The sequence below is a fragment of the Bos grunniens genome, chromosome 16, assembly GCF_055505025.1.
Source record: "Bos grunniens cultivar Pamir isolate PY7600 chromosome 16, Bosgru_T2T1.0, whole genome shotgun sequence".
NCBI classification, from domain to species: domain Eukaryota; kingdom Metazoa; phylum Chordata; class Mammalia; order Artiodactyla; family Bovidae; genus Bos; species Bos grunniens.
In genome coordinates, this window is record NC_141180.1 from 450,785 (window position 1) to 1,522,939 (window position 1,072,155).

Sequence of the window (1,072,155 nt, forward strand, 5' to 3'; positions counted from 1 at the left end):
GGACCACAAATAAGGTTCTAGGGTAAAATTCAGACTTTAACATTAGTTTCAAGGTCTTCTCACGTGTCCGCATGATTCTGTCTTTCCTTTTATTTAACAGAAAGAGTGTGTGCTTTGGGGCAGAAGTTAGGGGAATGCTTGCATTTCCTCGTAGAACACAACCTCCAGGGAAAAATATCACAGCTCTGAGATTTCCAGGGGGCTTCCTGAGGGGACGCAGAGGGAAGCCTCCTCCAGGTGTCTACTGCTGGGTGCTACTTCTCAACTCGGCCTCTTTTTGCTGATGGGATGAGAGCAGTTTAAAAGTCTGATCTGTATTTCCACGAAGCTTGTCCTGGCAGCACCCCTCACCCTTGTCCCAGTTCTAAAGGGCACCTGCCAGAACCTTCTGCCCGCCCCACCCCTGGTCCTGCCTGGCCACAGGAGAGCCTTCTCAGAGATGAGCAGAGGGCCCTCGGGGCGTCCATCTTTCCCCCGATTAAAACAATTTTTTTTTTAACTGAAAAGAGCTTCGTATTTTCCCAAACTCACAGATGGGGCCATGGGGGAGATGTGTGTACAACTGGCCTTGTTTAGTTAGTCCATTTGCCCTGTGAGAGCGCTTGTGGGTGGGGGACAAAGACCCATCTGGCACTGGGCCTCCTGGGGTCAGGGACCAAGTGCCTGGAGGAGGATGAGAGCCTGAGGAAGGCGTGAAGCCTGCACTGAAGTCACCCCACGGCCCGCCGGGTTCTTCATCTGCGGATCTCCCTGCATCCCTGCCATGTCTCCAGACTGAAGACACAGATGAGAAGGCAAGAGCTCCCTGTCCCAGATGGTCTCCAGACCACTGCTGTGCAGGAGTCTCCCGCTTCCTAAGTGTTCTTGTTTTTGTTTCTTTAACAGAACAACCTTTTTCTCAAATGAATCCCAGCCCTTGCTGGGTTCCTCTCCTTGTCCTTCTCACCTGCCCTGTTTTAGACAGCACTGTTTGTGTGATGGAGCCTTTGTTTCTCAAATGCATGGCGATCCTCCGGTGGAAGGTGGGCAGGGATCTTTACAACACTTTTTTTTTTTTTAATTTATTGGGCACAAACCCCCAAACCAGGATATGTGTGTGTCTTCATATTTTAGTTTTTATCATTGGTCTTCCCCTCTTTCAACCTACCCCCTTTCATATCTGATGTAGAGAAAGGGAGCCATTGTATTTATACATAATTGCGGTAACAATCATGAGAGAGCTGGGTGATTTGTCTTAAATAATAAGTCAGTTGACAGTTAAATCCATCCCGGGGCCAGCGGATGAGGCCTTCTTCCCTCACTGCCAGAAGCCCTCTCACCTGGGTCCTCTGTCCATCAGGCATGTCTCCTCCCAGCAAGTCACCTGTTCAATGCCATTTGCGTTTCAATAAAGTTATCTCCTGTGTTGTCCGCTGGCTCTCTCTAGCTCCCTCTGTCTGGTTTTTGTCTCATTTATCTTCTGGTCCATGCCTTGATGGGGAAGGTCATTTGCCAAACCCAGAGTTAAGACCCACCTGCCCAGATGTCTGCTCCTCAGTCCTTAAGCAGGAGTCCCTCGGCCCCCTTGGCTGGGGTGGCTCGGGGTCCTGCCTGCATACTGGACCAACGTCCTTCACCAGAGCCTGAAACGTCCAGTGCAGACATGGAGGCTCTGGCATTCTCCATCCACTGCCACGATGTTCGAAAACAGACCCCTCTCCGGACTTGCCTAAGTTTTCTTCTGGGGGTAAAAGTGACATGACGTCTAATGGACGTCTGTTCTAATGGAATTCTGCTTTTCCTGGCCACTGAAAGAACAGCCTCTTTCTTACTGGGGAACTGCAGCCTCCAAATGGACATCTTTCCCCTACAAAGTTGTGCCCGTGACACAAGCCACCTCTGCCCTCTAATGGTGGTGGTTTAGGCACTAAGCCGTGTCTGCCTCTTTGCGACCCCATGGACTGTAGCCCACCAGGCTCCTCTGTCCATGGGATTCTCCAGGCAAGAATGATGGAGTGGGTTCTGCCATCTAATAGGAGGTGGCAAATGGGTTTAGAGCTCTTCTCAATGTAAGTAATGAAGGAATCATTCTTTCGGAAGAATACTCAGGTGAGGTGGCTTCTCCCTGCTGCCAACGTAGCCTCCGCAGTCTTAGAACTGGGCTAGGAACTGATGGCTGGTTTCCTTTGCTGCTTGGGACTGAGTCATGGTTCCTTTAAGGGGCTTAACCTGAACCGCTTACTAACGAATGCCTGTTCCCATTGGCTCTGACCCTCCCGGTCCAAGAAGGGAGCCAGCGCCCTGCCCTGCACTGCTAACCCCTCTCAGCAGTCCTTCAGGCTTCAGGAGTGTCTACACCTTGAGACTTGCCCCGGGTTGGCCCGGGAGGGCCATATTAACTACTCATCCCTCCACCTCTTTAAGGTCCAGCCATAATTTCCTTGGAAAAAAGTTACAGTTTCTCAACTAATAGGGCTTACTCTCATATAGTCATATAAGCACTTGCTCTGGAAGGAATGCCCTTTCCCACGGCAGTCTCTCCTGGCCCAGTCCTTGAGGCTGGACTCACCCACCTGAAAAACCAACGCACTCCTGCCAGTCGCTTCAGAGTCTTTCCCCCGACCTCTGGATTCCCGTCTGAGAGAGGAAAACTCGCTTGTTTGGGGGCAAAAGAGGTTGGTTTGAAGTAGGCGCTAATCCGGATCCTCTCCCTAAAGCCGTGTCCGCAGATCCTCATCCCGCCCTCTTCTGACGTGGTGTCTTACACCTGAGGAATCCGTGCCTGTGGAAGTCAGGGCTGCGTTCCAGCGGACGCTGCGCACTGGCAGCTGGCCGCCCCTCTTCCGCCACCGGGTCCGGTTCCTGTGGAGACAGTGCAGTTCTCGTCCCCGCGGCAGGTGGCGCTGTCTCCGGAGGCTCGGGCCGCGGCCCCGCCCCCGCGCTTCCGCCGGCCAGCACGCAGGCGCGGCTTTGCGGATTGGCCGCGCGCGGGAGCCGTCCGGCGGCGGCGGCGGCGGCGGGTCGGGCCGCGGGGCGGGCGCGCGGCGCGGGGCAAGATGGCGGCGGCGGCGGCTGGCGCGGCCTCGGGACTACCGGGGCCGGTGGCCCAGGGGCTGAAGGAGGCGCTGGTGGACACGCTCACCGGGATTCTGTCCCCGGTGCAGGAGGTGCGGGCGGCCGCTGAGGAGCAGATTAAGGTGCTGGAGGTGACGGAGGGTGAGTGAGGCGGGCCGCCGTGAGGGCGGCGGGTCTGGGCCGCGCTGGCCGCTGCCCGAGCCCCGGCCGGAGACTGGGCCCGGGGAGGCCTGGCCTGGAGGGCCGGACTGGGCGGCGACGCGGAGGGCTCCGGGCAGCCCGGGGCTCGGGGCTGGGGGCGCGCTCCCGGCCGCCGCGGCCCGCCGGGGGCCTGGCGGGGCCTCCGCACGCGTCCCCGGGAGTCGGTCTCTGTGCGGGCGCCTCCCCGCCCCGCCGCGTCCCCGCCGGTCTTCCGATCGGCCGGCGCTGTTCGGAGGGGCCGGCCGTCCTTTGTCTTTGTGTCTTTGTCCCCCTCCTTCTACTGGGAGCTCGGGAGTGATGGAGAACGAGACAAGCCTTTGGTCTTAGGTGGTCCGCCAGCTTCTGCCGAGCGGGCCTTTCTGCAGGCCCCGGGGCAGCCACGCTCCGACGAGCGTTGGATCCTGAAACCCGAGGAGGGGAATCCGCTCGAGCTTTCTGTCGGGAACACGGCTGGCCTGTCGGGGCTTCGTGGGCAAAACTCCAAACCTGCGGACTCCCGGAGCTCAGCAGGACGGCCCCACAACCTCTCAGATTGGCCATGGGAGTTGGCCCTCCTATGGACTGAGGGTTTTGTGTTTGTTTTTTTTTTTAATAATTTAACACAAAGCTCCCATAAATTTAATTTTGTATTCTCCCACAGCATGAGAAAGCTCTTGAAAACCTAAGTTATGAGATCTGGGATTTTGGGGGTTGAGGACCATTTTGAAGGCCCAGTTTTAACTGTCATTGTTTTGTGAATGTCAGACCCTGTAAGAGGAGCAACCACTAGGCAGGAGAAAGCTCTTTGAGAGCCGTGTGCAGACTGATCTGCGGGAGTCATCTCTGCCTACTAGGTGAAATTCCTTTACTCACACTAATGCCTCTGCCTCCCTTGGGTATGAAGGAGAAAGAAGCAGAGGAACTTTGTCACATTTAGGTTACTACTTGAGTGATGTTGCAGATGTGGTGCCCTCCCTGGGTGGCACCAGGGTGCCCAATGCCCCTCGGGAAGGCGAGCCTGGCTCCTGTTAGAGCTGTCCCACGGCAGCTGGGCTCTGGGCCTCTCCGCCACAGCCAGCAAGACGGTCCCATCTAGGCAGAGTCAGCCATCATCTTGAGATCTTCTTGCAGTTCTGCTCTCTTACTTCATCTTTTTGGATCCCAAAGTGAAAAATTAAACAGAAGGGCAGAATTTCTGCATTTGATTGCTGCCACTGATGGGAATAGATTGACACACACCCCCCGCATAACTTAGGGAACGTGCTTGGAGGTGTGAAGAGACTTCGTGCTGCTGGCGGCCCGGTAGGAAGGCGTAGACGCAGCTGTGGGATGTAGTGTGCCGGGCTATGTCGAGTCTGTGGAATTGAATGCAGTACTTTGGACCCTTTGGAGGTTATTTAGGTTTTCAAATATTCTAATTCCTGTTAAGTAAAAACTATAGAGAAATCCCTTTCAGTAACCTGTTTCTGAGGGAGGGTGGCGATCCTGCCCTCAGAAGCAGTGCCTTGCTTCTCTCTCTTCCTCTCCTGGTGTTTGACATGCTGTGTTTTGCCATTGGGTGCAGAGTACCTTCTGTCTCATATTCTCTTTCTCACACGTTTCCTTTCCATGGTTGCTTTCTTCTTTAATGAAAACAGAGCACGTGGCTTCCCAGCCAGGCTTCAGCCAGCTGTCTGGCCTGGTGAAGTGGGCAGGGCCTTGCTCCCAGCATTAGAACACCCTGCAGGCCAAGGTGAGCAGCTGTTCTTGCAAATGAATGAATCTTTTCCACTCCTTTGGAGTTGCTTCCTGCTCTAGTTTTATACTAGTAGGAGAAACCTTGCTCTCTGGTCCTAGGAAATACACTTCCTTAAAACTTGGGCGTTAATGGGAAATCTGGGAGTTGCTGTCTATTATTATCTGTGGTCTTTTGATCCTTTTTTGGTTCCATGAGGCCCAAGGTTGGATGACAACCAGACATGGTTGTTTCTAGACCCCTTGAATAGCCACACTGTCTTTCAGTTCAGTTCAGTGACTCAGCCGTGTCTGACTCTTTGCGACCCCTGGACTGCAGCACGCCAGGCCTCCCTGTCCCTCACCAACTCCTGGAGTCCACCGAAACCCATTGAGTTGATGATGCCATCCAACCATCTCATCCTCTGTCATCCCCTTCTCCTCCTGCCCTCAATCTTTCCCAGCATCAGGGCCTTTTCCAATGAGTCAGCTCTTCACATCAGGTGGCCAAAGGATTGGAGTTTCACCTTCAACATCAGTCCTTCCAATGAACACCCAGTTTCAGCTTCAACATCAGTCCTTCCAATGAACACTGATCTCCTTTAGGATGGACTGGTTGGATCGCCTTGCTGTCCAAGGGACTCTCAAGAGTCTTCCCCAACACCACAGTTCAAAAGCATCAATTCTTCTGCGCTCAGCTTTCTTTATAGTCCAACTCTCACATCCATACATAACTACTGGAAAAACCATAGCCTTGACTAGACGGACCTTTGTTGACAAAGTAATGTCTGTGCTTTTTAATGTGCTGTCTAGGTTGGTCATAACTTTCCTTCCAAGGAGTAAGTGTCTTTTAATTTCATGGCTGCAATCACCTTCTGCAGTGATTTTGGAGCCCAGAAAAATAAAGTCAGCCACTGTTGCCACGGATTCCCCATCTATCTGCCGTGAAGTGGCAGGACACTGTCTTTATGAGCCACTTATTCCTGCCTCACGTGGGAGCTGGTCCCGGCATCTGCTCTCTTTGACAGACAGTCTGCTACCTTCCTTGGCTGCCGAGTGATGACCCTGAGTCTTGGAGATTAAGTGGAAGAATCTCTCATTTAATTTGGGGGGGAAGACACAGGTCAGTTGTAAAGTCCATGTTAAGTAGACAGATAAGAGGTCGTCATGCTCTGAGCAGAGTCTGGTATAGAAGAAATTTTAAGAAGCAGTTATCGTGGAAAATTGAGGTGCTGGAACCCAAGGTACATCTGGGTCATTCAGCCAGCAAGCAGGTATTTTCCAGGAAATAACTCATCGCTCACCAGTTCCCAGATTTTCCAGTATGGGAGTCTGTTCTCTTAAGCCAAAAAAGTGTGTGTGTTTGAGAGATCCACCTGACTCGTGTAGTGAGTTAGCTTTGAAAGGATGAGGACGGGCTGTTCACATCAGCCTGGTGTGCTGGAGTGATTGTCTTGCTTCCCCGGTCACTGGGCACCTGAGGGAACCCAGCAAGCCTTCTGGAGTCGTGCAGCCTGTAAACAGGGCTGACGGGTGGAGGACATAGAGCCACCCTCTTCAGACGGCACTGCCAGCCTGAGACGCTTAGCACTTCAGAGTCTGGAGGGTCCCGGGCTGCACAGTACAATTCCAGCAGATGATTGGTGCCCTTTGTCTCCTTAGGAAGGTTGCGATTTTGTGTTTTATCAACAGTGTTTGTAGGAATTTAGTTCTGCCTCCGTAAAGTAGGAATTAGTCTTTTTGATCTGTTCAAGTGTTCTTCTAATTCCATTTTATTTAATAGGTGGGATCATATCACGCATCTTATAAACATGGTAATTTAAAAGAAGGAAAGTTCGTGAACTATTGAAGGTCACTTACATCAAAGTCTGGTGTTCTCTACTCAGCTTTTTGAACTCTGTGTGTGTGTGTGCGCGCGCGCGCAACTTACACCACGATCGTAACTTTGAAGAGTGTCAGCTCTTCATTTTTGGTGTGTTTATGCTCGGACTGTTTTTATGTCTCAGAACACAGTTGTTTCCTTCTTTTCTTCTCTGTCTCCTCTCCTCTGAGAGCAGCATCACCTGAGTGCTGGAATGTGTTGCTTTCATTCGTAAGCTTTAATTCTCCAGGCCAGCATAGTACCGACTTTCCTTTTGACACTTACTCATTTTGCTGTGTCGGGTCGGTTACAGCACTCAGGTCCTCGCGTTGTTGTTGGGGACCTTTGGCTGCAGCGCGTGCTTAGTGGCTGCGTGGCGTGTGGGGTCTTAGTTCCCTGACCGGGGCTGAGCGCACGCCCCCTGCACTGCGGGGCAGATGGTAAACTTGCTATATGACGTGAGAGCCTAGGTGGTTTTCTTCTTTTAGGTATTTCTTCTTGTTAGAAATGAAGACATTTGGCCTTGACTTAGTTTTTTATGTCTTGCTGCCAGCAGATAGGTCACAGAAAACACATTTTTTCCTTTCCTCCCACCACTGCTGTGTTGAGCTGGGGAGGGGGATTCTCTCGCGCGCTTTTCCTGGCATCTCCTGTTGCCCAGCCATCTGTGTTACTCCGTCTCTGGCGCCTGCGGGCTGAGGTCTGCTTCCTGGTTCTCACGAGCGCTTTTCTGGCTCTCTTGCAGTGTAGCGTAAGCACTGTCAGCTGCGAAGGGAGCCCCTCCAGGATCCAGATGCACTCCTGGGCGCGTGGCGGGCACTGAGCCCCGCGGAAGGCGGCCGCGCTCGGAAAAAGGCCAGTGGTGGAGTTTTCTTTTTCCTTTCAGCTGTGGTTTTGTGACAGTCCTGTGAGAAAGGGGGCTTCCCCAGAGACTCCCTCCTTCCCAGATAAGCTGGTCCCCAGTTCTTGGAACAGGAGCTTTCCTGACCGTCCAGCTCAAGTCTCCAGTCGGCCCTTGAGACCAGGAGCTTGTATTTCTCAGCTTATCCTTTCTCCTCCATGCTGTCCTTGGAGCTTCCCTTCTAAGCCAAGTTGTAGAAGGATCCTGTTTTTGCCTAGTGGGGTGAAGTGAAAGAAAGGGGAGCAGGGAAAACCAGAGAGGGCAACAGAGACTGAAAGGCCAGAGGGTGGTTTGGAGAGAGCGAGAGGTTTCCTCCAAAGGAGGTTTGAGGCACCTTGTGGGGTCGGGTTAAAGGTGAATCCAGCCCCTCTTGGAGTTGGTGTGAACCCAGGCTTACAGGCCTGTCCTTCCTCGTCTTGGGAAAGGGAACCAGAGACATGCAATTTCTTAAGGAAAATGGCTTTAGAAAGCTGACTTCTTAGAGCCCGCTTGAGAATGTCCCTCTTCGGCTTAAGTTCATAGATTGAATCTTACTTTAATCTGTATTTGTCCTTTTCAAGCAAGACGCAGTAAGAGAACTATGCCTGTCTGTGTCTCTTGTATTTTCCTTGCCTTAATCATCCCAGAGTAAGTTATTCAGGTGTTCTCATGCTTTTTGAAGAAATTACGTTAATTTCAGCAAAACTGAAAATCCCCCAACACACAGCAAAATAAAAATACTTTTTTTTTAATGGATATCTTTAGTTACAGTGCATCAAAAACTACTATATTATCTCTGTTAAGTGAATATCTGTAAATAGGAGTTTTTCCTACTTCACAGAAGTCATCAGCAGATAAGGCAATGGTATTGATAAGTTTTAAAGTAAGTCAGAGAGCTTGCGGGTTTTTTCGTGGCGTTTCATCCTGTGTGTTACTTTTATAGAGTAAGAGTTCTCCATCTGCACAGCACCAATGTCATACCTTGTCACACTTACGGTTTTTTAAGTAGATTAAGATTAACTGAAAATAAAATTAAATCTTATAGTATGAAACTCCTATTGTGACAGATTGCCTATATTTCTAATGGGTGTATAGGCTCCATGGTCCATGGGATTTTCCTGGCAAGAATACTGGAGTGGGCTGCCGTTTCCTTCTCCATGGGATCTTCCCAACCCAGGGATCAAACCTGGGTCTCCTGCATTGCAGACAGACGCTTTACTGTCTGAGCCACTAGGGAAGCCTGTAGTCTAGAATAAATTAGGTTAAATAAAATTGCTATCTTCCTTCTTATATCCCCCTTTAACCTAATGCATATGAGCTCTTTGTCTTTGAATTTTTGGGGTTTCCAAAGCAAAGTTGATCATGACACTGTCCTTGAAACTCTGGGAGCCTGTGGTGAAGAAAATCTATTCTGTTTATCCATTCTACTTTAAAGATTTGTCCTTAGGTGATACTCTTTGAAGATTTTTATTTCCGTTAAGGCTTTTGAGCAGAGAGTCATCTTTTTGAACTTTCACGCCTCTTCTTTCTTCTGTGGAGGAAATAAACTTGCAGACAAAATCCTCTGTGGAACCAGGTTGTAGGTACAAATCCCCTGGCTGACGTAGGTTTTGGGGCCCCCACGTGGATCTTAACCTTCTCGTGGTCTCTTGCTCTCACCATCTTGTACTGCAATCTCAGCGATGTGTGAAGCACGGTGATTGGTGGAAATTGGGGTGTGATCTTTGATAGGTTCCAGGACAAGATGAATTTAAAGATTATGTTTGAGTAAATAGCTCCCAATTACTGTGACCCTCACCAGACTACCACCTCCTCATGGCCTTGGATGGAAAGCGTGTGTTCACACAAAGCTCTTCTTTAAAAAGAGTGGGCTTGGCAGTTCTTGGGTTGGTGAGAAAGGGCCCCTGTGTAGTTCGCCTGGTCTTTCTGCAGTAATGACTTTTCCGACGGGTGCAGGGTGGGCTGGTGGGAAAGGCCTGGTTCCTTCTCCCTTCTGTGAGCCTCAGTGTGAGCGCTCCACCTCTATCTGTGCTTGAGTTGGGAGGTAATTATTCAGACCGGCTTAAGCTTTATAGTCTCCACTCAAGTTTCAAGTCCTTTCAAAAATGCCCCATTTTATACCTCAGTATCTTTCTTTTTCACACCTTGTGGTTAAAGATTTTGTTTATCTTGATCTTGTTTGTCCCTGTTGTGGTGATCCAGACCTTGTACTTTTGGTGGGGACATTAATACCCGCATCAGAGTGGTCCGTGCAACCATTGTTGAAATGATGCCTTAAAAGAAAACAGTGTGTGTCCCAGGTAACTTTCGAGTGTGTTACAGACGTTCTGAAGGGCCTCACACAGGCTCACCAGGATCGGCGGACAGGGTTCAGGGGAGAGAATCCCGAGCTTCTTGGCCGACTTGGAGCCGTCAGGTTAGCGCCCGTTTACACACCGAGGATCTGAGGTCAGAGGGCGTGTGGGGTCCCTGACAGGCGCCTTTCCCCTCTCCCCCTTCTGTGGGTGTCACACGTGCACTTCAGGGGTTTTTCTCCCACTCAGCTTGAGCTTTGGTCAGTATCCAAGCAGTCTGACTCATCTATGTTAGTCCATTGGGAAAGTTGACTCCCATATCTTTGGGTTGTAGGGACCTATTGTTTATTCTAGTAAAAATGCGTTTTATGAAACTTAACAGAGACTGAACTAGCCAGATTAACCCTAAGAATTAGAATGGACTTCAGTGTCTTTAGAGGTAGTTCTGCAGATTTTAACTGTTTGCTTGTGACTTAATAACTTAGTAACTGCTATAGAAAGAATGTGGCAACTTTTTTAGTCTTGCAAGAACTCTCCTTTCCTGAGTGAGACTTAAGTGCCATAGGATTGTATCAGTAATTGTAGCTTAAAATAAGAATGTAATAAGAATGAGTAAGAATCCAGTAAGGTAGCATAAATTAAAGATACAAAAAAGTTAAAACACAGAATCAGTGTCCTTCACATACACAAACAGTAAAAGGCTAGAGGATATAGTGATTTGGTTTTTTTTTTTAAGGAGTTTACAATAGCGACAAAAAGAATAAGTGCCCAGGAGTGAGATGAACAGGAACTATGCGGAAAACTCCTGGGGCAGCGCTAGCCATCCTGAAAGGGTTAAAAGCGGGCATGGACGAATAGGACGGTGAGCTATCTTTCGATAGGACAGCGCTGCCTTCTAGACGAGTGAGACGGGTTGATTCTGAAGGTCACCAAAAAGTAAGCGTGGAAGGAGTAGCTCCCAAAACACCGAAAGCAGCAAACGGAAGAGGGGTTAGTTCTAGTAGACGCTGAAACCTCACCTGCAGCCTCTACAGTCGAAACAGGCAGCACGGCACTGGCGCACAGACAGGCAGGTAGGACTGCGGAATAAGGCAGCGAGTCTAGAAATAGACGCGAGCACCTGCAAGCTTAGTGTTGGTAAAGGTGGCGTCTCAAAACACGGCGGTAAGGACGGACCTTCAGTAAAGGAGCTGGGACAGCTGCGTGGGGAGCAGTTGCAATTAGATCCATTCCCACACCATACAAAAAGTAAGCGGCAAAGGGATTCAGAACCTAAATGTTTAAAAAGAAACCATAAAAATTGTAGAAAGACGTATGGGAAAACTTTTCTTTATCTTTGGCATAAAGAAAGGCTTTCAACTATGGCCCAAAATCCAAAGGCAGCAAAAGATTGATAAATTTGACTACCTTAAAATTTTAATTTGACAAAAGTTAGGACCAGCAAGACTAAAATACAGCTGTGCCTAGCATATTCAAACTGGAGAAAACCAAGAGAAAGAGACAATCTTAAAAGGAGTCAGAGGAAAAGAGTTCCTTATGTGTGGAGGAACAAGAGTTAACAGTTACATTGGACGGCTCTTCAGGAGCCATACAAGCAGGAGAGGAGTGGAGTGAAGTATTTAACGTGATCATAGAAAATACATCACCCACCTAGAATTCTCTATCCGCTAAGTTAACCTTTAAAGCTGAAGAATTAAGACTTTCTCAGACAAGGAGACTCCTCTGGTGGTCCATGGGTTAACACTCTGTGCTCCCAGGACAGGGGGCCTGTGTTCAGTCCCTGGTTGGGGAGCTAAGATCCCACCTGTTCTTGAGCCGTTTTGAGTTAATTTTTGTGTGTGGTGTGAGCTGAGGCTCAGGTTAGCCCTCCGCACGCGGCTGTCCCAGTTGTCCCAGCGCCCGTCGTCGAGCAGACCGCTCTTTGCGCGTTGGCAGTTTGTCCTGCTGGTCTGTGTGCCTGGCTCTGTGCCAGCACCACACTGTTGATTGTTGTCGATTTGTAGCAAGTTCTGAAAGTGGGGAGTGGCTCCTCCAGTTCAGGTGGTCTTTGTCAAGATTGTTTTGGCTATTTGGGATCCCTTGAGATTCCATATGAAATTTAGGATGGGTTTTTCTGTCTCTACAGGACAGTCATTGGAATTTTGACAGGGATTGCATTGAAGGATCTAAATTTTAACTTGGGAGTGAGCGTGGCAGCCTCCCCATATGCTTATGTGTGTGCGCGCGCGCGCGTGTGTGCTGGGTCTCCGTGGCCGCATGGTCTTCCTGGTTGTGGTACATGCTGCCTCCCCGTATGTGCTTGTGTGTGTGTGTGTGTGCGTGCGCGCGCACATGCACGCGCGTGCTGGGTCTCTGTGGCTGCACGGCCTTTCCTGGTTGTGGTGCTCGAGCTTCTCGTTGCAGTGGCGTCTCTCAGGGAGCACGGGCTTCACTGCCCCATGGCACGTGGGGTCTTCTAGACCAGGGATCCAGACCATGTCCCCTGTGTGGAGAGGAGGGTTCTTACCCACAGTACCACCAGGGAAGCCCCCAGTATGCATTTTGAAATTACCACTTACATTGCTTATTAGAAACTGTTGGCTTGTAACGGTTGTGTTTTTAGGACTAAGCCTGTTAAGACCCTATTTTCTTAGACTTAATCATCTCTTACCTGATGGCGTAGATCTGGGCAACTCCTGAAGTCTCAGCTTTTAAGTTTTCTTTGGGGTTAGGTAGCACCAGTTTTCTATTAGACACTGCGTTTATTGCCACCTTGAAGGGCAAGACAGGGCGCAGTGACAGGGGAAGTGAGAGGTGCTGGGACTGCCCACGGCAAGCAGCCCACGCTGCAGGCTCCCCGCTCGTCTTTCCTAGAGAAGTTGGTCTGAGCGGTCACCAGCACCTTTGGAGACACCGAATCAGACTCTGAGATCTTTCTTGTTGGCATCAGGGTTAGAGCTCAGTGAACCGCCATGGCTTTCCTGGGTGTTCTTAGACTCACAGTGGAATTTTCTCTTCCAGAATTCGGTGTCCACCTGGCAGAGTTGACTGTCGATCCCCAGGGGGCACTGGCGATCCGTCAGGTAAGTCAAGACTGACTCGCCCTGTTTATAAATAAGTTCTCTCTACTTGGTGGTAAAACTTTTTTATGGGAAAGTGAAAGGGTAAGGCCAATTTATGAATAACTTAGAGTTTTGCACCAGATCTGGACAGGCTTCAGATGGGTGTGTCAGGCCCTGTGTATAGGTGTGTGTGTGAAGAAAGGCTTTCCTTGCTTTCCCACCTGGCTTGTTTCCTTCACAGCTGGCATCAGTCATCCTGAAACAGTATGTGGAGACTCACTGGTGTGCCCAGTCGGAGAAGTTCAGGCCTCCTGAGACCACAGAAAGGGTGAGGAGAGGCACTTGACTTGTCTCGCTGTGGAGGTTTGAGGGGCCATCGTAGGAGGCTGGGGCTGTCACGAGGCCGGGCAGAAGGGGATGGAGTGATTGGCGGCTGCCATTCTGGGCAACATGCTGCAGATGAGAGAGCTCGAGTGCCAGGCGGACCTTGTTCACATTCCAGCCCGCCTTTTACTAGCTATAAAACGTTCTAAAAGTATAACTTTTGAGGTTCAGTTTCCTAAATATCTAATAAAATTCCAGCTTCAGGGAATTGTTTGCGGGTTGCATGAGGTAGCGTTCCTCCCTGGTCCAGTGCTGTGCAGCCGTCCTGGGGCCCTATGACATTTCAAGGTCTGAGGTCCTTTGGAACTTGCCACAGTGGGAGTGTTCCGTGCCTGTGCCGTCTGGGACAGCTGCTCTCCGTGCGTGGTGCCAAGCGCTTCAGATGGGGCTCAGGCGGCTGACAAGCTCAATTTTTAATTTCATTTAGTTTTCATCACTTTAAATGGCCGCATGTGCCTGGTGGTTCCTGTCGTGGACAGTGTGAGTGTGGAGCCATGGGTGACTCGGGGTGCAGTGTGTGTGGGGCTCTGCACAGGTGTGCAGTGTCCCCCCCACGCTGCTTTTCCAGCACATGAACTGGGCAGTGACCTGCTGCTCTCTCACCCCGGTCAGATGCAGGCGGGCTTCTCTCCTCTCCAGGCAAAGATAGTCATCCGGGAACTGTTGCCCAACGGCCTGAGGGAGTCCATAAGCAAGGTGCGCTCCAGCGTGGCCTACGCGGTGTCGGCCATCGCACACTGGGACTGGCCCGAGGCCTGGCCGCAGCTCTTCAACCTGCTCATGGAGATGCTGGTGAGCGGAGATGTGAACGCCGTCCACGGTGCCATGCGGGTGCTGACAGGTACGGGCTCCGCAGCCTGGCCTCGGACCCTGGACCCCGTGCGCCCCCCACTCCTCCCGGCTCTCACTTCCACGCTGCCCTCCCACGTCAGGGACCCTCCCCCCTCAGGAGAGGGTCACGCGTGGCGGTCCGGCGTGCAGACTGCAGTTCACGGTCTGGCTGTACCTTGACCCGAGCTGCTCATCTCTTGAACCTGAGTTTTCCTGGTGTGTAAAGTTCAGGTGAGGGTACTGTTCACCTGGCAAGGGCTTCTGGTGGCTTTGGTGAGCTCGTCTCGGTGAGGTGTCCTATGCCAGGACAACAGGTTTGCGAGAGATTGTAGCTGTTGTGATTGTCATCATCGTTATATAGTATTTTCTACGTAGTTCAATGCAAAGATAAGAGTAGTCAAGTTTTTCTGGGAATGTGGAAAGAAGATAAAAACAGTCACACGATGTAATCAGGACCTTCGCTTGGCCAGCTTAGGAAATGTGCAGTCTTTGGTGTGAGCCGTTGAGAGAGATACTTGAGCTTTTGGTCCCGAGAGGTTTGGTGAGGAGCTCTTCTAAGCACGGTGCTCTGTCAGTCCCTCAAAGGCCTGATCTCAGCACCCCCAGCCCCGACACGGCCGGAAGCCCCGCCTCTGCAGATCCTGCCCTGCTTGCTCCCGCCGCCTCTGCTTTGCTTTCAGGGAGTCCTTGTCTGGACCTTAGCCACTGGATGTTGACGTGTCAGAAAGCACGGTCCCCTCTCCTTTACAGGTTTTCATATCTTTTCTTCTCCATGATCTGCCGTCTCTCCTGACAGGTATTCTTACCTAGTTAGGAACGGCGTTTCTACAGCTCTTGCTTTATTAAACTTGGCATCGGGGCCCAATTTTACAAGTTCATCTAGTACTGAGTTTGAGCAAGCTCCAGGAGGTGGTGAAGGACAGGGAAGCCTGGAATGATACAGTCCATGGGGTTGCAAAGATCCGGACACAACTGAGCAGCTGAGCCACGGCAGCAGTCTGACACTGACGGTTGTGCCAGATCTGCGTCCAAAGGCAGCCCCTCCTCGAGTTGCGTTTCATGCCCCTCCTCCCACGCCCCTGTCTCGTTGCACCGCCCAGCTGGGTGCACTTGTGTGATCACCTGTGACACGTGCTCATGGCACACACAGCCACCCAGCTGAGAAAATCACACGCTCTCTGCTCGGACTCTGGCTTCCCTGCTCATGGCTCTGCTTCTCCGTGTGGCTTACTTCTCAGGTGGCCTCTCGTACCCTTCTGTGGAGTGAGCTTTCTAGGATTCTTTACTCACAGCCTCTTGATGCCAAAATATCAATTAACAGATCTGTTTTCTGCTAAGGAAAGGAAGCCTACTCCTTCCCTGTCTGCCAACACAAAGTTCAGCTGCTCTTTGTAAAACCTGGAAGAAAAGGTAGTTGTCCGTGTCCCCAGAGTTGTCTCACTGCAGAGCCCTCGCTGTGTGTGACTGGGGGAGTCTGCTCAGTGAGATGACTTTGCACTAGGCCGCAGGGAAGGAGCTGGCAGGGTATGCCACTGTGCTGGAGGCAGCGGATGTGTGTGGAGAGCGCCACCTCACACCAGGGAGCTGCTCCATGAGGTTGGATCGCGCTCTGGGGGCCGCTGAGGCACACGTGCAGGGCGCAGGGTGCCATGGGTGGGCAGGAGGCCGGGAGGAGAAGGGGCTCGTCGGGGCTGTTCAAGGCCCTGCTCCTGTCTGCCTGGTTTAGCAAAGCTTCCCATTAAACTCACCGTTCATCCATGAGAACCAAGGCTGATTGTGGGAAGGCAGCGCAGGCCCAGCTGTCACAGCTGAGTCCGCTGACACACAGGCCTTGGTTCCCTCTTCGTCTAAAAGCGCTTTGGAGATGCAGCTGCTGGCGTCCTGCACTTTCTCTGACTTGATGAGTGCCCTCAGAAAACTTATTTTGGACTTAACTACATGAAGGGCTGTAAAGTGAAGAATGAGCATCAGAGTACAAAATGCAGTTGGTCAAGCAGCAGACAAGTGAGCGGACGCGGGCTCGGGTCCTGTGTTCCACTTTCAGTGATGCGTTTCAGAGCTCAGCTTGCTGCCTCGGCGCCTCGTGAGGTTTTGGACGCAAACGGAAAGTCTGGCTCGATGGCCAGATTGACGGGGTAGCGACCCCTTGCTCGTCCTCTGAGCAGCAGCCTGACCCTGGTCGGCGCCGTCGTCCCCATGTGCAGGCTGGAGCGGGACCCTGGTGTCTCCCAGGCTCTCACCTGTGTCACGGCGGCTTCAGGGGGGCAGGTGCTGAAGGCGGAACCCGGTGAGGCGGCCCCGGGTGCGCCTGGGTGCCGGCACCGGGCGCAGGCCAGGCTGAGCCCAGGTTCTCCAGTGGCCGCGCGCTCCACAGTCTGGTGTGCGCTCCTTTTCCCCTGCGGTGCTCCTTTCCCTTCTAACAAATGCTTCACGCTGCTTCCCTGCCCCAGGGTAGGGCTCCTGGCCAGCATCTTCCCTGCGTGCTCCCTAAAGCAGTCCAGCAGTTGTCACACGAATGTCTTTATAAAGCAGTGTTATTTTTACTGCCTCCTTTCTTTGTAGAATTCACTCGAGAAGTCACCGACACGCAGATGCCGCTGGTTGCACCCGTCATCCTCCCAGAGATGTACAAGATCTTCACCATGGCCGAGGTAGGGTCTTCGCATTGCCGAGAGCGGCCCTGGCTCTCGGGAGCCTGTTGTGTCTGCTGCTGATCCCATACCTGAAGACAAGAGCTGACCGAGGGCTGCGTCGGACGAGCCTCGGCCCCTTCCCTTGCGACTGGGAGGCCAGGCCTCTGGGGAGAGCAGAGGGGCTGCTGGAGCTCCAAGCTGCCACCGCGAGGCTGCTCAGGCCCCTCTGGGGCCACCCACCTGCCTGCCCCCTCAGCCGCGTGTCGGGGACAGTCTCCCGCACTGCTCACCACGGGCCTTACTGCGTGTGTTGGGTTGATGACTGCCCACTGGGGGATGTTTCAGCCTCGCTGCTCCTCCCCATCCCTAGCCAGGGGCTGTATTTTGAAAGCACTACACTGTGTTGGGATTCCGAGGTGTACCCAGCTTCATGTTTTCAGTCAGATTAGCCCACAGGGGCCTCTATACACGGCTGATTCTAGTAAGTTCTCACATTGTGTTGCCTTTTATTCTGTGGATTAAATAAATCTGTGCCCAGGTCAGGGTTGAGTGGTCACAGTTGAGTCACACGTGCACGCACGTTAGCCTCACAGCCCCGCTGTGACTCGCTCCCAGGTGTATGGGATCCGAACCCGCTCCCGAGCCGTGGAGATCTTCACCACCTGTGCCCACATGATCTGCAACATGGAGGAGCTGGAGAAGGTGAGCACGCCTCTGTCGTGGCCGCTGGCCTGCCCTGGACGCTGGCGGGGTGTGTTGGGCGCAGCAGCCGTGCTTTTGATGCAGTGAGCATCCATGTGCATCTGGGTCTCCTTTCATTTGAGTCTGTCTTTTCCTGGTATCTTGTCCTGCATCCTTTTCGCACTAGCTGGCACCCGGGGCTTTATTGCGCTTTCATTGCCTCCTGTGTGGGACCAGCCTAGCTAAGAAATACCAGTCCCTGGAATCAGGAGTGGTTTGAGGAGCTCCTGGTGAGGAGCCGCCAGTGTTGAATAAGGACACGGCAGACCCTGGGGACACCTCCAGTGACCGTGTGGCCACACCCTTCTGACGAGGGCCTGAGCCTGGAGGGTCTGGAGGTGCCATGTGCCTGGATGCCATAGATTCGGGCTGAGTCCAGGACTGATCGTAATTTCTGCCTTCAGGGTGCAGCCAAAGTCCTGATTTTTCCCGTGGTGCAGCAGTTCACAGAGGCCTTTGTCCAGGCCCTGCAGATCCCAGACGGTCCCACGTCAGACAGTGGGTTCAAGATGGAGGTCCTGAAGGTGAGTGCTTGCTGTTGGGGGTGCTGGGAGTCTGCAGGGTGGTCTGACACCAGTAATTTTTCTCCCGTTTCACTTGTGACTCTCGGGTTTTTTCCTGTAACTCCTCAGGCAGTGACAGCCCTGGTGAAGAACTTCCCGAAGCACATGGCGTCCTCCATGCCGCAGATCCTGCCCATTGTTTGGAACACCCTGACTGACAGTGCAGCCTTATATCCTTTCTGGGAGAGGGCAGGGACCTGCCACCCCTGTAGTTGGGGGTCTAGAGCCTCGGGCCTCACGTTCATGTGGTTCCGCTTTCTTAAAGTATCTACTCGTAGTGTCGGAGTGTGTCATGTCCCCTTGTAGAATGTGTGCAAAGCAGACTGCAAATTCTGTTTCTTTACTCTTCATCATACTTATGTGAGGACGGAAGTCAATTACACAGAGGAAGTAGAGGATCCTGTGGACTCCGACGGTATGTAGCGCGTTTGGTCGTATACCTCGTAGTGGAGAAGGGAGCCAGGACAAAGGCAGGAAATTAGAGGCTTTGCTCTCTTGAGAATGTTCTCATTGAGTTTCCTGTCAGTGGATTAGACGTGGGGAAACAAAAATTGAAAATCTGTAATCTGTTCCTCGTCAGCATTTGCATAAGTCTTACGAAATCATGGAATTTCTCAGTGGAAAATATATTCAGTGTTTCAGATTCTTTTTTCTTTCTTTTGGTTCCCCTGCGTGAATTCCAGGATCTTAATTCCCCAACGAGGGATTGAACCCAGGCCCTCAGCAGTGAAAGCCCAAAGTCCTAACCACTGGGCCACCAGGGAATTCCCTGGTTTTTGTGCTGGAAAAACCAAAGAGTGCCTAGTACCTGAAATTCCCTTCTTTGACCCCCTGGGCCTCTTCCATTCCCACGAGTGCTTTAACTGACCCCTGCTCACAGAGGTGGTGTAGTTCCTTCACAGCATCTGTGCTTCTTTCTGTCTTCTTGCCACTAAGAGCTTCTCTCACGTACTTCCTGTAGGTGAAGTCCTGGGCTTTGAAAACCTCGTCTTTAGCATTTTTGAGTTTGTCCACGCTCTCCTGGAAAATAGCAAATTCAAAAGCACTGTCAAGAAGGCCTTGCCTGAGTTGATTTACTACATCATCCTCTACATGCAGATCACTGAGGAGCAGGTACCTGCATGGTGGAGTCAGTGAGCGGCGTGCAAGTGCAGCTTCAGTGTGGGGTCTGGGTCAGGCATCTGTTAATTTCTAAAAACTGATACCTGAAGAGCAACGTGACCGGAAGTGCTAGGAAAGCTGTGGTTTCATTCACATCATTTTGCCAAGTCCCTGGGTGCTGGGGTTTATCAGCTTCTGTGGTAGGTAGTTGGACTTGTAGAATACTCCCACTTTGGTATCTGTAGGGGACCCCTAACCAAGGGTGTGATAGCAAGAAGAGCCTGGCCTTTCTCTGCAGATAGTGAGACACAGCGTTCAGATCCTTAGCCTAGTCAGAGAGTCCATTAGACCAGAAGAGAGCATTAAAAATATGGTAATGCCACTGTGTCCTAGGAATTGACATGATTTTCACATTGGATTTCCATCAGACCCACTAGACTCAGCAAATTGGCCTGTTGGGGTCACAGCCGACTGGCAGTAGGAGGGGCCAGCAGTCAGCCACCTTCTACAGCGGCCGTAGCTGCATGATTTGGTAAAGGGTTTGCTTCTTTGCATCAGAAAGAGTAGCGTTCTGGTCAAGATAAAAACAGAAGGTTGGAATCTTCCCGTGTGTGTGGACTAGAAGAGGGAGCCTCACAGAGCTGACCGCATCGTTCTTTCAGATCAAAGTGTGGACCGCCAACCCCCAGCAGTTTGTGGAAGACGAGGACGACGATACCTTCTCCTACACCGTCAGGATCGCGGCCCAGGACCTGCTGCTGGTGAGAGGGCTGCCCCGACACCCACTCACCGGGGTCCTGACGGCGTCGGCTTCTCCTCTTTGTTCTAGACCTCCCTCGAGCCTTTGCTCAGCACTGGTTTTGGACAGCTTTACCTCAGACTGGGGTGGGTAACAGAGCAGCTCAGATGGTAAAGAATCTGCCTGCAACCCCGCAGGAGGCCCGGGTTCAATCCCTGGGTCAGGAAGATCCCCTGAGAAGGGAATGGCAACCCACTCCAGTCTTCTTGCCTGGAGAATTCCATGAGCGGAGGAGCCTGGTGGGCCACAGCCATGGGGTCGCAAAGAGTCAGAGGTGACTGAGAACTAACACAGAGCATCTCAAGTGAAGTCTGAGACGCAGGAATTCTAAAGCCCTTGGTCCGGCCCTGCTTCTCACGCCAATGTTGATGAAAGAGCTGTGCGGGGCGCGGTGTTCTAATGGGAGGGGGCGTCTGCATCAGGGACTCTTCGGCTTAGTTCAGTCTTCAGCAAGGGTCTGTGTGTAGCGCAGACTAGAGGCTGGCAGATTTGCAAGCTTCGATTGCTGCGAGGTGAACGTCCCGGTGGCTGCCCGTCTCCTGTGGCTCTGACCGGAGCACAGAGCTATCTCTAGCCTGAGGTCTGTGGAGAAGCTGCTGCCTGTCTGGTGATACACTTATTCCCGTTTCATTGTTGGTGGGCAGTCTGTTGTCCTTTGGTGTTTCTAAGGCACCTCAGGAGGGCCACGGCATGTCACTTAGTAGATTTGCTCTGCTTTTCCAAGTTGACCTCCCAGAGATAAATACCTGGTCCATTGCTGTCCACAGCTGTGTCTCTCATTGACCCCTGATGCTCTGCAGAATGTAGCCATCCATTCTGTAAGCTTTAGAGAGCTCAGCCTCTGCAGAGAGACGGGTGCTGCTTTAACTTAGAGACCTTCATACAGCTCGGGGTTGCATTATGAGTGTATCTGATCACGTTAGCCACATGCACAGCAATGCAGTTTATGGTTTTAATTTGCACAGAAATATTCGTTGGCACCTCTCCTCTCATCCTAGGCTGTGGCCTCTGATTTCCAGAATGAGAGCGCGGCTGCATTGGCCGCCGCGGCCGCTCGGCACTTACAGGAGGCTGAGCAGACCAAGAGCAGCGGCGCTGAGCACTGGTGAGAGGGGGCAGCAGGCCACGTCGTGGGGGCACCCTCTGGGCGGTGGGTGAGGGCAGGCATCCTGGCTTTGAATCACCTGTTCTAGAGCAGTTTTTCCTTAAAATAGTTGGTTCGATGCTTTTATTCCTTTTTAAAAAGCCTGGAAAGGAAGGGCTTTTGCTTTGTTTTTAGTTAGAAAAACCTGTTACTGTTAAATTATACTGTTTTCAGATATAGGCTTAGATTGGAAGAGTAGCTCAGTGCCCTTCAGGGTCAGGCTTGCTGAAGTGCCTTTCCCTCGAGTGCTTGTGTCTCTGGCGGGGGGTTTGTGTGACTGGCCATGGGGTCCCTTTGGCAGGTGGAAGGTCCACGAGGCCTGCATGCTGGCCCTGGGCTCGGTGAAGTCCATCGTCACTGACAGCGTGAAGAGCGGCAGGATCCCCTTCGACATGCACGGCTTCCTGACCGGCGTCGTCCTTGCAGACCTCAACCTCTCAGGTGTGTTTCAGCACAGCAGGATTCTGGGGGTCTCAGCTCTGTTGTTCACTTAGGTAAACCTTGGGGTGGAATTCTTCCTGCAGCCTGGAGCTGGGGCTCCTTTGACTCTGCACTGCCCGGGGACCTTGACTCAGATTTCAGCAGCTCTGAGTCTGGGGCGGCCTCACTGCTCATTCCTTACCCCTCTCCCACATCTGCCCCCCGGGTTCACGCCCACTGCCCGGGGTGGTGTTTGGCGTCTGAACAGGGCGCAAGTGTGGCTGCTGTGCAGGGAGCACTCTGGCAGGAGTTGTAAATGCAGAGCCCCCTGTACCCTCAGGCAGTCTGTGTCAGGCTCATCCTCTCTGTTTGCTTCCCATCAGTTTTCTCAAACTATCTGTTCTCTCTAAAACCATTCTAACTAGATAATTAAAGTGTTCTGCTCTCACGTCCGTGATCACTGCTAGCCTTAAAAGGAATCGCCTCGACTGCATGGAGCCCATTCCTCGGGGCACAGGGCTGTGGCTGCGGGACAGCGGCCTCCTGAGAGCCAGACCCCAGCTCAGTCTCTGCTTCCTCTCTGAGCCTAAGTCATGGGGCCCTCATTGCTCCTGCCATGCCAGTGCACTGTCCTGTGTCCTTGTCCTGAGTTAGCCCTTTGGGTAGCTTAAGCCATTGGAGAATCTTCTCCGCTGTCTCTATTGAGGTCATTAGGTCCTCTCTCATTCTGAGTCACAGGTCATAGAACTAAGCAGTTGAGCGTCGTGATCTCAGACCCACTGAGGAGACTCCTTTTTGTTCTGCAGTTACCATGTGTGCAGTCTGTTGAGCTTGGTGAATGTTTCTGTCTCTTCTGCTGAAATGTACGTGTGCGAGTGGAAGCCTTGTCACACACCCTCCATCCCGCAGCGCCTGGCCCCTGACGCACACAGTGTGATTACATGTTGATGACAGTGCTGGAGTTTCTCACACCCACCAGCATATTTTTTCCAGAATTTGCCATAGCAAAGCTTTTCTATACGAGCCATTCTCAAACTCTTTGGTCTCAGGACCCCTTTACACCTTTAAAAATTATCAATAACCCCAAGGAGATTTTTTTGTCACATGTGACATTATTTGACATACTAGAAATTAAAACTGAGAAGCTTTCAGAACATAAGAATTGCAAGCATACCTCCCATTAGCTGTTAGAGCCCTGGTGACACGTCATGTAACCTTTGGAAAACCACTGTGTACTCCACAGGGAGTGAGACTGAAACAGTTGAGCGTTGTCTTAGTTTTGCTACGAAAATGTTTCACTTTTGTAACTTCCAGGACCGTATTTTGAGAATTGTTACTCTCCATTATGTAATTTATTATGTAATTATCTGGCACAGTTTGGTAGGTTCTGTTGAATAGGTCCCATCAACTAATGTTTATTGTACAGATAACAAGGTTAAGCCCTGTGACAGCTAAATAAGTATAGTCTCTATTCTCAAACATCTTAATAATAGGCAGGGCATAGTAATCCTTATCCCGGTGGCTGGAATATCAGTGTATATATATTTGAATATATATATATATATATATATATATATATATATATAGTTCATGTTAGAAAGCTGATGACGTGAGATTAAAGTGGCTCAGAGACAATTAGGATTACTTCAGCCCAAGAGATCGGTTAGATAATGCAAGGAGAGGTGAGTGTGTTGGCTTAAAAGCCAAGCACAGAAATGGCAACATAAGATGACAGCTAGGGTGGGCTGCATGCCTGAGTCTGGAGGCACAGAGAGGAATTGGAGGTGATGCCAGAGGCACTGATCCAAGGGACTTTATTTGGTAAGCTGTGGAATTTATTGACATTTTAAATAAGAGAATGACAGAGATATAATTTGTAATATTCCAGTTGGTCCAAGAGTAGGGAAAACCTGGCCATGGAGAAGCTTCCAGAGAGCTGGTTAGCAGTGCATGAGGAATGGCGAGAGCTGGGGTGGGGTCAGGGCTGGGATGTCTTTTTGGTCTAGGAATGTTCAGAATGTACCTTGGGAATCTGGGAGACTGCTCTAGGTTCTGTGCCATAGGTCACACATTTGCTTCTGTCTTTTCCGGTCCTCCTTTCCTGTTGATTGGCTGTGTGTGTGTGAGGCAGTGCCTCCCTGTTGCGGCGCGCCGGGGCGCGGGGGTTGGGAGGAGGGCGAGGAGCTGCAGCGTGCCCGGCCCTGACTGCTCTCTCTCCTCCCCAGTGTCTCCTTTCCTCCTGGGCCGGGCCCTCTGGGCTGCCAGTCGCTTTACAGTTGCTATGTCCCCTGAATTGATCCAGCAGTTTCTTCAGGCAACGGTTAGTGGTCTTCACGAGACACAACCCCCATCAGTTCGAATCTCCGCAGTGAGAGCCATCTGGGGGTGAGTACGCCACCTTAGAGCGAGCAGACCTGTCTTAAGAGAAAGTTGCTCAGGGTAGAAGTCCCAAACAGCAGTTACCTGTTCACCGTGTCGCTCGGAAATTTCTGACGAAGATCTCCTGCAGAATGAATGTTGGCAGGACAGGGCTTCTGTGAGTCCCAGATGTGTCCTGTTTTTACTCCTCTTTCCTTTTCAAATCAGTCCAGTTCTGGGACCATCTGGACTGCTCCCTCCCCCACAGAGGGGCCGAACCTGGGCTCTGAGAGAGACCTGACTTGCCTGGGGCTGCACGGTAGTGGAGCATAGCATAGAAGCGGGCTGAGAGCCCAGCCCGCCTGCTTGACTGATGGTATCTGTGCTAGAAACCAAACTTGGGATAATATGGCCTGGAAACTGTGCGTGTTTTCCCCAGTTTTGCACCTTTCTCACAGCTCATGGCTCAGGTAGTCCTTTATTTGTGCTCCTCCTCAGACCAGAGAGGCATTGGTGTTTGCAGGGGTGTTTTCAAGTCCAAATCTGAGAGCCTCAGTTGAGTCCTAAGAATTGCTTGAAACCCTAAAAACACAATTTCTCTTCCACCCGCCTGCACTGCCTCCTGACCTTCTGAAGCAGATTGAGACGCTGGGCATCACTGTGTGTCCTCAGAGGGCACTAGGGTGCAGGCTGTCAGAGGAGCCTGAACAAGGGGCCCTCGCTCTGTCCCTCCTGCACCCACAGTTTGGCATCTGTCCAAGTCAGAGCCGCCTGAGGACAAGAGAGCTGTTTGGAGAAGATAGGCTCACATCCTGTCTGCTGATTTGCCAACCACAGTCCTGGCTATGGTTCCATTTGACTTGGTTCTGTCATCATCACCGTACACCAAGCAGCCAGGGGGAATCTCACCAACCTGTGTTTCAGGTTATAGCAGCACAGGCTGTCCCAGCTCTGGATCGAGGAGTGGTCCAGGAACTCCTGGAGAACACTGACTGAGACAGCTACCCACAGATGGGGGAGCCTTTGTTGAAGTCCACAGCCCAATGGATGCTCCAGCCCGGCACCAGGGTGAGAAATTCAGGACCAGGCACTTGTAAGAGGCTGGTCACTACAGCCTGAAGGAGCTGACTGCTACCTCTGATGTGAAGACTGCAATGAAAGACATGAAGGAACCTGAAAAACCAAGAAAGCATGGTGTCAGAAAAGAAACACAGTCGCTCTCCAGTAACCAGCCCCAAAGACGTGGAGATCTGTGATTCATCTGATAAAGAATTCAAAATATCATTTTAAGCAGTTCAATTAACTGCAGGAAAGCACAAAAACACAACTTCATGAAATCAGAAAAACAACTCACAGACAGAATGAGAAATTCAACCAAGAGAGAGAAATCATAAAAAAATAACAAATGAATTCTGGAGCTGAAGGATACCATAGAAAGCATCAGTAGCAGAATGAATCAGGTAGAAGAGGTCTGTGAAATAGAAGATGGGGCCTTCCAGTCAGAGGATGACAGAGAATAAAGAATGAAAACCAAGGAGGAAATGTGAACCCAGTGGTGCCTTTAGGAGAAATAGTAGATGCATGATTGGAGCCCCAGAAGAAAGGGAAGAGGCCTTTTTAAAGAAATAATGCATGAGAACTTCCCAAATCTGAGAGGAGACTTGCACCTCCTAGTCATAAAGCTAATATACTTCACCCCAAAATTTCAGTCCAAGGTGATCTTCAAGACACAGTATAATGCTGCTACTGCTGCTAAGTCGCTTCAGTCGTGTCCGACTCTGTGCGACCCCATAGACGGCAGCCCACCAGGCCCCGCCGTCCCTGGGATTCTCCAGGCAAGAACACTGGAGTGGGTTGCCATTTCCTTCTCCAATGCATGAAAGTGAAAAGTGAAAGTGAAGTTGCTCAGTCGTGTTCTACTCTTCCCGACCCCATGGACTGCAGCCTACCAGGCTCCTCCACCCATGGGATTTTCCTGGAGTGGGTTGCCATTGCCTTCTCTGGTTATCCAGTAAATGATCCATTCGTTTCAAATAGACGCCATTTGAATCAAATGGTATAATAAAACTATCTAAAATCAAAGACAGAATTTTCAAAGCATTAAGAAGCAAAAACCTTCTGCTCATACAAGGAAGCTCCCGTAAGGCCAGCAACAGATTTCTCAGCAGAAACTTTGCAGGCCAAGAGACAGTGGAATAATACATTCTAGGTGCTGAATGAAAAAGCTGCCAACCAAGAATACTTTACCTAGCAAAGCTGTCCTTCAGAAGTGAAGACTACATGAAGACTTTCCAAGACAAACAAAGCCGAAGGAGTTCTTCACTGCTAGACCTGCCTTACAAGAAACACTGGAAATTCTTCAAGCTGAAATGAAAAGATGCATATTACTAATGTGGAAATATACAATGTATTGCTACAGGTAAGTATATTATTGATTCAGAATACTCTTAATACTGTGATATGATGGTGTTAACCACCTGACTCTAAAGGGTAAAATATGAAAGTATTACAAATAACCAGCTAAATGAACCCAGGTCTCCCGCATTGTAGGCAGATGCTTTACTGTCTGACCCACCAGGAAAGTCCTCATTATAATGAATACACAGTATAAAAGGGGTTAAATTGTGATATCAGAGACATTAACGGATGGGAGTAAAGGAGTAGAGTTTCTTTATGTCTGTACAATGCTTTATGGTGACCACAAAGCAAAGTCTGTGATAGACACACAAACAGTAAAGAGAAAAGAAGGAAAGCATTTCTCTTTGGAAGATCACCATTCACAGAGGAAGACAGCCAGAGGGGCAATGGGGAATGGGACCACAGGAGAGCCAGCAAACAGTTAGTAAAATGGCAGCTAGTAAACTGGGCTCACTTACAAAAGTTATCTTAAATATAAATGGACTAAATTCTCCAATTAAAAGTCAAATTAGCTGAATGGATTAGAAGAAAGAACCAGTTGAGGCTACAGGTCTTAAGACACACAGGCTGAAAGTAGAGGAGAAAAGATGCTCCACGTGACGTGGAAACCAGAAGAGAGTGAGAATCTGTGCTTTTATCAGCAAGTGGGCTTTAATTCAGAAGCTGTAACACGAAACCGCACATTATACTATAAGGGGGCTGATTCATCAGGAAACTAGGACGGTCACAAATGCGCGTGCGTCTGCCATCAGAGCACCTAAGTACACCCAGCAGATAGTCATATCCGAAAGGAGAGACAGACAGCAGTACAATAACAGCAGATTTATACTCCATCCCCTTTACAGGGGGTGTTTGTCCAAACAGAAAATCAGTAATGGAACATTGGACCTAAACTACACTTTCCCCCAGATGGACCCAGCAGACCTACTGAGCAGTTCATCCAGCAGCAGCTGAGCGCACCTCCTTCCCAGGCTTGCATGGGGTGTGCTCCAGGACAGGCCGTGATGCCAACGTTGGTAAATCTAAGGTGAAAATCATATCGAGTGTCTTTTCCAGTCACATGTGGAGGAAACTTTTGAAATTAGTTACAGTAGGAAAGCTAAAAAAATCAAAGATACATGGAAATCAAACAGTACTTTTCTGAACAACCCGTGGGTCAAAGGAAAAATTAAAAGAGAAATCTAAACATGTCTTGAAACACATGACAATGGAAATACAACATACCAAAACTTACAGGATACAGAAAAAGGAGTTCTAACAAAGGAACACTTACATTAAAGCAAAAAAAGAAAAAACAATCTCAAACAACCTCACTTCCTTCCTCAGGAGCTCAAAAGAGAACAGATGAAGCCCAGAGGCAGCAGGAGGAAGGCAAGAGCAGCGACAGATGAGTGGGGGCCAGAGAGACGTTAGAAGAGTTTGATGAGAGTAAGAGCTGGTATTTTGAAAAACTAAACACAGTTGACAAGCTATAGCTAGACTAAAACGAAGAGAGAGAGCCCTCATACGAACGAAGCAGGAGCCTTCACAACTGCCACCACAGAGAGACAGAGGCTCGCGAGAGACCACGGAGAGCAAGTGTGTGCCAACAGACTGCTTAACCTAGAAGAAATGCATAAATTCTTAGAAACATACAGCCTAGCAAACCTGAACAAGAAGAATTTGAAAATCTGAACAGACCAGTAGCTGATGAGGAGCGTGAGTCAGTAACGAGAAAGCTGCCACGGGAAAAGCCCAGGACCAGATGGCTCCACTGGTGAGCTCTACCAAATGTTCAAAGAGAAGTAAATGCCAGCCTTTCTCAGACTCCTTCCAAATGCTGAAGAGGAGGGAACATTTGCATACTCATTTTTCTCGGCCAGCATTACCCTGATAACAAGGACACTACAGGAAAAGAAACGACAGGCCAGTGTGCCGGACGAGTGTGGCCCTCAGCACAGCGCCAGCAAACTCGGCCCAGTGGCACCGTGAAGGGCAGCACACCGCCGTCAAGCGGGGCTCACCCCTGGGATGCAAAGGGCTCAGCATGCGTAAACTAATAAATGCAATACCCACTTAACAGAATGAAAAATTAAAAGATGTGAATATCTCAATAGATGCAGAAAAAGCACTTGACAAAATTCAGTACCCTTTCATGACAAAAGCTTTCAACAAAGCACGTAGAAGGAACACATCTCAACACAATAAAGGCCATATATGACCGCCTCCCCCCCCCCGCCCCCAGCTAATATGTTCAGCAGTGAACGGCTGAAAGCTTTTCCTCTTAAGATCAAGAGCAAGGTAAGGGTACCCACTGTGACCACTCCTTCTCAACATAGTACTGAATTCCTGAGCAGAGCAGTTAGAAAAGAATAATGAGCTATCAGAAAGAGAAATTTAAAAAATAGTTGCATCAAAAACAATAAAGTATCTAAGAATAAACATAAGTCACCAAGATGAAAGATCTATACACATAAAGCTATAAGACATCAAGGAAAGAAACTGAAGACACAAACTAATAGATATTTCATGTTCGTAGATGGAAATAATGAACACTATTTAAATGTCCAAACTACCGAAAGCAATCTACAGATTCAGTGTAGTCCCGCTCAAAATTCCAATGGCATTTTTTACATAAATAGAACAAACAATTCCAGAATTTGTATGGTATCACAGTTCTTGATTTTAAACTGTATTACAAAGTGATAGTAATCAAAATAGGATGGTATTGGCATTAAAAACAGACACAAAGATCATGGAGCAGAATAGAGAGCCCAGCTGTACACCTGCACTTCTGAGGCCAATTACTTTATGACAGAGGAGCCAAGAACACACACGGGGGGAGGACAGGCTCTGCAGTAAATGGTATTTGAAAATCTGGACCCTTATCTTACACACTGCTTATTTAACTTATATGCAGAGTACATCATGCGAAATGCCAGGCTGGATGAATCACAAACTGGAATCAAGACTGCTGAGAGAAATATCAGTAACCTCAGATATGCAGATGATACCGCCCTAATGGCAGAAAGTGAAGAGGAACTAAAGAGCCTCTTGATGAAGGTGAAAGAGGAGAGTGAAAAAGCTGGCTTAAAACTCAGCATTCAAAAAGCGTACTTAAAGTCATGGCATCCAGTCCCATTACTTCATGGCAAGTAGATGGGGGGGAAATGGAAACAGTGATTTTCTTGGGCTTCAGAATCACTGTGGACAGTGACTGCAGCCGTGAAATTAAAAGACGCTTGCTCCTTGAAAAAGAAGCTATGACAGACTTAGACAGCATATTCAAAAGCAGAGACATCACTTTGCCAACAGAGGTCCGTCTAGTCAAGGCCATCTCCAGTGGTCATATATGGATGTGAAAGCTGGACCATAAAGAAGGCTGAGCGCCAAAGAATTGATGCTTTTGAACTGTGGTGTTGGAGAAGACTCTTGAGAGTCCCTTGGACTGCAAGGAGATCCAACCAGTCCATCCTAAAGGAAATCGGTTCTGAATATTCACTGGAAGGACTGATGCTGAAGCTCCACTATTTTGGCCACCTGCTGGGAAGAGCTGACTCAGTGGAAAAGACCCTGATGCTGGGAAGGACTGAGGGCAGGAGGAGAATGGAACAACAGAGGATGAGATAGTTGGATAGCATCACTGACTCAATGGGCATGAGTTTGAACAAACTCTGGGGGATAGTGAAGGACAGGGAAGCCTGGGATGCTGCAGTCCATGGGGTCGCAAAGAGTCGGACGTGACTTAGTGACTGAACAGCAACAGTCTTACACCATATACTGAAGTCAGCTCAAAATGAAGACTTGAACTAAGACCTAAATCACGAGACTCTTAGAAAACCTAAAAATTAAATTCTCTGACACTGGTCTTGGCAGTGACTTCTTATATTTGACACCAAGAGCAGAGGCAACAAAAGCAAAAATGAATGAGTGGGACCACATCAGACTAAAAAAGCACAGGAAGCCGTGAGCCGAAGGAAGCAGCAGCCACCGAATGAAAGAAAATATTTGCAAACCATTTATCTGATAAGGGGTTAATATGCAAAATATTTAACAGGCTCATACAGCTCAATAGCAAATAAACCATCTGGTAAAAAATAAATGGCAGAGGGTTGGAAAAGACGTTTTTTCCTAGAGAAGACACACAGGTGGCCAATAGGTACATGACAGGGTGCTCAACACCACTAGGTCCCAGGAAAATGCAAATCAAAACCACAGTGAGCTCTCATGTCAAACTTGTCAGCATGGCTAGTGTCAAAAAGACAAGAAGAGGACTTCCCTGGTGGCTCAGTGGATAAGAATCCACTTGCCAGGACAGGGGGACACGGATTTGATTCCTGGTCCGAGAAGATTGCATGTGCTGCGGGACAACTCAGCTTGTGTGCCAGAACTGAGCCCACACGCCATAGCTAAAGAGAGCCCACACACTGCAGTGAAGGCCCAGCAGAGCCAGAAATAAGCAAGCTAGTTAATATTTTTAAAAAAGATAACAAGATTAACGAGGGAGTGGAGAGAAAGGAACACTTTTGTACTGTTGGTGGGAGTGTAAATTGGTGCAACCACTGTGGAGAAGAGTATGGAGGGTCTTAAAAAAATTAAAAAATAGAGCTACCATTTGATCCAACCAGAGGAAATGAAACACAATCTTGAACTGATGCCTGTGCTCGCTCTCCTTGCTGTGCTGTTCACGTAGCCGGGCTGTGGCAGCTGCTTGAGGGCATCGGCGGGGAGTGGGCAAAGGTGATGTGTGTCCAGTGGACGGAACTCAGCTGTGCAAGGGAAGCCTGCCGTCTGCAGCAGCCGGGTGGACCTCGAGGGCACTGTGCTGACTGAGCTGAGCCACACACCTCCCTCTGGAGGCTTCTGGAAAGGCCAGACTTGCTGTGAAGGAGAGCAGAAGGCCGGGGTCAGGGTGCGGGCAAGGAAGGGGGAAGGGAGCTCGCTGTCGTCCCAGGATGAGTCAGGCCTGAGGCTCCAGCATGGAGCGCGACTGTCGGCGCCTGCGCTGTGTGTAACGGAGAGTGGAGACCGCACGTTCCCAGCAGCAGGGGAGCCTGAGGGGACGGACGTGGTGAGAAAGTGGATGAGGGGAAACCTGTGCGGTGTGGACACGCATCCGGGTGCCACAGCGCTCGTGCTCACCGTGTCGTGGATGGAGTACGCCGCAGTAACGCTGAGAGAAGCGGACATTTTATCCTGCTTTTATAATCAGAAAAAAATACGTGAAGAAAGCTTTTTTTTTTTTTTTTTTTTTTAATTTTTAAATAACTTTCAGTTCTCTGACTACACAGGCAGGGCTTTCTTGAAAGGTGTAGCCGCTGTCCCGGGAGAACTGACGGAAGCCACGAACACGCAGAGCAGAGAAGCGGCATGGCCCACGTTTACAGGGCTGTGCGTCACGTGCGGAGAGCGGACCCCGGGGGCGAGCTCCTGTGGGGCAGGGTCCTCGCTGGGCCTGTCCTCAGCCGGGGTTCACGTGTGGCCCTGCCCTCTTCATTCTGCAGCCAGTCTCAGCCCAGCTTGTCCTCAGCGCCTCCCTGAGCCTGCCCCGCCTCCTGTCCATCGTAGTGCGGACTGCCTCAGAGCGCTCCTGCGCGGGATACTGGTGACAGATCCTTACACGTGGGCCACATTTCTCTAGTCACATGTGTGCCGACCTTTCTCCACAGCTCCAGGTTCACGTGTGTGCTCCTGTCTGTACCAGGACAGGCGTGAGGACCTGAAGACTAACAGCAGCCACTGCTGAGCCTCCTAACGACCACCTGCAGGCCTCCCCTGCCTGCAGTCCCTGTCACCATAGAGGTGCAGACCCCACACCTGTGGGTCCTGCATCCAAAGCAGAGCTCTGTCCTCCCAGAGACACCAGCCCCTGCCTCCGGAGCTCTTCCAGAGACACCATCCCCTGCCTCTGGAGCTCGGTTCCCCACTCTCCTCTCCCCCTCCCCCCCTGCCCCCCTCCCACTCCAGCTGCCCTGTGTGTGCTCAGCATCTGCCTGAGTTCCTGCAGGGGCCCCCGAGGGGTTTTGCTGCCTGCAACTGCAGACTGCTGCCATCTTTATTATCTCAGCTCTCAAACTGGTCTTTCTAGAATTGAGTACTTGTATTTTTGCTGCTGCAATGGAAACTCTCTGGCCCTGGTTATGCTCTTCAAGCTCTGGGATGAAGGTACCCAGGAGAAGGAGCGTGCCAGGCGATCCATGAGGCCACTGGACACAAACAGCGTTTTCCTGGGGTGTTGGTTCCCCTGAAGACTCTAGGGGAAAGAAGAAATTAGATGTCAGAAGTGGTTTGTGAAAGAAAAAAAACTTTGAGACACACTGACTTCCAGAGTAAAGCTTAACCTCTTCAGCATGGCATAGAAGATCCCATATGGTCTGAGCACACAGGGCGGCCCCTCTGACCTGCCAGGCTGTGCTGACACTTATTAGAGTGTGGCCACCTTGGGAGGAGTGGGCCCAGTCAGTCCCAGCGCAAGTGTCTGCCCAGCCCACTCTTCAGGAGGGGTGGTGCAGAGCACAGTGGCCTTGAGCATCAAGGAGCTGTGAGCCAGGAACAGGGAGTGGTCAGACCTGAGGTCCAAGCCCACAGGTATACTGGTCACCATGACCTCTGAACCCAGCGGCTGACACAGATGTTACGAGACATCTAAAAACTACACCAAGAGAAACCACTCACTGAGAACCTGGGGAGGGCCGTGTCTCTGCACCGGGTTCTGTTAACGTACAGAAACAGTGTTGTTACTGACTTGTTACCATTCCATGGATAACAGAAATAAAGACTTGGATGATGTATTTTTATAATGTATCCCATTGGACATGGTGAGCAGCATCTAGTAAATGTTTATTGATTTAAGAGGTTAATGTGGCAAGAATACACAGAAGAACTGTACAAAAAAGAGCTTCACGACTAAGATAATCACAATGGTGTGATCACTCACCTCGAGCCAGACATCCTGGAATGTGAAGTCAAGTGGGCCTTAGAAAGCATCACTACGAACAAAGCTAGTGGAGGTGATGGAATTCCAGTTGAGCTATTTCAAATCCTGAAAGATGATGCTGTGAAAGTGCTGCACTCAATATGCCAGCAAATTTGGAAAACTCAGCAGTGGTCACAGGACTGGAAAAGGTCAGTTCTCATTCCAATCGCAAAGAAAGGCAATGCCAAAGAATGCTCAAACTACCGCACAGTTGCACTCATCTCACACGCTAGTAAAATAATGCTCAAAATTCTCCAAGCCAGGCTTCAGCAATACGTGAAGTGCGAACTTCCAGATGTTCAAGCTGGTTTTAGAAGAGGCAGAGGAACCAGAGATCAAATTGCCAACATCCACTGAATTGTGGAAAAAGGATGAGAGTTACAGAAAAACATCTATTTCTGCTTTATTGACTATGCCAAAGCCTTTGACTGTGTGGATCACAATAAACTGTGGAAAATTCTGAAAGGGATGGAAATACCAGACCACCTGATCTGCCTCTTGAGAAACCTATATGCAGGTCAGGAAGCAACAGTTAGAACAGGACATGGAACAACAGACTGGTTCCAAATAGGAAAAGGAGTACGTCAGGGCTGTATATTGTCACCCTGCTTATTTAACTTCTATGCAGAGTACATCATGAGAAACGTTGGGCTGGAAGAAGCACAAGCTGGAATCAAGATTGCCGGGAGAAATATCAATAACCTCAGATATGCAGATGACACCACCCTTATGGCAGAAGGTGAAGAGGAGCTCAAAAGCCTCTTGATGAAGGTGAAAGAGGAGAGTGAAAAAGTTGGCTTAAAGCTCAACATTCAGAAAACGAAGATCATGGCATCCGGTCCCATCAATTCATGGGGAAATAGATGGGGAAACAGTGGAAACAGTGTCAGACTTTATTTTTGGGGGCTCCAAAATCATGGCAGATGGTGATTGCAGCCATGAAATTAAAAGACGCTTACTCCGTGGAAGGAAAGTTATGACCAACCTAGACAGCATATTCAAAAGCAGAGACATTACTTTGCCAACAAAGGTCTGTCTAGTCAAGACTATGGTTTTTCTAGTAGTCATGTATGGATATGAGAGTTGGACTGTGAAGAAAGCTGAGCGCTGAAGAATTGATGCTTTTGAATTGTGGTGTTGGAGAAGACTCTTGAGAGTCCCTTGGACTGGAAGGAGATCCAACGAGTCCATTCTAAAGGAGATCAGTCCTGGGTGTTCATTGGAAGGACTGATGCTGAAGCTGAAACTCCAATACTTTGGCCACCTCATGCAAAGAGTTGACTCATTGGAAAAGACCTTGATGCTGAGGGATTAGGGGCAGGAGGAGAAGGGGATGACAGAGGATGAGATGGCTGGATGGCATCACCGACTTGATGGACATGAGTCTGAGTGAACTCCAGGTGTTGGTGATGGACAGGGAGGCCTGGCGTGCTGCAATTCATGGGGTCGCAAAGAGTCAGACACAACTGAGCGACTGAACTGAACTGAGGTAGAAGTATGTGTAATGTTTTTTTTAAGGTAAATTTTTTAAAAATTTTTATGTTGGAGTGTAGTTGACTAACAGTGCTGTGTTCGTGTCAGGGGTCAGCACAGAGATTCAGTCGTACATGTGTCTGTTCTTAAACTCTTCTGCCATCTAGATGATTACAGTAGTGAGCAGAGTTTCCTGTGCTACGCAGCAGGTCCTTGTTGGTTATCTGTTTTCAGTACAGCAGTGGGTACATGTCCATCCCAAACTCCCGCTATCCCTCTTCTCCACCTTCTGCCCCTGTCACCATAGGTTCAAAGTCTGTGAGTCTTTCTGTTTTAAAACAAACATCTAAACCCCACAAATAGTACACCAAATTTGTAAGTATGAGTAAAATGTTTCTATAAATTGATCTAATTTTAGGATGCAAAAACTGCCAAAAAGTACAAAATTTTCGTAACTTGAAAGTAAAAGAATAGTCTACTATTAATGAATAACCGTTGTATTGGAAGAGATTTAAAAACACTAACTGGAAAATAACAAAAAAGTACATATTATATCTTTATATCTATCTATCTGAGGAATGTGCCTAAAACTATAGTCCGAGGAAGCATAATGCATTTGACTTAATATCTTAATGATCTGGATATAGCTATGACTGGGATTTCATAACAAAATGGGATGAAAGAAATTTTAAAGGAAATCGTGAAGACCAAAGCAGAAATACCTTAGAAAACATAGAAATGGTGGTGCTGAAAATTCTAAAAGAAAAAAAAAAACTACACAAAGATGTAAAAGTCTAGTGAACTCTAGAAGTAGGTTCATGAACTCTGTAACAGGTCACACTGACTAGGGAGCCCAGAGCGGGCCTGCTGGTGAGCATCTGCTTGTCTTGCTCCCCAGCTACTGTGACCAGCTGAAAGTCTCGGAGAGCACAGCTGTGCTGCAGCCCTTCCTCCCCAGCATCCTGGACGGCCTGATCCACCTCGCAGCCCAGTTCAGCTCCGAGGTCCTCAACCTGGTGATGGAGACCCTGTGCATCGTGTGCACGGTGGACCCCGAGTTCACAGCGAGCATGGAGAGCAAAATCTGCCCCTTCACCATCGCCATCTTCCTGAAGTACAGCAACGGTATGCGGGGCGGGGCCGCGCGGATGCCCCCGAGTCTCGTGGGCTGTGCGTTAGGGCAGAGGGGACTGTGAGTTAGCAAGAGGCTGCTTGTGTGTAGATGCAGACAGCAGAGAGCCTGCGCCTGTGACTTGCTCTCTTTAGGAGCTGGAGAAAAGAGCCAGCAGTGAGGTGGGAGGCTGAGCAGCAAAATCAAAAGCTTTCTGAAAGAAGAGGCCTAGAACTAGGATTAGAGGGGAGCTGAAGAAGAGGAGGCAGACAGAGGTCTAGGATCAGGTGTTCATAGTGTGTTTTCTGTAGTAGCAAGTCTTTGGAAATAATTAGAGATTAATTACATCCATAAAATGGAATGCTGTGCAGCCATTAATAATCCAGTCTCAAAGAAATAAAGCCATAGGGAGGTGCTCACCTTGTAGTAAGTAAATAGATTGTTTTCCAAAACTCGTAGAATAGAATCCCAGATTTTGGTTTTATTATCAGAAAAAATGTTGAGGACATTTATACCTGAAGAATGCATATTGACGCTTGGAAGGGGGGTGGTACTAATGTGAGGTCAACTGGACGTTTTAGGCCGTGGTCTGTGGGGTCACTGACAGCCGGACGTAACTTAAACAACTGAGCAGGAGTGGATGTTTTACTTGATTCGTTGTGTGACAAGAGCGTGCCCTAAGGAGGACTCCACCCTGCACGCTCCCTGCCCGCCACGCGGCCTCCCCCAGGGGCTATGTTGCTGCTTATTTGCTGCCGTGGCCGTGCACCCCCGAGTGGGCTGCAGTTCTCGTCTGCTACAGACAGTGCGTCTTAGCGCCCGGCACATTGAGTGCCCCTTGGAGGGTGTTTCTGTTTTTCTTAGGTAGGTGAAGCAGGTTTAGCTAAAGTTCCGTTTCTTCACAAGGCTCTGCTGTTTGAAGGTCTTCTCTTTTGCCTCGAGTGGCTTTGGGAGCACCCCCAGGAGATGACATGCAGTCCTACTCAACATGTGGGACCCAGAAAAATCAGTGTGAGGCAGTTCTGAGGTGGTGGTGTCTTAACAAGCTGTCAGTGGGGGCTGCTTTTCTAAGCATTTGGGCTCATAATGAATCCATGTTTCACAGGAATATAGGCATTAGAGATTTGTCCCAGGGAAAGAGGCAGGTTCTGTTTTCAGAGCAGCTGTTGCTGACTTGTCCCCGACTCTGTCAGCTCACACACATGCTGCCTCCCAGGCCCCAGCGGCTGCCCCGGGCCCCAGGTCCGGGTGAAAGGTCAGGCAAAAGCTGGCGGCTTGGGTGTGGGCCAGTGGCAGGCAGCGTGGACAGAGCGCTCGCGTCTTGTCTCCCCAGACCCTGTGGTGGCCTCCCTGTCTCAGGATGTCTTCAAGGAGCTGTCCCAGATCGAGGCCTGCCAGGGCCCCATGCAGACACGGCTGATCCCCACCCTGGTCAGCATCATGCAGGCGCCCGCCGACAAGATCCCCGCGGGGCTGTGTGCGGTGCGTCCTCGTCCTTATGGCCCTACGCCGCCCCTGACCAGCTGTGATGTGTTCTCGGGGCAGGGGTGTCCCTGGGCGCAGAACGGTGGGGCCTCTCACTAGGGCCTGAGTGTCTCTGGGTGGGTGGGCAGGCCCGTGGGCCCCTCCCTCCCTTCCCGCCCCTGAGGCAGCCTGACTTGTCTCCTGCAGACGGCCATCGACATCCTGACCACGGTGGTGCGGAGCACAAAGCCCCCTCTCTCCCAGCTGCTCATCTGTCAGGCCTTCCCCGCTGTGGCCCAGTGCACCCTGCACACGGACGACAACGCCACCATGCAGGTACCTCCGCGTGGGTGTCTGAGCCGTGGCACACGAGCAGCAGGCTGAGACGTTTCCTGCCTTGGAGAAAGAAACCCCTCCCATCTGTGCTTGTCCGGAGGACCGGGAAGGTTCCGACTGCTCAAAGGCTTGGGGTCCGAGCAGCAGAAGAGATCCCAGCCGTGTAGGCTCGGGCCCCGAGAAGCCCTCTTCTGTCAGTAGAGTCAGCAGAGGGATGACCTGGGGAGGCTCGAGGCAGTGGTCTGCTCTGTCCCCAGACCTGGGCCCGTCTCAGCTGCAGCTCAGCTGCGTTCCCCAGGACCAGAGGTGGAGCCTGGCAGCTGAAGCTCCTCCTCTGATGAGAGATCTGTGTCTGGGCTCCCACGAGGGGCTGGGAGGAGAGTGTGTGCGTATGGGTCTGGAGCCCGGCGCTGACAGGCTGCCCGTGTCTGCAGAACGGAGGCGAGTGCCTGCGGGCCTACGTGTCGGTGACGCTGGAGCAGGTGGCGCAGTGGCGCGACGAGCAGGGCCACAGCGGGCTGTGGTACGTCATGCAGGTGGTAAGCCAGCTGCTGGACCCCCGCACCTCTGAGTTCACCGCCGCCTTCGTGGGCCGCCTGGTGTCCACACTTATTGCCCGGGCGGGCCGGGAGCTGGGCGAGAGCCTGGACCAGATCCTGCGCGCTGTCCTCAGCAAGATGCAGCAGGCCGAGACGCTCAGCGTCATGCAGGTGCGGGGGCGTCCGCGGGGGGCCCTGGGCCTGTGTGCCGGGTCCCTGAGCCGCTGTCCCCTGTCCCCTAGTCCCTCATCATGGTGTTCGCACACCTGGTGCACACGCAGTTGGAGCCCCTGCTGGAGTTCCTGTGCAGCCTCCCCGGACCCACCGGCAAGCCCGCCCTGGAGTTCGTGATGGCCGAGTGGACCAGCCGGCAGCACCTCTTCTACGGGCAGTACGAGGGCAAAGTCAGGTGGGCCTCGTGCTCCCCCCGGCCCCACTGCCCACCACGCTCCCGGCCCCTCTTCCTTCTTGCTGAACTGTAGCTGCGAGTAGCTGCCATCTTGAAATTTCCAGAAAACGGGATCTTCCCTGGCAAGAGCCCTTCCCCGGCCCCGCCTGAGGGCTGCTGCTGGCTTCCTCTTGTTTTTAAAGCCAGGTTTCTAACAATTTACCCTGGACTTTACCCCCTGTTCTCACCGCCCCCCACGCCTTCCAGGGTGGACGTCCATGTGGCTTTGCTCAAGAGCTGTTCTCACCCACCCGCCCTTAGGAACAGGAGCCCCTCAGTCGGACTCTGGCATTCCCCCAGCCGGCCCGGAGGCGCATTCCCACCCAGTCGCGGTCGGGCGCGTCCCCAGGGAGGCCGGCTCACAGCGCGCTCTCCCTGCAGCTCCGTGGCACTGTGTAAGCTGCTACAGCACGGCATCACCGCCGACGACCGGCGGTTGCAGGACATCCGCGTGAAGGGCGAGGAGCTCCACAGCCCCGACGAGGGCGTCCGCACCCGCTCCAAGTCGGCCAAGAGTGCGTGACGCCGTGCCCCACCCCCGCTGGGCTAGGACACCTGGGGGGCATTCAGAAGGGGCGTCAGAGATGGGTTCCTCCCGCGCAGCAGGGGCACAGCGTGTGTGGTCCTCTTGTGGCTGCAAGTGGACAGGATGTCTGGTGGCCAGCCCGCTCTGGGCCCGGGACCCTGCGTCCATGTCTGTCACGGCTGCCATCCAACTGCAGGTTCATACTCCCCACGCTGTCCCTGAGGCTGCGTCTCTGGGGCCTGCGGCGCTCTGACCTGCTCAGGCCCCTGTGTCCCAGCTTTCTCACAGACACAGCTCGTCCCCTTTAGCCCCTGAAGGCTCTCATCTCTCCTGACCTCTAAACTGACGTAGAGTACAATGAAGTTATCTTAACATTGAGCCTCATGACTGGGGGGCTTCCTGGCGGCTCAGGTGGTAAAGAACCTGCCTGCAGTGCAGGAGACCCAGGTTCCGTCCCCGTGTCGGGATGATCCCGTGAAGGAGGGTATGGTTACCCAGTCCAGTATTCTCGCCTGGAGAGTCCAGTGGACAGAGGGGCATGGTGGGGCCATCGTCCACGGGGTCACAGAGTCGGACACACCTGAGCACTCTGCACACACGCACTCGGGGCCGCGTGTGGCCTGGGGGTGGAGTGCTGGGTGCAGTGCTGTGCGGGGAGCAGCCCAGGGCAGCCTCCTCTCTCCTCCCCAGACCCCGAGCGCTGGACCAACATCCCTCTGCTGGTCAAGATCCTGAAGCTCATCATCAACGAGCTGTCCAGCGTCATGGAGGCCAATGCCGCCCGCCAGGCTGCTCCCGCCGAGTGGAACCAAGGTGCCCTGCGTCCCCGCACGCTCCCTACCCACTGCTCTGGGGCTCGCCTTGCAGGCCCGCGTGGGGCTGGCTCCCAGGAGCTGCCTGATGTGAGGCCACCCTTCCCGGCTGGCTTCTCTTGGGGGCTTCTCAGCCTGTTCCCGCCCCCCAGCACAGTCGGCTCTCAGGCAGACTGCCGGGAGGGTCTGCTCACCCCTGGTTCTCCCTGGGACTAGGGGCGCGGTGCAGGGACCCTTGGGGCCTTCCGTCCTGGCCAGTCTGGTGGGAGGGGAGGCGCGTGCCAGCTGCTTCTCATCTCCAAGCAGACGACGCCAACGACATGTGGGAGGACCAGGACGAGGAGGATGAGGAGGAGGAGGACGGCCTGGCTGGCCAGCTCTTGTCCGACATTCTTGCCACAAGTAAATACGGTGAGTGCGGATAACAGCCGTACACACACGGGGCCAGGAGGTGGGGGTGTCCTCGAAGGGCGGCACCTGGGTTTTTGTGCCCCTTGAGCGCAGCCTCGTGGGTGACACTTCCCATCCCGCCCCCGCGTGTCTCTGCAGAGGAGGACTACTACGAGGACGACGAGGAGGACGACCCCGACGCCCTGACAGACCCACTCTATCAGCTCGACCTGCAGGTACGGTGCCCTGTGAGTGAGGGGCTCCCGTTGACCGTGCTCGCCCCGGTGCCCGTGCTCCCCCCGCGGTGCCCCTGCTCCCACCCCGGTGCCCGTGCTCCCCACCCCAGTGTCTGTGCTCCCCGCTCCACCCCCCACCCCCTCCCCCGGTGCCTGTGCTCCCGACACCGGTGCTCCTTCCTCCCCCCAGTGCCCCTGCTCCCCACCCTGCTGCTTCCTCCTCCCCTTCCTCCCTGCAGTGTTCGTGCTCCCCCCCGGTGCCTGTGCTCCCCACCCCAGTGTCCGTGCTCCCCACCCCAGTGCTCCTCTCCCCCCCCCAGTACCCCTGCTCCTCCCCCCCCGCCCAGTGCCTGTGCTCCCAACCCCGGTGCTCCCGCCTACCCCCGGTGCCCCTGCTCCCCACCCCGCTGCTCCCTCCTCCCCTTCCTCCCCCCCGGTATCCCCCCACTGGTGCCCCCTCCTCTCCTTCCTCCCCCCAGTGTCTGTGCTCCCCACCCCAGTGCCCCCTCCTCCCCTTCCTCCCCACCGTGTCCGTGCTCCCCCTGGTGCCCCCTCCTCCCCCTGGTGCCCCTCCCCCTGCAGTGCCCGTGCTTGCCCCTGGTGCCCTTCTCCCCGAAGTGCCTGTGCTCGCCCCCGGTGCCCCTCCCCACCCCGGTGCCTGTGTTCCCCCCTGTGCCCCCTCCTCTCCCTCCCCACCATGCTCCTCCCCACCCAGGTGCCCCTTCCCCTTTCCCTCACTCCTCAGGTTCACTCAGTGCTAGAACCCAGCTTCCTGCAGCTGTATGGTCAGAGTCCTCAGAGTGGCACGTTCTCAGGGTAGTATGTGAGGCGTGGTCCTGGGAAGTGCCTGTGGCACTCCGCCTCTGGATTGAACCTCGCCAGAGACTGGACCCTGGGGTGTGGGCTCTCGTCTGAAGGCCAGAGCCCGGCCCCCCCTGGCTGCAGCCCTCAGGCGTTCCCTTCCCGCCCTCTAGGCTTACCTCACAGACTTCCTCTGCCAGTTCGCCCAGCAGCCCTGCTATGTGATGTTTTCGGGCCACCTCAGCGACAGTGAGAGGCGGGTGCTGCAGACCATCGGCATCTGAGGGGAACCCCGCCCACCATGCCCGGCGTGCAGCCCTTCCTGGCCTTGGGACTCTCTCTTCTCAGCCTGCAGTAGCGGCCTCAGGCGACACTGACGGTCGAGGCCTGGTGGCCTGTGCCTCTCGGAGTGTGCGCTGGAGCACCAGCTCCTCCCACTTGAGCCCCTCTGCGCTCCAGGCTTCTGCCGGCCAGGCCAGAGCACACTGCCCGGCACGATCGTGTTCCTGGTTGTGGGCCCCCACCTGGAGCACAGGAAGTCACGACCATTCGTCTTCTAGGACGGACCTGGTGTCTCATAGTCCGTCTGATGTGTTCCGCTCCAGCTCCCCTCGCAGAGAAGTGGGCTTTCTGCCCTCACCCGCTGATGCACTTGTCTCGGGGCCGAGGGGAGCCCCCCAGGGACCCTGTTCCTCCTGCAACCCTGAGAGTCCCCGTCCAAGAAGGCCGTCTTGGTTTTGCCTCATTGCATGACAGCCCCTCCCTGATGCTGTTCCTCGTACATGCACGCACACGAGGTTAGCCAGACAGATGGCAATTTGGTTTTCCTTTTTTAGAAAAAAAAAAAAAATGGAAAAACAAATTTTTTTAAAAGTCCACTTGCCCCCACCATATTTAACATGCCTCTTGCACACACGCCCCACACACAGCCTGATACTGAGGCTGTCCCTCTCCCTCAGGAATCCTCTAAGGTGGGGACGTTGTGGCCCTCACATTTGCAATGTGTATTTTTCTAGGAGAGTAAAGTGATCTTTACAAACGAGTGCAGTCTGCATGCTCTCTGACGTTGGCACTGCCTCCTGTCGCTCTCAGAGGAGCAGCGAGGTGACGGGCCGGGGCCGGGTGCAGCCCCGTGGACTGTGCAGCTGAGCCTCTGGAAAGGGCCTCCTAGAGACAGAGCTACGTGCTCAGTTTCTGGGAGGGAGCCAGTGGCCCTGCGCCCCCTTTTCTGGTCGTGCCCGTACCAGAGCCCGTGTTGAATAGCTGCGGAGTGTTCCTTAAGGCGGTGGTCTCACAGCAGGGGTGGGCTACAAGTGTAGCTGACTAGTTCTCAGGGAAGGGCCCCGGGGCTGCTGCGGGAGCCTCAGGCTCAGTGTCATCAGGTGTGCCTCCCACCCACCTTGCCCCCAGTGGGAAGCTGGAGGGGCAGGTTCCCAGCGGGGCTGCCAGCCCGGCCCCAGCCTCTCCCGCTGCGCTCCCTGGAGCCCTTGACGTGCAGGCCCTTCCTGTTTCCCGTTCACCTTTATGGCAGGTGCACAGATAATGTTTCCCTTCTGTTGACGAGGAAGTGCATTCAGGGGCTGCATCCACTCGGCAGGGACTGGAAAAGACCTCCCGGAGGCCAGTGGTCCTGACGAGAACTTACCCTCTGACTCCCTCTTCGTGTCCATCTCTTTGGCCAAAGAGAACTAGCTTCCGGGTAGGAAGGGCAGGGCTGCCTGCTTAGAAGGACTGGAGGTTCAAGGTGAGAAGTCGAGAAATGGGCGCCCTGACCCTGGAGGAGAGCGGCCAGGACATCAAGGTCTGTGGCCGGGACACTGGGCCTCAGGGAGCTCGGTGGGGAGGAGGGGAGGGGGGCGCAGACCACACTGGGAGCCGGAAAGGACGTGAGAGCCCAGCTCCCTTTCCGCCCCGAGAGCGCCGGCCCATGGGGACCCACATGGAGGGCGCGGGTGGCGAGAGTGACGCCAGATGGGCCTCAGCGTCTGATGCTACTGACCAGATAGGACAGCAGGCGGCAACCGGCCGCCAGCTGTGACCGCAGAGCAGCCCGGTGGGTGGTCTGTGGCGCGCCCAGGGCGCTCTGCCCTCAGCCCCCATCTTGTAAGTGGCCGACGAGGGGTCATTTCACACCTTACCTTCCAGAAGACGGTTTGAGGCCATTTACAGAAGTACGTGCTGGACGAGGACGGGGACACCGATCAGGTTCTCAGGTAACGGAGTCCCTGGGGAGGCTGTTAACTTAGAATCCAAGCATCTCTACCAGAGCAAACGTGGGCACAACCTCTATGTAAGCTTGTTCTCCAAGGTGCTGGTTGATAAGAGTCCCTGTGAAAACACCCAGGATTCCCGAGCATAGAGCAGTGCTTGCACGATCCTGTGCTGGTAACGGGCGGTGTGGCAGGAACTGTCCCTGCATCTGTAAAACCCCCGTGTAGACTGAGGCTGGGGTCAGGGCACGGCGTCCGGAGCCCTGCTGGGCCACCTTGGCCTTCCTGTGCCTGCTGCGGGCCCAAGCGCTGTGTCCCAGCTTGCTGCCGAGCCAGGGCTGCGTGGCAGAGGCGGCACGTCCGCAGGGAGAAGGCCAAGCAGTGGGCTCAGGTCAGGTCGAGGAGAGAGGCTCAAAGGGCTTGGGGGACTCGGGCAGACAGGACTCTGCTCCGGAAGCTTAAAGGGACCTGTACTTGGAAGGCGCCCAGTGGGCCCATGGTCACTAAGGAGATGGGAACACACAGCCAGCTCCTGGCTCCATGGCATTCCAGCAAATACCAAGCCCCTCACGTGCAGGGCCCCTTCCACCAGGAGCCAGTCTAGCTGGGGATGCTAAGCAGCACAGTGGGCCTGGGGACCTGACCAGATACATCAGTTCTGGGTTGAGTGCCTGCTGCCCCAGAGGAGAAGGGGAGAGGGGGTTCTCTTGGGGGGCGGGTGGGGGAAGTGGCTGGCAGCCGCCCACCTGTCAGAAGCACGCAACGTTAGGGCTGCTCTGTCACCTGTGACCTCGCCTAGATTCTCTACTGAGGATCCTTGACCACAGTGAGGGACGTGGGCAGTCAGAGAACTTAGAGGTGGGCCTAGGTTCTCTGCATCCAAGGTTCAGCCAATGCGGGACGAGGGGCGGGGTAGCCCTGGAGTTGCTGGTGGAGAAAGCCTGCGTCATTGTGGAGCTGTGCAGTGGAGACCCGTGTTGTTCCAGGGTCGGCCCTGGCCGTGCAGAGCAGGGGCCTGTCCATGCCCTTTGCAGGTGGAGGTGCAGAGATAGTCAGGGCTGGAAGCACCGCCCTCCCGTCCTGCCTCCTCAGAACTCGCCCTGCCTCAGGGCTGTGGCTGCAGGTGAAGACGGGGCTGGACTCCAGGCCCATAGGTTCAGGCCGGGAGGGTGTCCTCTCCCCGCCCTCCAGCTGCCCCACCTCTGTGGGGTGGTCTTCCTGACTCCCTGGGTTAGGGTGACTCAGCTCACCTCACAGCTGCTGCTGCTGAATCAGGGCCTTGGGGAGCCTTTGCGGGAATGGCTCCAGCGTCCCACCTGATGAGCGGAGCGTTTCCCAGGGACCTGGTGCTGCCGGGAGCTGTCTTAATCTGCTTTCACTAGGTTTTTGCTCCTCCACTTGTTCCGGGAACTTGGCTGAGTTCTTGCATTTCCTTGCCTTAGTTGCTTTTGCAGGGGGAAAGCAGAACTCTGAGGATAACCTGCTTTTGGATGCTAGGTTAAAACCCCGAGTGAACTGAGGTTAGGTCCAGGGTCTTAGGGGAAGCGAGGGAGGGAGAGAGAAGGAAGAGGGCTCCCAGAAGGAAGGGGATAGCAGTCTGGGGACCCGATGCTGGCCGAGCACCAGGGCTCCCTGGCGGGTCCCTGCGCTTGGGTCACACAAACTGAGGCTGCTGGATGTGCAGGCCCCCGAGCCCTCCCTCGACAGAGCCCACCCCCAAGTTTGCACTGTGTGAGGTCCTGAGACCATGTGACCCCGGCTGGCAGGGGAGCAAGCTGTAGGGACCGCGGCCTGAACTGCTCGCCAGCTGGGAGGAGAGACTGTCTGACCTAAAGTGACGGAAGGGAAAGAGGTGTGGCATTTCTTGCCCCCTGGACTTGTGGCCATGTCCCTCCTCAGCCTAGCTCCCCTTCCTGACCTTGGGCTCACCCACTGGGCAGGAGGCTGGTCCACCGAGGCCCTGCCAGGGCCCTCTTGCAAATTGTTTCCGACTGAACACGCAGAGAGAGGACCAGAGCCCCCGAGCCGGCTGACCTGCAGTTGTAGGGGGTCCAACTGAACCCCTGCACTTCCAAGTTTGGAAGCTGAGGCCCGAGGGGCCCTCTCCAGCCCGCAGGGCGGGGCTCCTCTGCCCCGGCCGGAGGTTCCGAGCAGGCACCCCACCCCGCCACATCCCGGCCCTGCTCTCCATCCCCGGGGCCACGTAGGGTGAGCAGATGTGACCAGTCCATCCTGGGGAGCCGTGCGCCGGGGGCGTGGACTCCAACGCAGCCGCCTTGTGTCCGGTGGCGTGGGGCGGTGATGAGCTGAGCCCCCAGTGCACCGCCAGCCTCCGCACCCGAGCCCAGCCCTACACAGCCAGCCTCGCGAGGACAGCCACCATCCTTGCCTCGCAGAGGGCTCACGCGGGTCTCGGCTGAAAATAGAGCTCAGTGGGAAGGGTCAGTGCGGGCGGACGCCCGTGTCCACAGACCTCCCAGGAGAGGGAGTGGGCAGACAGAAGAGCTGCAAACAGAGCCTCCTTCGTCTCTTCCCCTCGGGTCCCAAAATAGCGCTCGTCGGCCCCCGCCCTGCCCAGCTGGCCTGGCCACGGACCCAGGAAGGTGCCACCTGAAGGTGACCTGGCTGGCGGCCCCCAGGGCCAGCCAGTGGCTGCCCCACCACGGCCTGAGGCTGCCAGGTTCGGCCCAGACCCCCTGGGCCCCGCAGAGACGCCTGGCACTTGGCGCCCTTCCTGCCAGGCTGCCCCCATGCCCCCGCCCCCAAGGACTGAGCCAGGGACAGCCTTCTGTCCACAGCAAGTACAAGTCACACTGGACACCAGGAGAGCCTCCTGATGAAGGAGGAATGTGTGTTTATTGGGGGCTAGTGAGAGCCTGTTCCTTCGGTGCAATGAGACTGCATCGGAGGAAAGAGTGTAGTTCTCTCTGCAGGAGCTGGGTGGACAGAGGCCCGCGGGGCAGGGAGGGCAGGGTGTCCACGGGGCTCTCCTGAAGAGGAGAGGTGGGAGCCCCAGGGCCCAGGGCCCCGGGAGGCAAGGGAGGCCCCGGGGATGCCATTCGGTCTGCCCTGACCTGGAGAGGCGCATCAGGCAGATGGGAGGAGGCCCAGCCGGCCACTCAGCCCGGCCGTGGAATGACTCAGCAGACGCTGTGGCTGAAGCCCCGGGCCAGGCCCAAACTGGGTCACAGTCCCGCTCCTCCCACTCCTGCTGGCCCGGCTTCCCACCCCGAGGTCTGCCCACGGATGTGGCCCACACACCAGGCCCGGCTCGGAGCGGTTCAGATCTGATCCACGAGAGGCAGAAGGACGAGTGGACCGGCTTGGGCTTTGAAGTCACAGAAGTCCAGCTCTGAGCCCCAGCCTGGGAACAGAGCAAATTAAGTTCTTCTAGTGCCGGTGCCTCGTGGGTACGCTGGCACACACTCACCTGCGGAATCACCGGTGTCATCACCCTCCACGCCCTGTCCCCCCTGGCCCAGGGACAGCCTGGCCACCCCGGGGCCTGGAGACCCGCTGGGGAGGCCAGGCTGCTGCGTATCTGCCCACAGAAGGCGCGGGGAAGGCCCTGCAGGCCTGAGGCAAGGCTGCTGCTGTGTATCTGCCCACAGAAGGTGCGGGGAAGCCCTGCAGGCCTGTACAACCCCCTCCCCAGTCCCCAGCATTCCCACCCAAGCCTCCCCCTCCCTCTCCTCCAGCCCAGGGCCCGGCTCAGCACGCAGGCGCAGGCGCAGGCTCCAGCCCCCCGGGTTGAGGAGCAGCACCCCCTCCTACCCCACTCCTGTTCTCCCCTCTGACCTGTCTGATCACCTCCCGTCATCTGCGCTGAAAAGTTTTCCTAGAATTTTGCAGTCAGAAAATCACTGTTGTCCTGGTGAGCTAGAACCAGGCGTGTTAAGTTTTAAGGAGAACTAGGTGGAGAAAAAAGGGTGGAAAGCAGAGACACAGAAAGGGGGGGGGTTTGGGAAACAGGTCATTTTGTTTTACTTCGCTTTGTTTCATTTTAATAGGAGAGACTTGAGGTTTTGTTTCCTAAGGAAAGAGGAACCAAAGGCACAGAGAGAAGGGATGCTGGAAAAGACCCCCATCAGATGGGCTCTGGGCTCAGGTTGGGGCAGGGCAGGAAGAGACAGCCCTCCATCTGCCCATCGAGCCCCCGCAGTGAGGGCTGGGGACTGCAAGGAGCACGGGGCCACGTGGTCCCTGCACTCAGCAAGTGGACGCGCTGCCGGGTGTGGGGAGCTGGGGGCTCTATCCATCCGTCTGTCTCTGCGGCATTTATGGCTTCGTCCTTTGTCAGGACAGACGTCCGCTCCCCCGGCCCCCATCAGATGAGCAGCCACGTCCTGAGCAGGAGCAGACCCTCTCCTGGCCTCTGCTCTCCTGGAGGCACCAGCACCCACGGGGCAGGACAGGGCCGCGCCTGCCCCCGCCGCCCTTCCCAGCCTGTTCAGGTTCTGCTGGGCCTCCACGCCTCGATGTTGGAGACACTTGCCATCTGCTGCTGGGGGTGGGAGCGCCGGGACTGATGGATCCTTGTGATGGGCACTCGAGACTTCATTCTGTTTAAGATTTATTTTTGGCTGTGCTGGGTCGTCGTTGCTGTGCAGACTTTTTTCTGGTGGGGGAGAGTGGGGCTACGCGCCAGTTGTTGGGCTCAGCTTCTCACTGCGGCGGGGCCTCGTCGCAGAGCGTGGGCTCGGCCTCAGCAGTTGGTGCACAGGCTTGGTCGCCCCGCTGCATGTGGGATCCTCCCGGATCGGGGATTGAGCCTGTGTCTCCTGCACTGGCAGGTGGGTTCCTTACCACTGAGCACCAGGGAGCCCCACACCTTGCTGTGTTGCCGACTTCTCAATGTGACTTGCCGCCGCGCTCATTGTACTGAGCGCGCTGCACTCCACAGCCTGGTGCTCAGTGTACTGCACAGCCTCCATGCAGCGCACTCTCCTCTGCTAGCCACCTGTGGGTTCTCTGTATCTACAACTCTTATTTCTGTTTCATGTTTGCTCATTTGGGTTTTGTTGTTTTTGTTTTTTTAAGATTCCACATGTGTGATTTCATACACTACTGGTTTTTCTCTGACTTGTTTAACGTAGGATAACACCCTCCTGGTCCAGCCTGCTGTTGGAAATGGCAACATTTCGTTCTTTTTAAAAAATATTTAATTAGTTGCAGCACATGGGACCTAATTCCCTGACTAGGAATCGAACCCGGGCCTCTTGCACTGGGAGTACAGCATCTAAACAACTGGACCACTACGGAGGTCGTGTTTATGGCCTCGTAGCATTCCATTGTATATCCGTACACATCCGTATCCAGTCATCTGTTGTTGGACACTTAGGTTGCTTCCATATCTTGACTATTGTGGATAATGCTGCAGTGAGTGGAAGGGTGCGTATGTCTTTTGAAATATGTCTTCTACAACTAGTGGATTTGCATTCAGGTGAACACCCAGGAGTGGGATTGGCCGAAATGGGCGGTGATTCTTTCTGTTACCTCCGTACTTTTTCCAGTACCCACACCAATTCACATCCCCACTAACGACGCTCCAGGGTGCGAACCTTTTCTCTGCATCCTCACCAACAAAGCTGTTGGTTGTTGTCTCTGAGGACTATCATTCTGACAGGTGTGAGGTGACACCTCATTGTGGTTTTGAAGCATTTCCCTGATGATTCGTGATGCCGAGCATCTCTTCATGTGCCTGTTGTCCATCTATATATCTTCTTTGGGAAAATGTCTAGTCAAGTCTTCTGTGGGTATTTTTTTTTTTTATGTTGAGTTGTCTGAGTTCTTTGTATATTTTGGACATTAAGGTATAACCCTTACAGGATATACCACCTGCAGACACCGTCACCCACTAAGCAGGTGAAGCCACTTAGATTGAGACTGCCTCTCCCACTTACGGGTTCTGTTACCTGAACAAATCCTTGAACTGCCCTGAGTCCCAGCTTATGTCTATAAAATGAACTGATAACACCAGTGAGCTTGATTTAGCTCATGGGGTTCTGGGGAGCCGCAAAGGAGGGGCCTGTCCGAACACCCTGAGGGCTGCACGCAGAGGGGCTAAGGGGGCCTTGGATTTTCTCCCTAGCTTAGGCCCTGCAAATTCCTGGTCAGGTGCCCCCAGAGCAGGGGCACAGCCACTGACAAACGTGCAAGGAGACTATGACCCCTGGAGGGGCCACCCTATGCTCTGCACTACCGTAGTCTCTCTGTGGGGTCGCTCTGTGAAGAAAGAGGTTTCCACTGCCAAGGGCATCCGACTGGACGGGCCCAGGTGGTCCCCGCGGCCTGCCATCCGTATTCGGAGGCCCTAGGCTGGCCACTCGGGGGGGGGGAAGGGGCACTCAGGGAGCCAGCGCATCTGGCAGGGTCCAAGTCCGCCGGCCCGCGGGGACAAAGCTGCTCTGAGCAGCCTCTCAATGGGCCCCTGTGTTCTGGGGTGGGGGCGGGGTGACTCCCGGCCCCCGACTCTCCTCCCCGCCGCCGGCGGAGGACGTCCTGCTGGACGCTGGGTAGAGGAGGTCCTGCGTCAGGGGTGGCCCCTGCGCCTGAGCGCTTGGAAGTGGCACCAGGAGCAGGGCTTCTCGGGGCGGGGACGCCGACAGGCGAGGCAGCTAGCGGGCCGAGGGCCAAGAGGCCCTCCGCAGCAGGGCCCAGCGGCCGCCGGCGCGGGGCGGGCTGGGGGGGCGGCTCGGACCCGGACCCCCGCGAGGGGCGTGGCCGGGGCGGAGCCCCGAGGGCGGGGCGCGGGAGCAGGGTCGGCGCAGGCCGGCGAGCCCCGCCCCGAGCAGGCGGAGAGGAGCCGAGGAGCCGGCGGGCGAGCCGGCCCGCGGAGCTGGGCGGCGGCGTTGTCCTGTGCGCCCCGCGCTCGCCGCGCCGCGCCATGCCGCCCGCCGGGCTCCGCGGGGCCGCGCCGCTGGCCGCGGTCGCGCTCCTGGTGCTGGGGGCGCCCCTGGGTAAGGGCCGGGGGCGCGGCGGGAGGCCTCGGCGCGCGGCCCGGGGGCGCCCGGGAGATCCCGGCGGAGCCTCGGCGTTTTAGGGTCCGTGGGAAAGGTGCGGGGGCTGGACTGGGGGCCCGACCCTGGGGGTCGAGGCCGAGGCCTCCGGGCGCAGGGACCAGGGTGGAGCTCCGGGCAGTGGAGTGGGGCTGGGGCGGCCCGAAACCCGGCCCGCTGGCCACTGGGCACCTCCACCGCTGCCCGCAGCTCTGGCTGGCGAGGACTGCCTGTGGTACCTGGACCGGAATGGCTCCTGGCATCCGGGCTTCAACTGCGAGTTCTTCACCTTCTGCTGCGGGACCTGCTACCAGCGGTACTGTTGCCGGGACCTGAGCCTGCTCATCACCGAGAGGCAGCAGAAGCACTGCCTGGCCTTCAGGTGGGCGCCGGCCTCCCCTCCCCACCCCCTCCGGCTCTCAGCCGACACCCTGCCTGGGCCCGAAGCGGGGCTGGAGCTCCAGGGCGCAGGAGCTCCAGGAGGGGCCGGCCGGTGACCGTCATGTGGTCATCGCGGGCTGGGGCTGGGCCGGGCCCTTCCCCCCGCCCGGGCCTGTGCAGGGCGGGGGCAGGGGCAGCCCCTGGCCCAGCGGCGCTCCAGCCTCTGGCCGGACTGGTCCAATCCCCAGTCCGCCGCTCACCAGCTGTGTGATCTTGGGGAGGACAGGTCCCGGGTGGGTCACTGTTTCCTCCTCATTAAGGGGGGCGCACAAAAGGGGCTTTCAAACTTGTTTTGGGAGGAGGAGACGCTGACATACAGAACATGTATGGGGAGGCAGTGACCGAGCGCGGTTTGAGAAAGGAGCTCTGCCCGTCAGGCCTCCTGTGTTGGAGTCCAAGCTGTTCAGTCCTGGACTCGGGTGCACGCAGCAGCCCCTGCAGGGAGGCCGCTGCTCAGGAGGCTGCCCAGCCTTCAGGGAAGCGCGGTCCCCAAGCTCTCCCCAGCGGGGCGGGCAGAGCCCCGCGTCTCTCTGGCCGGGGGTCCAAGCCAGCATGGCGGTCTGTGTGGCGAGGACTCCCCGCATGAGGCTGGAAGGTGAGGAGACCTGTTCTTTGTCCAAGTCCCAAAACCATAGCGGGCATCGCCTCGGCCGTGATCCTCTTCGTGGCTGTAGTGGCCACCACCATCTGCTGCTTCCTCTGCTCCTGCTGCTACCTCTACCGCCGGCGCCAGCAGCTGCAGAGCCCGTTTGAAGGTGCGTCTGTCCGTCTGTCCACGCGGGAAGGGGCGGGGGTGCCCTCGGAGGGCACCAGAGGTCCGGAGGTGTGGTTGGCAGCAGCGGGCCCCTCTGGACACACACCTGCCCGCCCGTCACCCCAGAAGCCAGAGCGCAGGGACACGTGTGAACCCTGAGTATACCGATGTACCTGCAGCTTGGGCCGTGCGCGTGCACATGGCTCTCAGGAAACAGCAGGTCGGGCCTGGAGCGTGAGCGACGTCGGGTGCGCTCCGTGTGCAAAATCGTGTGCCTGCACACAGGCCCAGGCCTGGTGGGTGTGGGAACGGTGACCCTGTGTGGGGGTCAGTGTGAGAGGACCCCTCGGGGGCAGCTCTGCTAGGCCGGGGCAGGGCGGGACGCCCCCCAGGCCAGTGCTGTCTGGCCCAGGAGGTCTCTGAAACCCTGAGTGGGCACACTGCTGAACCCAGACCAACCAGCAGGGGCCACCTGCGGGCGCCCTGCTGGACTCGGCCAAGCAGCAGGATCTTGGGGCAGAGGGGCAGGGACGGCGTCCCATGGAGGCGGTGCCCTGAGTACTGGTCCTTGTCCCCCAACCAGGCCAGGAGATCCCCATGACAGGCGTCCCTGTGCAGCCAGTGTACCCATACCCCCAGGACCCCAAAGCCGGCCCCGCACCCCCACAGCCCGGCTTCATGTACCCACCCAGCGGTCCTGCACCCCAGTATCCACTCTACCCGGCCGGACCCCCAGTCTACAACCCTGCAGGTGAGTGGGCCCCGCCTCCTGCCTGCTCTGCCCTGGGGGTCCTGCAGCCTGGGTTGGGGTTCCTTCGCGCACTCCTGGGCCACCCCGACCCTCACCTCGTCTCCTTGGTTTACAGCTCCTCCCCCGTACGTGCCACCCCAGCCCTCCTACCCCGGAGCCTGAGGAGCCAGCTGCGTCTCTGCCGTCCCTCAGGAGGCTGAGCCTCCGCCCGGCCCAGGGGGTGGGCAGGGGCGTCTGCTTGCCAGGCCCCAGGCCCAGCTGCGCTCTGAGACCTTCTGGGAATGGAGCCCCAGAGAGGAGGAACAGGAGCTGAGCTGGAACTTGGCCGTGACTGAGGGGTGGGTGGGGAGGGCCTGGGACATGTGGACTATTTTTAATCAGGAGTGGGGGAAGGGCGGGAAAGCCTGCATGGCCCCTGCTTTCTTCCAGCCCTTCTCCTCCCAGGACCCGGGGCCAGGAAGGCTGAGCCCCTCCTGTTTGCCGTGGACTTGGGGGTGGGGAGGCTCCACCAGCCACGGGCAGAAGCCCCCCCCCCCCCCGGCTGCCCCACGGGCCGCGCTCCGGGGGATTAAAGCCGTGGTGACATAACTCCGCTGGGCCGTCCACACCTCCTGACTCCGTGGGGGAGGGCAGGGCCGGTGCCCGAGCACAGGCAGAAGCCCTGGGCTGAGGGCTGCCAGGCTGCCAGAGCTGGGGAGGCAGATCTTGCCACCGTGGGGGGACGGGTCCTCCTGGTCCCAGATTCCACACGTGGGTCCGGCGTGAGAGGCACCTCCCTCCACCTATCTGAGACACCTGGACTCGCGCTTGTCCCCCACCGACTGACCTAGGTGTGTTTCCCAAGGTTGCCGGGTCTCCGCTTCCTCATCTGTAGAATGAGGGCACTGCTTCAGGGGTACAGGAAGCTTGTTGGAGCTGCCCTTCCCCGTCAGAGGGCCTTCCCTGGACCAGCGGCTGAGAGGAGCCCGGCTGGGCAGGTGCTGTCAGCCGCCTCAGAGCATCACAGGCGCCCAAGACACGAGACCCCCAGGCCCACTTCAGTGCCTCTGCTGTGTCAGGCCGGTCCCCTCCCGCCCCCTGGCCTGGTGATAGATCCAGGAAAGGAAGCTCGATAGACTTTAATTCACGCGGGGAAAACACCAAGTCAGCTTGGAAAGCCCCTAAGCCCTCCAAGCCCTCTCTCAGTCCCCTCCCCTCCATCCACTTGCCCTCCGGCCCCACTGCAACCTGCTGGCTCCATTCCTCAGGCCTCAGGGCTCTGCGGCCTGTCTGGAGGGCCGGCCCTTGTGCCGGTGGCGCTCAGGGCCTGCTGGAGACTCTTTTCACGTTAAGGGCGGGGGCTCTGGGCCAGCTGCTTTGGGGCCGGGGCCAGACCTCCACCTCTGGACCTGACCTGGGTAAAGGGGAAGCTTGTGCTGCAAGTCCACCTTTCCCGAGGATGGGGACGAGAGGTGGGCCGCGGGTGTCCTGGCTTCCAGGCCATAGCTTCTGCCAGCATGCTGGGAGAGGGGTCACCAAGTCATCCCAAGGTTTGGACAGCCCCTCTCTCTGTCCTGAAGCTGGGAGGTGGAGGTTTCCAGGACAAAATTTCTGCATTTCCCTGAAAGATGAGATGTTAATGAATGCAGGGCCATGCCATCCGGAATGAGCTTCCTTAAGTCAGCAGCCTGGGGCCAATTAGAAATTGCTCCATAGTCTAGGATGGGAGACAGTTTATCCCAATAAGAGCCCCCTACCCCCTCCCTCCAACATTTCCAATCAATTGCTGCTGCTGCTAAGTTGCTGCAAAGCACTGCAAAAAAGAGAATTTTAAGAAAAAGGGGAAATCGTGCTGGAGTGGAGCTTTCACGTGGTGGCAGCAGAGAGGAGGCCCCTCACATTGTCTAGCTGGTAAACAGGGCACCGCCCTAGTCTCTCCTGGGACCCAACACCTCACCTGGGGACCGGGCACAGCTGCTCCCCCAGCACCCCTGAAAACTGGCAGTCGCCCTACAAGATGGTGTTGGGTAGAAGGAGCCGTGACCCTCAGGGGTTGGGTCAGCAGTGGTATAAGTGGGGGTCCTGCTCAGCTCGGAGGTAGCAGCAGGACGCTGGGGGGTCAGGGAAGCGGAGGTGGAAGGGCCCGCATCCTGGGGTCAGCGAGGCCTGCGGTGCCGGGGAGCCTGAGTCCAGAAGAGGATGGCGGGGAGCGGGCTAGGGCCCAGGTGCCTGGAACGTACAGTCAGGGCCGGGAGCCAGGGGTTAGCAAGACAGCGGAGCGCGGGGGCGGGGGCGGTCAGGAGCGGGAGGAGGCTGAGAGCCCGATGCGCAGAGGAGGGGAGGCCGGAAGAAGTGTGCCCAGTGGGGTGGGCAGCGCCTGCCCCTCTACCACCTCCCCAGCGGGCCGCCCCCACTAGGCTCCCCAGGCCGGGTGGTCCTGGTGGGTGACCCGCGTTCGGATCTCTCGCCTCTTAGAGGAGCCGCCTGAGAGGCCTTGGGCCCCAGGCCCGGCCCGGGCCTCCTGCGAGAGCCAGCGGGCCGAGGGGCCCTGCAGCCCGGAGACCCCGGGCCCGTACACGCCGCCCCCGTCCGGGCGCTCTTCCGCGGACGGGCCGGGCCTGGGGCTCCGCCGGCCCCCGGGCGGGGTGCGGAGAGGGTAAGGCGGCTGGGAATCCCAGCCCAGGTTTGGGTCCGGACCCGTCAGCGAGGGCTTCGGCCCCGCCTAGCGAGCCCTCCCCTCAACACGGCTGATCCCAGGGCGGCCCCCGCCGCCATCCCGGCCTTCCCGCGGGGCGGGCCGCGCTCGGTACAGCCGCCCGCCCTCTGTCCGCGCGCCGCACAAGGCCCTGCCGCGTCTCCGCTAGGAGGCGCCGCGCCGCCGCCCGAGGATGGGGACGTCATCCGCCTGCAAGGGACGCGAGGGGGCGGCGGGAAGGGTGATGTCATCGGCCTGCGGGGAGGCGGGGGAGGGGACGTCATTCTCCTGCGGGGGCGGCGGGAAGGGTGACGTCATCGGCCTGCGGGGGAGGGGGCGGGAAGGGTGACGTCATTGGTCTGCGGGAGCCGCGGGGCAAGGGGACGTCATAGGCCGGCGGGGGAGGCGTAGGGGACGACGTAGGCGGGAGAGGGACAGAGGGCGCGCGGAGGGCGGGGCCTGGCCCCCCACACCCACCCCCAGGCACAGCGTGAGGGGTCGTCCCCTCGGGAGCCTCGTGCCCTGAAGCGGCGGCCGAGCGGGGCCTCGAGGCCCTGGGCGCCGCGCGGGGCCGTGCGGCCGGCTGGAGTCGCCCTCCGGCCCGGCCGTGTCCGCCGTAGGTCACGGACAGGCGGGCAGGGGCGGGGGCCGCGCGCAGGCGTCGCCTTAGGCCCTGACTGGGCTCCCGGGGTCAGGCGCATGGTGGACGCGGGGGACGAGGCCCCAGGCCCGCCGGCAGCTCCAAAGCGGAGAGACGCCCTTGGCATCCAGACAGTGGGAGTCGGGCCTGGGGGCACACCCGCTGGGCACTGCCCCGCGGTCATTCACCCTCGGCCCTCCTGACCTGGGCTGCTCGGGGCGCCGGCCCCCAGCCCACACCGGGAGGCGCGGAGCGGCGCGGACCGCTCGCCTCATGTGGCCACTGAGGCCCTGGCTCCGCCACCCGCCTCAGCGCTGCGCCCAGGGACCCCGGGCAGGACCCCCTGACTGAGTCCGGCCCCTGCGAGGAGCTCCCGTGTGGGCGGCTCGACAGGGTGGGGAGTCTGCGCTTCCCGAGCAGGGGTCAGCGCCAGGACTCTGGGGACAGCACCCAGGTGGGCACGGCCACTCACAGCTGAAGGCTCGTATATATTATAAAATCTCACGGAGGACAGATCACAGCTATCTGAACAGCAGCAGGTGAGTGTGAGGGAACGTCTGCTTTGGCATCCAGTCTTCAGGTACAGCGGCTGTCTGTCCTCTCCCCCTGCCGCAGCCCACCCCCCACCAGGCCATGCCCCTCAAGTCCTCTGCTTAGCGGGGAGGGGTTTGGGGTATCCTCAGCGCCTCCACCCTCTCCCCTGAGCCCTTGGCCCTCCAGTCTTACACCCTTGCCCCACACAGGGAGCCACCAGCCCAGCGGGCTTGCCCCCAGGGCTCCTCAGAGGCCTGAATCCTGGCCCTGGGGGCAGTGGGCCCATGCGTCGCATGACCCCTGAGGGACCCCCCCTCTCAGCTCCTAGGCCTTGGCAGCTGGCCAGCCACTCAGGCTCCAGGGGTGTCGTCTTTTCGGTCACGTGCTAGTAGGACTCTTCTCGTCCAGAACCGCCGGTTCCAGGGATGAGACAGTGGTGGAGAGCGCCAGAGACAAGAAAAGAAGCGAGGGGAGAAGATACCCTTAGTGGAGTGGCCGCGGCCTCCAGCTCCCCCAGAGCAGGGCAGGGATGTCCAGAGCAGGGCAGCTGGCGTGGTGGGCGGGGTCCATGCGGCCCTGGGAAGCGGGGCCTGGGCAGGTGTGGCGTGGCGGGCGGCGCCGGCAGCCCGGGCCTACTGCAGCAGCTTGGGCACCTCCACCTGTCAGGGCAGAGCAGACGGCTTAGAGGAGGGGGCCCCAGGATGCCTTGCCCTCCTCTCCTCCTGGGCTCTCAAACAGAGGAGCTGCAGGCAGAGGAGGCCTTTTCCCTTTTCTGTAAGAACCTGACGCCATCCGATGACTTGGGGGACTGTCGAGGTTGCACTGTGTCTCAGGAGGGACCTGGTCAGGAGGGGCGGGGTCAGCCTGGAGGAGGAGCTTTGAGAAGCCGGCTCTCCAGGGACGGACGATCTCTTGAAGACCTTTGGGGTGACCTGACCTCTAGGGCCTGACTGGTTCTAAGAGGGGATTAGAACCCCTCTAAAACAAAGGCCATGTGGGCCTGGGGAATGGGAAGACTTTGAGGAAGTGTCTGAAGGTGCTTCTCCACTTGCGGGAGAAACATGGGGGACGGGCTAGAGGAAGCTCCTGGGAGGACGGACAGACGCCCTGGAGGGAGTGCAGGTCCACCCCCCAGCCTCGCCCTGTGGCCAGGAGCGCCCACCTTCTTGAGCTGCTTGAGGTTGCTGGAGCGGATGGCCGCCAGCAGCTGGTCCCGGGAGTTCTTCTCCTGGGCGGGGAGGGCCTTGTCGCCCATCTTCCGCTGGGTGGCCGGGGACAGCGAGTTCCTCAGGTTCTCCATGATGAGTGGGGGCGCCAGGGGCGGCGGCGGTGGAGGGGGCACGGCCGGGGCACCCCCTTTGCCCGGCGAGTTCTTGGGAGCGGCCTTGGGGGGTGGCTGCAGGGAGGGCCTGGGGGAGCCCCGGGCGGGGGGCCGGGCCTGGGGCACCTCCAGCAGCGCCTTCCCCGCCTGGGCCTCCTGCGCCTGCGCCTCCTGCGCCTGCCGCTGCTCCTGCAGCCGCTTCTGCCGCTGCCGGTCCATGTTGCGGCTGAGCAGGTTGGTGACGGTCATGCGGGGCCCGGCCAGCTCGAAGTGGTAGCCCAGCTTGAGCAGCGTGGTGTTCTCCTTGAGCAGCTTGGCCATCTCCATCTCGGTCTTGCCGCCGCAGATGTGACGCTGGTTGTGGAAGCGGAGCTCGGTCAGGGAGCTGTTCTGCAGCAGGGCCCGGAAGATGGCCAGGATGCCCTTGCTGGTGATGTGGTTGGAGTCCAGGTTCAGGCTGGTGATGGTCTTGTTGGCCTTGAGCATGATGGCGATGGCGAAGGCCACGTGGTCGTCCGCCCGCGTGTTGGCCAGGGCAAAGACCTTGACGGCCGTGTTGAACTCCAGCGCTTCGGCGAAGCGCACCAGGATCTCCGTGGTGATGCAATCCGAGTTGTTCACGTTCACTTCAGTCACCTCCGGGTCGTTGCTCTTCACCCTCTCCAGGGGCTCATCGAAGATGCTGGGGGTCGCCTCCTCCTCGGCCTTGGCGGGCCCGTCGGCAGGCTTCGCAGGGGCACCAGGGGTGGGTTTCTCTGGCACTGGGGTCTTGCTGTCTTCTCGGGGGGCCTTTGCCTCGTGGGGCTCCTCCTTCCTGGCCTTCTCGTCCTCTGGCCTGGCGGCCCTGTCCCTGCGTCCCCCCTTCGACTCCTGGGCCTCCGCCCGGGTGTCCTCGCCCGTCCGCAGCCCCTTGGCCTTCTCGGGCGCTGCCGTCTTGCTCGCCGCCTCGGGCTGCTCGCCCTTCTTGCCCTTGTCTCTGCTCACATTCCTCTGCTTCTCCTCGTCCTTCCAGGGGGCGGCCGGCCCCTCCTTCCCGGCCTCCTTCTTGTCCACCACGGCCCTGACCCTGCCCTTCTCCAGGCCCCTGACGAGCTTCTCCTCCTTGGGCCTCTCTGCACTCCTGCCGTCAGCTTCGTCCTTGTCCCTCGAGATGCTTTTCTTCATGCTACCCTTCTTGGGCTCCTTCCCCAGGTCTGAGTCCCGTCTGGGGCCCAGGGGCTTCTTGCCAGCATCTCTGCTCTTGTCTTCTCCCTTTTTCGCGTCTGTCTTGGTCTCCACTTGCTTGCCCTCCTAAGAATGCAGAAAAGAAAAATAAACATGAGGAGCTGGCTGCAGAGAGAGAGGAAGGCGCCCAGGGACAGTGTGGGGACCTCCGGACGGTCTCCACTGACAGCCCCATGTGGGGCTGGGGTCGCGTGCGGAGCCCCCCGCTGACATCGGACTCAAAACCCCGCCTTGTGAGGTCCCGGAGGGAGCCCTGGAGGCTGCAGCCCTCACCCCCAGACCTCAGGCCCAGAGCCACCCTCTCTGTCTCGGGCAGCTGGGACGGGGGACCTGCTCGGCCTTGCTGCAACCTGAGGCAAAGGGGAACGTCCCCAAGGCTGCTGCTATGTTTCCTTGAGATTTTACTCTTTTGTCCATCTTTGGATTTTTTTGCATGACACTTGATTTTTTACAGTATTCATTCACGCATCAGTTGTCTTGATCTCTGGGTTCATGGGCATCCGTGTTTCCTGTGCTCTGGGCAGGAGCCCCGGGGCCTTGCCTGGCTCCAAGGAGGTCAAGTGAGTCTCAGGTCCTGGGGTTTTACAGCCAAGACTTTTCCAAAGGAAAAAATGGTTGGAGAGAGCAACAAAGGCCCGATCGTGCTTTATTTTCTCAGTTAGGGATATTTACAGATCCTGCCTACCATCCTCATTTCGCAGAAATAGGAACCCAACAACAAAGAAGTGTGTATTTTCGAGCACATCTCTCCCTTTTGAGTCAAGGCATGGTCGCCACGCCTCCTATCTCAGCCCTGGAAGGCGCTCTGCCCAGTCGCCCAGCTCAGGAGCCGAGAGAGGGGAGGGGAGGGGGCTCTGTGCCCCACAGTCCCCACGAGCCCCAGCAGCGTGGCAGCCGGGCCTGGGGTCAGAGGAGGGAAGGGGCGCATTCCCAGACGTGGTTCCCAGGCCGTGGTTTTGTTTCTTTGTTTTCCATTTGCGACACACATTTTATTGTTTAGAAATTTCCTTCAGAGCTATCATGAAGCACCTTCATCAGGAGACGCCTGTAAGAATCCAGAGTGGAGAACAGGGACAGCCAGTCCGTCCACAGGGCACAGGGGGGCAGCCCACCCAGGTACAGCCCCGCACCCCTCACGCTGACCCAGAAAACGCCACAGGTGTGGATTCTAAGTGACCTCAGACGACAAACGACCTAGCTGGCAGTGCCCAAGGAAACAGAATCCACAGAAAATCAAATCTGTTATGACCAGCATTCCTACCTGAAGGAAGTTAACCTCCTGACTCAGCTGACCTTACGAAGGGAAAGTGAAGTCGCTCAGTCGTGTCCGACTCTTTGCGACCCCATGGACTGTAGCCCACCAGGCTCCTCCATCCGTGGGATTTTCCAGGCAAGAGTACTGGAGTGGGTTGCCATTTCCTTCTCCAGGTGACCTTATTAAGTTTTTATTTACTATTTTAAAAGCAAACCAAGTGCATATGACATCTTTAAAAAAAAAGTTAGACATTGTGAAGTTTTCAGGGGTTGGTTATTTATAACCTGAAGACTGTGGTCTGACGGTAACAATATGAGATGTTCCTTTATATCACATATATATGGCTTTTTGAGAAGCCCACATTATTTCCCTTCTTTTCCCAGTAAGGACTTTGCTAAGGACCACTGCTGTCTGTGAGGAGCCTGGGATCCACTGGGTCCTGCTGAGATGGGCGGCGTTGGGGGCCACTGTGCTGAGCTGGAGGCGGGGGCGTGAAGTCAGCACCTTATTCTGAGAGCCGTGGGAGCAGCTGAGTTGCCTAGGATGAATTATTAGGCTTACTGTTTGAGTGTGATGGACTCCAGAGCAGCTGGCACCCTGGATGCCCCGTGCCCTTAGCAGGGAGACGATGGCCTGACTGCTGGGACGTGTGCTGTCTCTAGGAGCCGCTGAGGGGCTGGAAGCCCACCACCGCATTCTGAGCCTCCCCACCCCGCCACGCCCCCAGAGGGGGACTGCTCGGTCCCGTGGAAACAGTGTGTTCTGGGCCGCGAGTACAGCCCTCAGGGGACTGGCCCGGGGTGTATTTAGAAGCCGGCATCCTTGGCTCCTCTGTGCAGCACGGGGCCTGGTGAGCCAGGGCCTTGGAATGCACACTCCCTCCTCCTGCCCCTCAGGCCCGGGTCACCGCACAGCCCGGAGGCCCCCCCTCCACCCACTCACTCTTGGGCTCCCGGAACCAGGTGACCCTTTAGAGCAGCTTCAGCCTGGGCAGGACGGGTGTGACCGTGCCTTGATTCAAAAGGGGGAGAGAAGCTTGCAAATACAAGGTGGGCGAGGGGCCTGCTGTGTGGGGGGTGTCTGCAGTCACCCTTTTAGGATGCTCAGACCACCCACCTACAGCCTGGCCAGGTAGCTCCTTGGCCCCCCGGCCCCCCAGGTTCAGAGTGGCTCCATCACGGATGCTGTCCACTCGAAGACCTAGGCTGAGGCTGGGCCTGGGGCCCTTGGCCCCAGACGGAGGTGAGGCCCCCAGATGGGCAGCCCCGCTGCCTGCTGCCCCCAGAGTTCCCACAGTGCTCACGGGCCTCACCTAGGGAGGGGGACCTGGGGATCCAGAGAGATAGCTTGGCTGGCTTCACCCCGTGTTTAGGAGAACCCAGGCTGCAGCCTGTCTCACTAGCGGCCCCCAAGTTGATGTAACCTCCGACCTTCCCCAGGGGTTGTGGGGCAAAGCCCCCCATCCCCGCTGCCAGCAGGGGTGAGCCTGCCTCCTGGTGCCCACGCCCGCCCCCAGCAGGTCCGTGTTCTGACTCCCCCTGCCTTTGTCCTCACGGGCTCCCCCACACCTCCTGGGCTGGGTCCTGCGTGTCTGCTCCAGAGGGGCTGCACCAGCCCTTTAAAAAGAACCTAATGAAAACCAGGCGGTGGCGGGGGCTGCGGGGGTTACTGATTAATCATCGTTTCCTCCACACAGTCAGGAATGATGGGGCTGGGGCTGAGGACGCAGATGCTGCCTTAAAAGGAGAAGTGGCCCGCGCCCTGCAGGGCTGGTTTCTGGGCAGCAGCTCCTCCCCGCTTATCTGAGGAGAAGCCAGCCCAGAGCTGGGGGTGCATCCTGCTGTGCTTCTGCCCCGGGCCCCTCCACTGGGAGGGTGGGGTGGGGGGACGGGACCTCCATGGGCAAAGGTCTGCAGGCCTCTGAACGAGGCTAGGCAGTGATGCTTTCGGGTCGAGGGAAGCCACGGGGGTGATTTGGGACTTCCTCCTGGAGACAGGAGAGTGGAAAGGATGACCTCGGAAAAACTCTGAGGCCCTGTGAAGCGTGGCAGAGGCCTGCAGTGGGTCAGGGTCAGGGTCAGAAGCAGCTCTGGCTCCCGAGTCCCTCAGGCCCTTGGTCTGCACCTTCGCTTGGCCAGGACCCGGCGACAGGTCTCCGGCAGGCGGGACGCAGTGTCTGCGCCCTCGGGCCCCAGCTGCCCTGTCTCCTGGAGTCTTGTCTGATTGGACAGGGAGCCTTTCCCACTTGCACTGCCAAAGTAGGAGACAGAGGGAGCCTGTCTGTCAGGAGGTCCCTAGAGGTGAGAACCCTGGGGGCAGAGGCCAAGCCCTCCTCTGCCCACGGCCACCCTCGCTCAGGCCTGGCCACCCACACGTGCCCTGCAAGCCCAGGTCCTCTGTCCTTCCTGTGACCTGTCCCCTGAGGAGGAGTGGTCCTGGCCCGAGACACCTACAGGAGACGTCTGCAGGCCCCCAGAGGGAGGAGAGCCTGGGGAACATCTCCAAAGCGAGTGGGAGTGCAGGGGTGCAGGACCAGCTCTGCTCGCTCAGGCGGGGCACGGCCGCGAGGCTGACCACTGCCCTTCCCTCCCAGCAGGACCCGGAGACGCTGCCCAGACGCTCTGTGTCCCCAGGGCCGTGGGGGCCTGAGGGTCTGTGTCAGGGGCAGGGACTCGACTGCCAGCTCTCTGTCCCCAGCCTTCGCCGAAGTCCTGGGGGCGCTGACAGCCTCGGGGTAGGGCAGGGTGCCTTAGATGTCAGCCTTTCTTCTCCGGGCTGCTTCTGGCTCCACCGCCCTGGGAGAGCACCCGGGGGCCTTCCTGCTCCGAGCTCAACCCCCCTAGCTCTCCCTCCTGTCCTGCTCCCGCCCTCCCCACCAGCCCCTCGGGGTCTCACAGCTGGGCTCATGTCCGCCCCACCCCATTCTCCTGTGAGGCTCTGGCCCCTGAGGACCCCGATGTCAGTCCCTGCAGCCGTCAGGGTCGTCTGTCTACGCGGGAGGGCAGGACGGGGGCGATGGGGGAGCAGGGTCGTCTGTCTACACGGGAGGGCAGGACGGGGGCGATGGGGGAGCAGGGTCGTCTGTCTACACGGGAGGGCAGGACGGGGGCGATGGGGGAGCAGGGTCGTCTGTCTACACAGGAGGGCAGGACGGGGGCGATGGGGGAGCAGGGTCGTCTGTCTACACGGGAGGGCAGGACGGGGGCGATGGGGGAGCAGGGTCGTCTGTCTACACGGGAGGGCAGGACGGGGGCGATGGGGGAGCAGGGTCGTCTGTCTACACGGGAGGGCAGGACGGGGGCGATGGGGGAGCAGGGTCGTCTGTCTACGCGGGAGGGCAGGACGGGGGCGATGGGGGAGCAGGGTCGTCTGTCTACACGGGAGGGCAGGACGGGGGCGATGGGGGGAGCTGGGCAGGACGGGGGCGATGGGGGAGCAGGGTCGTCTGTCTACGCGGGAGGGCAGGACGGGGGCGATAGGGGAGCAGGGTCGTCTGTCTACGCGGGAGGGCAGGACGGGAGAGATGGGGGGAGCTGGGCAGGACGGGGGCGATGGGGGAGCAGGGTCGTCTGTCTACGCGGGAGGGCAGGACGGGGGCGATGGGGGAGCAGGGTCGTCTGTCTACGCGGGAGGGCAGGACGGGGGCGATGGGGGAGCAGGGTCGTCTGTCTACGCGGGAGGGCAGGACGGGGGCGATGGGGGAGCTGGCCACAGGCTGGGGGGCCTGTTGGCCCCTGGGAGGGCAGCTCCCTTGGAGGGCTGATGTGACCACAGGAAGGGGGAGCGCAGGGCCGGGACTTATGGGGACCTGGGGTGCTCACTCCCTCCAGCCCCCTTGCTTTCCAGGCACGGGAGCCTGGGCTCGCCCGAAGTTCAGTTCCGAGGGAGTCCGCTGCCTTGGGGGAAGCTCTTCCGGGTGCTCCTGGGGTTGGGGGTTGGGGGGGCGGAGGTGCCCATGTCCCTGGGGGTCTGTGGGCAGGAGCCTCAGGGGAGGCCGAGGCCAGCTCGTTGGACCGAACTGTGGCTCTGCCACAGCTGAGCTTCCTGGAGAAAGCCGCAGGCCCGGGGGCTGTGGAAAAAACTCTGCCTGCTGCACGGGCAGTGTTCGCTGGCTTTGCAGGAAACCCTACCGGCTTGGAGCTGGGGGACCCCAGGGAAGGCGGGCATTCTCCTTGGAAGCATAATTGGGGCGCTCAGGGCTTGTACACATGCTCAGCTCCAGCCCGTAACTGGCGGCTGGTTGGCCCCCGCAAGCGGGGCAGGGAGTGGGGTTTCCATGGTTGGCTGGGCTCTGGGGCCCGCACTGTGGGTCATGGAGCCTTCCCTCACTGTCTGAGGCCCGGGATGCCCCACGTTCCCAGCTCCCGGCACGAGGCCGCACCGGGTCAGGGCCTGTCAGGAGGGCGGCTGGGGGCATCGTCCCCTAGCAGTCCACGTGGACCCAGGGGAGGGCTTGGGCCCAGCCTGCCGCCCGTGGGTGGACAGGCCGTGTGCTGGCTCCACCCGCGGGCCTGCCCTGGAATGTGTGCCCCTCGGGCACAGAGGAGAGCCTCGTGCCAGGGCATCCTGGAGCCTGGCGGGCTCTGAGCCCAGGGACTGCGGGCAAGGGGCTCAGAGGGGCTGCCCTGGAGGGGCTGGGCTTAGCAGGGCCACCTGGGGACTGCCCGGCCAGGATGGGGGGGACCCCCAGCGTCCTGCCAGTGAGGACCTTGGCAGCATTCCCAGCTTCGGTCACGTGTGGAGGGCATTGTCGCCCCCCCCACACACACACCCTGCTCTCCGAACCCTCAGCCAGGGAACCTCCGACACCCGCTGTCCAGACGGTGGCTGCCCCCGCCCCAGCGCGGCTCCGTGAGGCTGCCATTGTCACCAGTTCACACAAGATGAAGCTGAAGCCCAAGACCACACAGTCCCCCGTGGAGGCCAGGCCTCCAGCCCTGGGGTCTGAACCTCTTCCCCTCCACCCAGCATCCTGCTTCCCAAACTCTGCACTGAGGCCTTGACACCAGCCGTCCGTCCAGCTACTCCTGAGCACTCTGTCCAGCTGTCTGTCCAGGCAGGCAGAGTGAGCTGAGCTTCAGGCTCAGCAGGAGGACACTCGGGAGCCTCACCTGGGATGGCCTCCCTGAGGGTCTCGGGCTGCACTATCCCCATGGGCCGCACTGTCCCCATGAGCCTGTGTCTGCCCGAACGACCGTCGCATCACCATAGAGCCTCAGAGATAAACACAGAGCACTTGCCACTTTTGAACAGAGTGTGCACAGGGTGAGCAGGCTCCGGGGGTTAGTGCTAACATTTTCCAGGATCTGCGGATGGCGTGTTGGAGGAGGGGAGCGAGGGGAGCTGGCAGTCAAGCTCAGATCTCCTGCCTCTTCGCCACCCTTCCTGGAGTGGCCAAAGCACAGGACGTACCTGGGCTCCCAAGATTGGGACACATGGAGGGTCAGCCCTGGGGTGTGGGGATGGCAGGGCGGGAGTCCCCCAAGGAGCCGAGGGGTGGGGGACACGCGGGGGGCAGTCCCATCCCTGGTCCCCCTGGATTTCTCATCTAGACTTGGGGGGGTGCCCACGCCTCGTCTAGACTGGGGGGGGTGCCCACGCCTCGTCTAGACTGGAGGGCGGTGTCCACAGCCTATGCTAGACTGGGGATGGTGCCCACAGCTTCTGCTAAACTGGAGATTGCCCGCGGCTTCTGCTAGACTGGGGAGGTGCCCACGGCCTCATCTAGACTGGGTGGGGGGCCCACGGCCTCGTCTAGACTGGGGAGGTGCCCACAGCCTCTGCTAAACTAGGGGGGTTGCCCACGGCCTCTGCTAAACTAGGGGGGTGCCCATGGCCTCTGTTAGACTAGGGGGGCCCACAGTCTCTGGTAGACTGGGGAGGTGCCCACAGCCTCGTCTAGACTGGGGGGGGGGTGCCCACGGCCTCTGCCAGACTAGGGTGCACTCATGCCCTCTGCTAGACTATTGTTGGGGTGCCCACGGCCTCGTCTAGACTGGGGGGGTGCCCAGGCCTCTGCTAAGGTAGGTTGGCAAGAGGGGGACGCAGCCTGGTGGGAACGAAGGTCGGAAGCCATCGGGCTTCTTGTTCAGCTGCTGCAGGAGTGGGTCTGTGCCCCCATCTCCGCCTCCTGTGTTAGTTTCCCACACGGCGGGCGCTGAGACAGAAACGCCCAGGGCCTGTGTGCGTAAGGAGGGCCGCATGGGATGACCGGGGCTGGGTGGTCAGTCCTGAGGACCCTGACCCGCCACTCCTGCAGCCCAGAACCACTGAGGCCATGGGTCTGACGTGTGGGCAGAGTGAGGCAGGCTGCTGGGCGAGGACACAGGGGGCCCGCAGTCCTGTGGAAAGACAGACAGCTAGGGGGCCGCTGTGCTCCTCATGGCCTCCCCCAAGCAGGCCCAGCCCAGCAGAAGCCCAGAGGCCCTGGGTTGGCTAGGCCCCAGTCTCCAGGACGTTCAGAGCCGGGGGAAGGTGGGAGCTGGGAGGCAGATGGGCCAGCAGCTCAGAGCTGCCGCCAGGATGGCCATGAAGGAGCCTGTGAACAGGAGCCACCCCAGGCGCAGTGGGAGGCCAGAGGCCGGGCCCTGACAGCCACCCTACTCCATCTGACATTTCATGCTCAGCCTTTACCGCTTTGTCCGAAAGGCAGAGCAGCGGGGAGAGACCAAGTGTGCCAAATGAGACCCGTGAACCTCAGGACCGGACCCCTAGGCCAGGCGCCCACCGGCTGGCTCCCCGCTGCTTTCCCGGGGGCTCCCCTCTGGGCTGGAGCCGCCTTCCACTGACAGTTCTCACCCCATCACTGCCAAGGAAGGTTTGTGGGCAAGAGTGAGGCGGGTCACCTGCCTGACCGGGACCCTCCAGGAGCCTGAGCTCAGCTGGAAGGGGCGTCGCTGGACCCAAGCCAGGTCCTGCCTCGACTGCCTAACCCCCGACCCCTCAGCCCCCTCGTGCATCTCTGGTCCAGGCTCCTGTTGCCGTCACCAGGGTCGCTGCAGACGCTCCCAGGGCCTGCCCTCCGCAGGTCCCACTTCCCACTACAGCCTCGGGCCTCTCTGGGCACGGACCTTCCAGCCCCCCATCGGCCCCCATGGGAGAAACTGTGACCCCCGCCTGCCCACCTGCCACCGCCATGGAGGGCACCACCATGGGCCTCTGCAGAGCTGCTCCCACTGCTCGGAAGGCTCCTGCTCCTCTTTGCTGATAAACTCTCACCCCAGCCTTAACCGTGAGGGGTCTCAGTACAGCCCTTGAGTTCCGCCAGGTTTATCTGGTGTGTATTAGGAGCTGGCCGTCTAACATTTTTCCAAACAAACAGATAAGGTCTGAATTACTTTTATGATCAGGAAAAAAAACAAAAGTTGTTTCACACACAAAATAAATTGCCTTTAAATATTTCCGTTTCCAAGACTTCCCCGGTGGCCCAGTGGTTGAGGCTCTGCTTTCCCGATGCAGGGGACCTGGGTGTGATCCCTGACTGGGGAACTAGAACCCACTTGCCAAAACGAAGACCCAGTGCTGTCAAATAAATATTTCAGTTTCATAGAAAAAGAAAAAAGCAAAAGCCGAGATACCTTAGGCCAGGGGCGGGGGGTGGGCGGGGACAAAGGTGGCCGGTGACCCCATCACGCAGCCTGGCCGCACTGTGCCGGGACCCTCCATGAAGCCCGACCCTTGCCTGGCCCAGCTCCAGTGATTAAGAAGTCAGTGATAAATATCGGGCCTCCCAGAAGGGCTGGAGGGGTGTGGGCACCGCCTCCTAGACCAGTGCAAACAGTTCATTTTTACTTCCCCGGATGGCGGGAGGTTGTGGACCTGGGCCCCAGGGCACCGTCTACGCCATCTAGCCTGCGGCCAGGCTAGCTCTGCATCCACTTTGCCCTGTGAGTGGAGGTTAGGAGAGCAGCTTCTGGAAAAGGGGGCGGCCCGGGCCTCACACAGAGCACCTCAGCAGACTCTACCCCTTGGCTGCCCGGTGTCCTCAGGGCCAGCACTCCATGAGAGAGACAGGAACTGCCAACCCGGGCAGGGAGACCTGCCCGGGGCAACTTTGGGGCCTGACCCCCGCCAGGAGCTCCGAGAGCCTCACAAAGAAGGGAGGGCCCGTCTGGTGTCACCGGGCGCTTCCCTGCAGAGGAGGGGGCTCCGGTCGGTGGGGGCCATGGCTGTGCTGGGCCGGCCCCAGGCAGGACGCCCCCCAGGACGGTTCGGAGCCCCCTCCTGGGCAGAAGCAAGGGTCTGGCCACGGCTCCTCGACCCTGAAGGCCCGGCCTGGTGTTTCTGCGGTCCTCAGGGACCTGAGTCTCTGGCCAACTGGTCTGGTGACTCATGGCAAGAAGCTTGTAGCAAACCCTTTTTTGGAGAAACCGGGGAAGCGCTTGTAGAAACAAACAAGTGGCTTTGCCCTCTGCCCCGCGGGCCCACGTCCACCCCCGGCAGGCTGAACCCGAGAGTCCGGAACTCACTGGCGAGGGCCACTTAGTTTTCCAGTCTGTTTGTTTAGTTGTGGCACACGGGAGCCTCGCTGTTCGTCATGCAGGGGATGGGACTGGAGCCTCCCAGGGAACCCCTGCAGAGGCTTGGCTGGGACAGGAGGCAGGCGAGGACGCTCCTGTGGGACGGTCCGACGGGGCACAGCGCGCCTGGGGATTTACACCTGGAGAGGCTGAGCCCGGAACTGCACCCTGAGGCCAGGTCACTGCAGACCCCAGACTGCACGCGTGGGCCTCACAGGACAGGCGACGGAAAGGCGCATGTTTACACGGGAGGGGCCAGTCAGCCTGTGTGCCAGGGAGACAGTTCTGCACGACGTGACCTGGGCTAAGGCTGAGCAGTGCCCACGAGGAGGCGAATTCTACGCCCACTCAGCATAGCAGACAAGTTTTGGTCAAGTGGGGACTGGTCTCAGGACTTCCATCTCAGTTGGCTGGAGAGGTGGTGATGCTTTAAACCATCTGGAGGAGGATGGAGTAGGGGGGCTGGGGGGCGTGGGGGTGGGGTGGGGGATGGGGGGCGTAGCGGTGGGGTGGGGGCTGGGGAACATGAAATGATGGCTTCCTGGTCCAGGACGACCCAGTGTGACCTGTAAGCCAGATGGCTCGGGAGAGAGGCCTGGGCTTGAGAGGCAGATCTGGGGGTGGCAAATGTGGGAGCAAGAGTGAAGCCACAAGGATAAGGGGCGACTGGAGGAGGGCCAGGAAGAGGGCGGGCATTCGAGGGCAGGCCACCTTGTCTCCTGAAGTCAACCTGTGTCCTCTGAGGTCAGCAAAGCCGCTGAGGAGAGCTTCTCCCCAGCTAGGATGGCTGCGGGAAAAGTCAGCTCATGGTGCAGCACTCTGGAAGGCCGCTGGCAGTCCCCGAATCGCCCTTTGACCCAGCAAGCCCAGCCCTAGGTGACACACAGCCTCAGTCCACGCAGACCCGTCGCACAAAGCACACGCAGACGCTCACCACCAGCGCCGCTCACAGAGGCCAGAACACACGCAGACGCTCACCACCGGCGCCGCTCAGAGGCCAGAGCACATGCAGACGCTCACCACCGGCGCCGGTCACAGAGGCCAGAGCACACGCAGACGCTCACCACCGGCACCGCTCACAGAGGCCAGAAGCAGAGACAGCACAGACATCCTTCCGCTGCTGATGGACAAACTCAGTGCGCTGTCCGCACACAAGCCGGTACCGTTCAGCCATGAGACTAATAAAGTGCTGTATCCAACGCAGGTGAGCCCTGAAAGCTCGGTAAGGAGAAGGGGCCAGCCCCCGAGACCACCCGTGCTGTGCGTCTCCGTTACAGGGACCGTCAGGACAGGCAGAGCCACGGAGACAGGGAGGGTCGCCGGGATCTGGGGGCAGGAAGCTGGGGAGGAGCTGCGGTGGGTGCGGGGTTTATTCTGGGGCTGACGAAAATATCCTGGAATTAGGGAATGGAGTCAGTAGCACAGCTTAGTGAATTAGTTTAAAAAACCCCCAAATTGCACACTTAAAAGGCTGAATTTTATGGTATATGAATTATCACAATGAAAATTTAACGATAATTAGAAGAGGTCTTCCTCTTAATCACAGAAACAATGATAGAAAGGTTATACTGAACAAAATCTTATTTTACACACTGTGTTTATCTCCTCTTGCTTTCATTTCTAAAGGATAAAGACTAGACAAAGAACTGAATATATAAAATGAGCCTATGTGCCTGGGACCGTTTTTGAAAATACTATATTAGACCAGCCCATGACCCACTCCAATATTCTTGCCTGGGAAATCCCACAGCACGGGGTCGCAGAAGAGTCGGACACGGCTTTGTGACTAAACAACGGCAACAAATCCAGTGCACACATAATGGGGGTCACACCAGCGACCTTCGATGGTCTAGTAGCCACGTTGAAAAAAGTAAAGAAAACAAGCAAAGTGAACTTGAATAATGTGTGTGCTGAAGTGTCAGTGTCCCTGAATTAGAAGGGGCAGTCACTAACCTTACAGATCGATGTTTCTGAGCATTGACTGAACAACCTTGAATCAATCCTATCCTGCCATTTCCCAGCATCCCGAGAACACGCACCAGTGGGCACACACATGTGCGCACCAGGCCCATGGCAGATTCGTCTCTGTGAAGATATGCCCGAGGGACACACACAGGAAGGGGTGATCACAAGATTTTCTAATAAACCCTGTGTTTTAAAAGCATCAATAAAAATGAATGTTTTAAACCCATCCCAAAATTATTTCTACCTGTGATCACTATAAAATTCCTGATGAGATGCTTCATACTCTCTTCCCCACTGAGCCCTAGGAGTTTGATGACTGTCGCCCTCCGCCCCAGCCTGCACGGGGACCAGTCCCATGCGGAGCACGGCCAGTCCAGAGTGATTGCACCTGCTCGGTGTGGGCGGTTTCCTCCCTCCGCTCCTCCCCATCTGTGATGAGCATCAAAGCCTAAGTAACAAGGGCTCGTGTGACTCCTAAAGACCCTCAGTGACCCGGTGTCACGGGAGGGGCAAGTGGAGCGACCACAGCTCGGGGGCCTTAGGGGTGGGTGGGAGCTGGCGGAGCTCTGGGTCTGCATCAGGGAGGAGCCCGCCCAGGACCCCTGAGGGTGAGGCGGCGGGGCAAGCGGGTCCAGACGCAGCCCCTGCCACGGCAGGCACACCGCCTGCACCGAGCTCGAGGGAAGGCCCTGAATGGAGGTCGAGAGGCTTCTTTCTCCTGCTGACGTGAAGTCAGGAGGAAACACTGGAGATGCTCCCTCGTCACAGCTGGGTGACCTCCTTGGCCCCGGCTCCTGTGTCTGACAAGCAGGCTAAACCCTGCCTATCCTGTCTACACTGCAAGACTGATGGGAGGGAACTCAGGTGGTGTGTGGGGAAGCCCGTGGGAGACGGCTGGGGCTGGTAGGCGGCGTCCCAGGACGTCCCAGAGCTTGCCTGCGGCTGCGGGGCCGAGACCCCGTCCTCTGCTCCTCTGGGGTGGGAACTGGTGCCTGGGCTTTGGGGCCTTAGGGGGCCCTTGGGTTCTCAGAAGTAGGAGGGTGTCCAGGGTGTCCCGTTTGACATCTTCCCACACTTGCAGTTTCCCAGGCTGGAACCTTGTCCTCTCTGTCAGTAGGAACAACTTTCTGCTCCCACTACCGAGAGAAGCCCGCTCGCCCGCCCCGTCAAGCTACAGAGGCAACCCGGTCCCAGGGTGGGCGGCTGCCCCTTCACACTGCAGAGACGACCCGGTCCCGGGGTGAGCAGCTGCCGCCCGGCAGGACCTCAAGCCTCTACCAACAGCTCGGGGGAGCCGCTCGTCTCCCATCCTGGGGCGAGCATCAGCCCCAGAGTCTCCCGCGTCCAGGCTGTTTTTCCTCTCCTTCCCGAGTCTGTCTCGCCCATCTGTCCACGGGGCTCAGCTGGGAACAGTGTGTGAGCAGCTCTGTTTATCCTGGGGTTTGGCTCCGTGTCTGCAGGGATGGACGCCAAAGGCCAAGGGAAGGAGCCTGTGTCCAGGATCCACTTGGGGACTGGGAAAGTGCGTTTATTGGAAACCATGGAAATGTCCAAATATAGGCAAATGGCTCAGCCCAGCTGGACAATGGAGGGTAATGGCCCTGAAAGTGATGTTCAGGAAGGACTTTTAGTGATGTGGGAAAGTGATGACTATCAAGTGATAAGCAAAGAGTAATAATAATAAGCAGGAGACCACATGTGTGAGTGTGTGTGTTTGTGCCTGAAGTGACCTCAGCGACAAAAGAAAACGTGTGCGCACACCTGCCCCCGAGACGTGACCACAGCTGCCTCGCTGAGCTAACGGGGCAGGAGTCACGGGTTGTTTCCTCTCTTTCCCCTGTGTTTTGATATCCTCTATATGGCACCCACGCCAGTGCTCGTGCCTGGAGAATCCCAGGGACAGGGGAGCCTGGTTGGCTGCCGTCTGTGGGGTCGCACAGAGTCGGACACAACTGATCGACTTCACTTTCACTTTTCACTTTCATGCATTGAGAAGGAAATGGCAACCCACTCCCCAGTTCTCGTGCCTGGAAAATACCATGGACGGGGGAGCCTGGTGGGCTGCCGTCTCTGGGGTCACACAGGGTCGGACACGACTGAAGCGACTTAGCAGCAGCAGCATAATAAGCCTTATGACACCACAATTATAAATTAATCTTGTGAAGAAATGACACAGATGAACTTCCTTAGGAAACAGAAACAGACTCACAGGGTCAGGAAAGGAGCCTGAGGGATCTGGGGGGGGATGGTGGGAGGGCTACTCAGGGAGGGATCTGGGGGAGGATGGTGGGAGGGCTACTCAGGGAGGGATCTGGGGGAAGGATGGTGGGAGGGCTACTCAGGGAGTTTGGGGCGGACAGGTGCACACTGCCGTGTTTAATGTGAATAACCAACCAGCACGGTTCCCCACGCACAGCACACAGGGAGCTCTGCTTGATGTTTTGCGGCAACCTGGTTGAGAGGGGAGTTTGGGGGAGAATGCATACGTGTACACGCATGGCTGAGTCCCTTTGCTGTCCACCTGAACCTATCACAACATTGTAAATCAGCTATAACCCAATGCAAAATAAAAAGTTTAAAATAAATTATTCTTTGAAGAAACAGCACCTCCAGTGACAGGGTAGGGAGTAAAACACAAAGCCTCCGCCTCCCCCAACTCTCAGGAACGCCGGCCGCTGGACACTGGTGTCTTCGGCATTTGGGTCACTAGTGGACGCTGTCCTGGTGGCTCAGCAATAGTGCGCATGATCTCCAAATAGTGCACAGGGGCAGGGCGTGGAAGGAGGAGTCCTCTGCCGTTGGAGTAGGGGAGATGATCCATCTTGGGGACATTTGGTACAAGCAAAACAGCTCACCCCTTCTGGGGCAGAGATCAAAGGTCAAGGCAAATGGTCCGCCCACGTCCGTGGGGACTGCAGGAGAATGCCCTGAGGCGTCCAGCGTACGTAGCGAATTAGTTTCTTTCCTCTGTGTTTAGATCGGGACCAGCTATTTAGCATCTCTGGGAGAACTGAGGAAATAGTCGTGAGGTTAATTCTCTGCAGGGCTTGGTCCTCCTGCAGAGCCCTGGAGGGAAATCTGATCCTCGTCTCTAAGGGCCTGCTCCCTGCTCGCTCCAGCCTCACCGTCTGGCTTCAGGAGGCACGGCGTGCCTGCCTGGGTCAGAACCGGCATGTCCGGACCCCAGCCTCTCCGTGGGCAGGCCTGCAAGGCCATGAGCAAGGCCGCGCTGGGCTCTAAGGGTGGCCTGCCTGGAGCCGCTTCTCTGCAGGAGCCGCCTCCTGCTCCGGGTCTACAGGCAAAGCGCCAGGCCCTGCAGACAGTTCAGGACGAGCCGGTGACGGTGCCGATGGCCCAGCCGGTTGAAAGTGGAGCTGGTCGCTAATCCCCTCTTCAGTGTGTCTCAGGGGCCCCGAGATCAGAGAACTCGGTGGGTCTGGCTAAATATGCAGCCTGTGACCTCGGGTCCCTGGGGCGGGGCGGGGCGGTAAGAGACAATCACAGCCGCCGTGTGGTTCTCTCCAGGTCTGAGACGCAGCTGGGCAGGCGGGCCAGAGGGTGAGTCTCATCCAGGCGGGTGACGGAAGGCAGGGACCAAGAGTGAGAAGCGAGGTCGACGCTGAGAATGACTAAGACGGAAGCTACACGGGGAAGGAGGTGAAGCTGAAGGGTCTGAACGCGGAGGCGGGTCTGACGGAAGCTACACGGGGAAGGAGGTGAAGCTGAAGGGTCTGAACGCGGAGGCGGGTCTGGCTGCCTTGGATGAAGAGGCCTCCTTCTCCGAGAGAGTCCAGGGGTGGAGAGACTGACCCCCGGGGCCTCAGTGCAGCTCCAGGTCTGAGCAGAGGGCCTGGCCTGGATGAGGCAGGTGGTGCCCCAGGATGCAAAGGCATCCGGCTGCCCTCAAAGATGGGCTCCCGGGGAAGTGACAGCCAGGGCCATCGCGTGACTAAATGCCTGCCGTCCACAGATCACTGGGTGAGAACCTCTGCAAGCTTTTCTGCCCCATGCTCAGAGACTCCAGGCTAAGTAGGATCACCTCCATTCACCAGTAAAGAGATGGAAACTCCTTACGCATTCTGTGTTCCAGCAATTCCACTTGTAGGCTTGTCTCCAACAGAAATGAAATCATAGGGGCACTCAAAAACACACAAAAGTGTTCATAAGAGCATGGTCTGTAACACCATCCAAGTGGAGACAAGCCATGCGCCCGTCAACTGCTCAATGACAAGTAAATCACAGTAAATTCTTACAAGGAGATACGGCAGTGACGGTGAAAATCAAACCAAGCTGCATGGCTGTCTCACAAATGTGAAGATGGATGACAGGACGCACTCTACAGTTTAAAATATGATTCTAAGCGCGCAAAATCCTCGGGGCAGGGAGGAGGGCTGGCTCTCACACTGGCTCTCGCTCACTATGTGAGAATCGGGGAAGTCTGTATTCATGTTTTGTACACTTCTGTATGTATTTTATATTTCAATACAAACATGCTAGAAAAAACTCCATTCTTGTCCAGAAGACATAGACAAGATGCTGAAGAATAAAAGGAAGAAAGAAAGTGAAGCTGTCTAAGGCTCGGAGCTCCCTCGAGGCTGCGTACTAGTGACCATCCGGCAGGGAGGGAGCCTGGGGCCTGGCCCACCCCCCTGGCCACCACTGGGCATGGTGGCCTGGAGACAGGGATCAGTGCCCTGGAGGCGATGGACTGCTGGGCCTGGGGGCAGCTCTGGCAGCTGGTGCTGCTGGCACTCACAGGCCGGGTTTCCCGTTGGGGGCGTTTCGTGTCTTCCTGGCATACAGGAACCACTGAGCACTTCTCTCGGGGCCTCTGACGACAGCCTCCCAGCTCCTGCCCACCAGTCGCCCCTGGTCGGCAACCCCATGCCCCCCAGAGGAGCACGGGCACCCGGCCACACATGAGAGGCCGAGCCCCCTGCCGCTCCCCACACTCGCCGCGCTGTGCCCCCTCAGTGTGGGAGGCGACCCCCCACCCCACAGTACATATGTGCCTGAGGGTCTCCCCCACTACCGACCCTCCTCATATCACAGAACACGCTGTAACAGCCCATCTTTTAAACAAACACTCCTGGCATCCATGTTGACCCCTGACTGGTGCCCATTTCTTCACTTCCTGTCGGAAGGAAGCTTCTCAGGTCCTGTCTGCAGGCCTCCCCCCTCCCCTGCATCCTCCTCAAGTCCACTCTTTGTTTTATTTTATTTTTTAAGATTTTTTTGGATGTGGACCATTTTTAAAGTGTTTATTGAACTTGTGTCAATACTGCTTCGGTTGTTTACGCTCTGTTTTTTTGACCCAGAGCCATGTGTGATCTGGCTCCCTGACCAGGAATGGAGTCGACACCCCTCTGCATTAGATGGCGAAGTCATAACCCCTGGACCCCAGGGAAGCCCCCAGTCGTGCCCGCGCACGCATCTTGTCCGGGTGCTGGTGGCTCCTGTCTTGCCAGTGATCACAGCGCCTCTTGTTCTCCTCTTACTGCGTCTCTCAGCTGGAATGGAAGCAGCGGGTATGCCCGCCCCAAGCCCGTGAGCCCGTTTCCCTCCCCAGGCTCCTTCAGGGCCCCTCTTCCTCCTCGAGCACCCGAAACGTTGGTGAGTCAGAGTCCCTGCTGGAGGGACAGGGTCCTTGGCCCACATTTGCTCCCTCAGTGCCTCTTCCAGGCTCAGGAGTTTCGGCATCACCTCCCCTTTCGGGCTCCCAGACTCCGGCTCGGACTTGCACCTGCCGACTGGGTCTGCTGAACTCATCAAGCACCCTTCACCTCAAATCCCAGCTCACGTCAATAAACAGCACCAGATGTACCCCTGAGTCAGACCGGACTGGGCCCCCCACTCCTCTCTGGACCCCAAAAGTTCAGTCAGGGCTGGCTGTGCTACCTGAAGAGCGTTTCCCGTATCTAAGCACTTCTCCCCAAACCATCCTTGAGCTCTTGCCAGACCCTTCAGCTCCAATCTTGTCCTCCTGCAGACAATGCAGCTGGCAGAATGATGGATGCTTCCAAAAACTGAGATCAGATCACATCTCTCCCCTGCTCAAAACCCTCCAACACCATCCCACCCACCGGGAGCTCCCCAGGCTGACCTGTGATGCCCTGCGTCACCTGACCCTCCAGCATCATCTGAACCTCCTGCCTCATCTGACCCTCCAGAATTGCCTGAACCTCCTGCATTGCCTGAACTTCCTGCCTCACCTGACCCTCCTTCATCGCATGAACCTTCAGTATTACCTGAACCTCCTGCCTTGTCTGAACCTCCTGCCTCACCTGAACTTCCTGCCTCACCTGAACCTCCTCCATCACCTGACCCTCCTCCATCACCTCAACGTCCTGCATCACCTGATCCTCCTTCATCACCTGAACCTCAAGCATCACCTGAACCTCCTGCCTTGCCTGAACCTCCTGCCTCACCTGAACCTCTTGCATCACCTGAATCTCCTCCATCACCTGACCCTCCAGCATCACCTGAACCTCCTGCATCACCTGAACCTCCTGCATCGCCTGAACCTCCTGCATTGCCTGAACCTCCTGCATCACCTCAAACTCCTGCCTCACCTCAACCTCCTGCCTCACCTGAACCTCCAGCATCGCCTGAACCTCCTGCATTGCCTGACCCTCCAGCATTGCCTGAACCTCCTATACCGCCTGAGCCCCTCCCCACCTCACCTGAACCCAGCCTACTCCCAGTCTCATCCATGCCCTGGCCCAGGGCTCCCCTACTCCAGTCACAGGCCTGGCTGGCCTCTGACGGCTGTCCCTGCTCCCGCTGCAGGCCTTGCGTTTGCCCTATCCTCTGGATCGCCTGTGGCTGACCCTTCAGTCCACCCCTTGCCTGCTTGCTTGTCACCTCTGGGCGATGTCTCCCTGGTGCCTGGTTGGAATCTCCCCCACCAAGAAGGTCGGTCCTACACGCTTTCCTAAAACTAGGTCATTCTTTACAACAAACAGATGTTACCTGTGCTGTGTGAAGATGCTGTGAATGGTCTGTACAAGCAGTGTCCATCTCAGCCACTAGAACATGAGCTCAGGACCACAGCCCCTCCGTCTTCCTCACTACTGTGTCCCAGGATTTAGAAAGTGCCTGCTAGGAACTCACGTGGTTGCTGGAGAGTTAATGATGTGGTGGAATCTGCCTGCCCCCTTAGAAACACAAACACGGTCCGTGAACCCTGCCTATAGGGACTGGAGAGAGGGTGGCGCCCCCAGCCCCAGCTCCAGATCCCCAGCCCCCAGCCTGCCACGTGCCTCTGTGACTGGTGATGGGCATGACTTCTGTCTCGTGGGTGAGCATCCCGGGCTCAGAGAGCAAAGGGCAGGTCTGAGCCCCAGTCCGGCTGCCTCTGGAGATCCTGCCCTGACATCCAGCTTGCCACCCTCTGTGCTGGGATGGTCCTCCTTTCAGGGCAGGAGGGGTCCTGCTGGCCCCGCGTGGGACGTGGAAGACAGGCTGAGGATGTGACAGGCGGAGGGCCGAGGACCCCCCTGGGGGTGGGGGTGGGAGAGGGGCGGAGGGTGTGGGCAGGAGGGTGTCCAATTCCTAGTTGTTTGTGAACAGCGTCCTGACAACCAGGGGGTCTTTGCTGCAGGGATCCCAGAGACAAGGAGGGCTCACAGTCAAAACCTCCTCCAGCTCCCCCGCCCCACTCGCATCCAGCCCTGGGACTCGGCCCTTGAGCATGAAGTAATTAGGCAGAGGCTCAAGGAACCAGGCCATGGGGTGGGGGGGGGGCAGGAAGTGATGAAACACTCTCCTCCCACTGGCCTCCCGGACACCGACCCTCAGCCCCTCGCTGCCCCCAGCAGGGCATTGTGTGACCTCATGAGAGATTGAGAAAAAGTTGATCTGGCGCAAACCCAGGCTTGAAATCTGCAGGATTGGGGGGGAGGGGAAGTCTCTGTGCCATGTCCAGCGCCCATCACAGTCCCTCCAAGGTCACGGTCCCCTCCAAGGTCATCTGACAGGTAACGCTGTTGACTCAAGGAGCCACACTGATGGTCCAGGAAGTTCTGAGCACTGAGTATGAGCTCCCTTCCTAAGGGGAGCAGCTGAGTTCTCCAGCTGGTCAGGGGCCGGAGCAGAGTCACGCCCAGACCCCTCGGGCTCCAGACACCAGCGGCGCCCCCCACCCCAGTCAGCCCTGGGGGCACAGACTCCGAATCCAGACCCTTTCTTCCTTCACCAGCTACACCAGAAGCGATCTAGTAAACAAGCTCAGAATGATCTGGAAAGACTACTCCTGCTCATCCAACTTGGCAGGCGTCGAGCAGTAACTACCCCCCCGCCGCCCCCTCCACTGAGCTATGCTTTGTTGCTCCCCCGGCTGCTGTGAGCGCAGTGGCCTGGACCCCGTCTTCCGAGCACCCTGGGCCCAGCTGAGCTGTGGTCTGACACAAATGTTCCGGCCTCCTGGGTGGGGGGCAGACGGTGAGTGTGGGCTCTGTTCCCACCCTGGGGACTCTGAGTCCCCCACCTGCCCGATGCTGGTAGCAACCTCCTGCTGGTCAGTGGGACACTCATCCCACCCTGCCCATCTGCGCCCCCAGCACTGCTGGGCTTCTCCAGCGTCAGATCTCCGTGGTCATGCCCCCGCCCCTCTATCCCCTGGACCAAGCTGAACCCCTGCTGGGGAGGAGCAGCCCCCAGGAGCAGTCGAAGGCTGTGAGCAAGCTTCACTTGCTCAAAATTCACTAAACTGAATATTCTACATAGACGGAAGAAACTACATAACACATGAGTGAGAACAGTGATTAAAACAAACTCACCCGGATCCCACCACCTAGTTTAAGAAATGGTCAGTGGCTCTTTCTCAGCCCGGACGGGTGGAGGCAGCTCTCGGTCCAGGGTGGGACCTGGGCCTGCCTGGTGCCCGCCTCCTGTCCCCTCTCCTCCCTCTGCCTGGCCTCCAGGCTATTTTGGTTGTGTACCCATCGGGGTTAATCTCCTTAAGCAAGGAGCCGTGCCACCCAGGGCTCTCGGCAAAGGGCAGCCTAAGGGCTGCTCCTCCACATCCCCCAGCGGGGGTACTGCGGACACTGAGGGGGACTGAGTCTGGAGCTGGGGGTTGTGGGGGCAGCGACCGAGTGAGTGTGGAGGCGTGGGCGCAGTGGCTCACGGGGGGCCTCCGGTTGGTTCTGGAGTTTACCCCAAGGGGGAACCCACCGAGGCCTCCTCCAGGCCAGCTGAGCTGCCCGCTCCTGGCTGAGCGCAGGTGCTAATCCCGGCCCTGCCACGTGGGGGTGCGAAGGGGCAGGTGGGAGGTCCCCTCCCCCTCGGGAAGGAAAGAGAGCACGCAGCTGACCGGTGGGATCCGGTTCCCGAAACCTGAGCTGGGACTAGGGTTTCACTGAACTCTTGGCTGCACACCTGCCGGCCATCTCCTACCTGGGCAGGAGGACAGGGGCGGCACCCCCCCACACCCCGGCTTTAGGGGAGGGAGGGGCCTGCTGACCCCTGCTCTCCAGACAGAGCTAGCCTGTCCTTCAGACCCACAGGAGCTGCATGAGACGGCAGACTCAGAAACAGCGTGGCAGGAGGGCAGCATGGGCTGGGATCAGGTGGGCACGCCTGGGATTGGATCGCTCAGATCAGACGGGGGCCGGACCCTGCGGGGGGCGGGGGAAATCAGGGAAGACTCCCTGGAGGCTGTGGCGCCTGAGACCCAAGGACAGATGAGAGCTGACCCAGAGGAAGCAGGCGGTGCGGGAGAAGCAGAGCAAGGTCTCTGCCACAGCCTAGACCCACCCCACCCGACAGCCAGCGTACAGAACTTGGGGGCCCTGTCCAGGGCCCTGTCCCAGGAAGAGCCAGAGCTTAGGATGCAGGCTGGGCCCGCCTTCCACTCTTGGTTTCTGTCTATTAAAAAAAAAACGGCCACCATTTTACTACAGAAAATCTCAAGCACACCTACAGAAGCAGAGAGGAGAACACGACGGCGCCCCGCAGTCTCCCAGCAGCTCCGGCACGCGCACCTGTCCTCCAGTGGACACTCTGCCCAGTCCCCTTGCCACAGTCCTTGAAACAAGTTCCCTGACCCCAGCAGGCTTTCTCCCGTAGGTATTTCGTATTCCCATCTAGAAGACAAGCATCCTTTCACAAGCACGCCCACAGCCTCAACACTGTCATCAGGTCAGTCGCAGTCGGCGCCTTACTCTCTCCTCCAGAGGCACCCCAGCCCTGCCCCGCCCGCCGGTTGCCGGTCCCCTGACCCTCCAGCTGGCTCCCCAGCTCCCGGGCCCCTTGACCCAGCGAGCTGACCAGGTCAGAGCGCCGGTTACCGCGTGTCCACGGCCCCCCAGCTCGCTAAGTGCTCTGCGTGCCTCAGTCCCTCTGGCTTCACACTGGCCCAGGAGTTGGACCAGCTGGTCACACTGGCCCCCATGGCGGGGATGAGGAGACCAAGGCAGGTCCCAGCGAGGGACACTGGTCCTCAGACTGGGTATTTCAAAGCCACGTTCATACCAGGCTCCTGTTTGGCTAAGCATGCTGACCAAGCCATGCCCCAGGTTCCTGCCCATGTTCCCACCCCCAAGTGACACAGGGGACTCTGCCCACCTCCAGGAGCCTAGCCTGGAGAAGGCGCTGGGGGCCTGAGGGCCTCTTCCCAAGGTAAACAGCCCAGGGGCACCTCCCCGACCAGGCACCACTGTGTCCCCCGACTCGGGCTCTGCCCGCGAGACGAGTGTCCACCTGGTGCCCACGGCCGGCCAGGATGGGCAGCTCCCGCCGGAGGAACTTCCAGGTGCATGGGAGCCCTTCCCGGCTCTGCGGCCTGAACGCCTTGCTTCGGATCAGGACTGTTTTGTGCGGCCGGAGACCTTTGCAGCTGTGGGCTCAGAGCTCAGGGCCTGGGACTGAGGGGCCCAGCGGGGCCTGGACAGCAGCACCAGTGCCAGGGGCACCTCACTCCCCTCCCGTGGGTCCCGACAGCCCCTCGAGGCACAGCCCCTGCAGCATGTCCCACCCCGCCGCCTTTCCCTACGGGGTTTTAGCATTTACCCAGTACCACAGAGCTGGGCCTGGACCTTGCCCCAAGATAATAAGCTCCTGGCTCCCCTTAGGCTCCCCGACTTTAAAAACTGAAGTATAATTGACCTAAGATGCTATTGCTCTGCTAGTTCCTGGTGCCCAGCATACGATTTGATATTTCTGCATGACACAGAACAGCTCCCGCCCTCCCAGTATCTTGGCAAATTTTTGAGCCCAGGCTGGGGAGCAGGGCAGAGATGGGGCCCCAGCTCCCCACCCTCAGGGGGCCACACGTGCCCTCCATGGGCTCTGTGGCTGCTGTCCCAGCTGGGCGGGCCCCTCAGCGGAGGGCGCACAAAGAGGTGGCCGGGGGTCGCTGAGCAGGGTCTCCCACCAGACACTCCTGACCCGGACAAAGTCACCCTCCGGCGAGGCCAGGCTATTTCGTCCCAGGAAAGCCCCGCTGTGATCACAGGCAGAGACCCAGGAGAACAGAACGCCACTCTGCGGAAGCCGGCCCGAAGCGGCAGACACAGCCAGCAGCAACCCCTGCCCTCTTCTGTCCCCTCCCGGCCGCTGAACACCCAGAGGCTGGGAAACAGCTCATCCTGCAGCCAAGCGGCCCAACCCCCAAAAGAGGGGCTGCCCCCTCCAGAGGCCCCTCCAGAAAGCACACACCCCACGCCCCTGGGACGGAGAAGGAAGCCGTGGGTGGAGGCGCAGAGCCCACCCTGGGACGCCCAGCTGACCTGTCGCCTCACATGGTCCACAGGCCGCGAGGCAGCCAGGGGCTGGAAAGTGAGCCTTGCTCCACTAAGAGGGGCTGGCAGGAGACTGTCTAGGGTGGGAGGAACGGGAGGAAACAGCCAGGTGTGCGGAGCCAGGAGGAGGCAACTGACAGAGCCCACCCAAGGGTGCCTCCGCCCCCAGGCAGCCAGCAGCCTCACGTGATGCGTGGGTGCTGGTGCCCAGGCACACCTGGCCTCTGCTCCAGAAGACGGCGAAGAGGGGTGCAGGCGGCGACAGTGCTCTGCCAACAGGGAGTCTGCTTCCCAGGAAAGCGCGCCCCCACCGCCGCATCGCGCCCCCTCCCCCGCCCACCCCACCCCCTTCCCACTCACATCCACGGACGCTTCCCTCTGGATGAGCTTCTTGGTCTCCTTTTCACAGAAGCTGAGCATGGCCTCCCGGTTGTAGGCGCCCGTGGACGGCTTCTCCGTCTGGTTCCTCTGACGCAGCCCCACGGGGACGCTCCCGTCGGGGTCCACCACGTCCAGCTCCTTCTCCAGCTCCTCCATCTCCTCGGGGGACAGGGTGGACAGCAGGCTGTCGATGTCAGGGTCTTCGCTCACCTGCCGGCGATACTTGGCTACCTTGGACATCTTGGAGAGGTGGGCTGCGGCTCTTGTGGGGCGGCAGGGGTCCGGGTGGGCTGGGACAGGTTGCGTGCTGGCTTGGATGCAGCAGACCCCCGGTGGTCCAGGCCGTGCTCCCCCCGCCCTGCCCACACAGGTGCCCAAGTGTGATCTGGGAGCTGCAGCAGGGAGCCTAGGGCTAGTGGACCTGGGCTGGTCCCGCCAGCGGCCAATAAGGCCCCACGACGGCCCGGCCCCGGGAGGAGCAGCCAATCCCCAGGCGGGGGCGGGCCGCCCCTCCGTCAGAGCTGTTTGAAACTTGAGGACATTCCAGGGAATCTTGGAGCGCTGTGTGACCAAATTTAGTACAGAGCATTTAGCCTTTTAAAGACAAGGGGGCCACGCAATGAGAAAAAGATACAAAAATGTGGAGGCTGGCAGGAGCAGAAGAGAGCCACAGAGAGCCAGGAGAGCAGGCAGGACCCAGGCTCCCCGAGCAGCTGGCCAGGCCTGCCCTGTTCGAGGCACACGTGGCGCCCCGCCAGGGTGGACGGCGCTGTGGTCAGCGTGTGGTCCACAGCCTCCTTTCTACTGTATTTGGTAATGTGCTGGGGACTCCCCAGCTCTGCAGCCCCAGGAAAGGGACGCGATTCCAGAAACTCCGAGCCACCCCGCCCACCCAGTCTTCTCTGCCCAGGAGCCTGTGGGCCCGGCATCAGAGGCTCCAGGCTGCCCCAGCCACTTCCTGAGAGAGAGGGACGAAGGAAGTCCTCTGTGTTCCCAGATGGAAAACAGAGTGTTTGGGGGAGAAAGCAGGATGTGCAGGAGTCAGGGATTTCTGAAAGGGTCGTCGGCCTCCAGAAGCTCTGAGGAGGAGGCCTCCAACCTCCCTTGCTGGTCTGCCCTTTCTTCTGCTGGGGCATCTCCTGTGCGGGCGTCAGGAGGAGCCCCAGGCCCCCAGCACGTGGAGATCCGGAGCACGACTCGGTGTGGTGTGTCTTCAGGGAAATTCAACTCTGGCAGTCAAGAGGGATCCTATCGCAACGGCCTGGCAGCTTTCGTTCAAGTGCTTTCACTGCGTGTCCATCTTGCCGTCCTGCACAAGACGCAGGGACATTCCATCCCCGTCACAAAGTCCTCTAGAAGTCCCGGTGTCACCACTGCGTGGCGGCTGCCCTCTTCCCTGGTGAAGCCCCACCCTGAGCCAGAGACAGACAGCCACACGTCGGTACTTAACGAGTCCAGTGACCAGCTGGGAGAAAAACCGGCCCTGGCGTTGAGCGCCCACTAGTCTCACTTTGGGATGAGGCTGGGCGGGGGAGCGGGCCGGCTGGTGGAACTGGAGTGCGGAGGAGAGAGGGGAGGGGGGCAGGGGCTTCAGAGCCCCGGGCTCCTTCTTTTCAGAACACGTGCTGATGAGTGCTGACCACGTAACAGGACCGGGTCTAAGAGCAGGGGGTGTGACTAAAGACAGAAAACCAGTGTGTCCCTGCCTTCCTGGAGCTTCCAATCTAGCAGTGAAGACAGTTAACAGACAAATACTTTCAAATAATTTATTAGAAAACGGAGAGCTCACAGAATGTCTCAGAAGAGAAGCACAAGGGCGGCAAGAGGCTGGTTTCACGGTTCACGCTCAGGCTCCCCGGGCAGCTGACCTGGTCCCCTAGGTCCAGAGCCCACTGCTCACCCCACACCGGTTCTAGCCAGCCACCTCCTCCTCTGAGATCCAGCTCCATCATCTGTCAAACAAAGACAGCACTGTGCCAGCCTCGGAGGTGGCTGTGGGCATCAGATGTGAGGCGCCTGGTCAGTACAGCTGACAGGCAGTGAGCACACAGTCACCGGCTGCGGGGGTCACGATCAGCACACCGTCACCAGCTGCGGGGGTCACGATCAGCACACCGTCACCGGCTGCGGGGGTCACGATCAGCACACAGTCACCGGCTGCGGGGGTCACGATCAGCACACAGTCACCGGCTGCGGGGGTCACGGGGGTCACGATCACGCACGTTTGCTCTGGGTCTGGGTTCTGTTCTCCGTATCCCACCTCCTCTCTCATCCTTGTCTCTCCGACCTTCAGCAAAAACCACCCTCAACACACAGGCACGCACGAATGTGTGCACACGTGCATGTGCCCGCATGTGTGTACACACTCGCCGTTTCACCTGGTTCTCATTATTCACTTATTCATTCATTCAAGGCTGGTATGTTTATATCCCTCTCCCTCCCCCCGCCGCCTCACCGACCAGGCCCTATAGAGAGATACAAGAATAATTACAGTGTGGTCATTCTCTTTCAAATGTGAAATCGATTGAGGTAAAAAAACACCTACATGTGCTATAAGGGAAAGTATTAATAACACAGGAGAGGGGAAGCAACTGCTCAGAGCTCCAGGGAGACACACTAATCTTGTGGGGAGTCAGGCAGTCCCCAGTGAGCACACTGAGGCCCTGGGCTGGCCTGGGGGGCTCCGGGAGCCGTGTGGTTAGAAGTGTCTCTTGCTCCCACCCCCCGACCATCTGTCTGGGCCTCTCTCCCACCCAGAAGAGGCACCGTCTTCTGTGACCCCAGCTCTGGCGCCATCCCAGCCAGCTTCTCCATGGAGCAGGTGAAAGCGGCTCTGTCCAGCCCCGAGGCACGCTTCCTTCTCCTGAGGCAGGGTCACTCGGCCCAGGGCACCTGGTTTCAGAAGTCGTCTCTTCCTCCAGGTTCTAAACTCAAAATACAAAGCAGAGCTTCCACACTTGCAGGGCAGGACTCACAGCCTCCTAATCAAAGAGTGACGGGATTATGGGACGGCCTAGCCCCCAGAGAAAACCCAGCACTACAATACCAGAGGGAGGAAAGGCCCGGGACCCCAAACTCTGCCCAAAAGATGTGGTACATGTGGCGGACAGGGAACTAGAAGCAATTAACTAATGCTTAGAGTGGCTCTCAGCTGGACTGAGTGACCCCAGGAAAGTCACATTTTCAGGACTATTGGGTGGCAGTATAGTGTGGCAGATAAGGCCGTGGGCTCCAGAGTCGAATGACATGGGCTCAAATCTGAAATGTGTGCCCTTGAGTGAGTTATTTACCCTTTCTGAGCTGCAGGAAATGGAAAACAAGAATCCTAGAAGTGCCTAGAGAAAGAATACTTACTGCAAGCATTATGGAGTTATTAAAGATGCCAAATACAATGATGCACACAAAGCGAGCAAATGTTGTGAGCACTTGGCCTGTGCGCACGCACTCAGTTTACAGCTTCCCCAGCTTCCTTCTCGTTGGGGAGGTGGGAAGTTCCTCTGGAGAAGCAGACTCTGTCTCTGAAGCCATCCCCTGGCCTGGCCCACACTCCGGGGAGGAGCAGAACTCGGCAGAGGAGAGCCCCAGGAGAGAGCACAGAGGGTACACATCTTCCTGAAAAGAGGGCAGGGGGAGGGGGGAGAGGGCAGAAAAGAGCCTGCCTCCCCTCCCCAACTCCTGCCCAGCCTAAACCCCCATCAGGCCCCAGTCATAGACCAGAGTCCCAGACCCAGAGCCGGAGGTGGTGCCAGCCTCACTCATCCACAGCCATCAGGCCAGGTGGGGCTGAGGGTGGTGACCTCCTGCTGGGTGGAGCTCTTGAGGCCCCCAATCCTCCGGCTCACTGGAGCCCAACCCACTGGGGGGGATGTCGGTTCTGAAAACGTGCATCCCTCTGCAGGTGTGAGTGTGGAGAAGGCGTCTCTCTTGCATCCTCCATACAAGATGCCCTCAGTCTGTGAGCTCAGTGTCTACAGGAACTTGAATAAAGTAGACACAATTTGAATACATCGCTGTTACCCTGGAGAGCAGACAATCTGCTCAAGTGAGAGGGGAGGGAGCTGTACCTTCAGTGTCCTGGAGCGCGAAGACCCCTGCTCCAGAGGCAGTCCTGCCTCAGCCCTGTCAGGAGACCTGCTTGTAGCAACGGTTTCCCAAGGGTGACCTTCTCATGCTCTGGTGTGTAGAAACCCCCACGGGTCACAGAGTCCCAGATTATCACAAACATTTAAGGGACATCCACTACTTCCCGGCGCTGAGAGTCGAAGGACCTGGGCACTGCCTGCCCTCACGGAGCTCCGGGGAGTCGGTGGGGCCTCACCCACCCAGACGAAGTAGGTAGCATTACTTCACACTTGACAGCCAGGTGCTAGAACAAAGAAACGCGTCCGGGAGTTAGGGGAGCCCTAGCGGAGCGACCCGGAGAAGGCAATGGCACCCCACTCCAGTACTCCTGCCTGGAAAATCCCATGGACGGAGGAGCCTGGTAGGCTGCAATCCATGGGGTCACTGAGGGTCGGACACGACTGAGCGACTTCACTTTCACTTTTCACTTTCATGCATTGGAGAAGGAAATGGCAACCCACTCCAGTGTTCTTGCCTGGAGAATCCCAGGGACGGGGGAGCCTGGTGGGCTGCCGTCTATGGGGTCATACAGAGACGGACACGACTGAAGTGACTTAGCAGTAGCAGCAGCAGCGGAGAGACCCGGGTGGGTGACTTCAGTGATGGGTACCTCTCCGTACCTGGCGCCCTGCCCCGCCCCGCCCCGCCCCACCCTCTGCGCCGGAGCCCCGCCCACTCCCGGAGCCCCGCCCCTCAGCACCTCCCCCTGCGCCGGGGTCCCGCCCCCGCCCCGCCCGGAGCCCCGCCTTCCGCCTCGCAGCTCAGTCCCCGGCCCCGATTGGCTTCAGCAGGAGGCGGCGAGCCAATCCTCGCAGAATCTAACGCTCTACTCCTGGGATCACTTCCGCTGCCGGGCGGGCCGCGCTCTGTTCGCCCGGCATCGCGGAGCCGCGGAGTCAAGATGGAGGAGTACGCACGCGAGCCCTGGTGAGCCTGCCTGCCGCCTGCCCCGCTGCTGCCGCCGGCCCCGGGTCCCCGGGTCCCCGGGCCCCCGGGTCGAGGCCGCTCTCAGCCGCGGACTGGGCGGCGCCAGGGGCCGTGGGCGCCCGGACGTGAGCGGCCGGCTGGGGCCACCGGAGCTGTTCCCGGTGACCTTGCGGCGGCTCGAGGGCGCCCCGGCTCGTCTTTGTCGCCGCGACCCCTGCCCGGCGGCGTGTGGGGAGCATCCCCGCTGCCCGCTGGCGATCCTGGGCTCGTCCTTGCGTTCGCGCGTCTCGCCCTGCGAGGGGAGGCGGCGGTGTCCTGGGAGGGTCCGCGTGGCGCGGCGGCTGCGGTCCGGGCGGTGGGGAGCGGGCGGTGGAGGGGGACCCGGGCGGTGGGGACGGGGCGCCGCGCCCGGGAAAACAGGGAGAGTAGTGTGCTCTCCAAGTCGCCGACAGCGGTCCGTCCGTTCGGCGCCTAGCGAGGTCTGTCCTAGGAATGAAAGCGTGGAGGAGTCAGGCACTCACACGGTTTAAGGCTTCTGGGGTCATGAATGACAAATCAAATCTTGTTATTTGAGTTCTTGTGCAAGAGCGGGAACCAGGGTGTTCTCCAGCTGTGTGACATTGCCTGCGCTAGCCATGCCGCTGCTTTGTGCTGTTATCCTCTCTGAAATGAGACAGAGTGTATGTTTCAGGGCCTCCCAGCTCTTTAAATCTATCTTCTCCGAAGAGAGTGGTCCCCCTTCCTTGCTGGTGCTCAGGTGTGCGGGGCTCAGCTCTGCTGTCACTTTCTCCTCGGTGTGATAAACACAGGGTGGTAGGAGGGGAAAATATTTGACTTTGTTGGGTTAAAGATTTTATGGAATATTAAATTCCCATTCTCTATTCAGTGTGTTCAGTCTCTAAGTTGTGTCTGACTCTTTGGACCCCATGAACGGCCACACACCAGGCTTCCTTGTCCTTCACTAGCTCCTGGAGTTTGCTCAAACTCATGTCCATTGAGTCGATGATGCCATCCAACCGTCTCATCCTCTGTTGCCCCCTTCTCCTCCTGCCCTCAGGCTTTTCCAGCATCACCGGCTTTTCCAGTGAGTCAGCTCTTCACATTAGGTGGCCAAAGTATTGAAGCTTCAGCTTCAGCCCTTCCAATGGATATTCAGGGTTGATGTCTTTTAGGATTCATTGGTTTGATGATCTTGCAGTCCACGGGACTCTCAATATCAAGAGTCTTCTCCAGCACCACAATTTGAAAGCATCAGTTCTTCAGCACACAGCCTTCTTTATGGTTCAACTCTCACATCTGTACATGAATACTGGAAAAACCATTGCTTTGACTATACGGACCTTTGTTGGCAAAGTGATGTCTCTGCTTTTTAATGCACTGTCTAGGTTTGTCGTAGCTTTCCTTCCAAGGAGTAAGTGTCTTTTAATTTCATGGCTCCAGTCATCATCTGCAGTGATTTTGGAGCCAAGAAAAGAAAGTCTGATACTGTTTCTACTTTTCCCTCATCTGTTTGATGGGACCGGATGCCATGCTCTTGTTAGTTTTTTGAACATGGAGTTTTAAGACAGGCTTTTCACTCTCTCACCTTCATCAGGAGGCTCTTTAGTCCCGTCCTAAGTATGTCATAGGTACTTCATCATCTTACTCTTTAATCACGTGTTCTCAGAAGCCCTTGGCCTGTGGTAGAAAGAACTTGGGGGTTTTGGAGTACTACATTTTTTGTATTTAAATTGGTTCTATCAATACCTGTATGATCTTGCTCAAAGTGCTTAATCTCTTAGCCTCTGTTCATCTGTAAAATGGAGAGGAAACAGAAATATTCTTTTGCAAAGTTAAAAGATTAGGCACTCTATAAGGGCCTCCCTGGTAACTCAGATGGTAAAGAATCTGCCTGCAATGCAGGAGACCTAGGTTCAATCCCTGGGTTGGGAAGATCCCCTGGAGTAGGAAATGGCAACCCACTCCAGTATTCTTGCCTGGAAAATCCCATGGACAGAGAAGCCTGGTGGGTTGCAGTCCATGGCATTGCAAAAAGTTGGACATGACTGAGCAACTAACACTTCACTTCATAAGAAAATAGGCTGGCTTTCTTGAAAGTAAGGTTATTTGCATTATAAACCGCCCAAACCATTTATTGCGCACTCAGTCTTATCTGACTCCTTGTGTCCCCATCCCCATAGACTTTAGCCCGCCAGACTCCTCTGTCCATGGAATTCTCCAGGCAAGAATACTGGAGTACGTTGCCAGTAGATCTTCAGGGGATCTTCCCGACTCAGAGATTGAACCTGTGTCTTTATCACTGAGCCACCAGGAAGCCCACCATATTGGATATTTAAAAAATGTTAACTTTTAATCTTGTGAATCATTATTGGTCCCTGTTGCCCTGTGTTTGCCTGGCATTTATATTTAGGGTCTGGGTTCAACTTTGCTTTTGTGCATCTGGCACATCCCTGAGGGAACACTGATTTCCGCAGACATGGTTCAGAAGCTGTTTCCATCCTGCATTTGTTTTAGACATCATCTTGTGCAATACTGTGGCTGCTCTCTGATCTGAATCCTGCTGCTTTTTACTGATTTTTTAAATGCTCATTTCCGTTCTGATTATAGGATCATTAACCTTTTAAAGTTAGTGACTCTCCCTTGTCTTTTTTTTTTTTTTTTTCTTTGCTGCACCAAGTAGCTTATGGGATCTTACTTCCCCAACCAGGGATCAAACTTGGGGCCTCAGCAGTGAAAGCACCAAGTCTTAACCTCTGGACCACCAGAGAATTCACCTCTGTTAGTGTTTCTACCATTTTGAGGACAATGTCCTAACCCTTTTTAGTCTCAGAGCTTCTCCATCTTTCAGCGGGAAGCCAGGTTGCCCAGGGCTGTGCTGACTTAGGCTCTGATTAGTGGGTTGTGGGTGGAACCTGCCCAGAGTCTGCATCTGCTGATTTTGCTTTCAGGCTCGTTACAGGAAGCCTGGGGTAGCCAGGCCCAGAAGCATCAGGCTGACAGTTGGATATCTGTCACATGAGGTTGTCATTCTGTACCAGCCTCTGATTTGTATTAGGCTTGGAGAGGACAAGGTGTTTCAGCTTCAGGATTTTGTATTTCTATCTGGCAATGTCAGAAATTACTCATTATTCAGATTCTTCAGCAGCAGTGATGCACTAAACTCACATGTTTACTTGAGCAGGTGGATTGCCCACTTCACCCTTGAGATTAGAAAAGACATTTATGAACTGGATTATTCACCGACTTGTTTTTTTTTTGGCCATGCCTTGCAGAATCTTAGTTCCCCAACCAGGGATGGAACCCGGGGCCACCACAGTGAAAACACTGAGTCCTAACCACCAACCACCAGGGGATTCCCATTCACAGACTAAGTCTTTTAGTAAGCCAGATTCCTGGAATATTAGTTCTGTTCCACTGATCAAATTAATCAGATGTCACTGTGCTGCATGAGTTAGGTAGCTGCATTTGGAGACCAGGTTTACAAATTTAACCTCTAACAATCAGGTATTAGAGGTTACCAATGTGTTAAGTGGATCTGATACAAACTAAAGTTCCAAGTGCTAATAACGTGGACTCAGTAAACCTGAAAAGAAGTTTTAAAATTTAAATATTAAATAGTGTGTCTTCCTCTGCACTTGTTGAAGCCTTATTCTTTGGGTCTCAGCTTTAAATTTTGCTCCTTCTGGAGAGCTTAGCTTGATCATGAGGCAGTTGGGTCACCGTTTGGTTACAGTGTAATTTACTAACGCTTGTTAATTGGCTTTGCACCCTGCCAGCTTAGGGTAGATGCACCAGCAGTTGAGTGAGTGAGTGAGCGCTGTGAACAGTAGGGAGCTGAAACCGGTTCCCTCCCTCAGCTTAGAGGACCTGGGCGGAGCAGCTCTGTCTTCGATCCTTCTTCTCGTGGGCCAGCCAGCCGTTTGGTGGCCGTGGGCCCTGCGCTGGAATCTGGTGTGTCCCTGGTCAGCAGGGGGTCTGTGGCTTGTAAATGAGAACTGTGCTCATCTTGTATCCTTTCTCCTTCCTGTTCGTAGCCCCTGGCGCATCGTGGACGACTGCGGTGGGGCCTTTACAATGGGAACCATAGGCGGTGGGATCTTCCAGGCAATCAAAGGCTTCCGCAATTCTCCAGTGGTAAGTGGGTGACCAGTCTCATGTTACCATCACGTGATTGCTGTTTGCTAATATCACTTGGGCCTGTCAGTGCGTTGGAAACATGTTATTCTCCTAATACATCTCCTTTTGTTTCCTTACAGGGAGTAAACCACAGACTACGAGGGAGTTTGACAGCTATTAAAACCAGGGCTCCGCAGTTGGGAGGTAAGCAGAGTGTTGCTGTTTGAACTCCAAACGCTTTTTTCCCTGTTTTTTTTTTTTTCCTGAGGATGAAGCTCTGTTTTGTTTTTTTTTTTCCCTTTTCTTTTGTAGATTTTACGAGTTAGTGATTTTAGTTAGGTCTAAATAACTGCTTGTCCCATTCTGAGGGGTCTTGGTTTATGATTTAGCTTAACTTAAATTGTTGCATCCAGGTGGCACTCTGCTCTTCAGAAGCTTGGTGGTGTTCTGTTTCTGTTTGTCTTTGTTTTGTTTTCCCCTCTTATCCAGAAGGAAGACGGTGTGTTCACAGCTTAAGTCTGTGAGTCTGGAGTGATCGTGTCTAGGGTAGCGTGAAGCTGATGAGGGTATGAGTGGAAGGCTGGGTTCACGAGAGCTTGATGGCGCTGGTGGGGCTCCTCCCCAAAGGTAGCTTTTTGGATGTCCGTGCAGAAGTGGAGGAGATGATGTTCATCGCGTTCTTTAAGCTTGGTTACTCAGAAACTGGGAGGAGAGAGGGCAGGAAAGCTGGAAGCTTATGTTCGTTTACAGAGACGTCGTCAGGCTGAAGGGACCACGTTCAGCACGAAAGAGGAGCCAGCACCAAGCCTCCCCTCAGTCTGTGCGGCAGAGGAGATGGTCTCTCTTTCACTCTGTTTTTATAGCGTTTTTTCTCTTTAGAAGGTGGTAGCTGGCCTGTGTTGTTTACTGAGTGCTTGTCATGTGCTGAACTCTCCAAGTGTTCTCTTATTTTATTTAGCCCTCACAGCAACACAGAGGGTAAGTAATGTCACTCTGTCTTCCAATGGAGGAAATGGAGGCTCCAAGGTTGAAGTGATGGTGTATCTGTTTCCTGTTCTCCCCCCTGTGACAGTTGGACACCTTGGAGAGTACATTGACTCATTCTCCTCTGGTCTAATGGTTCCCACGCTGTTCAGGGGTGATAACTGGTAAACAAGCACACACCCCAGCCGACCTTCAGTAAACGCAGAGGTCCTACGGGCGTTAACAGGGGTCTTGAGAGGCTGCTTCCATCACATGCGTTCTCAGTGAACAAAAGACCAGGTGACTGTCACAGACAGGATCAACCTGAGGACGTGTGACGGCTGAACATGCGGTGGGACTGGAAACGGACATAAACACTGAGGAAACCTGACTTTAGTACGGACGTCAGTTAATAATGTACAGTGTTCGGGACTTCCCTGGTGGCCCAGTGGTTAGGGATCTGCCTTGCAGTGCACGGGGCGTGGACTCAGGCCCTGGTCAGGGATGTGTGGGGCAGCTGAGCCCGTGTGTGTACCTAGAGCCCAGACTGCAACAGGAGAAGCTGCCACAGGGAGACCCCCGCCCACAGCAGCTAGAGAGGAGCCCCCCACACACGGCACCTAGAGAGGAGCCCCCCACACACGGCACCTAGAGAGAAGCCCCCCACACACGGCAGCTAGAGAGGAGCCCCCCACACACGGCAGCTAGAGAGGAGCCCCCCACACATGGCAGCTAGAGAGGAGACACCCCCACAAGTAGAGAGGCGCCCCCGCAACTAGAGAGGAGCCCCCCACAACTAGAGAGCCCCTCACAAGTAGAGAGGAGCCCCCCACACATGGCAGCTAGAGAGGAGCCCCCACAACTAGAGAGGCGCCCTGCCACCACAACTAGAGAAAGCCCTCACCCAGCGAAGAAGACCCCGTGCAGCCAAAAATGAATTAACTAAAAAACATTTAAAATAAATACAAATACCGGGATGACACTTGGAATTTAATTCAGGGAGTACAGACTGAGCTCTTCCAGTCGAGCTCCTGGAAAGGGCAGCGTGGGAAAGCCATAGTTGTCTCCTGAAAGGTCTTCTGTTTCCAGAGCGGAACCGAGATGTTTTGACACGTCCCCATTCTTCCAGCCCATCTGCGCACCTGGACTCGCCCCGAGTGTAGTCAGCCCTTCCTTCCCGTTGAGAACAGGACTTGGAAGTACTTCCAAGTACGATGCTGGACCCTAGCATCGTTGCTGTGGGCTGCAGCCGTTCCCAGGCCTTCTTAGGAGCGTCCTGTGTATTTACATACATACACGTGGACCCTCTGACCACATACGTACGCACTCACGTTTAGATCTGTTTTCTGTATATCTGTCTGTGTTGGAAATCGGGTTCACAGTGATAGCCCTGATTGCAGTCCAGGCCTGCAGAGTCCTTCTCCTTTCTCCTCTCTCTTACTACAATTTAAAAAGTAAGAAAAACGACCTGAGGAGCCCTCGTGCTGGGATCCTGCACCCTCTGAAACCTCTGGACGCGGGGGTGGGCTGACCAGGGCCAGGGTCAGACTGCCCGACACCCTTCCACATGGGCACACGGACCCCCGTGCCTGCGAGTGCCCCTCCCGTGGACCCTTGCTCACCTGCTCTGGCCGCGGCTGCCCTCTCAGGCCCCCGTCTGCGTGGACCAGTCTCCACTCTAGTCAGCCCCTGGCTCACTCCGGCAGGCATCCTTGGGGTGGGAGGTTCAGACCTTGAGAAGGAGTGGAGTGGGCGGGCCTTGTCTGAGTGTGGCCAGGTGACTGACATGCCTGGGCGTCATCTCTCGCAGGGCAGGGCCCCCCTGAGCTGGAAGGGGTGACTCAGTCCTGTCGTCTGGGGTGTCTGGTGCAGGGCCAGCGGTGAGCAGGCTGTTGCTCAGCTGACTGGTGGTAGCGTGCAGGGGAGAACAGAGGTCTGCTGATCGGGCTCAGACCCTGTCCCTGGTCAGCACACCCCTGCATCCGGAGGTTTCAGAGGGTGCAAGATCCCAGCACGAGGGCTCCTCAGGTCGTTTTTCTTACTTTTTACATTGTAGTAAGTACAAGAGCCCTTTCTGTGGAGCGCACACTGTGTGCTCACGTTAGAAGATTTGGAAAATAAAGCACAAAGAAGTTGGATGGCCCGTTACCATCTGCCGCCGGAGGCGCTGGCAGTGGAGGCCTCGGTGTCACCTTCTGCATTCTGTGTGCAGTTGGATGGCCCGTTACCATCTGCGCCTGAGGCGCTGGCAGAGGAGGCCGTGGTGTCCCCTCCTGCATTCTGTGTGCAGTTGGACGGCGCTGGCAGTGGAGGCCGCGGTGCCCCCTCCCGCATTCTGTGTGCACGTCCACGCTCGCGCCTGCGCTACTTGTCACTTTACGGACTAGTCACCGTCTAGGGAGACTTTCAGTGTGAAGTGGTCTGACGACTGAGGGTTGCTTTCAGCTTCGTGCTAGAGGAGTAAAGGGTGGAAAGGAGTGGGGAAGGCAGTCTCCATCCCTCGCAGCTCCATAATTCTCACCACTCGCGTTGCCCTTTGCTCTGGGTGTGTCCTGACTCGCGCCCGTGACACAGTGCAGAGGGCCTGGGCGTCTTCTGTGCTCTCTCTGCTGATTTTCACAGAGCAGGTGCTTGGTGGCTCTGACTGAAGAGAAGGAAGAGACGAAAGGGGAAGCTGTATCAAAGGACGGAAGGCGGGCGCACACGCTCTGCCAAAGTGGCTCTGAGTGCAGAGCCCGGTCTGCTGAGGCTTCGGGCCGTGGCTGCTCACTGATACAGCCCGAGCTTTATTAAAAAGACCAGCATTCTGACTCTTGTTCAGTCCTTAGTTAGAGTGCGAGAATTCTAATATAGTGAGTGTTGTTATTTAAGCTTGTTTTTGACTATAAAGTTTAAAATGTAAGATTAGAACAATGAAATGTGTTTTGTTTCTTTATAAACAGGTAGCTTCGCGGTTTGGGGAGGCCTGTTTTCCATGATTGACTGCAGTATGGTTCAGGTCCGAGGGAAGGAAGACCCCTGGAACTCCATCACAAGCGGTGCCTTAACCGGAGCCATCCTGGCGGCAAGAAGTAAGATGCGTGTGTGGGGGGGGGCCATCTGACCCTGGCACGCCTGTAGTAGCTGAACCGAGCCTTGTGTCAGTCGGTTTAGTGTGGGTGCAAGTGTGAGCTGGGGAAAGTGGAAGGATCTGTTACTTGGAATGCTGAGCGTGCGAGCACCTGGGGCTCCGACCAGTAACCGCCGTGGTCAGAGCTGCTCACGGTCTAGTTCCCCACTGACCAGCTGTGACCGGGCCTCTCCCTCCTCAGTCTGCAATGAGTCATGGACCTGCCGCACAGCATTGTTAGGAGCGTAGAGCACAGAACCTTCCGGGTCCCTGGGGTTAGAGCAACCCGGAACTCCTCTGGGCCTGGGGGGTGGGCGGGGTCACCAGGTGGCGAGTGTGTGCACATCGTGGGTTGTGACGCCTCTGTCACAAGCCTCAACTCTACCGTCCCACCCAAGAGCCACTGCAGACCACACGTGAGCGCACGTGCACGTTGTCCCAGTAAAACTCTATTTGTATAAGCAGGCCGCGAGCTGGGTTTCGCCTGTGGACAGGTCTGTCCATCAGTGTGCCTGATGTTAACCTGGATCTCTGTCTCTCCCCTCACCAATGCCCTCAGACGGACCAGTGGCCATGGTCGGGTCGGCTGCCGTGGGTGGCGTTCTCCTGGCTCTCATCGAAGGGGCTGGCATCTTGTTGACACGCTTTGCGTCTGCACAGTTTCCCAACGGTGAGTCATCTCTCTGTTAGCACACAGCTCAGGCATTTGGAATGACACAGATTCTGCCTGCTAAAATGTGGCCGGTTGAGCTCCACACATTACGTTGCGTGTGCTGAGTTTGGCGAGGATTGTGGGCGCAGGGGCAGTTCTGTTTGCAAAGGTCAGTGTGGGCGCAGTGGGCTGTTTGTGTTCAGAGGAGCACGGTGCTCGCCGAGATGGCGGATGGCCTGCCCTGATCCTGTTCATAGTTCCTGGGCCTTGTCAGCGCTCGTCTGCTTCTTGTAAGAAATTGCTGCTCATTTTAGAGCTGCGTGGAGGAGGTCCTTCAGCTGTGGGAGGGGCACGGTGGTCAGTCTGTGTCCTGTGCTGTGTGTGTGCGTGCCCGTGTGTGCTGGCCACCAGCGGCAGTGGGCACGAGGGTCTGGCACATGCTCAGATGAGTGAGGCGAGACCTGGGGGTGGTGCTTCTCGAGGGCAGGTGACCCCTGGTTGGGGGCTCGCTCTGGAGCCGGCAGGGAGAGCTGTTGAAGTTGGCAGTGTGGCATGCTACTGCCTGCCTCTCCTGTCCAGCGCCGGGGACCGTGGAAGGCTGGGCAGTCAGCTGGGCCACCAGCACCCATGACGTGGCCAGGCAGGGTCTGCTCTGCAGTCAACATGCGCAGGTTCTTGGGAATTAGAAAACTCGAGCAGTCTAAACAGGAATATTCCTTGACGTCGTAAGGCAGCAGAAAGACACAGGATCATTGGGTGGGGGTGGGAGTTGAAAGTTATTTTTGGAGCTCAGAAAATATTTGGCACAGAGCTCAGAGCTGGTCACAGCTTCCTCGGTTCGGTTTCCCTGATGCGGGGTCTTCTGGGGCAGCGTTGCTCCCAGAGGCCTGCTCAGCGCGCCAGTGGGTGACCCAGGCGGCCCTGGCTTCGCGCCTCCCTTCTGTTTTCACCATCGCTTCTAAATACTCTACTGTGATTTTGCTTTTGCTTTTCAGTTTGACGCTTTAGTGTGAAAGATTTCACATAAAACATCAGAAAAGTTGCATATTTTCAGGAATTTGGAAATTGACATAAGGAGATGTCAGTCACACCATCTTGTGGGATCTAGCCTTGTTTCCTTGGCTTTAGGCTTCTGTCCTCAGAAGGAATAGCTGAAGGAAATGCTTTTGATCTTAGACCCAGATGTTTCCAAAAAGCTTTGTGGGGGCGGAAGTATTAGGAAAGTTAATTGTGTGTTTCCAATTAACTTACATGAAAAAATTCTTAAAAAATAAAACTATCCAAATGGTAACAAGGATTATTTGGGGTTTATCTTTTTCACCCAGTGTCTCCTTCAGCTTTCTGGAATGAACAGATATTTTAGAGTGAAGAAAAGCAATCACTGGAGTGAACGGAGCTCTGGAAAGAGCCCTCTTTCCCCCTGGCCTCTTCCTCCCGCCCTTCAGTTTGCTCTCGTTTCCCAGGGGAAGTGGGGTGATGGCCACTGCTACAGGCTTTCTTTTAATGAGCCATGTTCTTCCTCGGGTCAGGGAGGCAGCACCAGCTGCTGTGCTTGGCATCTGTGTAAGCTCGGGGCGGGCCTGTCTTCCCATTGCAGAACCTGCTTCTTACATTCGTCATTGTATAGATTGTATTACTGAGTTCTCTTGAAAAATGACTGAGGTACTTAAACTTCGTGAAAATAATTTTAAATAGCTACTGAAAAGTATGTCAGGAGGTGAGAGATTGGTGCGGTCTTGATGCGGCGGCTCGCTCAGCAGTTGCTTTAAAGCTGGCGTGCTGCCCTTGCTGTCGTTAGTCCATCTGACTGTGCGGAGCGTGTAGGGCCGTCTATCGGGTGTGGGGTGGGGGGCTGCCTATGCTGACACCAAGGAGGCGGTCTCGTGGGAGTCGAGCAGCCCCACAAACGTTCGATTACAGCTCGAACGTAGCAGGATTTCTTTTTGAGTTGATTGATTTGCTCGCTACAGAGACTTGTTCCTTCAAACTACATAGTATTTAGGTGGCGTTTAAATTCTCTCTGAACTGCAGGTCCTCCGTTTGCTGAAGACCCCTCCCAGTTGCCTTCCGCCCAGTTACCAGCCTCGCCCTTCGGGGAGTATCGGCAGTACCAGTAGGACTTCCCTCCCGGACTTCTACAGAGTGAGCTCAGTCTAAGGAAGGGTGTCAGAAGACCAGGTTCAGTCTGGTTCTAAAACCGCAGGGGGGACAGCTGTGGCCAAACAGGCTGTGAAGAGACTTTCAGCACCTTTTTCTATTTAAAGGAACGTGGTCGGGGTGGCGGGTGGGGTGGGGTGGGAATCTTAAAAGATATTACATTTATTTATTCACACTTGGATTGCATTTGTGATCAAAATAAATGTCTAAAATCCTTAGAAGGAAATACAGTGAGTGCTTAGAAGATGAAGGACCGCACGGCAGACAGCCACAAAGCGTGACTTTCCTCGGGGGCTTCTCGGCCTGGCTTTGCTCTGTTAGTCAAATAATAAAAAATGCCTGGAGGTTGCTCTCTCTTTTAGGATGAGTTGTAGACTTCTACTTTTCATCCTCAAATTCCGACAAGGCAGAGTCCACTGAAGACGGCACGCGGCGCAGTGGCCTGTGGGTCGGTGCACAGCGCGCACCGCCCGGCTGGCGCCGCTCGGCCTTCCCTCTGCGGGTGCAGCTGCGTCCTGGTTCATGGGTGTTGGCGGCAAGACGCGAACTCTTCGCCTTCGAGGCTGCTGGGTCTCGATTCTTAATCATCAGCAAAGCTTCCTTCCCGTAAATCCAGCTCTGTGTCAGAGGTTCACGGAGCAGCTGACAGCGCTGGAGAAGTCTGATGTTTGTTGCTGGAAAGTTTATAAAGTCCAGGTGGTTTTTAGTGTGTTACAAGTCCTTGAAGCTGATCTTTGTAAGGGTGTCCTTTGGGGTCTGGCTGGGACTAGAAGACAGATGGGCTGTTCAGAATCGGCCACTTTACTGGTGGTGGAAATGCCACGTGGCCTTCCAGAAGGCAGGCTGTGGCTCTCTCCCCGTTGCCTGCCTGGTGTGACTGCCTTGTGTGGTGAGCTCAGTGCTACATACGTAGCAAGCATTTAATTTACTCATCCTGGGTTGAGCTTTGTGTGGTAAAATACACAGGAAGTCATGTTTCTTTTAACCATTAAGTGTACAATTTGGTGGAATATAAATACAGTGTATCAACCGCCTTTAGTGTCCCAGAACTTCTGCAGCAGCAGGAGCAAAAACTGAGGGATGGTAACCACCGCCCCACTCCCCAGCTTCTGGTAGCACAGGACTGCGCTCCGTCTGCGAGTCCGCCTCTTCTGGGGACCTCATGTCAGCAGGACCTGTGGGATTTTCTTTCTGTGTTGCTCTTCATTTAGGACTTCATTCATGCTTTCTGACGGTTGAGTAACAATACTGCATTGTAGGCAGAGACCACGTTTTATTTCTCCATTCTTCCATTGACGGACATTTGAATGATGCTGCTGTGGACATGGGCATACGGCTCCCTGAGCCCCTGCTCCTTTTTCTTCGGGGCACATTCCTAGGAGTGGAACTGCCGTGGGTGTGGTAACTCTGTTCAGCTTCTGAGGAAGCGCCACGCTCTCCCGTAGTTGCTGCACCACGCGGCATTTCCACCAGCAGTACGCAGGGCTCCGGCTTTCCTACACTCTCGCCAGCGTTTTTCCTCTACAGCCAGGCCAGTGCCTGTGACGTGTCTCTCATTGTGGTTCTGACTTGCGTTCTCCTGGTGACTGACGATGCTGTACTTTTTAGCCATTTGTGAGTATCCGGGGTTTGTCTTTCAATCTGTAGCTGGTTTAACTTCCAGGCGTAAATGTAAGGAGGCTTTATTACAAGAACAGTTCAAAGCTGAGAGCATGTAGGGAAGATGCTTTATGTTTCTTAAGGTCCTCAAAATTCCTCTTAAATGGGGCATCGGTTTGGAAAGCAAGTTCCTTGCTTGTGAATTCAGAGTCTCTGGGGTATGTGTGTGTGATGCTGGCATGTTTTTCCATTTTACTGGTCATCTCAGCATCTCTGAACTGATCCTTGGGTACAGATGAATTTTCTAGAATGAGGGGTGGGGTGGAAGAGAAGAGTCTTGAAAAGGATGAAAGACCAGTTCTTTTTGATTCCACCACACGCAGGATGGCAGGTGGGAACCCGGAAACCTTCCTAGTTGTTTCCCAGCTTCTTGCTTCCCGTGGATACCTCTGTCTGCCCCAGGCTTAGAAGGACTTCTGTTCTCAGAAAGCCTGGCTGCCCCCTGCCCGTCCCTTCCCCCGCTGGAGCTGGCCCCGAGGGCAGTGGGTCCCTCTCTCACATGTCCAGTGCAGAGATAGGGGGGTGAGGAGGGAGGGCAAGGGGGAAGGCAAGCGTCACCCCTCAGTCTCCTCCTGGAAGGCTGGTGCCGTCATTTCCAGGCAGGGGAGCGTGTCCTCCGGCCATCCATCGGTGGACACGCCCGTGCCCGCCCCTGACCCCCGCCCGTGTACCCTGCTGGCTGCTTCCTGGTGATTCGGATTCCCCCTCCTCCTTTCCCCCAACATGTTTTCAATGAAAATAGCAAACCTGTAAAGTTGGGGTTCACAGTGAACACGTGTGTACCCAGCACCTAGATTCTATGACTGACTTTACAACACTTTACCATTGCCTGCCTGGTCACCTGTCCCCTGCTTTCTAATAAAATTGAAGTTTATGAAATCCATTGATAAGCATTGTAAGATGTGATTATTTTAAAGTTTAGAGAATAGTAGAAACCAGGTAGGTTATAGATTCTAATATCTTAAAATACTGACTTGAAATGTTTAATAAATATTCTGAAACTAATTTTGGTGTACAAGAGCCCAGAATAAAAGGTAAAATCACCAAATTTGTTCTAATTACCAAGATAAACGCGGAAACATACAGAAAGGAAGGAATTTTTCTCTAGGTGTTTTTCTGGAATAATGGAGTCAGTTCCTCAGTTTCAAGGTTAAAACGCCCATCAGAAAGATCCCATCTGCTTCTCTCATTTTTCCTTAGTATCTTCCACTGTGTGTGAAATTGGCATGAAATAGTGAATTTCTGAGTCAGGCTGGAACACGTGGGTACAGCTGAGTGAAGCCCATCTTGTTTCCACGCGCGGACCTGCTATCCATCGGCCAGCGCGGCCGCTGCGCCACCCTGCGGTGCTTGGCTGTAGTGCACGGTGCCAGCAGCTGCTTGTGCCTCGAGCGGCCAGCTGTCTTAGAGCAAAAGGCAGCCACCGAGGCCCGTGGGCCAGATTCACCCTGCTGCCTCTTTCTGTGTGATCTGTGAGCAAATAATGGATTTAAAGTTTTTATAATCATTGAAAGAAAACAACACTTTCATGATGCGTCAAAATGACATGAGGGTCCCAGGTCCATAGAGGGCCCTGCGGGAGCACGACCGCACTGCCCCTTCACGTGGCCAGTGACTGAGCCCAGACGAGCAGTGCATTAAGTGACGGCATCAGAGACGCACGAGCCAGGAAATGTTTGCTTTCTTTTTTTTTGGGGGGGGGGCCTCTGGGCATGCAGGATCTCAGAGTCTTAACCCCTGGACAGCCAGGGAAGTCCATATTAGCCCTTTACAGGAAAAAAAGGTGTCAACTTCTGTCAGAGCAATTAAAAGTGAGATTGATTTTTTTTTTGTCTATACTGATTACATTTCTAGCACACCTTTTCTTTGTATGGACCCAAATTGAAAGTGGTCAGGCAGGAGATGCCAAGAGTGAACATAGACATTCTAGGAATCAGCAAACTAAAATGGACTGGAATGGGTGCATTTAACTCAGATGACCATTATATCTACTACTGCGGGCAGGAATCTCTTAGAGGAAATGGAGTAGCCATAATAGTCAACAAAAGAGTCCGAAATGCAGTACTTAGATGCAGTCTCAAAAATGACAGAATGATCTATGTTTGTTTCCAAGGCAAATCATTTAATATCGTAGTAATCCAAGACTATGCCCCGACCAGTAATGCTGAAGAAGCTGAAGTTGAACGATTCTATGAAGACTTACAAGACCTTCTAGAACTAACACCCAAAAAGGAGGTCCTTTTCATTATAGGGGACTGGAATGCAAAAGCAGGAAGTCAAGAAATAGCTGAAGTAACAGGCAAATTTGGCCTTGGAGTACAGAATGAACCAGGGCAAAGGCTAATAATGTTTTGCCAAGAGAATGCACTGGTCATAGCAAGCACCCTCTTCCAACAACAAAAGAGAAGACTCTACACATGGACATCACCAGACGGTCAACACCGAAATCAGGTTGATTATATTCTTTGTAGCCAAAGGTGGAGAAGCTCTACACAGTCAGCAAAAACAAGACCGGGAGCTGACTATGGCACAGATGATTATACAGTGGAAGTGACGTACATTCAAGGGATTAGATCTGATAGAGCATCTGAAGAACTATGGACAAAGGTTCATGACATTGTGCAAGAGGCAGGGATCAAGACCATCGACAAGGAAAAGAAATGCAAAAAGGCAAAATGATTGTCTGAGGAGGCCTTACAAATAGCTGTGAATGGAAGAGAAGTGAAATGAAGTGAAGTCGCTCAGTCGTGTCCGACTCTCTGCGACCCCATGGACTGTAATGTACCATACTCCTCCGTCCATGGGATTTTCCTGCCAAGAGTACTGGAGTGGGTTGCCATTTCCTTCTCCAGAGGATCTTCCCGACCCAGGGATCGAACCCGGGTCTCTCGCATTGTAGGCAGATGCTTTACCATCTGAGCCACCAGGGAAGTTCAATAGAAGAGAAGCAAAAGGCAAAGGAGAAAAGGAAAGATATACCCATTTGAATGCAGAGTTCCAAAGAACAGCAAGGAGAGATAAGAAAGCCTTCCTCAGTGATCAATGCAAAGAAATAGAGGAAAACAACAGAATGGGAAAGACTAGAGATCTCTTCAAGAAAATTAGAGATACCAAGGGAACATTTCATGCAAAGATGGGCTCAATAAAGGACGGAAATGGTATGGATCTAACAGAAGCAGAAGATATTAAGAAGAGGTGGCAAGAATACACAGAAGAACTATACAAAAAAGATCTTCATGACCCAGATAACCAGGATGGTGTGATCACTCACCTAGAGCCAGACATCCTGGAATGTGAAGTCAAGTGGGCCTTAGGAAGCATCACTATGACCAAAGCTAGTGGAGGTGATGGAATTCCAGTTGAGCTATTTCAAATCCTGAAAGATGATGCTATGAAAGTGCTGTGCTTAATATGCCAGCAAATGTGGAAAACTCAGCAGTGGCCACAAGACTGGAAAAGGTCAGTTTTCATTCCAATACCAAAGGCAATGCCAAAGAATGTTCAAACAGCTTCACAATTGTACTTATCTCACATGCTAGCAAAGTAATGCTCAAAATTCTCCAAGCCAGACTTCAACAGTACATGAACCATGAAATTCCAGATGTTCAAGCTGGATTTAGAAAAGGCAGAGAAACCAGAGATCAAATTGCCAATATCCACTGGATCATCGAAAAAGCAACAGTACCAGAAAAACATCTGCTTTATTGACTATGCCAAAGCCTTTGACTGTGTGGATCACCACAAACTCTGGAAAATTCTGAAAGAGATGGGAATACCAGACCACCTGACCTGCCTCTTGAGAAATCTGTATGCAGGTCAGGAAGCAACAGTTAGAACTGGACATGGAACAACAGACTGGCTCCAAATCGGGAAAGGAGTTCGTCAAGGCTGTATATTGTCACCCTGCTTATTTAACTTAATATGCAGAGTACATCATGAGATGCTGGGCTGGATGAAGCACAAGCTGGAATCAAGATTGCTGGGAGAAATATCAATAACCTCAGATATGCAGATGACACCACCCTTATGGCAGAAAGAGAAGAGAACGAAAGAGCCTGTTGATGAAAGTGAAAGAAGAAAGTGAGAAAGTTGGCTTAAAACTCAACGCTCAGAAAACAGATCATGGGATCTGGTCCCATCACTTCATGGCAAATAGATGGGGAAACAATGGAAACAGTGACAGACTTTATTCTTTTGGGCTTCAAAATCACTGCAGATGGTGATTGCAGCCATGAAATTAAAAGACACTCCTTGGAAGAAGTTATGACCAACCTAGCTGGACATGACTGAACGACTTCACTTTCACTTTTCACTTTCATGCATTGGAGAAGGAAATGGCAACCCACTCCAGTGTTCTTGCCTGGAGAATCCTAGGGACAGGGGAGCCTGGTGGGCTGCCGTCTCGGGTCGCACAGAGTCGAACACGACTGAAGTGACTTAGCAGCAGCAGCAGACAGCATATTAAAAAGCAGAGACATTACTTTGCCAACAAAGGTCTGTCTAGTCAAAGCTGTGGTTTTTCCAGTTGTCATGTATGGATGTGAGAGTTGGACTATAAAGCTGAGCGCCAAAGAACTGATGCTTTTGAACTGTGGTGTTGGAGAAGACTCTTGAGGATCCCTTGGACTGCAAGGAGATCCAACCAGTCCATCCTAAAGGAATTCAGTCCTGACTTGGAAGGACTGATGCTGAAGCTGAAATTCCAATACTTTGGCCACCTGATGTGAAGAACTGACTCATTTGAAAAGACCCGGATGCTGGGAAAGATTGAAGGCAGGAGGAAAAGGGGACGACAGAAGATGAGATGGCTGGGTGGCATCACCGACTCAATGGACATGAGTTTGAGTAAACTCTGGGCGTTGCCGTGCTGCAGTCCATGTGGTCGAAGAGTCAGAAACGACTGACTGAGTGAACTGAACTGAAGTTCCTCTCTGGCCTCATCTTCTTTCTGTCTTGAGAACTTGCTTGAACATGTCTTACACGGTAGGATACATGGGTGGACCTGGGTGGCATTGGAGGAGAGGACCCTGAGCTTTTGCAGTGGGCAGTAGGACCCTTCTCTTTGCCCTGAGAGAGGCATCACGCAGACTACACTGCACGGGCAGCATGACTCCCTTTATTCCAAAGCGAGACCCTGTCTCTGTCGTGGCAGGCGTCAGCCAGAGGGTGCCAGCCTGGCCCCTGGGGACTTGAGTTGTGCACCCCATCCTGCACGCCATCAGACCATTACGATGAGCTGACTCACCCTCTGCTCCAGACGAGGTGCTGTGTCTACAAGCATCATCACCAGACGGTCCAGAACAAACGGTGTTCGGCACCTCGTTGTGCAGCTGTGCAGACGCGCGCGTGAGCCACGGAGAACTGGGTCCCAGTGTTGGTTTTAACTTGAATGCTCTGTGGTTCCAGGAATGTTCTGTGTGCCCTTGAGTCTTTTATTTGTTGGGAGCTTTTCATGGCCTGTCTGTGGTAAATTTTGTGTGTTTTCTCTAATGGTTAAATGCAAAGTTAGGGGTGTGTTGATTAGGTAAAGATGGTGACTTTTAAAAAGTTTTTACTGAATCCTTCTGCCTCACGTCCTTGTTGCGGCATGTCCGGTCTTCACCGTGGCATGCAGGCTCTTCGCTGCAGCACACAGGCTGCCCTGCCGGGGCTCCCATCCTCAGCAGTGAGGGCACGAAGGCCTAGTTGTCCTGAGGCCTGTGGGGTTCTAGTTCCCCAGACAGGGATCAAACCTGCTTTGATCAAACCCTGCTTTGGAAGGTGGATTCTTAACCGCTGGACCACCAGGGGAGTCCCAAGACTGTGACATCTTTGTGCAGGTATTTTATGTCGGTGTAACTTTTGTCTGATCTGTTCATTACTGGGCAGGATGTATAAATGTCTCACTGGCAGATTTGGCAGATTTGCCCATTTCCCTTGTAATTCTGTTAATTTTTGCTTTCTGTATTTTGAGGCTATAAGGTACATCTCCCGGTGTGTGAGCTAGAAACTGATAAGTAATCTACACCTGGGTATTTATGAACTCTGCCCCATCCCAAACTTCTGCCTCCCCCAGCTTGGGGTGACTACCAGCCTGTGCAGCTTGTTTCTTTTTCTCCCCTTGCTTCCCTGGTGGCTCAGACAGTAAAGAATCTGCCTGCAATCCGGGAGACCCAGGTTTGATTCTGGGTCAGAAAGATCCCCTGGAGAAGGAAATGGCTACCCACTCCAGTCCTCTTGCCTGGGGAATCCCAAGGAGAGGAGCCTGACGGGCTACAGTCCAGGGGGCTGCAAAGAGTTGGACACGCCTGTGCGACTGACAACACTTTCACTTTCACATGTTTTCCCATTGGTGGGTTTGTGAGTTACACTAATTCTATATTCTTTAGGTGGTTTTCTTGAAAATATACCTAAGAAAGAAATTTCAGGACTTCTCTGATAGTCCAGTAGTTAAGATACTGAGCTTCTAATGCAGGGGGCACAGGTGTGATCTCTGGTCAGTGAACTTTTAAGATCCCTACATGCCATGCACTGCAGCCAAAAAAGAAAAAAAATCTTATTTATTCCTAAATCTACTCTCCTCCTAATAATCCAAGGAGCTTCAACGTCAGTCACCCTCTTCTTTTTTTTTTTTACCCTCTTGCATACATTTAATTAAGAAAAAAAAAACTTTGGTTGCCTCATGCAGCATGCAGGATACAGTGGCTGGTATATGCAGGTGCTCAACAAAAATGCATCGTATAATGGAATGAGTAAGTTGAAGGTAGATGTGCTGAATGACTATCCTCAGCGCCACAGAAGAGTGGTTTTCTGAAGTTTTTGGATTTCACTAGCCAGTAAGTTAGAAAAGAAAGAGAAAAAAAGGAAGAAAACTAACTTTGATCATATATGGAATTTCAAAATATCTACCATAAGCATTTCAAAAAATAAGATGTATTTAATACTGTAAAACTAGGAAGCACATACTAGGATCATATTTCCTTTATGGGAAACTCTCTACATTGTGTCTTAAAATTTCATTTCCTAATCGGGAAGATCCCCTGGAGGAAGAAATGACAACCCACTCCAGCATTCTTGCCTGGAAAAGCCCATGAACAGAGGAGCTTGGGGAGGTACAGTCCATGGGGTCACAAGGGTCAGACACAACTTAGTGACTAAACCACCATCACCACCACCACCACCACCAAAAGGAACCCCCCCACCAATGCAGGAGAAGTAAGAGACTTGGGTCCAATCTCTGGGTCGGAAAGATCCCCTGAAAGAGGGCATGGCAACCCACTCCAGGATTCTTGCCTGAAGAATCCCACGGACAGAGGAGCCTGACGGGCTACAGTCAGTGAGGTCGCAAAGAGTCGGACACGACTTGGTATAGTTTCCAGCACAGCTAATGAGCGGCTCCTAGTCACAGCTGGGCTCCTGGGAGGGTCACCGGCGCGGCGAGCTCTCCCGCACAGGAGAGGGGACACACGGCCCACCAGCCTCACAGCCACCTCTTGTCGGAAGGACGAAGGGCCACAGGCTGGAGCCCCGGTTGAGTTACCAGGGCTCAAGAGATGCTGTAATTTCTCCTGTGTCACACTGCACAGAGAGGCCAGAAAGAGTCCCCTTTCTTGGGGAAGGTTTGCTGCAGAGCTTGTGAGCTCAAACCCGACCCCCGGGCTCAGTGCTGCCTGCCCGGTGGACGCGGACACGGGCAACCTCAGCGCAGGGACTGGGGGCCATCCCAGCGGGATGAATTCGGGCCGAGGTGGATCAAACTGTCGCTCGCCGGCCTGTCTAGAGTCCTTCCGTGAGGGTGCACAGCTGGGAGTCGGGTAGGGTCAAGGAAGGGCGTGGTCTGCTCGGGGGCGGGGCCTTCCCGGGTGCGCGGCAAAAGCGCCCGGGGCCAGACCTGCAGGGGGCGTGGTCTGTTCGGGGCGGGGCCTTCCGGGGCACGAGCAGCAGTCACCGGGCCTCGGCTGGCGGCGGGGCGTGGCTATGCTCGGTTCCGGGGCGTGGTCTGCTCGGGGGCGGGGCCTTCCCGGGTGCGCGGCAAAGGCTCCCGGCTCCCCGGGGCCAGACCGGCGGCGGGGCGGGGCCAGGCCTGCAGGGGCGGGGCCTGCGGCGGACCGGCGGCGGCGGCGCGGGGCCATGGCGGCCGGCGAGCTTAAGGCCGGCGGGCGGGCGCTGCGCGCGGCGCAGGTGGACGACGTGGCGTCGGCCTCCAACTTCCGCGCCTTCGAGCTGCTGCACCTGCACCTGGACCTGAGGGCCGAGTTCGGGCCGCCGGGGCCAGGCCCGGGCAGCCGCGGGCTGAGCGGCTCGGCGGTGCTGGACTTGCGCTGCCGGGCGCCCGGCGGCGCCACGGAGCTGCGGCTGGACTCGCACCCGTGCGTGGACGTGACGGCGGCGGCCCTGAGGCGGGGGCGGCCGGAGCCGGGGCGGCCGGAGCCGGAGCCTGAGCCGCTGCCGGTGTGCACGCAGCCGTTCTCGCACTACGGCCAGGCCCTGTGCTTGCGCTTCTCGCAGCCCTGCGCCGCAGGCGAGTGCCTCCAGGTGCGGATCACCTACCGCGTCGGCGAGGGACCCGGGGTGAGTACCCGCAGCCCCCGCGCCTCCTCGGCCAGGTGACTCCCCACCCCCCGCCTCTGGTCCGGCTGGTCTTCAGCCAGATGCCTCCGCCCCCTCCCCGCCGTCTCTAGCCCCCTGCGTCCTCCAGGCTGGACAGCAGACGGTTCCCGAGCTGAGTTTAGGGCTGTCGGTGCGCCCGGCCTGGGCTGGGCCCTGGTGGTGCTCTGCTCGGGGGCAGCCCTGAAGACGCTGGCTCGTTACCCGCTGCTGACTCAGCCCATTGTTGCAGGTGCCCGTCTAGTGCCCGGGGCAGGAACAGCTCCGAGACTGGGCACTTACTATTTATTGTTTCCTCCTGGATGTGATGAACAAAAGAATTTGAGTAAAAGTGAAAACCAGAATTAGGGTGGACCAGGCTTTGTAGCAGAGAAGGCAATGGCAACCCACTCCGGTACTCTTGCCTGGAAAATCCCATGGACGGAGAAGCCTGGAAGGCTGCAGTCCATGGGGTCGCAGAGAGTCGGACACGACTGAGCGACTTCACTTTCACTTTTCACTTTCATGCATTGGAGAAGGAAATGGCAACCCACTCCAGTGTTCTTGCCTGGAGAATCCCAGGAACGGCACAGCCTGGTGGGCTGCCGTCTGTGGGGTCGCACAGAATCGAACACGACTGAAGCGACTTAGCAGCAGCAGCAGCAGGCTTTGTAATAATTGGCTTTCTCTCTGTTGACTCTTAAATTCTAAACCGGAGTGGGGGAGGTGGGGCAAGTGTAGCAGTTGGAAAGAGCATCTTGTGGGTCCCTCTGTGAGAATCGCAGCCCTTTCTCTGGTGGGGTGGGCGTCCCGCCCACCCAGGAAGCCTGTGCTTCTGGTGGCACTTCCCCTTTTGCTCTTAGAACTGGCTCAAAGGGCATTTCTTTTTCCATCTTTTACCATTAGGGACGTACATGAACCATAAGATAGAATTTGTTTGAAAAATTAAAGTCCAAAGCAGTGTGGATTGACCTCTCAGGCAAAGGAAAAAGCCTGGCCTCTGCGGGTAACTTGCTGTAGAGGAACATGTGGAGCGCGTGGAAATGTGTTTGGTTGCTCTGTTACGTTCTGGTTCGCGGTTGGGGGCAGAAATTAAGGACAATAAGTGAAAAAATTAGGCCTCCTGGGCTTGCTTACCAAAAGTGGCACCTGAAGTTGAATTTCGGAATTAAACAGCTTTCATTTAAGACTTGATGGCAGACACCCATGCTCCCCGGAGAGCTGTCCTTTGCCCTGTGGAGGTCCCCAGTGGGCACAGTTCCTGTTCCGCTGTCCCGGGGGGGGCGCTCACCTTGGTCACCGTGGGCCACGGTGTCTCCTGGATTTGATTCTGCTGTGTGTCCTGCCAGCCCCCTTCATTGTCTTCTCTTCATGTGATTAAAACAAAAGCAAGCAAAACTCAAGCAAAGAGGATGAGTAGGGGATTGTGGTTGAAGGGATGAGAGTCATTGTTTACAGAGCTGAGCCTGACAACAGTTGTCTTTACATAGGTCCTCATACGGTGCCTAGTTCCTCTGACTGCCAGCTCAGTATACTTGTTTTCATCAATAGGATTTTTTTTTTTTAACTGTTTAGATTACCAGGAAAACTGAGCATATAGGACAGTTTCCATAAACCCCCAACACACACGCACACACACACCACACGCACACACACACCACACGCACACACACACCACACACACACACATGCACACACACATGTACACACCACACAAACACACATGCACACACCACACACACACACACCACACACACGCACACACCACACACACGCACGCACGCACACACGCACACCACACACGCACACACCACAAACACACACATGCACAGCACACACACAAACACACCACACACACGCCACACGCACACACACGCCACGCGCACACACATGCACACACACATGTACACACCACACAAACACACACGCACACACCACACACACAAACACACCACACACACGCACACACCACACACACACCCCACACACACACGCACACCACACATGCACACACCACACACACACGCACACCACACACACGCCACACGCACACACACACCACACACACGCCACACGCACACACACATGTACACACCACACACGCACACACCACACAAACACACCACACACACACACACCCACACGCACACACCACACACACACCGCACACACGCGCACACCACACACACACCACACACACGCGCACACACATGCACATACCACACAAACACACACACACACATACACACCACCACCACCACCCCCCTTATTAGCACCTTACGAGTGGGATACAGTTGTTACAATTAATGAGCCAGTACTGATACCCTATTATAAACTGGAATCTATAGTATTTCCAGATTTCCTTAGTTTTTATTTTCAATAATTTGTTTATTGAGCAGCTTTCATGTACAAGGTGTTATTAGAGTGTTGGGTCTTTTAAATTTTTCTTTTTTGTATTATAGTTGATTTACAATGTTGGTTTCAGGTGTACAGCAGCCTTAGGTTTTCAAGTGTCCTCTGCTCCAGGGTCCCATCCAGAAATCCAGGTGTGTGTCCCTCTGTCGCGTTTGTGGGCTCCTCTTGGCCGTGATGATTCCTTAGATGTTCCTGTTTTGGTGACTTAGATAGTTTTGAGCAGTGGTGTGCCCCTCTATTGGAATTTATCTTCTGTTTTTTCTCATGATGAGATTGGGGTTATGAAGTTTGCTTGGTTTTCATAGATTATTTTCCTTAGAGCAGTTTCGGTTTCCCAGAGAAGTTGAACGGAGGTTCATAGAGATAAGGTGTCACTTCTGTAACGTCATGTTGAGGGCAATGGTATCGGCCTGATTTATGGCCTCTGTGCTGGCCTCCAGTCACCAGGCTGAAGCACCAGGCTGTTGGGGTCTGCACAGGACGTCTCTCTCTCCCCTGCCCCCACTTCCGTCTTACTGGACTCTGAGTGAGACTTGTTACAGTTTGCGCATGCACACACACACACACACACACACGTGCACACACGCAAAGAAAACCCCAGCTTCCCAACGTGTCTCCCTTACGCCTCTCATAAATCGGTCTCAGCGCCTCTGTGGTTTAAGCCCTTGACCACACACAGCTGCCCGGCTCCATGAAGCCACATTCCCCGCCCGCCCGTGCTGCTCCCGCCTCCTGGACATCATCTCCCTTCCTTCTGGCTGTTTAAACCCTGCCCGCTGTTGAGGGTGCAGCCTAGGGGTTTTGCTTCCACTCTGAGACCCTCCTGGGGCCCCTCAGCTGCACACGGCATCCGTGTTAGACGTAAGCTCTGCTGTGGGCAGAGTTTGGGTTTGTAATAATGGCTCAGATGTGCCCTCGATTAAGGGCTGACAGAAGACAACTCAGGAGTCACAGCTGGGACGTCCCTGGGGGTCCAGTGGCTAAGACTCCGCAGTCCCAGTGCAGGGGGCTGGGGTTCGATTCCTGTCCACGGGACTAGATCTTGCACACTGTAACCGAAAAGATCCCACATGCTGCAACTAAGACCAGGTATAGCCAAGTAATAAACAAGCAAAATAAATATTGGGAGCAGGGGAAGAATCATAGCCAGTGCCTGTAACGTAAAGCACATTGATCCTCCTGCTTTGGCCGGTGGGTTCTTCATCGTTGGCACCACCCGGGAAGCCCCTAACACTCACTCTGAAAAGGTGAATTTCAGGGATGGGAACACCTGTCAATCAGCCTCCTTGCTGTCAGCGTCTGCTTTTCTGTGTCTTTCATCACAAGTTGAAGAACAGCTTCTTCAGCATTTGTTTCTTGGTGAGAAGTTACTACAGTGAGGAGGACACAGGAGGGAGGCAGGACCAGGGGGCTGGAGGCAGCTCGGGAATTCTCGAAGCCCAGGGACATGTGCAGAGAAGGCACTGGCGACCCACTGCAGCTCTCTTGCCTGGAAACTCATGGACGGAGGAGCCTGGTGGGCCGCAGTCCATGGGGTCGCAGAGAGTTGGACACGACTGAGCGACTTCACTTTCACTTTTCACTTTCATGCATTGGAGAAGGAAATGGCAACCCACTCCAGTGTTCTTGCCTGGAGAATCCCAGGGACAGGGGAGCCTGGCCGGCTGCCATCTACGGGGTCGCACAGAGTCGGACATGACTGAAGCGACTTAGCAGCAGCAGCAGCAGGGACACATGAGGCGTGATCCTGAAAGGTTGTTGTTGAATCATGCGAATACACCAGGATTCTTGGCCCCCGGAGGAGAAGAATTCAATCCGGGGCCAGAGACGAGGCTTGATCGCTCAGAGCTTTTGTGTAATAAAGTTTTATTGAAGTATAAAGGAGATAGAGAAAGCTTCTGACATAGGCATCAGAAGGGGGCAGAAAGAGTACCCCCCTGCTAGTCTTTAGCTGGATGTTATATAGTCACTAGCAGTCTGTTAATGAAAGAAAGGAATGTCTTAAAATTCAGAATGGCACCAGGCCCCTTACCCATAAGATGCATTTTGGGATAAATGGTTTATCCTGGGCCATAAAATGATTAACTTGAATCTTGAAGAAGGGCAGACCACCATACAAATAGTTTCATTTACATAGATTAGGGGAACAATATCCATACTGGTTTGTCAAGTAGGTTCTGGGCCAAGAGGCGGAACCGACTTGGAGACAGAGTTTGGGGTAAAGGCATAGTACATTAGCATAGCTTAAGACAAACATTTCCATAAGAAAAAGGCATTGGTTATCTCTAGACTCGAGAATAGCTAACTTCAGGCGAAACCGGGTGTCATTATGGCAACGCAATATTTTAAGAGAAACCTCTCTTTAAATTTGTATAGAGAAGGAAAAAATACTGCTAGTTTGTTTCCTCCTGCCGCTTAAGAGAGATAAAAATGTCTGACACTTGCAGGCTATTTCCTCTATTTGGAGACCCCTGGCCTTCCTGCCTGTTACCCTCTCAATCCCTTGGTGGTGTCTGCCCCGGGAGGTAGACGTCGGGCCGCAGCCTGGACTCCAGGGGGATTAAACACGCAGCCGGAGAGAGCTTCTGCTCTGAGCTGTTCCCGGAAGTCCTCTGCAGCCCACGTGGCTGTACCTGCCTGGGGCCCCCCAGGGCTGTTGGCTCTGAGCGGCACGCCCCTCCCCGCAGGTGTGCTGGCTGGCTCCGGAGCAGACGGCGGGAAGGAAGAAGCCCTTCGTCTACACCCAGGGCCAGGCCGTCCTGAACCGAGCCTTCTTCCCGTGCTTTGACACTCCCGCCGTGAAGTGCAGATACTCCGCTCTTCTCGAGGTGAGGGGACCATGTGTCCCTGCCCTGGGGATTGGAATGGTCGTCTCCATCAGGTCACCTTTCAGAGGACGCTTACAGACCCTCTGAAGAACTCCTCCACCTGCAAAAGTTTTATCTGTGCTAAACCCCATTGGTTGAGCCCTACTTTCTGGAAGCCTCTGTACTTCAGGTGGACTGCAGGCTGCCGTCATCACCGGGCAGGTTGCTGATGGAAAGCAGCTTCTGTCCAGGTGAGAGCTCGTCGGTGTTCTCTGTCCTCAGGTCCCAGATGGCTTCACCGCCGTGATGAGTGCTGACGCCTGGGAGGAGCGAGGCCCCAATAAGTTCTTCTTCCGAATGAGTCAGCCCATCCCCTCCTACCTGATAGCCTTGGCCATCGGAGATCTGGTTTCGGCTGAAGTTGGACCCAGGTAGGAGACCAAGATCCCGGAGGCAAGACTGGACCAACCTCCAAGCAAGGAGGCCTCTGACCAGCGTGCAGGCCTGTTGGGGGGTTCTTGGGGCGGTGTCGGCCTGTTGGGGGTTCTTGGGGCGGTGTCGGCCTGTTGGGGGGTTCTTGGGGCAGTGTCGGCCTGTTGGGGGGTTCTTGGGGCAGTGTCAGCCTGTTGGGGGGTTCTTGGGGCAGTGTCGGCCTGGTGGGGGGTTCTTGGGGTGTCGGCCTGCTGGGGGGTCTTGGGGCGGTGTCGGCCTGTTGGGGGGTTCTTGGGGCGGTGTTGGCCTGTTGGGGGGTTCTTGGGGCAGTGTCGGCCTGCCCCGAGTCCGGGCTTTTCTGCGGCACAGGGTGCGGCGTGAGGGCATCAGAGGACTCTTTCCCCCTCCTCCCTCCCATCCTGTGCTGAGACCCAGTCCTGCTGTGTTCTGGCCCTGTGCAGAGAGCGCTCTGAGCTCAGGCAGCAGTTTTAGGAGGTCACCTTCTAGCTACGATGTGCGCTTTCTTATCGCTACCAAATCTCCCTGCCTTCTCTGGCACTTAATTCCTGGAAACACCCGCCTCGCGGTCCCCGTCTCCCTCCCAGGAGGCCCGAGGACGCTGTCCCCTGTCTGCTCCGGATGCAGAGGCCCAGGCTTGGGCCGACTCTGTGAAGGGAGGGGGCTTTAGTGGAGGTGAATAAGGAGTTTGTCAGGTGTAACCAAAGAGAAGTTGACCGGGAGCCTGGGTTCTGCTCATCGTCCTGTCTGCCTGCGCTTTGTCCCGCGGCGGGAGGCTCGGTTGGACGTGGCTCTCCTGGTGGCGGTGCTGTCCTTCGTTCTGCCGGCCCCAGAGGCGCTGGCCGGGCGCCAGGCCGCAGACAGGGCTCGGCAGTGGCACCAGCGCCACGCGCCTCCGCTCCCGAGGTCAGAGGGAGCGCTGCGCAGGCCCGTCGGCCTCCGCTTCCAGCCACGGGCTCCGGGCAGCCCCGGGCCTGCGAGACAAGGGCTCCCTTCCTGGGGGACAGGGCAGTGGGTGACCGGAAGCACGTCAGCCCGCAGCTGCAGGAGAGCAGAGAAGGAGAGGGACGTCTTCCAGGGGTTTCCTCCTGCCAGGTTCTGTTAGGAAGCGGACGAGCTGCTGGTGCGGAGCAAGAACAGTCGTTTCTGAAGACACTGGGCAGACGGGGAGCTGGGGCTCAGTGCGGGGGAGGCCTGCTGCCTGCAGGAGCCCCCAGGGCCCTCCCGGTGCCCGCTCTGCGGGCGGGGCCGGCCCTCAGCTCTGCTGCAGGTCGCCTCCCCATGGGCTCCCTGGCTCCCTGGGAGGCTGAAGCCGGCTGGTCCCGCAGGGCTCTAACCCCCGCGCCACCCTCTCTGCATCCTTGTCCGCAGGAGCCGGGTGTGGGCTGAGCCCTGCCTCATCAACGCTGCCAAGGAGGAGTATGACGGAGTCATAGAGGAGTTTCTGGCAACGGGAGAGAAGCTCTTTGGACCCTATGTGTGGGGAAGGTGAGGTGTCACGGGAGCTTCACGTCTGCGGTTCCCGCACCCTGGGGTGCAGGGGCGGGGAGGAGAGGACAGCCAGCCTGACCCACCGTGGCCGTGGCCGTGACCGAGGTGGGCCCAGGGTGGGCGTCTCAGGACAGCGGCGAGCAGGCGGGTGCTGGGTCAGAGATGGGACTCGCTGTGCGGATGTGGCTGACTTAACCTTTCCCGTCACTGGGGGCAGACCCGCTCTCTGTTTGCCGTCTTCAGACTTGAGGTCCCCCTGACAAGAGGCCCTGTCAGGCCTGCCAGTCCCGCGTGGGGAGCTGGGTGCGAGGGAGCCGGTCTCATCCCCCTGGGAAGGGCTGGGAGAGGAGTCCCTGGCACAGGGCACTGGGGACCGCCTGGTGACGGGAGGGAGCCACCCCCAGTGACCGCCCGCCCTGGCAGGTACGACGTGCTCTTCATGCCCCCGTCCTTCCCTTTCGGGGGGATGGAGAACCCCTGCCTGACCTTCGTCACTCCCTGCCTTCTGGCCGGGGACCGCTCCCTGGCCGACGTCATCATCCACGAGATCGCCCACAGCTGGTTTGGGAACCTGGTGACCAATGCCAACTGGGGGGAGTTCTGGCTGAATGAAGGCTTCACCATGTACGCCCAGAGGAGGATCTCCTCTGTTCTGTTTGGTGAGTCGCAGGGACCCATCTCCCCGTTCGGGGCCTGCCAGGCTCCCTCTGGGGTGTCCCGGGGGTGGCGGTGCAGGGAGCCCCTGGACGGCCATGGAGGCCCGCTCACAACAGTTACGCTTATCACGCCCGGTCCCAGCCTTGACCGGGTGCTTCGCTCACCGCCCGCACTGCTGTGTACGACGCTGTTTTCCCCTCTGATGTGTTCACAAGGCAGAGAGGTGGGAAGCGTGCTCACCGCCACTTAGCAGCTGAAGGCAGCAGACCCTCAAACTGCGCCCAGCCGTGCTTTTGAAATACATTCTCAGCACCGTCTCTTTATTGAAAGCCCACAGTGTCTAGGTGCTTTTTGTTTTTTTTATCCTTTCTCTGCTTAAAATCTACCTTGGTACGTATGGGAAAGTACACAGCAAAACATTTACCTGCCGTTTCACCATTCAGAGATGATCGGTGGATGTCCTTTCCGATGTATCACTAGCTCTGTGTGTGTGTGAATCATCAGGCCATACGTGGTTTTAGAACTGTTGTTTTTTGTTACCTTAGTAAAGTTAAATGTTTTCCTGAGTCATTAAATTTTCTTGTACGGATGCAGAAGAATTTAAATTCATAATTTGTTCGTCAGCCTCCAGTTGTAGGTTGGTCTGTAATTTTTTTTTTTAATTTAAACAAAAAAAAACCTTAATGTTTTGTTGTTGTTGTTGTTGCTGTTTTGGCCACACCTAGGGGCATGTGGGATCTCAGTTCCCGACCAAGAGTTGAGCCCACACCCCTTGAAGCTGAAGCACACTCTTAGCCACTGAATTGCCAGGGTCCCTCATTTTTCCAACAAAATAATATTCTGGTAAACATCTTTACGCAGGTTCACGTGTATCTCAGATGATTTCAGTAAATTCTTTGAAACGTGCTTGTCAGGACTTGAACATTTTAAAGGGCTTTTTTCAGCACGTATTGTCTCCTGCCTCCCAGAAAGTGTGTGGAGGTTTATTCTTTCATCAGTGGGCACGGAGCAGGCGGTCTCAGCGCTGGGAGCCCCGCAGTGGCCTCTGAGCGCTATGCACGCTGGGCCCTGACGCGGGCGGGCTGCCGCCCCAGGGCAGAGCGTCTCGCAGGCGGCGTGTGGCTGGTGCGCACCGTCCTGCCAGGAGGAGGCCGGGGACCCGAGGAAAGGCTTGGCGACAGTGTCTCCTGTCGATAGGAACGGTCAGGTGGGAAGGTCAGACTCCTGTCTCTGCAGACACCATCACGCTGCACAGAAGGCCCCTGTCAGCGGGACGGTGTGCGGAAGAGAGGCCGAGGGTCGGCTGGCCACAGCCTCCCTGCCCACGGTCTCCAGGGAGCACCCCGGCTCACAGGGCACCTTGGGGAGGCGCACGTGAGGTGCCAGCTCCTCTTCTGCCCCACAGGGCCCGCCTACACCTGCTTGGAAGCCGCCACCGGCCGGGCGCTGCTGCGGCAGCACATGGACGTCACGGGCGAGGACCACCCGCTGAACAAGCTGCGCGTGAGGATCGAGCCAGGTCAGGGCCCTCCCGCCCCGCCGTGGGCCGGAGCCCTAGCGGCTCCGCCAGCGCACCCCGGTCCCTCGGGCGGGAGGAGCCCCCAAGGCCCTCCGAGCTGCGCCGGCCAGTCCTGAGCAACTCCGTGTGCCCTGCTTGTCCGGGTCCCTGTCGCTCTCGAGGCCCTTTGCCGCCCCCTGTCCTTGGTCAGCTCAGCCCCTTGGGGTTTGTCACATGACAGAGAGCGTGACCCAGAAAGCCCGTGACTGCTTCGAGGTTTTTGTTTCCTAACATTGTTATTTCCACGTGTGACTAATTGAAACCTTTCTGTGCAATTGAAGCCTCTGACTCCAATGGAGAGCTCCCTGTGGATGGACAGTTAGTTAACTTGGCTCCAGAGCATCTGCAGAAACCCCCATTGTTCTGGTGGGCAGCCACACGGGGGGTTGACATGGGGCTGGGAAGACCCCACAAACACAGCAACCCCGGGCTCTTCCTGTCATCCCTCTCGAGACCCTGGAGACAGGTCGGGGTGGGTCAGGAGCACTCCTGGCCGAGCTGCCCTGGGGGTGGGAGTCAGTCGCTCTGAATCCAGAGTTCTCTGCAGGGGTCGACCCAGACGACACCTACAACGAGACCCCCTACGAGAAGGGCTTCTGCTTCGTCTCCTACCTGGCCCACCTGGTGGGTGACCAGGGCCAGTTTGACGACTTCCTCAAGGTAATCAGCTCGAGGGGAGGGGGCCCCGCTGGGTGGGGAGTGGGGGCTCTGGGCAGCTGACCGTGCCTCCCCTTCGTCCTCACAGGCCTACGTGGACGAATTCAAGTTCCAGAGCATCTTAGCTGACGACTTCCTGGACTTCTTCCTGGACTCTTTCCCTGAGCTGAAGAAACAGAGGGTGGATTCCATCCCGGGTGAGCAGAGGAGCCGGCCCAGGGCTTCCAGGAGGTTGTGCAGGGTGGGGTCTGCTTCCCGCCCTGAGGGACCAGTGTGTCCCCTGGGGGTGGCGCTCTGGGATGGCCCAGGGCCCCACAGAAGGACCTCCGCCACCCCCGCTTCCTTCCCCCATTCGGCCTTTCTGCTCCTCTCTGCCCTCTGGATTCCCTGTCTCTGAGACACACAGTCAGATCCTGAGCCCTGCCCAGGCCACTGCCGCCCCAAGGGGCTCCCTGGGCAGGACCAGGGCAGCTGCCCTGCCTGGGGAGCCGGTGGGAGGCCTGCTTCCTGGGGGCGAGCGCTGCCTGTGGCCCGGAGGCTTGCCCCTGCTCCCTGCTCTTTGCTGGGCCCCATCCAGCCAGCTCCCCCGCTGGCTGGGAGGGCGGAGCTCCCGGCTGCTGAGGGCGGGACCCCAGAGCACAGGAGCCTCAGCATAGCTGCTCTGCTCGTGGGGGTGGGCTGTGTCCCCTGTCGTCCTGAGGGCTCATTTCTGCACAGAATAGGCCCAGGTGGGAAGGGGGGCAGCCGGGGCTGTAGGCGTCACGGGGGCTGGGACCCTGCAGAGCAGTAGCCGTGTGGGCAGTGGTGTCCACCTTGGGGGAGCACTTGGGGCTGATGGAGGTGGGAGGTCTCGGGAGCCCCGGCAGGCTGGCCGTGGCACTGCCGGGGAGTTCTGACAGGGTCTTCTCTTCTGCCAAGCAGGACTGGAGTTTGATCGCTGGCTGGACACCCCGGGCTGGCCACCTTACCTCCCGGACCTCTCCCCCGGGGACTCGCTCATGAGGCCGGCTGAGGAGCTGGCCCAGCTGTGGGCGGCCGAGGAGCTGGACCCGAGGGCCATCAATGCCATGCCCACCTCTGCCTGGAAAACCTACCAGCTGGTGTACTTCCTGGATAAGATCCTGCAGAAGTCCCCGCTCCCTCCTGGTGAGAAAGGGCGGGCCTCTTGACACCTGTTGGGAGCGGGGCGGGGAGGGGGTGGGGCGGGCCAGCGTGGGGTGGAGCGTCCACACGCGTGAAGCCAGCGGCTCACGGGGTCCTTGGCTGTGCGGGGCAGTCTCCCTTGCCGTGACACCCTCTCATCCCCCTGGCTGCTCTGTGAGCCCGGGGCACCAACAGCTTACTCAGCTGGTAGGTGGGGTGGGGTGCAGCTCCGCCTGGCTCCCGCCCTTCAGCACGAGTGCCCTGTTGCTTCTCAGCCAGAAATAGTACCAAGGGCTGCACCCCAGAAAAGCCGGCTAGCCCGTGCTGGTGCGAGGCTCGGTGGGCAGAGCGTCTGGGGCACACGCTGTGGTCTGGGGAGGAAGACTGTTGGAGGTTGGGATGATACACGTATACATTTTATCTTATAGTTTTAAAAACTTTCATTGGCAAATAATTGCTTTACAAAATCATGTTGGTTTCTGCTGTACATCAGCGTGAATCTGCCATAAGTATACATGTGTCCCGTCCATCTTGAACCTTCCTCCCGGCCCGCTGATATACTTTTTTTAATGCTTATTTTATTTACTTATTCATTTGGCTGCGCTGGATCTTAGTTTTGGCGTTCGAATTCTTTAGTTGCGGCATGTGGTATCCACTTCCCCAGGCAGGGGTTGAAGCTGGGCCCCCTGCTTCGGAAGCGCGGGGTCTTAAGCACTAGCCCACCAGGGACGGCCCCCTCTGTGTGACGTCAAGGGAAGGTGGTTGGAAGAGCTGTGGAGCTGGGGCAAGCACACGTCCAGGGCGCGACTGCGTCGGGCCCAAAGGCTCAGGATGAGTGGGTGCCTGGAGCCCTCAGAGACGTGACTCTGGAGCTCCTGGAGGCCGCGGCCTCCTCGGCGTGGGGCTCTGCTGGCAGTCTTTCATGACCCGTTTCTTTTCTCCAGGGAACGTGAAGAAACTTGGAGAGACATACCCAAAGATCTCAAACGCCCAGAATGCAGAGCTGCGGTTGCGATGGGGCCAGATTGTCCTCAAGAATGACCACCAGGAGGACTTCTGGAAAGTGAAGGAATTCCTGCACAGCCAGGTGGGTGCCCCCGGCTCCCTGTCCCCCTCGGGCACACGGTGGGCAGGGCCATGCAGGCTGCCATCTCTGAGGCAAAGGGCCTGGCAGGTCCCGAGAGCAGGCTGTGGTGCCGCCCTGTGGGGGAGACGGCCCGGTCTGTGCACCTGTGCTGGTTAGCTGGAGAGGCCCAAGGGGAGGGGCTGGTCAGCGTTGACCGGACGCTGGGAGGGAGGCGAGACGGGTCATGCATCAGCCAGGCCGGTCTGGGGAGAGGCCAGTGGCTAGGAGAAGCGAGGGAAGCTGAGCAAAGGGTCCGGCCTGCTGGGGAGGTCGTTCCCTGACTCCAGAGCAGGGGAGGCCTGTGCTTGAGGGTTCAGAGGCCAGCCGGCCTGCTGGGGAGGTCGTTCCCTGACTCCAGAGCAGGGCAGGAGCCTGGGGCCAGGCTGGGTCAGGCTGCCTCCCGAGCCCCGGAGCCTCCCGCCTCGGGTCAGCATCCTGTGTGTGACCGTTCGGTGCGGATGTGCGGGCACGGCTTCCTTCTTGGCTGCGGCTGGTCCTCCGGAGCCCCGTTTGAGGGTTAGGCACTGCGGTCCTGGCGTGTGCTGCTGCCTCGGACCTCTGACCTCTTGCAGCTGAGACGTGAGCCCCCGCGTGCCCACCCACTCGGTTCTGTCGCGTGTGGACACATCCAGGAACGTGACCGTGCAGACCTAGCCGTGTGGGTCTGTGGCCTCTGAGAAGATTCCAGAACACAAGGCCTTGTGTCTGGGAAGCCCCCCACCCCTTCCAGCACTGAAATCCACATCCCTTTGGGCCCTGGGGCAACAGGAGGCTGGGTCGCAGACCCACTGGGCTGTCAGATGGGCCCCGGGGCGGAGCTGGGGCAGACCCTTGAGCTGGCCGACAGGCCCTGACAGGCCCTGAGCACGAGCCGTCTCTCGCAGGGGAAACAGAAGTACACCCTCCCGCTGTACCACGCCATGATGGCGGGCAGCAAGGCCGCCCAGACCCTCGCCAAGGAGACCTTTGCCGCCACAGCTCCCCAGCTGCATAGCAACGTGGCGCACTACGTCCAGCAGATCGTGGAGCCCCTGGGCAGGTAGAGGCTCCGCCCCGGCCTCTGCAGGCTCCGCACACAGCAGCTGCTCCAGGTCAAGGCCCCACGAGGGCACCTGTTCCCTGACGCTGGGCTTCTGCTCTGACGGGCCGGCCCTGGACCCAGCCTGTGACCGAGAACCTCCCTGCTCCCTGGGCTGGGGGTGGCAGGCCTCCCCACCGCACCGGGGTCTCGGGAGAGCAGGAAGGGTTTTCTTTTTTCTTTCTTTTTTTATTCTTTAATTTTTTTTGCTGATTCTTGAAATACTGTGCCAAGGGCTAATTTCTGGAGATTCTTTTTTCAGGTTTAATCATTATTTTAATAAATATTTTTAAACGAAAGGTATTCTGGTGGCTGAAATTCCTTCTCCCAGGCCCTGCTCTGTTCTGAGCAGGTCAGGGCAGGATGTTCTCCCCGTCCTTCGGGGGCCCGGGCTGGAGGTGGCGTGCCCCTGAGCTGTGAGGAGCAGGGCTGCATGGGGCTCTGTGGAACGTGTCCACGTCAGTGGCAGCCACGCTCCCAGAGGGGGCAGGCCCTCCTCTGCAGGCCTCGCCCCCTCTGTAAGGCGCTGAGATGGCTGAGCCCTGGAGTGTTTTCTCTGCCCCGCCAGGTCCCGGGTCTGCAGCTCAGTGTGTGGTCAGAAGTAGAGTCTGCCCAGAACTTCAGCCCAAGCTCTGATTGATTTCCAAGTGGGGATCGAAGCAGTTAGCAACCTGGGGTGGGGGGAGGGTCACAGAGAAGCACTTAAATATCTCCAAGTGGGTCTTCCTAGAGCCAGGCTCTGTAGCTCTTGTGGCTCTGTACTGGTGGCGAGGTCCGTGAAGGACCCCCACCCTATCCAGCAAACTGTCTCCTTGGCTGGGCCGGGGCTGCCCCGGCTGCTGTTACAGGCGAGGACTGCCGTGGCCCCGGGACGCCTCAGCATCCAGGCGCTCAGCCTCGGTTCCGTGTGGACCCCAGGATGTGTGATCCCCGGGACACCGAGGACCCTGAGGACCCCTGTGCCCCCATCAGCGTCCAGGTGCTCAGCCTCGGTTCTGTGCTGACCCCGGAGCTCTGTGGACCCTGAGGCCCTTCCTCAGCCGGGGTCGAGTCCAGTGGCACAGCAGGCACCTTGAGCTATCACCCCCCACTGCGCCCTGCCGGGGGGCCCGTCTGCTCTCAGAGCTCGAGGTGGGCCCCCGTGTTGTCCCTGCCCCATCCTGGAGGTAAGCTGGGCTCTGTCCAGGCAGAGAGGGTCCGGGGGGCCCTGGCCCGCACCACCCCCTGCCACAGCCCTGGCCTGGCCCTCGCCTGCCTTCACTCTCACAGGCTGACCCTGGAGGGAAGGCTTGTCTGCCCGCTTGTCCTGTACAGCCCCTGCAGGCCTGCCCCCGCCAAGGCCCTCTTGGGTCACAGCCGCGGCCGCCGCTGCCCTGGAGGGCCGGCTCAGGAGCACGTGAGCGTGAGTCGTCCTGAGGCTGGAGCCGGTTCGCCCACATTCCAGGGCTGGGGTAGAGGGCGTGCCTCAGGCTGTGGGGGAGGCTGGAGGGCTGGGGAGCTCTCCCCGCCTCCCAGTCTGGCCTGGCCCCCCACGTCTGGGCCGAGGGAGGGGCTGGGACCTCAGTGCCAGAGCGGGGTACCTGTCCTCCTGGGGGTTAAAGTAAGGCAGGGGTGCCCTCTCGGGAGACTGAGCAGGAGCCATCCCAGCCCTGGCCCTGACCAAGGAGGAGGGCGAGGGGTGCTCAGATGTTGCATCTTTGACGTGTAAAAAAAACATCCGGAGAAGACCCAGGGCTATCAGGCCCACAGAACCTTGTCTTCAAGGGTGGGAAATGGAAGAGACCCCTGGGTCTGACCCCTGGCTGCCCCCACGCAGGCCTCCGTGGTCTCGGGACAGCCCTTGTGGTTACGGCTGAGCTCATGGAGGGGCCATGGGTGGGAGGGGTCCCCTGCCCACAGGGAGGGCGAGGGCGTCTGCGGGGAGCACCAGCTGGGGATTCAAACCTCAGCCCCACTTCACCAGCCCGCCTGGCCCGGGTGAGTCTGTGGGCCACCAGCTGCCACCCTGAGAGCCCTGCTGAGGGTCAGATGGGGCCTGCTCCCTGAAGAGCACCCAGCTGGGCCCAGGGAGCCGGGCCTCCGACGCTAGAGGGCAGCAGGCCAGTACCGGTCGGGCCAGGCAGATGGGTAAGCACAGCCGCGCAGGTCTGGCCCCCTCACTTACGGCCCCAGAGGCGGCTCTGTCGGGAGCAGGGAAGTGGGGGGTCCTTCTGACAGCGCCAGGGCTCCCAGACACGGCTGCAGCAACCCCGAGGCTCAGGTGGCGTCAGGCAGGCAGGGGGTGCCGAGACCTTGCCCCCAGCCTCCTGCCAGCGGTGGGCCCATGGCTGGGGCCCTGCGGCCGCCATTCCAGCAGCCCTGAGTGTTGCCCTGCGTCCGGAGTCTTCCCCAGACCTCCGCCCCCTCCCTGCCTGCCCTGCCTGCCTGCTGGCCCCTAGTCCTCAGTCCTGCAGGTAGCCTTCCTGACCCAGCCCTGACCCCCGTCCCCTCCCGTCCCCTCTGCCCAGCCCCAGCCTGGCCCCCCTGAGGAATTTCCTGAGCAGAGAGGGCACATGCCCACCCAGCGGCTGCCCGCCCAGGCCACTGCCCTGGGCCCAGCCCCAGAGGGTGCGGGTGACGGGCCTGACAATCATTAAACCAGCCAGGCCTGACTTCCCAGCACCGCAGGCCTGGATCCCAGCCAAGTGGCACAAAGTATGCAAATCACCTGGGCCAGGAGCCCCGTCTAAAGGCCAGGAAATCCCCTCGGCCAATGAGCCGCCAGCTCAGGTTACCGTGGGCGCCTATAAAGGCCCGGGTGCGGGCGGAGCTCCAACGCCCCTACTGAGCGCCCTGGGAGCGCGGCCAGAGCCTCGGTTACCTGGCTACCTGGCGGGCCCCTTCCCCTGGATTTCCTCCTCCGGCAGCCCCTAGCCTGCCTGCCACACCCTCAGCTGCCACGGTAGGACCCCCGCCTGGCCCGGGGGATGGGGAGGGGCTGGTGGAGCTCGGTTCTGAACCTGCGCAAGTGGGAATGCCAGGCCATGTCCTGATGGCAAGGGAAGGACGGAGTGGCCGTGATGGCCAGTCCCTCCCACAGACCCCGGTGGGCAGAGCAGGGAGCCCGGCCTGGTGCCCTGCTCACCACATGCTCTCACCCCACTCTGAGACCTTGGAGCTTCTCTGGAGGAGAGCTTGTCCCAAGACAGGCTGACCTTCCCGCCCTTGGGGCTCTAACTGCCCCAGGCCTGGTGGGAGCAGGATCGCCTGCGGGTGAGGCAGGGTGCGGGCCTCACCAGCCTCCCCCTCTCCCAGGGAGCCCCATGGCTGCGACCTGTGAGATCAGCAACGTTTTCAGCAACTACTTCAGCACCATGTACAGCTCAGACGACCCCACTCTTGCCTCTGTGCCCCCTGCGCCCACCTTTGGGGCCGATGACCTGGTGCTGGCCCTGGGCAGCCCGCAGATGGCCCTGGAGGGCACAGGTGGGTCTCAGGAGGGGCTGGGCATTTGGGGCGAGAGCCTGGGACAGGGAAGGATCCGGCAGGGGGCGGGCTGGGGTGTTGGGACTTGGGGGTACCTGCCTGGGGGCGTGCTAGCCCCCTTCCTGGTCGGAGGAGGGGGGACCCTGGGAATCCCCAGCGGGCGCCAGAGGGGGCTGACCCTTGACTGTGCCGGCCCCTTGCAGAGAAGTCCAGCTGGCTAGGGGAGCAACCCCAGCTGTGGTCCAAGGCGCAGGTCCTGGACTGGGTCAGCTACCAGGCGGAGAAGCACAGATGCGACCCTGGCACCATCGACCTCTCACGCTGCGAGCTGGATGGGGCGGCCCTGTGCCGCTGCGCACCCGAGGAGCTGCGCCTGCTGTTCGGGCCCCTGGGGGACCAGCTCTACTCGCAGCTGTGGGACCTCAGTGAGTGCCCCCACCCCGGCAGGGAGGCTGGTTGCCCCAGGGAGGGGAGGGGAGCTGTGCCGACTCTCTGAGCTCTGCCCCCTCATCCTCAGCTTCCAGCTTCCCTGACGAGCTCAGCTGGATCATGGAGCTTCTGGAGAAGGACAGCCTGGCCCTCCAGGAGCCTCTCGGGGAGCAAGGGCCCTTCGGTGAGAGCCCTTCCTCCATCCTTCCCCAGCCTGATGGCCCCCAGCTGGGAGAGCCAGGGACCCCTCTGACCGCTCACCTCTGCCCCCCAGACCAGGGAAGCCCCTTTGCCCAGGAGATGCTCGAGGACTGCAGGCAGGCCAGCCCCACCTACCCAGGCAGCTTCGGCGCGAGGGCACCCTCCCCGGGCAGCTCCGACGTCTCCACCGCAGGTGAGCCCTCCCTCGGGCGTCTGCTCTCCCGGATGTCCTGAGCCCTGGTCTCCACGGGCCACCAACGCCCAGGCTTTCTGAGAGGACAGGCCCTGGCTGGGCAGTGCTCGGGCTGCTAGGGGCTCACTCTGGCCCGCCCCCCAGGGACTGGCGCATCTCAGAGCCCCCACGCCTCGGACTCTGGTGGAAGTGACGTGGATTTGGATGCCCCGGACAGCAAGCTCTTTCCCGGGGGTGAGCAGAGGGGGCCTCCTGGCCCCCAAGGGTGCCCCCCTCCCCTGCTCTCCTCTAGGGTTTCCTGGAGGGAGGCTGCCCCCCAGCCCCCAGCCCTCCCACTCCTGACCTTCTGCCCCACCCCCGCCAGACGGCTTTCCTGACTACAAGAAGGGGGAGCTTAAGCACGGGAAGCGGAAAAGGGGCCGGCCCCGAAAGCTGAGCAAAGAGTCCCGAGAGTGTCTGGAAGGCAAGAAGAGCAAGCACGGTGAGTGGGCACCCAAGGGTTGGGGGGCCACATCGTGGGGGGCCCTGGGCTGGGGGCGAGGTGAGGCCAGCTGGCCCTCTCTCCTCCTGATTGGGGCCCTCCACGTGCTCAGGCCATGAGTCCAGCATGCAAGTGGGTCACACCCTAATGGCCAGGCCTGGCTAGGGGGTCCTGTGTGGGGGCAGCGACGGCTACAGGAGGAAGGCCTCGGGCTGGACTCCAGCCTTCCTGCCCGAGGGACACACTGCTGGCGGTGCCAGCAGGCTCAGGCATGGACAGAGGCTTGGCCGCTGGAGGCCCCACCCCCTGAGGGCTCTGCAGGGGTGGCCCTTCCACACCAAGCTCCTACCTGCTGGCCTCAGGCCATCAATGGGCTCCCGCCCCTGGAGCTACCAGGAGGGTCCCACAGCTCGTTCCCCTCCACACACAGGGGGCCTGTTTGCTTCTAGGGTTATTTTTTCAAGAAGCTGCCCCTCATCCCCCAGGCAGGGGCCAGCTCCGTCCCCTTCCTGTTGAGCTCTCACCACCCACTGGTGTATTTACTTTTTTATCATTCCTCCTCCAAACTGTGAGCTCCTTAAAGTGGTGCCACTGTGTCTCAACGGCTCTCGTATCCCAGCTAGACGTTGATCAGTCTTTGAGCAGGTTAAACCTCTGTGCCATGTGACACGTGGTCCTACTGGAGCTCCCCTGGCTGTCTAGTGGGGTAGGCAAGGAGGGAGGCAGCCATCAGTAGACCATGTGCTGGGCCAGGCGGCAGTTGGGGGAGCCACAGGTGCCTGGGCCGCTGACTGATGGAGCTTGGCCTTGTAGCCCCCAGAGGCACCCACCTGTGGGAATTCATCCGTGACATCCTCATCCACCCGGAGCTCAACGAGGGCCTCATGAAGTGGGAGAACCGGCAAGAGGGTGTCTTCAAGTTCCTGCGCTCAGAGGCTGTGGCCCAGCTGTGGGGCCAGAAGAAGAAGAACAGCAGCATGACCTATGAGAAGCTGAGCAGGGCCATGAGGTGGGCAGCTTCGGGTGCCGTCAGGGTCCCACCTCTCAGGCCGGCGTGAGTCCCCTGTGGCGAGGAATCGCAGGGCCTGCCCCTCGTGTGGACAAGCGATGGCCTGGGATGCAGCTGACTGGCCTGCAGCACATACTGAACTTGATCTCACAGGCATTTCTATCATCTGTAAGGCTTGTCCCATGAAAGGCACTTGATGGTGAACAGGGCATTAGCCATGGCCCACACCATTGAAGTAATTAAGCTGCTTGTCTCTGGACCTCAGTTTCCTCCCAGACCATCGCAAAGGTTTCCTCCAGCCCCCAGACCACACTGCTCCATGCAGAGTCCCGGGGAGGGTCAGGTGCCCCCAACAGAGCCGGGTGAGGGAGCGAAGGCTCCTCCTGTGTGGGACGTGGTTCAGGCCCATTTCCCCTGGGCCAGAGCCCAGCGGGCAGGTCACCTGAGGACCCTGGGCAGGTCAGCCTCTGCCTGGCACCTTTGACCACCTGTCCCCCTCAGGTACTACTACAAGCGGGAGATCCTTGAGCGGGTAGACGGCCGGAGACTTGTCTACAAGTTCGGCAGGAACTCCAGCGGCTGGAAGGAGGAGGAGGTGGTGGGACACAGGAACTGAGGGCCAGACCAACCCTGCAACCACGCTCAACGTGAAGCACAGCCCCTGGGAGGACCGCCCGGCCGTCAGGGCGCAGCCTGTGCCGTGAAGAGCAGCAGGGGCCCTGGGCCCTCAGCGTCGTCCTGGCCTCTGGGGCCGGTGGCCTCGCGGTCTGCCCTCCTTTTGGAATTACAAGCCTGGAGTTTGAGGTGACTGTGCACTGGCCGTCACTGCACGTGCAGCCCCTTCTGCCTGATTGGACCTCATTGGACCCCAGCTGGGGACGCCTGCCTCCTGCAGAGGTTGGATGGGCCGAGGAGGCTGCGGGCCCCGGGGCTTGAGAGGGGGGCCCCCTCTCTCTGGACTGGCTTCCACCTTCCCGCTTGGACTCCGCGGGCAGGGGTCAGAGCACTCCCTAATTTATGTGCTATAAATACGGACATGTACATAGGAATCTATTTTTTTCTAAGACGCTCCCTTCCCACGCCTCCCACACCGGGTGCTGGGGCCACACTGGCAGCCCCAGGCCCTCACGGGCCGGTGAGGGTGGGGCTTCTGCTCCCTCCCCGCGTGAAGGGGACGCTCCAATAAAGTGCCTTCTGGACTTTTTCTAACCTTTGTCTTAGCGACCTGTGCACTAAACTCTGCAGCTCTAGCCTGGATGCAGGCAGCAGGGTTGGGAAAGGGGACCAGGGCAGGGCTCTGCTGGCCGGAGGTGAAGGCGGGGCAAATCCTGGGGTGGGCTCCACGTCCCAGAGCTGAGGCTCGAGGGCACAGGCCTGCTGGCTGAGGCTGGGATTGGGTGAGGCCATCCTGCAGACAAGGCGCCGGCCGGGTGACCTGAGCTGAACCAGGCCTCTGCTGCCTGCTTCCTGCGTTGGGCCAGCCTGCATCTGCTGAGGAGTCGGGGGTGCGTGTCCGGCCGCATGGAGTAGGTGTCGTGCCTTCCAGCTGAGTCGACGGCAGGCTGAGTAAACGTCAGATAAATCCGAGCTTTTGTTTTCAGACATGGAATCAGTTATGAGCTCGTAGAGGGAAAAACAAAGCAAGAAGAGCGCTTGAGACCCCCTCCCCAGGAGGCACGGCCCCTGTGACCACCCCCCAGGAGGCACTGCCCCTGAGACCCCCTCCCCAGGAGGCACTGCCCTGTGACCCCCCCCCCAGGAGGCACGGCCCCTGTGACCCACCCCCAGGAGGCACTGCCCCTGTGACCCCCCCCCAGGAGGCACGGCCCCTGTGACCCCCTCCCCAGGAGAGAGACTGCTCCACGGCCCCAGGGACTCGGCCATGGTCATGGGGAGAGATGCTGGCTCCCAGCGGCTTCTCCAGGGTCGGGGCAGCGGATTCCAGACGGCGCAGCTCCGTGTGCACAGGACGACGCATCTGGGCTCTGAGGGGCCGTCCTGGGCGTCCTCCTGAAGTTTCCCCGTGGGCCAACTATTTCCCGTCAGCACTTTAGAAGGCCACTTGTGGGTCTGAAATGCTCTTTAGTTGTCTTAGAAATATCAGATTATTCACTAAGGGAATGTGGGTAAGGAAGGGATCAGAGGAAAACAGATGCATGTGCATGCACTACACGTGTGAGTGTGTACATGTGTGTGCGTGTGTGTACATGTGCGTGCACACGTGTTGGGGAGGGCTCATTCACCTTGGAGGACAGGACCTGGGAGAGGAGGGTGGGGAAGTGGTCGGGAGCGGATGGAGCCATGGGAGAAGCTAGAATCCTCTGGAGTCCTTTGGGTAGAGGCGTCCCTTCTGAAGGGGGTCCATGGCCGGGGCGGGCGGGGATTTAGCCTCCAGCCACCCCGCTTCAGCGTGTCTGCTGTCCGCTGGGGTCCCGGCCCAACAATCACCTCATTTCTTGAAAATGGCTGCTCTAGGCATTGTGCTAACCTCTCCAGCCAAGTTATCGGGGTCCTCATGCCCCTGGAGGGGCTGCCTGGCTGCCTGCGTCCATTCTGAGAATGGGCCCCGGGCGCCCAGGACTTCCGCCCCCCGGAGGCACAGGTGAGGGTCTGCTGGGCAGGAGCGCCGGGCCCGCCCTTCCTCCTGTGCCAAAGGGCCGAGGCAGCTGCGCCCACAGTGCGCCGACCTTTGTCCTGCTGTTTGCAGTTTATGGGGCGCTTTCCTCCTCCTTTATCTGCTCTGAGCCGCCCCACAGCCTTCAGAGGGGACTGGGCGGCCCGGGCCCTGCGGGGCTGGACGCTGATGCAAGGTCAGAGGTGGAGACAGGGGTGACCCCAGGCAAGCGGGGCTCTTGCCGGCCTTAGGGGGTGACTGGGGCGGGGCTCGCCCCCTCCACAGGGGTGTGTCTGCCTCAGGACACTGCCCTCACCCAACCCGGGACCACAGAGCCCATCGCAGCCCCAGGCAGCCGGGCCCCAGGGCGTGGTCACCTCTTACCTGCCCCTGAGGGACAGGGGGCTGCTGGAGGGGGAGGGAGCCCCTCGGGGTGTGGCTGCCGGGGAAGGCCGGCCTCGCCCGGCTCCCCTCCCTCCCTGGCTGGGGGCTGCTCATCTGCCTTGATTCCTTTCACTGTTTACACCCTCTTGCCCTCAGGAGCTGTGGGGCCTCCAGGCAAGGCCAGGCTCACTCATCTCAGGCCTCCCCAGGCCTGGCAGAGCAGGGCTCGATAAATATTTGTCAGGCTGGCCCGTGCCTCTCCCTGCCTGCCACCACCCTCCCCGTGTGCACACACACACACACACACACACACACACACACTCACAGACCCCCAGCTGACAGCCACACCGCTCACACACAGGTCACAGCCTCAGCCTGCCCCCCCGCCACCTCCCTCTGTGCACGCACACACACACACACAGCCCCCAGCCCAGCCCGTTATTCACCAGCTACCCTCCTCCCCAATTTTTTCCTTCCCCGTGTTTGTAGGCCTCTCTCCCTTCCTCCCCCTAGATGGGCTCAGGTCTCCCCACACCCAGGTCGGGCCCAGTGCTAAACGAATAAGTGGCGACAGCAGAGCCAAGCGCTCACTGGCGTGGGGACCCCCCTATCCGGCCCCCCGAGGGACCCTGCGGGTGGCCACCCACCCCACCCCACCCCCACCCCACCCGGTGCCTCCCCTACAGCTGCCTCTGCACAGCAGGACAGGAACAAGTTGCTGCTGAGTCCTTAAAATCAGAGCAATTTCCAGAGTAAGGGGGTGGGGGCTTCGCCTAAGAACCAAAAGATCTGGCCACGCTGCGCCGGCTGCCTGCGGGACCACCGTCTGGGGAGGCACAGCCCGGCCCGCACCCGCAGCCTCCATCAGCCCCGCCACGCTGGCGCCTGGCCCTGGCGGGACAGAGCTGTGCCCACCCCCACCTACAGCTCCCCAACAAGTAGCTCCCCTCTACCTGCAAGACGATGGCTCGTCGAGGCTGTCAGTCAACCAGTGACAGGGCCTCGCTGTGGGTGGGCTACAGACACAGTGAGGGCCTGGGACGGGTCACCCGGCACTTACGAGGAGCACCCAAACTTCTCACCTCAAGACCTTTTCCAGCCCAGTTGGTGCAAGACGTGCCCAGGCCCTTATGCGCCCTGGGATATGGGCAGCCTCTGAGCTGGTGCCCAAGGGCCCCCCTGCCCAGCAGCGTTGTCCTGGTCTGGCCCCTCCCCTCTGATTCATCCATCCAAGCTCTTCAGACTCTTCCAAAGTGTTAATCCCTCAGCTGTGTCTAACTCTTTGCGACCCCATGGACTGTAGCCCACTGGGCTTCTTTGTCCACGGGATTCTCCAGGCCAGAATACTGGAGTGGGTGGCCATTTCCTTCTCCAGGGGATCTTCCCGACCCACGGATCGAACCTGGGTCTCCTGCATTGCAGGCGGATTCTTTACCATCTGAGCCACCAGGGAAGCCCGACTCTTCCCCAAACTGATGTCTCTTCAGGAAGAACAGCGCCCTAGGGGAGTCCTGCCCCGTAACCCTCCACTGGTGGCTGTGGGACAGGGCCCTGGACCCAGGTGAACACGCCCCATTTTGTAGATGGGGACATTGAGGCTCAGAGGAGGTCGGCGACTTGCTCACAGACACAGGGCGTGTGGGCACGCAGATGCAGCTCAGCCCTCAGCGCCAGTAGCATCCATCACATGCTCCTCCTCTCACTGAACGTCTGCGACAGCCCTGGGCTGTGTGCTGGGCGCCCGGGACAGGAGGGCCACCCAGGACTGCAGAGCCCCAGGGATCCCAGCACGCAAACCCCCGTCAGCTTCCTGCAGGCCTCCCAGGGGGGAGCCTGCCACCCTGGCTCCCTGCCCCCTTCCTCAGCCCCACGGCCAAGGGCCAGGCGCAGTGTGCAGAGTGGGCTTGGGGGCGCTTCTTGGGTATCCTGCGGGAGTGGAGAGTGAGTGTCAGTCTTTGAGACCCCCGCAGGAGCCTCCTCATTCCTGTCCTGACGCCCCTCCCCGCCTCCGTCTCCCCCATCTCCTCCCCTCCTCCCCTCTCCTCCCCTCCCCCTCTCCCCTCCCCCCTCCTCTCCCCTCCCCTCCCCCTCCCCCCTCTTCCCTCCCCCTCTTCCCTCCCCCCCTTCCCTCCCCCTACCTCTCCCCTCCCCCCTCCCCCCTCCCCTCCCCTCCCCCCCTCCCCTCCCCTCCCCCTGCTCCTGCTACGTGCAGGGTAGGGCTGGGGCAGCACCAGCAGCAATTAGCCCAGCTCAGCCACCCGTTACTGGAACCTTCGTGTCAACTCTGGAGCTGATCCAGGAAACCACACCCAGAGTCCCGGATGACTCAGCCTCACCTGCCCACTCCACACCTGCCAGCCCCAGTGACCCGAGCCCGGCCGGAGCGAGAGCCCCAGCGTCCCCTGACCCGTCCTCCTCTGCCCGACCTGTGGGTTTGCCCGGCATGCTGTGTTTGAGAGTCCTTGCGTGGCAGGCTTGGGGCCCTGGCTGACTTCTAGCCAAGAGGGGAGGGGAGGTCCGTGCAAATGCTGGGCTTTGGGGGCTGCACACAGAACAGGTACTGTCCTCTGCAGCACCGTCTGACGGGCAAGCAGCTTAAGGCTAGATCACTGCCTCTCACTATCAGAGAGGGAAGAGAACACCCCTGTGGTCTGGGCTGGTGAGGATGTGAAGGAACTCAAGCCTGCCAGAAACTGTGGGTCTAGGTGTGAAGTAGAAGACACTTTCTGAAGAAAAATTTGACAAGCTGTCTAAAGGCCTGGAAATGCAATCTCACATCTGAGGACTTTTCCGATGAAAGCGATTGGGTAGATGCACAGAGACACACGCCCTAGGACTCTCCTTAGGGCTGCTGCGTCACTGCACATGACTGGCGGCAAGCTAGGTGCCACCCAAGGGGCAGTGAGGCTGAGGCGCCCCACAGCAGGGACACTGGCTCACACCACAGGCAGCCCACAGAGCAGCGCTGTGCAGCCCCGTTTACTGACACGGGCAGCTGCCCACGAAGTCTATTCAGTGGGAAGAAAGTGGGCTTGCCTCCTTTGTGTATAGAATGATACACTTTTGTAAAATGTTAGTGGTTATCTCTGGGTGGCATCATGGAAAACAACTATATTTTGTGAAAGAAAATTAAATCGTGTATATGACTCAGCACAGCCCAAAATATACAAATACATACAAATTATTTAAAGAACTGAGCTATTTCCCATTTTGGAAAAAAAAAAAAAAAAACTTGAGGTGTCAACAGGTGAGATGTTTCCAAAGGCTGTTATTTACACCTGCTGCCTACACAGTCTTTCTTTTTTAAAAAATTTTTTTACTGCTTGGCATGTGGGATCTTAGTTCCCCAACCAGGGATCGAACCTATGTCCCTTCCATTGGAAGCATTTCTCTTGACCACGGGACCACCAGGGAGGTCCCCACAGCCTTCCTTCATGTCAATCACCCAGAGGCAAGAATCAGGCCTTTCAATTTAGCGAGGAGTCTTTGGCTCCGAGAGGCTGGGACTTGGCCCAGAGATTCACAGCAAGCTCTGGAGTTCTTGCATCTCTCTTTCCTCCCTCCCAGGAACTGTGTCTTCTCAGGACCCTGTGGAGCCACTCACCTGCCCGGCATCCCTCTGAGGCGTCCGCAGTGCTCACCGCATCTGCTCAGGTTCTCCATTTGTTCGTGCTCATTCACTTTTCCACTAGAACCTTTAACGTCTGACAACCTTTGTGTCCAGGAACGTGTATCCAACCAGTATCCAAGAACCTGGTTCTATTGGTAACTTGGCTTCTTGACAGTGAGGTGTTTGTCATTTGATTTTGTGTGTATGTCTCATGATTTTTTATTAAATGCTCTACATCTGCGCTGATGTTGTTCGGGCCCTACGTCGTGTCAGCTCTGTGCGGCCCCGTGGACTGAGGCGCTCCAGGCTGCCCTGCCCTTCACTGTCTGTGGGGCCCCGTGGACTGAGGCGCTCCAGGCTGCCCTGCCCTTCACCGTCTGTGCGACCCCGTGGACTGAGGCGCTCCAGGCTGCCCTGCCCTTCACCGTCTGTGCGACCCCGTGGACTGAGGCGCTCCGGGCTGCCCTGTCCTTCACCGTCGCCCAGGGTTTGCTCAAGTTCACGTCCACTGATGGCATCTGACCGTCTCAACCTCCGTCGCCTGCTTCTCCTCCCGCCTTCAATCCTTCCCAGCATCAGGGTCTTTTCTAATGAGTCGGCTCTTCACATCAGGTGGCCAAAGTGTTGGAGCTTCAGCTTCAGCATCAGTCCTTCCTGTCAATATTCAGGGTTGATTTCCTTTAGGATGGACTGGTTGGGTCTCCTTGCAGCCCAGGGGACATCTGTGTAGAACCGTGGAGACTGAGATAAACAGCACATGTGGCCAGTTATGGGTGTGCCTCTTCTACTAGTCTGTGTGTGTGTGTGTGCGCGCGCGCGTGGACCCCCGGGGTGCTCAGTCCGTCTGGGCAGGGGTTCAGGTCGGCCTGAGTTCTGTGCTGCGATGTGGTTGGTCAGTTGCCCGGGCCCCTCGCTCCTCCAGCATCGGCCTTTCTCCCCGTCCTGCTGCGCCCTGGCCTCGGAAGGCCTCTGTCTGGCTCTGCTCCATGTAGACAGCTTCATCTTGGGGCTTGCTGTCCTGGTGGCCGGTGGTCTGGGTTCAGGACATCCCCACGTCCCAGCCCGGCTCCTCCTGGGCAGGCCCGGCCATGGACCTGGGCCTCCAGGGTAGGAAGTTTTCAGTGATCATGGCCCCCAGCCCGTGGCTGCCGAGCTGTGTCTGTGGCACCCCTCCTCCGGCCCTGGGAGGCCTGTGGCACCCAGGCCTCCGTGCTGGACACTGCTGGCATTCAGGCTGGCCGGCCACTCAGGGTGGGCTCTCCGGGCTCTGCACAGCTTCGGCAGCATCCCTGGCCCCGCCCACCTGGGGCACTCAGTGCATGCCCCCACCCCCAGCTGTGAGGACCCGCGTTGTCTCCAGACTCTGCCGCGGTCCCTGGCACGAGGCGCCCTTCTCCCCTACAGACCTGCTGCTTCAGGGCCTCTGGCCTCCCCCTGCTTCCTGCCGCCCCCCAGCACCTTCAGCTCTCCGCCCCGCCCCTCCCCTCCCCTCCGCCCTTCCGCCCCCTGCTCCTGGGGGCAGGTCTGGGGGGGGTCCTGCCCTCCCTCCCGGGGAGGCCCCTCCACCCCTCACCCACTTTATCCTGATCCATGTGGAGGCCTGAGGATCAAGTCCATGAGACGCAACTCCAGGGACTGCTGCATCAGGAGCCCTCCCTCTGCCTTCAGCGATTCGTTACACATATTCACAAAATTCTCATCTCCTGGACAGTACCCCCCAACCACTGCCTCAGGAGAGTCGTCTTGGCCCACTGCCCGTGGCGGGGGGCAGCTGTCTCTCCTCGGGCTCCAGGCTCCCTGGCTGTCCTGTGACCTCAGCTCCCTGATTCGGTAGTTTTTCTCCATTGTTGTTGTTGGGGCTGAGCCAGCCCTTTGGGGCCTCTGTGTCCTGAGTAGAAACAGGCCTCCATCCACGTGTGTGCACAGGACAGGCACCCCTGTACCCTGGATTTGTTGGTTCCTTGCCGGGGAGATTGGCACAAGGATAATCACTGCAGAATATTTCTTTGAAAACAATAAAAGACTGGAAACAAACTTAAAAGGAAGTCACATTGTTGAGGGGTTACTGTGGGCCAGACGTAGTTAATATTTTACATATGCAGACTCTCAATCTGCACGGCCACCTTTTGAGGTGGGTCTATATCATCCCTGTTTCATTGATCAGAAAACCAAGGCGCAGAGAACTGAGGCCAGCTCCTCAAGGGGTCACAGCTGGTATGTGTGAATCGTATGTTTGAGCAGTTTGATCCCCGAGCTTGCGCTCTGAAGCACGATGTCTGCATGGCTGCTCATGAAGAAGTGGTTAAACAGACTACACCAGCGAGGAGGAATGGGGTGGCTGTGGACCAGATTAAGTGGAGAAGCAGACATATAACAGCGTATGTCATCGGCTACCCTGTGGGGGTGGGGTGGGAGAGACGCGGGAAGGGCTCCAAGTAACCCAGTGTGCGTCTGGGATGGGAGAGGGAGTCGGCGGTGAGGAGACTTTACAGCACAGCTTGCTGGGCTAGATGAGCATTTTGTCATCTTTAAGTATGACTTCCAAAATTTCCTTCGCAGTTTTAAAGCACAGTATCTCTTTAACTTCACAAAAATCCCATCAAGTAAGAATTACGCTCTCCGATTCACAACTGAGTAAACCGCGTGATTGAATCAAGTTCAGTGACTTGTCTGTGACTGCACAAACCCTGGAACCAGGTTTTCCGAAGTGTTCTTGTTGCTTTGTTTGTTTTTCGGACGCTTGGCTTGCGGTCTCTTAGCTCCCCGACCAGGTGGTGAATGCAGAAAAGGCCCTCAGCAGAAAAAGCGTGGAGTCCTAACCTCAGACCACCAGGGAATTCCTGGAACCAGGAATTGAATCCTGCATCTCTGACCCAAGCCCAGTATCCCAGGTGCTATGTGCCGTCATGGACTTGCCCTCACTCACCATTCATCACCCATAAAATGCTCACTAAGCATCTACCGTGTGAGTGTCTGACAGTTGGTGGCCTCAAAGCTGCTCAGTATTCTCTCAAAGAGGATGGAAGCACGGCCCTTCCACCCCACCCAGGACTGAAGAAGAGGAAACGCACGGCATGTCCAGTGCTGGTCGTGGCAGGGGGACTGGAGCTGCCTTACGCGCTGTTCAAAGCACGACATTGTACAGCCTCCTGGAGAACAGCCAGGCAAGAGCATTAAGGATGTGCAAGCATCCAGTCCAACAACTCAGCTTCCAGGACTGCATATTGTCTCCCGTTTTAATGTTTTTTATTGAAGTACAGTTGCTTTACAATGTTGTATAAATTTCTGCTGTAGAAAATAAGTGGTTCCATTATCTACATATATCTGCCTGCAATGCAGGAGACCCAGGTTCGATCTCTGGGTCAGGAGGATCTGCTGGAGAAGGGAATGACAACCCACTCCATCAGTCTTGTCTGGAGAACTCCAAGGACAGAGGAGTCTAGCGGGCTACAGTCCATGGGTGTGCAAAGAGTTGCACATGAGTGAGTGACTAACACTTCCACTTTCTTCTTTACGTATATATATACATACAATCTTTAAAAAATATTCTTTTTCATTATGGTTTATCTTCTCTGAATAGGATATTGAATATAGTTCCCTCTGCTACACAGAGCCTTGTTGTTTATCCAGCCTATATATGATAGCTGCTGCTGCTGCTGCTAAGTCGCTTCAGTCGTGTCCGACTCTGTGTGACCCCATAGACGGCAGCCCACCAGGCTCCCCCATCCCTGGGATTCTCCAGGTAAGAACACTGGAGTGGGTTGCCATTTCCTTGTCCAATGTATAATAGCTAACACACACTAATTTTAACTCCCAGTCTGTGTTTCTCCCAACCCCTTTCCCCTTGGCAACAGGCTATGTCAAGAACTGTATTTTAAGAAAATAATGAGATATGGGCACAAAAACACATCTGCAGGAAGACTCACAGCACCCTGATAACATTTAGAACATCTGAAGAGACGGGATTTATGAAATAAACTGTCATATGTGTATCATCATTCAAAATGATACATGAATATCTAATGACATGAAATATTCAAGACACACTGCTTATAAGCTGCTTATAGGGCAGCATGTGTGATATGTCTCAGTTTTGGTTTTTAAACGTGGACATAATGGAGTGCATAGAAAACAGCCTAGAAGAGGTATCAATCAGCCTGATGAGAAAGACCGTCTTTCGATGGTGGGATCGTGCACGATTTTCACCTTGTTTTCAAGCCTTTTTGTATTGCCTGAATTTTCTTTTACAGAAAAGTCGTACTGTTCTTAAAATAAAAAGAAGGGACTCCCCTGGTGGTCCAGAACTTAAGACTGTTCCCCTGCAGAGGACGTGAGCTCGATCCCTGCGGGGGAGCTAAGATCCCACATGCTGCTCAGTGCAATCAAAAAGAAAGAAAACAGAAGAGGACAGACGAGGGTCTTCTTTATTTTGAAAAATAAACCTTAGTGATTCTGAAAGGTGAAGCAAACAGCACGTCTGATGTTTGGGTTAGGGTTAACTAAAGCATGACTCATCTATTTATAACCTGAAATACTATGTCCCTATTAAAAATGGTGATTCATTGAAGAGCCTGTGTGCCAGGCATTGATCACACAAGGCGGCCACAGCAGGGACTCTCCCCTTGTGAGGTCACGAGTGAGCAGGTGTTCACATCCCCTGACGACTCGAGGGATGAGGGTACCAGAAAGTTCTTACAAAGTAACGCTGCAGCCAGGGACAGAGCACAGCTCGGGGAGGCAGGTGAGGGTGGGCTGGGGAAGGCGCGGGAGCTCGCCTGGGTCCAGAGACGGGGCATCCGGGTAGAAAGAGCATCCTGGGCAAAGGCGAAGCCGAGGGGATAGGCCCCTTGCGTACAGCAGGACTGGAGCCCAGCCTCCAGGCAGGGCTGGTGGGAAGGGGGGCTGCCAAGGGTGTGCACCCTGAGGGTGAGAGCAGCTGGGCTGGTGGGAAGGGGGGCTGCCAAGGGTGTGCACCCTGAGGGTGAGAGCAGCTGTGGAGGGGGTTGGGTGTGCACCCTGAGGGTGAGAGCAGCTGTGGAGGGGGTTGGGGTGCTTACAACAACAGAGCACACTGCTGATGTCAGAGTATGGGAGGTGGACGGGCTAAACTGGAGACAGGGTCAGCAGCCGCCACCGGCTGCAGTTCCCAGAGCGGGGAGAATCTGGCAGAGCGCCGGCTGCAGAGATCAGGGCGGGTGGGCCCAGGGCAGGACAGCCTCGGAAGTCCACTGTGTGGTGGGACTCGGTGATGGGCCTGGGGCCAGAGTCCAGATGAGCCAGGTTCTGAGTGAAGGAGTAGGGAGGTGGAAGCCTCCTTTTCTTTAGAAGAAAGGAAACCCATGTACTGCTCGCCTGGTTGCACCTGACGGCTTGGGATGTTCAGGAGGGAGATGTGGGCCCAAGATACGGGTTTTAGGGTCACCAAGCACACACACCACAGTTAAAGCTAAGGTGTAGAGATCTCTCAAGCAGAGTGTGTAGAAAGCAGAGGGGAGTGGGTCAAAGGACAGACGGAGGAGGAGACGGCGTGATCTGAGAGGTAGGGAGAAAGCGGGACGGGGGGGTGGGGAGGGTGTCTTCAAATGCGGGAGAGCTCAGATAACTCTTCATCAGCCCAGTGCTCATGGCTTGGAAATGGGGCAGAGGCCAGGGCTGCTAAGACTCCATAATATACAGGACAGCCACCCCGCCCCAAGCAGGATTTATAAGCCTAAAATGTCAATGAACTGAAAGTGAGCAACTGGTTTCAATTCCAGGTGGCCTGGGGGCTGCCTTTCCCAGTCCCCGGGCTCGTCCGCCCCGCCCTCATCCCCTCCCCTCCTCACGCCACTCCAGAACCTTGCTCCCTGTTTGCCCGAGAAAATAAAGAATCAGAGGAGACCTCTCAGCCCCTCAGACCACGGTGTCCACCACTCCCCAGCATGCACCCGTGGCCGCCGGCTTCTCCCCTCCTGGTCCTGCAGGCCCCTCCCTCACCCTAGATGGTGCCCCCTTTACTTTCTTAGCCCCAAGGACATATACATCTCTTCTATTAACTTCTTTAATTTCTTCCATTTTAAGAGAAGGGCTTCCCTGGTGGCTCAGTTGGTAAAGACTCTGCCTGCAATACAGGAGACCCAGGTTTGATTCCTGGGTCAGGAAGATCCCCTGGAGAAGGAAATGGCAATCCACTCCAGTATTCTTGCCTGGAAAATCCCATGGACGGAGGAGCCTGGTGGGCTACAGTCCACGGGGTCGCACGAGTCGGACACGACTTAGCGACTAAACCACCACCACCACAATTCTTGCCTGGAGAATCCCATGGACAGAGGAGCCTGGAGGGCTGCAGTCCACGGGGTTGCAGAGACTCTTAGAGAACCCACATGCTGTCTCTTGCCCCACTCCCTTCCAGGACTCCCTAGGGTTCCTGTGGTCTCCTGGGCCTGCTGGGCGCTGGGCCCCCATCACCAGGAGCCGCAGTCACAGGCCTCGCTGTCTCTGCTCTGGGGAAGCATGATAGGCCTGCCCTCACCTGGCGCCTTGAGACCCTCCGGCGGCCGCCCCTCCTAGGCTCCTCCCCAGCTGAGTGCAGAGGCAGAGGGGAGCAGCCGGCCCTGCTCTCAGGCTCCTCTCTGTGAGCTCACTTGGCTCTCGGTGGTCAGATGGCATGGGAGCGCTGACCGGCCCTGAGGTCCAGCCTGGAGGGTCCGGCCTCCCCACAGCCTGTCCACCGGCAACTCCAACTCCCAGTGCTCCCACACGGCTCCTCGCCTCCCCCTGCACCCTCCTCCCACACCAGATGGCAATGACTGCCTTCCGGACAGTTCTTCAAGCCTTGATTCCTCCCTTTTCTCGCTTCCTGTTCTATCTGGAAGCAGGTCCTTCCTGTGGGCTGTCTGTCCAAATCCCATCCTGAATCTGACCCGGTCACCACCTCTGTGGCCCGACCTGCCCACTTGTTCCCAGTAACTGCTCCTCCCTCAGTGGTCCCGGCAGTCCCCCAGACCCCCTGTGCTTCCTTCTCCCCCGGAGGGAAAGCTGGGGCCCCCCACCTCGGGTCATGCCCAATTGTTCTGTGGTCTGCCCCCAGCCTCCTCACTGCCCTGGGCGTTGAGTGGACGCTGCCCCCTGGAGTCCACCCGACCCCCCACAGCCTGGAGGTCGCCGGCGCCTCCACTCAGACGTTGAGCCTCCTCCGATCTCCTAGTTGGATCGCAGCGGGGCCCCCAGCCCTGCCAGCGCTGCTCGCTCGCCCTGTCCTCTGCGAGGACCCGCCACCCAGCTAAGCAGTCAGCTCTTGCTGCTGATGTCTGTCCCTGTGAGGACTTGAGCGCCGCGAGGGCAGCCCCCATCCCTTCACCCCCTCCCACCGCGCAGCAGCCGCACAGGACGTGATCTGTCCCCCACGTGAATCCCCACCTCAAACTTCCTAAAGAAATTGACGGCCGTTAGCTATCACCTTTGAGCCCCGATTGGTGACCTCTGACCTTTAGCTCTGATCAGCGAGGAAAAGGTTGGCCTCTCTGCTCCTGACTAATTTTCATCTTTCTTCTCCTGGGCTGGACAGGATGTGTGTGTGAGTTAGTTCATCACAGACCTTCCTCCCTGAGGACCTGCAGGGCCTGGGGTCTGCGAGGAAAGGGTACGAAAAGTCAGAGGGTGGAGGGTACGGGACGCTGGGTGGGAGGACCCAGGGCGGGACGGTGGGCACCGGGCATGCTGGTTTGGAGGTCCAGGGCCTGGGAGGGGTCCCGGGCGGGCACTCCTGGCTCCCTGCCCCTCTTCCCATCCCACAGGTGTTGCTCCCGCTCCGTCCATCACATGGGCCTGTCCTGAAGATGAATAGATCCTCCCCGAGAGCAGCCGGCACAGGCTAGGCGCTGAGAGTCAGAGAGGAGGGTCTGTCCTCATCTGGGAAGTGGGCGGGGCCCCCACGGAGCCCGGGGTGCGTGTGGGGGAGCCAGGACCGAGGGTGGGCGGCCCCCAGCTCAGGGCTGTCCACAGAGCGTGTCTGGGTGTCCCCACCCGCAGAGTCACCGCGCCCCCCCACCCCCCAGCACCCCCTGCGCCCCTCTCCCTGGAGCGCCGCCCTTCCTGCCGCACCAGGGCCCGGGGGCTGGCCGGGGCTTTCCACCAGACGGTGAGGGAGAGGACTGCAGCCAGGAATATGCCCTTTGCTCGAGCCCACGGGTGGCCTGGCGGGCAGCAGCCCTGCGGGGTGGGTGACGTCAGCCCCGAGGTGCAGGCCTGGCTGGTTTTGCCGCAGGGCCTCGCCTCCCAGGGAGAGGATGACCTCACCCGAGCGTGGCGAGGCTGGCCAGCCCGGAGCAGAGCCTTCCCGGGGCAGCTGGGGGCACGTCCGCAGGGCGGGGGACATGGGGTGCCCAGGGCCGGAGCCGGGCCGTGGGGCGACCTCTGCCTCATTCTCTGCCGCTGCCCAGCAGCAGCACACACGCTGGTCTGTGTGCCAAGGGGTGCCTGACGCCACAGCTTCGGACCGCAACGCTCGGCCTGCGTTTCAGGTGAGCTCGGGTGGACGTTTACTCATCTCACCTTGTCTGAAAAGGGCAGGTTTGCCACTGAACCAAGATGTACGATGTATATTTTAGAATATGTTTTACCACCTAAGACCTCAGCCCCCTCTCTGTCCGCTTTAGGTTACGCATGACACAGAAAGGGCTTCCCACCCCAGAGTGGACCCAGAACTGAAGTAACATGTCGAAACTGCCCTGCTGGGGTCGCTCAGTCGCTTAGTCGTGTCCGACTCTTTTCGACCCCATGGACTGCAGCACGCCAGGCTTCCCTGTCCTTCACCATCTTCCTGAGTTTGCTCAGATTCATGTCCATTGAGTTGGTGAAGCCATCCAACCATCTCATCCTCTGTTGTCCCCTTCTCCTCCTGCCTTCAATCTTTCCCAGCATCAGGGTCTTTTCCACTGAGTTGGCTCTTCGCATCAGGTGGCCAAAGGATTGGAGCTTTGACTTCAGCATGTCATGAGAAACTTGAAACAGAAAGTTCTCAACTGGGAAAAACCAGAATTCTTCTCCTGAAGAGATGTTGTCCCCCAGGCAATGTTGCACAGAAAAGAATTTGGCTGGAGCTCTTTTTTTCCCCATGGTGACTCCATTCCCATTAGAATTATGTCCTTTTTCAAAAGAAGATTCCTTGTGATTGTTGAAAATTTTAAAAGGGGATTGCTTTTTGAGACACTTGTGGCTCTTGTGTAAATATTCTTTCTTCAGAAATAGATGTACTAACCGTAAAAATTGGTAAAAGGTCCTCCTCTAGCAATGCAAATGCAAATTAGATGTTAGAAAAATACAAGATTCTGGACTTAAAGATGTATATACATATAAACTTAATAAATTGTATGTGTATCCACATACACTGTATATCACATATACACACTCATCATGTATTACCTGTGTACTTCAGTTATGTATCTTCATGTAGAATGTGTATGAACTATCACACCAGACGTTTCTGGTCCTCCAGTCTGGACGCTGCCCGCCCCTCCCTGGTGGGGAGGCCCCCCTGCTTCTGGAACTGCCTCCACTGTTCACACCCAGGCCCAGCCTGAGCGCGTCCCAGCCTCAGTCTTCATCTCTCAGATCCTGCCCTGAGCTTGTCTCCTCCTCTGACTCAGGGCACCAGCCACTGGCTTCTGCGTCTTAGCCGTGTTGCGCCCAAGCCCCTGGGAGCCTAGGCTTGGGTGCTGCCCTGTCAGGCCGTGGGGAGAAAGTGAGCCCTTGCAGGGGGCACCCACAGACAAGTCCTCGATCAGCTGCCCCTGGGCCTTCGCAGGGGCCTGCAGCTGCACACCGGGCCCTGGGAGCCGCCAGGCAGCCCCTGGCCGATTCCCTGAGGGGCCCTTGCCCCCCTTCCCTGCGGCCTCTGCGTCCTGTTCCAGCAAGTTTGCTGGCAAAGCAGGTCCGATTCTGGGCTTGTCCTGAGCAGATAGGGTGAGCAAGCCTCCGCTGTCCCCATCTCACGATCTCCTACCTTAGCCACCCCCGAGCTGTGGCCACATGGGCAGACGTCCTCAACTATGACTTATCCTAATGTTTTTTCCTGTAAACAGGCTCCCATTGACGTTATCAGTGAAACAAGCCAGACACAAAATAAAAATGCTAAAGGATTCCACCCCTGCGAGTCCCTGGAGTCAAGCTCACAGAGGCAGAAGTGAAGGGCGGGGTGGGGCGGGGGTGGCGGCGTGCTGATGGGGACAGGGTGTGGGTTCCTGAGATGCTGGTGGTGATGGTTGTACAACGATGTGAGTGAACTTAACACCACTGAGCTGCACGCTTTAAAATGGTTGATTTCATTTTGCGAATATTTTTCCACAGTTAAAAACAAACAAAAAAACACAGTTGATAGCATTTTTAAGTGACCCTTGGAAGAGTTTAATTAGATGTGGATTGAGACTTTACAAAAAGACTTTCTTTTTACTTAAAATAATTCAAAAGGAAATCTTTCATCTCTGTGACATCCAGGGTTTGCTGTGCTGGTTACTGTTTTCCTGGAGAACTGGAGCCTGAATTCGCATCTCTTGGAACTTAGAAACGTTTGTCCCACCTCAGTCCAGCTGGTAATCGGCCGTGAGTCACTGCGGCAAGGTGCTTGCCCACAGCTCGAGGCCCTGCCCTTCAGGAGGCAGCCTGGGGGCTGACAGTGGAGGTTTGGGCTCCGATCCTAACGCTGCTGCCTGCGGGCTGTGTGATCTCAAGTGAGTGTCCGAACCTCGCTGAGCCTTAGCTCCCTCTGCTGTAAAGTGGAGGCGCTAAAGGCTCCTACCTTATGGAACCAGCAAGACAATTAGTTGGCGTCAAGCACATCGGGGGGCTGCCCAGGTGCTCTAGTGGTAAAGGGCCTGCCCGCAGGGCTGGAGACTAAGAGCGGTGGGTCGGATCCCAGGGCCGGGAAGGTCCCCTGGAGGAGGGCCTGGTAACCCACTCCAGTGTTCTTGCCTGGAGAATCCCATGGACAGAGGAGCCTGGCAGGTACAGCCCACAGGGTTGCTCAGGGTCAGACAGGACTGAACCGACTTAGCGCACAAGCTTGTCAGCCGCATGGCACAGTGCATCTGTCCTTGAGCCTCTTTTGCTGTTGTTATTGAGCAGAAGGTGAAGCAATCTTTGCTCCAGGGAGCCTTCCCTGACTGCCTCCACCATTGTCCAGGCTGGGTTAGGCTCTTCTCTGGGCTTCCCAGGCTCCTTGGGGACACCCTGTCGTGACGTCGTATCCAGAAGCCGTCGAGGGGAGCGGCTGCTGAAGGCAGTTGCTCACGGGGGTCCCCCTGGGTTGGTGCTGAGGTGGCCAGCAGCCTTGGTGCTGAGCAGAGGGGCCGTGTCCCACTGCCCCGTGGTGAGCAGGCCCAGCCCACTGCCCACTGCCCTGCGGCGGGCAGGCGTGTGCTGAGCGGCAGTGGGACGATCGCAGGGACTCCATACCAGGACCCCCGCCCCAGCTGAGGACACAGGACCCGAGGGCCTTCTGCAAGTAGCCGCACACTGCTGGGCCCGGGACAGCAGTGGCCCAGGGTGTGGGGACCGCCTGCTGTCCCTTCAGGTCTGGAAGGAAGCTCAGGACCCCTCGGCTCAGGCGGGCGCAGCCCTCCCCCCGCCCCCACCCCCACCCCGCCTCCCACCTGCCGCTGAGCATCCTGCAGCCTGACCTTCAAGTTGGGCTTTACTGTTTTCAGATCATCTGCTTGGCTGTCACCTGCTCGGGTCTTCCCAGGACGAACCCAAGGGGGTCGTGGCCATATCGGTACCCCTCATGACAGAGAACAAGAAACTAGCTCCGGGGAGTGAGCAGAGACAGGGCAAACCTCGACAATTCCTTCCATGTGAGGCCCCTGGACGAGCCAGTTAGCAGGACAGAAAGCGGGACAGGGGTCCCGGGCAGGGGTGTCTACTGGGGCAGAGTTTCAGCTTAGGACAGGAGCTGTCCTGGAGATGATGGTGGCTGTGGCTGGACCACAATGTGAACACACGTAATGCCACTAAAAGTGGTGAAAACGGTGAATTTTGTGCCGTGTGTGTGTGTGCTAAGCCGCTTCAGTCGTGTCCCGGTGTGTGTGTGCGCGCTAAGCCGCTTCAGTCGTGTCCCGGTGTGTGTGTGCGCTAAGCCGCTTCAGTCGTGTCCCGGTGTGTGTGTGGGCTAAGCCGCTTCAGTCGTGTCCCTGTTGACCCCATGGACTGGAGCCCAGCAGGCTCCTCTGTCCATGGGGTTCTTTAGGCAAGAGTGAGTTGCCACGCCCTCCTCCAGGGGAGCTTTCTGACCCAGGGATCGAACCCGTGTCTCTTGCGGCTCCTGCATCGCAGGCAGTCTTTGCCGTTAAGCCACTGGGGAAGCCCTATGCTGTGTATATTGTACCACAATTTGAGAAAATTTAAAACTAGTGACTAATATGTAATAATGATATATTAACGTAGTGTGCTATGGATAGGAACGTGTCATCGCATATGAGTATATAATGTATCCCTAACCCACACCCTGAGGGGTCCAGGGAACTCCGAGTTCAGCTGTGAACTCTTCTCTGCTTGGACAGTCCAAGGCTCCTCAGGCAGAGCACCCTCGAAGCCCCGAGGGCCCCGGGTGCTGGGCTCCCAGCTGTCTCTGGCTCCAGGGCTCCAGCGGCCTGTGCGCTCTGCCCCCAGCCCTTGTTACCGTCTGCTGCAGGGGGTCTGGGCGCATTCCTCTGGCCCAGGGTCTGTCCTCCCGCTGGGATGGGGGCAGGGGCAGGCAGGACCGCGGAGGCCTCGGCGGCGTCGCCCACTGCAGCGGGGTTGAGTTTCCCGGGCATGTTACTCGCAGTGGCCCCACCAGGTGGTGGGGGTGGTCCCACCTTCCCTATGAGTCCGCTGAGGCCCTTTCAGATGCCCCCAGTCCCCTGCCCTCTACCTCGTCCCATGGGGAAACAAACCGATGGCCCCTCCTCTCCACTTAGCAGCCCCAGGGCCACCTCTGGCCAGTGACTTAGCACCTGCCCTGGGGACAGCCCCAGGGGAGGGCAAGGGGATCCGTGGGGCAATGGGGCCCCCGAAGCTCATGTGGAGCCCCTTGGAGGGGCGGTCCCCAGCCCCAGCGAGGGCCGAGCAGAGACCAGGGCGCCTTTGTCCTCCACCCGCCCCTTGCCCTCTGTTTACATCCTTCCTTCCCGTAAGTGCTGGGCCCTGGCCCGCTGGCGGGGAGCCAGGCGCACCTGTAGGACAGGTTGGGCAGAGATCTGGGGGTGTGGGCGCAGGACTGGAGGTGACTCAGGCCTCCGCTCCTCCCAGGCTGCCCTGGGCCAGGGATTCTGGGTCCCAGAGGATGAGATGCTTCCCGGGGGCTGTGTGGGCCGGAGAGTCAGGAGGGCGCGGCCCGTCCCCTGTCCTCAGTGGGTGTTTCCCGGGGAACCGAGGTCAGGGAGACACAGCGCTGGGCGGTGGGAGCCCCTCACCCCACGCAAGGCCCGCGGGCTGGGAGCCCTGGGCCCGGCGAGGGGCGTGCGGGCACAGGGGCCTCTCCAGGGGACCCGCAAGGAGACACTTGTCCCGGGAAGGACACTCGGGGCGACCCCAGGGGTTGCGTCTGGCTGTGAGGGAGGGCCAGGCCCTCGGGAGCCGTGACTCACTCAGGAGGGAGGCCTTGTCTTCCGAGACTAAGGCCTCAGGGGGACGGCTCTCTGCCCGACCTCCGTCTCCGGGGACCTCGACCCCCAGACCGCGCTCACAGCGCCGATCTGTGGCCCTGCCCTCCCGCAGGGCTCTCCGCCCAGCCCCCTGCGGCCCTGACTCTGCCTGACCCAGCTCCCTGTGGCTCCTTCTCTCTCTGCCCCTCGGCTTCTCCGTCTGTCAGAATAGGTGGCCCTGGAACCAGGAGAAGGGAGGGGAGCGGTGCTTTGCGCCTTAGCTCGTCCAGCTCTGCAACCGCTGCCCCCTCACCCGCCCGAGTCCTGCCGTCCTGTCTGCACTCTGAGGGGGCTGAGGACCCTGGCGGTCAGCAAGTCCGCCCGGGTGAAGAGTTGAATAGCCTCTTCAACTATTTGTGCTGAAGGACCAGTTTGGTTTTGCTTGACTTTGTTTTGATTTGATTTTCCAATCTAATGCTTTTGCAAAACAATAAAACCGAAAGACTAGAAAAACGGGAAGGAAGCGACCTGAGACTCACTTCGGTGTAAGCGGGCTGTTGTGGTAGCTGTTACCTGTGTTTCTATCAGCAGTGAGAAAGTTGTTCTTTGTTTTTGTCTGCTCCCCCTCCGGATAGAAAGTTACTTGTCAAACTGCTGTAACAGTTTCTAAACAGTGGCCCGCACTGGTCTCTGGACCACATCCCAGGCTGCAGGAGGAGGGTGAGCCTGGAGACCCTGCTCAGGGCGGTGTCCTGAGGTCTGGCTCACCGCGGGGAGGCCGGGCTCCCCGGCCCCTGCGCCTGGGGAGGGGCTTGGCCGCGGGCAGAGGGCTGGGGTGCTCAAGCACCGGTACCACCTGGGCCTTAAAACTCTTCAGTCTCTGGGGCACGGTGGGCGGGGTCCAGGTGGTCAGGCCACCCCTGGGGTGCAGCTGTGGACTCTGCTGCCCGCGGCCCTCTGGCAGGGAGGACCCCGCTTCGGCTCTGGAGGAGCCCCGTCAAGGGCGGGTGGGCCGGGGCCTCACCCAGGAAGCCTGGGGACAGTGAGGAAGGCCTTCCGCTTCTCTGAATGCAGCTTGGGCAGCGCAAAGGGTATGCCTTCTTGCTCACTGACGTTCAAGAGATATTTTTTAAAAAGCAGCCAGAAACAGGCATGTGCAGGAGAATGCTTTATAAACATGGAAACCACCCAAGTGTTGAGGCAAGTGGTTTGTTTCTCGCAGCTGCAGAGACGCCTGGGAGAGCTGACCAGGCCCCGGGGAACCTGCAGTCACCTCCTCAGGGTGTGTGATTATTGGGTATTTACTGCTGGTATATGCACTCTGCTAGGGTTCTGGTGAGGAAGCCAAAGCAGTGACCTGCAGCCCCACCATCAGGAGGTCCCCGGGCGCTGGGTGCTCCCCCCAGAGCTTGGAGGGGTGACACGGGCAGCTCCCAAGGCTTCCTGGAAGAGGTGGTCTCCCTGGGGGACTGTGGGGTGAGTCACGCAGCCTCCTCTCAGTGGACCATCATGCGGGTGGTACCCAAGCTGGGTGGAGCACCTGATGGTAACCCACAGGCTGTTCGAGACGCAGGGCTGGGAGGAAAGGTCAGACCAAGCTGGTCACAGCAGACAATCTGACGCGGTGCCATTTATGCAGGATTTATCCGAAGGTTCTTTGCTGTGTCAGGGTCACCTGATGCCGGGGGTGAGGGTGGGGGTCTCCTCAAGCCCAAGCTTCCCCGCCCCTCATCACAGTTCTGTCCTGAGCTAACCCCGAGCAGAGGAAGCTTCCCGCCAGACCCTCCGACGTGAGCTGGGTGCCTGAGGGACCGAGTCATGTCTCCAGATCTTTTCATCTCAGCAGAGGCGGTGAGGGCCGTCCAGCCCCACGCAGGCGCCAAGCAGTGTGTGGGGCACCCTCGCCAGGGGGCTAACGGCCGTTGCCTCCAGGGGTGAGCTTTGAGATGACTGCTCGCGTCTCTTTACTCCCTGGGCACAGTCTGAAATATGGAGCGGCCGCCTAGTACTTTGTAAAAGCAGCAGTTTCCCTGGGATTGACGCCACGGCTCGAAACAGCCCCTTACACGGGGCAGAGCGGCGTGCTTCAGTAACCTCACACGACTATGCAGCCGTCCCCACACCTAGTTTCAGGACATTTTGTCCCCAGAGGAGTCTGGTGCCACCAGCAGCCACTCCCCCCGAAGCCCCCAGGACCGCCCATCTGCCCTGTGTCTGCATGAATCTGCCTGTTCTGGACACTTCCTCAATGCGGCCTTCACGACTGGCTTCTCGCGTTCAGCATCGTCTTTCCAAGGTTCATCCAACTCGTACATACGTCATTCCTTTTTATTTCCTGATATATTTTGTCGTATTCCTATTGTATTATTTATTGAAATATCAAGTAATAATTTCGACCATCTGTTGCCGTGCTGTCAGTGTGGGGAAGGTGTGCACACGGTCAGCGCGCTTGTGTCTCAGAAGTGTTTCTGTCGAGCGACCTCGTGGGACACGTGGAAAGCATCTGTGCTGTCAGGGGTCGAGGCAGAAAGAGTCGCGTGGTAAACAGGGACACTGGGTACTTTGGGGGTGACGAGAGCCCTGCGGAGTGGACGGCAGCACAGACTGGGTCGTGCCGGCCCAGGCCTCTCTGGAGCGGTGAGATTCAAGCCAGGACTTGTCTGGGAGCTGAGAGCCCCAGGAGGGGAGGGGGCCGCGAGTGAGACGAGGAAGCCACGCACTAAAGCTGGTGGGTGCCCCGCGTGCACAGGGCCCTGAGGCAGAGCTGACAAGACCTGCAGATGTGACGGGGCTCAGGGCGTCAGCAGCTGTCGGCTCAGAGGTCACACAGTGGGGGGACCCGGCCCAGCGACTGAGATCTCCGCTGCCGAAATGCTTCCCCAGCCCAGGGGCCCAGGTCAGGAGGGCGGGGCTGGCACTGGGCCGAGACTCAGGTGCGCCTGGCAAGTGTGGACAGGCCCGGAGCAGCTGGACGGAGCCCCAGGCAGTGAGTCCTGGAAAGGGGAAGGGAGGCCAGCAGGGATTCTGTATCCATGGCAACCAGGGCCGCGCCCGCCTCTCCTGGTGACCTAGGATGGTCCAGTGCTCAGGGGCGCCTGGGCTCCCTGCGGGCTGGGGTGTGGCCTTGGCCTCGCAGCGACCGGGGCAGCTGTGTAACCGAGCGCGCTGCATGTGGGCGGCCTGGTGGTGTGGCCCACAGCCAGGGCGAGGGGGTGCATGCAGGAAGGCCGCTGAGCAAATAGACTCCAGTCACGCACCCAGCGGGACTCAGGGGACTGTCCCCGGCAGAGCACCCAGGCCCCTGTGGAGGCGGGGCTGGCCACACCGCGCTGACCCAGCAGCCCACTTGGCCTGCTCAGCGTTATCCTGAGACAGGAGGGTGGTGGACGAGATGAGTGTGGGTGGCCGGGGATCCTGTGGTCCTCCCTAGAAACGTGTCCGGGGACAAGGCTGGCGGAAGAGCTGGGGAAACCACCTGTGCTGCCCTCCTCCCCTTAGTCCTCCAGCTGGAGAGAGAGGAGGCTCCGCTAAGCTCACAAGGAATGAGTGTGTGGAAGGGCCGATGGTCAGGCGTGGGCTTTGGGAAGTGCCCCCCTCCCCGAAGATTTCAACCCTGGAAGGAAATCGGAGCTCAGTGACTGGCCTTCCTTGGCCAGGGGAGCGGAGCACAGGCTGAACACGGACCCTGTGGCATTTGGATCCAACCAGGGACAAGTTCACAGTCCCTCAATAAACTCGTGAACAGCACTTAATGTGTGTACGACACAGCTGGATCAGGAGTCGGGTCCATCCTAGTGGGGCTTAGAGTCCAGTGACATTAAGTCTCAGCAATAAATCCACTCACCTGTACCTGCCTCCTTCTCAATTGCTGTCTATCTCTCTCTTTTTCTCCTCTCTCCCCTGATCCACCCACCCACCCACCTACCCATCCATCCACCCACCCACCCACCCATCCATCCACCCATCCACCTACCCATCCATCCACCCACCCACCCATCCATTTTTCCATCCATCCACCCACCCATTCACCCACCCACCCTTATCCCGTCTGGTCATCTCTGCCCTCTGTGACTCTCCCCGGCCCCCCAAGTCCTCTGAGACCTGCAGCCTGGTCTCGGCCCCCCACCCTCAGGGACAGCAGCAGGGCAGACAGGTGTCTCTCCCATCTCAGGAGCTGCCATGTCCACCTGATTGCTGAGGCCAAATTCAAGGAATTAGCCTGGGTTCTTCTGCGCCCTCACACCTCATATTAATCCACTAGAAGTTTCTATCACACTTCAGAACTGTTCCAAACGTTCCTAGTTCTCTCCGCCGCTCCTCTGACACCCCAGCCCTCACCACACACCTGCCCACTCACTACATCAGCCCTTCACCAGAGTCCCTGTTCCCTCACCTGGACCCTCTGCAAACCTTGTCCAGAGTAGCCAGTATCTATATTTAGTTACTGAAATATAGCTGATGTGTTAATACCATGCTGCTTAATTTCAGGGGTAGAGCACAGTGACTCAGTTATGAATATGCTTTCTTTTCAGATTCTTCTCCGTTTAGCTTATTGCAAGATGCCGAGTAGTCCCCTGTCTACAAAGTAGGTCTTTGTGGCGTGTCTGCTTTACGCGTAGAAGTTTGTACCTGTCAATCCCAGCCCTCTTCTGTCCCCTCCCCTCTTGAGTGACTAGAAGTTTGTACCTGTTAATCCCAGCCCTCTTCTGTCCCCTCCCCTCTTGAGTGACTAGAAGTCTGTACCTGTTAATCCCAGCCCTCTTCTGTCCTCTCCCCTCTTTAGTGACTAGAAGTTTGTACCTGTTAATCCCACCCCTCTTTTGTCCCCTCCCCTCTTGAGTGACTAGAAATTTGTATCTGTGTCTGTGAGCCTGCTTCTGTTTTGGAAACATAAATCTCTCTTTTGAAAGAAAAAAATTTCTGTGTAGAATCCTGTTGCTGCTGCTGCTTGTCACTCACTCGTCTCCAACTCTTTGCAGCCCCATGGACTGTAGCCCGCCAGGCTCCTCTGTCCATGGGATTTCCCAGGCAAGAGTGGGTTGCCATTTCCTTTGCCAGGGGATTTTCCTGACGCAGGCAGGGACTGAACCAGCATCTCCTGCCTTGCAGGCAGGCTCTTTACCACCGAGCCACCTGGGAAGTCCCATGTAGAATTCTATACCTAGCCAAATCATCCACTAAGTATAAGAGTGGGATGGATGTTTACAATTTTTAATGATCCCCAAAAAGTTACCTTCCACATTTTCTTCTCAGAAAGCTACTGGGGACGTCCCCGGTGGTCCAGTCATTGGGACTTCACCTTTGAAGGCAGGGGGTGTAGGTTCGATCCCTAAGACCCGTGTGCCTCACGGCCAAAAAACCCGAAGATAACAGAAGCAATATTGTAACAAATTCAATAAAGACATTAAAAATGATTCACATTTTACAAATCTTTTTAAATTCTTTTGCTTTTTTTTTTTAAGAAAGTTACTAGGAGATGTATCCACCCCCGCCCCCAGTAGGGTCTGGACCCCTTTTGGTTGCTGGTCATTTGGCCGTGACCCCCTCTCTGTATGTCAGAGGAGCTGGCAAGGGCTCCACACCCTGGCGTCCTGGTTAGCTATGGCATGACTTCTGTTTGCAAACTCTCTCCTGGGCACTTGCCTTGCCATTTGCCCTTGGAAATTGAAGGCTGCTTCAGCTCCATTTGGGGGTTTTCTGAGCTCTTTCCAAGAGGATTTCCTTACTCCTGTTTCCTCTCTTCTGTCTTCTAAGAACCCCTGTTTTTCAGAAGTTTAACTCTCCAGGACTAACTCTCTGATTTTCCTATTTTTTCTCTCATATTTTCCATCACATTGTCTATTTGTGTGTGTGTGTGTGTGTGTGTGTGTGAAGGGGGTGAAGTAGAAAAGAATATCTTTACTTGCTTTGCCAAGGCTGAGGGGCCCCAGAGGGCTAATGCCCTCAAAGCCGTGTGTCCAGACCTGGAGGGAGTAGTCGTGGCTCAAGGCCTGTGTGAGCAGCTCGGGGACATCGTGCTGACGGGCTGGTGGTGTGGTGAGTGACAGTCAGCGTCACCAACCTTCCGGTTTCAGCGAGTCTTGGGTCTACGTGCTTGTGGGCAGCAGACACTGAACTTCTTCCGCCTGGCGGGGGTTCAGCATCTGCGTCTGGACACACTGACTCTCAGGTTCTGATGTCTCATGGCAGAAAGAAGTCTGTGAGAGACAAAGTGACAGGTAAGAAGTGGATTTATTTAGAGAGAAGCAGACTCCACAGACAGTGTGGGCCGTCCCAGAAAGTGAGAGTGGCCCACGTTGTCCTTCAGCTCTACTTTCTGGAAGATTCTCTCAACTTTACTTTCTGTCTATTGAGCTTATCATTCCTGCTTTCCTGTGTATAATTTCCAAGAGCCCTTTATGTTCTACAAGTGCTCTTTTTTTTCATGACATTCTATTCCTGTGTGCTTTTTCTCTATTGCTGCATAACAAACTATTTCAAAACTTAGAAATTTAAAACAATAATAAACTTTATTTTCTCACAAATCCTAGGGGTCAGGAATCCTGGTGGGGCTTGCCTAGGTGGGCTCACATTGGGCTCTCTCATAAGGTTTCAGTCTAGATGTTGGCCAGAGGCTTGATGGGGCTGGAAGATGCATTTACCACATTCTATTCTTGTACATTGGGTTGCTTCTGACCGCTCACACTGCTGTCTTTGGATACAGAGATCAGCTGAAAGAACTCCCAACGGCCAAGCCTGGGCCATCTGAACAACAAAGCAAGTGCAGTATGATTAGCACATAACCCAGTGCACTGAGCAACGCCCACATGTCCATAGAGCGCCTGAAGAACCACGGATGGACGTTCGTGACACTGTACAGGAGGCAGTGATCAAGACCACCCCCAAGAAAAAGAAATGCAAGAAGGCAAATGGTTGTCTGAGGAGGCCTTAGATGTAGTTGGGAAAAGAAGAAAAGCGAAAGGCAAAGGAGAAGAGGAAAGATATACCCATTTGAATGCAGAGTTCCAAAGACTAACAAGGAGAGATAAGAAAGCCTTCTTCAGTGATCAATGCAAAGATAGAGGAAAACAACAGAATGGGAAAGACTAGAGGTCTCTTCAAGAAAATTAGAGATACCAAGGGAACATTTCATGCAAAGATGGACACAATAAAGGACAGAAATGGTATGGACCTAACAGAAGCAGAAGATATTAAGAAGAGGTGGCAAGAATACACAGAAGAACTGTACAAAAAAGATCTTCACGACCCAGATAACCATGATGGTGTGATCACTCACCTAGAGCCAAACATCCTCGAATGTGAAGTCAAGTAGGCCTTAGGAAGTATCACTATGAACAAAGCTAGTGGAGGTGATGGAATTCCAGTTGAGCTATTTCAAATCCTAAAAGATGAGGCTGTGAAAGTGCTGCACTCAAGATGCCAGCAAATTTAGAAAACTCAGCAGTGGCCACAGGACTGGAAAAGGTCAGTTTTCATTCTAATCCCAAAGAAAGGCAATGCCAAAGAATGCTCAAACGACCCCACAGTTGCACTCATCTCACACGCTAGTAAAGTAATGTTCAAAAGGCTCCAAGCCAGGCTTCAACAGTGAACTTCCAAATGGTCAAGCTAGATTTAGAAAAGGCAGAGGAACCAGAGATCAAATTGCCAACATCTGCTGGATCATCAAAAAAGTGAGAGAGTTCCAGAAAAACATCTATTTCTGCTTTATTGACTATGCCAAAGCCTTTGACTGACTGGATCACAATAAACCATGGAAAATTCTTCAAGAGATGGGAATACCAGACCACCTGACCTGCCTCCTAAGAAATCTGTATGCAGGTCAAGAAGCAACAGTTAGAACTGGACATGGAACAACAGACTGGTTCCAAATAGGAAAAGGAGCACGTCAAGGCTGTGTATTGTCACCCTGCTTATTTAACTTCTATGCAGAGTACATCATGAGAAACGCTGGACTGGAAGAAACACAAGCTGGAATCAAGATTGCCGGGAGAAATATCAACAACCGCAGATATGCAGATGACACCACCCTTATGGTAGAAAGCAAAGAAGAAGTACAGAGCCTCTTGATGAAAGTGAAAGAGAAGAGTAAAAAAGTTGGCTTAAAACTCAACATTCAGAAAACTAAGATCATGGCATCTGGTCCCATTGCTTCATGGCAAATAGATGGGGAAACAATGGAAACAGTGACTGACTTTATTTCTTTGGGCTCCAAAATCACTGCAGATGGTGACTGTAGCTATGAAATTAAAAGACAGCTGCTCCTTGGAAGAAAAGTTATGACCAACCTACACAGCAATATTAAAAAGCAGAGACATTACTTTTCCAACAAAGGTCCGTCTAGTTAAAGCTATGATTTTTCCAGTAGCCACGTATGGATGTGAAAGTTGGACTATAAAGAAAGCTGAGCACTGAAGAATTGAAGCTTTTGAACTGTGGTGTTGGAGAAGACTCTTGAGAGTGCCTTGGACTGCAAGGAGATCCAACCAGTCCATCCTAAAGGAAATCAACCCTGAATATTCATTGGAAGGACTGATGCTGGAGCTGAAATTCCAATACTCTGGCCACCTGATTCGAGGAACTGCCTCATTTGAAAAGACCCTGATGCTGGGAAAGATCGAAGGCGGGAGGAGAAGGGGACGACAGAGGATGAGATGGCTGGATGGCATCACCAACTCGATGGACATGAGCTCGAGTAAACTTCAGGAGTTGGTGATGGACAGGGAGGCCTGGCGTGCTGCAGTCCATGGGGTCACAAAGAGTCAGACATGACAGCGACTGAACTGAACTGAACTGATTCTGAAGTGAATAAATGCTGCCCCACTGGACGGCTCTCAACACCCAGCCCTGCTTGTATTGCACGTTTGTACTGCATGAGAAACATCAGGAAACGGCAACTGGGGAGCATTTTCCAGGATATCTCACCGGCAGTCTCACACTGTCAAGGTTGTCAAAAACAAGGAAAGCCTGGGACTTCCCTGGTGTCCAGTAGTTATAAATAGACCTTCCAGTGCAAGGGGCACAGGTTCGATTCCTGGTCAGAGAAATAAGGTCTTACATGTCACTAGGCAACTAAGCCTGAGGGCTGCAAGTGCTGAGCCCAAGTGCTGCAACTAGAGAGAAGCCCACGGAAGACCACGCAGGACGCAGCGAAGACCCCGCCCGCCACGGCTAAGAGCTGATCAGCCAAAATGAAGCCAGTCACGCGTGCTCCACAAGGGAAGCCCTGCAGGGAGAACCAATCAAGCGTGCCCCACAGCAAGAGGAGCCCTGCAGGGAGGAGCCCACACACCGCAACTGGAGAGCAGTCCCCGCTCACGACAGCCAGGGAAAGCCCTCTCGCGGCAGTGAAGGCCCGGCATGGCCAAAAACAGGGAAGCAAGGAAATGCAACCATCGAAGCAAACAAACAGCGACGAGACAGGGGAGTCTGGAAAAGTGGTACAGGCAAGGGGAGTCTGAGGAGATGCGGCAACTGGACGTCACGTGGTCCCTGGATGGGATCTGGGAACAGGAGAAAGGACATTAGGTGGAACAAGGGCACCCACATACAGCGTGGACCCAGTGAGCTGCGGACGGCGGGCTCACACTCCGTGACAAGTGCTCACACGTGACGTAAGACCCGCTACGGGAAGTGCTGAACCTGGGAGGAGCCCTCATGTTTCTAGAAAGTTAACATTATTCTAAACTCCACCCCTAGGCAAAAGTTTATTCCAAGGAAACGATAAGCCCACAACATTCTTTCCACTTAACATCCCCACAACTTCCCATCGCACTTGAAATCCAAATCTTTAGCCTGACCCAGAGCGGCCGGGGCTTCCCAGGGCTCTCTGGGCAGGTCCCGCTGGGTCCTGGGGGACGGCCGGCATCAACCGTTTCCTCTACCTTCCCGTCTTCCCGCTCTCAGTTTAAATGTTACCTTCTTAGGCATCCCGGACATCCTCACCCAAGTAGATGTCAGGGACTTCCGAGGCGGTCCAGTGGCTAAGACTCTGTGCTACCAAAGCAGGGTCCTGGGTGCCATCCCTGGTCAGGGCACCAGGGCCCACGTGTGGTGACTAGAGATCCCACACGCAGCACTGAGACCGGAGCGGCCAAAGGAGTCAGTGGCTGCCGGTCCCTGGAAGGGCTCTCAGCCCTGCCGAGTCCTAATTCCTGCCTGATGTTCTATTTGTCTGCTGGCTGCCTCCATCTGTGAAAACGCAGATCCCGCAAGATCAGGGCCTTAAGCCCCAGAACCTAGGAATCGTGGGGCAGGAAAGGCATTCAGTTAGTATTTGTTGAATGAAGACAGGATTTTCCAGTGTTCTGTTTTCAGACCCTGTTGCTCTGTTTTGTTTAGAAAACGCGCTCGCTCGGTCCCGCTCACTGGGTGATCGGTCACTCCCAGTTACTTACTGTCCTGTCTTCTTGGTCATCTTGCGATGTTGCCTGGTCAGTGGCTGACAGAGTTGTAGTTGTTTTGGGGTGATCCCGGCGGTGGCGGAGGCTCTGGGTAGACGCCCAGCAGGGCGGCTCGAGCCCTGCTCTCTTCTCACCCTGTAGAGCGCCCTGATCCCAGCTCTCATACTCTTCGTTTTGTGTTTTAGACTCTCCGGTAAACTCTCATCTAACAGTTCTAAGGCTCAAGCAAGTGTGAAAACCCCTACACTGGATCATTTTACTTCTGAGCCAAAATTTTTTAAGGCATGAAAAGACACCAACATCATCAGCAGGTAGGGAAACGCAAATCAGAGCCACAACTTCACAGCCACCTGGACGGCTGTGATCAAAAAGCACAGGGGCTTCCCTGGTGGTCTAGCCACTGATACCCCACTGTGCCAGTGCAGGAGGCCTGGGTTCAGTCCCCGGTCAGGGAAGTAGATCCCACCTGCCACAACTAGAGTTCACAGGTCACAACAAGAAATCCCAAAGCTGCAACCAAGACTCGGCTCAGCAGATAAATAAACGTTAAACGGAATAAAGTTCCTGGTTGGGGAACTAAGATTCCATGTAGGGTGGCCAAAAAAGAGAGCAAAAGACAGACAGCAAGTACTTGGCTAGGGTACGGAGAAAGCGGAGCCCTCGCGCAACACCGGGGGGACTGTATAAGGGAAGGGCGCAGCCACTTGGGAAGAGTCTAGCAGTTGCTCAAAACAGTGAAGATCTTATGATTACACGACCCAGCCATTTTACTCTCAGGCAAGAGAGCCCACACAACCTCGCGCATGGACGCTCACAGACGCTTTATTCATAAGAGGGAAAATCTCTCAGCTGATAAACGGATAAACGAAACGTGGTCTATCCATAAAGCAGAATATTATTCAGCCATAAAAGTAGGATACCAGTCCGTACTATGATGTGGACGAACCTTAAAATCATTAAGCAAAATGAGAGGAGCCAGTCACAAAAGGCCACCTGTTGTGTGACTCCATTGATAAGAAACACCCAGAACAAGAAATGCACAGAGACAGGAAGTGGAGTCAGGCTGCTGGGGCCTAGGGCTTCCCAGGCGGCTCGGGGGTAAAGAACCCACCTGCCAAGGCAGGGGAACAAGAGACGCGGGTTCGATGCCTGGGTCAGGAGGAGGCCCTGGAAGAGGGCACGGCAACCCACTCCAGCATTCTTGCCTGGAGAATCCCACGGACAGAGGAGCCCCGTGGGCCACAGTCCAGGGGGTCGCAGAGTTGGACATGACTGAGCAGCTGAGAACACACCCGCGCAGTGGGTGGTTGGGGAAGATGGCGAGTGACTGCTCGTCTGTATGGTGTTTCTTCGGGGCTGACGAAAGTGTTCTAAACAAGACTGTGGGGGTGGTTGCACAATTCTATGAATAGATTAAAAACCACTGAATTGTGTACATTAAATGGGTGACCGAGGTATCGTTGTTAAGTCACTCAAGTCGTGTCTGACTCTGCGACCTCATGGACTGCAGCACACCAGACTTCCCTGTCCTTCACTATCTCCCAGAGTTTACTCAAACTCGTGTCCATGGAGTCAGTGATGCCATCCAACCATCTCGCCCTCTGTTGTTCCTTTTTCCTCCTATCCTCAATCTTGCCCAGCATCAGGGTCTTTTCCACTGAGTTGGCTCTTCACATCAGGTGGCCACAATATTGGAGCTTCAGCTCCAGCATCAGTCCTTCCAATGAATATTCAGGACTGATCTCCTTTAGGATGGACTGGTTGGATCTCCTTGCTGTCTAATGGACTCTCAAGAGTCTTCTCCAATACCACAGTTCAAAAGCACCGGTTCTTCAGCACTCAGCTTTCTCTATAGTCCAACTCTCACATCCATACATGACTACTGGAAAAACCATAGCTTTGACTGTACGGACCTTCGTCAGCAAAGTAATGTCTCTGCTTTTTAATATGCTGTCTATGTTTGTCATAGCTTTTCTTCCAAGGAGCAACCATCTTTTAATTTCGTGACTTTTAACTTAGACTGAAGATATGGGGGTTATAAATCACTAGTTGTTTAGGAAGACAACTGTCAAGCCCACGCTACTTGGAGCCTGAATCCTTACTCTTCACATCGTCAAGTGGATCCGTGACCGTCGACCGTGGGAGAGTGAGGCTCTGAGCTTGCATCTGTTACGTCACAGGCTCGCCTTTCCTGAGAGACAGGCTTTGTCTCGGCTCTGTGTACTGGCAGCGCCTGCAACGGTACTTCTCGGGCACTGTTTGTTGAACCAAGGCCTGTTAAACTGCTTGGCCTCTTTCAGAGGAACCAGCTGTGCGGATGCGGGGAGCGAGGTCACCAGGCTGCTCCCGGGTGTCAGGTCCGTGGTCTGCCCCGATGGCAGAGAGCCAGGCTCACACCCTTCCCAGGGAGCCCGGATCCAGATCCGGGGAACAAGCGCGGCGGGGGTGCAAACCCCCGGCTTCTCGGCCCCACGTGGGCTGACCTGGGCTCAGCCCTCCTGCAGAGCAGTCCTCTGGCGCCTGGCACCCCCGGGCCCAGTCCTTTCCCTTCCGTCCAGAAGTGTCGATTCCAATCAGCTCCCTACACTCCCGGGGAAACCGGGCGGCTGTGGTCCCAGAGCAGGGGACATGATGGGGTCTGGGGCTGGACGCTTCCTGCCGGCCGGCAACCAGGACCCCATCGGGTGGGAGTCCTGGGCGCAGGCTGGCACATCAGGAGGGCAAGACCCAGCTCTGGGGAATCCGGCAGGAGGGCTTGAGGAGGACGGGAGGGGACAGCCCAGGCCGAGGGCTGTGACACAGACACCCCCCGGCCACTGGTGACTCAGGCTGCTTCACTTCAGTGCTCCCTGTCTTGACTTACTCACCTATTACACGGTGGAGATCTACCTGCGGAATCAGTAATTCTGTTTTGAGGATCAAACAAGGTAAGGCACTGGGGGTGTTTCAGGACGGGAACCCCCTGGGAGCCCTCCTGTGCTCACATCCACAGTCCCTTTTCACTCTGTGTACCCTGTCTGAATGATAGATGACCTTAACAAGAAATCATTCAAGATCTGAATTCTGTGCCTGGCTATGGTTGCCCCAATCTGCACGAAAAGAACTCGGGGGACCTGGGCAACCCCATACGTTGCTAGCTGGTCAGTCTGAGCTCCTGATGACAGGCTAACCTTCTCCTCCAGGGGTCCCACACCCTCAGAGAGGAGGCCTGCTGGGGGACCAGGAAGGAGGCCCCGGGTAGGGGCCCTGGAAGCCGCCCTGAGCTGGGCGGGGCTGTGGCAGCCCTGATGGTTGGCTGTGCTCCCCCACACCCACCCCGCCGACGGGCACCTCCCCCCACGCCCACCCCGCTGACGGGCACCTCCCCCCACACCCACCCCGCTGACGGGCACCTCCCCCCACGCCCACCCCGCTGACGGGCACCTCCCCCCACGCCCACCCCGCTGACGGGCACCTCCCCCCACGCCCACCCCGCTGACGGGCACCTCCCCCCACACCCACCCCGCTGACGGGCACCTCCCCCCAGCCAGCCTGCACTTTTGCTTTCCTTGTGTTTCTGTTTTATAAATTCTAAAAACTGCTATCTTCACTTGAGATCGTCTTGTTCTTTGGCACCCCAGGGCGGCCCTCAGGGTGCTGGGCGGGGGTTTAGGGTCCGGGGGGCAGGGGCAGATCAACACGCCACTTACTTGGCATCTGGCCAACACTCGCCGCAAGTGGCTGCGGCTCCGTGTCCAGTGGAGTCCACACTATGCTTCTTTTTCTGTTCTTTGACCACACAGCGAGGCGTGCAGGATCTTAGTTCCCCAGCCAGCGATCAAACCCGCGCCCTCTGCACTGGCAGTGTAGAGTCTTAACCGCTGGACCACCGGGCAAGCCCTGAATTTGTGCTGCTCTTGTCCTCACTGTCCCGGGTGGACAGAGAAGCTGCAGGGCGGGCTCGTCAGTGACCAGGCAGCCTGGGCTGACCTCAGGCGCTGTGTCGTTTACACTGAAGGGTAGTCACAGCCGTGCATTGCTGCATGCTTAGCACTCTTTTAACAATAAAACTTCTATAATTTTGGTGTGCACACCATTTCTGTAGAAACGAATGCTACTGCACATTTGACAGGGCCCAGGATCGTGTGAACACAGCTGTCACGGGCGCTGGGAAACCAAGATCTCCGTGTACCTTGCTTTATTGCGATATTTGCCACATCTCGGTGGTCTGGAAACCAAGCCACACTGTCTGTCCTGGCCTGTGGGACTATGAAGACTCCCTTTTCAAAAACAAACAAGCAAAAGACACCCGTTGGCCCTCCACTTGCTGGGAACTTGGCTTCTAACATCTTCATGTTGAGAAATACGAGGGCCTCTGCGGCTTCTCCCCAGACGCTCGTCCCTCCCCGGCTCTCCTGCCACGTTTCTGCAGGTCTGTGTCCCTCCGCACGTGCTGGTTTAGTCGCTCAGTTGTATCCGATTCTGCAACCCCCTGGACTGTAGCCCACCGGGCTCCTCTGTCCATGGGATTCTCCAGCCAAGAATATTGGAGTGGGTTGCCATGCCCTTCTCTGCAGCCAGAGGGTCTCTCAAACCTGCAGAGCTGGTGCTGGTGGCTCCACTCGAGCGCCCAGAGCTTTCCTCGGTCCCCCGGGTCGAGTCTGAGCTCTGCGCCCAGCTGAGCGGGCCCCAGGATCTGAAACCAACTGTCTCTCCCTCCAGCCTCCATGCTCTCTGCTGTCTCTGCTCCAGTCACCCTGACCTTTATTTACAGACAAACTGCTCTGCACAGGAGAGCACATGCTGTCTGAATCCTAGCCCCCGGGTGCCTCCTGTCCTCGCTGGCAGCTGCCTGCCTGCCCCTGTGACGGTGCAGGGACCCTGCCAGCTTTTCCAGGGTCCCCACGCGTCCCTGAGCCAGTCGGGGGGAGGGGAAAGCGGTGCCCCCTCCTCCAGGGCACGGTTGGGGGGAGCGTTCCCACCTCCGCCCCCTCCTGCCCCTGCCCCCGGGTGTGGGGAGAGGCCCCACTGTCCTGTCTCAGGGGGCCCCACCTGGTATGCACAGAGGTGAGTCAGGGCCAGCCTTGGCCTCCTGGACTCACTTGGGCTTCTTGGAGCCTGCGTTCCACCGGTGGGTGGGCTGCTCCCTGGGGGCCTGGCCTCCGCTGCATTGGCCCGGGGACCCCGTCCACCAGCCCATTTGGCCGCTGGGTCCCGAAGGGGACGAGGTCCTGGTGGACTGGGGGTGGTTTTTCGGGGCACCTGGCCTTTCTTCCCTGCAAACTCCCCTTCCCCCTTGGAGGCCAACGTGGATGGCGGTGCTCTCAGAGTAGGCCTGTGTAGGGTCCCAGGGGCCCCAGAAGCCCTCCGAGCCCAGGACTCTGCTGTAGAGGAGGCACCTGGGGCCCTGAACAGGCTCGTTAGACCAGCCGGGCCCCTGGGCCGGATTTTTTTCTCTACCCTGACCAGCCTGAAACGGCTTCGGGGGACACACGCTCTCTCCCCAGACTGAGGAGGGCCTGGGGGCTGGGAGTGTGGCTTGCCCACCAGGCTCCCAGAAACCTGGAGAGCTGTTATTCCAGAACCCGATAAGTGCCTGGGTGGGGCCAAGATAGGGGCAGCTGTTTGAAGTCCAGAGTGATAACCGCTTCAGAGAAAGCTGATAAGAGCTGGAGACGCCCCGGCTCGGTGTGCCTCTTGCCAGCCACGGCCTGCGCTGCCCCGAGCCCACGCAGCGGAGCGTGCGTCCCCGGTCCCCGTGGCCCTGCTGGGCTCTGCTCTGCCGCTCACGGCTGCTGGCATTCCCCTTCCCACTCCTCTCTGCCAGCCATCGGGCGTCCTTCCCAAACGCACTCACACATTCTTCATCCGCGGAACACATGTTTCCTGGGAGCCCCTCTGCACTGGCACAGCTGGGGCACGGAGCCACCACCAGGCAGGGCCTGCACTCAGGGTGTCGGGGACCAACCACTCCCCAGGGATTACAGGGTGACATGGGAGCATGTGTGGAGGGTCACACGGGAGATGAGCAGACAGCTGTAGATATGGCAGTCGGGATAGCCTCTCTGCAGTCTTGGAGGACCAGGAGTGGTGGTGAGCAAAACCTTCTGCGAGGAGAGCACGTGCAAAGGCCCCAGGGTAGGAGCGTGTGAGTGAGAGGAGTAGGGGACCAGCCTCTGAAGGCCGCAGGGTGGTGAGAGTCTGGGATGACTGCGGAGTGAGAGGCCTTGGGAAGCTGACCCGTGTTGTTAACATTCTCTTGGGCGGCAGGCAGGGAGGCTCTCCTGTCTCCTGGGCCTCTGTGTCCACAGGTATAAACTGCAGTTTAACTACCCTGCCTCTCCTTAGCCCCTGCTGAGCCCGGGGGCTGCTCTGGGTGGAGGCAGGCCTGGCCCACACCTTTGGGGGGCGGGGAGGGCCCGAGCCCGCAGGAGTTAGAGAGGATACCTGGGAGAGGTGACCAGGTGTGGTCAGGGAAGACCCTGGAGGAGGAGGCGGCCTCAGAGGGCCTCCAGGTGGGGCTGGGGGCGGGGAGGGCAGGACCGCGTCCTGGGCTGTGGAGCGCTGGACAGAGGGTTTGTGAGGGCCAGGTGGGCGGGGGTGGGGACTCGGGGGAAAGGCAGGGCCCAGAAGACCGCCAGGTTCCGGCTTCCCAGGGGGTGAGGGGCCCCACCGAGGTGCTGTGTCCCGACCCCACACGCCTGGGCCCTGTCTCCTTCCGCGGGATTCTGACTCCTCCGCTCCACAGGGCCTGCGGCCCCTCCATCCGCAGCCCTGGCCCCGGCCCCGGCCTGTCCTCGGGGCCTCCGCGGCCCCCAGCGCGGCTCCCAGAGGTCGTGGTCTCTCGGAGGCTCGTGGGCGCAGGCTCTGCTCTGACCTGCGGCGCTGCCCCGATCGCGCGTGCGCACTGCTGTCCGATCCAGTCCCCCGTGTCTGCTGCATCTCGCAGGCCTGTAAGCCTCCTGGGGCGAGACTGGGTCTCCCAGACACGTGACTCATAATAGCTTTGGTGGCGGCCGCGGCGGGGAGACCAGCTGGAGATAGCGCGGGGCCAACCTCCAGCCTCAGCTGTGCGGGAACTTGCGGAGCCCCCTGGCTGAGCCTCGGCTGCCCCACCCCCAGCTCGGGCTGTTGAAATCCCAGGGACTCTGGTGCCCCATCCCCCGACTACCAGGACGCGGCGTGTGCGGGAGGCGCGGTCACGAGCCCCTCCGTCCGCCCCGCGGGCTTCTTCCCTCGATCATGCAACTTATCTGCAGGTCCTAGCCCTGGCCCAGGGGGCTCCAGGCCTGAGAGGAGGACTGGCTTTAATCTCCACGTGACCTAGGACTTGGCTCGAGAGAGTCATGTGCGCCCTGCTGATGGAGGCAGAGGAGCCGCGGGTGGGGAAGGCCGGGGGCTCGCGCTTCCCGTGGTGATGCCAGGACGGTGGGGGGTGGAACAGGTTGGCCACGTTTCATCTGGACCGGGACTGACCTGGTGCCAAAGCACGTGGAGGGAAGGTGCCCCAGAGCCGAGGGCTGCCCCCCGATGGGATTCTGGGAGCGGGGGTGGCCCCCGGCCAGGCAGGCCGCACCCTCCTCGCCGGGCAGTGCCTCTCAGCACGTTCACACCCAGGGCGCTGGCGGGGGCTGTAACCTGAGCGCTGGGTGCCAGTGGGGGGCGGGCCCTCGCCACACCACCCCCCACCCCCCGTCCGGCTCCCTGCAGCTCCGGGGCTCACGCAGGCCCTGCCCAGGGCGGAAACTGTGTCCCAGAGTCGGGGGCCAGGTAGGGCCGTCGGGAGGACAGCGCCCGCGACAGAGCCCTTTGATCCCGCCTCCAAGAGCTTGATAATGAGACGCAGCCCTGTTCCCGCAGAGGGGAGAACAATCGTGTGCAGCCCAGACAAAGGACTCTTTGTGCCGCCCTGGGACCCGAGCCCCGGCTGCTGGGGGAGAGGAAGGAGGTGCCTGGTGGGGAGGGGGCCTGGGCAGGGCGGCCCCGGGCGTGGCTCCCCCAACCCCCACCCCGCCGGCTGAGCAAAGGGCATCTGTGCGCCCACTGCCTGCCCCGGGGGCACACCCAGGCCCAGGTGGGTGAGAGGGGCCCAGTTTCTGTCCCTGTGGGGACAGGCCAGGGGCGAAGGGCTCTCTCTGTGGGGGGGCAGGCTCCTCGGGGACGGCCCCCCACCCCTGAGCACATAGGCATGGGGGTGGTGAATGAAGAACTGGGGTGCAGAGGGCCCCGGAAGGAGGAATGAGAAGGGGGCTCCTGGGGGGCGTCATCTTTCAGCAGAACGTACCACCTGCCCTCTAGGTGGCCCTGCCTGGGCGTGGACCACCCACAGCCTTTGCAAAGCAAATCAGGCTGTTGTGGAGCCCGGCCTCCCAGTCCAGCCCTGCGCCCGTGCCCCTCACGTTTGTTAGTTAAATCCAGCCCCTTCCTCCCAACACCCTCCTCCACAAGCGGCCAGACCTGGGTGTACCTGGGCCTTCACTCACCCTCCCTGTCTCCCTGTCGGGGTGGCTGTCGAGGCGGCTGGGCTTTGCTGTTGAGGGTGGGGGCGGGGCTTGGGGTTTTATTGGGATTGAGCCTTCTGGATGGGAATATGGTTCACTGCGGGGAGCAGATGAGTAGAGAGTTTCCAATGCCCACTCCCCAGACCTCACTAAGAGTCTACGGCACACCTGGCCGGGGCGGGGGTGGGGAAGCAGTGGGCACAGCCGGACGTCTGGTTTAGGACTGAAGATGGGACCCTAACCTTTTCAGGACAAGGGGCCTGGAGCAGAACTGGGTGAGGATTGGTGGAAGCAGCAGACAAGCGATTCTGATGCAAAGGATTCAAAGAGGTTTAGGGCTCGAACGTTGATGACGGGTCCTTTTGGAAGTTGTGCTCGTGAGCGAGCAGGACCCTTCCCTGGGTTGGTGACATTGGAGACGGTGAGGGGTGAGAGATGTGACTTGATCACACGGCGCAGGGACCTTCTCTCAGGCACAGGTTTAGGGTCTCAGTTCTCCAGGCGCTGGCCCGGTTTTGGGTGGGAAGTGGTTCTGACCAGCACTGGCTGCCTGGCGGAGGCAGAGGTCTGGGGGCCAGGAACTCTGGGTGACCCAGGAGAGGCTGAGCCCTGGGCCTGTGGGCTGGAACCAGGCCCGCAGGTGCCAAACCAGTCCCTGCCTACAGACACTGGTGTGTTGACTTTGGCAGCCCCGCCCCGGGCCTCCACCCTCCCCAGAAGGGCCTGGAACTGACACTGGGCCTGTCAGGGGCTGGAGACGTTCCCAGCCCAGTCCTGCTCCAGCCGGCGGAGGCAGGTGGCTGTCCTGGCAGAGGAAGCCAGGGGGCGGGTGGGGAGGCTGCTGCAGGAGGGGCTGCCCAGGCCCCCTGGGTGAGGTCAGGGCTGGGGGCATTGGGACTGCACGAGTGACCTCTTCTTGGTCCCAGACTGAAGACCCCCGGGGAACACGGCCTGGCGGGGAGGCTCATCTGGGGTCCTCTTATTTTTTTAAGTTCTACTAGTTTATTGCTACCAAGCCATCCCCCTCCACCCTCATGCATGCATGCTTAGTCATGTACTGCGTGGACTGCAGCCCGCCAGGCTCCTCTGTCCACGGCCTTTCCCAAGCAGAAACACGGGAGTGGGTGGCCACGCCCTCCTCCGCTCTGGGGCGCTCTGGGTGGAGCCGGGACCTGGGGGGCTCCGGTAGCTCTGGCGACGGTTGGGTGGGACTCGAGGTCTGGCTCTGCCCCCTAGCTGCACCCTCCTGGGACCCCAGCCCCAGACACCAGGGGGGCCTGGAGGCTCCTGTCCTGGTGACTGAGGATCAGGGAAGAGCAAAGGGGCAGAGGTCCCCAGGGAAGGGCGATGGGTGGGGTGGGCATGCCTGTGGAACGCGGCTGACGCTGCAAATCAAAAATCACCTTCCGGTCTGCTGCTCCCTTTCAGAAAGCTGCGGGAACCGGGGTGGGATGCAAGGCGCTCCAGAGGGGGCAGGGAGGGAGCAGGGCACTGCGGGCCTCAGGGTGGGCCCGGCGGGTCCTTCCCCTCCAGGACAGCTCCCCACAGCATCCTCAGCCCTCCGCCTCGGCTCCACGGTGCCCCCCCGGGTGGTCCTCGCCTCGGCTCCACGGTGCCCCCCCGGGTGGTCCTCCGGCTGTGGCTTGGTCTCTCACAAACTGAGAGGTGTGGGGAGTGAGCAGGGGGTTAATGGCTTGGAGCTGCTGATGGGAGGAGCAGGCTGGGGGCTGCGGGGGGGCAGCAGCTGGGAGGCACGGCCTACCTGGCCGAAGGCTTTCCACCTAGTCTCGGGGAAAGAGGACGCCTGGGTCCTCGGACACCCCAGGGCCAGCCTTCTGGAGGAGGCCAGTTAAGGGGAAGGGAGGGTGAGGAAAGGGGGCCAGGAGGGCTGGACCCCAAGGTTCCTTAGGCCCCAGGACCCCACCCCATGTCCCCTCTCCTCTGAGTCTCACTCTTCCCAAAGAGACGTAATTATAATCAGAAAAACAACAGCAGCTGCTGTTTACTGAACATCTGCCCTGGGCCAGCTGCTGTTAGCGCCGAATTACAACCTGGCAGATTAGACATTCTTGTACTCACTTCACAAGCAGGGAAACCGAGTCCCAGAGAAGTTACACGACTTGTCTGCATGGCCTGGATTCCTCTAAGGCCTGGGGTGCTGGCTGGGCTGCTCCAACCTCCTTGGGAGACACCGCCCCGTGGGGCGCCCACAGCGCCGGCCACCCAGGTGCCCTCGTCCCCTCGCTGCTCGGACTGTCCCCTCCCGCCCGGCGCTTCCCGCCCTTCCAGCTCCTCCCCTGGAGACACCTGAAGCTCTTGAGGCGCGAACATGGACAGGCTCCACCACCCCTTCCCGGGGGCCCTGCCGGCCCCCACCGCCCGGAGGACCCCCTGCCCGCCAGGCTCCTTGGGCTGCTCCCCCCGCCTTAGCACCTCCCCGCTCTGCTGTTCTACCACCTGCGGTGACATGGCCCCTTTCTGTCTGCTCTGGGGGCCTGCTCTGGGGGCTCTGGTCCTGCCACTATTTGGGTGATTTCACAGACCACTGAGAAACCCTATCCACCCAGTGACCTCCCTGTTCCCTGCCCTCAGCTCCCAGGCTTCCCCTCCACTGTCCCCCCGTGGTCCGGCTCCATGACCACATCCTGTAGGAACTGCCCTGTTGCTTCAGCTTAAATCCACACCCCTCCCCACCCCACACAGTCCTGCCACCTCCGGTCTGCACCGACCCACCTCTTTCTGTTCCGGCTCTAGAGGCAACGCAGACCTCTGGGCCTGGCACCACAGCCCCTCCGACCCCCTGGTCCTTAGCCACCCTTTTGCTTAACTCTTGAGTGTTCTTAACTGCAAACTAGCGTCTGTTCTATTTTCAGCTAAAGGATCTTTTCAGGGCTAAAGGTGGCTCTCAGAACTGCCGAGAGGGCCCAAACAGAGTCTTGACTCCGCTTGCAGGAAGGACCAGCGCAGAGCAGGGCCCTGTGCAGACCTGTCTCAGCCGAGGCCCGCTGCCCGGGGCTTGGACCCCACCTCCTTAGACGCACCGGCCGGTGTTGGTCTGCAAGGAGCCTCCACTGTCAGAAGCGGGGCTGGCTTCAGTCTTCACTTCAGATGCTTTCGTGCTGCTCTGCTTTTAATTAAACCAGCCGCAGGCAGCTTTGCCCGCTGCCGCCTCTTTCTGCGTCGGGTGCAGCGTCTTACACTCAGCACGTCCTGCCCGGCACACCACATCACCCGCCGCCTCCAGCCATGCGCCCACCCCGGGCCTCTCCCACCCACCCTCCGTCCTGCAGCCCCCGAGCCTCTGACCTCACACCCTCAGCTCCTGAGGGGCTGCACTGCCCTCTCTGGTTGCCCCCTTCCTACCCGGTAGCCACACCCCACGCGTGGGCTTGTTGGACCCCTCTCCTGTCTCTGGACTTTTTCAATGATGTTCCCTCTGCTGGGAAAGCCCATCTTCCCGGTGAACTCCTACCCTACCCTATGGACATGTCAGCTTAGTGACACCTCTTCCAGGAAGCACACCATGATCACACCTCCTGTATAGAGCTCGGTGCCTCAGAGCATTGAAATCGCCGGTGTTCCCAGCCAGACTGTGAGCGCCCCGAACGTGAGGGTGGTGGCTTTGCTGCTTCAGGCCAACACCCTGTAGAGCCGGAGGACGTTCAGTGCCTGTGACGTGACTGGATTAATGAGCGCAGCCTGAGCTCACACAGCAAGGACGTGCCACACGCACACGGCAGGCACTCTCCTTCGTGTGGGCTGTGTCTCTGCACACTCTGGCTCCAGGATTTTTTAAAGTTTTATTGAGGAATCATTGACGTCCAATAATCTGCACACATATAAATTGTACAAATTGATAAATTTTGACATTTGCATACACCCCCGGAACTAACAGCACAATCGAAGCTGTGGATAGGGACTTCCCAGGTGGTCCAGTGGTTAGGAATCCACCTTGCAATGCAGGGGATTCGAGTTCCAACCCTGCTTGGGGAACTAAGATCTCATGTGCCGCGGGTCAACTAAGGCCTCGGGCTGCACCTGGAGAAGCCTGGGTGCATCGTGAAGACCTGGAGCAGCCCGACAACGACGACACCCAAACCCGCAACGCGCTGGTTAGAGCCGAAGGCATGAGCTGACACCGGGCCGCGGAGCACTGACCCTGACTCAGCGGAAAGGAACGGATTTGCCCAGATGCTTCCATGTACGAGCCAGCTGCATAGCTCCGCCATTAAAACACACTCTGATCAAGCGATCTTGCATAGGAAACTCACCTCAAGCTTACAACATAAAAGCCAGGGGAAAATGACGGACTCTCTGTGGCTGTCACCGTCGGGAACTTCACGGGGGTGGGGGGAGGGGAGCCGAGGCCCCAGGGCGCCCGCTGTCTGCACCACCACCCCGCGTGCGCCCTCGGGCCTTGGACCGGTCAGCTGGCGAGGCGCGCGTGGTTCACACCAGTTCTCCCGCTATCTAACCAGAGGCCACGAGGCCTTTACGCATTCTCCTCTTCCAGGGTGGAGTGGGAAAATCCCTGCAGGAGCAGTGACCACGCCTCCTTTTCCAGGAAAATCCGGACCTACTCGTCCTCTCCCCTCTCACTTCTCAGTGTCCACCACCACCCGGGGTGCGGCAAACCGCATCGTGCAGCGTCAGCGCTCCGCATTAACGCGGGAGTTTATCTTTGCCTGTGATTATGATGTCCACCCGAGAGTACTGCTTACCTTTCTGGATCTCTTCTAGTTCTGGAATCATTCTCACACCTGTCAACATGCAGCTGCTGGGTTGTGTGGCTGCGACCAGTCCGTGAACCAGGCTTGCACCAGGGCCGAGCCAGGGACACCGTGATCACCCTGACCTGATCACCCAGCCATTTGTTTTTTGGCTGCACTGCGTGGTATGCGGGATCTTAGTTCCCCAACCAGGGCTCAAACCTGCGCCCCCTGCAGTTATAGCACAGTTAACCCAGAGTCAACCCACAGAATCTTAACCACTGGACCACCACAGAAGTCCTCCTGGCCTGCAATGGTGGCCTGGCTCTTGGCCCCTGACCTCTCCACTTTTCTTTTTTAAACTTATTGTTACTATAATTTACTTTATTTTTTGGCTGCACCTCATGGCATGTGGGATCTTAGTTCCCCAACCAGGCTTGAATCCTGCAGTGGAATCATGAAATCTTAACCACTGGACTGCCAGGGAAGTCCCTTCACTTCTTTTGTGAAGAACTTCATGCACATAAAAAATAAAATATTGACATCAAATAAAATGTGTATGTCTTTTCTCCTATAATCTGTCTTTCTTTCCCTAGTTTGAGTTGCAGATACCAGGCGCTGAACGTAAGAGGGTAGAGGAAGAATTTTTCCTCTCCTACACTGTCACCAAGATTGGCGTCAGGAGCAGCAGGAGAGGCAGAAAATGCTGCCAGAAAGAGTCCCTGAGGCTTAAATCCTTTAAAGACCTCTCAGCAAGGCTTGTCCTTCCTCCTGTGGGATAAGACCTGCCCCAGAGGCCATTAAACAGGAGCACAGGTTAGGTCCTTGTCTTCAAGGAGTTTATGACAGAACCCGCCACATGAGGACTGAAGGAGCCGGTGGGGCGTGGCCAGAGCCCCAGGACCAGGCCTCACCCACTTGTGGCCCCTGCAGTGAGACGCTCTTGCCTGTGTTTTCTGACTGAATCCTCACGAGAGTCCTGTGATAGCCAGCGGAGATGGGGTTAAGACTCGTATTTCCAGATGAAGAACCTGGGACTTAGCTTCTGGGAGTCTACCATCGGTGGTAAAGATGAGAAAGTGTCCTTGGGGGTCTGCGTGGTGCTCCTTCTGAAACACGGTGATCCGCCTCATGCAGGAGATGGACGGCTTAGACAGAGAGCACAGAGTTCCGTGTCCTGACCTCAGAGCTGTTCCATCTGCTGCTGGCTGCAGAGGCTGCTCGCCCTTACCTCCCCCACCCATCTCAGCAGGGCCCTTCCCCACCTCTCTCCCCTGCACCCCTTAAAGCAATCGTGGACATGCCTATTCAGCATAGTGACGTGCACTCCCTTTAAGTGTGGCTCACGCCTGCAATGCCGTACCCACCCTCACCACGAGTTACAGCATCTCCATCAGCCCCTCTGTTTCCCGGGGACATCAACCAGGGTCACTGATTCCAGAAGCCCTGCCCAGGGTGTGACGTCACAGGGCTGGACCCACTCTGCCCAGAGGGCAGTCCAGCCTCGCGCCCAAAGGCAGGCACTTCTCTCCCTCCCCAAGCCTTTTCCTCCTTCAGGCCTGAGGTCGAGGGTCCGCTGCCCCTGCTGCAGGTCTGGACATGGGCACTTTCCAGGCTCCGACGGCCGCCCAGCTGCCCTGTCCCAACTGACGTCTTCTCAGTTCTGTCTCCTGGGGGCCTAGCCCAGTGCCCCCTGCCACCGCCACCCTGCGAGGCTGATGACTCTCCTGGATACGGTGAGGTCCTGGCTGGATCTTCCGGTCCAGGGGGCATGGTTGCCATGGTCACACACGGTCAGTCCCTGTCCCCTGCTCCCCCATCTTAAGAAACTCCCTGGGACAGAAAAGGCCCCCTCAGCTGAGTGGCGGCTGGGGAACAACAGAGCGCCCTCCCACCCCCGTGCTGGAAGCCCTGGGACGCCCTGCAGGTTTGGGGTTCAGGTCTGCTACTGTTTTGGAGGAGCAGAGTGTGAGGAGGTGCACTGGTTTCGGGGTAACAGAAAGCTCCGCCCCCCTTCCCCCCCAACCCCCGTCCTCCCCTGGAGGAGGGCAGAGGGTGCCCGGCTGTCACAGCCGGTGGTAGGGTGCACGGAATCAGGGACACTACCCTGTCTTTCTGAACTCTGGCTTATTAATGCTAGAGTCCCCTTCTGGAATATTCGATCATCCAAAAACAGCCTCAGTTGCCACATGCCAGGCCCCGGGCCAGTTACACACATCATTCCACTGAGTCTGCTCAGCAGCCCTGCGGGGGGCGTGTTTACGCGGACTCCGGGAGCCAGACACCCGCCCAGGGCTCGGCCGGGCTGACCAGCTCACAGAGCTAGATGAACCGAAACTCTGAATTCTCTGCATTCCACGCTCCTCACCCAGCAGCGCAGCAGGGAAGGCCCGACTTCACGCTGCGTGACTCAGTTCGCGTGGCGGCAGCGCGGCAGGTTTCGGGGGCGGAGCCAGGCCCCGCGCAGAGGCGGACCCACACCAGGGCCTCCGCCCGCGCTCCCGGGAGGAACTTCCTCCGCAGGCCTCGTCCAGCCCCGCCCCGACGGCGCAGCGGCGGGCAGGGCTTCCGGGACGCCGGCCGGCCAGGGCAGCCCGGGCTGGACCAGGCCTCCAGGTGTTTGCAGTCGCAGCCCCTCCCCTTGGGCGGCGGGCTTGGGGGCGGGGCAGGCCTGCGGCGCGTGTTCCGGCTCTGGCGTCACGAGTGCGTTGTGTGTCTGTAGACAAGTTACTTGGCCTCTCTGGACCACCTCGGGGGCGCAGCCTCCTAACTCGATGGGGTGAAGAGGTGGTAGCAGAGGCTTCCGAGCCCCGGAGGAGGGGGTGCGGGCCTGTACCCGCCCCCGACCCCGGGGGCGTGGAGCGAGAGCGTGACTCAGCCGCCCTGGGCACCCAGTTCAGGCTCGGCCGCGGGCCTCCCTCTGCCGTTTGCTCGCAGGAGCCCAGGTACCTGGGTCACCTCACCGAGGGCGCGACGGAGGCCGGGCTCCCAGCCCGCGGACCCAGCTGCCCTCTGACCCATCTGACCTCGCCCTGAAGGTGGCCTAGGGCCGGGCCAGGGGTCTTGGGGTCCCCAGCAAGGCGGGAGATCAGAGGGGCAGCAGAGAAGCCATCCCCCGCCTCCGTGCTCACCCGGTTTCAGTCGTCACATGCACAGCCTTCGCCCCACCCTTACACACACACACACACACACACACACACCAGGGCCAGGGATAAATGTGCGCACACACACACACCCAGAGCTGCTTCTCACATCCATCTGGGGAGGGCAGACACACACACACACACACACACACACCAGGGCCAGGGATAAATGTGCGCACACACACACACCCAGAGCTGCTTCTCACATCCATCTGGGGAGGGCAGACCCACTGAGCTGTGCCAAGAAGGGAGGACAGGGTGTGTGGGGAGGGGTGGGGGTGGGGGGCAGCCCAGTGATCCTGGGGTGGAGGGGAGTGGGGGAGAGGCCCGCGTCCCCAGTCAGCACTCTGCACTGAGGCTGTGGCCCGAGTCTGAGCCCAGGGCGCCTCTCCCTGTGACCTTGTTGGTGTCATTGCTCCCTTGGGCCTCAGTCTGTTCAAGGTGGGGCTCACTGGGTGACCTGGGGACCCTCATGACCCAGAACCAACGGCTCCTCTGACACTGTCGGCTGTCATGGGATTCGGTGAGCATCAGCCCTTCGGGTGTGTATGCTGGAGACACGCTCGGCTCCAGACCACAGAGCAAACGGCAGGGCCAGGCAGGTGGAAAATTCCCCCTGGCATGCAGCCCAGGCTCTGTGCCTGCCAGGTGGGCCCCAGCCAGGTCTGGGGGACTGCAGGCAGCCTGGCAGCCACAGGGAGCTGGCCGGGGCCTCCCAGCTCAGCTGCCCCCACCCAGACTCCAGAGTCCTGTCTGCTCAGGCCGGCAGACAGGACAGGAAGCTGTGGGAAGCTTGTGGAGGTTTGTTGGGACCTTGGAGCTTCTCGGCAGTTGCAGCCCTGGGTGGAGGTGGCCGTGCGAGCTCCTTGCCATCCCCCGGCCAAGTGAGTGGTCCCGGGACCCTTGTGGAGGGCTGGGGGCTGCAGCTGTCTGCATGGTCAGGCGGGCAGAGCTCTGGCAGGTGTCGTGGCGTGGATGTCCCTGTGTCTGCTCCTGCTCGCTGCCAGCCTCCACCTGGTGACCTTGGCGGGCACTCTCCGGCTCAGGCCTCTCTGTGTTCCTCTGGGACTGTTGGGCTCTCCTCCTGGAAGGACATGAAGCCACGCCCACCAGACCTGGGAAGTACAGACTCTGCAGGCCCGTGGGACTTGGGGCTGGGGGGCAGGACACGTCCCAGGTCCCTTGTGCTGGAAGCCAGGGTGGGGGCCCTTGTACCACGGCCTACTCCTGGCCGCCGTTCCTCCTGGCCTGTCTCCCTGAAGGCCCTTCCCAAAGCCTGGAGCTGCTTTCTGGAATGTTTACCCACAAACATTTTTATGTCGCTGGTCGGTTCAGTGGGGCTTTGGAAGCCGAGGAAACCCCTTTGGCTTTTCCAGGTTTCGTGGCCAGCCGGTCCCTCACATCGCTCCCACTTGGAGGACCCGGGAGGCCCGCCGTCCCAGGCGCGGTGGGCTCACGCCCCACTGGAAGGCTACCCAGAGGGCATGACCCACTGACCGTGCGTCACCGCCGACACAGGTGGGGAGCACGGTCCGTCTGGGCAGAGGAGGTGCTGGAGATAAGACAGGGCATGACCCCGACTCCATGACAGCCAGCGAGCCCGCTCCAGGAACCCAACCGCCGTGACTCACGGCCCGCCAATCAGGACGCCAGGCCGCCTGCCTTTCCAGCCAGGCACACCTGTAACCTGCCAGCCATCTGTTGGGCCACACCCCTGCCCCAGCCGTTCCCGAGAGAAATACAAACCTCTTTACGCGGGTGTGTGTGGGAGCTCTGTGGCTCTGCCGCAGGGGCAGCGCACACGGCCGTGTGCTGAGTACAGAGAGCATAGACGCACACAAGCACACCCGCCCGGGGAGCTGTGCACCCCCTCCTGCCCCTGCCAGGCTCGCCGCTATCTCCCGCCCCCGCCCCAGTGATGACAGAAGTGGCCCAGCAGACGGCGGCGTCCAGGGGGCCAGGGAGCTCCCTCGCCCTCAAAAGAGCAAACAAAGACACTTGAGCCCGCCTCGGCCCTGAAGTCCCTCGGGGAATACTGAAGTGGGAAGGGACTGAGAGGTCTCTAGCAAAGCCACGGGCCATAGGTGAGGGCCCTGCATCCAGGGCAGCCTGGCCAGCCTCTGGCCTTGTGGGCCCACCCAGCTTGGAGGGCGGCCTGGCAGCGGTGGGCAGGCAGCCCCGGAGGGAGGCCCGGAGAAGGGCAGTATGCCCCGGGACCCAAGGGCTGGGAGGACCATCAGGGTAGAGGGTGCAGGGGGAGAGTCGTGTGGGGGACGTGGGCTCATCCTGGAGGACCGTCAGGGGAGGGGGTGTGTGGGGAGAGACGTCCAGGGGACGTGGGCTCATGCTGGAGGACCGTCAGGGGAAGGGGTGCGTGGGGAGTGACGTCAGGGAACATGGGTCACCCTGGAGGACGTCAGGGGAGGGGGTGCGTGGGGAGAGACATCGGGGGACGTGGGCTCATCCTGGAAGACTGTCAGGGGAGGGGGTGCGTGGGGAGAGACGTCGGGGCACGTGGGCTCACCCTGGGGGGCGCAGAGGAGACCCACTTCGCCCTTCCTCACCCCCACATGCAGTGTGCTTTTGCTGCGAGTCCTGACCCGGGGAATGGCCTGGACTGAACCCAGCACAGCCCCGCACTGCCAGGCAGGACGTGACACTTGCACCAGGACGTCGGTGGGCGCGCAGGGGCTGGGGGCCGCGTCAGCCGGGCGCCCACCTCCCTGAGTCAGTGTTCACGTCTGCAGCTTCAGCAAAGGACCTCCCCTCAGCTCCCAAGATCAAGGGCCCATTCCAGGCCGGTCTGCAGACCCACAGACTCAGACTGCTGGTTTGGACAGGAGAGAAAAAGAGTGAGTCCTGTGGGGAAGCAGAGAAGGGCAGGACCCGACCCTCACAACCAGGGACAGCTGGCCGGGGGGAGGGGCACGTCTGGCTGGGGCAGAAACCGCTCTCTCCATCCCTGGGTGAAGCCGCACCCAAGGTCCGGGGCGGCCTGCCCAGCCCTGCTCGCTCCTGGCAGAGGCTGGGCTGTGAGACAGGGCGGCTGTGGGGGGCCCGTCTGTCCTTAGTCACCTTTGCACGCGGGGTGACACGGCTGGGGGCCTTAATCCTCTCCTTTGAAGCACTCCCGCCTCTTCACCCCAATCCAGGAGTGACAGGTGGGCACGGAGTACCCCTGTCACCCTCCGAGGGTCCCCGGGTGCTGGACTCCTGGACGCAAGTCCCAAGGACACCCACCTCTGGGTCACAGCCCATTGTCAGACTGGTTGAATGGGAGGCCCAGGGCCCTTCCACCTAGGGGTCCCAGGGGCTGCACTGCATGGACATGAGCGTCCGGGACCACTTGAGGGTGGCTCTTAGAGGGGCAGGGGACAAGGCCAGTGTGAAGGAGGAGAGACGTGGGCATTTCTGAGGGACCCTCTTTGTCTCGGAGATGCTGCTCAGCGGTGTGGTTGGATGTCCAGGGCGAGCCTTCTAGGCAGGGCTTACCGCCAGGAGAGCTGAGGGTCAGAAGGTAAAGGGACCTGGCCCTGGCCTACCCAGCCTGGACCACCCGGTGTCCGCAGTGAGGGTGGGACTTGGAGCAGCTGCTGGGTGCAGAGGGACCCTCACACGGAATCCAGCCACCCCGCCTCAGTGCCAGCCTGTGCCTGCCGCCGCTTGGACAGGTGCCACCCTGCGCAGGTGAAGGGTTGCGCCTCCCTGTCGGTTCCTCTCCGCGTTTTTCTGGGCTGAGCCTGGCTGGCGGCCCTGCCAGGACATCACGGTAGCAAAGGACACGGTGGCAGGGGCGCCTGGCAGTGAATGATCTGCTTGTCCCCGCCCGCCACCTGAGGCGCAGAGGGAGGCGAGGCTGTGCCAGTGGCTCGGGGCGAGGGGCTGGACCATCTGGAGCATCCCCTCGTCTCCCACACTCACCCCCTAAGCAGAGGAGCTTCCTGCCGGCCCCCCAGGCTGCAGCCAGACCCTGCCACAGTCACAGCCCACAGCTGGGGGCTTGGCTGTCCCCAGAGATTTCACCCTGACCCTCCCCCCTCACCCCAGAGCTCCAGAACCAGTTCCTGGGCTACCAGGGGCCTCCAGGTGCCCCAGGGGGACAGCCTGACGGAGCTGTCTGCAGGGAAAGCTACAGACATGCAGGGGGTCACTGGGGGAAGGGGTGGTCGGGGCAGAACAGGGAACCGCCCTCCATGGGCTTCCCAGGCGTCTCCAGCTCGCCCGCCCCGCCTGGCCCCCCAGGCCTGGTCCTGAGATCCTGGCAGCAGCTCTCTCCTCTTCTCTGCCCCGGCTGGGTGACCCTCCACTCCTCCCAGCAGGCTGGCTCTTCCTGGAATCAGCCTGTCTCCCTGCCAGCCACTGGCCTGCTGGACCGCGGCCTGCCTCCCATCTGAGAACCAGCACCCTCTCTCGTCCTTATTCTGTTCCTAGAGGAACCCCTGCGAAGGCTCGCCTCTAGGAAGCCTTCCTGACTCACCCAGGACCACCCGGTGGGCCTCCACATCCCGCCCCAGCACCCCCCACCTCACATACACCCGCCCGTTGCCAGGGCCCTGCTGCAACGCCCAGGCAATGGGCAGAGGCATTGTCTTGCTGACCACGCCCCACTGGAGCCTGGCTGTGTTCAGTCTCCCCCAGTGGATTTTCCTGGAGTCACATTTCTAATAAAGGAGCAACTTCCACATCCAAGCTGTCTGGAACTGGACCGGGCGGCCTGGGATGTCAGTGACCTCCCTGAGGATGGAGGCTTCAAACGACGGTTGTTCGTTAGTAACAGGTGCTTCTAATGTCACTTTTAAACAGGCATCCAGAAACATCTGTTAAGTAAATACTAACACGAGTCACTCCCCTCCTCCAGTGGAGAAGGCGATGGCACCCACTCCAGTCCTCTTGCCTGGAAAATCCCACGGACGGAGGAGCCTGGTGGGCTGTAGTCCCTGAGGTTGCGAAGAGTCAGACACAACTGAGCAACTTCACTTTCGCTTTTCACTTTCATGCACTGGAGAAGGAAATGGCACCCCACTCCAGTGTTCTTGCCTGGAGAATCCTGGGGCCGGGGGAGCCTGGTGGGCTGCCATCTCTGGGGTCGCACAGAGTCAGACACAACTGAAGCACCTTAGCAGCAGCAGCAGCAGCAGCACAAGTCACTCCCCTCCTCCAGTGGAGAAGGCGATGGCACCCCACTCCAGTCCTCTTGCCTGGAAAATCCCACGGACAGAGGAGCCTGGTGGGCTGCAGTCCATGAGGTTGTGAAGAGTCAGACACAACTGAGCAACTTTCACTTTTCACTTTCAAGCATTGGAGAAGGAAATGGCACCCCACTCCAGTGTTCTTGCCTGGAGAATCCCAGGGACGGGGGAGTCTGGTGGGCTGCCGTCTATGGGGTCACACAGAGTCGGACACGACTGAAGCGACTTAGCAGCAGCAGCAGCAGCAGAAGTCACTCCCCTTCTATGGTGTGCACACATCTTATAAATGTGGGGGTTTATTCTGACGAGCCAGCCGGTTGGGTTATCCTGCTGTCGGAGGGTGCTTACTGGGAGACCCTGGAGTGGAGGGCTGTCTTTGGGTTAGAGGACCTGGCTTCTCCACGGGGAAAGGGCAGTGTCTGTGACGAGCTCGGGGTGCTGGGTGCCGGCCAGAGCTCCAGGGAGCACTCTGGGGTCGGGAGGGCAGGGTGACGTCTCACAGGCCAGATCGGCTCCTGGCGCCCAGCTGTCGCCCTGGCACCTTGTCCCTGAGCCTCCCCTGGGCTGGACCATCCCAGTGCTGCCTTGGTCAGGCTGTAGGAGGGGTGGGGAGCTGGTGAGCCTGGGGCCCAGCACCACGCTGGGGAGTAACAGCATGAGTCCCCGGGAAGGAGCACCTTCAGGTGGTGGGAAGTCTTCCCCGGCCATCTGAATCCTCCTTGTTGAGGAGGGGTTTCCTCTCCCCCCTCCTCCATCGAGGGGGCTTGGGGATCCCGGGGCAGGGAGGCCTGGGTGGGTGGTTCTGTGCCTTTGCTGGCTGTGTGTTCCAACATCTCCTGATGTCAGGGACTGAGGAAGGAGATGGAGACAGGCCCTGCTGCCCGGGCCTGGGCGGGTCCCAGGCCCAAGAGCCCCTCAGGGCCAGCACTGCCCACGTCCGCTCCACCCGCAGCCCGTCCACTCGAGCCTCGCTGGGGTCCTCTGGTGCGTTTGCTGGAGCGTGGGTGCTGGGCCTTCCCAAACGTCTGCTCAAGCCAGTGTGTTGACCCGCTCCCCAGGCTGGCTGTCCAGGGGCCACAGGTTGAGAAGCACCGACACATCGCCGTGGAGGCCGCACCGTGGCAATGCCCACGTCCCACCGCAATAGCATCCTTGCAGACCACAGGCCCCAGGGTGCCACTGACCTTCACCAGGAGCAAAGTGAAGGGCAGAGATTCCTCGCTGGCACAGCACCTTCTCCTTTGCCCATGTCCTTCCTCACGATTGATACTCATGGTCTCTGGGGCTCAGGTTTTTCAGTGGCTGCCTCCTTCCTTGAGTGTGGATCTCGGTGGGCAGAGGTTATGCCTGTGAGGTTCACTGCTTCCGGAGCGCCTGTGGCAACCTCTGGCGCAGGGTAGACGCTCAGCCAGCCTTTGGACCATGAGGGTGAGTGATGGCGGGCTTGTCTCTGAGTCGGGAGCGGGTCCTGAGCTTCTGACTTTTGGGAGCACACCTCACCGTGGTCCAAGAGCCCAGAGCCTGCAGGGCTGGCAGAGAAGGGTCCAGAAGACTCGCTGCCCGGCTCCGGTGCCAGCTGTTGGGGCTGGGAGTGGAGAGGGCTTGTCTCGAATTTGCCCCCCGCCCGCCTCCCGCATCTCTGTCCTTTAGTTCCCAAACCTGTGACGTGAAGACAGTAACAGCACCTGCCTCCAGAGGCCACGGTGAGTCGGAAGTGCATCTTCATCTAGCGCTTCTCAGGTGCCACACGCTGTTCTAGCGATGGACAAAGACAAGCCCATTTAGTCTGTTACTGATTCCTCACTGCAGACGAGGCACAGAGAGTTTCAGTGCTTGACTGGAGTCACACAGCTTGTAAGCGGCAGAGGAGTCAGATCTGGATGGTCTGCTTCCATTCACTGGCCAGTGCCCGCCCACGGACTTGCTCCAGAAAATGCCAGATTCTAGCCATCTCGGGCGGCTTCACAGCTGCCGCAAGGTCCCAGCCCCACTCCACCCCAACTCGCCCCAGGACCGTTCCTGCGGCCAGCCCTGGGGAATTCCCCGGGACGAGGACGGGGAATTTCTGGGACAAAGGAGAGAGATTCCTAGCGGCTGGGAAATGGTCGCCTTCCATGTGGCCTGCCCTGTTGGGGGAGCCGCTCCAGCGTGGCCCTGGAGAGGGGTCTTTGTTGGGGAGGCAGACCCACGAGGGACCCAGGAGGGTGGGGCGGAACAACAGGTGCCTGGCCTCAGCTTTGGGATTGCCCTGGAACCCACACGGTCTCCTGAGACCGCCTCCCCCAGCAGCTGGTCTCCTGAGACCACCTCCCCCAGCAGCTGCCACGGGTCTGTGGGCCGGGCTCTGGCAGGTGGGCTGGGCTAGGGCCAAGGGCCAGGCAGCCGTGAACGTCCATCTCTGAGCACCTGGCTCCACCTAGTGGCCTCTGACGTCCCCACGGCCCCAGAGAGCCAGGGCCGTGGCCGGCAGGGGGCTGCCTTTCTACACTTCAGTCGCTCAGTCGTGTCCAGTTCTTTGAGACCCCATGGACTACAGCATGCCAGGCCTCCCTGTCCATCACCAACTCCTGGAGTTTACTCAAACTCACGTCCATTGAGTCGGTGATGCCATCCAACCATCTCATCCTCTGTCATCCCCTTCTGCTCCCGCCTTCAATCTTCCCCAGCATCAGGGTCTTTTCAAATGAGTCAGCTCTTTGCATCAGGTGGCCAAAGTGCTGGAGTTTCAGCTTCATCGTCAGTCCTTCCAATGAACACCCAGGACTGATCTCCTTCATGATGGACTGGTTGGATCTCCTTGCAGTCCAAGGGACTCTCGAGAGTCTTCTCCAGCACCATAGTTGCGTTTCCCAGGTCGGGTATTGTGGCCCGCCCCCTCCGAGGTGCAGCCGACGCGCACACGCAGAGCAGGGGGAGCAGAGGGTGCCGCCTCCTCTCCTTGGTCACCGACCACCTGGCCTGTGTGTGCCTGGCCCTGGCACTTGACCTCTCTGGCCACGGTTCCCATGGTTTCCACGTCTGAGAAAGAAGACTGTGGGTGTAGAGGCTCTTCAGGACCCCTTTCCTGCTGGACTCCTGTATGCTGCGTGACCGAGGGGCTGAGTTTCAGCTCTGGAGTTGGACACACCTGCAGTTTGGATCCCAGCTGTGTGGCCTTGGGCAAGTTACTTCGCCTCACTGAGCTGCGGTAGCAATGTAAACATGTATGAGGCTTCTATCCGGCAGCCTGGCCCAGGGAGTGCTCACGAAGCCTAAGGCTAACAGCAGCAGCGATTGCCCTGTCCCCACAACCCCGTGTGCACGGCCGGGACTGAGGGTGGGCGGCCCCCGAGGGCCCCGCAGGTCTGAGTGCTGCTGCCCATGGGGCCTGGGGAGGCGTGTCCTGTGGGCGGCACAGAGCACCCTGTGTCCAGCAGAGGGCCCTGCCCTGTCCTGCCTGGCTGCTGCGGGTGGAGGGACGGGGGGTGACCACTGGAGCCGGCTGGCGATGCCAGACGCCCGGTGGGGGCGGGCCCAGCAGCCAGCTGCCCATCGAGCTGGGCCCGCACTTGGCCTGGCCTCGCTTCTGTGTGCGGGCAGCTGTGCCGCTCGTCCGGCCATGCGGTGGCTGTGGCCGCTGGGCGTCTCCCTTGCCGTGGCGCTGGCAGCCGGGCCAGAGAGGGCCCCTCGGGGGGTCTGGCTGCAACAGGGTGGGCACCAGCCTGTGGCCCAGGAGCAGCCGGACCGGTCCAGGCGAGGAGCTGAGCGGGAGGACGCCAAGGGATTGCAGCAGTACGTGCCCGAGGGGTGGGCTGAGTACCCCCGGCCCATCCGCCCTGCCGCCCCGCAGCCCACCCAGCCTTGGGTGGCCGCCAGCCCCTCCCCGGACCGGGCCAGAGCGACTGGGGGCAGCAGGCAGGAGCCCCAGGGCAACGTGACGGGGCCGCCCGGCCAGCGCCCGCAGGTGCAGAACCCCCTGTACCCAGTGACCGAGCGCTCCTATGGGGCCTACGCCGTCCTGCTGCTGGCCCTGCTGCTGTTTGCCGTGGGCATCGTGGGCAGCCTGGCGGTCATGTGCATTGTGTGGCACAGCTACTACCTGAAGAGCGCCTGGAACTCCGTCCTAGCCAGCCTGGCGCTCTGGGACTTCCTGGTCCTCTTCTTCTGCCTCCCCGTCGTCACCTTCCACGAGATCACCAAGCAGAGGCTGCTGGGCGCCGTGTCCTGCCGGGCGGTGCCCTTTGTGGAGGTGAGTGTGTGGCCGGGGAGAGCCCACGGGGCGGGGGCAGGGGGCTGCCAGCATGGGCAGAAAGAGTGTGCGAGGCCCCCCAAGCCTGTCTCGCTTCTCCCCAGGTTGGTCAGGGAGGTGCACGCAGCACGGCTCCAGCAGCTCTCAGGCCCCCCGCCCCCCAGCCCGGCTCCCGCCCCCAGCACCTCAAGGCGGCCCCCTTCTCTCCACACTGAGAGCTCCCTCCCCTGCCTTAACCCCTCTGTCTTCCCACCCAAGAAATGGCTCTGCCCTGTGCCCCCCTCTGCCCCTCAATTTCCTGCCGCCTCAATCGGTGCAAGAAGGGAGATTCCAATTCCCTGCAGGGCCCCACCCCCCTAACCAGTCAGGCCTGTACCCACCCCCGGAGTGCAAATACGGAAGGGGAGGCCCTCACCGAGACCCTTGTCCCTGCCGTCACCCTTGCTGCTGGCTCCGTCCTCTGAAAGTGGAGCCCTGGTTCTGGGGGCTGCAGCTGAGGCTGGGGCATATTGGGGTGTCCCTGGGAAGGTCAGACCTCCTTTCCTGTTTCCCTATCTCCCAATCAGGGGGTAGACCAGATGGCCCTTTATCTCTGGGCCCTTCCTCACTGGGTGCTGATGGATGTGTAGACCGGGAGGAGAAAGTGCAATCAAAACCACACCAAAATACCCCGAAATAAGTGCATTTGTGTGGGACACAGCGAGGCCACCGTGTCTGTACAGCCAGCAGCCTTCCGAGTGTTGTTTACGTGGGGCTCAGGGGGAGTAATGAGGGCTAGAGTGGCCGTGCCCCCCAGAGCCGCGCTCCTCCGGGGCTGAGTGCGTGGGCGGCCGGCCTGAGCGGGGAAGGAATCAGGATGAGCCTCTGAATGCTGCCGTCTTCCCGGTTCTCGCCGCGTCCCGTGAACTAGTGATGAGTTCTCATCCCGACGGACTCGCCGAGGCTCAGCAGGCAGCACAGCCTTTTTCTGCCCTCCCCAGCACCCAAGTGCTCAGACCTGAAGGAAGCCCCCCGGCTGGGCGCAGCTTTGCATCTCAGTTACCTGGAGCTTGGAGCCCCGCTGAGCCATGGGGGTCAGACGCGGGGCCTTGGAGGCGGGCAGACCAGCTGAGTGACCAGTGTGGGGCACTTCACCTGCCCTAGCTCGGCCCCCTCATGGGTGATGGGTGATCTGCGTCACCATGGCCGAGTGAACACTCGAGTGACAGGTGTGACAGCTACAGTGTGCTTGGAGTTAAAACGATTCAAGTGGTGGTTTTTACCAGGAAGGTCTCAGGGGAGGGAGAGGGCGGCTCCCTGTGAGGCCTGTCTGCAGAGTCGTGGCTGAGGGGAGCCGGACCCCACCCGACTGGGGTCCCGCACACCTGCCCCCTCCACAGCCTGGAGGACAGGTGGCCGTGAGCCCTCCCTGCAGGCTGGGTGTCGGTGAGAGGTGAGGGACAGATGCGCTTCTGGGCCCTTTCGTAGGGGCCCCAGGAGGCCCTGGGCAGCGGAGTGAGCTGCAGGGTCCCGGGGGACTGTTCTGGGATGAAAGGAGAGGCTGTGTTGTTTTCCTCCAGCCCTGCCTGGGGCCTGCCTGCAGAGGGGCGGGGCCCCCACAGCATGCCCCAGCAGGGAGGGGAGGTCCAAGCAGGGAGCCCCCCTCTCCCTGGCACTCACCTCCTCTCTGCTCACAGGGCAGTCGTCCTGTGTGCTGGGTGAACAGGCTGAGCCTGGGTGGGCCAGTCTGGAGGGGCTGCTTCCCCGGGTGGCCCGACCCTGGGCCTCTCCGGCAGGGCAAGGCAGGACAGAGAGTCTGCATCTGCACCCCTCAAGGCTACCCACGCCCACCTCCACGCGCCCGGGGGACACGGGCATCCACAGCCCGGCAGGCCCAGGACCCCTGCATCCCTGCCTTCATCCTCGGGGACGATTCCTGAAGTCCCAGGAGCGTGGTGCTGACCCCTCTCCCCACCCCGCGCCCTGCAGGTCTCTTCCCTGGGCGTCACCACCTTCAGCCTCTGTGCCCTGGGCATCGATCGCTTCCACGTGGCCACCAGCACCCTGCCCAAGGCCAGGCCCATAGAGCCGTGCCCATCCATCCTGGCCAAGCTGGCGGTCATCTGGGTGGGCTCCATGACGCTGGCCGCGCCTGAGCTCCTGCTGTGGCAGCTGGTGCGGGAGCCCAGCCCTGCTGCGGGCACCGTGGACGCATGCGTCATGAAGCCCTCGGCCCAACTGCCTGAGTCGCTCTACTCACTGGTCCTGACCTACCAGAACGCCCGCATGTGGTGGTCCTTCGGCTGCTACTTCTGCCTGCCCGTGCTCTTCACGGTCACCTGCCAGCTGGTGACGTGGAGGGTGCGGGGCCCGCTGGGCAGGAAGCCGGAGAGCCGGCCAGGCCCGCAGGAGCCGCGGGGGGCCCGGCCCAGCAGCACCGTGGCAGGCCTGGCTGCTCTGCACGCCCTCTGCGCCCTCCCCGAGAACGTGTGCAATGTCGTGGCCGCCTACCTGTCGGCCGCGCTCACGCGCCAGACCCTGGAGCTGCTGGGTCTGGTCACGCAGTTCTCCACCTTCTTCAAGGCGGCCCTGACGCCGCTGCTGCTCCTGTGCGTGAGCCGCCCGCTGGGCCGCGCCTTCCTGGACTGCTGCTGCTGCTGCTGCGGCGAGGGCTGCGGCGGGCGGGCAGCCCCGGCCGGCCCCCGTGCCAAGCTGCACACGGAGCTGTCCGCCTCCGGCTACTTCCACAAGCCCCGCGAGGCGCCCCAGCTCCTGGCCCTGGGCACGCCCTGCTGAGGCCCAGCTGGCCCTCGGTGGGGGAGCTCTGCCCAGAGGTGGGCTCGGCTCCCCGGGCTGGGGTCCAGGCCTGCCGGAGCCCCTCCCTGCTGCGCTGGGGCCTGCCCACCCATGCGCTCGCCAGGGTGGTGGTCCTGCAGGCCCTTAGAGCTGCCCTGAAACTCTCCGGAACTTCACCTGGCCCCGCCCCCGCCCCCCTCCGCAATCTGGAGCCTGACCGAACCGCCAGTGTGTCCCTCTCCGCACCGAGCCCCCAGGACCGGGCTCCTCCCTGGGCACGGCCGGCCCCGCGCTGCACGCCTCCTTTGGGCACCGTCCCCCCCGGGAGGACTTGTCTCTTTGTCCGCCTCCTCCTCCAATGTACCCCCAATTGACCTGTCCCTCCCGCCCCCCGCTCAGGTGCTCCCCCGTAGAAGGCCCCTCTTGGAAAGCAATAAACTAGGTAGACAAGCCCTGTGCCCACTGGCCTTTCTTACGCCACATCCTGGCAGCGCCCAGGTGCACCTGGGCTTTGCCCCCTGGCCACTGCCGGCCCCTCCCGGCCTGTGGCTGGCGTCCTGTCCAGCCTGGGGCCCAGGACTGAGGGCAGAGTGAATGGAAGGGCTTGGGGGCTGGGGCCCTGTGCCCTCGGTCGGGCCTGAACCCAGCCATCCCCGTAAGAAGGCTGGAAACTTGTCTCCCACGGAGGGCCCTCTCACTGCTCCCTGCGCACAAAGCCCCCATTCGAGGGTCTGCCTCTGAGAACGGCTCTTGTCTGGCTTCTTAGAACAGACTGTTCAGCCCACAGACAACCCAGCCGCCTGCCCTCCGCCTGCCCTCACCCCACACCCTCGCCGTAGCCAGAGCTCCGACGCACCCCCCAAGTGTTCTTTCCTCTTGCTTCTTTCCTCTCACCGCAACGGGGGGCCTTCCAGAGGCCCCCGAGCCTCGTCTGGGCCCAGAGAGTTTGGCACAAGGTCAGCCAGGGGGGCGCCTTGGCTGAGGCCCCAGGAGCCTGCCCTCCCGTCTGACGTGCAGCTCTGGGTCCCCTGGAGGAGAGTCCCCACTGCCAGCGAGTCCCCGCTGCCAGCTGTGCCCCGATCACCGGCGGGCCCAGGAGGGTCTCCAGGGCGGGGGCAGGGTGGTAGAGTGCCCGAGGCTCCCTTCTCTGCTGGTTACCCCACCCACAGCCCTTGGCCTCAGCCTCCTTCCCCCGCGCCCCGGGATCTTAGCGGCCTTGTTCTCTCTCCCTGGCACCACCCCCAGGACGGGCGACACCAAGGGAGAGGGAGGCCGTTGCTAGGTGATGGCGCTGCTGGGCGCACGCACACTCTCTGTACTGCGAGAGGCAGGCGGCCGCCACAGTGACTGAAGCCCCCAGCCTCGTCTGCAGTAGCTTAGGATGGAGGAGGAGCAGGCTGGGGGTGGGCCAAGGGCAGGCCGGGTGCCCTCCGCCACTTCCTCTCTGCCCCCCCAGTCCCAGACGCACCAGCAGCTTCCTATGGGATATGGGGGGGCGGTGAAATGGGGACGAGCAGGGCGGGGGGGGGCTCCACCACATCCTGTCTGGGGGCTCTGCCAAGGGGCACCCTTGCCTCTCCCAGCTCAGAGCTGCTCGAGGAGACGGCGGCCCGGAGGCCCAGCTCGCCCCGCTGCCCCGGGCAGCCAACGTGAGTGGCTTGCAGGATTAAGTCAGCCAGCAGGCCAGCGGACCTTGGGAAGGAGCCACGGTCCCTTGGGCCTGGCCAGCCGGGGGAACAAAGCTGCATTTGTTGCTTAGGGGTCCTGGGCCTGGGGTGGGGGTGCTGGTTGGCAGTGGCGAGCAGTGGACTTGAGCTGGGTCTTTAGGGGATACCAGCCAGCTGGGAGGGGCCAACCCACTGAGCTCCCCCCCCCTCCCCCACACTTGCAGTCAGAATTGCCTCCCTTGGGCAGACTGGACGCAGTTCCTGGACCCCAGTGAAGCGGGACAAACCCCCACAGAGGTCTGGAGCCACTGGAGGCCTGAGACAGGACTCCTAGAGCTCCAGGCAGGAGGCCCAGTGTTCAGCACCTCCCCTCCTGTCCTCCCCTGGGGGTGCAGTTCTGCAGGGCGGCAGAGGGCCCCACCCCCACCGCGGTGCAAGAATCTGCAGTCTGTCCTATAGGCGCCTGCTGTGTGCGCTGGGCAGGAGGGTGCCTCCTGGCTGGTGAGCAGCTCAGCCTGTCTCAGCTCAAGTCCTGCCCTTCTCGGAGGACACAGGAGGCCAGAAAGGCAGGTCACTGGACCCCCGCACCCTGTTCTCCAGACCGTGGGTGCTGGTCCTGCCCCAGCGCCCCAGGCCACGGCATCGCCAGTCACCGAGGAGCCAGGAGGCCCATCCTAGCCCCGGATCCCCTTGCCTATTCCTGAGGAGCTGGTCAGCGCGCGTGCACGCTCAGTTGTGTCTGACTCGCACCCGCTTGGATTGCAGCCCGCCAGGTTCCTCTGTCCGTGGAATTTTCCAGGCAAGAATGGGTGGCCATTTCCTCCTCCAGGGGATCTTCCCGACCCAGGAAGATCTAGTCTCCTGCATTGCGGGCGGATTCTTTACCACTGAGCCACCTGGGAAGGCACCGCAAAGTCATCTGGCTCCATTTGCCAAATTCCATCAAACTCCGCGGCAGTGGGGAGCCCCTCTCCAGGCAGGCCACTCCTCCCTGCCGTTCTGATGACCGGAAGGAGCCTCCAGGGGAAAGCACGGAGGACGTACGGAGCTCAGAGCCACCAGGGGAGGCCCCCCTCCCAGGACCCTGGAAGCTGCTTTCTCCCAGCAGAGGATGGATGAAGCCTGCATGTAGGGCCGTCCCATTTCTGGGCGGAGGGGAGCCCAGTGGGGCGGGGCTTACGGTAAAACTGGGTCAAGATGGCCCCGGATTTGGGAAGGATTTTCGAGAAGCCGGGCGCGAGGCTCTGAGGTGCTTTGGAGGTAGGGTGGTGGTGGGGTCTTGGTGGAAGGAGGGAGGGCGCAGCCTCTCCTGGGAAACCAGCAGCCCCGACACCAGCGGCGGAGCGGGTCGGCTGCGGGCTCCGCACGCCCCGCGCTGCCCGCCCCAGGGCCCTTCACTGGCTCCGCCCGCTCGGGCTGCAGGCGGAGCCCTGAACGCACTGCGCGCGGCATTCCGCGCGGAGGCGCGGCCGGGCAGGTGGTGACACCGGCGTTCTCGGGGCCGCTGGCAGCTCAGAGCCGGGGACCAGAGGAGGCGGCGGCAGGCAGGAGCCGGGCCGCACGCGGGGGCCGCTCTGTAAAGAGCCATTGTGTGTCCGGGCCAGCGCGTGCCTCCCGCTGGCTGGGTGCACCCGGGTGGAGAACTGGAGTCCTGAGCCTGCTGGGCCACCGGGGGCAAAGAACCCACATCGTGCAACCCCCCAACACAAAATTGTCGTTTATTCTTGTTAGGAGGCAAAAAAATGTACAGTTACAAGAATCATCTTCCAAACAGAGGTTAAATGTGAGCAGAAAAGTGTAAAAAAGGAAGAGGAACATCACTTTACAAATCATTAAATTAAATAAACCAACAGAAAACAAAAATCCAAAGAACCAACCCCCCATGCTGAGTTCTCTCCTTGTGCAACTCTGCAAAATGAGAACAGAAAGTGAGGTGGCCCGTGGAGGAAGGGGCCTGAGGAGGGGCAGGAGCTGGAGAGCGGGCGGCAGGGGCACCTGGGAGGCGGCCCCTGCCCTCCGCCCGGCTGGGGCCGAGAGGGGAGTCCCTGAAGGCTCCCGTCTGCCTGTGACACCCAAACACTGCGGGGACAGACGAGGCTCGGGACGGCCGGCCCTGCCAGGCTGGTGCCCTTCCGGGCGGACCGGCCCCAGCCGACCCCGCGGCTCCCTCCTGCTTTCTCCACCGCCCCCTCCCTGATCCTGGCTGGGCCCTGCAGCATCAAATGGTTGATTTTAGTCTTTGCTTAAATTAAAAAATTAAAATATATATACATATATATACTGTACACACAGGACAATAACAGAGTGTGGGAAAGGGGAGCGGAGAGGGGCGGGACGGAAAACGGAGCGGGGAGGGGGAGGTTAGGGGGCGGGCGGGAGCCATTTATTTTACAGTCAAATCAGGAGTTCAAACCTCAGCAGAACGGGACTCTGGGGCCCCCGAGGACCCTCCCCGCACGGAGTAGGGAGGGTGGGCTTGGGGGGCCGCAGGGGGAGGGGGAGCTCGGCTTCAGGTTGGGAGGCGGCCCCAGGTCCGAGGCGCGGCCGCGGTCTCAGCTCCTCCGCGACTTTGAGTGCTGGATAAGCCACTGTAGAGTGATGTCTGGGGGACAAGGGAGCAGGTTACAGGGCTTCGGGGCTGCTTCTCCTGGGGAGAGCGCACACCGGGGGCGAGGGGGCTGCAGCTGGGGTCACCCCACGGGCGGCACAAGCCCGGTTCCCGATGTCAGACCTGCTCCGAGCCGCGCAGGAGACAGAGACGGAGCCCCGGGGGGCTCGCCCAAGACCGCACACCAGTGGACGCAGGGCGGGGGCTTCTTGCCTCCGGTCCCACCCGAGTAGCCCGGGGCCTCCCCTCCCGCCCCGCCCCGCGGACCCCCCACACCCACCGATGTTGTCCTTCTCTTTGCAGGAGATGGAATAGCAGCAGATCTCTCGGTCCTGGATGGCAGACAGGTTCCTGCGGGGACCACACAGTCTCCTGAAGCTGCCGCCGCGGGGACTGGGGGCTTGGGGCACGCAGGGGACTTGGGACTGGGGAGGCGGGGGGAGGGGCGAGGAGGCGCGCGAGGGGCGGGCCCGCGGGCGCCACCGCGCGGCGGGTGCCGGGAGCGCGCGAGCCCCGGGAGCGCGCGAGCCCCTTGCTCCGTGCCGGGGCAGGGGCGGGGCCCACTCACATTTTCTCGATCAGCTCCTTCTCATCCAGCGCTCCGGGGAGGTCTCGCTTGTTCCCCAGGACGAGCACCTGCCGCGAAGAGAGGACAGGGCTCAGACCAGGGTTGCCGCGGCCCGGCCGCCCTGGAGGGGTTGGGCCCAGGGGCCCCCACACCGCCCCACCCGCGCAAAGCCGGGCCCGCCCGCCCACTCCACGCGGGGCTGACCGGGATGCCCTGCAGCTGGGGCTTGTCCAGTAGGTTGTGGAGCTCATTCTTGGAGGCCTCAATCTTCTCTTGGTCAGCGGCATCCACCATGTACCTGGGGGACGGCAGGTGGGGATGCAGTTGACCCCACAGGCCGGGGTGGGGGTGGGAGCTGCCACCTGGGAGGGCTCAGGAAGGGGCTCCGATGGGACAACCTGCAGGGACCGCGGGGGGGGGAGGGGGGGCCCTGCCCGCGTCCTGCCCCCGACAGACCCCAGAGAGGCTGCTGCTCGCTCGGCAACACGGGGTCCTGTGAGATGAGACCCGAGTCCTTCCAAGAGTGAACCTTGGAGGTTCTCACGGGAGGACTAGACAAGGGGGGAGAAAACTGCAAAGGAGGCTCCAACAGACTTTATGCTCGACATGCTTTTAAAGAAATCAGATTGGGGAGTTCCCTGGTGGTCCCGGTGGTTAGGACTGGGAGCTTCCACTGCAGGGGGTACCGGTTCCATCCCTGGTCCAGGAACTAAGATCCCGCATACCACGTGGCCAAAAAACTTAAAAAATAATAATAACAATAATAAAACATCAGGTTACAGGGTGTAAGATAGGCCACACGATGTACTTTACAACATAGGGGACAGAGCCAATATTTTGGCGTAACTGTAAATGGAGTATTACCTTTAAAATTGTATAAAATTTAAAAATCAACAACAATGAAAGCTAAACGACCTTTTGTTTGGGCACATATATATGTTGTGGTTGTTGCTATTTTTTAAAAGCAAGGGAGGGAATTCCCTGGCGCTCTAGTGGTTAGGGCTCCACTGCCAAGGGCCGGGGTTAGGAACGGAAATCCTGCAAGATGTGTGCTGCGCCAAAAATGAAAAAGAAAATAAAGGAAAAAAGAAAAAAAAAAAAGAGAGAGAATGAACCACTAAATCACATAAAATTCAGGACACAGGTGAGTCTGAGTCGGGGGAGGTACACGCGGAGGCTTCCGCACGAGGCGGCGCTGATCCGGCTCTCAGGCTGGACTGTGGGCGTCCAGAGGGTCGGTCCGAGCAAAGGCGAAGTCAAAGCGGCAACAGGGGCTCACGCCGCCGGCCAGGACCCGTCCCGCGCACTCACACGATGGCGCTCACTCCACGGCAGTAGCGCTCCCACATGCTGCGGAAGCGGGGCTGTCCCCCGATGTCCCAGAGCTGGAGAGAGGGTGCAGCGTCAGCGGAGGGCTCCCCCCCGCCCTCCCGGGGCTCCTCGGCCTCCGGTTCCCCGGCCCCCACGCCCCACCAGCTCCCGTCTGTCCTGGGATCCTCGGCCTTAGGCCGCCCGGGTTATTTTCTGTTCACTAAGAGAGTCCCCTGGCTGCTCCCCAGGCCCGCGCGCACCTTGATGGTCACGTTCCCCTTGGTGATCTTGCGCATGTTGAAGCCCACAGTGGGGATCATGTCCTCGTTGAACTGTCCTGACTGGAAGGGAGAGTCAGAATTGGGAAAGGGGCCAAAATGGCAGGTGCCAATGGGTGGTCCCCTGCGGCCACGGCCAGGCAGTGGGGAGCCTCTCCTGCCTCCACCCCACCCCAGCAGCCCCTCCAGGCAACCAGGGGGTCCCCAGCAGGTCCCACATCCCCACCCCCCCACCCCCGCCTTCAGGCAAAACAGGGCCCTGACCAAGCCCAGCGTCCACCTTGCAGTCCGGCTCTCCTGTGACAAAGAGGGCTCAGGAAGTGGCTCAGCCTGCACGGAGATAGTTCGTCCTGAGGTCCACTCCCCCGCCCCCACCCCTCCCCATTTATCCTCTGGTGGAGCAGGTGGGGTAAACAGTCAAGATTCACACTTGCACAAGGTAGCGAGCGCTCGTGTCAAATCCGGGTGGTGCATCGGCCACACCCCACATGCACAGCGGCCATTTCTGGGCTTCTTTGTGCGGTACCCATGGTAGGATGGGTGGTCCTCTGGGGGGCCTTGCCAGACCGAGAGCTCCTTGGGGACCAACTCCATTTCCCATGACCCAGTTTCAGATTCTGACAATTCTCACTTCTCCCCTCTAAACTGACTTCATGATCTCTAGATTGTTCTAAACTAGCCACATGCCTCTAAGCCAGACTACAAGGCCGGACCGAACTCCGCCCAAGGCCGTCTCCACGTTCAGGGGTAGGACGCCTCTGCTCCCCCTTGGACACAGGCTGAAGGCGATGTGGTGTCCTTAACCTTGAACCTGAGGGGACAGCCTTGCCTCTGGCCACACCGAGCGGCCAGGGACCCTGGTCACTGGCCACAGTGGGGACATGGTGGCTTCTTGCTCAGAGCCTGCGAACGGGAACCAAGTCCCCGGGGCCCCAGCTGAGTGAGACAGACAGATTCCCGTTCATCTTCAGGAGTCATCAAGGCCCTCGGACACGAGCAGGGGCCGCCCAAGACACGTGCTAGGGATGAGGCAATCGAGGGGCTTCAGAGACCCTGAGAGAGCACAGCGTGCCCACGCACACTGGCGAAAGGGTCTCTGGTTTCTGTCAGATATCAAAAGGGTCCAAGAGCCTCTAAAACTGAGAAAACTCGAGGAAAAGGGAGCGCCTTGAGGAGGCAGCTTCGCTCTTGGCTGAGGAGGGAGAAGCACGTGTGGTTAACCTCTGCAAACCCCAGCAGGGTGGGGGGGGCGCACCCCTACCCGGAGCGGCTAGGAACACGGAGACTGAGGAAGGGAAGCCCACTTCTCATTTACCACTCTTAATGGAGGAGCTTGGACAAGACCTTTGACCTCTCTGGGCCTTGACGTTTCCTTCTGTGAAATGGGGCAGAGGGGTTTGGTTTCCTAGAAAGCGGCCAAGAGGGCTCACAAAGAGCTTGGAAATGGTTTCCATACGTGAGGAACCATCATTGCTCCCTGGCGACCAGAACACCCACAGGCTCTCGTAGAAATAAAAAGCCCAGCCTGGCAGAGGAGGGTGCCAGGAGGACCCTCAGGGAGGTAGGCTCCCTGCCCCGGGGTTTCAGGTCAGCAGTGAATCAGAGCTAAGCTGGAACCAGTCGCAACTTCATTTCCCGGCTAAGGCCTCAGATCTCACAAGCTCCTCCTTCAAGGTCAGCAGGAACCCTAAAGTTGTCTAGTGGAGCGCCCCCTCAGACTTGAATCCCCTCTAGCTCATCCTTCCTGGGTTAGCTACAGCACTCCAAAGTCCTTTGAGTCAAAAATCCATCTTCCCAAGTTTGCCCCTGGGCACCCCAAGATCAGCCCTTCCATTGGGCAGTCACTCACACTTTAAAGTACTTGAAAATATTTGTCCTCTAGTTTCCCCTGGGCAAAACACCTCCTACTTGCAGGCAGCACAGCCTTTTCAGAGCTTGGGAAGCTGAGGTTCGGGTTCTCAGGAGCACCGCAAGTCTCTCAATGACGCTGCCCAGCTCACATTAGCCGGCTGAGCGGCTGACACATAAACTCAATTTCTATCTACAGTCAGACTCATGGAGTGAGCAGAAAAAACAAACGGGGAAAAGCTGAGACAAAGAAAAGCCAAATGAAGAGGCCGCCAGTGGGATTCAGAAGGTCAGTGGTGGGCACAAGGGCAAAGCCCAGAGTCCGGACTCTTTGTTTCTTTCTGAAAGATACTCCACTGAGATCATACCCGGGTACAGCCCCAGAGGACCTGAGAATTCTGGACTAGCCCAGACGTGGGCGATCCCACTGCGGCCCACAAGGATGGGTGTTCCTGGGAAGCCTCTTTCTAGGGAAATCGAGGTTGCACTTTGGGGCTGTGCGAGCTGAGGTGGCACACTTCATGTCGTGAAGATGAAGGTGTGGCCAGGGGCGGGCGGCAGCCTCCCTGTGCACCTCAGACACTCCTGACCCTGGTGGTGGAATCTGTGACTCTGGGATTCCGTTCTGACCTGCCAGAGCCTCCTGCTCTCTGGACACGACCAGGACACAGAAGCACCACCTGGGTGCCTGAGGATCCCCACCAGGAACACAGCTTTGTAGCCGCTCCAGGAGGAGTGCGTCCCCGGGACCAGAGGTGACGCCCAGGCTGAGCCACAAGAGCCGCGGGAACCGGCCCCTCCCGGCCCCACCACGGTCATCTCTCAGCCAGGCACCTGGCCCCTGCTCCTGGAGCCCGAGCCCAAGTCAACGCCAGTTCTAGCCAGGGGTCTCCCTCGGAGGGCCAGACCTGGACAGACAGGAGCCCAGACACCATCCTGCCAACAAACCCAGCCTGGGCCCCACGAGCTCGTCCTGCTGGGTGGGCGGCCAGGAGTCCCTGGGCAGAGGACATCACAAACACGTTTAGGAAGGCGAGCCAGTGCCCAAACGCCCTCGTGGGGAATCTAACCCCAGCCTCCCTCCACCCTTCTCTTCGGGGCTGCGCAGAACCGGCAGGGGAGGTACCCAGGCCGGCGGTCATACTTCTCCGCTGACCCATCTCATGAACGCCCGGTCCACGGTTCTCAGAAAACCCAGGCAGGGGACAAGCCGAGCCCTGCCCAAGCCTCCCTCAGCCCCACGGGACGCAGCGCAGCCGGCTCACAAGCGCACAAACGCCCGCCAGGCCGCGGCCTCCACTGCAGTTCAGCTTGTCTTCCCCTTTTCTGAGACACATTTTAACTCCTTCCCCACCACCGCCCTGACTCTGAAAGGCTCACACTCCCCCACCCGGGTCCCGGAGCCACTCTCCCCTCTGTCCCCAGAGTGGACCTGCCCCCCCAGCTCCACCCCATCCTCTGGGTCCCCACCTCCTCTGCAACTTCCGGGCCAGGCGGGGCCTCCGAGCTCCTCGGGGTGCCGTCCATCCCCCCCGGACCTCCAGCTGGGCAGAGGTTCCCGTAGAGGAGGCTGGAGCCCTGGGCCCGGGCGGATTCCACTCCCCCCCACCATCAATAGCGCTGGGGTTTCCCCTTCCGGCCAGGCGGGGTTAACCCCCCGGGGTGGGGCTTGGGCCGCCGGGCCCCCTTGCCCAAGCCGCAGGGCATCGCATCCCGCGACCCTCCCCGCAGCAGGCCCTGCACTTTCGCCCCGTCATGCGCCCGGCTGAGGTGCGGAAGGCGGGCCGTCTCCGCGGGCGGCGGTCCCTCGGGCCTCGTGACACCCTAGGAGCCGCCAGTCCCGTCCTGGGCCGCGTCCCCTGTCCCCCGCCCCCCCGCGCCCTCGGTGCCATCCCGGCCCGGGCGTGCGCCGCCGGGGCCCCGGAGCCATGGTAGGCCCCGGGCCTCCACGCCGGGCGGGGACCCTCTCAGCCCGGCGCGACGGGGGCTCGGGGCCGGCGGCCGTACCGCGATCACGTTGACGAAGGTGGTCTTGCCGGAGTACTGCAGCCCGACCAGCGTGAGCTCCATCTCCTCCTTCCAGAACAGGGCCTTGAACCAGTCCAGCAGCTTGTTGAACAAAGCGATCATGGTCGCTGCGCCGGCCGCGCCTGGTGCCGGCCCCCCGCCGCCCCTGGTGCCCTCGCGCTGCGGCCGGAGCGGCCCTCCCCGGTGCGGCCCGGCTCCGGGCTCGGTGCGGGCGGAGGCTCGGCAGGAGCGCGCGGCGGCCGACGACTCGCTGCCGGGATCGGCGCGCCGATGGGTGTGGCCTCGGCGCGTCCTCCCCCCGCCCGGCCGCCGTCCTCCTCGCCGCCGTCCTCCGGCTCCGCCCGCGCGGCCGGCGGCCCTGCTCGCCCCCGAGCGAGCGCGCTCCTCCGCGCCAGGCCGGCGGGCCGAGCCGCGGAGCTTTGGGCGGGGCTCGCCGGGCCCGCGGGCGCGAGGGGGGCCTGGGGAAAGGAGCTCCGGTTGCTTTTCCCCTTCGCGAGCTGCCGCGTCCAGACGGGCACCCGTCTAGTCTTCCAGGCAGTGGGTCAGAGGTGGGCGAGGGCGCCGTCCAGCGGGAGCATTTCCAGGGTGGACGAGGGTGGTCCGCGGCCTCCCGGGACGCGGGGGGGGGGGGGGGGGGGGCGGGGGGGAGGTCTTTGAGATCTTTTGTTCCCTAGGTCCTGGCCTCTGAGCATCTCCGGGTACCGAGCCCCGATCTCTCAGAGGGTACCCGCGGAGAGGAACAGCCGCCCGTGAGCGCTTTGTCAACCACGACGTACCAGAACCCCGTGCTTATAAGCCTCTAGCCCAGAGAGGCTTTTACTAGGACCACTGCATGCTAGACAGAGAAGATCCTGCCAGGCGGTTTCCCGTGAGGCACGTTTGTGGCAAATGGAAACATTGGCCTGTGCTGGGTGAAAGCCATAGTTGGGCTCAGGAGAGCCACCTGTGGGGGTGGCGGCCTGCTGGGGTGCTGCTGTCCCCGGGGCCCCCAGCTGCCACCCGCCTTGGCTGCATCTGAGTGTTTGACCTCCATGTGTGTTCATGTGCGTCTGTGCTTTTAATCAAAGGTGCATAAACTTTCAAATAGCAACCATACCTGCCAAACCCACCCAAGATGACCCCATAATCAGTTGCCAGAATGGTGGGATCGCAGGGTCTCGGCCTACGGAACGTCCCGAGCAGTTACATGGCCTTTCTAGTCCCTGCTCTTGGTAAGTTCCTCTCTAGCTCCCAAGAAACACCTCTGTCTCCCCCGCCCCCACCCCCCCCCCACAAGCCCACACCAGGGTCGCTGTTCCCCGTGTCCCTGGAAGGGCTGTGAAAGTGCACGTTCCGGGGTAAAGAGCGGCCGCCTGTCCCTGCTCTGTGGATTCTTACCCTAACTGCTGTGAAGGGGCCCTGGAGGCCTGAGGACAAGAAGAAGCCTTTATTTCCCCACCTGTTATTCTCCACGGCCTGTCCTCGTGTCTGGACAGGGTTGGGGCAGCAGCACCCAGGAAGGGGGACCCGCCGCCACGTGGTCGCTTTCCTCCTGGGGGGTCTGAGCTCCATGGGCCGCGGGAGTGCCTCTTGAAGGCAGGAAAGCTTCAGGAGGCGTGAGTTCACTCCCAGGTGGTGGTCAGCCCTGAGACTAGACCTGGGGGGCCCTGGGACTCGTGCTGACAAGAGACGTGGAGGGCAGTTCGCTCTCCAGGGTAAACTGTGGCGGACCCTGTTCAGCCTGAGCCCCTGGCCCACATAGGTGCTTTAATCCAGGATGCTGGTGGAAACAGGCGTGCGGTCCAGGCGTGCTCTGCAGGGAGAAGGGCGTGGCGGGCTCTTATCTGGAGTCAGGCAGTGCTCTCAGCTCCTCGCTCAGTTCTTGTGTTCTTCCTGGGCACTCGTGTCCCTTCTGAGGCTGGCAGGCAGGCTGAGGACGCAGGGTCTCCCACGGGAGTGGCTGGGGTGGGTGGCTGGTGGGCACAGAGGCAGGGGCAGCAGTCTGGACCCGGGAGGTGTTCCCACACTTTCCTTCTTCTAGAGGCTTTAACTGTTTCGTCTGGTCGTTTCTGTAGCCTGTTCACCAGACCCCAGTGTGGGCACGGGGCTGGTCTGGGTTTTGCTCTCTTGGGGGTGTCTGGCCTTTGATGTGGGGTGAGGAGGTAGAGTCCCTGGCAGGATGCTGAGGACATAGCCAAGGCAGCACCAGGCTTTTCCCAACTCCGGCCATCGGCCTGTTCTCGGGCTGGACCGAGAACATACCCGGGGTGGGTATGATCTTGGGGTCACTTTCTTGCCAGCCGCAGGAAGGGGGTGCAGCTGGAGCAGCTTCTGGGAACCCTCAGGTTGCTCTGCCCTGGTGGCAGCAACACCAGGTCCATGTCCGAGGAGGAGACCGAGGCTCTCACATGGGGGTCGCCCCTGTGTCCACTGGGGGCAGGGGGCAGTGGCCAGTGCTCAAGAGCCAGTGTCTGGCCTCATCCTCACTGGCCAGCTTCCGGGACCCCAGACAGGCCCCTGGGGATTCCCCAGGTCACAAGGCCCCCTTTCCCCAGGCCCAGGGAAGCAGCCCCGGGCAGGGAGGGCTCCAGGTCAGGGGCTGGGCTCCTCTGGCAGCTGGGCGGCGAACAAGGCCAGGGTGTGGTGCAGGAACTGGTACTGCTCTGCCGTCTGGATCATGCCTCCCCTGCGGGCAGAGACGCACAGTCTTGAGCTGAGGCGAGTGGGGACAGCCTGACCCTCCCGAAGGCCTGTGGCGCCTCCTCCCAGGGGCATCCTCTCTGTGGCAGACTGGGACTCCCCCCACTGCCCCTGCCTTCCCCACCCGGGAGGAGGGCCCCATGTGGCAGAGGTCTTAGAAGTAGTGATTCCCCAGATCTCGTGTTCCCAGTGCTTTCCCATTGGTGAACTCATTCCTCATAGCAGCTGTCTGGGGAGGGGGCCACTGTCTCTCTGGGTAAAGAAGTGGGGGCCCAGGAGACACAGAGACGCGCGGGGGGTGGACCCTGTCTCTTGTCTCTACACCAGTGAACTTTTGCAGCTGCCTGTGGCTGTCTTGTTTCCAGAACCAACCGTCGCTGTCTCCCCACTTTCCCCCCTGAAAAGGGTATTTGGAAAAATGGAGACAAGAAACACGAAAGACCGGAAGCTCAGGTGAACCCTGTTTAGTAGAGTGTCCTATTTAGCTGTAGCACCCCCAGCTAAACTCCGGATGGAGATTCTGGCCTGGGTGTAAGGTGCTAAGCTCTTGAAGCCCAATGGGCCCGTTTTCTCCCACAGGAAATACCCAGAGCCTAAGGGCCTCCAGGAGGCATAGGGCCGCCCACCGTGTCCTCACCCCGCTTAGCCAAGCACCCACCTGTCCAGCCGCAGCTGGCACACGATGCCCAGGATGTCCACCTCCCCTCGGGCCTTCAGCTGTTGGCAGCCGATGCGGGTGGCGATGAAGCAGCCAGTCCGGCCGATCCCTGCGCTGGGTACAGGGGTCCAGGGCAGGGCAGTCACAGGGGGCAGGCGGGCGAGGAGGGCATCAGCCACGCCTCTCGACACGCCAATGCCCTCTGATGGCGCCGCTCGCCCGTTGCCTGCCCGTCCTGCCCCGAATCCTCTCTCCCTGCTCCGCCCTGCCCTCCTCCCTTCTTCAGGAAGTCTCCCCTCCTGCGTGAACCCCTGATCCCCAGCATCCGCCGGCTGCACCTGTGGAGGGTCCACAACCCCCTGCCTGTGCTTGCGGCCGCGTGAGCTCCTGAGGACGGGCCTCCCGAACGCTCTGCCTGTCTTTGTCCCTGCCTCACCCCTCCGTCCGCCGGCCTCTTAGCCCGAGGCCCCGGGGCTCTTCGGCGGCACACCCGGGTCTCTGGGCCTGTCCCGTGTAGCCCCTCATCCACACACCCGCTCTTACCCTCCAGACTCTCAAGCCCACCCGCGTGTCCCGGGCCCGTGCCCTGACTGTGCCCAGCCTCCGTCAGGCCTCGGGAGCTGCAGCCCCACCCACCGGGGTGCTCCCTGCTCCTCCTTCACCTTCCAAGTCTTAGTTTGGCCTAGAGGACTTTCCTCCTGGAAGACCGTTTCTGGCCAAAGTCTGGTGGGGGCGGCTTGGTTCTGTGCCCCCAACAGCCCCATCACAATTCATCACGATGCATTCTGTTCGTTTTGTCTGCAGACCGTAAAACTGGGCAGTAACCAAACGGTCTTGTTCACACTGTCTCCTTAGCATCGAACTCTGCGCCTGGCAATAACAGGCGTTGAGTGAACATTTGGGGAATGCATAAATGCGCCCTGGCGGCAGGGAGCAGGTTTGTGTCCTCCCGCGGAGCGGGAGCTGCCTCTCTGGACTGTGCCTGGGGTGCCCGGCCCACACGTCCGTGTTCTGCACTTGCTGGATGAGCTGGAGATCCCGGTGTGAGTAAGGCCCGGGCCAGCCCTCGCTCCCCTAGGAGCCCCTCTGAGGGGCCCATACCTGCAGTGAACCACGATGGGCCCAGAGCGGGCCCCAGTCTCTGGGCCGTCCTCTACCTCGGCCACCAGGCGCAGCAGGGGCCCCGCCGACTCCGGGGTCTGGTGGTCGGGCCAGGCCGAGAAGAGAATGTGCTTCAGGGCCCGGCGCTGCTCCTGGTGCTGGGCGGGGGCAGGGAGTGAGGAAGGGGCAGCAGAGACCCGCGTTCAGGTCCCGGCCCTGCCTCCCTCCAGCACAGGCCTGCTCCTGGTGCTGGGCGGGGGCAGGGCGTGAGGAAGGGGCAGCAGAGACCCGCGTTCAGGTCCCGGCCCTGCCTCCCACCAGCACAGGCCTGCGGACGTGTCCCTTAGCCTCACGCACAGGGCTGTGATGCTCGGAGGCCAGAGAGCTGCTTTGGAGAGCGGAAGGCGCCTCCAGTGACGGGGGCTTAGGCTTCACGTGTCGTTAAGCCTCTCATCGAACTGCCGGGCGCCCTCCAGCAGTGCCTCCAGGGCCCGCCCTGCTTCCCACAGGGATGGTGGCGCCTGCCCTGCCGGCCTGGAGGGGCCCCAGGGCGGCGCCCACGTCCCTCTTCCGGGCCCAAGCAGCTCTGCAGGCGTGGGTTCAGGCAGGTCTCCCTGAGCAAACCCGAGGTCCCCAGGGGACCTCCAGAGAGGGGTGGCCCGGCCCCCTGCAGCCCCGGGTACCTGGATGGTGAGTGTCCGCACGGTGTACTCCGGGCGCTCCCGCACGTCCTGGACGCGGATGTGGAAGGGCCCATAGGTCTCCTCCTCTGTGGGCCAGTAGTGGACGCACTTCTGGGCGGGGGGAGCTGGGAGTCAGGGGCTGGGGTCTATCGGCTGGATCAGGGCCCCCCCCAAGGCATCTCCTTGCCCCCCGGTGGGCTTGACACCTGCTTGACACCTGCCTCCCCTCGCCCTGGCTTCTGGCTAGGGTGGCCTCCGTGCCCTGTGACTCAGGGACTGACAGGTGTCCTCAGCCCCCCGGGGCCCAGCCTGGAGCTGCCCCACCTCCTTGCCCTCTCGGAGCTGTGTGAGCATGACGATGAGGGGCGCCTCTTCCTGCCACACCATCTCCCAGAAGTCCGACACCGTGTTGGGCATGGGGCCCTGGGTGGCAATGTAGGCCTTGTCCTGCCCGTCGTAGCCCTGTAGGCAGGGAGGCAGGCGGTGAGCGCGGGTCCGTGGCGGCCCGGACACAAGCGTCAGGGACGCACGCACCGGGAGCCCCGAGCTGGTGGCGACGGCCAGCAGACCGTGCGTCGTGCCCACCCAGCCACCGCTGTGCGGGTCAGACTCGACAGTGTGTCGTGTTCAGTCTTTCTGGGCCTCTGTGAATGGTCCCTTCCTTCCTCTGCCTTCTACTAGCACCAAAGGCGGGGAAAACCATTGCCCTTTGACATGCTACTTTGTGGAGTTAGCAGCGAGGCGTAGCACACCCCTGCCAGCCCTTTTTCTCCCCCTCAGAATCCTCCTGCTCCTCAGGGGATGGGGGATCCAGACCATTCACTGGCCCGCGCTTCACCCCCCAGGCCCTCAGTTCAGTTCAGTTCAGTTCATGTCTGACTCTTTGCAACCCCGTGGACCACAGCACGCCAGGCCTTCCTGTCCATTCCCAACCCCTGGAGCTTACTCAAACTCACGTCCACCGAGTCAGTCATGCCATAAATCACCTCACTCTCTGTCATCCCCTGCTCCTCCCACCTTCAATCTTTCCCAGCATCAGGGTCTTTTCAAAAGAGTCAGTTCTTCCGCATCAGGTGGCTGATGCGGGCTCTTCACCTCCGCTCCCGGCCACTGTCCCACCCACTCAGAGCCACTAGAGGGCTCACGTCTGTGCCTGCCGCCTCCCACCCCGCAGGCTGGAGGCTGGGCGCTGGGCACTGGGCACTGGAGACAAGTCTAGGCGCGGAGTCCACCTGGCCTCCCGGCCTCCGGTTCCTTAACTCCTTGACTTAAGCTGCCTCCAAGAAGGAGGGGCCGCCTGGAGCAGCGCAGGCAGAGGGAGGGAACCGGCCAAACGCCTCACTGGGCTGCAGGCCTGGGAGTCTTGGGCTGGGGTGGCCAGCGCCGCTCTCCATGGAGAGGCTGGCAGGTGTGGGGGACCAGGGGCACAGGAGACTGGGGTCTTCCTTCCAGCGCCTGACGTCTGCTGTGTGCATCCTGGCATCCTGGCCTGTTCCAGGAGCTCATGGGGTTGGAGCCAGGACACCAGGTGCCCCGCTGCGCTGGGAGGTGTCCTGGGGCAGGAGTATCTCTGGACACAGTGCCCCCTTCCCTGCCAGCAACTCACCCGAATGTAGTTGGCATTGATGTAATCCCCATCCTCCTGGCTCTGTGCCCGACCCAGACAGACTCGGCTCTGGGGGTCTAGAAGTGAAAACCAGCAGAGGTCAAAGGGCAACCAGCAAAGCAGCCGCATGCAGGGCCGGCAAGAGGACAGCCCTGTGCCTGTCAAGGTGCCCTCGAAGAGCAGGGGGCCGCAGGGCGTTTCTGAGCAGCAGAGGCCGAGGCCAGGGCAGTGCCGGGAGGTGGCAGGACGGACAGGCAGGAGGGGGCAGCTACTGAGCATTTGAGCCTGAAGGTCAGAGAGGGGTGGAGAGGGGTCACGGCAACAAAAACGGAGAGAGATGTTCCAGGAAGAGCTTCTCCTGAATGACCCTACTGGAACTCAGGCTCCATCCCACTCCCGCCCGACCCCTTGAGTCAGCCTCTAAGGGGGCCTTTCTCCAGCTCCAGTCCAGGCCCAATGAAGACCCTGGCTCCCAGGGGCCAGCTGGTCTGGGCGGAGGGCACCTCAGGGCCCAGAGCAGGCTGCCCCTGCCCCTTCCTTGGGCACTAACGGGCTGGCAGAGGGCTGCGGCCTCCAGACTGGGGGCTGCTGGGGGCAGCTGGTCAGATAAGGCTGCTCTGCGCGGAGCGGGGAGGAGAGCCTTCCGGGCCTCATGGTCAGCGGGCCCCATGCGTGCCTCCGAATACAGGAGGTGCTGACCCGGGTCTGTCAGCCCCCTGAACCCTGCCTGCCGCCTCCTCCGCCTCCTCCTCCGTCTGAGATCCGCAGCATCTCTCAGGAGCCGTCCGAACGGGGCTCGTCCCCTGCAGACGGTGCGGGCCGTTTCCCAGGCGGGAGGAACAGGAGGAAGGGAGTTGGTGCGCCTGACTGTGTGACCTCAGGCAAGCTGCACGACTTCTCTGTAACTCGGTTTCCTCATTTGGAAAACGGGTCAGAACAGCACCCACCGACTACCCGGGGCCACGCTGAGCAGCGTGGGCCTAGTCTCAGGCTGGCGTGGTTTCTGCCCCCCTTCCCTGGCCAGGGCCAGGCGGGGGCACCCCTCTGTCAAAAGAAGAGGCCCCACGCAGGGCAGCCCTGTCCTGGATGAGGCCATGTCTTGCCCTCTGAACGCCTCCACCCCAGCCCCACCGCAGTCCTTACTGGGCAAGATGGTCTTATATCGGTCCTTGGAGGCATGGCCAGGAATATCCAGGTCTTCGGGGCTGACGAAGTTTGAGGGGATCCTCTGGCGGGGGCGGGGGAGGAGGTGCGTGAGCAGTGGCCCCCTTCCTGGCCTCCCTTCCCCCACTTCTCTGGTGGAGGGGGCTCGTTCCCTCCTGGCATCGGGAGGCAGGTCTGAATGGGGTGCAGGGAGAGGGTGGAGCCTTCTCCTTCCTAGAGCCCCTGGGGTTCTGTCTCCCAAGGGCCCACGGGGACAGGCCTGCCAGCTGCTCCTGATCCAGAAGGGCAGTGACTCGGGGGCCCTTGTTCTCACCAGGAATTCCTCCTCCAGCTGTGTGGGACTGGGTGGCCGGTGCTGCAGGGCCTGCCGGCTGAGGGGCCGCCCGGCAGTGCGCAGGAAGTGCAGCGTGACCTCCTGGGGCGTGCGCACGGAGCAGATGGGCTCCACAGCCCCCAGGGACCGCACGTCCAGCATCAGGGCCACATTGGAGCCACGCCTACAGCAGAGACAGCGCGGTCGGCCTCAACAGTCACGGCTGTGCCGGCACCGCTGACGGCAGGCTCCTTGTCTCCTCCAGACCCCGAGGCCCAGGCCCCTGGCACCCCTGCCCCTCATTGGCCAGCGAGGAGGCGCCAAACCCAGCTGCTGCCTCCAGCTGCCCCCATTTCCCATTCTTGGCTGGGCCCCTAAAGCTCAGACCCACACCCAGGCCCGGAGGCTCCGGGTCCCTCGAGGGGTGCTCAAGCCAGCCTGGGACTTGGGGCGCAGGCGCAAAGCTGACACAGATATGCAAATGAGCAGTCTGGTTTCCTTTGCTTGGGGAGGCATGGGGGTCCCACCGGAGGGACAGCGGAGGGCAGGCGGGCCCGGCTAGGCCCTCCCGAGAGGGTCTCACCTCTCCTGCAGCCGCACGTGCTTCTTGGCTGGGGCCTGGTCTGGCGGAGGCTGGGTCATGGCTGCCCCTGAAGGCAACTATGAAGGCGATGGGGAGGCCGGAGCGCTGCTCTGGAGCGGCCCCCCGGGCCTGGACCATGCTGGGGGCGGCGCCCCCGGGAGCTCACACGGCCATGTGGCTTGGCCTCTAGGCTGTTGGGCAGCCTTCTGCCCTTGGGCACCTCGGGTCTTCTCGCTGTCTTCTGTTGTTCCCCAGGAAGTGGCAGTGTCACTCTGGGGGAAGGCCAGGATCTCTGCAGGGGCGTAGGGTGGCGGCCGCCTGGGGTTAGCGTGAGGGCGAGATAAAGGGTCACGACGGAGCCGAGACAGGACAGGATCCGGAGGAATCTGGAGGGGCAGGGGCCAGGGGGCAGCAGCCGAGGGGGCGGGCGGCGTGCAGCCGTTCTGGGTGGAGGGTGGGCTCACACCCCTGGGTCTTCAGGGGCCTCCTCTGGACAAGAAGGTGGACCTCCGGTGTGCTTGAGGCAGCCGGCCCTTCCACCCAGGGTCGTCCCAGCCTCTGGGGTCTCCGGCCCGGGATGGGGGCTGGGGGTGCTGCCTTCCTCCCGCCCATCCCCCGCCCGCCGCAGTAACCGTCACAGGAAGTGGCCTCACGGAGCCCGCGAGCGCAGGGCCTGGGGAGGCGACAGCTGGGGGCACAAGCTGAGCGCCTCGCCGAGGGCACGGCCCGCCTCCAGGCCAGGGCCTAGCCCGGAGCTTGGCTGGGGTGTTGGGGTCGCTGCGCCCGCAGGGTTTGAGTGGGCAGGGGCGGACACAGCAGGGTGCCTGTCTGCCCTCCCCGCCTGCCATGCCCTGCCCGCCCTCGGGGTCGTCAGCAGTGTCTGCGCCCCTGCCCACCTAGCGTGTGACCCCCCGGGCGCCCTCCTGCTTGCCCTCCTGGGGCCGCCCTCCCGGCCCTCTGTGTCCAACGACCTGGGGCCTCCGGGCTCCTCCCCGCCCCTCAGGTACTTACGAGGCGGCCGTGTCCCCAGGCTCCTCTTGCCAGCTGTCTGTCTGTCTGTCTGTCTGTCTCTGAGGGCTGGGGAGGCCTCAGGAAGCCCGCTTCCTCCCTCCGCCCCTCCTAGCTGCCACCCACGCGCACCCAGCTGCCTGTTGCCACCAGCAGGGCCAGCGGCCTCCCGCCTCTGACCCCGCGGCCCGGCCTGTCCACACCTTGGCCACAGCCCGGCCCTGACCACTGCCTCCCTTGCAGGGCTTCTCCTCCGGGCCCTGGTCGCCTCTTGCCTCTGCCTGCTTGCTGGGCACGGCGGGGCCGACCCCCACCCCAGACTGCCCCCCTGAAGCCCTTGCCCCTTCAAGCTGCGGGAATCCCACCAGGAACAGGGAGAAGTAGGCACACACGGGGGTGGGGAAGGGGGGCAGGAGTTTCTCTCCACGAAAGGAAAGGCTCAGGCCAAGCCACAAGGGTCAACCCCAGGCCCCCAGCTCCGAGCAGGTCTGAGCCAGGTCAGCCACTCTGGAGGTGAGCAGTAGAGATACCTCATAGCAGGGTCTGGGGGCTTCCCCCACCCCCAGGCACACAGGCCTTCTCCCAGAACCCTGACATCTATTCAGCGACCCATGGAGGGTGGACCTCTGGCTCTCGCACAAGGCAACCCCCATGTCTGCTTTGCTGCTGGGGCGCCTGGAGCCTGGGCCCTGGGTAGGGGAGACCCTAAGTCCAAGACCCCACTGGCCTGCCCCTGGCTCACCCAGCAGGCCTCCTGTTGGCTCCCTGCTGGGTTCCTGTCCCCTGGAAACATCCCTGACACCTGCCCCTCCCCTCTGGGCGCCCACAATCCCATCCTCACCCCGCCACCCACTTCCCTGATTCAGCCATCAGAAGGTGACAGCGAAAAGCGCTGTGTACGACAGGCCGGGGGTGGCATGCAGGAGGCGGGGGGCTGTTTTCAGGCAGGGCAGGGTGGCCCTCTGGTGTTCGGGGGCCCGAGCCAGGGGAGCCTAGGTGGAAGGGATGGGGCAGGAGCCTGGGGACCCCTGGCAGACTGGGGGGCGTGGCCTCCAGCTTAGCTGGCCTGAAACCCACCCGTGTTTCCACTAGTGGGTAGCGGGGGGCCTGGGAAAGGAAAGGGGGGCAGGAGGGGGTTGGAAAGAAGGCCACCCTCTCTGGGGCAGGCTGCTGATTCTTATCACAAACAGGAAGCTAGGATACCGCAGGAGTGGGGGGAGGAGGCGGGGATGTGTGCCCCGCACTACACTGCCAGTGCCCCCAGGCCCCTAAGGTCTGAGCCTGCGGGCTGTGAGCGCCCCTCCCCTCAGGGTTTGAGGGGCTGGAGGCTGTGCTTTTGTCTGGAGAGGTGGGGGCCCAGAGGTGCAGAAAGTGGGTGGAGGCCAGATGGGTAACGGTTGGGCACCAGGTAAGACCCCAAGGACGGCTCAGTTCCCTTTGGCTGTATTTGGGGGCGACACTCACCTTGCCTCCTGCTCACCCCGCACCCCTTTCTGCTTAAGAGATGCCTGGACATCGCTGGAGGTGCAGACACAGCTGGGGGAGCCAGGCGCCAGCAGAAGCCTCAGAGAAGACAGGGCCCTGCAACAGCCCCCAGCCTGGCCTGGGCCCTGTCCGGGGTGGCCTCTGCCCATCCAGGGTGCGGGGTGCAGGCGAAGGCCTGGAGGCTGTGGGAGTAACTCCCGTCCTGAGCTTCCCCAGCTCCTGTGTGGACCTGCCCCGACGGCGGCTCTCAGGCCACTCTCTCTACCTGCCAATGTGCGTCAGAGCTGGGTGGGGGGCACAGGAAGCCAGGAGGCCCCTGCTGAGCCCTGCTGAGACCAGGGTCCCTGCTCCTCCCTGCTTCTCAGGAGTCCTCTCCCCGGGGGCCGAGGAGCACCCCTCCCCCATCGATCAGAGGGCGGGACCAGCGGTGCTCGGAGCTGTAGGCTGGAGAAGTGGCTCCAGGAAGGCCAGGGGCGCCAGGGCTGAGGTCTCCGAGCCCCATCTCAGCAGAGCCCCACCCCCTTCCTCCAGCCGCTCCCCAGGTCCAGGGCTGGGAGCCCCAAGGTCGGGAGTATTGGGTACTGTATTGGTGCCGTGGGAATTCCCTATTCCTGCAGCACCTGCCTGCCCCGGGGTCAAAGGCCGCGCCCTGATAGAGCCCCTGAGGCCGGCTCAGGACTGGCCCACTGTGGGGGCCCGGCTGCCCCGCCCGCCCCGTCCTCTTTGCTCCTCTCGGAGGAGAAACCTTGATCCCGGGTCCCCCCCACACACCTCCAGATCCTGGGCCAGCCCAGCGGGCTTCGTGTCCCTGGCCATGTGGGGGAGACAGAGATACAGGGAGCTGGAGAGGTTCCGGCGTGTGGGAGGCTGGGCCATCCAGAGCCTCCTGCCCTTCTCCTCCCGGAGACTATCTTCCGGGGCGTGGGGGTGCTCAAGGCCAGGCTGCCGCGGTGGGCGTGGAGGGGAGGGCCCGGAAGACAGATGCCAGGATGCAGCAGGGGAGACTACTGTTGGCACTCAGGAGCCAGGGAGCCAGCACGCCCAGACTGCCCGCTGCCCGCCTCTGCGTCCGGCCGGCTCTCCCCAGAAGGAACAGTAAGTGAGGCTCCGGGAGGACCCCTGGGGCTCCAGGTGGAGGATGTGGGTTTGTCTGTGGGAACGGCTGCTGGGAGCAGACAGAGCCCTTGGGGTACTTTCTGCTGAACAGAGACGCTGGGCTGGGAGGCTGCTTCCTACGTCTGAGTCTTCCTCACCTCGAGCGTTCCCACCCCCTCCACCCCCGACCGGGCCAAGGCTGACCCCTAGGCTGGCTGGGGGCTGACAGGTGTGTCCCTATGGCCAGGCCCCATCCATAGGCCTAGCCATGGGGTCTGTGCTGCCCCCAGCAGGCCTCCTTTTGTGGGGACTATTGGGCACAGCCTGAGACCCCACCCCTTACCTAAACCCCTGTCCTGGGCACCTTTTCTACTTAGATTTTGAATCAGGCCGTTTCCATCCCACTGCTGCAGGCTCTGTCGTCCAGCTGAACGCGTGCCTCAGGGGAGGGGTGGGGAGGGTGCAGTGTTTCCCCCCTGCGGCCAGACTGGGGCTCCCCCCTTCACGGCAGTTTCCCTGGTTGTTCCCCCACCTCCTCGTGTGGGGGAACATGCGCGCGCACACACACACACACACACGTGCAAGCCACCTGGAAAATCTGATGGGGCTGCAGCGCTGAGTTTCCAGGCCCCATCCAGAGGCTGGTGGGCGGCTCTGAGGTTGGGGGCTGGCCGAGTGGGGCGATAGAAGGGTCCGCAGAAGCCAGCTCCTTGCCCAGTGTCTCTGTACCTGCCTGGTGCTACGCGTCCCCCTCCCTACTTCCAGCTCGGGGACCAGGGCCCTGTCCTTTCCTCTGTCTCCCTCCCCACCTTTCCCCTGTCAGCTGCCTTGGGCTGGTGAGTCCTTGGCTCCAGGCTGCAGGAAACTCTCAGCTGCCCTAGGCCTCAGCAGCACCTGTGTCCACGAGGGGGCGGCCGGGGGTGGGGCGGGGAGAGGGTCTAGGTGGAGCAGGCGGGGGTTGGAGGCAAGCACACGTCCCAGGCGTCAGGGGTCAGGAGCCCGTCAGGGGTAAGGAGCCGAGGCTGGAGACCCGGGTTCACCCTGGGGCAGGGCTCACTCTTCTCTCCGTGGACATCGCTTCCTCACCGGCGGCGCAAGGGCGAGAAACAGGAGGGCTGTCCTGGGTCCACCACCCCTGCAACAAAGGCCTTTAGAACGTGCTCCTCTGTGTCCACAAGGGGACACTCGCTCACAGCTGTCCGTCCACCCAGCACCCAGCTCCCAGCAGCACGATGTCAGCAGGAACCTCCCGGCAGGAACACGAACACCCTGTCCTCTCTCCCCAGGGCAGGGCATCGGGAGTCAGCCGTCAGCCCAGCCCAGGGCGTTGCTTCTCCAGGCCTGGGTCTCTTCCTGCCTGGAAAGCCAGCTGCTGAAGAGCGCAGAGGTAGGGCCAGAGCGGGAGGCTGGTGTGTCTGCAGCCAGGGGTCGCTCCCCCCTCCCCCCTCCCGGGGCCCTGCTGAGAACAGGCTCTGGGTTGGAAAGGCAGCCAAGCTCTCCAGGGAGCCAGGAGCTGAGCAGGGGCGGCAGGACGGCCCCTCCTGCTACCTCCCAGCTCTCCCTGCAGACGCCCTGGAATGAGACCCCCAGTCCTGTTTGTGGCGATCCTCTGGCTCCCAGGCTTCTTGGCCAAGGTGAGATGGGCGCTGGGGCCGTGGCAGGGTTGGGGCTGCTCTCTGTGGTGTTCAGGCCTCCCGCTGCCCCAAGGGCCCCGGCTGATCTGCACGAAGTTGGGCAGAGGCAGCTCCTGCCCAGTCCCACAGGACACAGGGCAGCTGCCCAGGCTGAGGGCCTCCTCACCTTGGTGTCCTGCCTGCTGCCCTTAGGCCACGCCTGGGGTGGGGGACGGACAAGTGGACAGCCTTTCCTCTGCCCCTCTCCCCCACCCTCATACCCCTTCCTTAGGAAGGCGAGTGCCAGCCCCCAGAAGAGGGTCCCAGCTGGGCGAGTGGAGGTAGGTGGCGGGGGACGGGCGAACAGGGCCGTCTCTCCCCTGGGCCCGTCTCTACTCTGGCCCTTCCTGCCCCTGCCTCCTTTAGGGTACAGGGCACTGGGGGCCCTGACGACCCCTATTCCCCAGGATCGCCTCTGAGGGTGACGGTCAGCAGCCAGGGCAGGTCTGCCAGCCTCACGCTGAACTGGGACGCCCCAGGGCCAGGTGGGCTCGGCCGCACCCTCCGCCTCAGCCGGCTGAGCCCCCGTGGCTCCCCTGAAGGGCAGCTGCTCCAGGCTCACACCAACGCGTCCAGCTTCGAGTTCCGGGACCTGCTGCCAGGAAGTCGCTACCAGCTGGAGGTGACGGCCGTGCGCCCCTGCGGGCAGAACGCCAGCCTCAGCCTCACTGCGCTCACAGGTGCGCGGCCTGGGGGCGGGGGCGGGCCTGGGGCGGGGGCGTGGCCTGTGGGCAAGGGCAGGCGAGCCTGTGGGCGGGGCCTGATTGCGGGGGCGTGGTCTGTGGGGGGGCCTGTTGGCAGGGGGCATGTCTGCGGGCGGGGGCATGGCCTGGGGGCGGGGGACCTGCAGGTGGGGCGTGGCCTGCGGGTAGGTCCAGTTGGTGGGGGCGTGGCCTGCCGGCAGGGGGCGTGGTCTACGGGTGGGCGGGGCCTGCGGGAGGGGCGTGGTCTGAGGGCGGAGGCGTGGCCAAGCAGGATGGTGAGGACTCTGGGGACCACGCTGGTACAGTGACCTGTCGAGGAACGCTAGAAGCAGAGGTGATGCCCGGCCCTGAACCTAGCGCTGCTCTCTGCCTCACCGCAGCCCCGTCCACTGTCCAGGACCTGAAGCTCCACGGCTCTGAGAGCCCATCCAGCCTGGAGGCCTCGTGGGGCTCTGCTCCCGGGGGGCAGGATGGCTACCAGCTTGTCCTCTGCCACCTGGAGTCCCAGACAGTGGTTCACAATGTCTCCACGTCCGCCGGCACCCTGTCCTACAATTTTAGCCACCTCTTACCGGGCAGTGAGTACGGCTTGGAGATTACCACCTGGGCCGCCCACCTCCAAGCGAAGACCAGCACTCGCCAGTGGACAGGTAGGGCCCACGCTTGGCAAGGCCCCAGGTGACAGCCGGTTGGGGGTAGGAGGTGGTCCAGAGCCACGTGCCAATGTGACGGGGCTCCTGGCTCCTGTGCGGGGTTGGTGCCAGGTCCCTGGTTGGGCCCCTTCTCCAGCCCGGTTCTACCCTGCCCACCCTCCTCTAGCTCCTGTGCCTCCAGGGCAGCTGGCGCTGCGTGCCCTGGGCACCAGAGCCCTGCGGGCTTCCTGGTACAGCTCTGGGGGGGCCGCCTGGCTGCACCTCCTGCTCACGGACCTCCTCAGTGGCTTCAACCTGACGGCGGGCGTCACACGAGGTGTCTCCAGTCACACCTTCCCGTGCCTCTCTCCTGGAACTCCCTACACGCTGAAACTTAGCGCTGTCGCTGGGCCTCATTGGGCAGTGGGGCCCAGGGCCACTGAGTGGACCCGTGAGTGCTGGGGATTTGCTGGCCACTGCAGAGGTCCCTCAGCCAAGCGGGCTGATCCGGCTATGCGGGGGGCGTCCAGGGTCCTGCAGGGAAGGGGTGAGGCCCCAGGGTGCCCGCCTGCTGGCTGGTGGTAAAAAAGACCCCACCCCAAAGGTGACAGTGATGATGATTGCCGTGTGCCAGTGCCATGCCAGGTGCTTCTGTGTGGCATGTCATTTAACCCCCATAAGTCATGCTGTCCCCCATGATGGTGGGGAGACAGGGACCAGAACCCAGGCTCAGGAGTGTCTGGGCTGGGCTGAGCCCTGGGACCCACTGCTGCCACTGCCTGCCTGTGGGTCTCCAGACAGAGTGCTCGCTCTCTCTGTGCTTTGGCCTCTGCTCCTCGAAGGGGACCGCAGCGGCCGTGCTGTGCGGGGGTGCCAGGTCTGGTACTGGGAGTGCTCTCCTCTGTTTCTGTGTCCTTGGCTGGGTCCCAGGACTCGCCCAACATGTGGCCTGTCCAGGGCGCACAGGAAGGAGCCGGCCGGCTGCAAGGACTTTCTGCACGTGTCTCCCTCCCCCGCAGATCCCTCCACGCCCCGGGACTTAGGGCTCGCTCCCCAGCCCCCAGGGCTCAGGGCCAGCTGGAAGGTGGGCCCGGGGGCCCGGGAGGGCTACCTGCTCAGGCTGAGCGGGCCTGTGGACAAGACCCTAAGTTTGGGCCCTGGGGCCCTCAACATCACGTTCCTGAGGCCCCTGCCATCTGGACACTACGCTCTGGAGCTGAGAGTTCTGGCGGGGCCCTACGAGGCCCGGGCCCAGGCCACTGCCTGGCTGGGCGGTGAGTCTGGGCTGGTGGGGAACAGGCTGGGGTCCTGCCCAGGGGCGCCTGCCTTGAGAGCGGTGGACCCTCACCATCCAGGGCCCACACCCCTCCAGATGCTCTAGCCCAGCGCCCGCAGGGCAGTGGTACCGAGCTGCCCTTGGACAGGCCGGAGGCCAGCGAGGAGCCTGGGAGCCAGATACCGCCCTACACCGAGGGAGCCCCCTGCCTCCTCAGAAATGTCTCGGGGGCACCTGGTGCCACCCTGGTCACACTCCACGGGCCTGGGGCCCGCTCCCAGGTGGACGCTGTTTCCGCTCTGGGCACTGCCTCCGCAAGCCCCACAGGCCACACCGGTGAGTGCCGGCCACTGCGTCCTGGTGGCCGAGGGGCTTTGCCTTGGGTGGAGAGGGGCTATCACAGGCCCACACACCATGCGCGGCCTCCTTACCACCCTCTCCTCTGTCAGGGCCCCCCACGCCACAGTCACTCGAGGTCACCGGCAGGGATAGTCCCTCCACCTTGACCATTGGCTGGGCCCCAGCAGCAGGGCCGCGGGAAGGCTACAGGGTCAGCTGGCACCAGGAGGGCAGCCAGAGCTCGCCGGGCGGTCTTGTCAACTTGGGCCCAGACAACACCAGCCTGATGCTGCGGGATCTGGTGCCCGGTTCCTGCTACACCGTGTCTGTATGGACTCGGGCGGGAAACCTCAGCTCCAGCATCCAAAGGGCTCGCGCCTGCACACGTGAGTTCCCGGCTGTGGCCCCTGGGAGGCCAGCCCTGGGCAGTGGGGTGGGTACCAACATCCTTCACACACCTTCCTCTGTGTGCCTGACTCAGGCCATGCATCTAGTCAGGATAGGGTATTTCATGACCTGTTTGCAAGCATTCCCCACCTCGTGCCATTGGGTCAGTTGTCCACCCATCCACCCATCCTTCCAACCATCCATCCATCCAACCATCCACTCTTCCTTCCAACCATCCATCCACCCACCCATCCAACCATCCACCCGTCCTTCCAACCATCCATCCATCCTTCCAACCATCCATCCATCCAACCATCCACCCTTCCTTCCAACCATCCATCCATCCACCCATCCTTCCAACCGTCCATCCATCCATCCATCCATCTGTCCTTCCAACCATCCATCCATCCATCCTTCCAACCATCCATCCATCCATCCAACCATCCACCCATCCTTCCAACCATCCATCCATCCATCCATCTGTCCTTCCAACCATCCATCCATCCAACCATCCATCCATGCTTCCAACCATCCAACCATCCATCCATCCAACCATCCACCCTTCCTTCCAACCATCCATCCATCAACCCATCCTTCCAACCGTCCATCCATCCATCCATCCATCTGTCCTTCCAACCATCCATCCATCCATCCATCCACCCACCCATCCAACCTTCCTTCCAACCATCCATCCATCCTTCCAACCATCCATCCATCCATCCATCCATCCATCCATCCTTCCAACCATCCATCTATCCATCCATCCTTCCAACCATCCATCCATCCATCCAACCATCCACCCATCCTTCCAACCGCCCATCCATCCATCCATCTGTCCTTCCAACCGCCCATCCATCCATCCATCTGTCCTTCCAACCATCCATCCATCCAACCATCCATCCATCCTTCCAACCATCCAACCATCCATCCTTCCAACCATCCATCCATCCATCCATCTGTCCTTCCAACCGTCCATCCATCCATCCAACCATCCACCCATCCATCCATCCATCCATCCATCCATCCATCCATCTGTCCTTCCAACCATCCATCCAACCATCCATCCTTCCAACCGTCCATCCATCCTTCCAACCATCCATCCATCCTTCCAACCATCCATCCATCCATCCATCCATCCTTCCAACCATCCATCCATCCATCCATCCTTCCAACCATCCATCCATCCTTCCAACCATCCAACTCTCCATCCTTCTAACCATCTATCCATCCATCCATCCTTCCAAACATCCATTCATCCTCCCAACCATCCATTCATCCTTCCAACAAATATTTAAAGAATGCCTTCCATGCTTAGGTATGGGGTTACATGCCAAAGCTAAAAATTATGAAGAAGATAGTGTAGAAAAGCAGACAGACAAGTAAACATACAGTCAGTGTGTCTATTAAAGTGGCTTACGTTGGTGTGTATATCATAGAGCAAGTGTGCACGCACAGTGTGTTTGAACCATGTGAGTCTCTGTCCTCATGGGTTTAAGATCAAGGACTATGAGGAATGTTCTGTGGTTGTGGCTAATCTTTGAGGGCTCACAGAAGGGCCACCTTAGGGGTCAAGGAAGGTTTCCCCGAGGAGGGGAGTGGGCTGAGGAGCACATGGGTCTGAGTAAGGTGGGCAGAGAGGGGCCTTAGTGAGGGGGGTGTGTCCCCAGGCCCTGAGATTGGGGAGAAAGAGAGAGGGAAGGAGCTCGCAGGGAGGCCCAGTCCTGGTGTGAGCCTGGGGCGGCCAGCGCTGGGGTGGTGCAGGCAGAACAAAGTCACCCTTGGAGCTGAGGCCTGGGAAGCAGGGAAGGGAGCAGGTGTGGGGCAGGGACTGAGCTGGCCAAGAGGCTTTCCTGGGAAGCATGGGGGCAGCTGAGTCGAGGCAGGCCGTGTTGGAGACCAGCACTGAGCGTGCGGCCCGGGGCTGGGCAGGGGGCTCGAATCCGCCTCTTGCTCATTCTGCAGTCCCTGCGCCGCCCGTCAGCCTGAGCCTGGGCCTGGCCACCCAGCCCCCTGCCCTGAGGGCAGTCTGGAGCCCCCCCGCGGGGGGCAGGGACGGCTTTCTCCTGCGGCTCTACTGCCTGCGGCCCCCGGCTCTGGAGGACCAGGACACCCTGGGCCCTGAGGTGCAGACCTTCTCCTGGACCCGGCTGGCTCCAGGCACTGAGTTCCTGGTGTGGTTGGCCACCCTGCGGGGCCCCGACGAGAGCAGTGCTGCCAACGCCACGGGCTGGACGCGTGAGTGCCCTGCCCACCCCACCGACCGCCCTTGCTGGGTGTCCCGGGGGCTGACCCCTGAGCCCTGTGGTCGGTGAGCAGGCCTCTGGGTTGACGTCAGCTGCTCCCCGGCCCTAGGGTACCAGGATACCTGTTGCCAGCTGGGAGCCCCTGGGTCCCACCCTCCTGGTGCGAGGCAGGTGGGCGGGACCCAGCTTTGCTCTCATGCAGCACCGTGGTGGGTCCCCCACGCTCTCTCATGGCCAGTATCAGGGACCCCCCACCCTGCTGCCGGGCCCCTCGCTCAGCATTCTCTCACTTAATTCTTGAAACCGCAGCCGGGCACGAGGGCCTCCATCTCAGAGGGTCTCCCGTGAAGGGTCTCGATTACTGAAGCACTGGGCGTGTCCCTCCTTCCAGAGCCACATGATGGGCCGGGAATCCCCCCCGGGGGCCCACACCCTGCCCGGTGCAGTTGGACACAGTGGCCCCCTGCCCTGCTGCGCCCCCTCCACTGTGGTGGGCCCACCCCGCCTGGTCCTCCCGTCTCCAGGACCCTGAGGCTCTAACCGTCTGAGCCCTGAGCAGGCCTGTCCCTCTCTGTGTCTCTCTGAGCCTCAGTTTACAACAGAGGTGTCTGCCACACAGCCCGGGCCCTGGCTCAGGGGAGGGGGCAGAGGCCCCACTTAGACCCCAGACCCAGCCTCTAACCTGAAGCTGGAGCTGGGCTGGGGAAGGTGCTGGCTTGAAGCCTTCGGGTGGTGCAGGGTGCAGTCTGTCCAGACCCTGGACTTGGCTGTTGGGGAGGGTCGGGGTGGGGTCACCTGAGCCAGTGTTCCCAACCCTGCCAAGGGTGGACGGGGGCCTTTCACGGAGGAAGGAGCAGAGGCTGGGCTGCCCCCTACCCTGCCCACGCCGTCTGCAGAGGGGCCTCACACAGGCCCCCCGCAGTTCTGGGGGCACAGGCTGAGGCTCTGGCTTGTGTCCCGCCCTCTCCTCCGGGGCCCGCAGGGCTGTCCCTGCCTGTGTCCTTGCCCCAGTCCCCTCTGGGCCAGGACCCACCCCAGTGACTTCCTTTGGCCTTAATCCCCTCTTTCGAGGCTGCATCTCCGAGCACGTTCTGGGTCCTGAGGGTCAGGAGGTGAACGTGAATTTGGGGGACACAGTTCAGGTCCTATACCTCCCTTCTCCAACCCCACCCCACTCTCCCTGCAGGCCCCCTCGCCCCTGCCCTGGTGAATGTGACCAGTGAAGGCGCCACCCAGCTCCGGGCGTACTGGGTCCACGCGCTGGGGGGCCGGGATGGCTACCGGGTGACCCTGTACCAGGCGGGCGTCCAGGTGCGCTCCAGCCCCGTGGGGGCCCATGTGGACGGCGCCAGCTTCTTGGCTCTGACTCCGGGCACTGAGTACAAGGTGGAGGTGGTCACGCAGGCCGGGCCCCTCCATGCGGTGGCAGCCAGCGCTGCCGGCTGGACCCGTGAGTGGGCGTGGGGACGGGGAGGGGCGGAGCGGTGGGCAGGGCCACCTGGAGCCCCTCCCTTGGGGGGGCGCCCCCGCCCCCAGCCCCTCGTCCTGCCTGTGGACAAGGGCCCTGCATGGGGTCAGAGGTTCCCTGCTCTCCTCCCACAGCCCCAGTGGTGCCCGCAGAGCTGCTGGTGTCCATGCAGGCGGGCAGCGCCGTGGTCAGCCTGGCCTGGGCCAGCGGCCCCCTGGGGCACGGAGCCTGCCATGCGCAGCTCTCGGGGGCCAGGCTCCTGTCCCGGGAGCAGCCCCTGGCCCTGGGCCAAGCCCGCCTGGTCCTGAGGGACCTCACGCCTGGACGCAACCTGTCCTTGACCGTGCAGTGCCGGGCAGGGCCCCTCCAGGCCTCCACACACCCTGTGCTGCTGCCCGTGGGTATGTGGGCGTCTGTCGGGGGGTGGGGCACCCTGAGCCCTGAGCCATCCCGCCCCGCGCCTTCTCGTGCAGTGGGAGCCCTGCCCTCCCGCCCTGGGCCGCCCCTCGCTCTCCAGATGGGTGCAGGGAGCGGGGAGGTCTGGAGGAGCGCTTATTTCTCCTTGCTGTCATTGCCCCATTTTGGGGTAAAAGTGCCCAGTGCCTCTGAGCCTCTGCATTCGAGCCCCTCTCAGGTGCACTGACCCCCACTCGACACGGAACTCTTGAACCCACAGAGCCTGACCCGGTGGAGGACGTGCAGTGCCAGCCCGAGGCCACGCGCCTGGCCCTGGTCTGGACAGTGCCCACGGGGGATGTGGACACCTGTCTGGTGGTGGTGGAGCAGCTGGCAGCGGGAGGGGCTGCCCAGCTCATCTTCCGCGCCAACACCTCCGGGGGCACCCTCCTGCTGGCCCACCTGGCGCCCGCTGCGTCCTACCGCCTCAGCCTCTCGGTGCTGGGCAGGAACGGCCTGTGGAGCCGGGCGGTCAGCCTGGTGTGCGCCACTGTGCCCGAGGGTAGGTGCCTCTGGCCTGCTCCCCCGGGGCCCTCCCCCAGCCCCCGCCTGGGCCCTGTCCCGGATGCCACTACCCTGCGCGGCTCATGCCCGGGTGCCCGGCCCAGCCTGGGCACAGCCCTGCCCTTGGGGGCAGCTCTCAGCACCTCATTCCCCCTCCGCTCCCAGCCTGGCACCCCCCGGAGCTGGCCGCAGCCCCCCGGCTGGAGCCCGAGACGGGGATGGGTGTGCTGATCGCCCAGGGCATGTTTGGCGAGGAGGACGGGCAGATCCAGTGGTATGGGGTCATCGCCAGCACCAACATGTCGCGTGAGTCCCGGCCACGCAGTGGGGGCCCCCGGCTACCACCTGGCAGGGCTGGTGAGGGGCCGGGCGCTGACACGGGCAGAATGGATGTCGGGGTTGGGGGGTGTCCCGGCACAGGAAGGGCGTGGGGCATTGTGGAGCGCGAGACTGGCATGTCCAGCAATGCAGGGCAGCCCGGGCCCCACTGCCCACCTGCTCCTCTCCCAGTGGCCCGGCCTCCCCGCGAAGCCATCAACTGCACGTGGTTCGACCACTACTACGGGGGCCGCGACGCCTACCTGGCCGTGCTGCTCTCCAACCCCTTCTACGCCGGGCCCTGGGCAGTGCCCACATCCTGGCCGGTGCCTGTGGGCACAGACGACTGCGGCCAGACCCGTGACATATGTAACGGGCGGCTCAGGCCAGGCTCCCGGTATCGGTGAGGGCCGCGGCTGACGGAGGGGGGTACTCCGGGTTTCACTGGGGCCGTTTGTGCCTCATGCCAACCAGAGCCTGTGCTGATGCAGGGGAGACACGTGGGGCTTCCTGGCAGGCAGGGCACGCCTGGAGCGCCCCGGTCCACGGCTCTTTCCAGGCGGGGCAGGGGTGGGCTCTGTTGCACTTTGCTGCGGGAGGCGGTGGGCGCTCTGCAGATTCAGGGATGGGATTGCAGGCTCCGCAGGTAGGGGGTGCTCCTGCTGCCCAGGACTCAGCTTCCTGCTCCTCTGCCCCAGGTTCAGTGTCGTGGCCTTTTCCAGGCATAGCCCTGACACCCTCATCGCCTTCTCAGCCTTTTCAGGTAGGCAGGCGCCCAGAGGGGCTCCCAGTGGATCCCGGGTTGGGGGCTGCTGCTGGAACCTCTCTTCTGAGCCTTGTCCCAGCCACTGGTGGGGACCCATCCCGCGAGGCAGTACTGGGAGCCCCTGGGCCGGGAGGCAGGTGGTTCAGGAGGGCTGGGTGGGCTGGGGAGCAGTGGGCAGGCAGACGTGGAGGAAACCTGTCTACCCCGCTGCCTCCACCCTGCGAGATTCTGGGGTAGCACTGAAGCGGTAGAGACATCAGGAAGCCGCGAGTGAGAGACACGTGGGAGTCAGCACGCCTAGCAGCACGCGAAAAAGAAGCAAACAGACAAATTAATCTCGGCAACATCTTCTTTAAACTGAGATACTGAAAATCTATCAACATGTGATCAATTCTTAAAATAATTAATGAGATAGTTTGCATCTATTTTTTTATCAGTAAGGCTCTGCGCTCCTGTGTGCATTTCACACTTGTAGCAAATCCGAACTTTGAGCTACTCCGTTTCCAAAGCTCCGCAGCCCAGGGCTGTGAGGTGACCCGATGGACAGGGCAGCCAGGCCCCGCCCTCCTCTCCCCGACGGGGTTCAGGACCTCCCAGTGCGAGGTGGGCGGGACCACCCAGTTCGTCAGGGGCTGCGGGGGGCCCCCTTACCTGGAGCTGGGGGGACTGTGCTCTGTCCCCATCTGGGGCGCCCCCCGCTTCCGGGGGCTCTGCCTGTGTGTCCTCCCCAGGGGGCCGCAGGTCCGGTGAGCAGGCGTGTTGCTGCAGGACAGCTCCAGGCCCCTAGCTCACCCCCACCTGCCATCCACAGAGCCCCGGACCAGCCCATCCTGGGCGGTGCCCCTCCCAGTGACAGCGGGCATCGTGGCCAGCGTGCTAGCCCTGGTCTGGCTGGGCCTGCTGTGCGGGAGGCGAGTGAAGGGGCAAAGGTGAGTGAGGGGAGGGCTGCCCGCCACCGGGGAGGCGGGGGAAGGGCCCGGACAGCCTCCCACCACCCCGACACCCCTGCAGGGCGGAGAAGAGCCTGCGCTCCCAGGAGCTGACGGCTTACAACCTGCGGTGAGCACCCACCCGCGCCCTCAGCCCCTCAGCCCCAACCTCGACTCCCCACCCATCCTCACCTGGGCCCTGACCAAGCACCTGATGGCTTCAGGCTGAGTTGCTTTCTTCTCCTTTCTCTCGGCCTTGGGCCCTCATCTACCCTCGGGTCACACCTCTGCCTCATGATGTTGGCCTCATACTGAGCAGACTCCCAAAGCGTCCTCAGGGCTCAGGGCCTGGCCCTCTGAGACTCCCGCCCACCTCCATGTGTCGTCCTGTCTGCCCCCCGCCCTGCGTCCCCCGGCTGGAGCCCAGGGCTGTGTGCCCACGCCCGCTGGCACCAGCGCAGGACTCCGCACACCAGGCCCTCTGCCTCCCCGACCCAGGCGGACCCACCGGCCCATCCCCGCGCACAGCTTCCAGCAGAGCTTTGAGACCAAGAGTGCCCACGCCTACCAGGTCTTCTTTCAGGAGTTTGAGGTGAGGCCTCTGCCCACAGGGCTCTGGGGGACCCCTGTCTGGTGTGGGGGGCAACGTGGGTCTGTCCCGGCCCCGATCTTTGCAGGAGCTGAAGGAGGTAGGCAAGGAGCAGCCTAGGCTGGAGGCTGAGCACCCTGCCAACAGCACCAAGAACCGCTACCCTCACGTGCTGCCCTGTGAGCGTGGCGGTGGGCGGGCGGGGCTGCGGCTGGCCCGGAGCGGCCTGCCTGCGCCCGCTCCCAATGCACGCCTTACCGTCTGCAGACGACCACTCCCGGGTCAGGCTGGCCCTGCTGGATGGGAAGCCCCACTCTGACTACATCAACGCCAGCTTCATTCCGGTAGGGCGGCCCGCGGCTGGCTGTGGTGTCCACTGCGCGTGCAGGCATGCTGTCCTGCCCTGGGCGTCCATGAAGACCGCCCGCTTGTGTGTCTGTGTGTCCTGCGCTGGGCCCGAAGGGGGCGGGGCGCGGCTGGTCAGACTCCGCCCTTCAAAAGACCGCATGTGTGTGTGTGTGTGTGTGTGTGTGTCTGTGTGCGTGTGTGTCTCTGTGTGTCTCTGTGTGTGCACATGTGTGTCTGTGTGTGCCTGTGCGTATGTCTGTGTGTGCATGCGTTTGCGTGTGTATGTGTATGTGTCTATGCACGTGCGTGTCTGTGTGTGCATGTGTCTGTGCGTGTGTGTCTGGGTCTGTGTGCGTGTGTGTGTGAGACACATGTGCTCAGTAGAAACACTTAGTCCACCCAGGACTAGACGTCAAGAAAGGCTTCCTAGAGGAGAGATATCTGGGCTCTTGACACAGGATCCTGATGAGCAGTGAGGGGGTGGATGTCACTGGAAAGACTTGGAGAAGAGCTGGGGGGGACCTGTGGACAGATGGACGGGTCGTCGGGTGGAGGCAGGAGAGGCAGTGGGGCTGCTGGAGAGGGGCGACCGCCAGGCGGGGCGGGGCCGCTGGGCGGGCAGTGGAGCCCAGGGGGATGCAGGTGGTGTGGGCAGCTGGCCAGGGGAGGCTCCTTGGGGCCCTTCCAGTCTTGGCACCGTCCCTTCCAGGTAGGGCTGTCTCCGAGCCACCCTCCCGTTTGGGTTCCTGGTGCACGTGTGTTCACGTGTGTGCACACGTGCCAGCATGCACACGCAGTCCTCACTTGAGGAGCCCCTGCGTGGACGCACACGTGCCAGCATGCACACGCGGTCCTCACTTGCGGAGCCCCTGTGTGGACGCACAGCTGTGTGCTGGGGGCCCCGGTTCATGTCTTCCCGTCCCCCGTGCCAGGGCTACACGCACCCGCAGGAGTTCATCGCTACCCAGGGGCCTCTCAAGAAGACCCTGGCGGACTTTTGGAGGCTGGTGTGGGAGCAGCAGGTCCACGTCATCGTCATGCTGACGGTGGGCATGGAGAACGGGCGGGTGAGCACGCTGCAGCCCCAGGTGGCCACCAGGCGGCAGGCTTTGCCCACAGGCCTGGCTGCGGGTCTGGGAGGCGGACAGGGACGCGGATCTGGCACCCAGGCTCCCAGCTGGACTCACCTCTGCTGCCTCTGCTGTTTCTACAGTGCCCCCTCCTGCTCCCGGCCCAGGGCCAGGGGTGGTGGAGACAGGGCAGTCCGTCTTTGCTTTGGACACACCTCTGAGCCCTCCTGTGGAGCGGTGTGGCCCAGCCAGGTGACCCTGAGTAAGGCTGTGCAGTTGCCCCAGGAGCCCGGGCACTGCCTGGAAGCCCCAGGGGCCACCTGAGGTCTGGGGTGGGGATGCTGGGGCCCGTCTGGGACGGAGTGGCTTCTGGACGAGGAGGGCGGCCTAGAAGGAGGGTGGGAGGGATGCCGACTGAGCTAGGGTGGCTGGGCCCAGCCGCCCCGCCCCGCATCCCCACGCTGCCCTCCGGCCCTAGGTGCTGTGCGAGCACTACTGGCCAGCCGACTCCAGCCCGGTCACCCACGGGCCGGTCACCATCTGCCTGCTGGCCGAGCAGCCCCAGGACGAGTGGACCACGCGGGAATTCCAGCTGCACCACGTGTGTGCCCGCAAGGGGAGCGGGGGGCACTCTCGTGGGAGGGTCAGCTCACCCCTGGGTCTCTGGCCTCCTGCCAGCCCGGGAGGCTGGTGGTTATGGAAGGGCTGGGAGGCAGAGGGAAGACTCAGGGTCATCCAAGGCCGGGAGAGAAGGGACGTCTCCGCCTGTGCTGCGCTTGGCTCAGGCCCCCGAGCCCCATCTGCCTCCCGGGCCGTGACCTCCTGGGGCAGCGGTGCCCCTTGCCTGGGCACCCCCAGCGGGCAGACTCCCCGGGAGGCTGGAGGAGGTGAGGGCAACATCCTGGGGGCGGGGTGTCTAAGCCCACCCGCAGGGTCTGGTGGCAGGACGAGGGCTGAGAGAGGACCCCCGCCCCACCCCCAGGCTGCCCAGCAGCAGCTGCGGAGGGTGAAGCAGCTGCAGTTCACCACCTGGCCGGACCACAGTGTCCCCGAGGCCCCCAGCTCCCTGCTGGCTTTTGTGGAGCTGGTCCGGGAGCAGGCGAGGGCTGCCGTGGGCGCAGGGCCCCTCCTGGTGCACTGCAGGTGAGGCAGGCGGCGGGTGGGGGGCACGGGAGCCCCTGCCCTGGGCCCTCCGTCCTCCAGGGCCCGCCCTGCAGGCAAGGCAGGCCCTGGGCTGGGGGCACGGGGAGGCCCCTCACGGCCTGGCCCTATGTGCCCACAGCGCGGGCGTGGGCCGCTCGGGCACCTTCGTGGCCCTGTGGCGGCTGCTGCGGCAGCTGGAGGAGGAGCAGGTGGTGGACGTGTTCCACGCGGTGCACATGCTGCGCCTGCACCGGCCACTCATGATCCAGACCCCGGTGGGCCCGCGGCGGGGGCGCGGGAGGGTGCGGTGGGCAGGGCCGCAGGGCGCCTTCGAGGGTGCAGGGCCAGTGGCCTGGCCACAGGATTCCAGGGGGCAGGGAAGGACCCTGAGGGACAGCCACCCTCCTAAAGGGGCTTGTTTCCCTTTGGGCGGGGGTCCACGGGGGTTGGTGGGTGGCCCCCCGCCAGCTCTCACACGGGGCCCCACAGGAGGACTCCCAGAGGTTCTCCCTTGTGCCGGCCACCGGGATGGTCGGGTCCAGAAGTCTGGAAGCCATCTGCTGGGTCACAGCCCCTTAGCCAGCCTCCCGGCCCCCCCACCAGAGCCAGTACGTCTTCCTGCACAGATGCCTCCTGAGCAGGGTCCTGGAAGGGCCCCCCAGCAGCCGCACTGCTGAGTACGTGTGCTCCGGGAGCTGCTGGAGGGGGTGGGGTCCCCGTCCCTCCTACTACCAGGCCGCTGACTCCATCCACACAGGGTTGCAGAGACCCACAGCGGGCACTGGGCAGCCCCGGGCACCCCCCATGCGGCCGGTGCCCCCTGCAGGCCACAGCCCATTCCCGTGAGGAACTTTGCCCGGGTGTGCGCGGAGCGGGCTGCCGACGGCAACGCGGGCTTCCTTGGGGAGCACCAGGTGGCCGGGGGCTGGGCAGGGTGGCGTGGGGTCCCCTCGAGCCAGCGCTTCTGCACCCGGCCTGCCTCACAGCGCCCACCCCCGCCCCCTCGCACCCCAGCTCCTGCTCCAGGCCCTGAAAAACGAGGCCGGCTCTGGGATGCCGTCTCCCCAGGGTGAGCAGGATGGCACAGCCTCCAGTGAGTGCCGGCGGACGCTTGGGCTCGGGTAGACCGGGCACGGGGCACGGGTGGGGTTGGGCCTTCGGCAGGCTCACCCCTGCCCCCTCCCGCAGATGGCTGTTGTCACGAGCGGCCCCCTTCGGCAGAGAGCGGCCCGGCTGGGGAGATGCTTGAAGCCTGGCTCTTCCCCGTGAGCACATGCCCTCTGACTGTGTGGGCAGGCCTGGGGGGCTGGGGGCCATAGAGCTGAGATGGTAGGGACATCCTGTGCTCTGCAGGGCGGGCCCTCTGGCCGCGACCATGTGGTGCTGACTGGCCCCGCGGGGCCAGCTGAACTCTGGGAGCTGGTGTGGGAGCATGGGGCCTGCGTGCTGGTCTCCTTGTGCCCACCGGACCCCCAGGAGAAGGTGAGGGGCAGAGCAGAGGCTGGGCCGCCGGGGGCTGGAGTGGGGCACGGTGCGGGCCACGGGCGGGGTCAGGCCGGCTGGCCGAGCAGCCCGAATGGGTCTGCCACAGGAATTCTGGCCCACGGAGACGCAGCCGGTCGTCACAGACACAGTGACCGTGCGCTGGGTGGCGGACGGCAGTGCTGCAGGCTGGCCCTGCACCTTCCTTCACGTCACACACGTAAGCTGGGCCGCGTGGTCGGGGGGGCTCCACGGAGCCACGGGTCCCCCGGGCAGCCGTGCCAATGTCTCTGCCCAGAAGGCGAGCGGGAAGGAGAGGCCGGTGCAGCGGCTGCAGTTTCCATGCGGGGAGCCGGGCCAGGTGCTCCCCCCCGAGACCCTGCTGCCCTTCCTGGCCGCCGTGGGCCGGTGCTGCCCCTGGGACACTGAGCAGCCAGGCACGCTGCTCAGCCACTGCAGGTGCCGCTGGACAGGGCCCCGGGGAGCGGGCGGAGCACACATGGCCTCCTGGCTTGGGGCAAGGGCCAGACGACATGGGCCCCTCCTCGCTCTGTCTCGACACCCTCTGGGAACCTGTGCCCCTCAGCCTAGGCCCAGGCTGGCGGTGGCTCTCCTGGGTGTCCTTCCCCGGCCCCCCAGCCCCCCGGCCCAGGCCCCCAGGTGCTCCTCCAACTTGAGGTCAATTGCAGCAAGGATGCGGCCCAGCTGGGTACCTTCCTGGCCCTGGAGCAGCTGCTGCAGCAGGCAGGGGCCGAGGGCGCCGTGGACATCTTCACCGTGGCCTTGCAGCAGTCACAGGCCTGTGGCCTCATGACCCCAACACTGGTGAGCGGCCCCAGGGCTCAGCCTCGGAACGTGGGGGCGCGAGGGGTCCGCCCCGGGCCGTCTGGGGCCCTGCTGCCCGTGGAGGCCGTGCAGCCTCCCTGTCCTCACCGCGGCCCCCCGCCTGCCCCCAGGAGCAGTACATCCACCTCTACAGCTGCCTCAACAGCGCGCTCTCAGACGGGCTGCCGTGACTTGCCCAGGCGCTGCTGTGCAGGAGGCGGTGCTGGCCCGGCAAGCCCACTGCGGCCCCGCTTCCCCGGGAGGGCGGCCTGCACGCCGGCCCTGCGCTGTGAAGGGCAATAAAGGGTGTGGTCAAGCCTGAGGCCGAGTGTGTTCTGTCCATGGAGACTGGGAGATAGGGGTGCTTTCGGCCTGGCCGTCCCTCCCGCCATGACCCTGCCCAGGGCCGGCGCTGGAGGGTGGCTGCTTCCCAGCCAGAGCAACCAGGTTTCCTCTGCCCCCGCCCTCCACCAGTGAGGGAACCCGGGCAGGGGAACCAGGAAGGAGGGCACAGGTGCCCACCATGGTGACACCATCGCTCACAGCCTCCCCGGGGCTGGCCAGGGGTTTCCGTATCAACTGCAAGGCCGTGGACGACTCCTGGGGGGGAGTCTGGGGGACACAGAGAGGCCGGACAAGGCAGAGCCCCTCAGTTGGGGGCAGACCCTGAGGCGGGGAGGGGCGGCACCCAGCTCCTGGTGAAGGCCTGTGGGACGGGAGCAGGGGCAGGGGCCTCCTCAGGGTGGGGTGCGTCTCCGGGGCCCCGGGCTGGGTCACACGCTCTTCACACATGCATTTATCAGGAGTGGGACTGGCCCACACGACCCTCCAGAGGCTGGAGACACTGAGTCACCACCCCCCGCTGCCCAGGGGCCACAGGGCTCCCGCGGCCGGAGCTGCAAGCGCTGACCACCCAGGCCTTCCTGGGGCTTGTTTATGTCAGGGCCCTGCCCACTGCGAGGCTGCAGGTCAGCTCTCCCCCTTCCTGGCCCAGCTGTGCAGCCCCAGGGCCTGGGGGGGGAAACACTAGCAGAGAACTGGAGGAGTGGGGAGCGGCCTTGGTGGGGGGAGGGATGGTCCTGGCGGAAGGACCCCTGGCCGCCCTGAGGCCTCAGGCTGCTGCTGTATTCTCAGGGGTGGCGGGAGACCAGAGAGCAGGAGGGGCTGGAGTTACCCCTGCCAGCCGGGTCTGGCCCCCACGGACGACCCCGGCTTCAGATGCCCACTCTGTCCCTCAGGCCTCTGTCCTGGCCCGGCCAGCCAGACTGATGGAGCCGCAGCTGGCCTCCGGGGGCGCGGGGTGGGGGGCCCTGACCTGCCTGCGCTCGGGCCGGCTCTGACAGCCAGGGGGTCGCCCGCCGGCCCCGTCCGGTGGGAAGCAGGTCAGAGCTCCCGGGCTCACAGCTACTGGGCGGGTGGACATCACCCCTTCTCTGGTGGCGGCCTGGGGGTTGGCGGAAGGCTGCTCCTTGTAGCCCCAGTGACCGCCCCGCAGGCTCCGCCCCTCACTGCTGGGCTCTGAGGACCAGCCCTCCCGGGATGACGGGTGCGAGGGCAGCCGGAGCTCCTCGTCTGGGACCGCCGACCCCCGCCCCCCCAGCCCCCACCAGGGATGAGCTTGGACAAAGCCCGTCCCTCCCGGATCCCGGCTCCCTAAGGCGGGAACGGTGCTGGGGGGGCTGTGGGAACGCTCTAGGTGTCCCGGGGCGGGGCTCTTCCAGCCCCGCCCCCAGGCGGTCCCCCAGGCAGGAGGTCCTGCGCCCAAACGCCTGCAGGTCCGCGCTCCGGGCTGTTCACTCTTTCCTTTCCTGGATGAAACTCCTGCCAGTTTGGGAGGAAGGGGAGCGGGCAGGCGAGGTTTCCCTGACTCCTCCTCCGCGGCCTCGCCCTCCCTTGCCAAGCCCAGCCCGCGAAGCTGGGAGCAAAGAGGCGAAGCCTACGCCTGTCCGACCGCGCGCCCCGCCAGCGCCGCACCGAGCCGGCACTCCCGCCAGGTGCCTCCGCCGCAGGCCGCCGAGATGCCCCGCGCGCCCCGGCTCCTGCCTCTGTGGCTGTGCGCCGCGGCGCTCTGCGCCCCACCGGCCGCCCCCCCGCCCCGCCCGCGGCCCGGCTGCCCGGTGCCCTGCCGCTGCCGCGAGGCGGGCATTCTGCTGTGGGTGGACTGCTCCGAGCGGGGGCTGTCCACCGTGCCGGCGGGCCTGGACCCCCTGACCGCCTACCTGTGAGTACGCGCACTTCCCCCGGCACCTGCCTAGCTGCGCGGCCGCCGCGCGGTCGGAGCCCCGAGGCGCAGCACCCTCTGCCAGTCCTGGGCTGTGGGCTGAGGGTGGGGAAGCGCAGTCTCGGGCGGGCAGGGCTGAGTCAGCCGGGAGTCCGGGCTCCCCTGGCTCGTTCCCACTTGGCCCCGGCCTTGGGGCTTCACGATGGGGACCTGGCCTGGGCAGAGGGGAGTCCCCGAGCCCTGAGCGGAGGGGCCAGGGCCGGCAGCCCCTTGTCGTCCTGCTGGTTTCCTCTCCGGAAGAGCAGCACCCAGGACAGTGGCGGAGTGGACTCGGTGGAGGAGACGGGAGGGCCCCCTGGGGGACGAGGCCAGCAGAGCTGTCACCCGAGCTGGGTGGCTTTGATGGGCATCCCAGAGGCCGGGAGAGGGGCCGCCCACTCTCAGCTCCTGCAAGAGGCAGCTGCGGCACCAGCCCGGCTCACGGTGGCCTCTGGCTCCCCAGGGCCTCCCCGAAGTGATTCCCAAGAGGCCGTGCAGGAGACACTCATTTGTGAGCAGGCGCCAGGCTGAAAACCAGAGGACTGTTTTTAGTTGGGGTGAAGGGGACTGTACTGGGGGCGGGGAGGGGGCTCCGGCCTATCACTGGGGCCGGAGGTGGCTGAGGGCACATTCCAGGCCCCCTGCCTCCCTCAGCTCTGGGAGAAGTGTCCCGGCTCAGCCCTGCCCAGGCCCCACGACCTCTTCCAGGGTGAAGAAAGCATGTGGGCGAGTCCGGGCGTCAGTCCGGGGTCATCTGTCTCGGGCTTTGTGGCCTCGGGATTCAGGACCCACGGGCTCTCAGGGGAGCGGGTGGTGCTGAGTCAAGCAGGTATCTGCTGGATTAAATGCCCGGGGCACCTCCTCTATAGCTGTTTTGCGTGTGCGCGGGGTGTGGGTGAGGACACGACTTCCTGTGAAGACAGGGTTCTGGGGCTCAGCTGAGTCTGGGAGAGATTTCTGGGGGGCAGAAGAGAGGCCCTGCCTCCACGTTGGGGGCCGGCTTCCCCAGGCCCACCCTCTCTCAGGGTGTCCCCAGCTACCCTGCCGGAGGGCTGTCCCCACTGTCTTGTCAGAGTCCCCCTGGAGCAGCATCTGGGGTTTTCTGAGCCGACCCCACGCCTTTCGGGGGCCTGAGAAAGCCCTGCTCTCCCAGGACCCAGCCCGTGTTTCTGGGGGTGGGACAGAGGGTCGCCTGTGGCCTGGGGACCTTAGCAGGGGCCCCGCAGTGTCAGGGGAGGGGAGACGCAGGCCCTTCCCCCTCTGGCCTGAGTTCTGTGTGGGTGGTGAGCGCAGCCGTCTGCCTCTCTGGAGGGAAGCCCCGGCATCAGAGTGCTGCACGGTGGGGAAACGCCGGTCTGGCCCCAAGGGGCTCCGTTCTCGTCGGGGACCGGCCAAGCTTGCGTCTGATGTCGTGACCAGCAGGGCCTCTCCTCTGGGCCTCTCCACCCCTGGCCCCCTCCTGCTCTGCCCCCAACATGGTCACTCAAGTCCTCTAAGCCTGAGGTCCTCATCTGTACGTGGGGATAGGTGTGTGGCGGGCAGCATAAGTGCGCTGATGTGTCCTGTAAAGTCGTGAGCTCCTGACACGTCCCAAGCAGCTGTCCTGCCTCCTGTCGGGTGTCCGGGGTGGGGAGTGGGTGGGAGGGAGAGCCTGGAATCTCGGTGGGAGGGAAACTGACCCCCCAGGCGGTAGGGGGAGGAGGGGAGGTGGCCTCAAGGTGCTGGCCTCAGTTAGGACTCGGCTGCCCTGGGCTCGGGGTCCAGCCAGCTATGAACACTGGGGAGGTGGGGGTGGAGTGGACAGGAGTCTTCCTGACACGGGAGGAGAAGGCAAGAGGTCAGATCACTTGGATGCACAGGGAGTGGCTGGCCAGAGGGTGCCCTTGAAGACCTTGAAGGAGCCAGAGACTGAGCCGTAGGGGTGCCGAGGAGCCCCGGGCTTGGGAGGACAGCCTGCTGCTGCCCACCCTGGGGGGCCCCTCTGCCTGGTCGCTGTCACAGTGCACACACTTCTGGCTCCTCTGTCTGGGCTCCAGGGATGCCAGAAAGTCTTCTCAGTGCCCCTGCCATCTCTGGTTTAGCTGCAAAGACGACACCCCCCTGGGGTTGGCTGCCAGGCTGATCAGGTGGGAGGGGCAGGCTTTAGCACCGCAGGCCCTTGGGCATCCCTCCGGTCTGCGGTCTCAGTGAGACTTGGTGTGGACATTCTCCCTGGAACTCGCCTGGGATCAGTGGCCCTGTCTCTGGGGCGACCGGAAGGTGGGGTGGCCACGCAGCAAGAGGCAGACACACAGCTGCGGGCAGTGCCCAGGGCTGTCCCTGACTTGGGGAATCGGGTGGTACTCTGAGTGCCCACTTTGGTCAGGAAGCAGGAGGGGAGCGCTGCTGCTTGGAGGGGATCGGACCCTCAGCCTGCGCTTCCACCACCTTCTGCCGCCGCGGCTGGGGGCCCCCTCCAGGGTGGGCAGTGGGGGGCTGACAGCCCACCGCTGTAGGCACCCTCTGGCCAGCCGCTCCCCATGCATCCAAGTGTCCTGATCTGACCTCTCGCCTTCTCCTCCCGTGTCTGGAAGACTTGTGTCCACTCCCCCCCAACCCCTCATTCACAGCTGGCTGGACCCCGACCCAGGGCAGCCGAGTGAGGCCGCCTCCCTTCCTCCCCCAACGGCCCGGGGGCACTTTCCCTCCCACCGAGGCTCCAGGCTCTCCCTCGCACCCCCTCCCCACCCCGGACACCCAACAGGAGGCAGGACAGCTGCTTGGGACCTGTTGGGCGCTAACGGCTTTACCAGGCAGCTTCCTGCCTCCTTCGGTCTCACTCGCTGCAAGGCTGCTGTGATGACCCCCGACTCTGACCCCCTGACCGCTGACTCCTGACCCTGACCGAAGGAAGATGCTGGGCAGTCCGCGTCCATCACTGCTGGGGGCACAGGTTGGAGGCGGGGTCACGGCAGAGCAGGGCTGGAGTCATCTGAGCTGGTGACCTGGGCCCAATTCCTACCCGTGAATGGAGCTCACACCTGCCTCACAGGGACGTCATCTGGATTCAATGAGGCAACGTTCCTAAAGGGTCTGGCACAGTGCCTGGCCCCTGGGGAGAGCCTGGTGTTGTTATTAGGGTGGCCAGGGCCAAGAAGTGTTAGTCAAGGAGGTCTTCCTGGAGGAGGAAGTGTGAGGAAGCAGGGGGTGGGTGGAGAGGTGTGGGGTGGATGTGTGTGCCTGGTGGAGGCTGAGAGGGCAGAGAGTAGGCGCAGGGAGCCGCGAGGAGCCCCTGGGACCTGGGCCGGCTTAAGTTTTCTCCTGGCTGATGTGGACGCAGAGATCTGCAGTGGGGTGGCGTGGGGTGGGGTGGCATGGGGTGGGGTGGGCGGAGCCACAGCTGGGAGACCCCAGCTCACGGAGTCCAGCAGGGCCTGCTGTCTGAGGAGGCAGAGAAGCACACGGCCCGGGGGAGGGCAGCGGCCTTGGGGGCTGAGTCTGGGGGACCCACGAGCCTCGTCTCATTCTGGAGCCCAGAGGCCTCCCTTTCTGGGCCAGCCCGCACTGGTCTTTTCTAGAAGATTCTAAGGGCATGAGGTACCCCTGCAGAACTTGGGGTGTGAGCTCTAACCGCCAGCCAGTCAGCTGCTCGGGTGCACGTCCCGGAACATTTCAGGACCGCGGTGCCCAGGGGTCTTGTTGAGAAACGGGGCGGGGGAGCCCCTCCCAGAAGCAAGGTCCCCCAGGGACCTTTGGGGGCAGGCCCAGGGGTCGCTGGAGGAGAGTGGGCCTGTCGTGTCGGGAACCCACACCGCAGTTCAAAGGAGAGGCGGGAGGCAGCCCCGGGCAAAACAAAGAGGAAACCTCTGGGGTGGCGGGCGGGGCGCTGGCGAGGAGAAGAAAGGCTGCCTGGGGGTGCTGCTGGCCCGCTCTGAGGGGCTCCCCTGCAGCAGCGCTTCCGTCTGTGTGCATCGTACCCGCCGGCTGGCAGTGCCCAAAGCGGAGGCCCTGACTGGCCTGGGCCGTCTCAGCCCCTCTGCCCACGGCCTGTGGCTCAGCCCCGCGTGGTTTCCGACTGCCACTCATCCAAGGCTGGTCCTGCGCACAGCACCCAGGCTGGGGCTGGGGGTGGGTGGGTGGGAGGCACCACCAGGCGGAGGGGCCAAGCCTGGGGCCATGTGTCGTGTCTGGTGTGAAACGTTGACATCTGTGGGTGGGTCTTGTTTTTCCTGTGAAGGGGGAGCTCTGGGGTCTGGGCTCCAGGGCCCGAGGCGCTGCCCGTCGTCCGTTCCCTACCCTCCCCGCCACCGGCCGTGTGCATCAAGCCCCCGCCCGGGGACCTCAGCGCACGGCCTTCCCCGAGCATTGTTTGCTCTTGGGTTCCTGGCACGGCGAGTGCTGGGGGGATGGAGGAAATGACCGGTCTCCCGTGGTGCCTGGAGAAGCGGGACACCCGGGGATGTTCCAGGAGGAAGGGCCAGGACTTCCAGGAGGCTGCGGTCTGCAGGATCCAGCTTCTGCTAAGAAGCCGAGTTCCGTGGAACGCACAGGTCCTGAGTGCAGCACCGGGAAAGAGCGGCCCTGGGGCGGGCCGAGGCGTGGGCTCTCCTTCTGCCCCAGGACAGACCCGGGGTCTCTGAGGACCTTGACGGTCCCCAGGAGCAGGGCTCTGGGCACCTGAGTGGGCTCGGGCCCCTTGGGAAGCTGCAGGAGACAGCGATGGGAGACATTTCCACCCTCTGCCCCCAAGCTGGAAAAGACAAGGCTTCTGAGCCCAACTGAGATGGACTCGCTGACTTGGGGCTCTCCTAGTGATGGGGGCCCCTCTGTGCTCACTAGTCCCCTGATAACGGGAGAGGCTCCCAATGGCTGACACCAGTTCAGGCCTTGCCTCCCCCGCGGACGTGGGAGAGCAGTTCTCCGAGGGGAAGGACACCCCAGAGGCCCAAACTGGGCAGAGAGCGGAGAGTCCTTCTGGAAGCCGCAGGAGGACACGGTGCAGAGGAGAGCTGGGGGCTGGCCTCGCGCCCCCCGAGCCGTGCCAGCGGGCGGGCACCGGGCAGTGGGCGGCTGGGGCGGGCCGCTGCCCTGCGACAGGAGCCCCCGGGGCAGAGGCCCTCGGTCCAGCCCCCTGCCCCTCACCCCAGTCTGTCTCTCACCTGTTTCCTTTCTGCCCTCCCTCCCAGCTCCACCGCGTGGGGGAAATGCCCACACTTCCCATCCTGTACGCTCCCAGGAAGTCCAGAAGCTTCTTTGGGAAAACACTGGGCCGTTCCTGGGGCCTGCGGACCTACCCGGGCTCTTGCCACCCCGGGGCCGCCTCCGTGGCTGGGTGAGCCGTGAGGGGGCATCGGCCTGGCCCACCTTACCGTAGGGAGTGGGGCTGCCTGCCTCCCCGCGCTGTGAGCCCGCCTCGCAGTGCCCAGGGGTCCGGCTCTGGGGTAGGCAGACGCCGGGCACCTGAACCCCCACCCACCGCCCCGGCCGAGCAGTCCCTGGGAGCCTGTTTCCTTCCCGCCCTGGGGAGAGTCAGGGGCTCCCCTCGCCACCTGCCCGCTGCGGCCTTGCCGGGGGTGGACGCGGGGTGACTCTGGGAGACCGGCGGCCCGGAGCAGTGGGCGGATGGCTGCCCGGGAAGGCGCTGCAGCGGGGAGCCCTGGCCGCTGGTGGATGCGAGATTCAGACGGCAGGGGCCGGAGGCCGATGGCCGGGCTGGGGGAGGGGACGCACCCGCGGGCTTCTCTCTATCGCCTCCCCCCCCACCCCTCCGTCCCTCCCGAGGCGGGCCTTCCAGAGAAGGGCTTTCTGCCTTTTCCTCCTCAGGTCACGTTAAAAAAGCAAAACACAGAAAACAAAAGCCAGCTCGAGGTGTCTGGCAGCTGGGGTGATTGTCCAGCCTCCTCAGGCAGCTTCCGGCCAGGCAGGGCGCCCCCTCGCACCAGGCTGCCTGCGGGGAGGTCTGGTGCGCTTGTCCCGCGGGCAGGGCCAGTCTCCGCACTGCCCTGTGTGTCTGTGTGTGTGCCCAGAGCTGCCTGCTGGGGCCTGCCTGCTCCTCCCGTCCTCCGGCCCTCTGGAGGAGGCGGTGCCCACTGTGGTGCCCGGGACGTGGCCACCGCCTCCTCCCCGCCTGGCCTCCGGGGTCCTGGGAGGGAAGCTGAGCCAGGCACCTGGCACCCTGGCGCCTGCAGCACAGACGAGGCTTGCTGGGGCGAGACCAGAGGGTGGGCTCTGGGAGGACCACCGCCCTCTCCCCTCCCCCTACGCCTCTATGGGCGCTGGATGGGCGGGCGGCCCTGGGGCGTCTGGGTGTCAGGGGTCTGTGCGGTCCCAGGCTTAGAGCCAGGGCACGTGGCATCCCGGAGGGGCGGGGAGTGGTGGGGCCAAGGGGTCCACATGGCACCTCCCTTCTCACACACACAGACACACGCAGACACACGCACAGAGTCACACACAGATACAGAGACACAGACACATATACAGTCACACACACAGACACAGACACACAGAGAGACACCGAGACAGACACACAGACACACATGCCCCTGCGGGACGGGTCTCCTCCTGCAGGGGGCACCCTGCATGGCAGGAGTGTGTCGTCCTGGTCACCGCTCCCCCAGCTCAGGCCCAGGAGTCCCGGTGGGTGTTGGGGATGGAAGGAGCTGGATCGAGTGTGCGGGCTGTGAGCACCAAGCCAGGAAGAACTGTAAATGAATGCCCTCCCTGCCTTTGTGGTGGACACTGGACGGGCAGGCTGGGAGGACCATCGTCCGGGACAGAAGCGGGAGGGAGTGGGGACAGGGGCTGACTCCGCAGTCCCAGCACGGCGCCCGCCCAGTGTGGCTCGGGGGTGGTGACCTGGGCCCCCCTGCCAGGAGCCGTGTCCCGCGCTGTAGGGGCTGTCTTGGGCTGCCGCTCCACTGTCCCCACCTCCAAGGTCTTGAGTTTTGAACGATGGCCTCGTGTTTATTTTGCTCTGAGTCCTGCAGAGTGTGTTGCTGGCCCTGCGCTTGTTTGTAGGATGAGGGTCTCAACCTGACCCCGACCCCCAGTGGTCATGGGCTGAGCGAGTCCCCTCTGTGCCTGTGCCCTGGACCCTCTGCTGCTGTGCCCGGGATCACAGTGAGCATGAGTGATGCAGGCAGAGCAGGCTGGAGGATGCGGCGGGTGCCCTTCTGAGGGGCGTGCTGGGGCCGGGCCCTGTGCAGACGCATCTGAGTGGACAGTACGGGGCGGCTGGGCCTGTGCACAGCGTCTGCGGGGCGGGGACCACGGCCGAGCTGTGCTTCAGTCAGGCGTCAGACTAGGGGGCAAGGCCTCCAGGGGAATGGCTGGGGGCTCCTCCCGTCTTTATGGTGGACAGAGCAGGGGGCTATTACAGAGCTCGGAGTGACCCGCCGTCTACCAGTCCCTGTGACGCAGGTAACAGGGACCCCGCAGGGGTGTGATCCCTGGGGCTCTCCGCCCTCCCTGTAACTCCTCCAGTTCCCACCCCCCACCAGCTCTGTGCGGAGGGGAAAGGCGGCTCTCCCTGCTCTGTTGGCCCTGAAGGCTGGAGATGGAGGTGCCGGGAGGTCCCCGTCATCCCGCAGGGCAACGCAGCTGCGCAGGGGGCTGAGGGAGGAGGCCGAGGGCCTGGGCTGCCCCTCGTGGGACTCACACAGCGTCATAGCGCCTGCCTGCAGCCAGCCCACAATGCATCAAGGCCCCACGGCGTGGAGGGGGCAGGGCTGGAGAGGGGGCAGGCCCCTATGCTGGCCACCTTGTCCAGGCCGGGCAGTAGCTGGACGTCTCCATGAGCCAGTTTGCTCAATACTTAACAAGAAAGTTGTTGAACAAACAGGAGGGTTGTGCAAACGTGATTTATGCCCTGCAGACCCTTGGACATCCTGAAGCCCTTACTCCACATGGGGCCAGCAGTCTCCCTCCTCTGGGGACCTGTCCGGGTGCAGGGGCTCAGACCCCAGCCCAGACCTGCTGGGTCCACGACTGCATTTCAAGTGTGCCCAGAACCAGCGTCCAGCTTCTCTGTGGAATAAATCAGCCAGCCCTGCACCCTCCCCCAGCCCCGCCCTGGGGTTGCTTTGACCCGAGTTGTACTTAGATGGGGCCTCATGGTCACCTCTGTGATTTATTGCGAGGATGTGGTTAAGAAAGGCATTCGAGCCGGAAGCCTGCCACTCTGGGGGGCCGTCTTCGGAGGGAGCCAGGGAAGTGTCAGCTTGACTTAGGCCCCCGCTCTTCCTCCGGGAGCTTCCCTCCTGGCTCTGACTGCCGTTCACTGCCTGTTTCCCAGCTGGCTGGTGTCGCTCAGTGCGTGGTGCCCAAAGCTGTCGCTGGGATGAACAAGGCCGTAAACGAACACACAGGCGGCGTGGAGCGCTCTGGAGATCCGGCTGGGCCGGAGGGCAGCCTCCCATCCGGAGGCGGTGTGGCCTGGCCCCCCTGCAGGCCCGAGGGGTGGCATCCACCCGTGTGGCTGCGGTGAGAGCCAGACTCAGCTGCCAGTCGGCCAGCCCGCAGCCCGGCTCGGGTTTCGCCGAGAGTGGGACGTCTGCCCCATAAACCCTGCCGCACGGGAGCGTCGGCCTGTCCATCACTCCCTTTACTGCTTCTTAGAAAAGAAGCCTCCACTCCGTGACCAAGGAGCAGAGACAGAGTGTGGGTGCAGAGAGGGCTCCGGGGCCGGGGGCTCCGGGCTCGAGTCTGCGCCGTGTCCGACTCTGAAGGTCCTCGTCTATGCCCGGGGAGGTTGGGGGCTGGTGGGCCAGCGGGCGCCACCCTGCAGGTGCCAGGCGGGGACAGGCTTAGGGCAGGGGGGCGCTGAGGGGAGGGTGCGTCCCACAGGGGCTCCTGGGACCACCCAGGCGCTGAGACCCATGGCCAGCGACCTCTGGGGGTGACTCAGAACAGCGTGCCCTTGGCCCTGCAGCAACTCTCAGCAGGTATGCCGGGGACACACAGATGAGGTGGACACACAGAAACACACTTCCTACTTCAGTCCCCTGAGATAAAGGCTGGGCAGTATAATCAGGAAATCCAGCAGGAGCCCTTAGCCGGCGCTGCGTTCCTGGAGGGCTTTCAGAATGAGTCCCCCCTCTCTGATTGTTTAACTTTTGTTTATGTGGAGTGTACTCACAGAAAAGTGTACCTTTGGCAAACGTGTCCTGGTAAATTTCTACAAGCTGAATACACTTGGGTAAGCAGTGCCCAGACCAGGAAATGGAGCAGTAGCAGCCTCCCCCCAGTACCAGCTCCCCCCGAATCCCGGGGCAGCCTCGGCCATGGCCCCTCTCGCCTGTGTTGGCCTTGATGTGGACGGAGCAGGGCTGTGTGTGGCCCTTGTTTGAAGCCCCCGCCCTGCTCCCACGGCTACCATCTTCACTGTGGGTGGGCTCGGGCGCCGTGGACAGATCCTGTGGTTTGGGGCTTTCGGGATGCGGCTGCTGGGGCCGCTCCAGGCAGGGGTCTGGGACGCACGGACACACAGGAGAACTGCCAGGTCACAGCAGACCCCAGAGGCCGCTCCAGGCAGAGGGCGGTTGGGTGGGGCTGTGGTCCAGGGCGTCAGCAGGGCACTTCCCGGGGTGGGGAGGACGGGGAGGGTGTGGGGTGTACGGAGGCCTATCCGAGTGCTCCCCGCATCGCGCCGGTCTCCTGTCACCGCCCCGAGCCGGGCGGTGTCCGCGGGGCCTCGTCCTCTACCTCCCTGGGCTGCTGGCTCCCGGGCCCGGGGGCACATCGCCCCAGCCGCCGCCCGCCCCCGTGTGTGTCCGCGTCTCTTTTGCGGCACCTGCACCCCGGGCTGCCCAGAGGCTCCTCCACCTCAGATGCTCCACTCACTTTCACGGGGAAGACCCTTTCCCACAGGTCCTGGGGATCAGGACCCCAACACGTCTCTGAGGACCTCCGCTCAGCCCACAGCACCATCTCTGCGGCTGTCCAGCTGCCCAGCTGCCGCCTCGGCCATGCTCTCAGCCAGGCCGCTTTCTCAGGGCTACCCTGTCCTTCGTGGCCTTCTTCCAGGAAGCCTTCCCTGCCTGTGTCCTGGTCCCCAGGCATGGGGTTCCTCCAGCACCAACGTCCAGCTGTGCCTGTGGTCTGAATGTGTCCTTGGACTGCAGCTTCTGAGGGCAGGGTGTGCCCACCCCCTGCTTGAGTGCCCACCCCCTCCTCGTGTGCACACACACCTCTCTTGTGTGCACACTCCCACACACACCTCCCTTCTGTGCACACACACCTCCTTTGTGTGCACACCCCAACACACACCTCCCGAGCTCGGCTCAGCTCTGCACGTGAGGTGCCGGAGCAAGGAACGAGGCCGATGGCACCCTTCCAGTGTGTCTGGCCCAGGGCACCATGCCCAGTGGCGGCCCAGTAGTCAGCCCTTTCCCATGCCCCCTTTCCCTCCAGACAACCCCCTCCCTAGGGACCGGGCTATTTCTTGGTCCCAGGGCCTCTGCAGGAGTCCTGGCTATGCCCACAAGACAGGGAAGAAGGAAGCCCGGGGGATAGGGGTGCCCAGCCGTTTGCTGTCTTTAGAGGAGCCAGGAGACAGGAATGCCTTTGGCTGGGGGACCCTGGCCAGAGATCGGAAGATCAAAGGTGGGAAGATGAGGGATGAGGCAGGCGGCACTCTCTGGAGGCTGCAGTGGCAGCTGGTGGCTCCTAAGGGCAGGGCAGGCCCAGAGCACCCTCCCGCGTTCCCCCGAAGTAACCCAAGGAACAGCTTCTCCAGACGAGGGCTCTGGGGGTGAGGGCGGCTGAGGGTGGGAGCTGGGCACCGGTGGGCAGGGCTGATCCCGGCACAGCTCCCCAAAGAGCAGCTATTGTGCGACAGGTGTCGGTGCAGAAACTAAAACATAGGAAACATAACTCGGTCGCATCAAGCACCTGGAAAGCAGACAGGCCAAGGTCAGACTCGGCGTCCAGAGACCGCAACCCCCTCAGGAGATGGTCAGTCCGAGCACAGCACAAGGGAGCGAGCTGGACATCTGGTGGGGCCCCTTCTTCCGCGGGGCTGCTAGTCGACCCTCGTTTCCCGAGCCTGTGGCCCAGACGGGTGGGAGCTGGGAGGGGGCGGGTTGTCAGAGCCCCTCCGGGGGGGACGAAGAAGGTAGCAGACAGGAGATGACCCACACAGGACTCGGTGGGATCCGCCGGGCCAGGCTCAGGGACTCAGGGCTGGGGGCGCTGGGCAGAAGGACACGGGAGGCTCTGCGGGCTGGCAGGACCTCCCGGGGGAGAGACAGCAGGGCTGGGCTCTGGAAAGTTCCACCGGTCCTGGCAGCCGGGCGAGCGGGACCAGGAGGCCCAATCCCTCCTTTGTTCCTGGCCGCCGCCCCCACCGCGCACCTTTCAGCCTCAGGCGGCTGGGGCAGGCGCGGGGCCCGGCTGGGCTCAGCAGAACCAAGCCTCTTACTGTGACTAGACGGGCAGTAACTTGATATTTCCGAGTCTTCCTTTCTGCACTGAAAAGGAAATAAAGAACTTCTCTCCCGGCCTGATGAAAGGATTAGACGAAATGAGGCCAAGGCCGTGCCAGGCTCCAGACGGCACCTGCATGGGCGGGGGCCTCCAGGGCGGCCTTGGAGGGTCCCCGCCCTGATCCGTGTCTGCATGACGGTCCCTCCCTGCAAAGGTGGCTCTTGGTGCTCTGAGTCCAGCGTCCCCTCTTTCTTATCAGACTCAAGCTGAGACTTTAGAGAACCATCTGGCCGGGATGGGCGAGGGTGGCCAGGGCAGCTGCTGGGACAGCGGTCCTGATGCGAGAGGAAGGCATCCAGCTGGGAGGTGGGGGGTGGAGGAACTCTGGATACAGGACCTCTCCAGCTTCCCCCAGACACACCTGCCACTGTGTCGATGCAGCAGAGTGCGCCTGAGCCAGTGCAACAAAGGCTGGAGCTTCGGCTCCACAAGCGGGCCCAGGACTGCGGCCTGCTCAGCACACAGCACACCGCCTCCCGCTCGGCACACACAGCGCACCGCCTCCGGCCCGGCGCAGGGCTGCCCGGTCCCCGGCCTGCCCTCTGCCCCTGCCCCCATCCCCTCTCTTGGGTGCTCTGGAGGACCTCTGACCTGATGGGACGCCCCAGCCCCCTCTCTGAGGGGCTCCGGGCCCACAGGGGAACAGATTCCCGCCTCACACATCCAGAGATGGACAGAGGGAAGGTCAGGGCAGGGCTGGAAGGCAGCGCTGGTGAGTGGAGGGTGCTGAGCTGGGCGGGATCTAGGGGGACCCCCAGGTGGACCCTTGGCTCCGGGTCAGTCTTGGTCGGGGCTGCCTGGGGAGCACCCACCCCTCGGCGCTGCGTGTGTGATGAGGGTGTCCTGGCAGCCATCGTGTGGGGAGACCAGCTGAGCCCGCAGGGTCAGTGGCCACGCCCAGGCCCTGTGAGGTCCAGCCCCAGCCCGTGTCACTGCCCACTCGTGTCACTGTGCCACCTGACTAGGCTCTGAGGGGGTCCCACACTGTTGGGTCGGCAGCTTCAGCATGTGGCGCGAGGCCTGATGCACTGCAGGCGCTTCACGAGCTGGAGGGTGCCGAGCGGCTGGGGGTCGGAGGTGCATGTGCTGGGCCGCGGTGGGCGGCTGCATAGGCGCGGCGTTGCTTTCAGGGTGCCCAGCGCTGGTAAAGCGCTTTCCTAGGGAGGAGATGGCACAGAGAGAGCTGAGGTCTCTCGCCCAGTCACGCAGCTGGCAGAGAGCGGAGATGAGGGGGGGAATGGGCCGACGACAGGGCCATCCCAGGACCTCCGACAGGACACCAAGGACACGCCCCGTGTCTGCTCCGTCCGGTGTGGCAACTGCTAGCCACGTGTGGCCAGTGTAGACGAGGCACTGAATTTTCACTCTGATTTAATGACCTGAAGTGTGAACAGTCAGTGCAGGGGGTGGAGGGCTGAACCATCTCGGGGCGGGGGGAGGCCTGTCGCCCCCCTGGGCTGCGTGAGGCTGCCCTGAGTGGGCCAGTGGTGTCTTGCTGGCTTCTGTGTGTGGGTGGCCCGCACAGGGAAGCAGACACCCAGGCGGCCTGTCCTGACCGTTCTCTGCAGAGCCTGTTCCAGGCTCAGTGGAGGGAGGCCCAGGGGGTCAGCACTGACCATTGGGGCAGGGAAGCACCTCTGACTGGGCAGAGGCCTTGGGACCCCCCAGCTTGATCACTTTGCCCAGCAAAGCAGCCATGTCCCCTGAGCCTGGGACAGCCTGGCTGCCCCACCTAGGGGTTCCCGCAGGGCTGAGGGTCAGGTCAGCCTGGGACCCTCTCCACCTCTGAGGCCACCCTCCTCCCCTCACTCAGGCACCCGCACCCTTTCCTGCTGGTCCAGCCGGCACTTTCCCTTTTCCAAAAAGAGGTGGAAATGAGGGTGTGGCCTGAAATCGGTGCCAAACCTCGATTTCTGAATGCAGCATCCTTGAGCAGGAGGCATCTCTCTAGCCTCTCCTGGCTCTGTCTCCTTCCTCTGCTGTCACTTGGAGGAGACAAAGTGAGCACCATTCCCTGACTCCTGTGGGTTTAGAATCCAGGGCTAAAATCTACTTTATCCCCTCTCACCTGACTTTTAGGAATGTCCCCTTCCCTGGCTTTATCCCTCCTGCCTGCCTGAATTAACTGGGTCACCTGATGACCCTCTGGGTTTCCTGTCTCTCCCCAGTTCCATATGACATGCACAAGCCTTGTCTTGGCTTGGAAACCACGGGGACCCCCCTTTGACCTCCAGGTCAGATGCCAGCGCTCCCCATCAGCATCTGTCTTCCCCACGCCCGGCCGCCCATTTCCTCCTCGAACCCTAGCTAAGGGGCTGTGTTACAAACAAAGGAGTCAAGACTGGGCAGAATCAAGCAATAGCCCCTTTGTTTAAAAATACAGCATTGTTCTCACACAGGAGTTTGTGCAAAGCCCGAGCGCCTGAGGTTGTGCTGTGGTGCGTGTGACAGCTGGTGCTCTTTCCCTGGCTGGAGTCATGCCCTTGTTGGGAGATGTGCAGAACTCTGAGACAACTCTGTGTCGGCTGGTTCGGAGCCTCCAGGAAGGCAGTGGGGCCAGGCTGGCTGGGGTCCTTCACTGAGGGTGCTGCAGCCCCTGTGTGCCAGATGCCCCAGGCCTGAGAGTAAGTCCTCCCCGAGCAGGAGCCGGGGTCACAGGGGTACTGAGCCCTGAGCATCATAATTCCTCAGGGTGAGGATGTTATGAAGGCCTGCTGAGTCGGCCCTGTGTTTACTAACTGGTTTGTTTATTGACTCCTGTGCTTCTCACTCAGCTCCAGCAAGTACATCCCCATCTCACATATGGGAAGAGGGAGGCTGCCGGAAGTCAGCCAGCACAAGCAGGCCCGCAGGCTGGTCAGTGCAGCTGGCTGCTGGTGGGGTAGGGCAGTGCCAGGAACAGGGCAAGAGCCCAGCTAACGCCCCTGCGGGAGCCTGAACAAAAGTGCAGGACGCAGGACGCTGCTCAGCTCTGGCGGGAGGGCCTCTCAGAGGAGATAGCCTGGGGGCACGGCGGGGTGGCGGGGGGAGAGGGACTGTTTCCTGTTCACTCCGGCCACTTGGCTGCAGAGATGGGCCCTGCGTCCAGGCCTCTACCCCCGCTGGGGACAGCCCTCCCAGGCCCACCTCGCAGGACCAGGGGCTTTGTCGTCTGCTCACAGGAAAAACGCACACTGAACAAGTCCCGCAGGGCCCTTGGGTGTCGGCCGATGACCTCGGCGGCGGGCCTCCTACTGCCCCCACGCGGCCTAGTTTCGCGTCCTCCTGCTCTCTGCCCTGAGTCCCTGGATCCTTCTGGTCATCACAGCTGCCTCTCCCGGCTTCCCTGGTGGTCCGGGGCACCCAGGGTCGAGCGCTGAGAACGCTCCGGTGTGCAGGCTGCCAGGCTCGCCCGTCGACCCTCTCCCGGCCCCGCCCCTGGCGAGTACAGCCAGGGGCACAGAGCGCCCCGAGGGCTGCTGGGAAAGGCCGCATGGCGGGTGACACCCAGCCTCGCCCTGCTTTCGAGCTGAGAGAAGCAGTGGGCAAGGCCCAGCGTGCGGGAAGGCGGTGCCGCGCAGCCAGAGAGTGCAGGCTTCGACCAAACATGTGCTGAGTAAAGCACATCCTGGGAGCCGTGCGTGCGTGCGTGTGCGTGGTGCGTGCGTGCGTGGTGCATGCGGGTGTGTGTTCTGCCTGCGTGTGCGCTGCTAGCTCTCGTGGGGCGGCGGCACTGCAGTGGCGTTTGCGGCCGGCGTTGGTGTCCAGTCTGCCCACGACCTGGGCCCCGAGCCCCACGAAGCAGCCTGCGCTTCCCCGGTGGGTCGGAGCCCCTTGGCTCGCCCAGGGTTACAGCCAAGAAGGGTTCAACCCGGGCTGGGGCGGGCGGGGGCGGGGGGCGACTCGGCTGAGCGTCCCCCAGAGGGTTACGTCGTGGTAAGGCGGGTACTTGGAGAGCGCGGACTTGGAGTGCCGTGCACGTGCACAGACACGCGCCCGGAGCTCCTCGGACCGCGCGTGCCCGGCGGCTCACACGCCCCCACAGCGCTCTGCGGCCCGCGCTTCCCCCGCCCCCTCCTTGGCACCGGCCCCCCGAGCCCTGCAGCTGGTCTGGGCGCTGTCCCGGCAGGATGCGGGCGGGCGCGGGGCGGGCCGCTCCTCCCGGGGAGAACAATGAGGCCGCTCTCAGGACGGGCCCGGGGCGGGTGGGGGGCTGGAGCCACATCAGAGCCGCGGAGCTGCGGCCCCCGGGGCGACGGCTGAGTGACGAGGCCTGAGTCACACACCCCGCCAGCCCTTGTGGAGGCACGTCCGGAGGCGCTCGGGCGCGCGTTCGGGGTACCGGCTCCGCGGCTCCTCGACTCTTCCCGCCGGGCTGACGGTGCGCCGGCCCGGGACCCGCAGGAGGCTCCGCGCCTGGCCCCGGGCCGCGCTTGCCGCTCCCGTCGCTGCCCTGCGCGCCCCGCGGCTCTGTGGCCGCCGGCCCCGTCTTGGACGGCGGGTCGGGGCGCCGCCGGCCCCTCACCTCTGCCCGCACGGGGCGCCCGCCTTCCTCAGAGGATGTGTCCCGCCTTACCAGGGATGAAACGCTGGCGCCTCAACAGCCTTTTCATCGGCGGGAGCTGGGCCCCGACTCCCCCAGCCCCTGCCCCACACCCCGTGTCCAGCACACACCTCAGCACGGGCATTTCTTACAGGAAATGCAGACCCTGGGGTTTGCGGTGCAAGTGCATCCCTGGGAGGAGGGAGCTGACAGAGGCCAGTGGCCGCTGTTAGGGGTTTGAGATGCCGCGGATCCCGAGAGTGACACGCACACATGCAGTCCCCGGCGAGGGCTGGGAGGAAAACCCTGGGGCCGGGCCGGCCCGCAGACTGTGGGGCTCTTGCCCACTGGTCACTGAGGTACAGGAGGCGGAGGAAATGCTGTGCACGCTCTGGCAGGCAGTCTGTAGGCACTGGCTCACTTAATCCGTACAAGGACCCTAGGAGTCTGGGGGCGTTCCCCCATTATTATGGATGAGGTGACAGAGAGTAGTTAAGAGCCCTCAGTCAGGTGGGTAAATGAAGGAGAGAGTTGACTTCGGTCTTCCCTCTGCTTTCTCAAGTGTAAAGTGAAGCAGCATCGGTACCCACGTTGGGGTCCTTGGGAGAATTCAGTGGGACTGTTTGGGTAAAGGGCCGCCGACACTGGACACAGTGGACCTCCGGCAGATGCTGGCTGTTCCTGCCGAGATCATCTGTGTGCAGGGTGCCTTGGAGGTGTGGCGCGGAGGCCGCCCTCAGGGTCTCATAATGTGGGAAGGCAGCTAGTCTAGGTGGGACTTGGCAGGATCCCGCGCCCTCTGGATGGAGAAGAGGAGAAGGAGCCTGGGGGTGCGGTGGGGGGACAGCAGGAGGGAGACACTGCAGGCCTAGAGGGCCGTAGAATCCCGCTGGCCAGTCTGGGGATGGTCCCAGGAGCCCGTGGGGTCTCGGATAAAACGTCCACGGGGTCCTGCGTGTTGAGTAGCCCTGTCCTGCTCTAATGTCTGTGAACTTTTCTCTGGCTTGTCCCTGATGAGGGGTCAGCTTCCTCCTCGGCCCTCATCATGGCCCATCCCCCTGGGAGGAGGGAGCCTCGGGGAGCACCACGTGGGGCCCGGGGGACACGGTCTGCTCATGTGCCTGCTTCTGTCTCGCAGAGACCTGAGCATGAACAGCCTCACGGAGCTCTGGCCTGGCGTCTTCCACCACCTGCGCTTCCTGGAGGAGCTGTGAGTAGAGGCCTTGGTGGGGGGTGGGAGGGGCTGGTGGGAAGGGCTGGAGGGGGTACTGTGACCTCTGACACCAGGGCACTGGGCTTCCCCGGGGAGCGGGAGTCTGGCAGAAGGAGCCATTCTGAGAGAGCGTCAGCGCCACCTGCCGAGGCGTGGGGCTGAGTGGGGGCAGCGTGGACATAGGAACTCGGACGTGAGCCTCCACCTCCCTGAAGCTGACCAGCTTGCTGTCAACATTTCTCCTTTCCTTGAAAGTGAGAGTCGCTGAGTTGTGTCCGACTCTTTTTGCGACTCTATGGACTATACAGTCCATGGAATTCTCTAGGCCAGGATACTGGAGTGGGTAGCCTTTCCCTTCTGCAGGGGATCTTCCCAACCCAGGGATCGAACCCAGGTCTCCCAGATGGCAGGCAGATTCTTTGCCAGCTGAGCCACCAGGGAAGCCCCTTTCCTTGGGGCCGTCCGTGACCTGCCCTTATCCCCTGGGTCTGGCTGCTGGCCACTCCCTGTCCTGGTGGTCCTTCCTCTGCGTGAGTGCCCGCTTGACCCCTTCACTGGGGGCTGCCCCAGCGCGTAAGGACAAACCGCTCCTCCCTCTCTGATACACTCTGTCCGTTGTGGGTGGCTCTCACCAGCTCACGAGCTTTCTCTGGTTCCCCACAACCCAGAAAAGCCGCTTCAAGGACCCTCCCTCACTTGGCCCAAGCCCACCAGCCAGCTGTGCTCCATGGGAGCCAGTTTCCCGTCCAGCCCAGCAGGTCCACTGTCTCTCTGTTCTTATCAGGGCCAACACAAGGCCCACTTCCTCCAGGAAGCCCTCTCGGGTTGGTCCCTTCCCACAGCCTGGAAGCCTGCATGCTGGTCTGACGCTCTAGTGCCGTGCTGAGTGAGTCAGCGCCTTGGCCCGAGCGCCTTCTGTCTCCTTGGGGCAGCCAGCCGCCCTCTTGCCACCCTGCCCTCCTTCTCGCCTGATCCCCAGGACCCCAGCCTGCTGGTTCATGCTGGGCACCATCAGTCTTGGGGTTCTGCTGGTTTCGCTTAAACTCTCAGATCAGGCTCCTGGTTCCAAACACTCAGCACTCCACCTGCACCCTGAGCCCTCTCCCCTGGCACACCCCTCCCTACCGGCCCTGGGCAGGGCCCCGAGGGCACCCTGCCCCGCCCGAGTGCACGAGCAATGCCTATGGACGCTGGCTCTCGGCGTCAGGACGTGCGTTGGCCTGGAGTGGGGAGAGGCCTCTTGGAGGAACCGTGGCCTGTTCTCAGGGGAAGGGACAGCGAGGCCACGGAGGGGGCCTGCCTGGTGAGAAGGAACGCAGGACAGCAGCCACGGAGTCGGGCTGGTGACGTGCACAGCCTGAGCCCGGGGCTGGTCCTCTGTCCTCCACTCCCTGAGGGGCTTGCTGGCCCATTTTGGAGGCAGAAATGCCCTCCTACGGAACCCAAGCGTGGAGACCCCAAAGATCACAGCACTTTTTTTGAAACAGGAAGTTTTGAGAGAAGCCTGCAAGCCGCAAAATGAAGATTCCACTTTCTGTGACAAAAATGAAAAGGAGCCAAATAAAGTGAAATAAAATGAAACAAAGTGAAATAAAAAATGAAATGAAAAAGGGAAATGAAATAAAGTGAAATGAAGGGAAATAAAGTGAAATAAAATAAGATGAAATAAAGTGAAATAAGATGAAGTAAAAAAGCAAAATGAAAGGAAAAACAACAAATGTCAACTAGAGACGCTCAGTAGAGAGATTAAAAAAGACAGCTTCTGAGCTGTGTTAGCCCAGCTCCCATGTCAGCAGGCCTCTGAGAGCTGAGTCCTGGTGATGCCCGTGGGGACTTTGAGGCCCCCATGCACCTTGCAGACTCCGATGGGGACGCGTGTCAGGCGCCCTGTGCCTCATCTGTTCCTTTTAGGGTTGATGGTCACCTGTGACCAGTGTGGACGTTCTTGACTAGACCGCGGTGGTAGATTCGTTCCTACACCCCGCTTCTGCTCCAGATTAGTGGGGTTGGCTGTGGAGTTTGGAGCTCAGGGAGACCCACACATCTAGCTCCGCTGCCGACAGGACAGCACAGGGCAGGCTGTGGGTGGATGCGGCCCAGAAGATAATCGGGTCTGGGAGGTGCTGCACACTCTCTGAACTGAGCCTCCGTTTCCTCCTCTGCAAGTGGGGGTCCTTGTGAGGTCAGCAGGGCAGTCTCCACCACCCTCCCTACCCATGTCCCGGGACTCTGCTGTGGGGCCACCACCCTGCCCGGCCGCCCGCCAGCATCACCCGCCCTTCTCTCTGGTTTGCAGGCGCCTCTCCGGGAACCGCCTCGCGCACATCCCGGGACAAGCGTTCTCCGGCCTCAGCAGCCTGAAAATCCTGTGAGTCTAGGCCCCACGTTACATGGAGACTCAGCTTTGAGGACTCTGGGCAAAAGGAGGCTTGGTAGCCTGTGTCTTGCTTTGCCACTGGCTTGCTTATTTCCTTCTCTTCACTTTTCCCTTTAATTATTTCCAGGTCTTTGCTTTTGCCTTGTCCGTAAGAAAGTTGGTGGTTTGCTAACAAATGCTTAACGGCCGGATGCTTGCACCACAGTGTCAGGAAGTGTGATGTGCCATGAACGCGGCCGAGGGTGCAGGCAGGTCAGGCCTCTCAGGCCAGGAGGAGCTGGACTGTTTCTGCAGAGAAGACCCCACACTGGATTCTTAACTGCCCTTCCCTCTGAACCCTGGCCGCAGCGCGGAATCCCCCGCCTCCAGTTCCCAGGCATCTGTGTCCTTGAAGCGGAAGGAACCTGAGGTTGGAAGAGAACCCTGCATTGCTCTTCCGTTGACCCCACAGCCCCCTTGGGGAGGGGACGTGAAGGCAGCCTCTCCCCAACCCTAGTCCCCGCCCCGTCCCTGCGAAGAGTGTGGGTGAAAGGAAGTACGAATGGGACTCAGGGGGTCCGAGGGCAGGCTGGGGAGGGTCCTCGGAGGGCCTGACCCTGGGCTGGGGGCAAAGCGGATCCTGGGGGCCGACCCCGGAGCGCCTGAAGCCCCCCTGCAGCGGTGAGCCGCCCCCTGCCCTGCTGCCCCCACAGCCCCACCCTCACCTGCAGGGCTTCTTTGTACAAGGGGATCACCAAGGTGTCAGTTCAGTTCAGTCGCTCAGTCGTGTCCGACTCTTTGTGACCCCATGAATCACAGCACGCCAGGCCTCCCTGTCCATCACCAACTCCCGGAGTTCACTCAAACTCATGCCCATTGAGTCGGTGATGGCATCCAGCCATCTCATCCTCTGTCGTCCCCTTCTCCTCCTGCCCCCAATCCCTCCCAGCATCAGGGTCTTTTCCAATGGGTCAGCTCTTTGCATGAGATGGCCAAAGTACTGGAGCTTCAGCTTTAGCATCAGTCTTTCCAATGAACACCCAGGACTTATCTCCTTTAGAATGGACTGGTTGGATCTCCTTGCAGTCCAAGGGACTCTCAAGAGTCTTCTCCAACACCACAGTTCAAAAGCATCAATTCTTCGGCACTCAGCCTTCTTCACAGTCCAACTTTCACATCCATACGTGACCACTGGAAAAACCATAGCCTTGACTAGATGGACCTTTGTTGGCAAAGTAATGTCTCTGCTTTTTAATATGCTGTCTAGGTTGGTCATAACGTTCCTTCTAAGGAGTAAGTGTCTTTTACTTTCATGGCTGCAGTCACCATCTGCAGTGATTTTGGAGCCCAGAAAAATAGTCTGACACTGTTTCCCCTGTTTCCCCATCTATTTCTCATGAAGTGATGGGACCAGATACCATGATCTTAGTTTTCTGAATGTTGAGCTTTAAGCCAAGTTTTTCACTCTCCTCTTTCACTTTCATCAAGAGGCCATCTGCCATCACCATCACTTTCTGCCATGAGGGTGGTGTCATCTGCATATCTGAGGTTATTGATATTTCTCCCGGCAATCTTGATTCCAGCTTGTGCTTCTTCCAGCCCAGCGTTTCTCATGATGTACTCTGCATAGAAGTTAAATAAGCAGGGTGACAATATACAGCCTTGACGAACTCCTTTTCCTATTTGGAACCAGTCTGTTGTTCCATGTCCAGTTCTAACTGTTGCTTCCTGACCTGCATATAGGTTTCTCAAGAGGCAGGTCAGGTGGTCTGGTATTCCCATCTCTTTCAGAATTTTCCACAGTTTATTGTGATCCACACAGTGAAAGGCTTTGGCATAGTGAATAAAGCAGAAATAGATGTTTTTCTGGAACTCTCTTGCTTTTTCCATGATCCAGTGGATGTTGGCAATTTGATCTCTGATTCCTCTGCCTTTTCTAAAACCAGCTTGAACATCTGGAAGTTCACGGTTCATGTATTGCTGAAGCCTGGCTTGGAGAATTTTGAGCATTACTTTACTAGTGTGTGAGACGAGTGCAATTGTATGGTAGTTGGAGCATTCTTTGGGATTGCCTTTCTTTGGGATTGGAATGAGAACTGACCTTTTCCAGTCCTGTGGCCACTGCTGAGTTTACCAAATTCCCTGGCATATTGAGTGCAGCACTTTCACAGCCTCATCTTTCAGGATTTGAAATAGCGCAACTGGAATTCCATCACCTCCACTAGCTTTGTTCATAGTGATGCTTTCTAAGGCCCGCTTGACTTCACATTCCAGGATGTCTGGCTCCAGGTCAGTGATCACACCATCGTGATTATCTGGGTCTTGAAGATCTTTTTTGTAAGTTCTTCTGTGTATTCTTGCCACCTCTTCTTAATATCTTCTGCTTCTGTTAGGTCCATACCATTTCTGTCCTTTATCGAGCCCATCTTTGCATGAATGTTCCCTTGGTATCTCTAATTTTCTTGAAGAGATCTCTAGTCTTTCCCATTCTGTTGTTTTCCTCTATTTCTTTGCATTGATCGCTGAGGAAGGCTTTCTTATATTTTCTTGCTATTCTTTGGAACTCTGCATTCAGATGCTTATATCTTTCCTTTTCTCCTTTGCTTTTCGCTTCTCTTCTTTTCACAGCTATTTGTAAGGCCTCCCCAGACAGCCATTTTGCTTTTTTGCATTTCTTTTCCATGGGGATGCTCTTGATCCCTGTCTTCTGTACAATGTCACGAACCTCAGTCCATAGTTCATCAGGCACTCTATCTATCAGATCTAGTCCCTTAAATCTATTTCTCACTTCCACTGTATAATCATAAGGGATTTGATTTAGGTCATACCTGAATGGTCTAGTGGTTTTCCCTACTTTGTTCAATTTAAGTCTGAATTTGGCAATAAGGAGTTCATGATCTGAGCCACAGTCAGCTCCTGGTCTTGTTTTTGCTGACTGTATCGAGCTGCTCCATCTTTGGCTGCAAAGAATATAATCAATCTGATTTTGGTGTTGGCCATCTGGTGATGTCCACGTGTAGAGTCTTCTCTTGTGTTGTTGGAAGAGGGTATTTGCTATGACCAGTGCATTTTCTTGGCAAAACTCTATTAGTCTTTGCCCTGCTTCATTCCGTATTGCAAGGCCAAATTTGCCTGTTACCCCAGGTGTGTCTTGACTTCCTACTTTTGCATTCCAGTCCCCTATAATGAAAAGGACATCTTTTTTGGGTGTTAGTTCTAAAAGGTCTTGTAGATCTTCATAGAACTGTTCAACTTCAGCTTCTTCAGCGTTAATGGTTGGGGCATAGACTTGGATTACTGTAATATTGAATGGTTTGTCTTGGAAACGAACAGAGATCATTCTGTTGTTTTTGAGATTGCATCCAAGTACTGCAGTTTGGACTCTTTTGTTGACCATGATGGCCACTCCATTTCTTCTGAGGGATTCCTGCCCGCAGTAGTAGATATAATGGTCATCTGAGTTAAATTCACCCATTCCAGTCCATTTCAGTTTGCTGATTCCTAGAATGTCGACATTCACTCTTGCCATCTCCTGTTTGACCACTTCCAATTTGCCTTGATTCATGGACCTGACATTCCAGGTTCCTGTGCAATACTGCTCTTTACAGCATCGGACCTTGCTTCTATCGCCAGTCACATCCACAACTTGGTATTGTTTTTGCTTTGGCTCCATCCTTGCATTCTTTCTGGAGTTATTTCTCCACTGATCTCCAGTAGCATATTGGGCACTTACTGACCTGAGGAGTTTCTCTTTCAGTATCCTATCATTTTGCCTTTTCATACTGTTCATGGGGTTCTCAAGGCAAGAATACTGAACTGGTTTGCCATTCCCTTCTCCAGTGGACCACATTCTGTCAGACCTCTCCACCATGACCCGCCCGTCTTGGGTGGCCCCACACGGCATGGCTGAGTTTCATTGAGTTAGACAAGGCTGTGGTCCATGTGATCGGATTGGCTAGTTTTCTGTGATTCTGGTTTCAGTGTGTCTTCCCTCTGATGCCCTCTCACAACACCTACTGTCTTTTTTGGGTTTCTCTTACCTTGGAAGAGGGGTATCTCCTCACGGCTGCCCCTCCTGACCTTGAACGTGGAGTAGCTCCTCTCGGACCTCCTGCGCCCGCATAGCCCGGTCCTGTGTCTGTCCTGGGCTGCACCCATCTAGAAAGGTGTCTCTTTGCTCCAGGTTGTCTGTGGGTGGGTGGCCCTGTCTGCCCTGCCCAGGAGATTCCTGCTCCCAGCCGGTCGGCAGCCCCACCACCTCCAGGCGCCCTCCTCGCTCGGTGTTGTCCCTCACCCCTTCCTGTCTCCGGGCCCTGGGGCCCTGGACCCTCCCCACCTCGCTCCTGCTCCGCCTGTGGGCGTCCCATCCTGGCCCTACCTGCCTCCTCTTGGCCTCCCTCCGGCGCTAAGTCCTTCCTGCCTCCTCTCTCTGTCTGTCTGTCCTGCTCCCCCCTGTGCTGCTGCCGCTGGGCGGGGAGGCACCCCCAAGCCTGACACGGCCTGGGAGGCCTGCTGGGTGGTGGTCCCTGCCTGGGGCAGGCCCAGGCCTGTGGCCAGATTGGAGATCGGGGTTCTGTCTACTCAGCCTTCAGAAGATAAGACTCACGTCCTGTGTCTGAGCCTCCAGCTTGTGGACGCGCCTTTCTTCCTCACCTGCCTTAAGCAGTTAATCAAAGCCTCCTGAAGCTGCAATCCCGCCCCCTTGACATGGTGCTGGCCCCGCAGGTTGGGTGGCTGGAGAGGCAGCGGCTGGAGCTGAGGGTAGCCTGCCCCTGACCCCCAGCGGCACCCCTAAGACCCCTCAGTCACCCACAGCCTTCGTGCCTGCTCTTTGCCTGCAGGCCTCCTCTGCTTCAGGAGTGGGGGGGGGCGTTGAGGAAGGCACCCACCTACCTAGTGCCCTCAGAGTGGAGGTTCCGCCTGCATCTGGGTGAAAAGGGCAGGTGTGCAGGCCTGGGGGCACCTTCCTGCCCCCAGCTCTTCCCTGACCTCCTCTCCGCCCACATACCGCGCCTGCCCCCCGCCCCCGCCAGAGGCCAGCAGGGAAGTACCCCCCAGAGACAGTGGCCACCCAGGCCCCCCTTAGAGTCGGGTGAGCAGGCCCCTTGCGCAGTGCCCCAGGGCTCTGGAGTGGCTTTCTGACTGTTCTGAGCATGGCTCTGGGGCCCGGGGTCGGTTGGGGTCCCCATTTCTCCCCCTCTTGCTCTCAGGCTCACGGGCCTGCTGGTCCGGGAGGGCAGTCCTCTGAGTGGCTCACGTGCCTGGCTGGATGTGCCTGCTTTTGCGGGGTCGTTTGTGCTGGCTTTCTGACCTGAGGGCTGCAAGTTGTCCCTGCAGACACGCACACCACAAAGGCATTTGCCTGGGCACCTGCACAGCCTCCAGTTCCCAGGGAAGCTGCAGGCTCTCAGCTGCAGAGGAGACTGAGGCCTGGGAGGAGATGCGGCATCTTCTGGGCCGGAATGCTGGAGGGGCCCCTGCCCTGCTTTCCTGCCTTGCTGCCCTGGGTGTCTCTTCCATGTCTTCCCGGGCGCCTCGTCCCAGAAGCCCCTGGGAGGCGCCCTCCCGGCCCTGTGGACCCCTGGGGACAGTCGGGGCTCGGGGCTCAGGCTGGGCTCTGTGGGCTCTGTGGGCGGGATCCTTCAAGCCCTCTCCTCCTCACAGGATGCTGCAAAACAACCGGCTGGGAGGGATCCCCGCGGAGGCGCTGTGGGAGCTGCCAGGCCTGCAGTCTCTGTGAGTTGGGGAGCGGGCTGGGCACCTCTGCCTGAGCCTGAACCCCAGGTTCTGATGGTGCGCTCCTGGCCTTGGTTTCCTTGGGGGGTGTGTATGTGTGTGCAGGTGCTCAGCCCCTGTGGAAGGCTGAGGGGACGGGGTCTCCCTGGGTGGCCCCGGGCGCCATCCTGGGCCGTCTGGCATTCCGCCATGGAGCCTGGGTGGGCTTGGAAGCTGCCGCCCCAGAACCGTGGCCAGACGGGGCTGTCTCCCTGACCTTGCCAGCTCCCGGGCTTGGCGAGACTTTGAGCTCAGACGCCTCATGGGCCACCAGGGACCCGTCCGGCCCTGCCCAGACCCCTGCGGTTTCTGTCCATCCGCTGGGGCCGTCGCGGTTCCCGGGAGGAAGCAGAGATGGTGGGGTGAGGGAGGGCCCGGCCGCTTGGTGCTCAGGGCAGGTGCTGGGTGCACAGGGAGGGCCCGGAGCAGGCTGGTGCCCAATGCGTGCCTGTGAGCCGGCTGAATTTGACTGGAGACTAGGTGGTTGGGGGGACTCAGAATTGGGGCCAGGCCTGGGGGCCCTGAGGCATGTGGAGTGGGTGGTGCCTCCCTGCCTGTGAGTACTCTCCCCCCTCCCCAGCTGCCCCCACCCCCTCACCCTCCCGTGTCCCCTCATCCCTGCATGTGCTGGGCCTCGGGCCCCACCACCTCCTTTCCCTCTGTCCAGCTCAGTGCTGGCCAAGGTCAGAGGTCAGTGACGGAGGCCTGTGTTGCTCCTGTTGCCCAACGAGGGCAGACTAACAGTTCCTTGGGGGTGTTTCCACGGGTGAGGACCTTCACTGCCTCCTTCACTCTCACTCCGAGCTTCGTTTTGTCCCTGGGACTCTTGTCTTGTCGTGCTTGGGGACCCTGAGGGTCTCGGGCCACAGAGGCGCTCCTGCGCTCTCTGAGCAATGGCGGCCCCGCAGCCAGGACCCTCCATGGCCAGCTTCCTCGGCAGCCTCCCTGCTGCCCGGGGGCTCGGGGTCGGATCAGGCCCCGGGCCGGCCGCACACGCGTTGTCTCTGGCAGTCCTCTGGCCCGCAGGGCAGCTGGCTCCGGTCCTGGCCGCCACCACACTGACCCTCTGTGCCCAGCGGCCCATCCGCCCGTGGGGCACGGCCCCCCCGCCCACCTCGCAGGGGTTCAGGAGAGCGGGTGCAGATCACTTAACCCACCCGCCCGCCTGGTTCACATGCGCTTGAGGCTTCCCCGGGGAGGCAAAGCCGAGCCTTTCGCATCTTGAAGGGTTAGTGACAGGCGAAGGGGCAGGGAAGGGCGTCCCAGGCGCAGGGAGCAGCACGTGCGGGGGCTCAGGAGGACGGAGAGGCTGCAGAGCACGTGCACGGGGCCACTGTGGTCGGCCGTGTGTGTAGCAGGGGAGCTGGTGGGAGGGGCAGGAGAGGAGCAAGGTCTGGAATCAGCAAGAGGCCAGGGGGAGGGCCTTGCCAGGGATCCAGAGTTTATGCTTTGGGCCTGGGAAGCCATCAAAGGACCTTCAACGTGAGTTTACATCATTGAAAGTCACCCCAGCAGCAGGCAGGGAGGCCAGCCTGGAGGCGGTGCTGAAGGAGCGGTTGGCTGACTCTGGGAATATCAAGAAGCCGACTGTCAGGGCTCTGAGGGCAGGGAGTGCCTGGCTCAAGGCTTGGCTCCTGCCCTCACTCCTGTAAGGCCCACGGCGGGCTGGCCTCGGTGCTCCCGTTCTTCTCCAATACAGGGAGGCCCCTGCTTGCACAGGAGGAGCTGCACTCTTGCAGACGTGGGTGGCACGTCTGGTGCTGCCGCCTCCCGGTTCCTCGTGTGGGCGGCGCTGTCGACCCGCCGTGGGTGAGCGCGGGTTGTGGTGGTGGAGAGGACTCCCGCGTGGACGGCCAGGCTGCTCACCAAGAGCCCGGCGGCACGTGGTAGGGGCTCAGTGAGGACGTGCTGATCGAGGGGTAGGCAAGACGTGCGGCGGGACGAGCCGGGCGGGTACAGGGCCCCTTTGGACTTCTGGGTGTGCGGTACCGCGGGGGAGTGGCCGGCCTCTGGAACAGGACGGAACGCGGGCCTCTGCTTGCAGGACGTCAGAGCGTACTTGTGCGAGCGTGTGTGTGCGTGTGTCGCGGAGAAGGGGGCATAGCCCTACATGAAGGTCCTGTTTCGTGGCTGTTCCATCAGAGTGAGAACCTCCACCTAACTCAGGCACCCCGTCACAGGTGGACGGGGAAGCCCAGGTTGCTGGGCTGAGAGGTGAGGGCTGGGCCACCATCGGGTGCCCGTGTGCCTGCGCTCCCCACCAGGTGTCTCGCAGGCGTGACCCGACTCCATGCTTGTGAGCCCCCGTAGCAGGGGTCGCTCTGCTCTCAGAGGAGCAAACAGAGGCTTGGACAAGCTCAGAGCCTCATGCAGAGGTGTTTATCCAAGGCCGTTTGCCCCATCACAGCTGCGGGGAAGCCACCGCACCTCCGTCCTTCTCCATCAGGGCCAGGAGAAGGTCCCTCTGCCTGCGGGGCTGCCTCCCGGGGGCCGCCTGTCCGCAGCGAGCCAGGCCTGTGGGCTCGCCTGGGTCGGGGCCCCGGGGAAGGCTGCCCTGCCCCCCTGCATAGACTCCCGAGGATGCCCCTGGGCCACCCATGGAAGCTCTGTCCTGTGCTCCCAGGACAGGAAGAGGGCTTGGGGAGGGAGAGCGGCGGGGGCAGGGGTGGCCGGGGCACCTGTCCTACTTGGCGCTCAGGCTGTCTGGGCCCACAGCCCCCCAACTTGCTTCCTCCCTGAACTGCATGGGGGGCGCCAGGCTGGATGTGTCACGCCAGGGTGGAGCCACAGCCAGGAGGAACCACGAGTAGCCTGCCGAGCCTGGGGGAACCAGCGCCTGGGTCGGGGGGAGGTCCAGAAGGGCTCAGCCTGGGCTGAGGGGGCCCAGGTTGGAGTCAGAGGCGCCCAGTGGCAAGAGTCCCGCCTGCACGCCCCGGAAGGCGCGCCCCTCGGCACCCCGCTCTGTGCAGAGGTCCCGCCAGCACCAGCACAGCGCTCCTCTGCCGCCCGTGGAAACACGACGGGACCTGCAGTGGGGGTGGAGGGCGGGGAGGGCCCATCCCCAAGCGCCTGGTCCCTGGGGGGGTTTGTGCAGTGGGTGGTCCCTCTGTGAGGGGACTCGCCAAGTGGGGTGGGGAGGAAAGCCGCTGGGTCATCCCTTCAGTGCACAGGCTCTCAGGGGCAGGGATCCGAGGTCTTCCTGGGGGGTTTCCGAGCAGGCCCCACCACATTCCATATGACTGACCCTCCCCCGAGGGACCGCAGCCCCCCAGACCTGTGGTGGCTAGCACTCGCGGCCCTTTGTATGCGTGAGCCACCAGGACACACACCTCACTACACCTGGCGGCTCTGTGGGGCGCTTAGACTGGTAATTGCATCACCCCCATGTCACAGATGGGTAAACTGAGGCTCAGTGGGTGCAGGACTCGGCTCAGGGACACAGACCGTGCGTGGAGAGCCGGGGTCAAAACTTGGGCAGCCGGGCCCAGTCCATGTCCGCCTTGGGACACCAGGCTGTCCCAGGGCAACGCTGGGGGCCCGAGCGGGCAGATGACCAGCCCGGGCGGCGGCCGGTCGGGGGCTCTGGACCATGGTGTATCCGGTGCCGCCGCCCCCAGGAACGCACACCCTGCTCGAGGACGTGTGCGCCCGTGTGTCTGCACCCCCCAGCTGTGCTGCCGGAACAAGTGAGACACGAGGCCCCTCGCTGATCCCTCGTCTCACCCCCCTTTACTCCCGGAGGCCTCGCTTCCTGTTTCCATCCTCCGGGGGTGAGGACTGCACACAAGCTGGGGAATCCCAGGGGACACAGACCATCCAGAACAAGGAGGCGGAGTGGGCTCCTGGGGAGCCAGGGCTGCCGATGGCTGGTGTCCTGGTGGCTCTATAGAGCCCTGGTCCTGGTCAGACCCCAAGCAGTCTCGGAGGGCCTTGAGGCTGCCTGTGCTCATAGCTGTCAGCTCTCCCAGAAACATCAGTCCCACCCTGGCCACGTGAGGTGCAGTGGAGCCGGGGCCCTGCTGCAGACCCCCCAGTGCGGGGAGGAGGAGCCGCTTGTGTGTGGGAGGGGTCCCCTGGGGAAGCTCGTTCTTGGGTCTGAGTGATGCAGAGGGGAGGCATTGTGGGGCCAGAACGGTGTCTTTGGCGCACAGGCCAGGCAGAGAACAGTTAGCATAGTCTGGTGGGACACATAGACCATAGAACAGTAGTTCTCCAAGTGGGGTCCCGGGGCAGCTGCCCTCCCAGATCCTACCTGCACCCACAAAATCGTAAACTCTGAAGGCAGGACGGGATCACGTTTTCATGAGCGACACCCACCCCCAGCAGATTCTGACACCCACTACAGAGTGAGAACCAGTGATGCGAGAAAGGGATGTGTGAGTGATCTGGGGGCGTGGGCGTCCCCTCGTGGAGCCTCTTCGGGTCTGTGGCTGCCGCCGCCCCGTGTGGCCACAGCCCCTGTCCTCGCGTGGTCTGTTCTCTGTGTGTGTCTCTGTGTCTCTCACAGGACACGTGACAGTGGATTTAGGGTCACCCTGATAATCCAGGAGGTCTCACCTTGAGGTCCGTAGCTTATTCACCCCTGCAAAGACACTTTTTCCTCTAGGATTCCCTCCACAAGTTCTGTGGGTTATGACGGTGACTTTCCTGCTTGGGAGGCACCACCCAGCCAGCAGGGGGTCGGGTGGCAGAGGAGGGTGGGCAAGGGTCCTGTGGGGAGCGGCGGAGTAGAGTTGAGCACTGAGGAGGCGGGAGTCTTGGTGAGGGCAGTGGCCTGTGAGCCAGCCCCACAGGGAGGGCGGTGTCTGCACAGCGAGGCCAGGAAACTGGCAGGAGGAGGGACGCGGCCTGGAGGTCTGGGCGGCTCTGACCCCGGAGGTGCCTGCTCAGCCACAGGCCAGCCCCTGAGCTGATTCTGAGCTCTCAGGTGACCTTCTGGGTGTGCTTAGCATGGCTGAACTTGCCTGCCCACCAGAGAGGGCCCATGGCCCAGCCACGCTGTGGGGTGTGTCGTGGGGTCCCCGGGGATGCCCGAGGTGGCAGATGGCCTCCCTGGCACGGCTATTTTGGGCCCGGTGATTACAGGCTGCTTTATTTGGATCTCCCAAGGTTCCGGGAGTTGATTACTACGTGTGTCTGGGGTAGAGGCTGCTTCGAGGTGGGTGGTGGGGGGGCATACGGGCAGCCCCCTGCACATGAGGAGGGTCTGACACAGGTCTTTGGTCTCCCAGAGACACTAGGTGAGCGTCTGTGTGGCGGGGACCCTGTGGGGGTTCTTTCAGACGTAAACGTTGGTCTGGGGTAGAGTTGGCCCCAGCTGGGCCACCCGGGAGCAGCGTGGCGCTCAGCACTTGTGGGCTTCTCAGCCCTGCAGAGCTCCTACAGGCCTCGGCCTGAGATGTGAGGGGCACCTCTGAGTGGGGGCTGACCACTCAGATTGAGATTGAGTGTGCATGGGCCCCAGGTAGAGCCCAGAAGTGGGGTGACCCCCTCCCCGCAGGGGAGATGACAGAGGCCAGGTTCCTTCCTCCTGCATTAATGCCTCCTCTTGAGCAGCTAGTGCCAATGCAGAACCCCGGCCCAGGTTCTGGTTGCAGCTGGAGGGAAGAAGAGACCCAACCGCTGGTGTCCATCCATCTGCTCATCCACCCATCCATCCACTAATCCACCCATCCATCCATTTACTCATCCACCCATCCATCCAACCGTCCATCCATCCATCCATCCACCCATCCACTAATCCACCCGTGCATCCATCCACCCACTTATAGATCCATCCACCCATCCATCCACTCATCCACCCACCCATCCATCCACGCATCCACCCATCCATCCAACCGTCCATCCATCTGTCTAACCATCCATCCATCCGTCCATCTGCCTATCCACCCATCCATCCGTTCTTCATCCATCCAGCCATTCAACCATCATCCACCCACCCACTCATCCATCCATCTGCCCACCCATCCAACCATCCATCCATCCAACCACTTATCCATCCATCCATCCATCCATCCACTCATCCACCCATCCACCCATCCATCCACCCATCCACCCATCCATCCACCCATCCACCCATCCGTCCAACCATCCATCCAACCGTCTATCCGTCCATCCATCCATCCACTCATCCACTAATCCACCCATCCATCCAACCATCCATCTATCCATCCACCCATCCATCTACTCATCCACCCATCCATCCAACTGTCCATCCATCTAACCATCCATCCATCCATCTGTCCATCCGCCTTTCCACCCATCCATCCGTTCTTCATCCATCCAGCCATTCAACCATCATCCATCCACCCACCCATCCATCCAACCATTCAGTCATCATCCACCCACCCACTCACCCATCCATCCATCCATCCATGCATCTACCCATCCATGTATCCACCCATCCATCCATCCACCTACCCATCCATCCATGCATCCACTCATCCATCATCCATCCATCCTTCCATCCATCCATCCACCCACCCACCTATCCACCCATCCATTCACCCATCCATTCATTCACCCACCCACCCATCCACCCATCCATCCATCCATCTTTCCATCCACCCATCTACCCATCCACCTATCCAGCCATTCACCCACCCACTCATCCGTCCATCCATTTATCCCCCATCCATCCATCTTTCCACCCATCCATCCATCTAACCATCCACCCATCTACCCATCCACCTATCCAGCCATTCACCCACCCACCCATCCATCCATCCACCCACCCACCTATCCACCCATCCATCCACCCACCCATCCATCCATCTTTCCACCCATCCATCCATCTACCCATCCACCTATCCAGCCATTCACCTGCCTACCCGTCCATGCATCTGTCCATCTATCCTCTGTCCATCCCTTTAACCACCTGTGCATCCATCCATGCGCACATCTGTCATTCCATCTACCTATCTATCCATCTACCTATCCATCCATCCATCCATTCTTCATCCAACCAACCATCCACCCATCCACCCACCCATGCATCCATCCATTCATCTGTCCATCCATCCTCCAACCATCCATCCATCCAACTGTTTGCTTGCTTGTTTAAGCCTTGCCAAGTGCCTGAGCTCAATAATAAAACAAGGGCCTTGCCTTTCAGCAGCTCCTGCTTGTTTTGAGAATATCACACCCAGACCCCTATCCTTATCCCTCCCTTCCTATACACTGTGGACTTAAGCTACTGAGACAGAAAGTCAGTGCAGGTGAATATGATGTAAAATCAGTGTAGAAAAGTGAAGAGGGAGCTGACGGACATAATGAAAACCAGGTGGTGTGTTTAATAAGCATCACGCTTGTGGTTCATATCTGAGTGCTCACTGTGGCCCAGTGCCGGGGTCCAGCCCCAGCTGATCCAGGGTATTCGAAGGAGAGATGGCATAGGCGAGGATCAGGAAACAACTGCTTAATTAAATGTTAATTAAGGATATAAAGAGTAATAGAATGAGGATAGCTCAGTAGGAAAATTCAGTGAAGAAAAGAGGCTGAAATAAGGATAGCTCAGTGAGGAAATTCAGTGGAGAAAAGAGGCTGAATAATTCAGCCAGAAGGTAAGAGAAAGAACGACATGGGGAGACCAAGTTTCAGTGAACAAGGCCCGCACTTTATTTTCCAAAGTAGTTTTTATACCTTAAGTTATGCATAGAGGATAATGGGGGAAGGGGTAGAGTCATGCAGCAAGCCAGGCTTTCTTCCTGCAAACTTATCGTATGCAAAAGCTTAGGTGATTTGCATCATCTTCTGGCCCCGAGGCCTGTTAACATTTTAAGACCCTTTCTTTAGAAAACTTATTTTTCTCTAAAGGTGATTGGTCAGGAGCCACCCTCCAAAAGCATTAGATAAAGTTGCATTCCAACAGAGCAAAGGTGTGGTGGGCTATAACAAGAAAAAGAATTAACTCAAGGGTCCCAGGTTACAAACATTAAAGCTACTATTTACACCAATTACATTAATCAATACACTGCCAGGGACACAGCAGGTAAGGGATATGGAGACTTAGCAGCAAACATTGGCCCAACAAGTGAAAATCCCTTCACCAATACAATTTCTAATCAATCTTTTAACTGCTCAAAGGAATCTGTATTTAGACAGTTTAGAACATCTCATGCCTCTCACAGTTGGGAGGCTCTGAGCAATCACATGTGGCCGGAAAAACCTATTCAGGCAGGCTAGAGGACTTCCAAAGGAGTTTGTAGGTTGAAACACTGTCACACCCAGGAATTATTAACTGGAGCTGTAAGCTAACTCTTTTTTCAGAGAGAGGTAGTGGGGGACAGCCCCCCGTAAAGTCAGAGGTGTAGGTGAAAGCACAAAGCAGAAAGTAGGCAGACTCTGGTTTTGGGGGTAGATGCTCGAGAATTTCCAGGGGGATTCCTGAGGCTCGATCCCACCTTTGCATATGCCGAGCCTCCTTCCTCATGACCTTTGTCATGGGTGGAGCTCCTCACGCTGGCTCCCGGCAGTGATAGAATTCTAGTTGAGCTATTCCAGATCCTGAAAGATGATGCTGTGGAAAGTGCTGCACTCAATATGCAATATGCCGGCTCCCGCAGCCCAGGCTCCAGGCCAGTGCTCAGCAGACATCAGCTCGTCTGTTCCTTGTGACAGGCCTCTATGTGAGGTCCGGTGGTCCGTGTTTCACAGATGCTGAAGTGAAGGTTCAGGGAGTCAGTCACAGAATTGGTAGATGGTGTGTCTGCACATGTGCTCTTAGCCACAACCGTAGATCACGTGCAGAAGGTCAGCTGGGAGAGACCCCAGGGGCCTGGTTCCCAAGGCCGCCTGCCGTACGGCGTGTGAGAAGTGCACAGGGTGCAGGTTCCAAGGCCCTTTCTCAGACCTCAGTCAGCATCTTGCGGGCTGGGGCCCAGGACAGTGGACTTGACAAGTCTCCCTGGTGGGATCCGATGCAGAGCCGGGTTTGGGAACCACGCGATGATCCTGGTGACTCAGAGTGTTTCCTACATCGGCAGCCCTGGCCTCACGTGGGCTGGTGAGTTGTGCAGAGGCTCAAGCTCCCCTCTAGACCGAGGGGGTCAGACTGTGCCTTTTAACAAGACCCCGCACCTTCCCAGCTATGAGCACGCCACTGAAATCTGGGACTCAGTGTTCTTTGGTCAGGAGCTCCTGGGACACCTGCCTTCTCTCCCAACCCCAGTTCTGATGAGCCGCCATTGTTATTGGCTCCGTCCCCCATCCCCTGGCCCTACGGACTTTGCAAAATCGTCAAGCCTTAATCCCTTTCTTCCCTGTCATCCCCTGCACATATGGGACGGAAATGTGAGGTTGGGGACCTGCCTAGAGCTGACGAGATGTGCCAGATGACCTTGGAAGATGGAGCTGGAGACACGGAGGTTAGGCTTGGGGAACAACTTTCCAGCTGCCTTTAACCACAGGGAGAGAAAGGGCCCAGTGTCTTTGGAAGGTCCCCAGTCACACTCCCCTTGTCTGGCCTGGGGAATCTCCCACTCTGCTCCCCTCTTGACGTTTTCTGGGAGCTCACAACCTCTTCAGAATCCTGTCGCACTGAAGCCTGAGAGTGCCAGAGGGAGGTGAGGAGTGGCTCGGATCCCAGCCCGGATGAGGTGGATAGCACCATGTGCCAGCCACCGGTGTTCCCCCAGCGCAGCCCTGCCCGCCCTCCCCAGCCCCGCAGCCCTCTGTGGTCAGCGGCTGGGAATGTGGGTCTATTTTGAGTCTGTGAGTCATTGTCCACCTGTTCCTGAGCCTTTGGAGCCCAGGTGGCTGCCAGTCACTCTTCGGCGTGTGGGAATGTGCATACCAGCTGGAAGAGGTGGTGAGCGCCCAGCTCCTGCTCTGTCCACCGCAGAGGCTGAGGGGGGCCAGGAGGAGGCATGGGCACCTGGCCCAGGGAGGGGAGGGCATCCTTGGTGTCACCAGAGAGTAAGAGCCGACCTGCAGGTGCTTTTCTGCTGTTTCCTGAAAGGGAGGTGTCCTTATGCGTCTCTGTGAGCTCTTTGGCTAGATGACTCTAAGGTCACGTGTTCTGGAATGTCCCCTAACCCTGCACTGACCCCAACACCCAAGTCTTCCACCAGCCTCCCCTGAAATAAAGCCATTCCTGCTGCAGCGAGGCCTGGGCTGAAGGGCTCTGTGGACCCTCGGGAGGGCAGCGGGAGGCAGGGGTGTCTCGAGGGGCCTGGTAGCCACGCAGAAGAGAGCATCAGGGGCCATCTCTCCCTGAGAGGAAGGGCAGGTCTAGAATTCCTGGGGAGGAACCTTCCCCTGGAGGCTTCACAGGGAATCCCGCCCTGATGCCCTGAGCAGGGGGAACACAGCACTGTCTGGGGTCAAGGTCCCAGGGAAGAGATTAGGGGGAGGGGGCAGGAGCAGGGGGAGGGACTAGGGGGAGGGGGCAGGAGCAGGGGGAGGGGCTAAGGGAGGAGGCGGGGGGGGTCAGGGGAAGGGACTAGGGGAGGGGCAGGGGGAGCGGGTAGGAGCAGGGGCGTGGACTATGAGGAGGGGGCAGGGGCGGGGGCGGCTCTGGGCCTCCCCAGGGCACAGCACCAGCCCGGGGCCCTCAGGCTGGTGGGCTCTGGCCCCGCCGTCTCTCAGAGGCCCGCCCCAGGCCCTCCAGGTGCCCCTCTCGGTGCTCACAGTGTCCAGCCGCGCTCCTGAGCCCTCACGGCAGTTCTTACCGAGGCCTGGGCCTCCCCTCCGTCCAGCAGGCCCTTCCCAGCCCCGTCTCGAGATCGCGGCTGCTCGGCTGCTCGTCAAGCGCTGTCTTCGGCCCCAGGCCCGCCCCGCCCCTGCACATGGAGCTCGGTCCGCCCCTCCTGCCGGCGCCTGGACTCCGTCCCCTCCGCAGCCTCCCCTGGCCTCATCCCTCCTGAGCCCTCGCCTGCAGCCGGGGCTGCCGCGTGAGCTGCCACGGGAAGTCTCCCTTGGGGGGTGGAGCCAGCCTCGGGGTGAAGGTTCACCAGCTCTCACCTGCCGGTCTGTCCGCTGACCTGGGCCTAGGGACTACAGTGAAATTCTCCCACCGAACCTCGAGACGGGAGCCTGGGAAGGGGATGGGGGCGCTGGAAGCCGGCTACTCTCCCCACTCTCAGAGGTGCGGTGAGGGCGGGTCTAGGGCTCCCGACGCTGTTGGGTAGCTCCGATTCTCAATCGCTGCTCAGATCAGAAACCACAGACCTCGGGGCCAGCCGGCCAAGCCTTCCTGGGAGTTACACCTGCTCTCAGGTCGTGAGCCCACCCGGCTCGCCATCCATCCAGCTGGGCTGCGCACCCCATGGTGCCTCTCGCCCCCCGCCCGCCCCCCCCCCCCCCCCCCCCCCCCCGCCAGTGCCCTTCTGCCTCCAGGCCTGGGCTTGAGCTGTCCTCGGGATCTGGTGCTTTTCCTTCTTGCCAGGCTTTGCCTCGCTACTGAATCAGTGCAACACACTTCCTCCAGAAGTCCTCCTAGATTTCCATCCGACTCTGAGTCTCTGAGTACAAGAAGTACCAGAACCAGACCCCCTCGGTTCTCTCAGGGTGGCAGGAGGGAGGCCCTAGCGGAGCAGAGCAGGGAGGGGCCGGATGGAGCTCTGTTGTCTCTGCTGTGCTGGCCTGGAGCCTGTCCGCTGCTGCCGGGCTGGAGGACACTCTGGCCTGCATTCACTCAGCCGACAGGCTGAGGTGGGGGCAGGGCTGGGCACAGACAGTAAATAGCCTTTGTCCACAGGTCCGTTTGGGATGCTGAGTGGTGGACTTCAGGCCAGTCTGGAGAGCTCTGAGAAAGGGCTCCACGCGAGCCCAGGCAAACGGGACCCTTCATGGTCCATCTCTCCCTGACGTGACCTGACCGGCATCCTGGATCTGACTGTCCCAGCCCCTCCGAGTCTGGGAGTCAGAGCTAGAAGGGCAGTGAGGCTCGTGGGGCATGGCCGGTGGTCACTCACCTCCCTGTTGTCAAGGCCTCACCTCATGCATCTGATGACCTGGGGTGGGTGGGGCTCCCGGAAATGCTCCTTTCAGCTGTGAGGGGATATGTGAGTCTAGCCTCTCTCTCTGAAATCGCTGCTGCTTGCCTGTGTAAGCCCTACCTCTTTTGAGGTGAGAGTTATCTGCGCCTCCTGAGCCTTGGTTCTGTGAGCTGTGAGCTAGGGGCGATGGGGTGACTGCCCTGAAGGTCCCTGCGATGCTCCGTGCTCTGCTCTTCGGGCTGCAGTGCTCGCACAGGCGGTGCTGGGACGAGGGTTATTGTCGGACTCACCCGTGGCTTCAGCTTTGCCGCAGAACCCGGCGGCATCCTCCTGAGGGGCTGGGCACCCGTTTCCCTCCACGGCCCTCAGCACCCCCCAGCAGGCCGGTGAGCTGCCAGCTTCAGGATGTGGTCACAGCAGGACAGCTTGGGATCTGCAGGTCTGTGCAGGCACGAGTTTCAGAGCCAGGATCCTGAATTCGTGCTCATCAGAAATCCAGCTCCTTCTCTCTCCTGTGTGGGGATGGAGTTTGACCGCTAGTTTTTTTTCTTTTTTTCTTTTGTTTTTTTTTTTTTGTAAATTTATTTTCAAAGGGCAAAACAGCTGGGAAATTTACCTAAGAGTCCAACAGAATATCACTGCCCAGGTCAGCCACACAGCCAAGACGGGATCTCACGTCCAGATGCTCCCAGGACCGCCCATCCTGTCCAGATGCTCCCAGGACCGCCCGTCCTCTCGAAGTGGAGGAAGGGCCGGTCCCTTGCTCTCTCACACCCTCCTGCCTGCAGCATCCTCTGCACCTTCCTGAGCTGTGTGCACACTTCACTTGTGCTTCCATCATGTCCGGCTCTTTGTGCCCCATGAATTACAGCCCACCAGGCTTCTTTGTCCAAGGATTTTCCAGGCAAGAATACTGGAGAGGGTTCATTCCCTTCTCCAGGGCATCTTCCCAACCCAGGCATGAAACCTGTGTCTCTTATGTCTCCTGCATTGGCAGACGGGTTTTTTATGCTAACACCACCTGGGAAATGGACACGTTAACTTTCCACATCTGGACCAGGACTTTCAAACCCAAATCCACCCTCCACAGCCACAGTCATCTTTACTTGGTCCAAACTAACGTCTCCATGAAACAGGAATTTACTGGGAGCTTCACTGGGTCTGTCTTGTCATAGTTTCCAGACAACACGGTCCTTAGCTCCGTCCAATATTAGAGGAGGTGTTGCTGGGCCAGCGGCTCAGCCGTGAATCTGCCTGGAGCCAAGAGCAAGGACTTGCAAGAAACTGTGGCCAAACGTGAGCTGCCTCGAAATAAGTGCCAACAGTGTTCGGGTTTAGAGGAGCCCCGGCATCTGACTCAACTGTGGCTCTAGGATGATGGGATATTAGTGACGCCATCCTGTTCGGATGCAGTTAACTGGAATAGTACAGTTGAGTCTTATTGATAGTTTATGGGGTCGTCGGGTCACAGAGCTGCTGGTCTCAGGGCCTGGCAGCTGGCTTCTGAGGTGAGCGGGAGCTTTGCAAGGCCTGGGGCCTCTCTTGGCTGGAAGAGAAGCAAAGCTCCATGAAAAGCTCCCTGCTGGGCTGAGCCAGGAGAACGAGAGGTGAAGAGTGGAGAGGAAAGGACAGCCTTGCTGGGAGGGGAGGGGGCTGAGCAGAGAGAAGGCTGTGACCTGGGTGTGCTCAGGCGCTCAGTCATGTCTGTCTCTTTGCGACCCCACAGACTGTAGCCTGCCAGGCTCCTCTGTCCATGGGGATTCCCCAGACAAGAATACTGGAGTAGGTTGCCATGCCCTCCTCCAGGGGATCTTCCCGACACAGCAATCGAACCAGGGTCTCCCGTACTGCAGGCAGATCCTTCACCGTCTGAGCCATTAGGGAAGCCCAAGAATACTGGAGTGGGTAGCCTATCCCTTCTCCAGGGGATCTTTCCGACCCAGGAATTGAACCAGGGTCTCGTGCATTGCAGGCGGATTCTTTACCAGCTGAGCCACCAGCCCCGGGGGCTGGATTTGGAGAAGGCAGTCTTGGCTCAGCCTAGTGGGCAGCCTGGAGGAGGCTGGTCTGCAGGGAGGGCCGGCCCTTTTGTGAGGCCAGGCAGGACAGAGCCTGGACCACAGCAACGGCCCGGGAGGGGCCCCAGAGAGTGCGGCTTCTCCACTCACCCCCGCCCCTCCCCTCCCCAGACCTGCCCGCTGTGTGCACCATCCCTAGCTGAGCGCTCCAGAGCCTGGGGCTTAACTATATCCTGACACACTTTGTTTTTAAAAAATATGTTTTTGTTCTGATTCATTGTAGAAAATTTAGAAAATACAGAGAATATGAATAAAATGGAAACACCCACAATCCTGCCACCCAGACACGACGCTTACTATCACGCCGTCTCTCTCTGAACTCTCGTTCTTTTAAGCTCACCCTTCCTTTGTGATGTGCTGAAGCTTCAGATTGTGTTGGGGCCTGACCTGTGGTTCCTTGAAGACTGGCACTGCTGTAGTCATTTTACCTTTAAGTACTTTAAGAATTTGAGATATAAGTCATATAGCATGAGTTGCTCTTTAAAAGTAGACACCTGAGTGGCTTTTTTTTTTTTTTTTTTGGCATGTTTACAAACTTGTGCAGACATTAACATCTCTGATTTCAGCGTATTCTCGTCCCCCTGTCCTGGTTAGCTCTCCCTCCCCACAACACACAGCCCCTGAAGGCATCGATCTACATGCTCTCTGCGCTTGCCTATCGTGGACATTTCTCATAAATGCAGTCATACAAAATGGGGCTTTTTGTGTTTGGCGTCCTTCATTTTGCATGTTGTCAAGATTCACCCACGTGGGTATCCGTTAGTCTGTCAATTCAGTTCAGTCACTCAGTCATGTCTGACTCTGTGACCCCGTGGACTTCAGCACGCCAGACTTCCCTGTCCATCACCAACTCCCGGAGATGGTGCCATCCAACCATCTCATTCTCTGTCACCCCCTTCTCTTCCTGCCTTCAGTCTTTCCCAGCATCAGGGTCTTTTCCACTGAGTCAGTTCTTTGCATCGGGTGGCCAAAGTATTGGAGTTTCAGCTTCAGATCAGTCTTTCCAATGAACACTCAGGACTGATTTCCTTTAAGATGGCTGGTTGGATCTCCTTGATGTCCAAGGGACTCTCAAGAGTCTTCTCCAACACCACAGTTTAAAAGCATCAATTCTTTGGCACTCAGCCTTCTTTATGGTCCAACTCTCACATCCATACATGACCACTGAAAAAGCCATAGCTCTGACTAGCTGGACCTTTGTTGGCAAAGTGATGTCTCTGCTTTTTAAAATGCTGTCTAGGTTGGTCATGGCTTTTCTGTCAGTACTACTTTCCTTTTTAAAAAAAGTATTCATTCCTCTGGCTGCACTGGGTTTTAGCTGCTGCCCTTGGGACCCCAGGACTCTGCTTCTCTGGGTGGCTGAATGATATCCGCTGTGGGGTTAGCCCAGGTCTGTTTACCTGTTGCCAGCTGGTGGACGTTGGGCTGTCTTCATTGTCTGGTTTTTGTGAATAATACTGGTGTGAACACTTGTGCAGATGCGTGTTAGTTCTCTCAGGTGTACAGCCAGGAGTGAAGTTGCCGGGCCGCGTGGTGACCGTGTGGGCGGCCGTGGGCAGACCTGCTAAGCCGCCTCCCAAGGTGGGCACAGCACTCACCGTCCCCCGTGGCGCCTCTGTCCGTTTCCACACTTGCTGCCGTCCGCGTGATTACGGTTTCCTCCTGGGTGTGAAGTGGCGTCTTGTGGTTTTGATTTACACGCCCTCGTGACTAATGGAATGGAACCTCTCCTTACGTGCGTACTGGTTGCCTTGTTTGGAGAAACCTCTGTTCAGAGACTTTGACCATTTAAAAACCTGGGCTGTCTTTTTCTATCGTTATTTATAATAGTTCTTTAAATATTCTAGACACTAGTACCTTATCGGATGTGCGGCTTACAAATATTTTCTCCCATTCTGTGGCTTGTCTTTTCATGTTCTCAATACCGTCCTTTGAAGAAGAAAAGTTTTTGATTTTGATGAAGTCCAGTTTTTCTGCGTTTTGTTTTTTGTACTTTTGGCGTTTTATTTAAGAAACTATAGCCTGATCCAAGGTCGGGAAGATTTACGTTTTCCTCTAATAGTTTTATAGTTTTCAGTGTTTGATCTGTTTTAAGTCCATTTTTGTATGTGGTGTGAGGTTGAGGTTCCATTTCCTTCTTTTTCTCGCAGACGGTGAGCTCTTTCAGCAACTGTTTGATCGCACCAAAGGCTGTTCTTTCCCCATTGAACTGTCTTCAGTTTCGTTCAGTTCAGTCGCTCAGCCGTGCCCCACTGCTTGTGACCCCATGTGACCCCGTGGACTGCAGCGCGGCTTCCTGTTGACAGTCAGCTGACCACAAGTGTGTGAATTCACGGGCTTCCCAGATGGCGCTAGTGGTGAGAGTCCACCTGCCAGTTCAGGAGACAGAAGAGACATAGCTTCGATCCCTGGATCAGGAAGATCCCCTGGAGAAGGAAATGGCGACCCACTCGAGTATTCTTGCCTGGAGAATTCCATGGACAGAGGAGCCTGGAGGGCTACAGTCCGTGGGGTCGCACACAGTCAGACACGACTGAAGTGACTTAGCATGCAGCACGCACGTGTGAGCGCATTTCTGGATTCTCAGTTCTATTCATTTGACCTGTCTATCCTTACGCCAGGGCCATCCGTTCTTGATGACTGCAGTTTTGTTACATAAGTTTTGAAATCAGAAAATGTGAGTCCTCCAACTTTGTTCCTCCTTTTCATGATTCTTTTGACTATTCTGGCTCCCTTGCATTTCCAGATGCACTTTTAGGATCTGTGTCAATTTCTGCAAAAAAAGAGAGGGAGGACACTGGGAGTTTTGATCGGGTCCTGTCGAATCTACAGGTCAGTCTGCCGGGTGTTGCCATCTTAAAAATCCATGGATATGAGATGTCTTTCCATCTGTTTAGATAGTCTTTAATTTCTTTCAACGTTTTATGGTTTTCAAAGTATAGACTTTGTACTTTTTGTTGAATTTCTTCCTAAATATTCGTGTTGATGTCATTGTACGTTGAATTGGTTTCTTCCTGATTGACATACACAGTGCTGTGTTGGTTTCTGGTGTGCAGCAAGTGGTCCAGTTGTACAAGCACGTGCACACGTGCACACATTTCTCGTAACAGACTAGTGTACGACACTGCAGACCGTTCCCTGTGCTAGAAGGAAGTCGTCTTACGTTATATATGTTTATCTATTTTATATATAGTAGTGTGTATATCGGAGAAGGCAATGGCACCCCACTCCAGTGCTCTTGCCTGGAAAATCCCATGGACGGAGGAGCCTGGTGGGCTGCAGTCCATGGGGTCGCTAGAGTCGGACACGACTGAGTGACTTCACTTTCCCTTTTCACTTTCATGCACTGGAGAAGGAAATGGCAACCCACTCCAGTGTTCTTGCCTGGAGAATCCCAGGGACGGGGGAGCCTGGTGGGCTGCCGTCTGTGGGGTCGCACAGAGTCGGACACGCCTGAGCGACTTAGCAGCAGCAGCAGCAGCAGCAGCAGCAGTGTGTGTATGTTACTCCCAACCCCCTAACGCATCCCTCCCCTTTGGTGACCACGAGTGTTTTCTGTCTCTGAGTCTGTCTCTGTCTTGTAAATAAGTTTGTTTGTGTCATAGTTTAGATCCCACGAATAAGTGATATCGTATATTTGTCTTTCTCTGGCTGACTTACTTCGTTTAGTGTGATAATCTCTAGGTCCATCCATGTGGTTGCTGGTGACGTCATTTCATTCTTGTAAAGGCTGAGTGGCGTTCCATTGTGTATGCGCACCACATCTTCTTTATCCGTTCATCTGTTGGACATTTAGGCTGCTTATGCGTCTTGACGTTGTAACCAGTGCTGCGGTGGACACTGGGGTGCGTGTGTCTCTGAGTGGGCTTTGTCTGGATATGTGCCCGGGCATGGGCTCGCAGGGCACGTGGCAGCTCGGTTCTTAGTTCTCTGAGGAGCCTCCACACTGCTTTCCAAGTGGCTGCACCAATGTACATTCCCACCAGCCGGGAAAGAGGGTTTCCTTTTCTCCACACCCTCTCCTGTGTTTATTATTTGTACACTTTTTGATGAGGGCCGTTCACTCTGGTGTGAGGGGATATCTCATTGTAGATTTGATTTGCATTTCTCTAGTAATTAGCAGTGTTGAGCATCTTTTCATGTCCCGTTAGCTGTCTGTGTGTCTTCTTTGGAGAAATCTCTGCTCGCTTTTTGTTTAGGTTGTTTGTTCTTTTGTTACGGAGTTGTATGAGCTGTTTGTTTATTTTGGAAATTAAATACTTGTCAGTCACATAGTTTGCAAATAGTCTCTCCTAGTCTGTAAGCTGTCTTTTTGTTTTGTTTATGGTTTCCTTTGCTGTGCCAGTGCTTGTGGAGTTGGTTAGATCCTGTTTGTTTATTTTTGCTTTTATTTCTATTGCCTTGGGAGACGACCTAAGAAAACGCTGGTCCAATGTATGTCAGAGAATGCTGTGCCAGTGTTGTCTTCTAGGACTTCTATGGTGTCATGTCTTATATTTAAGTCTTTAAGTCATTCCGAGTTTATTTTTGTGTACGGTGTGAGGGTGTGTTCTGACTTCATTGATCTACATGTTCTGTCCAGCTTTTGCAGCAACACTCACTGAAGGTGAATTGTTTTCTTAATTTCACTTTTGGATTATTCATTGCAAGTGTGTAGAAGTACAGTTGGGTTTTGGTCTTGATCTTGTATCCTGCAATTTTGCTGCACTTATTTATAAGCTCCAATAGTTTTTAATCACGTATTTTAATGTTTGGGGGTTTTGGTTTGTTTGTTGTGGTATTTTAATGTTTGATAGGGAGAGTTCCAGCCCATGTTTCTGCTGTATTTTGCTTGTCTATGTATTTTATAATGTGGACGTGAAAGCGTTAGTTGCTCAGTTGGGTCTGACTCTCTGTGACCCTGTGCACTACCGCCTGTCAGGCTTCTCTTTCCGTGGCAAGAATGGTCTCTCCATTCTCCAGGCAAGAATGGTAGAGTGGGTAGCCATTCCCTTCTCCAGGGGAGTCTTCCTGATCCAGCGATCAAACCCGGGTCTCCTGTACTGCAGGCAGATTCTTTACTGTCTGAGCCACCAGGGAAGCCATTATAACATGGACTTTAGTTTTAATTTGTGAAGATACACCTAACCCCAGCTCCCAAAATCCCATTCAGTCTGTTTTCTGATCCCTCACGTATTTGAGAATATGTTTTTGTGGACTTCACATATACTTGTCAAGCTATCTGAAAGTAAAGTTCGGGACCATTTTCCCTTAGGGTGCTGTCAGTGTGGCTCTATTTTTCCGGCACGTGGTCGCCAGGAAGTTCAGAGACTGGCCTCACTGTTTTGGTCCTTAGAGAGGAGCATGCGTCTTCTGTATGAACGCTTACAGGAGTTTCTCCGTTTATCTTTATAGAGTTTAGCCAGAATGTGCCCAGGTGTGAACCGCTTTTCCTTCAGTTTGTCTGGAACCCAGTAGACATTTGTAAAGTACATTTTTTGCAGCTTCGACAGATTTCAGAAATTACAGCTGTCGCGCTTGTTCTCCAGTCATTTCCAGTCGCCCCTCGCAGCTTCCCTGCCCGCCCAGCTCCGCTTGCATCCTGATTTCTCTTTGAAATCCACCTTTATTTCTCGCGTCCTGTGCTGCTGCCCCTCCGCATCTGCCGTTCCTCCCCCGTGCGTTTGCTCCTGTCTCACCTACACCGTTATTCCTTGTACCTTATTGATGCTGATGAACCACCTGCTGCTTATTCCTGTTCAAGGAATAAATTATGTTTAGAGATTGCATCTTTTCCTGGGTTTTGGGATGCTATTATCATGTTCATGTTCTTCAGAATTTAAAAAAAAAGTTGTCGCTTTAAAGTTTTTCCTTCTCTTTTTAATGATTTTGTTTAAACGTGTAACATGAAATTTACCGTCTTTGTGTAGTCAGGTGTGCGTGCGTGGCATGACGCGCTTCACATCCCTGGGTTAGCATCCCCACCGTCCGTCCCAGGCCTCCTTCCATCCTGCAGAACTGAAACTCCGCACCCGCTGCTGCTGCTGCTGCTAAGTCGCTTCAGTCGTGTCCGACTCTGTGCGACCCCATAGACGGAAGCCCGCTGAACCCTCACTAACCCTGACCCCAGCCCCCAGCCCCCACCCTTCCCCTTCCGCCCTGTGAATTTGCCTCTAGGGAGCTCGCTTAAGCGGAATCACAGTTTGTCTTCTGTGTCTGGCTTATTTCACGCAGCATCCCGTACTCGGGGTTCATGCCCGTGGGAGCAGGTGGGAGTTTCCGCCCTTTCGGGGGCGGAGGCGTTGTCCGCCGCGTGTACGCAGTCGTGTGCTGGGCGCGTCCGGGTCGCTCCCGCCTTCCGTGATTGGTTATTTTCCTTAGGCCAGAGCACGTGTCAGATTCGGTCGCATGTTGCTTCTGGTTGGGGACTGAGCTTTCATCTTCTTCTGTATCTTCATGAGTGTTTTACACTTTCCTCTGTTGTAGCTGAACTTGCTTGACTGTTTTGTGGAGAAGGCGATGGCACCCCACCCCAGTACTCTTGCCTGGAGAGTCTCATGGACGGAGGAGCCTGGTGGGCTGCAGTCCACGGGGTCGCCAAGAGTCGGACACGACTGAGCGACTTCCCTTTCACTTTTCCCTTTCATGCATTGGAGAAGGAAATGGCAACCCACTCCAGTGTTCTTGCCTGGAGAATCCCAGGGACGGGGGAGCCTGGTGGGCTGCCATCTATGGGGTCGCACAGAGTTGGACACGACTGAAGCGACTTAGCAGCTTGACTGTTTGACCTGTTTCTGGGGCCAGAGGAGAGGCTTCAGCGTGAGTGGGGCGGGAGCTCAGGGGTCGGCCCGAGGCCTGAGAAGACGCCGCGTGTGGGGGACCGGCCTCGTGGGGAGGGGCCGCGGCCCCTGAGGGAGAGCGGGGGCGGCCCCACTCTGGGCAGGGGGCAGGGGTGAGTGTCCCGCGGGCGCCGGCGCAGGGGGGAGACATTTCCCCGATGCAGTGAAGGCCGCGCCCTCCCGAGAAGCCAGCGCGGGAGGGTCACTCCGCGGAGGCACTCTTAAAGCCCCTGCCTCAGGGTCCGGAGGGGGCGGTGACGTCTGAGGTTCCGGGGACACGGGCAGCGTGCAGGGTCCTGAGGTCGGCCTGGCGGGCTGCGTCACAGGGGCCGAGGACAGGGTCACGGGGGGTGGGACACAGGGGGCGACTGGAGGCCTGAGCCGGGGAGACCAGCCTGCACGTGGGAGGTCCCGAGTCTGCATGAGCGGACAGACACATGGACGGACGTGGACGGGCCGACAGACAGAGGGGTCAGTGGGGGGACGGGAAGTGGGGCTGGGAGGAGCGGATGGACGCCACGCAGCTGCGACCTGCTAGCTGTCACCCTGGTCCGCGGGAGTCGGGGACCTGCGTCAGGGACGCAGAGCCGATGGCCTCCTCCGATGCCCCCGGGCACCCTCTGCTCGGTCCCTGACGCACAGTCCGCCGGGGCTGCCCAGGACCCTGCGTGTTGCTCAACCTCTGACGTCACTGCCCCTCCCAGGGGGCGGGGTTTAGGAGACCCCGGGGCCCCTTCCTCCACCGGCGCCAGCACCCTTGCGGAGGGCGGGCACCCGGGTCCCGAATGGCCGCAGGACAGGCTAACGGCTCTCTGAAAGCCAGCCTGCCCTCTGGATCTGGGACGGTTGCCTTTCATGGTCCCCACCCCGGATTCCGGGATTGTCACCCACAAAGCTGGCCTTCTGCCCGGATCTGTAGGTCTGTGTCTTCTGGAGAAGTTGGTAGAGGCTGCCAGGCTCCTCCCCGCCTCCGCCTGGAGGATGGGTAATCGTCTTTATACACTGCTGCGATTAAACACACGAAGTGGCCCGGAGGCGCGCTCAGGTGTCCCCTTTGATGTACACAAAGGAAGCGCTCTCCGCTCCTGGGCTTCTGGCCCATCCGTCACTCTCAGGGGTGGAGGGCAGGGTAGCGGGGCCTTCGCAGAGCCTGGAGGGCAGGTGGGGATTGGCTTCATCTTAATAGTCTCTCTTTGATCTGCTGGGAGGTTGCCGGCGAGGGGAAGGATCTTATTAGGCATAAAAAGAACTGACGAAACCGCTTTCCTCAGACAGACTCAGATCTTCCTGTGTAGGGCGAGGCGGCGTGGTGTCCCCACCCCCTCTGTTGGGTGACCCCGCACCCCCTCTGTTGGGTGGGGACCCCACAGCCCCTCTGTTGGGTGGGGGCCCCTCTGTTGGGTGGTGTCCACACTCCCCTCTGTTGGGTGGGGACCCCACAGCCTCTCTGTTGGGTGGGGGCCCCTCTGTTGGGTGGTGTCCACACTCCCCTCTGTTGGGTGGGGACCCCACAGCCCCTCTGTTGGGTGACCCCACCCCCCATTGGGTGTCCCCACAGCCCCTCTGTTGGGTGGAGACACAGATGGAATAAGAATCCCTTTCCTGCACCCCCCACTCCCACCCACACCTGCAGCAAAGCGCAACTGAATTTCTGGGGGCCTAGTCATCAGTGTCCACTCTGCCCCCGACTCTCTCCATCACCTCAGGGCACTTCCCCTTGGGGTGCTGATCCCAACCCGCTGGACTCAGCATTGCACACTGTGGGAGACCAGGCGAGGGGACCCCTGAGACCTTGTCTGTGGCTGCTCCCCAAGGGACCAGGGCGGGAGGGCAGGGACCCCGGGTCCCAGGCCAGCCACCTTCTCTGGCTCTGCCCTTTCCGTACTCTTGACGTTGACCGTCCCTGAGCCCTCCTCCTGGGTCACAGGGTCCCTCTCAGCTCTCACTCCACGAAGGTCTCTTCATGGCACGCCATCCTATGAACAGTGGGGACGCACCCCAAAGCCCACCAGAGCAAACCAAAGCCACACAGATTGAAGGCCCCCTCGACGAGTTTCAGGGAGCGCACACACTGGTGCCCCAGCGGCCTTCGCGTTAATCAGAGAGGAGCATGGTAACGGTCCAGGGCCCAGTGCTGACCTGGGCCTGCCTTCGACACGCACGCTGAGCATCTTCCCTGGAGCCCCGTCCTTTTGGCCGAAGCTCCCTGAGTTCCAAGCCTGTGTCCCCGTCCCAGAAGTTTCTCTCAGAAAGCTGTCTTCTCCGTTAATCTAAAGGCTGCCAAGCAGTGTACACCTGGATTTCTAAAGTCACCGCGGCAGCTCCCGTACCGGCTGCCTCCCCGGCGGCTCGGTGGTAAGAGTCCACCTGCCAGAGCAGGAGATGGGGGTTCAATCCCTGGGTGGATCCCCTGGGGAAGGAAATGGCAACCCACTCCAGTATTCTTGCCTGGGAAATCCCATGGACAGAGGAGCCTGGTGGGCTGCAGTCCGTGGGGTCACAAAGAATCAGACAAAACTGAGCGACTGAGCATGCACAATTTCCATATTCTGAAAGAGGACTACCGCCCCAACCGGCAGATTTAGTCACCCTGAAACGCGTGTGGGCCGTGGTGGGAGGGTGGCCACCCAGAGTGTCCGCAGGAGGCCGCACGCGTGCTCAGCCAGGCCTGTCCTGGCTCAGAGGGCACAACCAGGAGCCGTGTCTGCAGAAGGCCTGGCCTCCCCTCCCAGGCCCGCCTCTGAGCCCAGGGGCTGTCCTCCACGTGCTCCTGCCCCCGAGCCCCGCGCGCCCCAGGGCACGCACCCACTCTGTGCCGCGTGGACACAGCCTTGCACGCTCACGCCACGGCCGTACCTGTTGCTGCTTTCTCACCTTCATGCCTCGAGCCGGGGAGCCCCTTGGGATGGGCACTGGTGTGTCCTAAACAAACAGGCTGGGTTCTCAGAGCTGGTTGCTGCCAGGCACGTGTGTCAATCCAGGTGAACTCACCGTAGAGACAGTTCCACAGGCACAGCGGCCTCCCCCCGCTGGTGGAGGGCCCCGGGGGCCGGGGGCAGTGGCTTCTGCTGCGCCGTCTCAGGCCCAGAGCAGTCTGCCTGCCCCCGGCAGAGGAGAGGGCCTGGGAGCCCTTCGCCGCCCCACCCTTGGGGCTGGATTGGAGGAGAGGCTCAGAGGGTACCCTGGGAACACTCTGGGGTCCCCTCCTCTGGACTCAAGGCTCAATGGCTACTCCCAGGGCAGACATGCAGCCTCAGCCCCGGGGCCCCTGCGGGACTGGCCTCCGCGGCCCTGCCCATTCTGGTCAGGGGCCCGGCCGGTTCACGGGAGGCTCTGCTCCAGGCGGCCTGGCAGCACTTGGCCTGTATGGCTGCCGCGGCGTCTGCTCCGTGCAGCTGGGGTGGGGAGGGGCCCGGCTGGGGGTTGGCGTCAGTGTGTGTGGGGCAGTGTGTGTGTGCAGTGTGTCTGGGGCAGCGTGTGCAGTGTGTGTGTGTGTGTGTGCAGTGTGTCTGGGACTGTGTGTGTGTGCAGTGTGTGGGGCGTGCGGCCCTGCTGGGGGCCTCAGGAGGCGCTCGCTGTTCCTCGGTTACCCGCCTGTGTCCCCTGACCATGGCCTCTGCCCCTCAGGAGCCTTCTCTTCGGGGGGCCCTTGGCTTGTGCACCGGGGCCCCACCTCCTGCCTGCATCCCTCCCCTCCTGAGTCACTGGGGGCCCACCGCCTCACCCTCAGGCCCTTCTCTCACCCCCCCAAGCTTAGCCCAGGCACCTGATCCCCTTCCTGCCTCGGGCTTGCTCCTCCTGCCCTCCTCCAGCACTGCCCCTTGGGAGACCCCTCCCCTGGGAACCAGCTCAGATGTCACCTCCTTCGTGAGGCCTTCATGGGTTTCCCGCAGGCAGAGGGCAGGCCCCAGCTGCAGAGCATTTCCCACACACTTGATTAAGTCCCAGCCATGGGTTTGGAGCCACAGACTCCTTGCTGCAGGCGAGGAGGCAAACACGACAGCCTTCCAGGTTCTGGGTGGGGGTTCAGTAGGAAGGCACGTGTGAAAGGCTGGCCTGCCTGGCGAGGATCCCGCAAGGGAGTCGATGGCCGAGGTCTTTGTGTTGCTGATTAAAGGACAGACAGTCCAGGAGCTTCTCCAGAGACAGGCTGTGTGCAGCTCATGCCGGAGCCCAGCACTGAGCCCAGGCTGGCCTGGCACTCAGAGCCTGTGAGCGCTTAGTGGATTCAGTCAGGCCACCAGGCTGCATTTAATCCAGCCCGACCAAGCTGAGGGCTACTCAGTGACTGAACAGAGATGAGGGGACTTTGGGGTGCCCGGTGCTTAGTGGGGGCACGCCAGTGGCTTTGTGGGAGCTGAGTGAGAGCAGAGAGGCCTTCGGGGGCAGGGTGTGGGGAGGGCGTCAGTGTGCAGGGGCACCTCGGCGTGAGCTGGCCGTGTCTGCTTGGCCCCAGGTGGGCCAGCCCTCCTGCCAAGCCCGCCCCCCGGCAGCCGAGCGCCCTCCTCCCAAGCCCGCCCCCCGGCAGCCGAGCGCCCTCCTGCCAAGCCCGCCCCCCGGCAGCCGAGCGCCCTCCTCCCAAGCCTGCCCCCCGGGAGCTGCGTGCCCTCCTGCAGAGGCTGGCGCTGCCAGCGGTGCTGATGAGGGCGGCCCGGGCATGTCCTTGCCGCCCAGCCGGTGCTAGTCTGTCCCCAAGCCCCCGCCTTCCCTGTGGCCGGCCCCCAGCACCCGCCGCCGCCAACGCCGCCTCAGGCACAGGGTCACTGCTCCGAAGTGGCTGCTTTCTTTCTCCACCGTGAGGACCTCCCCAAGCGCCTCCCTGCCCTGCCCTCCCTTCCTTGGCGAGGCCTGTGTAGGCCCCATGTGCCGTGGGTACGGGGCTGGGCCCCGGGGCCTCCAGCGAAGAGGCTGCCCTTGGTGTGGCTGCAGGCTGGGGGTCAGCAGTCTGGTGCCCCGGAAGGGGCCCCGTGCTTAGGGCCTCCTGCCCTCCTGAGTCAGGATGGCCTCGGGGAGGAGGGTTTCTGGTTCAGGGAGCAGGATGCTCCTGGGTGTCCCACCCAGTGGCTCCCCGTGGCCACCCGGACTCTCGGGGCTCCCTGCCTGCCTGCCCTTCTATGTGTGCGGTTGGAGGGCTGCGTGCAGGGAGGAGGCGGCTGCCCACAGGGACTCCTCTGTGGGAGCGGTGGGGCAGGCCCAGGAAGGGCCCCGCCAGGCTGGCCGGGCCAGGGCGCTGCTCAGGGCGAGGGGCAGCCCCAGGGGAGCCCTGGGAGCGCCGGCTAGAGGAGAGGCTGGCTGCTCTCTGAGGGCCGCTGGCTTCAGCCAGTGCCCGCTCCTGCCCTGCTGCCCTGCGTTCTCTCCTCCACGTGCCTGACTTGGAGCGGGAGAGGCCCCCCGCCCGGAGCAGCGTGGACTGGAGCCTGCCCTGCCGCCCTCCGCCCTCCCCCTTCCTTGGGTCCTGCCGGCCTGCTCTCAGAGCTTGGGGAGCAGGCAGCGGGCCCTAGCCTTTTGAATGGATCCCTGGTGACGGGCGTGTCAGCTGGTGGCCCACTAGGACTCCCAGTCTGTTCCTCGGGTCTTGTCTCTGACTGAGATCTGGTGGGATATAGGGAGGACCAGAGAAGGAAATTCCAGAGGGTCTGTGGGGTCAGTCTAGGGCTCTGTGGGCTGCAGGGACTCTGCTTTCTGGGGGGATGTGGCCCCTGGGCTCAGAGGTGCTTCCTGGTAGGGAGCCAGGCTGTGGAGCGGCGCTGAGTGTGAGTCCAGCCCGGCCACTGACCCGCTTGGGGCAGCCCTCTCTCCTCCTCTGGGCTCCGGGCCCCTCGGGCATGGTGGGCGAGGCTGGTGGCTCCTTGAGCTCCGAGGGAGCAGGACCCGAGTCTCCACCTGCTCTTCTGGAGGCTGTGGGTGAGTCAAGTTGAAGACGGCCACCTGGAGCCTGGCCCCCACCCCCCTCGGCTGCCCCGGCTCCTGGCTGGGGTTTCCCTGAAGGCGCTGTTTGTCCTCACGGCCAAAACCACCAGGAGGATCTGCAGTTGCCAGGTCCCCCGCCCCTCCCTGGGGTGTCCCGCCCCTCCCTGGGGTCCCCCACCCCTCCCTGGGGTCCCCCGCCCCTCCCTGGGGTCCCCCGCTCATCCTTGAAGTCCCTGGCCCCTCTGGATGTCCTCCTTGTTAGAAGGAAGGGGTGCTGGGGGGTAGCCTCTGAGCTGTGCTTTGTGTGTGAAGTGAAGTGAGAGTCACTCAGTCGTGTCCGAATCTTTGTGACCCCATGGACTATACAGTCCATGGAATTTTCCAGGCCAGAATGCTGGTGTGGGTAGACGCTCCCTTCTCCAGGGGATCTTCCCAACCCAGGGATCGAACCCAGGTCTCTCGCATTGCGGGTGGATTCTTTACCAGCTGAGCCACAGGGGAAGCCCAAGAATACTGGAGTGGGTAGCCATTCCCTTCTCAAGCAGATCTTCCCGACCCAGGAACTGAACTGGGGTCTTGTGCACTGCAGGCGGATTCTTTACCAGTGGAGCCACAGGGACGCCCCCACATCAGGGAAACACTGTGTGCATTTCACCTGAACAGTCTCTCAGATGGGTAGTGGTCAAACTAGTCCACTGAGGAGACCCAGCCAGAGGTTAAATGAGGGATGTGTGCCTGGATGTGTCTGCTCACAGGACCCCAGGGGAGACCTGCCACGTAAAGCGCACACTCGTGGGACCTACGCACTCTAAGGAGTTATTCCCACCGACTGGGCCCAGGGCAAGGGCGTCTAAGTGGGAACAGTGACATCTCGGGGTCCTGGGTGTCACGGAGGGGGTGCGTCTCTGCCTGGGGGGCCCAGACGCCCTTGAGAGGCAGAGCCTGAGAGCCAAGCTCCAGCCCACTCGGCCACCCCCGTCCCGCAGTTGCTGGACCTTTGGATTTGACCTGAGCCGTCTGAGGTCTGTGCCCACTCCTGGCCCGCGCTGGCCCTGTATCCTGCCTGCGGCCCTCGCCCGTAACACCCCGCCCCTCTGTCCTGGTCTACTTCCCACCTTTCCTTAAGGTCCTTGGCGTGGGCTGTGATCTGGGGGGACTCGGGGCTCCGCTCACTGCCCAGTCTCTGGGAAAGCTGGGACGAAGGTGCCGCCCCCCGGGGTCTCCAGGGTGTGAGGGGTCTCTGGATGGGAGCAAGGTGGGGGAGAGCCCCCACAGCGTGGAACGAACATCTGAGCGAGTCACAGGTGCACTCATCCTGCAGGAAGGTCTGCCCGGGTCCCCAGGCTGGGGGCCGCTCCCCTGCTGTCTGTGAGCCCCGCGGCCGGGAGGTGTGGGGGATTCTCCCTGGAGGGTGGCCTGGAGCCCCGGGCCTGGGGTGATGGGTGTGCGGACCCCAGAGCAGAGCCCCAGCACAGGAGGAGGCGCCTGGCTCACTGTTCAGGCTCCCCTCCTGTCGGCGTCATTCCCGCCAACCCGAGCATCAGCAGACACCGCTGCACTCAGCACTCAGTGGATAACCTGCGGTCGGGCTGGAATTCAGGTGCTGACTCGCCGGTCTGGGACAGGGCCTCAGACTCTGCCTTTCCGCCGAGGTCCCAGGCGGTGCTGAGTTGACAGTCGACGGACCACCTGCCAGAGGAAGGTCTGAGGCACCCAGCGATGCCATGGAGGGGATGGCGGAGCAGGCATGGCCAGCCTCCTCGACGGGGCGGCAGGCTTTGTGTGAGCGGGTGAGGAGCCTGGGCCGAGGCCGGGGAGGCGCAGGGGCAGGGAGCACGTGCTGCGTGCCTGCCGACCTGCACGGTGGTTAGAGGTGTGTCCTGTGGAGCCGCCGCCAGGCTGGAAGCCCAGCTGTGCCGCTTACTGGACATGTGATGGGGCTGCACGTGGCTTTTCTCCTTTGGGAAATGTGAACCTCACAGGTGAGGATTAGACAGCCTGATGCATACAACGCCCCGGGACTCAGTGGGCTCACTCTCAGTACCCTGGGCCCTGAACGCTGGCAGGGAGGAGGTGCGGCCACGTGGGGCCGCGGGTGCTCATCCCACGGGCCTGCTCTGCAAGGGTCTGTGATGGACCCTGGGGTGGGGCGAGGTGAAGGGCGCGTCCGTGTGGGGCTGATCAAGGCGCCCGGAACTGCCAGCTGACGGTCCTGTGCGAGGGAGCCTGCACCTTGGCTCCTGCACCTTGGAGGGGCAGGAACATCCCAGGGCCGGGCAGCAGGGGCACCATCAGGAAGGGACTCTCCAGGGACCCGACCCTGCAGTGGTCGAGCTCACCCTCGAGCTCCCAGGACGTGCCCATGCCCGCTTCTGGGTGAGGGGCTCGTGCAGAGCGCCAGTCCCTTTGCTGACATGTCCCCCTCTGGAAGGGCTCCTCCCTAGCACTGGAATCCTGGCCACGGCTGTCTTCCCTTTTTAGGGTAAAGCCCTTCCTGGCTTCCTGTTTCCCTGCGGCAGGGCCCCTGAGCCCCAGCCCCGCCGGCCTTGCCAGCTGCCCCTGCCCTGCTCCCTCCCACCCCTCGCCTTCCTGAAGGCCCTCGTGGCCGCTCGTCACCCACAGGCCTCCCTCTGCTGTCCCCCTCACTAGCTAACTCCTCCTCGTCCGGCAGGCCGCTGTGCGGCATCCCCTTCTCCTGGGGCCCCTCCTAACGCGCCCCTGGCCGTCACATTGCTCTGGGACTGTCAGCCTGGCCTTCCCACTGATGCGGAGGGCAGGGACAGAGCTGATGCTCGTCCAGCCCTTTCCCACCTGCCTGTTCGTGGAGGCAGATTGCAGGCCCCCTCAGGCCTTCTGAGCCAGGCATCCTGGGCGGGGTCTTAGAATTTGCTTCCCCCTGTGGCCCCCAGGTCAGTAGCCACAGTTGGGCCATCAGGTTCTGGGGACAGTGACCAGAGGGACAGGCCCTTACCGAGGGGCTTGTAGCCGTCGGGTCAGGTGTGACGTGCGTGGAGGTCTCTCCCGCTGCAGGCTTCAGGGCCTGTCTCGGTCCATTTGCCCTCTCATCCGAGGCTCCGGGGTCGGCCTGTTCACCCACAGCCCCCTGCTGGCTGGCCTGGCGTTTCTCCCAGGGATGGGGAGGGCACTGGTGAGCAGCTCAGAGCAGATGGAGCCCTGCTGGCTGCTGGCGCGCGGGCTTGTGCTGCTGGGGCGGGAGAAAGGCCCCCCACCACCCAGCACTGCAGTCTTCCTTGGGGCCAGGATGAGGGGGCTTGGGGCTGTGTGGTTGGGGTCCGGGGTTTCCATGACACAGGTGCCACATGCCCACGCGGAGGACCGGGCCTCGGTGCCAAGCCCCTCAAGACAGCAGAGCCCACGGGCAGCTCCATGGCCACCGGCCAGCTTGCCTCGACCCTATGGGACCAGCTGCCGGAGGTGGGGCTTCAGCCCAAGCCCCAGCCCAGGAGGCACGGGGTAAAGGCCTGGCGCAGTCCTGAGAGGCCGGGACGGGCTGCTCAGCTGGCAGAGTCCTCCTGAACTCGTGTCCGAGGTCCTCCACCTCCCTGGACGCTCTGCTGTGGACAGGCTGTCCCCTGTCTGCCTGTCCAACATCCAGCAGTCCCCATAGGCATCAGCCAAGCAGGGAGCCCCGTCTGACAGCTAGCCCTTGAGCCGGGGGGCAGTCCCAGGGGGCAGGGGCACCATGATCTGTGTACAGGGGTCAGGCGCCGGGGAGCAGGGGCGCCGGGGTCAGGTGCCAGGGATTGGCTTGCGGCTCTGAGAAGGCCTTTCCTTGGCTGTGTCCATGGGTGGAACTGTCCCCAAGTCGATGGGGGACCATGGTTGCTTTCCGGCCCTGCCTGGAGCGGACGGGGCTGAGAGCCAGCGTCCTCAGAGCAGGGGAGCCGCAGCACAGACAGGGAACCTGGGCATGAGGGGTACTGTGGTCCTGGGCTGTGGACCAGCGCTGGGTCACCAACAGGGATAAAAAGCATAAAGGGCCTCGGGCTGGAGCGGAGGGGCACCCGGGACCTGAGGAGCCGGGCCGTGGAGCCCGGGGGGCCCGCTGCCCTGGCCCAGACTCTCCGTGTCCCCTCCCGCAGGCGCCTGGATGCCAACCTCATCTCCCTGGTCCCGGACAGGAGCTTCGAGGGGCTGACCTCCCTCCGCCACCTGTGGCTGGACGACAACGCCCTCACCGAGATCCCCGTCAGGGCCCTCAGCCACCTGCGCGCCCTGCAGGCTGTGACCCTGGCCCTGAACCGCATCGGCCGCGTCCCCGACTACGCCTTCTGGAACCTGTCCAGCCTCGTGGTGCTGTGAGTGCCCGCCGGCTTTGCTCAGCGGTGTCCCTGGGGTTCCCGTGGTAAAGTGAGGTGACCGTTCCGGGCTGTCAGGAGGCCGGGCGGCACTGGAAGTGCTTTGAGAGGCTGGGAAACGCGTTCAGCTGCTGTTTCCTCTGTGGTTCTGTGCACAGGTTGTAACTGCCACGCTTGGGAGCGCACTCCGGGAATGACTCACCGCTCTTGATCGGTGACGGGCGGGTGCAGCGTCGTGCTTTGGTGCAGGGCTGGGATAAGTTCCCTTCATCCGCCAGCCTGGAGAAGCAGCAGAGAGCCTGCGCTTTGAGTAAAGAGCAGAGCGCTGCCGGGGGAGCGCCCCAGGAGACGGTGTGCCAGGCAGGGCCTGCGGCCTGGGGCTCACTGCCCCCCCAGGACCTGCGGGCACGGGTTAGCTCCTGGCTAATTGCCGTGGACAGTTACTGAGTTCGTAGGGCAATTACCCAGGGCTTGGCGACTGTGTGTAATTGCTCTGGGTTACAGACTTACTGCCACGGGAATGTCCAGACTTTGTGAAATGGGCGTGAGGCCTCCTCTGCTCTTGGAAATCTGGTTTGATTTTCCAAACCAAGGAGTGGACAAGGCTTAGTTCCTTCTGAGAGAGGGAGGAGCAGCATTTGTTTGTCTGATTCTCTGTCCTGGGAGACGGGAGACACAGATGAACTGCTCCAGAGCCTCATCCTCTGTCGGGACGGCCGCAGCATCCTCCCTGGGTGGCCGTGGGTTGGCAGAGGGCGAGCAGGACGGGAGCCCTGATCCCAGCTTTGGTGATACCCCTGTGACGTCCTGATGCTCCCTGCGAATCGTGGGTCTCTGAGAGACGGAACTCCTGGAATGAGGGGTCCTCACGGTGGGCCACTGACTGCTGAGCAGCAGGAGCAAGTGGGAGCAGGAGCCACGTCCTGTGGGACCTGCAGAGCCAGGAGTGAGCTCCAGCTGCTGCCCCAGGCCTGGGGGAGTGGCGGGGGCACTGGGAAGGACAGCAGTGCCGCCCCGGAGCGCAGGACGAGGGTACTGGGTGTTGAGTCAGCCTCGGCCCGGGCGCAGGGCGGCCGGAGCAGCTGGTGGGGGACAGGGGCCTGCGGGGTGGTCCTGGCTGGAAGGACGGTTTAGAGCTGGATGGGTGAGGAGCAGGGGACAGGCACTCGGCAGGTGTCGGTGAGGACGCGCCGGCGAGTGGGCCAGTGGGGCTGGAGAGGAGGCTGAAGAGGTGAGCTGGGACCTCGGAGCGCAGGTTTGACTCTGGCCTGCCAGTGGGGGGCCTGGAGGTGGGAAGGGGCCCCAGGAGGGTGACTGCAGGACACAGAGGGACACGGGAGGGCGGAGGCAGACGCACCGGCCTGAGGGACATTGTGGAGGAAGAGTCAGGGTCAGAGGCCAGGGTCTGGTCGAGGAGTGGGGTGCAGAAGCTCAGTCCGGGATCTCAGGTCTCCTGGGGGCAGGGGCGGGAGAGCTCAGGAGAGCCTGGAGGCCCTGATGCCGCCCTGAGGCAGGAGAGGGGCTGCTGTGGCTGGAGGCCATCCAGGGCAAGGGGGCTGCAGGAGGCTGCCCAGGCCTCCGGGCTGACCTGCAGAAAAGCGCAGAGGAGAAAGATGGGTGCTCGAGGCTCAGGCCAGAGGCATGGGTGACCAGCTGACGGAGAGGGGCTTCCCTTCAGCCTGAGCCCTGAGCCTTCATCAGGCCGCCCTGCGGGGACCCCTGGGAGGGCCTGAGTGGACTGCAGTGCTGGCTTGGGTGTGGGTCTCATCCCTTCCTCCAGACCAGAAGTCCCAGGAGGCTGGGCTGACAGAGGCGCTCAGGATGCCAGGGTTAGTGCAGTGGTCTGCAGGCCTGAGGCTGGACGTGCAGAAGCAGGAGGCACTGGGATGGCAGAGTGGGCTGGAGACGAGCTTCAGTGGGGTGGGGGCACAGGGAGAAAGGCTGAGTGTGCTGAGAGTTGGAGGAAGTGGGGAGGGCCAGGGCTCACTCCTGGAAGCCGGGGGCTGTGTTCCCCCATCAAATCGGAAGCCCCTGCGGAGTCTGGTGCCTCCTGGCGGAGGAGCGGGGAGCACGCAGTCCCTACCCGCCACGCCTGCCACCCTGCTCCCTGAGCATCTTGGAGGCCAGACTGAGTCCTTCCCTTGTTCGCAATTTCCTTCTCCTGCCCAAAGATATTTTTTAATCTTTGAACTTGAATGGCTTCACTAGACTATGACACAGTGTGGGATTTTCTTCATCCAGTTTTCCTGAAACAACACGTGCTTTTCACCTCCGGATTCCACTCTGTTTTGGAGGGTTTTCTTCTGGTTGCGCTTCTGAATACGCCCTTTGTCTGCCTTTGGATCCGGCCCCAGAGCCGGCAGCGCCCGCGTGGTGTCTCCTCGCCTCTCAGCTTCTGGTGTCAGCTCAGGCGTTCTCTCTGACGCCCTGTACCGCTCCCTGCTGCAAATTTATTGACTAGTTTTTCATGGTGTAGTTTTGGTCCTCGATTCACAGTCTACAGCCTCCTTCCCCGCCATTTAAAGTGCTGCCTCTGGGGTGCTCATGGGCTTGCTTTGCGGCAGAAGGGGCTGATGAGCGTCCTGCTGCCCCTTGCCCACGACGGCTTCCTGCGGGCTGCGGCTCAAGCAGCCCCCTGCGGGCTGGGGCTCCAGCGGCCTTGGCTGCTCCTAGTTTCCTGCTGTGTGCTTGCACGGTTGCCAGCTGACACCTTTTCCTGGCTCCCCCTGGGACCGCTGCATTGCCAAGGGCCCCCTGGGCTCCCCCCAGACTGCAGCTTATGGGCTGGGACTGTGGGTGAATGAGGGTCGCCTGCCCACAGGTGCCCGGGGCCTGGTGTGTGGGGTGGGCCCCGGTGTGTGGGGTGCTGTGCAGGCAGGGCTCCCTCCGCAGGCTCAGGCTGTGGGAGATGCGCGTTCCCTCCCGACAGAGGTCCCCCTGGGCTCAGCTCCGGAGGAGCCTTCATCTCCTTCCCTGCCCCCCACCCCCCGGAAAGACATCCTGCGTCTCTCCAGCTCGGGGGCTCCCTGGAGACGTCTCAGGACCTTCCCTTCACAGCTGGGCCTCTGCTGAGGGCCCGGCGCGTTTCCGCGGCCTCGGTCTCTGCTCTGAGCTTCTGTCCGTCCTTGCTGTGCTGCTGCTGTTACAATATTGGGCTGGGGTGGGGCCCGTTTCCGTGTTAATGCTTGCACTCTTTCCATTAGGAATTGGGAGAACGTGCTGTGGTTTACTTTCAGTTTGCTCTCGACCACGGGAGTCTCTCCCACACTCACCACCCCCGCGCCCGAGGCCACGCCTCTGGCTTTTTCCTTTGACAGGAAGCGGACACAGTGTAGCCCGCAGTCTCCAGCCTTGGAGACCTGGCTGTTCCTGCTTGAGAGCGTACGTCCCCCACCCCCGCCATGCGGCCCTGGGTCCTCCCCTGATACGCCTCTCCTCCCACACAGGCATCTCCATAACAACCGCATCCGGCATCTGGGGGCGCACAGCTTCGAGGGGCTGCAGAACCTGGAGACCCTGTGAGTGCTGCCGACGGCCCGAGTCCCGATGGGCGCGGCCTTTCCCTGGAGGGTCCCTCTCAGAGGGCGCCCCCCTTTTCCTGGGGGAGGGGCTGTGCCCACAGGGAGACCAAAGCCCACGAGATCTGAGATGGACGTGGGGCTTTGAGAAGAAGCAGGAAGAATGAGGGCCCTGAACCTGGAGACAGAAGGCTTGGGGAGGGAGCGCGCTGCTGATGGAGTGGGGCGCGCCTGTCAGCGCCCAAGCTGTGGACTCTGGGGAGGCCGCGTGACCCCACGTCACGTCCTGGATCAGCTCTGTCCAGAGCGTGCCCACGCCCTCGGCGCCCCCTCTGCGGTCCCGCCACCCCACGGCTCCCGGGAAGGCTGCATCTCAGTCACCCACAGCGGGGCCAGGCCTGGGAGGTCCCAAGAGTGAGCCCCGACTCACGGGCCAATGTTCTTGCCCCCGACACCCCACCCCACACACGGAGCCTCATTCCTGAGGTGAGGGCTTTCCCGCATCCAAGCAGCAGAGGAGACAGGCTGGGACCAGCAAGCCTGGGCTGCGGGGAGTGGATGGGACGCGGGGCCGAAGCGCAGGGCTGCCCACCCCAGCCTGCCTCCCGCGAGGGCCGCTGCACCAGCCTGTGATCAGGAGAGCCGGCCTTGCCCGGCTGGCCGCCAGGGGCAGGTGGACAGTTGACCAGCATGGTCTAGGCCCCTCGGTCGCCGTGCTGGGCTGTGGGCATCTGCAGAGCTGGTCCTGGACTTACTGTCCGTGGGCAGAGCAGACCTTGGGGGTTGACCGAGAAAACACGCCCAGGTCCCGAGCTGGTCCAGTCTCTGGGCCCCGTGTGAACTGCCTGCTGTGTGCCCGGTGCCAGCAGCCCCTGGGCGGTGGGGGCAGGCAGCCAGCAGCCCTGACTACCGTGCCCACAGCCCCCTCCCTCGGGGACCCGGAGCTGGGAGGCAGGTTTGGAGCCATGAGGCGCCTGCGTCGGGGGAGGCCTGTGTCTGCCTGGCCGGTGGGTGGACGGGGAGCTCTGCTGGGAAGTCGGCTGGGAAGGGGGCCATGGTGGGTGTGCGTTCCCTCTCGAAAGCCAGCTAGCGGTGGTTTCTTCACCATCGGGGCGGCGGCCTGATTCTTTCTCAATGAGCCTGGATGGCAGTGCAGGGCATTGGGCTCAACCTGCCTGGCTGGGCTTCAGAGCCACGGGTGGCGCCCATCTGCCTTTCATCTGCAGCGGAGCCAGCCTGCCGCACAGACCCGGGGCCTGCACCCACTCTGTGGAGGGCACGGACCGGCTGAGGGACCTGCTGCAGGGGCAGGACCGCCCGGCAGCAAGGCCTGCAGTGTCTCACCCACCGTGACGCCGACCTTCCAGGCGCATGTGGACTGAAGGAGAGCCGTGGGGGCTCTGTTGGAGCTGGCGCCCCCGGGGACCAGCGCCCCTGCACCCCACCCCAGCCGTGAGCTCAACACCCTCCCACCCCATCCCTGAGAACTGAGTTCTCCTTCCAACGTTTGCTCTCCCGTTGAAAAGGAGGGTGTGTTCTTGTCCTTTGTCGCCCAGAGTGCTTGTTGGGGGGCCGGCTAGACAGCCAGACGTGGGGGGTGGAGGGGGAGGTTGGAAGCGGGAGGAGAGGAAGTCAGACCTTGAACTGTTGCGTCAGTGGCCTGCTCTGCAGCCCCGTGGTCACCCTGGGGCGTCTGTGCATGGCTCTCTGCAGGGCCGAGGCTCCGCCACTTAGACCCTCTACCAAAGCTTCCTGGCCCGAGCTGCAGCTGGGCTTGAGCTGTGGGCTCCTCTCCAGAGAGACAGCGGCCCCAGCTGTTCCACCCGGGGAGGGGTGGAGGGCCAGGTGCCCAGACACACACCCACACACACACTCCCACACACACCAGGGCGCATGGCTCGAGCACTGCACGGGGACCCTGTGACCACCTTGCTTCTGTTGTGACCTCTGCTCTGGAGGCCAGATGCCCTGGGCTCCACCGCCCACCCGGGTCTTCCTCTGCCAGCTGGGGCACCAGAGCAGGAGCCCCCTGCCCTGTGGGCCCTGGATTCTCTCACCTGCACGAGTGAGATGAACACGCACACACTCTCTTTTATGCCAGAACAGCAGCACCAGGAGACCAGGGCGGGGTGGGGGCCGGGGCTGCCTGCCCACCCTCCTGCGGCAGGACGAAACCCGCAGACTGGGGGGCGCAGGCCCTGCCTGCTCGGGGAGTCTGATCGCACGGGCCGGGCTGTGGGAACTGGCTCCTGGCTCCCTGAGGCCACCTCACCGTGCAGAGCCTGCAGGGAAGCCTGGCTGCGGGCAGCAGGCACAGACGCCATCCTGCATGCATGCCTCCTTTCTGCTCCCACAGTGAGGGTGCCGGCCCCTTGGGAGATCCAGGTCAGAGTGCTCCGGAGTCCTGCACCTCCACTTTCCAGGCCAGACCCATCCAGAGATTCGGGGCAAGCTGCCCAGGTTTCTGTAGTTCATAAGTGACGGACAGTGGACCCCAAGCCTCTGGCTTCCTGGCGCGTCGCTCCATTCAGTGCCAGCTCCCTGAGCTCAGACCAGTCCCTGGACTTGCCAGGGGCCCAGTGAGAAGGAAAAGGGAGGTTCTCCGAGGATGTTGTCAGGCCCTGAGGTCAGTGTCTGGAAACCATGCCTGCAGGCCCCGGCATGCCCTGCGGAACTGTTGAGGAAAGTCCTAAAAGGCCTGGCTGAACTTACTGGTGAATTTGTTTAGAAAGCTGAAGTTGTTCAGAAAGAAGAGGCCTAACCACCGTGCTCACAGCTGAGCCCGCCCCCACCGGCCTGGGTCTGGGGTCTGACGACTGCAGCCCTGTGAGGACAGAGGGGCCTGGGTTCAGAGCGCGTCGCCTCCCTCTGGCCTCTTTTCACCTCACTGAACGAATCAGAGTAGCCCAGTGCCTGTGCTGCTGGGCTACCCCCGTGAAGGGGCTGGGGCCACGGCGCTTCTAGCCCAGGACCAGCGCCCAGCAGAGGTCTAGGGGGACGGCCTGAAGCTGCGCCTCCTCCTTGAGGGCTTTCCAGGATCTGCCTCGCAGAGCGTTCTCACGGCAACAGCAGCCGCCAGGCAAAGGGTCCTCTGCCTCTCGTCCCTGAAACCACCCCGGCCAGCAGACTCTGCCCCAAAGCGGCCTGGCCTGGGCCCTGAAAGCATCCAGCCACATCCCAGGGAGCACCAAAGAGTTCACGCTTCTGAACTGTGGTGTTGGAGAAGACTCCTGAGAGTCCTTGGACTGCAAGGACGTCCAGCCAGTCCATCCTAAAGAAAATCAGTCCTGACTATTCCTTGGAAGGACTGATGCTGAAGCTGAGATTTCAATACTTTGGCCACCTGATGCGAAGAACTGGCTCATTTGAAAAGACCCTGATGCTGGGAAAGATTGAAGGCGGGAGGAGAAGGGGGCGACAGAGGATGAGATGGCTGGATGGCATCACCAACTCCATGGACATGAGTCTGAGTAAACCCCGGGAGTTGGTGATGGACAGGGAGGCCTGGCGTGCTGCGGTTCACGGGGTCGCAAAGAGTCGGACACGGCTGAGGGACTGAACTGACTGAACCTCCCCATTCTGGGCCCGATGGTCAGCTTTGACCAGGGACAGCCCCCAGGCGGCTTTGCACGGAGGTCCTTTCGGGGTCCAGACCCTGCTCTGCCGTCGGCACGCGCCATGTGCAGGTCGCCTGGGCTGTGGGGGCCTCAGTCCCCACAGGTGGAAAGCGGGGAGATGTCTTACAGTTCCCAGAGCCTGGAACGCTGGTGCTCTCTTACACTGGCTGCCTCAGCCTGTAGTCCCTGTAGCTCCAGATGGATGGCAATGTGCCTTTCCCCCCAGTAGTTAGTTACTCTTATTTCCTCCCTCCCTCCTCCCCGCTTCCCTCCTGCACTGAGTCAGAAGGCGCAGGCAGAGTATTCCCCGCGCCTGAGCCGGGATCACCTCCTCTGTAGGCTGGGAGCCAGGCATGCCTGGACAGGGATGCCCAGCAGGTTGGGCACAGCCACTGACTAGTTTTCTGTGGCTGCCGTAACAGATTAGACAAACCTTGTGGCTTAAAAACAACTCCAGAATTGTATTTCCCCACAGCTCAGGGGGCAGGGGGTCCGGAGTCGGGTTGGAGGGGGAGGTTCCTCTGAGGGGTCTGCAGCGGAATCTGCAGGAGCCCCTCACATCCGGCACCTGCCGAGGTCCCTGAGGTCCCTGGGCTGGTGGGCGCTCCCTGCAGTCTCTGCGTCCGCTTCTCAAGGCGTCCTGGGGCTCCTCTTTGGGTGAGGACCTTGTTGGCTCTGCTGCCCGCCCTGATAAGCCAGCACTCTTGAGAGGGTCCTTATCTTATATCTGCAAAGACCCTTTCTCCAAGTAAGGTCACAGCTTCCAAGGGTGAGGACTCGGACTTGTCTTTTGGGGGCTACAGTTCAGTCTGCTCCGCTGCCCGCTGGCTGGCACCCAGAGTGCCCTGCCTGTGGTCCAGTCTCAGCCCGCGGCTGCCCGAGGCCAAACCTGGGGACACTGAGCTTTCCCTTGCTAGTCCTTAATCACCTACGCTTGTGGGCTTATTCGGAGAAGGCGATGGCACCCACTCCAGCACTCTTGCCTGGAAAATCCCATGGATGGAGGAGCCTGGTGGGCTGCAGTCCATGGGGTCGCTAAGAGTCGGACACGACTGAGAGACTTCACTTTCACTTTTCACTTTCACGCACTGGAGAAGGAGATGGCAACCCGCTCCAGTATTCTTGCCTGGAGAATCCCAGGGACGGGGGAGCCTGGTGGGCTGCTGTCTCTGGGGTCGCACAGAGTTGGACACGACTGAAGCGACTTAGCAGCAGCAGCAGCAGTGGGCTTATTAGCTGCAAATCTGTGGGGTTTTGTGGCTCATGGAAGAATTTATTGTTCATATAAAACATCTTTTCTCTGGCTTTTCCCCAGAACCACTAATGACTCCTCACAGGCAGAAAGCTGAGCTCTTGATGTGTCCGCCTGTGTCCCACCCAGGACGACGGTTGACTCGTCTCCGCTGCAGGGCAGCCCTACCTGCTCTCTCTGGGGCGCCATGGCCACCGTGCTTGTCGCGGCTCCCCTGCCAGCCTGCGGGCCCCGTGGGTCCTGCACCCCAGGCCCTGCTCGAGCTGGTCCGCAGTGGGGTGGGGGAGGTGGTTGAAGGAGGGCCTGTAGACCGCTGGGCTGCAGGTTTCCGGAGGACGCCGTGGAGAGAGGCCTGGGGGGCTGAGGTCTGGCCCCCAGCGCCCACGGGAAGGAGGCGGGGACCGCCCTCTCTTCTGCTTCTTCAGTTCACTGGCTCCGTGCACGCTGCTGGGTGTGTAGTGTGTGCCAGGCCCCTGCTGTAGGCTTGGAACATTTATGAACCAGAAAGTCATAACCCTCGTCACAGACTACGCGGCTCTAAGGCCAGAACCAGACTTAAAGATCCACAGCCCAGGAGCGGCCCCGACCCCGTCACACCGTCTAGCTCGGAGAGACACTCAGCGGGTGGTCCCTCGTCCCTGCCTGACTCGGGGTCCCCTCCCACACGCACTGCGGCCTGGCCTCGGGGCCCCTTCTTCAGGCCGCTGCATTCCACTGTGACCTGCACGGACGGCCCCGCGTCCTGGTGGTCCAGCTGAGGGGTGCTGCCGCGGGCACCCGCCTTCACCTACAGAGCCGGGTCCTTCTCTGAGCATCACATCTCAGAGCACCCGGGGCTTTTCTGGGCAAGGTGGTGAGAATGTAACGAGGCTGCAAACCTTGATGCAAATAACCTGGGAGGACCCAGAGGTGGAGGAGGCTTGTCGCCCACGGGTGGTCGTCCGCCCGCAGCCCAAGGGGGCGGGGAAGGGAATGCTCAGGACGAGGCGGTGACTGAAACACCAGCGGCTGCCACGCAGGCAGCAGGCGTCAGGCAGAGGTGGAGCCCCAGCGCCAAGCACCCCAGGGATGACCCCTGGCCTGCTGAGTGTTTTCTCTCTGCCAGTCGAGGCTTCTCGGGGCCCTCCTGAGGGCAGGGCAGCATGGGCCCTCGGGTCGGAACAGCAGCTCCCTTACGGTCAGCAGGACTACCCCGTCAGGGACAGTCCGGGGTGTCTTTCTGGCAAAGAAGAGGGCGGAGGTGGAGGGAGGCGGAAGGGCGAGTTCCTCTCTCGGTAGAAAGGAGGACGATGTGCTGACTGCTGCCTTTGTTGATGGGTGGCCTGGTAGGCAGGCTGTTAGACAGGAAAGCAGCCTGTCGGTCCTGAAGTTGCGCCCGTGTGCCCCGAGCATGTGGAGGTCGCTCGGGGCTCGGGCTCAGCAGTGCAGAGGTGCTTGCGCTCGCCACGTGTGGCCGCCCTGCATCCTGGCCGTGGGGATGAAGGGGGCTCAGGGTTTATAGCCTCAGAAACATCTGGGCTCCCCCACGTTCCCCCACGCATCTTTGTCTGTCATCTGGCGATTACCATTAGCCTTGAGAGTAAAAATGTCAGTGGAAGCCCCATTAATGATGGTAACCTCTGGACGACTGTGGAAAGTGGAGACCAACTTGTGGGTCTGTCCTCCGCTCCGGAGCCTCGTGTCCAGGAAGAGGGAGCAGGAGAGAAGCCCTCTCTACACGCTCTGGGCCTGGTGAACAGGGCCCCTCGCGCAGTGGGCGTCCCCGGAGGAGCAGGTGGCGAGCAAGCCCAGCAGAGGTCAGCGCCTGGCCCAGGGGATGCTGCTGGCCCCCGGCGATCGGCACTCTCCCACCTGCTCCAGAGACGAAGACGCACAGAAGACCCGGCCTCCAGCTCAGGCACCTACCTTGACCTGCTTGCGAGCAGCTGGGGAAGCCAGAACCCCTCTGCTCACCCTCTCTCCCACTTTCCCTAAAGCCTTGCTGTGGCCCTGCTTCCTGGAGCCCAGCGGGACGCACTCTGGGTAGCTCCGAGACGTGTGAGCCTGGAGCCGAAAGAGCAGTGCCAGCTTCGGGGTCCTGCTCTGATGGGCAGAGGTCCACAGCTTCTCTCTGAGCCTCAGTTCCTGATCAGTAAAATGTTGGGGCTGGACAAGGCGACGGTAATCCCTCCGGCTCTGCTCCGAATCCACAGTGCGGCTCTGTGGACTCCAGGAGCGGCCACTGCTGCACAGCGGACGGAGGGAGACCCGGGAGGCAGTCCTGGCGCGTCCCTGGCCACATTCGCCAACACTGTCATCCTGTTGGGCTTGGCTGGATGAGCAGACGAGGGGAAGGACCAGCCACGACAGCTGCACTTCCAGACCAAGCTCTGGCTGGAGGTGGGAACCAGCTCCCTTTAACCTCAGCCCTTCCCCTCCTGCACCCGGCTCCAGGAGCCGCAGACGAAACAGCTCTGGGCTGTGGCTGATTCCAGGCCATTAAAGAGAATGGACTCCACAGCCTTCAGGAGTTTTCCAGCTGAGGTTTAAGGCCCTGTGAATCACCGGCTACAGAGGAATCGGCCTTCCACCAGGGAAGGCAGGCTCAGTCCTCAGGAGCCCTCAGGTCACCACTGGCCCGAGGGCCCAGGGGGTCAGACCATCGCCCTGACGGTGGATATCGCACACACGGCTGGTGCCTCGGCTTCGGAAGCCCACAGGGGATCCCGTCTGCTTCCTGATGACAGCAGGCTTCTGGTCTCCCGGGCAGACAGTATGAACCAGGAGGAGGACGCTGTGAACCAGGACAGCCCCGTGCTGGACGCACGCGCCCAGGGCCGCAGTCCGAGCATCCTCTCCTCGAGCTGCTGTCAGGGGTGGCCTCCCTCTGCACATGTTCCTCTTTGCAGAACAGAGGCAATAACAGTAGCTGCCTTGAAGGCCTGGCATGGGAAATGACCTGCAACGGCGGAGCAGCTCGAACCCGACCACAGTTGCCACCGTCTCATCAGCAGTGTTACCCCACCAGCATTTTCTCCTGTCTCACCTGACCGGGTTGCTAGAGAAAACAACAGAAAAGTTCCGGAAGAGGGAGTGAGCTGTTCTAACCCAGGGACAGGGTTGGCTTCAGGAGGTAGCCCTCCAAGGGGGCCTAGGGCTGGGAGCCCTGAAGGTGTGGGGCAAGGGTGCGGGCCGAGGGCCCAGGGGTCGCAGCTGTACCGGGAAGGGGAGACTCCACCAGGTGAGACGGTTGGTGGAGCTGAAAGGTCACTCTAGGGGTCGGAGCCCATGAGGCATGGAACGCTGCTCTGTGAGTCATGAGAAGGCTTCTCCAAGCGTCTGGAAGGGTGACAGCCTCTGCTTCCCACTTTAGAGACATCTCTAAGGCTGGTAATAATGCTCAAAATGCTCCAAGCTAGGCTTCAACAGTACGTGAACCTAGAACTTCCAGATCTTCAAGCTGGATTTAGAAAAGGCAGAGGAATCAGAGATCAAATGGTCAGCATCTGTTGGATCATAGGAAATGCAAGGGAATTCCAGAAAAACATCTGCTTCACTGACTATGCTAAAGCCTTTGACTGTATGGATCACAACGAACTGAAAAATTCCTAAAGAGATGGGAAAACCAGACCAACCTGCCTGCCTCCCGAGAAACCTGTATGCAGGTCAGGAAGCGACAGAACCAGACGTGGAACAATGGACTGGTTGAAAGCAGGGAAAGGAGTCCGTCAAGGCTGTATATTGCCACCCTGCTTATGTGACTTATATGCAGAGAACATCAGGCGAAATGCCGGGCTGGGTGAAGCACACACTGGAATCAAGATTGCCGGGAGAAATAATAATATAAAAAGTATCAATATCCCAGATGTGCAGATGACACCACGCTTACAGCAGAAAGTGAAGAAGAACTAAAGAGGCTCTTGATGAAAGTGAAAGAAGAGAGTGAAAAAGGTGGCTTAAATCTCAACATTCAGAAAACTAAGATCATGGCATCTGGTCCCATCACTTCATGACAAATAGAAGGGGGTAAATGAAACAGTTAGAGGCTTTATTTTCTTGGGCTCCAAAATCACTGTGGATGGTGATGCAGCCGTGAAATGAAAGACGCGTGCTCCTTGGAAGAAAAACTATGACCAACCTAGACAGCATATTAAAAAGCAGAGACATCACTTTGCTGACAAAGGTCCGTCTAGTCAAAGCTATGGTTTTTCCAGTAGTCATGTATGGATGTGAGAGCTGGACCATAAAGGAGGCTGAGTGCTGAAGAATTGATGCTTTCAAACTGTGGTGTTGGAGAAGACTCTTGAGAGTCTCTTGGACTGTGAGGAGATCAAACCAGTCAATCCTAAAGGAAATCAATCTTGAATACTCTTTGGAAGGACTAATGCTGAAGCTGAAGCGCCAATAGTTTGACCACCTGATGCGAAGGGCCGACTCAGTGGAAAAGACCCTGATGCTGGGGAAGATTGAAGGTGGGAGGAGAAGGGGGCAACAGAGGATGAGATGGTTGGATGGCATCAGCAACTCGGTGGACATGAGTTTGAACGAACTCCGGGAGATAGTGAAGGACAGGGAAGCCTGGTGTGCTGCAGTCCGTGGGGTTGCAGAGAGCTGGACAGACTTAGTGACTGAACAGCAACAGCAACAACTTGGCCAGTGGGCCCCAGACTCGAGGGCAAGCCCTGGAGTGACGCTGGGTCGGCGCAGGGCCCAGGAGCGGCCGCCAGTAGACCAAGGCCCAGGGCGTGGCGCAAACCAGGGAGGAGTTTAGGACTTTATTCCTGGACCGTGTGCTTGTCGCTGAGGGTGGGGGCCACGTCTCCTCAGCAGGCGGCCCTCCTCCACGTGGTGGCGTGGGGCCTAGGCGTGCCCAGGGCTCTGGCACTTGGCCTCCAGCTGGTGGAAGTGGGGGGAGGCCACGGGGCAGGCTGGGTGCTTTGTAAAGCCTGCTTTCCTGGTTTTGTGGGGAGGACCAGCCCTGTGGCCACGCCGACCGCGGGGAGCCGGAACCCCGAGATCCCGGCCGCGCCTCCTATCACCAGGGACGGGGATGCGGGACAGAGCTTCCTGTGGCCGTGGGGAGGTCCCATCTGGGCCGCTGACACGGCGGCCAGCACTTGTGACTGCGCAGTTGGAGTGTGGCCCGTGACGCTGAGCACGAAACCCTCCACGTTGCGAACGTGTCACGTGCGTGTGCGGCCAGCGGGGCTGGTGGCTGTGGCCCTGGGCAGTGTGGCTGCAGACAGAGGGGACGGGGGTTTGGAGTGGACGCAGCGGTCCCCGCCGTGGCCAGGCCACGCTGGGTGTGGTCTGGAACCTTCTCCAGTGCCTGTGCTGCCTTCCCTTGGCCGTAATACGGGTGAACCGCGAGCAGTGCCCGCAAGCCCGCAGGGGAAGGCTTGGAGCTGGCGAGGGTGTCTGGGGATCCCGTCAAGCAGGGAGAAACCAGGCCGGACAGCGTGCGTTCCCCTGCCTCCCCTGGAAACAGTGCCGTTTGCTCAGCCGTGGCCCCGCCTCCCCCCCACCTCCTGCAGACCACGCTCTCCGCCTGAGGTCCAGCCTGCATCCACACCTGGACCAGGGCCATGACCCATGGAGCCTGCAGACCCACCTGTCTGCCCCGAAGACCCGCCTGTGCCTGCACCTGGCCTGCGCCCCCGCCGCCTGCAGCTCCGTCCGCACAGGCCGGCACCTGGGCTGGCAGGACCCACCACATCCGGCCGCAGCCGCTCGGCCTGCTGTCTAGACGGCGCTTCCCATCCACCTCGCTGCCACCTACTCTGCCCGGGTGGGCGTCCGTGTGTCTCGGGCCGGCAGCAAATGCCCTCCGCCCCAAGCTGGTTCCTCGGGGGGCAGAGAGCTGGCAGGGGTGTTCCTGGGCAGTTAGACCAGAGGCAGCGTCCGCGCGGCCCCCTGTGAAGCAGGGCTTGGCAGCTACCCAGGTTCTCGAAGCTGCGTAGACGTCCAGATGGGAAAACGCAGGCCACCTCTGGCGTGCGGTTTGCAGAATCTTTTAGACATCTGCACCGTTTTTATTCTCCCACGTATTCCTGTAAACACAGCCGGTTGGTTTACATGCCTTTCCCACTGTCTGTCAGGCCGTTCCTGGCAAAATTCCTGACCAGAGGCTGGCGAGAGGGCTGGGACCGCTCAGTCCGGGAAAGTGTGTGAGGCCTGGGCAGCGAGCCCCCAGGGGCCCGCCCCAGCCTCCTGCCCCAGCAGCCGAGGGCACCGCCCAGGGTGTGCTGGTGCCTCTCAAGCCCGGGTGCCTCCGGGCAGTCCGTGCGTGTCTCTTGGTTGCACCGTCTCCACCTTTCCCTGACTCACTTGTGGAGGCGACAGGTCTGCTGGCCGCGGCTCTGTGCCAGGGCCCTTCTGGGGTTTCAACTGGAAAAGAGCAAAGCTTGTGCCTTCAGGAGCTTGCATTCCAGTTGGTGGAGAGAATGTCTCTGTCAGACATTAGTGTGTCTCATGAGGAAAGGCACGTGGAGTGTCTCGTCACTGCCCCGTGGACGCCCCCCAAAGCCCTGATCCGTGGTGTGAATGACGCATGTGACTTCTCGGGGACCCCTGTGCCCGTCGCCCAGTGGCGGGGCGTCCACTCGGGGCCGGGGCCAGGGGCCTGGGTGCTGGCCATCAGCAGGACCCCCGAGGCCATCATCCCACGCGGGGCAGCGGGCCAGCCGGGCTCCCTGCATGATGGGGGAGCGCCTTTCTGGATTGGGTTGTAGCGCGGGGCTGGGGTGGGCCCGGGGGGCGTCCAGGGCCTCTCCCCGGCCCCAGCAGCTGCAGTGTTAACCTGCCCCTGCTCCAGGGCCCCTCCTAGCCGCCACTGTCCCCGAGGCCTGAGACTTTCTTCTCAGCCCGGGGCCCTCCTGAAGGTCTGGTTCTACATATCAGCACAGTATTCCCGCAGACAGATCTGTGGCCAGGCAGGCCCTCCCTTCAGCCAACCCAGAGCCCAGCGTCTGTTTCCCGGGCCCCGAGCCCCGGGAGCCCCCCACAGTGACCGCCCGCCTCCTTTCCAGAGACCTGAACTGCAACCAGCTGCACGAGTTCCCCTTGGCCATCCAGACGCTGGGCCGCCTGCAGGAACTGTAAGCGCCACTGTGGGGTCCGGGCTGTCCTCTGTGTCCGCGGGCCCCCACGCCCTCACCTCCCAAGGTCGTGACCCCCTCCCTCCAGGTCAGGGGTCACAGGCCTCACTGCTCGGCCCGGAGCGTCTCCAGCTGGGCCGTCAGGGGAGCTGGGCCCTTCCGGCCTGGGAGAGCGAGGCTGGCCCCGCCTGGAAGGCCTGGGAGTGGGCCTCATTTGTGCCTTGGGGCCCCTCCTCAGCCCCCACCCCCGGGGGTGACGACGAGCCCAGCTTGTCTTAGTCTCGGATGGGTTGCTCAGCACCTGCTCTGCAGGGTGCCTGCTGGATGCACGCTGGGGTGAGACGGTCGGAGGTGTGCCCGGGCCCCCGAGGACACAGCTCAGGGCAGGACAGGGCGGCTCAGGGCCGGCGTGTAGGTCCAGCCCTGGACTGTCTCCTCAGCGACGATGGTCTGGTGTCCAGAGGGCACTGCTGGCTGACGGGCCTGAGGTCAGCCTTGGAGGCTGCGTGTGGTCAGGGGGCGATCAGGGAGGGAGAACGAAGGTGGAAAGGCTGATGGGAGATGGGCCTGGGGAGGGGGCGGCCCGGGGTTGGGGGGCAGCCTCTGTGGGGAGCGGCCACCAGGCAGCGGGCCAGGGTCTGCGTGCGGCCGGTTCAGGCGGCAGAGGTTTGGAGCCGGAGCCCGAGCCCCCAGGCCACGCAGGGTCTGCCCCGCTGCCACCTGTGACCTTGGGTGCCAGGTTCACGCCACCCTCACCCAGTCCAACGCTGGCAGGGGTGCCAGGCGGTGGGCATGGGGCCGTGGGGGAGGGTCCCAGGGGAACGGCTGCCTGTCCTCGGGGCCCAGAGCCCCAGATGAGGGATACTGCTCTGGGGAGGGCGTGGGGCTCCGGGGTGTGCAGGCCGGGGCACCAGGAGCAGCAGCCCGGGTGTGTGTGTGTCTGTCCATCCACGGCGGCCTGAGGACGGGGCTCGGACCTCTGGCCCTCAGGGCTCGGACCTCTGGCCCTCCGGGCTCAGCACAGCCCTGGACGAGAAGTGGGTGATTAGACATGAGAGGGGCGGACTCCCGCGGGGCCCTGCACGAACTCGGCAGGCAGGCGGGCACTGGTAGGGGGCAGTTTAGTGACTGAGGGTGTCGGGGCAGTTCAGAGAGGACCGTGCATCCCAGTCCAGTGTTGACTTTGGACGCTTATCCCCGACGCCAGACCTGCCGTTCCCGGCTCCCAGAGCCCGGCACTCGGTGGCGGCTCCACCCACCAGTTCTCCTCTTCAGCCATGGGTGTCCACCCGCCCCGGCCCTCCCCTCCGTGGGTCTGCTCCCCAGTTCATGGCCTTGAGACCAAGCCCACCTGCCTTTGGCGCCCGCGTCTCCTCCAGGGGCCCCTGTCTCTCTGTGCTTCCCCACGTGCCCTCCCGGGGACCCTGCAGAGCTCTGCCCTCGGGGTCCAGGCCTGCTCCTCTCCGCTCTCACCCCCACCCCCAGCCTGCTGGCTCTCCTTCCCAAGGATGGAAGAGACGGGAGGGGGTCCCCGGGGTCCCCGGCTGCGTCCTCCTGGCCCCAGCCTTCTTGTCTGGCTGCCGGAGGGCGTCCTGGGGTCTCCCTGATGCCTGTGTCGTCCCCCAGGGGTTTCCATAACAACAACATCAGGGCCATCCCAGAGAAGGCCTTCCTGGGGAACCCTCTGCTGCAGACCATGTGAGCCCTCGCTCCCCTTGGGGGCGGCGTGGTTGGCGCGTGGGATGGGGTGCTCCCCGCGTGCTGGTCCCGGTCTTGGGGGCAACAGGGCGGGCGGGGGGAGCGGACATGTGCCTCGCCTGCTGGGAGGGCAGCGAAGATCTTGTCTGTCCTGCAGACACTTCTATGACAACCCGATCCAGTTTGTGGGGCGGTCGGCATTCCAGCACCTGCCTGGGCTGCACACCCTGTGAGTTGGCGCCCCCTCCTCGATCCCCCGGTCGGGATCCTGCTTGTGTGGCCCCGGAGCCTCGGCCTCGACCCCCGGGCGCCCCACATGTGGGTCTTCAGAGAGCCTCTCTCGGGACACTGCGCACACGGCAGCCTGGGACCGCCCCGAGTCTGTGGGGCACAGGCTGCACCTTCACGCGCCCCCAGCCTCACCTGGAGGCTGGTGCTGGGCCCCAGGCCCTCTTGCTTGGGCGCAAGCCCAGGGCTCCTCTGGGTCGGGCAGCGCATGCCCTGCTGGGCTCCTGTCCCATGCGGGCCGTATGGCCCCTGGGCTGGGGTGCCCGGTGCAGAGGGTACCAGCAGTGACCCTCGGGCAGACCCGCTGCCCGGCTCCAGGGAGCAGCCTCTGCAGCCAGAACTTCCCCAGAAGCACGCAGGCCACTGCTCTGAAACGGGGCAGGTCCCACGGGCCTCACCTGGGCCAGGCTGGATGGAGCTGACCTGGCCTCCTGGGCGTCTGCCTCCCCCGGGACCAGAAGGTCCAGGGTCACTGGTGGGAGGTCGGGGGGGCCCCTGGATGCGGACCTCGCCCTCTGGTCAGTGGCTGGGGGTCGGGGGCCCCCTGAATGCTGACCTTGCCCTTTGGTCACTGGTGGGAGGTTGGGGGTCCCCTGGATGCCGACCTCACTCTCTGGCCTCTGATGCTCTGCCCCCAGTTCCCTGAATGGCGCCACGGACATCCAGGAGTTCCCAGACCTCAGAGGTACCACCAGCCTGGAGAGCCTGTGAGTGGATGCCCCCCACCACACCCTCAGCCCCCAGATCCCCCAGACTAGGCTCCCCGAGGTCTGGCCGTCTGCTCCAGCCTGGCCAGGGGCCCACACCGCTTCTGCTAGGGGCAGGGCAGGCAGTTTTGGGGGAGGGGGCCACTCCCATCCTGGGGTTTCTCAGAGTCCCTAACCCACGGAGGAGCGCAGAGGACCTGTGAGGGGCGGAGGGCTGTGACGCCCACCTCCTTGGCCCCCTGGCTCCCACCTAAGGTCCTGTAGTGTCGGGGTGTGGGGGGTCCTCAGAGCTTAGCGGGCCCCCCGCTCACTGTGAGAGAAGGGCCAAGCAGTCAGGGGACCCCAGAGCTGGAAGCTCCCCTGAGGGACGGCGTGCTCCCCGAGGATGCCCTTGGCTCAGCTCTTCTCGGGACAGCGGTGCCCAGCCTGCCCGCCCCTACCCTACTCCCCCGGTCTCCCTACCAGCTCTCTGTGCACAGGGGCACAGGCAAGGGGCTGGGGTCCCCGGCCCCACATGGGCTGGGTTTCCGTTCACACCTGTCCGTGGCCCCACGCGGGCTGCAGAGTCCAGCCCCTGTGTGGTGGGGACATGGGGACCCTTGGGGGGCGTGGTGGGGGTGTGGCTGCAGGACGGCCCCCTCCTTCCGAGGCACCCCCGCCCTGGGCCCCAACTCCTGTCGGTGCCGAGCTCCAGACAGCAGCAGGCCAAGCGGAGGCGGCTCGGTGCAGGCCTGTCGTCCTTGCAGGACGCTGACCCGCGCAGGGCTCCAGCGGCTGCCCCCGGGGATGTGCCAGCAGCTGCCCAGGCTCCGTGTCCTGTGAGTGCCTCCCTGCCCTCCCCGTGGCCGTGGCCCGGCCCAGCCCCTCCGGCCTCCGCCCCTGGGGCACTCTCTGCTCTTCCTGGTGGGTGGGGGAGCTCTGGCTGAGAGAGCTGCCCAGGAGTGACCGGGCCGCCTCTCCCAGTTCCGGGAGCAGCCCGGGTGATCATAGTCAGACCAGGTCTGAGGCCCAGCTCCGCCACTTCCTGCCAGGCAAGGCCTGGCTCTCCCTTCAGTGGTCCTGACCTCCTGCTTGTCATCTGGGGACGTTTCGGAGGGTGGGAGGCACCTGGCAGGTCCCTCTGGAGTGGTTCTAGTAAGTTTTCCGAGTCCATGAAGGAAAATGCGCCCTTCCGGGACCTCAGAGGTGCTTCAGCGTTCAGTCACGGGCGAGGGGTCCCGCTGGGCCTGGGTGCTCACTGCCGCCCCCGGCTCAAGACGGGGTCCAGCCTGCCACCAACAGGCGGTGCGTCCTTGGGGGTCCTGTCCCCTCCTGTGCCTCAGCGGGATGAGGGGTTGCCAAGGGATCCCCAAGGGCGTCAGCTCCACGCCTGAGCCTCGGCCAGCTGGCGCGGCAGCATGCGGGCCTTGCCGGCGCCTCAGCACCCCCTCAGCTCCTGCGCCCCAACCCTGGGCCCTGGCTGCATCCCCCAGGCCTCCTGTGGATGAAGCGGCCTTCGCCGCCCCTACAATGTGGAGGGGAGTCCCGAGGACCCGGGCGGGGTGAGGAGCCTGCCCAGCCGTGTCCCTGGTGGCCGGCTCCCCTCACCATCCCCGCCTGTCCCCAGGGAGCTGTCTCACAACCGGATCGAGGGGCTGCCCAGCCTGCGTGGGTGTCAGAAGCTGGAGGAGATGTGAGTGTGAGGCAGGGCCCGAGGGCGGGGCTGGCAGGCACACGGACCTTCCGCCCCCGGCTGGGGACTCGGTGGGGCCAGGACAGGCAGAACTTGCGGGTGATGGCCCCGGAGCTGGTGCTGAAACGTGTCTCAGGCCACTCGGGGCTCAAACGGAACAAAGTGAGGTGGTGATTAGGGCTGGACAGGGAGCGGCTGCTGGCCGGCAGGGGCCCTGGCTCTCATTTTCCACAAATGCGCACTCACACATGTGCACACACACACACGCACACATGCGCACACTCGTGTCCAGGAGGGAACCTGCGCTGCAGGATCCACGAGGACAGAACCCCGTCACAGGCTCTCCGAGCTCCTGTGTCCCCAGCGCGGGGCCCGCAGACCGCTGTCTCTGCACCCTGGGGCCAGGCAGGGTGGGTCCTGCTATCCCGAGGCCCAGGGTCCACCTCTCACTCAGACACCGGTCTGCTGGGCTGTGCTGCTGGAAGAGGGTCTGGAGGGCCCTCAGGGTGAAGTTAGTAGGGCTGGGAGCCAGGCCCCGGGGAGCCCTGGAAACTCACTGCCCTGGAGCCACAGGGATGGCCTGTAGTTTAGTCTCCTGACCGACTCTTACCCAAGGCGGCCGGGGGCCCCTGTGCTCCCTTAATTCTGGTGACTTCTGCCAGCTGGGTCCTTCCGTTCTCCCAGTGTGTGGGGTGGGGGCAGGAAGCCCTTGGCCCTGGGCTCAGCAGGTCTCTTGCTGCCCTAGCGGCCTCCAGCACAACCGCATCTGGGAAGTCAGAGCCGACACCTTCCGTGAGCTCACCTTCCTGCGATCCCTGTAAGTAGGGGGCCCGCCTCCCCGCAACCCCTGTGAGTAGGGGGCCCGCCTCCCCGCGACCCCTGTGACTAGGGGGCCCGCCTCCCCGCGACCCCTGTGAGTAGGGGGCCCGCCTCCCCGCGACCCCTGTGAGTAGGGGGCCTGCCTCCCCATGACCCCTGTGAGTAGGGGGCCTGCCTCCCCGTGACCCCTGTGAGTAGGGTGCCCGCCTCCCTGTGATCGCTCTGAGTAGGGCCTTCCTGCACCCCCGTACCCCGTGAGCACCCAGCACACCCGCGCCCCAGGGCAAGAACGACGGGTCCTCCGTGTGTGTGCCCCCTCTCATCACGTCCTCTCTCACACAGGGACCTGAGCTGGAACGCCATCCGATCCATCCACCCTGAGGCCTTCTCGACCCTGCGCTCCCTGGTCAAGTTGTGAGTGTGGCTCTCCTCCTGGGTGCCGCCCGCGGTGGGGAGGGCCCAGCCCAGGGGAGTCGCTGTGGGTGTGGGACACATATTGGGGGACCCAGCTCTGGCGTAAGGAGCCCCCCTCTGTGAGCCCTGGAGGTCACACGCTGCCTCGGGCCCCAGGCTGGGGGGGGCAGAACGCGGGGGTTGGGGCCGCAGAGTGGGGGTCCCCCAAAGCACTGGGATGTGCGTCAGCGCAAGAGAGGTCCTGGGGGCCGCCACGCACAGCGGCGCAGGCTCTCCACTGCATCCTCAGGCATGTCCGCCAGCAACCCAGCAGCCCTGCCCCTCACCGCACAGGTGCGCCCAGGTGGGGGCCCTCCCTCCTGGGGCCGGGATTCAGGGTCCCCAGAGCTCATGGCCCCGTGCTTTGGGCCCCAGGCCACTCTCCCAACCTGCTTCCTGCCTGTCTGTTCAGCAGCCCCCGGTCAGTGGGGGGGTGGTATCTTCATCCCCTTGGTCAATGAGGGGGGTGGTATATGCACCTGCCTGGTCAGTTGGGGGGCAGTATCTTCATCCCCCTGGTCAGTGGGGGCGGCATCTTCATCCCCTTGGTCAATGAGGGGGGTGGTATATGCACCCGCCTGGTCAGTGGGTGGAGGGGGGCGATATCTTCATCCCCCTGGTCAGTGGGGGCGGCATCTTCATCCCCTTGGTCAATGATGGGGGTGGTATATGCACCCGCCTGGTCAGTGGGTGGAGGGGGGCGGTATCTTCATCCCCCTGGTCGGTGGGGGCGGCATCTTCATCTGAAAGATGAGGCTGCTGGGGCTCAGGCAGACGTGACGCCCTGGCTTCACGGGCAGCCAGTGGCGGGCTGGCTTTCCTGCTGGCCAGCCCAGGCCGGTCTCCACGCCACGTGGCCTGTGGTCGCGCTGTCTGGTGTGGATGTCTGGCTTCCTCTAATGTTTCTCCGGGGGAGCTGTGGGCATCCTCACCTCTGGCTCCAAGCTGACTCTGAAACAGAGCAGGTGGCCGAACTCCTGTGTGTGGGCAGTCTGTCCTGTTCCCAGCTCTGGCCCCTGGGTCCTCGGGGTGCAGGGGGCGGGGGCCAGCACAGCAGGGGGACCCCCTCGGGGAGCGGTCGGCGCTCCGATGGGACAAGGTGGGCCCTGCAGGGGTGCTGCCCGGGGGGCATGGCGGGGCGCCCCTCCAGCAGCCCCACAGGTAGGTGGCCCCAGGCCAGCGCCCTTGCCGCCCCGCTGCTTCTGCCCGGCGTCCATGGCCTCTCTGCCTGGGCACCTGGCCATGCCACAGCACAGCCTGCCCCAGCCTCCCGCTGACCGGAAACTGGTCACGTCCGCTGTCCAGGGACCTGACGGGCAACCAGCTGAGCGTGCTGCCCCTGGCCGGGCTGGGGGGCCTGGTGCACCTGAAGCTCCGAGGGAACCGTGCCCTGTCCCAGGCCTTCCCCAAGGACAGCTTCCCCAGACTGAGGTGAGGCTGCCCGGCCCCAGGGCGGGGGCACCCCAGGCCTCGCCCCAGGAGCAGCCTACAGGCCCCAAGTCTGGCCCAGACCAAGCCCCTGGGTAGCGTCCCCACCCCAACCCTAGCCCTGGGGGACCCTGGCGAGGACAGATGTAAGATGAGGGGAAGGCGTCCTGTCTGGTTGGGTCGCGTCGGGGCCTGGAGATGAGGGGGAGGGGGTGGAGGGACAGCCAGGCACGGGAAGGAGCCAGGAGGCTGCCCTTGGGGCCCTGGCAGGTGGAGGGCGGGCGGAGTCCTGATCTGGCTCAGACGGCTGTCTCCCCACCCCAGGACCCTGGAGGTGCCCTACGCCTACCAGTGCTGTGCCTACAGCGGCTGCCCCGGCTTCTTCACAGCCTCGGGGCTGCGGGGGCCCCAGCACCCTCCCCCCGACGCCCAGGACCCTCCCAGGCGGACACTGGCCGACCGGGCCGAGAGCCGCTGTGAGTGACCCACGTGGGGACGCAGGCGGCGGGGAGGAGGCCCGGGAGGGGGCGGCAGGGCTGCGGGGCTCGGGGTTGGGGGAACCACCTCTGTCCAGGCCTGTCTCCAAGGTCTGGGGAGGGGTCCGTGAGCCCTCTGCAGCCCCGGGCGCTCAGGGCCACGCCCGTCACAGCCCTGCCTGTCCACACACCCTGTGGGCCACAGTGCCCCCACGGCGCCCCACTCCCGCTTCGCAGGGTGTTCTTAGAGCAGGCAGCCCTTTTCCATCAGCTACAGCCAAGTGCGGTTCCGTTAATTCAGTTAAGCCTGCTTCCAGAGAAAAGTCTCCTCATGCCATTCCCAGAGCCAAACACCGCCCCCGGCAAGTCTCCCCGGCGACTTCGGAGACCCCAGTGCTCTGGCCTCGCAGGAGTGGCCCCTCACCCTGACAGGACGGCCTGCGGGCGGGCTCTCGGATGATGGGCAGAGAGAAGGGCCTCCCTGGCTAGCAGCCTGATGCAGAGCACAGGCGGAATCCGGGGGCGGGCGGGGAGGGAAGGGCTGGGCTCCCTCCTCACAGTATGTCAGTGCAGAAGTGAAGCAGAAGAGTTAGGTCTAACCGTGGCTGAGGCTCAGTGGTTAAGGACTTGCCTGCAATGCAGGAGACATGGGCTCGATCCCTGGGTCAGGAAGATCCCCTGGAGAGGGAAATGACAACCCCCTCTGGTATTCTGGACTGGAAAATCCCACAGACAGGAGCCTGGAGTGCTACAGTCCATGGGGTGACAAGGCGTCGAACGTGACTGAGCGGCTAAACCACCACCGCTGTGGGAGAACGCACAGGACAGTGTAGACAGAGCCGGGCAGGACAGTGTAGACAGAGCCGGGTTCTAATGGATGAGACGGTTCACGGGCTGGGCCACTGCAGGCCTGTCGGACCCTCTGTTTCTCATCCTTAAAGCGGGAGCAGTGTTCACACCCCACAGACTGGGGAGACCGCAGATGCGCCCAGGGTCCTGCTCAGAGGTAAACATGCAGACGTGAACATGCAGGCATGTAGCCAGGAGCCCCAGAGGCCAGCATGGGCGGGGGCGGGTGCAGAGCCTCCCGGGCGAGTGTACGGCCGGCGTTGGCCCAGCAGATGCATCCCAAGGGCAGTGTGGCATCTGCCGTCTGCCCACAGGGGTCCTGCCTTCCTCGAGGTGGAACTTTCCACCAGGTTGAAGTCTTAGAAAACCACAGGCATTGGGATGGTAAGGGGAGCTGGGCAGGGTCCCCTTCCCGAGGGTCCACAGAGCCGAGAAGGGGCTGCAGCCACAGGAGCTTTACTAGCGCCTCGGTCAGTAGCTTTACTATGACCTCCGACCTTGGCCGGAGCCCTCCGACTTCCCCCGCGCTTCCTTTAGGCATCCCCAAGCTCCTTTGCAGAGTGGGAAAGGTGGCGAGGGGTGGACCGCCAGGCTGTGGGCACTTCCCGGCCTCCGGCCTCCCAGGACGACTCCAACCTGCAGCAGGAGCGAGGCTCCACGCAGGATGCCAGCCCTGAGCCAGAGGCGGGGACTGGTATGACCCAGCTGCCTGCCTGGCCTGGCCCAGACCCAAGGGAGCGGCCATCTGGCTCCCTTACCTCACCCAGCCCATCTCCAGAAACCAGATTCTTGTTCTTAAGACAAAGTCTTTCAGGAGTTCCCTTGAGATCCCATGATCAGGACTCTGAGCTCTCACAGCCAGGGACCCGGGTTCAATCCCTGGTCAGGAAACTAAGATCTCACAAGCCAATCAGCCAGGAAAAAAAAAAAAAAACCTCTTCCAGTGATGAATTATCACTTTAAAACAGGATTTCACCTTTATAAACTATAAAACGGTTTACAGCATTCATTTATCACTTCGGTATTCTTAAAGAGTTTGTGGCCCCTGAGACGTCCACCCCAGGATGCTGCAGGCCCTGGTCTGAGGCAGTGCAAGAGCGAGCAGGGAAATAATCCAGCATGTTCGGAGTCTCTTTAACAAGGGATTTGCCTTTCTGACCCTGTTTTCTCAGACGAGCAGAATCGCAGAGCCTAGACTTAGAATTGAGGGGCCACAAGCATTATCTGGCCCATCTGCTAGCTACGTAGGGAGGCGCCCCTTCTCACAAGGCTTTCTGCTCCAGTCTCCTCAGTTGCTGCTCCCCCCACCTCCTGGACCTTAAAGCCCCCCGACCGTCCCCCAAACCAGCCCCTGGTGGAGAAGTCCAGCGTCTGGGCTCTGGGGCCCAGTGAGGCTGGCTTTGAACTTGGCCCTGTCGCGCCCTGGCCACGAGACCAGGGCAGCGTCCTCACCTCACCTGTGCAGCAGCACCAGAGGGCGCCTGGCCCCCACGGCTGCAAGGATGTGGACTCAGCGGGCGTGGGCCTGGAGGACGAGAGCTGGCCTGTGGTCCCAGCTGCCCAGCGAGGGCATGGAGCCACAACTGCCCGAGAGCAGGGCTGTCCTGTCCACGCCCCCCAGAGTGTGCCCAGCCCCGGGCTCATGCGGGCACTGCCCCCCTCACATGACTCTGATCCGGGGGCTTGTCCATCAGGACCGTGGTTCTCCTCCTGTGATTCATCCACTGATGCTGGTTTTGCCGTCAGGGCTGTCAGCCAGTAGGGTGGCGTGGTTCCCTCAGGCTGTACACGTTGAGGCCAGCGTTCCTCCCCTGGCCCTGCCCTTCCCAAGTGCTCCTCCCAGCTGCCTAGACCTGGTCCACATCCTGCAGCACATCCGGCTTGCTGCTCTGTCCCGCTCTGTGTGCGGTGCCTCCAGCTGGATGTGGAGTCCTGGCCAGCGTACAGAGCCCCCAGAGTTAGGGCAGCCTCCTCAGACTCTGCCCAGCTGCAGGGGTGCGGGTGCTCCCTGAGTCAGAGGAGGAGCAGGTCTCGGGCGTGGAGGACCACAGGCGGAGGAGACATGGGCAGACAGCATTTCCCTGGGGCCACCAGGGTGCCTTGTGCCCAGCGGACGTCTCTGGGGTGGACGTCTGGGGAAAGGGCGGGCTTGACCCACACTGAGAGCAGGTCTGAGCCCCCGTCTGCTCTCCTCAGATGATCTGGACCCGGAAGAGCTCCAGCTGGAGATGGAGGAGCCCAGGCCCCAGCCCGCAGTCCAGTGCAGCCCTGCTCCAGGTGAGAGGGCACCTCTGGTGGGGAGGGCAGGCACTGGGGAAGGGCTGCTTCAGAAAGTGAGGTCCCGCTGCTCAAAAGCCAGTACTCGAGGGGCAAGTCTGGGGGAAAGGAAAGTTTATTTCGGAGGCTGGCAACCAGGGTGGTTGGGCGACGGCAGACTCGTGTCCAAAGCCTGACCTCCCCCGGACATCGATCTGCAGGCAAGAGCTTCTATGGGTGGAGGGAGGGGTCTGCCTGAAGCAGCGCGATCAGCTCTGACAGTCATCTTGAAATTGGTCATCGGTGGTCTGACCAGCATCACTGTCATTGTTTTAAGTGCAGTTAATCTTCAGCTCCTTGGTTGGTTTGTTCCCATTTCCTTGAGGCCAGTCCTCAGAGTCGTGGCGGCTTCGTATGTCTTGGCTACCGTCCTGTCGTGAACGTTTCCCCTGGCAGGGCTTTCAGTATCTGTAAGACAGGGCGCAGGGTACGGCTCACAGTGTCATCTATAGCCTTTGAGAAGGAAGGTCTTTGGCTCTGTTTAATGACTAAACTGTTATTACTTGTCCTGTTGGACTACTTCCTTTGCATCTCCATTTTTCAGTTCTTTGGTCAGAACAGGCGGGAAGGCCCGGGGGCGGGGAGGACTGCAGGCCCCGCCCCTTTGGGGCCCCGCCCCCTCGGGGCTCCCGCCTCCGCGAGTGCAGCCTCCCCTGGTGACTGCTGGGAGGGGCGGGCTGTCGCCCGCTTCCGTGCTGCTGTCCAGGAGTCAGAGTGACTTCTCCAGAGCACCCCTCGGAAGTGCCACCGCCAGGAGGAGACGGTTCTCAGTGGGCGCCCTGCGCTCAGGGAGGGCTGAGGGGCCGCTGGCCAGTCTGAACCCTGCCCGCCCCCTCCCCGCTCCCTCCCAGGAGCGCACGGGATAGAGCGCTCTGGGCCATAGAATTCCAGGTGTTCCCGAGGGCTCCTTCCAGCAGCGTCCATTCCTGACGGCTTCAGTCTCCCCAAGATGTCAGGGAACAAAGCTTCCCCGCTGGTGCGGCCCAGGCCGCCTGGGGGCGAGCAAGCGGGAGGAGGCGGTGGACCGGGTCCCCACCCGCCCGGCAGCCGCGCCCCCTCGTGCCCGCGGCGGGAAGCGCACCCGGAGGGGCTGGTCGGGTTCACCCGGACGGTCCAGACTCTGGCTTGCTCGCTTTCCCAGTAGCCGGTGCCTACGGCCCGCACATGTTTGAGGAGCATAACGACCCGGGAGAGCGCGCACGATAATACTCCAGCAAAAAGAGAAAAAGAAACTATATGCAGTAAAGTCCCAATAAGTTAAAGATCTATATGTACATGTATGTATTAAACTGATAGAAAACCTCGCAAAAGAAGGAGCTTCTCTGAGGGGCTTCTCTCATGAGCAGTTTCAGTTTTTCCATGTTCTGTGTTCCGATTTTTCCACAATTACTGTCTATTATTTGATAATCAGAAAAAAGTGTTTAAGAAGTAGCTGGCACAGAAGCCTCCCAAAGCCCCAGGCCGCCTGGCCGCGCATTGAGCAGGAGTCCAAGGTCAAAACAGTGAAGAATCAAAGCGACAGGGTGGTTTGATGACGGCCCCGAGAGAGGGGGACAAGGCCAGGCCTCCCTGCCCAGGGCCGGAACCGGCAGGCAGACCCCAGGGCTACCAGTCCTCCCCGTGCTTTGCCCCCAGCACCAACCGACTCCGGGGCACTGAGTGTGGCCATGGAGCCTCCTCCCGCTGGGGTGGCACCGTCCTGAGAAGCAGAGCCGGCCACCCCTCTCCCTCTGCGGTCGGCCTGGCCTGCCCCACAGCGGTGCCCCGGCCACTCCGCCAGGCCGGCCTGTCCCGCCCTTGCTTCTGGACGCTGCTCTGCAGGGAGGGCCTCCCTGCGCTGCTTCGGTGTGTGTGTGTCTCCCACATCTGCTCCTGGGGTCCTGGGCCCGTGTCCACCCCCAGCCACAGGGGGAAGAGGCCCTCCGGGTGTCCGCTCTGCCCCTGCCCGCCGGAGCCCAAGCCCAGGCCATGGGCAGAGGGCAGAGCTGTGCGGCCCGGCCTGCCTAGCGTCTGCCTCTCTCCCGCAGGCCCCTTCAAGCCCTGCGAGCACCTCTTCGAGAGCTGGGGCGTCCGCCTGGCCGTGTGGGCCGTCGTGCTGCTGGCCCTGCTCTGCAACGTGCTGGTGCTGCTGAGCCTCTCCGTGGCTGGGCCCGGCCCGCTGCCCCCGGCCAAGTTTGTGGTGGGGGCCCTCGCGGGTGCCAACGCCCTGACCGGCCTCTCCTGCGGCCTCCTCGCCTCCGTCGATGCGCTGACCTTCGGCCAGTTTGCCGAGTTCGGCGCGCGCTGGGAGGCAGGCCCGGGCTGCCGGGCGGCGGGCTTCCTGGCTGTGCTGGGCTCCGAGGCATCCGTGCTGCTGCTGAGCCTGGGTGCGGCACACTGCAGCGTGGCCGCGGCCTGCGTGCGGGCCCGCGGGAAGGCGCCAGCCGTGGGCAGTGTGCGCGCGGGGGCTCTGGGCTGCCTGGCGCTGGCGGGGCTGCTGGCCGCCCTGCCGCTGGCCTCGGTGGGCGAGTATGGCGCCTCCCCACTCTGCCTGCCCCATGCCCCGCCCGCCGGCCAGCCGGCCGCCCTGGGCTTCGCCGTGGCGCTGGTGCTGCTGCATGCCGCCTGCCTCCTGGCGGCAGCCCTGGCCTGCATCCGGCTCTCCTGCGGCCTGCCCGCGGCCGGGCTGGAGGCCTCCTGGGACTGCGCGGCCGTGCGCCACGTGGCCTGGCTCACCTTCGCCGACGGGCTCCTCTACTGCCCCGTGGCCTTCCTGAGCCTGGCGTCCGCGCTGGGCCTCCTGCCGGTCACCCCCGAGGCCGTCAAGGCCGTCCTGCTGCTGGTGCTGCCGCTGCCCGCCTGCCTCAACCCCCTGCTCTACCTGCTCTTCAGCCCCCACTCCCGGGAGGACCTGCGACGCCTCCGGCCCTGCTGGGGGGGCCCGCGGGAGCCGAGCTCCTGCGACTCTACGCAGGCCCTGGTGGCCTTCCCCGACGTGGAGCTCACTGCCGAGGCGTCCGAGACCCACGGCCTCCCTTCAGGGGCCCTCGTCCCCCGCCAGCAGCCTGGGGGCCTCAAGCTGGAAGGCGGCCACGTTGCAGAGCCGGAGGGAACCCGGTTTGGGCAGCAGCCGCCCTCCAGGGATGGTGGACGGGCACAGGGGACCCCAGAGGCCTCGCCAGCAGGCCAGGGCCGGGCAAGCGGCGGGGGCTTCCAGTCATCCGGCTTGGCCTCAGGCGTCTGAATGTCCTCCCCCCGCCCCCTCCATGGATGATGCTGCTGCCTGTAAAATAAATCAGGACGACCCAGAGTGACCCACGCGGACGACCCACCCCTGACCCTGTGGGTCGCCTCCCTCCCAGGCCGCTGCCTGTCGGTTCTTGGCCGGGTCTCTCCTCAGTCCTGCTCTGGCCACTTCTCTGTGGCATTTGAGGAGGCTGAGGACTGCCTGAGGTCTGGACATTTCTCACTTTAGGGAAAGGAGGGGAGCAGAAGACTGTACCTGGGGCGGGGCTGGCCCACGTAGCCCAGGAGCAGGCGCAGCGGCCGGGGGCAGGGAAAGGCGGGGTGGGGGCAGGGAAAGGCCGGGATCGGGGTGGGGGGGGGTGGTGGTGGGGCGCAGAGGAAGGCTGGAGTGGGGCAGAGAAAGGCCGTGGAGGGCAGGGAAAGGCCGGGGGGTGCGCAGAGGAAGGCTGGAGGGGGGCAGGGAAAGGCCGGGGTTGGGGGCGCAGAGGAAGGCCGGGGGGGCACGGAAAGGCCGGGGGGTGCGCAGAGGAAGGCTGGAGGTGGGCAGGGAAAGGCCAGGGTGGGGGACTCAGAGGAAGGCCGGGGAGGGGTGCCAGGGACTGCCCCATGCTCTACACCCCACGGGCCCTGAACGCACCCCTTACAAGACTTCTGTGAGAATTGGTTTTAGAAAATAGGACTTGGTGCCCCTTTCTCAGAGACGTGGGGAGCAAGTCCATGCGGTGAAGAGGCAGGAGAACCTGCTTTAACCCAGGTCCCCCAGTTCTTGACCAGTAGGTTTGGGGTAGTTTGTACGGTTTCCATCGAGTAGCTATTAGCACCTCACAGACGAGTCCCCGCCCCTCCTAGGGGCCCCCTTCTGCACCCCTGCTGATACCACAAGAGGCCCCCCGTCCTGGGAGCTGGGGTTCAACCATGTTACCCCCCCGAGAACACTGTGGAGCGGGTTGCCCCATGGTCCGTGGGGGGACGGTGAATGGCTCGCAGGCACCAGAGAAACTTCTGCCCTCGGAAGACACGGGGTTCCCAGCTTCCCTGTGGCTCCGAGCTCCTCCCTGCGGTTCTCTGCCTGCAGCCTTCTGCCACAAGCCCGGCCGTCCCTGAGTCCCCGGCCCTGCCCTCCCAGGGGTGCCCGGAGCTGCTGCAGGACAGACAGAGCGTGCAGAGCTCGGGCGGGACTCTGGCCCCCGCCAGCGGGTGGTGCTTCCTGGGCCGGGTCTCCTGGACCTGCGTTCCTGCTCCCCCTGCTCCCCCTCCTTCCCAGGCTGGGTGCGGGGCCTGGCCTTCCTCCCCTGTCTTCTCCTGTCCTCTGCCCGGGTCCCTTTTGCTTGTGCACTCAGAGACGGGGGCCTCCGGTGACTTCCGGCTATGGTATTTCTAGTGAGTAGGGCACAGGCTCTGTAGCCATGACCCAGCCCATGGAGTGGACACACTGGCAGACGGTGCAGGGTGTGAGGTCCACCAAGAAAAGGCCGCATCCCCTTCAGGGGATGCATGAGGCGTCTCGTGTGGAAGCACCGGCAGGGGGGCCGGTGTCAGATGGGTGTGGCCGCGTGGCTGCACGTGGCTTACAGAGGGGCGGGTGTGTGCAGGCGAGGGGGTGAAGCCCACAGCGCTGGTGGGCAGGGGACAGGAGACAGGGCTTTCCTGGGCTCCAGGAGGAGGTACAACCTGGCTTTTATTAATACGTCACCTGAAGACCTTGCTGCTACACGCATTCACTGCGGACGGTCAGGGCTGGAGGCCGGGGGCGAGGCTCCGGCCATGACAGGAGGGCAGCTGACACTCATGGCGGGCCGCTGCGGAGGGCTGTCTGCTCTCCCACGACGACCCCAAGGCCATCTGGCTTCACACCTGACCTGTCCCCCCGTCAGCGTCTCCCGCCACAGGCGCTCACTGTGGACGAGAAGCACGCGGCCCTGACGGCTGCTGGCGGTCCCTCCAGGAGGAACAGTGAGTGCAGCATTTGTGAGTGCGGCCCCAACCCGGCCCGCCCGGCGTCACCAGCCGTTTGGTTCTTACAAATGAAGCTTCCTGGTTGATACCCTAACGGCATCTGGAAGCCCCAGTTTGAGGCACATGTGCCCAAGTAGAGGAAAGCAGATGAGTTCCTGGGTTTGATGAGAGAACGGTAGCTGATTTTGAGAAGTGGTTTCAAGAATTCTGTAGAAGCTGGAAACACATCAAGTGGGGACACGCAGGAAATTCACATTTCGGTTGATGCCGTCGTCTGTTACTGCGCCTGTGTCCTAAGGCAGGCTGCTGTGAGCGCAGGGCGGTTCTGTGGTGGAGGAAGGTAAATGGCTCGAGGGGCCCTCTGTGTGCCCTGAGCCTGGCCTGGCCCGGGACCACCAGGCTCAACATGGCGAGGTATGGAGCCTCCGTGCCTCGGCACCTCATTCCACCTCAGCTGACTTCTGCCCAGGTCTGCCTGCTCCATCGTCTACACAGAACAGTGAGGACGGGCCCAGATCTGCTTGCTCCATCGTCTGAACAGCGAGGACGGTCCTGGGTCCACCTGCTCCATCGTCTGAACAGAACAGTGAGGTCGGGCCCAGGTCCGCCTGCTCCGTCGTCTGAACAGAACAGTGAGGTCGGGCCCGGGTCCGCCTGCTCCGTCGTCTGAACAGAACAGTGAGGACGGGCCCGGGTCTGCTTGCTCTGTCGTCTGAACAGAACAGTGAGGACGGGTCCAGGTCCGCCTGCTCCGTCGTCTACACAGAACAGTGAGGACAGGCCCCAGGGCCCTGTCCAGTCTTGGGCAGGGACTAGAGCTTGGCACCTTAGTACCTGCTGTCAAATGAAGCTGCCAGGGACATGAGGGGCTGTGAAGAGCCATGTGAATCTGTGCGATCATCACCTGACTGCCTCACTAATATCCTATCAGACGCTCGGCACGGAGCAGGTGCTCACTGGATCTGGTGAACACACAGTGCTGCGCTGCAGTATTCTGACCAGCCACGTGAGCCAGAGAGAAGGCTGCCAGCAACACTCAAGGAGGGTGACGACCCTAAGCCCGCACTGCCAGACATCTGAAACCTAGAATTCTGGAAGCATGGCGGGCACCAAATTCTCTCTAAATCTCCTTTAGACACATGTCCATCCTCAGTGTCCTGACTGATGCTGGTTGGTTGGCAAAATAAAGGACTCTTCCAAATATCGTAACACTCCTTCTGAATAGCTCTCTGGCCAGTTTGCTCCCAAACACACATTCAGGATAAACCCATATTCAACATTAAATGACTATTTATTTTTCAGGCTTACGAGTTTTAAAATCAATATGCACAAGGTAAATAAAATAACTCTCAAAGAATCAACGTAAAGCAGAACACGTAAATACACAAGGTCTGTTTCACAAGATACAAAAATGATCACATCATCAAATACAAAGAAAACAGTCCAGAAATGTAGGCCAATTGGACCATCCCGGCAAAGACGGGCCAGGACAATCCCTAAGCGTCAGGGCAAAACCTCTTTCCACCGCTGCTCAGCTGCCCAGCTTTCCTCTTCTGTGCGGCGCTGGGTCCCTCTGAGCCGCCCACCTCGGGGAGGCTGCCAGGCATCCCTTCCTCATCTGTCTGAGAAGGAGCAGGTGGGAAAGCACAGCAGTTCACACCAAACATGTTCACACCAAACACAGTTCACACCGAACACGGTTCACACAGAACATGGTTCACACCGAACACAGTTCACACCGTACTTCTGGGTTCACACCGAACACGGTTCACAGCAAACGTTCTCCTGGGGCCTTGTTGCCTGCCCCCGGACAGACATTCTCTCCAAAGCTGCTCCCATCCCCTGTGCCGTTTATCTGTTAATTCTTCCCCCTACTGACACTAACGGCTACGTGACTCCGTCTCAAGGAGGGGACGGCTCAGCAGACCCACGCGTGCTCAGCATCGTCTCTGCTCCTGAAGTGTCTCCTTTGTTAAGTGAGGTAAACCGGGGGCGTGGCTCCTCCCTCCCTCCATGTCCACTCCCTTCCCTCCCACACCCCTGCCCCTCCCCGAGTCCCGCAGAGGCCCCAGCTGCCTGGTGGTCCTCAGTGGACGGTGGCTCCTAGAAACCCTCGCTCCCACTGGCTGAGCTATCTATCTGCTGAATGATTACAAGGAAGGTTGCAGGCAAAGATCACCCAGCCACCCTTGGGTACAGCATGGACTCAGCACGTGTAATAAAATCTTGTGTGTATACAGACACATTCACGTGTAACACATGAGAGGGAGGAGCAAAGTCAGAGCTGCCAGACACCCCACCTTCTGCCGTGCGTGCTTCTCTGTCCACTGCCTGGCGTTCTTGAGGAAGACTGGCTTGTTGTATTTAAACTCTGAGGACTAAGACGGAAGCGGAGAGTCAATGGAGAGAAACGAGACTTATCAGCTCCAGCCGCCACGCAACCCTCCTGGACAGCGTGTGGGACATGGGGAAAGTGGGCTGGGCACTTACGATGTCAGCCATGAGCGGGTCGTCCGGGTTGGGCTCGGCCATGAGCTGCTGAATGGAAGTCAGCAGGGTTGCGATGTTGAGGGATGGTCTCCAGGCACCCTAGACAGATGGACAGACAGACAGGCAGCAGCTCTAAGAATGTGCTTCTCCAATCACGTGAGGCTAGAGGGTAGACCTTGCCCCTGCCACTCACTTTTGGTGGCAACTTGAGAACATCTAGACAAATCCGTCCCGCAGAGTCGATGTTGGGGTGATAGATCGGAGTCAGAAATCGGATCTGAGGAGGTTCAAATGGGTACCTTTGACAGCACAGGAGAACAGGGAAGTTTCACTAGAATATTGCTTCTGATGTTATGAACAGCTGCTGATGACTAATTAGGACAGCAACCTTTGAGAGACAAACCTTTGTTCTCCCCCAATTTTTATGATGATAATTGACAGTACTGAAAACCCTTTTACCCACCACCTGGATCAAGTCCCTAGCCCTTGAAAAACTTCAGCATGATCTCCTAAGAATAAGGCCCCTCTCCTACAGAGCTGCAAAACTGTCAGTACACCCATGAAAAAAATGCAAAAATTACTCCTCGGTCTCACCTACCACTCAGATTCCCTTAGCCTCGGCTGCAGCGTTTTTACAGATGGGTTTTGAGAACCAGAGTCCAGTTCTGATTTACACCCTGCACCCAGTTACTTTTTCTCTGGTGAGACACAGACCTCGGAAAACCCCTGTGTGTCTCAGAACTGACATCCCTGGGACTACCTGCTTCTCTCGGGACTTGTAACAAACCTGGCCTGTGAACAGGTGTCTACAAACCACAAACTACAACCGCTGCCCCCTGATGAGAGGCTTACAGCACGCCTGCATGAACGGGGCCTCTACACAGAGGCAGAGGGAACGGGGCCACCAGGGACCAGGCAGGGACAGAGAACTGGCGTCACAGGGCTGCGGAGGACTCGTTTGGGAAGATGAAAACGTCCTCGAGATGGTTGTGGTGGGGTGGCTGGATGTACCTCAACGCCTAAAACCATACACTTAGACAGGGTCTAAATGGTCAGTTTATGTGTGTGTTACTGCAATGCTGTGTTACCACAGTGTTATGTGTGTTACCACAGTGTTGTGTGTGTGTGTTACTGCAATGGTGTGTGTGTTACCACAGTGTTATGTGTGTTACCACAGTGTTGTGTGTGTGTTACCGCAATGGTATGTATGTATCACCTCTATGACACGTGTTTGTTACCGCAATGGTATGCGTATGTTACTGCAATGGTGTGTGTGTGTTACTGCAATGGTGTGTTACCGCAAGGGTATGTATGTGTTACCTCAATGACGTGTGTTTGTTACTGCAATGGTATGTGTGTGTTACTGCAATGGTGTGTGTATTACCACAATGTTATGTGTGTGTTAGTGCAACGGTGAGCCCGGGGTGGGGGGAGGTGGTGTTAGATGTGATGTAGCCCAGTTTTAAGAGAAAGAGATTGAACTCCCAAGATAAGGTGCTAGAGGTCACAGGAAGTCCTAATAAGGTTAGGACTAAGATCCAGGTCCTGTAAGTCCTGTGTTCAACACTCTACCACAGTGCTGTCTCCCAGTAACTGGTTTAGCCTGGAAATGTAAATATAATTCACACTGACCTCTCTGGAATGTGAACTTCCAGCTTGAAAACACCTTTTTCATAAGGTGTGTTGGCTCCACCTAGAATCTCTTGAAAGAAAAAGAAACAGTGAAGAGGTGACTGGGTGGCCTGGAGCAGCTCCCCGCCTGGTCCTGACGGAGATGCTGGGTCTGGGACAGCTCTCAGGGTCTGACCAGCCCCCACGTGAGGCGCCAGCCCAGGCTGGTGTCACACAAGGGCTATGTGGGAGATCTGGCCACAGGCCACAGACACCTGCAGCCCTGCTGGGGAGGCCGGCTGCGTTCCGACCACGTGCTGCCCAGTCTGGCCTCACGGATGCGTAAAGGTGACGCATCCGTGGTGCTGAACTGCTTCAGGGCTGATGCCCACGTCTTGTTTAAATCAAGCAGGGGTGGGGGGTGGGGGGGGGTAAAAGGCCAAAGAAGAAACGTCCTGGAGACCTTTTATAAATGTAGCAAACGAGGCAGGCAGATGCACTCGTGCCCTAATTCAGAGGAACACACGGTATTCACGTCTCAGCACAACTGTCGCTCGCCTGGGGTGACACCTACGTGCTCGCAGGTCTTCCATCCGATCCCCATACTGCCAGCACGTGATGCCCGGGGGCGGCTCCGCGGCCAGCAGGCTCAGCTCTCGCTTCAGACGCGATGTTCTCTGCATGACCTCAGGCAGAAGCACTCAGTTCACACTGGCAGGGATCCTGGGGAGAAGAGGGGCGCCCGCAAAGGGTCAGCAGCAGTGAATGTTAGTGCCAGCTCAGTTCACTGAAGGACAGAGACAGCCCTCGTGTCACTTGCTATTCTGAGAAGGGAGTCTTGAGTTTTTCCCCTCGTGCTATCTATTCAAGCAAACACATTTTAAAAATAAAGTATAAAACAATGAAAAGTTTCTACAAACAAAACACTGAAGTTCTAAAGTGAAGTTGCTCAGTTGTGTCCGACTCTGCGGCCCCATGGACTGGAGCCCACCAGGCTCCTCCATCCATGGGATTTTCCAGGCAAGAGTACTGGAGTGGGCTGCCATTTCCTTCTCCAGGGGATCTTCCTGACCCAGAGATGATGGGAACCTACATCTCCTGAATTGGCAGGCGGATTCTTTACCACTGAGCCACCAAGGGAGTCCCAGAATTAGCAATACTCCAGGCAAATTAGTATGTTAAACAGAATTAATTTAACACCACAACAGACATTCATGTAAATTATTCCAAATTTCTTTATATACGTCTTTAGGACCATCATCTCTGGGATCCAGTTATTTCACTAGGTCATTAACTACTTTTATATACTGTGGCGCTCCTAGTAAAGAATCCTCTTGCCAATCCAGGAGTCCCAAGAGACGCTGCTTGGCTCCGTGGGTCGGGAAGATCCCCTGGAGGAGGGCATGGCAACCCACTCCAGTGTTCTTGCCTGGAGAATCCCACATACACAGGAGCCTGGCAGGCTACAGTCCAAGGGGTCGCAAAGACTCAGACACGACTGAGCGACTGAGCTCCATTTATACACTGACCCTTACTGCTTCTCTCAGTAAGCAGGTACTGGGAATCAGGAACAATAAAACAAATATACACAATTAATAAAACGTCGGGTGGGGGGCCGGGAGCAGCAGGTGGGCGTGGCGGCTGGAAAACGGCTGGGGCGGCTGTGGGACGCGGGCCGGGCCGGGGCAGAGCGCCAACCGCGTTGCCAAGACAAGCGGAGCGTCCGTTCTACAACCGACAGTCGGAGAAGAGGAGGCTCCGCAGTCAGGCAGGAAGAAAGCGCCCCCAACCCCACCACGCCGTCCGTGAACGCCCGCCCGCGGCCTCTCACCTGCGCGGTCTCTCCTCGCAGAGCAACCGCCCCGAGCAGCCGGCACCGCGCCTGCGCGAGCCCAGCCACCGCCTTGCCCCGCCTTCCGCCCGGGAGGCTGTGATTGGCCCGGAGCGTCGCCCGGGAGGCGCGCAGCCTCCGATTGGCCGGGCTCCGGCGGGCCCCGCCCACGCCCTTTGAACGCGAGCGCTGCGTGCGGGGACTGTAGAGTCTTTGGCTCGCTGCGTATCTGGAGGAGGCGAGCTGGGAGGAGCCGGGAGCGTCTGTGTGGGAGGGACTGCTGTCCGGCTGTTCGCGCGGTGGGGCTGCCACCTCAGGACCGCCAGACCCGAGAGCCCGAGGAACCGGACGTTCGGAGCCGGGTTCCGACCGGGGGCGCGCGGCGCTGGGGCCGTCCGCCGCGCTCGGGCCGCGCCCGCCATGCCTCCGGCTCAGGCCGCGGGAGGAGCGGCCGGTCCTGCTGAACCTTCCCGCGGGCGGCCCAGTCGGGACTTCTGCTTCCGGCCCAGACCGGCGTTAAGTAGCCGTGGTTCCGGGTGGCCGCGGCGTGAGCGTCCTCTCGGCCCCGCAAGCCCGCGGTGCTCCCGAGGCTTCCCGTGGGCTGTGGGAGCGGGCCCCGCCGGGAGCCGCGAACCACACGGGAATCCCGTTGCTGTCCAGTCAGCTGTGGTCCGCAGTTACTGTCAGCACGCACTCACTGTGGGGACGTGTTTTCCGTCTTAACGCTAGAGTTGGCTGCCTGTCTTACTACTGATACTTTCTATTTTGATCTCTTCATTATGATTCCTTATTTTCCACCTCAACTGTAATTGTGTCGCAATTGCTGTTCTATCTTCGGAACTGAAATTAATTCCTTCCTCCGGTGGTTTTCTGAGAATGTGCTATGCTTGTGCTGTGCTCAGTCGCGTCCGACTCTCTGCGACCCGGTGGACTGTAGCCCTCCAGGCCAGAATACTGGAGTGGGTAGCCGCTCCCTTCTCCAGGAGATCTTCCCAACCCAGGATCGATCCCAGGTCTCCCGCATTGCGGGCTGATTCTTTACTAGTTGAGCCCCCCGGGAAGCCCAAGAATACTGGAGTGGGTAACCTATCCCTTCTCCAGGGGATATTCCCGACCCAGAAATTGAACTGGGTTCTCCTGCATGGCAGGCGGATTCTTTACCAGCTGAGCTACCAGGGAAGCCTGGAAATCTTTAACATGTCCTTTAGACGGTCCAGGCACTATGCTAACCCTGGTGGAAAGGAGAGATGGTATGATGAACCAAGCAAAGACCTGTAGTTTGGGGAACCGAACAGAAAAAACGGGATAACAGGGAAAAGAAAGAGTTCCATGGGCTAAATGTACAGTCTCTATTTGTCCACCAGAGGGAGGTATGTTAACTGGCGAGAACAGAGGCCATGCTGAAAATTTTTCATAAACTGTACAGGTGTCATTGCTTTAAAAAATGGAGTATGGGCTTCCCAGGTGGACCAGTGGTAAGGATTCCACCTGCCAGTTCAGGAAATGCAAGAGACTCGGGTTGGATCCCTGAGTGCGAAGATCCCCTGGAGTAGGAAATGGCTACCCACTCCAGTATTATTGCCTGGAAATTTCCATGGACACAGGAGCCTGGAGGGCTGCAGTCCATGGGGTCACAAAGAGTCGGACACAACTGAGCGCAGGCACGCACACACACACACGTACACACACACACACTAATTTGTGGGAAACGATTGTTTAATAAAAGCTTCCTGATGTGTGTGCATCGTTAACTGGCAGACTCGGTACATTTAGAGGCTCAGGAGTGTGGGGATCGCTTTGTAATGTCACTACGCTGTGCACCAGGAACTGATGTCGTTTATGGCTTAATTATACTTCAACAAACAAAAAATCTTTATAGAGAAAGAGAACAGATGTGTGGTTACCAGATCTGGGGGAATTGGAGGAAGGTGGCCAAGAGGTACCAATTCCAGTTATCAGATAAGTAATTATATAATTGCAGTCCATGGGGTCACAAAGAGTCCTACACCACTGAGTGACTGAGCGCTGCCTGCATGCGTGCGCACACACACGGATATAACGTCCAAGATGATAAATATAATTAACACTGCCCTATGTTATATATGAAAGTTAAAAGAGTAAATCTTGGGAGTTCTCATAACAAAATATATACTGTTTTATTTTTGTATGGGTATGTGATGACCCATGCTTACTGTGGTCATTATGATGTATGTGTCAAGTCATTATGCTGCACACTTTAAACTTACACATGCTGAATGTCAATTATATCTCAATAAAACTGGAAGAAAAAAACGAGAATTATGTTTTACTTATACAGGACTGTCAGGATTTGTTCACTTGTATATAAAGCATCCTTTGCAGAAGGAAATGGCAACCCACTCCAGTATTCTTGCCTGGAGAATCCCAAGGACAGAGGAGCTTGGTGGGCTACAGTCCATGGGTCGCAGAGTCGGACACATCTGAGCGACTTCACTTTCACTTTCATATAAAGTATCAGTATTATTTTCTTTACCATATTTAGGAAATAAGACTATCATGTTTGTTTATGGATAGTAAACAATTGTGTAATTCATTTTCAGAGTTTGAGCAAGTTCCGGGAGTTGGTGATGGACAGGGAGGCCTGGCCTGCCGCAGTCCATGGGGTCGCAAAGAGTTGGACACGACTGAGCAAATGAACTGAACTGAACTTTCAGAGAGCCTCTGTTGGGGGAAGATGTTTCAGGGAAAAACATAAATGACTTAAATTTTGAAAAACTTCTCAAGTCATACACAGATTGTTGATTCCCACTATAAACTGCGAGGATCCTTTCCAGGGTCTTTTCAGGGCTCCTTGTTAACGCGTTCTAAGTTACAACGTTAATAAAACTGGATTTACAACCAGGGCAGGGTTTCGAGAATTTCGAGTACTTTCAGTCCAGTTTTTCTCAATAGAAACCAAGAATAATTACTGACTCTTTTTCCACTTCAAAAGACTGACGTTATAATTAGGAAGCCGAGATTAGCTGGAAGTCAGAACAAGAATAAACTACGGCCTCCAACAAGCGCACGGAGGTGACTCGGGCCGCGGACAGCTCCCGCCTTCAGGGCAGAGGTGACCCCGCGCGTCCGCGGCCAGGCCGGGAGCCTCCCGACCCCGCCTCTTTCCGGATGCATCCAGGGAATTGAAGTTCCGGTCGGTCCCGGGCGCGCCGGGAGTGGTGGAGCGCGCGAGGGGCTCCCACTACAAGTCCCGTGATGCCTCGGGGCGTCGCCGCGCCTGCGTGCTGAGGCTGCGGGGCGTGCGGGCGGCGGAGCAGTAAAGATGGCTGCGCGCCGGACTCCGCCCTCCGCTCCCGGCTGAGGCGCTCGGCGGCGGCGGCGGCGGCGGCGGCGGCGGCCCGGGGCAACGGCGGCAATGGCCGAGCTGGAGCACTTGGGCGGGAAGCGGGCCGAGTCGGCGCGGGCGCGGCGGGCCGAGCAGCTGCGGCGCTGGCGGGGCTCGCCGACTGAGCAGGAGCCCGCTGACCGGCCGGGCGCGGGGCCGCAGGCTCGGCGCGGGGGCCCGCGGGTCCGCTTCGAGGACGGCGCTGTGTTCCTGGCCGCCTGCTCCAGCGGGGACACCGACGAAGTGAGGCGGCTCCTGGCCCGGGGCGCCGACGTGGACACGGCCAACGTGGACGGCCTGACCGCCCTGCACCAGGTGAGTGCGCGGGCCGGGTGGCCGAGCCGGGGTCCGCGCCACCCGGCGGCGTCCAGCGCCCCCGCCCCGTGCGCGCGGTGTCCCCCGGTGCGCGCCCGCGCCGCCCGCCCGGTGCCCTCTCAGAGGCCAGCTGTCCGTGCTCCCGAGAGCGGGGCTGGTCCGCGCCGCGTCCTCGGGTTTGCGAAGGTCCGGGGGCGGCTTCGTGACTCCAGGCCCAGCTCGCGGCAGCGCGACCTCAGGCTCTCCCCGCCGCGTCAGGCGCTTAGGCGGAGAGGCCACCTGCGGGGTCCCCTGGCTCGATGCTTGGGGGGAGCCTGTTTTCTCCCAACCCGACAGCCCTGCGGGAATGACGTGCCCAGGCCGGGCCGCAGCCCGTGGACCACCTGGTGTGCTCGGTACCAGCACCTTCGCTACGCCTATCTTATGCCCCCGTGTTCCGTGTCACTGTCAGGATTAACTCCACCCTCCCTCTCCACGTGGAACTTCATCAGTTATTTCAGGGGGCCGGGAGCTGGACACCCACTCTTAATCCTTCTTGATTTCCTTCTTCTGCTGTCTGTGCAAGTGGGTGCGTTGGCATGAGAATGTGCTTCTAAATAATAACACAAGCCTGCGTCACGCCACTTCTCTGAACACGCTAGCCAGGAGCTTAGCATGGGTCCTCGCAGTGTTTCCAGTCCTTTCTTTCAGAGCAAAGGACCTTCTCTTTACCCTGCTCGTGTCCGTGTTTTCACACTCAGAACGGCGCCCCACCTCAGAGAGCAACCAGTTCAGTTCAGTCGCTCAGTCCTGTCCAACTCTTTGCTACCCCATGGACTGCAGCACACCAGGCCTCCCTGTCCATCATCAACTCCCGGAGTTTACTTAAACTCACGTCCATCAGTTGGTGATGCCATCCAACCATCTTATCCTCTGTTGTCTCCTACTCCTCCCGCCTTCAATCTTTCCCAGCATCAGGGTCTTTTCAAATGAGTCAGCTCTTTGCATCAGGTGGCCAAAGTGCTGGAGTTTCAGCTTCATCGTCAGTCCTTCCAATGAACACCCAGGACTGATCTTCATGATGGACTGGTTGGATCTCCTTGCAGTCCAAGGGACTCTCAAGAGTCTTCTTCAACACCACAGTTTAAAAAACATCAATTCTTTGGTGCTCAGCTTTCTTTATATTCCAGCTCTCACTTCATACATGACTACTGAAAAAGCCATAGCTTTGACTGGATGGACCTTTGTTGACAATGTCTCTGCTTTCTAGTATGCTGTCTAGGTTGATCATAGCTTTTCTTCCAAGGAGCAAGTGTCTTTTAATTTCATGGCTGCAGTCACCATCTGTGATTTTGGAGCCCAAAAAACATTTTTATAATTCTTCGCTGTTTAAAAATTATTTTATGTCTCACTGCATGTGAATCTCAGCAGTGATCCTTTGAGGTAGGTGTTTGTTATTGATATAATAACCGTTTTATAGGTGATGAATCTGAAGCTCAGAAAATTGTTGCTTATATGGGATTAGAAGAGAGAAATTGCCTTTAGGCATGGATTTTTCAGATTTAAACTCCAGAGCCTTATATTTCATCTAGTAAGGAGCTGAGTATGTATAAGATGGACGCTAAGAGGGCCACGTGCATTTTAAATTTCTGAGCTCTTTGAGAGGGTGCGTTTTTACTTTTCAGATGTATTTGGGAGGTCTAGGTTCTGAAAAAAACCTCTTGAAGGGATCCTAGAGGATAGAGAAATAGCCATTTCTAGCGCACGTGTTCTTCATTGAGGCAGTTTTCTGAGTGTAACTCAGTGGCACTGTTTTAGCTGCCTCTGCCCGATGTGTCTGCCTGACCACACACGTTTTAGCAGCGCCGCGAGGCTGCGCCTGGTGGTTCTTCCCACACCAGGAGACCACCTTTCTGACCCCTTTCCCTGAGACTGGGCCTCTTGGAGTCTTTCTTTCCCTGTTAATTACCACCCTAGATTTGACTTGCAGCTTCTCTCAGCTCCTGTGATCTTCACATTCTGTGGTCTCCTAAACTAGGAGAGGGACAGATGGCAGCCATGGCGTCTTCTCTGAAACACCTGCAAGCGCTTTGTGTGTTGCTCCTACTTGCAGAGCTCACGGCGAGTTGAGTTGACCAGGTGTAGTCAGTACTTGACGAATTTCAGCCACTGGCTAAGCTGCTGGAAGATTTGAGGGGAAACAACAGACCATCTCTTTGTTTTGAATCAAGACGGGGCCTTTATTGGCTCAGGAACTCTTCCTAGTCCGTTTCCACAGAGTTACAGTGTGTTTCTCCAAAGCCTGAAGAACTCTTAAGGTACCTAAAAGGGTGCTTTTGAAACGTGGGGCTGGAGCTGCCGGTGGCTGCACGGCCATCAGGTGTCTGCGTGCCTGTCCTTCTGTGAAGCGGAGAGTGGTACGCGCACCTGAATTACTTCGCTGAAATAGCCACTGGCCTGCAAGTGTGGTGTGAATTATCGAGACAATTGCTGCTGGCCATGTTCTGGCCACAGCCTCTGGGCCGGCTGGGAGAAACCCCAGCAGACGTCGCTGGACGATCCCTCTTCCCCCTCAAGGTTACAGTAGGCGTTTTGTGTTTCAGGGCGCGCTGCCTTGACCCTGCTTTTGACTTAGACCGTTCTTTTTTGGCAGCCTTTGCTTCTGCCAGGAGGTGCTTGAATCAAAGATAAGTTCCAGGGCGCCTGCTAATAATGCTTGAAATAGATCCGGATAAGAAGTATCTTGAAGGTTAGCCCTGCTCTGGTGAAAGCCTTGGAAACTGATGCATACCAACTAGACATGGGCAAATAAATTAAGATTTGGTGTGCATGCAGGGTCGTCCATGAAAAGGGTGTTAACTGAGTTTCGTAACCCTCGGAAGAGTGCGCCTGCTCACAGGGGAATTCCCGTTTCGTTTGCGTGTCTGTATTGTTGGGCTTGAAGTGTGGGCTTGTAATTCAGTGTGGGCTGGTAGTTTAAACATTTTCTTTTTATGTGTTTATGTGGTAAGGTTTTTTATTAGCGCCTGTCTCATGTCCTTAGCGTTATGCTCTTGGGTCCTCTGGGGCCGGATACAGGCTCGTAGGCCTGCATCAGCCCATTTACTGGGCTGCTGAGAGGCAGCCACTTGCTTTTGGAAGGATTTTCTGGGCTTTGTCAAAACGGGCGCCTGCGCTTCCCCCAGAACGCACGCTGTGGGCGCTGTGTCTGCGGGTGTGGGGACGACGCTGATGCTGGTCCTCGGGGCTCTGCGCTCAAGACCAGCCTCCATCTGGACCACACCGAGGCGGCTAGGGGACGCTGTGCCTGACGCAGGTTCGGGCGGGCTTCCTGGTGGTCAGAGTCCACGTTTGCGCCTGGGGTTGCCCCAGGCTGGGATTCAACTCCTAGTGGCCTCGGTCATTCTAGAGCTGCCTCAGTCTGCCCCTGTGTCCTGAGGGGAATGGAAAGGGTCTGTTTCCCTGGAAGAGACTAGGCGGGGATAGGTGAGGGAAGGAAGAAAGGCAGAGCGGTTTCTGTTCAGTGAGACAGAAGACAAAGGTGAGAAGCCTTCACTTCGGATCCAGATGGTACGTCTGTGTGCTGATTTGTATGCTAAAGTAAAACGTGTATTCTTTTTTTAAATTGAGGTGTTTAGACACCTCGTGGAAGCCACCCGTGTTTCCATTTTTTAATTTATGGCTGTGCTGGGTCTTCGTTACTGTTCGGGCTTTCTCCAGTTGCAGCAAGCGGGTCCTGCTCTTCATCGCGGTGGTGTCTCCTCTGGGGCCCGGGCTCTAGGGTGCGGGTGCGGGCTCAGTGGTTGGGACCCTGGGCTTGGTTGCCCCGTGGCACGTGGAATCTTCCCCGACCAGGGGTCAAACCCGTGCTCCTGCCTGGGCAGACGGGTTCTTAGCCCCTGGGCCACCGGGGAAGCTTGTAGTTGACATTTAGCACTATTAGCCTCTGCTTCTAGTCGTCACGCAAAGTTAGGGTTTTCCCTCGTGATGAGAACTTTTAAGGTGCACTTTTCTTGCAACTTTCAAACTTGGGTTGCAGTCTTTTTGACCACGATCACTATGCTGTCATTACACCCCCATGACTTATTTTATAACTAGGATAAAAGTTGTCTTCTTTACCTTTTCTCTTTTACTCGAACTTCATTGTTTATTCCTCTTAGAGTTCCACGTGTGAAGTGACTTACCCAGTATACTGGTGAATTCTGCTTGCCTTAGGGCCCAGGGTGATCTGGGAACAAGAGAGTCTGTCGGCGTTTTCATCACCGTGGGTCTGGAGCACGCCTGCTGAGTCATTCTGGTCGCTGACCTCTCAGCCTGCTTCGTAGGAGGCCACCTGGCCTTGCCTTCCCAGTCTTGTCTCCAGTCGTGATGCCATCGTGGACTTCAAAGCCAGATTTGAAAATGAAGCTTGTTTTCATGGTGGTTTATTGGGAGGTGGGAGAGCTGGGGGAGGACAGACACAAGTTGTCTAACCACCACCTTTTATGTGCTCCTTAGCCAAATTTTTGTTCCCCCTGCTTGGAGTCCCGTAAAGGAGCTGTCTACTGTGATGTCGGCTTCAGGATCATCTCTGTATTTTACAGCAGCCAAGCTGTTGTTGTGTGTAGACGAAGCATGGTTCTGTTAAAGGTAGAGGGTTGGCCAGGTGTTTTGGTAAATTAAAGTTCAGTCCTTGCGTGTTTCCATCTTTACAGTGTAAAGTGTGCATGTTTGTGGTCTGTGTGTAGGTGTGTGTTAAACAGACTCTGAGTACGGCAGGCGAACGCTGCAGTGTAGCCACCACCTGCATCACGACCGGGAACCCCCTTGGGCCCCCCGGCCCTCCATCATGTTCCGGCGGGAGTGATGGGCCGAGCGGCAGAGCCTGCGCTGTGGCCTCTGAATCGGGCCGAGTTCGTCGGCGGTGACGCGTGGAGTCCCTGTGTGGTTGCGCGTGTCCGAAGCGTGCTGGTCTTGCGGAGAGGTGTCCCACTGTGCCAACGCACCACAGCTTGTCTGTCCACCAGGTGAAGGACACTTTGATTATTTACAGTTTTGGTAATAATGAATAAAGCCACCATAAACATTGCTTCCATCCTTACCAGTACTTGATGTCATTTTTTAAAAAGCCATGTTAATTATGCGGTGGTGAGTAACTTTCAACGGCAGTCTTAATACTAGTAATAATACTTTGTAATCTTTAATCACGGTGGCAGCAGGGTAGCTGATAGAAGTAGTAACAGTAGCTCCCTGCTGCTGCTGCTGCTAAGTCGCTTCAGTCGTGTCCGACTCTGTGCGACCCCATAGACGGCAGCCCACCAGGCTCTGCTGTCCCTGGGATTCTCCAGGCAAGAACACTGGAGTGGGTTGCCACTTCCTTCTCCAATGCATGAAAGTGAAAAGTGAAAGTGAAGTCGCTCAGTCGTGCCGGACTCCTAGCGACCCCATGGAGTGCAGCCCACCAGGCTCCTCGGTCCATGGTGTTTTCCAGGCAAGAGTACTGGAGTGGGGTGCCATTGTAGCTCCCACTTGGATGGTATTTACTCTGACCCAGGGCCTGTTCTAAGTTCTTCTAATCTGTTAACTCATGAGTATACGAAGAACTCATGAGGTAGGTACTTTATCATTTTCTGGATCCTACAGAGATGGGGAATGGGACGCACTGCCAGGGTTGCACAGGTAACCAGTGGCGAAGTTGGAATTTATTTACGCTGAGGCAGGTGGAGGGTCAAGTCCCTGTGCTTAGCTTTGTGTCGTGAGCCTCTTGCTACACTGTACTGCTCATCATAAAACTGGGTGGAAAACAGGAGAGAAAGGTAGAAACAATTTAAAATCAGGCTCAGTTCAGTTCAGTCGCTCAGTCGTGTTCAACTCTTTCGGCCCTGTGAATCACAGCACGCCAGGCCTCCCTGTCCATCACCAACTCCCGGAGTTCACCCAGACTCATGTCTATCGAGTCAGTGATGCCATCCAGCCATCTCATCCTCTGTCGTCCCCTTCCCCTCCTGCCCGCAATCCCTTCCAGCATCAGTCTTTTCCAGTGAGTCACTTCTTTGCATCAGGTGGCCAAAGTATTAGAGTTTCAGCTTCAGCATCAGTCCTTCCAATGAACACCCAGGACTGGTCTCCCTTAGGATGAACTGGTTGGATCTCCTTGCAGTCCAAGGGACTCTCAAGAGTCTTCTCCAACACCAGGTTCAAAAGCATCACTTCTTCGGTGCCCAGCTTTCTTCACAGTCCAACTCTCACATCCATACGTGACCACTGGAAAAACCAAAGCCTTGACTAGACAGACCTTTGTTGGCAAATTAGGCTGCTCTGAGAGAAATGCCATCTCAGTGTGTTCCCTTCAGGTTTTTTTTTCAATTGTTCTTATATTGAGTTTATATGTGTGAAGGCTGTTATTTATAAAGCGAATTAGTGCCCCATGCTGTGCTTCCTGATTTCCCTTGGTGATCGTTTTCCCGTATCGTTCAGTGGCTTGGAAAGCGCAGGCTTTGCTGTTTGAATGTGGTGCCATCGTTAGCGTGCGCTCTTTATATACTTAACGCGTACAGGTGGCGACAGCACCGACTCCAGTGCTCTTGCCTGGAGAATCCATGGACGGGGGAGCCTGGTGGGCTGCAGGCTGCAGTCGATGGGGTCGCACAGAGTCGGACACGACTGAAGTGATTAGCAGCAGCAGCAGCACGTATTTAGGCGAGAGCTCTTCTGCGATGATTAGCTCGCAGTGCAGCTGCATGCCTGGTGGTACCCTGTGAGCCTGTGCTGATCTCTGCAGCAGTCGCCCGTGTCCACGGCGGGTGCCTGAAGCCACACGTGGCGTTGAGCCCTGCTCGTACTCCAGGTGGGTCCGGGTGCTGACACCCCACAGTAGCCCGTGTCCACGGCGGGTGCCTGAAGCCACACGTGGCGTTGAGCCCTGCTCGTACTCCAGGTGGGTCCGGGTGCTGACACCCCACAGTAGCCGGTCCTCCGGTCCCAGGCTCCGCATCTGCAGAGTCAGCCCCCTGGGTACTGTCTAGCACCGCAGTACATGGAGGAAAGTCGGCTCTGCGTAGACCTGCACAGCTCAAGGGTCCGTGGTACTGTCTTTCCTCCCTGATGGGTGGGCAGCCTGGGCCTGCTGGACAGAGATTTCAGAATGAATGGGGCGGAGTCGGTGGGCTGGGTTGCTCATCAGAACGTTGGTCAATTTAAGACTTGGGAATTGCTCATTTCTGGAATTTCCCGTTTGGTATTTTCTGATGGCAAGTAACTGAAGAAAGTGACACCAGGGTTGGAGCGGGCCTGCTGTGTGTGTGTTGGTAGGAATGGCTTCTGACCACAAGTGACTCAGTCTGGTTTGGAGATGGATAAGTGAAAAAGCAGTTCCTTTTAGAGTGGTGTGCTCTGTGACTCCTTTGCACTTTCATGCATTGGAGAAGGAAATGGCAACCCACTCCAGTGTTCTTGCCTGGAGAATCCCAGGGACAGGGAAGCCTGGTGGGCTGCCGTCTCTGGGGTCGCACAGAGTCGGACACGACTGAATCGACTTAGCAGCAGCAGCAGCTCTGTGACTCACTTCTAAGTGGAGGGACGAGGAAGGCAGTTCAGGGAGACAGGTAGGAAGCAGGTGGCATGTTGTAGGAAGGGGGTGGCATGTTGGCAGCGGGGACGGGGCAGGGCAGCTTCCGAGAGTGTGCAGTCCTTGGTGGAGAGCTTTGGGTTTGGGCAGGAGAGGTGGCACAGCCGAAGCGTCAGCTCTTCGGAGTAGGAAGCTGCAGCTGGATTTCAGAATGAATGAGGATGGAGAGGAAAGAGCCTGCCGAGAGGGCAGAGAAGAGCGTCGTGCAGCCAGCTCCCGCCTGAGGGAGACGCTGCCCTGTTCAGACAGGAGGAGGGCTCAGTCCGGCATGGGGCTCCACTGCTCTGAAGACACCCGAGTAGGAGGATCCTGTCCATGTCCGTGTGACTCGGGGCTGGTCATCACCCCGTCTAGGCTCCAGTTTTTCACGTTTAAAATGAGACTTGGACACGAGCGTCAAGGTGAGCACTGATGAGTGTGGGAAAGGATGGGAGAAAATATAGAAGACCAGAAGGCACAGTCAGGTGGGAGAGAGGAGGCCGGTGTGCCTCTCAGGGTGGTTGGCTGAGGTGTGCCCCCCGGGGCTGTGCCTGTCCCAATCCTGGAACCCTGCGGATGGCTTCCCTTCCAGGGGAAAGGGGCTTTGCAAGGTGATTACGCTTAGGGTCTTCGATGGGAGGATGAGCCTGGGGCTGTCTAGGTGAGCCCAGCGTCATCTTCAGGGTCTTTATAAAGGGGAGGTGGGAGAACAGTCAGTCGTAGGAGACGGTGGTGGCAGAAACCAGAGACAGGAGCATCTCGGGGGCTCTCCAGCCCAGGCCGGCAGGCTCTTGCCACCGAAAAGGCCTTGGGATGGAGTGCTCTGAAGAGCCTCCCCCAAGCGTGTCCTACCAAACCTGGGTGTCGGCCAGTGGGACTGACTTTAGGCTTCTGTCCTCCAGATGTGTAGATGAATACGTGCACTTTTAAGCCACTGAGTTTTGATCCTTTGTTACAGCAGCAAGAGGAGAGCCACGAAAGCCCAGTGATACTGAGGAGTTTCAGGAATGAATGGTCAATAACGTGAAAGGAAATTGAGGACCAGGCCTGGGGAAAAAACTTAGATGTGGTCATTTATAATTTTTGAGAGAGCAGTTTCAGTGGGAAGATGTTTTGAGGACTTTTCATGGAGATTGTATCATGTTTTCACTATTAAGGATAACTTAGTTTTCTTGTTGACTTTTGGAAGGGGAAAATTAGGGCCCAAGATATCTGAGAAGACTCCCAAAATGTTGGTTTCCGCTTAGTTCCAGAGGCTTTGTTACTCATGAGTGAGGGGTATTTTAGGGTGCTAAGCCCAGCACTAGAGGCAGAAGGTTGCGCTCCTGTTACTGAAGGGCGAGCTAGCTGCTTGAGCTTATTTCACTTCCCCGCCTGCTCTGGCCCCTGTGACGCTCATCAGCACTGTCCCCGGAGGGCAGCCTGGGGGCCGTGGAGGGGAGTCCCTGGAGGGCAGCCTGGGGGCCGTGGAGGGGAGATTAGTACCATCCATCCTTTACTCTTTCACGTTCATTTATCGAATGAATTACTGCTCCCGACTCTGCTTCTTGTTATTTAGTGATTGATACATTTTAGAATCTAAATAGAATTTGGAGAATGTTAGCGAAAGCAATAGCACCCCACTCCAGTACTCTTGCCTGGAAAATGCCATGGACAGAGGAGCCTGGTGGGCTGCAGTCCATGGGGTCAAGAAGAGGCGAACAGGACTGAGCGGCTTCACTTTCACTTTTCACTTTCATACATTGGAGAAGGAAATGGCAACCCACTCCGGTGTTCTTGCCTGGAGAATCCCAGGGACAGGGAAGCCTTGGTGGGCTGCCATCTATGGGGTCGCACAGAGTCAGACACAACTGAAGCGACTTAGCAGCAGCAGCAGCAGCTGGTTCCTATTATCATTCGTGATGGGAAATTGGCTACAGACCGTTTTACTGTTCTAGCCTTCTGGCTCTGGCAGGTTGGTGGGCGAGGGTCACATTCTTTGGTATTTGGGACTGTTTCATGTAGTCCTGTTTTCTTAAAGATGGTGGAAGAGGGAAGTTAATTAATCTGTAGTGTCTCAAATAGTAATAATAAACCAAAAGAAAGATCTTTAAAAAATTTTTTTAATTAAAAAAATTTTTTTTGGCTATTCATTGTAGCATGCAGGATGCCAGATGTTAGTTCCTCTCGATTAGGGCTCTAACCCCAGCCTCCTGGAGTGGGAGCAGGTAGTCTTAAACTCTGGGCCACCAGGGAAGTCCCAGATCCAGATGCAAAATCCTGACCCAGAACTTAGGGCAATTGAATTGAAACCTCATTTGGGTTACTAGTTGAAGCTTGCTCAAATTGGTGACTTTTTTTTTTTTTTTTGCTTTAAATTTATTTATTCTTCTGCCTTTGAAGTATAATTTAAGATATATTTCTTAAATTTTAGACTGTAATCGATTTGAGTAAGTTTGGAGACTTGACGTTTAATCAGGCATGTAGAATTTGTGTTTGTTTCATAAGGCAGGTTAGTTGGAAAACCGAAGCCTTAGCTTTCAGTGTAGAGAACTGATCCGCGTGTAGTTTCTGATGCAGTATTGTGTGCAGTGTGCTTATGGGGGTTATGTAAGGATGCAGAAAAGGCTTGTTCTTACCGTCCTGACAGACTGTGGCACTGGGGCTGTTGGGGACCTGTTCTGCAGCCCGCTCTGAGTGTCCACAGCATATCCAGCAAAACCTGGCTTCCACCTATGAAATTTAGGTCTAGTGACCCACCTTCTTTTTCTTTTTAAACTTTTAAATTATGAAATATTTCAGCATACAAACAGTAGTGTAATGAATCCTCGGAAGTTGGCAGCTCGTGGCCAGTCTTGTTTGATTTTCACACCTTTCTTTCCTCGTCCCCAATACTCTGGGTTATTTTACGGCCAGTCCTAATTATCACATACTTTTATTTGTAAATATTTCAACATATATTTCTAAGGCATAGGAATTTAAATGAAAACAATTACAAATTAATTAGCACGCCTAAGAATTGAACACTCAGTCCCTAAAACCATAAGGTAGCCGGTAGTGTTTAAATTTCCCTGGTGGTTCATGGGTTTTTTTTTCAACAATTGGTTTATTCAGATAAGATCTGCATTTTGGTTCCTGTGTATCTTAAGACTCTCTTAATCCATAGTTTCCTGCTCATTTTTTTTCTCTGCATTTTATTTGTTGAAAAACTGAATTGTTTGTACTATAGAATTGCCCACAATCTTGATTCTGTTGACTGCATGCTTATAATGCTAACATGGTCTCCTGTATTTTCCATAAACTGATTGTCAGATCCATAGATTTGATCTGATTTGATTTGAATTTTAGGCAAGAGTATTTCATAGGTGATGGTGTATACTTCTGTCAGGAGGCACATGATATCAAGTTATCTGTTTGTGGTTTAGTGGCTGGTGGTGGCCTAAACAGAATCTTGAAGTTTCAAGCCTGTCTTAACTAGACCTGAGTTCTATTAATCAGTAATTAATGCATTCTTCTAATTATCATCACATATCCCTTTGTTGATCTTCTCCTTGGGAAACCTGAGACTGGTTCAAAGCATGTAGATTGTGAACCTTGTCTCTTGCAGGGCTTGACACGTCGCTGGCAAGCTTAGATCAGTGCCCTGGTGTGTAAAAGTTTGTCAGTGACACTGACTGTGAGGATCGAAACTTCATCACCTTTCCAGCTGTTTCCTTAACTCTTAGCTGAAGTTCCCACTATTTTGACATAGTGTTCAGAATTTCAGCTCAGTAATATGGTTTCTTGCCCCCGAAGATTGCACCAGCCCTGAGCTTCAGGGACAGGCTCCAGAGAAAACTTGAAACACAGAGTAAGTCGGCTGCACGGGGAGAGGAGAGCCGCTCCTCCAGGCGCAGCCGCGCCAGGGAGGAGAAGGAAGGGGTGCGTGTCCGGGCGGTGCGTCTGCGGCAGGTGGGGCGCTCGTCCTTGCTTGCGTGGAGACTGGGTTTGTGGGGGCCCTTTGGGGCCAGGAGAGGCCCGCGCTTCTGTTGGATGGGCCTCCACAGTAGGCAGTGTTAGGCGCTGTGTTTATTTTGAACTTTGTTTTGTTATGAACACAGTTTTATGAACTGAGTTTTATTTATATGGGACATTTCATGGGAAGCAGGTTTATTTTCTTTGTTTCTCTGCAGTGTTTTTGCCAGGTATCTGTTTTTAGTGATTTTTATTCTTTCATTCACTCATTTTGAAAGTTGGCTGGCCTAGCCGTGAGACAGGGCCTGAAGCTCCACATGCGCTGTCTGGCTCTTGGGACTCAGCTTCACTGTTTTGTGCTCATGCCTCTTGTTGCCTTTCTTCCGAGTGTTTAAACTGCCCCCTTTGAAGGTAAACAGCGTGAAAAATGAGGTCAGAAGGATGACTCACCTCCTGCAGTGTCTGGGATACAGGCTGACGAGCCCGGCCCCATCCGCTGGGAGCCTTCCTGCCTGCTGGGAGCTTGGGGACCCGAGGGAGGCAGCCCGTCCGCTTGTGCTCCGCCTGGCGTGCGGGGCTGGCGTCCGAGGGTCTTCCTGCTAGGACTCTCGGTGCTCAGAGGGTGTTCACCACTGGCACAGTCGCCAGGTACAAGGAGACGCTCTGTGCCTGCTCCACTGTCTCTACTGATGCCAGTTAGCATCAGGATCACTGCAGCTCGAGGGCTCCTGTTGTTCAGTCCTGTCTGGCTCTTTGTGACCCTGTGGACTGCAAGCAATCCAGGCTTCTGCGTCCTTCATTGTCTCCTGGAGTTTGCTCAAACTCACGTCCACTGAGTTGGTGATGCCATCCAACCATCTCATCTTCTGCCATCCCCTTCTCCTCCTGCATTCAGTCTTTTCTAGCATCAGGGTCTTTTCTAAGATCAGCTCTTTGCATCAGGTGGCCAATGTACTGGAGCTTCAGCTTCTGCATCAGTTCTTCCAATGAATATAGAGACCTTTGTTGACAAAGTAATGTCTCTGCTTTTCAATATGCTGTCTAGGTTTGTCATAGGTTTTCTTTCAAGGAGCAAGCATCTTTTATTTCATGGCTTCATTTTCTCCAGTGGTTTTGGAGCCCAAGAAAATAAAACATGTCACTGTTTCCACTTTTCCCCCATCTATTTGCCATGAAGTGATGGGACCAGATGCCATGATCTTCATTTTTTGAATGTTGAGTTTTAAGCCAACTTTTTCACTCTCCCCTTTCACTCTCATCAAGAGGCTCTTTAGTTCCTCTTCACTTTCTGCCATTAGGGTGTTGTTATTTGCATATCTGAGGTTATTGATATTTCTCCCAACAATCTTGGTTCCAGCTTGTGATTCATCCAGCCAGGCATTTCACATGGTGTACTCTGCATAGAAGTTAAATAAGCAGGTGACAGTATACAGCCTTGATGCACTCCTTTCCCAATTTGGGACAGGTCTGTTGTTCCATGTCCGGTTCAACCTGTTGCTTCTTCACCTGCATACAGATTTCTCAGGAGGCAGATAAGGTGGTCTGGCATTCCCATCTCTTTAAGAATTTTCAAGTTTGTTGTAATCCACACAAAGACTGTAGTCAGTGAAGCAGAAGTAGATGTTTTTTTCTGGAATTCCCTTGCTTTTTCTGTGATCCAACAGATATTGGTTATTTGATCTCTGGTTCCTCTGCCTTTTCTAAATCCAGCTTGTGCATTTGGAAGTTGTCGGTTCACATACTGCTGAAGCCTGTCTTGAAGGATTTTGAGCGTGATCTTGCTAGCAAGGGTTTTCAGTGGGAAATAACTCTGAACTGTAAGTCAGTGTCTTCATTATTGTGAAGAAAGCTATTACTGTATCTTCCTTTACTTTTTTTTTTAATATCTAGAGAAGAGAAGTTTCCTGTTCTGTCTCTATAATGCACTTCTGAGGTTTGAATCTTTAAAAATTTAAACGATCCTTTATTAAGTGTTTTTGGCCACATATTGTTTCTTAGACGCCAGGTCCTGTGGTAGCTGCCGGGGCACACAGGTGGTGTGTCCCTGCCCTCAGGGGTCGGGTAGCTCAGCTTCAGAGACTCCCGTCTGGCTTGGATTGCTTCTGGTAGGGTTGCCTCCATTTTCTGCTACCCTGTTCATAGTAGGAGTGGGAGAGTGTTGATTATCTATAATTTGCCTTTGTATACTTTTAGATAATCAGCCTTCAGTCCTTACTGTGGACCCTCCACCCCCAGGCGTTGTATGATCTCATCCCGTTAGCCCTCTGAGCTTGGCCCCTTTGGAGCACAAACGTTTAAAATTTTGATGATGTCCAGTTTATTTTTTTTCTTCTGTTGCGTGTGCTTTTAATATCACATCTAAGAAATGACTGAGTAATGCATAGTCACGAAGACTCACGTCTGTGTTTTCTTGTGTGGGTTTCATAGTCTCAGTCCTTGCATGTTGGCCTTTGATCCATTCTGTGTTTCCACGTGGTGTGAGGAGGAGGTCCAGCTTGATTCTTCTGCGAATATCCAGGTGCCGCAGCACCACTTGTTGCAAAAACTCTAAAGGGTAAATCTTCCTTTTCTGGTCTGCATTTTTTGACCAGCAGCTCAGAGAGTGCTGAATAGTAATTGTGATGGAAGGCGTCTTTGTCTGTTTTCTTTCCTTAAAGAGACATCTCTTATATGTCTCCATTAAATGTGATGTTTGCTCTTTTTTTAATAGTTTCTTTTGATGAAGCGATTTCTCTCTAATTTGTTAAGGTTTTTAAAAACTTTTTTTATTGGGAAATTTAATACACATTCAGAAAAGTACGTAAGAAACAAAACTATATAATTAATGGATTTTTATAAAGCAGAGGCCTGAGTTACCATGACCTTGGTCAACAAATAAAAGATTATTTGCTACTGTTCTAAGATCAGGAAAGAGGAGTAAGGTTTTGATACCTTTGATGTTAGAACCATTAGTTAGTAAGCCTAGGACGTTTAAGCGGTGGCTGGGGTGGCGCCGCACAGAGTGCTCCCTGACAGTGGCCATGCCCCCGAGAGGCACCCGTTGCCAGCTGCAGTTGGCTGAGCCGCTGCGGCTGCCTCGAGTTTTCACTTCCAGGATGCACCTGCCCTCCCGTGGTCTGCCTTGGGTGGGTCACAGGCACCAGGCCTTCATGTGTCCCGTTTCCTGTGTTTCCTCGCTCCGTAAACGGCACCTCCCTCTGCCCAGCCGTCCTGGAGACCTGGGTGACGTCTGCAATGCCTTGTTTTTCTGGATTCATTTGTTCTGCAGTGTTCATCCAGTACGTCCTGTGCGTTAGGTGCTTCCTAGGCCTGAGGGTGTGTAAGGACCAAAACCATCGTGGTCCTCTCGTGAGCTTCCGGCCCCCAGATCCTGCGGACTCGTTTCCCGAGCGCCTCTCAGACCGGTCTGCTTCCGTTCGGTCTCTTGTTCTTTCTGTTGGTCCCAGCCTTCATCTCTCACCTAGGTCGCAGAAGGAGTCTGCTGATGGTTCCCGTCTCTCCTCCGGTTTCCTGTTTCCTGCTCTTTGAGCCAAGAGTCGTGCATCCTGCGCTCCCTGAGGCCCTTCGGTGGCTCCAGGCTCCTCGCCTCCCCGGCCTTGGGTTCAGCGCCTTCAGCTGCGTGGCTTGTCTCTCACTCCCTCACTCGCGTTATTTCTCGCCTCCGCTTCCCCAGCCTCGCCGTGTCCGTCCTTGGCCTGCCCACCTTTCAGGTCTCAGGGCCCCTCAGCTCCCCTCCTCCCCGCGGTGGCTCACCTGTGCGTGCTTCTGTGCTCCCCCTGGTATCTTACAGCTTACCTGTCCTGGGGCGCTTGTCATACCGTCTTATAGCTTCTTATTTAACTGGCTGTTTTCCCTTCACCAGACTTTAAGGTCTGAGGGTCCAGGAACCATGCCTGACTTATTCACCATTATGTTAACTGCATCCACCATACCATCTATTAAACCGTAGACATTAGGACTAGCTGTTCACTCTGTGAGTGAATTCATGAGGAGAAGGGGGTGCTGGCAAGGGAGAAGCACTGAGTTGTTCCAGAGAATAATGAGAATTGGAATTTGAGTTCCTATTTATAACTTTCTTTGCTGCAAAGTATATGATTTTCTTTCTTAGTAATTGGTTCTTATTTTAGATTTTTTTATTGGGTAAACTTTGCCTGGTTAGGTCTTAGAGGGAATTAGGAATTGGGTATCATGTTCTTATGTCTTTTAAAGACAAACAGAACAAGGAGAGCATAAACCAGGATTTAGGTGCTAAAAATATTGCAGAATTTAGAGCCTTGACCTTCAAGCAGTGTGTCAGTGCGAGGAGTACAACTGTTGGGAGTGAGTGTCTCTGATACAGAAAGCTTTTGTGAAGTTCAGACAGATTGCTATGTTCGAAGTACCACAGCTTTTGTATAAACTTGAAGCAAGTTTTAAATTGAGTGAATTGGTAGAAGTATGAGAATTGTAGTAATGATAAAACGTTTTTTAGTACAGTTTGGAAATCGGTGTGTAAATGCAATCTTGTACCTAAAAAGACTTACATCCTTTTAGAAGTCATCGGTGAATTAAATAAAATTAGTCTTTATTTTAATTTGATATGAAATTGCCCCGGAAGTTGTTATTTGTAATAAAGTAATATGGAAAGGATCGTTTAAGTTTTCTCAATATAATGTAAATGTTGAATAACAGGATAGGGGAGTGAACCAGAATCCGTGACGGATGGTGCGTCTGTTCTCTGAATGCTGGGTGCTCTCCTGTGCGCGCACGTGCTGCAGGGCCCGCAAGGAGAAGAGAAGAAGAATCAGCCTCCTCCCCCAAGGACGCGACACCTTTGGGTGGGATGAGGTGTTATTGCGGGAGCAAATCATTACTGGCTGTGTAAGGCGGGTGACCGTGGGATGGATGGTGTGGGTGCTCTGAGGAGGGTGTAAGGTGGTGACTGTGGGATGGACGGTGTGGTGCTCTGAGGAGGGTGTAAGGTGGTGACCGTGGGATGGACGGTGTGGTGCTCTGAGGAGGGTGTAAGGCGGTGACCGTGGGATGGACGGTGTGGGTGCTCTGAGGAGGGTGTAAGGTGGTGACTGTGGGATGGACGGTGTGGTGCTCTGAGGAGGGTGTAAGGCAGTGACTGTGGGATGGATGGTGTGGTGCTCTGAGGAGGGTGTAAGGCGGTGACCGTGGGATGGACGGTGTGGTGCTCTGAGGAGGCCGAGGCTGCTTTAGTTGGAAAAGGCACTGTTGGGGCAGCTTGTTGGGCGTCTCTCAACTGCGTATTGAGTAAAGAGATTGACTGTTTTGGCACAGAAGAGTAACCTGAGGAGAGTATTTTAAATGATTAATGTGATGAAGACTGTTTTGGATGGACTGAGTTAGAACTGGACATGGAACAACAGACTGGTTCCAAATAGAAAAAGGAGCACGTCAAGGCTGTATATTGTCACCCTGCTTGTTTAACTTATATGCAGAGTACATCATGAGAACCTCTGCGCTGGAGGAAGCACAAGCTGGAATCAAGATTGCCAGGAGAAATATCAATAACCTCAGCTATGCAGATGACACCACTCTTATGGCAGAAAGTGAAGAAAAACTAAAGAGCCTCCTGATGAAAGTGAAAGAAGAGAGTGAAAAAGTTGGCTTAAAGCTCAGTATTCAGAAAACTAAGATCATGGCATCTGGTCCCATCACTTCATGGGAAATAGATGGGGAAACAGTGTCAGACTTTATTTTTTGGGGCTCCAAAATCACTGCAGATGGTGACTGCAGCCATGAAATTAAAAGATGCTTGCTCCTTGGAAGAAAAGTTATGACCAACCTAGATAGCATATCAAAAAGCAGAGACATTACTTTGCCAACAAAGGTCCATCTAGTCAAAGCTATGGTTTTTTCAGTAGTCACGTATGGATATGAGAGTTGAACTGTAAAGAAGCTGAGCACCGAAGAATTGATGCTTTTGAACTGTGGTGTTGGAGAAGACTCTTGAGAGTCCCTTGGACTGCAAGGAGATCCAATCAGTCCGTTCTAAAGGAGACCCAGTCCTGGGTGTTCATTGGAAGGACCGATGTTGAAGCTGAAATTCCAGTCCTTTGGCCAGCCACCTGATGCAAAGAGCTGACTCATTTGAAAAGACCCTGATGCTGGGAAAGATTGAGGACAGGAGGAGAAGGGGATGACAGAGGGTGAGATGGTTGGATGGCATCACCGACTCAATGGACATGAGTTTGAGCAAGCTCCAGGAGTTGGTGATGGACAGGGAGGCCTGGTGTGCTGTGGTCAATGGGGTTGGAAAGAGTTGGACACGACTGAGCGATGGAACTGAACTGACCAACTGGCTGAGGCCAAAGAAGCAGAAGTTAAGATGCTCAGTGGCTTGTGGAGTGGCTTCCATGGCCCCGTGATGGGGGAACACAGGATGGTGAGACTTCCCAGACAGAGAAAGCAGGAGAGGACAGAGGCAAAGGCAGCCTTAACATTTGGACAGTGCCCTGAGATCCAGCAGATGCTTGTTCAGCACCCGTTGGGTGCCGGATGCTGGCAGCCCAGTGGTGAGGAAGCCCCATCCACTGCTTAGCCGTGAGCAGACACAGGTTGCACAAGGAGGCTGGTGAGGGGCAGAGCAGGGCCCTGTTCAGGCGTGTGTGGCTCGAGGTAAGGCTAGGAGATGCCACATCACTGGCGTGTGCTCAGCAGTCAGAGTTCGGAGAAGGGCTGAGGTCTGAGGCGTGTTGGAGTCAGGGTCAACAGGCCCGGGGCCGTGACCAGTTGGTGGCGTCCTCCCCTCAGTGGCCCCAGCTCCCTTCGTGTGGCGCTGGCACTGCCCCCTCCCGGCCCCGCTCTCCTGAGCTGCTCGGCAGAGCAGGAGAGACCTGGCATTTCTCCTTGGCTGCGCTGCAGACACACTGAGGTTTGTAGTGAAGCCGCAGCAGATGTTTAGGGTGGGATGTGGGGCCGGGCCGTGCGGATGTCGGCCCCGGTCCGCCACGCAGGAGCTCAGGCCGGCCACTTTCTGTGCCGTCTCACCGCAGGTGAGGGGAGGGTGATGGCAGTCTCCGACTCAGGCTGCTCTGAGCACCGGCTCAGCGAGTGTGTAAGGTGCCGCACACACTGCCGGGCATGGCTTGCGCGTCCTGGCTGGGGACGTGGATTGTGCGATGCCTCGTCTGGGTCCTCGTTATCGCCTGCCAGCATCGTTGTCATCCCCGGTGACCACGCCTCAGGGACCACCCACATCTTCACTCTTTCCTGGGAAGGATGGTGACCTAGTCATCACTTACTTAAGGAAAGGCGCGTCCGGGCTCCTGCTGTACACCTGCAAACGCTCCGTTGCCCTGTCTCCTTGCCACCTCCTCTCAGAGGCTGACTGTGCCCTCCCCTGCTCCTGCCCCGGCCCTGTGCCCGTCTCTGCCTTCCTGCCCCTCTCGCTGCCTGTCGCCTTCTTTCCTTTCAGACACTGCGGGCGTCTCCGTTCTCACAGATGAAGTGGCCTCCAGAAGCCCAGTCCCTTAGTCTTCATGCCTTTTCAGACTTTGCTTCCTTTGTCCTCAGATTCTCTGTTCTGCCCCAGCTCCTGCACTCCGCTGAGGGTCGCGCTTTCCCAGGCTCCTGAGCGGCCGGCCTGCGCTCCGCCTTGGTGCCTTCCCTTTTGGGCCGTTTCATAACGTGTCGTGCACTTGGCTCCTGTTATTACCGAGAACTCTTTTTGTCCTTCCGCTTCATTGCTTGTCCCCCGCTGTTCTATTGCGTCCCGAATCCCTCCTTCCCACTAACCCTCCACTGCCCCTCTTCCCAGATGTTCACCCTCTGCCTGCTTGGTCGCCCCTCGTTTCTCCTTTGGTGGCCTTGCCCGCCCCAGGGCCTCATCCGGAGCTTCTGCGTGGGTTGTGTCCAGGTGTGTCCAGCCCTCCGTCTGGGTATTTCCAGAGCAAAACTGTTTTCATGCCAGACGTGGACCTGTTCCTCCTGTCTAGTCTTTGGGGAGGAAGTTATCATTCCCCTGCTGCCCATCTGACTGCAGGAGAATCATCAGCATCGCTGTGGTGAAGGTGGAGACGCTAAAGCACCTGAACCGGCTGGTCTGGGGCAGCCCCAGGGCCCCCCTCCTGGGCTCACCACACTGGGAGTCGTGGTGGTCTCCAGGAGGCCATAGTAGACTTCCCCTGTGGTCTGCTGCCAGCAGGACGGGCCAGTCCTCTTAAACGCCTCCACTCGAGCCGTGGGGGCCCCGTGCGGGCCCGTGTGATCGGCGTGCTCGTGGAACACTGCGGGCATCCTGCTCATCTGCTGATGGGCCCCCCTTTCTCCTGGCGCACACGTACAGCCTGTTTTAGTAGCACCTACCGTTACCTGTAAAATACCCGTCTAGTAACGGAACTTATATTTAAAACATGATCGCTGCTGAATCTGATTCCACACCAGAGTATTTGTCGGAATACAGAGGCCTGGGCTCCCCTTTGGAAACCCCAGGTGAGTGGGCCCAGCCTGGCAGTCTGTATTGTCACCTGCCCGCAGACCGTTCCGATGCAGCATTTGGAAACCCTTGGAATGCAGGCAGAAAGGCAAGCAGTGTGGCACCTCTGGTGTTAGCCTGTCTTAGCAGCTTCCGTCTCTCCTCCTGGCCACTCTCGGGGACAAGCACAGACAGCGCCTGCCTCTGCCCGCCCGCCTCCGCTTCCGCTCCTGTGGCTGTGTCTGCTGTGGTGCCCCCTGCCTGCCCACCCTCCACTTCCGCGGCTCTGTCTGCTGTGGTGCCCCCTGCCTGCCCACCCTCCGCTTCCGCGGCTCTGTCTGCTGTGGTGCCCCCTGCCCGCCCACCCTCCACTTCCGCTCCTGTGGCTCTGTCTGCCAAGGTGCCCCCTGCCTGCCCGCCCTCAGCTTCTGCTCCCGTGGCTCTGTCTGCCGAGGTGCCCCCACCTGCCCACCCTCCACTTCCGCTCCCGTGGCTCTGTCTGCTGCGGTGCCCCCTGCCCGCCCACCCTCAGGTTCTGCTTCCGCGGCTCTGTCTGCCTAGGTGCCCCCCGCCCGCCCGCCCTCAGCTTCTGCTCCTGTGGCTCTGTCTTCTGCGGTGCCCCTGCCCGTCTGCTGGTGTGGTATAGTCCCTAAGTTGTATCTGGCTCTGTGTCCCCACGGTATGTAGCCTGCCAGGCTCCTCTCCATGGGATTCTTCAGGCAAGGATACGGGAGTGGGTTGCCATGCCTGCCTCCAGGGAGCTTCCTGACCAGGGCTCAGACCCGAGTCTCCTGCCCCGGCAGGCAGGTTCTTCACTGCTGAGCCACCATGGACGCCCTTTCTGCCCTCTGCACCTGCAGAGTCCTCCTGGCCTTCAGGGCTTAGCTCAGACGTCACTGCCTCTGAGACAGCGACCCTGTTAAAATTCATTCTTCCTTCTGTCCTGTTCTCACGGCATCCTGCTCTTGATGTGGCTTTGGCAGCCGTGTGAGACGCCGTCTCCCGCAGCTTCAGGCCTGCCATGTCTTGGGCTAGGCCCCGAGCCCCTGCTTGCAGAGCTCTCTCAACCATCCTTTCTCCTTAGTGTCCAGCACACTGCTGGGAAAAAATGAGTCTGTTCCCATGCGGGTTCTGGAGGCAGGTGGGCTCTCAGACCGGGGCTGCCCTTGGGGAGCTGCATGTTGAGGAAGGGAGCGGGGAGCGCCTGAGGGGGAAGCCAAGGGCCAGCTGGTGTCTTGTGGAAGCTGAAGAAGGACAGGGAGGTTCTTCAGCTGTCCCCTCATCCACCAGCATTTAACCACATGTTTACTGAGCGTCACTGCATGTCACAAGGGCTTCCCTGGTGGCTCAGCGGAAAAGAATCTTCTGCAGTGCAGGGGACATGGGTTCAATCCTTGGGTCGGGAAGATCCCCTAGAGAAGGAAGCAGCAACCTACTCCAGTATTCCTGCCTGGGAAGCCCATGGACAGAGGAGCCTGGCAGGCCACAGTCCACAGGGTTGCATAGAGTCGAACACGACTGAGTGACTAAAAAACAACACTGCCCATCATGCACTGTCCTAGGTAAGAGGAATATCACGTGATGCAGAGTACTCCGGAGTGTGCTTCTGTCTAAAACAGACAGGAAAGTCAAAACCCTGAAAGCAGGGTTGATCCCAGGTCTCCGCAGTGGGTCTTAGCCACGCGACCGCCAGGGACGTCCCCAGATGTTTTCATTTTAAACAATGGAAAAAAATGTAGCTTAGGACTGACGCTCAATCAGCACCCAAATGCACGCATTCGGTCACTGTAAGTTCTGCTCAGCTACGCGGGTGAAGACGTGGAGGCGCTTCACAGGCTGCGCGTCGCATCTCTCTCCGCGCGTCGCGCGTGGCAGGCAGAGCTGCTGCCGCCCCGGTGGTTCCAGTACGACCTGTAAACGAAGGGGAGAGCGTGCTTCTCACGGTGTCTGTGAGCACCGTTGGCCTTGGGGGTCACCGCCCCTGTTTCCCACCCGGGGAGTGGACAGCAGAGCCCGGCCAGGTCTTGCGCTCAGCATCGCCCGTCCCCCGCTCAGCCCTGGCCCTGTCTCTCTCCATGGCACCGGCAGAGGTGGTCTCTGCTCCTCTGTAACCTGTGTGCTTACGATTTATTCCAAGACTTCTCCTGGCTGCTGTTTCTCTGAATCTGAGTGCATCCCTTTGAAGACCTCTGCTCCACAGGAATGATTACGCACATTCCTTTTGACTATGAATTCTCCTTATTTGAGTCATATTTGCTCTGTTCTAACACTGGAAGGACTAAGGTCTGAAGTGTCTGCGATGTCACCTTTAAGTCACTGCTCCATCTTCCACCAGGGTTCACATGGTCACTTAGAGTAACTGGACTGCACAGATGGCACCGGCGTTGGTGAAGCGAGTCCTTGCTCTACTCCTGACTGGCTGTGTTCTCTGTCTCACAGATGCTGACGCAAACCTGCATCTCCCTCTTTCTGAAGACCTGACCTGTCTAGTTGTTCTTTCTGTTGTTGTTTGGTTTTGGTGGCATCTTTATTTATTATTTAATAGTGATATAGATAAAGTTTAAATCTTATTGATCCCTTGAATTTTTTTAGACTCATTTCTTTATGTAGAGATAGTTATACAACAAAATGAAATTGGTCGTATTTTTAAACTGTGGGCTAGCACATCCTGTTACCGTTTGAATTTTGGGGAGGAGGAAGCCGTTTCTTTTTAGGCGTCTTCCTCATTAAACTGAGAAGCTTGTGCCGCGTCGTGTGTGCGCAGCGTTTCCCCTTTCTGGCTGGCTGCACGCTCGCTCGTGGTGTGAGCACACAGACGGCGGAGACAGCGGCAGACGCTGCCCTGGCTGCTGTGTTGCTGTTACAGTGACGGCTGCTTTGAGCAGACTTTGGTGATTTCTGTGTTGGGCTGCACTGGGTCTCGGGCGCTGTGAGTCTCTCCGGGGGCCGTGAGGGAGGTTCTTGTCGCTCCACGTCCTGCGCACCAGCTGCCTCGGGTTCTTTACAGCACTGACTCCTCGGACCGCGGCCGAGAAGGTTCCCGAGTCCGTCACTTGCGTTCTCAGTGCAGCTCTGCGGAGAGCTTTTGTGGGCAGCTGTCGGCTCTGCTGCGTGGGTTTCTTCGTGATTAGTTGTCAGATCTCAGGACCAGGTAGCGCATCGCCTGATATTTGGGGTTTGCGCGTGCCTGCCGTCGCATCAGGCTTGTGGGAGTCGAGCGGGACTGGACGTGCCTGTTGCAGGATCTCCTCTCCCCCGTCACACGGGCCGGGTCTCAGCGGTTTGTGTCTGCATGGCCCCGTCTGTGTCTCTTCTGGGCCCAGTACTCCTTCCCTGTGGTGGCTGCTCTGTGGGAGAAGAGAAACCTTGGATCCTTCAAGTGTATTTTCTGTTTCAATCATACTAATTGCCACCTTTCCCTCTGGTTAGTGTTGTGATAGTTTAAATGATTGTTCCAAGAGCCTTTTTTTTTTTTTTAATACAGAGAGACTTTATTCAAAAGGATTGTTGCAGGGGAGGAAGGGACTCTGCAGATAGGGGGAGGGGGTTTTGCAGTAGGGAGAATCCTGGCTCTGCGATCCGGGAGCCCAGGACCTGTTATTCATAGTATTATTCATGACTGACTTCAGAAATGTGCCTGTAAACCTGAGTACTTTAATGAGTTCCTCTGTATTTAGTGTGTTCCATTGACCCTCTTTGTGGGCAAAATCAAGGCACTGAATAGTTAATAATTGGCTTAAGTGCTATTTTATCAAACACCTTGACAAAGTGCTTTTTGTTTTTCAAGGTGGTATATTTATCTTGAGATTTCCCAGGTGGCTCAGTGGTAAAGAACCCGCCTGCCAATACAGGAGACCGGCAGGAGCCTTGAGTTCCATCCCTGGGTCCGGAGGATTCCCCGGAGGAGGAGATGGCAGTCCACTCCAGTATTCTTGCCTGGGAAATCCATGGACAGAGGAGCCTGGCGAGCTGCGGTCCATGGGGTCACGAAGAGTTGGAGACCGAGAGACATCTCACTGCCATTTGCTTTTTGTAACATGCTAGTCTGCATGAGGGCCATTTTCATGAGGACCTACTGAGATATATCTTTGCCTAAGGCCTTTTTTAAAAAAAAAAAAAAGGCATGAAGAATTGAAATTGAGTCCAGGGAGAAGAATGTTTTAGGGACATTCGAGGCCAGTGCACAGAGTCTGTTGACTGAGAGAGTGGAGCGGTGATGTCTGGGTCTGCATGCAGTTGCTGGTTTTCCCTCGGACTTCTTGGTGCTTGCTCTGGTCTTTCCGCTGCCCTCTTGGCTGACCTGGGGAAATCACTGTGCCCTTGGCCTTTACCACAGCCCTGGGAAACAGATGCTTTAAGTAACTGTAAGGTCTTGAGTTAAAGAGCTGTCAACCATGTCAGTGTGGCGTATTGACGAGTAAAGTTGCTGGTGCTCTGGGAAGTAGGGTGGGCCATACTGTTTACATAGGCTGTCTCACTGAGTGTATAAAAAAATGTTCAGAGCAGGAAAGGTGAAACTTGGTTTCAAAAAGATGAAGGGTTTCTTTCTGCTTGTTCTTAGTTACATAAAGACTTTGACACTCTAAAATGCCCTAATCAAAATTTCTGTGAAAATCTGGCAAGATCATTCTGAGGTTTATCTGAAAGAATCAATCAGAATGTGTTCAGAAGTAGCCAAGGGACTTCCCGGGCAGTCCAGTGGTTAAGATTCCAGGCTTCCACTGCGAGGGGTGTGGGTTCAGTCCCTGGTTGGGGAACTAATGCCCCACAAGCTCAGTGTGTGGCAGAAAAAGAGGAAGAGCCAAGGAAAACCCCAGAGCCCACTGAGCTGGGTCTTGCCCACCAGGTGCCAAAGCCTAGCACCGTTGTGGTTGTTCAGTCGCCTGGTCACGTCCAGCTCTTTGCGACCCAGCGGACTGCAGCACGCCAGGCCTCCTGTCCCTCACCATCTCGCGGAGTTTGCCCAAGTTCATGTTCATTGCATCGGTGATGCCATCCTGCCATCTCATCCTCTGACACCTTCTTCTTCTGCCCTCAATCTTTCTCAGCATCAGGGTCTTTTCCGATGAGTTGGCTGTTGGCATCAGATGACCAAAATACTGGAGCTTCAGCATCAGTCCTTCCAGTGAATATTCATGGTTGATCTCCCTTAAGGTTGACTGGTTTGATCTCCTTGCTGTCCGAGGGACTCTCAGAAGTCTTCTCCACCGCCACAGTTCAGAGGCATCACTTCTTTGGCCTTCTCTACAGTCCAGCTCTCACAACCATATGTGACCACTGGGAAGTCCGTAGCCTGACCATACGGACCTTTGTCGGCAGAGTCGCGTCTCTGCTTTTCAACAGTGTCTAGGTTTGTGATCGCTTTCCTGCCAAGAACAGTCGTCTTCTGATTTCCTGGCTGCAGTCACCGTCCACAGTGATTTGGGGCCCAAGAAGAGGAAAGCCGTCACTGCTTCCACCTTTTCCCCTTCTGTTTGCTATGCAGTAATGGGGCCGATGCCATGATCTTAGTTTTTTTTTTAATATTTTAGTCTTAAGCCGGCTTTCTCTCTCCTCCTTCACCCTCATCAGGAGGCTCTTTAGTTCCTCTTTGCTTTCTGCCATTGGAGTGGTATCACCCGAATATCTCAGGTTGTTGATGTTTCTCCCGCCTTTCTTGATTCTGGATGAGCCTATAACTCATCCAGCCCGATGTTGCCCGCGATGTGCTCAGCATGTAGGTGAAACAAACAGGCTGACAGCAGACAGCAATGTCGGACTCCTTTCTTGATCTTGAACCAATCAGTTGTTCCATCAGTTCAGTTCAGTCACTCCGTCATGTCCGATGACTTTGTATAGTTGATGAAACAAGAGACAGGTAGATGTTTTTCTGAAATTCCCTTGCTTTCTCTATAATCCAGCGAATGCTGGCAATTTGATCTCTAGTTCCTCTTCCTTTTCTAAATCCAACTTGGACATCTGCAAGTTCTTGGTGCCCATAATGCTGAAGCCTAGCATGCAAGATTTTAAGCATGGGAGATGAGTGCAATTACCTGGCGGTTGGCACATTCTTTGGTACTACCCTTCTTGGGAATTGGGGTGAGGATTGGCATTTTCCAGTCCTGTGGCCACAGCTGGGTCTTGCAGATTTGCTAACGTGCTGAATGCAAGACCTTGGTGGCGTCCTCCTCTAGGATCTGAATAGTTCTGTGGGGATTTTGCCGCATCCAGTAGCTTTATTAGCAGCAGTGCTTCTTCAGGCCCACTTGACTTCGCACTCCAGCATGTTTGGCTTTGGGTGGCTAACCACACCACTGTAGTACTCTGGTTCATTAAAATCTTTTTCAATACAGTTCTTCCCTGTATTCTTTCCAGCTCTTCTGATGTCTTCAGCATCTACTAGGTCTCTACCGTTTTATCCTTTATTGTGCCCGTCTTTGGGCGAAATGCTCCCTTGATGTTGCCAAGTTTCCTGAAGAGATCTCTAGTCTTTCCCTTTGTGCTGTTTTCTTCTATCGTTAAACGCTGTTCACTGAAGAAGGCCACCTTGTCTCTTCTAGCTTTGAAGCTCTGCGTTTAATTGGATGTGCCGTTCCCCCTCTCCCTTGCCTTCCCTTCCCCTCTCCCTTGCTGCCCTACATTCTCCCACTGTTCGCGAAGCCGCCTCGGATGACTGCTTTGCCTCTCGCGTCCCTTTTCTTTGGGTGGTTTTGCTTGCCACCTCGTGTGCTGCGGACCTCTGTCCATAGTTCTTCAGGCGTGCTGTCAGCCAGCTGGTCCCGTGGGTCCATTCGTCTCCTCTACTGGGAATTCACACAAGATTTAAGTCATGCCTGGCTGGCCTAGTGTTTTTCCTGGTTTTCTTTAGTTTAAGCCTGAATCTTGCTATGAGAAGCTGAGGATCTGAGACACAGTCAGCTCCAGGTCTTGTTTTTGCTGACTGTGTACATCTTTTCCATCTTTGGCTACAAAAATGTAATCGGTTTGATTTCGGTTTTGACCATTTGGTGATGTCCGTGTGTAAAGTTGTCTCTTGTGTTGTTGAAAAAGAGTATTTACCTGTAGTAAAGTCATTAATTTCAATAGTATTGATACAGGAAAAGATATAGATCAATGAAAGAAATAGAGGTTCCAGAAATACAAATGGGAATTTAATTTTGATGAAGATGGCTTTTCAAATTAATAGGACAGAAATGGACTGATTAATCAGTGGTGTTAGAGGACAGTTCTCTAGCTGGTGGGAAAAAGTTAGAGCCCATAAATCTCAGCATCCGCAAAATAAGTTCCAAAGAATCAAAGATCCAGTCAGAGAATGGATCCAGGATCCACCATGTGGATCCACGTGTCCATGTAAGACGAGGAATCTGAAATATGACAAAACGAACCTAGCTACGAAACAGAAGCAGGCTCACGGACCCAGAGACGAGGCTTGTGCCTGCCCAGGGGGAGGGGCTGGGCAGCGACGCAGCGTGTACTCACACACACAAGCATAGTCGTTGTTAGGAGGACATACAGGTGAATATTTTTATAACCAGGAATAGAGGACGGGGTGGGAGTGAAAAGGCTTCCTAAAGAAAACGAAACTCAGAGCTCCTGTAAGACAAGACATTATACAAAAGTTGAAAGATGGACAGCAGACTAGGAAGGAGGTTTATGATCCGAGGATCAGGGCAATGAATTCTTCATAAAAGCAGTTTAAAATTTTTAAATTTTATTTATTTGAATTATAGTTGATTTACAATGTGTTAATATCTACTGTTCAGCAAAGTGATTCAGATATATACACACACACACACACAGACACGTTCTTTTTTTTAAATACCCTTTTTCATTATGGTTTATGGTAGGATATTGAGCTTCTCAGGTGGCTCAGTAGTTAAGGATCCGCCTGCCAAGGCAGGAGACTTGGGTGTGATCCCTGGGTCGGAAAGATCGCCTCCAGAAGGAAATGGCAACCCCACTCCAGTATTCTTGCTGGGAGAATCCCTTGGACAGAGGAGCCTGGCAGGCTACAGTCCATAGGGTCGGGGGATCGCAGAGAGTCAGACACAGCTTAGCGACTAGGCGTGCGCCTCAGGACGCGTACTTCCCTGCGCTGTACAGCCCACCTGCTGGGTATCCATGCTGTGCACAGACACTCACGTCTGCTGACCCCCAGCTCCCACTCGAACCCTCCCCCGGCCCCTCCCCTTGGCGACCACCGGTCTGCTCTCTGTCTGAGTCCGTCTCTGTTTTGGAGACACGCTCATTTTGGTCATCTTTCAGACTCCGGATGTTAGTGATACGGTGTTTGTCTTCCTCTCTCCGGCTTACGTAGTATAATAGTCTCTAGGCCCACCCATGCTGCTCCAGACATCGTTGTTTCGTTTTTATGGCTGAATAATACCGCACTGCCGCACGTGCCGCCTCTCTACCCGTTCATCTGCCGACGGACATGGAGGTGTTCTCCTGCCTCGGCTGTTGTGAATAGCCCCACTATGGGGGTGCATGTATCTTTTTGAATCCGAGTTCATGCAAACAATTTTTAAGAATTTAATTATCCAAAAGAAAAATGAAGAAAGGCTATGAATGGGCATCTGTTTTTTTGGGTGGAAAATATGTGGCATAAAACCCATACGGAATTGCCAGGGACCCAGAATTGCTGAACAGTTGTGAAAAGGAGTAAGGTAGGAGGCCTCACTGCCTGGTCAGAACCGACCTCAGAGCAGTGGTGATCGAGACAGCGTGGTTTTGGCACAAAGGTGGACATACAAGTCAGTGAGATAGAATTGAGAGTTCAGAAAGAAATTCACCAACTGACTTTTTTACGAAGGTTCCAAGACCACTCAGTAAGGAAATAATTTTTTTCAGCGAATGGGGCTACAGCAGTTGTGTTGTCCCATGCAAAAGAGTGAGGTTGGACCTTTACCTCATCCTGTATACAGAAATTAACTCAACATAGATCACAGACCTGAGTGTAAACGCTAAAACTTTTAGAAGAAAACATAGCAGTAATATTTTCCATGACCTTGGACTTGGTAAAGGATTCTTAGATATGACACCACAAGCATGATGGGGGGAAAAAAAGAAAAGATAGTTTGAACTCATTGAAATTAGAATGTAGAGAAGCTGGAACTGTCACACCCTGGAGGGGATATAAGATGGTAAAGCAGCTTTGGAAAACAGCCTGGCAGTCCCTCAAACAGTTACGTGTGGTGTTACCCTATGACCCAGCAGTCCCACCCCAGGTAATACGTGCACTCAAAGTAGATGGAAGACGTTCCCGTAAAAACCTGAACACAGATGTTTACAGCAGCATTGTTCGTGATAGCCAAAAGGTTGGAGACAACCCAGATGGCCATCAGCTTATGACTGGATGACCAGAATGTGGTGTGTCCAGATGCTGCTAAGTCACTTCAGTTGTGTCCGACTCCGTGCGACCCCATAGATGGCAGCCCACCAGGCTCTCAGTCCCTGGGATTCTCCAGGCGAGAACACTGGAGTGGGTTGCCATTTCCTTGTCCAGTGCATGACAGTGAAAAGTGAAAGTGAAGTCGCTCAGTCGTGTCCGACTCTTCACGACCCCATGGACTGCAGCCTACCAGGCTCCTCTGTCCATGGGATTTTCCAGACAAGAGTACTGGAGTGGGGTGCCATGAAGTCCTGGGGCTTATCTGGAGGTCCAGTGGTTAGGAATCCACCTTCCAAAGCAGGGAACTTGGGTTTGATCCCGGGCTGAGGAGCCAAGATCCCACACGGGCAGCTAAGCCCACACACCACAAGTAGAGAAGCCAGAGACTCAGAAGCTACCGAGTCCATGCACTCTAGACCCCGAGAGCCACAGCAGATGAATGTTGGCTTGAGTGCAGCCAAATAAATAAGGAAAGGAGTGAAGTACTGATACACGCTATAGCTTTGGATGAACCTTGAAAACATGCGTGAAAGATGTCACAGAAGCCTGCATACTGTATGATCCGTTCATATGAAGGCCCAGACAGGGAATCAGCCAGCATGAGAAGTAGAGGAGTGGTTACCTAGGGCTGGGGAAGGGGGCTCACAGGTGGGCTTTCTTTTTGAGGAGACAGAAATTTTCTAAAATTGACCATGGTGATGGATTCACTCGGACTGTACTAAAAAAGAGAAACTAACACTGAAGAGCAAGCATACCACGGAATTATGTACTTTAGTGGGCACGTTACGTGGTGTGTGTCTCAGTAAAGCAGTTTTAAAATCTTAAAAACTGAGAAACTGCCCACTTTGATTATTAATCAGGAAAAGGCACACTGAAACGATGTTTTTGTTCAGAACCTTAACGTAAGTGTAAACACTGGCTCTGTCAGGTGTGGCTGTGGGCGTGGAATTGGGACGTGGGGCGCTTAACACTCTTGTGAACGGGTGAAGCCTCTTCAGAGGCCGATCGGCGGAATTCATAAAAGCGCGTCCAGATTATTTGGCCCCAGGTTTTCTTCACTTTTATTGGCACGTGTACTGAAAGATGTGTGCACAGAAGTTTTCTTCGTTTAAAGGTGATTCTGTTTATTTCTTCACTGGATCTTCCTCTGGGCGCAGCGAGCGGCTGGGTCAGGCTTCTCACCGCAGGGGCTCCTGCTGTGCGCACGGGCTCCAGGGCCTGAGGCTTCGGAGGGGACTCATGGGAGCTTCTGCTGTGGGCACAGGCTCCAGGGCCTGAGGCTTCAGGGGGGGACACGTGGGGGCTCCCGCTGTGGGCACAGGCTCCAGGGCCTGAGGCTTCAGAGGGGTGCGCCTGGACTCAGTTGCCCTGCAGCCCGTGGGATCTTCCTGGCTCAGGAAGTGAACCCGTGTCTCCAGCGTTGGCAGGCAGATTCTTTACCGCTGAGCCACCAGGGAAGCTCCAGAAGTGTTTGTGTTCTGGTTTTTGTTTTTTTTTTTTAATATTTGTTCATGTATCTTTGCTGGATTTCAGTTGCAGCATGTGGGATCTAATTCCCTGACGAGGGACTAAACCCCGGCCTCCGGTATTGGGAGAGTGGAGTCTTAGCCACTGGGCCACCAGGGAAGTCCCCGGACGTGTTTTTTAGTTTGTTGTTTATGAAGGAAAACTTACAGCAAACCTAAATTTATATGAAGAGGGGAAGGGTTACGTAAATTATAATACATTGATATATTCGTAGTGTGGCAGTCTTTCGCAGTTGTGAACAAAGGATAGACTTGGACAGACGTGCAGTTACGTGGAAGGTGTGAAAATATTGGGGAAGACAAGCCGTAGGGCAGCTAAGCTCGTGTGCCGTAACTCCTGGGCGCCACGCCGCCGGAGCCTGCTCACCCAGAGCCTGTGCTCCCAGCACAAGCCTCCCGTGCCCCGTGGAGCGCAGCAAGCCTGAGCACAGCAACCAAAAGAAGTTTTTAGTGAGAGAAATACAAATAATATATCCCTATTTGTGTTTTTATTTTTTTTTTCCTTTCTTTTTTTCTTTTGTGCACCGTTCCTGGACGTACTGCAATACCAGGTCGATGCGTGGAGTGGACGGAGCAAGCTCCTATTCCAACTCCTAATCCCAAAAATCCATTTAATATATTGTCCTCGGATAGAGGACGTATCAAATATTAAACTGATAAGAACAGATACTACACTTGATCTTAGCCAAAAGGCCGAGAAGCGATCCTATTTGTGTTTTTAAAAGCCTAAAAAATGTGTAAAAAACTGTCCGTGTAGAGGTGCATGTGTCTAGCCCGCACTTTAGGAGGATGCACACCAGGCTGTGGGGGTCACTGGTTCTGTGCAGTTTGCCGCTGTCGTTCAGTCGCTCAGTCGTGCCCAACTCGTTGCGACCCCCTGGACTGCAGCACGTCAGGCCTCCCTGTCCTTTACTGTCTACTGGAGCTTGCTCAAACTCATGAGTCCGTGATGCCATCCAACCATCCCATCCTCTGCTGCGCTCTCCTCCTCCTGCCTTCAGTCTTCCCCAGCATCAGGGTCTTTTCAAGTGAGTCAGTTCTTCTCATCAGGTGGCCCTAAGTATTAGAGCTTCAGCATCAGTCCTTCCAATGAAAATTCAGGGTTGATTTCCTTTAGGATGGACTGGTTTGATCTCCTTGCAGGCCGGGGGACTCTCAAGAGTCTTCTCCAGCTCCGTTAATTCAAAAGTAATCTGAGAGTTGGACTAGGGCCATGTTCCCTAAATTATTGTGGTGGATGGTTTCAGGAAAAAGAACTTTACATTTAAAAAAATTTTTAGTAGTTTCTTTTTTATCCCCAGTAGTGAATTTATATTATCAGCAAAATTGATTATCCTTAGAAAACTGAAAAATAGAGTTACCGTATGATCCAGCAGTCCTCCTCTCCTGGGCATGTATCAGACAGAACTATGATTCAAGGAGTTACATGCGTCCCAGTGTTCACTGCAGCGCTGTTTGCAGCAGCCAAGACATGGAGACACCCTGAGCGCCGTCAGCAGATGCCGCGCCGAGGCCCTGCTGCACAGCCGGCGTCCCGGCCCCGAGGGCGCTGGTCAGCGTCCTGCGATGATGGAAATAATGTGAAGTGTATATACCTGACTCACTGCGCTGTGTGCCAGAGACCAGGCGTATGTATCAGCAGTGCTTCAGCCGATCTGTTCATGAAAGCACCTGTGTAGGCCCTGCCTCGCGGCTGTGGAGCCTCAGTTCCCGGACCAGGAACTGGACCTGGGCCACCGCAGTGAAGCGCTACGTCCTGACCGCTGGACGGCTGGGCGTGTCCTTCCCCACCTCCACACCGGTGCCCCTTCAGGACCCCTCCTCTGGCCTCGCTGTACCTGCTTCCCTCGGGCAGCAGCGAGGCTCTTCCTGCTGGCAGTCGGGCGTCTGTTCTCACCCTCGGACGCAGTCCCCACGACCCCATTCCTGTCTTCAAAGCCGCAGGCCCTCCCTGCTGCCTCAGGGGTGGCCTCCACTGCTGCGCTCCACCCTGCCCGCCGGTCTGAGCGCTTCGGTCTGGCAGGTGAAGCCGTGTGCCCGTGTTCATGTGGGCCCCACCTCCAACGGAGCGCAGACTGGCCAGGCTCCTCGCCGTTCCAGAAAACTGGCTTTGCTCCTCTCCTCTAGACCCTCGTGTGTCCTGCTCCCTTTCTTCTGATTGGGCTTCCCTGGTGGCTCAGCTGGTAAAGAATCCACCTGCAGTGCAGGAGGCCTGGACTCGATCCAGGGGTTGGGAAGATCCCCTGGAGAAGGGAAAGGCTGCCCACCCCAATTCTCTGGCCTGGAGAACGCCATGGACTGTATAGTCCATTGGGTCCCAAAGAGTCGGACACAACTGAGTGACTTTCACTTCACTTTCTTCTGATTCTCTTTATGCCTCTGTTTTCATCTGGTGACTCCTTGTCCTTTATAACAGGGGTGAATAACATCCATTTTGGGAGGTGCTTCCCATGACCCCCAGAGTTCATGATGTCTGTGCTCTGACACTGTACTTACCTCTTTTGTTACTTTAGACTCTCACTCCTGTGACGTGTATATTTGAATGACTGTTCTACCACTAAATGGTAAAGTCTTACTCGTTTTTGATTCCTCCCTGTCTTCCAAAGGACGGTGTCTGGCATAATGTTGGCCTCAGAAAATGTTCCCAGGGTGTGACAGCACCTCACACCCTGGACAGGTCGCTAGGAAGAGTCTAACCTGTTCTTCGGTGACGCGTGTCAGTGCTGGATATGTCTTCCCAGCTTCTCCTCTTGTGCTAACAGGGACTTGATGGCTTTCGACAGCTGGTGACCCTGTCTTGGCAAGACCCGGTCTGTGGCCCAGGGCCCCGTGAGCTGCTCTCTGTGTCTCCCGGTCCTCCGATCTCCTCTGTGCACCTCCTTCTCTCGTTAACGGCAGGGCTGCTGTGGTCTGAGCTCACCCAGAGTTTATACCTCATTTCTGTCTATTTTAAATGCAGCGGATACTTTCTGCCTTTTCCTAGGGACTCAGCAAGTGTGGTGATATACAGAATGTGGTCACGGTAGCTGCTGCTGCTCACAGAGCATCTCATATGCTGGACACTCGGTGCCCTGTGGGCCTTCGCTCGTTTGAGACCCCTGACGCAGGCCCCGCGGTCGGCGTGTGACCCCTGACCTGGGCCCCGAGTTCGGCGTGTGACCCCCTGACACGGGCCCTGTGGTCGGCGTGTGATCCATGATGTGGGCTCCGTGGTCGGTGTGTGACCCCTGACTCGGGCTCCGAGTTCAGTGTGTGACCCCTGACGCGGGCTCTGCCGTCGGCGTGTGATCCATGACGCGGGCTCTGCGGTCAGCATGTGACCCATGACGTGGGCTCCGAGTTCGGTGTGTGACCCCTGACGTGGGCTCCGAGTTCGGTGTGTGACCCCTGACGCAGGCTCTGTGGTCGGCGTGTGATCCATGACGCGGGCTCCGTGGTTGGTGTGACCCCTGACACATGCACCCTTGGTCTGAGAGAAGCGCTCGCCTGGGATTTGCCAGTTACTCGGCCTCACTCGCGGTCCCTCGGTGTTAGGACCCTCCGTGCATGACAGGGTTGAGGTTTGGAGACTGGACTACGAAACTTCTATCTGAGACGAATCATGGGCTTTGAGAAAATGCTGCGTTCATCTTCCAGGCCCTTCATCTTCTTCTTGACTTTTCAAAAACCCGCCTCGATGACAAGTTAGGGTCGCTGGGCACAGCCTTTGTATGTAGTACAGAAGTTGCCACGTGATGCCTGTTTGACAGCTCAGTGGGCATTTCTTCATTTCAATGCCCAGGGACGGTGAGGGAGACCTTATTTGAAGGGTAAGGGTGGTGGCACTTCTAGGCGGTCCTGTTAGACCCCGAGTGAACATGTGTTTGAAATCAAAACAGTGTCAACCTCAGACAATAAGGTGCTTGCTCTTAACTGAAGGAAGGTTTCTCTGGCCGCAGATTATAGCCGGTTACAGCCTTGGGGACAGGATGCCAGTTTACTGAGAGCAAGAATCTTGGTCATGTGACACTGCATGGAAAATACTTGTGCTGCCTCTGTCGGCTCTCTCCCCTGAAAGGCCACAGATCTGTGTCCAGAGCCGGCCCGAGCGCTGAGCGCATCTTCAGATATAGTTCTCACCACTGGGGCCAAGCCACCCGTGCCCGCAGCCCAGAGCCCTGAGCCAGGCTGGCGGTGCTGGGGCACCTGTTGCGTTGGACAGTCTGCCGCCGTGATCCCCGACAGGCAGGCTCTCTGTGGCCGCAGTGGATGCTTGACTCAGTCGTGGGTCAGGCGGTCTGAGCTACAGTAAAGTAGAGCCTTTTCGAAGGGCTTATCTGCTCAGGGTTTATCCAAATGTATTGAGGCCTGGGCCGCCTTGACTCCGCTCGAAGGCGTCTGGTGGCATGCTGAGGCTGCCCTGCTGGAGCCCGGGGCCTGTGAGCTGAGCCGTGTCGGTGGAGCCTGGGGCCTGTGAGCTGAGCCGTGTCGGGTCCACAGCCTCGTGGTTCAGCCCTCCCACGTCCCCGCCCGCCATGGCCCCAGTCCTCAGGCGGTGCTTTCAGCAGCGCATCTGACGAGAGCACATGGTCAGGCCTTTCAGGGCATTTGCTCTTTGGGCTGAAAATTGATTTTAAAACCTTCTGGTAAAATGCAGCTGTGTCTTAAGAAGTGGTGTAGTTGATTTCCTGACCATTTTCATCTGGCAGAGAAGCGGTGACTGGCTGCAGTGACCCCCGTTGGCACCCAGGGCGAGGTTGCCGCCGGTCCTTGGGGGGCTGATGCCTGCTCCATGTCAGGCGTGCCGGGGCCCTGTGGTCTGTAGCCAACCACCACGAGCTTGGTGGCTGGAAACAGCAGGAGCCTGTCCCCTCACGGCTCTCGAGGTGGGAGGCTGAAGCCTGAAGTCAGGGTGCGTTGGGGCCGCCCTGGCCCTGGAGCTCCAGGGAGAGGCTCTCCTCTAGTCTCCCAGCTCCTGGTGACGGCCAGCGTGCTCCAGGCTCTGCCCCAGGCACTCTGCCGCTCCTCTCCTGTCTTCGCCAGCTCTCCCCTGCCTGCTTGTCTACCTCTTAGCAGGACGCTGGTTGGATTTGGGGCCCCTCGGGTCATCCAGGACACTTGCGCACCTGGAGACCGTAACCTGCCTACACCCGCAGGGCCCCCGTGTTTGAGTCGGGTCCCCCTCCGGCTCCTGGGTTAGGAAGTGGACGCACCCCGCTAGGCTACCATTCCGCCGCTGCCCGGTGGATGGAGATGCGTGCCCAGCACAAGCCGTGCGGCGTCAGCATGCTGCCCTCAGTGGGGCCGGCCCACCCCAGGACGTGCCGTCTGCTCTCAGTGGGATGAGTCTGGAGAGGTCTTAGAGTCCAGGTAGCCAGGAGTCACCTGAATCTGTAGAAAATGGGAGTTTCTATGTGTTTGGGCGTTTGTTCTTTTCCACAGACGTCTGTTGGGGACCTGCTGGGTGCCAAGTGTGGTCCTAGTATTTGGGATCTATCAGTGAACAAATCACCAGAGAGCCCTCCCTCGTGGGATCTGCACTCTGGCTTTGCTGGTGAACTTGAGACTTGCATGTAGGTGATTCCGGTGCTTGGTGATAAGCACTTGTGTGAAAGAAATTTGGCTCTTTGCTGTTATGTCCAGGCATTTAGGGTTTTCAGCATAAAGTAGACATTGCATAATTTTGGGAATTATATAAATTTTGAGTTATATAAACTATAAATTGTTATTACTGGGTTATGCAAGTTTGGAGGATAGAGGACAAGATAGTGAAAGGTGTGGAAGGGGCCGCGTCTCCAGCGTCGCCCTCCCCCAGTGTCGCCCCTCTCCCCCGCGCCACCCCCGCCCCCGGGCGCCCCCTCCCCGCCCCACCCCTGGCATCATCACCCCCCAGCGACATCATCCCCCAGCGTGATCTGTGGGATCGAGGCCGGGAAATCCGGCTGCCCAGAGCCCGGCGTCAGTGTGCTGCGCCTGCACCGGAGTGCACGGGCCTGGGGGGACGCTCTTCCAGGCCAGGGCAGGCTCTGAGACACGGCAGCGAGGTCGGCTCTGGGCCCGTGGCGTGCGGTGGCGGTGACAGTTGCGGGCTATTCTGGGGATGGAGGCAGCTTTGTTCTGTGAGGCCTCCCTCGCACTCCCAGATTAACGCCGTCAGCTGCTCCTGCCTCTGATAGAGAGGGCAGGGCAAGGTACAGTTGAGGGGGGTGGTGCTCCCTTTTCTCCAGGCCCTGAAGTCAAGCCTTTTTCCTGGGGGAGAGATGCTTATTGCCAGGGAACGGTGACATGCTGATTCTAGGAAGCTTTAAATGATTACCTGGCAATTTTTCTGGTAGCCTTCTGGACTAATAATTAAATAATATCTCCTTTTCTCAAGGAGCTTAGAACAGGTTGTTACTTTAGTAATATTCTGTGTCGAAAGTGACATCAGAAAGCCCTTTAGTGTCTTGGCCTGTTCCATGGGAGGCCCGTGCAGCCCTGCGTGGGGGCCGTGGCTTCGTAGGCGGCCGCCTGCCCGCCCCTCGCTGAGGCCCGGAAGAGGCGCAGCACAGCTGCAGAGGGAGTGGGCGAAGCGTCTGATGTAGTCTGTGTTTAGCTGAGAAGCCTCTCGAGGACTGTTTGTTTCTCTTCCTTTAGTCATACTCATTCTCCTAGTGAAGGGGAAAGTCGCTCAGTTGTGTCCGGCTCATTGCGACCACGCGCACTGCAGCCCGACAGGCTCTTCTGTCCTTGGGGACTCACCAGGCAAGAATACTGGACTGGGTAGCCGTTCCCTTCTCCAGGGGTCTTCCAACCCAGAGACCCAAACCCAGGGCTCCCGCATTGCAGGCGGATTCTTTAGCCATCATGGAAACCCTCCTAGAGGGAAACAAATTCCCCGAGACAAAGAACAGAGAATGGTCCCCCTTAGATGCCTGAGCGGAGAAGGCAGTGGCACCCCACTCCAGTACTCTTGCCTGGAAAATCCCATGGACGGAGGAGCCTGGTGGGCTGTAGTCCATGGGGTCGCGAAGAGTCGGACACGACTGAGAGACTTCACTTTCACTTTTCACTTTCATGCATTGGAGAAGGAAATGGCAACCCACTCCAGTGTTCTTGCCTGGAGAATCCCAGGGACGGGGGAGCCTGGTGGGCTGCCGTTATGGGGTCGCACAGAGTCGGACACGACTGAAGTGACTTAGCAGCAGCAGCAGCAGGTGCCCGAGAGCGTCTGCCTGCAGCTCTGTGGGCTGGCCTGCCTGACAGGGTCCGCTTTAGTTGACTGTGGACAGACTGTTTGACTCCCGTGGCTTCTGACCTAGGGCCCCACAGCATCCCAGGCGCTACAGGGGTTTCCTGAAGGCAGGCGTAGGGAACAGGCTCCGTGATCCTGCTGGCTCAAAGTCTAGAGCTGGAGGGCAGCGGTGCGTGAGGATGAAGTAGGATTCATGCTTTTTCCTGGGAAGGCTGTTGCTGTTGAGTTGAACCGTTGGCTTAGAAACAGCGCCAGGCACTGCGCCAAGGCTATACCCTCTGAACCCTCACAAAGCCTGTGAGGTGGTGGTGTCCCCACCCCCAGCTGAGCCCTGGTGCTCAGGCTGCGTCCTCACTCGGGACTGTGCGCACTGGCAGGGCTGGTCGCGAGCCCGGGTCTGCCCGGCCCCTGCCATGCCCTGTGGAGTGCCAGGCGGGGCATCTGACAGGTGTGCCGCTCTGCCTCCTCCCGGATGACTCTGCAGACGGGCACTGTCACACGAGGCTGGTGGCGGCGTCTCGGACATCCTCACGGCGTTGTTCCTCACGGTGTCATTCTTACACGGACACCGTGTCAGGGGTGTGAGAGTCACAGACGGGAGTGATCATGGAGCTGGCAAGGAAGAGAGCGGAAGTTACGCTGAGGTAAAGAAAAGGAAGGGGAGACGCGAGGGGGGAGAGAAGACACATTTCTCCTGTTTGGTACCTGCCGCGCTGGGGTGACGTTACCTCTGGAATTTGGCTCAGTCATCTAAGGATGAAGAACCGTCTTGAGAACATTGGCTCCCAGAATTCTGTCTGGTGATGGTATGGCCCCTGGCTAAGTGTCCCAGCTGGTCTCCTTCCAGAGCCAGAGAGATTTTGCAGCCAAGCAAGGAGCAGCTGACTCGTGCTCCTTACTAGCACAGGTCAAGAGGGCACATTTGACCTCCCGACATAGTATATGACTCCTGGGCAGAGAGTGTCCTTAACCTCTGAAGCACTGTCTCCTCGAATTTCAGTACCTATTTGAAAATACCGTCTTCCATCCTTCCAGTTAAAGTATTAGCAGCTTTTAGTGACATATTCTGTAGGGGGTTAGCTAAATCTTAACCTGTGGAGTTGCAGACTGGCAGACATGCAGAGTGGGAGAGATTCACTGATAATCTGAATTACAAAATGGTTCATAATATTATGAATAGTTATGAAATATTTTATATGGTAAGGAAGTATGAGGAAAGCTTATAGAGTTGATCAACCTAAGCAAACATAATAGGAAAATTTTTGATTTTTTTTGGAACTGCTGGTTGAAAAAGAGGCTTTTTTGAATACTGGCTATAAAAGTCATCTGGCCTCAAAAGGTCAAATTGGAGGGATATATGACTTCAAATCAAATCGAGGTTAAGATGTTTAGCTAATTCCACTAATTGTAAAAAGTATATCATGTGGTTTGGGGGAAATGAACACGATGCTTTTTGTAACCAAGATTGTTGTTGTTCAGTCTCTGAGTCATATCTGACTCTTTGTGACCCCATGGACATGGACTGCAGCACGCCAGGCCTCCCTGACCATCACCAACTCCCGGGGTTTACTCAAACCCATGTCCATTGAGTCGGTGATGCCATCCAACCATTTCATCCTCTGTCGTCCCCTTCTCCTCCTGCCTTCAGTCTTTCCCAGCATCAAATGAGTCAGCTCTTCACATGAGGTGGCCGAAGTATTAGAGCTTCAGCTTCAGCATCAGTTCTTCCAGTGAATATTCAGGGTTGATTTCCTTTAGAATGGACTGGTTTGATCTCCTTGCAGTCCAGGGGACTCTCAAGAGTCTTCTCCAGCACCGTAGTTCAAAATCATGAATTCTCCTGCGCTCAGACTTCTTTTTAGTCCAACTCTCACATCCGAACATGATTACTGGAAAAACGATACTTTTGACTCTACAGACCTTTGTCAGCAAAGTGATGTCTGTGCTTTTTTAATACACGGTCTACATTTGTCATAACTTTTCTTCTAAGGAGCAACCATCCTTTGATTTCATGGCTGCAGTCACCTTCTGCAGTGATTTTGGAGCCCAAAAATGTAAAATTTGCTATTCTTTCCATTTTTCCCCTTCTATTTGACGTGAAGTGATGGAAACAGATGCCATGATCTTAGTTTTTTGATTGTTGAGTTTTAAGCCACCTTTTTCACTCTCCCCTTCTGCTTTCATCAAGAGGCTTTTTAGTTGTTCTTCACTTTCTGCCATTAAAATGGTATCATCTGTATATCCGAGGTTGCTGGTATTTCTCCAGGCAGTCTTGATTCCAGCTTGTGCTTCATCCAGCCTAGCGTTTCTCACGATGCACTCTGCATGTGGAAGTTAAATAAGCAGGGTGACAGTGTACAGCCTTGACGCACCCATTCCCAATTCTGAACTAGTTTACTGTTCCACGTCTGGTTCTGCTGCTTCCTGACCTGCATACAGATTGCTCAGGAGGCAGGGAAGGTGGCCTGGTGTTCCCATCTCTCTAAGAATTTTCCACAATTTGTTGTGATCCACACAGTCAAAGGCTTTAGCAGAGTCAATAAAGCAGAAATAGATGTTTTTCTGGAACTCCCTTGCTTTTTCAATGATATAGCAGATGTTGACAATTTGATCTCTGATTCCTCTGCCTTTTCTATATCCAGCTTGAACATCTGGAAGTTCTTGGTTCACATACCGTTGAAGCCTAGCTTGGAGAATTTTGAGCATTCCTTTGCCCTTCTTTGAGATTGGAATGAAAACTGACCTTTTCCAGTCCCGTGCTGAGTTTTCCAAGTTCGCTGGCATATTGAGTGCAACACTTTCACAGCATCATCTTTTAGGATTTGAAATAGCTCAACTGGAATTCCATCACCTCCAGTAGCTTTGTTTGTAGTGATGCTTCAAGGCCCATTTGACTTCAGACTCCAGGATGTCTGGCTTTAGGTGAGTGACCACATCATCGTGGTTATCCAGGTTATTAAGACCTTTTTTGGGTACAGTTCTGTGTATTCTTGCCACCTCTTAATATTTTCTGCTTCTGTTAGGTCCATACCATTTCTGTCCTTTATCATGCTCATCTTTTCATGAAATGTTCCCTTGGTATCTCAGTTTTCTTGAAGAGTGTTGAGGTCCTTTAATGGACCGGAACCTGGTGGTCCGGAGTCGACCACTAAGAAAGTAAAGGAGAGAAAGAGGCTGATATTCCTTGGTTTACACAGAAAGCCAGTAAAGCCCCTGACATGGGACTTGCTCTGTTCACAGAGGCCTCAGGTGCCCTCTCGATGGGGTGAAGATGCAGAGCGCCTTCTCGAGAGGGTCTTAGAAGCCCAGGCAGGAAAGTAAACTCAGAGAGCCTCAGTGCTCCAGGGGATCAGCCTGAAAAAGAGAGAGAGGGAGAGAGAGAGAAAGACAGACACGGAGACCAGAGCTCTGATGGAGCAAAGGTGTTTTAATCAACATGGTGTGGGCATATATACTGTCTTACAAGGTAGTTATTCTCAGCAAAGATAAAGATGAAAATTCCAGGCTTACAAAACATAGGCGATCCATATTAAAGAGAGAGAGAGTTGTAAACAATCACTTTTACGGTGTGGTTCACAAGAAGAAAGAGGGTACTTATCACCATATAGAAACACTAATGAAGGAAATGCCCGGATTCCTCAGTCCTGGGAGACGCTTGCCTCTCCTCTTGATTCCTGAATATTCAGGAATTAATAAGGAGCAGAGAATTCCTGACAGATCCAACACAGCACACAGGAAGCCTCCTGTTAGATGCTTCCTGATGGAAGAGATCTCTAGTCTTTCCCATTCTGTTGTTTTCCTCTAGTTCTTTGCATTGTTCACTTAAGAAGGCTTTCTTATCTCTCCCTGGTATTCTCTGAAACTCTGCATTTAGTTGGGTATATATTTCCCTTTCTCCTTTGCCCTTCACTTTTCTTTTCCCAGCTATTTGTAAGGCCTCCTCAGACAACCGTTTTGCCTTCTTGCATTTTTTTCCTTTGGGGTGGTTTTGGTCACGCTTCCCTGCACAGTGTTGCCAGCCTCTGTCCATAGCTCTTCAGGCACTCTGTCTATTGGATCTAATCCCTTTAATCTATTTGTCACTTCTGCTATATAATCAGAAGGGGTTTGATTTAGGTCAGACCTGAGTGACCTGGTGTCTATCCCGGATTTCTTCAGGCAGTTCAGTTCAGTCGCTCAGTCATGTCCGATTCTTTGCGACCCCGTGGACTGCAGCATGCTAGGCTTCCCTGTCCTTCATCAGTTCCTGGAGCTTGCTCAAACTCATCAAATCAGTGATGCTATCCAACCATCTCATCCTCTGTTGTCCCCTTCTCCTCCTGCCTTCAATCTTTCCCAGCATCAAGGTTTTTTCTAGTGAGTCAGTTCTTCGCATCAGGTAGCCGAAGTATTGGAGTTTCAGCTTCAGCATCAGTCCTTCCAATGAATATTTAGGACTGATTTCTTTTGGGACTGACTGGTTGGATCTCCTTGCAGTCCAAGGGACCCTCAAGAGTCTTCTCCAACACCACAGTTCAAAATCATCAAGTCTTTAGTGCTCAGCTTTCTTTATAGTCCAACTCTCACATCCATAGCTTTTACTAGATGGACCTTTGTTGGCAAATTAATGTCTCTGCTTGTTAATACACTGTCTAAGTTGGTCATAACTTTTCTTCCATGGAGCAAGTGTCTTTTAATTTCATGGCTGCAGTCACCATCTGCAGTGATTTTGGAGCCCAACAAAATAAAGTCTCTCTCAGTTTTCCATTGTTTCCTCATCTCTTTGCCATGAGGTGAATCTTCAGCCAAGATTACCTAATTAAATAAATATCCTCTAGTTTGAATCAACCTCTTGTCATCCAGTGCTTGTTTCTAAATGGGATTGACATGAGGTTTATCTGCAGAGGTTTCTGTTTTAGTCCTCTTGCTGGATAGATGCTTCTTAAGTGTTGTAGTTCTCCTCAGAAGCCTGGCTCAGTTCTCCCCAGGGAGATCTGTTGCTGTTTAAACGGTCGTCCATTGTCGTTCAGTCACTGTCCTGTCACTTTTGTGACCTGCCCCCACCCCACCCCACCCCCACCCCGGACTGCAACGCACCAGGCTCCCCTGCCCTTCACTATCTCCCAGAGTTTGCTCAGACTCATGTCTGTTGGGGCGATGATGCCATCCACCCGTCTCATCCTCCTGCCCTCAGTCTTCCCCAGTTGCTCATTATAACTGTAAAATATCCATTGGTATGTTTCATTGAAGACATCAGTTCTCAAACTGTTTGATCTAAGTAATCCTTGACATTCTGAAAATTTCTTCAGGACCCTAAAGAGCTTTCGTTCATAAGTATTATTACATATTACTGAAAAGTGTTGAAACTACCTGCTTAGTAATTCAGTCAAAATAGCAGTAGCCCATTATATGTTCATATGAAACAGGTACTTTAGTGGAAAAGAGCTGTGTACTTTCAGAACCAAAAGCAAAGTGAAAGCAGCCCGTCGACGTGGCATAAAGGGAGGAGCGGCTTGTCCTGCACCTGCGTGACGCTCTGCTCGCGTCTGCCTTCTGTGTCCTGTGATAGGTGGTTCTGATGAATGTATGTGAGGGAAATCCGGGCTCACACGGGTGTCTGTGTGGAAGAGGGGAGTGTCCTAACAGTCTGCTCACATGGCTACGGGTGTTCCAGGTGCTGTGCTGAAATGCCAGCAAGAGTAGCGTCTTAAATATTAGTCACAGTCTGGAATCTGGATTCCACACTGTGGAATCAGTGGAGTTTCCTTACTTTGTGACGTTAAAGTCCAGCATCTACCCTGTGTTTTGAGTGGATTTTTTACCTTGCGTGGTTTTCTCACACATGAATTTGCTTTTGTGGAAAGTATGGGTTCCTTGAGTTACACCGATTTCCAGATGTTAGTATGTATTTCCGTTTACAGTATAAATCACCTTTTTTGATAATCCCACTGATCACATTGGAAAACTGAACATTAGGGAGCCGTCAGGCTCTTGGCAGTTTTTTCAAAGTTCTGGTTTTAATTGGATGGCCAAATTTTGTCATTGGCAAGAAATGCGAGGTTTCCTTCCCTTTGCAGTGACAGGCTCACTTTTCACTTTCGCGCCTTGATTGTCGTAGTTCATCTGTTGGTTCTTCTTGGTAAAGTAGCATCTGTGAAGAAAGCTGCGTGTTCATCTGGCACCTTGGGCAGGTACACAGAGGCTTTGTCCGCAGTCGGCGCTGAGCGCGGGCTGTGGGGAAGGGCCACACGCGTGCTTGCGGTTGTCAGAGGGCGTTAAGGACACTTAGAATCCGTGATTGAGGGTTAGTCACGTTAAGAGTTTCTACGGCTTCTTCAGGGTCATTATTGAGGGAAACCGGCCTCTAGGTGTTTGCTTTGCCCCTCAGAGGCTCCCGGCTCCTCGCCGTGGGGCTGCGTGTCTGAGTGCGGGCCTCAGCCAGTGAGGGGCAAGCCGGGTATTAACAGTGTACACAAGTCAGCTTGACCTGGATAGTTGTTCTCAGCTAAAGTTTTAACTTTCTTTTCTTCTTTTGCGAAGGAGGGGCTAAGAGACAAGTTTTTAAAAAGGGACTCTCATTTGCTGGGCCCTGAAGCATCTCCGCTGCTCTGGGTCCACCGAAGCCTTGACGGTAGTCGCCTCTGTCCACGTGGCTGTCCCTGCTTTTGTCCTCTGGCTGTGCTCAGATGGCCTGTGGGTCTTGTGGCTGTCCTTGCTGGCTGAGAGTGGGCTTGCAGCCTTTGTTCCGGAAGCTTCTCTGCCTTCCTGACGTTGCACAGACACACGTGCCGTGCTGTCTGCAGCTGCTCAGACGGACGTGGAGAGGAGCACACGGCTTCTGTTTGAGGGCTCACTGCACCCTCTCGCCAGAGCAGAGATGGTTCAGCAGTCCTGGAACCTCAACTGCAGCTTCCCGCTGAGAAAGGCGTATTTGAGCCTGTAAGATTCATAGGCAAATCAGTGGTTCCTGACGTCGCTCTTGGATGACGTGATGAAACAGCACTTCAGCGATCACTGTCCTTGGTTAGTCCTCGCGGCACTGTGACACGATCAGTTGCCATCATGCCGCTTTCACAGCTGAGCACTGAGGCAGGGAGGGAGTTGGGGGGTTTGCCTAAGATCCCAGGGCTGAGCAGCCCCCCAGACACCCTTCAGGACGTGGGGGCTGACACGCCTTGTTCCCCGGCTCCGCCGCACCGCCAGAGCCGGGGCAGCGTCCCCACACGCACTTGCTGAGTCAGTGACGGGCTTTTCCTTGCAGGCCTGCATTGACGAGAACCTGGACGTGGTGAAGTTTCTGGTGGAGAACGGAGCCAGCGTCAACCAGCAGGACAACGAGGGCTGGACGCCCCTGCACGCAGCAGCGTCCTGTGGCTACCTCAACATAGCAGAGTGAGTGGCTGGCGGTGTGTGCGGACACACGTGCTCTTCTGCTCTCGAGTCTGAGTTTCACATACAGCCGTGACCGCTCTTTACTGCAGTTCATAAAAGCGGGCAGTTGAATTAGTTCTAAGGAATAATTGATAACTGTGTTTTGCGCAGCTGCTAAATCTGCAGCTTCTTGGTTGAGATTTTGTGTTTGCTCCTGTTTGTAGGTGGTGCGTACTTGTTGGGACGCGCGGGGGTGGCTTCTGCTGGTCGCACTGTCTGGGCTGTTTCTAGCGGCTGTAGCTGGACATGTGCGGGGGCAGACCTGGGGAATTTCTTCACACTCTGTGTAGAAGAGCCCCACCACACAGTGTCTGGGCTGGAAGGGGTGCTGAGTGAGTGTCTGCTGAGTGAAGGCGTGGCCAGGGAGATAAGGCAGTCACATGTGTTCTGGATGAGACTAACTGTGGATTGCTAGGGTAAGTTCTCTACATAAAGCCGTGGTCCTTTGAAAGTCAGATGAGGTGTTTCACGGCCCCTTTCTGCAGGAGTGGAGCCCGTTATAGCCCTCCTGTTGCACAGCAGGGCGAGCTCTGTTGGCAGCGCTGCAGAGGCCTGGGAGCGATCCCTCGGAAGCCTCGCTGGGTCCCGTGAGAGGGTGCCGGGTGCAGGGAGTTAGAGGCGGTGTGCTGACAGACGCTGCGGGTTCTGAGGAGCAGGCGCCCGCAGCAGAGCTCCCCTCCTGGGCGGCCCCTCAGCCCACCTCTGCAGAGACATCCATTTACCTGAGAACCATGAACAGAGCCTGCCCGTCCCTTCTCACTGGTGTTTGTCTGTTCGGCGGCTTGTTTGTGATTCTGACCTCCTACATCTCATTCCGTCCAGGGTTCTGCTTTTCCCCTAGAAGGTGACAGGCAGAGCTCAGCCTGGAGTCGTGCTGGCCCAATCCTAGGGGTCTGTCTTCCTCCTTTTAAAGTGAAGCTGAGACAGACAGTGACTGCGATCGCTTTGTTGCCGTGGTTTCTTTACCCTGGCTTGTGGATGAACATGGTTTCTTTGGAAATAAGTTCAAACTTTTAAGTGTCTGTTGCCGGAACAACCACTACTTTGAGTGAAGTAGACTGGTGAGTCACTGTCTCCTCGGGCACAGGTGGCCAACCCGGAGGCGCGAGCTGGACCAGCCCTCCCGGGCCACTGCTGGCTGTCCTCACCCTCCCCGTGTGTCCCCGTGCGGCTGCATTCCCAGGCCCACAGAGCCCCCCTGCCCCGCAGAGACCCCCAGCCCCGCCCGCAGAGCCCTCCACCCCCACCCGCCCGCCGAGCCCGCCCCCCCGCCCCCACAGAGTCCCCCTGCAGAGACCCCCGCCCAGCCCTGCCCGCAGAGCCCTCCCCCACAGAGCCCCCCAGGGCCCTCCACCCCCTCCCCGCAGAGTCTCCCCCCCACAGAACCCCCCCCTTGCAGAGACCCCCACCCCCTGCCCACAGAGCACCCTCTGTAGAGACCCCCCACCCCCTGCCCGCAGAGCTCCCCCTTGCCTGCAGAGACCCCCACCCCCTGCCCCCAGAGCTCCCCCTTGCCCACGGATCCCCCCTGCAGAGACCCCCACCCCCTGCCCGCAGAGCTCCCCCTCGCCCACAGAGCCCCTCCTGCAGAGACCCCCACCCCCTGCCCGCAGAGCTCCCCTTCACCCGCAGAGCCCCCCAGAGCCCTCCACCACGCCCCCCCCCACCCGCAGAGCCCCCCAGAGCTCTCCACCCCCTGCCCACAGAGCCCCCCGCCTTTAAGGGCCTCGACCGCAGGGTCTATGAGCGGTGTTTCAGAGATTAGTGCCCCGTCTTTCCCTCGTTTTTCTTTTTGTATCTTAAAAACCTTAAAGATTTTATAATTCTTGAGGTAAAAGAGTAAGAATGAGAGTAAAAACCTTACACTCTCATTCCCAGAATCTTTAGAAAGTCTAAATTTCAAGCAAGTGGAAATGAAGAACAGCCAGACTCCCTTTCTAGGGAAGAATCAGTGCATTCTAGCGTGATGACCTTTTTTAGTCTCATATTTCAACTCTGTATGATACATTTTAAAAAGAGGTTAGGGCTGTTACTCCTCTTGGAGTCAGGCCTGTCGCTAGTCAGCTGGGTGTCTTACGTTCCTGTTACCACCAGTGTCTAACTTAGAAGCGGCAGACTGACCCAAATAACAGCATTTAGTTTGGTTTTATTGTTTATATTAGTGGTGCTAATTTATTCTGAGTTTTTGAACACATCTCGGTTTCTTTGTTCACCCCTTAGAATAGTAGCAAAAAGACCTTACGTTGGTGGTGACTTAAGAAGGACACAGAGGCTTTATTTTCTTTCTTTCTTCTTGTTCTTTTCTGGCCAAGCTGTGCATGGCTCGTAGGATCTGAGTTCCCTGACCCGGGATGGAACCTGGGCCATGGCTGTGAAAGCACCGCGTCCTGATGACCGGGCCTTTAGGGAAGTCCCAAGAGAGGCTTTATTTTCTAAAGGCCATGTTTACTGAAAGTGAAAGTGAAGTCACTCAGTCGTGTCTGACTCTTTGTGACCCCGTGGACTGTAACCTACCAGGCTTCTCCATCCATGGGATTCTCCAGGCAAGAATACTGGAGTGGGTTTCCATTTTCCTTCTCCAGGGGATCTTCCCGACCCAGGGACTGAACCCGGGTCTCCCGCCTTCCAGGCAGACGCTTTACCCTCTGAGCCACCAGGGAAGCCCATGTTTACTGAGCTAAGAGGTATTTCTGAGCCTCAGGGTAACTGTAAAGATCCTCAGGATTACAGGAAATATTACTTCATGGACACTTCGGTGGCGGTGCCATGGTTAAGATTCTGTGCTACCACTGCAAAGGGCGTGGGTTCCGTCCCTGGTGGGGGAATTAAGATCCCTCATGCCGCACAGCATGGTCAGAACAGAAAGAAGACTTCATGGGTGATACTTGTTCAGATAACAGTGTGAACCTGGAGAGGCTCCGCCCCCATCAGCCCGCCCCCAGGGTGAGGATGGTCTGGGGCAGTGTCTCACTTGGCACGTATCCCTCTGATTCGGGGAGACCCAGGTCGTTTCTGGACAGGAGTCGTCTCCATCAGGGTCCGAGAACTTCTCAGGAAAGGGAAAAGCAGGACCTTTATGCGCGAGTGACGTTGCCGCTGACCCAGGAGAGAACGGAAAAGGCGTCCGAGTGGAGCAGCTCGATGCTGTGTTTATTTCGAGCAGTGTTTGTGGGTTGCTAGGAGAGAGTGCACGTTGGATGTCACAGCGGTGATGCCCGTGAGGAGGACACAGCTGTTGTCCTGGAGCTGCAGTCAGCTGGGGCGGCGGGGGGGGGGCGCAGAGGCCCAGACTTAGTGCCAGAGGCGGAGTCCAAGGAAGAAGAGGAAAGGTTCGGCTGTCAGAACATGCAAAGGCCTCTAAAAGGGGCTTTGAAAGACATGGAAAGTTTCTAATAATAGCAGGAAAGGGGGGAGGGGAGTGTGTTTCATCAGTTGGAGGGACTGTTGAACTGTGGGAGGCAAGTGAGCTATTGTGTTTGGGGATAATGCGGGGTTCAGGGTGAGCAGAGAGGGTGCAGCTCAGTCCACATGTGTGTGTGCGGAGCTGACTCTGGGGGAGTGTGGGGTTCAGAGTGAGCAGAGAGGGTGCGGCTCAGTCCAGGAGCGTGTGTCCTGCGCTCACTCTATGTATTTTTTGCATTTTGGTTTCCCAGGGTTGGGAGGTGAAGGAGCATGGACATGAAGGGCAGCAGGTGGCCTTAGTGTGGTCAAGGAGAGCAGAGGGAGCGGCTAGCCTCAGCGCGGAGTCTGTCTTCCTCTGAGTCTGTGAGGGGAGAGTGGAGACAGCTGAAAGTCAGATGAGTTCATATATGTGCAATCCACCTGTAAGGTAGACACATTTATGGGTGCTCTGTTTATACCAGTTACTAAGCAGTGAGAAAGCAGTACCCTCGAAAAACGTGCTATAAATCTAATAGCTGCAGATTCTCCTCTGCCAGCTCCTGAATGCAGTGGCCACGCATTATCTTTTTAAATTCTTCTGCAGTGTCTTTAAAACGTGTTGTTGTTTGGTCATTCAGTCGTGTCTGACTGTTTACGACCCCATGGACTGTAGCCCCCCAGGCTTCTCTGTCCCTGGGATTTTCCAGGCTAAGTGGAAAATACTGGACTGGGTTGCCATTCTCTTCTCCCGGGGATCTTCCTGATCAAGGGATCGAACCTGCATCTCCTGCTCTGGCAGGTGGGTTCTTTACCACTGAGCCCCAAGGGGAGCCTCAGTGTGCTAAAAACGTGCACCCTTAAACACAGAAGGGGACCTGTAAACGCTTGCTGCGTTGTGGACTGGTTGAAGTCTAATTCAAGCAGTTTTCTTTCTCCTTTAAACACTTGTATTTGGGAGCCCTCTGGCATTCTTGGGGCTCTCACTGGCCCCAGAGTGACTTGCTGTGGCGCCAAGATGAACTGGAGCTGAAGTCAGAAGATGGGGCCATAGCTCTGTCTTTCAGCTCTAACAGCACCCACGTGGCCTAATCCTGAAATTGTGTAAGACTCATTATATAATTGTACGTGAAAGTACTTTGAAAATCAAAAGGATCTCTGTAAGGTATCAAAGTTATCAGGCCTTTGCTCTTTAGTATTGAACACTGTATTGCCTTTCAATATAGAATCTAATTATTTAGAATATACTCATTTATTTCTTCAGTCATTTAGTTTCGTCTCAGAGTGTAGACTTCATGGAGATGGCTGGTTGAAAGGAGAGTTCCGTGGACGTGTAGCCTAGGCAGATTTATGAAAACTGTAATTGTCCTTCGTTCTGTTTTCGTGCCCTGGCACTGCCTACTGTGCTCTCAATGGGAACGGGGAGCGCTTCTGTGAGAATCACTCCTTTCCGTCTCTTCCGGGGACTCCGTTCTCAGTATTAGCGGTGTCCCAAGCCCTCCTGGAAGCCTGGGTTTGGGCCTCGGCCTGGGGGTGAGCTTTAAGGCTGCGTGTCTCCCTTGTGGTGTTTACAAAGCGCCCTGCCGCCCACCGGGAGTGAAAGAATGGGGTTCAGGGACGAGTGTAGAAATCCCACTTGTAGGCATTGTTCTTACCAAGAAATAGAGACGCTTTTGATCCCAACTGTTGAAGGCTAGTGGAGTGCCTTATCTGGGACCACACTAAAACTCCAGATGGAGGACATGCTCTGCGCGTAGCCCCAGGCACAGGAGTGCCTCTGGTCTCAGACTGGAGAGGTTGATTCTGATTCTGATCTTGTCTGCATAGGTATTTCATTAACCATGGAGCCAGCGTGGGCATTGTCAACAGCGAAGGTGAAGTTCCCTCTGACCTTGCAGAAGAGCCTGCCATGAAGGACCTTCTTCTGGAGCAGGTGAAGAAGCAAGGTGAGCTGAGGGCCAGAGGGCAGGAGGGGCCTGGGTATCGCTGCACGACACTGTCTGCTCACGCCGGCCATTGCTGCCCACGGCACATGTCATGCTAGTCCTCGTGCGCGGATCGGCCAGGCCAGACTCCAGAGGCGCGTGCGGTCGGCCCGCCCCTGCAGCCCTGGGCCGTGCACCTCGGTGTAGTCGGGCGGCCGGTGGGCGCTGTGGCGCTGCAGGGCAGGCTGAGGAGGGGTGCACGCCAGCTCCCGAGTGTGCAGACGGCGTGGGCGTGGCGTTCCGCGGCCCTTGTCCCTCTGAGCACTGGCCAGTCCTCTCTCTGACTTTGCGCCTTTCCTCTTGAGCAGAGCTGAACGTGGTGCTGGTGGGACATTTGTTGCAGCCTCTGAAGTGATCTTTAACCATCCTGATTATGAAATTTTCTGGTAGTTTGTTACAGTGAGGAAGCTAATTAATTAGACGAAGAAACTCTGAAAATACTTACTTTATATTTTCAGAAGAATCCACTTCAGAGAACCGGTCAGGATCTCTGACTGGAGGTCTTTGGGTTCTTTTAATTTAAAAAGTTGCAAGTAACCCTGGGCCTGCATGGCAGGGAGGACAGGCCTTGGGGCGTCTGCCAGAAGTGCCTCAGAGCCGTGTGGGCCCGAGGCTCGGGGACGTGCCTTCCTGCCGGGAGCCCCGCACCCACAGTCTGCGGTCCCCCTGGGGGTCTCTCTGCTGTGACCTTCCTGATGGGATTCCTGCTGGCCGGACGGGCCTGCGTTCACACCACCCAAGGCCGCCTTTGCTCCAGCAGCAGAGCTGAGGCGCTGAGACAGGCCGAGTGCCTGCAGAGCTGAGAATACTAACACTTAATAACTTGTCTGTAATGTTCTGAAGGGAAATAGAATCCCTCGGAAGTGTCTCTGTGCTGACTGCTCCTCAACTCTAGGCCACAGAGCTTCACTCAGCATGTTTCTGTACTCAGGGAAATGAACTTCAGAGGGAGTTAATTTATCAAAGTACGTGACGCCTGAGACTAAGGTTGTTGCCCCGTCTTAGGTGTAGCAAGGGGAGAGGAGGGGCAGGTGGGCCTGGGGGCGACCGCTCTGTGGCCCCGAGTGACCGCCCGGCCTCCGCGTGTTTATCCCCTCCTGTGTTCAGTGGGGGTGGTGACAGCTGCCCGCAGAGGACTGTGGGGAAGCAAAGGTTAGCGTGTGGAAAGGCTGTGACTGTACTGCTGCAGGTGCTACAGAGCAGCAGCCCGCCTGTCTTCAGGTTCTTAAGGCCAGAGTGCCTGCAGGCCTCAGTGGGCCCGCCGTCTGTGTTAGCCCTGTGGCCTCTCCCTGGGGGGCTGCTGGCGGCTGTGAACGCCATGGCTTTTCTGATGCAGAGTGAGTTGGCTGAGCACCAAGCTGCTACTGGCGCTTGGCCCTCAGGCGGGCCTGCCAGGCCGCGGCGGCTGAGTGGCTGTCCGGCATGCCTCCGCAGGGCTGGACCTCGAGCAGGCGCGGCGGCAGGAGGAGCAGCAGATGCTTCAGGACGCCCGCCAGTGGCTCAACAGCGGCAGGATCGCCGACGTGAGGCAGGCGCGCTCGGGGGCCACTGCCCTGCACGTGGCTGCAGCCAAGGGCTACTCTGAGGTCCTCAGGTGGGTCCGCACTGCGGCAGGGACACACAGCCAGGAGCAGACGCAGCGCTGAGGTTCCCAGAGGGGGCACTGTCCTCTCTGCCCTCCTCCCCCGTCGCTGTCCCTCCTCCCCCCCGCCCTCCTCCCCCCTCCTCCCCCCCGCCCTCCTCCCCCCTCCTCCTCTACCTGCTGGGTCGTTCCTGCCCTCCTCCCACTGGCCGCCCCGGCTTCTCCTGGCGCTCTCCGGGGAGCAGAGCTGGGGTGGCCTGGGGGGCCTGGTGGGTCTCCTGCTGCTCGGCGGTTCATCTCCGGGTCCCCTGCACCCCCCACCGAGCCCCGCGGTACAAGCAGACACGCGTCCCTGTGTCCTCTGTGGACTCGTTAGGCTGGTGGCGTAGGTTTCGGGGGAGCTGTACTCGCTGCGGCGGGGCGGTCGCCCGCGCGGGAGGGGTCTGGACTCTTCCATCTCCCCATCCCTGTGCTCCCCCTGCTTTGTGGAGCCTCAGGGCCGCCGGCGGGTGCAGCGCTGGCTGCTGGCAGCTCCGTGTGTGTCTGTCAGCAGGCGCTCTCACTGCTTGTGTCCTGGGACGAGGCTCCTGGTCTGTGTGGTGGGTGTTGGTGCTCCTGTCTTCAGGGCAGGGTTCCGTCGCTTGCTTCTCTGGAGGCCTGCGGCGGTGCTGCCTCCATCAGCTGGGGGTCATGCTGGCCTCCACATGCCCCGCGGCCTTGGAGCCTCAGTGGGAGCCCCTGCAGACACTCCTGCGGTAGGAGGTGGCAGACCGCCCGGAGAATGGGCGCGGGAGGAGGGAGAGGATGAGGGGCCGTGGGCCGGGCCCCGGACGGGGCTCTGGGTGATCTCTGTGCTGAGGGATGACATGGCTGCACCCCAGTGTGGCCTCGTTCGGGGGGGACTCAGCTGTGACAGCTGCGCTGATGCCTGAGAGAGCAGACCTGGGCTCGGGGCTGGGGCTCGGGGCTGGGGTCTGCAACATCAGACAGATGGCTGTGCGTTGGGCAGGGAACCCTGATGCAGAGGATCTGAACGTCTCGTCCGGATTCTCCTCAGACTTTTGATTCAGGCTGGCTATGAGCTCAACGTCCAGGATCACGACGGCTGGACCCCTCTGCACGCAGCCGCTCACTGGGGCGTGAAGGAGGCTTGCTCCATCCTGGCGGAGGCCCTCTGCGACATGGACATCAGGAACAAGCTGGTGAGTGGACGCCCCCAGTGGCGTCCTGGAGCACGAGGCGGGAAGGCCCTGCCCAGTGGCCAGGCCTGCCATCTGGAGCAGGCACCCCCAGCAGCTAGAGCCCTGCACCTGCCCCATCCACCCACCTACAGGCACATTCGCCTGGTGACATGAAACCCATCTGCTGACTCTGCTTACACCGAAGCCCCTGAAACAGACAGAAAATGAAAAAAGAAAATGTTCTTACCTTAGCGGAAGTGAGCAGTGGGGAAGCCCGAAACCGCTGTCGGGAGAAGTGTGAAATGCTTCAGCTTTTCATTCAGAAGCGTAATAGCTGAGCCCTGCTCACGTCCGTTCGTTAAAACGTGACGACGACAGCATCCTCGAGTTTGGTGAACGTAGTGCTGTCCAGCCTCGCTTCAGGCAGGTTAGAGGCCCTGCAGCTTCCTCTCACCTGCTGCTGCGGATCCGGAGGCCTGGCTGTTTGCTCAGGGCCCGCTCCGGTCTGCCCCGCCCCGCCCCCCCAAGGTCTGTGGGCCCGGGCCCTTCGCTGAGCTGTGGCCTGAGGGTCTCACTTAACGGGCTGCTTCCTGTGACTGGTCTTAGTGCCCACGCCTGGGCCTCCTTCTGAGGCCTCTGAGAGCCCCTTGTTGAGTTCATTGTAGCAACTGTGAGCATTTGGAAGAGATACAAGTAGAGATTTCAATTGATTATTTGCCGAGAGACGATAAACACTAGAGGTGAGGTGAGGATTTCCTGCTCACTGTTTCACAAAACGCAAAGCCCTGTGTCTGTGGGGTCCCCTGTCTTACGCCTCCTCTCTGATAGAGGAGGGCCTCATCCTGGTGCTAAGTCGGCGAGTTAGGGAGGCAGCGGTCAGAGGCGTGAGGCGAGCGCCAGCTAGTCCCCGGGTAGAGGTGTGTGACCGCGGCGTCTGTCTCCTCGCCAGGGCCAGACGCCGTTCGATGTGGCCGACGAGGGCCTGGTGGAGCACCTGGAGACGCTGCAGAAGAGACAGAGCGTGGTGAGTCTGCCTGGCGGCCGCGTGGTCTGTCTGTCCGCGTCCTGGCAGCGGTCGCTGTTCCTCCAGGAACTGTCCATTAGAGGAAACACCCCCAAAGCCACTGCTGCAGAAGTTCACTCATTGTCTTGTATCACCAGCTGGAAGGCAGACATGGCGATGGCAGCTCTGGTTGCTGGAGTTCTAGGAAGTGAGTGTGGCGTGTTGGAGTCAGTGTTTTCCAAACAGGGAGTACTGAGTTGAGGATGTCTTGTGAGTTCCTTATTGACTGAAGGGACTTCTTTCTTTAAAGGAGGTTGACTACAGGGAGGAATATGTTTCTTTCTTAGAAAGCAAGCAAACCCACGAAGCTCAGAGATGTGGCCTGGGCCGGCGCTTGGTCAGTGATTCATACCTAGCCCAGGTCCATCCGATGTCCAGTCGCTCCCTTCCTGCTCTCCTGAGTGTGTGATGGTTTGCTCCTGGGCCCGTGGCACAGCACCTCTCAGGAGGACCATGGAGGCTTGTGCCCACGTCCAGGCACAGTGTGGAAGCCCTCCCAGACCGGGGTGAGCAGGGAGTGAGTCACATTCCACTGCAGGCGGGCTGTCGGTGGGGAGGACGGGGCCGGTCACCGCAGGGCTCGAGCAGCTAGCTCCCCTTGGGGTGGAGGAAGGTCACGCTCTTGCTTTCCTGTGTTCCCCTCTGCGGGGCCGAGGCTCGGGTTCAGAAGGGCGTGCAGAGCCATTCTGAGGGGAGAGCGTGGGGCTCCCGGCGCTCAGCGCCGTCGGGCTGGGGCGGGAGAGGCCTCGCTGGGGAGCCCGGCCCCAGAGTGCAGATGCACTGGGCCCAGTGGGCTCCGTCACTGAGCAGTCACAGCCTTGCTCACATCAGAGTGTGATTTTCACGGTTACGTGTTAATTGTTTTATGAATACTTTATTCTGAAAGAGTTTTGGGGCTCACGTAGGAGTTGCAGAAATACAGTAGAGAGTTCCCACGTGTGTTTTACCCAGTGTGGTTTGTCTATGAACACGAATAGTGTCTTCACTAAATGACATCTTCCCACCACTGGGAGTGCTGCCTGCCTTTGCCTCCGCATAACTCTGGGATCCAGGCATAAAAATACATGTTGTCTGGAGTGTGTGTCTAAGTGCTGGGCAGGTTTTCCTAAGGGCTCGTTTCCCATTTGACACCTGTTTCTCTGTAGAAGCCTCGCCAACTTAATTCAGCATCAGATCATAGAGCGTTCTCTCACAGGTGCTTCTGGCGCCTCACCCTTTGGAGTGAGGTTTGGGGCGATGAGGTTTGGATGTTTAGGAGGCTGGTGTCCCTGAAGCTCTGGTGCCATGGTTTTCCTCTTCTCACTGGCTGAGGGCTTTCCTCTGTCTTCATCTTCTGAGCAGACCCTCCGCTGTGTCCCCTGTCCCGCCCCCCGGCTCCCCTCTGGTGCTGGTGCAGTGATGGGGCCGCTGGAGTTCTCGTCACTGCTGATTTCTTCCCATAGTCAACATCTTCCCTTTCCTGTTCTCTTGATTTCCAGCTTCGAAGTGAAAAAGAGACACGGAATAAGCTAATCGAATCAGACTTGAACAGCAAGCTGCACAGCAGACTCTTTAAGAAGTAAGATATTTGGGTTTGAGCCCAGCTGCGTGTGACGGACGTAGCTTGAGAATTCATACGGTGAAGAGACTCGTGTCTGGTTGTAGCCAGATGGCCTTTAAACACGGGGGATGTTCGATGGGTGAGGAGGTGGGTGGCGTGGCCACGGGGGACCTGCGAGTGGGGGTCTGTGCTCACTTTGTGAAGTAATGGAGACCGTGTGTTTCTTTTTTCCCAGCTGTGGGCTCTTAGTCCCAAGTGCTTCCCGAACTGGAAGCTCTGAGCTCGGGGCCACGTCTGTTCCGTTGCCCTTGTTCGGGCGTCTCACGTGGTCCTGGCGTGCAGTGATCACGCAGTAAACATTTGTTAAATGACTTGTTAAGACTGTTCACCTCGTTCACCATGAGGAGTCGTAGCCCCGTTTTCCCGAGTGCAGAGCAGCCAGGTCTCCTTACGTCACACTCTCACGTTGGACACTAAAGGGACCTGAGGGAGGGTTTATGTGTGTTTCTGTTACCACTTCTACACAGAGGTTCCTAGGCTTGTCCCCCTTCTACCAGCTCCGCAGCAAGCTCAGAAAGTGGTTTCTCCTCTTTGAGTTACTCAGATTGTCGTCTTTACTTTAGCAAAGAGAAGATGCTCTGTGAGGAGGAGACGCCCAAGTCCCAGCGAGTGGAGGAGGAGAGCAAAGAGTCCAGCAGCTCCAGCTCCGAGGAGGACGAGGGGGAGGACGAGGCCTCGGAGTCAGAGGCCGAGAAGGAGGCGGGGGACCCCGAGGCCATCCGTCCGCAGAGCGCAGGGGGCCGCCACGTGTCAGAAGGCAGGTGGAGCCAGCCCTGGGGGACTGATTCCCAAACAGGGGCCCCAGACCGTTTGCTTCTCCCTTCTCATCATGTGAAGCCCCTTCAGTTGCTGGTTGGGGATGGAAGAAGGAACACAATCCTGGTTACCTTGCTGACTCTTGACGATGCACGTTGTGTCGAGAGTCTTCAGTTTGCTCTGCAGTGAGGGTGGGGTGCTGAGCTTGGTCGGACCACCAGGCTCTGGGTTAGCCCGGGGTCTCCACTCGTGGGCAGGTGTCCCCTTCCAGGTGGACCTGGCATATCTGGGTTTTGCTGGGTGGGTCTGCCTGCGGCAGTGGCTCTGCTGGATAACTGGGGGCTCGTGATGAGCTCAGACTCCACAGGCCGGGGCCTGTGGTCACCACATGTTCCCCTCCAGAGGCATCCCGAGAAGATGCAGGGTTTTCGGTGAGGGGGTGGGCCCGCTTTGGCTGAGAGTCGAGTGTGTGTCCCCCCGGAGCCTGCCCCTCCCTGGCACCCGCTCTGTGAGGGGTCTCCTTTACTGACATGATTTCTGCAGTTTCAGGGGAGCGCTGCCCTTGTCCACGTCTGGTCTCTCCGAGGACATTTAGGATCTTCGCTTTTGTAGAGCAGACGGGCAGCGGGTTGGTCTGTAGAGCAGGAGAAAACTGTTTAGTCCCTGAGACTCGAGTTGCAGGCACAGCGTGCTCTGGAAACGCCCATGGCAAACCCGTCAGACATGTACACGTCCATCTTTCCAGCGTTTGCTTTCTTCCTGAGGCTCCCAGTGTTGTCTGGAACACGCGCCCAGGCTTCTCTGTGCCAGGTCACCACCTCAGCGGCCTGGGCTGCTGATTGGCCCCAGGTGCCCAGGCCTCAGGTCTCTCGTTCCCTGCAGCCTGGCTCCACGCTGCTCACGCTGCTGCATCCTCTTCAGAGCCCTCCCGTGCCCCCTTCAAGGCTCTGCCTGCAGAGGGTGTCCCAAGCCCAGTGGCCTGGCCTCCCTGACCTCTCCTGCCAGGCTGCAGCTGGCCTTTGCAGCGCTGTCCCCAGGTCCGGGCGTGGGCTAGCCGCCCTGGGCTGCTGGAGTTCCCACACGGGCCCCGAGGCCCACCCCACAGTTGCTGTGCCGTGGGGTTCAGCTCTGCCACCGGGGATTGACTTTGGTCAGAGGCTGTCGGGCCTGCCAGGCTGAGGGAGTCTTTGCTCAGGCCTTCCCTGTGGGGGAGCTGCAGAGGCAGCCCCGTCCCGTGCTCTCACCCATCTGCCCTCCAGCGGCGCCCCCTCCTCCTAGGCCGTGGCAGGGACCTGGGGCTGGGGTCTCCGGGGGTCGCTTCTGGGTCTCAGCCTGCACTTGGCCTGGGAGGGGCAGGCACAGTCACTGGCTGTTTTGCTGAGTGTGCCCCGGGCACGCAGAGGGTAGGAGGGCGTGTGCGTGAGCAAAGCACACGTCACGTGAGCGGTGAACGCAGCTGGCTGTGTCCCCTTGTGAGGAGGACTGTGAGTTTGGGATTTATCCCGACACTTTCGGGTCGAGGTCAAGGAGGACGAGGAGCTCACACCCTCCCGAGAACACCCCGCGTGCGTCCACACGGGGCACAGCGCGTCACGCTTACGTGGTGTGTTAAATCGCAACACCCGTAACGTGTGCTCGTTTACTCCTTACACTGCCCTGTGTGTAAGCGGGGAGGGGACCCGCAGGTGAGGTGAGTGAGGTCTCAGAGCAGGGGGTGGTGGGTGCCGAGACCCCGACTCTGACTGGGGCTCAGAGCAGCAGGGCGGGCGACATGCAGGAAGGGAAGCTGGGTGGGGCTGAGGAGAGCCGCGCCGTGTGGGGGGCCGGTGCACCCGGGCTCCTGTGCCCAGTTGGCCGAGACGCTCTCCTGACGGGGGTGCCCCTTGCAGCCCCGCCCTCCTGCCGCCCGCTCGTCTCTGCACCGGCTCCTCTGACTCGGGTTCCCACGGGTGGAGCCGCTGTGTTGCCCGGATGGCTCGGCCTCCGTGCGCGTCTGCTCTCCCCCAGCCATGCGTTACAGGCGCTCGGGGGCGCAGCGTGTCCGGCTGGGCCCTGGGCAGGACAGGTGCGCAGCGCTCACCTGGGGGCCCGGGGGGGCGGCTTGTGCCTGAAGCTTCCAGGTGCTGCCTGGACCCCCGCGCACACTGAGCAGGCCTGGCCTCAGGCGCAGCCTCGTAAAGTGACGGTTCCGTGTGTGTGACGCACGCGTGTGGTTGTAGGGAGTGTTAACGATGTTCTGCGGTAGGTGTAAGCAGCCTGCGTTTCCCTTTCTCGTCCTGAGCTGCCGTGAGCCTCTGCTGAGTTAGTGATCTGCTGCTGCGTGACAAGACGGCTCTGTGCATGCAGCGGTGTTAGCGGTTGGTGGCTTGGGAAGCGCTCTGCCAGGCGGCTTCCCTGCCATTCGTGTGGCAGCGCTGGCACAGTCAGGCGTGTGCTGAGCCGGCGGCTGAGGGGGCTTCTCCCTTCTGGCTGTCAGGCAGGCAGCCCTGCTCTCCCCGTGGCAGCTGGATTCCAGCCGTAACCACAGAGGACAAGCTCCGCACACGCGCCTTTCCAGGCGTCTGCTTGTGTCCCTTTGCTTCTGTGCCAGGGGCCACAGAGGGCAAGGGTCAGGCCTGGGGTCAGTGTGTGGGTGGTGGGGCATGCCTAGCCCAGGGGCCACAGAAGGTTACAGATCAGGCCTGGGGTCAGTGTGGGGGGGGGCATACCCACCCCAGGGGCCACAGAAGGTTACCGGTCAGGCCTGGGGTCAGTGTGGGGGGGGCATACCCACCCCAGGGGCCACAGAAGGTTACAGGTCAGGCCTGGGGTCAGTGTGGGGGGGGCATACCCACCCCAGGGGCCACAGAAGGTCAGGCCTGGGGTCAGTGTAGGGGGGGCATACGTATCCCAGGGGCCACAGACGGTCACGGGTCAGGCCTGGGGTCAGTGGGGGGGGCGGGGCACACCCAGCCCAGGGGCCACAGACGGTCATGGGTCAGGCCTGGGGTCAGTGTGTGGGTGGTGGGGCATGCCCAGCCCAGGGGCCACAGAAGGTCAGGCCTGGGGTCAGTGTGGGGGGGGCATACCCACCCCAGGGGCCACAGAAGGTTACAGGTCAGGCCTGGGGTCAGTGTAGGGGGGGCATACCCACCCCAGGGGCCACAGAAGGTCAGGCCTGGGGTCAGTGTAGGGGGGGCATACGTATCCCAGGGGCCACAGACGGTCACGGGTCAGGCCTGGGGTCAGTGTGGGGGGGGGCACACCCAGCCCAGGGGCCACAGACGGTCACGGGTCAGGCCTGGGGTCAGTGTGTGGGGGGGTGGAGGGCACACCCAAGGTGTAGGCTCACCGGGTCAGCCCTGGGACAGCTCTTGTGGTTATTGTGGATATTCAGGGCAGTCTGAACATCTCTGCCCAGGAAGACTGCTTCGCGGGGTCGCGGGGCTGGGCCTGGGGAGTCCAGGGACCAGAGGCGCAGCAGCCCCTGGGCGCAAGCAGACGGGTTCCTGCCGACACCCGGGGGGCCCTCCTGCTTGTGTCTCCACCGCGCCCCAGGAGCGCCCTGAGAGTGCTCTTGGCCTGCGGCTGTCCCCCGCCAGGCCCACGTTCCGCCCTCGGGCCGGCTCCTCTCTGAGCCCACCAGGCTCGGCACTGGGTGTGTTCGCCGCGTCCTCACCGTGACTGTTTTGCATCTTACCTCTTTTTCAAATTGCCTAGGGAGCAAGGTCTGTCTTGTACTTTCTCTGGCTTTTTCTCCAGCCCCCAGAGTGGACTCTGCCCGTACTTACTGATGAACTGTGTGTGTGACGTGTGTGAGGAGAAGGCTGTCCGTTGTTCGTGTGGGAGTTGGTGTCAAGACAGAATTTCACCTGAGCCCGTTTTCTTGTAAGAGGCAGAGGTTGTGGGAGGTTTCATCGTGGTTGGAGTCTGAGCCTCACGTGGCCCTGGTGACCCGTGTGGTAACGGGTGAGTCTTTTGTGTCAGAACAGTACAGACTCGCACAAGGGTTTCCTCACGCACTTGTTGCTTCTCCTGTCTTTCACCCCAGATGACGGGCCGGGCGCCGTCCCCAGCCGTCCCAACTCTGACAACAGGAGCAGCGTCATGGAGCGGACCCCTGCAGCCCCGCAGAGCGCCGTTCCCACCTCTTCAACCAGGAGAGTGAGTGTGTGCGGTTAATCTGGGTATTGCCCCCGTTGCGGTGATACAATTACAAAGACCTTAAAGATCCAGTCGAGCCTGTTTTTCTTACTTGAGTGTAGTTGGCTCACAGCATGCGTTTCAGTTGTGCAGCAAAGTAATTGTTATACTTGCATGTGTATTTTTTTCCAAGTTTTTTCCGTTATAGATTATTACAAAGTATTGAGTACAGGGTGCCAGTGTTAATACAGTAGGGCCTTGTTATTTTATATACTTTTGTTGTTTAGTTGCTAAGTTGAGTCTGACTGCAACCCCCATGGTCTGTAGCCCTCCAGGCTCCTCTGTCCATGGGATTTCCCAGGCAAGAACACTGGACCGGGTTGCCATTTCCTTTTCCAGTTTTATATGTAGCAGTGTATATGTTAATCCCAGATTCTTCATTCATCCCTCACACCCCTTCTCCTTTGGTAACCGTGAGTTTATTTTCTGTCTGTGAGTCTGTTTTGTAAAATCGTTTTTTTTTTTTCTGATTCCACACACAAGTGGTGTGGGGATGCGTGTCTCTCTCTGACTGCACATGGTCCGATCATCACAAGTGGTGTCGGGATGCGTGTCTCTCTCTGACTGCACGTGGTCCGATCACCTCTCCATCCGTCAGAGTCGCCACAGATGGCGTTAGCTCATCCCTTTCTGTGGCTCTGTCGTGGCCGAGTGTTGATCACATCGTGTACTGCGTCTCCACATGCCCCCCGTCACGGCGGGCTCAGGCTGCTGTGACGGGGGGCACAGACGGGGTGGTTTATACTTCGAGGTCTGTGTCCCACCGTCCGGAGGCTGGAAGTCTGCCGTCACGGTGCTGGCAGGTTCCATCCGTGGTGAGGGCTCTCTTCCTGGAGCTCACACGACCCCCTGGTCTCCAGACGCTGTCACTCTGGGTGTCAGGGCGTCAGGGTGTGGGTCTGGGGGGTGGACACAAGCAGTGCGTTCATGACTTGCCCGCAGTGTGTTTTAAAGAACTTAGAAACCATGGCCTGGCGATGTGGCTGCCGTGTGCGGGGTGGCCAGGCGCCAGCAGCCTGGGACCAGGGGAGTGCTGCCACGGTCTGTCATCCCGAGTCTGAGGTTGGGGCGCACGGGTCACAGTCGGGCTGGGCGGAAGCCAGGGCGCAGCGACGAGCACGCGTGTCTTCACTCTCCCTCCATGGGTGAGGTCTGTGCAGCTGCTGGCGGGAGGGCAGAGGTCAGAGGGGCTGAGGGCCAGAGCCTCCCTGGCCTCGTCAGCCTGAGGCTCACCGCAGGGGAACTGGCACATGCTTCGGCTGAGGTGCTGGGAAGCGCTGTGCTTCTGCACGCGCTCCCTCACTCACTGGCCCCTCGGCGCCTCCCATGGGGACCAGGAGGCAGACACTCGGCCGTTCCGCGTTCTGGCGGCCCCGGCAGGACGTGGTCCTCACTCCGTTGTGAGGAGTGTGACCGGATCACCCGCTCTTTAGGAGGAAGAGGACTGGATTAGGAAAGCCACTGACACACACCCCTGCCGCTTTGCTCAGAAGATGCTGAGGGAGCCCGGACGGCTCTGAAAGAGCCCACAGGGTGCTTCTGCAGAGCCCCTCAGAGGGGCGTGCACGAAAGAGCAGATCTAAGCACGGCGAGGCTTCTGCTGCGTCCCGCTGTGCCAGCAGCAGAGTTGGCCTGGTTCTGGAGCGGGACCAGCGCTCTGGCGGGGCCCCCGTGGCCAGGGAGGCAGTGGGCTGGTGGTCCCCGGGCCAGCTGTGCCTCAGCCTGTCTTTGGCTGACTCCGGTCTGTGATGTGTTCTGTGGTTTGTGGAAGTGAGATGCTTAAGGACAGTGTAAGCTTTCCGTGAACCTTTCTCTTTTAACGTTAACATTACTTTTTAACGAAATGATGGTAATGAAAACGGTCATTCATTTTTGAAAGCTGTTCTCTTGGCAGAATTTAAAACCTGGCAACCGTATAACTTCTGCCATTTTTTTCTTTTTGATTTTGCTGCTTCTTGAAATCTGAAATGCTTAGAACTGTCGCCTGTATCAGATTAGCTGTTTTCTTGAAGCAGCTAGAGTCTGGGTGGAGAGGCCTGCGGTGTGTGTCAGTGTTGCCTTAAGTCAGCTCACCACAGCCCCGCCACAGGGCCGTGGCCCGCCTGTGTTCCCCAGGGTCCACGTGTTGCAGGAGGGTCAGCGCTCAGCCAGGTTCACAGGTGGGTGGGTGGAGGCTTGGAGACGGGCAGGCTGCTGTCCCCTGGCCCTGTGTCAGCACTCACCCAGCTGGTGGGTCCTCTGTTCGGTGGGCGCCCTGCGAGGGCTGGGGGCTGCTGGGGGGTGGCCGTGGCGCCCGGCCTGCTCTGGGCCCCCTGTCCTCCTCACGTTGCCCTCGCCGCTCAGCCAAGGATGGGAGGAGCCGTCGGGACCTCACCTCCAATGCCCTCCCTCTAGCCCTCCAGCCTCTTCAGCAAGCCGGAAGAGACCAGGGACGAGTCTCCGTGTTCGTGGAGGCTGGGCCTCAGGAAGACTGGCAGCCAGAACGTGCTCAGCGAGGCCGCTGGGGCCAGGGAGGCCCTGCGGGACCGGGGCGCATCTGTCCACCGCTCGGCCTCCAGCCCCCGCATCTCCGCCCTGATGGACAACAGAGAAAAGGTGCGGTGTCCTTCGGTGGCAGTTCAGCCTCGGGGACACATGGAGACAGTGTCCGGGGCCTAAGCTGCTTCTGGAAGTACAGAGTCTGTAAGAGGAGACCCGTGTGTTGACCATCGGATAGCTGTTTGCTTGCGATGATTTGGTTGTCCAAGAAAGAAAAACCCTTTTCCTTTTGGCCTGCCTTCTGTTCTTCCCTTCCGTGGTCCCCTAGGGCAGAAACTTGAGAGCGTGCAGGCAGGGATGTGGCCTAAAACGTTCTCTGAACCAGCACCAGTGGCTCATGCTCTTAGTGTTCAGAAGCAGAGTTCCTTAGTTGGGCTTTCAAGCCTAATGAAGCTCGGGCAACTGAACACTTAGAAAACAAACTTCCGCATCTACTTCCCTGACTAATGGGTGTATGCGGGGGCTGAGCTCTCACCCGCTGTTCCCTGGGAGCCGCGTGTTCCTGGTCTTGAGATGGTCCAGGTTTCACGGGGCATGCTGGCAGCTTGTCTGAGCGGCCGGGTCTCCTCCGAACGCAGCCCCCTCAGTCAGCCCTGTGTTTCTGGAGACGCTCGGGCCAGGGTGTCAGCACGTCTGTCGTGCCTGTGGCTACCTTTCAAGGCAGACAACGTCAGAGCACAGCTTGTCTCTGGCTTTTCAGAGGTCCCCTTTTGGTGGGACCTGCTGCTGTTCCCTTATTTGATCATCCCGGCTTTTCCCAAGAGAATTCTCTCCCTACGTGTTGGCGTCTAACGGAGGAGAGCTGGGAATAAGCCTTTGTTAATACCGCTCAAGCAGGAGTTGGTGCTGAGTTTGGAAGTAAATCACGCAGGTGTGTAAGCTCTGCTTCGCTGCCCCAGTGTGTCAGGGCGGGCCTTCTCTGTGCTTCACTTGTTTTGACTTTGCAGGAGAGAGAAACCAGAAGCTCCTTGAGTTCACTGGGGCTGCGGAGGCCGGGCAGCACTAGCGACCTTGAGGAGAAGGAGAACAGGTACTGTCGTGCCCCACCCCCCCAAGTCCAGTGCGGGGTTCCCGACCCGCCAGGGGGCTTGTGTCTGTGCACAGTGGGCTCTGAGAAGGGGGCTCAGTGTCCACACGGGTCTCTCAGCACAGGGCCTGGCCCACGGGCAGCACTAGAAACCTTGTTACAGAATGGAGTGAGCAGCTTCTAGTTTTTATGTCCATGTTAAGATGAGTGTGGGAACTGTGACCTACGTCGTGTCTCAGAGCCGCCCGCGGGCTGGAGCCGGCTCCTCAAGGCGCTATCCTCCCCCCGCAGCCGGGCGCCGCCTGCAGCCTGCTGGCGGCGCGGAGGCCTGGTCCACCCAGGCCTGCTGGAGCGGCCTGCACTTGCCACAGTCCCCACCTGGGAAGGGCTGCTGGGGGACCTGGGGAGGCAGAGGCCCGAGTTGCCAGCTGAGGGTGAGCCTCTCCTGGGTGTGTGCCCTGCTGTGAGCCGAGGGGCTGCTTCTCCTGGACGCTCGTCCTGTCCATCCCCACTCCTGCTCTGCTTGCTTGGAGTGACCTGCCCTGGGCTGACTCGCCAGCCTTTCTAAACGAGGAGCAAAGTGACTCCTCCTTCCAGAAGCTCCAGACCCTGGGAGCGAGGCCTTGGTCCCCAGTGAGGAGGGCTGGCCCTGAAGTGGGTGAACGGGCAGACAGAGATCCTGAACCGGTCCTCCGTCTGTGCAGGGAGCAGCGGAGTCCGCAGACAGGCCCTTGGAGGGAGTTCCGCGTGCCCCTCTGCCGCGCTCCCTGTCCGCCCTGCCCCTGGCGCGGCGGGAGGCAGCGGCCTGAGCGCCGCCCTGTCTGTTGCCTCCGCAGAGAGTCGGCTGCTAACCTGGTGCGTAGTGGCTCCCAGCCCCGGCAGCCCTGGAGGGACGCAGCCAAGGGGAGCGAGACCCCGCAGACGGCCGCTCCCTCGACCTACGTGTCGACCTTCCTGAAAAGGTACCTGGCCCTCACTCTGGCTGTGGACAGATGGGTAGTGACTGCATGCCTTTTTACACCCAATTAGCATCACAAAAGTGAATCAAAAAATAATTGCTTTTAGATTTCTTGGGATTAACATCTTAAGTAATTTTAAATTAAAGTTAATTTCTTTTCCTAACTGAATTAGAGTAAGCTAATTCCAACTTCTCCCCACAGACAGATCTGAATACACACTCCGCCCTTTCAGTCCTGTGCAATCTGCAGCCACTTCGGCTCCCAGCAGTGTCTGAGCGGGACTGAGCTTAAGCCCCAGCCTGTCTCCAGTCTCACCTGGGGAGCGGGGAGGCAGGGAGGGGCCCAGAGGGTATAAGGGGAGATGGGGACGGTTTTTTATTTAAAAGTCTTGTATTGAAGCTTGTTCATTCAGGGACTTGAGTTGTTGTTTTTTTTTTTATGACTTTAATGGCCCTCAGATCCATCAAGATGTGAAAGTCGCAAGTGTGGTGCAGAGAAGGTACCCGGGTATCCTGCCCCTTTCTCACCTGTATGCCCCTCTCTGCAGTTACTTTCTTTGCCATGTACCAGCCAGCAAGCAGCGCACCCCTGCCAGAGCCCTGAAGCTGTAAGACACAATTAATATTTCAGTTTAAACTTTGCTGCTCCTGTGGAAGAATCTGACTCTCGTGGCTTCTTCTGCATCCTCTCCTCACTCCCACTCTCTTGCCCTCCACCTGCCTCTTCGTGCCACAGTCTCCATCATTAGGTGTTTTGGTGCTTGGTCGGCTGCCTAGATACAGGCTTTGGCCACACACTATGTTTGGGATAAAACACTTCCATTTGCTTGGAAGAATCTTATCAACCAGTTAACATCAGAACGTGGGCACCGTTCTGAAATCAGAGAGCCACTGTAGCCTTTTGAAACTTCAGCTCTGCAGATGTGTCCTGTAAGAGAAGGCTCAGCTTGGACAGCGTGCCTGCCCGGTTCAGGGATGCAACGGAAGCTTGTCCCACAGCCTCCGTGCTTCTGGCTTTATTGAGGCTGTTGCTTGTTTGTCTTCAGGGGCGAGGCCTTAGTCTGAATAGATGCTTTACTGCTCCTTACGGTTGGATCCAGGACTAAGAAAAGTTGTCAAGGAGCATAATGTCCTAGACCTTGGAGGGGCGAGGCCGTGTTCGCTCTTCAGGCCTGGTGGGGTACTGTGGCAGGCTGGGGCTTCCACGTCCACGTCTCAGCGGGCGCATGGAGGGAGTAGTGTTTGGTGGGGCAGATGTCGTCTGCACAGTCTTGGTGAGCCGAGAGCTTGGCTGGGGGGAGGGCCGCTTCTCTGTAGGGCGGGAGTGCGCTTCCTTGTGTGAGCGAGTCTGAGAGAGCAGATCTTATTTTATGATCTTTCAAAAGGAAAGAAACATACACAGTCGCTATTTCAGACAGAAAGCGCGAGGAGGTGTTTGTCATTCTTAGACTATGCCAACTCTCAGAAACTTCCCGTTTGCTGTTCTAGGCAGAAATTCCTTTTGTACAGCCAGTAAGATGCGTCTTTTGCCCAAGAAGTCTTCCTGACCATTTCTGCTCACACCCCCAGGTTGCTGTTACCGTCAAGTTTTTAAATAAATTCAGACTCACATGATTACCTGCTGCAGTTGAGGTGGTGGTTGCGTGTCTTGGTGGAGCAGAGAAGCTGAGCTCCGCCACCTCCCGGGTGCTGCTGTGTAGACATGGACCCCTGACCCTCAGGTGCCCTGGCCTCTGGCTGCTCTCCGCTCTGCGCTGTCTGCTCCAGAGCGTCTCCAAGCTTTTGCAGTGGTGCTTCTGTCTCAGGGAGGCCTCTGGGCTCGCATGACTTTCTGTCCTAGGGGTTGTCGGAGTCTTTTCCAGCCTCCCCTCTCAGGCCCACTCCGTCCATGCATTCTGCTTCCTCCTGTTGCACCTCTTCTCCTGTCCTCCCCTCTGCAGGTTATGGACGAGGCCTGCTGGCTGCAGGCCCAGTGCAGGTCAGGCTGGGTCCCTCTACTCCCAGCGGCCGCGTCCTCTCCTCTGCCCAACTTGCTTGAAGCGCCTAGATGGGCGGGGAGGTGGCGCTGGGTGGGTGGTGAGCCGCGCGTCCTGGAGGAAGTGACAGTGCATCCTGTGCTGGACATAGTGGCCCCTCCGTCTCCACCTTTCAGCCCATCGCAGCCCACTCCTGCTGCCTCCCTCCTTGCCGGGGATTTGTGCAGCTCCGGGCGGCCAGCAGCCCGCCTCCCGCCCTGCTCCGTGCAGGGCACACTGCTGGTCTGTGCACCACAGCAGGTAAGCGCTGGGCCGCCGGCAGGCCCTCAGGTGCGGCTTGGCGAGCTCGGGTTAGGTGTGCGCAGCCGCCCCAAGGCTGCCTGTCCTGTCCACGGAGGGGCATTCAGGCTTCAGCTTAATATGGCCGCTTTCACTTCTCAGTAGCCCTGCAGTCCGGACCGCGAGTCCAGGCTCAGACTGTGTGGCAGATCAGAGATCACAAACATCCCATCTTTCACCTACATTTTCTGTAGTGCTCAGTAGGACTCTTCTGTGTCTCTTTCTGGAGGATGGCGTCCAGACCCCGGTGCACAGGATGCTCGGTCCTGCACCGGAAGCGCTCGGGCCGCGGTGAGGAGGCCGTGGCGCTGGTCGTCTCTGTCCCGGCCGAGTCTTCCTGGCGGCCGGCCCGTCCGAGCAGCAGCTGGCTGGGCGGAGTGTGATGTGGCGTGGAGTGTCCGCTGCGGCCATAGCTGGTGTGACTGTGGTCAGAGCCCTTCCCCGGCTGCGGCCAGGGCCACTCTGCTCCTGTCCTTGCAGCTGGCGCAGGCAACGAAGCGTCCGCGAGGGCGGTGCCGCCTGCGCCCATGCTGGGGCCGCCTGATGCTGTCCTCCCGGCGTGGTGCTGCCCTCTGCTGGGCGCTGCTCACAGCCCCGTGTGACCGTGCGCACTCGCGCCAGGCCCCACTACAGTGCGCTTGCCCAGGGTGCTAGCCTGTGGGGACAGCCGTGTTCTCCCGCACGTGGCGACGCTGAGGCAGAGAGGCTCCCCGCAAGCTCAGAGCGTGGCCTGGGGGCGGGGGGGCGGAGGAGGCGTAGCAGCTGCCCTGTGTTGAGCCCCAGTCTGGGCCAGGCATGGGGCTCGTGCCGAACAGCGTGACATCAGGACTTGGTTCACTCACACGTACCAGTACACCCGGTAATGGGGACTGCGGTGTGATGAGTCTTCATTTTTCCCCTCAGTCAGGACGGTCCGAGACAGGGCTGGCGCGTGGCTCGAGTCACAGTGGTTGGAACGGCTTCCGTTTCCGGGGTCGCCTCGTGGTCCAGAGCGTGGCTTCCGTTTCCGGGGTCGCCTCGTGGCCCACAGTAGCTGCTAGAGTCCTCGGCGTCACGGCTGCATTCTAGGCCATTCGAGGGAGGACGGGGAGACAGGGCTGTGTGCCAAGAGGGCATGCCTCTGAACTGAGAATTTCCCCTGAAGCACTAGCTTTCTGCTTAAGCCTCGCGGGCTCCCTCCCGCAGCCCGGGAGACTTTGATGCCTGTGGGTTCTTCACCGGGCTCGTGGCTGCCCTGAGCCATAGGGGCCTGGAGTGAGCAGCATGACTGTGGGTGTGTCCTGTTCGGTCCTGAGGAGCCCCCCGGCTTGTGAGCGGCGGCCTCACTTTACAGATGAGGAAACAGACCCAGAGTCCAGCCATCTAACCGCGGCCACAAGGCTGGAAGGAGCAGAGGCGGGCTGAGCCTGGGTCTGTGCATTTCGGGGCTCTTTTTCACTTTTTTGTTTCTACTGAGTTTATCTTTTATTCTGGGCACTAAGTGTTCCACAGGTTTGTCTTATTTAATCTCACAAGACCTTGCACTTGCAGTCATCATTATCCCTGACTTAGAGGGCGAGAGATGGGAGAGGTTAAGCTTGGCCCCAGGTGGTTCCAGAGCCCTGGAGCTTTTCCTCTTCCGATCCCAGCAGCCTGTAAAATTATGCACTTCAAAATAGTAAAAATCATATTCTGTAATTTAACAAAATAAAATACTTGGCATTTCTCCAGCATAAGAAATTGCAGAGATCAAAGCATGTTTTAACTAAGCAGAATTTCATGTGAGGTTTTGATGATTGTAAATTTTTTATACCTTTGTTTCTGGTTAATTTTATTAGTGCTTCCTGGAGACTTATACATCTTGGAAGTCTGAGAAATTATTTGCCTTCACTTTAATTTAAAAAAAAAAATGTGAAATCTCACCTTTTTCCTGAGCTATTAACTGCTTCTGGAGAAGTGTCTTGTGTTTTTTAGATACCAGTTCAGAACTGTTCTATTTTTATCCTTGCATCTAGGTACCGTATTGGTAGTTTTATGATCTGATCATTCTTTCAAGCTTATTATAATGTGATTATTTGAAAATGAGCTTATAGCTACTTAAAGCACTTGTGGTAGTTGTAATTAGGTGAAAAAAACAGATTTTTAGCATTTATTACTTCCATTGCTTCCCCATGTCTGTGAGTATCAATTTTGGGTCTCTGTTACCCCAGCAACAAGCTGTGACATCACAAACGATGGCTTTTTGGGTGCAGAGCCAATGGCTGCTCTCAAGTCTTTGTTAAGAAACAAAGATCTTGTTTTCATGTAAATGAGTGTAATTGCACAGCTTGCCAAAGGGAAGTCTGTCTCAGGGTTGCGCGTAGGATCCCGTTAGTTTCTGTTGGGTCACTCCTGTCTGCAGTTGTGAATGTGGACAGTCGGGCACTGGCTCCCTGGAGAGAGAGCGCTTGCTCTGCTAGGTGAGGTTGCAGAGTGCTCCCGAGTGGGTCTGGGCGATCTGGGAAGACGGTCATCTGCCTGCCTGGTGTCGGCCGCGGCCCCTCGGGGCTCCCTGCCTGGGGCTGCGGGCGGTGTAAGTGACCTCAGTGTCGTCTCGTGTGTGTGTGTGTGTGTGTGTGTGTGTGTGTGTGGCGGTGTAAGTGACCTCAGTGTCGTCTCGTGTGTGTGTGTGTGTGTGTGTGTGTGTGTAGACCAGGTGGTGCTTAGGAGGCATTCAGAGCACTTTCGTGTCTGTCACTACTTGTGCCATAGCTAATTAAATGACATTTTTTTTGTATCTCAAAATTTTGTTTTCCCTTTTCCTGAAACATAACTCCTTAGGCAGAAGATGTCAGATTGAAAGCATAATCACTGTTGTAAGATTTAAGAGCTCAGGATTAAGAAAACAGACCAACCACAGACAAATTCTGACCAAGAAGATTCTCTGGGCAAGCCCTCCTCAAGGCTCTGCCTCTGCCAGGGCGGTGGCGTGTGTGTGTCTGTGTGTGTGTGCGTCTGTGTGTGTGTGTGTGTCTGTGTGTGCTGACTGTTCCCTTTCTGTTATGTCCTCCTGACTTCAGGACCCCTCACAGGTCCCAGGGCAGTGGTGTGTGTGTGTCTGTGTGTGTGTGTGTGTGTGTCTGTGTGTGTGTGTGTGCGCGCGCGCTGACTGTTCCCCTTCTGCTGTGTCCTCCTGACTTCAGGACCCCTCACAGGTCCCAGGGCGGTGGTGTCTGTGTGTCTGTGTGTGTGTGTCTGTGTGTGTGTGTCTGTGTGTGTGTGCGCGCACTGACTGTTCCCCTTCTGCTGTGTCCTCCTGACTTCAGGACCCCTCACAGGTCCCAGGGCGGTGGTGTCTGTGTGCTGACCGTTCCCTTTCTGCTCTGTCCTTCTTGATTTTAGGACCCCTTACAGGTCCCAGGCCGACTCCACGGCAGAGAGAGCCGACGGCGTCGCCTGCAGCAGCCCGCTCTGTGTGATCACGAACCGCCCCCCGCCCAGCACTGCCAGCGGGGTTCCAGCCACCACGCTGCTTTGCGCCCCTGGCCCTGAGCCCTCTGTGGAAGCCAGGCAGAGGAGGAGGTGTGTGGCCCCCGCCCTCTGTGGGCTCTGCTCTGCAGCAGGAGGTGGGAGGTGCAGGGTGGGCGGCGACAGTGAGCCCCCAGCTCAGAGGCTTCTTGGAGACAGAGCTTTCTGGTGCGGCTCGGGTTTGTACCCTGCCTCTTGGAGACTTTCGGTGGAGATTTTAACTACTTCTGGTTATTTAACGTACGTACTTCTTCTGTTACGGGTACAGGCGTTTCTTCTGTCTCCTCATCTTACGGAAGAGAGGCCCCTCAGGCCCTGTCTCCCCTGGCGCTGCAGCGCCTGAGCACAGGGAAGGGTCTCAGTCCCGCTCTGTGCGGCCCGTGCCGACCTCTGGCAGCAAAGGAGAGCAGGGACGCGATAAAAGGCTCCGAGAAGCAGAGCTCGATGTGTGGTGGGGATTAATTTGAGAAGAATGTCAGAAAAGGCAGTGGACAGTGCGTGGCGAGTGGCGGGGGTCAGTGGCTGGCTGTTCTGTAGACTCACTGGAGGGGTGGAGGGAGCAGCCGAGAGCTGACCTCAGAGACTTTAGGGAGGAGCTGAGAGAGCTGACTCCACACTTAGGGCGGAAAGCGAAGAAGAACTAGAGCCTCTGGTGAAAGTGAAGAGGAGAGTGAACAAGCGGCTGCAAACTCAGCATTCAGAAAACTGAGATCACGGCATCTGGTCCCATCACCTCATGGCAAATAGATGGGGAAACAATGAAAACAGTGGCAGACTTTATTTTTCTGGGCTCCAAGATCACTGCAGATGGTCACTGAAGCCTTGAAATTAAAAGATGCTTGCTCCTTGGAAGAAAAGTTACGACAAAACTAGACAGCGTATTAAAAAGCAGAGACATTACTTTCCTAACAAAGGTGTCTCTAGTCAAAGCTATGGTTTTTCCAGTGGTCATGTATGATGTGAGAGCTGGACTATAGAGAAAGCTGAGCACCGAAGAATTGATGCTTTTGAACTGTGGTGTTGGAGAAGACTCTTGAGTCTCTTGGACTACAAGGAGATCCAACCAGTCCATCCTAAAGGAAATTGGTTCTGAATATTCACTGGAAGGACTGATGCTGAAGCTGAAGCTCCAATACTTTGGCCACCTGATGCGAAGAACTGACTCATTGGAAAAGACCCTGATGCTGGGAAAGATTGAAGGCGGGAGGAGAAGGGGACCACAGAGGATGAGATGGTTGGATGGCATCACCGACTCGATGGACATGAGTGTGAGTAAGCTCTGGGAGTTGGTGAAGGACAGGGAAGCCTGGCGTGCTACAGTCTGTGGGGTCGCAAAGACTCAGACGCTGCGACTGAGCAACTGAACTGAACTAAGCGTCGGGCCTGAGAGACCTTGGAGTATCGACTGAAATGGACAGGCCGTTTTCTCCATTTGATGAAGTGGTGAAAAATAGAATGCATTCCATTTGGGAATTGAAGACTGACGACATAATTATCCCTTTTTTAAGACTATAAAAAGAAGTGAAATGTTAGCAAAATTTAGATTCCAGTTTGACTCCATTTTATTCTGAATATCCAAAAAGAAGGAGTGTTGTGTTTGTGAGTGTGTGCACATGTGTTGCAGGTCAGAGCGTCTTTTCATCTACAGATACAGTGAGTTATATGCACTAGATACGTGTTTATTGTAAAGATAGCTCAAAGGCATGTCTTTTGAGACGAAATGGAGGAAGATAGGTTGAAAAAGTGCTTTTCTTCTTCGTTTCCTTCCTTTCTTTTTTCATTATTTACATAAAACTTGAAGAGATTCTATTTTTTGGGCTAACAGGTTGCAGAGCCAACAGTTGTCGTCTTATGATGAGCCTCCAGCCAGGACAGGTTTAGTAAATCAGATCTTCAGTATTTGCTGTTTGTGCGTCTCGTAGCTCAGACGTGAGTCAGATGCTGTTAGTTTCATCCAGAGACTGAATGCGAAAGTCATCTTTGATTTGCTGAAAAAAAAACTCCCTTTGAAAACTGCTCCTGAGTGGAGACAAGTGAAATGGGTTAAATCCACCGTTGGGACCACGGGCCCTGAAGGACGCTGAGCCAGGGGCTGCAGGCTGCCCCGCTGCTGCTCGGGAGCCGCAGGGAGAGCAGGGGACACGGCGACGGTCTGCCGGGGCTTTATAAGCTCTGCGTGGCAGCCTGCTGCGGACTGTGGGCTTGCTTCAGGAGTCTCCCGCGATCCGCAGTATTTACTGAGTAACAGCTCTGCACCACGTGCTGTGTGGAATGCGGTGCGTTTCCTCAAGGAGCAGCGCGCATAAAAGAATTAAGTCAAGGTGCCTTACAGAGGACTCCTGGGGGCTCAGAGAAAGTCAGGCCAGGAGTGCAAGGCCCACCCTGTTGGGAGCTGCGGGGAGCGGGTGTGCACTCCAGGCAGTGCGCGAGGCGCTCCGTGCTCCAGAGGCCCTGGAGGAGACTGACATGGGGAGGGTGCTGGCCAGGGTGGTCCGGGCTGAGGCCCCAGGGCAGGCCGGGGCTGCGAGGGGCGGGCGGCCACCGCTGGGAGGAGTGCGGGCTCGCACGCAGAGCCGTCATCGGCCTCAGGAAGAGTGTTCTGAACACCTTGCAGAGATACGCGTCACACAGCGTGTGAGTCACCAGGCGCGATCACCTGTCCACGTTAAAGCCTTCCTCACCTCAAGAGGAACCCAGCTCCTCGCTCTGTGCCCCGGGTCCCCGCTGTCCTCACTCCCCGCTCCTGCCCTCTGTCTCTCTGGAGCTCCCCACCTGGACCATCGCCCCGAAGTGCAGTCCGGGCATGGTCTTCTGTGACTGGCTTCTTTCCCCGGCCTGGTGTCTCCAAGGCTCTCTGTGCTGTGGTGTGCGTCAGGACTTTCTTCTTTGTGTGGGTGAACACTGTCCCTTTGGATGGCTATCCTGCATTTTGTTTGACATTCGTAAGTTGCTGGACATCTGGATTGGTCCTGCCTCTTGGCTATTATAAACATTCAGGTACAAGCTTCTGTGTGGGTATATGTTTTCATTTCTCTTGGGTGTATACCTCAGCGTAGAATTTCTTAGTTATCTGTCCATAGAAGATTTTAGCCAAAATAATAATAATAACTTGGTCTGAGTTACATTTTTTAAAACTCTGTCTTTTGAGCTCTGGTTGCAGCGTTGCGTGTGGAGTGGACAGGGAGGAATGACGGGGAGGGGGTGAGGCGACCCGTCGGGGCCTCTGCAGACGGGAGCGGGGCGCATGGAGGAGGGCGGTGGCCGTGGCGGGACAGGATGAGGAGCCCCCTTGGGGCAGCTCCAGCAGCGCAGTAGGTGGGCCCGCAAGGACCCTGTTCCCCGGTCAGCGTAGCAGAGTGTGTCTGAGCGAGGAAGAAGGAAAGGAAGCTCCCAGGGGGCAGATGTGAGGAGGCCCCAAAAGCCAGAGTGGTCTGCGTGGCCCGGGGCAGCCTGAGGCCTGGGGGCTGGAGGCTTGGATCTGGTGCCCAGTGTGGACGCAGGACGCCGGTCTGTGGGCCTGAGTGTGTTTAGACCGTTCACCAGGAGCCCATCTGGGCTGCCTGGGTCCCGGCCCCTGCTCCAGAAAAGAGAGGTCTAGGCAGGGATGGAAAACTCTAGATTTTAAAGAATACATACGTATGTGTTATTTTCTTCTTCAGGTTTTTTTCCATTTTAGGTTATTACAAGATACTGAATGTAGTTCGCTGTGCTTACGGTAGTCTTTGTCGTCAGAAAAATCTTTGGGCTGTTTTTACCACGCATGCAGTTTGGAAATCGCAAGCCAAGACTCTAACGTAGGATCCAGCTGTGTACTCTGGAAGCCTGGGGGCCGGCATGGCACACACACGGTCGAAACTACCTCGAGAAGAAGCACGTGTGCAGCCCGGGGTCTGAGGCATTTCCGTGCCGTGGTCCCCTCCAGAGATGCCCTCGCAAGCAACGCTGCACGCGCTGCGGCAGGCAAGGGCGTGCACAGAGCGGGGTCCGGGCCTGCGAGCTCTGGCAGAAACCGCAGACTGTGCCTCGACCGTCACGTCAGCACAGTCCGCCCGCAGGGTTTTATTGGAGCCCCACTGGAGGACTGTGACCTGGAAGACCGTCTCAGGAGGCCCCGAGGACGGTTCTCCCGTCGGAGGTCCTGGCACAGCAGGGCCGTGAGGTTTGGGACCACAGGCCGTCTGTCCATCCATGACGTCTTACTGGCGGTTGGCACGACCCGGTCTGCTCATCCTCACGGCCCCATCCAGGAGGAGGGCTCTCTCTGAGGGGCTGTCTTGTCAGGGCTGCTGCTGCTGCTGCGTGTAGTTGAGCAGGCATTTCTGCCGACAGAGGTTTGGTCTGTGTGAAAGGCAGACACGCTGCACGGTAGAGGCGGAGGGGCCGGAGGACAGAGACGTAGTTTTACGCCTGAGTCATTCGTGTCTTGCCACTAAGTCTGAGTTTTACTCACAGTGAGGGTAACTGGGAGCGAGCAGTTGTACCAAAGGCAGGTCTGTAGGCAGAGCAGTCAAGTGAGGGGTTGGGGGCGCTTCTTGGGACAGGAGGCTCTGCTGCATGCTCGTGTGTTCAATAGTGCTGTGTGAGCGTGCTGCAGCCTCGCAGTGAGACTGCCGTGTGCCCAGCGGAGGTGTCAGGAGGCGCAGTCCCAGCAGAGCTGGCCCGTGTATCCCTGGGGAGGCCAGCAGGCCACCCGGAAGCTGCAGATCTGAGGTTGCGCGTGTGGACGGGCCGACCGCACAGTGCGGGTCGGAGGCGCAGGGGAGCTGCCCACAGAGGTGCCGGGCTTGAGTTTTGAGGGGTCGGTTGTGGGCGGTGGGTGGTGATTTAGAGAGAACATGAGACACGCAAGGAACAGGTGACTGTGCCTGACGCTGGGGGGAGGTAAGGCCGTGCGGCGTTTGCCCAGGTGTCTTCTGTGAAGCAGGTCTAGATGAAGTAGTAGTGTTCTGTGGCTAAGTGAGCTTGTCAACTGCGGTTCAGATGGTGAACAGGCTTCCTCTCCAGCTTCAGGGCAGGGAGGGTGAGCATCTGTAGCCTTCCCCACTTTCCGTGTCTGCGGAATCCTTGTATTTTTCACAGGAACCCCAGTGGTATTCCGCTGGGATAATCTGGAGACTGTGGCTCCCAAGGGGCGGGCAGGAGCTGGTGGTGTCGTGTGTCTGTGCTGAGAAGCCTGAGCTGCTGCTCTCAAGGCTGTGGGCTAGAGTGTGTTCAGCTGGGGAACAGCTCGAGCAAATAAAACATGCCATTTAAGCCTTTACGGAATCAAAGTCATTCAGTTTCTCCTTCAGACAAACACAGGCTGAAAGAGAAACAAATCACATGTTTTGCAAACAACCGAATTTTCCTTCTGAGAAAACATGCTGGGTGCTCACTCTTCGCCCTGACGCGCAGCGTCCTCTGAAGTCGGGTCCTTGCGGCGGTATTCCGGCTCCTGCTGGGAACTGGAGGCCTGTAGCCTGTGTTTACGGGTCCCGTCGGAGACGGACAGTGTCGGGACCGGTCACAGCGGGACCTGACTGGGGGAACGTCGTCTTGGGAAACATCGCCGTCTGCAGCGTCACTGCCGCCTGTGAAGTGGGGTGTGGGTCACCGTGCCCGGTGCACTGGCTCTCCCCTTCTGAGCTGCCTCCGTGGCTCGGTGGGTGCAGGAGCAGCCGCCCCCTGTGGGGCCCTGAGCTCAGCCTTCGAGCTGCAGACAGGGCCACTGGCGTCAGTGCAGGGGCTGGCCCAGGGCACGGCTGCGACACCACGTGGTGACCACACTGGAAAGGTTAGCACCGGGCTCTTCTCAGGGATGAGGGATAACTTATTTTTGCTCTATTTTCCAGAGTTGTAGAGTGATGGAGTGTTACTGTTGTAATGGTGGTGGAGGGCCGGCGAGCTCTGTGGACAGGTCTCTGTGAGGATGTGAGTCTTTGAAGAGGCCGCAGTCCTTGAGGAGCAGCCTTAATAGTTAAGTGGTTCCAGACACCGTATGCAGGAGTCTAGGTAATTTATGATTTTGTTGCATAAGCTCAGGTCAGGACCTCTGGAAATTTATTACCTTTGAGAAGGGCACAATGTTAGATTTACAAAGTTTCTTTTTTTTTTTTTTTTTCCTGAAAAGCACCCCTGTGCCTGGCACATTCTTGTTATCCGATGGAAAGGAAGGAGTTTACGGCCCCAAGTTGCAGGTGGAAATGCCGAGGCCCAAGAGCATCGAGGTGGGCGATGGGGGCCATGTCTCAAGCCTCTTTTCCTCCCCATTGAACTTCCTAACCATTTCTTATTTTGGATTTAAAATAAAAAAAAAAGGTTCAGTCCCGGGGCCAGTCCATCTCCACGTGTGACGGGAGCACAGCCATGTCCACCTCATGGCCCTCCAGGCCTGCACCCCGTTCCGGGGCTGCTCCTGGGCCTGAAGGCCCCCGGGGTCATGGGACTGTGTAAGGTCACTGGACCGGAGGCGTGGTGGGGAGGGCACATGGCCGGAGCAGCTGCCGCGAGACCCGCAGCCTCAGGTTTCCCTTAGCAACCCTCTAAACAGCCCTGCTAATATTAGAGCGCCGGCCTCTGGTCCTCTCCAGCTTCCCCCTCCCACAAGCCCCAGCCCTGAATTTTACGTTCTTTTTTTTTCTTGGCGCGCTTTTCTTTTCTTATAGAAATAACCAAAATGGTTTCTCTCTACATGAACTGAAATTATTTGTCTTTCCCCAGTAGCTCCCACACACTTGCTTTGCGTGGTGTGTTTACAGCCGAGTTGGGCACACCACATGGGTCGACCTTCCTGAATTCTTCGGGGTCTTAGGAAGCTGGGCAGTTACTCCGCTGAGTGAAGCTGTCAGCAGATTAATTGGGCCTCGTCTTTGGAATGTGAGAGATTTAAACCAACTAATTAAACTCTGAGTCATGGTTTTTTAAAGCTGTTTGACTCATCTCTCAGGATCCATGCTGAAGACAAGGCAGTGGTCAGCTCGAGGAGAGGTACTCTGGAAAGGGGTTCCCAGCTCCTCCAGCCTCTGAGCTTTGTTCTGAAATGAGTGTTTCCTTTGCCTACGAGGCTGGGTAGCTGTCGGTCCATGCCTGTCTCTGGCCGCACTGCGGGTTGCTGGGTTGCTTGTGTGGTGAGTTACCACGTTGACTTACCGGCGGTTAAAGACTACACTTGCCTGACCTGTTTCTTCCATGTCAGGAGGTCGTTTGCGCCATTTGGTCACCAAGCACACGCCTTGCCATGCAGCGTCGAGTATCACTGGTTTGGGGGCGCCTTTCGTGTGTCCCGAGCTCCGACAGCCACCCCGTCGTTGCCGCCGTGGCCCCGGCACCTGCCCGAGTGTGGTTGCGGGTGCTGGGGCGCCTCCGCCCGGCCACGTGCCCCACAGGCACAGGGTGTCGGGGTCTGCAGGCACCTGCCAGTGACTGTGGAGGGATGTCTACAGCCGGTGGGGAGCATGCGTGGCAGCCCCGCCTGTCCCCCTCAGGGTGAAGTGGGGGGTCCTGCCGTCACCGCCGGCTCACATCCAATACTGCAGGGCATGAGTCAGCCAGGGGGAGACGCAGCTGGTCTGGGTTTAAGAGCGCCAAGTGGGAAGGAACTGCTAGCGTGTGTAGGGTTTCTTTTGGGGCTGATCCCAGTGTTTTAAAATTGACTATGGTGCTGATCGCGTAACTTTTAATATACAGAAGCCGTTGAGGGGAGCACTTGAGTGGAGGTGTGGCGCATCCTGGCTCCGGGGAGCTGTCTGCACATAGCACGGTGGTGTCCAGCTCCCTCAGCAGCTCCGGGAAAGCGGGCCCGGGCAGTGCCTGCCGAGGGCTGCTGCAGTGAGGCTGAGGGGCCGGGGAGGGAAAGGCTGCTTTCTGTTGCTGAATGCAGCCCCTGAGACACGCACTCATCGGGCCCAGAGGCAGTGGCGCTTGTCACGTGGCTGCTCAGCTCCCCACGTAGCAGTTCAGGAGTGGGGCTCCCCGAGCACCCCCTCCCCGCGGGACATCCATGTCCCGGGGGCCCGGGGCCGCTGCCCCTGCTCCCAGCCCCGCAGCGCCAGCGCCGGCCGTATCAGCCCTGAGGGCACAGCTAATCTCCTCCTGATAGGGGGTTCTTTTTTCAGAGCTGTGAGTGCTTGTGCCCGGTGGGAGGGACCAGAATGTTGGGCCCTCACTCAAGCCGCCCCCACCCCGTACCAGGTGATTTTCCCATGTTAGGAAAATGGTCGCTTGCAACAACCTCACGAAACGACCTCTAGTGCTTACTAGGGGAGGGCTGCAGAGGGGCGGCCACCTGTCCGTTGAAAAGCAGGCTCTGGCAACGCCGCTGCCAGGCCCAGGTGTGTGGCGGTGTGTCCGGGTGCCCGACCTCTCCCCTCTGTGACTTGACCTGGCAGCAGAGTCCCTGCCGCCCCTGGATTTACAGAAATGGGAGGCGCGGGAAGTGGATCTTGCTGCTTTGGGTTTGCGGCTAGCTGGCGTGCCACCCCGGGCCCCCGCGAGCGCGGGGCCTGAGTGCGGAAGCGGCGGGTGAGTCTGCCGGAGACCCTGACGGCCGGAGCCTTTTCCGCTGTCCGCCCTCCCCTCCGGTTCTTCGGGAGGCGGGCGGGTGTGCACGCTGCTCGGGTGCCATGGTTGGGGCTGGAAGTGGTGAGGCCAGGGTGCGGTGTGGGTCAGAACGCGTGTGGACCCTCGCTGGTATTTCCTCCATCCCAGGGAGTGTAAACACACACGCTGACTCAGGGTCTGCTCGTGGAGGTCAGGCAGCAGAGGGCAGATAGGAGTTTGGGGAAGAGGAAACGTGCCTGTCCTCCTGAGATAAGATTCGGTGACGTCACACTCAAGGGGGCCAGCAGTGCTCAGACGCTGGTTGTGTGGTTGTGTTGCTTCATCTTACACGTTACATAGTATGAATTTTAAGTGAATAAAACACGTCAGATATTTACCTCAGTTAGAGAAGCTGGTGTGGGTGTGTGAAGGTATAGGGCACCACTTGAGTTGGCCTTTGAACAGGAAATCATAAAGCGAAGAGACTGATGCGTTGAGCTCGGGGTAGAAGCTCTTCGCCTGCGACAAACCTGACAATCAGATTGAATCTTAATGGCAGTGAATGTTTTCCCGTGTGTGTGAGTCGTCCCCTCATGGTCTTGGGTGCGCAGAGGACCAGATTCCAGACAGAATTCAGAAGGTACCAGGTCAGGCCGTGCAGGAGACTCTGCTGCTGCTGGGTCGTCGGTTCGGCCCATGGAGTCACTGCTCGTGGGACCTTCTGGACTCGGCCTCCCGGAGCCGGACCCTCCCTCCCTGCTCCTCCCGCCCCCCTGCCCTGCGTGTCTCTGGCAGTTGCCCCACTTTATGTTGCAGGTAGCAAGCCCAGACGTCCCCGAGTGTGTCTGACGTCCATGCTGACCCTTTGTTCTGGGACGGCCGCTGTCCCCTTGTCTGCTGAACCACGTTCTGTTGTTACTGGGAGAGCTCCTGGTATCAACCCCGCTGCGGCTCTGTTCCCCCAGGCCCGGCCGAGCTCAGGGTCCTCTCCCCGTGTGCCTCTGTGGCCCTGTGCTCAGGCTGGTCCGGCTGACGCTGCCGCCACCACGGGAACTCCGGGCGCTGGTCCTGCCACGATCTCCGCACAGCACGCAGGTGTCGGGTGGGGGCGGCAGCGTGCTGCTGTGCAGTGACCCCCGTGTCCAGCGGGGGGCAGCAGAGGCACGCGTGGTGACCGTGGTGACTTGGGAAGGCGGCCTCCCGAGACCCTGCTGCTCTGTTTGGGTCGTTCCTTCCCAGGGGTGTCCGGGCTGGTGGACACTCCTCCTGGTGAGAGCGGCAGGCACAGGGGAGGGCTCCCGGGCCCTGCACCTTGAGGTTGCCTTTTAACTTAGCTCCGGTCTGCCTGAAGTCCAGAGGTGGCTGTCCCGCCGGCCACACGCTCACTGCTGTGCCGGGAGCCGTGGGTTTAAAACGAGAGCCCTGCCTGCCTTGTGCCCTGAGACCGGGGATGCCAGGTGCCCACCTCGGAGGCCATGAGGGAGCAGACTGTCGGGGGCAGGGGGTGTATTAGGCGCTCGGAGAAGAAGGCGGGTTGTGTAGGGTGGGCGGTCCTACACATGACCTACCTAGAGAGGGTCATGAAGTGAGGGGGACCCGAGGTGCCTAAAGACAAGAAAGGCCTGGACAGGTGAGGGGATTGATATTTGTGAACACTTAGTATACGCCAGTACCTCCAGATGCATTCAGCCTTCATAACTGTGAGATGAATGATATTTTTTCTTGGTACATATAAGAAAGTTAAGGTGGACTATGGTCCTGCCCACAGTCACAGAGCCAGTAAGTGGCAAAGCCAGGGCTCAAAGCCAGGTCTCTGGGACGTCACCGCCCCCTGCTCTGACCCCACGGGGCAGCGTCCAAGGCACCAGTCTCCACTGGGCCCTGGGCACCGTGAGCTGGCAGTGTGGGCGCAGGCCTAGGCACTCCAGACGTTCTGATTTTGAAGGACATGAATATGTGTCCTGGGAGAACCCACTCCTGAGAACAAAGACTGAAAGCTGTCTGTCCCGTCTGAGGCCGAAGGGCGTGCAGGGCTCCTGGAAGCCGCCTGCTGCGTCCTAGGCGGGTGCACGGTGCCCTCGGGGGTGCGCCAGAGCCTGAGGGGCACCTCTTTCTGTGTTAACAAGAGCTGAAGAGCTGGGGTTGGCTGGCGGAGTTACCTGGGCGAGCCGCTGTTTCTGGCTCTTCTTGACGCTTTTCCTCGGGCTCTTTGCTCACCCTGGGCAGTAAAGTGGCCTAGCTTTTATTTTGTTTTCTCTGAAGAAATCCTAGTCTTCTAACCTTAAAACGGGGGAAATAGAATGTGACTCACGACTCCTGTGTGCTTTTGCTGACCTGTAATAAATTGTAGTGACAGCTCGGGGGCCCTGGGGGAACTCGGCTCCTCCCTGAAGAAGCACTTGGAGAAGGGGCGCCCCGAGCACGCTGGGGACGGCAGGGCTGCCCCCTCGTGTCCCTGGACCAAGGGGCCTGCCCAGGGGCGCGTCGTCACCTTCTGGCCTGGAGCCCGCGTGCCGGCCGCCCGTCACCCACTCTCCCTGTTGCTCTCGAGGCAAGGCTGATGCACCCTGTCCCCCGCCTCTGAGACCTGCTGACAAGGGGCTCTGCCCCGCCGCGTCCCCGCCAACCCCACGCCTCCGCTGCCGACTCTGCCCGTGGTTGCGGGGCCGCTGCTTCCGGAGCCTGTGTCTTCCGTCCCCTCAGTCCCTACCCTCTCCCTCCTCTGGCTCCTGCAGCCCTCCCACCCCTGCAGGCCGCTCCTCTTCTCCTCTGGGACCCCCCCACCCCCGCCAGCTGCTCAGGCCCCTCCTGCGTCATCGGGTCTCCTTACTGACACCGTGGAGCCTGACTGCTGGGGGCTGCCCGGAACTCTCGATAGTCTTTTATATATATGTGTGTGTGTGTGTAATTTTATTTACTCGTCTTGGGCTGCGGTGGGTCTTTGTGGCTGCGTCCAGAGAGTGTGTGTGCGTGTGTGATTTTATTTACTCGTCTTGGGCTGCAGTGAGTCTTCGTGGCTGTGTCCAGAGAGTGTGTGTGTGTGTGTGTGTGTGTGTGTGTGTGTGTGTGATTTTATTTACTCGTCTTGGGCTGCAGTGAGTCTTCATGGCCGTGTCCAGGCCTTCCTGTAGTTGCAGCAGGCTCTAGGGGACGGGGACTCAGCAGTCGTGGCTCCCAGGCTTAGTTGCTCCTTGGCCTGTGCGATCTTCTGGATCAGGGATCAAACCTGTGTCTCCTACCGTGGCAGGTGGGTTCTTTACCACTGAGCCACCAGGGAAACCCTTGCCATTTTTTTTTCTGGCCATTCTTTTCCTTTCCCCTTTATTTTATCTCCATCTATTTAAGGTGATGCTGGAGGTGTACACTTTCTGGAGTTCTCAGTTTCTCTTTAGAATGAGGGTATAAACAAATCAAACCACTCCCTTCTCTCTGATTCTGAAAGGCAAGAAAGAGCCAGAAAAGTCTGTTTGTTCTTATATATTTTTGTCCTTGTTAGTGGTCTTGAATAAATGTCACTTGCTGAGGAACATGAAAATCAAACAAGATTTCTTTTCTTCTCCCAAGAAGTGCCCAGTCCTCCTCGAGTCCTATCTGCCATTTCCCTTGAGAATCCATCAGAACACCCTCCCTCTCCACCTACACTGCCCTCGGGAACCCTGGCCCTTCCCCCTCCCTGCTGCTGCTAAGTCGCTTCAGTCGTGTCCGACTCTGTGCGACCCCATAGACGGCAGCCCACCAGGCTCCCCTGTCCCTGGGACTCTCCAGGCAAGAACACTGGAGTGGGTTGCCATTTCCTTCTCCACCCCCTCCCTTGGGAACTGAGAAATATCAATAACCTCAGATATGCAGATGACACCACCCTTATGGCAGAAAGTGAAGAACTAAAGAGCCTCTTGATGAAAGTGAAAGAGGAGAGTGAACAAGTTGGCTTAAAAGTCAACATTCAAAAAACTAAGATAATGTCATCGGGTCCCATCACTTCATGGCAAATAGATGGGGAAACAATGAAAGCAGTGACAGACTATTTTTCTGGCTCCAGAATCACTGCAGATGGCGACTGCAGCCATGAAATTAAAAGACACTTGCTCCTTGGAAGAAAAGTTATGACCAACCTAGACAGCATATTAAAAAGCAGAGACATTACTTTGCTAACAAAGGTCTGTCTAGTCAAGGCTATGGTTTTTTCAGTAGTCACGTATGGATGTGAGAGTTGGACTATAAAGAAACCTGAAGAACTGATGCTTTTGAACTGTGTTGTTGGAGAAGACTCTTGAGAGTCCCTTGGACTGCAAGGAGATCCAACCAGTCCATCCTAAAGGAAATGATGCTGACGCTGAAACTCTAATACTTTGGCCACCTGATTCGAAGAACTGACTCATTTGAAAAAACCCTGATGCTGGGAAAGATTGAAGGTGGGAGGAAAAGGGGACGCACAGAGGATGAGATGGTTGGATGGCATCACGGACTCAATGGTCATGAGTTTGAGTAAGCTCCTGGAGTTGGTGATGGACAGGGAGGCCTGGCGGGCTGCAGTCCGTGGGGTCGCAGAGTCGGCCGCGACTGAGCGACTGAACTGAACTGAAGAGTTACTCATAGTCTCACCACCCCACAGTACCTCTGCTGACATCTTTAAGTTTTACTCACTTGGAGATAAAGCTGTGCCGTGTTTCCTTTTTAAAATACTCTTGTTACATGTTTAAGACATCCAACAGATTAGGGTTTGGCCCTATCAAGTCCTCTGTCTTGCCATATTGGCTTAATTTTTAAAGTAAATTACTAAAGTCTAGTTCACACCCCTGCGTCCCCTCGGCCTATCTCCCTGACCGCTCCCTCGAGGGGGCCGCTGTCCTGAATGTGGCAGGCACCGTTTTCAGGTCTCGTCAGTCATCACTTGGTGTGTGCACACACGCACCGTCCTTCCACAAGGTCTTGCCGTGTGTGCAAGTTGTCGTTCTCTAGACGGCATTCCGAAACCTGCTGTTCTCACTCAGCAGGCCTGTCGGTCCATTTTCAGTGCTCGCCTAGGCCGTTGTGTGACCACGGCAGTGTGGTTAGGTGTGTTTTCTACTAGTGGACATCCAGGGCACTCGCATGGTCCCCCCAGCACTGCAGCTGCGGCGTGCACGCTCGCTGCCGACCCCTTGCACGCGTGCAGGGCTCTGTCCAGGGCGTTTGTTCCCTGAGGAGGCCCTCCTGTCAGGAGTGGGCGCAGCTTCTGGAGAGGCCCCCTCCCTGCTCCTGTGCGCGCTTGCCAGCCGCGCTGAGCGTGCAGTTCTCCGCAGCCTACGGTGTGCTTGATGATATCGGTGCTTTGTTTTTACAAATCCATGGAAGATGAAGTGGTTTCTCTTTGTCTTAATTTATATTTCATGATTACTTATGAAAGTGAACATTTTCTCTTTTGTTTATAAGGCTTTTGGGGTTTCCTCTTTTCTAAATTCCCTTATTATATGCTTTGCTGATTTTTTTCCTGTTGGAATTTGGCCCTTTTTTAAAGAATTTGGTACAAGGTCTTCACATAGTCTGCTGCTGCTGCTAAGTTGCTTCAGTCGTGTCTGACTCTGTGCGACCCCATAGACGGCAGCCCACCAGGCTCCCCCGTCCCTGGGATTGTCCGGGCAGGAGTGCTGGAGTGGGTGCCTCTCCTTCTCCGGTCACACAGTCTAGACACTAGCGTTCTGCAGGTTCACATGGATGTAAAGTCCAGTTTGTCTTACGGCACGTGGATGGCTATTGTTGAAGATCTGAGTTATTTCCGTAAATATTTGTGTGTTGACTTTCTTGGCTTTTCTTTCTTTCTGATTAAAAGAGAAAAAGTAGTGGTGAAGCTGCGTTTGACCTGGTCTCTCCTGCAGCCAGGGCCGGGTGTTTGAGAGTGGGTGGGCGAGTGAGACAGAGCGGCCTTGCTGCCCCGGTGCTCGTCTACCCTTTGGCGCCTGTAATGCCTGCTCTGACCGTGAGCTCACTGTAGAGTGGCCTGCGTAAGTACAGCACTGTCCTGTGGAAGTGGCTTTGGCGTTCAAGGCTGCAGTGCTTTTAATGGAGCAGGTGTAGAGTCGGACACGACTGAGCGACTTCACTTTCACTTTTCACTTTCGTGCATTGGAGAAGGAAACGGCAACCCACTCCAGTGTTCTTGCCTGGAGAGTCCCAGGGGTGGGGGAGCCTGGTGGGCTGCTGTCTGTGGGGTTGCACAGATCGGATACGACTGAAGTGACTTAGCAGCAGCAGCTATAGGCAGATGTGTATCTTGCTTCCTTCCCGGTTTGAAATTAACCATCAGTCCCCTTCTCTCCTCAGAGCAGAGTTCAGATGTAGGATTCCCCAACACTGTTCCAGAAAGCAGTGTCCCATGGGTGGATTCTGTGCGAGAGCCGATTCTCATCACTAGGGAACACAGCCTTGTGCAGTCCTGGGAGACCCTTTGGTCCCTCCTCTTCATTCTGCTTCACATACTTTCATTTTACTTAGAGAGCCCTGGAGCCTGTGCTGAAAGTATTTTCAAGGCCATTATGACCTCTTCCAAATGAATTATCCATTTCCAGGAAAACTAATTAAGGGGAGCTCCTTAATAAACTAGGTGGGATGGATATAATGGCGCCTTTCTTTCTTTTCCAAATCACTGCTGAGCTTCTGACATGGGGTGGAGAGGTCGTGGCCAGAAGCAGCAGCCGGGCCACGTGGCACCTGCCCTGGTGCTGGGTGACGAGGCGGTGGCAGCCGGGTACGCCCTCATTGCCTGAGGACCTCGGGCTGAGAGTGCTCAGGTGTCTTGTGCGGAGTCCTCTGGCGCGGGTGCTGAGGGGCCAGCGTTCAAACCCTGGCGGTCTGGGTCCGTGTCAGGGTCCTCGTCTCCATACTGAACTTGTCGAAAGTATTTTAGGTCCTTTATTACTGTTACGCCTTTCTTGATGTTCACTGATGATTTTGCACGGCTTTCTAAGATAGAATTAGTGCATGTGTTGTATGTAAATGGGGCACTGTGAACTTTAGAGGCAGAGAGCAAATTATTTCCTGTAGTCAAATTATTGTAGTAACACATTATTTTGCTTAATTCCAAGTATTTGAATTCTACTGACCATGTAACCTCAGACAAAGCAAAATGCCTCCCGCCTTCCAGGAAATGCAGTAGGCAGGTATGGTAATTAGATGGTTTAGCATCAAAGTTCCTTCCTCTGTCCCTGCATTGCAGATGTGAGCCTGGTCTTTATCTGGAGGCCAGAGCAGGGGCAGATGTAAAGCCACGGCTTCTGCTGTGCCTTCGCTGCAGTGTTTTGTGGGCTGAGACTCGTCTGCAGAGCAGAGCTGTGCAGGGCAGACGCGTGAGCGCCCGTGGTGCGCTGCTGTGGGTATGCCCGGCATGGGTGTTGCCGGGTCAGAAAATTCTCTTTAAGGGGCCAGGTGATGAATGTTTTGGACTTTGCAGGCCATTTTGTTTCAGTCACAAATACTAAACCCTGCTGCTGCTGCTGCTGTTGGTAAAACCTGATTTGCAGAATGTGGTGGCCGGGTTTGGCTCCAGGACTGCAGTGTGCTCTCTGGTCTGGGCTTAGAATGTTCAGGACTCCGGCGCTACTGAAGGTGCAGCGTGTGCCCCGGGAAACCGGGCATGGAGGTGCTCACTTCTGTGGATCTGGAGCCCGCATCTGGGAGGACAGAAGTGAATGAGGATGTTCCTTCCCTCCTCAGAAACTCTTAAAATCAAGTACTTGGGTTTTCTGAGGTTTGTTTTTATAAGTTTTTTTCCCTTACAACTTAGTACAGATCTCACATATTGACACAGGTGCAAAGTAACGTACGTAATATCAATTAAAAAGATTATGATGTAGTGTACAGATACTGAATATGCACACATGGATAAACATCTAGACGTCTGTGTAGTAGAATAACGTGAGCTTGTCTTCCTGTGGAGGAATTAAGTTTGTTTTTGTTTTCACACGTTGGTCTATTTTCTGATTGTTTCTGAGAAGAACGTGTGTGATTTCAAACACCTAAGACTCCAGGTGAGGTGAAAGGCCCTTGATTTCCCCCAGAGCAATTTTTACCAGCTGCATTTCTCTTGTTCGAGAAAAGTGACTGGAGCAGGTGGTGAGATGTGCCCGCTGGAGGCCTGAGGTGCAGAGAAGAGACCACAGTCAGGAATCGGGTGTCCTGGGGTGCTCCCTGTGTTTGCAGGGAGGGGGTGCGGTGTGAGGAGGCTGCCTGGCACCCAGGCGGGCTGCCCGGGCAGGGGTTGTCCTCGGTGTGGTCACTGACTCCGAGTCTGGCCTATGCTTGCAAGTTTGGAGACTCAGGTTTGTGCAGCCCCGGAGGAGAGGCGTACGCTAAGGGAGGAGGCATTCTGAGAGTGTGCAGTGGCTCCAGTTTACTAACCCATGTGGCAGGAAAATCTCTCTCAACGTGCAGCCTGGCTGAGGACCTCTGTTCAGACTATGGCATGTCTTGTAACAGACACACCCTCCCACTGAGAATAAGCAGAGAACCTGGATAAACAGAAGGGAAAGAAGCCTTTGGAGGTGTTGGAGAGATGGTGAGGAAGTGACCACTGGGCATGTCCCAGTCCTGGAGGGAGTCGCAAGGAGGTGAACCCTGCCCCGGGCTGTGCTATCCCCGAGGCGCTGGCTACAAGGCTCCTCACGCTGAGGGGACAGGAGCCAGAGTTCAGAAACAGGGCCCCAGGGGCCCCTAGACTTCCACTGGGACTGCCAAGGACCCACCTTCTGGCCGCCAGTCTTCCCAGACCCAGGCCGGCTTTGTGGAGGCTGAAGCCCAGCCTCTGAGCAGCTTGGTCTCAAGGTGGGTTCAGAGGGCTTGCCTGAGCCCCCTGTTCCTCACAGTATGGTCTGCACATCACCAGCGTCACCTGAGAACCAGTCAGAAGCTTCTCGGATGCCCTCTGGACCTGCTGAGTCAGCGCTGGAGGGGGGAGCCCCATGAGATTCGTCGTCACAGCCTTCTAAGCGAGGCCGCTGCGTGAGAGTCGGGGGACCGCTTCCTCAGCCTGATGGCCAGGGAAGAGGGTCTCCTCTGGAGGGTGGCAACGCTTCCAGAGCTGCAAGCCACTACCATTTTCTTTCATTAAAAAGTCTGGCATTAATTCAAACATCGCCATACATGCTGAGTAAAAGACTGATTTATGAAAGACTAAGAGAAAATGCGGACACTAGGACAGACTCATATTGATGATATCAGACCCGGACTTCAGAGTAATCACAGTGTATTATGGTTAACACGTTCAAGGAAATAGAAGGCAAGATAGAGAATTTCAATAGAGAACTGCTCTCTGTTTAGGAAGATGGAAATTCTAGAACTGAAAACTAAAATAACAAATTAAGAAATCACTTGTAGAACAGCAGCCAAAGAGAGGACTCGTGAACTAAACACACTGGACAGCAGGAAGCGCCCAGCATGCAGCCCAGAGAGAGAGCAGAAAGGCCGGGAGGAGCGTCCTCACGATCAGAGGGCGGCGGCGAGTCCTGGGGCGCTGACCTGCAGCTGGAGGGGAGGGGGGCCGGCTGCCTCTCCCGGCCGGCGCCGCTTCCTCCTGGGACGTGGATGCTCAGACCCGCTGTTCAGATGTAGGTGTGTGGCCCACATTTTCTTAGAAGTGAGCGAACTGAAACTGTCATTTTGAGTATTGGTTGCAAATTATAACATTTAAGGCAGAAGTTAGAATTTCGGAAGACTTAATACCTTTTGGGTGACAGTATTCACTGCTTCCCAATGTGCAAAGACTGTTCTGAGACCAAAGACAGTATTACAGAATGTGGAGTTTTAAGAATTTTATTATTTTTTATTGATATAATTGATGAAATAAAACATCTTTTTGGTGTACAGCGTAATGATTTGATAACATATTACAGAGGGATTGCCACAATAAATTAAATTGCCGTCTAGCCCCACACGCAGCCTCTTTTTTTCCCTCGTGGTGAGCACTTTTAAGGTCTGCTGTCTGAGCAAGTCTCGGATTCGCGGTGTGCGCTGGTCACCGCCGCCCGCGTGGTGCCCACTCCCGGGACTGGCCGCCTGTGTGGCTGTGAGTTTGCGCCTCTGAATGCCTCGCCCGCTTGGCCCACCCCTGCCCCCAGCAACCCCGTCTGTTCTCCACACCTGCGCGCTCAGTTCTCCTAGATCCCACATGCACGTGGGATCGCGTCGTGCTTGTCTTTGGCTTATTTCACTTAGTGTGGGCCCTCGAGGCCCATCCGTGCTGTGGCAGACGGCGAGGTTTCTCCTCTGGTGACAAAATAGCATTCTACTGTGTGTGTATGCGCGCACACTGACGCCACATGTTCTTTGTCCGTCCGTCTGCTGATGGACACTTGGCTGTTCCCCTGTCTGGGCAGTTGTGACTAGTGCACGGGGTGCAGCTTCAGCTCCGGTCCAGGTGGTGCTCTGGTTTCCTTCCGGTCAAGGCCCAGCAGTGCACTCGCTGGGCCGCGTGGGAGTTCCAGCGTTGCTGTTTCCCAGTGGCTGCAGCAGCTTACATCCCCCAGCAGTGCATGAGGACGACGTCTCCACGTCCTCGCCAGCACTGGTTGCTCCTTGTCCGGTAGCCGTCCTGACAGGTATGTGGTGACCTCTCACTGTGCCTGTGGTTGGCGTTTCCCTGCTGATTAGTGGTGTGAGTGCCTTTTCATGCGCCTGTTGTCCATCTTCTTGGGGAAAAGCCTGTTCAGATCCTTTGCCCATTTTTTTAATCAGACTGTTTGTTTTCTGCTGAGTTGTGTGAGTTCTTCAGTTTGGCTGTTAACCCCGAATCAGCTATATGACTTGCGATATTTCCTCCCGTTCAGTGGGAGGCCTTTTTGTCCAGTTGCTGGTTTCCTTTGCAGAAGCAGGAAGTTTGATGAAGTCCCGTGTGTCCACTTTACTTTTGGTGTCAGAAAGTCATTGCCAAGGCTGATGTCAAGGAAACTGTTAAAGGATGTGATTTTTAAAGTTGCTGTTGCGTGATGAGATGTGTGTGCATTTGGGAGGGCTGCACCAGTACTTCCCCAGAGCCACGCCTGGGTAAGGCTTTGCAGCCCAGGTACAAGGCAGACGACTGGCTCCAGCGTGACGGGCGCGAGAGCTCTGCTAACACGGCTTCAGGTTCCACGTGGCAGCCGAGCTTCAGGTCACCACGTGCGTCAGTTCCGTCTGACTGTGTGATTACAGAGGACGGTCGTTACCTGAAAAGGCTGCTCCAAGACTCCTTGCTTTTCCAACTACGTATCTCTGCAGGACTGGGTATTTTTGCGTATTTTGGCTAAAACAAAATACTACACGTATCGAATGCAGAAATGTGTATGAAAATCTAGCTATCTTGTTTTAAGGCAACATTAAAGAAATTTACAAACATGTAAAGTAATACCATTCTTGCTAAAATTTTGTTTTAGAACATGTAGTTATTTTCATAAAAGATAACTTATTGATATTAACATGTAATAGGGCTGTCATTTTCTAATAAATTCACAAATGCATGTTTCATTTCTCTATTTTAATGTCTAATAAGGTTAATATTAATAGATATACCCCATATAAACAGAGGCTGTTTGGAGATCTTCAGAACTTTTTAAAATGTGAAAGGGTCTGTGACTGAACAGTCTTGAGAGCCGTTGCTGTAGACGCGGGTAGAGCTGCGTGACTGCGCCCCGGTGTCGCTCCCGGGCCCTATGTGGCCCCACGAGGCTCGGTGGCCGCCCCGCGAGGCGTGTGTGTGCCAGCACTGCTTCTCCAGTGGCGTTTGGCCGCTTCATGTCTCTGTTTCACAGCTGGCTGTTCTCACAGTGCTTTAAACTTTCCCTTACTGTATTCGTTATGATATCTGTGATCAGTGATCTTTGAGGATACTGTTGTAATTGTCTGGGGTGTTACACACCACGCCTATATGAAACCACAAACAATCAAAAATGCTGCTTTTCACTGCTCCGCTGACCAGCAGTTCCCCCATCTCTCTGCCTTGCTTTGGGCATCCCTCTCCCTGGGGATACAGCAGTACTGAAATCAGGCCAGCTGATAACCCCACCAGAGTCCCTAAGTATTCAAGGGACAGGAAGAGGTACACGTCTCTCAGTCTAAATCAAAACCTGGAAATGATTGTGCTCAGTGAGGAAGGCACTTCGACAGCCAGGCCAGGCCTAAAGCTAGGCCTCTTACAGCAGACAGCCAGGCTGGAAGGCGCTTAAAGGAGGTGCAGAGGGCTGCTTCGGTAGGTGACGAGAAAGCGAAGCAGCCTTACTGCTGATATATAGAGGGAAAGCCTGAGTGGTCTGGATAGAACGCCAAACAGAAACAACTTTCCTTTAGTCACAGCCTCGTCCAGATAAGCTGTCTTCAGTTCTGGGACGGCCAGACAGGTGAGGACGCTGTGGAAGGAAAGTTTGAAGCTTAGCAGACGTTGGGTCATGAGGTTTGAGGAGAGACGCCATCTTAATAACGTAGAAGTGTAACCCTGAATATTCATTAGAAGGACTGAAGCTGACTTTGGCCACCTGATGTGAAGAGCTAATTCTTTGGAAAAGACCCTGATGCTGGGAAAGATTGAAGGCAAAAAGAGAAGGGGGCAGCAGACGGTGAGATGATTAGATGGCATCACATACCCAATGGACGTGGATTTGAGCAAACTCCAGGAGATGGTGGAGGACAGAGGAGCCTGGCAGGCTGCAGTCCATGGGGTCGCACAGAGTGGAACATGACTTAGCGACTGAATAATACAGTAAGGTGAAGCAACAGGTGCTGCCGTAGAAACTGCAGCAAGTCACCCAGGAGATGCAGCTGGGATCGTTCATGAATGTGGCTGCACTAAACAACAGCCTCTGCTGGGAGAAGGCTCCACCCGTGACTTCCATAGTTAGGAGTCAGTGCCTGGCTTCCAGGCTTCAAAGGACAGACTGCCTCACTGGTTACAGGCTAATGACTTTCAGTTGTTACAGATCAGATCAGATCAGTCGCTCAGTCGTGTCCGACTCTTTGCAACCCCATGAATCACAGCACGCCAGGCCTCCCTGTCCATCACCAACTCCCGGAGTTCACTCAGACTCAGGTCCATCGAGTCAGTGATGCCATCCAGCCATCTCATCCTCTGTCGTCCCCTTCTCCTCCTGCCCCCAATCCCTCCCAGCATCAGAGTCTTTTCCAGTGAGTCAACTCTTCGCATGAGGTGGCCAAAGAACTGGAGTTTCAGCTTTAGCATCAGTCCTTCCAAAGAACACCCAGGGCTGATCTCCTTCAGAATAGACTGGTTGGATCTCCTTGCAGTCCAAGGGACTCTCAAGAATCTTCTCCAACACCACAGTTCAAAAGCATCAATTCTTCGGCACTCAGCCTTCTTCACAGTCCAACTCTCACATTCATACCTGACCACAGGAAAAACCATAGCCTTGACTAGACGAACCTTTGTTGGTAAAGTAATATTTCTGCTTTTGAATATGCTATCTAAGTTGGTCATAACTTTCCTTCCAAGGAGTAAGCATCTTTTAATTTCATGGCTGCAGTCACCATCTGCACTGATTCTGGAGCCCAGAAAAATAAAGTCTGACACTGTTTCCACTGTTTCCCCATCTATTTCCCATGAAGTGATGGGACCGGATGCCATGATCTTCGTTTTCTGAATGTTGAGCTTTAAGCCAACTTTTTCACTCTCCACTTTCACCTTCATCGATAGGCTTTTGAGTTCCTCTTCACTTTCTGCCATAAGGGTGGTGTCATCTGCATATCTCAGGTTATTGATATTTCTCCCGGCAATCTTGATTTCAGCTTCTCTTTCTTCCAGTCCAACGTTTCTCATGATGTACTCTGCATATAAGTTAAATAAGCAGGGTGACAATATACAGCCTTGACGTACTCCTTTTCCTATTTGGAACCAGTCTGTTCCATGTCCAGTTCTAACTGTTGCTTCCTGACCTGCATACAAATTTCTCAAGAGGCAGATCAGGTGGTCTGGTATTCCCATCTCTTTCAGAATTTTCCACTGTTTATTGTGATCCACACAGTCAAAGGCTTTGGCATAGTCAATAAAGCAGAAATAGATGTTTTTCTGGAACTCTCTTACTTTTTTGATGATCCAGAAGATGTTGGCAGTTTGATCTCTGGTTCCTCTGCCTTTTCTAAAACCAGCTTGAACATCAGGAAGTTCACGGTTCACATATTGCTGAAGCCTGGCTTGGAGAATTTTGAGCATTACTTTACTAGCATGTGAGATGAGTGCAATTGTGCGGTAGTTTGAGCATTCTTTGGCATTGCCTTTCTTTGGGATTGGAATGAAAACTGACCTTTTCCAGTCCTGTGGCCACTGCTGAGTTTTCCAAATTTGCTGGCATATTCACAGCACTTTCACAGCAGCATCTTTCAGGATTTGGAATAGCTCAACTGGAATTCTATCACCTCCACTAGCTTTGTTCGTAGTGATGCTTTCTAAGGCCCACTTGACTTCACATTCCAGAATGTCTGGCTCTAGGTCAGTGATCACAACATCGTGATTATCTGGGTCGTGAAGATCTTTTTTGTACAGTTCTTCTGGGTATTCTTGCCATCTCTTCTTAATATCTTCTGCTTCTGTTAGGTCCATACCATTTCTGTCCTTTATCAAGCCCATCTTTGCATGAAATGTTCCTTTGGTATCTCTGATTTTCTTGAAGAGATCTCTAGTCTTTCCCATTCTGTTGTTTTCTACTATTTCTTTGCATTGATCGCTGAAGAAGGCTTTCTTATCTCTTCTTGCTATTCTTTGGAACTCTGCATTCAGATGCTTTTATCTTTCCTTTTCTCCTTTGCTTTTCACTTATTTTCACAGCTATTTCTAAGGCCTCCCCAGACAGCCATTTTGCTTTTTTGCATTTCTTTTCCACGGGGATGGTCTTGATCCCTGTCTCCTGTACAATGTAACGAACCTCATTCCATAGCTCATCAGGCACTCTATCTATCAGATCTAGGCCCTTAAATCTATTTCTCACTTCCACTGTATAATCATAAAGGATTTGATTTAGGTCATACCTGAATGGTCTAGCGGTTTTCCCTACTTTGTTCAATTTAAGTCTGAATTTGGCAATAAGGAGTTCATGGTCTGGGCCACAGTCAGCTCCCGGTCTTGTTTTTGCTGACTGTATAGAGCTTCTCCATCTTTGGCTGCAAAGAATATAATCAATCTGATTTCGGTGTTGACCATCTGGTGATGTCCATGTATAGAGTCTTCTCTTGTGTTGTTGGAAGAGGGTGTTTGTTATGACCAGTGCATTTTCTTGGCAGAACTCTATTAGTCTTTGCCCTGCTTCATTCCGTATTCCAAGGCCAAATTTGCCTGTTACTCCAGGTGTTTCTTGACTTCCTACTTTTGCATTCCAGTCCCCTATAAGGAAAAGGACATCTTTTTTGGGTGTTAGTTCTAAAAAGTCTTGTAGGTCTTCATAGAAACATTCAACTTCAGCTTCTTCAGCATTACTGGTTGGGGCATAGACTTGGATTACTGTGATATTGAATGGTTTGCCTTGGAAACGAACAGAGATCATTCTGTCGTTTTTGAGATTGCATCCAAGTACTGCATTTCGGACTCTCTTGTTGACCATGATGACCACTCCATTTCTTCTGAGGGATTCTTGCCCGCAGTAGTAGATATAATGGTCATCTGAGTTAAATTCACCCATTCCAGTCCGTTTCAGTTTGCTGATTCCTAGAATGTCGACATTCACTCTTGCCATCTCCTGTTTGACCACTTCCAATTTGCCTTGATTCATGGACCTGACATTCCAGGTTCCTGTGCAATATTGCTCTTTACAGCATCGGACCTTGCTCCTGTCACCAGTCACATCCACAGCTGGGTATTCTTTTTGCTTTGGCTCCATCCCTGCATTCTTTCTGGAGTTATTTCTCCACTGATCTCCAGTAGCATATTGGGCACCTACTGACCTGGGGAGTTCCTCTTTCAGTATCCTATCATTTTGCCTTTTCATACTGTTCATGGGGTTCTCAAGGCAAGAATACTGAAGTTGTTTGCCATTCCCTTCTCCAGTGGACCACATTCTGTCAGATCTCTCCACCATGACCTGCCCATCTTGGGTTGCCCCATGGGCATGGCTTAGTTTCATTGAGTTAGACAAGGCTGTGGTCCTAGTGTGATTAGATTGACTAGTTTTCTGTGAGTATGGTTTCAGTGTGTCTGCCCTCTGATGCCCTCTTGCAACACCTCCCGTCTTACTTGGGTTTCTCTTACCTTCGGCGTGGGGTGTCTCTTCACGGCTGCTCCAGCAAAGTGCAGCCGCTGCTCCTTACCTTGGACGAGGGGTATCTCCTCACCGCTGCCCTTCCTGACCTTCAACATGGGATAGCTCCTCTAGGCCTTCCTGTGCACGCGCAGCCACGGTGTGGGTTTGGTCCTCCCGGCCACCGCCCCTGGCCTCGGGCGTGGGGTTGGTCCTCCCGGCCAACGGGCCTGGCCTTGGGCGTGGGGGCATGGGGTAGCTCCTCCCGCCAGCCGCCCCTGGCCTCGGGCTTAAGGGCGTGGGGTATCTCCTCCCGGCCGCCACCCCTGACCTCAGACGTGGGGTAACTCCTCTCGTCACTGCCCCTGACCTCGGATGCTCAGAAAATAAAGGGTATCTCCTCTCGGCCGCCCCCCACGACCTCGGACATGGGGTAGCTCCTCTTGGCCGTCGCCCTTCAGGTATGGGGTCCTCCCGGCTTCTGCCCCTGACCTCGGACGTGGGGTAGCTCCTCTCGGCCACGCTTAGCATGCCCGTCGCTGCCACCTGTGATTTAGCGCGCCTGTCGCAGCGACTTTAAGTTGAAACCAGTGCTTGTTTACCATTTCGGGAATCTAGGGCTCCGAAGAGTTATGCTGTGTCTACCCTGCCTGTGCTCTGTGCAGGAACAAGAAAGCCTAGATGACAGCACTTCTGTTGACAGAAAGTTTACTGAACTTTTTAAGTTCATCGCTGAGACCTACTGCCCAGAAAATAAAGATTCAAAACATTGCTGCTCACTGACGGTGCGCTAGGTGCCACCCGAGAGCGCTGATGCAGGTGGACGGTGGGATCCATGCAGTTCATGCCTGAAAACACGTCTGTCCTGCAGCCTGTCGGTCAGGGAGTGATTTTGACTCTCTGGCATATTGTTTAAGAACTACATTTCATAAGGCTGTAGCTGCCACAGACAGCGAGTCCTCTGATGACCTGGGCAGAATCAGTTGAAAACTCTCTGGAGAAGACTCACCAAGAACGTTTGTGACTCGTGAGGAGAGATCAAAATATCCACCTTAGCAAGAGTTTGGAGGAAGTAGATCCCAGCCCTCATGGATGAGTTCAAGGGATCCAAGACTTGAGTGGTGAAGGAGCTGCACAGGAGAACTAGGCTGAGAAGGGGAGCCTGAAGCTGGGACAGAATTGCTGCCTCTCGTGATAAAGCTTGAAGGGTGAGGATTTGCTTCTTGTGGATGAGAAGCATCCATCTGCAGATGAATGGATAAAGACGGTGTGGTACATATATACATGAAATAAAACTCAGCCATAAAAATGAGATGGTGCCATTTGCAGCAACAGGGATGTAACTAGAGATTGTCACAGTAAGTGAAGTTAGCCAGACGGAAAAAAGACAAATGCCATGTGATATCACTAATATATGGAGTCTTTATAAAAAAGATACAAATGAGCTTACATATAAAACAGATAGTCACAGACATAAAAGCAAACTTACTGTTACTAGAGGGAAAATAAGGGTGGTAAATTAGAAGTTTGGGGTTATATACACACTACTACTACACATAAAATAGATAAACAGTAAGGACCTACTGTACTGCACAGGGAATTGTGCTCAGCACTGTAATAGCCTGAAGAGAAAGACTGAAGAAGAACAGATGGAGGTATGTGTATAACTGATCGCCTTGCTGTACCCCTGAAACCAACAGAACATTGTAAATCAAGTGTTGTTGTCCAGGCGCTCAGTCGTGTGCGACTCTTTGCGACGCTGTGGACCGCAGCGTGCCAGGCTGCCCTGTCCTTCACTGTCCTTCACGGGAGCTTGCTCAGACTCCCATGTCCGTCAAGTCAGTGATGCCATCTGGCCATCTCATCCTTTGTCATCCCCTTCTCCTGCCCTCAGTCTTTCCCAGCATCAGGGTCTTTTCCAATGAGTCGACTCTTCACATCAGGTGACCACAGTATTGGAGCTTCAGCTTCAGTCCTTCCAATGAATATTTAGGATTGATCTCCTTTAGGATGGACTGGTTGGATCTCCTTGCAGTCCAAGGGACTCTCAAGAGCCTTCTCCAACACCGCAGTTCAAAAACATCAATTCTTCAGCGCTTAGCTTTCTTCACAGTCCAACTCTCATATCCATACGTGACAACTGGAAAATCAGCTGTACTTCAATTTAAAAAATAAAATATTTCTTAAAGTTTTTTTTGCAATGGAATCTACTCCTGGTGAAGAAGCTGTGGAGACTTTCAAAGTGACAAGAAAGTATTTAGATTATTACATAAACTTAGTTGATAAAGCAGTGGCTGGATTTGAGAGGATTGACTCCAGTTTTGAAAGAAATTCTGCTGTGGGTGAGATGTTGTCAAACAGCATGACAGGCTACGGAGAAGCTTTTTATGAAAGGAAGAGCCAATCAGGCAAACTTTGTTGTCTCATTTTAAGAAATTGCCGCAGTCCTCAGCAACCACCACACTGCTCAGCCTGCAGCCATCAGCATGGAGGCGAGACCCTCCACCAGCAAAAAGATAACACCTTGCTGAAGGCTTAGCTGATGTGCACACACACACACACACACAACCCCCCACACACACCCCCCCCACACACACATACACCCACCCCCTACACCCACACCCCACACACATACACCCACACACACACCCCACCACACACACACACACCCCACACACACACACCCCACACACATACACACACACACCCACCCACACACACACCCCTCCCCAGACGCACACCCACATACATACCCCCCACCCACACACACCCCACACACTGACACCCCCCCCCACACACACACACCCCCCCCACACACACACCCACCCCCCAAACACACACACCCACACCCCCACACACACACCCCCACCTGCTTCCAGGGAGGGAGGAGCTGCCTGCACTTGGGGAGCTGAGTCTGCTGTCTCAGCCAGAAGCCAGCTCTGAAGGCGGGAGCCGGGTGGTGGGTCACACCGCTCTTCACCTGCTCTGGAGGTTCGCACCGGAGCATGAGGCCAGAAAAGGAGCCGTGTGAGGATGGGAGAGGGGAAGGAAGGCTCCTGTGTTACTGTTAGGACGCGGCTCTGCACGCAGTAGTAGGTCCAGATTGAGTCTTGGCTTCTGTCATCCTCCGTTGTGGCCTTCTGTGGCCGCCTCTGCCAGGCTCCGTGTTGGTGCGCGGGGCCCGCCCACGTGGGGAGCACCCGCGTGTGCCGGGGCCTCACCTCTGGTGTGCCTCTCCCCACAGGTCGTATCTGACTCCTGTCCGGGACGAGGAAGCAGAGTCCTTACGGAAGGCGCGCTCCAGACAGGCTCGACAGACCCGAAGGTCTACCCAAGTGAGTGTGCCTCTGCGTTTTGAGTCCTCTGTCTGTCTGCTGTCCCCCTGGAACAGTTAAAAAACGGCAAACAAGTGCCTCCTTGCAGCCCCTGCAACAGAAGCTTTCGTGTTAGACCTCACACTGCACAGAATCAGATGCGTTCATAGCTACACACACCTGCTTTCGCTTCTGTTCTTCCAGGAGCAGAGCAGGTCTCTCCTCTTTCTTCCCTAAGCCTAATCATCTCACTGTGCTAAGGCCCCCATTTCATTCCTACAGGAGAAGCTCGGTCCTCACCACAGTTACCACGGGGCCCGCGTGCTGCTCCTGGGTGTGCAATCGAGAGAGAAAGGCAGGCGTCCACAGAGATGCTCCTACACAGATTTTATAACAGCATTATTCACGGGAGTCAGAAACCCCCCTTCAGTGTGTCCTCTGGCTAGGCTTTACTTGCTGCATAGACCCACGGGAGCGTGCATGTTGGCTGTAGGGCTGAGCCCTGGACCCTTAGGAGCAAGACGGTCAGAGCTGTGGAGCCGGGGCGCCCGGCGGTCCCAGCAGGAGTGGGTGGTGGGGGTCCCAGCAGGTGTGGGGGGGGGGCCCGAGCTGGGCTGTTGCACAGACCGAGCGAGTTAAGCAGTTAGCAAAACTGGGAAAAGCACACAAGTTCCTGTCGATCAATGAATGGATGAACAATGTTCCATATTCAATGAATGTTGTTTGGCGATAAAGAGAAATGAAGTCCTAAAACATGCACATACTACAATGAGATGAACCTTAAGAAAAAGTTACGCTGGGTGAAAGAAACGGGGCATGATTCCATTTGTATGGAAGTGTCCAGAACTGGCAGAGAAAAGAAAGTAGATGAGTGTTTGCTCAGGGCTGGAGAGAGGGGGGACGGGAAGCGACCCTGAGGGTGTGGGGGGCGTCCGTGACGCTGAGTGCGGATGCTGCGCAGCCCCGGGAGCATGCTCAGAGACAGCGTGTGTGCTGCCGGGGTGTGGCTTATGTTTCACTAGTGATGTTACAAAAGGAAAGAGCCCTAAGGGAGGCATTGCAGTGAGGAATATCTCGAAAAGGTTGCCAAGACCTGGTGGGAGGTCTCAGAAGCCTGGAGGCGCGTGGGCGGCTGTCCCTTGGCCGAGCTGGGCCGTGGGCGTGTGGCAGCGACAAGGACAGGGGCTGTGGTTGGGCGTCAGGGAGGCAGAGGAGGCTGAGCCGGGCCGGCAGTGGTGGTGAGTCAACAGGAGATGGTCCAGAGGGGTGAGAAGGCCGTTTCCAGGGGGCGGGGAAGCCCCGCAGTTTCAGGTGCTAAAGACGCCGAGCAGGAAGGCTAAGGACTGATGGACCCCCGGGGCCAGGCAGGCGCCCTCCTGAGCCAGGGTTGTCACAGTGTGACTGCTCGTGCTCGACGGCAGTCCGTTCCCCCCGGAGGACGTGACCCCAAGAGGACCAGACTGGCTGCCATGTTTGTTTGGGTTTATTGTGGAAGACATATGTAACGTGCAGCTTGATAATTGGCCATTTTTAAGCAAACAGTTCATTGGCAGTAAAAACGGTCACATTTTTTTGCAGCCATCCATCTCCGGAACTGCTTCCCTCTTCCAAACTGAAACCCTCAGCCCCCGGACACTCCTCTGTCCCCCAGCTGCCGGCACCCCCGTGTGCGCCTTCTCCTGTGGCCTTGGCTCCAGGTGACCCGCTGAGTGGGGGCGCAGCTGCCGTCCGTCGGTGGCAGCCTGTCCCTCGTGTCTCTCACGTCAGCCTCCTCCCCTCGTGTGGCCGGGCAGTGTTCCGTGGTGTGTCCACACCGCATCATGGTCGTCCGCCACCCCTGATGGACACTTGGCGTTGCTCTCACCGTTTGGCGGCCGTCAGCAGTGCTGCCGTGAACATGACGTGCAACTGACTCTTCAGTCCCTGCTTTTGCATCTTTAGATACAGACCCAGAAGCAGAATGGGCTGGATTGTACATTTCTGTCTTGTTGCTTAGTCACTCAGTCGTGTCCGACTCTCTGTGACGCCGTGGACTGTAGCCCGCCAGGCTCCTCTGCCCGTGGGATTCTCCAGGCAAGAACACTGGAGTGGGCTGCCACTGCCTTCTCCATGTTTCTGTCTTACTTGTCATTAATTTTATACCCTGTGCCTTTACCGAATCCATGAGCTCTGGTGGCTTTTAGGTGGCATCGTTGAGATTTTCCGTGTATAGGATCATGTTATCCACACACACTGACAGCTTTACTTATTCTTTTCCAGTGTGGATTCCTTTTATTTCTTTTTCTTGTCTGAATAAAAGTGGCAAGAGTGGGCATCCTTGTCTTGTTCCTGATCGTAGACGAAATGCTTTTAGAACTCCACCGTTGAGCATGGTGTTCGCTCGAGGCTTCTCCTGTGTAGCCTTTATTATTGAGGTGTGTTTTCTCTATCCCCACTCTCTGGAGAATTGTTTTTATATCATAAATGGATGTTGAATTTTGTCGAAAGCTTTTTGTGCCTCTACAGAGATGATCATATGGTTTTTACTCTTCAGTTTGTCAATGCAGTGTCTGTCCCATTGACTGATATGGAGATACTCAGTCACCCTTGCGTGCCCGGGATAAGCCCACTCGTCACGGCATCACTAGCTGCTGTTGTCCGTCTGTGAGTCCAGGCCTCTGTGCTCCATGGACTGCGGCACCGCCTGGTCCCTCTGTCCTCCCGTCTGAAGTTCATGTTCACTGAGTCGGCGATTCTATCTAACCATCTCACTTCCTTCAGGATGGACTGGTTGGATCTCCATGCAGTCCAAGGGACTCTCAAGAGCCTTCTCCAGCAGCACAGTTCAAAAGCGTCAGTTCTCTGGCGCTCGGCCTCCTTTGTGGTCCAGCTCTCTCACGACTACTGGAAAAACCGTAGCTTTGACTGTGGGCCTTTGTTGGCAAACTGATATCCCTGCTTTTTTAATACACTGACTAGGTTTGTCCTAACTTTCCTTCCAAGGAGCAAGCGTCTTTGAATTTCATGGCTGCACTCACTGCACTCTACAGAGATTTTGGAGTCCAGAAAATAGAATCTGACACTGTTTCTGCCTTTTCCCCTTCTCTTTGCCATGAAGTGATGGAACCAGATGCCATGAACTTAGTTTTTTGATTGTTGAATTTTAAGCCAGCTTTTTCACTCTCTTCTTTCACCTTCATCAAGAGGCTGTTTGCTTGCTCCTCACTTTCTGCCATTAAAATGGTGTCATCTGCATATCTGAGGTTACTGATACCTTCTCCCAGCAATCTTCATTCCAACTTGTGATTCATCCAGCCCAGCATTTCACATGATGTACTCAGCATACAAGTTAAATAAGCAGGGTGACAATATACAGTCTTGATGTACTCCTTTCCCAATTTGGAACCAGCTAGCTGTTCCATCTCTAGTTCTGTTGCTTCTTGACCTGCATACGGATTTCTCAAGAGTCAGGTAAGGTGATCTGGAACTTTCATCTCTTGAAGAATTTTCCACAGTTTGTTGTGATTCACACAGTCAAAGGCTTTGGTGTAGTCAATGAAGCAGTAGATGTTTTTCTGAAATTCCCTTGCTTTCTCTGTGATCCAGCGGCTGTTGGCAATTTGATCTCTGGTTCCTCTGCCTTTTCTAAACCCAGCTTGTACATCTGGAAATTCTCTGTTCATGTACTGTTGAAGCCTAGCTTGAAGGATTTTGAGCATTATCTTGCTAGCATGTGAAATGAGTGCAATTGTGTGGTAGTTTGAGCATTCTTTGGCATTGCCTTTCTTTGGGATTGGAATGAAAACTGACCTTTTCCAGTCCTGTGGCCACTGCTGAGTTTTCCATGTTTGCTGGCATATTGAGTGCAGCACTTAAATAGCGTCATCTTTTAGGATTTGAAAGAGCTCAGTTGGAATCCCGTCACCTCCACTAGCTTTCTTCGTAGTGATGCTTCCTAAGGGCCACTTGACTTCACACTCTAGGATGTCTGACTAGGCGGGTGGCCAACCATCATGGTTATCCGTGTCATTGAGACCTTTCTTGTCTAGTTTTTCAGTCACTTCTTGCCCCCTTTAATCTCTGCTGCTTCTGGCAGGGCCTCCCATTTCTGTCCTTCACTGAGCCTGACCTTGTGTGAAGTGTTCCCGTCACATCTCCAGCTTTCCTGAACAGGTCTCTAGTCTTTCCCATTTTGCTGTTTTCTTCTGTCTCTCTGCACTGTTTGTTTAAAGGGCTTTCTTATCTCTCCTTGCTCTTCTCTGGGACTCTGCATTCAGGTGGGGCTGTCTGTCCCTTTCTCCCTTGCTTTCCACTTCTCAGATATTTGTAGGCCTCAGACAACCACAATGCCTTCTCGTGTTTCTTTTTCTTTGGGTAGTTCCTCAGGCGCCCTCTCAGGTCTGGCCCTTGCATCTGTTCGTCCCCCCTACTGTGCAGTAGTGAGCAGCCCCGCCCTCTGTGTAACCTGAGCAGCCCCGCCCCTTCGTTCTTCTCAGAGCTGTTGGTAGCGCCCTCTGCTCTTGCCCAGTAGCACGCTGGACACTTCCGACCTGGGGGCTCATCTTCCAGAATCATATCTTTTTGCCTTTTCATACTGTCCATGGGTTATCCAGGCAAGAATACTGGAGTGGGCTGCCATTTCCTTCTCCAGTGGACCATGTTTTGTCAGAACTCTCCACTGAGACCCGTCTGTCTTGGGTGGCCTTGCAGGGCTTCATAGCTTCATTGAATTGCACAAGCCCCTTCGCCACAGCAAGCTGTGGTCCATGAAGAGGGATCATGGTGTTTGATCTTTTTAATGTTTATGGGATTTGGTTTGCTCGTATTTAATTGACAGTTTTTACATCTATGTTCATCAGGGATTTCAGCCTGTAATTTTCTTTTTGTGTGTTGTATCTGTCTGGTTTTGGTAGCGAGGTGATGCTGGCCTCAGAGAACGAGTTAAGAAGCGTTCCTTACTCTTCAGTTTTTTGGAAGCATTTCAGAAGGACAGGTGTTCGCTCTCTAAATGTTTTGTAGATTCACTTGTAAAACCGTTTGGTCTTGGACCTCTGTTTGTGGGGAGCTTTCATTGTTATTACTGACTCTGTTTCATTACTGTTAATTGGTCCATAGTTTTTATCTTCCTGGTTTAGATTCTCATTTCTAGAAATGTGTCCATTTTTCTAGGTGGTGGTTCTTACTGGCATATAGTTGTCATAGCAACCTCTTCGTGTCTTTGCTTCTGTAGTGTCAGTCGTAACTTCTTTTCTGACGTTGATTTGAGCTCTTTTTTTGGATGAGTCTGGCTAAAGGTTCTTTTGGTCACTTTTGGTCCCGTCTGATCTATTACTACTCTGGTCATCACGCTTCTTCTGCTGACTTTGTTGTCGTTGTTCGATCACCAACTCCTCTCCAACGTTCTGCAGCCCCATGGACAGGCTTCCCTGTCCTTCACTGTCTACAGGAGTTTGCCCAGATTCGTGTGCATCGAGTCGGTGATGCCATCCAACCGTCTCATCCTCTGTTGCCTTCTTCTCCCGCCTTCAATCTTTCCCAGCACCAGGGTCTTTCCAATCAGTCGGCTCTTGGCATCAGGTGGCCAAAGTATTGGCGCTTCAGCATCAGTCCCTCCAGTGAATATTCAGGGTTGATTTCCTCTAGGATTGACTGCTTAGATCTCCTTGCTGTCTGCTAACTGTGGATTTTGTTTATTCCTCTTTTTCTAATTCCTTTGGTTAAGGTTAGGTTGTGTGAGGTTTTCTGTGTATCCTGAGGTAGGTCTGTATTGCTACAAATATCCCTCTTAGAACTGGCTGTGCAGCCTCCGAAGGTCTCGGGGCGCTGTGTTTCCGTCGTTTGTCTCCGGGTGCACTCTGCACCCTCTTCTGACCTCTTCGGTGATCCGTCAGCTGTTTAGTAGCGTGTTGTTTAGCCCCCATATGTTTGTGGGTTTTGCAGGGTTTTTTTCTTTTTTGTAGTTGAATTCTAGTCTCAGAGCCTTGTGGTTGTAATAGATGCTTGATGTGATTCCAGCTTTATTAAATCTACTGTGGCTTGTGTTAAGTAGTACAGATCTATCCTGGAGAATATGCATTTGGAAAGAATATGTATCTGCTGCTTTTGAGTGGATTATGTTCATCTGGTCTGATGTGACACGTGGTCAGTGTCCCCGTCCTGATGCTCCGTGTGGTTCGTCTGTCCGTTGGTGTGAGTGGGGGTGAGGTCCTGTCCTGTTATGTTGCTGTTGGTTTCTCCCTCTATGTCTTTTATCGTTTTCCTTACTCATTTAGGCGCTCCTATGTTCGGTGCGTATATAACTGTTGTGTCTTCTTTTTGGAGTCACCCCTTGATCATTATGTCCTTTCCCTTTTTGTCTCTTGCAACACTCTTTATTTTAAAGTATATTTTTCTGGCATAAGTACTGCTTCCTGACTTTCTTTGGATTTCCGTTTGCATCAAATACCTTTTTTCGTTCCCCTTGCTTTCAGGCTGTGTATCTTTAGGTCTGAAGGGTGTCTCTTGTCGGCAGTATATGTATGTATGGGTCTTGTTTTTGAATCAGCCACTCTCTCTTTTGATTGGAGCATTTAACCCATTTACATTTAAAGTGCTTATTGCTCTGTCTGTGCCTGCTGTCATTCTTACTGTTCTGAGATTGTGTCTGTGGTTCTTTCATTCATCTCTCTCGTTCTTGTTCTCTCTCTTTTGTGGTTCTTTTGTTCATCTCCTCTCTTGTTCTCAGCCCTCGTGATTTGATGTCTGTCTTCAGTGGTGTGTTTGGACGTCTTTCCCTGTTTCGTGTGTGTGTCTATCATAGTTTCCTGGTTTGTAATTACCATGAGGTTTGTATATAGCAGTATATATACATATATATGTGATAATTTCAAGTTGATGATCGCTCTAATTTGAAAAAAGATTTTAATAACCCTGCATTTTTCATTCTTTCCCCTCCAAGATTGCTGTTTTTGACATCATATTTTACATCCTTTCATTTTGTCTATCCCTTAACTGCTTATTGTGGATATAGTTGATTTTACTCGTTGGCCTTTTAACCTGTCTGCAGGGATCAAACCCAGGTCTCCCGGACTGCAGGTGGACTCTGTGCCATCGGAGCCGCCAGGTCTCCCGGGTTGCAGGTGGACTCTGTGCCGTCGGAGCCCCAGGTCTCCCGGGTTGCAGGTGGACTCTGTGCCATCGGAGCCCCAGGTCTCCCGGGTGCAGGTGGACTCTGTGCCGTCGGAGCCCCAGGTCTCCCGGGTGCAGGTGGACTCTGTGCCGTCGGAGCCCCAGGTCTCCCGGGTTGCAGGTGGACTCTGTGCCGTCGGAGCCCCAGGTCTCCCGGGTTGCAGGTGGACTCTGTGCCGTCGGAGCCCCAGGTCTCCCGGGTGCAGGTGGACTCTGTGCCGTCGGAGCCCCAGGTCTCCCGGGTGCAGGTGGACTCTGTGCCGTCGGAGCCCCAGGTCTCCCGGGTTGCAGGTGGACTCTGTGCCGTCAGAGCCGCCAGGGCGCACTAGCTTTGTACTTGGTTGAGTTGTCGCTACTTCCTGTCCTGCATATTTGCCTTTCCAGCGAGAGTCTTCCTTTTGTAATGTTCATGTTTCTAGTTATCACCTTTTTCCTGTCTTTTGCTTAGAGAAATCCCTTTAATATTTCTTGTAAAGCTGGTTTTGTGGTGCTGAACTCTCTTAGCTTTTGCTTGTGTATAAAACTTGTGCTTTCTTCATCCAGCCCAAAGGAGAGCCTCGCTGAGGAGGGTATTCTTGATTGCAGGCCTTTCCTTCTCATCGCTTTAAATACAGCGTGCCCCTTCTTTCTGTCTTGCAGAGTTGTTGCTGAAAAGTCAGCTGATGACTATATGGCAGTTCCCTTGTTTATAGCTTGTTGCTTTTCTGTTGGTGCTTTTAATGTTCTCTCTTCATCTCTGACTTCTGCCGATTGAATTCCGAGGTGTCTTGGTATAATCCTCTTTGGGTTATTCTTGATTGGGACCCAGTGTTTCCTGGACCCGGATGTCTGTTTCTCTTCCCAGGTTAGGCAAGTTTCCAGCTGTTATGTCTTCAAATATGTTCTGTGGCCCCTTCTCTCGTTCTCCTGCTCGGACTCCTGTAGCGTGAACGTCAGTGCGTCTGGTGTTGTCCTGAGGTCACCTGCCCCCGTTTATTCACGTGCACTTTCTCCTTGTTCTGTTCAGTGTGCTGGCCCCACTCTCTCTTCGGTCACTGGTCCCTTCCTCTGTGTCACTTGGTCGCCTCTTGAATCCTTCTAGTGCATTTCCATTTTAATGTTAGTTTTCATCTCTGGTCGTTCTTTGTATTTTCTGATTGTCTGTTAAAGCCTCCCCACTCTTTTTTGAGTTCTTTGGTCACCTTCACAGTTATTGCCTGGATCTTTTTCTCAGGGAGATCGCCTGTTTCTAGTTGTTTTTTGGAGTTTTTTCTTGTTCCTTCATCTAGAACACGTTCTGTTGCCTCACTTTGCCTAACTTGCTGTCTTTATTTCTGCGTATCTAGCAGGTTGGTTCTGTTTTCCCGATCTTGGAGAAGTGGCCGTTAGTAGGAAGTGTCCTATGCATGCCAGCAGTGCACCCCACTGTGGTCAGCAGCACTCCATGCTCTAGGGGTGCCCCCGTGTGGGTTCTGGGGGACCCCGGGGCTGCTGCTGGCTCACTGGTGAGGGAGTCAGTGCAGGAAATCCCAGGGCTGGTACGAGACTGCAGGTGGTGGACTGGGTCAGCCCACGGCAGGCAGTGGCCTGCGGTTGTCCTGGGGCTGGTGTCCACCCACTGGTGTGTGAGGCTGGTCTCCAGGCTGGCTCAGGCTGCTCGTGGACAGGGCCGGGCCCCAGGCGTGTCTGGGTCTGGAGTCTGCCCACTGGTGGGTGGACCTGGGCCCCAGGGTCCACGGGCGCAGATCCCTGCGTCCCCATCCAGCACCTGTCTGGTGTGAGGGGCTGGCTGTCCGGGGGCTGCCGTGGGCTCAAGGACTCATCAAACAGCCTGTCTGCTGGGGAGGGGTGCGGGCGCACGTCCCTGCCTGCTTGGTTGCTGGGCCTGAGGCTTCCCATGCTGTGTGTGTTGCTGGGGGCCAGGTGCTGCAGGTACTGGGCTAGAGGGAGGGTCCCACCGTGGCGCTGGCCTGCAGCGGCGTCCTTGGGGCGGGACCAGCTCCCAGCGTGGCTGCCGCCAGTGTCTTGTCCCCAGTGTCACGGCCTGCCTCTCAGGGACACTCCGGTCAGCCGGTGGGTCCAATCTGGCTCTTTTGAAGTCCCTGCTTCCGCCCTGGGTTGTGGGGTGTGTGAAGCTCCGTATGTGCCTGCAGGAGCGGAGTCTCTGCTCCCCACTCCCCGAGGGAGCCCCACTGGCCTTGAAGCCCTGCATTCTGGGGGCTCGCCCTCCCTGGCACAGGACCCTAGCTGGGGCGCCCCTCAGCCCCTCGCTGCCCGGAGGCGACCTCCGTGGTTAGTCGCTCTGCCACGGGTGGGCCGCCCCTCCTGCCGTCTTGCGGCAGCCGCTTCTCTCTCCTTAGTTGTGGCGGACCCTTCCTGGCCAGCCCCGTCACAATGGTCATTCTGGAGGACCCTGGAGGGCTGTGCTCCAGGTCTCCTGCTCCACCGTCCCGGCCATCCCCTCACAGTGGTCACTCTGGAGGACCCTGGAGGGCCGTGCTCCGGGTCTCCTGCTACACCGTCATGGCCGTCCCCTCGCGGTGGTCACTCTGGAGGGCCGTGCTCCGGGTCTCCTGCTCCACCGTCCTGGCCGTCCCCTCGCGGTCGGCTCTGTGTGTGTGTGGGTGGATGCAGTTTGGGGTTTGGTGGTTGTCCTAGCCTGACTGACGTTTCACTGTGTTGAGCCTGGCTCTTTCTGTGAGTCAACTCCAGCTTTCCTGGGATCTGCAGGGCAGGCTCAGCTGGTGCCCACATGCTCTTTAAGGTCAGGAGGGCCCCGAGGAGCCGTGAGTGCATGGGTGTGGACGCGGCAGGGGGTATTCGTGGAGCTCGAGCAGCGACGCTGGAGGGCTGTGTTTGCGGTGCGCCTGGCCCAGGCCCGGGGCCTCTGCACACCTGGGTGTTTGTGTCCGGTGTATATTAGCTGCAGACGGCCTCACGCCTGTTGGGAGCTGTTTGGAACTTGGTACCATTAGACCTTTGAGGAGCTTCCCTGCTCGTTCACGGGGACGTGTCTGTGGTTAGGGTGCAACCTCTGACTGTCTGGTGTCTTCCCAGGGCGTCACCCTCACGGACCTTCAGGAAGCGGAGAGGACGTTCAGCCGGTCAAGGGTAGAGCGTCAGGCTCAGGAGCAGCCCAGCCTGAAGCCCGTGGGTCCCGGAGCACTTGAGGGCGGCCCCCGGAAGCACGAGCCCTTGGCGGCCCCCACCCAGGAAGCTGGGGAGAGCCGCCAGACCTGGGGCCGGAGCCCGGAGGGAGAGGTGAGCGCCGGCGTGGAGAGCAGGGTCCGGGGGGTGGCCGGGGGACTCTTGCTCGCGGGGAGTCGGCGCTTGCTGCTCTGCGTGGACGCCTCTCAGGAAGCCTGCTTACATCCATCTGTGGTCTGCGGCCCTGTGTAACTGAAAGAATTCAGAGGATGTTGTCCTTAAGTGACGCGTTGTTTCCTCGGGAGTTAGCTCCCGTGCTTGTTTCCAGTCTCACTGAGGCATGATGGGCAGGTTAGGCTGCAGCACACTTCTGTGCATGTGCCCGTGAGATGACTGCCGCCACAAGCCTTTCAGTTCTGAAAAGAAAGGTCTCGATGTAATAAAGTACAGGTAGAAATAGAAGCGTTTATTATTGTTTATGCCTGGCACTGTGTTAGCTGTTTCACATATATGAAACTGTTCAGTCCTCAGCACAGCCCTGTGAGATAAATACCAGTCCTTCTTGCACTGAGGCTGTGGGGTGTTCAGCACTTTGCTTGGCATCTCCGTGACTCAGGAGAGCCCGACGGGTTCCCTGGCAGCCCAGCAGGTAGTAGGCTGCACTGTCCCTGCAGGGCCCAGCTTCAGCCCTGGCCGGGGGTTGTGATCCCATCACCGCACGGCGCGGCCAGACACCAGTGAGGGATTTGGAAGAAAAGGTGGCGGGGTGCTGAGCCGCAGCCCACGGCCTCTCCTGCGCTGTGGTGGGCGTCCTGCCGTGCGCCTCACCCCTTTAGTGCAAGCGCAGTCAGAGGTGTGGGCTGAGCCACGGCCCGCCTCCCTGCGTGCGCGCTCCCGCGGCCTCTCCTCCTGCGCTGCGGTGGGCGTCCTGCCGTGCGCCTCACCCCTTTAGTGCAAGCACAGTCAGAGATGTCGGGTCCTGTTTAGGGTGAGCGTGCTCCTGGTTCACCGAAGACGTCCAGCGATGCCTTTTGTCTCGGGGTGTTTGTCAATACCATTCCTTTTCATGCCCAGAAATGCCCCGGTTGGGACGATAAATTTTATGGTGACCATGGTTGCAGGAAGAGAAGTCTTCCTGCTCTTTAGGAGCCACGGTTCTGTTGTTTATTCCGTGTGTTTTATCAGCCAGTGTTTTTTGAGTACTTGCTACGTACAAGGTTCCGTTCTAAGCACGTAGCGTATGGTACGTGTATCCAGTCCTCCCAGGCCTCTCTGAGGAAGAGCTTGTTTTCCCTGCTTTACGAAGGAGGAAGTGGAGACTCAGAACTCGAGTCGCCTTCTTAGGTCACACGGCTCGTTTTGTGCCGAAGCTAGAATTTGAGCCCCGTCCTATCAGACTCCCAAGCTGACTGTATCTTATTGCTTCTGTCTCTATAATTTATAAACAGAGAATCAGACAATCTCCGCATGTGGTGAGAATTTATCTCTGCATCTTCAACAAATAAATGCTAAGGTTGACTGTTGAGCTCTGTCCTAACTCTCAAGGAAAAAAAAAGTTCAAAGAAGAACTTTTTTTTACTTTTATTTTGGGGGTGGGGGTGCACATATAGGATCTTGGAGTGCCCAGCCCAAGATCACGCCCGCACCCCTTGCAGTGGGGGTGCATCTTGACGCCAGCTGCCAGGGAAGTCCCAGAAAGTGGGGGTTTTTAGTGTCAGCAAGCCTAGTTATGTCAAGTTGATAGAAGGCTCATAAATTGGCAGAAGGTCCAGATTTGATCTGTTTTTAGATGACTCTTACATTGTTTTTTCCTATCCTGAGATTATCTTCCCGCTACACCCTGCCTTTCCATGCCCCAATTTGAAAGGCCAGCATCCTTCCTGTTTGCTTTGTAGAATCAAAGGAGTTGTGTTAGCAAGCCGGTGCTTCTAGCGCCCTTCCATCAGTTTAGGAGGAACTTTTCTGGGCTGCTGTCACCCCGGCAGTGTCGTCAGAGTAGGAGTTCAGACCTGTTTCCTTTCTGGCTGGTTAACTGCTTATAAGCCTCTTGATGTAGAAAAGCCCATTTTTAATAAACCTACTGTCCCTACGCTTTCACTGGACTTGACCCCTGACGTCTCGTCCTGTGGGTTGTTCTAGCCCGTGTATCATCCCCTGCGGTGTCCAGCTCAGCCCGAGCAGCCCACAGCGCCAGCGTCCCCTTCTGCCCCGAGATCCTCGCTCTACAGCAGCTCCTACCTGCTCCGGACGGGTGGGTCCTCCGCCCCCGACTCGCAGAGCTCAGAGCCGCCCACAGACACTGCCGGGCCGCGGGACATGGACAAAAACGGTACGTCGGGCTTCGGAAAGCGCAGCCTCCAGTGCGCGTGCCCCAGGCTCCTGAGCTCCAAGCCTTGTCTCCTCCCTGAACAGAGGGCGAGGAAGCAGAGCCGGGCGACCAGCCCTCCGGCAGGCTGTCCGTCCGCGAGAGGAGGCGGCCCCGGGAGCGCCGGCGGGGCACGGGCATCAACTTCTGGACAAAGGACGTAAGTGGCCTGTCTGTGCCAGGCGTCCTGTGTGGGTGCAAGAGTCCCACCCGGCGCCCGAGGCTGCGTGTCAGGACGTGTCACGAGAAAGACAGACCGCAGGGGCGCGGGCTCGTCTGGGAGGCTCTGGCTTGGCCCCCAGGGCAGTGCCAAGCGCGCGGGCAGGGGGCGAGGGCGCGGCGAGTGCAGACAGACAGAGCCCTGCGGACGGAGCCGCCCCCGGGGCTCCGAGGGTGTGCAGGGAGTTAGCACCGCGGCATCCGTGCACGCCGGGCTGGCTGAGGACCCAGGGCTCTCAGAGTGTTGTCTGACTCAGGGTTACCCTTCCGAAGGAGAAGAAGGAGCGGGTGACTTTGGCTCCGAGCGAGGACAGGGCTCCGTGCGTCCGCGCCCCGCTGGCCTCTGCCTTTTGGCTCAGCCTGCACCTGACGTTTACGGACCGAGCGGCTGGGGTCAGGTCCCGGTGAGCCTGACGCGTTGGGAACTAGATGGCCGCTTCGATGAGGCTGGAAGAGGTGGTGGTCACTGTTAGAAGCGGTGGGTGTGAGCGTCCGGTCTCCATGGGAGCTCAGTTCTCTTCCCGCCGGACATCCGCTCGGGCTGCAGGAGGCGCTCCGAGGCGCTGCTGAGGCCGCAGCGATGGCCCCCTGGCCGCCAGCCCTCCCTGCCCAGGCGCGTGCTGACGGGGCTGACTGGCGCTGCCAGCTCTGTCTGTGACTGTGACCGCTTGTTTTTCTTCCGCCTGCCTTTCCAGGAAGATGAAACGGAAGTCCCAGAAGAGGTGAAGAAAGCGTGGGTAAGTGACCTGCAGTGAGGCTGCCCTGTGGGGCCGCCCTGCCTGCGTCTGCCCACCTAACAGAGGAGCAGGCTGCATGCAGGCTTGGGTCTGGGGTCGGGGGACGCTGCCCTGGGCCGTGCCGCCTGCTCGCCCGCGTCCCGTCTCCTTAGGTGGTGCGCTGGGCCGTGTTCCTGCTCGAGGTTTCCTGCGCCTCCAGCCAGGCTCTTAACTCGATTTCCGCCTCTGTCTCCTCTCCCTTGTGCTGTTGGAGCGCGTAAAGTCCTTTGAAATCTTGGGAAGAAGGGTGCAGTGATGCTGTTTCTCGCGCATCGGCATCCTCTGCACGCTGCAGAGGAGCAGAGGGCGGGGTGGAGACCGTCGGAAGTCACTTACACTTGCCTCTTGAGAGGAGGTTTCGCTCTGGCCTGAGCAGCTCCCAGGCCTGCACACCCGGCGCCCTCGCCTGCCTGGGGGTGGCTTGCGAGCGGCGGCTCCGTGCTCCTGAGCAGCACCCCGCGTCTTTCCTTTTTCTTCCTTTGGGCTTTTTGTTTGTTTTCTTGGCCGTGCTGCGTGGCTCCCGGGGTTAGGGTTGGGGGGTCTTCTCTGCCCGACTAGGGCTGGAACCCGGCCACCAAGTGATGCACCGAGTCCTGCCCGCTGCACCACGGGGACGTCCTCCTGCTGTTTCTCCAGGAGGAAGGGATTGGTCTGGCTTTGACCAAATGAATTGAGAGAATATGTGCGTTTCTCTTGGAAATTACTAAATAGATGGCCTTTTTTCTACCCTAAGTTATGTGACAGTATGTTATCAGAACATATACAACAACTCATCCTGAAAGTCAATAGCTAGTTCATTTTTAGAGAGGAAGTAGGAATGCTCTGCTGTCGTTGACCTGCCTGGATTGGGGTCGAGACCCAGAATGGTCAGGAGTGGCCTATAGAGGCGGTGCCATCGGGACCACTGAGAAGGGTGCAGCCCCCTCGTGGGGGCAGGGCTGCAGCTGGCTCACAGGGAAGGGCTGGGGGGGCGGTGTGGGCACAGATGCCCGAGGAGGCCCCCGGGGCAAGGTGTGTGCCCGTGACCGCAACCTCATTCCTGGGGGTTGCCAGGGCTTTGGGAGACAGAGTAAGCTGTGACTGACACCTAATGGGAGAGCCCGAGTGTGACTGCAGAGCTTGGACATGGCCACCGCGTGTGGAGGGGAGTCGAGGCGGGCAGCTCCACACAGGAGCCCAGCGGGGAGGCTTAGGCCGGATCCCTACGGGGAGGTCACAGTCTCCGCGTTTCTGAGCTCCTTGGTGCCGGGGCACCAGGCAGGGATGCCGAGTGTGGGCTTAGGAGGGCAGGGTGTGCGGTGAGCCCGTGCCCCGATGCCAGCCTGGCCCTGGTGAGCTCTTCCCCGGCTGCCTGTGCAACTGGGCAGGTGTGATGCCGGGGTCCCTACTGGCCCCCGGGGCAGCAGGCCCGGTCCCCATGGACCCTGGGAGTCCATCCCCGGTCAGGTGGGAGCTAGAATGATCCCAAATGTGTGTGGATGTCTCTCCTCTCAGAGACTAGAGCCTGGTTAGAAAACCTTTGTTGCCTAACCCTAATCTGTGTTGATGTCGTGGGCGTCTGTTTCCTGTCGTGTAGCTCAGCTAGAGAAGTGGCGCTGACATGCGTGTCCGGGTACGATTTACGACTGGAACGGCCCTGGGTGCTCTCAGTTCTGGGTGAGAGGAGAGACCCCGTGCGGTTCCGTGGGGTGACACAGGAATGCGTCCAGGCCCCACGTGGTGCACCCATCGAGGCAAACCCCGGCCCCCTGGAAAAGCCACGAGGTGCTGAGACCACAGGTGGTGCAGTGGTTGCGTCTCAGCAGCCCCTTGGCGCCGTGCTGGGAGCAGGTCTGCATGGCTGTCCGTGGGAGGCGGGTGCCCTCCCAGAAGTCCTCGCCTGTCTTCATCTTGGAAGTGAGGCCGAACCGAGTCTGGGTTTGACGCGAGGGAGGCGGCTGCCCCCTGGCCCCGGGGCGGGCTGTGTGCTCAGGGCCCTGCAGGCTCTGCACCTTTTCTCACTTGAGCCTTCGGCCTGCCTTTGTTCTGTTTACGCTGTTTGGTCTCCCTGTTCTTGTTTCCCAATCCCCAGGCTGGTTCCAACGTGTGGTTGAATTCATCACTAGAGGGCACACGTGTCTCGGAGCCGTGGTGAGCAAGAGCCATGCCTGAGGAGGCCGGGCGGGAGGCAGGTGACGTGGCAGGGAATCCACGTCCGTGCAGGGAAGCTGCCCGCCTCCCAGACGTGGGCACCTTGGAGCTGGGAGGAAGTTAGAGAAAGCCTGAGTGAGGGGCCTTGCCTCACAGGGGGAGCTCTGAGGCCTGGGCCAGCAGAGCACCCGGGGAGCGAGCGCTCTCCAGGCGGCCCCCGGCCCACTTCAGGAGCCTCTGTGACTGTGCTGGGGCCGACCTCACGTCCCCTGTGGTTCCCCTTCCCTATTTAGGGACACAGATGAAGCCTGATGAAGAGGCTTAGCAGTGGGGTGTGGAGGGCTTCCAGGCTCAGAAGCTTTGCCCCGTGGAGGTGGGTCTGCCAATGCCTGGCACGCATCTCTCACACCAACCCAGAGGCTCTCCAGACCCAACGGTCTTCGGGTTTTTCTGGAGGCTTCATCAAGTGTATAATTCGTTATTACCTCAGTCTCGACCCCCTCTACCTTCCCTCAGAAGATGGAGGGTGAGTCTAGACGTTCCTAGCTGGTTTTCTTGTTAAAGTATATTAACGCACAGTATGTGTGAGCTTCAGCTGTGCAGAGTAGCGATCCACAGTCTTGGAGATTATGCCCGTTTACAGCTCTTGCAGAACGTTGGCCGTACTCCACGCGTCATGCAGCCGTCCTTCCGGCCTCCTACCCCTTGGGAGGTGCACCTCTCACTCCTCCATCGTCGTCTTTTTACTGAGCAGGTTCCGTGTTTGAGTTGAGTTGCTGGTGGCATTGTGCCTCCTCGCAGGAAGGAAGGTTCCCTTGAAGGGTGGCTCGGAGGCCGCGTGAGAGTCTGATCCATGTCCGGGGGAGCGCTCCCCTGCTGCCCCAACCTGGGCGTGTGTCTGTCCACCAGGATGCGGTATTCCCGTCTTCCACTTAGGAAGGTGCTTTCCCCCTACATCCCTGTTGCTTTCTGGCAAATCATGTGCTATCATCTGAACAAATCATGACACTTGACCTTCGAACGGCAGCGTAGTGTCCCATCCAGAGTGGACCATTGGTCTGATGATGCCTCCTCCTGGCGAGGCCTGCCCAGGAGACGTGCTGAGGAAGTGCTGGTCAGAGGGCGCTGAGATCCCTGCTGGAGACAGCTGGTGAGCTCGTCCAGGGGCACGTTGGTCCAGTGCTCCAGAAGGCGTAAGCGATTAGGTCTAAGACTTTCAAACTGAATCAGAGAGAGACCCAAACTGAGGTTTTTCCAGCAAAGTTAGGCTTTGAACTAAGCTGTAACAGAAAATGAAACTTGCTCTGGGAGCCACTTGGCTGCGGGAGTGTCTCTTATACCTGAAGCCACTGCACGCGTCTCCCCTCCTGTCCCTTGTCTTCTGGAGCCACTCCACTCATGGAACAAGCCCTCTGAGGTGCCCGCCGTGGGCAGGCCGTGCTCAGGGTCAGGGTCAGGGCCCCTGTCCCCAGCTCTCAGCTGGTGTGGGGGCGTCCCCATGGGAAGGCCCTCTGGTTGTGGAGAGCTGGCTCCTGGAGCTCCCCTGATGGCTTCTGGGAAGGAGACGCGGCCTGTCTCCGACCTCATCTATAGGTCTTTGACGGCTGGGAATGTCATGGACAAGGAAGCCTGGTGTGCTGCAGTCCTTGGGGTCACACAGAGGTGGACACGACTTAGTAACTGAACAAGTGCCATTCTAGCCATCCGCAGGCTAAATCAGAGTTCCATACAGAAGAGCTCCCAGAAATACGTTTTCCAAAGAAAGCCCCTCCTTAAGGAAAACAGAGAACACTCAAAGACGTAGTAACACTCAGCAAAGTCGGTCCAGGCAGAGGGAAGCAGAGCTGAGCCAGCGTCTGAGACCGCCTGCAGACAGCCAGCTCCTCAACACAGTTCCTCTCTTCTAACAGTCTCACGGTTGTTATGGAATGTTGGCCATACCCCGCGTGCTGTGCGGTGGTCCTTATGGGTTTGTGAGTTGGAGCTTTGGTCAGTCTAAAACAACAGTCATAGGCTTGGGATTTTAGAACCAAAGGGAGCTTTAAAACTTCTTGTTTTCCTTATTTATTGGCCACACTGCACGGCTTGCAGGACCTTGGTGCCCTGGCCAGGGATTGGATGCGTCCCAGCAGTGAAAGCACCGAGTCCAAGCCCCTGGAGCTCCGGGGGTCCCTGAGCGCCTCCCTTAGAGCTCACAGGAAGCCCCAGGGGAAGTGCGCACAGCTGTGTGTGGACCCTGCAACTGAGTATGCACCCGTCGCGTGTCTGACGCAGTGTCACGGCGAGAGGAGCGCAGGCCTGGCCCAGCAGCCCAGCTGCTCTGCAGGAGATGCTTGCATTTCCTTGCCTGTAAACGGGGTTGATGATAGTGTCGACCTCTTAGAGTCGTGAAATGAAAAACACTTAGTACACTGAAATAGCTAGAGATGAGTCACGGCCATTCAGACTATTTTCTGAATCTTGGAATACTCTCACTGACCTGAAGACACTCTGATTTTGAGGTTGGCTGTTAAGTTATCCATAAAGGATGGACTTTTTGGAGTCAGAGAAGTAGCCCCGGCTCCAGCATGTGCCTGTGCTCTGAGAGTGGACCTGATGGGTTTTGAGAAGTAAAGCTTAAAGGGAATGCCAAGGTGCCGGAGAGCCAGGCAGAGCCGGGAGGAAGGCGAGCTCGGGGCGCCTGTGTGTGCCGTGTGCTCAGCAGCCCCCAGGCTCTGCCGGCCGCCCTCCCGCTCCTGTGCCCGCCCGCCTTCCCGCTTGTCTGCACACGCGCACACACTCACACAGACGCACGCGCCACCCCCACTCGCTTGGAGTAGGTGGCAGCCTCCCCTCCTGTTCGCTCGAGTTTCCTCAGCCTTACTCCTGGCGCTCTGCTGGGCGCTGTCCCCTCCGTCAGGCAGGACTCTGCCTTGTTACCCAGCCTGCTGAAGCCCCTTCATCTGCTGGCAGGCGCCCAGCGGGTTCTGTCTGCACCCCCGCTGGGTAATGTCTTTGCTGTTCTCCTTTTAGGTAAAAGCCGAGGCCTGTTTTGCTTTCCCTTCTCGCCGGGGCCCGATTGCCTAATAAGGTAAAGTATGTCCCAGACGAGCTGAGCTGTTGAGACAGAACAACCGTCTAAGTTTAGAGACCCGGTAGGTAAGCTCCGGACGGGACAGCTTATTTCTGTAGTCAAGTAGTATTTTTCACATTCACTGGAAAACCACCATCATCTTTTTTTAAGCAAGCCACTCTCCCTTTTAATTGAGTGAAAAGATAGTAAAATATAGATCTTCCTCCCTCAGCTTCTTTGTCTTTAGCTGGAAAAGAAGGGGAAGAAAGGGAAAAGGTAGTTAGCTTGTCCCCAGAATGAGAGGGCTTGCGAACCCTGAGAAATCTGATACAGTGCTCCCGGGACAGATGTAACGGGCAGGGCTGTGTGGGCAGGGGACCGCGGGCGGGGCGCTGGGGGAGGCGGCCAGCGCCTCTGTCCAGGCCGCCCGCGGGGCTGCTCCAGCCTTGCCGCCACGCTCGCTGGGACCGCCTCGCCCCCCACGCGCTTCTGCTCTGCACCCGTAGTTCTTAGGATCCCGCGGCTGCTGGGTTGTCTATATATGGGTCACGTCTGTGCCTGCCTCCAGCCAAGCTGGAGAAGCCAGCCTAAGAAGTTTCTTTTGGCATTTTCCTTTTAAGGACTCCATCAGTTTTAGGTCACGCTGTTGCCGAGCAGAGCTCAGTAAAGTGCACGTGTACTCCTCTCAGACCCTGCAGTCTGGGGTCCGCGGCCCCGTCACGTCAGTGGATGCTGCCTCAGGCAGGAATCTGTCAGATGGAGTAAACTGACCTTCAGGGCGTCTGTGTGGCCCCCACTCAGAGGTCCAGGGATGCGGAGGTTCATCGGTTGCTGAGGGGAGGACACTTAGCCTCCGAGCTTTCCACTTACCGGGTCTCTCCCTCCTGCCTCTGGCCGCCTTCATGGCCTCCAGTTTCGTCACGACCTGTGACCTTGCACCTCGCTGTTAGAGGTGTGAAACGCTGCTGCAGCTTGTTTTCTGCAATCAGGCGTGTGCTCTGCTACAGAAAGCATGTGACGTACAGACGTGCGAGAGCTTCTAGGGCAGGTTGTCCTGTAGGGGTCGCTGTGGGCGAGATGCTGTGCCTGTGTCCGTGGGCGGGGCCGAGGAAGCCAGGCCTCCCTGTGCCCCTGAACACAACTGTCCTGCCCCTGGGCTTCTGCCCGCCGCCCTGCACAGTCAGGGGTGAAAGCCTCCCTGATCCGAGTTCAAAGCCAGACTTGACTCTGTGTGTGAGCTCACATTTTTCGGCAGAGGGAGCTTCTAAAAGTCCGCCACGTCGGTTGAGGAGAAGCCGCTTGCACGTGGGTTGACCGCGTCCCCAGCCGCATCGCCTCTTGTGCGAGGACATTGTCGTTCAGCAGCCCCCGCCCCGCACACCCCCATCTCCGCCGCCGTGGGCCTTCAGGACACTTCCTGGGGTCCACCTCTGGCTGCCTCATGACGCCTCCTGGTGTTCTTGGCCCCAGATTTGCACATTGAAACACACTTCATTTTCAGTGATTTCCCTTTGTCTCTTCTCCGTGTTTTACTATTGATTTTTTGTGATTTTAGCTGAGTTTTACCTCTTAAGAATTTCATTTCAGAATAGTCATAGTTGGTGGGGAGTAGAAAATGTTTGTTACAAGAGGTGATTCCTACCGCTATAAAGAGTGAAAATAAAGTTGTTCACTCAAATGAGATGATTGTTTAACATTCCGGTGAATTTCATGCAGTGTATTTCCTAAGAGCTTTATATCCCGAGACCAGCTAATGGCTTTCGTAAGAAGAAGATCGTTTTCAGCTTGGGCATTCCGGGCCCCTGTCATTACCATGATGACAGTTTTGTGTGAGGCTGGCTTCAACGCCCTCGGGTTCAGCTCTTTCATGGATGGAGTCAGGCTGCACTGGCTTTGATTGTGGGGAGCCCGCAAGGGTAATTGCTCCCTGTGCAGTGCAGTCTGGAGGTTTCCTTAGTTACAGGAGTCTTCATTTCTTCTGGAGACCTTTAACCATGGCTTAGGCCTAGCTAATGTCAGCCTTCTAGCCCCATGATTGAGGTAACAAGCTTAGTGGGGGATTTGCGGCTCTTTCTCAGCAAAGGAAGTGTTTATAGATTCGCCCCGGCAGGAATGTCGAACTTGAGGCACTGACCGATGTTACGGGTGGAGGGGTGGGCTGGTGGGGCCCTGACTGATGTTTCGGCTGGAGGGCTGGGCTGGTGGGGCCCTGACTGATGTTTCGGCTGGAGGGCTGGGCTGGTGGGGCCCTGACTGATGTTTCGGCTGGAGGGCTGGGCTGGTGGGGCCCTGACCGATATTTCGGCTGGAGGGCTGGGCTGGTGGGGCCCTGACCGATGTTTCGGCTGGAGGGCTGGAGGGCTGGGCTGGTGGGGCCCTGACCGATGTTTCGGCTGGAGGCCTGGGCTGGTGGGGCCCTGACCGATGTTTCGGCTGGAGGGCTGGGCTGGTGGGGCCGTGGTCACTGTCTATCAGGCTTCGTTTTCTCCAGCTCCATTTTCCATCAGGCAAACTCGGGAATTGGAGCAGGCATTCAGGGGCCTGAATTTCTCTCATAGAAAATCGTAATGTTCTGTCCAGACGTAGCGCTCGAGGGACACAGGTGTCCGCACAGGTGGCCAGAGCACGCGTGCTCCCTGCGCTTTCAGAGGTTTCGCTTCCTGACAGCCCCAAGTCTTACACTGTGAATTACGCCAGTTTCCATGGCTACTGAGAAGAAAGAAAGGACTTGTAAAAAGCGCTTTAGCAAATTAATAGTTCAAACTAAAACACTTAGTGTGGGCCTGGAGCTTATAGCTCCAGTTATATTCCTGAAATCTTTGTCGGGTTAGAGAAGCATCTAGAAGGAAATGCTGTGTTAGGATATTCTGTACCAAGTGAAAGGGCGCCTGCCGTACAATGGAGCTTTGCCTGGCGCTGGGGGACTCAGAGAAGACCTTCACCGCCTCGGTGGTCATTGGGCTGTCGTCCCTGAGCGCTAAGGTCGCCCTCTGTCCAAGCGTCCGGCTCTTTGGGGGGTCTGCACTCTGGGCCTTGGGGGTCAGGCAAGTGCTGGGGCCTGTCCTGCGGGGGGTAGGGGGCAGCCTGGTCTTCGTCTCGGCACCAAATGCTGCCAGTCTGGGCTCAGCAGACTTTGTGTGTAGGGTCTGATCGTCCGTATTGTCTGCTTGGCCAGACACTTGGTCCGTCTCAGCCGCTCAGCGCCACTGTTCCAGCGAGAAAGCAGCTATGGACAGCGTGTCCTGAACGGGCGTAGCTGTGTTCTGACGAAACTTTTCGTACGAAGCAGGCTGGACTTGGCCTGTGGGTCAAGCGTCAGGTGACCGGCTCGGACAGGCTGCCGGTGGCCGCGTGCCTCTTGGTACCCCTGTGCCTCCCGTCAAGCCCCACCTTGTCGATGCAGCGTTTTTTCAATTCTTGAGCATCACCGGCAGTGTGTGGGCAGGGGAGTCGTGCAGGAGGCAGCCGTGTCGTCTGTCCTCACCTGGAAGCGCACTGCTGCAGGGCACGCAGCAGAACTTCCCGGAGGGCAGTGTCGAGGACGGAGCGTCTCCACGGAGCTTCCCTGTGGTCTCACTTCACGGCCTGCTGGGGAGAAAGCCTGAGATGACGGTCCCGTCTGCCCCTTGCCAGCTCTTCCCATCCGAGCCTGTCCCTTCCCACCTCCTGAGGCCTCCAGCCACAGTTTGGACACAGGCAGTCACCTGCTGAGTGACAGGTTTAGCTCTCTGCAGACTCTGACGGCACCTAAGCCCGTCTCTGAGGCTCCCAGGTGCCCAGGAGGGTAACAGTTGTGGAAAACAGCCCTGGGGTCATGGGTTCATCTAGAATGGCTCCCAGCTCTCCCCTCCTCGGTGCACAGCGTCGCCCCAGAAACATCACAGGCGAAACGGAACTTCCCGACAGTAAGGGGCAGGGCAGGACCTGGGAGACCGACCCTGACTGTACCATGAGTTACCGCATGTTGCTCTGTGAATAAGCTACTTCCTGCTCTGTGTTCAGGTCAGTCCTCTGAAGAAAGTGTCTTCTAGAATTTACCTCCCCAAAATACTTTTCTACTGCAAGCTACAACTGAGCTTGGGCCTTCCCTGGTGGCTCAGTGGTAAAGAATCCACCTGCCAATGCAGGAGACTTGGGTTCAATCCCTGGGTCAGGAAGATCCCCTGGAGAAGGAAGTGGCAACCTGCTCCAGTATTCTTGCCTGGGAAATCCCATGGACAGAGGAGCCTGGCAGGCTACAGTCCATAGGGTCTCAGAAGAGTCAGTACTGACTTAGTGACTAAACAACAATTAAGCTTAAAGGAATAAATTTGATTTAGATTGTAATTATTACTAGAAAACTACTTCAAAATAGATTAGTTCACAAATATACATCTATGAATAAAAATATGTAACTTCACTTGTATTCAAAACTTGGTATTCAGTGACTAAGTCATGTCCTACTCTGCAACCCCATGGACTGCAGCTCACCAGGCTTCTCTGTCCTTCACCATCTCCCAGAATTTGCTCAAACTCATGTCTGTCAAGTTGATGATGGCGTCCAACCATCTCATCCTCTGTCATCCCCTTCTCTTCCTCAATCTTTCCCAGCATCAGGGTCTTTTTCATTGAGTCAGTTCTTCGCATCAAGTGGCCAAAGTATTGGAGTTTCAGCTTCAACATCAGTCCTTCCAATTCAGGACTGATTTCCTTTAGGATGGACTGGTTGGATCTCCTTGCAGTGCAAGGGACTCTCAGGAGTCTTTTCCAACACCACAGTTCAAAGGCATCAATTCTTCGGTGCTTAGCCTTCTTTATGGTCCAACTCTCTCATCCATACATGACTACTGGAAAAACCATAGCCTTGACTATGCAGACCTTTGTCAGCAAAGTGACATCTTTGCTTTTTAATATGCTGTCTAGGTTTCTCATAGCTTTGCTTCCAAGGAAATGAGCAAAATAAAGTAGAATTTTTTTAACCAACAAAAATATGAAAATATTTGGAAAAGATAAAGGCCAGTTTGAGAGGATTGTGAGATGAATCGCCTCATATTTCATGTTGGGAATACAAATTAATACTTTAATACTTCTCTTTAGAAAGCAAATTGCCAAGCTATCAAAGACCCCGAGTTGATCCAGAATTTTCATTTTTGGGACTCTGTCTCTAGAAACAGTCCTAAATATGATAAAGAAGAGAAGTGTTACACGCAGTCATTTTCAGCAGAGGTTATATAATACATACGTGGCTGTATAAACATTTGTTTATTCAGTAAATGCTCACATGCCTGTTACATGGGAGGCGTTTGTTTGGTGCTTTTGAACAGAGCAGAGTCCACTTAGCAATTATGTTAGTGGGAAAATGAAAACCACCGAAACGTCCTTTGTCGTGGCGGCAGTTAGGCAGACGGTGCCTCACCCTCGCAGTGGACACCGTGAATCACAGCTTGTGTTTCATCCCCGACGGCCAGCTCTGGGGGGTTTCCTGAGAAGAGACAGGAGTCGGGCCGCTGGTGGCGAGTGAGCTGCAGAGGCCGCACAGAGCCCTGGGTGAGTGCGTGTGGGGTGCCGCTGCAGGGGCCGGTGCACAGTCCCGCACAGTCCCGCCGGCAACGTGAGCGTGTGCACGCGGGCCTCGGACTGAGTCGCCGAGTGCTGGTGGCCGTGTTCCCGTGGCGGGACTCAGGGTGCCCCGCTTGCTTCTGCTCTTATGAGCCCCGGTTGCTTCTGTCATTTTTTTCTAAGTGCTTGGGCAGCACAGACATTGGGAAAGCAGAGGCTTGAAGTGAAGTGCAAGCTGCTGTCTGGGCCGCGCCCCGCCCTCCAACGCTGCCGGTTTCTGCTGTGTGGACCGTCCGCATGCTCGCCCTGGCCCTTAGAGGCCCCAGACACTGGGGGTCACAGAGTTATTTCTGGAAGGTACTGTGGAAACAATCCCACCCCAACTTCCTTATTTTACAGGTTGAAAGTCCAGAGCCCCAGAGTGGGCACAGCTTCTGAGCCATCCGGGAGCTGCAGGGGCCGCCCGCCGTCGGCTCCAGGCTGCTATCCTCCCCTGGGCCGGGCGCCTTCTGGGGCGGAAGTGCCGCGGTCTGGCTCCAGGGACAGCGGCCTCCTCTGTGGATCGCACGGGGAGATACAGGCAGGGTTTACACACAGGCCCTGCGGTTGGGGCTGCTACTGCCCAAGCTTATCACCGTGTCAGAGTCATCTGCCCTCCGTGTCTCATTTCCCAGTACACCCAAAGTTTCAATCCATACAACTTCCAAACAGTAGGAATATTCCTCCACTACAGTTGATTTTGAGTTTGAGCTTTGGAAATATTTACTGATTTTTTTCTGACTTGTGATGTTAGGGGAACTGAACTGCTGTTACTTGAAAAGTAAAAGCCATTAATGATACAAGTAAATTGCAAAGGAATGGTAGTCAGATCGGCAGCAGCAGACCCCAGAAGACAGTGTGGTGCCTCCGCCGTGCTGAGGGGGAGCAGCTGCGAGCCCGCTGCTCTTCGCGGCGACGCAGCCACGCAGCAGGCACAGAGTGAGGCGGTGCAGGCACGCGGGCTGACTCAGCCCATGGGCCCTTCTGGCACGAGGACCACGTGTTTCTCAGCAGAAGGGAAAACAAACACAGAGGGAAATGGGACAGAAGAGAGAAGATGTGTGGAACATGGTGATAAAGCCAATTTTTCTTAATGTTTAAACTTGGATCTGGAATTCTAGAAGCGATGTAATGTTAAAGGTGTAAAAGTGCCCTGCAGTTCTAGTTTTAAGCAGAAAGAGGCTGGTTAACTTCATACACTTCTAAAGGGAAAAATGCCTTAACTATTACACCATTACGTAAGAACAGCCACTGAAATAACATAGAAATAGAAGGTACAACTCCCATCAGTAGAGGGAAAGTAGGACATTTTTCAGATTAATTCACTCCATCCAGTGGAAGACAGGAAAGGAGATGAAAAGGAGCAAAGGGGAAAAGAGTAAGTAGGAGATTCAAAACCAAATGTGTTCACAGTCTTGATGAGCATGAATTTACCCGTAAAGCCAGGCAGACACTCAGGTTGAATTATTACACTGCATGCTGTCTTCAAAACGGTAGTGAAGGGTTAAAAATAAAAGTATGGGGGGATGTATGCAGATGTTCCCCGAGAGGAAGCTGATACGGCAACATTAATAACCATCAAAAGATAATTTTAAGCAAAAGACATCAAATGACAGGGAAATACTTCTTAATTGTGAAAAGCAGCCCACAAGGGGGTTACCAAATAATGGACGGTAGACACCGAAAACATGGTCTCAAGATTCGTAGAGTAAAAGCTGTCAGGGTAGCAAATGAATAGTACGTCCACAATCAGAGCTGCAGAGTTTTACACACCTCTCTCAGAAACTAGTTATGTCAAACAAACGCAATCATCTGAAGGACATAAAAGATTTGGAGAACATAAATGGCCAGCTTGTTCTGGTAGCTACACCAGGCACATGGGGGGTTGTATCTTGAGGACCACAGTGAATTAAAAATCAGCTGTATGCTTTCATTCATCAAGTATTTATCGAGTACATGATACTTAACATCCATTGTCCCGAGCACTTGAAATGCAACAGTCAACAGAGAGCCTGAGCTCGTGAAGCTGACCTTCAACAGGGAGAAGGCAGAGGTGGCGGGTGGGAAAGAGCAAGCACAGCGAGGAGTATTAAATGTCAGACACGGCGTGAAAAAGAAGGAGTTGCATGAAGAGGATTGGGTGGAGAGAGGACACGCTCTGTTGCCAGGTGGGAAGTCGGAATGAATCTTGTTGACTGAGAGCAGAACAAAGAGCTGAAGAAGGTGAGCAAGTCAGCCACAAAGACATCTGGAGGGAGAGTCGTCCAGACAGACGCGTCAGCTAGAGCCAGGCCTTGGGGCACTGGAGGGGAGAGCTTCCCTGCTGGTCTGGGGGTAGGAATCCACCTGTCAGTGCAGGAGACTCGAGTTCGCTCCGCGGTCGGGGCATAAGCCCCACAGCACAGCTGCTGAGGCCCAGGCACCCTAGCCAGGGAACACCGATGTGCAGCATAGCCAAAAATAAGTAAATTCAACTGTTGTAAGAAGAACTGGCTCTTTGAAAAGATAAACAGAATTGACAAACCTTTAGCCAGACTCAAGAAAAACAGCAGGCCCAAATCAAAGAATGAGAAAGAAACTCCAGTTGACGCCACAGAAATACACAGGATCATAAGAGACTATCGAACATCTGTGTGCTGTTAACAGACAACCTGGAAGAAATGGACAAATTCTGGGAAATGTTCCATCTTCTAAGACTGAACTCAGAAGAAACAGAAAACGGGAACAGATCAGTTACCAATAATGAAGTTTAATCAGTTACTTCAGAAACTCCCAGCAGATGAACGTCCAAGACCAGATGGCATCATGCGCGTGTGTGTGCGCGTGCGCGTGCTCCGGGGCCTCCATCGTGTCTGACTCTCTGAACTCCTGTGGGCTGTAGCCCGCCAAACTTTTCTGTCCCCAGGATTTTCCTGGGAAGAATACTGGAATGGGTTGCCATGCCTTCTCCAGGGGATCTTCCCAACCCAGGGATCAAATCTACTTCTACATTGATTGGCAGGCGGATTAGCTCTACCAACATTTAGAGAAGAGTTAACACCTGTTCTTCAGTTCAGTCTCTGAGTCGTGTCCAACTCTTTGCAACCCAATGGACTGCAGCGTGCCAGGCCTCCCTGTCCATCACCAACTCCCCGAGCTTACTTAAACTCATGTCTGTCCAGTCGGTGATGCTATCCAACCATCTCATCCTCTGTCGTTCCATTTTCCTCCTGCGTTCAATCTTTCCCAGCTTCAGGGTCTTTTCCAATGAGTCATTTCTTCACATCAGGTGGCCAGAGTATTGGAGTTTCAGCTTCAGCATCAGTCCTTCCAATGAATATTCAGGACTGGTTTCCTCTTCAGAAACTCTTCCAAAAAGTTGCAGAAGGAGGAGGATTTCCAACTCACTCTGTGAGGCCAGCATCACCCTGATACCAAAGCAGACTGAGGTATCACACACACACACACGTTTGCAGGCCAGTATCGCTGATGAACACATTATAAAACCTCTCGATTAAATACTAGAAAACCAGATCTAACAATACATTTAGAGAATCATATACCGTGATCAAGTGGGACTTTTCCCAGGATGGTTTAGTATCCATAGACAATATGATATACACCACGTCAACAAAGTGAAGAATAAGAACCATACGATCATCTCAGTAGAGGCACAAAAAGCTTTTGAAATAATTCAACATCCAATTTTTATTAAAAAAGCCTCCAGAAAATGAGGAGAAAGAAAACTTAGCTCCACATGATAAAGGCGGGTTATGACAAGCCCACAGCTTAACATCCTACCTGATGGCGAAAAACTGAAAGCTGAGAACGGGAACAAGACCAGAGTGTCTACTCTCACCAGTCACTCCACATAGTCTTGGAAGTCCCAGCTGCAGCAGTGAGAGAAGAACAGGAAATGAAAGGGATCCAGACTGGAAAGGAAGAGAGTCAGTGTTGCAGACAACCTGCCACTCTGCACAGGGCCCTGATGGTGCTGCCGGGTAACTGCTAGAGCTCAGTGACGCTGGCAGCGTTGCAGGACAGAAAATCAACACACGGGAATCTCTTGCATTCCTGTACACTATCAATAAAAGATCATAAAGAAATTCAGGGAGCAACCCCATTTACCATCGCAGCAACGAGAATAAAATGCCTGGGAGTAAACCTTCCTGAGGAGGCAAAAGCCCTGCGTCCTGCAGAGGCCGAGGAAGGAAGCGGAAGATGACACAAGCAGATGGAGGAACAAACCACCTTTATGAATGTTTCGCTCTGCCTCCTGAAGCAGAGGAGACGGGCAGCAATAAAGGGGACCCAGTTACGCTTCAAAGCTTTTGCATCGCAAAGGAAACCATCGACAAAACAGGAAGACAGTCCACTGAACGGGAGAAAATAGTTCCAAGCGACATGACTGATGAAGGGCAGCATCCTAAATGTATAAACAGCTTATACGACTCAGCCTCACAAGAGCAAACCACTCAACTAGAAACGAGCAGAAGACCTGGGCAGACATTTTTCTAGAGAGGATACAGATGGCCAACAGGTACATGAGAGGATGTTCAACATCATTAGTCATCAGGAAAATCTCAACTAAAACCACAGAGAGGTATCACCTGTGTGCTTAGTCGCTCAGTCACGTCCGACTCTTTGCAACCCCGTGGACTGCAGCCCGCCAGGGGAATTCTCCAGGCAAGAATACTGGAGTGGGTTGCTATGCCCTCCTCCAGGGGATCTTCCCAATCCAGGGATCGAACCGAGGTCTCCCGCATTGCAGGCAGATTCTTTACCATCTGAGCCACCAGGGAAGCCCATGAATACTGGAATGGGTAGCCTGTCCCTTCTCCAGCAGATCTTCCCTACCGAGGAATTGAACCAGGGTCTTCTGCATTGCAGGTGGATTCTTTACCAGCTGAGCTACCAGGGACGCCCCATAAAAACAACTCAATTAAAAAACAAGCAGAAGACCTGAATAGACCTGAATATTTTTCCAGAAAAGATACAGAGATGGCCAGCATCATTAATCACCAGGAAAAGGCAACCTAAGACTGCAGTGAGGCATCACCACACACCTCTCAGCACTCCTGTTGTTGAAAAGAACACAAACAAGACGATGAGGACGTGGAGAAAGGGCCCCCACACACTCAGACCATTGGCGGGAGTGTGACCTGGCGCAGCCACCGTGAAAAGCGAGATGCTGGCAACGGAACTATCATGTGACCCAGCAGTTCTGCTCCGGGATATGCACCCAGAAGAAACAGAAGCGCGGATTTGAAAGATAGCGCATCCGTGTTCATAACAGCATGATTTGCAGTTACCAAGGTACGGAAGCAACCTAGGCGTGTCAGCAGAGGAATGGGTGGAGGGGGTGGGGGTGGGGGTGTGTAGAGTGGAATGTTACTCAGCCACAGGAAAGAATGAAGTTTTGCTATTTGCAACAGCGTGGATAGACTCGGAAGGCGTTGCACTGCGTGAAACGTCAGAGGGAGAAAAGTGTGAAACCCAGAAACTAAAGCAGCAGATTCCCGGCTTAGAGAACAACCCAGTGGTTACCAGCAGGGAGAGGGAAGGGGAAGGGAACACTGGAGCAGGGGATTAAGAGGTTAAACTACTATCTGTAAGCCAGCTACAAGGGTATGTTGTACAGCACACGGAATATAGTTTTTTTATTAAAACTATAAATGGAATATAACTTTAGAAATAGCCAATCATTTTATTGTACAGTTCAGTCGCTCAGTTGTGTCCGACTTTGCGACCCCACGATCCCAGTGCACCAGGCCTCCCTGTCCATCACCAACTCCCAGAGTTCACTCAAACACTTGAAACATATAATATTGTACTTGAACTCTATACCTCAATGGAAAAAAGTATTCTGGACATATGGGATGTGAGGAAAAGAGGGGTCTTGGCAACCCCAAGGTCTTTGGTCTGAGCAGCTGCAAAGCCCGAGTTGCCGGCAGCTGGAGGCCGCAGGCTGGGGAGGCATGCAGGGCCTGGGTGGGGGCTGTTGAGCTCGAGGTCTCCATTGGTGCCCGCCGTCAGGCCTGTGGCGCGTCTGGGTGATGCTTAAATCCATGAGGCTCTGTGAGGGGATGGAAAGGTACTTGAGACAGGAGAGGGTCAAGGACTGAGCTGGGTCCACTCCGCACTCCAGGGAGGGCCTCGGGCCCAGGGGCCGGAGGGACCCGGGGAGTGGCGGTGCCCCGTCCCGTGTGAGTGGGAAGAGTGCACCACGGAGACAGTGGCCGCAGCACTCAGGGCTGCTCACGGGTCAGGCCATGAAGGCCGAGGGCTGCCCAGTGACGTCCGTGTGGGGGTCCGCAGGGACCTTGGCGGGGCCAGCTCCGTTGGAGCCAGGGGGCAGAAAGGCTGGCAGTAGAGGTTTCAAGACACAGCTGGGGAGAGGAGTTAGAAACATGAAAAACAGTCGTTTTTTGCAAACAAGTTTCTCAGCAGAGGGGGGCAGAGAAATGGAATGATAGTTCACAGTAGAGGTGGGGTCAAGACGGGTGCTTCTTGGGACACAGAAGTTGCCCGATGGGGCTGGGGGAGGCAGACGGTGGGGAGCAAGCCCAGAACTGGGCGGAGCAGAGCAGTGGCCTGGCAGGAGCCGGTGCAAGGGGGCGAGGGGGTGGACCCGGGTTGCGGAGCGCGAGGGTGTTCCGGGAGAGGGGGCGGGAGCAGGCCCGGGCCACGGGTGCCCCAGGAGAGGGCCATCCACAGCCGGGATGTGGCCTGCCTGCTGCCGTTCCCCAGTGAAGCAGCAAGCAGACCAGCAGCTGGAGAACAACATGTGGAAGGGGTATGATCGCAGCCCTGGAAGGCGGTGGGGCCCACCCCGGCTCAAGGGGGTGTATTTAAATCGAGACCGGTGAGTGTGGTGGTGTACTTTTCTGCCAGCCCCTCGCAGTGATGGAGTGGCAGTGGCAGGGCAGGAAGGTCAGTTTAAACGAGGCTGTGGTTCTGCCAGAGTGCGGTGCAGGGAGAGGTGGAGGGGGGCGCGAGGGACTCTGAGTGCCGGGCACAGCGGCGCGTTCCGCAGCCGGCGGCAGCTCAGGGCCCATCCTGAGAGCAGGAGCGACGTGGGGGCGGCATCGAAACCGCAGAGGCTGCAGCAGCAGCGGTGTAGGTGGGGGACAAGGACGCTGAAAACCCCTTATAAAGACACTGCGTGGGTCAGGGAGGTTATTGTCACCAGTTAGAAAATATTTAGAATGAGGTTACTTCACACTAGATTCGGGGCGGGGCGGGGGGGTAGCTAAAGAGAAAAAGCTACACCCTTCAGTGCAGACTACGGTTGAAAATGCTTGAAAATAAGAAAGAACGAAAACCAATGAGCCAGGCTTTCAAACTCGAGATGCTGCGAAGGGAACAGAGAATGCCCAAGTGCAGTAGAAAGGGTGAGATAAAGAGACGGGCAGAAATCAACGGACCGGAAACGAAGCAGCCTAGAGGTGATCTGTGAGACCAGAAGCTGATTCCGTGAAGAGACATAAAATACGGTAAACCTCTGACACACGATGGCTTGGGGGCTGGTGGGGACAGTCAGAATGAACAGTACCGGAAGGGAGGGGGACAGAAAAGAGAAAACGGACATTAATCATAAGATGTGTTTTTGAACAGCATTATGACCATAAGCATGAAAATTTGGTTTAAGCAGATACTTTTCTGGGAAAATATACCAAAATTATTCAAGAAGTAATAGGAAAATAGAAAAGCCCCATAACCACCAGAGGAAATCGGGTAATACTCTAACCACCGCCTTCCAAGCCTGGGCCAGAGACGCCAGGCCTGAGCCAATCTGCGGAGGGTTTACCAGGCCTCGGGGGCTCGATCAGAGGGGGTCTGCCCCTACCGCTGTTCAGAGATGGGGAAGGAAACCGGAGTCCACCCAGATGTGGGGTAAGGACCGGCTCTCCTCAGGAGGGCTCCTCCCAGAGGCAGGGAAGGTAGGAGGCTGCTTTGTGGTGAAGCTCCTGCTGTGTCCTCCTTGCTCAGGAGTCTGTGCCCGGCCCCCAGAGGGTACCTCCCCTCACACAGACCAAGGATGCAGATGGAGATGGGGAAATGGGCAGAGACGGGATGCCTGGCAAAGAGCTCCTTTTTCCCCTCCCACTGTGGTGCTGGTGGCTCCTCCAGGCACCCAGTAATGAAAACAGCAGCATAAATCCATGGAGCTCCTAGGACCCCAGACTCTTCTTCTGAGTGTGTGCTGGCCTCCTCTCAGTGGGAAGACCTGTTTAGGAAGTCCGTTGCATGGGCACTCAGTGGTGTTCAGTGGATTGATGGGAGAAAATCAAATTGATGGTTAAAAGTAGAAAATACTTTATTTGGCCCTATATTCATAAGTACACCTGAAACTTGTTGTTGTGTTCCAGATTCTTGGTTACAAAAGGAGGAACGGAAATCTGAACTATTTATAGTTAATGATTGTTAATAACTTGACTCATTGCCTCCTTCCCTAGATCTGAACTAAAATATTGTATATTATGGTGTCTCAGAAGTTTATACACTAAGCTGTCCCCCAAAATCGATTTGCAAGAAGAGCAGCAGGAGGATTTTTAAAAGACTAAATACTGGCTGCCAGACTCTGAGCAGACCTCCCTGGGGCCGGGAGAGCCTGTTGAAAGTCTCCCTCACCTTCCTGAACCAACAGCCTGCCCTCAACCCCATCCCCGCCGCTCTTCTGAAGAGGCCGCAGTTCAGGATGAGTGGGTTTCAGGGTGGGATCTTCAGAGAAGTCTAGACCTCACATTTCTGGCTAAATTTCTACAGTGTCTATTTGTTAACTTAAACGTTTCATCCCAGGGCTCAGCTGTGATCCTCAAAAGTGCAGACAGAGGCCCTTTTCTGACCCCTTGGCCAGAAGCTCCAGAATTGTATGCGGCAGCCCCGGGTCTGCTTTTGTGACCAATTCCAAGAGGTTATGCTTTATCGCTCAGTCGTGTCCAACTCTGCAACCCCATGGACTGCAGCACGCCAGGCTCCCCTTTCCTTCACTGTCTCCTGGAGTTTACCCAAACTCATGTTCACTGAGTCAGTGATGCCATCCAACCATCTCATCCTCTGTCGTCATCTCCTCCTGCCTTCAATCTTTCCAAGCATCAGGGTCTTTTATAATGAGTCGGCTCTTTGCTTCACGTGACCAAAGTATTGGAGCTTCAGCATCAGTCCTTCCAATGAATATTCAGAACTGATTTCCTTTAAGATGGATTGGTTGGATCTCCCTGCAGTCCTGCTGCTAAGTTGCTTCAGTCGTGTCCGACTGTGTGCGACCCCGTAGACGGCAGCCCATCAGGCTCCACCGTCCTGGGGATTCTCCAGGCAAGAACACTGGAGCGAGTTGCCATTTCCTTCTCCAGTGCATGAAAGTGAAAAGTGAAAGTGAAGTCGCTGAATCGTGTCCGACTCTTCGCGACCCCATGGACTGGAGCCCACTAGGTTCCTCCGTCCATGGGATTTTCCAGGCAAGAGTACTGGAGTGGGGTGCCATCGCCTTCTCCGCCTTGCAGTCCTAGGGACTCTTAAAAGTCTTCTCCAACACCACAGTGCAAAAGCATCAATTTTTCGACGCTCAGCTTTCTTTATAGTCCAACTCTCACATCCATAGATGACTACTAAGCTTTGACTAGATGGATCTTTGTTGGCAAAGTGGTGTCTCTGCTTTTTAACATGCTGTCTAGGTTGGTCATAACTTTTCTTCCAAGGAGTAAGTGTCTTTTAATTTCATGGCTGCAGTCATTGTCCACAATGATTTTGGAACCAAGAAAATAAAATCTGCCGCTGTTTCCATTGTCTCCCCATCTATTTCCCATGAAGTGATGGGACTGGATGCCATGATCTTAGCTTTTTGAATGTTGAGTTTTAAGCCACCTTTTTCACTTGTCTTTCCTCAAGAGGCTCTTTAGTTCTTCGCTTTCTGCCATAAGGGTGGTGTCATCTGCATAGCTGAGGTTATTGATATTTCTCCCGGCAATCTTGATTCCAGCTTGTGCTTCCTCCAGCCCAGCGTTTCTCACGATGTACCCTGCATAGAAGTTAAATAAGCAGAGTTGACAATACAGAGCCTTGACGTACTCCTTTACCTCTAAACCAGTCCCTTATTCCATGTCCAGTTGTAACCGTTGCTTCCTGACCTGCACAGGTTATATGTCCCATGATAAAATACACCCCCTTTGGGTTTGCTGTCTGATTATGAGACTGTTTTTAGCTGTCGTTTGTGTTTGGCATGCAGTTCTGTGGGTATATCCACTCCATTTCTGGGTACATACATTTGTGTTTGTATATTCTACCCTTGGGATTTAAAAAAATTAGTTTGACGTGAACCAAAGAGTAAGTGGCACGCAGATATATAGAAATGTATATGGGCTCCCCTTCTGACTCAGCGGTAAAGAATCTGCCTGCAGTGCAGGGAGTGAGGCTTCAGTCCCTGGATCAGAAAGATCCCCTGGAGGAGGAAATGGCAGTCCGCTCCAGTATTCCTGCCCAGAGAATCCCACGGACAGAGGGGCCTGGTGGGCTGCAGTCTCTGTCTCTGAGCACTTAGATCTGTTCTGGGTAAACACGAGGCCCCTGCTGCAGGCTGGTCTGTGTGGAATGGCAGGTCCAGCCGACACAGGAGTTGTGTCATAGTACGCCGTGTTTGCCGCCTGCTCGCACAGGCTGAATTTGGAGGCAGCTGCCATCTGCGCTTCTCGGGGGGTGAGCACAGTCCAGAGTTGTCCGTTCACGGGGGAGTGTGGGAAGCATGTTCCTCATTGAGGAAGGAGGCGCTGGGACTCCGTATGTTCCTTCTCGAGACGGCGGCTCGGGCTGACGGCGCGCAGGCGGCCTGGCCTCAGCGCACACGCTCTTCCTGAGGGGCGGCTGTGTCAGCCGTGCTGTCGCTTCGGGGCGCGTTTTACCAAACGTCGTCACTCCTAAACCGTGCACTCAGTTTCCTTTGTGTAAGACGTAAGGGGAGACATTAGAAATGACTCACGTGGCTCATCGATTCTGAACCAAAAAGCCCACTGAGGGAGGCTGGGAGAGCCCTTGGGGAGCAGGTGGGCAGGACACACAGCTTCCCTGCTGTGTGCGGACGCCTGCGGGCACACGTGCCGTCAGACGCAGGGGGCACGCAGGGGCCTGCGTCTGGTCCCACGTTGTCGGAGGTTCTGCTGAGCTGACAGCCTAGGACTCTGGTTCAGTTATAACAGAGAACCTCCTAACATTGCTGAACTTTTTTCCTTTGTCTCCCTGGAAGAAATGAAGCACAAACCCAACATTCTCTCCCGCCTGCCTGTGTGGAAATACATGGTGTAGCGCTCTCTGGAGGGCGCCTTTCCTGGGCGCTTCGGTGACTAGGCTGAGAGAGGAAAGGCCAGACCCTCAGGTGGAGACCGAGAGGGCCACTCTTGCCACGCTGTTGCTCCATGCCGCTCGTCTGACTGAGCAGCCGCCCCCATGGGAACGTGTGTGCCCAGGTCAGAAGGTCACGCTTCGTGACGGGGCCGCGTGGAGAGACACGGGGTGCTTTCGTCTCTGGCCGCCCGATGCAGCAGTGGTCCTGCAACACGGCGCTCCCTGGAAACCAGACGGGCTCCACCCAAAGGCGCGGCGCTGGGGCCATCGGGGCGGGAAGGACACCGGACGTCCTCGGGGCCAACGCCTCGTCAGTGAGGAGGGAGACAGCAAGTGCTTGTTGCCAGCTTGAAGAAAAAGTCAAGCATATAAAAGGACCAGTGGATAAAGAAAGAGCTGAGATTTACCTTTCTGGAGAATTCATCTCTCTCCCTGCACGCCTGCCGCTTCCTGTGAGCGTCTCGGACGGCCAGCATCTACACGAACCGCTGGAGCTGTCCGCCCTTCCCCGACGCCTGGAGACGCTTTGCTGAAGTCAGGGCTCCCCACCGGGCCCTGTGCCTCGCTCCTCTCCCACTGGCTGCACATCTCCTGCCACGTCGTCAGCCCGCTAGGGCTTGTCTCCCCGTCTGTAGGGTGGTCGTCCTTTTCCGTGTGGGGGAGAGGGCCGGGCGAGATGATGGGTGTTAGAGACACTGAGACACGGAGGGCTTGACGGTCATCGGTGCTGCTGAGACGCAGACGAGAGATGCACAGGGACAGCAGGGAGCAGCTGCCCGCAAGGAGCGGGTTGCCGCACCGGGGGCGGTGCCGGCCCTCGGGGTCTCTCAGATCAGACAGCGCCTGACCTCCCCAGCTTGTCGCGCTGTGGGAATATCTCCTCGGTGTCTCTCTTCTAAGTGGGACACGTGCCCCCAAAGGCGGGAGTAGCCATGTGAGTAGGGTTCAGAAGGTCAGACTTACGGGTCTGAGCCCCAAGATCCCTGCCTTTTGGGTGCATGTAACTGGCTCGTGGTAGAACTGGTCAGTCCTCCTAGGGGGGTTTAGATTGGGAATGGATCAGGGCCCCTGTATAGACGTTTCAGCCTGTATTCTTCAGAGCAGGCCCAGTTCCCTTGATTCAGCTTCAGAAGTTGCTCAGAAGGGTGGGGAAGATACCCGGGCGTTGGAGGGAAGGGGGCTTGCTGGGGGCGAGTGGGGCAGGAGGCGGGATGCTGAGTGCCTCGTTACTTCGGGGATGGAGCCGCTGGCTGAGAAAGCGCTTGGCCTGGAAGTGCTGGCTACCGTGGCGATGGCGATGGCTCAGAGCGCAAGAGATTAAACTTGAGATGTTTTAAGGCCAAACGCAGAGCCCTTCCACACCAAGCAGAGAAATTCCTCTGCTTAACTCTGGACTCCCCGCAGCCTCTGTCCTCTGCTTGCTCCTCCTGGCTCTGTCCGCCCCTCGTGATCCTCCAGTGATGGCATTTTGTAAAACCCTGCCGAGCTGTGTTCTCAGAGGCTCCACCGCCAGGGTCTCGTGTGCGGAGAGCTTCCTCCACTGTGGCCGGAGTTTCAACTTGCGGCTTCCTCACGGGGCGGCAGGAGTGACGTGTGGTTACACTTGGACATGAAAGGCCTCCGTGTGCCTGTCTGGGCTTTGTCGTTCACGGGCCCAGATGTAGAAGAGTCCCCGCTCCCCCCGGCTTAGCCCCCAGGGGCCCCTGCGTTCCCAGGAGCCGCGGGCTTTCTCCTCCTCCTGCAAGTGCCAACCCGAGTGAGTTCCGAGTGGAAAGTGCATCTCTGCCCTTGGCCCTCGCCCAGCATTCCTCGCTGAGCGAATAGGATTTGGAATGTCAGAGTGGAGGGCGGGAGTGTGTGGGGCCGCGTGTTTATATGTAAGAGCAGCCTCCTCGGACTTCCCCAGACCGCTTCCTTCTCCTGAGCCCTGGCTGCCTTATTTACGTTTGGCGTCTGTATGTTTAAGTCCTTTAAGCTGCGTTTGTCGCGGCCAGCGGTCACAGGGCCCAGTGCAGCCCCGGCGCCTGGCTCCGGGAGGCGGCATGGTGTCCAGGGGGCTGGTGCGTCCTCCCCGCAGATGAATACAGGGCGGCTGTTTGCAGGCTCGTCCTCCCGGGCGTGACCTGTGCTCCCGGAGCCTGGACCTCATTCTGCGGGTGCGGGCCTCCGTGAGAAGCTCCTCAGGGAAAAGCAGGCTGGGCTGGACTGGACGCGCTCAGACCCCGCGTGGACTCACCGACGGGGCCTCCCCCGTGACCCGCTCAGCTCTGAGGCGCGATCGGAGGCATTCGGTGGCCCTGCCCCTCCCTGCACCCCCCTGGGGCCATGTCCTCCCTGCACGGCCGGGGCAAGGACCTCGCTCGGAGCAGGACGGCCCAGTCGGACTCACCCCCGGCCTCGCCCTCCCCGACGGCCAAGACTCTCCGAGTAAGCAGACCCCTTCCATCCATGCTCTGTCGGGGTGGGGCTGTGGGCTGAGCCCTGGGGTCTGTGGGGTCAGGGCCAGGCTGAGGTCTGTGGGGTCGGGGCCGGGCTATGACGCCCTGGGGTATGTTGGAGTCGGGTTGGGCCCTGGGGTGTGTTGGGGTCAGGCTGTGCCATGGGGTCAGGTTGCCCCTGGGCTATGTCAGAGCCAGGCTGGGCCCTGGGGTCTGGGCTTGGGGGTGGGCTGTGTGCTGGGCCCTGGGGTGTGTTGGGGTCGGGCTGTGCCATGGGGTCAGATTGCCCCTGGGCTGTGTCGGAGCCAGGCTGTGCCATGGGATCTGGGCTCAGGTGTAGGCTGTGGGCTGGGCCCTGGGGTCTGTGGGGCCAGGCTGGCCCTGGGGTCTGGGCTCGGAGATAGGCTGTGGGCTGACCCCTGGGGTCTGTGGGGTTGGGGCCAGGCTCTGTACTGGCCCTGGGTGTGTTAGGGTCGGGCTGTGCCATGGGGTCAAGCTGGGCCCTGGGGTCTGCTGGAGTCGGGCTGGGCCCTGGCGTCTGGGCTCGGGGGTAGGCTGTGGGCTGGGTTCTAGGGTCTGTGGAGCTGGGCTGGGCTGAGGTCTGGGGTCTGTGGGGTCAGGCTGGGCCTTGGGGTCAGCCTGGCCCTGGGGTCTGGGCTCGGGGGTAGGCTGTGGACTGGGCCCTGGGGCCTGTGGGGCCGGGCTGGCCCTGGGGTCAGGCTGAGCAGAGGTGCTGCGGGGCGGCCTTGGAAAGCTCAGGTGGAGCTCCTCGCCAACGGCAGAGTGGAGGCCAACTGTGCTCAGCGGCCCCTCCCTGTGACGTTCGGGTCGGCGCTGTGTCCCCAGGGCCGCGGAAGCATGTGCGGTGACCTCAGGCAAGCGCAGGCTCTGTGTGTGTGCGCGGGGTACCTCTGAGTGACGGACAGCAGAGGGCAGACTTTCCGGACACGGGGTCCCAGTCCTCGGTGGCCATCAGGAAATTCTGTGCTGGAGAAGCCGAAGGCGCCCCTGCTGGCTGTGATGGCCCCGGCAGCTCCCGCTTCAGGGCGCGTGTCTGCATGTGGCAGCAAGCGCCCTGCTCAGGGGGCGGTCGGGGGTTGGGACGGCTCCTCCTGGGGGGTGGCCACGGCTCTCCTATTTGGAGGGGAACCCTGAAGGAGTCTTGTGTGTCTTCTGAGCAATTCTGTATGTGCTTTCAGTGAATTTCTCATGGTGTGAATGACTGCACGGCCTCTCCTGTGTGTGTCCTGGGAGTGTGGGGGCCTCTTTGCACATGGCCTGGCCGCTGTCGTCCCTGAGGAGCTGGGGAGCCCGCGCCCCGCAGCTGCCAGGCAGGGCCCACAGGTGGGGTCAGCTGGGCCATCCTGTGGTGAAAGGAGCCCCGGTCAGCATCGCTCAGCCCTGGGGCCGCCCCCAGAGCAGTGCCTCCCGGCAGCACCCTGCTCGCGTCTCTAGGGACGCCCCTTTCCCATGCCGGGGAGCCCGTGTCCTCTCTACACGGGCTGCAGCTTACTTCCTGTCTCAGTCCCCAGTGGCCACCTGTCTCCCAACTTTTGGGCAAAGGCCACGGTGGAGAGAGTCGAGGCTCTGGGATAGAGGGGCCAAAACCCGGCCTGGGTGCAGCTTCTCGGGTCAGGGAGCGGCCGGGCTCCCACTGCCGGCTGCAGCCCCAGGGACCCGGGCAGCCTGGGCCTGCGCTGTGGAAAGCCCTCCCGCTCCGCTCAGGTGTCAGACACGCAGACTAACCGGGGGCTGTCGTCACTCGGGACGGGCGGGGAACCCTGGTTTCATCTCCCAGCAGGCCTTGGCTCGTGTCCTGTGGGGTCCGCGCCAGCGTCTCCCCTGCCTCCTAATGCTGCTTCCGGGCGCGTGTGCAGCACAGATGCCCCGAGGACAGGCTAGGCCGCGGTTCCAAGCCCCGGGGGCCTGCTGAGGGTGCTGCCATCCCCTCATCCTCCCCAGAGAGTGTGGAACCCGGCCCAGCCCCTTGTCAGCAAGCACGCGGCAAATACTCATGAGGGTTGAGGACCCACAGCTCCCAAACAGCCGTTACGAGCTTGAGTGGCCCTGGGATGTGGTGGTGCCACAGGAGACTGAGATTGCGGGCCCCTGGAGCCAGGCCCCCAGGGCCCCTGAGCCCCCTCCGGGGCAGAATCGCTGGCCTGCCGGCAGAGGACCTGGGGCACCCTGCTGCGAACGGCTGTCCTGCTGGAGGCCACACGCCACCGGAGCCAGTTCTGCAGGCCCGAGGCTCGAAGCCCCCACTAAGGAAAATTGTGTCATCCAAAGGGCTAAACAGCAAATGCTTCCATTTTCCTTTCCTGTAAGGAAAACCTCTCAGAGGAATTGTGAGGTTGCGGCTGTTCTCATGGGGGAGTTCAGGGCATGTTGCTCTTCAGTGCTCAGGAAGCCTGTAAACTGCAGCTCGAACGGGTTATTTCTGACTCTAGAAAACAAACGACAGGGTGAGTTTTCAGGAGTTGGAAAGTGAAACTGTGTTATCATGCCTCTGAACTCCCAGCAGCGTCTGGCACTTTTAATATTATGTAATTCAGCGTCTCTGTACTTGGTAAAACGACGACCTTTTCAAGATAATGTAGTAAGCTAATGTTTGCCTGGAGATTGTGCAACTAACATCCTGCTTAATGTTCACTTACGTGCAAAAGGTATGTCCTCCCCAACCAGGGTCTCGTTTACTTTCTCTAGTTTGTCGTTTTAAAATGATAAAGTTTTCATTCTCTGAGCCCCTGATTATACTCCTACGCACGGCTTTAAATCCAGCCCCATGAGGAGGGCGCCCGCCACCCGCCCATGGCTTTAAATCCAGCCCCATGAGGAGGGTGCCGCCACCCGCCCTCCTGACCCACAATGCTGGTCCCCGCTGCCCCTCTCACAGCAGACTCGCACTAGTTCAGCGTCTCTGTCTGAAAACTGAGGGGTGGTCCCCGAGTGACAGGCCTGCCGTCTCTGACCTCTTGCTCAGGGAAAGCCAGACAGCTTCCAGAATCCCGCGTGAGTCTCCCCCCGCGTTGACTGACGAGCACTTGAAGGTCGGCCTCTCTTCACGCCCTGAGCAGCTCCGCCAGGTGCCTGGCTCGTGCACGCACTGTGGTTCAGGCGCTCCGACTCTTCGCGACCCCATGAGGGGAGCACGCCAGGCTTCCCTGTCCTTCACCAACTCCCGGAGTTTGCTCAAACTCATGTCCATTGAATCAGTGATGCCATACAAACTGCCTTTTGATGTAATTTTCCAATATACAAAAATAATCCCGAGCTACTAGTATCGTAGATGCCTCCAGCTCTTTTTTGCTCTGTAACCACTGTGACTGTTTATCGGGTTTCAAGTCTACAAATTCTCTTAAAAACTAGTCAGTTTACATGGTTTAGCATTTTTAAATCATCTTGAAAGTAAGAGCCAGGTAACCTCTGGTCAATATTCTCAAAATATCATTTGCTAATTTACCAAAACATCCCTCAGTACAGGGCATACCAGAGATAACAATGCCCGAGAAGGTCTCACGTCTGCAGATAACAGTGCCCGAGAAGGTCTCACGTCTGCAGATAACAGTGCCCGAGAAGGTCTCACGTCTGCAGATAACAGTGCCCGAGAAGGTCTCATGTCTGCAGATAACAGTGCCCGAGAAGGTCTCACGTCTGCAGATAACAGTGCCCGAGAAAGTCTCATGTCTGCAGTGCTTGGTTGACATTGTTCTACCAAATAGTCTTGGCGTAAGTGGGACATCAGCTGCGCCCTGGGAGTCTTTTAATTAGACAGATTTTCTTTGAATTGGTTGGTATTTATGATAATAGGATTTGACCTGCATCTATAAACCAAGATCAGTAGTATTTTCCCCATGTAACCTGGCTTGTTATTCCTTCAGGACTTATATCTCAACAGAAAATACACAGATTTTACATAATATTTTTCACCCTAGCTATTAATGTGAATAAAGGGAACATTTTACCAGCTAAAATTGTAACCAGCTCTACAAACTAACAAGGGTACGTTTGGTGTTGGGTCCTGTGGCAGTAGGGAGTGCTCACCCACCCCATGAGGCATCTGCCTCCCAGACAGAGGGGAGCGACCACCCCACAAAGCACCTGTCTCCCTGCCTGCCCCACCCTTTGCTGTGCCCGGTGTCTCCAGCTCCCCCCAGCCCCCACTGAGCCCAGTGTCTCCAGCCCTGCCCCCCACCCCACCAGCTCCTATGGCAGACAGTGAGCAGCCCCATAGGTGTCACTTTCTCCTGCTGCCACCATCCTGACCCGGCACTTACGGTCTGGGATGCAGTCTTGACTCCATTTTAGAACCTGTTGTCCCAGGATGAGAAGCGTTGTCTGGGTGAATAATACAGACCAGGGGCGCGGGTGGCTGGCTGTTGCTTTCTTTCTAATCAGAACCACCGGTGTGCTGGGTTTGGTTTGGTCTTTTAAATCCACGGAGTAGAAGCTCGTCAGCAGTGATTCTTCAGCAGGAAGCGCCTCACGAGAACGGGAGGGCCTGTCGGCCTGGAAGCAGGTCCCACCGCCGTCGCAGCAGCGCCCCGAGTCGCGAGTCGACTGGGCTGGGTCAGCCACAGAGGAGAGGCTTGCAGACCAGAGGCTGGTTCTGGGACTCTCGGCACTGTGGTGGATCTTCCCTGGGGACCGTTCCACGCGCAACGGGCCGATTCTAGACCCGGGAGTGAGACGGAAGGACTCCCTGCCCGGAGGCCTGCCGGCTCACAGGGGAGATGAGGAGAAACACAGGGGTCACTGCGGGGCAGAGGGAGCCTTGTGGTCAAGGTGAGGGCGCGGGTGCGGTGCTGTGCGCAGGAGGCCCGTTGGGCGGTAGGCGCATCTGCCTGGAAGGCGGGCGGGGGGTGGGGGGGCCAGCGTGACCCGCAGGCCGCGGTATGGGCAGCTCCGGAGAAGATGGCAGACACAGCCCTGCGGCGACGTGTCCGGTGAGAGGTGCTTTGGGAGGCTCAGGGGTGATGGGAAGTGGTTGGTCTAAAGCTCAGGAGAAAATCACGGGCAGAGAGTGCTTAGATGTGTGACCTAAACCATGGGGAGCAGCTGGGAGCACAGCCCGGGGAGGAGCCGCAGCGGCCAGGGCTCCACCCGGGCTGCCCCTGCAGGGAGCTAGGGCCCGCATCAGGCTGTTACGGTGACGAGCGTCCATCCCAGAGAACCCGGGAGCGGAGGGTCGTGGAGGGGGTGGGGTTGAGAGGCTGGGGCTCCAGTCTGCCTTCCACGGCCCATGTCTCCTGTTTGAGACAGTTCCAGGGCCCAGCGTGGCTCTCGCTGTCTCTCGGCCTCATCCCCCACGGGCGGGCCGACGGTTACAGTCAGGAGACGGGAGAGGCTCGAGCCGGCCTTTCGTTCCTCTGGTTCCTGGTCCTGAGTGTGTGTCCTGCAGGGGCCAGCGCAGTCCCAGCCCGGAGCCCCACCGCCTTCTTGGACCGCAGAGCAGGCGTCTTCCCCGGGAGGCCTGGCCTTGACTGCTGCCCGCTTCCCAGTGACAGCAGCGTCTTCGTGTCAGTGCGTCGGCCTCGAGTGGTTGGTTATCAGAGAGAGAGTGTAGCTGTTCAGTCAAATAATAACCCGAAGTGCCATGGGTTAGAGAGGGCAAGTAGGGATTAGCCTGGATAATCAAAATCTACAAATAATCAAAACCCTGGCTTGAGGGCAGGGGTGTGCTTGAGCTTACTCCTCTGGCGGCCGCAGCCCCGCAGCCCGAGGGGCCGAGTGAGAGGGCAGCAGGGGCGGATGCTGACGGAGCTCCTCCGGTGCCTGCGCCATTGCCGGTTCGCTCCATCCGCACGCCGTGCAGACCCAGGACCCGTGCGCATGCGTGTTCCGTGCGGGCCGGGCGCCCCTGACTAGAACCACGAGAACCAGCTCGTGTCCTTGGTCCTTGTCACCTGGCCCGTGAAGGACGCCTGGAGAGGATGCTGTGTCCGTGGGTTCAGGACAGTTTGCGAACGGTGTTTAAGTGCAGAGGGCTTGCCCCGGGTTCTTCGGGGAAACTTTGGTACGTTCGTGTATTTCCTTCTATCAGTACACTTTGTGAGCTCCCAAAAGATCTGTGGGGCTTTCCTGGTGGCTCAGACGGTAAAGAACTTGCCTGCAATGCAGGAGACCTGTGTTCCATCCCTGCGTCGGGAAGATCCCCTGGAGAAGAGCATGGCAACCCACTCCAGTGGTCTTGCCTGGAGAATCCTCACGGCCAGAGGCGCCTGGAGGGCTACGATCATGGGGTCACAGAGTCAGACACGACTGAGCGACTACGCACAGCACGAGAGATGTGGGAATTCTGGGGAACTGGGAGTGTCCACAAGGGGACGGTGCCGGCTGGATGGAGTGGAGACTGGGCCCGCGTGACCAGAGGGCAGCCGGGCTGCACCTCTGCCAGCGGGGACACAGAGCTTGTGCAGCGACAGCTGGTCACCTCGTTTCCACCAGCCTCCCATGCGATTCGTCACGATCTGGCAGTGAGAGTTTTCAGAAATGTCTCCAGGAACTGAACGTGAGTCCTGTGTTTCTGGACTCCCTTGGTTTACTTTGCATATGCAGTAAGTACTTGGTAAAGACAAATGCGGTAAAACGCGATGAAGTCAGGTGTGATTGAATACTTTTAAAAGCTGGATTTTGCCTTCAAGTGTTGCCTCCACATCACTGCCCAGAGGACACCCACCGCCCGCGTGTCATGCTCCCGGCGTCGTTCTGACTCAGGCTGTGAGCTGCCAGCCGGCCGCCGCTGCAGGACCTTGCACTGTGGACGCTTCCTGCCCTGGGGTGCGGGGTGAGCTTGGCCGAGCCTCTGACCATGGGGCTTTCCATAACATCCTGAGCTGGTGTCCCGGCCTGGGCTGGGGCCTGCGACTGTGCTCACGTGTTTCTCCCTGGACTGTGTGGTGGGCACGCAGCCCTCGGCAAGGTGGGCCTGACCCAGCCACCAGCCCTGAGCACAGAGCGTCCCGGGCTGATGGCGGGGGAGCAGAGGAGTGTGAGGCGGCCGCATCCCTGTCGGAGGCAGGGGCTGCGGTACCAGCCCAGGGGCACAGCCGGGCTCGGCCAGGAGCCTGAACAGGGGCACAGCAGGGCAGGACCTGGCCCACACGGATGGCAGCTGTGCGAGAGAAGACGGTCCAGCGGAGACCTGGTGACACCCATCCCCAGCTTTGGGAAGCGCCTGACCCCACCGCTCTCTGCAGAGGGACAGTTTCCCTCCCCACCCCCGCGTGTAGTCCCGGATGCTGGGACAGCCCGGACTCAGGAAGGCCCTGTTCAGAGCTAAAGCCCCCGGGCCGTCGGTTCAGGCTTCCCAGACCCCAAGGCCATGTCTGCATGTGGGGAAGGGCTCTCAGAGGCTCGGTGTCGTGTGGACGTTCTCAGATGTGGCCAGGTGTGAGGCGGGCCCTCGTCTGGGCGCGAGGCAGTCGCTGGCTTGGCGCCCGCTGCATCCTCTGCAGGGAGCGCGGAAACAGGCTTTCCCACGGCTCTGGGGTCAGCCCGCTGGTCTCGGCCTGGGCACGTGACGCGGTTCGTCCCTCTCCCTTGGGCCTGGCCTCCAGAGCCACGATTTTATTTTAAACTTGGTCAGAGGAGTTTGGTTTTAATTATCCACCTTCCTGAACTCCCAGTAACTCCAAGCTAAAAGCTTTTGTGGGGATTTTTCTAAGCCAGCCGCTGGTGTTTCAAGAGCCTCTACATTTCACAAATGAAAACCAGCCTGGCCCCGTCCTGTTTCAGGACAGCCTTGTGAGTCCATGGCGCCCGCGGCCCTGCTCTCTTATTAGAAACAGGCCCCGGCCAGTGAGGTCGTTAGGGAGGGTTTGCGAGTTGGCGGGGGGGGGGAGCCAGCTTCTTGGTTTGGGAGCGCTTCTGAGCTGTGGTCTGTCTGGGTCCTCCTCCTTCCTACTTTCCATTTTCTGCGTGCCTGCTGCTTTCTGAGCAGATTGCCGTCTCTGCTGCTGAGGCCCCAAGTTGGGCCATAAAGGCTGCAAGAGCAACTGAGTAGTTTCCCTCCACCCAGACTCAGCACACAGTCCCATCTCGCGGCCGACAGCGCTGGTCTTCAGTGCCAGCAGAGCAGCGACGTCTCTAACCGGGAGTCCTTCCTGAGACGTGCTGACTCAAGCACGGGCCGCCAGACACCTGTGCTCACCTATGGCTCTGGAGGGCGGGGGACTCGGGCTGTGTCCAGAGCACGGGCACAAGGACGCCCGGCCTGTCCTCCGAGGGCGCGGCCTAGCTGGGCCTGGGCCCTTGCTGCCCCTGGGGCGGCTCTGGCTCCTCCCCGGGGGCCCTGGGCCCTTCCCCAACTCTCGTGATGTCCTTGACAGGCTAGCCGCCCACTCTCCCAGCCCGCTCCGAGCGCTCCCTGCAGGGACAGGCCCACACTTCCGAATGAGGTGCAGTGACAGGGAGCTGGGCTGAGTGAGTGGCAGCTCCTTTGATCGAGAAACCCAGATTTCTCTCTCTCTAAACATAGCTGGTGTTTTTCCATTAGACGCCAGATTATCTAGGGCATTAAGAAGCCAGGCACAACAGTAGTTTCTGGAATACGATCTCAGCACCAGCACCGTGCCGTCCGAGTCCGGGCTGCATCCCGAGGCCTCTACCCGTCCAGGCCCGCCTGCCCTCGGGGCTCTCAGAAGCCTCCTCGGGCTCGTTGCTGCTGCAGGGAGAGCGCCGTCTCTAGAAACCCCAGGTGTCCCCCTCTGAAGTGGTGCGTGTGTGGCCGAGCTGCCTCGCCTGCACCCAGATCATGTCTCCTGAGACTCACGCTGTCCTCTGAGGGGCCGGTCACTTTCTCGAAACGTGGCTGAGGCTCGTCCTTGCAGGCAGAGGTGAAAAGCCGAGGATCCCACAGGGCTCCAGTGGTCACAGGTTGGGAGGGGTGGAGGAGGGGTCCCGTTCCCTCTGACCCCAGCATCCCCACCTTCTGGTGGGAGTCTGCCCAAGGTGGATCTTGCACCGTGAGAAGCGCGGCCCCTCAGGAGAAGCAGGGGTGTATCCTTCCGGCCCCACAGGCGGCCCCTCGGGGAGCCACAGGCTGTCCTGAGGGCGGCATGGCAGGGCTGGCCCACCGTCTGTGTAGCTTCCTTGGTGGAGGCCACGCCGTGTCCCCGCATGCGATCTGTCCCACCCGAGGACCGCAGGGGCGTGACGGCGGGAACCCACCCCAGTGGGGAGATCACCACCCCTGCCCTGCGAGGAGCGAGTCCCGGATGTGATTCGTGTGCTCTGAGGGAGGTGAACTGGCTGAGGCGGACCTGGTGACGCTGAATTTCCTGTCTCCACCGGAGACAGTCCGCGCCGCAGAACTTTAAGCTGGAGACGCGGCTGAAGTCTCACCCGACAGGTCACACTCTTACAGAGAGGGCGTCAGGAACCCCCAAGCAGTAAACCTGTGGGCCACCAGACGGGCCCATCTGCGGACACCCTGCCCAGGGGCTCGGGTTTCTGTAGGAGAGACAGGAAGGGATGGTTTACTGCTCAGAGGCCCGGAATGACCGGGTGCGTGGGGTGGGTGGGAGAGCCTGACTGCCTGGCTGGGCGTGGTCCTGGGGCGTCACCAGGAGGACGGGGGGCCCTGGGGCGCGTGAGCTGCACCGTCTCCCCGCTGCCTCTCCTAGCCCCGCTCCGTCTGCCCCCCTGCTCAGGCAGGCCTGCTGGCCGCGCTCTCAGTGCCCCCGCTCGGCCTCCCCGCAGGCCCTGTGCAGCGGTCTCCATTCGCTGGGGCCCTTGCTGTCGCCCAGCCCGGGTTTGGCCTTGCTTCTCTGGGGTCCGGGCTTGTCCTGATGGGCAGGCCCCGGCCATGAGCCCCCCACCCCGGCACAGCCCCTGGGGGCAGCCTGAGCACCGGCATTCAGGCCAGGCGACACCGCTGGGCTGGGGAAGAGGGGCGGGGCCGGGCCTTACAGAGGCGTCAGGAGGCGTCCGGCCCCGGGTCAGGCCTTGGGGCACCTCCTCCGCAGGTGGTGGGCGGGTCTTCACTCAGAATGCTCACGTCCAGCTGCAGGTCACCCGGGGCCATGGTGCCATTCGTGAAGGAAGGCTGGCTCTCGGCCTGTTGAGGGGGCATCTGCCGGCCGGAGGTCCGGGTGGAGGTCCAGTGGGGCGCTGTGGAAGGCAGAGCTGGTGGGCGTGAGCCCGGGTCAGGCGGGGGTTTCGGGGATGGCGCCTCGCAGCCGGGTCACCAGGTCGGGGCCCACGGCCCGCAGTGTGGGGTGCCTTCCCCGGGAAGGCCCAGCCCGGCGGGATCCTGCGCGTCCTGTTCCTCGTCCTCCCGCCTCTGTCTCCCCTTGACGATATTGTTATTAACTCCTCAGAAGAGAAAAATAAATACATCTACAGCGATGGAGGTTTTTTTTGGTTTTTGCCTGAGTTCTTTTATTAGAAAAGTGGAGATAAAGGATAAAGGTCATCTGTGATCAAAGATAAACATGAGGCAGCCACTCTGTTAACGCTGCTGCTCGCAGTGGCCGTAAGCAGCCGGGCCCCCAGGTGAGGCCTGTGAGCCCTCCTCCCGAGGCCTCAGTGCTTTCTCGCTGTGCTCCTCCCACTGTCCTGGGGGCAGGGGGGCCTCTGCCTGCCCTCTTCTCCCTTCACCAGGGGTCTGGGGGGAGTGGGCACGGTCCTGGGCCTTCACGGAGTAGAGGAGGGCGTCCCTGAGAGCAGGGCTGGGTGTGAATGGAAGGAGATGGGTAGACGGGACACTGAGATGCAGAGAGGCGGCCTGTCAAGGCCTGCGTGGTCCTGGGACGCAGGGCTGTTTGTTGGGGGCTGGTGGTCCCGTCACAGGTCGCTGAACCCCAGCTTAACGCAACGCGCTCCCCCTCCCCACCCAGCCGCAAGTCTTGAGCGTGCTGGGCATGTGGGGCAGTGCTTTGCTGAGCAGCCTTTCCTCAGCATGGGAAGCTGCACCCCATCTGCAGCTGTGGAGCTGGGGTGTCTGGTTGGAAAGTACTCTTGGGAATGGAAACAGCCGACATCGGCCCGCGGCTGACACTGATTTCTTGTTTGTCTCCTTTCTGCAGCATGAGCGACTCTCCAGGTAAGGCCCTCCCTGCACCACACCCGTGAGTAAACGCTTGCCTGTACCGCCGCCTGCCTCAGCCTCTTTGTGTCCTCTCTTCTCTCCTTGTCCCCCGCACAACCCCTCCATCCACATCACGCTGCGTCCTGCCTCCACCTCGGTTCCCTGGGCTCGGGGGGCGTGAGCATCCCGACAGACAGACGGCTGGACGGACAGTCTCAGCAGGAAGCAGCCGGGCCCCGAGGGAGGTGCTGATGGCGCTCGGGGCAGAGGGGCGGCCGGCCGGACCCATGGTTCTGGGTCAGGGGCCCCAGCCCTCTCCCTGTACCCAGATGGGCCCAGGGGAAGTTTGTCCAGTGAGCTAAAGCCCTGAAAACTTGAAGAAGCCTGTCAGAGTTTGGGGAGGGGTCGTCTGTAACTTTTCACTGAGTACCTAAGGGCAGACTTGGTCTTCCTGAAGAACGAAGTGAAAGAGTGGAGACCGTCGGTCCCCAGGTTTGTGGTCCCTCTGATGAACCTGAGAGGGACGGGTGCGTGGTTACGGGAGGCGCGGGGCGGATCCATCCATGACGGAGCCGCTGCTTCCTAGTTGATAGACCCTAACATTTACACGCTAGCACGTGTTCTCCCCTCGTGTGTCCTCTCGCCAGCACCAGCTGAGGGTAAATCTAATTTCCCTCTAACCCTAAAGAAAATTAATTTTGCAGATTGGTGGGAAGAAGCGCTTTACTCCATTAATTTCTTGTGAACTCTGTTACATTATAATGCCATTTATGAAAATAAATTTCCCTGCCAACTTCAAAATGTGCTGTAAAACTAGTGAGTAGAACGGTGAGGGGCTCAGAATCGGGGGAACCGGCCCACAGTCCCCAAGTCACACGTGACTTTCTGGCTTCCTCTCATCACACAAGATGCAGATTTCTGCTAGTAAAGAGACAGAAGTGGGGAAAACGTTTCTTGCAGCTTGCGTTAGTTCTAAGGCTTCCCTGGTGGCTCAGCTGGTAAAGAATCCACCTGAAACACAGGAGACCCTGGTTTGATTCCTGGGTTGGGAAGATCTGCCGGAGAAAGGAATGGCTACCCACGGTAGTATTCCGGCCTGGAGAATTCCACAGACTGTATGGTCCATGGGGTTTCAGAGAGTTGACACAACTGAGCAACTTTGACGTCCGTTTTAAAAGCCCTACTGTATGTAGGGTGCTCAGTGTATTTACTTCTTGACCAAACAGTTCTGCTGCTAAAATTTTATGCTAAGAAAGTAACTGAACAGATAGACCAAGCCTTACAGACAGGTCAGTGTGCGCTTTGGAGAAGGAAGTGTCCCGCTCCAGTATTCTCGCTTGTGGAATCTCGTGGATAGAGGAGCCTGGCGAGTTACCGTCCCTGGGGTCGCAAAGTCAGACACGACCTAAGTGCCTTAGCATGGATGGTGTGGGCCTTTCAGTAATGGATTAAGCGCTCATGTAGCCATACAGTGGAAATCTCCACAATCATCTTTTTTTTTTTTTACTGAGGGAGACCTGTCCTTACATATGTGTGGGGAGAAGAGGAGGGGCAGACACGGAAAGTGTTCCCTGACTTTGTTTACAGAAGTGTCTGTTCCTACCTCCGCGTCTAACATCCTGCAGGAACACGGACTAAGCTGTTGACAGAGACTGTCCTGGGGCAGGGCTTGGGGTGACTTTCACTCTCTGTTGAGGCACTCGAGACCCGCTCTTAAGTTGCTCAAGCAGTACCACTTTTATAGTCAGGAAAGTCAGTGAACAGATTTCTGTTTACAGAAGGTGATTTTTTTAAGTGTAAGAAGGAAAAGAACGCTGCTGTAGGACGCAGCCCCCTCTGAGGACAGGGCGGCCCTCTGTGCCCCGCCTCTGCTGGCGCCTGGATCCCACCCACCTCCGGGCAGTGGCCGCAGGACAGGGCCACAGGCAGATGGTCCGGAGCCGGGCCTTCGCGCGTCCTGGTTCAGGGTGGAGCCCGGCAGGGCCAGTCTGTCTGTGGCTGTCCGTGGGCTGCATTTTAGCTTGGAAACAGCAAAGCCCCAGACGAAGAGGAACACTGTCAGGGATCCGCTCAGTCTGTGATCCACTCTCGGACCAGCCAGTTCTGGAACGAAGCCACCGTCCACTCCAAGCATGCAGCCCCTACACACTGTGAAGTCCTGTCCCGGGCACGGCCGCCCCCCTGTGGCGTCCAGAGGAGGGGGTGGACGTTGAGCTCGCCTGCCCCGTGCCCTCCTCGCACGCCCGTGCCCGCCTCGCCCACCCCGCAAGGAGCACCAAACCCACGTGTTTTTGACTTGACTGGAATCGTTTTGTAAGAGCCTCTGAGATCTAAGAAACTTGCTTTTAAAAGCACTCTCTCGAGGGAAGGTATTTACCCCGAAGCTAGTGTGAAAAGCTCTGAGATTTCAGCCGGCACAAGCGTCTAAACCGCCGACTCGCAGCCCACTGCGTACTGGGTGCGGGCTGGCCCCTGCCCCGGCGGGCGTGCCCTGTGGCGCTCAGCACCTCTGGGGAAAATGTCCGCTGCCCTTTAGCATCTCCCCCTACACCTTGCTGTTCTCGGAACCAGCTTCCCCTTCCCTGTGTCTCCCACAGGCTGGAATCTGGAGGCAGTGACGCATCCACCGAGCGGGCCTCAGCCAGAGCCCGCCGGGAGGCCCGTGAGGCCCGCCTGGCCACCCTGAGCAGCCGCACGGAGGAGGACGGCGGCAGGGACTACAGGAAGGTGGGCTCCGCCCCCAGCCCACCCCGCTCGGGACAGCCCTGCAGGGCGCCTGGGTCGCCCCTCTCCGCCGGCCACTGTTTCTTGTACAGTAAAAATGTCCCTGAATCGGGTGCTTAGAGGCGTGGGAAGCAGCAAGGACTGAGACTTGTGGAAGGGAGAGCAAAGCCGTTTGCTTTCCATGAGCCCTGTGAGCGCCAGCCACACGCTGCTCGGTCGCGGTCAGTAAGAATACTCTGGTTTGAGGGTTTATGTTATTTCACAGCTCATTTCCTTCACTTCTTGCAGAAGAGAACCCAGCTCAAGGGGCTGGCTCGAAACCCTTCCTGTGCACGGGGTGCCAGGAAGAACTTTTTTGTTACCAAAACGTTTGTCTTGTTAGGCAGAACTTGGCTAAAATGGGTACACATACAAGGGAGGCTCCAGCGTCAAGCCTCTTTGGTACGGGAACCAGGTTTTTACGCCACAGACCCACAGTTTTGCATCCGCTCTGTCCCCTGCCCTGGGAGCAGCGCTGATGGCAACAGGGGAGCGCCGTCTTTGTGTTCGGTCCCTTGGACCTCACGGTTCCAGCAGCAGGAGACCTGTCCCCAGCTGCCCACTCGGTGGGGACCTGACTCCTCTCTCCCTCCCCAGCTCTACGAGAGTGCCCTGACCGAGAACCAGAAGCTGAAGACAAAACTTCAGGAGGCCCAGCTCGAGCTAGCAGATGTGAAGTCCAAGCTTGAGAAGATGGCCCAGGTGAGGCGGGGAGAGGAGAACCAGGCTTGGGTGCGGCAGCGAGGCGGTCAGGATGGCCCTCCCCAGAGATGAGAGGTGGGCTTCACCTGCCACGGGTCATTGCTGGGTCAGTGGGAAGCCGCCTGGAGGCCTGGCGGGGAGAGTTTTGAGTCTGCCCGGGAGGCCCAGGTGGAGGCCAGAGCTGGCTGTTGGCTGTGCCCCAGGATGGCCTGAAAGCAGAGACGGAAATGCTGGACCTGAGCAGTGAGCACTTTGTGGGGACAGTGTCCCCCTAACCCTGGGCGAGCAGGGCTGCCAGCGCCCGGGGGGCCAGGGAGGGGGCCGGTCCCGGGGAGGCCTGCCCCAAGGGCTTTCTGGACAGCTCCGCAGTGCAGAGCCTCCTGTCCTGGGAGCTGCCCTTCATCCTCACCCTGGAAGGGCCCTGCCTGCTCATGGCAGCCAAAGCTGACTTTGTCCTGAAGGGGCTGCAGGCTGGCCACGCAGGCCTGGGCTGCACGGGTCAGAGGCCGGGGGCGTCCGGTGAGGAGCCCCGCCCCCACTCCCTGGGCAGAAGCTCCGACGGCGCCTCTCTGACCTCTGAGTCTTGACTTCATGGCACGGTGCCCCCACAAGCTGGAATGTTGACTGTGTGGCGGCTGTTGAAGACAAGCTCAGCCTCTGCGTCCCTGGGGAAGCGTGTGGACTTTTTAGCCAACTGCTGTACTGGGTGTGTCGGAATATGCTTTGTTTTGCCAAATTCGAGTTACTGAAATTCAGAAGAAATGCTGGCGCTGCAAGCCAGGCCTCTGCTCTTTACCAAAAACGGACTGTTCAGTGGACAGCGAGGGGGAGGCCCGTCGGCCCCACGCATCTGTGTTGCAGACGGTTACCACATGGACACACGGCGTGTTTGCAGGGAAGGCCCACCCGAACTCGGAGGGCTTAGAGTTAAACCAAGGCAAAACAGAACAAGTCTTTTGCCCGAGAAGCTAGTTCAGCTCTCCCAGTGCAGGTGAAGTAGCTGTGAAATGGCTCCCGTGGCCCTGGCTCAGGGAGGAGGACCGGGGAGTAGCTGCCCTGCCCCTTCTCTTCTCCTGCTTCTCCGTGGAGGGAGCGGCCGACAGCCGTGCCCTTCAGAGACACTGGCGAGAGCTTCGGACAGGAGCCTGAAATCCCAGGTCTCTGCCGGTTCCGGCCAGTGCTTCACTGAGAAAAGAAGCCTTCTCAAGAACGCCAGCATGCTTTCTGTATTTATTCAGTGTTTCTGTGCCTGGTACTCAGCATAAGCAGTCACTTTGTCGTCATCATCGGTCTTTTGGTCATAAGATATTCTGCCTGGTTCTGAAGTGCTGAGAGCAGAAGGGGCCTGGGGGCATCCCCATGCCCTATGGAGGAATCCAGCCTTGAAGCTGCTTTGCTTTTCAGCTGTGGTGGCTGAATCTTTTTAGCTCCTCTCCAAATTATGTATTAAAAGTAGAGGCTCCCCTGGTGGCTCAGAGGTAAAGAATCTGCCTACCAGTGCAGGAGACATGGGTTTGGTCCCTGGTCCTCAAAGATCCCACATGCTGAGGAGCAGCTAAGCCCACGCTCCACAACCTGGAGCCCGAGCCACGTGCCTAGAGCCCGCGCTCCCCGAGAGAAGCCACCGCAGTGCGGCGCCCGTGCCCCGCAGCTGGAGAGCAGCCTGCACAGCAGCGAAGACCCAGCACAGCCAGCGTAAAGAAAGGAAGCGGCAGAGGGCAGCGCGCAGTGCAGCCCCTCCCTCGTCCAAATGGGATCGCACCCGAGTCAGGCCCAGTGCAGAAAGCAGGAGGCCCTGCGCATAGCAGGCAGGTCTGTGGACGGACTGAGACCTCAGGGACTCCAGCCTGCCCACCGTGCACACCACCGCCTTTGTCCCCAGAACAGAGGGAGCAGAGCAGAAGGGCCGCTCAGAGCGGCTGGCGCTCCGGCCTTTACGGGGGAAGGCACCTCCATTCCCTCTGGCCCGAGATTCCAGAGAGGGCAGGGGGCGCGGTGCAGGGCAGGACGGGCGGCCTTGAAGCGTGTTTGTATCTCCATGTATATTTGTGTGGGGGGGGGGGTGTTGTGGGGGTGTTGTGTGTATATGGTGGATGTGTGTATATGAGGTGTGTGTGTATTTGTGCGGGTGTGTATGTGATGAGTGTGTGTTGTGTGCGAGTGTGTAGTGAATGTGTGCATGTGTGATGTGTGTGTTGTGGGTGTGTAGTGAATGTGTTTGTATTTAGTGTGTGTTGTGTATGTGTGTGGGTGTGTGTAGTGTGTTGAATGTAGTGTGTGTGGGCATGTGTGGCAGTGTGTGGTATGTGGTGAATGTGTGTGTGTACAGATGGCGTGTTTCTCTGTTTTGTGTATACATGTCGTGTGTGTCTGATGTGTGTATGTGGTGAATGTGTGTGTGTGTAGTCTGTTTTGTGGGTGTGTGGTGAGTGTGTATGTAGTGTGTGCTGGATGTGTGTTGTGTGTGGTGGTGTCTGTGTATGTACATGTGTGTGTACATGTGTGTGGCATGTGGCAGTAGTGTGTTGTGTGTGATAAATGTGGGCGCATCCTCTGTGTGTACATGTAGTGTGTTATGTGTATACATGTACTGTGTAGTGTGCACGCACGTGTAGTGTGCACGCACGTGTAGTGTGCATATAGTGTGTTGTGTGTAGGCGTGTTGTGTGTGGTGGATGTATCTGTACATGTGTGTACATGTGGGTGTGTGTGATGTGTGGGTGTGTTGCTTGTGTGCGTACGTGTTGTGTGTGGTGTGTGTAAAAATGTAGTGTGTGTGTAGTGTGGGTGGTGGGTGTGTGTATATGTAGTCTCTGTGGGTGTGGTATGTGTATATACATGTATGTGTGTACATGTGCGTGTGTTAGGGAGTGTTGTGTGTGTGATGTGGGTGTCGTATGTGTGGGTGTGTTTTGTGTGTGCGTGTAGGGTGTGTGTTGTTTGGTGTGTTTGTGTGTGTTGTGTGTATATACATGTATGTGTGTACACGTGTGTGTTGGGAAGTGTCGTATATGTAATGTGGGTGTCTTATGTGTGGGTGTGTGTTGTGTATGCATGTAGTGTGCGTGTTGTGTGTGTGTTGTGTATGTGTGTGTTGTGTATGTGTGTGTTGTGTGTGCATGTAGTGTGTGTGTGTTGTGTGTGCGTGTAGTGTGGGTGTGTTGTGGATGTGTGTTGTGTGTGTGTTGTGTGCATGGTGTGTGTGTGTTGTGTTGTGTATGCATGTAGGGCGGTGTGGGTGTGTGTTGTGTGTGCGTGTAGTGTGCGTTGTGTGGGTGTGTTGTGTGTGCATGTAGTGTGTGTGTGGTGTGTGTGTACATGTGTATGTGGTGTGGGTGCGTGTTTTGTGTGTGCGTGTTGTGTTTGGTGTGTTTGTGTGTGTAGTGTGCGTGTGGTGTGTGCGTGTAGTGTGTGTGTTATATTTGGTGTGTTGTGTGTGCATGTAGTGTGTGTGTTGTGTTTGGTGTGTTGTGTGTGCGTGTAGTGTGTGTGTTGTTTCGTGTGTTGTGGGTCTGTGTTGTGTCTGGTGTGTTGTGTGTGTGGTGACGATGCAGCCGTGTCCCTGCCGTGTCATATTTCCGGGGGCCGTGCCCCCGCCCCCCCGCCCCCCCGGTGGGGATTCTGTGAAACCAGGAGTGGTGGTGAAGTGCGTCTCAGTTGTGTCAGGACCCGTGTGCAGGGCTTGCTGTGTGACCGCCTGGAGCCCCGCCACCCCGTGGGCGGCCGGTGGGGGCTGGACGAGACAAGCCTCTGGCCCTGAGACCCCCAGTAACAACTGTGTTCCTTCCTTCCTTCCTTTTGCACCAACAGAAGCAAGACAAGGTCCCTGACCGGTCGTCGGCGCTGGAGACGGAGAAGCGGGTGCGTGTGCACTGGGGGGCAGGGCTTCGGCGCGGCCGGCCCAGTGCGTGCCGTCCTCTCTGCCTCCGGGCGGCAGTTTGGTTGCTGGTCCCGGGGCAGCCTCTGAGCTCAGGGCAGGGGTCCAGGGGGCCGCTGGCATCGCTGGGGCAGGTGGAGCTGTGCAGACTCCACTGCCTGAAGAATGCTTGCCCCAGCGCACGCGCCCTCCCGCCCCGCTGAACAGAAGGGGAGCTTTCGGCAGCACCCTGGAGTGAAGGCTAAGGACCGAACGTGAGCGGACAGTCCGCTCATTCTGACCGAGGAGAGGGGGCTTCTCAGTCAGCTGCTGACTCCTCCCGAGCACACTCAGGATCTTTCTGGGGGTCGACGTTCTTGGGTTGGGAAAAGTCAGATGTACTGATGACCTCCAATGTCGCCTTGACCTGGAGTATAAAATACGTTCCTATCGCTCCTGTTACCGTGTTTAATTTGGAAGGCAGATCAGTTTTACATTTAGGTCCTGGCTAAGCGGGGCCGGGGGGACGGCTTCTTGACTGCCTTGGAATCCATCAGTACTCAGTGTCTTGCTCTGTTGAACAGGAGAGGCGGGCCCTGGAGCGGAAGATGTCGGAGATGGAAGAGGAGATGAAGGTATGGAGAGGCTTACCTGTGGGCGGCCGCGGGGGCTCGTGAGGGGTGTGCACAGTGTGGGTGAGGGGAGCCTGGGCTCGACCCTCAGCCCCTTGGAACGGACGTGGCCTTTGGGCCAAGGGGACGTCTAACTGGCTGGGGCAAACCTGAGCTGAACCTGGAGGGTTTCCTCTGAGGGCTTCACCCAAGGGGCTGGACAAGAGGACAAACCCTGAGGACGGGCCGCAGGTGGGGCCCTCCGCCTGGAACGTTCGGTGGGTCTAGGGACCTGCAGCAACCATCCCCACCATCAGCCCTCAGGCCCTGGGAGTTGCACTCATGGGCACAGGATGGGGGGGCGGGGCAGGGCACGGCAGCGTCGGATCTGGGCGTTGGGGCGACAGTGAGGGGGCTGCACACTCGTGTGAAACACACTCAGGCTTCCACCCTGGGAGCCAGAGGCACCGCGCTGTGAGCTGAGCCCTTTGTGGGAGACTGTTCCTTGTTCCCATGGTCTGAAAAGGTTGGTTATTTACTGAAAAAACTTGCCCAGGGCCTGACAATGTCAAAACTCACGTGCGGTCCGGTGCCAGGAGTCGCGTCAGTCTGCACGGCTCCAGCACGGGAGGCACGCGCGCGGCAGGCTCAGCATCCCAGGGTGGATGGACGGGCCACGCTGCTGGGCAGTTTCGGGCAGGGCCCACCTATGTCTGCAGCAGGGCCGCCTCTCCTGAGGGCGTGGAGCCTGCGCTCCCCAGCTGCTGGTTTTGGACGCTCTGCCCGGCGCTCCAAGCGTGCCCCCCACACAGGCAGCACGTCCGTGTGCCGGTCCGCAGGGTGGCCTTGCTTCCTCGGGGCTCCTCTGTGTTTGCCACCCTTGAGCTACACTGTGGCTGCTATCAGGGTGCTCCTTAGGAAACAGGCCAGTGCGTAGGAGAGCGTGGACACAGCCCGAGCTGGGACCCTGTAAACAGGGCCTTCAGGAGCCCGGGCCTCATCCGCTCCAGGCCAGGCTGCCCTCTGGTCTGCTTGGCCTGCGTGGGGGGAGCCGCCGGGCCACTCCCGCCCGTGTGGGAGCCCTCAGGCCGCAGCGCAGGCAGGTGGCTCTGTCTCCTCCTCTCCCCCTGTGGCTCCCTCAGCTGGGTCACAGGCCTTCTCTTCTCTGCATCGAGGTCAGGCACACGGGGTGGGGCCTGTGTCTGCACCCCGGGCAGCAGGCATGCTGACCGGAACCTGGCTTTTCATGCGGCCAGCCTGTTCTCCCGGCCAGCCGCAGACCCTGGTCACACCTGCGCCCAGGGGACTGTTCGGTGTATACAGAAGCTCAGGCCCTGCAGGCGTGGTCGCAGGAAGCAGGAGGGGCTCAAGGACAGATGGGGCTGGGGCTGGTTTCCTGACTCTGGACCCTGAGGTGGTCTGGCCTACCTCCCCCCTCCCCTCTCACCCCTCCCCCATCTCACACCCTCCCCTCCCCCACCTCCTCACTCCCCACCCCTCCATCTCCTCACCCCTCCCCCATCTCACCCCCACCTTCTCCACCTTCACCCGTCCCCCATCTCATACTCTCCCCTACCCGACTTCCTCACCCCTCCCCTCCCCCACTTCCTCACCCTCCCCTCCCCCACTTCCTCACCCCCATCTCCTCCCTCCTCATCCCTCCCCCATCTCCTCACCCCCTCACCCTCCCCCATCTCACCCTTCCCAATCTCATCCCCTTCCTCCCCTCCCCTCACCCCCTCATCCCCTTTGCTCCCCTCCCCTCCCCTCCCCCAGGTGCTGGCATGGGAGGCCCTGCAGCCCATCCTTGTGGATACTGCTCTTGGAGTTTTGTTTTCCTGCTCTGGAAGCGTCCCTGGCTGACCCTGGCCCCCTGCTCAGCTGCTCCGTGCCACGCCTGTTCTTAGCCCTGCCCCTGCGGACTGCCCTGCCCCCACAGCTACATTCTTCCCCTCGACCCGCCTGTGCTCCCAGGTTCTGAGAGTTGTTCTCCTAGTTGAACGCCACTCTAGGAGGCAAGGACCATTTCATGGAGGGACCGTGATCACTGAAAGCGCCAGTCCCGTCAGCCCCAGGGAAGGGGCAGCGCTCTGGACTGTCCCTGGGTCCTTGCGCCTGGCCCCACGCGCTGCACCGTAACCCCACTCACCCGCTCGTTGAGAGGACCCCCTGGCCTGGCCCTTCTGGGCTCCTGGGAACCGCGGGCCACCCTCCCGCTTCCCGGGCGGCTAGTCTCCGGCTGTGGGTCCAGGGTCGGCCGTCTGTCTGTGTGTTTCTTTTTCACCGTTTCCCCTTCATGCTGCTGCTTGTTTTCTTCTTTCTCTCCTGGAAACTATAGCCTTCCTCACCTTCCATTTCTGTCCTTTCCCTCTGGTGCCTGGCGACCTGTCTGTAGTCATGTAACCCGCAGGTCATCGTATCCGTCCGTGGAGTCCATTCTCTCCCTCCCAGAGCCGATGGTCCCAGCTTCAGGCTCAGAGGTCTGGCAGGAAGGACTGGGCCGGGCAGGAGCCTGTTTATCGCTGGCTGTAGTCCTTCACGGGACGGCTGTGCGCGCTCCCCTGCTCCATCCGCCGTGCTGTGGGGTGACCACTGGACGGGCCTGGCGCTGGCCGCTCGTCCACTTTCTGAGACGAGGCCTCGGCCTCAGGCACAGCTATGCTCCCAGCCCTGCCCCGGGGCAGGGAGCAGGTCTCCACCCTGGCTTCCGGGCAGCAGAGCAGGCCTTGCTGCCACAGGAGCGCCTCCCACAGGCCTTGCTCCATTGAAAATGAAACATAAGTGAGGTAGTAGAGATTCAGAGAGGAGACGAATGGGAGTCAGGAGCCAAGTTCAGGGGAGGACGTGAGGAGAGGGGAGCAGGGCAGCCCCGGACACCGGCCCCCAGCCCCCCGTGCCACAGCCAGCCCCCAGGCTCACCCCTGCCACAGCCAGCCCCCAGCCCCGCCTGCCACAGCCAGCCCCCAGCGCCCCCTGCCTACCCCCTGTCTTCTGCCTTGCCTTCCTTGCATGCAGACTAAAAGCGGAAACAGAAAGTCATGTGACTTCTTTGTCCCACTTTTCTCTTTTCTGGCCTGTCCTGTCTGTCTGTCCGTCCGTGTCTCACTCTCTGCAGAACCTCCACCAGCTAAAACAGATTCAGACCTTGAAGCACATGAATGAGCAGCTGCAGGCCGAGAACCGGGCTCTGACCCGGGTTGTGGCCAGACTCTCGGAGGCCGTCGAGGGCTCGGACCCCCAGGGGCTCTAGTCCTCCCCTCCTCCTCTCCAGGCACGTTCCCTCTGTTGTCGGCCTCGGGCTCTGCACTCGCCCCCAGAGCCTACGCGTGTGGGGTCCATGAAGGTTGGTGGTCTGCAGGCGCAGGGCAGGGGCCTGGCCTGGGCCCTGTTGAGACTCTTCCCTCAAGGTGGCCACGCAGGTCCGCGCGGGTCCTGGCCTGTGTGTGAACACCACGTGTTTCTAGTGGGAGGAGGGGGGCTCTCAGTCAGCTGTGCCCCCAGTGCAGCCTGTTCCCTGCAGCAGTCAGGTTGGGCCTGGGGTGCTGTGACCAAGGGCAGGGGCTGCGGGCTCCAGACGCCCGGGGCTGGATTCCACGTGCTGCTCAGCCTCCGAGTCTGAGGTCTGGGGTGTCTAGAGCTCCCCACTTGTTCAGTGTGCAGCCAGGCGAGAACCAGGCCCCGGGCCCTGCCCAGAGCAAGCGCTGGGCAGGGGCTCTGAGCCTGCTCCTCTCCCGCCAGCTGCCGCCCTGGGTCTTGCCTTCTTCTCCCGTGTTACAGGCCGTGCCCTCCTGCCTATCACAGGTCTGGGTCTGGGTCAGGGACCCTCCTACGGCCAGGCCCTCCCTGACGGGGCCACAGGCAGGTGGCCATGAGCGGTCACCAGAGGACCAGGAAATGCGTGCGCTGGACTCAGAGCCACTCCCTCACGCAGTCTGAGGCCCAACTCACAGTCGGCACGTTTCCCACCAAGGTGGCCTGAGCTGTCCTCACTGCTCTGTGGTTTCACTCTCTGAAACGAGTTTTTAATTTCCAGCAACAATCTAATCAGTCCCGACCGAGGCTTGCTGTGCCTCTGGGTCAATAGCTGGCAGCTTGCACCCGCTGGGTCTGAACCCCCTACCCCCGTTCCCGTCAGGCACACTGGGGTCCCCCTGCCGGCCGAGCAGCCCCTGGCCTCGTGGGAAGGTGCGTGAGGGCCACGCTCCACTCAGGGAGATCAGCCCTTGACTTGGGGTGAACTAGGGGCCCCAAAAGATGGCCCAGTTTTCTCATTCCCCCTCTGGTGCGGAAGATCCTGGGCCTGGTTGGGGCTGGGGACCGCGGAGCTGGTGGAGGTCTGTGCAGGCCCGTGCCAAGCTCTCTGCTTACAAGTTCTCATTCCGTGAGAAACCAGTCACTGTTCTTGTGGGAAGAACCGAGTCAGAAGAAGCGACCCGCCCCAGGTCACTGGGAGAGTGTGGGGCAGGCGACCTCTGCCGTCTGGGCGCCAGCCTCTCCCGGTCCTTTCCGACAGCCCCAGACTGTTAGCAGGAGCTCGGGCGGCTGAGAAAGTGCCTCGACCTAGTTTTCCCAAAGAATCGAGTCTTAACCTGGAAGTGAATCTCCCGAGAGTCGAGGCCATTTTTGGACGTGTTTTCAAAGGCAGTGGTTCAGACCCAATCTGAGAGCTGCCAGTGGTGACACGGCCATACCCACGTGGAGCTGCTTCCCGTCCAGAGCCCGCTGTGGGAACTCGGCCCGGGCGTCTGCTGGCGGCCTGGGAAGGCACGTCAGAGGGCCTCTCCCAGCCTCTCGGCCCAGGCATCTGAGCAGTTGAGGCTGAGGATGGGCAGGGAGGCCGTCTGGGCTCTGATGGGGCTTTGGGGGCATCACAGGGCTCAGAGGACTGCCCTGCTCTGGTGTTTCTGGATCAGCACCTTCCTACATGCCATGCCACGGCTGTGGGCCCCTCAGAGTCCCTGCTTTGTGGGGCACCAGGGCAGGGATGGGCCTTTCTAGATACAAAGTGGTAAACCCAGAGAAGAGAGCCAGGTGCCTGACATGGCCCGGCTTCTGGACCTGCACCTGCAGCGTCAGCCTTCTTGGGAGGGGCTGTGCGTGGACAGCGATGCTGGGCTCCTGTCCACACCTGTGGCCGTGAGGTTGTCTGTGTCCCAGCCCCTGAGGCCGTCCTGACGCTCCAGACACCCTCTGTCCTCTGGGTGCCAGTGCTTCTATCTGCGGTCCACACACGTTTGTCTGCAACTTAACCTGCTTCATCTGTAAGGGGCTGAGGGGACAGTTCCATCCTTTTCAGGAATCTGACTGGCCCCTGAGTGTTACTAGCAGAGCCAGACCTGGAATTAGCCCCAGGAACATGGCCCCATGGGGACTTAGGCCTGAACGACTGAGCAGAGGACATTGGCCCTGAAGGGATGGGAGTAGAGATTTGGTCGCCCTCGAGGTGGACGAGTTCTCTCTCTCAGACCAGTGCCTGCAGCTGGCTCACACACCAGCCGCGTTCCTGCGGGGCCGTCAGGGCGCTCGGACCCCACGCCTCCCTTGGGAGCGCCCTGCCTGGGCTGGGAGCCACTGCTCCCTTCGTCCCACAGGTCAAGCAGCGGGGTGTGAGGGTCCTGGGCTGACGGAACAGCGCACCCGCCTCCCACGGCAGTCCTGGCCCGGTGCTGGGGCTGACGAGGCCACGTGCGCCGCGACCCCAGGGGCCTCAGTGGTCCCATCCCCGGGCTGCAGCAGCGGGACCCGCACGTCGTCCCGTGGATGTGAGCGGAGGCCTGGGCTGTGCCCCCGCCCCCCGCCGCCCCCATCGCCCTCCGAACATCCCTGGGTTCCCAGCACACGCGCTGCTCCAGTCTCTCCAACCAAAGTTCTCCCGGGGAGGACACAGGAAGCAGTCACTCGCCCAGGAAGGGGAGAGGGTGTCCCCGCCGCAGGGCTGGGAGCTGGCGCTGGTCACCCTCACACAGAGGCCTGGTGCGGGCCACGCCAGGCCTCACGCTTCTTCCTCCGCCCTGCAGGTCCTGACGGAGCTCAAGTCCGACAACCAGAGGCTGAAAGACGAAAACGGTGCCCTCATCAGAGTCATCAGCAAGCTGTCCAAGTAGGCCCAGCCTGGGCTGCCGGGGACGGCCCGTGTCCGCGCCCGCCGGCCGAGCCAGGACCTGCCTCTGGCTGCCAGCCACCGTCAGCCACCATGCCCTCAGCGGCCCCCCAGCCCCACCCCCCACCCCACCCCCACCCCCACCCCCCGGCTCAGACAGTTCCCATCAAGGCACCACGGCGACCCTCGGCCGGCTGGGCATCCGGAGGCGGCTTGGGGTTGCCAGGCCCGCCTCAGACCCGGCCTCCCGCTGCCCGGCCGCTCGCCCCTGCCGCCCAGGAGCTGACTCTCCTCTGAGCCCACGCGGCGATGCTGGTGGCAGCAGCTTTTCTACTGACCACCTGCTGACGCCTGGCTGTTGAGGCGCCCGCCCCGAGCTCGGGCGGCCTGGCTCATCCCCGTGTCTGTGCTGTTACCGCCCTCCCTTTGTGCCCCCGCTGTGCGTGCCTGGGGCGTAGATGCCGGACAGGCCCCGAGCCCCGCAGTCCGTCCAGTCGCTCAGGCCGCGAAGCTGGGCCGGGCTCTCAGTGCGCCTGCCCCCGTCACAGCAGTTTCTTCACCAGAAAACCTGGGCTCTGAGCGCCCCACCTGCCTCGGCTCCCTTGACCCGATTTCCTGTCCTGAGAGAAGCAACACCTTCTTGAGGGCTTCTGAGGCGCATGGGGCGGGCTGCTGGAGGTGGGTGTGAGTGGGGCCCACTCGCTCCTGACGAGGAGACGAGCCTCAAGGACGCTGACGTGGTGACTCTGGGCGTGTGTGGGGAGAGGCGCTCAGTTGCTTAGGAGCAGCAGGAGTCCAGGCTCCGGTAGGGGCAGGGCCCCCCCCCCACAGCCGTGTCCAGGGACCCCACCCCGGGTCAGGGAGCTTCGGGGGTTGTGCCTTTATCACTCGCAAGTTGGGAGACGATGATGACCAGAAAGGTTCTGGGTGGGAGCGGAGGTCTTCCTGAGGCCCTCCCGTGACGTGCCAGCCCTGCCATGCGTGGTTGGGGACCCCGAGGCGCCGGCGGCTCCCTGGCCCAAAGCTCAGTCCCCACATGGCCTGCTCTCTCTTCTCGTCCTGGCGTGGCCTTCTCCCCGGACAGAAGCCTGGACGGACCACGCCCTTGGTCCAGTGCAGAGTTTGGTCATGAGTCCTTGGTGATGGCTTGGTGTTAACACTGAGGCGTGTGCTTTCTGTTGGAGTTTCGTCCCTCGGCTGGTATGAGCGCGCAGGTCAGCTTTGAGGTTGCTGTTGACGTCTGGTGTGTAGTTGTCAGCAAATGCTACCTCTGTCTGAGGAAATGACAGAGTGCTCCAGCTCCTCCGTGGCCCTCAGAAGCGCCCCGTGCTCCTTAACCCAGAGCTATGCTTGATCACAGTCCCGGTTCCAGACAGGAAGTCTGTCTCCTGGAGCAAAACTGCTTTCTCAGGGCGTGCAGACCCTTCCCCATGCACACGACGGGGGGGTCTGACAGTGGGGACAGGTGGGTCAGGGGCAACACCACGTCAGGGGAAGCTCCAGTCTTCAGTGCACCACCCCTTTGCTCTGGGGGACCTGCAGGGGGTCTTGACCCTGATCCCCGGCACCGGGCTGGCAGGGCCCTGCCTCTTTTTCAGGAGAAGGAGGCTGAGTGGGAGGGGTCACCCCACCCTTCTCGCGGCAGGCGGAGCCAGCAGAGGAGCTCCGGCTGTGCCTTCTGGGCCGCGGGCACCTCCCGCAGCCCTCGTGTGTTAGGCCCCAGCTCGGGAGGGCAGGCCCTGTGGCCAGAGCCCGTGGTGTGCGCCCCTGCAGTCTCAGGCACGGTCTCACGCAGCTCATTCTGTAGGGGACCCTGAATCCGGTCTCTTTCCGGGCCGTGTGGGTCGTAAGGTGGTGGCCAGGGCCTCCTTGCTGCCCTGGGGGCTCTGCCCTGTCACCATGGTGCCTGAATGGGAGGTTGGCGACTGGGAGGGTCCTAGTCGGCGGCCGTTTGCGGTTTTCCAGGGAGGCCGCTCTTGCGGGCCTGACGACCAGGCCTCCAGCTGCAGCCTGGCCGCTTCGCCACCCTGTTCCCGAGGCCGCTGCTCCTGGACCCGAGGACCGGGCCTCCGTCTCCCCTCCTGCAGGGCGTTGGCTTCCCTCGGCCCCCGCCGCCTGCCTCAAGGAGGGGTCAGGGCTGTTGGAGTAGCCCCCGCCTCCGCCTGACTGTGTGATCTGCCCAGACGGACAGACAGACATCAGGGTTTCAGCCACGCTGCAGGCGCAGGAGCCCGACGGGGTGGGCGCTGCTGTGGGTGCAAGGCAGTGGAGACAGCACGGAGGGGCTTCCCGGGGCCCCAGCCCGCGTGCCTCCAGGGCGAAGCCTCGCGACTTCACAGCTGAGCCAGCAGGGAGGGCCCAGCTCCAGCCAGCGGGGGAGCCCCTGGCACCCCGCCTCTGGACGGAGCGGGCATAGGCAGTCCTCCCAGTCAGGGCCAGTACCGAGCGCTGTCCCCGTGCTGAGCTTCAGGGCAGGTGTCGGCACCTGGGGGTGAGTCCTCGGGCACCGTGAGGAGGCGGGGGGCAGCAGGAGGAAGCGGCTGGAAGGACAGGGCCGGGCGTTGGGCCCCGGGGCTGCGGCTGCCGTCTGAAGGGGCTGGACTGGTCTGGGGTCGGGTCTCTAGACCTGAGAGTATGTGGTTTTTTAGATTCCTAAGGAGACCAGATAGTTCTCACACTCAGATTTTGCTCATTCTAACTTCATAAATTCTTGTTTTCTTTTCCATTCAAACTGTTTAAGTGTATGGTTAAGCGGGAGAGTGAATTCAGCGTGGAGGGCAGTCCCCCCTGGTGGCTGGGTGAGCCTCTGGGCGAGCGGCCCTCTCGGGAGGTGGTGCGGCCCCTGGTGGCCTTGAGCTGTGTTTCTCCCCAGCAGCCGCCCTTAAGCAGGCAGAGGACCACCCTGAATGGGAACCAGTCTCAGTCCTGGGGGCTGTTGGGGCTGTCCCGGGCCGAGGTGGGTCCCCCTGCCCGGAGCAGGGCTGCAGGACGGAGCTTGCGGCCCCTCGAGGACTGCGTCTGTCGCCTGTGCTGACTCCCTGGGGCCCGGGAGCGGTCACTGTCGTGGCTCCTGGGGAGTGAGCGGGCTCTGTGGCGAGGAAAGGCCAGACAGAGTGGCGCTGCCTCCCGGGAGGCCGGGCTGGGTGCAGGCTGGGGAGAAGACTTCAGGCAGAAGCTGCTGAGAGTCTGGTCCCCCTGAGGGGTGCTGCGCTCAGGGGTCACTCTTGCTTCCTGCCTGCGTGTAGTGTGTTTGCTGCTCGGAGATGTCACAGCCTCACCCCAGCTTCATCTGGGGGCTCTGTTAACTTGCATCTTTGCCCCCTGCCCCCCACTGCCCGGCCACTCTGGTTCCTCTGCTCACTGTCCTGACGGGGACTCCAGAGTGATCTCTGCCTTGGGTGGCCCCTTACGGTGGCTTTGGGATGCGCCTGTGTCCTTCCAGAACAGACACGCTTTCCACCCTCCTGCGCCCGCATTTCCCTAACGCTCAGTCTTTGCTTTTCTCACTTGGAGCCCGTGGTGCTTAGAGGAGGAGGGGTTTTCCACGAGTCGCCCCAACTTGCAAAGCTGCACACGCCCTCGGGGGGAGGCCTGGCCTGGCAGGGCCCCAGGGGCAGCCCTGCTTCCAGCTGGAGGCACCTAGGTGGTCTCGGATGCAGGCGGAGCCCTGGGCTCTGCCCTGCCCCTTGCCTCCACCCCACCTGCCTCCTGGGCTGGAGGACTGGCCTCCAGCCAGGCCCTCTGGAAGCGGGCTGCAGGGGCAGGGCCTCTGAGCCCCCGAAAGGCTGACTGTCCGGTCAGGAGGGGAGACTGTCCCCCAACCTGCCGCGAGGGGCCCTGCCTCAGGCTGTGACTCTGGTCCCCATCCCCCCCGTCTCCTGCCGCTGCCTTGGCCGGCTGGGTGGAGCGCACGCGTGAGAAGCTCCCCGGGGTCCCCACACCCCCGCCCGTCACCTCAGCCCCCCGCCCCTGACTCCCCTCTGGGACAGCACCCCTGTGTACACACACCTGGGGGGTGGGGTTCAGGGAGGAGCCCAGATGCACTTCGTGAGCTGAATGTATTTTTATGCAACTTTTGAGTGGCCTTTCAACCCTGAGGTGAATGGTTTTGTTTTACTGGTTGTTGTTATATAGTATTATTAAGTATTCTGTGTTTGGAAGTTTGGGAATAATAATATTCACGTCTGTATGATGCCTGTAAACACAACAGTATTTATAAATGAGTAAATTAAATTGTGTTTTAACTTTGTGATGGTCTCCGAGCTTTAGGAAACGGGGCTCATAGAACCTCATGTCTGGGCCAGCCTGTGGTATTTCTCCCACCAGGCCTGACTCTGCTTGGTATCCAAGCTCAGACGCGGTTGGCACATTTGGGATGGCATGGCTGTGGGCCAGCCCGTGGCATCCCCACATCACCGTCCCGGCCGTCGGGGCCTGCATCCCAGGGCTGTGGGCCTGTCCGGCGGTGACCCTGGTGCTCGTGGCCAGGTCCTGGTCTCTGCCCTCTGCAGCGGGGTCTCAGGGCCACTGCTTGGGTTGGGGGAGCCAGAGCCCCTCCAGAGCTCCAGACCATAAAGGCAGTGGATGGGGTCACCGGAGATGGTGGCGTTCAGCGCAGGCAGCCGCCCAGGCCTGGCCCTGCATCCACCCCCACGCCCCCCGGTTTCTTCACACCCTGCAGAGGCCCCATCACCACACTGGGGGCCGGGGAGGGGCCAGGCGCCTCGTCCCCCACGGTCGCCCGTAGAGGTCCAAGGCTCAGGAGCCGGTGCGCAGCAAGGGCTCCTTGTGCTCAGTGGAGACGCATCCCCTAGAGACCCGGGGACCGCTGAGGCCCGGCCACTCCCCCCTGAGACCCCCGGCCAGCCTGAAGGGCACTCTGCCTTCTTGATCCGGAGTCGGGACCAGATGCCCACAGGCCTCAGGGCCTGCCAGGACCCCCGAGGAGACCGCCACGGGCTGAGGTGAGGGGGAGCGTTGCGGGGGGGCACACTTTCCGGGTTGGGGGGTGCTGCCTGTTCCCTGAAAACCCCCGAAGCCCTGGCCTCAGAGGTCAGACATCTCGGGTTTCTCCGTAAGCTAACCCAGCATTTGTAGGTGGCGTCATTCCACAGACCCCGCGGGGCTCAGGCTGCGGCCGCATCCCAGGCCTTCTCTAGCTGGCTGGTGGGGGGGCACTGAGGGTCTGATCCACCCCTCCTCCCTGAAGGCCCCCCAGAAGCTGCCCTGAGGGCCCCGCATGCCCACCACCCCCCTGAGCCCAGGGCCAGGGTCTCAGAACTGTGCCCTCACCCCGCCCAGCGGGAACAAGCAGAGACCCCCACCCCCAGCTTGCTTTCAGCTCTTTTCTTTAATAAGGAGATGCTGCTCATTACAAAAGAACAAATTGACGAGAGACCAGAGTCCGTGGGGGGGTGGGGGGCACTGCCAAGCGGGGGCAGGGGGTGGGGGTGGGGGGGCCTGTGAGGCAGGCTGGGGTCCCGGTGGGCCACACGCTGCAGGAGCCTGGGCCTGCCTGCCCTGGTCTGGGGGCTTCAGAAGCCGCAGCGCCAGTGCTGGGACAGGAGGGGTCGGGGCAGGACGCCCGGCTGCTCTGAGGGGTCTGGGGTCCATCCCGCCCACACCCCCTCCCCCAGTTCGTGGAGCGCGGGGCCCACGCCCCACCATGGCCTCAGCCAGTGCACCCTCTCAGCAGGGCCCACGGAAGGGCCACCCTACCCAAGGGCTGCTGGCAGGAGCTGCCGTCCTCTGGGTCCCTCCCTCCCCAGGGGGCAGTGGGGCGGGGCTGGGTGTGGATGGGGGTCCCACCCCCCCCACCTCAGAGCAGCCACAGCTGCCCACTCCTGGGGTGTCCCTGCCCAACAGCAGGAGCTGAACGCACCTGTTCTCCAGCCCTGCTGCCCACCGCCACCCCCGCCCCCTCAGCTGTGCGTCCACCCGGGGGCATCAGGACCCGACCACAGACCCAGCCTCCAACAGCTCCCATGCATCCCAGTCGTCCCCCGGGGCCCCCACTGCCCACCCCCCGCCATGTGGAGCAGGGCCGGGGGGACACCGCTGGGACCCCACCAGGAGCGCAGGACACGCATCTGTCCTCGGGACGCGGGGCAGGGGGGTGGCAGGCAAGCCCTTCACAGTGTCCTGAGGGGAGCTGGTCAGAGGGGCCGGGGGCTCTGACAGGGCGGCCCCGGAGACCTCCGTATGGCTTTTCAGTGGATCAGACAGCAGGCAGGGGAGCAGGCCACACACACAGGCCGCCAGAACAGCTCTGCCATGGACACGCACCAGCCGGTCAGGCTGGGCCCAGGCCAACTCCTCAGGCGTGGGGAGCTGGGGGAGACACGGACTTCACACACGGGGTCGGGGAGCAGCTCGGGGGTGTGGTGCGGAGCTGGGCTCTGGGCGCGGCCATGCAGCTGTTGGCACGGAGCCGGGGCGTGCGTGGGCAGGGCGGCGTGTGCATGGGTGGCCGCCATCGTGTGCAGCTGAATGCGCGTGGAGGCAGACGAGGCTGGCTTCTCAGGCTCCTGCTCTGTCTCCAGGTCACAGCGTCCCCTTCCCAGTCCTGCAGCTCGAAAGTGGGTACAATCCCGGCGACCCGTCATTGCCCCCAAGCCGGGGAGGCAGGAGTGGCCGCAGGACGAGGCTGCCCAACAGAGCACGGCCGCAGGTCAGTGGGTGCGGGGGCATCCCGGCCAGCGCTGAGGGCGGTCTCACACGTTCAGTTACTGGTGGTTTGTCTGAAACTCACGTTTAACTTGGCACCTGGGCTGCCGGGCTGAGGGCGGCCAGCATCAGGCCCGGGACCCCTCCGTGTCGGCCGCCACCAGGGCTCTTAGGTGGAGAGGGGGCCGCGGGGCGGGGACAGCCTCTCTAGGGGGGGCCCAAGAACTAACCCAGACCCTGCGGGACCCAGGGGGGGTCTCTTCCAACCCTGCTTACTGCGCCCCACCGCACCCCACCCCCGCGGGGACCCTGGCCCTCTCTGCTGCTGCCCCAAGGCTACCGCAGCAGGAGCTTGTGTGGTCTCCTGGGAGGAGGGGCTGAGGCTGTGCTGAGACCACCCCGCCCCCTACCCCCCACGCCCCTGGCCACAGTCGGAGGCCCTGCCCCAAGCCCCTGTTCCGGAGAGGGGAGGAAGCAGCCTGCGGCCCCGCTCGTTTCTGGGGGCCTGGGTTTTGCGTGTCACTCTCAGCCCCTCTGTGAGAGGCACCTCTGCTACTTCCCTCCTGGCGACCTTCACTCCACGGAGGGTCAGGGTACCCACAGGCCCAGGCCAGGACCCTCAGGCAGAGACAGGAGCACGCGTGCGTCTCCTGCAGCCACAGGCCAGCAGACACGTCTCCTCAGACTGCTCCTCTGGGCCCAGCCGACCTGGCAGGGGTCCCACCCTGCCCCTCAGCCAGCCCAGTACTGTCATCCAGCCCCAAATCCAGGCTCAAGACCCCCAGAGCAGCAGACGCATCAGGATGGAGGCCAGTCCTCCGGAGGGGAGGGGTGAGAAGTCAGCCTGGGGTGGAGCCCTGAAATGGGGGGATCCTCAGGAAGCACCGAATCCCGCTGCTCTGTGGTCACCCGGTCCTGAAGGCAGGGCCGCCCCCTTCCCCCCCGTGAAGAGGGGCCCCCAGGACACAAGCCCTTGCGCACACACAGGGCCCCGGCATCTTCCTCCCGCAGGAGCCTGCCGAAGACGGCCATCCGTCCAGGTGGGGGGACGTGGGCTGAGAGGGGAGCAGCTCTGGGCGCTTGGGGGCTGCAAGGGGAGGAGGGAGCCTACCGGGGGGGCGCAGGCTGATGCTCCTGCCCAGGCTGCGGGTGGGGAAGGAGCCTGTGTGCACACTGGACTCACGTATATATGGCTTTTTATCAACACTGGGGACGGGAGGTGAGCGGGGAGCCAGCATGGGGACCCCGGGGCAGGGACGGATGCCCTGGGGACCCAGAGAAGCCCCGGGGGACGACAGGAGGCCAGCCGGCCACTGGCCACTGCCCCCCCACCCCGCTCACCTGGGCCCAAGGACGGCCTCCTCGGGAAGCCCCCGGGGCTGCACAGACAGCGCTGCTCCACTGAGACTAAAAGAGGAAACTGGCGCTGGCAGGATGGGGGGAGACACCGCTCAGCTCTCGGCCCCGTTGGGGGCCGGCACCCGCGCCTCCCACCCGGAGACCAGGGCTCAGCAGGCCCATCGCCCTCTCTCTGGGGAGGGGTCTTCTGTGTCTTCATGGTCTGACATCTCCCGTCCACAAGGTGAGCTCGCAGGACAGACAGACCCCGTGTGAGTCCGGCCACCAGCTCAGGTCCATGCTGTCCCCGAAACCAGCCCGAGGGGCAGTGACTTCTGCACAATCCAGTCTCCACGCCTGGCCTCCGAAGCAGCCACTCACGCACCCCCGCCCGGCCAGGAGCCAGAGCGCGGGCCCTGTCCAGAACCCAGCAGTGCCGCCGTCTCGGGGGGCCATACGCTCAGGGAACGGGAGAGGCTGCACTGCCAGCCGGGAGCACCGCCTCGGGGTGAGCCTGGGGTGCAGCTTCGCAGGAGTGGGGTGCGGGCATGCAGCGGGGACGGCTCCCGGGGTGGGCTGGGCAGGCCACGCCACCTCTGGGGGCCCTCCTCCCACAGCCGTCGGAGGGGAGGGTCCTTATAAAAAGGGGACGGGGGCACGACCACACAGACGGGCAGGGCGCCCCGCGGGGGCGCGGCTGAGGTGTCCGTGGCTCCGGGTCTCAGCGGCGGCCTGGCCGCAGCCCTACTTGCTCTTGCCCAGCAGCGCGTCCACCTCCTCCTCGGGCTTGAGCGAGTGCCACTGCGCGATGGGCCGGCGGGGGTTGGCCAGCATGTCAGACCAGTGTCGCAGCTCCGTGCCCGTCGCGCTGCTGCCCACGAAGATCTTCCCGATGGCCTCGTTCTTGCCCAGCTTGTCGTAGTCCAGCACGGTGACCACCACCTGCACCTTCTGCGGGGGGAGGGAGGGGGGAGGGTGGGCAGGAGCCCTCGGGCGGCGCCCCCAGCTCCCACCTCCTTCCGCCCAGCCGGTCCCGTGCAGCCGGAGGGGCAGACCCATCCTTGCAGAGTAACAAAGGCCATGCTAGAGAGGCCTGCCGCCCACACAAGGGGCAGCTCGGGAAGCGCCCGGATCCAGGCCCCAGGGTGGTGGCCGTCTGCCCGCCCGCCCACCCGCCCGCCCGCGGGGGTCAGCAGTGGGCCCCAGCCCCACCAGCCCTGCACCTGGATCTGCTCAAAGGGGATCTCGAAGCTGAAGGACTCGTTGAAGTAAGGGTTCAGGGTCTTCTTCTTCACCGTCGTCTTCTTCTTCTTGAGCCTCTTGCCATTCTGCATCAGGTGGATCTTCACGTAGGGGTCTGTGGGGTGCAGCGGCCAGGCCCTGAGCCCACCCCGGACCGCCAGCCCGGGGCCAGGGTGGTCACGGGCGTTGCCCCTGTGACCCGCCGCAGCCTGGGGCTCGGTGAGGGGCTCGGGGCTCCTGGTGACATCTGTCCTGGGCAGGGAACACCTGGGACCCACCCCACCCATCCTCCGACCTGGGCCATGAGACACGCCTACATGAAACCGGCCTGCCCAAGGTGACTCAGGAACCCCGAGCACTAGCTGAAGACAGGGCGGTCGCTCAGCCCTCCAGCCTGGCAGAGCCCGCCCCTCGCCCTGCAGCCCCTTCCTGGGAGCCGCCCCCACCTCCCTTGCAGCCTGAGGGCTCAGGTGCCCTGGGCGGCGGCCAGCAGCCCTGCGCCCACCTGAAAGGCCGCCCACGTCCATCTTCTTCAGGTTCTTTGCCTCCAGGATGCAGACGGTGAGCTTCCCGGCTGTGGGCACGTATCGCAGCGAGGTGCAGATGTCCCCCAGCTTCTCCGGCTGTCAGGAGAGCGGGGTACGGGCCATCTCAGCAGCACGGCTGACCCCTTGGGGCCTCGGGCCAGGGGCAGCCCAGCCCTGCCTGCGGCAGGCAGACACTGGAGCTGCAGGCACCATGGCCGGTGGTGCCCAGGAGGCTCTGGTTGGACATAGGGTTTGTGGGGTCCCGCCCGCAGCGTACGCTGTCGTCTTCAGAGCCCCTGGCACCTCCCATCTGGTGTCAGTGCCAGAGTGCAGGGACCTCGCGACCAGAGAGGAGGGTCTGTCTCTGCCACTGCCACGGCGTGGAGCCGAAGCGTCTCAGAGGAGGCCTCGGGGGCCAAAGCCGACCACCTCCCCCATGTCCCGGTCAGGGTGCAACCCCGCACCCAGGGGCTGGTGCTCGGAGGGCAGCGTCTAAACAGAGGCTTTGTGCACAGCAGGGGCTCGTACTCGGTGAGTGTGTGAGCAGGTGCTGCAGCCGCTTCCGGGAAGACAAGCCCTGTGCTGAGAACCCGCTCAGACAGCGCGGGCCTTCGCTGCGGACACACGAGGACCCAGGTGGGTCACTGGCGCTAAGCGGGCAGTGGAGAGAACAGGACCGCGGTGTCCCCTGCGCCTGCGGCCTCGCCCGGCAGCTGACCCGGGGGCCCGGCCGGCGCCGCCCCACGCCAGCCTCATCTCCTCCTACTCGCCCCGCCTCGCCTCACCTCCTCCTTCTCGCCGCCCCACGCCAGCCTCACCTCCTCCTACTCGCCCCGCCTCGCCTCACCTCCTCCTTCTCCCCGCCCCGCCTCGCCTCACCTCCTACTCCTCGCCCCACCCCGCCTCACCTCCTCCTTCTCCCCGCCCCGACGCGCCTCGCCTCACCTCCTCCTTCTCCCCGCCCCGACGCGCCTCGCCTCACCTCCTCCTACTCCTCGCCCCGCCCCGCCTCACCTCCTCCTCCCCACGCCACCCCGTCTCACCTCCTCCTTCTCCCCGCCCCACCCCGCCTCACCTCCTCCTTCTCCCCGCCCCGACCCGCCTCGCCTCACCTCCTCCTTCTCCCCGCCCTGCAGGTCTCGCCACTCCTCGATGGGCTGCCCCAGGTCCACCGTGTTCATGGGCACCTTGACCTCGCCGATGATGTCGTGCTTGGAGAAGCGGTCAAAGTCGTAGATGGCCATCACCAGGGTCTTGCCCCCCAGCTCCTGGTATGGCACCTGCAGGGCACAGGCAGGATGAAGGGGTCAGGGCAGCTCGGGGGCGTCCGGAGGCTGTGGACATCGCAGAGACTCGGGCTCTGGTCCCAACCGAGCTGTTCCGGGCCTGGATCATGGCCCGGGACACGGTCCGCCGTGCCTCCCGCCTGTCACCTTGAAGGTGAAGGTCTCGTTGAAGGCGGGGTTCAGCGTCTTCCGATGGACTTTGGTCTCATATTTCTTCTTCTTGTCTGGAAGGAGGAAGACCTTAACATAAGGGTCCGAGGTGCCGCCCATGTCCAGGGCGGGCAGTTCTGCGGCCTGCAGGACGCCCACGGTGAGCTGTGAAGAGAGCGGGCACCTGTCAGCCCCCCGTGGGCGGGGGCCAGGCAGGATGCAGGGTCTCCATGCCGCAGGGAACCGAGTGACCCTGGGCCGCGCTCGCCGGGAGGTGGTGACCTGACCCCACACCTGGTTGGCCTGGAAGTCGTAGTCCAGGGAGAACTGCAGCTTGCCCAGGTTCTCTGGCTCCTTCTCCTCCTCGCCCTCACCCTCACCCTCCGTCAGGCCCGTCTCCGCATCATCGTCATCCTGGGGGGCTGAGAGAGCGGGGTGCATCAGGGACAGAAGGGGGGTCGCCCCCATGCAGAGCCCGCGCCGGTCCTCCCCGCACAGGACGCCACCCCAGACAACACGTACCAGGCGTGTGGGCCAGGCATCCAGGCCGGGCGCGTCCACAGGGAGAGGAGAGGAGACGGTGGTGAGAAACCCCGCAGCGCAGACCAGCCCGCATAGAGCCGGGGACGCCCCACACACAGGCCCCACGCGCGCCCGGGCCCCCACGCACACACCCTGAGGCCTCCCGGGCCCCCATGCACACACCCTGAGGCCTCCAGGCTGAGCCCTCCTGCAGTCCTCTGCACTGACTCCTTCAGCAAGAAACATCTCACACAACAAACAAGGGGAAGTGAGGTGCCCAAGAGGAGACACGGGACACCTCCAAGCCCTTTCCGGGCTGGGCCCCCAGGAGACGGGCGGAGAGGAGCCCAGTTCTCTGAGTTCTGGCTGGCCCGCTGGCCTGCCGGTGGGAACCCCAGATCCCCTGTCCCTTGGCGGGGCTCGCCCCGGACCAGCCCTGCCGGCAGAGCAGCCTGGCCCCGCCTACCTGGCCGCCCCGCCTACCTGGCCGCCCCGCCTACCTGGCCGCCCCGCCTACCTGGCCGCCCCGCATGTCCTTCATGTTCATGGCGTTCTTGGCGCCCTTGCCCTTCTCCTTCTTGTTCTTCTTCTTCTTGCAGCAGCACTTCTTGCAGATGCAGAAGCAGCAGGTGAGCAGCAGAAGGCCCGTGACCACGGCAATTGCGATCAGCGCCCAGGGGGGCACTGCCCATGGGGAGACGGGGTCAGCGGTGCCACCGGGCAGCCCACCCCCTCTAGTCGAAACCCAGATAGGCTCTGCCCATCATGACGCACCCTGTGCCCCCGCCGTTACCACTCCCATGGGGCCCAGCCAGGCTCTGCTGAGACGTGACTGTGGCTCACACGGAGGATGGGACAGTCCTTGTGCAGACCTGATGGTGGGGGTTGGGGCAGCCTTTGAGTGCAGTGCTGAGAGGGCTGAGCTCCTTAGTGACCTGGGCGGGGGGGTGGCAGGGGCAGTGGGGCCAGCCCTCAGCTGCTCCCCCCAAATCTGGACTTTGGGCATCTCTTCACTATCTTCACCAGGAATCTATGAAGCAGTGAGTGAAAGTCGGCCAGTTGTGTCCAACTGTTTGTGACCCCCATGGACAATACAGTCCATGGAATTCTCCAGGCCAGAATACTGGAGTGGGTAGCCTTTCCCTTCTCCAAGGGATCTTCCCAACCCAGGGATCGAACCCAGGTATCCTGCATCGCAGGCGGATTCTTTACCAACTGAGCTATCAGGGAAGCCCCGGTGGGGAGGGGGTTATTTTCTAACAGAACTATTTCAAAGTGTAACTGGAAAGTGTAACTTCATCTTTAGGTTTCACCTTTTGAGTCTTCTAAGTTGTAAGAACATTCTGCCCAGGGAGGTGAGGGCACAGAAACTCCCTATTCCCTTTATTAGTGACAGACCCCTCTGCCGCCCCCACTACCCCCAGTCCTGAAGGGGATTGCCAAAGAATCCAGCCTAGAGCCCAAATATTAGGAGAGTGCGCAGCCGTCTCACCCCCCTGGCCCACCCAGCACACAGGGACACTCACGAGGCAGCTTGACTATCTCGTTGAAGAACCTCTCCTTGAACATAGCAAACATGTCCTCCTTGCCCTCGCCCGCTCCCCCGCTCTCTGTGGAGTTGTCCACTGGGCCGGCGGGCATGGTGGTGGTGGCAGGAGCCACCACAGGCTCCTGGTTCCTCTTGAAGATGCTCCTCATGGTGGCAGAGGGACAGCTGCGGGGGAAGGGGGCAGGGTGAGCACCCCAGAGGCCCAAGTGCAGACGGCTCTGCCCACAGGCTGCGGAAGGCTCTTCCAGAAGCTAAAGACTGTGGACAAAGGCCGTATGTGACAGACCCACAGCAAACATCCTCATGATGGTGAAAACCTGCCGCCTCACCACTAAAATCAGGACCAAGACAATGGTGTCCTCTTGCCACTGTTGCTCAGCAAGCAGGGGATGTCCCAGCTACAGCAGCTAGAGGAGAGCGAGAAATAAACGGAATCCAGGTTGGAAAGGAAGAGGCAATGCTGTCACTGTTCGCAGGAGACGTGACCCCACAGGAAACCCTCACAGTGAAGCTCACCTGCAGGTGACGTGACCCCATAGGAAACCCTCACAGTGAAGCTCACCTGCAGGTGACGTGACCCCATAGGAAACCCTCACAGTGAAGCTCACCTGCAGGTGACGTGACCCCACAGGAAACCCTCACAGTGAAGCTCACCTGCAGGTGACGTGACCCCATAGGAAACCCTCACAGTGAAGCTCACCTGCAGGTGACGTGACCCTATGCCAGGAAACCCTCACAGTGAAGCTCACCTGCAGGTGACGTGACCCCATAGGAAACCCTCACAGTGAAGCTCACCTGCAGGAGACGTGACCCCACAGGAAACCCTCACAGTGAAGCTCACCTGCAGGAGACGTGACCCCACAGGAAACCCTCACAGTGAAGCTCACCTGCAGGTGACGTGACCCCATAGGAAACCCTCACAGTGAAGCTCACCTGCAGGAGACGTGACCCCACAGGAAACCCTCACAGTGAAGCTCACCTGCAGGAGACGTGACCCCACAGGAAACCCTCACAGTGAAGCTCACCTGCAGGTGACGTGACCCCACAGGAAACCCTCACAGTGAAGCTCACCTGCAGGTGACGTGACCCCATAGGAAACCCTCACAGTGAAGCTCACCTGCAGGTGACGTGACCCCATAGGAAACCCTCACAGTGAAGCTCACCTGCAGGTGACGTGACCCCATAGGAAACCCTCACAGTGAAGCTCACCTGCAGGTGACGTGACCCCACAGGAAACCCTCACAGTGAAGCTCACCTGCAGGTGACGTGACCCCATAGGAAACCCTCACAGTGAAGCTCACCTGCAGGTGACGTGACCCTATGCCAGGAAACCCTCACAGTGAAGCTCACCTGCAGGTGACGTGACCCCATAGGAAACCCTCACAGTGAAGCTCACCTGCAGGAGACGTGACCCCACAGGAAACCCTCACAGTGAAGCTCACCTGCAGGAGACGTGACCCCACAGGAAACCCTCACAGTGAAGCTCACCTGCAGGTGACGTGACCCCACAGGAAACCCTCACAGTGAAGCTCACCTCCAGGTGACGTGACCCCACAGGAAACCCTCACAGTGAAGCTCACCTGCAGGTGATGTGACCCTATGCCAGGAAACCCTCACAGTGCCGCCAGAAGACCAGTGAAGCTCACCTGCACAGAATTAACACACAGAAGCCCTCGGTCCCTGCACATTAATAGCAAAAGAACAGAAAGAGAAGTTAGGAGGAAAATCCCACTAACCATTGCATCACAAAGAATAAAACACCCAGAGTGAACCTACGTGAGGAGGCAACAGACCTGCACTCGGAAAACTAACCCTGATGAGAGAATCACAGCAACACGACAGACGGAGGGACCTCGTGCTCTTGGAAGAGTCAGTGTTGTCAGACGACCACACTTCCCAAAGCGATCTACAGATTCAGTTCCATGCAATCCCAACCAAATTACCAATAGCATTTTCCACAGAATTAGAACAAAAAAACTTACAATTTTGGAACTTACAGAAACACAAAAGACCCTGAACTGCCAAGGCAATCTTGAGAAAGAAAAATCTAGGAATCAGGAATTCCTGAAGGAATCAGGCCCCTTGAATTCAGACTAAACTACAAAGCTACAGTCATCAAAACAGTGTGGTGCCGGCACAAAAAAAACAGAAACATAGACCAGTGGAGCAGGGCAGAATGCGGGATAAACCCACTCACCTATGGGCACCGATGGAGCAGGGCAGAAACCGCAGAGATAAACCCACTCACCTATGGGCACCGATGGAGCAGGGCAGAAACCGCAGAGATAAACCCACTCACCTATGGGCACCGATGGAGCAGGGCAGAAACCGCAGAGATAAACCCACTCACCTATGGGCACCTCATCTTTGACAAAGGAGGCCGGCCAGAATATACAATGGTGTAAAGACAGCCCTCAATAAGTGGAGCTGGGCAAACGGGACACTTCTAACACCAAAACACAAAGTAAACTCAGACGGCTTAAAGACCTAAATGTAAGGCCAGACAGCCATAAAGCTCTTTGAGGAAAACATAGACATGAGTTTGACATAAATTGCAGCAAGATCTTTTTTGACCCATTTTCTAGAGTAATAAGAATAAAAACAAAAGTAAATGAGACCTAAGTAAACTTTAAAGCTTTTGCACAGCAAAGGAAACCATAAACAAAAAGAAAACCTGCAAAATGGAAGGAAATATTTGCAAAGAGACTGACAAAGGATTAATCTCCAAAATATACAAATGGCTCATGCAACTCAATATAAAAAAATTTAAAAGGGAGCAGAAGATCTAAACAGACATTTCCTCAAAGAAGACATGCTGCTGCTGCTGCTAAGTCGCTTCAGTTGTGTCCGACTCTGTGTGACCCCATAGACGGCAGCCCACCGGGCTCCCCCGTCCCTGGGATTCTCCAGGCAAGGACACTGGAGTGGGTTGCCATTTCCTTCTCCAATGCATGAAAGTGAAAAGTGAAAGTGAAGTTGCTCAGTTGTGTCCGGCTCCTAGTGACCCCATGGACTGCAGCCCACCAGGCTCCTCCGTCCATGGGGTTTTCCAGGCAAGAAGTACTGGAGTGGGGTGCCAGTGCCTTCTCCAAAAGAAGACATACAGATGGCTAAAAAGCACATGAGAAAGCGCTCACCATCACTGATTATCAGAGAACACAAATCTAACTCCAGTTGGGCATCCCCTCGCACCAGTCAGAATGGCCAGCTTCAGAAAGTCTGCAAACTGAATCCTGGAGAGAAGGGACCCTCCTACACTGTTGGTGGGAATGCGAATTGTCACACCCACTATGGAGAACAGTGTGGAGGCTCCTTAAAATCAAAAGCAGAGCTACCGTAGGACCCCGAACCCCACTCCTGGGCACTGACCTGGAGAAAAACCATATGACCCTGAACCCCCACTCCTGGGCACTGACCTGGAGAAAACCACAGTTTTAAAAGATACATGCGACCCAGTGTTCCCTGCAGCTCTGTTCACAATGGCCTAAGACATGGAAGCAACCTGCACGTCCATCGGCAGTGGAGTGGAGAAGGAAGACACAGCGCACACACCGTGGAATACTACTCAGCCCCGAAGAGGATGGACTAATAACCCTGCCGTGAAATCAGTGGGCCCAGAGATGGTCATACCGAGTGAAGTACGTCAGACAAAGACATCACTCGTGTGGACTAAAAGAAGCGGTACAGATGAACTTATTTACAAAACAAATATAGGCACAGATGTAGAAAATAAACATGGTAAATAAGGGGGAAGGGATGGGAGGGATAGGGAGCCGGGCTGACGGATACACACGACCGTGTATAAAACAGAAGGACCTACTGTATGGCACTGGGACTACTCCACACTCTGTAGGGACTCACATGGGGACGAATCTAAGAAAGCGTGGCTCTGCGTATGACATGTGAAACGCCTGAAACTAACATGATGCTGTAAGTCAACCTCAATAAAAAAATTTTTTAAGCCTTTTTTTTCCGACTTAATCCCTTTAAGTTCAAGGGTACTTCCAGCCATAGCAACACTGGAGCAGCGGCAGCCACACGACCACCCCCCGGCCGGCATGTGCCCCCAGGGCTGTGCAGAACCCCCCTTAGTCACACACACACCCCCATTTCACAGAGGCAGAAACAGAGCCTGGGCACCCCCGCACTCACCCAGAGCACGTGGCTTTCCCGAACCCCATTCCACCCGAGCACCCCGCCCAGGGCAGGAGGCAGCTCACAGCGAGAACGAGCCGTCCTCCCGGGCCCACGCCGGTGCCCAGCACCCCACCCTCCAGACCACCCTTGGCCCCGCGCCGCAGGCCCCATCAACACCCGCCCAGGGTGGGGTTCAGCCTTTGGTCCAGGAAGGTGGCACCCACGTCCATCCCTGGAGCCGCTCCCTCCCCGGGCTGAGTCAGGGCCTCTCGCCAGCCCTGCACCCTCCCCACAATGGCATGTTAACTTCCTGTCCAAGCGAGTGTGACTCTTCGTGACCCCATGGACTGTGGCCCACCAGGCCCCTCTGTCCATGGGATTCTCCAGGCAAGAATACTGGAGTGGGTTGCCATGCCCTCCTCCAGGGGATCTTCCTAACCCAGGGATCAAACCCTGGTCTCCTGCCTGCAGGCACATTCTTTACTGTCTGAGCCGCCAGGGAAACAAGGGCTGCTCGTTACTAACAGCAGTAACCCAGGTGTATGGGGGAGGGAGGAGAGTTGGGTGACATTCCTCAGGACCCTGCCTTCCACGGACAACTCGTGTGTCTTTGGAGGATCCGCAAAGAATTCTTTTCTGTGTTTTGTGTTGAGACCATACTATATATAATTTGAATGCTAAGTCGCTTCAGAATCACATCCGACTCTGCGACCCTACAGACTGCAGCCCACCGGCTCCTCTGTCCGTGGGATTTCCCAGGCAAGAACACTGGAGTGGGTCCCCATTTTCTTCTCCAGGGGATCTTCCTGGCCCAGGGATCAAGCTTGTGTCTCTCCTTCCTTGGCAGCGGGTTCTTTACCTCTAGTTCCATCTGGGAGTGAGGTATTGTGCATTTTTCATGTAAAATTTTGTCCCAAGTATTTTCCTTTATCATGACAATCTTCCCTTCTCACTTAAATAGCTATGTAACGCCCAGCCCCACAGTCACACACACCCCACTTGTGCAGTCATCCACTGTCGAGCTTGGCTCGTTTTCAAGTTCTTGCTGCTAAAGTATTCTTGTGATGGTCTTCATTTAAGGTAATGATCTTAGGAGTTTTTCAACTCTGCTCCCCTCCCCTCTCCACCGAGCTGTTTCTGCTGCTCAAAATAGGCCCCCTGAGGTCAGGTGGGGCGGACATGACATCCGCCTGCCCGGCCACACCGGGCAGCCAGGGGCACACCCCTGGGGATCCAGGTCATCAGACAAGCAGCACAGGAGTTTTACAATCCCCTTGCACCAGGGTCCTGCTGAGGGCACAGTTCAGAGCCCGCGTCCTCGGCGGAGGCAGCGCAGCCACCGCTGGCACCCCGCGTACTCGCCGTGCGTTCAGCCAGCTCCTTCCATGCTGGTCAACAGCCCCGACCTGGAGATGCGCCCTGAGAGGCAGGTGGAGACCCCGGCCCTCCACAGCCCCTGCCCTGGGCCCTCGCCCCTACCCCGCCGTCCGCAACCCTGCCCCCGACTCTGGAGGCTTAGCTGAAGGCAGTTCACACCCACGGGATCCACGCACTCTTCCTTTCCCCTGGGGGGTTTAGTATATTCAGAGGGTCATGCAGCAATCACCACAACCCAGTTAGAACGTTTCGCCAAAAAGAAGCCCCACTTCCTCACCTGTCCCTCCCCACTCCCCCTCCTCCCAGCCTGGGCAACCCCTGAGCTGTGTGTAGACTCCCCTGTTCCCACTTCTCACACAGACGAAATCCCATGACACAAGCCCGGTGTCCTGCTTCTCCCACAGCACAGCGTCGAGGGCAGCACGTGGAGCCGCCGTCAGTGCCTCATTGCTCTGTGGCCGAGGAATATTCCTCCGCACCGGTCACACATTTATCAGTTTATGGACATCGGTTATTTCCACCTCAGTTTCCTGAACAACGCTGCCGTAAACCTCTCTGTGCATGCTTTCATTTCTCTGGGATAAAAACCCGTGAGCGGAGGTGCTGGGTCATATGGTAACTACATTTGACATTTTAAAGAACTACCAAACTTCCCGGAGCCACCGGGGAGATCAGTGTAGAAGTTCCTTAACAGACTAAAAACCGAGTCCCCACGTGGTCCGGCACTCCCGCTCCTGGGGAAACATCCAGACAAAACTTTAATTCAAAGATGCACGCACTCTGCTCCCAGCGACGCTACACACTGTGGCCAAGACGCGGGAGCCGCCGGAGCGCCCCGACGGGAACGGCCAGGGAAGACGCGCTGCACACACACCGCACACTCAGCCTTCACGAAGAGTGAGCTGACACTACTTGCAGCAACGTGGGTGGATCAGAGATCACCGGAGTGAAGCGAGTCAGAAAGACGCCATCACTAATGTGACATCACATGCCACTCATGTCACATCTGAAACAGGACACGAACCGATTTACAAACGGAAACAGACTCACGGGACGCAGAACAGACTTGCGGCTGTGGGCGGAGAGGAGGGAAGGACGGGAGCCCGGGGTCAGCAGGTGCAAACTATTCCATACAGGGCGGTAAACGAGGCCCTCCTGTGCAGCACGGGAACCACATTCACATCCCGTGATGCACCGCAACGGAGAATATTTTACGGAAGAATGTGTGTGTGCGCGCGCGTGTAACTGAACCACTTTGCTGTACAGCACAAATTAACACACTGTAAATCAACTATACTCCAATCAATTTCTTTTAAATGGCTGCACCGATTTACTTTCCCGCAGGCGCTGCCTGAGCGTTCCGAGCTCTCCACACCCTGGGCAGCACCTGTCGTTACATCCTTTTGTCTACGGCTGTCCTAGTAGAGGTGACGTGGCATTCCGCTGGGCTTCCAATTTGCATTTCTCTGATGACTAATGACACCAAGTTTCTTTTCACGTGTTTATCGGCCACTTGTATGTCTCCTTCAGAGAAATGTCTATTCAAATCCTGTGTCCATGTTTTAACTGAATATTTCTTTTTATTGTTGAGTTGTACGAGTTCTTTGTATGTTCTGTACCAGCCCCTTTTCAGACGCGTTCTGCTCTCATTTTGCGGTGTCTGCTCTTTCTTTGACGGGTCCTTTGATTTGGATGATGTCCAATTTGTTTCTTTTATGGCCTGTGCTTTTGGTGTCGTGTCTAAGAAACCATCACCCAACCCAAGGGCACAAAGATTTACTCCTAGGCTTTCTTAGCAGAGCCATGTGCTTCTAGCTCCTACATTCAGGTCACAACGCACTCTGAGTTCATCTCCATGAATGTGTTTTGTGTGTGGCCCTCCATTTGTTGCAAAGACTGTTATTCCCCCACTGAGCTGTCTTAGTGCTCCTGTAAAATATCAACTGACCATAAATGTGCGGGTTATTCCTGTGTTCTCTGTCGCATTGTTTCCATGTGCCAACACCACACTGTCTTAATCGCCATGTAAAGTATTGTTGGTTCTGGGGGCGGGGCAGTGGTCGGCTGCGGCTGCCGCCGTGCAGGATGTGGGTTCCAGGACCAGGGATCACACCTGTGCCCTTCGGTGCAGTGCAGAGTCCTGTCCACTGGACCACAGGGACAAGTCCCTGTCGTTAACTTTTTTAATTAGACAGTGTGAGTCTTCCAAATTTGTTCTTTAATAAGGTTGTCTTGGTTATTTCGGGTGTCTCGAGTTTCCATACAAATTTTAAGGTGTGCTTGTTTAAAAAAAGATTGCCATGTTCATTTCTATTAAAAAACAAGCCATCTGGGATTTTGACCGCGACGCACTGGATCTGCAGGTCAGTGTCGGGAGTATCTCCACCTTAACAACAGTGTCTTACAGCGTCCTTCCCTTTAAAATCTTCTGTAATTTCTTGCAATGTTCCCTTTCACTTTCCAGCATAAAGTTTTACACTTTCCTTAAATTTGTAGATATTGAGTCTCTTTAACACTGTGGTAGACGGACCTGCTTAATTTCATTTCCAAATTGTTCATTACTAACGTATGAATGCAGTAGATTTTCCTGTACTGGTTCATGTCCTGCCGTATGAACTGGCTTACTAGTTCTGATACTGTGTGTGCGATGTGTTGTGCATGGTACATACGTGGGATATGTGTGTGGTATGCATACGGTGTGTGAGACGTGTGTATGTGGTAATGCGTGTGTGGTGTGTGTCGTGTCTGTGGTGTGGTATCTGTGGTATGTGTGTGTGGTGTGCGGTTTGTGTGTGTGGAATGTGTGTGTGATGTGGCGTGTGTACGGGGGGTGTGTGTGTGTGTATTGTGTATGTGTGTGTGGGTGTCTGTGTTGTGTGTGTGTGGCATAGTGTGTGTGGGTGGTATGTATATGTGTGTGGGTGTGGTGTGTGTGTGGGTGTAGTGTGGTGCCTGTGTGGTGTGTGTGTGTGGTGTAGTCTGTGTGGGTGTGCCGTGGTGCCTGTGTGGTGTCTGTGTGGTGTGTGATGGTGTATATGTGTGTGGTATAGTCTGTGTGTGTGGTGTGTGTGTGTGTGTGTGTGTGTGTGTGTGGTGTGTGTGTGTGTGTGTGGTATAGTGTGTATGTGGTGGGGTGTATGTGTGTGGTGTGTGTGTGTATGTGTGTGTGTGGTGTGTGTGGTATAGTCTGTGTGGGTGTGCTGTGGCGCCTGTGTGGTGTGTGTGTGTGTGTGGTGTGTGTGTGTATGTGTGTGGTGTGTGTGTGTGTGTGGTGTGTATGTGGTGTGTGTGTGTGTGTGTGGTATAGTGTGTATGTGGTGTGTGTGGGGGTGTGGGTGTGCTGTGGCGCCTGTGTGGTGTGTGTGTGTGTGTGTGTGGTATAGTGTGTATGTGGTGTGTGTGTGTGTGTGTGTGTGTGTGTGGTATAGTGTGTATGTGGTGTGGGTGTGTGTGTGGGTGTGTGTGTGTGGTATAGTGTGTATGTGGTGTGTGGTGTGTGTGTGTGTGTATGTGTGTGTGGTGTGTGTGTGTATGTGTGTGGTGTGTGTGTGTGTGGTATAGTGTGTATGTGGTGTGGGTGTGTGTGTGTGTGTGTGTGTGGGTGTGTGTGTGTGGTATAGTGTGTATGTGGTGTGTGGTGTGTGTGTGTGTGTATGTGTGTGTGGTGTGTGTGTGTATGTGTGTGGGTGTGTGTGTGTGGTATAGTGTGTATGTGGTGTGTGTGTGTGTGGGTGTGTGGTATAGTGTGTATGTGGTGTGGGTGTGTGTGTGGGTGTGTGTGTGTGGTATAGTGTGTATGTGGTGTGTGGTGTGTGTGTGTATGTGTGTGTGGTGTGTGTGTGTATGTGTGTAGTGTGTGTGTGTGTGGTATAGTGTGTATGTGGTGTGGGTGTGTGTGTGTGTGTGTGTGGGTGTGTGTGTGTGGTATAGTGTGTATGTGGTGTGTGGTGTGTGTGTGTGTGTGTGTGGGTGTATGTGAGTGTGTGGTGTGTGTGTGTGTGTGTGGCATAGTCTGTGTGGGTGTGCTGCGGTGCCTGTGTGGGTTCCGTGCGGCGTGTGCACACGCAGCCTGTACCCGCGGGCTTCTGTCAGACGCCCCGGCGGCGCGGGTCCGGCGCGGTGCTCGGGGGAGGCAGCCCGGCCGGAGCCCCAGGGTGCCCACTGCGTGCCACGTGACGCCAACAAGTCGCTTTCTGAAACTCAATTTCCTCACATAAAAACTGGAGAAAATAATACCCACGTTTCAAAACTGGTGTGAAAACGACAGGAATAAGCTCGCCGGGTCTGCCTGGAGATGATGGTCACCGCCGGTGATGGGATCCGACCCGGAGCCCCTTCCACGGCCCGCGCGGCCCGCGCACAGCAGAGGCCCGGCCACGGACGCGCGAGCGCAGCCGGAACCCGCCAGGGGCCGGCGCCGCGCCCCCGGGCTCGGGCGGGCCCACCGACCAGCCTCGGGGAAAGCCCGCCGGGGGCCTTGAAGTCCAGCAAAAGGGGGCAGAGGGGGAGGCGGGCAGGGGGCCCCCAGGGGTGCGCTCACAGCCCGGTCACAGGGGCTGGACCCAGACGGTAGCAGTCGGGACACCGGACGCGGTGGGTGGGGCCGTGCGTTCAGTCAACACCGCGGCTCACACCCTGCTCGCGGGGAGCGCACCGCAAGCTGAGCGTCAGCAACCGCACACGAACCAGGGTAAAGGTTCGGCTGTGAGGGCCGCCAGGGGCCGGGAGGGCCGTCTGTACCGGGCGGCGTCTGGCCCACTCTGGGAGAGCAGGAACGCCTTCCTGAGGCGCTGGCGCTGAAGGGGCCTCGGTGCACAGACGACGTGCGGAGGCCCAGGGACGGGAGCGGCGGGGCCCAGAGCCCGGAGGAGCCCCGCACGGTGGAGGGGCCGCGGGACCGGACACGCAGGCCTGTGGCCACAGCAGGAGGGCTGTCTTACCCACAGGGGAATGGGGAGCGGCCGCAGGGTTTACGCATCCGCATAATATGATCAGTGATCAAGGGGTCAATCCGAGAGATGATGTAACAATTGTAAATACATGTGCACCCAGTTTAGGAGCGTTTCAATGTGTAAGGCAAATACTAACAACCAGAAAGAGAAACTGACAGTAACTCGATAACAGTGGGGACTTCAATACCCCACTCTCAACAATGGACAGATAATGCAGACAGAAAACTAATGAGGAAATACAGGCCTTAAATGATGCACTAGACTATATGGACTGAACGTCTTATTGCAAAATCCAGACTTAAATTGAAGAAAGTAGGAAAACCCTTATGCCATTCATGTATGACCTAAATCAAATCCCTTATGATTATTCAGTGGAAGTGACAAATAGATTCAAGGGATTAGATCTGATAGAGTGCCTGAAGAACTATGGATGGAGGTTCATAACATTATACACGAGGCAGGGGTCAAAACCATCCCCAAGAAGAAGAAATGCAAAAAGGTAAAATGGCTGTCTGAGGAGGCCTTACAAATAGCTGAGAAAAGGAGAGAAGCGAAATGCAAAGGAGAAAAGGAAAGATATTCCCATCTGAATTCAGAGTTCCAAAGAATAGCAAGGAGAGATAAGAAAGGCTTCCTAAATGAACAATGCAAAGAAACAGAGGAAAACAATAGAATGGAAAAGACTAGAGATCTCTTCAAGAAAATTAGAGATACCAAAGGAACATTTCATGCAAAGATGTGCACGATAAAGGACAGAAATGGTATGGACCTAACAGAAGCAGAAAATAGTAAGAAGTGGCAAGAATACACAGAAGAACTGTGTACAATACAAAAAAAAAAAAAAAGTTTAATGATCTGGATAACCACCATGGTGTGATCATTCACCCAGAGCCAGACATCCTGGAATGTGAAGTCAAGTGGGCCTTAGGAAGCACCACTGTGAACAAAGCTAGTGGAGGTGATGGAGTTCTCACTGAGCTACTTCAAACCCTAAAAGATGATGTTGTTAAAGTGCTGCACTCAATATACCAGCAAATTTGGAAAACTCAGGCTGGAAAAGGTCAATTTTCATTCCAATCCCAAAGAAGGGCAGTGCCAAAGAATGTTAAACTACCACACAATTGCATTCATCTCACACTCTAGCAAAGTAACAGCTCAAAATTCTTCAAGCTAGGCTTCAACAGTATGTGAATTGAGAACTTTTAGATGTACAAGCTGGATTTAGAAAAGGCAGCGGAATTAGAGATCAAATTGCCAACATCCATTGGATCACAGAAAAAGCAAGGGAATTCCAGAAAAACACGTATTTCTGCTTCACAGACTACGCGAAAGCCTTTGACTGTGTGGATCACAACAAACTGTGGAAAATTCTTAGAGAGATGGGAATACCAGATCACCTTACCTGCCTCCTGAGAAACCTGTATGCAGGTCAAGAAGCAACAGTTAGAACCGGACATGGACCAACGGACTGGGTCCAAACTGGGAGAGGCGTGCGTCAGGAGTGCTCACTGTCACCCTGCTTATTTAACTTCTACGCAGAGGACATCATGCGAAATGCCAGGCTGGCTGAATCACAAACTGGAATCAAGACTGCGGGAGAAATATCAACAACCTCAGGTATGCAGATGACACCACCCTTATGGCAGAAACTGAAAAGGAAATAAAGAGCCTCTTGATGAAAGTGAAAGAGGAAAGTGAAAAAGCTGGCTTAAAACTCAACATTCAGAAAACTAAGATCATGGCATCTGATCCCATCACTGCGTGGCAAATAGATGGGGAAACAATGGATACAGTGACAGACTATTTTCCTGGGCTTCAAAATCACTGTGGATGGTCACTGCAGCCATGAAATTAAAAGACGCTTGCTTTACGGAAGAAAAGCTATGACCAACGTGCTGCTGCTGCTGCTAAGTCGCTTCAGTCGTGTCCAATTCTGTGCGACCCCATAGACGGCAGCCCACGAGGCTCCCCCGTCCCTGGGATTCTCCAGGCAAGAACACTGGAGTGGGTTGCCATTTCCTTCTCCTATGACCAACTTAGACAGCATATTAAAAAGCAGAGATACCACTTTTCCAACAAAAGTCTGTATAGTCAAAGCTATGGTTTTTCCAGTGGTCATGTATGGATGTGAGAGTTGGACCATATAGAAGGCTGAGCACCGAAGAATTGATGCTTTTCAACTGTGGTGTTGGAGAAGACTCTTGAGAGTTCCTTGGACTGCAAGGAGATCAAACTAGTCAATCCTAAAAGAAATCAACCCTGAATATTCATTAGAAGGACTGATGCTGAAGCTCCAATACATTGGCCACCTGATGCAAAGAACTGACTCATTGGAAAAGACCCTGATGCTGGGAAAGATTGAAGGCAGGAGGAAAAGGGGACGACAGAGGATCAGATGGTTGGATGGCATCACCGACTCAATAGACACGAGTCTGAGCAAGCTCCAGGAGTGGGTGATGGACAGGGAGGCCTGGCGTGCTGCCGTCCACGGGCTCGCAAAGCGTCGGACACGACTGAGCGACTGGACAACAGGAACACAGCGCACCCCGTCCGGAAGCAGTGGACACACGTCCTTCTCAAGTGCACACGGAACACGCTCCAGGACTGACCACACGCGGGGCCAAAAGGCGAGACAGCAAATTTAAGAGAACTGGAATCACAGCAAGCATCTTTTCAGATCATGACATTATGAGATTAGAAATAAACTACAAGAAAAAATATTAAACCAAACAAGTGGAAGCTAAACAACACGCTAGTAAACAAGCAGTGGATCCCTGAGGAAATTAAGGAGCAAATCAAAAAGTACCTAAGGACAAGGGAGAACAATGCTCCAAAGCCTACGGGATGCAGCAGAAGCGGTTCTGAGAGTGACGTTTACAGCAGCACAACACTACCTCGGGAAACAGGAATGCTTTCAAGTGAACAGCCTGACTTTACACCTAAAACACCCAGAGAAAGGACAAACGAAAGCTAACGTTGGTAGAAGGAAAGAAATCATAAAGATCAAAGCAGAAATAAATGAAATAGAGACAAAGAAACAACGGCAAAGATCAATAAACTAAAAGCTCATTCTTTGAAAAGATAAACAAAATTGATAAACTCTTAGCCAGATTCATCCAAAAAAAAGGGAAAGGACTCAAATCAATAGAACGGTAGATGAAAAGGGAGAGGTTACAGCCCACACCACAGAACCACCAAGGGTCATGAGAGACCACTAGCAACCGTGTGGCAACCTGGGGGAGGTGGGCAAATTCCCAGAAAGGCACAGCCTCCCAGGACGGAGCCAGGAGGAAAAGAGAATATGAACCGACCAGCCACAAGCACCGAAACCAACCAGCAAACCGAGTCCAGGATGTGATGGCCTCACAGGCGAACTCCATCGGACATTTAGAGAAGGGCTAACACTCAGCCGCCTGGAACTGTCCCAGAATGCTGCAGGAGGAGGAGAACTCCCAAACCTACTCTATGAGGCCACAATCACCCTGATGCCAAAACCAGACAAAGATGTCACAAAAAAGAAAATTACAGGCCAGTATCACTGACGACTACAGACACAAAGATCCTTAACAAAACACTACCAAGCTGAATCCAACAACACTGAAAGGACCACACACCACGACCAAGTAGAATTTATCCCAGGGATGCAAGAGTTCTTCAGTGTCTGCAAATCAATCAGTGTGATACAGCACATTAACAAATTTGAGAATAAAAACCATATGATCACCTCAATAGATGCAAAAAAAGCTTTGGGCAAAATCCAGCACCCATTTATGATAAATACTCTCCAGAAAGCGGGAGAGGAAACCTACCTCAACACAATGAAGGCCGTTCATGACTAACCCACAGCTGACATCGTGCTCAAAAGTGAAAAGCTGAGAGCATTTCCTCTAAGAGCAGGAGCAAGACCAGGACGACCCCTCTCAGCACTTTTACTCAACACGGTTTTGGAAGTCCTAGCTATGGCAACCAGAAAAAGAAAAAGAAATAAAGAGAATCCAATTGGAAAAAAAAGTTAAACTGTCACTGTTTGCAGATGACATGATACTACACGTAGAAAATCCTGAAAACGCTGCCAGGAAACCACCGCAGCTCAGCAATGGATTTGGTAAAGTTGCAGGTTACAAAACTAATACTCAGAAATCTCTTTCATTTTTATACACTAACAATGAAAGGAACAGACGTTAAGGAGACAAATCCATTTACCATCACATCAAAAAGAACAAAATACCCACGAATAAACTTACCTAAGGAGACTAAGTACAATCTTTCAGACTGCACTCTGAAAATTATAAGATGCTGATGAAAGAAGGCAAAGAAGACAAAAAGAGTTGGGTAGACATGCCATATTTGTGGACTGGTACATTCAATATTGTCAAAAAGACCATCAGCCAAGGCTATCTACAGTGCAATCTCTATCAAATTGCCAATGGCATTTTTCACAGAACTAGAACAAAAAAATCTTAAAATGTGTATGGAAACACAAAAGACCCCCCCAACAGCTGAAGCAATCTTGAGAAAGAAAAAAATGGAATCAGGCTCCCTGACTTCAGACCGTACTACAAAGCTGCAGTCATGAAACAGCATGGTGCTGGCACAAAACAGAAATGTAGATCCACAGGACAGGACAGAAAGCCTCTCAGAGGCAAACCCGCTCACCTATGGCAACTAATCAACAAAGGAGGCGGGTCTACACAACGCTGGAAAGAGTCTCTTCAACAAATGGTGCTGGGAAACTCGGACAGCTACGTGCAAAGAAATGCAGGCAGATCACTCTTTAACAGCACACATGAGAATAAGCTCAACAGGGATTAAAGACCAGAGTGTGAGAGCAGACACTACAGAACCCCTGGGGAAACACGGGCAGAACACTCTTCGACATAAATCACAGTGATCTTTTTCTGACAAAACGTGGTCCACTGGAGAAGGGGACGGCAAAGTGCTTCAGTGTTCTTGCCTTGAGAACCCCATGAACAGATGAAAAGGCAAAAAGATAGGACACTGAAAGAGGGACTCCTCAGGTCGGTAGGTGCCCAATATGCTACTGGAGATCAGTGGAGAACTAACTCCAGAAAGAAGAAACAGATGGAGCCAAAGCAAAAACAACACCCAGCTGTGGATGTGACTGGTGATGGAAGCAAGGTCCGATGCTGTGAAGAGCAATATTGCATAGGAACCTGGAATGTCAGGTCCATGAATCAAGGCAAATTGGAGGTGGTCAAACAGGAGATGGCAAGAGCGAATGTCGACATTCTAGGAATCAGCAAACTAAAATGGACTGGAATAGGTGAATTTAACTCAGATGACCATTATATCTACTACCGTGGGCAGGAATCCCTTAGAAGAAATGGAGTAGCCATCATGGTCAACAAGAGTCCGAAATGCAGCACTTGGATGCAATCTCAAAAACGACAGAATGGTCTCTCTTCGTTTCTAAGGCAAACCATTCAACATCACAGTATCCAAGTCTATGCCCTCCCTAACCACTAACGCAGAAGAAGCTGAAGTGGATCAGTTCTATGAAGACCTACAAGGCCTTGTACAACTAACACCAAAAAAAAAAAAGATGTCCTTTCATTATAGGGGACTGGAATGCAAAAGGAGGAAGTCAAGAGATACCTGGAGTAACAGGCAAATTTGGCCTTGGAGTACGGAATGAAGCAGGTCAAAGGCTAATAGAGTTTTGCCAAGAGAACGCAGTGGTCATAGCAAACACCCTCTTCCAACAACACAAGAGACAAGTCTACACATGGACATCACCAGATGGTCAACACCAACACCAGATTCACTATATTTTTTGCAGCCAAAGATGGACGCTCTATACAGTCAGCAAAAACAAGACCGGGAGCTGACTGTGGCTCAGATCATGAACTCTTTATCACAAAATTCAGACTTAAACTGAAGAAAGTGGGGAAAACTACTAGGCCATTCAAGTATGACCTAAATCAAATCCCTTACGATTACACAGCAGAAGTGAGAAATCGATTCAAGGGATTAGATCTGATAGACTGCCTGATGAACCATGGACAGAGGTTTGTGACATTATACAGGAGACAGGGATCAAGACCATCCCCGAGAAAAGGGACTGCAAAAAGGCAAAATGGCTGTCTGAGGAGGCCTTACAAATAGCTGAGAAACGAAGAGAAGCAAAAAGCAAAGGAGAAAAGGAAAGATATGCCCATTTGAATACAGAGTTCCAAGGACTAGCAGGGAGAGATGATAAAGCCTTCCTCAGTGATCAGTGCAAAGAAATAGAGGAAGACAATAGAGTGGGAAAGACTGGATATTTCTTCAAGCAATTAGAGATACCAAGCGGACATTTCATGCAAAGGTGGCTCAATAAACAGAAACGATACGGACCTAACAGAAGCAGAAGATATTAAAAAGAAGTGGCAAGAATACACAGAAGAACTGGACAAAAAAGAGCTTAATGACCCAGATAACAATGATGGTGTGGTCACTCACCCGGAGCCGGACATCCTGAAGTGTCAAGTGGGCCTCAGGAAGCATCACTATAAACAAAGCTAGTAGAGGTGATGGAATTCCAGCTGATCTATTTCAAATCCTAAACCATGGTGTTGTTAAAGTGTTGTACTCAATATGCCAGCAAATAAGAAATTCAGCAGTGGCCACAGAACTAGAAAAGGTCAGTTTTTATTCCAACCCCAAAGAAGGGCAGTGCCAAAGAATGTTCAAACTACCGCACAATTGCACTCATTTCACATGCTAGCAAAGCAATGCTCAAAATTCTCCAAGTTAGGGTTCAATAATATGTGAACTGAGAACTTCCAGATGTTCAAGCTGTATTTAGAACACGCAGACGAACCAGAGATCAAATTGCTAACATCCCCTGGATCATAGAAAAAGCAAAGAATTCCAGAAAAACATCCACCTCTGCTTCACTGACTACACTTAAACCTTCAACTGTATGAATCACAACAAATTGTGGAAAATTCTTCAAAAGATGGCAATACCAGAACACCTTACCTGCCTCCTGAGAAATCTGTATGCAGGTCAAGAAGCAACAGTTAGAACTGGACATGGAACAACAGACTGGTTCTAAACCAGGAAAGGAGTACGTCAAAGCTGTATATTGTCACTCTGTTTATTTAACTTATATGCAGAGGACATCATGCAAAATGCCAGGCTGGATGAATCACAAACTGGAATCAAGACTGCCAGGAGAAATATCAACAACCTCTGATATGCAGACGACACCACCCTAATGGCAGAAAGTGAAGAGGAACTAAAGAGCCTCTTGGTGAAGGTGAGAGAGGAAAGTGAAAAGCTGGCTTAAAGCTCAACATTCAGAAAGCTAAGATCATGGCATCCAGTCCCAACACTTCATGGCAAATAGATGAGGGGAAAATGGAAACAGGGACAGACTTTATTTTCTTGGGCCCCAAAATCACTGCAGATGGTGACTGCAGCCATGAAATTTAAAGACACTTGCTCCTTGGAAGAAAAGCTATGACCAACCTAGACAGCATATTAAAAAGCAGAGACATTACTTTGCCAATAAAGGTCCATCTAGTCAAAGCTATGGTTTTGCCAGTAGTCATGTATGGATGGTGAGAATTAGACTTTCAAGAAGGCTGAGCACCAAAGAATTGATGCCTTTGAACTGTGGTGTTGGAGAAGACTCCTGAGAGTCCCTTGGACTGCAAGGAGATCAAACGAGTCCATCCTAAAGGAGATCAACCCTGAATGTTCATTGGAAGGACTGATACTGAAGCTGAAACTCCAATACTTTGGCCACCTGATGTAAGAGCTGACTCACTGGGAAAGACCCTGATGCTGGGAAAGATTGAAGGCAGGAGGAGAAGGGGGTGACAGAGAATAAGATGGTTGGATGGCATCATTGACTCAATGGACGTGGGTTTAAGCAAATTCAGGGAGATATAGGACGGTGAAGCCTGGCGTGCTGCGGTGCATGGGGTTGCAAGGAGTCAGACATGACTGAACAACAAGTATCTTTTTAAACCTGTCTCCCAGAATAATGGAAATAAAACCAAATTAAAAAAAAAAAAACAAATGAGAGGGTGCTCTCTGCCCCTTCTGAGTCTGTGTCAGAAGCTTCCTCTGTCCCTTTCTCACTTTAATAAAACTCTGCTTCATAAAAGCTCTTGAGTGATCAAGCCTGGTCCCTGGTCCCAAAGCTCAGTCTTCTTCGGAGATCACGGATCCGACACCATTCACCAAAAGCTACCCTCCTGGGGCTCGTCCGGGATCCTCGGGACGAGGTAAGAACACTCGGAGCTCCAGCCCCTTGGCTTCCTCAGCATACGCATTTTCGGCTTTGCTCAACTGCCTCTCCAGTGTGCTTCTGTGAATGGACGACACGCCCTGCACGAAGCAGGTGATGAGCCCTGCCCTGCGGTTTCGCGGTGCCTCGTCATGACTGAAGGCAGCCCTCAAAAGGGAGCCTTGTCGGGGTTCATACCGACCTGCCAAGGCCAAGAGACAGCCAACATCCCTGCGAGGGGGCGGCCAGAGATGGGCGAGGCGTGTGGACTGAACTTTCCTTTCTTGGTCACCTTTTCCTGGTCTCTTTGACCATTTCACTTGATGACATAAATCACAGCAAGCTCCTCTATGACCCACCTTCTAGAGTAACGGAAATAAAAACAAAAGTAATCAAGCAGGACCTGATTAAACTTAAAAGCTTTTGCACAGCAAAGGAAACTGTAAGCAAGGTGAAAAGACAACCGTCAGAATGGGAGAAAATAATAGCAAATGAAACAACTGACAAAGGATTAATTTCCATTAATTAATATTAATATTAATTAAGACATTTCTCCAAAGATGACACACAGATGGCCCAGAGGTACATGAAAAGATGTTCACCATCACTAGTCATTAGAGAAACGCAGTCTAAACTACAGTGAGGTGTCACCTCAGCCCCCGAGAACGGTCGTCATCAGAAAGCGCACACGCAGTGCTGCAGCCAGTGCACAGAGGAGGGCCGCTTACGCCGTTGGAGAGACTGTAAACTGGCACAGCCACCGGGAGAACAGTAAGCAGCGTCCTTAGAAAGCCGAAAATAGAGCTGCCCTGTGACCCAGCCCCACTCCCGTGCGCGTATCCAGAGAACAGCGCCGTCCAAAGGGATGCATGCTCCGCTGTGGCCACTGCGGCGCCGTTCACAGAAGCCAGCACAGGGGAGCCACCTAGACGGCCCTCGACAGAAGAATGGATAGATGTGCTACGTACATACAGTGGAGCGTTACTCAGCCGTTGAAAGGCATGGAATCCTGCCATTTGCAGCAAGGTGGATGCACCTAGAGAGTGTCATCCTGAGAGAAGTCAGTCAGACAGAGAAAAAGAAATACCGCGTGACACCCCTTATATGCAGGAGTTATTTACAAAACAGAAACAGTCTCAGAGACTTAGAGAATGAACTTACGGTCGCCAGGGGTATTAGGGAGTTTGGGATGGACTGCACACGCCGCCATGTTTAAATTGGATAACCAGTACGGACCTCCTGTACAGCCCAGGGAACTCGCTCAACGTCACGCGGCAGCCTGGGTGGGAGCGGAGTTTGGGGGAGAATGGGTACACGCGTATGTATGGCTGAGTCCCCTTGCTATGCATCTGAAACTATGACAACATTGTTAATTGGCTACACTCCAAAATAAAGGGCTAAAAAAAAAAAACCAACATGAGTGTCTTGTCATCCAGGTTCTTATGAAAGATCAAAGACCTCGTTCCCGGAGGTCACTGGGGGAGAGTGCTGCTGGGAGGGGGCAGGGCCTGCGGGTGGCTCCCGGGCCTGAGGACTCGGCTGCCCATGGGAGAAGGCGGGCGGCACCTGGCCCGACCAAAGCCCTGGGGTCCTCCCCCTGGGCCCGCCCCACAGCCGGGGGGTCTGCACACTCTCACCTCCGCTCCCCGCGCCCCAGCCCAGCCCGCCCCACGACAGCCGTCTCCTGGAGGCGGCCAGGGCCCTGCACTCGTCCTGACGCCCACACGGCAGCTGGGTGAAGCCCCGGCGCAGCCGTCCACGCTCAGAACCACGGCCCGGCCGGCCTGGGCCCAGCGGCACCTCCCATGCCGTTCCGTCGCCTCTGCCTCCACCACCGTCCCGCCACGGTGGCCACAAGCCGCCGGCAAGCTCCGACCCTCGGCCTGGACACGCGTGCTCAGGCGCTCAGTTGTGCCCGACTCTGTCCACGGGACGCTCCGTGGGTGGGTTATCACGGCCGCCTCCAGGGGGCTCTCCGACCCAGGTCTCTTACGTCCCCTGCACTGACAGGCAGGTTCTTACCACGAGTGGCACCTGGGGAGCCCCCCTGAAATCTCCTTAGCTTCTTGGCCCCCAGGCTCACGTCCCACCAAGGCCCGTCCTGCCAGCGAAGCCCCCAGGGCCCTGCACCCCGTTCCTCTGTCTCGTGGTGAGACTCACCCTGCAAAACACCGGCCCCGCCCGGAGCAGACTCCGGCAGCCCCAGTTCACGGGTGACCCCAATGCGCGGCATGAGGGCGGGCGGGGCCTGGGTAGAGCCCCCACGGGCGCGACCAGCGCCGGGGAGGCAGCCCTCGCTGAGCCCTCCTCCACAGGACCCAGGAGCCTGGGTAGGGGGGGGCCCTGACCTCCACTGCCTGCCTCCAGGCTCCGGGTTCTTGGAAACCATCCCGCAGCTGACCCCAGCCCTGCCCGGCAAGCAGTCTGCACGGGGCTTCCCAGCCCAGTGCTCATCCCTCGCGCCCCCCGCAGCTCCCTGTCCACACTGGGGTCGCCTGCTGCCTCCTCGCTCCTCCTGGGAGACCTGGAACAGCCGCCCGCCCAGGCCAGCCCAGGCCCCGCTCTCTGTCTCACTCTCGCCCCAGTCCCCCTCTGACTCCCTGGGCGCCACCCACCCTCACAACGCTGTGAAGAGAGACCACTGAGCCCCGAGGACATGTGTGCCCGTCACGCTGGACGCCCCGCGACAGCCCCCTGCACGCAGTGCCCTGGTTTCGGCCGCGACACTGACCCCTCTGTTTCCCTCAAGCCCCGTCTCTCCCAGGCCTCAGTGACCCTGCTAACAGGGCCAGGGTGAAGAGACAAAGCAGGCGATTAAGCTCCCTGATTCCACTAGGGAGCTGTAACTAGGAAAAGATATGAGAGACCCCCGTAAGTTAGTGATCACTCAAGAGAACAGGCTTGCTTCACGGTAAAACCAAGCTGACTCGATCAGCAACATAACCTTGAACAGGAGCACAAGACACGCCCCAAACAGTAAAAGCCCCACCCCACCCAGTGAGCTCGGAAACGCATGATCTCTAGCCCATGCTAAAAGATGATGCTGTGAAAGTGCTGCACTCAATATGTCAGCAAATTTGGAAAACTCTGTAGTGGCCACAGGACTGGAAAAGGTCAGGTTTCATTCCAAGCCCAAAGAAAGGCAATGCCAAAGAATGCTCAAACTACCACACAATTGCACTCATCTCACACATCAGCAAAGTAACGCTCAAAATTCTCCAAGCCAGGCTTCAACAGTATGTGAACCATGAACTTCCAGATGTTCAAGATGGATTTAGAAAAGGCAGAAGAAGCAGAGATCAAACTGCCAACATCTGTGGGATCATTGAAAAAGCAAGAGAGTTCCAGAAAAACATCTACTGCTTTATTGACTATGCCAAAGCCTTTGACTGTGTGGATCACAATAAACTGTGAAAAATTCTGAAAGAAATGGGAATACCAGACCACCTGACCTGCCTCTTGAGAAATCTATATGCAGGTCAGGAAGCAACAGTTAGAACTGGACATGGAACAACAGACTGGTTCCAAATAGGAAAAGAGGTACATCAAGTCTGTATACTGTCACCCTGCTTATTTAACTTGTATGCAGAGTACATCATGAGAAATGCTGGACTGGAGGAAGCACAAGCTGGAGTCAAGATTGCTGGGAGAAATATCAATAACCTCAGATATGCAGATGACACCATCCTTATGGCAGAAAGCAAAGAACTAAAGAGCCTCTTGATGAAAGTGAAAGAGGAGAGTGAAAAAGTTAGCTTAAAACTCAACATTCAGAAAACGAAGATCATGGCATCTGGTCCCATCACTTCATGGCAAATAGATGAGGAAACAATAGAAACAGTGACACACTTTATTTTTGGGGCTCCAAAATCAATGCAGATGGTGACTTCAGCCATGAAATTAAAAGATGCTTGCTCCTTGGAAGAAATATTATGAGCAACCTAGATAGCATGTTAAAAAGCAGACACATTACTTTGCCAACAAAGGGTCTATCTACTCAAAGCTATGGTTTTTCCAATAGTCATGTACAGATGTGAGAGTTGGACTATAAAGAAAGTTGAGCACCGAAGAACTGAGGCTATTGAACTGTTGTGTTGGAGAAGGCTCTTCAGAGTCCCTTGGACTGCAAGAAGATCCAACCAGTCCATCCTAAAGGACATCAGTCCTGAATACTCATTGGAAGGACTGATACTAAAGCTGAAACCAATACTTTGGCCACCTGATGCGAAGAACTGACTCATTGGAAAAGACCCTGATGCTGGGAAAGATTGAAGGTGGGAGGAGAAGGGGACGACAGAGGATGAGATGGTTGGATGGAATCACCGACTCAGTGGACGTGAGTCTGAGTGAACTCCGGGAGTTGGTGATGGACAGGGAGGCCTGGCGTGCTGCAGTCCATGGGGTCGCAAACAGTCGGACAGGACTGAGCGGTGGAACTGGACTGAAGACGTGCTCTCTGCTCACATGACAACAGTTTAGGGGACCTTCCTGGTGGCCTGCTGGTTAAGAATCCGCCTTCCAGTGCAGGGGATGCGGGTTCAACCTCTGGGCGGGGAACTAAGATCCCCCAGGCAGCTAAGACCACATGCTGAGCCAAGTGCTCTGGAGCCGGGGCTCCACAGCAAGAGAAGCAACACACGGAACCAAGAAGCCCTGCGAGCTGCAGCCAGAGGGGAGTCCAGGCGACGCAGCAACGAGCCTGCCAGCCGCAGTGAAGGCCCAGCAGCAGCAGCAGCAGCAGCAATGGAAAGGAGCTCCCCCACGGAACCTGAAAGACGGTCTCCACCGCGCCTGCCCCAGCCTGACCGTGAGGGACAAGAAAGCGCCCTTGTCCGACCTGGAGCAGGAGCTGACACTGGAGGCTTGATGGCCACTCCAGGATGAAGAGGGAGGTGGTCTTCTCCCCTCCCCACTTTCCCTCTGATTATAAAACTGGCCCCTAAGTTCTTGGGGGCACGGCACCCTCGCGTCCATCTGCTTGTCAGCCTCACAAGCATCCTACTCTAATAAACCACTTCTCATCGCTCCCCGGGCTAAGACAGGAAGGCCCCGAGTCCTCAGAGCTCCCAAAATGCCATCCGCGTCCCACCATGACCTCCCCCACCCAGCCCTGCTGCACACCCGCCCCCAAGGCAACCTTCCAGAATGTAAATCCGGCCATGCCACCTTCAGACGCAGCCCATCCAGAGGAGCGGAGCTGCCCAGGGCATGGCCTTTAGGCCCCCAGCCTGCCCTCTCCTCGCCGCAGTCCCGCCGGCCCCAGCATGGCCTGCGGTCACCAAGGCAGGGCCATGCTCTGCCCGTCCTGGCGGCCTTCACACTGTGGCAGGGGTGGGCAGCAGACCCCTGAGCCTGAGACACTCCATATCTGGTCCTCGGGGAAAGACCCCCGCAATCCCATCCTGGCGGGGTCACCCTGCTTGGCAGACAACGGGCACGTGCGGGACGAGGGGAGAACAGATGGGCACCCAGCCCTCCGTCACAGGCCCCCGCACTGGGCCCAGGGGAGCCCTGCCCCCCCAACGATGGGGGCAACGGGCCTGCGGAGCCCATTCGGACCGGGGTGGGGGGCACCCAGAGGGCAGCGGGGCGGGACGACCCGACAGCCCGACCCAGGGCGGGAGGCCTGCTCTGCCATGTGGCCTCCTGGGCCGGGAGCTGACGCCAGGATGGAAGCTGCTGCCCCTGCTGAGCTCCGGAGACCGCCCTCATCCAAGGCGTCAGCACCCCACCCCACCCCCGCGTCTCCTCCAGAGTCAGAGTCAACTTCAGGAAACAAAGTGGGGCGGCAGCCGGGCCTCTGCACACAGCCACCTGCAGCACTCCCGGGCGGAGGGTGCCCCGGCGGGAGCAGGAAGATGGGGCTAGACCCCTCCCGCCCGAGGGGAATGTTCCTGGAATCACCAGCCATTTCTCCAGCAAAAACCGAGGCTTTACACTCCCATCCCAACAGGCCTAACGGGTAGGGTTACACCCTCTCTTACCCCATAGAAGCTAAGGAAGCAAAGATGCAAAGCCCCAACGCCAGTTCTCAGGACCCCTGTGGGGAAGGGCCCAGAGAGGTGAAGGAATCTGCCCAAGGGCACACAGCCCGGGCCCGGAGCACAGCAGGGGCAGGGGAAGCTCGTCCCGGCTACCCCCAGGCTCTGGCCGCGGTCCTGGGCAGTGGGCTGCGGTGTTCAGAAGATGGATCTCCCGAGCCAGACAGCCAGATGTGGGAAGAAGGAAACAGCGCCTCAGCAGGGAGCAGGTGCGCGGGCAGGGGGCCGGGCTGGGCTGGGGAAGACACGGCCAGCAGCCACAGCCCCCTCCCGTCCACTCGGCGGGCAGGAGTGAGGCCCCTCACCCCAAGGTGGTGGTCAAGGCTGGTTCACAGAACGGAGCCCTGGGATGGGAGGCTGAGGCCCACGGCGGATGCTGGAAGGAAAATGAGCCCCGAGGCTCTGCTGGCTGGCCCGTCCCCATCGTCCTCCTGGGGGAGGGGAGTACCCCCCCGCCAGCCGAGGAGGCTCTGCCCAGACAGCAGTGGTCTCTGCCCACCAGGCCGGGAGAGGCTGGGCCTCGACCTGCCCACAACCCCGCCCCTGCAGGAACGAGCCTGGGCCGTACGGTCCATCTCTCCAGGGCGGCTGCTCAGCTCCACAACCGGCCCTCCCAGGCCCCCAGACCCTGCATCTCTACCGGGAGCTGGTTCCACGAAGGTACCCAGTCCCCCAGAGAACCTCCCCCAAGGGTCCCCAAGCATCTCAACCAGACCTCCAAGGGCCCTGGATCTGGACGAGAGGGAGCTGCCCAGCGATGCCTCCCCCAACCCCCACGAGGGGGCCGCCTGCAGCTCCTCCGCCCAAAGACACAGCAGGTCCTCCTGCAGCTTCCGCGCCCTCCCAGGGGAGGCTCCTTCCAGAACAGAACCTGACCCCATGAGGGAGACAAGGAGCTCCACCCCCAACCCTGCCGGGGGCACAGGTGTCCACGCCCCCGAAGCCCCCCAGGTCCCCCAGCCAACCAGGCATGACCACGAGGGTGCAGTCGCTGCAGGCCCAGTCTCGACCACGCGGGAGGATGGGGAGCTGACTTTGACGGCGCTGTGTCTGCAGAAACCACAGGAAGGAGGTGAAAGAGGTTAACCAGCAAGGTGCCCAGTAGCTAAGAAGATCGACTGCTGTTGTTCACGCTCAGTAGTATTCCACTCTGCGACCCCATGGACTGCGGCATGCCAGGCTTCCCTGTCCTTCACTGTCTCCCGGAGTTTGCTCAAACTCATGATCAAAGAAGAGCAATACTTAAGGATAAATTTGTCTTTATTTTTTTGGACCCATGCTCTGGTCCGACTTTTGGTCCTGGGAGATAGAAGCTAAAGTTTAAAACAGTTAATTTTCTAGTGCGTTCTAAAAATGGCCACTTGTGTGAGCTCCTCAAGCGCCTGCCTGGGTCGGCCATGGACACCTGTGCCTGGAGCCAGGCTGCCGCCCACGTGGAGCAGCAGAGCCTGCCCAGCCCTGGCCCCGGGGAGCTGCCTGCCCCAGGGCCCCAGCCTTGGGAAGTCCTGCCCAGAATCTCACTTCAATCTTTCCTGCTACACCCACACGCCATTGCCTTCCCTGGGTCCAGGCTGAGATCAGCAAATCCCAGGCCTCCGCCCACTCTCCCCAAAGTGAGGGTGGTCAGAGCAGAGAGCTCACTCCCTGGACCGAGACCCTGGGTGTAGGGTTCACAAAGCAGAGAACTCTGGACACCAGGAGCCCGGGGAACCCTGCAGACCACCACCCAGAGCCTGTGTCTGAGAAGCCACAAAACCACGTGTGTAAAGGGAGCATGCCCCCCTGCCCACCCTGGCCAAGCTGCCTCCAGCTGTACCGTGGGTTCCCCAGCAGGCAGGCCGGGGGTCACCCCGTCGGGCCCCAGCAGGACACAGCTTGACCCCACCCAGCTCCCATGCCGTCTCCCAAGCCCACAGGCGCCCTCATGAGCTAAGGGTCTGAAGGAGCAGGTGGGGGAAGAGGGACCCTGAAGGGTGACTGAGTGGGGCCCGTGGACACTGAGGGACACAGGTGGCCAGGGCAGGTGGCAGAGAGGAAAGTGGAGCGGGGCTGGGCTGGGTGAGGCCCCCCCAGTGTCAGGGGCCCAGCTGCAGGCAGGAGGGGCGGCCCCGCACCTGAGCAGTGACGACTCAGGACACAAACCCGCCCTGCACGCGGGGCCCACCCCGCCACCCATCCCCCAGATACACGATGTCACACTCACCCGAAAGCCACTAAAGACAGATGCGTTCTCTTGCCGACTAAACGTTAGAGGCTCTGACACACGAGCTCTGCCACACACGGCCCCCTGAGGAAGCTACAGCCTTGGGAGACGGCGTGGGAGCTGGGCGGGGTCAGGCTATGTCCCGCGGGGGCCTGAGAGGCGACCCCCGGCCTGCCTCCTGGGGAACCCACGGTGCAGCTGGAGGCAGCTTGGCCGGGGTGGGCAGGGGGGCGTGCTCCCTCTACACACACGCTTGTGTGGCTTCTCAGACACAGTGTGGAAGCAATGAGGCAAAAGCAAATGCTTTTTAACATGAAGACGAGAGAGTGTGCGGAGTGTGTGAGGTGTCCAAGGGGTGCGTGGTGTGCATGTGAGGGGTGCGTGGTATGAGGTGTGTGGCGTGTGTGTGTGTGGTGTGTATAAGGTGTTTGTGGCTTGTGAGATTGTGCAGTATGTGCAGTTGTAGTGTCTATGGGGAGTGCGTAGTTGTGTGTGTGATAAATATAATAAGGTATGTGAGGGGTGTGTGTGAGGGGTGTGTATGAGGGGTGTGTGTGAGGGGTGTGTGTGAGGGGTGTGTGTGAGGGGTGTGTGTGAGGGGTGTGTGAGGTGTGTGTGTGAGGGGTGTGTGTGAGGGGTGTGTGTGAGGGGTGTGAAGTGTGTGTGTGAGGGGTATGTGTGAGGGGTGTGTGTGAGGGGTGTGTGTGTGAGGGGTGTGAGGGGTGTGTGTGTGAGGGGTGTGTGTGAGGGGTGTGTGTGAGGGGTGTGTGTGAGGGGTGTGAGGGGTGTGTGTGAGGGTGTGTGTGAGGTGTGTGTGAGGGGTGTGTGTGAGGGTGTGTGTGAGGTGTGTGTGAGGGGTGTGTGTGAGGTGTGTGTGAGGGGTGTGTGTGAGGGGTGTGTGTGAGGGGTGTGTGTGAGGGGTGTGTGTGAGGGGTGTGTGAGGGGTGTGTGTGAGGGGTGTGTGTGAGGGGTGTGTGTGAGGGGTGTGTGTGAGATGTGTGTTTGTGGTATGTTTGCTATCTTGCATGTGTGTGTTGCGTGTCTGTGTCCTGTGTGAGGTGTATGTGTGGCGTGTGTGCACATGCGTGTGGTCTGTGAGGTGGGGTATGTGTGTGTAAGGTGTGTAAGAGGTGCTCGTGGTGTGCGTGTGGTGCACTGTGACCTGTGAGGTGTGGAATGTGTTTGGTCCTTCCTGGATCACAGCTTGTTGTGGCGAAGGGGTCTGCATAGCTCAGTGAAGCTGGGAGCCACACCCACCTGAGACGGGTCACAGTGGAGAGTCCTGACAAAGCGGGCCTCACTGGAGGAGCGAACGCAAACTACTCCAGCATTCTCGTGCCATGAGAAGCCCATGAACAGCATGAAAAGGTAAAAAGACAGGCCCCCGAGAGATGAGCGCCCAGGCCAGAAGGTGCCCAGCCCGCTAGTGGGGAAGGGCAGAGACAGCTGCTGCAGCTCCAGGAAGAAGGGCGCAGCTGGGCCAAGGCGGAAACGATGCTCAGTGTGGACGCGGCTGTGACGGAAGTCCGATGCTCTAAAGAACGGTATTGCACAGGAACCTGGGGTGTCAGGTCCATGAGTCAAGGTAGATTGGACATGGTCAACCAGGAGAAGGAAGAGTGAACACAGACATTCTTGGAATCAGCGAACTAAGATGGACGGGAACGGGTGAATTTAGCTCAGATGACCATTACATCTACTACTGCAGGCAGGAATCCCTTAGAAGAAATGGAGTAGCCATCATAGTCAACAAGAGAGTCCAAAATGCAGTACTTGGATGCAATCTCAAAAACAACAGAATGATCTCTGTTTGTTTCCAAGGCAAACCATTCAATATCACAGCGATCCAAGTGTATGCCCCAACCAGTAATGTGGAGGAAGCTGAAGCTGAATGGTTCTATGAAGAACCTTACAAGACCTTCTATAACTAACACCCAAAAAAGATGTCCTTTTCATTATAGAGGACTGGAATCCAAAAGTAGGAAATCAAGAGATACCTGGAGTAACAGACAAGTTTGGGAGTACAGAATGAAGCAGGGCAAAGGCTAACAGAATTCTGCTAAGAGAATGCACTGGTCATAGCAAACACCCTTCTTCAACAATCCAAGGGACTACTTTACACATGGACACCACCAAACAGCCAGCACTAAAATCAGACTGATTATATTCTTTGTAGTCGAAGATGGAGAAGCTCTATACAGTCAGCAAAAACGAGATGGGGAGCTGACTGTGGCTCAGATAATCAGTTCCTCATAGCAAAATTCAGGCTTCAACTAAAGAAAGCGGAGGACAGCGCTAGGCCAATCAGGTATGACTTAAATCAAATCCCCACGAATATACAGGGGAGGCGACAAATATTCAAGGGACCAGATCTCGTGAGCAGAGTGCCTGAGGAGCCACGGACGGAGGCCCGCACACTCCACGGGAGACAACAAACAAACCAGCCCAAAAGAGAAGAGAAGAAAGAAGGCAAAGGCTGTCGGAGGAGGCTTTACAACAGGCGAGGGAAGAAGAGAAGCGAGAGGCAAGGGGCAAAGGGAAAGACACGCCCGACTGACACAGAGGTCCAGAGAACAGCAGGAGAGACAACAGCTTCTTCAACAAGCAGCGCAAAGAAATAGAGGGAAACAACAGGAAGGGCGAGACTAGAGAACTCTTCAAGAAAACGGGAGATGTCAAAGGAACAACCATCAAAGACGGGCACAGTACAGGGCAGAAACAGCAAAGACCTAATCAAGGAGACGAGGCCCAGAAGAGACGGAAAGACCACAAAGAAGAGCCGCACAGAGATGATCTCAGTGACCCAGGAAGCCACGCCGGTGCGGCCTCCCGCTCAGAGCCAGACATCCTGGAGCGCGAAGTCAAGCGGACCCCAGGAAGCGCTGGGGCCAACACAGCTAGTGGAGGTGGTGGAATTCCAGCAAAGCTATTCAAAATCCTGAAGACGATGCCGTTAGAACACTGCACTCAACACGCCAGCAAATTTGGAAAACCCAGCAGTGGCCACCGGACTGGAAAAAGTCCATCTGCATCGCAATTCCCAGGTGGGGCAATACGAAAGAACGTTCAAACCACCAGACCGCTGCACTCGCCCCCCACGCTAGTGAGGTCGTGCTTAAAATCCTCCAAGTTAGGCTTCAGCATCACATGAACTGAGAACTTCCAGTGTAAGCTGAGTTTTAAAAAGGCAGAGGAACCAGAGATCAAATTGCCAACATTCGCTGGACATAAGGAAAGAAAGGAAATTCAAAAAAACATCTACCTCTGTTTCATCAACTATGCTAAAGCCTTTGACTGTGTGGATCACAACAAACTGTGGAAAAATCTTAAAGAGATGGGAATACCAAGCCATCTTAACTGTCTCCTGAGAAACTTGTATGAGGGTCAAGAAGCAACAGTTAGAACCCTGAACAACTGACTGGTTTAGGATTGAGAAAGAAATACGGCTAGGCTGTTTATTGTCACCCTGTTTATTTAATTTATACACAGAGCACATCATGCAAAATGCCAAGCTGATTACAGTCTTGATTATGGAATCAAGATTTCCAGGAGAAATATCAACAGCCTCAGACATGCAGATGATACCACTCTAAGGGCAGAAAGTGAACAGAACTAAAGAACCTCTTGGTAAGGGTGAAAGAGGAGAGTGAAAAGCCAGCGTAAAACTCAATATTGAAAAAATTAAGATCATGGCATCCAGTCCCATCACTTCATGGCAAACAGAAGGGGAAACGGTGGAAGCCGTGACAGAGTGTCTCTTCTTAGGCTCTAAAATCAGCGCAGATGGTGACCACAGCCACGAAACGGGAAGACGATAGAGGCCTTAGATGGAGGAGGGCATGGCAGCCCACTCCAGTATCCTTGCCTGGAGAATCCCACAGACAGAGGAGCCTGGAGGGCCACAGTCTGTGGGGTTGCAAAGAGTCAGACACGACTGAAGCAACTTGGCACAGAGGCCTTAGATAGGGATATCCTGGGGCTTGGGGCAAGATAGTATCAGCATCTTAGTTAGGGACAGTGTCAGGATGTTAGCGGGAGAGCTAGGGCATCAGGTAAAAAGTGTCAGGGCCTTACAAACACCATCAAAGACTGAGAGAGAGGGTAGGGGAACCGGTCAGGGACACGATCAGGGCCCCAGGAAGAAACAAGTGGAGGACACAGTGAGAAAGAGTTGAGGCCAATATTCAGGGATGGTCGGAGAAAAAGACACATTAAGGGCCTTAAATACAGACAAGACCAGGCCTCAAGTGAGAAACAGCTCAAGATATTAAGAACAACAAAATCACTGCAGACGGTGACTGCAGCCATGAAATTAAAAGACGCTTACTCCTTGGAAGGAAAGTTATGGCCAACCTAGATAGCATATTCAAAAGCAGAGACATTACTTTGCCAACAAAGGTTCGTCTAGTCAAGGCTATGGTTTTTCCTGTGGTCATGTATGGATGTGAGAGTTGGACTGTGAAGAAGGCTGAGCGCCGAAGAATTGATGCTTTTGAACTGTGGTGTTGGAGAAGACTCTTGAGAGTCCCTTGGACTGCAAGGAGATCCAACCAGTCCATTCTGAAGGAGATCAGCCCTGGGATTTCTTTGGAAGGAATGATGCTAAAGCTGAAACTCCAGTACTTTGGCCACCTCATGCGAAGAGTTGACTCACTAGGAAAGACCCTGATGCTGGGAAAGATTGAAGGAGGGAGGAGAAGGGGACAGAGGATGAGATGGTTGGATGGCATCACCAACTTGATGGACATGAACTTGGACAAGCTCCAGGAGACAGTGAAGGACAGGGAGGCCTAGTGTACTGCGGTCCATGGGGTCGCAAAGAAGAGGACACGACTTGGCGACTGAGCAACAACAACTCGTGTGTGGAGTGTCTGTGGTGTTTGTGTGAGGTGCATCTGTGAGGTGTGTGTGTGAGGTGCATATGCAGTGAGTGTGTGTGTCGTGTGTGCGTGAGGTGTGTGTGAGGTGCACTGTGTCTGTGATGAGTGTGCAGTGAGTGTGTGTGTGTAGTATGTCACATGTGTGAGGTGTGTATGTAGTGAATGCATATGTGTAGTGTGTGTGAGGTGTGTATGCAGTGAGTGTGTGTGTGAACATGTGTGTGAATGTGTGTGTGAGGACCGCATCCCTGATGACCGAGGGTGCAGCCTCTGCCCCGTCCAGCCTTGAGAAGCAGACCTGGCGCCTCTGACCTCGACCCTCCACCTCACCCACTACCCCCCGTCCCCAGGCCCCCCAGCCCCAGCCCCCCGTCCCCCCATCCCCCATCCCCAGCCCCCCATCCCCACCAGCGACAGGGCTGCACTCAGTGAGGCCGGGCCACCCAGACATCCCAGCCGAACCCCTGCCATGCCAGCGACCTGCCAGCCGGCAGTGCCAGCAGCTGCGGACAGGCGTCCGGCTCAGCGGCAGGGGGTGCAGCGGCTGAGCCCTGGGGTCACTGGGCGCACAGCCATGGGGGCAGGAAGCCGGCTCTGGCGGGCACAGTGGCACGTGGAGGGTTCTGCATGGAGGTGGCATGGGGACAGGCGCGTGTGGGGCACAGAGAGGGCGGCACTCAGCCCGGGTGGGTCCACCCCAGCCTTGCGGTCTCCACGGCTCCGGCTGAGGGAGCGCAGGGACAGGCTTCAGGACTGGCTGTACCACCGGCGGGCTTCCTGGCAGAGGTGCCCCGAACCAGGGGTCATGGAAGGCCTTGGAAGACACCGACCAGTCTCCATCCCAGAAACTCCGCCCCTGGCAGGAGCGGCCTGTGAGGACCACAAAACTAGATGGGAGGGCTCACGGCCGCCGACCCCAAGATGGGGGGACAGCCGGCCCCTGGGAGTGACACAGCAGGACACTGCCCGGGGATGCACCCCTTGGAGCCTCCTGGGCCAGGATGTGGAATCTCCAGGCTCACACTCTCGGGAGCATCCTGCCCAGCAGAGGACCGCCCCTCCATGGTTGCTGGGGACTCTGCTTCCCCGAGAGATCGGCCAGCACACCCCCTCCAAGGTCCACGCACAGCACACCCAGGGCCACGAGGACCGGCAGGAGGCAGAGATGCGCCCCAGGTCACAGGGGCAGGAGGCAGAGCGCTCGGCAGGGCAGGGCTGATGGCGTGGAACCCGAGCCCTCGCTGAGCCCCCAGCGAGGCACCGTCAGACTCGCGGCCCCGGAGGTGACGACGGGCCGGCGCCTGCCGCTTCCGTGAGCAGAGCTGGCCTATTTGTACGCTTCTGACACGCACTCCAGGCGTGTAACTCGGCCCTGCCAACAGCATCTCGCTCCTGGCGGTGGCCAGACACCCGAGCAGGGTCCCTGTCGGGAAGACCCCACCCAAGCCCAGTCGCTGCCCAGCAGCTTCCCTGCTTCTCTGACTCCAGGGGCACGGGGGCCTGGACACGGGCAGCCGGACGTCCCCGGGCAAGCCCCCCACCTCATGCTGTGGGAGCACAGATGCAGGCCCAGAGTGAGGGGCATCTCAGCATTTGATGAAACCCTGATGACGGCGGTTCTGTGAGGGGACGAGTGCCCTGTCACTGGGGGAATTCAAGCTGAGGACGGACCACCGCTGAAAGACACAGAAGGGACCCAGCACTGGCCTGCACGACCTTCAGGGCCCCCTTTTGTGAACATTCCAAACGGTCACTATTATTGGATTTGCCGCGGTGATTTGCGAGCAGTGATCTTCGATATTACTCCTGCAGCTGTTTTGGCATTTTCAGCAATAAAGTGTTTTGCAATGAAGTGAAGTGAAAATCACTCAGTCATGTCTAACTCTTTGTGACCCCATGGACCATGAAGTCCATGGAATTCTCCAGCCTAGAACACTGGAGTGGGTAGCCTTTCCCTTCTCCAGGGGATCTTTCCAACCCAGGAATCGAACCAGGGTCTCCTGCATTGCAGGCGGATTCTTTAACAACTGAGCTATGAGGGAAGCCCGTTTTGTAATGAAAACATGCAAGTTGTTTTTACGGAGATGACGCTATTGCACACTTAGGAGACTGCAGCCTGGCGCAACATAACTTTCAGATGCACGCGCAGACTGAAGACTCCATGTGCCCGTCTCCACGGCAGTGTGCCTGCAGTCACGTTGTTTAAAACCAGTATTGTTATTATTTTTTACTACAATTTATTTATTTATTTTTTTGCACTGAGCTAGGTCTTCAGCGTGTGGAGTCTTGGCTGCGACACGTCGGCTTCTCTCTGAGGCACAGACTCTGCAGTGCAGGCTCAGCTGCCCCGAGCCACATGGGATCCCAGGGCTTCCCAGTAGTGCGGTGTTAAAGACTCCGCCTGCCAATGCAGGGAACGCAGGGGACGCGGTTCAGTCCCTGGGTCGGACGATCCCCTGGAGAAGGAAATGGCAACCCCCTCCAGTGTTCTTGCCTGGGAAATCCCATGGACAGAGGAGCCTGGTGGGCTACAGTCCATGGGGTTGCACAGAATCAGACACGATAGCACGCACAGGTACACATGCTTATGTGGAATCCTAGTCTCCTGACCAGGGATCGAACCCACATCCCTGCGCTGGAAGGCGGATTCCTGACCACTGGACCACCAGGGAAGCCCCTGCAGTCACTGCTGAGCAAACCCTTGCTGTCTGGGAACCTCGCTGTGATGACCAACCAAGGTGTAGGTGGGCACTCCCAGCACCAGACGCACCGTCCTGGGGCACCGTGCCCCAGCGTCTCCTCCGTGTTTGACTTTGGAAGCTCTGAGGTCACAGACTTGGGTCAGGCTTTACCTGGGCATGTGGGACGAGACGGCCTTCACTCATGTCCTCCAGGCCCGGCTGCCAGCTTGCAGAAGGCACGTCCCACCCTGGACCTCTTCTCCCCAGCAGAGGCACTGCTGACCCTCTGCGGGTTAAAGGCTCTGTGACATAGGGCCTTTTCATGCTGTTCATGGGGTTCTCAAGGCAAGAAGACTGAAGTGGTTTGCCATTCCCTTCTCCAGTGGACCACATTTTGTCAGCAAGGAGATCCAAGCTGTCCATCCTAAAGGAAATCGGTCCTAAATATTCATTGGAAGGCCTGATGCTGAAGCTGAAACTCCAATACTTTGGCCACCTGATGCGATGAGCTGTCTCTTGGAGAAGACCCTGATGCTGGGAAATACTGAAGGCGGGAGAAGGGGATGATAGATGATTAGATGGTTGGATGCCATCACCGACTCAATGGACATGAGTTTGAGCAAGCTCTGGGAGTTGGTGATGAACAGGGAGGCCTGGCGTGCTGCAGTCCATGGGGTCGCAAAGAGTTGGACACGACTGAGCGACTGGACTGAATGGCCTGGGTATCAGGAAGAGCGCGGATGGAAGGTTCCAGGAGGCGGGGTGGGCGGAGTGGAGGGCCTGGGAGAGGCTGCAGGGCTGGATGTGCAGAGGGAAGGTGCGTGGGGGCCGTGCCACCTTGCTGGTGTCGCCAGGCTAGCTGGAGATTCGGAGTGGGCTAAATACACACTGGGCACCTCCTGTGCGCTCAGCATTTTCCCACAAAGACCCCAGACGGCGGAGAAGGGCTGAGCGTCAGAAGCTGGCTGGTGCGGGACTCCAGAGCAGGGCTCTGGAGGCACGGGCCATGCGGCGACGGGCTCTGTCCTGGCTTGGACTCAGGGGCCCCCGGCCCACAGCAGGGGTGATGGATGGGGGTTCTGCGGTGGGTGCCCCTCCTCCCGCCCGCCTGGTCAGTCGGCACTCCAAGAGGGCAGAGCTCTGCGGGGGCCTGGGTGTCACCCGCTGCCGTGAGGCAGTGCAGAGCCTCATGAAGAGAGACGGGCAGAGGGAAGGGGCCAGAGAAGGGGCCTCTCCCCAAGTCAGGAGAGCAGACCAAGGTGGAGTCCGGACACCCCACTCCGGGGCCGGGGTCTTCCCTGTCTCCTCTTAAGAGCAACATGGGAGGCTTTCCATACTGGGGGGCATGGGAGTCCCTAAGCCCCACATGGGGACAGAGGGTGTGGGGGTCTGGTCACCTCCCCAGGAGGGCCAGTGGTGGCAGGCAGCACCCAGCAGTGATGAGGAGCACCCAGCAGTGGCAGGGAACACTCAGCAGTGATGGGGAACACCCAGTGCTGGTGGAGAGCACTCAGCGGTGGCGGGGAGCATCCAGCAGTGATGGGGAACATGCATTGGTGGCGGGGAGCACCCAGCGGTGGCAGGGAGCACTCAGTGGTGGAAGGGAGCATCCAGTGGTGGCAGAGAGCACTCCACAGTGATGGGGAGCACACACTGGTGGTGGGGAGCACTCAGCAGTAGAAGGGAGCACTCAGCGGCCATGGGAAGCACTCAGCGGTGGCAGGGAGCACCCAGCAGTGATGGGGAGCACCCAGCGGTGGCAGGGAGCACTCAGCGGTAGAAGGGGGCACTCAGCGTGATGGGGAATACCCAGTGCTGGTGGGGAGCATTCAGCGGTGGCGGGGAGCACCCAGCAGTGATGGGGAGCACACAGCAGTGGCGAGGAGCACTCAGTGGTGGAAGGGAGCACTCAGTGGTGACGGGGAACACCCAGCAGTGGCAGGGAGCACTCAGCGGTGATGGGGAGCACTCAGCGGTAGCAGGGAGCACCCAGCAGTGGCGGGGAGCACTCAGCGGTAGCAGGGAGCACCCAGCAGTGGTGGGGAGCATGCAGCGGTGCTGGGGAGCACCCCCAGAGCACGGCACTCAGCCCATGTGTTGGGTTCAAGTCCAGGTCTCCAGGCGAGTGTCCTGGGAACCTGATCCCCAGGTTCCTTATTCTAGAAAGTGAATAACGACAGTACCTTCTGCACAGAGAATCGAGCTAACTGACGGAGTTATCCACATGCAATGCTCAGAACAGGCCTGGGTCACTGCCAACTTCAAAAATAAGTGAAAAATAGGAACTGCTGTCCTCAGCCTCCATGGGCACTGTGCCAGGACGCCTCAGACACCAAACACATGGGTGCTCGAGTCTCTCACATACACGCGGCACACCTCCCTCCTGGACACTTTAATTTGCCTCTATTTTGCTGAGAACACCCCACACAAAGTAAACTCTGTGTGACTAGTTGTAAATACAATGGAAACGCTGTATAAACAGTTGTTGGTATGTGGCAAATTCAAATTTTGGTCTGTGAAACTGTTCAGAATTTTTTTCAAATATTTTCACTCTACAGCCGGTTGAATCCCCAGACATGGAGGAGATAAAGATAAAAAGAGATAAAGAGAGAGTGACTGTATACCTTTTGCCTCAGCAGGCCCACTCCTAGGCACATGCCCAAGAGAAATAAAGTCAGGTGTCCTGTCAAAAACCTGCCCTCAAACGTTCACAGCACTGGCATTCACATCGTCAAACACCAACCGAAACGCCATCGACAGATGGATAAATACGCTGTGGTTTATCCCTGCCACAGAACATCACTCAGCAGCTCAGAGGAACAAAGGCCGGACGTGGACTGACCTTGAAAACAGAAGCCAGTCACAGAAGACCATCGGATGAATGATTCTGCTTATATGAAACGTCCAGAGAGACAGACTGACAGAGACAGAAGACAGACAATCCCCTGGTGGAGCTTGGGGGGAAGGAGGACAGGGTGAGCACTGACGCATGCAGCTCTCTTTCTGGGTGACCAAGCTCTGCAGTTAGCTGGCAGTGCTGGCTGCAAAGCTTGTGCTAAAAGTCACCGACTGCGCGCTTCGGGTGACCGCACCGTGTGGCACAGAGCTACACCTCAGCTGGGGTCTTCCCTGGTGGTCCAGCGGTTAAGACTCTGAGCTTCCCCTGCAGGGCAGGGGTTCAATCCCTGATCAGGGTTAAACTAAGTTCCCGGGTGCTGCGTGGCATGGCCAAAAAAAAAAGTAAAACCCTGTAAACCTGCAAGGGAAAGGCTTTGATCACAGTTTTGGGAGCAGGGAGATGGGGCCAGGGAGCCCCAGCAACGGCCCGCAGCTGGCTGCAGGGTCCGACTCGGGACTCTGAGTTATGGAACTCCACGTCCGAGGTTCTTCCTGAAGCTTTTCCTGAATCCAGCCTGTAGCCCAAATATCCAGGGAAAAGCCTCTGCTCACCTCCCCAACCGAGCCCTCAGGAAGTGCTCCCACCTCTCAACGCCCCTCCAGCTTCCTGTGGGATCTGAGGCCACAGCCAAGGTCAGAGGGGACAGGCACCCACCCAGGACCCTACACTCCAGCCCCGGCCGACACCTTTAGGAAGCGGAGGCGGGGGCGGAGGGAACACAGCAGGCTCCAGGGTGTGTGCACTCCAGGGGCGCTGCAGCAGGCGGGCTGGGCTCCTGCTCAAAACCGCTGGGCAGAGGCCCAAAGGTTGAAGGCGGGAGGAGAAGGGGACGACAGAGGATGAGATGGTTGGATGGCATCACCGACTCGATGGACATGAGTTTGAGCAAGCTCTGGGAGTTGGTGAGGAACAGGGAGGCCTGGTGTGCTGCAGTCCATGGGGTCACAGAGTCGGGCACGACTGAGCAACTGAGCTGAACTGAACTGGTGTCTTCTTTAGAGAAACGTCTGTTTGACTCTTTTGTTCACGCTTTGACTGGGTCGTTTATCTGGTACTGAGCTGCATGAGCTGCTTGTATATTTTGGAGATTAATCTTTTGTCAGTTCTTTCACGTGCTATCCCAAGTGTTTCAAAAAATTAGCCACAGCCCTGCAGGAGGCAGGATCTGGACACAGGTGTCTGGCACCGGGGTGGCAATGCGGGCACCTGTGAGGCGCCAGGTCGAGAGCCCCCAGACCCCACCTGGACGGGTCAGGGCCCAGGAAGGTGCAGAGAGTCCACTCTGGGCTGCGCTCTCGCCTGAGGCCATGTGCTGGGGCCCGGGGGACGGTACGTAAGCGACTTCCGGCTGTCAGGCTGCCTGCCGGGCCCAGCCGGGCCCAGCATGGAGAGCAGGCTGAAGGCCCCTCACCGCCACCGCTGGGTGGCCGCTCGGAGCAGGAGGCAGGCTACCTGGAGGTTGGGGTGCAGGGGTGCAGGCCCTCCCGCGGTCTCTCCACCGCTGCCCCAGGTCCAACGGCACGTGGCCGGCCCCATGGTGGGAGGTCAACCTGGCTCTCTGGTCTCTGGGGGCAGGTGGCACAGCCAGGCCCTCCCACAAGAGGCAGGGGCTCCGGCTCCACCCATGTCTCCCACCTGGCAGAGTCACCACACAGCAGGAAGCCCCCCTGTGCCACCTGAGCCCCCCCTGCTACAGCGCAGCCCGGGGGTGGGGGCAGGAGTGCCCTGCTTCCTGAAGCCCGCTTCGTGAACCTGCAAAGACGCGGTTCTACCAGCAACAGAGAGACCACAAAAGCCGCTGAAGGCCAGTCCCTGTCAGTCCAGGAAGGCAGAGGGCTCTGGCCGCCCTCCCCCGGCCCTTCCCCAGCTTCAGGACACAGGACAGGTGAACAGGATGCAGAGAACAATGAGGAGATAAAACAAGGGCAGGCAGAGAGGCCGCACAGCCTGTCTCGACCTGACGAGGACTTTCTCCACGTCGTCCCTGAGCTCGGGGGCAGACGAGGGAGCGGGCCTGAGCCCTGCGCAGGGCCAGCCATTCCAGGGCCTTTCTGCAGGGGTCCCCTCAGCCAGGGAGGTACACAGGGGTCAGGGCAGGGGCACGGGTCCACACAAAGGGCGCTTCAGCGCGCCTCGCCCACCGGCCGGCTCAGGACCGAGAGCCCCCCGGAGGCCCCGGCCCGCTGCCCCGGTTTCCGGAAGCCCTCCCCGCACCCCCACCCCAGACCCGCCCGGCAGACTCAGGCCACAGCAGGGAGGTGGGCAGGCCGCGGTGTGCTCAGGAGTGGCCCAGGCGGGCCGGCGGAGACGGGCCAAGAGGCGAGCCAGGAGAGGAGGGCTGCTCTGGGAACCGCTCTTTCTGCCTTTCCAGCCTCTGGGCCTCCCCCGAGCCCCTGGGTTTGTTTTCCGCATTTTGCTGTCCCGTTGCCAGGCGGCCTGTCGGGCCCCAGAGAAGTGGGCGGCGGCTGGCGTCACTGGCAGGGCATGGGCAGGCGCACGCGTCTCGGCTCCGGCCACTGTGGCCGACCCTCCAGGCCTCTTGGGCCTCAGTGTTCAACCTGGGGACGCTGCACTTGAGGACCTCACCCCCTTTCTGCTGCCATCAGAGCCCCTTTACCGTGTACTCTGATTTTAGAAGAGAATACCTGGTTGGTTCCTAACGGGGAGAGTGGAGAGGCGGCTGGCCTGAGGGCCCACTGGGCAGGTGCAACCCCATCTCTGATGCCCACATGCTGTGTGATCCTGGACAAGGCACGCCCCTCTCTCAGCCCTGCTTCCCCGTCAGCAAAACTAGACGCTGAACGGATGATGCCCAAGGTGCCCCCAGCGCCCTAGGCTGTGGTTCACTCAACACTGCCCAGGGACGGTGAGGCCTTTTCCCCAAAACCCTTCTCTAAAGCCCTTCCTTAGGCTAGCCTTAGATGGAGGCCGCCGGGCTCTGCTTGTCCCTGGGCCCCGGGGGCCTCTGCTGGCCCAGACTCCTCTCCGCAGACTCACCCCAGCCTGCAGCCCCACGCCTGGTGACGGCGGCGGGGCAGGGGGCTCTGTCCCCGTTCTGCCTTAGCCTGCGTCCCCCATGACGACACAGAACCTCAAAAGGCCACTACCTGGGCAGCGCACTGATTCACACCAAGAACTGCCCACACCCCAGGAGTTTGCGTGAACTATTCCCTGGCAAGTAGGCAACGGTGTTCCCAGTCCGCAGACGACAGCACGGAGCCTCAGAAGTCAAGTACTTTTCCCAAGTTCACACAGCTGAAAGGAAAAGGCCAAGATGGGAGCCTGGATCTGTCTGCTTTTAAGCATCAGCGTTCCTGCCGAGACGTCACCACCGTCCCAGGCTGTCACAGGACCCCAGTGGAGAGGGCTGAGAGGCACGGCCCATGGGACCCCACCCCCCGCCTCGGCAAAAGCAGACCAACGGGCCCTTCAAGCAGCTAAACCAACCTTGTCCCTTACAGTTGAGTGCACGTTGCCCATGGTCACACAGTGAGCCTGGGGCAACGCCACTCCCCACCCCAGGGCAGCCCGCAGTCCACACTGGCACCCCAGGATCCTGGAGGTCCTCCCGCTGCTGCTCTGGGTCCCCCCACCAATGGGGGTCCTTCCGCCACTGCCCTGGGTGCAGACGCGCTCTGGCTACTCCCTCTGGGGGCCAGCCTCACCCTCTCTTGGCCCCTGTTGGCTCCTTCCTGGAAGGTTCTGGAGCGGATGGACTGAACCACATCCTGTAACCTCAGAAGGGATGGGAAGTGGGGCAGGGGAACCAGCGGAAAAGAGGCGTGAGATTAAAGTAGCAACTTTCTCGCCTGTGAATTTTTAGCTGTAGAACCTCTCTAATGATCCAAGAAAGAGGTACAGAAAGACACACAGACAGGGGAGGAGGCAGAGCCGCTGCCCGCTTCTGCAGGGACGCCCTGAAGCTGCTGGGAGATTGCACGGCAGGTCCCCCGCGCCCCTGCAGGTCCTCATCGTTCTCACGGGCAGCAGCCTCTCAGAACTCAGCACCGGACGGAGCACTGCACACGTGTCGCTTGTTCACGCCTCACGGCAACTAAAACACCACAGCTGTTATCACTTCATCCTGACAACTAACTGAAGCTCAAGGTCACACAGCCACTAACTGGTAAGCCCAGGTCCCCCAGGAACGCCTGCCGGTGGCCCACTCACATCCAGAATCTGCCTCAAGGGTCTCCACTCTGCAGACAGACGTGCGCTGGGAATTCCAGGGCCACGGGCCCCACCGCCCAGCCAAGCCCACTTCTGATCAGACTCTGTCTGGAACTGCAGCCACAGGACGGCAGGGGTCCCGGGAAGTCATCTGGTTGGACCCCTGCCATGTACAGTCAAGGAAAGCAAGAAAGGGGCTCGCCCAAGGTCACACAAGGTCACAAGAATGAGAAGCAGCACCTAGAATTAGACTCAGGCCTCCTATTTTAAAGCGGGAGCCTCCCCACAGCACCCTGAGACCCCCTGAGAAGCCACCGCTCATCTCAGCTGGAAGAGAGCCAGAGCACCCCAGGCAGGTTCGGGTTAAGCTCCTGTGTCCACGGCCATCGCAGTGCGGCCTTTCAAGCCATCCTCATCAATTAGACACAGTGTGACCTTGGGAGGCCCATGACACCCCCTGAACCCCCAGGCACCTATGCCGCACTGGGAACCCTTCTGGGGAAAGGCTCTGCCCCTGCAAGAAGGCTGTGTGGTGCTGGAAAGTCTCAGGCGCGCTGCCTTGTAGGGGAGGGCGCTGCAGTTCTCCCCAGAGGCTAGGTCACCCAGGGGTGTGCCCCCATCCCCTCAGCGCACCCCACCTGCAGGCAGGCCAGCAGGACCAGGAGAGATTCAGTCACCATAAACTCCAAACCCCCATTTTTCAGATGAAGATACTGAGGGCCGGCGGGGTCAGAGAGTTGTCCAAGGTCACAGGCGGGGCTGGCATGGAAGCTTCCCGACTCCGCCTGGCACGCCAGGAGCGCAGCTCCACACCGCCACCCGCCTCCCAAGACGGCCGCGGAGCTCCTGCAGAGGCGGGGAACGGAGGCGGGGCCCTGCTGGGCGGCCCGGCCGGCAGGTGCGCCCGTGGGTTTGCTCACCCACCGCCCTGACCCCCCACGCCCCGACTCCCCACCGGGGCATCGCATCACCTGAAGGCTCAGAGAGGTGCGGCCGCTCGTCCAAGGTCACACAGAAAAATGAGCACAGTCTGCGCGCCTACGGCCCCCCACCCCAGCCCGGTCTTTCCAAGCTACGCCGCTCACCGGGATCCCGGGCCCTCGCCTCCCCCACCTACTGGTCGCGCGCTGGCTGGAGTAGAAAAAGTTTCTGGGAGAGGAAGGGGCGGAAGACGCCGCCGCCCATCCCAGACCCGGATGGCCGCGGCCGGGCGAGGGGCACAGAAAGGAAGCGCGCTCCGCGCTCCGCCAGGTCCCCGGCGGGGTCCCGCGCCCGCAGCCACTCTCCGCCGCGGGGTTCCCGGGATAATTCCGAATTCTCCCCCTGGAACCATCAGGGTGCTCCCGGAGCGCGCGGACTCCCGGAGCGCCGTCCCCCACCGTCCAGAGTCCGAGAGTCCCAGGCGGGCGCCACCTGCGCCCCGGCCCGGCCGCCCGCGCGCCGCTCTTACCGGGAGACGGTTCGGCGTGGCGGCCCGAGCTCGCGGGAGGGCGGTGGGCAGGACGCCGCGCTCCCGGAGCGCAGGCCCCTCTCGGCGCGTCCGGCGTCCGGCCGCGGCGGCTCCGCCCGCTCCCTCGCGCCGCAGTAGTAACACCTGCCCCGCGCCCGCCTCCCGCCAATCCCGAGGCCGCTCTCGGCCGTCCGCAGGCGGCGCGGGCCCGGCCTCCCAGCGCGACCCCCGCCCCACGACCCGCCCCACTCGGGCCCGGGGAGGGGGAGAAGTTTGCGGTGGGTGAGGCCGGCCGCGCGCCCCTGGCGACAACCCGGCGCGCCCCGCCACCCACGGGCTCTCCGAGCCTCTCGCGCGCGGGGATTGGCTGCGAGGGGCGGCGGGCGTGCGGGCGCCTCCCCGCGCTCGGGGACCCGCTCGCGGGCGGGAGGGAGCCGATTTGCTCCGGGGCTACGAATGAAGGCTTTCCTGGCCGGGAAGAGAAAAGGGAGAGGAAGTGGAGCGCGGAGACAAAGGCCGGGGGAGGCGGGGGCCGTCCGCCCGCAGCCCGGAGCCCAGGCTCTTCCCGCGGCGCGGGGGGCACCGACGCGGGCGGAGGGGCCCTGCGGGGAGGGCACAGGACCCCGACCCCGCTCTCAGAGGGCACCTCCGTGGGGCCTCTCGGGAAGGCCGGGCCTGGGCCCCCCACCCTAGCACAGCGGCCGGAGGGGCAGCGGGGACGAGGAACCCCTGAGCCCCTCCTCCGGCCTCGGCACCCAGCGTCCGGACCTCCGGACCCGCTCAGCCGCGTGGAACTTGGCTTGTGTCGGCGCGCCCGGCCTCGACCCCGCCCCTCCGCTCCGCTCTCAGGAGCTCCCTCCTCTCTGCTTGCTCCCGCCTGCAGACTCAGAATCCGGAATCAAGTTTGGGGTTTCACCCTGGAAGTGACCCCCCCAAATCCGGTGTGTTAGGACAGAACTTAGCCAGGCTCCCCGGGGCGCCTCACCTCTGCAGCGTCAGAGCCGAGGAACCCTGGGAACCCCCAGCCCTGCAAGCCCTCTGTGTCCCCTCCTCCCTGCGTCCCCAGCCCGCCAGCCACATCGCCCGAGCGGCCACCGCACTGCGGCGGCGGCACCGCGCTCGCGCTGGGCACCGACCAGCCAGGCACCGGCCGGGTCTGCGGAAAACGCTGACTCGGGGTTTCCAGGCTGCAAGCGCGGGCGTGTGCTCCACCGGCACTCCTGGCTGGGGGCATGCGGGCTGGAAGCGGGGCGAAGGGACGCGGCGCGGAGACCCGCTGGTCAGTTCTGCTGACCCTTCACGTGCCTCCCGCGGGTCAGGGGCTCAAGGTCAGCTGTTGGGCAGGAGGGGAGGTTCCCTCCCGCATCAAGCCCCAACCGGGCTGCTGGTTACCCCCACTGAGGGGACCTGACCCCAGAGGTCGCTCTTCCAGCCCTCCCTGGAGAGGAGCTTCTCCCCTGAAAGCCCACAAAGTGTCTTCTCCGGGAGGAGGAAGGAGCTGAAAGTCCCACAGGCTGGACTCGGGTTAGGCGCTTGGTATTTCCTGACGCCCAGGGTCGGGGGACGCCACCCTGCATGATGATTGGACAGTAATGCTGCTTGGATGCAGGGGGATGGACGAATGGCCCTCGGACTCCTTCTAGTAAAACGGAGCAAAAGATCCACTGAGCGTCACTCAAAGCTGCCTCCAGTAAAGTGGTCCAAGGAGGGGTGAAATGGCCTAATTACAGAAAACAAAGCATTTATGGAGGGCTGTCTGCTCCTTTGAGGGTAGAGCTCCCTCCAGCACGCCCTTCCTCGCTAGGATGGGCTTCTGTACAGGTAGGGGACGCGGCCCCAGGCTGGCCTGGGGCTACACGGGCTGGTAGGAGCGCTGTGGCCCCTTGCAAAGAGGAGCTTAGAAAACCTCTCACACCAGAGGACCCTCCCCGGGGGAGGGTGGTCAGGACAACTTCCAGCCTTGGTTTCACTTGAGCCTGGAAACAGTCCCAAGAGGCAGCAAGGTGGGCAGGGCAGCCTTCACCCCTTCGGCCCCAGGAAGCTTGCATCTCAGGGGCAGCGTGGTGTGGAGCTGGGTCCTGTGACCGGACGCCAGCCCCCTAGTCCATGTGGGCTGGGGGCACACCTGTGGCAACGCCTGTCTCGAGGGCTCCTTACCTCCCTCCGAGCCCCTCCGACCCTGCCGCCCCCCCCCCGAGGCACCCCCTCACTGGACGCGGTCCTGCAGCCACAGCGGCTCTGCCCCCGCTCCGTGCTCCAGCTGCACTGCGAGGGCGGTGCTCCTTCTGCCACACAGAGCCTCTGCCCACACTGACCTCCGCCCGCCCGCCCGCTGCCACCGCTGCCTCCCTGTGCGTGTCCGTGTCCTCTGAGCACTGGCTGCCGGTCATTCTTTGTTCTCACCTCTTCCCCAGACCACGGGCTCCGGAGGGGAGCACCGCACCACCTCAGCCTCTCCGTGGCTCTGAGGCTTCTGGAGTCCCGGTGCTCCCAGTGTACGCTATGACCTTGGGCGAGCCCTGAGCCTTGGCTTTGCGCCTGCCACACAGGGACTCCAATTCCAACTCCAAATCGGAGCGGCTGTGGGGACTAAAGGGACCAGGACCGTGCCTGGAGCACGGGGTCAGTTCCTGCTGGAAAGAAAGGGACGAAGAATGGAGCCTCCTCGCCCGCCCTTCTGCCCAGGGGCCTCTCTCCTTGCCCCCTGCCCCCTTTCACCCAGCAGCTCCTGAGCCCTGACGTCTGTCCCCGGCTTCCAGGATGGACGGATAGCAGCTGCAGCCCCCTTCCCTCCCTGCCCAGGCTTGGCCTCTCCGACTCCCAGCTCTGCCCTGCATCGGCCTCAGATGCCAGCAGAGCATCTCCCCAAGAGCCACGTCCAGCTTAGTCCATGCCCACGGCCCAGGAGGGGGTCCCTTATGCTTCCTCCATGGAGACCCCCAAGCTGCCCCTGACCTGAGCTGAAGCCACTGCTGCGGGCTCGGCGGGGCGGGGAGGGGAGCCATCAAGAAAGGCCCAGGGGACTCGCTGGTCTCTCTGGGTAGGCTCCTTGCTGCTGTCCCGTGTCCTCCTTGCGGTCTGACCTGGGCCTTCACAAAGGCCGCTGCCAGGAAGTGGGCAGCCTGGCCCCAGCCCTCCACCTGACGCCCCCAGCTGGCCCTGGAGGCAGCCTGGCCAGCTCCCCCAGTTGGTCCAGCGGCTGCTCAGGGAGGGGGAGGGAGTGGAGCCCCCTCCAGAGGCTGCTCTGGCCCTTCCACCAGGCTGGGTCTCCACCTCAGAGCTGTGCAGATGGAGCGGTGACTCTCAGCTAGCTCTCCCTCCAGGGATGCAGCAACTGGGCTTCTGCCCAGAAAACACTGAAACCCTGCAGTGGCTCCAGGGATGCAGCAACTGGGCTTCTGCCCAGAGGACACTGAAACCCTGCAGTAGCTCCGTGACCACCGCTGGCGCCACTGGCGGCCCACCCCTCCCCCTCCCCCTCCTCTCCCGCATCCCCCACCCCCATTCTCTCCTCCCCTTCCCCTTCCCTCCCCACCCTGCCCACCCTGGGCTTCACTGGATAACCTGAGCAGCACTCTGGGGCCACAGACTTGGAAGGACGGGACCCTCACAGCCGGCAGACTCTGGGATTGAGACACAGGCTCTGAAACCAGACCCCTGTGGGGAGAGGATCCTGGCTGTGCCCCCAGCCGCTGCACACCCTTGGGCGGTCACTCGGCCTCTCTGTGCCTCCTCTGTCAAACGGGGACACAAAGGGTTTGCCTCCCCCAAACACTGTGAAGGCTGCATCAGTAAAAACACGCAGAGGCTGGGAAGGGCGTCTGCGCCATGACGGGGGCCGAGAGCATCAGCTCTGTGCCCGCTCTCTGCAGGCGCCGATGCAGGAACCAGCGCCTGCTCACCCCGAGCCTCTCTCGGAGCAGTGGCTCGTGTGCCACGTGCGAGGCCTGCAGGTCACGGCTGACGCCCGCCATCCCCTCATCCCAGCAAGCGTCTCCATCACGCTCCACGCGGGGCTGGAGAGCCACACCTGGGGACGCGCCGCACCCACAGCCGTCCGGGTGGGGCGCAGGCCTGGAAGCCATTAGGTTGGGGTTTTGATAAAGAAATTGTCGAAAACAAAGAATGCAGCTGACAGGCGAGCCAGACGGCACAGCAGGGCTTGAGGGCCAGAGGGAGGGACCCTCCGGGTGGGGAGGGTGGCCGGCAGCCGACCTCCTCTGACCCAGGGACCTGGGCAGCAGGTCAGGGCCCCCACCACCTGCCTGGAAACCCCCCAAACGGGCACTTCACCCCTGGGGGTTCTCATTCTCCCAGGGGGCACTGAGACAGGCCAGCCACAAGTGGGCACGCAGCCAGGAGGCACCTCGCAGGGCAGCTGTGGAGGCTCCCAGGCTGGTGAGACCGGCTTGTTGGGGGCAGGTTTCCTGCAGGAGCAGGTGGGGGAAGGTGAGGCCGGCTTTGGGGGGCAGGTGGGGAGGATGATGCCGGCTTGGGGGGTTTCCTGCAGGTGGGGGAAGGTGAGGCCAGCTTGGCGGGGGGTGGGGGGGGGATGATGCCGGCTTGGGGGGGGGCAGGTCTCCTGCGGGTGGGGGGGATGATGCCGGCTTTGGGGGGTTTCCTGCAGGTGGGGGAAGGTGAGGCCGGCTTGGGGGAGCAGGTCGGGGAAGCTGAGGCCGGCTTGGGGGGATAGGTCTCCTGCAGGTGGGGGTGATGATGCCGGCTTGGGGGGCTTTCCTTCAGGTGGGGGAAGGTGAGGCTGGCTTGGGGGGGTTTCCTGGAGGTGGGGGAAGGTGAGACTGGCTTGGGGGTTTCCTGCGGGAGCAGGTGGGGGTCGGGGTCTGAGACGCTGACAGTGAGGACAGCAGCCTCCATGGACCAGATTCTACTCACCCCACACAAACAGAACCCCGCAAGAGGACTGCTCCTGAGCCTGTTTCACAGGGGCAGAGAGGGTGCAGTGACCTGCCCATGCTTGCAGCGGGGCCGGAAGGTGCAGGGTCTCCTCTGGGCCCTGCCCTGCCCCCTGTGCCCCCACCTCGCTGATCAAGGCCGGGCCCGTGTTCCTCCCTGTAAGCTGGACAGGTGTGGACTGCTGGGTGCCGCCCAGTCTTCACAGTTACGCTATGAAATGGGTGTTTGTGCCCAGCTTACAGCGGAGAAAACTGAGGCTCCACAATGCAAATGACTTGGCGGAGTTCACTTGGCAGCGAGGGGCCCAGGCCAGGGCTCCCGCCCCATGCCCAGGGCCCCAGCAGCTGCAAACCCAGCGTCTCCTTCCCCGAGGCCAGCCTCCCTTGAGGACACACACCCTGGGCCTCAGCTGTGCTCCTGCCCAGCAGGTGGCTCACGCCCTGAACACAGGCCTCAGGCTGCTCCTTGCAGGCCCTGTGTTTGCTCTAGCGGGAGGCTGGGGCGAGCAAGCCCCCGGCACCGTCTTTCCAACAGCCTTCGTTCACTCCGTGTCTCCGTGTGGCATTTGGTAATTCTCCCAACAGTTCAATGTCTTCGTTAGTGTTCTGTGATGATCTGTGGACAGTGATCTCTAATGTCACTACGAGGGCTGGCTGAGGGCTCCAATCCAGGTTAGCATTTTTATAAACAAGGTATTTTAAATTAAGGTATGCACGCTGTGATTTTAGACATACTGCCTCCACACAGGACACTGTACACATAACTACGGGCACTGGGAGACAGATAGCTCGTGGGGCCCCACACGGGGGCAGCAGGGCTGCTGGGTCACGGCAGTGAGCCTGGCCGGGCTAAGGGGGAGGGTGGCCTGCATGTGCACTCTAGGAGGAAGACCCCAAGCTGGGGCCACGGGGTCGGACGGCTCCTGGGTCGGGCTGGTGACTGGAAGTGGGATGAGCTTCCCCTTTACGAGCAGGAGCACGGGCCCGGATCGGGGTGAGGGTCCAGGGAGGTGTGAGCTGGGGAGTCCATGGGGGGCCTGCACCAGAATTAGGGGAAATGTCCTGAACACACCTGGAAACGTGGCCTGGAGAGCTCAGAGAGGGGTTTGGATGGGGACATGCCTCCGGAAGACACTGACTCATAGATGGCAAAGAAGCACTTGATCTGGAGACGTCAACCACCTGACAAGCGGCCGCGACCGGCTTCGCTCCCAGACGTGGACACAGGCTCATCCTCCTCGCCACCTCAGTGCACTCCTCTCTCACAGCTCCTGCCTCGGGTCTGAGCAGTTGTGAAATGCTCCCACACTGTTTCCTTTCTCTTTCCTAAAGGTCTGAGGTGTGAGTTTCTGTCCACATATGATCTACCCATTTTGCAGAATTGGCAAGTTGAGGCATAGCTTTCCTAAGCCACACAAGCTGACTGTGGAGCCTGAAGTGATGCCCACTCCCACCAACCATCAGCCAGGAGGGCGGTCCCCTCAGCTGAGCAGGCGCAGCAGATGCTGGTGCGGGGTTGTCTGTGGGGAGGGCGCTCCCACCCCGCCACCCGCCTGTGCCCTCCACCTGCCTGCACAGAAACCAAGCAGGCAGAGTGAGCAGCTTCTGCACGACTCGGGAACGGGGCAACAGCGGCTGGGCCGGGCGCTGGGAGGACAGAGGCGGGCTGTCCCAGAGCTGACCTGCTGGACGTCGGCCGAGTTATTCTCTCTGGGGTGACACCTCAGAGCCCCCAAAATCCACGTCCTTTACGGAGGGGCAGGGAGCTAATCGCTGCATCGTCTTCCAGTGATGCCAGGGCTCGAGACCCTGATGGCCCACTCTCTGCCCGCTCTTGCCCCAGGCCCCCAACGGGGGATTAATTGGGCTTTCAAACCTCTTCCTTAGCCGAGCTTCTTGAAAACAGGGTGACACAGTGCAAATAATTGAATGTCTTTCCCCAGTCTTCAGGCCTGCTGCCTTAGCCGCTGCTCAAATGGATGAGCCAATTAACGTAACTGATCGCTCCAGGCCCGGCAGCAGCAGGCACAAGACCCTGGAAGGTGCACTCTCCCAACAAGGCCCTGCGCCGGCCAGCTGTGGCCCGCGATGGGCCAGCTTTCTGCCAAGCCTGACAGTCGCCCGCACCTGCATGACGTGCACTGAGCCCAAGCCTCGATCTCAGAGGGGCCAGGACGTCTTCCTCCAGCCTTTCCTCACGTGAACCCGCCTCAGCCCTGCCTGTTCACACACCCCTACAACCTCTGTGGATGGCCTACTTCATGCGTCAGACTCCGAGCTTGGCGTGGGCGGGGGTCCCTGCTGAGTGAGAGCAGATAAGGCTGTGTCCTCAGACAGTGCCAGTCCAGGTAGGGACCTGCCAGCGTACAACCACCCACACCCACACACCCACACCCACACACACACACCCGACACCATACAACCACACACACACACCCCCGACACTGTACAACCACACACACACACACACCCCCGACACTGTACAACCACACACACACACACCCGACACTGTACAACCACACACACACACACACACACACCCAACACTGTACAACCACACACACATACAAACCTGACACTGTAAAACCACAGACACACACACACCCCTGACACTGTACAACCACACACACACACACACACACGCGACACTGTACAACCACACACACACACACCCAACACTGTACAACCACACACACATATAAACCCGACACTGTAACCACACACACACACACACACACACCCGACACTGTACAACCACATACACACACACACACTGTACAACCACACACATACACACCTGATATGTACAACCACACACCCACACCCACACCCACACACCCGACACCATACAACCACACACACACACCCAACACTGTACAACCACACACACACACACCCAACACTGTACAACCACACACACACTCGACACTGTACAACTACGCATGCATACGACGTATGCTGCACTCGGAACTGTGAAGTGGGGAGGGAGGGTGCTATAGGCCCACCAGAGGGACTCAGCAGGAAGATCAAGGGCGGCTTCCTGGAGGAAGCAGCACCTGCGTGGAGGCTTGAAGCTGCCCAGAAACCAGCAGGCAGAGTGAGCAGCTGCTGCACGACCCGGGAGCCCAGGGGCCCTGGAAAGAGGCGACCAAAGCTGGCGGGCTCTGGGAGGACAGAGGCGGGTGGAGGGTGGGTGTGGGGTGAGGGGGGGCGCTGGTGGGGGGGCAGGGAGCCCTAGAGCCAGCCCAGGCGTGGGCAGGTGGGTGCGAGCAAAAGCTGGGTGTTGAGCCACCTGCAGGGCATCGAGGAGACGTGCAGGGGGCACGGGAGGCTTCGGAGGAGTCCAGGCTGACAGTGTGCGCAGCGTCCACTCAGGATGGGCTGAGGCTGAGGGCTGGCGTGCAGGCGGGAAAAGCCCTCCTAGACGGGCATGCACCCCGCTGCCTGAGGCCGTCCTGGTCAGCTCCTCCAACTGAGACTCACGCAGGTCCCTGTTTCCTTTATCTGTTACTAAACCAACAGCTGGTCAAGTGCCCAAGAGCCATCAGTGACGGGGAACATTGCCGGCAGCTGAGGCCCGAGGGGGCTCCCGCCCGCTGAGTGCTCTTTCCACAACCCGCTCGGTCCTCGGGAGGCGGACCTTCCCGCCCGTGTCTCCAGAGCCGGACGCCATGCCCAGGTCCCTTCTCATATCCGGGGCCCGTGCTCAGAGGGAGGAGGTGAGACCTGGCCGCCACCTCCACACGGGACCCCGACCTGTGTCCCTGATGGACCCGCCTCTGCTCACGCTGTGGCAGCCCGCCGCTGACTTCTGTGTCCACACCCCGTCAAGAGCAGTCAGAGGGGGTTCCTGTACTAATCGGGCTCCGTCTCCCCAAGGCTTCGTCTGGCAGTGAGCATCCAGCCTCCAGGAGCCTGGCCCTCTCCTTCCCTGAGGACAGCCGCCAGCCCAGAGCCCGCTTCCCAGGGCTGCCCTCCCGCTGAGGGCCAGGTGACCACAGGCCCCTGGGAGGGGTCGGGGGGGAGCAGGCAGTCGACGCTGGGATGCAGGAACCCTGGAGGGCCCACCCGACTCGGGGCTGCCCAGTGCCGGCTCCTAGGGCAGGGGAGGCGCCCCCGGCCCCTTCTCTGATGCTGCCCCAGGTGAGGAGCCGAGGACAGCCCTCACACAGTCTGGGCTCTAGGCCGGCCAGTGGCTGGGGGAGGGCTTCCCCTCTGCAGGGTCGGGGGCACAGGGCTCCGAGAAAGCTAGGATGGGGCAGTTGGGCTGACCCCACATGTGGCGCTGGGGTCCGGCTGCCCCTCCCCGCAGCTGCCTGGAGCAGCCAGCCCAGGCAGGCTCTGCCCCAGAGCAGCCGGCGCCCTTCCAGGACTGGCCGGGCGGGTCAGGTCTCTGCCAGGGGCCTGGGGGCCACGCTGGTTCCATAAGTGGGGTCTGGGTGACCACGCGGCCCCTTCACCTCCAGTTGCCCTGGGGGCCTGGGGTCTGGGGGGCTGGCAGTGGGTGAACAGTCCAGGATGCCGGTCCCTTTTGAGGGAGAAGGAGGAGAAATGATGAGGATGGAGACTCAGGTAAAGGGACAGGTTTCAGGTAAATGTGCCCTCGAGGATGGAGACACTTGGGTGGGAAGTGGAGGCAGAGGAGACGCCCCCACCCTTCGGGTCCTTCCCTGGCCCTGGAGTCGTCCCTTGGCATCATCAGGCCGGGCCCCAGCTCCCTGGCTCCGGCCCCAGGGCAGACATGACTACGGGCCCTGACTACAGGAGAGCCTGCCCAGCGCAGCGGCTCTGCAATGCAGTGCTGGGGTTTTTTGTTAGTTTTTTTTTCCCCTAAAAGTCCTCATTTCCCAGGGAAGAGCACAGCCAAACGCTTCTAAAAAGGGGCGGCCAGGCGGCCTGGGACATCCGCCCTTCTGATTCCGGGACCTGGCAGCCGGCCCTCCTCCCGCCCCTGAGCAGCCCTTGGCTCCAGTCCTGGGGTGCAGCCTGGTGGGGCAGGCACCTCGGCATCCGTGGCTGGAGCACCACTCGGCGCCAACCCTGATCCCAAGCCTCTGGCTGAGTCTCCATCACTGAGAAGAGACGCCTTTAGACCCAAGGGGCTCAACCTCACCCCACCCTGCTCTCTCTGAAGGAGCTTCTTTGGGGGGAGTAGATGACTGCACCCCCCCCTTTGCTGGATCAGATGCCAGTCTGCTGCAGGGGTCTCCGAGGGAGGGGCCCCTCCGCTTGCCCAGCTGGTGACACACTCTGCCTTGGTGCCCTTCTGTTCTCGGGTCTCGTTTCCAGGGAACTTTTCACTCCAGCTCTGCCTTTCCAATTAGAAAGGGACGGGCTCAATCAGCTAGGGAAACAAAGCCTGACCCAGGCTGCTGGAGACCCCACCCTCTCCCCAGGGACCGCAGCGCACCCGAGGCCAGCAGAGGAAAGGCCCTGGGTGGCAGGTGACCCTCGGCGCCCCCAGGCCCCTCCCCTCACCTGGAGGGCGGCGGGGCCCCACCCGCGCCCGGCTCTGCGGCCAGTCTCTCAGGCACAGGTGGCTCTAGCTCGGGGGCAGCCAGGACAGAGCGGGGCCAGGCTGGCCCAGCCTGGGGGATGGGCTGCCAGCCTGCCATCTGCGTGCAGGTGACAGCCAGCGACGTGGCACTCGGAGCTAGGAGGTCGGGGCCCCTCCCGGCTGCCACCAGACTCAGGCCTGGCAGGAGGGACCCCCAGGCCCAAGGGGTAGGAGGTCTTTAGATGAAAACAAGTCAGCCCTCAGCTTGGGAGATACCACCCTGCACACGGCGTTTCCACCAGGGCACAGGCTGTGGACGCAGGGACAGCTCTCTGCCCCTGAGCTCAGGGCAGGAAGGGGGTCAGGTCAGCTGTCAGGGGTACACCCACCGGGAGGCAGAGGGAACCCCACAGGCAGGGTAATGCTGAGTCCAGGCTGTGGTCCCAACTCCACCGCCTTCCGCCTGGGTTCCCAGGGCGACTGCACTGACCCCGGGGGCCTGTCTCCTCATCAGGAAAAGGAGGGCATGGGCCACAGCTCACAGGCTGCGGCGAGGGGTACCGGCCTCGAGTCTGTTCACCACAACTGCTGGGAGCCCCCACCCCGCAGCCTCGGCCAAACGCCTCCCAGATTCTAAGTGCATGAAGTTTCTCCTGGAAGCGCCGTAAGGTGCAGAGCCCCAGGCCCAGCCCCAGAGACTCCAGGTCAGTAGGTTCAGTTCAGGCACCCGGGGGCTCACCGTGTCCTGAGAAGCAGAGGGGGCCCTGTGCCTGCAGGCTGCAGTGTGTGGGTGGGCCCCGTGCTTGGTGCCCGGCCCCACTGCGACCTCACCCCTCTCTGCCGCAAGCACTCGGGAGCAGGACTTCCCGCCGCGGCTCACCCCTTCCCACCCTGGGTCCTCAGGTCACCAGCCCCAACTTGGCCCCAGACACCTTCTCGGGGGGCCATCAGGCAATCGGCCAAACAAAACCCTCACCCTGGGGACCATGTAATCCTTTATCGAATGACTCATCAGCTCACTCACTCATTCACTCACTCGTTCACCCCCTCATTCATTCATTCCTGCCCTCATTCATTCAGTCACTCATTCGTTCATTCATTCACTCATTCATTAACTCATTCACTCATCACTTATTCATTCCCTCCCTCATTCATTCATTCACTCACTTGTTCACCCCCTCATTCATTCACTCCCACCCTCATTCATTCATTCACTTGTTTGTTCACTCCCTCATTCATCCTGTCACTCATTCATTCATTCACTCAGTCATTCATTAACTCATCCACCCCATTCATTCATTCCTTCCCTCATTCATTTATTCCTTCCCTCATTTACTCACCCACTCACTCGTTCACCCCTCATTCATTCCCTCATTCATTCATTCACTCATTCATTCCCTCCCTCATTCATTCCCTCCCTCATTCATTCATTCATTCCCTCCCTCATTCGTTCACTCCCTCATTCATACCCTCCCTCATTCATTCCCGCCCTCATTCATTCATTCACTCATTCAGTCTCCTTTGTTTACCCACTCATTCGTTAACTCATTCATTCCATTCACTTGCTCTTTCATTCACTCACTTATTCAGTACTTCTGCAAGCCTACTCTCTACCAGGCAAAGCGCTAGGTGCCAAGGTTGACACGTGCAAAGCCCCCCTTGTCAGAAAAAGGCCAAGGAACTGATGGGCCTAAGGGGCCACAAGCCCTTGGGAACCCTCAGCTGCAAACCCCAAGGGCAGGCTCAGGCTGGCGGCCTCCACCCACCCCTTCCAGGAGGCAGCAGGAAGGGGTCACCAAGGCTGCCCCAGCTGGCCAGGAAAAGGAGCTATCTGGAGATATGGACGGTTGTCCTCAGCTCATTCACACGGTCACCGAGAGACAGAGCTCAGGCAGCCTTCTGCCCCAAGACGAGGGGCATCACCCTTGGCAGAAAGAACAATTTTTCCCAGTGAGTGCCCCAGCTTTGCCTCCAAATGGACCATCCCTGTGGGATTCCCTGAGCCTGTTCACAGCACCATGGGCTTCTGTTGGCTCCACTTCAAAACTTAGGGTCAACTTCTTACAAACACGTTTCACTGCAGGTGTTACCAAACCCTCGAGAAAGCAGAAAGAAGGGCCTCCTATGCTTGGCCACTGCCCCCAACATGTATGAACAGTTTGCAATCTCATTTGCCTAGATTCATCGTGCTCTCCTTTGTTGGGGGCGGGGGGGGGGAGCATTTTGAAGTGAGTCCAGATATCACGTTACTTTTCCCATAAATACTTCAGTATAAGTAAAGGCCTCTAACTAAAATGCCTTTTAAATATATATATATATATATATATATATATATATAGCTCAATGAACTTATGGTTACCGGGGGAAGTGTAGGGGAGGGATAGACTGGGAGTCTGGAATGGACACGTACACACTACTAGATATCAAACAGATAGCCAAAAAGGACCTACTGTGTAGCACAGGGAACTCTACTCGATATTCTGTAAAAACCAAATGGGAAAAGAATTTGAAAAAGAATAGTTACATGTATATGTATAACTGAATCATTTTACTATATACCTGAGACACAATATTGTTAATCAGCTATATTCCAATATAAAATAAAAATTTAAAAACTATATGTATGTCTCTATGACTAGCTGGCCATATCACACCTGGTACAGTAATATTACCTAATAGTATACAACACCCAATCCACATTCAAACGTCCCTCTTTGTCTCAAGCTTTGCCCTTGTATTCTCTTATGTTTTTGTCTAGGATTCAGGTCTTATGTTTGAATCTATTTTGAATTGACTTCGGTATACGGTGCGAGGTAAGCGTTCAGTTTTCCTAACACCATTTATTGAAGAGACTAGCCTTTCCCCTTTGTATACTCTTGGCTCCTTTGTCTTAAATTAAGCGACCAAGGATGTGTGGATTTATATCTGGGCTCAGTCTCTGTTCTGCACCTCTGATCTGTGTGTCTGTCTTAATGTCTGTCCACACTGTTTTGGTTACTGTCTTTTTTTGTGCAGTTCTTACCAACTGAAGGCTGAACCTTGAGGCTTCACTGGACACAGTTTTGATTTCCACCGCGACTCGCCCGTCTGCTGATCACCCCAACTCTCCCTCCCAGCACCACCAGCCCAGCCCAGCTGTGTCCCCTCCACACTGCCACTTCAACGGCTTATAACGCTTCAGACACAGGCTCGCTCTCTCACCTCTGGGCCTTTGCACCTGCCGCTCCTTTGCCTGGAAGCCTCCCCTGCTCTCCCAGGTGGGATGCACTTTCAGGGTTCGGCTTAGAAAGCCTCACCTGGGTTGCTGCATCTCCTGCTGTGCTCAGCCCCCCATCACAGCTCATGCCTCCAGGCTCCTCACTTACCTCTGCCCTCGTATGTAGCCCCCACCCCACCCGGGCTGGAAGCCCGAGCCGCAGGCCGACTCTGGTCCTCCTCTTAACCCAGGGCCTGGCACAGAGCAAGTATCCAATCAGCATTCACAGAGCTGACATGGCTCACCCTGCAGCAGCACTGGCTCACAGGGTGGCAGGGCGGTGACTAGTCATGGAAACATTCTCGGGTTGGGTGCTAGGTGGATGGTCAGCGCCCAGCAGCAGAAACCCGCAGGCCAGGGAGAGCCCACCTTCTGCGGGGGGGAGACAAACAGTCCAGCCAGGCCCTCTGAGTCCCCAGACACCCCCCGCCCCCCTCTTCACTCCATCCCTTGTCCTATCTTTCCACGTTAACTGGTCATTAGTCCAAGTTTATATTTTTATTATTTGTTGTGCTTACTCAATCGACTTTTTTGATCACAATTCCTAAATTAAGAAGCAGATAAATGGGACACAGTTTGTTTCTTTAAAGAGCTCACTAAAGTAAGTCATTTTTTAGTCAGCAGCTCTCAATAGGAAAAAAGGTTACATGATTCCTCATCCTCAGGATGCCAAACAGCTCATTTAACTTGAGTCTCCCCAGTGGTCTGACAGCCCGACTGCCCACTTCAGCAGAATCTAGTCCAATCTGCTGGGGAAATGGTAAAATTCTCTCCACCAGAAAACATCCCACCGGGGAAACCAGGGCAGACAGGCCCACGGAGCGAGCCAACGGCCCAGGCCTCCCTGGCGTCTGCATCGTCCTTATGTCTCACACTTAATACCAGGAGGAGGGACCGTGCGAGGGCAGGAGCCAAACAGGGGAGGGCTCCCGGGGGGTGGTGCTAGCAGGAACCCACAGCTCCCTGGGCCGGCAGACGGGTGGGGGGCCCCGAGGACCAGAGTCTGAGCCGTCTGTTAGGAGCCAGAGCTACAGAAGACACACGGGGCTGCCAAGGCAGCCTCCTGGGAAATGGGGAGAGGCCTCCGGTCTCGCCAGCACCTGCCTTGGGGCAGAACATGCCCAGATCCCGACTGGTAAAGGAGCTGGGAGATGGAGTTCTCAGCCTGTGCAGCCGAGCAGAGGGCAGGCGTGGAGAGGGTCTGAGAGCAGCAGGCGACTGGCATGGTGAGCACGTGTGTGTGTGTGTGTGTGTGTGAACACAAGTCTGGCCAGAGACAGGCGCCGACACTTTAGCTCACACTTTCTCAAGAAGCCCCTCGGGGTGGTGCCCTGAGTACACAGGAGCCCCTTGCATGCTGCCAGGGTCCTGCCACCATGGGCAGGTGGACCACGTGGCACGAGCAGAACAGAGGCCGGGGTCCGGGGCCCCTGGGACAGGGGGTCCGGAGTCCTGAGGGTATAGCAACAGTGCACACATATCCACAGACACGCGAAAGTAAACACCTGCACACACTCTTCCTGACACACGGGCACTGCACACTCTGATGCACGCACAGAGTGTGGCTGATGCTCCTAAGGTCGGCTTTGACCCTTTTCCTTAATGAGATCTAAAACCCGCAGGTGTAGTGCAGGGGTAAGCAGGCTGATAATGTCTGTGGAAGTGGTTGATAAATTCAGGGTGTGTCTCACACAAGTGCAGAGATGGTGCCGGGGGTGTAAGCGAATCTCTGTGGTCTAACCTCCCTGGGTGGGAGTTAGGGTTAGGGTTAGCCTGGGGTCTCTGAGGGTCACAGGGTGTAGAGGTGCCCCGACCCCTGAGGTGGAAGGACCACACCGCCCGCCCTCTGCGGCCCCAGGTCAGAGGAGGGCAGCCAGCACCACCAGCGAACTCCAGAACAGTCTTCACCCAAAAGGAAGACTGAGGTCAGCGGCCACCCCTGTCCTCCTCCTCCTCCAGCCCCCGGCCGGCCTCAATCATCAGTGAGGGCCCCGCGCCGGGAGAGGGAGCCAGGCCACAGCGAGGACTTAGGGCGCAGCCCCTGCCGGTAGACAGGCCCCTGCACGAGCGACCCCTCCTCATGACTCTGGGGCAGATGGAGGGGTCTGGGGTGCCATTTCCTCTGAACCCAGACGGGCAGGTAGCAGGGGACAGAGATGCTCCTGGGCCCAATTCCGCTGACACCAGGGAGCCTCTGGCGGCATCTGGTGGGGGAGGCTCCTGACACCCTGTGGGGGAGAACCCAAGCCCCTCAACCCCCGCAGCCATCACCGAGAAGGACGTGCTTCCCGAGTCGCTTCCATGTAGGAGGGGTGTGACTACACTGGCCACTAAATCAAGATTAATGAAGTTCCCACCAGGACTAATTACCGCGCTCCCAGACCGAAGCACTTCCAACATCCAAACGGCCACGTTTGGCTTGAACGACGCGGGGGGAACGTGCCGGGTGCCTTTACCCCTCTCCGCTCCTGCCTGGAGCAGTGCTGGGAAGCAAGCGAAGGGGGCACGCTGGCGCCCCGAGTCTCAGATCTGTACTGACATTCATCCCAGCTGTCCAGTGCCTGCATCTCCGGTCAGCACAGGCCCTCGACAGCTCACACGGCAAGTGCAACGTGGGGGTGTGGAGGCTGGCTCAGTCACACTCTTCCCCACCCTCGCCTGGGCCCACGCCCACTACCCATGGCTGCCACGTGGGCGGTGCTGGCCCAAGCGAGTCCAGTCAGGGCCAGTGACCAGTCCACAGCCACCGACTGGTCTGGAGGAGCAGTCAGAGTGGCCCAGCCCGGGGCCTCACCCTCAATTCCCCATCCCCAATCCGTCCGTCTGAGCCCTCAACCAGGGCCAGGGCAGGCATCGGGCCGAGGCAGCCACACGTGCACGGACGAGACAGGGAGACCCCCTCTCAGAAAAGGGAAACCAGGCAGCTCAGATCAGCCCCCTAGAAGACAGTGGGGAAAGCTCCATGCCACCCAACGGTCACGTTAAAGCGTCTGAAACCGAGCAAGGAGATGCCGGGCTGCAGTCTGGCGGCGGCAGCCCAGGGTAGGCTCATTTGTCCTGAGGACGTCCACACCACAGGAGGGAGAGCTGAGCGCCCCCCTGGGGAGGGGCCCACGCGGGAGAGACTTTGATAAAAACCACCTGTTGTTCTAAGCCCTGGTCCCATCATGGACATGCATCTCAGCATGGGCTGGAGGGGCTTCTGGTCACCTTTCACCTCTGGTGATGGAAACCCAAGCCTTGAATTTCAATAAAGTCTCCTGCTCAAGGAATGCCCCCAGCGCCTGCGGGAGCAAATGTCAATCGTCTCTGGAGGGAGAGAGCCCAGGGCGTGTCACGCTTGACGCTTGGCGTGAAACTAAAGCTCAGAGATGCCGTGAGTGTGTGCGGTCAGGAAGAGCAGGGGGCCAGAGACCCACAGGGGCGCAGGGCTATGCAAACGTGGAGCCTGTCGCTGATGAATGCAGCAAACCCGGCAGACAGGCCCCACTCTGGGTTTGAGGCAGCGGAGGAGGAAAGGGAGGAACCGGGAGACAGAGCAGGGAGGGGGCCCAGCCAAACACTCACAGACACAGAAGAAAGGGCAGAAGACGGAAGAAGACGAGGCCTGAGATGGAGTCACAGGAGGAAAAACAGAGAGACGGAAAAGGAGATTCAGGGCTGAGAAAAGACGTCAACCCACAGGTTCAAGAACCCAGCAAACTCCAAGCAGAAAAAGTGTGAGTCTAGACGTAGCAGAGAGAAACTGCAGAAAACAAGAAGGATGGAGACCAGGCAGTCAGGCGCAGAGCTGGAGAGCAGCGGCCTCCAGACGTCTAGGTGAGGCTGGCCCGGGCCCCTGGGTAGGGTGGGTGGAGTTAAGAGCAAAAAGAAAACCTGGAGCCAGAAACAAGGCACCACACGCGGGTCCTCCGGGCAGGCGGACGGCCTGGGTCCCTGAGCATTTTCACAAACCTCTGCAAACGGCAAGGGCCGCTCAGTCCGGGTTAGAAATCGCTGGCGACAGGACCCCCCTGGTGGTCCAGGGGCGGGCTCGGCGCTCCCTCGGCGGGGCCGGGGCTGGATGCCTGCTCGCGGAACTAGATCCCACTGTCACAGCTGTGAGTTCACGCAGCACCTAAAGATCCCACGGGCCAAAGACGCAAATCAAACAGTCCTCGTGCGGCAACGAGACCCGGCGGAGCCAAACAAGTAAACACATACGAAACAAGAGGAAAACCCGGCCAAGAAGAGAGGCTGTGGTCAGCGTCAGGGCTCAAACACAGAAGTTAAAAAGAGCGGGTGGCAGGGACCCCCCTGGTGGTTCAGCAGTCCAGACTCGGAGCTCCTCCTTGTGACCCCCACCTCCCGTCCTAACCTCCAACAGACAGGGTCTCGGGAAACAGACACCTCTCTTCTTGAGGGTGAAGTCTTGCTGCCTAGGTCTCCAACAGCCCGAGAGAAGCGGGTGGCGGTCTGGGGCAGGGGCTCCCCACACCCAGGTCCCCCAGGGAGCCAAGGGCAAGCTGTCCCGAAACCCACTTCGGACACTCTGCTGGGGGGCAAACAGAGCCCCCCATCACCTCGAGGACCACTGCCCCTCTCTGCAAGCCGGAGCTCTCTGCCCCCACACCCCGCCACTCTCCTCACCCCACAGCGGGAGCTGGGGCCTGGGGCCAGCTCCTCACCTGCACACGGCCGCTCACACCCCTGCCTCTCTGCTCCTCACAGCCCCCTGGGCCCTGAGTCTTCACCCATGACTCCCTGGTCCCTCCGTCCATCCGGAGAAGCCTATCGTCTACCCCAGCGTGCCCTCCGTGAGCTGGCGGAGCGCGGGGCGGCCCGAGCGTCTCCAGCCGGCCTCCACAACATGGCAGCTAGAGAGTGAGGGAGTGAGGCTTGCAAGGCCCTGCAGCCGCCCCCATGGGGGCGCTGAGCCCTCCTGCCTCCCACCCGAGAGAGGAGCCCAGAGCCTGGGCCCCTGGGGACCTTCAGCCGGGCTGGGGGCTGAGGGACCGCTGGGCAGAGAAGGGACCGCGGGGGCTGCCCCACTGGACGCTGGGGCGAGCAGAGGGTGTGACACCCTGGCCCGGCTGCTCAGACAGGAAGGGCTGTTTTTAAAGAACATATCCTTTTCCATGCGATTAAGCATTTCCTTTTGGGGTCCTTTCTTCCCCCTCCCCCGCCCCGTGCCCGCCCCTATGGCAAGTCCTCTGCAGCGAACCCAGAACTGAAGCTGAAATTGGAAGAAGGCTGAGGGCACGTTCATGGAGGGGCAATGGCCCTCCTCTGCGGCAGAGACTGACAGACAGAGGCACCGTCGTGGGAAGAGCTCCTGACCACGGCCCCCAGACCCAGCGCTGGACTCGGGCTGGACACCAGGGTGCGAGCCCACCCCCTCCGCCGCCTGCAATGTGAACTCGGGCACGCTGCTGTGAGCCTCGGTCTCCCCATCTGTAACGTGGGCTCCTGCACTGCCTGCACCTTCCTTCCCTGGCCCTGGTACCAGCGGGGATGGCCCTGTTAATATGACACTCACAGAGGCACACTCACAGAGGCCACTCTCACAGAGGCCACACTCACAGAGGCCACACTAAGACAGGACATTCCTCACAGAGGACACTCTCACAAGACACACTCACAGAGGACACACTCACAGAGGACACACTCAAAAAAGACACTCTTACAGAGAACACACGAACAGAGGTACACTCACAGAGGACACACTCAGAGGACACTAACAGAGGACACACTCACAAAGGATACACTTAAAGAGGACACACTCACAGAGGACATTCCTCACAGAAGACACTCACAGAGGACACACTAAGAGAGGACACACTCAGAGGACACTAACAGAGGACACATTCACAAAGGACACACTCAAAGAGGACACACTAAGAGAGGACATTCCTCACAGAGGACACTCTCACAAGGACGTGCTCACAGAGGACACACTAACAGAGGACACACTAACAGAGGAAACACTCACAGAGGACACACTCACAAAAGACACTCTCACAGAGGAAACACTCACAGAAGACACTGCTCACAGAGGACATCCTCATAGAGGACACTCACAGAGGACACACTCACAGAGGACATTCTTCACAGAGGACACTCTCACAGAGGACACTCACAGAGGACACACTCAAAGAGGACACAGTCATAGAGGACATTCCTCACAGAGGACACTTTCACAAGGACACACTTACAGAGGACACACTCACAAAAGACACTCTCACAGAGAACACACGAACAGAGGATACACTCACAGAGGACACTCACAGAGGACACACTCACAGAGGATACTCACAGAGGACACACTCAAAGAGAACACACTCATAGAGGACATTCCTCACAGAGGACACTCTCACAAGGACACATTTACAGAGGACACACTCACAGAGGACACACTAAGAGAGGACATTCCTCACAGAGGACACTCTCACAAGGACACACAGAGGACACACTCACAGAGGACACACTCACAAAAAACACTCTCACAGAGGAAACACTCACAGAAGACACTCCTCACAGAGGACACACTCATAGAGGACACTCTCACAGAGGTCACTCTCACAGAGGACACTCTCACAGAGAACACTCTCACAGAGGACACACTCACAGAGGACACTCACAGAGGACACTCTCACAGAGGACACTCTCACAGAGGACACACTCACAGAGGACACAGGCATGAGCAGGGGACACTCCTGGGGCACCTTCTACTTCCTCCTGGAGAGAGCTACCAAGCTCCTGGCACTGCACCCACATCCCGATCCCATTTTCCACTCTGCTAAGCAAGCATCACGCGTGTCCCCCAACCCCTGACGTTATAGGAGAACTTGTGGGGAAGAAGTGCGGACCGACCGGGCAGCCGTGGCAGGGGGCCTGGGGCTGGAACAGCTTCCCGACCCCAGAAGGAGCTGGCAAGACGTGGAAACAGTCGGAGGAACTGCCCCACCTCCCAGGGTCTTGCAGAGCTTGTGAGTGCGGGCCAGTGGTCTGTGCCTGAAAAAGCAGGGCCTCAGGCAGCCCCTCGCCCACCTCTGGAGGTGATGGAGCCCCGGGCAGGGTGGCAGAGGAAAGATCACACGGGACTGGGTACGTGCAGGCTCTGGCTGTGGCCGGCAAGTCTGTGGATGGATAAACGCTCCGGGGAGCGGCTCCAAGGGAGCGGGCACCACCCAAGCCAGGGGTGGTGGGGGCAGCTACCCCTCCATCCCCACCTAGGAGCCAGCCCCCCAAGTGAATCCCGTCCCTGTGTCCCCCCTGAACACAGGCTCTGCTGCACTCCCACCCTGTAGAGATTGGGGGGGCCGGGGCAGGTGATGGAGGGAAAGACTAGCTCAGACCCCTCATCACACATGCAGGGACAAGCCGGCAGACACTCTCCGACACACACACACACACACACACACACACTCCCATCCTCCCATCCCCCACGGGGGCCAGCCAGCCTTCTCAGCACACGGCTGCTGTGGCTGTAATTCTATCCTGGGGTCCCGGTGACATCATTTACCACCCACCAGACACATGACCTCAGGCACATCACCTCATCCTCCAAGATTTCTTCCTCGTCAGTGAGATGAGTCCGCCCTCCGGGACTGTTCTAAGAACCGGGGGGCCGGTGCGTGTCCCCCTGTCCACCATCACTATCCCGCTGCCTCTCGGACACCTCGGGGCTGCCTGCTGCCTCCCCTGGAAGTTCACCAGCATTCCAAATGTCGGGCAGTAGAGACACCCAGCAAAGCAAGCAAGCCCAGTCCCCAGAATTGAGGACTGAGGGCTCTGCCCCTCCCCCAGAAAGTTCACCCTGAGAAAGATGCCCCTTCGCTCTGGGAAGCACCCACCACCCCAGGGTTCTGAGAGTCAAGGGAAGCCGGGAGACCCACACCCACCAGGAGAGCAGCGGAGCATCTGATTACACAAGTCTGCTTGGTCCCCGTAGAGTATCTCACGTAGGAGCAACGATCCATTAGTCACCATCAATTATTCATCCCCGTCAGGGCCAGAGCCAGACACACAGCATGGGAGTAACTGGAGCCAGGACCAAACCCACCCCACCTCCAGTCCCCCTAACAGCAGCCAGTTGTCTCACCCACCCGGGGTCCCATGGACGCCCACCTCTGCAAAGTGACACAGTATCCAGATGGCTGTCACCCTGCTGAACAGATGGTCAGCAAGGCACCGGCCATGCTGAGGCTAACACTTGGGAGCCTCCCAACAAGGATTTCCAAGAATCGAGAAGCACACAGACCTGCTCTCTCTCAAGGTCGACAGGCATGTCTGGTGGCAGACGTGTCTGGGCAGAAGGTCCCAAGCTCCGTGTCCCCAGAAAGACGCCACTGCCAGTGCAGCCCCGGCCGCTTCCTGAAGGCGCCTTCCCCAAGGCGAGGTCACAGAACCCCGGACTCTCCCAGACAAAGAGGACAGGCCCTCAGGACCAAGCCTGCCGGGCGGCAGGCCCCTCTAACAGCACGCCACTGAGTGCCCACAGACAGGCCCCTACCCCAGCACGCGTCTGGTCAACAGTCACCCAGCGTCTCCCAGGGACCAGTGCCAAACAGGATGCTGATTCACACCCAACAAGCCCAGGTCCTGGCCGACCTCTCTTCCTGAGAGTGGGTCGCAGTCAGGCTTCATGGATCAGCTGTTGTTCACGGGGCCCAGGAGGGGATGAGAAGGGGGACAGGTTTAGGACAGAGCCTGGAGCTCCTGCAGTGAGGCAGGGGCCCCAGCTTGCTCCCCCAGCCTGGCCCCGTTCCCCAGAACCACCTCCCTGTTTGGCACTGGCTTTCCAGACTGAACCTGGGCAACAAGCTCTCCTGGTGCCAGAGGGAAGCCCCAGGTCTCCTTTCCTGTCGCAAGAACTCTGTGTCCACACACGGACACCGGTCTTGTCTGCCAAGACATGCCCGCCCCCTGTTGGATCTGTTGCTGCCCATTGAGGGGGAAGGCAGCGACCACCTGGGGGTATGAACGGCATGGGGAAGCTCTGCCTGGCGTACAGCCTGGGGGAGGGGCCAGGGCATGGGGAAGCTCTGCCCGACGTACAGCCTGCAGGATGGCCAGGGCACGTGGAAGCTCTGCCCAGCGTACAGCCTGGGGGAGGGGCCAGGGCACGAGGAAACTCTGCCCGACGTACAGCCTGCAGGAGGAGCCAAGGAGGGGAGGCCCGGGTGGCAGGGGCCCCAGGCAGGCCCCTGGCATCTCTGAGTGCAATGTGAGGGGAGAGGCACCCAAGGGGAGACAGCAGGTGACCTGAGTGCGGCCTGGGTTTTTGCTTTTGCTAGGTAAATCCTGGAGGGTCCTATGGCCCCATGAGGAGGGTGGCAGCTGAGCTGTCTCTCATAACTCGAGGGATAAACGTTAGACCTTTGGCCCAGCCATGTGCCCTGGACAGGAAGCCGGGAGGGTGTGGATGATCAGTTTCGGAGGGCATACAGTGGTCCAGGAGGCACTGAGGGTGGAAGGGTGGAGGGGAAGGGACAGAGGCAGGAGAGGTTTCCTCCACCCAAGGGTGTCCTGAGCTCCGGAAGCAGAGGAAGGACCCTGTCCAGGGGGATCAAAAGGCCGGAAAGCAGTGCTGCCCTGCTCCAGGGCCCTCTGAATCCTGAGCAAGGCCAGTCCCTGCCTACCTTCCCTGGCACAGGGTCCCATCGCATCCTGCCCACCCACGCCTCCTCCTAGCTACAGCTGCCTCCACCCTGCAACTCCATCACCTGCTCCCACCCACCGATCTCGAATCCCTATGCAGCCCCCTCCCTACTCCAGCCTCACTTCAGGGCAGGGGCCCCAAGAAAGCCCCACAGGACAGCACCCACCACAAAAGCTGGCGCCTCCCACCACCCCAGGCTGGACGCTGCACGAGAGGAGTGGGTGATGAGGTATTGGAACAAAGACAATCAACAAGTCACTGACGCTGGGAGACCACAGCCAGGCTGCAGGACCTGAGGTTGTGTATTTCCAACACCTGCAAGCCAACAGCCCGCCAACCCGGGCCAGGCCTGCCTCACTGCTGTTAAAGGCCTCGTGGTGAAGGCAATGCAGACCCCAGGGCTCACTGTGCGGTGCTTGGAGTCCATCGCCCCATTCTGTTGTAAACAGTGGACCCAGGGGAAGAAGGAGGCGTGGCCACATCTCAAAGGGCGGGAACAATGCCCATAGCACCAGGTTTCCCCTCACCCCCCCGCGTCTGTCTCCCCAGAAGGTTAGGACACTGCCACCGGGACCCTCCTTCCAGGGAGCAGCGCCGAGCTCTGTCCATGGTGCTGAACCACCGCACAACGCGGCCTGTGATCTCAGCACCCCGAGGCCTTGGCATTTCGGGAGGTGCCTTGGGGTGTTCCATCCTTCTATCATTATCCTCCAATTAAAAATAAATAATGTTTTTAAAAAGGGAGGGAGGTTCAAGAGGGAGGGGACATACATATACCTATGGGTGATTCACGTTGATACACGGCAAAAACCAATATTGGTAAAGCAATTATCCTCCAATTAAAAATAAATAAATTTAAAATAACAACAAATAAACAGGAAGATGTTCTGGAGCACGGAGACGGGGAAGTGCACCCTCCCAACCTGCTCATCACCTAAACTGGGCATGGCCCCCTGATCTGAGAGGCTGAGAGCCTTTCGGAGCAGCTAAAAGCGAGAAAACAGGACTGACCCGGTGAGCCTCAGGGGGAAGGAATTCAGAAGGGAAATGTGGAGGCTATGTGGATAACAGGACATTTCAAGGATGTGGGGGGATTCGGAAGGGTCCCGTCAAGAGGCTAGAGGGCAGGTGTCAGGATCTTTCAAGGTCATATGTCCAAAGTCCAGAACTGAGGGTCCAAAGACTGTGACCCTCCTTTGGGTCCTTGAAGTCTACTGGGGAAGGGGTCAGAGCATTACAGCACTGAGCACCTGTCCTCTGTTAGTGGCAAAGTAACTTCAGATTAGATTTACATGTTTCTAGCATAAACCCTGAGATTCACTGGGCACATTTGGAAAGATACCAAGGTTGTGTTGAAAAGAGGGGGCTGAGTCTATCCTGAGCCCCAGACTGGAGTCCCTGCTGAAAGACCGAGAAGCCATATTCCTCAGGGACCTGGCTCTCGACTCCCTTCAACCCTAGGGTGGAGTGATAGTGGCTTTTGCAGGGCAAACATTCTGCAGTTGTGAATGGACCGCATCCAAAACAGAGCTACTTCAGCAGGAGACGCCAGCCTCCCGGGTTTAAACGAGCAGAGCGGGCGGAGGGGGCACTTGCGTGGCCTCCTGCAGCCTTGACTCCCACACACGCCCTTAGCCTGTGACCACGTGACCACATCTGGCGCTGATCGCCCTGCTAAGCCCCTCCACCCCACGTCGTCTTCCCCCTCACTGAGCGCAGTGACCCACCTGACCTCGGCTCCCCCCACACCTGCAGAGACCCTGGGACCACGGCAGGCCTGCTGGTCAGCCTACCCTTTCCAGACCTACCCCGGCCCTGCCCCTCCTCTTGGAAGGCAGTCTCACCACCTGCTCCATCTTCTGTCACAATGTCCAGCCACACTCCCCTTCAGAAACGCCCTCCACAACCACTTGAAATACTTCACACGTCAGGTTAATCCTATGGCCTCTCTGACCTTGTGAATCATTTTTAAAGACACGTAGAGTCTCCCTCATGGAAGTGGGGTGGGGGTTCACCGGACCGCCCCCCCACCCACATACACACGGAGAACCTGTGGCCACGGGTAATGACAAAAAAATAAGCCCAAGGACACAAAGGTCCCTGGAGAGGGCATTTGATTGCCCCTGTTTCCAGGGACAGCACTGTCCCAGGTTCCCCGAAGAGTCTGTCTCCCGCCCTCGTTTCTGGGTCTGAAGCATGAAATACCCTGGCCTCCCTTCACCCCCAGGCCCAGCCTCCCCAGCGATCACACCACCAGCAACTAATACACTTCTCAGAAGCCATATTTCCATTACAGCAGGACAAGAGAGCAAAGGTGTAATTGGGCTCGATGTGATGGAGTGTGACAACTCACAGTTAGCCACATGTGTCATCAAGGGACGTGAACTGGGGACAGTTTATGCCCAAAAACTCATTTCCAAGAGACACCCAGACGGCGCTGACATCAGTGGCAAGGCGAGGAGGGAGCCACAGACTTGTCTGAGGGGGAGACCTTGGAAGGTCACCCGCCACGCCGCCTTCACACAAACACTCTCCCCGAAAGGCTCTTTCTCCGCTTTTCTGGAGTGTCTGTCTGACGCCCTCACTTCCCCCGTCTGGACAGCTGCCTGATGTCTCAGTGCAGCAGGCAGGAAAGTGCTGCCTGATGTCCACCCCGAGTCCCGCGGGCTGCCCCGTCCATCTCCACCTCCGATGCCGGCCACCTGGGAGACCCCGGGCACTCGGCCTGGCCTCCATCCCCTGCTCTCCGCAGCGAGGGTCACAGAATCATCCTGGTCCCAAATCCCTGTCCCAGCCTCAGGGGACGAAAGGCAGTCTGGCCTCTGCAAACTACGGACACTTTCCTGGGGCTCTGAGGATGGCCAGCGGGATTTCCTCACCCAACCTCCTCATTTTACAGAGGAAGGAGCAGTGACAAGGAGGGACAGTGAGCGCCGGAAGCCACCTGGGAACCGTGGCAGAGGCGACCCAGTCCCTCTAGCACCAGAGCCCGCCCCCAACGCAGACCCCCCACTGCCCTGCAGGCCGCACACTACTGCACAGGCGGAGCGCACCACGCAGGTGCCCGCGGGACCCCCGTCCGGGGAGAAGGCCCCTCCACGGCCTGTGAGTCGGGGTGGGGCCCCACGACCCCCACGTGCTGGGCGCCCCCATGGTAAGCCCTCGGGACACTGGGCAGCCTTTACTCCACACCAGTTACCATAATTGTGATGAAGTGACCCTCTTTTGCTTACTGCCCAGTTCCCTGAGACCGTAAGGGCCCTGAGGGCAGGGCCGGCCTGCGTGGTCCTGGCAGGGTGCCTGCCCGTGGACGCTCCTGTGGGAACGAGTGAGTGAGTGCAGGCCTGGGGGCTGGCCAGGGGCACACGGGTGCGGGGCTACAGGCCAGGGCCCTGCCTCTCCTCTGACACTGAGTTCAGAGAACAGGCAGCGTCAGGACGCTCCCTCCCCAGAGGCCTGGGACACAGAAGGGATTCTTGAGGCTGAGTGCTGCTTTGAGAGGCCCCTGCTCCTGGCGAGCCCAGCCTGCCGCTGAAAGGACTGAATGAGTCCACAAGCTTTCATACGCGCCTTTCCCCTCGTCCTTCCTTCCCCAAGCATGTGTCACCAGGGCAGGGCCCAGGTCCTGACCCGGACACACCAGCTCACCGCCTCTCGCCAGCCCCTGCCTCTCAGCCCCACAGCCCCAGATCAACTCCAGGAGGAGCTGCAGTCTGAAGGTACAGCCTCAGGGTCAAGTTCATCCTCGATTTCCAAGGAAGGAGAGCAAGAGGGACCAGGGCCCACGGGCAAGCGGCCCACACTGCGGCAGGAGTGACACGTGGCGTTGTGGGTCTTCCCCACTCTGACCACACACCTGGAGGTGCCCCAAACCCAGACAAGAGGGAGCTGCCCTCTGAAAGGGGAGCCAGTCCACGTGGGCTGAGAGGGGCACCACGGATCTTTTTAAGGCCAGAACTCGGGGCCACAGAACTTGAGCCCTGGGGGTCCCAAGTGGCCCTAGAGAGGCTCCGATCACTACTGAGTTCTCTGCCCACGAGTCCAGCCCGGGTCCCCCTCCAGTCACCTTGGGGGCATGGGGAGGATGAGCTGAACAGGGGGCAGAGCTGGGAGAGCGAAGAATTTCCGCTGCAGCTGGAAAACCCCGTGGAGCACGTCCAGGTCTGAACACCCACCCCCAGAAAGGGGCACACTGCTCTGCTGACCCCTCTCATGGGAGGGGTTGTCTTTTCCTGTCTCGGTCTCCTCCTACTCCTGGACTCTGGAAGGCAGCCCAGGATGGCTGACCAGGAAGCAGCCACGTGCCAGGGTGGTCCCTCACCACGCGTGACCACAAGTAGGACGTGGGGCCTCCGGTTCAGCGCTCACTCTCACCTGGAGGCCGCCCTTCCAGTGGCTCCAGGCTTCCTGGCTCCACGCTCCACTCACCCTCCTGGGGTGATCTGACCACAGCCTCTCAGAGCTATAGCCGTGAAAGCCACAGAACAGAAGGCAAGACTTCCCGTGCACCCCACCTTGGAGCCCAGGGCGCTGAGTCGCAGCTGCAGCTGTGCAGACACAGGGCCCATCATGGGCCCGCCCGCACCTGGCTCATGGTGCAGGAAGAGGAAGTGGGCCCTTAGCCTTCATCCCCGCCGGGGCTGGGACACCGACTCTGCATCTCGGCCCCTGCACCCCCCAGGTCGGTGCACGCTGAGAACTGCTGTCCCAGGAGCTCATGACTGGTGCCCCAGTCCATATCCCGCCTGTCAGTCTCCACTTTGCAATGAGAGGCTGGTCCCCACGTGGGCCGTCCACTACAGCCACACACGAGATCTCACCCACAGGACACACAACCGTGGGGCACAGACTGGGGACCCCTTCTTGCCCCTCTCTACGCTCACTGTCCACACCCCAGGGGAAGCCGGGGAGCCTCTCGGGCTTGGCAGGAGTGAGGACTGGCTGCTCTCACCGCCTGTGCTCCCCGGGCAGGGCCTCCCTGGAAGCTCAGACCTGGGGCGGCTGCCCTGCCCCTGCCCCATGCAGCCCAGTGCCCAGCATCAGCGAGCGAATCCAGCTGGCCACTGTGCCTCCCCTCTGCCCTCTGCCTCCTGTCTCCTGCAAGGCCAGGCCTGACTCAGATCCAGGGCGGCCTCATTAAAACGGTGCCTTTCCTCCCCGGGGAGAATCAAACTGGGAGAGCCAGCCTGTGCCTGCACTTTCCTGGACTCCCAGTGGGAGGCTGGGTGTCAGCCCCAGACCCTCACCCCTCAGGCAGGACCCGCCCCTCCAGGTGGTAAGAGGGAACCCGTGGGCCCGCCCCCGGCCTGAGACGGGCCGGGTCAGGGGGCACGGCTGACACTGAGGGGAGGGGAGCCAGAAGATGGAGGAGACGGAGGAGGACCCAGGAGGAGGACCCAGGAGACGGACAGCGTGCTGGCTCTCCTGCTCACCCAGGGGGTCACAAAGCTCACAGAGGGTTTCCTCTCTGCAGCAGCAGGAAAGCGGCTCCCTCGGTCAGCTTCCAAAGGGAGGAGGCGCCCGACCCGCGGCCATCACTTCAGAGCAGAGTCGTCGGGAGGGGCCGCCTGCTCACGCCTTCCCTCCCCACGCCCATCAGCTATGACTCTGCCCTCCCTCGGAAACCGACCGCCAGGCAGCCTGCTCCATGCCCACCTGCTCCAAGGTGAGCAGGACGCCTAGGAGAGCTGCGGGCCGCTGGGCCTCACGCATGGCCTGCGGGGGGCGGGAGGGCTGAGTGCCTCCCTGCACCCCCCACCCTGCCCCGCCCCATTCATTTCTGTGTTCCCGTCTCCCTAGGGCCAGGCTCACAGTTGCAGCCACTACACTCCATACAAATGCATGGAATGGGGGAATTACACGCTAATTGCAATATTCCCTAATTGCTGACTCCCCGGGGCCACTGCATGAGCCCAGTTCTGGAAGCCCTGCTAGGGCTCTCCGTGGCCTTAGGGTGCCCCGTTCCATGCAGAGGCGCCCTCCCCACAGACGCCTGAGGGGAGCTGCCCCCAACCCGGCCACAGTCCTACCCTGGTCCCAGAGGGCCGGATGAGGGTCTCAGGCTTCCTGGCTTCTTGCGGAGGGAATGGAGGGCTGCCCACCCTGAGGAAACCTGGTTCTGGTGGGCAGCTGTCCTGGGCAGGGAACATCTCGGGGCCCAGCACCGCCCCGCCACCCTGTGGGCGCCCCCAGGCTGCTGGAGAGGGCGCGGTGAGGCCCAGCCTCCCAGCACCGTTGGGCCTCCGTCCACACTGAGAGCGGAAGGAAGAGGGGCAGTGGGACCGGTGGGGGGTCCAGCCGCCCCCGCCTGGCCAGCCTGGGAGCAGAGCTGTGAGTCCCACAAGCATCCCGGCTTCTCAGACCTGGACGGAGGGGCAGTCAGACACCAACCAGACCCCAGCTCCCTCTCGGTCCCCAGAGCCCCCAGTATGCACGAGCACCAGGCGGCATGCACACACGTGTGTATACACACACACAGGTGTGCACAGACCTATGTCCCAGCCGTCAGAGGAAGCCTGTAATTACCGAATCATGACCTTGTGAAGGCTTCTGGTGCCAAGGCTGTCAGGTAAGGCTGCTGAGGCCGGGCCCCTAGCACCCCTCTGATGCACCCACCGCGGCTCCCCCCGCCACCCCTTCAAGCTCAGGTGCTCCTGAGGCCGCCAAAGCTCCACAGCCAGTCCCACGAAACCCCGTAGCAGGGGAGGAGGCTGACTCAACCCCAACAATTCCATCAGGCATCTGATGCCTGATTGCCTTCTTCTCCTCCCTGAGGACCCGCACAGGTGGAACAGCGGGAAGGTGGGGAGGAGTGGCTGATGGAGGAACATTCTGAGCGATCAGCTGCCGCGGCCGGAAGGGTCCAGAGCTGCCCCCTGCCCCAAGCAGGTGCTCTGAGATCCTGAGCGAGTCATGGAACTTGTCCGGGAGTCTATCCTCTCACTGTGAAACGGGGCAGCAGAGGCTGTGAAGGCTGCCCTGAGGGCCGCAGGGACAGAGCTGCAGGCTGTTCACCGTGGGGGCAGACTCAGGGAGGGGGAACCTGAAGCAGCGGGTGGGCACCCGGCTCCGTGTCCCCCGCAGAGAACGCTGAGCTCCAAGGCCCGGCCAGCAGCCAGAGACAACCTGTCCTGACTTTACAAGCGCAGCCAGACCCCCAGTCTGGGGCTGCCTGGTGACACCAAACCCCTGAGGTTCAGTGGCCACTATAGTGGCCCCAGCAACTGATGCCCCACTTCCCTAAGCGGCCAGGGCTGGCCCCTGCCTGGTGTCTGGTCAGATGGTCTCCGGGCCAGACAGGTGGGCAACAATGAGGTGCTCCAAGGAGGGAGCCTCGGGACCCCTCTGTGGCCCTTGCATTTGGGGGTCCTTCTTGGTGGGTGACTTTGGACACCTGGCTGAAGCTCAGACGTCTTCAGAGGAGGGGCTGGCGGCCAGGGGCTCCCCCGCAGTCCAGACTCACAGCCACTGGCCAAGGATCCAAATTTACCCATCACTCTGGCCACCCCCTGAACCATTAGTGCAGGGGTGAAAATCAAGGATTCTGGGACAAACCCTTCCCAGAAATTAAGTTCTGGTGAGACACGGCCGGGAAGGCTGAAAGCCGGAGGGGTGAGACAGTGGAATGGCCTCTGAGGAAGTGACAGCTGCCGGTCCTTCTATTGAGTTTTGAAAAAAAAAAAAAAAATGCTGGGGGTGAGGGTCGGGGAAGGGCTCCCCTCAGTTGGGGAACCCAGAAAAAGTCTGGTCTGTGCGCAGAAGCAACTTGATAATGACAAGGCGCTGAGCGGGCATTCACCACGCTCCGCACTGTTCCAAACACGCTACAGGAATGAGCTCGTTTAATCCTCCCCAGAGCCGGAGTCACCCACGTGAGCTTCATCTCCATTCAGCAGACAGGGAGACTGAGAGCAGGGTTTGACTGAGTCGCCCATGGTCAGCGTGAGTGCCTCAGACCAACATCTGTGATGGGACTCTCCCCAAAGGAGCCCACAGGCTTCCTGCTCGGGGTATGCGGGCCCGGACCCCAGTTCCCCCGACCGGTGGAGGAGCAGTGTGAGCTGGGTGCCTGTGCGATGATGCTTCATGTAGGGAATTCGGAATTCTGTCTGTCCGGTGGGACGTGTGAACAGTCACCACTTGCTGAGAGCTTACTTACCGTGTGGCCAAGTGTCATTAGCTCTCTTTCACAGATGAGACCCACCAGAGGGGGTCGGGTCACCCCATTATATGCTCTCTAAGCAACCTGTGTGCTCGCCTAACACCTGTCATGGTGTGGTTAATCATCTATGTAGTTATCTGTCTGCGTTCCTCGTTGGACTGTAAGGGCCATGAAGGCAGCAACCAGGTCTGTTTCGTTGCCGGCACCAAGCACACAGCAGACTCTCAAAAACCAAAGGCAGAATGACGCAGAAACTACTGTGCAGGAGGCTGAGGAGCTTGCCTTGGCCCCCGGAACACAAAGTTTAAACTGGCCGGGGGCTGTGTGCTGTGTCCACAGTGAGTGGAACAGAGCCAGGCGCAGGGCAGGCCTCGCCAATAAGCACTGGCTGAATTAATAGTCATGCTCTGTAATTCGTGGCCTGGAGGTTTGAACCCAGGCCTGTAGGGCTCCCAGCCTCTGCGCTTCCCAGGTGGCGCTAATGGTAAAGAACGTGCCTGACAATGCAGGAGTTTGATCCCTGGGTCGGGAAGACCCCCTGGAGGAGGATGTGGCTGCCCTCTCCAGTATTCTTGTCTGGAGAATCTCATGCACAGAGGAGCCTGGCGGGCTGCAAGTCCATAGGGTCACAAAGAGTCCGAATACAACTGCAGTGACTTGGCGTGCACGCATGCCTGCTTCCTATGTCAACACCCCCCTGTACCGACTAAATACCCACGACTGTCCCTGTGGCTGCTGTTTCGGTTCGGAAAGCGTATACACATCAACCTGACCCCTGAGTTGTCTGGCTTATGAAAAGCAAGCCCAGCTGCAGCTGGACCCAATGTCGGGACCATCCAACAACCCAGTCCAACAACCCAGCTGCAGCGTCAGGTGAAACAGCTCCTCCTCTCCCACAGCCTTTGACCACCCACGAGGACACTGTGCCCGGGGAGGGGGCGCTCTGCCTGGGAGGGGTCGAAGAGCCATTCTCCCAGCCCCAGAGCCCCAGCCTCCTTCCCACCATCCTAACCATCCCCCCCAACTCCCTCCGCCTGCTCTCTGAGGGGTCCCAGCTGAGAGATGTCAGAACCCGGGGAGAGACTGAAGGGACACGAGAGGCCAGACTGGCCTGGGGCGGGGAGTACTAGCTTGGAGAGGGCAGGGAAGGGGCTTCTGCAGGTCTGTGCCGCACCAGGGACAGCCCTGTGGCATCTGCCTGAAGCCGCCCAAGGGCAGAAGGCCACAGTGTAAGGTCAGAGTCCGGCCCCAGCTCCAGAAAGGGTCTCCCTGCCCCTGCAGGTGTGCAATGAGGTACGCGCTGTGCCCGGGATAAAGCCAGCAGCAGTCAGGAGATGAAGCCAGCCGCAAGCTCTTCTGTGGGGAAACACCAGCACCTTTCCTGGTCCTGATCTGTGTGTGGGCAGCAGGCCCTGAAGCTGAAACACTGAACGTTGTATTTGCATAATCCGCCCCCCCAACCTAAAAGCTGTTGCCTTAAAAAAAGCCCTGGACTGCTGGACGAAACTCTCAGCAGAGTAGTTGGGCTCCTCCTCCCAGGGACAGGGGCCAGGTCCACGTGAGGCTAGACATGGAACATTTATCTCTTTCTCCTGCTTCAGTTTTCCAGAAGCTCCCAGCTCCTTGGAGAAGGGGAGCTTGCGAACCTTAAGCCCAAGAGGTGCCCAGAAAAAGCTAAGCCCCCTGGGGCATCTGCCTGAGAGCCAACCTGGCAGAGGCTGGTCCCCGGAGGAGAGGAGCCCAGGGAGAGGACCCCTGGGGCAGCTCTGGTCACGCCCCAGGGTCGTGGAGAGCAGGGGCCCAGGCCAAGCTCCCTGGGTGGCTGCAGTGTGCCTGGCCAGGACCCCTGGTGCTGACTCACCTGGGAGCCCAGACCCATGCTGCAGCTTGCAGGGCCTGCCAGGCCGCAGCTCACCAGGACACCAGGCACGTCCCACTGCATCAGAGCTGCCCTGCCTCTCCCACTGGCCCCCGGGCTGGGCCTTAGGGGCCCTGGGCACGGCTCTTCTCTCTGGCTTCTCTAGGGGTAACAGAGATGCAGCCTGGAGATCGGAGGTGGCCCTAAGCAGGGGGAGATGACTTGGGAGGGTTAAGGGTGCCCTGCTCTTAATGGTCACATCCTCTGATGAAGTGCCCAGGTTCCCAGGGGCCGGTTCCATGGGCTGAGGACACGCTGTTACACATGGAGCCTCCCTTCAGGGTGGCAGTGGGGCCGGGAGGGCGCCCTCCAGCTCCCCGTCAGACCCTAGCCCACCTTCCTCTCTCTGGGTGTCCCCAGATCCTAAGGTCCTCCTGTCCCCCAGCCCACCCCACTCCAGGCAGGGAGCCCTCTCTTCTCACTGCAGTGCCCCCTCCTGGGTCAGCGCCTCCTTGTCCTTGAGCTCCTGTATCTCTGCCACCACCAGGGAAAGCAACTCTCCTCTCCCTGACTGGGGAGGGGGCGTGCTGCAGAGGGAGAGACCAGGCTTTGGTGCCCCCACACCATGGGCTGGGGGTGTCCTGGCTGCACCTGTGGAGTGTGGGTATGAAAATAGGGAAGGAGAAGAGATAAGCCATGTCTCTGGAGTTAAAAAATAACCACTCTGTGCCCAGATTCGGGGCAGGAACAGAGGCGGAGGTAGGGGTAAATGATAGGGGTCCAGAGAGAGGAAGGGGCTGTCTGTGCTTCCTGGGCCTGGGTACCCAGCTGGAAGGAGGGCTGGGCTGTCCAGTGGGGGGAGAGCTGCCTGGTGGCGGGAGTGCTGCCCAGCGCGGGGGAGGGCTGCAGCGCGACGGGACGTCCTAGGTCTGCTGAGTCATGAGATTTGGAAGAGGTGAGGGGTGCCTGCACCCCCTCGCATCCCTGGCCCAGCTCCTCCGGACCCTCGATTGCAGACCACCCCCGTGGTTTGCATCCGCGCCGTGTCCCCGACCCAGGGTCTCTACCTCCTGGAGCTCAGGATCCTCCCTGCTTCCCCCCCACGACGGCGGGGCCGGGGGTCCCCGAAGCTTGAGGTGGGGGCAAGGAGAACCTCGGCTGAAGACCGCTCACGCGCGCAGGGGTGGGCGAGACGGGAGTGGGGACGTCTCCGAGACGCGGGAAGAGGGTCGGGGGCGCGGGAAGAGGGTCGGGGGCGCAGAGCCCGGGGGCGCAGCCGAGTGGGCCCGGCCCTCTGCTCCGTAGCTCGTCCTGGGGGACACAGGGCGGAAGCTGCCCCCTCTTCCCGCCCCAAACCCGCAGAGCAGTGGCTCCGCGCCGCTCGAGTCCGGCTCCCCAGACGCCTCATCTGGACGCGCGCAAACTCCCCCAAAGGACGGTGCGGGCACCCGGGCCCCTCGGCCTCAAAGCTCCGCGACCGCCCGCCCCGGGAGCGGACCCCACCCGCGGCCCCTGGGTGAGGAGCAGAAACTTCTGAGGAGGCGGTCGGCGCCCCTCACCGCGGCGGTACGACTCACCGGGGTGGCCAGCCAAGAGGGACCCGCGTCCTCGAAGTGAGGGCAAGCGGGCTGCCGGCGACGGCCGAGGGGGCGTCCGCTCGGCCCGGAGTCCCGCGGCGCCCCGGCCCCAACTCGGCCGGAGTGTCTTTGCCGCAAGACTTGCTGAGCTTGCAGCCTGCGCCGCGGCGAGGGAGGCGCGCGACCCGCGGAGCGCGCTGCAGTGCAGGGAGGTGATGGGGGCGGGGCCGGGGCGGGGTCCGGAGGAAGTGGGGCGGAGCCGGGGCGGAGACCGGCAGGAGGCAGGGAGGCGCGCGACCGGCCGAGAGCGCTGCAGTGCCGGGAGTGGGTGGGGGCGGGGGCGGGGGCGGGGCCCGGTGGAGGGGCGTGAGGAAGTGGGGGAGGAGCCCGGATGAGGGGCGGGGCCGAGGGCGGGGCCCGGGTTAGGGGGCTCGAGGCGGGGCCGGAGAGGTGGGGCGGGGCCGGGCGGAGACGGGCAGAAGGCGAGGGAGGTTCGCAACACGCGGAGCGCGCTGCAGTGCGGGGAGGGGGGAGGGGCGGGGCAGAGGCGTGGCCCGAAGGAGGGGCGGGGCGGGAAGTGGGGGCGGAGCCAGGAGGGCGGGGCCCGGATGGTCGGGGAGGGGCGGAGCCCGGCAGGAGGTGGGAACCTGTCAAGAAGGGGCGGAGTCCGGGGAGAGGGCGGGGCCCGGAGGGGCGAGAGGAAGTGGAGTCGGGGCCCGCGAAGCGGGCGGTGACCGGCTGGAGGTGGGAACCTGCCAGAAGCGGGCAGAGTCCGGGGGAGGGGGAGGGAACCATGTGGGGCGGGGCGGGGTGGGGCGGGGCGGGAGAGGAGGGGCGGGGCGGGGCGGGGGCGGGCCTGCCCCGGGCGGACCCGGGTGCCCTACACGCAGCATCTCTGGGCTCTCAGAGCCCACTCCGGACTCCTGCTCAAGGTCAGGAAGGGTCGGACCGGGAGCCGGGCCTCGCGGTCCTCACCCGAGAGCGGCTGTCTCTCTTGTGCCAGCTCCCCCTCAACGTCCCAAACCCACTGCAGCTCGAGGCGCCATCACTGGCCGCAGGAGCCCTGGTAGCCGTTTGGGGTCTCTGAGCCCCTCTCCTCGCCGTCCTCCTCCTCGGAAGGTCACTTCCACCTGCAGTTGTCACCTGGAGGGAGGGGTTTCTGAGCCTCGAGCTTTGGTGAGGAAGAGGAGGACCCTTGGGAGGTGTTAAAGGTGCCTGGAGCGGGTCAGAGAACAGCGTAGGTGAGGGAGAAGCACGGGGAGGTGGGAGGGACAAAGCAGAGGACCAATTATCACACGACAGGGCTTTCCACACGGACTGGCCTCAGAACTGAGGTGGGTTTGGGGTGGTTTGCAGGGAGCAAACAGCCCCCAAATGGTCCTATGGCCAAGTAGCGGCAGATAGTCAGTGGAGGCATGGAAGGGGCGGGGTGGGAAGCACCAGCTGCTGCTCTCCCTTCCAGGGCTGGGAGGAGCGGCTCCGCACCTGGAACTCCTGCGGCATCTGGAATATCTGAATCTTCACGAGCTCTCCTGGAGTCAACTTGATCACCAGAGGGCAGTATCTGCCTCTCCCAGAGATGCCCAGAGAGGTTCCCGCCAGAATGCGCCTGACCTGACCTCAGTTCTCAGTAACACTTCCCGAGTGAGGGGGAATACCGAGCGGGGCCAGGGGTGGGGGTGGAGCAGAAAGAAAGTAAGTTTTGAGGGAGGGGGGCGGGGGGAGGAGCAGGGCTTTTTCGTATCACTCATGGAGGCTGTCACAGCCAGCTTGCCTCAAGGGCATGGGAGGCCTGCGGGGTCCTTGATGAGACTGAAGCTGCGCCTGCCGGAGGCCTGGAGGTCACCCCCACGCACAGAGCAAGGGGCAGTGGAATCTGAATCCAGACCACGAGAGGCATCTGAGCTGACACCTTCAGGCTGCCCACCCTGGCCGACATCCTAGGACCTGCTGCCTCGCTGGAGGGCCCGGGTTGTCCTTCCTGCTCCCCAGCTGGTGACGCATCTGCAGGATGCAGGCGAGAGAGAGGGCTGCAGTCTCCTGGCACAGAACCCAGCCAAGCCGACTGGGCTGCCTCACTGCCTACACTCCAGTCAAAACCTGTGTCACCTGCTGTCAGGGCTCCTCCTAAATGATCCCAGAACCCAGGGGCAGAGGGAGCTGGCCTGCCTCCCAGACTATTTAGAGTCTAGGCTGTAGTCAGTTTGGTTTAATGAAAAATGCGACGTTCCTGGCCACGGCCTCTGCATTAACCCATCAGGACCAGTAGTGTCGGCTACAAGCATGATTGGGAGCTCAGCACCCCTGGCACCCATTCCCCAGGCTCTGGAGCTGAGAGAAGGGTGGGAGGGACGCCCACCGCCCACCACCCACCCGTGTTACTACTTTGCTTTCCAACTGTTAGTCCTTTGAAAGAAGAGCCTGTGGTCAACCCTAGACGCTGAACTGCTGCTCAACTAGGTCATCAAGGCAATCGCTCTGTCTCTGTGCAATACCATTTGAACCCATGAAGGTAGGAGAGGGCTGCCTAATTTTGAGGGTTCTCCAGGGAGAACGAGCCTACAATCCCCTGGTTACTCGGCTTCACCACTTTCTGCTGAACAGAGCTTCCTACTGTTTCATTTCCAATTGTCTCAAGCCAGAGGCAGGCCAGAGGGAGGTGGCATCACCCCCATCACTGCTCTCCCTGGGGACCCAGACCCCCTGCACCCTCACCCACCCACTGGCCGCTCAGCTGCTTAAATGATCCTGCTTGTGCCCATCTCCATCTCTCACAGGTCTGCTGGCACTTGGATTGCACCCCCACTGTGTTCTGGGGATGTCTCTGCCTCAAGAATCTTCCAAAGCTCTGCTGTTGTCGTTCGAGCAGACAGAGCAGAGCCAGCGGGGCAAGCCGGCCATCACTTCACAGGCCTCAGCAGCTCCCGGCTTCTGCTTTCTCCTCACACCCCTCCCAACACGAATGTGCCCCCAAAGCTACACCCCCCACGCCCCATATACCCCGTCAGTCTCTGGAGCAGTTTGCATTGCTTCTGATAATTCAGCAAACTTTGGTGAAGCTTCCACTGAGGCACTTGCCTCCCTGCTTATGAGAGAGCAAAGGGCTTTAAAACTTCTGTGCAATTCCTGCCGCTCAGGTCTTAGTGACCTTCATCTGACCTGATTTGTAGACACACCAGGTTTAGAGGTATTTTAGTTTGACTTACACTAATATATTTCATACTCAACTCCACTTAATTTCTTAGCTATTGCATAAAAATGCTTTTAATACCAAAGACATTAACTCATTAGATGGAACCAAAAAATGAAACACGGATAAAGTTAAGTATCACATAATTCGCATATCTTAAATTTTAATTAAAAAAAAAAGGTGTCTAAGCAGTCAGTGAAGGCCAACTCCTCCAGGAAGCTGGCTAAGTGAACTATAATTATTTATTCCCCATGTGATGAACAAACACAAGAGACTCTACACATGGACATCACCAGATGGTCAATACCAAATCAGATTGATTACATTCTTTGCAGCTGAAGATGGAAAAGGTCTATACAGTCAGCAAAAACAAGACCAGGAGCTGACTATGGCTCAGATCATGACCTCCTTATTGCCAAATTCAGACTTAAATTGAAATAAGTAGGGAAAACCACTAGACCATTCAGGCTTGACCTAAATCAAATCCCTTATGATTATGCAGTGGAAGTGACAAATAGATCAAAGGGATTAGACCTGATAGAGTGCCTGAAGAACTATGGACAGAGGTTTGTTACATTATACAGGAGGTGGTAATCAAAACCATCCCCAAGAAGAAGAAATGCAAAAAGGTAAAATGGTTGTCTGAGGAGGCCTTACAAACAGCTGAGAAGAAAGCAAAAGGCAAAGGAGGAAAGGAAAGATACGCCCATCTGAATGTGGAGTTCCGAAGAACAGCAAGGAGAGAGAAAGCCTTCCTCTATGATCAGTGCAAAGAAATAGAGGAAAACAACAGAATGGGAAAGACTAGAGATGTCTTCAAGAAAATTAGAGATACCAAGGGAACATTTCATGCAAAGATGGGCACAATAAAGGACAAAAACGGTATGGACTTAAGCAGAAGATATTAAGAGGGGGTGGCAAGAATACACAGAAGAATATATAAAAAAGACCTTCATGACTCCGATAACCACTATGGTGTGATCACTTACCTAGAGCCAGACATCCTTTAGTGTGAAGTTACATGGGCCTTAGCAAGCACCACTAGGAACAAAGCTATTGGAGGTGATGGAATTCCAGCAGAGCTCTTTCAAATCCTAAAAGATGATGCTGTTAAAGTGCTGCACTCAATATGCCAGCAAATATGCCAGTGGCCACAGGACTGGAAAAGTTCACTTTTCATTCCAACCCCAAAGAAAGGCAATGCCAAAGAATGCTCAAACTACCGCACAATTGCGCTCATCTCACACACTAGTAAAGTAATGCTCAAAATTCTCCAAGCCAGGCTTCAACAGTATGTGAACCATAAACTTCCAGATGTTTAAGGTGGCTTTAGAAAGGCAGAGGAACCAGAGATCAAATTGCCAGCATCCAGTGGATCATCGAAAAAGCACGAGAGTTCCAGAAAAACATCTACTTATGCTTTACTGATTATGCCAAAGACTTTGACTGTATCACAACAAACTGTGGAAAGTTCTTCAAGAGATGGGAATACCAGACCACCTTACCTGCCTCCTGAGAAATCTGTATGCAGGTCAAGAAGCAACAGTTAGAACCGGACATGGAACAGACTCTTTCCAAATCGGGAAAGGAGTACATCAAGCCTGTATATTGTCACTCTGCTTATCTAACTTATCTGCAGAGTACATCATGAGAAATGATGGACTGGATGAAGCACAAGCTGGAATTAAGATTGCCAGGAGAAATATCAATAACCTCCAATATGCAGATGACACCACCCTTATGGCACAAAGTGAAGAATAACTAAAGAGCGTCTTGATGAAAGTAAAAGAGGAGAGTGAAAAAGTTGGCTTAAAACTCAACATTCAGAAAACGAAGATCATGGCATCCGGTCTCATCACTTCATGGCAAATAGATGGGGAAACAATGGAAACGGTGACAGACTTTATCTTGGGGGCTCCAAAATCACTGCAGGTGGCAACTTCAGCCATGAAATTAAAAGATGCTTGCTCCTTGGAAGAAAAGTTATGATCTACCTAGACAGCGTATTAAAAAGCAGAGACATTACTTTGCCAACAAAGTTCTGTCTAGTCAAAGCTATAGTTTTTCCAGTAGTCATGTATGGATCTGAGAGTTGGACTATAAAGAAAGCTGAGTGCCAAAGAATTGATGCTTTCGAAGTGTGATGTTGGAGAAGACCCTTCAGAGTCCCTTGGACAGCAAGGAGATCCAACCAGTCCATCCTAAGGGAGATCAGTCCTGGGTGTTCATTGGAAGGACTGATGCTGAAGCTGAAACTCCAGTACTTTGGCCCCCTGATTGCGAAGAACTGACTCATTGGAAAAGACCCTGATTGAAGGCAGGAGGAAAAGGGGACGACAGAGGATGAGATGGTTGGATGGCATCACCAACCCGATGGACATGAGTTTGAGCAAGCTCCAGGAGTTGGTGATGGACAGGGAGGCCTGGCGTGCTACAGTCCATGGGGTCGCAAAGAGTCAGAGACGACTGAGCGACTGAACTATTTATTCCCCATGCAATGAACGAAAACAATTAAGTTTTAACAACTGAGTCCAATAAAACTCAAATACCACAAGATAGGGAGGGTGGAGGAGGACTTCTCTCTAATTTTATACTGCTAGAAAAGTCATCTTAAGATTCTCAGGACCATACCTGGCATAGAGAGGAAGTGAAATAAATCCCAAAGATGATGATCTCAGATTTGATCAGATCACAGGACCTCATGAATATCATAGGGACTTCCTCTTTTTACATTCTTTGATCTAACTTTTCTGGAAGTAAACATGATTTTTCTTTTGAAAGGGAATAGTAATAAACACTCAGTTTTATCTTTATATTCCTCCTTCGTCAGCGAAGCACCTGCCAGTCTGGTGTCCCAGGTAAGTGCATGCCTCTGAGCGGAGGCCCCCACACCGCAGTCGAGGAGCAGCTTCTCCTGAGCTACCCCGCTCCTTCCCCAGACAGCCCCTGTCTTCCCTGAATCCAGAAATGCACGGAAGGGGCTGTGTGCTGTTGAGTGCTCCAAGCTGGGAGCCACACCAGGTGAACCCTTCTTTCCTGAGGGCAAGTACCGCTCTCAGGACACAGGACACCCACCATCGAGGGGGGTGAGAAGCAAACCAGCTGAGACCCTTTCTAAATAATTCCCTCGGGGCCCTTTACATCTCCCAGTCCACGAAGTGTCCGTGCGTTGAGGCTGTCTCAGAGCAGCCGGCAGTGCAGAGGCCGTCGAGGGGGAAGAGGCCTCGACAGACGCTTGGCCGGCCAGGGTGTCCCAGGCTGCCCCGCTGCCCTTCCCTGGGCCTCTGCACGTCTGCAGCAAGCCAGACACCTTCGACTGCAGCCTCACCCGTGTGCCCTAACCCCATCCCCCAGCGGAGATGCTGTCTGTCCGGCACCTGCCAGGGGCTGGGAGCGCCAAGGCTGACACTGGCCCACCCCCCGTGGCTTGTGGCACCTGAGACCCCCGACTCCCCGGGCGGATGGCAGGAGTCTTGCAGCGACTGGCCCAGGTGGCCTCTTGGAGCCTCCAGATGGCAGCAGCAGGTCAGGGTGGCAGCAGGGTGTCGTGTGTCCGTCAAACAGAGACCTCAGCAGCTGCTGAGGCGCTGCGGCTGGGGCGGGGGCCGCGGGACCCTGGGAAGGGCCTTGACAACAGGCGGCCACGACGTTTCAGTGGCAGGAAGGGGGCCGCTGTGCCGGGGTCGGGGAGTCACGCAAGGTCAGGGCCGAGGGCTCGGCTAAGGCAGGTGGGCTCAGACAGGTCGTTCAGGTTCTCTTCACAGGTTCTCTGCGGCAGTGAGCAGAGGCCACTGAGGGCATCTACACATAGGAGCCCGGTCAACCCACTCTGGCCCCCTCCCCTGCTGACTGCCCAAGGGGGCCTGCAGGTGGAACTGGCCCTTGTGGCTTCTGGTGCCCAGCTGCCTGGGTTCAATCTCAAGCTGGGCTCAGCTCGCCGCCCGCAGGCTCCGGTACTAAGCGGTGAGCTCACTTCACGGGACTGTGGCGGGGGGGCACCTAGAGGGGCTGCGCTGCAGCCGGGGCTTGTCACTGCTGCCTCTGGCTAGCAAGTTTCACGATGGCTGTCCTCATATGCCCCAGAGAGGCAGACGGATGTTCCCAAGGACACAGTGAGCCTGGAAGCTTCCTCACTCAGCCTGTGGCCCACCCACAGCAAGATTCAGGAAGGAGAGGACCTGAGCCCAAGCCTCGTCTTTGGGGCAGGGCTTGGCGTGTCTGCTCTGCCTCTGGTCTGAAATACTGCTGTGTGTGTGCAGTCAGGTCCATGAGCGGCGTGGCGAGTTGGGTCTTTTCTTCTGGGTTGTGGGCGTTGATGGGGCTTCTGTCCAGAGAAGGCGGCCACCAGAGCCTTGCTTGAGGCCAGGCCCGTCACCTGGACGTGCCGCCCTCCCGTCACCGAAGGTCTTGTTTTCTCCTGCTCACTTGTCAGGATCTCAGTGGATATGCCTGGCCTGTGCCAAGTGACATGCCTTTGCCAACCATGGGAGGAGGTGCAGGGTGAGGGCAGAGTGCCAGGGGGGAGATGCCCCCCATCAGCAGGGTCCCTGCACCCTGAAGCTGCAGATACCTGGACCTTAATAAGACAGCTGAAGTGCATCTCCCACCTGTCTGAATTAAGCAAACCAGTTTAGGAGAAAAACCACGTCCTGTCATTTCTCCAAGGCTCCTATAGGCTGCACTGCACTGGGGGTGGGAGAAAACCCACAGCTTTAAGGGCTTCAGGAGCTTGTAGAGGAGTGTTTAGGAATTCTTTGTGGCCCTGGGGAGCCACACCCCCCAAAGGCCAGGCTTAAGAGGACACAGAGGCTGTCACCGTGTGTGTATGGGTCCAGACTGTGCACCCTGACTGTCTGGGCGTGAGCCCCGGCTGGAGGGCCTTCAGTCCTAGCGGCTGCACGTCACCTGGGAGACGACGGTGGTGCTGGCCGCACAGAAGGCTGTGGAGAGAGCGTGAAGGCAGGCTCAGCTTTCGGAGAGCACCCAGCACGTATGAAGGGCTGTGCTGGCCTGTTTCTTATCATTGCTTGCCAACCCCCCCCCCCCCACCACATACATCTCCTGGTCACGCGGGGGGTCCTTGAAGACGTCTCCTCCATTCACCGCAGAGTCTGTACCCAAGGGTCCCCCTCGGAGGCAAGACCTGTCCCTGCTCAGAGGGCTCTGAGGTGGGGGCTGGGTGGGGCTGGGGGAGGTGAGTGGGCCCGGCCTCCCCTCAGCACAGTTGCACAGTCAGTGTGGGGTGACAGAACCCAAGGGCGGCTCTCCTGACTCCACCAGTCGTGAGGCCAAGACCAGAAAGCCCCAGCCCCTCCGCCCTGGACTCAGCTTCTCAGGGAGAGCATCCAAGTTCTTGTACGCCACAAATCTACTAACCTCGCATGGAGCCCAGAACTAGGCCCACGGGCGCTTGGGCAGAAGGCCTGAGGGCCCAGCTCAAGGCCACGTCGGAGTCTCCCCCGAACAGAGCCGGATCCCTAAGGGACCTAGGCTGCAGGCGCACGGCACCGGGGAGGCCGGGCTCAGGAACCTGGCAGGACCGTGGCCCAGCACCAGCCCTCTGCCGCCCCCTGCCGCCCCCCAACAGCCCTGCAGGCCCGTCCTGAGGGCCGCCTCTCACTTCAGCTGCTGTCACCCGGGACAAAGCCAGGCTGGGGGCACAGCCTTCACAGGAACCTGGAGGTTCCCCTCTCAACTACTACCCACCTGCTTCCAATTTCAAGCTCTGAAGCTAAGGGTGAAGGTCCCACACCCACAGAGAAACAGCTCCTCGGGTCAGAGAAGCCCGAGGAACGGCACCTGGTGGCCGTGGAGCACTCCGTGCTGTGCAGGTCCCAGCACAGCAGGAAGGTCTGGCTGTCTCCAGGACACGGGCTTGGGTCTGGCTCCCGAGCAAGACACACTCCGACGCTGCTTCCAGAGGGCAGTCTAGGAGGGGCTCTGGGGGAAGGAAGCCACAGGGAGGGTCCCCATCAGCACAGTGCAGACCTCTGCCAGGTAAATGGTGGTCCCTAATCCCGCTCTCCCCATCTTCCAAAGACTGAAGCTGGGAAGCAGGTGTGGGAGCCTCAGTAACATTGAAGAATCCCAAAGACTAAGCCCCTATTTTTCTCTCTCCCGGCCAATCCAACCAGGGAAACCTCTGCCAGCACCAGGAGCAGGCGGTGCGGGGTTGGGAATCTTGGGCAGTGGCCAGGGCCTTGCTGGCCGAGTGCTCGGTTCCCAGGAACACCTCCTGGTTCCTGCTCAGCGGCCTCTGCCTTGCTCTCTGGGCCCTGCTCCGCCTTGATGCAGTAAGACCCTCAAAGTTGCTCACTCCTGCTCCTTGAAGTTTCTTGGAAGGTGGGGGTGGAGGGTGGAAATTTAGAGCGCAGGAAACAGGCCAGGCAGCCATGTCCACCGCAAGCTCAACTAGACCGTCTCGAGCGTGACAAAGCTGGGAGGTGTGTGCCCAGCAGACCCTGGCCTCACTGGCACCCACAGAGGCGTGTGGTTAAGTCCAGCAGTCACAGACACGTTACTGCCGTTGTCCTTGCTATCCACGGGGAAAGGGGAGCTTCGTGAAGAACCTGGAGCCCCGCACCACCAGGGCCACAGGGCTCGTGTCCCATCGATACTGGGAGCGAGGTCGTCCTGCTCGACCCCAGCCCCTGCGTCGGGGCTGGGGCAGAGCGATGCAGTGGGCTCCCAGCCCTAGGCATGTGCTCAGAGCTCTCGCTTAGAGCAGGCACAGGCCCAGGAGGCTCACCCCACCGGGGTTCCTGGGGCTGCCACGTGCTGGCTCTCTCACACGAGACGGGATGCTCACCACCCGCTCTGAGACCAGAAGCCTCGGTGGGCCCCGGCCAGAGGGCACCAAGCAGGGTCCCAGGAGCCTGCAGCCTCACCAGGGCTGGACCAGGGCAGGACACGCAGCTCGCCACGCAGGGTCTCCCAGCCCGGACTCTCTGGGCCTACAGCTGGCCCTCTCTGGTCTCGCCTATTCCAAGCTGTAGTCACGATTTTCAGACGATCTGAATTTCTGACTGTGCTGAGCCCTGGTTACGGCGCTCACTTTGTCTACTTGTAGTCAGCGGGGGCCACTCGTCGCTGTGGCGCGTGGGGCTCTTGTCCCAGCGGCTGCTCCTGCCGAGGCGCGCAGCTCTGGGTGTGCGGGCTCGGTAGCTGCCGTGCACAGGCTTAGCTGCTCTGAGGCATCTGTAATCTTCCCAGACCAGGGATCGAACTCGTGTGCCCTCACTGGCTGGCAGATTCTTCTCCACTGTACCACCAGGAAAGTCTGTCATTCTATAAACCACTGAGTATAAAGAGTTGCTTTTATAAAAACTAGACAGAACTGCTTATAAAGTTGCTGTTAAATTTGGTATGGGTGAAACTTATAGAAGACTGCAGAAAAAGTATTTGAATTCTGAAAGTCAAATTCCTTCACACGAGGTCTCAATTCTTTATCCATTTTAATGGAAGCCCAAACTGAAAATCGTAGATAATGCATGGCGATCACTGTGGAGAAAAGCCCTTGCCCCCAGGCTGTGATTTCCTCAGTTTTAGTCTCTTAAGTGGATGAACACAGGACTTAGGGAACAGGAAGCGTCCCTTTTTCACCCGCTGACGTTCTGATAAACTATCCAACCCCCAGTCCTTGGCCTGCACACGAGGGGCCTCCCGTGTGTGTTCGTGCTGGGATCACGGGCAGAAAGGAGCCGCTGCTTGAGCCCCCGCCGCGTCCCCGACATTCAGCTTGTAGGAGCTGCATTTGCTTCCAGGGAGACTGTGTCTTGGGCATTTATTTTCCATAGAGCACATAACCATGTTCCCTGAGAAAAGCCATTAACTTTCTCCTGTGTTCCAGTTCAAGGAAAACAGAATAGTCCTCTGGCTTCCACTCACCTGAACCAGGCCCACGACCTCGCAATCACACTCCTCCATCCAACTCAGTGAGTCCTCCTAAAAATAAGAGCACAGCGCGCCCCTCCTCCTAGTGCAAGTAGCCCAGGACAGAAGAGCAGGCTGGGCCACCGTCTGCAGGCTCCACGCCCCCGGCAGGAAGGTTAAACGCCTGCGTGAGCAGTCTTGAAACACGGCAGAGTACACACCGATTTGGAAGAAGTGAAACGCACACATTACACGTGGACTCTATGTTTTGGAACTGGATTTACGGTGGTGTGACTTCACACGAGGTCTTGTCCAGGGAGCTTCTCAGGGACTGCCCTGAGGAGCAGAGGGGCTCTCAGGAGCCATGTGCTGGACGGGAGGGTGGAGGGCGGGAGCCATCCCCCTGTTTGCTCAGGGCGGCGCACCGGGCTCCTCACCTCTCCTCAGTGCTTCTCCCCAACCGGTCAAGTCCAGTGGAAGGGATGTGCTGTCCGCATCTTTCCACCAAGGAAAGGCCTTTCTAACACAAGCCAATGCCCAGCACAGACTGGCACAGTGACTAAACGGCAACGGGCACGGACCCTTGCTGTGCATTCTGCCCCCCGTTACAGGACACGGTTATCTGTGGTCCATTCCAGTCTGTCACAAGCTGGGAAACCCTGAAAGGACTTAGCCTGGAACACCACCCACGGGCAGTGAACTCCAACCAAGGCGGGTTCCAGCCGCAAGGGGGTGTAAATGGAATGCTGCGTTATCCATCAAGATCACAGCAAGACAGAGAGGCAGGGGCCTGTGACAAGAGTTCAACCAGAGGTGGAGAAGCCAGGCTTCACCCAGTGCAGGAGGCACCCACTCTGTTCACAGGCTTACCCCCGTCCAGGCACCCAAAGGCCGTGCTCCTTTCTATGGTGGATGTGCTAGCAAAGTAAGTGTGTCGCACGTCACACCTCTGCCAAAGCACCCCAAACCTCACCAGCGCCTCTGCCTCCTGTCGCTAGCGCTCACAGGCACCAAGCAGCAGGCTTCCGTCAACCCCAAGCACAGGCGGCATCTCCGGCTTCAGGTTCACTCTGAGGGTGAGCAAGCCCCTACGCCCAGGGCGCTGGAATGAAGAGTAGAGAGGCAGACCTTCCTCACAGACCGCCCAAACCCGTCTTCCTCCAGGGCAGTCTACACACAGGCAGGTCCACCGTGCTGCACGAGCAGCCCCGGCCGCCAGAGGCGGCGGCGCACCAGGCGCTCCGTCCACAGGCCCTCCCAGCTCAGACGCCAGTCTCACTCAGCACTCGGCCCTCTTCCTCCTCAAGTGGCTGCAGACCAGAGACAGGAAGCTGTCAGTTCGCTTGTGTGACTGTCTTTGCAGCCTCAGAGCTCACACGACTGCCAGCATCGTGGTGCGTCCCTAACAGGGGTGACCAGGAGGTCTGCATCTTCACGCTGCACAGCCACGCGGGCAAGAGGTGGTGCGGGGAGGGCTGAAGACGCAGCAGGCCAGGTTCCTCACCAGCAGCTATCAGTGAGCCCGCGACACGCCCCCAACTGCAGCACCATCGTGTACGAAAGGTCGGTGGTCTCACCCGGGGAGGGACAGCTTACACACACTCCTGCCCCCCATCCCCGAGGGGCAGAGAATCTCTAGCACCAAGGATGCTACTGTCAGGGATCATGTACAGCCCTCCAGGTGAAGAAGAAAAGCTGGCAGGGCAGGAGCAGGGCAGCCCAGACGGGCAGAGAAGATCTCCACAGGCAAGGCTCTATTCCAGGAGCAGTGTGGCCTTAAGCTTCCTTTCTCTGTGGAACTGGGACAGTCAGCATCCTGCACCAACGCCAGGGGCTCTAAGGATCTGGACACTTACAAAGGCCAAGACCAGCAGACTGGTGCAACACTGTAGATCAACTACATGCGAATTAAACAAAAAGGCCCAAACTGCTCTACCGCCAGGCCGTGCCCCGGACAGTCTCCTCCACTGGCCCCACAGACCCATAAGGTAAGGAGAAATATGGCGACAACTCTGGGAAAACTGCAGACGCTTCAGTCATTCTTAAAGAGATTTAATTATCTGAATTGCATAAAAGGGAGTAGTACACATGTAAATCTCTGCTACATCACAGACTGCTGTTGCTGTTTTTGTTGTTTTATTAAAGACCGCTGTTTCTACCCATCTTCAGGTTTATGGCTATAGAATGTGGGGAAAGTGGGTATTAGCAACAGGACAGGAAAAGCAAGTCAGAGTCTGTTCACCAGAACATCTTCTCCACTGTGGGTCCTCTGAGAAGAAAAGGTGTGCAAAGGTTGGGACCCACCTACGATCGTGTGCAAAGGTTGGGACCCACCTACGATCGGGAACAGCAGCGAGTCAGAGACAGGAAGGCCAGTGGGAGGGGAGCCTGGCTGCTCACAAGTGCTCCCTGGACCCACCTTCTCCTAGGCCTCCGTGAGGATGCACTCTCCTGACTCTGCCTTCTGAGTTCCTAACCCGAAACCAAACTTCCTGTCAATTTAAATATAATAAAGACATCATTCCCCCAAGGAGGGCTCATCTGAGGATTGGAATTGACACAGGGACAGAATGATTTGCCAACATTCTGAGAAAGCTTATTTAAAAACAGGATGGCTTTCAAGACAGGTTCTGGTGCGTGAAGACAGGAGGAAGGGGGGTCTTTGTTAATGGGGACTGGAGGCATGTGGCCCACCAGACAGAGCAGGATACAGAAGAATTCCCTAATATCTGTAGGCTACCACCAGCTGCTGCTGTCGCCTGGCTGGGCAGAGGCAAAAGCAAGCCCTCCTCGGGTTCTTCACGGCCCACAGGTAGGGGCAGAAGCAGCTGTAGGCTGATGGCTCTGAATAACCAGCAGGTAGTGTTATGTTAGGACCAAGGATTTATTCCACATTATAAACCGCAACACTTGATACAAGCTTCCAAATGAGCAGGCGGGGGGTTGGGGGGTGGGGAGCCAGCACAGCTGTGACAGGTGCTTAGGGAGCAGCCTCTTCTGTCACCAGTTCACCAGTGACCCCAGAAGCCAGACGTCCGTGTTCTGACATCCGCCAGATGCTAAAGCACCACACACCGTTTGGAAGTTGGTTTGGTTTTAATTCCAGCCACTGAAACCAACATGGAAGTTATTGCTTAGATAAATAAACCTAGTCTACCAGGGAAAACAAAAGTGGATAAAGAAAACAAACAAAAACCTCAAAAGTGAAAAACTTAAGCTCCCCAATATGGTAACAGAGTAAACGAGAGAGAAATTCCTCAAATGAGGATTTACTGGGCCCTTCTGGGCACTGAAACCGAGTTGGACTCAGCCGGTAAACCCCAGGAAGAGGTAAGATTTTAATGCTGTACATGAAAAGGTGCAAGCGCCAATCCTTCCAAACTGCTGGGAACCCCTGCAAAAACAGTCAGCGTTTCAAACCTCAACAACCACAAACAGCTCTTAAGGAAAAAAATACAAAAAGTGTCAAAAAATTTTTGTCGTTTTTTTTTTTCTTTTTTTCAAAGAGTTCTGGAAAAATGATCCCGTAAGGAATAGAAATAGCACCGTTCACAGGCTGGTTTGAACGCCAGTCCTGCAGCTTTGCTGAGAAACTGGGAGTCCCCGGGCCGAGCCCTGACCGAGGAGGGCTCTGCGGGTTTTATCTCCGGCCCGGCACGTCCGTCTCCGCACAGCGCACGCACACGTAGTCCTCCTCCTCGGCCGTCTCGGGAGAGACACCAACACAGACCTGATGGAACCACCGACTGCAGCTGCCATCACACTGGACCCAGTCCACCTGGTTACAGAGAGCAGGGAGACGGGGTTTTCAGGGGAGAAGAGGCCCGGCAGCCAGGGCAGCCACTGCCCCTCACGGGACCTCCAGCACGGCAGCCCAGGCGAGCAGGCTGAGCTGTTCTCCACGTGGTGGCTGCGCGGGGCGAGGACAGGCCGCCCCGTGACAAGTAAGCAAAGGGACGACAGCAGCACCCCCCCACCTTCTGAGTGCCGGGTGGCGAGAGCCGGAGGAGCAGGAAAGGAAAGGGCAGAGGAAGAGTTTCTTCGAGAAAAGGGAGGAGACCCAGGAGCGCTGTGAGAGCAGAGACACCAGTAGGGGAGGGTGAGCAATCCACTCAGATGGGCTCAAGGCAGGTAAGCAGGAGAGAGACCCGGCCGGGCGAGCTGGCGCTCGCAGGGTTCTGAGTTAAGGGAACGCACGTCCTCCATGGCCCAAACCTCACTGACCTCATCTCCTTCTGGCTGCAGGCAGCTCACGGCCGGGCAGATGGCGTCCTCGTCCTCAGAGTCCTCCTGCTCCGAGGAGGACGAGTCTGAGGGCAGGGACTGCGTGTCGGCAGAGGGGGCCAACTCATAGCTACACTCTCTCTCTAACTTGAGACTGTCCGTGTCCTTGGGGTGGCTCAGTTTGATTCTCTTCTTTTTGGGGGCCCGCATTTTGGTGATTCGATCCCACCGCTCACTGGAGAGGCCTTCTCTTTCCAGGCGTCTCTTCAGCTTGCTCTCGAGGCTGCTGGCTCCATCTCGCTTCCCTCGGCAGCCGTCACTCTGGGTGGAAGACGGCAAGCCCAGTTTAGCACGTGGTTTGCCTCTCACTAAAGCTGCCGTGTCAACACCCACAGGCATGAGCAACAGGTGCGCCCCATGAAACCAAGACAGGCTGCCCCCGCTCCCAGCCCTGCCCGCCCACCCCACCCCACAGGACCACCTAACTTCGCCGTTCAGCCCATCAAACACTGGAGAACAAAAGTGTCACCAATGTGAACTGTCTCACATCAGCCCAGCAGTGCCGGGAGGTGGGAGATGCCAAATACACGAGCAAATGCCTGACGTCCACAGAGCTTCTTGGGAGGTGCTGACCCACAGACGGCTAAGAAACCAGGCCGATACCGTCCTTTGTAAAGGACGTCTCCTCCCCTTAGAGGAAAAAGGTGCTTTTAACTGAGCACAGTTGGTAATGTGCTGCACTATTTGGTATTGCAACGATAAAATCAATCCTAAACGCCAGTGTCTACCCTTATGCTGTCTTCCTGCTCCGACTATATCCTCAGGGGTCAGCGATTTCGTTAACAGGATGCAGGAGCAGCAGCATCTTACGCTGCTGAGAAACAGGACCTTAGTACTTTAAGTTAGCACTTGAAACAGGCCCCCTTGGGACTTCCTGGGAGCTCCAGAAGTTAGGACTCCCCACTTCTACTTCAGGGGGCACAGGTTTGAATCCTGGTCAAGGAATTAAGATCCTGTGGTGCAGCCAAAAAGAACGAAACACAACAACAACGTGCCCTCCTAGTCTAGTCACCTGGTCCTGACAGCTGTCAGGTTCAGTTTAGAAGAGTTACAGCATTTGTTACACGCTGACTCTAAGAATGAAAGCCTGTCCAGCTGTAATTACATCTTCATCTAACAGGATTTCTCTTATACAAGAATAATCCTGTTTCTAGCTATTATCACATGGAAATGATGAGAAGCACCTTATGAAAAAGAAAAACTTTTCGCATAGTGGTTTAAAAACCAGTATCAGAATCCAGGTTGCGAGCCCAGCTGTCATCTGCATCCTTTCCTGGATCAAAGACAGCGTCTCATCCCTGTGCTATCGAGATGGGGTAACGCCGAACCCCAATGCCCACCTTCTCACTGCCGGGTCTCACTGGAGAGCTGTGGTCAGCCTGCTGTGCAGGGCTCGGCTTTGCGAGTAACGTCTGGTAGAGTTCCTGAATTTCAGGAAGGGACACCTGGAGCAGCTGGGCCTCCATCAGCAGCTCATTCACTTCTGGGCTGATACCTGTCAAGACCAGAGCAGATCACGGGGACACTCCTTGTGACATGAGAAGAGGAGGACCGCCCACCTGACTGCCACCCGCCCCACGTCAAATGAAGCCACTTCATGTGCCCACAGCTACAGCCTAACAGGCCCAAATGAGACTGAGTCTACCGCTGATGCAGGAGAGATACCTCTGCCTGGACAGCTATCACAGGGCCGGGCATTCTGCACAGGCCAGGGCTCCAGGTAGAACTCCTGAGGGACAATCACCCTCAGGAGGGACAGAAGAGAAGCAGGGTCTCGAAGAGCCCCCTCAAGTCTCCTGAGTAATGAAGCAACAAGTGAACCTGTGACTGAGCATCTGACCATACCACTTGCTGTTTAACTATCAGCTGACATGGGCTGAACCCATTCCTCCCTGAAAGCAGTGGATATAAAGCTTTCCTTTCTATTTCTTTTGCACTTATAAGCCTTTAAATAGGATTCTCCCCCAACCTTTCAAGTACACAGTAACACATATCCCACATGTAAGAATAAAGTCATTTTTTAACAGTTCTGGATTATTTACAACAAAAAACCACTGCAATATCACTTGTTACTATTCAAGCCCTCAATATAACAACAACAATGATCATGATGATGATAATCAATACAGACCATGGAGGGGGATACAGCTCCGACCAGTGGAGAAAGGAGAGTGTAAATAGGAGGTTCTGTTGTCCCAGTCGTCGGGCAAGGAGAAGGACGTGGGGCCAGGAGGCTGAGATATCTGATGGAAGGAAAACATCTCACAGTAAGGCTCTTCCAGGACTAAGACGACCACCAGCCTAACAGAAGTAGCTTGGGTTATCAGGCAGCATATAGCAGAGGACTTGATTTTCCCAAACTGAAACAAGCCTCTGGCATCTCAGATCTGGCCAGCCAACTCCTGTTCACCACGCCTTTGGCCTCCCTGGCTGTGCCTGGACTGACTTCAGAGGTGAAGAGCACTACTGGGCAATAAGTCATTTTCTCTGCATGGACACACAGCCTCTTGGAATTCCTGGGGGAGATTTTCACCTGCCTGACACAGACATGCAGCCCTTTGGGTAAACCGAGGAGCTGCCAAACAGCACTCACATTCATGTCCCCACCTTCTTCAGAGCTTATCAGAGGGGCTAGAACAGCAGTCCTTTGACCACAAATGAGCAAACAGCAGTTGTGTCTTTCTCCTTTATTAACACAAGGAAACTCCCAGCACGTCATGTGTAAGGGACACAACTGTCTCCAATGTAGGCTAGGTTGTCTGAATAGCCACAACTCAACTATGAGGCAAAAACTTAAACATATCATTTGCTAAGTGCCAGGCACTGTATTTCAGAAGATGGAAATAAATGGGGCAAAAAAAAAAAAAAAAAGAAAGATAACAAATACCGCAGAACCAACCCTCTGTCCGTATGTCTAACCTGCACTTCACTCAGCCCTTGCAAATCACAGGCCTCTGCTGGTACAGCACCAGGGAGGTGCAGTGATTCTGCTAGAGAGTCTACAACGTTTGGAAGTCATCGGGTGGACCTTATAAGACTAAACCCTGCATTCCTGACTATGCTTTCTTATCTTCTGTGGAAGAAGACAGAACCCCACCCCCACCACCAAAGTCATGGTTACAAGAATCAGGCTTTTGGCAGCAAGACCACAGATAGTATGGAACCCACTGCCTCCCCTCTGAAGCAACATGATACATAAGATGCTTCAAAACTTAATTTTTCCTCAAAAAGCAGCAAGACACAGAAGGAGGCACTCTCCCTTTCTGCTCAGTGAGTTACATGATAGGAAGCAGGAAAAAAAATAGCTACGTGGAAAAAAAAAAAAAAAAAATTTAAGTATATCTATTAAAAATACCTAGGTTCATACACACAAATGGGGAAATCATATGTATATATGAACAGGTGAAATCTGCTCTACAGACTGACTACTGGGAGCAGAGGAAAGAAACGACGTGGCAGGCACGCAGAGCCCTGCAAGGACACTGGGCGCTCGTAACAGTAGCCCCCAGAGCCACAGAGGCATGGAGGTGAGCACGGTCTGCAGACCAGCAAAGAAGGCTCAGGCTCACCTTGCTGGTCTCTGGCACCTGTCCTGCTGTGGCCTGCCACCTGCCACACAACAGTCCTGAGCCCACTGGGTCCTGCAAGGACTTGAGGTGCCCTGACGAGAGCAGCTGCCGGGCTCTGTGCTGCCAGCTCACGGTCCTCTCGATCATATACCGCAGTGCGTCTCCCTCGGGCAGGCGGACGCGGATGCGCTGCAGGGAGGCCAGCAGGGGCAGAATCTTCTCGAGTGGAGGCTTCTCCGACCTCCGACAGTTGGGACACAGCCAGACTCGGGGGCCCTGTGGAATGCTGGGAGCTGCCACACAGCTGGTGTGGAAAGCATCCCTGCAGAGTTCACACTGGACCATGGGGGCCGCGGGGGCCTTCTGACACACGCAGACTCTCATCTCCACATCGTGCACAGGCGACAGCAGTTTCTCCTCATTGGCTTGTCGGAGAGACTGCAAGGCTTCCATTTCTCGTGCGCGAGCTTCCCCGAGTGCTGCCATCTAGACAGGAGAAGGCAATAAAGGACGATGGCACAGAGACCTCGGCCGTCTTCTCAAACTCAAGGGTCGTGGCGGTGAGGAACACTGGGCTCCAGAGCAGCCTCTGGGTGTAGCGCCAGTTCTGCCTCACTAAGGCGTGGGGGAGCCTCGGACAACATTCCGCTCACTGTGGTGGGACGCCCACAGGTATAACCCGAGTCGGGAACAGTGCCCGCCTCACAGGGCTGCGTGACGACCCCATGGCCATGTGACCAGACGCTCTGGCTGCCACTCAGCAAACCACACTGTCAGCAGTTACCTAACACACACCGTTGTTCCAAGCCCAACTTCTCTGCACATGTATCTCTTAGAAAATATCCCTCCCTTGTAAGACTCAGGTTTTTCACTGTCTATGGACACATTTCTGAGCTTTGTATGCAGCTCCACTAACTTTTGTGATCTTCTAGAAAAGTAGTTTAGATGAGAAAGTCTCTAAGATGCCATAGTAACCTGTTTCTCTTACTGCCTTTAACAACAGGCCTTAAGGTGTACTGGACACATGAACCGTACATAATGAAAGTGGATCCCTTGTGAAGAAGTTGAACAGGAACACTTCACCAAGCTTCCCTCAGACACACATGCACAGGGGCATGCTATGAGGCCACTGGGCAGAGACAAAAGCAAGCTGCTTTTCTGCAGGAAGTGGCACGTATACTTGCTATATTCTTTTCTCTATTAAAACAAGAGCCACATCTCACTTCCGAGATCAGGTAATCTGTATAAGCAACTTGAAAACACAAGCATAATTAGCTTCAGAGTAAAAAGCTGAAGTGACACTGAACATGTTCCTCACCAGTATGTACAAATTATCCACATGTGAGATCTCTACGTGAGTCAGTCCAGGCTTTACAGATTTATTCACCGCTCACCATGAGGTAGAACTGCCTTAAGGGAGACCAATTAAAGCCACCAGCTCTGTAAGAGTAAGCACTATCCCCTCGGCACATAACACATTGACCTTTCACAGCAACCAGACAACCCAAGTTGGCCAGACAACCCAAGTCCTGATACTTCACTGAAGAGAAACACAGAGGAAGCACAGATTTTTAAAACTAGCATTCCCCACCAGAAGCAAAAACTAAAGGCTTACAAGAACCATTTCTTTCCCAACTCTATTTCCAAGTCCTTAAAATGTTAATGTGTCATAGCTAAACCATTTCCGATGATGAGATCCACCCCCAGTCACCAGATGAGGAACCTGAGTCCTAAGGCCAGACTGATGCTCCACTGTTTCTGGATTAGAGGAGAAAAATGTATCAATGAGGGTTTAGGTAAGAAACAAAAAGATCTAGAATAAACCACCTAACAAACCCTTGCTGTATTTAGAAAATCTCTTATTTCTGTAGATGAAAGCAATGTGCAGGCAGTGCATACAGAGCTATGCGGTGACACAGTGATCAACAGGTAACGTGCAGAGCCAGGCGAGGCTCCAGACAGTGCCGTTACAAACACCAACCGTGTTAACAGTGGAAGCAGCATCTTGGAGGCATCGAAATGATAAGCAGGCAGCCACATCTGACTACAATCTGAGGGAAGGGACGAATACGCCAAGGACAGTCCATGTCAAAATACACAGACACTTCAGGGCAATCCCACGTCAATCAAAAGAGCAGTCAGGCCACGATGAAGGGTCAGACTGGAAAGGTGTTCTGGCCCAAGGACAAGACCCTTTAGTTCAGGTCCAGTGGCAGGTATGTTCCTGCTCCGGGAAGGACAAGGCTTTGTGCTTCAAAACCATCCTAAAAGGGGCTTCATCAACCTACAAAACTTCTGCACATGGAAAGAAATCATCAACAAGATGAAAAGACAACTTACAGAATGGGAGAAGTATTGGCAACTTGTAACCTGATCCAGGGGATTAATACCCCAAATCCGTGAAGAACTTATATAATACAACAGCACAAACACCATCATCCCTACCAAAAACAAAAATCCAATTAAAATGGGCAGAAGATCCAGTAGACATTTCTCCAAAGACGACGAACAGATGGCCAATAGGTACATCAAAGACGCCCAACACCACTGACCATCAGGGAAACGCAGATCAAAACCACACTGAGACATCGCCTCACACATATTTTAAAATGACTATCATCGAAAAGACCAGAAATAACAGGTGTCAGCGAGGATGTGGAGAAAAGGGAACCCCGCCCTGCACTAGGAGTGGGAATGTCAACTGTTGCAGCCGCTGTGGAAAAACAGTATGAAGGGTCCTCAAAACACTAAAAACAGAACCAGCACACGACCAGCAATTCCATTTCCAAGTAACACATCTACCGGAAACAAAAACACTAACTGGAAAAGATTACCTGTACTCCCATGTCCAAGGCGGCATCATTCTCAACAGCCAAGATAGGAAACAACCTCAGTGCGCCCACTGGTGGATGAAACGAAGCATGGCTGTGTGTGTACAATGGGCTGTTACCAGCCACAGACAGAGAAAGGGTTCTGCCATTTGCAACAACACGGACGAACTCAAAGCATTACGCCAAGTGAAATAAGCCAGAGAAAGACAAGGACTATATGATCTCACTTACACGTGAAACCTAAAAAAAAAACAAAAAACAAACAAACCAAAAAACACCCCACAGAAGACTGTGTGGATCACAACAAACTGTGGAAAATTCTTAGACCTGGCAATACCAGACCACCTTACCTGCCTCCTGAGAAATCTGTATGCAGGTCAAGAAGCAACAGTTAGAATTGGACATGGAACAACAGACTGGTTCCAAATTGGCAAAGGAGTACGTCAAGGCTATATATGGTCACCCAGCTTATTTAACTTATATGCAGAGTAGTACATCATGCAAAATGCCGGGCTGGATGAAGCACAAGCTGGAATCAAGACTGCCAAGAGAAATATCAATAAGCTCAGATATACAGATGACACAACCCTATGGAAGAAAGTGAAGAAGAACTAAAGAGCCTCTTGATGAAAGTGAAAGAGGAGAGTGAAAAAGTTGGCTTAAAGCTCAACATTCAGAAAACTAAGATCTTGGCATCTGGTCCCATTACTTCATGGCAAACAGATGAGGAAACAATGGAAACAGTGAGAGACTTTATTTTCTTTGGCTCCAAAATCACTGCAGATGGTAACTGCAGTCATGAAATTAAGACACTTGCTTCTTGGAAGAAAACCTATGACCAACCTAGACAGCATATTAAAAAGCAGAGACATTACTCTGCCGACAAAGGTCCATCTAGTTAAAGCTATGGTTTTTCCAGTAGTAATGTATGTATCTGAGAGTTGGACTATAAAGAAAGCTGAGCACGGAAAAATTGATGCTTTTGAACTGTGGTGTTGAAGAAGACTCTTGAGAGTCCCTTGGACAGCAAAGAGATCCAACCAGTCAATTCTAAAGGAAATCAGTCCTAAATAGTCATTGAAAGGACTGATACTAAAGCTGAAACTCCAATACTCTGGCCACCTGATGTGAAGAACTGACTCACTGGAAAAGACCCTGATGCTGGGAAAGACTGAAGGCGGGAGGAGAAGGGGACGACAGAGGATGAGATGGTTGGATGGACACAACTCAACGGACATGAGTTTGAGTAAACTCTGGGAGTTGGTAATGGACAGGGAAGCCTGGTGTGCTCTAGTCCAGGGGGTTGCAAAGAGTGGGACACGACTGAGGGACTGAACTGGACTGACGGACACAGAGAACTGATGGGCGGTTCCCAGAGGCAACTGGTCCGGGAGATGGGTGCAGGGGATCAAAGGGTAAAGATAAATCCTGGGGATGCGACATACAGCATGGTGACTATAGTCATTAATTCAAAAAGAAACTGTGCTCTCTTCTCTGGGGAATATGTCAGCTGTGTCCAGCTCTTCGCAATGCCATGGATTATAGCTGGCCAGGCTCCTGTATCCATGGAATTTTCCAGGCAAGAATACTGCAGTGTGTTGCCATTTTCTACTCCAGATAGTCATTAATACTATGTTATAGTTTTGAAAGTTGCTAAGAGAGTAGATGTTAAAAGTTCTCATCACAAGAAAAAAAAAAAAACAAACACCTGTGTGGTGATGGCTATTAACCAGACTCATACAGGGGTCACTGGGTAATATACACACATGCTGAGCCACTCTACTGCACACCTGAGACTAATACTACAGGTCAATTGTACCAACTTGGCAAGTTTCTAAAGCATCCAGATCCCATCGCTCTCTTCTTTTGATCTGATACTGTGCTCACCAAACACTAGCTCGATACCGCTTCATCTTCTTGAAGATGACACTCTCTCTGGATCCACAGTGCTTACGCTAAGAGCAGATCAGACTCAGGAGTACCCAGTACCCTTTCCAGTGTATGTCCTATTGTAGACTTAACAGTAAGCTGGCATTGCAGGCCACCTGTTAGCCCTGGACCAAGCTACAGGCTTGGGAAGTGTTTCTGAGTCTGGGAGGCCTCGAAGGCACCTTCCATTCAAAACCTTTACAAATGACAGTTTTCCTAAAGTTGCTTGGGTAAAACAGAGCACTCTGAAAGTCACTCTCCTACTTGCCTTCCCAATATACCCATAAATATGGAAGACCTAGAAAGAGCCCTCCCCCCTGAGAAAAGAGGAGGGGCGCCGGCACGCACAGCTGGGGCCGTCTCTCTGCTTTCCACCAGCGTTCTCTCCAGGTCGCTCAGACTCTCTACACGGGGACTCTTCTTCTTGCCACTTGGCAAGGGATCCTTTAACTTTCTCTGCTTCCTCTTTAATCCCAAAAGGCCAACATCACATCGAGGACACAGCACCTGATGTGGAACAAAGCACAGCCATTGTGATTTATCTGGTGTACCACAGAGCATTACCAAGTTCCCAAATAAAAGCCTAAGCAGTGGGAAGGACATGAATTTCCTTATATTTTCTGCATAACATGCAACCCTGATTCCAGAAATCCTACTCTACAGAGGAAGGAAGCAAGGATGAAGGAAATCTCACAAAAAGACAGACTTTTGATTCAGATCCACTCAAACAGTAAGTAAAAAGAAGAAAACTAAAATGTACCGACTCAGTCATAACGTGTGACCAGCATCAGCTTAGAACTACAAGTGTTAACTATAATCATGTTGAGAGGTGGAGATCTTTTATCAAGCTTGGCAAATCCAAGTGGTGAAGCATGGCCAAGGTTAAATGTTCAATTTTAACAGACCAAGGAACTTCAAAGAGGAATATTTCTTCCTTAGTGAATGCTATCCCCAAACATATGCAGAAAACATTCAAAAATTCTTCTAAGTTTCCAGTGAAATTCAGAAGACTCTCCCTGGCTCCCCTCAGAAACTAACTCCTAGAGCATAGATCAGCCAGTGTTCCCCCTCCATAAGGAAGGGGCTGTGAGTGGGCTGAGTGCAAACTTACCTCTAGGAGAGAATAGGACGAGTTCTTAGTCAGGAATGTATTAGCAGCACATTCTTTCCAAACGTGAACTTCAGCTACTAGGGACTCCAGTCTCGGCAGCGAGGGTAGATGCACCGGGATACACCGGCCTCGAGTGACAAGCTCCACCAGCGTGTCCAACACTGGCACACGTCCTCCAGCCTAGTAAGTCAAAGGAAAAAGAACACTTTTGTGGAAGTGCGCCAAGTAGCCCCCATGATCTCAACATACTAAACTCACGAGTGATGTCGACCAAACCTGCCGGCTAGCTGGTGGTGGTGATGGTAAGGCCCCTGGGGATCCCACTCAGTCACCAAGTAAGAGCCTGGTTCGTGCTGGAGCCACAGATACAACTGTGGACTTGGCATACGCTGCCATCCCTTTGTTCAGACTGCTTATACCCTTTCTCAGTTCATCTGTCATTTTGGTTGGTTTGAAAAAAATTCAACAGAAATGTAAACCTGTAATAACTCAAAGGACTTCCATGCTGACTTAAGAGAACGAAAAGCAGCAAAACAGTATTTCACTCCATTCACTGACAATGAATTAATAGATTATTCAGGAAAACTAAAATGAGTTGAGAAAGAACACTGGCTCTCAAATTTTATTATTAAGAACCATCTGGGAAGCTTGTTTTAAAAACTTCCTGGGCCCTACCCCCAGATCTCTGATTCAGTTCATTAGGGAAGGGTTCATGTGAATTTGTATTCCTAAACTTCCCAGGTGCTGCTGTGGCTGTACTGGGACCACACTCTGAAGCATACAGAGCACTCCCTGTGCGTAAAACACAGCTGGGCGGCATTCTAATATAAGCGATCCACCGAACACAAGGGGTCGCCCTGTCGTGGGTCCCATTTCTCTGCTAGTCCTTACATACATGACTCAAGGCCAAGCTCTTATTTCAGGAATGGAGCAAAACTTGCTTTTTGTCCTTATCGACAGACTTTGTTGCAGACACAGTACTAAGTAGCACATACATTAAAACAGGTGAAGGGAACCAAACCCACCTGGAAGCATGTCCTTTCCTCTGGTTTCATACCTCACCTCTCCCTGACTTCTGCCACCACCCTCACTTTCTGGCTGCTAGCAACCATGAGTGAAAGCAAGGACCAAGGCTGCAATCACGAAGGTTCCAACAATGGCAGACAAGAGCGTGCATCAGAAACCTCACTGGGGAAGTTTCTGTGCACAGCAAACACTTCCCATGCTTCTTCCTCTGGCTGGACTCACTCCTTACGTAATGCTTATCAAACAACGTATCTTCTCTTCCCTATTAATCAGAATAGACGTCCAGATGTTTCAGTGAAAACACCTGGCTAAGCTGTCCTATTTGGCATTTCTCATTAGCAACTGGTCTATTAGCACAACTTAAATTATGCAGATATTCCGAAAACCAGATGATATTTTGTTCCTAGAGTCTGATGGCTTCAACAAAACAGAACTTGAGACTCAAGAACAATATAAATTAAAAATTTAAAAACCTAGCCCATTAAGTAATTCAAAGACCTTTTTTTCTCAATAGGACCGTTAGACCTGCTGTTTTATGATGATAAGAGAGAAAGAAGGAAAACACCCCCAGCAACCCCTTTTCACATGCAGTCGCCCAACTGAAACAGAGAAACACAGAACAGTGTGTCTTGTGTCTGTTGTTGTTCGGTCCCTCAGTCCTGTCTGACTCTGTAACCCCATGGACTGCAGCACACCAGACTAAGGTACATTATTAAGGTATATTCTATCTGTACCTTAATAATGCTACACACCAATTTAATTTTCCATTTTAATTTACAGGTAAAGGCTCAGTAAGTACACCATCTAGCACAGAGCCACAGATACTTTGTGCTGATTCTCTGGAGAGTTACTCCAGAATATGCTAAGCCTCACTTCCTCTGCAGGGACAGATAAGCACTTTTAAGTCACTACTTGTACGGTAAAAGTCCTGGACCTCACTACCCAGTTTGGCCATGGAAGCACATATCACTACTCACTCAGTCGCCTGCTCTTCACTGTCTAGACTTCAAGCAATTGGTAAGCCAGCAAGAGATAGCCATACTGGTCAAAGATTAGCAACTGTATTTCATTTTTAGCCCTTTCTCTTCAACACCAACCAAGTACTTAAGACTGTTGTTATGGGAGGCTCCCAAGCTCCCAGAAAAGGTTAGTGAAATTATCTAAGCCTTACATATTAAGCCAACTGGTGAGGACAACAGGTGGGGTGGGCAAGGGCATCTACACGGGGTAGAAGAGAATCAGTCACGTGGCCAACCCAAACACAGGGCACGCGCCACGAAACCCAGCGCATGCCCCTCCACCAGCGCTCCATCCCTGCTCTTCACAGAGGCACTGTGAGACTCTGGAAACCTACCTGCAGGGCCTCCACTTCCTGAAGCCAGTCTCTGGCTCTCTGCACAGAGTCTTTCAGCGCCGCGCCGTTGGGCAGGTGTGCGGGGATCTCCTCAATCTCCTTCACCACGGCGGCGAGGCTGTTCAGTGAATGCCGAGGCCTAGAGAGCAGAAAGACTGTACTCAGCCTCCGCGCGACTCGCACTTCTCGTGGCTTACTTATCAGAGAAGTCAGAAAAACCACTTCAAAGGAAATTCACAATTGCAAATAAATTTTTTGAAATGGAAAGTAACTACAAGACATCAAATTATCTACATAAGACTAAGGCAAATAACTCAGTTCTACTTAGTTCTGATTTGACAATGGAATAACCATAAACTTCTGTTTGCAAAAGGTAGCTTAGGGATAATTTATTCCATGTTAAACTAGAAACACTATCAAGACTCATACAGCTCCACTAAGATAAGTAAAAATCTCCAGGATATCACCACACCAAAGCACAGAACCCAAAACTTTTGTGTCCTCTGCTCAATGACCACTATTTCAGGATTAAACAATAACATCCAGAAAATAGCTGTCCCTTGTACTTTATGCTGTCAGCTCCAACAGTAAAGATCTGTTAGACAGAAAGCAAGATGAGGAGGAACCATCTTCTCCCCTCAGATGGTCAGCCCGAGTCCAACACGTCCTCAAGTACAGACAAGGTCATGAGGCAACAGCAGTGATGCTGGGCTCACAGCACTGTCATCCCTTTACAGACACTGCACACTGCGATGTTCACATGTTTCTCTTTAAGACTCCTTGGGGTCTCTTTCATTAACTGTGGGTTTAAACAGTTTCACTTATTTGTAAATGTTTTCTTTCCTCAAAGATGTTCCCATTGAGATCCAGGGAAATTTCATTAAACCACTTCTAGAAAATGACTGTCCATTTGAACCATTCATTTCACAATCAGTAAATCAAGAAAAAAATAATAATCTTCTTTTGACCGAGTTCCAAAGCAGTTCCAAACATCTCAGCTAAACTTCCACACGCACAGCTCAACTGCTGTGCCTGGATCACACCCTAATGCCTGGTCCTGCCCAGCATGGACCCAGCACAAGCCCTCCCCAGGGGAGGAGTGGCCATGCTCAGTTACCTGGCCTTGAGGAGACTCTTGGCTTTGTCATCCCAGTGCTCTGATACTGTGAGCAGTTCCTGAAGCCGCGCCATAGCCTTCTCCACGGCTGAATATGGGGCCAGGCCCACTCCCAGGTCTATGAGACGTCTCATATCATCTAAGGTGAGGGAGCTCGGGTCCAGGCAAGCCTGCTGCACCTCCTCCAGCCAATGGGCCTGCTCCAGCCGGACACGCATCTCAGCAAGCTGGGGGAGCTCAACATCAAATTCAAAGCTGACATCCAGCAAGTCCTGCAGCTCAGCAGCACTGGGCATCTCCTCAGAGAGCAGTTTCTGGCTATGCTGTTGGAAATCTTCTACACGATTCAAGAGATCCTAAAAAAACACAGGTTGTTGCATCAAAACACTAATTTCAGCAACTGGCTTCTTGCAAACTTAGAATCTTCAATGCATATTCAACATGACCCTCTGCCATCTCACTTGACTCCAACAACAATACACATAAACATGACCATGCGTAAGCCAACTGGCAGTTAGAACAAGTGGCTCTAAGCAGATTTATGGCAGCTGTGATGAGTAGCCGGTAGTCACTTTCAGGGTAAAAATTTCCAACCGTCTCTCCACTGCAGGCCTGTTACAATCTCTTTATCAACATGTACCACTCAAGCTGCTATTAATATTAAACACATTTGCAAACAGATGTACAAATTAACCACTCAAGAACAGGACTTCATCATGTCAACTGAGCTTATTTACAAAATATAGGATGACCACATATAGGAGGGGGGCAGCCCCCATCCGGGCACCTTCAGCAGCGGTGTCTGACTGAGGACACAGGGGAGGGCGTGCAGCTGGGTCACAAACTGCCGGAGCTCATTCACGGTCAGCTGATTGTGGGATTTCCCTCCACCAGACCGGTATCTAGAGAGACAAAGGCCCAAGAAGGCTGCGTGAGGACAGGTGTGCCAGCACCCCAGACTCCAGCCACAGCAGACTCCCCAGGGGTCCACACCCAAACCAGGTGTGCACAGAGCCTACCTCGTCTGCCTCTTGCCATTAAGCAGCTGCTGGGCAACAGAGGCGCATTTCTCTGCGTCCTGTGTGACTAAGCGGAGGTGACGTAGAAGATCATTGTCTGGAAATTTCTTCATCTCAGATTCTTCAATCAAAGCCTTAAAGCTGACAAGGCCTAGAAATAAAGAAAAGATCACCTTTTCTGTGATCAATATATATGAAGTTCTGGTATGAAATACAGAAGGGGAGGTTTGATTTTTATCAGCTCTTATCTATGGATATTTGCAATGCTCTCCCTCTAATAAATTTGTTGATTTTTTTTTTTGGGGGGGCCGGGGCAGGGGGGTGCCCTGAGAGTGGAGGGCTTTATAAAGTGCCTGGAGCTGCCCTTTAACATAGACAAGTTTATGAAACAAAGAACACCTGACTTGTCAGGACAGAGCACATGAAGATCCTCCTATGGCTGGAGCCACACTTTCCTCCTGCATCTATCTAACTGCAGCTGGCAGGGAACCAGCAGCTTACAGACTGAACTTGCACGCACCCTGGAACAGGAGAGGGCAGAGACCCTGCTGAGCTACAGAAAGGAAAGCAAATGGAACCACTGAGAGAAGAGATGCGAAGGGAAGCAGTGACTTTCAAGGTAACACCGAGGACAGAGACTTTGACTAGAGCTAAAAAGTAATAACAAACACTTCACTGACTCTTAAGGATATACTGTTTGTGTCATGAATGCTAGTTAAAAAAAAGAAAAAAAAAAGGCAAAACAAACAGAAACCTTTTCTAAGGTTCCATATAAAATGTGAAATACTTTTGTTTCTGAGACAGAGACGTGTAAGAATTATTATGTTTTGTAATAACACTGTCTTTGTTAAAAATACAATCTTTCAGAACTCCTATATTAAGACTTCACTTTGATGTATGGACATCTGCCTCATTCACTCTTGGCTTTAAAACCTGTACTAAAGCTCTAAGCCTGGCTGGACAGATGAGCTAAATCAGGCTGCTTCAAGTAATGTTTGCTGATAACTGTTTGCTGACTTTATAATCAGTCCCAATTTGTCAATCACCAAATCACACTTTCTGTATACCACATACTTTTCTTCTTATTAATCTTAGCCTCCAAAGCTTCATTCACATTCAAGGCCCACTCGTTATAAGACTCTGCTCGAAGCTTCAGTGCATTCATCATGGGGTAGAGGTCATCCAGAGTGTATCTGTACCTGGAAACAGAAGAGCAGGTTGGCTTTGAGATACGTGGGCCTGAAGGAATCAGATGCCAACGTCACAAAGCCTAAACTAAACAGTCAGTGCTTTCCACAGGGAGAAAACTCATTCTTCCTACTCACCTCAGTTTGTATTTATAAGGAGGACAGGAACATAACTCCTGTACGTGATGCAGGCAAACAAGCAGGCCAGGTTTGCAGCAGCAGGAGAGGGCAGACATGAAGCACGTGGTTTTGCATTTCACACACTGACGCTCATCATCCGGCAACAGTTCAAAATCCATTCTTTCCGAATCAATTACTCCCTAAAATAAAGTGTACTTTAGAGATCGCCAAAGGATAATATCACCCAGTAGCTCCCAAGAAAAACATGCAATAGTTGAGCTTTAAAAATACGACACAGAGAAAACCTTACCAAAACAGAGAGTGCATGATTAAAAATGTGTGCACCCAGTAAATGTGGGCAAGTTAACCTATTTCACTTATCTGGAACAATCTCTTCTGGACAAAGTAGGTCCTTATGTTTGGCTATACTGATCTGAATATGAGAATAGCTATTCACAGGCTTATAAAACTACTTAGATTAGCTGCTGCTTCTACTCACAATTGGCCTTGCCCATGTTTTGGGTATATATAAGAGCAAAGAAATGTAAATACATTCTACTGCAGAGGAAATGCTATATAGGGCTTCAGAGAATCCATAAAAATAACAAATATAAATAAAAGGAAAGAAGATGGGGCAAGCAGAGAAGACTACCATGCAGGAACTATGGATGGGAAGCCAATGAGTGGTCTGTTCGGCTCCTGGAAAAGGTTCGACAATCTGTGACACAGAGACTAAAGGCAAAATAAAGTATCTCATAACCAAGTGTCAAGAAAAATGAGGTCTTGAGCCAGTATGTCTCTACTGTGATGTGGGCACCTACGACAAGCCCTTCTAGGATGTATCTTTTGTTCTGGAAAAATTGAACTTGTACCACTTTTTTTCCTTATCTGGAACTGTGTCCAACCGAAGCCTGAGAATGCAGAGTCTGACCAACTCATGTTTATAAACCAGCCAGCTCCTTTGTTTTACTCTTTCATTCTGTATTTCAACCTCTGGACCATTTCACATCCTGCTCATGAGAAAAGTTAGGAAAAACCTAATAAATAAATTTTGGTTCTAACCTGAAATTAATTCTTAAAAAGGACTTTGTTATGGAGATGTCTTAAGATTTTTGTTTAAAGTAAGATTAAGGATCAACTCTATGAATTTTGGTTAAGAATAAATCATATTAGTCCACTCAATTTTAATTTGCAAATTTCCACATCTGGAAAAAAAATTATGAGTTCTCCAAGTTGCAAAAACAAGCTACCACTATTGATGGAAGACCTTGGTAAGACACTTAAGCCCCCTGGGCACTGTTTCCAGAACTGTACAATATCAGGGGAAGGCGAGCAAGTGGTTTGTTCATTCACAGTGGGCTCCAGGGAGCCAACATGCTAAAGAGGCACATTAAAAAATAAATCAATATGACTATTTGTGGATATGACTGTCTCTAAAGAATCTACAAAAAAGCTATAAGAACTATTGAGTTTGGGAAGCAGTCAGGATAGAGTATTTTAAAGTCAACTGTATTTTAAAATGCCAGCAATAAAAAACTGGAAAAAACTCTGAAGTATTATCACGAAACACGGAATGAAAGAAACCAAGAAGACCTCAATAGGGACCTTCCCTGGTGGTCCAGTGGATAAGACTCCCCACTTTCACTGCAAGGGGCACAGGGATGATTCCTGGTCAGGTAAATAAGATCCCAAATGCCCAGCCTTTCTAGCACAGCCAAGAAAAAAAGATGGCCTAAACAAATGAGGGGATATACTATGTCCATGGATTAGAAGACTCAGTATTGTTAAAAGATCAATTCTCTCCCAAACTATCTGTGAATTTAATGCAGTTCCAATCTAAATGCCAACAGCCATTTTGGTAGAATTAGTAGGCTGATTCTCTACACTTTATATGGAAAAGCAAAGGAACTGAAACAGGCAAAAAAAATTTTAAAGGAGCAAAGTTGGGAGGATTCAAATTACTTCAAGACTTAGTAGAAAATTATAGTAATCAAGACCTTAAGGCATTAGCAAGAGGATAAATGCATAGGCTAACAGACTAGAACAGAGTACAGAAGTAGCTCCACACGTGTCAATTTTCAACAAAGGTGCCAGGACAAGTCAATGGAAAAAGGAGAATCTTCAAGAAATGGTGCTAGAACAATTAGAGAGTCATATGCAAAAACAATGATCTCAACCACAACTTGTCATAAACAAAAATTACTTAAGAGGATTAAAGACTTAAATATAAAAACTAAAACTAGCAATTCTAGATGTCTACACACTAGGAAACGCTTGTGACTTAGGTTAGGCGAAGATTTCTTAGGAAGGCACACCAAAAAAGATTCATTAAAATCAAACAAACAACAACAAAAAAACATGATAAACTGAATTTCATCAAAATGAAAAACTTCTGTTCTTTGAAAGACACCGCTAAGCAAATGGAAAGACAAACCACTAACTGCAGGAAAGTGTTTGCAGAGCGCTTATGGTCAAAATAGAGAGGAGCCTCACAACAGACCCGTGAAAAGGGGCACAGCCAGACAAAGGGAGCAGACGCTGCACCCAAGGGACGCACACACAGGCAGCGAACGTGACAAAGTGTCCTCTATCGTCAGCCACTAGAGAAATGGAAATTAAAAGCATGATGAAGCATTATCATGTATCTAGTAGAATGGTCCTGTGTGTAAGGACTTTACTAAGTAACACCCAATGACATTCAGATGGGAGTTCCAGAAACCTTACCAATTTGCGAACAGTTTCCCTGAGTGCCTTCTCGTCCTCAATCATGATGGCCATGTCTTTCTGAACAGTTGAGGCCACTACAACGTCTAGGACATCCGCCTTGGAAGCCATCTTGCAGATCATCTCATCGTGGGAGAACACGCAGTAGCGGTGGAGCAGACGGTAATGCTCCACGCACTGCCGGCCTAAGGGCAGCTGCGCCAAAAGAAGGGAAGACACGTGATGTGCGGAAGGAGACACCTTCCTGTCTCCAAAGACCCCTGACTTTTATTACCAAACAAATATCACATCTCGGGTTATCGCCCGTATCATACATCAACCCTACAACTAGACTCAAAGAAGCCTCGGACCTTTTAAAATCTTTGCACCTCAAAGATCTGGCTATTAGGGACCTTAATTATAACAGGGTTTAAAAACCCAAAGTATTACTGAGACATTACTGTCTACAACAATGTAGAATTTAATCAGAAATATGAATCTTCACATTTCCTGAAGCAACTGTGTGAAACTGGTGTGGTTAACCTACTTCAGAGAGCAAAAATGCTCTAAAAACTATTATTACTGTACAGAAAATAATTAGAGGTGAGTAGTACTGTTTTTATTAAAAAGCACTGAAACAAGGTTACAATTTATTAGCTTTAACACCACACTCACTTAAAACTAGACAGCTCTTTTTAAGTAAATGAAAAGTATTAATACTAATATAAAAAAATTCAATTTACAACCATCTAAAATCAAGTATCATTAAAAATTACTGTGTTTGGATAATTTAAGTCAGTGTACAGTCTTCAGACTGGAAATGTTTGTTGTTAGTTTGCAATGAGATATGAGCTTCAAGCAAAACATAACTCAACAGACTCTTCACCAGGCCCTGGGTTCACACTGCGGGCTAGCGCCTTTTCTTGCTGGAAGATATACAACTGGCGGACCTGCCATCTCAGCAGCAACTGGTTTAAGCAACTAGAAAGTATAACCCACTTCTGCAGGAAAAACAATACATGTCAAAAGGCTCACTAGGTCATAATCACACACCCAATCAACAGTGCAGAAGTTAACGGCCTCAGCAAAATTGAAACCTTGATTGAAACCGCTGTGGTAGGCTCTTGGAAACGTGATCACAAACTCCCCAGCACACTGATTGGTTCGGTAAACCTAAGGAGACAAAAATTGGAGATTTTCAGTGACATTTCTCATGAAAGACACTCTGGGCACAGAGAATCAGATGATTTTCCAGAAAGGGCAGGCAAACAAGTGTGGTGGGTATTACCTAGAGATACTTGTTTCTGCCACAAGATGGAGTGGTTACTCAGACTTGCAGGTGTGTAAGTATCTCAAGAGAAAACAGCTTACACCACAACAATCTGGCTATATCCAGGATCAGGACACACCCTTCTAAATAGTATCATACCGAAAGAGGATCTCCTACCACCCATTAAAGAAATTCCACTCTATTTCAAGGATCTCGTTCCATATAGAACTCTTCCTGATTTGGGCCTCAAACTTAACCCCCACCAATTCCTCTTTTCCAACTGTTCTCACCCAAAAAACACCCGAACTGTTCTAGGTATTAAATCATCATGCTGAACCAATTATTATGTAATAACAACATCAGGGGCTTCCCAGGTGGCACAGTGGTAAAAAAAAAAAAAAAAAAAATCTGCCTGCCAACGCAGGAGACACAGGAGAGAGATGCGTTCGATCCCTGGGTTGGGAAGATCCCCTGGAGTAGGAAATGGCAACACACTCCAGTATTCCTGCCTAGGAAATCCCATAGACAGAGGAGCCTGGTGGGCTACAATCCATGGGGTTGCAGAGATGGACACGACTGAGCCTGCACACCTACGCCTCCACCAGTGGTTCTCCAAAATGTACTTCCCAGACCAATAGCAGCAACATCAACCGGGAACTTGTTTGGAAATGCAAGTTCTTGAGCATCAGCCAGGCCGGCCATGAGGACAAGCAGTTTCTGGCTGAGGCCCAGCCCTATGCTGCAACATGCTCTTAGGGCTCCAACAGGCAAAGTGTGAAGACCACTAACCACCACACAATCCTGTCACCAGGACTGCCTCCTCCCTCCCCAACTCTGTGCCACGTACACTACACTTCTTCAGAGCCCCACACCTGGGCCTAAACGCCCTCATGAGCCCTTTCCAGTTCTCCAGAGGTGACACCCTTGTCAAACCACACCACCCTTCCATTGTCTGTGTAAACATTATCTGTCTTTTCTCTTAAATTGTGAGTCCCTAAAATGCACAATTTCATTCATCTGCCTCTCTGGATCCAGAGTCTAGCCCCATATGGTTTACTCGATTATTAAAGAACTGGGCTGGAGGTCTCTTCTAAAGCCAGCTACCAGCTCATCCCAGTGCTTAAAATTCCTTCACAGTAAAGAGTTTGCCTGCAATGCGGGAGACCTGGGTTCGATCCCTGGGTTGGGAAGATCCTCTGGAGAAGGAAACGGCAACCCACTCCAGTATTCTTGCCTGAAGAATTCCATGGACAGAGGAGCCTGGTGGGCTACAGTCCGTGGGGTCACAAAGAGTTGGACATGACTGAGTGGACTAACTTTTGCTTTTTTTTTTTTCTTTTCAAAACAAATCAGAAAGGTCCATCAATGTGGGGTGGGGAAATCAATATGGAAAATGCCAACAATGAGGTGATGGTGATGTTTTGATGGCTACTGGTCCTTATTTTCTAAGCTTTGGGCCATGAATATTTCATGATCCTTCAAGGAAAAGTCCTCTCCATCTGCCCCACTTACTAGCTTGTGAACCCAAAAGCATAAACCGAGATCATGAGATCAAGAATTCCACTTAACACTGTAAATGTATCATTCACACTGGCTTGAGCTAACTAAGATGGATTCTCCGACTTTATACATTTCAGTCTGGCCTCCCAAAGTGTCTCCCAAGTTTCCACTGAGAGGAAGTCAGTAAACAACAGTGTCACTTTGCACAGAAGCCTCAGAGGAAAAAGCGTCCAGCACCTTTCAGTCTAGAGTGGGCGCCCTGAGATCCAAGCTCAAGACCGTGAAATACATTCTCTCTTAAAATAAGCTTAATTAGGAGTGGTGGGGAGAGTGTTTAAGATCCACCAGGAAGTCACCATATTAGTTCACCATTCAAAATCAAGGTCGTGTATATGTGATAAACTATTTTCTAAAGTAGGAATGGTGTATGAAAGATTCAGACACACAAGTTTAGATCTAATTTATAACAGAACCTAGCCATTTCCACAGTGAAAGTGAAAGTCGCTCAGTCATGTATGACTCTTTGTGACCCCATGGACAGTCCATGGAGTTCTCTAGGCCAGAATACTGGAGTGGGTAGCCTTTCCCTTCTTCAGGGGATCCTCCCAACCCAGGGATCGAACCCAGGTCTCCCATATTGCAGGCAGATTCTTTACCAGCTGAGCCACAAGGGAAGCCCAAGAATACTTAAGTGGTTAGTAACACAGTAACTAATTTATATGAACAACACTCATTTTCTAAGGCTTTTGTTTTGCTGCTTTGAAGAGCTCAAGTTACAAACTAAGTGATAGTTTAGAAAGCAGGAATGGTGATGGTGCACAGCCTAGGAATATACTATGAACTGAACACTGGAGAGGAAGGGAGGGGACGGCCTCGCACTTCCTATGGCAAAATGAGGGTGCTCCACAAGTCATCAGCTGTAACAAACCAGCTTTTTTCACAGTGTTTTGAGGATCCAGTCCCACTGGCTTAATGCAATATTGTATGAAACTACACCACACAGTTACTTCTACACAACCAAATCAACTGCATAAAGTCTCGGGCAATAGGGAGAAAGAGAAGTGGGAGTTAAGTCTGGGTGGCAGGAGGATTGACCCAAACATACAGGCACTTCGTGAGTCATCAGGGTGTTGGGGTTCATGATGGTGACAAGCTGGTGGAGAAGGTCGGGCTGGGAGATGAAGAGCTCTGGGGCCAGCTTCTTCATCACGGTCTCCAGCTGCTCAGCAGCGTACCCGGGAACGCCGTACCAGGTCTTTGGCTCACCCCTAAAGCAGCAAAGGCAGAGCAATCTCAAAAAACACAGGATATTTCAGCAGCTTCTTACAAAATCAACCAGCAAATATCAATGCAAACAAAATGGTTCACCAGTTTCTATTTTTAAGATCTTGCTTTCTAAGGCAGTGTTCACACTGAAGAAATATCACCAAGTATCACCAGAAATATGATCTGAACACAGTGATGCACTTTGCCTCTTCAAGTATAAAGTCTAAACACGGGAATTCCACCTGAGGGCCCCCTTTCCTCCCATTTTACCTGACCCTTCAGAAAACATAGGGATCGAGCACTCCTGAGAATATAAGGTATCATGTGAGCCAGAGGGTAGATGATGACCCCAACTGCCGACAGCAACTAGCAAGAGAGCAGCATTCCAGGTCTTCCCTTCCCTTGTCTGCACTGTTGGAGGAGTTAAACCAAACTCCAGGGAGGCAATCAGCACTTCTAAAGGGCTCTTGTTCTTCAAAGCACAGTAAACTGTCAACCAATTAATCTGTAACAACCTATGAGGTATGGTAAATACTGCCACTTCACAGCTGGAAGTGACTGCTTGGGGAGCAGGACTGATGCTCTGCCCATATGTGCCAACTCCTTCTCTCGTGGGACATCCTCAAAGTCCTTGTGTGAGGAGTTATATCCCACCCCCCGCCTCCCCCTACAGGCACGCGAGGAGGTGGCCCACTCCATCACGCACAGACGTCGGTCCTCGGCCAGCCCTCAGAAGCCGGTGGCTCCGAGAACCTAGAGCGACCACAGGCCCTGACCCCTGTGCCTCACCCAAGGGGGCTGCCTAGGCTGCCACTGCCACCCAATGGGAACGGTGCTCTCTAGACTTCTTGTGAGTAAAGACTTCTCTGACAGTTAGAGAAAAGCTGCCTATCTTCCCACCAAAAACTCATGTGCAAGTTCAGGGCTTCATGGACTTCCTATAGATTCTTAAGAGTTTTGTCTCAACATGTCAGGCTGCTTGTTCCAACAATAGTTAACAAAAATCTTAAGGAATAAAAACTCATTACTTTTCAGACACAGTTAAAGGGTGTGTCACAGTTAAGAGGTGGATAAGTATTCCAACCCAGCTGGCATGCTTTTCACAGGTTCTCTGGACTCCTCACCAGTGCAGGTAGTTAATTGAATAGCTCCAGTGGTCTTCAATGTGCCAACAGAAGGATGAAAAGCACATTCCCACGTACAGCCAAGGAAGCTTCATGCCGCATATGTCGGCAGTGATGTGAGCAAGAACAGACTGCTCCATCACTGGCATGTTGTTCAGATTCCAGCCACTATCAAGATACTCCTAAAAATAAGGAGATTAAAAAAGTATAAAGATTTAGCTCTAACATGCTAACAATTTGGAACTCCACTGGTTTCAAAAAGCTGGCTGTAAATAGTCCTCAAAATTAAGAGAACGGGGGTGGCAGGGCTATTTGGGGGGAAGAGAGGAGCGGGCCATTGTGCTTACTTCCTGGATGCCCATAGGTTACTTCTGCCCAGCTTTGTGCCTTATGTAAGTGGGTACACACACACACACACACACGTCTGATCCCAATGCCTCAGGTTTTCTTCAGAAGGAGAAACCAAAATTACAGAATCTGAAGGCAAAGGGAGGTAAGTGATTCTCCTGTATCATCTAGGATTCTTATTTTTCAGTGGGTTCTTTCTTCATTAATTGAAACCAACCAGCTTTAAGGGCATCTGTCTCCTCCTCCAAGTCTCAGCACTCACAGCTCGGCTTACCTCCTCCTCAGGTGAGAGCTTGACTTTCCCATCTCGGACAGGGAAGCCACTGCCGAACTCCTTCGAGGCAATATCGGCTCCATATTCCACGGTGACATCCTCTTCAATAGTGCTCACTAGTCGCCAAAATTCCTTCTCTACCAGTTCCGTGGGAACCATCTATAAACAAAACAGTGAGGAACAGAAGAAAGTGGCTTTCCGCAGCTGCTCATGGGCGTGAGCAACCTAAGTATCACAGAGTAGTAGACTGAGGAAAAACAGTCCCTAACACCCCAAAGGGCTCCCCAGGTGGGTCATCGGTAAAGAATGTGCCTGCCGACGCAGGAGACACAGGTTCAATCCCTGGGTCGGGAACATCCCCTGGAAATGGCAACCCACTCTAGTACTCTTGCCTGGAGAATCCCATGGACAGAGGAGCCTGGGCGGGCTACAGTCCATGAGGTTGCAAGAGTTGGACAAGACTTGGCACACATGCCCATGTCCCAGATGTGCCACAACTGGCCCCTCTGCAGCTCAGATGTGAACAATATCTTCTTAAAAACACTTTTATAACCATAGAGTATGAACTAAGAATTCACGCTCCTCTATCAACAACCTGGCCACCACTGTAAAAGGAGTCAAGGAAAGCAAAATGCTGAGATTTAAGAATCAGAGGTGTTTTTCTGTTTTGAGAAATCCAAAACACAACCTGGCTGACTACTGTTTGGTAACAACGGTCGGCTGGCTGTGTTTGAATGATGCTTTATCTTTTGAGATGCGTCTGATTGCATCACCTGAATCCACGTTCTCACTCTCTGCACCTGACCTGGCAGAGAGTAATGTGGGCAGCCACAAGGTAAAGATAGGCTGCCGTGATTCTGCAGCTGCAAGCTCACATGTAAAGAGCCGCCAGGAATGTAAAAGAATGCTTAGGGTCTGCTGTTCATCTGATATGAGGTCAGAGGCAGTCTCTCAAAGTCCTCATCATTTCAGTGAAATAAAAAGCCAACCACGGATAGAAGAGGCACCAGAACTGTTTTAGCAAACCTATGGAGAAATGATATGTAATACAGGAGGGCTCAAAAGAACTGAAAATTTAAAGGGAATATAACCTGAATTTATTTTTATAAGCCTGTTAAATGAGGGGCTATTTTAAGTAACAGTTAACATTAGTGATGTTAGGAGAAGCAGGTTCACACATACATTGCTGGGATCCCATAAATGATACAGCTAGATGTATCAGATGGGGAGAAAATGGGTTAATATTAAGAAAATAATCCAACTAAAGAGATGCACACAATGTTTGCTATACCACTTTATTACTAGTAAGAGAAAAAAACAACACAGCTTAAGTCTCCAGAATTATGGTAGGAACCGTTTCGTTTTGGTGTACTCATTTGCTGGAATAATAAATACTGAATGAAGCATGCTTATGCTTCTAAGTGAATAAAGGAGAATCTAGAATTGTAAAGCTCACAGTGCTACTTTATGACAACGTCAGAAAAAGTGAGCAGGCCCCAGGGCACAGCACATTGACTGGCACGCAGGGGTTAGTCAGTAAATGGGGTGTTTTCTTCAAACTGTGTTTGTTGAATTGAAAGGACTGCCGGTGTTTTCCTTTAATCAGTATTCTGTTACTGCTGCTGTATGATTTGTCTCGAAAAGCCTATCTTTAGAGAAATCAAATGAAATCTTAAGAGTGCATTTTAAAAGTATTGTGGAATTTTAATACTGCTGCTAAGTCACTTCAGTCGTGTCCGACTCTGTGCGATCCCACAGACGGCAGCCCACCAGGCTCCCCCGTCCCTGGGACTCTCCAGGCAAGAACACTGGAGTGGGTTGCCATTTCCTTCTCCAATGCATCAAAGTGAAAAGTGAAAGTGAAGTCGCTCAGTCGTGTCCGACTCTTTGAGACCCCATGGACTGCAGCCTACCAGGCTCCTCCGTCCATGGGATTTTCCAGGCAAGAGTACTGGAGTGGGTGCCACTGCCTTCTCCAATAAATTAAAGGTTTTATTGTGCATGAAATGACTACCAGAGTTAAGAACCAACTCAAATATCCTCAAATACACCTTCCCTCAAAGTTATTAAAATCCTAAATCAGAGCAGCACGTATGTACATACATGGACTGGCATGTTGAAGTAATCAGATTTGAATGCATCTGCCATTTCACCGAAAGTACGGAGAGTATAGTCCCTGGCCGCCTGCTCAAAGCCGAATGCTTCTTGTGGCTTACTGCATTCCTGTCAAAAAACAAAGAGAGAGGAAAAATATTTATGTATATTCATATTTACTTATAGTTCACATATATGTATATATGAGAAATCATAATTACATGTTTTATTAAAATTACTTGTGCAGTGTAATTCCACTTGTCTGGAAAATATTAACAGTGCTTATCTATTGTGAAATCATCTATATTTTAGGTTGTTCAGTTCCTAAGAATTTTTGCAAAGAGCATACAATGCTTTTTTTAAATGAGAAGTTTTAAAAGCATAGTTATTAAACCATTTCTCTGCCTCTTAGCTGACTGCATAGCTGTGCAGTCACTTCCAAGACCTCCTTTCTATTCAGGCCCACACCCCAGTTTTTATCATGAGCCTCATTATTATCAACTGCCAAATCTAAAACCCAAAGGCAAAGAAAACACATTTGAAGGAAACGCTTTATGGCCGCCTCTGCTATCACTTCTGACCTGAGCCAAACACTTAGGACACCTCCAGTCTCCCTTGGGAACGTCATGGAGCGGCGGGATCAGGCAGAAGGTGTGGTAGCTGTCATCACACCCATCGCACAGGAGAAGCCGGTCCTCGTCGCTGCCACTGCCACACAAGAGGCAGACGTACAGGTCAACCTGCAGCATGAAAACAGGCACAAACACAGGCGTGAGCCGCAGTATTGACTCTTGAGAAATTCTAAGAATGTGATGAATCTGCAGCATAATCTAGTCTCTTCAATCTGCTGCAAATGAAAATGTTTCATCCTCTGTAAGGAACATTTTAAATAAAAATGCTTCACCTTCTGTAAGAGATACTTCACAATACCCATGCATTCCCAACTGTACAGAGTAATCTTCAAGATTTCTCAATTATGTGTTTTAATTAAAGTTACTTGTTAAATATCCAGCTTGTAGTAGCTTACAGAAAGATAAGTCTTCTAGAAGAATAACATGTTAGGCAATAAATTATTCATCTAACCAAAAACAGAACTTACAAAGGAAAAGTTTAATTTTAGCATGTTAAAAGGAAACTGTTTTAATTAAGCATATCAAATTACCACTTTACATCCTAATTAGAGTGATAGTTAAGAAGCTCTCCCAAATACGTAAGGACAAAACTACTTAGTCATCGCCTGCTAGAAGCTGAATACCATTTCTCCCAAATTCACATATGTTGAGTCTTAACTCCCAGCACCTCAGAATGCAACTGCATTTGGAGACAGAGTCTTAAAGAGGTCATTAAAAAGGTCATATTTGTTTTTGTTTAGTTGCTCAGTCGTGTGCGACTCTTTTGCAATCCCATGCCTGCCAGGCTCCTCTGTTCATGGGATTTCTCAAGTAAGAACACTGGAGCACGTTGCTATTTCCTTCTCCAAGGGATCTTCCCAACCTAGGGATCAAACCCAAGTCGCTAGCATTGCAGGTGGATTATTTACCTCTGAGCCAGCAGGGAAGCCTCAAAAGGCCCTATGGATGGGCCTTAATCCAATGTGACTGGTGTCCTGATAATAAGGGGAGACTCGCACACAGACACACACAGAGGACAGCCATGCGAGGACCATCTACAAGCCAAGGACAGAGGCCTGTGGAGTAAACCAAGCCTGCAGACACCTTGATCTCAGACTTGCAGCCTCCAGAACTGTGGGAAAATCGATTTCTGTTGCTGAAGCCACTCGGTCTGTGATACTTCATTATGGCAGCCCGAGCAGACGTCTTCGTTGTAGCCAACAGAAACCTGGACTGGCTCACAAAACCACTTTTCTGATGGCTGTGTTTTCGTGGTAGGGCAGGGACAGGCATTTATGAAGAGAACATTTAACTGAGTAACGTCAAATTCCAAGATCAAAAGTACTGTTGTTAAGCTGCTGCTCCCAGGCGCTCAGAAGGGGGCTGAGGTAGAAGCCTGGCTTTTTCTGTCCCCTTGAGTGAACAGCCCTGCCAGGCCCTGGCTGCCCGGGGCCCCACACTCCTTCCCCTTTCCTTCCTTGTTGGAGAACACCATCGTGATTTTCTGATCCACCTGCAGCTTACCTGGAGGCGGGTGAGTCACTTAGCAACGACTGCATAGATGGGAGCTCACCATTATTCAGTGCTAAATGGCACGGCCTCCAGAAATATGGCTGTCCTTGTCCCCAGAAGTGACTACCATCTTCATGATGCATCCGTGTTCCCTGTTTATGAGCTGACAGTACAAACCACCTCTGCAGGTCTCTTCACTGTTAGACACTGAACCAGCAGTCCTAGGTAAGGCATTAAATATTTATAAACTGGGCCATAGAAGAGTTTAAACATGTCAACTCACAGCATTGGTAGTTTTTTTAGCTCGACTCTTGGGTTTTTCCTTCTCACTTTCTGTAACACACTCTTTCTTTTCAACAGGTTCTTGCTTGACGCTGCTTTTCACGTCTTTGTCTGTAAGAGGCAGTCCAGGTTAGCACTTTCTCTGCTCTGCCTTCTTCAGCTTTCTCCCTCCTCACCACCTCCTCCCGAAGCACACACTGAATGGGTGTCCTGCAGCTCTCACCGCAGCAGCAGGGGCACCCTGAGTGACCACGCTCAAGGGCTCTGTGCTCATCACTTTATGATGAAGTGCAAACTCTCCCATCACTCAGATTCTAAGATATGAGCACTTCTGGAGATGTTGCTCAAGTCTGTACGCTTTTAATGTGGGAGGTGAAGATATGGTCTTCTTAAGACTAAGATATAACATATACAGATGAAAGGAAATTCCTCTTGTTCTTGACTATGAGACTGACAGTTCACCACCAGAGCCTTCCTCCACATTACAGATTATCCTTCCATGATCTAAGAGTACTAACCTAACTTTCTCGTTTCAAAGATGCAGACTTTTTAAAAACACTAGCTATTAACTAATGGGCTATCCTGTGTCAGGTATTGTACTAAAGCATTATTGTAGCTATCACATAATGCTTTGCATCAAATCTGTTTCAAAGACAAGAAAACTGGCATTCACAGAAGACAAGAAACATCTCTAAGGTCATACAACCAGTTAGTGGTTGAGCCAGAATCAGACTCAGATCTACGTTTTTAAAATCCCATCTATTTTCTATTACCTTGTGCTGCCTTTACACTAACACACCAACCACTAAGAAAAGTCAACTTTAATAATGTCTTCATTACTAAGTGCCTCCCTATACAGAACTTCTCTCAAGAGAGCACCAAACCTACCTTTCTGTGACTGACATCAAGCAATGGCCAGGCAGGCAGCTGTCAATTAAAACTCAGACTAAGAAAGCATGCCTGAAAGCAAGCCTGTCAGATATTCAGTCAAAGGCACCAGTGCTTCTCACAGATCACTTCTTTACAATTAATGTTACCAAACCAAAGTTCAAAGGAGCAACTAGAGACGGCTGAGACAGTCTCACCTTCTGGTCACTTCATATGTGAACAAACACAATAAGACTGTATTTCTCAGGGTGCAGCCCGATGACCAGTATGTAACCCAGTGACTAGTATGTAAAGCGGCTCCACTATTTTAACTAACAGATGAACGACTGTTTTCACTTATCTGCTCTTCCTTCCTATTCGTGGATGAACTTTCTTACCATTCTCACACTTTGGAGCTGGACATCCCATTCGACGTCTCAGGTTATGAGTTCTGGCTTCTGTTGTCTCTTCAGGTTCTATTTTAATATTCATGGCCTTAAAAAAATTTGTCATATACATGAGTATGTTCTTTAAAAAGAAAGAAATATCCTAAAATCCAATTGGAATCACAAAATCCCCATAATCTTACAAATTACCTCTATTAATAGGACATTCAAAACATAGCTCCCTTTCCCCTTAAAGGAGAGACCCCATCTTTATTATTATAATTACTTAAGGAATGAATGAGGAAACTTGTAAGTTACCAGTCTTCTCCCCTTTTAACAGGTCAAAAAAAAAATAGGGAAAAGGCAAGGGATCAGGAATGACTGATGGGAAGCATTACTATCCCTACTGGGAACCGCGTATATTTCCTCCTAGAAGCTCCTCAGTTCTCTTCTGCTCACAACTTACACTCTGTTCAGTCATCATTAAGCCAAATCCTAAACAGATACAGAAATATCATAATTTCATCCGCCTGTAAGCTTTGCTGGCTCTTCCAAAGTTTGGCTGCATTCAAGGAAAATTCAGCTTCCACAGCAATTTTCTATTAATTCCTGTAGTGAACTATCACTATAACTGCTCCCCTAACAGCACTGAGTCATGGGCTCCCTCATCAGTAAGAGCATGCAAGCCGATCACAGTCCCTAGTATTCACTAACATGCTCACACTGGTTGATAAGCAACGCCCTGTCTGCTCTGAGACACAAGTGAGGTTGTGAAGCTGTGCCCCGCGTTCATCCACACAGAATTAGGATGTCCACTGCTTCCATCACCATGATGTATCATCAAGGCAGACCTGGACATTCATAGCACTAGGCTGTCTCACACATTTCAAGATCAAGATGTACTCAAACAAGAACTCCCTTTAAGACGAATACACCTGAAGCCTGCCTGTGGGCTTCAAATAGCCATATATTCCTATTCCGAGGCACTCTCACTTCAGAAAAATGCAGTCACCCATCTTTTTCCTATCTCCAACCCACCTAAGTAAAAATAGTTCTCTTTTACCCATTTTTTCAGAAACCAAAATGGCTGATTTTTTCATCCTCACCAATAATTACTAAATAACCCAACTACTGATTCAGAAACCCAACTAATGCCAAGAGGCTTCCCAGTTCTAAATTGTTCTTAATATGTTAATCACTGATTCTTCATACATGTCCATCAAGCCAGGGAAGAACCCCAAGCTTTCCCACCTTTGTGTGGGAAAAAGGTAACTGGGAAAACACTTTGCTCCCTTTCCAGGAGAAACCTCTCAGAGCAGGAGTATCTGAAAGCAAGCTGTTTTTGTTAGCCGTTCACTCCTGATCTTCCCTCCTGCTCCTCTTTATTTCACCTGTGTGTTCAATTCCCTGCCCCCTGCTGTTGCAGCACGAACGTTTGCCACAGACATACTCCTCTTCAGGAAGTCTGCCAGAAACAACTGTCACTACCTGCTTCCTAAACGCTTTGTTAAAAAAAAAAAAAAAAAAAGTTATTCTCAGTGAAAAATCTTCAACTTCACACCTACTAGCCTTAACCCCCAATAAACTCTGCCCAACATCATCAGGGTCACAATGAATGCCTATTCTTCCCAAGTCTCTGACTGTTAACCATTCAGCAGCAGACTGTCCAGGCAGCACAAACCTAGAAAGAGTTCCTCAATTCCTCGCCCCTCTAACAGTGCAATTCCTCCAAGTGAAAAAGCTAGAGTACGCACAGCATGCCTCTATGAGGTCAGCAAAGTTCAACCTATGAAGAGCACATGCATGAGAGAGTTCAGGGTCAGAGAGACACCAGCACTGGGCTCCAGGCCTGACCAAGCTCACGAGGCTCTCACCTCCGCTCTCATGCGTTTTGCTCGTCGGGCTGGGGGGCAGATTTCCGCGGGCTGCACAGACTGCCTCTGGGGAATACCATGGGGTTTGTACTCCTTGTCCTTTGTGTCTGTGCTCAGGTTTGGCTTCTGCAGACACTGGAAATAAAACACAACTGTGCTGATGAATTTCTCCCGTTTTAATCTTAAGAGAACTTCAGTGGATTTTTGCAGGGTATATTTTACAATTACTGATGGAAATACAGGTGTGCAATTTTTACAATCTACATAAACGCAAAGACAAGTCTGCAGTTACCAACCATATACACACAAATATAGTTATAACACCTTGAACTTTTTTCCAGGAGGTGAACAGTGCTGCTTCAACTCATGTAATTGCTGACGTCATCTCCTCAGGTTACACCAGGCCACAGCAGGCGCCCATGAGCCAGTGGCAATTATCCCTGCTTACAACTTGTCAATTAACTGAAGGTCCAAATTGCTAGAAAGGCCCCTATATGTTCCCAAAATAGCTTTCCATACTTGGAATATCTCATTAAAAAAAAAAAAAGTTTACAGCAATGAAATGTGGAATTCAGGAAGTTTTCTAAATTATGTTATGCTACCCTGTAGGTTCAAACATAACTAGCCACCTTCTGTTATCAAAAAGTTATCATTTGAATTGAGAAAATAGATCACCTGACTGTTCTCCCATATTAAGGCTTTCCTTTTCTTCAAGATATCCCTACCAAGTCTCACTCACAAGGCAAAGGTTCACAGGCATCCCACAGCAGTAACTTTGGTTCTGGTCATACAACAGTGTCTTTTTGCTCTGATTTTTCTTTTTGGTTTGATTCTAAGCCCACTGTAAAAGGGTGATTTAATGCCAATGCGACAAAACAGTGACAACAAAATATTACCACTGAATCTAATATGAATTTCAAGAAAATACTACTCCTTTGTAAGAGGACCTACAAACATCACAGGTAGCATTTTTAAGAGCAGTTTCCACAACGTAAGCACTGAAGGCTGTTATGTCATCCACACTCAGAGTAAGATACACTGAAGTGATAACCTTCTACAGCTTCTGCTCTGCGAGTACCATTACAACCACAGCCTCACTAACATGACTGGCTCCTTCCTCATGACATCTGCAAAAAGAATCAAGAGAAAGGGGGAACAGAAATACAGAGACACCACAGAGCAACCATCTAACACAGTCTATTTCTAACACAGAATATTATGTACTATTAACAAATACTATTACAGATTGCTGGATACTCTAAACAAGTAACAAATCTACCACTGGCGGCACAACCTATAAACATTAAATATTCTTATTCTAAGAGATCTGATCTAGAAACATCAATTCAGTTACAAGAGAATATCACCGGCATTGTGTAATTAATTAAGAGTATGTTCAGTGAAAACATGTAGATGGGAATAAAACCTGTCCACCACCTAAATTAGTCACTTTCATGTATTATATAAACTTTCTATTGAAACCTAAAAGTATGTATGATTGTGGACATATGAACTGGGCTGATTCATAGACATTTTTATTAAGTGGATGGTCAGAAATCAGAATACTTTATGTGTGGTTTAGTCTCCACTAGTGTGAATAGTCCCATAATACATGATCTGCTTGGTTGTATAAGGGCTTTGAAGAATCAAGATAAAATCAAACTCAGAAACTTTTAAGAATGTATATGAAGAGATTAATTTGTTTCAAGTGAAAGTGTTAGTTGCTCAGTCAATTCAAAACACATCTGATGTGTTTGTTTTATATTTAATGCTATCACATGTCAACTCTCAAACAAAGGTTTGCAAAACTGGGACTTAGAGGTAATTGGTATCATCACACTGTAAGGACATCATCCTCCAGAGGCAAAGCAATCCCGTAAGACATTTAGAACACTCGAGACACAAGGCTGAAGCTCTGGCCCGTGCTAGCTCATCACCGCTCACTCTCTAAAGTTTCCCGAAACTTACTTCAGGCTCGAGTTCAACAGTTCCTTCACAGAGCACTCGTCTCCCCCAGCCCTTACTAAGGGTTTATCTTTCAAGAGAATTTTTAGGTTTACAGCCTAGTTGAGAGGAAGGTGCCTAGATTAACCATACAACCCTTGCCCCCAACACATGCACAGCCTCTCCCATTATCAACATCCTCACCAGAGTGTTAGAACACTGGCTTCGCCGGATCAATCTATACTGACACATCACCCAAAGTCCACAATTCACACTGCAGGGCTCCCTCTTGGTGACGTACCTGTTCTGGGTTTGGACAAAGGTGGCGTATCACTCGGAGTGCTTTCGCTGCCCTCACAGTCTGCTGGGCTCTGCCTACTCCGCTTACCTCCGCTGCCCCCAACCCCTTGCAATCACTGATCTTTTTTCACTGTCTCCATGGTCTTGTCTTTTCTAGAATGCCACTGAGTCAGAATCATACAAGTATACCCAGTCCTTCCATTAGCTTCTTTCACGTAAAGAAACACACGTAAGCTTCCTTCTTGTCTTCTCATGGCTTGACAGCTCATTGTTTTAGGGCTGAGTAATACTCCATTGCGGAGAAGGCAATGGCACCCCACTCCAGTACTTTTGCCTGGAAAATCCTATGGACGGAGAAGCCTGTTAGGCTGCAGTGCATGGGGTCGCTAAGAGTCGAATACGACTGAGCGACTTGACTTTCACTTTTCACTTTCATGCATTGGAGAAGGAAATGGCAACCCACTCCAGTGTTCTTGCCTGGAGAATCCCAGGGACAGGGGAGCCTTGTGGGCTGCCATCTATGGGGTCGCACAGAGTCGGACATGACTGAAGCGACTTAGCAGCAGCAGCAATACTCCATTGTCTGGGTGCTTCACAATTTGTTTATCCATTCGCCTACTAAAGGATATCTTGGTTGCTTCCAATTTTTGGCAATAAAGCCGCAACTCTTTGGGTAAATACCAAGGCATGTGACTGCCAGGCTGTGTCAAACATGCTGTGACAAACAGCATGTTCCGTTCTCTGGTCACTCGTGCGCTATCCTCTATGGCGCCGGCGCCGTTCTGTGTCCCCACGAACAATGGAAAGAAGCTCCTGCTGCTCCATACTCCAGCAGAACCGGGGGCCGTCGTGTTCTGGATCCGGTCACTCTAATGATGCACAGTGGCCTCTTGTTGTTTTCCATTAAAAATACACACATTTTGATTCTCCTTTCCTCTAAGGATTATTTTTAAAACTCAGAAATGGGCACAAAATTTACACACAAAGAATGCAACATGAGAAATCAAATCAAGGTCTGTATTGGGACTTCCCTGGTGACCAGTGGTTAAAAATCTCCCTGTCAACGCAATGGACAGAAGCTTGATCCCCAGTACAGGAAGATGGGACACGGGGCAGCTAAGCCCAAAGGCTGCAACTAACGAGCCTGCACCGAGCTCACACTCAACAAGACAGCACTCCAAGAAGGCCACACGGGGACCGGAGGGCAGCCCCACACGTGGCAAAGAAAACCCAGCACAATCAGAAATAAGTAACTTTTTAAAAAAAGAGCTCGGGGTATAAAAAAGGGAATGCCACAGATTCATTAAAAACCTGTATCTTCAAAAATATACACTGACATGTTAAGCAGGAAAAAAGTAAGATCAATTCTGTACATAAAGAATATACCTCCATTTGTACGTATGTGCATAAAGACAGCCTCAAAAGGAAACAGAGGAGAGGATTAGGTGGGATTTATTTTCATCCTATTTCCCTTTTAGACTTTTTCCACAATGAACGTATCAGTAAACCCTCAACAAATATTTATCTGTGTTGTAGATGCAATATGTGTAAAGGGTTCTTTAAATATCCACTCCTTTCAGACTAGTATTGTATAAATGCTTACATACTTTTCAACTATGAAACTGCGGGCCTCAAAGTCCATAGACTGAGCTATTTCTAAAATGTCGCAACCCATAAAGCAGAGAGACTCTTTCTCTGTATTCATCTAACTTCTGCACCAAGAAGGTTAAAAGGAAAAAATCTATTGTGGCAAAAATATGTAGATCTGATTATAAAACAAAGGCATAAAGGTTCCACACACAGTATTCTAAACTATTTCATCCATGGGTTCACTAAGCACTCACACAATCCATGTATCTTTAAACAACTTTCTGAATATTAGAATAGTCACATTCTTCAAGGCTAAAAAGAACACCTTCCTGGAATCGAGAGAAAGAAAAAAATGCTATGAAAATCTATAGGATGCAAGCATCACTGATGGTATATTTGTATCAGGACACAGTTCTGATTTCACCCTCTGCAACAGTGATACCTTCCTACTTCTCTACAAAGCAGTTTCTAAAACCACAGGGGCCCCTGCTCTAGTGCACAATATCTCAAAGGGTAATTATGATATTCTTCCTCCTACCAGGGCCTAAAATAAAGTGGGAAGTTTTTATAATACTGTTTTGCTTTTAATCAGAAGGAAGTTTTCATCTGAATAATTTGGCAAACACCATCTTTGTAAGGAAACAAACATGGTTACACAGGAACTATCTATCAGAAAAGGGACCCATTAGCTGTCCAGCACTGCTAAGTACCCTGCGTGAATGCTAAGTCTCTTCAGTCGTGTCCAACTCTCTGCGACCCCATGGACTGTAGCCCAGGAGGTTCCTCTGTCCATGGGATTCTCCAGGCAAGAATACTGGAGCAGGTTGCCATGCCCTCCTCCAGGGGATCTTTCTGACCCAGGGGTCAAACCTGCATCTCTTAGGTCTCCTCCATTGGCAGGCGGGTTCTTTACCACTAGCACCACCTGGGAAGACTTACCAAGTTCCCTAACTCTTTACCAAAATCAACATTCTATTGGAAAATCTGGGAGATCTCAGCTGGCAAGAGAGCACACAAGCAAGATATTCCACGTGCTATACTTTCATGTGACAGCCAGAACTACATTTTTTAAAAGCCTCATACTTTTTTAACTTATTCTTCATCATTTATTTTGGCTGTGCTGGGTCTCCGTTGCTGCACACAGGCCTTTTCCAGCGGTGGCGAGTGTGGCTCCTCTCCGGCTGCGGTGCGGTCTTCTCACTGTGGTGGCATCTGCTGCTGCCGGGCAGGGACTCTGGGCACGTGGGCTCAGTAGCTGTGGCACACGGGCTTAGCTGCCCCACAGCATGTGGGACCTTCCTGGACCAGGGGTCAAACCCATGTCCCCTGCATTGGCAGGTAGAGTCTTTACTGGTGGACCACCAGGGAAGACCAGGAATATACTTTAAATTGTAAGTGAATGCAAAAGCATGAGTTGTAACAAGTAGGTAATAACCAACTGCTCATTGTAGGAAAGGAACATATATAGTAAGCTTAATACAGGTTTCAGTGTTTTCAAAAGACTATTTCCTCCATAACCTTATTCATTCCAAAAACAACCTTTTTAGTATGTTCACTCTCGAAACAGAACAAAAACATCAGAGGAAAAATTGAGTCTTTTAAGGAAGAACTCCATACATAATCAAGGCCTTTTCATTCCTCCCAAAGACCATGTACCAATAAGCAGTGAAATAAAACAGGTTAAGGCTAGCCCCACTCACCCTCAAGCTGTCTCCAGACAGAAATAAGTTGTAGGGGTTCAGAATCCGCTCGTAGTGTCCTCTGATATGAGAGCCCACGGCTTTGCCAGGAGCAAAGCCCATCTTGGTGGCAATTTTGGTCCATTTTCTATCCTTGCAAACAACTGCAAATCCACCTTCCTCTGCAACTAACTGTTAAATAAAATAGCAAAAGAAATTAGAAACATTTATAGGGAAATCAGTTCTAAGGCCTAGGTATGGCACCAAAAATAAAATGTTCTTGACTGTGATCTTTTTTAAAAAATGCATTTTCAAAGTAAAAAATTGCATACATATATATACACTATTAATTTTAAACTAGAAATTGAAAACACTGCTTTAGACAGCGTAGTCCATTAACTTTTTGTACTCCTCCAAAAGCTACTTCTCAGTTCCCCAAAGGAGTCAAGATTTTCTATGAGGAAGAACTAAATTAGCAATGAAATCTCTGATAAAGACAGAGTTCGAGCAATTGGTCAAACCCAGTGACCCTTCAAAATCTCCATAAACTGATGAGTAGGAAGAACAGCAGCATGTCAGGTGGAAATAACGCAGGCTTTGGACTGAAATGAACTTTAAGGTAGAGAATTATAACTCAAGCCTTTTCAAACTGGTCACTTTGGACACTGAAAGCCACTGTTGTCTTATCTGTAATAAGAGAAACAGGAATATCGAAGAAGACCATTGTGAAGTTTAAGTATGACCAAAACCAGGTGGTAGCAATATGCTTCACAAGATAAGGCTTTCAAACCTGAAAAGCAGAGACCAATTAATCATAAAACTGAATGATGAATTTCATCTTACGTATTTCAAGCAGCAGTAAGTTTCTTATTTTAAGGCAATGAAGATCAAATTCATGCTGTCAGAAAAACTATTCAATGAGAAAGATGGTCATTAGGCTTTTTTACCTTATTAAGCTGAAACAAGTCCAAGATCTTCCTCTCCACGTGTGGAATTTTCAGAGTACTTCCCTGTAATTCCCAGTACTTTGCAATCTGGTCCAGGAAATTTAATTTTACACGTGTTTGAGCCTAAATGACAAAGAACTGAGCTTTACTCTTACCCAGCTTATGATAAAGCTCCTTTCCTGTGCATGTGATACTTTCATTCTTAGAATATTTAAGTGCAACAGCACTTATGAATTCAAGAGAGAAACTGTCCCAAAATATACAAAATAAAACTGATTAAAGAATTACACATAAACAATCAAAAATTTAATTCAGTCCCTACCATGTACCAGGTTAGTAGCAGTTACACACTCAGGAAGTCCTTGCGTAACATAAACAGGCCATCTGAAAAGTTCTTCATTTAAAGGAGTATCATAGGTAAGCTTCTATATGCCCCTTTGGTCTTTTTACAATTTCAGTATTTTAAAGTTCTATTTTCTCCAAGTACAAATTGTCTTATTTGCTCAAATGCAAATCTAAAAGCACATTTACAACAGCAGTTCTGCATCAATTCTAATAGTCCTGATAGCTTAACAAAAAACAAACTCTCTTAAATGTTATTCCTTTAACAGATCACTAACTGTAGCCTACAAGTCGTTTTTTTTTAATTATCTCATTTTTCTTTCCCCTCATTGTGAAATTCACAGTTCTACGAGTTTTATCTTGCATAAGATCAAAATTGACATCAATATTCAGATATTCCCAACCATGTCAAAGTTAATACCCATCTTCCTATCTTTCAAGCTTAATGTGAAAACACAGTGAAATACCTGAAAATATATACTCTAGATGCTACTACTGCCAATGCCCGCAGAGTTCCAGTGGACATATTTTTCATTTAAGAATGTTTGGTTTGGTATAGAAAAATAAAACATGGTTCAGTATGAAAATTAGATTAGCAAAACATTTATATGAACAATGTGCCTTTATGTGAGACGCGCTCAAGTCTTATTCGCCCAGCACTCTAGGGCTCAGGTCACCCAGGACTAAAGAAGAAACACTCCCCTTCTCTGGAGAATCCCAGGCTATTCATTCCTCCTTGGGGAAATAAAGTGTGTTCTTAAATCTAAGTGAAGACACGCAGAATGGAAGAACATAAGAGCAGGAGGGTCTTCTCCACGAAACAGCTCTGAAAGCAAATGCCTTTCAAAATCTAAATTCTACTGGTTGTCATCTAGATTTACAAGGATTTAAATGCATTTATGGTTTTTCCCGTCGTCATGTATGGATGTTAGAGTTGGACTGTGAAGAAGGTTGAGCACCAAAGAATTGATGCCTTTTAACTGTGGTGTTGGAGAAGACTCTTGAGAGTCCCTTGCACTGCAAGGAGATCCAACCAGTCCATTCTGAAGGAGATCAGCCCTGGGATTTCTTTGGAAGGAATGATGCTAAAGCTGAAACTCCAGTACTTTGGCCACCTCATGCGAAGAGCCGACTCATTGGAAAAGACTCTGATGCTGGGAGGGATTGGGGGCAGGAGGAGAAGGGGACGACAGAGCATGAGATGGCTGGATGGCATCACTGACTCGATGGACGTGAGTCTGAGTGAACTCCGGGAGTCTGTGATGGACAGGGAGGCCTGGCGTGCTGCGATTCATGGGGTCGCAAGGAGTCGGACAGGACTGAGCGACTGAACTGAACTGAACTGAACTGAAATGCATTTATTAATAGGCTGGCAATTATTGACAAAAATCAGTGTTTTTAAATGAAATTCGGTTTGCTTCAAAAGCTTATCGCCATTTGTTTTACTATAATTAACAATTACTAGCTATACTTTAGTTTCCTTGAAGCCACTGGATTTGCAACAAAGCCTAGTTCAGAAGACCCCCTCTAGAATACTAGAATACAGGCAACCAGAATAGTGCTTAAGACATTACCTCCAGTTCATTCAGCCTCTGGATACGTGGGGTAAAATGAAGTTTGTCAACATCACAGGCAAATGGTGGCTGCCAATCCTAGAAGAGAAGCAAAGGCTCTCATTAGAAAACTTCATAATTCTCACACTTAGAAAAACTGTTTTGAAGTTAAATCTCTGGTTAAGTACAGTACATGTTATTTCTAATAAGTCAAGCAAAATACAGAGTAGTAGTTTCTTAACCGTGTTCCACCAGAACAGCAAAATATGTACGATTACCCTTCTCCAAATAAATGACACAGCCTGCACACACCCCTCTTCACACCCTTCCAACCAGGATCGAAAGATGCCACTGAAAGATCACCAACCCAAGCAAAAGGGGCTCTCACTCCTCTCTTCCATGAGGATCTCTCACTTTACAAAACGGCTGTGAAGTGAAGTCGTTCACTCGTGTCCAACCCTTCGCGACCCCACGGACTGTAGCGTACCAGGCTCCTCAGTCCACGGAATTTTTCAGGCACGCGTACTGGAGTGGGTTGCCAAAGAGCTATATTAATGTCAAATTATATACAAACTGTATTTTAATATCTGTAACCTAGTAACATTAACCTTTATTTTAAAATTGAGGATAAATTCTTCCTCTGGGGGAAGGAGGACTGACATCTAAAACCAACTTTAAGAATCATCCTTAACAAACCTATTGATCCGGGTTCTTGGAAGAACTATTAGAAGAAAACTGACAAGAAGGAGAGTGCATATGAAACTGTTTCCAAGTGGAAAAAACTGTTCACAGTACGAGAATAGTTACAAGGTGTTAAGAAGCACCCTGAGTTAACCAACAGGCACAGAATCAGTCTGGAACAATGAAAAGGTTCTGGAGATGGACAGTGGTGACGGTTATGGAACACTGTCAATGTACTTAATGTTACCAAACTGCACCCTAACGATGGCTTCCTTTATATTATGTACTATTTTAGTATTTCAACATAATTTTAAGACAAAAATTATACTGTTGTAGAGCTCTAATAGTGGCTTCCCTGGTAGCTCAGACGGCAAAGAATCTGCACCCAGGTACAATCCCTGAGTCAGAAAGAACCCTGGAGAAGGAAACGGCTACCCACTCCAGTACTCTTGCCTGGGAAATCCCATGGACAGAGGAGCCTGGTGGGCTACAGTCCATAGGGTCACAAACACACACATAGCTCTGTTTATTGACACTGAAATTCTCCCTTACATATGTTTTGGAAGAAAGAGGAACAGGCTATGCATAGAAACACAGAACACGGGAAGAGCAAAACGCTTAGCAGTGGTTGGTCTCTGGTAGGATGACAGGCGCTGTTTCTTTTGCTTCATTACCCATTTTAAATACGATCTGAAATATGTTACATCATGTAACACCTATTAGTAGTGATAATTTTAGATTAAGAGAACAAGTTAATACAAATGCTGGTTACTGTAAATAACAATAAGATGCTCTGCAGCTGTAATGAGTATCTAGACACTCTAAACACGGAAAGACAGCCAACAGTGAAGGAGTAAAAACTAAAACTCGCAAATATTTGTCTTAACATTTGTGAATTCTAAAGACTATCATAAAGACAGGGAGAAAGAGGTTATTGTAATTTCAAATTTATATTGTTGGAATTTATCACTATCGACTGCTTTTAGTTTAAAATTAAAACAAGACTTTGCTTTTGTGATAGAAACACTTAAGTGAAAATGCTCACCAGCAATGCCTGATTAAACATTATGTTAAAAAGTAGATTAAATATTAAAATTTTTTAAAAAAGGAAATAGCAGATTACACATTGGTACAAAGCTATTTACTACAATCCCAAAAAGAATAGGAAGAAGAAAGGTAAAAATGAGCCCTGTTTAACAGGTCAATTACAGATCAGGTCTTAAGTGTCTAATGCTATCTTACAGCCTCTTCAACAAACACCACAGCTAATGTTTAAATGCTAGTTAAATATACTATATTGCAGACTTACAAAAATACTACCTATTTCATCCTGGGTCAAAAAGATTAAAATGATTTTTGTTTACCTTGATAACTAAAGATAAGGAAAGCATTGTGTTTAATTATATGCATACAATGCAGCAGAAGAAAATCACAACGCTTCTCAATATTCTGCAGCGGTATAATGGAGACTGGATGTTGCTCGGGGCGTTGCTCTACTGCTTCATAGAAGCCGTGCGCTTTCTGAATTGAATTGATATGAGTTGGAGGTTAGACCAAAAATATATCAAAGATAATGTGTCAGATATGTTAAGTAATGATTAACATAATGCCCAAATGACCTGCAATTTTTATAGATTAAGATTTATGGGTAATGTATGATACCCTCCAATGAATCAAATATGCCTATTTCCAAAACACAATGATACAGAAGTTAACTTCATTGTAAGTCTACATATTAAAGTTTTCTAAATTAAGGTATGCAGTGTCTTTGTATGTATGTAGCTTATTTAATTTATACTTGGTTTTAGCCTGCAACATTTTTTGAGTAAAATGAATCCTAAAAATCACACATCAAAGGGAAAACAATATGTGTTTGTCCTCAGGAAGTTCACACAGTGCGTATAACATGTTTAAAACCAAAACTATTTCAGTAGATTATTCCTTCACTAAATTCAGATCACTGCAAACTTTTGTCTCCTCCTCTGGTTACAAAAAATGAGATAAATGGGATAAATGTCATTCAGTTTTGAGTCTTCCACTGTCAGGGGCAAAGCTCTACTCCAATAAAAGAACTGCATATTCTGTGCAATGCTCACTGTCATATTATCCTTGGCAAAGTCTGGCCTCACTGAGCCATGACCTTTACGTGTGGAAAAAAGCCATCAGAGATACAACATTGTGAATTAACTAATCCCAAATTTAAAAAAAAATTAAAAATAACAGCCATCAGAGAACGAAAGACACCCTAATAAAGCTTCTAAGAAGTGAAAATTTTCAAACAGGAATCTAATGTTCAAATGTCAAACAATGAAAATTTCCATTTAGAAACATGGTGATAATTTTTGGTTTGACAGTGAAGTATCTAAAAGGGATATCATGTAATCTAACCAAAATCTTGCCCTCTACCAATAAAATGATTCATAAAATCATGCTTTTTTTTAAACATTAGAAAAGCAATTTCTACATGAACTAGGTATAGATTGCAAGGAGTCCCATATCAATTCCCTGCCAAAATTCATTTTAATTTTCTTTAAAAACTTTAAAATGTTATGATATAAAAGTACAGTTATATTATTTAAAGGCTCAATTATTTTCCTGAGCATTAAAAAATATATTCCTCGGGAAGGCAGTTAAGTAGGACACTGAAGCTTCCAAATTCTGAGAGAGGCCTGAGAAACACCACGTAAACACTTTCCTTAGTCCCAGCACTAACCTAGCAACAGTAACTTACAGCACATTTAATTCAGAAAAATGCCTGAAATGATGAACAGTATGAAAATAACTTCCATAGAACGTTAAAGATTTTTCAAAAACACCATGAAAATTCACTTCGTAGATGATCCACTATTAACACCCACATACTTAATATACTAGAAGCTGTTTTAATGTTTCTAGAGACTGACATCATTTGAAACCTAACAATCAACAAAATGGGTAAGTATACTCTACAGAGGTTACAAGTTAGTTCTCCAATTCAAAAGCACATTTTATTAGTTCACAAAGAATAACACGAATTAAGAACCAAAGCTTCTTTCTAATTGCATATATTCTATCAAACCCACTCATCACTCAAGAAATGGACTCACGGGATTTGAATTCAATGCCAGCAGAGCTAAAACTCAGTGTTCCAAAGCAGATTCTTAGAGTTTTTATGTTATCAACACTACCACAGAACCTCAGTGCAAATTTTAAGGATCCGAACAAAGAATTTATCTTAGAATTTTAAGGCAAGTTAGAAAAGCTTTCTGTTGAGCTGAGGTGGTAAGATTAATCAGCCTTAATGAAGATTTCAGTAACATATATATGAAATACAATTAAAGACACTTTCTCATCCATCAAATAGTTGGTAAGACAGCCTTAAGACATCGGCACAAACGCAACAGACAGTACGCAGCACAGCACAATCACCATGAACCGTGAGAACGGACTTCTTACTGACGAGCCCCTCAGGCATCCACTGCCACTCACGATGATGCTGATAGGTGTCTAGCAGGAAAGTTTTGTGACAAAGGCTTCATTCAGAGTCTTCTCAAAGTAAATACACGCTGGTGCTGCTTCTCCTTTGCTTCTTACTCCCCTCAGGGCAGACCTGGCCCCAAGCACTTTAATTAGCCACCAATTTGTTCAAGTATGTTTAAGATTGCCTGGCCTTAGTGAGCCACTAGTAAAAACACTTTGAGAATTTTCTTTTTAGACTATGGAACACTTTTATATCTTAAATATGAGGCACTTAAATTGTAAATAAAATTAAGTGTATGTGGCTTTTTCTGGGCAGGTTCATAGCTTTCACCAGGGTCTCAAATGGGTCTGTAACCAAAGGTCCTGGGAGTATATCTGGCTTTCCTTTAAAAATTTTGCATTTTCAAGTTCTTATCTCACTACCCCAACCTACTTTCTTTCAATACTTTCTCCTTTTACTTAACCAAGCATAATAGTAACAGATAAAGACACTTGTTCCTCAGAACGTCAGCATTACTATAGGACAGAAAAAGAGCAATATAGTGAAAGTCAGAAGACTAGAGTCTGCGTTTCATTCTTTACCACCACTTGGCCAATCTCAACTTCTCCCTGCAGAAAAGTATGAAAAATAGCTACCTTCAGGACTATGGTGAGAATAGAAATTACAAATGTAAGTGCTGCTTACTATAAAGCAAAAGTAACAAGCATTACATCACATTGAGTTCTGACGGCTGAAATGTAATTTTCCTCTAGTAAAAAGTCAATGCAACCTCAACTCTCAAGGAGCATATGACCTCAGAACTTTAAGAGCCCCACCCTTTCAGCCTAACTCTAGTTGGCACCTAGTTGCCAACCAGCACTTTTCATCATAGCAATTTCAACACAAGTTAATAAAGAGTTCCCTTAAATAAAGCAAATATTTTATAGCAACTAGAAACAGAGTATAACCTTTAAAAAAGAAGAGAGCAACATTTTTTAAAAAAAAGAAGCAACAGTGAAGATTGGTTCAAGATGGCAGAGTGGAAGGACGTGCACTCATCTCCTCCTGAGACAACACCAAAATCCCAACTAGCTGCTGAATAACCATGGACAGGACAATGCAGGAACCCATCAAAAAAATATACCCCACGTCCAAAAACAAAGGAGAAGCCACAACCAGACAGGAGGAGGGGAGCAATCACAATAAAATCAAATCCCATACCCACCGGGGGGGCAACACAAAAACTGGAGAACAACTAAACCGCAGAGGCTCCCCCACTGTTGTGAAGGTTCTGAGCCCCAAGTCAGGCTTCCCAGCCTGGGGGTCCAGCAAAGGGACTGGGAATCCCCAGGGAATCTGCCCTTGAGGGCCAGTGGGATTTGGTTACAAGACTTCCACAGGACTGGGGGAAATAGACTCCACTCCTGAAGGGGGTGTTTTAGTTGCCAACTCGTGTCCGACTCTTTGCAACCCCACAGATAGACTGTATGTAGCTCACCAAGCTCCTGTGTCCATGGGATTTTCCAGGCAAGAATACTGGAGTGACGAGCCATTTCCTCCACCAGAGGATCTTCCCCACCCAGGGACTGAACCTGTGTCTCCTACACTGCAGGAGGAGTCTTTACCAACTGAGCCATCTTGCGTGCACTAGGACCCAGGGGAAAGGAGCAGTTGACCCCACAGGAGACTGAACCAGACCTACTTGCTACTGTTGGAGGGTCTCCTGTGGAGGTGTGGATCAGCAGGGGCTCACCACAGGGACGGGGGCACTGGCAGCAGCAGCCCTGGAAGATGTCCCTTGGCATTAAGTCTTCTTGGAGGTCGCCATTAACCCTACCATAGAGCCTATAGCATATGATAGGGTTAATGCAGATTCCCTGGAGAAGGAAATGAACACCTACTCCAGCATGCTTGCTTGGAGAATTCTATGGACAGAGGAGCCTGGCTGCAGCCCATGGACTTGAAGAGTCTTGCAAAGACTGATGGAGTAACAGTTTCACTTTCAGAGCCTATAGATCTCAAAGCTGGGTCGCCTCAGGCCAAACAACAGGGAGGAAGTGTAACTGCCACCCACAGTAGATACTTGGATTAAAGCTTTATAAGAAATTTTACCAAAAGGAAGGATCTTCCCTCAAAGCTCAGTGGGTAAAGAATCTGCGTGAAAGGCAAGAGACCCAGGTTCGATTCCTGGGTCGGGAAGATCCCCTGGAGAAGGAAATGGCAACCCACTCCAGTATTCTTGCCTGGAGAATCCCATGCACAGAGGAGCCTGGCGGCCTACAGTCCATGGAGTTGCAACAGTTGGACACGACTAAGCAACTAAACCACCACCACCACCAAAAGGAACCCCCCTGCCAATGCAGGAGAAGACTCGGGTCCAATCCCTGGGTCGGGAAGATCCCCTGGAGGAGGGCATGGCAAGCCACTCCAGTATTCTTGCCTTAGAGAATCCCATGGACAGAGGAGCCTGGGGGTCTACAGTCCACGGGGTCACAAAGAGTGGGACACAACTGAGTGAACACAGAGAACTAAAGAACAGAGATGAGCAATACAGTGGAAGCAATCGACAGCAGAAAAACTCAGGCAGGAGAACAGATAAGTGACCTGGAAGGCAGAATGGTAGAAATCACTGCCGTAGAACAGAATACAGAAAAATGGGGGGAAAAAAAAAATGAGGGCAGTCTCTAAGAGACCCTGGACATTAAACACACCAACATTTGCATTATAGGGGTTCCAGAAGATGGCAATGCTCCCATTTCATTCAGTTTGTGTTCTCTCTTTTTTTTGTTCTTTGTCAAGCTTTCATCAAGCACAGTAGAAAAGCTTTTTATACACATATTATATATACAAATAGTATGTAAAATATAGTTTAGAAAACTTATGAGTTTTTGCCTAGCCTAAAAAATTAAGACATTTTGAGTCTACTTGTTTGACTCAGTAAAAAACTTTGATATAGTTCCATGTATTTTGGCATTTAGTATTCATGCTAAAAGTCTAAAAAGACATTTTAGGGATTTTTTTTTTCTTAATTTGAATGAAGCTTGAAACTTCTAATCCATTTCTGAGAATATAAGGAAATACTATGTTGTTTAAAAAAAAAACATAGGAGATTAATGTGATACAGTATTATTAACTAAAGTATAGATTTTGTTCAAACTTCACAAAATTTTATGCTGCTGCTGCTGCTGCTAAGTCGCTTCAATCGTGTCCGACTCTGTGCGACCCCAGAGACGGCAGCCCACCAGGCTCCCCCGTCCCTGGGATTCTCCAGGCAAGAACACTGGAGTGGGTCGCCATTTCCCTCTCCAATGCATGAAAGTGAAAAGTCAAAGTGAAGTCACTCAGTCATGTCCGATTCTTCGAGACCCCATGGACTGCAGCGCACCAGGCTCCTCCATCCATGGGATTTTCCAGGCAAGAGTACTGGAGTGGGTGCCATCGCCTTCTCCTAGTGTACACTATCTTTTTAATTTTTTATTCAAGATTCCACATTGTATTTAGTTGCACTGAGCAGCTTCAGCTGCATACAACCAAATCTGGAAAATTCTCTTTTCATTTTTATTCTCTTACAAATATTTTCTAATTTTCCTTGTTTCGGCTTCTTAGATACAGCCATCGTTTAAAAGTGGACATTTAACTTCCAAACACATGGGGTTTTAAAAGTATCTTTGATATTAATTTCTCACTTAAATGCCTTCTTCTCTGTAATCACCCTGTGTGGTTTTTCAGTTTTCTAACTGTATTGAGGCTTTCAATATCTAACTCAAAGATCTCTCTTGGTAAATGTCACACTGTACTTGAAAATATGTGGGTTATTTTCAAATATCTTTTGGTACTGTGTGAAAACTGTACAAATCTTAATTACATTAAATTGGTTCACAGTGCTTTTTTCAAGTCTACTATATCCTTCTACCTCTCTGTATATTCATTCTATTAATTTTTGAGTTTGATACTGAAACCCCAACTAAAAAGTCTTAATTTACCTACTTAGAAAAAAAAAAGAGCAATATATAAGTGGAAATATATGTAACTCTGTTCTATATTTTCCAAATCTCCTGTAATGCATTATCATACCTTCATAACTTAAAAAATAAAAAAGATTTTAAAAAAAAGTTAACAGTGTATTTGGAATAGAAAAGAACTTGTTTTAACTTGCATCCTGTCTAAATTTTATATATCTATATATACACATAATTATTAAATCCCTCTGTATATACTTTACATTTAACTAATTAAAGTCAGAATAAACAATAAACTTAAATAAAATTAAATGGCATCACTGACTTGATGCACATGAGTTTGAGCAGGCTCTGGGAGCTGGTGATGGATAGGGAAGCCTGGCATTCTGCAGTCCATGGGGTTGCAAGAGTTGGACATGACTGAGCGACCGAAATGAATTGAAAATTAAATATAACAAGCAAGGGCTCCGTACAATCCCCATGTGTCACTTGCTCGGGGCTGAGTCCTGAGGCACAGTGGGGTCTTATGCCTTCCCCACACCGTAGTCACCTGCCCAGGTTCAAAGCCTGACTCTGCTGTGTGACTCTAAACTAGATTAATCTCCTTGTGCCTTGTGTACACGTAAAAGAGGAAATCAGGAAGCTTAAGGAAAATAATACGGGCAAAGCCTTTAGAGAGGTACCTGGCATTTACACAGTAAATGGCAGGAAAAAACATGTTAACGATCAGGAAATGTTCATGTTGCAAAGCTGTGTTGTTTCCAGGAAGCCTAACGCAATCGTTTCTCTCTTTTTTGATTGGTTATGTTTAAAACAATGGCTGTGATTCTCTAATCTTCATTATAAATTTGTATAAAATGGAATTCATTTATATATACTACTCAAGGTCCATTCATCTTTTTTTTCCCTGTATTCTTTTTCCAGCATTAGATACACGCATCCTGCTTTTTGAAGCAGGATTTTCATGCTGAAAGAGCTTCCTAGGGAATTCCCAGGCAGTCCAGGAATCAACTCTGTGCCCAGGTTCAATACCTGGTCAGGGAACTAAGATCCCACATACTGTGTGACGCGACCAAAAAAAAAAAAAAAAGAGAGAGAGAGATTCTTATCAGACTGTTTTAGGCAAATTAATTCAAGTGTAGAGGCAGTTAACAAAACTGTCTAGAGAGGAGGTGCTAGGGTGGCAATGGAATTCAACTTGTGTAACACAAAAAATAACACTCGAGGGCAAGTCCACCTATGGTTTCATGGGTGACATCAGTATTTTCTACTGACAAAGCCATTTTCTGTATGACCACTATGTAAAATTTCCTGACTGCATACTTTCTTATGGGACAAAGGCTAAGGAATACAATAGGTTTAAAATATACTTTCTTCCCTAATACAAAAGTAATCAGGCTTATTACTGAAATTTCAGAAAAAAATATAAAGAAAAAAATCAGCCATAATTGTAGAGAAAAGCCTGCTACATTCTGGTATACATCCTTCCAGTGTTTTTTCTAAGATACTTATCTTCATAATTTCAAACCCTCCCCCAAAAAATTACATTGCATTTTACTTATTACTATAGTGATAGATAGATAGTGAAGTCGCTCAGTCGTATCCGACTCTTTGCGACCCCATGGAAAGTAGCCAACCAGGCTTCTCCGTCCATGGGATTTTCCAGACGAGAATACTGGAGTGGGTTGCCATTTCCTTCTCCAGGGGATCTTCCCGACCCAAGGATCAAACCCAGGTCTCCTGCATTGCAGGCAAACGCTTTACCGTCTGAGCCACCTGAGAAGTCCAATATTTCATTGTATTGGTACTTTAATAATTTCTTATTATTGGACATTGAGATTATTTCCTTTACTTTTCAACGTTAATCATAAACAAAACATTTATACCTTCTAAGAAGCTTCTTTCAGCTTCATTCAAGGGTCACATTTTACACACTGCCAAGTACAGGAAAAAATAAATCAATGTGATCACAGGAACCACAGGTGCCTGCCTGAGACCACCTTTTATGAATGACAGTGAGTTCTGTAACAGAGAAGTATAAAACTAAGGAAGACTTTAAAATGAAAACTACCTTCCCAGAACAGTGCTATGATGTGCAATAAATGTTACTGACAAGCAAAGTCTAATTAGGAAAATGAATTTTAATTGTCTCTATAAAGATAAGATTAAAAATATAAAAAAAACCTCTCACTGCTAAAAACTTGTCAATGAGGAAAACTTGGTGACAAGTATTTGAAAACAATATTTAGTAAAATACATCATGCTCCTTATTTAGATATGGGCAGCTGTGTCAAGTGAGGTGCATGTTGTAGCAGAGGGCTTACTTTAGTTAAGGTAAGAACAAAAACTCCCACAGCTTTAATGTTTAAATGTTTCCACAGCCAACAGGAAAGACTGCAAGGAGAACTGGCTCCTGAAAAGAAAAAAAAAGTTGCTGCCATGTCCAGTCAGTCCTCCTCAAAACTGTCAAGGTCATCAAAACCAAGAGATCTGAAAGACTGCCACAGCTAAGAGGAGCCCAAAAGACCTGACAGGTGAACGTGACGTGATGTCCCAGGTGACATTCTGCAACAGAAGACATCAGACGAAACTGAAGTGCACCTGTTTGTTCATGGATTTATACCACAAATGTGTCATATTAGCAGGTCATTGACAGAATGTTAGTAAAGCGGGAAGCAACTAGGTGAGGTTCTCAAACGACCTATCTTCTCCATTTTTCTGTAAACTTAAAATACTTTAAAAGTTCAATTGAAAAATAATTTGGATCAATTTTTATCTTATATTTCAAACTTCTGACTCCAAAATAGAACTGTCAAAAACCAAAACACAATCATATCTTTGATATAAGAATTTTAAACTTAATGACAAAATGAGACCAAACAGGCCCACTTCAACAGTTGTTACAGGTTATGTGAGAAAATCTATTGTTTGCCTTTTGAAAACACTTCAATAAGTTTTTACCAAAACCTCTACTGATTTTATAATTGCCTCTTTAAAGGTTGAGCACAAAGAGAAACCACTTCTGCATAGACCCTAGATTTACTCCTACTGAGTTGAGCCTTTGCAAAAATAAGTTCCTTTTTTACCACTGTGACTCTCAAATTTTTGGCCTTAAGTAGGCTCCAAAATCACTGCAGACAGTGACTGTAGTCATGAAATTAAAAGACGCTTGCTCCTTGGAAGGACAGCTATGACAAACTTAGAAAGTGTATTAAAAACCAGAGACATCACTTTGCCAACAAAGGTCTGGATAGTCAAAGTTATGGTGTTTCCTTCCAGTAGTCATTAACAATGTGAGAGCCGGACCACAAAGAAGGCTGAGCGCCAAAGAATTGATGCTTTCAAACCGTGGTGCTGGAGAAGATTCTTGAGAGTCCCTTGGACAGCAAGGAGATCAAATTAATCAATCCTAAATTAGGAAATCAACCCTGAATATTCAATGGAAGGTCTGATGCTGAAGCTCCAATAGTTTGGCCACCTGATGCAAAAAGACCCCGATGGTAGGAAAGACAAAGGGCCTCAGGAGGACGGGGTGACAGAGGATGAGATGGTTGGATGGCATCAGACTCAATGGACATGAGTTTGAGTAAACTCAGGGAGATAGTGAAGGACAGGCAAGCCTGATGTGCTGCAGTCCATGCGGTCACAAAGAGTTAGACACGACTGAGTGAATGAACAACAAAAACAACCCCTTTAAACTCTTAAATTAGGACCTCAAAGAGATTTATTTTAGATAGGTTCTATCTATTCATTTTTGTTGCATCAGAAATTAAGACTTAAAAATATTCATTTAATAATAAGCAAAGAATTGGTGAGTAGTTTTCTTTTGCCAATCTCTGGAATGCCTGGCTAAATAGAAATAAGCTGGATTTTCGTTATCTTATGCTATCACTCTGTTGTAGTATATGTTGTTTCTGTTAAAGTATATGAAGAAAAGCTGGTCACAGTTAAACATTTAGTTGAAAAGAAGTTCCCTTGAGCCTGCTGAAAAGGTCCAGTGAACTCTCCAAGAGTCCTCTGCCCTCACCTTGGAGACAATTGCCCAAACAGACCCCTAGAGGGTTCCCCCTTCAGTCTGTCCAGATTTTAAAAGAAGTCCTTTAAGTGTCTTCTCCATCCACTAACAACGATTTCTTGACCAATCAGTGTTATGCCAGTATTTTTAGAAAAGGTACATGGCAACCCATCTCCCCTAAAGTCCTAACACCAAAAAGATCCTGAAAATACCAATGCAATCATTTGCAAATATACATGGTCTTTAATAGTTGTACTAAGAAAATAAGTACCAAGAGATAAAAACTTCTGTTAAAATTATAACTCCTATAGATAGGGGCTGGTAAAAAAAAAAAAAAAAAGCCAGTTTTCACTTTTACACAACTTCTTGTTTAAAATAACATGTTTTAATTTCTGAATAAAAAGTATTTGGAAGGGAAAGCACTGTTTCTATGGACCATCTCTTAGTAAATGAAAATACATCAGAAAAAAAAAAAGAGAGACACATATCATGGTATTCAGTTATTAAGCGCTAGTCTAAATAAGCTCCTTTTTCAACATTTTTAATAAAACTTGGGAAATAATACTCTGCATTTACAAAGGCCTCTAATGACTTGAATTTATTATTGTTAAAACCATATGAAAATATAAAACAATCCTCCCGTTAATACTGCTTTTCAGACTTCAAAGACAGTTTCCTCCCAGGTCCCTCTGTAGGAATAAGCTAAGTACAAAAACCCCCTTGATAGGTGACTACCAAGCTATCTGGAGCAATTCATACAGATTTTTGGCATGTCCCAAAAGTCTCATAAAGCCTATAATGGAAGGATCCTTTTAAAATTCACAGAGAAAGAACCTCAGCTCAGTTCAAGTCGCTCAGTTGCAACATCTGACTCTGACCCCATGGACTGCAGCACTCCAGGCTTCCCTGTCCATCACCAACTCCATGAGCTTACTCAAAACTCATGTCCATTAAGTCAGTGACGCCATCCAACCATCTCATCCTCTCCATTCCCCTTCCCCTGCCCTCAATCTTTTCCAGCATAGGGTCTTTTCCAAGAGTGAGTTCCTCGAATCAGGTAGCCAAAGTACTGGAGTTTCAGCTTCAGCATCAGTCCTTCCAATGAACACCCAGGACTGATCTCCTCTAGGATGGACTGGTTGGATCTCCTTGCAGTCCAAGGGACTCTCAAGAGTCTTCTCCAACACCACAGTTCAAAATCATCAATTCTCCTGTGCTCAGCAGTTCAACTCTCCAATCCATACATGACTACTGGAAAAACCATAGCTTTGACTAGACGGACCTTTGTCAGCAAAGTAATGTCTCTGCTTTTTAATATGCTGTTCAGGTTCATCATAGCTTTTCTTCCAAGGAGCAAGCATCTTATAATTTCATGGCTGCAGTCACCATCTGCAGTGTTTTTGGAGTCCAAAAAAATAAAGTCTCTCACTGTTTCCATTCTTTCCCCATCTATTTGCCATGAAGTGATGGGACCGGATGCCATGATCTTAGTTTCTTGAATGTTGAGTTTTAAGCCAACTTTTCCACTCTCCTTTTTCACTTTCATCAAGAGCTTCTTTAGTCCTTCTTCACTTTCTGCCATTAAGCGTGGTGTTATCTGTGTATCTGAGGCTATTGATATTTCTCTCAGCAATCTAGATTACAGCTTGTGATACATGCAGCCCGGCATTTTGCATGACGTACTCTGCATATAAATTAAATAAGCAAGGTGACAATATACAGCCGTGACATACGTTACAATTTGGAACCACTCTATTGTTTCATGTCCGGTTCTGTTTCTTCTTGACTTGCATACAGATTTCTCAGGAGGCAGATAAGGTGGTCTGGTATTCTCATCTCTTGAAGAATTTTCCACAGTTTGTTGTGATCCACACTGTCAAAGGCTTTAGCGTAGTCAATAAAGCAGCAGTACATGTTTTTCTAGAACTTTCTTGCTTTTCTGATGATCCAAAGGATGTTGGCAATTTGATCTCTAGTTCCTCTGCCTTTTCTAAATCCAGCTTGAACGTCCAGAAGTTCATGGTTCAAGTACTGCTGAAGCCTGGCTTGGAGAATTTTGAGCATTACTTTACTAGCATGTGCTGCTGCTGCTGCTGCTGCTAAGTCGCTTCAGTCGTGTCCGACTAGAAGTGCCCAATAGACGGCAGCCCACGAAGGCTTCCCTGTCCCTGGGATTCTCCAGGCAAGAACACTGGAGTGGGTTGCCATTTCCTTCTCCAATGCATGAAAGTGAAAAGTGAAAGTGAAGTCGCTCAGTCGTGTCCGACTCTAGCAACCCCATGAACTGCAGCCTACCAGGCTCCTCCGTCCATGGGACTTTCTAGGCAAAAGTACTGGAGTGGGGTGGCATTGCCTTCTCCGACTAGCATGTGAGATTAGTGCAATTGTGCAGTAGTTTGAGCATTCTTTGGCATTGCCTTTCTTTGGGGTTGGAATGAAAACTGACCTTTTCCAGTCCTGTGGCCACTGCCGAGTTTTCCAAATTTGTTGACATATGGAGTGAAGCACTTTCACAGCATTATGTTTTAGGATTTGAAATAGCTCAGCTGGAATTCAATCACCTCCACTAGCTTTGGTCATAGTGATGCTTCCTAAGGCCCACTTGACTTCACATTCCAGGATGCCTGACTCTAGGTGAGTGATCACACCATCGTGGTTATCTGGGTCATGAAGAACTTTTTTGTATAGTTCTTCTGTTTTATTCCCCTGGAGACGAAATGGCAACCCACTCCAGTATTCTTGCCTGGAGAATCCCATGGACGGAGGAGCTTGGTGGGCTACAGTCCACAGGTCGAAAAGAGTCGGACACGACTGAGTGACTTCACTTTCACTTTCTGTTTTCTTGCCACCTCTTAATATCTTCAGCTTCTGTTAGGTCCATACTATTTCTGTCCTTTATTGTGCCCATCTTTGCATGAAATGTTCCCTTGGTATCTCTAATTTTCTTGAAGAGATCTCTAATCTCTCCCATTCTATTGTTTTCCTCTATCTCTTTGCATTGATCACTGAGGAAAGCTTTCTAATCTTTATTTGCTATTCTTTAGAAAGGTGTAGCTTCTCTTCTTCTCTCAGCTATTTGTAAGGCCTCCTCAGACAACCATTTTGCCTTTCTGCAGTTCTTTTTCTTGGGGGTGGTCTTGATCCCTGCCTCCTGTACAATGACATGAACCTCCGTCCATAGTTCTCCAGGCACTCTATCAGATCTCATCCCTTGAATCTATTTGTCACTTCCACTGTATAATCATAAGGGATTTGATTAGATCATACCTGAATGGTCTAGTGGTTTTCCCTACTTTCTTTGATTTAAGTCTGAATTTGGCAATAAGGAGTTGATGATGTGAGCCACAGCCTGCTCCCGGTCTTGTTTTTGCTGACTGTATAGAGTTTCTCCATCATTGGCTGCAAAGAATATAATCAATCTGATTTCAGTATTGACTATCTGGTGATGTCCACGTGTAAAGTCATATCCTGTGTTATTGGAAGAGGGTGTTTGCTATGACCAGTGCATTCTCTTGGCAAAACTCCATTAGCCTTTGCCCTGCTTCATTTTGTACTCTAAGGTCAAACTTGCCTGTTACTCCTCCAGCTATCTCTTGACTTCCTACTTTTGCATTCCAGTCCCCTGTGATGAAAAGGACATCTTTGGGTGCTAGTTCTAGAAGGTCTTGTAGGTCCTTCATAGAACCATTCAACTTCAGCTTCTTCAGCATTACTGGTTGGGGCATAGACTTGTATTACTGTGATACTGAACGGTTTGCCTTGGAAACGAACAGAGATCAATTCTGTTGTTTTTGAGACTGCACCCAAGTACTACATTTTGGACTCTTTTGTTGACTATGGTGGCTACTCCATTTCTTCTAAGGGATTCCTGCCCACAGTAGTAGATATAATGGTCATCTGAGTTAAATGCACCCATTCTAGTCCATTTTAGTTCACTGATTCCTAGAATGTCAACGTTCACTCTTGCCATCTCCTGTCTGACGACGTCTAATTTACCTTGATTCATGGACCTAACATTCCAGGGTCCTACGCAATGTTGCTCTTTACAGCATCAGACTTTACTTCCATAACCAGTCACATCCACAACTGGGCGTTGTTTTTGCTTTGGTTCCGTCTCTTCACTCTTTCTGTATTTATTTCTCCACTGACCTCCAGCAGCATATTAGGGACCTACCAAGTTGGGGAGTTCATCTTTCAGTGTCCTATCTTTTTGCCTTTTCATACTGTTCGTGGGGTTCTCAAGGCAAGAATACTGACGTGGTTTGCCATTCCCTTCTCCAGTGGACCACGTTTTGTCAGAACTCTCTACCATGACCCATCCGTCTTGGGTGGTCCTAAGGGGCATGGCTTGTAGTTTCATTGAGTTAGACAAGGCTGTGGTCCATCTGATTAGTTTTTTGTGATTGTGGTTTTTCATTAAGGATAAGAAGCTTATGGAAGCTTCCTGATGGGAGAGATTGTGGGGAAAATTGGGTCTTGTTCTGATGGGCGAGGCCGTGCTCAGTAAATATTTAATCCAATTTTCTGTTGATGGGCAGGGCTGTGTTCCCTCCCTGTTGTTTGACCTGAGACCAAACTAGGGGTAATGAAGATAATGGTGACCTCGTTCAAAAGGTCCTGTGCACTGCCAAACTCAGTGCCCCAACCCTGCAGCTGGCCAACGCCAACCCACGCCTCTGCTGGAGACTCCTGAACACTCACCGGCAAGTCTGGGTCAGTCTCTTGTGGGGCGCTGAAAGAAAGATCCTAAGAAAGCTGAATCTCTAGAGCAAATTATCTTCCCCTTGAAGAGGCTGACAATACGATGGTCAATCATGAAAATTTAACAGGAAAGCACTATTCATTTCAGGTCACAGACATCTTATGGTCACTGAAAGAGTCTGCAAGAGTTCCAGATCCTTGTCCGCTGCAGTGATTGTAGCTGGTAAGAACATCACTTCAGCATGCCTATACAGCCACATCGTGATCCAGCAGCAATACTGCAGTTTCTGAAATTATTTAGTAAGTAGTTTTCATTTAAAGTTGAGAAAAGATTACATACTTCAGAAAGATTACAAAAATGATCTGTCAGGGAAAGGACTTGAAGAATGAGGTTGGACTCTGCCCCCTCAACCTGTACTTGGTAACACCCAAACCAACCTGGGCACCAAGGGCAGGCAAAGTTAAACAGCCCACACTCTATCTTTAAAGCCTTATTAGACCTGAGAACACATGCTCTACACTACACTTTCAGTACTTGACAAACTGGGCTCTCCTGGACATTCAAAAATCAAGGTCAGGAAAGGGACAGCAGTGACACTAAAAATCAGCCTGAGCCTAGGAGAAGATACTAAAGATGAATCTTTGTTCTGATGTTCTATCTCAAGCTCCGTTCCGTTCAGTCGTGTCCGACTCTTTGCGACCCTGTGAATCGCAGCACGCCAGGCCTCCCTGTCCATCACCAACTCCTGCAGTGCACCCAAACCCATGTCCATCGAGTCAGTGATGCCATCCAACCATCTCATCCTCTGTCGTCCCCTTTTCCTCCTGCCCTCCATCTTTCCCAGCATCAGAGTCTTTTCAAATGAGTCAGCTCTTCCCATCTATCTCAAGACACATTTGCAATTGTACAAAAAAGAAACATAAATAGTAAGCCATACATTTAATTAAAGCAAATATTTAACAGCTGTCGATCCTGCTGCAATTAAGATATATTAACTATAAATCTAATAACAAAAGTGGAAATTTAAAAAAAAATTAAATTAAAAAAAATGGAAATAATTTTAGAATATGTATGATCCCTAATAGCCATATTCAAAGGAAAGGACTAAGCTTGAACCTGAATTGGAATTGCTAGGAAGCTGCTCTGTTCACCCCACTACCAATCACCTAATATTTACAGAAGGATAACCGGACCGTCTATTCAATATACTCGAATTCTGACCATGCTTCAAGGCTAGATCTTCTGTATGAAAGATAAAAGGATGTAATATTACACAGGCAAGCTCAATTTAGGATAGTAGATACAGGTCTTATGTCCAAAAATCTTGAATTTATCTTATGACGTATCTCTGTTACTGCTGTACAGACAGCACTATCTTACTTCTTTGACACGTACTGCCATATTTAATAATCAATTTAGGAATTCCTGGAGGTTCAGTGGTTAGGACTAGGCGCTTCCACCACTGCAACCCAGGTTCAACCCCTGGTGAGGAAACTAAGATCCAGCAAGCCGAGCAGCGTGGGCATAATAATAAATCTGATTTATTTATTATGTGATTATGATGCACCCGACCCCAAAATATGAGGAAATTCCAGCCTGATAAAACTGGTCCTCATTTGAAGGGCTGCCTGGAATCAATGGGACACACACTACCAGATCAGATCAGTCGCTCAGACGTGTCCGACTCTGCGACCCCCTGAATCACAGCACGCCAGGCCTCCCTGTCCATCACCAACTCCCGGAGTTCACTCAGACTCACGTCCATCGAGTCAGTGATGCCTTCCAGCCATCTCATCCTCTGTCGTCCCCTTCTCCTCCTGCCGTCTTTTCCAATGAGTCAACTCTTCGCATGAGGTGGCCAAAATACTGGAGTTTCAGCTTTAGCATCATTCCTTCCAAAGAAATCCCAGGGCTGATCTCCTTTAGAATGGACTGGTTGGATCTCCTTGCAGTCCAAGGGACTCTCAAGAGTCTTCTCCAACAGCACAGTTCAAAAGCATCAATTCTTCGGCGCTCAGCCTTCTTCACAGTCCAACTCTCACATCCATACATGACCAAGGGAAAAACCATAGCCTTGACTAGACGAACCTTTGTTGGCAGAGTAATGTCTCTGCTTTTGAATATGCTATCTAGGTTGGTCATAACTTCCCTTCCAAGGAGTAAGCGTCTTTTAATTTCATGGCTGCAGTCACCATCTGCAGTGATTTTGGAGCCCCGCAAAATAAAGTCTGACACTGTTTCCACTGTTTCCCCATCTATTTCCCATGAAGTGATGGGACCGGATGCCATGATCTTCGTTTTCTGAATGTTGAGCTTTAAGCCAACTTTTTCACTCTCCACTTTCACTTTCATCAAGAGGCTTTTGAGTTCCTCTTCACTTTCTGCCATATGGGTGGTGTCATCTGCATATCTGAGGTTATTGATATTTCTCCCGGCAATCTTGATTCCAGCTTGTGTTTCTTCCAGTCCAGCGTTTCTCATGATGTACTCTGCGTATAAGTTAAATAAACAAGGTGACAATATACAGCCTTGATGTACTTCTTTTCCTATTTGGAACCAGTCTGTTGTTCCATGTCCAGTTCTAACTGTTGCTTCCGGACCTGCATACAAATTTCTCAAGAGGCAGATCAGGTGGTCTGGTATTCCTATCTCTTTCAGAATTTTCCACAGTTTATTGTGATCCACACAGTCAAAGGCTTTGGCATAGTCAATAAAACTCCTCTATTATCTACTTTCCCAGATTTTAAATGGAGAATTTTACAGCTGTGTCTAGAGTTGAGACTTGAGAAAATCATCGCCAAGAAGTCCTGTTAAGTCTGAAATATAGACTCAACAAACCAGCTTTTTTCTCTTCGGGGCTTCCCAGCACATTCCCTGCAGCCTCCATTGAGATCCTCTTCATTCCTTGTATGTTGATGTTTCTGGGGATTCCAATGACTCTCACTCTCATTCTACATTCCTATCCCTCCCTAACTCTGCCCTAACCCAGTCTTCCCAGATACCCCAGGCAGCCCCCTATACTCTCTATCCACCTCCATATATGCCCAACCCTAATACCTTCAAACATTCCATATACAATTTCCATTACTTGCACACATCCTACTATATAATCTAGTTGCCGATCTTTCTCACCAGTAGATTACAAGCTTCCTTAAGTCAAAGTTGTACACTACAGAACCTTAACAATTCCTGGCACTTACTGATGTATCAATAAGCCTACTGAATGGAACCTGGAGCCAACCCCAAGGACCCAATCCATTTCTTCATTCACCAGAGCTGACAAAAAAAGGATTTCTCAGTTTCCTATAGCACAGCTGAGAATTCCTATTAATTCAAAGTCAACAGGTAAGAAAATCCCTTACATTAACATTGCCTAAACCTCATCATCCTGTCCCATCACTTCATGGCAAATAGATGGGGAAACAGTGACTGACTTTATTTTTCTGGGCTCCAAAATCACTGCGGATGGTGATTGCAGCCATGAAATTAAAAGACGCTTGCTCCTTGGAAGGAAAGTTATGACCAACCTAGATAGCATATTCAAAAGCAGAGACATTACTTTGCCAACAAAGGTCCGTCTAGTCAAGGCTATGGTTTTTCCAGTGGTCATGTACGGACGTGAGAGTTGGACTATAAAAGCGCCAAAGAATTGATGCTTTTGAACTGTGCTGTTGGAGAAGCCTCTTGAGAGTCCCTTGGACTGCAAGGAAATCCAACCAGTCAATCCTAAAGGAAATCAACCCTGAATATTCACTGGAAGGACTGATGCTAAAACTGAAACTCTCAATACTTTGGCCACCTGATGCGAAGGGCTGATTCATTGGAAAAGACCCTGATGTTGGGAAAGATTGAGGGCAGGAGGAGACGGGGACGACAGAGGATGAGATGGTTGGATGGCATCACCAACTCGACAGACATGAGTCTGAGCAAGTTCCGGGAGATAGTGAAGGACAGGGAAGCCTGGTGTGCTGCAGTCCATGGGGTTGCAAAGAGCTGGACAACAACAAAAAACAGACAAAACACAGTGCTGCGCTTTGGTATCGTGTAAGGACAGCTTCTATTATGATTTTCCTGCAGTGTGTCAGGATAGCCAAAGGGAACCAAAGGAAGATCACACTCTCCTTCCCAAAAAGCCCAGCTAATTTCTGGGATCCATGAAAGGAGCCACTGGTCACTGTGTATTAGAAGAACACTGAACTCAGAAGTAAAAAGCCAGTTTGGAATTCCCCAGTCCTTTAAAAGCTGTGTCACCTTAGACAAGTCACTTAACTTCTCTCAGTACATCTTCCTTTAACTGTTCTCGGATTCCAGGGCAGTCCTGTGGTGTGCTTTCAATGCTGTGGGCCTGGGCTCAATCCCTGGTTGGGAACCTAAGATCCCACAAGTTGCACGGAATGGGAAGAAGGGAAAAAAAAAAAAGTCCTACCTTAGCAGCATAAACTAGGTTAACAGAAATGTTTTTTTACTGAACCTACTGGAAAAGGGAACCCTTGTATACTGTTGGTGGGAATGTATTGATAAACTGATGCACTTTGGAGAACAATATGGAGGAGGTTCTCTAAAAACTAAAAAGAGTTACCAAGGATCCAGCAATCCCACTCCTGGGTAGATATCTGGAGAAAAGAAACTTCAAAAAGATACACACACCCCACAGCAGCATTATTTACAATAGCCAAGAAATGGAAGCAACCTAGATGTCCCACAACAGATGAATGGATAGAGAAGATGTGGTACCTACATACAACAGAATACTATCCGGGTATAAAAAATAATGAAATGACGCTATTTGCATCAATCTGGATGGACCTAAAGATTATCCTACTGAGTGAAGTAAATCAGACAGAGAAAGACAAGTATCATATGATATTACTTATATGTGGAATCTAAAAGATAATGAAAATGAGTCTATGTATAAAACAGAAACAAGATTCACAGACATAGAAAACTTTTGGTTCAGTTCAGCCGCTCAGTCGTGTCCGACTCTTTGCGACCCCATGAACCGCAGCACGCCAGGCCTCCCTGTCCATCACCAACTCCCGGAGTTCACTCAGACTCACGTCCATCGAGTCAGTGATGCCATCCAGCCATCTCATCCTGTCGTCCCCTTCTCCTCCTGCCCCCAATCCCTCCCAGCATCAGAGTCTTTTCCAATGAGTCAACTCTTCGCATGAGGTGGCCTTCCGAAGAAATCCCAGGGCTGATCTCCTTCAGAATGGACTGGTTGGATCTCCTTGCAGTCCAAGGGACTCTCAAGAGCCTTCTCCAACAGCACAGTTCAAAGGCATCAATTCTTCGGTGCTCAACCTTCTTCACAGTCCAACTCTCACATCCATATATGACCACGGGAAAAACCACAGCCTTGACTAGACGAACCTTTGTTGGCAAAGCAATGTCTCTGCTTTTGAATATGCTATCTAGGTTGGTCACAACTTTCCTTCCAAGCAGTAAGCGTCTTTTAATTTCATGGCTGCAGTGACCATCTGCAGTGATTTTGGAGCCCAAAAAAGTCTGACACTGTTTTCACTGTTTCCCCATCTATTTCCCATGAAGTGATGGAACTGGAGGGGGAAAGGGAGGGCCAGAAAGGAACACACTGGGAATATGGGATCAACAGATACAAACTGCTACACATAAAACACACATGCTGTGTAACACAGGGAACAATATTCAATCTTATAATAACCTACAGTAGAAAATTATCTCAAAGAATACATCCAACTGAACCACTCTGCTGTGCGCCTGAAACTAACACTAACCATCCAGGCCAGAACACTGGAGTGGGCTGCCATTCCTTCTCCAAGGGATCTTCCTGACCCAGGAATCGAACCCAGGTCTCCCACATTGCGGCAGATTCTTTACCGTCTGAGCCACAGGGAAGCCCAAAACTGTTAGTTTAAATCAACTGCACTTCAATTTAAAAAAAAAAAAAAAAAAAGATCCATAATTTTCTGTCCACCATCCTCAGATAAGTTCAGATCAGTCACTCAGTCGTGTCCGACTCTTTGCGACCCCATGAACCGCAGCACGCCAGACCTCCCTGTCCATCACCAACTCCCGGAGTTCACCCAGACTCACGCCCATCGCGTCAGTAATGCCATCCAGCCATCTCATCCTCTGTCGTCCCCTTCTCCTCCTGCCCCCAATCCCTCCCAGCGGGTATAGGCAATATAAATAATGGTTAAGAATACTGTGTGGGCTCACATTAGGCTTCTCTACTTAGTAGCCAGGTGACCTTGAGAAGTTTACTTACCCTCTTTATGCCTCTTCATGTAAACTAAGGCCAGAATTATCCCCATTTTAAAGTCAGGTGAATGGAATAAAACCTTGAAAATAGTCATGACCCTCAGGTCAGGAAGCTCAAGGATAATAACTAGATAATGGAAAATATACCAGAAGTCAAACATTTGTATTCCTGCTCCACGATCTTTTCACAAAGTTTTCACTTCCTAACTAGCTAATGGTTTGGTTTAGTCACTAAGTCGTGTCTCACTCTTGCAGCCCTATGTGTCCATGGGATTTTCCAGGCAAAAATACTGGAGTGGATTGCCATTTCCTTCTCCAGAGGATCTTCCCGACCCAGGGATCGAACCTAGGTCTCCTGCATTGCAGGCAGATTCTTTACCAACTGAGCTACTAGCTAATATCAACCTTCAAAAACAAATTACCCTGGATCCTAAACCAAATTTTAAACCCTATTCCCCTAAAAAAAATTTTGATGAGCAATTATCCTAAGTATTCATTGGAAGGACTGATACTGAAGCTGAAACTCCAATACTATGGCCACGTGATGCAAAGAACTGACTCAGTGGAAAAGACCCTGATGCTGGGAAAGATTGAAGGCAGGAGAAGGGGACGACAGAAGATGAGATGGTTGGATGGCATCACAGACTGGGTGGACATGAGTTTGAGTAAGCTCCAGGAGTTGGTGATGGACAGGGAAGCCTGGCGTGCTGCCATCCATGGGGTCACAAAGAGTCAGACACGACTTAACTGAACTGAATTATCTATTACATAAGTTAAAGATATATTTTACATATGGAATACAGGAAAAGTCACAAGGTTATTAGAGAAAAAAATTGTTACTAAAAAGTTTAAAAAAAAAAAAATAGTAGTTACAGAGAGGAACCCAGAAGAATGGGCTGCCTTCTAGTGTAGCTGTTAAAACCCCAAACCCTTAGCTACGCAAACCCTGAAGCCAGCCTTCCACTGGGAAATCTGGTAGCTGTTCTCAATTTGTTCAAAATGCATCATAATATTGGATAAGAGCCTCTCTGGGAGAAGAAAAAAGCTTGGAATATCTGGAATTTTACCAAAGGGGGTTACACTCCAAAAATCCTCTTTGCAGACCTTGCTCATCGCCATGCCCGCACCTCCCTTCCTGCAGATAAAGATATCAGAGCACAAACCCTGAGATAGCCTTGTGCTCCTTGTCCAAGTCAAAGCCTGGCAGGGATGAGATGGTCCCATCTGGTTTAAATATCACCAAATGATGAGCTGGTACAACCACACAGAAAATTGGGAGGATCTTGCCTTAAAGACCTTGTAATTATGTGGTTTTGATAGGATTTGTTCTTTGTCTCTGGAGCTACAGGACTGGAGTAGATGGCCACATTCAGATACCTGTGTGCCTCACAGGAACACATGCCTAACAAAAGCCCCAGCCAAGTGCTGAAAAAACACATTCAGGTTTAAACTTAGTTCTCTAACACTACAATTTGATCAAGCTGTGAGGTGGCAAGAATTAATGTAGGAATGCACAAAAGTCTGCTTAGGGCCACACGAGGAACACAGCTGGGAAGACAGAGCTCAACCTAGCTACATGTTCTTAATTAAAATATTCAACATTCAAAGGTTGTAAAACTTGGTATGTACACCAGTGGACTGTGTTTTAACACATTTAGAAAACAGTACTGATAATATATTTGAACAACAAAAGTGAGAAATCCAGATTTGTATGACTGTATAGCAATTCTAATGAGCTCTATTTTTAAAAAGTTTGCTACTTGTCAGTAATAGAATAGAACATACTCAGGCTCTGTCCTGAGGACCAAATTAAGCCTTCTCTCCCACCTGTTCTACCTTTCTCCCCACTTCACTAGTAAGACTCAATTCTACTAACCATCCTGTCAGGAAAGCACTGGGACTATTTAAATTATGTTAGATAAAATAGAATGCTCTCCATCGGCAGGGCTTCCACAGCCATCCCAACACAAAGCTTTCCAAATACAAACTCCTCCCTGTATAACACACATGCACTGCAAATTTTCTGAAATAATTTCTAACACCTCTACCTGAAAAAAAAAAAAATTTTTTTTTTTTTTTTTTTTTAAAACTTCAATTTTAAAGAACACTTAGGTACAGAAAAGTTTTACCTAAACCAATAGAAGAATTACACTCTGTATATTCTAGTTTTGATGCTGGGCTTTTGACTTTTTCACTTTTTCAAATCCCTTCGCTGTAAGAGAAAATGAGGGATATGCATTTGGCCCTAACCCTTGTCTCTGTAAATCTGTCCCCAGACTCTTCTTAGCAGTTAGCAAACATAAGCTTTGGAATTTAAGCTCCTTGCAAACCTCCAATTAATTAGTCTGGACAGCAGCCCTAGGTCAGTGTCAGATCTTCTTATAGCAGGTAAGAAGGCATACATTGGGAAAAAATGACTTTGTCCAAGGTCATGATGGCGTTAGATTCAAGATTCTACTCACTCATTTTACAAAATCAACACTGACTCCTTCTTTCATATAACATAAAAAAAAAAACCCACATATACTCTCCTTGATAAAAGTTTATTTTTATCCCTGCTAAGTATTTCTTAAATTCTACATCTGTCGTAAAATAACAGATCTCCAAGTGAAATGGAATCAACAAGTTTAAAAAAAAAAAAAAAAGCCATTCATTATGTCTTCTGCCTAGGGATGTTTTAGTTTAGTGCCTGAAAAACAAAGTTATGATGGGGGAGGGGGGGGGGCGGTGCGGGGCGGTGGAGGGCATGTAGACTTTAAGGGGATAGAAAACAGTTGTCAACAGCCCGACTTTTAAATGGCTCCTTGTAAACATTTGAGGTCACCTAAATGCTCATCCCCAATTCTGCTAAAACAGTAACCGAACCACTGAAGCTGGAGTCAATCACCATCTTCACAGCAAGTAAACCTAATGACATCCTGCCCACTCATCAGACCCTTGCCTCTCATCTCCTTCAAACTCATTTTCCAGAAGGGACTTGGTTCTGCTTCTCACTCACTCCCGACTCCCAGCTGCATTCTGTTGAGATGATGTCTGTCAGACGGGAAGATGGACCCAGAGTGGGCAAGGGCACAAGGGGCACCACCTCCCACCACCAGCCTCTGTGACCAGGCGCTCCCACAGACGTGTCACAAACATACCACAAGGCAACAAACCACTAGAGAGACTGAGAAGTCCAATCCCCATCCCGAGTAGGCAGAGAGGCCATCTCTCCCTAACAGAACCTCATTCCTAGCTGCCCAAATCTCACTCGCCCTGAGTAAGACAAGAGCTAAACCAAGTTGTTCTCTCCAATTGAGGTCACTAGTTTACTCTCAATGCCTATGTTGCTACTCTGCCTTCTGCTCTCTTACACCCAGGAAAACACATAAAGGGACCATGTGGTGTATGTTTATTTTTGTAACTTAAAAAATTTCATTTATACTCTGGAAATGAAGGTTCTAGCAGAGCAAAGTAACTAGTCCTAAGTCCAGAAAGACAATTTAGATGATTAAAAACAGTGTAACAGATGAACGGATGTGATGACTCTGGGCCACATCTAAAGGTGTATGGCAATGATGCTTTAAGTGCAGTGATCTATAATTAAAAGTTTGAATTTTTTTAAGACAAGAATGCGTTTAGTCAAGTTCTCCCATCCTACAATTACGGAACTAAGGGTCCTCGTTCCCCAGAGATGGCTTTACCCCATAGTCTCCATAAACTTGGAGGTCGCAAAAGCAAAGTCACCACTGAATTCATCCAATAGTTAGTTACAGAAAAAGGAGCATTTTTAGAAGCATTTTCTGCAGTGTACAAAGGTGTTATCTCACTTTTCTCTTTGTTAATCCCATGCTAGGACACAGCAGTTAATAAGTACTTAGGAAATCCTTGTTAAGCTGCATACAATTCTCATGTCTTAAACAAATTTCTTGCAACTCAGATTTTAAAATCCAGTTACTAGTGTCTCAAACTCTTAAGTAATCCAAACTAAATGAGTGGCCCAATGATATGGCAGGATCCACTCCAAGGAACTTATCAGTGTGCTTCTGATGACTCCTCTTCAAGGGGCCCAAACTTAGACATTTCTGAAAGTACAGTCAGTCCTTTAGTTCTCAACACGTATTCCACATAATTTAAAAAAAAAAAAAAAAAAAAATGAGGCTGCAATGGTCTTCTAGCTCATGAAACAGGTATATTAGCATAATCCCCAAAGAATATATAATTCTCTTGGAAACGAAAAATCAGACCACCAGCTCAATGCAAGGGCTGTACAATGGAGAAAGCAAGGTCTTTCCTGGTTACTGGTTTTTAAACCCAAAGATGGCCTCTGCCAAGAGATACACAAGTAGACTTCGTGGAACCTCAACCCAGGGACCTAATTAATTAGCACTTTCATTTTGGGGCATGAGCTGTCCCTCTATCCTTTTCTATAGCCAAACTTTAATGTGGTCCAATTAGAACAACAATGAGAGGTTACAAAAGCCTACAGAAAGCTATTTTACAGCACATAAACCAGATTCCTTCATTTTTTTTTTAAATGAATAGTTCACAATGGTATTTTTGCCTTTCTAAAAGAAAACTCTCTCACTGGCAGATTACTGTATGCCTATATTAAAGTATCCTAAATATCCTGGACTTTGTTACTGTCACCCAAACTGAACAAGTAAATGAGTTGACTACTGATCAACCAGAAATAAAGAAAATTAAGTATCTTAGAGACAAAAAATGAAATTGACGGTTGATCATTTTCTCTAATTTTCCTTGTAGCTCTCTCTCAATAATGAACTCAATCCTCCAGTTTTAAATTGCAACAATTAACACTCTTCAAAGGCAATTCTCTCTTCATTCTGCTCTTTAAAAAAGGTTTAGACTACATGTTTAAAAACAAATCCTATAACCACAGGAAGGGAAACTTCTCCACTGGGGGTAGGGACATAAATCTTTAGCTGCCTCCTATGTTTGTAATATCACTTGCATTCCATTCTATGAGTCTATTAATTTGTTGATTGGTTAACTAAGAGTAAGTTAGATGGATATCTAAGGATCTGGGTGTGACCAATTTACCATTGGCAAAGTCAAATTTAGCTAAACACCCATCCACAGACTACAACAAATGAAGTTTGCTTTTACTTTAAGGCAGACACATTTACAAACTAAAACTGCAGGACTTACTTAACCCAGCCTTCTATCAAGTGAGAAAAAAAAGTTCTTTTGAGAGGCATAGTTCTAAATCTGTCTTAAAAAGTGGTTACAATCTGGTTCAGGCTTTCTTCTGGGGTGGGGTGGAGGGGTGATGAACAAGCTCTAACAACTGATGATGGTTGTAAGAACTCCATGAAAATACTAAAAACTACTCAACTGCAGTTTAAACTGAAGAACTGTATACTGTGTGTACATATATATATATATAAACAAAACTGTGTTGTTTTTTTTTTTAATTGTAAATTCTTCCTTTGCTCAAGGATATGTCTATTGATAAGCGTTTCCCCCCAAATGTTAAAAGATTTAAGGCGGCAAAGAATCAAAGAGAAAAACTTCAGGACACCAAAGAAACTGGGAAAACAACAAAGAGGATGAGGCCAAAGTCAAGCAAAAGCAACACCAGGGAGAAGGACGGGCAGGAAGGACAGACCGGCACCTGTCACTCAAACCTCCCCCACACACAGAGGTACACTTGCGTTCCTCCCTGCTCCTCAGGGCAGAACCAACAGGCTCAGAGATGCTGACTGTTCAAAGTTTTACACTCTGGCTATAAAGTCAAAGGGATTAAACTAATGGCCACAAGAAGTTAAAGTTGAAAAATGTGTCTACTGTGCCATCTGGGGTTTGACTTAAATCTCCGACTTCTGGATACCACCAAAGAAGAAATTTGTGCAATCTGCCTAGCTATGGCCAAATGATGTATGTTTGAGAACAACAGAGTCGCTTACTGAAGCCATCAAATATATTCCAATCAAGCGCAGGAGACTCAGAAATTCACTGACCAGCCAACTAGTTTTTGCCTAATAATTACACCCCTAAAATTAATCATCTCCAAATACCACAAAGTGACATGGAAATACAATTTGTCCTTAAAAAGAAATCTAAGTACATCAAGGAGGAAATGAAAATTTGCATTTTAAGGGTAATAAAACCAAAAGTCAGATTACTTGTAAACTGAAGAAAGAAATCCAGGAAGCCAGACACTTGATGTAATTTGAAAAAAGATTTACTTCCATCTTTAAACCTGTAACTCAGGATTTGGGTAATGTCTTTTTGATTTATTACCTTTTATCACATTTACCTTACTATATTTCAAACAAATTTCTGTGAACCTCAAGTTTTCAATAGCCAAGTAGTTTAGGACCATCACTGAGAAGCAGCTATAAACTGAAGCTACCTTAAATACCATTAATTAAAGATGCAAAGGTTAAGGACAAAAAGAAATACTTTGTAATTCTTCCCCTTACTTTGAAAAGTAAAATACCAGTAAACCCAATCCCCATTTTAACAGTCATTCGTTTTCCAAAAACTTAGTGGTCATAATCACCTAGAAACACAAGCGTTACACAGCTATCACCAGGGAAAACATTTCCTATCTCTTGGTTTGTTGTTGGTTTATTTCAACTATACGAAACCAGTTGTTCACAGAAAACGGTTTCTAAAACAGCCATTGCTTACATCCTCATCTCTTAAGTCTTTGTTCCAACAAGACCCTTCTTCGAGAGCTACAACTTCTGGAAAGGTTTCTCTTTTTGTGGTTGTATCAACAATAAATACTCCCAAACTCTTTCCAATTGGCACAAGAGTTTCTTACACAAAGGAGGAAGCAAGCCTCCTCCACACAAAGGAGGTCTCCAAAACAGCACTGGTTATGTTTGTGGAGTGTTTGTGCCTCTTGAACACCCTTTCTCGGGCTGTGGTATGTACCACTCTCAATACAAAATGGTGGCCATCATGTCTGTCAGACATTCAGACTGGGGAAAGACAGAAAGATTACACGTTTTGCAGGGCTTACAATTAATATTCTGGCCAAGATGAGGAAATGAGTAGCCAAACCTAAGCTGAGCAACACTACCTTTTTAGGAAAAGAGCCTCCCAAAAGACACGGGATAAGACAGTGGATAAAGGGTTTACCCCAGCCCTAGTGCACCACAATACCAACATGGAGGACAACTCACTCCCAGGAAGCGACTGCACACATTTGGGCTACCGAGAACTTACTCAACTTGCCTAGTTTCAGAAGAGATCCCCACTAAGGCAAACGCACTCCTCACATTCAGCGTCCCTAACGCACGACACAAAGCTCCACGGCTACCTGTCGGCGCCCGCCCCCCTCTTCCAGAACTAAGCCCGGGGCCCCGATCCCCGCACAACTTCTGCAGGCCTCTGGCTCCAGCCGACGCGCACTTCCCCTCAGCAACGGCAAGCAACCGTGTCCACTTCTGGAGAGCGGGGCATCGACTTCCAAACGTCTCCCCCACACCGGCGGACCAGCTATTTTCGGAGGCAGGAATTTCACCTCCGTTTCAAACTACTCCAAGAAAAACTCCAGAGTATCCAGTGCGCGTTCCGCCCCGGGGGCCGGGGGCGGCGGGGTCTCCCGCGACACGGCCCCCGGGCGCAGGGCTACGCGCGAGCCCCGCACCTCCAACGTCACCACAAGAGCGAGCCCCGGGCGAGGGGCGGGGGGCCGGGGGCTTCCTCCGAGGGGGCGGGGGCGCGGCCTCCGCGGCTCCTCGAAGCGTCCGGAGGCAGTTACAGCTCCGGCCAACGGTCGCGGGGCGTCCAACCGCCGCCAGGCCGCCTCGGCCCCGGCGGGTCCCGACGGTGGGCGGCGGGGGCGGGGGAGGGGCCGCGGCCGTTGCGGCCGTTGGGGCGACCTCGGGACCACCCCCCTCACGCCCACCCGGGCTGGGGCTGCCGCGGGCCGGCGGAGGCCTCCGAGGCTGACACCGCCCGCCTCGGGCGGCTCTCGGGCCGGGGGCCCGGCCGCGCGGGGGTCGCGGAGGGCCTTGGGCGGCCGCCCCCCGAGGCCCACGCGCACGCCCCCTCGGCCCGGCCCGCGGTCTCCCCGCCCGGCGTCGCCGCCCCGGCTCGCCCCCGGCCCCGAGGACCTGCCGAGGGTCCGGAGCGGGGCGAGGGGCCGGGGCCGGAGGGTGGGGCGCCAGGTGAGGCCGCCCGGACCGCCGCCGCCTCCACACAAAGGACCAGGGGCTCCGCCGCCATATTGAAAACTTTCCTCCTCGCGACAACTCGCGGGGCGCGCACCCCGCACCCCCGGCGCCCCGCACCCGCGGCCCCCGCGCCCGCCCGCCGGCCGCCCGCCCGGCCGCCCTCGGCCCCCGCGGCTCCGGCGCACGGCCGCGACCCCGGGGCCGGTGCCCCCGCCTCTCCCTCCGGATCCGAACCCCGGCCCGGCCGCGCTCCGTCCGCCGCCCCCGCGCCCGGCGCCCCGCGCCCCGCGCCCAGCGCCGAGGCCCGGCCGCCCGGTCCCCGCCGGCCGCGCGCCCCGCTCGAGACTCACCGGCGGCGGCCGCACCTTGCAGATCCCGGTCTGCTCGGCTATGGGCCGTATCTTGTGGATGAAGGCGAAGGGATCGGCGAACTCCTCCCAGCTGGGCTCGAAGACCGGGCACTCGGGCGGCGGCAGGAACTCCCCCAGTGGGCCGGGACCGCCGAGGGCCGGCACGGGGCGCGGGCCGGGGGCCTCCATTTCTCGCGGCGCCGCGGACGCGGCTGGGTGCCCGGCCTCGGCCTCCTCAGACGCCTCGGCCTTCCTCCTCCTCCTCAGATCCGGCTGCTCAGACTCCGACTCCGACTCTGACTCCGACACCGACCGACGACGCCGCGCCTTCCCAGCCACGCCGTGCGCCTCCGCCGCCACGGCGAGGAAAAGGAGTCCCACCCCACCCCCATCCCCACCCAGCCCGCGCCGAGCGCCCGCCCCTGGGCCGGGTGGGGCGGCCCCCGGGAACGGATCGCGGCCTCACGGTTCAGCCCAGCCGGCCTCCACTGACCGTTGACTGCGTGCCAGAGTCCCCTCCCTCCCTCAGGAAGTTACGGGTCTGGGGGAGAGGCTGGGCTCACGGGTGGACCCTCCGTCCCGCCCCGCCTCATGGGAGGCGCCCTGGTGGAAGTCCGCAGACATTTGGTCAGACCCCCGGGGGGCGTGGGGTATCGGGGCCGGAGGCGGCTTTTCCAGGTAGAGGGGACAGCTCGAACGTGACAACAGCCTAGAGGTGAGAAAACAGGAGGATAAGAAATTAGCACTCTGTACTAGGCCTGTGCACGTGCTCTCATGATGAATTTTTAATATACACAACAACCTACGAGGCAGGTACTCGTTTCCATTTACACATAAACCCAGCCAGGCGCAAGTTGATCAGGCCATTTGCCCAAGTTGCATATAGGCCAACAAGTGGTGGAGACACCACCTAACCGGAAGGTAGGGTGTTGCAGGGAAGAGTGCTCCTTGAGCAACAAGACGGCGGGTGTGGACAGTGGTATGTTAGCTGCTTGCGTCTGCGCTTCATCCTGCGCGGGAGTCCCTGCTATTGTCCCCATTTTACAGAGCAGACAATAAAGACACAAATTAGTAACTTTAAGAGATGATAACACTTTTGACACATTTGGGGAGGTGGGGAGGATAATGTCCTGCCCCAGAAAAGGGAAGAGAGGGAATTCAAAACGTAGAACTTCAACCCTAAAAAAGACCTCTTTCCTCTAGAAAGGAGCCAAACCCACGAAGGACTGTTCGCCAGAGCCTCCTTGGTAGGTAGGTGTCAACCGAGTCCTAGTCCTGCTGTTAGATTCACCTGAAGAAAAGTCTCTTGTCCTTGAGGATCCTTCCTCTAAAAGGCCACGGAGGGGAGAAGCCTCCTCTTCAGAAAGTTCTGAAGTAAACCCAAAGGTCGTTGGAGAAGGCAGATCCTTCCCTTGCTGTCTAGGGCTTTGTGATCTTGCTAAGCCAGGGCGACGGAGGCTGAAACCAAGGGCAGCTGACCCCCTATTAAGTCGTCAGTATACAGTGGATGTGAGATTGCAGGTTAGAATGTGCTCATGTGTTCACAGAATCTAGCTGGGGGTGTAGAGGAATTTGTTGCAGAAAGTTTTAACTTGGCTGAATATTTGAAAATTTTTCACAATAAAATGTTGGGGAGAAAAGTCCTCGTTGTTGCTCTTTGCCCTGGGCTCTAGAGGGTCTTGCTGGGGTGGATTTCCTGTCCTGTGCTCTCTCCCGGGAGCAGGGATAAGACTATTATCACACTGAACACTGGCATCCTCCAAGAGAACTCCAGACCCGTACGGATTACAGCCGAGAAGCAGGACAGCGAGCCCGTCCCCAGCTACCCCCGGGTCGCCCCCGCACCGCAGCTTCCCGGCCCCGCGTCCGCCACTTCCGGTAGAGCCCAGAGCCACGGGATTCCGTGGCCGGCAAACAGGGCAGCAGCTGCCCCTCCCCAAGGACGAGCCTAGCAGCTGAGGGAGGGTCGGCGGCGGGGCCTCGAAGGGAGCTGGGAGGGGCTGCTCGGCCCGCGGGGACGCGGAGGCGCTCTCGGCCCTTTATGATGCGTGTTTACATGCGCGGAGGGATCCTTCCAGCTGACAGCCGCGCCGCGCCGGCCCTTCTTTTTTTAAAGAGCCCGGCCGCGGGCGCTGATTGGCCGGCCGGCGCGGGCGCTGATTGGCCGGCCGGCGCAGCGCTCGGGGGCGGGGCGCGCGCTGCATTGTCTGCTCCGCGGCGGCCCGGCGGCCTGGAGGCTGTGCTCGCTCGCTGCCGGTGGTCCGGCTCTCGGGGCCGAGGGCAGCGAGGCGGGGGCGGGCCGGCATCGCTTTGCGGGCCGGGGCCGGCGAGGGGTAGCGCCGGCAGCCGGAGCGGAGCCGAGCCCCATCCGGGTGCCACGTCTCCAGTAACCCCTCCTCACCCGGCACGACACCCCGCCCCGCGGGGCTCAGTCTCTGGCCGCAGCATCTGTGCCTCCCTGGAGCCGAAAACACGGCCTTGGGGTCTCTATCCTCCCTTCCCCGTCCCGCTCAGCCTGCGGGCCTCCCCCCAGCCTGCACCAGCTCCGCAGCCCGCGCGCCAGGCCGGCCGCGCGGTGTCGGGGCACACCGCATTCCTTCCGGAAGCCGCGCTGCACACTCGCACCCCAGGGCACGACGTGGTCCCGCGCCCACCCCCGACTGGGCTTCAGGAGCGGAGAGGCCGGCTCCCCGGCGGGGGCGGCCAGCGCGGCACGTAGCGCACGTGGAGGGCCGCTCGCGCCCGCCGCCGCCTCCCCCGGCTTCCGGGGCGCGCGGTGCGCCTGCCCTCGGCGCGGCGTCCCTTCCACTCCACCCGTCCCTCCCCAGCCCTCGTGGGCCTCCTCTCTGCCCTCCTTTCCTCTGATTTCCCCGACGCACAGGCCTCTTCCCGGCCTGCTCACAGTCCAGCTCGGCTCCTCCCTCTGGTGCGCTGTCGTCATCCCCCACCCCTCTGGGGGCCCTGGAATGTTTGGTGTCGGATGTCCCCCGTGGAGACAAACCCACAGACCCCGAGACCCAGGCTGAGCTGCCGCCTCGGTGGCCTCCGTGTTTTACTTTATTTTGTGCACTCCCACAACGTGTCTCTGTTCCTGCACCTTTAACTCGGTATTTGTCTTTTTCCACCTCCGTCCCTGCCCTCTCACCCTGGGGGTTGTAAACCGCTGGAAGGGAGGGAGCCAAAGCCTCCAGCCCCGAGCCGAAGGGGAGGGGAAAATGGCCTTTATGGTGGTCCGTGGCTCCGTCTGGCCGAGGATGGAGTTTTGGACCGGACAAGGAGATGAACTTGGCTCCCAGGGGAGGCAGGAAGAGATCGCACCACAGGGCCCACCTCCTGGGCTGAGCCCTGGTCATTCCCGCTTCGCCGCTGCCCCGCTCGGTGCCGCCGGAAGTCTCTTCGGTGGGACCCGTGCGCTCCCGGTTCTGCCCCACCCCCGCCATGGGCACGTCCGTGCAGGTCCACTCCCACCGTGACAAGGGGCTCAGCCCTGGGCTACTGGCCCTGGGCAGCTGGGTCTGGGTCCCAGGGAGGCGCCTGATAACTAAATACCTTTTTCTCCTGCCCATTCCCTCTTCCTGTCCGGTCGTGGGAACCCTTCAGCCTGGAGGGACCTGGGCTCAGGACTTGGAGTCACCTGGCTGAGGCGTGGGGCGGGGCGGCGTCCTCACCCCAAGGTGTTTCCTCCCATTCAGGTTGGGCCGCTTTGGAAGTTCTGGGCTCTGCTGGGAAAAGCTGAAGAGGCAGAGAGAAAAGCACACATCTCTGTTCACCCCTCGGCCACTGCTGTCACCCTAAGAAAGGGACTAGGGGCCCTCAGGTGGTCGGAGTGTTTGGAATTCTCTGAATCCGGGGTGAAAGTCTTGCAACAGGAATAAAACTTTACTTCAGAGTTTCCCGGAGCACTCCCAAATCCACCACGGTCATTTGAAATCCGGCGCTCAACCAATCCTGTCACATGTCCAGCACAGGGTCTGACAGTCCTGACACCAGCTCCCTTTCTCCCCTCCCCTGGCAGGGGGCACCTGGAGACACTGCGGGGCTGGGAACCAGATCTGCCCGGGCTGGAGTGATCCGTAGTCTGTTGGACACCCCAGGACTGTGAAGTAGATGGGTTGTTGTTGTTTAGTTGCCAAGTCCTATAAGGCTATTTTTGCAACCCCATGGACTGTAGCCCGCCAGGCTCCTCTGTCCTTGGGATTTCCCAGGCAAGAATACTGGAGTGGGTTGCCATTTCCTCCTCCAGAGGATCCTTTCAACCCAGGGATCAAACCTGGGTCTCCTGCTTGGCAGGTGAATTCTTTACCAATGAGCAACCAAGGAGGCCGAAGTATAATAGATCGGTAATATTAATAAATTAAAACTGGAAAATTCTGAGAGAGATGGGAATACCGGACCACCTGACCTGCCTCTTGAGAAACCTGTATGCAGGTCAGGAAGCAACAGTTAGAACTGGACATGGAACAGACTGGTTCCAAATAGGAAAAGGAGTACATCAAGGCTGTATATTGTCACCCTGCTTATTTAACTTCTATGCAGAGTACATCATGAGAAACGCTGGGCTGGAAGAAGCACAAGCTGGAATCAAGATTGCCGGGAGAAATATCAATAACCTCAGATATGCAGATGACACCACCCTTATGGCAGAAAGTGAAGAGGAACTCAAAAGCCTCTTGATGAGAGAAGAGAGTGAAAAAGTTGGCTTAAAGCTCAACATTCAGAAAACTAAGATCATGGCATCTGGTCCCATCACTTCATGGGAAATAGATGGGAAAACATTGGAAACAGTGTCAGACTTTATTTTGGGGGGCTCCAAAATCACTGCAGATGGTGACTGCAGCCATGAAATTAAAAGACGCTTACTCCTTGGAAGGAAAGTTATGACCAACCTAGATAGCATATTCAAAAGCAGAGACATTACTTTGCCAACAAAGGTCCGTCCAGTCAAGGCTATGGTTTTTCCCTTGGTCATGTATGGATGTGAGAGTTGGACTGTGAAGAAAGCTGAGTGCCGAAGAATTGATGCTTTTGAACTATGGTGTTGGAGAAGACTCTTGAGAGTCTCTTGGACTCCAAGGAGATCCAACCAGTCCATCCTAAAGGAGATCAGTCCTGGGCGTTCATTGGAAGGACTAATGCTGAAGCTGAAACTCCAATACTTTGGCCACCTCATGCGACGAGTTGACGTATTGGAAAAGACCCTGATGCTGGGAAAGATTGAGGGCAGAAGGAGAAGGGGCTGACAGAGGATGAGATGGCTGGATGGCATCACCGACTCGATGGACATGAGTTTGGGAAAACTCCAGGAGTTGATGATGGATAGGGAGGCCTGGAGTGCTGTGATTCATGGGGTCGCAAAGAGTTGGACACGACTGAGCGACTGAACTGAACTGAACTGAATATTAATAAACAGTAAAAAGCCGTTTCTCAGATGAAGAAACTGAGACTCAGACAAACTTATTAGCCAAAGTCACACAGAGGGTAACAGAACTAGGGCTAGAATGGTAACCCTGTGATCTTCCCTAAACACCAAGGTGAGGAGTGAGGACATGGAAACCCCATCCCAGATCTGACCGCCAGCTGGCCCTCCGCTGCCGACACGTGTCCATTCTCTCCCCTCGAAGCCCCGAGGGTCTCCCGCGCTCTGGACCGTCATCTGTAGCACCTTGCTTACATTCTAATGGTTTCACAAACAGCACTCACGCCTACCCAGTGCTGGCTGAGACCCACGAAGTAGGCTTTGTAACCCTTACGGACTCTGACCCTTGACTGGAAACCTGCTGCCTGCAGGTGAGTTTTTCCTGTTTGGCAGCTTTCAGGAAGAGGTGGATGCAGTAGCTTTTCACACCCACTCCAGGTTGGGCCACTGCTCCTGCCCCACTCGCCTGTCCGTCCGCTCACAGCAGCCTCCGTTTGTGGTGTTCATCTCTTTGGTTCGCTGTTTACTTTGGTTGATTCCTCGCATGTCTGCCATTCTCTATTCATGCTCCTACCTCTGCCCACAGCCCTTCAACTAGAGGCATCACTTCCTGCCCCGTCTTTTCCCATCTTATCCCATACAGGCGCCCAGTATAAAGCCAGGACCTAGCATAGTCTCCGACTCTCCCAAGACCTGACCTAAAGCAGAGGCCAAAAACTCAGATGCCTAACAGGAGACAGAAAGAATTCTGAAGAAGAGAATGCACTTCCAGCTTCCCAGGGCCGTCACTGCTCAGGCCAGGGTGACAGCAAGTTGCAATTTTCAAGAAAAGCCAAAAGTCTTAAGTGTTTATACAGTCTCTCCTAATTTTAAAACGTTCAATCTAATTTCAAAAAAACTGTGTGAGCCAACCAGACAAGCCTGTGGTCCAAATGTGCTCTGGGTGGAGCCACCTCCCTGGAGGGGCTGGGGGTGATCAGTTTGCTGACCTTCAGGAAGAACAATGGTTACCAAGGGAGCACCAGTGGAGACCCAGCCAGGGATGCTGGAGGGACAGAGGTGCCCTGGGGACCCCTCTCTTCTCCTCCCAGCTGGGGATCGAGTTGATGTTTCTGTGCTGTAAGGAGAGCTCTGACTTCCAGCAAAGTCCAGAGCCTACACCCAGGACTCACTGTGGCAAGAGGCACAGCATCCCAGGTGGTCACCCCTATCTGCACGCTGCAGAGGAGCCTGTCAGGGCTTAATGTTTATTTTCACTTCAAGTCCACTATACTTCAATTTAAAAATGTGTCTTTCCCCCTCTCACTATTGTTTGTCTCCTCTAAAGCGCTTAGAGAAGTGGGAATTAGATGTCAAGATGTGGAAATGTTCTCAAAGTGCTGTGCATCTGTTTAAGAGTCTAGAAGTAAAATCTGGGTGGGGCTTAGGAATAAAGGGAGAGGGACCTTTCAGATATGACGGAAAGGAAGGCAGTGCTGGTCTCCATGGTTGAAAAATGGTCATCGTCCCTTATCACAAAAGTGCCTGCGTTTATTCAATGCTTGCTATAAGCAGACATTTTTCTGTGGATGATTTCTTTTCACCCTCGTAAGGATATCACTGAGAGTAAGCATTATTATATTTTAGTTTCTAGATGAGGAACTGGGCTTCAGAGAGACTGAGTCATTTGGCCAAGGTCACATGGCCAATAAGTTTAGTGGAACTAGATTCTGGCCCAAGTCTGAGTCTGAGCCCAGACTCTGAGCTCTCATCCATCGCCCAGGTAGTGCCCTTCTCCGGTGAGCTGCCTGGCTCTCCTGGCACTGCAGTGTCCCTGGAACCCAGCGCTCATCATATCACAGAATCCCAGTAGCTAGTGACTCAACACATACTTGCTGAGCTAGCACTCTGGGCCAGCACTGTGCGAAGCGCTCTGGATGCAGCATGGAGTGAAGCGGAGGCCTGGCCCTCAGTCTAGTGACCAGAGACAGACAGCAACACACACAAGTAAGACAGCTTCTGGTAGAAGTCAGTGCAGAGAAGAGAGTACATAGTAGCCAATGGGAGGATGGGAGCGGGTGAGAGGTGTCTTAACCCTGATGACCTGAGGCCTCATAAAGACCCTGCGTGTCGGGAGGAGTCGGCTCAAGGAAAGTCTCCGAAGGAAAGTTCGAAGAAGATCAAATGCTAGCACTCAAGAAACAGCTTGGTTTGTCCAAAGGATGCTCACTCCCCCAAACAGCTGGGGGAAGAGGGGCGGGGTAGGGGTGGGAGATGGAGTCAAAGAGGCAGGCAGAGGGCCAGGTCAGGCAGGATCCTGGAGGCCGCGGTCTGGAGTTTGATCTCCGGTGTAAAAGGCCCCTGCGTCGTGGGGAAGGAGGACAGGGTCGGGTGGGGGCCAGTCAGGTGGTGCCAGAGGTCCAGGCAGGAGATGATGTAGCGGCAGACACGGAGAGAGGCTCAGATTCCAGATGCTTTGGGGAGGAAAAGATAACAGGACTAAGTAGATGGAATATGGAGTGTTAAGGGGAGAGAGGTAGCAAGGGTTTTTCCCATGAGGAGCTGGAAAAATGGTGGTGCTATTTACTGAGGTGGGGAGAACTTGGGGAGGAAGAGATCTGGCAAGTAGGAAGACTCTGTAGCTCTATTTCGGCTCCTGAAGACACCTCTTATCCAGATGGAGATGGTGAGTTGTCAGGTCCTTCAGAGCTCAGGAAAGAAGCTGGGGCTGGAGGTCAGACCGGCCCTAGGAGTATGTATGAAGTGATGGATATACACACACACTGCATACGTGCATGTATACACGCACAGGGGCGCACACATGTTCACGAGTAGTGTACACAGTAAAGCCATGGGACTGGGTCGAGGCCTGGGGCGCACGACAGGGCTGGCGGGGAAGAGGAGAAGCCAAGGAAAGAGCCTGGGAGGGAAGAGTCAGCGGCAAGAGCCGAGCTGGGCAAAGTGTCTGGAGCAGGAGGCTGAGGGAGACAGGAGAGGGAGTGTGAGATGAAGTGGGCTGGTTCAGGGCGACAGGGCTTCTAGAGCGGCTGCGGAGGCAGGGGGCAGGACTTGGAAAGGACATTTCTTCGGGGGGGGGTGGGGGGGGCGCGGGGGTTGCTGCTTTACCCACCGGAAGACGGTTGGCGTCCTTTTGACAGTGACGGGAATGGCCCAGTAGGGCAAGAAGCGTGGGCAGACGGCAGGAGGAAAGAGCGTCCTCACGGGGCGAGAGCAGGGAGCCGGCCACCCGGGCAGGAGGGACCCCGTCTGGGCCTCCCAGACAAGCCCAGCCCATGGGTGAGTCCTGGCCAGGGGTCCCCCTGACGACGGGGCAGCAGGCGGGACACGGAGCAGCATCACAGAGGGAGCCTAGCTCAAGGCTGGCGCACCAGGGAGGGGGCCTAGTTTGTGGTGCCGGGTCCTCCGGCACCCCAGCTCCTCTCTCTCCTGCTCGTCCAGGAGCCTGACCCGAGCAGGGTCAGGGCAGTGCCCCACCCACCCCGACCCGCCCGGGGCGGCCAGTGAGTGACAGGTAACCCGCAGGCCAGGGGCAGAGGGAACAGGGCTGTGCACTTGAGGGTGAATGCCTCCGGCTGTCGTTGTAAAGCCTTTTATTCAATATATGTATCCATGTGCTGATTTGTATCTGAATTACCCATCAGGCTAAAAGTCCTGGCTTAAGAAAACCAGGTAAGATAAGTCTAAGTCTTCCTGCCGTATGTAAGTACTGTTTTTATAACTCTTACCAAAAAGCTGAATGGTTAAGGGAGAAAAGCATGGTAACCCCTACCAAAATACTGAAGTGGCAGGGAGCCATGAAAATGGGGGAAATTAGAGAATATTGTAGCCTTGGGAGCATCATAATTACTGATGACGATTTCTTCTGTGTACTGACTGCAGAGAAAGGATCAAGCGTGGGAGACAAGGTATATTAAAGCCTTTCTTCTGATCATTTAGAAACAATCAGGAAAACACATTCTCTCTGGAGGAAAGACACAGACAGGGAAAAAGCAGCGTATGAGTGCTTTGGAGGCTGAGCCAGTCTGAATTCCTGCAGCCCATCAGTCCCGAAAGGATTTTTCTTTCGCTCTGAGTTAACAGAATTATGTTCTAATCGAGGTCTGTGAATAAGATTAAGGGTTGGAATAAATTAAGGACGTCCTTTACAAAAAGTAGGAAAGGCATCAAATTGCTTAGCACTTAGCAACACTTCAAGTTCAGCTATTTTAATAAATAGTTTGACTTTTGTTTAAAAAAGTAGGAGTGGGTGGTAACCATCTGTTTTCTAAGATAAACGGGCTTCAGCAATGAAGGCCCAGCAGACCGTGATCATTGGAGCAAGGAAAACTCGGAGAATTGGAATCTCCAGACAAATCTGCACAGAGAGGGCAGCAGAGGGCCCGGGGTAGGCGGCCTCCCCTCTGCCCGCCAGGAAGCGGGCTCCGGTCCTGGCTCAGATGGAGGGCAGGCGTGGGGACTGAGTGCACAGTGGACAGAGGACAGCTGGGAGGGGCGGGCCTGCAAGAGACGGGGGTGAGGCGTGGACGGGGGAGCTCTGCCGGCCTGTCGCCCTCTCACCCAGGCGCCGCCATGCACTGTCCCCTCCGGCACTGCTGCGTCATCTCCATGGGCCTCGGGGTCCTGTGGCTCCTGTTCATGCTGGAAGTCCCCAGGGAAGTTGAAGACGACCAGGACAGGATGGCTGTCAAGGTCCAAGCAGCGGCCTTGCCCTCGCTGTGCAGGTTCAGGGTGGGTGGGGGGTGTGGACAGCACCCACCCCTCTCACGGGAGAGCAGGAGGCTCCGAGGGGTGGGTGCGGACCTGGCTGGACCCACTGGTTCCCAGAGAAGCTGATTCCCCGTCCCCACCCCCATATCTGTTAAGGTGAGGAACACAGCAAGTACTGTGTGGGCCCTGGATACTCTGTCGGTGGTCAGACGTCCTGATGCTACGCCGGGCTTGCTCTGGGGGGAGGAGACCACTAGCAATAAAGCCTGTGCTTTATATGGCAGGAGGACCAGATGTTCACTCTGCCAGTACCCCAGGAGGACAGCTACAGGAGAAGGAAGGGCCTGGGGCCACTAGAAGACTGGCGGAACCTCACTTCCAAATACCTGGAAAAGCTCCAGCAGAGAAAGAAGAGTGAGTTCCAAGGAGGGGAGTGGGTCCCCTGGGAGCAAGAGGGTCAAGAGGAGGAAGGAGGGGGCTCCCTGGTGTCCAGGGGTGAGGACTCTGCGCGTCCACTGCAGGGGGTGCGGGCTCGGTCCCTGCCCGGGGCACCAAGATCCTGAATGCCATGTGGTGTGGCCAAAAATAGAGGGAAAGAAGAAGAAGGTGGGGACTCGGAGAGAAGAGACAGGGAGAGAGGGCAGGGTGCCCAGGCGTCCGTGGGCGGGCAGACAGTCCTTTCCCCGTCGGGACACCTGGTCTCAGGGATGAGGAGCAAGGAGGGGGAAGATAAAGTGGCTGCTCCCGGAAGACAGCCTGAAAGCACCTGGGAGAGGGGGGCCTTCGGGGCTCACAGCCCGACTCGCCCAGATTGCAGCTCAGGGGTGCCGGGACCCCTGGAGCCACGCGGGCTCCACAGAGCTGAGGCGCGGCTCAGGCTCCTGACTTCCAGGAGAGGGGCTCCTTCCAGGAGATCTTCTTTAAAGGAGAGCTTTGTGAAGATGAATTAGGTAAAATCAGAAGGAATGACATTAATGTGTGTGCTCAGTGCTTAAACCATGGGCAGCAGAACCGTGGCTCCAGGAAGCCTCGGAGGCCGCGGGGAGTAGCACCCTGGCTTGGGGCTCCTCGGGCTTCGGCGTGCACACCAGGCACCTGCGACGGTGTCCAAGCGCAGAGTCCAGGTGGGGGCCGCACCCCACTCCAGGGGGGCGAACGGGAGCAGGCAGGCGTGAGAGAGCCGGCGCCCCGCCCCCTGACGCCGCCACTTGCCTCCCCAGCGTGGCTGACGGTGGGCATCTCCTCGCGGCCCCGGCCGGGGCCCGACCCCAGCGGCCTCCTGTACACTCTCCTCTCGGTGTTCCGCGCCACCTCGAAGGTGGAGCAGAAGCGCCTCACGGTGGTGGTCCACCTGGCGGGCGCCGACCCCGCCTGGCTCGCGGAGACCGTCCTGAACATTTCCAGCCTCTTCAGCCCGCAGATCTTGGCGGGGCAGCTGCTGCTGATCCACGCGCCCCCAGACGCCTACCCGCCCGCGGGCGCCGGGGCCTCCGGCCGGGAGCTCTACTCCGAGCAGAACGTGGATCACGCCTTCCTCATGAGCTCTGCCTCGAAGCTCTCGGAGTACTTCCTGCTGCTGGAGGACAACGCCTTCTGCGCCCCCAACTTCATCAGCCACGTGCAGTGGAAGGTGGACACGCTGCGGTCTCAGCCCTGGGCCTTCCTGGAGTTCGCCAACCTGGGCGTCCTGGGCAAGCTCTTCCGCAGTAGCGACCTGCCGACGCTGGCCCACTTCCTGCTCCTCTTCTACCGGGAGAAGCCCCTCGACAGGCTGCTCGCCCACTTCCGTGTCCTCCTGGCCCAGAAGGACCCCATCCTGTGCACGCCCTTCCTCTTCTACCACAGAGCCACCTACCACCCCCTGAACGACAGGCAGAAGGCATCGGGCGCGCGCAGGAAGAGCCCCTACGCCCCTGACAACCCGCCGGGAACCGCCTTCACTGACATGAAGGTGTTCGAGGTCCACTTCCCCTGGGAGGCCTACACTCTGGACGAGTCCTTCTTCTGGACCCACAACGTGAGTGCTGGCAACCACCTGACGGTCATCCTGAACCAGCCAGCCGACCTGAGGAGGGTGCAGGTGCTGACGGGCACCATCGTGGAAGGCAGGCACGCCCTGGAGAGGGGGCAGGTGGAGCTGGGCTACGGGCCCGAGGGCATGCCGCAGCGCTGCTCCAGCTTTGTCCTGCTGGGCCGCCTCCTGGAGGGGCAGTTGGATCAGGAGGTAGTGCCCAGGTCTGTGGGGCACCAGGTGAGCTGCGTGAGGCTGCTGGCGAACGCCAACCAGGCAGGCGGGCTTATCGTCAGGCACATTTACCTCTGGGAGGAGCATGCCAGAGACATGGGCCACTCGGGATGAAGACAGACCAGGAAGACAATGAAAAATTAAAATCTTGCAGCCACATCATTCTAGCCTGTCTGAGTGATCTGGGGCCAGGGCGGGTGGTGGGGGGGTTGTGCCAGGGAATGAGGGGCAGAGAGGGAAGACAGTGTAGTGCCAACAAGATGCTCCATCTGCTCCTTCCTTTTTCTACCCGAACAAGGGACTCTTACAGGCCCTCTTTTCCTGGGCCAGATGTAGCTTAGCCCAATTTGGGACAAGACCCTGGTCGCTCCCAGAACCTTTCTATTCCTGGGGTGCTGAGGTCAGCTCAAGGACAGGTGATAGTGTGTGTTCTCCCACCAAGAGGGGCGGGGTAACAGGAGGGGAAATCATAGCCAGGCCCTGGAATTCACACAGAAGAAGCTAAGAAAGGGTCTCTCATGAGAAGTCAAACTCCCCAAGGCTCTGGAGTTCACAGACACATGCACAGCAGTGAAACGAAGCCCTTGGCCCTGTCTTTCTGAGCTGTTCTAGTGCCGTTCAGCTGTTCTAGCTGAACTAGCGCCAGCCCAGTTCCCTCCTTCCCTCACAGACGACTGCGAAACGAACAGTTTGCCACCAAACCAAACCATCACCTTCTCCTCGGTGCTCACTCCTCACCCCCACACCGGCTTCTGAATCCCAGCGCTGCGGCGACTCCTCCCTGTTTGTAATGAGAAAAATAGTCAAACCTAGAGGGGTTTCCAGATCTCATTCTTCTTAACTCTCTGCAGCAATACACAGTACAAATTAGTCTTCTTCTTGACTCCGGGGATTCGTCCATCCATCAGAATGCCTGAATCCCTACTATGTTCTGGGTTTCCCAGGTGGCGCTAATGGTAAAGAACTCACCTGCCAATGCAGGAGACTAAGAGAATGGGGTTGCGGGTTCAACCCTGGGTCAGGAAGATCCCCTGGAGGAGGGCATGGCAACCCACCCCAGTATTCTAGGCTGGAGAATCCTACAGACAGAGGAGCCTGACGGGCTACAGTCCACGGGGCCGCACAGAGTCAGACACGCCTGGAGGGACTTAGCAGGCTCGAACGACTATGGGACCAAAGGAGCTCCTCTTGGGGTTAAGAAGTACAGGACCCGGGGGAGTGTGGTCCTGTGTTAAAACTTCATTGGGAGCTTAGGAAAGGCTTTCTGGAAGTCACGATGTCTAAACCCGACCTACCAGATTTTCGGGGAAGAAAGCCAGGTGATGAGGAAGGTTCAGGAAGATTTTCCAGTAAAAGAAATAGCATGTGGGGAAGTGGGCCAGAAGTGAGAAGGAGCTTGGCTCACTGGGGAAAACCACTCATTTAATGGGGCTGGAAGTGGAGGGCGAGCTGGAGTAGGAGTGAGACAGAAGATGCAGCCACGGGACTAAGAAATAACCAGCTTACAAGAGGCCATGGGCAGTTCAGTGGGGAAAGGATGACCTTTGCAACAAGCGGTGCTAGGACAGCTGCCTGTCCACATGCCAGGGAGCGAAGTGTGGCTCCTACCTCACATGAAAGACGAACCCAGAATGGATCTAGACCCAGACGGAAGAGCTAAAAAGGAAAAAGCTCTTAGAAGAAAACAGAAGTGTAAATCGCTGTGACCTTGGTTAGGCGATAGATTCTTAGATACGACACCAAAGGCACAAGTCACCAAAGGGTCGTGGTTGGTGGTTTAGTCATTAAATCGTGTTCGACTCTTGGGACCCCATGGACTATAGCCCGCCAGGCTCCTCTCTCCATGGGATATCCCAGGCAAGAACACTGGAGTGGGTTGCCATTTCCTTTCCCAGGGGAACTTCCCAACGCAGGATCGACCCCACGTCTCCTGCATTGCAGGTGGATTCTTTACTGACTGAGCCACCAGGGAAACCCCAGATAAACTGGATAGTGTCAAGTAAGCGATAAGATAACCCACAGAATGGGAGAAAACCATCTGCAAATCATATCTGATGAGAGATAGATATCCAGAATGTATAAAGAAAGCTCACACACAATAATAAAAAGACAAATAACACAATTAAAAATGGGCAAAGGATTTGAATAGACATTTCTCTGAAAAAGATACACAAATGGCCAACAAGCAAGCGAAAAGGCACTCATGGTTAGTCATTAAGGAAATGCAAATCAAAACCACATTGAAACACCACTTCACGCCCACTAGGATGGCTATTTAAAAAACAGGAAATAAGTGTTGGTGAGGAGGAGAAACTGGAGCCTCATACATGCTATTGCTGTTGTTCAGTCCTCAGTCATGTCTGACTCTTTGTGACCCCATGGACTGCAGCACGCCAGGCCTCCCTGTCCATCACCAACTTCCGGAGTTTACCCAAATTCATGTCCCCTGAGTCGGTGATGCCATCCAACCATCTCATCCTCTGTCATCCCCTTCTCCTCCGGCCCTCAATCCCTCCCAGCATCAGAGTCTTTTCCAGTAAGTCAGTTCTTCACATCAGGTGGCCAAGGTATTGGAGCTCCAGTTTCCGCATCAATCCTCCCAGTGAGTATTCAGGGCTGATCTCCTTCAGGACTAACAGGCTGATCTCCTTGTATCCAAGGAGCTCTCAAGAGTCTTCTCCAACACCATAGCACATGCATGCTTAGCAGAGCTGTAAAATGGGGCAGCCGCTTTGGAAAATGTTAGAGTTACCCTATGATCCAGCAGTTTCACTCCTAGGTCTGTATGTACTTAAGAAAATAAAAACGTACGTCCACACAAGGGCTTTCACACATGAATGGTCATAGCAACATGGTAGTAACCCAAATGCGGAGACAATCCAAAAGTCCATCCCTGAGGAACAGGTAAGTGAAACACGGTGTATCCTATGATGAGATAACTACTCAGCCAGGAGAAGGGCTGGAACGCTGACACGCGCTGCAGCGCGCAGGAACCTTTAAATCACTGCGCGGCGTCGAGGAAACCAGTCACAAAGGCCAGAGCTACGGCTCCTCTTGCATGAGATGCCCGCAGTCAGCAAGTCCAAAGGGACTCGTATCTGCGGGCGAGGAAAAGCCGACTGTGGTAATGGTTGCACTCTGTGAACATACTGAGAACCACTGAAAAGTATACTTTAAGAAGAGTGTGGGATATGTGAATTATGTCTCAACAAAGCAGTTACTTGTTTAAAGCTGTAGAAGCCAGTGAAAGGGTTTAGAATACCCTGGCGGCAACAGAGGGTCACAGCGGTTCTGAGCAGGAGAGGAAGCGGCTGTGGCTGCTTTGGGGAGGTCACCCCAGGCACCCCGGTGGGGTAGCTGGAGGGGGTCAGGAAGGGGAAGCCTATGAGAACTAACAAGATGGGGGCTTCCCTGGCAGCCCGGTGGCTAAGCCTCCACACTCCCGGTACAGGGCGCCTGGGTTCGATCCCTGCTCAGGGAGGTAGAGCCCACGTGCCACAGCAGAGTTCACATGCTGTTACTAAAACACAAAAAAAGGACCCCACGCGCCGCAACGAAGACCCGGCACAGCAAAACCGATCAATGCGCGCAAGGAGACATCAAGGAAAACCAGCAGGACGCGAGGGGCCTCGGCGCGGCCCGGCGCCCCGCCCTGTCCCCGGCCGGCAGCCGCCTCTCCGCAATCATAAACGAAGCTGTTTCCCACACGCCTCTCTGACTGCTCACGGTCTCTGTCCCGGTCGCCGTTTCTCCACCCAGCCCTGAACGTGGGAACGTTCCGGGGTTTCTGCCACTTCTTCCGTCCGCCTTCAGGCAGGGTCAGAGCCTCACCTGAGGGGACGTTCGGGCACCGCCCAAGTCCACGCCATCCTCGGGGGGCTCCAGCCGAGCCTCGGCGACCCCTGGCTGGAACTGTCAGCCCAGCACGTCCGACAGCAAATTCTGCAGCTTGTGTCGGTTTCTGACGACGGTTACCTTACCGACGTAAACTCACAGCCCTAAAACGGGGCTTTGAAAAAATGGTCTGTAAGCTGCCTCCAGCAGGGTCCCTGGAATTGCTTCCTGAACGTGGTTTGCCCAGCCCGTCTCGTCCTCCCGTCAGCGTGCTCCAGCAGCGGGACTCGGCTTCCCCACCCTCGCCCAGGCCGCCGCCCGGCCGCGGGTCAGCCTCTCCAGAGCGGCCGCAGGCAGCCCCTGTCCACCCCCTGGAGGCGCTGGGGAGCCTCGGGAGGGGGCGCGGGGAGGCCGGGGAGGCTGCCCGGGGGTGGAGGCTGGCAGCGGAGGGAAGCGTGTGAGCCCCCGGAGCCTCCCGGTCCGACAGCGTCCCCCCGGTCCAGGGCCATCAGCCGGGCCTTCCCGGGAAGAGACCCGTCAGAGACGGAAGGGGCGCGGGAAGGCGGAGGTGGGGCATCTCCTCCCCTCGCTGGCCGGCTGCTCTGGGACCCAGCTGGGCTTCCTGGACGCAGCGTCACCACCCCAGGCCGAGGACACTCAGAGGGCAGCTGGCTCCCGGCGGCCTCTATGCTGGGGGCAGGGTCCGACCTCTGGAGTCCCAAGTGGTCTCGCCTGTAGGATGCCGACACTCAGGGCTGCTGAGAAAGCAAGTGGGGTCTGTGTGCGTGAGGACCCGGGATTCGCAAGAGCCCCTCGCGTCGGGTCCCCGGGGCTCTCCAGCCTGCAGCCTCTCCCTCTTGGCGCCGCCCCGGGGCTCTTCCCAGGGGCTGGGGCTCTGCTGGCCTGTGCTTTCCCACGACCTCCTCCCTGGCTGGCTCTGCGTTCGGGACCGCACTCCCCTCGCCACATGTAGCCCAGCTGTGAGGGCCCTGGAGCGCGCTTCCTGCCCCAGACACTGCGGGGCTGTTCCTGCACCCTTGTCCCCCAGGCCTCGCAGGGTGCACGGCAGGCCCTCCTCCCTGAGCCTGAAGTCCCCACTGCACCATCTGTGCCACGCCCTGTCCCCGCACCACCCCCTGCGCAGACACCGGGCTGTCCTGCCGCCCCTCCCTCTCCCCCTCCCCTGCCCACTATGTCTGCTCTTTGCTCTCGTGACCCCAGAAGACTGTGGTATATCACCCTCTCACCTTGCCTTCAGGTTTGGGCTCTTCTAGGCATGGTTGGGGTAACCTGTCAGCCAACCTCCCGGCTCTCCCAGTCCTCCCCCTAATCCAGGAGCAGGGACTGTCCAGGCTGGAAATCAATTTCCTCATGCAAAACACAAATGTCACCTCCCCAAAGAGCCGAGACTGCAGGGGACTCACTGCCTGAGTGTCAGGCTGTCACGCACTTCAGTAGGAGGTCAGCACGATAGATCTGTTCACCTTCCAGCCCATCAGGGGCCTCATCGGGGTCCCTAGAGCTCAGAGTGGGCCTGCCCGCCTCCTTTCCACCCACATGCTGGCCTATCAGATCAGGGTTGGTGCCGGGGCCTCGGATCCGAGTTCCATGAGGCGCTGCAGCAGCAGGGGGCACAGCGCCCATGCGGGGCTCCTTCGAGGCTGTGTCCGAGGCAGGGACCCTCTTCTTGACTTTCAGGAGTGGGCCTCGCTCTTTCTCAGCTTGTGGGTTGCAATACGGACGGTGGGACTGGAGGCAGGCCCAGAGCCTTTGGAGGAGGACTCGGGGACCTGTAGGGCTGGCAGGTCCATAACCTCGGGGCCTTAGGGGCCCCTGGCCACGGGGTTGGGGTTCAACCCCTAACACATCCAGGCCTTAAGCCTGGGTGCCTCCAGTCCCCTGGCTTCTGTTCACCCTCTGGAAGCGGTCCTCTACAAATGAAGGCTCCCATTGCTGTAGAGAGGGGCCCTTGGCAGAGGCGGGGTTGTCCAGCCACCTTATGGAAGGCAGGGGCGAGTACGGCCAGCCTGGGCGGCCCCAGCACACCCTGCCTGGGGGACCGTGAGCCAACCCGTGGGGTGGTTGCCAGCACCAGACCCTGGGGTGTTGTCACTCAGCAGGAGACAAGGGCCACGGGCTTGGCTGACACTTCGCTCCTCTGGTTGGAGGCCCTGCTGCCAGGAGCCAGCCCCACCCGTCACTCCAGTGAAACGTTTGGGTCTCACTGCCGGCTGCGTGGCTGGGAACGAGGACAGAGCTCTCTGCCTGCAGCTGAGGAAGGGCCCCCTCTGATGGACCTCCAAGCTGCTGGGGGCTCGGGCGGGATGAGGGTCTGGCCGGGAGGCCGTGAGGGGCGCTTTGTGTGTGTGTGGGGGGGGTGGGGTGGGCAGCCAAGCCTGGACTCTTAGGGACAGTCGTGCGGCTCCAGACACTGGGAAGAGTGGCGAGAGGCCTTGGCTGGGGAAGTTGCGATCATGAACTATCGAGAACAAGTGTCTTCAAAAGAGCTAGATTTGGGGGAAAGGAAGCGCCTGGGGGAAGCACAGAAAGGACCCCTCCGAGGCAGCACAGAGGCTCGTTGTGCACAGGGAGGTGGTGGAAGGAGACGCTCGAACCAGGCCCCGGGGCCCTGCTGGCGGGCCGGCCCCGCTGTGCCCAGGACCCAGTCCAGGCACTTAATCCTCATCTCAGCCCATGGTCGTGGGTCCACTGTTTCCATCTGTTTTTTAATTTGTTAATTAAGTTTTTGATGTGGACCATTTTTAAGTCTTAATTGAATTTGTTACAGTATTGCTCCTGTTTTATGCTTTTGGGTTTTTGACTGCAGGGCAGGTGGGATCCCAGCTCCCTGACCAGGAATCAAACCTGCAGCCCCTGCCCTGGAAGGAGAGGTCTTAACCGCTGGACCAAGGAAGCCCCGCCTCTCAGTTTACAGACAGGAAACAGGCCCAGCGACTTGACGGGGCCACTTGGTGCTGAAGCAGCAAATCTGGGGCCCACGTGTGGCCAGTCCGGCTTCAGAGTCTGCCCTCTCAACCCTGAATAATGCAGCTGGACTTCCACATGGCCCCTCACGCCTCTGCGGGGCCTTAACCCCTGACCCCACTGGGTTCCTCTCTAGAAGAGATGACTGAATGGGCTGGGGTCAGCCACCTCCCGCCAGGGGCTGCTGCGTGGAATCCCACATGCCCCTCTTGGGAGAGGCTGCCCCGGCTTGCCAGGAAGAACCTCGTTCAGCACCCTTCAGCTGTGTCCTCATAGCCTGGACCCCGCGTCTTCTTCCAGAGAGACGCGGGGAGTGCCCTCTGCTGGGATCTAAACTACACCCTCAGCTCACAGACAAGGAGGGGCCAGAGGAGAGCATCCCCTCCCTGGGGCCACACTCAACAGGCTTTCTTCCCGAGGGTGACAGGGAGACAGCATGGGGGGGCACACTGCTCTTTGGGGGGTCCCTCCAGGTCCTTCCGAGCAGGGGTTAAGTAACCAGCTCCATCTCCTGAGGGTGATGAGCTGACCGCACTGCTAGGAGGAGGGTGAGGTGTCAGGAACACAGGGGTGATCGCCCTTTATGACCTCCCCTTGAACCTTAATCCCTAGACTCGAGGTCTCGGGGGGTCAGTGCCCTCCTCTGCCCAGACAGGCACCCTGCGCTTGGTAGGGCTCAGAGCAGTCTCTGCCCACCACCTGTCAGAGTCTCCCCCTCCCCACCCGCATGACAACCCCGGAGGCCCCACAGCATCACTGCAGGCTGACAGCCGATGCTCGGAGGACAGGTCTCCCCAAGCGCAGGCACCTGAAGACTTCGTGCAGGAGGAAGTTCAACCCTTTTGTTCCCCACCGGTTCCCTATAGCGTCTAGAATAATCCGAGGCACGCAGAAATGCTGGAGGAGCATTTGAAAGAGAAGTGCCAAGTCAAGGTCGTCCAGCCCTTGACTCTCCTCCAGATCCCTCTCTTCCAGTTTCAGCTGCAAACGACGGGACTGAGCATCACCCGAGCATCAGCGTGCCCGTGTTGCCCACACCTGTGCCTACCCCCGGCTCTGCCTCGAGCACCCCGCCACCTCCAGCGTCTGGCTCCCGGAAGCCTGCCCTCGGCCAGGTGAGGCCCCCTGTGCCCTCCACGCGCATCTGCACCTTTCTCACCCCAGATCCAGGGAGCTTTAAGGAGGGGAGAAGGGAACAAGGAGAGTCCCTCTGTGGGCAGGAGGCCCCGGGCACAGCACTGACCTGTCGCAGCTTCTCTCCAGGGAGGATGGGGGGATGCGTGAGAGGAGGAAGACTGTTGAAAGCGTCACAAGGGAACTGTTCTCAGCCACCCCGGGCAGAGAGAGCCTGAAGCCAGGCGCCGCCTCCCACCCCGCCACAGCCCTCCGAGCACAGGGCCCTCGCCTTCCCGTCGTCCCATCACCAGGACTAACGCCCTCTGTCTCCTGTCCTAGATCACAGGCAGGCGAATCACCAGGCCTTCAGGGAGCCGACTTCCCATGGCTCCCAGGGCGGGGTAAGGCACGAAGGGTAAGGGGGGTACGGGGGGAAGGCCCCTGAGTTCGGACTCTGCTGCGGCCAGGATGGCGGTCCCAGGGCCCCAGCCCCACGGCAGCAGCTTCGCAGACCCGTCCGCCGGGGAGGGCTCACGTCATGCCCTGGGCAGAGAGCTGCGGGCTGCAGGCGTCCCTGGTTCAGGACACAACTCCAAAGGCAATGCTGTCTCTTTTCGTCCTCACCCCACCACGGGCTCCATAGTTTGAAAGGAACCCGGGGGACTCCCCTGGTGGTCCAGTGGCCGAAACTCTGAGCTCCCAACACAGAGGGTCCTGGGTTCAATCCCTGGTCAGGGAACTAGATCCCACATGCCGCAACTAAAGATGCCACCTGCCACATCAGAGATCGAAGCGTTCTGCAGCTACGACCTGGCGTGGCTGAGTGAATTAACGTGAATACAAACATGGAACCTGTGCAAGGCTCTCCCTGGGAAAGGACTTGGCCCACGTGGGGCTTGGAGGTGGGGTCCAGCACAGACTTAACAGATTCTCCCTGATTATTTAAAACACACAAAAAAGATGGGGGGTAGGAACAGAGCGTGGCTCACTCTACTCCACTCTGGGACCATGAGGGGAGGAAGTGGCGGCTGTGAGTTGGTGCAGATGAACCTCGCAGCTTACTCTGTCCACCATTGACTCACTCACTGTCTGGCACCAAAGCACAGGCGGGCTCGGCTCAGCTTCCTTCCGGCTGCCTGGGCTCCTGTGTGGTGAGGGCTGGTCTCTCCCTGACACTCCAAATGAACAGAACTGCTAATAGGTGTGAATTCATGCACCCAGCAGGGGAAAAGCAGAGGCAGGAAGAGAGCAGAAAGTGCCAGCTGCTGTGTCCGGTGAGGTCCCAGCAGAGCAGGCTGGGCGGAGCCACCCGACACAGACCCAGATCCCTGAGGAGGTGCCGGGCAGCTTTCTGTGACCGCCCCCCTTCCTCTTGGACCTTAACTGCCCCTCTACCCCGAGCCCCTAGAGTCCTAGGGGAGCCATGAAGTTTAAAGGTTCTCAAGTAGAAAGTCAACAGGTCTAGCAGGGAAACTTGGTTCCCTAAAATGGAAAGGGGGGCAGGTAAGGAAGACCCAGGCCCGGGCTGCAGCTGGGCCTAAGACTGAGACAAACCAGTACAGTCGAGGGCCGTGTCAAGCGGGGACCAGCAGGCCTCTGCCCTTGGAGCTGCAGGGACACAGGAGGCTGGGGGCCAGATCCGCCACCTGACGGGGCTCCCATGGGGGCACCATGGGGGTCACAGGGCGGCTGGGCACCATCCTCTCAGCAAACCCCTCCCAGGGCTCAATCGAGCTGGGCTCACAGCCGCTCAGTGGCAGGCGCACACACATTGAGTCTACAAGTGTGTCTGGAAATCAGCAGGAGACCCAGGCCCACATCACAAACCCCCACCTTGGGGCCACTCCTGTCTCGCCGTGAAAGCCTCACAAGCCACCTGAACCCTGGGCTGTGCCGGAAGGGTGTCCGGTCCAGCCTGTGGTTCCTGTTGGGCCTTTTTGCTGAGAACACACTGATCTCTCAGACCACAGGCAGCTGGACCCTCAAACAGTGGTTCTGTTGCAGGAAAGGGGACCCCTTCCAGGGCCCGAAACTGGGCTCTTGTCTAACACTCGGAAATGAATTGTCCTAGGAGACATATCTGCTGACAAAGCAAGAGATTTTATTGGGAAAGGGTGCCCTGGTGGACAGCAGTAGGGCAAGGGAACCCAGGAGAACCGCTCTGCCGCGTGGCTCACAGTCTTGGGTTTTATGGTGACGGGATTAGTTTCCGGGTGGTCTCTAGCCCATCATTCTGACTCAGAGTCCTTCCTGGTGGCGCACACATCGCTCAGCCAAGATGAATGCCAGAGAGGATTCTGGGAGGTGGTCGGACACGTGGTGTCTCCTTTTGACGTTTCCCGAACTCTTCCAGTTGGTGGAGGCTTATTAGTTCCCAGTTCCTTACCAGGACCTCCTGTCGTAAAACAACTCATGCAGATGGTTACCGTGGTGCCGGCCAGGGTGGGTGGTTTCAGTCAGCGTGCATCCCCTAACAGTTCCTTTCTCTGTGGGGATCCCTTTGAGGATAAAAAGTTATGGGCCTTCTTGCCTAAGAGGCTCATAGGCACTTCATAATGATTTCAGGGGTTCACTGTTTGGGATCCTGGCTCTGGGACCCCATGTGGTCATAAGGCACCGGGTGGAGCCCTGGTAAGGCTCACCACCGGCCTGGAGGGTACAGGCCCGGCTTCCACTGCCCTCTGGTGCCACCGGGAGGGGGACACACTCCCAGCAGCTGCAGTCAGAGCCCCGAGGTGGCGTGGCTCACCTCTCCTTCAGGCCGATCCAGGGCCCTGAACACTCGTAGGGGCGTCGGCCCCCTGCAGAACCGGGGGGACCAGTCCTCCACTGGCCCCCTGTGGGCAGAGGAGCCTCTGCTTTACCTTGGAAGGAGGCAAGGACGCTGGAAGACTGAGACAGCCTCTGCCCAGCAGAACCCCACTTACTGGCAGTACACAGTCGTACCAGATCACTGTGCTGTGTGCCCTGAGACCGATAGGCTGTCTTCTGTGTATCAGCAAAAATAAATTTTAAAAAAGAAAAGCAAAAAAGAAAGAAAAGCAGCTGTTATTCAAATTGATGACTGAAACAGAAAATTCTCCATTTAAGAAAGACCTAAGCCTGGGGATGCTTCAGGCCCCCACGTCACCTGGAGGAGACAGCGTCGGGACAGTCCCTCTGAAGGGGCAGCATGAGCTGCCGGCTCCCAGCCGCTGCCCCCGACTCTCCAGGCCTTGGGCAGGGGTTGGGCGGAACTGGAGAAGGGGCAGAAGGCCAGTGGGAGCCCCTCCCAGCTGGAAAGCCGTGCTCAGGCGTCGAAGAACAAGCAGAGCATCAAGGCTGATTCCTCCCACCTGCTGGGCTAGACACAGATCAGAGTCAGAGGAGGCTGCAAAAGACGTCAGGCGGCAACGTGAGGTGCCAGCGCGGCAGGGCCAGCGGCTCAGGCTTCTACCCCCAGATCCACACTTGGAACACGGCAGCCCCAGGGAAGCGGTGGACACCACCAGCCACAGCCCAACCTAGGCTTCCCATGCTTCCACACATGTCCAGCCTCCCGGGCCAGAGAGCATGCTGCGGACATGTGGATGTCCTGCAGGTGCCGCGGGCGTGTCCACTCACCAGCACCCGGTGGATCTAGCGCTGGCTGTGGCACCCCCTTCCCCCATGCAGTGGCCGTGGGCAGAGCAGCTGGCTGCAACTTCCTCACCAGATGCCAGCGGCTCAGGCTAGGTGCCTGATGGAGCCAGTTCTTACCCCATCTGGGCGGGAGACCAGGCCTCATTTCCTGTCCCCCAGGACCCAGGCAGAGCCCACGGCAGGGCATGAGGGATCTGAGGCCCACGTCTAAGCAGTCCTGCCTGCTGCCTGGCCAGTGAGGGGCACTCAGGGGCCCTGACAGGCCCCTCCCTCTGCTCACAGACACCTCATCCTACTTTAGGGGCGCCTCACTGACTTTCCATAGGGATAAGAACACACGCTGGTGCAGAAAGCCCAGGCCACAGCTTAACACCTACAACACATCTTCAGAAAGGTGGGAAGGGGTTGTCTGGAGCAGGAGACTGGGAGGGGGTACCGAGAGGCAGAAGAAGTGGCCGGGACCCCGGGCTGCCTCACGTCAGGCCGAGCAGGGACCCGCGAGCACCCTCAGGAGCCTGAGGGGCAGGCGAGGAAGTCCAGGTCCAGCTTTTACATCCGCTGTCCTCCGCAGCCTCCGTTCTGAGTGTGACCCCGACTCAGGAAACGCTGTTTGCCAGGGCCCTCCTGAACAGTCTCACAGAGGCTCAGTGTCCCGACCCCCCCACCCAGTTCCAGGAGCGTCTCCCGCAAGCAGAGCTCCCCTGACTCTGGGCGGGGGGACCCCAAGCACCCACTGTCCCGGGTCCAAGGGCTCCAGGCCTGGGGCCAGCCGCAGCTCCGCGCTGCCGCGCCGGCCTCACTGAAGGTGCTGCGGTCTTCCTCCCGTGTCCCCAGGCCGCCATCGCCGGGTGTGGTGCCCTCGGGCGGGCAGGGCCGGCCTGGCCCCGGCGCGGGGGGGGGGACGCAGGCCAGTCCTCGCAGGGTGTTAGCGGGCCTCGGTCCCGGGAGACGGCGCCCCTCCTCCAGGGCCCCCGCCCCCCGCTCTGAGGCCCTCAGGGCTCCGAGTGCCCAGGGGCCGGGGCTCGACAAGACCAAGAAGCCAGCCCCGTCCGGGCAGGTGGGGCGGCGGAGCGCTGCTAGCCGGGCCCTTGGACAGGGGCTCAGCGCCGGGACCGGGCCCTTCGAGCCCCCGGAGCTGGGCGGCTGTGCGAGCTCGTCCACAGCGCCCCCTGCTGGCGGGCGGCCCCGCAGCGCCGACGAGCTAGTCCGGGGGAGGGCAGCGGGGGCCACCGCGCCGGCAGAGGGCGCACCCGCGCGCCCGCCCCGCCGCCAGGGGGCGCCGCGCCGGGACAAGGCGCCTCCTCAGGGCGCCTCCTCGCGGCGCCGGCCGGCCGCGCGCCGGTCTGAGGGGCCCGGGCTCTTCTTCCCGCGGAGGGGCTTCGCGCCCTGGGCCGCGACGGCGGAGGCAGGGGCGCCTCTGACCGCGGGTCTGACCGCGGGCCGGACCCCACCGCGCCCTGAGAGGCCTGGGAACACGCGCGCTCCCCCGGAGCCGCCCCGCTCGCCGCGGGCCGCGTCCTGTCCGCCAGCCCGCCCTCCGCTGGAGCCCTGGGAAGGCTTCCGCCTCAGGTCTTCACACGGGCGCCACCGGGCCTGGCGGGAAGGGGCGTCGCCCGCTTGAGGCTCGCTTCGCAACCGGCGGAGAGCGAGAGCCGCCTGAGGGGAACGCGGTCGGAGGTCCGACGGCGGCACAGAGGGTGGCGGCCGAGGGGGCCGTGCTGCAGCCCAGGGGGGCAGCGCCCCGAGAGCGGGCCCAGGCTGCCCGGCAGCCCAGCGGACCTGCGGCCCGAGCCGGCCGGCGGGCGCGCGCGGCGTCCTCCGCGGGACACGGCCGTGCTCCCCCAGGGCTGGGTGCTGGTGTTTGCATGATGACGGGCCTGCACACATTTCCCCTCTCCTCAGGTGACCAGCGGAGGGACCTCTGAGATGCGGTTCTAATTCTGAATACCCGAGTGCAACGCGCGGGTGCGTTTCCTGGTGTGGGAGGAATGGCTGGCGTTTACAGGATGATTGGGCCCCCGCAATGGTATCTTCACTGCTGCCCCCTTCTCATTTAGAGGACTCCTGTTCTGTCCCCGCCCGTCGGCCCTTCCCAGAGGACTTCTAACCTGTCGTCTCCTGCCACCTCCTCCTGGTGGACAGGTGACTGCACACCGTGTATGTGGGTTGGGCTTGGATTCTTGCCCCGGGAAACCTTCAGGGGCGATGACTTCCTGCTGGTAGAGCTCAGGAAGACAGAGTCAGGGTCGGCCACCAGTGCCCCTGGCTTCCTGCATCTGTTTACCCACAACACCCTAGCCATGCCATCCGAAAGTGCCCTAAACTATTTAAAGATGAGATGCCTGGTGGCTCAGGGGCTCAAGCCCAGGGCGCCCAAGTGAACTTGAAACTATGAAGCGTGTTCTCTGGTCTCAACCGTGGTGGTTTCTGAGGCTGCCAGCTCCACGGTGGATGTTCTGGTCAAGGGATAAGGGGACAGTGGGTGGGAATTCAAGCCAGTGCTCTGAAACTTCATGTGTACAAATCTCAGACGCACAAGCCATTGGCCATCACTGCCCTGAAGGAAACAACTTGCACGGGGAGCCCTGCTCTGCCCAAGGTGGGCCTATCGAAGGTCAGTGTGAGGCTGCCTGGCCCTGAACTCAACACCATCATCTGCCTTTGCCTCTTTGGCCTGCCCCCACCTGCTGGGAGAGTCAGCCTGTTAAGAACCTCTCCATCCTCCACTGACCCAGGAGTTATAAATATATTTGAAACAGTAACATCCTCCTGTTACATGTGGGATCACCCACCCCCATACCTTGACAGTGTGCTTCTTTACATCACACCGATTGAAACTAGTCCTTTTACATGGTATCTGGATTTACTTCTATTATCTATTTCCAAGTTTAGATTTTTATTTCTGACTTTTCCATCTCCTTTTTTCTGTCTTGTCAACCTCAAAAATAAAAGGCAGTTATTTTTACCAGCAAAATGGGTTTATTCGGGAATAGCAGAGAATTGCAACTTGGGACAGGCAAGTTGTGGTGAGTCACAGGCACGTCAGGAGAGCAGAGAGGGACGTGCTTTCACTGGGCTTAGGAGGAGAAAAACTGTGTGGGAAATGTCCTGCCTTGTGCCAGAGGGAAAACAGCTATACCCCATCTCCCTCTTCCTGCTGGTGATGCAAACCGGGCCTGAAAGGTGCCCCTTCTGACCTCACTCCAGGTAAGATGAGGTTGCTTGATTTATTCTCACCTCCCCCCCCCCCACTTATACCCACTTCGGGAATTCAAAATACTCCTGTGATTGGAGGGGAAGGCCTGGGGTCACGTCTAGTGTCCAAGCCCTCTGAAGAATCCTGACGGGCCTGCAATCTCTCCCCCATGCTCCCCCACTTCAGAGCAATTACATGTTAGCCTGGGCAATGGAGGGGCCAGGGAAGGTGGACAGGCTCTGTGGGCACGAGACTGTCCTGATGGAGGGGCAAAGAATCAAGGTGCCAGGGAGACAGTAGGGCCATCCCTGGAGCAGTCATTCTTGAGCCAGTGCCAAGGCTGTGCAGGTGGTTCCTGAGCTGCTTACAAAAGTAGGCTTTGCACAGGACCATTGGTTACTTTACTCATCTGGCTGCACTGGCTCTAACTTGTGGCACGCAAACTCTTAGTTGCAGCACGTGGATACAGTCCCCTGTTGTTCATCATGTATGCGCTAAGTCGTGTCTGATCCTTTGTAACACCATGGACTGCCGCCAAGCTGTGCCTAGCTTCCCTGTCCTGTCCTTCGCTATCTCCTGGAGCTTGCTCAAACTCGTGTCCATTGAGTCAACGATGCTATCCAACCATCTCGTCCTCTGTCATCCCCTTCTCCTCTTGCCCTCCTCTCCCAGCTTCGGGTCTTTTCCATTGAGTCGTCTCTTCACATCAGGTGGCCAAAGTGTTGGAGCTTCAGCATCAGTCCTTCTAATGAATATACAGGGTTGATTTCTTTTAGGATTGACTGGTTTGATATCCTTGCAGTCCAAGGGATCCTCAATTCTTCTCTAACACCACAGTTCAAAAGCATCAATTCTTCAGTACTCAGCCTTCTTTATGGTCCAGTTGTTACATCCATACATGACTACAGGAAAAACCATGGCTTTGACTAGACGGACCTTTGTCAGCAATGTCTCTTTTTAATATGCTGTCTAGGTCTGTCATAACTTTCTTTCCAAGTAGTAAGCATCCTTTAATTTCATGGCTGCAGTCACCCTTTGCAGTGATTTTCAGTTCAGTTCAGTCGCTCAGTCGTGTCCCACTCTGCGACCCCATGAATCGCAGCACGGCAGGCCTCCCTGTCCATCATCAACTCCCGGAGTTCACCCAAACTCATGTCCATCAAGTTGGTGATGCCATCCAGCCATCTCATCCTCTGTCGTCCCCTTCTCCTCCTGCCCCCAATCCCTCCCAGCATCAGGGTCTTTTCCAGTGAGTCAACTCTTCGCATGAGGTGGCCAAAGTATTGGAGTTTCAGCTTCAGCATCAGTCCTTCCAATGAATGCCCAGGACTGATCTCCTTCAGAATGGACTGGTTGGATCTCCTTGCAGTCCAAGGGACTCTCAAGAGTCTTCTCCAACACCACAGTTCAAAAGCATCAATTCTTCAGTGCTCAGCTTTCTTCACAGTCCAACTCTCACATCCATACATGACCAAGGGAAAAACCATAGCCTTGACTAGACAGACCTTTGTTGGCAAAGTAATGTCTCTGCTTTTCAATATGCTATCTAGGTTGGTCATAACTTTCCTTCCAAGGAGCAAGCGTCTTTTAATTTCATGGCTGCAATCACCATCTGCAGTGATTTTGAAGCCCAAAAAATAAAGTCTGACACTGTTTCCACTGTTTCCCCATCTATTTCCCATGAAGTGATGGGACCGGATGCCATGATCTTCGTTTTCTGAATGTTGAGCTTTAAGCCAACTTTTTCACTGTCCTCTTTCTGGAGCCCCCCAAAATGAAATCTGTCACTAGTTCCCTGACCAGGGATCAAACCTGAGCCCTCTGCACTGGGAGTGCAGATTCTTAGCCAAGGGACCACCAGGGAAGCCCTGCTTTCTTTTAAAAACCTTTCTACTAGAAAAGTGCACAAAAGATGTACAGCTTAACTTATGACATAATCACCATGCGGACTCTTAAAAAGCAGAACATTCCCAGCCTTGCTGAAGTCCTCCTGACCTTGCCCTTCCAGACCATGGCCCCTGCCTTGGTCGTAAGTCAAGTATCCATACAGATGGGGCTGTTTCTAAGAGATTTTGTTCTACCCTTGTGACAAACTACCATGTCTCTCGAAAAGAGAAATCCTCCCATCTGGTTTTTCTCCATGACTGTCTTGGCTATTCTTAGTCCTTTGTGTTTACATACAACTTTTAGAATCAGTTGTTGAATTTCACACACACACAAAACCTATTGGGTTTTTTGATAGGGCTTTTATTAAATTTACATACATCAGTTTGAGGAATAAGTTGACATTGTTACAATTCTTTTTGTTCAGTTGCTCAGTTGTGTCTGAGACCCCACGGACTGCAGCATACCAGACTTCCCTGTCCCTCACTGTCTCCCAGAGTTTGCTCAAACTCATGTCTTTTAAGTTGGTGATGACATCCAACCATCTCATCCTCTGTCATCCCCTTCTCCTGCCTTCAGTCTTTCCCAGCATCAGGGTGTTTTCCAATGAGTGGACTCTTCATATCAGGTGGCTAAAGTGTTGGAGCTTCAGCATCAGTCCTTCCAATGAATTTTCAGGGTTGATTTCTTTTAGGATTGACTGGTTTGATCTTGCAGTCCAAGGGACTCTCAAGAGTCTTCTCCAACACCACAGTTCAAAGGCATCAATTCTTCGGCACTCAGCCTTCTTTATGGTCCAGATCTCACATTGTTATGGTTAGGAGTTGACAAACTTTTTTCTTTAAGGACTAGATAAATAGACTTTGTGGGCTAAGGCAAAAGTGAGAATTTTATGTAGATATTTACATGCCCATTTACAAAGGCAAAAACCATTCTTAACTTGAAGGCTCCTGAATCCCAATAAATCAGATGTTGCTTAGAATGGGTCTGGCCTGTGGTTGGTGGTTCTCTGGCCCGAGCTCACTTGTGTGCTGTGTGCTGTGGGCGTGGTTCTCTGGCCCCTGAGCTCACTTGTGTGCTGTGTGCTCGCAGACTGTCAGTTTCCAGTTTCCTAGTTCTCTCTCCAGCTGTATCTAATCTACTATTATAACCTTCCAGTGAACTCTTACTTTTGGTTTTGGATTTTAAGATTCTAGAATTCACACCCCCCCATCCCCGCCACGTCTGGTATCACCTTTAGAGTAAGCAGTTATTTTACAGTCTTGGTCTGAAAGCTCCTCTATTCCCCAGCCTAAGGGGCCTGTTCCACAGTCTTTGTTTCATTGGTGTTATCATCTTGTCTCATACAGTTGGTCACATTTTATTGCATTCAGGATGCAATAAATTAGTAATTAGCAATATTGCTTGTAGAAAGAACTCAAAAGTTTAAGCTGATGACATTTTCCTCTAGAGGGTTTTTGTTGGCTCCTGCCAACACTTGGGATCATTGGAGTCCAACGTTAAGGACAAGAGTTCGAGGCTGAGCTACAACCCCTCAGAGCCTTCTGCTCCCCACTCTGTCTCACCTGCTCCTGTGCCAGAGGACTGGGGGCCTCACCCCAAAGTAAGGGGTGGTCACCAGGGGCACACCTGTTGGCAGGCCCTAATCCCACCTATGCAAGTCATCAGAACTGCCCATCAGCCTCCTTGAAGACGGGAAACGCCCCCAGGAGGGGAGCGCCCACCACAGCAAGCCCACCACCCAGGGCCTCTGTCTTCTCAGCAATCCTGGTCCAGTAATTCTCCAAACTCCTGTGAGCACCCTGCTGCCACAGGACTTTTACAATACGGTGTGCAGCCTTCTGAACTGACCTCACTGGGGTGGTGAGTACACCGGTACCCAGGCAGAAGTCCTCGTCACAGCCACAGGGTGGAGTTACTCAAGGAGCCTCAGGCAAAGGGGTGTAGACGTCAGTACGCATACGATTCTGGGTCAACACAGGAAGGCCTTGGAAAAACCCGCTGCTCCAGCGCAAGAGCTGCAGCCGATAATCAGGCTCAGTGCTGGGCTCCCTAAGTCAAGGCACCCACGCCGGGGCTGTGCGTGTGCGTGTGTGTGGCGCAGGATGACCCGTGTCACGGCAGACACCCAGGGGTTGGTTATTCAGCCGAGAGACCCCAGGATGGTCCTGAGGCACAGGTTTCAGCCCTCCTTTCTGTCTCAACCTCTATATTCAGCCCAAGGATGTGCAGGAATCTAATTGCCACTGCTTAAATGCATTTATTTCTTTCAAATCAAGCTGAAAAGGCAGAGAAACAACTATATTTTTGGCTACTGGAGGAACGTTTGGCAATTCTCAAAAAAAGAAACACAAATGACAAGTATGTAAAATACTCATTAGAAATAAGCACAAATTAAAACAAGACACTATTTTTCCTCCCATTACAGTAGCAAAACGTTCATTTAAGATAATAAATACCCAGTGTCAGGAACTGCCGGGCAGGAGGCTGAGGGGCTCCGCCGCTCCGGGGCACCGAGTCAGGAAGCGGAGCCCGGGGACACCCCCCACCGCAAGCCCACGGCTCACGAGCACGAGGAAATAATAGGAAATCGTGGACAGTCAACTGACATCACATGATTTACAAGAAAGCGGAGGCAGTCTAACAGTGGATCGTTTAAACAAATTACAGCACAGAAGTACAGGTAACGACTCAACATGATGGAGGCAGAGTGGACGTTTACTGACGTGGGAAGCCCGTATTTTGTTAAATGGAAAAAGTAAGTTATGAGAGTACAATATGACCTCGTATTTGTTTTTGAAAATCCTACATGAGTACACACAGAAAACCACTGAGAGGAATGTACACCGCATTATCGTCGGCCGTTTCTGGACGGTGCAAGTATGAGTGATTAAAGACAACTTTATACACGCATCTGTATTTATCTGCAATGAATGTACACCGTTTCTGTGATTAAGGAAAGGTCCAATTTAAAAAACACTGCCCACGTTTTGGCTCATAATTTGAGGGGCTGTATGTGCCCAGAGGCATCTACGTGGTTTGTCCCTTCTGACCTGAGGGGATGTGCAGTTTTTCTGCAAAATGCCACAGTCACGGACGCCTGACCGCCCATCTGCAAATCTTCCAGAGCCTGTGAGTCTACAGCCGGGGACTGAAGCCGCCTGCCCAGGTGAGAGGTTGGTTGCAAAACTGTGTCCAAGGCCTGCACTTTAGTGGGGGGCCCTTAGGGTAAGTTCTGGGGGGAGGAGGGAGAAAGCGGCTGGAAAATGGGGAAAGGAATGTCTGTAAGGTCTCCATGGAGTCCTCGCTCCCGTTCTAGTCTCCTGAGCCTCGGAGGCAGGGAAGGCAGGAGGAGGCTGGGAACCTGGCCTCACGGACTCCCGAGCCAGTGAGGCATCTCAGAGAGAGATGGCAGAACCGAGAAGGGTGCTGAACATCGAACTGTCAAAGCAGCCCCACCACAATGAGAGGCACTGGACGGAGGTCTGACCCCTGCAGAGTCCTGCTGAGCCAGCTGTGTGTGGACTGTGTCGTCTCCCCTAGGTGCCAGGGAAGGGTTACAAGTCCAGGAAAAACACACAGAAAGCCGTGCGAGATACGGCAAAGACCACCCCCAGCACCCCACCCTCTCCACTCATCCCGGGAGATGCCAAGTGCACAGCCAGGGCCGGGGTCTCCTTGGCGTGGCCGGCAGACAGGAGCGCACAGCTGATGTGCAGCTCACTGACAGCAGTGATGAGCTTCCCCAGAGAGAAACCACAGCAGGGTGTGAAGGGAAGGGGAGCCATGGCCGCCTGCACAGTGAAGTCTCCATCAGCCCCAGGAGAAACCCCCGAGGTGGTCTCAGATGTGTATCCAAAGTAAGGTACTTCTGAGGGGTGGTTGGAATCCTGCAGTCTGGAAATGCTTTACTCTTAGAGAATAAATTACTGTAGATAAAGTCAGCCACACAAGTCGCTCTGAGGTGCTCGCGCGCTTTCCTTAACAAGACCCAAAGGCAGGTTTCAGTGGTCAGCACCGTCGTGAGTGCTCTGGGTCACGTGTCCTCAGGGCGGACCGTGGCTAACTCCTGAGTGGAGACAGGGAGCCCGGCACGGGAGGGAGGCCGGGAGGGGAGATCTGCGGGAGTACCGTGTCCGGAGCCGGGAGAGCGGAGGGGAGGAGACCTAAGCGAGCGCCCGCGCGGAGGCCACAAGGAGGCGCGTGGGCCTGGGCCGGACGGGCGGGTGGCGCTCACAGTGGACGTCAGTGCAGAGCAGGCGACAGGGCAGTCCCTGGAGAAAGCTTTAATAGTAGGGGGGAGCCGCACCCCCGCGTCACTCATGGGAAACCCGGTCCAAAGCCACGTAGAAACTGTCCTTGTCATCCAGGCAGTGCCAGCCGATGGGGCCCACCTCGCAGTCTGCACAGACCAGGAACTTGACGTTGCCCACGTCCTTGGTGAAGCCCACGTTCTCGAAAGTGAACATGTCCTCCACCAGCCAGTGCTCCTGCAGGAGGTCGCCCTCCGGGCCGCCGCCGCCGGCCAGCGCCGGCTTCTTCCTCATGGACGGGAGGAAGAGCTGCAGGGGAGAACACAGACCAGGGCCGGCTTACTCCCCGCGGCCCAGAGCTCCCCGCCCAGGGGTTCTCAGGAAAGCCGGGACAGTGCGCCCTGGGTGCGGGGGGAACCGGGGCCTCCCCAGGCGCACAGGGCCCGCCTTCCTCCGCTCCCACCCACCCGGCCCGATGCACCAGCCTTCCTGCCAGCTCCCAAGGGCTCCCTAACACTCAGCTCACGCGTGACCTCCTCGGGTCTCCTCCAACCAGACGACCTGGACTAGCTTCCCACGCCTGCATTTTTCAAAGCGGCTTGACTGAGGTGTAACTGACACACACAACTCAAGTGGACAACCGGACACATTCTGGTACCAACACACCGCTCAGGGACGAGCCTTGACCGCACCGTCAAGGTAACAAGTATCCGTCACCCCCAGTTTCCTCACGCTGCTCCTAGCTTATCGTTCTCTGAGACCATCTTATCTGTTTACTGGCTCAGCTGTTTATCAGGGTCTCCCTCCACCAGGTCAATTTTCCTGTTCATGAGCACATCCCCAGTGCCTGCAACAGCACGCCATCCAGAGCAGAGATCACACGTTTACTAACAGGGTAAACCCGGGGTATCTGGCTTCACTCTGCTCCATCACTGTTACAAATATGCTGGATTTAGAAAAGGAACAGGAGGAAGAAAAGTCTACTAGAATTTGGACCGTTATCTCCAGGATCTCCGCATCTCCCACCCACGAGGAGAGCCTTGGTGTATGCATGCACGCATATATACACGCAATCCCTGTGATTTCTTCCATGTGGTGACCCTGGATAGCGCCCTGATCCTGGACAGGCTGCTGAGCTGCACTGAACTCTTGAGATTCTGCTGATGTCTCAGGGAAACCTCTTGTGCTTTTTTCATTAACTATCCACAGTACCCTTTTAAATATAAAATATTCTTTCTCTTTATAAAAATACATTCTCATTATAGAAAACTTGGCAAGCATGCTACACTGTGTGTGTGTGTGTGTGTGTGCGTGTGCACGCTAAGCTGCTTCAGTTGTGTCCAACTCTTTGTGACCTCTGGACTGTAGCCCTCCAGGCTCCTCTGTCCATGGGATTCTCCAGGCAAGAGTATTGGAGTGAACTGCCATGCCCTCCTCTAGGGGATCGTCCCGACCTGGGGATTGAACCCCAGCCTCTCACGTCTCCTGCACTGGCAGGCAGACTCTTTGCCACTGGCCCCACCTGGGGAGCCCGTGCTATGCTGCAGTTGAGGATAAAAACTGTTACAAAACAGAAAGAACTTCTGTTCAGTTCAGTCGCTCAGTGGTGTCAGACTCTGCGACCCCACAGACTGCAGCACGCCCGGCTTCCCTGTCCATCACCAACTCCCCGAGCTTATTCAAATTCATGTCCATAGAGTTGGGGACGCCATCCAACCATCTGTTAACCTTTTTTGTAACTGTCCCTTCAGTAAGTACTTGTGGTGCTCTTAAAGCATGTCCATACATTCTCTGACAGTCCTCCCAAGCTTCGGACACCTTGCCTCCCTCCTTGTGCCTGGTGGGCTGAGGGGGAGGCGGGCAGGCGAGGTGAGGGAAGGCGGGGCCACTTTTGCAGGTTTCTCTTGGAGCTTGAACTGTGGCTTCCCTGAGACCGCTGGCAGAAACTGAGGAGCGGCTCACCACAGCCTGTTCCAGACGCTGGGATCCTCCCGGCCCACAGGTGGACACAGGCGTGAGCAGGCTTCTGAGACGGCCCCTCTGATGGCTGTCCCGTGAAAGACCCCCAGTGGAACAGCCGAGACGTAGCTGGGCCTGGCCAATCCCCAAATTTGTGACCAAAATGGTTTCAAGTCAGGGTCTGGGGCAATTCTGTTATGCGACAAGAACCAGGGCAAGGCCGCCTAGAGAGAGGCAGCATGTTCCACTTTGGTTCCTGATCTCTTACTGTGGTAACTACACACAACATAAGATTGTCTGGTGCCATTGAGGACATTCACAGTACGGTGCCGCCATCACCACCATCCGCCTATCCTCTTACAACCACACTCACCCTGACACCTACCCTCCCCTTCCTACCTCCTGGCAATCACTCATTGGTTCTCCATCTCTAAAATTCAAAAATGTCACACAAACGGAATGATACAGTAGTAATCTTTTGGGACCAGCTTTCTTCACTCAGCAGAGCTCCCTGGAGAGTCACCCACGTCGTGGTGCCCACGGCACGGCTGTCCTGCAGCTCCTTGGTCACCCCTGGGAGGCCCTGGGCTGTTTCTGGGTCTCGGCTCTCAGAAACCAAGATGCACTGAACTCTGGTGCCAACTCGTTCTCATCCCCCTGGGACGGAGGCCAGGAGAATGCCTGCTGGGCCCTGTGAGGTGCCCGTTCAGCTGGAGAACAGCCCACTGCCACCCACACGGGCTCTCCCCTTCTCTCCCACCAGCCCACCTCCTCTGGCTCTCCTGCCCTGACCACCCGTCCCCTCAAAAAGTGTAAGGAAGCAGTGACTCTGTTCTTAACTTACTGCCCTTTGCAGTCTCTCAAGCTCTTCAGTGAATGTTTCTTTTCTCTGTGACTGTAATTTCCTCTCTGAAACCTCTGAGTTTTACCAAAGGACAGAGAACATTTTATAGAGAAACTGTTCACAGGACTTAAAAAGAACACGGACTGTGGGGCTTAGTTAGTTGTGAGGGCCGAGAGCCCCACTCCCTCACTTAAAACCCAGGGTCTGTGTCCACCCTCCACCGCTCTCTGGGCAGCGGGCACAGGGCACCGGGTCCGAGTAGCGCAAGACCCACACTCCCGGTGATTCACGACGTGGGAGGGGCTCACCGACCTGGAGCCAGCGCTCCGCGGGTTCTGGCCGTGCCCTTAGGACGTCCCCCGCCTGCCGTCCCTTCCTCCCGCGCCCACTCCCCGGGGTCCCCGCGTCCACTTCGCCCAGTCCCCGCGTCCACTCCCCCGGTCCTTGCGTCCACTTCGCCCAGTCCCCGCGTCCACGTCCCCTCCCCCAGGTCCCCGCGTCCACTCCCCGGGTCCCCGCGTCCACTCCCCCGGGTCCCCGCGCCCACTCCCCCGGGTCCCCGCGTCCACTTCGCCCAGTCCCCGCGTCCACTCCCCCGGTCCTTGCGTCCACTTCGCCCAGTCCCCGCGTCCACGTCCCCTCCCCCCAGGTCCCCGCGTCCACTCCCCGGGTCCCGGCGCCCACTCTCCCGGGTCCTCGCGTTCCCTCCCCCGGGTCCCCGCGGAGCGTGGCGGCGCGCGGGGAAAGAGGCAGGAGGCCGCGACAGGACCACGGACACCGACATCTGGGCCTGAGGAACTACGGCCCAGGCCCCGCGGAGCTCGGTCTGCGCAGCCCGGCGTGGGGGCCCCACGGTGTGTGCGGCCCCGGCGGGACGGGACGGGGTCGAGGCCCGCCACAGCCCCCCGCCTCCCCCGCGCCCTCACCTGCCGGCGGGAGAAGAGCGCCGTGCCCGGCTGCAGCACGCGGGAGCCGCAGCGCCGGCACAGCACCGCCTTCCGGTTCCGGCCCTCCTCGGATACCAGCTCGCTCGGCGGCGCCGGGGCCTCCATAGCCACCACCCGGGCCCTCGGCGGCGACACGCAGCTCGGGGCCGCCTCTTCGCACCGCGCAGGCGCGGTCCCTGCGGCACTCGCTCGGCGCAGGCGCGGCCTCCGGCGCCGGACGCCACTGCGCAGGCGCGGGCCTTCCGGGCCGGGCGGCTGGGGTCGGCGTGGCTTTGTGACAGGTGTATCCTGGGGCGTGACGGGGCGCTGCTCGGGCTCATCTAGGCGCTGGGCCTCCCTCACACCGGGTGGAAGCTGGGCCAGTCCGGATGTGCGCTTCGTCTCGAGAGCGGCGGGGACGTCCCGATCTCAGAGCAAATCTCAGCCGCAGTAGCGTGCGCACGACACCTGCTCTCTGGGGCGGAGACCGGTGCCTGGAAGCTGCAGATGCTGCTCTCTGCTCGGGTCGCACTGACCGCTCACTGCGAGGCAAGACTCGGTGTTGAAGCGCTTCCCTATGGGGGTACGGTCGGAAGGGCTACCTTCCGGGGCTCGGGATCCAGGCATGGCCTGCAGCCACTGCTCTGGGTCGTTCCAGTTTCGCATTCTCCCCGGTTAGTCTTAAGACGTCTAGCTTACTGGCTGTAGTGTGGCGGGCGCGGTCTTCCCGAGGTGGCAAGGGAAGCGGAATAGAAAGGGGAGCCAAGTCATGTGAGGAATGTCTCGTCTACCCAACCACCCTGGTAGGCATGTTTTTCTTCTTCTCTTTGTCCTTCATTAAGTCAACCTTTGCTAAGCAATTATAGAATATACTACACTATTCTACAATTATAGAATATGAGCATACTATGATGATAGGCAGTCTGTACTGGAGAACACAGTCTGAACAGGAAGCCAGACACAAACCCAAGGACATTTGATAAAGACAATCCACGGAACAAAGTAAATTGGAAGCACCAGTTAGGAGTAATTCTATCTGGGGAGTCAGAGAAAGCTTTACCTAGATGACACTCTTCTCAGAACTATTTGGGAAATTGGTCTGAAACTCAAAAGTCACCAGTGAAGATAGCCTAGGGCCATCGGCTCTTGGTCCCCACTCTTCTGCCTCCCCTCTTCCTCCCTGAGAGAATGAGTCACAAGTGTCACAACTTGGTTTAATCAGCAGCACAATCCATCTGCTAGGGAAAGGCTGGCAGGCCTCTTTCCTGAACCTCTTTGGCTCCCCCTTGCCTCTGCTCTGGAAATATCAGGGTTTTTGCAGTTTTGCGAGCCTTCTGCATAGCTATTTGTGTCACGTGGCACAAAACCCAAGGAAATGGGAAAAGGACTGGGGCAACTAAAACCCTAAAATTCAAGCGGGTAAAAAACTACCCCAAGATTGCCTCCGCTTTGTTCCCTGTGGTTTCCAAGTCATGTCCAAGTGTGAGGGGAGGCCATGAATATGCCATTCAGATAACCTCGTGCTGATGAGTCTCCGGAGACCTCTGAGCTGTCTAACAGAGACACAGCAGAGTTAGTGGCAAACACACAAGGGAACGGGTCGAAGAGACAAGACCTACAGCAGGTCCCTATGCCTTGTCCCCCAAAATGTCTGGAAGATGGTGCTGGTTTGCCACAAACACAGGCATTTGAGACCATTGTTTTTTTTTGTTTTTTTTTTTTTTAATATTTTCTTAAAAAAATACAAACAAAATGAACTTTAGGTCAATACAACTCAGGGAAAGAGGAAAAAAAGGAATTTCAGAACAAAGGGAAAGTGCATCCTTGTTTAGGTGACCATGTTGTCCCCACACTCCCAATTCTCCGAGCAGGAAGGTCACTGCACAGCACAGGGGAGCCTTGGAAGGAGTTCAGAAGGACAGGCGGACTGAAACTAGCAAATGGATTTCGGTTGTCATTGATTATTCCGTCCTGGGATGAGCAAGATCCAGGTTAAAGGGAGGGAAGGGGTGTTCTAATAAGAAAAGACAACATGTACAAAACACAGCAGTAAAAACGACTCCTTAGCACAAGTGTGCCCTCACAAGAACGAGGGGAGTCATCCGGTGGCTGCCATCCCCGCTCCTCCCCTCCCCCTAAACAGTACGGGCGGCAACAGCGGAGAAAGCAGTCCTTGATTCAGCAGAAAGCCTTCCTGGGATACAGGCGCGGCGGCAGGCAGGGCAATGGTGAAGTCACAGGAACTTCGGTCTGGGACACTTTTCCTGCACTGCTGCTCAGCTAACACGTGCTGGCTCTGCTGCTCTGTGTCTAGGGCCCCCTCAGCCTTCCACGTGTTGCAGGTTCCCTCACACCCCACCGCATCCAGCTCCCGTCCTGCACTGGACACCCAGTTCCCCAACTCCTGAGGCCCCCGAGGTTTTGACAGAGCTCTTTCCTCGTTTTCCTCCAGAGCTGAACTGTGTTGCCCCTGTTACCTGTAGACTAGGAAAGAGATTTATTCTTGGAAAAGCAAGAGAGTTGGTACCCTTCCAACCATCGAGGCTGGATACTGCCCACACCTTGGAGTTCATATTCACCTTAATTCTTCACAGCACACGAGGCACAACTTAAAGGTATATTCTCTGGAGCGCACAGTAAGTTAAAGGTGAGGAACAAGTGCCCCCGCGGCCAGGAAGAGAAGAGTCTGGCCGATCATACCCACGCAGGGTGCGGCCTCCGCCCTCGAGTCTGCGGCTCACCCTCCTCGGGGACACCCCCAACGCCAGGGCGTGTCAAATAATCTTAATCAGAGCCGCGGCACTGAGCCTGTAATCCCCTCCCCACACTGAGACAGACATTCTGGAAAGGACCCTTGGTTCTCTGCAAACTGTCTCTTCGCCCAGTCACTTCTCTCGGAGAACACACACGCCGGCGTCGCAGCGCTGAGTTCCCATGGAGGTCACGACCTCCCAGCTGTCGATGATGGGGTCGTAGCACTCAATGCTGCTCAGCAGGGAGTTCCCGTCGTAGCTGAGGGAGAAGGGCGAGCAGTGAGGGAGAAAGGCGCACCTCCACCGGCCCCGCCCACCGCCCCTCCCCGCAAAGCCCCGCCCCTCCCCGCAAAGCCCCGCCCACGCCCCCCCCCCCGGCCTCGCCCACGACCTGTCTCAATAGGCTCCGCCCCGCCCTCTCCCCACAAGGTCCCACCCCACAAAGCCCTGGCCCACAGCCCCGCCCCACAAATGCCCCCGCCCAGGCCCCTCCCACATGGCCCCACATTAAGATTGCCATGGGGCCCCTCTCTCTGCGGAACCAAACCCTGTCTCCACCACACACGTGCATGAGATCACACGGCCCTGGATGCCAGATTTACCCCTCACCCTGCAATTGCATAAAGTCTCCCCCGAAGCACCGTGGCCCCGACGTAGCACCGCGGGGTGGTCATGCTCGTGACTGTTGTCCAGGAGTCGGTGCGAATGTTGTAGGCTTCCACAGATGAAAGGTGGGCTGTACCATCGAATCCCCCCACCACATAAATATGGTCATTCAGCAGGGCTACCCCTGCACCTGGGGAGGAAAGGGCACAGCAGATGAAGGCTGCTGAGCTGAGGATCTGAATCCTAGAAACAAAACCCTGACTGACGGCAGGGTGAGCCCCGGAGTGGCCGAGGGCCAGACAGCCTGGAGGATCTAGTCCAGCACAGCCACCCACCTGCAACCCTCTTTGCCTGGCCGTCATCTTGCTTTCACTAACTCGGAGCCCAACCCTTGTCATGAGAAAAGGAGTGAAAAAAGAGGAAAAGAGAGGAGAGGGGTTGTGATGGGTCTGGAGCATCTGGTACCCGGAGGCTGGGCTCTCTGTTCCTCTACCCCAGCCTGAGGGCTCAGGAAGACCCCCTTGACTCCTGCACGTGCACACTCCCTCAGGCAGCCCGTGTCACTGCACAGAGCTGGGCTGGAGGCTAGGATGCAGGGAGGGACTCAGGTGCAAAAAGATAAGGCAAGGAGGCTTTGCTCTCACACTAACCCAGTGAGAGTCTGGGCTGTGTCTCATGCCACTGTATTTAGGGGACACAGGCACTGAGGAGAATGGCCCTGACCCACGCTTCCTAGGTCGCCAGTAAGACAGGCCTGCAGCCCCCTGCCCAGGCAACGCCTGACAGCTCCGCCTCCTGCCCCGGGACCTGCCTGGTCTTACCAGAGCGCTTGGTGGCCATTGGTGTGACATTAGCCCAGTGTCCTGTATGGGGGTCATACTTCTCAACTGAGTTTAAGATATTCAAGCCGTCATATCCTCCTGAAAGACAGAACGGGAACCATTCCAGAAAGAATGGTCAGTCCTGATGTTCACTCCCGGCCTGCCTTTCTCAAGGGCCTCACTGATGCTCTTAGTTCCAGCTCTCCCTCAAGGGCTCCAGAGAGAAATCTGACAGCACCGTCTTCTGCTCTCACGGAAAGGAGAATCCCAGTGAGTGAAAACTATATTGGGACAGACCAGGCTTTTAGGGGGAGGAAGTCTATGAGCCAATTCTGGTGAAAGGGACCCCACGCCGAGGCCGCTGCCCTCAGTCGCCCCGCCCCCGCCCTGCCCAGACCCCGCACACCTAGACAGTAGATGACCCCGCTGGCCACCACGAGGCCGGCACCTTCCCTGGCCGTCTGCATGTCGCCCAGCATGCTCCACTGGTCAATGTTCGGGTCATAGCGCTCCATACTGGTGTGGCGCCTGCTTCCATCAAAGCCCCCAGAGACATAGATCATATCTGCTCAGGATGAAGGAGTCACAGGCCGTTAGAGACTGAGAGGTTTCTAACGACTTCTCTACAAATCTCCCACAACTCTTCCAAATGCCTGGAGCCAAAAACAACTTTTTTTTTAAGGGATAAATCAATTAAGTCTTTCTTAAAGAGGACAGCACAGTTAAGACACAGAGTAAGAGAACAGAGTAAGATGGAATCTTCAGAAACACTCCCTAGATGGGAATTTGCAAAATTACCACTGGTGCCAGCTGCCTCTCAGCACGCCGGGACCTGAGTTACCAGCCCCAACGCCACCACTGAGACGCCTGGGAGTGTCTGAAAGCAGAAAGGCGTGACTGACCCCGCCAGCAGCCTCCGCACTTCACAGAGAGGTGTGAACCCCGACCCAGCCACCCCGAAATGCACACGTTGCCCTGTGCACCAGCCTACCTCCCAGGGTGGTGGCTCCAGCTAGGCCGCGCCGGACATTCATCGGCGCCACTGAATACCAGACCCCATCCTCGTCTGCCGTGTAGTCCAGACACTCCACGGAGCTGAGGCGGGAGCGGCCGTCGTAGCCGCCGATCACGTAGATCCGGTCGTGGAGGGACACCGAGGCCACGTAGCGTCTCTTCCGGGTGATGCTCTAGGGTCGGGGGAGAAGAGGCGCCTTTGCCACTTCAGCCAGGCCGGTCTCAGGCCCCATCTTTGTGGTCCTTCCTGGGTTTCCCTCCGCACCTTGCTGCTTCACCTGCGGCCGTGAAGCCCTCTGAGCAGCGGTTTATCTGCTGCCTGCCCACTGGACGAAAGCCTCTTGCTCACTGATGCTCTTACCGATGAGTGCCTTCTGTACGTCTATCTCTAAGGCTTCCAGAGGATCTACCGTCCTTCCCTTATCCAGTATCCGATTCCTTCCCGCTCCATAAGCACTGCGCTAAAGACCAACATCCTTCCGTGAAGCAGGAAGAGACTAGTGCACTGCTCCCTAAGAGCAAGGACCCAACGACCTGGAAGGTCATGAGAAATGACCAAAAGACCCCCACGTCTCTGTTACTGCACTGAAGCAGAAACCCCGAAGGAGACACAGACCCTGGGTCCCACAGACACCAGCTCAGTCCAGGACAGTTGAGCACCGTGTTCAGGTTAACAGGGCAGGGGCAGGCACCCTGCGAACCACTCGGGCGGCCCGGGGAAGGCGTGGGAATGGCGGCGGGCCAGCCGAGTGTAACTGCACACAGGGCTGAAGGTACTCCTGAAGCTGAGTCAGTCAACAACCGACTACTGTAACTGCCTGTTGTCAGGACGCGCTGCTGTGACCAGGCCTCTCCACTCTGAGGACTGGGCTAGTTACCACCCGGAGTCAGGGACTGCGGACATTTAAGCTCCTTCCCTGGGCCTGGTTCCATCACAACTTACTGGCAAAAAGCTCCACTCCTGCGTCTTGGGGTCGTACTTCTCCACCACATCGATGGGAGACTGCTGGCTTCCGAAGCCGCCGACCACCAGAAGCACTTCGTTGGCTCCTGAGGACAAGCGAGGAGAGAGGCCGTTTTCCCGCGCTGCAGGCTGACTGCCCACAAGGACGGGGCAGTGCAGACAGCACTAGGGCGCCTTGCCCCGCGCGGCCAGGAGGAGCCGTCCAAGAGGGGAGGCCTCCACAGAGCTGCCCAGCAGCAAACTGCTGCTTCCTGAGAACCCGAATCTCTGCGACGTGAGTTTCCATTAAAGCCCAGAAGGCATGCTTGAACACGCCGTGCGTGCTCAGTCGCCTCGGGTTCTTCGTGACCCCGTGACTGCAGCCCGTGAGGCTCCTCTGTGCATGGGAGAAGCCTGAGCACACCCTACGCCTCATCAACCCATCTATACGGTTCCAGCTAGCCCACAACAGGCTTTAAGGGTAGGCTGGAGGAGCTCCCTGCCTCTCTCACCCTGTAAAATTCAAAACAGGAATTCTTTGTGATGGCAAAGAATGTTCTCCTAACCTTGGCTCCCAAAATTTGAGAGATGTGGCTTAGGAACCAAATAATAAATTTAAAAATCTTTTCCATGACCTTAATTTTTCCAAATTAGCCAACTCCATGACCACATGTCCTGTTAATTCATCAAAACTGCCAGGTAACCGACCATAAGGCTAGACTTTTAAAGGGAGTCTTTTTCTCTACTATCTTACCAAATGAGGCATTTTGATAGCTTCTGTGTCTTCCCCTTTCCCCTAGGGACTTCTCTGGATAATATTCCAATAATATTTCTTTTGAGAAAACTCCCTGTGTAGCTGCTCTACTGTAGAGAAGTTAGCTGGGGCATTTCAGGACATTCAGGACAGCATTTAGCTGACCTGGACTGGAAAGACCAAGCGGAGTACCTTTAAACTGACAGGAAACACAGACAAGCCCCCAGGGAAGTCACGGCTGCCACGACCGGCAGGGGAACGACACAAACCGCTCAGCAGGAAGCGTGCCACCATCGCCTGTGGAGAGCCTGTGCCACAAAACTGAAGCTCAATCTTAAATTTTATCAAGACTGATCAAGTCTAGTTTAACCACCAGTTTACAGGAGACACGGGGAACAGAAAACGTGTTAAATAAGACTGCTGGGATGTAGCCAATAAAATCTAGATCATGGGAAATTCAACAAATAAACTGCAAAGGAAAACCAAAGCAGGAGTGAAAAGCCTGTGGATTTTATAGAGACTAGAGAGAGCTATGAACCCAGTGCAACATGTGAGCCTTGTCTGGATCCTGACTGGAGCAGCTGAAGTGTTCAAAAACAAAGAAAAGTAAATTACGGGAAAACTGCAGAAATGTGAACGTGTACTTAAATCTGACGAAGGTACATAATCGGTTGTATATTTCATCTTTCAGAGACACACACAAAAGCATAATATAATATGGATGGAATTTTATCCTGTCTGGGATTTGCTTCAGAATACATAGGCTACAGGTCAGTAACTGTTGAAACTGGGTGACAGGTATGGGGGAATTCTTTGATTATTCTGCTTTTATATATGTTTTCTGTTTTCCTTAATAAGCCACACAAAAGCCACGGATTTTAACCTCCTCTTATGAGAGGGCACCTCTCTGTGTACTTGCCAAGTAAAGTAGGTAGGCCCTACTCCAAGGTGAGCAGTCACTTCCTTTTCGCAAACAAAGCATTTGAACACAGGGTCCTTTCGCAAGACACTGATTTTATGTTTAAGCTCCTCCAACTGGGGGGCCAGGGTTTTCCTTGGCAGTGCTTTCTCCCATTTACGCCCTTCTCCCCCCAGCAATTCTCTCCCTCTGACGTGCGCATGGGTGGGGAGGCCATGATGACCCCGGAGGGGCAGCTGAGCGAAAACACCCACAGCTGAGGGGTTTCCTATGCTTCACACAGCAAAGCAAACTCCACCACAGAGTAAAGCAAACTCCACCACACGGTAAAGCAAACTCCACTGAGTCAAGCTGTGATGTGCACACCCAGAGGACCAGCTGACTGGCAGGAAGGCTTTTGGTGCAGGCTCCGGCTGGCCCCGGCTCACAGAGGACAGGGTGAGCTTGGGGTCACTCGGCAGCTCAGGACTCTGAGCACCCGGGCGCCAAGACCACCGGCCCCCGAGCCTCTCTGCCCATTACCGTCCCTGAAAGAGCCTCCGTGCTGGAAGCCTGTCTGCCAAGTGAGTGAACTGATTCACTTCCCACTGCAGCTGGAGTTCATGTCAGTGCCAACAGAGCTTTTGATAAGGGTAAGAAGGCCAGTGTTTTAACACTGAAAACGTAATTTTAGGCAATACTGATGTCTGTTTAGCCTGTGTAGCTTTTTCTATCACAAAGATGATTTCCTTTTAAAAAGTTTAAAAAGCAAGAGCAGGTATGACTGTCGCCCTTACTTGCATATGACCCGCCCTTTGGTTAAAAAGATAAAAAAGTTTTACGTCTTGTGATTATAAAACATGTAATATATAAAGCACATTTTCACTGTTAAAAAGCTTGAAAATAAAAGCATTATGAAAAAACTTTATCTGTAATTCCACAAAGACCCCAAAACATAAGACTGTCTCCTTCCAGTTCTGTTTCTGAATGTCTACACAGCAGAAGTGGGACACATCACAGCACAGCCTGTTTCCATTTCATTTTCTCAAGATATTAACAAAAGCCTTTATGATTTAATATTTTAGGCATTTCAGGAGCTGCTAATTGGATTATAAATAATCACATAGAATCCTGTGGTAAACGTCCATGAATATGAGACATTTCCCCGTTTCTTTAACATGGAAATGAGAGCACTGCCTCGTGAAGAACGTGAACCTTAAAGAATCTTTTGATCTATAAGAGAGGTGAGACAAACTACATTCCCACCAACACTTAAAGGTGCCAATCCATTCTACTTTCTGTAGCACTGCATATTTTCTCTGATACTTCGATAGGCAAGAAATTGTATTTATTGTATTATTTATCACTAATAAGACTTTATTAGCAGTTAGGCTGAACTTCTCCCCTTATATTTAACAGACCTCCCTGGCTGTGAACCATACACTCAAGTCTCTAGTGTTTTTGTCTTATGTGCTTTTTTTTTTTTTAGTTCTTTACAAAGTACTTTAACCCTTTGCTGTGGCTGTAGTGAATTTATTTTCCTAGCTGACCATTACAATGTGGTACATGATTTTTATTTGGTCAGAAACACTGGCCTTTTCAATGCCTTCTGTTGCACTGTGCCTGGGAGTCTTCCTCCCTCAGAACGATTCCCAAGGGTCTCACTGTCTTTGGACCCTGAGCTGGGGCCACTACTCCTGCAGTCTGCCTGCTGTGAAGGAGAACTGGGCAAACGGCTGAGCAGAAGGAAGCCTGTTAGTTCTCTGCCAACCAACGGGGGCCTGTCAAGCTGGACTTCCACGTTTACGAGGAGGAAAACGTGTCTAAGACACATGACGAGAACTGTGTGTGCAGGCACACTGCTGACACCGAGGCCTCCCAGCAGTGCCTGGTCACCGCTGTTTTTGGGGGAACGCCCATGCCCTGGGGTGCGTTGCTGGAGGGAAGAGCAGACAGGCGGCAGGAACGCCAAGGACGCGTTCAGGACCTGCATTTCCACCTGCACAGGAAAGGAGCCAGTGACAAGGCAGGAGCTGCAATTTGCATTACATCTCTGGTGAGAGTAAGAGGTAAGGGTAGTAAGGAAAACAGAACCCCACGTGTAGGATGGGGCATGCTACGCTCACTCCTGTGCATTTCACTGCCCTGTGCTGTGTGCAGAAGGGCCATCGTCCTGGTAACTGGCTCAGCAGCCTCCCGAAGGGGCCGGCAGAGCACAGGACGGCTGGCACGGTTCATGCTAAGCTGGAAACACAGAGATGCTAAATTAAGAACCCAGCTGGGAATATTTTCATTATTTCCTTCCTAGGACTTCTGAAAAAAGGACCTCAGCACCATGCGGGCGTGCAGAATCACATTCTTACCCCTCCAGGGCAGGACAACAAGCAAGTTCTTTAAGCCACAGAGGTTTTCTGCTGCCTGTTCAAACAAGGTCAGGAACTGACCTCTAAACCACCTCTGGGCTGGTTCACACGGAGTGTCACTGTAGAGCCACTTAACGAGCAATTATGAACTGGCTGGGGCGCTTTTGGCTCTACAAAAAGGAAACATATCTTCTGTATTGGAAAGAACTCTAGTGACTGACTTAACTCCTCTGACGTGCAGCTGGTGGTAATCCAGAGGCGCTGAAGGACTTGTCCGGGTTCAGACAGTGAGTTACTAGAGTAAGTGACGGAGTTGGGAGCAGGAACCAAAGCAAGGAGAATGTCCTGTCTCCGAGCGCCAGGTTCCTGGCACCACCTCACTGGCTCAGCTGGTATTTAGAGAATACTTATTTGTTATTTTCTGTGTAACCACAAGCGTATGGTAATAACACAGAGGTACGGAAACAAAGCCTTAGTAGTTAATATCCCCCTGCGCTCTCACTTTATTAAGAGGTTAGTGCTTATCCTGTATACACACCCTTTTCTGTGCTCAGGTACACACACACCCGGAAGTCTTGCTGCTCCCTCTCCCCTACTCAGTGTACACAATTAAGTCTGTGAATCTGACTCAACGCCTTTTAAGTTTCCTGACGTCACACGGTACAGCCGTGCTAGAATTCAACCAGCCCCTCCCCTTCACTTGGCGTGCGGGTTGCACTCACTCTCTTTCTCCATATCAGCAATTTGCGGTAAACATGCTCATGTCTGTGTCTGCACTCTTACGTGCTTACGTCTATACTGTACACTGCTTCACAGGACACTCCCGAGGTGGGACACAGGCTGTGCACCTCGTCCAGACCTCCGGGTGAAGCACCTTTCGGGCGCCCAGCATTCCCTCTCACAGGGTGCTCTGGGCGCTGCCTGTTTGCTCCTGTGCCCCATTCTACAAGGTCACTGCTCCCCCCGTTCTACGAGGTCACTGCTCCCCCGTTCTACGAGGTCACTGCTCCCCCGTTCTACGAGGTCACTGCTCCCCCGTTCTACGAGGTCACTGCTCTTTTTCTTGTTGCCACGCAGGGTTCTTTTTATAGTAGAAATACTAACCTTTTGTCGTATGTATCGAGTGTATTTTCTCCCAGTCCACCAGTCCATTTCTTTGCCTTTTGCCATCAATTAAAAAAAACAAAAAAAACAAACCTGATGCAGTCAAGTAACCATGAAGGGCTCTAAGTTTTCCTATTTTAGTTAAAAGGGGACAGAGGGAAGGGAGGCTGCTGTCTCATGGATACAGAGCGTTAGTTCTGCAAGATGAAAACGGTTCTGGACGTGGGAGCTGTATGACGGTATTTAACACTGAAATGTATCCAAGATGGAAAGACGGTGAATTTTACGTTGTGTGTATTTATCAAAATAGAAAAAAAGGCCACCCAGAATACAGATATTTTCCTATAATTTCTTCTAATATTCTCATGATTTTTCACTCAGTCCTTCAATCTTTTTCAAAAATTTTCTTTTTATATTTTTTCCATGTATCTCATGCTGATTATAAATCTCTGTATACAACATGAGACACAAGCTACATTTTGTCATCTCCCAGGGATCAACAGAACGGCATCCCTTTAAAAACAAAACAACAAAAAGCAGCATCTCTGCGTGGTGGAATCACAGATGACTCGTTTACTTTTTTGCTTCTCTTTGTTTCTAAAATTTCTATAGACCTATTAATTCTGCCATTAGAATGAAATAAATCACTCTACTTATATCTATGAATGAAAGGCTTAATTATCAATTAACACCCAGCACGCATGAGGCCACAGTCAGATAAGAGTAAAAACAGGAAATAATAACAACAAAACACCACCTCATGTACACAGAGTAATTTATAAGCTGCCAAACGCTTAGGCTCCTGGGACAGCGAGCGGGAATCGAGGGCACACGTGAGCACAGACCGCACACCAGGTGGAGCACCAGGCATCTTCCACGCACGGTCTCATCTGGCCTCCTCGTTTCAGAGGCCGAGGCGTCAGCTCAGGCCAGTGGAGGCCAGCCAGCGGCTGCCGGGACCTGAGCCCAGGCCTGTCCACTGAGGTGACAGCCTCCGGAGGCGGCACGCACTCCCTTTCACAGCAACCTGCAAGGCTGGAGCTGTGAGGACCCTTGTTTCACAGATGCGGCGATGGACCCAGAGGGGTTAAGTTTCCTGCCAAAGTTCACACCCCCGGTGAGTGGTAATCGCGGGTGAGCACCGCCGTCTGGCTCGGCTCCAGGCCCTCACCCGCTGCACAGCACCGCCTCCGACCTCCCGGACCCCTGCCTCACCCACAAGGCTTCCTCCTCGCCTCCTCTCCACCCAGAGGAGGGAGGCGCAGGGCCGCAGATGGTTCACTGACTGCACAGCATCTGAGAGAGCTCTAACCCACAGGCCCCCAATACGCTGAAATACAGCTGGGACTTACACTGCCTAACACTTGACATTTGTAAAGTGCTTTCCCCCCGTATCTCCTCTTACCCTCCCAACAGCCACATGAACTAGAAGGGACGATGCCCTTGGTTTCTAGGAACTCAAGGTCAGGGTGGCAGAGGGCCTTGCTCCAGATGGCACAGCGAACACGAGACGCCAGCTTACCCAGCCGCGCCCGCGTCCGGGGCCCCTGCATCTGAGTGCGCAGCTCAGGTCTCAGGTGAAACTTCTTGGCTTCGTCAACGAGGTCCCTGCACTGCAAGCTGCAGCGGATGAAAGGCTGCAACAGCGGGAGGAGAGTGAGCGCGGGGGCCTCAGCAGGGCTGCCGGCAGGGCTGAGGCCGTGGGCTTCCGGAAATGAGTTTAAAAAGGTTTGTTTTGAATAGACGTCACATGGTTCAAAGGTAGGTGAGGGTACGTGAATGGACCATAGGAAGAAGTTACACAAACGAGACCGAGTTTGAGAGATGACACTAAGCAGCTGGCAAGCCCCCTGATGCCAACGACTGGAGAGGCGTGTCTGTGATGAACTTTCAGAGACGGGCTGGGCCAGCCTCACCCACGCTTTACAGATTGGTGGTCTCCAGGGTGGTCCCGGTGGCTCCTGGAGAAAGTCAGGAAACGCCCCACAGGGAACTGAGGCTGAAGAAATGCTTGTAAACAAACACGACAGGAGCCAAGCTGATGTGAAACATCACACTGCTTTCAAGCTGACCTTTCCAGAGTCAAAAATAGAGAGACTTGACAAGGGAAGTGTCTTTTCCAAAGCAATTTGAAACAAATTTTTTTTTGCTCTTTTTTGCCTTGCATTTTTTAAAATTTATTTTTAATTGAAAGATAACTGCTTTACATGAATCAGTCATAGGTTTACCTATGTCCCCTCTCATGGAACAAATTTTTTTTGGAATAATTTTTTAAATGGAGAAAGGGACAAAACTTATCATCCAGTACTGCTATGCAAAATAATGAGGGGCTTGCAAAACAAAAAGACAACAAAGAGCAAAATTAAATGAAGCCACAGATTCTCGTTTCTGCTGGGAGCCCGACTTGCCCGGTGACCGCCTGCAGACCCTGCACTGTGCACGTCCCGGGCAGACCGGGACAGGCTCCGGGGGTGCTTTGCCTCTAGGGGAACCAGTTCTGGGTGCAGGACGTGAAGCTGCAGAGACGCCCGTCCTGGCGACTCACCTCAGTGTCTATGACGTCTGTGATGTAGCGGGGGGTCAGCAGGGGCATCCGGACATACTGCAGCAGGTCCGGCAAGGACCCCTCCCGCTCCTTCTTGGCGTGCTTCACCCAGCTGATCACAGCCTCGAAGACCGGCTCTTCAGAATCCACCTGCAGGCGCGGGACACGTTGTGGGGGAGCTCTGGAGCCATCTTCCGTTCCCCTCCCCCCAGTCACTCCCATCTCCCAGAAAGAGCCAGGCTCTTGGGGAAACAATCGTTTCAGACACAACTTGCTAAGATCATGAGAAGAGTTATAGTCAGATTGGGTGAAAAACATCTAAGAGAGAGGGTACTTAATAGACCATCAGTCACAAATCAGCTTTTAATTCAGAATTTTCTCCATTCCTAAATTTTTTCCGGTCATTTCTGAAACTTTAGTAGGCAAAAGGGGAAGCTGCTGCTCTATTCAAAGCTGGCTCTCAGGACACATTTATTCACAGTGCTGTTTAAGGACGTCCAGCCTTGCTCCCCAACTCCTCAGCCAGGCCTGCGAGCAGGAACTTCCCTTCAAACAACGCAAGGAACGCGGAGTCTGCAAAGCATCATCAATGAGCACCTAAGCGACCACGCTGCACAGTGCCGTGCGATCTGAGACGATACATAGAATTAATCTTTTGGGGGACTGAGGTCTGAGCTACATGTGACAGGCGGGATATGAAACCTTGTCCCTGGACGAGCACTCGGTACAGTGAGCACCGGGACTCACAAGACCGACACCCGAGGACCAGGCCCCGAAGTCTGCCTGTCCTGAGGTCCTCTCAGAGTGTGACAGCGCCCAGAGAGAGGAGCCTTTCTGGGGACTTCTCCCAAGAACTGAAAGGACAGAAAATGCTTCCGAACGTTCATTCATTTGATGGATTTACCTAACACCTACTAAGTGCCAGGAACTGTTCTGGAGGGACAAATCAGACATGAACCTTCCTCTTAAAGTGGGGAGATAACTTAAGTCAGAAAAACAAACAATCCCACTTTGTTATTATGTATCAAACGGGAAAAGTCCAGGGGCTGGAGACAGACTGACTTGACAGACTGACTTTACGCAGACTGGCGGGACAGGGAAGGCCTTCCTGTAGGAGCCGTAGGTTTCCACCTGGCGGAGGGGCAGCAGTTAGCCTTGGTAGATAGGAAACACCTGCAGAAGCCCTACAACCACACTGTCCAAAACCGCAGGCACGAGCCCCGTGTGCTCTGGCGTCTACATCAATTCACGCGGAGCTAAAACGAAACATCCCGCTTTAGGAATCCCTGGCAGTCCAGTGGTTGGGACGGCGCTTCAGCTGCAGGGAGCTGGTTCGATCCCTGGTCTGGGAACTGGGATCCTGCAAGCCACGCGGTGCAGCTAGGGAAAACAAACTCAGCTTCTCAGTCCCACGGGCCACACTTTACAAGTGCTCAAGGCCGCCAGTGCTTGGGGTCAGTGAACTGGCCAGCACGGACACAGGGCCTTCCGATTTTCACAGAACGTTCTACTGGACAGCCTGGGAAACGACAGAGCCTGGTGTGGCGGGATGAGCGAGGGAGGCGACGGAAAAGGTCAAGCTGGAGAAGCAAAGACTGGATTTTTCTCCAAACCGTGAAAAGGCGTCTAGCAGGTAAGTGACGGGACCACACTGATGTTTCGTAAAGTTACTCTGACGACCACGGAGGATGGTTGAGAAGGGCTGCGTGCTGGGAGCCCAGACGGGGCTACCCTGGGCCCAACAGGCAGAAGGCGGCGAGGCGGAGACAATGGCAGAGCTGACAGGCTTCGCACACTGAGCGTACAGGGGCTCAGGCGAGCCCAGGCTGCCGAGGGACCAGGCGCAGGGGAGGGTGCAGAAGAGTGGCTGTGAGTTTTTAAATGAACTTCGGCTTTGGCAAGGATGACGGGCTCAGAGTTCTGAACAGCTGAGTGCTGGACTCTGACACGTTCTAGGTTTCAATGAAATACATCCACTGAAAATGGGGTTTTTCCATCATAAGCAGAGATCCTTGACCTTAGTAAAGACGGAGTAAACAAGCATTGCAGAGAAACAGCTAAACCGAGAGAACCCCCAACATTAATGCTTCACTACAGAGAAAATTTCTCTGCAATAAGTTTTCACAGAGAATTCTTTTATGACATTAGAACAGCCCTACGTACTGAGTACAACTATTTTCGGCATTTTATGGGAGAGGAATCTGAAGATGAGTGGTTAGGAACACTTGCCCCACAGCCACTCCAGAGCGACTCTGAAGCCCGTGCTGCTTTACGCACGTGACACCCGCCCCGCTGCCTCAGGTGCTATTGTTTTACGTGGCGCAGAGGCGGCGTTAGTTAGCAACACGGTCAGACATCTGGCCTGTGCTTCTGGCTGGCACATGAAAGAGAAAAAAATGTCATTTGCTGAAAAAAGCAAAGGCCATTCTTGCCAGATACTTGAGGAAGATGGTACAGAAGAGTTAGTCCTGGCTTCTGAAGAGGCTAGCTCCCTGCCCTCCCCGCTCCAGCCAGCTTTATTCACAGTCTCCACTGCTCTCGAACGAAGGCTCCCTGATCCGGTCACGCAGAAACAAACTAGGGGCAGCCAGCTCCCTGCCCCGTGGTCGCCAGAACGGTCGGGAGGCGAGGGCGGCCGAGTCCTGCCCCTTGAGCCATGTGTGGGTGATGACTCATCTCGGAAACTGGAGATGGTTCTGGGAATTAATAACACTTTAAAATGCCAAGAATGGTACCGTGAGAATGGAAACCCCAGGGTACAAGGCTTTTGGTCCATCTTGTCCATAACCGGATCCCCAGCCCAGAACTGCTCTGGGCACACAGGAAGAACTCAATAAATACTTGATAAATGAGCCAGGAGTTGGTTACTTTGTGATTGTTCACAGTGAAGCTTACGTCTGCGGGGCCCCTTCTACCACCAGTCTGGCGTCCCGTGCGAGGACCCAGCTCCCCCGAGCCCCACAGGTGAGCACAGGCGAGAACAGGTCACAGACACTCGGCCCCAAAGCCCTTGCAGGAGCAGCGTCCTAGGCAGACGTGAAGCACACGTGAACCGGGTCAGAAACAAGGGTGTGGACGTGCCCCAGTCAAGCTCCCTCAGAAAAGTCACCTGGCAGAGGCACCAACACAAAGCTGGGTGAACACTGACAGGAGATATACTGAAGACTTGCTGTTACATGAAAATCCTAGTTTTAACAAAGTAAATCAGCTTACTGAATATGCGTACTAAATATATTACAGACTTTCTTTAAGTAACAAATTCCTTTTCTAGCATTTAGAGGATCAAACTTTCCTTCCAATATATTAATACCTCTTGTTTATACTGAGGTGCCATGAACTTCTGGGATCCAGTCATCTACAGTCATTTTTCATTGTTATCTGAGGACAGTGAGAGAGAGAGAGAGGAAGTCTCAGCTTCCCTAGAGGATCCTCCCTGAGGATCGCCGTCTCCTCAGCGGGGGAAGCAAAGCCCCCGGAAGGACTCCTCCCCGAGAACGAGGCTCTGCCGGGTGCTTCCAGAAGCTAACAGAAGAGCTGGGCCGCCAAGGTGGCTGCCGGCCTCAGCAACACGATGGCCCTGCTGCGCACACTCGGGGTGCCGTCTAGGCACACACCCACACCAGCCCCCAAGCTCCCCGCTGCGGGGTGGCGTCCCTGGACACGGGGCGCAGGCTGGCGGGACGCCACCGCCGCCCAACTCGGCCAGCAGAGCCCGCCACGCCCAGAGGTGCAGACCACTGCGTCCTGCTTGCGGTCTCCAGCCTTCTGTTCGGTCCTCCTGATCCACCTCCTCTACCATCTCATCTAGACCCAGAAGCTTCCTCTTCTTTCTTCTTCCTTACTCTGAACAGGCTCGTGATTCTCCCGACACTCCGTCAGCACTTGCATCTTTTCGTTTGTCTCCACTACAACACTGTGAATCCCCTGAAAACAAGACTGTGCCTTGCTCTCTCTCAGCTCCCCAGCACCCAGGGCGTGAGTGCTGCACGGGAGACATTCTCAGTGCATGTTTCAAAACAAGTTGAAGGGGTAACAAGAGACGTATCCTAAAAAAATCTACTTAACTTCCCATTTCTGCTTATTCCATACTGTTTAATAGTGACTCTTAACCACTGGGACCACAGATTTCATTGAGGAAGAAGTGAACTCCCTTCCATAAACATGCAAATACATTTGGCATATAACTTCAGGGACACGTGCTCAAACCTTAGCACTAATGTGGACACCTGACCAAAAGCCCTGCTATAGAAGCATAGTAGCTCCATCTTGCCTTTTGGTCTTTGGCCCAGTCCTGAAGAGAGCGGATGCCAAGCAGGTAGGTACCTGAATCTCATCGCACTTGATGAGCTTTTCCACCTCTCCTTGGCTGAGAAGAATGAACTCTTCATGCTGCACCACTTCAGGAAAATGCTTCTGGCTAAAAACCTCAGCTGCTTGCATCAGGTCAACACAGTTGTGAGTCTCAGCAAAGTCCCGGATGCCCAGGCAGTTGGAAGGGTCCAGCTGGCTTTCCAAGAACTCACAGCAGGCTTGCTTCACGCCTAGACAGACACAGACAGGGGTCCTGAGGACACTTGGTGGGGGACAGGCCTCAGTCCCTGGGTCACAACCTCTCCGAGTGGGATCAGAGGGACCCTGGCTCAATGCCTAAGAATCAGTTTAGAAATGTCATTCTTTGGGAATGCAAATCCTGTTTCTGTCTTACGTGCTCTGCAGCCTTCAGCAAGGCCTTTATAAATGTGTGCTGCAGCCTTAAAGCAAGTGCAGCAGAAGGAACTGTGTTTATGGACACCGCCACAGTTATAGACACGCCTGTAAAACTCCTGGGCGCCATGCTACAGAACCAACTGTCACTGAGCACAACGCACCTAATCCCTCCTCCACACAAGGACTTACTGAAAGACGCCAAAGAAGGACAGACAGGAGGGGCTGGTAACACTCTCCCATTTCTCTAACTGAAAAGCTCCGAGTGTAGCATTCATTCAGAGCTGGGCACTAATGCAAAGGCCTCGCACTCCTTCGGTCGTGTTCTAAAGGCTAAAGCTAACAGAAGCGGATCTGGAGGTCAGTGCAGGTCGGCACCTGAAGGGGCACCATCGCCAGTGCTGTGAAAACCTTCCACTTTCACTTCTGTGGGTCAACTTCAATGTTTAATAGATCATTTTTATGGTTCAGAAGGTTAAAGGGCCCCTGTGAGTGGTCCCCCAGCCACCTCACCCACCCGGGCACCTGCTGTAGCACCCCTCCATGGAGGCCATGACTTGTAACTGTGTCTCATGCCCCCCACAGGACGGCTGTGCACACAGACGGAAGGAAAGGCCTCTACTAGCCCCTCCTGCATGTTTTTACAAACAGAAAGCATGTGCTCTCTTTACTAAAGAGCCAGAGACGAACACCTGGAGGCTCCTCTACACTGCGACAAAACCTCAGCTTCTCAGCCATGGGCATTAGCCCCGAGGCCCATGGTGCCCCCACTCCCACGACCTGGAACGCCGCGGGCCGCTGTGGGCACACGCCTCCACAGCCATACCTTTCAGCTGGAGCAGGCAGGCTGCGGGCAGCAGCTCCTGGACATTCTCCACGGTCACGTGCACGGTCTCCGTGTACACAAAGTCCAGCAGGATTTCCATGGTCGAGGCGGTTAAACCCTGAATATCTACATACGGTTTCCCCTTCTCTGAGAGCTGAAAGCGAAAAGGGCATGCGATCATGGCGGTTGCAATTACACGAGGTTAAGGCAGAGGCTCGCATCCGAGCACATGAAGGGATCTAACAATATTAACTGCATACACGTCTTTAACAAAAAAAGGGCGTCTATTTTGATTTGTGCAAAGGAAATACAGCATATATTTGCAGCCTTTCAAATGGGGGAGCTATGTGCAACCCAAGAGCACACAGAGGTGACACCTTCTGAGAATATCAATTTTACTTGTGAATAATTTAATATGCTGCTCTCGTATTAAAACAAACGCAGACATGGAATACAACCAAAAGTTCCATAAGCATGCCACTAGCGTCCATGGGCTTTTCAGATGAAACATGAACTTCGCTGAGTTCCGGCTGCAGACCCTCCAGAATGAGCCAGCACCGCCCACCTGCCCTGAGACTGCACGCTGGCCACCTTGAGGGCGTTCCACTGTAGCACTGAAGACAGCTGGATTGTTTGATACTTCCTCCAATACTGGGTTGATTCTCTCTGGGGATTACTGAATTACTGGTAGTACATTCAGTCTAGACTATATCCTTGGGGCTATGAGTATAGTTGAGGCCAAATAAGCATAGAAAATGGTTTGTCTACGGTGGAAATCTTCAGCTTTACAGGACAGTAACTATCTGAAAACTGGTTACCTTATGAAAGTTTTACTAGATCTTAGTTTAGGAATTTCAACTACTTACAAAACTCCAGTGCACGTCCATTATAAACTAAACATCTTTATCAACTCTGATTCCTTCTCAGTCCAGAGTAATAATCAAAAAGCATTCTCTAACAAAGCCAAGAATAAAATAAATCCCCCAAACCAAAAAATGTCACCAATACATTATTTTGGAAAAACATTTACTAACTGTAAGTATTTACGAACAGAAATATATAAGCACGTTCACGTTAGGAGTTTCTTAGTCAGTAACCTGTGTCCCATTAGCCAAATGGTTTAAATAGGAAAATGAGTTTACTATCTAAGAACTTGCAGCAACTGCAGTATTTCACATTAATACTCGCTTTACAATTTTGCAGAGTGCCTCTCACTTATTATTTCGTCTGATGGTCACAGCAGCCTGGTAAGGCTATTAGGTCTGATGTCACGGCCATTTAACACACAAAGGGTCTGAGCTTCAGAGATACAGCACGACTTAACCTAGGTCTTCACTATTAATAACAAGCGACAGATTGAAGCCAGGCCTCCTGCCTCACCCTGTGCTATTTCAGTGGCACCGCATTTATGGAGAAATTTAGAGCTGGAAGAGAATGAAGACACCACCAAGTTTAATCATTCTGTTCTACAGACAACCTAGTGAGGTTAGATGGTCGTTAGGGTTCACACAGAATTTCTAAGAGAACCGAACCTAAAATCCAGGTCTCTGGACCCTTCTGTTTAAATCATTTAGTGTTAAAAACAAATTCAAGGGTATAGAGACCAGTCTGGAGATTCTTAAAAGACTAGAAATAAGAGTCCCACATGATTCAGAAACACTGCTCCTGAGCATATTTCCAGAAAAGACGAAACCTTTAATTTGAAAACACACATGCACTCCAGTGTTCACAGCAGCACTGCTTAGAATAGCCAAGACAGGAAGCAGCCTAAATGCCCATCAGCGGGTGAGTGAAGAAGACGCGGTATATGTGTGGGGGACACACACAAGGGGAACATTACTCAGTCATAAAGAGTCATAAAAATAATGCCATCTGCAGCAACATGGAAGGACCTAGAGGTTACCACACTTAATACTAAGTTAGGTAAGTCAGACAGAGTGAGACAGATGAGGGACAAAGTGAAATTAAGAGGAACGAAATTCCAATTCCACAATAAATGAGTCCCAGGGATGAAACGCACAGGGTGGGGAGTCAGTCGGTAATACTGAAATAACTCTGAAGAGCGACAGACGGTAACTAGACTTGTGATCATCTTATGTTGTATCGGATTACCACGCTGTGACCTCAAACGAAGTACTGCAGGTCAATTACACTTCAGTTGAGAAAGACGCGAACCATTCACCATTCTCTTGCCTGATGTCAGTTTTTAAAGGAAGACTACAAAATCCTGGTGAGAAAAAAATGAAAAGGGAGTTCTTTTTCAGATGTGCAGAGAAAGAGTGAAGCCAGGACGCACACCGTGTGACGAGTCCTCCGTGTTTCCTGCTGGCAGCCGGGTGACACTGTCCTGGCCCAGTTGAACACCAGCGCTCTGGTGCTCACCGGCAGACACTGTGGGGGGCAGTACAGGACCGCATCTGCAAGGGCACCTCACACACGGTCCACTGGGGCAAATGTCAGGCTTCCACATTCTCCCTGCCAGCCACGGGCTGAGCACCGGCTCAGCATCACATACGACTCTGGCTTTATGATGCAAACATCAAAGTTAGAATCAACTTAAGTTTCTGGAGAAGGGAATGGCAAACCAAGTTAACTTAGGATTAAATCCTCTCTACCACTCACAAGCTGTAAGGCATTTCGTACCTGAGACCTTACTTCCTAACGTGTAGAGTGAGATGGTAGCAGCCGCCCCTGGGGTGAGTGGGACAGGCAATCGTCTAACACAGCATCTGGCCCCAGCCGGCGACTGTCGTCATCACGACATGATCACCATGACGAGGTATGTCAGGCTTACGTACAAGTACTGGTAGATGACATAATCGAGACAATTTATTTAAAATAAAAAATCAGACTTGCAGTCCTGGAAGCTGAGAGCGCTGTCCTCTGCTAGCTCTCCGCATCCCTCGTGGCTCAGCAGCTCCTCCACACGCTGGGTGTCTTGCCAGGCAACCACTGCGGCAGCCTGTTTCCTAACACTGTGCGAGCACCACCTTTTTTCTTGCCAGGCCAGCCTGTCCCTAATTCCCTGGTTAAGGGCTTGTGCTCCCAAGTTGGCATCTTTCTGGCGATGTTTCGTGTGCCCACACAGCCAGGCACCAGTCCTCTGCCACCCACCTGTGGCTGCACTAACGCTCCCCTGGGAGAAGGAAGAAGACTGCTCTTCCTCTTTGCTTCCCTCCTCCCTCTTCCCCTGTACTCTTTAAAATGTTAAACTTTAGAAGAAAGAAAATAGGAAAACGAATAAAACACTGGTAAGGAAAACCCAGTAGCTGACACCTGTGTTTGCTACACGTTGGACGTTGCTCTAAGCACGTCACGTGTAAGTTTCTCAGGTAATTGTCACAATAACCACGAGAATGTGTCCTACTGCTATTCCTCATTCTGAAATGAGAAAACTAACGTGCAAATGGCAGATGGTATCCACAGTCTGCCGCTGAACACCAGACTACAGAGATTCACAATTATATAGAACTTCCACTGTCTCATCAGTGAAATGAGATGCCTACAAGGTGATGTGTGTGGGCTCCACTTGTGAGGAGATGGTTCGCCACGTACCTCACTGGTGAACATGGCGCAGAAGTAATCACTGCAGGCAGCCAGCACGATCCGGTGGGCGGGAAAGTCCTTCTGCTCCACTCTCAGCGTCACATCACAGAGGGTGTTGCTCTTCCTGAGGGAGTTCATGGAGTTGAGGATGGATTTAGCATGAGTATTTGTCATTATGTCTTTGGGAGCCATAATGCCTCTCATCAAGCAATATGGAGAGAGAATGAAAAGAATCCTTGGATTCTGTAAGTACAAGAAACAAAACCAATGAGCATATATGAAAGCCTGGGGACACTAAACATATTCAGTTAGCTTTACAAATGAAGGCGGCGCCATCAGACTCAAACATCCACAAGCAGAGCACACTCCCTTCCTGGCATTACCAACACAAGCCAGCCACTAATCCCCCTGAGCAAATCTCATCTCTCCTCCCTCTGAATTCCCCTTGTCATGGAGTGTCCAACCCACCTGACAGGATTGTCAACTCTCTGCTGTAAGTAGAAAGAAACTACTCCTTTCTCACCTATCTTCACAAGGCTGCTCTCATGGTAAAAATCAGAAGATACAATTTCTTAAAGGCGTGATGTCACTATTTTTAATACCTAAAGGAAATTAAGTAGCTGAATATTTATAGAGGGTGGGGACCCAGTTTTATATATGTATTTTCTCTCCTAGCAAGTGTATAATAAATGTTCATTAACAGAATGCAAGAAAGGAACTGTGCCTTCAACGTAGAGCAAAAGGCCAGTATCAGTGACAATAAACTTTTTCTAAAGAAACACCCAATTATTTATGATGACTTCCAACTATATTTGGATTTCTTCTTAAAATGAAACTTCAAACGAGGACCCAATGCATGCCTGCATGCTAAGTCACTCCGGTCATGTCCGACACTTTGTGACCTTATGGACTGTAGTCCACCATGATCCTCTGTCCATGGGGATTCTCCAGGCAAGAATACTGGAGTGGGATGCCATTATCCCTCTCCAGAGGATCCAACACCTACACTGAATAATGGAGACCATGCAAGCTTAAGCTACTGAAGTTCTACAGAAAGGTCTCCCTACTCTAATTATTAGAGTAATATTCATTCATCAATATTAACAAATTAATATTTGTAGTAATTCTTCTATACTACGAGAGAATTACTGGGATAGAAAACCTATCAAAACTCTACTACTAATTTTATGGCCACAGCCAGTCACTTGTAAAGTTCACTTGTACGCATAAATTAAATGAACTCAACAACAGGCTACACGTTAAAAAATTAATAGAAGTAATTTCTTGATTTTTGACAAGCTTCAGTTATTATTATTTTATTTTTGTTTATTTGCTTCAAGGACAATTTCTGGGAAATGAAATTGGAAGGTTACTAAGAGTCTGTCGTATGTGGAATCTGTAAGGATCCAAGAAAATTAAATCAAACTATGCTTTTCAAAAATCCACAACTCACAACCATAGTTTTATACGAAAAGGGAAAACGAGACCCTAAATTCTCATCTACTCCTGTTTCTAGGTAGCATACTATTCTTTAAGCGCTCCAATCACTCTACAGGATCCATTTTACAGAAAAAGAGGTGGCTCATGCAGGCATAAGATGATCTCCAGAAAGACTTTCCTTCCGTCAACTTCGTTTCAACTCTGGAGACTGAGAAAGGCCCGCACGGACGCCGCTATACGGTGAGGACCTTGGGGCGGCGGGTCGGAGCCGGCTCTGCCTGTCAGACAGACACGGCCCCAGCGTGCGGCTGCCCCCTCCCGGGGTCCCCGGCCGCGCTCCCCCCCAGGGCACCTGGTCCGGGGCCCCCTCGAGCTCCCCGCTGGAGGGGCCGCCTCCCGGCGGGCGACAACAGCAGCGGCGCCCCGCTCCCCGACAGCCTGCAGACGGAGGTCGCGGCGCTCGACGCCTGGAGGCCCCCGCCCGCCCTGAGGGGACGACGGCGGGTGAGGGCGCCGGATGCCGCCCCCGGGCCACTCACCTGTGCTCCGGCCCGCCGAGCGGGCGCGGGGCGAGCGGACGGCCGGGGAGGTGCCCAAGCGCCGCCGCCCGGACCCGGAGGCTCCGGCGCCGCGCCCGCGGCCGCGCGCCGTGATGACGTCACGTCTGCGCGCGTCACGTGCGGTACCGCTGTCACGTGACCTCGGGCGCTGCTGGCGGGCCTGGGTGGAGCGGGTGGACGCCGCGCGCAGGGGGCGCGGGCCCCGGCACGTGTGCGGACCGCGGCAAAGACTCCCTGAGACCACAGACCCTGGGGCCTCAAGGCGCGGCGACCCGAGAGGAGTGCGGAGGTTTCCAAGGTAGGGAGCTGGCCGCAGGGCGCGTTTCACCTGACGCGTTCAGGCGCCCTCTCACGTCGAGAAAACCCACCGAGCCGCCCCGTTTCCTCCCGTCCATAGTCCGCAGTGGCCTTTTCGGGCCGACCATCGCTGTGATGAGAATCCCGAAGCCCCGCGACCACGGACCTCGGCGTTCTCTGCGTCACAGTTGGGCCTGTGGCCACCGCCGCGCGATTCTCTGTTGCTTGCCCTCCGAGACAGTTACGTGGAAGGGGCCCTGGAAGCGGGACTCCGCCAGGGAGACTGCGAAGGACCTTAGACGTCCCGGGGGTCCTCAGGCCCCTGGCCGCTTCTGCTGCCTTTCACAGCTGCTGGGTGCTGAGCGTTCTGTTAGAAATTTTGCTTCTGATTGGTTTTGGCGCACTTATCTCAGCGCCTGCGAAGGGAATGAGGCCCCTTGATACTGTGCCTGTGAAGGTTTAAACCAGCTGTGCTTGAGTGTACCGTTTTCCTCTGTGGCGCCTTTGATTCTTCAGGGATAATAAAACTATGGCCAAACGGGTAGCAGTCTAATAGTCTAATTTTGTGTAGTGTTTCCATGTCTCATGTAGTATCTCTGATCTAAAATTCTCTTGATATCCATATTTCTGAGCGCAGGATTGATAACAGGTTTTATTGGGGGCATTTTGTAAAAGTTCACCTGAATGATGAATGCAGATATCCTTTAACAGCGATTTTTGGGGTATATCTACCCTCTGTATATTCTCACACACATGAAAAAGGATGTGTGTTCAAGGTGGTTTGTGGATTGGATTGGGGACTGTTTCAGTGACGTGTGGTGCATCCATACAATTCAATACCACAAAGTTGTGAACAGTGTACACTTTGCCATTAGTTGTGTAGAAGGGTTGGGAAAGATATATTTGCCAGTATATGTATAAAAATTGCAGTTGGAAAGATACGAAGTACAGTAGCAACAGAAATTTCTTTGGAGAGAGGAACTGGTTGTCTGGGAGACAGGGTGGGAGAGATTTTCTCCTTTACATATTTATGTGCCTTTTAAATTTTAGTCGTGTGGACTTAATGTATGTATAATTTAAAAATAATCCCTTGTCTTCTGGGTGCAGAATAGTATCTAGATGCTTTAATGATATTGCCTAATTCCTGGCTGCAAAACTAAGAGTTTTTCCAAGTATGAGAAGGAACTGAATAAAAGAGGCTTTGGTTTAGAAAAAGTCCTCTCCTTTTCCAGAGAAGTAAAAGATGGAGAAACTGCCAGCAAGAAAGCCAACACACCAAGGGGACTAGTCAGGCTTCTCCTGTTTTCTTCGAGGGTACAGCCCTAACATGTTTTGAGTCAAGTCACAGGGACACCATCCTCATGTGAGAATATTTCTAAACTTTGGATATCTGATTTGGTACCCTGCAGCCCAAACTGATTCTGAGTTCTTAGATCCATTGCTGGAGGGCTGTGTCTGGATGAGGTGAGTGGATCAGTCGGGTTCCACACATTGCCCTGCCCTTGTGTTTGGACTCCTGGGATGACTCTGGGTGTTGACAGCTACTGAAGGGTTTCAGTAAGGGAAACATGGATGTGTTGTGGAGCTCTACTACATCAAGTACATCGAATGTGGTCAAATCTTGAAACCAGTTAGGCAGAGTGCACTGCATTTTTGTGCCATCAGAGCATGGCAGACAGGATAATGTGCCTCATAATTGTGAAATGTAATCACAGCAGGGCCCCAGCTGCTGCTTTGAAATTCATCGTGAGTTTGCTCCCAGCCCTAGCTCATGCCCCCAAGGGCTGGTTCCTGGTCCTGACTGAAGATAAGGCAGACACTGAGGAAGACACTTTCTGGGGAGATGGGACTCCTTTGTCAGCAGATTTTGGGTCAAGGACTTCTCCAAACACAGGGCGTTGCTGAACCTTTCTTAGATTGCAAGGCAGCAGATGTTCTACAGCTCAGAGAAGGCGATGGCACCCCAGCCCAGTACTCTTGCCTGGAAAATCCCATGGATGGAGGAGCCTGGTAGGCTGCAGTCCATGAGGTCGCTGAGTGTTGGACACGACTGAACAACTTCACTTTCACTTTTCATTTTGATGCACTGGAGAAGGAAATGGCAACCCACTCCAGTGTTCTTGCCTGGAGAATCCCAGGGACGGGGGAGCCTGGTGGGCTGCCATCTATGGGGTCACACAGAGTCGGACACGACTGAAGTGACTTAGCAGCAGCAGCGGCAGATGTTCTACAACTAGAGATTAATTACTCTTCCCTAATTGTTTACTGATTGGAAGAGGGTAGAGTCAGTCTTAGCTTTTATTCTTGGCCTTTCTTTAACCAGAACTCATCACTGTTTCTCTCATCATTTTTCTCCTATAGTGCCCTCAACAAATATTTAGGGAATGAATGAACCATAGCATGCAGTTAGAGAAAGAAGGTAATACCTGCTGCTGGTAGCAGAGTTGGTGAAGGCAAGGCTGGATTGTCAAATCAGGATTTTTAAATGACCCAAGGCTTTGAAGCCTGGGGTTTAAGTCAGATCTGAACCTGGATTCAGATACTCTGATCCTGCCATCTTGTGAAAAAGTCTTGGTCTTTTAGGGCCTTAACTTTTTTTCATCTGTGGAATGGGATACTACTACCTACTATTAAGGGTTAAAAATAAAAACACAAAATGACATATGGAAAGTGCAGAGGATTTCCCTGGTGGCCCAGTGGAGAGGAATCCGCTTGTCAATGCAGAAGACACAGGTTCGATGCCTGCTCCGGGAAGACCCCACAGGCCACAGAGCAGCTGAGCCCCTGCACCACAACTGCTGAGCCTGCGCTCCAGAGCCCGGGGGTCGCAACTGCCGAAGCCTGTGCGCCCAGAGCTTGTACTCTGCAGCTCTGTACTCTTCTGGTTTGGGAGAAGCCCCCAAACCAGCAGCCCATGCGATGAAGAGTAGCCCCCGCTTGCTGCAACAAGAGAAAGCCTGCACATGGCAACAAAGACCCAGCAGAGCCAAACATAAAGTACAAAGAAGATGCTCAGCAGATGTCCCCACTTAGACCCTTTCCCTGGTCCTGTCCACCAGCAATGAGGAAACATACACGGGGCCTCACCAACAGCTGCGGGTCTCTGTTTCCTCAAGTACAACACGGATGGAGCTGGGCCAGATGTGGTCCTTTCTGTACCAGTGGACGCCTCCGGGGGCCAGACAGGCGGCTGCCCTGCTGGGGAGGGCTGAGGGTGAGCCTGAGAGGCAGCCCTCTCTAACGACTCGGCTGCCATCGGGCTGAGGTGGGCTGCTTCCACCGTGCAGCCCACAGCGCAGCCATGAATGTTTGCAGCCTGCAGGTCAGCAGTTTGAGACTTCTGCACTCAGTTAATTCTGTGCATTTTTGAACAGCACATCAGTGCAGTCACACCAGATGTGGTATCTCTAAGTAGCCCTACTCCCTTCTCCTAATCTTGAGATTCAGCCTCATTGTCTTTACTGTAACTAGCTTTCATTGCTGAACTGTTTCATAAGAATAAGCCAAGATTTATTTTTCCACTCAACAGTTCTGGACATTTGGCTTGTCTGCAGTATGTTGCTACTACATACAGCTACAATGAAACTTTTTAGTACAAGCTAAGTTTCTCAAGGGTAACTTTTTTAAAATGTGAGTTGTGACCCACTGATGAGTTATGAAACAACTTAGTGAGTCAGAACCAGCATTAAAAAAATTTTTTAAGCATCCTCTGTGCTGGAAGCACTGGAGTGGCTTAACCACTGACTGCCAGGGAAGTCTCCCAGCATTTTTAAACAAAGTAACTAGGACAGATACCAGACGCAGCTCACGCTGTAGTGTTGTTTCCTATGTTTGAATGTTGTAACCTGTGTATACTCCACACATCCAAAGTGGTCCTATGGATGGTTCCCCAGCAGCATCTGGTCAGATCCACATCTGTACCAGCGTGCAATCTTAGACTTTTTGGATTTTTTACTTTTTGGCTGCTCTGGGTCTCCTTGCTGGGCAGGGTTTCCTCTCGTTGCGGCGAGCGGGGGCTGCTGCCTAGCTGTGGCACGCAGGCCTCTCGTTGCGGTGGCTTCTCTTGTTGCCGAGCACAGGCTCCAGGGCACACAGGCTTAGTTGCCCAGAGGGATATGGATGTTCCCAGACCAGGGACTGAACCTGTGTCCCCTGCATTGGCAGGTGAACTCTTAACCACTAGACCACCAGGAAAGCCCACCATCTTAAGATTTTTCATTTGTACCAATCTGGTAGGAGTCAGTTTGGTCTTATGTTTCCCTGATTAGCACTGGAGGCAGAGATCTGCTGGCCTCATTAAAAGGATCATTTATTCACTTGGTTGTTCAAACTTGACTGCTGAAGTGAATCCAACTCTGTAACTTGCGAAGACTCCCGTGCGATACCTACACTAGCTCACGAGGACCACTGCAGGCCTTTGAATCCAGTGGACAGAATGCGGTCAGGCTGAGGACAGTGTATGCAAAGGCACGGAGGTGTGGAGTGACCTCCCGGTGAGACAGCCTTAATCACGGCAGTTTTCAAAGTCTACAGCATCTTGTGGCCTATGTTCATGCAGCCATCTTCTGGTTACGGAAGGCCGCCGCAGCACACTGACCACTCCAGGGCGCGTCTGTGTCCCCAGTAGAGATGGGCAGAGCGGCCTGGAGGAGCAGACCGTCGGTCGGTCAGGCTCACTGGCCCACCCGCGCCAGCCTGCAGCACCTGGGATTCAGACTTGAGCCGCAGCAGAATCTGGACCGACTCTGCTGGCTTCAGTCCTCTGGAGTTGCATGCGAAGAGCGAGACCACACAGCTTTCAGAACGCCAAGTGTCTTCTGTACTTTATTATCATCATCGTCTTTGCATCAGGATACATAGCAATGGTAGCAGGTTTCTTTTTAAAGCTTAGTATTAAATATTAAATATCTTTCCCCACTTTACATTTTACATTACTCTGCCAAGAAAAAATTAAAACTCAAGTTATCTGAAGCCTGGACACACTTCCACGATGGGCCGGGCTGTGTAAAAGTCGGTGGCTTTGTTCTTCCTGCCATGTGAGCAGGCCCAGGCCCGAGAAAGATGGGACCAGGTTATAATTGTTTTTGAAAAGTGTGCTACAAAAACGGATGGCCTGTTGTAAGCCAGGTTACAAAGTCAGGACAGGGGTGAGGGAGGGACAGTTTCTTCCAGAAACGGAATTTCTGAAGTCCCAGTCCATCGCTTCTCCCCAGAATGGAGCGAGGAGGGCTCAGAGCTCACCGTGAGCTTCCCAGCCCCGTCTCTGGGGGGGCGGCCGGGGGCAGGGTGGCCGCACCTGCCCCGCCCCTTTCTCAGCGAGGGAATGGAGTTTATTGCCCAGGGAGTGTGAAGTGGGCCGAAGCTTGGTCGATACGGAATTCTCTAAGAGGTTTCTTCTAGAAACAGACAACTCAGACTCTTCCTCTCACTTCAGCAAAGAAGTTATTTTAAAAGCACTTGGGAAGTTCCTCCTGCGCCCTTGGGGGTGGCTCAGAGGAGGGAGTCGTCAGTACAGCCCCCTTCCAGGCCATATCGGAACTCCTGAAGGTTGGAGACCCCGTAGAAGTGGACGAAGGCGGCTGCCACCACCAGGACATGGAAGATCTGATGAGACTGGAACTGCAGGGACGAGAGAGAAGCTTTAGGGCGATGGCAAGGAGACCTGGAGGAAGCAAGAGAAGGCACTCGCCTCTTCTAGTTCCTCCGCAAAATTTTCTGCACCATAAAACCGATACGTTTGTTGTAGGAAAAAAAAACGTGTTAAGTCCTGTCAGGGATTCACCCACCCACACGCACCGGTGTGAGCAGGGACACGCGTCACCCCAGACACCACCTGCCCGTCTCTCTCTGCCTCTGACCCTGACCTCCACCTTCAGGCAGTCTCACCACCACAGCCCTGCGAAGAGTCATTCTTACCCATATGTCGAATTTTCCAGGGAAGAAGCGCTCAGGAATGCGTGCAGCATAGAGGCCGGCTCCGGTGATGTACATCACAGCCATGAGGAAGAACCAGCCCATCTGGCCCACCGTGGTGGCCTTGACGAAGCCCTCCGCGATCGTGAAGTGCATGGTAGGCACGACGCCGCTCAAGCCAAGCCCCAGGAACACCCCTGAGCAGACGGATGGAGCGCGTCAGGCACAGGGACAGCCCTGCTGCCCTGCTCTGATACAAGTTACTTTCTGGTGAACAGCATGTGTTTAGGAAATTTTGCACAAGATGGAGAGCCATCATCAGATGCTTCTTCAACGTCCAGAGTGGGAAGGAGGCTGGGTAAATGCTGACACAGCCATTCCCTCCTATGGAGCACCAAGAACAAACACCTTGTGTTCCTTATTATCTGTTAAGCAGCCTAGGCAACCATGTATGTCAGAACTCTGATGGCTGCCTTGGCTACAAAACCGATGGTGAGCCCTCAGGCGGTTTGCCAGCCAGAGACGAGTAGGACGGGCGTCCCATTAAGAGCACAGAAGACGTAAGGAATAGGAGTCTGACCTCCTGAGGAGACAGACCTAGGTGAGAAGTCATAAGAGAAAGAGCAGATGGCGCCCGCTCCACACCAGGCCCCTGCGCACGGCTGCTGGGCGGGGCTCCACTTCACCTCTGCAGACGCCCTGGGTGAGGCACCATTGGCTGGTACTCAATGAATAGTTAACTCTCTTAAATGAGGGTTAAACCACAGCGATGTTAAGTCTCAAGGGACTGGAAACAGTGGTAATTGACGTGTGGCTGCAGTAAAGCTGGAGCCTGGACAAGACACCAGGAAGGGGCTCCTGCTCACAGCGACCCCATTCCTCAACACAGCTCGTGCTCAAGGTGCTTTCTCTACCAAGCCACGCCTTTAATCCCCTTAGGAAAAGAACTCCAGGTGAGCTGGAGACTGCTCGTACATTTCTTAACTTCCTCAAGCCAGATGTAAGAGTAGTCTTTTCTGCATTTTAATTACTGTCCTTTTAACATTTCACTGAAATAGTATGAAACTTGCAGGGAATTGAGCTTTGAAAATTGCTGTTTTTAAAGTTCTAAACACAGATCAGGGTCTGGGTGGGGGCCCAGGGCTGACCCCTGAGGCTTGAGGTCCAGACACCTACAAGGGCACACCCTGCCTTGCGACCCACCTGCTCTTGTCTGCCGGTGCTTGGGCGTGGCAAACCGGTCCCACTGCGCCACGATGATGGCGGAGATGCCCAGGACGCAGACGATGGAGAGGTAGATGAGCCGCGGCTGTGGGGAGCAGTAGAAGGAGTAGTAGAGCCAGGGCACGAAGCTCCCCATGATCAGCAGGGCGATCCCTGAATAGTCCAGCCTGAAAGAGCCACAGAACGGAACGGCCAGTGGGAGGCGAGCTCAACTGGCCTCAGGTTCGACTGGAGCCCCTCACTCCCCACGTGGTCCGGCCTGGGTCCTGACTCAAACCCCCACACAGACAGGCACTCCTGTTTGGGGCACGTTTGAAGGGCATCCCTTTGCCCTGGCTGTCAACAGCCACACCCCCTCACAGACACTCAGTCAGGAGCTCCATCCATCACAATCCAGCCAGGCCCCAACTTCCATGCAGCAAGGACTGAGTATTCCCCAGTTCTGACAGTTCTAAAGCCAAAACCCTTATAATGGGAGTATTACTAAGGGGGTAGTGTTCTCTTTTAGTTGGCTTTTTAATGATAAAAATGTATTACTTGTTACTGGTGTTATTGAGAAAAACAAAACTCAGCAACACTTCCAAAACCAAAAATAACAACAACAGAAACAAGCAAACAGAAGCCCAGGCTCAGGCTGGGGAGGATGGGCGCCTGGGGCTTCTGATAAGCTTTCCTGGCTGGTGGGTGGGTGCGCCCGCAGGGGGCGGCACCCTGACGGGAAGTGGGCGCGGCCGGGCGCTCCGTGTGGGAGAGCACCGCCAGCCTCTGGACGGCGCTGCGCGGGGACAACGTCTACCCACAGCGGGCTCTGTCTGTGGAGGAGGCTGCGTGAGCATTTTCAGGACAGACTTAAGAGAAAAGCTTCCTGACCCTCTCACACCCACGAAACATCAGGGAATCTTGAGGAGGCACTGCCGTCGCCAGGACCCTGCCAGCACCCGGGTCACAGGGCGTGACAACAGCACGTGGTTCTTCCCCACCGCCATCCTGTGACTCACTTGGAGAAGGTCCGGGAGACTTTCTCTGAATGACAGTAGACAGTGTGGAAGAGCCAGGAGAAGCTGAGGCAGAGCACTGCTCCCAGGAAGAACATCCCGAACACCACCTTCTCCTGGAGGGGGGCCATGAAGTACATGTTTGGCCTCAGCATGGTCAGGATTCCCAGGAAAAGAAACAGCACGAAACCTACAGGAGAGAAAGAAGCAAAGTCCGAGGAAAACGGGAACATGTGACGGTTTAAACCAGCCCTGACGCCACAGGCTGAGCTGCGGGGACCCAGAGACCCAGACAAAATAGGGCGTCTGCTGAAATGCTGACGCTTCGTTTAGACGGTGGATCGCTGACGGGGCGCAGCCACCAGCCCCGGGACAGTTCTGACCACAGAGGATGTCCGTTCCGATGTCTTCTCCCGCTTGCACACCAGTGATGAAGGGCCCTGCGAGCTCCCAGGCAGTGTAAAGACACCGCCAGCTCCCTCATAATCGCAACAACGTCTCCTTCCCATGGACAAAGGCCACACAACTCCTGGGCAAGAAGCAGACGAGCCCGATGTCCCCCAGAGCCCTCACCAAGCAGGTGCGTCCAGATGTTGCCGGTCTCCGTGTGGATGCGGAAGATGCTCTTGAAGCAGGCGCGGAAGGAGGGCATGGGCGGCCGGTGGCCGTGCAGCAGGTAGTCGTTGTCCTTCAGCCAGTCCGGGAGCACGTCGTACGGGATGACCCTCCAGCGGCCCTCCCAGACCTGCAACCACACGCGCTCTAAGCGGGGCTGGGAGCCAGCCTCCCCAAGGCCGCTGCGTGCAGGAGAGCATCCACCGGGTTCCGTAGGGTCCCGGGGAGCGGTGGGGGCCAGCCCGGGGCTGCAGACGCCAGGACAGCAGGAGCGAGGCTGCCCCTGGACCCCCGCATAGTGTCTTTGTTCTTGTGTCAGGAAGCTTATCTGGATGTGCTTAGCTGAGCAGGTCAGAATATGGCAGGACCTCCTCTCAGCCTCTTGGGAAATACACATTTATCGCTCCCCCCACACTCTGGTGGCTGTCATCGTCCCTCCTTGAGCAGCTAAGTTCTCACTGTGTTGAGACTGACTTTTCAGAGCAGGAGTTCTTAACGTAGGACGTAAAGACAACGGACAGTGTCCAGAGAGCTGGTGAGCAAGTTTAGTATCAGAACTTGTGACTCTCACCCGTGGAAATCAGATATTTTCATGTTAGTTTTGCAGATATCAGTTTCTACTCGTCACCACTCAGAAATGACAAGTTCTGATAACACAACTCGTCATGAATGTGTATTCAGTGTGTTGATAAAGGTGCGGTGCTCCCGTCTCAGCCCTGGGCGGGTGAGCCTGCTCCCTCCCCACCGGGACAGGACCTTGTACACGAACTCCTCCATCTTCTCCATGGCGTGGTGGGCCTGCAGGGGCAGTGTGAGCACTCGCACCTCTTCCTCCTCCTCCTGCGGCCCTGGGCAGGCCTGCTCCTCCTCGGCCTGCGGGGAAGGGGAGAGTGGCTGCAGCCCTGGAGGGCCTGGGGACACGCATGTCCAGCGCCCGCGAGCCAGGCCACGCCGCCCACTGCCCGGCCTCTCCTGCACACAGGCCTCGGATCTGCTCTCCAGAAGCAGGATGGTGCCTGAGTTTGCGACATCACAAGCGCTGGGGGAGAGTGCGCCGCAGCGCCTGGGGGAGAGGCCGAGGGAGCTGGCGCTCAAGGCGCAGGGTCAGAAGCCCAGGCCTGCACTCAGGCCCTGGCAGCCCACCTCTGTCTCCAAGACAGTGGCCCTTAGCTTCCCCCAATTTCCCAAACACTTCCTGTACAGACCGCTGAACGAGGAGGAATAAGACAGAGGCTCAGAGATCCGCTAAGACACTCAATCTGATCGGTGCCCTGTGCACCCGCCCTGGGGCCCAGTGTCCAACTGCTGCGGGAGAAGCCGGGCCTCAGAGCCGGCTCCATAGAAGCAGCAGCAGGAGGGTCTGAGAGGGCTCACCTCAGGGGAGACCTCCAGAGCCGAGGCAGGGAGGGCAGTTCCTCCACGGGGCGGATTTTCCTCCTGCGATGCTTCCTCTTAGATCTCATGATAGAGGAACCGCCCCCCACCCCCACCAGATTCATCCTCTGTCCGTCTGGGCACAGAGTCCCTGGTCTCCCTCAGAGTGGGGATGCTACTGGAGTTTTGCTCAGGCAAAACGAAAAGCCCACTTGGTTGTATATGAGGCCCTGCCAGGCGCCTCCAGGCACGGGGCCTTCTCTCCCCCTTCCGCCCCTTGGGGACTCTGAAGAATGAGATAAAGCAGCCAGGTGCAGCCTCCACAGCAGCCTGGGGCAGCACCTGCTCCTCCCACGAGCCTTTCAGCTGGCCGAAGAGGCAGGGATTTTCGATGGTATATGGAGCCTGGCCTGATCTGGGCTGACTGCTTCTGGCCTTCCGTCAGGACAGACAGTCCAGGGTGCTGTGGCTCTGGGGAGACCGACAGGTCTCAGGAGAGGCTGACCAGGGAGATGACTTACTTTGGTTGGGCTGGTGACCGCCCGCTTGCCCTTCTCCTCGAGCAGGGGTCCCAGCTCGGCCAGCTCCACTGTGTCAGCCGCCCTGTTGCTAGCGGGAGCCCCGTTGCCCTGGGCCACCGCGGGTCCCTTGTGAGACGACATCAGGATGGTACCTCGGGGCCCTCCGGCTTCAGCCTGGGGAGAGTGGGGTCTCTTGGCCTCAGGGGCCAGAGAGCTCCCTGTGACGGGGACACTGGAAGCAAACACAGACACGGTGTTGACAGTTTATCCTTCTGACGTCTCATTTCTGAAGTCAATACTGAGAAAGAGACAGCCCCTCACTCATACCCTCTCCAGTCCCAGAGGCCAATTAACTGCATCTCTCCTCCTCTGTACCATCAGCCTTTACTGAGGCTTCACTAACCTTAAAGGCTGAAAACCTAGTTGCTTCAAAAGATTTGTGTGTTTTGCACCAAACTGTCACCCCAGAAAAACAGCTACCCACCCCACATCCCTCCCACAAACACAGAGCCTGTTCAATGAGCCCAGTTTATCCCGGTTCCCAGAGCTGGCCCTGGAAAAGCCTGGCTCCGAGACTGAGCAGCAAAAAGAGGAAGCCGACGCCTGGCTGTAATCACCACGGGCCACCCAGGCTTAGAAATGAACCAACTGCCAACTGAGCTCAGCGGGCTTTACCTACAAACACCCTGAAACGTGCGCGCCGCCTACAAAAGTGGGCCGAGGGTGGGCTGGCGGTCTGGGGGTTACCTTCCTGCACGGTTTACTGTTTCTGTTGGAGGATCACCGCCCAGCTCCGTGAGGAGAGCGCACTGTGCTCACAGCCCTGTCTTGCAGCAGCAGTAACTCACCTGGCCGTGGGAGGCTGAAGACACAAGGCAGCCCACCCTTGCCCTGCCACCAAACTGGCTCAGCACGGGCCTGTCTCAGTGACCACAGTTCATAACCTGGGCCCCACTCCAAAGAGCTTTGGAGCTGAGACGGCACACAGACCCTGAAGGAGGCAGTCTTTAATCAGGCCTCAGAAAGATAAGATGAACATTTAAAGGAGGGAAAAGTGCCCCAAGACTTCCGACTCCCCGCTCCCAACAAAGGAATTTACTGCTCACAGCAGCAGCAGCCAGAATAGTAACATTTTCCTGCACTGGTCACCTGAGCCCTGGGAGCCACCAGGCAATGCAAAGACGGCCAGGTGACACCTGCACGGAGTGAGCTGCCCTCGGGGAGGAAGCAGAGCTCGGGGGCCACCGCTTTCATCAGGGCGGTCAGCGCAGCCTCGCTCCCGACAGGGCGGAGTCTATCTCCAGTGTCCACTGCGCATCCATCTTTGACATGTGTACCTATGCTTTTACCCAAGAGTCATCTCGATTCCTTCTCAGAGATTATGACCGGATCTATGTAGTCAGGTAGGGCAGCCGGCAAATTTCAAAATAGTCATTCCAGGCTCAGCCATCAGCACAGCTGAGAGCTGCAGGCGGCGGAGAGCTAGTTCAGGAGAGCAAATGGCCGTGACTCCGTCCACAGACCCTGCTGTGGTGCCAACATACAGGCAGTGGCTCCTCCACACACGCAGGACTCCGACAGGAAAGATGCCAGCCCACAGCTACAGCCAACGCCTGAGCCCCAGGAGAACAGGAAGCCAGAGGCCCCCAAAACCCTCAAGAGACAGGCGGCCCACGTGAGCAGAAACACTGGGCAATCTCTTTCAATAGGCTGACCACAAAACACATTCCTCAAACTGAAGTACTCCCGAACAACTTTAGGAAGAAACAATTTACACTGCAGTGAAAAGTACAGATAGCTTTGGGAATCCCAGAAAAGTATGAAAAGGGGAATATACTTAGCTAGAATACAGTACTTGAGAGGTGGCCACTAGGGTTAAAAAATAGATATTTTCTTAGGTTCTGGGATGCAGTGCTACACAGATGACTAATTTATACATATCCCTGCTTGTGGTCAGAACCTGTATTTCAGAATAGATGGAAGAATGACGGAGGCAGCATTCCCGCCAGCAAGCATGTGACGCTAGCTAAGGCGTTAGGCGCTTGCGCCTCTGGGCCGCTCTCTGTCCCCCTCCCCAGAGCAGCCAACACACCCCCGGAACACTTAACAAACGCACTTGGTGCCAGCACCCTAAGGCACTTTAAGGTTCTGTGCAAAACCCCACGTCCCATAAGTCGCTGTCCGGAAAGAGCTTGTAATCCGGTGGCATGAGGTCGCCCGCGGCATGCGCAGAACCAGTGATGGCATGACTGCTCCAACAGGACAGCGCAGGGAGAGCCCTGGACGGGGACAGCGCACACCCAGTGCAGGTGAGTGCTGTGGCCTGTCTCGCCAGTGGGAGTGAGAATGTTACACATTTTACGTTGGGCAGTCAGGGCCAGAGAGCAGGCGCAGACTCCACCCTGGCACGCTTCCTAAGTTCCTCACTGGGTCTGACGCTCTCACACCCTCAAGTCCAGCGTCCTCCTAGGAGGACCTCAGTCTTGTGGCAATCTTCAAAGGCTTTCCTCGTTCAGTCGAAACCACCTCCTGTCGCTTCTGAGCCCCTCTGGCTCCCACACCCCACCCCCAGCATTATCTCTAGACCCAGAGTCACTAACTCTGACAGGCACCCGTTAACTCACAAGCCAGGCACCAGTTACAGCTCATCACACAAGACACATCACCACGCCTCAAAGAGCAGACAATGACGCTCAGCGGAGGTCATGTCACCATAGCAGAGTCCACTGTCCAGCGGGGTCTTCTAAGCTAGCAACACAGGGGCAGGAAGGGAGGGAAAGGGGGCAGAGGTCTGGTAAGAAAGTAGAGCAAGTACGGCTGGAACCTGAAAGTCCACTCGGCAGGGTAGGCCTCTCCCAGGCGGCTGGCGGTTGGGACAGGTGAGCCTGTCGGTGTCCGCTGCGCCACGTCAGCACCAGCCGCTGGGGTGTGAGGATGGACTCCGCGAGCACTCAGAGCCAGATGGGCTTCACTTTCCCACGAGCTTTGCTTCTGATTTTTTAATATTTCAAGGGTTTCTTCTTAAACTTTTTTAAAGATGAATTCTGTTTATTTATTTATGGCTGTGCTGGGTGTCTTGCTGCGCGGGCTTTCTCCAGTTGCGACGAGCAGGGGCTGCCCTCTGGTTGCGGGGCGCGGACTCTAGGCTGTGCGGGTTCAGTAGCTGCTGACTGCGGCTGCGGTGCTCCCGGCTCTGGAGCGCAGGCTCAGTAGTTGTGGCGCCCGGGCTTAGCTGCTCCTTGGCGTGAGAGATCTTCTTGAACCCGTGTCTCCTGTGTTGGCAGGTGGATTCTTCACCACTGAGTCACCAGGGTGGCCCTCACAAACTTTCCTATCTTTATATATTTTAGAGGAAACATGTGTCTTCTCAAAATCGCCACACCCAATAAAGCAATTATAACTGGGCCAAACTCCACTGAGTGCATTTTTGATGGGATTTATTTAATTCAAGCTAATAAATCTTTACCACTAAGCTCTCCAGCTGGATAGCCCTGTGACATTAGAGGGTTAGGGCTGTGGAGGCAGGGGCTGCCTGTGCCCCTATAAACAAGACTATCTGGCGCCAAACTTCGGGAAGAACTGATTCTTAGTGGCCAGCCTTTGTTGGTGAGTTTATTTCCCTCATACTTTTGGAGACATTTATTTTGTGCACCAGTTCCCAAGTTTTTCACATTATAGTACACTCCTTCTCAGGAGTCAAAGGCACAGAACTTCTAGAAATTTTTAATCTAGGGTCCCTGGGTCCTTGGAGGTTCCACAAGTTAAGCTCCTTCTTACACCTACCTGGCTCTCACAGTAAAGCAAGACTTGTTCCATCGCGTCTGACTCTCTGCAACCTCATGGACTGTAGCCCTCCAGGCTCCTCTGTCCATGGAATTCTCCAGGCAAGATACTGGAGTGGGTGGCCATTCCCTTCTCCAGGGGATCTTCCTGATCCAGGGATCAAATCCACATCTGCACTGCAGGAGGATTCTTTTTTTTTTCTTTTCAATGATGTATGCAGAGTTTTTTTTGTACAGCACACACATCAAGGACCAGTTTGCTGTTAGATCGCTGCGGATGCAGTCCCAGCAACAGGCAGAAAACCCAATGACCACAGTGCCAGAAGTAAGTGTCCATTCACATTCGGTGAACTTGTCCTCATCAGCAGAAAGACTGAGCCAAGCAACCGTGATTTCTGTGCTGCTGCTGCTGCGTCACTTCAGTCGTGTCTGACTGCGCGACCCACAGACGGCAGCCCACCAGGCTCTGCCAACCCTGGGATTCTCCAGGCTAGAGTACTGGAGTGGGTTGCCATTTCCTTCTCCAAGGAGGATTCTTTACCACTGAGCCACCAGGGAAGCCCAAGACAAGACTAGTCAAAGCACTAAGGACAAAGAACACGGTCACCTTCTCTACTCTGTCAGGGAAGGTGGTTGCACAGCACTGCTGGGGGGAAATGAGTCAAGGCAGAGGCTTCTGTTTGAAAACTACTGAATTGCAACAGTGGAGCCTCAGCTTTCCTATTTAAGTACAAGTGTCACTGACTTAAGAGTCTGCAATGAAAAACCAGAATCTAACTTTCTCTGTAGCTCTTCTCCAGGTAAAGCTATCTCAACAGAAATAGGTCTTTTTTGAATCCCAAACAGACAGGTAAGCTTTCCAAATGCCATAACACAAGGTAAAGTAAACAGGAATGTGAAGGCGCTTCATGCTGCTGCTGCTGCTAAGTCGCTTCAGTCGTGTCCAACTCTGTGCGACCCCATAGACGGCAGCCCACCAGGCTCCCCCGTCCCTGGGATTCTCCAGGCAAGAACACTGGAGTGGGTTGCCATTTCCTTCTCCAGTGCATGAAAGTGAAAAGTGAAGTCGCTCAGTTGTGTCCGACTCTTAGCGACCTCATGGACTGCAGCCTACCAGGCTCCTCCGTCCATGGGATTTTCCAGGCAAGAGTACTGGAGTGGGGTGCCACTGCCTTCTCCGAGGCATTTCATACCAGCCCTTGATTTTAATACCTCGCTTTTAAGTACAGTCAACCATGATATGGTAACTGTATACTGTGAGAGCCCCGATGAAACAGAAGTAAATGAGGTACATGTCTAAAAGCGAATCACTAGGAACCAGTTTGCCTCGAGGGCACTTTCAAGGATCTTTTCAATCTAAGCCAGCTAAAACTTCATACACAGTAACCATGCCCCCAACATTTCTGAGCAGGAAAAGGCAATTAACCTTGAAAATAGAGAAAGGAACACAGTCCAGTGGGCGACATGAGGGACAAATGGACATTAAGGGCAAAACCTAACAACTCTGATGGATACCAGCACCAGAAAACACCCCACCAGTACTGACGAAACTTCTGCATGTAAAGATGACTGCGGTTTTCCCTGGTGGCTCAGGCGGTAAAGAATCCACCTGCAATGCAGGAGACCTGGGTTCAATCCCTGGGTTGGGAAGATCTCCTGGAGAAGGGAAAGGCTACCACTCCAGTATTCTGGCCTGGAGAGTCCCATGGACTGTACAGTCCATAGGGTCGCAAAGAGTCACACACGACTGAGCGACTCTAACTTCACTTAGTTCACCAGTATGATCGCCAGTAGGTGGGGCAGTGTTGCAAGTGTGTCAAACAGTTCCTTTTCGGCTTTACGTGAAAGAAGTCAAGGAAATTTCTGAGGGAAATAAAGAACAGACTTATTGGCCTAGAAAGAAGTGAAAATTTCTTTACCTGTCCACAAATAAGCGTGGCATTGTGGCTACAGAGACAAGGCAAAAAGAGGAGTCTGGCCTCAATTTTAAGAGGCAGCAACAACTTATCTGTTCTTCTAGTACCACTACAAGGCTAAATGCCAGAAAGTGCTGGAGGAATTCACAAGAAAAGCTCAGTTTGAGCTGGAATATCGGGAAAGGTTTTGTGGAAGATTTTAAGAAAGGATTTTGATAGGTAAAGACAGGATCAAAGCATTCCTGAGGGTAGTGCTGTGAACCCAGGGCAGCGAATAATCCACTTTCCACAAGGAAATCTTGGAAAGGCAATGTGAGGCCAGACAAGAAACTGAAAAAAAGTGAAAGTGAAGTCGCTTCAGTTATGTTCAACTCCGTGCAACCCCATAGACAGCAGCCCACCAGGCTCCCCCGTCCCTGGGATTCTCCAGGCAAGAACACTGGAGTGGGTTGCCATTTCCTTCTCCAGGGGATCTTCCTGACCCAGGGATCGAACACAGGTCTCCTGCATTGCAGGCAGATGCTTTAACCTCTGAGCCACCTGGGAAGCCCAAGAAGAAACTGAAGACGGTCTAAAAGCTAAAATCCGCCGTGCACTTTACCCATTAGCAGCGGGAGCCCAGTGGGAGGGTGCGCCCTTGTCTGAGTTCTCCACCTGCACGCAAAGCAGTTGCTTACAATCTCTGTTTATCCCCTGGGCATCGGATAGTTTCTTGGCCCCTGAGAACAGAATGCTTTCAGATTCTACTCAACAATTAGGTACAGTTTCGTGGAGACCTGCCCTAAGATGGCTGCTTACAGGCAACACAACAGTCCTTAAGACTGATGCCCCAAGTACACGGAAGTTACTCCTGGGGTGAAGAAATTCCAGGGCTGCAATCCGTGTGTCAGCGCCCCGCCTGAATCCCAGCACTGCGTGGACACTTCCAAACAGCAGCAGCAGCAGCTGTGCCACAGGAGGTGATGCAAGCCTACCTCTCGGTAAACAGCCGTAAACAGACCCCAGAGCCCCTTCACTTCAGAGAGAACCAGTCAGTCCAGTGCTCGCTTGATTCAAGCGGGAGCCTATACATCCTTCCCCTGCTGTGTCTTCTCCCTCCGTGGGGGAAACGCCAGGTTAACCTAGCAAAGCACTCTGCAGGCCTCCTGTTGCTCCTCTGACACCTGAAGCTCCCTAAATGAAATTCGCCTTGTCCGTTTCCCACTCGCCTGCGTAGCGCCGGAAACCGAGGGGAAACGTATCTTCCATTAAAAACTGAAGGCTTGACCAAAAACCTCAAACATAGGATGGCACCTATGAGAGATTTCTGAGGGAATGAAATTTCCTTTTTCCCCAAAGTACTTTAGATTTCGCTCACATTGCAGCATTTAGGGCCACCTTACACACAGGCCAACCGTCCACCAGCCTCCCCTTCCCCGCCGCCAAGGTGGGGGCACTGTCACGGTCTAGTAACCGCGGGGCTCCTCGGGCTACCGAACGCGGGGGCTCCCAGCCCCTCGGCGCTCGCCACGCGCGGTCCTGGGACCAGGCTCAGCTCCGGCCTGGCGGGCCCGAGCCGGAGCCTGAAGCCCGACGTCTCGCCCTGGCGACTGGGGGGGCACGGCCGCCACCGCGGCTGTTGACAGCGGGGGACGCGACTCGCACGGGAGGGGCCGGGAACGTGGACAGCTGACGCGCTGAGGCCGGAGGAGCGGCTGGCCCCGAGCAGGGGTCCGGGGGCCCTGGGGACGTCCGGGCGGTCCAGCCCTACGGCAGCTGCCTCAGGCCCGCGCCGAGACTCCGGTGGGGAGCCCGCCCTCCGGCCGATCCCCGCCCTCCGGCCTGCTCGCCATCGAGCCCAGGGGAACTTACGGCAGGCGGAGGGCTGTGCTGGGGGCCGCGGCGCCGGCGCTACATCCCGCGTCGCTGGAGACGGCCTGCGGCCGAGCGGCCCGGATTTTCTGCGCCCTCCCGGGGCCGGAAGGGGCGCGCAACCGCAGGGCGTCACCTCCGCGAGAGCGTCACGTCCTCTCAGACGCGCGGCTCCCGGCTCTCGCGAAGCCCAATCACAGGCCGGCCCCTTGGTCCCGCCCCCAGACGGCCCCGCCCCTCCACCTGACCCCGCCCTCTACAGCCCGGTGATCTTTGTTGTTGTTCAGCCGCTAAATCGTGTCTCACCCTGCGACCCCATGGACTGCAGCACCCCCAGACTCCTCTGTCCGGCAATCTTTCCGCAGTCCGGACCACAAGCCCGCCCCCTCGGCCCCGCCTTCCCCTTGTGGGCCCCGCCCCTCCTGGCGGCCCCGCCCCTTCGCGGCAAGACGGCGCCTCACGTCCCAATCGCAGGTCCTCTCCCCTCGGCCCCGCCTCCCGAGCACGGGCCCTGCGCCCTCGCTCTGCTCCAATCGTAAACCTTCCCTCGCAAAGCCTAGCTGGAACCACACTCCACAAGTTGCTAACCTGTGCTCCCGTTGAGGAAGGAATTTCTGGGAATTAGACTGAGCCCTGCGAAGCCATGCTGAATTTCCTATCCCGCACCTGTCCTCTAGGCTGGGCACTTCTTAATCCCTCTTCTTCAACCTCATGGCCCCTCCTTCCTTTCTGCAAATATTTACTGAGGGCCCCACGCGTGTGAGGCACGAGGCCAGCAGGTTCCTGGTCAGGAATAGCGGCGCGGCATTGGCTGGACTTTCTTGCGGACTCCCTGCTCTGGCCCGGGCTCCGGCTGAGGCTGGATGGGGACCATAGGGTGCTGCAGCCGCCATCTGGGGGCGTGACACCTCATTTGTCACAAGGCTGGTAAGTGATCAGTCTATTGAAGATACAGAGACAGGGTGGTTTATTATAATCCTGATCCTTTAGGGTCTTTTCCAATGAGAAGAGCCGACTCAATGGACGTGAGTTTGAGCAAGCAGTGGGAGTTGGTGATGGACAGGGAAGCCTGGCGTGCTTCAGTCCATGGGATAGCAAAGAGTTGGACACGACTGAGCGACTGAACTGAACGGATGCTTCAGGGCAGTGGGAATAATTCTCCAGGTGCTGGTTAAAACTGTAGGCTCTGGAATCACATAGACCCAGGCTTCCATCGCTGGCCTTTGACCTTGAGCACATTTTTGAACCCTCCATGATAAGTACCTCGTCTGAAAAATAGGAATAAAACACTGCTGTCTCGTAGGCTCTTTGTCAGGATTGAGATAATTTATGCAGGTTTTTGGCTTGATGCTTGTTAAATCATAAATGCTTCACAAATCTTAGCTATCATATGCTGCCCACTGTATAAAACCCTCAGAAATGGGTGCTGTCCACAGGAGTTTGCTCTCAGCTTGGCATTAAAGGCTCTCACCCGCTCTCAGGCCTCACCTGCCTCCACTTGCCCTCTGGCATTTGGGCCTCAATGAACTTGCCGAGTTCTCCAACATGAACTTCTCTTCTGTCCTTCAGGCTTTTGTACACCCCGATCCTTCTGTTGGATCACCCACCCTGTCATTCTCCTTCAAAAGATCCAAGCAACTTACAATGCCCAGTTCTGGTTTTGGCTTTGGACCAAGACAATCCTAGGCTCATACTCAGGCTCTGCCAGCCGCTGACCAGCTATGTGACTTCCTACATATCCTGAATCCCAGACTCAGGATTATCATAAGGATTCAATTATACCATGATCATGATCAAATCCCTTACAATTATACAGTGGAAGTGACAAATAGATTAAAGTGATTAGATCTGATAGAGTGCCTGAAAAACTATGGACAGAGGTTAGTGACATTGTACAGGAGGCAGTGATCAGGACAATCCCCAAGAAAAAGAAATGCAAAAAGGCAAAATGGTTGTCTGAGGAGGCCTTACAAATAGCTGAGAAAAGGAGAGAAGCGAAAGCAAAGGAGAAAGGAAAGATATGCCCATTTGAATGCACAGTTCCAAAGAATAGGAAGGAGAGATAAAAATGCCTTCCTCAGTGATCAGTGCAAAGAAATAGAGGAAAACAACAGAATGGGAAAGACTAGAGATCTCTTCAAGAAAATTAGAGATACCAAGGGAACATTTCATGCAAAGATGGGCACAATAAAGGACAGAAATGGTATGGACCTAACAGAAGCTGAAGATATTAAGAGGTGGCAAGAATACACAGAAGAACTATACAAAAAAGATCTTCAAGACCCAGATAATCACTATGGTGTGATTACTCACCTAGAGCCAGACATCCTGGAATGTGAAGTCAAGTGGGCCTTAGGAAGCAGCACTACAAAGCTAGTGGAAGTGATGGAATTCCAGTTGAGCTATTTCAAATCCTGAAAGATGATGCCGTGAAAGTTCTATACTCCATATGCCAGCAAATTTGGAAAACTCAGCAGTGGCCACAGGACTGGAAAAGGTCAGTTTTCATTCCAATCCCAAAGAAAGGCAATGCCAAATAATGATCAAACTACTGCACAGTTGCACTCATCTCACACGCTAGTAAAGTAATGCTCACAATTCTCCAAGCCAGCCTTCATCAGTATGTGAACCGTGAACTTCCAGATGTTCAGGCTGGATTTAGAAAAGGCAGAGGAACCAGAGATCAAATTACCAACATCTGTTGGATCATCGAAAAAGCAAGAGAGTTCCAGAAAAACATCTATTTCTGCTTTATTGACTACGCCAAAGCCTTTGACTGTGTGGATCACAACAAACTGTGGAAAATTCTTCAAGAGATGGGAATACCAGACCACCTGACCTGCCTCCTGAGAAATCTGCATGCATGTCAAGAAGCAACAGTTAGAACTGGACATGGAACAACAGACTGGTTCCAAATAGGAAAAGGAGTATGTCAAGGCTGTGTATTGTCACTCTGCTTATTTAACTTATATGCAGAGTACATCATGAGAAACGCTGGACTGGAAGAAACACAAGCTGGAATCAAGATTGCTGGGAGAAATATCAATAACCTCTGATATGCAGATGATACCATCCTTATGGCAGAAAGTGAAGAACTAAAGAGCCTCTTGATGAAAGTGAAAGAGGAGAGTGAAAAAGTTGGCTTAAAACTCAACAATCAGAAAACTAAGATCATGGCATCTGGTCCCATCACTTCATGGCAAATAGATGGGAAAACAGTGACAGACTTTATATTTTGGGGCTCCAAAATCACTGCAGATGGTGACTGCAGCCTTGAAATTAAAAGGCTCTTGCTCCTTGGGAGAAAAGTTATGACCAACCTAGACAGCGCATTAAAAAGCAGAGACATTAATTTGTCAACAAATGTCCATCTAGTCAAGGCTGTGGTTTTTCCAGTAGTCATGTATGGATGTGAGAGTTGAACTATAAAGAAAGCTGAGTGCTGAAGAATTGATGCTTTTGAACTGTGGTGTTGGAGAAGACTCTTGAGAGTCCCTTGGACTACAAGATCAAACCAGTCCATCCTAAAGGAAATCAGTCCTGAATATTCACTGGATGGACTGATGCTGAAGCTGAAACTCTAATACTTTGGCCACCTGATGCAAAGAACTGACTCATTTGGAAAGACCCTGATGCTGGGAAAGATTGAAGCGGGAGAAGGGGATGACAGAGGATGAGATGGTTGATGGCATCATTGCCTCAATGGACATGAGTTTGAGTAAACTCTGGGAATTGGTGATGGACAGGGAGGCCTGGTGTGCTGTAGTCCATGGGGTCACAAAGTGTCAGACACGACTGAGAGACTGACCTGAACATTTAGCATGACGCCTGCAATATGGCTGTTAACTAAAAAATGTTCTTCTCTTCCTCTCAGACTCTTTTAAAAACTCTTACCATCTGCACCTTGTATCTGTTCCATAGTGTTCACCGTGTTGTAGTTATTTATCATTGTCCTACTCTAGACTATGAGTTGTTTGGGGTCTAAGAACAGCGAATCCTCAGGACTTAGCACAGGGCTTGGTACATGGAAGTCCTTAATGTTTGTATATTGAGTGCATAAGACAGAAACCCGTGCAAGACAAGGAATGAGCTTCTGTGTAGAGAATTCTCTTTGCTGGGGTGTTTCACTCTCTGAGCCCAACAATCCTAAGCAAGATTTTCCTCTTTGGTGGTTAGGTGTCCAAGTGCTCACAGAGCCTGGTACATACACATGCCAGCTGATCAAGACATGCCAGAAGGGACACCAGGAGCAATTCAGTACTGGCTCTACCCTGGGGGGGCCCACAGCCATCCTTTCTGGGGCCCCAGAAGTCAGACACAGTTCCATGCAGAAAAACAATGCCAACCTGCCTCCTGATGCATTGTTCTGTGCCAGTGTGACTAACAGAGGATCTGAAGAGGGAGGGACCCTGCTGTGATGCTGAGAGGGAGTGGAGTGGGCCCGGCTGCTGGAACAGGAAAAGGGTGGTCAGGACAGATGGGCCCAGGGAACTCTGTCCAGGCACCAACCAGTCTGGCCAGGGCTGGTGAGGTCAGGTTACTTTTTAAAGGACCAAGGCTTCTCTTCCAAATAGAAAGACAATACTTTGACTTATTTGCCAGGCACCCTGAAGGACAAATGCAGTGAAGGGCCAAGAGAAGGCAGGAGAGCAGGAGCAGCCAAACCCGGGACCACTGTGAGGAAACCTGGGCTCCAAAAGCTTCCCTCTCACTTATATTCTCCTTCATCCTCCTGAGGCGTCTCCAGGGAGACCCTGCACTTCTGGCTTTGCTGAGACAGCTGCTGAGAGGAGTGTGGACTTTGGGGACAGCTCACATTTCAGCCAGGGCACAACCACTCCGAGATTCAGTAGAAGACGTGAAGAAAATTCTATGCTGGGAAACACTTCCTCCTCACATTCTCAGCATGAAAAGCCTTGGAAACAAGGACCCCAGACACAATGGCCTCTTAGATGAACCCCAGGGCTTGAGCCCCGTTTATTCGCATAACCCAGAGGTTTCTGCAGCAGTAGCAGTCTCAGACCAGGGGCAGCCCCTCCCTCCAGCCTCGGCAGGTCCAGAGCAAGACAGACACCAAGCACAGTTCAGATTCCTTTCTCTGAGGCTGAGGAGACCATCTCCTCCACTCCCTTGTCCCTAAAAGATAAGGTCTGTAAGTCTGTACCCCCACCCCGATACACAGTCTGCTACGGGTTAAGCACCAAATATTAAATGAAACCCATTAAACAGGGTTCTTTCACCACAGACACAAAGAAGACTGTGATGCAATCAAGGAACTAGCCAGTCTTGGAACAAGCGTGCAAGCTCCCTTTTTTCTGACTCATGGGAGAGTCTGCTCCAGGAGCCTGACCTGCATGTCATCCCAGGGAGACTGGGGGCCTTCCAGGGGAAGACTCTGCCTTGGCCCTCTTCCATGGCTATAAGGATGTTGTTCCTGCAGGGACCATCCAGACCTGAGCTCTGAGTAAGGCAAATAGGCTGATACTGTCGGGAAGGGCGTCTAGGGCTTATGGCCTTTGGGTGCTGACTGGGGGTCGAGGGCAGCCACAGGGCCAGGGGAGTGCGGGCAGGCTCAGTAGGTGAAGCGCATCTTTGGCGAGTAGCCCAGTTTGTCCAGGCTGGGGTGGCAGGCCAGCTGCACCATCGGGGGTGGCCCGCAGAGCAGCAGCAGCACGTCTTCCCCGGGAGCAGGTAGGTGCTCCCGGATCATGTCCGCAGAGACGAAGCCCTTGCTGTAGGCCCAACCTGCACGGGGAGAGGAGAGCACCACCTTCCAGAGCCGTGGTGGCCGCAGGGGGCAGCGTGGGCAGGGGAGGGTGCTCCGGCTGGACTCCTCAGAAGGCCTCCAGGTGCAGCAGCACCAAATGGTCAGCGGGACAGCCAGCCTTGTCAGCCCCGTTCAACAGGAACAGCAGGGAAGGGTCCAGGGGAGCACTGTGTCCGTGCACTCGGAGGCTGGCAGCATCAGGGGGTTTCACTGAGACCAGAACCCACGGCAGGGGGAACCCTGATCTAGACATCCAGCAGTGGGAAGGTACCTTCTGGGGGGTGATCCAGGGTGAACCAGAGCTTAAAGCGGCCGGGGTGTCGGGCCTGCAGCTCCTCCAAGTCCTCTCGTAAGATGATGTCCTTTTCAGTCTGAAATGAAGAGGAGAAACAGTCTTTAGGAACCTTCTCAGATTCCGAAACATAAAAAATTCTCTGCTATAACAACTTTCTGACCAGGAAAGAAAAAGCAAGCAGAAGTTCAAGGGTATAAGCAAGGCTTTGAGGGAGTTAGGATGAAGGGAAGGCGAGGGAAGGAGCCTTTATTGACACAATAAAAGGAATGAAGATGGACTGTGTAACAGGAAACTCAAGGAGCCAGTCTCTACACTCTGCAAATGTTTCCTCTTTCTCTTTTCTCAGGGGAGGAATCTGGCTCAATGCTCTGTCCTGCTTACTGTAGGGAGGACCCTCTACTGCACCAGGGCCCTGGGCAGAGGCTGGGCCAGTGTACCCATTGGGACCACCCACCCCACACAGTAACCATGAAATCCCAGGACTGAGAAAAGCGAAGCAACCTGGTTGGCAAACAGCAGAAAGCACTGGGTGGGATCTTCTGGGTCTTTCAGGATGGCCCGGATCAGCTGCAGCATTGGAGTGATTCCTGCACACAGACGCCCCACAGTGAGACGCGAGGCCCACTTCCCATCCCTGCCTGTGAGCTGCCCGACTCGATCAGCTTAATTCTACTCAGCCCTTAACTCTGCTTTCCTTCATGTCCTAATTTCTGTGCTTCTCCTGTGACTTCACAGCACCGACATTTCTGGACAGATGTGCCCTTTATCCCAGACTCACTAAATTTCCTATCTGGTAGGTGACTTGGGATCAGGTGCTTAGTGTTCACATAAGTTCATGTTGTTGAAAAAAATACTCAAAGTGAAAGTCGCTCAGTCATGTCCCATTCTTTTCGACCTAATGGGCTATAGTCCACGGAATTCTCCAGGCCAGAATACTGGAGTGGGTAGCCTTTCCCTTCTCCAAGGAGATCTTCCCAACCCAGGGATTGAACCCAGGTCTCCCGCATTGCAGGCGGATTCTTTACCAGCTGAGCCACAAGGGAAGCCCTCATGTTGTTGAAATCCTTCTAAAGAACCAATCCAGGAATCCCCTGAAGTCCACTGGAGGGTAGGGCTTGTGATATCCCAGATGACTTTAAGCACCTACTGACTCCGTGATGAGGGTCCTAGAGCCCTGGACTTGCAGGTTAAGTACCTGAGCTTTGGAGCTGGGCAGAGCTGCTCACTGACCCTGCCTCCAGCCACGCAGACAGCATTCAACCTCTCTGAACCTCCGTTTTGTCATCCCTAAAAAGGGAAGGCTCATACCTACGTCACAGATACATATAAAGAGCCCAGCACAGTGTCTGACACAGGCAAATGTCCAATGCTAGTTTTCCTTCTCTCCACTGTCCTATTCCTAGCTGCTTCTTTGTTCTTACCCAAAATTTATTAGATTCATTCAATTTGAGGTCTTGGGAGAGCCCACCTGATCTTTCTCTCATACTGTGAGTTAAAAATAAATTTTCGGGGGGCTTCTACCTGATTGTGATTTTGTTTTGCAGCACCCGGGGAGCTCTAGGCATTGCTGGGGACCCCCCAGTTTGGCCATGATTACCAAATCTTCTGAGGGGCACCCGGAGCTGTCACAGCCACGGTCACAATGGAGGGAGGGAGGGGGCAGCCCTGGGGCCAGCACCTGTGCCTCCGGCAATCATTCCCAGGTTCCTGGCCACGCGCGCTTCTGGTGGAGCCTTTTTGTTGGGCTGGATGTTAAACTTCCCTGAGAGGTTGAGTGAAGAGATGCGAGAAAGAACAAAGTCAATTCAGCGAAGTAAGAAAACAAATGCAGAGTCGAAAACACGGCCCAGGCCAGCTCAGCAGCTGCTGTGGAACCCGATCCTGGGGCGGGGGTGCTGGGCCAGCCCTGACAACGAGGTGCTTGCGGGACAATCAGGCCAGGCCTGTCTGTCCCACATGATGAGCAACAGTGAGTCATTAGCTGCCTCCTGCAGAGGGTCACTCCCTGCGAGGGCGACAGGCACGGGGCCAGGTGTGACTCTACCTCCCCAGTGGCCCAGAGCAGCGCCCAGGCTGCCTAATGCACCCGCTGTTCCCATGGGAAGGGCGAATGCCGTTGTCATCCCTGGCTCTCTGCAGCTTGGCCTGGGGTGAGTCTCTGAGGCAGAGCGGGAGCTGCGCGCGCCTGTCAGTCATCCCCACGGCTGTCATGGCTGTTGAACTGTGTGGATGCGGAACTGATATAGGGCCACGGGGCTGCGGAAGATGCCTTTGTCTAACACCAGGGCTGTGTTCACAGGCGGGGCAGGCAGGCCTCACCCATGTGCACGCACACACAGAGCCACACTCCGCAGAGAGGTCCGCAGGCACCAGAGTCGTGGGGGTGGGCCGTTACCTTTTCCGGCATAAGTAAGCAGCCCGCTTGGCCCCCGAAACTCCACCACATCCCCAATCTTCAGGCTATCCAGGTACTGAGACATCTTCCCTCCCTCAGGGAATTTGGGGTGCACACCCTTCAGATAGACCTGATAAGACAGAACGGAAAGAACTTTATTTGAATGTCCCTGGCTTCTGAGTCCCCCGGTGACAGAACCTTCCTGAAGCTGGGCAGGGATGACACCAGGGCTCTGTCTTCACGTTCACAAAGGACATGCACCGCCTCCTATCCAACACATCTTGGAAGTTTCTACAAAGCTCAGAGGGAGGAGGACAAGGGCCCCGGGGGCTCCTTCTGACCCTCTTACCTTGATGACAAGATCCACGTAGCCCTGGTCCTCATCGCTGGTGACGGGAGTGTACGGCCTGATGACCAGGCTGCCATCGATCCGGGCAGAGAGGTAGACATGTTTGCCTGGGGACCACGTGCAGAGCTACATGTGGACCGGCTGCACTCGGGCTGCCTTTCAAAACACTCTGGGAGGTCTGAGACGAGAAAAGCGTCTTGCTCCCTACTGGGGTCCCCGTGAGCTACCAGGCAGGGAGGACTCAACCCTTTGAGGCCCTAGCTGGACCCTTCAAAAGCTGCCCTCTGCAGAAACTCTTATCAGCGACTGCCAGGACCTTAGTGGAGAGCTGAGGGTCTGGGCAATGGGGAGAAGGGCAGAGTTTTCTCAGGAGCAGTATTTGCTCAAATCCTGCAGGAAGGAGGGGGGAGTGTTGAGTGCTGAAGATGTCTGGGGGCACCGAAGCCACGCCCAGAGTGGCCCAGGGCACCTCACAGCCTGGTGGGGAAAGGGGGACACAGTGCAAAGGCACCGGAAGGCAGGAGTGTGGTGCAGGAGACCCCAGGAGGGGAGCCACCCTGTCAAGACACCAGGGAAAGGAGCCCACGCCACCCTTCTTACCCACAGGCAGCCCCAGAACGTGGTGAGCCGTCGGCAGGGCAAAGCGGAACCTCTTGGTGTTGTGGTTCACGGTCTGGAGGACAGATGACAAGCGTCTCACCAGGCAGGTCTGATGCGGCCAAGGCTCCCGAGCACCCCAGCCACAGTCTAGTGGAGCTCCGGCCCCGCCCCTACTCCACAACTCACCGTCTTGTCTAGCAGTCGCAGCTGGTACTTCTCATTGGGGTCCAGGAGCGTGACCGGCGGCCGGCGGGACCTCCGCACCAGGTAGGCGCCCAGAGCCACGCCGAGCAGCGTCAGCAGCCCCACGCCCAGGGAGGCCAGCAGGACCGGGCTCTGCAGGCAGAGGGGGCAGTGACCGCCGCGCTGGGGAAGAGCTCAGGGAGCCCCGGCGACCTGCGCCCCAGGAGGGCTAGCCCGGACTCCGGCCCAGGGGCCAGCCGAGGCCCGGGGGCAGCCTGGGTGGGGCCCCCAACCCAAGCGTGCGGCCCCGGGACCCCGGCATCCGGGGAGGACGTGAAGCCCTACTGGGCGGGGCCGGCGGCGACTATCTGTTTTTGTAAATAAACAACCTGAGTGCCGGGTCCCAGAGGGGGCGGAGTCCCCCGGCGCGGGGTACGGAGCAAGGGTCTTACCGGCTGCAGCCCCATGACGAGAACCGCGGAGCCCGCCGCGCAGCCGGCCGCCGGATCCCACAATGCGCCGCGGGGAGGGAGGGGGCGGTGTGGGCGGGGGCCCGAGGGGGCGGGGCCTGGATGGGTGGGGTCTGGGGCGGGGCCGATGGGCGGGGGCACCCGGCGCCCCACCCCTTTCCCCCAGACCCCCCCCCCCCCCCCGAGCCCCACCCCGAGGGGCTGCCGCTCCAGCCCCTCCTCCCCAGCCTTCGGTCAGTGGCGGCTTGGACCGCTCTGGCTCCAACAGGCAGAGTCCTGTCAAACGTAGACACACACCCCGCGGGAGCTGGAAATCTCAAGCGTGCAGATGCTCAGCGAGAGACCGGCTCAGTAGAGCTGGAGGGCCTGCCAGTAACTAACGGTTGTGTAGTCACCTTGGTTTCTCAACAGGCAGAATTTCAACCGGAGGATCCACAGTCTGGCCGAGTCTCCTCAGGAATGACAGGGGCAACTTCGTTGTCTGCTTCCGTGACTGGTTTTGCTCGCAAGGCCAGGCCCTCCGGCCATCAGGCTCATTCAGGAGCTCACTTTGGGTCCAGGTCAAGATTCTCCAGCTTCCCGGGTGGCTCAGTGGTCAAGAATCGCCTGCCAATGCAGGAGATGCAGGTTCCATCCCTGGGCCAGGAGGATGCCTGGGAGGAGGAAATGGCAACCCACCCCAGTATTTTTGCCTGGAAAAGTCCATGGACAGAGGCTTCTGCTGGACTGCAGTCCATGGGGCCACAAAAGAGTCGGACAGGACTGAGCACTTACCGGGATCTGGGTTCTCCTGCCTCCAGGGCCCAAGACCTGGCTTTGGGGGTAGATGAAACTGAATCAGAACCTGGACAACTTACTCAGCCTCTCTGTGATTCCTGTCTACAGATGGATGGGTGCTATTGTCTTGTCTAGTTCATAGGTTGATGTCAGACCTAAGTGAGACATGTAAGGTACTTAGCGTGTGGCCTGTCACAGAGCAAAGCTCTCAACAGGCGTCAGCTGCTGCAGTGACTCAGCAGACAGTACTGATGCTCGGTTAGGGATTACAGCTGAGCTCTGCTGGCAGGAGAAGCCTGGGACAGGAGGAGTCAGACACAGATGCTGACAGCCTGGAACACACGTTGGCCAGGATGGCCATTCTCTCTAATACGCAGTTCCCAACTGGAATGGCATTTGCCCTGGATATCTCCCGAGGCTTGTTTCCTTGGCTTGTAGATGCCCATCTTCTCACCGTATCTTCACGTGGTCTTCCCTCAGTGTGGGTCTGAGTTGGCACCTTTTTCTGTTTGGTCAGACAGTAAATATTTCGGTGGCATACAGTCTGTGTAGCAACTCTTCTACTTTGCTGCTGTAGCATGAAAGCAGCCATAGATAATACATAAATGAATAAAAGTAACTACTTTCTAGTGAAATTTTATTTACAAAAACAGATAGTCGATCCTCATCCAGCATTACCAGAAACCCTCAGATGAACTGATACTCAACCCCTTCCAGACCCCACAGAAAAGCACTCAGAGACCTGTTCTGGTGGAGGGGGGCAGAGTGGTGGCCAGACTCTCCAGTCTGGAGCTGGACACAGAGAGACACTCCCAAGTGACCCAAAGGACACCAGCTCAGGTGATGAGCACTGACCTCCAGGCTCCCCAAGAGATAAGTCACCCGATTCCCACCCATCCCCTGCCATCCAGACCCTCAGAACGGCCTTCACTAGACTGGACAATGGGTGGTGAAGCTCCAGGCTCAGAAGAGCTTCCTAACTCCCTCCTCCTGAGATGACCTCCCTTCTCCATCAAAGCCCTCATACCTTCAGCGACTCTGAAGGACACTGATTGTCTCTATGTCCCATTGATTTTCCTCTTAGGTGACTCTGCTGGGCTTCTCCTTTGAGCAAAGTGACTGGTGGGAGAAACTTCCATAGTCAGTAAGACTTGGGTATCAGCCTCAAATGACACAGGGGGGGACTGCTGGTTTTGCGGTCCTTTAGGGATTTGTATTCGGAGAGGGCAATGGTACCCCACCCCAGTACTCTTGCCTGGAAAATCCCATGGATGGAGGAGCCTGGTGGGCTGCCGTCTATGGGGTCGCACAGAGTCAGACACGACTGAAGTGACTTAGCAGCAGCAGCAGGGATTTGTATTAATGGGATCATACAGTACGTGGTCTTCTGTATGTAACATCTTTTTTGCATTGTTTGTGAGATCTATCTGTATTGTTGTGATCACAGTTTATTCATTTTCATTGCTGATTAGTGTTCTGTTGTATGATTAGATCAAATTTGTCAATACCTACCTCTTCTAGTACTGATGTCCATTTGGGTGGCCTCCAATTTGGGGCCGTTACAAATGATGCTCCTATATACCTTGTCCTCCGTGTCTTCTGGAGGCACTTGGATCTCTGCTGAGTGTGTGCCCAGGAATGGAATTGCCCCACCGAGAGGTGCACCGTGTTAGAGGCAGTGGATTCTGCACACAGTTTTCTAAAGCAGCTGTGGTGGTTTGCCCTCCACTAGCAGAGAGGAGAGTTCTTGCTTCTCTACATCGGAGGCTGACAAACACTTTGTCTAAAGGGCCAGACAGTAAATGTTCTAGATTTTGTGAACTATAGAGTATCCGTCACTGCTATTCAACTCTGGCCTCGCAACACGAAAGCAGTGCTGGACAGCGTGTAGAAAAGTGACTATGGCCGCGCTCCGACACAGCTGCATTGGTGAAGCGGTCCATGGGCTGTGTTCGGTCCACAAGCAAAGGGCTGGCTGCAGTTTACCACCCCTCGTTCTCCATTCTTTCCGACGTGCGGTACTTCCTAACTTCAGACGTTTTGATGTCTATTTGCAGTTCTTTGAGGAAAAGTGAGAGGACCTCCTTGTGAAACACTTCCTCATTTGCAGGGTTCCTTGTTGAGGTTTTCGGCCCATGGGGTTGCCTGTCTTTTTCTCATTGATTTCTACTTGTTCTTTATATATTTCTGGGTGGATAATCTTCGTCTGTTACATGTTAACAATACTCCCATGTGTAGCTTGCCTTTTCTTTCTCTTTATGATGCTTCTTCATATGCTGTTAAATTTGGCCTATATTGAAGACATCTTTTCTTATATCTTCATTGTTTTTTTTTCTTCTATTTTTACTAAATTCTTATGATGGATGCTTATCGTTTTAATTTTTAGTCTCGTTTATTTATTAGTCTCACTTATTTTCACTTAAGACTGTAAATTTCCTTCTGGAACAGGATTAACTGCATGACCCAAGTTTTCCTATTAGTAATTCCATTATGATTCAGCTGTAAATATATTCTAACTTCCGTAATGATTTTTCTTTAGCTTATAAATTATTTTGAAATATGTGTTTATTTTTCAAGTCTGGGTTTAAAAATCTTTCCTTTTGTCATTAATTTGGAGACCAGGTGGGTTAGAAGCTAACGTGTCACCAGAGGCCTTGGAGCGCCTCTCCAGTTCTCTGGGACTTGCTGAGCCGCCGCCTGGTTGGTTTCCGTGCGCGTTTCCAGTTTTGTGTTGACTGTGTAGTTCACGGTATTGTTGCTTAGCTGATTGTCTCCCGTATCTTGAAATCCTGGGTGATCCCATCCATTGCTCCTTGCTTGCACCCCACTCCACCTACTATCACAGACGCTGAATTCCCTCAGGGCGAAACCAGCCTAAGTCGTTGTTGACCTATCTGGAGTCCCATTTTTGTTTAATTATTCGGTCTCTGAGAATTTCATATATTGTTTTCATCCCAGTAATCACCAACTCAATGGACATGAGTTTGACCAAGCTCCAGGAGTTGGTGATGGACAGGGAAGCCTGGTGTGCTGCAGTCCATGGGGTCACAAAGAGTCAGACGCGACTGAGCAACTGAACTGGACTGAATACACATAACAGCAACTTTTAAGTCTTACATCTGGTGTATTTAGTTGTTTTATTTTGTTTAAAGAGTTTCTGCATCTGTTTATTTTTGGCTGCACTGGGTCTCTGTCTGCGCTCAGGCTTTGTCTAGTTGCAGTGGGCAGGGCTCCTCTAGTGGCGGTGCTCTCTCCGTGTGGGGCACAGGCGCCAGGCTGCGCAGGCTTAGTAGCCCCTAGGCAAGTGAATTGGCACCCCACTCCAGTACTCTTGCCTGGAAAATCCCATGGATGGAGGAGCCTGGTAGGCTGAAGTCCATGGGGTTGCTAAGAGTCAGACACGACTGAGAGACTTCACTTTCACTTTTCACTTTCATGCATTGGAGAAGGAAATGGCCACCCACTCCAGTGTTCTTGCCTGGAGAATCCCAGGGACGGGGGAGCCTGGTGGGCTGCCATCTATGGGGTCGCACAGAGTCAGACATGACTGAAGCGACTTAGCAGCAGCAGCAGCAGCAGCAGCAGCAGGCAAGTGAGATCTTCCCGGACCACGGGTCAAACCTGTGTCCCCTGATTTTTAACCACTGGATCACCAGGGAAGCCCTGTTTAATATAAGGGTTCATAGTCAGAAAAACTGCTAGTAGCAAAATCTTCAGTAGTTTATTTGTGATTGCACTGAATAGAAATGTATAGGTATTTTTGCATAAATTAATAAATTCTGTATTGAAAATACTGTAATGAAGCCTGAGTATTTTCATTTAATGGTTGTGTCTTGAAGATCTTTTCAAGTCATACTTAAAAGTTTTTTTTATAATAGCAATTAGGTAATTTGAAACTTCTTATTTCAGACAACTAGAAAAGCTGAACAAAATACATATAGCATCTGACTGAAAGCAACAGCAAGATATCAAGGTAAGGAAGAATTATCAGGCTAATGCAAAAAGGGTTTCTGTCAGCTGAAAACAGCCTTATCAAAATTTTAAATGGAAATTCACCCAAAGACTTTGCGTTCATTTTACTGGTTAACACATATTGGAAGGAACATGGTATTTTTTTATCTTTTTAGATGTATGGCTTACTGGTAAAGAATCTGCCTGCCAACGCAGGAAATGCAGGTTTGATCCTTGGGTCAGGGAAGATCCCCTGGAGAAGGAAATGGCAACCCAGTACAGTAGTCTTGCCTGGAGAGTCCCATGGGCAGAGGAGCCTGGCAGGCTGCCGTCCCCAGTTGCAAAGAGTCGGACACGACTGAGCGACTGAGCACATGCGCATGCACGGTCTTCCATGATGTTATTCCGTTTCTAGTGAAGTGGAGAATAAATACCTCAGGGAGAGGCAACTACTTATGTTCAAACACTATTTGTTTTTAAAAGTTAATCTCAGGAAAAATTTCAAAACCCCCTCAAAACCCTACAAAACCCTTTCATTTATGTTTTTATTGGGCTTCATCAATTTCGTTCATCAAATGAAAGAGAACTGGTACCTATGTTGCATTTAATTTTAATTATTGATTTTGCATTAAGTTCTTTGTTGGTGTCACTCAAGTTTGGTTCATATTATTACTACTAACCTTGAGTCTGTACCCAAATATTTCCTGAATAGATACAGGCAGGAATGTGTAATTCTGACTTCTTATTTTTCGATGGGAATAGAAAGATTTCTAAGTTACATATTGTTTCTTTCCTCTAGAAGGTTATAGCTGCTGGTTCAGCTATTCATAACTTTACGAGGCAGATAGGGGACATTTCAATGCTCAGGGGAAAGTAAACTGCCCTCTCCTTAGAAAAATGCATGTATGTAAACACAGTTCTAGAAGATTCATGAATACTTGAAGCGTCCATTCCTGAGTCCCAGGTAAGCAGACTTTGCTCCAGCAAGGTCTAAACCTTGACACATTAGGGGCTTGGGTCTTCCTCTGGTGTATATGTGTCCCCCCGACCCCTCAAGGAACTCATACCTTGAGGTCCTAACCCTCAAGGGGATGGCAATAGGAGGTGGAGCCTTTGGGAGGCGAATGGGGCTTGAGGGAAGGGTCCTCAAAAATAGGATTGGTGCCTCATAAAAGAAGGCAGAGAGCCCCCTGCCCCCTGGCGCACGTGTGAGGACGCAGCAGAAAGACAGCGTCTGTGAGCCAGGAGGTGGGCTCTCCCCAGACACTGAACCTTCCGGCACGTTGACCTTGGACTCTCAGCCTCCAGGACATGAGAAGTAAAGTTCTGTTGTTTATAACCCCTGGAATATAACAGCCTGACCTGACCGAGACAGGCGTGTGGACATGAGCTGCCGTCAGCCCCCTCCATGATCATGGTGCTGTCATGACCATGGTGGAGCGACAGGTCCTTCCTGGAAAGATCTTGGGATGTTATAATTGTGTGTGGATGAGAATCAAGGCAGCTCCTGGTGCCTCCCTCCCTCCCTCTGGCCCCCGGAAGCCAGAAGGGTGTTGTCTCATTGGTGCCCTCCTCGGTCTGCGCCTACCCTCTGAAGCAGCCTACGAAAACCGAGGGTTGGGGTGATGGGGCCTCTCAGCTCGCCTGGGGCGGTCCGGTTTATGCCTGCTCACCTGTGTAGTCTCACTCTTGCTTCCTCTCACTATCACTCTCAACAGTGTCCCGGGAAGGAGAACAAATTACGTGGTCGTCCAGCTCAAGAGTGAACAGGCCTTGACCAATTTCTACCTTTATTTCTTGCCAGCCGAGCCGATTCCATCCCCAAGCCCCACCCTTCCTGGTTCCCTGCGGCGTGGTCTACCCTTCCTCTTCCTCGTCATACTCCGTGGTCCAGACTTTGATCTGCCTGATCAGAAGCCAGGACTCCTGGGCCTCCAGCACCAGCAGCCGGATGCAGCCCAGCGCCTCCAGGGAGTCTTCTTCATAAGACACCATCTGGTCCAGGCGTCCCTCCACCACGGGGCCGAGCAGGGTGTAGCGAGCACAGCCCTGGAGGTCCTCCAGGGGCCCGAAGCCCAGCTCCACCTGCCCTCGCCGCAGCTGGTGCTTCCCTTCTTTGTCGGAGCCCGTCAGCACCTCGACGCGGGTGACCTTCCGGGGCTCCTCCAGGATCACCGTCAGGTAGTTGCCTCGGACGGGGTTGAGGGTGGCAAAGCTCTCCTTGTTCAGGGTGTAGGCGTACTGCGGGATGTTGTTGGACAGCATCACCATGTCCGTGCGCACGCTGGCTGTGGGGTTGTCGGGCTCGCCAAAGACCTTCTCCTTGTCTGCAGGGAAGCAGGCGCTCTCCAGCCCTGAACGGTTGCCCACATGGTAGAAGACTGAGGAGCCGAAGCGGATTGGCGTGCTCTGGGCCAGGAGAGGAGGGAACTCAGAGAGAAGCACGTGCGTGGGCGTGTCCTTGGGGAAAACGAGGAGGAAGGAGGCCAGGCGGGGGAGGTCGCTGGAGCGGAACACCTTCCCCGCAAAGCTCAGGCTAGAGAACTCTAGGGTCACCCAAGGCAGCTCCTTCCAAGCAGACAGCGTCCAGTAGATGGTGGAAATGAACTTGGGCATGCAGCGAACCTGGTCGTCCAGCATCAGGAAGTATTCGGAGAGGTTGGCAGCGAAGTTCATGAGGAGGGCGTGGTCGGCCTTCTGCACGGAGTACAGGGCCTCGCAGGAGGAGGGGAGGTCCTCTGGTCTCAGGGTGCCTAGGGGAGGGGGCCCGCCGAGCTGGCCCCGGACCACCAGCAGCTGCCGGGCCTCGATGTGTGTTTGGAAGAGGTCAGAGATGTTGGCCACCGTCTGGCTGAGCCATTCAGGGTCGGAGTCCGACAGGGACACCAGCACCACGACACAGCCCAGCTCGGGGCCTGAGGACGCCTGGAACAGGGCGCGCAGGGCGTCCAGGAGGTGGCTCTCGTGGGGATGCAGTGCCGAGGAGATGCCCACCGTCAGCAGCTCTGGGGCGGGGGTGGCAGTTAGCACCTCCTGAGGGTGGGCAGGTCCCAGGTCTCCCCCGCACAGCCGCCCTAAGGGCCAGTGCCCGAAAGGAGCGCCCACTTCCGTTCCCAGGGAGGGCTGACTGCTGGGCAGGAGAGGGACGCAGCTTGCTCTCCTCTCTATTTTGAAAGGCTGTTGGCTGGGGCGGGGGCCGGGGGGCTTGGGGGTGTCATTTGAAGGACAAGGCTCCTCGGATGGAGAAGATTGCCAGGTCCAATGGGATGTTTGCTGGTCTTGACCTCAGAGTTATCCCAGTGGCTGTGTGTCTGCCAGACCAGGGTTGGAGGCTCTTTGGGGAACTGTGTAGACCCATGGGGCCTGGCAGTGCAGAGCCCAGAGGTCCCTATTGCTGCCCCCTCCCTGTCTGGCCAGGCTCTCTTCTCATCTCCTGCGGGCACTCTCCCACCTGTCCCCCTCCCCGAGGGGCCTGTCCTGAGTGAGTTTCCCTGATGGACAGTCCTTAAGAGGCTGCTCTGTGCTTCTTAGCGTGTTGCTCATTTGGGGGGTGGCAGGTACAGAGCAAAGATGCCTGCTCCGCACTCTGCGGCCGGCCCAGGCTCGGAGCACCCTCTGTCCCCGCTGGCAGCTGCACCGCCCGCCCCGGCCGCCCTCCTTCTCCTGGCCGGTCTGTGCCCCTGGTCTGCTGTTTCCCAGTCTGGCCACGACCTCGCACCTACTCACTCTTTTCGTGGGGAGGGGCCCCGGCCAGGAGCTTGTACTTGGCGCGTTGGAGCCCTGGGGAGGTTTTCTGCATGTCCTTGAAGGCCTGCAGATGGTTCTTGATTTCAGAGCTGATTTGCTGCTGGTTGAGTTGCCACAGTATCTTCTTCTTTTCCTCCTGCTCAGAGTAAGGTGAGCATCAGCCCTGGGCTTGCCCCTTAGAGCCAGGCCAGGCGAGCCCGGGATGCGGCCAACCAGCACCCTCTCATCATGGGCACACACAGGGCTCTCTAAAAGGGGTGGGGGGGCCCCAGCTTGTGCAGAAGGCCGACGGGAAGGGCCTGGCTTATGCAGCATGGAGACTCACCTGCCTCCACCTGGCCCGTGTCTGACTACTCCACCCTCCAGCTGGCAAAGGTCACCTCTCGGCTCAGCCCGTGCTGGGCTCTGCAACGGACGCTGAAGGCTGGTGGTGGTCCTGTGCTTAGCTCTGTTTCACCCAGTTCTGACCGCACACACGTCTCTGAAGCACCTTCTTTACCCGCTCTACGCTAAGCTCGGGCTGGTCTGAAGCCTTCCAGAACAGCATGGGCTCTAGACCCCAGCGTGGCCCGTGCAGGACTCGGTCTCCTCCAGGTGCAGCAGTGCCTGCCGCTGGGAAGTTCCTTCAGGGCTCAGGGATGTGGCCCCCGGGCGGCCCTCCCGGCAGGCGGGTCCTGGCAGCCCCTGCGCACGTGAACGCCCTCCCCTCCTCCTCGCCTTTACCCCAACTTTGTATCAAGGCTGGCTCAGCACTGATCCTGTCTCTGACCCACTTCTGATCCTTCCAGAGCTTTCTCCTTAGAGTGTGCACGGTGAGGTTAGGGCGTCTGCGTAACTGGGAAGACTCCCCACTGAAGGACCAGCATGTGGTCCGAGCTCCCCCCGGGAACTCACCACCAGTAAACTGTACATAAGCTGTTCTTCAAGCCTCTCTTGGAGGAAGGAGCCCAGGAGGATCAGGGACACGACGACCACGAGGTACTTGCAGAGGCAGCCGTGCACGGTCCGGGGACCTGGAGCAGCTCTGCGGAGACAGGCAGGTGTGGGCCGGCACGCTCGGCTCCCGCTTCCTCCCCGCCTCTCCTGGAGTCTCCCGAGCCTTTCCGCCCGGCTGACCTGCCCCTGCTGATGTCCCCCAGGAGACAGAGGCCAAGGCTGATGGCCCCCGGGAGACCGAGGCCAAGGGGGCTGGTCGTGTCCAGCCCCCTCCCCTTCGTCGGGGCTTCCAGCTGAGACCGGAGCACGTCTGTCCTGCATCCGCTCTTGGAGTGGTGACCCCGCCCAAAGGACGCGTTGCCAAGAGGAGGACAGGCAGGGCTTGGTGTTAATCAGGCCTTCCCCAGACCTCAGACTCAATTGGCGTCTCCGCCTGGGTGTGACTGACTGGCCAGCGACTGGGGCTCCTCTGTCAGCTCTCACTGCCTTCTGAGTCTTCTCTTTCCCGGGATTATGGTTGACAGATTACGAGGTTCTGAGTCAAATCAGAGGGACCGAGGGAAGCTGGTTAGTACATGTCTCTCTCCCATCCCCGGCTGGTCAGAAGGGTGGAAACCTTAAGTGGCTGGAAATTCCTAATCATGTGACGTCTTGACCAGGTTTAGAGTGTTCTGTCCATGAAGATTTTTGTCTCATAGAAAAGGTGCTTTGCGGGTTTATCAGAGAGCAGAAATTTCCCTGAGATCAAGGAGAAAACCCTTTAATGCTGTAGGATGGGGCCCAGAGGGCTCTTCTGAGGTGGCCGAACCTGGGCATCCCTCCCGGGGGACCCTGCTTGACAACCCTTATTCAGCTTGAATGGGGGCTGCCCAGTACCCCAGCCCCACGGCAGGTACCTGCTTCTGGGTGAGGCCAGGGTTGAGTCTGCAAGCCAGCTTTCCAGGCTTTTGTCTCAAGCCCAGGAGTCTGGAAGTTAACTGTCAGTTTGAGTCAGTAGACGAGGGGTGGGTATTGAAGAACCCTTCCCAGACTGGAGAGCTCCCATCCTGCCCCCCATCCCAGGCTGCCTGCCTGGTCTCTAAGGCATCACAAGTTGTTTCCAAAGCTCCAGTTCTCCCCCGGGCCCAGGACTACCCAGGCCTCTGAAGTTCCCTTCTCTTCTCTTTCTCTGGCCTTTATCGTTACTAAGAATGTATTTCAGTTCTTTCTTCTTTCCCTCCCCAGCTTAAGGTGAACAGAATAATAACTTTACTTATATAAACTGCAAAATGATTACCACCATAAATTAACATTTGTCACCTCATACAGATACCAAAAAGAAAAAAAAAGGAAAAAAATTTCCTTATGATGAGAATTTTTAAGATTTACCTTCTCAGCAGCCTTCAAATATACCCCACAGCAGCGTCCCCTGCAGTTGCCTTGCTGTCCATCACGTCGCCAGGACTCACTTACCTGATACCTGCACGTTTGTGCCTTGTGATCACCTTCCTCTAGAGCACCCTCCCACCCCACCTCTGGTCGCCACAATTCTGATCGCTTCTGTGGCGCTGTTTGTTTATAGATTTCACAGACCACTGAGATCTTACAGAATGTGTCTCTCTGTCTGACTTATTTCATTTAATGTAGTACTCTCAAGGCCTGTCCTGGTCACACACGGCGGGATTTCCTTCTCTTCGTGTGTGTCCTTGTGTGTGTCTCTGTGCACCTGTCACGTGTTATTTATCCATAATAGTGTGGTTTTGACAAGTCCACCTACTGTGATCTTCTAACAGGACAGAACTTTTTGACCTAAAGACTTTTCTCCTCTCCTCTCTTCCCCTCTTTGAATCTTCTTCCAAGCTTTCCCCCTCCCCTCCCTCTTTTCTCCTCTGGGAATCAAAAAACAAAAAAGCAAGCAAACAAAAGCCATTCAAAGGTTTGTTCTGAAGTTAGGATGGTTAGAGAATCTCTAGAAAACGTTTTTTTTCTTGCATTAAAAAGTTACGTATAGGGACTCCCCTGGTGATGCAGTGCTTAAGACTGTGCTTCCACTTCAAGGGGCATAGGTTCGATCCCTGGTCTGGGAACCAAGATCCCACATGCCTCACGGTGAGGCCAAAATAAATAAAATACTTTAAGAATTTAAATAGTTATATATTACTTTGATGTTCAATGTATTTTTTTTTCTTTTATGGTCAGTGCTTTTTAAAATCCTGTTTAAGAAAGATTGTATACTACAGTTGCGAAGATATTCTCTTATGATTCTTTCTAGAAGCTTTACAGTTTTGGTTTCCCCCTCCAGCTTTATTGAGTTACGGCTGACAAGAGTTATATGTATTAAGTGTATAGCGATGCTTTGATGCAGATTTACACTGTGAAATAATTGCCACGGTCACCTCACGTGGTTGCCTCTTCCCTCCTCCTCTCTTCTCTCCTTTTGGTTTCCCTCCTTTGCGGTGAAGGCCTTTAAGACCTGCTCTTTCAGCGAATTTCATGTATAAAACACAGCATTGGTGACTACAGCTGCACTTCTGTACCTTAGCTCCCGAAGCCTATTCACCTTCGCTTCTTTTGATAAGAACCCCCCACTTCCCCTCTTCCAGGTTCTGGCAACTGACGTTTCTGTTCTTTGCTTCCGTGAGTGTCACTATTTCAGGTTCCAAGTATAAATGAGATCATGCAGTATTTGTCTTTCTGTGTCTGGCTTATTTCACTTAGCATGAGGTCCTCAAAGTTCATCCGCGTTGTCACAAAAGGCAGAATTTCCACCTTTTGAAAGGCTGTGTAATACTTCCTTCAGTGTTTATCCACCACATTTTCTTCATCTGTTCCTCTGTCAGCAGACATTCAGGCTGCTTCCTTTCTTAAATAATGCTGCAATGAGCATGGCGGCGCAGGTGTCTTTCTGAGATCCTGATTTCAGTTCCTTTGGATTTATAAGTACCAAGAAATAGGATTGCTGAATCATAAGTTAGTTCTATCTTTAATTTTTTGAGGAACTCCCATAATGGCTGTACCAATTTATGTTCCCACTAACAGTGTACAAGTGTTTGCTTTCCCTCAATTCCTAGCCAAAACATTATTATTTTAGTAAAAGCAGTTCTAACGAAAGTGAGGTGATATCTCATTGTGGTTTTGGTTTGAATTTCCCTGGTGACTAATGAGGGCTTCCCTGGTAGCTCAGTTTGTAGAGAATCTGCCTGCGATGCAGGAGGCCCCGGGCGGCTGATGACGTTGGGAATCTCTTCATGTACCTGTTGGCCATTCACAGTGTCTGCTTTTGAGAAATGTCTCTAAAGGTCCTTTGCCCATTTTTTACTGAGTTGTTATTACTGTTTTCTGCTGTGGACTTGAATGACTCCCTTACGTGCTTTAGGCGTTAGCCCTTGTCAGATAAACGTCCTAAATGAATGCCTGCTGTTGAGGGGCTGCCGCCTCTTTTTCCCACTTGCCCATGCTTCCCTCACTGTGCAGGATACAGCGCTCGTTTCTAACTTCAGGTCTGTGTCCATCTCAAGTGTGTGCTGCGTGTGGCGTGAGGCAGGGGTTGAGGCTCGTTTCTTTGCACTGAACCCGGTTGTTCAGCGCCGTTTTTGGAAAGCGCTTCCCCCGCCTTCTGAATTACCTTGGCATCTCGGCAAAATCCAGGAGGGGCGTAAGCCTGCAGCTGTTTCCACTCGTGTGTCGTTCTGCTGATCTATTTTTACTGCACTCTGCATAACATCACGTGGCCCCCTCCCCCTCTGCGAGGTCATAATGCCGGTGTCCTGTGTGTTCAGGTTCAGGAACCTGCGTGTGGGTTCCAGCCCCGCCAGCTTTCCCGCGTGGACGAGCAGGCACCCCGCTGCAGCGCCATCTCTGTGACAAATCACAGCGGTTTCTGCGCGTCCCTGTTTCCTGGGGACGGTTTTCTAACCTGGCGCCTAGGCCGTACCGTTTTGTTAGAATAATTTATCAGTTTTTCAGTTTCTAGGTCAGCTGTGCCGACGGATACCTTACAAACCATTTTTACCGTACGGCTCACTGCGCTTTAGCAAACGTGTGCCGTGGTGGAGCCACGTCACCATCGAGACGGAGAGCAGTCCCTGGAGAGGCGCTCTGCGCCCTTTACAGCCGGTGTCCGCCTTCCCGGCCCCAGCCCACCCCCGGGTCTGGAGGACCACTGATAGGTTTCTATCACTGTGGTTTGCCTTTTCTAGAATTTACCTCTATTTATCTTTCTATGATTTCTGATGAGCATTTCGGTTGTTTTAGCATTTGAATACAGTGAATGAAGCTGCTCTAGAAATTCAGGAGCGAGTTTCTGGGTAAATAAGACTGCGGTGGCTGGTGTGTATGGTAGGTGCAGGTTTAACTGCGTAAGAAATGGCCGGGCTGTTCTCCAGAGTGGCCGCACGACTGTGCATCCCCGCCAGCTGCCTGCTTGGCAGCGCTCGCTACTTCGGTCCTTGCGTCTGAGCCATTCCAGCAGGGCTCTGTTGGTGTCTCATTGTGCTTTATCCCTTTTGTAAATTAAGACATAATTTACATGCAGTAAAACCCACCTTCTTCTGTAGCGTTCCCTAACTTTCACCGTACATATCCGGTTGCACAGTTGCCATTGTAATCAAGCTGCGGCAAGGCGGACACCGTCGCCTCCAGAGCTCCTCGTGTGCCTTCGGATCCAGCCCTTTTCCTCACTTCCGGCCCATGGCGACCATGCACCTGTTCTCTGTCCCAAGAGGGTCCTGTCAGGGGAGCCACGTCGTTTGTCTCCTCTTGAGCCTGCCTCTTCCCGGTTCATGCTGCTGAGCGTCACCATGTTCCGAGAATCTCGGTACCTCCTTCGTCTTCCCTGCTGAGGGATGCGCTGCTGTGTGCGTGCACCGCAGCATCTTTGCAGTCACAGTTTGGTGGATGTTTGGACTGTTTCCAGCCTTTGGCAATCACAGATAAAGCTCCTAAAGACTTTCCCTGTCAGGTTTTTGTGTAATGTGTTTTTTTTTCTCTCAGATAAACACCTGGGAGTGCAGCTACTGTGTCATATGATGTGTTGTTCACATGACGAGAAACTGCTAAACTCTTTCGAAAGCGGTGCCCCACTGGAAACATCCACCGGCATGGTATGGGAGTTCCAGTTGCTCTTCAGCAATACCTGGTTGTGAGTTTAAAAAATTCAACCCTTCCCATAGGTATATGCGTAGTATCTATTAGCAGCCATGGCTTATGGTGGGTGGCTACATTTGTAGGTATGCCCACCGAAATGCAGACGCAGTGTCTCTGGGACCTCAGTCACCAGGGGCTCCAAAAGACAGTGGTGAGGGAATGTGCCCGGGGGACGTGCCAGGCCATCAGCTGGTATAGAAGTGGGCCGGGGTTACATCCTTGCTGACCCATGACGGCAGTGAACTCCCTGGCAGGCTGGCCAAGAGCCTGGAAGTGTGGGGACAGCATCCGGCCTAGAGGAACGTGGTTGGATGACCGGGGTCGCTGCAGATGTGGCAGGTTCACGTCCACCGGGGAACACCTGTCGTGGAGGAGGGGCTGGGGGACGAGGAGGGCGGGCAGTGGAGGCCCCCGTGGTGCCAGCATGGCGCATGTGTGAGCTGAGCGCCCACAGGGAACCCCACCTGGACGAGGACTCGTTAAGGTCGACTCTGCTCCTGTCCTTCTCGGATGCGCAGCCTGCGCGCACGCCACGTGCGGAGACACCCGCAAGCGTCCTTCCCCAGGAGACCGCGCAGGACGGCGTACAGAGACCCTCGAGCGTCCTTCCCCAGAAGACCATGCACAGGACGGCGTGCAGAGACCTGAGAGCATCCTTCCCCAGGAGACCCACCAGACACCTCCCTGCTGACGAGCTGACCGTTCTCTCCGGAACGGGCACTCTCTCTGCGTCTGAGTTTGCTTGCCTGCCTGAGGCACCCAGGCAGCACCACTCCCTGAGGGTCGGGTCCTGGCATGGGTGCCACAGGGCACAGCCCCAGGCCAGGAGACCCCACCCCCAGCAAAGGAAGAAGGGGTGGGGCTCGCGCCGCCCTCTGACAGGCCTGTGGGGCACCTCCGGGAGCTGACCGCGTGTCGGGCTGCCTGCGGTGTGCGTGCAGCTGACAGCGGGAGATGGCGAGGGTGGACGTCGCCTCCCGTCCACGTTCTCGGTGCTGAGAACGGCGCTCCCCTACCTCGCACCCAGCAGACAAGCAAACAGATCTCCTACCGATCTCCAACCCCATCCAGCTCAGAGAGCCGCGGTCTCAGAGGTGCCTTTGCTCCGTGACTCAGTGCTGTGTCGTTTCTCTGGCATGGTGCCACTCCTGGTGACCCCCGTCTTACGTGGGCACAGCAGCACCACTCAGGTGGGCTGGACACAGTGCCCCAAGGTGGCCCAGTGGCAGCACCGTGCATTCAAAATGACCCGCCCCCCAAACCGGCCACAGACACAGCGGTCCTGAGACCGGGGGTGTGGTGTGCCTCCCCCAAGACCACGGCTCGGGAGACCCCGGCTTCCACCATCAACCTTCTCCGGGACTTTGCTTTTCCTCCTCTCGGTAGACATCTTGCTGGGTGATTCACGGAGAGATCAGATCTTTTCTGGCCAAAGCAGAGTCACCTTCCCAACACAAGAGAAGAGAACAGGCCCGTCCCCTGTCCCCCGCTGTCTTGCCTTCCCTGCCCACTCGGCCTCATTAGGTCAGAAGAAGCTGCCCTCCTCCTGTCCGAAGCGAGACTGAAGGCAAAGAACCTGGGTGTAAAGAAACCGGAATGCTGCCTGGAGCCACAGCCACTCTGGCTGCACCGGGCGGTTTCTCCTGTTGCGGGGCACGCGCTCTAGAGGGCACCGGGTCAATAGTTGGGGGCGCTCAGGGCTCCCTCGCTGTGGTGCTTGGGCGTAGCTGCCCTGCCGCCTATGGGATCTTAGTCCCCCAACCAGGGATTGAAGCCACGTCCCCCGCATCAGAAGGCGGATTCTCAGCCACTGGACCACCAAGGGAGTCCCTGAGCTACTTTAAAAAACATCAGCAAAAGGGAACAACCCCCCAGCCCCACCCTCAATACAGCAGGTGCCAGAGGTGTGCAGAGCCTTGCCCTCTTTCTTCCAGGAAGCAGGAGAGGACACCTCTCCCCCACCCGACCCCCCATGGAAGATGTCCTCCGTCTGCTGGAAGGAGCGTGACGACGTTGCTGTCAGGGGCAGAGAGTGGAGGAGAGAAGTCTGCATACACAGACTTGGTTCAGCAACATTCTCATCTTCCGTCGCCTCCCCACGTCTGTGGTTCCTTCTGCACAATCGCCCCTCTTCATTCAACCCAACAGAAAAGCATTTAGGTTTTGCCGCTTCTCTGGGTCTTAATTTCCTCAGGAGGGCACCCTGGGTCACATCAAACCCGTGGGAAATAAGTGTGAATGTTTCTCTCCCGTGTACCTGCCCTGTGTCCATTTAGTTCCCAGGACCAGCTCTCATGACCTATGCTAGGACGTTTCCGAGCATAGAATGGCAGGAGTCCATTCCAGCTCGGCAACCCTCGTGAATATTCAGAGCCCATCAGACTGGTTTCAGGGCTCCCCAGTTGACTCTACTGGTAAAGAACCCACCTGCCAATGTAGGAGATGTAAGAGATGCGGGTCCGATCCCTGGATCGGGAAGATTCCCCTGGAGGAAGGCATGACACCCACTCCAGTATTCTTGCCTGGAGAATCCCGTGGACAGAGGAGCCTGGCGGTCTATGGTCCACCGGGTCGCAAAGAGTCAGACGGGATTAAGCAATTTAGCCCGCAGACTCGTGTCAAAGTTGTTGTTACGGAAAACGGCCACGGGGTGGCAGCATTGCTTCAGGCGCAACGCTGGTTACTCAGGCGACCAGGGCCTCGGCGGGGGGCGGGGGAAATCCGGTTCCTTGCTTGTCAGTTCCAGCGGAATGTGCCAGAAGAAAACCCCAAGGCTTGTGTCTCAAGACTTCTTCCCCCTGCCTCTTTATCCCCCAGCACATCCCACTTCCTGCAACAGCACTGTGGGGTCGGTGCTGGCATCACAGGTGGGGAGACCCTAACAGAGGAGGCTGGAGGCGGGACGCCCATCCCCAGGAGACCGGGAGCCCAGGGAGCTCTCAGAGCTCCTCCCCGAGGCCCCAGCCCCGTGTGGGTGCAGCGGTTGGCTTCACCGCAGGAGGGCCGCCGCGATCTGTACACTGTGGCCTCAAGCACGGAGCGGGCCCTCCAGGGCTATCAGAGGCACTCGTGGGCGGGCACACCCTCCCAGCGCCCCCAGCCTTGGCAACCAAGCTTGCTCAAGCTCCGGGGCTGTGACCCCAGCCCAGGCCACCAAGGCCTGTGGGACAGAGTCAGCGTTCTGGTCTTATTTTTTCAGTATATTTGGAATTGGAGTCTATAGGTGATTTACAACGTCCTGTTTTTTTTTTTTTTTCTTTTTGATCTACAGCAACTTGATTTGTTTAGATGTATATATGTCTTTTTCAGGTTCTTTTCCCGTATAGATTATTACAGTGCTGAGTGGGTTCCTTGTGCTATACAGCAGGTCCTTATTTGATAAACAGTAGTGTGCATATAGGAGAAGGTGATGGCACCCACTCCAGTACTCTGCCTGGAAAATCCCATGGGTGGAGGAGCCTGGTAGGCTGCAGTCCATGGGGTCGCAAAGAGTCGGACACGACTGAGCGACTTCACTTTCACTTTTCACTTTCACACACTGGAGAAGGAAATGGCAACCCACTCCAGTGTTCTTGCCTGGAGAATCCCAGGGACCGGGGACCCTGGTGGGCTGCCGTCTATGGGGTCGCACAGAGTCGGACACGACTGAAGCGACTTAGCAGCAGTAGCAGCAGTGTGCATATGTTAATCTGAACCAGCTAATTTCTTCTGGCTTCCCACCTTTCTTTTGTGGTAGCCATAAGTTTCTTTTAGAATTCTAAGTCTATGAGGCTCTTTTTCGTTTGTAAAGTTCATTCATATCCATGTTTAGACTCCACCTTGGGCTCCAAAATCACTGCAGATGGTGACCGCAGCCATGAAATGAAGACGCTTGCTCCTTGGAAAAAGGGGACGACAGAGGATGAGATGGTTGGATGGCGTCACCGACTCGATGGACATGAGTTTGAGTAGGCTCTGGGAGTTGGTGATGGACAGGGAGGCCTGGGGTGCTGCGGTTCGTGGGGTCGCAGAGAGTTGGACACGACCGAGCAACTGAACCGAACTGAGACTCCACCGAGAAGTGATACCATGCGATATTTGTCTTTCTCTGTTTCACTTACTTCACTTAGCATGATCATCTCTAGTCCCTCCCCTGTGGCTAGAAATGGCGTCGTCGCCTCCTTTTCGATGGCTGAGTGATGCTGCACTGTGTGTATGTACCCCATGTCCTGTATCCACTCATCTGTCCTTCTGCACAGTTGGGGGGTGGGATAAATTAAGAGTTTGGTAGTAAAACCTAGACACTCAGTTCAGTTCAGTTGCTCAATCGTGTCCAACTCTTTTCGACCCCATGAATCGCAGCATGCCAGGCCTCCCTGTCCATCACCAACTCCCGGAGTTCACTCAGACTCATGTCCATCATGTCAGTGATGCCATCCAGCCATCTCATCCTCTGTCGTCCCCTTCTCCTCCTGCCCCCAATCCCTCCCAGCATCAGAGTCTTTTCCAATGAGTCAACTCTTCGCATGAGGTGGCCAAAGTATTGGAGTTACAGCTTCAGCATCATTCCTTCCAATGAACACCCAGGACTGATCTCCTTTAGGATAGACTGGGATCTCCTTGCAGTCCAAGGGACTCTCAAGAGTCTTCTCCAACACCACAGTTCAAAAGCATCAATTCTTCGGCACTCAGCTTTCTTCACAGTCCAACTCTCACATCCATACATGACCACAGGAAAAACCATAGCCTTGACTAGACAAACGTTTGTTGGCAAAATAATATCTCGGCTTTTCAATATGCTATCTAGGTTGGTCATAACTTTCCTTCCAAGGAGTAAGCGTCTTTTAATTTCATGGCTGCAATCACCATCTGCAGTGATTTCAGAGCCCCCAAAAATAAAGTCTGACACAGTTTCCACTCTTTTCCCATCTATTTCCCATGAAGTGATGGGATCAGATGCCATGATCTTAGTTTTCTGAAATGTTGAGCTTTAAGCCAACTTTTTCACTCTCCTCTTTCACTTTCATCAAGAGGCTTTTTAGTTCCTCTTCACTTTCTGCCATAAGGGTGGTGTCATCTGCATATCTGAGGTTATTGATATTTCTCCCGGCAATCTTGATTCCAGCTTGTGCTTCTTCCAGCCCAGCGTTTCTCATGATGTACTCTGCCTAGAAGTTAGATAAGCAGGGTGACAATATACAGCCTTGATGTACTCCTTTTTCTATCTGGAACCAGCCAGTCTGATCACACAGACCACAGCCTTGTCTAACACAATGAAACTAAGCCATGCCGTGTGGGGCCACCCAAGACGGGCGGGTCATGGTGGAGAGGTCTGACAGAATGTGGTCCACTGGAGAAGGGAAAGGCAAACCACTTCAGTATTCTTGCCTTGAGAACCCCATGAACAGTATGAAAAGGCAAAATGATAGGATACTGAAAGGGGAACTCCCCAGGTCAGTGGGTGCCCAATATGCTACTGGAGATCAGTGGAGAAATAACTTCAGAAAGAATGAAGGGATGGAGCCAAAGCAAAAACAATACCCAGCTGTGGATGTGACTGGTGATAGAAGCAAGGTCCGATGCTATAAAGAGCAATATTGCATAGGAACCTGGAATGTCAAGTCCACGAATCAAGGCAAACTGGAAGTGGTCAAACAGGAGATGGCAAGAGTCAATGTCGACATTCTAGGAATCAGCGAACTAAAATGGACTTGAATGGGTGAATTTAACTCAGATGACCCTTATGTCTACTACTGTGGGCAGGAATCCCTTAGAAGAAATGGAGTAGCCGTCATGGTCAACAAGAGTCCGAAATGCAGTATTTGGATGCAATCTCAAAAATGATGGCATGATCTCTGTTCTCCACTTTCTTCAATTTAAGTCTGAATTTGGCAATAAGGAGTGCATGATCTGAGCCACAGTCAGCTCCTGGTCTTGTTTTTGCTGACTGTAGAGAGCTTCTCCATCTTTGGGTGCAAAGAATATAATCAATGTGATTTCAGTGTTGACCATCTGGTGATGTCCATGTGTAGAGTCTTCTCTTGTGTTGTTGGAAGAGGGTGTTTGCTATGACCAGTGCGTTCTCTTGGAAAAAGACTATTAGCCTTTGCCCTGCTTCATTCTGTACTCCAAGGCCAAATTTGCCTGTTACTCCAGGTGTTTCTTGACTTCCTACTTTTTCATTCCAGTCTCCTGTAATGAAAAGGACATCTTTTTGGGTGTTAGTTCTAGAAGGTCTTGTAGGTCTTCATAGAACCGTTCAACTTCAGCTTCTTCAGCGTTACTGGTCCATTCAGGTATGACCTAAATCAAATCCCTTATGATCATACAGTGGAATCTATTTCACTGTACAGAAATAGATTCAAAGAACTAGATCTATCTGATAGACAGAGTGCCTGAAGAACTATGGATGGAGGTTTGTGACATTGTACAGGAGACAGGGATCAAGACCATCCCCACAGAAAAACATACACACTAATGCATATCAAATAGATAACCAAAAAGGACCTACTGAACAGCACCGGGAACTCTACTGAGCACACTGTAATAACCCATGTGGGAAGAAGAACCCGAAAAGGAAAAGATATATGTCTAAGTATAAAAGAGTCAAGTTCCTGCACACCTGGAACAAACACATCTGACCAACTGTACGCCAAGACAAAATGAAATTTAAAAGTGGGAAATGGTGCCATCATGTGGCCATTTTCCGTAACAACAACTTTAAAACCTATGCACAGTTTCAGTTCAGTGCGGTTCAGTCACTCCCGTGTCCGACTCTTTGCGACCCCATGAATCGCAGCACGCCAGGTCTCCCTGTCCATCACCATCTCCCGGAGTTCACTCAGACTCATGTCCATCGAGTCGGTGATACCATCCAGCCATCTCATCCTCTGTCATCCCCTTCTCCTCCTGCCCCCAATCCCTCCCAGCATCAGAGACTTTTCCAATGAGTCAACTCTTTGCATGAGGTGGCAAAAGGTCTTCACGACCCAGATAATCACGATGGTGTGATCACTCACCTAGAGCCAGACATCCTGGAATGTGAAGTCAAGTGGGCCTTAGAAAGCATCACTACAAACAAAACCTGTGCTTGTGGGCGCTTAACAGTCACAAGACCTGCGGGGCTCTAAATCACCTCCCCTCAAGACTAGTCCCAGCGGAGGTCATCGAAAAAGAATTCAAGAGAGCGCAGACATTCAGGAAGCCAATTTCAAGAGGTAACTTTTACTCACACTGCTGTATTTAATGGCACCCACTCCAGTACTCTTGCCTGGAAAATCCCATGGACGGAGGAGCCTGGTAGGCTGCAGTCCATGGGGTCACTAAGAGTCGGACACGACTGAGCGACTTCACTTTCACTTTTCACTTTCATGCATTGGAGAAGGAAATGGCAACCCACTCCAGTGTTCTTGCCTGGAGAATCCCAGGGACAGGGGAGCCTTGTGGGCTGCCGTCTATGGGGTCGCACAGAGTCGGACACGACTGAAGTGACTTAGCAGCAGCAGCAGCAGCAGCTGTATTTAAAATGGATACCCAACAAGGACCTACTGCATAGCAGCGGGAACTCTTTTCAATGTTCTTCGTCAGCCCGGATGGGAGAGGAGTTTGGGGAGAATGGATACAAGTGCATGCATGGCTGAGTCCCTTTGCTGTGCGCCTGAAACCATCGATACATTGTTAGTCGGCCATACTCCAATATAAAATAAAATGTTTTTTTTGTTAAAAAGTCAGTTTTGGTTAGGGTAATCCTTTAGAATAAATGCACCTCTGAGTGATTAAAATTTAGATCAACCAGTCAAAATGGTTTATCACCCACTGTTCTAAAACACTGACCCATGGAACACGTTTGCTGGGGTAGCAGCGTATCCCTGCCCTCTAGTGTGGTCCTCGGGTGTCTCACCGTGGTGGTGTCTCCTGTTTCAGGGCGAGGGCCCCCGAGCACAGGCCCAGTAAGTGCACTGGTGAGCTGCTCCACAGCTCGCGGAGTCTCCCTGGATCGGGGACTGAGCCCGCGTCCCCTGCCATGGCAGGCAGAGTCTGACCACTGTGCCACCAGGGAAGCCCTCGTGGAGGTCGTGTCACGGGCACTCCCGGTGCACTAGGGGCCCCAGGCTTTCTTTTCCTTTGTACAGGAGGCGGTTTGACAGGAATCGTCTTGGCCAGTTCTCCCTGGACATCGTCCTCCACGCCCCACACTGTGGTGAGCACACTTCCTTTGCTGTGGTTGTTCAGTCACTCAGTCTTGTCTGAGTCTTTCGGGAAGGTCATGGGACCAGTCTTCACTGTCCTAGGAGGCTTCCTACACTGATTTCCACCCTCCTCAGGCCGTACCCTTAACTCAACATGAGTAAAAATTCACTTCACAAGTGTACTTGCAGTAGTGAATATGAGTATTCCGCAGCGCTTTCTCGGCCTCTCAGAGAGCCAATCCATTACTCCGCCCACCCTGATACACAAACAGCAGGAAACAGTTCGTCTTTGGGCTCATTCATCTCAGCACAGCAGTCATGCCAATCACCCGCATTACTTGAGAAGCATTTGCATTCAAACCAGACGTCTCAGGAGCCGAAACCGTGCCCCTAACCTAGAATTGTCACACAGATGGATGCCCTTCAGCATGTCCTATGCTTGAAGATCCTCCCTACGGAAACATAAAGTTCAGCAGAGCACAGGTTTACCAGCCATCATTGTAATCTTAATTGCCTATCGTCATTGCAAATCCTTTACTTGATTCATGAAATCAATAACTCTTCCCAAATCATGAAAACTGTGGCTCATTCATGATACTGAAGCTACAAATACACAGATGGCGGAGATTTAAATGTTGGCTCTTCCATAATCCCCACAACAGATCTGACACCAGGAAAAGTATGACTCGTGGAAATCAACAACCGAGTAGGAAAGAGGTTTTCACTGCTTCACCTGAAAATGTTTACCGCTCACGAGCTGTTCCTTCGTCAGGCCTAAAAGAGCCTAGATCTATCCCAGGATGCCTAGATCGAAGATCCTGACGTTGACGGGACCAGGCCTAAGGTGTGGACACTGATCAGCAAAGGCCGTTCTCCAGCATTCAAAGACAGGACAGAGGGAGAAGGGGACACGGAGACTCCGGAGCCCATGCGGTCGGGCTCTCCAAGCTCTAGGACGGACAGGCCCCTAGGGTCCCAGGCCCCCGTGCCCTCCTGAGTGGGATTATGGGTACATTCCACGTCAGCCTGAGCACCTGTCAGGGCCCCTGTGTCCTGAGTGCCCCCTGCTCTTGGGGTCACAGCACACACTCTGCAGGGTCCTTCCTGCCACACGAGCAGAGGCGACAAGCCAGCAGCCCCTCCCCAACCAAAGGGAGAAGGGGGCAGAGCACGGGCACCGAGGAGCCTCACTCAGACGACAGCACCCCTGGGAGAAGGGGGCAGAGCATGGGCACCGAGGGGCCTCACTCAGACGACAGCACCCCTGGGAGAAGGGGGCAGAGCGTGGGCACCAAGGGGCCTCACTCAGACGACAGCACCCCTGGGAGAGGGGGGCAGAGCGTGGGCACCGAGGGGCCTCACTCAGACGACAGCACCCCTGGGAGAAGGGGGCAGAGCGTGGGCACCGAGGGGCCTCACTCAGATGACAGCACCCCTGGGAGAGGGGGGCAGAGCGTGGGCACCGAGGAGCCTCACTCAGACGACAGCACCCCTGGGAGAAGGGGGCAGAGCGTGGGCACCGAGGAGCCTCACTGAGACGACAGCACCCCTGGGTGCCAGGGGGACAGGTGAGGCAGGTGAGGCTGAGCCCCGGAGGGGGACTGGGGACGGGGGACCGGGTGAGGTCCCCCCAGAGGGTGGACAGGGGCCCAATGGGCAGCTGGGCGGGACTGGCTCATCTGTAGCTGCACGGCCCTCCTCGCGCACCGTGTCCCTGAGAGAAGTGTCTTCAGATGCACACAGGCAGATTCCAGACAGAGATGAGCTCTCCCGAAACGGCCCGCTGGCAAACACCACAGGTCTCTACTGCAGCAGGGGGTCCTGGGCTCTACGACTCGGGGCCAAAGCGGGCACTGGGGCCGGGCTCAGTGGGCAGGCGTGGGGTGAGACTTCTGTGCTTGTGGCACTTTGGTTTCACAGGAAGCAGAGTTCTAGGGCTGGTGGTGAGGGTGCACCAGAAGGTGGGCCAATCTGATTCTTCAGGAGCAGGCACTTCAGTTGGTGATCATGGGGATGGGATGGGACGTGTGTTTTATTTCACTAAAAATAAACTCTTGGAAGGATGTCCCCCCCGTCGGTTGAGATTCCATTTTGACTCCCGTTCCTTACAAATGTGGGGGGCCCAAGCACCGTCCCCACCTCAGGGGCCATCAGGGCTCCTTCCCAGGGCCCCTGGGCGGTTCTCAGGGAAGGCGTTGGGGTGCCCCAAGCTGGGTCGGGAGGACCCAGACAGCCGGCCGTGTGGGTTCCATCTGAGATACGCTATGGCGCCGATGAGACACCAGCCAGGTTCTGGCTCAGCAGGACACGGAGCGGCACCGCTACGAGGCCGGGCCTCATGTGAGTGCGCCCTCGGCCCAGCGGCGGGGGTCTCGGAGGGGGCGAGACGCACGGACGTAAGAGCACGCATGGGGCCTCGGGCACAGGGTCCGGACCCATGCGGGTGGGGAGACCCCACAGCCCCAGACCCCGCGGCACGGTCCGGCCAGACGAGCGAGCGCCGCTGTCTCTGCGCCCCCAGCCAGGGCAGCCCTCCCTCCGGCCCACCGCGCCTTCCCCGCAGGCCGTGCCTCGCGCTGAGGCCCCGGCTCTGGGCGCGTGATTCCGAGATGGGGTCCGGGCCGCCCTCCCGACGCCGCCCCCCGGCCCACCACCGGCTCTGCCCCAGGTCTCAGCGCCCCGCCAGCTGCAGGGATTGAACTGCTCGGACTGAAGGCCCAGAAAGCCGCGTCTGAGGTGCCCGAGACGCGCGGAGAGGTGCTGGTCCTCTGGGCGCCCCCCCCCCAGCCTCTCCCTCTCCTCCCCTCTTCCCGCCCCGCTTCCCTCCCCCTCTCCCCTTCCCCTCCCCCCTCTCCCCTCCCCCTCCCCCCTCTCCCCTCCCCCTCCCCCCTCTCCCCTCCCCCTCCCCCCTCTCCCCTTCCCCTCCCCCCCCACCCCTTCCCCTCCCCTGCAGGTCCCCAGAGGAGCCGCCCTGGGTGGGGGGGGCAGCCTGCTGAGAGTGAACAGAGGGGTCACTTCATTTCTGCTCGGTGGTTGAAAAAGACTGAAGTCGCTCCGTCGTGTCCGACTTTTTGCCACCCCATGGACTGTATCCTGCCAAGCTCCTCTGTCCGTGGGATGTTCCAAGCAAGACTACTGGAGTGGGTTTCCCCTTCCTGCTCCGTAGTTAGGGACAAGCAGTTTTTCCCTCTAAACGTGACACACAGTCGCCCCTCTGGCCTCACATCTCCTACCCACAGTCCAGAGTGGTGGCGAGCAGTGGGCATAACATCCAAGCCAGCTCTGCAATGACGGAAGCCACGTTATGTCCACCTGGGGCCCTTCCTGTGGCGGGGCACCTGTGCCTCACAGTTACACTCCGAGTCAGGAGCTGCAGGTAAAGTCCCTTTACACGCGGAGCTGAGGCTCACAGAGGCTGGGTAACTCATCAAGGCCGGGCCAGGCAGGACCTTGGCTGCTTTGATTATGAATTTAAATTATTTGCACAGTACACGTTTTACCAAATTGGATGTCTTATAAAGATCAAGGGAGAAGGCAGTGGCAACCCACTCAAGTACTCTTGCCTGGAAAATCCCATGGATGGAGGAGCCTGGTAGGCTGCAGTCCATGGGGTCGCTAAGAGTCGGACACGACTGAGCGACTTCACTTTCACTTTTCACTTTCACACATTGGAGAAGGAAATGGCAACCCACTCCAGTGTTCTTGCCTGGAGAATCCCAGGGACGGCGGAGCCTGGTGGCTGCCGTCTATGAGGTCGCACAGAGTCGGACACGACTGAAGCGACTTAGCAGCAGCAGCAGCATAGAGTCCAAGAAAAGCATATTTTAAAGAAATTGCTTCCATATTTTAGCCAACAAATATTTGAATGATTTCTGATTCTATGAAGCAGAGTGTGAGCGCTCAGTCCTGACAGGGGAAAACGTGTGGACCAGCATTCAGGTCTGTCTGCTGCCAACTTCCACAGTTCCCGGGCCCTCAGCTGGGGTGGGGCTGGCCAGCGCGGGGTCTCCACTCTGCCTACTCACGTTAGCAGCAGCCTCGCCCCTCGGCTGGGGGGCCGCTTTCCTCATCTCTCTTGTCCATGCTGGGCCTGGTCATCTGTGCGGCCAGTGTCCCTCCCCGTACGGCGAGTGGCCGGAGGAGGAGAGTGTTCTCGGGCAGCGAGTCTGGGGCGGGATTTGACCATTCGAATATCAGCTACTGACGGGGAGGGAAAGTACCGCCACAGCAGTACATTAGAGCTCTGTTATCTCGGCTAGTTGCCAAGGCGCTGAACCAACCAGAACAAGGAAACTAGAAACGGAACAACTTCGCTCTAGAAAGGCTGAGGTCCTGCCTCGCTCATGTGGTCTCAGTGTGAGCACCAGGCTGCCATGCTGAGTGTTGACGCCACGAGGCTCATTCATTCAAGTCCATCCTTCCATGAACCCAACCTGCACGCATGGAGCACAGAGCCTCTGCAGGTGCTGCCTGTTGTCAGGGTCACAGCTGGGAACACAACAGGGGAGGTGTCCCAGGTCTTCCTAGACCAGGAGAGAGAATCTAGACAGACACTGAACCAGAGGACAGACAGACACTACTATGCAGACACGTGCACACACCCAGGTACACGCTCACATGCACACACACTCCCCCAGGTACACGCTCACATGCACACCCACCCCCAGGTACACGCTCACATGCACACACACACCCCCAGGTACACGCTCACATGCACACACACACCCCCAGGTACACGCTCACATGCACACACACACCCCCAGGTACATGCTCACATGCACACCCACACCCAGGTATAGACACAGACATAAACACACCCCTGGGTACACACTCACATGCACATGCACACCCAGGTACATGCTCACATGCACACACACACCCCCAGGTACATGCTCACATCCGCACACACACCCAGGTATACACACAGACATAAACACACCCCTGGGTACACACTCACATGCACACGCACACCCAGGTACATGCTCACATGCACACACACACACAGGTACACGCTCACATGCACACCCACACCCAGGTACACGTTCATATGCACACACACACCCCCAGGTACATGCTCACATCCGCACACACACCCAGGGATACACACAGACATAAACACACCCCTGGGTACACACTCACATGCACACACACACACACGTACACGCTCACATGCATATACACCCCCAGGTACACGCTCACGCGCACACACACCCCCCCCAGGTACACGGTCACATGCGCACACACACCCAGGTATACACACAGACATAAACACACCCCTGGGTACACACTCACATGCACATGCACACCCAGGTACACGCTCACATGCACACACACACACAGGTACACGCTCACATGCACACACACACCCCCAGGTACATGCTCACATCCGCACACACACCCAGGGATACACACAGACATAAACACACCCCTGGGTACACACATGCACACCCACACCCAGGTACATGCTCACATGTACACCCACACCCAGGTACATGCTCACATGCACACACACACCCCCAGGTACATGCTCACATCCACACACACACCCAGGGATACACACAGACATAAACACACCCCTGGGTACACACTCACATGCACACGCACACCCAGGTACATGCTCACATGCACACACACACACACCCAGGTACACGGTCACATGCGCACACACAACCAGGTATACACACAGACATAAACACATCCCTGGGTACACACTCATGCACACACACACACACAGGTACACCCCCCCACACACACACACCCCCAGGTACACACTCACAGGCACACCCACACCCAGGTGCACAGGCATGTGTACATAGACATAGACAGAGGTCTACCCGGCTGACAGAGGGGAGGGGGAGCTGGACTTGAAAGGGAGGCTGGTGTGTGAGGAGGACTAGGATGCAGTCTTTGTAACTAAGATGTGACTGTTGTAAGATGTAACTGCTGAACCATAGTGGCCGAGCGGGGCCTTGATCAGAACCGCTGCCCGCAGGGCAGGGGCTCCCTGGGTGCAGTGGTAGCCCTTGTTGAGATGAAAGTGAGACTCTCCTTTGGTGGGGAAGCCTCGCCTCCGGGGGGGGGGGGCGGGTAGGTGGGTAGGGCGCCGCTGGCGCGGAAGCTGCCTCCCCTGCCGCGCTGTCTTCTCCGCACCGGGTTCTCGCGTTCGTCTTGTCTCTCTGTCTCTCTCTCCATTCGCTGTAAGTGCTAAGAGATTCTGGATTTGTCTTTTTTGCTGAATTCCCATCTGAATCCCCAGAGTCAAAAGCATGGCTGGCATACAGCGTGGCTGGCATGCTCAGTAACCGTTTGTTGCATGAATGAATGACAGCTTATTCCCAGGGAGTCGAGGCTGGGTACTGGACGGGCCACCCATCCCCAGGGCCTGTCAAAAGGGCAGAGAGTCTTGCCACTGGGAAAGGGAGCAGAAACTCGGGGGCCCTGGGGCAGGGCAGTTGGCGCCCTGAGGAGTCTGTCCTGGAAAGGCACAGTTTTCAGCTGGTGGAGGGGCCTAGGCTGCAGGCCCTGAGTGGACGATTCGGGGGGGACCAGGAGGAAAGCAGGTTTCCCCGGGAGGAGAATGGCCGCTTTGCCAGCCGACAGTGAGACCTGTTCTGGCCTTCAGACCCAGCCCTGCCCCTGCTGGGCGTTACCTGGGGTGGGGTGGGGTGGGGGCCACCCGTGCCCCACATCCTGTTGTTAGGGGAGCAGCCCCTGAAGCCGGGCAGCCCGGATTGATCCCAGTCTGTCACCCACTGGCTCAGTGGCCTTCCTGTGTCTCTGCTTCTCTGCCTGTTGGTGGGGTGCCACGAGCAGTCCCCTGGTTGTGGTGAGGATGGAAGGAGCTTGTTTGGATCTGCGAGCCTGGCAGTGTTTGCCGGCATCTCAAATACCGCGTTCCCCCGTCCTCCTTCTTCCGGGGTGCCCACCCCCCTTCTGCCTCTGCCCCCGGCTTAGGCTCCCCTCTAGCGGCCCGGGGCACAGGGCGGGCCCCTCCCACCCTCCCCGTCCTAGGCACGCCTGGCACCTCTGCTCATGGGAAGAGGGACCTGGCGTGAGTCAGCCCGCCTGCCTCCCCTGCAGCCCCCAGCCGTGGAGGCACACCCCTCTTCCGAGAAACTGGGGCTCACCCGGGTGTGGTCCCCGGCCTTGTGCCTGAATCACTGTCACCCTCCCTGTGGGCCCGGGGGGCGGGGCAGGCTGGGCCGGCTCGTGGGCCTGTCTGCGCCTCCCACCCTGGCCCGCTCCAAGGCTGGTCCCCCGACGACCTCACTGTCAGACTCTCCCACATGCCTCTTATTCTGCAGCCCCAGCTCTGCTTCGTGGAGTCTCTCTCCCGTCTCCCCTCTCCTGCAGGCCTGCTCCTCCAGGAAGCCTTCCTGGACTGGGAAGGGATTCAGCATGGGGTGGCCCACACATGGCGGCAGGAGCATTCCCCCAGGGGCTGGTGGGAACGCAAACGCTCAGGGTCACATTTAACCACAAGCACGTTACAGCCTGAGACCTAGTGAGCGAGGTCACTCTCGCGGTTCCAGCCTGACAAGATGGACATTCTGGGAAGCTGCGTCAGCTGGTCGGGCTGACTGGGGCAGGGGGTGGGGGGCATCTCAGATTCTGTGAACAGCGATGAGGACTGCTCGGGCCCCACCCCGAATCTCCATTCGACAGAAGGCAGCCCACCAGCCTCTCCTATTTGCTGGGGGCTGGACATGCTGACTCCAACGCGAGGCCGCCCCGTGGGGCTGGGTCAGCTGAGGCCGAGGGTCCCCAGGCCACGCCCGTGGGTCACTGCTAAAGTGCTCCAGGGGGCCTCTGTCTGGGACCCCAGAATCTCCCTTTACCTGGGCTCAGGTCGACTGAGTGTGGCCCAGACTGGCTCCCTGAAGGTCAACAAGGTGGGGGTGGGGCTCAGGTCACCCCAACCTTCTCTTCCTCTCTCTGCTACCACACTCTTCACATGTGGGCTCCTGAGTGAAGATCACCGTTTAACCTCGTGTAGCCCAGATTTCCCGAAACTTAGATTCCCTTTGTCACTTAGCACCCATGAAGGTCTTGTGGGAATAACCTTGGGAAATGCTAATCTAATTCCATGCACATCACACACATGCATGACCACACACGCACACATGTACACACACACGGGCACACACACGTATACACGTGCGTGCATACATGCACACCCACACATGTACACATATGCGTGTGCACACGCACACATGTATGCACGCACAGTGTACACACACATGCACGCCCCCACATGTGCACACACACATGCGTGCACACACACACATGCACCAGTCACTGGGGCTTTCGTGTGGGCTCTCTTGGGAGGGGTAAGCTGAGTCTGGGGGCTTCTCTGCAGCCCCTCTGGACAGAGGCCATGGGGCGGGTCATCCTCACCAGCTTTTGTTCTGTGTCTCAGATGTGGTTGTTCTCCCCTGTCCACCACTGGCCCTGGAGCGGGCAGCCCTGCTGGCCGTAACGGGGTGTGTGTCCCACTGGAGGGCCAGAGGGCAGGGCATGTTGGGGCTGGAGCAGTTTCTGGGAACCCCAGCCTGGACTCTTGCTGACACGGGGGTTGAATGGAGTGGAGCTGGCAGGGCCGGGCCTCCTCGGGCCTCCTGCAGAGGTAGGGTCTGGGCACCCAGTGTGGGTGCCCCCAGGGGCCTGGCCAGGAGCTGGGATGTGTGGGGGCTGAGGTTCAGGCTCACAGGGTTCCGGGAGTTGGCCTGACCATGGGCAAGTGCTGTCCACGTGCTGTTAAAGAGGGGGAGCAGCGGGGGTCTGGCCTCAGACCCTGTTTACCTTCTGTCACCTGCTAGCGGTGTGACCCTGGACAAGTGACACAGCCTCTCTGAGCCAGAGTCTCCTCATCTGTGAGCCGGGAGTGGTCATGCCCACCCTGTGGCATCGCTGTGAAGATTTAGGTGATTAACGTGTGGCCACCCCTCCACGTGTCCCCGTCCCACGGCCTAGCGCTCCTCCAGGACAACGCCGGGCCCCAGAGTGCAGGGACTGAGGCTGGGAAGGTTCAGAATGACATACCCGGCCGTGCTGCTGGCTCTGGGCTGGTCTGCCTGGGCCTCCCTGTCCTCATCTTTGAATCGGACGTTAGCGCCCTGAGCTCTGCCAGTCTCACGAGGGTGAAGAAAGGGAACACCCTAAGGCTTTGCAAGGTCACAGAGCTGGCTTGTGGCCCCTCAGTAAAAAGCCCATTGCTAACGAAGGATAACTAACTTCCGTTCACTCGCTCTCCAGCTGTGCAGGGTGGCAGAAGGCCCTGCGTTCCAAGAGGTGATGCTTGAGGCCTGTGGTGTCTCCAGGGCAGCCTGGGCTCCAGGGACCAGCTTCCCAGCATGGGGTGGATGTGCCGTGGGCAGCCTGGACGTGGGGTCTGGGAGGCTCGGGCTCAGGGCTCCAGAGACCCTTCCCCCGTAGTCCAGTCTGTTTCTGGCCCCGCGGAACGTTGCACTCTCATCAGAAAGTTCTCCAAGAGGCCAGCAGGGCCTGCACCCTGCTGACCAGACACGGCTGGGTTAAGCCGCTCTGGCAGTGCACACACTGAACCCACCACCTCCAGCGGAATCGAGTCCTTGACAGCTGGCTGCACTTTCCAACATCATGTCACCTCCAGGCACCCCGGGCAGGGAGGCGCTCGCCACGTGGCCTCTGCGGTCGCACACACCGGCCTGAGGACAGCAGGCCACGTTGCGTCTGCGCCTTAGGGTCGTCGTGGACAGGCCGTCTCACAGCAGCGCCCGCGGTGCAGAGCAGCAGAGGATGGGGCCCTGGGGGAGCCCAAGCGCCTCCTGTTTACAGCAAGTGAAGGGCGGTCGCGTGGCAGGGTCCCGAGGGCCTTGGGAGCTGCTCGCTTTCTGAATTTGACCTGCGGGCCAGTGCTTGGCGGGTGGAGGTCCACAGAGCTGCCCGCCCCGCAGCTGTGTGCTCTCCCACACATACACTCTGCTTTAACGTGTGAGCGCCTGTTCACACAGGGACTGCAGCCCGCTAGGCTCCTCGGTCCATGGGACTCTCCAGGCAAGCGCACTGGACTGGGTTGCCATTTCCTCCTCCAGGGCAGCTTCCCGACCCAGGGTTCAAACCCGCGTCTTCTGTGTTGCAGGCAGTTCTTTACCACTGAGCCACCTGGGAAGCCCTCGCTTTAATGGCAGTTCACAATTAAGCACGTACTGACTTCGAATCTGCAGTCTGATCTCATGTTCTGGAGGCTCCAGACCCAGAGGTTCAACAGTCTGGGCCACAGACAGGTGGTCCTCCTCCCCCGGAGCTGCCCTCCCCCGGCCTTGCTGCGTGTCCCCAACTGAGGGATGACTCAGGGCTCAGGGTCACAGGCTCAGAAAGGTCACTGCCCTCCCAGGCAGGGAAGGGTCCTTCTCCAGCCTGCCCTAAGCCTTCCCAGGCCCCTCCATCCGGGGAGCCCACAGCCGCGGGTCCCGCCACCACCTGGGGCTTCCGCCCTGTGACTCAGGAAGTCCCGTGTGTCTGTCCTGTCCCTCGCGGGCCTCTTGGGGCGGCGGCCCCCAGCCCATCCTGCAGGACCCGGGGAGAACAGGCCTTCAGGAAATGCGAGCTCCTCTTTCAGCCCTGAGGTCTGCTTTCCAGGGGCCTGCCTGGGTGTGCTTCCCTGGACAACCTGTGTGGAGTTGGGCGCGTCTGTCCCCTCCTGAAGGGGACTTATCTGTAAGATAAGGGCTGCCACAGAGTCTGGGCCTCAGTCCTCGCCTGGCACAGGGAGGCGTGAGTGGCCCCTGGGGCCTTAGCGGCTCCCCCAGTAATCCACTGCTCAACAATGTTCAAAGAAACGCCAGCAATTTATTGATTTCCTGTATTTCCAAAAAAGCAAACACACGGTGTACCCCACAGGGAAACAGGCCTGGCCAGTGCCCAGTTCTCCCACAGACACAGAGCGGGGGCAGGAGCAGGCTGCAAAGGGACCCCTTTCCCTCCCCTGCCCCTGGCTCCACTCGGCCCCAGGCAGACAGGAGCAGCCCCGCCTCTGGTCCAGGAGCAGCTGCGTCTGCGCTGCTGGGCTGGGCCCACCGGGCGGGTCTGCCGGCCCGTGGCCCGTCCGCCTTAAGCCCTGGGTCGGGGCTGCACAGGGAGACCCCCATGGTCCGGGCCCTCCCCCACTTGACCCTGCATTGGAGCGTCCTGTTTCCGGCATCGAGCCCAGCAGCGTGAGGACATGTTGGCCTCCAGCAACATGTCCTTCCAGCCCAAGCTGGGCCTGCAGACCCCAAGCTCCTTCTCTAGAGCCTCATCCACAGCACCACCCACCCTGCAAAGGTCTGCCTCTTCTAAAGTGACAAGCCTGACGAGCTGACCGCAGAAGTCACGAGAGAGATGGCCAAACCAGGCCTGGCCTGTCTACCCGGCCCACTGAAACACCGCCCACCCCCTGGCAGAGGCGGGGGCCCTCCCTGGCACTGCCACAGACCCCCTGGTTGTCGACTCCTTCCCTCTAGCCCTGACTGGACTGGGCGGCGCTCTCTCTCTGGGGACCCCTAAAGCTGGGGAGCCCAGACCCCCTCTTTCGTCCAGGAGAATGTGGGCCACGTGGATGGGGTGTGGTCTCTCATCACCGATGTGTCCTAAGTGTTGGCAACACCGCCTGGCTCCTCACGTGTTTCTTGGAGAAAACAAACTCTCCCGGGGCCCTGGGAGTGGCAGAGGGGATGGTCTTCTGGGACCAGCTCCCCGTGGGCCTGAGAGGGAGACGGGCCTGCATCACGGGGGACGGGGCGGACGTAGCACAGAGCCCAGCAGCAGAGAACACCGGCCGTGTGGCCCGCCATCACGGGTCTGTGCCAACCTGGCCTGTCCAGCTGTTGACTCCGGCAGGGGGTCCCCGGGGCCGGGGTCTGACTGCCAGGGTGAGCAGTGGGGCTGGTCGGGGGATGGTGGGGGGACACGCGGCGGGAGGAGGTATGAGGTGGGCAGGGCCAGGCGGCCAGTCGCCGCTGGGCAGGGGGGCTGCAGCCAGGAGGCCTGCCCTGTCTCAGCTGCAGACGGGGCGCCCTTCCCAAGCCCTCTCCAGGGCCTGCTCTATGCTCATACAAGTCGGGGGGTCTGGGGCGGTCAGTGCCCCTGGCAGGCTCCTCATCATACTCTCTGCAGTTGTCACGGGCAGCTGGGCGTCAGGGAAGGCGAGGCGGCCTCTGGCTGATCCCCGACTTGACGGCTCCCTTTCCTAGCCAAGTGCCTTCCTCCGAAACCCTGCCTCACTGGGGTCTCAGCAGGTCTCGGGACCCGGGGGCCGACCCCTGCCCTACCCGGGCCAGCTCCTCTGCTGGGAACATGAGGACGGAGCCGCCGGTCTCCCACGGCTCGCGGGCTTTGATACCACTCTGCCTCCTTCCTCCCCAACACGTGGATTATTTGCCCCTGTAGGTGAGGGCTCCCAGGTGAGCCTGCTCTGATGGGTACACGGCCCACAGGAATGGTCGGCTGCCCCCCGGCACCTACTCTCCGGGCAGACTGCACGCAGCAAAGCCAGCCTGCCTGTCTCGGCCCATCCAGCAGACCCCACGGCCGCCCAGCCCCGGCCCCAGGCCCTGTGGGAGAGCCGCACGGCCATGCCAAATTTCCCAACAGATACACTGAGCCCCGCCAACCTCCCTTCCTGCAAAGCCGCCTCTTGGGGTGGGTGGCAGGGGGTGAGCCCCAGCCCCAGTCACTCCCCCACCCGACCCTGCAGGACTCCCCGTGGGCCTGGTGCTGCTGAGGGCCCGGCACCCATACTTCGGGATGACGAGGAGCAAAATCCCAAGCACAGGTCACCCGCGTCTATGAGCTCAGCCCGCAGCTCACCTGGCCCTGCACTTCCAGGGCCTGCCTTCCACACACACGCACACACACGCGCAAGCACACACATACTATACATATGTATATGTACTGTTTCTCAGCAAAAGAAGTATTAACATCAAGACATAAGCCCCCTTAACTCAAGAAAGCCCCCGGCTCCCCTCCCCCACCCCCACTGCCTGTCAGTTCCCCCAAGGAAAAGAAAGAATCTAAAAATATTTTCATCCACCGCAGCGTCCCAGTGTGCTCTTGGCTGGCTTTGAACATCTCCAAACACTGTGCAGGTGGACAGACACGCCCGCAGCAAGGCCCAGGTCTGCTCAGCTGGTCGGATCACATCTGGAAAAGGAGAAACCTCCAGTGAGCACCCCGGTCTCACCAGCTGTCCCCTCCCAGCGTGTCCACACAGACACGCCCAAGCCTGGGGTCAGGGCCACCCCTGAGACGTTCACAGGTTGCGTGCATTGGATCAGAGCCCCCCCCCACGCCCACATGTCCACCCCGGTGGTAGACCGCGCGTGTCAGGCGCCTGATGACTGGGCTCGGCTCTGTGCCCGTCCTTGTGCTGTTGGGATGCACTTGCCAGGAGGTGGGCGGTCTGAGGTCTGAAGGCACCTTCGTCTGGATTGAAGTTGCGGCCCCTGCCCCACCAGCATGCCCCAGGCCACTGGGGTACCCAGAAGTCCCTTCAACTCAGAAGGCCCTGTCCTCATGCCTGGCTCTCTGCAGGTGGGGCCACCTCTGCTGACCCTCCAGGGCTGACCAGGCCAGTCTGAGCACCTAAACGTGGCCCTAATCCCTTGGGATGCTTGTTTAAAATGTGTTTTCCTGGACCTCACTCCAGAGCCACGAGGCAGGACTGCGGGGGTGGGACCAGGCGTGTGTGGTTGAGCGAGCATCCCAGGTGCGCGTGGGAAGGCCAAGGCTTAGGAGCCCTTGTCAGGGACGCTGGATCTGAGCTTTCGGTCCCTAGAATTGTCAGCTAGAAACAAGTTTGTCCACGCTAGGCACGCTGCAGAGACTGGACAGTGGCCTGTAAGAAGAAGAGTTTAACTGCAAACACCCAAACCCAAAAGCACATATTGTTTCATTGCTGGGGGGCTGTTCACACTGCAGTCCACGTGAGTTGGACCGGGTTGTGCAGTGAGCAACCTACACGACTGTGCCCGGCAGTTCTGTCCAGACCTCTGGCCTGTTGATACTACCAGTCCATCCTAAAGGAAATCCATCCTGAATACTGATTGGAAGGACTGATGCTGAAGCTGAAGCTCCAATACTTTGGCCACCTGATGTGAAGAACTGACTCATTTGAAAAGACCCTGATGCTGGGAAAGATTGAAAGTGGGAGAAGAAGGGGACGACAGAGGATGAGATGGGTGGATGGCATCACCGACTCGATGGACATGAGTGTGAGTAAACTCTGGGAGTTGATGATGGACACAGAGGCCAGGTGTGCTGCAGTCCATGGAGTCACAAAGAGTCGGACACGACCGAGCAACTGGACTGAACTGAGCTGAATGTCCTGTGTCAGTCGCTGGCCAAGCAGTCTACCCGGCAGTCCTCACAGACCCTATATCAGACAGACCGGAAACTGCTTCTGCGTCCCTGGGGAGCAGGTCCGGGCCTCTCTCTCTGAGGCTGGCCGGGACTCCGGCAGGGAGCCTGGAGGTGCCCCTGCTCCAGAGGGGGTGATTCTTACCTGCAAGCTGAACGTGCGGGCGGCCCCTCTCAGAATCGGGAGGTGAAGTTCCTGAGGCTGTTGGCCCCGGCTAAGGTCCCCAGCATGCTCCTATCGAAACCTTGCTGCAGGAGACAACAGCTGCATGAGACACCCGGGGGCAGGCGCCACGGGCGTCCCCGCACTCGAAGGCTGCCCCCAGCACGCTTCCTCGACAGCCCCGCCCGCCGCACCTCCTCAGCCCTGGGCGGAGGTCAGCCCCTGGACCCCGTCACGAGGGGCCAGCCTGTGGGCGAGCGTGCCGGCAGGGCCAGGCGGGGTGAGGCCTTACCTGCCTGAGCAGCCCCTGCAGCTCCCTGCTGGACCACATGTCGGACAGGAGGAGGCGGGCGGCCTCCGCAGCCTTGGGGGAGGTGCTGTGGGGCGGAAGTTCACCGGGGCTGAGACTGGCCACCTGAAGATGAGCCAACCCTCTGCCCTCTCCCCCTCACTCCCCGTGGGGCAGCCCCGCTGGCGGGCACTCCTCACAGTGGGCACACCCCACTCTACCCACTCATAGGTACCCGGGGCTCTCTTTGGGGCCCCCGTCCTGTCTCTTGGCCTTATCCTGGGAGGACAGAGCTCCATGGACCGGATAAGTTCTGCACAGCTGGGGCTGCTGCTGCGTGCCTCCTGGCGGTCCACGGGACTCAGAGTCCCTTGGTTCCCAGCCGGGACGGGTGCTGCCCGGGGCCTGAAAGTTAGGCCTCAGCTTCTGGAACCTCCCTCCTTTGGGCCTCCCCGCCAATTCCCATTCTGCAGGGCCCTGCCATCCTCCACGCCACCTGCTGCTGCTGCAGCCCTGCTGCCCTGCCCCCCCACCTGCAATCCCCCCCCATCTGGAGTTCCCCCATCTACAGTCCCCCCCACATATAGTTCCCTCACCTATGGTTCCCCCACTGGTGGTTCCCCCACTGGTAGTTCCCCCACTGGCAGGCCCCCTCCTGGAGTTCCCGCATCTGCAGTCCCCCCCACCTATAGTTCCCTTACTATGGTTCCCCTACTGGTAGTTCCGCCACTGGCAGGCCCCCTCCTGGAGTTCCCCCATCTGCAGTCCCCCCCACCTATAGTTCCCTCACCTATGGTTCCCCCACTAGGTAGTTCCCCCACCTGCAGGCCCCCACCTGGAGTTCCCCCATCTGCAGTCCCCCCACCTACAGTTCTCTCACCTATGGTTCCCCCACTGGTAGTTCCCCCACCTGCAGACCCCCTCCTGGAGTTCCCCCATCTGCAGTCCCCCCACCTATAGTTCCCTCACCTATGGTTCCCCCACTAGGTAGTTCCCCCACCTGCAGGCCCCCTCCTGGAGTTCCCCCATCTGCAGTCCCCCCCACCTATAGTTCCCTCACCTATGGTTCCCCCACTAGGTAGTTCCCCCACCTGCAGACCCCCTCCTGGAGTTCCCCCATCTGCAGTCCCCCCACCTATAGTTCCCTCACCTATGGTTCCCCCACTGGTAGTTCCCCCACCTGGAGTTCCCACATCTGCAGTCCCCCCACCTACAGTTCTCTCACCTATGGTTCCCTCACCTGCAGTTCCCCCCGCCTGCAGACCCCCCACCCACCTGCTGCGGCACAGGTTGATGATGTTGTTGACCATGCTGCTGGAGAAGTGCTGCTTGGCCATGCCCGGCAGGGAGGCCATCAGGTTCCTCACAGTGTAGCAGGCCGAGGCCAGGATGTCCTCTGAGTTGCTGGTGTTGCCAGTGTGACTGGTGAGGAGTCTGGTCACCTCTGGGAACACTTGGGTCCCTGGGAGAGAAAGGAGGGGCGGGTACGGGGTCAGTGATTGAGGGGTCCCCGTGGGCCCAGTCCTAGGCCGCCCTCAGCCAGGCTCCCAGCCAGGAACCTCCCACTCAAGGCTGGTGACCCGATGGAACCGATGCACCTGCCCCCCGCCGAGGTGACCTGCCCCTTCCTACACCCAAGCCTCTCCCGGGCCAGCTCCCTCTCCGGGATGCGCCCCCAGGGAGAGGTCAGAGGGGGACTTTCCAGCAGGCCCTGGAGAGTGGGAGTCCTCCAGCAGGGGGTGGCCCGAGCCCCGGGGGCACTCACCCATCACCCTGTGCAGCGCGGGGTGGCGGGACATGTTGCTCAGGAGCGAGGCTCCGGACCGCACCACGTCCGAGTTGCCAGATTGCAGGAGGCGGGCGATGTGGGGCAGGCCCTTCTCCTTCAGCCCGATCAGCTGGCTCATGCCACTGGACATCTGAGAAAGGGGACGCATGAGGCCCTCGCTGGGCTTCCCCAGGCCCACAGCAGGCAGGAGGGGGCCAGGAACCGCACCCTTAGGGACCCCAGAACTTCCTCTTCCGTGTTGGGAGCACAGACAGACTCTCATTTGCTCCCACCTGGGCGGCTACAGAACAATGCCCCAGGAAAATGCACCTGCGGCTCGCCGGGGGCAGCCTGAGCTCAGCGGGTCTGGTGAGGGACGTCCCTGCCCCTCGCCCCCCGTGGGAGGGGCCCAGAATCAACTCCCAGGAGTGGCCGGTGCCCGTGGCCGCCACCCGGCCTCCCTCCCGCTTCCCAGCACTATCTGGTCGCGAGAAACCTGGGATCAAGGGTACCCGCCACCTAAAGAAGGGCTGCCCGTCTCCTGCAGGCCTGCGGCCTCTGTGCTGACTGTGCATCGAGTTGAGGGTGGACGAATGGGCCTGTGCTGCATGGAGATGCAACCCGGGGTCCCTGAGAGGACGGCAGCCCATCCAGGCCACTGGCGGGAAAGCCACACTGGCCGTAACCTGGTCCAGACTCACCCTCTAACAGTGGGGTGGGTCCCCTTTGACCCTGAGCTCACCCTCACCCGCTTCTACCCGACCCTGAGCAGAGAGGGTGGAAGGGCAGCTGCAGGCCTGCCTCCCACACTCCCCGAGTCCATCATGTCCCCACACTGCCTCTGGCCTCGACTCTCCCCCGGTTCTGCCACGTTTTCCCTGGACCTGCCCACACCCCAAGCCCTCTACATCCACCTCTGTCCGCTCAGCACGCAGGAGAGCCTTCAGCCGCGCCCGGCTCCCAGCACAGCCTGAGCCCGGTCCAGGCCGGGAGCCCGGAGGCAGAGAGGATCCTACAGACAGAATCCAGTGGGGCTGGGGGTTCTGGCCCCCTCAGCTGCCCCAGGCCTGGCCCGGAGCCCAGCGCACATCCCTCCCTGACTCAGGCAGGCTGGTGGGAAGGGGCAGCCGGGGTCAGACCAGGGTGGAGAGAGGGTGGGGCGCGGCGGGGCGCTCACCAGCCCCTTGCTGGCGGTCAGGTTCTGCAGGGCACCCGCACAGGCCTCCAGGGTGGCGTCCTTCTTGCTCTTGCCCATGAGGTTCAGGTAGGTGCGGACGGCGTCCGAGTGGTACAGCCAGCTGCTGCCCTTGGGGTTGGGCTCTTCCTCGGGAAGCGGGCACTCATAGTTGTTGTTCTGGGGACAAGAGGAAGGTTGCAGGGCTGACCCCATGCACCCTGCTCCTCTGGCCTCAGCATCGTGGTTCCCGGAGGAGGGCGTGCCCGCTGCCTCCTCCCCCAGGCCCTCCGCCTTCCCGGCGGGCACAGAGCCATCTGCGCTCCCCGCCAGCTGGGCCCCTGCCTCCCGCAGTGAGGTTGTGGCTCTCACATGGGGATGCCTCCCTCACTCCCCGGCCAGCAGGGGTGGTGCAGGGTCTGGCTTGCACGGCCTGCCCAGAGAAGGTGGCCAGCCCTTTCTCCCCAGCATCTCTCTGCTTCTGGGGAGACCTGGGGGCTCAGGAGGCAGTGGGCGCCAGGCTGCGCCCCTCATCGGGAAGGAGGGAGAAGACGGGGGAGAGGAGGCCTGCCAGCAGGCGGCTCTGGCTCCTTCGCCCCGAGCACACAGGGCCTGTGTCGTGGGCGAGAGGAGGCCCTTCCCGCTCCTGGTGCAGTGAGGCCCACGGCCAGGCGGGGCAGGGGCCCTCCCTGGGGGCCGGTCTCGGGCTCCGGGGGCAGAGGCCGGGTGGACGGGGCGGTGGGGCCGGGGCCATGGGCACGCACCGTCATGCGGTCGCTCTTGTTGCTGAAGCAGCCGGTGGAGGACTTGTCGGTGTAGGCGTTGCGGGCGTTGTACTCCAGCTGGCGGTAGCGCGTGGGCACCTCGGCGTCCAGGCGGTAGGAGAGGTTGTGGAGGACGCACATGCAGTTCTCCACTGACTGGGGGCCGAGCAGAGACGGCCTGAGCCTCCGCCCGCCCCCCAGCACCTGGCTCGGCCGGGGAAGGCCCCCTCCCGGCCGCCCGGGACTGAGCGTGCAACCCTGCCCCCGCGGCTGTGTGAGCACCAGTGACCTGCCCAGCCGCTCTGGGCCTCAGTTTCCTCAGCTCTGAAATAGGACCAAAGTCACCTGCTTCCCGGGGAGATGACCCCCAGGAGGCACCTACGGGAGGCCTGGTCGGCGGCAGGCACAGGCTGCGGCCTCGGCCAGTGTGCCCACGACCAGCCTGGCCCTGGAGACAGCCTGCAGGAGAGACCCTGAACTCCTCCTCAAAGCCTTCGAGTCCCAGGACCTCCCCTCCTGAAAGGTCTCTCTCTCCTTCCTGGGGCCTCATCTGCTTCCCTCTTCCGTTCTGTCCTCTCTCTCCTCCTTCCTCTCCCCCCACGCCCTCAATCTCTCACTGTGACCTCCGCCCCTCCCCTTGTCCTCTGCCACTCGCCGGTGCCCTGGGGCCGGCTCTCTCTGGAGGCCTGTGGCCACAGCTGACAGAGGAGCAGGAGATGGAGTCCCCTCCAGGGAAAGCGCGTGCAGGACCCGGGGGTCGCGGTGCCTGGTCAGCCCCCCGGGGCCAGCTCTCTCCTCCTGCCGTGTGGACGGACTGCAGCCTCCGTCCCCCTTCCCGCCTCCGTCTCCGCTTCTGCCCGTCCGCGCAGGTGTGCAGAGTGCGGGTGGGCAGGCGGCTCTGTGGCCTTCTGGGGCCGCACTCACCTTGTCGTCACAGCGGTTGGCTGCCACGCAGTTCTGGACATAGGCCATGAGCGAGTCGATGAGCCCCGTGTAGTTGCGCATGGTCTGGCGGCCCGCGTCTGCGGAGCTCAGATTCCTAGTGGAGGACACGGGGAGGGGCGGAGGTCACGGGGAGAGGGCAGAGGTCACAGGGAGGTTGGAGGTCACGGGGAGGGGATGGAGGTCGTGCGGAGGGGTGGAGGTCACGGGAGGGGCAGGGATCACGGGGAGGTGCAGGGATCACGGGGAGGTGCAGGGATCATGGGGAGGTGCAGAGGTCATGGGGGGTGGAGGTCATAGGGAGGGGGTGGAAGTCACGGGTTGGGGTGGAGGTCATGTGGAGAGGGCGGAGGTCACGAGGAGGGCAGAGGTCATGGGGAGGGGGTAGAGATCAAGGGGGTGGAAGTCATATGGAGAGGGCGGAGGTCACAGGGAGAGGGTGGCGGTCATGGGGAGGGAGTGGAGGTCACGGGGTGGGTAGAGGTCATAGAGGAGGGGCAGAGATCATGGGGAGGGATAGAGGACATGGGGAGAGGGTGGAGATTATGGGGAGGAGTGGAGGTCATAGGGAGGGGCAGAGGTCAGGTGGTAGAGATCACGGAAGGGTAGAGGTCACAGGGAGGAGGTGGAGGTCATGGGGAGGTGAAGGTCATGGGAAGAGGGGAGAGGTCATAGGGAGGGGCAGGGGGTCACAGGAAGGAAGTGGAGGACACAGGGAGGGGTGGAGGTCATGGAGAGGGGGCAGAGGTCACAGGGAGTGGGCAGAGGTCATGGGGAGGGGTAGAGGTCACGGGGTGGAGGTCAGGGGGAGTGGGCAGAGGTCACAGGGTGGAGGTCACGGGGAGTGGGCAAAGGTCACGGGGAGGGGTTGGAGGTCGTGGTGGGAGAGGAAGGCAGGGAAAGAGGACAGAAATGGAGAGGGAAGCAGATGAGACGAGGCTCTGCTCAGGCCTGGCTGAGGCCGGGGCGGGCTCTCCCTGGGCTCCTTCGCCCTCCTCTGTGCCCCCCTGGCCCAGAACTTCTACGTGTCCAGGGCTCTGATGCCGCTGGCAGCCTGGCACACACTGGACCCTCGTGGCACGTTCTGGGCAGGGCCCGGGGCTCCACCCACCTGGCCCTGCCTGGGGCTGCTGGACAGGGGGCTGGAGGCTCCCTGGAGGCGGCGTCCTGCCCCCAGCAGTGGGCTCGCCCCTGGGCAACCTGGGTGCCCCTTCCTGGTGCAGGTGGGGTGTGCCTGCAGCCGCCCCATTAAGGCCTCCATGACCCTGGCTCTGCACCTCCCCAGCCTCTCCCCTCGGCTCCTCGGAGGCTGCTGTTAGAGGGAGGCGTGATCCTGAATGCGGTCTGCTCCTCGTCAGTACCCACCACCCCAACCCCAGAGGCGAGTCCCTCCACCAGCAGCCCTCAGGGCCTTTGCCACGGGCTGGGGCGGAACCCAGGAAGTTCTGGCCAAAGCAGAGCCCTCTCACACCGGGGAACATGGCAGACGCTGTTAGCGTCACAGCCAGGAGGTGATGCACTGGGGCCGTCAGTACACTAGCATCTCAAAGACGCTCTTCAAGAACGCAAGAGCCAGGGCTGTGGGGTGCGGGAGGGTGGGCGGCTGAGCCAGTTCAGACACTCAGATCCACGCGTCTCCACTCAGACTCCTGGCTCAGGCCCCCTGAGTGCAGGTGGGGGTCCGAGCCTCGTCCAGGCCCTCACCCCCAGCCCCTCTGAGCCCGGGCTTGGCCGGCTGGACCCCTGCCCTCACCTCAGGCAGCCGGTGGCGTTGAAGAAGACCTCGGGGTCCACGGGCTCACGGGACAGGTTACTGTTGCCGTCGCACCAGCCCGAGAAGGGGATGATGACGCGGTCAGCCAGCACAGGCAGCGCCTCGGCGATCAGCTCCTCCTTCAGCTCGTCGGTGGAGGACAGGTTCCAGAGCAGCCCTGGGGACCGCAGGCTCAGCAGGACCAGGCCCAGGGCCGCCCCACTTGACCCCTCCCTGTGCCCCCTGCCCCGTCTCAGCCAGTTGGCGGCAGGATTTCGAGGGCAGAGCACTGGGGCTTCTGTGTGGGTCAACGGGACACGGTGGCTGAGCCAAAGCTCCGACCCCTTGGGGTCTTCTCCCGGTCTCCGCCTCTCCGAACACAGATTCCACCTGGACACACTGCCCTCTCTCCTCAGATACCTCAGACCACACGGACGGTCGATGGCCGCACAGAGGGGCCCAATACCCAGGGCACCAGCTAGGCACTACTAGCCTGGCCAGCACTGGTCTGTGGGACTCCAGGGGTGTTCGCCTGAGGCCGCCCCCGGCCCTCACCCTGTCCCGGCCCCCAGCTGCCCCCACCCCAGCTCCCGCGGCCAGGCCCCCACCGGTCAGCTGCTTCTGGATCTCGGTGCTCCCGGTCCTCCTCAGGAGGCTGACCGCCTCGCGGATGCCGTTCTGCCGCCGCGTCTCCAGCTTGTTGGTGGTGCTGCGGAACACCAGGTTGCGCAGGGCCCCGGCTGCGGCCTGCTGCACGTTCTGGTTGGGGCTGCGGAGCAGGTCCACCAGCTTGCAGATGCCGCCCAGCTGGTACACCTGCGGGACAGCGCCACGCCAGGCAGGGCTCAGGCCGGGCTGGAGACCCGCCGCCCAGAGCCGCATCACTCTGAGCCAAACGCCCAGAGAGACGGGCAGCCTGGGGAGACGCGGGGGCCAAGGCAGCACTGGGCAGGGCGCCCTGCTGCCTCGCAGGGAGCCCTCAGCCCCCTCCCGAGCCCCATGTTCCTCCTGGGGGCCTGCGGTGAGGACCACATGGGGCACGCTTCGGAGTCCTGTGGTGGGGAGACCCCCGTGGGGACACCTCCCGCTGTGGCAGGGACCGCGCACACGGACCCCGCGCTGGGAGCCTGCCAGCTGCACGGGGCCACGAGGAGGCCTCCCTGCCGGCCACGCTTGGGAGGCACAGACAGCCCTGCTCTCAACCACGGGAGAGACAGACAGAGAGACAGACAGACAAAGGGACAGAGAGAGGCAGAGACAGAGAGAGACACAGAGAGACAAAGAGACAGAGAGAGACAGAGAGAGACAAAGAGACAGGGACAGAGAGGCAGAATCAGAGAGGGCAGGGAGGACGCTGAGGGGAGGGAGCCGCCCTTCCCCTAGTGAACTTGAGGAGGGGTTTCCTCTGAGCCCGTGGCTGTCACTCCAAGGTCTCCTCTACGACCAACAGCTGAGTGGCGTCCCCTCCACAGACACTCCCCCGACCTCGGGCAGTGCCAGGCACACTCCCGGCCTTGGGTAGCCGGGCAGGGGGATGAGGAGCCAACAGCAAACGCCTCCCCTCCGGCTTGGGGCAGGTTCAGGCTGCCCCCCGGCCCCCGGCTGCTGACCTGCTGCTTGGCAGACTCGTCCTGGAAGCAGGTGTGCTGGATGTAGTACGCCCCGATGGCCTGGCACTTCTCGTCCTGGGAGCTCAGGTACTGCACGGCCTTGGGGATGGTCAACCCGCTGCACTCAATGTCCTCGCTGCAGATCCTGGGGGCACGGGCGGGCCGGAGGGTTGCAGGGGCTCGGGGTCCCTGTGCACGCCCCAGAGCTGGAAGGGGCCGGCCCCACTCCCACAGTGGACAGCTCCCCCAGAGCAGCAGATGGCTCACCCCGCAGTGAGTGCTTGCAGGGACGAGGCCCTCCTGGCTGGTCATGCCCAACCGGGCAAGTCACCTCTGTACTGAGAAGCTCTGCCCTACTCCTGAGAGGAAGCACCCGCCCACCCTGCCATCTCTCACGTCTGTGTCTGGTGCTGGGAAAGCCGAAGAGAATGCTGGGAGCCTGTGCGTCTGTCTGCATCCCTCCATCACCCCTCCTCCCGCCCCCCTCCACCACCCATCTTCCCTCAATCTGCTGTCCATCTTCCATCCATCCCTCCATCCACCATCATCCATCCATCCATCGGCCATTTTCCCTCCATCCCTCATCCATCCATCTAGCCATCCACCCACATCCCTCTCTTCCTCCTCCCTCCATTCCCAAGTCAAGCTGACTTTTCTGACACACATATTCCCACACCTACTCCTCCTCCCATCCTCATGGTCACCGCCTTCCTCCTGACCACGTCACGCTCACTGGGACGAGACCCAGCCCCACTGGCTGTCTTCTCCGAGCACCCGCTCCCACCCAGAGTGTGACGCCCGTTCCCAGGTGAGCGGTTCTGACACGCTGTTTGCTGTGCTGTCCCCATCAGCAGTTTCTCCATACTGCAAGTTCAAGTTCAGTCTCAAACTTATATCCAAGGGCATGTGTTAGGTCGAACCATACAAAATGGCCAATAATCCACATTTTTGGAGCCACAAAACTAGAACCATCCTGTTCTAACCCAACAATCGGGTTCTGCCATCACTCATACGCTTCCAGCCCTAACTCACGTCTGCTCTAGCAAGACTGCACTCCACGCTGCACCCTGATCAGGGCCCGGGTGCCTCTGTCCCTTCCCCTCACTGCAGACACCCGGCTGGGAGCCCCCCTGGGGAAAGGAGCCCCTCCTTCCTGAACCTGCTCCAGCTCCCATGGTGCCGAGGGCAGGCCGCCTGCCCAGCCTCTGGTTCCCACAGACAGCAGGGCAGCCTCTTCCTGGCCCCAGCCCCCGCCCCTAGAAATCCTCCCAGCATTTCTAGAGCAGCCGCACCTCATGAGTCCCAGCCTCACACCCGTCCACGGCAGGCGCCCGACTCCGTTTCTGGAAAGACCGCCTCTGGAGAGGAGCTCCTGAACCTCTATCAGTGGTACCCACCGCATCGGGAGAACACCGCCCAGCATCTGCCGGTCAGACCTCACCTCCACAAAGCCTGCCACTCGTGCCCCACGTGGCTCACCCGCCCTGTCCTCTCGGGGCCTCCGGTTTGGGGAAACGAGGCAGGGCCAGATGCGGTGCTGGCCCGTCTCCAAGGGAGAGAGCCGCTAAGTCCTCCCAAGAATCCTAACGACCCGTGTAGCCTCCGGGCAGCCAGGAGAGGGCCAGCTCTGTGACGGCCAGGACAGTGTGGCGAGCAGCGGAAGGTGTGGCAGTGGCATGGCCCTGGGCGAGCTACCTGGCCCCTCTGAGCCCATCTCTCCCCAGCTCCTAGTCTGGAAGGGCTCTGGGGGTCAGACACAAGGACTGCAGTACCCCCAGGCCCCGCGGAAGGCGGTTAACCCCGCAGCTGCAGGCGGCCCAGGCTATTCAGTCCATGCTGTCTCCCTGCTCCGCCCACAGACCATCCACGTTCAGCAAACATCAAGGAAACAAGTATGGGACCCTGGGGGGGGACCGAGAGCAGCTCCGAGGTTCATGGGGCCCAAGAGCGACCTGTGCCCAAGGCTCTCTATGGGCAGCTCCCCAGCGCTGGATCCTGCCAGCTTTTGTCTTCTGCCCTGTAAGACGGACCCCACCCCTTTCTTGTCGTTGACCCCAGGGCACACTCCTTTGCTCTTTCAGAAGGTGGGGAGAGGATTACCCCCCAAGCCCAGGGAGCCTCAATCCCCGACAGAGTCTGCAGTGCTTGCAGGCTGGTGACGCAGGCTGCAGCCCCAGCAGGGTCTCTGAGCCGGAGGTCTGGGCGGCCTGCCGAGGAGCCTTCCTCCAAAGCTCCCTGGTGATGCCGCGGCTGCTGGTCAGAGGCACACACTGTGAGGATCACTGGCCCAGCCAGCCCCTCACTGCCCTCCTCCCCCGCTCATCACCAGAGGCCCCTTAAAATCCACACGCTTGATGCCTCTGTTCGCTCTCCGGGTTCTGCCTCCCATGCAGGCTGAGACCCCGGGGCCAGCAGTCAGTCCTCCGCCCGCCCCTCACTGTGGGTACTCACTTGGAGCTGGCCCTGGAGTGGCTGAAGGACAGGTCCTTGGTGCAGGAGGTGGATGGGACGCACACGGGGTCCTGCCTGGAGGTGCAGGAGGGCGGGCGCCCCGGGTACTTCTTGACTGCCTTCTGGCCGCTGCACGTGCTGTAGAAGCTGTAGCGGTTCTGGGTGGTCTTGTGGCCCTTGCCACCCAGCGTGCCCTTGCGCAGCGTGCCCCGGGGGTCGCAGTAGAGGTCGGGCTCGCTGCGGCTGGCCTTGATCTTCTGCATGAAGCAGATGTCGCTGCCGGCGCCCGGCGCGGTGCAGCCGCCCCGCGGGTACTGCCGGCCCCAGCTCTCCATCTGGCTGTAGGAGCTGAAGCGCCTGTTGTCAGCCTCCCGCTTGAGGGTCCCATTGTATATCTGGGGGAGAAGTGGAGGGAGGCTCAGCCGGGGTCCCCACCCAGGATCTGCCGCCCGCTACCGCCGCAGTGACGCTCAGAGGGTCCTGGGATGTCTGGTGTGGGGGGAACCTTGACCAGCTTCATAGACGACTTCTCAAACTGCAGGTTGTGACGCCTTATGGATTAGGAAATCAATTTAGCAGACTGTGACCATCATTTAAAGAAAAATGGGATCAAATTATATATATTGGAATTAGAAGATATGAGTGCAGCACATGTAGAAGGGCTGGGCTGTGTGTAAAGTGTGCTGCTTACTGTGGCTTGTAGCCAGAAAAGGTTAGACAGCTGCTGACCAGGTCCCAGAGGGCCTGGTCCAGAGGGGAGCTGGGCTCAGGGAGGAGAGGGGCTTTCCCACGGAGGGAAGTGCAACCGTGGGGCTTGAACCCACGTCCCCGGGCACGGCCCTGCCACCGTGTGTCCTGTGCAGACACCCCCAGCTCCCGAGATCACCGAGGCCGCCTGTGCTCCGCGGGGGACTGCTCCCACCCTGGAAGGACTCTCCCATTGTCATTTCTCTGCTAAACTCCTCACCTCACCTCCTGCTGACCAGAGCAAGAAAGCATTCTGGGGGACCTCTCCAAGGTCAAGGGGGTTATCCTGCTCCTGGGCCCCCGGCGCCCACGAGGCGGGCCCGGGGCTGCAGCGGGCACAGGGTGGCCAGGGCTATGCTGTCAGACGGGCATCAGGGGAGCGGTGGGCAAGGCTCAACCGAACGGCAAGGACGGTGAGGTGTCCCCAGGGCTCCGTGTGAGCCCAGCGGGGAGGCGGGCGCCCTTGGAAGAGCCTGCAGAGCTGGGGGTTGGAAGAGCGCGACCTCACGGAACAGAACAGCCAACCGCAGGGCCGGCTCTGACTCACCCGGAGGCCAGAGGACCCACACGCGCTGGAAAAAGCACGTGCACCAGGGCCGACTCGGACTCGGCTCTGCCGGGGTGAGCTGGGGCCCAGAGCCTGCCTGCCCCACCCTGTGAGTGAGTATGAGTGGGTGTGTGTGCGTGTACGCGGGGTCGGGCAGCCCGGTGCGTCCCCTCCACCCAGGTCTAGCCACCGGCCCTCGGCCAGGCCCCCCTCGCCCCGCACGGAGAGCCTTTGGGGCAGACGCCACTGTGGTCAAGCTCCGGTCAGCGGTGACACCAGCTCAGAAGCCCCAGGTCACCCTGGCAACGATGCTCCAGTGCGCTCTGCTCACACCGGCAGGTGTGCACCCTGGCAGGCGCGGCGCTCACCCCCAAACTGGGTCAAACCAGCCACGCCCAACGGTGTGTGAGGTGGGGGAGGCGCCAAGCGACCAGAAGGGACAGAGGTCAGCGGGGCGTGCTGCCGTCTGGGCGTCTGCGGTTGGCTCGCCGCCGCGCGTTACACGGGAGACAGGCGGAAGGTGAGAAACAGGAAGCCGGCCCCCAGGCGGCGGGCCGGAGGCCACGCCCCGCCCCCTCTGGGGAGGAGGCGGATGGCGGCACCTTGGAGCGAAGGCTGAGCCTTAAATGGAAATGCAGCCCAGAGCCTGCCTGTCCGCAGAGACGACACTCCCGGCCCTTGTTCCGACGGTCCCCGGGTCCAAGCCCAGCACACGCAAATGCCGGCATCCTAGCTGGAGCCTGTGACCTTCGCCCCTTTCTTCTACCGGCCCCAAAGGACGGGGGCGCGCGTGCTCAGTGTGCGGGGCGGCAGGGAGAGCTCGACGCGAGGAGGTGTGGGGGGCGCGGCACAGGGTGAGGCTCACAGTAGGGCAGCGGCTGCGGGCTGCCCTGGCGCTCAGACCGGGACCGCGGGCTGCTCAGGCACAAGAGGGGCCCGAGGCCTCACCCAGGGCGGCCCAGGATGGGTGGGGCGGCCTCAGAGCACGGAAGGCAGAGGAGCCTGGTCCGCCCACACAGGCTTTCTGATGGAACGGCGCCCTATTTCTTCAAGCGGGCAGGACAATTCTTCATTGTCCACGATGCCCTGAGCACTGCGGGATATGTGCTGCGCCGGCCCCCAGACCCTAATCGCCAGGAGCACCTCACAGCCGCTGTGGCCAGGGAGAACGCCCCGCGCACTTCCCAACTCTGCCTCGCGGGTCCCGAGCAGCCACGCGCCAGACCGAGGAGCGGGCAGCTCAGTGCTAGCCAGGCCGGGGCGCCCGGCTCACCCCACGCACAGACAGCGGTCTGCTGGCAGTGCCCTCGGCTTTGCCTACAAAGGACAGTGAGCACACACACGCGCATACACACACGCTCACATACACACATACGCTCACACATGCACACACACGCGCACGCACATGCTCTCACATGCTCACACGCATGCGCACATGTTCACACTCACGCATACATATGCTCACGCATGCATACACCCATGCTCACATGTGCGTGCACACGCACATGCATGCCCGTGCTCACACATGCGCACACGCTCACATGCAGACATGCACACGCACGCACACATGTTCACACACACACAACACATGCACACACATGCTCACATGCACTTGCACACACCTATACACGGTCACATGCACACACATGCTCACGCTCACACACATGCACAGACACGCACACACACATGTTCACAAACATGCATGCACACACATGCTCACATGCACATGCTCACCCATGCACACGCCCCCACATGCTCACACATGCACACACATACACATGCTCACACATACATGCATGCACACACATACAAACATGCTCACACACACACACATACCCCACACACGCATGCACGCACACACACGCACCTGTGCCCTGTGGTCTGCTTATCTCATGCTTCCTTGGGAAAGGCCAGCCTCAGATGTCTCGGAACATGCCAGAGGCTAGAACCCTGGGAGAGCCTGGGAGCAGAGCTGACCAGAGAGCAGCCTGCGGACACCTGGGGGGCTCCGGACAGACATGTTTCTGTACTGGAACCACCCAGCGAGCCTCGCCGGGCCAGGCCCTGCTCTGCTCCCACTTCAGCTAATGACTGAGCTCTCGTAACCCATTTTTCCTCCCTCTCCCCTTCCTTCGTGGAGAAGTGGGGAATTCTGCCCACCTCTGAGTGCCCCCCAACCCATCTCCTCAATGTAAGCTGTCTTCCCACCCCTCTTGAGATTGGAAAGTCCTCAGAGGCGAGGAGTCCGGTCCTATGGGCAACTAGACCCCAGTAAAGCAACCTGGACTGGGGCCTCAAGCCCCTGAGCGCAGGCATCCCCCATCTCCCCCCCTTCTTGGGCTGCGGCAGCCAGAGGTGCACAGGGCAGGCCCGGATGAAAAGGAGGTCTGTGTCCTGCCTGTTAGCCCATCCTGAAACCAAGCCTCGCCGGGCAGGTGGGGCTGGGCAAACCGGCTCCGGGTGAACACACCCAGCCCTCCTGCCCAGACACGCCCAGCAGAGAGTCACCACAGAGGCCCTCAGTGAGAGCCAGCTGGGGCCACTTCGTGGGGTCCTCACCCTCCTGGCCTGGTGAGGGGCTCCTGAAGAACCCAGACTGGAGACGCCTCGGGGACAGACCTCTCCTGCCATCTCACTGCACCCGCTCAGCACCCAGCCAGGGCCCCGCCCAGGGGAGCAGACAGACCACAGCCCGCCATCTTCCTGGACAGCATTCAGGATGGCACCACAGCCAGTGCAGGTGGCAGGGGGCCTTCCCACGTGACGCACTGGCCCGGGGTCTGGAGGGCACAGAGCCCCTCCCAGCAAGGGCTCCCAGGGAACTCGGGGCCCAGGGCGTGGGGAGCTTCCCAGGGATGGGGTGACTGCTTACTCAGCAATTTGCATCAGCGTGGGAACCACCGGCCTGAGTCACCAAAGGTGGAACCTGGGCGGGGGCGGGGTGGGGGCGTGCCAGTCCCTGCCCCCTCCGGCGCACCACTCCCTCCCTGGCTGGGAGCAGCAGCCTGCCCTGGGCCAGCCTCCCTTCCTTCCCAGGCATGGGGCTTGGTGCAGAGCGTGAAGGACAGACAGCAGCCCTGGGCTCGGAGGCCCTGCCGTCTGGGCCGGAGGCAGCTGTGGGGGGTGCCCTGCCCTGTGGTCCCCCAGGCCGGGAGAAGCTGCCCCAGGGGCCCATCACCTGCACCCAGAGACGACAGTGCCCACTCAGGGGCCCTGGCTTGTGAACTGGATGCTGCTGGTGGGTGACCAGCTCGCAGGCTGCAGGGAGCACACGGAGATCTGGAATCACTGATGCCAGCTGCCAGGCATCTTCTAGCGCCTGATTTGTTTAATGTGGATAAAATGAAAGTTTTGAGGTCCATTCTGGGAGCAAAGATCTCACCAGAGAGCTGGCTGACAATGGCTAGTGTTCCTTGTAACCTGGGACGGTGGGATCGGGGCTCACAGAGACCAGGCGGTGGTGAGAACAGTCATGGTAACTCAGAGAGGTCTTCTGAAGTATCTGACTGTGAGGCCCGAAGAGAAGAGCCTGTGATGCTCCAGGCTGTAGCCTATGGGGCTGTCTCAAGGCCCTGCTCTTTCCAGAGAGAGAAATCGCGGCCCTGAAAAGGAGCATCCTGCTGTCCTGGGCTCTGGGCCCACGTCTGCTCTCAGAACGGCAGGCATCAGGCTACCACGGCTCTGCTGTTCCCAGTGATGGGGCAGGGGGTGGGGCCGGTATACTTGGTCATCCCGCACCTTGAGAGCTGACCTCCACGACACATGATGTCCGAAGAAACAATGGTGTGAGCTCCCGCTCCAGCACCCAGCTCAGGTACTGAGTTCCAGCACCCAGCTCCAGCACCCAGCTCCGGTACTCAGCTCCAGCCCCCAGCTCCAACATCCAGCGTGGGTACTCAGTTCCAGCACCCAGCTCCAACACCCAACTCAGGTACTGAGTTCCAGCACCCAGTTCCAACACCAAGCTTGGGTACTCAGCTCCAACACCCAGCTCAGGTACTGAGTTCCAGCATCCAGCTCTAACACCCAGCTCAGGTACTCAGCTCCAGCAACCAGCTCAGGTACTCAGCTCCAGCACCCAGGTCTGCCTTCACATCCTGCTTCCTGCTCCATCACTGAATTGTGGGAGAGACTGGGTCTTCTGAAACTCTCGCCCTGCACACCTGAGACAGGCTTTCCTCAGCTCCTGACCCCCTAGGATAGGTCTGGGGAACTGGGACTTTGGGTTTCACATGCAGACATCTCCGCTTCACTTTGGGAAGGACCCCCTGGCAGGGGACTGCCTTTCAGAGGCAGCTCTCAACAGGCCCAAGAGGCAAAGGAGCCCTGAGCGTCAGCCACCGTTCACGGGCTCAGACCAGTCCGAGGCACGGTCCTTGCACCCTCTTGGAGCCCCAAGTTCTTTTGAACCCAGAGGCAGCTCCTTGGTTCCAGTGGTGGTTCATCCTGGGGACCCCTGGCCCTTCCAAGGCTCCCACGTGAAATAACCCCTGGAACCTCAGACGAAGGGTGGACTCCTGAGAGACCGCACCTGAGGGTGAGGGAGACTCCTGGGCCAGGCACCCCACCTTGTGCCAGGGGTCTGGGGGATCGCTGGGCCCCGACTTGCCCCTGAGCACTAAGCCAGGAGATGAAGGCCAGACGCCCCGAGGTGGCAACGTCCTCAGGGCGGATTCTTCCTTGGAAACTGCGCGGTGAAGGAAGCACCGCTGCTGGGGAGACAGTCATGATTTCACAGGAAGGTTGGCTGGAAGCTCCAGGGTTTGGTGACCGAGCCCTGCTCTGGAAGGTGAGCCTGTGCACATGTGCACACACACTGCTACACGCATACCTGCCTGTGTGGGACACACGTCACTCCACTGAGATCTTCACACATCACGTCACTTCACAAAGCGACCCCACGGGGAAGGTCTTTGGAGCCTTGAGCCTATGATCGCTGTTGTAGCAGGGCTGGCACTTCAGTTTGCAAAGATGCCCCCAGTCATCCCCTGGACATATTGCAAGGACATCAAACCAGTCAATCCTAAAGGATATCAACCCTGAATACTCATTGGAAGGACCGACACTGAAGCTGAAGCTCCAATACTTTGGCCACCTCATGTGAAGAACTGACTCATTGGAAAAGACCCTGATGCTGAGAAAGATTGAAGGCGGGAGGAGAAGGGGATGACAGAGGATGAGATGGCTGGATGGCATCACTGAGTCAATGGACATGAGTTTGAGCAAGCTCCAGGAGACAGTGAAGGACAGAGAGGCCTGGCGTGCTACAGCCCACGGGGTCACAAGGAGTCGGACACGACTGAGCAACTGAACAACAACAGCTCCTTGTGCTGGAGCCTCACAACCCCTGCCTCCCACCCGGATGACGTTCAGGACAGACTGCAGAGCTCTCTCCCATAGCATCTCTCTCTCTCTCTCTCTTTTTTTTTGGCTGCACTGTGTGGCATGTGGGATTTTAGCTCTTAGACCAGGGATTGAACCCGCAGCCCCTGGAGTGGAAGCCCAGAGTCTTAACCACTGCTACCAGGGAAGGCCCTGAGAGCATTTCATAATCTCAGAGAACTTGAGGCCAGGCCAAGGCCACACAGCTAAGATGCGGCAGACTCTGAAGCAGGACTAAGACCTTCGACCTCTCCCGGATTTCGTCCTCCGGCCACCCGGCCGCCAGAGTCTGGTGACACGCGTGCCATCTAGTGGCCCAGAGCCTCTGCAGCTGGGGCCCTACAGCAGCCGTGGCCCCCGCCCCGGCACCTCCAGTGTCAGTCGGCTCAGCCCCTGGGAAACCGCCTCCCCTGGGCCCCCGACCCTGGCAGCGCCTGCCTCCGTCGTTGGCTGACAGTGGGAGATGCTCAAGAAGAGCGCGGGTGCCTGGCTGGGCGACACACGACACGGCTCCATGCCCACAGGACCGGGCGGAGGCCCTCTCTCCCAAGGGACGCCTGTGATCGGTACACGGCTGCCTGGCGAGGTCACGGGAGGAGGGCAAGACGAGTGAGTGTGGAGTCAGGTCAAGGCTGAGCTCCTGGAATCAGCCAAGCCTTGCTGTGCTTCCCGGGGCCCTAGAAGCCCGCCACCTCGCTCCCCACCCTGGGGGCACTCAGAGGGAGGAGAAGGGCCTGCCCCAAGCCCCCCAGCTCCTTCCCGGCCTCCTGCACAGCACCCCGCCCTTCCTCCCACTCTGTGGGCCTCCTGGAACTTTTTTTCCACCTTGATTCCCACGAGGAGAAGGCCCAAGCTGGTGCCAGAATGTGTCTTTAACATTTGCCAACCTCCCTTTTCTGGGTAGGGAAAAAAAAAAGCCATCCCTCTATGGACTTAAATAAGGATACTTTTTTTTCTCTCTCTCTCTCTCTTGCGTTACTGATACAAAGTTTCCTTTCAAAATGAATGCACCGAAATTTAAAAGTCAGTCTATTAAAATTAAGGAATAATTGTTGGTGTCATGATTTTGTGAAAAGTGGAGATCAGATGCCCAGGTTCCCTGGCAGGGACAGCGGGACAGGAGTTCTGGACAAGGGGCCCCAAGGTCAGTGCTCCAGGGCCGGATCTCCCCAGGGTGGCTGTGCACCCTTGGGCCATCCCCTCATGCCTCTGAGCCTGCATTTCCCCAACCAGGGTGGGCCCTGCAGGCTTCTGCCTTTGGGCGTCTATGATTCAGCCGGATTGCAGTTGGACATGTCCTTCTCCCCAGCTCAGAGCTTGGGAACGAACCCACCAGCCTGCCCTCGTCCCCTTCCTGGCCACACCCTCGTACAGGTGTGGGGGTGCAGCCCCCCAGCTGCCTCCCTCCCCAGCTGTGTCTACCTCCCATCACCTGTCCCGATTTGGGTTTTCAGCTGAGTTTGCTCTCCCCAAGCAGGAAGGCCTCCGTAGAGACAGGGTGGGGTGGGGTGGGGGTGTGGGGGGGCGTGGTGGGGGCCCTGGGCTAGGAGGCTGGGCCCCACCCTAGCGAGGGGTGGGGGCTTCATCCACCAGCTTGGGAAAGGCTGCTTGCTGCTCTTGTCCCGCTGAGCCTGGTGACAAAGGAAGCCGCAACGCAAGGGAAGGCAGGCAGCAGACCCCTGCCGGTGTTTTGGCACCCCCGCCCCCTGCTCCCCGCTCTGGAGCCGAGCAGGAGAGGCGGGAGACCAGGTCTGGGCCGCCTGTCCGGCCTGAACACCCCCCGCAGCGTGGACTGGGCTCTGGACCGGTTCTGCCGAGTGGACCTGTGAGGCATCTGCTGGGCCAGGCCCTGCACCGTGCTGGAGCCTGGTCTCCCCACTAATAAATCGGAACCCCAAGGCCCGGTTCGCTCTGATCCCACCAGGATGCCAGGACAGGAAGTGGAGACAAGATGGGGGACAGCAAACTGCCCTGCTGCTGATGAGGCTCCCAGGCCCAGCCCCCTCGCTCTGCGCCCATGCAGCGTGAAGGCAGGGGCCCAGCCGGCCCTGCCTGTCTGCTCACCCAGAGCCCCGGGGTCCCGTCCCCAAGCCTCCCGGACACCAGGAACCAGGGCTGGGGCTGACCTGGTCCTGCCGCCCGCCACTGACGCCCAGGAGATGAGGCTGGAGGTTAGGTGGCTCTGCCACCCACCACAGCACCTCATCCCAGCCTCTCAAGCTGTTGTTGTTTTTAACTGGCGAGTTAGGGCTTTAAAGATTGGTTGGCTGAGGTTAGTTCTTGTCAGGACTTACAAAAAAAAAAGGCAAAACCAAAACACACTAATTTTCTTCTGGCACGAAATAAAGAAGCTTGTGATTGGCCCTGAGTCTTCAAATCTTCCCTCCAAGGTTTCGGAGGCTCTGAGGTGACTCGTGAGAAGGAAGGCGAGCCCGACAGTGGCTCATGGGGAGCGGCCTTCCTAGGAAGACGCTGACCGGAAGCGGCAGGTGGATTAAAGCCAAGAATATGTAAACGCAGGCTCCGTCCTCTCCCAGAGGATGGCACGCCCCTTCCCGAGCCCCATGGGGAAGGACCACTGCAGACTGTCCGGGCGGGCAGAGTCCGACCTTCCGGCGCACTGAGGCCCTGCGGGCACACGTCTCCTCGAGCACGCCCCCTGCCCCGCCGGGGCCCACCAGCTGGGACCCAGCCAGGTGACATCCTGCCTTCGCTGGGGCCTGGCCCCTGGCACTGCCCTACTCGGGGGAATGGCCCTGCCTGGTGAACTCTCAGACAGGAGTGTCCAGGGGCCCGGTGCCAGCCCCATGCCTGGGCACTCCCCTGCCCCTGCTGTCTGCGAAGGGCAGCCCTCCAAGCTCAGTTCCCTGCCCAGAGCTGCTCTGGGACTCTGCCTGCATGGCTCCCCGCTGCACCCTCTTCCTTCCAAGCCCCCAGGTGCCAGCTTCTCTCCCCCAAGTGAGGACACCTGACACAGGACTTCAGAGCCAAGGAGGCCCTGCTGGTGAACTTGGGGTCCGGCCGCGGCCAGACGGGGGCCGCTCCTACCGGGAAAGGAGTGGGGGGCGCCCCTGGCCCCACGCCCTCGTCTCCCCTCTCGGGCACATTCTGTCCCTCGGCAGCAGGATCGTTGCCTCTTCTTGCCCGGCAAGAGCCCGGGGCCCTTGGGACTGGGTAGGGGTGCGTCACTGCTGGCAGAGGACCCGGGCTGGCAAGCACCTAGACCACTCCCTTTGGGGGCAGGAGCCGTGCCCGCCTGGACGGGGCTTGCTTCTCCGCCGGGACTTTCCAAACCGATCAGAGAACCCAGAGGGGGTAGCAGGGCAGGAGGCAGGCCTGGGCTTTCAAGGAGGTGGTTTCTAGGGGCTTCCTCTCCTCTGTAAGGCGTTTGAGGGCCCACCTCCTCTCTGTAAAGCGAAGGGCAATGAAGCCTGAGCAGCTCTGTGGCTGCTGCAAGGGTTAATTAGCCACGGTTTCCCTGGTGACCAGCCCAGATGACAGCAGAAGGCAGTGCACCCACAGGCCTGGGGGCGGCCCCGCCCAACCCTGCCCGGAGACCACCGTCAGGCCCTGGCAGCCGCTCAGGGGCTGCTCTCCAGCCACACAGAGCCTGAAAAGTCAGGGCTGAAGGGGCCCTCCACTAGGATCTCATCCAACAGCCTTCCTCCAAGGATGAGAAAGGCCTCAAGAGATGAGCCCCAGGTCCCTCTGCTCATAGCAGCCGATGAGAGCAGAATCGAAGCCTCCAACTTGATTGGTACATCCTGTCCACAGCCCCGCCTGCCCTCGAAACAGGAATTCTCACCCATTGTGGAGACAGGCAAGCTGAGGCTAAGAACGGGTCCCTCCATACCACCTGCCTCTGGGAGGAGTCTGTTTGCTAGCACAGACAGTCTGTTCCTCTGCCTCAAGGGCAAGAGTCCCACCACATTCTCTCCGGCAGCCCCTCACCCGGCCCCCGCAGACCCTGCGCACACGCAGCTCCCAGAGCCTGGGTTCCCGTTGCCCACCGAGCCTTGCAAAGCCCAGCCCTCTCATCGACAGAAGGGGGCCTCCGGGCACCTCAGGGTGTTGCGTGCCCACCCCCCTCAGGGAGGGGGTCCCAGCACATGGAGGCCACTAACATGTCAGTAAGCATGCATAGCTGAGAAGAGGCCGAGAGGAAGATTCGTAGTGGATCCTGGGTGTTTTCTTCACATAACTTTTTCCCTCCAACAGTACCAGTCTGCTTGTGTGACCTTGGTTTCCCAAACAGAGCCTGGGCCCTCAGCAGTGAGAGCACAAAGTCCTCAGCACTGGACTGCGCTGAAAAAGTGAAAGTCACTCAGTCATGTCCGACTCTTTGCGACCCCATGAACTATACATGGAATTCTCCAGGCCAGAATTCTGGAGCGGGTAGCCATTCCCTTTTCCAGGGGATCTTCCCAACCCAGGGGTTGAACCCAGGTCTCCTGCATTGCAGGCAGATTCTTTACCAGCTGAGCCACAAGGGAAGCCCAAAAATACTGGAGTGGATAGCCTTTCCCTTCTCCAGGGGATTTTCCCAACCCAGGGGTTGAATCCAGGTCTCCTGCATTGCAGGCGGATTCTTTACCAGCTGAGCTACAAGGGGAGCCCAAGAATACTGGGATGAAGTAGAAAAATAGAGTCAATGGCCAGAATGAACACAGAATCTCCACTGGTCATTCTCCTGGGGAGTCTGGCCCTCCGAGCTCTGGTCTGGTGTAACTGAGCACAGAGAAGGGGTTCAACACGGTGCCCCCGGGGGTACCCTAGCCCAGACTGCCTGGCAGCTGCTACCGTATGGGATCAGCTCCCGGCAGGATGCTCTCAGCCTGTCCACAGCCAAAGCACCTCTTTCCCGTGTGACGCCGAGAGGGATGGAATGCTCATGACGCACTTGTTGGTTTGTGGAAAACCCTCCAGGCTGGAGGCGCAAGTGAAGGAGACTGACACCGTAACCCAGAGCCTTTCCCAGGAAAGGCTCCTGGGAAACCCAACCTGTCCACGGGCTGCAGCCTCGACCAGGACATGCCAGGGTGAGAGCAGCCCGCTTCCAGGGACCTGGTACAAGGACCCTCAGAGGGGCCAGCAGCCTCCCTTCACTCCCCTAAGAAATTCTGTCTGGGTCCCCAGCCTAGGAGACGGCACTTAGGGGGTCTTGTTTATATTACAGGGAATAAGTGGGAATACACAGTGACCTGCAAGCACAGGACACCCAGCTAAATCTGAAGATCAGACCAGAACAAATAACATTTTAGGATAAACAGGCCTCCAAAATTGCATTCCTTTATATTTTACTGTGCAGCCCATCCTGACCTCCATTGACTCTGACGGCTGAGGGACTCAAGTCCAGGAAGGAAAAAAGGGCCGCTGCCCTGCAGCTCTTGGTGGTGGGGAGGAAGGGGTGGGTGTGGGTGGGGGCGGCAGGGAGGAAGTGAGCGGATGTGAAGTCATGGGTATTGTCTGAGTCCCCAGAACGGGCTGTAGGGCTAAAATACGGAGATTGATGTCTGGAGTGAGGACAGGAAAATCCGGCAGGGCGAGAGCCCGGAGGCGGGGTCCAGTCTGCTCCCCGTCACCAGCCACGAGACCCTGGGCCTCACGGGGCCGGGGAGCCTCAGCTGTGCAGCGTCAGCCTCGGTGGGCTCCGACACTCCCCAAGCCTGGTCCTGAGGACAGGGCTGGGCAGGCCCCACCCTTCGGCTCAGCTCACCCACTCCCCTTTCCCCAAGGTTCTGGACTCTGGGCTCTAGCCGTGTGCCGCCCTGTAGACTCAGTCTCCAAGGGCCAGGAGGCTGGAACGAGCAGAAGAGAATGGACAACTGACTGGCCAAGGCTTTTCTCTGGACCGGTTCTTTCCCTCGAGCCCCTGGGTGGTGTGTCAGAGTCACTGTGCTTCATTCTATTACACACCCTCTACGTCCAACTTTCTTGACTTGTGATATGTCTGTGTACACGTGTGCTAAATCACTTCACTCGGGTCCAGCTCTTTTCGACCCCATGGGCTGTAGCCCACCAGGCCCTCTGTGCATGGGATTCTCCAGGCAAGAGTACTAGAGTGGGTTGCCATGCCCTCTTCCAGGGGATCTTCCTGACCCAGGAATCAAACCCTTGTCTAACATCTCCTGCATTGGCAGGTGGGTTCTTTACCACTAGGTGCCACCTGGTAAGACTGACTTGTAATATAAATGGTTGTAGATTACAAGTAGTATAAGTAATATGATGACATATATATATCTGGAGAGGGAAATGGCAACCCTACTCTGGTACTCTTGCCTGGAGAATCCCTTGGACAGAGGAGCCTGGTGGGCTACAGACCATGGGGTCTCAGAGTTGGACATGACCGAGAGACTGACACACACATATATATATCTCATCTATATTTTTTAAATTAGAAGACTATTGCTGAAATAGAATATAAGGTAGAATCCTAAGGCTTTTTAAACACCTTTAGAACTTTGCTTTCTGGAACCGCCCACAGGTGCTTGGCATATTTAAATAAAATCCATGCTCAAGGGTAGCCAATCTTTGTTATCTGAAGTTGATTCAATGTCCCAAGCCTGAGAAGTGAGGGTCTCAGAGGGCTGACTGTCGTTTCTGCTCAAACACAGGTCCTGACAGCACAGAAATGGGGCTGGTTTTCCTAGGGGGCCCCTAAAATGGCGCTAAAGACCAGTATATTTTATGAAGCTTTTTTAGGGTCACGAGTAACGGCAGAGCTGGCGCAATCCTGCGGCACAGCCACCGAGGCCTGCGTTCGCCTTGCCCGCGTCCTCTCTGGGTTCCTCCCAGTTCCCTACTTCTCTGCGGGGAGCTGGAGGCTCCTCTGAGGAGGGTCCGCGTGCCCCGTGCGCCCCCAGCCCCGCCCTCTGGGCCGGTTTCTGGGGAGGGGATGGGGCTGAAGCCCCCTGGCGCGGGCGCACCGTCCCTGGGACAGCCCCTTGGCCTGAGGCTCTCCCTGCATCTCCGCCGCTGCCCGCTGCTCCGCGGCCCGAGTCCCGACCTGCTGGGTTCCGCCGTCCTGGCTGACACGTGCTGGCTCCAGCATCAATTCTTCCACCACCATCCCCCGCCCCTCCCGCCGCCAAATCCCCGTGTGCGCGCAGCTGTGCGCTGTTCCCAGAAGCCTCCTGAGCGGAGCGGAGCCAGGACGTGCCCCGACAGCGCCGGCCCTGAGTCATGTCTTAAGTCCCGCCAGCAGGCCCTGGAGGGAGGGGTTCTCACCAGGTGTCAGCAGGCAGGCACCGCGGGGGTGGGGGCGGCGGGGACGGACTCAATGGGCGGGAGAAACACTCAGCCCTGCCACACTCAGGCTCTGGGAGCAAGCCCTGGGAAGAGCTCCGCGTAGCCCTATCCAAAGGTCCGCTGAGACAACGCCTCCCGGTCCACCTGACGGGAGCAGTCCGGGGCATGGACCCAGGGCAGGTGAAGCACCCACGGAGGGGAGCGCCGGCACCCGGCGGTCAGAGCTTGATCCAGAGCCACAGCGCCCAGGTTCCGATTGGGCAACGCACCGCCATGAAGACACACAGCAACTGCTCAGTCAGCAGCTTACTCATCCTCGCTGCCGGTCCCGTCCAGGGGCCTGCCCTCCTCACTCCTCGCCCTTTCCATGGCATTATAAGTCATCCCCAGATTCTGCCTGGTCATCGGTCTACGTGTCAAAGCCTTTTGCTCACATCTGTGCCTGAACTACCAACCTGCTGGGCCCACTGTGCTCAGCAGGTATTGGCCCTGGTGTTACCAACTGACATCAAGAATCTGAAAAAAGAGGGCAAATGAATGCACAGCAAACCTAGTTAAACCTGTGACATGCAAGAAAGGCGAGTCCCCCTGTCTGAGCTACCAGGGAAGCCCAGTCCTCCCTGCTGCTGCTAAGCTGCTAAGTCGCTTCAGTCGTGTCCGACTCTGCGACCCCAGAGACGGCAGCCCACCAGGCTCCCCCGTCCCTGGGATTCTCCAGGCAAGAACACTGGAATGGGTTGCCATTTCCTTCTCCAATGCAGGAAAGTGAAAAGTGAAAGTGAAGTCGCTCAGTCGTGTCCGACTCTTAGCGACCCCATGAACTGCAGCCCACCAGGCTCCTCCGTCCATGGGATTTTCCAGGCAAGAGTACTGGAGTGGGGCCAAGTCCTCCCTAATGAGCCTCAATAAGACCTCAAGGAGGAAGGAATCAAGGGGATGACAAAGAACATGTAACTTGTAGATCACCCACCTCTCTCTTGCCCAGGACCTGGACAATCAGGGTGACATCTGTGAGCAACGTGGGCTCAAAGCCAGAGCTGCTGAAACCCGAGCCCCAGCGCACAGAGCCCAGCGTCTCCTGGAAAAGCTGTCCCCGCTGCACAGGCCTCAGGGGCCTCGCAGAACTCCTGGAGCAGTACAGGCTGATGTGGACGTTAGCAAAAATAAAGTCACGGAATCTGCAGACTGGGCGAAAACCTGGGCGTCGCCTAACCCAGCACCCCGATCTGGAGGAGCAGGAGACTCCTGTGTGGGCTTGTGTGGTTGAACCAGAGCATCTGGTTCAGTGCTTGGCGTGGAGTTAGGGCCAAAGAGGTATTTGCCCAGTAATGGGTGATGGGCACAGCGGGTGAGGCCACAGAGGACGGTGACAGGGCCAGGATGGAGGCATCGAGGACAGTCTCTTGCTCAGCTTTTTTAATGCATATTGTTTCATTTAGTCCTGACGACAACCCAGAGGTAGACTCTGTCAGACCCGTCCTACATGTGGAGAGACTAAGGCACAGAAGACTCTGGCCCAAGGTCACAAGCCCAGTAGCAGCACAACTAGAATCTGAATGTGAGTCTGTCCAACTTACAAACTCAAGCCATGCCGCCCTGGCACACACCCTCACTCCAGAGCTGCCATGCCGTGCCCTGGCACACACCCTCTTACTCCAGAGCTGCCGCCGCCATGGACGCCCCCGCCCCCAGCCTCAGGGGACCTCCAGAGTCCCGTCCTTGGTCATCAGCACACACTGAGGAGAGGGGACCCCTGGGGATTTTCCTAGAAATATCTAAATATGCCCATGACCGGACCACAAGAATTCAAACTTCTTTCAGATCCATGAGTAAATCGGACATAGGAGAAAATGGACTTAAAAAAAAAAAGGATGTTTTCTTTATGCCTTTTCTAAAATGTTCTCATTTGATACATTTAGAAATACCCACTCTGCCCCGAAGGAGGCTGCAATAGCGCGACGTGAAATAATGGCCAAGCAAACAGACCGGTGAGGAATGGGGGGTTTCCCCTGGGGGAGCCTGCTGCCCCCCACCTCCTTCTCAGCAGCCAGGACGCTTTCTCCTGCTCAAACCAGGGACCGTGCCTGCAAGTGCCCAGGAAGCAGCTCCTTACCGGGTAGCCCCACGAGCCGCTCCCCGCCTGGAACTTGGAGTAGAAGCTGCTCCGGCTGCTGGTCCCGTAGTTGTTGTAGTTGTCGGCCAGGCTGTCGTACATGGAGCCTTGGGGACAAGGACAGGGGTTAGGACGGTGCCGGCCCCGTGCTGCCCCCAGCCCTTGTCCCCCAGGCATCGGCGCCCGCAGAGGAGACCAGCAGGACAGGGAGCAGCCCTGTGCCCGCCTCTCCTCCTCTGCCCGCCTCCTGCACAGTCGCATGGCTGCAGGCTCAGCTCTGAGGGCCCCGGGCAGCCCTCTTCCGGGGTCTACCTGCGGTGGGCTGGCACCAACAGGTCAGGAGCTGGCCTGGGGGGCCTCGGGCCCCTGCCGCCCCGGTCCAGGGAAGCAGGACCCCTTGCTCCACGAGGAAGGCCTTCCCGCTCAGGGGAAACAGCCAGGAGGTGGACATGCTGGGCCCAGAGGCTCTGCTCAGGGCCACGGGGCAGTGCCCAAAGATGCGGCCCGCACCCGGCAGACTCTGGTTCCCGACCCAGATGGGGCAAGGGGCCTCCTTCCTCTCCCAGGTGCCCCCGCCACTGAAGGGGGAGCAGCCACCGACCTCAAAGGACCAGGAAGGAGTAATTACTGTTTTCCCAGAGCGTGTGGGCCCGCAGATGACAGGGTCCGCAGGAGGACACAGTGTCATCACGGTTATTAGGGGCAAAGTGGCTTCGGCTCGCAGAGGGCGGCCTGGGCACGCAGCCCCTTCACCGGAAGTGGGGGGAGCTTTAGGACCTCTGGCTCTGCACAGCAGGGGGTGGGCCCTCAGGATGCCCGGCTCTGCACGGCAGGGGGGCGTGGGGGGGTCCTCAGGATGCCTGGCTCTGCAGGGCGGGGCGGGGGCGGCTCAGGATGCCCGGCTCTGCCCGCTGCCTGGAGGCCGGCTGGGACCAGCCTGGGGCTCTGCTCACGCTGTGTCTTGTGCTAAGCCTCGGCTGCAGACGCAGAATCGTAACCGTCAGTGAACCCAAGCTCAAAACCTGGGAGCGAGCTCCGCCCGTGGGGCTGTCCTGGGTCTGGACCCTGGGCCGCATCCCGTCTGGCGCCCCATTTCCTGGACCGGGAGCTGTGGCCTGGGCGTCGGGAGCGAGGCTGGCCCCCAACCTCATTAAGTGACGGCCCTGGGGAAGGTGGGTCCCGGCCAAGGGCCTGAGTTCAGCTCCAGGGGCAGTGTCTGGCTCAGTCCGCTCCCCCCCGGGGCTGTGCCCCACAGGCCCCCACACCTCTGGGGGTGGGCACTGAGCCCCCGAGCGGGGAAAGAACGCAGAGCAGGGGCAGCTTTGCAACATGGCTGGCATCCCCGCCTCGGGCCACCTCCTCTGTCTAGAGCCAGGTGACCCTGACAGCTCGTAGGAGGGACCCTGCCCCTGACTCCCCAGGCCCCCACCACGGAGGGCTGCTGGGGCCACTGGCTGTGGCAGAGACCCCTGCCCTGCAGCCTAGAGGTGTTGAAACTGGTCCTGGCTCTGGACCTCGGTGGGGGCTCCCCCGGTGGCTCAGTGGTAAAGAATCCACCTGCCAGCGCAGGAGGCACAGGACACGCAGGTTCAGTTCCTGAGCGGGGAAGATCCTCTGGAGAAGGAAATGACAAACCACTTCAGTATTCTCGCCTGGAGAATCCCATGGACAGAGGAGCCTGGTGGGCTACAGTCCATGGGGTCACAAAGAGTTGGGCACAACTAAAGAGACTTGGCACGCACTTGCACTGGGCCTAGCCTTCCTCTTCTCGAGAAAGAAGGGGTGGGTTCTCTGTACCTCCAGGTCCCAAGACTGTGTGATCATAACAACTCTCACTGTGGCATTCAGGGAAGCCAGCCTTCTTGTCTCTAGAGACAGGCTTCAGCAAGGAAGCCTTGGGCACCCAAGGCTTGGGCATCATCGTCTCCTTGGCTGCCAGCCTCAGGGTCCCTCCAGAGGTGTGCCCGTTCCAGGGTGCCCTGGGCCCAGGCCTGACTCCCAAAGGGGCTCCCCTGAGGCTCTGACTCACTCCAAGCTCCCTGATGACCAGGCAGCTGCACTTCTTCCCTTCTCAGGAAGCCGCCCCTCTGAAAGGTGACCTTCATCAGGAGGAGCCTGGAGGCAATCTTGCAGACATGGACACCCAGGGGAGCCAGCCGACAGCCGGCGTGCTGTCCACCTCCCCTCTGTCCAGCCCACTCCTGCACCCCTTCTGGGTGGGTCGGGGGGAACAGACCAGGGTCCCACAGGGCAAGAACTCCTCACCCAGGGGTGGGTGTGGGCCAGCCAGCCGCTTTGGATGGAAATCTGGGCTGGAGACAGACACGGGGTCCTGGGACAGGCGTCCCCAGGAGGCTCCATGGAGGGCAGGCTCCCACGGGGCCCCTCCCTGCTTGAGAGGGAGGCGGTCAGCAGTGACGTCACCAGCTGAAGCATCTCCTCCCCTGCCTGCACCTGCCCGCCTCCCTCTTACTTCCCTCCACATGACAGAGGGGGAGTTCTCTGCCGTGGATCTGGAGTACCCTATCAGCCAAGGCCAGTTCCTGTGACCTAGGGGGACTGTGGTGGTGACAGGTGTGGGTGGCAGCTCTCACTTCTGGTTGGACCAAGGTCTCCAGGCCCTTCCAGGCAGCTCCTGAAGGCACCTTCCCAAGATCATCTGCGACTGGGGGTCAGACTTCCTGACTCCCACTGTGAGCTGCCTGGCTTGGCCTCCTTGTGAGAACAAGGCTGCCATCACACCAGCCAGCACTGCTTCTCAGGCAGAAGGCAGCTGCTTGTGGGCTGTGGTTTTGAGGGAGGGGAGTCCAGAGACCTCACACACTTGCAGTCACAGCTTGCAGTGTGCCAGATACTCAAAGGGGTGCAGATGGGAGGTGAGCCGTTTGTGAGCCCTGCTCCCACAGCAGAAGCAAGGGCTCCCTCTCCTGACTCGGGGCGGGGGTCTGGTTGGTAAGCACCACCCTCTGAGTCAAGTGCAGCAGGAAGAACATGGGGCTTCTCCCTGAGGGTGATGGAACAGCTCTGCTGGCTTCTCCACTGGCCCCTTGACCTTTCTGGACACCACTCCTAGGAAGCCTTTCACAATGACCCCCACCTGGTCCCTGCTCCCCAGGCTGCTGTTGTCTCAGTGCTGGGCACGGTGAGGTATGGGGCCCCCGCCCAGCCCGCACCTGCAGCAGGACACTGGGGTCCTTCACTCCACTCGGCCAGGTCCCCCCTCACCCAGAGAGGACCCTGATTGGTCCGTGAACTGGGGAGAGACTGGAGCCAGAGTGCCCACAGCTGTAGCCCTGGAGGGGGGTGGGAAGAAGGGTCCCAGCACCGCTCAGTCCACATTCACCCCACCTCCCGGGGAGCACGGCACCCACAGTCCTCTCAGGAAGGGCCATGAGCCTCTCTGTCCAACATGTGTCTGCCACGAGGTGTCTGCCCACCCCCAGAAGTCTGGGGTCAGAGGGCAAAGGTCTGCCTTCCCCGTGGGGTCAGCATCATCAGCCGTTTTGCCCGCACAGAAGCCTCATTTGGGTCAGCAATCGGGGGAGACCCATGCCGCAGACGAAAGCACCTGGGGTCCTCCCCTAGGGCCGCACAGGGGCGACTCGCCCCGGGTCACCGGGGAGCCCTCGTCAGGACGCCCAAGACTCTTCCCCCGCCGGGCGGGCGGACCCACCCGGGATGACTCATCCTTGCACCTCCAGGCTTTCCGTGGCCACACCCGCCACACCTGAAACATTCCTGCTCTCCTCTCGGTGGGCCCCGCCCGCTCCCCCAACCCGACCATGGCCAGCTCCTCGTGGGGAGACCCCCCGGGCGCTTGGGCCTCCCGTGGAGCCGGTCAGCATGTGGCCACCTGCTGGACGCACTCCTGCCGTGTGTTCTTCGTGTGTGTGTGTGCGTGTGTGTGCATGTGTGCGTGTCAGGGGAGGTCCCCACCCACGCCAACCCCAGGACCGGACTCCACCTGGAGGAGGTCCTTGGGACATTAGCCAGCCTGCCGGCCAGGCTGCTCCAGGACAGAGTCCACCCCCCTCCCCAGCCCCCACGCCCCACCCCCACGAGCCGCCGGGCCTCAGAGAGGGGCGCCTCCAACGGCCCCACAAGGCCCTGTCTTCCGGGTGCTCTTGTGCTTACGTCGATTCCTCAGCACAAAAGCTTGAGAAAGGACGCCCGCTACCTTTTGGCCCTGAAATGCTTTTGCTTCACCCCCTAAATCCCTCCCATCAGGGGTGCCCAGCAGAGAGGGGCCCACAGTAAGAGGGACTTCAGTGAGACAGTAAGGACTGTGGGGAGATGGCACAGGAGACGCCTGGGCGCCTGGACCGTCTGGCAGCCCGGCGCCTGCCCTCCCACCACCAGGCATGGCGGGAGATGTTCCGCCCTCGCCCAGGCCAGAGGGGAGCTCCGGACGTGCCACCCGGCCCTGGATGAGGGCGTTCTACGCAGCCCCACAGCCACCCTGGCACAGTCCTGCCCATTCCCGCGCACGTGTAGGAACAGACACCAGAGCAGCCTGGGCCGCCACAGCCCCGTCTCCCCCGTCCCTCACCAGCACACGTGACTCCGAGGGCTGGCCGGGGCGTGCTCAAACCAGCTCTGAACCTGCTTCTCCTTCTGATGATCTGTGCGCGGCCACCGCTGAGCCTGAGGGTTGAGCCAAGGGCAGGGCTGGCACAGGGGGCGGGGCTGGGCAGGGCTCACCCCGCGGGGAGTTCCAGAGTAAATGACTGTCCCCAGCTACCGCCATGCTGGATGACATTTATATGTGTGCGTGTGTGTGTGTGTGTGTGCGCGCGCGCATGCGATGGGGTGATCCCCACACTGGGTCTCTGTCTGAGGCAGGGTGGGGACAAGAACAAGGATTCCTGAACTCTGTTCCAAGTCCACCTGCCCACGCTGTCCCCACAGTAACTAAACCAGAGCCTCCAGGGTGGGACCCGGGCACACGCATTCTTTAAAACTCCCAGACAGTGCCAACACATGGCCACGATTGAGAGCAGCGTGCACTGGGAGATATTTTTTAGTGATCCGATGCTTCCTGGAGGGAGACAGGGAGGGCTGTGTCTTGTGAGGAGCGGCCTTTTGCCGCGGCAGGTGGTTTGGGGAAACGGTCTGCAGAGGCAGTGAGACAAACAATCTGCTTCCAGTGAAACATCGGGGGGCGATCGCACCCCACCTCTTACGGCTGCACTAGACCCAGAGAGAGGCAGGGCTGGCCTGAGGTCACACAGCAGCTGGCAACAGCTCCAGAGAGCGCTCAAGCCTCCGGGGGCCAGCCGGACTCCTGCTGCTGCACGAGCTGGAAGGCAGGGTGAGTGTGTGTGCGAGGACACCTGTGTGCACATGTGCGTGCCTCAGAGGTGCAGCCAATAAAGAGCCTTGCACTAGGCTACCTCCCACTCCCGGGAAGCATTCTTTCATTTTGTTTTGTTCAAACATCACACACCTTCTAGGAGTCATGCCCTGTAGAGAGGTAGCTCCCAGAGTTTTAAACCTCGAACAACTGGGGTATTGGTATAGATAGTGTGGTGTGTGGGGAGAGAAGTTTGTTTTGTTTGTTTTTTTAATCTCTGTCAATGAGCTTAGCAAAGGAGCAGGAAGCTGGGAAACGGCGTGTGCCGTGGAACAGCCGGGCTACTCGGCATTTTTGCATGTGTTGTAACAGGCCGGTGGAAATGCTGGCTAAATCCTCAGCTCCGAGCCAAGAGGCCTTGTGAAGAAAGGAGGACTGGCTCCCGCGAGGTGTAATCAGGACACTCTGCTCTGGGACAGGCCGCCACAGACACCCCGCCCTCCTCGCCCCTCGGCGCTGGTCCCGAGGGAGAAGCCCAGTAGAGCCGTCTGAGCCTGGCCCGTGCCCGGGACGGGGCACCTTCCGAGAGAGCGGAGAGTGGACCCCTGCCCTGGGCGCAGCCTTGTGCTGAGACATGGCCCACGCAAGTCCAAGAGCCAGCCAGCGCGGCCCTAGACGGGGCCGTGCCAACCCTCCCCCTGGGTGCAAGCCTCCGCCAGGAGGGCCTCGGGGAGAGGACACCTGCCCTGCGCACCCCCCACCTCTGCCCGTGCTGCTGAGGAGGGTGCAGATGGGACCCCCAGCCCGTGGTGACGCCTCTCGGGGCAGTGGGCAGAGTGGGCGGGTCAGGACTCCCTGGAGTGAGGAGTGGTGTGCAGAAGGGAGTGGGCTCCAGCATGTGTGTGTGTGCGTGCAAGGGTGTGCCCATTCATGTGCGTGTGTCTGCGTGTGTGCATGCGTTTGTGCACGTGTGTGCACATTCGTGTGTGTGTGCGCGTGCGTGTGTGTGTGCGCATGGTGGTGGTGGTAGGTTTGGATTTGAGTCTGAGTAGGCTTGGTCAGCTTTCAGCAGAGGCTCTGAGCGGAGTGTAAAGGGCGTGAGCGCCACAGGGCCTTGGGCGGGACGACAGTGCACCAGCCCCTTCCCACACAATCCACCCCGCATGGACTCCCCCTCAAGGGGGTCACATTTTCCAGCCCCCATCTCCCACTGGGCGGCCACCTCCCAGGTTCCTTCTGCTTCCCACCTGGGCTTACACCCTTTGCCCACGGGCACCCTTAGGAAGCAAGGGCAGCCACGCCCCAGAGCCCCTTCAGGAAAAGAAGGGGGGGAGGGCAGGTCCTGAGTAGACTCCTCCTGAAGGGTGTCCAGGCCCCAGAGACCCCCTCCCTCCCTGGGCACTGCCTGGCTGGGCAGGGCATCTGTCTGGGCCCAGGTTTTGGGGGGGGGCACGGCGTCTGCGCCAGGCCCCTTCCACGGGCCCCTTTCCCCATCCTCCAAGGCTCCAGGCCCCTCATGTCATGGACCAGGTGGAGAGCAGCCCCGTGGGGCCGGAGCCAGGGCAGGGGCCCGGGAAAATCAAAGACCCCACAGAAGCCTGCTCTCCTGTCGTGGGAAACGGAAGGAGAACCGAGTCTGTCCTGGGGCGGAGGGGGACGGCCTGGCATGTGGTCCCCCCAGGGACCCCGTCACCCGTCCTGGGAACCAGAGCACATGCGTCAAACGAAACCAACGGGACAATGAGACCAGAGCCGGCAGAGGTGGTCGCGGAGCACACAGGGGGCGCCTGGGCGGTGCTTGCCAGAAGGAGGGGATCCCTCGGAAGACAAAGCCAGACAAACCAGAAACACCAGCTCCAGGTGGCCTGATGGCCTCGCCCAGTTACAGCGCCCGCTGGGGAAACTGGTCCAAGCCAAGGGTAAAAGGGACACGCCTACAGGGTCAGCCCTCGGAGAGGGATGCGTGGGCTATCGGCAGAGTCCACGCACACCTGCTGACGCCCCCAGAGGACCTCGGGGTGGAGGCATGGGAAGGGGAGGGGTGGACGTCGCCACAGAGAGGGAGGCTGGGGCGCCCAGCCGGCACCCCGTTGGGGCTGGGAGGGGGCATCGGGCACCTCGCCTGGCTGTCTTCTACAGAGCTGCAGCCCCCAGCGCAGGCCAGGGAGGAGCGGGCGAGGAGGGACCGGCGAGCCCCGTCCCAGGGAGAGAGGAAGCCGGCTTGAGCAGCGACTGCGCTGCGCCCAGAAAGGGGACACTTGTTTTCCAGTCCTACTTCCAAAAAAGGCTGGAAGCAGCCGCCGAGGCCCCAAGCAAACAGGAAGGTGGCAAGCACTCCGGAAAGCTGCGACTTTGAGTGGGAGCCTGGCGGGAGAGGAGCCAGGGCAGGGGCACAGAGCCACAGCCGTGCGGGCTTGGGCGCAGAGCAGTCCTCTGCCAGCCATCTTCTCGCCCTCAGCTGTACCTGGGGCCACTCAGGAGAGAGAAGGAGGCATGGAGGTAGAAATCGTGAGCTGCCGTGTGTGTGTGTGTGTGTGTGTGTGTGTGTGTGTGTGAGAGAGAGAGAGCTGGTATGTGTGTGTGTGTGCATACCTGTGTGCATGTGGACCACGGGCGGGGGTCCGTCCCCTTTGTCTCCTCCTCTTTACTACTCTCGTCTACCCCACTCTCTCATGAGCTCCTGACTTGAAAAATATACCTCTTTTTTTTTTTTTCAATAAATAAACCTTGGTTGACCTGTATTGGTTTACAGTCTGCAGCTTCCTCATTAGCCTTAAACTACTGGGCTTCCCTGATGGCTCAGACAGTAAAGAATCTGCTTGCAATACAGAAGGCCCGTGTTCAGTCCCTGGGTTGGGAAGATCCCCTGGAGAAAGAAATGGCAACCGACTCCAGTATTATTGCCTGGAGAATTCCATGGACAGTGGAGCCTGGCGGGCTACCGTCCATGGGATCCCAAAGAGCTGTACACGACTGACCGGACTTTCACAAACTTAACTAAATAATTAAGTAGAAGGTACCCGCTGACTTACATGTAATTCTCACTGGGAAATGCTTTGTATGAGTCTTTGGTCTAGAACTTCCACTGAGGCGACTGTCAGGTAACAGACCTTCCTCCTTGAGTTTCAGGGGTCCTGCCCCTTTCTCCTGCCCTTCCCTGACAGCTGGGGGACCTCAGCGCGGCAGGGAGGGGCTGGCCAGGCCCATGCCTAGATCAAGGAGTGCCCAGCACCAGGGCCCAGCCAGGGGTAGGGGCGGTTCTGGCCTCCAAGCAAATTGCCTCTGGCCTCTAAGAGGCACACTTCTACACCGGCTGAGTGGGCAGGCGAGTTCTGAGGGAGAGGGGGCTGCTCTCAGCCTCGAGGGCGTCCTGGACCCCTCCCCGGGCTCAACCCCACGGTCCGCGCTGCCCTGGGGCCACCTGGGAACCACACTGCCTCCTCCGGGTGTGAGGCTCCCGCGCCGGCGCCATCAGAGGGCGCCTGCCTCCTGTGCCCGGTTCCCGGAGTGCGAGCCCCTCCCGAGTTCTCGGCGGGCTCCGTGACTCCCAGTCCATCCCAGCCAGGCACTGGGCGGCCCCTCCGCCCCGGACCGGGACCCCACAGCTAAGTCCGTGAACGTTGGGGTGGGAAGGGTGAGGGGCGCTCGACCACGGGCAGCTGGGCAGGATCGGGCTGGGGAGAGACCCCTGGAGCCGGCTGGGGAAGAGAACCCCGGGACCCGAGGTCGGCCCTGACTGTCCGCCACTGAGCGGTCAGGGCCGCGGCTCCACGGTGGACCAGGAGGCAGGGCGCACCCGCTGGGGCCCTCCGCGCGGACCCTGCCCCGCGCCGCCAGATGGGGACGCGCGCGCCCCTCGCCCTGCCACCTGGGAGGCGCGTCGGGGAAGGGCGAACGGCCACGCGGGCATCCGGCCCTCACCTCGGTTGGAGTGACTCAGGGTGGACGACTGGGAAGACTTGGACTTCTGCCGCTTGACGGTCATCATCACCTGTTCCTGCACGCGCTGCCGGCCCGACGTGCCGGTCTTCATCTTCTGGTCGGACGGCAGAGCCAGCGTCGAGTTGTCCTGGTCCTGGAAGCATTCGTAGGCCAAGGCGGTCTTGAGCGGCGAGTGGTTCATGGCGGCGCGGGCGCGGGGCGCGGGGCGCGGGCCTGGAGAGCGAGCCGAGCGGCGCGAGGTGCGGGCGGCGGCGGAAGCGGGCTCTTCTCGCGCTCAGCGGCTCCCTGTGCCCATAGAGCGACGGTCCGCGCGCGCGACGGCTCTGGGCTGCTCCCGGCGCCTCCACCCGCCGTCCCGGCCCGGCACTGGCGGGCCCGCCCTCCGCCAGACTGGATATACCGCCCCGCCCCGCGCCGCCCCCTCCCCGCCGCGGCCGCTCCGCAGGAGCCCCGGGCGCAGCGCCGGGCCGGGCGCTCTCGGGGGCAGGGCTTCCAGTCCCGAACGTGGACCGTGGCGGCTTCCTCCTTTCTCTCCCTTTGTCCCCGTCCCTCTCGCCGCGACCTGCCGAGGGAGGCCGCCTCCCGGGAGCCGCCCTCTGGCCCCGTCCTGCGCGCTCAGGAGTAAAGCTTGCGCTCAGCTCAGGCCGCGGGAGACTTCTCTCCAGGAAAAGAGTCCTTCTCCACGGAGCGCCCCGCACAGCCCGATGCCCGTCTCCCTCCGTCCAGGGGTCAGGGCAGAGACCAACCCTGTGGATGGGGGCTCCCAGGCTGACGCAGGAGCACCGCCCTGTCCAAAGGCTCGGGGCTAAGACACCTTCCGATCTGAAGGGAAGGGGTGTGGGCCCGAAGCCCACCCAGGGCGAGACGTGAGATGCAAAACCATAGGGGAGCACCCCCACCCCCGTCCCGGGCATGGGCTCCCCAGGGCAACACCTGGTGAGCAGTGGGTGTCTCTGAAACTCCGGACTCAAATCCTAAAATGGGCTCCTGGCCGTCTTAGGGGCTCAATAAAAGTCGGTTTTAGCGGATGAATGGAGACTGGCTAACTTAAGGCAAATTAAGGTAACATGAAGTAACTCGAATCCTGCCCAGATCCTTACAGACAAACTGGAAGGATGCCTGGCCTTTTCAAAGTACCCAGTGGTGGATTTATTACCCTGGGAAGTTGCGCGTGCTCACCCACACTCCCTGGGGACACGTCTAATGAGGCTTTGTTCCTGTAGCCTTGTCTTCAGGCCCAGAGGTCGCTGGCACCAGGGGACCTGGTGTGTAACAGGAACTGAATATTTTAAACTTATGTTGATGGAAATCTTTCTAAAGGCAGCGCGCCCTGCCTTTCCCTGTTAAGCAAAAGACCCTGAGCACAGTCGTGCCCTTCCTGACACGCCGGACACCCAGTGCTGAGCTGTAGTGCGGCCCAGGGGCTCCTCCAGCAGTCACCTCTGTTCTCCTTTGTAGCTGGCACTCACAGCTCATGTCCTTCCCTTTCAGTTTGCCCTTCTGCCCTGTAGAGGGGACTCTCAGAAGCTGCGCTTGTCAGGGATGCTGTGAGGAGGAATGGATAAGCCTGAGGACGGTCTTAGGGCCCACGTGATGGTCACTCTCTGGCTGCTTGAGACGTGGGTGTTACAAGCAGCAGCCCAGCTGTTCTCCATAATGCATTCCTGGGAGCCACGTGCAGAGCAGAATATCGTAAAGCACATCATGGTTTCAATAGAAACAGTTTGATAATTGAGGGTTAGGTCCCTAAGAACTTAGCATCAAGTAAGCCAGAGATGTGACCAACGACAGGTCATAGATAGCCAAGTGCACCCCCTGCAGACTTCGACCATCGCTTCCAGCTGTAAGACCCCACTTCTAGCCTCTGTCGGGGCTGGCCATCATTGGGCCCACCTTCTGCAGTTCCCTGACCCAGAGAGCAGGTAGACTGCCCCTGGTCTCCAGTTAATACATGGCAAGGCCTCCGTTCCCATCAAGCCTGGCTCTCCCCTCCACACGACCAGCCTCCTTGTAAAAGCCCTATAAAATTGGCCTTAAAGTTCAGGACACACCGATGCCAGAAGCGCCCCATCGTCCTGTAAAGTACACATGACCACACATAACAACCCGAGTCCATTGTATCACACACCTGGACCGCCTACAACCCAATGTGCTGGCCGTAATAAATGCCAATTACATCTTTGAATGATGAGAGTTTTGCTACCGGGAGGATGCAGAAGGGCCCTGAAGGGGGTGACGGAAGTACCCGTATCGCTACAGAGGGCCATACTTATCCCTGGAGGTCAAAACCGATTATCTTTAGAATCGAGGGCCATACTTAGCCCCTGGAGGTCAAAACCGATTATCTTTAGAATCGAGGGCCATACTTAGCCCTGGAGGTCAAAACCGATTATCTTTAGAATCGCTTCCAGATGTGAAGTTTTTCTAGATGCTTCTCTATGATTTTGCTTTTATTATTGTGATATACTGAAAGCCACGGTGAGTATTCACTGTGCTCCCACCAATCAGCAAGGTCTGGGCCCTTCATGGACAGCCTGGTTTGAATCCTTATGATCTTCCTATGAGCTGAGTACCAGCGCCATCATCTTTCTTTTTCAGATGAGCAAAGCGGCTTGGCAAGGTCACCAGGCTGGTAAGCCGCCTGAGCACAGGCAGCCTGGACCCAGCCCTGGGGCACCTGGGGACGGTGCTGGACGGCCTCTTTGAGATGTCCCCGTGACAAGCAGCCGCTGAAAGCCTTCCGTGGACCAGCCTTTTAACAGCATCTGTTCCATCACATGGCATGAAAGCCAGGCCTCCGGGGACCCAGCTCCAGCTGCCTCCCTAGTTCGCCGCATGACGCTGGACTGGCCCCCTCTTCTGTCCTCCCCCACCAAATCTGTGAAGTGAGGAGGTAGACTTGGCAGCTCCCAAGCCCACTGTCACCCTAACACCCGGATCAGTTACGTCGTCTCTCCTACCTCCAACACCAAGGAGAAAGGGAGTGTGGCTGTGGATGTGGATGGAGGGTGGGCTGGTGCCAGGGGCCCGTCCATGCTGCAGACACGATTTTATCTCCCCAGAACCCCCCAGAACCTGCAGGAGATATGGCTTTGCCGATGAGGAAACACACTGAGAAGCATGAAGTCAGTGGTGCAGTGGAGACCTGAACCCAGTCAGACTTCCACCTGGGAGAAAGAAAGGGAGGGGACTAGGGCTTCCCTGGTGGCCCAGGGAGCAAGACTCTGAGCTCCCAAGGAGGGGGCCCCGGGTTTGATCCCTGACCAGGGAACTAGATCCCACAAGCTTCAACGGAGAGTCTGCATGCCACAGCTGGAGATCCTGTGAGCCACAACTAAGAGTCCACGCAGCCAAGTAAAGAAACAAAAGTTTTAAAAAGAAGAAGAAAGGAAGCGGGCTCATGCAGCAAGTCTGGGACCACGGTGAGGTGTATTCTGGCTGGAAGACTCTTGCCATCCATCACCTCCCTTCTCCACCTGCCCCAGCCCTGCCCCATGGGGCCCTGCGTCAGAAACGGGCTGAGAGGGTCACAGTCCCCAATGAGAGAGCAGAGGTCATGAGGGCCCCTGAGATGAGCATGCTCTGGACAGCATGCCTGTAGATGGTGAAGATACCTTAGTGAGTGTGGGTGACGAGTCCTGAGGGTGTGGGGCGGTCTAAGGAGAAAGCATCTTGGAAGAACTTAACCCTGACTTGATTCGGAAACGAGAGTCGATTTCATCCTCAAAGATGTCGCCATGACAAGTACGAACGAGGGTCTCACCCTCTGCCCCTGCCCTGCAGGCCGCTGTGACCCCGAGTCCACCATTCTCAATGCTCAAGGTTCACAGCTTTGTGACCGAGAAGTGGACGACGGGCTCCTTCATTTGACGGTGTCCGTGAGGACCGCCCGCTTGGCGGGCCCTGTCCTAGGACACGATGCTCAAAGAGACCAAGTTCCCCTGCATCCAGCTCACCCCCTGGAGGCGCGGGAGGCAGCGGCAGCCGATCCAGGCAGGAGCCCTGGCCCGGGTGGAGGCTGAGAGCAGGCCCCTGGGGCTCCTGTTTTCAGTCCCCCAGGTGAGGGGGCCACCTCCACCCAAACCCCAGATGGAGCCAGAACTGGCGGCTTCCCAGGTGGACCCCTGAGCTGGGAGGCATGGCCCGCCACGTGCAGCTCAGTCCTCAGCGCCTGCCTTGTCCGCCCGCACCTGCCCTCCGCTGCAGGCAGCTGTGGGCTTCCCGTTTCACCTGCCCAGATGTTCCAGCTGAGTCCCTGGTCAGCTCGTGGGCTCCCCAGTGGCTCCCCAACTCGGGAGCCACAGAACCTTCCCTGGGGGATCCCGCTGCCCTCCCCAGCCTCTCAGCAGCCTCCCTTCTCGCTCTCTTGCCTCCCAGCCCTGCCCACTCTCCTGGTGCCCAGTGCCCATTCCATGTTTTTGCACGGCCGTTGCTCCGTGTGCCCCTCACTCAGGCTGTCCTGTGAGCCATCCCAGGGCTAAAAGGCTACAGGCGGTCTGGGAGGGTCAGAGGCCAGTGCTCAGGCGGTCCGTCTCAGCCGTGTGAACCATGGGTGTAAAGGCCGCAAACCTGGCATGTCCTCAGGACCCACAGACCAGGGTGGCCTCGGGGTGTGTGGGGGAGGTGCGCACGGGTGGGCGCAGGCAGGCGGGGTCCCGCAGGGCTCCGTGTGGTGACGGGAGTGCCCTGTGTCCGTGCTGACTGTGCCAGCTACAGCACAACGAGAGGCGGGTAACACAAGAACCTGGCCTAACGGACATGCACACTCCTGTACCTGTGGGTCTCCCTTTGAATGCAGATTCCAAAGAGTAGCAAGGAGAGATAAGAAAGCCTTCCTCAGTGATCAGTGCAAAGAAACAGAGGAAAACAACAGATGGGAAAGACTAGAGATCTCTTCAAGAAAATTAGAGATACCAAGGGAACATTCATGCAAAGATGGGCTCGATAAAGGACAGAAATGGTATGGACCTAACAGAAGCAGAAGATATTAAGAAGAGGTGGTGAGAATACACAGAAGAACTGTACAAAAAAGATCTTCATGACCCAGATAATCATGATGGTGTGATCACTGACCTAGAGCCAGACATCCTGGAATGTGAAGTCAAGTGGGCCTCAGAAAGCATCACTACGAACAAAGCTAGTGGAGGTGATGGAATTCCAGTTGAGCTATTTCAAATCCTGAAAGATGATGCTGTGAAAGTGCTGCACTCAATATGCCAGCAAATTTGGAAAACTCAGCAGTGGCCACAGGACTGGAAAAGGTCAGTTTTCATTCCAATCCCAAAGAAAGGCAATGCCAAAGAATGCTCAAACTACCGCACGACTGTATTCATCTCACACGCTAGCAAAGTAATGCTCAAAATTCTCCAAGCCAGGCTTCAGCAATACATGAACCGTGAACTTCCTGATGTTCAAGCTGGTTTTAGAAAAGGCAGAGGAACCAGAGATCAAATTGCCAACATCCATTGGATCATCCACTGGAAAAGGCAAGAAAGTTCCAGAAAAACATCTACTTCTGCTTTATTGACTATGCCAAAGCCTTTGACTGTGTGGATCACAACAAACTGTGGAAAATTCAAGAGATGGGAATGCCAGACACCTGACCTGCCTCCTGAGAAATCTGTAGGTAGGTCAAGAGCAGCAGTTAGAACCTGACATGGAGCAACAGACTGGTTTAAAATTGGGAAATCAAGGCTATACATTGTCACCCTGTTTATTTAACTTCTATGCAGAGTACATCATGCACAAGCTGGAATCCAGATTTCTGGGAGAAATATCAATAACAGATATGCAGATGACACCACCCTTATGGCAGAAAGTGAAGAAGAACTAAAGAGCCTCTTGGTGAAAGTGAAAGAAGAGACGAAAAAGCAGGCTTCAGATCAGATGAGATCAGTCGCTCAGTCGTGTCCGACTCTTTGCAACCCCATGAATCGCAGCACACCAGGCTTCCCTGTCCATCACCAACTCCCGGAGTTCACCCAGACTCACATCCATCGAGTCAGTGATGCCATTCAGCCATCTCATCCTCTGTCGTCCCCTTCTCCTCCTGCCCCCAATCCCTCCCAGCATCAGAGTCTTTTCCAGTGAGTCAACTCTTCGCATGAGGTGGCCAAAGTACTGGAGTTTCAGCTTTAGCATCATTCCTTCCAAAGAAATCCCAGGGCTGATCTCCTTCAGAATGGACTGGTTGGATCTCCTTGCAGTCCAAGGGACTCTCAAGAGTTTTCTCCAACACCACAGTTCAAAAGCAACAATTCTTCAGCGCTCAGCCTTCTTCACAGTCCAACTGTTACATCCATACATGACCACAGGAAAAACCATAGCCTTGACTAGACGAACCTTTGTTGGCAAAGTAATCTCTCTGCTTTTAAATATGCTATCTAGATTGGTCATAACTTTCCTTCCAAGGAGTAAGCGTCTCTTAATTTCATGGCTGCAATCACCATCTGCAGTGATTTCAGAGCCCCCCAAAATAAAGTCTGACACTGTTTCCACTGTTTCCCCATCTATTTCCCATGAAGTGATGGGACCGGATGCCATGATCTTCGTTTTCTGAATGTTGACCTTTAAGCCAACTTTTTCACTCTCCACTTTCACCTTCATCAAGAGGCTTTTTAGTTCCTCTTCACTTTCTGCCATAAGGGTGGTGTCATCTGCATATCTGAGGTTATTGATATTTATCCCGGCAATCTTGATTCCAGCTTGTGCTTCCTCCAGTCCAGCGTTTCTCATGATGTGCTCTGCATAGAAGTTAAATAAACAGGGTGACAATATACAGCCTTGACGTACTCCTTTTCCTATTTGGAACCAGTCTGTTGTTCCATGTCCAGTTCTAACTGTTGCTTCCTGACCTGCATACAAATTTCTCAAGAGGCAGGTCAGGTGGTCTGGTATTCCCATCTCTTTCATAATTTTCCACAGTTTATTGTGATCCATACAGTCAAAGGCTTTGGCATAGTCAATAAAGCAGAAATAGATGTTTTTCTGGAACTCTCTTGCTTTTTCCATGATCCACCGGATGTTGGCAATTTGATCTCTGGTTCCTCTACTTTTTCTAAAACCAGCTTGAACATCAGGAAGTTCACGGTTCACATATTGCTGAAGCCTGGCTTGGAGAATTGTGAGCATTACTTTACTAGCGTGTGAGATGAGTGCAATTGTGCGGTAGTTTGAGCATTCTTTGGCATTGCCCTTCTTTGGGATTGGAATGAAAACTGACCTTTTTCAGTCCTGTGGCCACTGCTGAGTTTTCCAAATTTGCTGGCATATTGAGTGCAGCACTTTCACAGCATCATCTTTCAGGATTTGAAATAGCTCAACTGGAATTCCATCACCTCCACTAGCTTTGTTCATAGTGATGCTTCCTAAGGCCCACTTGACTTCACATTCCAGGATGTCTGGCTCTAGGTCAGTGATCACACCATAGTGATTATCTGGGTCATGAAGATCCTTTTTGCACAGTTCTTCTGTGTATTCTTGCCATCTCTTCTTAATATCTTCTGCTTCTGTTAGGTCCATACCATTTCTGTCCTTTATCGAGCCCATCTTTGCATGAAATGTTCCCTTGGTATCTCTGATTTTCTTGAAGAGATCTCTAGTCTTTCCCATTCTGTTGTTTTTCTCTATTTCTTTGCATTGATCGCTGAGGAAGGCTTTTTTATCTCTCCTTGCTATTTTTTGGAACTCTGCATTCAGATGCTTATATCTTTCCTTTTCTCCTTTGCTTTTTGCTTCTCTTCTTTTCACAGCTATCTGTAAGGCCTCCCCAGACAGCCATTTTGCTTTTTTGCATTTCTTTTCCATGTGAATGGTCTTTGATCCCTGTCTCCTGTACAATGTCATGAACCTCATTCCATAGTTCATCAGGCAGTCTAAGTCCCATCATTTCATGGCAAATAGATGCGGAAACAATGGAAATAGTGACAGACTTTATTTTCTTGGGCTCCAAAATCACTGCAGATGGTGACTGCAACCAAGAAATTAAAAGGCGCTTGCTCCTTGGAAGAAAAGCTATGACCAACCTAGACAGCATATTAAAAAGGAGAGGCAACACTTTGACGACAATGGTCTGTCTAGTCAAAGCTATGTTTTTCCCAGTAGTCATGTATGGATGTGAGAGCTGGACCATAAAGAAAGCTGAGTGCCGAAGAACTGATGCTTTTGAACTGTGGTGTTGGAGAAGACTCTTGAGAGTCCCTTGGACTGCATGGAGATCCAACCAGATCATCCTAAAGGAGATCAGTCCTAGGTGTTCATTGGAAGGACTGATGCTGAAGCTGAGGCTCCAATACTTTGGCCACCTGATGCGAAGAAGTGACTCATTGGAAAAGACCCTGATGCTGGGAAAGATTGAAGGCAGGAGGAGAAGGGGATGACAGAGGATGAGATGGTTGGATGGCATCACCAACTTGATGGACATGAGTCTGAGTAAACTCCAGGAGTTGGTGACGGACAGGGAGGCCTGGCGTGCTGCAGTCCATGGGGTTGCAAAGAACCAGACAGGACTGAACTGATACTACTGTACATCAAATAGATAAGTAACAAGCAAGCACTGTCTAACACAGGGCACTGGATAGTCTGTGCTAGATGTATAGCACGGATCTAGGTCTATTCTGCTAGATATTCAATATTCTGTGATAATCTATACGGGAAAAGAATCTGAAAAAGCATGTGTATATATACACACATATGTATAGCTGAATCACTTTGCTGAACATCCAAAACTAACACAACATTGTAAATCAACTATATTTCAATTAAAATGTTTTTAATTGCTGCTAAGTCACTTCAGTCATGTCCGACTCTGTGCAACCCCAGAGACGGCAGCCCACCAGGCTCCCCCGTCCCTGGGATTCTTCAGGCAAGAGCACTGGAGTGGGTTGCCATTTCCTTCTCCAATACGTGAAAGTGAAGTCGCTCAGTTGTGTCCGACTCGCTTCAACCCCATGGACTGCAGCCTACCGGGCTCCTCCATCCATGGGATTTTCCAGGCAAGAGTACTGGAGTGGGGTGCCATTGCCTACTCCGTGTTTTTAATTAAAAAATACTAAATGAAGTAAAAAAAAAATTTGATGCCTCAGACATACCGGCCATATTTCAAACACCCTCAATGCACGAGTGCAGTTATTAATAGCACTTTAGCTCAGATGGTAAGGAATCTGCCTACAATGCAGGAGACCCAAGTTCTATTCCTGGGTCAGGAAGATGTCCTGGAGAAGGGAATGGCTATCCACTCCAGTATTCTCACCCAGAGAATACCACGGGGTCGCAGAGTCAGACACAGCTGAGAGACTAAGATGACGACGAGCCCGGGGGCCTCCAGCATGGGATCCTGCCGGCCTCTCTGGGCCTCTGTCTGGGGCTTGGATTCTGTTCTAAGAGGGTTGAGAGGCCACCGAGGGGCCTGAAGCAGGAGGGACGAGTCGCTCCACACCCGCCTCCTGCCACCTGTCAGCTCATCAGCCCTGTTTGCCAAGGAATTCCCCCAAACGAGTGGATTCAGTGCCCCCTCCAGGGCCCGTGTACCTGGCACCTACCTGGCAGCCCCGGCACTGTAAGAGCCTGAGGGACGGGCTGAGAGCCACTCCTTTCTCTCCCCACTGCTCATGCTGGCACACACTGCAGTAAACGCTTGCTGTGTCCACCCAGGGCACCTGCCCGCTCTGGAGCCAGGTCTCTGGGATAATGGAGGCCCAGCCTTCGCTCTCCTAAAGGCTGGCTTCTCCCAGCACCTTCATGTTCCTCTCACCACCTGCTGGCGGGGGTACCCCCAGGAAGCACACGACCTCAGCCCACCTCTCAGCCTCCAGGGAACGCAGGGACCCTCTCTGCACACCTCCTGAGAGAAGCCCGCCCCAGGAAGTCAGAGTGCCCTGCCCGCCTGTCCTTCCCAGTCATCTTGGGGAACACCAGTCTAGGGAAGTGTCCTCCCAAGGATCTGAACGAATGAACTCTGTGGTGGCCCCTCGCAGGGTTCTGGACCCCTGCTGCGCTCGGGGGACCAGAGTAGGACTGGACAGACCCTGGACTTGAGTCCTGGTGTGACCTTATGCCACCCTAGGTGTGGGTGCCCACAGCCCTGTCGTCCCAGGTCATCGCGCCTGGAGAGTCCCAGGGGCCACAGAGTGGCTGTCCGCCCTCGAGGGGGACGTCCTGCGAAGGGACCCGGGCGGCAGAGGCCATGCCCCAAGCCCCTCGCGGGGGTCCTGGTTGGACGACTGGAGCACGTGACGAGGGACCCGGTCCCCGAGGCCGCGCAGGACCCGGGGGCGGCTGTGCCCCTCCATCCACGCCACCAGCAGGGGCCGGGGGCCAGCTCCGGCCGAATGGGGCGGGGAGCAGAGGCCTGCGGAGCCGGCGAGTCTGGGCGGGTCCTGGGCGCTGGGAGGGGCCAGCTCAGGGGCCAGGCCGGGCTGTGCACGCGGCCCCCGACACCCCGGGATTCTCCGGGAGCTGCCGCTCTGGTCTTCCTGGGCAGGGCGGTGTCCGAGCTGGGGGCTGGGCGGGTGATGAATAACAGCCGCAGCCGGCCCGGCCCAACTGGCTGCTGTCAGCGCGGGATCTGCTCTGCCCCGCCCGGCTGCCAACCCAAAATTCCAGTTTTGTTCTCCCCACGCGGCCAAACCCAGCGCCCGCCCCGGGCCAGCGCTGCTGTTTTGCAAACCTGTGACAGGACTGGGCTCTGGGCGGGGCCTGGGCCTCAGGATCGGGGTGCGGGTGGGGTGGAGAGTGGAGTGCATGGGGGGCTGGGGACGGGGCAGGGGTGCACGGCTCCCTGCAGGACTGAAGACCCCCGAGCACAGGCTCCAGGGGCTCCCCAGGAGGCGGCCTGGGGAACAAGACCAGGCCTTTGCAGCCACTGCTAGCTGTGTGACCTTGAACCAGCCGCTTGACCTCTCTGCCTCAGTTTCCCCTTTGTTGTCTAGTCACACCTGGCTCACAGGCTTCTTGTAACCATAAACTCGTATAAAGTGTTTACCACCCGTCTGGCCCCAAGCCAGGCGCCCCGCAGGAGCTTAACGACAAGCGGAGCATCCTTCCCTCCTCCCCGGGGCCTCCTGTCCACCCCCCAGAGCCCACTGCACTGCTGGCCACTGCTGCCCCTCCCAGGCTCTAAGGCCCGGCCCCGCCCCTCCCCCTCCATCCTCTCCCCTCCCCCTCCCAGCCAGAACCATCCTCTGCGGTCCTGACTCCGGCGTCATTGACTTTGGAGACCTCAGAACATCACAGGTGGAGGGGGTCTTGGAGACCATCTGCTCAAGCCCTGGACCCGTCAGAGGAGGCGTCTGAGGGCAGAGACGATGGGACCCCGCCTCGCACAGGCCTCCTGCACCCCAGAGGCCGGGCTGCGGCTCCCTTTGGGGGACAGTGGGGGGTGGGCTGAGTGGTGAAACACTGGGGAGACTGAGGGCAGCCCTTGCTGGGAGAGTCCTGGCGTTTGGAGGCCGTGGGAGCGGGGAGCTGGCAGGGCTAAGGTATGAGGCCCCCCCGGCCCCACCCCCTCGCCGCGGGCTCTGTGCTCCCCTGGGTCCCACAGTCACCTGCCCCAGCCCTCACAGCCTCCTGGCAATAGGGTGAGTCACCTGTCCGCGCCCCAGACGGGGCCACACCCAGGCCAGCTGGCACCCCACGGTGTTTCTGCTCTGAGCTGCTTCCTGGCAGCCTGCCAGCCACGGATGGGCACTGGTGGGGCTGTGCTGAGTCCCGCTGGGGGCAAGCCCTGTCTGCATCACCCCCCCCGCCCGCCCACTGCCTTGGCTGGGAGCCCACCCAGTGCTTTCTTAGCAGGAGCCCTGACAGCCAGCTGGCCAGGTGCCCCGGCTACTGGGGCCCATGGGCGCTGGGCTTCAGGCTACTTCGAAAGGTCTGCCGTCTCCCGCTGACCCCGCCTGAGTCGGGGGCCACAGGGGTGTGATTCATGGCCTCTCTGCCTGGTGGGGTGGCTGCTCCTCCTCCCGACTCAGCCCCATCACACCCTGCCCTCACCCCCCACCCACAGGCGCCCCTCCCCATGGCGCCCTGAGCTGGACAGCTTGCCTTCCCCAGCGCATGGTGAGGCATCCGCATCACCAGCGTCCGTGAGACAGGGCCCGGTAAAGCAGTGTTTGGATGTCCCATTGGTGTGTCGTTAGGACATCCTGTGGCCAGTGGCCCGTTTGGGCACCGCTCTGCCCAACGCCCCCCACCCCGCCTTCCAGGAGGTACTGTCATCCCAGAGACCCTGCTGGAGGTGTGCTGGACTGGGCCCGTAGTTACAAGGAGCCAGAAACGGGGGGGCCTCTGACGCCGCCGTCTGCAGCCTTAGCCCTGCGCTGGCTGCTAAGCTCTGGAGGGGCCAGGGGGCCTCTCCTTGCCCTGCAGGGCTGCCCACGCTGGCCTTCTGCCCCCAGGAGGCCAGGGCGGCTTGTCACGGAGGATTCTGCCCCCACCCCGCTGGCCGGGGACTGGTGACTTTGAATTCCACTGAAGCCAGACACACCTGCCCACCTTACTGCCCTCAGCTCAGACCTCGGGCTGGGGAGGGTGGGCATAGTGACGTGGTAGTAAAATTTGCGGCCTTTTGGGAACGGGATGCTGGGGGCCAAGGGCAGTGGGAGGCAAGTGTGCGGTCCACGTGAGGAGTCCTGAGAGGGGATGTCCTGGGGGACCCGGGGGAGGGGGCACTCACTGGCATGGTTCACCGCTGCTTTTTGCACAAGGCTTCATGACCCTGCTTCCTGTCTGTCTAGGTCTGCAGTCTCCAGAGTGGTCTGGGATCTGCCCACGCGTTTCCCTCCCGAGAAAAGTGTTGCCCCGTCAGCGCCCCTACTGTGAAGCTGGGGCTCAGAACGACTGCAGGACTCAGTAGCCGAGCTGAGCCTCTGAGGTCATCCCTGCAGCCCTCGATGGAGGACTTCCCTCCACGCCCACCCCTCACACAGCACAGGACAGTCTGGGGTGGACTGAGCTGCTGGAGAGCACAGTCATCGTGGGGGGCACTGGGGCACCCCCCAAAGGATGTGTCCATATCCTGCCCCCGAACCTGGGGAAGGAACCTTGTTGGGAAGGGGTGTTTGCAGATACAGTCAAGCGAAGGATCTGGAGATGAGGCCACCCTGGGTTGTGGGTGGGCCTGAAGCCCATGACCAGCGTCCTTCCTGGAGGAGGCAGAGGGCGATGGAGCCAGGGAAGAAGGGCATGGAGCCAGCAGTAGGGGTGGCCATGCCACCAGCGCTGAGAACATCTGGGCCCCGGAGGCCAGACCATGCGTTGGGTTCCCCTGCAGAGCCCCTAGACCATGAGACGGGGCCCTGTAGGTGTGAAGACGTTGGATGGGTGCCAACCTGTGCAGCTGCCCTGGGAACCAGACTCGAACCCTGAAGGCTCTCGGTCACCTGGCCTAAGCTGCCGGCCTCCCAGCCAGCCCCCAGGGTGCCTGTAGAGTGTGAGACCCAGGGCTGGGGGACGGTGCGGCGTGAGGCCTCGACCAGGGGATGGGGCCCCGGCGTGGCGTGGCCCCGTGGCCTGGCACCCCACACAGGCCCGCTGCTCCTGCCCAGCACCTGCCCACTGCCCACCTCCCTCCCCTCTGCCAGCCGGCTTTGGTTTCACTCGCCCCCAGAAAAGAATGTGCTCCAAGGGCTCTGGGAAAAGTAGCCAGGGACGTCACCTCCCCGGGAGGGATTTACGAGGCCAGTTACACCTTTGCAGGAAGTCAGTCTCCACACCCCGCCCCTGCCGCCCCCTCCCCGAGGCCTGTGGCTTCATGCACCCCACTTAAAGGGATGTCTTCAAGCAGCGAGGGGATGAGGCCGCAATTAAGCCCGACAGGGAAACACAATGGGGCCCTGTCTCCGAGGGGGCGGTCACCCCGAGAGCTTATGCAGCCTCACGTGCCCTGGGAGGCGTGATGCCTCCTTTTACACAGGTAAACTGAGGCGCGTGTCTGGGAGGGGAACCAGAGGAGGGCTCCAGTTCAGTCACTGGTTCATGACACTGGCCAAGTCCTTGGTCCAGAAGGTCCATCCTCGTGGTGGGATGGTCTACCAGCCTTCAACAGGAAGCACAGTTTTTTTCTTTTTTTTTGTTTTTCAGAAATCCCTACAGGATTTGCTGGAACTGCTTAGAGATGTCAGGTTGGGCTTGACCAGCTTATTTTAATAAGCAGTGGGAGGTGGTGGGAGAGGGGAGGATGGATTTCTAGGGGTAAAGAGCCCTGGCCTGGGGGTCCTTGCCCCCCAGCTGCCTGGCCTGGCCCCCGACTTGCTGTGTGACTTTGGACGAGTCACTGCGTCTCTGGGCTTCAGTTTCCTGGCCTGTGGAATGAAGGAGCCTGGTGGGCTACAGTCCATGGGGTAGCAAAGAATCGGACGCAGCTCAGCCACTGATACTTCCACACTTTCTGAGTCACTGGAGAAATACCATAAAGTTCTGAGTTTTTCTTTTTCTAGTGCCCTACATGGATTATGCAAGTTTTCATCATTTAAATTTTCCCCTTTAGCTAAAAGAAACAGACAAAATGCAGATTTGGGAGTAATGGAGAGACTGATATGGATTGCAGTAGAGATATCTGTATATCGGTATAATCATTTCTGCTTTGGAAACTGTTTACCATATAAGCTCTGTCCTAAATCAGAGCTTCTCAAACCTGAACGTGCGTCGAATGCCCTGGGAGTCTCCTTACGACTCAGGTCTGGGGCACACCCGGGGCTCTGCATTTCTGACGGTGCGGGTACTTAGACGGACGGCTCTCGGGACAGGCTGCCTGACCGGGACGTGGCCAACACTGTGGTTCCCCGGTCACTGCCCTCCCCGGGCGCTGCTTGAAGAAGAGACAGGCTACTGGTGTGAGTGCTTTGTTGGCTGCAGCGTCCAGAGCACACACGTGTGTCTTTAGAAGACCGCGGCGGTGTGGTTAGGACTCTGTGCTGGGAGACAAAGGCGCCTCTCAGCAGGGCCTCGTAGGTAACCCAGCGAAATGGGGGCCACAGCACCCCCCTGGTGGGCTTGTTATGAGGATTAAACAAAGCAAGACGGCTCTGGGCAGGGCCACAGAGCAGGTGCCTAGCCGCCAGCCCCTCTTGAGCCCAGTCCCCTTTGTGGAGGGTACAGCCAGGGAGCTGCCCCCGCCACCCTCTCATCCTGGAGTCCAGCTGCCAGGTGACGGCCCCCGGGGTGCCCCGAGGTCCCAGCAGCTCCGCTATCCCTGGTGTCCTGGAGGTGGGGCCCCCTGAGTGTGTTGAACCCCTCGGAAGCAGTTGGGGAGCCTGCGAGAGGCCTGGGGACGCGGGGGTGGGAGGGAGAGCATTTCCCTTGGGAGACAGCCCTCCGCCTGGAGGTGCTTGGAGTTCCTGATGGCCTCCATGGCTATGCGATTTGTGGGGGAGCGGGAGGGGAAGCAGCCCCAGTGAGTGTGGGGGGCAGGCTCAGAGACCCCCCAGCGGGGCGTCCCCTTTCCCCACCCTGCCTTGCATCACCCTGCTCCCTCCGCGGGCCCGGCGGAGTGGCCACCCTGATGGCCCCGCGGCCTCCTCCGCCAGGCTGCGGGTGAAGACGCCCTCACCCGTGCGGTGAAGTCTGTGAACTCTCTCAACAGAACAATTACCCTAATTGCTGTTTGTGCTGATTCTTGCTTCTCCCGTCAGCTTGGGTCTGACAGTGGGACGGGCATTACTCACCCCACCGGCCGTGCAGAGCCGGCTGCGGGCCAGAGACGGCCCCTGCAGAGGGGCTCGGGGCACGGCCCACTCGCCCCGCGCTCGGGGTCAGAGGCCTCTCTGACCACACTTGGTGTCTGTTTCTGGGTGCGGAGCTTTAGGTTTGCAGATGTGCGGTGTTTACATAATACAGCTAAATATGCAAAAAAAAAAAAAGGTAAGCTATTGTCTAGACCTGACCCAAGGAAGGCATGAGCCCCCTTTCTGATGATGGTGCAGAACCCAAGCAGGAAATGTGCGCCCCGCCACGTGAGGTCTCGGGAGGCCGGTTCTCAACAATCCCTCCTTGTCCACTCAGTCTCTGGTGAGTGATGAACTCAGCATCGAAACTCCGCGTCACGGCTGCTCCTGCCGCCCCAGGACTGCCCGAGGGCACCTTCCTGGTGATGGGCAGTGGGATCTGCCCTTGCCCTGGGTTTGCAGGCCCCCTGCCGCGTCAAGGCGAGGCTCTGGGGCTGCTCCTGGGGGCGCAGCACCGTCTCCCCCTCCACCACAGCCCTCCTGGCCCTGAAGAGGCCCAGCCCTGGTCGTGACACACACTCCGTCCCAACCTGGGTGTGCCCCCGCAGCCTCCTCGAACCTGCCAGTCAGCACTCTCGCCCCGCCTGCAGCTTGGGGAGGAGGGGCAGGGGAGGCCCTGGAGGCGTGGGGGGAGGGGGGTGGGGAGGGGGTGGAGGGAAGGGGAGGGCGGGTGGGGGAAGGGAGGAGGGGGAGGGGGGTGCCCGGGACCGCCTCTCCAGACTCCCCATCTACTGCCCTGTCCTGGGTGGATGGGGCCCCACAGGGACCAATGGGCTTTCCTAAGGGGCCTGTAGAGGACGTGGGGAAGGGAAGGAGGCTACGGCAAGGGGACTGCCACCAAAGTCCCTGGGTGTCCCCACCCTTAATGGAAGGCTTCTTCCCTCCTCCCGCCTAGAGCCGGCTAGCGGGGGAGGAGGGCAGGCCCCTCACGCCTCTGGCCAGACCCCAGGTCTCTGGAGGGCCGTCCTCTTCCTCTCTGCATCATCCCCTTCTACGTGGGCAGGAAGTCTCCTGCGTCCATCCAATCACAGGGGACCCGCAGGGAGACGGAGAGACAGCCAGACACCATGAGGGGAGGTGTGGGAGCCCGCTGCTGTCTCCCACAGAACCCGGGGGGCAGGAGGGGGCCTGGCGCCCGGAGGACTGCTGGTGTCTGGGCTGCTCTGCCCGGCGCTGCCTTCTCTGAGCAGGAGAGCTTGGCACTGACATGGACTGGGGGGCATTTGGAGATGGGGGCGGGGCGGCAGAGCCTGGGGCCCCCCTGGGTGGCACTCAGGGTCGCATGTGGGTTGGGTCTCTTGGAGCGTCCTGCTCTGGCTTCTGGGATGATGACCCCCTCCCCAGTCCCCGGGGGTCCCAGAGCCTGTTCACGGGTGGTGGACCGGCCCAAGCAGAGGAAGCCTGAGAGTGGGGCGGGGGTGCTCTGGGTGCTGGGGACCCACTGGTCAACCTCGTTGCCTGGCAGGCAGAGAACCGGGGTGCAGGGACCGAGGGTGAGGCAGGCCCAGGGGAGAGAGGGGAGGAGGGAAGGGACCCCCAGCCCCCGATTCCCGGGCCTGGCCTGGCCCGGCCCTCCTGTTTGGGCCCTGTGATAACCGAGAATGGGCTGTTCTGTCAGGGGAGGGGCTGGGTCCACCGGGAACAACACAGCTGTGACAGAGGCCCCCCAACGAGTGACCCCACTTGCTCCGGCTCACCCGATCACGGCCCTCAGGCTGCCAGCCAGTGCCCACCCGCTCCCGGACAGCTCCTGTAGACGCTTCCCGGTGGATGAAACTGTGGACAGTGAGTCACGCTGGACCCAGGGGTGGGCGGTCACAGTACCAGGGGGTCTGCAGTGATGGGGGAGGAACCAGGTGCCCTGCTGGGCCCTCCCCTCCCAAGAGCCTCTGTCCTAAGGGAACAGCCCTGGTGGGGGTCCAAGGGGTGGAGGAACATTGGTCCCCCTGCCCCAGGGCTCCCTGGAGCTGCTGCCCCAGGCTTCTCCGAGGTGCCCGGCTGCCCACAGGGAGGTCTTGCACCAGAGGGAAGAATGCATCTCCCGGGCACGGCCCCGGCCTCAGGAAGACGGGTTCCACACACTCCCCGAGCCAGTGATGTCCCCAGCCTCTGTTCTGGCCTGTGATCTTATTTTTTTAATATAACAATCTAATTTTATTTTATTTATTGTTTTATTTTCTGGCTGCACTGTGCAGCATGCAAGATCTTAGTTCCTCAAACAGGGATGGAACACAAGCCCCCGGCATTGGAAACTCGGAGCCCTAAGCACCGAACCACCAGGGAAGCCCTGGCCAGTGGTCTTTAAACTAGAGAGCATGGGAGCCACCTGAGTGCTCCTTTTAAAGGGCACACCTCAGGAAGCCACCCAAGTCTGGGGTGAGGCTGAGGAAACTGAGTTTTTAAAGAACATGACAGATCCAGCTAATTTTAAAGACTGTGATTAAATACACACAACATGACATCGAGTGATTTCAAGTGCACAGTTCAGGGCATTAGGGCGCCACGTTGCCCCCCACCACACCATCCACCTCCAGAACTGTCTCATCTTCCCGACAGACGCGCTGCGCCTACTAAACACAACTCCCTACCCCACCCCCACCCCCTGGCACCCGCTCTTCTACTTTGTCTCTGTGAGCTTGACTATTCCCGGTCAGGCGAGTGGGACAACACAACGCTCTCCTGCTCAGTTCACTTCAGTCCAGTCGCTCAGTCGTGTCCGACTCTGCAACCCCATGGACTGCAGCACGCCAGGCCTCCCTGTCCATCACCAACTCCCAGGGCTTGCTCAAACTCACATCCATTGAGTCGGTGATGCCATCCAACCATCTCATCCTCTGTCGTCCCCTTCTCCTCCTGCCTTCAATCTTTCCCAGCATCAGCGTCTTTTCCAATGAGTCAACTCTTCACATCAGGTGGCCAAAGTATAGGAGCTTCAGCTTCAGCATCAGTCCTTCCAATGAACACCCAGGACTGATCTCCTTTAGGATGGACTGGTTGGATCTCCTTGCAGTCCGGGGGACTCTCAAGAGTCTTCTCCAACACCACAGTTCAAAAGCATCAATTCTTCGGCGTTCAGCTTTCTTTATGGTCCAACCCTCACATCCATACATGACTACTGGAAAAACCATAGCCTTGACTAGATGGACCTTTGTCGTCAGTGTTGCCTCTGCTTTTTAATACGCTGTCTAGGTTGGTTATAGCTTTTCTTCCAAGTAGCAAGTGTCTTTTAATGTCATGGCTGCAGTCACCATCTGCAGTGATTTTGGAGCCCAAGAAAATAAAGTTTCTCACTTTTTCCATTGTTTCCCCATCTATTTGCCATGAAGTGATGGGACCGAATGCCATGGTCTTCGTTTTTTGAACGTTGAGTTTTAAGCCAGCTTTTTCACTCTCCTCTTTCACTTTCATCAAGAGGCTCTTTAGTTCTTCTTTGCTTTCTGCCATAAGGGTGGTGTGATCTGCATATCTGAGGTTATTGATATTTCTCCCAGCAGTCTTGATTTCAGTTTTTACTTCATCCAGCCTGGCATTTCCCATGATATACTCTGCATAGAAGTTAAATAAGCAGGGTGACAATATACAGACTTGATGTACTCCTTTCCCAATTTGGAACTAGTCTGTTCCATGTCAGGTTCTAACTGTTGCTTCCTGACCTGAAAAAAGATTTCTCAGGAGGCAGGTCAGGTGGTCTGGTATTCCCATCTCTTGAAGAATTTTCCACAGTTTATTGTGATCCACACAGTCAAAGGCTTTGGCATAGTCAATAAAGCAGAAGCAGATGTTTTTCTGGAACTCTCCTGCTTTTTCGACGACCCAGCGGATGTTGGCAAGTTGATCTCTGGTTCCTCTGCCGTTTCTAAATCCAGCTTGAACATCTGGACGTTCTCGGTCCACGTGCTGCTGTGTCTGGTGTGTTTCACTGAGCACAATGTCTTCCAGGTTCCTCTGTGTGTAGCACACTGTAGCAGGTGTCAGAATTCCCTTCCTTTTCAGAGCCGAGTAACACTCTCTGTGCTGTGGGCTGCGCGGTGCTCCTCTGCTGGCCCGCCAGTGCGCACTTGGTCTGGTTAGTGTGAGTGACGCTGCTGTGAATGTGTGTGCACGCGCCTGCTCAAGCCGCTGCTTTCCGTTCTTTCAGGGACAGGCCCACACTGTCACCTCTGTCTCTGACTCTTCATCCTTTCTCTTCCATGACTTAGGACACCTTCTTGACTTCTGTCTTCCCAGCTCCATCCTGTTTCCCGCGCCTCTTCTAGCTCTACCCACCCTTCCTGGAGGCCAGCTTGGGAGGCAGTGGTGAGAGGCAGGCTTTGGGGGCACAGGGTGGCTCGTGCTCCTGTCTGGGAAGGGCACTTGTCTATGTCCTTGGACTAGTCACCTAACTTCTCTGAACTTGTGTTCTCGTCTCTGAAAAGAAACTATCCTACAACTTGTAGGATAGCTTTGAGAGGGTTCAGTGGGAAGGTAAACACGAAGTGGCCGGCACAGAGCAGGTATTTAATAAACAGTGGTGGTGCTGCAGTTGTTCAAGAAGAAACTAGCCAGCAGGCTGGATGTGAGGTGTGGAAGCTTCGCCAGCAAACTGCACCCCGAGAAGATGGGAAAACAAAACCTCCTCCCCAGAAGGTATAAACTCGTGTGTTTTTTTGGGTTTTTTTGCTCCTATAAAATTAGCATCAGGCAGATTCTTGGAATTGAGCAAGTTATGTTTTCGCAGTAACCTCAACTTCTCTTGTGTAATTTAAGCACATTTTCTCATTTTTATCTTTCCTAAGCGACTTCACTTTCACTTTTCACTTTCATGCATTGGAGAAGGAAATGGCAACCCACTCCAGTGTTCTTGCCTGGAGAGTCCCAGGAAAGGGCGAGCCTGGTGGGCTGCCATCTATGGGGTCGCACAGAGTCGGACACGACTGCAGTGACTTAGCAGTAGCAAGCTCCCAGAACTGCTGTGGAGAGTCCCCTGTGACTATAAAGATGTCTCTCGGGGCTTGAGAACTTGGTGCGGCCCCCACCCGGCTCGCGGGAGCCCGAGCTCAGCAGCGTCCTCTGCGGCCCGGCCCTCAGGGAGCGGAGCCCAGGGAGCACGGCTCTTGTCTGGGGCGCCCAAGGCAGGAGGGCGGGATTTACATGCATGAGGCAATCCGGGGAACAATACAAGACAGGTGTGATTCATCCGCTTTATATCACAGCTAATAGAGGGCGTGGACGGGGCCGCAGTGTCAGCATAAGCAACGTGGAAAAGAAATAGCGCAGCAACTCTGCAAACTTGCCGCGGTGGGTGGGGGAGAGGGGAGGGGCAGGGCGACGGGGGGGGGGAGGGGGAGCACTTTGCAAACATGCCCCGGTGGGTGGGGGCAGAGGGGAGGGGCAGGGGGACTGCGGGGGCGGGGGGGGGGCAGAGGGGAGGGGCAGGGGGACTGCGGGGGCGGGGGGGGGGCAGAGGGGAGGGGCAGGGCGACGGCGGGGCGGGGGGGAGGGGGGGAGCACTTTGCAAACAAGCCACGGTGGTGGGGGGGTGGGTGCAGGGAGCGGGGGGCGCGGTGCGGCGAGGGGAGGAGCCTGCCAGAGACCAGGAGAGTCGGCCTGGAGGAAAACCTAAGCCCGCCAGAGCAGCATCAGAGTCCGCCCCAGTGCTTCCTGTCTCAGAGAAGGCGCTACCGCCGTATTCGAAGGCCGGATGATCAGACTGAAGGAGATGGAAAGAGATTGCAGGGTCAGGAAGACAGACTGAGAAACAGTTACTAACCCCATACATGATTTGGGAAGCACCACAAACAAGGCTGCAAATAGAATGGCTCGAAGGAGAGGCTTGAAACCATCACAATCAATGCAGAGAAAAGGGGAGAGAAAACCAGTCTTCAGAGAGACAAAACTAAATAAAGATCAGCTAATGTAAGAGTAATATCCCTAAAGTAGAGAATCATACACATGAAATAGAAAACATATTTGGGGGTACTGTACAGAAAAGTTTCCTTTACTTGAATGAAAGACTGAATTTACCAGCAGAAAGGATACCAGGAAAAATCCCAGGGAAAAAATAGAGAATGGTTGACACAGAGGTGTAACCTGCTTAGGTTCAGTTCAGTTCAGTTCAGTCGCTCAGTCGTGTCTGACTCTTTGCGATCCCATGAACCGCAGCACGCCAGACCTCCCTGTCCATCACCAACTCCTGGAGTTCACCCAAACCCATGTCCATCGAGTCAGTGATGCCATCCAGCCATCTCATCCTCTGTCGTCCCCTTCTCCTCTTGCCCCCAATCCCTCCCAGCATCAGAGTCTTTTCCAATGAGTCAACTCTTCACATCAGGTGGCCAAAGTATTGGAGTTTCAGCTTCAGCATCAGCCCTTTCAATGAACACCCAGGACTGATTTTCTTTAGGATGGACTGGTTGGATCTCCTTGCAGTCCAAGGGACTCTCAAGAGTCTTCTCCAACACCACAGTTCAAAAGCATCAATTCTTTGGTGCTCAGCTTTCTTCACAAGCCAACTCTCACATCCATACATGACCACTGGAAAAACCACAGCCTTGACTAGATGGACCTTTGTTGGCAGAGTAATGTCTCTGCTTTTTAATATGCTGTCTACGTTGGTCATAACTTTCCTTCCAAGGAGTAAGCATCTTTTAATTTCATGGCTGCAATCACCATCTGCAGTGATTTTGGAGCCCTCAAAAATAAAGTCTGACACTGTTTCCACTGTTTCCCCATCTATTTCCCATGAAGTGATGAAACCAGATGCCATGATCTTAGTTTTCTGAATGTTAAGCTTTAAGCCAATTTTTTCACTCTCCTCTTTCACTTTCATCAAGAGGCTTTTTAGTTCCTCTTCACTTTCTGCCATAAGGGTGGTGTCATCTGCATATCTGAGGTTATTGATATTTCTCCCAGCAGTCTTGATTCCACCTTGTGCTTCTTCCAGCCCAGCATTTCTCATGATGTACTCTACATAGAAGTTAAATAAACAGGGTGACAATATACAGCCTTGATGTACTCTTTTTCCTATTTGGAACCAGTCTGTTGTTCCATGTTCAGGTCTAACTGTTGCTTCCTGACCTGCATACAGATTTCTCAAGAGGCAGGTCAGGTGGTCTGGTATTCCCATCTCTTTCAGAATTTTCCACAGTTTATTGTGATCCACACAATCAAAGGATTTGGTATAGTCAATAAAGCAGAAATAGATGTTTTCCTGGAACTCTCTTGCTTTTTCCATGATCCAGCGGATGTTGGCAATTTGATCTCTGGTTCCTCTGCCTTTTCTAAAACCAGCTTGAACATCTGGAAGTTCATGGTTCGTGTATTGCTGAAGCCTGGCTTGGAGAATTGTGAGCATTACTTTACTAGCGTGTGAGATGAGTGCAATTGTCAGGTAGTTTGAGCATTCTTTGGCATTGCCTTTCTTTGGGATTGGAATGAAAACTGACCTTTTCCAGTTCTGTGGCCACTGCTGAGTTTTCCAAATTTGCTGGCATATTGAGTGCAGCACTTTCACAGCATCATCTTTCAGGATTTGAAATAGCTCAACTGGAATTCCATCACCTCCACTAGCTTTGTTCGTAGTGATGCTTTCTAAGGCCCACTTGACCTCACATTCCAGGATGTCTGGCTCTAGGTCAGTGATCACACCATCGTGATTATCTTGGTTGTGAAGATCTTTTTTGTACAGTTCTTCTGTGTATTCTTGCTACCTCTTCTTAATATCTTCTGCTTCTGTTAGGTCCATACCATTTCTATCCTTTATTGTGCCCATCTTTGCATGAAATGTTCCCTTGGTATCTCTAATTTTCTTGAAGAGATCTCTAGTCTTTCCCATTCTGTTGTTTTCCTCTATTTCTTTGCATTGATCGCTGAAGAAGGCTTTTTTATCTCTCCTTGCTATTCTTTGGATCCCTGCATTCAGATGCTTATATCTTTCCTTTTCTCCTTTGGTTTTTGCTTCTCTTCTTTTCACAGCTATTTGTAAGGCCTCCCCAGACAACCATTTTGCTTTTTTGCATTTCTTTTCCATGGGGATGGTCTTTGATCCCTGTCTCCTGTAGAATGTCACGAACCTCTGTCCATAGTTCATCAGGCATTCTATCTATCAGATCTAGTCCCTTAAATCTATTTCTCACTTCCACTGTATAATCATAAGGGATTTGATTTAGGTCATACCTGAATGGTCTAGTGCTCTGCCCTACTTTCTTCAATATAAGTCTGAATTTGGCAATAAGGAGTTCATGATCTGAGCCACAGTCAGCTTCTGGTCTTGTTTTTGCTGACTGTAGAGAGCTTCTCCATCTTTGGGTGCAAAGAATAGAATCAATCTGATTTCAGTGTCAACCATCTGGTGATGTCCATGTGTAGAGTCTTCTCTTGTGTTGTTGGAAGAGGGTGTTTGCTATGACCAGTGCATTTTCTTGGCAAAACTCTGTTAGCCTTTGCCCTGCTTCATTTCGTATTCCAAGGCCAAATTTGCCTGTTACCCCAGGTGTTTCTTGAGTTCCTACTTTTGCATTCCAGTCCCCTATAATGAAAAGGACATCTTTTTTGGGTGTTAGTTCTAAAAGGTCTTGTAGGTCTTCATAGAACCGTTCAGCTTCTTGAGCGTTACTGGTTGGGGCATAGACTTGGATTACTGTGACACTGAATGGTTTGCCTTGGAAACGAACAGAGATCATTCTGTCGTTTTTGAGATTGCATCCAAGTACTGCATTTTGAACTCTTTTTTTGACCATGATGGCTACTCCATTTTGTCTGAGGGATTCCTGCCCACAGTAGTAGATATAATGGTCATCTGAGTTAAATTCACCCATTCCAGTCCATTTCAGTTCGCTGATTCCTAGAATGTCAACATTCACTCTTGCCATCTCTTGTTTGACCACTTCCAATTTGCCTTGATTCATGGACCTGACATTCCAGGTTCCTATGCAATATTGCTCTTTACAGCATCGGACCTTGCTTCTATCACCAGTCACATCCACAACTGGGTATTGTTTTTGCTTTGGCTCCATCCCTTCATTCTTTCTGGAGTTATTTCTCCACTGATCTCCAGTAGCATATTGGGCCCCTACTGACCTGGGGAGTTCATCTTTCGGTATGCTATCATTTTGCCTTTTCATACTGTTCATGGGGTTCTCAAGGCAAGAATACTGAAGCGGTTTGCCATTCCCTTCTCCAGTGGACCACATTCTGTCAGACCTCTCCACCATGACCTGCCCATCTTGGGTGGCCACACACGGCATGGCTTAGTTTCACTGAATTAGACAAGGCTGTGGTCTGTGTGATCAGATTGGCTAGTTTTCTGTGATTATGATTTCAGTGTGTCTGCCCTCTGATGCCCTCTTGCAACACCTACCCTCTTACTTGGGTTTCTCTTACCTTGGACGTGGGGTATCTCTTCACGGCTGCTCCAGCAAAGCGCAGCTGCTGCTCCTTACCTTGGATGAGGGGTGTCTCCTCACCGCCGCCCCTCCTGACCTTGAACGTGGAGTAGCTCCTCTCGGCCCTCCTGCGCCTGCGAAGCCACTGCTCCTTGGACGTGGGGTTGCTCCTCTCGGCCTCCGCCCCTGCTTAGGTTACCAAACTTCAAATCATGAAGAATTTTTCAGGTGCCCAGGCAGAAAAAAAAAAAAATCAATACACGAGGGAAACTTGGGGTAGCCTCAGATTCCCACGTTCAACACCAGGAGACCATGAAGAAATGCTCTCAGCAACGGAGGGAAAGAAAGCGTGGCCAGAGTCCAAAGGCAGCAGACGGGCCTTCAGACGTGGGAGCCTGTCTTGAAAACACTATCCGACGAGAAAGGGCAGAAAACTGGGAGTGATTCAAGCTACGGAACCCAGACAAGAAGAGCTGGCGGCGAGCGGTGCGTCCATTCACACTGAGAGTGGAATGGAGCGCTTGGAACTCCCAACAAGATGAAAACTCTGAAAAGGAGCAAAGATGGGGGTGTGCGAGAAGCTGAGGGACGGGATGCAGGGGGTTGGCATGCTGTCTATAGTGAAATGGCTGGATGGTTGGATGGCCTCACCGGCTCGATGGACATGAGTCTGAGCAAGCTCTGGGAGTTGGTGATGGAAAGGGAGGCCTGGCGTGCTGCAGTCCATGGGGTCGCAAAGAGTCAGACACAACTGAGCGACTGAACTGACTGACTGACTCCAATGAAAGCCTAATGCAGAAACACCAGCAGCTACAGCCTTTTGAGACGGCTTCAAAAAATAATTTATTTCCTTGTCTATAGAGGGATCCTATAGGTACAGATGTCTCTTGTGGTTCTGAAGCATTTATCTAAGGTCAAATAATGCCTCCAGCTTTCTTTTTCTATCACATCTAAGCCCAAAATAAACTTAATGTTTTCGTATTTTCAACGTGTGTGACATGACTCCATTCTGAGGCTGTTATTTCTGTTTGTCTATCATCTGTCTACCATTTTATTTGTATTTAGGCTTAGAGATCTGTCAACACTGACATTCAGCAAATATTCATGCTGGTTATTTGTGGGTGGTGGCATCTAGGGTGATTTACAACTTTCTCCTTTGCGGATTTATGTGCCGTTTGGATTTTTACGATAAGCATGTACAATGTTAACCAAAAAATATCAAAATCACTACTCAGAAACATTGAAGGAAACGTTAGAGTGAGTGTAGCCAACACCAGTCCTGGAGCAGAGGGGCCCCGTGGCCTGTCCTGAGCTCAGCCCACCTCCAATCACGGGTCAGTGGACACGGGAGGAGGCTTCTTGGGGGAGATGAGTCTCGCTGGACCTTGAAGACAGGCAGGCTTGGAGCCTCTGTCTCGCCAGGCATTCCATGGATCTAACCTTCCTAGTTCTGCGGGGTAGATAGGTAGGTGGTGGCACCCCATCTTATGGGTGGGGAAACTGAGGCCAGAGAGAGAGAGAGCAGGGGCAGGGTATGGCAGAGCCCAGACCACAGGCACACAGCACAGGCTGGACAGGAGCCTGGTGCAGAAAGCCGTCAACAGAGCTCAGAGCGGGGGTCTGGGCAGCAGTTGAGCAGGACCCCGAGGGCGAGTGTCCCGGGTGGGGGGAGGGAGGTCACTCACAGAGGCTCTGAGGGCGGACCTGGGGGCACAGTGGGGATGCCCTCTGACTAGAGAAAGAGGCTGCGTGGGGAGGGGGTGGCAGTGAAAGCCGACCCACCCCCTGCAGACCTGGGCTCCCCGCAGCAGTGGGCAGTGAGGGGCTAGGCGGCAGGACCCAGTGGGGACCCCCAGGCCCAGAGAGGAGGGGCCAGGGAGACTGAAGCCACAGTGCAGCGAAGTCCCTGTGTGACCGCGGCCACACCCGGCTCTCGGCCGGGCCACCCTCCCGGAGGCCAGGAGGGCTCCGTCGCCTCCAGAGTCATCAGTTACACAGCGAGTGGTGGGACTGTGGCTCCTGCTTCCTCGTCCTCCCCAGAGCCCAGGGCCTGGGGACCTGCAGCTCAGGACTGGGTTTGGACCCGCTGTCTGGCCGCGTCTGGCAGTCTGGGAGGTGCTCACTGCCTAGAGAGCAGAGGGGCCACCTCCCAGGGGTCTGGCCCCCACGTCCAGCCTGCCGCTGGGTGGCCTCAGCCCAGCGGGTCAGCCTTCTCAGCATCCAGGTCCAGACCCTCACAGGGCCCGGGACACCTTCTAAGAACATCAGTCCTGCCCCTCCTCACGTGGACCTCTGAAGCTCCCCCCTGCCTCCCTGCGGATGGAACTCCCAAACCCCACTCCGCCCTCCAGGACTCAGAAACCGCCCCACAGGACAAGCTGGGGTCAACAGTATAGGCTTTGAAGTCCCATAAACTGTATCTGAATCACAGCTCTGCCACTCACCAGCTTTGACCCGGGCCGAGTGCACTAACCTCTCAGAGCCCCGGGCTCCTCAGGCGTAAGACGGAGACGTATTATCCACATGTGTATCTGTCACGAGGAAACCGTGCGAACAGTGCACCCGCACACGGCAGAGGCCCCTCCTGCTGGCCCCGCCTCCAGGTCACATCCACGGCTTCCTTCCCACCTGATCCCACTCAGCTGGCGGCCTTGGGCAGGCCGGGCCTCGTCTCCAGCAGCAGACAGCCGAGGACAACGGTCAACCCTCTCGGGTCTGGGTGAGGGCAGGGCAGGCTGTGGGCTGGACGGGGCCTCCAGAGACACCTGGTGATCACGGCTGCCCAATGTGATGAGACGTACATGCAATTAAAGTCTTTGAGTAGCTGCATTTAAATAAGTGAAAAGAAACCAGTGAAATTAATTTTGATAATATTTTTATTTAACACAATATACCCAAAATATTAGGGCTTCCCTGATAGCTCAGTTGGTAAAGAATCCATGTGCAATGCAGGAGACCCCGGTTTGATTCTTGGGTCGGGAAGATCTGCTGGAGAAGGGATAAGCTACCCACTCCAGTATTCATGGGCTTCCCTTGTGGCCTAGCTGGTAAAGAATCCGTCTGCAATGTCGGTAGACCTGGGTTCGATCCCTGGGTTGGGAAGATCCCCTGGAGAAGGGAAAGGCTACCCACTCCAGTATTCTGGCCTGGAGAATTCCGTGGACTGTATAGTCCATGGGGTCGCAAAGAGTTGGACATGACTGAGTGACTCACTTTCATCCTCTTCAGTATGTAATAAATACAAAAAAATGTTGCAATATTTTGACATTTTCTCCTATGAAGTATTTCTTCAGACTGGCCGCAAGGTTTCTCCCCACTTCACCCTACACATAAGTGACAGCCTGGGAGGGGTGTGAGTCCCAGGGTGGACCTGCCCTCCCAGCTCCACCTCAGAGGGGAGCAGACACCTGGGCCCAGGCTTGGTGCTTCCCCAGAAGGAGCCAGAACCCCTGCCCCTGGGGAGGCCTGCGAGGCCCTGGCCTCCTGCCTGGTCTTGCCCACTGGGCAGCCGGCCGGGCTTGGGATCCTGGGGGGCACAGCCACACCTCATGGTGACAGCCCCCATTTCGGCCAGCACACACTGCCCACCTCAATCCCGGCACGTCTGTGGGTGGTTGTCGGGTGACGGGAACTCCCAGCCCAGCAGAGACACCCACTGGGCGCACTCTACCCTGTGCCCACTCCTCACCTCGACCCGGGCCCCTCCCCGGCGCAGCTGTGGGTCCTGGCAGGGCCCCCTCCTCATCTGTACAACTGGCAGGGACACCCCTTGTAGGGCGTGAGAAACATACAAGTTCGCCGGTAAAGACCCAGGTCACACAGACGTCCTCGCTGAGTGTCTGATCACTTCCTCCGGCCCCTCCTGCTAGAAGACCGCCCCGTGAGGGCCTCCTGCCAGCCCCCTTCACAGTGAGGGGTGTCCCCGGTGCCCTGACTGCACCCCTCTCTGGACCAGGCCTGGTGTCAGGCCCTCAAAGTGGGTCTCTCAGAACCCATGGCACCCCCGGGCCCCTGGACCTGGGCACAGAGCAGGGCTGCTCCTGGTGGCACCCACTCCGTATCTGCTTTTGGTATTAAGGTTTCAAATACTGTTATTTGAATATTCATTTGCTCATCTGGCTGTGCTGGGTCTCGGCTGCAGCATGGGGGATATTTCGTTGCAGCGTGTGCAATCTATAGCTGTGGCTATGGGATCTAATTCCCTGACCGGGGATCGAACCTGGGGCCCCTGCACTGGGAGTGTGGAGTCTTAGCCACTGGACCAGCTGGGGGGCGTCCCAAATACTGCTACTTGGAAGGAGACTTCTGGGGCCCCTAAATGTGCAAGTCTCACATTCACAGCCTCTCACCTGATGAACTGGGACACGGAGGCGCCATCACACACAGCGAGATGCTGGCTGGGCACTGAGGCTGAGGCTCTCATGACTACAGGGGGTAGTGGGGGGCAGGGGGCGGCCAGGCCAGGCCAGGCCTGCAGCAGGTGGCTGCCAACACCGGGCAGGGCCCCACTGCCCTTCCCCAGGCCAGGGTTGGGGCCGGCCTCCCGGGCAGCTCAGACTCACCCTCGTCTGTCAACACCCAAGGGGCAGAGCACCAGCTCCCAGCGCCCAGCTTTCTTGGGCCTCGGCGGGCACCACACTTGGTCAAGCAGAGAGCTCAGAGGCACGAGTGGACTCAGCCTGGAACCCTGTGAGTTCAGCGAAGTCACCAAACCGGGCTGGGGGCACCCAGGGGCCCTCTACTGTGGACACTCTGAGGGGCCCTGTGTCCAGGAGGGCAAGGCCGTCGAGAAAAGGCTTTGCACATACAAATTCGCACCTAGAGCAGCGGGGGGAGGGGGAGACAGGCCAGCGCGGGCAGTGGGATGTGGGGGCCAGAGCCATGGGAGGGTCCCCGTGGGTCCCCCCGACGCCGCTGAGTGACCGGCCCATCAGGCCCCGCCCCGTACGGGCCGCGCTCGGAGCTTCCGGCCTCACCCGGCGCAGGCCGCAAATTCTTGCCTCCTTCTGGTCCTCAGCCCCGCTGCGGGGCGGGCAGGGTCCTGCTGAGTCCCAGGAGGCTCTGCCTGCCCGCGGCCTCATCTCCCTGCGTCTACCGCCCGCCGCCCTCCTCCCTCGGCCAGGGCCGGTCCACCACCGGCCGGGAGGGAGGAGGCCGTCACGGTCCCCGCGGAGAAGGGCTGGGAGCACCCAGATCACAGGGCGTGAGCTGCCGGCGGCTTGGGGAGGCAGGCTGGGAGCCGCGTCTCAGCGCTTGGGAAGCGGGGTGCAAGCTCGGGCAGCTCCCCTGACGCAGGCGGGGGGCGGGGGGGGGGGCGGGGGGCAGGTCCCGCGCCAGCCCCCACCCGAGAGCCGCCCCAGGCCCGGGGGCGGGGAGGCCCTCCAGTCGGCGTCCTGCGCATCCAGTGCACTTTTCCTGGGAGTCCGGAGCCCACACCCTGGGCCTGGCCTCCTGGTGGGGCCGAGCGGCCTTGCCTACATCTGGAAGAGGAGGCTCCCGAGTGGCAGCTCCCTGGGCGAGGCCGGGCCTCGGGGCCGGGCGGGTCCACTAGCCACAGTGCCCAGGGATCGACAGAGCCGCACCCCCGACACCTGGAACAGTGGGAGCGCCTCATTCCACCTCCTGGGACCAAACCCACTCCCGCCTCCCCGCCAAGATATGGTCTGACCGGCCCTGCCCCTATGGAAGCAGGAGCAAGCCTGGCTTCCACAACTGCGGGGGGAGACCAGCAGCGTCCTGCCAGAAAAAAAAGAGGAGCCCGGCAGGCGCCCGCCCAGGAGCTGACGGGGAGCTTGGCGGTGCCTGAGATGCTGCCGGGATGCGCCAACATGGACCAACTCCCTAATCATTTAAACACAAAAGACACCTCTCAGGAAGGAGTTTGAAAGCTCAGCAGCACGAGGGCCTCCTTCCACCGAAACCCAGGAATGGTGGGAGGGGCTCGCCTGCCCCTCCCCCTCCTGCCCTGCGGCCCTGCCCCGCCACCCCCCAGCTCCGTGGGCCGCAGTACACACTGTCATTCCAGCTCGCTGTCCTGGGACAGTTGCAGAGGTGGAACAGGATCGAACAGGACAACGGACGGTGGTGGCGCTCAGCGCCGGCTACAGGCTCCCTGAGTCCACGGCCCTGTGGGCGCCTGGCTGAGCTGTGAGCGGGGCTCAGCTTCAGGGGCGGCGCGGGCTGGGCTCCCATCCAACAGGGACTCCCATGTCCCCCAGCAGCTGGCCCTGAGCTAGGAGGGCGTCCCGGCTCCCCCAGGAGGAGGGTGTGAGGGGCAGACAATAGGGCTGGGAGTCCACGCGGGAAGGAGAGCCCCGCAGAGGATGGCCAGGTGTGGGGTGCAGGCTGGCCCGGCTCCACCCTGGCCGTAGGTCTGGGGCTGAGCTGGGCAGGGCGGTCACCCCCAAGGAAGGCTAGTGCTGGCTGGCTGCAGACCCAGGTGGGTGAGAAGGTCGCTGCCCTGGGAGGTACTGAGAAGAAGCGCATGCCTACTCAGGGGTCACCCTCCCGGGGCCTGTGCCCAGCCTGCCCCCACATCACCGCCATGTCACAGGAGACAGCGAAGCAGGCTGTCCTCCGGCCACGCCCTCATCCGGCCACGCCCACCTCGGGCCGCCCACCCGCCTGCTCCTGGCTGGACAGGAGGGGCCCCCACCGGCAGGGAGCGTGGGCTTCTGCCCCTGCCTGCCGTGGTGTCCTCTGTCAGCGCCTGTCCACTCTCCTTGGCCAAGGCCATGCTCTGTCCTCGACGGGCCAGTCTACAGTCCTGCCCCAGCCGCTGAGCCAGGCCCTCGGGGCTCTACTGCGGCAAGGCCCCTGGCAGCGCTCCCTGACCCTCAGAGGGACCCCGCTCGCGGCCCGGGGAAAAGGAACGGGTCAGCCTGACTTCCTGAGTCCCGGGGGGAAGGTGCTGAGGACACCTAAGCGGGCCCAGGCGGCAGTGCCAGACAGAATGTGGCATCTGGCCGGGTCCTGCTGGCCCTGCCCACGGCCCACCCCCATAGGTCGTGAAGGACACCCAGACCTCAGGGGCCTGCCTCCCGACCACCCCTGGGAAGCCCCTCCTGGTGACACCCGGTGCCCGATCCCCGACACTGAAAACCCCAGGCTGAGGATGGCGGAGGGTGGGGGGTGGGGGCTGGGGGAGACACCCCTCCGCCACGCTGGGGACAGGGCTCCTGGTGCACCATGAAGGTCTCCCAGAGGACCCCGGGGAGGGAGAGGGAGGACCTGCTGGTGCCCACCCTGTGGTCCCGGCTCCAGACGCCTGCCCCGCCCCACGCAGCCCCCTTTACTGAAGGGACGGTTTGCGGGTCCCGCTGCAAAGCCTGTGGCGCCACCTGGTGGTCACCTCTGCGATGGCAGGCCGCCAGGCCTGGGACTCAGGAGGGCGCTAGGGTTAGGTATGGACCTAACAGAAGCAGAAGATATTAAGAAGAGGTGGCAAGAATACACAGAAAAACTACACAAAAAAGATCTTCATGACCCAGATAACCACGACTGTGTGATCACTCACCTAGAGCCAGACATCCTGGAATGTGAAGTCAAGTGGACCTTAGAAAGCATCACTACGAAAAAAGCTAGTGGAGGTGATGGAATTCCAATTGAGCTATTTCAAAGCCTGAAAGATGATGCTGTGAAAGTGCTGCACTCAATATGCCAGCAAATGTGGACAACTCAGCAGTGGCCACAGGACTGGAAAAGGCAGTTTTCATTCCAATCCCAAAGAAAGGCAATGCCAAAGAATGCTCAGACTACCGCACAATTGCACTCATCTCACATGCTAGTAAAGTAATGCTCAAAATGCTCCAAGCCAGGCTTCAGCAATATGTGAACCGTGAACTTCCAGATGTTCAAACTGGTTTTAGAAAAGGCAGAGGAACCAGAGACCAGATTGCTAACATCCGCTGGATCATGGAAAAAGCAAGAGAATATTACAAAAACATCTACTTCTGCCTTATTGACTATGCCAAAGCCTTTGACTGTGTGGATCACAACAAACTATAAAATTCTGAAAGAGATGGGAATACCAGACCACCTGACCTGCCTTCTGAGAAACCTATGTGCAGGTCAGGAAGCAACAGTTAGAACTGGACATGGAACAACAGACTGGTTCCAAATTGGGAAAGGAGTAGTCAAGGCTGTATATTGTCACCCTGCTTATTTAACTTCTATGCAGAGTACATCATGAGAAATGCTGGGCTGGAAGAAGCACAAGCTGGAATCAAGATTGCTGGGAGAAATATCAATAACCTTAGATAAGCAGATGACACCACCCTTATGGCAGAAAGCAAAGAAGAACTTTCATTAAAAAAAAAAAAGCCGCCTGATGAAAGAGAGTGAAACCCAAGATTCAGAAAACTAAGATCATGGCATCCAGTCCCATCAGTTCAATGGCAAATAGATGGGGAAACAATGGAAACAGTGACAGACTTTATTTTTGGAGGCTCCAAAATCACTGCAGATGGTGATTGCAGCCATGAAATGAAAAGATGCTTGTTCCATGGAAGAAAAGCTATGACCAGCCTAGACGGCATATTAAAAAGCTGAGATGTTACTTTGCCGACAAAGGTCCATTGAGTCAAAGCTATGGTTTTTCCAGTAGTCATGAATAGATGTGAGAGTTGGACTGTGAAGAAAGCTGAGCGCCAAAGAATTGATGCTTTTGAACTGTGGTGTTGGAGAAGACTCTTGAGAGTCCCTTGGACTGCAAGGAGATCCAACCAGTCCATCCTAAAGGAAATCAGTCCTGGGTGTTCATTGGAAGGACTGATGCTGAAGCTGAAACTCCAGTACTTTGGCCCCCTGATTATGAAGAACTGACTCATTGGAAAAGACCCTGATGCTGGGAAAGATTTAAGGCAGGTGGAAAAGAGGACTATAGAAGATGAGATGGTTGGATGGCATCGCCGACTCAATGGACATGAGTTTTAGTAAATGCTGGGAGTTGGTGATGGACAGGGAGGCCTGGCATGCTGCAGTCCATGGGGTTCCAAAGAGTCAGACATGACTGAGCGACTGAACCGAACTGAGGGCTTCCCGGGTGTCCCCCCAGCCCCCTCCAGGCCCTGCCCCGCCCACACCCTCCCCCTGACGTTCTCTGGGCAGTGGGGGAGGCTCCTGCCCCCACCCTGCCAGACCCCACTGCCAGCTTGCCTCTTCCTCCTCCTCCAGCCGCTCCTGGCTCACAGCCTGGCCCCCTGGTGTGAGCACAGGGTGGGGGGTCTGGGGGAGGGTCTGTGATCACCTCCACGGTGCCAATCAAGGCCTGGGCTGAAGGACAGTGAGTACCTTGCTCAAGGCCACACTTCTGGTAAACGACAGTGCTGGGATGGGAGGACACCCGCAGGACGCCCAGAGCTCCCGGGGCGGGAGGGGGGGGGCGGCGCAGGGTAGGGGGCTGGCGGAGCCCCAGGAGCCTGCAGCCTGGGACAGGCCCTCCCCAGGCGGTTGGGGGGACAGTGAAGAGAACGCTAACTGGGGAGTGAGAACGTAAGCTAGCTCTGCCCTAACTGGCCGTGGGGCCCTGAGCGAGGCGCTCTCCCTCTCTGGGCCTTGTTGGTCTCTACAGGAAGTCACGCCAGATGATTTCCAGGGGCTGGGGTCCCAGCCTTAGCTTCTTGGGTGCCCATGTGTCTTCATCCAGTGTCTGGAATGGGCCTCAGGCTGCAGGTGAGGGTGGTAAACCCTCCCCCCTCCACTGCAGGGAGCAGGAGAGCCAGACCTCTGGTCCCCTCTGTCCCAGCAGCTGGAGTGAAGGAGGCCGGTCCAGGAGCCGAGGATGACACCATCGAGTACCGGCAGGGCTCAGAGTGCATTCCCGCTCAGGGCCCCGGAAGCGGGCAGGACCACAATGCCAGCCAGTTTGAGGGAAGTCCGAAACTCAGGTGGTTGGGTGAGCTGCCCAAGGACCCCAGGTGGGCAGCCAGATGTCCTCTACCTGCTGCGCCCGGGGCCACCGCTTGGGGATGTCACACTCTCCTTCACCCCACCTCCCAGGGTCCTGTCTCTGCAGCTGTGGAGCCTGGGAGAGCTGCCGCCCTGGCCTCTCTGCCTCTGAGACTCATGGACCACGATGCCCAGGCTCGGCTCCAGCCTCCTGGGCCTCCCACAGCCCTTTCTCCTGGGGCTGGAGCGTCTCCCAGAGGCTGGTGGCCAGGGACTGGACAGGACACTCCAGGCGGGAGCCTGATGCCTGGGCCTGGTCCAGCCCTGGGCCAAGCAGCCCATTATGGGCCTGGAGCAGCTGCACCAGCATCTCGGGAGAGACCACAACTAGTACCTTGGTCACCCCTGTGGCCAGAGCTGTGTCCCCTGAAGCTCGGTCAGCTCCTACTCCGGGAGGCCCAGGCCACACACGGCCCTCTAACCCAAGACAGAGGGTCTCTTTCCTGTTGAGAAATGCCAAACTCCTGCCATTTATTATCACAGTCAACATCACAGGATTATTACTATCAGTGCTAATATTTGTGGTGGGTCCTCAGAGTAATTTTGACATGTATTGAAGTTTGGGAACTACCCTTACCCCGGAATGGGACATAATGTACGAGCCCCAGTGAACTGAGTATGTGAAGCCTCTTGTTTAAAAATGATTATGAATTTCAAGATAGCAAGAGCAGAACCTTAAGCCAAGTGAGAGCCCGTGCAAGTGTGGGCTCTCCCAGCCACAACTGGAGCTGTCCCGCAACTCATTCTAAGACCCAGGAGTCCCATCTTCCACCCCTACACCACCCTGTGGGCTCACCACTGTTCTCAGCAGGAGGTTCCAAGGACTCCAGAAAGGTGAAAGTGAGAGTCGCTCAGTCGTGTCCCACTCTGTGACCCCATGGACCATACAGTTCATGGAATTCTCCAGGCCAGAATACTGGAGCGGGTTAGGGTTAGGGGGGATCTTCCCAACCCAGGGATCGAACCAAGGTCTCCTGCATTGCATGTGGATTCTTTACCAGCCAAGCCACAAAGGAAGCCCAAGAATACTGGAGTGGGTATCCTATCCCTTCTCCAGGGGATCTTCCCGGCCCAGGGATAGAACCCAGGTGGTAGTCCCAAGTCACATTTCATTGTCATTGGTTGGCTGCCGCCATGTTTTCGCAGCCAATGAGAGAGGGAGGCGTGGGCGTGTCCGGCGAGGAGGGGCGGGGCTAAGGGGCACTGGGAGACGCCAGGGCGAGGCTAGCGCACCTGGGCTGCGAGGGTCCCAGGTGCGCTCACAGGAAGAAAGTTACCATTGTTTTGTTCTCTTTTTCATTTCCTCTCATCACTGCAGACTGCCCCCAACAATCCTATCTTATCTTCTATGACTCAATGCAGATGTGAGATGTGAGAACTCCTTTCCTGTACTTTGGAAATTATGTACAAATAAAAGGCAATATGCAGCTTAAGAGACAGACGTGGGGAACAGCTCCTCTGCTTTAAAATTTGGAACAGAAGACACGAAACTCAGTTGAATAAATCTGCAATGTTTGTGACCTGAATTCATGCATTCAATACCACTATTATGAGTAAGATATTTTACATTAAAAAAAAAAACAAAACTCTTAAAGTGAATTGGAAGAGGAAGGGGAGAAATGAGAGGGGTTTTTGTGTATGTGTGTTCAGAGAAAGAGAGGAATTCAAGTGTTTTATGCAACAATTACACTCGTGTGTAAAAAAAGTATTTTTTTCTGTTTTAAAGAATGATAAACAGAAAACTTCATGATACGCAAATGAAAGAAAAAGATCTTCGTAGGTTCCCTAAAGGCCTCCCCTTGGCTGAGCTGCAATTTTCTCCTTTTCCTCCAGCCAGCTCTGCACCCCCACCCCTAGGGTACCCACTGGCCGACAGCTGTGTTAATCAATCACCTACGTCTCTTCATAGCCGCGCCGCTGTGCGCCCATCTTCACACAGCAGCCTGTTTCGTGTGCCTGCGTTGACCCAGATGTAAATGGATGGACACAAGTGTGTACACATACGTTATTTGTTTCTTTCAATCAAGTTGCTTTTGAGATAAATCCATGTTGATTAGTAAAGGTTTTTCCAGTGAACGGATGGAAAAGTTGGACCATGAAGAAGGCCGAGGACTCAAGAACGGATGCTTTCGAACTGCGGTGCTGGAGAAGACTCTTGAGAGTCCCTTGGACGGCAAGGAGATCCAACCAGTCCATCCTAAAGGACATCAGCCCTGAATATTCATTGGAAGGACTGATGCTGAAGCTGAAGCTCCAACACTTTGGCCACCTGATGTGAAGACCAACTCACTGGAAAAGACCCCGATGCTGGGAAAGATTGAGGGCAAGAGGAGAAGGGGACGACAGAGGATGAGATGGTTGGATGACATCACCGACTCGATGGACATGAGTTCGAGCACTCTGGAAGATAGTGACGGACAGGGAAGCCCGGCATGCTGCAGTCTATGGAGTTGAAAAGAATTGGACCACGGCCTAGAGACTGAACAACAACATTCTGTTTCTTTTCCTATCATATTCTACTGATGTGGATATTGGGTTGTTTCCAGTCTGTGGTTCTTGTAACAGTCACAGTGCTGCTGTGAAATCTTTTCTGCGAGGCACACATACGAACATTTCTTGTCTAGACTATACACTTGGGGGTGGAATTGCTGGGTCAGAAGGTATCCTTCCTGGGATGGTCAATTTTATGTGTGAGTTGGCTGGGATGAGGGAGGCCCTGATGGCTGGTGAAACCTGGCTTCGGGTGTGTCTGTGAGGTTGTTTCCAGAAGACACTGGCATTGAAATCTGCAAACACTGCAGACGGTTCTCACCAGGGAAGTCTGAACAGAACAGGGAGGTAGAGGTGGGTGAGTCAGCTCTGTGTCTGAGCTGGGCCTCCACCTCCCGCTCTCGGTCAGCCGGGGTGCAGGCTCCTGGGCCTTTGCAGTCACACCAGGACGTACGTACACTGTTGACTCCCGGGGTCCAGCTCCTGGGACTTCGGGTCTGGGCTGGAACACACCCTGCTCCCCTGGGCCTCCAGCCTGCAGACGGCCTCCACAGTGAGCATCCCCAACCCCTCAGGGTAAGCCTCTTTCTATCCATCCGTATGTAACCTCTTGGTTCTGTTTCTCTGGAGACCCTCACCCATGTGATTGCCATGCTCCACCTGCTCAGGTAACCGTGGACTTTCTCCCATTCAAACCCCTACCAGCTGTGGGCCAGAGTCCCACAGTCCCCAGAACCGGGGCAGGCCGTTAATTTTCACCAGTCAGATAAAGGTGATGTGTTATACAACTGTGATTTAAGTATTACAAATTAGGGTTTAGAGTTTAGGGTTACACATGAGGTTGAACATTTTTCCATGTGCTTCTGAGCCTATAATTGTGTTACCTCTTCTTGGGAAGGTCTGTTTGTGTCTTCTGTTCATTTTTCTCTTGAGATGTTTATTTTTTTTCGCATTGATTTGAAGGAGTCTTTTAAAAAATAATCTTATTTATTCATTTTCAGCTTGCTGGGTCTCTGCTGCTATATGGGCTTTTCTCAGGTTGCAGCGTGTGCGGGCTCCTCTCTGGTTGCAGCACGTGGGGCTCCTCTCTAGCTCCAGGATGTGGGGGCTCCTCTCTAGCTGCTCAGGCTTCTCATTGTGGTGGCTTCTCTTGTTGCTGAGCACGGGCTCTTGGGTGCGAGCACTTCCGTAATTGTGGCTTCTGGGCTCTTGAGCACAGGCTCAGGAGTTGCGATGCACAAGCTTTGTTGCTCCACAGGTGTTTTCCCAGCCCAGGGATTGAGCCCATGTCTCCTGCATTGGCAGGCGGGTTCTTTACCACCGAGTCACCTGGGAAGCCCGTGAAGGGGTCTGTACAGCCACGAGTCACGGGCAGTCTCGTTCACCTGACTGGGCAGATCTCTTGTCCATCCTGTGGCTTATCGTTTCATGTTCTTTGTTGACTTTTGATAAAACGTGTTTAATTTTCATACAAATTATTTTTTTTCTTTTATGGCTTTGGTTTTGGAATCTTACGAAAACCTTCCCTACCTCGAAGTAATTAGGTATTTTCCTGTCCTAGCATTTCCTAAGGTTTAGTTTGCCACTTACGTATAAATTTACACCTGGGATTCATTTTCATGTTTAGATCAAGGTAGGGACGCAGTCTCACGTGGTTGACCAGTTGTCCCGGAACAGCACAATAAGCACCCCATCCCTGCCTGCTGATCTGTGACACCCACTGTGTCATGAATCGAGTTACCAAACAGGACTGGATTTGTTCTTCCCGATCTTCCGTGTATCTCCTGATACACCCAAACCACACTGCTCTAGTTACTATGGCGATAACAAGCCTTGATATTTGATAGGGCAAATTTCCTCCTTTCTTTTTTCCTCTTCTTCAGGAATTTTCTGATTTTTTTTTTTTTTTTTACTCTTAGTTCACCTGCATAAATTTTAGAATCACTTTGTCAGTTTGTGTGAAAAGCCCTGTTGGAATTTTTACTGAAAATGCATTGAATCTATAAATGCATTTGGGGACAGCTGATTGATGTCTTTGTAATATTACCATCCTCACCAATGATGTAGTCTGTCCATTTACTTATGCCATTTAAAATTCCCTTCAAGAAAGTTTTATAGTTTCTTATTTTATTAGATCTCTTCCTAGGTATTCTACTTGCTGCTGTTCTAAATGATGGGCTTCCCTGGGGGCTCAGTGGTAAAGAATCTGCCTGCCAATGCAGGAGACACAGGAGACTGGGTTTGATCCCTAGGCTGAGAAGATCCCCTGCAGAAGGAAATGGCAACCCACTGCAATATTCTTGCCTGGGAAACCCCATGAACAAAGGAGCCTGGCAGGCAATAGTCCGTGGGTAAGAGAGTTGGATGTGACTTAGCAACTGACAAGCAACTGTCCCTGTGGTTCTGGCATCAGATTAGACTAATCTTATCTAATAAGGCGAAAAAACTCTTCTTTTTCTAGTCTCTGGGGAAGATTGTTAAGATTGAAAATGTTCCTGAAACATTTCCACCTATCAGACCTCTGGGCTCTTTTCTTTGTGGGAAAATGCTTAGCAACCAACTGAATTTCTTCAACGGTATAGGACTACTCAGGCTTTCTGTCTCTCCTTGAGTCTGTTTTGGTCAATGGTGTTATCTAGGAATTCACACATTCTGTTGAAATTTTCAAATGTCTAAATGTCGTGTTAAAAAATACATTTTGTCTCTGCTGAATCTGTGATATGCTTTCTTCTTCATTCCTAATGTTTATTTTTGCTATTGCTTGTTTCACTTGATTAAATCGTAACAGAAGTTTGTCAGTATTTTAACCATTTCAAAAAGACAGTCTTTGAATTTGATTTTCCTGTTGAAAAACGTGTGCTATAATTCACTGGTTCCTGCCCTTCATTGTTTTCTTCTAAGTTATTCAAAGCTTAAAAAAATTTTTGAAGCTATTTGCTCTATTTTGTTAAAAAGTTGTTTCATTTATTAAGGAATTCCCTGGCTGTCCGGTGGCTAGGACCCTCGCTCTCACTGCCAAGAGGCCCGAATTCCACCCCTGGTTGGGGAACTAGGATCCCCAGGATTTGCACAGGATTTGGTCAGACAGAGGTGGGCAGGAGATACCAGCTGGGGCTCAGGGAGGTCTCTCCACCACGAAGACCCTCGGGACAGGCTCAGCTTTCACACCCTTGGAACTAACTGCAGAAGAGCCCAGTTCCAACCGAACTCTTCCCTCCAGCCAGAAGCCGGCCTCCCTCCACCCCCACCCCTGTCGCCCTGGAGGCTGGCACAGAGACTCCGCACAGGAAATCCATCTCTCCCCAGCGTGCAGACCCCAAATTCATCTGCAGACGGTTTGCCTGTGTTAGCCAGCATTTTAATGAAGAAACAGCACACAGAAAGCATCTCCCCCTAGCGTGCATGCGTCCATTGCTGCTGCTGCTGCTGCTAAGTGGCTCAGTCGTGTCCGACTCTGTGCAACCCCATGGACGGCAGCCCACCAGGCTCCCCGGTCCCTGGGACTCTCCAGGCAAGAGCATGCACCCACACATCCACACAAACACACACATGCCCTCCAGCCCCGGCCCCGCCCAGGTCCTCTGACCCCTCGCTTTCCCCTCACCATGGGCACACAGACCCAGCTCTTCCCCACCTCCCTCTAACAGCCCAGCCCAGGGTATCGAGGACCAAGACTCCATCCTGCAGACAGACGCCTGCCTTCTGATCCCCCAAGCGGGAGCCTCGAGGCCATGCAGTCCAGTGACTCAGCTCAAGGCTGGGAGTCTGAACGCCTGCTTCCTCTTTGTCTTCCCTGAAGCCTCCGCGCCCCCCTGGAGAGGCTTCCCCCTTGCTCGCCCTCCCCTGAGGCTCTGGGCATGGCCAGCATCCTCCACCCCCTTGGATGGGCTCCCCAGGCGGGCGTGGTATGAGGAGTGGAGCTTCAGGGACTCGCGGTCATCCGCCGGCTGAGGGGCCGGGCAGGGCCATTCCACTGTGCGGCGGGGCTCATCGCTGGGCTCTGCAAAACACAGAGGACCAGGGTGCCTGGCTTGTCCCAAGGTCAACACAACCCCGCAGTGGGCCAGGCCTGGGAGCTCTGCTACGGGGCCACAGCCACCAGATGCTCTCTGAGTTTGGGCCAGGTTCTTCTTCCCCGGCCCCTAGGGTCCCCAAACACTAGTGTGCACATGAGCCAGGCACTTCGAAATGTTCCTCCCCAGGGTTGAAAGGGTCATCGCTGCACAAAAGTCAATTCTGAATAATTCAGAATGTTAGGAGTTACTTTTCCTTCTTGCTTTTCAAAATATAAGATGTTATCAGGGGAAATGTTTTCTTATTAACACATATGATCTGCCTTACTGAAAAGGAGACCATTGACAAGAGAGCCGTGTGGCCCGGGGGCACCGCGTGTCCGTCTCTGGGCATGCTCACAAAGGGGCATCGCGGCTTTCTCTCCCGTTCAGAACAGGGGCGAGGCTGTTCCGGGACACTTAGGCGGGCAGCATGCAGCCCCTCAAGCCAAGAGCTGCTCACCTGTGATCTTGCCCACCGCATCTTACAGATGAGCAAACCAGGGCCCCAGAAAGACCAGAGGCAGACGTTAAGTAAGGGAGTTCACACAGAGCCAGGCTGCGAACCTGCCGGCCTGGCCCCAGCCCACCCTCCCAGGGGGCTCCCTGAAAGCAGCTGGGGCTGCCCCCCTGGCTCTCCCCGCCCCCCGGCCCCCCAGCCAGCTTAAGCCCGAGCCGGGAAGCCTCACCCACGACGATGAGCGTGGCGGTGCTGACCGCCTGGCCCAGAGTGTTCTCGGCCACCGCCTTGTACTGGCCGCCGTCCGTGGCGGAGACGCTGGGGATGACGAGGGAGCACACACCCATCACGTCGGTGGTGTACGCGGCGGGGTGGTTGGCCAGGCTCTGGTCGTTCTTGAACCAGGAGACGTGGGGGCGTGGCTGGCCCTGCACGGCGCAGGTCATGCAGCACTCGCTGCCCAGGGGCAGCAGGTGGGGGCGGAGGCCCACCAGGAAGCGCGGCTTCTGGCTCAGGTCGGGCTCCCGGTAGCTCGGGGCCCTCGCCGCGACCTTGTCTGTAGCGGAAAGCGGAAGGTCAGAGAGCCGGGAGGGCGGTGGGGAGCCGTGGGTGGGAAGCTCCTGGTGGAGGCGGGCGTGCCGGGGCTCCCTGACATCTCGCCTGCAAACTTGACCCCAAGGCTGCTGTACTCATTTTTTTTTATCCTTTTTTAAAATTTTCTTTTCTTTTTTTTTTTCCCCCCCTGTACTACAAGCTAACACACACGTACTGTGGGCAAATTGGAACATAGAAGAAATCAAAAGAAGAAATGAAAACTGAGCAGGCCCTAACTACCTACGGATGCATCTGAGTGTGGAACCTTCGGACACTTTTCCATTTTAGAAAATCGTGAAATTTAGAAATCGTGAAAATGTACATCTGATTTTAGGGCCTGATTTTTCAGGCGACTGCTTTGAAGTTTCGAATCTGTCTGATCGCAAAGGACTATTTTCAGAGAAGCACTGACCTCTGTCTACTGTATCGCCCGCCTCTGACTTGAGAAGCACCCGGCCCTCGCGTTCTCCCCGCAGAGGCGGAGCCTGAGGACAGGGGCGGGGCCCCGCCTCCAACCCCGTCCCTGGCGCCCTGGACGGCGAGCTCACCAGGCGGCTGGCGCGGGACGACCCAGGGCTGGCGCGTGTCCGAGGGCTCGCTGGCGCCCAGCTCGTTCTTGGCCACCACGCGGAAGTGGTACTCGTGGCCCGGGAGGACGCCCACCAGGGTGAAGCGGCAGTTGTGCAGGCGCTCGGCCGCCGGACACCAGGGCGCGTGGGCCGAGGTGCGCATCAGCACCGCGTAGTGCAGCGGCGCGTCGCCCGCCTCCGCCTCGTCCGGGGACGGCTCCCACTCGACGGTCACCGAGCCCAGCGTGCCCTCCCGCAGCACGATGGGCCCTGGCGCCCGCGGGCGCGCTGTAGGGACAGAGCGGGCAGGCTGGGGCTCGTGTGCGCCTGACTGGGCCCGGGGCCCCTGCTGAGCCCTGCCCGGGGCTCCAGTCCTGCCCAGGTTCCCTTATCCTGCCAGGGCCTAGGTCCTGCCCCAAGTCCCTGAGTCCTGACCTGAGTCCCTGAGAACTGCCCTGTCTCCCCATGTCCTGCTCCAGGGCCTGAGTCCTGCCTAAGTCCCCAAGTCCTACCCTGGGTCCCCGAATCCTTCCTGGGTTCCCAAGTCCTTCCCAGGCCCCCTCTTCTTCCAAGGCCCTGGAAGACACGGTCTCCCCAGACAGGGGACCAGAGAGAACTGGGCAAGCCCTGCAGTTACTGCTGGAGGGTTGAACGCCTCTGAAGAGGCTCATTGGGATCCACTTTGGCCTGTTCGTGACACAGGACACGGGAACAGAGTGGGGCTTCCATAAGACCAAGTTACAGAGCCCCCACTGTCAACTGGTGGTTAGTTCTGGGTTTGAGAAAGCCCCTTGGGGCCGGGCCGGGGGACCACCTTCATCCCAGGTGAGGACCACGGACATTTCTTCCTAGCCCTCCTTGGGCCGATGGGATGGCGGTGACTGTCTCTGCTCACTGACCCAGAGGAGGGACAGCGGGTCCTGAAGACTGTGCTCAGCTGTCCCCAGGCACCCAGGGCAGGAGGACGGTGAAGCCCCGCTCCCCCGGCCCCTCCGGCTCTCTCCCTCCGGGTGGGCGCCCAGCAAGGGTCTGGGAGTGGCCCGTCTGAGTCCAGCCCAGGGCAGGCCGGCCTCACCTGCCACCCTGAGGCGGAAGCTGTAGGTGGCCTCCTCCCCTCGCAGGCTCCTCAGCACCACGGTGTAGACGCCGCTGTCGTCGAGGCTGGCCGACGGGACCAGGAGCTGGGTGAGGCCATCCTTGACGGAGGCCACACTCCGCTTAGGCAGGGGCAAGCCGTCCTTCAGCCAGGTCACCTCCGGGGTGGGCGCAGCCTGGGCATGGAGGAGAGGGGGTGAGAGGGAGTTTGGTAGGAGGGACGGCTTTTCGCTGGGCTGAGGTGCGGGTGCAAGGAGAGGCCCTGGGGCAGAGCTGGCTAGGGAAAGGATGGTGGACGGGTGGGCATGGCAGGGTTGAGGGGAAATGAGCGGGTGAGGCAGAGGCAGGGCGGCTGAGGGGTAAGGCCTTGCACAGAGCACGCGTGCAGACACATGGGCTTCGTTTCATGAGCCATGAGCTGCTGTTGTGAGGTTTGACCAGGAGAGCATGACTGGCTCTCAGTTCACCGGACGGGGGGCACAAGGGCAGGGGGGAGTGGGGAGCACTCGTGGGAGGGGAGCACTCATGGGAGGAGAATACCAACCAGCTGGTGCCAAGGCCCCAGGCCAGTGACTCGGGGGTCCCTGCAGGGGCCCAGCAGGGAGAGGATGGGGGCCTGACCCTGCCCGATGGCCGCGACCCTCTCTCTCAGCACTGGGCATGAGTCACCTGGGGCCACGAACAGTGACCGACCTCACAGGCTTGTCTGAGAACCGAGAAATGACTGATACATGGGAAGCTCAGAGAACAGGGCCCAAGACAGAGCAGACGCTCAGTGCGTCTCCCACGTTTCTGTCATTGTTACCACTGTTGTCATCATGGTCTAACAGTTAAGAACACGTAATTTAGAGATAGGTGGGGTTTGAATCTGGCTCTGCCGCCTGTGAGCTTCCTACACAGACAACGATGGCTTTAACAACAGCAGTAGCAACAGTAATAACGACAGGCGATGCATCCTGGGTACTTGCCACTTGCCCAGCACTGTTTATGTGCTTTCAATTACGGATTCCTTGAATCCTCAGAACAACCCTTTGAGACGTTACTGCTATTAAACACATTTGACAGAGGACGTGGGAACACAGATGTTGAGATGTGTGTTGAAAGTCAGTCAGTGCAGGCTGGGGTCAGAATTTGAATCCAGGCCACCTGTGCTTCTAACCTCCCTGGCTGCTCAACCACGTGCCCACAGACAGTGCTGCTGCTGGAGGTCGTCCTGGGTCAGAGGCAGGCCGCGTGCTCACACTTTCTGAAGTCCAGGACCCCCTTCCCAGACCAAGGGGAAGTAGGGGTGGGCTTAGAGGCGCAGTCCCGGGAGCCACCACCAGAGGGCTCGCAGACGGGAGCGGAGCGGCGGCTGGCGCTCAGCACAGGGCTGCCTGCAGCGGGACGCCCACACTCCTCTCTACCGCCAGACTTCCAGCACGAACCAGGTCCCCGACGAGCAGGAAAGAGAGGAGGCCCTCAGGGCTGACACTGTCCCCCGAAGCTCAATACGTGTGCTCACCTCAAAGTAGACGGGCACGCGGACCGTGTCCCCAGCTCTGACCGTCAGCAAGTCCTTCATGCCGGCGTCCATGCGGAACTTGGGGCGGACTGGAACACACGGGGTGGCCTGTCAGCTCCCTCTGCACTTGGGCCCCAGCCCTGGTTATGGCCGGGCAGGGCTGCAGGGGGACGCTGGGCAGCCCTGGGACGCTGAGACCCCGTGGGACATCAGATGGGGGGCCCTGTAGGACCTGGAGAGGGGGCTGGAGGGGATTCCTGCAGGGGAGCTGTGGTGGGCAGCCTCAGGGTCAGGCCGGCACAGAAACTCCTGTGTCTTGTGATGAGACAACGACCCACTTGAGGCAGGAAGTGGCGGGAGAGCCCTGGAGTGGGGGCAGGGCCAGGACAAGCCTCTGGGCCCTGGACACAGATGCAGGGACCTCTTCTCTGTGCGTCCCCTTTGTCATCACACGGACACCTGGGCTCCACTGGGACGGCCCAGTGTCAGCTTGCGCCAAAGACAGGCCAGCTGCTCCAGCAATGAAAGCCCGCCCCGGGAAGAGGCGGTCCCGCTTCCAAGGAACAGGGCCTGGGGGCCCTCTGCTCTGATGGGAGCCGGGCAGGAGCTGAGGGGCACCGGGCCCTCTCGAGCCACACTCAGGAAGCAGCAAAGAGTGCTGGAGCGAACCTGGGCCTTGGGGTCGGTCACCTGGGCTCTGCTGAGGGCCAGCGGCCAGGTCCAGGGCAGCGCACCCCTGACCCCTGACCTCAGTGTCCTCATCTGAAATCTGGGGAGAGTGCTGAGCTGGTAGGACTTGGCATGAGCTGTGATGAAAATGCGTTTTCGCGAGGCCTCCCTCGCCCAGCGCCCTGCCCCTGCTAGCCGCCCAGGATGTGGCCCTTCTCTGAATTAGGGAGAGGCCCCGGGAAGGGCCTGGCCTGGAGGAGGGAGGGGGACTCACTCGAGACGGGCACAGCTTCCACCGCCGAGCCCAGGACAGTGGGCTGGCCAGGGCCCCCGTCGTTCACGGCCGTCACCCGCAGCAGGTAGCTCTCCCGGGGCCGCAGCCCCTTGGCCGTGTAGGTGGTGCCCTGCACTGTGCCCGCGTGGCACGGGCTCCACTGCAGGCTGGCCGAGCTGCGCAGCTCCACCACGTAGCCCTGCGGTTCATCCCCGTCCTGGGTGTCGGGCCGAGCCCAGCTCAGGGTGATGCTGGAGTGTGACGTGTCCGTGACCTGGAGATCCCTCACGGGCCCCGGGGGTCCTGGGCGGGCACCACGGGCCATCAGGAGTGGCATCACCTCTCCTGAGGGAGGCCCCGCGCAGTGGACCCTCCCTGGGTGGGCGGCCGGGGGTTCCTTTCTCTTAAGCTCTTTGCTAAAGCCCCTGCCCGGACCCAAACCCTGACCCTGTCCTGGGCTCTTCCTGTGTCTGCACCGCCGACCCCAGCTCTCCTCCTCCAGGAAGCCTCCCCCGGCTCCTTCCACCCACTCCCCAGCCTGCCAACCCCCTTCCCCTAACTCCACCCGTAATTCCCAAAGCTGCTGCATTCTTTGATGCGTCCTTGGGTCCCAGGATCCCTAAACGCTAGAATTCTGCGTCTTTCTGTTCCAAGCTTTAAGCTGGTCGAGACTGCCTCCTCGGTGCCTAGTCCACACTCTGCTTTTTACCTGTAAAATGGGGCCCATCTGCCCATGAGGTTTTCATAGCAAAGCTGTGACGTGTATAAAGGGCTTTGTGGGCTGCACAGTGGCCCAGGGCTCTGGCCTCCCAGCCTGGGGCACCACCTGGGGGAGCCCCCCAGACTCCTTGAGTCTGTCCAAGCCCCATAGCCACCCAGCTCAGGGCCCGGCGGACACGGAAGGATGCCTCCGGCCGATCCACAGCGGCCAGGAGCTTGCTGCACGCCTGGGGCTTGTTGAGGGTAAGAGCTCAGGGGAGGTACACAGGGCAGCCATGTGCTGTGGAGAGACACTTTGATGGGTGTTTCGTGGGAAAGGTATTCTGTGCTCGAATTTGAGAAATGCGGATCAAACAAAGCGGGGCAGCTTTCTCTCCTGGCGTCCCGGCTGTCTGCTGTGGGCACTGGGACCACAGGTAGGGCAGTGCTGCTCTAGACCGGGAGTTTCCCAAGCCCGCACGTGCTTCCTGGGACCATGCCAGTGCCCGGTAGGTGATGAGCGAATGGAAAATTGGCAGTGAGGCTCCCCTGTGACCCCCACCCCCCAGGGATGATGCCTCCTCACGGGAGGGAGTGGGAGCTTGCAGGAATCGAGCCAGGGAGAGGACTGACCCAGGGATGTTCTGGGTGGGACTCTGCCAACCCCCACCTCTGGCCTGGGTCTGTCTCAGTGCTGGCTCCCTAAATCATTCCTCACCCTTAAGGCCTTTCCACTTTCATTTCCCCCCCAACCCCGGCCCCCCGGGGGTCGGTACCCCACTTACTCATGGGGTCGCGGGCGAAGACGGCCTCCGACGGGGGTCCAGGCTCTCCCCGGCCGGAGGGGGCCACAGCCGTGACCCGGAACTCGTACTGCCAGCCCTGCCGCAGGTCCCCCACCGTCCACTTCTTCTCTGTGGGAGGCCCCTGCACATCAGTCCTGCCCGACAGGGCCGGCGACGCCCGGATGGGACCAGCCTGGCCCTACAGCTCACGCATCCTGCTGCCGCGCCGGGAGGCCTGGTCCTCTCCAGGCGGAGGGCGCCGTGCAGGGTCTCAGGGTCCCTGTGCGGTTCTGCCTCTGCCTTGCAGGGCAGCCTGGGGCAGGCACCCCCAGCGCTCGGCGCCCCCCTGCCTTGCAAGGCAGCCTGGTGCAGGCGCCCCCAGAGCTCAGCACCCCTCTGCTTTAGAGCTGTTGTCCCACCTCGATTAAAGGGAGCCTGTCAGCGGCAGAGCCCAATATGCCCTCTTTTCAGAGACACGGAGGCTGAGCCCCAAGGAGCACGGCCTGCCGGGCATTCTGAGCCTCTTTGTCCTGCGGGCCTGGGCATGGGCTTTTCTGAGTTCATTCTGGGCCCAGAAAGCAGTTTCTCAGAATCGACTCAGTAGGGCGGGCGCGCTGAACTACTGCAGCCACTGCAGCCCGCAGGCCTAGGGCCCCTGCTCTGCATGGGAAGCTCGCTGTGCGATGCGCGCGCGCCCGGACTACAGAGGGGCCCCTGCTCTGCACGGGAAGCTCGCTGTGCGATGTCCTCGCACCCGGACTACAGAGGGGCCCCTGCTCTCCGCAGCGAGATGAAGCCCAGCCCAGCACAGCCAGACGAACAAAGGAAAAGCAAAACAGTTAAGTCATCTGGCTTGATGCTGCCCCAACAAAGGACCCGGGCCTGGGGTCCAGGGAGGCTCTGGAGGCCAGGATGATGCCCACCACCCCCGGGCTGCTCACCGGGCACTGGCTTCTGGTTCACGGCCACCCAGGTGTTGCTCCCCTTCTTGCGCTTCTCGATCAGGTAGCCGAGGATGTGGGTGCTGCCGGGGCCCCCGGGCGCCGTCCAGGACAGAGTGACGCCCTGGCTGGAGGCCGATAGTATGGACGGCGGGGGCGGGGGCCCAGGCCGAGCTGCCGGGGGAGGAGGTGCTGGTCAGCCGGGGCCGGGCGAGGCCCCAGCTCCCGGGGGGCACCTGGAGGAGGAGCGGGCCCTGGGGGAGGCCACACACAGCCCCTTCCAGGGAGGCCAGGGTGGGAGCCAGCCCACACTTCTGGGGCAGGAGTGACACAAATCGGGAGGGGACAAGAGCCGGCCCTGAGCCCCTCTGCCTCGAGCCCCTGGGAGGTGCCCCAGAAGGAGGATGAGCCTCGGAGAGCGGCTCTGCCGTCCACCTCGCCCCACAGAGCCACAGCTGGACAAGACCCCTGCGTCCTGCCCACTGACCCAGCCTCCAGGTCCCAGAGAAGCTGGGGTCTCTCAGGGCCCAGCCTCTGGGCGCGGCGTGGAGCCCAGCAGTGTCCCCGCCCCGGTCCCCCGTCCTCTCACCCTCAGGTGCCACCAGCACCTCCTCGGACTCCAGGGCCTCCCCAGGCCCCTCTGCGGTCACGGCCCGCACGCGGTAGGCATACTTCTTGCCCTGCTCCGTGTGGGCATCCGTGAAGGTGGTGCTGTCTGAGCGGGGCTCGCCCACCTTCAGCCACGCGCTCCGGCCAGCCTGCCGCCGCTCCACCTCGTAGTGCTGCAGGGCCCGGCCACCGTCGTCCTTCGGGGGCCGCCAGTGCAGGCGGACTCCAGCCCCGTGGCTGTCCTGCACCTCCAGGGGGCCCTGCGGGGGCTGGGGCTTGTCTGGGGACCCCCAAGAGGAGCGGGAAGAGAGGGGGGGTCAGGGGAGCCACAGGGGAGCCACACTCCCCGCCTCAGTGGACACGCTTGCCTGCAGTGGAAGGCCCAGGCGGGCTTCACCTCGAGGGGCCCTGGTCTCCACCCCCGACACGCACAGCCCTCGGGAACGACATGGAAGGCACCCGCCTGCAGGGGCTCCGGCCACACGCAGTGCCCCCGGTTGCCATGGGCTACAGAGCAGAGCCTCCTGCCTGGGTCCTCCATGTGGACCACGAGGAGCCCGACTGACGTGACTCCAGGCAGGGACCACCACCCACCCCATTATAGCCCTCGTATAATAGCCCTATAGGATAGTATAATACCCTATAGTATAGTATAATAGCCCTATAGTATAGTATAATACCCCTAGTATCTACTCAGCCAGTCTCCCCCAAGGAGCCCCCGGGTCTTTCTAAGCTGCATCTTCCAATCAGAGTGAGGAGGGCATGCCCAGCTCGGGCAGGTTTGGTCTTGGGCAGCACGCACGGGGGTCAGTGTCGTGGGGGGCTAGGCGGGGCCCGGGACGGGGCGAGGGCCAGGCTGGCACCTAGGACCTGCAGAGTGAGCTCGGCCCGCGTGGAGCCACCCTGGCTCCTCAGGGTGACGCTGTACTGGCCACGGTCCTGCCTGCTGGCGCTGGGGAGGCACAGCCGTGTGAAGCCGTCCCCTACGGCCACCTGGGCACCACGGCCACTGCCGCCGGCCACCTCCTCCCCGTCCTTCCTCCAGGTGGCTTGGACTGGGAGGCAGCTCTGGAAGGGGACCTTCATGGTCACTGGCTTCCCAGCCTTGACCACCAGCGGCTCCCTCAGCTGCGCGGTGACGTCTGGAGCGATGACTGGGGGATCTGAGGGGCACAGGGCAAGGGAGTCAGAGCTGGGGGAGGAGCGGCCCCGGGGGTCTGGGAAGCACAGGGTCCAGGAGTCAAGGGTGGGGGAGGAGGGGCCTCAGGGAGTCTGGGGAGCACAAGGCCCGGGAGTCAGGGGTGGGGGTCCCCGGGGGCTGGACCTCCCCGAGGACATGCTGACGAGGAGGGGAAGCATTCGGGCTGCTCGTTACAACAGCATCAACCTCTCAATGGAGAGCAAGACTGGACGGGGGCCGCAGGCCTGTGACACGTCCAGACTCTCAGCCCTGGCGCACGTCACTGGCTGAGAGCCGCCTGTCGGGGAGCGGGGGCCGGCCCTCACCGTGGACAGTCAGCGTGGCCTCGCTCTCCTGGCCGCCAGCTGCAAAGCTGTACCTCCCGCCACGCGTCCCGTCCGCCTGGGCGATGACGAGCCTGTGCGCCAGCCCGTCCTGCTCGAAAGCGACTCCGTCCTGGGCGCTGAGCTGAGAACGAGGCCACAGAAGGCCAGTCACCCACCCCGTGCAGCCCCTCCCAAAGCTGGCCAGGGCCTGTTACTGAAGCTGCGGGAAGGAACGCCCGTCCGTGCTCGGCAGGAGCCAGGCCCCCGTTTAGCGTATCCTTAGCCGTCCAGCGACCTATGAAGTGGGCAGCACTACTGGCCCAGAAACCAGCTGAGGACGAAGCTGAGCTCCGAGCCCTGGGCCTACCCCCACTGAGGTGTTAGTGGAGGGGTGGGGGCTGCTCAGGGAGTCCGGAGCCCGAAGGACAGACTTCACCAGGTGCTGGGACAGGACAGCGGGTTGGATGGTAGCGGGAGGGCCAGGGCCCTGTCCGGGGGGCACTGGGTGGAGAACACGTCCACTCAAAGAGACAGCCCTTTCCAAACACACCAAGTTGTTGACCATGTAAACTTCTCCCAGAGTCGGCGCCGTTACAGCAAAGAGTGAAATCTCCTTCTTGCAAAGCCGCTGCTGTCTGCACCCCTCTGCTTCACTCAGCCCTCCCCCGCAGGCTGGTTGGCAAAGCGGGGGTCAGCAGGACCGGGGGGGCAGTACCTTGACTCCGTCCTTAAACCAGGCTCCAGGTCCCAGGTCACGTGTGAGGGTGCAGGAGAGCACGGCGGCCTCCCCACGCTCCACCTCTGTGTCAGCCAGGCCCTGGGAGAAGTGGCCGGCGGGGCCTGGAGGGGCACAGCGGGGAGGGGTGCTGGGTGCCCAGGGATCGCCTCGCCCAGCTTCCCGCTGCACCCTGGGGGCCACATGTCCTGCCAGCAAGGCCAGAGCACCCCATTTTCTCTGCAGGGCTCAGGCTGGTACAGGGGGTCTGGGGGCCCAGGGAGATGAAGGGCCCTAGGTCACCCAAGGGGATGTCTAGGTGACCAAGTCCAGTGCCTTGGACACAGGGGGTCAAGACAGACACCAGGAGGGCTCTCAGCCTCGAGAAGCCTGCGTCCCACCCACGCAAGGAGGAAGAGTAGCCTCCTGATTGGAGAAAAGATCCCTGGAAATGGGGCTCAGGGATAGCAACAAAGTCCCGGGCCCAGAGGCAGGCCTGGGGGTGGCCCTGCACCCCGGTGTCCAGGGAGACCCCTGCCCCCACCCCCCAGAGCCAGAACAACGGAGAGGCACCTACCTCGGGCGTCCTCAGAGAAGCCACCAGTGCCAGGCTTGCGTCTGGATCTGGGGCTCAGGGTGGCGTCTTTCCTCCGGCCGTAGGCGTCTGATCCGCCATCTCTGCCAGCTCTGCCACTGCCCAGGTGGCTGGGGGACTCCCCAGGGTACCCTGTGTCCTCTCCGCCAGGCGGCTGCCCCAGGTCTCTGGCCTCATCCGCCCCACCTCGCTTTGCTGCTCCAGGATCGACCCTGGACCAGGTCTGAGTCCTGCTCCTGTATGGGCCCAGCCTCCTCTCTGCCACGCCGGCCTCATCCACCGCCTCGTACTCTGCCAGGGCCTCTGGGCCATGGACCCTGTCATCCTCAGCATCTAGGGAGCCCCTTCCTCTCCTGTGTCCTGCGCCCGGTGGACCGCCAGGCCCCTGACCCCATGACCCATCGCCAGGCTCTTTTCTGCCGTAGGGACCATCCAGGCCATCCCGGGCTCCCTGTCGTCCCGAACCCCCAGGCTTTTGAGAGAAGCCGTCCTCCCCACCAGCAGAAGTCCCCTTTCCGGGGACACCTGAGTCCCCTGGGCCACTAGCCCTGCTCCTTCCCAGACCCGAAGCTCTGCCATCCAGGAAGCCTGGGCTTCGCCCCCCACCAGCCTCCTCTCCGTCTGGAGCCCCCTCCCAGCCCCAGGAGCCGTCTAGCCTTTCTTGGGTCCCCCTGTGAATGGCGTCTTCCTCCTGGAGGGAGCTCGAAACCCAGGGGCCTGGGGGCTGGTCCCAGGCTCCAGAGCTGTCCTGGCCAAACCCCTGGTCTTCCCTGCCTGGGCCCCACGCATGTCTTTCCCTGCGCCCACCAGTGGGCCCTGATGTGGATCTGCCCCTTTCTGCGGGCAACTGGCTGCCATCCAGACCCTGGCCTGCGCCCACAGGGACCCCCCGTCCGGCCCCCACCCTCTTGCCACCCAGCTGTGCGGCCCCGGCACCCTGAGGGGCCAATGCCCCCTGGACAGATGCCAGACCCCTGCCTGCCACCCCTGGACCTGATTTCCAGGAGTCCTGGTCACGTGTGGATTCCTGAGCAGCTGACTCTGCCCAGGCCTCACCCTGCAATGCCCCCCGATCATCAGGGACCCCGGAAGCCCCGCCCTCCCCACTGGGAGCCCCTCTGTGCCCGGGGTACCCCGGGAGCCCAGAGCCATCTCGCTGCCCTGTGATACCTGACTTCCCCTCAGAACTCACAGCCCCCCATGCCTCAGGGGCACCTGGGCGTCCAGAGCCCCTCAAACCACTCTGAGAACCCCGCCCATCTGAAAGCATCGACAGGCCTTCCGGAGCCCCCAGCATCCCTGCGCCCCTGGGGCCGTCCCCATGAGCTGCACCATCCACGGTACCCGGCCGTCCGGCTATGCCGGAGCCCAGCCCCGCACCTGCGCCTCCCACCAGGCCCGTCCCTCTGCCCCCCTCTGGACCATCCTTGGGGCTCGTGCCACTGTAAGGCCCCTCTGAGGCCGCCCAGTATCCGGAGCCATGCCCCATGGTCTCCTGGCCTCTGAATCCACCATCCTCTCCCACCCCAGCCAGTGAGCCTACTCCTCCAAATCCCCCTGAACCATCTCTGAAGCCCACCTCATCCTCTGGCCCCATCGCCACAGGTCCTCTTGAGTCTCCCCTGTAACCTCCCTTACTCCCTGACTCCATTCCCCTAGCCCCTGCCCCAACTTCTCCAGAACCCCCTAAACCATCCCTATAACCAGCCTTAGCCTTTGAATCAATACCCCCAGAACCCCCAAAACCATCCCCATAACCAACCTTAGCCCCTGAATCAACTCCCCCAGAACCCCTTAAACCATCCCTATAACCAGGCTTAGCACCTGCCCCCATTCCTCCAGAACCCCCTAAACCATCCCCATAACCAAGCTTAGCTCCTGAATCAACTCCCCCAGAACCCCCTAAACCATCCTCATAACCAGCCTTAGCCCCTGAGTCAACTCCCCCAGAACCCCCTAAACCATCCCCATAACCAGCCTTAGCGCCTGCCCCCATTCCCCCAGAACCCCCTAAACCATCCCCATAACCAGCCTTAGCGCCTGCCCCCATTCCCCCAGAACCCCCTAAACCATCCCCATAACCAGCCTTAGCGCCTGCCCCCATTCCTCCAGAACCCCCTAAACCATCCCCATAACCAGCCTTAGCCCCTGAGTCAACTCCCCCAGAACCCCCTAAACCATCCCGATAACCAGCCTTAGCGCCTGCCCCCATTCCCCCAGAACCCCTTAAACCATCCCCATAACCAGCCTTAGCGCCTGCCCCCATTCCCCCAGAACCCCCTAAACCATCCCCATAACCAGCCTTAGCACCTGCCCCCATTCCCCCAGAACCCCCTAAACCATCCCCATAACCAGCCTTAGCCCCTGAATCAACTCCCCCAGAACCCCCTAAACCATCCCCATAACCAGCCTTAGCGCCTGCCCCCATTCCCCCAGAACCCCCTAAACCATCCCCATAACCAGCCTTAGCGCCTGCCCCCATTCCTCCAGAACCCCCTAAACCATCCCCATAACCAGCCTTAGCCCCTGAATCAACTTCCCCAGGACCCCCTAAACCATCCCCATAACCAGCCTTAGCGCCTGCCCCCATTCCCCCAGAACCCCCTAAACCATCCCGATAACCAGCCTTAGCGCCTGCCCCCATTCCCCCAGAACCCCCTAAACCATCCCCATAACCAGCCTTAGCCCCTGAATCAACTCCCCCAGAACCCCCTAAACCATCCCCATAACCAGCCTTAGCGCCTGCCCCCATTCCCCCAGAACCCCCTAAACCATCCCCATAACCAGCCTTAGCGCCTGCCCCCATTCCCCCAGAACCCCCTAAACCATCCCCATAACCAGCCTTAGCGCCTGCCCCCATTCCTCCAGAACCCCCTAAACCATCCCCATAACCAGCCTTAGCCCCTGAGTCAACTCCCCCAGAACCCCCTAAACCATCCCCATAACCAGCCTTAGCGCCTGCCCCCATTCCCCCAGAACCCCCTAAACCATCCCCATAACCAGCCTTAGCGCCTGCCCCCATTCCCCCAGAACCCCCTAAACCATCCCCATAACCAGCCTTAGCGCCTGCCCCCATTCCCCCAGAACCCCCTAAACCATCCCCATAACCAGCCTTAGCGCCTGCCCCCATTCCTCCAGAACCCCCTAAACCATCCCCATAACCAGCCTTAGCCCCTGAGTCAACTCCCCCAGAACCCCCTAAACCATCCCCATAACCAGCCTTAGCGCCTGCCCCCATTCCCCCAGAACCCCCTAAACCATCCCCATAACCAGCCTTAGCGCCTGCCCCCATTCCTCCAGAACCCCCTAAACCATCCCCATAACCAGCCTTAGCGCCTGCCCCCATTCCCCCAGAACCCCCTAAACCATCCCGATAACCAGCCTTAGGGCCTGCCCCCATTCCCCCAGAACCCCCTAAACCATCCCCATAACCAGCCTTAGCGCCTGCCCCCATTCCTCCAGAACCCCCTAAACCATCCCCATAACCAGCCTTAGCGCCTGCCCCCATTCCCCCAGAACCCCCTAAACCATCCCGATAACCAGCCTTAGCGCCTGCCCCCATTCCTCCAGAACCCCCTAAACCATCCCCATAACCAGCCTTAGCGCCTGCCCCCATTCCTCCAGAACCCCCTAAACCATCCCCATAACCAGCCTTAGCGCCTGCCCCTATTCCCCCAGAACCCCCTAAACCATCCCGATAACCAGCCTTACCTCCTGAATCAACTCCCCCAGAACCCCCTAAACCATCCCCATAACCAGCCCTAGCCCCTGAATCAACTCCCCCAGAACCCCCTAAACCATCCCGATAACCAGCCTTAGCCCCTGAGTCAACTCCCCCAGAACCCCCTAAACCATCCCCATAACCAGCCTTAGCGCCTGCCCCCATTCCTCCAGAACCCCCTAAACCATCCCCATAACCAGCCTTAGCGCCTGCCCCCATTCCTCCAGAACCCCCTAAACCATCCCCACAACCAGCCTTAGCCCCTGAGTCAACTCCCCCAGAACCCCCTAAACCATCCCCATAACCAGCCTTAGCGCCTGCCCCCATTCCTCCAGAACCCCCTAAACCATCCCCATAACCAGCCTTAGCGCCTTCCCCCATTCCCCCAGAACCCCCTAAACCATCCCGATAACCAGCCTTAGCGCCTGCCCCCATTCCCCCAGAACCCCCTAAACCATCCCCATAACCAGCCTTAGCCCCTGAATCAACTCCCCCAGAACCCCCTAAACCATCCCCATAACCAGCCTTAGCGCCTGCCCCCATTCCCCCAGAACCCCCTAAACCATCCCCATAACCAGCCTTAGCGCCTGCCCCCATTCCCCCAGAACCCCCTAAACCATCCCCATAACCAGCCTTAGCGCCTGCCCCCATTCCTCCAGAACCCCCTAAACCATCCCCATAACCAGCCTTATCCCCTGAGTCAACTCCCCCAGAACCCCCTAAACCATCCCCATAACCAGCCTTAGCGCCTGCCCCCATTCCCCCAGAACCCCCTAAACCATCCCCATAACCAGCCTTAGCACCTGCCCCCATTCCTCCAGAACCCCCTAAACCATCCCCATAACCAGCCTTAGCGCCTGCCCCCATTCCCCCAGAACCCCCTAAACCATCCCGATAACCAGCCTTACCTCCTGAATCAACTCCCCCAGAACCCCCTAAACCATCCCCATAACCAGCCCTAGCCCCTGAATCAACTCCCCCAGAACCCTCTAAACCATCCCCATAACCAGCCCTAGCCCCTGAATCAACTCCCCCAGAACCCCCTAAACCATCCCGATAACCAGCCTTAGCCCCTGAGTCAACTCCCCCAGAACCCCCTAAACCATCCCCATAACCAGCCTTAGCGCCTGCCCCAACTCCTCCAGAACCCCCTAAACCTTCTCTATAGCCTGCCTCACCGCATGACCCTGACTCCCCAGAACCCCCTAAACCACCCCTGTGACCTGCCTTAGCCCCTGCCCCTCTTCCTCCAGGGCCCCCCACACCATCTCTAAAGGCCGCCTCCCCCACTAGCTCTACCCCACCAGGCCCAAGACCCCTGGACCCTCCTCCGTAAGCTGACGTGCCTCCTACTGACTGAGGCCCTAGAGCGCGTGACCCATCCCCACAGCCCAGCGGTTCACCGGACGCATCAGCCCACCGGCCCTCAAGGGCCACCCCAGCGTGAGACTCTGATGCCTCGGGGCCCCCGGGAGCACCCCCAGGACCAGCCCCAGCTCCAGAGACCCCCACACCGAGGCCTCTGGCTCCACCCCTGTCATGCACTTGGCCTGCCGCTTGCAGAGACCCCAACACCCCAGAGCCATCTTCACCCGCTCCTTCTCCAGAAGCCCCCAGACCCCCCAGGGCTCTGCAGCCCGCATCATCTCCAGTCCGACCCCAAGGCCCCGCTCCCCGCCAGCCCCCCGGCTCTGCCCCTGCGCGTCCCTCCCCAACAGTCTCTGCTGCAGCTGAGGCCCCCAGGCCGCCTCTCCCCACTGACCCTGCTGTCCCAGGCTGGCCCCGGCCACCAGGAAGATACTTGCCCCCAGGGCCGCTGTCTCCCCAGCCTCTGGAGGCCCCCCCAGCCTCTGCAGGCACGCTGCTCCCACCCACAGGGCCCCTGTCTGGGCCGCCCGAACCACTCTCGAGGCTCTCAGGTCCCTCAGACGCCCTTCCTGCAGGACCACGACCATCTCTGCCTCCAGACCACGTGCCCCCGGGTACCTCTGAGCCCCAGCTGCCACCACCCCTGTCCCAAGGCTCTGCTCCCCCCGGGCCCCTAGCACGGCCGAAACCCACGGCTCCTGGCCCGCCTAAGCCATCACTGAAACCGGCTCTATAGGCCAGGCCTGCTCCCCCGGGGTACCCGGAGCCCTCACCCAGCCCAGACTCCATCCCCTCCGGGCCTCCGAGGCCACCCACGTGGCCCACCCCACCTCTGGGTGCTTTCTCTCTGAAGCTCCGGGACCCGTCCCAGAAACCTGGCTCAGACCCCATGGCCCCTGAGCCTCTCAACCCGTCCGTGTCTTCCAGGGTCCCACCAGGGCCTGAAGACTCACTGAGCCTGTGGCTTCTAGCATCAGACCCGGTCAGCCCCGCCGCCTGGGGGCCACCCTCACCCCCTCGCTCCCCACCGCCCACCAGCACTCCAGGCCTGCCTTGGGCCCCGGTTTTGCTGGGGTCGGACCCAGTGTCATCCCAAGGGCCTGGGCCCACAGCCTCGCCTGGAGCCCTCCGACCGGCAGTCCAGGCCCGGGGATCCTGGGCCCCGCTGGAACTGCGGCCCACCTCACCCAAGGCCCCCACGGACTCTGGGCCCTCCCTTGTCCTGAGCCCCCGTGGGCCCTCTCCCCAGCCCCCGGGACCCCCTGGGCCTCCATCATCTGCCTCTGCCCCGGTTTTGGCCTCAGGAGCTCCGCGGCCCTGGAAGAAGCTTTCACCCGCAGATATAGGTGGCTCCTGGAGGTGCCAGCCTGCAGATGCCCCTGAGCCCCAGGAGCCCCTTGCATCCCTGTGGTCAGCATCGCTCCCTTTCTCAGGGCCCCAGCCTGCCATGGAGCTAGAGCCCCGTCCTCCTACAGGCTCCAGTGCTCCAGGACCCTCTGCCCCATGGTCGCCTCCAGCACCCCCTGGGCCAGCCCTGTGGCCCCACCCTGGGCCCGCCATGCGTCTCCCCACCCCACCACTCAAACCGTGCCCTCCCCTCAGCTCACCCAGGCTCTCCCCCTGCAGAATCTCTGACCCTTGCCCTTCTAAGCCAGACCCTGCAGGACCAGCCTGGGCTCCCCAAGGGGCCCGCTCCCCCAGCCCTCCAGCCTCAAGCTGCCAGGACCCTGCCTCCCAGGCTCCCATTGGCTCTGCACCGTCTCTGCTGCGACCTCGCTGTTGGCCTCCCGTGAGTCCCAGCCCGGATTCCAAGCCCCCTCTTGAGCCCCCCGGAAAGCTCCGGTCCCCCCCTCTCCCTCCGTGGAGCTGGTCGACCCCAAGACCCGGGACTCTGCCTCCCTCCTCTTCCAGAAAGCCCTCTCTGGCCTGTCCAGGGCCCCATGCTGCGTGAGCTGCCTCCTTGCCCCCCGTCGAGGAGTGACCAGGCCCTCCCAGGCCGCCCCTGTCTGGGCTGGCTGTGGCCCCAGAGGCCAGCCCAGCTCTCTGGAGGAAGCTCCCTGTGGGGCCCTGCTCTCTGGATCTATCCCCCTCCCCATGGGCGCTCCTGAAATCTTCTGGGCTCTGGCCTTCTTGTGCCTGCCTCTGGTGGTCAGCGCTTGCAGTCAGAAGGCTCTTATCCTTCCCAGCTTTGGTAAGAGGTCACGCCCACGGAGAGAGAGAAGAGAAAAGCCCTGTTAAATCAGGCTGAGGCGCCTCTCAGACCCCAGCGGTTTCCCCAGTTGCCTGACCCTCAGTTTCCCCAACAGAGAAGCAAGCCGGCCATCTCTGGAGGAAGCCAGGCAGACCAGCTCGCTGGTGGCTCATCCCATCACCACCTCCCCCGGTCCTGTACCCGAGGCCCCCACCCCGACCCTGCTCGGTGGTTCAGGAGGACTTTGGGAGAAAATACAGAAGCCAAAAGTCATTTGCCACCTGCAGTTGCCTCGCTGTTTTTTTTTTTTTTTCTCCCTTTAAATCAACTTATTCTATTGTTTGTCTTACGAATGTCAACTTTAGTTTCCTGGGATCACCTTGAACCCAGAACCCTAAGGGGGTTTAAGGATGTTCTCTGGCCTGACCCAGGGGCTCCTCACCCTGGGTGGACCTGGCCCACTGTCCTCAGCCCTGGCCAGGACCCCAGGCCACCTTGGATCTGTGCCCAGTGCAGCGGACGCTGCTGGGGAGGGTGGGCTCGCCGTGGAGGGCCCGCACTGCAGGCGTGGAGCATGGCTCTTGGGGGCCTTTCTGGCCTCCGGGGATGAGGGGTCCCCAGTACAGGGCACTGACAGGGAGCCCCGCCCCCCTGGGCCTTGGGGCCTGCCTCAGCCGAGGCGGGGAGAGCCCGGGGTCCCCGCTCACCTTCCACCACCAGCCAAGCGCTGGAGGCGTGGAGCTTGGTGCCCAGAGAGTAGAGGCCCATGTCGGAGAAGCGGACCCCTCGCACCAGCAGCCGGTGGGTCCGCCCGTCCGGGGACACAAACACCTCGTACTTGTCACTGAGGTGGAGAGGCTGGTGCTGGAACCTCCAGGCGGCGCTGGGGCAGGGGTTGGACAGGGTGCACTCGAAGATGGCGTCCCCCCGCTCCTCGCAGCGGACGTCGGCCAGCGGGACCACCACGCGGGGCGGGATGGCTGCGGGCAGACGCGGGGCGTGAGCCGACACGGGGCGCCGGGGGCCCAGGGCGCCCGGGGCAGGCCGGCTGGGCCACGGCTGCCTGTCTCACCTCGGACAGGTCACCCCTCACCCCAGGTGTCAGTTTCTCCACATAAAGTGAGGAGTTATAATTAGGCTGTGAACAGTGAGACGTGGCTGGCATTCTAAATCTGAACCTCCTCTCCGGGGGCAGGTAGGTTCAGGAAGGAGACGGACAGGCTGAGTACGGAGCCTTATACCTGCCTTCCGACCGATCCTCACAACCACCTCCAAGGCAGGCGTTGCTGTTACCCTCCATGAGGTCTGAAAATTGAGGCTTTACACGCTAAATGGCTCCCGCAGTTAAGAGGTGGTCCAGCCAGAATTCACAGGCAGGCCTGGCTGAGCCCAGGGCCCTGCCGCCTTCCCTGTGCACAGCGCAGGGCCACCTGGAGGTCTCACCCCTTTTCAGCCTGACTCAGCCTCATCCTCCATGGTTTATCTGCAGAAAGCTTCCCCCACCCTAGGGGTCAGCGCCCTCCAATGCCCTGAGCTGCCAGGTGCTGGGGAGGGGGTGGTGGTGGAAAGGGACAGAGTCTGATGATGGAGAAAGGGACCATTCCTGAGGGGGACAGGCAGGGAGGGGAGGGATGGGACAGTGGAGCTTCTTGCTGGGGGTCATGAAGGGGGCCATGCCTCAGAAGGGAGGCTGTGGAACTGGTCAGCTCCGGCCTGAGAGGGAGTGGATGCTGAGGACGGACCGTGAGCGAGGGCGAGAGCCCACGTCTGAAACCCTCAGCGCCCAGCCCAGCACCAAGAGAACGCGGACCACGGCTTCTGAAAAGGGATCGTCAACATTTAACCGTCGGGCACGAGCTCCTCTCCCGGACGGCGAGGGGGCCGCGTCCCGGCCATCCAGCAGCCCCGCTGGAAGGCATGCTGGCGCCCGCCCAGGCGCTCAGGGCAGACCACTCACCGCTGGCCTCCAGCTCCGTGGTGAAGATGTGGGCATCCTCCACCCGGACCTGGTAAATGCCGGCGTCCTCCGGCTGCAGGTCCTGAATTTGGAACTGGTAGTGCTTCCCCAGACGCCGCAGACAGTGCTTGGTTTCGTTGTCGAAGCCATAGGGGACCATCTCGCCATCCTGGGGCCAGGGGAGGAAAAGGGGGGCGCAGGGCCTCCGTGGGTCCACGGCTCCTCCTGCCCCCATCCTGCTTGCGGACGACCAGCCGTGCTCCTCACTGGCCTTGGCACCAAACGACACTGCGGGACCACGAGGGGTGGGGAGAGGGGCGGGGAGGAGGCCGAGCGTGTGGTGGAGGGAAATAAATGCTCTAGGAATATCCGTGGCTCTGAGACGGAGTAAACGATCTGTTGGCATTATGCAAGAGACACCCGAGAGAGTGCTGAGTCGGCAGGGGGGCGGGCGGTGGACCTCCTTCCCGAGCAGGGCAGGGAGGCAGCAGGGTGGCCGGTCCCCCGTGTTCTCATTCATGAGGAACCAGAGTACTACCAGCGGCCCGTGCACACGCCCACTTCAGCCAAGCCCTGGATAGACTGGCTCCTTGCTGGTCATCCCTGACCCACCACGGCGCGCCTGGTGATTTTCTGACTTTGGTGCGAAAGCGATGCAGGTTCAGTAGAAACACTACTTGGAATTCTGATCTTTCCCAGGCTAGCGACGGACAGTGCAGCCCAGGGGGTGGGTCACACACCCAGACACTTAGAGCTGCTCTGTACCAGGCGATCCTCTGTTTTCCACTTTGGGTACAGGCACGCCTGCTCAGTCGCTCAGGTGTGTTCGACTCTTTGCGACCCCATGGACTGGAGCCTACCAGGCTCCTCTGTCCATGGGATTCTCCAGGAAAGAATACTGGAGTGGGTTGTCATTTCCTTCTCCAGGGGATCTTCCTGACCCAGAGATCAAACCCAGGTCTCCCGCATTGCAGGCACACGCTTTACCTTAATCTGAGCCACCAGGGAAGCCCATTATCAGCTGTACCTCAATATAAATTTTTTTTTTTAAAGCACTACATGGGGGGCCAGGGAGTCTCCGTAGGGAGGAGTTAGCCATGCGGATGGCGGGGAAGGCCACGGTGGACAGAGGGGCAGAGGAAGGAGGTGAGGCTGGTGAGAGGCAGGGAAGGGTGCACAGGAGGGAGAGCTGGGGGAGGGGCGTCGCGCATGCTCATTTATCTGCTAGACGCCCCAAGAGACTGACCGGTCCTGCATTATGCTGATGCCATGAACGAGGCTGCCAGCACAGAGAGGTAAGCGTCCTGCCTGAGGTCACACAGCCAGCAAGTGTGACACCCCAGCCCAGCCCCTCGGGATCCCTGCCCCACCCCCACCTGGTTGACGGGTCACTCCTTGTGGGGCCCATGCAGAGGTGTGTCTGGAGAGAGCACTCAGAGGCGAGGGGTGCACTTCTAAGAACTCTCTTTTGACCCAGCGCCCTGGCTGGACACCCTGACCGCAGCAAAGCAGAAGGGGTCCACAGGGCGCAGGGCGTATCGCCTGTGTCCTCAGCGTCCCTCTCGCCGCTGCTCGCCCCCATCCTCCCCTGCCAGACCCCCTCCTTGACGCCCCCCCAGACTCACCTTGTACAGGTAAATCTTGCTCTCAGGACTCTTGAGGTCCAGCTCCAGGCCAAAGGTTGCGATCCCCTCCTTGTTGACCCGAACATGTCTCAGGTTGGCGATGGTGTTGAGGTACTAGGGAATATGAACCCGTCGGGGGCGCCCTCTGAGTGCACTCCTCAGGGCTCCGGGTCCTAGGCCCCAGCCCCCGGCAGCGCCCGAGGCCATGTGTGCTGGGTTACAAGGTGGAGGCTGGGTCCTGCGTCAAGGCTGAGCAGACAGCCCAGAGCAGGAAAGCTGGGTCCCTGGATGGAAGGTATCGCCTTCCAAGCTGATAACACTGTTCTCAAGGTAATGCAAGCAAGTGGCTTTGTGTTTCCATTAGAGAAAGCAGACTTCCACCAGGGCCAGATTAGACTCAGGGAAAACTTCCCAGTTCTCTTTCAGTTTGTAAGCGGCTGAAGCCCGTCTCCCCGGAAGCCTTTAGAAATAAGACAGACCCCCCAGGGTCGGGTGATGGTGTGCTGACGGCAGTGGGCAAACCTCAAGCCTTTGCGGAGCTTAGTGCTTTAAGTACATCCTCTGACCACCACTCAGTAACCCTGTGAGGCAGGGATGCCTGTAACACCCACTTTACAAGGAATGGAACCAAGACCCAGAAGCCCTAACTTTTCCAAGGCCCCAGATTTCAGTGAGTGTCCAAGCCAGGCTTCAAAGCCAGGACGCAGGTCCTTAGCTGACGCCGCGTGGGGACGGGGTGGGGGCGGGCCCTCCACGGCTGGCGCTCCAGATGTGATGTCCCCCGACCCCACCCCCAGGGCGCCCCCGGGGATGACAGGGGCCGCGGGGCGGGGCAGGGGCCGCGGGGCGGGCGGGGCGGTACCGGCGCCAGCTTCTCCTCGCGCTCCTTGCTCATCCGCTGCAGCCGCCGCAGCATCCAGCGGAAGTCCACGATGCCGTATTTGAGGCAGATCTGCTCGTAGTCCTTTCGGTCAGCCGTCATCAGCAGCTGCCACACCTGATCCATGTCTACTTTCTTCTTCGGGGCGGGAGGCGGGTCCCTGGGGAGCGGGGTGGGCAGGTCAGAGACCGCGGGACCCCCAGGGGCTGGTCACCCACCGGGCCGGCGCCCTGAGGGGGTGAGCGCTGCGCTGGCTTCCTGGAGCAAGAGGCCGCGGAGACACCGCCGGCAGAAACTCTCTCCTAACTAACGACTGTCTTGCGGCTTTCAGACCAGGGTGTCTGAGGGGACATTATTCTGTGGCTCGAGTGGAGCACATTTTACAAACAACCCAGAGAGCGGAGATGATTTACTCAAGGACACAGAGCTTAGAATTGGAGCCTGGGGTCCAGCGCTCCCAGCAAGTCCACCAGCCAGCAGAAGCCCCTCTCCCCTGCCGGCGCTGGGAGGGGTGGCAAGTGCGAGCCGGCTTTCAGCAGGGGCAGAGCCTCCAGACCCCCTCCCCAGGACAGGCCCAGGCCCACCTCTTTTTCAACATCTTCCGGAAGTCCACCAGCTCCTTCCTGAAGTCTAGAAAAGGAAGAGGGATGAGCCCCAGCCTCAGGTGGGACTCCACAGGGCTCACACAGGCCTCTCTGTAGGAACCCGGGGGGGGGGGGAGGGGGCTGGAAAGGGGGCCTGTGGTTCGTGACAGACCACTGGGCTTTGGAAAGGAGCCCCCTCCTGTGGGCTGGTGATGGCCTGTGAAGCACCCTGAGGGCTTGACCAGGTGTGGGGCGCTGGCAGGGAGTAGCCCCTCCCCCAAAGACCCTAAGGAGATTTGGGACAACTTTCCACCTACCCTCTTGGGGCTCCTTGGGCCTCTTCCGATTCTTCCGAAAGCCAACTAGACCATCAGGAAGAGAGGAGGTGGTTAATGTGGACAGGCGGGGAGAGAAAGGAGAAACCCTGGTGGGCTTTGAGAACCAGCGGAGCCCACCCCCAGTCCTCTCTAAGGCTGGCGGCCATCCAGGAAGAGGAAGAACATGGCGGAGGGTCCGGCTATCTCCGGCTCAGAGCGTGACCCAGGGGGGCAGCCTGATCCCCATATCCTTCAGGGCGGCCCACTCTCATGTCGACAGGGCTGGGGGTGGCGTGAATGCGGGGGGGAGCCGCTGGTGACTGCGCACTGAAGGGCATCTAAGGGGCAGCTGTCCTCCCCCTCCACCTGAGAGCCGCCATTTCAGGGCCCAGGCCTGGGGGCATCAAATACGCCCCCCGGGGAGGCCGGAGGGCAGGCCTCTCGCCTTCCCGGCTCCTCTCGAAACCAGGAATGGCCGGGGGACATGACCTGGGCAGTGGGCGTTGAGAGAGCAGGAACACACGAAACAAATGAGTGCTTTAAATAATAATCTCTCTTCAAAACCCTAGCTTGCCGCAGGCTTCCCGTCTGACTTTTGTACTGGTTACCTTAACGAGACAAGATACCCATGCCTCTGTCTCCAGGGGAGAAATTCTCTAACTCAGTTTTCCTAAAACCTTAAAACTTTTACTGAAGAACAAGGAATTTACACTGTACAGGACCATATGAATTTCATGCTTCTTTCCTTGGAAGTACTGTCTATTTCCACAGTTGTAAGACTCTTCTTTATTGAAGTGTAGTTGATCTACAATAATATATTAGCTTTTGTTTCTTGATAAAAGGACCAGATGTCCCAGGGCCACTCCATCCCGGCTTCCTGCCTGCATGTGGGTTAGCCAGGTCCGTAGCAGCCAGCCTACAAGGTCAGGGTGGCACACCGCGGGAGGGTCTGGCTTCCCCCAGCAGCCCCGAGCTCTGCCGGAGCCTGGATGCCACCCTGGGACTTGTCATCGTGGGGCTAGGAAAGTGGCTTTGCTTCTTGAGCCACATCAAGGAGGGTTTTCTGTTACTCATGCACAAAAACATAACCAACTGAGAGATGAGATCCGCTTTCCAAGACACGTTTACTTTCGATCCCTTGCTGACGATTAATTTGAAATTTTGGAAACACGAGCAAACCAAAGCAAAGCATGTCTAAGGCAGGCTCTGGCCTTTGTGTTACCTGCCCCCATGTTCTCGCCCCACTCCACGCAGACTTGTACGCCAAGAGAGGAAACCGAAGCCCCGGGAGTGAGTTAGCAAACGATTGGACTAGAAACCAACTTTCAGACCCCGACCTCACGCCTCAGGGCCAAGAGGAGGTCACCCGGCACAGCTGCAGGGGCGCCTGTGGGCGTGAGCCTCCCCGACCAGGGGCAGAGGCTGCAGGCAGCGGGTGAAGCCTGGGGCCCCGCACCTGGTGGGGCTGCGGCCTCCATGGCTCCCCCACACCCCCCAGCTTTGAGGCCTGATCCCCTTAGGGCTCTCCCACACCCGGAGCCCCGGTGGGGCAGGAGGGAGGGGGCGGGGGCGGGCAGGCCCACCTTCGATGACCGTGAGCCTCGCCGAGCACGTGGCCTCTCCATAGGCATTCACGGCAGTGCAGCGGTACACGTCTGTGTCCTCGCCGGTCAGCTTATTGATCTGCAGAGAGGCCGAAGGCAGGGGAACAGGGCTGGCCCCCCTTCCTCCAGTCACTGGGCATAACTACGCTATAAGATGAACAAGGCAAGCTCCTGTCTTCATGGACCTTACCGTGTTCATGAGGAAAGCAGACCCCGAGACCAAACCTAGGTCAGGGCTGCGGTGGGCAGAGAGTGGTTCCCGGAGTCCACCGGATCCAGGACTAACTACCGTCTCTGGTGTGTGCTGCGGGCCCCTTACCTAACCTCCCTGGACCTCAGCTTATTTACCTATAAAATGAGGATAATAATACCCACATATAGAACCCTGATCAGGGAGCTAGGTCTTGCAAGCTGTGCAGTGTGGCAAATAATATAAATAAATAAATAAATAAATTTGGCAGTTTCCTGGGAGTCCAGTGGTTAAAACTCCAAGCTCCCAATCGAACCCTGTTCAGGGAATTAAGACACTGCATGCCACACAGCGTGGCCGAAATAATACTACCCCAAAGCAGTGAGTGGTCAGGATTAAAATACACAATCTAGGTCAAACGATTAGCCCGGGAGCAGCACGTAGTAGGTGTTCTGTGACGTGTAACTGTGAATGTTACTGACACTGACCAATATCGACTGAGTGCTCACTGCAGGTCGGGCCTGGGGGAGGTTTATTAGCTAAACCTTCAATGCTCATAAAAACCCCATGAAGGAGGCACTATCATCCCCCCAATTCACAGAGGAAGAGAGAGAGAATGAGGTGACTTTTCAAGGCTGGGGTGGTAAGCCAGGCAGCCTGCCTCCAGGGCTTGAAGGAAGCTCCAGCACTCTGTCAGCAGAGGTTGGCTGGCCTGCTGGTCTACCTTGGCTCTGGGAGGAGAAGGGAGGACCCCCGCCCGGGAGGACCGCAGTCCTACCTGCAGCACGTGCTCCCTGCAGCCCGTGCTGGACGAGACCTGGTACTTGCTGGAGCTGCTGAGGTCCCCTTTGGAGCAGTGCCAGCGCACCCTGGGCCTGGGCTCCCCGCAGACCACAGCCCGGAAGGTGGCGGTCTTCCCTGAAACCGGAAGAGGCAGGCGGGCAGTTTGACGGGTTGAGGGAGGACAGATGGGGATTTTAATGCATGTTTTCTGTGTTGCTCTGGGCACTTCAGCTGCCCAGTCCAAGAGGGGTACCTGCCCTTGGTCCTGGGGATCCAAGGTCCCCAGGCAAGAACGCAGTCTCAGGCAACCAAGGACGCCCTCCCCCTGTCTGTGTATGCCCCTGAGGGCCAGGGCGGGGCGGGGGCCTGAAAGACTCTCCTGGGCCTGGGAAGGGGGAGTCCTCTGTGGGTCCTGTGTCCACTCTCTGGTGGGGGGACTGTGACCTTGGCAAAGCCTGGTGGTGGTGCTCAAAGGGTCCGGTCCTGAGACCCAGGGTTCCAGCCTCGGGAAAGAGCCCAGCTCCATCCCTGCCTGGAAGCCGGTGGGGCGGGGTGAGGTGCTGCCTGTCCTCAGGCCCCCAGCACCCCAGGAGTGTCTTAGCAGAGGACAGTTTGGAATAAAGATGCAAGTCCCCCACCCCTGATGAGAGACGCAGTTTCTCATGACAGTGTTGTTGGAGAGGTAGAGTCAGATCTAACGAGGGAGGGGGTATTATTTTCCTTAGGCCAGAATGAGGGGCTCTGAAACCTGCTGGGGGGCCCGTGCTGGGGAAAGGGTGCCTGCTCACCCCTGCCCCGCAGCCCGTTCCCTCTGCTTCCCGGGCTCCATTCTCTGCGGCCTATGGGCCCCCGGGGCCACTGTGGGGCAGCCCCATTTCACTCCTTTTCGAGGGTGCCTCTGCAGAGCTGCTTGTGGGCCGGGAGGGTGCGGGTCCCAGGGCTGCCTCATGAGCCTCTGCTCCCCAGCTCACCACACCCCCACCCTCTTTCCCAGATGCCTGTCCCGTGGTAGGCCTGCACCCCTTTGCTTCTCTGCTCCTCAGGCCCCTTGCGGACACAGGGGTTAGGGGCTGGGCTGGAGCAGGCCCGGGGGCCCCGTCCCCTCCACTCCCCTCCCGGGCCTTACCCTCCTGCAGCGCCAAGGCGATGGGCCTCTGCACGAAGTCGGGCGTGCTGCAGCCCTCGGGCACCTCCTCCACCAGCTGCCAGATGCTCACACCCGGCGTGGAGGACTTCTTGAGGGACTTCCCTGGAGGAGGTGGCGGGAAGGGAGGTGGGCCTCAGCTTAGACCTGTAGCCGGAGGGGCAGGGGCCCCCCGCCCCCCACAGTTGGGCAGGGCCGGTTCCTCGGCTCCTCCAGGGAGAAGGGCTTTGGGGCTTTCTAGCGGGTGTGGTGGTGGTCTTTCCACGTGTGAGTGGTGCCCCAGGGGAGTGGCCATGGGTGCCCTGGGGAGACCCTGGGAGAGTCCTGGGAGAGGGGGTGGGGAAGGGAGAGTGGAAAAGGGCTCCTGGTGGGAATCGGGGCCCATGGAGGGGCTCTGCTCCCCGGATTTAGGAAAACAAGTTCAAACCCAAATCCGGAACTAACAAGCCACATGCTCTTTGCCCTGCCCCCCGCCCTCTCCTGGTGGGCGCCATGTGGGGTGAGCAGAGTGGAGGGGGCGCTTCTCCCACCTGCCATGGTTCCGGCTCCTCTTTGGCGCTGACTGATCTGAGAACAGAAGGTGGGGTTGCTGAGAAAAGTCCAGGCTGGTCACCCCGTCCTTCCCACACCTCAGCACCCCGGCCGGCCAGGAGCTCCTCTCCCCCACTCGCTGGCCCAGCATGGCCCACCCCCTGGAGACCAGGGAGGGTAGGGCACTGCCCGCTTGGAATCTCATCCAGGGAAAGGAAACTGTGGGTGAGCTACAAGCTGTGCTGGAGGTCTGGCCTGCTGGTGGGGCCCCAGGCCCAGAGGACGCTCGGAGGGCGGCACACGGCCATCCCCAAATCAGGAAAGCAAACTCCAGACCTCAGGGTCTCCCAGCTGTTCCCGGCCTGGCCCCTTGACTGGGGATGAGAATTCTCCAGCGGCATCCCCGGGGACTGTGGGCCGCTCCACCAGCCCCGAGAGTCTCGAGCAGGGCCTGCAGCCCTCCAGCTCCCACCCCACCCAATCTGGAATCCAGATCGCCAGGCCTGCGGGCAAGGATCCCTGGGCTGCCCGTAAGGTCTTCTAGGCTGGAACATCAGGATCTCCATAAATCCATCCACCCCCTCCAAAGCCAGTGAGTTATAATGTCAGGTGGGCAAGAGTGCCTCCCAGACCCCCTCCACCACCAGCAGCACCCCTCTGACTCCCGCTCAACGGCATCCAACCGCCATCCATTGAGGCTGACGAGGCGGGCCGCCGGGAGAGGGCAGGGGGCCTGGGGCTGGGCTGGGCTGAGAGCAGTAAGGAGAGCCGAGAGTCCAGCGGGAAGGGGGTGTCTTGAAAGAACTTCCCAGCAGTCCCACCCCCAGTGCGGTTGGCCCGTGGCCAAGGGTTCCATTTTGGAGATTCCATTTCCTGCCCAAAGAGCCCTCAGTATAGAATCACATGACAGGGCACATTCCGTCCTCCAAGCGAGGAGCCTCCGTTTCATAACTGCCCACCCGCTGGCACCCCGGGCCCGCGGCGTCCCCCCCACAGCCCGGCCACTGCCCCGGCGCGCTGGAATGCCGCAGCGCGCCAGCCGCGTTCTGGGGCGGTCACAGGCCACAGCCGCTGTTCTGCGGGGAGTCGCCGGGCAGGGCGAGGGGGCCGGAGGGGAACCCAGCTGGCCGTGGCGGGGGTGAGGGTGGGGGGCTCCGTCCCACCCACGCCCAGGACCACCACCCCGAGCCTGCCCACCGCCTCCACCCTGGTGCAGTGAGCACGGACGTCTTAGCATCTTCACCGTATGTCTCCATCACTCTTGAGCGGCTCTTGGTTACTTACTCAGCCGTTCGTCACACACCAAGAAGCATAATCCTCCCGCGTCTGTCCCTCCAGCCTCCCGCCTCCAGACCCCAGCTGAGACGGGAGAGCAGCTGAGCCCCAACTGGGACCCGGGGGCCCACGTTGGCCAGCTCGCCCTCCCGACCTCGGCCTCTTCAGGAGTAAGCCAGATCCGGGACAAGGTCAAAGGCGATGGGTGAGAGATCCGTTTGGTGGGAGACCAGAGGGTCAGAGGGTCGTGGTCCTCATGGGGGGGAGGGGCCGTTGGGGAGGAGACGCTCTGCTCCAAGCTTTCTTCCACTTTGGAGAAGAATTTTAACTCTGCACCAAACGGCAGCTTGAGTCCCTGCAAATGTCTCCCGGTCTCCCCCAGGCCCTCAGCACTCCGCCCCCGCCCCACCAGCTCCATCCAGCCCTCCCGCTTCCTGCTGCTTCCAGCTTCTCAATGCGTAGGAGTCAGGGCAGGGAGAGACACCCGGGGCTTTTCTCCCTGTTTGACCATGTTATTAATCAAGATGTGCCGAGTTCCAGACCGGAGGTCCTTATTCTGGACAGCTGCTCAGAGTATTTAAGCTGGTCGGCGTTGCCAGCTGAGCAGCACCGGGAGAGTCCGAGCCTGGGACAGAATTGCCCCAACAGACTCGCTGCAGCTCCGTCCTCCAAGTGTCCCCAGCCATCGGAGGGGATGTACTGCCCAGGGGGGTTCTGGGCTCCCTGCCCCCTGCCTGCCCTTCCTGAGCAGAGAAGGGCAACGGGATCCCAGCCTCTCCCTCTCTGCCCCTGCCCCGGTGGACAGCCAGGTGTGCAGGGCCCACTGACCTGGGTGCACAGCCGGCCTCCGGCCTCCCGGCCGCTCCCGCCTCCCCGCGTCCAGCTGCTGCCGGAGGCTCTGAATGGACTGCCGGTGGCCTGGTGGCGCCGGGACAGATGTAGGTCACGGCGGACTCGCGCTGCCCCCGCCCCTCCCACTCAGCCCGCCTCCCTCCTCCTCCTCCTCCAGCCTGGGCTTGGCAGGGCAGGGCCCCCCCGGGGTTCCCGCCCTCGCCTCCCGGGAGGTCAGAGATGGAAGGGTCCTGTGACTTGGGCTCATCCAACTCCTCGCAGAGCACTAAGCTCTCAGATTGGCTCGGTCAAGTCCGCCCCGCGCGGCCTCGTTTATATGATCCTCTTAGCGGGCGCCTTCTCGTCCTCCAGGGCCTTAATTTTTCCACTAAGCTGACCCCTGGGGACCCTTGACACCATAAGTCACACAGACACCCAAAGCCACTGCCCTCTTGGGAATCGGCATCTGAAGTGGCACCAAGCAAACCCAGCCTTGGGGAGCGAGTCTCAGCCCCCGACAGATCAGAGGGTAACCCCTGAGGGGGCAGGGGCAGGGCGAGACCCTGGGAGTCTACAGCCAGGAGGCCTCCCAGGAGGTGGTGAGCTTCCTAAGGTGGGAGAGCTGGCCCCGCCAGCCGGGCTGGGGGCTGAAGCAGGCAGGGCAGACACCTGGGTGTTAGGACACGTGGATGGAAGGTGGGAATCGGGGTGGATGGAAGGTGGGAGTCGGGGTGGGGGGCTGGTAACAGGTTTCCTTTAGGATGGGGGGCAGGCGGGCCCAGAAGGAGCCGGGGCACAGGGCCGCCCCGTCTGCTTGGGGACAACACCCGCTCGCCCTTTCAGGACAGGGAACTGGTTTGTCGCCTCCAGTAAGCAAGGCTTGATCGCGGATCCGGACACAGCGGAAGGCAAAGGGGCCCAGGTTCCTCTCAGGGGAGGGAACGTGGTTACACACACCCCGGCACGCTGTGGACCCGGGGCTCGCTAGTGTGTGTACTCTGGGGGCAGGTGTCTGACCTCTCACACTCAGGGTGTGTGTGTGTGTGCAGGTGTACATCTACATGGGTTTCCTGCGTCTTTCTAACTCTGGGTATCAGAAGTTGAAGCTTTATTTATTGAACAAATAGGTGTTGAATGCCCCACCCGCCCCTGGGACCCTGGGTCTAGCTCTGTGGTGGGCCCTGAGACACACAGGTGAGTGGAGACGGGGTGCTCCTCCTGTGGGTCTAATGGGCAGACAGATGCTATCTAGGCGGTGACGAAGTGCCCTGCCTGCCTCAGAGGGACCCCAAGCAGGTGGGGAGCAGGGAAAGACCAAGGAGGTGGGCGTGGACAGGTGAGCCTTGGAGGCCATGGTGAGATGTGATCTGTACCCTGGCGGGGGACAGGATCCGTTTGCAGTTTTCAAGCAGCCCGCTGTGCCGCAGGGCAGACAAGGGGCTGGAGGCAGCTGGGAGTCAGAGGCAGGAGTCCGGCTCCCAGGAGGGGGTCCGGTCGCCCTAAGTGCTCTGCCTCGTGGGGCCCTGTGGCCCTTCTCCAGGGGCTCCTGGACCTCAGTGCTGCATCGTCTGGGCTAGCGCGGGTAGCTTATAGTCTCCCCAGAGCTCGAGGCGGCCCCCAGGCCTGCTCAGACGAGCCGGTCGTCTCGCACTGGCTGCAGTTGAAATGTCAGGACTCTGATGAGATGGACCCACGGCTCTCATGTGTCCTCTACCCTCCGTCCTGCGTCTTGTGTCCTCTGTCGAAGGAACGTGATGTGCAGCCAAGTCGGCCACGCACACCATGAAGGTGAGAGCTCCCGCATCGCCCGTCTGCGACCAGGCACTGGCGTGGGCCTCTGTGATAGCACAGGGTGAGAAGAGCGTGCACACAGGGTCGCCTAGCCCCCAGCCCAGCCTCCGCGATATTCGCCAGCCACCACGCAGGCCGACGTCGGTGTTCTGACTGTCCACCAGGACCCTTCCCAGCGAGCCAGGGAAATCTCACACCCTCCCCGGGCATGGCCTTCCTGGCCCTCCTGAGGGATGGAGGCACAAGCCCCCAGGGCCCTTGATTAGCGGAAGGCTCCCCCCCACCCCCGCCCCAGAAGCGCTCTGGGGCGGGGGGTGCTGTGTTCTTTCTCCCTTGGTGACTTTGGGTGAAGACACGGTCCAGCTTACTATCGCTCTCCTGTCCCCACGGGACACACAGCTCAGGCCCCCACGGGACCCCTCTTGCTCCCCGTGGCTTGGGGCGAGTGGGATGATCTCCGGAACCTTCTGGAGTCCTGTGACCTGCTGCCCGAGTGGGTTCCTGGGGTGAGGCCCATGGATCTGGAGGCCGGGTGACTTCCTCTGACGTGGGGGCGGCACTTGAACTCAGAGGCTGGGGCCTCTGTCCGGGCTGGGTTAGGACCATCTCTCTGCTGGCCTGGGGGTGCAGGCGAATGTGCTGGGCAGGCTTCTGACTGAAGACCTGTGCACACGTGCCCGCATACACACGTCAAAGCGACACCAGAAGACGGGACTCTGCAGAAAGGGGAAGGCCTCGAGACGGCCCCAGGGTCTGGGCCGAGGATGGGCTGGGGTCTTACTCTACCCTACCGCTCCGTCCTCGGGGAGGCACAGCTGAGAGCTCGAGGGCGCACACCCCTGCCCCCACCTCCCTCCAGCCCCCAGCTGCTCTCCGGACCCGTCCATACCCACCCCCGGCACGCAGCTGTCTGTGCCCCCCCGACCCCCCAGCTCCAGCCCACCACCGGTCAGGCTCAGTTCACGTCTTTCTCACCTCCTGTTTGTGACGAACCCCTGTGGCCTCCCAGGAATGAAGCCCTCGGCCCTGAGGACAATTTCATGCTTAAAAGGCAGCTTTCAGCATCGGAGCCACGAGCCCACGCTCTCCTGCGAAAGGGCCTGCAGACCCGAGGGCGCAGGCGGGCGGAGCCCCCGCTGTGGCTTCTGGGCCTCTGTGCGCCCCGTCTCCTGGAGCAGATGGGGCCTCCCAGGGCTCGGGGCCGGACAGAACCTTCCAGAGCCTCCAGCAGCAACAAGACGAGCTCCCTTCCTGTGGGACACTCTTGAGTCTTTGATGACTCAGTCTGCACCTTCTTTCTTTACGTGAACACAGCGGACGGACGGACAATAGCTACTCTGAGCCTCTCCAGGGTCCGACATTTGCTCCGTCATGAAACGCTCCCCAGGACAAGCCAGCTTTCCCCAGAGTCATCCCTGTCCTGTTTGCTGGGTGCCTTGTGTTTTCTGGCCCTGCCGCTTGCTTTTTTACAGCTGGAGATGGAACCCCTTAATGCCCTTCCTCCGTCCCCCACCCGCACCCCCATCACCCGTCTGCTCTCTGTGTCTGCTGGGGCTCTAACCTGACTCATCCCTGTTCAGAGACGCACTGACGTGCAGGGGAGGGCGACCCGCCTCTGGACAGCCGATGAACGGGCCGGCGTGGCCTCCGATATCGGGGAGGGAAGTCCCCGAAGACCAGCCCAGACAGCGGCTCCATGGAGGCGGCCCTCGGGTCAGCAGCGGGAGGGTGACCAGCTCCTGCTCATGGACGCACGCCTGCTCCACACGTGAGCCTGCGTGTCGCCCAGCATGTCACGGGCTGACCGTGCACAGAGCACATGCTCGCTGCCCCCAGCTGCTGCCGGACGCTCACCTCAGAGCGATGTCTGCCCTCGTGACAGCCCCGGAGGTGGATGCACCGCATCGGCTCATGGAGAAGGAAGCTGGGCCAAGAGCCGCCACCCAGGGGTCCCTCGGGCCGTGGCTCGTGACTGATCCAGGCTGGGGCAGCGAGGGTGGGCTGATCCCTTTACAGCTCAGCCTCCTCCCCTTGACGTTCTGACTTTGAAAAATTAGATAAAAGTCAACATTTTCAAAAATAAAATAATAATAATAAAGAAGTCGACATTTTCAGCCTCCATGCTGTATTCTTTGCTCGCGAACCTCACTGAAAGGCACACCAGGGTGTCTCAGAAGTTGAGAAGGGCCCAGCTGTTTGCAATTTTTGAGACTTCTGGTATTTTTTTCAAAGAAGAAATGATAAAACAGGGCTAAAACACGAGCAGTGACCTGAGACTGTCACAGCGCTGTTCGTTCATCAGCTATGTGCTCGGGTGCCCAGTGGTGTCCGACTCTTTGTGACCCCATGGGCTCCTCTGCCTGTGGGATTCTCCCCACAAGAATACTGGAGTAGGTTGCCATTCCCTCCTCCAGGGGATCTTCCTCACTCAGGAATTGAACTCGGGTCTTCTGTGTCTCCTGCATTGCAGGCAGATTCTTTACCACTGAACCAAGAGGGAAACCCCATTAATTAGCTATATCCCAATACAAACTTAAAAATATGTAAATATGAGTAGCATATTTTAAATATTTACACTCAAGCACTCAACACCTGTAGCCCAGAGACACACATGCCAGGCACTGTCATGGCTCCGACCACAGATGGCCACCGGCGATGACCAACTAATTCCTGGTGCCCTGCCATCAGTGTTTTCTCTGACCACAAGGATGACCCACTGGAGATCGTGGGGGCCCTGCCCCGGGAACCTGGAGGCCGCCCAGCCCAGTCTCCTGACTTAGATGCTGGGACCTCTTGGAGCCCCCAGTGTGCAGAAGCCTGTTTGCCCTGAATCTGAGCTCCTGGAGGTGGCTGAGCTTTCTCCACCCACCGTCACCCTCCCCTACTCCCGACCTGAGCTGGAGCTTGTCGGTTCCAGCTCGGGCACGCCGGCCTCTCGACCCCGGTGTTCACCCTCCCTCCTGTCCGCAGAACGACCCGCCCGCCCTCCCATGACCCCCACGCGGAGCGTCCTGTCCCTGTGACCCCACGGGCTGGCCTGCGCTCGTGTCTCAGGCCTGTCTCCCTCTTAGCCAGGGGTCCCAGGGCCTGTGACGCCTGCCACCGCCCTGCGCCCAGGGCAGTTTCTCCCACACACACGGCCCCTGGCTGGCGGGTGGTCAGAAGCATCTCTACCCTGTGCCCTTCCCCGCCGGCAAGGACGCGTCCCCTCTGGGCAAAGGAGAGCTCCGCCCGTCCTGGGGGAGCCTCTGGGCTGGAAGGGCCTGCTCCAGCAGGCCCACCCCTGCCGGCAGTCGTAGTGATTTCTGCGCCTGCCAGGAAACTGGTATTTGTTTTGGAGTGGGTGAGGAGCCGCGAGAGGTTGCCAGGCAGAGAAGTGACAGGGCTGTGTTTTAGGAAGACCTCTTGGGTGTCAAGTGTTGGCTAAACTGAGTGGAGAAACGCTGATGTCAGGACCTGTCTCCCCAGTACACTGGCACTCCCAGGGGAGGGGCTGTGTTTCCCACATCAGCCCAGGGCTTCCAAGGACTGGGATGGGGACCCCCACTCCTATGCCTAAGCCCGAGACACCCCCAGGGAGAGCTCGACGCTGTGGGCTGCTTGACCCAAGGGAAATTGAGGCCCAGTGGGGCCACGGCTGTCCCCAGACCCCCACGCCCACTGCCCAGCTGGGGCCAGGACGGCTGTGCTCCGTCTGGCACCAGCTCCCCGAATTCCCAGCAGCCCGGCCGCATGCAGCTGGTGCTAAAGATCAGGCTGAAACCCCATCCCTGACCAGCGGCGCGGCCTGGGGGCGCCGTGCCCAAGCGGGACGCCGTGGGCAGGGTCCAGCCCAGGGCCGGGCAGGGAGCTAGGCTGCGGCCAGCTGGGGACGGGGACTCGGGTCCTCGGGGGCCCAGCCATGGAGGAGACGTGGCTGTAAACACCCTGCTGAGAGACCCACGGTCGAGACCCTCCCAGGGGCCTGGAGCGGAGACCACCTGCCCTGGGGTGGGGGGCGGGCTCCTTTCTGATGGGGGCACCGTCTCCCCTTCCTCCTCAGAGAGCTCCCGTCCAACCGGGAGGCTTCAGCTGCACGGCCAGGCCGCAGGAAACGGCGGCACTGGCGGCCACAGTAGGGGTGGGGACCTGCAGATTCTGAGCCTCCACAGCGGGCGGCTGAGCGGCCTGGGCACTGTGGTGTCGCTAATCACCGCGCCTGCCTTTCCGGTTCCCCCCAGGGCGGTGGGCAGCCTCTGCCCGCCTCCTCCTCCGACTGTCCAAGGCCAAGTCGCTCCGGCCACTGTGCTGACCGATCCCTGTGTTCACTGGCCCTCTCCCCAATTCGCAATGTAACCCCCACCCCACTGGGAGACACCGTCTTCTTTCCTAAGTTGAGAGTGTGCTTGGCCCCCACTGGTTGAGGGAATGACCACCTCCCACCCCCACCCAGAGGGTATTCGGGGTGCAGACACTTCTGGTCACCACTGCTTGGTTTCAGGCGGCACGTGGGGACTGCCGGGAAGGATCACACGTGAAAGGCAGGGAAGCAGGAGCCTCGTCGCGCGTGTGCAGGAAAACTGGGGGGCGGGACCGGTGAGCCTCCGAATGGAGTGGGGCCGCTAGGGATCACACAGGTGCTTCAGCAGCGGTTGTTAGAAGAGCGCCTGGTCACAGCCTCAAAGTGGGGTCTGGAAGTTGGGGGGCAGGGCGTAGGATTAGTCGAGGGACCTTCCTTCCTCCACCCTCGCTGCATCGTCCCCAGGCCAACCACTCCCCTGATTTTGGGTGGAGAGGAAAGTGAAGTGAAAGCGAACGTCGCTCAGTCGTGTCCCACCGTTTGCGACCCCACGGACTGTAGTCCTCCAGACTCCTCTGTCCATGGGATTCTCCAGGCCAGAATACCGGAGCGGGTAGCCGTCCCCTTCTCCAGCGGATCTTCCCAACCCAGGAATCAACCTGGGGTCTCCTGCATTGCAGGTGGATTCTTTACCAGCTGAGCCACCAGGGAAGCCCTGGATGGAGAGGGAGGGTTGGTTAACATCCAAAGACCCAGAGGGAAACATAGTCAACAAGCAAATCCCGTTTCCCTTTATTGATCAGGGGCTCAGCTCCCCAACCCGAATCAGACATGCAAAGTGTTGGAACTCCAGCAAAGAGTTAAATGTTCTCAAACACAGATACTAGAGCAGCAGCAGGCAGTAACCACCGAGGACAGGAGGACTCAGGTCCCTACGTAAGGATGAGAATCGCACTTTACGAGGGCTGTCCAGTGAGACAGCGGCACGGTCGGCAGACAGTGGAGGAGCCAGCCTGAGCGGCCTCAGTGCTTTAGACACACGTCACCTCCCTAACCTCCACCAAATGTTTCTACAGCAACTGGTCCCCATGCAGTTAACTTCTCAAACCTGGCTCCAAATAAATGCTTGATTTCTTTTCCAAAGCCTACAGTTCAAGATCCCAGGAGGTGTGGGCTGCTGTCAGAGTCCAGTTGATGACGATGGAGGGGTCAGGAGGACGCGACATCCTTGACCAGACGGTCGCCGAGGGCCCTGATCGCCTGCCAGGTGCGTCCCGGGCTCTCGCAGGCTTGGGCACCTCTGAGCCCACAGCTATCCTGCGGGGTGCTCCTGCAGCCAGGAGACGCTAGGGCTGGGGAGCCCTGATGACTCAGCCACACGGCTGGGAAGGCAGCCAGGTGGACATGCCTCTTTGCCCCTCAAAACAGGGGTTTCTCATTTATAAAATGAGAGACCCAGGTCTGCTTGCCCGCGAGCCTGTCCAGTCCCCACTACAGAGCTTCCTCCTAGGAACCATAAAAGACAGGAAAAGAAAGCAAGCAAGGAAGGAAAGAGGAGGAGAGAGAGAGAGAATCCCTACCCTCCGTAAAACAAGGAGAATTCCAGCAGAGCAATAATCCAGTGCCAGTCACGGCGGAAGGTGACTGAGCCTTTGGTTTGCTGGCTCAGTGACACTTTGATGCTGCTCTTTCCAAATGCCCAGCCAGCACCCACAAGTGATTTCAGGACCCAGAGGTGCACCTTCCCCTAGGTCCCCACTTCCCTCTTCCTGAAACCCTCACGCCTCCCACTGTCCTCACAGAGAATTCTGCAGAATGCCCTCAGGCTGCCCCTGGGCTCCCCACTGACCACATCCGGGGAGGGGGCACCTGCCCGCCTAGGTCGTTGGATGCCTGCCCTGGGGAGATTGGCAGTGGCCGGCTGGGTCTCACTAATGCCCACAGCAGAAAACGAATTTACTGCCTGGTGACGGGTCTGTGCTCCTGAAGGTGCGCATGATGGGGCCCCAGCGTGCTGGCTCCAGGGACCAGGAGCCTGACCGCCTGAGGCCCAGTCGCATCCCAGCCTGGCGTCCACCTGGAGGAAGTAGCCCTGGCCATGTACGGCCCTCTTGTACGGGCGTGATCTGAACCGTGTGGTGGGACGTGGTGCCCAGAGCTCGTGGGTCCCTCAGGGGCCTGTAGGCTTTCCTCTGCTTCCCGGCCATGGTTCTGCTGAAGATACAGCGAAGGCCGACGTCCTCTGAGACCGGCCCAGACTTACCTCTCTGCAGAGGCTGGGGGCAGATGTGAGCTCAGGCCTCCTGGGGCCAGAAGGCTTTATTTACAAAAATTATGGGGATGAAAAAACTGCCCTTACGTGGTGGGTAGCATGAGCATTTAAAAGAAGAAAAATGTCCTCTCCTGGCTTTCTGAGATCGGTTAAAAATGATGGCAGGCTAAAAAGAGCAAGCCCACAAGTTGGGCTGTGTGGTTGTTCGGTTGCTAAGTCATGTCTGACTCTTCGCAACCCCATGGACTGCAGCACTCCAGGCTTCCCTGTCCTTCACTATCTCCTGGAGTTTGCTCAAACTCATGCCCATAGAGTCAGTGATGACATCAGACCATCTCATCCTCTGTTGCTCCCTTCTCCTGCCTTCAGTCTTTCCCAGCATCAGGGTCTTCTCCAATGAGTCGGCTCTTTGCATCAGGTAGCCAAATATTGGAGCTTCAGCTTCAGCATCAGTCCTTCCATTGAGTATTTAGGGTTGATTTCCTTTAGGATTGACTGACTGTTTGATCTCCTTGTTGTCCAAGGGACTCTGAAGAGTCTTCTCCAGCACTACAATTCTGAAGGATCAGTTCTCTGGCACTCAGCCTTCTTTATGGCCCAATAAGCTAGGCAGAGATAAAATCCAGGGGGATTTGGTGGTGGACGTGAACAGCCAATGACCTTATTACCTGGTCAACACTACTGGACATTTGTGATCTTCTAGAAGAAGTGATGGGGTCTGCCCCAGGATTTAATTCTATGGATAACGCTGATATAATTCCCTAGTCACGTAAGCATAGCCTGATCTCAAACTTATTTATTTGTTTGTAGGTTGCATAGCAGGTGGGACTCAGTTCCCCAACCAGGGATTGAACCCCGGTCCACAGCAGTGAGACCGCGAGTCCTAACCACTGCACCGCCAGGGGATTCTCTGAACGTATTGAACATTTGTTTTCTCACTGGTAAAAGAGGACGATACTGTTCTCAGTGAAAAGGGTGTGAACTCTTGAATCAGATGGACTCGGGTTTAAATACCACTTTTACAACCTGGAGGCTGTGAGCCTGGAGTGGCTGGGACAGAGGGAAGCAGAGGGAACTTTGTCAGCCAGGCAGAGGGTCATCAATCACCAGGGCCGCAGGCCGTGGTGATGAGTGGCCTCGTACTCTGAATAAGACGGCAAGCTGCTGCAGTGTCCTGAGCGCAGGGATCGTGAGATCTGACGTGAGCTGGTAGTTTTTAATATTTATTTATTTGTTTTATTTATTTGGCCGTGCCGGGTCTTTGTTGCCGGGCACGGGTTTTCTCCAGTTGCGGCGAGCGGGGGCTCCTCTCTAGTTGTGGTGAGCAGGCTTCTCGCTGCAGTGGCGTCTCTTGTTGCTGAGCACGGGCTCTAGACACATGGGCTCAGTCATTGGGGTGCACAGGTTCAGTCGCCCCACAGCACGAGGAACCTTCCCGGACCAGGGACCGAACCCATGTCCCCGGCATCAGCAGGTGGATTCTTAACCCCCAGACCACCAGGGAAGTCCCTGACGTGCGTTTCTAAAGGGCCCCTCTGGCTGCTGGGTAGGAAACAGACGGAAGGGAAATAAGAGTGTGTGCAGGGGAGTAGATGGGCTTCCCGGGCAGCCAGTGGTAAAGAAGCCCCTGCCAGTGTAGGAGACGCAAGAGACGCGGGTGAGATCCCCGGGTCGGGAAACCGGGAGCAGGACATGGCAACCCCCTCCAGTGTCCTCGCCTGGGAAATCCCGCGGACAGAGGAGTCCACGGGGCCCCAAAAGAGCCGGACACGACTGAGCAGGCACACGCCGCCGGGGGAGGACAGGAGCAGCCCTGCAGTCATTCGGAGAGAGGAGGTGCCCGGGACCGCAGGGGAGGGAGGCCTGGTCAGGTTCTAGAGGCCCCTGCAGGCAGGACAATGACGGTCTGGCTGGACCGTCACAGTCTGTCATTGAGTATCGGGGGTTACATCAGGGGTCGGTTCCCCTGGACTGAGCTCCCCGGCAGAAGCGTAAGCCTCTACCATCCATCGATGGAGCCCAGCTCAGCCACACTTGGTGAAGGATGGTGAGCCACGGCTGCACCGCGTGCCCCTGACCCCATGCCCTCCTGCCCACCCCGCCACCCCGCCCCAGAGGACTGACGGTGGGGCGGGACTGCAGCCGCAGCCCAAGGGCCTGGAGGAGCCGTGCTGAGGCCAGGGGCAGGGAGGGTGGGAGCAGGAAGCCTGTGGAACGGCGAGGGAAGGGCCCGCGAGGAGGGATAAACAGGCCTCTGCGGATAACTGGCGAGGACTTTCCTGGCGGTTCAGAGGTTAGGAATCTGCGCTTCCGCTACAGGAGTCACAGGTTCCATCCCTGGTCGGGGACTAAGATCCCACGTGCCGTGTGGTGCAGTGCAGCCAAAAAGAAAAAGAAGGAAAGCAACAAGATGAGTATGGCTGACCGGACGTTGGCTCTAGGGCAGCCCGCCAGCCACGTGGCTCAGGGGACAGGGAGGGGGCTGCCTGCACCCCAAATGGAGGAGCCGGCCGTGCGCCCCGCTGGGCCCCGAGGACACGCGCGCCAGGAGACTCGGCCTTCTGACGGAGGGCCCTGTCTGGGCCCGATCTGCAGAGAAGAGTCTCACACTGGCCGGCAAACCCACCCGAAGACCCCGGCTGCCTTGAGCCCTGTTTGGATGTCACTTAATCCTCCCTGAGGGGGGTCACTTTCTTTCTGTCAAGTACCATTCTTCAAAGCCCGCTAAGGCCTTCCTCTGCCAGAATCCTTCCCCGGTTCGTTCCTCTTCACCCACACTGCCCCCCATCCTCCCGTCCCAGCTGGTGCCATTCCCACGCCAGGCCGCCCTCCTGCGAGCAGTCCCCTCTGTCCTCTGAGCCCCCCGAGGAAAGGTGGTGCCAGCGTCTCCCTCTGGCCGTGCCCACCGCCCCATCCTGGGTGCCGCCCGGGAGTTACTCAGCCTTGGGAGCTGCGCCAGGAGATGGGAGCCTTCAGGCAGAAACCTGAGCGGATGCAGCCGATCACCTGTTCGCAAATGACCGTGAGGAGAGGGGAGGGTCGGGCCTGGCGGGCGGGATGGTGGCCGTGGCCGGCCCGGCGTCCTTCCCACGTGACCTACGGGCGGTGCCCTTGACGGCCGGAGGTTTAATGGGTCTCAGCGCTGGTGTTTAATGAGCCAGCCAGGCTGTTAATTGCTTTGTCAGCTTTTCTGCCAGGGCCACTCTCTGGCGAGGACAGGAGGCGAGAGGCTGCAGAGCGGCCTGGAGTCGTGAGGGCAGGTGTCTGTGCGGCCAGGGAGGCCCCGAGGGCAGTCAGGCTCCTGCCTCCAGGGTCCCTGAGGCGAGGAGCAGAGCAGAGGCCAGGAGTAGGAAGAGCTGATGTCTTTGTCTGAGATCTATTTTTGCCATTTTGCTCATCACCAAGGCCTGGCTGAGTCGGCAGGCAGGCTCATCCCAGTTGCGGTGCCCCCCCCCCACCCCGCCACCCAAAGGTCATCCCATCAAAGACACAGAACCCTGAAATCAAAAGAGGCAGCCACTCCCCAGTCGCAGGCCAGTTTAGTGGGGCTGTGACCCCGGGGGCCCTGGGGCTGTGACAGTGGCCGTGCTCTCTGGCCCCAGTGAAGAGCTGACAGACGCCATCAGACAGACTCACTTAGAGGTGAGGAGAGGTGGGCATGAAGGAGAGAAGCCTTGAGAACAGGGGGACCCTCTCTCTGTCCCCCTCCCCATCTGCCCCTCCCCCCACCACGTGGAGCCATGCAGCCTCTCTGGTCCTCAGCCCTGACGGGTGGTCCTGGGCCAGCATGGAGCAGCGCCACCCCTGCAGGGACCACGACAGGGTCCCAGCAGGAGCTGGACAGGGGGCGGGGAGGGTGGGCTGTGACTTCAATTCAAATTCCCATGGGTTTTTGACCTGATTTTCTTTAACTTGCCTCCCAGGCTACCCAACTCTACAACACCCGTGTCGGCCCCTCCTGTCCACTGGGGACATGGGTACTTGTGGGTACTTCAGTGCCCCTGGACTATAAGCCTGGCCTCTGTGCCCCAGCCGAGAGGTGGGGGCTGAGGGTAAGCAGCAGCAATGCAAAATCCTGACCCAGATACAACCAGAGCTGCTAACAACCAGGTGAGCTTAGAAACCCCTCTTTAACAAGAAGACCCCTCCAACCACTCAGAGGTAATGTTCACTCTCTGGATGGTTCCTTCACAGACACAGATGCCAAGTGTGACTCCATGCTGGATCTGTCTCTGTGACTTTCATTTCAGTCAGTCAGTCGTGTCCAACTCTTTGCAACCCCGTGGACTGCAGCACGCCAGGCTTCCCTGTCCATCACCAACTCCTGGAGCTTGCTCAGACTCATGTCCATCGAGTCAGTGATGCCATGCAGCCATCTCATCCTCTGTCGTCCCCTTCTCCTCCCACCTTCAGTCTCTCCCAGCACCAGGGTCTTTTCCAATGAGTCAGGTTTCTCGCGTCCGGTCCCATCACTTCGTGGCAAACAGACGGGGAAACAGTGGAAAGGTACAGGTGACCAAAGTACTGGAGCTTCAGCTTCAGCATCAGTCCTTCCAGTGAACGCTCAGGACCGGTCTCCTTCAGGATGGACTGGGTGGCTCTCCTTGCAGTCCAAGGGACTCTCAAGAGTCTTCTCCAACACTGCTTTCTTTGTGGTCCAACCCTCACATCCATACATGACCACTGGAAAAACCATAGCTTTGACTAGATGGACCTTTGTTGGCAAAGTGACGTCTCTGCTTTTTAATATGCTGTCTAGGTTGGTCATAGCTTTTCTTCCAAGGAGCAAGCATCTTTTAATTTCACGGCTGCAGTCACCATCTGCAGTGATTTTGGAGCCCAAGAAAATAGTCTGTCACTGTTTCCATTGTTTCCCCATTTGCCATGTTTCTATTTGCCATGAAGTGGTGGGACAGGAGGCCAGGATCTTCATTTTTTGAATGTTGAGCTTTAAGCCAACTTTTTCACTCTCCTCTTTCATCAAGAGGCTCTTTAGTTCCTCTTCACTTTCTGCCATAAGGGTGGTGTCACGTGCATAAATTTCTCCCAGCAATCTTGACTCCAGCTTGTGCTTCATCCAGCCTGGCATTCTGCATGATGTCCTCTGCCTAGAAGTTAAATAAGCACATAAGTTAAAATCTGTGACTTTAACCTTTGTGTTTCATTGCTTTTGTTATTATGATAATACATAATGACCTGCCTGGGGAGCCCTGCCCCTCTGTTGAAGAGATTAACACACCCCCTTTCTGATGTTGGCCATTCCTGGAGATATTTGAAAGATAATGGCCTTTCTTTCCTCACCTCCTCCCCGTCTCTGTTCTATAAAAGAAACTGGCATCCAAACCCCAACAAGATGGTTAATCTGAGACATTATTTGGCCATCTTCTCAGTCAGATCACTTTCTGACTAAAGTCATATTCCTTGCCTCAACACCTCATCTCTGTTAACTGGCCTGTCATGGCACAAGCAGCTGGAGCTTGGACTCGGTAACACTACCGCAAGCACACTCAACACCCCCCAGATGCACACCATGAACACACTAACCACACACACCACAAACACCCCACAAGCATGTGTCACAAACACACCACACACACACACCACGAACACAGCGACTTCCTGCTTGTGATGGTGTCAGCTACAATGGGCACTTGCCAAGAGCACTCGCCGGTGACTGAACAGCAACAGCATTTGCCATCTGCCTCTGTGGAGGCTGAACACGCATTGCCGAAGCTGCTGACCTCAAGAGCCCCTGAGGGAGTTCAGGGTAGGGTGAGGCACTCTGTGCTCCAGGGAATCCAGTGGGACAGGTCTCTACATAGTTAGATGTTTTCAGGAACTGGTTTCCTGATCCTAATCCTTGTATGTCCTCATATCTAGAAAATCACTAAGTCCCTTCATGGTGACATCAGCTCCACGTGGCTAGCATAAATCCTTTTGTGAATTAAGAGCTTGATTGCACTGAGCACCCGCTTCACCACAATCGTGTCTGCTGGCCTTCCCCTGCCTCTCCAGAGCAGCCTTTCAGCGCGTCTGAGGTGCTGCCTCCCTGGCTCAGTCCTCATTTTGCCACAGATGAAGCTCACAACTCCCAAGTTGTGCATCTCTTCTAGTTGACAAAGGGAGACTGAGCGACGGGCAGTGAGAGGCACGAGCGAGGCCGGACGTCTCGTTTCAGGGAAGGTGAGGACAGCATCGCCCCAGCCCCTGCCCCCCCCCAACCCCGGCGAAGGCCACTGAGGGAAGGCACTGGCCTCTGTCCAGACAGCCCGGGCGTGTGTTCAGGTGTCAGCCCATGGAATCGAGCCGAAATGGAAAGACTGTCTCTATCACCACAGAAAGGACTGTGAACAGAGAAGGTGGGTGTCCCTGGAGAGAGAACTGAGCGGAGCCTTCTTGACAGAAGAGAAGCCATTTTTGTCCTGAGCCACTTTGCGACCTGAGCCTGGACACAATGTTTGTCCTTGAACAGATCTTAGAAACCAACAGTCTCAAGGGAACAAATGAACAGCTGTTACCGGGCAGGAGCTGTGGCAACAGCAATGATAATACATCTGCTGTGAAGACTCCCGGTTCTGGGTCAATGGTGACGATCCGCTTGAAGCTTGGCCACCGGATAGACAGGGACACACGGGAGGAGGACATTGGCCTTTTCTGACCCTATGACTTCAATCAGCTAAAGGCTGGACTCTGTGGACCTCTGCCCCAATCGTATGCTGACTTCTCCCTTGCTCAAGCCACTTCATGAACATACCTGTGCCCTTAGCTTAAACCCCCCGGAGTCCTGCTGCTGAGGAGACACCACTTTGGGAAAGATCCCAGTTTTCTCCTTGTTATAGAAGAAATAATAATAACCCTTCCTTCTGATCTTTGGCTTGGTTGCATCTTCTGGCTCAGCACTCATCAAGATGCAAACCCAGTTTTGGGGGTAACTGTTTACCCCAGATTGGAACTCGAGCCCATGTGCTGGGACTCAAACCCAGCCAAATGCCTGTTTGGGACTTAAACCCACATGGCTGGGACTCAAACCCAGCCAAACCCATGGTACCTGGTTTCAGGACCTAATGAAACTCAGGTTCTTGATGTCTCATTGCAGAAAGAATTCAATGAGAGACAAAGTGATAGGTAAGAAGCAGATTTATTCCAATTCAAAGAGAAGCACACTCCACAGACAGCGTGTGGGCCGTGGCAGAGGGTGAATGCAGACCGGAAATTAGGCGAGGTTAGTTTTTATGGGCCAGGTAATTTCATATGCTAATGGTGGGAGGATTATTCCAACTATTTTGGGAAGGGGTGGAGATTTCCAGGATCTGGGCCACCGCCCACTCCCTGGTCTTTGAACAGGCCTTGGAGCTGTCCTGATGCCTCTGGGCATGTCATTTCACGTGCTGATTGAGGATCAAGGCCTAGCCTTGGCTGCCACCTTGGTCTCGTTTGGTTCTAACTGGTTCATGTTGTGTCCTTCTTTCAGAAGCTGTGCCCGGCCCCTGTCCCTCCTGTTACAGCAGGACCTCTGCCCCCTCCAGCTTCCTGGGCAGTTTAAAGAGGGTGTGGCACACACATTTATTCCCACAGTGAAAGAAAGTGAAACTGAAGTCGCTCAGTCGTGTCCGACTCTTTGCAACCCCTGGACTGTAGCCCACCAGGCTCCTCTGTCCATGGGATTCTCCAGGCAAGAATACTGGAGTGGGTTGCCACTTCCTTCTCCAGGGGATCTTCCTGACCCAGGGATGGACCCCAGGTCTCCTGCATTGCAGGCAGACGCTTTTAACTTCTGAGCCACCAGGGAAGCCCACAGTAGCTACGGGAAATCTCTGCCCGTGACGCGGGTGAGATCCATGCATTCATTGCATCAGTATTAGTCCAGCAGCTGCTGTGTGCTGGGAGAGAGCTGGGGTCCTGCCTCCAGCGTTTTCAGTCTGACTCACATTCTAACGGGAGATCCAGGAAAGCGTGTGATTATGAAGCAGGAGGGAAGGGGGCAGGGCTTAACTTCTGCAGTACAGAAACAGCCCGAGGACGCGATGTAAACGGATTCGACCCCGTGGGTCCAAGATGGCAGACGAGCCCACTTCCACTGGCCCTGGAGCCTCAGTGTCCACTCACTGTGACACAAGCCAAGTGACACACCCGGGTCAGCAGGCCTGTTCCGAGACTGACCGTCAAATACCGGAAAGGGAAAGTATGTTTGTGCTCAGTCACTTGTGTCCGACTCTTTGCAACCCCCTGAACTGGAGCCCGCCAGGATCCTCTCTCCATGGGATTCTCCAAGCAAGAATACTGGAGTGAGTGGGTGGTGGTCCAATTCCTGGAAATCCCACCCCTTCTGCAAAATATCTGGAATAATCCTCCCACTCATTAGTTTATGATATTACTCAGCCCATAAAAACTAACCACACCAGATTTCGGAGCCTCTCTCACCTTCTCAGACGCCCCACACCCTGTCTGTACAGTGAACTTCTCTCTAAATGAATCCACTTCTGACCTATCACTTTGTCTCTCATTGAATTCTTTCTGCCATGAGACAGCAAGAATCTGAGCTTCATGAAGTTCTGAGATCAGGTGTGTGATCTCCGTTAAAAGATCACAGGGTGAAGTCCCAATGTGAGGTTCACTTCAGTTTAGTCACTCAGTCGTGTCTGACTCTCTGCAGCCCCACGGACTGCAGCACTCCCTGTCCATCACCCACGCCCGGAGCTTACCCAAACTCATGTCCACTGAGTCGGTGATGCCATCCAACCATCTCATCTTCTGTCGTCCCCTTCTTCTCCTGCCTTCAGTCTTTCCCAGCATCAGGGTCTTTTCCAGTGAGTCAGTTCTTCACATCAGGTGGCCAAAGTATGAGCTTCAGCATCAGCATCTGTCCTTCCAATGGATATTCAGAATTGATTTCCTTTAGGATGGACTGGTTAGATCTCCTTACAGTCCAAGGGACTCTCAAGAGTCTTCTCCAACACCACAGTTCAAATGCATCAATTCTTTGGCACTCAGCTTTCTTTATGGTCCAACTCTTACATCCATACATGACCACTGGAAAAACCATAGCTTTGACTAGATGGACCTTTGTTGGCAAAGTAATGTCTCTGCTTTTTAATATGCTGTCTATGTTGGTCATAGCTTTTCTTCCAAGGAGTAAGCATCTTTTAATTTCATGGCTGCAGTCACCATCTGCAGTGATTTTGGAGCCCAAGAAAGTAAAGTCTGTCACTGTTTCCATTGTTTCCCCATCTATTTGCCATGAAGTAATGGGACCGGATGCCATGATCTTAGTTTTCTGAATGTTGAGTTTTAAGCCAACTTTTTCACTCTCCTCTTTCACTTTTATCAACAGGCTCTTTAGTTCCTTTTCACTCTCTCCCATAAGAGTGATGTAATCTGCATATCTGAGGTTATTGACATTTCTCTCAGCTATCTTGATTTCAGTTTGCACTTCATCCAGCCTGGCATTTTGCATGATGTACTCTTCATATAAGTTAAATAAGCAGGGTGACAGTATACAGCCTTGACACACTCCTTTCCCAATTTGGAACCAGTCTGTTGTTCCATGTCCAGTTCTAACTGTTGCTTCTTGACCTGCATACAGGTTTCTCAGGATACAGGTCAGGTGGTCCGGCATTCCCATCTCTTGGAGAATTTTGCACAGTTTGTTGTGATCTACACAGTGAAAAGCTTTGGTGTAGTCAATAAAGCAGAAGTAGATGCTTTTCTGGAATTCTCTTGCTTTTTCAATGATCCAGTGGATGTTGGCAACTTGATTTTTGGTTCCTCTACCTTTTCTAAAACCAGCTTGAACATCTGGAAGTTCACGGTTCATGTACTGTTGAAGCCTGGCTTGGAGAATTTTGAGCATTATTTTGCTAGCGTGTGAAATGAGTGCAATTGTGCAGTAGTTTGAGCATTCTTTGGCATTGCCCTTCTTTGGGGTTGGAATGAAAACTGACCTTTTCCAGTCCTGTGGCCACTGCTGAGTTTCCCAAATTTGCTGGCGTATTGAGTGCAGCACTTTCACAGCATCAATTTTTAGGATTTGAAATAGCTCAACTGGAATTCCATCACCTCAACTAGCTTTGTTCGTAGTGATGCTTCCTAAGGCCCACTTGACTTCACATTTCAGGATGTCTGGCTCTAGGTGAGTGATCACACTATCGTGGTTATCTGGGTCATGAAGATCTTTTTTGTACAGTTTTTCTGTGTATTCTTGCCACCTCTTCTTAATATCTTCTGCTTCCGTTAGGTCCATACCATTTCTGTCCTTTATCGAGCCCATCTTTGCATGAAATGTTCCCTTGGTATCTGTAATTTTCTTGAAGAGATCTCTAGTCTTTCCCGTTCTATTGTTTTCCTCTATTTCTTTGCACTGATCACTGAGGAAGGCTTTCTTATCTCTCCCTGCTATTCTTTGGAACTCTGCATTCAGATGGGTATGTCTTTCCTTTTCTCCTTTGCCTTTTGCTTTCTTCTTTTCTCAGCTATTTGTAAGGCCTCCTCAGACAACCATTTTGCCTTTTTGCAGTTCTTTTTCTTGGGGATTGCCTTGATCACTGCCTCCTGTACAATGTCACGAACCTCTGTCCATAGTTCATCAGGCACTCTGTCTATCAGACCTAGCCCCTTAAATCTATTTCTCACTTCCACTGTATAATCATAAGGGATTTGATTTAGGTCACATCTGAATGGTCTAGTGATTTTCCCCACTTTCTTCAACTTAAGTCTGAATTTGGCAATAAGGAGTTCATGATCTGAGCCACAGTCAGCTCCCAGTCTTGTTTTGCTTCTCCATCTTTGGCTGCAAAGAATATAACCAGTCTGATTTCAGTATTGACCATCTGGTGATGTCCATTTGTAGAGTCTTCTCTTTTGTTGTTGGAAGAAAGTGTTTGCTATGACCAGTATGTTCTCCTGGAAAAACTCTGTTAGCCTTTGACCTGCTTCATTTTGTACTCCAAGGCCAAATTTGCCTGTTACTTCAAGTATCTCTTGACTTCCTACTTTTGCATTCCAGTCCCCTATGAACATCTGTTTGGAGTGTTAGTTCTAGAAGGTCTTGTAGGTCTTCATAAAACTATTCAACTTTAGCTTCTTTAGAATTACTGGTTGGGGAGTAGACTTGGATTACTGTGATATTGAATGGTTTGCCTTGAAAACAAACCGAGATCATTCTGTCATTTTTGAGACTGCACCCAAGTACTGCATTTTGGACTCTTTTGTTGACTATGAGGGCTACTCCATTTCTTCTGAGGGATTCCTGCCCACAGTAGTAGATGCGATGGTCATCTGTGTTGCCTTCGCCCATTCCAGTATGGAAGGCAATGCAGGGGACATAGTTGCAAGTACAGTGAGGTTAGGGGACTTTTATTGACGATGCCAAGGCCTTTGACTGTGTGGGTCACAACAAACTGAGGAAAATTCTTCAAGAGATGGGAATACCAGACCACCTGACCTGCCTCTTGAGAAATCTGTATGCAGGTCAGGAAGCAACAGTTAGAACTGGACATGGAACAACAGACTGGTTCCAAATAGGAAAAGGAGTATGTCAAGGCTGTATATTGTCACCCTGTTTATTTAACTTATATGCAGAGCACATCATGAGAAACGCTGGACTGGAGGAAGCACAAGCTGGAATCAAGATTGCCGGGAGAAATATCAATAACCTCAGATATGCAGATGACACCACCCTTATGGCAGAAAGTAAAGAAGAACTAAAGAGCCTCTTGATGAAAGTGAAAGAGGAGAGTGAAAAAGTGAGCTTAAAGCTCAACATTCAGAAAACAAAGATCACGGCATCTGGTCGCATCACTTCATGGCAAATAGATGGAGAAACTGTGGTAACAGTGGCTGACTTTATTTTTCGGTGCTCCAAAATCACTGCAGATGGTGACTGCACCCATGAAATTAAAAAACACTTCCTCCTTGGAAGAAAAATAATGACCGGCCTAGACAGCATATTGAAAGGCAGAGACATTACTTGGTCAACAAAGGTCCATCTAGTCAAGCCTATGGTTTTTCCAGCAGTCATGTATGGATGTGAGAGTTGGACTATAAAGAAAGCTAAGCGCTGAAGAATCGATGCATTTGAACTGCGGTGTTGGAGAAGACTCTTGAGAGTTTCTTGGACTGCAAGGAGATCCAATCAGTCCATCCTAAAGGAGGTCAGTCCTGAATGTTTATTGGAAGGACTGATATTGAAGCTGAAGCTCCAATACTTTGGCCACCTGATGCAAAGAGCTGACTCATTTGAAAAGACCCTGATGCTGGGAAAGATTGAAAGCAGGAGAAGAAGGGGACAACAGAGGATGAGATGGTTCAATGGCATCACCGACTTGATGGACATGAGTTTGAGTAAACTCCTGGAGTTGGTGATGGACATGGAGGCCTGGCGTGCTGCAGTCCATGGGGTTGTAAAGAATCAGACACGACTTGGTGACTGAACTGAACTGAACTGAAGGGGACTCTCAGTGTTCAGAGGGAGCATGTGGGGTGACCCCAGCCCAGACTTTGGGTCAAGACAATCTGAGGAGCCTTCGTGGAGAAAGTGACAGGAGAAGCAGGGATTGGTGGGGGTTTAGTGGACTGTAGCTTGCCAGGCTCCCTTGTCCATGGAATTTCCTGAACAAGAGTACTGGGGTGGGTTGCCGTTTCCTTCTCCAGGAAATCTTCCCAACCCGGGGTTTGAACCCCGGTCTCCTGCACTGCAGGTGGATCCTTTACCAACTGAGCCACAAGGAAGAAGGTGGAGAAGAGTGCTCCAGGAGAGGGAACAGCATCGCAAGGGCCTCCGGGTAGAAAAGACAGAGATGCCCCAGAGGAAAAGAAGTAATTCTGTCTGGGAGGATTCCTCCAGCCCCTCCCGTCAAGGACAGGAAAGTCTTCACCAGCCACAGCCTCAGGAGCCCTGGCTTTGGGTTTTCTCCCAAGCCCAGCAGCAGCTGAGGGTGTCAGCCCATGATCAGGCAGGGGCCTCCTCCCTTAGGGCAAAGGTCATCTGTGCAGGTCACGAGGGCTCCCCCCAGGGGTCAGAACCTTGGGGCCCCATTGCCGGCTGTTTCCAGGAGCAGCCCCAGTTCTGCTCGGTGCTCCCCAGAGGCCTCTGTCCCCTCAGGACCTCTGCAGGGGTGGGGGAGGCAGGCGCCTTGGGAGCCCAGGGTGTGCCTCTGTGCCCCGCCTGGGGCGGTGTGGGTAACCCTGGCCCCAGGCCGAATGTGGTGCAGTCTGTGTGTGTCCATAAGGTTTTACTGGAAACAGCCTCGCCCTTTCACTGACATGTCATCTACAGTTGATTCTCTGTTACAACAGAAGAGAGTGGCTTCCAGGGAGCTTGTATGGCCTGAAAAAGTAGCCTGCAGACCTCTGGACTCGGTGCACAGAATACTTCAAAGCCTCTAAGGACCCTCAGTAAATTCTTGGAGACCTGCCGCTCCCCACCCCTTCCCTGAAATCCCATCTCAGCAAAGCACTGGTCTCATGGCTTTGTCATGGCTGAGGCCTGCTGACCAGTTTCCTGAGGAATCTACCAGGGAGATTTTCAAGAATAGCTCTTGGTGGACAGGGAGGAGGAGATGGGGACTTCTTAGCCCTTGGAGTGAGCTGAGACCAGATGGCCAAGGAGAACCGGGAGGGTCTCACGAAAACAGCAGCTGTGCGGGGCAGAGCGGCTGGAAACGAGAAGGGCCGGGTCACAGGGAGGCCAGGGCGGGAGCGGGCAGCAGGCTCGAGGCTCGGCCCTGGGACAGTGAAATGGAGACGCCTGTCAAGTGATCCTGCTCCCTGGCGGCCGCCTTGTCCGTCAGCACCCCTAATCCCGCGGAGTTTGCACAGCCCTCTGCCGGCCCACGACGACAGCTGATGGCCTTCATCGCGAGGCCGGACCAGCCTGGGGACAGGGCGGAAAGGAAAGCCAGCGAGGCCGGGGAGCTAGAGCCTCTCTCGGGAGGGTGTGAGGCCGGCTGGATGGCCATACCCGCGGCTGCAGGGCAGCCTCTAGGAGAGGACTGAGTCTGACCACCACCAGCGGGAGCCTCGCCCCAGGCCCGTCCTCTCTGAGTGGCTGAAGCACAGTCCCTGGAGCCAGACAGCTGGGCGGGAAACCCAGCTCTGCCACTTCCTGCTCTGGGACTTTGATCAGATAATCTAACCTCTCTCCAGCTCCGTTTCCACACTTGCAAAATGAGGATGAAATAACACCTGCCTTGCAGGGTTATCGGGAATGGTAAGTGAGATGACATTTGAATAATATGTAGCAACGAGGCTGACGTGGGTACGGGGGTCCCGTCCAGTCAGTCAGCCCTTTCTCCTAATTTACACTCACTTGCTATTCTAGCTCAAGCATCACAAGTAGCTGGCAAAAGAAGTGGCAGATACTTCCTCTGATTTAGACCTTAAGGGGCCCCGATGGCTCAGTGTTTGCTCTGGGGCACAGCCTAACTGTGATAGAACATTCTAGAACAGGACAGCTGGCCTTCCTACCCTCTCTGCTCTGAGCAATCCAGGACTCTGTGGGAAGGCTCGGCCCACTCCACCTGAACCCTGGAGGCACTTCCGACTTCCAGGATCCAGAGCCTTCTGACTCCGAGGCTGTGGAAAGAGAAGCAAGCTCTGACTGTGATACATCGTGAGCGCACTGACCCAGCTGGGGCCCCACCCCGCTGCCCCTGGCAGGGCAGAATCTGCCCCATGCTAAGGGGCTGCTTCTCTGCCCTCAGGGCTCTAACAGCTGCAGGGATCTCCCATCCAGCCAGCAGCTGAAGCCCCCAGAACCTCTCCCTCCCTCTCTCTTGGGTTTGGGGGCAAAACCTCTCAAATACGGACTCCCTTCTAAAGCAGTCAGTAAGCACCTACTGCGTGCCAGCCACCATGTCGGGCGCTGTACTCAGGCCGGGGCATCCAGGGGGCTCATGCCGAGAGGGACACCCCAGTCGAAAAGTCACCACGTCTGGAGCACGTGTTCCCGCCGGCTTCCTGGGAAGGGTTTTCGGTTCGGGGTAACTGAAAGAGAAGGAGGCCCCTGTCTGAGCCAGCTGCCCTTGGCCGTGATTGATGGCCTCTATTAACAGCATGCTGTAAACTGATCGAGCGCGGGGGGGTCAAGAGCTCCCCCCTCGCTGAACCCCGACCAGGGAACACTCTTCACCCCCCCAGACTGCTGGCCCCAGCGTGAGGACAGCGTCAGAGAATGCTCCACCGTGCTGAACCGCTCCTGAAGCCGAAGCCAGTCCACTAGCCCCTGGGGAGAAAGGCTCAAACCCTGGAAGCCGACTTCTTGTGAGGGGCGGGGGGCAGGCTGGTCAGGGAGGACATTCCAGAGCGACCCTGGAATGTCCCTTGGGCAGGTCACATGCCCTGTCTGGCCTCGGCGTCCTGGTGTGTCACAGGAGCCTCCTCCTCACTGGGACCTTTACAGCGTCTCCCTCCCTCAGCATCCCTGAGATAAGGCCTTCGAATCAGAAGCCCTGACCCAGGATAGCACCCCCACCTCCTCCCCTCCCCTGAAGAAGCAGGTAGCTGGGTGTCCTTCGAGTCAATACAGACTTTGCAAAGGGAAGACAGCCGGCAAGCCAGAGGGGTGTGCGGGTCCCCCGCAGAGGACGCCTCTCTACTCCGGACACACGGGCTTTAACTTTCCAGACTCAGTGGGGTCTCTCATCCTTACAAGGCAGTGAGATGCAACGGGCTTGCTTTCACCCATTGAACAGGTGGGAAAACTGAGTCCAGAGAGAGGCTGCAGTCTGGAGCGGGAGCAGCCTCCACCCCGAGGCTCAGTCCCATGGTGGCCCTCGCGCTGAACCGACCCCACCCCTGCCCCATCCCTCCAGCTGTGAGAGGTACATAGGGTGGAGTGATGACGGTTAAAAGCGGTGGATGAGTGTCTCCGCGGACCCGCTGGAGCGGTGACCTCAGGGCTCAGAAAGTCAGGCTGGCGCCAGAGCCCTCAGCCAGCGCCCCTGCAGTGCCCTGCTGCTTCCTGCCCCACGTCTCTGCTTCCAGCTGCCCTCCTGGGTGGGCCGGGAGCTGGTGCTGGAGCCGGGACCCCCACTGAACCACGCCAGCCACCCCGTGGCTCTAGGAAAGGGAGGAGACCTCCCCTCCCCCCCCGTTTTCTCCCCCCCGTCTGCCAGGCCCAGGGCTGGGCAGCGGCTACAGGGCAGGCCCAGGGACCTGTCACATTTTTTGGGGGTTAATTACCACTGCTTGGAATCTGAGCTGCGCCGGTCTGGGCACAACAAGCCTTGTGGCCGGGTAGGGGCCCTAGGTCTTTCTCGGGTGACAGCTGCTGGCCCGGGACAGAACTGTCCTCATTCTGGGGGCGCCACCTCCCCGGGGGACCCCAGCTGTCTGGTCGTGAGCAGGGCCTTGCAGGTGGAGGGTGGAGATCGAATCGTCGAGGTGTGAAGTGGCCTACGGGTGGCGCGGGGGCCACGCGAGGGTAGCAGGGGCCCAGGCCAGAAGGGCGTCCTCCAGGGCCGGCCAGCCCGTCCGGCCCCGGGCGCGGCACTTGCCCTTTGCGTCTGAAGGGGCAAGCATGTAACCTTTCCATTTTTGCACCGGCTTAGAGTCTCGGTGCCTAGCGCAGTGCTGGACGCTCGGCAGGCACCCGACACCTCTGTGGATGGCACGTCCACCCACCCACCTGTCCCCCAGGGGAGTCGTGTGCCCAGCGCTTTGGCACCCCCAGCCCCCGCCCCCCCGGGGGTGAGGGCGTGTCACATGTGCTGCTGGTGGAAACCGAAGCGTCCAGGGGTTGCGTTTTCACTTCTAAAGATAAGCTAGAGCCGGCTGGGGAGATTCCTGATGAGATGTGTCACATACTCGTTCTCTCAGCACCGAGGTGTCACCCTGAGACGAGAGAGGAGGGTGGCGTGGGCGGGGGCCCTGGCTGTCGCTTCCCCTCCCCGGGAGAGGCGGCCCATCCCCTCTTGTCTGCGATTCCCCGTGCGCTGATTACTTCAGCCCAGGTTCGCTGTTCTGTCTCTGGAGGCCCACCCGCCCTGACACTGTTGGTTGAGGAGTTTATCTTTCCTTCACTGCTTTTACACTTTTGTCAAAAATTGGTCACATATATTTGCATGGACCTATTCCTGGGTCTTCTGTTCTGTTTCATTGATCTATGCATCCATTCCTCCACCAACAGCACACAGTCTTGATTATTGGGTCTTTTAAAAAGGTTCCTGGTGTGTAGCAGATGCTTGAGAAATGGTCATTATCATTCACTGATTCATCAGATATATATATATATAAAATCAGATATATATATATATATATAAACATCACTATGAATAGAATTGCTGATATTCTTTCTATTTCATTGGCAGGAAAATGTAGCTTATCCAGAGGCCAAAATTTTAGGAACCCGAGGTTCTCTGAGTCCTAGAAATGACTATCAAAAATGTCTCTGCATTTAAAGAACCAAAAAGTGTGCATGTAGAATTTAATTTACAGAAAAATGGATTCCAAATGGTAGAGTCCGACCTGCTGATACTCAGGAAAAGCACCCAGGAGTTACTGGAGCAGCATTTCCCAAAGTTATGTTCCTTGGTACATGAGTCTTTAAAGATGCTTCTCAAAAAAAAAAAAAAAAATTTATTGCCAAAATGTTGGGGAAATATTATACACAACCGTATGTATTTTTAAAGGGATTCTTAACGCGTGTTACCACACTGAAGCATTCTAAAAAACCCTGCAGTAAAATCGATTTGTGCAATTTGCTTTAAACTAAGGTTTCCCAAGGGGCTTCCCAAGCCCCCTTGCCAATGCAGGAGACGTAAGAGACTCAGAAGATGTAAGAGACTCAGGTTCAATCCCTGGGTCGAGAAGATCCCCTGGAGGAGAAAATGGCCACCCACTCCAGTATTCTTGCTGGGAAAATCCAGGGACAGAGGAGTCGGGCGGGTTATAGTCCACAGGGTTGTGGAGTTGGAGACGACTGAAGTGACTGAACACGCAAGTTTTCCCAAACTAATTTATTCATAGAAACCACGTTTCTCCACCCCCCACAGTGACATCTCATGAAATTATTCCTGGGAACATATTTTGAAAAACACTGTTATAGGGGATTGCCAGAACGTCCACAGCACGTTAGGAGTCTGGGGCTTGGGTATGAGCAGTGTTCACAGTGCGATCTGAGGGCCCAGGGCATTCCTAAGGCTCTTCTGGGGAGATCAAACTGTTTTCCTAGCAATTCTAAGAGGGGATTTGCCTTGCTAACCCTCATTGCGCTGCAAGCGCACTGCGCTCTTTCCCAGAGGGCGGGTGACATGTGACCTCACAAGGGGCTGAGAGCAGAAGCACGTGTGTGAACCCAGCCGTCTCCCACTGAACCAGACGCGGAGGAGGTTTACCAAAAAGGGTCAAACAATGCCACTCTTCTCACTTGACTTTTTTCCTTTTGGAAAATGTAAGTTTTTAGAAAGCTGTTTATTGATTTTATTACTTTTGGCTGCGCTGGATCTCCGTTGCCGCGTGCAGGCTTTCTCCAGCTGCAGCCGGGGCTGCGCTCTGGACGTGCACGGGCTCTAGGTGCACAGGCTTCAGAGGCTGCAGCTCATGGCCTCAGCAGCTGCGGCGTAAGTTCAGCAGGTGTGGTGTGCAGGCTCCAGAGCTCAGGCTCAGTAGCTGCGGTGCATGGGCTGAGCTGCTCCACAGTATGTGAAATCTTCCTGGACCAGGGACCAGGAACCTGTGTCTCCTGGATTGGCAGGCGGATTCACAGCCACTGGGCCACCAGAGAAGTCCTATTACTGTTACTTTAAAACAAATACTTGTGAAATCTGTTGTAATTTTAATGCTATAAATATTGATAGATATGACCATATACACAAAGGTTTTTGGGGTCCTCAATAATTTTGAAGAGTGTAAAGGGGATGTGAAAATGGGGAAGACACTCCTGTATCCCTTACTGTACTTAGGCGTTTAAATCAACACTTCTGTTACCAGATGTGTGGGTTTCCACAAAGCGAGCAATTCCTCAATGCCCACTGGGTGTCTGATGCTAACTGGGATTAGTGCACACTCACAGGCTCAGGACTCAGGCCCACAGGGTGGACTCATCTCCCCCAACTTCAAAGCCAGTAACGAGTCTTGGTGGTCCTTGTGCTTGAGTCATGGGTGTAGACAAGGTGTTTTTCCAGGGCCTAAACTGTCCCTCCTGCCCCCATACGACAGGCATTCTCTCTCTGCCCCAGCCTCCTCCCCAAAGCAGCCACTCTGACCTCCAGAATGAGCTGAGGTCTCCATTGAGAGAGCCCCCACTGTTCCAAGTGCTTTGCACAGGTAGACGCATTATACTGTGAAAGTAGGTCACTTTATGCACATTTAATGGATGTGGACACAGAGGCTCCCTAAAGGATAAGCCAAACACCCAAATTCCCGTAACTAGGAAGGGAAGAACTAGGATCGGGTGCCTCCCCAGGTCCTCCTGCTGGGAGGACTTAAAATTCTACCCAATCCCGGACACAGGGACCCTGCAGGTGCTGAGGATACAGGGAGGGACACCGATCAGCAGGAGGAACCAACACAAGCCCAACGACCCCCACAGGAAGCGCCCACCCTGTCCACAGTGCCCGCAGCAGGCTGGGGCGGACCACCTCAGGCCGCCTGGACCCAGCTGGCCCCATGCAGGCCACATAAGCACCCCCGCCCCTCAACTCCGGAATCCCAATACAGGGCCTGAAAGGGTCTTTGCATCCAAACAAAGCATTTCACAGACAAGGAAGCTGAGGCGGGGAGTGTCTTCCAGGTTCACACCACCACTTAGTGGCAGAGCAGGGCCAAAGCCCAGGCGTCTACACCGGGGGCGGCGTCCCAGACTGGGAGAAGTCCTCTCTTTCCTTTGCTGCTGGACCGAGCTCAACCCTGCCCCTCAGCGGCCCAGAAGTCCACCTCCCACCCTCGCCTCCCGCACACCCTGCCCCCGCCTGCGGGGTCCAGAACCCGCACAGGGCAGGGGACAAGGCTGGGAGCTGCGGGGGCGCACCCTTCACGGGTCCAGCCCCGCCTTGCCGCCCTGGTCCCTCCTCCTATGGGAGAAGGAAGGGGTGGGCCGCCTCTGCAGCAAAGATGCGACTCAAATAACATTTCCGGATTGTCATTGCGGAGACAGCCCTTGAATCTGCTTTTATTGTTGTCGTTGTTTATCAAGTCCTTTGTCTATAAATCGGCAAGACTGGACAGCCCAGGTCCTCTCCAGAACCCCGGCTTTTAAATACTGCAAGGGGGCGACCTCGGCGGTGGAATTCTGCTGCTGCAAGGAGGCCAGTCCCCTCCCTCTGCTCGTTCGCTTGGCCGACGCTCCCTTTTCCTGTTTGGTCAGGTTGAGAAATGCCTCCCTCTCCCTTGCGCGGAGCCTCGGCGCTCCGGCGGAGGCGGGCCTTGTTGCCTTGGAGACAGCCAGGTAGCGTTGAGCGGTCGCCCCGGCAGCCAATAGAAGAGTGGGGGCGGGGCCAGCCGGGTCTTGTGCCGCCGCGGCGGGGCTTGCAGGTTAGCAGGGGCGCGTTGGGGGAGGGGGCGCGGGGGTCCTGGGGTCCCGGATCCGCGGCCGGGTCGTGGGATCGGGGCTCGGAGACTCAGCGCCCTAGGGTCTCCTCCGCCCTGGGGGAGGAGCCGCGGGCGGCGATGGGGGAAGGCGGGGAGACGCGAGGCAGGGGTCGCCCGCCGGCCTCGTCCCGGAGACCCGAGGCCCTCCCTCCCGCCCAGGAGGCCCCGCCGCTGAGCCCGCCCAGTGGGCAGTGGGAGACCGAGGCCCGGGCGAGAGGGAAGCGCCTGAGCGGCCGGGCTTGGCAGGCCTAGGACCCCGGGCCCAGCCCCCGCCCTCTTCCCGTGCCGGAGCAGGCCGGTTTACTCCGGGGCCGAGGGTGCCGTGTGTTCATCCGCCCCTTCCCCGCCTGCGTATTTCTTTTCCAGGTGGGGGATCTTGCCGGCCCCGTGAAGGCCCGAGAAGCATGAAGCTCCTGTGTGTGGTGGCCGTGGTCGGAAGTCTGCTGGTTCCCCCAGCCCAAGCCAACAAGGTGCGGCGCCCATGCACAGCCAATCTTGCCCGCGCCCCGGCGTCTCGGAGGAGGGCGGAGGGGCTACTGCCCCAGCCCGGCCCCTCGGTGCCCTGCGGGCCGTGACGGGGCGGGGGCGTGCTCTCTCGGGCCTAGGCCGCAGGCCCCTGGGGCGGGGTGGTCTGCGAGGCCCACGTCTGGATCTGAAACGCGCAAGGTGGAGTTCCAGCCAGGGTCCTGTGCTTGGGCCAGCCGTCTAGGGGCTCCGTACCTTCCTTTGCTCTTGGACGCCTTTGGGCTGGTACCATTAGCACCGCTGTACGGGGAGCTTCCAGTCGCCTAAGGAGCGGGTGTAACGTAAGCAGCGTGAGGTTTGTGCAGAGGCAGGTTTCTGGGTGGAGAGGCCCCACCTCTGAGCAGGGATTGGAGATCTCTTTCATTCTTAGGGGTAATGGCCCAGAGCTGGGTTTGAGTAGGTCTCTGGAATTTGAGATTGTGAAAATCACTGAGGCTTTTAATCTTGAGTCTGTGGTTTGCTTCCAGTTCCTCTGGGCAATTCCTAACTGGAATGAAAATTCTGTGTTGTTGTCTCTGACCTGTTCCAGAGTGGGAGAACTTCCAGAGGGTTTGCTAGTGTTTCCACGGACACGTCCGCTTCCTGGGGTCCACCCCAGCCTTCCCCTTCCCTGATCCTTACCTAAGACGTTGGAGGGGTGGGGAGAAGAGGCGGGCCACTAAGCCTGCTGGACCCGGTACACACAGGCGTGAGGCCCAGGGCAAGGGCTGCCGCCTTGCTTGCCCCTCCCTGAAGCCGTGAGTACCCTTTGCAGCCCCAGACAGTTTCTTGAGGACCCTGTGGTGTAGCAGCCTTCCTCCGGATGTCACTCCTGCTGAACTTGGGCCTGGGAGAAGGTCAGGAGCGTTCATGCGGTCACTTTATGGAAGAGGGAACTGAAGGTTGAGAGTCTTGCTAGAACTTGAAGCCAGCGGCCCTGCCCATCTGACCCGCGAATTCTCTTACAGAGTTCTGAAGATATCCGTTGTAAATGCATCTGTCCGCCGTACAGGAACATCAGCGGGCACATTTACAACCAGAATGTGTCACAGAAGGACTGGTAAGGCGTTGCCCAGGCTGGCCCTTGAGGTTGTGGGTGCCGACTGGGCCTTGTGGACCCCCAGAGGATAAGCTCGCCACCCCATTTCCATGGAGAGCCTTACAAAAGAATATTTTGTCCCTGGTCACACATTTGATTGGAAATAAGATCCAGATGTCTTTAATTCTAGCTGAGGGGTTCCTGGTCCGAGGAGTGGGTCTTGCTTTGATTTGGTTGTTCACGCCTGCAGAATGGTAACATGTTGGGAGAGAGAGGTTTTAGGGTCACATACGGTGGGAGTTTTCTTGACGCTCTGTTAGCTGTGTTCTTTGGTGCCGGTGTCATAACCGCCTTGTGAGGCAGTGCTCCCACTATAACTGCAGAGACTGACGCTCAGAGAGCATGTCCATTCTGCTCCTGGAGTCTTGAATCCACTTCTGGATGCCTCACTTCAAAAAAGAGGGAAATAAGCATTCATTCAGAGAAAGGAGGCCTGCTTGTTGAAGGGAAGTTTCAACATGCTGTCCTGGGAAGAGTGGTTTAAGGAACTTAGTTGAAAGGAGAGGCCTTGGGGGCACAGGTGTCTGAAAGGGCGGGGGGTGGTGGTGTACTCTGGGGGGCTCCGTGTGCCGCGTCAGGACTGGGCTGGTGAGGCGAGCGCCGGGGGACCAGATTTCAGTGTGCTGTGAGGAGCCTCATCCAGGCTGTGTCAGGAGCTGGGGCGCCTCATCCTGAGGGCTCTGAGCACAGGGGCCTGGGATGGGGTACGCTCACATGGGGGGCGGCCCAGGACCCCCAAGGCGCTTTGAGAGAATGAAGAGTACCAGCACCCCCTCCCTTGAGATTTTTGGGTTCTTCTTGTTGTTCCCAGCTTTACTGAGATAAATCAGACATACAGCGTTGTGTGAGGTTTCGATGGATGGGGACTTGATACACACGTATTGTGGAGTGAGGTTAGATAACACCTCCGTTGCCTCGCAGGGTTACTGTCCGGGGCTGGGGGGTGGTAGATGGTTTAGGATCTACTCTCTTAGCAGCTCTCCTGTGTATATAATACAGTGTTGTTAACTGTAGTCACCACGCTGGACAGTTGATTCCCCCCGCCCCCCCACCGCAAAAGACTGGGATTCAGTGACTGCGGGGGGGTGGGGCACAGCAGCTGTGACACAGCCGTGGCCCAGAGAGCATGTGGGGGTGTGACCATCCCGCCCATCCTGAGTCCTCAGAGTGTGTGATCTTCTGAGAACCATTCTGGTCAGATGCAGACCCTAGGTCCAGCCTGCCCTCCTTCAAACACAGCTCTGCCCCTTGTTCATTGGGAAACTGGTTACTTAATCCCTGGTTTATTCCGTTTCCTCATCTGTGAAGTGGTGGCAGTATTTTGAGTATTGAAGAGTGTGTGTGGGTGTACGCATGCTTGTGCGGTGCGTGTCGAGTATAGCACTTAGAGCAGTCCCTGGCACGTGGTGAGTGCTGTATAAATGTTGGCTGATAGTAATGTATGTTGTGGCAGTTAGAGAAGAATTTCCAGACACAGAGTCTTGTAGAAAGGAGTGTTTGTTAAGAGCAAAGAGCAGAGATGATGTGGGCACTGCCAGTGTGGTGGGCCAGCCTTCTGACAGACCAGGGAGAGTCGATGCTTTCTGTGGGTTGTCATTACTGTTAAGTCACTAAGTCGTGTCCAACTCTGTGACCCCATGGGCGACAGCCCACTAGGCTCTTCTGTGCATGGGATTCTCCGGGCAAGAATACTGGAGTGAGTCGTCATTTTCTTCCCCAGGGAATCTTCCCAACCCAGGGATCAAACCCGAGTATCTTGCATTGTAGGCAGATTCTTCTTTGTCTGAGCCACCAGGGAAGTCCCTTTGTATCTTGTGGTTTTCATTCAAATGACATCAGGAATAAATGGATAGACTGTCCCAGTCTGACTCCAGATAATAAGGCTACACCCCTCAGGCCCTGGGGTGAGAGTAAGGCTTGAAAACGTAAATTCCCCTGGAGGACAGGGTCCTACCTGGACCTCTCGGGCTGCGGTTCATCTTCCTGAGAAGTCAGTGTTAGGGGGCTCCAGTTCCATGAAGGCTGGTGGGTGGAAACATGCTGGGACATTAGACCCCAGGGTTCTGGGACCCCGTGACCCTGGCCGTGGGCTGTCATGAGGGGAGGCATCGCAGGTTGCCTGGAGTCCCTTCAGGAGGAGTGGGGCCTGGCCCTGGGATCCTCGACCCTGGTGCCAGGGCCAGAGGAGCCCAGCCGTGTCCTCAGGCCTCCCACGGGCCCCTCCGCCGCGGGAGGACGCCTGTGCGCTCCCCTGGTTGAGCAGGTGAAGCCTGGGCGTCTGCGCTGTGCAGGTCTGTTCCTGTGTTGCCGGCGCTCTGCCATCTTGTGGGGGTTCCTGTCCCTGCAAGGGGCAGAGACCCCGAAACCTTCACCCTGAGGGTAGGGCAGTCCCGGAGAAGCAAATCACCTGAGAAGCTGGCTAGGGCGAGTCTTGCATATTTCTAAAAAGAGAACCTTTTTTCAAACAAGTCTGTTTTGGAAACACTGTGAAGCAGTCAGGACTGCCCTCCCTCCAGCCTCCGGCAGGAGGGCCCAGGGTGCCCCAGGGAGCATAGTTCAGCCTGCTCTGTCTGTGAGGACTCCGAGCCCCAGAGGAGTTACGCACATCAGCTGCAGGAAAGAGCCTTCAGCCAGCTTGCCCCTCTGTGACCCTCTCCCCTAAGGTGTCGTAACTGTTCCCCCTAAAGGGACATGTCACGGTTTCACCAGTTCTCTGGGGGAGAACACATCCCTTGTGGGGAACCCATAAATCCTACTGACCTGCCAGAGTGACCTCCCAGACCCAGGGAGGAGTCGGACCTCGGGAGGCTGGCCTCTGAGATGAGAGGTCCCAGGGGTGATGACCCAGTGCCGGGAGTGGGCCTGACCCTGTCCGTCTGTCGGCCCCTCCCTCGGTGCTGCGTTGAGTTAGAGTAGGGAGCCACATGCCCAGCGTGAGAACTGGAGTCATCAGGGGTTTACGTAAAATCACACCACATACTGGACTTTTGAGGGGACAGAGGCAGTGGAGGACATGCCATCCCACACTGTTGGTGCCTCTGCCAGAAACCCAGCCCCAGCCTAAGGGGCCCTGGGCAGCTCAGGACAGGCTGATTGATTTCAAGGATTCAAGTCAGAGCTGGAAGGGCCTAGAGGGTCATCTGGCAGTACCCCTGCAGCTCCCCGGAAGGGTCAGGCCAGGACATGGTCAGGGTCAGGCCTGGGGCATGGTCATGGTCGGCAGGGCCCCCGGCTGAGACAGCAGTGGGAGGGGGTAGGGAAGTGGGGTTCAGAGACCTGGAAGGAGGCCAAGTCACTGGTGGGCAGTTTGGTGAATTCATGGGTCAGTTGTGGCTCCTGGTCTGACCTGGCCAGAGGAGGGGCTAGTGGAGGCACTGTCTGCGGCAGGGACAGATCTTGGACCCTCGGGACTGGAGGTGGGGGGCGGTGGAGTTTATGCCAGTGGGACCTTCACCCGGTGAGTCACAGAGGGCAAGGGCCCTGAGGCTGTGGGTTGGGAAAGGGGTCTGCCCACCCCAACCCATCAAAGACCCTGTCCTCCCTGGGGAACCCTCCCTCCCACGCTGCGCCTGGCCCCCCACAGCCCTCTGTCTGTTGCAGCAACTGCCTGCACGTGGTGGAGCCCATGCCAGTGCCCGGCCACGACGTGGAGGCCTACTGCCTGCTGTGCGAGTGCAAGTACGAGGAGCGGAGCACCACCACCATCAAGGTGCCTGGCCTGCCCCGCCCACCGAGCAGCCCCACCCACCAGCACAGGCCCCTGCCCCTCCACAGCTGTGGCCCCGCCCCTGCACAGCTGTGCCCTGACCTCCCAGCTTCTCGCTTCCTTCTGGATCCTCATCCCCATCCCCTTTCGGAGCGGCTCTCCCCTCTGACACCATTGTAGTTGCAGGGGGGACCCGGGAGAGGGGCTGGAGACTCCTCCCCCTACTTTTCCCTTTTCTCCTTCCCTCCTGCCATTTGTTCAGCAGACACTTTCAGGGTTCCCGTTGTGCCCCGGGCACCATGCACCATACTGGGAGAGGAGGTAGCTGCCCTCCGGAGCCCCCAGTCTGGTTAAACTTCCAGAGCAACACCAAAGCTGCAGGCCTGGCAGGACGGGTCCCAGACGCCCCCTTTGATGCCCCTGAACCCTGTTCCGGTGGATCACTGGGTGAACTCAGCAGAGCTGGTGGGAGGCTGGGAGAGGCCTGGTCCCTGGCCCCTGCCTCTGCTCCAGGCAGGCTGTCTCCTCCCACTCCACCCCTACCGTGGTGAGCCAGGCTGTGCTTGCTGGTTTCCAGCATAAGCGTCTCCTGGTCCAGCCAGCCTTGAAGCGTATTTCTGCGTGTGCTGTGAAGCGTCTGGAAATAATAGTGTCAGGAAAGAGCCCTCAAGAATTTGGCAGCACTGCTGAGTCCTCATCGTCTGTCACCTTGGTGCTGCCAGAGGACGGGCGGTTCTCGTGGGGTCCCCTCCATCGAGGGCGTGGTCAGTGAAGGTGGGATGCATCGTCTCTCCACATCCGAGGTCTCCGGGCCCGTCTGCAGGCACCAGTGGAGGCCACACGGCCCGCAGTCCACGGGGCGGCTGGGTCTCTCCTGTGCACAGGTCATCATCGTCATCTACCTGTCGGTGGTGGGCGCCCTCCTGCTCTACATGGCCTTCCTGATGCTGGTGGACCCTCTGATCCGGAAGCCGGACGCCTACACCGAGCGGCTGCACAGCGAGGAGGAGAGTGAGGTACGGGCCCTGCCGGCCCCCTGCCCCCCGCAGCCTCCGGGCCCCGTTCACTCTTCTCCACTCAGCGTTCTCCCTTCTGCAGTGTTTCCTCAGGGAGGGCTGCCCTTTGCCCTCCCAGGCGCAGCGGGGCCGCCCTGAGCTCCACTGACCTGGCGTCAGGCAGCCTCAGCGCACTGGCAGAGGGGCAGTGAGCCCGCCGACACGTGGGCGCTCAGGCCTAGTGTCCGGCTGACAGTGGGCCTGGAGCGGGCGCCTGGAGAGTCAGCAGAGCCCAGGGGGACAGAGGAGGCCTGGCAGCTCTTTGTGGGCGTGAGGGCAGGGCATGCCGGGCGCAGGGCGCTGACGATGCCGGGGGCTCCTGGCCCGTGCCCCTGGGGCACGCCCCTCGGGCCTGCACGGTCACACCTGTGCCCGAGACGGGTGAGGGAGGAGCCCCAGCGCCTGCAGGGGGCGGAGCTCAGGACGCCTCAGGCCCTGGGGTCGGGCTGCCACAGGCTGCCCGCTGCTTCAGGAGACGCTCTTGCGTTCATGGGGCGGGGGCGGGGCAGGGACTGGGCCATGCATCCCTAGGGAGCTGTACCAGGGCCATCTGGTGGTAGAGGGTCTCACTGAGTCCGGGGAAAGTTGTTTAGCGTGAAAGAAAAGCAAGCCCAGGCTGAAGAAGATGCGTGAGAGCCTTCCTCCGGGTGTTGCACGGAGCTCGGCCTCAGCCTGGTTTACGTAAAACCAGGGCAGAAGGACCAGAGCCGGGAGGTTAGTGCCAGGTCGGAGAGCCTCCTCTTGCAGAGACGGGGTGAGCCGGGGCGGTGGGGCTCTGGTGAGGGGGTGAGTGGTCACTCGGGGCACCAGGCTTAGGCTGCCCCGCCACCGGCCTGGCCCCCTTGAGAGCGTCCCGTGCAGTGTGTGCCCGGAGCAGGGAAGGGCAGGTCCCCACCCAAGAGGTCTGGGGCTGGGACCTCAGGGTGAGGTCCCGGCAGGGTGAGGTCCTGGCTGGGTGGGGCCCTGGCGGGTCCTTGGGCCTCCTGGCCCCTCCAGGGTGCGCGCCCCCGGCCTCCTGCTGACACGTGCTTAGCAAGGTGGAGCCGGGCCGGGAGGTGGCGGAGCTGGCAGTTGGGTGGTCCGTGTCCAGGAGGAAGCCTTGAGCACCTACCTGGTGATTAACGTGCGGTAATAGCAGCTCTGCGGGGGAGGAGCCCGCGGCTGAGCACCGGGCGATTAGGGGGAGGCAGTAATTGCAGTCCTGGCCGGGGAGCGGCTGAGAGATGGGCGATGATTACACACCCCGCTGCCTCCCGGAATGCGTGCCTCAGGGCTGCAGGGCCCCAGGGGCGGGCGGCCCGCGCGGCTCTGTGTGCCCTGTCCCGGTGCCCCGGCCCTCCTGTCCCCTTTCTCTTCCTCCCACTGGGCCCGGGTGCTGCAGGTGCCCGTGTGGGTGCACAGACCTCAGGCTGAGCCCAGTGGGGTTGCAGGATGGATGTTAGGAGATGGGCATGGGGGGGCTGGGTGCCTGGGGGGCTCCTGACAGGCAGGAGGTGGGGACCTCCTTTTCTCTGGGTGTCAGTGGGCGAGGGCTTCCTGGCAGTGGGGCTCCGGGGCGGGGTGCTCGAGTGCTGAGGGCGCTGGGGCTGAGTGAGTGGGTACGGGGGTGTCGCCCGCTGTACATTGCACGTAGGCTCAGGGAGGAGGGCCTGCCAGGCTCAGGCTGTGTGTCCGGGTGACTGGGGTCTGAAGAGCACGCCCCTTGCAAGGATGGGGTCCCCCTGACGCTGGGAGCCAGCCTTCATCCCAAGAGGAAGAAAAGCCCTAGGTCTGAGCAACTCAGTGACCTTGGGGCGAAGGCTACCCGCCCCCACTCTGGGAGTCAGAGGTCAAAGGTGAGATGGGCGGGTCCATCACATCCCAGGATGGGTGCCCCTTGGTTGGGTGCCCCATTCCTGTAGCCGGGAGCTCCTGCCCTGGGGCTCAAGGATGAGCAGGAAGGGGAGGCCTTGCCCACTGCCTGCAGGAGATGAAAGCCTCGCTGCCTTTGAAGGCGCCGGCGAGCCTCGGTGGGCCCGGCGCGGGGCGCTGCCTCCCTGGGATTCCAGCGGCATCGGCAGTAATCCCTGGGCTCAGACGCCCTTTGAAAGGAGGAAGCCATCCTGTTTGCTGGGCAGAGATGGCAAACAGGGCCGCGTCACATGTGCAGTTTGGGCCCCTTTGAAGACAGGAGGGAGGGTTTCTGCACTTCGCAGCGTGGGCCTGAGCTCTGAGGGTCCCCTGAGATCGCAGCCCGCACGGGGGAGGGAGAGGGGCTTGTGGAGGACATGACCATGCTGACAGCTGGGGACCCCGGCCTCTGAGCAGCCCTCTGCTGGGCGGAGGGGAGCTCGAGACAGGCAGGGTGCTGGCCTGCTGAGCCCAGCGTTGCCAGGGCAGGGCCAGTGGGCTGTCAGCACCTCACGGCCTGGCCGCTGGGGATGCAGTGCTGGGGTTGTGGTCACGGGTGGAGCCTGCTCTGCACAGGCCGTCCTGGGGTTTAACCCGGTCAGTCCTGCAAGTCTGAGCTCCTGTCCCAGCGTAGCTGCTGCAGTGCCGTGTGGGCGACTCTATTGGCGTCTATGCAGCCTTGAGAAGGAGACCCAACCCACTGTGTTGGGTGGTGGGGCCCCAACACGAAGCAGCACCCTGACTGCTGGAGGGGAGGCCTGGCTGCGGGTGGTCACCCGGCACAGCGAGGCCAGAGACCCGGGGCCAGGGAGGCCAGCCCGAGGGCTTGAGTGCGGGGCTCAGGACGCACGGGTTCAAGTCTGCTGTGACCTTGGGCAGCAGGTACTTGGCCTCCAGAGCCGCGGACGGGTCGGTCTCCGAGCCTGGGGAGGGTGCAGGTAACGCGCCACGGTGCGTCGGGCACCCGGGATGCCCGTCCTGCCGCCCGCTTTCCTCCTGGTCAGTGGGGCTCCCCTCGCGTCCTCAGTGCTCAGATGCCCAGCTCTGGCGTGGTAGCACAAGTCCATCTGTCCTGCTCTGGGCATCTCTAGGACAGGTGTGGTGTCTCTAATTCCCACTATCGGACTGTTAGCAACGGAAGTGCAGAGCTGTTCAGCTGCAGCTCTCCCGCTGAGGAGCTGTTTATCAAGACTTAACGTGAAGGAGAAACCGCGGTCTTGCGGGGATGTGCTGGCTTAATGCCCCGCTCTTGGCTCCCTCTGCCCCCCAAGGACGGGACAGGGGAGCACCTGGCTTGGGGATGGCCTGCCCTGGCTCCCAGAAGGGATGCGGGGATGGGCGGGCGAGCAGGGTGAGGGTCCCTGGGTCCCCGGAGCCGGTGTGGCTCGGTCCCGGGGGGCCCACCGCCTCTCATGGTGGCCTTCAGCAGCCCCTCATCTATACGTGCACACAGAGCCTGGTCCTGAGCCCGGAAGGAGGGACCTGAGAGGTGGCTGTCCCCGGCCCCTGCCTGGGGGCTCCCAGAGTGGGCCTCACGCTGACAGTTCCTGCTGTGAATTGAGCACTTGCAATCTGCCAGGGGCTGCTAACCACCATGCTCACTGTCTCTGAGAAGACATCCTGCAGCGCCGTCCGCGGTGGGGAGCAGGGTCAGAGGACGGTGGGGCTCGGCGCTGTGCTCCCCGTCAGAGCCCAGGTGCAGAGGCGGGTTTGAGTCCACGGCCGTGCTCCCACCCTGGACTGCCGGGAGCAGGAACACCGAGCTGCGGGCTGCAGCTCCGGCGGCCGGTGTGTAACCGCCGTACCGGATGCCGGTTAGGGTTGTGAGGCTGTGTGTGTGTGTGCGCGCGCACGCATCCGTGCTGGATCGCCCTGTGCGTGTGATGCCTGCCGACGGTTTAGTCGAGTTGAAGAAGACGGGCTTTATCAAGCTGGAGCTGGGGGAAGTAAGGTCGCTTGTTAGGGACACGCAGCTGCTGAGTGGCTGGGGGTGGAGAGCGTACCCCTCGGGGCCCAGGCCCAGAACCCAGGGGTCCTGAGACGCCGCCCACTCGGCCCTGTGGGCCCGGTCCTCACCCAGCCAGGCCGAGCGCCTTCCTCAGGGTCCAGGACCGTGGGCTCAGGGGGCAGTGCCCGTCTCTGGCTCCCCTGGGGCTGGCCCACCAGCCTCACCCCTCCTGCTGGTGCTCGGCCTGCTATCCCCTCACCCCCACTCTCCACCCCCGCCCCCTGCCTGGCAGCTGCGTGGTGACAGAAGCCGTGCCAGCTCGGGGCATTAGCAGCAGAGTTGCATTTACTGGGCGGCTCTGGGCTTGGAGAGGTGTGCTAATCCCTTAAGAGATGTGTGGCAGGGGATGAGAGGCAGGCAGAGCTGGGGAGGAAATCCCCCGGGCTGTGGGCCTGGCCCTCAGCTCTAATTCCCCGAAAGATCAGCTCGGGTCCTGCAGGAAATGCGCGGGCCCTGGAGCCTCAGAGGCAGAGAGGTGGTAATTAGGGGACCGCGCTGCTTTTGACGACAGCCACAGCGTGAGGGCGGCGGTGGGGGTGGGCTGGGGTGGGCGGAGGGGCTCCGGAGGGCACTCAGGGCGGGCCCCCAACGCCGCCTCTGCCGGACACTCTCCTTCCAGGAGTGGGCTGGGGTCCCGGCCCCGCAGAGCAGTCCCGGGGGTCTCCCTGCTGTCTCTGGCCAGCACGGCCTGGGTGTCCTGCAGCCTGGTCCCAGCCACGGGGCCACGTGCGTGCGTTTCCTCACACGACAAGCTGATTGAGCCTGTGCTGACCAGGCGGGCCTGAGGCTGTCTCTGTGCTCCCCTCGAGGGTCAGGGATGCTTGGGGTGCAGCTGGGCCTGGCCCGAGCCCTGCTTCCCGCAGCCCTCGCGCACCCCGCAGCCGTTGACCCATGCTGGCAGGGCCCTCGGGGAGGCCGGACTCGAGGGCCGCTCTGCCCGCACCCCTTCCGTGTCAGGCGTTTGAAACCCCCTGCTCTCCTTCCCCCAGGACGCGCGCTCTGCAGCAGCCGCCGCCGCCTTTGGGTCCCGGGCGAACACGGTCCTGGAGCGCGTGGAGGGCGCGCAGCAGCGGTGGAAGCTGCAGGTGCAGGAGCAGCGGAAGGCCGTCTTCGACCGACACAAGATGCTCAGCTAGGCGCGGCCCCGGCCGCTGTCCCAGCTGCGTGCCGCCCTCCGCGTCTCCCCCTTTAAAGCCCCGGGCAGCTTTCCTTCTCTCCACCTTTTGAAATGTCATGCTCAGCTGGGCGATCCAGGAAGGGCGCTGCCTCCCCGCTCCGGTGGTCTCAGGGTGGAAGGGAGGGGACCACAGCCAGCCAGGGCCCCCCCACCCCAGCCCACGCACCACCCTCCCGGCTCCAGACCCTGGGGGCTGGGTCGTCGGCAGCTGCCTCCCGACCGGGTCCCCCAGCCCTCGGGACGGCCCTGCCGGGAGGGCTGGGCGCTCAGCCCACAGGTCCTCAGGGTCCCTGGTTGTGTTCCGGCTTCTCCCCCCGTACTCTTCTTGCGTTGACGAGGGTGGGCAGAGTGCAGGGCTGCTCACTCTGCCCGGGCCCCCGCTCCCACCTCAGGAAACCAGGCTGCCCCCCACCAACCCCGTCCCTGCCCCGCAGGCTGCAGTTGCTGAGCCACTGGTGGGACCACAGGACCCTGAGGCCACGCGGCAGCCCCTAGCCCCTGGGCCCCGGTCCTCAGATCGCCACTTGTCCCTGAGTTTCAGCGTCCCTGTGCATGGAGACGCTGTCCTTCGGTTACTCACTATCATTAAATTGTCTTTTTTTTCTCACTTTGGATTTCAAGAGATTCTGAGAGCTCAGTGTTTTACAGGCAGACCCAGGAGGGGCCCGAAGCAGGGGTGGCCGCTCCTCTTAGGCTCTGTCCCCTCAAGGAGCAGGGGTGGGCTGGCCCGGGCACTCTCCCGAGTTTGCGTTTCATTCCTGAGTCTCCTGAGTGAACAGCCTCTGACGTCAGCACCTTACAGATGCCGTTCTCAGTGCTCGCCGAGAAGCCACTGTTCATCGTTCAGTCGCTAAGTCACTGTGACCCCGTGGACTGCAGCGCCCCAGGCTCCTCTGTCCACCACGTGTCCCCAAGTGAAAACCAGCTGGTGCTCGGGAGCGGGGCCTGCAGGGGAGGCTGCACTCCAGGAGAGGCTGCCAGCGCCCCCAGGGCTGAGGCACCACCGCGGGTCTGGGACGTGCCATGAGGGGCGTGTCCGGCAGAAACAGGATCTGGAGGCCCATGGGATCTGTTTGAATTCCCCCGTGGGGTCTGCCTGGGTCGGTGTGTTGAGTCTGGTGTGGAGCCCTGAGCTGGGGTCTTGGTGAGGTGGGCGTTCCCGTTGGCAGCGATTTGCCCAAGTTCAGAGCCAAGTGCAGGTACCGGGGGGTGGGGGTGGGGTGACGTGTCGATGAGGCTGGCACTGGAAGCCAGTGAGGGATGTTCAGAGGGGCGGGTTTGACCAGGATCCTGGGCCAGCAGGAGGCTCATGGTGGGTGAGCGGGAGGCACGCGCCCGCAGGTGGCCGGCGGAAGGCCTTGTCCTCAGTTGGCCTGGCACACGCTTGGCGCCGGCCAGGTCATGTGCTGCTTTGCGGGCCTCAGTGAGCCTGAGAATTCTTCGACGACGGGGACACTCTCCGCAGGTTGGCAGACGGATGGGTCAGCTTATCAAGAATAACCTGTCCAGAAACTGGCGTCTCAGATTCCCAGATACCCTGTAACCCACCGTGGGGGGGCCTGGGTCCCCTGTGTCCCTGAGTCTCAGTGGAGTCCTGCAAGTGCTCTGACCTGTCTTTGATGGTCTTAAAGGTTTGGTCTGTGGCAGGCAGCTGCTGTTGACTGTCAGGAAGCACGATACGTGAAAAAATACATAAATGTTTAGGAGTGCCTCTTCACTTCCCCTGGGGATTCGGCCAGCAGCCCAGCCCCTCCACGACCTTGGACTAAACACGCAAACTGCTGTCAGACGCCCTCCCTGATGTGCCTTGGTGGCCTGTGCGTGACCCCAGAGCAGGGTCCCCGCAGCCAGCTTGCAGACGCCAGATGGAACTCTTCAGTTCGTCTGAGATGAGTTCTGGGGTTGTGTGCAGAAATCCTGTTTGTGTCCCATCAGACCGGCAGTTGTTGCCACTTGGGACAGACAGACGGGTTGGGTTTGGCCCTGGGGACCGAGCCTCGTGTGTGTGTGTGTGTGTGTGTGTGTGTGTGTGTGTGCGCGTGCGCGCGAGCGCTCAGTCGCTCAGTCGTGTCCGACTCTTTGTGACCCCATGGACTGTAGTCAGCCAGGCCCCTCTGTCCATGAGATTCTCCAAGCCAGAATACTGGAGTGAGTTGCCATGCCCTTATCCAGGGGATCTTCCCGACCTAGGGACCAAACCCAGGTCTCCTGCATTGCAGGTGGATTCTTAACCTTCTGAGCCACCAGGGAAGCCCTTGAACACTGGAGAGGGTGGCCTGTCCCTTCTAAGGTAGATTCTTAGCCAGTACTACTAGTCAGTCATCCCATACAGGAGGGGGCGGGGGGAGGGGGTGGGCCCAGCCCGCTCCGGGGCCCCTACCTCCGCTCCTCACCCAGGTCAGCCCCAGCACCTTGGTTCTCTTGCTTCCTTGTGTCCATTCTTACCCTGAAGCCCCCACTGTGGGTGTTCAGCCTGGCCTGTGGCCCCGGGCAGCACAGTGCTTCTCACAGGACTGAGCAGGGCCCTCGGGTTCACGGTCCGCACCGTGTCTCCCAGCCCTCCAGGATGCTCTTAGCCCTTGGCGTTAATCCTGGGCCACCTTCCTGCTTCTTGCCCCCTCTCCCGCCCGGCAAGTCCTCCCCGACTGCTACCCCCACCTGCAAAGTCTCCTTCCTGCTTCTTGACTCCTTTGCTTTGATCCTGAAAGTGGCATGTCCCTCCTGTTCAAAGCCAGCCCAGCTGTCCCCTCTCCCTGGGACTTCCATCACCTCCACACTAGTCCTGCTTCCCGTCCCTTCCAGACTATCAACACGCACACGTCTCCTGCCTGAAAGACCCATCCGCGGGCTCCATGCTCACCTCTGACTGCAGGGGGTCCCCTCCCCATCCCCACTCACTCGCAACCCGAGCCCTCCGCAGGCCGGTGCGCTGGTGACCATCCCTGCGGGACCCTGGGCACGTCCCTGGCTCAGCGCTCCGGCCCCCTACTACTCTGTGAGGGGTCTTTCTCGCCAATACTGCAGTTTTCCGGGTGGTCCTGCTCAGGCTGCTCAGCTCCATCTACAGTTTAACGTCTGAGTTCTCTCCCTGACACTGTTCTCACCTGTGCTTTTGTGGTCTGAATTCTAGAATGCCCATCTCTAGCCCAGACTAGACCCCCAGGTCCAGACCATCTGCCTGGCTTTCAGCTGGACCCTCCCTTCGGGGAGCACAGAGACTGTCAAAGTCGGCACGTCCGGAAAGTAAACTCATCCTCTCCCAGAAACAGGAGGCTCTTCAGTCCCTTCATCTGGGCGGGTGGCGCTCCCACTGGCTGAGATGCTAAGGCCGGAAACCCGCTACACTTCGCAGCCCGTGGGATCCCAGTTCCCCGATAGGCCTTCAGGGAGCCTTCCTGGGGCCTGAATTCTTCACTGAGGCCCTTGTCTGCCTGCCTCTCTGGCCTTTAACCCCAGGTGGATTGGTGGGAGTTGCTGGTGGGGCCCCCGAGACCCTGGGAGGGGTGTTGATGGCCCCCAGACATGGGCTCATGGTGGGGGTGCCGCTGTAGGTGCCCAGATGGCCCTGTGCCCCAGCAGGCGGTGCTGGTAGGAGCTGGCTCCTTCCCCAGGCTCCTGAGGGCCACTGCCCTGTCTGGGGAGCTGGAGAGCGTGCAGAGAGGGATGCCGGGATCTGGCTTCTCTGCCCATCCCTGAGGGCCTTTTCTCCGGTGCCAGGCAACTCCCGAGGGCCAGAGAGCTGGCAGGGTGGGTGGGCGGAGCCGGCCTGGAAGCAGGATGGACCTGGCTTCCTGACCCCGCTCAGCCCTTCCAGTCCCTCACGTCTGAGCCTGTCTCCTCCATAGTATCCCGCAGCCTGCAGCCTCATCAGATGAGGGGCAAGGATGAAAACCCCCAGAAGGCCAGGCCCTCCATCTAGAAACGTGGGCAGGGCGTTAGAAGTGGGTGCAGGCCCCAGCTCTGCCTCTCTCTACATGGCTGTGTAAGGAATACTGTGTGTGTAAAACACCTGGAACCACCCTGCACTCATGGCGTCCCTAAGACAGCATGCCCCCCCACCCAGCCAGGCACGGCCTGTGCCTGCCAGAGGGCCGTCTTCGCCAAGAGATCGGGGCCTAGGGCTCCAGACACCCTGGCCCGTTGCTGGCCCACCTGTGGGAGCTCTGAACTTCCCGGGGGCGGGGACGCTGCAGCCCTCCCCTGGGTGTGGAGCGAGTGGCTGCAGGCGGGCTGACCCGAGGGACTCCTGCATCCGGGCGGCACCGTGGGTGAGGCTCCCCCAGGCGTCAGGACCCTGGCCCGGCCCGCCGCCCCTTGTGTGTGACCGGCGCAGATGCACCCTCCAGACAGACGGGAGGACCCGGAGCCAGCCCCTGGTTCCCCGAGTGTCGCCGCTCGTGCAAGGCAACTCCAGGTCATGCCTGGGAGTCTAACGGTTATATGGTCATGTTAATAAATTAGGTCAAAACGTCGTCGGCACAAACTGCATGACTTTGTGAATGTCAATGTGAAGGGTGTGTGAACGGGGGCAGGTGGGCACGTGTAAGGGGAGTACCAGGGGCTCAGAAATTCCGGAAGGAGCAACGTGCAGCCCCGCCGGCTCGGGACCCCCGCACCAGTTGGCTTCCGGGCCGTCGTCGGCTCTGACACCTCTCGACTGCCGTCTCCCCGTTGGCCTAGTGGGTGACAGAGTACCGGGAGGACGTCTCGTCCAGCTCTGTTGGCTGGACACGGCAGCGGGGCTCAGACCAGTCTCCGCACGGACCCTGACGCGGAAAGCCCGGGCTTCCCCAGTGGGGAGAGGGTTTGTCGTGTAGCAGCCAGGCCTGGTGGCACTGGGCCAGACTGCCTGGGTCTGGGCCCAGCGATGACCCTCCCAGCTGCGTGGCCTGGGAAGATCTGTGTCTGTTTCCTCAGCTGGAAGGATGGGAAGAGGAACTCGTGTCACGGGTGGGTGTGTAAGTGCCTGGTGGGTGTGATTTGTGTATACATCAAATGTGAGATGTGTCTCCCCACTGCGGCTTCAGGGGTGCTGCAAGCCTGTCCGCAAGGAAGCAGCTTGGGGCTCAGCCTGGGGTGAGTGGCAAGGAGGGGCTGGAACACGGGGCTCCCCCCAGGGCAGTGGGCTCCATGTCAGGGCTGGGCTCTCAGACCCAAAGCCACAGTAGCCTGGCCTAGGCCACGTCTGTCTACTCTGGGTGCCAGCTTCCTCCACTGACCACCGAGGAGGACAGCCTGGGCGGCCTCCAAGAACCCCGCCAGCTTGGTGCCCGGGAGTCCTGGCAGGGTGCTAGGTGGTCCCCAGTCCTGGAGCTGCATCCCTGGAGGGGCTACTGTCCTAGCTCCCGGTCAGCCCCGGGGATGCCCAGTGACCACCGACCCAAACTGGTCTCGCTGCAGTCCCCCTGGAGACAGGGCTGTCTTCCCCTAAGCACGAGGACTTCCCCGAGGAGGCCCTGCGTCCTCCCGGGTCCCCAGCCAGGCGCTCCCTGAGCCCCAGTCCATGGCCTCCTGCTGCACAGGTGCCTGGTTGAGAGGCTCTCCAGCCACGGGCCGGCTGCGTTGTCCCTCCCTCAGCCCTGGGCGGGCAGCCCTGGAGGACAGCGTCCCCACAGCCCTAGGCTCGGGCTGGGGCCGTGTGTGTGTCCCTGGGACGCAGGAGCCAATCATTGGAGGCGGGGCGGCCCCCTCTCCCCCAACCCGGGGCCCATCCCAGATCAGAGGCGCCCCCAGCCCGCCCCCCGCCCTCCCCTTCTGGGTGTGTCGCCGTTTGAAGCTTAGTCGAGTAGAGTGTACCTGGCTCCCGAGCCGGGCTGGGAGCCAGCCAGAGGCGGCCGAGGACGCAGCAGGGGCCGGCAGGCCCTTCCGGAGAACCAGTCCCCGTCCCGCAGCGGAGCCACTGAGCGGGGAGCAGCCCAGAAGGAACGGCCTCCTGGCACCCGGCCGGGCACGCTCAGCCACCTGCGGGGGGGGCAGGCGCCCACGCCGAGGGCAACAGACGGGCCAGCCGTGCAGCCGGGGGCATCACTGCCAGTGGGGTCCGTCCGTGGACTCACCCTGCGGGCCACTGCCTGCCGCCCGCCAGTCCCCCGAGACTGACGTGTGGGCCTTCTGGGTGGAGATCATCCCGGGAGACATCCTGGAAAGGAGCTGCAGGTGAGGGGTGAGGGCCGGGGGAGGCTGGGCCCAGGGCTGCAGACGGCGGTGCGGCAGGCTGGCGGGGTCTCATCACAGCCCTGTCTCTTAGGGGCTGAGGGACCACAGGCCGCCGGCTGGGCTGGCCTCCCCCATCACCTGTTAAATGGTACCTGCCTCGTCGCACTGTGGTGAGGGTCAGACGAGCCAAGAGGCCACGCGTGTCCAGCACAGAACAAGGGCGAGAACAGCCCTCCTGTCGCGCTCCCTGTCCTGGCCTTCGTGCAAGCGCAGGCTTGCTTAAGCTCACGCGAGCTCTCCGAGCCTCGGTTTCCCCATCTGCAAAATGGGGATGAAAAGTCACCTCCAGGGGGTTGACTAGTTCCAAGCACGTGGCAGGTGCCCTGTGAGGGCCCCCTGTCCAGTCAGCTGAGGTCTGTCCCCATTCAACCCCCACGTTCCCTGCACTCAGGGCCTAGGCTTTTCACCCCGCTGCCGAAGGAAGCCTCTGCACAGAAAAGTTTCACATTTTCGGCCCAGGGCCTCTGCAGAGCTGCTCTGCGCGGACGTTAGACGGTAGATGTGGCTGTGAGAGCACTTGTTTTGATCAGCCTGGGGCACTCGTGTGACCACACGCGCGGACACCCCTGGGGACCGGGAGAGGGGCCCGCCCTGCAGGAGGCGGCTGGCACACGGCAGGCACGGGCCTTTTAGGGGAGCGAGGCACACAGGCTGTACAGGAACGGCAGGCCGGAGCACCCCAGGGAGAGTGTCCCCAGAAGCACAGGCCCGAGGATTCAGGGAGGAGAAAGCAGAGGGCAGGAGAGGGCGGGGGCATTGTGGACATGGAGAGACCCAGACTGTCTGCAGGGGGGATGGGTGACCGGAGGTCGGGGGTGCCCCAGGAGGGGAGCTGCCCAGCTGAGAGGGGAGACGGGGAGGAGAGGGGAGACGGGGAGGAGAGGGGGCCGCGGGGCAGCAGACACAAGGGCGTGCGGTCCGAGGGAGCAGTGGTTAAAGCGACCTCTGGAAGAGGGAGCTGAGTGCAGAGGAGTCCGTCCGGGTGGGTGTGCGGGCAGGCGGCAAGATGTTCCTCACAGGGCCCCCCAGGGCGCTGCCACCCCACAGCAGAGGGCCGGGTGGGCTCCAGGTCCTAGCTGGAAGGGACCGTAGAGGCTGTGGTTGTAATCACGTTTCGACCAGACGCAGAGAGCTCTGATACTCTCTAAACCGTGGAAACCTCCTGAGACAGACGGGAGGGTCCTGGGGCATCCTGAACCCACAGGAGAGGGACCCGGGGGTGCTGCCAACCCACGTCCTCCCAGGGACTCGGGGTGAGGACCCTTCCTCATAGGGACGTGTGGATGGCCCGGCGGGGGGTGCGTACGTGTGAGCAAGGGGAGTGCACTTCTTCCTGCAGACGCAGACCACCCGGGGGACGCGCGTGTAAGCAAGGGGAGTGAGCTCCCTGCAGACCCAGGCCACCTGGGGGCCGCGTGTGACCCAGGGGAGTGTGCTTCTCCCTGCAGACCCAGGCCACGGCGCTGTGTTCCCAAAGGCCTGCGGCCTGGTGTCACCTCCCACTGACAGATACCCCGGATCCACGCGGCGGGGGGGACTTGGGAGATCTTGAACTTCTGTGGCCCCCGAAGGTTTTTTCTCACGTGACCCCAGCCACCTACAAGGGAGGCTCCCTTGTGCGGTGAAGGGAGCAGAACTTCCTCCGAGTCTGCAGCGGCTGGGACCTTGGGCACCTGGGTTGGCGCAGGGCCGGGGCAGCAGCCCTGGTGGGAGATGGGCACGCTGCTGGCCTGGCAGGCAGCCCGCGGGGCTGGAGGCTTCCGTGCTGCCCCGCAGCTCGGGGCGACTGGTTGCAGGGTCAGACAGCAGCCCCTGCAGAATCTCCTGGTTTAGGCTTACGGAGCCTTTATGGCCCCTGGAGGTGATTTCCCTTCCTCTCTCTTCTCGCTGGTATCAGCCCTGACTAATCCCAAGTTCCCTGAGCCCCCTGGAGGGCAAGCCCTGGGCCAGCAGTAACCGCAGGGCCTCACGGGACGTGCAGTGGGCAGCAGTGTGCGTCCCTCCGGCCGGCTGGACCCCGGGCGCCCACTGACCTTGTAGCCAAGGTCCCGCCTTTGCTTCCCTCTCCCAGCCCCCCGCCTGCACCCCCAGCCCCATCCACTCCCACGAGGCTTTGGGCGTCTCTGAGCTCTTGCTACCCACACCCTCTCTGGCATCTGCAGAGGGACTGCTTTATCTTGGTGAGGCTTGTCACATTAGCACTTAGGGGGCTCCGGGCTACACGTCCAGATGTCCTGGCTCCTAAGCTGCAGCCCCTCCCCACCCCCGCTTTGTGTGCAACTTACAGCCGGGGGCAGGGCTGGGGGTGGGGCTGCAGCACAGCCTCCTGAACCCCTTCCTTCTGCCTCTCAGGCTTCTCCTCTCCTCGGGCTGTTAAGAAACACTCACTCCTGGCAGCCTGAGGACGCCCGGCCAGCCCCAAGGTGTACTCCAGTTTCTCTCGGATGCCACGTTCAACATCCGTCAGCTGTGTGACCCTGGGAGAGTTACTTTACCTCTCCATGCCTCAGCTTTCCTATCTGTAAAGCAAGGGTGATGATCGTCCCTGCTTGGAGGATTCAGTGCTTGTGCACGCGTGTGCATGTGTGTGCATGCGTGTGCCAGCATGTTCATGCACAGGCGTCACTGAGGAGAGCGCCTCACGCGGAGGACACCGCCCTGTGTCTTCACTTGCTCCTCACCTCCTTCGGCTCTCACCTCTCAGATGCTGTAGTGAGCGGTGTCTACTCAGGAGCCCCAGGCCTGCGGGTGGATCTCCGCTCTGCCCTGAGCCAGCTGTGACCCTGGGCAGCCGTGCAACCCTGGACAGCCGTGTGACCCTGGGCAGCATGCGACCTTGGGCAGCCGTGTGACCCTGGGCAGCCGTGTGACCCTGGGCAGCCGTATGACCTCCTTGGGCCTCCACGTCCTCATCAGTAACGAGGGCCACGGCCCCCCCCAGGGCTGTAGGGAGCACGCTCAGAGCAGAAGTGAAATGCGAGGCACAGCCCTGCCCCGTCCACCCGCCCCCCTGGGCACAGCAGTCCAGGTGGTCCCCTGTGAGCGTCCCAGAAGGGGGTCAGGGGACTTTGGCGTGTGGATCCCCCTGGCAGGAGGTGCACGCCGAGTGCGTTCACCTTCTTCAGAGATGTGAGTGAACGCAGTTACCCTAGTCCTTCTGAGACCTGAGACAAGGGCCAGGCCCTTGTGTACAGAGTTTCCCCTCTGGACGATCCCCAGGACAGACGTGGCCCTGGGAGCCACTGGACGCAATGCTGGGCGGGGGTGGCACCTGCTGCCTCAGGCCCATCAGAGCCACATCCCAGGATCTTAGTGCTCCGGGGGTCCTCCCAGGGCCAGGCCGGCTGTTCTAGCAGTACCAGCTGCCAGGGATCCCTGGCACGGGACTCATGTACGGCTGAGGCGTCAGTGCCCCCATTCTGCAGGTGTGCAAACTGAGGCCTGTGCAGTGGCTCCCTCACCAGTCAGGCAGAGTCAGGACCCAGTCTGGGAGGTCCAGCCTGCAGCCTCGCCTTCCCCTTGTGGGGCTGCCACTCACCTGGGGCTCCTGGGCTGTAAGCCATTCCCAAGAGCCCGATTCTCCTCCTGGGGGCTGGGGGCAGCTGCCTTCCAAATCAGCCCCTGGGACTCTCCAGCACCATAAATGCTGGGTACAGTCAGGCAGTTGGGAAGGATGAGCCCCTCCGCCAATGCTGGCCCCCACAAAATCCTGTAAAGATGAGGACTCTTCCCCCAAGAGTGGAGCGCCCCTGCGTGGCTAAGAAGGTCCTCAGGCCTCAGCCTGGACAGAGCCTGGTGAGCCAACCCGAGCACTCCCGCAGCCTCTCTGAGCTGCCAGCTCCTCCTCTGTGACAGGCTGAGGGCTCTGGGCCACAGAGAGCAGGGTGCCCCCCAGGCCAGCCTCGAAAGGGCCCTGCCCGCGGCCTTCCTTCTGCGCTCCCCTCCCGCTTCCAGAGTCCTGGCAAGGCGCCCACTCAGGGCTCTGCAAGGCTCCTCTCCAGAAGTGGCTGTATGCGGCAGCCTGGGGCAAAGCCACGACGAGGAGGATGGCGAGGGGGGCTCTGGGCTGGGGGGCTCACAAAGAGCACTGCCTCGCTTGTTCATCATGCGCCAGCAGGGCACAGGGGTTCAAACCAGGCACCCGAGCCCTGCGGCTGCCCGGGGAACAGGGCGTCACTCTCTAGCAAGGGCACTCCTGGGCTCGTGATCGCCAGGCCTGTTGCCCCTTCTCCTTGGTCAGATCCAGAGGATCTTGGAGATTCTGAAATGATCATTGTTGAGTTGAACCTGTTGAATATTGGGCTGAGAAGTGAGGTGATCCTCCTAGAAATAATTACCGGCTATCAGACAGACTCCCGAGGGAGACCGTGACTTTCTTATTTAAGAAAAGAAAAAGCATTTGCTTGTGCTGGAGATTTTAAGGTGAAATTCCCTGAAATGTATTCTACCCAATGTTAGGAGGCTTTAGAGGCCCACTGGGGGTTTCTGAGCTAAATGCAAGCAGCTCTCTGCACTGCGGGGCTTTCTCTGGGACGCATCTCCAGGACAGGATGAAGGGGCTCGGTTCTCAAAGTGTCTGATCGCGGAGCACTCTGGGGAAAGCTCTCAGCGGACACCTTCCCTGGAGGCAGGGGTGGGTGCAGCCCATGCATGCTGTCACTCCAAGTCCTTGGCTTCCTTACAGATTCTCCCAGTTCAGGGCACCAGGGGCAGGGGAGGCTCTGAAAGATTTCTTTGTGAAGGTGCCGACATGCCCCATCAAGCATGATCTACTGTACGAACCCCCGAGAGGAAGGAGAGGCAAAGGGGTCAGAGAGCTCGCCCCCCGCCAAAGCCCACTTCCAGGCCCGCTCTGGGTCTGAAGTGACACATTCAGCCCGTTTCTGGCCTCAGTCCCCCCCCTCTGGCTCCAGTCCTGGCGCAGACAGTGAGAGAGGCTGGAAAGGTGGAATTGTGTTATCTGCCCTGTAGATGGCCCAGCCTGCTCAAAGCTCCCCGCCCCTTGGCTTGATCATGATGGGTCATCCCTCCCCAGGGCTACCCATGACAACCAGCAAACATCTCTGCAGCAGGTACTGTGCGTATCAAAGATGAAGCGAAGATGAGTTCTTGCATTTACTGTTTACAGCCTGGGTCCGGGGGCCGTGTCAGGAGGGGCTCCAAGCAGAGGGCTCTCCAGTGGCCTCCAGGACACTAAGAAGGTCCTCACATATCACCCTGAACAGAGCCTGGTGAAGGCCACTGGGGGTTTGAGAGGCCCACTCAGGGTCTCTGGGTTAAAGGCAAGCAGCTCTCCACTGCCGGTCTTTCTCTGGGACGCGTCTACAGGAAAGGATGAAGGGGCTCGTTTCTCAAAGTGTCTGACCGCGGAGCACTCTGGGGAAAGCCCTCAGCAGACACCTTCGCTGGAGGCAAAGCCCACGCATGCTGTCTCTCCAAGTCCTTGGCTTCCTTACAGGAAAGGAAGAGCACATGGCTGGGGGAAGGGGGTGGGGGGGCCAGGTGACCGTGGACACCTCGGAGGGGAGGACCCGGGTGGGCAGGCCATGCTCCGGAAGCCATCAACAAGGAGCTGAGATGTGCCGTGGGCAGAGGTGGGGGGGTGGGTGGGCAGTGAGAGCCTCTGGCAGGATGCAGACAAGGAGCTAATGCGGGGGGGCAAATGCACCTGATGCAGAGTTGCGAGCAGCGAGGACGGGGGAAGGGAGCCCAGGAGACCCTGCTGGTGGCTGCCTGACCAGCGCCCAGGGCAAGGAGCCCTGCCTGCGAGGAGCCAGGTCCCTAGAAGGGTGGAGAGTGCCTCGTGGGTGGCTCCCACGAGGCAGCCACCGGTGCCTCATGGGCGGGGACAGCCCCGCACACACTATTTCAGAAGCACACTTTTAGCTAGTAAGTTGATTCATACTGACACAATCTGCGGTTTTTTGGTTCAAAATCCAAAATATGTTTAATGACACATCTTTCCTGTATCTGTATGTAATGAACAGTTAACTGATGGGAACTGACCCACCCCCTCTGGGAGGTTAACGGAAAACCTCATGGCTCTTCTTGGAGATCCTCCCTTACTCTGAATTTTCCAAAAGCCCTGGGGACTCCGGTGGGGGGAGTCCTAGTGCATTCCTGACCTTGAATTTCAGCAAACTGCCGCTGCTATTGCTCCTCGCCGCCACACGGTGTCGCTGTTGACACTGGTTCTGCCCAGTCAGGGAGCAGAGGCCAAGCATTGGTTCCCAGCTGCGGGTCAGATCCTGCTGGGGTTCTGCGGATGAAGGAGGAGCCTGGTTCTGCAGTTCTTAAGCTCAGGCAGGGGCCTCCTCGCCGGGTTCCCGGGGATACGGCTCCAGGTACTTGACTCTGCCTGGCCCTCCCCTCCCACGGCCATACTCCTTAAAGCATCTTCAAGGGGCATTAACTTCCCAGGACCACCCGGGGACCTCTGGCACCACTCTGACCTGGCAGGAGCTCAGCGCCCTCATCTGAACCTGAAGAACAGCTCCTCCAACAGGAAGCATAGGTTAGTAAGAGCCCCGTGTTAGGTCAGCACCGCCCTTCTGAACTTTTGATTCCAATGGGAAACTCTAGGAGAAATAGAGGGGGAGCCGGGGTGAGGGGAGACGGATAGGGGTTCACGAGATCACTGACTGTGGAACCTTGGGTAAGTAACTTCACCTGTATGAGCCTCAGCTTTCTCACCTCTAAACCGGATGAAATGAGCATCCCTGGTGGCTCAGTCAGTAAAGAATCTGCCTGCAATGCAGGAGACCTGAGTTACATCCCTGGGTGGGGAAGATCCCCTAGAGAAGAGAAAGGCAACCACTCCAGTATTCTTGCCTGGAGAATCCCATGGACAGAGGAGCCTGGAGGGCTACAGTCCATGAGGCCACAAGAGTGGGATGAACGAATTAGCGACTAAACCACCACCACCTCACAAGATGGAGAAGGCAATGGCACCCCACTCCAGTACTCTTGCCTGGAAAATCCCATGGATGGAGGAGCCTGGTGGGCTGCAGTCCATGGGGTCGCTAAGAGTCGGACACGACTGAGCGACTTCACTTTCATGCATTGGAGAAGGAAATGGCAACCACTCCAGTGTTCTTGCTTGGAGAATCCCAGGGACGGGGGAGCCTGGTGGGCTGCCGTCTATGGGGTCACACAGAGTCAGACACGACTGAAGTGACTTAGCAAAAAAACCTCACAAGAATGGTGTAGGAATAAACGTGATGTTTCACTTAAAGCACTTGGCAGGAAGCCATGCACATCAAGGGTAATAAATGACAGCTGTTACTGTTACTATTTCACTAAGTGTTTTGTGCATGGCTCCATCCCAGTTCCCAGGGCTAGAACAGACGCCCTCTTGAGGATAACCTACACCCTACGTCCTTCTGCTCCTCGCCAGGGTAGAGCATTCCACAGAGGAAAACACAGATCACAGATCACCTGCAGCCGCAGCCTCACCTGAGCTCACTGCCACGGTATCAGTTAGTCGGTCAGCAGCTCTTTGCGACCCCATGGACTGCAGCACACCAGGCCTCCCTGTTCATCACCAACTCCCAGAGTTTACCCAAACTCACGTCCATTGAGTCGGTGATGCCATCCAGCCATCTCATCCTCTGTTGTCCCCTTCTCCTCCTGCCCCCAATCCCTCCCAGCATTAGGGTCTTTTCCAGTGAGTCAGTTCTTTGCATCAGGTGGCCAAAGTATAGGAGCTTCAGCTTCAGCATCAGTCCTTCCAATGAATATTCATGACTGATTGGATCTCCTTTCAGTCCAAGGGACTCTCAAGAATCTTCTCCAACACCACAGTTCAAAAGCATCAATTTTTCGACGCTCAGCTTTCTTTATAGGTCTTTATAGCCACATTATCAGTCCTTGTCTAACAGGAAAGACAGACCTGGTTCAAGAAACACATGGTCAAGCTGTGAGGGTTCTTGCTTCAGTGACTATCTTATAAACAATGTAAACAGCATGTAAAGAAAGTGACCAGGTGCTGAACACCGAAGAGACACAAACACTCAGTTGTATTTATTCAAACTGTCATTAGATGTAAATAAATTTCTGACCTCTACCAAATTATATTCAAATAAATTGAATTTGAAGAGGCAGGGATCACCCGGGAGAGGACAGTCTGGGTCTCGTATTTTTCTAAAACAAGAGGACTGATTGCAAATAATTCTGAGCACCCCTTCCATGCCCGCACTGCAAGGGACTGAGGGGCACTACCTAAGAATGAGAGGAAGCCCTGCCCTCTGGCAGCTTACTGTCTGGCTGAGACTCAGAGCACACAGCCTCGAACACCCATGTCGGGGGCTGGAGAATTCACACAGTCAGCACAGGCAGGACTGGGAAGCAGAGGGGCCACGACTGGCTGGGTCTTTGTCAGCCAAGGGGTGAGGTCAGGAGCAGGCAGAGTGTCAGGGGAGACTGGTCCTGACGGAGTGAAGGGACCGTTTGGAAGAGATTGTCTGGAACCATCCCTTGAAGGAAACTTCCCTCCCAAGGGGGTCCCTTGGAGGCCATGGAGCGGGGAAGGGGTGTGTGGTCTTGTCCCAAAGCCTCACATACTCTTTCAAGAGCAGGTGCTTAGGGGACTGTTGACTCCCCAGTGCCCCTCTGCAGAGGGCGGAGCTAGCCGGGCCCAGCCTGGGAGCTGGAGGAGGGAGTGATGAGAAGGTGCAGGGACCTGTCGGGGGTCTGAGCCACGTCCCCGGCTGGGGACAGAGGCGGCCCTCTGTCACACAGAAGGCCTGGCTCTGCTTCTGGCCCCTGCTGCGCCATAACTGCCCCCAGGGGTGGCGGGACCCTGAGGTCTCCAGTGGGGAGGGCACGATTGCAGAGCATGTGACGGGGCAGAGGGTACCGGCGGGGCACGCAGACACACAGGGAGAGGGCGGGTCAGTGACGACAGAGTGGGATCTGATAACCGTGGGTGGGGGTGCTGGGAAGGGGTTGGTAGCCCCTAAACGCAGCCCAGGCCAATCATTTCTAAAGCGACAGCGCCTGAAGTCTGGGAAAGGCTGTGTGTAACTCAGTCCCACAACCAGCCCAGCTTCCTGTCTCATCCACCTGGTCAGTTATTTAACAAGCACTTACCTGTGCAGACTGGACCGCCAGGCTCTGCGCACTCAGAGGCAGGAGGGACAAACCCAGGGGGCCGGAGCCCGCACACGCCCCCTTCTCCCCCTCCCCCCAGCTCCCAACCCTCCCCCAGGCGGGGGCCCCGCAGGTGCGAGTGAGGAGATGTGCCCCTCACTCTCAACGGAGAGGACATCGCCGGGCACTTTTATAAGGCAGGCCCTGGAGGAGGTATCTTCGGGTGTATTTCTTTTCCTACTTGGTCCTCATACCGCGTTGTTCTCCTGGGAAGGATGTTTTAAATCTCTCCCTACTGGAAACCGTGGCTCAGAGAGGTCACCCCAGCAAGAAGGGGTGAACGGGGGTCCAAACCCTGCTCCGCCAGTGTCTTCAGCAGCCCACCGCCTCCGCTCCTGATGCTTACAATTGCCTTGGAGGGTCGCGGGGGTGAGGGGGGACACAAAGGAGCCCCCAAAGAAAGCCCTTTTCTAACTGACATGTTCACTCTCCTCTTTAGAGACGGTTCCCCCGGAGCCTCTGCGGCGCGGCGCACTCTAAGCAGCAGGCCAGGGTCCCCGAAGGCGGCGAGGACCAAGAGCCCAGCGCGGGCCGCCGGAGCCACAGAGTCGCGCCCCTGGGAAGGCCCGCGCCCGGCCTGGGATCCCGCCTCTGCGCGGCCGCCCAGTCCGCCGCGATGGCGCGCCTTAGGGGGACCTCGGAGCCTCCCCCGAGAGCGGAAATAAGCGCTGACCAGTCCGTGCGCCCCGAGCCGCGGCCGGCGATGTGACTCGCCCCGCGCGCAGGGCGCGCAGACCCCGAGCCGGGGCGACTCGGGGCTCGCTCGGTCCGGCTCCGCGCGGCACCATGAACGAAGACTTCTGCCGGGCGCTGGCGGCCCGCCGGCCCGCAGCGGCTCCCGAGTGCCTGCCGCTGGGCATCGGGCCCCCTCCGCGGCCGGCGCCCCCGGCCGGCGCCGAGCCCCTGGGCGCCGTGCCCTTCCTGCTCTACCCGGGCGCCGCCGGGCCGCCCTACTGCGACGCCTACGCCGCCGCCTTCCCGGGAGCGCCCTTCCCCGGCGCGCTGGGCGCCTGCGACTACCCCTTCGAGCCCGCCTTCATCCAGAAGCGCAATGAGCGCGAGCGCCAGCGCGTCCGCTGCGTCAACGAGGGCTACGCGCGGCTCCGCGGCCACCTGCCCGGCGCCCTGGCTGAGAAGCGGCTCAGTAAGGTGGAGACCCTGCGCGCCGCCATCCGCTACATCAAGCACCTGCAGGAGCTGCTGAGCGCCGCCCCCGACGGCGCCGCGCCCCGCGAGCCCCGGGCGGCGCCCTCCCTGGTGCCCGACTCGGCCGAGCCCTCCTGCGGCTCCTCCTCGCCCTTCTTCGAGTCGGAGGAGTGCAGCCACTGAGCAGGGTGGGGCTGCCCAGGCTCGGGAGGCTCCGGGTCCCCGGGGTTCCCGCCGTTCTACACTCCGGGGTCCGCCGCATCCTCCCTGCGCCAGCGCCACCCCGGCCCGGGCCCTTACAGCGGGCGGACACGGGGCACGAGTGAGGCCACCCCGGGGTCGGGCTCCGGCTTGGCCTCAGCCCCGCGCGGGAACAGGTCTAAGCCCAGGCTCCGGTGTGTACCGGGCCACTGCGGCCCTGATCCCTAACCCCGGGGCCCCAGGCGCAGCCCAGAAGGCAAGCCTGCTTTGATGGGCGGGCCTCGCCTGGACTCTCCAGGAGATGGCCTCAGACACCAGCGTCTCTTTGGGAGCTTGCCAGCCCGCCTCCCAGGGACACCCCGAGGGTGAGCTGCAGGCCAGGCAGCTGGCACCCAGCCCGGGGTGAGGGCGGCGGGGGAGGACGTGTGGTCCCTGCTGCTGCCTGGCTTCCTTACAGGAGGACCCAAGGCTCCCAGCCCCCAGCCCGCAGTGTGGCCTCTTCCTTGCCCAGTTCAGGAGGGGACCTCTTCCCCTCATCCTGTGCTCTGTGGCATGCGGGCCGCGTGGTGTATGTGCTGTGTTCGCACCAAGGGGCTAAATAAAGATGCTGGGCTCTGTGGTTCCGGGTCATTGTCCACCTCTTTTCCCTGGCGACCCAGTCTCCTTCCACTCAGAGCACTTGCCTGTGGGGTGTTCTGTTCGCTTATGCATTCAGCTGACGTTCACGCAGAGCTCAGTACCTGCCAGGGGCAGAGTCCCAGGGGCAGACACCTGCCCCTTGCACAGTTAGGGGCAGTGGGGTGGGGTGGGGAACACCCCGGGGCGTGGTGGTGAGATTGGAGGGTCTTGGGGGTGTGGGGGTGAGAGTGGGTCAAGATGGCAGGGAGGGCTGTGGATTCCTACTGAGCCGGGCCACCCAGCAGCTTTTCCGGACCGTGTCTTGGGGTGGGGAGGGGGACTAATCTTGAAACCCAGGAGCTGGTGTCGGTGGCCCCTCAGTAGGTTCAGTGAGGCTGGGGGCTCCAGATCACTTCCTGAGCTCTCCGTCCGCTACTCCAGCCTGGGCCCGCATGTGACCCTCCCCCTGCCTCTTTGGGGACATACCGGGATGCCGCCGGCTGGGCCGGGAAGAGGTGACAGCTGCCTGGCTGTGGAGCCCAGGGCTGGCCAGTGGGGAGCCAGGGGAGGCTAATTTTACCCCCGGAGCAGGGAGAGTGATCCCGCCCCGCCCAGCTGGCTCAGCAGGGCAGGCGCCCCAGCTCAGCCGCCCAGTCCCGGAGGCGGGGGCGCTGGGACGCGGGGAGGAGAGGACAGCGGTAGGGGAGCAGGAAAGGCTGAGGCCGCGGGAGCCATGGAGCCGGCCCCGGCCCAGGACGAGGGCCTGCGGAGGAAGCAGGCCAAGAAGCCCGTCCCGGAGGTCCTGCCCAGGCCGCCCCGGGCCTTGTTCTGCTTGACCCTCCAGAACCCCGTGCGGAAAGCCTGCATCAGCATCGTCGAGTGGAAGTATCCTTCAGGGGCCATGCGGAGGGGAGGAGGGGGCTCAGCGATCACAGGCTCTGGAGGCCGGGCACCGGGGCCCGGGGGTACAGCCGGGGGCCTTTGGGAAGGCAGCCCTGGCGCAGGCACAGGGGCTGGGGGTGAGGTGCAGGGCCCCGAGGCCGCCTCTGGAAGGTGCTGGAAGGCGTGGAGGCCCTGACATGGGACAGGGTGGCGGAAGCTGGCAGGCTGGCTGGGAGGCCGGTGGGGTGGGCACCGAGCTCTGTGTGGATATCAGGCCCAGCTGGGCCGCACGTCCTGGGCACAGGGACGTGACCCCCTCCACGCTGGCATCAGCTCCGGGAGGAAGAATGATGCAAACACCCAGCTTGCTGGGCCAGGGGGAGATATGAGGGCAGAGGGAAGGCCGTTGTCATGGGGCGCTGAGTGCGGTCATGGGGCGCTGAGTGCGCCGGCTGGGATATTTGGAATGTTTCTGAGGGAAGGCCGTTGTCATGGGGCGCTGAGTGCGCCGGCTGGGATATTTGGAATGTTTCTGAGGGGCTTTGGAAGACTGGGCTCCTACCAGCTGGTGCCTAGAAGAAAGAGAGTGAAGGGGCTGCAGGGCGGGGAACCCGGAGCCGGGCACCCGGTGGGGCCCGGCCTGCCCCACACTGCTGTGCCCACCCTGGGCCCCGCCCACTCCGTCTGAGGAGCCGGGGGCCTCTCTTGCCTGTCTCCCGGTGCCTCTCCAGGTCTCTGCCCTGAGGCCACCTCGCCTCAAACCCGAGGAAGGTGTCTGGGAAGGGCACGGGGCCTTCCCGTGGGCTGTGGACACAGGGCGCACCCCCGCCATCCACTCACGCACAGTTCCACTCCTCCACCTTCACCCCTCAGTCCCCACCACCCCCACCTCCCCTGGTGGCCTCCCCCAGGGCCCCTACTGCTCGCCAGCAAGTCCAGGGAGCCTGGGGGTGCCCTCTGGAGACTGGCTGGCTCGCCCCGTGTAGGGACACTGGGACCTGGGGGTGCAGCTGCCTCAGGGCAGTCTCCCCCGCTCAGGCCGCAGAGGCCAGGTTTCAGGGCGCATAGCCGCTCCCCGTCCCACCCCGGGGGCCTCGCCCAGCTCGCACCAGCCCAGCCTCCCTGGATGCTCCTCCGAGGCCCCGAGGACTGTCTGACTGTAGCACCTTCGAGGGGACAGAGGGGTGGGGGGCCGGGCGAGGGGCGGGGATGTAGGGACTGAGATGGGACTCAAGACTCCCTGAGCGTTGGAACTGAGTGGCCCCAGACGGGAGCCAGCGCCTCGCGGTCCCTGAGCGTCTCAGGCACCCCTGTTGGAGGAGGGTCCCCGCCCGCACCCCCGCCAGGAGCAGAAGTGCGATGTGGACCCGTCCCTGGGCCTTGGTGTCCACAGAGGCCCCCAGCGCACTCTCTGCTCCACCCGCAAGTCCCGCGCCTCACTCTCTCCTTAACTCCGCCCCAGACCCTTCGAGACCATCATCTTACTCACCATCTTTGCCAACTGCGTGGCCCTGGCCGTGTACCTGCCCATGCCGGAGGACGACAACAACAGACTGAACCTCGGCCTGGTAAGAGGGTGGTCCTTCCCCTGCCCGCCCGCTGCCCGGTGCGGGATGCTGGAGCTTCACCCCCCACCCCCCCAGGAGGATACAGACCCGTCCCCGAGACCTGCAGGGCGGGCTGAGCGGCTCTGAGCTCCGCAGGGAAACCTGGCTGGGCTGGATTCCGTCATAGCAGCAGCCAGCACTGAGAAGTACCCGCTGTGCCAGCTCCGTGCTAAGTGCTGAGGCGGTCCAAGCGCGGGCCGGAAAGGAATGTCCAGACTCGAGAGCATTTCAGAAGGGAATGAGTTTGCTAAGAACAAAGATCAGAGAAAATGGGGGCGCTGCGAGCTCAGCGGGCCGACCTCCTAACAGACCTGAGAGAGACAGTGCTTTCCTGGTTTAGGAGCCAATTTTTATAGCCTCAAGACAAAGAAAATTCCTGCTGGAAGGTTGCTGTTAGGTGATTGGTTAGGGTGGACTTCCCTAGATGGCACTAGGGGTAAAAAAATCCACCGCCAAAGCAGGAGGCGTAAGGGACACGGGTTCATTCCTGGGTTGGGAAGATCCCCTGGAGGAGGTCATGGCAGCCTGCTCTAGTATCTTGCCTGGAGAATCCCATGGACAGAGGAGCCTGGTGGGCTAGTCTGTGGAGCCACAAAGAGTCAGATACGACTGAATCAACTTAGCTCGCACGCATGCACGATTGGTTAGGGTGCTACAGGCTGAGCACGGGGCTCAGTGTTCTGGCCTAATTTTGAGTCAGGAAGCTTGTTAGTGATGATCAGGGGGCTTTGGCAAAGGTTACAAAGGGCCTCAGTCAGCTTTGGAGGTGACCTCGGCTCTGGCTCCACTCCTGTGGCCGTTGGGCTCACCGCTGAGCGCTGTGGGAGAGTGGCCGTGTCCTCCACACCACAGCCCCTAAGCCAGGCCCGTTTGACAGATGCAGAAACAGGCTTAGTGAGGCCAGGGGCTGAATGCTCATCTGCCTTCCCTGGGTGTGACTCGGAAGAAACGCGCTTCTGCGGAGCTTGCTTTTCCGGGGAGCTTGTGTCAGCACCATGCTCCCTTCGGCCCAGCACCCACAACACGTCCTCGGGCCAGGGAGTGCTGCAGCTGGAGGGGGTTTTCCAGGGTCAGGCTGTCCTGCTCCTCCCGCCTCAGCCTGTTTGTGATGAGAAAACTGAGGCTTGGAGACGATAAAAGACGGACTTACCTGAAAACCAGATCATAGTCAGATGCCCGACATTGCCCAAGCGCTTATTAGACGCCCAGTTCTGTGCTAAATGCAGGATTTTGCATTATTGTCTCTTTTACTCCCCCGTGAAGGCATTAGACCCATTGTGAGACAAGGAAGCTGAGACTCAGGGGGTCTGGGTACCCTGCCCAGGGTCCCCCCACGTGTCCGTCTTCCCAGAGAGTCTCAGACTCAGGCTCTGACTTTCAGACTTGACTGGATCGCTGTGCCGCCAATGCGGCAACAAGCCGGACGCCCCGGGAAAGCCCCTGGAGGCCGTGGCCCTGGGCATCTACCACCCAGGCTCCCGGGGGACAGGGCGGTGCACCCCCTCATTTCAGCAGACTTTTCGGGCACTAACTCTGCAGGGAGGGCAGGAGGAAGCTGGCCGCATGCTTCCAGGGCCTGGAAGGGCAGCGCTGTCTCTGCCTCTGCATGACGCTGCTTTCCATGGGATCCATCTATCTTGGGTTGGGGAGAAGCTGGGAATCTAAGAGTGTGCTTGGCTATAACTGGAAAAATGCAGAGAGTGGGATCCGACGTGGTGAAGGCAGGTGTGAGGAGGCGCTCCTCGGAGCCCTGGGTCCTGGGATGGGTCCCTTCTCTACGCCCTGCGTCCACCCCGCCCTTCAGGGGTTCGTGTCTGGGGGTGTCATTTCCATTTCAACTCCCTAAGAGGTTGACGGCTTTGGAAAGGCGCTCCATCCTCCAGAGAGCGTCAGAGATCTTAGCGGGCACATGGCTTTCCATCTTGAAACAAAGCAGCCCCCCAAGTCTAGAGGGTGCTGTGGGCTGAGTGACAGAGTCTGTAGAGACGAGGAGGACCCCCAGGCAGGACCACGCGGGAAGCCTTCCCAGACAGCCACCGCCACGGCGAGGGTCGGACCTGGACAGGCTGTCACTCGTCCGTGAGGGACCCCGACTGTGATGGCCCGAGAGGGCGGGGACACTGACGGTCACACGGCCAGCTCCCCGCTGAGGCCTCCCACCTCCCCTTGTCTGTTACATGTTCATCATCCCAAAAACCAGCGAGAGGGAAGTGAGGGTGGGCAGAGCAACGGGGAGGCATCGGGGGCCTTTTTCTCTTCTTCCCACAATTGGCTGCCTTACAAGAACCTGAGGAAGGCCTGAGAACTCCCGTCCCCCACCCCCAGCCATCCAGCAGAGCCACGGTTGGGAGAAGGGAGGCGTCCGGACCACCGTTCACTCTCTTGTTCATTTAACAAACATTTGTCGAGTGTCTGTTACGCCCCTGGCACCACGGGGGTTGGCCTTGTGAACGAGTTCCCGTCTGCACAGACATCAGTCCAGTCCGTCAAACAAGCATTAAAAGGACAGGAGACGTGCAGGGTCGGGCGGGGGGCACAAGCATGCTGCCCTTGAGGGAAACCTGTGTGAGCCATGGGGTCAGAGAGGCCCCAGAGGGTGGCAGGTCTGGCCTGGGCCGGGAGGGCAGAGCCGGAGTCCCGGAGTGTGGCCTGCTCGGGCGGGACCCGTGCTCGGGACGCCGCTCTGCACTCAGGGTGGCAGTGAATCTTTCACCATCTCGTCTCTGTGTTTTGTAAGCAGGGCCCAGCAGGTGCACGGGCCGGGAACTGCGGGCAGTGGCTTGCTCATGGTCCCGCCTTCTGCCACCTCCCCGCCTTCCCTGCCTCGAAGGACAGACTCTCAGCTCAGGCCCTGCCCGCTGGGGCCCTGGGCCCCTGGCAGGACCTGCCCGAGGTCCTGGGAGGGTCAGGTCTGTGCGCATGCGCCGTGTGGCGTGTCCGGACAGCTGTCCCCAGCCGGGGCTGCCTGTGCCACGGCCCGGTCAGCAATGCCCTGCACAGCCCCGCCCCCACCCCTCCGGCACTCAGCGTACCCCTGGGGGAGGCCTGTCCCCCTCAGGTGGGGGCAGTGGGCCTGTGTGCAGGGCAACACCCAGTTCCACCCCCGGCTCAGGCCGGGGCGCAGCCGGGTCATTGGGTAGGGGGTGCCTGGGCGGGTCTGCGCCCGCCAACATTAAACAGGCCGTAGCCCCCGACCAGGAGAGGCTGCCAGGGGGAGAGCAGTGGCAGGAAGGCGTCCCAGCACCTTCAATGGCGCTGGTCCTGGGCCAGGCCCGCACGCGCCCCGTCCCTGGGCGTGCCGGTCCCGCAGCGGTCCAGAGGGGCACCAGAGCTGCAAGGACCCCCAGGCCTGCAGGGCGGGGGGCCACGCAGACATAGGGCGGGGGGCACGAGGTGGAGACGTGAGCTGGGGTCGGAGTGGCTCTCAGGCACCTCGGAGAGCGGGCTGGGGGTGGGGGCAGCAGCGCTGTGTCTGGTGAACAGAGGCCTTGGAGACCGTGGAGGGGGTTGGTTAGGAGGTGGGCTCCACGGACCTGGCGCCTGACGGGTGTGGGCGGAGTGTGTGGGGGGGCGGGGCTTTCAGGGAGGGTGACGAGCAGGCAGTGGTTTTACAGGTGTTCCTGGGGGAGGGGACAGCCAGGGCCACCCCGGCCCTGCAGGTGCGGCCCGAGCCCTTAGGCCCTTGGACGTGTGGGTTGGAGCCCTGGACCACAGAGGCTCCGCCACTCTGGGTGACTGCAGGCCAGTGGGGGCGGGCCTCGTGCGGCCCCGGGCAGCTGGCCCCTCGCTCAGGAGGGGAGCCCTGACGCCTGCTCTGGGAACGAGCCCCCAACCCCAGGAGGCCGGGGCCCCTCCAGGAGCCACTCCGGCTCCACCCACCAGCTCTCACCCAGGCTGACGGGCTGAGCTGGAGACTCCCGTGACGCTTCGTCAGGGGGAAGCCCTGGGTCAGAGCAGCTGGGGAAGCCAAGGCCCAGAGACAGCCAGGAGGCCTGGGGAGACGCCGTGGCAGAGATCCATGAAGGCGGGATCGGTGCCCACGTCCCGGCCACCGTGACGGCGTCCCAGCCAGCAGGGGGGACGTGGGCCCTGCCTCAGCCAGGCTGGAGACACAGATGGTGGCTCAGAGAGGAAGCCCTGGGGCTGCAGCCGTGTGATCTCGGGTGAGTTGCTTCGCTTCTCTGCGCCCTCACCTGTAAAAGGGGTTAGCACCGTAAACTTCCGAGAAGGTCCTGCGTGAGTCAAGCCCTTGTAGGCTGTGCTACCTCATCTATCGCACAGGAGCCTTTATCGTGCTGAGTCTCAGTACCCCTGTGGGGACTTCCCAGCCACAGAGCCCCGGTCACAGGGGCCCTGGGTCGCTCTGGACTCAAAGGATACAACTCGTAGCGATGACCAAAGGATTATCTCAGACAAAATCTTCCTCTTCACCCCAACCACTATCTGTGTCCAACCTCTTTAACCCTTTTCCTCTCCTTCCAACTGACTTATCTGGACGGCTTTTCTGGCCTCCAACCCCTCCTTCAGCCGAACGCCATCATCACCATCTTCGTCTTGGTTGTCACCTGTTGGGCACCTGCCCTGTGCCGGGCACTGCTCTGACACACTCAGGGCCTCGTCCCCCTGAATGCCCGCCGGGGCCCCACAGGACAGCACAGTTCTATAGACGAGTAAACTGAGGCACAGTGCCCGTCCAGTGGGCTCTACAGGCAAACCTGGACCCTTGACTGGGCACTGCGTGTGGCTCCCTCCTCATCAGAAGGGGACGCAGGAGGTCTCTGCTTCCCCGGGGAGTGGTCTTGGGTGGGGCTGGAGGAGGGGGCATCCAGGACAGCAGTTCCTGGCGCCTCCTCAGGACCCCTCTCTCTAGACTGTGGAGTTGCTGCCACGCAGGCCAGGGAGGGTGCTCAGAGATCCAGCCCCGCATCCATGACCCCCAGAGGGCAGGCAGGCTGCTTCATGTCTTCAGGACTGACCGGCACTGACTGTGCCAGGGTCCCCCAGCCTCGTGCAGGCTGCGGACACCGGTCACACAGGGCCAGCGTGTGTCAGGGAAGCAGGAGGACGGAATAGACCCTGAGCCACCCTGGGGCCGGTGCAAGGGCAGGGCCGTGGAAGCCCAGCAAGGACCCAGGGCACTGGCCGCAGCCCAGGACCCCAGGAGGTCAGCTCTGCCGCTCTAAGGCTCACCTGCTCCGTGAAGCCTGAAGGGGCCCTGCCCCGGGGGGACTCCCGACTGAATTAATGAAAGGAAACCTTTGGGAGCGTCTCCATGCAGCCGGGGCCAGACCGAGGGGACCCACCTGTGGCAGTGGGCAGAGGGACCAGCTCTGGGACAGGCTAGAGACACTGCTTTAGCTGCTTGTCTGTCACTGTGCCCGCAAGCAGAGAGTAAAGACATGACTCTGATTAAAACAGAGAAGGAACACAGGTCATAGGCTGACTCAACGCATAGCAACCAAGAAGCAGAGTACAGCTGGTTCAAAGAGAATTCGAGAAACAGAAATCTATGACCCTGGAGAAAAAATGACAGGCTAGGGTTGCTGGATGAGACACACAGCGGGCCGGAGTCCTACAGGGCGCGTCCATCAGGGACGGTCTCTATCAGGCAGGACTCTGTGCTCCTACTGGGCAGCATCCTGAGAGTCGGAGGGACAGCCCCAGGCCAGTGGTTTCCAGGGTAGGAAGGGAGGGGCTCTCGGTAACAGTCTAGAGACTGGTGGGAACGTGCGTCCTGAGCGTGTGTGAGTGTGCGTCCTGGGCGTGTATCTTGAGTGTGTGTCCTAAGCGTGTGTCCCGGGCATGTATCCCAGGCGTGTGTCCCAAGTGTGTCCTGGGCATGTGTCCCAAGTGTGTCCCAGGCGTGTGTCCCAGGCGTGTGTCCTGAGCACGTGTAAGCGTGCATCCTGGGCATGTGTCCTGAGCATGTGTAAACATGCGTCCTAGGCATGTGTCCTGAGTGTGTGTCCTGGACGTGTGTCCTGAGCTTGTGTCCCAGGCGTGTGTCCCAAGTGTGTCCCAGGCGTGTGTCCTGGGCATGTGTCCTGAGCGTGCCGCTCACATGTACAAGGCAGAGGCCGGGGGTCTGCTTGCCTCCCCCAGTGCACAGGACTGCCCCCTCCTGCCAACCCAGAGCCGCCCACCAGCGGGAGAGGCGCGGCGGAGGCCCCGGCAGACCGCTCAGCCAGGCCTGCTAGCTGAGGTTCCAGCAAGGGCCCGGTGCTGATTTCCGAGGTCTGGAGGGTTTGCTGACACTGGTCAGGCTGGCTTGGGGCGGCCAGGGGGCTGAGGGGCCGGCCCTCCCCGCCCCGCACCTGCCGGCTGGCCGGCCCCTGACATTCCTAGGCTCAGGTTGCTGTCTTTTTATAGGGTCCGGAATGCGCCCTCTGCCACTCGGCCCGCCCCACCTCTCCAGGAAGTGGCCCACACTGGCCTTGCCTGTCAGAGACCCCGGGCCAGCCAGGCACAGGGGTCCAAGCCCAGGCCACTGCTCAGGGGTCTGGCGAAATGCCTGCCCTCTCCTGCTGGGGGACTCAAATTCCCCACGCTCCTTTGCGCCCCCCTCAGCCCAGGTGCTGCATGGGCACCGAGAGGGTGGGTGGACAGAGTTGGAGCTGCCCTGCACACCTGGCCCAAGCTGGTCGGCCCCGGGGGACCCAGCGGAGCCCAGGCCTCAGGCAGCCGCAGCGCCTGCCACGTCTGCCCCGGTCTGGCTCGGACACAGCTCCCTGCAGTCTGTGAGCCCCAGCCGGGGGAGGGGGGTCCCCATCCTCCAGAACTGCTGGGGGAGCGCGTCTGTGCGGCCACACGGGGGTGGCTGAGGAGGTGGCTGTCGCCTCCCCTCTCTGTCCCCTCCTTGTGTTCCCAGCCCACCGCCAAGCCCTGAGGAACCCAGGCCTGGAGAGCAGAGGACGGGATCTGACGAGCCCCCCGGGGGTCCCGTGTGAATTTTCTCCCCTCCCAGCATGACGTGGTGGTTGAGGTCACGGGGCCTGGGTTCTCATCACGGCCCTGCCAGTTGGCTGCTGTGTGATCCTGGAGAAATTACTTAACCCCTCTGTGCTTTGGTTTCCTCATCCGTTCAGTGGGGGTAGGAGTGCTGCCCTTCCAGGCCCCTGTGAAGATGACGTGCGTGTGTGTGTGTGAATCTGTGTGCATGTGCGTACATGTGTGTACACGTGTGCACGCGCGTGCATGCATGTGTGCGTGCACGTGTGAGTGTGCGCGTGCATGTGTGAGTGTGTGTGTGTGTGTGTGTGTGTGTGTGTGTGTGTGACTACACCAGGGCCTGGCGCGTGAGCTCAGTGAACCAGTGCCGCTGTCAGCTCGCCAGCCCAGGCCCCGTCTCCTTCCCACCACATGGGTGCCTCGCTTTCTTGCCCCACCAGGTGACCGGGCTCCCCCTGTGGCCCTCAGCCCTGCCACCCTCCTTTGGACACACTCCTGACCCCCCACCCAGCGTGGGCCCCACAGGAGCTGGCTCTCCTCCTGGGAAGGGAAGCAGAGGCCAAGGGGGGCGGGCTCAGGTCCCATCCATGCCGGGAGGGTGCGTCAGGATGAATGCAGCCACTGCTCTCCCGCCAGCGGGCCCTCCTCCCAGCCTGGAGGCTGAGGGGTCCTGCAGACACACCCCAGGGCCTGCATTCCCGAGCAGTGGCGCCTCAGGCCGCAGGCCAGCTCCCCGGGAGGCCTGGGGCTGAGCCAGGGCAGGCGGGCCGGGGCCTCGCCCCCTCACCCCCACCTCCCTCACATCTGCGCAGGAAAAGCTGCAGAGTAGGGGTGCCCAAGAGGTGCCCCCTTTGCTCCCAGAAGCCGGCTCTGCCTGGGCCCTATCCCCACCCCTCCGGGATGGGAGAACTGGACCACGCTTGGTCTCCGCTCACTCACTCCACAGCCTGGCCCCGGTCTTAGGTAGTGCCTGGGAGTGCTGGCCGGCGGCCCCGTCCACCCTCGCGGCCACAGCGTTCTAGACACGTAGTTCCCCAGGCCGCTGTCAGCTGTCCCAGCGGGCAGTTCAGGAAGCAGGAGTCCTTGGCAGGGCTGCCCCCTGCTGTCTTGGGGGTCCCCTGGTGCCCTCAGACCCCGCCGCAGCTCAGGGTGCTGTGAGGAAGCAGGCCCTCAAACCTCCAAACCCTGGGCTGAGGCTCTGTTTTGCTGGGGAGACGGCCCCCCACTTCAAGCCCTCCCATACACCAGGGTGGGGGGCTTTAGGAGACAAACCTCCCAACCTGCCCCCTACGTCTCCCGGGGCAGCGGGCCCAGGGTCTGCTTGGGGAGCAGACCGGGGAGGAACCGGGGTGGGGAGCATCTTGGAGCGGCAGCACCTGGGGGTCTGCTCTGAGCGTGGCCATGAGACCCCACCGGCACCCCCTGCACACAGGCTCCTTCTCTCAGCCAAACCCGCTCCGGCCTGTTGACGCAGACGGTCCTAACAGTGAACTCTGACTGGAAAAGTGGAATGCTCCACGCCCACCCCAGCAAGATTTGTGTCTGAATGGGTCACAGCGCCTGGGCAGTAAGTCAGGAGCCTCAGGCCTGGGGGTTGGGGAGGACCCGCCGCCTTCAGAACTGTGACTGGAGCTTCCTGGCTCCATCACCCTGTCCCGGACCAGCCTGCGGGGCCTTTCTGTGGGCCCTGCAGGGCCCGGAGCCCTCAAGGGGCCTCTGGTGTCAGGGATGCTGGGGTCCAGGCCTGCTGTCCTGAAGGTCCCAGTGTGGTCAGACAGGGGGACTGAGGCCCGCAGACCTCCGGAGGGAGGCCTGTCCTGTCCCCATCTCCCCACGGAGCCCAGGGCCTCGGGGCGTGGAGAGTCGGGCCAGGATGGCTGACTCTTGGAGACAGAGGCAGCAGCAGGATGGAGTATGGCCTGAGCCCCGCTGCTCTCAGCCCAGGGCCTCGGAGAGTCTGGCTCCGCTGCCCCAGGAGCAGGTGCGTCAGGGTCACAGAGCAGGCCCACCTCCAGCCAACACTGGCCCTGGAGCCTCAGTGAGCGGCCTGTCTGTGGAGGGACGTTTGCTAGTTAAGGCCTTCCTTGCAGGGGTTTCTCTGGGGGCTCAGTGGTAAAGAATCTGCCTGCGATACCAGAAAGCCAGGTTAGACCCCTGGGTCAGAACGATGCCCTGGAGGAGGGCACGGCAGCCTGCTCCAGTGCTCCTGCCTGGAGAATCCCATGAACAGAGGAGCCTCGCGGGCTGCAGTCCAGGGGGTCGCACAGAGTCGGACGTGACTGGAGCGACTCAGCACGCATTGCAGGTAGCTGGTCTCAGCTCCTGGTCAGACAGGCTCGTGATGCTCACTCGGGCAGTGCCAGGGCTCTGGGGTGGGCACTGTCTCCCTGCGTGGGTGTCAGACCCTGGGGTCCAGCGTCCCCTGTCAGAAACGGAGATGGCAAGGCCGCAAAGGCGTGTGGCATCAGAGATGGGATTTTCTGCTCTGTATTCATTCAGCAAATGTTCCTTGAGGCCCTACTGTGTGCCAGGCGGTCCCACGTGCTCCGGCATGGAGCTTTGCGGATGACCTGTGAGACCAGAGCTGTCTGTGGCTGGCGCGTCCTGTCCTCCATGGTCTGACGGGTGCTTCTCCCCTGTGGACCTCGTCGGTGCCCAGCTGTGCGGGCTGGCCCTGGGGCTCGCCGCATGGCTTCCGCGAGCCTGCCTTGGCCTGTGACCCGCCTGCATGCCTGGGGGTTGTGCGTGTTGCTCTGACGGTTCCCAAAGGCCACTTCTGGAGCCTGCATGGTGCCCACCGCAGATGGGGACCCATGCCCACAGACACCCACGCGGCCGCCGGTGCCGGACGCAGGGGACGAGGCAGCGGCTCCGGGCTATACAGTGAGGCGGGCGGACAGTCAGGAGGGACGAGACAGGGCGTGGCAAGCGGGGTTGGCTGCTGACAAACACCCCAAGTTTGGGATGAAGACAGCAGGGGGAGGGAAGGAGGGGTCCTGGGCCCTAGTGATAACGCTGGAGCTGGGGTCCCAGAGAGAGAAGGGTGCCGTTGTGGGGCTCTCTCGGAAGGACAGTCCCGGGAGGGCAACAGCAAGGGCAGAAGCCCCGAGGCCGGCGCCTTCAGCGGGGTTTCGGGGGAGCCTGAACCTGGCGTGGGGGTGGGGGTGGAGTCCCGCCATGAAAGCTCCCCTTACCCCCCACCAGCAGAGACTCAGGGACGCCGCCTAAGGTGACCTTTGCCCGTTCCCCAATCCTATTGCTGATGGGGACCACTGCCTCTTCTGTCTGGCGGCAGAGAAACCACGGGCAGCCCCAAGCTTCAGGACCTCTCGTGTGGTCTCGGGGCTGCAGCTGGGGGAGGGGTGGTGAAGAGCGGCCCCGTGTTTGCGGGGATGGCGGGACACACGGGAAGAGCTCGCCCCAGGAGCTGAGGGCTGTTGGTGGGTGCGAGGTCTGCTGGGCTGAGGGGCCCGGGGACGCAGGCAGAGGGGCGGGGCGGCGGGAGATCCAGGGGCCTGGATGTCACATGGGGGGTGTCCGGGTGTATATGGGCCTGGGAGGCATGGGGGCACAGGTTGTGTGAGTTTGGGGGCAGGTGGATCAGAAAACGTTAGGGTGCAGAAAGGTTTGGACATGGTGGGTACTGGGGCCCAGGGCAGAGCAGTGGGAGGCATCCAGAAGGAGCCAGGTGGGAGTCCCACTCAGCACGTTGGTGCCATCGGCTGAGCTGGACCGTGTGGAGGAGCGGGATCTGGGGAGGGGCATTCAGGTCAGAGGCAGAACACACGGAGCCCAGCCCTGGCCACCCCTGGACACGACCACGGGCCACGGCTCTGTGACAACCAGCAGGGCTATGCAGGGGGACGCAGGCACGGCCGAAGGGAAGGAGGCGCGGGGGGAGCAGGCCGCCAGAGAGCTCCGGGAAGGCTGGCCACCGGGCCTTCAGACGGCCTCCAGGGCGGTGCTTAGCGAGCAGCGGGGAGAGAGCCAGGGCCGGGGGCTGCGGTGACTCCACGTGACCCCGTTCCTGTGGCCAAGGAAGGGGTCCAGTCCCCTGCCTCGGCGGGATGCACGTGTACACAGGGTGCCCACGCAGAGTTCGGTAACTCCACACGCTTCAGGGTCGCGCCGGAGCTAACAGCCGAGGACCCTGAGTGACCTGTGGCCTCGACAAGCTCCCTGGTGGCCAAGCGGAAGCAGGATGGGCAGGGGCAGGTGCAGGCGCCCCCCTCCCCCCTCCGCCGCCCCAGTGTGTGGCCGGCTGCCTGGCCTGTGAGCTCTGCAGCTATTCTGGGCCCTGTTTTCCCTCCGCTAAGCCCACTTCTGCCCCTGGGGCAGCAGCCGCTGGAGCGTTTAAACGCTGACTTGACTTCACTCACTGCTCCTTCTGCCCCTTCAGGCTGCTGGACTCCCAGCGGCCTGCCCTGCAAGGGACGGGAGCCCCATCCCCCTCAGCTCTGTGGTGCCACCCCCACCCTCACAGGGAGCCGTGGGACGGCCCCTGGACAGTGACCCAGGGCGATGGCCCCAGTTCCCGGCTGCCTTACTTAGCTCAAGCACAGGCCCCACACAAGCCCTTCAGTAGGATGGTGCAGCCTTGCATTCCAGTCCTACAGTGCGGTTTTCTGGAAGGAGAAAGCTTTGGGCTTACAAGCTGGTGGAAGAAATAAGGGGCCCATTAAGGAAAGCAGGCTTAGCCCATATGTGCCTCAGTTTCCCCCTCTGGATAGAAGGGGAAACCGTGCTTTTAGGAAAATTCTCTAAATACTAAATGGGGAGGTGTCTGAGACCGGATCTGTGTGAACGAGCTGTTGGGGACCTTGCCTCCCAAGCCTACCCTCTTGGAAGTAAAGTGAATCCCTGTCTGGGTCGCCAGCTGGGGGCTCTGACGTAGCAACGGTGCTGACCTGGAGGGGCGGGTGACCGTGGGGACACAGGTGTAGGCGGTGGGGCTCAGGCCTCCCTGGGGGTCGGCTCCGGAGGGTGCTCTCTGTGCTCCTGCGGCTGGTCGTGCAGGGCTGTCCAGGGGTCGAGCCTGTGGGGGGCGTGGGGCGGGGGCGGGCACAGAGCTCTGAAGCCTGGCTCAGAAGAGAGTGGGGTCAGCCTGGAGCCCTGACAGGGTGAGCTGCTACTTTGGAAATAGCTGCCTCCTGGACCGGGGACAGGGAGGGGTGACTGGGGCAGCGTGGGGGTGGGGCGGGGTCTGGGGAGGCCTGGAGGAGCCCCCCTTCAGTCGGGGGCTGGGCGGTGGGGGCTGAGCCAGGAGCCTTAGCCTAGCCCCTGAACTGCGGGGCCCCCTCCACAGCAGTGAGCTTGCAATGCCCCCACCCTGCATGACGGCGCTTGGGCTCCCAGGTGGTGCCTGTCGGCTTTGGATGTGGGCACGTGGGATGGGCGGAGGGATCACAGGAAGTGGACGAAAGGGAAGACTCTGACCGCCCGGAGGGCCCCTCCGGAACCCTAGTTGAGTGCTCCCCAACCCTGCTCCCTTGAGTCCTCGGGATGAGGGACAAGATGCCCACACAGGAGCCACCTGGGGCCTTCATCCGGGGGCTGTCCCGACTATTCATCCATTCGTCCCGTTCTAGCCTGGAGGTGTAGAGTCATTTTTTGAAAAAAGAGGAACTTTCCTGGTGGTCTGGTGGTTGACTCTGCGCTTGCACTGCGAGGGTCGTCATCTTGGTGTCTGGTCCTTGAGCCAAGATTCCACAGGGCAGCGTGGCCAAAAATAAAAGAGCAAAAACCAGCGCCTCCCCTGCCTCCCCCGCCTCCCCGTAGTTTATATCTTAGTGAGTGAGGCAGGAAAGGAACCAGATAGAAGCATGTGTGGCTTTTTCAGCTGGGGATACACTCAGAAGACAGAGTGGGAGGAGGAACAGAGGATGTCAGAGGCCGCCCAGTGCCTGGGGCGGCCCCCTGGGGAGGGGCCCTGCAGGAGGGAGGGACCCAGGTGGTAGGGTAGCAGGCGCAGGAGTCCCGAGGCGGCTGAGCCTGGTGTGACACCCTCACCCCGCAGGAGAAGCTGGAATACTTCTTCCTCATCGTCTTCTCCATCGAGGCCGCCATGAAGATCATCGCCTACGGCTTCCTGTTCCACCAGGATGCCTACCTGCGCAGCGGCTGGAACGTGCTGGATTTCATCATCGTCTTCCTGGGGTGAGTGAGGCTGGGGTGCGGGGCTGAGCCGGGCGGGGACCCCAGGACCCAGAGGCGGGTGCAGCGGTGAGTGGGGTGGGGCAGCGGGGGCGCCAGCAAGTCACACCCTCCCCAGCCAGGCACCGCCAGCCTGCTTGCTCTCTGCACACACGGCTGGAAACGTGTGCCTGCTTTAAGGGCCCAGCAGTTTCTGGATGTTCATAAATTTCTCAGCCTTCGGTACCATCTCTCCACGGACCGGTGTGGAGCACGTGTCACTGGAGTTCACGAGAACGGACATTTGGTAACCTGTAGGAGTCTGCTTGGGCATCCCAAGTGGCGCTGGTGGTAAAGAACCCGCCTACCAATGCAGGAGACACGAGACGCACGTTCGGTCCCTGGGTCGGGAAGATCCCCTGGAGGAGGAGGACGTGACAAGCCGCTCCAGTATTCTTGCTGGAGAATCTCATGGACAGAGGAGCCTCGTGCACTCCTGGTGCACAGTCCGTGGGGTCACAAAGGGTCAGACACGACTGAAGTGACTGAGTACGCAGGAGGCACACGGGTCTGCTTGGGCCGCCATGACACGATGCCACAGACCGGGGGCCGATACCCCAAAATTTATGTTCTGACTGTTCTGGAGGCTGGAAGTCCAAGGTCAAGATGGTGCCAGGTTTCTCCTGAGGCCTCCCTTCCTGGCTTGCCGATGGCCACCTTCTTGCTGTATCCGCACGTGGTCCTTCCTCTATCCACACACACCCCTGTGGTGCATGCCCAGGTGGCATGTGCCCACGTTTCCTCTTGTACTAAGGGCACCAGTCAGACAGTTAGAGCCCACCCTAACAGCCTCCTTTTCACTTGAGTTGCTTCTTTACAGTCCTGTCTTCAAATACAGTCATATTCTGAGATCCCAGGAGTTAGGGTTTCAGCATATGAACTTGGAGTGGGGTGGGGGGGCATGGCTAAGCCCATGACATAAGATGTAGCATCATATTCTGAGATCCCAAGAGTTAGGGTTTCAGCATATGAACTGGGAGTGGGGTGGGGGGGCATGGCTAAGCCCATGACATAAGATGTAGAGCCACCACCTAACTATAACAGGGCTTCCCACTGGGCACGTACTGTTGTGAGAGCTGGACCGTAAAGAAGGCAGAACACCAAAGAATTGATGCCTTTCAACAGTGGTGTTGGAGAAGACTCCTGAAGGTCTTGCTTGGGCAGCAAGGAGATCAAACCAGTCAATCTTAAAGGAGATCAACCCTGAATATTCACTGGAAGGACTGATGCTGAAGCTGAAGCTCCAGCATTTTGGTCATCTGATGCCAACAAACAACTCACTGGAAAAGTCCCTGATGCGGGGAAAGACCAAGGGTAGAAGGAAAAGAGTTCATCAGAGGATGAGATGGTGGGACGGCATCACTGACTCGATGGACATGAGTCTGAGTAGGCTCCAGGGGATAGTGAAGGACAGGGAGCCTGGTGTGCTGCCGTCCGTGGGGTCACAAACAGTCAGACACGACTGAGCGACTGAACCAAACATAGAACTTACTCCAGAGGCTGCTGTCTTAACCACTAAGCTGCCCTTCAAGTCAGTAAAAACCATGGTGCTTACTTAGCAATTGTACAATACTGCTCTGGGCAGAACACGGAGAGGAGGGGGATTCTATGAGTCAGCCTCTGCCCTGGACGGACTCCTGGCTGGAGGCCATGCTCCCGTGTGGTGTGGTCCAGGGGCAGCTGTCAACAGGATACAGAAGGGCTTGAGACGGACCTCAGAGTGACCTGAGAGCAGGAAGGAGGGTCCGGAGCTTTGTCAGCCAGGCAGCAGGAGGAATGCCCGCAGGAGAGCCAGCCCTGGGCTTTCTCCTCCGCATCCCCTAGGTGTGGGCAGCTGGAACCGCCCACCCACCCCAGGGTGCGCTCAGCCCCCAGGCCTGACACAGATGCTGTGACACCAGCAGTTCCACCCGCACCTTAAGGGCCAGAGTGGACATCACCGATGGGCCCAGTGTTCCTCTCACTGAGCCTGAACATGGCTGCGGTGTCTTTTCTAAAATTCCCCGGACAGACAGACATCACCAGAGCAGCCCCCGGTGTGGGGCCCCATATCTGCCCGCCCCGCCTCCCTACAGGTCCTCGGACGGGACAAGGGCCCCGACCCCGGGCAGAGGCCTAGCTGACCGCGGGCCCCGTCTCCCTCTTTTGTCGCCGCAGGGTCTTCACCGTGATCCTGGAGCAGGTCAACCTCATCCAGAGCAACACGGCCCCGATGAGCAGCAAAGGCGCGGGCCTGGACGTCAAGGCACTGCGGGCCTTCCGCGTGCTCCGCCCGCTCCGGCTGGTGTCCGGGGTGCCCAGTGGGTGGCGCAGCCCTGCCCCTCCCTCGGCCTGCTCCCTGCCCCCGTTCTGGGCCCCTTTGGGCTTGGTGTCCCGGGGAGGGCCTGGAAAGCGAGAGGGAGGCTGAGTCTCCGCCCCCCACCCCGCCCCGCAGGCCTGCAGGTGGTCCTCAACTCCATCTTCAAGGCCATGCTGCCGCTCTTCCACATCGCCCTGCTGGTGCTCTTCATGGTCGTCATCTACGCCATCATCGGCCTCGAGCTCTTCAAGGGCAAGATGCACAAGACCTGCTACTTCATCGGCACGGGTGCGCTGGGGGGCTGGGCCTCAGGGCGGGGGCGGGCTCTGTCTCAGCGTCCCAGACGGAGCTCTCTCGAGTCCAGGCGGGAGGCCCCGCCCACACCTCCACCCCTGCCGCCTCCTTCTGCAAAGTGATCCACGGCGTGCCTCGCAGCCTCGGGTCTCTAGAAGCCTCGCCTCCAGGGAGGTCTGCCCGGAGCTGCTGCCCGCAGGCGCCGCTGTGCCTACCCATATCCGTGGATCCGTGTCTGGATCCTTACCCACGCCCTGGAGCCTCCCTGCGGTCTGCACCGCACGCTCCCGCTGGGCTGTCCTCCTTCCCAGTCTTGTTAAGACGCCCCCTCCCGTTCCCGCCTGGGGCTCACTGCTCTCGCCGCCCGCCCTCAGACATCGTGGCCACGGTGGAGAATGAGAAGCCGTCCCCCTGCGCCCGGACGGGCTCCGGCCGCCCCTGCACCATCAGCGGCAGCGAGTGCCGTGGCGGGTGGCCCGGCCCCAACCACGGCATCACCCACTTCGACAACTTCGGCTTCTCCATGCTCACCGTGTACCAGTGCATCACCATGGAGGGCTGGACCGACGTCCTCTACTGGGTGGGTCTGGGCCCGGGCCCGCCGGCTGTCCCCTCACCCGTGGGCTCGGCCGTTGGTGGGCCTGCCAGTCCTGGCCCCTGGAGGGCCCGCTGCTCCCCTCCCCTCCAGCATCCCAGTGGGAGGGTTGGGGTACCACCTGTGTCCGCAGCCCCAGGAGCAGTGAGGGTGGAAACCAGGAGCTTGGTGGCTTCTGTCTCAGCTCCTGCCTTGTCCCCAAGCCTGGCTGTAAGTGACTCGCCCCTCATGGCCAGGAATCTCAGATTTCCTGAGGGAGGAAGGGCCCTGCGAGTCTCTCTCCTCACTGCTGGGCAAGGCTGCTCTCCCATAAAAAGGTGATTGGATATCAGATCCCTCGTCTGTAGAATAAAAATACCGGCTCCACAATCGGGTAGTTAGATGGTTAGTGAGTCTGTTAACTGGGTCCCCACAGTGCCAACACACACCCAGCGTGTGGTCCTCCTGTTGAGAAGGTTCTTTATTTGGTGTTACTCAGAGCTATTTGATCCTCCAGCAATGGAAGGCATGATCCCGTTTTCTGGACAAGGAAACTGAGGCTCAGAGAGGTTCGGTGACTTGGCCTCTGGTGGCTAGTGAGCGACACGGCCAAGACTGACCTCTAACCCCCCCGGATCCAACCCCGGAGCCTGGCCACGGGGTGACGCTGCCTATGGGGGACAGTGGTAGAGCTGTCAAATGCTTTGCATACGTAAAGCACTCGTGTGACTGGCTCTCGTGAGCTCAGATCATGGGAACCAGTTATGAAACGTTTCAGAGGATTGTCACACATGTTGTTTCGCCTGTGACCAGCCTATGAGGGGCGAGCTCACATTGTCAGTCCAGGAGGCACTGGGACAGGGCTCAGAGATGCCGGGGACTCATCGCAGCCACAGGTGGTTCCTGAAGGAGCCGGCCGAGTGCAGGCTGAGGCTTGGAGTGTTTCTACTCGGAGAAATCTTGGCTGGAAAGGAGGCTGGAGGCGGCCTGCAGGACGGGGTCCAGGCAGGGAGCCAGGTGGTTGGAGGGAGGCAGGGCTCTGTCCCACCGGCCAGGTAGCCATCAGCCAGGCCCCAGTGCTGCATCCTCAGGCTGGACCTGGGTGGCCAGGTGCCGCGAATGGGCAAGCTTTCAGAGGGCCTGGACCCGCACACCGGGGACTCACACCCGTGTCTGGACCAGGTGAATGATGCCATCGGGAACGAGTGGCCCTGGATCTACTTTGTCACCCTCATCCTGCTGGGCTCCTTCTTCATCCTCAACCTGGTGCTGGGCGTCCTGAGCGGGTGAGGGGCCAGAGGCAGCTGCGGGGGAGTGGAGGGGGAGAAGGAGGGGCGGGGAGGGAGAGAGGGAAGAGGGCAGGGGGTGTGACTTAGAATGCCCATTCCTCCCCGGGTCCCCTTAGCCGGGAGCAGGCTCCCCACTAGCAAGGAAGAGCGAAGATGCAGGGAGAGCTCCCCTTTCTCCACCCCCTCCCTCCTCCTTGAGCCTTCTTCCATCCTCGCTTCCTTCGGCCCCTCTGCGTGAAGCCCCCAAGATCCCGGCCTGCAGCCCCTGGAGGTGCAAGGTCTGAGGCTCAGCTCCAAGAATGGCCTCCGGGCTGAGTGCGCAGACTGGGGCAGGAGGCCCCGGTTTAAACCCTTGTGCTGCTGCTTGCTGGCTGTGTGACCTTTGCTAATTCCTTAACCCCTCTGTGCTTCAGGGGTCACCTCTGTCACAGAGGAATAACGTCAGGGCCTGCTTCACAGGCTGGCTGGGAGAACGCACGGGTCCATCCCTATAACAGACTTAGAGCAGAGGCCGGCACACCACGGGCACTGCATGCTCGTGGTCATGAAGTGGTCACAGCGCCGCCGTGACTCATCCCAGTAGGAAGCACTTGTCAGATCCCAGTGTTGCAAGTATCACTACCTTGAAATTATGATGGTTTTTAGAACTGAGGCTAGATATTGCAGTTCATGAATTACTAAAGAAGCATTTGTTCAGCTGCTAAGTCACGTCCAACTCTTTGTGACCCCACAGACTGCAGCAGGCCAGGCTTCCCTGCCTTTCACCAACTCCTGGAGTCTTATATGTAATTTCAACATCATTTCTTTATGTCTCAACAACTACATTTTCATACCACTGGTTCCGTCGTCAGGCTCTGGTTTCCAAATGAAACACTTTACAACACTGCCCGAAATGGAGCATTTTCCCCATGGTTCTGAGGAGGGACCCACAGCTTTCACAGGAGCCCTGAACGGACCGGGACACAAGGTGGCCAAGAACCCCTCTTGGACCCTGCCCGGCAGTGTGAGGGTGCAGGTGGTGTGAGCAGACCCTCAGGCTGGCTGCCCCCGCCCTGCCCGGAGCCTTCCCCGACCCTCGGGTCCCCCATCTGGCTGCTGCAGCCTGGTACCCTCAGGCTGGCTGCCCCTGCCCCTCAGGCTGGCTGCCCCCCGCCCTGCCCGGAGCCTTCCCCGCCCCTGGAGTCCTCCATCCCACTGCTGCACCCTGGTTTCTTCGAGGCCCAGGAGCCCCCACCCCGCCCCTGAAGCCTTAGGTCTGTAAGCAGAACTAAATCCGTCAGGCGGCCTACAGGGCCAGGGCTGCAGGGAAAACCAGTGATTCGAGGCAGCTCTCGGCCTTCCCCAGGCAGTACACTGACTAGGGCCAGACCAGGAAGTCAGGCCAGACTTCACTGGGGCTCCTCACCAGCTGCAGGAGGCAGCAACAAGCCAGAGCCTCCTTCGCTGGTTCCTGGGGTGGGATGAACGTCCCGGTGTGCCCAGGGGCTGGGCCGCAGGCGGTGCCGAGGGGGTGTGCCCAGCCCTCGTGGTGTTGAGTATACGGGGCACGTGCAGTAACCTGCTGCTCCGGCTCTCCAGAAATGGCAGCAGGGGCGGTTTTTTTTTTTGTCTTTGTGTCTTTTGGTCCAGAGTTTGCCCCAGCTGCACATGCAGCAGGTATTTTTAGTCCCGTGTAGTTGCTTTGTATCTTGTTGCTGGAGGAGAGGTGTGTCCATGTGCAAGCAGTGTGCAAAAGGTCACAGGTCCCAGCCTGTCTCGGGAGGGTCCAGGCAGTTCTGTTAGGCAGTGGATGGTCATGCCACTAACCCCTGCCCAAGGTCACCCAAGACGAGGCAGGAGGAATGAGATGGGATGAGAAGGAACAATAGAGGGGGGCCACGTGCGCCAAGCATCCTGGAGGGCAGGGCTGGGGGGAGTGCTGCCCTCGGCCCCGGAAGGTCCCCAGACCCCCGCGATACCCAGACCAGGAGGATGGGCATGTCCAGCCTCAGAAGGGGCTCAGTGACCCAAGAAACTCCATCCCTGCAACTGGTTCCTCCTCCTCCTCCTGCTCCCCGGCCCCCTGCAGGGAATTCACCAAGGAGCGGGAGAAGGCCAAGTCCAGGGGGACCTTCCAGAAGCTGCGGGAGAAGCAGCAGCTGGAGGAGGACCTCCGGGGCTACCTGAGCTGGATCACGCAGGGCGAGGTCATGGACGTGGATGACTTGAGAGAAGGTGGGAGCCATGGGCAACAGTCAGCACCCCGTCCCAAGCTGCCCTCGCGCCGGCCCCCAATAAGGGCATCACCACGCCCTGCTCCCCCACAGCCCCAGGGCTTGATGAGCAGGACTGAGGGCCCCACTTTGCAGATGAGGAAGCATGGCCCCTAGAGGGCAAGCCTGGTGCCTGGAGGTGGAGGTGGCCAGGTGGGCCCAGGGCCCGTCCAGAGCACTGACTACCAAAGTACCTCGCGGCCCCCAGGAACCACCCTCCTGACAGTGCAGGCTCTCTGGCTCCTGGGAATCAGGACAGCGCAGAGGGAGGGGTCCAGGCCCACACAGGGCCGCTATCCCAGGTGTCCCTGGTCTGTGCCCTTTCCTGGTGCGTCCAGCCCAGAGGGGAGCCTGGCCACCCGTGCCTCTCTGTCCCCAGGGAAGCTGGCTCTGGATGAAGGCGGCTCCGACACGGAGAGCCTGTACGAAATCGCGGGCTTGAACAAAGTTATCCAGTTCATGTGAGTGTCTGCCCGGCTCCGGGTCCCCCCAGCCCCAGTCACCCACCGTGGGTGGCTTCTGGGTCATGTTCCCTGAGTGCGGGAGGCGGGCATTGAGCAGATGACCTATTTCCACATCACGTGAGGGAGACACTGGGAGCCGGTGGGGTAATTAGTCCCGGGAACCTCTGCTCCAGCAGGGGAGGCCGCAGCGTCGCAGGCCTCTGGGGCAGGGGGCTGGAGCCCTGGCGCCTTTGTCTCAAGAGGACCGTGAGTTTGTTTGATTGGCTGCTTCCAAATTCACACACAATTGTGACTTTGAGAGATCCAACAATAGAGAAATGCACCAAAGAAAAGATGGAGTCCTTGCTGCCCTTCAAAGAGGTAACCATGGAAACGGATTTGCATCCCTCCAAGGCTGCTTCTACGCATTCATCTCTCTGACACACACATGCACGCATGTGCGCACACACACATACACACACGAGTTTTTTACATGACAGGGTTTCTCATGTTAACCACGGTCACTTCGGAACCAACAAAAGGACCCAACACACAGGAGGGCTTGCTGGATAAATGATATGATCCACCCATAAACTGGAAGCTGACATCCTAAATTTAGAATGATCTATTTAGGGCAAATTTATACACACGAAAACTTGTTTTAAAAAAAGACTTTCTTTTCTCGGAGCAGTTTCAGATTCACAGCAAAACTGAGCAGAAGGTGCAGAGACTGCCCACCTGCCCTCCCCTTGATCATGCCTGGGGCCCCTGCCATCAGCACCTCCACCAGATGGGCCATTTGTCACAACTCAGGAACCTGCGTGGACAGCATCACCACCCCGAGTCCAGTTTATGCTGGGGCTCAGCCTATGTCTGATGATGCACACCCACCATTATAATATCATGCGGAGTGTAGCTGCCCTAAAAAGCCTCTGCTTCTGCCTATTCACACCTCCACCTCCCATCCCTGGCAACCTACCACTGAGCTCACTATCTCCAAAGTCTTGCCTTTCCCAGAATGTCACAGTGTGCGATCTCAGGCAGGCTCTTTTTACTTAGTGACACGCAGTTAAGGTCCCTCTGCAGCTTTGCAAGGTGTGACAGCTCACACACACCTTCTGGCAGTAGATCTTTGAACATAAACTATTCCACAGCATGAATATGTCATAGTCTAGTTAATCTGTCCAGTTTGGGGCAGTACAAACTGTGCCGAAGGGAACAGTTGTGTGTAAGAGTGAACGTCTCTGCCCGGTGGATTCCTAGAAAGACTTGCTGGGTCAGAGGGCATGGAGATGCTGAACCCCGGTAAACGCTGCACGAAGGCTGTGCCAGAGATGGAGGTGCCATTTCTGTGAACCCTCCCCAACACCAATATGACCAATTTGCTAAAGAACTGACTTTATGACCAGCGAAACGGGGCATCCCAGTGTGGCTCTACTTAAGATGGAAACGTATGGAGCCCTACTCTGGGCCTGGCACTGCGCTAAACTCAGCGCCTGTGTTGTCTCTAGTGACCCCCAAGGTCAGCATCGCTGCTGTTCTCCTCTGAAATGTGAAGATATTTGCTCTAGGAGGCAAGATTTGCCACCTGTCTCTGCAGCTCACATTCTTGTCTCCTCTGGTGTAGCTGGAGGAGGGAGTGGGTGGTCAGACTAAGTGTGACCAGAGCGGTCTGAAGGCAGCCCCGGGGGAGGTGGGGGCTCTGGTAACACAACCTTTTCCCCTCCCTCCATGCCTGCTTCTCAGCCGACACTGGAGGCAGTGGAACCGCGTCTTCCGCTGGAAGTGCCATGATGTGGTGAAGTCCAGGGTCTTCTACTGGCTGGTCATCCTGATCGTCGCTCTCAACACACTGTCGATCGCCTCAGAGCACCACCACCAGCCTCTCTGGTTGACCCACCTGCAAGGTGAGACACGTGACTGGCGGCCAAAGCCAATGGTGCCTCAGGTTCTGTGAAGTCAGTTAGACGTTGACATCATTTTCTAGGAACTCTAGTGGTGGCCCTCTCTTCCTCGTGGCATTACCAGGGGAAATATTAATAACAGCAGCACACTGGGGACCCACCAGGTGCTTGCCAGGTGCCTGGGCAAATGATCACAGACACAGCTATTGGATGGACCGGTGAGCAGTGACTGAGCGCTTCACACATCCAAGTTCATTCAAGTTCTACTCCATACACAGCAGCCTCTCACCAAGTGTTTAGAGCATACACGCTCTATGTAAGGCCAAGGAAAGAATGCAGGGAACACAGAGAAGGAAGGTACCTCTCCCACCTTCAAGGAGCTTCCTGAGCCAAAGAAGAAGACAGATATTGATGAGTGATGTCAGGTCAAATAGGGAGGGCAACGATGGAGGGAAATGTAAGGGGAGGATCACAGAGGAGGGGAGGCTGGATGGGAGAAAGACACTCGGGTTAAAATGATGAAAAAGATAAAAGAAGGAAAACTGCTAGAACACTATCTTTTTCTGTGGGGAGGAGACAGGAAATAATGTTACAGATCAGATGCATGTATGCATTCATCCATCTATTCGTCTATCCACTCATCCATCAATCAATCCATGCATCTGTCCATCTGTTCATCCATCCATCTAACCATCCACCCATCCACACATCCATCCATCCATCTAACCATCCATCCATCCACTCATTGCAGCCAACATTCTTGAGAACTCCTTAAGTGTGTTAAGCATTGTTAATGCGTTGTCAATAACCAATGTAGACAAAATGTGAACACTATCCACCAAGAGGGGTCAGAGATGAATTTGAGGTCCCTGGTCTATGCAGATAAGTGAATGGCAGTGCCACTTGCTGAGATGGGGAAGACAGTCAGTGACCAAGTATTTTTTTGGGATGGGAGAAGACAGGCAGTCCCCATCAGCTTAATCTTGGGCATGTTGAGTTTGAGGTTCCTTTGAGACATCCCAGTGAGACGTTGAGGAGACAGACGCAGATTAGGTCTGGGAGCCAGTGGAAGGTCTGGGTTGAAAAGTCAAGGTCCAGAGTCACCATCAGGCATGATAATCGAAGCTTGGCCTTAGAAGGCATCACCAGGCCCCCAGAGGACGGTGTGCACTCACGTGCTCAGCTCAAGTGCAGCACTCAGGGGGGGGTGGGGGTGCCTCTGTAGAGGGGCACAGGAGAAGAAGGGTACAGGAGAAGAGGGGCACAGGAGAAGAGGGCACAGGAGAAGAGGGCACAGGAGAAGAGGGGCACAGGAGAAGCTGGAGGAATCCTAGGGGGGTGTGGTGTCCAGGAGGCAAGGGAAGTGAACATTTTAAAAGGCAAGAGGGGACTTCCCTGGCAGCCCAGTGCTTAGGACTCTGCCCTTCCCCTTCAGGGGACATGGGTTCGCGACCCCTGGTTGCTGTGTTTCTGGGAGGTCAAGGAAATGGGGTCAAAATGCCTGCGGCTTGATTGCTGGAGTGAGGAGGGCGGGCCTGCCAAACGCGGTACAGTTTACCTTGTTAGAATCTAGGCTGTGTCCCTTCAGTGGGGAGGATTCACCAGGTTTTACTGGATCTGGAGGGCAGGGAGAGGAGGATGTCCTGGAAACGCCGCGGGGAGGGTGCCGGGTGTGGGGCCCTTGTGTCGCTGGAAGTGGAGGGTCACTGGGGGCCTGGCCCAGGCGGGATGCGCAGGGCAGTGGCGCTGAGCTGCGCGGGCCGCCCTGCAGACGTGGCCAACCGGGTGCTGCTGGCCCTGTTCACCGTGGAGATGCTGATGAAGATGTACGGGCTGGGCCTGCGCCAGTACTTCATGTCCATCTTCAACCGCTTCGACTGCTTCGTGGTGTGCAGCGGCCTCCTGGAGATCCTGCTGGTGGAGTCGGGTGCCATGTCGCCCCTGGGCATCTCGGTGCTGCGCTGCATCCGTCTGCTGCGGATCTTCAAGATCACCAAGTGAGCGGGGGCGTGGTCCCGGCGCCCCGCCCCTCCCCCGCTCCTCCCTCCTGCCTCCCTGCCCCGCCCCTCTACCCTTCCAGCAGGGGCGTGGTCCCGTCCGCCCCCCGCCTGCCCCGCCCCACCCCTCCCACCACCCCGCCCCACCCCTCCCACCGCCCCGCCCCTCCCGCCTGCCCCACCCCTCCCGCCTTGCCCCGTCCCGCCCTTTCACCCTCCAAGCAGGGGCGTCGCCCCGACCGCCTTGCCCTGCCCCTCCCACCTTGCCGCTTCCCGCCCCTCCACCTTTCCATCAGGGAGCGTGGTCCCACCGCCCCTCCCTCCTGCCTCCCTGCCCCGTCCCTCTACCCTTCCATCAGGGGCGTGGTCCCTCCCGCCCCGCGCCTGCCCCGCCCCGCCCCTCCGACCACCCCCACACCTCCTGCCTGCCCCGCCCCTCCCGCCTTGCCCCGTCCCGCCCCTCCACCCTCCTGACTGGGGCGTGGTCCCGCCTATCCGCCTGCCCCGCCCCTCCCCTCCCCCTTTCCATCAGGAGGCGTGGTCCCGCCGCCCCTCCCTCCTCCTCCCTGCCCCGCCCCTCGACCCTTCCCCCTTCCACCTCCATCTCTCCTGTTTACTTACCTCTCACCAGGCCGATTGAGGGGCATGGAAAAGAGAGAGGAAAGGGAAGAGACTGGGAGAGGGAGGAAGGAAAGGAAGGTGGAACAGGAGGAGGAGAAGGGGTGGTGAGAAAGGATAGCCGAGAAGAGGGCGTGGAGTGGTCGCGGGCCCTGGGTGCAGGGGAGGGGGTGGGCCTCACCCCCGTGGGGTTCAGAGTCTAGTGGTGGCCCCGGAAGTCAAACGGCCACCCTACTAAGGAGAACGAAATGACAAACCGGGATGGGAGCTCTGGATCCAGGCAGCCCGAGCCTGACCGGCCGCCCCACCTCAGCGCCCGTCCCGTCCTCCAGGTACTGGACGTCGCTGAGCAACCTGGTGGCGTCGCTGCTCAACTCCATCCGCTCCATCGCCTCGCTGCTGCTGCTGCTCTTCCTGTTCATCGTCATCTTCGCCCTGCTGGGCATGCAGCTCTTCGGGGGCAGGTACGACTTCGAGGACACCGAGGTGCGGCGTAGCAACTTCGACAGCTTCCCACAGGCCCTCATCAGCGTCTTCCAGGTAGGCCAGAGCCGCTTGCTGCCTGCCCTGCCAGGCGGGGCCTCGCCTCCTCTGACCCGCCCCCCGTCCCCTCCAGCCGTGGACGGTTTTGGGGCGACGCTGGAAGGGGGCTCTTGGACAACGTAGTCCCCAGGGAAGACTCTCACATCCCTCTGTTCCCCTCCCACCCCAGGTGCTGACAGGAGAGGACTGGAACTCCGTGATGTACAACGGGATCATGGCCTACGGCGGCCCATCCTACCCCGGGGTGCTTGTCTGCATTTACTTCATCATCCTGTTTGTTTGTGGCAACTGTATCCCCTGGGGCGCAGGGCTCAGAAGAGAGCCCGGAGTGGGGAAGGGCCGGGAGAGGGGCTGGGACTGGGGGTCCAGGTGCCCAGGCCCTCTGCAGGAAGGGGGGAGTGCCCAGGATCCAGGGCGGGGGAGGGGACACAGCAGGTGCCTTGTGGGGACAGCAGTAGGGCAGTTCCTTCCAGCAGGAGGTTAAGGGACCTCAGGGTGACTGGTGACAGCGGGGAGGAGTCAGTCCCAGAAAGCCCGAGCACCAGGGCAGGCAGGTCCTGCCGAGCCCAGCACCCCGGCTCCTTAGCGGCACCTCAGACATCCTGCTCAACGTCTTCCTGGCCATCGCTGTGGACAACCTGGCAGAGGCCGAGAGCCTGACTTCTGCCCAGAAGGCCAAGGCTGAAGAGCGGAGACGCAGGAAGATGTCCAAGTGAGTGGGTGACCCAGCAGGAGGGACCTGTGAGAGGGGCGGAGGGAGGGCACCCCACACAGGAGAGCTGAGCCGTCCTGGACCAAACCGAACCCAGACAGTGCCACCACGGATGGCGCCACGGCTGCCCCCCACCAGCTGGCAGGCCCTGGGGTGGCTGACACCGAGGCTGCCGGCGCTGCTCGCTCATCGTTGGGGGAGGATGCGCTTGGCCTGTGCTGCTCCTGCCCTCATGTAGTGCCCCCGCCTCGAACCCTGGGTGGGGTCGGGGAGGGTGCCCTCAGGCTGAGCAGACCCCAGAAGGTGGAGGTTCTCTCCCATGGAGGAGCGGGGTCTCCACTTTGGGTTTGCTTGGTTTTCCAACTCAGGGGTCTCCCGGACAAGTCAGAGGAGGAGAAGGTGACGGTGGCCAAGAAGCTGGAGCAGAAACCCAAGGGGGAAGGCATCCCCACCACCGCCAAGGTGAGCCCGTCAGCCCATTGGGTGCTCTCAGGGGCTGCGGGGAGGGGCCTCTGAAAGTCCCCCTTTCGCCCATGCCTTAGGATGGGTGCTGTGGGAAGGGGGCTGTCTGCCTGGGCACCAGCCAGGTCAGGGCAGCTCCACTGCAGGGAAGCCTTTGCGCTGAGGGCGCACACACCCCAACCGAGGAAGCAGACTTCTCTGTATCATGCCCGTTCCCCATCTGATACTCTGCTCCACGGAGCAGTGCAGACCAGCTTCTAGCCCTGCCGTTCTGTCCCGGCCTGGGGGCTGAGGAAGTAGAGTTCAGAGGGGCAGGGGGTGGGAGGGTCCTGGCCTGGGGACTCCTGTGTCTTCTGAGAACTAAGCGGGGGGTATGGTGCTCAGGCTCAGACAGGCGGGGGTCCCGGTGGCTTTCTGGGCCTGGCTTCCCCTTCGTGAGATGGGAATGACTGACCGTGACAGCAGCACCCCCAGGCTGCAGGGAGGCTCAGGTGAGCTCACACCTGCACGCCCTCCGGCCGGTGGGGACCACAGCTCTGCCTTTCATCTTGCTCTGTTCCTCCCTCCAGCTGAAGATCGACGAGTTTGAATCCAACGTCAACGAGGTGAAGGACCCCTATCCCTCAGCCGACTTCCCAGGTGAGGGTCCTGAGACTGAGGGCGGGGTGTGCAGGGGTGGCTCCTCATGCTGGCTGTTCCCCTCCCCGCACCCAAATGAGGGTTTGTGGAACCCGACTCCGGGAGAGAGAAGCTCAGAGTCCATTTATCTCAACGGGACTCCTGCCCTCAATGGCACGAGGTGGGAGCCTGCCTGGCAGGCAAGTCAGGGGCAGAGCCGGGCCCAGCACTGTGGTCGCTTGCAGAGCAGGGCCCCTTGCGCCCCCAGCCTGTGAGCCACCCCAGGGTGGTACATCCAGCCCCGAGACAAGAGCTGCAGCAGCAAGACTCTGGGACCTTGCTCCTGGCCCCACTTCTGGAAGGTCCCAAGGCCGACAGCTCTCAGGCCAGCGTGCTGTGGGGAAGGGAGGTGCCCGGGTGGACCCTGCCGGCCCCCCACGCTGCGTGTCACTCCCTGGCTGCTGGGGGCTCACGGTTGGTTCAGAGCACAGGAGCCGAGGGAGTAGTGAAGCGTGGAAAGACACCCCAGCCTCTCTGCCCTCCCCACAGGGGACGACGAGGAAGACGAGCCCGAGGTCCCAATAAGCCCCCGGCCCCGTCCGCTGGCTGAGCTGCAGCTGAAGGAGAAGGCGGTGCCCATTCCAGAAGCCAGTGCCTTCTTCATCTTCAGCCCCACCAACAAGTGGGTGGCTCCTCGGCGGTGGGGCAGGGTGATGGTGGGGTCTCAGAGAAGGCTGCTTCCTGCTCCGAGAAGACCGCCTTCTCCCAACTCTCTGGGCCTACAGTTACACTGTGAGAAAGGCATTCCTTTAACTTCAGATCTCTTGCTCCATTTAAAATGCCAGCATCCCCAGCAGACATATATTTTAAGCCTCACGCGTTACTTATACCCAAGTGTGACCAGATACGTTGGTTCCTTTCTGAGAGCAGAGTGGGGCTGTAGTTCTCACGGGCTTCAGTCTGACACCTTTAGATAACAGACCATAGTTCTCCTGGAGTTTCAGCGGTCAGCCTCAGGGCCTGAGGCTGGAGAGCAGCCTGCTCCGTGTTTTGATGGGTGGAGTGTTCGGGGAGGGCTTGTTGAGGGATGGGATGGGGCTGCGTAGCAACAGAACGGGGGCGGGGCCCGGCAAGTCCCGCAGAGGCCACCTGGATGCAGGTGGACCTTCTGCACTGACCAGGGCGGAGGCTGCTGAGGCCTGAAGGCCGCGTTCAGAGCCTCCTGACCCCTCGCTCGCCCACAGGATCCGCGTCCTGTGCCACCGCATTGTCAATGCCACCTGGTTCACTAACTTCATCCTGCTCTTCATCCTGCTCAGCAGTGCCGCCCTGGCCGCCGAGGACCCCCTCCGGGCTGAGTCCGTGAGGAACCAGGTGATGGCAGCCAACTCAGCGCCCCTCACTCCAGGCCTCAGGCACCCACACCTCACCCTGAGGCCCCCCTCCGTTCAGCTGTATCCGCTATGAGGCCCCCGGCATCACAGTTGCTTAGAGTTTAAGTCCCCAGAGGGCCAAGGCTGCCCGACTCACTCCTTCTGGACAGTGTGGTCACAGCATGTGCCCTAGACAGGCTCTGGGTGCTGGGTTTTAGCAGTGATGATGGTAGGGATGGTGGTGGTCTTGATGGTGATGGTGGTGTGGTGATGGTGGTGGTGTTGGGGGGATGGTGGTGATGGGGTGCGGGTGGTCTTGATGGTGACGACGGTGTGATGGTGGTGACGGTGGTGGTGGGAGGGGGTGGTGGTGCTGGGGGATGGGGTGGTGGGGGGTGGGGGGGTGGGGGGTGGGGGGATGGTGTGGGGGATGGGGGTGGGGGGTGGTTTTGATGATGACAGCGGTGTGGTGACGGTGCTGATGCTGATGAAGGTAACGATGCCATCCCTGCTCTGCTCCTTCTCTCACTGACTCCTGCTCTGCCACCAGATCCTCGGGTATTTTGACATCGGGTTCACCTCTGTCTTCACTGTGGAGATTGTCCTCAAGGTGAGTGAAGGCCATGAGATGACACCCCGGGCCGGCTGGGGCCCCCACTTACACAGGCTGTGCTCCCTCGGGGGCTGGGTCGCAGGGAGGAGGGACAAGCCGGAAGGCGGCGGAGAGCAACAGAGACAGACTCTCAGGACCCAGGGGACCGGGTGGTCTCAGCTCAGAGCTGGCATGAGCGGGCGAGCAGGCAGGTGGGTGCAGGCCTGGGGTACGGTCAGTGGGCAGCCCATGCGCCTCTCAGCAGAGCGCCCTGTGTGTTTGTGAAGCTTTGGGCACCTTCTTCCACCGTCCAGGCTCGGCTCGCCTAAGTGCAGACGGGGAGCAGTGATCTGTTCCCAGGCCTTTGTTGCCAGTGACTGAAAGGGCTCCCCCAGGGTCCCAGAGAAGTGGCTGTTGCCCTGGGCGGGGTTTCTGGCAGCTCCGCCCTCTCCCGGCCCCCACCTCATGCCCCGCATCCATAGCACACCGCTGCCCTCCTGTTCTCACAGCGGACACACTGGGTCACACCATCATGGTGGGGGGTCTGGGGGCAGAGGTCTCCCATCTGTGACTGGGGCCCGGAGGGAAGAGGGGAGCCGTGCAAGGGGAGCAGGCCCAGAGCCGGCTGCAGTATGAAGGGAGGACAATCCCTTCATTCAGGGGCCTGTTTATTGAAGGAATTAATCAGAGGGAAATGGTAGCTCCTTGGGGTCCAGGAGGACTTCTTGGAGGTGGTGACGTTAGACTTAGGCCTTGAGATTGGACAGGACTTCATCAGAGAGAGAGTAGGGCACTCCAGGATGAAACAGTGACTGATGCATTGTACAGAGATGTTTGAGATGTGCTCAGAGAGGAGAAAGTGGACCATCTGGGCTGGGATACAGCATGTTTGGGGTGGGGGGTGGCGCCAGGCAAGGTCTTCACTCTTGACGGGCTGTTGAGCCTGACCCAACCACTACTAGAACACTTTCCAGGGAGGAAGAGGAGGACGAAGAGGAGGGAGGAGGAGGAGGGAGGAGGAGGAAGAGGAGGAGGGAGGAGGAGGAAGGGGAGGGGGGAGGAGGGAGGAGGAGGAAGAGGAGGAGGGAAAGGAGGAGGAAGAGGAGGAAGGATAGGAAGGGGAATTGTATCTGTAGGGCAGAGGGCAGGGCTTCTATAACAAGGAGACCCTGGGTTCCCATGGCCTCGCTGCCCAAGAGAGGTCCCTGCGGTCCCAGAATCGGGCGCTGAGGATGGGGCTGTGCCCTGAGTGTCTCAGTGCCTAGAGTGTCCCCAGGTGCCCCATTAGGGGCGTGTCCCCAGGCTCCACCCACTAGGGGGCGTGTGTCATCAGGCTCCACTCCCACCAGGGGGGAGTGTCCCCAGGCTCCACCCACCAGGGGCGTGTCCCCGGGCTCCGCCCCCAACCAGGGGGCGTGTCCCAAGCCCCGCCCCGCCCCAGCATGCCGCCTCTCCCCCTAGATGACCACCTACGGGGCCTTCCTGCACAAGGGCTCCTTCTGCCGCAACTACTTCAACATTCTGGACCTGGTGGTGGTGGCCGTGTCCCTCATCTCCATGGGACTCGAGTGAGTGGGGCAGCGGCCCGTGTTGGTTGGTGGGCCCCGAGCTGCCTGGGGATGGCATTCAGGGTCCCTTGGTCTGGCACCACCTGGCCTGAGTGACAAGGTTCAGCAGGCAGAGTGTGTGTGGGAGACCAGGAGGGCATGTGGAGAGAGGGCAGTTGCCCCCAGCCCCGTGGGGAACATGGCCCTGGTGCCTGGGGAGCTCCTGTCTGACGGAGGAGAAGGTCTGTGGCCCACCCTGGAGGGAGGCAGCCCAGGGCGGGAGGCCCCTCTGTCCCGGGGTGGGACACACGCAGCCTCAGGGGGCGGCCAGGCAGACAGGCGGGGATGCAGAGAGCTGGGGGCGGGGGAAGGCTGAGCAGGCCGCCCCCAGGTCCAGCACCATCTCCGTGGTGAAGATCCTGAGGGTCCTGAGGGTGCTCCGACCGCTCCGGGCCATCAACAGAGCCAAAGGCCTGAAGGTGAGAGGGGCCCAGAGGGACCCTCGGGGGAGGGGACCCCAAGCCTGACTCCAGACTTGGCCCAGACAGCACTGGCTCGGCCCGCCCCCTTTGCACAGTGGGGATGGGGATGAGCCTGGGCAGCTTTGTCCCCATGAGCCCTTTCTGTCCTCAACAAGCTGGGAGGGAGCTAAGCTTGCACTCGAGGCCCCTGGGCTGGGCTGGGCTGGGCGTGAGAAGGGGCAGGTGCCGACCAGGCTCCCACCCCTGCAGCACGTGGTACAGTGTGTGTTCGTGGCCATCCGCACCATCGGGAACATCGTCCTGGTCACCACCCTCCTGCAGTTCATGTTCGCCTGCATCGGCGTCCAGCTCTTCAAGGTGAGCCCCGCCGGCCCCCCGCCCAGTGCTGGCTGGCCCATGTCCCCTCCAAGCAAAGGGAGGCCAGCTGTGAGGGCGCGTGTCCTGAATGCACGGGTGTAAGGCATGCTGTCAGGAGCTTGAGTGCGGACCCTCAGGGGTGGCCCCCCGCTGTCCCGCTGGCCCTCTGGATCGAGGCCCCGGTCTGCCAGCCTAAGCAGCATCCTCCCTGCTGCCATCCCCTCCACCCTCGGGGACAGGGCTGGGCCTAACCCTCACCCACCGCGCCTCTGCAACCTGAGCGCCCACTGGTGTGTCCACCGGGAGCTTCTGCAGGGCGGGGGTGGGGATCTGCTGTGTCCCATCTGGGAGCTGCCCCCTCAGGTTCTCAGTTTTCTGGGAGAATTCAGCCAGTCACTCCCGTCTGGGACTCAGCCAGCCCTGCAGTCCCGCTTCTTTTCCAGATCTGATTGCTGGATGCCTCTGGCTTTTAGATCACATGCAGGACACAGACATGACCTCGAGGACAAATCCACATTCATGACCTTCCAGGTCCTTCCAGAACCCTCTGCTCCCGCCCCCAAAGCACCATCTTTTCAATCACGATTATATAACCTCAGTCATTCTTAGACATGCAATAGCTTCATCTCACAATCCTTCATTCATTTAACTAACATTTCGAGGGCAATTTCTTTGGGTCCAGGCCTCTGCTAGGGCTTGAGAGGGCCACGCTGCACACCCCACCAGGTCGTCCCTGTGGGCAGGGGCAGGCTTTGGGGAGAGCTGTCAGGGTGGGGCTCCCAGAGGACGTTTAGGGGCCGGGTCCTGTGGGTTTCTGTCCTGGCACAGTGGGAGAGGTGTCTGGACTGACAGCTTAGTCTCAAAACAGTTCTCACAGCGGGCTGCATGCGGCCCATCCCCCCGCTCCAGCCAGGCTGCCCCGCCCTCCTGCCCAGCGTTGCCCTCTGCAACCTGGGGACCCTGGCACCCCTGAGGGCAGGGTCTCGATATGACCGACTCATTCTCACCTTGGCACCATCTAGGCTGCCGCATAGAAGCCCCCCAGACTCGCTCCCCAGGGAACGAGGAGCAGCTGCCCTTCCGCCCTCCACCCTCTCTGTGCCTTAGTCTCTTATCAACAGACCCCCAGTTCCCGCCCGCCCACATACGTTCACCTTCTGCTCCGAGACATCAGGGGAGGTGGTGACGCGGTGTGTGGCCTTCAGCTTGTCCTGTGTCCCTGGCGGAGGCAGTTCCCTCTCCTGGCCCTCGAGGGACCCGCACCAGTATCTATGGGTTCAAATTTAATTTAGCCACAGGCAGACTGGCAATCACCTCCTTTTGCCCAAATGAAACATTCCGTGGGCACCCAGTGTGTAAGGCAGATCAGAGAAGCTGCTCAGGCTGAAATCTGCAGAGGGGCTCACAGAGCCCAACCACTGAGCCCTGGGGGTGGGCGTGCTGGGACCCCTGCGCCATGTGGAGATGAGAGGTCTCATCCGTCCCAGCTGGGCTCTGTCCCAGGGCCTGAGCCAGGGGTGTGGGGGGCGGGGCAGCCTGGGCCTTGCTCTGTGACAGGGAGACCCAGCAGAGGGGGCAGGGGCTGTGCCCGTGCTTCCCTTCCCCGGGCTGGCCTGGGCGCCAGCAGTGCCATCACGCAGGAGCCAGTGCCCAGCCTTGCCGCTATCTGCCCGGCGGGGAGCAGGGTGGGATGGACAGTCCTGGGCCCTGCCCCACGGCCAGGCCGCCCTGCAGAGGAAAACGCAGACCCTGCCCTCCTTCCTCCCTGCCACCCCATCTTTCCACCCTGTTTCCATGACAACCTGTCTCCCTCCTTCCCTCCGGGATACAGGGGAAGTTCTTCAGCTGCAATGACTTGTCCAAGATGACGGAGGAGGAGTGCAGGTGTGCAGGGGGGCCCTCCGCTGGAGAACTGGGGAACCTGAGCTCCTCGGGCTCACAGAGGCCCCTTCCTCGGGTGACCCTGGGGAGGGTCCTGGGTCCGGAGCACACTCACTGCCCAGGGCTGGGAGGACGTGGGGAGGGGGCCTGCGTGCAGTGTGGTGACCTGGCCCCCCGACCCCAGGGGCTACTACTATGTGTACAAAGATGGAGACCCCACACAGATAGAGGTGCGTCCCCGCCAGTGGGTGCACAACGCCTTCCACTTCGACAACGTGCTTTCGGCCATGATGTCCCTCTTCACCGTGTCCACCTTCGAGGGATGGCCTGAGTGAGTGAGCGGGGACCCTGGAGACACAGCCATGCCCGGGGGAGGCCCAGGAACCACCTGCTGGGCATGGCAGGGGCTCTCACGGCATGTGTGCGGGACGGGGTGCTGGCGGCTCACTCCAGGGACAGCCTGACCCGGGTTGCGTGGGACTGGGCCTCCCTGGCCACAGGGGCACCCTTCTGAGCGACTGGGGGGACACGGCACCCCGTGCGGGACGGGAGGCAGGCCCCTTCCCTGACCTGCCACAGCCTTTCCGGGCAGGGTCCTAACTTCTCCCCTACGGGTGACTGTCCAGGCGGCCCCCCTGCTGCCGGTGGGACGGAGCCCACCCTTCCTAGTCGGGCTCGGCCTCAGCCTAGCCTGCCCAGCCCACCACTGTCCTCTGCCCACCCCAGGCTGCTGTACAAGGCCATTGACTCTCATGAGGAGGACAAGGGCCCCGTGTACAACCACCGCGTGGAGATGGCCATTTTCTTCATCATCTACATCATCCTTATCGCCTTCTTCATGATGAACATCTTCGTGGGCTTTGTCATCGTCACCTTCCAGGAGCAGGGGGAGACTGAGTACAAGAACTGTGAGCTGGACAAGAACCAGGTGCTGGGCCCCCTGCAGCCGGCATGAGGCTCGGGCCAGGGAAAAGGGTCCTGGGGTGGGGGTGACCCACGACCCTCCTCCAGCCCATCTCCCACCCGAAGCAGCACTCGGTGGTCGGGTGGGGTCCCCTGTGGACCTGTCGTGATGCCCAGAGCCCCTAGAAATGGGCATTGTCGGCTCCAGAGGAACCGCAGCCCTGGGGGAGACCCTTCCCCGAACAGCCGGCAGCGGCCACAGCTGCCTTTGGTCTGCCGAGGGCGGGACCCTCCAGCCCGGGGCGGGGGCGGGGCCGGGGCCCCGGCGCTGACCTGCCCGACGCTGCCCTCTCAGCGCCAGTGCGTGCAGTACGCCCTGAAGGCCCGGCCCCTGAGGTGCTACATCCCCAAGAACCCCTACCAGTACCGGGTGTGGTACATCGTCACCTCCTCCTACTTCGAGTACCTGATGTTCGCCCTCATCATGCTCAACACCATCTGCCTGGGCATGCAGGTGAGGCCGCCGGGACCAGGGCTGGACGGCCTGCTCCGTGCCAGCCATTGTGCTGAGGTGCCCTGTGGGGCAGAGAGGGGAGCAGGCCACAGGCCCAGGTGCCAGGCACGCAGCGGTGTATGAAGGCGGTGATTCAGGCGCACACGTGGCCGCAGCCACTCAGGGACGGGGCCGGCCACAAAGAGGGTGGGCCGTGTGGGAAGCCCGAAGTGCCCTCTCTGTGTTCCTTCTGCTGTCGCACATCTGGGTGGTGGAGGTGGTTGGAATGTTGGCTCCAGTCCCAAGAAAAGTGGGTTTAATGTTCACAGAACAGGCGTCTCTGCGGGGACGAGCACATTTGGTAGACAAGTCACAGTCAGCAGCGTCACTGCGTGCTCAGTCCCTCAGTCGTGTCCGACTCTTTGAGGACCCCGTGGACTGTAGCCCACCAGGCTCCTCTGTCCATGGGATTTCCCAGGCAAGAGTACTAGAGTGGGTTGCCATTTCCTTCTCCCATTTGCCTCCCAGGGGTCGAACCTGTGTCTCCTTCATTGGCAGGCGGGTTCTTTACTGCTGAGCCATCAGGGAAGCCCCTCAAGCAGCATGGTTATGAAGCCTTAATTATCTGATCCCTTATTCCAGTGAATCAATAGAATCGCACAGCAAGGCCCCTGGCCTAGGAGTCACACACACTCCCAAGGACCAGAGGCTGCCGGGCGGGGCAGGTCTGGAAAGGGAGTCCCGAGCTGGGGGTCCAGAGCGGAGGAGCCGGGCTCAACATGGGGGCCCGAGGCAGCAACAGGGGTCCGGCAGCCCAGCCAGGACAGGTGGGGCTGGGGCGGGGGCAGCTCCAGAGCCTCTGCTGCCTGGGAAGGTCTCAGGGAAGAAGTGGGCTTCTGTCAACTTTATTTTTAAGAGGGTGAGAGACTCCTGGGAAATGCTGGAGGACACAGATCTCAGGAGGGTCGTAGGGGAGACTCGAGGGGGCTGCGGGCACTGCTCCAGGCTGTCTCTGTGTCCCGGGGGGGCAGCCAGCAGGCACAGGTGACCGTGGGTGGTGGTGGTCGCCCCAGCCTAGAGCCAGGGGGCTTTCCTCCTGGTCCTGCACCCAGGCAGCTCCGGGGAGCTGGCCACAGAGCCTCCCCACTCCGGCCTCCCAGAACAGATGTGTGTGGGTAACCTGCTCATGGGACCCGGGCTGGGCCCCCCTCTCCTTCCTTCACAGTCCTTCCGGGGAGAGGGCGTGGCCGTGAGGCCCAGTAGGATTCTGGACGTGGCCGGAGTAGGCTCCCGGTTCTCTGAGACTAAGGAAAGTGGGGCAGGGGCTGGGGAAGGAGGCGGGGCTCTGGGGGAGCCACCCAGCCCCTCCCTGTGCCCCCCGCAGCACTACAACCAGTCGGAGCAAATGAACCACATCTCTGACATCCTCAACGTAGCCTTCACCATCATCTTCACACTGGAGATGGTCCTCAAGCTCATGGCGTTCAAGGCCAGGGTGAGTCCTGGGCTCTGGGGAGAGCAAGCACGTGTGGCCAGGGGGCGACCTTCCCACAGAGCCCCCCGTGGCCTCGTCCTCCCTTGGGCACTCAGAGCCGGCCGGCCGCTCAGTTCTGGCCGTGGGAGTGGACAGTATGTGCCAGCGCCCCTTTGGTCCCTGAGCGTGTGAGCGGCAGCCCCGGGGCCGGGGAGTGTCCGGGTCCCCAAGTCCATGCTCCCCCACCCCCACCCCGTCAGGTCTGCCCGCAAGCCCGAGCCTGGGTTTCAGGGGGTTGGGTGGGGGAAGACTTCCCTGTGTGGACAGGACCCCAATCCTGAGTCTCCTGGGCATGCTGCCTTCCCGTTGGACCACTTTATGCTCTGGAGGTAAGGGAGCAGAGGAGGGGCCCTGGAGCAGCTCTGGAAAGTGGCATCATGCCCACTCCAGCAATTCTGCATCCCTCAGACAGGGACCGCCGAGCCCCTTCCTTCCGCAGCTCACCCTGGGACCCCCTCCCCCAGGGCTATTTTGGGGACCCCTGGAACGTGTTTGACTTTCTGATTGTCATCGGCAGCATCATCGACGTCATCCTCAGTGAGATCGACGTAAGTACCGGGCGGGCGGAGCCATCGCTGGGGTGGGGCTGAGGCCACAGACCCTGGTGGGGGACCCACTGGTGTGCAGCCCAGCACCCCGGACCACAGATCCTGCAGAGCACACACCTCAGAGTCTAGGCACAATGAAGGTGCCAGGCGGCCCACGGCAAGCACCACAGTGGACAGGAGACGTCCTTTCTGGGCGGGGTGGTCAGGGAAGGCTGCATGGAGGTGGCGCCATGTGAAGGGACCTTCAGGAAAGGGAGGTGGGGAGGGGACAAGCTGCACCGGCAGGGTGGCTGCAGGAGACAGATGAAGAAACAGAAGGTCCAGAGCGTGGAGAGCTCAGCTCGGTAGAAGCAGGCCAGCGTGCAGGGGTGGGGGAACCACTGGAGAGGCAAGTGGGGGGCTCGAACCTTGTGTCGCCGGCAGTGGGGGGCCACTGGGGGTCTCTGAACAGGGCAGTGGAAGGATCAAAGCTGCACTTCTAAAAAGTGAATCTGGAGTGAGGGCAGGAGATGACTGAAAGCAGGTGCACAGTTAGGGAGGCGGTCGTCTCCCTTCAGATACTTTCCTAGTGCCCCATGTGGGCTACAGATACAGCAACGAGCCGGGGCACCAGGGGAGACAGGCAGTGAAAACCAACCCACCACGTGACAGGTGTGCCAGTGAAGGGGTGGGAGGTGACATCGGGTGGCCCCAGTTCAGTCCTGCAGGAGGCATGCGTGCGGGGTTGGGGGCAGAGCACGGCCCCTCAGTAGGGTGAGCTAGGAGGAGGTGGGCTAAGGGCCAGTGGGAGGCCTGGTGGCAGGGCTGGGGAGTGGGGAGCTGAGCTCAGAAACAGGGCAGGGGCTGGACCACGTCCTTTCTTCAGTTCAGTCACTCAGTCGTGTCCGATTCTTTGTGACCCCATGGACCGCAGCACGCCAGGCCTCCCTGTCCTTCACTGTTTCCCAGAGCTTACCCAAGTTCATGTCCATTGAGTCAGTGATGCCATCCAACCAACTCATCCTCTGTCGTCCCCTTCTTTTCCTGCCCCCAATCCCTCCCAGCATCAGAGTCTTTTCCAATGAGTCAGCTCTTCACATGAGGTGGCCAAAGTACTGGAATTTCAGCTTGAACATCAGTCTTTCCAGTGAACATCCAAGACTGATCTCCTTCAGAATGGACTGGTTGGATCTCCTTGAAGTCCAAGGGACTCTCAAGAGTCTTCTCCAACACCACAGTTCAAAAGCATCAATTCTTCAGCGCTCAGCCTTCCTCACAGTCCAACTCTCACATCCATACATGACCACTGGAAAAACCATAGCCTTGACTAGACGAACCTTTGTTGGCAAAGTAATGTCCCTGCTTTTGAATATGCTATCTAGATTGGTCATAACTTTCCTTCCAAGGAGCAAGCGTCTTTCAATTTCATGGCCACAGTTACCATCTGCAGTGATTTTGGAGCCCAAAAAAATAAAATCAGTCACTGTTTCCATTGTTTCCCCATCTATTTCCCATGAAGTGATGGGACTGGATGCCATGATCTTCATTTTTTGAATGTTGAGTTTTAAGCCAACTTTTTCACTCTCCTCTTTCACTTTCATCAAGAGGCTCTTTAGTTCCTCTTCACTTTCTGCCATAAGGGTGGTGTCATCTGCATATCTGAGGTTATTGATATTTCTCCCGGCAATCTTGATTCCAGCTTGTGCTTCATCCAGCCCGGCATTTCTCATGATGTACTCTGCATGTAAGTTAAATAAGCAGGGTGACAATATACAGCCTTAGGGACTCCTTTCCTGATTTGGAACCAGTCTGTTGTTTTTTGTCTGGTTCTAACTGTTGTTTCTTGACCTGCACACAGATTTCTCAGGTAAGGTGGTTTGGTATTCCCATCTCTTGAAGAATTTTCCACAGTTTGTTAATTAGTCCTTTGTTAGAGTCTGAGATTTTGTTCTAGGGGGATGAGAGCCCCTGGAGGCACTTACACCTGGTCTGACTTTGGTTCTCAGAGGCCCTCTCTGGATGCTGCACTGCCAACAAGCTGCAGGGGACACTTGGGGTCACTCAGGGCAAGTGGTCAGGATGTACTCTGATCACCCGATGAGGGGTAGCACGGGAGCTGTGGAGGGGACAGGTGACCAGCAGCTGGATCTGCTTGGAGCGTTGAGCTGACAGCATTTGTTGATGAACTTAATTTAGGCGGAGAGGAAAAGTAATCAACCGTGACTGCAAGGATCTTGCCCAAGAAACTGAGCTTCCGTTTTCTGAGACGTGCAAACTCCGGGAGGAGTGGGGGTAGCGCAGGAACCAAGAGTCCTATTTGGGGCGCGACAGCTCAGGATGCTTGCGGTGGCGACACGGAGCGGGCTTGGAGTCAGAGGCCTGGAGCACACAGGCTGGTCAGGCTGGAGCCCTAAGTTGGAGACTCCAGGAAGGAGCTGGCATTTAGAGTCGTGGGAGTGGGTGAGACAAGCGGCAGAGAGCAGGGCGTCTGGAGGGCGAAGGTCTGGGGGCTGGCCGGTGGTGCTCCTCCAGGAGGGACCCCTGCCCTACAGCCTCCCGGGGAAGGACGCCCATCAGGAGTCGGGAGTGGCAAGAGACAGAGCGGGCTGCAGGCCTGGACGGTTCTGTTTCCTACAAAGAGAAAGAGCCTCGAAGTTGGAGAGAGTGTGCAGCCAAGAAGAGTTTCTTTTGAAAATGGGAGAAATTAGAGAACATCCTGGGCTCAGGGGAGAATCAGGCTGTGGGGGATGGGGGGCGACTGCAGGAGCCACGTCTTTGGGCAGAAGCCCTGGGGTCCCCAGGGAGCGCTGGCTCTGGGAACCTGGTTCATCCCCTAGCAGGAAGGGGACGTGAGTCTGTGGCTGTGTGGACAGCGGGATGAGTTAAGTGCCGCCCGGGGCCACAGGAAGGAAAGCGTCAAGGACGTGGGTGGGGGTGAGGGTGGACATCTCCATGATTCTGCACTGGGGCTTGGGGTTCGGGAGCTGCCTTGCATGTGGGGTGGGTCATGCGTTGTTGGAAACACAGGCCAAGAAACACGGGTCCCTGCCCCCAGCATGTGGCAGCCGCCCCATAAACAGAGGGAGGGGACGGCTGGAGCGCAGGGGAGTGGAGGTTCCCATGGCATCCAGCCAGCAGGGCCTCCGGGCTGTGGCCAGGAAGCACCCAGGCCGTGGGCTGTGGGGGTGACAGACAGCAGGGTGGCCTCGCCAAGGACCTGAAGCTGGGGAGACTGCAGGTGAAGGTGGGTAGCCGGGGACAGGAAGGGCATCCCAGAACCCGAGGCTGGGATCACAAGGACGCGTCCCCCAGACCGCGCGCCTGCTGGCTGCGTCCCAGAGAGGCCTGGCCAGCCCCTGACGGGGACATGGGTGGCCGTGGGGCGCTTACTCCAGGAGTCCAGGAGAGGACCAGCCCCCAAGCCGGCGCACGCCCACGGCCCACCAGTGAGCACTGCAGCCCTGCCAGCCTAGGGCTGGCCCTTGTGGGTGGGTGGGGGCAGGGTGGGGGCCAGGGCAGGGGCCAAGGGCAAGTCTGGAGTCTGTAAGGGGAAGCCTGGCAGAGAGCGGCGCCTTCTGTGGTGAGGGCAGGCCTGGCCTGGGGTCCGCTTCTCCCCACACGCAGGACAGACGGAACTCCGTCCATACGCACGTGGCTGGAGGGGGCGGGTTTGAGGCGGCAGACCAGGGTGCCCCAGGGCCTGTGTGCGCGTCTCCTTCACGCCCAGGCCCTGCTGGGAAGTAGCCCCCGCGGGCCCAGGGTTTGGGGCAGCATCTCTTACCGGCTCAGTCTCGGCCTGAATGACAGTCAGTCATCCAACGATGACTTCTTGGAGCTTGAGGTCCACGTGGGGGGTCGGGGACGTCGGGGTCAGGCAGAGCTCTTTCTTCCGTGCAGGAGGGACGAGAGTGTCGTTGGTCACCGTGGGATTTTTAGGGACAGCATATGTCCGTCACCAGGCCTGTTTGCCTAAAGTCATGATAAGACTTTGAATTAAAACGCTGACTCGTATCCCTGCCGTATAATCCAGAGAGCAGAGAGAGCGGCGCCGTCGGTTAGCACTTTCTGCCAGGAGGGCTCTGCTCTGTCCACGGTGGCAGCCGTGAGCCATGGGTACCTGCTGGTCGTATGAAATGTGGCCAGTGCAGCCAGGGACGTGAATACCTCGTCTGTGTTGTTTTCACCGTAATCCAGACGGCCGCGTGTGGCTGCAGGCACCCCGTGGCGGCACAGGTCTGGCACATGGCTTGTCATCCCTGGCTGCGTGCTAAATCACCTGGGTGCATTTACACCTGGAAGCCAGGCCCAGTCCCCAGGAGCTGACTTAATCGGCCGGATGGGGACCCAGCAAAGGTGCATATTTTTTTAAGTTCTCTGTGCGATTCTGATGTGCCGCCTGGGCTAAGAACCCATGGTCCAGGAGAAAGCTGCCCGGGGAACCAGTCTCCCAAATAATTAAAGATAAAACCATGATTCCCCACCCCAGGGCTCCAGAAACAGGGCTTCTCCGGAAATGTGGCCGCAGGGAGGAGCTCAGAGTAAACAGGAGGAAAGGCTGCCCCTACACAGCCCGGCCCGTCTAGGAGGCTGGCCCCTGAGACAGAAGCCTTGGTCCGGCTCCCAGGCAGGGGGTCTCAGACTCTCCCAGAGGGCCTTTGACCCTGGAGGGTGGGACCCCCGTGGGGGCCAGCACCCCTGGACTCTCCTGCGACCGTGAGCAGGGCTGTCCTCCGTGGCCTCACTCACAGCCCCAGCTCCACAGACCCCAGACACACAGGCTGCATCTGGGAGGCGAGGGGGTCTGCCCACGTTCAGTCTTCCCTCCTCTTCCTGCTCCCTGGCCCCTGGCCTGTCGCCTCACCGCCTCACCGTCCCCACAGCTTCCTCCCCACACCAACCAACCGCCGCCGGGGGGTCCTCACCCCCACCTCCCTGCTTTGTTCTCTCTGTAACCCTCTGTGGTCTGTCCTCTCTGAGGCCTCACCTCGCTCCCACCATGTCCCTCCTCTCTCCCCTCCCCCTCTCTCTCCACAGACTTTCCTGGCCTCCAGCGGGGGACTGTATTGCCTGGGTGGCGGCTGCGGGAACGTTGTAATTCCAGGCTGCATGAGCCTGCCCCGCTCGCCCACCAGCTCTGCCCTGCAGCTTGCATGCCTGGGCCTGGCCGCTGGACTGCATGGGGCAGACGCGCTCAGGGCCCCCTGCCCCGAGCAGGCCCCCGAGGGTCCGGTTGGGGGCGGGCGGAGACTCTGTGTCACCAGAGTGTGCATGGATGTGGTGGGACGTGGGGCTCTGTGCTGACGGGAGCATCCAGAGAGGACTGGATGACAGAGAACCTCAGTGACAGGTCACCAGCACCAAGCTTGTGGGGACGCCAAAAGCCAGGCAGGGGCTCTCCCTGGCCATTCATCCGGTGTGTCAGGGGGGCACATGGGCAGAGGCCTTCCGGCTTGGGACAGCCACGTGCGGGGCAGGGTGGGCGTGGAGTGGCCATTGAATTGATGGCCACAGAGCAGCTGAGCTTCTGGGAGACTCTGCGCTGGGGGGGCACTGGGGAGGGGCGGGAGCGCTGCCGGGGTCCTCAGCTGAGTGGCAGCTTGGGGAGGAGATGACACGAGGCAGGACAGAGGGCAGGCGCCGGGCCTGGCCGCTGCCTCCCCCAGGGCGGACGGAATCCCTGTCCGCCCAGCGCACTGCTTGGCGCCCCGCCCACCCCGCCTCCGGCTGAGCAAGCCCAGGGCCCTGGGCCCCGCGAGGGTCCGCGCGAGGTCCCAGCAGGCGCTGCGGGGTGGGCTGGAAGACCCCCACCGCGACACATCCCGCACACACTGCCCTCCCCGCCTGCCTGCCCTCACCCCGCCCGCCCCCGGCCCCAGACTGACCCTGGGGCTGCGCCCCGCAGGACCCCGACGAGAGCGCCCGCATCTCCAGCGCCTTCTTCCGCCTGTTCCGTGTCATGAGGCTGATCAAGCTGCTGAGCCGCGCGGAGGGCGTGCGCACGCTGCTCTGGACTTTCATCAAGTCCTTCCAGGTGCGCAGCCCCGCCCACCCAGGGCCCCGCCTACCCCGGGATCCCCACTCATCCTGGGACCGCTCTCCATGCACCCAGCCGGGACCCCGCCCACCCACGGGACTCCGCCCACCGCGGGACCACGCCCACCATGTGACCACGCCCACAGGACCCCCGCCCATTCGGGACCACACCCACCCACGGGACCCCACCCCCGGGACCCCGCCTACCCATGTGACCCCCCCCACCCATGGGACTCTGTCCACCCCGGAAGCCCACGCACTCAGGGAACCCTCGCCCACCCACGAGACTGTATCCGCATGGGTTACGGGGACGTCAGGGCCACCCTGGGTGTGGCCCATGGGCCTCAGGTCCCCGGTGAGCTAAGGAAGGGCCCCGTACCGGGCGCGCGGTGGAGCCCTGCACCCTGAGCCGCCATCCTCGCCCGCAGGCCCTGCCCTACGTGGCTCTGCTCATCGTCATGCTCTTCTTCATCTACGCGGTCATCGGCATGCAGGTGAGGGGCCAGAGGGCCCCCGGGAGGCCGGCCGGCCTGCAGGCTGGCCTCTCACCAGCCTGCCTCCTGCATCCTGGCAGCCCGGGGCTTGGCCACAGCCCTAGAGGAGGAGGTGGTTCCCAGCCGGCCCAGCATCAGTCAGGAGGCGGCAGCTCAGGGGAACCTTGTGGGCAGATGGACAAGGGCGGAACTGGTCTCCAAGGCCCCTGTTGGAGGCTCTGGTGGTCTCAGCTACCCTCTCCTGAAGCACTCTGCTCTCTACATTGAGACCCTAAGTCAGCTCTTGGTTAGGAACAGTGTCCCCCTCCCAGATTAATTTGGCTTGAGGGGAAAAATTTCACCCAACCTTGGAAACATAAGTGAGCCTTGAACAGGCAGATTTGAACTTCGGGTGTCCATGTATCCGTGAATTTTTCAGGGAACTGTACTAGGGCTCCACGGGATTCATGGTTGGTTGAATCCGTGGATACAGGGCGGGGAGCTGACTGTAGACTTATACCCTGGCGTTGCTCAGGGGTCAGCTATAGCCCGGTTTGTGTGACCTGAGGTGGAGGGTGTCGGGGGAGCTGGGGCCGGTGAGAGACCTGTCCAGGTCCACAGTCCAGCCTTTCGTGGCCTGCAGATGTTCGGGAAGATCGCCTTGGTGGACGGGACCCAGATCAACCGGAACAACAACTTCCAGACCTTCCCCCAGGCGGTGCTGCTGCTCTTCAGGCAGGAGGCCCCTGCCGCCCCTCCCCCAGGCTGTGGGAGGCCAGCTGGCTTCCTACACGTGGGCCCTGTGCGCACTCAGAAGGGCCAAGGCTTTGCTGTCCTTCTCGGATGCTCACCCTGGACAGCCCGCGCCCCCGTTTCAATCACTCTTGGACGAGTGGCCGCCGTCTCCATGGTGCTCTGGGGTCCTGCATGTTCTCCACCCTCGCTGCACCGAGGCGGGAGGCAGAGGTCCAGTGTCCCTCGGAGGGAGGGTGGGGCCTTGACGACCTCTGACCCCACACTCCGGGGTCACCGCTCTGGCTGACCCACGGGTGACATGAGTCCTGGAGTGATTTTGCGCCTCCGTCCGGGAAGCCCCCTCTCCATTTAGCCCCTGCCCAGGGCGCCCCACGATGGGTAGAGCAGGGGAGCCTGGATGCAGAGGGGCAGCCCGTGGACCCCAGGTCCTGAGGGGTGCCAACCTGCTCCCGAATGTCCTGCTCGCAGGGGGCTGGCGGCTCCCTCACCCGGGGCCCAGAGTGAGAGGTGCCCCGACCTGTGCCTTGCAGGTGCGCCACGGGGGAGGCGTGGCAGGAGATCCTGCTGGCCTGCAGCTACGGCCAGCTGTGTGACCCCGAGTCGGACTACGCCCCCGGGGAGGAGTACACCTGTGGCACGGACTTCGCCTACTACTACTTCCTCAGCTTCTACATGCTGTGCGCCTTCCTGGTGAGGGCCTGCGGGCGGGCGGGATGCGCCGAGCCCGGGGGAGCCCGCGCCCCGCCCGGCCGCCTCTGCCCCTCCAGGGACGCAGCTCAGGGACACAGGAGACAGCCGGGGCTCCGGCTAGTGTCCCTGCTGTGGTCGGTCTGGCTGCGGCTTCTTTTCCTGCGTGCGAGGCTCAGGCTCCAGAGCTGTTGTTAAAAGGCTCTACCTTTTTGTTGTTGTCATTAGCAATTAGTAATCAAAAAATCAAAAGGGTTTACTGAGACTCTGCACTAAAACAGAGGCTTCTATTTTATTTCCTAAAATAGACAGCAAAGCCGCCTGCCCCTCCCTCTTCCCTTGGAAGAGAAGCTTGCCCTCTTTGCTAGGGGCTGAGAGTCTGGAAGCAGAGCCATCGCGCGGGCCTGCAGCAGAGCACAGATGGCTTTGCGGCTTCAGGGCGCCGTCCCTGCACACAGGAGGCAGAGAGCCCCGCAGTCCCGGACCCTCATTCTTTCTCTTTCCTATGTTTACTGAAATCCTTTGAGCATCTCATGTTCCCTGAGCTCAGGGCAAGGGACAGAAACGTGAATAGGACACTGTCCTGGCCCTGAAGACACCCGCTGGGCCAGGGGGCCGTGTGCAGCAAAGCTTGCATTTAGAGGCACCAGGTGACACAGGACAGGCGAGGAGCGCACAGCGGCAGCGCTTGGGGACCAGCGTCCCTCGGGGGTCAGGCGAGAGGCTGAGGTTGGGACTTAAAGCATCAGTCCCTGGAGCCCGGGCAGAGGACACCTCCTGGACCCGAGCAGTGACACAGGCTGCTCGCTTGTGGGACGCAGTTGCCAGAGGGCTGGGAGGCAGGCCCCCTGGAGAAGCTGTGGACCCAGGCCCCATGCACACCCAGGCCCCGTGCACACCCAGGCCCCCTGGAGAAGCTGTGGACCCAGGCCCCGTGCACACCCAGGCCCCCTGGAGAAGCTGTGGACCCAGGCCCCGTGCACACCCAGGCCCCCTGGAGAAGCTGTGGACCCAGGCCCCGTGCACACCCAGGCCCCCTGGAGAAGCTGTGGACCCAGGCCCCGTGCACACCCAGGCCCCCTGGAGAAGCTGTGGACCCAGGCCCTGTGGACACCCAGGCCCTGTGGACACCCTGGCCCCGTGGACACCCCCAGGCCCCGTGGACACCCCCAGGCCCCCCAGACACCCCAAGGCCCTGTGGACACCCCCAGGCCCCGTGAACACACCCAGGCCCCCTGGACACCCCCAGGCCCCGTGAACACACCCAGGCCCCCCAGACACCCCAAGGCCCCGTGGACACACCCAGGTCCCCTGGACACCGCCAGGCCCCCTGGACACCCCCAGCCCATCACCGTGCCACCTGCCTTCCCGTGCAGGGACCCCTCTGCTCTCCTCCCACAGATCATCAACCTCTTTGTGGCCGTCATCATGGACAACTTTGACTACCTGACACGGGACTGGTCCATCCTGGGCCCTCATCACCTGGATGAGTTCAAGGCCATCTGGGCGGAGTACGACCCGGAGGCTACGTGAGTCCAGGCTGCTGGCCCTGTGCTGGCCCGTCCCTCCCCGGCCCCCTCGCATTCTAGGCCCCGCCTGGCGTCCGACAGCGAGCCACCCTCCAGTCCAGCAGGAAGGAGCAGGCTTTCCCTCCCTTTGTTACCCAAGGGCCCAGAGCAGAGAAGAGAAGTCTCTCAGGGTTGGGAGGGAACCCACAGCCCCCGGGGCAGAAGCCCCCTGGTCGTCCCTGGGAGATGGCTATCCAGCTTCACTTGGACACTTCGAGGAGCAGAGAGCTTACTACCTCCCCAGGCATTCTAGGCCCCACTGCTCAGAATGTGGTCACTAACCAAGCAGCTGAGCTGGATGAAAGTGCAGGCCCCGGCCTCACCCTACACCGACGGAGGCAGAATCTATACTGGGGTAACCTGGCCTCCGGGGCCTTCGAGTGCACTTGAACTCTGGGGAGCCGGGCTGCCTTACGTTCTTTGTAAGAAGGTCGCCTGCTCACGGTTGACGACTTTCCCAGGTGTCAGGCACTGTGCCAACCAGGACACACGTTAGCTAACCCCATGGCAGCACCTGCAGGCTCTACCCGCCTCTGCGAGTGGGCTCTCACCCGCCTTGATGCACACCCTCTACTTCTATTAATACAGCCCAGAGCCCCCAGACAGTCTGACTAAAGCCCAAGGAAGGCTCCCCCTGGGAAAAATGAGGTCTGGGTCCCAGCCCTGGAGATCCTGCATCTGAGGGGACACTGGCCTCTTCTTACCTGCCCCCCGCCCCTGCCAACAGAGAGCCCATTCTGTGCGCTGGGCAGCAGTGAGTTCGAACACTGTTCCTTCTTCAGAAAGGAAACCCAGCTTCCCAACTCCCCACACACGGCTGGAAGTCAGGGGGCGTCCCTGTCTCCTGGCTCCCTCCCCTGGGCCCTTCTCCTGGCAGGGAGGGAGGTGGGGGTGCCTGGGGCACAGGTCTGGTGACCCCCGCAGGGGCAGGATCAAGCACCTGGACGTGGTGACCCTTCTGAGGAGGATCCAGCCCCCGCTGGGCTTCGGGAAGTTCTGCCCCCACCGGGTAGCGTGTAAGGTAACCAGCGCTGCCAGCGAGGGGTGGGCACCCCCCTCCCACCTTCACCGACCCCCACCCCCGGAGGAGGAGGCAGGGGCCGTGGGGCGGGGTGAGTGGGTGAGTCACTTTAGAGCAGTTGTCCCCTGGGTGCGCACATCCCTGCCTGGGAACTAAATCTCAGCAGCGTCCCCAGCTCACATTTCACCCCCTCAGGGAGGGCACCGTAGGCACCCTGCACCCCAGCCCCAGCCCCTCCCCCCATGATCAGTCTCCCCTAGCCCCTCCCCTTCATGGTCAGTCTCCCCCAGCCGCTCCCCCATGGTCAGTCTCCCCAGCCCCTCCCCTTCATGGTCAGTCTCCTCTAGCCCCTCCCCTCATGGTCAGTCTCCCCCAGCCCCTCCCCCATGGTCAGTCTCCCCCAGCCCCTCCCCCATGGTCAGTCTCCCCCAGTCCCATCCCCCTGCCCCCACCCGGTGAGGACGAGCACTGCCCAGGGGCCCCGCCCGCAGTGAGCCCTGTCTCCGCACAGCGGCTGGTGGGCATGAACATGCCCCTCAACAGCGACGGCACGGTCACCTTCAATGCCACGCTCTTCGCCCTGGTGCGCACAGCTCTGAAGATCAAGACGGAAGGTGTGGGCGGCCCCTCCCCGGGGGCCGGGCTTTCCCGCAGGTCCTGCCAGGCCCTCTGAGCTGAAGGTCGGGGCTCGGGAGTCTTGGGGAGAAGCAGAGGGGAGACCCAGGCCGAGGCCACGTTAGGGCTCAGCGGGCGCCCCCAGGATCTGTAGGGCAGAGTCACCCAGCCTCTGTCCTCACACAGCCAGCTCTGATGGAGGTGGGGCGGGAGGAGGCAGTGTTAGTGTGAGAGGCGTGGGCCTGGGGGGCCTTTAGGCAGGAACTTTGGGGCAGGGCTTCCTGTCCGGAAGACAGACAGGGTGGGGGGCGGTGAGGGGACCTCACTCTCATGGGGACCCAGCTGGGTCGGAGCCACCCCAAAGGGGACCATGGCAGGCAGCAGGCAGCGGCAGGGAAGGCTTCCTCGGAGGGCAAGGAGAGGGAAGCGGGGGGTGGGGGGGCCAGGGGTCGTGGGGGGGGGCCAAGGCGGAGCGCCTGGAGGGCTGCCTGGAGGAAGTGGAACAGACCAAGTGTGCGGGGGACTGATGACTGTCCTGGGACGGTAGGGAGTACAGGAGGGGACAGCCTCTGCAGTCAGCCACTCTGGGTGCTGGAAGCCAGGCCTTCTGGGGCAAACGTGACCTGAGGCTGGGCTGCCCCAGGGGCACAGCAATCGTTCCCCCCCAGCAAAGTCTGCCCAGGGCAGCAGCCACCACAGGGAAAAGCCAGCCACCATCTGCTGAGCGAGAGGTGGCCCTGTCAAGTGCTGCTGACCCGGCCTGTCCATTGCCCCAGGTAACTTCGAGCAGGCCAACGAGGAGCTGCGAGCCATCATCAAGAAGGTCTGGAAGAGGACCAGCATGAAGCTCCTGGACCAGGTCATCCCTCCCATAGGAGGTGGGTGCGCCCTGGGGGCCCAGAGGAGCCCAGGGGCATTGGAGCATGGCCCGGCCCTCTATAGCTTTGGGCAGACCCCATGGGGTCAGGCCAGCTGGAGGAGGGGAGCCAGGGGCCAGTCCTCTGGCCACACGCTGACCCCAGCCTCACACACCCGCTGGCTGTGGTCGGCCCCTCTGCAGATGACGAGGTGACGGTGGGGAAGTTCTACGCCACGTTCCTCATCCAGGAGCACTTCCGGAAGTTCATGAGGCGCCAGGAGGAGTATTATGGGTACCGGCCCAAGAAGGACACCGTGCAGATCCAGGTAAGCCCACCCCGAGCCCCGGGGGCTCCGCTGCTGAGCTGGTCTCTGGACTCTAGCTCCCTCTCTGTCTTTGGGGGCCGGCAGGGAAGGCAGACGGGGCGGGAGGAGCCGGGACTCATGGGGGTGAGATGACGGCCCTGGATGGGAGATGCTTCAAGCTCAAGGGAAGAACCCAGAGCCTTTCCGTCCCTGGGATGATACGACCCAGAGCCATGGGTCCTACGCCCTGAACACAAGGGAGAGATGGGGCTAGGTGACAGCGGTGGTCTCCAAAGAGGGCAGATTTCCTAGGGGAATGAAGGGGCTTGAAATGACCCATTGGGTATCCAAATATATGTAGAATTTTGTGTTATCTTGCCCGTTTTTCTTCTTATAATTTTTATTTTATTTACTCTTTGGCTGTGCTGGGTCTTCACTGCTTCGCGGGCTCTCCTCTAGCTGTGGCGAGCGGGGGCTACGCTTAGCCCACGGGCTTCTCACTGCAGTGGCTTCCCTTGGTGTGCAGCGCGGGCTCCAGGGCACTCAGGCTTAGGAGTTCCAGCGCGTGGGTTCAGCAGCTGTGGCTCCAAGGCTCCAGAGCACAGACTCAGTGGTGGTGGTGCCACGGAGCTGCTCCACGGCACGCGAGATCTTCCCAGACCAGGGGTCAAACCCGTGCCTCCTGCACTGGCAGGTGGACTCTTGACCACAAGCCACCAGGGAAGCCTTGTCTGTTTTCAATTTCAGTGTTTTAAGTATAGTGCACATAATGGATAAATTGAAAAAACATTCACACAATCGGGCTGTGTGTTCAAAATTTTATTTCAATTTTTACTGTGAAACAATCTCAGAGTTTTAAAAATAGCATGCGCAATATAAAAGTCTTTTTTTTTTCCTGAACCATTTGAGAGTCGTGCCCAGTGTTCAGCCCTGAGCCGGTCAGTGTGTGTTTCCTGAAAACAAGGGCATGTTCCTCCGTGAGCCTTCTGCATAACCGTGACGCAGCCGCCAAGATCAGGAAACGGATGCGTTAGTCCCGTGGAATCCTTAGACCCCATGCATGTTTCCCCAGTGGTCCCAGTAGTGTCCTTCATGGCAAAGGACTGGACCCAGAATCACGTGTTGTGTTTAGCTGTGCGATCTCTTTAGTCTTTAGCTCCTCAAGTCTTTCCCTGACGCGACCTTGACACTTGGAAGCTTCTAGCCAGCACAGCCCTCAGTCTGGGTTTGTAGGACGTTCCCTCACGACAGATCGAGGGCTTGCCTCCTGGACAGGAATGTCCCAGCAGTGATGCTGGGTTCTCTTTGCAAACTGTCGGGTGACACCAACCTTGATTTGTTCTATTGCTGATGGTATGAACTCCGATCAGCTTACAATGTGGCATTAATGGCACGTGCAATCAAAAGAGGTCATGTGTGTGAAGACCGTGGGCAGTGAGAGGGTTTTCCAACCTGGAGGCCTGGGCGGGGATAAAGCCCCTGTGAGGGCGAAAGAAGACACCTTGAGAGCCGTTAGGGCTTGGATGATCCCAGAGGCTGGAGGAGGAGCCCCGGGGCAAGAATGAACAGGCCTGGGCTTTCAGGGAAGCCCTGGTTGCCGGGATTAGGAGAGAGTGAGGGAAGCAGTCTGTCCTTCCCTCCTGGCCTGGAGGGCCCCTGAGTCCCTTCTCCGTCCCCAGGCTGGACTGAGGACCATCGAGGAAGAGGCAGCCCCTGAGATCCGCCGCACCATCTCGGGAGACCTGACGGCCGAAGAGGAGCTGGAGAGAGCCATGGTGGAGGCCGCGATGGAGGAAGGGATCTTCCGGGTGAGCAAGGCCGTGGCCCCCCAGTGTGTGTGCTCCAGGAAGGAGGCTGGGAGCCCCGCCACATATGCGGGGCTGGGGACACCCGCTGCCCGCGGCTCCCGGGACGCCCCCCACCAGTGACCCTCCTGCCTGAGGTGCCCTGTCCTTCCTTCTAGCCTCTCCCAACCTCCCCCTCCTCCCCTGCCCGAGTCCGAGGCAGCTCCACCCATCAGACGCCCACCTGCTTCGCCGGAGGGTCTCTCAGGACCACCTCGCCGAAGTTTCTTGGGTTATTCATAGGAACGGGGGCCCAGAGAGACCCTCCGAGATGTGCAGAGCCACTCTCAAAGTGACTTGAGGAGGCGGGACTAGAGCCCTTCCTCCAGGCGCCTGGCTCCGGGCTTCCCACTGCCCACATTCCTGTCCGAATATCTGGTACCCTACAGTTCTTAGGGGTGTCTTGTCCACCCCCCAAACTGAGGCCACCCTGAGGATGCTAGTCCCTTGTCTGACCTCAGCCTGGACCGCTCCCCTCTGGCCTTGTTCCCGCCACCGGCCGGCGTCCAGGGGGTGGGCCCTTGGCTCCCAGCCCCTGTTCTCAGTCCTCCCCTCTCCTCCTCACCCCAGAGGACCGGCGGCCTGTTTGGCCAGGTGGACAGCTTCCTGGAAAGGACCAACTCGTTGGCCCCGCACATGGCCAACCAGAGACCCCTCCAGTTTACTGAAATTGAGATGGAGGAGATGGAATCGCCCGTCTTCCTGGAGGACTTCCCTCAAAGTCCGAGTACCCACCCCCTTGCTCGTGCCAACACCAACAATGCCAACGCCAACGTTGCCAGTGGCAACGGCAACCATGGCAACAGCCCAGCATTTCCCAGGTAGTGGCAGCAGCTAGCAGCCCGGGATGTTGGGGCTGGAGTGGGACCGGTAGACGTGGCTGGTGGGCCCCGGGCCTTTGTGGGGCACTCTCTGGGGTCCAGCCTTTGCCCTGCTGCGAGACTGGCCTGGACGGCAGAGACTGATGTGGCCAGCAGGGGGCAGCCTCGGGTCGGCCTCAGTCAGCACCCTGTGGCTTTTCTTCCACGTCTTGGCCGGTCCGGAGAAGGACCTGTGTGGTTAGGAGAGGCACACCCGAGCAATTAAGGTTCAGTCGTTGGATCTGGGCTCCAGTGGTTCCCCTCTCGCCAGCCATGGGCTGCTGCTAAGTCACTTCAGTCATGTCCGACTCTGTGCAGCCCCATAGATAGCAGACCACCAGGCTCCCCATCCCTGGGATTCTCCAGGCAAGAACACTGGAGTGGGGTGCCATTTTCTTCTTCAGTACGTGAAATTGAAGTCGCCCAGTCGTGTCTGACTCTAAGCAACCCATGGACTGCAGCCCACCAGGCTCCTCCATCCATGGGATTTTCCAGGCAAGAGGACTGGAGTGGGGTGCCATTGCCTTCTCCGAGCTGCAGACTGGATATAATCTGTGATCGAGTGCCAGGGATCGAGGGATGAACAGAGAGGGCCTTGGCCATCGTAGTGTGGGCTGGGCTCCACGCAGACCTCCTGTTCCAGACCCGAGGCCCGGGCTGGGGTGTCCTTGGCCTGGAGAGTCTGGGTCCCTCACCCTCGGGAATGGGTACGACAGAGCAGAGGTCAGGGGAGCGGCTGCTTCCCAGGCCAGGCTGCTTGCACCGCGCTCCAGCCAGAGGGCCCCTGAATTAAGTCCACACGCCTAGGAGGGCGCCTGCACCACGGGGCAGTGTAATGCTGGGCTCTGTGGACATGCAGATCCGGGCCTGTGCCCAGACCTGTGCAGTCTTGTCGGGAGTATGTGCCACGGAGTCCAGCTATGGCCAAATGACCTCAGAGAGTGAGTCCTGAGAAGACAAAGGACCTGGGACCCAACTAGCTAGGGACACTGAGGGAGCTGCCAGAAACGAGGACTCGGGCGTCAAGGCCACTCTACAGCAACGGGCCCAGGACCGAGGGAAAGGCTGTGGGGCCCAGGAAGGCCGGGATGGGGCAGCCAGCAGCCCGCGGCTCACTGGCCACACTCCCGTTTCAGTGTCCACTACGAAGGGGAGCTCGCAGGGGAGACAGAGACGCCTGCCACCAGAGGAGGACTCTTCGGCCAGCCCCGGGGGGCCCTGGGTCAGTTTCTCCTGTGCCCCTGAGGGGCTGACCTTCTCCCAGAGAGGCCTGGGGAGCCTGCTGTCGGGTTGGGGAACCCGGCCAGGAGGTGGGAGCCCGTGGTGACAGGGACCAGCTCATCACCCAGGCAGAGGAAGGGGCCACACAGGGGCCAGAGTGAAGGCGGCGGGGTGGGGGTCTGCACTGTGAAAGGGCTCTCCCCGGGCACGCCCCTCCCCAGCCAAAGGACAGCCCCTGGACATCCCGGCAGCTCAGCTCTGCCCTTCAGCAGCTGACCTGGCGGCTGCCCAGTGGGTCCTAGACTGCCGCGCGGGACAGGAGGGAACCAAGGAAGCTGCAGTTCATAGGGGATGAGGGTGCTCGGCGTGTTTTCTGACCCTGACACACTCACACACTCATGTACACCCATACACACATATCTCGCATGTTCACCCATGCACACTCACACAAAGATCAGCTTGGCCAAAGCTGGTCAGGGTCTGGCGTTGATCCCCTCCCAAGCCCACAAGGACAGAGACCAGGGCAAATGGGGGTGGAGCGGAGGGGGCGGGGGGTAGTCCTGCCCGGCCTAGGGTAGGTGGACCTCTAGGACCCTGAGGGCATCAGGGTGGGGCTGGCTGGCCGAGGGGAGCTCTGTGGACCCAAGGCCCCCAGGAGGACTGAGCCCTGGGCCCACTCTGCCCACAGGGCCCCATGGCAAGTCCCGAGTGGAGTGGCCGCAGGGACAGCTTCCCCGGAGAAGGACGCCCAGGGCCCAGGCCCCCGCTGCCTCCTGCCAGGTAACAGGCCAGAGAGGACAGGAAGCAGGCTCCAGGCAGAGAGGGGGTGGCAGTGACTCAGCAGAAGGGACGGGACCCCTGTCCTCCCCGACCTGGGATCTTGGCTGGGCCTTCCCCGTCCCCATGGGCTCTGGCCTCCCTGAGGGGTCTGTGCCTCGGTGCTCTCCAAACAGCACGCGGGAGCAGACTCCCAGGTGCCCGAGGAGCAGAGCCCCACCCCAGGGTCCCTGCCCGGGGAGGCGCCGCCCGGCAGTAGGACAGAGGACGGAACCCCTGGGGGTCCAGCTCCAGCCATGGCCCTGCTGATCCGCGAGGTGAGGGTGCTGCGTCTGGGGTGGCCCTGCTACGGCCTGCGGTGGAGAGGGTGGGGGGTGGGCCACCACCTCGGGACCACCCACCCGGCCTGCTCTCCATGCAGGCTCTGGTTCGAGGGGGCCTGGACAGCTTGGCGGCGGATGCTAACTTCATCATGGCCACGGGCCAGGCGCTGGCGGAGGCCTGCCGGATGGAACCGCGGGAAGTGGAGGTGGCAGCCGCAGAGCTTCTGCAGGGACGCGAGGCCCTGGAGGGCGTGCCTGGTGCCCGAGGGTGCCCAGGCCTCGGGTCCTCCCTGGGCAGCCTCGACCTGCGTGAGGGCTCCCAGGAGACCCTGATTCCCCGCAGGCCATGAAGGCCTCGGCGTCTGCGTGGGCCCAGGCTGGCGAGACCGAGGGTGGGGGAGCTGAAGCGGGAGAGTTAGCCCGGCTCGGCAGCCTCGATGGACAGAGGGGTGGGCTGGGGCGGGCAAGGGGGTCAAGAAACACGTCCAAGGTCAGCGGGCAGAAGGTGAAGTCACTCTCCTCACCAGCAAGCCGCGTGAGTGGACAGAGCTTCTGTGTCGTTCAGAGGCCTGGTCAGTGCTGGCAGGACATTAAAGTCTCCAGGCCTGCGACAGGGCACTGCTTGTCTCCTTCTGGGGGCCCTTCTATACCTCCCCCAGCCCTGCTCCCACGGAGGGGCCTCTGGATGGTCCTCCTGCAGGGGCGGAGGGGCCTCTGAGGATGGCGTGGAGCTTCCGGGCGTCCAGGCCCTCACAGCTGCCCTTCCCCGCAGCTCGACCGGAATCCACTGCCTGCCCACCCCTCAGAGCCTCAGGGGGCCCCGCTCGCGGCCTAAGGGAGCAAGGCCGTGGCATCCACCTCCTCGCTCTCCCTCGTTTCCTCCCCTGTCACGTGCTCCCTCTCGCGGCTTCCCGGGGACCTCCCCCAGGCCACCCATCTCTCAGGGGAGGGCGTCCTCAGGGTGCTGGGTCCTCTCTCCTTCCTGCAGGGTCAGCCCACTCTCTAGACATCATCTTCCTCATTTAGTGCCGAGCACCCGCGTCCCCAGTGGTCCTCCCCGCCCCTGGTCCCGGCCCCGCCCCCCGTGGTCGGCCCCGCCCCACCCCGGCCCCGCCCCCAGGTCCAGGCCCCGCCCCCGTGGCCTGGTCCCACCTCTCCTAAACCCCGCTCCGTGTCCTGCTCCTCGGCTCTGAGGATGTCCTGCTTGAGCCGAAAGCCCATCATGTCCAGAGCCGACCTCCTCACCCCTCCCTGCAGCCTGTGACCTGGGGCCCCACTCTCTCAGAATCTGAGACGGACCCTCCCCCGCCCTGCCCCATGGAACCCTGTCCTTCTGTTTCTCGGCCCGTCCCCTCCTACGGTGGCTCCCCCGACACTTGGTCCTCGTTCCAGACCTCACCTACTGCCACAGCCTCCCAACGGCATCGCAACTTCTTGCCGGCCCCCCAGCCTGACCCTGATCCTTCTAAATGGAGAAAGCTGCCGACTCAGCCCTTCGCTTAAACCCCCTGAAGCCTCCAAAGCCTCAGCATAGGGTGCACAACCCTGGCCCTGGACCCAGCCCCAGCCCTCGGGCCTGTCTACCCGCCCTCCAGCCCCTGCAGCCCAGCCGGGGATAGCTGCCTGCCTTTTAGCGAACCCTGAGCCCAGCAGACCCCTAGCCTGTAGTCAGCTTTGCTATTACTTCCTGCAGAAAGCACCTCCCAAATACCCCCAAAGGCTTGGTGGCCCCACGACACGTGTTCCCATCGCAGCAGGTCACCACTGTGACATGATTTCACACCAGCCCGAGGCCTTCCCTGGTGGCTCAGCTGGTAAAGAATCTGCCCGCAATACAGGAGACCTGGGTTCAGTCCCTGGGCTGGGAAGATCCTCTGGAGAAGTGAATGGCTACCCACTCCAGTATTCTGGCCTGAAGAATTTCATGGACAGAGGAGCCTGGCAGGTACAGTCCATGGGGTCCCAAAGAGTCGGACATGACTGAAGCAACTAAAGCTTTCACTTTCAGCTGAGGCCAGGTTGGACCAAGGCAGGAGCAGGTCCCCCAGGCTTATCCCGAACCCCAGAGCTGAGTGCTCTTCTACACAGTGCCCAAGCGCTGTCAAATAAACGCAGGGAAATGCTGACCAGTGTGGCCTCTGCCCTGGCCGGTGCCCCACCACCCGTAACCTGGGGTCACCGCCCAGGGCTGCAGCCTTGCGCCCTCTGTCCAGGACCCGGGGAGGGGGCGGGGGCACGGGCCTCCCGAGGCAAGGGCTGCCTCCCTGGCTCCACCGTCACGGAGAGGACTCACACTTCTCCCCTGCCTCCTCCGGGGGAGAGAGAAGATAGTCCACCTGCAGCCTGGCTGAAAACTGACACAGAAAAGTCTATAAAAGGATGTCTCCATTCACAAGCGGAATTATTAATGAGCGTAATGCCCAATGTACAGAATGCCAGCTCTGCGGCAGGCTCTGTTCCAGGGGCCCCACATCCATTTCTTCTTGTTCTCAAAACGAAGCATCATCCTCATTTTGCAAGCAGGACCAGGACAGGACAGGACAGGTAATGCGCCAGAGGCCCCATGCTGGCAGGAGGGCCCCGGCGGGACTCAATCCCGCGCCGTGGCTCCATGGCCCTCACAGGAGGTCTGGCCGGCCTCCCAGCCCGAGGGACGGGTGCCTGCTGGCTCCGAGGAAGCCCAGCTCTCACCCTCTGGGACAGTCCAGGCCATTTCCTCCGCCACACGCAGGACCTTCCGATGGTTGGCATGTACAGTCTTGCCTCTCCCCAGCTCCCCTTTAAATGATTGGTGGGTGTCTCCATGGAGGGCTGCCAGGCCCCAAATAAAGGACGAAGGGAACACAGGGTGGAAGGCTGCAGGCAGGGGCCACGGGAGTGGGCAAGCGGGCCCCTCCGGTCAGCAGAGCCTTCCAACTGGGTTCCCGGCCAGAGTGCTGTCTGCTGCACCCCAGCTTCTCCCAGCCCATCCCCTGCAGACCTGTGGCCCAGCTGTGCTGGGGGATCTGCAGAAGGGGCGGGATGAAACTGGGGGCTGGGGCGGGCACTGAGCCACGTAGAGGGCGTGGGGTGGGGGGAAGCCCCTTCCCTCATCTGGAAGCTGTGGAGCTCAGATGGAGCGTCTCTGAACCAAGGAGGCGGCCCGGCTCCCAAGGGCGGAGGCGGCCCAGGTCCAGTCCCGGTGCATCTCCAGGCCCAGCTCTGGCCGGGCCAAGTGGTCCTTGAAGCCGAGCTGCCCTGTGCAACGTGACGGAGCACAGCCCTGGAGCCGGGCCAGTGGAGCCCCAAGGCCCTCCACCCGCCCTCTACCCCGACATCAGGCACTCACGCGCCCTTTCAAGCTTCTTCCTCCTGTAAATGGGGGAATGATTTCTGTTTCCAGGCTGTTGGGAGGCGTAAGTGTGACCATGGAAGGGCCTGGCCCTCCAAGAAGCAGCTGTTTGGACTGGGTCAGAGCTGGTCACTGAGAGAGCCCAACCTCACTGGGCGGAGGCTGACCTGATGGGGCTCTGAGTCTCTCGTGGGGGAGCTGGGCAGCTCGGCTCCCAGCGCACATCTCAGCATCGGGCTGGTCCTCTCACAGGCTCTGCAACTCCGACCCTTAGCCAGCAGGTGCGGAGGCCAGCCATAGGTCACTGGAAAAGCCACAGCCAACCCAGACCTCACCCTGGCCCCATTCCCTGGCATCTGACCCCAGTTACACACCACTCCTGCCTTGGGCCCAACAGCTATGGCAGCAGCGGACACTCGCTCCCCTTCCCCTGCAAGGGTCCCGCTGCCAGTTACTGATGCGTCAGCCGAGGGCGGGGTCTGCCCGGCAGGGCTGGATTCGTCCTCCAGCTCCCTACTCCATCGTGTCCTCCTATGCCACACAGCTGTCCCCCAGTGGAGCCTAAATCTGGTTTAGAAGCATTCTAAAAGAAGCTGGCCTAGATACATAGGGCAAAATAATAATCCTGGTGTCAAACAAGAATTGAAAACGCTAGGACATCAGAGAAGCACGTGGAGGATCAGCTGCTGGGGTCTGGAGGGTTCAGACAAGGGAGAGCCAAGCACTGTTTGTTAAAAGGAGATCTCACTGTGGTCAGAAAGGAAGCCAAGACCCAGAGGAGGAGCCTGGCTCCAGGAGGAGGCCCGAGAGACAGGCAGGCCCAGCGGAGGGACCGCCCAGCCCACTTCCAGTCATGGGCCCTTTAAGACGCCTCCGCCAGTTTATCGTTCTGTCATCATAGAATGATAGTAGCGACCTTATCAAACCCAGTTCATTAAGTGCCTGACGCAATGTCTCATTCAGCCTTGCGACACCATCCAGGATGTGGGTTATTAATAAAGTCATTCCAGGAAAGGCCGAGTTAGCTTTCAGGCCAGGGCTCCAGCAGGGGCCCGGACACCACTCTGGAGCTGCTGATTTCCCGTTATCAGGAGGATGGCAGGGCAGTCTCTAACCCAGCCCCACTGCGCCCCCTATTGATCTGGGCCACACCCTGCCCAGCGCCCGCTCAAGCATGGCACCTGTGCGCTCCCAGCAACCTTCCTCCTCCGTCCCAGCCCGTCTTCTCTGGCGGGCCTTCTCCAATGACCCCAGGAAACTCTGTCCATTTGAGAGGGCCACTCTCCACCTGGTTCCGTAAGAATGATGTCACTGGCCACTGCAGTCGCCAACCTTCAATACCCCCTGAAAGAGCTCAGGGCAGAGATGAGAAATGAGGACCTCCATGCTCCAGGAAAAGCCTGCAGAGCAGACCTTCAGCGTTAGATTGTTTCAGATTTTAGGAGCCTAATTTCTTGAATCTTCTCATACCTAGAAAAGCACTAAAATCGTCATCGGAGACATCTGTCCCCCGTGACTAGCAAACCCTTAGTGAGATGTTTTGTCAGGGGCACATACCCCTTCTCCAAATCACATGAGGCTGACCTGCTCTCACCTCTTCTGAGCAGCTCCGTGTTGCTGCCAAGAGCCCGTCTCCTGGGCTGTAGTCTTCAATAAGCCCCCAAGCAGAACTGACCTCACAGCTCTCAGTTGATAACTCTTTCTTGTTCAATTGCTCTGTCGTGTCCGACTCTTTGTGACCCCATGGACTGCAGCATTCCAGGCTTTCCCGTCCATCACCAACTCCCAGAGCTTGCTCAACCTCATGTCCATCAAGTCAGTGATGCCATCCAACCATCTCATCCTCTGTCGTCTGCTTCTCCTCCCGCCTTCAATCTTGCCCAGCATCAGGGTCTTTTCCAATGAGTTGTCTCTCTGCGTCGGGTGGCCAAAATATTGGAGCTTCAACTTCAGCATCAGTGCTTCCTACGAATATTCAGGATTGATTTCCTTTAGGATGGACTGGTTTGATCTATTTGCAGTCCAAGGGACTCTCAAGAGTCTTCTCCAACACCACAGTTCAAAAGCATCGATTCTTCGATGCCCAGCACCATGGTCAGAAATGGCAGCAGCTGGTACTTTGTCTCTGAGAAGATAGATCTGTCTGGGGCCTCTGGGCAGCTAACCAGCCCTTCACAGAGGCCGTTTCACAGAGGACTGATGGGGTGCCGCGGGGAAGGCGGAATGAGCAGGGCCAGGGCCAGTGTTAGGGGCGCCACTGTCCAAGACCACCACCCTGGCCAGGCACCATGGTAACCACCCGCATGAGTGATCTGACAACAGGAGGAACTTGGAACCGACAAGCGCTCCCCAACCAGAAGAATTTGAAAAGGTCACCAGTCCATACATCCTACCACCTCCTAGAGTCCTCCTGGCTGGAGTCCCTCTTGGCCGAGTGATGCCCGCCCCCAGAACGGACTCTGAGTCAGAATGATTGGCCAGACACAACTCAGAAACTAACCCCATCACCATAAAACCTGAGACTGCGAGGCACAGGGCAGAGCAGTTCTCCTGGCTCCCTTACCCTCCTGCTCTCTGCCCTGGCACCCTTCCCAGTAGTCTCTTGCTTTGTCAGCACATGTGTCTCCTCAGACAGGTCGTTTCCGAGTGCTGGACAAGAGTCCACTCTCGGGCCCTGGCCCTCACAACATTAGCACAGGTGTGTCCGTGACCGCTCCTCAGCAGGTGACGGCCAGTGGTGCAGAAAGGCCCTGGTTCCTGAGGATGCCTGCCCCCTTCTACCTGCCAGCAGGGCTCCACGTAGCCTGGAGGCCAGAACCCCAAAGGGGTGTCTGTGGTTCTGTGTGAAGAGCTAGAGTCCTAAGAGACTCTGGGCCTTGGGCATCTTTCCAGACCAGAATCCTGGCTCTTCGCCTTCTAGGGACGGCCTTATAGGTGTGGGTGGGGGGGTGGGGTGGGCGGGGGCGCTGCCCAAGTAACACACCAGCTCATAGGCTCAGCGGCTCAGCACAATGAAAGTTCATTCCTAGTGGAGACCCTAAACCACGTGCGCCTGTGTGAGGTGCCAGGGTGTGCGAAGCGTCCACCTACGAGCGATTCTTGAGCGTTCTGCTCGCATTTCATTGGTCAAAGGAAGTCACAGGGCCACGGCTCACAATGGAGTGAGGACACGCCGGCCTGCCCTGTGCCAGAGGCAGCGAGCCGGAAATACTTGCTGGAGACACTAATGACCAGACACTAGCCAAGTGACCTCTGAGCCCATTTCCTCTTCTGCAAAATGAGGACAATGAGTGTTTGCCTCACAGACCGTGAGGAGTGAAAGAGAAAGCGCATTAACACCTTCGGCCGGGGGTAGCCCTTGGGCAGGTAAAGTAAAGTGTAGACGTCTTCCAGGTGGTGCCTGGGGAAGCTGACCCGGGGCAGCCGTGCTCTGCAGGGATCCGGCGTGCCTGGGGCCCTCCTGCCCTGCAGACACCTACCTGACTCCCGGCCCCTCCATTGATGGAGGCTGGACCTCCTCCCCGCCCCCAGCGACGAGGACCCCTTGGGCAGGCAACCACAGCACACCCCCTGCACCCAGCCTCACACACACTCGTCCCCCACATCCTGTCCATCTTACGACAGGTTGGCCCTCTGTCCAGTCAGACGACAGGGGCTCGCAGAAGAAGGGATGGGAGCGAAGGAAATTCACTTCCATCCTGGGCGGAACCTTGTGCTGCACACTCCGCCCAGGCCGCCCCATTTCCAGCCCGTGACAGCCCGTGGCAAGGGAGCAGACTGTCCCCATTCTGGGGTGCGGGGCGGACGATGGGCACAGCTCCCTAACTTGCCCTAGTCTCACGGCCCGAGGGGTGTCGCCGTGTCTCCGTGACTCCGGCTTCCAGCTGCCTTCTGTCCCTTTGTGCAGACTCGGCTCTCCTGCAAACCGCGAGCTCACACTAGAAGTCCAGTGTTCAGCCTGTGGGTCCCACTGCACTGTGGGGGGGCACTGCCCCCTCTGGGGTTTCGGGTGCCAGTTCAGCAGCGCGCTGCGTGACCCTGGACACGTCTCTTCACCTCCCGGGCCTCAGTCTCCTCACCTGAAAAGGGCTCTTGTTGAACTAGATGACCTTAGGGCTGAAGGTTGAGGTTGCTCACACCTGCTCTAACACTGTCTTAGAAAGCACTGCAGAGAAGAAGGGATGAAGCTCCTGTGTTTGAGGTTATGTGGTGCATTAAAGCCTCATCTACATCTGAAACCAAAAATAGTGTGTGTGTGATTTCTTTTTTAAAGACTGACGGGTATTTGTAATCCACAGTACTTCTATCTCTTCCTTACTATTTATAACAAATTCTGGTTTCCTTTATGGCCGAGTCTGTCTTTCTCTGTAACAGGGGAAGTCAGGCTGGGCCCTTGCTGAGCGGAGGTCCCCACGTCTGCACCCTAGTAGACCATGTCTGGGGTTCACGGCTACTGCTGGCAGGCAGGACTGGGCTCTGTCTCCAGGTGGGCTCAGGAGGTGCGGCCGGCCCACCGCCAGCAGGGTGGGCTAGGGCCTGTTCTCCTAGGAACCCAGCTGGGCAGGATGGGGGCTGTGGCCAGCCCTCCCCCACCTCCAGAACTCCAGGGCAAGGCTCAGACACTTCCTCCCACAGCCAGGGCCTGGTGCTCGACTAAAGAACCACCACAGAGCAGACCCAACGTCGGGCCACCCCAGGGGAGCCTTCTAGGGCCTGTTACTGTCGGGTTGCTGTGGAGAGCGGGATCAGGCAGGAGAGATCTGGGCCAGATGGCTGCCCCAGTCGCTGCCGGAGTCTAGGACTGTCACCGCGGTAGCGTGGGAGACTCCTGCCATGGAGAGCTCCCCCAGCCTCCCCGGGTTCCATCTGCCCAGACGCCCACCACTCCTGTCAGAAGAGATAGTGGAGCCCAAGATGCCCAGTGGGGGGGTCTTGGCTTGGGCCACGAGCTGAGGCTCACACTGCAGTCCAGTCTGTGCATGCGTGTGCACACGCGTGCCCTGTGTGCACGTGTGTGTGTGCATGTGCACTGTGTGCATGCATATGAGCATGTGTGCATGTGATGTGCGCACACGTGTGTGTGTGCACACATGCGTGTGAGTGTGTGCATGTGTGTCTGTGGTGGGGTGGGGTGGGGAGATGTGCACAGGCAGCTGAGGCAGAGCAGCCTCGGGGGTGGGAAGGAGGGAAGGGAGAAAAGCAGTGGGAGGAGGGGGTGGGGACACACACGGGGAAGGCACGGGGCTGAGCTGAGGCTCGGGGGCACTGAGGAGCGCGGGCGCCATCCCAGGCTTCCCCTGACTCTCTAACCAGATCTGCCCAGGCTGTGGTTTAAGCTTCCTGACCACCCCCTGGATCCCCATCCGACCTCCTTGCCTTAGGCCGGCAGCTCCAGGAGAGAGGATCCGGTCAGCAGGCTGCCCTGCGGCTCCCTGGTGACCCAGGAGGGAGTCACCCTGAGGCCCTGACTTCTAGGAGGCCCAAGCGGCAGCCCGGGCGCCTCCTGGCTCCTCCAGGCTCAGTACCATGTGCCCTGGAGGGATGGGGGAGGGGACAGCACAGGGCTCTGGCGCCGTTTCCCAGCAGTGAAGCAGTGAAGCTGAGTCAGAAGGTCACCTACTCTCAGAAGTCAGAGGGGACCTCCAGGAGGCAGGAAACCAGAGGCAGCCCCTGGAGAAGCCCAGACTCTGCTGGGCAGGAGAGCAGCCTTGCAAAATGCAACGTTGCTGTCTGGGGAGCACAAGTCTGGAGCCCGGCTGCCCAGCTCCTTTCCCCAGGCGGCTGCTTGGAGGTGGCCTGGGGAGTCTGGATGCACTTTACAGGAGGCACGAGTTCAGTCCCACTTCTGTTGCTTATATGCTGGGTGAGACTCACTGCCCCTTTAGCAAAATTGAAACGAATAAAGCTCTTCCTGGTGGCTCAGATGGTAAAGAAACTGCCTGCAACGCAGGAGACTCGGGTTTGATTCCTGGGTCAGGAAGATCTCTTGAAGGAAGAATGGCACCCCTCCAGTATTCTTGACTGGGAAATCCCGTGGACAAAGGAGCCTGGCAGGCTACAGTATATGTGGTCACAGAGTTGGACGTGACTGAGCAACTAACACTGCCCTGCTACTAAAGCCTGGCTGACGGGTGATGAGTATGACATGCGCACATGCGTGTAAAGTGCCTGTTCATGTAGATGGTCCATAAATGTCAGTCTCCTCCCCCGTTCTCATCTTGGTTGGAAGAGCATGTCCAGGGTCTGACTCCTCAGCACTCTGCTGGTCTCCTGCTCCAGGGTGGGGGAAACACTGGCCCCAGAGAGCTCTTCCTCTTGGTTCAAATGCTACTGAGAGTGCTGGGTCCTGCCAGGCCCTCCCCCACCCCTGCCCCTCCTACCCAAGGACACCCGAGGTGGTGCTGCTGTTTTCCATCAGATTGGGGTGTTGATTTGCCCTTGAAATCTGCCCTTGAAATTATCTTTTGCTTTTTGGTCTGACCAAACCAAACTGGGATGTGGGCTACGGATGGAGCAGTTATTTTGGTTGGGTGGGGGAGGAGAAGGGAGGAGGATGGCACCAAAGATGCGCCCTCCACCCCTAGCCTGTGCCCTTTTCTAAATCTCTGACGTGGTTTCATCATCTGAGGGTGATGCAAGAGGCTGGGAGTCAGACTCCCCTTCTTCCCCTCCCCCAGCATGCGCCTTCCACATCTGGAGCTACAGCTGGGTCCTCCTCTTGGGCTCGGTCCAATGGAGGGAGCTGGTTGAAGTGAGGGGAGGGCAGGCAGCTGGTGAGGGGCCCCGTCAATGGCCCCAATGTTGGGAGCTGGCAGGCAGGGAGAAGGGGCTGGTCTCGGAGGCAGGAGAGGGACTGGAAAGGCAAACATGATTTCTTCTCCACCACCACCCAGCGCTTCAAGGCCTCGGGGCTCCCCTTGTCCTTTGTACCCAAATGAAGGCAGCTGTCCACTCCGCCTCCTCCCCCTCCCACCTTCCCCCATCTCCCCCCAGCCTCTACCCAGGTGCCTGGAGCTCAGGGTTCCCTTTGTTCCCTGTCTCCCTGGGGCAGCTCAGGCCTCCCACGCCGACCCTCTGCCCCCACAGCCGCAACTGGCAGACTGTGAGCAGGGATAAAGGGGTGGGGGGCTGAAGGTGGGAGTCATCTGTAGGTCACAAAGGTCACTGGAGCCCCCGGAGGGGCCGTCTAGGCTAGGAGCCTGGCCAGGAACCAACCCAAAGACGAGCTTTAAAACGCTGCAGGGTTGTAGGGACAGGGGATTTTAGTTAGACACTAGCGAGAATCCCCCCCAGTAAAGGTTAGCAAGTTCACCGGAATAAATGAAGAGAGGCTTTCCCGGAGCTTTCAGAACACAAACCGTCAGGCGCTGTGGGACACTCTGCAGGGAAGCGCCGGGCCGGGACACCCGGGTGCTTGCCCTCGCTTAGCCACTAACTTCTGCGTGACCTTCGTAGTTCCCCTCCTTGCGCCCGGCTTCCGCATTTATGGGCGGGGGGTGAGGGGGGTGTTCCACCGAGGCCGAGAGTCTGCGGCTCCGGGATCGAGGCACCGGTGTGATCAGGTCTTGGGGCCGTGTCGCTCCGAAGACCCCAGGAAACCTCTCCAGGACCCCAGCGAGCTTGTGGACCGACTCATCCAGGGGTCTCTTTAAAGGCTTCCGCCCCGCCCCTGCTGCCGGGTCGGGCCTCGATTGGCGCAGCGGGCTCGGGGGCGGGGATCGGGGAGGGGCCTGAGCGTCAGGGGCGGGGCCTCCGCCGGGCCGGCCCCCGCCCCCTTTGTTCGCGCGGCTGCAGGAGGCGCGGCGCGGCCCGAGGTGCGCGCGCGGGAGCCGCGCGGTGGGGAGACCGTCGCGCCCCGGCTGTCCACTGGCCCCGCGCCGCCGCCCGATGGCGCGAGGGGGCGCGCGGGCCCAGCCCCGGGGGCCCTCAGCCGGCCGCGGGTGAGCCCTCCGCGGGCCGCCCGCGAGCATGTCACCTCCAGGAGCCGCAGCCCCCGCCCGCAGCGCCCGCGCCCCCGCCCTCTGCAGCCGCGGCCGCCGCCGTCGCCCCGGGCATCGGCCCCCAGGCCCCCGCCCCTGATCGACGCGGGCCCCGGCACTGCAGCGCCATGGCCGGTCAGGGGGACTGCTGCGTCAAGGTGGCCGTCAGGTAGGACGGGTGACCGGGGCGCGTGCGCGGAGAGCTCGGCTTTGTCTCGCGTGGGCACGGGGCGGGGGTCCGGGGGTCCAGAGGGCGCCGCTCCACCGGCAGCCCGCGCCCGCGGAAGCCCAGCCGGCCGCGCTGGAGGGCGCCGCGCGCCGGCCGGGCCCCCGGGGGAGCGGCGTCCCCGCGGGCGGCAGGAGGGGCTTTGTTTGGGTGGTGATTTCGGGCCCCTCTCGGGAGCCCTTAATGATCAGAAAATCGAATAAACAAGGAAATCCGGTATTTCACACCCAGCCCGGGCCCGGGAGGGAGCGTCTGTGTGTTTCCTCTTTGCCCCCCTCCCCCCCACGGGCTGCAGTCTCACGCGGGGACACTGGGTGGGGGACATTTCCCCGCATCCACCCAGCCCGCTGATCCTGCGCTCTCCGCACTGCCGGGTAGGCAGCACGCCGCCCTGGCCGGCTCCGCAGACAAAGATCGTTGAAAGGACGAGTGGAAGGGCTGGAATGGGGCCTTGGCCCGTAGGGAGGCAGCGGCTCTGGAGCGATCCCTGCTGGCCCTGCCCTTAGAGCGGCTGGGCTGGGGACAGAAGAGGGGTGTCAGGGGTTCTCCTCTCAGAGGGCAGGCTGCGGTGACCCTGATGCCCCATCCTCAGGCCCTCAGACAGAACTGAGCCGGGGGAGGGCCACGTGGACCTGCCTGGGACTTTGAGGCACATCCTGGCAGAAGCGAGGTGGGCAGAGGACAGGGCACAATGGAGCTGTGTTCTTTGTGTTAGGTGGGGGCCCTCCGCGCCATGTCACCCTCCCTGTTCTTGATTTGGGTTTAGCTCTTTGAGACAATCCGTTGGTGGGAGAGTGCCAGCCTGGGACCCATCACCAACACAGGGAGGGTGGAGAGCATCACCCAGCCCTTCGTGATGAGGGTGCGAGTTTGAGTCTGGGTCTAGGGTGGGTCTGAGAAAGGTCTCTGACTTCCCTGGGTTGTAGGTGACCCAGATTCCAGAATTCCAGGGCAGTCACTCCAAGAAGACTGTGGAAAACACCCAGGGCAGGTGCTGCTACCCACCCCCCAATCCCAGCCACCTGGCTAGCCCTCTGCAGTGGAGAGGGTCAGGGGACCGCTGATCACAGTCTGGAGTGGAGGGAGGGAGACCAGCGTGCCCTCCCCCTGGACTGCTGGCTGCTCTCGGAGCATCACTGGCACAGACTCGCTGGCCCTGGACAGCCCGAGACAAAGAGGAGCCCCAAAGATGCCTGGTGGGCTGGCGGGGCGGGGCTCTTTGCAGCAGGATCCTATGGGGCTGAGGGTGAGGGCCAGGGGCATGGTGGGGGGGAGTGGCAATGTCAATAAGACAGCTGCAGCGGAGTGGGAGTCTGGGCGCGTCATGAAAGGAAACTGGACCAGGGCTGGGAAGGAGGCAGCTTTCCTTTGGACTCCATCTCACCCTAGAGAGCCAAACCGAGCCCCCAGCCCCACCTCGTCAGGGCCCCCAGGCTAGACCAGGGGTGCGGAGGTGTGGCCAAGCCCGTGGCCTTGGCACCTGTTCAGCCAGGGAAGAGCTGGTATTCTCTCCCCACCGCCGCCAGTGGCAGGAGCTTCCCGGACTCTTTCCACCTGGAGCATCTTGCCCGCCCATGCTCCCCTCCCGTGACCGGCGTCGTCTCTGCCTCCACTGAGACTGCCTGGTGGGATCTGGGTGTCCCCACTCCTTGCCTCTGCCACTGGCCTGGAGGGAGGGTGAGGGGCTGGAACACCTCCAGAGCCAGACCTTCAGGGCTCCCTGGATGGGGAGGGCCCCCCCCCCCGCCCACCCCTCCCCTCCCACTCCGGCCCCAGTGCACATGCCAGACTGGGATGGGCAGCTGGCTGTGGAGGGCAGACAATGCCTGGACAGAGCCCAGCTTATAATCAGAGCTGAGGACGGTACTGGACTAGGACCGAGGCTGGGAGGGGGAGCAGATGGCACCACTGGGGGCTGCAGGGAGACTTCTCCTTTCTTTGGGGGTCCCCTTCTACCCCCCCCCTCAAGCCCACCCTCTGAAATCTGTCGTCCCACTTGAAGGACTGGGTGGCGGGCTGGAGCAGTGTTGACCACTGCTGGGAAGAGCCAAGGATCTGGAACTGCCAGGGGCCTAGCCTGGTTGCCCTTTCTCATATCTAACTGTGTCCCCGTGAGAATGACTTATGGCAAGTCCAGGGTCCGACTCTTGAGACAGGGAGGCCAGGAATGGGGCAGACATGGTCTGACATGTGTGTGTGTGTGTGTGTGTGTAAGGGTCCAGGGGCCACTAGATTAGGTAAGAAGTGCCAGGCCTGGGGCTCTTGGCACTGTAATCTCCGGATAAGGATCAAAGCTGGCTTGTCTGTAGAGCTGCAGGGAAGGCCATGGAAGGGTCAGACCAGAGAGGGCAGCTTTCAGGACCTGGAGCTGTGGGTAAAGGAAGAAGGTCTAGATGTAAGCAGAACTCCAGCCCCCTGCCCCCAGCCCCAGGCCACCCTGGAAGCTGGCCCTCTGCCCCTTAACTCTGCACCGAGACTCCCAGGCCAGCCCCTCCAGCCTGCCCTGTGATCCATTTATCCTTTAATCCCCTTGTCCGATAAGAACTCTCTCAGCTCTGAGGCTGGCTAAGGCCAGTCTCTACCTGGGAGGGGGGTGATGGGGAGCGCAGACCTGCTCCAGGTTGCAGAAATGCAGGCCTAACTAGTCGGGGGAGAAGGGGAAGGGGCGGCTATTAAGAAATGCTGGTTGGCAAAGTTGAGATTGGGGAAGGAAGCCGAGTCACAGGGTGCGTTTATTTAAGACCCTTTTAAGCCTCCAGCTCTGAGCCCCCAGCACGAGGGGAGGCCTGGCCACCCCACTCCCTTATCCTTGCCTGGTTTCCTTAAGCTTCTGTCCTTAGTCTGCTGGGGCGGGGCTGGGGGCTCCCTGGGTTCCCTGGGCATCCATCCCTGGACACTGCAGGGTCAGACCTGGGCTGGAACAGGGCTGGGGACGCCAGCCAGGCACCCAGGGACCACCAGCCCTGCTCTGTCCTTGGGCTCTCTAGCTGCAGTTACTCCCCTGGCTCCAGGCTGCTCTGGAGTCTCAGTCAGCGTCTGTCTAAAATTTTGAATCAAGAGAATTGGTGGCTTGGGACAAAGATAAGACAGAAAAAACTGAGTGGGGTGGGGAGGCGGTGTCTTCAGCGTCTCCTCCCCGCCCTTCCTCCAACAGAGTCCAAGGCCGGCCAGGACCAGCTAGAGTCCCTGCTGTCCGGTTCCCAGACCCGGGAAAAGGGCGCAGGCAGGGCCTCCTGGGGGTGGTGGGGACCCAGACCCGGGAAAAGGGCGCAGGCAGGGCCTCCTGGGGGTGGTGGGGACCCTAGAGGCTTGGTGGCGGTCTCCTGCTGCAGAAATAGGGCTTATGTCATCACCAGGAAGTGCAGTGTAGTAACCGCAGGCCCCGGAAGCATGCCCCCCACCCTCTGCCCGAGCCAGCCCGCCTGATTGGCTGTCAGCTTTTGAAGACCGCGCGGAGGTGGGGGGCAGGGGCTGAGGAAGTGACAGAAGTGACATGTGCCTGGCACCCTCCTTCCCACAGCGGCTCCGGGGACAGAGGGCCGGGCTGGGGCCCCATTTCTGTTTCTCCTGGGCCTCAGTTTTTCCTCCCTGTACAATGGGATCAGCGGGCTGTTCTGGCATGTCCTCTTGTGAGGAGCAGTGTTCTGGGTGCAGTGGAAGGTGGACAGTCCTTAAAGGCTGACTCTGGAGGAGCTGAGTGTGAAGAAAATGTGAACAGGAATAAGCACTTGCTGAACGTGTGCCTCGGAGGTGTCTCACTGGTTAAGCCTCAGTGACTGCAGTGAAAAGAATTCACCTGGAGCCCTGGGACTGGTTGGTGATGGACCGCAGGCAGCAGGCAGCGGAGAAAGCGCTGGGCTGGGGGGCCTGGGCGTGGTCACTTCCTGCCCACTCGCTGAGCCCCAGGCGTCGCATCTTCTCGTCCCACGCAGGCCCGCGGGAGTCAGGTGCCAGGTGCCACCCCACCGTGGAGACGGGCACAGGCTCACCGCGGTGAAACAGGCCTCTGACCGTGAGCCCAGGGCAGCCTCGTTTCCCAGGCCCTGCTCCACGCAGCCTGCTCTGGCTGCTAACTGGCGCTTTGCCAGCATCCCCGCGCCTCCATTTGCTCTGATGCTTCGGGCAGGCCGTGGCTGTGACTGTGAATGTGGGAAGGCGCGTGGGGAGGCACTCAGGGCTGGGCACAAGCCGCCTGTCTCCACGCGCTCCTGGATGTGGGGCTCTCTGCCCACCCCGGTGGGAGCCGCCCCCCTGCCTTTCCTGAGCTCCACACAGCTGCCCCTGGACGCCGCTTTCCTGCCTGAGGGCCACCTCACCGCCCTGCAGGGCAGCTCCCCAACAGCCACGTCTCCGCCTGTGTCCTCGCAGGCCCTCTCCACCTTGGGCTTCTCTATCGCTTGCTTCACCCTCTAGACAAGCAGCCCCCTAGGAGGAATGGGGGCCCTGAGAGGCTGCGGGCTGGGGCTGGTACTGGCTGGGTTGGCGGCCTGGGCCCCGGGGGCTGCTCCTCTGTCCCGGGGGGTGGGCGGTGGAGCTTGGTGGGCGTTTGTGGGGCCTGCGGCAGGTGTCCGTCCCCAGGGGCACCCCTGCCCTGCCCTCGCTGCTCTGGGTGTGGAAGGGATGCAGGGCCGTGGTTCACCATCCCCGGACCCCCAGACGCCCGAGCCCCTGTCCCTCTGCCATGCGGGGTGGAAGCCCACTGTGCCTGGGTCGAGCCGGGAAGGGCCCCTGGGGACTGGGGTCGGGGGCTGGCGGGAGCGCAGGCCGACACCTGTTGCTGTGCATTCCCCAGCATGCGAGCGTCCCCAGGGCTCAGTCCCCGCGAGCGGCCCTCCCAGACCCAGATGCCAGCACAGCTCGGGGCTCTGCAGCGTCTCCCAGGAGGTCATGGGAAACCCCTGCCAGATGCCCCAGGGCGGGGTGGGGGTGGGGCAGACCAGCCGGCAAGGCTGGGGCGCAGCTGCGTGGGCTTTCCTGGGCTGGGGACACCCCCTCCTAGTCCCCAAAGCTGGGCCTGCGGGGTGGACTGCAGAGGGGGTAGTGGGCAGTTCAGGATAGGGACCACACACCCCGCCCCCCGCCCCTCCTCGCACCCACGCTCCAGCTTCTCCCCACCCACCTCCTCCCCCAGGCCTCCTTCAGCCTTTCTGGGGGAGTGGGCCCAGCTGAGACCCCGATGCCTTGGGGGTGTAGATGAGACACCCCACGCCCTCCCCCACTGGACGGCCTGCCGGGGCATTCCGCAGAAGTCAGTGGCCAGGACCCTGGGACGAACTGAGAGAGCAAGAGGTGGAGGACATTCCCGGGAGGGAGGGAGTCCTGAACCCCAGGCTTCCTGTGGGTCCCCTTGAGTGTCTGCAGCCCTCCCTGGGCTCCTGGGAACGCATGCAGGGGCAGAAGTCAGGCAGAGGGGGCTGCGGACCCCTTTCCCCAGGCCTGGCCTCGTAAACCCATGTCCTTTGACCCTGCTGTACAAAGCCTTCTTGTTTGGGGGTTCAGACCAGTGTTTTCCCTGAGGCAGCCTCAGGAGGACTGGGCTGGGGGAGGGCCTGGGAGCTCACAGGGCTCCCCAGGCCGAAGCTCTGCAGCTGAGAGGGGCAGCACCCCACGCTGGACCTGCCACCCTACTTCAGGGCAGACTGCCCCCGCACCCCCTGCAGGACGGGCTAAGTCAGCTGAAGCCCCAGGGTGTCTGGGAGCCAGACTCCCGTGAGACAGCAGGGATGTCGATTCCAGCCGACTTCCTGGAGCTGGCAGGCTGCCCGGGAGGGGGTGGGGAGGAGAGGATGCCCACGAACGTGGGTGACCTCCTCCCTCTGCCTCAGAGGCGGCGCCGTGCTCTTGCGAGGCAGCAGCCTCCTGGGTCCCTGGTCCCCCCTTCCCCTGCCCCGGCCTAGGCTGTCTTCACTGTGAATGTGAAAATGCTCCCCAGCAGACGGCTCTGGCCCTCTGGCAGCTGTCGGCAGGATCATCTTTCCCCGGCCCACCTCTCTCCGGGCCGGAGCTGCTTAGAGGATGCGGCAGGCCGGGCCACAGTCAGGCTGGGTTTGGATTTCAGCTCCACCATTAGGAGAGTGTGACTCCGGGCTTGTTCAGATTCTCCCTTCTGAGCCTCAGGAAGGAGGCAGTCCTTACACGTGACATGTGTCCCTGCATGTACAGGAGCTCCACGCATCAGCTCTCAAAAGATACCGCATCCAGTCCTAACAGAGGTGGCTCGGGTGGCGTCAGTGACCATGACTCCAAGGGAGGAGGACTGCAGACCCCCCCTTCCCTTCCGAGGGCTCCGCAGCCTCTGCAGGCAGGAGCCTCTCGCTGCTAGCTGGTCTGAATCCCTCGCTCTGTGGCTGAGTTCCCCTCTGGTCTGGCTCCGTCAGTGATGGGACCAAGCTGGCCCCTGGCAGCTCACTGCATGACTGAGTGCCTCGCTGTGCCAGGCAGACAGGGGGTCCTGTGGCTCTTCTCTGTGTCCCCTGCCACACACACACTCCTCCACATTGGACGTTGTGAGAGCCCAGCACCAGACGGAGCCAGGCGTGGCGTGAGGAGGGGGTCATGGGATCCGGGCAGCCGTGGGGGGCAGCCCACCCCAGGACAGGGTGCTGGGCGTTCTCACTTCTCCAGGCACCCAGGCCCCCGGGCTCCTATTCAGGATTCCAGAAAGACATTAGGGTGTCCAGGAGGGGCTCACACCCCTGGGCTGTTTCTGAAGGGACTGGTTATGAGGTGATCTTGGCCGTTGGAGGGGGCTGCGGTTCTTCTCATGGCCCTGGACGTGGGGCCCGCAAGGGTGTCTTCCAGCCTGGAAGACCCCCGAGTGACAACTCGCCTTCAGGCTGGTTCTCCCCAGTTGTCCTCCTGCTCTGACCCTTCAGTCCCATGGCCAGCAAAGATGGGCTTCCTAGAAGACGTAGCTGGCTACTGGTTAGCTCTGTGGCCTTAAGCTGAGTTAATATCTCTTTGAGCCCTCTTTGTAAATTGTGGGGGGACCTCCTCCTTAGAATGTGTGCAAAGTGTGGTAGGAACCCCCCTGAGAATGTGTGAAAAGTGTGGTAGGAATCCACCTTAGAATGTGTGCAAAGTGTGGCAAGAATCTCCCCCTTAGAAAATGCGGAAAGTGTGGTAGGACCCCCCCCCTTAGAACATGTGCAAGGTGTGGTAGGAACCCCCTGCTTAGAATGTGTGCAAAGTGTGGCAGATACCCCCCTTGGAACATGTGCAAAGTGTGGCAGGAACCCCCTTAGACTGTGTGCAAAGTGTGGTAGGAACCCCCCTTAGATCGTGTGCAAAGTGGTAGGTACCGTGACCAGTGACCAGCAAAGAGGCATGTTGCTCCTTATGTGTGGGGTTACTACTCCTGAGGAATTGCGTCCAGGAGGTTCCAGGTACCAGCAAAAAGGGATGTCAGGAATCACAGAGCACACACCACAGCTGTAAGAATTTTCTAGGATTCTGGAGCAGTTCTTAGTTATTTTAATATCACAGCCGGAGGCTGGCAGGCGACAGTCCATGGGGTTGCAAGAGTGGGACATGACTTAGTAACGAAACCACGACCTCTTGGAGACAAGGAAGACTTCTTCAAGGGATGTGGGAGCCTGGGATAAAGACCCGGGGGCGGGTCGGTTAGAGACCTACGGAGGGGCTGGAGCCGGCTAACCGGGTGGGACGGGGTTCACCTGGAGCCGGCCACACCCACGCACCCCGCCCCAGCCCCCGGCGGCGGGCGGAGCCCTGCGGGGTGGTTGGCGGCTCTGTGCGGCATCACCGAGGCCGGTCGGGAGCGGCGCGCCGCTGGCCAGGCTTTGGGGGAGGGACCCTCCCGCCTTGGCAGGCGCAGCGTCCCCGGGCCTGCCTCCTCGCTGGCTCCGCCGTCCTCCGCTTCCGCCCTGTCCTGGCTCCCGAAGAGCCGGGGAAGTGCTGAGCTCAGCGCTTCTCGCAGCCCCGGGCTCGGGCTCGCCGCCTTTGTGCCCCGCCTGGGGGGACACGAGCCGGTGTGGGGTGCGGCCCGGGCGCCCGAAGCCCTCCGCCCCGAGTGTACAAAAGGCTCTTAGAATCCCCAGCCCCGGCGCCGCTAGACAGTGCGCGGAGGCGGCACCGCGGGCCCAGGCTGGACCCCTCTGCCGGAGAGCCCGGGCCTTCTCTGCGCCCCTCCCGGCCCTCTGCGCGTTGCCAAGTGGCGGATAGACCGGGCTCTGTTCTGGGAGGTTCCGGGCCTTTCTCAGTGGGGCCCTGCGCCGCCCTCCCCCTGCAGGGCCGGGAGAAGGGATGGGGAGGTTGGGGGAGGGCGGGGAGGGGGAAGGTTTCCGGGGCTGAGGCGGGTGGGGGGGGTGGGGTGTCTCTGCTCAGAAATGACCCCCCGCCGTGGGGTCCACAAAATCCCTTTTGGGTTTGACAAAAACAGGCAGCACACTTTGCCAGTTTGAGTTTTCCGAATAGTGCAGTAAATCATAATTTATCGTGATCATGGAGTCTTTTCATTCCCCCTTAAATTTTGCATCCGAGGCGCGAACACCTCACTCGCCTCACCCTGGCTCCGCACCCTGTGCCCCTGGTTCCCTTGGAAGATCCTGGAGCCTGGTTCCCATCCCTGCCTGCCCTCCCGTGCCCCTAGGGAGGAACAGCGCTGGCAGGGGTGCCATCCTGCCACCCTGCGTAGCCGGAAGCTGTCTCCTTCCCTCATCTGGGGCTCCAGGGCTGCCCGCAGAAGTGACTTCGCCTGGGGCGGGGCCAGGCTGGTCAGGAGCTGCCGCAGGCAAGGGCCGTGGAGTTCCTAGAAAGCTGAAACTGGGAAGAGATGTCCTGATGATGCAGGGAAGCAGGGGTGGCTGACCCACTGGAGGGTGGGGCAGGCGCTTGCCAAGGGCCCGTCTTTTATCTCCTGGACGCACCCTGGACGCACCCTGGATGCGCCCTGGGTTCACAATCTCCCCCGGGCACGGTGTGGTGGGAAGGAGCCCAAGGCCACTGGACTGGGGGCCCCCGAAAGCCCAGCGCTCGGGTACAGCCTGCCAGACCTGTGTCGGCTGTGGCAGGCCGCCCCCGCCCAGCTGCCCCCTGCTCCCTCGGTGGTGCCGGGCAGAGAGTTCATATGTCCGTCTGGGCGCTGAGTGTCCCAGGCAGCTGGCGAAGTGGAGAAGCCGCGGGCTTCGGACTCCCGGCTTGCCTGTACTGACTGGGACTCAGCCTCAGCTTCCCTCTCTGGACAGTGGGTTGAAGTCACTAGTACACCACCTCCCTTAAGGGAGACGGTCTGAGGCGCCTGGCTCAGCGCTGGTGCGTGAAAGCACCCATGCCCAGTTACTTGTTCATGGCCCGTTCCTGGGACGAACACTCCCCCACGCCCCGTCCGGGTCGGTAGCCTTGGGAGTGAGTGACTCATCCTGGGCTCGTGTCCTCTGGCTCCCAGCTGGTACCCCATTCTCTGGATGGTACTCACCCATCCGCACCTGCCAAGGACACTGTGCCTAGAATGGGCCAGCGTGGGCCTGGCTGGCTCTGACCCCAGAGGACCCCACACCAAAATGCGCTGGACCGGGAAAGGTCCCAGGGTGAATGCCTGCTGACCTTGCAATGCCTGGACCCTCAAACCCTGGAGCCCCCTCCTCTAGGCCCTGCCTCCTGATGTCCTTCCGGCCGCCCTCTTGGGCTGGGGGCCTGGTGGGCGGAGCAGAAGCCGGCTTCTTGCTGATGGGCTCCGCCAGGCAGGGCAATGGCTCCCCCTCTGCGGCTCCTCCTGTCTCCAGGGACCCTGATTCGATTTCCTCCAATCACCAACATTGCCATCTGCCTGTGGTAATTAAATGGTATTTGAACCAGATCCAGAAATCCCATCGCAAGCAACCCACATGGCAGGGAGCTGGTGCTGGCCAGTGAAGCTGGAGAGGCCTTAGAGGCGGCCAGGTCCCCCTGGGAGCCCCGGACACCCTGGGCCCCCAGGCCTGAGCTCCTGGCCCCTGCCCAGTGCCCTTTGAGGTTGCTGCCTGCCTTCCCCTGGGCACGCTGGGCCCTGCCCCTCAGCTGCACAAAGCACAGGAACAAGGGAGGAGTGGAACCCGCCCTGCCCAGGCTCAGACCCCGCCGCCCCTGGCGCCCGCCCCTGGCTGGCACCGTCTGTTTCCTTGTCCGCCGCGGGGACCGAAGTGTCCCACTCGGGCGTGGTTGTGTGTCGGCCGCCGCCACCAGCGGTCCAGGTGGGAGCACCACGGCCTGGGCATCTTACTGACGGGTCCAGGGTCTGATCTGTAGGTCCAGGAAGGATGGGGAGGATTCCCAGCACCTCTCCAAGCCAGAAGCTGGTCTGAGGGAGACGGGAGCTGTGCTCTCACTTCAGCCTGGCCCTCAGCAGCTGGATGGGGCAGGGAGGGGGGTGGTAACCTCCGTGGGTGTCCAGCCCCTGCAGCCTCGGTGGTGTGAGGACCGGTCCTGGAGAAAGGCCAGGCCACCACCCGGCCCCCAGCCTCTTATCCCCCTCACAGCCAAACGCAGGCCGCAGGCTCAGGGGGCTTCTCACCAGGCTCTGAGGAGCCTTGGGGCTGGGCAGCCTGAGGCTGAGACAGGATGGCCCTTGGGGGCCGGCTTTGCAGGAGGAGCGCCCCGGGCCCGCCCTCACATGCTCTCTTCTCTCCGTAAATGTTGGCTTAGGGCGGGGGTGCTGACAAGCAGCTCATTGTGAGAGGCTGGCTGAGGGGCTGGCTGGCTGTGTGAGCCCACAGCACCCCTCCACCCGGAGATTCAGGCATCGGGAGGTGCTCTCTGCCAATCCATGCACATGCTCACTGACTCACTCTCAGTTGCCATGGAGACCTCCTCCAGCAGCGGCTGCTTGCAAGAGGGGCAGGGGCAGGGGAAGGAGACAGCCCTGCCCACTGTCCACGCTGTGCCCCACTTCGCCCTGGGGCCCCTCCTCTTCCTCTGTGCTGGGGAGCCCCAGGGCCTGGGATGGGGCCCCTCCTGTGGCGGGCGCCCCTGCTGGAGGTCCCTGCCCTTCTCTGACTTTTGCCTCAACCCGCTCTCAGGGTCCTGCCTGGTCCAGCCCTCTTGGCTTCCAGAAAGGAACTGGAGCTCGTGCCTGAGACGTCCCCTCGCATCTGGGGCGGGCCTTCCTGAGTTGGGGGGGGGAACCCCTGCAGCCCCTGCAGGCCTGGGCAGAGACACTGGTCTCCTCCGGAACGTAGCCCCCCCGGGGGGCAGCCAGGCCTGGGCCTCCCTTCCCTCTTTGGTCCTGGGCTTTGCCTCTCAGGAGGGGCCACCTGCCTTCTCCCCACCCCTTCTCTACGGGACACGGACCCTGGGGCTCCGTGACCCGTCAGGAGCGTGTGCTTTGAGGTCAGTCGGACCTGGCATGTTCTGTTGCTGCCCGATCTTGGGAAAGTCAGACTCTCCCAGCCTCTGTTTCCTCAGTAAAAATCCAGCAAATAACACATACCTTGCAGGTTTATGGTAAAGAATACGTGAATTCGTGTTAGGTAAAATACCTTTAACGTAGATTCAATTCCTAGGGTGCTCATGAAATGTTAGCAGCTGCTGGACTTCCTTATGGTCCCGTGTTAGGAATCCACCCGCCAATGCGGGGGACACGGTTCGATCCACGCTCTGGCGAGATTCCACATGCCACGGGGCAACTGTGCCCATGTGTCACAGCTATGGAGCCCTCGAGCCCCAACTCTGAGCCCATGGGCTGCAATCCTGAAGCCCTCGCCCCTAGACCCTGTGCTCCGCCGCAAGAGAAGCCCGTGCAGTGAGAAGCCTGCACTCCGCATCTAGGGAAAGCCCATGTGCAGCCACGAAGACCCAGTGCAGCCAACGTGCGTGCATGCATGAATAAAAACGCCCACAGCTGCTGCTTTGAGCAGTGTTGATATTATCATCACTGTTATTGTTAGGGAGGTCTCACACAGCTGCTCCCATGCTACGCTTCCTTCCTTCTCCCACTCGTGGGAGAGTAGGGGCCTGGGGGCAGACGCTGGCCAGCCGGACGGGCAGGAGGGTGGCTGCGGGTCACCCCCAGCCAGTCTGACCCAGGACTCCCTCCCGCCCCCCGCCCTGGGCAGGATCCGGCCCCAGCTGTCAAAGGAGAAGATTGAGGGCTGCCACATCTGCACGTCGGTCACCCCCGGGGAGCCCCAGGTCCTCCTGGGGAAGGACAAGGCCTTCACCTATGACTTTGTCTTCGACCTGGACACCTGGCAGGAGCAGATCTACTCCACCTGCGTCAGCAAGCTCGTGGAGGGCTGCTTCGAGGGCTACAATGCCACGGTGCTGGCCTACGGGCAGGTGAGCGCCTTTACCTGTGGTCACCCGGCCCCCGGCCCCATCTGAGGGCAGAGAGCTGGCCGCGGAGTAGCTGGGATGCAGCCGGGGTCTTGTCTGTGGTCCGGGGGTGCTGAGGTGCTGCTGGCTGAGCCAGGATCGGCCGGCGGGGACAGGCTGGGAGGGTCCCGGGCTTGCGGCCCGCCCCCAGGGTGCTGGGTAACACCTTCTCCCAACTTTGCCGACACAGACGGGGGCGGGGAAGACGTACACCATGGGCACTGGCTTCGACGTGGCCACAGCGGAGGAGGAGCAGGGCATCATCCCGCGGGCCATCGCGCACCTCTTCGGGGGCATTGCGGAGCGCAAGCAGCGGGCGCAGGAGCAGGGCGTGGCCGGGCCCGAGTTCAAAGTCAGCGCCCAGTTCCTGGAGGTCCGTGGCCTTGCGGGTGGCGGGGTGGGGGCGGCAAGACTCGGGAGCCGGGCTCCTAGCAGGGTGGCAGAGGAGGCACCGCAGGGATGAGGTCCCCGCTGTGGAAGGCGTCCCCCGGCTCCGCGGTGCTGGAGGCCCGCCCGGCGGGACCCTGAAGGGGCTCCCTGCCCCCGAGGGGCTCGAGGCAGGGAGAACCTGAAGGATCCCTGCAAACTCGGATGGATTACAGCTCTGCCACCTGGTGGGCGCGATGGCACCCAGTCCTGGGGCCCTAGGGTGACCAGGACGCCCAGGCCCGGCTCATAGTAACTCTGGCTCTCACCCTTCCTGGCCTCCGCTGGGCCCTCCTGTCCCTTTCTGGCGGAGGTCCTTCCTGACCCTCGGAGTCTTCTCTGACCCCAGGGTAGGAGGGTTCTCCAGAGGGGGCCTGTCTGGCCTCTGGTCCTGCCTGTCTCTGGGAGGAGGTCAGGGTGCTGAGCCCCAGGGAGGCAGCTAGCGGCTCCGGGGCGGGGGAGGGGAATCCCTGGCCTCCCAAGAGACCTCTCAGAAGCGTCTCCAGGAGGGCCGTGGGCTCGGTACCTCTTACGAGGCCCAGCGTGACCAGGCTCCTGCTCTCGGCCACCTGGCCCAGGCAGCGTCAGTCCCAGGGATCCAGGCCCCACGGCAATTGCTGGGTGTGGGGCCGCCCTGGCCTCTGACCGTGTCCAGGGTGTCCTCGGAGGGAAGCACGTGGCCCCAGCCTTCTCCAGGTCTCCCTGTCTGCCCACGCCTCTCCAGCCCTGCTCCCTCCCGGGCATTTGTGCGCTGCTGTCCCCATTGGGGCCTGCGCTTTAGGCTGGAAGTTGCTCTTTGTCCTTCTGGACTCTCGCTTTGAAAGAGTCTGCCTTTGTGTGTGTGTGTACATGGTATGTGTCTATACGTGTATAAGTATCTATATGTATATGTGTGCAGGCATGTGTGTGTGTGTGTCTCTATATACATATATATGGATGGATGGATGTGTTCCATCCCCGGGTCAAGAAGATCCCCTGGAGGAGGAAATGGCAACCCATTCCAGTATTCTTGCCTGAAGAGTCCCATGGACAGAGGAGCCTGGCGACTATGGTCCATGGGGCTACAGTCACGCACAGCTGAGTGACTGAGCACACCCTCACTGTATATGTCTCTACGTGTGTCTGTGTATATCTGTGTATTTGTGTATATGCATATGTGTGTTTGTGTGTGTGCATGTGTATATATCTGTGTGTGTATACGCATATGAGTGTTTGTGTGTGTATGTGTATATCTGTGTTTGTGTATATGCATGTGTGTATTTGTGTGTGTGCATGTGTATATCTGTGTGTTTGTGTGCATGTTTGTGTGTATGTGTGTCCCACACTGTGTATTTCTATAAACTTCTCTTTGTTTTTCCCTTTCTCCATCCTTTTGTCATAGAGAGACCCAAAGAGCAGTTCAGCACCTAGAAAGCCCAGGCCAAAGGGTGACCCACAGGGATTAAATGTTGCCGTGTGTCTGTCCTGACAGACAGACACCAAGGCCCCACATCTGCACCAGGGCCTTCCGTTTCCTCTTCCCCTTCCTGTGGGGTATTTCTGTCCCTTGAAGGCCATCAAAGCCTCGGATGTCCGTGGGCTGGGACCTGCCCCCCCCCCACATACAGGCCACTGTTGGCCGCTGACCGCTTGCTCGTCCCTCCTGCTGCCCGCCCCAGCTCCCTGCCCGGTGACAATTCCAACAGATGAAACTTGCCCTGCCAGCGATTTCAAGCACAGGACTCTCCAAAGCTGAGACCATCTGAAATGGGGGGACACTCCCAGCCAAGCTGCCTCCCACAGTGGTGTCCCCAGGCTCACTGGGGGCCAGGTCACAGGTGGCTCTCCATCCCTCACCCCCCAGAGCTCAGCTCTCCACTGAGCCCCACCTCCCCGCTTGGAGCCCCGCCCCCGCCCCCTCCCCGGTGCATCTCATCCTCTGTCTGCGGGAGGACTCAGTCCTCTTGTTCCAACCGGTTCCTCAGACCCCGGGGTGGAGCTCTGATTGCTGCCTCCATGGGCTCTGCCCAGGATTTAGCTGCTCCCGCCCTGTCCAGGGGAAAGAGCCCAGAACCCGGAGCCCCGGAAAGACCAGGGTGGCTAGGGAGCCACCCAGGGCCGGTTTCCGTGCCTGCAGAGCAGAGCTGGCGGGGGGGCCCCGGGCCATGCTTGCGTACACCCAGCCCCATCTCCCTCCCGCACAGCTCTACAATGAGGAGATCCTCGACCTCTTCGATAGCGCCCGCGACCCTGACGCCCGCCACCGCAAGTCCCACATCAAGATCCACGAGGACGCCAGCGGCAGCATCTACACCACCGGCGTTACCTCCCGCCTCATCAGCTCCCAGGAGGAGGTGAGCGCCTGCGGAGCCACAGTGGGCTGGGGTGGGGGGTAGGGTGGGGGGAGCCGGGCCACGCGGCTACTGGCCCTGACGTCCGCCCCCTCCGCAGCTGATCCAGTGCCTGAAGCAGGGCGCCCTGTCCCGCACCACGGCCAGCACCCAGATGAACGTGCAGAGCTCGCGCTCTCACGCTATCTTCACCATCCACCTGTGTCAAATGCGCATGTGCGCCCGGCCCGACCTGGTGAGAAGCCCGGGGCAGACACCCGCTGGCGGGAGGGTGGTGCGGCGGGAGCCCAGGCTCTGGGCCAGCAGACCCGGGCTCGGGCTCACCCTGCCACTTGCAAACTCGCCTTCCTCTCGGTGCGGGAGAAGCAGGCAGTGCACTCAGTCTGATGCTCGGTGTGCGCGAGGCACCCCCAGCCACGCTGCCCCCCAGGGCCCGAGGGCAGGGGCTGGGAGCAGAGGGGCCCATGCCGGCTGGCTTCCCCACAGGTGAACGAGGCCGTGAGCGGGCTTCCTGATAGCGCCCCTCCTGCGAGCGAGTACGAGACACTCACTGCCAAGTTTCACTTCGTGGACCTGGCCGGCTCTGAGCGGCTGAAGCGGACGGGGGCCACGGGCGAGCGGGCCAAGGAGGGCATCTCCATCAACTGTGGGCTGGTAGGCACGCAGCGGCCAGCACAGCTCAGCCTCAGACCCTCCCCAGGCCCGCCTCAGGCCGGCTGCTGGCCGGGGCGGGCCGCTGCCCTGACCCTGACTGCCCACTGTCACCAACTCTCACATCTGCCTCTAAACCCTCGGGGAGCCTGAGGGCTGCTGGGGTCAGCGGGCCAGGTCCACCCTCCGGGCTCGGTCCTCCCCCGGTGCCTCTCGAGCAGCGGTCTGTCTCCGCAGCTGGCCTTGGGCAACGTGATCAGCGCCCTGGGGGACCAGAGCAAGAAGGTGGTGCACGTGCCCTACCGGGACTCCAAGCTCACCCGGCTCCTCCAGGACTCGCTGGGCGGCAACAGGTACCCGCCGACACCCGGGGAGGGGCGGGGGCGGGGGAGCGCAGGGCCTGCCAGTGTCCAGGTTGGAGCGGTAAGGCCCAGCGGACAAGGGGTCCGCCCGGCCCTGTGCGCTGCAGGCCTGGAGGTGCCTGCCGGCCACTGCGGTCGGACCCGGCTTCGTCGTCTGCACGGCAGGGAGGGGTATCCTAAGGAGGTGGTGGAGGCCGAAGGGGACGCAGAGGCCGCATCACAACCCTCCTCCCCCTCCCCCGCCGCCTGGGGCCGCCTCGCCGTGGTCACCACTGTTGAAGTGGAGACCCAGGCCAGGTGGTGCGGAACCCCAGCCCCAGGCTCTGCCCAGGTCCTTAGGGCCCCCAGCCGGGAGCAGGATCTGCTCTGAAGTGATGCCCCCCGGGCCGGCTGTGCTCTCGAACTTCATTCCACACCCCCGCACTCCCCAGCCAGACCATCATGATCGCCTGCGTGAGCCCCTCGGACCGCGACTTCATGGAGACGCTCAACACGCTCAAATACGCCAACCGGGCCCGCAACATCAAGAACAAGGTGGTGGTGAACCAGGACAAGACCAGCCAGCAGATCAGCGCGCTGCGGGCCGAGATCGCGCGCCTACAGATGGAGCTGATGGAATACAAGGCGGTGAGTAGGCCCCGCCCCCTGCACCCCTCCAAGGCCCCACCCCAACCACAGGCCCCGCCCCCCAGGGCCCCGCCCCTCCAAAGCCCCCCTCCCCTCCCACCCAGGCCCCGCCCCTTACAGTTCCAAACCCCGCCCTTCCGGCCCCGCCCCCACCGGGCCCCGCCCCCTCCCCGTTCGGCCTCACGCTCCGCTTGCCAGTCTTGGTGGCCAGGGCCAGGCTCACTGAGTGACCGGAGCACCGTCGGAGCTCTCAGGCTTACAGTGTCAGACAGAGAGGTGCACATCCTGATTGCACAGGTCTCACGTGTAAGACAGGTGCTCTGCGGGGTTTTATTCTGCCGCATGTGCCGTGTTGGATCAGAGGAGACTCAGGCTGCAGCACAGCACCATGAGGACAATTGACGGGACCACACGAGTGGTCCGGCGTACCTGGGGGTGCTGCAGGGGAGAGGGCTGGCCCCTCATTCAGGTGGCCAGAGAGGGCCTCAGGGGAGAGAGCCCTTCATTATGGGAACAAGGGAGATACCAGCAAAAGGAGATGGGGCAGGCGTCCTCAGGTGCCAACAGGCCACGAGCAAAGGAACAGAGAAGGGAAATGAGGTACTTTGGGGAAGCATCCCATTCTAAGGCAGAAGTCACCAAGCAGTGGCCCCTGGCTCGAACCTGGCACACAAGTGGGTTTTCGTTTGACTGGCCCTTTGCTTTAAAAGAATGCAGGGGTAGTTGTCACTTTTCTGAAAATTAGGGATTTCTGTTTTCTTTAAAACGTTGAAGCTCTAACAGTGTGGCGCCAGGCTGGCCAGAGTGGCCCAGGGGCGGCCCCTTCTGGGCTGCGTGCAGCTCCGTGTGCTGCGGTGCCCCTCGCCCTGCCGCCTTACACCTGTCCCCCTCATTCGTGCCCACCCCGGCTCTGGGTTTTGGCCCTTGGGTTAGTGTTTGTGGAGACAGGAAGCTGAGCAGTGGAGAGGGAGGTGGGTTGAGATTGTGAAGGTCTGGAATGGCTGGTCATGAAATGTGGACTTTCTGTTGTCACGGGGGCCCTGAAAGGTTTCTGAGCCCTGGGAGACGAGAGCTGGCAGGGGGAGCTGGCAGGGCTACTCTGCGGGGGTAGAGGCGGGGGTGATGGGGAAGAGCTTCGTGACCCCCCCACCCCCCACCCCGTCCCTGACTGCCCCCCTCCTGCCCCCCTGCCGCTCCCAGGGCAAGAGAGTGATTGGGGAGGATGGCGCCGAGGGCTACAGTGACCTGTTCCGGGAGAACGCCCTGCTGCAGAAGGAGAACGGGGCGCTGCGCCTGCGGGTGAAGGCCATGCAGGAGGCCATCGACGCCATCAACAACCGCGTCACCCAGCTCATGAGCCAGGAGGCCAACCTACTCCTGGCCAAGGCCGGTGAGTCAGGTGCGCCAGGCGGGCGGGCCCCTGCCCCCACACCCTGCCCCCACACCAGCCCGGGATGTGGGGCTCACAGGGCAGCCGGCTCTTCCTTTCTCTGTAAATGCAATCGCACGTACTGTCCGTGATGCTTTACTTCTCATGATGCTGTGTTAAACACACAAGCCCACTTAATTCTCTTAAGCCGCATAGTGTTCCATATGTGGTGGTGATGAGTGATTTACCGTAACAGCCTCTGTTGATGGACATTTGCTTGTTTCCAGTCTTGCTGTTACCAGCACACCGGGGTCTCTGCACCCACAGACAAGCCCCTCTCTGATAGAAACTCCTCCTTGGACAAGGGCATGTGCTCTGCCCTGTTCGGGGCACTGATAGGAGACCACAGCCTGGAGCTAAAGGGCCTCCCTGTACTTACCTTCTTAACTGTCCCTGCCCCCTGCGTCCCCGCAGGAGACGGCAATGAGGCCATCGGTGCTCTGATCCAGAACTACATCCGGGAGATCGAGGAGCTGCGGTGAGTGGACACCCGCACACTTGGGAGCCCAGGACGAAGGCAGGGCCGCTCACCTCCCACCCCCACCCCGCAGGACCAAGCTCCTGGAGAGCGAGGCCATGAACGAGTCCCTGCGCCGCAGCCTCTCACGGGCCTCGGCCCGGAGCCCCTACTCCCTGAGCGCGTCCCCAGCCGCCCCGGCCAGCTCCATGGAGGACGCCTCTGAGGTCATCCGCCGAGCCAAGCAGGACCTGGAGCGGCTCAAGAAGAAGGAGATCAGGCAGCGGAGAAAGAGGTGAGGGGAAGCTCTCCCCAGGCGGCCCGAGGACCCCGTGCTCAGGGGCCGTGTGCACCCAGGTGGCCTAGGGACTCACCGAGAGAGGCTGCTGTGGACAGAAGCCCCCACTGCCGAATGCTGGATGCCCCCCGAGGAGGAGGGGGAGGGAGGATCCCACCCGGGCTTAATTCTGGGCTGGGCCTAGGGAAGAGTAATGGAGCCCTGCAGAGCTGGACCCAATCCCACCCAGTGCCTGAAACGCTTCCCACCCCAGCTCTCACCCTGCGCACTCACTCAAGGCAGGTTAGCCCCCTAACCTGTCCCTCCTTCACTCCTGGGCAGCCCAGAGAAAGAGGCCTTCAAAAAGAGGGCAAAACTCCGACAGGAGAACAGCGAGGAGACCGATGACAACGAGGCCGAGGAGGTGAGGGACCCGCCCCCTCAAGCTGCCCCCATGTCCCTGCCCAAGTGGGTCTCCACAGACATCCTTGTGCAGGGTGGGGGAGGGCTCGGGTCGGCCTTCAGTGGGTCCTGTGCCTCCTGGTATCTGACTGGTTGCCACAGTGACGTCCATCCCTCAGCCCCTCATCGCAGTTAGGTGATGCAAGCGGGAGGCTTCTCCGGGTGGCACTCTCCCAGGAGAGAGGGTGGGGAGAGAGCCCCCCTGCCGTGGCCCACCCCACTCCCCACCCTCCTGACGGTGCCTGGCGCCCAGGAGGACGAGGAGCGAGAGGAGAGTGGCTGTGAGGAGGAAGATGGCCGAGAAGACGAGGACGAGGACTCGGGCAGCGAGGAAAGCCTGGCGGACTCCGACTCTGATCCAGAGGAGAAGGGTGCGTGGTCCCGGGCGGGGGACCCGAGGCAGAGCTGCCTTCCACGGGGGCCCAGAGAGACTGCTCGGGGCAGTGGCTGTCCGACGTCCAGGCGGGAGCTCAGACGTGCAACCCATCATAGCAGAAACTTACTGAGCACGTGTTGGTGCCGGGCTCTGAGCTGAACTCAAGCCCATGAACGTGCCCAGCCTCCCTGTCCGCATGACCACCCTGGATGGACATGTTAGGACCCCTCCGTTGGTCACCACCGAAGAGCAGTCCCACAAAAGTTGGTGGTCCACCCCTGGGTGTGGGGGATGCAGAGCTGGGCCTTGGACCGAGGCCTGGCTGTTCCGAAGCCCACTCCTCTAAGTGGGCCATGTGTCCCTCAGCTCTGACCCAAAGTCCTGCCAGCTGCTCTGTGTCCTCTCCCCTCTGCAGCCCCGCTGGCTCCCGGGTTGTCCGCAGCGGGTGGGCATCAGCTTCTGGGGCTCAGCAGGGGCGGGTGAGACGCCTGGCGCCCCCTGGTCCTGGGCCCAGCCCTGCACTTCTGGGCTGCTCTTCCAGGGTGTCCCCACCAGGCAGCCCCTGCCCACCGTGGGGTGAGTCAGTTCCCCTCGCCGCTGGTCACTTAGTGGTCACGGCTGGCCAGAGGAAGGCCCTGTCCCCATCCCCTCGACCCGGGCCCCCAGCACCTCAGCCAGCGTGTCTCTGCACCCACAGAGGTGAACTATCAGGTGGATCTGGCCGACCTAACGTGCGAGATCGAAATCAAGCAGAAGTTGATTGATGAGCTGGAGAACAGCCAGCGGCGGCTGCAGACTCTGAAGCACCAGTACGAGGAGAAGCTGATCCTGCTGCAGAACAAGATCCGGGACACACAGCTGGAGCGCGACCGCGTGCTGCAGAACCTCAGTGAGGCCCCGCCCTGCCCTGCGAGGCCCCACCCATCACGAGCCCCGCCCAACCCACCGCGAGGCCCCGCCCCACTTACCATGAGGCCCCGCCCCACCATACATATTAGAATCCTTTCTATCTCCAGGCACAGGAAGGTGACACCCCTCAGTCTTTTCCTGAATTCTCTCCTAGGATGTTTCCTTTGGTTCCGTTTACAAAGCTACTTCTCACAATGTGTCTTCTGTACATCACTCTCAGCCCGTTCATCCTGTTACTATTCACTCACTCACTCACTCACACATTCACTACTCAGCACACATCCGTGGAACAGTCTTGCAGAGTGGCCGTTGTTCTAGGCGCCAGAGTTGTTGCACCGAGCGCTCTAGTGGGGAGAGGCAGACGGCAGGAAGTGGCGGATTCTATAGCATGTCGGGGTGACAAGTGCCATTGGAGAAAGCAGCAGGGAAGGAGGCAGGGCGTGCTGGGGAGGGGGTGGACGTGTTGGAAAGGGTGGTCGTGGAAGACTCGCTGAGAAGCGGGAGTCTGAGAACGAGGGAGGGGAAGAGCATTGCAGGCAGAAGGAGCAGAAGATGAAGAGGCCCTGGGGCGCCCCGATGACTGGGCATGGTGGGAGGGCACGGTAGCAGCAGAGGAGGCCAGAGAGAAATGGCCAGATGTGCCAGTCATTTTAAGGACTTCTGCCTTCTTCTCTGAGGGACGTGGGAAGCTGGGGCTTTGAGACACGTGATGTAAATTTTGAAAGCACTCTGACGAGATCGCTCCAGCTGCTGTGCAGGGAAACGCGAGTGGAAACTTGAGACCTGCTAGGCAACTGTTATAAAGGTCCTGGTGCGCGATGGTGCGGGCAGGAGGTAGTGAGAAGCCGTCAGATTCTGGATACATTTTGAGGATGCAGACAAAGGCCTTTGTTGGTTGATTGGTGGGAGATTACGAGAGGGGAGCCAAGGATGTCTCCAGTACGATGTTAGATACTGAGATGAGGAAGACTGCTGGGTGAAGGGGTGGGTTTGCACTTGTTAATCTGCCATGTCTGTTGGCAGATCAGGTCAAGAGTGGAGAGGCTTTTTTCTTCTGCCAGAGCCCCTGTCACTCTGTCTTCTCTTACTAACACTTCCCCTCCCCACTGGTCCAGCCCTCTCCTCCAATCATGGGTCAGAAGCGAGCCAGCGGACCTGGTCCTCAGGCCCCTCAAAGGAAGCTGGCGAGCATGGGCTCAGAGATCTCAGGATGAATCACTTCTTTAAGGTTCCTAGAATGTCCTTGGGTGTCTCCTAATGGAGCCCCTCCTTGTTCACTAGAGGGAACAGGCTGAGGAGGGTGTGACTCACCCGCATCACGCAGTGAGACCTCCCCCCGGCCCGGTTCGAGCTCAGGGCACTGGGGCCCGGAGACCTGCGCCAACGCTGCCCTACTGCACGCAGGTACCATGGAGTGCTACACAGAGGAGAAGGCTAACAAGATCAAGGCGGACTACGAGAAGAGGCTGCGGGAGATGAACCGGGACCTGCAGAAGCTACAGGCCGCGCAGAAGGAGCACGCGCGGCTGCTCAAGAACCAGTCTCGCTACGAGAGGGAGCTCAAGAAGCTGCAGGCCGAGGTGGCTGAGATGAAGAAGGCCAAGGTGGGGGCCGGGGCCGGGGGTGGGGCCAATGCGGGGCCAGGGTGGGATCAAGATGAAGACAGCCTAGGTGGGAACTGAGGGCTAAGATGGGGCTGGGGGCAGGGCCAAGATGCAGAGGACCAAGGTGGGGCGGGGCCGAGATGAAGAGGGCCAAATGGGGCGGGGCCAAGGTGGGTTGTGGGCGGGGCCGAGATGTCGAAGGCCAAGGTAGGGGACGGGGAGGGGGTCAATGCGGGGCCAGGGTGGGGCTGGGGGCGGGACTTGTGGGCCGGGCCGAAAGGAAGAAGGCCAAAAGGGGCGGGCTGAGGGTATGGGAGGCGGAGTGTAGTCTCAAAATCCATTTGAAAGTGAAGAAAAGTGTTAGCTGCTCAGTCGTGTCCGACTCTTTGCCACTCCTGCCAGGCTCCTCTAGTCCATAGAATTCTCCAGCCAAGGATACTAGAGTGGGTAGCCTTTCCCTTCTCCAGGGGATCTTCCCGACCCCGGGATCGAACCCAGGTCTCCTGCATCGAAAGCAGATTCTTTACCATCTGAGCCCTAAAAATCCACTTACTGTGTTAAAAATAACCACTGTCAGCGTGGATGCTCATCTTGACACTTGGCATTGTCTGGTTCGACTGTCCTGCTCCTGGACCTTGTCCTCTTAGCTAGAGGTTGTGCAGGGTGAAAGCACAGGACCTCCGAGGACCCCCAGGGGCCCCGACCAGTGTGGTGATCTCCAGTCCACGCGCAGTGCTCGAGTCCTTGGGTCTGGGCCGCCTCCACCTGCGGACGCCGACCGGGGTTGCGGAGGATGCGGCGGACTTGGTCAGCGGGCGCCCTCTGGCGGCAGGAGGGAGGCCCTCGGCCTTCGTTGTCCCCCTACGGGACTCTCTGAAGTTCGTGGAGCGGTTCCCAGGGGAAGTCTGCCTGCTTCCTCTCTGTCCGCTTGCAGGTTCCCTGGCTAAGCCTCTCCAGGTGCCCCGGCCAGTGCGGGCCGGCCGTCATCTCAGGGGAGGTGACGCCACTGTAGACCTTTACGAGGGGGGATTCTCCTGTGGCTCTGAAACCTGGAAAAATGATATTAATGTAATAATGCCCACGACGTGTGGGAAGGACAGAGGGTCCCTGCGTGTTCCTCGGCTTCACTCTCAGCTTGTTCGGCCCTTCAGCAGGGACCCCCCTGCTCTGCTCAGCTCACTTAGTTCTTGTGAGCCTGGGGGAGAGGCTGAGAAGAGCACCCTTGGGCGGTTCCCGCAGTGGGCGTGCCCAGGAGGAGTGCAGGGTTTCGTCAGAAGGACCCGGGGCTGCAGGCATGGGCTCTGATCAGATGCCACAGGTGCCAAGGCCAGGACCCTCCCACTGCAGTTGACGGGCGCCCGTGCTCACGGAGGTGCCCTCGGGAGCGGGGACGCCCAGAGCAGGGCCACCACGGGTCCTGATGTCACATGCCTGGAGTGTTCCCGCCGCTCTGAGACCGCCACCCTGTGATGACCCCCGTGGGGCTCAGCCACACAGGCGGAGTTGGGCAGATGGGCCTTCGTCCTGAAAGACACATTCCTCCCCAGGAAGCCTTGGGCTCTGGCTCTGACCCCAGAAGAGGGCTGTCACGTTGGGGTGCATGCTGGACCCCCATGTGTGGGGCTCAGGTCCGCTTCCAGCCAAGGCTTGGCTCGCTGTAGCCAACCCCAGCCCTTTGGGGCAGCATTCACTCTGGACCCACAGGCCCAGCAGCAGGGAGGCCCCCCTCCTCTCTGTAGCTCCTCCCAACACAGCCACCAGCTCCCGGCCAGCCTCCCTTCCTGCCGGGCTGTGTCCTCTCCTGACTGTCCTTGGGGCAGGCTGGTGACGTTCCTTGGGTGCCTGAGGCTTCAATGGTAGCGGAGGGACCGCCCTGCCCGATTCTCATGTCCTCATCTTGTGGAAGGGGGCTGACCCCATGCACTAGAGGGAGAGGTGCCACCAGGCCCCAGGTGCTTGCTCCCCGTCATGCCGGGTCACCTCTGGTTGCCCTGACGATGCCCTCTGTGCCAGGAACTCAGCTCCAGACTCTGTGCTTGGGGGCTTGCCCTGCCCTGACCCACTGTAGTACCACCCCCACGGCTGTGGTAAGAGCTGGATTTTGAAGCAAAATGACCCGGACCACAAGCCTGGCCACCCATTGCTGATTTTGACTTTAAGTCATTTAGTCTCTCTGAGGCTCGTTTCCTGCTTATGAAATAGGAGCGATACCGCTTCTCTCATATGACTATTACGAGGGTCTGGGCGTATCGTGTGGGCTCCATCCATGCTCCTGGTATTCTCATATGACTATTACGAGGGTCTGGGCGTATCGTGTGGGCTCCATCCATGCTCCTGGTTTTTACGGTCACCGTGAGCCTGGCCTGGGAGCTCACCCCACAGCAGCTCAGCTCCATCCAGGCAGGATCACCTGGCTCCGGCCATGCAGGCTGGGCCCACACCGGCCGGGCCCTGGCGGTGGCTCCAGGTGGGGCCACCAGGGGCCGTGACCAGAGCCATGGGGGCGTGCTGGACCCTGCTGCATGGTGACACCTGCACAGCCAGGCTGGCAGTAAGGCCGTTCCTTTTGGGAGCTTGGCCAGGAGGTGGGTCGGCTTGAAGTTCTGTGGAGAGTGGGGACAGGCCCCGAGGCACTGCCCCGGCCTCACAGCCGTACCCCCCCACACACACACAGGTGGCCCTGATGAAGCAGATGCGGGAGGAGCAGCAGCGGCGCCGGCTGGTGGAGACCAAGCGGACCCGGGAGATCGCACAGCTCAGGAAGGAGCAGCGGCGGCAGGAGGTGAGGGCGCTGCCAGGCCCCAGCCCGTCTCCCCGCGCACTGGCGCCCCTCCTGACCACCCGGGCCCCGGCAGGCCGTCCTCGGCGGTGAGGAGGTGCTTGGAGGCAAGCGCGGCCAAATGCGGGAGGGCAGGATGGCTGCGGGCGCCCAGGCTGCTCCCGTGTGGTTCCGAGGTGGGTCTGGAGCCCCACGCCAGCCAGAACCAAGCACGCCAGCCCCAGCCTCCAGCCTGCAGTGAGGCCCGCGGGGCCCAGCCCTCTGCCCCAGGCTCCTCGCCCTGCCCTGGTGGGGAGAAGAGGCCGAGAGACGTCCCCTCCAAAGACCGGGTCCCCTTTCCCCGCGACTTCTGGCTGCACAAGGCTGCCCTCCAGAGCCGGTGGGGCGGACCCGGCTCAGGGCTTAAGCGAGGGCTCCACCCGCTTCTCACCCCCAGTTTCAGATCCGAGCTCTAGAGTCCCAAAAGAGGCAGCAGGAAATAGTCTTGAGGAGGAAGACTCAGGAGGTGAGTGCGGGCCCCTGCCCAGCCCCCAGAGCAGCCCCCCTCTCGCCCCTGCCAAGTGCTGACGCTGGGTTACCCCGTGGGGGTGCTGAAGCCGGGGCAGGGGGGCGGGGGGGAGAAGGCTGCTGGTTCCGGTCCGGATGCCCGAGATGTCAGTTTTTAAAAAGAGAAGTCTCTTTTTTGTTCATTTCACATCAAAGACCCCTTGGCCCTTTCTCCGTCCCAAACCCAGGCCAGGACGGAGCAGCCCCCGTATTCTCCCCACCTAGCACCCCCAGGCTGGGCCTTTCTGTGAGCCTGGGAGCATCCCGCCCAGTGGGCCCCTGTCCTCTGGACCCCTAGGTTTCTGCACTGAGGCGTCTGGCCAAGCCCATGTCTGAGCGGGTGGCAGGGCGAGTGGGACCGAAGTCACCCGTGCTGGACTCGGGGGCCGAGGTGTCGGCCAGCACCACCTCGTCCGAGGCCGAGTCGGGGGCCCGCTCCGTCTCCAGCATCGTGCGCCAGTGGGACCGCAAGATCAACCACTTCCTGGGGAGTCACTCCGCGCCCACAGTGCCTGGTGCCCGCCCTGCCAGGTGAGGAGGCCGGGCACCTGAGCTTTGAGGGCCAGGGGTGGGGCCTCAGAGGCTCCAGGTGAGGGGCTCCGCACAGTGCAGAGGCTAAGAGTGGTCCACTCTGGCCCCTCTGCCTGTGCCTCCCCCAGAAAGAAGTTCCAGAAGAAGGGGGCCAGCCAGAGCTTCAGCAAGGCTGCGAGGCTCAAGTGGCAGTCACTGGAGCGGAGGATTCTGGACATCGTCATGCAGAGGATGACCATTGTCAACCTGGAGGCCGACATGGAGCGGCTCATCAAGGTGGGCCCACCCCTCCGTCCCCTGCCCACCACTCCCCGGGCGTGGGGGGCAGCAGCCTGAGGCCTCGCCCGCCTCCCCAGAAAAGGGAGGAGCTTTCCCTCATGCAGGAGGCACTGCGCAGGAAGCGGGAGCGGCTGCAGGCCGAGAGCCCTGAGGAGGAGAAGGGGCTGCAGGAGCTGGCGGAGGAGATCGAGGTGCTGGCGGCGAACATCGACTACATCAACGACAGCATTGGCGACTGCCAGGCCACCATCGTGCAGCTAGAGGAGACCAAGGTGCCTGGGGGCCGGGCGGGCCGCACGGGCATGGGTGGGGCAGCAGAACAGTCGGGTGACGTGCCCTCTGCCTCCCCACCCAGGAGGAGCTGGACTCCACGGACACGTCGGTGGTCATCAGCTCCTGCTCCCTGGCTGAAGCCCGCCTCCTGCTGGACAACTTCCTCAAGGCGTCCATTGATAAGGTGGGCGGGCCGCTGGCCTCCAGGTGGACGGGCGCCTGCGGAGCCTGCCCTGGGCTGGAACGCTCACGGCTGGCTGCCCAGCTGCGTCACTCACGAGGGGACGCTGAAAAGTGGGGGTGATGGCTGGCCGTGCAGCTTTAATGAGGCAATGTGGCCAGGGGCTTGGTGTGGTCGCCGCACACAGCAGGGCCTGAGACTATGGAGGGGGAGACAGCAGCTTGTGTGTGTATGTCTGTCTGTGTGTCTGCGTATCTGTGTGTGTGTGTCTATGTGTATCTGTGTGTCTGTGTGTGTGTCTGTGTGTGTGTGTCTCGGTGTGTGTCTGGGTGTCTCTGTGTGTGTCTCTCTGTGTGTCTGTGTCTGTGTCCGTGTATGTGTGTGTGTGTCTATGTGTCTCTGTGTGTGTGTCTCTGTGTCTCTGTGTGTCTGTGTCCGTGTCTGTGTGTATCTGTGTGTGTGTCTGCCTGTGTGTGTCTGTGTGTATCTGTGTGTGTGTGTCTGTGTGTGTCTCTCTGTGTGTCTGTGTCCGTGTCTGTGGGTGTGTGTGTCTGTGTCTGTGTGTGTGTGTGTCTCTGTGTGTGTCTGTGTGTATGTCTCTGTGTGTCTGTCTGTGTCCATGTCTGTGCGTGTGTGTGTGTCTCTGTGTGTCTGTGTGTGCGCGCGTGTCTGTGTGTATGTCTTTGTATGTGCATATCTGTGTGTGTGTTTGTGTGTGTCCGTGTCTGTGTGTGTGTCTGTCTGTGTCCATGTGTGTGTGTGTGTGTCCATGTCAGTGTCTGTGTCTGTGTGTGTCTGTGTGTATGTGTGTGTGTCTGCCTGTGTGTGTCTCTCAGTGTGTGTGTCCGTGTGTTTGTCTGTGTCTGTGTCTCTGTGTGTCTGTGTGTCTGTGTCTCTGTGTATGTGTGTGTCTGTGTGTGTCTCTGTGTCTGTGTCCATGTCTGTGTCTTTGTGTGTGTCTGTGTGTCTCTCTCTGTTTGTCTGTGTGTGTCCATGTCTCTCTGTATGTGTGTCTGTGTCTGTGTGTCCATGTGTGTGTCTGCCTATGTGTGTCTCTGTGTGTCTGTGTGTGTCCGTGTCTATGTGTATGTGTGTGTCTGTGTGTGTGTCTCTGTGTGTCCATGTCCGTGTGTGTGTCATTTTGTGTGTGTCTCTGTGTGTCTGTGTCTGTGTGTGTGTCTGTGTCCATGTCTGTGTCTATGTGTGTGTCTCTGTGTCTCTGTGTGTCTGTGTGTGTGTGTCTCTGTGTGTGTGTGTGTGTGTGTGTCTCTGTGTGTGTGTGTCTGTGTGTCTGTGTCCATGTCTATGTCTGTGTGTGTGTCTGTGTGTGTGTGTCTGTGTCCGTGTCTGTGTGTCTGTGTGTGTGTCTCTGTGTGTCTGTGTGTATCCGTGTCTATGTGTCTATGTGTGTGTCTGTGTGTGTGTCTCTGTGTCTGTGTGCATGTCTGTGTCTGTGTGTGTGTCTTTGTCCATGTCTGTGTGTCTGTGTGTATGTCTCTGTGTGTCTGTCTGTGTCCATGTCTGTGTGTGTGTCTCTGTGTGTGTGTGTCTGTCTGTGTCCATGTCTGTGTGTGTGTCTATGTGTCTGTGTATGTGTCTGTGTGTGTCTGTGTGTGTCCGTGTCTATGTGTATGTGTGTGTCTGTGTGTGTGTCTGTGTCTGTGTGTCTGTGTATGTGTCTCTGTGTGTCTGTGTGTATGTGTCTCTATGTGTGTGTGTCTGTGTGTCTGTGTGCATGTCTGTGTCTGTGTGTGTGTCATTTTGTGTGTGTCTCTGTGTGTGTGTGTCTCTGTGTGTGTGTCTGTGTCTGTGTGTCTGTCTCTGTTTGTCCATGTGTGTCCGTGTCTGTGTGTGTGTGGCGGGGCAGCAGGAGCAGACAGATGGACATGCTCCTCCCAGGGGTGGGATTGGTGCTGGAACAGCAGGTGTGTCTCAGCGCCCATGCCCGCTCCAACAGGGCCCAGGCTGTGGGGTGGCTTCCTTCCCCTGGGGCTGTGCCTGCGGGGCACCTCCAGACAGGGCAAGAGGCTGCCCTCCTCCACCCTCCCTGCCCCTAGGGAGCTCTCTCAGCTCTGCTCTCGGGAGGGTGTTCCTCTGCTGGGCTGTTGTGACCAGCATCATGGTCGGGGGCCTAAATGCACACCTTCATCCCTCCCAGTCCTGGTGGCTGGAGGCCAGAGATGAGGTGCGGGCGGGGCTGGCTTCCTCGGGGCCTGTCTCCATGGCTTGCAGGCATTGCCTTCCCCCTCCTGTGGTCGCCCCTCTGTGTGTCTGTGTCCTGATCTCCTATGAGGATACCAGTCGTGGGGATTAGGGCCCTGCAGGGACTTCATTTTAACGTAACCGTCTCTTTTGTGCTCGTGTGCTAAGTCGCTTCAGTCGTGTCGGCCAGGCTCCTCTGCCGTGGGATTCTCCCCGCAAGAGTACTGGAGTGGGTAGCCATGCCCTCCTCCTGGGATCTTAGGGATCGAACCTGTGTCTTTTATACCTCCTGCACTGGCAGGCTGGTCCTTTCCCACTAGCGCCACCTGGGAAGCCCTGTCATCTCTTAAAGCCCCTCATTTCCAAACGAGTCCCCTTCTGAGGTCCTGGAGCTACGTCTGCGTTTGCGTCTGGGGACACTCTACAGGCCACACAGGGAGCGTGCCCCCAGCGTGGATGTGGGGGAAGCCAAGGGTCCGGGGTGCGTCTTGGGCCTGTGACGGGTGCAGGGTGAGAGCTGGGAGCCCTCGGGGCTCTCGTAAGGTGCAGATGCTGGGAGGGCAGTGATGGGGGTCCCCATGGCCCCAGGCTGGGAAGGGTGACCCCAGGCCTCTCTGCCCACCCTCAGGGGCTGCAGGTGGCACAGAAGGAGGCACAGATCCGGCTGCTGGAGGGGCGGCTGCGGCAGACAGACATAGCGGGCTCCTCCCAGAACCACGTGCTCCTGGACGCCCTGCGGGAGAAGGCCGAGGCCCACCCTGAGCTGCAGGCCCTCATCCACAACGTGCAGCAGGGTACGGGCCCCCCAGGACCACCAGACACCCGGGGCTCCCTCCCTCCCACCCCGGAGACCCTCACTTCCCCAGCTCCCCAGAAGCCCCAGTCTGACCCCCGAGTAACAGTGGGAGGGAGGCCACCCTCCCCGCACTCCTTTGGTTGGGGTCTCACCCCTGGCTCCCTCCTCCCCCACAGAGAATGGCTACGCCAGCACGGACGAGGAGGTGTCCGAGTTCTCTGAGGGGAGGTGAGTTTCCAAGTCAGAAGGGAGCACGTGCCCCGGGCTGGGCCGAGCTCTGTGTTGGCTGAGCTGAGCTGAGCTCTGGGCTGACGAGTCTAAGTCCCCAGGAGCCAGAATCCCAGCTGTCAGCACCCTGACCCTCATCGGCTTCTTCCTTAGCTTCTCCCAGTCGTTCACCATGAAAGGCTCCACCAGCCACGATGACTTCAAGTTCAAGGTGAGCCCCACTGGCAGGTGGACAGGCTGCTCCCCACAGCCTGGTCCCCGCCTTCCTGTGGCACGGCCCCCACCCCCAGCCCCCACCCAATACTGTCTCCAGTTGGGGTATGGGAGCCAAGAAGAGTCTCAGCTGGAACAGGGGGCGGGGGGGGGTGCCTGGGTTTGTGACAGCCCCTTCCTTCTAAAGCGGGTGGAGTGACGTCACCACAGCCCAAGGCCCCACCTTCAGAAATCCCCCTCTTCCTCACCAGACTGCCTCCAGCTCTGATCAGAGCCTCGCCCCAGATGTCCACTCACTGTGCACGCAGGTCTGAAGTCAGGGAATAGTTTCTAGGCTAGACTGAACCCCCAGCGGGATGCGTTAGAGAGGGAAGGCAGAGCGCTGGGACCCGGGAACAGAGATGTGAGTGCAGCCTCTGGGTGCACCGAAGAGCCGGGGACACTGGTCCACCTGGGCAGTTCTGCTTGCAAAGTCTAGGGCAGGAAGGGCGGTCCTGTTAGTTCGGCTTCTCCAGACACCCCGGGAGACGTGCCTGGGTGAAGTCTGCCGGGCCCTTCTGTCCACTCCTCTGCCTCTGGCTGGCAACAACTTCTGCCCTGTGGAATTCCCCCTCCTCCCACTCCTGCACCATCATGTCCGGGCAGGTGGGTCCACCCAACCCTTCCTGTCACAGGGCGAGCCCAAGCTGTCCGCCCAGATGAAGGCTGTGTCAGCTGAGTGCCTGGGCCCCCCGCTGGACGTCTCCACCAAGAACATCACCAAGTCCCTGGCCTCCCTTGTGGAGATCAAAGAGGATGGCGTGGGCTTCTCGGTTCGAGACCCCTACTACCGGGACAAGGTCTCGCGGACCATCAGCCTGCCCACCAGAGGGAGTACTTTGTAAGGAGGAAGCGAGCGGTGGGGGCAGGGGGTGCTGGGAGGTGGCTTCGGGCCTCACTGGGCCCTGTGTTCCAGCCCCCGACAGTCTCGCGGTGCGGAGACGTCCCCTCTGACCCGGAGGAAGTCCTACGACCGTGGGCAGCCCATGAGGTGAGGGCATGCTCCCACCCTGCAGCAGGGTCCAGTCCTGTCATACACACTTTCGTCCGCACCCCGCCGACACCGTGGCCCCTTCCCCGCTTTGTCGGCTGCAGCTCAGGAAACAATCTCCGTGAGCGCCTGAGGTGGTGGCCAAGGCCAAGGCTAAAAACTGCCGACTGCTGTGAGCTCGGTGTGGACGGCTTCACAGGAGCCTGGACTGGTCACGGGACCAGTATGCCTTAGCCCCTCTCAGGGCCATGGGTCCTTGGGGGGCCTCAGAGGTCTTGTCCTGTGGGGGGAGTGTGAGAGAATAAGGAGAGTCCAGGAAGGGGAAGGGGCACAGGACAGTGTAGGATCCCCAACTGCTCAGCCACTCCTGGGGCCCCCAGGGCTTCTGCAGGTTGCTTGGAGGCCTCTCTGGGCCGTCCTAATTCTCTGAGATGGTTGGCGGCCTCCGCGGTCACTTGTGAAGCAGTGGAGGGCAGGGTGACCTCGTGCACCTGCCTTGAGGGGAGGAAGACGTGCTCCGGTCCCTCTGTCTGGTCCAGCCCCCACTCTGCGCCCTCTACCCCGTGGTCTTTGGTGGGAGGAGCTGCAGGACATCCGTGCACCTGGGGGACCCCAGAAACCATCCCGCCCCCGTGACAGAGTCAACACACTGGAGCCGCCGTGGGGTTGGGTGGTGGGGTGCAGGCTGGACTCTCCAGAGGGAGGGAGGATGGGCCGCACTTGACCACCTTCCGAAGAGAGAGGTCTTGGGTGTTGTATCGTCACCTCACTGTGAACCCGACTTAGTGATTCCCGAGCGGTTGTTCCTGCAAAGTATAGGGCGGAGTACTTGAGGGCATCAGGCCACAGCGTTTCCATCACCCCAGCATGGGTTTCTGCTGAAAGACACTTTATCTAATATATACCACTGACTCATTTTCCCTGGGTCAGGAAGATCCTCTGGAGAAGGCAATGGCAATCCACTCCAGTACTCTAGCCTGCAAAATCCCTGTGGACAGAGGCGCCTGGTAGGCTACAGTCCATGAGGTCGCAAAGAATCGGACATGACTGAGCAACTAAACTTTCATTAGCCCTGAACTCGGGGCCAGCAGCCCTCTATAGAGCTCAGGCCTGAAGGAAAGCTCATCTAACGGGCTTTCTCCATCAATCACGCCCCAGCTTCCTTGAACTCCGCACACCAGACTGCCCTGCAGCAGCTCTGGGGCCATTTTAATCAGTGACATCACCAGCAAGAGCACAGAAATATGAGAAGCATGACACGACATAGACTGGAAAGGACACTTGTGTGCAGGGTGAGAAGGGCAGGGCCGCCTCTTCTGACCGCAGCTGGGGACGTGTGCGCTTGGGGCCTCGTGTCTGCAAATGATGGGGGAGGCCCGCAGATCTTGTTCGGGGCTGACACACGCGCCGTGATAAGCAAGGGATTCCCAGACTCGGAACCAGGTGGCCACCAGGTGGAAGGTGGGGCAGGTGGCCCACGGGCGACGGTGCGGGTCCTGACGGCGGTACTCTGTCCTACTCGCCTGCCAGGTCCACAGACGTGGGGTTCACGCCCCCCTCGTCCCCTCCCACCCGGCCCCGCAACGACCGAAATGTCTTCTCTCGTCTCACCAGTAACCAGAGCCAAGGGTCCGCGTTGGACAAGTAAGGGCGGGGGCGGGGAGAGGAGTCGGAGGGGCGGGGTAGGGGTGAGGAGTCTGCGGTGGGGTGGAGGCGGAGCCGGGGGCAGAGCGAGGAGTCTGGTGGTGGGGCGAGGGGAAGATTCTGAGGGCGAGGCGGGGCCGGGGCGGGGCGAGGAGTCTGGGGGCGGGGCGGGGTGATGGGGTGGGGCGGGGCGAGGAGTCTGGGGGCGGGGCGGGGTGATGGGGTGGGGCGGGGCGAGGAGTCTGGGGGCGGGGGGGCGGGGCGAGGAGTCTGTGGGCGGGGGGGCGGGGCGAGGAGTCTGTGGGCGGGGCGAGGAGGCGGGGCGGGGCGGGGGCCAGGCCAGGGCTCTGCAGGTAGGCCCTCCCACGGGCGTGCGGGGAGCAGGAGACCCTGCACACACCGTGCTGGTCTCACTCCGTGCTGAGCGTGGGCCCCTCCCGTCCCCGAGTGTTCGGGGGCCGCGGGAGAAGGCAGGAAGGAGGCCATGGGGCTGTGGCCGTGCACCCCGGGGGCCTCCTCAGAACTGCTCGCCTGTCCCTTGTGCCTCCAATTCTTCTGAGGCTCCTTCCCCCAGCTTCAGTCGTGCCCCCTCCCCACCGCTCATGCTCGGGCCCCTTGGGGACTGTCCCCACAGAAGGAGACCCTGTTATGGTCACACGGAGGGGTCAGCGCCCGCCGCTGACCACCCCTGCTGGATGCTCACCTCCCAGTGTGATGGCCCCTAAGCTGCACCCTGCTTGCACACTCGCGACTCCACTGAGCTGTGAACCAGCCGTGAGGACCGTCTTCCCTGTATTATAAAGAGGGTTATCTTGACACGTGGGGATCTGCCTTGGGGAAGGGGGAGGCCTGGACCTCCCATGCTCTCCTCTATGCCCTCAATACTCCAAGGAACCCCCAAACTCTGCAGCCCCAGTGGTCTCCTCTTGGCTTCTCTGTCCTCTTAGATGGTGGAGGGGGGGCTGCTGTCCTCTAGGGGAGCCCAGGCTATCAAGTGTAGTCCTTGCCTGCATCCACGCCTCCCCACAGAAATGCCCCTTCCTGGGTCAAAATACTGCTCCTCTCCTGACCCATTTTGTCTCCCCTTGTGGAAGGAAGGCACCAGCACGCCAGCCAGGGTGCCCCCCACATACCAGACAGGGTGTCTCCCTGCCGTAACAGCCAGGGCACCCCCCCACCACAAAAACCAGGGAACTGCACACACCAACCAGGATGCCCCTGTGCCAGCCAGGGCACCCTCACACCCAGCAGAGTGCCACCCACACCAACCAGGGTGCCACCCACACCAGTCAGTTTGACCTCACATAACAGCCAAGGCACCCCTACATGAGTCAGGGAGCTACACATACCAGCCAGGGTGCCCCTGCCAGTGAGGTGCCCCCCACATTCCATCCAGGGTAACCCCACATACCAGCTTGGGTGACCCCACACCAGCCAAGGTGCCCCCACATCAGCCAGTGCGCCCCCCACATAATAGCCAGGGCACCCCCACACGAGTCAGGGAGCCGCACATACCATCCAGGGTGCCCCCCCACCAGCCGGGGTGCCCCCCCACCAGCCAGACACCTCCACATCATCCAGGGCAGGAAGCCCCACACCTTGACAGTCACAGGTCCTTTTCAGCAGCTCTGGGTAGGTCTGGCATCCCAGCCTGTCCTGTCCTGCCTGGTGGGCCTGGTGTCGGGCCCACATGTGTACAGAGCCAGCTCCCGAGCACTGTCCAGGCTCCCGGGGACAGCGGGTTTGGGGGTCAGCAGGTCCCTGCTGGGAGAGGGCAGCTCCTGGGCAGGGTGAGAGCAGTCACCACGTTGCTCCGGGGAGCAAGGGGTCCCCAGCTTGTGAGGCAGCCAAGAGCCTGGGACCAGCGAGGCCTGTCTCCCCAAGGCCCCTCCCCACCCCCACCCTGTTAGCTGGGGCACCCCCGGCCGCCAGGCCGGCCCCCTCCCCGCTGCCCTCAGCAGCCCCCCTCCTCTCCTCCCGCTCCCCTGGAGAATAACCGCTCTGACCGCCCCACGCTGCTGCCGCTCGCTCCCTCGTGTGTGTCCCCTCCCCCCTAATCCAGCTAATTTTCTGCCCCCAGGTCTGATGACAGCGACTCCTCTTTGTCGGAGGTCCTGAGGTACACACAGAATGGCTCACTGCTCCCTCTTATCCACCCCCAACACCCTGGCCTCAGCATGCGGCCCCTCCCCTCCGTGACTCCCCCAGACCCCCTCCTGCCTTCTTACCCCGGCTCCTCCTTCTTGGGTGCTTCGTGGCCTCTGACTGTGCCAGGCTGGAGCTGAGGGCTCGGGGAGGGCGTGGCTGCTGGCGCCTTGTCACTGGGTGGCAGGGGCGGGCACGGGAGCCTGGGGCGCTGGACCCCCCGAGAAAAGCCTGGTGGTGCTAGAGGGGTCGGACCTTATCCGCTGGGTCAGGGGCTCGCTCGTGACCTTGGCCCTGAGCCAGGAGTGCCCCTGCCCAGATCTCCTGGCCCGAGGACTAGGCATACCAGGAGACTGTCCCCCAGCCAGCTCTGTGCAGCCCCCCACGGCAGAGCAGGTCCCCGGACCCGGTGGGCCTGAGCCCCTGCTGGGAAAGGGCCCCCCTCCCCGGGGCTAAGGCTCCCCTACACCTCCCACCTGGGGGGGATGCTTCTGTAACCCGCCCCCCAGAATTCGCTCCTGGAAGGAGGGTTATGCTTTTACTGTGCGGTCTTCCTGTAAGCTGGCTGCCTGGGGTTCCTTCCCTGGCCACGCAGCTGGGCCAAAACAGAAGCAGCGAGCTGGGGTAGGGTGAGGAGCTGTTCATGTGTGTGTGACGCCTAGGGAGGCCAGGCCTGGTTGACTGCTGTCCTCAGGGTGGGCTGGCAGAACCTGGGGCTTTGTCACAGCTGCAGGCAGGGCAGGACGTGGGTCCCGCCGGATGCTCTTGGCCACAGCGTCCCCATTGCGGGGGTGCTCTCTTTGGAGAGGACAGACAGGCTTTCAGACGTGCACGCATCTGGGCTGGGGGCCTGTTCCCAGAGACCCCAGCTGAGAACAAGCTCTTCCTCCTCAGGGCCTCCGGAGGCTGGGGTGTAGCCAGGTCCCCGGTCCCACTCAGGACAGGCCTCCGTCGGCTTGCGGGCAGGCAGGGTCGCTTCAGCCCAGTGTAGCTACTCACAGAGGGGCCAGGGCGTCCTTCCCATGGTGCTGAGCAGGCTGTGCGAATGGCAGTCACCGACCTGATCACGCTGGTCCCACCAGGTGTGTGTGCACACCTGCACACACATCCATCTCTGCAAGGGCCGGGCAGCCTGTGTGCCCCCCGTCTGCACACCCCCCACCCTCCCTGTGGTCACTGAGGTGGCAAAGGAGCCCTCCAGCTCTGGGGCCTCTCCCGCCCAGCTCCGGCCTGGGGGTGTCTGTGCCTCGGGTTCTGGATCAGGCAGGGTCGGAGGGGTCTTCCTGCGGGCAGGGCCCCGCTGTTGTGACCCCTGGCCAAGCCCGGCTGGTCTGGCTCCCCGGAAGTGTTCAGCATGGCGACTGAGAAGCCACACCACAGGCCCTTGCCTTCATGACTCTCGGACTCCGGGGCCGGTGCCCGGGGCCCCAGAGCCCCTGCGCGTGCCCCGTACCCGGGAGCCTCTCTCAGCCTGGCCGCAGCCCCGGGCTGACGGGCGCCTCTCTCCCTCTCTCCCGGGAAGGGGCATCATCACCCCGGTCGGAGGAGCCAAGGGCGCCAGGACGGCCCCGCTGCAGTGTGTCTCCATGGCTGAGGGCCATACCAAGCCTGTGCTCTGCGTGGATGCCACGGATGAGCTGCTCTTCACGGGCTCCAAAGGTGGGTGGGACCCAGGCCGGCCCCGTGGGCTCAGGGTCTCCCAGCTGCCTGCTCCCTCTGCCCGAGACTGCGGCCAAGGAGATGGGAACCTGCTCCTGTCAGGGCTCAGGGCTCCCCACCCCGGGCCTCCCCTCCTAGCTGGCCCCGGGGGCTCTACCCATGCCTGCCTCCGGAATGCCCGGAAGTGTGTCAGCATCATTCACGTCAGCACCCTCCTCCACACCCGCCCCGGCACTTGAAAAGATTGCCTGCCAGCAGAAAGCAGCTGTGTTACACCCACAGACCTGCATGGCAGGAGGGAGAGCTGCGAGTCCAGGCGAGGCAGCTGAGCCCAGGGTTTTTCCCGAGGTTTGCTTGCCCTTGGTGGCTCACTGGTCAGTGGGTGGCATGTGTCGAGCTTTGCTGTAGGCCCGGCTCCTCCGCAGTGCCCGCTGGGCCCCTGTCAGGAGCAGGCGTGAGCCCACGTTGGCCCCCCAGATCCAGAGCGCCTCCTCTGGGAGTCCCTGGACACCTCGAGCCTTGGCGGCCCTGTGGGGTGTGGGGATGTGACGCGGCAGTCCCCACTTCCCCTTAGATCGCAGCTGTAAGATGTGGAACCTGGTAACGGGGCAGGAGATCGCGGCTCTGAAGGGCCACCCCAACAACGTGGTCTCCATCAAGTACTGCAGACACTCGGGGCTCGTGTTCTCCGTGTCCGCCTCCTACATCAAGGTGTGGGACATCCGAGACTCGGCCAAGTGTGTCCGGACGCTCACGTGAGTTCCCCCCGCCAGGCTGTCAGGGCTGGGGTGGGAGCCAGGGCCCGGCCCGCCCGGCGGGCGCACCCCCGACTCTGCCTCTCTCCCTCGCATGCAGATCCTCGGGCCAGGTGGTCTCGGGGGACGCCTGCGCGGCCGCGTCCACCCGCACAGTGACCAGCGGGCAGGGGGAGCACCAGATCAACCAGATCGCCCTCAGCCCCGCGGGCAGCATGCTCTACGCCGCCTCGGGGAACGCCGTCCGCGTCTGGGAGCTCAGCAGGTGGGGGGCCCGGGGAGGGCGGGAGGCAGGCAGGTGACCCCTGGGCGGCAGGACCTCACTGTTCCCCCAGCCCCCAGGACCCTGGCCAGCATGTTCACCCGGAGCCGACCCCTGTCCCACCCCAGGGTCCCCCCGGTTCATCCCCCCAAGCTGGGCATCTCCGCCCTGCAGGTTCCAGCCTATTGCCAAGCTGACTGGCCACATTGGCCCTGTGATGTGCCTGACGGCCGCCCAGACCACCGGCCAGCGTGACCTGGTGGTGACCGGCTCCAAGGACCACTACGTTAAGGTACCGAGACGGCCTTGACCTTGGAGCTGGGTTCGGGGGATGGGCCCTCTCCTGCGCTCCCCACCTTGGCCTCCCCCTCCACTGCCTTGGGACTCAACGAAAAATAATGTGACTCCTGGGGCTTTATACTGAACAGTCCCTCCCAGGGAGCAAGGTCTGTGCAGGAGGGAGATGGCAGCGTGATTTTGTAAATGGTGGGAAAACCCGTAGGGCTGGGAGCAGGGTGACTGTCGGCCTGAGGAACACACGAGCACAGGCAGCACTGACGATCTTTGCTCCTTGGTTCAAAGTCAGAGACTGAGAAGCAGAAGATAGACAGGGTGGAGGGCTTGTGATGAATATTTCAAGTGCAAGTAGAACTACATTTGTTTATTAAAAAGTAAAAAACCTTAATAGGAGACTCACCCCCCAGACCCATGTTGAGTCAGTCTCCCTGCCCCCAGTCCCCATCCCCCAGGAGCCCCTCTTCACCCTGAGTGCCAGCCTGGGGGACCTCGAGCTGGCCCGCAGAAGTGGCTGCGGGTGTGGGGGGGTGGCCCGGGACTCCCTCCAGCCCTTCTTCTGCAGATGTTCGAGCTGGGCGAGGGCGTGACGGGCACCATCGGGCCCACCCACAACTTCGAGCCCCCGCACTACGACGGCATCGAGTGTCTGGCCATCCAGGGGGACGTCCTGTTCAGTGGCTCCCGGGACAATGGCGTCAAGAAGTGGGACCTGGAGCACCAGGAGCTCGTGCAGGTGCTGAGGGAGGGAGAGGCTGGCCCCGGGGAGGGCTTGTGGCCCTTGCACCCAGAGCCAGAGCCCCCCACGCCTGCTCAGTCTGCACCCTCTTCCCCTGGTGCCCCAAGCACCCTCTCCAGAGCCCCCCACCCTCCTCAGGCAGGCCCTCTAAGGAAGGATCTGCTCTCAGCCCCGTCTGACCAGTTACCCCCTTTTCCTCCGACCCTTCTGAGGTCGTGCGGGGCCTCTTCAGTGGTGCGGGGCCTCAGGTTCGAGCCCGGGAAGGGGGCTGAAGGGCCCATCTCCAGGCCTTGCAGAGCCTGGCTCCTGGGCCCTGCGATGCTGCCTGCCCCCCGCCCACCAGGGGACTCCAGCGTCCCCGGGACGGGGTCCCCACTGCCCACCCTTACGGCTCGCTCCTTCCCTAGCAAATCCCCACGGCACACAAGGACTGGGTGTGCGCCCTGGCCTTCGTTCCGGGCCGCCCCATGCTGCTGAGCGCCTGCCGTGCGGGCGTTGTCAAGGTCTGGAACGTGGACAACTTCACACCCATCGGCGAGATCAAAGGCCACGACAGCCCCATCAACGCCATCTGTACCAACAGCAGGCATATTTTCACCGCCTCCAGGTGGGTGCCAGGCAGGGGGGCACTCCACTCTTGCTCCCAGCCTCTCCTGGGCAGGCGGGCGGGCGTGGGCCCAGCCCCCAGTGCAGACCCCACAGCACCCTGCCCCCTGCCTTCCTTCCCAGGGCACCGCCCAGGGGTGGGGCTGGGCGTGCTGGGCCCCAGCCAGGACCACCCGCTTGCCTCCCGTTCCTCAGCCCCTGGAGCACCCAGCCCCCGCCCCAGCGCTGGTCCCATCCAGGGCTGCCCAGCCCCGCCCCAGCACTGACCCCATCCAGGGATGCCCAGCCCCGCCCCAGCACTGACCCCGTCCAGGGATGCCTAGCCCTGTCCCACGGGCAGCCGCTCAGACGGCCTCTTCTTTCTCCTTCCTGTTCCGACCTGTCTCTTCTCTCCGCCTCCCCCTTCCTGCCCGACAGTGACTGCCGGGTAAAGTTGTGGAATTACGTCCCTGGACTCACCCCCTGCCTCCCGCGCCGAGTCCTGGCCATAAAGGGCCGCGCCACCACCATGCCCTGACCCCACTCCCCTCCCCCCGTCTCCCCCTCCCTCATCTCCTCTCTCACCCTCCCCTCTCTCCTCTCTCCTCTTTCTCCACTTCGATCTGAGCTGCTTCTTAACGGTATGAGATTGGTTTTCTCTAGCCCCATACCCTGCCTGCCCGAGATTGCCACACCCGCCCCCCTTCCTTCCTTCCGAGCATGGACGGGGCACAGACCCCCAGGAGAGGGGTGCCAGGTGGCAGAGAGCAGAGGGGGGCCTTCAGGCCCAGACAGGACAGATCACAATAGCAACAGGAGAGCCTCCCGTTGGGCTTCGATGGCCACAGGCCCCTCTCCCTGCCCAGCGCCCACCTCCTACCCCCCCGCAGCCACCTTTGCCCTGGGTGACACCTGGCCCTGGGTCCTGGCCACACCTGGAGATGTGGGGACTCCAGCCCGTCCTTCATGCGGGGGTGGCCGGCCTGGCCCACAGCAAGAATTGACTGCCCTCTCTCACTCTACCCAGTGACCTGACCGTGAAGTTCTGGAGTGCCCGGCGCCTGCCCAGCGGCCCCCACTAGCAGTGAGGTCAGAGGACGCCTACCCCTTGGCCCAGCGGCCTGGACACAGGAGGGGACAGAGGGTGTGGCCGATGGGCGTGGCCCTTCCTGCCCCCACCCCCAGCCTTCCCACGAGATACTGTCCCCCGAATCCACCACCTCTTGGGCATGGGCAGTCGGGGAGGAAATCAAGCTGTGAAGCCAAAGGGCGATTCCCCCTATTTCTCCCTCCTCCTGGCCCCGAATTCTGTTGCCCAGCTGGCCACCCTCTTCTTCCAGCCTTTGGCCCAGGGGACTCCTGTCGGAGCGGTGAGGCGAACCCCGCCGACCAGGCCTCCCCTCCGCCCCCTGGCCCAGCCACTGCACCTGCCTCTGAGCCCAGAAAGACAGCCCTCAGGTAACCGTGCAAACCAGGTGCGGGCAGCTAGCCCTGCAGCTGACCTCTGCCCTCGGCCACCAGGGGCCGCTCCCCTTAGACCCCGCGATTCCTTGGGTCCCTTTCTGACAGTCTCAGTGGAGCTGCTGGAAAGATTCCTTTGGGGAGACTGTCAGAATGCTTCGGTTATTTATGTTGTTTTTTTATTTTTACTTTTGCTGTTGCCTCCTGGAAAACTGACTTGAAGTTCCTCCCCACATGTTCATTCCCGCAGCTGTCGGGTGGAATCTCTGCGTGCTCTGCAGAGCAGGGCGGTGCCCCAGGGGCTCTGCAGCCCGGGCCTGGCCTCACCTCAGCGGGGGGCTGCTCTCGGGACCCCTCCCCCAGCCACTGGGCGCCTCCGTGCCTTCCTCCGTGGGGCCCGGCGCCCACCCGTGCAGCCTTACACCAGCCGCGCCCACAGGGGTCTCCTCGCCCATGGGGCCTCCCGCCCCCAGCCCCCACTCCCCAAGCCCCACGCAGGCCACACAGAAGCAGCTCAGAAGACCATCCACCAGGAAGGGGCTCGGACGTGTGCCCCGCCCCCACCCCCACCCCTGCACATCCCCCCTGAGCCTGGCAGCGCCCGGGGCCTCCTGGCCCCGAGGGGCCAGCAGTGAGGCCGAGTCTGCCAAGCTGCTCTTTCCTGGGGGCTGGGGACACACCCCCACCCCCCACCCCCCCTCACCCCCACTCCTGAGATGTTCCTCTTTTCCTTTTCCACGCATTTTTCTGACTCTAACCTGGCCTTGTGCTTCCTGGCCTCAGTCTGGGGGGCTGGGAGCCCCAGCTCTGTCCAGAGAACACGGTGACCTTTGGGGCTTCGGGAGGCAGCCCTCCGCACCCTTCCCCACGCGACACTCGGGGAGGAGGGAAGGAGGACAGGGCCTTGCCCTGCTGCGCAGAGCTGCTCCCCAGCTAAGAAAGCCATCCCGCCGTGAGCGGCCCCGGCTGGACTCAGGGCAGACGTCGGGGAGAAGTTATGCAGAGGGACCTGTGCAGAGCTGGGACAGCACCTTCAGGACCGGAAGCGCCTCCTGCTGGGCCCCCCCAGGGGCACTGGGAGCCCCGTTCCCCGCTGAGAAGCCGCCCCTCCGTCTATCCCCAGCCCCGCCCCTCCATCTACCTGCTCAACAGAAAGCTCAACCTTGCGACCTGTATGTGAGAATACTCATGACTGTTTACAGACTGTAGAAATACAAAAGACTGGCTGCCCTCGCCTGGGGCCTGGACCATGGCTGCAAGCCTGTCCTTGCTCGAGGGGGGCCGTTTGCCCACTAGAGGTGCTCGGCATCCCGCTGTTGCCGACGAGTCCGCTACCTCATGGCGGGCTGGCTCTGCTGTCCTGGCGGGAAGCCCTGACTCTGGGGTCTCGGAAGCAGTTCCCACCCGTGCCCCGGAGCTCTGAAGTCGGCACACCCCGTCGGGGTTGTCAGGGTGCCCAGTGGGGGCCCCGTACCCCTCCCTGCACAAGCTTTCTAGATGTGGAAGCACAAAGTGGTTGAGATGAGAGCACAAGGCAGGGCCAGCAGCCCGCGACCTGGGCAAGCCCGCCGGGAGATCCCGCCCCGGGGGGCGCTGAGGCCTTTCCCCCTCCCAGGGCTCATCCTGCAGTGCTGCCCCTCTGAACCACCCCAAGGCTTGAGGCTGGCCCTGCAGGCAGGCAGCGTTGGAGGGCTGGGCCCCGGAGTGGCACCCTCTTCCCCACCATGTCCTGAATCTTTGAATGCCTGACCCCAGCCCTCCTGACTTGGATCCTCGCCCCCCCCACCCCCCCGGGCCGAGCCCTGGAACAGCTTTAGCAGCTGGTTGGCGAGCTCCCTGAACTGGGCCATCTTCTGGCCTTCTCAGCCCGGTCCTGGGCCCAGACCTCGGCTCTCTGCATCCTCAGGCCAGCGTCTCTTCTGTCAGTGGGGCTGGCTCCTCCGAAGCGGCCCGAAGCCCCCAGGCACTCCTGGCGTCACGTCCGGAGCTTGCCGGCGGGAGGGAGGCTGAGAGCCGAGGCGGGCTCGACCGAGCCCATGAGGCCGTCGGGGAGCCGCCGTTTGGGAAGGGCCGCCTGTGGGTGCAGGGGTCCGGCCCTGCTGCCTGCCCGTGGATTGAAGCACAAAGGCCTCCCTGTGCCGCCCAGCCAGGGAGGCGCCCCAGGCGGCCGCTGTGAAGTCAGGGATTCCTGGCCTCTCCTGCCCTTCGCGGTTGGGGGTGGGGGGGTTTTCCCAGGCTGCCAGAGTCCTCTGAATTGGTCTGGGCCGCGTGCGGGCACACCCCCTGGTCTTTGAGCCTCGCCTCACCCGCAGTGCCGGAGCCTAGAGCTCCTTCCCACCAAAGTGGCCCAAAGCCAGCTCCTCCGTCCCTTTGCTCCCCTCCTCCAGCACAGGAAACAGTGCCGAGCTCAGCTGGGCATGGCCTCCCGGCCGGGCTCCAGAGCCAGGGCTTGGCCGCTTCTCCCCAGGAGCCCTCCTCTCCTGCTCTCAGGCCCTCCCCTGCCTTCTGATGCACAGGCACAGAGCCCGCGGGAAAGTTCTCACTTCTGAAGCATCTTTGCTCTCCTCCCCCACCACCCCTGGAGCTCAGAGGGCACTCCGGCCCCCGCAGCTCCCTGGCCCAGCCCTCTGAACACCTGTCCCGAGGGCCCTGCGGGGGAGCCAAGGGTCAGAGAAGACCCCTGCCCCGCCCACCAGCTCTTTTCTAGCCATCCCCTGCCAGGGCGCGGGGCTGTGTTTGGCTCAGCTCCTCCGCTGGGTGGTCGCACAGGTGTATGTA

General features: G+C 57.4%; 28 protein-coding genes, 13 long non-coding RNA genes and 1 other non-coding gene across 136 annotated transcripts; 25 read left to right on the plus strand and 17 right to left on the minus strand.

Moving 5' to 3' along the window:
* The first annotated feature begins 3,014 nt into the window (after positions 1-3,014).
* Positions 3,015-42,548, plus strand: IPO9 (importin 9). 7 transcript variants are annotated; one of them, XM_086342982.1, is made up of 25 exons: positions 3,015-3,195; positions 7,554-7,663; positions 12,983-13,044; positions 13,265-13,351; positions 14,047-14,248; positions 16,801-16,889; positions 17,487-17,573; positions 18,017-18,136; positions 18,245-18,345; positions 18,532-18,590; positions 19,137-19,288; positions 19,939-20,037; positions 21,074-21,180; positions 21,521-21,660; positions 23,865-24,024; positions 35,742-35,968; positions 37,288-37,436; positions 37,626-37,754; positions 38,189-38,464; positions 38,536-38,702; positions 39,003-39,256; positions 39,958-40,080; positions 40,383-40,490; positions 40,629-40,705; positions 41,680-42,548. In XM_086342982.1, exons 5-25 carry the CDS (start codon positions 14,188-14,190, stop codon positions 41,788-41,790), a joined length of 2,796 nt encoding a protein of 931 aa, XP_086199108.1. In that variant the 5' UTR covers positions 3,015-3,195; positions 7,554-7,663; positions 12,983-13,044; positions 13,265-13,351; positions 14,047-14,187; the 3' UTR covers positions 41,791-42,548. The 7 variants fall into 7 exon arrangements, with proteins under 7 accessions (XP_086199108.1, XP_086199109.1, XP_086199111.1 ...); XM_086342983.1 differs by having other exon boundaries at positions 40,386-40,490; XM_086342985.1 differs by having other exon boundaries at positions 39,123-39,256.
* Positions 25,122-26,358, minus strand: LOC147355976 (uncharacterized). The gene is made up of 2 exons (XR_015142913.1): positions 26,245-26,358; positions 25,122-25,170 (listed from the first exon to the last, which is right to left on the minus strand). It is a non-coding gene; the product is annotated as an uncharacterized LOC147355976 (long non-coding RNA).
* A 5,134-nt stretch (positions 42,549-47,682) lies between the features above and the next one.
* On the plus strand, positions 47,683-53,248 carry SHISA4 (shisa family member 4). 3 transcript variants are annotated; one of them, XM_086342991.1, is made up of 5 exons: positions 47,683-50,772; positions 50,925-51,096; positions 51,777-51,910; positions 52,493-52,660; positions 52,776-53,248. In XM_086342991.1, the coding sequence occupies exons 1-5, from the start codon at positions 50,139-50,141 to the stop codon at positions 52,820-52,822; spliced, it is 1,155 nt and encodes a 384-aa protein (XP_086199117.1). In that variant the 5' UTR covers positions 47,683-50,138; the 3' UTR covers positions 52,823-53,248. The 3 variants fall into 3 exon arrangements, with proteins under 3 accessions (XP_086199117.1, XP_086199119.1, XP_086199118.1); XM_086342993.1 differs by having other exon boundaries at positions 50,506-50,708; positions 50,862-51,096; XM_086342992.1 differs by having other exon boundaries at positions 50,506-50,675.
* Positions 53,249-56,442: 3,194 nt separating this feature from the next.
* Positions 56,443-83,304, minus strand: LMOD1 (leiomodin 1). Its single transcript, XM_086342990.1, has 3 exons — positions 82,897-83,304; positions 57,671-59,119; positions 56,443-57,167 (listed from the first exon to the last, which is right to left on the minus strand). The coding sequence occupies exons 1-3, from the start codon at positions 83,155-83,157 to the stop codon at positions 57,141-57,143; spliced, it is 1,737 nt and encodes a 578-aa protein (XP_086199116.1). The 5' UTR covers positions 83,158-83,304; the 3' UTR covers positions 56,443-57,140.
* On the plus strand, positions 68,761-71,018 carry LOC147355979 (uncharacterized). Its single transcript, XR_015142911.1, has 3 exons — positions 68,761-69,245; positions 69,577-70,031; positions 70,454-71,018. It is a non-coding gene; the product is annotated as an uncharacterized LOC147355979 (long non-coding RNA).
* A 4,620-nt stretch (positions 83,305-87,924) lies between the features above and the next one.
* TIMM17A (translocase of inner mitochondrial membrane 17A) lies at positions 87,925-99,324 on the plus strand. The gene is made up of 6 exons (XM_086343001.1): positions 87,925-87,966; positions 92,001-92,100; positions 92,223-92,286; positions 95,988-96,116; positions 96,714-96,824; positions 98,838-99,324. The coding sequence occupies exons 1-6, from the start codon at positions 87,941-87,943 to the stop codon at positions 98,921-98,923; spliced, it is 516 nt and encodes a 171-aa protein (XP_086199127.1). The 5' UTR covers positions 87,925-87,940; the 3' UTR covers positions 98,924-99,324.
* Positions 99,325-108,563: 9,239 nt separating this feature from the next.
* RNPEP (arginyl aminopeptidase) lies at positions 108,564-122,868 on the plus strand. Its single transcript, XM_086342989.1, has 11 exons — positions 108,564-109,172; positions 114,290-114,430; positions 114,692-114,840; positions 116,231-116,347; positions 116,774-117,009; positions 118,413-118,526; positions 119,113-119,225; positions 119,311-119,419; positions 120,144-120,368; positions 121,310-121,452; positions 122,376-122,868. Exons 1-11 carry the CDS (start codon positions 108,579-108,581, stop codon positions 122,532-122,534), a joined length of 2,100 nt encoding a protein of 699 aa, XP_086199115.1. The 5' UTR covers positions 108,564-108,578; the 3' UTR covers positions 122,535-122,868.
* Positions 122,869-123,157: 289 nt separating this feature from the next.
* Positions 123,158-129,556, plus strand: ELF3 (E74 like ETS transcription factor 3). 4 transcript variants are annotated; one of them, XM_086342996.1, is made up of 11 exons: positions 123,158-123,735; positions 123,839-123,971; positions 124,533-124,696; positions 125,864-126,034; positions 126,238-126,459; positions 126,552-126,647; positions 126,738-126,857; positions 127,002-127,091; positions 127,222-127,338; positions 128,152-128,347; positions 128,849-129,556. In XM_086342996.1, exons 3-11 carry the CDS (start codon positions 124,693-124,695, stop codon positions 128,961-128,963), a joined length of 1,131 nt encoding a protein of 376 aa, XP_086199122.1. In that variant the 5' UTR covers positions 123,158-123,735; positions 123,839-123,971; positions 124,533-124,692; the 3' UTR covers positions 128,964-129,556. The 4 variants fall into 4 exon arrangements, with proteins under 4 accessions (XP_086199122.1, XP_086199124.1, XP_086199123.1 ...); XM_086342998.1 differs by lacking the exon at positions 123,839-123,971 and having other exon boundaries at positions 123,418-123,735; XM_086342997.1 differs by lacking the exons at positions 123,158-123,735; positions 123,839-123,971 and having other exon boundaries at positions 124,034-124,696.
* Positions 129,557-176,431: 46,875 nt separating this feature from the next.
* On the plus strand, positions 176,432-179,972 carry LOC147355983 (uncharacterized). The gene is made up of 3 exons (XR_015142919.1): positions 176,432-177,372; positions 178,036-178,140; positions 179,720-179,972. It is a non-coding gene; the product is annotated as an uncharacterized LOC147355983 (long non-coding RNA).
* A 3,559-nt stretch (positions 179,973-183,531) lies between these two features.
* On the plus strand, positions 183,532-187,932 carry GPR37L1 (G protein-coupled receptor 37 like 1). The gene is made up of 2 exons (XM_086343048.1): positions 183,532-184,705; positions 186,674-187,932. The coding sequence occupies exons 1-2, from the start codon at positions 183,683-183,685 to the stop codon at positions 187,478-187,480; spliced, it is 1,830 nt and encodes a 609-aa protein (XP_086199174.1). The 5' UTR covers positions 183,532-183,682; the 3' UTR covers positions 187,481-187,932.
* Positions 187,933-188,765: 833 nt separating this feature from the next.
* On the plus strand, positions 188,766-201,954 carry LOC147355985 (uncharacterized). The gene is made up of 8 exons (XM_086345855.1): positions 188,766-188,823; positions 188,937-189,129; positions 197,186-197,276; positions 197,696-198,336; positions 198,463-198,661; positions 198,856-198,999; positions 200,808-200,920; positions 201,047-201,954. Exons 1-5 carry the CDS (start codon positions 188,766-188,768, stop codon positions 198,539-198,541), a joined length of 1,062 nt encoding a protein of 353 aa, XP_086201981.1. The 3' UTR covers positions 198,542-198,661; positions 198,856-198,999; positions 200,808-200,920; positions 201,047-201,954.
* ARL8A (ARF like GTPase 8A) lies at positions 190,849-197,901 on the minus strand. The gene is made up of 7 exons (XM_086343065.1): positions 197,768-197,901; positions 193,895-193,975; positions 193,635-193,708; positions 192,528-192,621; positions 192,324-192,391; positions 192,036-192,106; positions 190,849-191,749 (listed from the first exon to the last, which is right to left on the minus strand). Exons 1-7 carry the CDS (start codon positions 197,888-197,890, stop codon positions 191,700-191,702), a joined length of 561 nt encoding a protein of 186 aa, XP_086199191.1. The 5' UTR covers positions 197,891-197,901; the 3' UTR covers positions 190,849-191,699.
* On the minus strand, positions 199,200-209,977 carry PTPN7 (protein tyrosine phosphatase non-receptor type 7). 7 transcript variants are annotated; one of them, XM_086343050.1, is made up of 10 exons: positions 209,840-209,977; positions 206,576-206,893; positions 205,993-206,176; positions 205,659-205,743; positions 204,516-204,592; positions 203,234-203,371; positions 202,910-203,020; positions 202,227-202,384; positions 201,126-201,239; positions 199,200-200,453 (listed from the first exon to the last, which is right to left on the minus strand). In XM_086343050.1, exons 2-10 carry the CDS (start codon positions 206,632-206,634, stop codon positions 200,360-200,362), a joined length of 1,020 nt encoding a protein of 339 aa, XP_086199176.1. In that variant the 5' UTR covers positions 206,635-206,893; positions 209,840-209,977; the 3' UTR covers positions 199,200-200,359. The 7 variants fall into 7 exon arrangements, 6 of the variants coding, with proteins under 6 accessions (XP_086199176.1, XP_086199177.1, XP_086199179.1 ...); XM_086343051.1 differs by lacking the exon at positions 209,840-209,977 and adding an exon at positions 207,587-207,641 and having other exon boundaries at positions 206,576-206,867; XM_086343053.1 differs by lacking the exon at positions 209,840-209,977 and adding an exon at positions 207,587-207,641 and having other exon boundaries at positions 202,910-203,017.
* LOC147355988 (receptor-type tyrosine-protein phosphatase V-like) lies at positions 209,920-227,637 on the plus strand. 9 transcript variants are annotated; one of them, XM_086343011.1, is made up of 35 exons: positions 210,048-210,163; positions 211,450-211,550; positions 211,731-211,797; positions 212,069-212,117; positions 212,244-212,516; positions 212,921-213,190; positions 213,360-213,623; positions 214,192-214,446; positions 214,545-214,784; positions 214,898-215,173; positions 217,137-217,409; positions 218,604-218,867; positions 219,020-219,286; positions 219,562-219,843; positions 220,011-220,151; positions 220,356-220,566; positions 220,862-220,926; positions 221,741-221,858; positions 221,941-221,988; positions 222,357-222,450; positions 222,536-222,626; positions 222,715-222,791; positions 223,728-223,862; positions 224,344-224,466; positions 224,848-225,008; positions 225,148-225,283; positions 225,612-225,685; positions 225,766-225,922; positions 226,023-226,101; positions 226,197-226,273; positions 226,362-226,490; positions 226,600-226,710; positions 226,792-226,949; positions 227,180-227,315; positions 227,447-227,637. In XM_086343011.1, the coding sequence occupies exons 3-35, from the start codon at positions 211,741-211,743 to the stop codon at positions 227,504-227,506; spliced, it is 5,151 nt and encodes a 1,716-aa protein (XP_086199137.1). In that variant the 5' UTR covers positions 210,048-210,163; positions 211,450-211,550; positions 211,731-211,740; the 3' UTR covers positions 227,507-227,637. The 9 variants fall into 9 exon arrangements, with proteins under 9 accessions (XP_086199136.1, XP_086199129.1, XP_086199130.1 ...); XM_086343008.1 differs by lacking the exon at positions 212,069-212,117 and having other exon boundaries at positions 209,925-210,163; positions 226,789-226,949; XM_086343009.1 differs by lacking the exon at positions 212,069-212,117 and having other exon boundaries at positions 209,926-210,163.
* A 1,546-nt stretch (positions 227,638-229,183) lies between these two features.
* LGR6 (leucine rich repeat containing G protein-coupled receptor 6) lies at positions 229,184-315,434 on the plus strand. Of its 9 annotated transcripts, XM_086343026.1 has the most exons (18): positions 229,184-229,536; positions 246,699-246,770; positions 249,070-249,141; positions 254,794-254,865; positions 285,753-285,968; positions 289,415-289,486; positions 301,363-301,431; positions 303,058-303,129; positions 303,287-303,358; positions 304,056-304,124; positions 304,871-304,942; positions 305,731-305,796; positions 306,542-306,613; positions 306,958-307,029; positions 308,374-308,499; positions 308,821-308,972; positions 312,018-312,098; positions 314,165-315,434. In XM_086343026.1, exons 1-18 carry the CDS (start codon positions 229,334-229,336, stop codon positions 315,358-315,360), a joined length of 2,826 nt encoding a protein of 941 aa, XP_086199152.1. In that variant the 5' UTR covers positions 229,184-229,333; the 3' UTR covers positions 315,361-315,434. The 9 variants fall into 9 exon arrangements, with proteins under 9 accessions (XP_086199152.1, XP_086199156.1, XP_086199154.1 ...); XM_086343030.1 differs by lacking the exon at positions 308,374-308,499; XM_086343028.1 differs by lacking the exon at positions 304,871-304,942.
* LOC147355990 (uncharacterized) lies at positions 262,498-265,822 on the minus strand. Its single transcript, XR_015142921.1, has 2 exons — positions 265,575-265,822; positions 262,498-264,855 (listed from the first exon to the last, which is right to left on the minus strand). It is a non-coding gene; the product is annotated as an uncharacterized LOC147355990 (long non-coding RNA).
* Positions 315,435-318,590: 3,156 nt separating the features above from the next.
* On the minus strand, positions 318,591-323,303 carry UBE2T (ubiquitin conjugating enzyme E2 T). Of its 8 annotated transcripts, none has more exons than XM_086343058.1 (7): positions 323,251-323,303; positions 321,994-322,142; positions 321,441-321,501; positions 320,002-320,107; positions 319,809-319,907; positions 319,619-319,696; positions 318,591-318,940 (listed from the first exon to the last, which is right to left on the minus strand). In XM_086343058.1, exons 2-7 carry the CDS (start codon positions 322,100-322,102, stop codon positions 318,815-318,817), a joined length of 579 nt encoding a protein of 192 aa, XP_086199184.1. In that variant the 5' UTR covers positions 322,103-322,142; positions 323,251-323,303; the 3' UTR covers positions 318,591-318,814. The 8 variants fall into 8 exon arrangements, with proteins under 8 accessions (XP_086199184.1, XP_086199182.1, XP_086199189.1 ...); XM_086343056.1 differs by having other exon boundaries at positions 321,441-321,510; XM_086343063.1 differs by having other exon boundaries at positions 321,883-322,142.
* Positions 323,304-326,511: 3,208 nt separating this feature from the next.
* On the plus strand, positions 326,512-493,888 carry PPP1R12B (protein phosphatase 1 regulatory subunit 12B). 14 transcript variants are annotated; one of them, XM_086343014.1, is made up of 24 exons: positions 326,522-326,929; positions 372,201-372,331; positions 377,576-377,694; positions 379,168-379,327; positions 380,373-380,517; positions 381,446-381,520; positions 383,038-383,117; positions 383,723-383,916; positions 387,946-388,058; positions 390,492-390,692; positions 391,583-391,665; positions 392,499-392,624; positions 398,296-398,475; positions 426,361-426,451; positions 436,613-436,816; positions 438,842-439,031; positions 439,115-439,227; positions 439,982-440,023; positions 475,606-475,622; positions 478,205-478,334; positions 478,968-479,072; positions 482,883-482,933; positions 483,513-483,563; positions 489,557-493,888. In XM_086343014.1, exons 1-24 carry the CDS (start codon positions 326,645-326,647, stop codon positions 489,641-489,643), a joined length of 2,973 nt encoding a protein of 990 aa, XP_086199140.1. In that variant the 5' UTR covers positions 326,522-326,644; the 3' UTR covers positions 489,644-493,888. The 14 variants fall into 14 exon arrangements, 12 of the variants coding, with proteins under 12 accessions (XP_086199145.1, XP_086199140.1, XP_086199139.1 ...); XM_086343013.1 differs by lacking the exon at positions 489,557-493,888 and adding an exon at positions 486,655-486,880; XM_086343017.1 differs by lacking the exons at positions 326,522-326,929; positions 489,557-493,888 and adding exons at positions 371,480-371,962; positions 486,655-486,878.
* Positions 358,262-358,452, minus strand: LOC147355993 (U2 spliceosomal RNA). Its single transcript, XR_015143907.1, has one exon. It is a non-coding gene; the product is annotated as a U2 spliceosomal RNA (small nuclear RNA).
* LOC147355994 (uncharacterized) lies at positions 457,461-460,584 on the plus strand. The gene is made up of 2 exons (XR_015142920.1): positions 457,461-457,665; positions 459,603-460,584. It is a non-coding gene; the product is annotated as an uncharacterized LOC147355994 (long non-coding RNA).
* Positions 493,889-494,464: 576 nt separating the features above from the next.
* On the plus strand, positions 494,465-498,027 carry LOC147355995 (uncharacterized). The gene is made up of 3 exons (XR_015142918.1): positions 494,465-494,603; positions 496,182-496,309; positions 497,888-498,027. It is a non-coding gene; the product is annotated as an uncharacterized LOC147355995 (long non-coding RNA).
* Positions 497,485-581,044, minus strand: SYT2 (synaptotagmin 2). 11 transcript variants are annotated; one of them, XM_086343047.1, is made up of 9 exons: positions 580,857-581,032; positions 502,897-503,084; positions 501,888-502,054; positions 501,143-501,262; positions 500,846-501,013; positions 500,525-500,692; positions 499,391-499,508; positions 498,867-499,000; positions 497,485-498,594 (listed from the first exon to the last, which is right to left on the minus strand). In XM_086343047.1, exons 2-9 carry the CDS (start codon positions 503,066-503,068, stop codon positions 498,388-498,390), a joined length of 1,254 nt encoding a protein of 417 aa, XP_086199173.1. In that variant the 5' UTR covers positions 503,069-503,084; positions 580,857-581,032; the 3' UTR covers positions 497,485-498,387. The 11 variants fall into 11 exon arrangements, with proteins under 11 accessions (XP_086199173.1, XP_086199172.1, XP_086199171.1 ...); XM_086343046.1 differs by lacking the exon at positions 580,857-581,032 and adding an exon at positions 545,952-546,109; XM_086343045.1 differs by lacking the exon at positions 580,857-581,032 and adding an exon at positions 545,952-546,112 and having other exon boundaries at positions 500,846-501,262.
* On the plus strand, positions 499,910-505,592 carry LOC147355997 (uncharacterized). The gene is made up of 6 exons (XR_015142917.1): positions 499,910-500,048; positions 500,549-500,683; positions 500,930-501,999; positions 502,397-502,553; positions 503,148-503,441; positions 504,477-505,592. It is a non-coding gene; the product is annotated as an uncharacterized LOC147355997 (long non-coding RNA).
* A 649-nt stretch (positions 581,045-581,693) lies between the features above and the next one.
* On the plus strand, positions 581,694-586,859 carry LOC147355998 (uncharacterized). Of its 2 annotated transcripts, none has more exons than XR_015142567.1 (4): positions 581,694-582,032; positions 582,319-582,486; positions 583,261-583,368; positions 583,634-586,859. It is a non-coding gene; the product is annotated as an uncharacterized LOC147355998 (long non-coding RNA). The 2 variants fall into 2 exon arrangements; XR_015142566.1 differs by having other exon boundaries at positions 581,852-582,032; positions 582,319-582,500.
* Positions 586,860-593,954: 7,095 nt separating this feature from the next.
* Positions 593,955-667,759, minus strand: KDM5B (lysine demethylase 5B). 4 transcript variants are annotated; one of them, XM_086343066.1, is made up of 27 exons: positions 667,456-667,759; positions 635,953-636,030; positions 634,037-634,159; positions 633,111-633,281; positions 627,577-627,711; positions 625,715-625,811; positions 624,451-624,560; positions 622,626-622,784; positions 622,054-622,173; positions 619,951-620,109; positions 619,329-619,510; positions 618,044-618,206; positions 615,222-615,341; positions 614,190-614,384; positions 611,484-611,665; positions 611,233-611,357; positions 610,159-610,309; positions 609,927-610,041; positions 609,140-609,495; positions 608,023-608,161; positions 605,643-605,822; positions 604,880-605,038; positions 599,772-600,257; positions 598,334-598,445; positions 597,543-597,697; positions 596,143-596,463; positions 593,955-595,696 (listed from the first exon to the last, which is right to left on the minus strand). In XM_086343066.1, exons 1-27 carry the CDS (start codon positions 667,642-667,644, stop codon positions 595,559-595,561), a joined length of 4,620 nt encoding a protein of 1,539 aa, XP_086199192.1. In that variant the 5' UTR covers positions 667,645-667,759; the 3' UTR covers positions 593,955-595,558. The 4 variants fall into 4 exon arrangements, with proteins under 4 accessions (XP_086199192.1, XP_086199195.1, XP_086199194.1 ...); XM_086343069.1 differs by lacking the exon at positions 667,456-667,759 and adding an exon at positions 636,299-637,159; XM_086343068.1 differs by lacking the exons at positions 624,451-624,560; positions 625,715-625,811; positions 627,577-627,711.
* Positions 667,760-669,668: 1,909 nt separating this feature from the next.
* Positions 669,669-671,347, plus strand: LOC147356000 (uncharacterized). The gene is made up of 2 exons (XR_015142922.1): positions 669,669-670,562; positions 671,148-671,347. It is a non-coding gene; the product is annotated as an uncharacterized LOC147356000 (long non-coding RNA).
* A 3,027-nt stretch (positions 671,348-674,374) lies between these two features.
* On the plus strand, positions 674,375-679,982 carry LOC147356001 (alpha-1,3-mannosyl-glycoprotein 4-beta-N-acetylglucosaminyltransferase-like protein MGAT4E). Of its 2 annotated transcripts, XM_086343072.1 has the most exons (5): positions 674,375-674,695; positions 676,733-676,776; positions 677,433-677,560; positions 677,863-677,992; positions 678,799-679,982. In XM_086343072.1, exons 1-5 carry the CDS (start codon positions 674,505-674,507, stop codon positions 679,935-679,937), a joined length of 1,632 nt encoding a protein of 543 aa, XP_086199198.1. In that variant the 5' UTR covers positions 674,375-674,504; the 3' UTR covers positions 679,938-679,982. The 2 variants fall into 2 exon arrangements, with proteins under 2 accessions (XP_086199198.1, XP_086199197.1); XM_086343071.1 differs by lacking the exon at positions 674,375-674,695 and having other exon boundaries at positions 676,254-677,560.
* A 9,857-nt stretch (positions 679,983-689,839) lies between these two features.
* Positions 689,840-692,477, minus strand: LOC147356002 (uncharacterized). Its single transcript, XR_015142924.1, has 3 exons — positions 691,816-692,477; positions 690,889-691,101; positions 689,840-690,746 (listed from the first exon to the last, which is right to left on the minus strand). It is a non-coding gene; the product is annotated as an uncharacterized LOC147356002 (long non-coding RNA).
* Positions 692,478-698,699: 6,222 nt separating this feature from the next.
* Positions 698,700-704,604, minus strand: RABIF (RAB interacting factor). Its single transcript, XM_086343093.1, has 2 exons — positions 704,442-704,604; positions 698,700-701,021 (listed from the first exon to the last, which is right to left on the minus strand). The coding sequence occupies exons 1-2, from the start codon at positions 704,565-704,567 to the stop codon at positions 700,776-700,778; spliced, it is 372 nt and encodes a 123-aa protein (XP_086199219.1). The 5' UTR covers positions 704,568-704,604; the 3' UTR covers positions 698,700-700,775.
* A 1,537-nt stretch (positions 704,605-706,141) lies between these two features.
* On the minus strand, positions 706,142-729,743 carry KLHL12 (kelch like family member 12). Of its 13 annotated transcripts, none has more exons than XM_086343077.1 (12): positions 729,298-729,409; positions 727,328-727,561; positions 723,773-723,926; positions 722,566-722,783; positions 718,243-718,392; positions 717,220-717,334; positions 710,579-710,685; positions 709,613-709,808; positions 709,028-709,186; positions 708,622-708,720; positions 707,804-707,990; positions 706,142-707,453 (listed from the first exon to the last, which is right to left on the minus strand). In XM_086343077.1, exons 2-12 carry the CDS (start codon positions 727,520-727,522, stop codon positions 707,327-707,329), a joined length of 1,707 nt encoding a protein of 568 aa, XP_086199203.1. In that variant the 5' UTR covers positions 727,523-727,561; positions 729,298-729,409; the 3' UTR covers positions 706,142-707,326. The 13 variants fall into 13 exon arrangements, with proteins under 13 accessions (XP_086199203.1, XP_086199199.1, XP_086199204.1 ...); XM_086343073.1 differs by having other exon boundaries at positions 717,103-717,334; XM_086343078.1 differs by having other exon boundaries at positions 729,111-729,409.
* LOC147356005 (uncharacterized) lies at positions 729,443-730,157 on the plus strand. Its single transcript, XR_015142923.1, has 2 exons — positions 729,443-729,616; positions 729,716-730,157. It is a non-coding gene; the product is annotated as an uncharacterized LOC147356005 (long non-coding RNA).
* A 4,254-nt stretch (positions 730,158-734,411) lies between these two features.
* Positions 734,412-747,932, minus strand: ADIPOR1 (adiponectin receptor 1). Its single transcript, XM_086343089.1, has 8 exons — positions 747,807-747,932; positions 740,258-740,489; positions 739,119-739,235; positions 738,321-738,492; positions 737,751-737,937; positions 736,732-736,919; positions 735,532-735,725; positions 734,412-735,234 (listed from the first exon to the last, which is right to left on the minus strand). Exons 2-8 carry the CDS (start codon positions 740,396-740,398, stop codon positions 735,106-735,108), a joined length of 1,128 nt encoding a protein of 375 aa, XP_086199215.1. The 5' UTR covers positions 740,399-740,489; positions 747,807-747,932; the 3' UTR covers positions 734,412-735,105.
* Positions 747,933-748,343: 411 nt separating this feature from the next.
* Positions 748,344-757,918, minus strand: CYB5R1 (cytochrome b5 reductase 1). 3 transcript variants are annotated; one of them, XM_086343090.1, is made up of 9 exons: positions 757,848-757,918; positions 757,399-757,548; positions 757,213-757,285; positions 756,613-756,719; positions 756,264-756,393; positions 755,547-755,630; positions 754,370-754,455; positions 753,845-753,944; positions 748,344-749,074 (listed from the first exon to the last, which is right to left on the minus strand). In XM_086343090.1, exons 1-9 carry the CDS (start codon positions 757,860-757,862, stop codon positions 748,716-748,718), a joined length of 1,104 nt encoding a protein of 367 aa, XP_086199216.1. In that variant the 5' UTR covers positions 757,863-757,918; the 3' UTR covers positions 748,344-748,715. The 3 variants fall into 3 exon arrangements, with proteins under 3 accessions (XP_086199216.1, XP_086199217.1, XP_086199218.1); XM_086343091.1 differs by lacking the exon at positions 748,344-749,074 and adding an exon at positions 752,755-753,551; XM_086343092.1 differs by lacking the exon at positions 748,344-749,074 and adding an exon at positions 752,755-753,761.
* A 6,448-nt stretch (positions 757,919-764,366) lies between these two features.
* On the minus strand, positions 764,367-770,954 carry LOC147356008 (alpha-1,3-mannosyl-glycoprotein 4-beta-N-acetylglucosaminyltransferase-like protein MGAT4E). Its single transcript, XM_086343094.1, has 3 exons — positions 767,235-770,954; positions 766,320-766,476; positions 764,367-765,598 (listed from the first exon to the last, which is right to left on the minus strand). The coding sequence occupies exons 1-3, from the start codon at positions 767,595-767,597 to the stop codon at positions 764,451-764,453; spliced, it is 1,668 nt and encodes a 555-aa protein (XP_086199220.1). The 5' UTR covers positions 767,598-770,954; the 3' UTR covers positions 764,367-764,450.
* Positions 770,955-793,459: 22,505 nt separating this feature from the next.
* On the minus strand, positions 793,460-831,498 carry PKP1 (plakophilin 1). Its single transcript, XM_086343096.1, has 14 exons — positions 831,110-831,498; positions 821,896-822,002; positions 805,859-806,253; positions 803,408-803,552; positions 802,406-802,613; positions 801,798-801,975; positions 800,027-800,141; positions 799,103-799,258; positions 798,342-798,518; positions 797,162-797,315; positions 796,672-796,858; positions 795,400-795,484; positions 795,090-795,193; positions 793,460-793,729 (listed from the first exon to the last, which is right to left on the minus strand). Exons 1-13 carry the CDS (start codon positions 831,309-831,311, stop codon positions 795,119-795,121), a joined length of 2,184 nt encoding a protein of 727 aa, XP_086199222.1. The 5' UTR covers positions 831,312-831,498; the 3' UTR covers positions 793,460-793,729; positions 795,090-795,118.
* Positions 831,499-847,890: 16,392 nt separating this feature from the next.
* On the plus strand, positions 847,891-849,010 carry LOC147356010 (uncharacterized). Its single transcript, XR_015142925.1, has 2 exons — positions 847,891-848,634; positions 848,805-849,010. It is a non-coding gene; the product is annotated as an uncharacterized LOC147356010 (long non-coding RNA).
* Positions 849,011-871,985: 22,975 nt separating this feature from the next.
* IGFN1 (immunoglobulin like and fibronectin type III domain containing 1) lies at positions 871,986-902,844 on the minus strand. The gene is made up of 24 exons (XM_086343097.1): positions 902,715-902,844; positions 900,611-900,647; positions 900,063-900,185; positions 898,932-899,071; positions 897,943-898,042; positions 896,360-896,404; positions 896,043-896,088; positions 895,441-895,618; positions 894,579-894,692; positions 892,954-893,122; positions 891,704-891,976; positions 883,699-890,991; positions 883,122-883,246; positions 882,407-882,548; positions 881,764-882,063; positions 880,881-881,180; positions 880,292-880,465; positions 879,351-879,479; positions 877,867-878,169; positions 876,924-877,012; positions 875,400-875,595; positions 874,304-874,612; positions 873,391-873,717; positions 871,986-872,649 (listed from the first exon to the last, which is right to left on the minus strand). The coding sequence occupies exons 2-24, from the start codon at positions 900,615-900,617 to the stop codon at positions 872,396-872,398; spliced, it is 11,136 nt and encodes a 3,711-aa protein (XP_086199223.1). The 5' UTR covers positions 900,618-900,647; positions 902,715-902,844; the 3' UTR covers positions 871,986-872,395.
* On the plus strand, positions 901,644-906,614 carry LOC147356012 (uncharacterized). Of its 3 annotated transcripts, none has more exons than XR_015142926.1 (3): positions 901,644-901,855; positions 901,950-902,091; positions 906,089-906,614. It is a non-coding gene; the product is annotated as an uncharacterized LOC147356012 (long non-coding RNA). The 3 variants fall into 3 exon arrangements; XR_015142928.1 differs by lacking the exons at positions 901,644-901,855; positions 901,950-902,091 and adding exons at positions 903,164-903,330; positions 904,378-904,505; XR_015142927.1 differs by lacking the exons at positions 901,644-901,855; positions 901,950-902,091 and adding an exon at positions 904,148-904,505.
* A 24,465-nt stretch (positions 906,615-931,079) lies between these two features.
* TMEM9 (transmembrane protein 9) lies at positions 931,080-943,631 on the plus strand. 8 transcript variants are annotated; one of them, XM_086343099.1, is made up of 6 exons: positions 931,080-931,442; positions 931,952-932,055; positions 933,058-933,149; positions 936,789-936,897; positions 937,779-937,910; positions 942,837-943,631. In XM_086343099.1, exons 1-6 carry the CDS (start codon positions 931,370-931,372, stop codon positions 942,981-942,983), a joined length of 657 nt encoding a protein of 218 aa, XP_086199225.1. In that variant the 5' UTR covers positions 931,080-931,369; the 3' UTR covers positions 942,984-943,631. The 8 variants fall into 8 exon arrangements, 6 of the variants coding, with proteins under 6 accessions (XP_086199225.1, XP_086199224.1, XP_086199226.1 ...); XR_015142929.1 differs by having other exon boundaries at positions 931,140-931,442; positions 937,160-937,910; XM_086343098.1 differs by having other exon boundaries at positions 931,140-931,442; positions 937,698-937,910.
* Positions 943,632-955,934: 12,303 nt separating this feature from the next.
* On the plus strand, positions 955,935-960,356 carry ASCL5 (achaete-scute family bHLH transcription factor 5). The gene has a single exon (XM_086343105.1). It carries the CDS (start codon positions 959,177-959,179, stop codon positions 959,717-959,719), a length of 543 nt encoding a protein of 180 aa, XP_086199231.1. The 5' UTR covers positions 955,935-959,176; the 3' UTR covers positions 959,720-960,356.
* Positions 960,357-960,951: 595 nt separating this feature from the next.
* On the plus strand, positions 960,952-1,017,631 carry CACNA1S (calcium voltage-gated channel subunit alpha1 S). The gene is made up of 44 exons (XM_086343106.1): positions 960,952-961,240; positions 962,700-962,805; positions 975,809-975,948; positions 978,142-978,284; positions 978,419-978,571; positions 978,952-979,157; positions 980,334-980,437; positions 982,509-982,654; positions 983,072-983,153; positions 984,882-985,042; positions 986,811-987,036; positions 987,987-988,194; positions 988,367-988,487; positions 988,795-988,909; positions 989,278-989,371; positions 989,941-990,010; positions 990,539-990,671; positions 991,234-991,363; positions 991,913-991,972; positions 993,416-993,522; positions 993,893-993,980; positions 994,233-994,340; positions 996,172-996,224; positions 996,406-996,552; positions 996,948-997,149; positions 997,480-997,638; positions 999,002-999,112; positions 999,616-999,699; positions 1,004,713-1,004,769; positions 1,005,581-1,005,709; positions 1,006,140-1,006,205; positions 1,006,828-1,006,919; positions 1,007,471-1,007,630; positions 1,009,029-1,009,156; positions 1,010,120-1,010,216; positions 1,010,728-1,010,830; positions 1,011,608-1,011,709; positions 1,011,892-1,012,016; positions 1,013,675-1,013,803; positions 1,014,410-1,014,660; positions 1,015,836-1,015,921; positions 1,016,609-1,016,700; positions 1,016,874-1,017,014; positions 1,017,119-1,017,631. Exons 1-44 carry the CDS (start codon positions 961,089-961,091, stop codon positions 1,017,368-1,017,370), a joined length of 5,619 nt encoding a protein of 1,872 aa, XP_086199232.1. The 5' UTR covers positions 960,952-961,088; the 3' UTR covers positions 1,017,371-1,017,631.
* Positions 1,017,632-1,028,143: 10,512 nt separating this feature from the next.
* On the plus strand, positions 1,028,144-1,069,528 carry KIF21B (kinesin family member 21B). 4 transcript variants are annotated; one of them, XM_086343107.1, is made up of 36 exons: positions 1,028,144-1,028,499; positions 1,040,607-1,040,829; positions 1,041,056-1,041,238; positions 1,043,475-1,043,624; positions 1,043,722-1,043,856; positions 1,044,108-1,044,275; positions 1,044,510-1,044,625; positions 1,045,066-1,045,261; positions 1,046,462-1,046,651; positions 1,047,105-1,047,168; positions 1,047,242-1,047,442; positions 1,047,767-1,047,848; positions 1,048,140-1,048,257; positions 1,048,960-1,049,151; positions 1,050,576-1,050,775; positions 1,053,450-1,053,557; positions 1,053,991-1,054,059; positions 1,054,399-1,054,631; positions 1,054,760-1,054,907; positions 1,054,988-1,055,182; positions 1,055,266-1,055,367; positions 1,058,195-1,058,360; positions 1,058,539-1,058,590; positions 1,058,744-1,058,801; positions 1,059,478-1,059,683; positions 1,059,759-1,059,833; positions 1,061,364-1,061,477; positions 1,063,558-1,063,596; positions 1,065,145-1,065,281; positions 1,065,856-1,066,036; positions 1,066,137-1,066,301; positions 1,066,473-1,066,590; positions 1,067,158-1,067,328; positions 1,067,739-1,067,938; positions 1,068,355-1,068,557; positions 1,068,944-1,069,528. In XM_086343107.1, exons 1-35 carry the CDS (start codon positions 1,028,459-1,028,461, stop codon positions 1,068,452-1,068,454), a joined length of 4,896 nt encoding a protein of 1,631 aa, XP_086199233.1. In that variant the 5' UTR covers positions 1,028,144-1,028,458; the 3' UTR covers positions 1,068,455-1,068,557; positions 1,068,944-1,069,528. The 4 variants fall into 4 exon arrangements, with proteins under 4 accessions (XP_086199233.1, XP_086199235.1, XP_086199234.1 ...); XM_086343109.1 differs by lacking the exon at positions 1,068,355-1,068,557; XM_086343108.1 differs by lacking the exon at positions 1,063,558-1,063,596.
* The last annotated feature ends 2,627 nt before the right edge of the window (positions 1,069,529-1,072,155 follow it).

Bases quoted from the DNA above. Each gene is read 5' to 3' on its own strand.
- UBE2T (XM_086343056.1), bottom strand. From the start codon at position 322,102: ATGCAGAGAACATCGCGTCTGAAGCGAGAGCTGAGCCTGCTGGCCGCG. The intron at 321,511-321,993 runs GTAGGTGTCACC...TTTTCTTTCAAG, and splicing joins GATGGAAGACCTGCGAGCAC to AGATTCTAGGTGGAGCCAAC. The intron at 319,697-319,808 runs GTAAGTGCCCAG...CTTCCGTCTTAG, and splicing joins ACCCGCTCATGGCTGACATC to TCCTCAGAGTTTAAATACAA.
- RNPEP (XM_086342989.1), top strand. From the start codon at position 108,579: ATGCTCGGTTCCGGGGCGTGGTCTGCTCGGGGGCGGGGCCTTCCCGGG. The intron at 114,431-114,691 runs GTGAGGGGACCA...CTCTGTCCTCAG, and splicing joins GATACTCCGCTCTTCTCGAG to GTCCCAGATGGCTTCACCGC. The intron at 118,527-119,112 runs GTCAGGGCCCTC...AGTTCTCTGCAG, and splicing joins GCGCGTGAGGATCGAGCCAG to GGGTCGACCCAGACGACACC.
- IGFN1 (XM_086343097.1), bottom strand. The intron at 894,693-895,440 runs GTACCGCCCCGC...CATATTCCCTAG, and splicing joins GCGAGGAGAAGCTGGCGCCG to TACCTCAACACCATCGCCAA. The intron at 874,613-875,399 runs GTGAGGCCGGCC...CTGTCCCTACAG, and splicing joins CTTCCGCCTCAGGGTGGCAG to CGCGCCCGCGGGCGCCAGGG.
- TIMM17A (XM_086343001.1), top strand. From the start codon at position 87,941: ATGGAGGAGTACGCACGCGAGCCCTG. The intron at 92,101-92,222 runs GTAAGTGGGTGA...GTTTCCTTACAG, and splicing joins GCTTCCGCAATTCTCCAGTG to GGAGTAAACCACAGACTACG. The intron at 92,287-95,987 runs GTAAGCAGAGTG...CTTTATAAACAG, and splicing joins CAGGGCTCCGCAGTTGGGAG to GTAGCTTCGCGGTTTGGGGA.
- RABIF (XM_086343093.1), bottom strand. From the start codon at position 704,567: ATGGAGGCCCCGGCGCCGCCGAGCGAGCTGGTATCCGAGGAGGGCCGG. The intron at 701,022-704,441 runs GTGAGGGCGCGG...TCTCCCCTGCAG, and splicing joins CGCTCTTCTCCCGCCGGCAG to CTCTTCCTCCCGTCCATGAG.
- PKP1 (XM_086343096.1), bottom strand. From the start codon at position 831,311: ATGAACCACTCGCCGCTCAAGACCGCCTTGGCCTACGAATGCTTCCAG. The intron at 795,485-796,671 runs GTGGGTGGGGGG...TCCGCCCCACAG, and splicing joins ATCAACCTGTGCCGCAGCAG to CACCTCCCCCAAGGCTGCGG. The intron at 795,194-795,399 runs GTAAGGCCTCAC...TGTCTCCTGCAG, and splicing joins TGCAGGGGCTGCTCAGGCAG to CAAGGTTTCGATAGGAGCAT.
- CACNA1S (XM_086343106.1), top strand. From the start codon at position 961,089: ATGGAGCCGGCCCCGGCCCAGGACGAGGGCCTGCGGAGGAAGCAGGCC. The intron at 1,010,831-1,011,607 runs GTGTGGGCGGCC...CCATTGCCCCAG, and splicing joins TCTGAAGATCAAGACGGAAG to GTAACTTCGAGCAGGCCAAC. The intron at 1,013,804-1,014,409 runs GTGAGCAAGGCC...TCCTCACCCCAG, and splicing joins TGGAGGAAGGGATCTTCCGG to AGGACCGGCGGCCTGTTTGG.
- LMOD1 (XM_086342990.1), bottom strand. From the start codon at position 83,157: ATGTCCAAGGTAGCCAAGTATCGCCGGCAGGTGAGCGAAGACCCTGAC. The intron at 59,120-82,896 runs GTGAGTGGGAAG...CTGCATTCTTAG, and splicing joins AGAGGGAAGCGTCCGTGGAT to GAGGGCAAGCAAGTGGAGAC. The intron at 57,168-57,670 runs GTGGGCGCTCCT...CTGCCCTGACAG, and splicing joins ACCTCAAGCAGCTCAAGAAG to GTGGAGGTGCCCAAGCTGCT.
- LGR6 (XM_086343026.1), top strand. From the start codon at position 229,334: ATGCCCCGCGCGCCCCGGCTCCTGCCTCTGTGGCTGTGCGCCGCGGCG. The intron at 305,797-306,541 runs GTGAGTGTGAGG...TTGCTGCCCTAG, and splicing joins TGTCAGAAGCTGGAGGAGAT to CGGCCTCCAGCACAACCGCA. The intron at 306,614-306,957 runs GTAAGTAGGGGG...TCTCTCACACAG, and splicing joins CTCACCTTCCTGCGATCCCT to GGACCTGAGCTGGAACGCCA.
- KDM5B (XM_086343066.1), bottom strand. From the start codon at position 667,644: ATGGAGGCCCCCGGCCCGCGCCCCGTGCCGGCCCTCGGCGGTCCCGGC. The intron at 625,812-627,576 runs GTGAGAGCCTCG...AATTTTTTTAAG, and splicing joins CAAAACGCATGAGAGCGGAG to GCCATGAATATTAAAATAGA. The intron at 597,698-598,333 runs GTCTGTATTGAT...TGGTCTTGACAG, and splicing joins GAGCTGTATCCCCCTCCATG to GTATCAGCCCAGAAGTGAAT.
- TMEM9 (XM_086343098.1), top strand. From the start codon at position 931,370: ATGCCTCCCTCTCCCTTGCGCGGAGCCTCGGCGCTCCGGCGGAGGCGG. The intron at 933,150-936,788 runs GTAAGGCGTTGC...TGTCTGTTGCAG, and splicing joins AATGTGTCACAGAAGGACTG to CAACTGCCTGCACGTGGTGG. The intron at 936,898-937,697 runs GTGCCTGGCCTG...TCCACATCCGAG, and splicing joins GGAGCACCACCACCATCAAG to GTCTCCGGGCCCGTCTGCAG.
- LOC147355985 (XM_086345855.1), top strand. From the start codon at position 188,766: ATGGCGCTGCTGGGCGCACGCACACTCTCTGTACTGCGAGAGGCAGGC. The intron at 189,130-197,185 runs GTGAGTGGCTTG...CTCTGTCCCCAG, and splicing joins CGCTGCCCCGGGCAGCCAAC to AGTGGACCTGCCCCCCCAGC. The intron at 198,337-198,462 runs GTGGGCGAGGGC...TTTGTTCCCTAG, and splicing joins TTCCAGGCAGTGGGTCAGAG to GTCCTGGCCTCTGAGCATCT.
- SHISA4 (XM_086342991.1), top strand. From the start codon at position 50,139: ATGGGCCCCTGTGTTCTGGGGTGGGGGCGGGGTGACTCCCGGCCCCCG. The intron at 51,097-51,776 runs GTGGGCGCCGGC...TCTTTGTCCAAG, and splicing joins AAGCACTGCCTGGCCTTCAG to TCCCAAAACCATAGCGGGCA. The intron at 51,911-52,492 runs GTGCGTCTGTCC...TCCCCCAACCAG, and splicing joins GCTGCAGAGCCCGTTTGAAG to GCCAGGAGATCCCCATGACA.
- ARL8A (XM_086343065.1), bottom strand. From the start codon at position 197,890: ATGATCGCTTTGTTCAACAAGCTGCTGGACTGGTTCAAGGCCCTGTTC. The intron at 193,709-193,894 runs GTGCGCGCGGGC...CCCTCTCTCCAG, and splicing joins AGGGGAACGTGACCATCAAG to CTCTGGGACATCGGGGGACA. The intron at 192,107-192,323 runs GTGAGTGGGCCC...TGGTCCCCGCAG, and splicing joins AAGGAGCTGATCGAGAAAAT to GAACCTGTCTGCCATCCAGG.
- SYT2 (XM_086343037.1), bottom strand. From the start codon at position 501,616: ATGTTTCTTGCTGAAGGAGTCAGTGCAGAGGACTGCAGGAGGGCTCAG. The intron at 500,693-500,845 runs GTGACAGGCGGG...TGTGCCCTGCAG, and splicing joins ACGAGACCTTCACCTTCAAG to GTGCCATACCAGGAGCTGGG. The intron at 499,509-500,524 runs GTGAGGCGAGGC...CTCTCCTGACAG, and splicing joins AGGGCGGGGAGAAGGAGGAG to CCGGAGAAGCTGGGGGACAT.
- IPO9 (XM_086342981.1), top strand. From the start codon at position 3,036: ATGGCGGCGGCGGCGGCTGGCGCGGCCTCGGGACTACCGGGGCCGGTG. The intron at 17,574-18,016 runs GTGAGCACGCCT...TTCTGCCTTCAG, and splicing joins ACATGGAGGAGCTGGAGAAG to GGTGCAGCCAAAGTCCTGAT. The intron at 39,257-39,957 runs GTGCGTGACGCC...TCTCCTCCCCAG, and splicing joins CCGCTCCAAGTCGGCCAAGA to ACCCCGAGCGCTGGACCAAC.
- PTPN7 (XM_086343050.1), bottom strand. From the start codon at position 206,634: ATGACCCAGCCTCCGCCAGACCAGGCCCCAGCCAAGAAGCACGTGCGG. The intron at 205,744-205,992 runs GTGAGAACAAGG...CGCCCCCGCCAG, and splicing joins AGCTGGAGGAGGAATTCCTG to AGGATCCCCTCAAACTTCGT. The intron at 203,021-203,233 runs GTGGGGCAGCTC...CCCCCCGCCCAG, and splicing joins AGCTCCGAGAGGGCAAGGAG to AAGTGCGTCCACTACTGGCC.
- LOC147355988 (XM_086343010.1), top strand. From the start codon at position 210,058: ATGCAGCAGGGGAGACTACTGTTGGCACTCAGGAGCCAGGGAGCCAGC. The intron at 212,517-212,920 runs GTGCGCGGCCTG...GCCTCACCGCAG, and splicing joins CAGCCTCACTGCGCTCACAG to CCCCGTCCACTGTCCAGGAC. The intron at 220,927-221,740 runs GTAGGCAGGCGC...TGCCATCCACAG, and splicing joins CGCCTTCTCAGCCTTTTCAG to AGCCCCGGACCAGCCCATCC.
- CYB5R1 (XM_086343090.1), bottom strand. The intron at 756,394-756,612 runs GTAAGAGGGTCA...CTGTCTTATCAG, and splicing joins ACGTGGATCTTGTCATCAAG to GTCTATCTGAAGGGTGTGCA. The intron at 749,075-753,844 runs GTACCTTCCCAC...CCTATTTTTCAG, and splicing joins CCTGGATCACCCCCCAGAAG to ACGAGGTACTTATCATGGAG.
- PPP1R12B (XM_086343013.1), top strand. From the start codon at position 326,645: ATGGCCGAGCTGGAGCACTTGGGCGGGAAGCGGGCCGAGTCGGCGCGG. The intron at 383,917-387,945 runs GCAGGTGGAGCC...CTTTCACCCCAG, and splicing joins GGGCCGCCACGTGTCAGAAG to ATGACGGGCCGGGCGCCGTC. The intron at 436,817-438,841 runs GTGAGCGCCGGC...GGGTTGTTCTAG, and splicing joins GCCGGAGCCCGGAGGGAGAG to CCCGTGTATCATCCCCTGCG.
- ADIPOR1 (XM_086343089.1), bottom strand. From the start codon at position 740,398: ATGTCGTCTCACAAGGGACCCGCGGTGGCCCAGGGCAACGGGGCTCCC. The intron at 738,493-739,118 runs GTCCTGTCCCGG...GTGTGGTTGCAG, and splicing joins TGGAGGAGTTCGTGTACAAG to GTCTGGGAGGGCCGCTGGAG. The intron at 735,235-735,531 runs GTAAGAATGACT...TCGTCCCTGCAG, and splicing joins CTGGAAAATTCGACATATGG to TTCCAGTCTCATCAGATCTT.
- KIF21B (XM_086343107.1), top strand. From the start codon at position 1,028,459: ATGGCCGGTCAGGGGGACTGCTGCGTCAAGGTGGCCGTCAG. The intron at 1,054,060-1,054,398 runs GTGAGTGCGGGC...CTGGACCCCTAG, and splicing joins TGAGGAGGAAGACTCAGGAG to GTTTCTGCACTGAGGCGTCT. The intron at 1,055,368-1,058,194 runs GTGGGCGGGCCG...GCCCACCCTCAG, and splicing joins TCAAGGCGTCCATTGATAAG to GGGCTGCAGGTGGCACAGAA.
- ELF3 (XM_086342996.1), top strand. The intron at 126,460-126,551 runs GTGAGTGCCCCC...CCTCATCCTCAG, and splicing joins CTCGCAGCTGTGGGACCTCA to CTTCCAGCTTCCCTGACGAG. The intron at 127,339-128,151 runs GTGAGTGGGCAC...TTGGCCTTGTAG, and splicing joins AGGCAAGAAGAGCAAGCACG to CCCCCAGAGGCACCCACCTG.
- LOC147356001 (XM_086343072.1), top strand. From the start codon at position 674,505: ATGAGGAACTGGGCTTCAGAGAGACTGAGTCATTTGGCCAAGGTCACA. The intron at 674,696-676,732 runs CGCTCATCATAT...ATGACGATTTCT, and splicing joins GCAGTGTCCCTGGAACCCAG to TCTGTGTACTGACTGCAGAG. The intron at 676,777-677,432 runs GTATATTAAAGC...CCTCTCACCCAG, and splicing joins GATCAAGCGTGGGAGACAAG to GCGCCGCCATGCACTGTCCC.
- KLHL12 (XM_086343073.1), bottom strand. From the start codon at position 727,522: ATGAGAGGCATTATGGCTCCCAAAGACATAATGACAAATACTCATGCT. The intron at 717,335-718,242 runs GTGAGTCGCCAG...CCGCTGTTGCAG, and splicing joins CAGACGTCATAGACACTGAG to CCTTTCATCCGCTGCAGCTT. The intron at 709,187-709,612 runs GTAGGCTGGTGC...CATCCTGAGCAG, and splicing joins TGGAGCCACCACCCTGGGAG to ATATGATCTATGTCTCTGGG.
- LOC147356008 (XM_086343094.1), bottom strand. From the start codon at position 767,597: ATGCAGGACAGACGTGCTCCGGTCTCAGCTGGAAGCCCCGACGAAGGG. The intron at 766,477-767,234 runs GTGAGTTCCCGG...TACTCTGAGCAG, and splicing joins TTATGTACAGTTTACTGGTG to GAGGAAAAGAAGAAGATACT. The intron at 765,599-766,319 runs GTGAGTAGGTGC...CCCCCGCCCCAG, and splicing joins GGCCCCTCCCCACGAAAAGA to AGCTGCTGACGGTGGGCATC.
- GPR37L1 (XM_086343048.1), top strand. From the start codon at position 183,683: ATGAGGCTTCTATCCGGCAGCCTGGCCCAGGGAGTGCTCACGAAGCCT. The intron at 184,706-186,673 runs GTGAGTGTGTGG...CGCGCCCTGCAG, and splicing joins GGGCGGTGCCCTTTGTGGAG to GTCTCTTCCCTGGGCGTCAC.
- ASCL5 (XM_086343105.1), top strand. From the start codon at position 959,177: ATGAACGAAGACTTCTGCCGGGCGCTGGCGGCCCGCCGGCCCGCAGCG.